The sequence below is a fragment of the Symphalangus syndactylus genome, chromosome 22 (assembly GCF_028878055.3).
Source record: "Symphalangus syndactylus isolate Jambi chromosome 22, NHGRI_mSymSyn1-v2.1_pri, whole genome shotgun sequence".
Taxonomy (NCBI): domain Eukaryota; kingdom Metazoa; phylum Chordata; class Mammalia; order Primates; family Hylobatidae; genus Symphalangus; species Symphalangus syndactylus.
In genome coordinates this window covers 58537139-59622148 of record NC_072444.2, presented here as the reverse complement: position 1 = coordinate 59622148, position 1085010 = coordinate 58537139, and the positions used below count along the sequence as shown (strand labels likewise).

The 1085010-nt window shown below is 42.7% G+C and overlaps 2 protein-coding genes and 1 pseudogene across 11 annotated transcripts; 2 read left to right on the top strand and 1 right to left on the bottom strand.

Annotated features, from left to right (window-relative positions):
• The first annotated feature begins 110280 nt into the window (after positions 1 to 110280).
• On the top strand, positions 110281 to 368379 carry TMEM163 (transmembrane protein 163). The gene is made up of 8 exons (XM_055261082.2): positions 110281 to 110891; positions 116324 to 116443; positions 271874 to 271917; positions 273300 to 273391; positions 321011 to 321107; positions 357918 to 358029; positions 366001 to 366142; positions 367387 to 368379. Exons 1-8 carry the CDS (start codon positions 110690 to 110692, stop codon positions 367445 to 367447), a joined length of 870 nt encoding a protein of 289 aa, XP_055117057.1. The 5' UTR covers positions 110281 to 110689; the 3' UTR covers positions 367448 to 368379.
• A 1134-nt stretch (positions 368380 to 369513) lies between these two features.
• On the bottom strand, positions 369514 to 694389 carry MGAT5 (alpha-1,6-mannosylglycoprotein 6-beta-N-acetylglucosaminyltransferase). Of its 10 annotated transcripts, XM_063631000.1 has the most exons (18): positions 694255 to 694377; positions 644947 to 644996; positions 569860 to 570242; positions 554009 to 554173; positions 506194 to 506270; positions 505047 to 505136; positions 489297 to 489368; positions 487175 to 487336; positions 483850 to 484019; positions 480561 to 480695; positions 475365 to 475498; positions 462887 to 463020; positions 422226 to 422375; positions 412398 to 412544; positions 402131 to 402247; positions 396641 to 396715; positions 382243 to 382400; positions 369514 to 375501 (listed from the first exon to the last, which is right to left on the bottom strand). In XM_063631000.1, exons 3-18 carry the CDS (start codon positions 570098 to 570100, stop codon positions 375303 to 375305), a joined length of 2226 nt encoding a protein of 741 aa, XP_063487070.1. In that variant the 5' UTR covers positions 570101 to 570242; positions 644947 to 644996; positions 694255 to 694377; the 3' UTR covers positions 369514 to 375302. The 10 variants fall into 10 exon arrangements, with proteins under 10 accessions (XP_063487070.1, XP_055117048.1, XP_055117049.1 ...); XM_055261073.2 differs by lacking the exon at positions 644947 to 644996 and having other exon boundaries at positions 694255 to 694389; XM_055261074.2 differs by lacking the exon at positions 644947 to 644996 and having other exon boundaries at positions 569860 to 570239; positions 694255 to 694388.
• Positions 503722 to 504204, top strand: LOC129472693 (epididymal secretory protein E3-beta-like; annotated as a pseudogene).
• Positions 694390 to 1085010: the final 390621 nt, after the last annotated feature.

Genomic DNA, 1085010 nt, shown 5'->3' with positions numbered 1-1085010 from the left:
GGCAATTATCCTGCCTCAGCCTTCCGAGTACCTGGGATTACAGGCATGTGCCACCATGCCTGGCTAATTTTTATATTTTTTTAGTAGAGACGGGGTTTCACCATATTGCCAGGCTGGTCTTGAACTCCTGACCCCAAGTAATCTGTCCGCCTCAGCCTCCCAAAGTGCTGGGATTACAGGTGTGAGCCACCGCGCCCGGCTGCTTTGATAGTTTTTAATCATAACATTTTATGGTAGCAGGAACGTATGTCAGATAAACAAGACTAAAAAATGTAAAGCATTATTGAGACGAAAGAGGACCACTATATAATATATAGAGGACCACTATCAATATAATATATAGAGAGGACCACAAAATAATATATAGAGGACCACTATAAATAATATAGAGGACCAGTATAATAAAAACTAAAATAAATAATAGTTCTAAATTTGTTACAAATTGCCTCAAAATATGTCATGCACAAATACACACACACACACACACACACACACACGCAGACATACATCCCTTAACAACAGGGATATGTTCTAAGAAATGCCTCATTAAGTAATTTTTGTCATTGTGCAGAAATCACAGAGTACACTTATGCAACCTAGATGGTACAGCCTACTACAGACCTAGGCTAGATGGCATAATATTGCTTCTAGGCTAAAAATCTGGACAGCATGTTACTGTACTGAATGCTGTAGGCAATTGTAACACAATGGAAAGTATTTGTGTATCTAAACATAGAAAAGGTACTGTAAATACACAATATTAAAATCTTATTGGACTTTTTTTGTATTTTTTTGTCGTTTCTGCATTTTTTTGTATATGTAGTCCATCACTGACCGGAGTGTCCTTATGTGACACATGACTGTATATATGTATATATATATTTGACAGATTTTCCAACATATGTCTTTCAATTATTGGTAAGTCAGTCAAATAAAAATTATCTACAAGGAATGGCAGCAGAGCGTCCCAATGCTGGAGAACCACCAGAGAACCTCAAACGCATTCCACAAGAAAAGGGGAGTGCTTTTTAAGCTCCAGCCTGGCCCACAGGGCTCTACGCCATCTTACCAGAGAGTCAGTCAAGTAACAACTTTTCTGTAGCCCTCACACTTCCTCCCTATCCCTGCTTTGACCCTGCTAGAGAAAGAGATCAAGCTTAGAGTGGGGAAATGCCAGTTAGGGAAGGAAAAGAAAGATTCTTATGCTCATTTTCAGGGAGAGAAGCCTTACCTTCCCGTGAGGATTGAAGAGATTCCTAATATATTGTACTGGGCATTTTTACTTTCTGAACAGAGACTTGGTTTTCAATTTAAAGCAGCCTAAAAGTGAGTAGAAATGTCTTGGATGATGGGTTGATTGGGTGCAGCAAACCACCATGGCACACGTTTACCTATGTAACAAATCTGCTCATCCTGCACATGTATCCTGGAACATAAATTAAATTAAAAAAAAATGTCTTGGAGGCTACACAGGTTTTCATCCAGAGAGAGGAGAAAGACTACTTTCACTAAGAATTAAAGGGAAAGTGCGAGATTTAAAAAGTTGTGTATATGACTACCTTTAATGTATATTCAATGTACCCGTAACAGAAGAAGAGAGGATTGCTTTTAGTTTTGCTCATAAGGACAGACAAACCTTTGGGCTGAATGGGCAGGAGGTTAGACACAGAGTTTTTGTGAGCAGATAACACTGTTTCCGTTCCCACTATAACACTAAGGAAAGTGAAAACCAAAAGGAAAATTGTATAAGATCTCCTCTCTACATTAAAAAATGGGATTATAAATCAGATGAGCTTTATACTGCACATTCCTTTGTGGAAAAAGGCAAGAGATTCTTACATTATTCAGTAGTTGCACTGGATAAAAATAAAGAGGTTTAGACCATGTCTGAGTAGCTCCTTCCTCTTGGCCCTAATCTGATGACTGTGAATCAGCTCAAATACCAAGGTTTGACTTTGACTCCACTGCTTATTAGCTGGATAGCCTTGGGTAAGTTATTTAGTCTCTCTATAAAATTAGGATGATAATAGAACTGATTTTATAGAGTTGTAGTAAGCAATAACTTGAGTCGTATAAAGCGATCAGCTCTGGGTTATGCCTGGCACATAACCCAATTATTATTATTATTTTTTTTGAGATGGAGTCTTGCTCTGTTGCCCAGGCTGGAGTGCAGTGGCGTGATCTCGGCTCACTGCAACCTCCACTTCCTGGGTTCAAGTGATTCACCTGCCTCAGCCTCCTGAGTAGCTGAGATTACAGGTGTGCGCCATCACGCCCAGCTAATTTTTGTGTTTGTAGGAGAGATGGGGTTTCACCATATTGGTCAGGCTGGTCTCAAACTCCTGACCTCAGGCGTTTGATCTGCCTGCCTAGGCCTCCCAAAGTGCTGGGATTACAGGCGTGAGCCACCATGCCCGGCCAAGCCAATTATTTGTTAGTCTGTCATATACAAAGACTGGCTTGAAGTCTGCTATCAGTTTAAGAGAATTTGCTTCCCCTTTCTTGGATTATATTATATAAGAACCCTGGGTGATCCAGGAATATGGGGTTGGGGAATGCCCTCTGTGGTGGTCACCACGATTGTGTTTTCCCTTGGCCTGGTCTGTGTGATCCACTTGAATGTGGGAGCTCCACTGGCTGAATGGACCACTTCTGGAAGCTCCCATTCCAAAATGGGATTCCTTACCCTGACATCTGCTCGTTTTCTTGTGTTCTCTCTCTCAGTGGATGATACACTATCCAAGCCAAACTCCCCCATCTCTGCCTCTGTCTCTCTCCACAATCAATAAATCACCAAGTCTTTTTATTCTAACCCATTGCATTATCATAACCCCTTTTTATAGCAACCCTGTTTCCTTGTCTCTAGTCTCACTTTCAGGCCCTCATTGTCTCGCTCCAGAATTTTTAAATCATCTACTAATGGTCTCTGACTCTAGTCTTGGTCCACAGTGATTCATCTGGAAGACTCTCTTGGCCAGCATGTGATCTCTGTAAAATACAAAATGATCACATCTCCTTCCAGTGTAACACTTTTCATGGGTTCTCACTGCTAAGTCCAAGCATTTATGGGAAATAAGGCCTCTGATGTACTTCTCCACCTCTCGTCTCTGTGCTTTGCCACTGTGCCCTATCCCCCAGTCACAGGAAGCACTTTGTGCCTAGCAAATGCAGTACATTCCCCCTTCTGTCTTTATTTATGGCTTCCTTGGCCTCTGATGTCTGGAATGACCTTTGCCTGTCCTTCTTTCTGCCAAAGTTACTCCTATCCATTACTCAACATTTAGTTTAAACATCACCTCCTCTGTGAAGCCTCTCCTGACTACTACCATCCCCAAATGGTAAAAGGGACCATATCCTCCTGGAAGAGTTAGTTGGAGGAGTGGGAGTACCAATGACCTTGACAAAGCAGTGAATAATTTCAATTTCATCTTAGAAGATACCAGAGTCCCTTTCTGCTGCCTTTTCCCAGTCCCTAGCTTTTGATACCCAGAGACCTTTTAGTCTCTTTCTCCTCCTTATCAATACTTGCTACGGGAAAGGAGCTGGTTTCAGTCTTTTGCACTCGAGTTTGAATTTGTCTATATCTGGGCATTGTTGAATTAAGTTTTTGAGTAAACACCATGGGGACAGGGGCCATGTTTATCTTGGATTACATTCTCAGTGAAAAGCAATTGAGTAGGTGCTTGCGATGGTTCATTTTGTGTCAACTTGGCCAGGTCACAGCACCTAGATATTTTGTCAAACATTATTCAAGATGTTTCTCTGGAGGGTTTTTAAGGTGGGATTAACATTTCAATCAATAGACTTTGAGTAAAAGTGTTTACCCTCTATAGTGCGGATGAGCCTCATCCAGTCAGTTGAAGGCCTTTAACAATCATGTGAGCCAATTTCTTAAAATGAATCTCTCTCTCTGTCTCTCCTTATATTTATAAGTACACACACACACGCACACGCACACACACACATTCCTATTGGTTTTGTGTCTCTAGGAAACCCTAATACAGTGCTTTATAAATGTTTGATAAATTTTTGATGAAGGAATTAATCATTAAGTAAATCGACATGAATATGTGGGTAAAATGTCCTTTCAGGAACATTTCTATCTAAGACTCATGTGGAACTGCTATGTAAGAGATTTCAGCCCTTATTCAATATCATGAAGCAACAGGTGCCATTCCCCGTGTTTCTTTGAACCCTCTGGCCCTCTCTATATTTAGTCAATTAAGTGATAAAGGGTAAAAACAGAAGCCAGCTCTTGGGTTTTGAGTTTTAAAAGCCTCACTTTCAGATGAGCATGGTGTCTCAAGCCTTTAATCCCAGCACTTTGGGAGGCCAAGGCAGGAAGATCTCTTGAGGCCAGGAGTTTGAGACCAGCCTGGCCAACATGGTGAAAACCCATCTCTAGTGAAAATGCAAAAATTAGCCAGACATGGTGGTGCAAGCCTGCAATCCCAGCTACTCAGGTGGCTGAGGCAGGAGAATTGCTTGAGCCTGGGAGGCGGGGGTTGCAGTGAGCCGAGATCACGCCACCACACTCCAGCCTGGGCGACAAAGCAAGATTGTCTCAAAAAAAGCATCTCACTTACAGTGATCCGTGGGAAGACTTTGAGCCTTAGACTTGGGAGGAACCAGGGTTGAGACTAAATTTTCACTTAAATAAAACCTTGCAGACCAGGTAGAGGAGGGGAGTCAAAGAACAGAAGGGAATGTATGGATGCTATGAGTCCTTGAGGAGGGCCTCCCTGAACCCTGCCTTCCAGGGCCAGGCCTCAGGATGGGGTGGGGAAAGAAACCCCAGGTGAGCCAGGGGATTTTGACCTAGTGGTAGAGGGAACCTGGGTCAGCAAGAAAAAGTGTTGAATGTTGTATGTGGACCAAGAAGGCTTTAGATAAGTGAGCAGAGTGTCTGAGGCTCAGCAAGGCAAGACAAGTATAGAGTGGTACTAAAAGAAGGGTGACAGTAGCTGAAAGCTAGCCAGCCATGAAAGGGATTTGGGGTGAGGAGTGAGATGACCCAGCAGGCATCTGTGTGTGTTGATAATGGGAGGAAAATGTTTTCGCCGATCTAACCTAGACAGTGACCCAAACCAGATACCACCTCTGACTGCTAATGCCGTGGGCTACAAAAGAGAGTAAGAGAGAGTCTAAGATAATGATTTAGAGCATGAACTCTGGCATAAACTTACAAATCTGTTTCTTTGGGCAAATTACTTAATTCTCTATGTATCAGTTTCTCCATATGTAAAATAGGACAATAATAGTAGAACCTGTCTTGGGCTGTTGTAAGGATTAAAGGAGTTAAGTCAGGGAAAGCATATGAAACAATGGTTAGTTAGTGGCATATAAGAGTTAGTCATTGTTTTTCATATTATTATTGTCACATAAGCCTGCCACAATTTAAACAAAACCTCAAGGAAAATGTGTGAGTAAAAGAAACCCTGAAATAACTGAGATTATGTTTCTGCCATCTGATGACATGGATTTGTATTAACAAATGAGGGGTATTATAGAAAAGCAGAAAAAAATCACATTTTGCACACATTTGTACAATGACACACCTGAAGTTTTTGCAAGCGAATTAGGAATTCCAGATCTCATTATGCAGACAGGGAGTTTTTCTTTGGAAGGTTGGGATTGATAATCCCACTGGTATATAGGCCATATTATCAAGGGAGGTGAGCTGCCCAAGGAGCCATGGAGTAATGGGGACCAGAGGACAGGTGAGGGTTAGCTCAGGGGGACAGGAAGTGATGGAGATCAGAGGACAGGTGAGGGTTAGCTCAGGAGGACAGGGAGTGATGGAGATCAGAGGATAGCTGAGGGTTAGCTCAGGAGGACAGGGAGTGATGAGGATCAGAGTACAGGTGAAGGGTTAGCTTTGGAGAGGAGGGATCATCTCTCCTTTTTAGGGTGAAGGAAAAGATGGAACTATATAAGGGGGCCATGATGTGTTGACCTGAAAGCAATCACCAATCAAGAGCTGTCAGTACCTATGGTCTTTCCAAGGTAGCAAGTGAAGTCATCCACTGAGACAGAGTTGGAGATTTACAAAGCAAGGAATAGCTTTAAAATGGCATTTGAGTTGCTTGCTAGGTGATGAACAGCATTAGGGCACCAGTGTAGCTGGACTTTAAGAATGTTTAACGGACAACCACTTGGAAACACACAAAGAAATTTTTTTTTTTAATCTGGAAGAACATGCAGCCAAATGTATACTGTGGTTCTATTAGAGTAGTAAAATTATGAATGAGTTTTTGTCTCCCTGTTTTCCAAATATTTTATAATAAAGTTACTACACTCTGATCATTTGAAAGATTTATAAAAGCGTATTTAAAAAGAATTTGTGATGTTTCACATTGTCGCTGTTCTCAGAAGTCATCATCACTAATGCCATCCTTGACCATGAAACACAATGGTTTATCTTCTCTGAGCTGTTTTAGTCATAATCCAATGTTCTCATCCCATTCTGATAACCTAGACATACCTGTTTGCTCGAATAATTGAGTCAGTAATCCTACAGCCCTCCACATTCTACTCTAGTTGCCTCCTGAACTCTTTTAAATCAATTGCAGGAACCAAAAATTGAGATTCAATCCAGGATCCCCTCTGATTGTGTTAGCTTTGCCAGATCAGAGTAACCTAATAAGGCTCTGCAATTGTGGAAAGAGCTAGCTATGCCTACTGGCATTCAGGAAAAATGACTGGCTCACCTTAAATCAGATTTATGAGTGCCAACTTAAAAACTAGTTGTGCACTTGAATTTTATTCATCTTTTTTCCACTATGACTTTGAATCAGGAAGCAGCTTTCCTCTGACTAAGCCTTTTCATTCCCTACTGCCGTAATCGATGACTAATTCAGAAATGAGGTGGTAGACATTTACATAATGGGAGATTATGTGCTATTCATTCATAATGACAATGCTAGGGTTGTCAATCATGGCATACTCTTACAAAGCTATGGAGAGGAGAGGCAGAAATAAATGAATGGGAAATTAACCACCTGATGTGTGTTTTAAAAAGAATGAACCTCACTCTAGACTTATTCAGAACTCTGATGACAGAAAATAACTCCTTTTCTTGTAAGGTTGAGGGTGGGTTGGGCAAAACCAGAGGTTCTCAATCTTAAATACCAAATGGCAGTCACTTGAGAGAACTTTATCCACCTCTCCCCTTCATCCCTTTCTTCCCCTCCCACAGTTGCCAGAAATGCCTAGTTAAATTTGAATTTCAGACGAATAATAGATAATATTTTCAGTATAAGGTGTGTCTCAAATATTGCTTGAGATGTACTTACACTTAAAAAATAATTCATTATTTATTTTTATTTTATTTTATTTTTTTGAGATGGAGTCTCACTCTGTCACTCAGGCTGGAATGCAGTGGCACGATCTCAGCTCACTGCAACCTCTGCCACCCGGGTTCAAGCAATTCTCCCACCTCACCTTCCCGAGTAGCTGGGATTACAGGCACATGCCACCATGCTTGGCTAATTTTTGTATTTTTAGTAGAGACAGGGTTTCACCATGTTGGCCGGGCTGGTCTCAAACTCCTGACCTCAGATAATCTGCCCCCCTTGGCCTCTTAAAGTGCTGGAACTACAGGCCTGAGCCACCGTGCCCGGCCAAAAAATAATTCATTACTTATCTGAAATTCAAATTTAATTATAGTTCTGTATTTTTACCTACTAAATCTGGCATGTACACACCCCAAATCACATTTAGAATTAACAGGTGTGAAAGTTGTCAGAAGCAAAATGGAGTCACTTGTGTCAAACTCTAACAAAAAAATAAACAAAGCTTGGATTCTGAGAAGGGAGGGCCCTCAGTGCGCAAATGCCTGTGATAAGAACTGTTACAAAGACTCTCAGAAGGGCTTTTACGCACATATACCTGTAACGAGAACTTTAGTCAAGGACTTCTCAAATTGCAGCTTGCTACCTGAGTCACAAGGACGTATTGTGACTCAGCTTGCTACTGAGTCACAGCTAGCTGGACGTATGGAACACTTACCTGACACTGTCTCCGTAATGAATTGGCATCAACTCCTGTGATAAGCCCCTGTAACCAGTGTTCTTTCTGTCTCAAAACAAGTTATGTGTAATTTTCCCTTTTCCCTTTAAAAGCTTCCCTTTTGCCTTAACCTCTTTGGACATGTCTACTACGGTCCCTCTAGCCCATATATCCTGGATTTGCAAATCCCCTGCAGGGCTCCTGATGTTATTTAGGGAGACACAGGTCTGGTAGTTTTTTTTTAAGTTCCTCAGGTCACTCTAATGTGCACCAAGATTCTGAAAGACTGGGCTAAACTTTAAAAGATGTCGTTTGGAGCTGGGTGCAGTGGATCACATCTGTAATCTCAGTGCTTTGGGAGGCTGAGGCCAGAGGATCGCTTAAGGGCAGGAGTTCAAGACCAGCCTTGGGCAACATAGCGAGATCCCCTCCCTACAAAATATTTAAAAACTAGCTGGGCATGGTGGTGCACACCTGTATTCCCAGCTACTTGGGAGGCTGAGGCAAGGAGACTGCCTGAGCCCAGGAGTTTGAGGCTGCAGTGAGCTGTGATTGCACAATTGCACTCCAGACTGTGTGACAGAGTGAGACCCTGTCTCAAATATATATATATACATATATATACACACATATATATATATTATTTATGTGTGTGTATGTATACATATATATATGGTGTCCTTTGTAGGCTCAAGTTGGCAAAGGGCAAACTAAAAACAGCAAAGAGAAGGCTGGGAAAACAGCCATGGGATGAGTACACCCATTCCAACTCCTTTATTTACTTATTTATTTATTCATTTATTTATTTGAGACGGAGTCTCACTGTCACCCAGGCTTCAGTGCAGTGATGCGATCTCGGCTCACTGCAACTTCCGCCTCCTGGGTTCAAGCGATTCTCCTGCCTCAGCCTCCCAAATAGCTGAGATTACAGGCATGTGCCACCACATCCGGCTAATTTTTGTATTTTTAGTAGAGATGGAGTTTCACCATATTGGCCAGGCTGGTCTCAAATTCTTGGCCTCATGTAACCTGCCTGCCTCGGTCTCCTAAAGTGCTGAGATTACGGGTGTGAGCCACTGTGCCTGGCCCCAACTCCTTTTTTTTTAAATAGAATTTTATAATTATATTAAACATTTATGTAAAAGACATTTCATCTTTCAAGAAAGTTTCCCCTATTTCCCTATCTTTTCTATCTTCTTCAGAGCAATAAATTGTATTACTATTGCATGGACAAACTGCTCCATTGTGTTGGACAGTAATTCTATCTTTGTGTTTGACATCATTATCACCTCCAAAACTGCACAGTCTGACTGCACTGTTTCATGGTAAAATTGTACCCCACTCAAATGAGAAGAGCCCAAAGAAATTAGAGCAGTCATCAAATTCATATGAATGAATGATAGACAACTAAAGATTTTATGAGACTGACATGCTACCTACTGTGCTCAGGAGGCACCTGACAACCAAAGATTTTAAAGTACTGATTTAGGAACAGTGTCTAAATCACAAGCCTTCCATTTGTCATATTGTTAAAATGGCAGATACAGAAATGAAAGCTATATTAATGAAAATGGAATTCAGAAATGAGGTCATTAAATACAGCTAACTACATTTTAAATATACCTACCATGTATTTCCTGATTTGTAAAAGGTAAATATCTAAACTACCTTTCCTGAATTCCAGTCTCAGAGAAAGAGGTCAGAGACAATTAAAAAGAAGGTGATTCATATTACCAGGTCCATTTTTAAAACGATGAGGTCCTTTGGAAAAATCGCTTCAGTTTTTCTTTTTATCAGGGATTTTCATTGGTCCTTTTGTTGGTAATCCATTTATGTCTAAACCTTTACAGTCTACTTGGCCTTTATTTTTATCATTGGCTTCTTATACAGCTTTTCTAGGCCATATATGACTAACAAAAAGGGAAATCAGAGGGTACATGTATGACTCCAGGAATTTTTTGTAGATCCAGGGGTGAGTTGAAATGACAGTACAAGGAATGATACCACTGTCCCAGGCTTGAGCTCCTAAACAAGATATAACTTTGGAAGACCTCTAGACTTCAAATCAGCTGGCTTTTCCCAAGCAACAACCCTCCCTTGATATATAATACTTTGCTGCAATCATGAAGCCCAGATCACCTTCAACTCCTTTAAGCTCGTCTATTTTGTTATCCTATATCCTATATTTGCTATAACTTATTGAAGAGAACACTCATGGTACCTGCTGCACCCACAGCCCCTCTTGAAACTGCCGACCTCTGGCCCCTGCTGAGTGGACAGTTCCAGGTGGTTATGCAGGCATAACCTGGCCGTGTTCTACATCAGCAACCCTCCTTGCCTCTTCCAAACTGTGGCTACTGGGCATGGGGCTGACTGAACCTAAGGGAAGCACATCACCCAGGATGGTCAGTTTAATGTTTGTACAATGATTCATGAGGTGATATGGTAACAAGAGCTCTGCCCAGGCAGGGTGATGATGATTAAATTAGGCCAGATAGGTTCTCTCTTTTTGTATTTTATTTCTGGATACAGGGCATCAGGTGATCAGTAATAGAAGAGGAATCAGTTGGGTCAGTTGCTCTTAAGATTTAGAGGGCATTAAAATGATTTGCAGGGCTTTCTAAAACAAAGATTGCTGGACTACATATCAGAGTTTCTTATTTATTTATTTATTTCAGTGGAGCAATCATAGCTCACTCTAGCCTTGACCTCCTGGGCTCAAGCGATCCTTCTACCTCAGCCTCCTAAGTAGCTGGAACTACAGGCATGTGCCACCATGCCTGGCTAACTGTTTTACTTTTATTTTTTGTACAGAAAGGGTCTCGCTATGTTGCCCAGGATGGTCTTAATCACTCCTAGGCTCAAGTGATCCTCTCACCTCAACCTCTCAAAGTGCTGGGATTATAGGTGTGAGCCACTACACCCAGCTATCACCCCAGAGTTTCTGATTCAATAGACCTTGGCTGGAACCCAATAGTTTACATTTCTAGTAAATCTTCAGGTGATACTGCTGCTACTTATTTTGATCTAGGGACCACATTTTGAGAATTACTGGGTTAGTTTATGTTGCGGTGACAAGCTCCAAATCTCAGTGATTTAACAAAAGCTTATTTCTTGTTCATGCCATGTGTCTATCATGCACTGGCTGCGTGTTCTGGTCCACAATGTTGATTTCCTCACTCTGGGACCCAGCTGTATGGAGCAGCCACTATCTTGAGCATTCTGGGCACTGAGGCAGAGGGAAAGGAGAGATGTGGTCAAGGACACCCTGGCTCTTAAAGCTTCCCCCTGGAAGTGACATATGTCACTTTTACTCAATTTCATTGGTCAAAGGAAATCATGTAGCCACACACAGCTTCTTGAGGAGCAGGTAGATACACTCTTACCATTTGGTTAGAAGGGGAGAGAGCCAGAGGATTTGGGAACTGCTCTAATGACCATACAGAAAGAAGCTGAAACTAAAACTGGAACACAGAAGAAAACAGCATGCAGAGGCCATGAGATAATAGGAAGCACGAATTGAGCAAAATTCTTGTTGGCTGTTTGGCAGTGGCAGGAGTAATAGAAGATGAGGTGCAGATGAAGAGGGTCATATAAAGTAGCTGTGTGAATATGTGTGGGTGTGGCAGGGGGCATTGACCAGGCTGTGCTGCTCAGGATTCAGAAGATGCTGCTGAAGCTGCTTTTGGTACTGGACCACATCAAAGGTTGTTGGCATTATATTCTGGTCGACATGGGATGCATTAATATGCCTGTTCCATGCTCCTATGAGAGTCCCAAGATCCTTATTTCCACAGACAGCTGGAAGCTCATGAAGGCTTCACCTATGAGGTCTCATCACATTACCAAGTCACCACCAACAGAGGCTACCCCAACATTTAAATGTAATTTCTAAGAAACTTCAACTTGTATTTCCTAAACACCATTTAGGGGACACATAGACCAAAATAAAACATCTTAAAATTTCCTTAAATGCATATTTTTCCCCACATGCAACCTCACATTCCCAATCCTTCCCCAGCCCCAGCCTTTGGATTTTTAGTTTTTATCCTCCTTTCCCTTTTCTCCAAGTTTTGGAGTTTTAAATCCCAAAAGTCTGACTTAGAAAGACAGGGGTAGGAACTGGACTGAGCAGGCCTAGTCAGAATCCTCTTCGGTGGGCAGGGAGAGGGGACTGTCTGGGGATACACCTAGGTTAACAATGTGACCCATCGTGGCCTTACAGCAAACCCCCGTTACTTTAGGTACCTGAGAGACACTGAGTTCCTTGTAATCGACAGAACACAAACAACCCAGAAATGGACTTTGATGGCATGAGGGAATTAATTCTAAGGTGAAAAGTGCATATGTGTGCCCATGTGTGCGTGTGTGCGGCTTAAATATTCTGACATAAACAATAAAAAGGAAAATCTTGAATTTCCATCATTGCTCAACTGTCAGTCATTTACATTTGAGCTCGCACGTGTCTAAAGCATCACCACTGTGTAGAATCTAATCTAGTTGCTTTCCTCCACTATTTGCGTGTTTTACATGTGAGTTCATCCTGATTCTTTCTCTTCACTACTTTCTTTGATTCACTAAGTGATTGATTGAGCTTGAACTCTGCATTTTACTCATCTCCTGGGATCTCTTTGATGGATACTTCTGGGGGCAGATAGTGTTTCTTTTGGACTTGAAAAAGAACTATTCCTTCTCTGCACCCCATGCTTAGCAGGCAGACACTGACTCTGGCTCTCTTCTGGCCTCAGCTCCTCCCGCTAGGGCAGGGGAGTCCCAGAGGCCAAGAAGACATGACCACTTGTAACCATCTCTCTCACCATTTAGACCATGGCCCTAGAATTCCCAGTGGCTCTGAGTCTGCTTCCAGGTTCTATGTGGGTCTCTGGGTCCATCCTCCCAAGGACGGAATATGCCACTGCACACATACTCCTAGGACCAAAGGGTGACCAAGGAGTGGCTGTTTGTGGGTGTGTAGATGGAGCCTGGACATGTGGACTGGGATTTTCTAGTAGACTATAAATTGTCCAGTGGGTATTGCTATCTGGGAACTAAAATTACCAACACAAACATTTGAGTGTTTCTTCTGATATAAATCTAAAGCTTAGCTTTTATTTCTCTGTTGTAGTTTAGATACGATGCTTTCAGTGTACATGAGAGTTGCAAATTATTTTGTGGTATATAAAACAAAACAGTTGTAGTACATATAAATGCCAAAAGCTAAGGTCATATTACATTAAATTTTTTTAATACTTTAAGTTCTGGGATACATGTGCAGAACATGCAGGTTTGTTACACAGGTATATATGTGCCATGGTGGTTTGCTGCACCCATCAACCCGTCATCTACATTAGATATTTCTTCTAATGCTATCCCTCCCCTTGACCCCCACGCCCCAACAGGCCTTGGTGTGTGATGTTTCCCTCCCTATGCCCATATGTTCTCATTAAGAACACTTATGAGTGAGAACATGTGGTGTTTGGTTTTCTGTTCCTGTGTTAGTTTGCTGAGAATGATGGTTTCCAGCCTCATCTGTGTCCCTGCAAAGGATGTGAACTCATTTCTTTTTATGGCTGCATAGTATTCCACGGTGTATATGTGCCACATTTTCTTTATCCAGTGTAACATTGATGAGCATTTGGGTTTTTTTTTTTTCCAAGACAAGGTCTCACTGTGTCACCCAGGCTGGAGTGCGGTGGTGCATCTCAGCTCACTGTAACCTCTGCCTTGTGGGTTCAAGTGATTCTCCTGCCTCAGCCTCCCTAGTAATTGGAATTACAGGTGCCCACCACTGCTCTGGGCTAATTTTTATATTTTTAGTAGAGATTGGGTTTCACCATGTTGGCCAGGCTGGTCTCAAACTCCTAACCTCAGGTGATCTGCCCACCTTGGCCTCCTAAAGTACTGGGATTACAGGCATGAGCCACCACACCCAGCCTCAACTGGGATTTTGAAGCCTATTTTGGCTTGAAGGGAAACTGGAGATGGGAAGAGAAGCCACATGGTTCATGGGCCAAGGGCCAGAGATCTCAACAATATCATGTTTGGGCTCAGAGCTTTTAGGAACCCAAGAATTTTAATTTCACTCTTAGCATTCCACATAGTTCTGAAGGTATATTTGTTAAGGTAGGTGGATAGAATATATTTTACTTGACAGCTTGAGATATAACTTCTAAATATTCACAAATATGGTACATGGATCTCCAATTATATTATTGCCCCATACCTTGTAGATATTAGGGTCCAGCCTGGAGGGCAGGTGGAGAACTCAGGAGGCTTGGATCTGGATCCTAGATGGGAAAGTAAGGAAGAACCTGCTAATTTCATTTTATGGTGCAAACACTGATGAGACTGCTTGTACTATGTCATTTTATAGATTTTTTAAAAAACAATGGTTTGTCCCCAAATTAAGTTTCCAAAGCTGCACAGAAGAGCATAGCAAAAATAGAATAAATGCTCATATTTTGCTTAGCCAGCTTGGCTCCCATTTTAGTCAGTAAACAATGTGTATGTGATATGCTATGTTGTAAAAAAAAAATTTTTTTTTGAGACAGGGTCTCACTCTGTCACCCAGTGCAGTGGTGTGATCTCAGGTCACTGCAGCCTCTATCTCTCAGGCTCAAACCATCCTCCCACCTCAGCATCCCAAGTAGCTGGTACTACAGGCACATGCCACCACACTCAACTAATTTTGTTTATTTTTTGTAGAGATGAGGTCGCACTATCGAGAGGTGAAGCCAGCTGGGCTTCTGAGTCAGGTGGGGACTTGGAGAACTTTTCTGTCTAGCTAAATCAGCACTCTGTGTCTAGCTAAAGATTTGTAAATGCACCAATCAGCACTCTGTAAAAACGGACCAATCAGCAGGACGTGGGTGGGGCCAAATAAGGGAATAAAAGCTGGCCACTCGAGTCAGCAGCGGCAACCCACTCGGGTCCACTTCCATGCTGTGGAAGCTCTGTTCTTTCGCTCTTTGCAATAAATCTTGCTGCTGCTCACTCTTTGGGTCCGCACTACCTTTATGAGCTGTAACACTCATCGCGAAGGTCTGCAGCTTCCCTCCTGAAGCCAGCGAGATCATGAACCCACCAGGAGGAACAAACAACTCCAGATGTGCCACCTTTAAGAGCTGTAACACTCACTGCGAAGGTCTGCATCTTCATTCCTGAAGTCAGCAAGACTACAAACCCACCAGAAGGAAGAAACTCCAGACACATCTGAACATCTGAAGTAACAAACTCCAGACACACCATCTTTAAGAACTGTAACACTCACCACGAGGGTCCACGGCTTTATTCTTGAAGTCAGCAAGACCAAGAACCCACCAGAAGGAACAAATGCCGGACACATTTTGGCACCCAACGTGGGGCACATTTTGATGACCACAAAGGGACCATCGACTATCGCCAAGTGGTGAGTACCATTGGACCCCTTTCTCTTGCTATTCTGTCCTATTTTTCCTTAGAATTTGGGGGCTAAATACCAGGCACCAGTCGGCCAGTTAAAAGCAACTAGTGCAGCCACCGGACTAAAGACATGGGTGTCAGGCTTTCTGGGAAAGGACTGTCTAACAACCCCCAACTCTTTGGAGTTGGGAGCATCGGTTTGCCTGGAACCAGCTTCAACTTTTCTTGTACTTCTGGGCTGAGACGAGGGTCGACAGAGAGGAAAGCCATTCAGCTCCAGGATCCTGACAACAAGTTGGTTGACCCTGCGGCCATGAATGGAACTCTCAAAGTCATGTCGCCCAAGCGAGACTCGCCTATCCATCCTGTCTATCCTGACCCTTGCCTCTTGGGTTCTAATACCTGTCAGGCAAACTTCCTCTCGCCTCTCTTCTCCAAGGCTAGTCCCACTTCTAAAAACCACTCCCTGTCTCTAGTGCTTTTCTAGTTTCTCCTATAAGAATGATTTCTAGGCCGAGCGCGGTGGCTCACGCTTGTAATCCCAGCACTTTGGGAGGCCGAGGCGGGCGGATCACGAGGTCAGGAGATCGAGACCACGGTGAAACCCCGTCTCTACTAAAGATACAAAAAATTAGCCGGGCGTGGTGGCGGGCGCCTGTAGTCCCAGCTACTCGGAGAGGCTGAGGCAGGAGAATGGCGTGAACCCGGGAGGCGGAGCTTGCAGTGAGCCGAGATTGCGCCACTGCACTCCAGCCTGGGAGACAGAGCGAGACTCCGTCTCAAAAAAAAAAAAAAAAAAAAAAGAATGATTTCTAGTATAAACTCCAGGACTCTGTTACCTTCTTTATGTACCGGGGCCTGCCAATCAGAAAGACATAATTTTTGCCCAAAGCCCCACTGTAGGGGGGACTATCTAGAATTTTAGGATCCCTCCTCAGACAAAATAACAAAATAACAAAAAAAAAACAAAAGCTATTCCTGAAGCTAGGATATGGGGAGCCTCAGAAATTGTATCCTTTCTATTCATATAAGTAAAGACAAAAGACATCACTCTTCCAACTCTGGAGATCCCCCCTCTCCCTCAGGGTATGGCCCTCCACTTCATTTTTGGGGCATAACATCTTTATAGGACAGGGGTAAAGTCCCAATACTAACAGGAGAATGCTTAAGACTCTAACAAGTTTTTGAGAATGTGTTGGTAAGGGCCACTAAATCCGATTTTTCTCGGTCTTCTTTGTGGTCTAAGAGGACAGGCAAGGGTGCAGGTTTTTGAGAATGCGTTGGTAAGGGCCACTAAATCTGGCATTCCTTGGTCCTCATTGTGGTGTAGGAGGAAAACTAGTGTTTCTGCTGCTGCATCAGTGAGCACAACTATTCTGATCAGCAGGGCCCAGGGACTGTTGTGGGTTCTTGGGCAAGAGGTGTTTCTGCTGCTGCATTGGTGAGCGCAACTATTCCGATCAGCAGGGTCCAGGGACCGTTGTGGATTCTTGGGCAGGGGGAGAAACAAACAAACCAAAACTGTGGGCAGTTTTGTCTTTCAGATGGGAAACACTCAGGCATCAACAGGCTCACCTTGAAATGCATCCTAAGCCATTGGGACCAATTTGACCAATTTGACCCACAAACCCTGAAAAAGGGGTGGCTCATTTTTTTCTGCACTATGGCTTTGACCCAATATGCTCTCTCATGGGGAAAAATGGCCACCTAAGGGAAGTATAAATTACAATACTATCCTGCAGCTTGACCTTTTCTGTAAGAGGGAAGGCAAATGAAGTGAAATACCTTATGTCCAAGCTTTCTTTTTCATTGAAGGAGAATACACAACTATGCAAAGATTGCAATCTGCATCCCACAGGAGGACCTTTCAGCTTACCCCCATGTCCTAGCCTCCCTATAGCTCCCCTTCCTATTAATGGTAAGCCTCCTCTAATCTTCCCCACCCGGAAGGAAATAAGCAAAGAAATCTCCAAAGGACCACAAAAAACCGTGGGCTATCGGTTATGTCCCCTTCAAGCTGTAGAGGGAGGGGAATTTGGCCAAACCCGGGTACATGTCCCCTTCTCCCTCTCTGATTTAAAACAGATCAAGGCAGACCTGGGGAAGTTTTCAGCTGATCCTGATAGGTACATAGATGTCCTACAGGGTATAGGGCAAACCTTCGATCTCACTTGGAGAGATGTCATGCTATTGTTAGATCAAACCCTGGCCTTTAATGAAAAGAATGCAGCTTTAGCTGCAGCCCAAGAGTTTGGAGATACCTGGTATTTTAGTCAAGTAAATGATAGAATGACAGCCGAAGAAAGGGACAGATTCCCCACTGGTCAGCAAACTGTTTCCAGTGTGGATCCCCACTGGGACCTCAACTCAGATCATGGAGACTGGAGTCATAAACATCTGTTGACCTGTGTTCTAGAAGGACTAAGGAGAGTTAGGAAGGAGCCCATGAATTATTCAGTGAAGTCCACCATAACTCAGGGAAAGGAAGAAAATCCTTCTGCCTTCCTCGAGCAGCTATGGGAGGCCTTAAGAAAATATATTCCCCTGTCACCCGACTCACTCGAAGGTCACTTGATCCTAAAAGATAAGTTTATTCCCCAATCAGCTGCAGATATCAGGAGAAAGCTCCAAAAGCCAGCCCTGGGCCCTGAACAAAATCTGGAGGCATTATTAAACCTGGCAACCTTGGTGTTCTATAACAGGGACCAAGAGGAACATGCCCAAAATGAAAAGTGAGATCAGAGAAAGGCCACAGCCTTAGTCATGGCCCTCAGACAAATAAACCTTGGTGGTTCAAAGAGGACAAAAAATGGAGCAGGCCAATCACCCGGTAGGGCTTGTTACCAGTGTGGTTTATGAGGACACTTTAAAAAAGATTGTCCTATGAGAAACAAGCTGCCCCCTCACCCATGTCCACTATGCCAAGGCAATCACTGGAAGGCACACTGCCCCAGAAGACAAAGGTTCTTTGGGCCAGAAGCCCCCAACCAGATGATCCAACAACAGGACTGAGGGTGCCCAGGGCAAGCGCCAGCTCATGTCATCACTCTCACTGAGCCATGGATATGTATAACCATTGAGGGCCAGGAAATTGACTTCCTCCTGGACACTGGCATGGTTTTCTCAGTGTTAATCTCTTGTCCTGGACAGCTGTCCTCAAGGTCCATTACCATCTGAGGAATCCTGGGACAGCCTGTAACCAGGTATTTCTCCCACCTCCTCAGTTGTAATTAGGAGACTTTACTCTTTTCACCTGCCTTTCTTGTTATGCCTGAAAGTCCCACACCCTTATCAGGGAGGGATATATTAGCCAAAGCTGGAGCTATTATCTATGTGAATATGGGGAACAAGTTACCCATTTGTTGTCCCCTACTTGAGGAGGGAATCAACCCTGAAGTCTGGGCATTGGAAGGACAATTTGGAAGGGCAACAAATGCCCACCCAGTCCAAATCAGGCTAAAAGATCCCATCACTTTTCCTCATCAAAGGCAATATCCCTTAACGCCTGAAGCTCATAAAGAATTACAGGATATTGTTAAATATTTAAAAGCTCAAGGCTTAGTAAGGAAATGCAGCAGTTCCTGCAACACCCCAATTCTAGGAGTACAGGAACCAAACGGTCAGTGGAGACTAGTGCAAGATCTTAGACTCATCAATGAGGCAGTAATTCTTCTATATCCAGTTGTACCCAACCCCTGTACTCTGCTCTCTCAAATACCAGAGGAGGCAGAATCGTTCACTGTTTTGGACCTCAAGGATGCCTTCTTCTGTATTCACCTGCACTCTGACTCCCAGTTTCTCTTTGCCTTTGAGGATCCCACAGACCACATGTCCCAACTTACGTGGACAGTCTTGCCCCGAGGGCTTAGGGATAGCCCTCACCTGTTTGGTCAGGCACTGGCCCAAGATCTAGGCCACTTCTCAAGTCCAGGCACTCTGGTCCTTCAGTATGTGGATGATTTACTTTTGGCTACCAGTTCAGAAGCCTCATGCCATCAGGCTACTCTAGATCTCTTGAACTTTCTAGCTAATCAAGAGTACAAGGTGTCTAGGTCGAAGGCCCAGCTTTGCCTACAGCAGGTCAAATATCTAGGCCTGATCTTAGCCAGAGGAACCAGGGCCCTCAGCAAGGAATGAATACAGCCTATACTGGCTTATCCTCACCCTAAGACATTAAAACAGTTTTAGGGATTCCTTGGAATCACTGGCTTTTGCTGACTATGGATCCCTGATAGAGCAAGATAGCTAGGCCCCTATATACTCTAATCAAGGAGAACCAGAGGACAAATAATCATCTAGTAGAATGGGAACCAGGGGCAGAAACAGCCTTCAAAACCTTAAAGAAGGCCCTAGTACAAGCTCCAGCTTTAAGCCTTCCCACAGGACAAAACTTCTCTTTATACATCACAGAGAGAGCAGGAATAACTCTTGGAGTCCTTACTCAGACTCATGGGACAACACCACAACCAGTGGCATACCTAAGTAAGGAAATTGATGTAGTATCAAAAGGCTGGCCTCACTGTTTAAGGGTAGTTGCGGCGGTGGCTGTCTTAGTGTCAGAGGCTATCAAACTAATACAAGGAAAGGATCTCACTGTCTGGACTACTCATGATATAAATGGCATACTAGGTGCCAAAGGAAGTTTATGGCTATCAGGCAACCACCTACTTAGATACCAGGCACTACTCTTTGATGGACCGGTGCTTCAAATATGTACCTGCATGGCCCTCAACCCTGCCACTTTTCTCCCAGAGGATGGGGAATCAATCGAGCATGACTGCCAATAAATTATAGTCCAGATTTAGGCCACCTAAGATGATCTCTTAGAAGTCCCCTTAGCTAATCCTGACTTTAACCTATAAACCGATGGAAGTTCATTTGTGGAGAATGGGATATGAAGGGCAGGTTATGCCATAGTTAGTGATATAACTGTTTTTGAAAGTAAGCCTCTTCCCCCAGGGACCAGCACCCAGTTAGCAGAACTAGCGGCACTTACCCAAGCCTTAGAACTGGGAAAAGGAAAAAGAATAAATGTGTATACAGATAGCAAGTATGCTTATCTAATCCTACATGCCCATGCTGCAATACGGAAAGAAAGGGAGTTCCTAACCTCTGGGGGAACCCTCATTAAATATCACAAAGAACCATGGAATTACTGCACGCAGTGCAAAAACCCAAGGAGGTGGCAGTCTTACACTGCCAAAGCCATCAAAAGGGGAAGGAGAGGGGAGAACAGCAGCATAAGCAGCTGGCAGAGGCAGCATAAAGGAAAGAGAGAAAGAGACAGGATGTCAGAGAAAGAGAGAGGGGGAAGAAACAGAGGCAAAGAGAAGAAGGAAAGAGAGGAAGAGACAGAGAAGAAGGAAAGAGAGGAAGAGACGAAGAAGTCAGAGAGAAAGAGAGAGATAGAAGTAGTAAAGAAAAAACAGTGTACCCTATTCCTTTAAAAGCCAGGGTAAATTTAAAACCCATAATTGATAACTGAAGGTCTTACCTGTAACCCTATAACACTCCAATGCCACCTTGTTGTCAGTGTAAACAAGGGCATAGCCCAAAAGCACTGAGGCCACTGACAACCCATAGCCTTCCTATCAAAAATCCTTAACCCAGCAGGTTTCCTAACGGAGGATCTAAATCTTAATTAATTACCATACAAAGATCTGACCATATCTAGGAGGAACTCCCTTCAGGACAGGACGATAGATGGTTCCTCCTGGGCGATTGAGGAAAAAGACACAATGGGTATTCAGTAAATGATAAGGAAACTCTTCTAGAAGCAGAATTAGGAAAATTGCCTAATAATTGGTCTGCTCAAATGTGCGAGCCAAACCTTAAAGTACTTACAGAATCAGGAAGAAGCCATCTATACCAATTCTAAGTTAATATGGATGGAATGAGGTCTTATTAATAGCAAAGAATAATTGAAATTCCAAACTTACAGGGTTTTCAACAAAAGTAAAGTTTGCTGAAAGTTAACAGTATAAACATATATTATCCTAACTTCTAGTCTTGTGGAAATCAGACCCTATCAGTACCCCTCAAAGCTCAAGTCCATCAGCGCAGAGTCATACAACTAATACCCCTACTTATAGGGTTAGGAATGGCTACTGCCACAGGAACCGGAATAGCCAATTTATCTACTTCATTATCCTACTACCACACACTCTCAAAGGATTTCTCAGACAGTTTGCAAGAAATAATGAAATGTATCCTTACTCTACAGTCCCAAATAGACTCTTTGGCACCAGTGACTCTCCAAAACTGCCGAGGCCTAGACCTTCTCACTGCTGAGAAAGGAAGACTCTGCACCTTCTTAGGGGAAGAGTGTTGTTTTTACACTAACCAGTCAGGGATAGTACAAGATGCCACCTGGCATTTACAGGAAAAGGCTTCTGAAATCAGACAACACCTTTCAAACTCTTATACCAACCTCTGGAGTTGGGCAACATGGCTTCTCTCCTTTCTAGGTCCCGTGGCAGCCATCTTGCTATTACTCGCCTTCACGCCCTGTATTTTTAACCTCCTTGTCAAATTTGTTTCCTCTAGAATTGAGGCCATCAAGCTACAGATGGCTTTACAAATGGAACCCCAAATGAGCTCAACTAACAACTTCTACCAAGGAACCCTGGACTGACTCACTGGCCCTTTCACTGGCCTGAAGAGTTCCCCTCTGGAGGATACTACAATTGCAGGGCCCCTTCTTTGCCCCTATTCAGCAGGAAGTAGCTAGAGTGGTCATCGCCCAATTCCCAACAGCAGTTGGGGTGTCCTGTTTAGAGGGGGTACTGAGAGGTGAAGCCAGCTTGGCTTCTGGGTCGGATGGGGACTTGGAGAACTTTTCTGTCTAGCTAAAGGATTGTAAATAAACCAATCAGCTCTCTGTGTCTAGCTAAAGGTTTGTAAATGCACCAATCAGCATTCTGTAAAAATGCACTGATGAGCGCTCTGTGTCTAGCTAAAAGATTTGTAAATACACCAATCAGCAATCTGTAAAAATGCACCAATCAGCACTCTGTGCCTTGCTAAAGGTTTGTAAACACACTGATCAGCACTCTGTAAAAGTGGACCAATCAGCACTCTGTAAAATGGACCAATCAGCAGGATGTGGGCAGGGCCAAATAAGGGAATAAAAGCTGGCCACCCGAGCCAGCAGCAGCAACCCATTTGGATCCCCTTCCACACTGTGGAAGCTTTGTTCTTTTGCTCTTCACAATAAATCTTGCTGCTGCTCATTCTTTGGGTCTGCACTACCTTCATGAGCTGTAACACTCACTGCAAAGGTCTGCAGCTTCCCTCTTGAAGTCAGTGAGACCACAAACCCCCTGGGAGGAAAGAACAACTCTGGACGCACCGCCTTTATGAGCTGTAACACCTCAAAGGTCTGCAGCTTCACTCCTGAAGCCAGCAAGACCATGAACCCACCAGGAGGAATGAACACCTCCAGACGCACCACGTTTATGAGCTGTAACACTCACCATGAAGGTCTGCAGCTTCACTCCTGAAGCCAGCGAGACCACGAACCCACCAGGAGGAACAAACAACTCCAGATGCACTGCCTTTATGAGCTGTAACACTCACCACGAAGGTCTGCAGCCTCACTCCTGAAGCCAGCAAGACCACAAACCCACCAGGAGGAACAAACAACTCCAGATGCACTGCATTTATGAGATGTAACACTCACTGCGAGGGTCTGCGACTTCATTCTTGAAGTCAGTGAGACCAAGAACCCACTGGAAGGAACAAATTCTGGACACACTATGTTGCCCCAGCTGATCTTGAACTCCTGGGCTCAAGCAATTCTCCCACCTCAGCCTCCCAAAGTGCTGGAATTACAGGAGTGAGCCACTGTGCCCAGCCTTGGTATGTTGTAACATTAAGAGCCCTATGCTAGAAGTTGAAGTGGTTTCTAGGCACTGAACCTGGTGGCCAAGAGCACAGGCTTTAGAGTCAGAGAGAACTATGCTAGAATGCCAACTCCTCTGCTTACATGCTGAGTGACTATAGGGAAGTCACTCAATCTTTCTGAGCTTCAGTTTCTTCATCTATAAATGGAGAATAATGATACCTACCTCATAGGGTTATAGTAAGGACTTAATGAGAAAGACCTGACAATGTCTGGCACATAACATGTGTTCAATAAGGGATAGCTGCTGCCACTACTGCTGTTTGTACTCTTGCTGCTACTGTTATAATTGATTATGCAACCTCAGACCAGTAAGTTACTTAAATTCATTCATTCATTCATTTAGTTAAAAAATCAGATATGAAAAGATGAACATTGAAAAATGTACCTCTCCCACCCCATTTACATCATTCCACACAGCCTTGTCTTCCATAGGTAACTACTTTTTTAAGTTTTTGATGTATCCCTTCAGTATTTCTTTAAGTATAAGAAAATATGAATGTATATTCTTATTTTCTCCTTTTCATACACCAAAGGTAGCACATTATATAAACTACTCTGTACTGTGCTTTTTTTCACTTAACAGTATATTTTGGAGATCTTTCCATATCAGTCTGTAGAGAGCTTCCTCATTCTTCTTCACAGCTGTATGCTATTCCACTGTGAAGTTCACTTCACTATTCCTCTAGAGATAAACAAATGTATTGTTTCCAATATTTTTCTCTAATGAACAAGACTGCTGTGAATGATTTTGAATATGTGCCATTTAATGCAAAGCAGGCGTATCTGTAGCATGGGGGTAAGTGGAGTAAATGCGTTGGTAATTTTTTTTTTTTTTGAGACAGAGTCTCACTCTGTCACCCAGGCTGGAGTGCAGTGGTGTGATCTCGACTCACTGCAACCCCCACCTCCCGGGTTCAAGCAATTCAAGCGTTTAGTTCGGCTCTTTAGTCTCTGTCTATGCCTGATACCACTTGGTCACTAAGTAGATCCTCCATATATATAAAAGTTTTGGGCCAGGCACGGTGGCTCACGCCTGTAATCCCAGCACTTTGGGAGGTCTCGTCAAGAGACCGAGACCATCCTGGCTAACCTGGTGAAACCCTTCTCTACTAAAAATACAAAAATTAGCTGGTCGTGGTGGTGTATGCCTGTAGTCCCAGCTACTTGGGAGCCTGAGGCAGGAGAATTGCTTGAACCTGGGAGGCAGAGGTTGCAGTGAGCTGAGATCATGCCACTGCACTCCAGCCTGAGCGAGACTCCATCTCAAAAAAAAAAAAAAGAAAGTTTTGATATATGAAGGAATGAATGAAATTCTTAGGAAACATATAAAGTGTTATGTTGAAAAACCATTTTTTTAGAAACGAAGTCGTTGCCCATGCCTATGTCCTGAATGGTATTGCCTAGGTTTTCTTGTAGGATTTTAATGGTTTTAGGTCTAACATTTAAGTCTTTAATCCATCTTGAATTAATTTTTTTATAAGGTGTAAGGAAGGGATCCAGTTTCAGCTTTCTACATATGGCTAGCCAGTTTTCCCGGCACCATTTATTAAATAGGGAATCCTTTCCCCATTTCTTGTTTTTGTCAGGTTTGTCAAAGATCAGATAGTTGTAGATATGCAGCATTATTTCTGAGGGCTCTGTTCTGTTCCATTGATCTATGTCTCTGTTGTGGTACCAGTACCATGCTGTTTTGGTTACTGTAGCCTTGTAGTATAGTTTGAAGTCAGGTAGCGTGATGCCTCCAGCTTTGTTCTTTTGGCTTAGGATTGACTTGGCGATGCAGGCTCTTTTTTGGTTCCATATGAACTTTAAAGTAGTTTTTTCCAATTCTGTGAAGAAAGTCATTGGTAGCTTGATGGGGATGGCATTGAATCTATAAATTACCTTGGGCAGTATGGCCATTTTCACACTATTGATTCTTCCAACCCATGAGCATGGAATGTTCTTCCATTTGTTTGTATCCTCTTTTATTTCATGTCTAAAACACCAAAAGCAATGACAACAAAAGCCAAAATTGACAAATGGGATCCAATTAACCTAAAGAGCTTCTGCACAGCAAAAGAAACTACCATCAGAGTGAACAGACAACCTACACAATGGGAGAAAATTTTTGCAACCTACTCATCTGACAAAGGGCTAATATCCAGAATCTACAATGAACTCAAACAAATTTACAAGAAAAAAACAAACAACCCCATCAAAAAGTGGGCGAAGGACATGAACAGACACTTCTCAAAAGAAGACATTTATGCAGCCAAAAAACATATGAAAAAATGCTCATCATCACTGGCCATCAGAGAAATGCAAATCAAAACCACAATGAGATACCATCTCACACCAGTTAGAATGGCCATCATTAAAAAGTCAGGAAACAACAGGTGCTGGAGAGGATGTGGAGAAATAGGAACACTTTTACACTGTTGGTGGGACTGTAAACTAGTTCAACCATTGTAGAAGTCAGTGTGGCGATTCCTCAGGGATCTAGAAATACCATTTGACCCAGCCATCCCATTACTGGGTATATACCCAAAGGACTATAAATCATGCTGCTATAAAGACACATTAACACGTATGTTTATTGCGACACTATTCACAATAGCAAAGAGTTGGAACCAACCCAAATATCCAACAACGATAGACTGGATTAAGAAAATGTGGCACATATACACCATGGAATACTATGCAGCCATAAAAAATGATGAGTTCATGTCCTTTGTAGGGACACGGATGAAACTGGAAATCATCATTCTCAGTAAACTATCGCAAGGACAAAAAACCAAACACTGCATGTTCTCACTCATAGGTGGGAACTGAACAATGAGAACTCATGGACACAGGAAGGGGAACATCACACTCCTGGGACTGTTGTGGGGTGCAGGGAGAGGGGAGGGAAAGCATTAGGAGATATACCTAATGCTAAATGACGAGTTAATGGGTGCAGCAAAACAACATGGCACATGGATACATATGTAACAAACCTGCACATTGTGCACATGTACCCTAAAACCTAAAATATAATAATAAAAAAAAAGAAAAAAAACAACATTTTTTTTAAAAGGGGATTTGCATCCCAATCATCTCAGACAGAAGATATGACAACTGTGAACTCTTGAGCCATTATTTTGCCAACTTTTAAGATTCAGTAATACAATCTGTTCTTATTCAAAACATGTGCTTTAGACTAGGCATGGCAGCTCAGACCTGTAATCCCAGCACTTTGGGAGGCTGAAGTGGAAGGATTGCTTGGACCCTGGAGTTTGAGACCAGCCTGGGTAATAGAGTGAGACCTTGTCTCTACAAACAATTTTTTAAAAAATTTAGCCTGGGCCAGGCACGGTGGCTCATGCCTGTAATCCCAGTACTTTGGGAGGCCAAGGTGGGCAGATCACGAGGTCAGGAGATCGAGACCATCGTGGCTAACACATGGTGAAACCCCATCTCTACTAAAAAAATATACGAAAATATTAGCTGGGCATGGTGGCGGGTGCCTGTAGTCCCAGCTATTCGGGAGGCTGAGGCAGGAGAATGGGGAGGTGGAGCTTGTAATGATCCAAGATTGTGCCACTGCACACTGCAACCTGGGCGACAGAGTGAGACTCCATATTAAAAAAAAAAAAATTAGTGTGGCGTGGTGATGTGGACCTGTAGTTCCAGCTACTCTAAAGGCTGAGGCAAGAGGATCACTTGAGCATGGGAGATCAGGGCTGCAGTGAGCCATGACTGTGCCACTGCACTCCAGCCTGGGTGACAGGGCAAGACCTTGTCTCCAAAAAAGAAAAGCATATATATATATATATATATATATATGCTTTATATCTCAATGGAGAAAATGCATCTGCCCATGTCTAAGGAAAAAGATTTTCAATTTTTTCAATTTCAAATTAATGTGTAATATAGTCTGTCCCACTTTTCCCAGCTCATGTCACTGAGTTACATGTCCGTGGACCAAGAAACAGACTGGAATAAAGCTAAGAATTCACAAGCAGGGAAGAATTCTGTTTCTATGCATCAAAAGAAAGCAACTGTTGTAGGAGAAATCGGAGGTGAATACAACAAATGAAGAAATATTTATTCAAGAGAATTTATTAAATCTCATAATTTGGAGAGTTTGTGGCACTTGAACCACAATCTTCTCTCTCCCTGCCTCTCCCCATCTCAGACCAATAATAATAAAAGAGCTAGGAAAAACAGCCACATGTTCTTATTTATCTGTGTACTGAGGTCTTCACCACCTCTTCACTTTTAGTGGTGAAAAGCCCACTTTTCATCACTAAAATGTGGGTCGTGATAGTACAGAATTGACATAAAGAGCTGTAAAAAGGAAAAAATACTGTAGACCAGTTATGTCAAGTAGAGTTTATTTGAGCAAAGAAAAATTATGCAAAAGAAAACAAAAAATGATTCTCAAATCGGGCAACCCCTCAGAACCAAACAGATTCAGAGGACTCCCACCAGCAGAATGATATGTCAGCATTTATAGAAAAGTGAGGTATAGGACTGAGGGAAGAGGGAAAAAGAAAAGAAAAAGTGAGGTATAGAGGCAACTTAATTGGTTATAGCTTAACTGGTTAATTGGTTACAGAGCCTCCTGCAATTAACTAAAGCTCAGCTACTGGGATCAACTTCTATATTGGTTTGGTCTGTTGGGCCCAGTACAAGAGCCTAGTTCAAGTCAATGACTTTCTAAAAAACTTCATTTTAGAGAATAATTTTTTAAAATTTTATTCAGATGAAATGATACAACATTTGTAAAGTACTTAGCATAGTGCCTGAATAAATGCTAGCTACTGTTCTTATTATTGTCAGTCACTCGTATCACCACAGGGTGATGTCACAGGGTCAAACCCAAGATGAGATCATCAATAACTACCGCACCTCTGACATCTCAATGGCAATCATCCGGCTTGGACCATTGCCCCCATCCTTCCATTGGACATACCACTTTCTCACTATCCATTGCTCTCAGCTCCTTCCTTCTCAACTTAGATTCCTAAGTGCACCCTATATGCCTCCCTTTTAAACACTCTTGACTTCCATAGTCCAATCTGTCCTTGTCTGCCTGGCAGAATCCCAGCCTTGGTTAAAACCCAACTGCTTGCCTACTCAGTACCTGAGCAGTTGACGGTAACTGGAGAAAATGGTACAACACTAAACTGTGATTTGCTTTTTCCACTGTGTTGACATTTACTCTGATAGTGTAAAAGCAACGGTGGGTAAAACTGCTGAGGCCTTATTAAAAGGAATCAAGCCAACACCATCGAACTGCACCAGCAGTGATTGTATTTTCACCATTATGCACTTGCAGTTAAAAGAAAAAGCAAGTTTCACTTAAGAATGTCCTTAATGAAGCAGTAAAAATTATTAATTATATTAAATCTAAACTCTTGATTACATATCTTTTAAATATTATGCAATATTTGGAAAATATTCCAGTGGAAAAATGGGACTGTCTGCACAAAAAAGTGCTGCTGCATATCGAAGGATGCATATCTTGAGTAAAATACTTGTGTGATTGAGTTATGAGCTGAACTAGCCACCTTTTTCATGAAATAACATTTTTACTTAAAAGAATGTCTGGTGGACAAACCATGGCTATTAGTTTTGTGTAATTGACATAGTTTCTTGAAAATTAGCAAAGTTTGACTTTAAGGAAGGCAATCAATTTTTTTTGTCAATGATAACATTTGAGGTTTCAAGCAAAAATTAGAATTTTGGAGAACATGCATGATCCCCTATGGGTTCAACAACTTTCTGATACTTAAAGACTTTTTTCATGTGATCGATAGTGATATTAATGAATGTAACTTTAAAAATATTACATAATATTTATAATTATATATATAACATTATATAATATTGCCCACTGCAAACTTATTCCTTCTCAGCTTTGATGTGGCATTGTCAGTGGTCATCTGGTCAATGTTCCAGCTCTGAAAACCAAAGACAGTGATCCAAGGATGGCAGGCCTGACAAAATCAAAAGTCAACATCCCATCAAGTGTATACTCTCCTGTTTGCAAACAGTCTTCATTTGATCCCTTTTCTTTCCTGTGTTTGTTGGGAAGTTAGTATCAAATAAAATATATTTTATTTTATTATAAAGTATATTTTATTTTATTATAAAGTATATTTTATTTTATTATAAAATATTTGGAACTCAGAGAACTAATATTTTTCAGGTGACCAATGCATGATGTTCCAAAATCATTAACAATGTAAGATAGACCACTGGGTTTTAAAGTAACAGAGTAGAAAGAGTTAATGTGGTTTCAGATTCCACATTGCAACTAACTTTTTTTTTTTTGAGACAGAGTCTCGCTGTCGCCCAGGCTGGAGTGCAGTGGCGCGATCTCGGCTCACTGCAGGCTCCGCCCCCCGGGTTTCACGCCATTCTCCTGCCTCAGCCTCCCGAGTAGCTGGGACTACAGGCACCCGCCACCTCGCCCGGCTAATTTTTTTGTATTTTTAGTAGAGATGGGGTTTCACTGTGTTAGCCAGGATGGTCTCGATCTCCTGACCTCGTGATCTGCCCGCCTCGGCCTCCCAAAGTGCTGGGATTACAGGCATGAGACACCGCACCTGGCCACAACTAACTTTTAAGAAACTGCTACTTGTCAAGTTTTGGTATAGAATCAAAGAAGAATATCCACAATTATCTGAGAGTGTTATTATAATAGTGCTCTCTTTTCCAACTGTACGTCTATGCGAGCCAAGGTAATCTTCATATCCTTCAACCAAAACAACATATCACAACAGCTTGAGTGCAGAAGCAAATGTGAGAATCCAGCAGTCTTCAACTAAGTCAGACATTAAGGAGATTTGAAAAACTGGAAGACACTACCACACTTCTCTCCTTTTTTTTTTTTTTTTTTGCCTTTGGAGAATATAGTTATTTTTCATAAAAAGTTATACTGTGATTAGGGTTTTTTTATGTGAATTAATAAACATGTTTTTAAAATTTTTCAGTTTTAATTTCTAATGTGGTAAAGATTCATAGATTTAGCCTACATAAACAAAAACTCTTCAGTGTCCTCAATTTTTAAGTATGTAAAAAGGTGCTGAAACCATAGTTTGAGAACCACTGCTATAATGCAAGATAGATGATGTAACCCTGACCTAGAAAGTCTGGGCAGAGTCAGAAGGGAAGAGTCGTTTTCGTGAAGGTCTATTTCATTATTGGTGGGCAGCATTTTACAAATAGATACATTTAAATAATGTGTGGTTGACTGTAACTGAATAATCAATTTAAGTAGAAACCAGCAGGCAAGTAATTGTCTAAATATTCTTGTACTAATCATCCCTTGATTATATCATCCCCTTGAGAAGAAAGAAATTGAAAATATAATAAGGCCAAACCTGCTGTCTATGCCCAGCCTCCAACTCCAGATCAGCCAGTGAGAATGTCATACCAGGCTTCAGGGGCTGAGTAGGGTCTGTTCCAATTAAAGTGGAATTGTTGACTTCTTCAGAAAAGGAAGCAGTGGGATCAATGGCTATTTAGCTGCAGTAGCAGCCTGGAATCACTTACTGCCTGATGTCCAAGCTGGGTATCAAGGTCTTTACATACTTTTGACAGACTAAACCTCTAAATGCTGCCCATTGTTGGTATCAATGTGCCGTTGCCCACTGCAAACTTATTCCTTCTCAGCTTTGATGTGGCACTGTCAGTGGTCATCTGGTCAATGTGCCAGCTCTGAAAACCAAAGACAGTGATCCAAGGATGGCGGACCTGACAAAATCAAAGTCAATATTCCATCAAGTTTATACTCTCCTGTTTGCAAACAGTCTTCATGTGATCCCTTTTCTTTCTTGTGTTTTTTGGGGAGTTAGTATCAAATGTCAGTTTCAAACCATGACAGTTCTGGTCTTCAATAATTTATATTCCCTAAGTGTAATCAATGTTCCTGACTTTCTATGAAAGTCATACCGTATCACCCCATTTCTATTCCCTAAGGCCTCTTTCATTTTCCTGCATGAGTTTGTTTTCACATCCAGTTTTACCGACCCCAAGTCAAATCCTTTGTTGAAAATGTCTCTGAGTGCTTTGCTAAGGTCAGCATGTGACAGAGAATTACATATGAGTCTCACTAATGTCTGCCCATAAGCTGCCTTGATGAGGCCTCAAGACCGGGTGATTTGGTGGTTGCCTGAGGGTGCTGATCTGCTAGCCTCTGCGGCTGGAAGAACAAAGTAAAAAATAATTCATATTTCTGGCTTCTATTCTGGGGGTGAATTTTGCTTTGTTCTCATCTGGAATTTGGAAGTTTTAAACCTCTGTATACTCAAGCGTCGATTTTTCTAGATCCAGTAGGACCCTTAGAAATCTATTCCAACACCACCATTTGCTGCTGAGGCCATTAAAGGCAAAGAAGAGAAGTGACTTGAGAAGTCAGGGTCAGGCAGTGCCCAAGCTGGGATGCGTCCTCTCTCTCCTTTCCCCTGCCTTGCAACTGCAGGAGTCTCAAAGGCCTAGGTCCAGTATCTGTCTGTAGGTCCTAGATTTGCGGCATTTAGCTCTAGCCTGGTGCCCTACAGCCATGGTGTGATGGATATTTGTGGTTTTTTCCTCCCTAGGGTTTCTTCTTGTTTTCCCGACAGCATCCACTCGCCTTTCCCCTCTCTCAGTCCACGTGGCTTCACTGGTGCAAACCCCATCCCCTGATTCCAGTCTGGACAGTGGCCAATATGATTGGTAGAGGGATGAACATGTGACCCAAACTTGGCCAATCAGACCCAGCTTCAGTCTGTTTGCTGTTGCTGTGAAGAAATATGGTGTCCATTTAGTAGGATATAAAATTGAAGGTGTTCATGGTCATTTTGCCACTACTTGGAAAGAAACTGACTGAGAAGCAAATCAACCCTGAGGAAAGCAAAGCTGAGAAGGAGAGACTGAGGGAGAAACAGACAGAGAAACAGAGAGAGGGGGAAAAGAGAGGGGCAGGGGGAGAAGGAGCAGGGAGAGGGGTTCCTGGTGAGACCCTTTGAGCACCTGAATCCAGCTACATTTCAAGCAAGATTTACCCCTGGATTTTTTTGTGATATGAGCTAATACATTTTTTGTCTTCAGCCAATTTGAGTTGATTTGCTGAAACTTGGTCTCTGGTTTGCTAAAATTCTGCTTACTGGCTAGAGTTTGGAGCTCCAGGATGGCCCTGCATGCTATTTGTTCAGGTACATTATAAAAAAGTGCTAGTTGCTGGGGCAGTTTGGTTTCTCATCCTGCTGGACACTGTTGTGAGTTGTCTGTGCTTGAAGCTGCTCTTGCCCTCTGAGCGGCCTAAGCCCCTGAGCTATGGGTGATCTGGGTTGCCTCTGAGTCCTCATTTGATTTGGGGACTCACTTGTAGAGACTGGAAGAGGATGACTCACTGTTCACAGGCCTTTGGTAGATTTTCTCCAGTGAGGAGGCCTGACTTGCTTCTTTTCTGTCTTAGTTTTTAGGTTTCTATTTGTATTAGCATCTCTATCACTAGAGGAATAAAAATAATGAACTCGACCAGGAACAGTGGCTCAAGCCTGTAATCCCAGGATTTTGGGAGGCTGAGGTGGGCGGATCGTGAGATCAAGAACTCAAGACCATCCTGGCCAAAATGGTGAAACCCCATCTCTGCTAAAAATACAAAAATTAGCTGGGTATGGTGGCACGTGCCTGTCCTTCCAGCTACTAGGGAGGCTAAGGCAGGAGAATCGCTTGAACCCAGTAGGTGGAGGTTGCAGTGAGCTGAGATAGCGCCACTGCACTCCAGCCTGGGTGACAGAGTGAGACTCCTTCTCAAAAAAAAAAGGAACTCTCATGCCAGTGAATTAAAAGGAGCTAGGAATAGTGTGCATACTCACAGTAATGACATTATATGCATAATATGAGGTGTGTAATATAACAGTGTACATCATATAATAATGCTGAGAGAATGCTGACCCATTCACAATATAAATTAACACATTTTATTTTCTGTATCCATGAAAGGTCCTGGCAGAAACTGATGGCACATTCAAACTGGAAAATTTGAGAGACCTGAATGAAGGGACTAATTACAAAGTTGTGGGCAGGGTGGAGGGAAGCTTCTGGGTAAGTGCAGTGCCCCAGGGCTGGAAACATTGAGGTGCAGTTACCTTGCTGAGGCCTGAATGCACAAGGGAAGAAAGAGGTTCCAGAACCAAGACTGTGAGAGTTGTGTGGCTCTGCAGCCCACAGGGAGAGAGCCGGGAAGAAATACTCTGTCAGAAGTGGATTTATCCTGAAGCTCTTGAAACTGAAGCCTGAAGGCCCCCCACTCACATGGGCCCCTGGAGTGCCAATTGCTGTTGGGATGTAAAACGTGTTCTGTGTGGGGAAGCAGAACCCATCAGCAATTGAAAGTATTTCTCACTTCCGGGCATAGTGGTTCATGCCTGTAATCACAGCACTTTGGGAGCCTGAGGCAGGAGGATTGCCTGAGCCCAGGAGTTTGAGACCAGCCTGGGCAACAAGTGAGACTCCATCTCTAAAAATAAAATAAAATAAAATAAAGTAAAATAAAATAAAATAGTAAATTTCTCTGTAAGCATTTTTGATAAGTTGTCTGAAGAGACCTCAAATTAAAGTGACAGGAATCTCCAAGGCTCTACTAGTTTGTTCTGATTTCTCTTCTCATTCTAAATAAGTATTCATCTTTCTGTCTCCTTATGTCTTAGTATTTTTCTTAGAGAGTGTCTCAAAAATTGTATAAGCTTTTGGGCTCCACAAAACCTGGATTTGCCTCAATCTCACTCCCTCCCAGCCTCTGTTGGACCGGAGAGAAACTTAGATGAAAATGTACAATCTCTGTCCTCATGGGGCTTAGCATCTAGTGAAGGAAATAGGTGGGTAAACAGTAGTAGCCTCTCCATGGTTTTCTACGTCCCCTATCACCCCAAGTAAGCATTATACATCATGGTTCTTATGGTATTGCCTTGTCACTGTCTGGGTTCGTCTTTGTCTCTTCTCAGAAATCCAGGAGCTTCTCAGGGGCAGGAAGTGAATCTCTCACACCAAGCAAAGAGTAAGAGAAGAATACATGAATGCATGAATGGATGAATGAATGGATGGAGTAGATGAAGGAGTGGGATGAAAGCTGTAACTGATCACTATAGGAGGTACAGTCAGAGTATAAGGAAGGTGCTGTTAAGTATTTCATCTTTCTTTATGGTATTATATTTTACTTTAGATTCATGGGCACGGGATTTAAAAAGTTCTAGAAGTATATAGAATGTGCATGCTGCCTTTGTCAAATAGAAAAGAAAATGAACACAAAAGAAAACTTATACCACTCATACCTATAATCCCAGCACTTTGGGAGGCCCAGGTGGGTGGATGTCTTGAGTCCAGGAGTTCGAAACCAGCCTGGGCAATATGGCAAAACCCTATCTCTACAAAAAATACAAAAATTAGCTAGGCGTAGTGGTGCACAACTGTAGTCCCACCTACTCAATAACGCGGGAGGTCGGGGCTGCAGTGAGCATGATCACACCACTGCACTCCAGCCTGAGCAACTGAGTGAGACCCTCCCTGTCTCAAAAAAATTACACATTATATAAACCTTATCTGGGAAGTTATTTTTTATTTTTAAATGCTGATGCCTGGGCCTTGCTTTAGGACTACTCAGTCAGAATTTCTATAGTTGAGGCTGGACTTCCAAATTTTTAAAAAGCCATAAATAATTCTGATGTTCACTCTTCATTAAAAATCACTAGATTTACACTATGTAATAATTCCATATGCCAAGAATGATATTGCACCATATATCTGTTGTTTTTGCCATCTCTTCTCCTTTTTTAGTATTTATACTCTGGCTTTCCTTTGAGGGGTCTCCTACCTCACTGTCAGTTGATATGGTTTGGGTCAGGGTGACCCTATGTCCTCAGACCTCCTCAACTACCCTGCTACCCCATCTGCCTCCAGAGGTGGAGCTGAGACCCAGTTCTGGCTCATCTTATGTCCCATCCATTTGGCCACAAATAGTGGCTCAGAGACAGGCACAAGATGTCAGTTAGTCCAGGACCTCCTAGCCTGAAATCCTTGTGGGAAATTTGGGGAAAGAGAAGTTCTCTTTCCATTGGGATGGCCAGATGATAGGAGGTCAGTCTGGGGCTGTGAAAGTGCCTGTTGGAGTGTGAAGACAACAGAGAAAAACAGATCCAAGTAATGGGGTGACAGAGCAAGTCCTGGAGACTGTCTTTAGGCCCTCAGAGCCAGCTGTTTGAAAACAACTCAACTTGGAACCATGTGACGCCTTTACTTGAGTAGTCACTTGCAACCAGAACAGTCCTAACAATTTTTAAGTTCTTTTTTTGTAAATTTGATTAAAGTTTTCAATAAAAACAAGTTGGAGTAATTCTTATAGTGATAAGAGCTAACATTTATTGAGCACCTACTATGTGCCAGGCACTGTTCTGAGAGCTTAACATACTCACTTATGCAATCCCTGCAGTAACCTACAAGTGACTACATGCCTATTTTCAGATAGAGAAACTGAGGCACTTAGTGAGCCCCACTTCCATCAACTCTGTATTCAACATGCTTCCTGCTCTTGGGTCAGGGAAATATTACAAAGACCTTGCTTGCGATTTGAGAAGCCACCGTTTAAGTGAGTGATTGTACTTTTATGGGTTCAAAGTGTATTGCTGCTTTGAGAAGTGTCTCACTTCAGCCTTGAGAGGATAAGACAGAATGATGGTCACTACCACGCAGGATCACAGAGGAAAATTAGTGGTAGGCTGGTATCACATGAGGAGGTCTTTTTGTGCAGAAGAAAGGTAAGAAGCGTTCTTTTCTTTCTACAAGATTAATTACATAATTAAGCATGGCACACTACTCTCAGAAATTTAGACTCCTGCAGAAGGAAGATGGATGAGGAAATAACAGCACGTTGCCATGGCAGAGGAGATGGGGAGTTGGCTCCTGTGCTATCTCCTGGCAACCATTTGACAAGGAGCCGCACTTGACTTTGAATTACAGGCAAGGAAGCTGCCACTCGGGGATCATCTGCAAGGGAACTTTAATCAAGCTTACCTTGGTGCCTTGAGAGAAGCCCAGATACATTAATAGAAAATAAATACATTTTCAGGTGCCTCTCAGTGGGCCACTTCCTCAGTCTGACTAGTCATGAAAACCATGGAGGCTTTGCTTATGGAGAACCTTCTGCTTCAATTTTCTGAAAGCAGCGTGCCCTATGCCAAGGAGGATTCGCTCTTGTTTGCAAATGCCTTCACCCCAGGGATCAAACCACTGGGGTGGTAGAATCTGGGATACCTCCTGGAATAGAGTTGCCAAAAATCTTACCCTTGTCCAATAAAAGGAGCAAACCCCTCATTTGGAAAGAGGAGCACTGTGTGTGGTGAGTAGGGCAACCAATTCATCTGGCTTACTTGGGACTTTTCCAGTCTTAGCACTGAAAGTCCAAGTGCCAGGAAACCTCTCAGTCCTACACAACCAGGAATGGTTTGCCAAGACCGTCCCTCTATTCAAAGGGAAAGTCCCACATCCCAGGCATCCTACTCTGTTTGGGCTGCTAAAACAAAATACCATAGACTGGGTGGTTTAAGCAACAGACATTTATTTTTCACAGTTCTGGAAGCTGGAAGTCCGAGCTCAGGCTGCCTGCTTCATCAGGTTCTGGTGAGGGCTCTCTTCCCAGCTTGCAGATGGCTGCTTTCTTGCTGTCTTACATAGTGGAGAGAGAGACAGAGACAGAGAGAAGGAAAGAGAGTGAGAGAGAAAGCTCTCTGGTCTCTTCTTATAAAAGCACTAAAATCCCACCATGAAGACTCCAAACTCATGATCTCATCAAAATTGAAATACCTCCCAAAGTGTTGGGACCTCAACATATGAGTTTTGGGGGCACATATTCAGTGTCCCCAAACTGGTACAGTTGGTCATCTTTGGATGACCCACCTTCCCCAATGGTCATCTTTCATAATGCTTTTTAGAAATAGAGAATGTACTCTTTGAGCATACAGATACGTTTACTTTCTCTTTTGAATTTCCCATAGGCTAAGCCCACTGTGACTAAATCTCAAAGGGGCAATGATCTGCTTGCATAGAAACGAAGTATCCTGTCCACCTTACAAACACAGTCTCAAGCACACCACAAGCTTCACCTGCTCTGAGTTCTTCTTGGCCGGGAGTGGTGGCTCACGCCTGTAATCTTAGCACTTTGAGAAGCGAAGGCAGGAGGATTGTTTGAGGCCAGGAGTTCAAGACCATCCTGGGAAACACAGCAGAACCCCATCTCTATTTATTCTAAAAAATTTAAAAAAATACTTTTTTTTTAAAAAAAGGAAGTTCTTCTTGATCCTTTCACCTCTCCTTGAGCAGGGTGTGTGTTCTCTTTTCAAGGGCCAAGCACATAGTAGGTGCTCAATAAATAACCAAGCAAGTAAAATTTTCTCTAATATATGTCTTCAAAGTTCCTTAGTTGGTCATGTAGCTTTCACAGTCTTATGATGGTAAGTGGTATCTTCACAACTCAGAGGCCAACATGTGTGTGCCTGTTCTCTGACAATAACTCATAGTGCTTGGTGAGGATGGCTTTAGCGATACCCTTTCCAGCCACTAGTCTTTGCCAGGGCATGGCAATGCCAAGCTGACTAAAGCCTCTGGGCCAGTTTTTTACTTTCTGACCCGTGGAGTAAAGATACCATAGAACAGGAGTTCTCAACCTTGGCTGCACATTGGAATCATTTAGGAGCCTTAAAAAATTAAATAAATAACCAGCTCCTACCACAACCAACCTATGGGGCCTGAATGGCATCATTTTGAAAAGCTTCTTAGGTTTTTCCTATGAGCAGCCAAGGTTGAAAACCACTGGCCTAAAGGATCTTTAAGGACGAGGATAAACTATAGGAAGGAATTATTCTGGGAAAACTTATCCGTTCTAAGACTAAAATTCACAGATACCAGCAGTGCTTTAGTCAAAGAAATCTCGTTTTCTGTTTTTAAAATATACAGTACTTATTTTTAATTATGGAAATTATGCACAAATTACCTTCGTAAGCCTTCAAATGATTTAGAAGTTTGAAGCGTTTGTAGGTAGATTAAAAAGGCAAAAATTCCTTCTTACCCACACTGCAGTGGTAACTCTCTTGTTGGGATGGGGTATATCCATTCAGATCTTTCCATTGCTGTTACATTTGAATATGTTTGCATAAAAATATATTTTTCATAAATGCAATTATGCTTTTTATATTCTTCTCAATTTTTTTTCTCCGTAATGACTCCATCTTCTAGATATTTCCAAGCTACCATATCTCTATCTACTTCATTCATTTTCATTGCTGCCTGGTGTTTGTAAGATGAATGTTTCATACTTGATATCATCATTCCCTTGTTTGTTTCCAGAAATTTGCTGTAACAAACACTGCTGCCCTCAATATCGGATTAACACTATTCTGTGCCACACTCAAGTAGATTTGCTAGAATAGAAACCTAGTGGAGGTTTGCTGCATGCATATTAAAAAAATTGATAGCAACAGCCAAATTGCCTCTCAAAAGACCACGGATTTACATTCTTAACAACAGCTCCCAGTGAACCCTGCCCCTGCCCCCACCCCTCTGGGGGCCTTTGCACATGCCATGCTATTACCTCTACAGGGATTCTTCTCCCTTCCTCATCTTTCAGATCTCAGTTCAAGCCCTGCTTTCTCACCCCCTTGCAGGATCATCCTCTTGTGTCCTAAGCTGTTAGGACATCAAGCGCTTGTCCTTCAGAGTGTTTAGTGTGTATATTTACTTTCATGTGGGGATTGTTTGGTTCATATCTGGCTCTTTGTGCTGTTTTAACTCTCTCCGTGGCCCTCCCTCAGGCCCATTCCTCACCCTTCCCTGTCCCCAGAGGTTGACCCTGGACTCCCTCGCCACCTGGCTTCCCATTGGGTTTAGCCACAGGAAGCACTGGCAGGTGATCTGGAGGGCTGTGACTGATACATCCTCCCATTCTAGAAGGCATTGTAGAATGTAAGTGATGTTATTATAGGGATTACTGCAAATTTCATTTAATACACAAACTTCAGTACTTCATGATGAGTCCCAGTGACAGTCCATTATACCTTAGAAGCCCCACAACAGAGAAGTTTGAGAACTAGGATAAGGTTATCGAATGGAAACTCCCAAAGTGACAGCCAAATGAGGGGCTTTTAGATACAGATAATTCTTCTTATAATTGGCAGTTAGATTCTATATAGTAGCAGCAAACACTGAATTTGCAAATCTTGAACAATTGCTCCTAAGAGAAATACAGGGCTAAATTCCTGTAGCTTCTGGTCACAACGTTTTTGTCAGCCAATAAATCTATAACCTTGTTTTGTGTGTATTTGTGTTTAGAGACATCTTATTTAATATACAGTGCTGATTTGCTAATGTTGAACTCATGGCCAACAGCAATGCAACTCACGCCTGAACAAAGCTTATTTAACACATGTTATTTTCCCTACAGGGCACATCACAGGCTTTTTGTGCTTAGGAACCCAAGGCAACACTTCAGCACGACACTTGGAGGCCATTTTCAACAGCAAAATCACAGACAAAAACTCCACCAAAATATGACAAATGTGGCAGTAAATAGGTAGCAGAAAGGACACTTATTTACAGTATGACAGCTGAAACAGGAAGGCAGAGTGTGGCTAGTTTGACCTCAGCGGGGAACAGGTGGGTGGGGAGCCTCCAATTTTTTGCTGCTTATGCATGCCTGCAAATGACCCACGAACACAGGCAAGTATTCATTTGGAGGCTACAAATACATTTTAGCAAGTAGGCGAATGCGCAGATACAGAATCTGCAGACAATGAGGATAGTTTGTATTTTGTTTGGCCAGCATGGTGATGCAAAGAAAAAAAGAAATGGAATGGGAATGATTGGGACTGAGGGATGCCTTCTGGAGCTGGCCACAGTTCCCACCACTCCCAGTTGTTTCCTGCGGACTGCCTCACACATTTACTTTCCCTACCCGGACGGTGGAGGCGTGAGTCTGGGGCACCTGGTGGGGGTTGACAGAGGTAGCGTTCCTTCTGTCAGAGGGCAGGTCTGAGAAACCCATCCCAGTGAAGTAGGGGAATGAGCATCCAAGGAAGCGGAGGTGGAGCATGAGAAAATCAGGGAAAACAGTGCAGCCTGCAGGGAGGAAGGCAGAGGTGTGCTATTGGCTGTCCTGGTGGGGTTGGGTGTGACTCAGGCCTCTCAAGGAGTCCAAGCCCACAGGGCACTGTGGAGGCACTGCCTGGCTTCTGCCTCCCAGAGCCCCAGCTGCTCCCTCCATGTAGACAGTGAAGGTGGGGCCTGGGCCAGCTGACCCTCTCGCTCTGCCCTAGGGACATTCCCCTGCAGTTTCAGATGAGTGGCCTCACCTGAGCCAGCAGAACTAGGGGGAAGGCCATGGGTCAGACAAGTTCCCGTCATCTATTCACAGACAATGAGGGCTGAGTTTTCCAGGGACCTGAAACGTGTCTGTTGAGGACACAAGTTTAAATTTCTAGCCATGGGAGGGAAATCTTTTTGATCAATTTTTTTTTCCTTTATTGCCAGGTAAAATGGTACTAAACATAAAATAGCATAGCATCACTCTGTCACCCAGGTTGGAGTCTCACTCTTTCACCCAGGCTGGAGTGCAGTGGCGTGATTTCAGCTCACTACAACCTCCATCTCCTGGGTTCAAGCTATTCTCCTGCCTCAGCCTCCCAAGTAGCTGGGATTACAGATGTGTGCCACCACACCTGGCTAATTTTTGTATTTTTAGTAGAGGCGGGGGTTTCATCATGTTGGCCAGGCTGGTCTCGAACTTCTGGCCTCAAGTAGTCCACCCCCCTCAGCCTCTCAAAATGCTGGGATTACAGGTGTGAGCCACTGCACCCAGCTGTAGCATTACTCTTAACACAGTACTGTTTTGAACTAGCATGATTTCCTCAGGGCCTGAAGACTCCTACACTGAATTCCTCCTGCTATTTTCCTTTTATTTGTTGGATTTTTGTATGTTTTAGCTGATCAGTAATCCCTGTTTCCTGCTATCAATGTTCTGATGAAGTCCAGAAAAATGGCAGAGACAGACTTAGCAAAGTAGGACTGAGCTATTTAAGTCTACAAAAGCAGGAAATATTGTTTGGAATCTCCAGAGTGCTGCACTAGGTCTGCTTGCTGACTGAGTTCCAGGAAGGTCTGCCAGGATAACTCTTTAGTATTTCCCCTTGGCCTAGTCTATGCTGTGTCCTGGTCAGGACTTTCAACGCTAAGATGAAAACCTATACTCCTTCAACTTTCTCCTGCTTCTGGTCTCCCAGTGATGAACTCACTGCCTTTTGTCACGCTGTGGTGTTTATATTCTGATTGACAGTCTTCACATGCACAGCTCCTGGCCAGCCTGGGCTTTGGGGCCACTCTCTCTTCACTGCTCACTTACTGTCTGATGCAGCTGTTGAGGCTGGTGCTGCTGGCCAGAGATGGTGAACCATATAGCCCAGAACTAAGTGTATCATTCAGAGAGGGACCAAGTAGGTAGAAAGAAAAGCTCAATGGGCGGTAGATACAGGGGTGGCAGAGCTTTCTCCTGAGAGGCTAGAGAAAGAAGATAGCAGGAAAGCAACTGTCTTAGTCTGTTTGGGCTACCATTAAAAATACCATAGACCAGATGGCCTATACACAACAAGAATTTGTTTCTCACAGTTCTGGAGACTGGGAAGTCCAAGATCAAGGCAGATTCTGTGCGTGGTGAGGGTCCACTTCCTGGTTCTTAGATGACACTTCTCGCTTTGTGTTCACACGGAGGAAGGGGCAAGCTTGCTCTCTGGAGTCTCTTTTAAAAGGGCACTAATCTCATTCATGAGGGTTTTGCTGTCATGACCTAATCACCTCCCAAAAGCCCCACCTCCTAATACCAGCATCTTGAGGGTTAGGATTTTAACATATAAATGTTAGGTAGGGGGACATAAATATTCAGCCTATTCCAGTAAACTCAGATTGCCTGAACCAACTGAAGCAGTTTCTGGAACTCTTAATGAGGAACTGTTTCCAGGAAAGTAAGTTGTCTAGCAATTTCTTAACCAGTAAAACAAAGACAAAAGTTTTCTTGCCTAGAACTAATATTGAAATTCTGCCATGCATCAGCATCCTACTACAAGCAAACTCCTCGTGGATTAAAAGTGTCCTCCCTACCTCTGGGGATGACACCAATGGCCCATAGACATACTCACCCAGGCCAGAAGACAGTGACCCACACAGACATGGCCTTTCCCTTACTCCCCACAGCAGATCTGTCACCAAGTTCCATCACCGCAATCCCCCAATATCACTGGCACCTTTCCACCTCTATCTATCACTACCTTGTTTCAGATTCTGGGCTCCGACATTTCAAACCTCACACTGTCACCAGACAGAACTTCCTAAAAAGCCAATGAGATCATGTGTGCCCTTGCACATTGCCAACAAGACAAGCCTAATTTCATTAGCATGGCATGTTCAGCCCTTCTTGATCTCACCTACAAAACACATGCCAGTAGGCCGGGCACGGTGGCTCACGCTTGTGATCCTAGCACTTTGGGAGGCAGAGGCGGGCGGATCACGAGGTCAGGAGATCGAGACCATGGTGAAACCCCGTCTCTACTAAAAATACAAAAAATTAGCCGGGCGTGGTGGCCGGCGCCTGTAGTCCTAGCTACTCGGAGAGGCTGAGGCAGGAGAATGGCGTGAACCTGGGAGGCAGAGCTTGCAGTGAGCCAAGATTGCGCCACTGCACTCCAGCCTGGGCGACAGAGTGAGACTCCGTCTCAAAAAAAAAAACAAAACAAAAAAACACATGCCAGTAGTCAACTAGTGACCCTTCACCAGACTCCTGGCTTGCCTGGGAGTGCCCACGCAGGTATTAGAGCCAGAAAGACTTGGTTCTGTACCTCAGATTTGCCACCTACCAATGGTATGACCCAGACAACTTACTTAACATTTCTGAGACTCAATTTTCTCATCTGTAAAATAGAGATAATAATATTTAGCTTCACTACTTACCAAACTGTTCATACTGGCTCCTTTTGGGAAATGCAGTCAGGGGCAGAGTGAAGAAGGGGCTTACATTTTATACAATCTTAAATTGTTGACTTCTTTAGTAAGAATATGCATTGCTTTTTACCAATAAAAGTGTTCAAGGAATGAAAAAAGTCTGGTAGAGGTTGCATAGCATGGTGGTTAGACTCTGGAGCCAGGCTGCCTGGTTTAAATCCAGCTTGCCCACTTACTCGCTGTGAGACTGTGGGCAAGTTATTCAACCTTTCTGTGCCTGCTCTGCTGATTTGTAAAACAGTGCTTAGCTCGTAGGGTTGTTGTGATGATTAAATATGTAACATACATGACATGTTTGGAATAGTGCCGGCACATACATGCTGCATATGAGTTTGCCGTTACTAGTAATGTATGGTGAAACACAACAAGTGAGTCATACCTGTCTGGTGTCCTCTGCCCTCCCCCACAGATTTCATAGGGTTGCTATGAGGATTAAAAGGGGTCTATGCGAGTGGCAGCTGGCTCATGTTGAGCACATAGTACCTGCTGAATAAATGCTAGTTCCCCTCCGTTCTGCTTTCCTTTCCTTTCCAGGCTCAGTTCAAGGACTTTTCCTTTGGAAAGTCTTTCCTGACCCTGAGGCTGTCTTGGCCACCCCTGCATTTTCCTATATTAGGACCCTTTGCACAAGGCAGCGCCATTGCTGGCTTACTTCTCTGTTCTGCACCAGACCCTAGGAACTTTGGTGGTAAGGATGGTCTTAATTTAGCCTTGCATTTCTAGTGCTTGACACAGTACCTGGCAAACAGTAGGAGCTCAATCCATATTCTTTGTACTTTGCATGAAATAATATGACCTCCACCTTCAAGCAGTTTATAATGTATCTAGGGTGAAATATGAACATTCAAGAGCTTAATCTCATAAAATGTAAAGACCTGTTTTCGACAATATCTTGGCACTGGTGCTGAGGTTCCCCTGAGGCCTTGGGACAACCGCTTCACCTCTCTGGGATAAAATTCCCTTAGCTGTAAAAGGAGAGTTTGGAACATACGTTCAGGCCGCATGAAAATGCTTGGTCAACACACTGGTGCTTAAGTAGCAGACTTGGGGAGAACATCCATCCATTCCAGAGAAACTCAGAGAGGGAGAAATCTACTTTGGCCTCTGTGGTTCTGTAAATCTTTATGGAAGAGGCAGTATCTGAGTTGAGCTTTGAGGGGGTGGGCAGAGATTAGGGAAATGGGGAGGAAGGCAGACTATTTCAGGCAGGATAATATCTGAGGAAGAAAAAGTTTAAAGGAAATGAAGACACAGATGGGAAAGAATTTTTTTTTTTACTTTTTTGTCCAAAAAGAGGAATTAAAAGGCACATTGTCTTGTGAATACTGGCATTTTATTTCCTCTATTAGCTTTGAAGTAAAGCAAGGGAAGGGAAACACGAACTGGAGGCTATTTAAAACAAAACAGGGGCTGGCACACTGACTCATGTCTGTAATTTCAGCACTTTGGGAGGCCAAGTTGAGAGGACTGCATGAGGCCAGGAGTTCAAGGTAACAGTGAGCTATGATTGTGTCACTGCACTCCAGCCTGGGTGACAGAGAGAGACTCTGCCTTGCCTTTTTTTTTTTTTTTTTTTTTGAGACAGGATCTTGCTCTGCTGCCCAGGCTGAGGTGCTCCAGTGATCCTCCCATCTCAGCCTCCCGAGTAGCTGGGACTACAGGCATGTGCCACCATGCCCGGCTAATTTTTGCATTTTTTGTAGAGGCAGGGTTTGCCATGTTGCCCAGGCTAGTCTCAAACTCCTGGGCTCAAGCAATCTGCCTGTCTCAGCCTCTCAAAGTACTGAGATGACAGGCATGAGCCACAGCACCCAGCCAAAAAATTTTTTTAATTAAATTAAAAAAAAAAAAAAGCCAGGAACACAGAGGTCTGCTCAAGCCTGGAGAAAACTGTGATTCTAAAATTTGATAAGACAGTAAAATTAATTTTTTTTAAAAAAAGCACACTAGAGTTTAAAACAAGCAAACAAAAACCGTAGGTGCAAAGATAATTAAGCTAATAACCAAATGTTCTTATTGCTTTGGAATTTAACTTATTAAAATGAAATTTAATTTTCAAAATCCACGACTCAGTAAAAAGATCTTTAAGAAATAAAACACTGACACTTAGTTGTTTTGTACTCAACTTGCAAGAACTGAAAGTGGCATAAAAAAATATAAAAATTTACCTGTATTTTCTAAGTTTTCTACAATGTGGCATTACTCGAGTGATTTATAAAAGTTCTAAAATAAAAATAAAAGCTATTTACAATAACCTCTGAATTTTTTGAGCCCATATTCTCCCTCCTCTTTTTCATTTGCCTTCTATATGGCAATAGCCCAAAGTATAACAATACAAAGGAATCCTAATTGCGACTGCAGGTCCTCTAGCATCTGTTTATGTATGTGTTTGTACCTTGTCTACATTTTTGTCATGCTGTAGAGTATGACAAAGGTAACAGTAAACTTAAATACCATCTCTTCTTAGTTTAACCTTTAGCCAGTGCCAGTGCTGAGTGACAGGGATCTGTTATTAATGGATATTGCCCCCTAGTGGAAAATTCGCAGGACCGTTCACATTTGGGACAGCTACTTGGCCACAGTGCAATTTTCAAACCACTCTGTTATGCAAGCAGGATGAAACTTCTCAGTTTCAAGCTGTTCTGTCAAACCTGGCTGTGGTAGACAGAACATTCTTTTCTACCCCCCACCCATCAAAGACGTCTGTGTCCTAATCCCCAGAACCTGTGAATATGTTACCATACATGGCCAAAAGGACTTTGCAGATGTCATTAAGTTAAGGACATTGAGATGGGCAGTTACCCTGGATTATCCAGGTGGGCCCAATGTAATCAGAATGTCCTGTCAAGAAAGAGGCAGGAAGGCCAGAGTGAGAGAAGGAGATCAGAGAAGCCAGGAAGGCCAAAGTGAGAGAAGGAGATGGGAGAAGGCAGGAAGGCCAGAGTGAGACAAGGAGATAGAATGGAAACAGAGTGAGAGCTGAAAATGCTTTGATGCTGTCTCTGAAGATGGAGGAGGGAACCGTGATCCAAGAAACACAGGCAGCTTCATAAATCTAGAAAAGGCAAGGGAACAGATTCTCCCCTAGAGCCTCTGATAGGAGCCCAGGCCTGGTGACACCTTAATTTTAGCTCAGTGAGACCCATTTCAGAGTTCCAACCTCTAGCACTGTAAGATAATAAGAGTGTGTTGTTCGAAGTCACCAGGCTACTGGTGATTAGTTACAGCGGCCATAGGAAACGGATGCACTAGTTTTTGAGAAAAGGGAAAGCCGCTATGGGACATGCTGCCAGGAGACCTAAAACCCTGACCCTGGTGCTATTGCTTTTGTGTTAATCATGCAGGAAGAACGTGAACCAAATCCTTGAAAGTCATGACACTGTGAAAATGCATTTACAAGAAGAGAAATTTTACTCTCTCTGACCCAACAGAGAGTCAACCAAGGTGGCATCCTTGCAAAAGTAAATGATGACAGTTACCTGACTGATGAAAATACACCTAACTGTCCTAGGGAGGGAGAGCTTTTTTCGAAATAAACACTTTTTTCCTTAGGCAATAGATATATGTTACTCGTGCACTCTAGAAAATTAGAAAATACAGGAAAACAGAGAATAAAAATCACCCATAACTCCACCACTCGGGGAACCACTATTGTAGCATTTTTCTTCTAACCAGTTCTTGTAATTGTCAAGAGTATGTAGCATGAGCAATTTTGAATCACTTTTTTTACTTCATATTATATCATGAGCATTTCCAACATCACTATAAATCCTCTGAAAATATTGCTTTTAATGATGACACAATACTCAATGGTTTTCATCTAAAATGGACTTAACATTGCTGTTTCTGAGCATTTAAGCTGTTTGGGATTTCCAGTATAATGAATAACAGTGTAGTGAATATTTTTATGCAAAGTCTTTGCTGAATTTTGGATTATTTTGTTAAGGTAGATAGCCAAAGATGAAATAAGTGGTTTAGAGGTTGTGGATAATTTCAAGGTCTATGAAACTTCCTGAAAAATTATTTTCCATTAGGTTTGTACTAGTTTTCTCTCCTACTAGCAGTATGATGGGCTGGGAAATCTGCGTGTAGTAATCTTAGTGGCTCTCAAAGATATTTAACAGTAACTCACCCTAAAAAACACATTTTGTATCTTAACCAAACACACACCCACACACTCATAAATGAACTGAAACAAAGCTTTCTCTTTGAACACATAATGCATTCCACTGATGTTGTGTTTTCTTTTATCTCCTATTCTATTTTTTTTAATGCTAGCTTTAATTCATAAGTTGATTTCAAGGCCTATGAATAGGTCATGACCCAGTTTGAAAAAACCCTGGTAAGAGCCTGGGAGAGGACACAGCTGAGTGTAATTCACATATGCACCTAGGAGGATCACAGGAACTACCCCTTTTAAACATATCTCAAGACCCAAATTTCCTGCCACTTCAAGAAACATGCTCGTTTGATGAAATGATCATAGCACTAGATAAAAACAACATCTGCATTGAACAGCTGACCACCTTTTAAAATCTGAATTTAGCTCTGCCTCAAAGCCTAAATGTCATTCCCATTAGTTCTACATTTTTGGATGTTTGTTAATTCAAGAAATTCTCACAGGCACACATCTTGTGATTTCTGTGTATTTAATAATGAAAGATAAAGTGTCAACAACGCAGAATTTTGAATTCTGTGAGATTCTGATGTAACTTCCACCTTTGGTGTTATCAACACTTCTGTGTATCCGTGAGTTCTTCTACCTAGGCTTTAAAAAAAATTTAGACTTTCCAGCTAACATCTGGGAAAGGCAAATGAATAGCAGTGGGTTTTCAAAAATAGAGAAAAGGACATAGAAGAAAGAAAACAGGCCAGGTGCAGTGGCTCACACCTGTAATCCCAGCACTTTGGAAGGCCGAGGTGGGCAGATCACCTGAGGTCAAGAGTTTGAGACCAGCCTGGCCAACATGGTGAAACCCTGTCTCTACCAAAAAGTACAAAGATTAGCCGGTGTGGTGGTGCACACCTGTAGTTCCAGCTACTAGGGAGGCTGGTGGGAGAATCTCTTGAACCCAGGAGGCAGAGGTTGTAGTGAGCCAAGATCAAGATTGTGCCCCTGCATTCCAGCCTGGGTGACAGAGTGAGACCCTGTTCCAAAAATAAAAAAATTAGAAAAAGAAACCATCTCTATTTTTAGATAGATGTCAGATTAATTTTCTGGATTCAGTGTAAGAAAAATTCCTTCTTATGTTTAACACATGAATTTTTAAAAAATCTAAATATATTAAATACAAATATAAGCAAATATATTAAATACATATCGTAGGCCACCCAGCTCTAAATTTTATGAGAGAGCTGAAGGACAAAAATTTCATGAAACATTATATTTTTGATTGGTATTCTTTTTTCTTTTTCTTTGTTTCACCTGGTAAATAAATAGAGAATACTAGAAGAAAGACAACAATGTGAAACAGTTAGACATAAAAGATTATTAAAAAGTGCCTCAAAAATTAGATCACCTTTTATTTATGATCCACTTTTCCTGCAGAGAATTCAAAGCACTTCACAGACATCTTCCTTATTGATTTCCACAGTCCTTTAGTGTAAGAAACAGACAAAAGAAACTTATATCCACAGTACAGAGGTTTAGGAGAAAAGTCTTGTAGCCCAAGGACCTGCCCAGATTCAAAAAGAAGATTGGACAAAAATAATGTTACATTTAAAAATTCTGAATGGTTATCTCACACGTGCTCTCTGCCTTCAACCACAGGGGACCCTCTGGAGTTTGAGGTTCTGAGAGCAGTGTTCATTCGTTAAACACAGCACCAACTGTGTGGCCAGGCACTATTTCAAGTGCTTTTCAAATATCAACTTATTTCATGTTCATGACAACCCCAGGAAGTGGGTACTATTATTTCCATTTTACTGATGAGGAGACAGAGGCACTGAGAAAAATGACTTGCTCAAGATCACGACTAGTCAGTGGTGGGACTGAGACAAGAGAATAGGGTCTGGAGGCAGGGAACCTAAGGCCAATTCACGCTGACTTCCTAGAACTAAATCAAAAGGAAAATCCCAACTTTCCATGCCTAAGTAGCAAAAGGACCAGAGGCTACTCCCTTTGCAACCCCTACCACCCCACTTTTCTGCGGGCATATGCAAAATGGAAAGTACCTCCGACTGGTTGCTTTCTGCAACCAATCAGATGTTTGCATAGGAGTGTAACCTTTGTAACTTCACTTTAGCCTCTGATTGGTCACAACCAAACAGACTGATTGTGGGCCACTACTTCATTTGCATGGGGTAAACATCAAGTAGCCAATGGGAAACCTCTGGTGGGTATTTGGACCCCAGAAGATTCTATAACCGGCTCTTGAGCGTTTGAGGCCCTATGCTCGGGACCTGCTCCTACGCTGTGGAGTGTACTTTTATTTTCAATAAATCTCTGCTTTCGTTGCTTAATTCTGTCCTTGCTTTGTTTGTGCCTTGTGAATAATTCTTTGTTCAGAATGCCAAGAACCTGGACACCATCCACTGGTAACAGAACTAGGGTCCGAAGACTCCAAGTCTGGTCCCTTGGACTCAGTGATTATACTCTGTAATGATTATACTCTGTAAATGAATGCACACCCTATTCATTGGAAAGTCACCCTTCACTGGGATTTTTTGTTGTCTGCTACATCGGGGCATATTTTTTGACATGCTCGTTTCTGTCAGAGAAGGAATCCAAAAGCCTGTGTGTGTGTGTCTGTGTGTGTATATGAATACATGCATATATACTCACATATGTATATGAAGCAGGATAGAACTTCACACACTACAACTCACACACACACAAAGCCTGTAATTTTGTATTTACTCAGTGAGCCCGTCTTGCCCACGTTGAGGAAAACACTTAAAATTTGGTATTAAATTTAACTCAGTCTCTCCCAGTTTAAATCTGTGAATTGTGGGTAAATAGTGGATTTTTACCCTATTTACATTCCTTCTCAAGACTGTATCTTCCCCTCTCCTTGGGCACCTGGGTATAGGTGGCAGGCGGTGGGGCGGGGCGGGGTGGTGCCCTCTATGGGTTGCCCCTGCTGACCACTAGATGGCCCTCATCCTACAGGGCCATCTCTAACCATGATGTTGAGGACAAATAGGTCCTGCCTGGAATTTTGGATGTCACCACAAAATATGAAGGTCCCTGCTACATCCTTCAGTCATAAGACCTTATGCTGTGGGGCCTCCTCTTTTTGGTGCCCAGGCTTTCTCTGGTCCACCAATTTTCTTAGTATTTCCACGTCCCCTCCTGGAGCCCTGCGTGCACCATGTAGACTGTGGTCCACTGGGACCACTAACTCCACTTGAATGAAGCTGCTCCACCACTTCCCTACAGCATCATTGCCCAGTGTGGGACTTCCTTTCCTACAGCTTCCTCATGCATAGAACCCCTAGTGTTCTCAGGTTTCTTCAAACGTAAGAGTGGGCTCATTACACGTCTTCTGGAAGTTTCCATCCCCCAGGACAAGCCAAGGCATTTGCATTTGATCTTTTGCCCCCTTTCCTCTTCCCTTTTCAAATGTTCCCCGTTTATCCAAGTTCTTTCCTTCTCTATGATCGAAGCTTTGTTTCTTTTTATTTGAACAGAAGTTTTCAGAATTTAGAAAACAACCTTGTCATTCAACAAAGCCTAGCTTTCAAGATTATTATCTTCACCATGGACTTCAAATCTACTTGAAACTTAAAGCTGAGCTATGATTTCTTTGATCTCAGTGGTGTCTGCCTTCTCTCTGAAGCAAAGAAGGCCACTGCTTCAACAGGTGGGAAGTTGCTCAGCAACATGATTTACTGGGAATGATAAATAGTATTCCTTGATTCAAGTACCAGGACTAGAGAATAATGAGCCTTCAACTTAAAAGTCTTAATTGTATTGGCCGGGTGCGGTGGCTCACACCTGTAATCCCAGCACTCTGGGAGGCTGAGGCAGGTGGATCAAGAGGTCAGGAGTTCGAGACCAGCCTGGCCAATATGGTGAAACCTCATCTCTACTAAAAAATACAAAATTTAGCCAGGCATGGTGGCGTGTGCCTGTAGTCCCAGCTACTCAGGAGGCTGAAGCAGGAGAATTGCTTGAACCTGGGAGGCGGAGGTTGTGGTGAGTAGAGATCGCACCACTGCACTCCAGCCTGGGGGTGACAGAGTGAGACTCCATCTCAAAAAAAAAAAAAAAAATCTTAATTATAGACTACTTATAGGAGTAGAATAATACTAGGGGTAAATATAAGTGAATGGGGTCTTATTAAAAATCACACAGTAAACCGCTGCCGTGGCCTTGCCTCCCATCTTTCTTTTCTACTGCAGTCTGTCCTTGATGCCCTTTAACAAAATATTTTTTTAATAAGTTCCTTCTGTGTTTAAAATCTTTTGAATTCCTATCACCTTCAGGATTAAGTTCAATATTCTCTGTGATCTGGGCACTGCCTGGAGCTTCAGCTTTCTCTGATGCTACCCCGACCACTCTATCCTGAACCCTCCCCACCCAGTGCATCCTATGCCCCACCTGCCAAAGAGCTTAATTCCCTGCAGACTCCCCTGGGACCCCCACAGTCACAACAGCAATCCCTCACACATGCTGCCATCCCACTTGAATGTCTTTCATTCTGCTTCTCCTGGCCACTTGGCTAATCCTGCAAGACTCAGATCAAGTGATCACCCCCTGGAAGATCACCCCTCAAGCCTTGATGTATTGTGATGTGTCTGATCCAAGCAGCCTGATGACCCTCTATCCTAGTATTTAGCAAGCTGTGTTTTAATTGTCTATCTCTAAAGTATTTCATGCAGTCCACATATCTTAAATACCATTATTTCACCAACGAGAATGTGTATCTAACCATGAATCACATTAATCAACAAGTCACCAATTTCATCATTCAACAGCAATTTTTGACATTTACTGTCCTACTTGGCAAAGCATTGATGGAAATACGATCAGAAGCATGTGTTGTGGCCTTTCTGATGTAAAGCCAACTGATCACCCCTAGAACACATATGTTTGATTAAGACAACTGACATGCTTGGAGATGACATTTGAACCATCTAGCACGTATGTCTAGCACACCTGGTCTATGATGAAATGTTTAAAGCAATTTATAGACATAGGGACATGCTCTTCGAGATGTCAAGAACATCTGTTCTGAAAGCTTTCTCCTGCTGTTGCCAAAGTCCCTACTTCTGGAATGGACTTCTAGAGCAGCTTTGGGCTAAATATGAACATAGGTCTTCTTGACCTCTGTGACACACTTCGTTACCTGGCCTTGAAGCAATATTGCCCATAAAGTGACCACCAGCCCTTATGGTACCTTTGTGCAGATTAGAAAAATGCCCCTTCCTCCAGGTGGATGCAGCCAGTGCCAGGCATTTCAACTAGCAGGGAATGAGCTGGATTTGCATGCCCACTCGTCTCCTTGGCCAGGTGGCCTTGTGTGGCGTGGAGAAAAGTCCCTGGGTGTCCATGTATAGACTCCCATAAAAACCCTCAGAAAAAGAACTCCTTTAACTTTTTCCTTCAGTTCCTCGTCTTTTGCAAGCAATCCTCCAAGTGCATCCTCCCCTTCACAGCACACACATACATACACCCTAGTGAAATGTGAAAAGGCAACCACTCATCCCCACAGGAACAAATAATCATCCAGGCAAATGCTAGTCTCAGTTCGTAGACAGCCAAGAAAGATTGTGCTTCCTCTCTCTTGCTGTGCCCCTCATTTCCCCTGCTCCCTTGAAAAACAAAGTAGAAGCTTCTGGGAAAAACAATCTAGTCTTGTGACTATGTATGTAATTAAAATAGAGCATTAAAAATCGACTTCAAGTCGATGGGACCATGTATCACTTAGGATGCTTTTGGTGGGAACGAACAGAAAACCCAGATGGGTTTTCTGGCTACAACTATAGGGGAATGTATTATGTCATTGTATAGGAGAATGTATTATTTCACTCTATAGGGGAATGTATTGTCTCACTCAGCAAGAAGTCCTGAGGTAGAGCAGCTGCAGGGCCAATTAGTCCAGTGGCTCAAACAACATTCTCTAAAGCCCAGGTTCTTTTCACCTTTTCCCTTTGTTGTCTTCACATATCAGCTTAGCTCCCTCTCTGTTACAAAGTGGTTGCCATTGTTCCTGGCTTCACATACAGACATGGGCGGGTCCAGCAGAATAACAGGAGCTTTTTGTTTAATGTGCTTTTTCCGTTCCCCACTCCCCAGGGAACTGAAGATTTCCCTTCTAGTTCTTAGCCAGAACTCTGTTCCATGCCCACACCCAAATGAATCACCTCCAGGGAAATGGGATTGCCAGGCCTGGCTTTAGGCACTGCCACCATTCACCCCTGGAGCTGGGATGAGGAAGGAGGGTTTTTGTCGGGGTGCTCAAGGAAGTGAGTCAAGTTCAGGGTGACTGGTGTGGAGCATGCAGAGGAGGGATGCCCCGGCCGGTCATGCTGTGGTGAGGAGTTGGCCTTTATCCTGCCTGTCACATGGAGGCATTTAGTATCTGTTTTTAGAAATAATCTTGAAACTACAATCTTTAAGTAAAAATTGTCTTCCATTCACACACTGCTCTCCGCTGTGTCTCTTCTGAAGAAGCCTAAGTGGAAAAGGATAAGATCGCTTATTTTGTGCTTTCGCATTTCCTGTGGGGAGGACTCCCCCTTCGAAGTGTCGGGAGATTATCTGATGAAGCCGTTTATAAAAGCAGGGCTCAGGCACTCCTCTGGGACCCACAAGCACGTTCTTCCAGAGGCCACACCTGTGTCCAGCAATGGTTCTAATCCAAGAGGGCCTCATCCCATGGGGCTGGAACATCCATGCCATCCCCAGGCCCCAGTAGGCCTTCCTCCTCATTAAATGTTTCTGTCTTGGCAGTTTTGGGAAGCATCTACCTTTTCCCCAAAGAGAGTTACTCACATTTTCCCAAATTAAACTTCTCACCCCAGGTAATTTTTATTTTGAACCCTCTTTAGGCCCTGAACTGTGACTTTTAGTCTCTGTACTTCACATCAGGTTCTATTTTAGTAAGCACTGCAAATGTCAAGGTAATGACACGTGATTCCTTTTCAGGAACACTGTGGAAGATGCTAATGGAGAAGTATGTCACCAGATGACCTCCTGAGGTCCCCAGAAGAAACATACACAGAGAGCGAATCCACTTCCACCGGACTGGCCTCTGTGAATAGGGAAGGGAAGTCATGTTTGCTGTGACTGTACTCTAGGCCAGGGGCTTTGCAGCCATTTAGTCTGCCCAAGAGACTTGACATGGGCATTACTATTTCCATTGTTCAGACATGGAAACTGAGTCTGAAAGAAGTTAAAGAACTTGCTCAAGGGGGGATTTGAGCCCAAATGTGCTGCCTCTAAAATCCATGCTGTTATCAATGCATCATGCTGGGCTCCGGCAGAAGTGAGTAAGGCTGAGTGTGCTGAATTCATTGTGATAAGAGGCGCTGACCTCCATGGAAAGGAAAACCCTGAGCCTGAGGCCCCTGGGGCCATGTCACACTTTCACTTTGTCCTGCCCAGAGCATCTGGGATGATGAGGCAGGAAAGTGGGAAAGGTGTGTGGCTGGGGAGGGTCGCAGCAGATCTTGCCCCACACCCCTCCTCCATTTGTGAATCAGTATTTAGAGCAGCTGCTCCCTGGAGACTTTCACTTTGGGCCTCACATTAAGGGGGGGGGGAAAAAAGAGCAGGCTAAAGACAGGCAGGGCATGAGTTCTGTGCCTCGTGCCAGGTCAGAAATAGAAAGGTGACAGCTCCCCTCTGAATGAGATGTTCTGGGATCTAAGAAGACAAAATGAATTCCTGAGATTTATATTTTTTCCCATTTTGTCTGAAACAGTTTTCTCTTTCCACTGTGAAACCACTGCTGAATAACCTTCCCTGAACCTCTCAGTTTGGATAAGGAAACAAATTTCCTGCTGCCACGGCAACAGCCTCTCACTTACCCAACTGCGGAGTGGGGGGATGCCCAGGGCGGTAAGGTCTGTGATGCACCAGACAGTCACACCAGCGAAAGGCTCATTTACCGGTGTATTCACCAGGTGCCAGGGACCCACGTCAGAAATTCAGGCTCCCTTACCTGCTCAACAGATGGCAGAGCCACATGACCACATGGCCCAGGGCAGGGCACTGAGAATTCTTATGCAAAACCAAGCCTCCCTGGGCGGGAAGCCTGCACTGGGGATAGTGATGGATGGTGATTCTCCACCCTTTCTCCCGGCCAGCCTCCCAGCGGGGCTGCCTGTTTCCCTTCTCACATTCTTTTATAAAATAAAAAAGTCAAATCAACTCATACTTTTTGGGCAGGGCACTGTATGACATACAAAATATGTACTGTACATTGGCGAGAGTCTGAAAGAAAATAGGTCAAATGGTTAAGAGCAATTATTTGTGATTAATGAGATTATAAATAATTTTTATTTTTGATGTTTATTATGTTTTCTTCGAAAGTCTCTAAGTTGAACATGAAATACTTTCCTACTAAAAAAGGAAAACAGAAATTAATTCTTTTACAAACAGAACAAAACAAAAACTAAGAAATACAGTCAGTTCTCCCCTCACGTCTTCAGTGTAGAAGGGCAGGTGTAAGTAGATCTGGGTCCAAGCTGTGGCTTCGCCAACCCGTGGCCCATTGTTCTGTCAGAGGCGTTTGAATCGCAGAACCTCCATCTTGAATAAGGGCTGGGTAAAATGAGACTGAGACCTGCTGGGCTGCATTCCCAGGACGTTAGGCATTCTTAATCTCAGAATGAGCTAAGAGGTTGGTAGGTCTGGTATCACAAGATACAAGCTATAAAGTCCCTGCTGATAAAACTGGATGCAGTAAAGAAGCTGGCCAAAACCCACCAAATCCAAGAGGGCCATGAAAGCAGCGTCATGACTGCTCATTATACACTAATTATAATGCAGTAGCATGCTAAAAAACTCCCGCCAGCGCCATGACAGTTTACAGATGCCATGGCAACGCCCGAAGTTACCTTATATAGCCTAAAAGAGGGAGGACCCTCAGTTGGGGAGGCAATCCCCACCCCTTTCCTGAAAATCTCATGAAAGATCCACCCCTTGTTTAGCATATACTCAAGAAATAGCCATAAAAATAGCCAACCAGCAACCCTCAGGGCTGCTCTATGGAGTAACCACTCTTTTGTTTCTTCTCTAATCCACCTGCTTTCACTTTACTCTATGGACTCGCTCTAAGTTCTTTCTTGCAGGAGATCCAAGAACTGTCTCTTGAGGGTCTGGATCGGGACCCCTTTCTGGTAGCAGTTCAGTCTCATGCTTTTCAGTGCCATTTTTCTGACTCCTGATTTTCATCTCCAATCAGACCTCTCCTATGAACTCAAGATTTGGATTTATGGCTACCCATGTATCATCTCCACTTGGATGCCTGATTCTGAAACTTAATATGTCCAAAACTAAATTCCTAATCTTTGTCTCCGGGCCCCCAGCCACTCCCAAATCTGCTTCTTTTGAAGCTCTTCCCCTTCTCCAGTGGTAGCAGTGCCATCTTTCCAACTGCTCAGACTAAAACCCTTAGAGTCATTCCTGACTTATCACTTTCTCTCACATCCCACATCCAATCTGTCTATAAATCTGTCTGGCGTATATATCATATGCTGTCGTCTCATAAAATCAAATTACTTCTCTTCACCTCCACTGCTACTACCATGAACCACACTGTCACCTTCTAATACCTGGATTACCACAATCTTTAATCCACAATCACTTCCTGGTTTCCTCCCTTACATTTTAACAGGATTTTTGTAAGATAGATCTTGTTACGCCTCTGCTCACATTCCTCCAGAAGCTTCAGGACATTCCACATGAAAAGCAGGCTTACAATGGTCTTAGAGACCCTGCACTGTGTGCCCACTCTCAGCTCTCTCTGGCCTTGTCTCCTACCATCTCCATCCCCATCTCCAGCCACACATGTCATTTTCTGTGCCACAGTGAACATTTCAGAATCACTCCAGCCTCGGAGCCGTTGCATTTGCTGTTCCCTTTGCTGGGAATGCTCTTCCCCTAGATGTCTGCATAGCCACTTCTTTATCTCCCCTAGATCTTCACACCAGTGATTTAGATCTTCCCAGTGAGGGCTTTCTGGTTCTAAATTCCTCCACCCCAGTTCCAATACTCCTTCCCCCAATATCCTGCTATCTCTCTGTAGCAAGAGTCACGAGAGTCACCATCTAACAGTATTTATTTCATCCATGTGTGTTGTCTACTCTCTCCCTCCCCCTACTGGATGGGAATTGCCTGAGGCAGGGATTGTATGCCTTGTCGCTGCTGTATCCTCAGTCCCTGGGTCAGAGTAGGCACCAGCACAGTGAAGGGGATACCAGTTGTTTGGGGCTGGGGGAGGTCCCCAGATGCCAGTCGGACCTCGATCCCAGCTAGTGTTGAGGTTCTTGACGCCATCTCAAGAATGAATTCAAAGATGTGTCAGAAAATAGTGAAAGTACAGGGATGGATTGCAAAGGGAAAAGTACACACTGAAGACATGGGAGTGCAAGCATACTCAAAAGAGACATGCGTGAGGGAGGTTGATCTGCTACCTTTATGGTTTTCTTTAACCAAGGGGTGGGATATTCATGAAAATTCCTGGGAAAAGGTGGGGATTTCTCGGAACTGCCATATCACCCATTTTTGCACCAAATATGAGTGTTCTCAAAACTGTCATGGTGCTGGTGGGTGTGTGATTTGTATGTTAATCAAATACATTACCATGTTGGGTTCAGTTGATCCTTAACCAGCTTGGTCCACACCCTGTTTTTCAGGGTCTTAATCAGTTCCTAGCTTCTGCAGCTATTTTAATGGTTTCCTTTTGCTTGTCATGTGAAACTGCTGCCTGGAATTTTCTATTCTCCTACGACCGCCTTGTATTATTCCTGTTTTAAAGGCACTTGTGGTAGCCAGAATAATAATCCCCCAAAATGTCTATGCCCTAATCCTGAGACTTGTGAATATGTTACCTTACATGGAAAAAGGGATTTTGCAGACATGATTAAAATAAGGATTATGAGATGAGGAGATTATCCTGGATTATCTGGGTAGATCCAACATAATCACAGTGGTTCTTATGAGAGGAAGGGCAGAAGGGTCAGAGTCAAAGGAGATGTGATGATGAAAGCAGGGCTGGAGAGATGTTATTGTTGAAAGGGGCCATGGACCAAGAAATGCGGGCAGGCTCTGGAAGCTGGAAAAGGCAAAGAGATGGGTTCTCCCTTAGAGCCTCCAGAAAGAATGCAGTCCTTCCATCCCATTTTAGACCTCCTAGAACAATAAGAATAAACTTGTGTTGTTTTAAGCCACTGAATTAGTGGTACTTTGTTACTGCAGCAACAGGAAATGAAAACAGCACTCAAAACCATTCAACAAATGAATGTATAGGCTGGGCTTCCATTCCTTTGTTTGTAAAGTGGGAGGTTTGGACTCAGTTAATGATCCGTAATGTTGTATTTTAAACTACGTTTTGTTTGCTTAACTGAAAACAAATGCATGTAGTTGGCAAACTATTCACATAGTCTGAATAAAGTGTATGATAAAAATAAATTTATCTTCTACCGCAAACTTACAGTCCTTGGTCTCTCTCTCCAGATGCAAGCACCATACACTTTCTTGTGCATGCTTTCGGAGACTGTATGAGTACAGATATAAATTCCCCCTTTGTCCACAAATGGCGGTATGTTACACACCCTGTTTTGCTTATTGCTTTTGTCACTAAAATATAATTTGAAAATTGTTCTGTATCATCATACATAAGAGGCAATCATTCTTTTCCATAACAGTGTAATGTTCCATTCTCTGGCATAGATGTACCTTGGTTTGTTTAACTAATTCCCTAGTGATAGGTTATATCTAGTCTTTTGTTCTACAACTTTGACTATACATCTTTGCACACAGGTACTGTTTATCTGAAGGATGAGCTCTTAGAAATGGAATGTAGGGCCAAAGAGTAGATGCACATTTATTCCGATATTGCCAAACTCCCCTCCAAAGTGGATCATACCTACTCTTACCAGTTGTGTAGGAGTCTGTTTGCTCGTGGCCTTACTAAAACTTTGTTGTTAAATTTTTTATCTGTGTCAAGCTAATAGATGAAAAATGATATTATGTTGTTTTGTGTGAGGTTGATCATCTTTTAAGTGGTCATGAGCCATTTATGTTTATAGTTAGATTTCTGTGGATTTTCTAGTCATGGTTGGTTATTTTTTAAAATTGATTCCTTGACCTCTATTTAAAATTGACGTAGAAATACTCTATGTATTCGGGAAGTTAACCTCCTAATATTTATTATGCAAATATGTTTCCAGTCTGCAGTTCATGTGTTTTAGGTATTTGTTGCCATGTAGAAAAAATTTTAATTTTATCAAGTCAAATGCATCAATAACTTCCTCTATGGTTTCTGGGCTTTGTGTATTCCTTAGAAAATCACTCTGCATTCTGTATTTTATATATTCTCAAATTATGTTATAGTTTATTCGAATACTTTTATAATTTCTTTTTTTTTTTTAAGAAAGCTAGGTGTATGGTTTTTTTTTATTATTATACTTTAACTTCTAGGGTACATGTACACAACTGCAGGTTTGTTACATAGGTATACATGTGCCATATTGGTTTGCTGCACCCATCAACTGGTCATTTACATTAGGTATTTCTCCTAATGCTATCCCTTCCCCAACCCCCCACCCCACGACAGGCCCCGGTGTGTGATGTTCTCCACCCTGCGTCCATGTGTTCTCATTGTTCAACTCCCACCTTTGAGAGAGAACATGCGGTGTTTGGTTTTCTGTCCTTGCGATAGTTTGCTTAGAATGATGGTTTCCAGCTGCATCTATGTTCCTGCAAAGGACATGAACTCATCCTTTTTTATGGCTGCTTAGTATTCCGTGGTGTATATGTACCACATTTTCTTTATCCAGTCTATCATTGATGGGCATTTGGGTTGGTTCCAAGTCTTTGCTACTGTGAATAGTGCCACAATAAACATACGTGTGCATGTGTCTTTATAGTAGCATGATTTATAATCTTTTGGATATATACTCTGTATTGGGATCGCTGGATCAAATGGTATTTCTAGTTCTAGATCCTTGAGGAATTGCCACAGTGTCTTCCACAATGGTTGAACTAATTTACACTCCCATCAACAGTGTAAAAGCGTTCCGCATGATTAACAGTGGTTACCTCTAGGGGAAAGATTAGGACAGAAGAAACTAAACTTCAATACTCTACCTCATAAATTACAGAATTGCCAGAATTTTTTTTACAATGAGCATGTATTATGTCTATAATAGAAACAGCATTGTAAGCCCATTTAAAAGGATATTAGATATTGTAAGTATGTTACCATAAATTAATCTATAAATATAATGCTCTCCCAATGAAAATATAAATAGAGGCTTTTTGAGGGTAATATAACAAGCTGATGTTATTTTCATTAAATTAATTAATTAATTATTTTTTAGGGATGGCATCTCACTATTTTGCCTGGCTGGTCTTGAACTCCTGAGCTCAAGTGATCCACCCGCCTTGGTGGATTAAAGTGTGTTAGGATTACGGGTGTGAGCCACCATGCCCAGCCAACAAGCTGATTTCAAGTTAATATGAGAAAATAAACACAGTAGAATAATCAGGAATTTTGTGAAAAGGAAGAGAAATTAAAGGAGATAAACCCTAGCAGATACTAAAATTCACTGTTATGAGGTGTTTATCCTACAAGGTGTTTTTAATAAGCACATTTGTAATTATGCATACACATATATTTAACATATGTATATTTTCTTTTTTAGAGACAGGGTCCTTGCTTTGTCACCCAGGCTGGAATGCAGTGACTCACTGCCACCTCAAACTCCTGGACTCAAAGGATCATCCTGCCTCAGCCTCCTGAGTAGCTGGGAATACAGGTATCTGCTACCGCACATGGCTAATTTTTTAATTTTCTTTTTTTGTAGAGACTGTGTCTTGCCATCTTGAACAGGGTCTTGAACTCCTAGGCTCAAGTGATCCTCCTGCCTTCGCCTCCCAAAGTCTTGGGATTACAAGTATGAGCCACCACACCCAGCCTATATTTTTTAATATAGCTATATCTAAGTTAATATCACACATACTGTGTCTGACCCAATTTTTTCTTCAATTATACATCATATTAATACCTGGAGACCTACCTTATCCTTTTAAAGGTCACATGGTGGCCCACTGTGTGGAGAAATAAGAATGCCATAATTAATTTACCTATTCCCCCATAATGAATATTTTCATCATTTCCAGTTTTTCTTAAATACAAATGGTGCTGCAGTGAGGAGCTTCAAGCATTATCTTTGCACTTCTGTGTAGATATTTCAACCAGCCAGAATCCTAGAAACAGGACTGCTGGATCGAAGTCTAAGGGTCCTTTCAATGATTAAGTGTCGTGATGTAGAAATGACTTGTCAATCAAAGGGAGACTTGTCTCAGAGTGCTCTGTTCTCTAAAGCCTTCTTCCCAAGCACACGTGGTGGCTGCTGCCATTTGTGTGTAATTCAGAAACTCTGGGGATGCTAAGTCCCATTACAAATGCTTACAGGTCCAGTGGCTGGCAGAGTGAATGGAATTAACAACAAACTCTGGAGGCACAGAGTCTTGGTCCCACCTGCAGGCTGGCACTGGAGGCTGACCAAGGCTTTCACCACATGTTGGGCAGGGAAGCTGGAGGAGAGTCTCAGAGATGGGTGGTAAAAGGGAAGGGTGCTATTGGTCTGCTGACCTGTAACTTGGAATACATTTTTCCATACAAAGCTTACAATTAGTAATAGTGGGAGTTGACTTGAAGTATTACTGCAGCCATCAGCTCATGATGTCAATGACTTTGAAGAATAAACAGACTTTGATGTGTTGCTGGTTGAAGAATCAAACCACTGTAAACAATAGTTCTGATAGGACAATGCTGTGTGAGTCCAGATAAGTCACTTAAAAATGAGTTTTCTAACCATATGTGAATTGGAGGCTGTGCGTGAAAGACACCCTTCCAGCCTTCACCATCTCCCCCCACTTCACTTCTCAGCCTCCCCTCCTTTCCCTTTGATGGTCCCCAGGTCTCCCCGACCCAGGTCTATGATCCTTAGGACATTGCATGTAATTTAGTTACATCCTTTTACTTGTCTTTCTCCCCTTCCAAACCTTTTTCACATTCCTTAAGACCTTCACACAGTCCCAGCCCTGTCATAGTTGGGTGGCTTCATCTCCCATATTACCAAAAAAAATTAACCCACTGGGCAAAAATTGCCCTAATTTCCTGCCTCTCACTTTACTCCTAGTATATTCATCTATGTTCAATTTCAAAGGATAAGCACCCCAACTAAAGCCAAGGTATGTTCTAGATAGATCCCTGTCTATCTTCCTTTCATTGATGATCACTCCTTGCCTATGTGCAACTGGGCCACTGCATTGCACAACTGTAGGGGGTGCCATTCACAAGTAATACAGTGTAAATGATGCCACCTGGAGTTGGCAATGCACAGCGTTGTCCTGAAAATAATACTTCTCTACCATCCCTTTCTCTCCAGTGTATTATTATGATTAACAACAACAACAACAGCCATCTCCCTTCTTAACAGTCATTTTCTCTCCTTAAGAAGCCAAAGTTCTTAAAAAAGTTACTTACACTTGTCTCCACATCCTACCTCCCTTTGACTTTCCATTGTACAGTTCACTCATTCTTTCAATATATATTTATTAAATACCTATTATATGCCAGGTACCATCCTATATGCTCAGACTACTAAATAAATAAGGCCCCACACACTCACAGAGCTTACAGACTATTAAGAAAGAGAAACAGGGTTAATAACAAATTACATTTTTTTTTTTTTTGAGACAGAGTCTCGCTCTGTCACCCAGGCTGGAGTGCAGTGGTGCAATCTTGGCTCACTGCAAGCGCCACCTCCCGGGTTCCTGCCATTCTCCTGCCTCAGCCTCCCGAGTAGCTGGCACTACAGGCACCCGCCACCACGCCCAGCTATTTTTTTGTATTTTTAGTAGAGACAGGGTTTCACCTTATTAGCCAGGATGGTCTTGAACTCCTGACCTAGTGATCCGCCCACCTTGGCCTCCCAAAGTGCTGGGATTACAGGAATGAGCCACCACGATCTGCCTACATTTTTTTTTTTTTTTTTTGAGACAAAGTCTCACTCTGCCACCCAGGCTAGAGTGCAGTGATGTGATCTCGCCTCACTGCAAACACCGCCTCCTGGGTTCAAGCGACTCTCCTGCCTTAGTCTCCTGAGTAGCTGGGTTTACAGGCAAGCGCCACCACGCCCAGCTAATTTTTGTATTTTTAGTAGAGACGGGGTTTCACCATGTTGGCCAGGCTGGTCTCGAACTCCTGATCTCAGGTGATCTGCCTGCCTCAGCCTCCCGAAGTGCTGGGATTACAGGCATGAGGCATTGCACCTAGCTGCAAATCACATTTTAAAGGTACTTAATGTCAACTGAAAAATCATAAGATCCATAAATTTGGAAAGGGGAACTTTATTTCTTATAAACGGCTACATCCTGCAGGCTGGCCGTCCTGTGGGCTGGGAAGTGTAGCCTCCAGCAGAAACTAAAAGCAGGTACTTCAAGGGAGGGAAAGATGAGACAAGGATTTATGCTGGATAAGTTGGCCAAGTATGCATATGCAATAGGTTATAGGAGGAGCTATTAATATTCACAAAGAGAGGGATGCACACGTGTTATAAGCTAACCAAACATGCCTGTTACATGCATCCCATGTTCACTTTGGGGTGGAGACATAACATTTAAATGTATTACAATTAAGCCTTGTGTGTCAAAGGGTGAAGCGTGGACATGAAGGCACTCAGTGTGCAGCCTCTGTAAACTGGCCAGAACCAGTTCCACCATCAGTGATCTCTTAACAGGAGAAAGTTGGCTGGGCATGGTGGCTTATACCTGTAATCCCAGCACTTTGGGAGGCTGAGGCTGGCAGATCGCTTGAGGCCATGAATTCGAGACCAGCCTGGACAACATGGTAAAACCCTATCTCTACTAAAAATACAAAACTCAGTCAGATGTAGTGGCACATGCCTATAATCCCAGCTACTCTGGAGGCTGAGGCATGAGAATTTTTTGAACCTGTGAGGCAGAGGTTGTAGAGCTGAGATCACACCATTGCACGCCAGCCTGGGTGACAGAGTGAGATTGTTGTCTAAAAACAAAGCAAAAAAAAAAAAAAAAAAGACAGTTACTGACTTCATTCTCTTATCCAATCAAAGCTGTAGTTATGGCTTTCTGAACATGGGGCCAGTTAGTCAGCATCTGGTTGTCAGTGAGCTGCAATTGTTTCAACATTGCTTATTTCAAGGCCAGTGCTTGTTTAGCTGCTAGAGAAAAAGCAAAAAGCCTTGTAGCAGTTAGAATATTCTTTGGGATGTATGACTTAACCCTTGCCTGGCATGGCTTTAGGTTCTTGTTTATAATTTGGTAACTTATTGACACAAAGAGTCAATTCTGTTAGTCTTATTATCTCTATATTAACAACTGTTTCAAATAGAGATAGGTTTTATTTCCACATAAATGGAGGCAGCATATAAAAGCCTCCTGTGTAACAAGGAGGCTGATCTGCTATCCCTATTAAGTAATATATTTGCAAAATATACAAATTTTGAAATACTACTGTATTTCTTTGGATTGGCTAAGGGTAGGAGTTCTCACCCTATGCTAGGTCAATGGGGGAGACATCTGTAGATGACTGAAGCTTTTGGCATTCCTCAGATCTCTTTGCTTCAACAATTATAGGCCAGCCTGTTGGGGCGTAGGGTTAGACCAGGAATGGAGAGAGGAGAACCCTCCAGTCACCCTCCCTAAGCCCTCTGTGTACAGTACAATAATGAGTGGCTTGACTTCTGAGGCCCCCCAGATGAGAACATACTAATTTGGGGGAATGATTTTCCTGTTGAGCTCTAACTCCAGAAAACAAGGCTGAGTGGAGTCAACCAAGCTCCAGACATAAGCACAGTGAAATGCAGAGTCATGAAGGCAGATGAGTGGGGAGGCTGAGTGGCTTCCTGTGAGTCTCATTGTTTATTATGATGCACTGGTGCCCCTGATTACCATTTCCCAATGCTAGGGGATGGGGGTCCCTGGTTCCCACAGAGCTGACTTCAGGATGGTGCAGCCCAGGAGGGTGAGAAGAGCAGCTCTGTTCAGATCTATGCCCAGCAGCAGCTGCAGCTAGGGAGCCCTTGAATCCTTGTTCGACTGCAGCTGATTACAGAGTTGTAGAGTTGGAATTAAACGAGGGGTGGGACAGAGGCAAGAGCCTGGCCCCTTTGGCTTTCCAGATAGACAGAGAGATAGACATGGTTTTGCAGTCTGGCACTGCCACTTCCTAGCTGTGTGTCCTTAGGGAAGTTGCTCATGTGTTTTGGGTTCCATGTAACACGATTCTTGACTAGCCTGGCTTAATTTCTAAAGATATTTATGGTTCACTTAAGAAGCAGCCCAGAGCTAGGCAAGATGAGGTAGCTTTTAGTGGCTCAAGGACATCACCAAGGACCGAACTTTCTCATCCTTTTCTTCTTCCATCCTCAGGTACATCCCATCCCATACTACCCCTTATGATTGCCATAAGAATGACAAAGACCCCAGCTTCACCTCCTCTCATGATAATATCCCAAGCATGAAGTAATAGGAGCAGTGGCATAATTGTCTCCTGCTCTTTTCTCTCTTGTGGGGAGAAAAGACTTCCCCAGGAGCCTTCAACAGACTTTCCCTTCTGTCTGTCATGCCCACCTCTGTACCAAACATGGATAAAGTGGACTGTGGCTAGCAAAATTGGCTTGGCTAATCTTGTCTCACTGACTCACCAGGAGCTGGGCTCATTGCCACTCCCAACCAAATCAGGTTCTGTTAGCAAGAAGGCACAGGAGAATGGCCTTAGGTAGGCACCAGCAGCATCTGTCATGCTCAGCCTCCATAAGCCTCCGCCATCTCATCCTTTCAAAGGGGGAATAATAGCACCTACCTCGTTGGTCGGCATGAGGAAGGAAATAACAGAAGCAGAGCACCTAGTACAGAGTAAGCACTCAGTACAAGTCCACTTCTATGAGTTAGAATCTAGACCTTTAGGACTAGCAGAGACCTCAGATATTAGTGGATCAGACCTGAGATATTGCTTCAGTGGGTCACAGAGCAAATGGGCATTAAAGTCAGACCTGGGAAAGAAATGCCAGTGGCTTACACACAGGTGGTGGAAAAAATTAGGCTAGGGATATATGACGGCAGTACTGCTAACTGAATGTGCTGATGGATTGGGCATACAGGTGGGAAGGAGTAGAATCGAGGTGGACCCAGGGTTTTTATTTTTCTATTTTTTATTTTTTTAATTTGTTTATTATTATTATTTTTTGAGACAGAGTCTCACTCTATTGCCCAGGCTGGAGTGCAGTGGTGTGATCTTGGCTTACTGCAATCTCCGCCTCCCAGGTTTGAGTGATTCTCATGCCTCAGCCTCCCGAGTAGCTGGGATTACAGGCGCTCACCACCACGCCTGGCTAATTTTTGTATTTTTAGTAGAGACGGGGTTTTGCCATGTTGGCCAGGCTGGTCTTGAACTCCTGACCTCAGGTGATCCACCTGCCTCAGCCTCCCAAAGTGCTGGTATTACAGGTGTGAGCCACTGTGCCCGGCCAGACCCAGGGTTTTTAGATGGTGCTGGGTGGTGAGGTGGGGGAGACACTTGTGGGGAAGGTAATTTGAAGTTTTCAGACATTCTTGTTGTCTTCAAATTCTGTGTTGTATAGGTTTAGGAATGATTTATACCATATAGGCATAATGGGCAATTTCTAAATACATAGAAAAATAAGATGTCTAGAGATTTCCACATAACATAAAGTCCTATAAATTTCTGAGGATCCTATTAGCTAATGTTGACACCTGATCAATCCAAAAAGTCAAATTAATGTTTAAAAATAGTCTCTGCTTCCTGAAGTTAACATTCCCTCTATTTGACTCACTCCATTTGGGTGGCAGAAACAAAAGATGAAAAAACAAACCGTGATTGCCTTTCTGTGGATTCTGGAGGCTTCCAGGCAATGTCTTTAAGAGCTATAACACCTGTTCTCCATAAAGTGGTAGTTTTCCTTAATTTAGAAGACACCAAGGGTAGGGTCTTGCATGCAACCCAGGGAGGCTGGTTTTGCTTATATACTTGAGAACACACCTTCAAATACTGGTTCTTCCTAGCCAGGCTAGATGTGGTCCTCCTTGGACTGAACAGATACACTGTCTGGTACGGACTGGGATACAGTTTACCCCACTCATCCTTGCCTTGGAGTGGCCATGGGCGGGGATCATGGGAGCCAAGGAAAATACAGATCAGAGAAAGAACTTTAAGAGGTTTTTTGTTTCTCTCTCTCTCTCTTTTTTTTTTTTTTTTTGAGACGGAGTCTCGCTCTGTCTGCCAGGCTGGAGTGCAGGGGCGCAATCTCGGCTCACTGCAAGCTCCGCCTCCCGGGTTCACGCCATTCTCCTGCCTCAGCCTCTCCGAGTAGCTGGGACTACAGGCGCCTGCCACCACGCCCGGCTAATTTTTTTTGTATTTTTAGTAGAGACGGGGTTTCACCATGGTCTTGATCTCCTGACCTTGTGATCTGCCCGCCTCAGCCTCCCAAAGTGCTGGGATTACAAGCGTGAGCCACTGCGCCCGGCCCCCTTTTTTTTTTTTTTTTTTGAGAGAGAATCTTGCTCTGTGGCCGAGGCTGGAGTACAGTGGCACAATCACAGCTCACTGCAGCCTCGACTTCCTGGGCTCAGATGAGTCTCCCGCCTCAGCCTCCTGAGTAGCTGGGACTACAGGCATGTGCCACCACGCCTGACTAATTTTTGTAGAGACAGGGTTTCATCATGTTGCTCAGGCTGGTCTCGAACTCCTGGGCTCAAGCAGTCCTCCTGCCCTGGCTTCCCAAAGTGCTGGGATTACAGGCATTAGCCACTGCACCTGGCCACTTTAAGAGTTCTTAATGATCACCTTAGATCAGTGGTTCTCAGCCTCGGCTGCACACTGGAATCACCTGCGTATCTTTCAATGCTACTGAGGCCTGACTACCACCCAGGGATTCTGATCCCAGAGGTCTGGGATGTGGCCAGGGCATCAGCAGTTTTAAAAATCTCCTCCCCAGTGATTCTAATGTTCAGCTAGGGTTAAGACTTTGTTCCACTGATTTTGTTCCATGCTCCCTGTATGGATAAGCTAATTGTGTCCCTGAACTTGAAAAAGGCCACATGGCTAGTTAAGTGGGACATGAGGTTTCGAACTCAGGTTTCATAAATCAATGATCTTAAGAAGAGGTGGATATAGTCAGAGAAAAAAGAGAGGAAGACCAATTTAGAAGGGTTGGTGGGAACACTTGTGAATTCCATGAATTCTAAATAATTTCAGTGGTTCATGTCAGAATTGTGGTTACATCATTTTAAAACAGTCCCTGGTGGGAAGTCTGGCATGGAAACTCCAGACACCAGCTTAGGTAAAACTTTCTCCTCCAAAGTCGTGTCCTGTCTCTTGGGAGTGGTTCTCACCATCCTGGGCAAACAGAATTAAGTGAGAAAGAACACAGTGCACAGAGAAAGCTGGACATTCCCTGAAAGAACTTTAAAAAATGAATCCATTCTTTTATTGTGAGTATTCCAATGAAAAATTTTTTAAATAAAATTCATGCCTAATAGATGTACTTACTTTTGAAGTACATGTGGTAATTTAATACGTTCATATGATTCGGAATGATCAAATCAGCGTAATTGGGGTAACCATCACCTTAAATATTTGTCTTTTGCTAGAAACATTCAAATCATTCTCTCTTGACTATTTTGAAATATACAGAAATTATAAATTATAGTTCCCCTACTGATCTATCAAATGCCTGTTCTAATTTCTTCTATCAAACTGTGTATTTGTACACATTAATCAACCTGTCTTTATCTCACCGTCCCGCCTCCTCTTCCCAGCCTCTGCTAAATACAAGTTTACTCTCTATCTTCATGAGATCCACTTTTTTAGCTCCCAAATATGAGTGGGCAACATGCAATATTTGTCTTTCTGTACTTAGCTTATTGCAGTTAACATAATAACCTCCAGTTCCATCCAGTTTGCTGCAAATGACAGGATTTCATTCTTTTTATATGGTTGAATAATACTCTATTGTGCATATATATCACCTTTCTTTCTCCCTTCCCTCCCCTCCCCTTCCCTTTCTCTCTCCCTCTGTGTCTCTCCCTCTCTCTTCCTTTCTTCCCTCCCTTCCTTCCTTCGTTTCTTCCTTCCTCCTCCCCCTCCCCCTCCCTCATTCCTTCCTTCCTTCCGTTCTCTCTCTTTCCTTCCTTGCTCGCTCGCTCACTCTCTCTCTTTTTCTTTCTTTCTTTCTTTCTTTCTTTCTTTCTTTCTTTCTTTCTTTCTTTCTTTCTTTCTTTCTCTTTCCTTCTTCCTTTCTTTCTTCCTTTCTTCCTTTCTTCCTCTTTCTTTTTCTTTCTTTCTTCTTTTTTTTTTTTTTTTGAGGCAGTCTCACTCTGTTGCCCAGGCTGGAGACTTCGCCTACCAGGTTCAAGCAATTTTCCTGCCTCAGCTTCCCAAGTAGCTGGGACTACAGGTGCCCACCACCATGCCTGGCTAATTTTTGTATTTTTAGTACAGATGGGGTTTCACCATGTTGGCCAGGCTGGTCTTGAAATCATATTTTCTTTAACCATTCATTTATTCATGGGCACTTAGATTGATTCTGTGTCTTGGCTATTGTGACTATTGCTGCAATAAACATGGGAGTGCAGGTATATCCAAAAGAATCCAATTGATTAATATGTTGATTTTCCTTCTTTTGGATATATACCCAGTAGTACATTGATAGATCATATGCCAGTGCTATTTTTAGTTTTTTTGAGGAAACTTCATACAGTTCCTATAGTGGCTGTACTAATTTACATCCCTACCAACAGTGTACAAGGGTTCCCTTTTCTCCACATTCTCACCAACATGTTATTTCCTCTTTTTGATAAAAAGTCACTTTTACCAGGGTAAGATGATATCTCATTGTGGTTTTGATTTGCATTTCTCTGATTATTAGTCATGTAGAACACCTTTTCATGTACCTTTTGGCCATTTGTATGTCTTCTTTTGAGAAATGTCTATTGAGATCTTTTACTCATTTTTAATCAGGTTATTTTTTTTTTTGCTATTGAATTGTTTGAGCTCTTGCTATATTGTGGTTGTTAATCCCTTTCAGATGCATAGTTGGCAAATATTTTCTCCCATTTTATGAGTCGTTTCTTCACTTTGTTGTTTCCTTTGCTGTGCAGAAGCTGTTTAGCTTGACGTAAACCCATTTGTCTATTTTTGCTTTAGTTGCCTGTACTTTTTAGGTCTTACACACAAAAAAATCTGCCCAGACCAATGGACTAGAGCATTTCCCCAAGTTTTCTTCTAGTAGTTTCATAGTTTTGAGTCTTGATTTAATTCTTTAATCCATTTTGACTTGATTTTTGTATATGTTGAGAGATAGGAGTCTAGTTTCATTCTGCTGCAAATAGTTATCCATTTTTCCCAGCACCATTTATTGAAGAGACTTTCCTTGTTGTATGTTCTTCGCTCCTTTGTTGAAAATGAGTTGGCTGTAAAAGAGTAGCTTTATATCTAGGTTTTCTATTATGTTCCATTTGTCTCTGCATCTTTTTTTTTGTTGTTTTTGTTTTTTTGAAACAGAGTCTTGCTCTGTCGCCCAGGCTAGAATGCAGTGGTGCATCTCAGCTCACTGCAAACTCCACCTCCCAGGTTCAAGCAATTCTCCTGCCTCTGCCTCCTGAGTAGCTGGGATTACAGGCACCTGCCACCATGCCCACCCTATGCATCTGCTTTTATGCTAGTACTATACTGATTTGGTTACTATAGCTTTGTAATATATTTTGAAGTCAGGTAGCATGATGCCTCAACTTTGCTCTTTTTACTCAGGATTGCTTTGGCTATGGGGGGTCTTTTGTGGTGCCATATACATTTTAGGATTGTTTTTTCCATTTCTGTGAAGAATGTCGTTGGTATTTTGATAGGGATTGCATTAAATCTGCAAATCCGTTTAAGTAGTTTTGTCATTTTAATGACATTAATTCTTCCAATTCATGAGCATGGAATATCTTTCCATTTTTTTGATGTCCTCTTCAATTTCTTTCACCAGTGTTTTATAGCTTTCATTGTATAGATCTTTGATCTTTCACTTCTTTGGTTAAATTGATTCCTTGTAGCTATTGTAAATGGGATTGCTTTCTTGATTTCTTTTTCAGATTGTTCATTGTTGGCATATGTAAATACTGCTGATTTTTTTTGCTGATTTTGTATCCAGCAAGTTTATTGAATTTATATATCAGTTCTAATGGTTTTTACATAGAGTCTATGTTTTTTTAATTATAAGATCATGTTCATCTGTGAACAAGGCTAATTTGACTTTTTTTCCGATTTCAATACCCTTTTCTTCCTCTTTTTTTTTTTTTTTTTTTTGAGACAAGATCTGGCTGTATCCCCCAAGCTGCAGTGAAGTGACATGATCTTGACTCACTACAAACTCTGCCTCCCGGGATCAAGCCATCCTTTTACCTCAGCCTCCCAGGTAGCTGAGACTACAGACACACATCACCACGCCTGGCTGATTTTGGTATTTTTTGTAGATATGGGGTTTTGCCACATTGATCAGGCTTGTCTCAAACTCATGAGCTCAAGCCATCTGTCCACCTTGGCCTCCCAAAGTGCTGGGATTAAAGGCATGAGCCATCGTGCCTCGACTTTTTCTTTCTTTCTCTTGCTCATTGCTCTGGCCAGGATTTACAGTATTATGTTGAATAAAAATGGTGGAAGTGGGCATCCTTGTCGTCTTCTACATCTTAGTGGAAAGGCTTTCAATCTTTCCCTGTTCAGTATATTAGCTGTAAGCTTGTCATATATATGGCCTTCATCATGTTGAGGTATGTTTCTTCTATACTCAGTTGTTGAGGAATTTTGTCATAAAGGAATGTTGAGTTTTATTTAATGCTTTTCCAGTATCTATTGAAATGATCCTATGGTTTTTTTTTTTTTTTTTGAAAAAGAGTCTTACAATGTTGCCCAGGCTGGAGTGCAGTGACACAATCTTGGCTCACTGCAACCTCTGCCTCCCGGGTTTGAGCGATTCTCCTGCCTCAGCCTCCGGAGTAGCTGGGACTACAGGCACATGCCACCACGCCCAGCTAATTTTTGTATTTTTAGTAGGGATGGAGTTTCACAATGTTGGCCAGGGAGGTCTCGATCTCTTGACTTCGTGATCCCCCCACCTTGGCCTCTCAAAGTGTTGGGATTACAGGCGTGAGCCACCGGCTCCCGGCTGACCCTATGGTTTTTGTTCTTGGTTCTGTTAATGTGATGTATCATGTTTATTAATTTGCAAATGTTGAAACATCCTTGCATGTCTAGGATGAATCCCATTTGATCATGGTGAATACTCTTTTTAATGTATTGTTGAATTTGGTTTGCTAGTATTTTGTCAAGGATTTTTCCAACTATATTATCATTGCTATTGGCCTGTAGTTTTCCTTTCTTGTTGTATCCTAGTCTGGTTTTGTTATCAGGGCAATGCTGGCCTTGTAATATGAGTTTGGAGGTAGTCCCTCTTCTTAAATTTTTTTGGAGTGTGAGTAGAATTGGTATTAGTTCTTTAAATATTTGGTAGAATTCAGCAGTGAAGCTATCAGGTCTTGGACTTTTCTTTTATGGGAGACTTTATTATAGCTTCAATTTCTGAGATAGTTTGAATATTTGTGCTCTCCAAATGTCTTGTCGAAATTTGATCTCCAGTGTTGCCGGTGAGGCCTAGTGGAGATGTTTGAATGTTGGGGGCAGATCCCTTATGAATGGCTTGGTGCTGTCTTCACAGTAACGAGTGAGTTCTGGGTCTATTATTTCGTAAGAAATCTGGTTGTTAAAAAGAGCCTAGCACCTCCTCCCCTCTCTCTCTTGCCCACTTCCCACCATTTGATCTCTACATGCCAACTTTCTGTCACCTTCTATCATGAGTGGAAGCATCCTGTGAGGCCCTTACCAGAAGCAGATGCTGGCACCATGCTTCTTGTACAGCCTGCACAACAGTGAGCCAACTAAACCTCTTATTTTTTTTTTTTAAATAAATTACCTAGCCTTATGTATTCCTTTACAGCAATGCAAAATGGACTAAGACAATCTCATTACTTGTTACTCATTTGTTGAGGTTTTCTCGTTCTCCATGGTTCATCTTGGTAGTTTGTATGCGTCCAGGAACTTATCCATTTCTTCTAGGTTTTCCAATTTGTTGGCACATAGTTGTTCATAATAGTCTCTAATTATTCTTTGTATTTCTCAGTTGTTATGTCTCCTTTTTCATTTTTTATTTGGGTCACTTTTTTTCCTTAGTCTAGCTAAAGGTTTGCCAACTTTATCTTTCTTAAAAAAGCACAACTTTTCATTTCATTGATCTGTATTGGGTTTTGCTTTTGTTTTTGTTTTTTGAGACAGGGTCCCACTCCCGTTGCCCAAGCTGGAGTGCAGTGGTGCCATCTCAGCTCATTGCAGCCTGAACTTCCCAGGCTCAGGTGATTTCCTACCTCCTACCTGAGTAGCTGGGACTACAGGCGTGTACCACCATGCTCAGCTAATTTCTTGCGTTTTTAGTAGACACAGGGTTTTGCCATGTTGCCCAGGCTGGTTTTGAACTCCTGGGCTAAAGTGATCCACCTGCCTCAGCCTCAAAAGTACTGGGATTACAGGGGTGAACTACCGTGCCCAGCCTGTATTGTTTTTTACATTTCCTTTTCATTTATTTCTGCTCTGATATTTATTACTTCTTTCCTCCTACTCATTTTGGATTTGGTTTGTCTGGGTTTTCCTAGTTCCTTGAGGTGCCTCATTAGATTGTTCAGTCTTTCTACATTTTTGATATAGGTGTTCATTGCTACAAGCTTCCCTCTTAGAACTGCTTTTGCTGTGTCCTATAGATTTTGGTATGTTGTATTTCCATTTGCATTTGTTTCAAGAAATTGTCAAATTTCCTTCTGAATTTCTTCATCAACCCATTGCTCATTCAGGAGCGTGTTGTTTAATTTCCAGGTATTTGTATATTTTCCGAGACTCCTATTCTTACTGATTTTCGGTTTTATTTCACTGCGGTCAAAAAACATACTTAATATGATTTCTACTTTTTTGAATTTGTTGAGATGTGTTTTATGACATAAAATATAATCTATTCTGGAGAATCTTCCATGTACTTATTAAAAATGTGTAGTTTACGAGGTCAGGAGATCGAGACCATCCTGGCTAACACAGTGAAGCCCCGTCTCTACTAAAAAAATTAGCCGGGCGAGGTGGGGGGCACCTGTAGTCCCAGCTACTCGGGAGGCTGAGGCAGGAGAATGGCGTGAACCCCAGGGGGCGGAGCCTGCAGTGAGCCAGGATCGCACCATTGCATTCTAGCCTGGGTGACAGCGAGACCTTGTCTCAAAAAAAAGAAAAAAAAATGTGTAGTTTATTGCAGTAAATGTCAATTAAGGCTATTTGGTCTAGTGTGTAGTCAAATCTAACATTTCTTTGTTGATTTTCTGTCTGGATGATCCATCCATTACTGAGAGTGGGGTGTTGAAGTCCTCTGCTGTTATCGTATTGCAGTCTATCCCTCCTTTGGAACTATTAATGTTTGCTTTATATACTTGGGAGCTCTGGTGTTATTTGTATAGATACTTAAAATTATTATATCCTCTTGCTGAATTGACCATTTTATCATTATACCATGACCTTCTTTGTCCTTCTTACAGTCTTTGATTTGTAGTCCATTCTTTTTTTTTTTTTTTTGAGACGGAGTCTCGCTCTGTCGCTCAGGCTGGAGTGCAGTGGCGCAATCTCGGCTCACTGCAAGCTCCGCCTCCCGGGTTCACGCCATTCTCCTGCCTCAGCCTCTCCTAGTAGCTGGGACTGCAGGCGCCTGCCACCACTCCAGGCTAATTTTTTGTATTTTTTAGTAGAGACAGAGTTTCACCGTGGTCTCGATCTCCTGACCTCGTGATCCGCCTGCCTCTGCCTCCCAAAGTGCTGGGATTACAAGCGTGAGCCACCGCTCCTGGCCTATAGTCCATTCTTAAATCTAAGTACAGTTATTCCTGCTCTTTTTTGGTTTCCAGTTGTACAGAATATCTTTTTCCAACCCTTCACTTTTATTCTATGTGTGTCTTTATGGGTGAAGTGGGTTTCTTGTAGACAATGTATAGTTGGGTCTTGTTTCTTTATTAATTCAGCCACTGATGCCTTTCTATTGAAGAATTTAGTCCATTTACATTCATCATTATTATTTATAAGTAATTACTACTGCCATTTTGTTGCTTGTTTTCTGGTTATTTTGTAGTTCCTCTCTTCTGTTTTTCCCGTTCTTACTGTCTTCCTTTGTGGGTAAGTGGTTTACTCTGGTAGTAGGTTTTAATTTCTTGTGATTCATTTTTAGTGAATCTGTTGTAGGTTTTTGCATTGTGGTTACCATGAAGCTTACAAAAAACATCTTATAGTTATAATGAGTTATTTTAAAGAGATTATATCTTCAATGGCAAAGAAAATAGAAACAAAGAAAAAAATGAAAAAAAAACTATAACTCTATCCCCTCCAAATTTTGACTTTGTCATCTCAAATTACATATTTTTATATTGCCTATCTCTTAACACATTGCTGTTGCTAGTTTTAATAGGTTTGTCTTCTGGGCTCTGTACTAGAGTTATGAGTGGATTACATATCCCAGTTACGGTATTAGAGTATTCTGGGTTTGTCCATGTAGTTAATGTTACCAGTGGGTTTTATATGTTTAAGTACTTTCTTTTTGCATGTCAGTGTTTTGTTTTGTTTTGTTTTCACACTGAAGAACTCCCTTTAGCATTTCTTGTAAAACAGGTCAGGTGGTAGTAAATTCTCTCAGAATTTTGTTTGTCCAAGAAAGACTTGATCTCTCCTTCATAGCTGAAGAATAGCTTTGCTTGACGTGGTATTCTTGGATGAGTTTTTTTCTTTCAGCACTTTGAAAATGTCATGCTACTCTCTCCTGCCCTGTATGGTTTCTGTTGAGATGTCTGTTGCCAGATCAGTTGGAGCTCCTTTATGTGTTGTTTGCTTCTTATCTCTTGCTGCTTTTACCTTTTGAGAATTTGTCTTTACCCTTTGAGAGTTCGATTATTATATGACTTGGAATAGTCTTATTTTGGTCAAATCTGTTGTTCTCTTACTTTTCAATATCTGGCTATTTGTCTCTTTCTCAAGTTTTAGAAAGTTTTCTGTTATTATTTGTTTGAATATACTTTCTACCCCTTGCTTTTTTTCAACTTCTTCTTGAACATCAATGATTATTAGATTTGGCCTTTTGAGGTAATTTTCTTTGTCTTGCAGGCAATCTTCATTCTTTTCATTCTTTTTTCTTTTTCTCCTCTGACTGTATATTTTCAAATAACCTGTCTATGAGCTTACTGATTCTTCCCTCTGCTTGATCTATTATGTCACTGAGAGTCTCTAATGCAGGGAATGTATTTCTCAGTTCCAATATTTGTTTGATTTTTTTAAAATTTCAATCTCTTTGTTAAATTTCTCCAAGTAATTTATGAATTGCTTTTCTGTGTTATCTTAGAGATCACCAAGTTTCCTTAAAACTGCTATTTTAGGAGGAGGTTCCAAGATACCCAAATAGGAAGAGCTCCAGTCTGCAGCTCCCAGCGTGAGCAACACAGAAGACAAGTGATTTCTGCATTTCCAACTGAGGTACTGGGATCATCTCATTGGGGCTTGTTAGACAGTGGTTGCAGCCCATGGAGCAGGGCGGGGCATTGCCTCACCTGGGAAGTCCAAGGGGTCAGGGAATTCCCTTTCCTAGCAAAGGGAAGCCGTGACAGACAGTACCTGGAAAATCGGGACACTCCCACCCTAATACTGTGCTTTTCTAATGGCCTTAGCAAACGGCACACCAGGAGATGATATCCCGTGCCTGGCTCAGAGGGTGCCACGCCCATGGAGCCTTGCTCACTGGTAGCACAGCAGTCTGAGATCGAACTGCAAGGCAGCAGTGAGGCTGGGGGAGGGTCCTCCGCCATTGCTGAGGCTTGAGTAGGTAAACAAAGTGGCCGGGAAGCTCAAACTGAGTAGAGCTCACCACAGCTCAAGGAGGATAGCCTGCCTCTGTAGACTCCACCTCTGGGGGCAGGGCGTAGCTGAACAAAAGGCAGAAGAAACTTCTGCAGACTTAAACGTCCCTGTCTGACAGCTTTGAAGAGAGTAGTGGTTCTCCCAGCACAGAGTATGAGATCTGAGAACGGACAGACTGCCTCCTCAAGTGGGTCCCTGACCCCAGAGTAGCCTAACTGGGAGACACCTCCCAGTAGGGGCCGACTGACACTTCATACAGCCAGGTGCTCCTCTGAGACGAAGCTTCCAGAGGAAGGATCAGTCAGCAACATTTGCCATTCTGCAGTATTTGCTCTTCTTCAGCCTCTGCTGGTGATACCCAGGCAAACAGGGTCTGGAGTGGACCTCCAGCAAACTCTAACAGACCTGCAGCTGAGGGTCCTGACTGTTAGAAGGAAAACTAACAAACAGAAAGGACATCCACACCAAAACCCCATCTGTACGTCGCCATCATCAAAGACCAAGGTAGATAAAACCACAAAGATCGGAGAAACCAGAGCAGGAAAGCTGAAAACTGTAAAAATCAGAGCACCTCTTCTCCTCCAAAGAAACGCAGCTCCTTGCCAGCAATGGAACGAAGATGGACGGAGAATGACTTTGACAAGTTTAGAGAAGAAGGCTTCAGACGATCGGTAATAACAAACTTCTCTGAGCTAAAGGAGGTTGTTCAAACCCATTGCAAAGAAGCTAAAAACCTTGAAAAAAGATTAGATGAATGGCTAACTAAAATAAACAGTGTAGAGAAGTCCTTAAATGACCTGATGGAGCTGAAAACCAAGGCATGAGAACTATGTGATGCATGCACAAGCTTCAATAGCGGATTTGATCAAGTGGAAGAAAGGGTATCAGTGATTGAAGATCAAATGAATGAAATGAAGCAAGAAGTTTAGAGAAAAAAGAGTAGAAAGAAATGAACAAAGCCTCCAAGAAATATGAGACTATGTGAAAAGACCAAATCTATGTCTGATTGGTGTACCTGAAAGTGACGGGGAGAATGGAACCAAGTTGGAAAACACTCTGCAAGATATTATCCAGGAGAACTTCCTCAACCTAGCAAGGCAAGCCAACATTCACATTCAGGGAATACAGAGAACACCACAAAGATACTCCTCGAGAAGAGCAACTCCAAGACACATAATTGTCAGATTCACCAAAGCAGAAATGAAAGAAAAAATGTTAAGGGCAGCCAGAGAGAAAGGTCGGGTTACCCACAAAGGGAAGCCCATCAGACTAACAGTGGATCTCTCGGCAGAAACTCTACAAGCCAGAAGAGAGTGGGGGCCAATATTCAACATTCTTAAAGAAAAGAATTTTCAACCCAGAATTTCATATCCAGCCAAACTAAGCTTCATAAGTGAAGGAGAAATAAAATCCTTTACAGACCAACAAGTGCCGAGAGATTTTGTCACCACCAGGCCTGCCTTACAAGAGCTCCTGGAGGAAGCACTAAACATGGAAAGGAACAACTGGTACCAGCCACTGCAAAGACATGCCAAATTGTAAAGACCATCAATGCTAGGAAGAAACTGTATCAACTAATGAGCAAAATAACCAGCTAACATCATAATGACAGGATCAAATTCACACATAACAATATTAACCTTAAATGTAAATGGGCTAAATGCTCCAATTAAAAGACACAGACTGGCAAATTGAATAAAGAGTCAAGACCCATCAGTGTGCTGTATTCAGGAGAGCCGTCTCATGTGCAGAGACACACATAGGCTCAAAATAAAGGGATGGAGGAAGATCTACCAAGCAAATGGAAAACAAAAAAAAGTAGGGGTTGCAATCCTAGTCTCTGATAAAACAAACTTTAAACCAACAAAGATCAAAAGAGACAAAGAAGGCCATTAAATAATGGTAAAGGGATTAATTCAAAAAGAAGAGCTAACTATCCTAAATATATATGCACCCAATACAGGAGCACCCAGATTCATAAAGCAAGTCCTTAGAGACCTACAAAGAGACTTAGACTCCCACACAATAATAATGGGAGACTTTAACACCCCACTGTTAACATTAGACAGATCAATGAGACAGAAAGCTAACAAGGATATCCAGGAATTGAACTCAGCTCTGCACCAAGTGGACCTAATAGACATCTACACAACTCTTCACCCCAAATCAACAGAATATACATTGTTTTCAGCACCACACCACACCTATTCCAAAATTGACCACATAGTTGGAAGTAAAAGCACTCCTCAGCAAATGTAAAAGAACAGAAATTATAACAAACTGTCTCTCAGACCACAGTGCAATCAAACTAGAACTCAGGATTAAGAAACTCACTCAAAACTACTCAACTACATGGAAACTGAACAACCTGCTCCTAAATGACTGCTTGGTACATAACGAAATGAAGGCAGAAATAAAGATGTTCTTTAAAAACAATGAAAGCAAAGACACAACATACCAGAATCTCTGGGACACATTTAAAGCAGTGTGTAGAGGGAAATTTATAGCACTAAATACCCACAAGAGAAAGCAGGAAAGATCTAAAATTGACACCCTAACATCACAATTAAAAGAACTAGAGAAGCAAGAACAAACACGTTCAAAAGCTAGCAGAAGGCTAGAAATAACTAAGATCAGAGCAGAACTGAAGGAGATAGAGACACAAAAAACCCTTAAAAAAATCAATAAATCCAGGAGCTGGTTTTTTGAAAAGATCAACAAAAGTGACAGACCACTAGCAAGATTAATAAAGAAGAAAAGAGAGAAGAACCAAATGGACACAATAAAAAATGATAAAGGGTCTATCACCACCAATCCCACAGAAATACAAACTACCATCAGAGAATACTATAAACACTTCTATGCAAATAAACTCGAAAATCTAGAAGAAATGGATAAATTCCTTTACACATACACCCTTCCAAGACTAAATCAGGAAGAAGTTGAATCCCTGAATAGACCAATAACGGGTTCTGAAATTGAGGCAATAATTAATAGCCTACTAACCAAAAAAAGTCCAGGACCAGATGGATTCACAGCCAAATTCTACCAGAGGTACAAAGAGGAGCTGGTACCATTCCTTCTGAAACTATTCCAATTAATGGAAAAAGAGGGAATCCTCCCTAATTCATTTTATGAGGCCAACATCATCCTGATACCAAAGCCTGGCAGAGACACAACAAAAAAAGAGAATTTTAGACAATATCCCTGATGAACATCGATGCAAAAATCCTCAATAAAATACTGGCAAACTGAATCCAGCAGCACATCAAAAAGCTTATCCACCACGATCAAGTTGGCTTCATCCCTGGGATGCAAGGCTGGTTCAACATATGCAAATCAATAAATGTAATCTGTCATATAAACAGAACCAAAGACAAAAACCACATGATTATCTCAATAGATGCAGGAAAGGCCTTTGACATAATTCAACAACGCTTCATGCTAAAAAGTGTCAATAAACTAGGTATTGATGGAACGTATCTCAAAATAGTAAGAGCTATTTATGACAAACCCACAGTCAATATCATACTGAATGGGCAAAAACTGGAAGCATTCCCTTTGAAAACTGGCACAAGACAGGGATGCCCTCTCTCACCACTCCTATTCAACATAGTGTTGGAAGTTCTGGCAAGGGCAATCAGGCAGGAGAAGGAAATAAAAGGTATTCAATTAGGAAAAGAGGAAGTCAAATTGTCCCTGTTTGCAGATGACATGATTGTATGTCTAGAAAACCCCATCGTCTCAGCCCAAAATCTCCTTAAGCTGATAGGCAACTTCAGCAAAGTCTCAGGATACAAAATCAATGTGCGAAAATCACAAGCATTCTTATACACCAATAACAGACAAACAGAGAGCCAAATCATAAGTGAACTCCCATTCACAATTGCTTCAAAGAGAATAAAATACCTAGGAATCCAACTTACAAGGGATATGAAGGACCTCTTCAAGGACAACTACAAATCACTGCGCAATGAAATAGAAGAGAATACAAACAAATGGAAGAACTTTCCATGCTCATGGATAGGAAGAATCAATATCGTGAAAATGGCCAAACTGCCCAAGGTAATTTATAGATTCAATGCCATCCCCATCAAGCTACCAATGACTTTCTTCACAGAATTGGAAAAAACTACTTTAAAGTTCATATGGAACCAAAAAAGTGCCCGCATTGCCAAGTCAATCCTAAGCCAAAGGAACAAAGCTGGAGGCATCACGCCACCTGACTTCAAACTATGCTACAAATCTACAGTAACCAAAACAGCATGGTACTGGTACCAAAACAGAGATATAGATCAATGGAACAGAATAGAGCCCTTGGAAATAATACCACACATCTACAACCATTGGATCTTTGGCAAACCTGACCAAAACAAGAAATGGGGAAAAGATTCCCTGTTTAATAAATGGTGCTGGGAAAACTGGCTAGCCATATGTAGAAAGCTGAAACTGGATCCCTTCCTTACACCTTATACAAAAATTAATTCAAGATGGATTAAAGACTTACATGTTAGACCTAAAACCATAAAAACCCTAGAAGAAAACCTAGGCACTACCATTCAGGCCATAGGCATGGGCAAGGACTTCATGACTAAAACATCAAAAGCAATGGCAACAAAAGCCAAAATTGACAAATGGGATTGAATTAAACTAAAGAGCTTCTGCACAGCAAAAGAAACTACCATCAGAGTGAACAGGCAACCTACAGAATGGGAGAAAATTTTTACAATGTACCCATCTGACAAAGGGCTAATATCAGAATCTACAAAGAACTTAAACAAATTTACAACAAAAAATCAAACAACCCCACCAAAAAGTGGGCAAAGGAGATGAACAGACACTTCTCAAAAGAAGACATTTATGCAGCCAACAGACACATGAAAAAATGCTCATCATCATTGGCCATCAGAGAAATGCAAATCAAAACCACAATGAGATACCATCTCACACCAGTTAGAATGGCGATCATTAGAAAGTCAGGAAACAACAGGTGCTGGAGAGGATGTGGAGAAATAGGAATGCTTTTACATGGTTAGTGGGACCGTAAACTAGTTCAACCATTGTGGAAGACAGTGTGATGATTCCTCAAGGATCTAGAACTGGAAATACCATTTGACCCAGCCATCCCATTACTGGGCATATACCCAAAGGATTATAAATCATGCTACTATAAAGACACATGTACACGTGTGTTTATTGAGGCACTATTCACAATAGCAAAGACTTGGAACCAACCCAAATGTCCATCAGTGATAGACTGGATTAGGAAAATGTGGCACATATACACCATGGAATACTATGCAGCCATAAAAAATGATGAGTTCATGTCCTTTGTAGGGACATGGATGAAGCTGGAAACCATCATTCTCAGCAAACTATCGCAAGGACAGAAAACCAAACACCGCATGTTCTCACTCATAGGTGGGAATTGAACAACGAGAAGACTTGGTCACAGAGTGGGGAACATCACACACTGGGGCCTGTTGTGGGGTGGGGGGAGGGGGGAGGGATAGCATTAGGAGATATACCTAATGTAAATGACGAGTTAATGGGTGCAGCACACCAACATGGCATATATATACATATGTAACTAACCTGCACATTGTGCACATGTACCCCAGAACTTAAAGTATATTAAAACAAAATCTCAAAAAAAAAAAAAACTGCTCTTTTAAATTCTTGATCAAAGAGTTCACATACCACCATTTCATTAGGGCGCTCATTTGCTTTGTTCGTTTGGGAAGGCATCATTCCCTGTTTGCTGTTGTTTCTTGGGGACATACATCTATGTCTTTATATTGAAGGAATAATTGTTTATTCCAGTCCTCTCTGGCTCATTTTGCTTTTTATTGTATATGTTTGCTTAGAGATTCTTTGCAATTTTCTTTCTTTCTTTTTCTCCCCTGCTAGGTAACTGCTCTCTTTTTAGTGCTAGATGATGCCTTAATTCCAGGTTTGCCTCAGTTCTGCCCAATCAGAATGCCACCTGACCTGTCGGGGAGGTCCCAAAGGGATTATCCCAGAAGTATGGGGAGGCTGACTAGGGGTGTGTGTCCCTGTGGAATGAATCTCCCACAGAGTGATTCTGTTGAAAAGCCACTTTGATTTGGCATCTCTTTTGGCCAAGTTACAGAGCAGTTTCCATGGCTGGGGATAGTGGCCCTACTTCCCCTGTTTGTCTCTGGCTGTTCTCAGGGATATTTCTCCCTTCAGGCATTCTTGATGCTTCCCATGGATGGAGGCAGGGATAATTCTCCAGCCGGAGAACTCAAGATAGCAGGGAAGCTGGTTGTCCACCTTCATCTCACTTTTTCCATCGTAGAAACTGTGAGTTGTGGGGTGGAGAGGTTCCCTCATGCTGGGTGCTGGGCAGATTGCTGGGAAGGATGTGGCAGATTATTAGCTGAGAACAGTCTGTTTCTGCTCAGAAAATTTTCACTTCTCTGTGGCCCCAGGAACTGTTTCTTTTTCATTTTTGAGTTCTGGGATATTGCTGGCGATAGTCTTACGCTGTGTATTTGTTTTTGGTTTTCTGTGAAGTTCCATTTTGGAACTATGGGAAAGACTTTTGATGTTGGCTTTCTTAGAGCCAAACCAATGAGAATGGGAACAGGATATCTATACTCTTGACACTAAAGATGAACATTAGACTATAGGAATTAATTTTTTAAAATCACACATTGTAACACTTTCAAAATAATGCATATAGCAAATTAATGTACAAATCTTGCTGTGCTTCTGAATTGCCTGAGGGAACTTTTTCTTTTTTAATGTGGATTATAGCAACAACCACTAGCAGTCCTGATTCAGTAGAAGCACAGCGCAGGAATCTGTACTTATAGGAAGGGCCCTCCTGCCCCTCACCCGACATGCAGACACGTATACCTCCTCTTCCCTCCACCCACACATAAGCCAGGGCTCTCAACAGTGGGTGATAATGAACCCTCCAAATTTAACCACAAAGCCTGTCTTTTCCAGGTCAAAATATAACCACAACTATCACCACCTCTATTCCCACAGTTCCTCTCTATCTTCTTTCCTCACTGTGTGTTTCATTGTTAGCAAATCTGGTCAACTTTACTAACACCAGAATCCCATCAGTTCTCACTATCCTCACCACCACCATGTTGGCTTAAGACATCACCTTCACCTTAGATCACTACAACAGCTCCATTCCCCTACTAATTACCCCCAGTTTTCTAAACAGCTGTATTAAAGTATATGTTATCTTCACAAATTTCGTCCACTGTAAGTGTACAAATCAGTTGTTTTTAGTAAATTTATAGAGTTGTACAACTTTCACCATAATCTAGTTTGAGAACATTTCCATGTCTTCCAAACAGGGTTGACCCATTTTTGGTCAGTCCGGTGCCCACACCCATCCTAGGCAACCATTAATCCTTGATTCTGACTGTATAGATTAGCCTTTTCTGGAATTTCACATACATGGAATAATACTATATGTGGTTGCTTATGTCTGATTTTTTTCACTTGGTAAAATGTTTTTGAGATTCATCCAGGTTGTAGCATGTATCAGTAGTTTGTTCCTTTTTTTGCTCAACAGTATTCTTTTGTATGGATACATCAAATTTTGATTATTCATTCACTAGTTGATGAAAAATTTTATTATTTCCAGTTTTGGGCTACTATGGATAATGCTTCTGCCAATTTTTGCATACAAGTCTTTGTGTGGACATATATTTTTGTTACTTTTCGGTAAATATCTAGGAGTAGAATTGCCAAATCATATGGTAAGTATATACTTAACTTTTTAAGAAACTGCCAAAATATTTTCCAGAGTGATGGTACTATGTTATGTTCCCATCAGCAGTGTATAAGGTTTCTCCACATCCTTGCCAATGCCTAATATTTTCAGTCTTTTTGACACCAGTAGTAGTGTGTTGTAGCATCTCATTTTGATTTTAATTTGCATTTCTCTAATGACTGATGACATTAAGCATCTTTTCATGTGCTTGTTAGCTATTGAACATCTAATTTTTGGTAAAATGCCTTTTCAAATTCCTTCCCCTTTTAAAAATGGGCTTGTTTATCTTATTATTGAATTTATTAGTTCTAGTAGTATGGGTTTTTGGGTTTTGTTTTGATGATAGATTCCTTGGGATTTTCTGCATACAGAATCGTGTTATCTGTAAATAAAAACAGCTTTACTTCTTCCTTTCCAATCTAGATGTTTTGTTTTTTTGTTGCCTTATTGCAGTGATTAGATTTTCTAATACCATGTTGAATAGAAGAAATGAGACGTGACACCTTTGCTTTACTACCAGTCTTACAGTATTTCATATTAAATCTGAAGTTAGCTGTAGGTTTTTCATAGACACCCTTTATCAGATTAAGGAAGTTCCTTTCTTTTCCTATTTTGCTGAGAGGCTTTATCATGAATGGGAGTTGGATTTTTTCAAGTGCATTATTTTCTGAAAAGTATTAACAGGTTTTATATTGGAATTAGATTGTCGGTGGAGCTGGAAGAGGAAAGTTCTGGAAGGCTGCAGCTGGAGGATCAGAGGAAAAGTCACTAAAGATGTCAGCCTGAAACAAAGGAAAGGCTGGGCTCACAGGGAAGTCTCATCAGCTGCGTGGGCTTGTGGAGAGCGCTGTGATGCCACATCTGCCTGTCATGGTCTCCCAGCCACAGTAGCTTTCATTTCGTTTCATTTATTTATTTATTTATTTTTGAGACGGAGTCTCACTCTGTTGCAGAGGCTGGAGTACAGTGGTGCGATCTCTGCTCACTGCAACCTCCACCTCCCGAGTTCAAGCAATTCTCCTGCCTCAGCCTCCCAAGTAGCTGGGACTACAGGCACGCGCCACCATGCCTGGCTAATTTTTGTATTTTTAGTAGAGATGGGGTTTTGTCATACTGGCCAGGGTGGTCTCGAACTCCTGACCTCAAATGATCTGCCCACCTCAGCCACCCAAAGTACTGGGATTACAGGCATGAGCCATTGTGCCTGGCCCCATTTTTTTTTTTGAATTGTAAAATGCACATACCATGAAGTTTACCATCTTAACCATTTTTAAGTGTGCAGTTCAGTAGTGTTAAGTACACTCACATTGTTGTGCTACCCTCATTACCATCCATCTCCAGAACTCTTTTCATCTTGCAAAATTGAAACTCTATACCCATTAAACACTAACTCTCCATTCCTTTCTCCTGCTAGTGCCTGGCAACCACTATTCTACTTTCTATCTCTGAGTTTGACTAGGTACCTCATGTAAGGGGACTCATACAGTATTTGTCCTTTTGTGTCTGGCTTTTTTCACTTAGCATAATATCCTCTAGGTTCATTCATGTTGCAGCATGTATCAGAATTTTCTTTCTTTTTAAGGCCGAATAATGCTTCATTGTAGGTGTATACCAAACTTTGTTTATCCATTCATCCTTTAAGGGACATTTGGGTTGCTTCCAACGTTGGCCCATTGTGAATAATGCTGCTGTGAACATGGGTGTACAAATACCTGTTCAAGTCCCTGCTTTTGATTCGTTTGGGCATATACCCAGATGTGGAATTGCTGAATCATGTGGTAATTCCATTTTTAACTTCTTGAGGAGCCGCCATATTGTTTTCCATAGCTATGCCATTTTACATTTTCATAGCAAGTGCATTTTGTGCATCTATTGAAGTGCATATGAAAGGTTTGTGCTTTATTTTTTATTTTTTATTTTTGAGATGGAGTCTCACTCTGTCGCCCAGGCTGGAGTGCAATGGTGCGATCTCGGCTCACTGCAACCTCCACTTCCCGGGTTTAAGCGATTCTCCTGCCTCAGCCTCCCGAGTAGCTGGGATTACAGGCACCCACCACCATGCCCGGCTAATTTTTGTAATTTCATTAGAGACAGGGTTTCACCGTGTTGGCCAGGCTGGTCTGGAACTCCTGACCTCAAGTGATCTGCCCGCCTCTGCCTCCCAGAGTGCTGGGATTACAAGCGTGAACCACTATGCCTGGCCTTCTTTATTCTATTAATATGTTGCAGTTCATTAATTGATTTTTGGATGTTACTAACCTCACATTCCTGGGATAAATTTCTTGATCATGGCACATAACACTTTTTACATGTTGCTGGATTCAGCTTTCTCATATTTTGTTAAGGATTTTTGTGCATATGTTTATGGGGTTATTATTCATTAGATTTTAGTCTTCTTTTCTTGTTGTATTTGGCTTTGTTGTTAGGATAATGCCAGCTTCATATGACAAATTGGGAAGTGTTCCCACATGTTCAATTTTCTGAAAGATATGTATGTGGGATGTTATAATTGCTTCCTTAAATATTGGATGAAATTATCCAGGCGAACTTTTATTTATTTATTTATTTAGTTTTTTGAGACAGCTCTCTCTTGGTCACCCAGGCTGGAGTGCGGTGGTGCAATCATAGCTCATTGCACCCTCAAACTCCTGGGCTCAAGCAATCCTCCTGCATCAGGTTCCTGAGTAGCTAAGACTACAGGCACTACGTACCACCAATCCTGGATAATTTTTTCATTTTTATTTTTTTGTAGAGATGAAGTCTTGCTGTGTTGCCCAGGCTGGTCTCTAATTTCTGGCCTCAATTGATCCTCCTACCTCAACCTCCCAAAGTGCTAAGGTTACAGGCATGAGCTAGTGTGCCAGCTCCAGGTGACCTTTTAAAAGCCTCTTTCAGATTATGTCTCTTTTTAGCTTAAAACCCTTCTGTTGCTTTCTATCTCATTTAGATTAAGAGCTAAACTCTTTACCTCGGTCTATGAAACTAAATGGTCTTTTCTGTCCACTGTTCCAAACTCATCTCTCCTCTTATCACTCCCCTTCCCCACCATACTCCAGCCACCCTGGCCTTTTGTATGTCCCTTAAACATACTGAGCCTGTTCCCACTATGCCTAACTGTTTCTACTTCAGAGTCTTTGCACTCCTTCTGAAATATACTTTCCCCAGGTGATTTCGCCAGTGGTGCTGCTCATCTGGGTTTTTGTTTTCTTTTTGAGATGGAGTCTCACCCTGTTGCTCAAGCTGGAGTATAGTGGCGTGATCTCAGCTCACTGCAGCCTCTGCCTCCTGGGTTCAAGCAATTCTCTTGCCTCAGCCTCCCAAGTAGCTGGGATTAGAGGCATGTGCCACCATGCCCGGCTAGTTTTTGTATTTTTAGTAGAGACGGGTATTTTGGTTTCACCATGTTGGCCATGGTTGGCCAGGCTGGTCTCGAACTCCTGAGCTCAGGCGATCCATCTGCCTTGGCCTCCCAGAGTGCTGGGATTACAGGCATGAGCCACCGCGCCTGACCTCATCTGGGTTTTTGGATCTCAGCCTGAACCTCACCTCCTCAGAGAGGCCTTTCTAAAGTAGAGGCCAGACTCAAGGATCTATTCCATCACTCTGTCTCATCATCCTATTTTAATTCTCAATGTGACTATCACATCCTGTAGGTTTTTGTGTTTCTATATTAACTATCTCTCCTCCCTTGAATGTAAGCTTCTTAAGCACAGGACCCTCATGTTTTTTTCTTGCCAGTGTCTTCCCACCACCAAAATCAATGTTGACACATGGTAGACAGTAAATATTGGTTGAAAAAATGAACATCAATAACCACAATAATAGCTGCTTTTTGGCAGCAGGCACTGATTCAAATGGACTGATGTGAGACCAGGTACTGATTTAAGTGTTCACAAATACCATTTCATTTAGTATTCTAAAATAATCCTAAATGCAAATATTATTTTCCCCTGTTAACTAAGAAAGAAATGAGGCTTAGCAGAGACTAAATAAGGTTCATGGCTATACCTTTATTAGGGTGCGGGGCAGGGCAGCCCCAACTAATCTATACCTCGACACACATCCTATCCTCTTTGGTTACAGGCAGGAAAAGCTGATCCACCAAATTAAAGGTGGTAGCCTCAGGCTGACAAATCTCTGTGGAAGCCCAGGGTGAGGCCCCTTTGTTCGGAGAGGTGGCCCGTGTGAGCATTTGAGGAGCTGCTGTACAGCAAAGGCCCCACCAGTGGCACAGTCTTGATGAGTAACAGACAGACATCTTTAGAGACTTTGTTTTCACATCCTCTTTTTGAAAATGGATTTGCTTCCTTAAACACAGTTGGCTTCATCTTTTACATAATACAAATTCGTATTACTGTCTTTTGTGAAGCCAGCGTCTTCTTGGCCTCCATGTGTGTCAGCTGAAGCTTTAGACTGTCTGACCACAGAAGCTGATGACCCCACAGTCACTTGAATGCTTTCTTCTGTTCTAAGAACCGCACCTAGAGCACCACGGGGATGACCTCATGTCATCCTTGCAACAGCCCAGCTCTGGTTACCTAGCCCATTTTATGAATTAGAACCCTGAGGCTCAAGGGGGCTAAATTTGGCACCCCAAATCACATAAGTAGTCCATGGCAGGGGTGGCACAGGATATGAACAAAGGACTGTCTACATTCCTACTGCCTATGTATGCCTGTGCAGCGGCCAGCCAAGAGACAAGCGTTATGTGACGCTTACTATTTATTACTTCTCTACAACAGGGATAAGATAATGATGATGATGATGATAACTCCCAGCCTTGTGACAGGACTTGAGCTTCATTATCTCACAATAGCCCCATAAGGGGTATAGTTGGGGCCCCCACCAGATACCCTTTAATCTGCCAGGCACTGCCCCGTAGTTGAGTGTTGGCTGCTCACAGGTTGCAGCTGCTTCCTTCTTCTGAATGCTCAGCTAAGGGGAGCCACCTTGCCTAGAAATGCCTGCTTTCCCCCTAGGGGTGGCCACAGACAATGATTGACAGATATGGGGTGCAAAAGTCTGGTGCCTTGTCTCAAGGTTGCATAACTTTGTGGTGTTCTTCATGCTATGGTGGGATCAGGCTGAGATGGGATCACGCTGAGGTTAAAATGCAGCTGAATCTACATTTTTCTTGGCTTCCTTTTTCTTTCTATCTTGCCACTCACATTCCCTTTCTGAGATCACTTGCACCAAGAATCTGTGTCTCAGGTCCCGCTTCTATAGAACTTCAGACAAGCCCTATGAATCCAGAACTATTGTCCATATTTTGCTGGGCAGGAGCGTGAAGCTGGAGGTGGCTGTCCCCACTTCATCTTGTCCTAGAGATGTGGCATGTGTCTGACCTCCTTAGCCATGTTGGGAGTGTTCATCTTCAGTGCCCCTCTTTGAAACCACTGCCTCCCAAGGACCAGAGGTGCAATCTCATGGGCTGTGCTCCTCTGGGCCCACTCCTTTTTATCTTCATTCTTTCTCTGGCTTCTGTCTCATCCTGGTTGCCCATCACCCATCATGAACCATGGCCATGGGACACTGTCAGACAAGCTGGAGGCTGAGTTAACCATGAATTTTCCTTGCCCAGCATGATTTTCTTCCTGTGGCTTCTCCTGATAGTAATCCTGCCCTCCAGTTTTGCCCACAGTGTGGACACATGACCCAGGCTAGAACAAGGGCACCATCCCTGGCTGGTTACAGAGATTGGCTCAGAAATGAACACATTGCAGGAACACAGGTCCCTGGATGACCTTGGCCGACCCAGCACTTCCCCTTCTTGCTTTTAATTCCTAGACAGAAACTACTGAAAATCCTGTAATAAGGAGGAAATGTCTGGAGCAATTCAGGCTACGTCCTTATTCCTTCTAGAATAGGATGCCCTGCAGTGCTTGCATTCAGTGGTCCAAGTGGTACCCAGGGTATATAAACCCATTGCAGTGCTTTCGGAGTCCCCCAGCTAGAGCGTAATGTGAGGCATGCTCAGACTCCATCTGCCCTTGGCAGCATTCCTGAACCTTGGGGAACTGCTCATGGTGGACCCTGGGCTTCTGTTGATTTTTGCTGCTTAACTGTGAGTAACAAAGTTGCTTTTCCTAAATTGTGCCAATGTTCTGTCTCCCCAGACTAGACCAAAAAATGCAAGTGGTGAGGGATTGGGGCTCCTTTTTTCTCCTTGCAGCTGTCCTGATGGCGTGGGGACTGCTGCAGCAGCCAGGGCTGCTTTGAGCCCCAGAGTAAGAACCCTTGCAGAACTCTGGAAGCTGGGTTTGTGCAAAACCTCCTGCCAGACTTGGACTTTGCATACATGATCAAGACAGGATAATTAGAGCCCTTCTTTGGGACTGTTTTATAGAAAATAAGGGAAAGGACAGCCTCCTGCCTCTTAAGTTGCTATCGGCGTTTATCTTTCCTGCCATGTGGGAAAGGCCCTTCAGAGGTAATATACAGTATGCCGACATTCAGGGAGTGACAGCAGCAAGGCGTGGAGAGAGTAAACAGCAGTCTAACAACAGTGATGCAGTTCAGGGTCTGCCACACCTGGTGCACCCTGTCCTTCCTGCTGACACAAGCCAGCATAGGCTCTGTCATCGATTTCTGTCTGTTTCACCTTGAGATTATCCTGGCTTATCTGGGTGGCTTTATTTTAATCACAGAGATCCTTATAAGAAGAAAGCAGGGGAATCAGAGTCAGAGAGAAGAAGGCTAACTGACAATAAAAACAGAGATTGGAGCAATTCAGCCAGGAGCCGAGGAGTGACGGCCACCTTTAGAAACTGGAGGATGCAAGGAAACAAATTCTCTCCTGGAGTCTCCAGAGAAAATCGGCTTTGCTGACACCCCCATAAGATGATTTCAGCCCCATAAGACTCATTTCCAGCTTCTGACTCCAAGAATTGTAAGAGAATAAATTTGGTGGTTTCAAGCCTCCAAGTCTGCAGTAATTTGTTATAGAGCAATAACAAAGGAGTACACCCTGCTGCACCTCAAGTTTCTCACTTGTAAATTGGGAGTCTTGACAAATTTAGCTGACCTGTGAGACCTCATCTAACTTTCTTTTTCATATTTGCATTCTATAATTATTCTTTTGGCTTTCTTTTGGGCTAGGCAGAATAAGTATCTATCAGCTGGCTTTTTCAGACATTCAGAAATTGAGGAGCAGTGAAGTATAATAAGGACACACAGTTCTGGCCAACACGAACCAGAACCCAGTCACTCATCTCTTCAGTTCTGTTAGATTACAAAGTCGTAGAAGAGGTCTTTCTTGCTTATGTTTTGTTTGGATATAGAATAATTTGAGCCAATCCCAATGGCATCAGCATCATGAGATGACAACACAAGGTCAGACTAAGGGAGGACTGGAAATTCAGAGTCAAGGTGATGAATAGCAGCCCTTCCCAACAGGCACTGAGCGTTAGAACCAATTATCAAGTTTATAAACAGCCGCAAAGCTTCACAGTCTCCCAAAGTGGCACAGACGCTTGCACACATGGGATTACTATTTTAGAATCAAAGTACCATCAGGACTTTTTTCCCCACTTATTAAGGGGCTTTTCATCTGAAGATCTTGATGTCCATTTCTGCCCAATGAGAACTTAGAATTTTCAGTCTTCACCTGAGAAAAGAGGAAGAAAAACATCACAGAGGAGAAAGAGGAACAAAAATTTCTACCCTTATGTATAGGTTCCTTAAACAACTGTGTTGAAACAGGTTCCTTAAACAACAGTAGTGAAAAGGACTATACTGAGTTATTTTAATAGGGTCATTGTTAATTCACTCTTTTTTCATTAAATCAGTAAATATGTTTCCACTTTATAAATGTGTGTCTACCTTATCCCAGGCACTGTTCTAAGCACTTGTGATACATTTGTGAATAACAGTAGCAACCCCTCTCATCCACATGGGCCACACATTCTTAGGATGTCTGATGGAGCGTGGCATTACTGATGGTGGAAAAGCTGATGGCTATGGAATTAGAGGGCTTCCTCACGCTCATTCCTGGGAAGTGAGTCATATTGTCAGCCTATGTCTCCAGCAGCCATTCCTCCTTCCCCACTGTATTGCAAATATATTCTTAAGTTTTCTGTATATTATGATATTTTGACATCATAAAACATAAAACTCCTTTTGGGTCTGGGGGAGACTGCCCCTCTGGGGCTAGCCAATTCCTAGAGGTAACAAAAGGCCCAGCCTGGAGCGTGTTCTTTGTTTTTTTTTTTTTTTTAATGTTTGTTTGTTTCTCTTTTTGTTTTTTTTTTTTGAGAGAGGGTCTCACTTACTCTGTCACCCAGACTGGAGTACAGTGGTATGAACATGGCTTAATGCAGCCTTGACTTCCTGGGCTCAAGCCATCCTCCCACCTTAGCCTCCTGGGTAGCTGGGGCCACAGGCATGCACCACTACACGCAGCAAATTAAAAAAATTTTGAGGTAGAAACAGGGTCTTGCCCTGTTGCCCAGGCTGGTTTCAAACTCCTGGGCTCAAGTGATTCTCCCATCTTGGCCTCCCAAAGTGCTGGGATTACCACACCTGGCCCTAGAGCATTTGATTAGCAAACTAACCAACTGGAGCCCTCCCTCATCTGACCCATACACCGCAGGAGACAATGTCTATCTGCGTTCATCACTCCAGGGCCAGGTGCCAGGCAACTAGGGACCACCTCTGTAGCCTAGGGCCCGCTGAAATTCTTCAAACTAGCCAATCCTGAACTGTTCACCCTGCCCTACCTTGCTTTTACCACAGAAATGCCAGAGAATGCTCTGGTCTAAAGCTTGCCCTCACTCCTGTCTTCTGGCTCCTGACCACCCTGGTGTCTTCCTCTGTGGCCCTGCAAGGCGTATCATGCTTCCTGTCCCTAGGACCTGTGAGTATAATAAACTTTGTTTTCCTTAGCCGCCCCTGTGTCCCCTGTTGTGCCCACATGGACTCACCATCGCACAAAAGAACACAAAACAGCCACTCACCAAGCTCCTGTCTCTTTTAGTGGATGAGCACAAGGCCCAGCAGGAAAGGCTGGAGCTCATGGAGTCAGATTCTGTGATTCCAGTTTTGGCTTGGTCACCCCCTAGCTGTGTGACCTCAGGAAAGTCACTTTCAACCTCTCAGAGCCTCAGTTTTCTCAGCTGTAAGATGGAGGCGATAACGATGACTTTGTGTTGCTGCCATGAGGGTTAAAGAATGGAAAGTGCTGGGCCCAGAGTAGCTATGAGTCTCTCATCTGTTCTTGCCCCAATTATGGGCTGGATGACCTCTGCTATAAACAGGTATTCTGGGGTTGAAGTAGACATGGAACGTGGAGGTAAGGAAACACCAGAACTGAGGGAGCCAAGCTCATTTGTAAATGGTAACCAGACAGCAGGTGCTGGGCAAGGGCACAGCTGGGAGAGGCCAGGTATCCATTTATTCATCCATTCAAAGACGTTCACCATGCCCTACTGTGCACATGCTGGGCACTGTATTAAGACCCAGGGAGACTGAGAATAAGATGGGTACTGTCACGAGAAGGGGACCAATGGAAAGCAATACAATACAATGTGATATGTGCTCTGAAAGAGGGGTGCACTGGTGTGTTTTTGGAAAAGGAAGAGGGCCTATCTCCTCGCCTGGGCATGGGGAGAGCATCAGGGAAGGTTTCACAGATCATGCAAGCACTAAATGGAAGGCATAAGCCAGGTGGAAGTGCATTCCAGGCAGGTGGGAAAACAAAGGGCAAGACTTAGTGATTTGGGGGAACCCAGGACATGAGTGTGGCTGAAGCTTAGGGGTCAAAAGGGAGACAGAAAGGTGCAGAGGCCCTAAGAGGCCAGAACATGGGTGGCTTTTGATGTCAGGCTTGGGAACTTGTAAATATTAGCCTGCGATAATGAGGAGCTATTGGTGGCATTTTGGCAGGGAAAAGACACGACTAAGCTTGTGTTTTATTACTTTGACTGTATTGTGGAGAAGGAGTGGGGCAGAGAGAGCTGTTAGGGGAAGCAGAGCCAGTAGGAGGCTCTCGCTCAGTTCAGGTGAGAAACGATGGCAGCTCTGGGAACATGGCAATGGGGCTGGACTAGTGGTTTCCATTTGGCTGCATGTTAGAATTACCTGGACAAATTAAAAATAAAATACCTATGCCCCATTCAACAAAATCCAGCATCCCTTTATAATTAAAACTTTCAGCAAAATCAGACACAGCTCAATGTAATAAAAGCCATCTATGACAAACCCACAGCCAACATAATACTGAATGGGAAAAAGTTGAAAGCATTCCCTCTGGGAACTAGAACAAGACAAGGATGCCTGCTCTCACCATTCCTCTTCAACAAAGTACTGGAAGTCCTAGCCAGAGTAATCAGATAAGAGAAAGAAATAAAGGCCATCCACATTGGTAAAGAGGAAGTCAAACAGTCACTGTTTGCTGACGATATGATCGTTTACCTCGAAAACCCTAAAGACTCCTCCAGAAAGCTTCCAGAACTGAAAAAAGAATTCAGCAAAGCTTCCGGACACAAGATTAATGTACACAAATCAATAGCTGTTCTATAAGCCAACAGTGACCAAGCAGAGAATCAAATCAAGAACTCAACTTTTTTTACAACAGCTGCAAAATATAAATAAATAAATAAAATAGTTAGAAATATACCTAACCAAGGAGGTGAAAGACCTCTACAAGGAAAACTATGAAACTCTGCTGAAAGAAATAATAGACGAAGCAAACAAATGGAAACATATCCGTGCTTATGGATAGGTAGAATCAATATTGTGAAAATGGCCATACTGCCAAAAGCAATCTACAAATTCAAGGCAATCAGCATCAAAATACCACCATCATTCTTTGCAGAATTAGAAAGAACAATTCTAAAATTCATATGGAACCAAAAAAGAGCCCATATAGCCAAAGCAAGACTAAGCAAAAAGAACAAATCTGGAGGCATCACATTACCTGATTTCAAATTATACTATAAGACCATAGTCACCAAAACAGCATGGTACTGGCATAAAAATAGGCACATAGAACACTGGAAGAAAATAGAGAACCCCGAAATAAACCCAAATACTTACAGCAAACTGATCTTTGACAAAGCAAACAAAAATATAAGGCAGAGAAAGAACACCGTTTTCAACAAGTGGTCCTGGGATAATTGGATAGCCACATGTAGGAGAAAGAAACTGGGTCCTCATCTCTCACCTTATTCAAAAATCAACTGAAGATGGATTAAGGGCTTAAATCTAAGACCCAAAACTATAAAAATTCTGGAAGATAACATTGGAAAAACCCTTCTAGACATTGGCTGAATCAAGGATTTTATGATCAAGAACTCAAAAGCAAATGCAATAAAAACAAAGGTAAATAGCTGGGATTTATTTAAACTAAAGAGATTTTGCATGACAAAAGGAACAGTAAGCAGAGTAAACAGACAACCCACAGAGTGGGAGAAAGTCTTCACAGTCTATACATCTGACAAAAGAATAATATCCACTATCTACAACAAATTCAAACAAATCAGTAAGAATAAAACAAACAATCCCATCAAAAAGTGGGCTAAAGACTTGAATAGACAATTTTCAAAAGAAGATATACAAATGGCCAACAAACATATGAAAAAACGCTCAACGCCACTAATGATCAGGGAAATGCAAATCAAAACCATAATGCAATACCACCTTACTCCTGCAAGAATGGCCATAATCAAAACATTAAAAAAACAGTAGATGTTGGCATGGATACGGTGATCAAGGAACACTTCTACACTGCTGGTGGGAATGTAAACTAGTACAGCCATTATGGAAAATATTGTGGAGATTCCTTAAACTAAAAATAGAACTACCATTTGATCCAGCAATCCCACTTCTGGGTGTCTACCCAGAGGAAAATAGGTCATTATACGAAAAAGATACTTGTATATGCATGTTTATAGCAGCACAGTTCGCAATGGCAAAATCGTAGAACCAACCCAAGTGCCCATCAATCAATGAGTGGATAAAGAAACTGTGTTTTACATACATGATGGAATACTACTCAGCCTTAAAAAGGAATGAATTAATGGCATTGGCAGCAACCTGGATGAGATTGGAGACTATTATTTCAAGTGAAGTAACTCAGGAATGGAAAACCAAACATGGTATGTTCTCACTGATATGTGGGAGCTAAGCTATGAGGATGCAAAGGTGTAAGAATGATACAATGGACTTTGGGGACTTGGGGGGAAGGGTGGGAGTGGGAGAGGGATAAAAGACTACAAATAGGGTGCAGTGTATACTGCTCGGGTAATGGGTGCACCAAAATCACACAAATCACCGCTAAAGAACTTACTCATATAACCAAACACCACCTGTACCCCAATAACCTATGGGAAAAAATACCCATGCCCAAGCCCCATCCCAGACTAATTAACCCAGAATATCTAAGGTGGGCTTAGGCATGGGTGTTCTAAAGAGCTCCCCAGGTGACTCTCATGTGCAGTCAAGGTGGCAGGCCATTGGGTTAGAGAAACAGGAAAGAGGACATATCTTCAGTGGTGTTTCTCAAAGTGTGGCCGTTTCCCTCAGAATTACCTGAGAGTATTTGTTAAAGTGCAGGTTTCCCAGCCCCATCACTGAACTAGTGAGTCTGCATCTCTGGAGCCGTGGTCTGGGAATCTGAATTCACAAAGCAGTGAGTTTTAAGCCCTGCAAGATTGGAAAACCATTCATCTACAGGCACCAAATAAGGGAAGTAAGCACCAACTCTAAGCAGACTGGTGGGCGGAACCTGGGAGGAGTAGAATTGGAGGGACCACCCATCAGAGGTCAGGAAGACACAGGGGAGAAGGGGCCTAGGAGCCACCCAGACAGCAATGGAACGTCAAGGAGGCTCCTTCTGGACCATTCAGGGGTTTCCATAGCACACTTGGGCTTGGGCACTGTATTAGTCTACTAGGGCTGCCATAGCAAAAACCACACACCAGGGGCTTAAACAACAGAAATTTATTTTCCCTCAGTTCTGGATGCTGGAAGTCCAAGATCAAAGTGCCCACAGGATTGCTTCCTTCTAAGGCCATTCCCTTGGCTTGTTGGTGGCTGTTTCCTCCCTATGTTTTCACATGTTCTTCCCTCTGTGGGTATCTGTGTCCTCATCTCTTCTTATAAAGACATCAGTCATATTGGACTAGAGCCCACCCAGGTGACCTCGTTTCACCTTAATTACCTCTTTAAAGGCCCTACCTCCAAATACAGTCACCTTCTGATGTACCGGGGGTTAGGGCTTTGTATTAGTCCATTCTCACACTGCTATAAAGAAATACCCAAGACTTGGTAGTTTATAAAGAGAAGAGGTTTAATTGGCACACGGTTCTGAAGGCTGTACAGGAAGGATGACGGCATCTTCTTGGCTTCTGGGGAGGCCTCAGGAAACTTTCAATCATGGCAGAAGGCAAAGGGAAAGCACACATCACGTGGCTGGAGCAGGAGCAAAAGAGAGGGGAGGGAGGTGAGACACACTTTTAAACAACCAAATCTCGTGAGAACTAATCACAAAGGGAATGGTGCTAAACCATTCATGAGAAATCCACCCTCATGATACTATCACCTCCCTCCAGGCCCTACCTCCAACATTGAGCATTACTGTTTGACATGGGATTTGGGCCGGGACACAGATCCAAATCATATCAGCTTCAACATACGAATTTTGTGGAGAGACAATGCAGCCCATAACAGATATCTTGGAGCTAGAAAGGGAGATTGAGACATGTGGGCCCTGACACCCACAAGAAAATAGATCAGATGAATAGAAGGTTTCCACCAAGGGCAGGTGAGAACTCAGGCCTTCAGGAAGCCTCTGACAGGATGGAGCAGGCCGCTGGAGCACCTCCTTCAGGGACCCAGTTGATTCTCTGTCAGGAAGATGAGGAAAAGGGAAAAAAGTTATAATAAAAACTACAAGTAAAATATTACAGAAAATAGTAGAGAATCATGTTTACAGTTGAATGCAATAGATAAGTTATTTCATGGAAAATTCTCCATATTAAATATTTTGTATTAAAGCTCTAAGTTGCCTCCTGGTGACATTCTAACTAAGAGCTTGCACGTGTTTAAGTCGATCTGAGCTTGCAGGCAGGGGAATGGACTGGGTTTCCACGGGTTTTGGTATCCGCTAGGGTCCTGGAACCAATCCCCTGATACCAAAGGACGACTGTATCTCTTCCAAAAATTACTTTACATTTTCCGTTTAAGATATTGTTCAGAATGAAATGGTCAATGTAGAATTTTTGCAGAAGAGATATTTAAAACAATCTAAATGTTCATCAGTCAGGGAAATAGTTAAATAAATTATTGTTCACTCATGCAATGGAATATCTTGCACCTATAGAAGGTGAGGTAGATTTATATGTATATAAAGGTGCAGAATAGTGTGAGTTGCAGAAGAGTGTGATTTATTATAGTTAAAAATTAACTATGTGTGTGTGTGTGCATATATCTATATATACGCAAAAAATGGCCTCAAAGGATATTTACAGCAATGAATAGTATGGTGGCCTTCCCAGTCTCCATTCCAACTATACACCATCATGTAGTAGCCATTTATTTGATTTTGGTGGAACTGACACCTCATCCCTCAGAGGTTGGTCCTATTCTTGGAATCAATTAGGATAATCCCATCCTTTTTGCCACAGAGATTGATCCAGGAATGGGAACTGCTCCAATTATTACTTGACATTCCCCAGGCCTTAATGATTGGCTTGTAAGTAGGCATATAACCAAATTTGATCCAATCAGAATGAAGCCTAGGACTTTCACTCCACCGTTGTTGAGTTTCTCTCTCTTCCCTCTCTTTCTTTTCTTTCCCTCTCTACCCACTTCTCTCTGATAAAATATGTAGCCCTGTTGTCAGCTATGTTACAACCTGAAATGAGCCAGCCTCAGGATGCAGCTGATATCTTGGAAGCAGAGCAAGAAGATAGAAACGGAGTCTTTGATGACATAGTTGAGTGACTGAATTAAACAAATCCCAAAGCCTGCCCAAACTCTGGACTCTCAAGATCTCTTTACATTTTCTGTTTAAAGTGTTCAAAATGAAATGGTCAATGTGGCATTGTTTGTAATAGCAAAACATTGGAAACAAATGTTCATTCACTCAGAAAATGATTAAGTAAATTATGAGAGGCAATACATTGTTTTACTGTTTTGTCCACTTTGAACTGAGCTTTTCCTTACTGGTAACATAGTTTGAACTGATAAATGCACCAGAGTGTTACAAGTTTTTAACCTTGGGAATGGTGGTGGTGGAAGTCTGGGGTGGGCAGAGAGTTGATAGGGAAACTCTTTCACTTTCTACAGTTTTGTACTTCTGCTAAGTTTTAACTTTTTACAATGAGCATATGTTGCTTTCTTTTACAATTAAAAACTTTTTAAAATAAATGGAGAGTATAATATAGAAACTTTTCACAAAATAGTTTGTGCCAAAGCAAATTTGGAAATATTTTCATCTAGTCTTGGGCAGGGTGGGGTTAGTGCATGGAGGGGGACAAGAGAGACACTTTAGGGATATGGATCATACTCTGTTTATGGAAATGTTTCTGTGTGTGTTCACTTGGTGAACATTTGTTGAGTGTAACCTTAAGATTTGTGTGCCCTCTTACGTGTGTGTTAAACTTCAATAAAATGTTTATATAAAATATTTCAGGCTTTTAGAGAGGGGTTAAAACATGTGTCAGGTTTGAAATAATGTAATCTCAACAGCGTCTGCCGCACTGTACATAGGAAACCGGAAGGGAAGGTTGTCCGCCATCTTTAGGAGGATGGTATAAAATTACATTTTTTTTTTTTTCCTGAAAGTTCCCCCATCTTAGCAGTTTCAAAGCTAGAACACGTTTCTCTTTATTTTTCTACTGATGGAGGGGGAATGAAGGAGGCCTAGGAGGAAGATACAATCTCTAGGAACTGCTTCAGTGGCTGGATGTGAAGGTAGTCACAAATGACCTCGTCAGCTCAATTATCTAAGGCTTGAAGAGAGCAGCTAAGCATTTACTCATTTCTTCCTTCAACAACCTTTTCTTTTTTCTGGGCACTTACACTCTGCCTGCATTCTGGTAGATACCTGAAACACTAGGATGAATTAACTATGTTCTTGCCTCAATAAATTTTCCATCATGCAGAAAGAAATTGGTATATTAAAAAAATTAGAGAAATACAGTGTTCTAAGGGCTACAATGGAAGTATGCACAGAGTATCAATAGCGAGAGGGAAAAATCAGAGCCTCTTAGTGGGTGGTTTTTCAGGAGGCAATAACCTAAGGGGTGGCAAGAAGGTGGAATTATCAGAGGTTGGTCACCTGCCTCTTGTAAGGTGTGAGGAAGAGTGAAGTCAAGGGGAGGTATTTCTCAGATCCTGGCTTGAGATGATATGGTGGATGGTGCTGAAATTCTCCAATAAATGGAGGTTGAAGATGCATAGATTTTGGGATTCTGCTTTTGGACATACTGAATTTGGGGAGTGGGCTTACTCAGCAGGAGATGTTCAAGGACAATTGGATTTGTGGGTCTGGGGCGAGAGGCCAGAGGGGTAGGAAGAAAATCATGGAGAATAGATACCATAATTGTTTTTGATACGTGAGCAGAAGAAAAGGAAACAATTTTTTGAGCCTATGTAACTCCCTTTTCCCATATCAGATGCAGCTGACTTTGTTCTTTATTCTTTTTAGTCCTCTACTCCTCCACATCTTTGACATTTCCCATGGAGCTGAGTGAGATGACTCATTAGTTCTGCATAGTCAGTAGCCCCTAGCAACCTCTGACCAGTTTCAGTACAAACTGTTTAGCCAAGGCAGATCTATTCCTCCCATTATATGTGGTCATTCCAGATAAAAATTTTTATAAAAATTTTTATTGTAAAATAGTATTGTAAAAACACAGATACTAAAAATCACAGAAATCAAATGCATGGCTTAATAAATCATTATAAAGCAAGTACCACCCAAATCAAGAAATACAACTCTCCCAGCCACCCCGAAGTTCCTTCTATATGCCCCTTCCAAATTCTTTTCTTCCCCCACAATTAAGCATTATTCAGAGAAAATTGTGGATTTGTACACTTAACAAAATTTTAGCTTATTTTGTTGCAGAATCCTTTATTGCCCACCATTGCTTTTTCCTGAGATGGCCTTCCACCCTTGTAAGTCAGTGTTAGAACTCACCCCCATTAAGCATTTCCAGATTATATGTGTCAAATACCTACTATGTGTAGTCAGTGTACTAAGGAATCCAAGCAAATGTGTCTTAGAACCTGCTCCCTCTCCTTGCTGCATTACTAGCTACTTATACTTTATTTGATTTTTCCCTCTTTTGTTAATTTTGTCCTGACATCCTTCTCTTCCTGACTGTATTATAGATTCTTTCAAAGTAGAAACAAGACATACTGCTTGTGTTTTCCAGATCCTTGCCATTCAGAGGCTGGTCTGTACACCAGCAGCACTGGCATCACCAGGGAGCTTGTTAGAACTGCAGAAAATTGGACCCCACTCCAGACCTGCGGAATTAAAATCTGCATTTTACCAAGATTGCTAGGTGATTCTTGTGTACTTTCAAGTTAAGAAGCCCTGTCCTTGAGCAGGGCTTTCTTGTGCTTTGCTGTACATTGGAATCACTTGGAGATCTTTCAGAAACATTTAAGCCTGTGTCCCATCCCCAGAGATTCTGAGCAATTTGTCAGGGGTGAGTTGGCTTGAACATCAAGATTTTTAAAAGCATCCTGATGAGGTGACTAACTGTCTCAATTTCCCTGGGACTGAGAGAATTTTCCAGGACATGGAATTTTCAGTGCTAAAACCAGGAATGTCTCGGGCCAACCAGGGTGAGTTTGTTGCCCTATCCCAGGTGATTGTAAAGTTGAGACCCACTGCTGATGAGAATGCACAGCCAAGGCTGGTAATGCAGAACTATGCCGTTCTGTTTAGACCGCAAGTCTCTTAAAGGCTGAAATGACATTTAAACATTCTTTTTGTATGTATATTTTCCAAATGAAGCCTCTTAATAATGCTATAACCAACATGATATTTCTCCAAATGCTCTGTAGTCATACCTCAAGTTTATACTTTTTATTCCATGGTAAAGGGAGTTAATAAATTTAAAATTCACACTTCAGGCATGTGGACATACACATACTTCCCTCTTTCCAAGTGAAGATCTTAGAGCCCTTCCTGTAAGTGTTGTTGGAGTTGACCTTGGCAGCCAGCTTAGATACTCCTGTACTGGACAGGTCCTCACTCAGCCCCAGCCCTAGAGTCCATGCCTGCAAGGGTGCCACAACCTAGCTCTTGAGTGTTGCTTATGTTTCTTCAAGACAGGCAAAAGATGAATAATATGTTTATATCTGGTTTTCCAAAGTCCATACAAGAAGCAAAGTAAAGTAACTATACACCTTAACCTGAAATCTCATGGAGCTGTATCAGGTGCAAAAGCCATGCTCTTGGCCATCTCTAGATTCTTCCATAGAGGCCGTGCATGGTAGTGGATAAAAGCAGACCTCAGGAATGAGATTTGGTTTCCTTATCTTTACAACAGGGATGCTAATACCTTATCTGATTTATAGGACTATGAGGACTATGTGATTTCTTATGTGAGTTTCATTAGAACACTCATGACCCCTAGCAAGTGGCTCCACCAGAGATAACTGTGACGTTTATTCCCAGTGAAGGCTCTTATGTCTAATGTGTTTCCTTTGTCTTCTTGGTCTTTCTTCTCTTTCCTATGTATATTCCTGAAATTAGGGCCCTGGGGACATTTACTAAAAATGTTAATAAATAAGAACAAAAAAAGACAGCACTCAATTTCGTATAGTCTTTCAGTTGTCAGGTTTTATGACCTTGTGCTCTTACCCATATATGACTTTCTTCTACTTTTTATTTTTTTAAATTTTATTTTAGGTTTGGGGGTACATGTGAAGGTTTTTTACATAGGTAAACACACGTCACCAGGGATGTTGTACAGATTATTTCATCATCCAGGTATTAAGTGCAGTACCCAATAGTTATCTTTGCCGCAGCTGGGCATGGTGGCTCACGCCTGTAGTCCCAACAGTTTGGGAGGCTGAGATGGGCAGATCACTTGAGGTCAGGAGTTGAAGACCAGCCTGGATGACATGGTTGGCAGGGGCATGGTGATCCTCAGACCGCAGGTGGAGTGCTCAGGTAAAGGGTGGTAGCAGCTGCACTGAGGCCCTGCCACTGGAGAGGGTGGGGTCATCCTCAGTGGTCACAGCCTGGGCCAGAGGGTAGGAAAACCACATCTCTCTCACGCTCCAGTTCCAGTGGGTCTTGTTCCCCACCTCAACAGTAGTAGCCTGTTCCTAGTTTATGCCCCTCTCTGGCTGCAGGAGCTCCCACCCAGCTGGCGACTAACACCAAGCAGCAACTCACACCCTGCTTGTATCCCAGTCTTCTGTCCCAGTGGCACTCACTTCTTGGCACCAACAGCTGCTGCCCACACCTTGCTTGCTTTTTAGCTCTGGCTGTGGGACAACTTCCAGCTTGCTCCCCAGTCCTAGCAGCAACAGAGTCTCCGTAATGCCTCAGTCTTGGCATTGCTGGGCTCCAGGACAGTATGCAGTCTGCCAAAGGCTAGGTCTGAAAATGGCACCTTGCCATAGCTGCTTAGGCTCAGAAAGGGTATGGGACCCAATGTGAGCTCCCTCCCTGGAGTGGTTCCATCCCATGATCTCCCAGCAGTTCCCTATGTTAGTGTCAGGAGTTGGGAGGGTTGGGGGGCTCTCTTGTGGTAGGATTGCAGGATTCCATGGTGGGGATGTGGGCCTCTGAAAGTCACTCACCCTTTCCTTGCCTTGGGAAGTTACTCCTGCTCCCAGTTCATCCCCTCCAGGCAGGCTGTCTCTCTCCCTTCTTACCTGCTTTCTGGTGTTTCTTGTTACTTCTCTATTGAATTCCGACATTCTCTCTTGGATGATGTATTCAAAGTATGACTGTCTATACACACTAAGTGGAAGAGGTGGGCATGAAATGCTTCTAATCAGCCATCCTGAAGCCCCTCCTCAGCTTTCCTTTTTTAGAACAGTTTTAGATTTGCATAAAGTTGAGAAGATTAGAAAGTTCCATGTAACTTGCACCCAGTTCCCCCATTACTAACATCTCACATGAGTGCACTTTTTTTACAACTAATAATTGAGACATTACTAAGTGAGGTCCATACTTTATTCAGAATTCCTTGATTTTTACCTAATGTCCTTTTTCTGTTCCAGGATTTCATCCACAAGCCATATTTCAGCTAGTTGTTGTGTATCCTCAGGATCTTCTTGGCTGTAATGGTCCAGTCTCCCTTTTTATACCAACTGTTTTGTTTGGTTATTTATTTATTTATTTATTTATTTATTTATTTATTTATTGAGACAAAGTCTCGTTCTGTCGCCCAGGCTGGAGTGCAGTGGCACAATCTTGGCTCACTGCAGCCTCTGCCTTCTGGGTTAAGCAATTCTCTTGCCTCAGCCTCCCAAGTAGCTGGGATTACAGCTACAGGCGTGCACCACCAGGCCTGGCTAATTTTTGTATTTTTGGTAAAGACAGGGTTTCACCATGTTTACCAGGCTGGTCTCAAACTCCTGGCCTCAGGTGATCCTTTTGCCTCGGCCTCCCAAAGTGCTGGGATTACAGGCGTGAGCCACTGTGCCGGCCCCAACTGTTTTAGATTATTCACTATTGTGATTATGAAATTAATTCATGGCTAATGCATATACACATAGTTGAAAAATCAATATAATGACCTAAATTATAATAGAGGAGGAATAAAAGTAAAGCAATACATAATTAATATTTAAATGCTCACTCAGAGCTACATCAGAGGTCATAAATAAGTAGTCAGATATTTGTACCTATTTATAATTTAAGAACAGAGAGTCAGGCACTCTGGAATATTTTTTACACTTTTTCTTTATATTGCTGTTATTTTGAAACAGGAGCTAAAGAAGTATACACATATGGAATTACTGGGCCTGTGGGCATCATATATGTGTTGATTGCTGAAACAGATACCATGAATGGAACTGGCTTCTGTGTCCTGATTTTCCAAAGTGGTAGACAGAGTACCATCCCTTCCTAGACTTATATAGTAGTTGCATTTCCAGAAATTCCTGTGTGCATTCACAAGATGCAAAAACATTTTGTGTTTATATGTAAAACAAAGTTAAAGTTCCAATGTAATTAGATGCACATTTTAACTGAAGCAAAGGTCAGGTCTGACAAATGAAAGCCATGTGGGACACAGACCAATCTCCTGCATCTGGGGCCACCCCCAACTAAATGTCAGTGGCCCCCTCCTCCCATCATTGTGATGACCAATGAAAGTACCTGCCAATTTCCAAAATGCCCCCTAGGGGGCAGTACCCCTGTGGATTATGGTGGGCAGAGGTCGACAAGGCAGATGGGCCTTTGTTCATCTGTGAAATGAGGACAGTAGTAGCGGAATGAGGGAGACAATGCATGTAAAACACTCAGCTAGGTACCCGGCACATGGTATGTCCTCCAAAAATGTAAGCTAGTGGTATCTTCCAGTTAATCAGCAGAGATTGTTTGAGGGGACACTGTGTCCCCGACGCCCAGGTAGGTGTGTGTAAGGAATGCACATCAGGCAAGCACCACTATCCCTGCTCCATACATGAAATAAATGGTGAATTATTAATCAATTACAGTTTAGAAAAAGGAGCACCCAGAGGGGAGCTGGAGTCAGAGAAATCTTTCTGGAAAAGACAAAAGTGGCTTGTTTAATCAGGGAAGCTAGAACATGATGGGAAATATATTTATTCCATGAATAACAAACAACTTCTAGATCCTTGCTTCTCAAAGTGTGGTCTTCAGATCTGCAGCATCAGCAGCATTGGGAGGTTTGTTAGAAACAGAATCTCAGCCTGGTGGAAAACAAAAAAAATGGAAACTTTTAGTGTGAGGAATGCAAGCCCCTTTACATTATCAGCCCCAGAGACTTACTGGAATGAAACAGCAGCAAGTGACAACCATTTGAGTGAAATAATGATCTCTAGAAGCCACTGACTATGTGGGCTCTAGACTAATTTATGCCAAATAGCCATAAAATGGCCATACACTGGACACCATAACTCCTACCCGACAGTTTAACAATCTATAGCCAGTCACTAACCCAAGTTATCTCTGCAAACCAATGAGGATTCCTGTCACACAACTTTATATCGGCCCTCTCTTTGCTCTCTTTGTCTTTAAAAACCTGCTTATAACAAAGGTTAATGGAGCACTCCTCAAGGCACCTTAGAAACGTCCTGGGTAGCTGTCCTCATTTGGGCTCAAGCAAATTCTTTCAATTATATTTTGTGCCTCAGCCTCTTCCTTTTAGGTTGACAGCCTCCATCCCAGACCAACTAAATTAGAATCAGCATTTTAAGAAGAATGGCGGGTGTTCATTGCCACACTCACCTTTGAGACGTACTAGACTTACAGAACCAACTGAGGAACCAGAGGAAAGAATAATGATACCAGCTCCTTTGGTGAGAATCTGCTGCAGACTGTGTGTGTGTGTGTGTGTGTGTGTGTGAGGGGCACAGAGCTAGATGGTCCATATTGTGGAGAGTAATCATAAAGGGTAGTTGCAGAATAATTGACATCAGAATGTGTGTTGGAGGCCGGGGGGCGAGAGGGGTTTAATGGAAGGTTACCAGCCAGATCCCAGATCTATTGAACCAGAATCTCAGAGAGCCAGGGAGGAATAATTTTTATTTTATTTTATTTTATTTTGAGGCGGAGTCTCGCTCTGTCACCCGGGCTGGAGTGCAGTGGCCGGATCTCAGCTCATTGCAAGCTCCGCCTCCTGGGATCACGTCATTCTCCTGCCTCAGCCTGCTGAGTAGCCGGGACTACAGGCACCCGCCACCACGCCCGGCTAATTTTCTGTATTTTTAGTAGAGATGGGGTTTCACCATGTTAGCCAGGATGGTCTCGATCTCCTGACCTTGTGATCTGCCCACCTTGGCCTCCCAAAATGCTGGGATTACAAGCATGAGCCACCACACCTGGCCAATTTTTTTTAAGCCCCCAGATGACTCTTAGAATGGGGAAAGACCTTACAAAATACCCATGCCAAGGTCCCAGCCAAGAACGATCACGTTAAATATGATATCAGAATCTCTAGCAGTCGAAGCTTCGGTATTTTTGTTCTTAGACTCCCCAGGTGATACTTTGAGAGCCATTGGCGGGGGATTAAATGGGACAGATTGGAGGAAAAATGTGGAGGAGATGGCTTGCAAATATATCTGAAGGATGTTCTACCTTAGAGGATAGAACCAGGATTAATGGGTAGAGATTTTCATTGTCTTTATCCAAGTAATCATACCATTTTTCTTTTTCTTTGCAGCAGGAAGGGATCTTTGAAATGACCTAGTTCAACTCTTTCAATTTGTAGTTGAAGAAATTAGTGGTCAACAAGGTAAAGTAAGTTGGTCAAGGTCAACTCAGATCTTCTCATTCCAATCCAGCAACAACAATAATAATAGCAGCAACAAAATAAAGTAAGACCCCTCTCCCCATTTCTGGTGATATTTCCAGTGCACCACAAAGGCATTTAAATCTTACTCTCATTTCAATCACAAGCAAAGCAGACAAGAAAAACGAAAAGGGTGACTCTTCAAGAAACGAGGAGGACTCCTTTAAATGAGGAATTGACATTTTGGAGTACCCAGATTAAATTCAGAGACTGAATCAATCTAAAGTCGAAAGCCGGACTCTAGAGCTTGGATGTTGATACCATTGAAACGGTAGAGGCAGAAAAGGTGTGATACCTTTCCTTCCCATCATAAGGGGAGGAAACATGCTTATAACAAAAGATAGGTTAATAAGAGAAAAGCGTAACAAATTTATTGAATCAAAGTTTTATGTGATACAGAAGCCTTCAGAAATGAAGATGCAAAGACTCAGGGAAAACTGCCTGCTTTTATGCTTAGATTCAGTGGAGAATGGACAGCCTTGTAGAAATGTGATTGGACAAAGGGTGTGATCTAATGGTAATAGACTGAGGGGTGAACCCAGCGAGGCCTGTTCAGATTGTTCTTGGCCTCTCTGTACAGCATGTATAGAGCAGGACCTCTTCTGGAATGAGGGTCTTAGGATCTACTATCAGACAAGGTAGGTCTGAGTATTTCTTCATGGCCAGCTCCTACACAGAAAGGCAGAGGACCAGGGAGGTTGGAGTACTATTTCTAGGTTGTATGACCACCGTGGGGGAGAGGAATTCTGGTTTCTATGAATTGCTTAGTGGGGAGAAAGTCGGGCGGGAGACAGACTTTGTTTCTAAGGCGGCTTCAGAGGCCTGTTTAGTTTTTTAGTTCAAACTTAGCATACCAAAGTGCCATACGTTGGGGTATACTTTTCTGAGCCTCAACGAATCCAAGCTGAATTTATTAAACAGCAGGTCCTCTTTTGCTTCTCTCTGGGCATCAAGAGAGCTGGCGTGTGCCCTGCGGTGGACTCTCACTGGTGAGATCAGCCCCACCGCACAAAATGAATTAAGAGCTGCAGGGGTCAGAGTTGGGGAGACTTCTCGTAGAAGGGAGGCTTCCATGGATTTCTGAAGATCACACAAGACTTAGATGAGCAGGGGAGCGAACTGTATGGGACAAAGGCCCAGGAAGAGTCGAAATGGGGAAGCCTCGGAGTTCAAGCATCTTCTAGAGCGCCCGCTGTCCTAAAGATACCCCATCCCTGGCTAAATGGGTACTCCAGGGAGAAACTGGGCGAGAGTTAAAGCTCCGAGAAGGACGGAGAGCGACGGGCTTGGGGACAGATGAACCCTTTTTCCGTGGATGAGCAGTGAGAATGGAGGCCCAGGCGAAGACCCTGTACAGCCTCTGAAGCCTGTGCAGGTCCAGAAGAGAAAGATGACAAATTAGGGGCGCTGTCTGCTACCCACGCGCGGCCGCGGGCTTCACGGACCGCAGAGGAATCCAGTGGGAGGGGTCCTCTCTGGGCACCATCCCGCGGCGCGGGTGGGGCGGGTCCCCGCTACGCCCTAGCCAAGCTCTGCCAGGGCCGCCTGTGGGTCCCCACGCTGGGTTCCTCCCTCTCGTCCGCCTCGGTGCGCCGGCTCCCGCGCCCGGGCCTCGGGGCGGGTCCCTGCCGCCCGCACCTGCCCCCAGGGGCGGAGCGCGGCGGCGACAACGCGGTCCCAGCCTCCGCCACCGGCCGCGGAGCCGCGCGGCTCTCCGCTCGTCCCCGCCCCCGCCCGTGCACCTCCACTCCGCGGCGCCAGCCCGCCCTCCCTCCCTGTCCACGCGGCCAGTCCGTCCGCTCCTGCGCCCGCCAGAGCCGCGGCGCCTAGCACTTCTGACTCGAGTCCCCGCCGCGCTTGTCGTCGCCGCCGCCGGGATCTGCAGCCCCGCGCCATGCAGCCGCCCGCGGGCATCCAGCGCCGCAGCTCCCAGGGGCCCGCAGTCCCGCCGCCTCCCCGGGGCCACGCGCCACCGGCCGCCGCCCCCGGCCCGGCCCCGCTGAGCTCCCCGGCGCGTGAGCAGCCCCAGCTGGAGGAGGAGCGGCAGGTGCGGATCAGCGAGAGCGGCCAGTTCAGCGACGGGCTGGAGGACCGAGGTGAGCGCGCGCCGCCCGACCCGGCCGGCGACGAGGGTGGCTGCTCGGGGCCCGCCTCTCCCCACTCGCGGGCTGCGCTGGGCGAGGCGCGGGGCTCGGAGCGCGCGGGGGCGCGGAGCCCCGACTTCCCGGCGAGAACGCCGCCAGCCGAGAGCGGCAGCCCCACCTTCTGCGGCCGGCACCGCCTCGGCTGCGGTTCCTTCCCTCGAAGCCCAGACCCCGGCTGCCTTCAGGCCGACCCCGCCTGGACTCGCGCCCTCCTCTCCGCCAGCTCCAGGCCCTCCGGCGCCCACGGGAAAAGTTTGCGGGAGGCATTTTTTGCGGTCAGAGTCGAGCGCTTCTGGGCCACTCCGGGCCCTACTCAGCTCGGAGGGACCCGGGCTCGTTGCATCCTCCTTTCCGTAGTCCCCTGCGGCTCCGCCGGCTGCCTAGGAGAACTTCCCTCTGCGGGTGTAGCCGCGGGATGTCCCTCGGCGGCCGCCCGGCTGTCCGCCCCGGCGAAGGGCGCAAGGAGGGGAGCGAGCCGGGACTCGGGCGGCCTCTGGTCTCGGGCAGTCCCCGATTCTCATCGCGGACCCAGGTCACGGTGGGTCCCTGCCCCGTCGTCTCATGATGGGGCAGAGGAATGGGACATTTGGATTTGGGCCACCAACCTCATCTGGATGGATGCCACTGAAACCTGATGGTTCCGGAGGGCGCGTCTGCAGACCCTTCAGAGCCCCCCTCCACTGACCCTGGCCTGGAGGTCCGCACACTTGCCTCTGCTGGGAGACCACACTCTGCCTCCCACCGACTGCCGATGCCCCCTTGAGTCGCCAGTGTAGGACGGGAGAGACTCCCTGCTCATTCCCGCGTCTCTCTCCTCCATCCCTTCCGCGTTTCCTTTGGGCTTGGATTCTTTGCAGAGGGAGCCCTGTTCTTGGCCGCGTCTGCACCTTTTCTACTTCTTGCTGAATCCGAATCCAAATTGTCCCCCTCAGAACGAATCTGTGGTTCTGCTAAAACCGTTTAGTGGCCAAAGCGGGATTCTTGCAGCCAGGCCCTTCAGGGGAAGCCGGCTCTTTGCACCTCCACCCACTTTTCTTGGAAGCCTTATTTTGTTGGCTGTGGCGGGTTTTTATATTTTAGACTTAGCAGGTTTCTGTCCTATTCTTAGTATCTCCTGTACATTTTTATTCCGGTTTAGTGTTCGGATGCACGATCTCTTTCTCCTTAGAAATTCTAAACTGTAGCATGTGAAATAAAATGACATGGAAACGGCAGTTCCCAGAGAATCTGCCTAGATGCTCAGCGAGAACTGGAGCTGCTCCAGTGGCAACGAATTCTGCACCTCTGTTGCAGTTTCTCGCCCTGTTCTCACATGACTAGATGCCATTTAAGAGGTGAGGACAGGGGACATCACGAGCACGGGGCAAAACCTCTCACTTTTATTATAGGATGTGTCATTACCTTTGCCCCTCTCCAGCTAATATTGTAGGATTTAGAAATTCCGTATTGAAGAAAGATAGAAGCCTGGGTTGAGCTTATTTTTGTAGCATTGCAGGTCATCTGTATGAGCTAGCCTGTTTCTCCCTACCCCACAAAATGATAGGAGGGAAAACAGTGCTAGGGTGAGTTCATATTTAGCATCATTTTGTAGTTCATGTTCAAGTGTAAAAAGCCCTTCTGAATTCATTCTTAAGGTTATTTTTCTCTGGTCAACAGAATTTCATTTTCCATTATATGATAGCATGAAAGCATTGACTGTTCATAAACTGTCACTGTTTGAGAGCGTGGCATATCACACACAGCCTCTGTGTTAGGATGAACCCCATTCCCCAAAGAACCCGGTGCTGTGTATCATTGAGAGCTGAACGTCAATGTGACATTCTTTTGTTTGACCTCTTCCTGATGGCAACCAGTATGTGGTGAATAAGTGATTTTTTTAAGTAAACCAGAACGTTACCTGGGGAGGTTTATTGTAAGATTTTGTGTTTGTTGTTTCTGTTATTTTTTTTTTTCTTGTGGGGGCTGCATGTTTCCAATATTGATTTTTATATCCTTTGGGAATGGGTTGAGTGCAGCTACCTCTTTCCTGCTGGTGAGAGGAATTGGGGAGGAGGAAGCCCCAGCACTTGCCTGCTGTGTGTCTCTGCATCCTGCCTGGCTTGCTTTCTTTCAGGCCTAAATACCTACAGGCTGTCTGTAGAGGGGTTGAGGGGTACCTCGGATCTGCACCTGTATTTGGCATTCTCTTTTGTCCTAACTCCCTTTGGAGCTATCAGGATATGGTTCCAGACCACGGTCAACTCTCATCAAAGGTTTGCTTTAAAATCTAGTGTTTTCAGACTTTGGAGGCATTTGTGCCTTAGAAGTGATGTGGGCTGGTTCTCAGAAACCTAGCTAGCTCAGAATGTCGGTAACTGCAGTGCTATCAGGTTGAATTTAAAGTTCAGGGGGCAAGAGCTCTGTGGCCTAAGACCTTTAGGGACTAAACACAAAAATTAGGCCAGGTTTATCTTAATCATTCTTCCCATCCCCCTTGAATACCTTTTCTTCTCCCCACAAGTATTTTCCCATCATTCCGTCCGTAACCTCAGGGCCCAGCTTAGCCTTAGATAATTATATGTGTCAGCATTTCCCACTACTTCCCCATCTAACAAAATTTCCCTTTCTTCAGAGAGTTCAAGCTTGACAAACTTAGGAGAAAGGAATTGGAACTAATGCATACTAGTGTAGAAATAACTGATGGCTTCAGCCTCTCCACATATATTTGTACCTTTCCCCTCTCCAAAATAAATAAAGGATCAGTCTCTCATTAGTACTATGCTTAGTATTCCCAGGCCAAAATTGCAAATATATGAAATTTGAGTGAGTTTAGAAATTCAAATATGGGGGCCAGCTATGGGTAGGGAGGATCCAGCCCTGCCTGCAAATCCGAGGCCTGTCGTAGCTTCTCTAGGCTGTCCTGTCTCTTCAGGCTGCCTTTCTTCCAGCTTTAAAACACAGCTTTCTGAAAACATTAGGAATTCTCACTACGTCTTTGTGACTTGTGAGTGTGCCTGCATCCAACATGAGTGTGGAGGTACCTGTGTGTGGAAGATTCACTAGGAACTGAGTCTTTATACATCACCGTACTCCACTTCCCCTTGAGGAGTGCAAAGTTTTCCATTCTTAGCATCGGCTATATTTTTAGAAAGGAAAATCAGCAGAAAATAAGCAAAGGTTGAATAGAAATGGGAAAGTCCTTCCATTTTTGGACAGTCTTCCCATTGTACTTATTCCATTTTATTTTTTAATTTTAAAAATTGCACGGAGGAGGCACACACAGGCCCAGATCTGGGGAAGAAGTACTGGTCGTAATGCTGAGAAGTCCCAAGTGCCACCTTAGCGGGACAGTCCAGCTGTCCTGGGCTGTCATCTGAAGCTCCTCCAGGGGGCTGCTGTTTCACTGGTAGGTGAAGCATGTAGATTGGTCCGCATGTGTGGTCAGGACCAGTTAGTTATATTATCGAAACTAGCTGACTTTGGATGGAAAAATAAATGTTACGCGGCTGAAGAAAATGGGCATCATTGTCATTCCTCTTAGAAAATGAAATCTACTTCTCAAAGGAAACTTGTTTTTACCTCAGTGGATGACAATCTGGAGATTGTTGCTATCAAAATACCTAGTAAACAAACTGCTTATTTGATCCAGTACTTAAATGTTATAGCTTCATTTCTCCTGAAAATCAATTGGCCACGATGAAAGGAATATTTTTATATCATTTGGGAAAAGGGACATAAATTATTAAGGGTGCGTGGAATCTGCTCATTCTAGGATAGGGCTATAACTGGTGATTGTATAGTTGAAAACTGGAATAGGGTGGTTTTTGGCAGCTAAGGAAGATATAGACAAAGGGACATGCTATATTTTTATTTAAATTACTTGTACCTGGGCAGAATTTGACAAGAGAGAAGTTATTTATCTTTTCCCTCCAAGTCCACTCAGAAAGGAAGGTTTGGGGAGATTTTCACAGAGAGAGGATGGTGATGGCGTTTATGCCCAACATTTGCATTTTCATCTCCCTTTTGATTCTGTGTAAGCCTGTAGGTTTCAATTATTTAAAAATCTGTAGGCTGCGAGCTGGGCTCACTCAACAACCTTCTTGACATTCTGGCTTGTTTTGCTCAGGACTTGTTCAGTGATGCTCGAGTCTGGGTTATAAATGGAACTGAGAAGTTTTAGCAGGGTCCTGGCTTTAACTTTTGATCAGGATGCGGTTTTTGGCAACCAGAGGCTTAGTGTGGTACTCAGTTGGATGAATGAGATGGTGTCTTTTACGTGATGCGTAGGTGTGATATGTCTCACACTGTGTGATATGTTACAAATTGGTACCTGAGCTTTCACCACCAATTTCTTCATTCTTTGGAGCTGCTCTGATGAAGCTGCTCAACCTCTGAAAGTTGTATTGTGGGTTGTTTCACCAGAGATGGTGTAATAAGCTCCTGTTTATGTAAATGCATAGCTGAAAATTTGGTACTCTGTGCAACTAAGAGATGCTGTATGTGATCTATAGTCAAAGGAGAAGGATAAACATAGAAATCAAGACCATTCTGAAAACATTTTAGTCTTTGACCCCAGGCAGTTGTGGGCATTGCCTGGGAGTTGTCATGAATTTCTGTTGTTGTCAAGGACTCTCCATGTTGAAAGCATAGGAAATGCAAATAAAATTTGTCTTATACATGGCCTACCTGGGAAGCTACCTCTAGTTTTAGTAGGTTTGCCCCACTTTAATATTCTGAGAATTTTTTGACATGTGCTTGCTAAAAAGTATGTGTATACTATAGAGCAGAAAAAGGAGGGAAGGAAATGTGGCATATAATTTGGGCCTGGAGATTCTTGCTGGATGTGGTTAAAGAGAAATGGTTCTTCTCCTCCTGACTGTTGGGGGAGCAGTGAGGTCATTTGTAGACTGACTCCTTGCTTTGGGCAAAACCCAGTCCACCAGTTGGGACTGTGCTGGTGAATCAATGCAAATCAATGCTCACAGCTGAGGAGCCTGAAGGCCCGGTTGAATGTGGGTGGTTTGTGTTGTTTTCCTAACAGAAAGGTCTTGTGGGCAGGAACAGCATCTACCTGAGGCCAAGCAACATAACACAGGGGCAAAGGAATGGTCTGGTGTGATATGTCAAGGAGTGGTGGGGTCTGTGGAGTTCTTCGAAAGAGGACAGCTGCTGTTACCCTGCAGAAATACACGGCCCATATTGTCAGAGCCTGTGATTTTTCAAGGGGTGCCAGAAAGCTTGATTTTCATGTGAAATCTAATTGTTAAAACACAGTGTCGGCCAAACAAAACACGTCTTGGCCCACGGGCTGTTAGTTTGCAATCTTTGGGTAAGAAATTGTAGCTCTTGCTGTGGGTTTCTTAGTAAGGAAATGTCTAACTTCCCTTTCTCCTTGTTTTGGTCAGGCTTACTAGAAAGCAGCACCCGCCTGAAACCTCACGAAGCCCAGAACTACAGGAAGAAGGCATTGTGGGTGTCCTGGTTCTCCATCATCGTCACCCTGGCCCTCGCGGTGGCTGCCTTTAGTGAGTATCAAGGGTCTCGTCGGCCAATATATGCTGCTGTTGCCCGTTTTATTCTCTAATTCCTGTGGGATGTGCTTTTGCTTTTAGTTGACTACTATTGATGAGTAAATTTTTTTTTTTTTTTGAGACGGAGTCTCGCTCTGTCACCCAGGCTGGAGTGCAGTGGCGCAATCTCAGCTCACTGCAAGCTCCGCCTCGCGGGTTCACGCCATTCTCCTGCCTCAGCCTCTCTGAGTAGCTGGGACTACAGGCGCCCGCCACCAAGCCTGGCTAATTTTTTGTATTTTTAGTAGAGACGGGTTTCACCGTGGTCTCGATCTCCTGACCTCGTGATCCGCCGGCCTCGGCCTCCCAAAGTGCTGGGATTACAAGCGTGAGCCACCGCGCCTGGCGAGTAAATTTTTTTAGATGGTTGGATAGTCAGGGTACTTACAAATTAGTAAAATAGATTCTCTTCTCTGCAGAGGAAAGGGTGGTAAGAAGATGAGGTGGAGAGTGACTGGGAGCCTTGGCTCTCATCAGTATGCGGGCTTGTGGAAGTAGATGCTGGCTGCTAGCTGAATAGTGAAAATACTCTTGGTGGATGCCTTCAGCTTGGGCTGACACGTGACACATATATATCCTTAAGATTCTTATTCTGAGCCTAATGCAAGAAGATGGATGCAGTATTGCAGTGAGCCCTCTCCTTTTCCCTGATCATATCTGTGTAAGGCTTGGAGGAAAATCCTGTGCACACTTTAGTGAAAGGAAAATGAGAAGGTCATCTCTCAAGTTTTCAGTGGCCATGGAAACAAAAACATGTATTACAATTAAGAAAAACTAAGAAAGTGGAACGGTTTCTGCCAGATAATCCTGTTTGGGGGTTAGGAAGGCCGATGGCATGTGTTTTCTGGACTAACATTTTGCAGCCTATGGAAATGTACGTGTGCTATTTATTCTTATGAATTGTGCAATGACTCACAAGCCTGAGCAGTGTCAGTTACAGCTCAACCTTGGTAGAAACCCGTGGTGGTTTTTTTTTTTTTTTTTTTTTTTTTGATGCTGGGGAAAAGACTGCATTTTGTGACGAATTTATTACCTAACAGAAAGATCTATTTTCTCAGTGATAGGCATCACACAAGGTGTCTCCTGTGACAACACTCAGATTAGGAGAAAAAAGCACACGTCTGCTAGAAGACAAGCTATGTGTATGTGTGTTGTTTAAAATTCTATTCTGCAAGGTTGGATCTGCTGCTGGAAGTTGGGGTTGGCTCCCAAGAGGGAATATTAAAATTTGACCAAATGCTCCCTGCAAAACTAGGCATATATTACTTGAAGCAATTTATATTGGAAACACTGCACCATATCTTGGCTCTAAAACAGCCAAACATTTAGAAGTGGAGGGCAATGCATTCCAGAGTATAAACATTTTTACCGGTGAGCCAGAAATCTCATCAAGGGGAATTCTGATTCCTGAAAATAGCTACTCCTTCCCCTTGCCCCCACTTTTTTAATGCTGTAACAAGAATAACAAGCTGGATTGATGTCCCTAGGGGATAATTTGGTTGCGGTGGCTGGCGGAGGACTTTGGATCAGACACCATAATTTACATATGTAAAGAAAAAGGAAAGGAATGAAGGGAGGCAATTTACGAACAGAATAATAGTAACTCAGACGTGTCCATGTGCCTGGTAAAGCTGTTTTGATTTGTCACGTGGGTGTTTGAATGAGGACCTGAATGTGAAGAAATATTGGGCAAGTCTTTCTTCTAGGAGAGTAATATTACATTGGATGTACTTAAGTCTCATAATAGACAAAAATTATGAGGAAATTTTGGTTTCACATGTTACACCTGATCAGTTGGGTTATCTTAAAAATGTTGTTCATTTCCTTTAATAAAGACAGTTGCATAGTGCATACAGAATTAGAATGTTGCTTTGTGAAAAGGGCTTCTCTTTCTTTTTCTTCTAAAAATGATTTTACACCTTCATTGCAGCAAGTATTTAATTTAAATCCTCTAACTTCTAGCTGATAAAATGTTGGTATTGGCATGTAATATCATGATTTGTGTTATCTATAGTACATTCCAATTGTTCTCACATTACTTTCAGTTTGTTCTGGTTTAGTCAAACCAAAAAATGTAGAAGGTGAATTATATTTTCCTCTACTTTAACTATAGAGTAGCTTTAGTGTTTGTGTGTGTGTGTATGTGTTTCATATTTTAAACTTCTGATGTGATCTCTGATTGTGTTGTTAGGGTTGTTGATTTTACTATTTAGTTTCCTAAATGCATTTCTAATATACAGTATTTACAATCTCTTCCAAAGCATCATTTATATGGTGCCAGACTTTTGTGAAATTCTTTTCCTAGTTTTGAATGGAAATAAATAGAGATTAAGCAATATAAACTGACTTTTGAAGTTATGTTTAAATTAGTGTCTAAAGAAAAATGGAACTTTTCAAAATGGCAATAAAGGTTTTTGTAAAGTGTCACGAAAACTCCCAGTCCTACTCTTCAAGGAAGGAGGTAGTTAACAGAGATGGATGAAACGCAATGCTCTGACTTCATGCATCTCTGTCCAAACCAGTGAAATGGCCGAGTTGCATCAATTATTATTTTTAAGAGGATTGCTATAGAATTACTATATATGATGCTTTGGTGTGGCAGAGAAGTTTTGGAGTGTGTGTGTGTGTGTGTGTGTGTGTGTGTGTTGGCAGGGGGTGTTAATCATGATGAAGAGAAAGCGACTGTATTTATAGACATGGCTTCTTGCTACTGTTGGATGATGAAAAATTTGGGGCAGGGAGAGCATCCATCCTTGCATGGAATCAGTACTCAAGACCGAAATAAATGAACTGAGAGATTTTTTAAAACTTTTTTTTTTTTAGTTAGGTGGAAAGACAATATTTCTTGGAAAATGATAAATTCTATCTAAAGATTTACATACAAGGCCGAGATCTCATTTGTTTTATAAACAATTACAATTTTGGGGGCAATTGGGTCATCCTATGGCCATTCTTTTGCTGAGGGAGTTGTCTTGGAGTCGCATCTCCTGGGGTCAGCTGGAGTTCCTGTCTTCACCTCCTCGGCTGCCATTTTCTATTTATTTAATCATAGTTACTGATTTTCAGCTGAGTATCTTCTGAAGAAATGCTGTTGGCTCTTTCGAGTTTGGAAATGAGGAGGGTGGATATAAGTTGGGGGACACACCTCTTTTCCTCTGTCAGCTGGATTCATATTTTTACCTGACATGTACATTGTAGGTTGTGAACCCAAAAGTCTCCGAGAGTGGTCTCAATCAATTTAGAAAGTTTATTTTGCCAAAGTTAAGGATGCACTTTTGACACAGTCTCAGGAGGTCCTGAAAACATGTGCCTAAGGTGGTTGGGGTTCAGCTTGCTCTTATGCTTTTTAGGGAGACATAATATATCAATGAATATTTGTAAGATGTATATTGATTTGATCTGGAAAGTTGGGACAACTGGAAGTATGGCTTCCAGGTTATAAGTAGATTAAAAAATGTTCTGATTGGCAATTGGTTGAAAGACTTAAGTTATTATCTAAACACCTGGAATCAATAAAAATGAATCTCTGGATTCTGATGATAAGGGGTTACAGAGACCAAAGTTTTATCACGCAAATGAAGCCTCCAGGTAGCAGACTTCAGAGAGAACAGACTGCAGATGTTTCTTATCAGACTTAATGTCTGTGTTGATGCTAATGCTGGTCAGCTTTTCCTGAATTCCAGAAAGGAGGAGGGTACAGTGAGGCACCTCTGAGTCCCCTTGCCCATCACGGCTGGAAACAGCTTTTCAGGTTAAATTTGGAGTGCCCTTGGCTGAGAGGAGAGGTTCATTCAGATGATTGGGGAGCCTTAAAATTTTATTTGTGGTTTACAAGTTAAAGATTGTTACCCTTCATCTCCTATAAGCTTCCAGGTAATCAATATACCATGTCTTCTCAAGTTAGTAGTTTCTAAAAGAACTGATGATAAAACTAGCTTACGTCAGTATTACTGAGTTATTTGTTATAGATCACATATGTAATTATGGTTGGCATTCATATGTCTGGTATAGTTTGAAAAGTTAGGTGGACTTTCAAAGTTTGTGCCTTGAGTATGCTTTGAAAGGGATGTGAACTATTTTTTAATGTGAACTATTTTTGATAATACTTGGTAATGTAGTGATTTTGGATCTGTTCAAATGCTGATATAAAACCAGATGGTAATACATCTTGAATATTTCAGAGAGAGCTCTAGTTTGGTTTTAAAATTCATTCTGTTTATAATTCGGTAGGCAGCATGGAAAATGGCAATCCTGTTATGAACAAATGTGAAAAAAAGTCTGTTTTAATAATGAAGCTAGAAAGAGAACGGAAGTTCTGTTTCAAAACTCAGGGTTTTGACGTCATTGATATCTTTGTTACAGTGATTTAGGAAAATGCATTCTGACTGTTTTTCAGGTTTGAGTGCAAGTTAATTTTTAGGCACTCAATACATGTTCTGTGGGAAATGAAGACATTTGAAACATTCTCAGGGGAAAACTTTTCCTAAGATACACAGCTCCATTAAAAAAGTTCTCCAAACCCAGATCTTCTCAGAAAAAGCTCACTCAAAATTAGGTGCAGCTGGCTGGGAGCGGTGGCTCATGCTTGTAATCCCAGCACTTTGGAGGCCAGGGCGGGCAGATCATGAGGTCAGGAGTTTGAGACTAGTCTGGCCAATATGTTGAAACCCTGTCTCTACTAAAAAATGTACACAAATTAGCCAGATGTGTTGGCGCGTGCCTGTAGTTTCAGCTACTTGGGAGGCTGAAGCAGGAGAATTGCTTGAACCCAGGAGACAGAGGTTGCAGTGAGCCAAGATCATGCCACTGCACTCCAGCCTGGGCGACAGAGCAAGACTCTGTCTCAAAAAAATAAATAAATAAATAAATAAATAAATAAAATTAAAAAAATATAAAAAATTAGGTGCAGCTGTAGATTTAAGAACTAGAAAAACACCTTGGAAAGAAGTGATTTTCTTTTTAGATGTGGAGATTTTAAAATAATTTATTTGATTTTAATGTAAACAACCCTTAAAAATGGTAAGATATGTATTTTTATTCTTTTTCTTTCTAAATTATGAGACTAAGAGTTGAGAGATGGATAAAATGAAATCACATGATTCTTCTGTAAACTCAGCAAAAAGTGTTTGGGATCTTTCTTAGGTGTTCTCTCATCTGACAGACACATTGGGAGACAGAAAAGACATAAGACTCTTCAGGCACTTTCTGGTGTGCTGAGAGTAACATGGAAATAGTTGCAGTGGCCTTAAAGGTCTGGCCTTGGCCAGGCATGGTGGCTCATGCCTATAATCCCAGCACTTTGGGAGGCCGAGGCAGGTGGATCATTTGAAGTCAGGAGTTTGAGACCAGCCTGGCCAACATGGTGAGATCCTGTTTCTACTAAAAATACAAAAATTTGCCAGGTGTGGTGGTGCGTGCCTGTAATCCCAGCTACTTGGGAGGCTGAAGTAGGAGAATCGCCTGAACCAAGAGGCAGAGTTGTAGCGAGCTATCGCACCATTGCACTCCAGCCTGGGAGACTATGTCTCAAAAAAAAAAAAAAAAAAGTCTGGTCTGCCCTGACTTTTGCTCCCCCTTTTTTCAGACACCCCAAACTTCTTCTCCTCAGGACTGGAGCCCATGTCCTTTGGGCAACCCATCTCACGGATCTCACATGGCAGCCTCCTCATTGACAACTCACCAACTCGCCCAAAGAGGCCTCACCAGCTGCAGGCGCCCATTCCCCCAGAGCAGTTTTATCCATGACACTGCCAATTTCCTTCATCACAGTTCTTCCCTTTGTGCCCCTCCTCCATGGATGAAGGCTGTGAAGCCCTTGACTCTCCTGCCTGTGTCCCTAAACTTGCCTGTTTCCCCTACCCCTGAAATAATTCCATGACCCAAGGCCTTAACCGTGCAGCTGACATTCTGCATGTGGAATGATCCTTTGCGTAGTTTGCTGGTCGTGTATTTATTTTACTGAAAAAAGCAGAATGTACACAAGATAAAAATTCCTGAGACCAAAGGTGCACAGTCCAAATCTCTGTCCCGTCCTAAAGTCTCTCTCCCGCTGGGCAGCCTTTGTTACCAGTGTCTTAACTGTTCTTCAAGACATTTTCTGTGCATGTCCAGGCCCAGGTGTGGTGCCTGCCTACACTTCTGACTGCTCCTCATGTCAGATGTGGCATCTAATCCTTGCTGGACTTTTCACAGCCCCGGGCCTCTTCGCAAGCTCCTGTGTCCACCTCCTTGTATGAGGTGGAGCTATTGTGGAGAATCTGCAGGAATGTTTTCCTGCCTAGTGTCTGGCTGCCACCACTGAAGCAGGCAATGGTGCAGGGGCCAGGGGATGTGGGCAGGAAGTTTGAGAGCCACATCCTGGCAGTGTTCTGAGGGATAATGTGCTCCCTGTGGGTGTGCTCAGGAACGATAAACCCGGAGGCTGCTTCTGAGAGGTGGAGACCAGGAGGGAGGAACAAGCAGACCAGCAGTTTGGGAACCTTGCTCTGACAACTCTCCTTGCCTCTGCATTCTGCCTTCATACTCTGTGGCCACGTGATCAGGGATTCTGTGCCTGTCGCCCTCTGTGCTGTGAGCTCAGACAGCACACAGAGTACGGAGGCGTATTTCAGACAGGCCCCTTTGGTTACCACGAGGTCCCTCATGATCTTGTCCCCTTCCTCTTGGCTGTCCTTACCTCCTCCCATCCCCACGCACTGCTGACTGCAGCCCCCAGAGGCTCCTTGTGGGCCCTACCGGCTGTGTCCTGTTTCTTGCCCCAAACCCACATACCTGCTCTTCCCTTGGTCTCAGATGCTTTGGTTCCTGACCTCCATGCTTCTTTATCTAGTGAAATTTTACTTATCCCTCAAGATCAAGATGAAAGATCACCTTTTCTGGGAAGCCTTCCAGGCTGATTGAAACACCTCCCTTCCCCCATAGCCTCACGGGAACCCATAGATCAGGAACTCGATGCACAATACTTGAATCGTTGTGTTATTGCTTTCGGCACTAATGTGCACTCCTCCACACCCGGGCCCGTCTTCTTCAGGCGGTGTTGTCAGCCGCTAACACAGTGGAAACTCAGACGTTGGTTGGACTGGAGTCAGTTTTGCCGTCTCCCTGCTTGGGCACTGTGGTTGCAGCAGGCTGAGGATGTACATTTGCAGGTAGAGATCCCAGACAAAGGAAACAAGGAGGGCATCTTCAACCTTGTAAATGGTGGGGATGCAGGAGCTCATTCTCTCACCCCTCCTCCTTACTGCACTGCCCAGCATCCCCCAACCCTCGATTGAAGCATCCAGGCTTCTATTGACAGGGACTCGCCTGAGGCTGTTAGGAGGACTCATCTCCCTGAGTCTCCGCTCACAGTGGGCTGCTGTTTCCAGCCAGGAGTGGGGGAGGGGTCTCAGCAGCTGCCTGCCTGCCCTGCCTCCCTTCTCAGTGCCTTCTTCACACAGCGTTTAATTGGAAGCATGGCCAGGGTGCATTAGCACCAGGTGCCCCTGTCGCACAGCCATGGCAGTGACACAGGGTAGCTGGGCGGCGAGCCCCAGGTGGGCTCATCTCATGCCCAGGGTCCCTTGTCCCTTCTTGCTTGGGTCCTTGCTGGCAGAGGCCCTTTGGGACATTTGTCAGGGTTTTTCCTCTTGCCTCTCAGTCTTTTTCCAGTCGTATTTGTTAAGCAGTTGGGTGAGAAGGGGTTTTCTGGTCTGTGGATATCTCAGGGCTGTAATTTGGTCCTCTAGGAATTGCCTCTGTCAGGTGAATTTCTGGTGTAGCTCCTCTTGGACGAGACGTGACTTCTCAGTGCCTTGTGCTGTGGGTTGAGATGCAGAAGTATTGAGACACAGAAGGAACAGAGGAAGCCAGGGGTAGGGAGGGAACCCCTGCTCCTACCCCAGCAGGGGAAACTCTTGCTCCCTGTCCACCTTCTGCCATGCCTGACGGCCATGTCTCCTTCCCACTGGCGAATGTGGGAAGTCCAAGATCAAGGTGTCAGCAGGGTTGGTTTTCTTCTGAGGCCTCTCTCCTTGGCTTATAGATCACTGTCTTCTCCCTGTGTCTTTGCGTGGTTGTCCCTCTGTGGGTGTCTGTGTCCTCATTTCCTCTTACTATGAGGACACCAGGCATATTGGATTAGGGCCCACCTTAATGATCTCACTTGAACTTGATTACCTCTTTAAAGACCCCATCTCCAAATACAACTGCATTTTGGGGTACTGGAGGTTAGGGTGTCAACATTTGAATTTTTTTTTTTTTGAGATGGAGTCTTGCTCTGTCGCCCAGGCTGGAGTGCAGTGGTGTGATCACAGCTCACTGTAACCTCCACCTCCCAGGTTCAAGTGATTCTCCTGCCTCAGGCTCCCGAGTAGCTGGGATTACAGGCACATGCCACCATGCCTGGCTAGTTTTTATATTTTTAGTAGAGCCGGGGTTTCGCCATGTTGGCCAGGCTGGTCTTGAACTCCTGACCTCAGGTGATCTGCCCCCACTCAGCCTCCCAAAGTGCTGGGATTACAGGTGTGAGCCACCACACCCGGCCTCAACATTTGAATTTTGAGGACACACAATTCAGTCAGTAACAAATGCTTTGGCCAGCACCAAGCAGATAGAGGAAACTAGTAATACATTCCTTAAAAGGACTTTACCTTCAATGAAAGGGTGGACCAGAATAAACACCTCCAGCAGCCCAGATATAATGAAGAGCTCATCTGTGTCGGAATAATTCTGTGTGGGCTGTGGAGGGGAAGAGCATGGGGGATACTTCACAGGAATTCAGAACCATGAGACTGACCTCATGTACATTTGTGTTTGGAATTTTTGTAGGTCGATTCCCTGGGAAATAGACTCGGAGACTCAGCTTCCCTCCAGGAGGTTTACTGGCAGTGAGGCGAAGGGCTGAGGGAGGCTCTCAGGAAGAAAACCTGCAGGGAGCCAGGACTGGCAGAGGGGAGGTTGAACTGCAGTGTTGTTGCCTTAGAGGCTTGTCCCACAGGGACCTGGAAGCTGAGATGGCTTCCAGGTGAAGCATGGGGACCAGACCAGTCTTTGGCGTGGGCTGCCCCAGGGATATGTACAACCACAGGGAGGCAACGTCCTTCAGTGGAGGAGGGGTTCCGGGAAAGGGATGCGGCCATCAGCAGACCTCATTCCTGGCAGCTGGGGAAATGAGTGCCCAGGTCCAGAAGGAGAATTTAGGAGACATACCAGGGCATCTACTTTGGGAATGTATACCCTGCACTTAGCTTGGGGGCCCTCAGGCTGAGATAGTAACATGCACATGGTCCTAGGTTGGAAATACCCCCGCAGCACCTGAAAGAAGCAGGTGCAGAAGAACTTTGACCAAGGCCCAGTAGGTGTCCCATGGAGGTAGCCCCACCAAAGATGAGCTCACAATCCAATACTAGAAAGCTCCCGAGCAGAGGACCCACCATGATTGAGTGTCATACAGATAGCATGATTAGACCTGAAATTCTAGGTGAGAGAAGTAGCTGACAAAATCTGTAAAATAAGTGTGTTTAATATGAGTAGAAAATAAAAAAGGAATCAATATACAAATGCTGAAAAGAGCAGCTGGAGAATAACCAAATAAAGATATTTTTGATCTTTTTTTTTTTTACTCTCTAACATGGATGTAGTTATAAGAACGTTAAGAATGACAGCAGCTCCCATTCTCCATCCCTCTCTTCTATTTCCCCCTCATTCTCCTCCCAGCAAGCTCTTCACCTCTTGTAGTTAGTTCTTGTATTTACTTGTGTAAATAACAGGGTTCCAATGCTAACTCTTTGTTTTTCAAGTTTAGGCATTATTTGTTAACTTCCCTAAATGGAAGGAAATAATTTACTCTTTTATCCTCCTGGCCCCACACAAGCAGACTGACTTCCTGCATTTCCATCCTTGTATGGTAGTTATGGTTTTCATTATTATGACTATGTAAATCTTCCTCCTAGAGCCATAGGATGAAGTATGATGACTTCTTTCTTGTATGGTTTTTTTTTCTGGATTTCATATCTGTTTTGTTTATTCCTATGTTTACTTTTCTATGAATTTATTTCTTATTAAACTTTCATTCAGCATTTCTTTTCTAACCTCAGCTTCTCTGTGATATTTTCAGATGCAGAGGTAATTCTATCGGTTTCTTCTTGAAGAAAGCTCTCTTGGAGCACCTGACCTCCTGTAACTGGTTCTGATTGCCCATTTCACCTGGTGCACAGCTGCATCCCATAATCTTCCTTCCCCACCTTTTTTGGGATTTCCTTTATTTTTTCTCTTCTGTTGGACCCCCTGTTTCCTGGATACCACGTTTTTCTCTTCTCTGGCTTACTCCCTTTTAGGGGGAACACATCTACTCCTAGCTCCCTAGGTAAGGTCACACGGGAGGTGTAGCTTTCAAGCCATGTAATGCCTGAAATGTCTGTAATATATCCTGACACTGGATTGATAGCTGGATAGAAAATTCTCAGTAGGAAATAATGTTCCTTAAGAGTTCTGAAGACTTTGCTTCATTTTATTGTCATTTGTAATGTGGCTATGAAAGTCGTAAGATCTTCTGAAACTTACACCTTTGCATGGGACCTGCTGTGGTAGGGGCTGTTTTATCCATACACACCCTACTTCCTATTTCTTTGTCTTTTTGTTCTACTTCCTGGGAAATTTAATCACGTTTATATTCCTACCTTTCTATTGAGCTTTTCATTTCCATTATCAAGTTAAAAAAATTGTCTGAGTGTATTTCTTTAAAAAATTATCCAGCTCTTGTTTTGTGGATCTTTTTTGAAAATTAATTTATTTTTTATTTTTTATTTATTTTTATTTTTTAGACAGGGTCTCTCTCTGTCACCCAGGCTGGCGTGCAGTGGCACAATCACAGCTCACTGCAGCCTTGAGCTTCCAGGCTCAGGTGATCCTCCCACTTCAGCCTTCCAAGTAGCTGGGACTACAGGGGTGTGCCACTGCGCCTGGCTAATTTTGGGATTTTTTTGTAGAGACATGGTTTCACCTTGTTGCCCAGGCTGGTCTTGAAGTCCTGGGCTCAACCAATCTTCCCACCTCAGTCAGCCTCCCAAAAGTGCTGGGATGACAGGTGTGAGCCACTGCTCCCCACATTGGATCTTTTTAATAGCAGTTATCTTTCTGAAAATATTTGTGATGGTTAAAAAATACTTTTCCATTTCTTGCATTGTCTTCCTCCACGTGCTTCTTTCCCCTGTTGCTTTGGACTCATCATTCATGTTAGGGGAGGAATCCTATGAGTGTGGTCCTAGATAGTCTGTTCTTGTTAAACATAGGTCATTAAAAGGCTATTCTGAGCTCCGAGCATGTGGGCAGTGTTCGCTGTAGGGTGACATGTTGGATTGTTTTGTTGGTGGATTCCAGTTTTAAGCTTTCAGATCCTTCTTTTTGGGCTGCCCAGGCTTCCCTGAGATGGTTGCTCTGAGCCTTTGCTTTGAAGGTGAACTCCTGACTGCCTGAATTTTGAGAACTGAGTTGGGGAAAAGGATGGAGATTTCAGCCTTCTGTTTGAAATTCTTTTTTTTGGAGACAGTTTTGCTCTTGTCTCCCAGCCTGGAGTGCAGTGGCATGATCTCAGCTATCTGCAACCTCCGCCTCCCGGGTTCAAGTGATTCTCCTGCCTCAGCCTCCCAAGGAGCTGGGATTACAGGCATGTGCCACCACGCTTGGCTAATTTTTATATTTTTAGTAGAGATGGGGTTTTACCATGTTGGCCAGGCTGGTCTCGAACTCCTGAACTCCTGACCTCAAGTAATCCGCCCCCCTCAGCCTCCCAAAGTGTGGGGATTACAGGCATAAGCCACTGCGCCTGGCCTGAAATTCTTAGCCACTTTGAGTTTGGTTTCCCCATCTTTGGCTGCGTTTGGTATTCCTCAAAGAAGAGATAGTTGCACCTTCTCTAGAGAAAAATCCTCCAATAATCCGATAGGAGAGTTGGGGGTGAGTGGGTATTGCCTTACTGGGCAGAGCTGGGGAGGGATTCTGGAGAACTCCTTTTTACACAGGCTTTGAACAAACCTCCCTATTGCCAGTCTTCTCTTTATTATACTGCGCTACCAATTTCTGTTTTATTGGGTGTCCTGAGGTGTAAATTGGGTTGCCTTTTTGCTTTCACACTGCTGTGTTAGGAGTTTGCTTTCTGGAGTCTGTTAAATCAATTACCACTTGCCCATATGCTTTCTAGCTTCTAAAAATTGTTTTTGTTGCCTTTTCCATTTTCTTTTTTTTTTTTAAATTCACTCTGATTTCTTTCTAATTTTTATGGTTTTACTTTTTATATTTAACTTTTTAGTTTGTTTTGAATTTACTTTGGAGTACCAAAACAACATGTTTAGTGTCTTTGTACATCGTCTGAGCTCCAGATCTGTGCTTCCAACTGCAGGTTAGACCATGTGGACCGTCTCTATGCACCCTGCATCTGCGTTCATCTAGTTTCCTGGAGGGGTCTCTTCCATTTTTTTTTAAACTAATGGGTTTGTCTTTTTATTTCTTACTTACTTACTTTATTTATTTATTTATTTATTTATTTATTTATTTATTTATTTATTTTTGAGACAGAGTTTTGTTCTTGTCACCCAGGCTGGAGTGCAGTGTCACGATCTCAGCTCACTGCAACCTCTGCCTCCCGGGTTCAAACAATTCTCCTGCCTCAGCCTCCCAAGTAGCTGAGATTACAGTCACCTGACACCACACCTGGTTAATTTTTGTATTTTTAGTAGAGATGGGGTTTCACCATGTTGGCCAAGTTAGTCTCAAACTCGTGACCTCAGGTGATCCGCCCGCCTCAGCCTCCTAAAGTGCTGGAATTACAGGCGTGAGCCACTGTGCCTGGCTGGATTCGTCTTTTTAAAAACACCCCTCTATTCTTAGTTTAGTGGGGTTTTTAGAGGAAGCAAAAGTACATGAGGAACCATCCTGCTATATTTCCCTGGAAATGTCAGAAGAAAAAATTGCAATGAAAAATATAGTATGTGAATCAGAAACCAATGAGGAATAACTAGAGAATTGAACTCTACATCAGAGGAGCTTATCCAGAACCTGAAACAGGGATTCTCACGTTCACGTTTACTAAAAAACATGGAGGATAGGATAAGCTCCAATACAAACAAGTAAGAATTCCAAAAGCAGAAAAGAGAGGAAATAGAAAATAGTCAGTGTTTTTAGAGGCATTTGAAACTGTTTTGGAGCTGATGGGAGGGATGGGATACATACCTTTCAAATCATTAGATGGAGAAAAAGAATTAGGAAACTTACCTTAGTCAGTAGACAGCAGAAGTGAAATACATGATACAAACAGCATAGAAAGTGCAAAATAAAATGTAGAAACAAATCCAGATGTTTCAGAAATTATCAAAAGTATAAATGAATTAAAGCCATTAGGTAAAAGTCAGAGATAGATTGCATTAAAAAAAATCAAGCTGTATGCTGTTAATAGGAGACAAATTTAAAACGTAAGATCACAGGATACCTTAAATGTAGGGATAGAAGAAGATATATCTGACAAATACTAAGAAGATAAAGTTGGTGTAGCTATTTAATTAGTGAAAATAGACTTGAAAACAAAAAGCATTATTAGGCATGAAGGGTGTTACCATATAAACAAAAGATCCAACCACCCAGAAGATAAAACATTTGTGAATTTCTACATACCAAACAACAAAACCCCAGAGCACTCAAACAAAAATTGATGGGATTATAGGTAGAAACTGACATATCATAATTACAATGGTAGACTTTAATACACCTCTTTTACTAGTTGATAGATAAAAAGAAAAAAATTCATGAAAATATTGAAGATTTGACTTGTGGAATTCAGCACTTTTCAAACACTTTTGACTGCCATCCATAACAAGAAATGCATATGTGACCTAGAATATATCAGAATATGTAAACTTATGTGGTTATATACTCTATCATGTCTACAACATTTTTTTTTTTTTTTTTGAGATTGAGTCTTGCTTTGTTACCCAGGCTGGAGTGCAGTGGCACAGTCTCGGCTCGCTGCAACCTCTGCGTCCTGGGCTCAAGCGATTCTCCTGCCTCAGCCTCCAGAGTCGCTGGCACTACAGGCATGTACCACATGCCTGGTTAATTTTTTGTATTTTTAGTAGAGACAGTGTTTTGCCATGTTGGCCAGGCTGGTCTCGAACTCCTGATCTCAAGTGATCTGCCCGTCTTGGCCTCCCAAAGTACTGGGATTACGGGCGTGAGCCACCGTGCCTGGCCACTCTACAACACTTTTGATTATAATATGCTACATGATTTTTTGTACTAGAAAATAAAAAATTGCTGCTATTGAACTGTGAGCTCTGCTAGTCATTCTGTGAGCTATTAATACTTGATTCCAGAGTTGTTAAAATGTGAAAAATATTTCACTTTGATAATTTCTACCCTTTTCCATTTAAAAAAAGTACTGGTCACGTCCTACCAAATTCATTTTATGCCTTACTAGTGAGTTGTTACCCTTTAGCTTAAAGAATATTGATCCAGTGGCTCAATGTGGAGCCATGCATCCAATAAGGATGTTTGCACATTATGGAATATTTGTAAAAGGTGACTGCTTCCATCATATGCAAAAGAATTCTCATCACATTCCTAAGAATGTGTATTTTACAATGTTCTCTGACCACAGTGCAATAATAATTTGAAATCAAATATAGCTAAAATACCTGTACATATCATAATACATGTTGGGAAATTAAGCAACACATTTCTGAATAGTTCAAGGATAAAATTTATATTAAATATTAAACAATATTTAGAGCTTACAATGAGAAATTGAAAGTTGATAAACAAAGCTGTCCAAAACAAGAAGATAAGAAACAGAAAAAAACTGTAAATGCAAGATAAATAGAAGAAAGGAAACCATACATTGAAGAATACAAATAAATGAAAGAGAAAAAGATATGAGAAATGAACAAAACTAAAAGCTGTTTATTTTAAGACTAATAAAATGGGCTTAACTCTGGTAAGATTGATTGAAAAAGAAAAGAAATGAGTGAAAGGTAATTAGAGGTGAAATGAGGAGTGTAATTAGTAATACGAGAAAATTTAGGAAATGAGACTATTATTTACAGTTGTATGCCCATAAATTTGAAGACTTGGATGAAGTGCATAGTTTACTAGAATAACTTGCCATGAATGGTTTATGACCATTAAAGATGTTAATCCAAGACAGTAGTTCACGATCAGAGGTGATTTTGCACCCCCTCCCTTCCCTGGAGACATCCAGCAATGTCAAGAGACACTTCTGTTTGTCACAGCTGGGAATGGAGGTGCTACTGGTATCTACTAGGTGGAGGGCAAGAATGCTGTTAAACATCCTACAGTACACAGGACAGCCCCTCACAGTGAAGAATTATCTGGCTCAAAATGTCAGTGGTGCCCATGGTTGAGAAACTCTGATCTAGGCCAGCAGTGGCTTTATGAGTGCTTTTAGGAATGTTCAAGGATCAGATAATCCCAATCTCATGCACTCCGTTCTACAGAAAAAGGAAAGCTTCCTATATCATTTTGAGACTACTACTACTGTGATACCTAAATCAAAGGCAATAAGAGAATTTATAGGTCAGTATCACTCATGAATATAGATACAAAAAGTCTTTAATAAGATATTTGCAAACTAAATCTCATTGTGTTTATATAAAAATAAATAAATAAATGAACATGCTCACCACATGTGTTTATTTTTGGAATCTAGGTTGATATAATCGGAATATTTATTATGTAATTTACCATGTTCATAAAAGGTCAGGAGTTCGAGACCAGCCTGGCCGACATGGTGAAACCCCGTCTCTACTAAAAATGTAAAAATTAGCTGGGCATGGTGGCAGGCACCTTTAATCCCAGCTACTTGGGAGGCTGAGGCAGGAGAATCACTTGAACCCAGGAGGCGGAGGTTACAGTCAGCTGAGATCGCACCACTGCACTCCAGCCTGGGTGACAAGAGTGAAACTCCATCTCAAAAAAAAAAAAAAAAAAAAAAAAAAAAAAAATTGAGAAGAAACCTATAGTATCTCTCAATACAAAAAGCATTTAATAAAATTCAAGACGAGATAAAAACTTTTAGCAACTAGGCTGGGAATTGCTGATAAAGGTTATTTAACCTAAAATATTATTTGTAACTGGTAAATTAGGTAGACTCAGCCCTTTAAAATCTAAAATGAAAATAAGGACGTCTGCTGTTACCACTTCTCCTCATTATTATACGTGATGTCCTAGCCAGTACAGTAGGCCAAGCAAAAGAAAGAAAGATACTGTACATGGATTGGGGAGGAAGAAAGCAACCATAATTACTTGTGGATATTATAGTCTACATAGAGCTTTATAGATACGATAGTCAATATAGAGCTTTCCATAGCTCTACGTAGAAAAGCTAAGGGAAGCCGGGCATGGTGGCTCACACCTGTAATCCTAGAACTTTGGGAGACCTCACCTGAGGCCAGGAGTTCGAGACTAGCCTGGCCAACATGGCGAAACCCCCCTCTCTACTAAAAATACAAAAATTATCTGGGAGTGGTGGCGGGTGCCTGTAATCCCAGCTACTCGGGGGGGCTGAGGCAGGAGAATCGCTTGAACCTGGGAGGTGGAGGTTGCAGTAAGCTGAGATCGTGCCATTGCACTCCAGTCTGGGTGACAAGAGCAAAACAAAAGAAAAGCCAAGGGATTCTGCAGATACTATTAGAAGTAAGAAATTCCAACAAAGCTGCTTGGGATGGGTAGAAGTTTAATATACTAAAATCAAATATATTCTTATATAATAGCAACACGGTAATACATTTTTAATTTTCATAATGATATCATTTCTCATAGCAACAAACCAAAAGGAATAAATCTAATATAGGTATAATTCCTTCATGAAGAAAATTATAAAATGCTATTAAAATGATAAAATAAGATCTGAATAGAGAGAAATGTCGTGTTCAGAATTGGAAAGACAATCTAATAAGGATGTCATTTCTCCTTATATTAACCCTAATACATGCAATTTCACTAAGAATTCCAGTAGGTTTTTTCCAATGCAGTTGGTAAGCTCTAAAATGTTGACGGAGGAATAAAGGGCTAAGAATAGTCAAGATAATTTTCAAGAACAAGGTGCATATATATCTCAAAACTTCTAAAACTAGGGCAGTTGAGATTGTGATATTTTTAGGGACAAATAGACCAGGAAAGTTGAACAGGGAGTCCAGAAATAGTAACCACATATATGGAAATTGGATATGTGAGAGAGGTAGCATCACACATCAGGGAGGGAAATAATGATACCACCACAATTGGCTGTCTATATGGAAAAACTAAAATAAGTTTGTACCTCCCACATATACAAATATAAATTCCATGTGATTTAAGAAACTAAACCTGAAAAGAAAGAATTTAAACTTTTTTTTTTTTTTTTTTTTTTGAGACGGTGTCTTGCTCTGGTTGCCCAGGCTGGAGTGCAATGGCATGATCTCGACTTGCTGCAACCTCCGCCTCCTGGGTTCTAGAAATTCTCCTGCCTCAGCCTCCTGATAGCTGGGATTACAGGCACCCACCACCACGCCTGGCTAATTTTTTGTATTTTTAGTAGAGACGGGGTTTCGCCACGTAGACCAGGCTGGTCTGGAACTCCTGACCTCAGGTGATCTGCCTGCCTTGGCCTCCCAAAGTGCTGGGATTACAGGCATGAGCTACCGTGCCCGGCCAAAACTTTTAAACAATAATATGAGACTCTCTGTTTGACCTGGAAGTAAAAGAAAGGCTTCTGAATTTAAGACACAGAAAGCACAAACCATGAATAGAAACCTCAAAAAATTTAACTTCAAGCTAACTAAGAAGAACTTTGTGCACAGAAAACACTATATAAAACGTGTCTTGGTGATAGCTCTTCTGGGTTAACTTTTTTCAGGTAAAAGGTAGTTTCACGTCTTTCTATTTCAAGAAAACTACAATTTTTAGTATTTGCTCTGTTCAGTTGCTTTAATTCCTTAGGGATTTATAATGTGTGTATGTTGGCTCTTTTTGGCTTGCCATTTATATCTAGTATTTTTTTTCCACATCATTTTTATTTTTCATTTCTTTTTGATTAAAAATTTGCCTGGGCACGGTGGCTCACGCCTGTAATCCCAGCTACTGGGAGGCCGAGATGGGTGGATCACCTGAGGTCAGGAGTTCAAGACCAGCCTGGCCAACATGGTGAAACCCCATCTCTACTGGAAATACAAAAAATTAGCCAGGTGTGGTGATGGGCACCTGTAATCCCAGCTACTCAGGAGGCTGAGGCAGGAGAATTGCTTGAATCCGAGAGGCGGGGGTTGCAGTGAGCTGAGATTGAACCACTACACTCTAGCCTGGGTGACAGAGCGAGACTCCGTCTCAAAAAAAAATTTTTTTTTCCTCCTTTCCATCATTTAGTTCTCTAAAAGTATTAGCTTTGTTTTGGTTTTGCTATTCTAGTTTTTCTGATGTCTTTAAGGAGGAATTCAGGTAAATTAAAAAACTTTCACCACCATTTTTTTTTCTTTCCAGAAAACCGTGGAGTTTGTATTTCTTTTTACCTGAGTTCCTTTTACATTATGCTTTCATTTATCCAGGGAGATTTCTGGCATTCCAGTTAATTATACTTAGAGACATTGTAGTATTTTTAGATGTCAGTTGATCTTTGTTTATTTGATAAAGTACATTTTCAAAATGGAAACTTTCTGCTATATTTTTTAAAGAGTAATGTGTGTATATAGTCATTTTGTGAGAGTTTGGATCTAATCCCAGGTTATTCTTCAGTGTGAATGAGGAGATATGGTATCAGAACTGAATAGATATTTATTACAGAGTAATTGATGTACCAGTCTCCTGAAAGGAGAAGCTTAAACTTTACATGTCCCATAAAGAGAGCATTCTTAGGGAATGAATTCTGCATTACAAAAGATGGCCATTTTTTGTCCAAAGCAAGGACAGATGTGATTTATTTCTGGTGAAATAAGAATAAGTTCTTAGTGGTAAGTAAATCTCAGTACCTTTAAGTGATAAAGTCACCACGCTAATGACACTAGTCCTTTAGTTCTCCAGTATTGGCAGTGCCATTCTTCCCAGATGCCATCATTAGAGATTCATGACCTTCTTTAGGTCAATTCCAGTAGTTCTTCAGCTTTTGTTTGAATACTTCTAGTACTGGGATTCTAATAACTTAGTGAGACCCAGTTTATGTTACCCAGTCCCAATTTCAGAAAGCTTTTTTAATGGTTAATTGAATGGTTTACCTTTTTCTAACTCCTCTTTTATCGGCATTATTTCCTTAGCTAACACTTAGCAAGTACATAGTATGCTGGGCACTGTGCTAAGTGCTTCACATAGATGATCACACTTCATTCTTGCAACATTGCCCCGAGGTAACATTATCATCCCCACTTTGTAGATGGGGATTTTAAGACTTAGAAAAGTTAGGGAGCTTTCCTAAGTTTCCAAGCTCATAAGAGATAGAGTATTCACACTCTGCCCTCCTTGACTCAGAGCCTGTACTCTCAACCATGGGACCCATCTCCACTGTCCACAAGACAGATCTGCAGTGCGAGCTTATTGTGTTGTCTTGTCACCTCTTCCAAAGACTGAACATCCTCAGACTCTTCAGCTGTTCCTCATGTAGGAGGGAACCCACTCTCCTGGCCAACCTTGTCTGGACCTAAAGGTGTCCTGTTTAAAGCAGTGCCCAGAGGTGTCTTCTAAGTCATGTTATCAACAGAGAATATAGTAGACCTGCTACCTGACAGGTGTGGAATTCACAGTAATTCCTACCAAAGCAGGTCAAGGTTGATTTGTTTTTAAAAGCTCTGTCATGCTATAGGCTCCGTTTCAGGATTTTTTTTTTTTTTTTTTTTTTTTATGGAGTTTTTGCTCTTGTTGCCCAGGCTGGAGTGCAGTGTTACAATCTTGGCTCACTGCAACCTCTGCCTCTTGGGCTCAAGCAATTCTCCTGCCTCAGCCTCCTGAGTAGCCAGGATTACAGGTACATGCTTCCATGCCCGGCTAATTTTTTTCTATTTTTAGTAGAGATGAGGTTTCACTATGTTGGCCAGGCTGGTCTCGAACTCCTGACCTCAGATGATCCACCCGCCTTGGCCTGCCAAAGTGCTGGGATTACAGGCATGAGCCACCGTGCCTGGCAAGGTTTCAGTTTTTGATCACCTACAATTGCTGGAGTTTTAAAACAATGTTAAAATTTATTTTTTTTTAATGTCTTACTCTTCAAGCAGGGCCCATATCAGTATCTGCTAATACTCAAGGTTTCTGGATGAAGAGGGAGAGTAAAGAGTTCCAGAGCCTAGAGGGTGGGGATGGCGGAATCTCTAGAAGAAATAAGGGATTAGAGACAAAGCGAGGGTTCTGTGGCACTGCGGAGGCTGAGGCACAGGGAGGTCCAGAGATGTCTTCAGTGTGAAGATGCTGGGTTATGGCCTGGCAGTACTTTGGGAAGGAGACAACTGATGATCAGTTGGAAACGTGCAACTGGAATGTGACTGAGGTGCTGGAAGAAAGATGGATTTGGGAGTGTTTTGCTTTAGGGCAGTGACTGAGGCAGTGTGCTGAATGGGTGAAGTAGCCTGGGATCATGAGGAGGAGAGAGGAACTGCTTTGGACTGAATTGTATCCCTCAAAATAAATATGTGAAGCTGTCACCCACAGTGTGATGGTATTTGGAGGGGGAGGCTTTGGGAGGTGGCTCAGTTTACACAAGGTCATGAGGATGATGAGGTGATGAGGGCAGGACTCTCGTGATGGGATTGTGCCCTTATAAGAAGAGACACCAGAGGGCTTGCTTCCTCTCTGCCTCCACCCTCTGCACTGAGGAATGGCTGTGTGAGGACGCAGTGAGGAGGCAGCCATCTGGAACCCATGGGGAGCCCTCCCCAGACACCAACCCTGCTGGCCCCTGGATCTTGGACTTCCAGCCTCCAAAGCTGTGAGAAATAAATTCACAGTGTTGAAGTCCCCCAGCCTGTGGTATTTTGTTATGGCAGCCCAAGCAGACTAAGGAGGGGAAACGGCAAAGGACAGAATTTGGAGAATGACTTCTCTTGGGGTAGGAAGATGATAAGGAACCAGTGGAAGACATAGAGGTCAGAAAAGTTGAAGGGAATGTAATCATTTTCTCTGGCTGTTGTAACAAATGACTGCAAACTTGGTGGCTTCTAATAACAAGATCTATTTATTCTTTCACATTTCTGGAGACCAGAAGTCCAAAATCAGGATCGCTGGGCTGAAGTGAAGGGTCAGCAGGGCTGTGCTCCTGCAGAGCTGTAGGGAAGAATACTTTCTTTGTTTCTTCTGTTCTTGGTGGCTGCTGGCATTCCTTGGCTCATGGGCACATCACTCCAGTCTTTAAGGCTGGCATCTTCAAATCTCTATTTCTCCCTGTGTCAAATCTCCCTCCACCTGTCTCTTATGGGACACTTGTGATGGCATTTAAGGCCCACCTGGATAACTCAGGGTCATCACTCCTGCTAAGGTTCTGAAATTAATCACATCTGCAAAGATATCCACTGCAGCCCCTGCCTCAATCCTATTTGTTGCTTATTAAGGTAATGTGCACAGGTTCTAGGGATTAGGATGTGGAGCAAGGATTGTACAAGGATACAGAAAGGCAGATACAACACTTCAAGAAGGTGTGACCAGTGATGTTACATGCCGGCCAGGGTCAAGGCTGAGGAGACTGTTCATTGGAGTTGGTGTTTAGGAGGTCACTTTGTGACTCTGCAGAGAACATTTTGTCAGAGTGGTAAACAAGGAAGCCAGGTTGCCAAGAGATGGGCATGAGCATTGGAGAAGGAAAGGAACTGTCAGCGTAGTGCTGTCTGTTGGAGAAGCCTGGCAGCACCCAGGGTTGTCTGACAAGGGTGTATGTGCGCATGTGTGCATGTCTGTATGAGCACATATGTATGTGTACATGCACGTGTGTGTGTATTTACAGTAGAGTTGTTTGGAAATACAATGAATAACATTCATTTTCTCTTCCCAAGTTCAGAACCAGAGGAGTCAAACAGAGGGAAAGCAAAGTATCACCTTCATGGCTGAGAAACCTGATTTGGAGAATGGGGCTCTCAGTGCAGCCCCAAGGGCTTCTTGATGTTTGGTGCCTACACTAGGCAGACTCAGTGACTTGACTGCTCCTCCAGGGATGCGGGTCTACTTGTGGAATGACAGGTGCTGACTCGAGATCCCCTTTTCTGTAGAAGGCTAGCAGCAGAGAGATGAAGAGGGGGGCTTTGCTACCCTTGTTCTTGGAACTCACCAGGCGTTTTGATTTCTCCCCTGTTCTCCCCAAAGTCCTGCTCTGGAAGAGTTAGCTGCTCCTTGCTCAGGCCCTCACTGCTGTTTGTATGAACCACTGCCCTCCTATCTCCCCAGTGATCGGCAGAGTGCCTCTCCCACCCCTGACTACCATTCCTGCCAGCCACACTGTGAGCGCCTGGAGTGCAGGACCTGATCTCCTCCCTTTTGTCACCCACCCCTGGGGCACCGATTGCCTGGACCAGGTAGATGGGTAGTCAGGGTTTCTTGAATAAATGAATGAGGAAGTTGTCTCTCAAAGTCATTATCCAGGGCCCTGTCTTTACTTTAGTAGTGTATTTCTGTTTCACTGATATTTGCATTTTGCTAGTATTAGGCTTTACACTGGTGGGAATGGCCACAACTGTGATTATACAAGGTCTAATTAGTCAGTCTTGAGGACAGCTGTGTAAAGAAAGTCAAAGTCATGAAGTTCTTAATTGTGTCAGAGGGAAGGATTGGGTTTTTTGATAGTTTGCTCAAGGCTCTGAAGAATTCAGTGGGTTTTCTTGTGAAAAATTAAATCCATCCTTCACCTTGATTTGTGACTTTCTCCTTTATAAATTGCTGATATAGGCTGGGTGTGTTGGCTCACACATGTAATCCCAGCACGGGGAGGCCGAGGCTGGCGGATCACTTGAGGTCAGGAGTTCAAGACCAGCCTGGCTATCATGGTGAAACCCTGTCTCTACTAAAAATTAAAAAATTAGCCAGGTGTGATGGCACACACTTGTAATCCCAGCTACTCAGGAGGCTGAGGCAGGAGAATCGCTAGAACCCAGGAGGTGGAGGTTACAGTGAGCTGAGATCATGCCACTGCACTCCAGCGTGGGTGACAGAGTGAGACTCTGTCTCCAAAAAAAAAAAATTGCTGATGTAGGTAAAGTTTGATAAATTGATGGATATCCAGTGTACATAAATACAAAGAGGCCGGGTACGGTGGCTCACCCCTGTAATCCCAGCACTTTGGGAGGCTGGGACGGGTGGATCACTTGAGGTCAGGAGTTGGAGACCAGCCTGGCCAACATGCCGAAGTCTTGTCTCTACTAAAAATACAAAAATTAGCCAGGCATGGTGGTGCGTGCCTGTAGTCCTAGCTATTTCAGAGGCTGAGGCACGAGAGTCGCTTGAACCTAGGAGGTGGAAGTTGCAGTAAGCTGAGATCACACCACTGCATTCCAGCTTGAGTGACAGAGTGAGACTCTGCCTCCAAAAACAAACAAACAAACAAACAAACAACAAACAAACAAACAAACCGCCAAAGGAGCAAGTTGCCTTTTACTTTTGGGCTCTGCATGCCGTTCTTTGGAGAAACCACATTTTTGATGGGGACCTATATTTGCTTGGGTGTTCATTTGAAATAAAGTTAAAATGTGTAACTTTATGGTACATTTGGCTGTTAAAATTTAGGAAGCCATAACATTTGGTCATAAAAGCACAAGCTATTAGTTTTTCTAACTGTATCGTTCCCTCTGAACTCATTCACGTGCACTAGGGAAAGATGAACTGTGAACGTTGCCCCCACCTCTCTCGTCTTGTTTTCCTCAAGGAAGCCCCATCCCTGGAGCAGGCCTCCCTGGAAGTTTCTGGACCTCTGAGTTCCTTTGAGTGGCAGCAGGCCTCTTGGGAGTGGGCATTGGAGAGGATGTCACAGTGCTAGTCATTTGGGGAAGTGAGCTGAGTCTCTGGACCAGCACTGTCCAATAGAAACAAAATATAATTCTAGTCACAAATGTGACTCGAATGTGTAATTAAAAATTGTCTCCAGGCATGGTGGCTCACGCCTGTAATCGCAGCAGTTTGGGAGGCCGAGGCGGGCAGATCACCTGAGGTCAGGAGATTGAGACCAGCCTGACCAACGTGGTGAAACCCCATCTCTACTAAAAATACAAACTTAGCCAGGCGTGGTGGTGCATGCCTGTAATCCCAGCTACTTGGGAGGCTGAGACAGGAGAATCACTTGAATCTGGAAGGCAGAGGTTGCAGTGAGCCAAGATCACGCCATTGCTCTCCAGCCTGGGTGACAGAGCGAGACTCTATCTCAAAAAAAAAAAAAAAACAAAAACCACTTAGGCACTCCATTAAACAAAGAAGTAAAAAGAAACATAAAATTAATTTTGCTGATATTTTTATTTATCCCAGTATATCCAAAATATTATACTTGGTAATAAAATATAAGAATTACTGAGATATTTTACATTCTATTTTTCATGTGAAATCTTTGGAATCCAGTGTGTGCTTTACACATGGAGCACATTTCAATTTGGACTAGCCACCTAGCCACGTTTCACGTACTCAGTACCTACATGTGCCTAGTGGATGCTATAGTTCCAAAAAGAGTGTGCGTGTGTGGTAGCAGGGAGGAGGGGGTGGGGCGGTGTGTCTGAGTCCTGAAAGGAAGACAATCTGTTGCTTAGTATTATAAGATATTAGAACAGGATTAATACTTTGATGAAGATTGAAGGTCCATTTCTTCCATTGCTGCTCAATGTCTGTTGCAGGAAATATGTAGAGTGTCTATGAATGTCTGCAGTGGAGAAATAGTTACAGCCGAGGGATCTGGGTGGTGGGAGAACTAAAATTATTTCTCTTCCAAACTCCAAGTAATATATTACCTAATTACTCTTTCCTGTTTAGGAATATTTTGAAGATTAATATATTCCCCGGTAGAAGGACTGAGAGAATCTAGGAAATTGTATAAGGAGGAAATTTATAAGGACTAGAGAGATTATTTCTAATTTGTCATAGGTCGATTATTGACTTTTTATGTGTATTCTGTACACCCACCAAGGTGACATTCATTTTGATTTGTTTTCTGGTGGCCTTCCTTTGAACCTCTTTCATGAGTTCGGAGACAGCCACCATTTGTGTCTTGGTGGGAGGGGAAGCAGGGCTCTGGGAGGCTGGAAGAAACTTATTTCTCAAGATGCTTGCAGCTCGGGCCGAGGCACTTAACTGAAGCAGAACCAGTGAGAAGTTCCTGCTTGGGATTTTGAGTCTGGCAGGAGTGTCTTTTGAGGTTCCTTCGCATTGGAGATGGCAGCAGTGTCTGATGCACGGTGGGGAGCTCGCTGCACAGCCAGAAGTCAGGTGCCTTGGTGTCGGGCGGCCGGTGGTGGCTTTGTCATTGGAGTGGTCTGGCCATGCTCTCTGCTGTGTTTCCAGTATCTGGCCTTCCTTGGTTCCTATGCCCTTCCTGAGCTTGTTTTGCCAGTCTTCCAGTCAGCTGAACTCAGAACTCTTCCCCGTGTAAATCCCTTTTCTGTTTGTTAATTAGAGTTGGTGGGTGCTGTTGGCAACCAATAATTAAGCTCCTTAAGTTTGGGAATTGTCTTGATACTTTTATGTCATCCCATGGTGCCTTGCATAGAGTTAAACATTACATTATTGGTTGATAAACTAGGTTCTGCCTTTTACCACACTGATGTCTTTTCTGATGAAAAAGTCCAGGGTACCTAAGTAGGGTGTTGGTCACAGTATATAATTTATGAAGAATTGACCTCCACTTGGAATAAGTTTACTGAGCTGTTACCTGAATCATGCATTGCACAGTTGAATGCCATTTAAGGATGAGTTTTGCCACCTTCGCCATATTCACTTTGTCACAGCCACACTGCATCACTTTTAGAGAGGCCTCTGGTGTTCACGTTTTCATGACATTGTTGAAAGTGTATATGCAGATGAATATACATTCATTGTGCATTGTTATTAAACTTATACATATTTTAACATTGATTTTGTTTATCAGCATAATATGTGCTCAGGATTTAAGTGAAATAGTGCTAAAGTTGATTACAAAAAACGGATCCCTGTGGGTCCTTTTCCCTCTCTCCACCTCCCATGGCTACTTCTTACCCAAGAAGCAACTCTTCCCAATATTTTATCTGTGCTTTTTTTTGTCAACCCCATTTCTAAAAGCCATCACGTTTTGGCATTTCTGTGGACCTATTTTAGCAAGTGGAGATTTTTACTCTCTTCCTTTCTGGGAGATGATTATTCCTGGGTCTCACACATTTCAGGCCATCTTGCAAGTAGAGGTACTAACTCGCTTTCTGACTGTTTTTTCAAGGATGTTTGTATAGTCTTGGATGATATAGTGTCTTCCACCAGAGCAAAAGAAAGTTTGCTTATAGCTTTGGAAGATAGAGATGCTATGGGCTTATTGCCCATTGTGAAAAAATCAGCTTCCCTAAGCTTGGGTTCCTCTCCTGTAGTGTAACTCACTGTGTCTGCAATTTTCACCTGCACTTCTTTGGATGGCCAGGGGAATGGGGACTTAGGGAACCAAGGCAGAAATGCTGATTCTCTGGCTACTACTATTGCTGTGAGTAATAAATCATCCTTTGTCTCTGACCCAAAAATCTCATGTCTTCTGCCAGCATTCATAAAACTGGCTGATTAACTTGTTACCTTGCAAGTAGGGTAAAATCTCTGATCCTTCACAGCTTTTCACTTCCACTCCTCCAAATTTCTTAATATTACAATCTTTGGTTAAATTTGTATCAAATGTATTTATAATTTTTACTGCATAAAAATTGTATCATGATGAGCTGAGTAGCATGCTATGATTCTATCTCCTTTTCGGCCCCATAAATCAATCATTGCCTTTGAAAAATTTTTAGTTGGTGAGTTTTCTTTTACTCTCTGGTCAAGTAGTCCTTTGCTTTTTGACAGCTCTATAATACAGAAAACACAACTCGTGGGTCAGCTGTCATATAACCTAGCAGTTCTTTCTTTTGACTGGGGTTCTGCCCCTGGAAGCCACCATCATCCTGCTTTAATATGTACGAATTGCTTTTTAGGCTCTAGGCTGCATGGTTGAGCCTGGGGGCAGGCTTCGCAACCCATATTCACGGCTTCCTCTCCCTTCCTCCACCTGCTGTGGAGGTTGGATAAGCCATTCACTTAAAAAGCTTTTTACCTTTTCTCTTCCCCAGCCTTTCCTGCAGTCCAGGTGGCTATGGAAAACTTCTGGCAGGTGAGATGTGAGTAGAGGCTTATCAGGCTGGGGTGGGGAGGGCAGCTGGGTTCAGGGAAGGTTTGTCCTTTTTTGATAAAAGAGACAAGTGGACCCAGATGCCACTCCTTTCTCCTGGCTGGACTCTGGGTATGACACCAGGACCTGTGGCAGCCATTTCTGTGATCAGGACAGACAGGTATACAGCTGGCAGAGTCATTAGATCAAGCTATAGCTGAAGATAGTCGTGTTCTAGATATTTGTTGGTGTGTGTGATATGAGTCAATACATTTCCTTTTTTGCTTAGGCCAATTGGAATCTCCATTTCTTGTAATGAAAAAGTACAAGTGAATGCAAAACCTATTTGTTGTCCCTAAATAGGTAATGGAGAGTGTAATCATACTCAAGAATCTATGAGGTGGTTGTTTCAGAAAATGGGTTTAATGATGATTGTATGTTTTATTTTTGGACAGAGAATTCTTTCCTAGTTTTGGTTGTGTTTCTTCCATGTTCCCTTTGTAAGTTTTATAATGATTGCATAAAATGCTGATGGGGGCAAGTGGGAAAGCGGGAGCTGTGGTGAGGGGTTCTCCAGATCTAATTATGCTAACCTTGGACCTTACAGTGACTTTTCTTGAAAATACCTTATTTTATAACTCAAATAGTAACATTATGCTAAATTATGCTTTATTACTCATAAATAATTCATTTCCATAATTTAGTATTCCTAGCATTCTGAATTGCTTCACTTAGCAAAGAGCAAAATTGCTCTCCCAAAACTGCTCATGATAAAAAGACTTCAAGTTACAGATCCAATGACTGGTTTGTTGTTTTCTACCTACTCACAGCTCTTTCTGGATTAGAAATTAATGTGCTATTAGGATATTATGATGACTTATATAAAGCAAGAGAATTGTGAGTGGTGGGTTTAATAGTGGAAATCTAGAGCAACTAAATGGGAATTTTAGAAACAGTTATTTTTAAGGGTCAGACATCTTTAAGATGCAATGAGTGGCTTCGGAAGCTGACTCAGCCAGGATCTTTAAGCGTTAATACTGTTTGACCCTTGAGAGAAGACATATTCTGTCAATTACCTTGTCAACTCAGCACCCAAGGGAAGGTTTGGAGAAGTAGTTCCTTTTTTATTTTAGTATGACATCAGCAAGGTGTGGACATGAAGTTTGAGAGTTAGGTGGGAGAGGATAGACGTTCTTAGAGTGCCGTGTTTGTGTAGGCCATGCTCTTGGGAGCTAATTCATCCTGCTTTTTTTTTTCTTTCTTTCTTTCTTTTTTTTTTTTTTTTTTTTGAGACAGGGTCTCGCTCTGTCTCCCAGGCTGGAGTGCCATGGCACAATCTTGGCTCACTGCAACCTCCGCCTCCCGGGTTCAAGCAATTCTTGTGCCTCAGCCTCCCTAGTAGCTGGGACTACAGATGCCCACCACCCCGCCTGGCTAATTTTTGTATTTTTAGTAGAGATTGGGTTTCACCATGTTGGCCAGGATGGTCTCGATCTCCTGACCTCATGATCCACCTGCCTCGGCCTCCCAAAGTGCTGGGATTACAGGCATGAGCCATTTCGCCCGGCCTGCTTTTAAGGTATCTCTCTGTGTTCCCAAAACACTGAGGGTGTGGGGCTCCATCCTATTCTTGTGCCCTTTTATTTGATACCTCTGAAGTGCAGCCTCATTGGCTGATAGCTCAGACTCCGAGGTGCCCCTTGCTCATGGGGTTCCCTCAGAAGAAAAGCCTCTTCCCATTGTCCTTGGCCTTGGAAAAACCTTCAGCTCCTTCAAGGCACCACCTGAGCCTTCACTCATGCTCATAGAATTACTAATAATTACCATCCCACAGCACTGCTGCCTGTGGTTTTAGCTGGGGCTTATTTTGCCTGTAGGTGGTAGTATGTCTGTAACCTTCACTAATGAAGCCTCTCAGTGGTAAGGTTTATGCCTGATACATCTTTTGATTTACTCGCAGATAGAAGGTGCTCACTTCAACATTTGTTAAGAGAATCAGGGGAGTGGTATATATCATCAGGCAAAGACCAAGAGCTGTTTGTTTGTTCTGTGACCTTGAACAAGTCACTAAACCTTGTTATAGGTCTTGCTTTCCTCATCTGTAAAGCAAGATAATAGCACTTATCTCCGGGACATGGTAAGTATTGGTCCCAACACATGCAACTGCTTAGGTCATTTTAGCACAAATAAATGGCAGTGATTATCATTAGTCATCGCTGGTAAAATGCCCATTTTACTGCTTTGAATTGACCAGAAGTTAAACCGTACCCTTCAGAGACCTCTATAAATTGAGGGCATATTATGTCCATAGTCACCAGTGCTAAAAGTGTTTGTTCTGTGTTTCCCCCAATGATGACCTTGGTGTTGACATGTCAAGTTCAGGGAATTGCAGAAATGAGTCATTCTAGTTGCTATCATTGCCCTTTCGCCTGTTGCTGGCCATATTTGTTTTCATAGCAAAATCTGATAAACTTCTTCCTTCCCTCCCAGCGTCTACTAAACACCTGTTATCGAGCTAGGGGCTCTGGTGGAGACAGAGGAATGAGTAAGACCTGTCATTCAGCATGCCCAGAAATCAGCATGACTTATTACGGATTTAATCAGTAGAGTTGCAGAACCGCTAATAAGCAGAAATTTAGGTAATAGTGTCAAGTTATTCATGTTTTGTAATTGCCACTGCTGTTTTTTGCTCTATGATCAGAAAAGTTGTTCTGGTGGTTTATGGCTTCACAAATGAGTTTAGTTTAGGTTTCCATTTTCTTTTCTTTTCTTTTTTTAAATTAAAGACTTTTTTAGAGCAGTTTTAGGTTCACAGCAAATGTTAGAGGAAGGTGCAGAGATATTCCATATACTCTGCCCCTATACATACATAGCTTCCCCGCATTATCAATAGATCCCACCAGAGTGATGCATTTGTTACACTTGGTGAACCTACATAGACACATCATTATCACCGAAAGTCCATTATTTACATTAGGGCTCACTCTTGGTGTTGTACATTCTGTAGGTTTGGACAAATGTACAATGACATGTATCCACCATTATATTACCAGGTAGAGTATCTTCACGCTCCTAAATATCCCATTTTTCACCTATTCATCTTTTCCTCCCTTTAGGTAACCTGTTTCTGTAGTTTTGTCATTTCCAGAATGTCATACAGTTGAAATCATACAGTATGTAGCCTTTTCAGTTTGGCTTCTTTCTCTTTGCAGTATGCGTTTAAGGTTCCTCCATGTCTTTTCCTGGCTTGATAGCTCATTTCCTTTTGGCACTGAGTAACATTCCATTGCCTGGATGTACCAAAGTTTATCCACTCATCTACTGAAGGACATCTTGGTTGCTTCCAGGGTTTTGGCAAGTGTGAATAAAGCTGCTATAAACATCTGTGTGCAGGTTTTTGTATGGACATAAATATTCAACTCTTTTGGGTAGATACCAAGGAGCACAATTGTTGGTAAGAGTGAGAAACTGCCAAACTATCCTCCAAAGTGGCTGCACCATTTTGTATTCCCAGCAGTAATGAATGAGGGGTTCCTGTCGCTCCACCTATTCATCAGTGTTTGGTGTTGACAGTATTCTGGATTTTGGTCATTCTAATAGGTGTGTTGTGGTAGCTTGTTGTTTTAATTATATTTGTAAGTGTGAGAATGAAGAACTCTCCCAAGGCTCTTCATGCTCTTAGCCTGTGGTGCTGTAGACTTGGGCCTACTTTCTCATTAGTTTTCTTTCCGTATAAAGGGATGGCCCCTACTCACCTTAGTTTACTGAGGATGCTGCTGACACAAGAAATGGTCAGTGGACTGAGACACAGCTTTGACCCTGCAAAATAAGCTGAGCATGACCTGTGTGTGTTCTTGGTCTCTCCCCAAACAAGAAGAGAAGTTGCAGCTTTATGAAGTGATAAGGGAAAGTGAATAAAAATGTATGAGAAAATCCCCCTCCCCCAGCCTTTCTCAACCTGGGTTCTGGAAGAGATTTAAGCTCTAATACCCTGAGAAGAGTGTTGTATGTGATGGATTAACCGCAGTCCCACGCATCAAGAATAGCAATAGCCATGTACCATGCCTGGAAGAATTGAGAAAACTCACACCAGTCGTTTTCTGTGCTCTGTGGGTCAGGTGAGGAATCCCAGTTGAGAAAGGCTGAAAGACTACGTAGGATCCTTTGGGTTAATTGAATGCAGATTCTGTATTTGTTTTCTTAGGCATCTCTTAATTGTGTGTTTGCTGTAGTAAGGTTTTTGCTGTGTGTAATGTGTGTCCCCCTCCCCCAAGCCAATTGTTTTAGAAGTTTCCTTTGAATCTGGGTTCTAAATGTACATTTGTGAAAATATGCCTACTTCCAAGGTGCTCTGGGGCATGTGAAAACTAAATTGGCAGTAGGCGGGCATCAGGCTGTTTTGTTTCTTGGAGAAGAAGGTGCTTGTTGGTGACCTGTTTATCTGTCCATTCCACACACCCTGATTGAGGTTGCCATGTGCTGGGGCACCAGGGTCATCAGGGGGAATGCAGTGTGGGATGATTTGTAAACCAAGAGTATACTGTGTCCTGGAGGTGACACTCTGCTAAAAGAAGGCATGATACCTGTGCGAGTTATAGAAGCTGAATGATAGGACTCACAGATGGAGCCTTCTATTCCTGTTTGCACAGGATGTAGGGGGTTGGGGCAGAAAAGAGAGAAAGAGAAAGAGTGAGGGGTAGAGAGAAAGAGGTTTTGTGTGTGTGTGCTGTGGGGCAAGAAGGCAGAGTTCTTCAAAGTCCTTTGCATCTGGGCAATTGTTGGTGGTTGGCTCGGGTTGGCCGGGACACTGGAATGGGGTTTGGGAAGATTTGCGAGCCTGAGCTGGAGAAGAGGGTAGGGGGCAGGTAATGCATAGCCAGCCTTCCCGGTGTGGAACTGAGACTCTATCAGTACCCATCGGGGTCACCAAAGGAGGTCAGACTGGAGAGAGGCATGACCAGATGTGCCTTTCAGAGATGGCCACGGTGGCCCTGTGGAGTGGGGTGCACTGCTGGGTGGCTGTGGCGGACATTTGGAGAAAGGAGACGCTTCTGTGAGCCGGCAGTGTAAGTTGGATGGAGGGAAGAGGATGACTTGGGAAATGATGGAAACTGTTAAGACACCCTTAAATGACCCAAGAATCTCAGGCAGTTGATCCAAGTGGTTTTAAAGATGGGTGGAGGCTCCATCCTGGATTATCGAATGTGTGCTATTGAACTACTTTTATTCCAATAGTTTCCAGAGGTTGAGAAGCTCATCTTTATAGTTACTTTGTGCCAGGCGAACTAAGCTCTTCATGTGCTTTTGTGTAATCCTCATGATAACTCCACAGAAAAATGGAGGTATAGAGAGGTTAGTAACTTGCCCATGGTCACAGCTGACACGTGGCGAAGCTGGGCTTGAACCCCTCTCTGGTTCTAGTGCCATGGCCCAGCCTTTCTCAACGTGTCCCCATGATAAACCCTGTCTGCCAAACTTTCTGAGACTCTGAGCAGGGATGGGGGCCGTCCCTACTCCTGTGACCTGGCCAGGGAGTGGGTAACTGCCCAACATACAAAGTAGCTGTCAGAAGAACTGAGAGAACCTTGCACATTAATGTGGTCCATAATGAGCCCTTGGGGATGTAACACTAGAGGAAATTACAGATTTTGATGATTTAGTTAATAAGAAGGTGAAAGACTTGTGAGAGGTGGACATTTAGTCAAGTTTGGCCAGTAACTTTAAAGGCTCGTTTTCTTGTTTGTTTTTGAGACAGGGTCTAGCTCTGTAGCCCAGGTTGGAGTACAGTGATGCGATCTCGCCTCACTACAGCCTCCATAAAGAGCTTTTTTTAATAGGTCTCATCTTGGTGTGTTAAATCCTTTCTTTGATTTTGGTCTTTTAATTTAATCCTTTTATCTATCCCTTGAGGATATTTATTTAAAATGAAAATTTCATGAAAATAGTAATTAATTATTTAGAAAACAATTAAAAATTCTCTTAAGGCCTCATTTAAGATTTTTTGCTCCAAAACATTATGTAGAAAAACTTCTTTTCTCATGCAGCCATTTACATAGTTAACAGCCTTCTGGAACAGTCAGGGTCTTGCCTTAGCAGATTGACTTTCCCAGCCCTCATGCCACCTGGTCCAGAGCCACGGAACCTCAGGTTGCCTGTATTTTCTGAGCCTTCTGTATGCCCGGATTCCTTGGTATTTTTGTTGGAATTGGCACTTAAAGAGCAACTTAAAATATGTTTATTCTGGCAGGTATAGGGTGGAGTCATTAGGGGTGCTGGGGAAGCCAGGGTGGTTAGAGAAGGAAGTCATGGCTGAGTATCTGGACAGGGTGGGTGGGGACCTTGTGGATGAGCTCGTCACCTCCACATAATTCAGCTGTGGGGTGGTGGAGGGAGCTGGCGACGAGGGTCTGGGGGATGTTTCTAGGCAGGGCACCTCTTACTAGCTTTGTTACCTTGTGTAAGACTGAGTATCTCTGCGTCTCTTTGGTCATTTGTAGAACGGGTTTAGTTATCCTCATCTTAAGTCCTTTCCAGGATGGGTGTAAGAATCAAATAAAATGTCTTCGAAAGCTCCTGGGAAGCTTCTGAATGCATCTTACCTTTTTGTAAGCACTTACTTACAAAGTACTCTTCCTTCCAACCCAGAGCACTGCGTCACTCACTTCTATCACTCTGGTGAATTGTTCTAAGTGTAAATTCTCACAGGGGCCAGGCAGGTGTGAAAATGATTGAAGTGGGTGGCCTAGGCAAGGCCATGACACATATCTGTCACCTACTTGAAATGCCAGTCTTGTTTTCATGGAAGGAAATCTTTCCTGATCTTATGATGCATGATGTAACATGCATGAGTTTGTCCTAGAGTCATAGAACAAACACATGAGGCCAGATATATGTGTATAGTCATGTACACATATACACGAACCGCAGGGCCACTGTTCAGTGAGTGTGCTCCAGCATGGCTCTATTGATTGTTAAAACACCACTTGGTAACCAGCCACTGCCCTAGCCCCCTACCTCCATCCTTGTGCCCCCCACCCCAGATCCTCTGGACGTCCCTATCAGCCAGCAGCTGAAAGGGCTGAGGCCTGGCCTGGGCTCTGGGACCTTCCCTAGGCCAGGGACAGACACTGTGCCTTATGCCTGACAGGGGCCAGAGCTCTGCTCGTTGTTAAATATGTTGATTGTCACCTCTGTGGACAAATCCATTATTTTCATATACATAGATAGATATTGGAAGAGATTTTCTGCTTGGTGAAAGACTGACATTCAGCAATTGAATTAATAGCTGTTCTCAAATACAGGAGCCTCATTAAAGTGTAGCTTATCCACTTGAAGTTAGAACAAAATAGCTTAATAAAAATTCAAATTTTAAGGCAATGAAAAACCAATAACTTGAGAAGATTAATTTATTCTGCAGACATTTATTGATCACCTGCTTTGTGCTTGGAAAAATAATATAAATGTGCCAGGGCTTGCTATTGCTTTTGGTCCTTGCAGCCCAGTGGACCTGGGGAATGGGAAAGGACTCCCCAGGCTGACACAGCTTGTGAGTAGCAGAAACGGAGCTTGAGCCCAGGTCTGAAGATTCCAGGGCCTCTGCTCTGACCTTCAGCCTCCCTCTCAGCGGCTATGTGGAAGGAGCAGGTGGAGATGCCACAGTCCTTTCCTCATCCTGGTGGGAGGATTTATATGTAAACTGGGAAAGTCCCTACAATTGTATTTTATTTACAAAAAGACAAAAGCCTTTTCCTGTTTTTCTTTTCTGAGACCATTTGCAACCCTAAAGTCTGAAAAGGCAGCCAACGAGCATAACAGATTCACATGCTTCCACGGGCTTGAGAATGAGACAGGGCATACTGCCACTGCTTTGACCTTGAGGCTCAATGGCCATCTGCCTGGATTTAATGGTGAGATTGCTCCCTGTCCTGGCGCTCGCACCCCTCGGATGTAAAGCCTTGGAGTTCCTGCAGTCACTCCGTGACTCCCTTTACCCGTGGGTGTTTGCAGCTGGACTCAGGAAGGGAGCAGATGTGATAAAAACGACTTTAAATAGCCCAGTGCAGTCCAGGAAAATGGACATTCTGGAGCAGAAGCAGCAGAATCAATTAGCTAGGGTCGATCTGCTTTCCTGAGACCGGAAAGAAACCAGGACCAAGAGTGCACTGCAGGTTGTGTTGGGCATTGCTGGCACGCCTTCGTTTTTTGTGCTTGGCTGCAGGTGGGCTTACTGGAACATGGAGGCGTGTCTCCTGGCCAGAGTCTCTCCTTACTGTCAAACTGTACGTGGAGAACTCATGGCCTCATTAGTTCGGTCCTATGTATCCAATGACATTGGAAGAACTGCTGCCCATTTCATTAGAAACTGTTGACACAGGGGCGCATTTATTTAAGAAGATAAAGATTACAGAGTTAATTACTACAAAATAATATTATAGAAGTAACACATCATTTTGGAAAAATGGGAAAATAATTCTCTTCTATATCTCAGAGACAGCCATTTTAATATTTTTTGTTCATTCCTGCAATCTAAATCCATTTTAAGAAACATATAGCTATGGTCATATTATAGATACAGTTTTTATGCACTGCTGGTTTTGGGTGACTTTATTACAAAACGACTTTTCAGAGACAGAAACTACCTTCCCCCTCCTCCCCGCAAAAGGAATTTAACTTTTTTCTTTTGCTTATAAAAGTAATACATGGCTTGGCTTAAAAAAAAATCCAACTATATTGAAAGCCAGTAGTTTCTTTATGATTCAAAAGGCCACTGCCACTTTTATTTTTGTCTTCTCCATGCCTTTTCGTGTGTGGATTGCACAAGCTTTTTTCTGTAGTCTTTCTCTTATAAGGAGTGGGATTTGGTTCTGAGGGAGGGGGTCTGGCAAGATCAGTTGCTGACACTTCAGAGACGCCTTTAAAAATAGCTCCATGTCGCAGGCCAGCGGGCCTCACTGCTCTGCAGCCTCCGTCCCAACATGAGGGTCTGAAACCTCTTCAAAGCCATAATTCTCTGCACAGCCAAAGCCACGAGGTCTGCAGAAGGAAGCGAGAAGAGCAGGGTCGCCAGAAGCTGACCTGCTTTGATTTGGAGCATCACAAGTTACACTCAGGGAATGTGGACATTTTCATAGGGTTTTATCTCTCTCTCGGGTGGGCTGCATCTGGTTAAAATGCCTTCTGCAAAGACTGTAGAAGAAAAGGTGCTGACAGAAAGCATCAGTACAGACTCTTGTATTTTTTTCCTGCCCTATTTATGGTGGTTTATCAGTTGGTTCGACAAGATAATCATGAGGGTAGTTAATTTTCTCATTTAGCACTGGCTCCTATGGTGCTTATTCATTATGGTCTGTTCGTCTCAAATATTTTTATGTTTAGATGTATATGTATGATATTATATGATATCGATTCCATTTATGTGAAGTCTTGATTCTGTTTATGTGAAATATCCAGAACAGGTAAATGTATAGAGGCAGAAAGTAGATTAATGATTGCCTAGGACTGGGGCTGTTGAGGGACTGTGAGAGGTCACTTCCAAGGACTTCCAAGGACAAGAAGAATTTTTTGGGGCTGGGGAGCAATGAAAATGTTCTAAAATTAAGTCTGGTGGTGATTGTACAGTTCTGAATACACTAAAAAACCATTGAATTGTACACTGGAAATCAGTGAATTGTATGGTGCATAAATTGTATATCAATAAAGATGTTACAAAATATGAATATTTATATATATCTACTGCAGTACTAAACAATGCAGCCAGTGTACCACCCATTGGAAGGGCATGTGCCTTAAAGAGAGAATAGACATGTAAGAAACAACACTTTACCCATAGGAATGAGTGGAGATTCAGGCCTCTGAAGATTATTTTTTATTTTTTCTATTTCTGAGGAAGGATGGAGGGCTACTCAATAGTGCACTGGAGTGGGCTGGCTCACAAGAGCTGATGGTTACATTTTCAGTATTTTGCAAGCTAATTGACATCAAGTTGGTAGCTTGAAATTGGCAATGGGGGGAGTGTATTTATACCATAGAAATTGGTAAATGCTGCAAGTCAGGGCCTTTTTTCCTCCCAGAGAGCCAGTGAAACATTGACCGTCATGCCACTGGCCCCATTCTGTTGTACCTTATATCACAGGTCAGCTTTAATTCAGGCAATTGAATTAAGAACTGAGCTTAGGAGAATTGTCTTGATGTGGGGTGGGGTGCTCAGGAGGGCTGACTGTGAAGTCTCCTAGGCTCACATTCCTTCTGCCAGGAAGCATCTGGCTAGCTAACATGTCTGTTTAGGGTTGGGGTGCTGACCTGAAGGGCCTCCTGTTTTCTGGAAGTTATGCTCTGTGGATAGTCTGCTAATCATCAATGATTGCTTTTGCATGACCTTTCTGCTTTTGAGAAAGGAAAATTTGATTCCTAAATCCTGGGACCGGATTTGTTAATTAGTGCTGCTGTTTCACTGGAGGCTGCCCTGTTGGGAGCTCTGGATGAAATTTGCAACAGTAACTTGCGAAGCTAAGCAACAGAATCCACTTTACTTCTTATTCATCTTCTTTAATTTATTCAATCTGATTTAGGCTTAGATATCTAAAAGTCATTTTTTTTCAGACAGGAAATATCTGAATTATTCATACCCTTCTCATATTATGAGCTGAGCATATCGGTCCCTTGAGAAATCATTGCCACATATCTTACTGCTGTTCCCGTGTGTTACTTTGTCAACATCTCTGAGTGAGATTAATAATTAGATGGTCAGGCACATTGGAAATTGTGGAAATAATAAAGGTTTTGAAAAACCTCAGGCGATACAAGTGGCTGAAGTTAAAACCCAGATATAAATTCTCCTTATGCCTACATGGTTTAGATTTCTTTCCATTGTTGATTATTTTTTATTAAAAGGAAAAGTCACTGCATGATCTGAGTGTTTTATTATAGTTTACTAATATTTGGTCTGTATTTTTTCCTTCTGTAATGATCAAAATGAAATTTTAACAGGAAACTTTCCTGAGAATGGATCCTTCCCCACAATGGAAACATTCATGTATTTCTTTTCGATAATACATATTGTAAAATTTTCGATAATACATATTGTAAAATCAGTACATAAAAAGTAAAAGTGATGCTTAATCCTGTCAACCTGAATAAGAAACAGAGAGAGAGGCTCTCTAAATGAAAAAGATATTTATTTGGAAATGAGCTTTGCCATGGGAGTACACTTGCCATAGCAAATTATGTACGTATTCAGGGAGGTGAAGGAACACAAAGGTTTTTAAAAGGAATATGAAGAGGGTTACATAATTGTTTTGAGATAATTAGCCTTGGCTACAAAGATCAATAACAAGGGTGGTGCCAGTCTGAGGTTGGATGAGCAGTTGCTGGGTAGATGTCCTTGCAGAAGTATTTTTAATATAAGGTTGTGAGGGCCTTTTCACAAGATTGTGGTTTTTGCAGTCATTTGTGATCATTTTTGTTATTAGGCAGACAAGCATGAGAACCCTCTCTTCATGGCCTTCTTTGGCTCTATTTGTCAGGTTTTTTTTTCTTTTTAAACATTAGTCGGCCAAGCGCAGTGGCTCACGCCTGTAATCCCAGCACATTGGGAGGCCGAGGGGGGCCGATCATGAAGTCAGGAGATTGAGACCAGCCTGGCCAACGTGGTGAAACCCCTTCTCCACTAAAATACAAAAAATTAGCTGGATATGGTAGCGCACACCTGTAGTCCCAGCTACTTGGGAGGCTGAGGCAGGGGATTCGCTTGAATCCGGGAGGCGGAGGTTTCAGTGAGCCGAGATTGTGCCATTGCACTCCAGCCTGGGGACAGAGTAAGATTCTGTCTCAAAAAAAAAAAAAATAATGACTCTATTTTGATTTTGACAATGTTCACATCCTACCCTTCAGGGATGAGTGAGAGATACTTTTTATAAAGCTGGGCTGATACCTGTGATGTAATGTGTTAAGTGCAAAAGGCAGGTTAGAGAGCAGTGTGTATAGCATGATGTGATTTATGTACAGAAACTATACTCTCAGATATGGGAGAATTTATACCCTTGACAAAAGTATGTGTTTGTGCACATAAATGAGCAATAGACCAATAGCCACCTTTTCCTTCCTGATAGCAGTGAGGTACTTCATTGTACATATGCACCATAATATATGGAACCAGTCTGCTATTTGTGGATGCTCAGGAGACAGTTTTAGAATTCTAAACAGTTATGGAATGAAAATGTACAACATTCTCATTCTGTATAGTAATTTGTATTAGTTTCTTATTGCTGCTGTGACAAATGACCACAAACTTAGCGGCTTAAAACAACACAAAGTTATTATCTGACAGTTCTGGAGGACAGAAGTCCAAGATCAGTCTCAGTAGGCTAAAGTTAAGGTGTTGGTAGGACCGTGTTCTTCCATAGGCCTTGGGGAGAATCTGCTTTCTTGCCCTTTCCAGTTTCTAAGGCTGCCCGAATTCCTCGGCTTGTGGGCTCTCTCCACCCAGCAATTACATCACTCCAATTTCTGCTTCCATTTTCACATCTCCTTCTTCCACTCTCCTACTTTGCTGTTTCCTTTAAAAGGTCCCTGTGATTATGCTGAGTCCACCTGGAAAATATGGGCTAATCTCCTCATCTCAGGATCCTTAGCTTAATCAAACCTGCAAAGTCCTTTTTGACTTGTAAGGCAATATATTCACAGGATCTGGGGATTAGGAAGTGAACATCCTTGGGGAGCACTGTTTGGGGACCTAGCTGTAGGTCCTAGGGATACAAAAATGAACAGCACAGTTTCTGCATTTCAAGGTGTTGTAGCCTTGAAGGGAGTGGGAACTCATGAAAGGATGTGCGGTGTTGGAAGATCTGCATTCATAGTGGCTGAGCCTCGGGTTTAAGGTGAGAGGTAGCCAAAAATGAAAGTGGAGGGAAAATTGGAGCCAGACCAACATGTGCTAATGTGAGCTCACGAAATGGGACTGTATCTTGTGGATCAGGACTTCTTGTCCTGGAGTTAGTAGAAGGCTTCCAGGTGTTCATCTACCACCTGGCCTTGTATGTGAAACTTTAGGCATGTGTGCATTTGTGTGTGGAAAGGGTCCATGATGATATTCATCAGGTAACAATGGGGTTTATGAGCCAAAAGTTCAATGCCGCAGCTGTGGTTGATGGGATACCTTTGGAGGACTTTAAATGACCTAGTTAAAGTTGTGCCTTGGAAAACTGGCCATGAGTGGAACTTGGGGGTATAGGAGTAGAGGCAGGGACATCCTTAGGAGGCCCCACAGTAATGGGCCAAAGATGATGAGCAGGATGGGCAGTGGGAGCAGAGCATTGGGACTGGGTCCAAGGTAGATGGGGAGGTAGAACTGACGGAACTTGGATGATTTCATGGATGAGCAGGGCAAAGGTTAATTGGCGGCATTCTGGATGGATGAAGGCCCTGTTAGTGGACCAAGGGGATATAGATGGTGTGTAGGCTTAGGGGTTATTGTGGGTTGGGAGGGAGCTGACAAATTCAGCTTTAAGGCCAGGCACAGTGGCTTATGCCTATAGTCTCAGCAGTTTGGAGGCTGAGGTGGGAGGATTGCTTTAGTCCAAGAGTCTGAGATCAGCCTGGGCAACAGAATGATACACTGTCTCTACAAAAAATAAAAAAAAATTAGCCAGGCAGGTGTGGCGGTGGTTCCAGCTACTGGGGAGGCTAAGGTGAGAGAATCACTTGAGTGAATCTTATTACTGCACTTCAGACTGGGCAACAGAGTGAGACCCTGTCTATGAGCTCACATAGGCACGTGTTGGTCTGGCTCCAATTTTCCCTCCACTCAAACGCAGTAAATACATAAATTTGGTTTTGTACATATTCATATCATAGAGCCTGTGGGACATTCAAATGGAGGTAAATGGTATATAGTATGTGGTCATAGCCATTTCTAGGGTCCAGAGGTACAGAAATTCATGAACTTTCTATATTTTTATTCTTATTTAATATCTCCACTCTGTTCCTCTTCAGTAGAGCTAAACCCTTAAAATGGGTAGGACTTAGGAGGTTTTGAGGCAGAAAGAGCAACAGCTAATACACTTTTTATTACTTTTATAATTTATAGGACACTTTTGATAATCCAAATCCCATCTTATCATTGCATCAGTCTGATGAGGGGTGGTGGATGAACTGTCACTGACATGAGGGTAACGATAATAATGAATAATAGTTATAGATAACATATATGAACACTCACCATGCCAGGCTAGGGTCTGAGCACTTTACATTTATTAGCTTAGTTCATCCTCACAGTAGCCCTCTAAGAGTTGCTTTTATCATCCCATTTTATAGATGAGTCAGCCAAGTTCCAGAGAGGTTGAGAAGCTTGCCCTAAGTCACAGCTAGAGAGGGGTGGAGCTAGGATTTGGACTCAGATGGCTGGGTGTGGCTCTAAAGCCTGTGTCAAGCCCCTCAGGGGTGGGGCTGTGGCCCATATTCATGCTCGTCAACCCCAGTTCCTGTGTTCTTTCTATTCTGCGACCACTGTCTTTCTGGGGGGTGGGGAACATGGAGGAGGTTAACAATGGCATTTCATAGCCAGTGGTGGGAAGAAAGGGATCCCAGAAGAGGGTGGTGGAGGTATTGTCAGCAAGGAGCAGAGAGCTGTGGCATCCCTGGGGGCTGCAGCACCATGCAGCAGCAGCCATGTGCAGAGGACTTGGTTTCGGGCTTGAACCCAGGGAGGTCAGTGTTCCTGTAGAGCCAGGCTGGAGACAGAGTGGCCAGACACGGGAGAGGTAGGGCAGCACCATGGGCATCTGTGGCTGGATCTGAAATGGTTTGGGAAGAAGTAGCAAGTGATCTTGAGACTGCAGGAGCCAGGAGTTGGGGAGGGGTGGGTCTCCTTGCTGCAGGGGCGTCTGTGCTCCTGAAAGTCAGCTTAGAATCTCAGGGCCTGCTGAACTGGCACCACTAGTAGTGAGGATTCTGCCACACGGCAGGACTCACAGGCTTTGGGAGCCTGAGAACTACGGGCCAGGTGCCAGTCTTTGTCTTATTTGCTCTTAGTCTTTGCTGAGGGCCAGCTCACTGCTGGTGAGGAAAGGAGAAGGGATGGAGTCCCCAGTCCCAATCACTGGGCTGCTGACACGGCTGGACAGGGACACAGACATCGTTCCCAGAGGGGGGCCTTTGAGAGCAACCTGGGGTGCAGAGGGCAAGCCTTCCACAGGGCAGGGACTGAGTTCCTAGAGTCCTGTGAAGACCCAGCAGCTGATAGGAAGAACGGGGCAGTGCTTGAAAGAAAAGACATGAGCCAGAATATCACAGGCTGACATTTTATTTATGCAAGCACTTATGTGGTGTTGGTTTCAAAGTCCTTTAAAATCGGGGACTTTAATGTCAAGTAATTGGCTCTTTATGGAAAGGTTTCCAGTTACAAATGGGGAGCAGGTGATCTCAGATTCCAGCCAAACTCAGTTAAAAGGCCAAGTCCTTGGTTTTCTGAAATCGAAGCTCCGGGCTCCCATGACATGCCTTCTTTCCCCTTCCCTGCTCCTGCCTGAGCTCGTTAATGCGCCTTTCTGTGTCATTTGCTGCTGTTGCCCACAGCCATGGTATTCCAGCAGCTCTCAGTGAATTCGATGAACGTCACCAGTGCCGTTTTGCTTTTATGTATTGACAAGTGTGCCTGATTGTGGTTTTTCAGAAGCCTGCTCTGTAGGCGTGGCTGTTGTGGTAGAGGAAGGGTAGTGTTGGGACAAGATTGCTGGAGAGGGAGGGGAGAAGCCCAAATCTTGCCCAGCCCTGCCAGTGTTCCCCCACCTGGGGTCTGCCCTTTGGAAGCACAGGAGGCCATGCGCTTCTAGCCGTGGCGATTGCCCAACTCCTGTGTGAGATGCTGCAAGGTCTCCAGAGTGACCTTGAAAGAGGTATTGTGAAATTCTTAAGAGCTTGAAGTAAAAGATTAAACTCTTACTTTTTTTTTTAAAGGTGCCGTTTACTCTACTAGGAAGTAGAGTTGTGAAATTAAACACTGACAAGATGTTCTAAACCTACCCTGGAGGAGGTAAATTGCTATTTTGAGAGAAGGAGCCACGTCTACTAAAGTTCCCATGTTTCAGTCACTGTGGCTGCACAGAAAATCATCCCAAAACACAGTGGCCTAAAACAGCAGTAATCGCTTTTATTGCTCATGGTTTCAGTGGGGCAGGAGTTTGGGAGCCCCTCATCTGGGTGGTTCTGGCCCAGGGTTCCTCATGGGGTTACAGTTGGAGGGTTGCTGGGGCTGGGGTCATCTCACAGGCTTCTTCCTCACATGTCTGGTGCCTGGTCAGGGAACTCTTGAACAACTCGGGGCTGGAACAGATGGGGCTGTTTGTCCATCTCTACTCGTAGTCTTTCCACCTCATCCCTCCAGCATGGTGGCCTTGCAGTTGCCAGACATCTTCAGTGATGGCTCTGGGCTCTGAAGGCACATGTCCCAAGAGCCAACCGCGTGGAAGCTGATTTGCCTTGTGTGACCCAGCCTCAGGAGGTGTGCTGCATCACTTGCCACATTCTCTTGGTCGAAGAAGTTGCAAGGGTCTGCCCAGGTTCAAGGGAAGGGAACCAGATCTACTGTCAGTGATGGAATGTCAGGGTCACACTGAGAGATGCATGTGGAATGGGAACCACATTGGCATAGCCATCTTCAGAAAAACAATCTGCTGCGCCCCGGGATGGGGAACTTGGTTGGAATTAACTTGTTATAACTGATGAGCTTTGGAACGAAGATGTTAGAGAATCTTTACTAGGGATCTGATTTCTGTCTTCCATCTGGAGTTGATCAGAATTGAAAGCAAAAAGTAAAGGATGTAGAGGTAGCTGGGCTCTTGACTGTTGATTCTTCTTTTCTGTGTGATGAAGAGTAGAGCTAGGACTGGAGAGACTCGGTACCTTGTGACCGAGGAAGAGACCTTGTGCCCAAACTAGGAGGGAATCTCCAGGGGAAACAGAAGCTCAGGAACACATGAGTGGGCATCAAGATGGTTCGTATTTGCTGTAGTGAGGGACTTTGGTCCTTATAGTGCCAGCATATCCTGGTTGTGATCAAAGGACTTTTCATCCAGTCCCCCTGGCCCCTCCTGTTATTTGGAAGTGAGGGGGAGCAGCCCCAGGCTGTGCTCTCACAGATGCCTCTGCGGTGAGGAAGTGGCCACGGGGCGCCCTGGCTTCTTGTCTGAGTCACTCCTTGGCGGTGGTCTCTTTCATGTAGCTCATGCTGGAGGCTGTGAGCCAGTGAGTCTCTTGGTGTGAGAGCTCCTTTAGGAAATGCTGTAGTTGTTCAGCAACTGAAGTGAAGGTTTGGCCTTCCAAGTGTGAACGCAAGCCCATCTTGCCTCCAAAAAACAAAACATTATACGTATGCCTAGTCCCCTTTGTAGATTTTTGTTGTTCTTTTTTTATGTGTGTGTGTGTGACTTGGTTCTTAGAGGATCAGACATTTGTTTAAGATATATTCAGTTAACTATGTGCTTACTATGTATTCACCCATGTTATGGGGTGGAGAGGAGAAAGGGCACCAGAAAACCCATTTTTCTGTTCTTCTCTTTTTTTTTTTTTTGAGACGGAGTTTCCCTCTTGTCGCCCAGGCTGGAGTGCAATGGCATGGTCTCAGCTCACTGCAACCTCTGCCTCCTGCAGAAAACCCATTTTTACAATCTCTGTGTTCTCTAAGCCCAGTGGAAGAGGAAAAGAAATGGTAGTAAAGACCCCTAAAAGTGAGGACTGGCTCTCTGGGTTCAGGAACTTGAATTTGGAGTCTGAGTGTTTGGAAGAATGTTAATGCTCATCAATGAGCAAGAGATGGGACTCTGTTGACCCCATCGCCACTGCCGTCCTTCCCCTTCCAGCCCCTCGACACCGGGTCTAGTGACCGCAGAGAGAGGAATATGTGGCCACTGATGAGCACTGCTGGAAACTGTGGGCTTGTTCCAGGAGAGGGTTGTGTGCCAACTGGGGACACATGGTTATAAAGCAGTCTGATGGACAACTCTTTTGAGTTTTGGTTTTTCATTTTCTGTTCTTAGTAGTTTTCTTTCTCCTTTGAGTTGCTACTTTTGGACCATTTCTTTCTTTGGTTTGCAGGGTTTTGGTCCCTGGCCCCATCTAAGTCCCTCAGCCTTAGTATCTATAGATGCAGAAAGTAAGGCCCAGCAGGTCTTGCTGCCCGCTGCAGGGCTGGATCCGCAGATCCGATCTCCCAGCAGCTGGGCCAGTGCTTGACCTGTTGGAATGGTCTCTATTCTTCCAACTGTGGTGTTCAAAAAGTTTGTTAGACTGAAACATTTTAAATGTCACTGAATGTGTCTAGGTGATATTGGTGGATTTAGACCATTGGGTTGCTTTTTCTTCCTATTTCAGGAGATGTAATGACTAACTATGTGACTCATTAAACAAACAACACACAAATACTCCAGCTCAATGAGTGTTCTTTAATAAGTCACTTTGGGAAAATCCATTAAGTGTTATCCTTGCTTAAAACATATTTTAAACTTTTCTTTTGCAGATGCTTTTAGAAGTGGTTACATATATGAATTATTAATAATTGGAACATAAGTTTGGTTGTCATAAGAGACCACAGATAGTCATGGTTTAAACACATAGCCTGGGTGGAAGCAGTCCAGGGCTGCTATAATGACACATGGCATCAGAGATGCTGTTTCCTTCCTTCTGCTCTGCTTTTTCTAGAATGTTGAGTGCATTAACATGGAGAGAAGAGGTTTCCATAGTCTACATCCCATGTCTGCCACGTCACATGCCAGTTAGGGTGAAGGGAGAAGGGGGAGGAGAAAGCTCGGCCTCTCTCTGTAAGGGAATCCCTTGGAAAACACAGTTTGCACTCAGATCCCATTGGCTAGAACTTCATCTCTTGGCCATTCCTGGCTGCAAGGAAGGCTGTGAATAAGATTTTTATTCTCAATACCAGGTGCCCAGCTAAACGCTGTGGTTTTGTTACTACAGAAGAAAGAGGAAATATCACAGCATAGCCAGCAGCCTCTGTCACAATGTTGGTTTTGATTATTCTCAGAAGGAGCACTTCACTGGGTGCACGTTTGATTTCGGAATCAAACTTGAGCCAAATCAGGTGAATAAGGATGTTCAAGCACTAGGTCACACTCATGCTGGGATGCACAAGGGGTAATCGTGAGTGATGAGTAGATTTTTCTGGTAGGGCTCATCCACTGGTTCTTGAAGCCACAGCATCACAGAGGGGCTTCAGCAGTGCAAGGAGTGAAAGCTGTGATGGAGAAGACGACATCCTCCCAGGACGATGTCTCTGAAGGGGAGCACTCAGATTATGCAACTTCTGGTGACAGTTTACATTTATCGAACGCCTACTCTACGCTGGCCATCATTTGTTATGTGGGTTATCTCATTTAGTCCACATAAAATCCATATGTGGTAGGCAGATACTATTATGATCCCCTTTTTATAGATGAGGAAACTGGAGTAAATTGCTGGAGATCCTAAAATAAGGAAGTGGTGGAACCAGGTTCTGAACGCAGGAGTCCCTGCCCTTAGTCTCAAGTGAAAGTCTACACTCTGGATGGTGCAGCCCCAAAGTTTGCTTCCCCTACTCAGTTCCAGAAGAGGGATAACCAGGCTTATTCCGCCCCCAGGCAGGAGGGTGGAGGATTCTGCTCTGGAGAAGTTCACGCATCATGGCTGTGCTGAAGGTGGAGAAGGTGGAGACCTGGAAACGCTTTCAAGGCAGAGCAGGTGGCATAGGTGGAGGCAGAAACATCAGCAGCTTCCGAGGAACTGGAAGTCGTCTAGTTAAGTTTGGAATAGATGGTCTGTATGGGTGAGGGAGAGCCATGAGAAATTAGACCTCAGGGATGGGAAGGGGCCCAGTGTTGGAGTTTCTAGGCTGTGCCAGGGAGGTTAGGTTTTATTCTGTAGTGCAGTTAGGGGGTTGGGGCTGCGGGAAAGGATTGGTGGAGATGAGATGAGAGGAAACGCAGGCAGAAGTTGGCTGTTGTGAGCCCCGTGGTGGAAGGTGGTGGTGGGTGGGATTTAGTCTGTGGGATTTAGTCTGATTAGCTGTATGTGCATTGCAGTGTAGAGGATGTGATTTTTTAAACTTCCTATATATTTTTTTCTCACTATTATTCTGTTAATTTGCAGATGACAGTAACAGATCTCAGAGGGAGCTGCTTACTAATTTGGGTCAAGAAACACACATCATTAAGAAAGAGGCTTCTGTTGATCAGAGTGGGGCATATGTATTCAGCTACTTTAAAAGCAGTTTTCAGTCACAAAAATAATAATAGCTGCAGACGTTTGGCAAGAGCTTGCCACAAGCCAGGCGGAGCTTACATGCACTGTCTCCTTTAATGCTCTTGAGAGTGCTTTGAGGCTGGTAGTGTTATACCCGAATTTCAGATGCAGATGCTGAGGTCCGGAGAGGCTGAGGGACTGGCTTAGCTGCAGGACCAGTGAGCAGTAGAGGCAGGGTTGGAATTCAGGTCTGTAATCCCTCTGCTGTGTGCTTTCCCACTGTATGAGTTAAAGTGAAGGGGGCAGTGGGTGTGCTGTGTACTCACCTTGTATTGCACTGTTCAGAATCATCATCAGAGTTTCCAGGGGACCATTCACACAGACCCTGATCCTCCAGGTGGCATTAGGTATGGCCAGGGATAGATGTTGATATGGTTGGGCTGTGTCCCCACCCAAATCTCATCTTGAATTGTAGCTCCTGTAATCCCCAGGTGTCATGGGAGGGACCTGGTGGGAGGTAATTGAATCATGGAGGCATGTTTTCCCATGCTGTTCTTGTGACAGTGAATAAGTCTCATGAGATCTGATGGTTTTATAAGGGGCAGTTCACCTGCACATGCACTCTTGCCTGCCACCACGTAAGATGTGCCTTTGCTCCTCCTTGACCTTCTGCCATGATTGTCAGGCCTCCCCAGTCTTGCGGAACTGTGAGTCCATTAAACCTCTTTTTCTTTATAAATTACCCAGTCCTGGGTATGTCTTTATTAGCAGTGTGAGAACAGACTAATACAGATGTCTTGCAGTGGTTTGCTAAGTGTGGACCCCCAAACAGCAGTATAAGCATCATAAGCTGTTTTTCTTTCCTGTGGCTGTTGTTAGAAATTACCACAAATTTAGTGGCTTAAAACACCAATTTAGACTGGGCATGGTGGTGCACTCCTGTAGTCCCAGCTCCTCAGGGGAGCTGAGGTGGGAGGATCGCTTGAGCCTGGGAATTTGTCAACCGAGATTGCACCATTGCACTCCAGCCTGGATGACATAGCAAGACCCTGTCTCAAACAAAACAAAACAAAATAAAACAAAAAAAAACCCCCAACAATTTATTCATTTACAGTTCTGGAGGCCTGAAATCTGAGCCGAGTCTTACAGGGCTAAAATCAAGATGGCAGCAGGGTTTGTTCCTTCTGGAAGCTGCAGCAGCAGAGAATCCGCCATTCCTTGTCCCTTCCAGCTTCTGGTGGTGGCCAGTATCTCCCTGCTTGTGACCACACTACTGCAATCTCTGCTTCTTCCTGTCACGTTGCCTTCTCCTCTTCTGTCATCTAATCTTCCTCTGCCTCTGTCTCAGAAAGACCCCTGAGATTATACTTTGGGTTTAGCAGATAATCCAGGTTAATCTCCTTACCTCAAGTACCTTTACTGAATCACATCTGTAAAGTCCCTTTTCCCCTACAAGGTAATGTTTACAGATCCCAGGGATTAGGACCTATATATCTTTGGGGGCCATTATTCAGGCTTTCATACCCAAGAATTTATTAGAAATACAAAATTTTAAACCCCACCCTAGACCTACAGAATCAGAGACCCTGGGGCTGGGGCCAGCATTCTGCATCTTAACCAGTCCTCCAGGCGATTCTGATGGACCCTGAAGTTGACACTGAGCTCACACAGCTCAGCCTGTAAGTGGAAACTGTCCACTGAGCCAGGTGCTGGGAAGAGATTAGTCCAAGCCATGGACACTGTAATCTCTCCACAAGGATATGAAGTGGCAAGAAGAAGCAGAGACACTCACCGTGAGGGAGCTTGCTTTTCCTGCTGTTGGTGAAAGCTGGTCTGAGACATTTAGACCTGGAATTTATGCAAGAGGAAAGGGACACGTGATCTAGATGGAAATGCTGTGACACAGATGGGAGGAGGAGAGGCATGGAACAAAAATGGGAGAGGTGACATTTGACTTGCGTCCTTCAGACAAGCCTGTGTCTATAAGGCCACTGAGGATCAGCAGGCTGGCCAGGTTGGGTGCTCACCTGCCAGAGAGGCCTTAAGGCACTGTGGAGACAGCCTCCTACTGTCAAGGCTTCAGTGGGAGCTTTTGGAGCATCTGAGAGGAAACAGGTGTGGTAAAAAGGGCAGGAGTCAGATGTGGAGGGTGCTGGCTTTGCCACCTGTTAGCTGGGCAGCCGAGCGTGCTGCCTAATGCATAGCATCTTCCTGTCCTCACCTGTTGGGTGGAGATGATGCCATCTTGCAGGGTTGGGAGAGAATGCAGGAAGATGAGGGAGGATGCAGGAGGATGCTTGAAGAGCATCTAGCATTCATACCTGACATGGAACAAAATGAACGCAGGCCTGACAATGCTTCCATATGTGGCTGGAGCAGGACACTGCAGAAAGGGACCTGTGGTGCACACATTTAGATCACGTGACCATGGCTCCTAGGACGTCATTATCCAGAATCCTGCCAGAACCAAATGCAGTACCCTACTCATCCAAACAGCCAGTCAGGGCCTTCCGCAAAGAGTTTATCATCTTTGATTTTTTTTGGGTATAGCAAGACCTTGATGAGGCATTTTGCTCTGTGGCTCCTACTGAATTCTGTCCTGCATGTTTGCCTCACTTACCATATCAAAGGCCTTGGGGTCCACCCAGCAGGCCTTGAAATATTAGGACAAACAGAAGGTGTAAGTCACAGAAACCAGCCTGAGCTGTCTTAAGCCAAAATCAGTGTTTATCATAAGGAATCGTAAGGCTTATTCCTATAGGAAGGGAACTCTGGCCATCATCTCCACCTATGTGCCTTTTTGCAGTTCTGTTTAATTCTTTTTCTGTAGCAAAGATTTTTTTGTTCTTCTGGCCGCAGGGTGAAGTGTGGCTGCCTATGCTAGAGGGTTGGTCACACAAAGAGACGTAATAGTTCTGCAGACCCAACTCAAGACTCCCACGCTAGAGAGTATGACTTGTCTGTGGAGGGGGCCTGATCCCAGCCATGCTGTTAGCTGTGGCTGGTAGGGACTGGTGGGGTGGGCATGGAGGATACCATCACACAAGGTGCCCACTGGAGTGTGCTTGGATCCCAGAGAAACGGGATTTTGTCAGCTGGGCAGGCAGCCCCAAGACTGCCAGGCATGGTGCAGAGAAACCGTGATTTGGTTATTAGGTACCCAGAGATATGAAAGCATGTTGGAAAGCTCCTGGCCCTTCCTCACTCTTTTGAAACTCATGATCTGGTAAGTCCCAGGAGCACTGGTGGATTTCAGGTCAGCAATGTCAAGGGATGATAACAAATGCATAAGTCCCTCCCTCCCTTCTTTTCTTCCTTCCTAGGAGAAAGAAAAAAGGAGAGAATAAGAATTGCTCACCTCCCAAATCCCAGAATGAACCACTGTGAACATTTCAGTCATATTTACAGCTAGTCTTTTTTTTTCCTGTATACATATTTTGAAATTATATACCTAATGTTAAATGACGAGTTAATGGGTGCAGCACACCAACATGGCACATGTATACATATGTATATAACAAACCTGAACATTGTACACATGTACCCTAAAACTTAAAGTATAATAATACTAAAATTAAAAAATAAATAAATGAAAAAAGAAATTCTATGAATAATTATCTTAAGAACAGAGCATAGTAGGTGAGAAGTTAGTCTCATCTTTTTAACCAGTACCCATTGTGGCTCTGCGTCCCCCATATCTGAAGGTATCCATGAGCTTGGCACATATCCTTCTTGTCCTTGTATTGTCTCTTTCCTTACATCTCTATGTTTGAAGAGATCACTTTTTACCCAGTTTAGAATACCAGTTTTAAAGAAGGAGCAACTATATAATATGATTGGACCTTGTTTCCAAGGGTGGCAATTGAATGAATGAAAAGTATGAATCCATGAAAACTTACTTGAAAGACTGTATCAAATCTTGTTATTTATTCCAAATTTTGACTCCATTAAAACTCCCCTTTTTGAAATCACACAGTTCTCTAGAAAATATGCAGAACTAGAGCCTTTCGGCTCCTATTCTTGGATTGGCAAAGTGCCTTCTCAAGAATGTGTGTGAGCTTTGTGTACATTTACATAATGCGTGAATGGAAGAAAAAGGTTAAAATAATCTTTATTCTGTAGAATTTAAATGGACTATGTATTGTGAATGGCTGTTCTCAAGATCATCATAAGCCCCTTGAACTTAGCAAATTAGCAGATGTTCCACCTGAAAAATTGAGAAACCATAACGTTTAAAAGCCTTTGAATAGGGTTGCACGAGCTTCATCTGGACTTGCCATAAAGGAACACTTCGTAATGATGCTGGGCTGTGGCGTGAAGCCATTGTTTTGAAACATGAATGTGGCTGCATTCATTTCATTCGCCCATCGATATAAGTTCTCCTGCAAATAAATACCCGGTGAAAATTATGTATGTGTATGTGTGTCTGAGTTTGTTTCGTGTTGCTATAACAGAGTACTTGAGACTGGGTAACTTACAAAGAACAGAAATTTATTTGCTCAGTTCTGGTAGCTGGGAATTGCAAGATCAAGGCACCAGCATCTGGCGAGGGACTTCTTGCTGCATCCTCATGTGACAGAAGGCATCACATGCTTTCTCTTTCACATCTCATGAGAGAGAGAGAGAGAGAGGGAGCAAGCAAGAGCTGTGTGTGTGTGTGTGTGTGTGTGTGAGAGAGAGAGAGAGTGTATGAGTGCGTGTGAGCGCAAGAGGGGGCCAAACTCATACTTTGATAAGGAACCCACTCCTGCAATAAGGACCCTAATCCTGCAGTGACAGCATCAATCCATTCATGAGGGCAGTGCCCCCGTGACCCAAATGCCTCATAAAGGCTCCACCTCCCAACACCCTCTCATTGGAGATCAAGTCTTCAACACATGAACCATGCGGACACATTCAAACCATAGCAAAGTGAAACTACTGTTCCTCAGAGCCGCCTTTCATTTCTGAACTATCAGGAAATACTACTTGTGTCTCCTCCAACCCGTCTGTTAACTGACTGAGCAATATACTGAGCTCTTCAGCAATGCCACTGGGCATGCACACTTAGACTGTGGAGCTAATGAGGATCCGACTGGGATGTGTCTAATGGCCTGGTTTCCCTTGCTTCTCTCTGCCATAGACTGACTCCACGGTGGATGTCATGTGGCTGATTTCAGAAGCTGGCCATAGGTTACCAGTGGGCACATTTAGAAGATGAGGTAAATCTGTACCTCCTACAGGGGGACACCTTAAAGCATGCACTGCTGTTTTGGATAAGGAAAGCAATTGTTTTTGTTCAAAAAAGGTTTCCTTTCAAAGTAATCTCTAAGCTTCTACCTATGACACTCTTGATTTACCCTTTTTTCTTATGCCTGTATCCAGTCCATTTGTGAGTTCTGTTAGTAATCATCCAAAATATGTCCCGAATCTGCCCCCTCTCTTCCTCTCTGCTGCTTTGGGCCCCCATTATCTCTGGCCTGCCTGATTGCAGAGGCTTCCTACATGCCCTGCGTCCAGGGCCCTTCAATCTGGCTTACGCTCCTTCTCATAACAGGCAGCATCATATTTTTTTGGTTAGAAATTAATCTTCCCACCCTCTTAAAAACCCTCTGGTGTTTCTCCATTGCACTTCAACAAAAATCTAAACTCTCCACCATGGCATCTGGGTGCTGAATGGTCTGCCCCCCCCCCACCTCCCCACCTCATAGGAACACTTGCTGACTTGTTCCCCTCCAACCACAGCCGCCTTCCATGCTGCCCGCACATGTCCAGATCTGGGCAAGGCTGGCTCCTTCCCTCATTCAGGTCAAATCACCCTGTTTCACTTTCTTCATGAACTAAATAAACATTGTGTGAAGTAATTTTCTTGTCTTTGTTGATGTTTTTTTTTTTTTTTCCCTCAGAGATGGGGTCTTGCTCTGTTGCCCAGGCTGAAGTGCAGTAAAGCGGTTGTAACTCACTGCAGCTCAAACTCCTGAACTCAAGGGACCCTCCCTCTTCAGCCTCCTTGGGACTACAGGCTCACACCGCTACCCCCAGCTGATTTTTAAATTTTTCATAGAGATGGGGTTAATCTGTCTTTGTTGCCCAGGCTGGTCTCAGACTCCTGGCCTCAAGTGACCTGCGCCTGGCCCTTTGTTGACTTTTAAAATATTTGTCTGCCTTCACTTGAATGTAAGCTCCTTGAGGACAGGGCAAGGACTTGTCTTTGTCTTTCACCATGGCATCTGCAGAGCCTAGAACAAACAGTAGGCACTTGGTGAATATGTGTGGAGTGGGGAGGCTAACATGCCAGCAGGAGATGGTACATCCCAGTGAGGAGCAAGGAGGTCCCTGCCGTCTACACTTGCTCATGAGGGGACCTGGGCAGTGGCACACCCAGAGCCACTGCAGTCATTCTATGCTTTAGCCTGAGGGGCCCCTCTACAGTCTGTGCTAAGCATGGGGAAAGCAGGAAACCCTGAGTCTTCCTGGACTCTCAGACTTTAAAGCCTGTTTTCCTAATTCTTTTTGAAGTACAGTTGTGTGCTGCATAATGATGTTTGGGTCTGCTGCATATATGACAGTGGTCTTATAGATTAAAATGGAGCTGGAAAACTTCTCTTGCTTAGTGACATTGGTAAAGTCAAATTGCAACACATTACCTTTCGTATGTTTAGATGTGTTTAGATAGACAAATACCATTGTTTTACAGTTGCCTACAGTATTCAGTCTAGTAACATGCTGTAGGTTTGTAGCCTAGGAGCAGTAGGCCATACCACATAGTCTAGGTATGCAGTAGGCTATCCCATCTAGGTCTTGTAAGTACACTCAGTGATGTTTGCACAATGATAGAATCACCTCATGATGCTTTTCTCAGAATGTATCCCTGTTGTTAAGAGACACATGACTGTATTTAAGTTCTTTTGCAAAGCAGACGCTTCATAAAAAATTATGTTTCAGGCTGGGTGCAGTGGCTCATGCCTGTAATTCCAGCACTTTGGGAGGCTGAGGAGGGCGGATCACGAGGTCAGGTGATCAAGACCATCCTGGCTAACACGGTGAAATCCCTTGTCTACTAAAAATACACAAAATCAGCCAGGCGTTGTGGCAGGCACCTGTAGTCCCAGCTACTTAGGAGGCCGAGGCAGAAGAATGGCGTGAACCCGGGAGGCAGAGGTTGCAGTGAGCCAGGATTGTACCAATGCACTCCAGCCTGGGTGACAGAGTGAGACTTGGTCTCAAAAAAAAAATTATATTTCAGAGAAAAATAAGTGATGTTTATATTACCTGTTGTTTTGGAATATGTGTTCCGCTTTTTCTCCATGAGTATGACAACTGGGGCATAGGCTCTGCTTTGCTCATACCAATACTCAGAACAAGGCCAGGATCTGTGCTCCAAAAACTCATGAAAAATATTTAATTTTTCATATTATACATTGACTGCCTTTCTACGTAGTGCTGGTGGGAGAGTTTGTCATTTAAACAAAACCTCACAAAGGCCTTTCATGTTGCTTTTGTTCTCTAAAACAAGTAGAATCCTGAATTCAGAGCTAGGTTTTTGTGACCTTTGAGCTGTTAAATTGGACCAGTGTATGTTACTAAATTTTTCTTAGCTGCATTCTTTCTGCAAGTTCTGCTGGCCTTTCGGGATGTTGCTTCATGTTCTCATAGGCTTTTGCCTATGCATAGTAGGAGGTTTCTGAAGTCTATAGGAATCTGCAAGTGGATAGCTCTGACCAGCCTGACAATCAATAAAAGTAACAATAAAATAGTCAATACTCATTTCTTCCTGTTATAGCTATTTATTTCTAAATCAAATGTTTATTTATTTGTCTAAAGCAAATGTTTGTTTATTTATTTGTCTTTTTTTTTCAACTTTTAAGTTCAGGGGGTATGTGTGTCAGTTTGTTACATGGGTAAGTTGCGTGTTGCTGAGGTTTGGTGTACAAGTGATCCCATCACCCAGGTAATGAGCATAGTACCCAGTAGGTAGCTTTTCAGCCATCACCTTCCTCCCACCCCTGCCCCTGCCCACGCCCTCTAGTGGCCTCCTAATGTGTGCTACATCATTATGCAGCACACAACTGTACTTCAAAAAGAATTAGGAAAACAGTGTCTGTTGTTCCCGTCTTTTTTTTTTTTTTTTTGAGTTGGAGTTTCACTCTTGTTGCCTAATCTGGAGTGCAATGGCTCAATCTTGGCTCACTGCAACCTCCCCCTCCCAGATACAGGCAATTCTCCTGTCTCAGCCTCCCAAGTAGTTCGGATTACAGGCATGCGCCACCACGCCCAGCTAATTTTTTTGTATTTAGTAGAGATGGGGTTTCACCATGTTAGGCTGGTCATGAATTCCTGACCTCAGGTGCCTCCCAAAGTGTTGGGATTACAGGCATGCGCCACCGTGCCCAGCCTGTTGTTCCCATCTTTATGTTCATGAGTACTCAATGTTTAGCCCCCACTTATAAGTGAGAACATGTGGTGTTTGGTTTTCTGTTCCTGGGTTACTTCATTTAGAATAATTGCCTCTAGCTGTATGCATGTTGCTGTAAAGGAGGTGATTTTCATCTTTTCTATGGCTGTGTGGTACTTCATGGTATATACACAACTTGCCAAGACTGAGTCAGGAAGAAGTTGAAATCCTGAACAGACCAATATCGAATTCTGAAATTGAATCAGTAATAAAAAACCTACCAACCAAAAAGAGCTCTGGACCAGATGGATTCACAGCTGAATTCTACCAGATGTACAAAGAAGAGCTTGTACCAATCCTACTAACTAAAACTATTCTGAAAAATTGAGGAGGAAGGACTTCTCCCTAACTCGTTCTATGAAGCCAGCATTACTCTGATATCAAAATCTGGCAAAGACACAACAAAAAAAGTTCTTACAGGCCAATATCCCTTATTAACATAGATGCAAAAATCCTCAACAAAATACTAGGAAATTGAATCCAGCAGCACATCAAGAAGTTAATTCACCATGATCAAGCAGGCTTCATTCCTGGGATACAGTGTGGTTCAAAACAAGCAAATCAATCAATGTGATTTACCACATAAGCAGAATTAAGACAAAAACCATACAATCATCTCAATAGACAAAGTAAAAGCTTTTTATAAAATTCAACATCACTTCATGATAAAAACCCTCAACAAACAAGGCACCGAAGGGATATATCTCAAAATAATAAGAGTTGTCTATAACATACCCACAGCCAACGTCATACTGAGTGGGCAAAGGCTACAACCATTCCCCTTGAGAACTAGAACAAGACAAGGAAGTCTAGTCTCATCACTCCTATTCAACATAGCATTCGATGACCTCGCCAGAGCAGTCAGGCAAGAGAAAGAAATAGAAGGCATCCAAATAGGAAAAGAAGAAGTCAGATTCTCTCTCTTCATTGATGATGTGATTCTATACAAATGTTTATTTAAAAATAAATCTTTCAAGTTTGATTTATATCATCACCTATAATCTTGCTGCTTCAACCTTATTATTTAAATTTTTTGCTTATTTAATTGAAGATACAATTGATTTTTTTAAGTAAAAAGTTATTCATGTTAAAAATATATATGATAGAGAAGGGTAAGAAGTTAAAAATTAAAGGCTCTGACCTCCTTTTTATGTGTTAATGAGTTGAAATGTATACTTCCAGATGTTTTTATACACATAGATATACATACTAAAGCATATATAATATAGTAGTTTTTTTAACACAAAAATGTGGTCGTACTATGCATATTGCCCCGTACCTTCCATTTTTTCACTCAATTGTATATCATGGACATTTTTGCATGCCATAATATGCAGACCTACATCATTCTTTTTTTTTTTTTTTTAAGACAGGGTCTCACTCTGTTGCCCAGGCTGGAGTGCAGTGGTGTGATCATGGCTCACATGGCCTCTTGACCTCAAGAGAAGCCCCACCTCAGCCACCCAAGTAGCTGGGACTACAGGCCTGCGCTACCATGCCTGGCTAATTTTTTGTAGAAACAAGCGTTCATTACATTACCCAGGTTGGTCTCAAATTCCTGAGATCAAGCAATCCACCCGCTTCAGCCTCCCAAAGTTCTGGAATACAGGCATGAGTCACCATGCTCAGCCTATAGTATTCTTTATTATGGCTGCATAATGTTCTATAGAGTTACCTTATGTTATTTTACCGATTCCAATACTGATTGACACTTAAATGGTTTCAAAGTTTCAGTTATTAAAATATGCATCCATATTTTAATGTAATTTCACTGTACTTACAAGTTTAAAATCAGTATAAACATTTATCTATGTCTCTATCTTATTATTTAAGATTGACATCTTTCAACCAAGAATGCACCTGAACATTACCAGATTGTTATGCTCTTAAATGTCTCTTTTTCTCTACTATAGAGAGTGCTTCAATGGACCACATTGCACTATTGTTTGCAAAAGGGATTATAAACATTTCCAATGCATTAGCACTTTGAGGGTGTATTGGTCACTGATGTCAGTCATAGGCGCTAGGACATGGGAGGGATGGAGGGGAGCATGAGGATTCCTCAAGTTGTGTTTGATCATTAGTTGGCATTGAACATTTCAACTGTTTGTTTTTGTTTTGTATAAACTGTGTGAGTCTGTTTTGCTCATTTATCTCTTGATGCCTTGATTTTTTAGTGAGTTTGATAATTTTATATATTATAGGTATACTTTGTTGTATTTCATATGAATATTTTCTTCAGCCTCTTTGCCTATTATTTTGTTGCACACACTTTTTTACTTTGATGGACTCAAATGTGTTAAACTTTTTGATATGTCGCAGGTCTGAGAATTATGTCTCCAGTGTTCTGACATTCAGTTATTTCTTCAATTTTGTTTTCCTCCACTACAAATAAATGGATATATAACGATTTCTTAGTAGTCAAAATGATTCTTCAGCACCAGGGAAGTTTTTAGCCGTGAGCCATCAGCTGTGGTAATACCCTGGGGAAGTATTTACTTCTGGTTGAAGCGAATCATTTACATCCCATATTAGCAAAGGCTCAATGGATATAAGAAATATTACAGTTTAATACTGTTGGCAGGAAGCAAGTTCTTAGCACCATGAATCATACTACCCATTTCAGAAAGCTTATTATAATTAGAAGCAACAACACTTACACAGATTGACGAGTTATCAGTCTGTGTGGAGTTATCGCTTCCTTTCACATCTTTGTGTATACAATTCAAATAGAAACGTAAATACAACAATCTTTCGTTGTTGCCAGCTGGATGGTGGTTCTTTTTCCACATCCTTAATATGTATCTTTCCTACTCATCAGGTAGTGATAGGGACAGGAGGTAGGGAAATTCTGGGCAGAAGAGGGTGGGTCCCCAGCAACCACCCCACCCTCAAGCCTGGAACTGTGGCCCAAAGTGAGAGCATCCATTCCTGTTTTCCCGCTCGAATGCTCCCTTTTCCAAAACCACCCATGGCCCGCCCCACAGCCTCATCCTGTGCCCATAAAAACCCCAGGTTCCACACAGCAGAGAAGAGAAGGGGAGAAGCCGTGGGATGCCGGAGACTATGGTTGAACATTGGAGAGAAACAGCTTGACTTCAGAGGGATGGCTTGATGGTATTGCTTCAGCAAGGAGTCCAACTGGGGACGGCCAGACTCCAGGGGAAGATTATCTTCCTGCTCAATCCCCTTTTCAGCTCTCCTTCCTGCTGAGAGCCACTTTCATCGCCAATAAAATCCCCCACATTTACCACCTCTGATTTGTTTGTGTGACCTCATTCCTCCTGGATGCTGGACAAGAATTCAGTTGCAGGTGCAAAAGGCTGTCACGATGACCCTCCACTGAGCTGTTAACACTTAAGGCCATCTGTGGACAGCACTGAAAGAGCACTGACTGTAACACACTTTCTGGGGCTTCAGGGGTCATGGCCACCCTCCTAGATGCTGCCACGGGGCCACACAGAGTTTTGCTCCTGCCAGCATCCAAAAGTGCTTTGCCCTGGCTCCTGCACCCACTCACCCATGCTCCCTGCTCTGTGAGGGGTGGAACACAGCGGGACTGAGTGAGTGGAGTCCACCTCTGCTGGCAATGAAGCAACCAGCTAGCTCTAGCACCCGTGCACTCCAGTTCCCACCTGTGAAGAAGTCAGGGAAAGTTTCCTGCTTCCGTAGGTTTTCCAAATGCTCAAAACTGGTGGTGGGTGATATGGTTTTGATCTGTCAGCTATTTTCTTAGTATCTGTGGGGTGTAGGGAATGTAAATCCCTCTATCAGTTGTGATCTAGTCCATAGGCTCCACAATTTATATTCAGCCTTATTGCTTAATATACAGTGCGACAGATTGAGGGTCCAGATGCAAACCCCACTGTCCATGAGTGCTCAGGAATTGTTGAAGAAGATCCTCTGTCAGTGATTTCGGAGGTTGGTAGCACATTCTGAGACCATTTGCTTCCAGGCGCTTTTGAGAGGTGAGGGATGCTGGGGGAAACTAAGGGTCTTCCTCTTTAAATTTTATAAAAAGGCTGAGACTATTTCTTTTGTGATTGCTTTCCTTTTTGCCGTAAATGTTCCCTCTATGTCAGTTTCCTTTTTAATGTTTACTAAATGTAGTTCCTAGACATTTTGACTAATTAACTGGAAGATAATAATCATATAAACTTAATTTGAACTGGAAGCAATGTAGAGGATATTGGGACTCTTCCTTTTATAAATGAGGAAACTGAGGCATGCAGAGATTGAATGACTTGGCCAAGGCACACAGCTGATGATTGGCAGGTCTGGATTTCCTGAGCCTGTCTTCCTGTTACTTCTCAAGCTGGGACCTTGGCATATGGTGCCCTTTGTCAGTGTTGACAGTGTATTCTGAGAAACTGGAAGAAGGGACCCACATTGGGAATGAACGTCAGCTGACTTGCCTCTATCAATTACACAACTCCAGGTGGATGCAGAGTGTGAGGATGAATAGTGTGATGTGAACTTGTCCTGTGGTCTCCTGGAATTGTTTCTTATATGCCTTCATCATGAATCCAACCACAGTGGGTTCACATCCCTGACCCCCTTGTTGTCCCAGGATCTGTATTTAGTTTAAAAACACAGAATGGCCCAGACATAGTGGCTCATGCTTATAATCCCAGCACTTTGGGAGGCTGAGGCAGGTGGATTGAGGCTTGAGGTCAGGAGTTCAAGATCAACCTGGCCAACATGATGAAACCCCATCTCTACTAATAATACAAAAATTAGCTGGGCGTGGTGGTGCACACCTGTAATCCTAGCTACTTGGGAGGCTGAGGCACAAGAATCACTTGAACCCGGGAGGTGGAGGTTGCAGTGAGCCAAGATCATGCCACTGCAGTCTGAATGACAGAGTGAAATTATGCCTCTAAATAAATAAATAAATAAAAGCATAGAATGAGAGTTGAAGCTGAAAAGAAGCAAACCAACAACTAAAAAGCCATCTAGGTCAGGCACAGTGGCTCATGCCTGTAATCCCAGCACTTTGGGAGGCTGAGGCGGGTGGATCACCTGAAGTCAGGAGTTTGAGACCAACCTGGCCAACATGGTGAAATGCTGTCTCTACTAAAAATAGAAAAATTAGCCAGATGTGGTGGCGGGCACCTGTAATCGCAGCTACTCGGGAGGCTGAGGCAGAAGAATCCTTTGAACCTGGGAGGTGGAGGTTGCAGTGAGCTGAGATCGTACCATTGCACTCTAGCCTGGGGAGAGAGTGAGACTGTCTAAAAAAAAAAGAAGCCATTCCATAAGTTACACATTGAGACTATGTTTGCATGTTAATCCTCAGATACTGTAAGTGAATAAATGTCTTCTACAAGGAAATCATAATATTAAGAGTAAAGTTTATCTTTAAAAAAATTTTACTTTCTAACTTAGCATAGAGTAAAATCAACTTCTTTTTTAATGTATCCAGTACTATGACTTTTAACAATTGTAAGATTGTGTTAACTACCACCATAATCAGAATACAGCACAATTTTATTATCCCCCAAAAGGCACTTTATATATACCCCCAACACGGAAACCCTGGCAACCACTGATCTGTTCTTGCCACTATAGTTTTGTCTTTTTGGGAATGTCATATAATGGAATTGTATAGTATGTAACCTTTTGAGATTGTCTTCTTTAACTCAGCTTAATGCCTTTGAGAGTCATCCAAATTGTGTATATCAATAGTTTGTTCCTGTTTATTTTTGCATAGCATTCCATTATATGGACATACCACAGTTTGTTTTTTTGTTCTTTTATTGAGGGACGTTTGAGTTGGTTTCAGTTTTTGGCAATTATGACTAGAGATGCCATAAATATTTGCATACAGGTTCTTGTGTTAACATAAGTTTTCTCCTTTTTTGGACCAGATGTTGGCAAACTTTTTCGTAAAGGACCAGATAGTAAATATCTTTGGCCTTGCTGACCATGTGGTCTCTGTTGCAGCTATTCCACTCTACTCTTATAGTACAAATGCAGCCATAAACAATACAGCAATGAAAAGGACCTAGGCACAGTGGAGTTGCTGCTGGATTTCGCCTGAGGACATAGGTTGAACCCTGTTCAAGGGTAAATACTTAGGTGTAGGATTGCTGCGTCAAATGGCAAGTGTATGTTTAAATTTATAAGAAATCGTCAAATTGTTTTTCAAGACTGGTTATACCATTTTGTATTCCTACCAGCGATGTATAAGAGTCCTGGTTCCTCCACATTCCTTGTAAGCATTTGGTATAAGCAGCATTTTTAACTTATGCTATTCTAACAGGTGTGCAATTGTACCTCATGGTTTTAGTTTGCATTTCCCTAATGGGTAATGATGTCAAATACCTTTTCATGTTCTTGTTTGCCATTTGTATATCTTTTTTAGTAATGTGGCTTTTCAAGGCTTTTAACCATTTTTCAAAATTGTGTTGTTTACTTACAGTTGAGTTTTGACAGTTTTTAATATAGTCTGAATACATGACCTTTGGTGGATATGTGACTTGAAAATATTATCTCCCAGTGGGTAGCTTGTTTTTTTCATTCTCTTTATAGCATCTTTTGCAGAAAAATAGTTTTCATTTTGGTGAAGTCAGTTGATCAATTTTTTCTTTTATGGAGCATACTTTTGGTGTCATGTCTAAAAACTCTTTGCCTAACTTCAGATCCCAACGGATTTCTCCTATGTTTTTTCTGAAATTTTGATAGTTTTATGTTTTACACTTAGATTTATTATCTATTTTGAATTAATTTTTGATGTATGAGGTATAGCTTGCAACTAATTATGATGTGTATAGATTGCAACTTATTTTTTGCATATGAATGTTTGGTTGTTCTAACATTATTTGTTGAAGAGGCCACCTTTTAAAATTGAATCACAGCCAGGCGCAGTGGCTCACGCCTGTAATCCCAGCACTTTGGGAGGCCGAGGCGGGTGGATCACGAGGTCAGAAGATCGAGACCACGGTGAAACCCCGTCTCTACTAAAAATACAAAAAATTAGCCGGGCGCGGTGGCGGGCACCTGCAGTCCCAGCTACTCCGGAGGCTGAGGCAGGAGAATGGCGTGAACCCGGGAGGTGGAGCTTGCAGTGAGCCAAGATCGCGCCACTGCATTCCAACCTGGGCGACAGAGCGAGACTCAGTCTCAAAAAAAAAAAAAAAATAAAATAAAATAAAATTGAATCGCATTAGTATCTGTGAAAGGAATCATATGGCCATATTTCTGTGGGTGTTTTTGGACTCTGTTCTGATCTACTTGTTTTTCTTTTGCTAATACCACATGGTCTTAATTACCATAGCTTTCTAGTAAGTCTTCAAATTGGGTAGTGTATTCCTTTAATATTTTTCTTTTTCAAAAACATCGTTTTAGTTGTTCTAGTTCCGTTGCCTTTCCCTAAGAATTTTAGAATCAACTCCTCTATATCTAGAAAAAAAATCTTTCTGGAATTCAATGGCCTTTTCTTAAATCTATAGATAAATTCACAGAGATGTACATCTTTACTAAGTTTAGTCTTTCAATTCTTGAATGCAGTATGTCTCTCCATTTATTTAGAACTTCTTTAACTTCTTTCATCAGTGTTTTGAAGTGTTCAGCATACTGTTAATGCACACATTTTATTAGATTTACCTGCATTTAGTGTTTTGGAACTATTGTAAATGCTTTATAAAACTTATTTCCAATTGTACATTGTCAATGTATAAAAATATGGCTGGTTTTAGTGTGTTTGTCTTATACCCTGCGTACTTGATGGTTTTACTTATTAGTCCTAGGAGTTTCTTTTTTACTTTTTTGAAGATTCCTTGAGATTTTCTGTTTAGAAAATCGTATCATCTGCAAATAAGGACAGTTTTATTTCTTCCTTTCCGATCTGTATGCCTTTTATTTCTTCTTCTTACATTACTGTACTGGCCAAGACTTTTAGTGTCATGTTGAATAGGAATGGTGAGAGTGAACATTCTTATCAGCTAGTTTCCTAAGAGTTGTTTTTTTTTTTTAACATGAATGAATATTGAATTTTGACAATTGCCAATTGATGTTATCATGTATTTTTAATTGTTTATACTCTTAATATGTTAGATTGCATTAGTTGATTTCTGAGTACTGAACCAGCCTTGCATTCCTAGGATAAACTCACTTCGTTTATGGTATATTATTCTTTAATATATTTTGCTGAATTCTTTTTATTAGTATTTTGTTGAGGATTTTTGCATCATATTCATGAAGAATATTGGTCTGTAGTTTTCTCTTTTTATACTTTCTTTGGTTTTGGTATCAGGATAATGTTCACCTCATAAAATCATGTAAGAATTATTACCTCTTCTTATATTTTCCAGAAGACTTGGTGTGGAATTGAAGTTATTTCTTCTTTAAATGCTTGGTAGAATTTGCTAGTGAAACTACCTGGGCCTGGAGATTTGCTCTTCAGAGAAGGATTGTAAATTATGGATTATATTTCTATAACAGTTAGAGTACTATTCCGTTTATCTTTTTCATTTTGAATAAAGTTTGGTAGTTTAGGGAGGAATTGATCAATTTCATCTAAATTGAAAGATTCAGGTACATAAAATTGTTGTTATATTGCTTATTATTCTTTTAATGTCTGTGGGGTCTAGTAATGTCTCCTCTTTCAGTTCTGATATTGGTAATTTGTGTCTTCTCTCTTTCTGTGTCAGCATTGCTAGAGGTTTTCATATTTCTTTTTCAAATAATCAGCTTTTTGTTTCATTTATTTTGCCTTTGTAATATTTTCAATTTCATTGATTTCTGATCTCTTTATTATTTCTCTGCATCTGCTTGCCATGCTTATTCTTTGTTCATCTCTTTTTTTGTAGGGTAGAAACTAAGATTATTGCTTTGATACCTGCTTTCTTTAAAAAAAAGAAGCATTTAATGATCTAACATCCTTTGAAGCACTGCTTGTCTGCATCCTACAAATTTTAATATGCTCTATTTTCATTTTTGTTGCATTTGTAATATTTTCAAATTCTTTTTTGAAGTATCCTCTTTGAGTCTAGGATTATTTATAATTGTGTTGTTTGGTTTCTAAATGTTTAAAGATTTTCTTGTCATCTTTCCGTTGTTGATTGCTAATTTAATCCCATTATAGTCAGAGGATATACTTCATGTTTTGTGAACCAGGCTATGGTTTATCCTAGTGAATGTTCCATGTGCACTTGAAACATGTGTGTTCTACTGTTATGGGTATGATGTTGTATAAATTTCAATTAGTTCCAGTTGGATACTGGTGTTGTTCCATTCTTCTACATCTTCGCTGATTTTCTTACTAGTTCTATCTGTTACTAAGAAAGTAGTATTGAAGTCTCCAACTATAATTGTGGATTGGTGGCCAGTTGTGGTGGCTCATGCCTGTAATGCCAGCACTGTGGGAGGCCAAGGTGGGTGGATCACCTGAGGTTAGGAGTTTGAGACCAACCTGGCCGACATGATGAAATCTCGTCTCTACTAAAAAATACAAAAATTTGCTGGGCATGATGGTGTATGCCTGTAATCCCAGCTTCTCAGGAGGCTGAGGCAGGAGAATTGCTTGAACTCGGGAGGCAGAGGTTGGTTACAGTGAACTGAGATCACACCACTGCACTCCAGCCTGAGTGACAGAGCGAGACTCCATTTCAGGAAAAAAAAAAAAAAAATCGTGGATTGGTCTTAATAACCAATCTTTTTCCTTTTTCAGTTCTTTTTTCATGTGTTTTGAAGCTCTGCTGTTAGGTAAATATACATGTAGTATGTTGTGTTTTCTTGATGAATCGACCCTTCACCATTATGTAATGTCTCTCTGCATCCTTGGTAGTTGTTTTTGCTCTGAAATCTACTTTGTCTGATATTAATATATCCACTGTAGCTTGTTTTTGATTCTTGTTGACATGGTATATCTTTTTACATTTGGCTTTTAACCTATTTATATAATTATATTTGAGGTGAGTAGTCTGTAGATAGCACATAATTGGCTTTTTTGAAAAATGCAATCCTTATAGCCTCTGTTTTTTAATTGGTGCATTTAGAGCATTCATATTTAATATAATTATTGATGTGCTTTCCTTTAGATATACCATTTAATTATCTATTTTTTGTTTGTCTTTTACTGATCTTTTTGAATTATTTGAATGTGTTTTAGTATTCCATTTTAATTTAATTATTGTGCTTTTGACTATGTCTTTGTATATAAATTTTTAGTGGCTCCTCTGCCAGATATATGTATTGCACATATTTTCTCCTTCCGTCTGTTGCTTGACTTTTTATTTCCTTAACCATGTCTTTCTGAGCAGAAGTTAAAAGTTTAATTTCGCTGCGTGGTATTGCTTTCTATGCTATTTTAAGAAATCTTTTTCTATGCTGAGTTTGCAAAGATATTTTCTCATGTTTTCTTCTAGAAGTTTTATAGTTTTAGCTTTTATGTTCATGCTCACAATCAATTTCTAGTTACTATTTGTATATGGTGTGAGGTGGGAATCAGACTCCGTTTTTTCTTACAGTTGACTATTCAGTTATTCCACCACCACTTTTTAAAAAGATTTTCTTTTGGCTCTTGAAATACCTTGGCATCTTTGTTGAAAATCAATTGACCATACATGTGTGGGCCTGTTTCTGCATTTTATGTTGTGTGCCATTGTTTATTTGACTACCCTTATCTCAATTTTGATTACTACTGAAATTTTGTATTCATGGGCAATTTCCTTTTGTTTTTCTAGTTATGTATTATTTCCAACTGCATCTTCATCCATTTTCTCAAGAATGCTTTGAAACTTTCTTTTTGCTGTTTGTAGTATGTTTATACACATGCTTGCTGTTTGTCATATTGCTCAGCTGAACATGGACAACTTTATCTACAACTATTCTTTGTTTTCACAAAGTAAAGCAGATTTCTTAATGTTATCTTTCCTGTCTTAAATGAGACCTGTTTGCCTTCCTCTCTGAGCTGCAGTTTGAGGACATTGAGTATCATATGTAAGTTTTCTGTGATCTGAAGGTGCACGGTAGGTAAAGGGGTGTGGGGATGGAGCTTGGCTGAGTGTGGGTGTAGCCTGTTTTGGGAGACCTGAGCTGTGTTTTCTCTTCTGAGATTTGGTTAAAGGTCTTAAACCAGGGTTTGTCCCCCTGGGGTGTGTCTTTTCCCTTGGGTTGGAGGCTAATCTCAGGCTGGAAGCATTTCTCTGGTTTGTAGAGAACTGCCCAAAGAACTGTTAACAGTTTTGATGGTGTCTGCTGAGATCTAGAGATACTGCAGCGATGGTTAAAACTCATCTGTACCAATGCCATTTTGCTTGAGTTTTCTAGGCTATTATTCATTTCCTCATCTTGATTTTCTTGAAATTGGAGTGTATTAGTGAGAATTTTCAGTATATTGTCATCTTCTGCAGGTTAGGCACCCTGCAAAAGCCGTTTCTTTTCTTTTTTGGGATTGATGGGTAAAGTTTTATCTACTTCATTTTTCTTTTTTCTAGGGGTGGGGGTGAGGGGAGAAGGCTGTATTTTTCATCAGTTTGTTAGGAATTAATGAAGTGAAGAGGGACCCTGGTCCTTGTGCTCTGCCATCTTTAACACAGATGTCGCACGGCATGGCTCATCCCTTCCTTTTCTGCCTTTTATAATTTTACCTTCTGATTTTGTATTTCATATCCCATATTATTGACTTGAGTTTTAACCTTTTCCCAAGTACTGATTGCAGAACTAGTTCTTTAAAAATTAGGACTTTGTTACCAGGAAATAGAAATGGCAGTAAAGAGAACCAAAGTCTTAGATAAACTATACTCTAGGGAAACTGGGGTTTATTTTTAAGGAAAATTGAATTGTAAGTGCTCATTGTGTCTAGGAAAGAAGTGAGTAGGAAGATAATTTAATATCTGAAAGAAGCGGCTTGCTGAATTTAATGCTATTACTGACCTGACAATAAAGGAATGAGCCAAAGAAGAAACATTAGTGTCTTCCTTTCCTGGGAGACATGGGGCATATTAAAAAAAAAAATTAATTTCATTGTCAACAGTGGTTTGAAAAGTATCTAATACGCTGGGCCTCGGAAAGAGTGGTCTGTCATCTTTTGTGTTGTTGCTTGTTTCTGTGGCATTTTCTAGATCTTTATTTCTGATTTAGCAGACGGTTTGCTATAACTAGACAAAAGAGTCCTCCATGGATAAGGTTACACAAAACCAGCACATTTAGATGACAGCCTGTGTCAGTGACATTTTGCTGTGAGCCTCTTTGTTAGAAGCTTCTCTCACTGCAGAAACACCATTGGGGATTGGTGGCTCTCAGCATCTCCAATGGAAGCAAAAGCTACCAGAAAATGGGAAATGGAACCAGAAACCACAAATAAAAGAGACCATGGCAGTACTACACAGTGGGCTAATTTTCAGATGGTCAGAATCTCGCAGCAGTCATGATGATGAGGCACTTGGGACCAGTTGTCCTGAGATTTTGCTATATATCAGTTATCTCCTTTGTCTCTTCTTCAATATTTTGCCTTCTTCACTTAAACCTTCTCTTTAGCTTATGAATGCCAAACAGTCTCCCTGTCCTGTGAAAATTCCACTCTGATTTTACTGCTCTCCTTCACTCCTGTGTTGATTCTGCTCAGTGCCAGGTCGGTTGAATGCAGCTCTAGTCTTGCTTCCTTTGCTTCCTTTGGTGTTTTTTCAGGGTATGTTGATAGATGACTGTGGGTCCAGGCGTCAGATCGTCCCTTTCCTCCTTAAATGTTGGTGAACTGAGAGAGAAGTGGCACTTGGCACTCTGTACCCCTCTTTCCTTGGGTGGCCTTGTCCCATTCCAGGCTTCAGCCATCACCTCTGTGGGTGGTGCCTAAATCTCTATTCCATTCCTGTCCCTTCTGAGTTCCATGACACATTTTCAGCCACTGTTAAAAACCTATACCTGGTTGTCCCATAAACATTTCAAGGTCACCACATGCACCATGGAGCTCACCTTCAATTCAGCATCTCCCGTGGTGAGGGTGTTGTTTTGGCACCCGTGTCCTCTTGACATCTCAGGCTTGGAAACACTGTTGGAGCCTTTGGTTCTCCCCTCTCCTTTCCTCACTGTCCTACCCACTTGCTCTGCTCCCTGTTCCTGTCCCCATACCATCAGTCACTAACAATTAATTTTTCCCTCTGTGGTTTCTCCTGCATTGGTCCTAAATCCCTTTCCTTGTATTCTCTCCATTACCCCTGGCTTCATTCAGGTTCCCTTGCCAGCACATTGCTAATGCCTCCTAAATGGTCTTTCTCCATCATCTCCTTCCTTTAATCCTCTTGACTCTTCTATCCAGATTTCCCACCATAACACAGATGTCTGTGATCCTGCCAGCCCCCTTTTCTTGACTTTCCTACTCATTCAGGAGCTTTCAATGATGCATGCCCTTTGATTGACATCTTCCACTTCTACTAGGATTTATCTTGCAGATTTACGCAGATGTGTGTGCAAAAAGTCTGACACACAGTTTGCTGACATGTTTGCTGTTGTGTTTTGTAATGGCAAAAGTGGGTAATAACCTTTATGTCCATCAATAGGGCACTGCTTAAATAAATTACGGTAGAGTAATATAATGCATAGAATATCCTGTGGCTATTAATAATAATGAGGTATGTGTCTATTTGCTGATATGGAACAAATTCCAAAGTACATTGGTAAATTTTTAAAAAGGTGAGAGGCAAAACAGTTTATATATTAATACCTCTCTATTTGTGTTAAACAAGCGGGATGAATATTCATCAAATATTTTTGGAAGATTACTTAACCCTGTTTTGTGCAGTTTACTTTTTTAAGCCATGCACAGTGAGTCCCACTTAACATTGTTGATTGGTTCTTGCAAACTGGCCTTACTAATTTTACCATAGGCTCGTTGATATAAGCAAGAGCTCAGTTCCAAAGGCGTGTTTTTTACTACAAACACATCATCAAACTTCCAAATAAAGACCCAAAACACTTCTAATATTTAACATTGAAATAAATGTGAGCTGCACATACATTTAAGAAAGTTTAAGAAAAAACAAGTAAGAGAATTATTTACCCAGTTTTTGGTGAATTGGTGGGTGATGGTGGTTGTGGTGGTGGTGGTTTCATTCAAGGAATAAGTGTTTGCAAAGCAAAAATCGTCAGGAGCACCTCCTACCACTAAGCAGCTCAAAAACAATCACAAGTAGGGTGGACTCACTGAGCACACTCAGCCTGCATCAGATATTGTTGTGAAATTGTATGATTATAGTAGACTTGATGAATTTTTATTTTACAATAATTTATGTTTATTCATTCATTTATTGATTCATTCATTTTTTCAACCCATTTATTCTAGCTCTAGGTCGAGGGTGGCTGGAGCCCGTCCTGGCAGCACAGGATGCCAGGTGGGAACCAGCCCTGGATGGGATGCCATCCCATCTCAGGGCACACTCAGGCACACCCACACTCATTCATGTAGTATGAGTGGGGACCATGTAGACTTGGCAGTTCATCTCACATGCACAGCTTTGGGGTGTGGGAGGGAATTGGAGTCTGCAGAGGAAACCCATGTAGCCATGGGGAGAATGTGCCAACTCCACACAGACAGTGGCCCTGGTGGGGAATTGGATGATTTTTCTCATCAACGTTTTGTAATCGCCCAACAATTCACCTTGCCTGCTGCCTAGACAGAGCTAATTTATCAAGACAGAGGAACTGCAGTAGAGAAAGAGTAATTCAGTCCGAGCTGGCTGTGTGGGAGACTGGAGTTTTATTATTACTCGAATCAGTCTTTCCAAGAATTCAGGGATCAGAGTTTTTAAGGATAATGTGGTGGGTGGGGGGCCAGTGAGTCAGAAGTGCTGGTTGGTTGGGTCGGAGATGAAATCATAGGGAGTTTAAGCTGTCCTTTTGCCCTGAGTCAGTTCCTGGGTGGGGACCGCAAGACCAGAGGAGCCAGTTTATTGATTTGGATGGTACCAGCTGATCCATCAAGTGCGGGATCTGCAAAATATATCAAGCACTGATCTTAGGTTTTATAATAGTAATATTATCCCCAGGAGCAATTTGGGAAGGGTCAGAATCTTGTAGCCTCCAGCTGCATGACTCCTAAATCATAATTTCTAATCTTCTGGTTAATTTGTTAGTCTACAAAGGCAGTCTAGTCCCCAGGCAAGAAGGAGGTTTGTTTTGGGAAAGGGCTGTTATGGTCTTTGTTTTAAACTATAAACTATAAACTAAGTTCTTCCCAAAGTCAGTTCACCCTATGCCCAGGAAAGAACAAGGACAGCTTGGAGGTTAGAAGCAAGATGAAGTGGGTTAGGTCAGGTCTCTTTCACTGTCTCATTTATAATTTTGCAATGGCGGTTTCGATGATAATTAAATGACATTGAACGAAAGATACTATATAGGAGCTGCTGTACATGTTTATGTTATCCCTAAAGAAACCTTGGCAAGTAAATAAATTAACAAAACCTTGCAAGTACTTCTTGTGGACTGTAGAAACAAGTCTGGATTTCCGAAGCAGCCTTCCATTAAAGCACCTTTCGATTTGGTGCCGGTGCCTGTGCCTGGTCTTTGCCAGCCAGCCTGAGCCCAGTGATGAAAGGCACAGACTTCTGATCACTGGTGTGGTGTGGTGGGCACAGCCCTGACAATGCGCTTAGTGCTAGACCAGGTCCTGGCAGACCCTTGGTCCACATGTCCTCGTGTTAGTGACTGGATTGCAGAGACAATGCAGAGAGTTCCATGGGGGAAGGGAAAGGAAGGGTGGCCAGGATGGGGGTAGAAGAGTTGCATGAGGCAGGAGAGGAAGGGCCAGCTAGCAGCCACATACCTTCTGATATGGAGGGTTTGGGGGATTTTAACAACCAGCAGGACCATTCTGTTGTCTCCCCCATGAGTGTCAACCCCGAATGTCGTTCATGGGGTCTCTGCTTGCTGATTTGAGTATGTGCCCACACCCACACGGTCTTTTCCACTTGGAACACTCTTTCCCAATCCCTGCTTTTGCCGATGTTGCCCCTGCTTCAAGGCTGGCTGAGATCCCCTGTTCATTTTTCCTTGCTCCTGGCTACAAGTACTCACCCTCTGCTCTCTGAAGCTGGAAGGCCTTTATCTGTGTCTGGGTTTCCATATTTCTTTCTACATGGGGTTATTGGTTTTTTCCTTGTCTTATCTCCCCTGGTAAAGACTTTCATGACATTCTGATAAGACTGGAGTCATTTGTCTTTGCGTCTCCTCTATACTAGTGAAGGCATTTTCCAGGACTCCAGCAGTATCGAATGCTTGTTCTGGTCCCTCTAGTGTAATACTTGTTAGTCCAAGGATCTTAGAAGATTTTGTCACTCTGAGATACCTCAAATGGTGACTCAACTGATGATTGATGGAAAAGGGATAGAGAAGGACGAATTGCTATTCCTTTAGTAAAGGAAATAGGAGATATTTTAAGGGGGCAGTTTTGGAGTTGGGTGGGAGTCTGAGGGGGTGGCTCAGGGATGCACAGAGCCAATGGATAGAAAAGCCCTCTACTGAGCATTGGGAACAAGTCCCTGTCACCAGGAAATAAGGTTGTAGTATTCTTGTTCTCCAATCAGCACAGAAAGCTCAGCAAGGAGTCAGAGACTGTAATTCTCTCAATTTTTGATGTAGATGGATTTTCATAAGTGTTTTTACTTAGATGTTTCTTTAACTTGCTTATTATTTTCCATGAGAACTTTTCATGTTTTTAAGCCAATCTCACTGTCTTTCCTCCTGTCCCCTTCTCCATCAACAGCAATGACACATTACACATGTGAAGCCAGTTGTCACACTTGAGATTCTTCTGGCTGAGATTCTTTAAAATTTTGTCTCACTTGTTCCATGTATGTTTCTCATCTCTCTTTTATCCTTTTCTCTAAACTTAGCAGCTATTCTAGAGTTAGGGGTTGAAGAAAATTTGCCCTGCTTGGCATTATTCCATCTTTTATTGCAGAGGTTAGCAAACTGTGGCCTATGGGCCAACCACTGCCTGTTTCTGTAAATAAAGTCTTATTGAGATTTGTTTACATAATGGCTGTGCAAGGGTAGAGTTGAGTAGTTCTGACGAAGACTATATGCACCCAAAGCCTAAAATATCTACTGTCTGGTCCTTTTCAGAAAGAGTTGATGGATCCCTGTCATATTGTGTTAAATTGTCATCCCACTTCTTCTCCCCCTCCACCTTAATCTTATTTTCTCCTTGGCTGGTTCCTCTATCATGTTCATGCCATGACATATCCAATCATTCAGCCAAAAGCACTAGCTGGAGATGTGCAGCCCCATCCTTCTCACCTAGTCACTGCCTTGTGGTCCTCCAGTCTGGTGAGGGTGGAGGAGGAGCTGGTCTTGAATTATTGTTCATGGTACCAGGCACTAATTTAAGTGCTTTACATGCTCAGCCTCTCTACAACTTACATGGAGAGAATGGAATTATCCTCATTTTATTGACAGAAATGAGGCACAGAGCAGCTTTGTAACTTGTCCCTTGTCTCAAAATTAGCAGGTGCCAAAGCCTGGCTGTGAACTAAGTCTGTCTGACTCCAGAGAACAGCCCATTTCCTCCTCTGCTGTGCTACTGCCTCATCAAAACCAAGCCTAGCCTTGAGGCACACAGGCTTTTGTTCATGCCCCATCTGACTTGATCTTTCTGTCATACGTGAACTTTTGCTGCCTATGTTTGTCTTCTCTACTTCTTCTACCTAGAGAAAGAGAAATTCCTTAGAGACTTCATTTTCTCATCCTTCCTCTTACTTTTGCATCTTAAAACACTCATATATATATATATATATATATATATTTTTTTTTTTTTTTTTTTTTTTTTTTTGAGACCGTTTCACTCTTGTGGCCGAGGTTAAAGTGCAGTGGCATGATCTCTGCTCCCTGCAGCCTCCACCTCCCAGGTTCAAGTGATTCTCCCACCTCGGCCTCCCGAGTAGCTAGGATTGCAGGTGCACACCACCATGCCCAGTTAAAATTTTTGTGTTTTTAGTAGGGACAAGGTTTTGCCATGTTGGCCAGGCTGGTCTCAAACTCCTGACCTCAAGTAATCCACCTGCCTCGGCCTCCCAAAGTGCTGGGATTACAGGTGTGAGCCACCGCATGTGGCCTAAACCAGGCATATTTTAAGACTGTTCTTATTCACTCTTTTCTTCTATAGGGATCTAATCTTATGGTTAGACCTTGAAGAGCCAGCTTTGTACAGAATCTGTAGTCTGCTTTTCTTTGTGAACTAAATTGTGGTCCTGATCTTTTGCCAAAGCTCCCATCTTTCTAATTTTTTATGGAACTTGTATTAAGAGTCTACATGACATTAAAAATTCCTATTCTTTCCCCATTTCTTGTTTTGGTCAGGTTTGTCAAAGATCAGATAGTTGTAGATATGCGGCATCATTTCTGAGGGCTCTGTTCTGTTCCATTGATCTATGTCTCTGTTGTGGTACCAGTACCATGCTGTTTTGGTTACTGTAGCCTTGTAGTATAGTTTGAAGTCAGGTAGCGTGATGCCTCCAGCTTTGTTCTTTTGGCTTAGGATTGACTTGGCGATGCGGGCTCTTTTTTGGTTCCATATGAACTTTAAAGTAGTTTTTTCCAATTCTGTGAAGAAAGTCATTGGTAGCTTGATGAGGATGGCATTGAATCTATAAATTACACTGTTGGTGGGACTGTAAACTAGTTCAACCATTGTGGAAGTCAGTGTGGCGATTCCTCAGGGATCTAGAACTAGAAATACCATTTGACCCAGCCATCTCATTACTAGGTATATACCCAAAGGACTATAAATCATGCTGCTATAAAGACACATGCACACGTATGTTTATTGCAGCACTATTCACAATAGCAAAGACTTGGAACCAACCCAAATGTCCAACAATGATAGACTGGATTAAGAAAATGTGGCACATTGCACATGTACCCTAAAACCTTAAAGTATAATAAAAATTAAAAAAAAAAAAGAAAATGTGGCACATATACACCATGGAATACTATGCAGCCATAAAAAATGATGAGTTCATGTCCTTTGTAGGGACATGGATGAAACTGGAAACCATCATTCTCAGTAAACTATCGCAAGGACAAAAAACCAAACACCGCATGTTCTCACTCATAGGTGGGAATTGAACAATGAGAACACATGGACACAGGAAGGGGAACATCACACTCCGGGGACTGTTGTGGGGTGGGGGGAGGGGGGAGGGATAGCATTAGGAGATATACCTAATGCTAAATGACGAGTTAATGGGTGCAGCAAAACAACATGGCACATGGATACATATGTAACAAACCTGCACATTGTGCACATGTACCCTAAAACCTAAAGTATAATAATAAAAAAAAAATTCCTATTCTTCCCGAGGATTAGTTCTTCCTCTGGCCTCAGGGTTTCTTTTCATGGCACCATGATTCTGCCAGTCACTAAGATTTGGAAGATAATGATTACATTTCCTCCCAACCTCCTCCCTCACCTCCCAACCGCTCATGTCTCTGTCATCTCATGTATTTGTCCTGGCCTGTCCTATTCCTGCCACTCCAACCCCAGGCCAGCATTTGCAGTACCTTTTGCTTGGACCAGTATAATAGCCTCTTTCTGTCTTCATGCTCCAGGCCAGGAATGACAGACTGCCTTGTGGTACTCTCTCCTTTTAACCAGATTGTGCCTCAGAAACCTTCTTTTACGGTCTGAATGTATCCCTCCAAAATTCATGTTGAAACCTAATCTCCACTGTGTTGGTATTAAGAACGTAGGGCCTTGGCCTGGTGCAATGGCTTACGCCTGTAAACCCAGCACTTTGAGAGGCCGAGGCGGGTGGATCATGAGGTCAGGAGATTGATACCATCCCGGCTAACACGGTGAAACCTCGTCTCTACTAAAAATACAAAAAAAAAAAAAAAAAATTAGCTGGGTGTGGTGGCGGGTGCCTGTAGTTCCAGCTACTCGGGAGGCTGAGGCAGGAGAATGGCATGAACCCGGAAGGCAAAGCTTACAGTGAGCCGAGATCCTGCCACTGCCCTCCAGCCTGGGCGACAGAGCAAGACTCCGTCTCAAAAAGAAAAAAAAAAAAAGAACATAGGGCCTTTTGGAGAGTGATAAAGACATGAGGCTTTGCCACTGTGAATGGTGTCCATGCCCTTATAAAAGAGGTTGAAGGCAGCACCCCTCTCCTTCCACCATTTGAGGACACAGCAACAAGGTGCCACCTGTGAAGCAAAGAGCAGGTCCTCATCAGACACCACATCTGCTGCACTTTGATCGGGGATGTCCCCCGCCTCCAGAATTGTGAATAAGACATTTCTATTATTTAAAAGTTACCCAGTCTAAGGTATTTTGTTATAGCAGCTTAAATGGACTAAGACAGCTTCTTGACATAGTGATGGCACTGCAGTCCGTCCCATGTCTGATTTATTTTATGTAGTTATGGTTGAAATAATTTTCCTCATTTATATCACTTATCTGCTTGAAAGCCCAGTTGTTCCCACTGGTGGACAAATTACTAACCAGTGTCCAGAGAGGCACACAAAGCCTTCCCTCCTATGGCCTCCGGTTTTTCTTGCTAGCTCATTGCCTGCTCTGTGTTCCCTGAATCCCAGGCAATTGGGCAAGTCAGTGGTCCTAATCTGTGGTTCCTTGCTTCCCACCTTCATGGTATTATCACTTCCTTCTGGAATGCTTTTGCCATCCTGCAAAGCCCTTTTCAAGGGCTATTTCCTCCATGGTATCTCTGATTTCCAGACAAGTGTGAATTTTGTCCTTTTTGAGCCTCCATATGACTTTGTTGGAAACTTTCTTATGGAACTTAGCTCCTACATGTACTGTGGTGACTGATGAACTTGTCATACTGTCTCTTCATAGCACCACAAATACACTAAAGCGGGAAATCTTCTCTGCTTAAATAATGTTTAAGATGCCTAAGAAATGCTTAATAAATATTTATTGAATTATTCTGAATGGAATTATAGGAGAAAATCATATGGTTGGCTGTGAAATGTAACAGGCTTCTCATTCAGGTATTCCTAATATACTGTTGATCAAGTGGTGCTCAGTTCTTCAAAATATGCCTTTGGTAACATTTATTTTGAGCTAAAATATTGTTGTCTTTAGCCAAGGCCCAGCACATACCAGCTCAGTATGCTGGAACACGAAGAACCCAGAAATAGCTCCCATGGCATGTAATACCATCTTGGCCACTAACTCAGTGCTCTGACATGGGACTTGACCCTTGGCCTTTCTGGGCTTTAGTTTTCTCATCTGTAAAGTGGGCCTGGATAAATACCTTTTCCACTAGAGCAGCAGTACCCCCCAGGGGACGTCTGGCAATGTCTTGAAGTAGTCACTACTTCTTGGGGGTTAGTGTGCTACTAGACCAAGAATGCTGCTAGACCTGCTAATTGCACAGGATGGCCCCCCCAGCAAAGAATGTTCAAAAATGTCATTACAGTAGAAAAACAAAACAGAACAAGAAAAAAAAGTCGTTAGTGTGAGATTGAGGAACCCCAAAGCTGAGCTTAAAACTGAAGGTTTAGAAGCAACATAGCAAGAAATTAACAAGCTGTGTTTATCTAGGACCCTTCCCATTTGCCTGCAAATGTCGGAACTGCCATGTCCCCCTTGACATATTCTAGCCACCCCAGTCCAAGATCTGTAAACCTCATTTGAGCCTGCTTTTTCCTTTTTATTAGAAGTATTAGAAAGTCCTTCTGTACACCTGGAATGCCTTTAATTCATTTCTTTTAGGTTCTTGTTTGTACTTTGTTGCCGGTTTTCCCTTTTTAAACCAATTTTTTTTCCCTCAAGTGTTTGACACTTAGCTGAGTGAAGCTGTCAAAATGTTTTACTTCTCCATTAGCATAGCCTGTCTTAGCTCAGTATTGTGTGTGTTTGTGGTGGTTTTTTGTTTAATCTGCTGAGCCACAGATTAACAACCAGAACTCCCCCTCTGTCCCTCACACATCTCCCATACAAAACAGATATTACAAAATCAGTTTCAAAAAGCATCCTAGACATTTTGCAGTGCTGAAGAGGAACTGGAGGTGGTGTGCTTCTGATGGAAGGTTGCCATGGCAACTCTGTGGCGATAACTCAACCTGGGTAGGGAGGGAGGGGCCCAGGGGAGAGGACCTGGCTGTCAGACCACTGTTCAGCCCCTCAGCAACATCTGATTTCTCAGCACAGTCTTGGGATCGGCATTTGACTCTCCAAGAGCACAGGGGATGCACCTGTGTCAAGACCCATGGGCCCTAGACATGGGCCCATGTCTAGGCTGTTTGCTTAGGGCTTTCTTTCCCATTCTAGCATTGGGGGCTTTTCCCTCCCGCCCTGCTTGTCTTATTCTCTGCACAGTGCTGCATTGGATATGAGGGGCCTAACAGGGGAAATTCAGATATATGAAGACATCACTGATTTGAAAATGCTGGAAATAAAAGGAGTATTATTTAGAGTTGTTTTTTTTTTCTTTTTGGAAATAAGCTACAGCTTTGAAATAGGCTTACTGTGTGGCACTGGTACCAATGACCCCTTCCATTTCTGAGAAACCTACCCTGCCCTAGAAACCTATCGTCGGTTGTCTTGTTGGGTTCTTGTGTATATTTTCATGTGTATAATTATCATTCCTATTGTACAGATGCAAAAAGTGAGGATCAGGGAGATTAGGTGCTTGCCTAAGATCACACAGCTAGTAAGTGACAGAAATGAAGCCCAGAATGTTACTCAGTTAGGCACCGTGAACAGTCCTGACACATAGTAGGCAGGTGGTGAGCATGTTGTGTGAATGGATTCAATTGCTTCTGGTGAGGCCCTCAGAGGGCCTGTGGATACTGCTATTGATATATAATTCATCATGTCCTCTAATTGAAAGAGCAGCACATAGGTGCTTAGATGTAGCTGTTCCCATTATTTTATACGTTTATCTGGAATACCTGATCAACACTGGTCAGTTTGTCCGTCAACTCTTTTCTTTACACACAGAGATGTCAGCTAGGAGCCAGCCCCTTTGAAATCACAAATTCTGAATTGATACTCTCTTTTATTAATGAGGCTATACTCCTATGTGAAACCTGTGCATATAACTCCAATTAATACACTAACGGAATTTTATCAGAGAACTTGATAGAGTGATAGTGAAGTTTATTTAGAAAAGTAAATATGCAAAAGTAGCCTAGAGTTTGGGCAGAGATTGGAGAGGGGGAAGTAGTATAATCAGAATTACCATGAAGTTTAAATTGAAGATATTAAATTAAAACAGAATGATACAAGGGCTGATCAGTGAAAGAAAATAGAAAAACCAGAAATAGTCCCCCACTGTATCTATACAAACTTGCCATGTGATAAGGCAGATCTTCTAATCTACAAAAATTATATCATTAATATATTACACTGTTACATGCTTGTTAGAAACACAATATATCGGAAAGTTCAAAGTAAAAATCACATCTTTTCATCCTGTAATCTCACTTCTGAGAAGAAATGATTAATATATTTTTTGAGGTATATTACAAATACACCTACAGATATGCACACTTTTGAGAGAGAGGCAGCATAGTGCATTGGTTAAGAATGCTGGCACTGAGACAAGACAGTCTGGTTTCAAAACCTGCCTGTATGATCTTGGATCCATTACTTAACCTGTCTGTGCCACAGTTTTCTTATCTTTAAAATAGTGGTGATAATAGTATTTACAGGGGTTTTGTGAGGATCAAATGAGATAATACATGTAAAACACTTAGGTAAGACCTGGCACATCATGAATGCTCAATCTAAGATAGCTTTTTAAGATGTAAGGTCATATTTTGCAATTAACTGATCATTTAACAGTATATCGTAGGCATCTATGATGAGCATATGCTCATACACATATATTTGTTTTATTTCTTTCAATGGCTATACCCTGCGCCATGCTATCAATTAAACAAAATTCCTCATTGATGGTGTGTTGGGGGTCCCCAAGGCTACCCTCAGTCTTGAGGATTTGTTAGAAGGATCCACAAGACTCAAAAAAGCTGTTATACTTATGGTTTATTACAATGAAATAATACAGATTAAAATCAGCAAAGGGAGATGGCACATGGCGCATGGGGTGAGGTCAAGAGAAACCATGTGCAAGCTTCCACTTGAACTCCCAGTGACGTCACACGGATGTCCTTAATCCTCCCAGCAATGATGTGTGACAACACATGCAAAGTGCTGCTAGGCAGGCTCATCTGAGCCTTGGTATCTAGGGTTTTATTGTGGTTCAGTTATGTAGACAGATAGTGCTTGTATGACTGGCTTCAGCTAATCACACTCCAGTCCCTCAGAACAAAACTAGGTGTCAATCATATATCCCATTGTTGGCATAAACTGGTGAAACTGGGACTGCATGGCCCATGGGCTCAGGCATATGAAAGTGCTCTTATCAGAGAGACTATTGCAAAGGCTCAGAGTTCATATCCTAGTCTCTGGCCAAGGGCCTGCCTTGAAAGGAGGCCTTTCTTTGGAATTGTGCAGGGTTTGAGCAATCGGGGTCTGCTGAAGTAACCCATCCTGCACAGATAGGTATGTAGGAGTTTTGAGTTATTTTGCTATTGTGAACAATACTTCAAGAAGTAGCTATATACATTATGTCTTGTGAACTTCTCTGAGAGTTTCTGTAGATAGATTCATGAAATTTAAATTGTTGACTCAAATATTCTTATAGAATTCAACTTTGACAGTTTTTGTAATATTGTCCCCAAGAAGGTTGCTCTCACATTTCCATCAAGAAAATCAGAGTTGACATTTCCCCACATTTTTTCAATGATATATAATAAACCTGTTATCATTTCTAATCTGATAGAATGACATCTTATTAATTTAGTTTGCAATTCATTGTAATTAGATAGATTATACATTTTTATATGCAAACTGGCCATTTCTATTTCCTCTTTAAATTGAAGAGCATCATTTCAAATTTGAAAAATAGAAGGATTTAATACATGGTATTGGGACAATTGGTTTCTTTGAAATTTCCATTGGTACAATAGATTTCTTTGAAAAAGTATATTGTATTCTATTTCTCCCCATATACACTAAAATACATTTCATAGGAATAACTTTTTCTGTAAAGGACCAGGCAGTACATATTTTAGTCACTGTGGGTTATATACTGTCTCTGTTGCATATCCATACATCTTTTTTTCTTTCCCAAACAGCTTGTGGATCAAATAAAAATCTGTGGTAGGCCATAGTTTGCTAATTGTCTCTTTAAATTATTAAATGTAAAAAAATAAGCCATCTGTTTCTATATGGTTGATAACTAATTTTAGTATGAGAATGTTTTGTATTAAATAAAACTCAGATATAAAAGTTTTCTATTAATATTTGCAGTTCAGTGTTCTCTTATATCCCAGTTTAGGCTAGTAAGCAATAAAGGAAGTCAACATAAGGCAAGATATGTACCAAAGAGAAAAGCCTGGTAATTAAATATTTTTTATAAAGATTCAACTATTTAGTCCCAAACATCCATAAATAAAATGCAAAAAGAAAATGAGGAACTTGATTTTTCTAAAGTACATGTATAAGGGATGAAATTAAAAAGTTTAACACGCTTAAAGACAGATGTTTTTCAAATGCATAGAATGAAATGCCCTACTGTACCAGAGACACAGACAAAAGACATGAGCAGACAATTTTAAAGGGAGGAATATAGGTTACCAATAAATATAATGTATAGTATACGCATCACTGGAAAGAAAAGAAATACAAATTTAACATTAAGCTAGAATTTCCTATTGAATTGGCAATGCTTTTTAAAAAGTATAATATTCTGTGTTGGCAAGAGTGGTGTGAAATGGGCTGTCTTAAACGCTGCTGGCGAGCATGTAAGTAAAGTCATTCCAGAAGGCAGTTTGGAAGCATTTCTCAAGAGCCTTAAATGTGTGCTCAGATCCTTAGATCTGAAAATAACTATAGGAATATTTAAATATTTACACAGTATAGTTTTCTATTTCAGCATTATTAATGATAGCAAAATATTTAGAAACAACCTAACAGAAGCAATAGGAGAATGTTTGACCTATCCATAAGCTGGAATACTAAGCATATATTAAAATTCATGTTTCTGAAGAATGTTTTATGAATACTTGTGATAGGCTGAATAATTCAACTCTTCATTGCTACCCAATGATGTCCATGTCATCATCCACAGAACTTGTGGATATATTGCCTTTCATGGCAAAAGGAACTTTGCAGGTAGGATCAAGTTAAGGATATTGAGATGGAGAGATTATGCTGGATTATCTGGATGGGCCCAATGCAACCACAAAGCTCCTTTAAGAGAGTGGCAGGAGGGTCAAGGTCAGAAGAGGTGACATAATGACAGAGCAGAGGACAGAGTGATGTGGAGCTAACAGCCAAGGAACGTGGGTGGTCTTAAAAGCTGGAAAAGGAGGCTGGGCACGGTGGCTCACACCTGTAATCCCAGCACTTTGGGAGGCCGAGGCAGGCAGATCAGCTGAGGTCAGGAGTTCGAGACCAGCCTGGCCAACATGGTGAAACCCTGTCTCTACTAAAAATACAAAAATTAGCTGGGCGTGGTAGCACATGCTTGTAATGCCAGCTACTCGGGAGGCTAAGGCAGGAGAATTGCTTGAACCCAGGGGGTGGAGGTTGCAGTGAGCCAAGATCATGCCACTGCACTCCAGCCCGAGCTACACAGCGAGACTCTGTGTCAAAAAAAAAAAAAAAAAAAAGCTGGAAAAGTAAAGGAAACAGATTCTCCCCAGAGCCTCCAGGTGACATGTAGCCTTGCCAATGTCTTGATTTCCAGTGAGATGATTTCTGATGTCCAATTGTAAACTAATAACTCTGCATTGTTTTCAGCCACTAAATTTGTGGTCATTTGTCATAGCGGCAATGGGAAACCTGGACTCTGGGGCTAGCTCACACGCTGTAAGTGGGTTGGGGAGACAGGGTATCACAGTGGGACGGTTGGTGGGGTGAGGAGCTGCCCCTACAGCTGACTCTCTGATAAGCTGTTGACCCTGTCTGCCAAAAGGACGGATTTGCCAGATTGTAAACGCTTAGGCTTAATTTTGTCGTGTGTCATAGTCCTTTTTGTACCTTTTGTGTCACTATTCAGGAATAACATAGGCAATGCTGTATCTTTTCAATAGGTGATATTTTCAGCCAGTCAGGACCTATTTGGGTTTCGAGCTAAATTCAGAATCATCAAGGCCACATCTCATATAAAGGAAAAGAAGGAAGTCAGAATCACAGGTATCTTTGCTTCCAGCCTCCTGATATCCCCAAATGTCTGTTTGCCTATTGTGTGCCTGGACTCTGACTCAGAATTGCGTATGACTTGTTTTCACAAATCTGCTCCTCTCCCTGATGGAAAGCAATATGTATGTGTGTGCGTCATGGTTCCATTATGAAATGGCTCCATGTAGTTCTAGGCAGAAAAAGGCCAGTGGCTGACTAGGTGGTGGCGTTAGGGGATATACTCTTTTGTTTAGTTTACATTGGCAATCCATGTGTATTGACTTCTTAGAACAGAGGAGTGCTTTTCATTTTAAAAGAAAGAGGAGAAATTTCTTTTTTTGAGAGGCATTAGTTATTAAACCTTTTATTATAATTAATGATAGTGGACATAAACTTTTTCTTTCTCTGTTTTCTGTGCAGTATGTACATTCTCTCTTTCTCTCTCTTTCCCTTTCTCTCTAACTCAGATAAGCATGTACCCACATATACAGCATATACACAGCAATATTTGCATCAATTAAATAAAGAATAAGTTCAAAGAGTTAATTTGTTAAAATGCAATATACTAGGCTTTCAGCATACATACACTAAGTAACTACTATAGGTAGTATAAAAAGGGTTCATTGTGGACATTTTGAAGATAAATTTTTATTATTTTTAAATTTTTTATTTTTATTTTTTTGAGACAGAGTCTCACTCTGTCGCCCAGGCTGGAGAGCAATGGTGAGATCTCGGCCCACAGCAACCTCCGCCTCCTTGGGTTCAAGTAATTCTCCTGCCTCAGCCTCCTGAGTAGCTAGGATTATAGGCTCACACCGCCATGCCCAGCTAATTTTTGTATTTTTAGTAGAGACGGGGTTTCGCCATGTTCCCTAGACTGGTCTTGAACTCCTGGCCTCAAGTGATCTGCCCACCTCAGCCTCCCAAAGTGCTGGGATTACAGGCATGAGCCACTCCACCTATCTGTTTTTAAATTTTTAAAATTTTTATTTTAAGTTCAGGGGTACATGTACAGGTTTGTTCCATAGGTAAACTGTGTCATGGGGGTTTGTTGTACAGACTGTTTTGTCACCCAGGTATTAAGCCTAGTACCCATCAGTTATTTTTCCTGATCCTCTGCTTCCTCCCACCCTCCACCCTCCGATAGACCCGAGTGTGTGTCGTTCCCCTCTTTGTGTCCATGTGTTCTCATCCTTTAGCTCCCACTTATAAGTGAGAACATGCGGTATCTGGTTTTCTGTTCCTGTGTTAGTTTGCTAAGGATAATGGCCTCCTGCTCCATCCACATCCCTGCAAAGGACATGATCTCGTGAAAGATGAGAAATTTCTATGTGCGTTTGATGCTTCTTTCTACGTAACTTTACTACCTGATCACAGTTTTCCGCAATGAACATTCCTTCATGTTGGCAGAACACAGATATTGATTTCTAGACCTGCCTTTATGTGCTGGCCCAGATAGAGCAGGGACTGGTGATGCCTGGGAGGTCTGAGCATTCATGAAAACTATTATAGACCAGGGATTGCCTGCCATCTTCAACCAGTGACTTCCTTATTTTAACGTCTGGATAGTGATTAAGAAACTCCAGTTTTTGGGGTGAAAGGTTTCTGTGGCTTCACTGGTGAGAACAAGTAGTCATCTTACTCATCAATGCTCTTACATGGTCTTCTTAAATGGTTTTCTCTTTGTTGTAAAAGTATAATGTGGAATAATGCAAAGAGTACTAAATTCAGGGTCAGAGGCTAGAATTCTTACTATTAGTTTGTTGCTAACTGAACTTGTAAGATTTGTTTCACCTCTTTGGGCCCCATATACTTATATCCCTTTTTTCTTTTTAAGATGGAGTTTCATTCTTGTTGCCCAGGCTAGAGTGCAATGGCACTATCTCGGCTCACCATAACCTCTGCCTCCCGGGTTCAAGCTGTTCTCCTGCCTCAGCCTCCCGAGTAGCTGGGATTATAGGCATCTGCCATCACGCCAGGCTAATTTTGTATTTTTAGTAGAGATGGAGTTTCTCCATGTTGGTCAGGCTGGTCTTGAACTCCTGACCTCATGTGATCTGCCTGCCTCAGCCTCCCAAAGTGCTGGGATTACAGGCGTGAGCCACCGCCACTGGCAACTTATATCCCTTTTAGTAAAGTAGGGTGGTTTGGACATTGTGAACTCTCTGGTTTTTCCCGTGTCTAATATTCTAGCTTTCTTAATAGAATCTAGTACTTGGGTGTGAGTGCTGCTCGACAAAGTATAAATGGAAGTCTTAAGACTAACTCAAGTATAAGATTGGGTGTGTGGACTCAGGTGAGCGGCTGCCATCAGAATTGGTCTGAGGTCTGCATTGTTATGCAAGAAAAAAACCCCACATATATACAAAGCCAGTGTTGATGAGAAAATGATGTTTCTGTTCCTTTTCTTTTTTTTTTTTCCCCTCTATTTTCACCACCATCAGAAACCTTTAGAAGGGAGAGACAGAAAAGACTTGGTGCTGTCCACTGAAAATCCTTAGGAAAATGATGGTGCTTGGGTCAGAGATGAGAGAATATTGTTTGCTTATTTGTGTGTTTTTGACACTTTCTCTCTGCTTTTGCCCACCTCTTTTTTCCTGCTATCTCCCTATGGTAAGAAGTGGAGATTTTTGAAATCCCACCTCTACTGAAAATACAAAAAATTAGCTGGGTGTGGTGGTGGACGCCTGTAATCCCAGCAACTCGGGAGGCTGAGACAGGAGAATTGCTTGAACCCAGTAGGCGAAGGTTGCAGTGAGCCAAGATAGTGTCATTCCACTCCAGTGTGGGCAACAAGAGCAAAACGTCGTCTCAAAAGGAAAAAGAAGAAGTGGAGCTTTTATTTAATATTAGCTAGGTGAATTCAATGAAAGTATCCACAATGACCATTTAGCAAGCAGGCGGCTGGTAGTTGCTCATGATTTGAGAAAACAACTTGACTTAATTGAAATCAGCAGACACTTTAATTTACATAGACCTGTCTGTGCTGCGTTTGTAATTTTCTTAAGTAAGTGGAATTAGGAGAAGCCAGTATCATTTGCCCAGTGGAGAATAACCAGACCTCTTGTTGTCTTATGCACACTGAAGCCAAATGCTTCAGTATCACTCAGTTTCACCACAATATGTTAGTGATGCAAAGACACGGCCTTTGCTGTAACTTAACAAAAAATTCTTGGCATGTTTCATTACAGCAAATTAGCATCCTTCCTGTACAGAAGTGAAGCCACTGACCCCCTGCCGTGGAGGCAATGGAGAGATGGGCAGCAAACATATTTGCTGAATTTATTTGAGCTATGATTTTTTAAAGTATAATTTATGTATTATAAATTTGCCAGTTGTAGAATTTATAAACTTGTGTATCACCATTATTCCATTGTAAAACATTTCATCACCCCCAAAATCTCCTGGATGTCCATTTGTGTTCAGTCCCTATTCTCAACTTCAGGTAACCACAGATCTGCTTTCGGTTTCTGTAGGGTTTGCTTTTTATGGAAATTTCATATAAATCGAACCATGCAATACACACTCTTGTGTGTTTTGCTTTTTTCAGTTAACATAATGAAATTTCAATGAGCATAATAAATTTCATCCATGTTGTGGAAAGTATCAGTAGCTTGTTCTTTTTTTTTTTTTCTTTTTAATTGTTGAATAGTACTCCATTGTGCAGAACTAAACCCACATTGGGTTTAGTTTTTTTTATTTTTTATTTTTATTTTTTTTTTGAGACAGAGTCTCACTCTGTTGCCCAGGCTGGAGTGTAGTGGCGCCATCTCTGCTCACTGCAAGCTCCACCTCCCGGGTTCACGCCATTCTCCTGCCTCAGCCTCCTGAGTAACTGGGACTACAGGCGCCCGCCGCCATGCCCGGCTAATTTTTTTGTATTTTTAGTAGAGATGGGGTTTCACCATGTTAGCCAGGATGGTCTCGATCTCCTGACCTCGTAATTCGCCCGCCTCAGCCTCCCAAAGTGCTGAGATTACAGGGGTGAGCCACCGTGCCCGGCCCACATTGGGTTTATTTATTTAGTTGATAGACTTTGGATTGCTTCCAGCTTTGGGGTGTTATAAGTAATGCTGCTATGAATATTTGCATACAAGGCTTTGCATGGATGTATAGTTTCATTTCTCTTGGATAAATACTTAGTAGTGGAATTTCTGGGTTAAAGGGTAAGTCTTACATTTAACCTTTTTAGAAACTGTCAGACTGGTTTCCAAAGCGGCTGTACCATTTTACACTCCCATCAGCATCGTATAAGCATTCCAGTTTTTCCATACCATGTGCTAACATTTGTTATTGTCTGTCTTTTGATTATAGCCATGCTAATGAGTATTGTAGTAGTATCTTGTTTTAATTTGTATTTCCCTAATGACTAATATTATTAAGCATCTCTTCATGTGCTTATTAGCCATGTGTGTTTTCTTCTTTGGTGAAATATATACTCAAATCATTAGCCTATTTTTAAAATTGAGCTGTTTTACTCCTTTTATTGAATGATATGAGGAATATATATTCTGGATGCAAGTAGTTTATCAGAGATATGATTTGCAAACATTTTTTCACAGTATGTAGCTTGCCTTTTCATTTTCTTAAAGATTTTTTTGAAGCACAGAAGATTTTATTTTGATGATGTTCGGTTATCAACTTTTTCCTTTGTGGATTGTGTTTTTGGTGTTGTATCTAGGAAATCTTGGCCCTTAATCCAAGGTCATGATGATTTTCTCCTATGTTTTCCTCTACAAGTTTTGTGGTTTTAGCTCTTACATTTAGTGCTGTTACTCATTTTTGTCAGTTCTTGTATATTATGTGAGGTAAGGGTTTTAGTTCAATTTTCTTTCTTTGTATATGGGTATTCAGTTGTCCCAGCCCCGTATATTAAAAAGACGAAGCTTCCTCTGTATTGAATTGCATTCAACTTTATTAAAAATTAATTCACCATAAATGAAAGATTTTTCCTCCCTGCACTCTCAACTCCATTTCATTTATACGTATTTCTGTCTTTACAACAGTGCCACTTTTTGATTCCTGTAGTTTTATAATGTTGAAATTAGGTAGTGTAGCCAGGTGTGGTGGCTCACCCCTGTAATCCTAGCACTTTGGGAGGCCAAGGCAGGTGGATCACCTGAGGTCGGGGAGTTCAAGACCAGCCTGACCAACATGGAGAAACCCCATCTCTACTAAAAAAATACAAAATTAGCCGGGGTCGTAGCGCATGCCTGTAATCCCAGCTACTCAGGAGGCTGAGGGAGGAGAACCGCTTGAACCCGGGAGGTGGAGGTTGCAGTGAGCTGATATTGCGCCATTGTACTCTAGCCTGGGCAACAAGAGTGAAACTCCATCTTAAAAAAAAAAAAAAAGAAAGAAAGAAATTAGATAGTGTAGCTCCTCCAACTTCGTTTTTCTTTCTAACAATTGTTTTTGGCTAGTTTGGATCCTTTGCATTTCCATATAAGTTTTAGGATCAGCCTGTCAGTTTCTATAAAAATAAATAAATAAATAAGTAAACCTGCTGGGATTTAATAGTGTATGTATTATATCTATAGATCATTTTGGGGATTATTGCCATGTTACTGGATGTAAAGAATTTCTCTTCTATTTAGATCTTTACTTTCAGTAATATTTATAGTTTCTAGTGTACGAGTCTTACACTTTATTAATTTTGCCTCTAAGTGTTTTATTCTTTTTGAAGCCATAGTGCAAGGGATTGTTAATTTCATTTTTGGATTGTCCGTTGCTGGTGTATAGAAATGGAATTAATATTTGTATATTGATCTTGTGTCCTGCAACCCTACTAAACTTGTTTTTTACTTCAGTAGTTTTTTGTAGGTTCCTTAGGATCATGATATCTGTAAATAAAGACAGTTCTTCTCCTTTTTCATTCTGGATGCCTTTAATTGCTTTTTCTTACCATATTACATTGGCTAGAACCTCCAGTGCAGTGTTGAATACGTGTGGCAAGAGCATTTATCCTTGCTTAGTATCTGCTTTGGGGGAAACTAGTTTTTCACTGTTAGGTGTTATTTAGCTGTAGGTTTCTCATAGATGCTCTTTACAAAGTGTGTTTTTTTTTCTCCCCCATGAATGGGTATTGTCAAATACTCTTTCTGCATCTACTGGTGAGACCATTTGGCTTTTATTCTTATTCTATTAATGTAGAGGCATATTACACTGAATTGTGGATGTTAAACCAACCTTGCATTACTGTGATAAATCTCTTACTCATCGTGTATAATCCTGTTTATATGTTGCTAGATTTGATTTGCTAATGTTTCATTAAGGAATATTGGATCTACATTCATAAAGGACATTGGTTTCGCCTTTCTTGTGATGTCCATCTAGCTTTGGTATTAGGTTAATACTGGCTTCATAAAATTAGTTGGAAAGTGCTCCTTCGTCTTCTACTTTTTGAAAGAAATTGACTACTATTAGTGTTATTTCTTCTTTAAATGTTTGATAGATCTAATCAGTTGAGCCATCTGGGCTCAGATTTTTCTTTATGGATAAATTTTTAATTACAAATTCAGTTATTTGCATATGTAGGGCTGTTATCATCATAGTTAAAAGTCTATCTGTTTTGTTAATTTTAAAATAATCAACTCTTAGGTTTACTGATATTTTAAAAATTGATTTTCTGCTTTCTATTTTTTCTTTTTTTTTTTTGAGACAGAGTCTCGCTCTGTCGCCCAGGCTGGAGTGCAGTGTCACAATCTCGGCTCACTGCAAGCTCCGCCTCCCTGGTTCACACCATTCTCCTGCCTCAGCCTCTCCGAGTAGCTGGGACTACAGGCACCCGCCACCACACCCGGCTAATTTTTTTTTGTATTTTTAGTAGAGATGGGGTTTCATCATGGTCTCGATCTCCTGACCTCGTGATCCACCCACCTTGGCCTCCCAAAGTGCTGGGATTACAAGCGTGAGCCACCGTGCCCGGCCTCTATTTTTTCTTAATTTCAATTTCACTTACTATTCCATCCTGTTTACTTTGGGTTTAATGTGCTTTCCTTTAATGATAGAAGCTTTGTCTTTTTTTCTTTTCTAACGTAAGCATTGAATGCTATAGATTTCCCTCTAAGCATGCTTTAGTAGCACCCTATACATTTTGATATTGTTGTGTTTTTGTTTTCATTCAACTTGATTGTGATTTTCTTCTTCAACTTGTGAGTTATTTAGAAATGTGTTGTTTAATTTCTAAATATTTGGTGATTTCCCAAGTGTCTTTCTGTTGTTGCTTTCTAATTGGATTTTGTTGTAGTTAGAGGACAGACTTTGAATTAAGTATTTTAAATTTATTGAGACTTGTTTTGTGGTCTGTTCTGGAGAATGTTCCATATGCATCTGAAAATAATCAGCATTTTGCTCTTGTTAGATGGAGTGTTCTTTAAATATTAGGTCATGATTGTTGATAATGTTATTCCAATTTTTTATATCTTTACTGATTCTGTCTCATTCTGTTAATTATTGAGAAAGGAAATCATAGTTTCTAAGTATTATTGTTGAATTATCTATTTTTCTTTTTAATTATGTTAGTTTTGACTACATGTGTTTTGGAGATCTTTTGTTAGATGCATATGTATTTATTATATCCTCCTTATGTACTGACCCTTTTGAATTATGAAATATCCCTCTTTACCTCTAGTAATAGTCCTCATCTTAAAGTCTATTTTGTCTGATATTAAGACAGTCATTATAGGTCTCTTATGGTTTCTGTTTGCATGGTAAATCTTTTTCCATCCTTTTACATGAAACCTAATTGTACATTTGAATTGCAAGTGTGTCTCTGGTAGACAGCATCTAGTTGGAACTTGCCTTTTTTTTCATTATTTTTTTCTGAGTCAGGGTCTCACTCTGTTACCCAGGCTGGATTGTAGTGATGTGATCATGGCTCACTGCAGCCTCAACTTCCTGGGCTCAAGTGATCCTCCCACCTCAGCCTTCTAAGCAGCTAGGACCACAGATTCATGCCACTATGCCTGGCTAATGAAAAAAAAATTTTTGGGAGAGATGGGGTCTTACTATATTGCCCAGGCTGATCTTGAACTCCTAGGCTCAAGCCCCCCCTCCCACCTTGGCCTTCCAAAATGCTGGGATTATAGTATGAGCCACTGTGCCTGGCTGAGGCCTGCTTTCTAAATCCATTCTGACCATTTCTTCTTTTGATTGTAGTGCTTAGTTTATTTACATTTGTTGTAATTATTGATATGATTGGTTTCACATTTATCATTTGCTCTTCGTTTTCTGTGTCTTTTTTGTTGTGCCCCTGTTTATTCTGTATTGCTTTGTATATTAATCAAATATTTTTTAGTATACCATTTTAATTCCTCTGATTTTTTTTTTTTTTTTTTTGAGATGGGGTCTCACTTTTTTGCCCAGGCTGGAGTACAGTGGCCCGATCTTGGCCCACTCCAACCTCTGTCTCCCGAGTTCAAGCGATTCTCCTGCCTCAGCCTCCTGAGTAGCTGGGATTACAGGTGCCCGCCACTACGCCAGGCTAATTTTGTACTTTTTTAGTAGAGTACATGTTGGCCAGGCTGGTCTAAAACTCCTGACCTCAGGTAATCTGCCTGCCTCAGCCTCCGAAAGTGTTGGGATTACAGGCATGAACCACTGCGCCTGGCCGATTCCTCTGATTTTTAAACTCCACTTATTGAGTGTTTCTTATGAATGCTCTAGTGATTATAATGTGCATTTTAATGTATCATAATCTACTTTGCATTAATACTAACATAATCTGAGAAAAATATAGAAACTGCCTCAAATAGTTCCATTTGTTTCTTTTTTCATTGTGTAATTGTCTTATATATTATACCTGTATCTGTTACAAACCCCAAACTATTGTGCTTATATAACCTTATGCCATTTAAAGAAATTAGAAGAAGAAAAGAGAAAAATATATGTTCATACAGTCTTTTATTTTTGCCCTCATGATTACTATTTCCAGTACACTTTATCTCTTGCTGTGCATTCATGTTACCATATGGAGTCATTTTCCTTAAGCTTCCCTTGGTGTTTCTTGTAAAGCAAGTATGCTAACTACAAATTCTTTTAGTCTTCATTCGGCTGGGGATGTCCTTGTTTTGCCTTCATTTTAAAAACCATTTTATTTTGAAATATTTATAAATTCATAAGAATTTGCAAAAAAGATATACAGGAAAGTCTTACGTACTTTGGCCCAGTCTCCTCCAATGTTAACATCTTATATAACTGTAGTACAATATCAAAACCAGGTAATTGACATTGGTACAATCTACAGAACTCATACAGATTTTACCAGTTATACAAAAGGGCTTCAAAGGGTTTGCAGAAAAATGGAGTTAAAAAATAGAAATAAAAAGTGTAAGCTTTATTTCTCAACATGAGCTCCATCAAGTTCAAGACACTTTTTTAAGTGATGATACCAGCCACTTAGTCTATCCCTAAAGAACTGGGGGTTTTGGAAATGTAACCATATCAATGCCGTCTTTTTGACATTATTTACTGATGCAAAATGGGTTCCCTTTAAAAACTTTTAAAGATTTTGAAACAAAAAGAAGTCAGGAGGAGGCAAATCAGTACTCAAAGGTGGATGCCTAAAGATCTCCCGTTGGAACTCTTGCAAAATTGTCCTTGTTTGATGAGAAGAATGAGCCAGGGGCATTGCCATGGTGAAGAAGAGCTCTCTGGTGAAGCTTCCCCAGGTATTTTTCTGCTAAAGCTTTGGCTAACTTTCTCAAAATGCTCTCATAATAAGCAGATGTTGTCATTCTTTGGCCCTCCAGAAAGTCAGTAAGCAAAATGCCTTGAGCATCTCAAAAAACTGTTGCCATGATGTTTGCTCTTGACCAGTCCACTTTTGCTTTGACTTGACCACTTCCACCTCTTGGTAGCCATTGCTTTATCTCCAGAATCATACTGGTAAAGCCACGTCTCATCTCTTTTTACAGTTCTTCAAAGAAATGCTTCAGGATCTTGATCCCACGTGTTTAAAATTTCCACTGAAAGCTCTGCTCTTAGGCTGGGCATGGTGGCTCACGCCTGTAATCCCAACACTTGGGGAGGCCAAGGCAGGCAGATCACCTGATGTCAGGAGTTCGAGACCAGTCTGGCCAACATGGTGAAACCCTGTCTCTACTAAAAATACAAAAATTAGCTGGGCATGGCAGCGGGCACCTGTAATCCCAGCTACTCAGGTGGCTGAGGCAGGAGAATCACTTCAACACAGGAAGCGGAGGTTGCAGTGAGCCAAGATTGCGCCACTGCACTACAGCTTGGGTGACAGAGCCAGATTCCATCTCAAAAAAAAGCTCTGCTCTTGTCTGCAGCTGATCTGGCACAGATCAAGTTGAAAGGTTACTCAACTTTAATTTTTCAGTTAGAATTATATAAGCTGAACTGATTGAGATGTGTATGGTGTTGGTTATTGTTTCTGCTGTTAATTGTCTGTCCTTTTCAATTAGGGCACAAACAAGATTAGCTTCTTTGCAAATTGATGTGGATGGTCTGCTGCTATGGGTTTTGTCTTCAACATTATCTCACCCCTTTTCAAAATGAGCTATCGACTTATAAACCGCTGATATTTTGGAACATTGTCCACTAAACTATTTGTAAAGCATTAATGATTTTGCCATTCTTCCACCTAGGCTTTACCATAAATTTGATGTTTGTTCTTGCTTCAATTTTAGCAGAATTCATGTTGCTCTGATAGGGGCTCTTTTCAAATTGATGTCTTACCCTTTTTAGTGCTTCAAACTACATCTTGTTTGGACATGTTATAACAAGTTAGTACATTTTGGTGCAAAAAACATTGAAATCCATCCATAGTTTTTTTCATAATCTTCCATGAGCTTTTTGAAGACCCTTAGTACATGCACTCACTTGTGTGTCTGTGTGTCTGTGTGTGTGTGTCTATGTTAATGTTTTTTTGCTCATCTTCTAATTAGATTAATTTTTAATGTTGAGTTTTGATCATTTCTTATGTATTCTAGGTATGCTTTTTGTCTGATATGTAGTTTGCAAATGCTTTCTCCCAGTTTGTAATTTGTCTTTTCATTTTTAAAGTCTTTTACAGAGAAAATGTGTTTTTTTTTTTAGATGAAGTTTCTCACTCTGTCACGCAGGCTGGAGTACAGTGGTATGATCTTGGTTCACTGCAACCTCCACCTCCCAGGTTCAAGTGATTCTCCTTCCTCAGCCTCCCAGGTAGCTGGGATTACAGGCGTGTGCCAACACGCCTGGCTAATTCTTGTATTTTTAGTAGAGATGGGGTTTCACCATGTTGGTCAGGCTGGTCTCAAACTCCTGACCTCAAGTGATCCACCCACCGCAGCCTCCCAATGTGCTGGGATTATGGGTGTGAGCCACTGTGTCCCACTGAAAATGTTTTAATTTTGGTAAGGTTCAATTTATCAGTCTTTTACTGAGCATTCTTTTGTTCTCAAGTCTAAGAATTCTTGGCCTCACTGTAGATCCTTAATATTTTCACCTATGTTGTTTTTTTCCAAAACCTTTATAGTTTTAAGTTTTACATAAAAGTTCATGTTTCATTTTGATTTAATTTTATATAAAGTGTGAGGTTGCGGTTCCCTATTCTTTTTGCCCTTTGATATCTGATATCTCCATCATTGTATGTTGAAAAAACTGTCCCTTTGCCGTTGAATTGCTTTTGCATCTTTGTCAGAAATAATTGAGCATATTTTTGTAGGTTATTGGGGGACCTGCCCTGATAATCACGTAGGTTCTTTTCTATTTTTCCTAAGCGTCAGCCGGCTTGAGAAATAAAGGGACAGAATACAAAAGAGAGAAATTTTAAATCTGGGCATCCGGGGGAGACATCACACATTGGTAGGATCCGTGATGACTCACAAGCCACAAAAACCAGCAAGTTTTTATTAGGGATTTTCAAAAGGGGAGGGAGTGTGTGAATAGGTGTGGGTGACAGACATCAAGTACTTAACAGGGTAATAGAATATCACAAGGCAAGTGGAGGCAGGGTGAGATCACAGGACCACAGGACTGAGGCGAAATTAAAATTGCTAATGAAGTTTTGGGTACCACTGTCATTGATAACGTCTTATCAGGAGACAGGGTTTTGAGATCAACTGGTTTGACCAAAATTTATTAGGCAGGAATTTTCTCTTCCTAATAAGCCTGGGAGTGCTATGGGAGACTGGAGTCTCTTTCATCTCTGCAGACTCGACCATAAGAGACAGGTACGCCCTGGGGGGGCCAGTTCAGAGACCTACCCCTAGGTGCGCATTCTCTTTCTCAGGGATATTCCATGCTGAGAAAAAGAATTCAGCAATATTTCTCCCATTTGCTTTTGAAAGAAGAGAAATATGGCTGTGTTCCGCCCAGCTCACCAGTGGTCAGAGTTTAAGGTTATCTTTCTTATTCCCTGAACAATTGCTGTTATCCTGTTCTTTTTTCAAGGTGCTCAGATTTCGTACTGCACAAACACACATGCTGTAAAATTTGTGCAGTTAACACAATTATCACATGGTCCTGAGGTGACATACATTCTCCTCAACTGACAGGATTAAGAGATTAAATTAAAGACAGGCATAGGAAATCACAAGGGTATTGACTGGGGAAGTGATAAGTGTCCATGAAGTCTTTACAATTTATGTTTAGAGATTGCAGTAAAGACAAGCATAAGAAGTTACAAAAGTATTAATTTGGGGAACTAATAAATGTCCATAAAATCTTCACAATCCACGTTCTTCTGCCATGGCTTCAGCCAGTCCCTCTGTTTGGGGTCCCTGACTTCCCGCAACAGTAGGTCTATTTCTAGTCTCTGTTTTGTTTCATTGACATATTTGTCTGTCTTCCTGCCAGTATTATATTGTGTTGATTACCATAGCTCTATAATAAGCCTTAACATTAGGAAAAGTGATTCATCCTACCTTTTTCTTCTTTCTCTGTTGTTTTGGCTATTGGGACATTTTCCTTTCATATAAAATTTAGAATAACCTGTCTATATCTACAAAAAAAACCTTACTGGGATTTTTACTAGAACTGAATTAAGCCCATAAATAAATTTTGAAAAATTGACACCTTTACTGTGTTGAATCTTCCGAACCAAGAATGTGGTAAGTTTCTGTTATTTATTAGGGCTTTTTATTTATCAGACTCTTATAATTTTCAGCATATAGATCTCATAAGTGTTTTCTTAGATTTATGCCTTATTTTACTTTCTTTAGAGTATTTATAAATGGTGTTGCCTTTTTAAATTTCAGCTTCCATTTGCTTGTTGTTAGTTGCCTTCATTTTTGAAGGACAATTTTGCTGGATATAGAATTCTAGATGGACAATTTTGTTTTTTTTTTCTGTCAGCACCTTGAATATGTCATTCCACTGCTTTTGTATTTCCATTATAATGATAAATCCACCATTAATTGTACTGTTGTCCCACTATATGTGATGAACTATTTTTCTCTTGTTTTTCAAAATTTCTCACTGTTTTTGGCTTTCAGTATTTTGACTCTGATTTGTCTACAGTTACAGAACCCTTTCTGTTGTGCTCCTTGAAGTTCATTGATTTTCTTGGATTTCTAGGTGAATTCTTTTCCTCAAATTTTGGAAGTTGTGAACCATTATTTCTCCAGTTTTGGGGGTCTCTTTTACACATCTTTTGCTGGAACTCCTATTGCACATATGTTAATATACTTGATGTTGTCTCACAGGTCTCCAAACTTTATTTTCCTTTAACTTTTTTTCTTTCTCTTCTTTAGGCTGGAATATCTCAATTGACCAGTCTTCAAGTTTGCTGATTTTTTCTTTGGCAGCTCAGATCTGGTGTTAAGCACCTACTGTAAAATTTTCATTTCGGTTATTATACTTTTCAACTCTAGTATTTTATTTGGTTCTTTTAAATAATTTATGTCTCTTTACTGATAGTGATAGTCTCCATTTGCTTAGACGTTGTGATATTTTTAAAGACATGGTTTCCTTTAGTTCTTTGACACATTTATAAAAGCTGACTTAAAGTTTTTGTCTAGTAAGTCTAACATCTGGCTTCCTCTGAGACAGTTTTTATTAACTGCTGTCTCTGTGTGCATATGGGCCCAACTGTCTTATTTCTTCACATGTCATACTTTTTTGTTGAAGATCAGACATTTAAAATAATATAATGTGGCAACTCTGGAAATAAAATTCTCTTCCCTCCCCAAGATTTGTTGTTGTTGCTGATTTGCTTTTGCTGCTGGTTCTTTTTTTTTAGTAACTTTCTAGGACGAATTCTGCAACATCTATATTTCCTATAGTGCGTGATCTCTGAAGTTCTGCTTAGTTAGCTTAGTTGTCCACTAGTGATTAGTCAGAGATTTCCATATATGCCTTTGACTAATAAGTCTTCCATCCTTTGCCAAGGAGCTGTGTGTGTGTGTGTGTGTGTGTGTGTGTGTGTGTGTGTGTATGTGTTGGGACAAACCTTCATTAGTGTTCTGGCAGTTTACAAACCTGCCTAGCCTTCACTTCTTGCTTTTGTGAAGGCTTAAAATCTGTTATGGATGAGAGACTGGGGCTCTCCCAGGTCTTTCCTGAGCTTGCAAACAGCCCTGCATGTGTGCAGCCTTCTGTCTTCCCAGAAAAAGTTAGAGCTTTCCAAAGGCCCCTATGGACATCTCATTTCCTAAATCTTCAAGTTTACAGACAGCTCTTCTTATGCCTTGACTACTACAGGCAGCTGTGATGTCAAACAACTACTGCTGAGTGTTTTCAAAAGCGCCCTGGAGATAGAGCTTTTCCTGCAGGGTGATCTCTAAGCCCAGTCAAATAAAGTTTGTGTCTTGCAAATGGGGCTTTTTCAGGTGCTTGAGATAGGTCAAATAGTGGCAATACTTTGTGGATTGGCTTTTCAGGGAGCTCCAAGTCCAGTGTGTCACCTGTGGTGGTGGCAAGGCTGTTGGTTTTTAGGTAGCCACCATATGCTGACCTCTGTGGAGGGTCCTGTTGGTTTTCTGGTGTTTCTTCCACTTCCCCTATAGGGAGGAAGGGGATGGGAATGGATGCCAGTGTTTTCAGGCAAACTCCTGGTTTTATTTACAGGCCTATCATTATGGCCACTGTTTGGTTACTTTCCTGCAAGTGACTGTCGTTTTTGCCTGTTTCCCCCAACATGGTGCTCACCTCTTCACTGCCTGCTCTGGCCGTCGTTGAGAGGGCTGCAGGTGTTCCAGGTGGTTTCTCTCTCTGGAAATACATGGTGTAAATGGAAAGCAAAGAGTCCACTGTACCAGGTCTCCTTCGGATTACAAGAAAATGTGTTAAATGGGTTGAGTCTAGCATCATTTTCAGGAAAATAATGCAATTCTTATGATTTTAGCCTATGTGTCCTTGTTCTTTTGCTCATCATTCTCTAAAATGCTGTTCCTTGTTATTGTCCCTACCCCTCCTCCCAGTGAACACCTCTGAATATGTCACGACTAGGTCAATCGTCTGTGCTGTGGTGAGATCATACTTTCCAACATCCCTGTCCCCTAGTTAAATATGACACTCTTTAAGTGGCTTTGCTGTACTCCATAGAAATAGCTGTCAAAGCACATTTAACACTTCATTATATTTTTTGTTTGTTTGTTTAGGTATTTGTCTCTTCCTTCTATCCTGTGATTCCCTTAAGGGTAGGGACTGTATTTCCCTGTTTTACTAATTTTGCATCCCTAGCACTGTGCCTGAAAACTGAGTAGCTACTCATCGTTGAATGAATGAGTGGGAAAATTAGGTGAGACCCAAGCTTAGAAAGTGATCTTTGCCATTTTGGGACAGCCTGGATTCTACTGGGCAGAAATCATAGCTTTAATGGAGAGATGTAGTAACTGACTTTTGGCTACCTGATACATATTTTGGGTAATTGTTACTTAAATTTTATTTTTATTTGTTTGGTTTTTTTCCAAAATGCTTGAGTAAAAAGCATCTGCTTTCAGTTATTTATATCTAATTTGTCAGCTGTGCATACACCACTCTATGTGCTAGTTGAGTGAAATAGTGCTGCTGACCCGTCTCTTCAAAAGACAGTTTGGGAGTGAGAATCATAGTCTCGGTATAGAAGCTCTTTGGATTTAATGATTTTGCCTAACATGTAGCAATTAGCCCAAGCTCTAAGGCACTACCCCCACTCTCACATTCTCCCTTGGGTCCCCTTGTGCTGTGTTCTTCACTTTGGATGCTCAGAAAGATTCATCAGGGGAGCTTAAAAATATATATCCCTGGGCTCATCCCCAGACAAACTGTGTTCAAATTTCTGAAAGTGAGACCCAGGCATGGGTATCATTTCTACAGAAATCTCCAGGCGACTCAAACGTGCCACCAGGGCTGAGACTTGAATCCCGTGTGCATTTCTGGAGGTCGGTTCTAAACCTGGATCCCATCGACTTATGAGCTGTAGAATACCCTCTGGGCAGATGAATGAAAGCAGGGGTTCTCAAAGTGTGGTCCCAAATCATCATCAGCAGCATCACTTGGGAATCCACCAGGACTGTATATGTCCTCAGACCTCCCCCCAGACCACTGAATCGAAACTCAGGGGCTGGGTCCAACAATCTATTTTAAGAAGCGCTGCAGCTGACTCGGATCACGCTGCGATTTGCAAACCGCTAAGTTCCAGGGAGAGCTTGGCCTTGGAGCTGGCCTTGGCAGGCACCTGGCTGGACTTCAGCTTCCCAGGGCACAGGCTGCACGTGGCTGGCGGCCGCTGTGGCTCTGAGAGAACCCTCCATAGGTTCTGTCCCCTCTGTCCCAGCAGTGCAGAGGACTGGTTCTGCCTTCACTTAGGGGATGAGGGTCCATCCTGTCACCAGTGTTTACGGCCATCTCTTCTCCCTTCCTCAACCCTTGTCAGAAGAGGTGTCTGGATCTCCTTGTGCTTCTTAAGATTGGCCCTGTGGCCTGTTTTCTCTCTCCCTCTTCCCCTTTCTGCTTCTGCCAGGGGTCTTGTTTGACCAGTCCCTTTTGCCTCACCCCACCCAGCAGCTTTGATTTTCTCTCTCTGCTTTCTCCTCCCCTTCCCCTGTAGGCCTCGTAAAACCTTTCCCCAGCCCTTCTGTGCCCTTTTCACCAGTACAGTTCTCGGGGTCTGTCCTCCTTTTCACCAGTGCAGTTCTCAGGGTCTGTCCTCACTGCTGCGCCACACCCGAGCCTATTGCTACTTCACTGTTTTATTGAAACTGCTTTTTGCCAAACGAAAGTTTACCAAATCCAGTGATTCACTCACCGCCCCCATCAATCCTCATCTTCCCTGAATTCTCTGTGACATTCAGTGCTGTGGCTACCCTTTCCTGATGGACACTGTGTGTCTTTTGCTTGTCACTGACCCTCTTGATTTTCCCTGCCTTCCACTGGCTGGTCGCCACAGCCCTGTGCTCTACCGGTTCATCTATGGGTGCTAGGGGCGCGATGACACATGAGGCACAGCCCCTGCCTTCGCGCAGCTCCTCGTCCCCAGCCCCACTCTTCCAGGGTGATGGATGGGGGGAGAGGCAGGGAGCATGGCTCTGGGAACACCTCGGGCAGAGTGATTCTGCAGGGCGGGCCAGGAGAGACTCGAAGAGGAGGGGATTTTGAGTCAGGGTCTGAAGGATGCCCTTGACTTTGATTATGGCGAGATGAAGGAAGAAAACATTCACTGTGAGCAGAGGGAGGAACATGGCATTTTCAGAGGGCAGAAGTGTTTTTTTTGTTTGTTTGTTTGTTTGTTTGTTTTTTTTGAGACGGAGTTTTGCTCTTGTCGCCCAGGCTGGAGTGCAATGGCACGGTCTTGGCTCACTGCAACCTCCGCAGAGGGCAGAAGTCTTAATGCTAGAGCGTGGGATTCATGGGGGCAGGTGCTGGAAGTTGACCCTGGAGGGGGCTTTTGGTGTCAGAGAAAGACATTACATGCTGTGTTTAGAAATTTGCAATTTACCCTGAGACCAGTGAATTCAAAAACACCTATTTTAAGTTACCCATGTAACTTTTACCAAAACTAACCCATTTTCACTATATCCCCTTCTAAAACACAAACAACCCGCCCCCGACCCCCGCGTATACTCAATTATTTAAAAAGAAAAGTGAATGTTCTTCCCCACCAAAATCACCCCCGTGGTGACTTCTGTTATCAATTTTGTATGTGTCCCAGATTTTTTTTGTGTCTATGTAATGTATATCTAAATTTCTAACATGGCATCCTACTCTACAAACTATTCTGTAACTTGCTGTTTTCACTTACGCAATACATTGTTGTCATCTTTACCTTTCCATATGTTTGGATCTGGCCTATTTTTTCTCAGACTCATGGCATTTCATGTATCAGTGTAACATTTTTTCTTTGCTTTTTTCTCCTCTCCCCTCCCCTCCCCTCCCCTCCCCTGTCCTCCTCTCTGCTTCCCTTCCCCTCCCCTCCCCTCTCCTCCCCTCCCCTTCTCTCCCCTCCCCTTCCCTTCCCTTTTTTTGAGATGGAATTTCATTCTGGTCACCCAGGCTGGAGTGCAATGGCGCGATCTCAGCTCACCTCCCGGATTCAAGTGATTCTCCTGCCTCAGCCTCCTGAATAGCTGGGCTTACAGGCGCGCACCACCATGCCCAGTTAATTTTTGTATTTTTAGTAGAGACGGGGTTTCACCATGTTGGCCAGGCTGATGTGGAACTCCTGACCTCAGGTGATCCTCCTGCCTCAGCCTCCTAAAGTGCTGATATTACAGGCTACCCCGCCTGGCCCAAATATTTCCTTTAACCACTCCTATTGAGGGGCACTGCTATTGTTAAATTTTCTCTATTATTAGCAATATAGTAGCAAATATCCTGCACATGCTTCTTTGCTCTTTTGTGTTCAAGTGAACTTTTTTAACATGGAATACCACAGAAAAATTGCTAAGCCCAAGATTATGCTCAATCAGAAGGCTCCTGCAAGGTGGTTGAGCCAGCAGGGGATGAGGATTGTGGTTTTTTTTTTTTTGGAGACCGAGTCTCACTCTGTTGCCCAGGCTGGAGTGCAGCGGTGCGATCCCAGCTCACTGTAACCTCTGCTTCCCGGGTTCAAGCTATTCTCCTGCCTCAGCCTCCCAAGTAGTTCAGATTAGAGATGCACCACCACGCCCAGCTAATTTTGTATATTTAGTAGAGACAGGGTTTCACCATGTTGGCCAGACTGATCTCGAACTCCCGACCTCTGGTGATCTGCCTGCCTTGGCCTCCCAAAGTGCTGGGATTACAGCTATGAGCCACCGCACCTGGCCAAGGATTGTGTTCTTAAAAACAAATCTTTGCCAAACTGATAGGTGAAACATTTAAATATTCTAATAGGTATTCCTGTTATTAGTAAAATTGAGAATATTTTACCATGTATATTGACCATTGATTTCTTCTGCGAAGTATCTTGCATCTCATTTGCTAATTTTGAAAAATTGGGTTGCTTTCTTATTGATGTGTAGAGGTTTTAAAAATACTTTAGGTGTTATCCTTTTTATTTGAATGTAATCATTTAATTACATTTTCAATGACTGCCTCCTTGTAGCTGTGTTTCCAATTCCCATGAGGTTGCCCATCCCAGTCCCGCCCTTCTCCCCCCACCACCCCCCCTCCCCGGGCCTCTCTCCAGAACTTCAGCTGTTACCAGTTTGGAAAATGACCTTTCAGACCCCTTCTTATCTCTTTACCTGAACATTGGTACCTAGAGAAAATGTCTTGCTTTATTTTGAGGGTTTTTTTTTTTTTTTCGGTAAAAGCTAAGGTTATGGCTCAAGTTCTCAAACTTGGTTTTTCATGAACAGCACATCTAGTTCATGTTTCTTTGTTCCACATGTAAACCTAACCATTGTCTTTCCCTGCTCTATTCCATTCTCTATGTGGTAATAGAATTTAGTCCGTCCGCCCACAGATGGACATTCGGCACCCCCAGCTTTCCCTGTATTGTAAACAGTGCTGCAGCAGGCGTCCTTGGGCATGGGAGGTTTTAGCAGGGGAGAGTTACTTAGGATCAGATGTGTCTGTCAGAAGTTAATCTGACAGCAGAGTGAAGGAAAAGGAGTTAGGTTGGAGCTACACAACTTCACTCCTTTGATTGCAGTAGTCCAGGAGAAAGAGAAAATGAATCTGAGTGGATGCAGTGGGGTTGGAGAGAGGGTACCTTTGAGAGGGGCTGCAGAGTGGGATAGACTGTCCACAGACTAACTGCAGAGTCCAAAAGTGGAAAGAAAGCTTCCTTCCTTGCTTCCGTCTCTCTCCCTTCCCTCCCCTCCCCTCCTGTCCCCTTCCCTCCCGTCTCCTTCCCTCCCCTTTCTTCCCTTCCCCCACCCCCCCCTTCCACCTTATATACACTCACCAGATGTGGGCAAAACAGTGCCAGCTATATCAATGTTCCTGTCATTGCTGGTCCAAGGAGAAGGAGAGGGTCCTTAGCCTGGGGGAGGTAGGTGCTAGAGGCTACAGCCTTCACCCTGCCAGGCAGGATACAACATGTACTGAGGTCATGTGTGATGTGTGTGTGCATGTGTGTGTGTGTGTAGTCTCAGTAACCTGTGGGTCTTGAGGAGCCGCCATATGGCTTTTTAATTTGTTTTTGTCAGGGAGGGACAGCAGTTCTACTAGTGGTGTTCAGAAGGTACCACAGTAGTGGGTGTATGTCTTGTTACCTCAACTTGCCCAGGACAGAGAGTCTGAAGATGCTTTCTTTGATGGGGCTTCTTTACTAGGGCATCAGGATTTTATGGGGTCTGTCCGCTTGCCATTTTAAATTACTTCCATAAAATTCCTCGTTACCATCAGTTCAAACATGGCCTTTGGGGCCAAATCCAAACTATTATAATATAATAAAATCCCTTCGTGTTTTAAAATAACGTTTATGGTTTTTGAACTTGAACTAATTTAGAGAAGAGCCTGATAATAAAGGGAAAAAGCCTTATTAAAAAGTGTAATCCACCCAGGTCCTTGAGTGGATTTTGGGGTGATCTCTTCCAGCAGAAAGAGACGAGGTTGAGATGATTGAGTTGTGGCTATGGGGCTGGGAAAGAAGAGTCTAGAGTGACTCTGGATTTGTAATTCAGGTGGCTAGAAGGATGATGTTATTTCTGATCCACATGGGGCAGCATCTTTTGGAGGTGAGATCAATCCTGTGTTGGACATACAGTTTTAACTTCACAGTGCCTATACCCCCAAAGGCAGATGTGTCCAATAGGGAGTATAGTTGGGGAGCTAGGTGAGGACCGAGATACAGGTGGTGGACTCAGGAGTGTGTAAGTGGGAGCTGAAGCTTTGAGAGCCAATGGGATCCCCAGGGAGAAGGGGGGGCGGGAGGAGACAAGAGTCCTCGGCGGTGGGACACTCCCTCTCAGGGACGGGCAGAAGACCCAGGAGGGCCTGGGGAAGAGAGCGTTTCAAGGAGGAGAGGAGGGAATGATTTAGACGTACACAGTAAGATAAAGGTTAATTAGTGTCTCTTGTACTTGGAAATCAAGACATTTTCATTCTCCTTTTAAAGTGGTTTCAAAAGAGGAATGATCCCTCAGTGATGCTGGTTCTTTCCACTTTATCTCCTCTGTAGAGATGTTTACTGTGCTCGTCAGGGCAATTCAGGCTACCTGCTTTGACAGCAACCTTAGAAACCTCAGGGACTTCACACAGTTAAGTCAGAGTGTCTCACTCACACCACTTCCTAAGTGGGGCTGGGCAGTCCTTCTTGGCAGCAATCCTCCAAGTGGTGACTTGGGAATCTCAGAGCCATTACCTTATGGTGCCGCCATCTTAAAAATGAGGTCGCTGCTGTGGCTGTAGGAAGGGGAAGATCATGGACAGGCATGCGGGGGGTGGGGGGCGGGGTATATGGTCAGGTCTGGAAGCAGTGTAATTAACCAGAGTGATGTCACCTGATTGCAGCCTAATTGCACAGGAAAGCCCAGAATAGAAAATGGAATTGGCGTGCATTTAACTGTCTCTGCCACACCACAAACTGCATCCCTCCAGCCCAAGATCTCTGTCCAGTTACAGGGTCTGCACCTCTAATTTCTCACCAGACATTTCAGACTCAGCTTGTTCAAATGAGACCTTAACCACTTTCATCCTCCATTTAAAGTAGAGGTTGCTTTCAGCTGCAGGTGACATTTTAATTTTCTCCTTGAAGGACAAGTTTGGGAGTGGTCAGGGAGGAACATTCCTACCTCCAAGCCTTTGTTCAAGCTGTTCCCTCTTCCTGGAATGCTCTTCCCCCAGGTATCTACTCATTGCCTTCATGTCTTTGCTACAATCTCACCTTTTAAGTGAGGCTTGCTTTGTCTACTCCGTTTAATACTGTAACCCCCACCCAGAATTCCTGATCCTTCTTACTCTATTTTTTTCATAGCTCTTACCACTTTTGGATGAACCATATGTTTATTTGTTATGCGTGTTGTTTGTTGTCTCAGAAGAATGTTCCCAGGGCGGCGTTCTTTGTTTTTATTTCCCTGATGGTACTGATGTTGTGTCTTGAACATGCAGTGCCTGCTGGCATACAACAAGCACTCCATAAGCATTTGTGAACTGGTTCTGAATTACTTAGACCAGAAAACCTGGGAACCCGTGTAGGAGGCAGGCCAGGAAGGAACACAGTTGGTGGTCCAGCCCTGCCGAATTGCCTTTGCAGTGGCATTGCATCTGTCTTCTGAAAACTCATCATTTAGTTACAACTGGCTGTTGGGTTGGTTTCCACCTCACTGGCTTCCGGGGCTCCAGCCTTGCCTTCTCCTGCTGCTCTTGTTAACATGCTGCCAGATGGATCGCTGGCAATGTCGTTCCGATCCCACAATCATTTGAGAGGGAGGGAAGGCTGTGTGCATTGAGAGGGAGGGAAGGCTGGTGTTATTTGTTCCCATGGAGTAGGTTTAGGTGACCGTGGCTGACTTATCCTTTAGCCAGAACAGATGAAGTGCTCAGAGCCTATGATGCTTTTGCAAGGCACTCAGGAAAATGTTTTAATTTCTTTTAAAATCAGAAGAAAAAAAGACCTTTTAGGTCAAAGAAGTTTTAATCTATATTGTTAATATAGTCATCTTTCCTCCATTGCAGTTGTAAAATATAATTTTTAATATTTAACTAGACAATAGATATACTTTATATATATAAAGTATATATTTTTACTATGAAAGCATGTATATACGTGTGTGTGTGTGTATGTTTTTACTATGAAGGCAAAAGTGTCTGGGCCCATGAAAGTCCTAACACAGCCCCAGTTTTGACTTGGCTGGGGCCACCCAGGATATGGTGGGCTGAGACCTAAAGTTGTCTTTGAGTTCATGAGGCAAATGTAGTCCCCTCTTTCATGGGTGAGGGAGCTAGGGCCCAGAGAGGCTGTGCTTGGCCGAAAACCGCATGGCAACTGAGCTGCTACAGTCATGGTTAGGACTTCTGAACCTCTGGCTAATACTCTTGCCATGTGCCGGCCTCCTTCTCCTGAGAAACCTGAAGAAGGAGCAACTTCGATGAGTAGAGAGTCTAAGGATCTCATTTGTTTTCATTATTCACAGGTGCTGTTTGATGCCCTATTCCCCCTCATGACCCAATCACCTCTTAAAGGCTCCACCTCTCAATTCTGCCACACTGGGGATTAAGTTTTAACTTGAGTTTTGGAGGAGACCAGCATTCAAACTATAGCATTAATAAACCAAAGTCTTAAAGGGAATCAGGCTATTAGCTAAGTAGATAAAACTCTTAAAAGGGCCAAAACCTGCTTTACTGATTTTGTGTATGTGTGTGTGATTTAAGATAAAAATGGATCTGGAGGCATGTGGTACGTAATAGGCCCTCAGGTATTAGATTCCCTTCCCTTCCTTTCACTAGACAAGATTTTTTATGCCATTGTTGGGCCATTATCCTGTTGGATCAGAGGCAACTGAAGAATTGCACTACTAAACAATTAAGTCACATGACAACCACATGCACCTTCATTACTTGTGAGGATTAAGGAATCTTTCAAATTCCCTGTTTTGCTTATATAGACCTCATGTCGCTGAGCCAGTATCACAGTTGTACGTTGTTTTCATTCATTTAGTTATGTAGTCATTCATTACAAAATATTGATTGATTGGCTTTTATGTGGTGGGCAGTTTTCTAGGGTCTGGGGATGCAGAAGGGAACAAAGCAGACAAACTCCTGCTCTCAAGGAACTTGCTTTACAATGGGAGCAACGCTAGAATTGCTTAGGTAACACTTTCTATTGTGAGGTTCTTGATGACTCTAGATGTGTGTAGGGTGTGTGCATGTATATGTGTGTGTAGGTAAACACATCTACACACAGAAATTGTCTTAGCCAGTGCTATTAGGACCAAGTGTTTTTGGTTAATGAAAAAGTAGAATAGAATGGGTGGGTGTGGTGGCTTATGCCTGTAATCTCAACACTCTGGGAGGCCAAGGCAGGTGGATTGCTTGAGCCCAGGAGTTCGAGACCAGCCCGGACAACATGGCGAAATCCTGTCTTTCTTAAAAAAAAAAAAAAAAAGATAAAGTTGGAAACATAGCTATCTTCAGTGTTTGTTTTAAGTTTCTGTCTTGGGTCTTGGTCAGCTGGGCTGCTGTAACACATTACCATAGACTGGGTGGCTTATAAACAATAGAACTTTGTTTCTTATAGTCCTGGAGACTGGAAGTCCTAGATGAGGGTGTACCATCAGGTTCTGCTGAGGGCCCTCCTTCGGGTGCAGACTGCCATCTTCGCATTGTATCCTCCCATGGTGGAAAGTGAGCATGAGAGACCCCTGGGCACTAATCCCATTCATGAGGGCCCCACCCTTATGACCTAATCACCTCCCAAAGTCCCCACCTCCTAACACTATAGCCTTGGGGGTCAGGATTTCCACATATGAATTTTGGAGAGGCATAAACATTTAGTCCCTACTCTTTACATGTTTAAAGTTTACATGGCTACACCTAAAACATGTAAACCCTTTCCTGGGATTCCATGGCAGGAGCTATGAATTGAACTTCTTGTCACGAACCATATGCAGAGTGTGTAGCCTCCAATTCCAGTTTGCTTGGGGTTACAGCAGAGTCAATACCTACATACTTGTAAGGTCATCTGAGCCCAGAATTCTAATTTTTAATGATTTCTTTCTCCCAGTCTTTCATAATTATCTTGCCCACAGCTGGTGTGAAGTCCATTTTTTTTTTTAACAGAATGGCTTTAGTGGGTCCTTACTTTTTTTTTTTTTTTTTTTTTTGAGACGGAGTCTCGCTCTGTCACCCAGGCTGGAGTGCAGTGGCACAGTCTCGGCTCACTGCAAGCTCTGCCTACCGGGTTCACGCCATTCTCCTGCCTCAGCCTCTCCGAGTAGCTGGGACTACAGGTGCCCGCCACCACGCCCAGCTAATTTTTTGTATTTTTAGTGGGTCCTTTCAAAGCATTTAATCCAATCCATAGAAATGGCGATGCGTTCTTTCCTTTCTTTCTTTTTTTTTTTTTTTTTTTGAGATAGAGTCTCACTGTCACCCAGGCTGGAGTGTAGTGGCACTATCTAGGCTCACTGCAACCCCCACCTCCCAGGTTCAAGCAGTTATCCTGACTCAGCCTCCCAAGTAGCTGGGACTTCAGGCATAAGCCACCACACCTGGCTAATTTTTTGTATTTTTTTAGTAGAGACAGGGTTTTACCATGTTGGCCAGGCTGGTCTCCAACTCCTGAGCTCAAGTGATTCTCCACCCACCTTGGCCTCCCAAAGTGCTGGGATTACAGGCATGAGCCACCACGCTCAGCCTGCAACGCTTTCTTTTTGCCCTCTTGTGTATCAGTTTGTGTCATATTTACACAGCAAAGCCTAGTGGCTAAAAGCACGAGCCATGGAGCAGGCTGCCTAGGTTCTTATCTGAGCTCTGCCAATAGCTGGCTTAAGGCAGAGCTGTGGCCTCTATTTTTTCATTGGTAAATTAAGGCTAATGATCATATATACCTCACACGATGGCTGTGATAATTATATCAATTAATACAAATAAAGTTCTTAGAACAATGTCTAGTACATAGTGCTAGCTACTATTATTACCATAAATATTTAGTGTTTGTAAGTGTGTTAACAAATACAACTGACATAAGCAGGTTTGGAAGCAGGTGACACCATTTCTTGGCTAAAAGCTGGTGAAATGAAGGAAGGACCAAGTGAGTACCCCAAGACATAGTCTAGATCAGTTAGGGCATTTTACACAGGGAAGGGACCATCAGCTACTCTGGCACATGAGTAAGTGGAGGTCAGTTTAAAAATTTATGCATTGTGAGCAGAACTGAAGGAGGTAGAGACACAAAAAAACCCTTCAAAAAATTAATGAATCCAGGAGCTGGTTTTTTGAAAAGATCAACAAAATTGATAGACCACTAGCAAGACTAATAAAGAAGAAAAGAGAGAAGAATCAAATAGACGCAATAAAAAATGATAAAGGAGGTATCACCACCGATCCCACAGAAATACAAACTACCATCAGAGAATACTATAAACACCTCTATGCAAATAAACTAGAAAATCTAGAAGAAATGGATAAATCCCTCGACACATACACCCAAGACTAAACCAGGAAGAAGTTGAATCTCTGAGTAGACCAAAAACAGGCTCTGAAATTGAGGCAATAATTAATAGCTTACCAACCAAAAAAAGTCCAGGACCAGATGGATTCACAGCTGAATTCTACCAGAGGTACAAGGAGGAGCTGGTACCATTCCTTCTGAAACTATTCCAATCAATAGAAAAAGAGGGAATCCTCCCTAACTCATTTTATGAGGGCAGCATCATCCTGATACCAAAGTCTGGCAGAGACACAACAAAAAAGGAGAATTTTAGACCAATATCCCTGATGAACACTGATGCAAAAATCCTCAATAAAATACTGGCAAATCGAATCCAGCAGCAGATCAAAAAGCTTGCCCACCATGATCAAGTGGGCTTCATCCCTGGGATGCAAGGCTGTTTCAATATACACAAATCAATAAACATAATCCAGCATATAAGTAGAACCAAAGACAAAAACCACATGATTATCTCAATAGATGCAGAAAAGGCCTTTGACAAAATTCAACAGCCCTTCATGCTAAAAACTCTCAATAAATTAGGTATTGATGGGACATATCTCAAAATAATAAGAGCTATCTATGACAAACCCATAGCCAATATCATACTGAATGGGCAAAAACTGGAAGCATTCCTCTTGAAAACTGGCACAAGACAGGGATGTCCTTTCTCACCACTCCTATTCAACATAGTGTTGGAAGTTCTGGCCAGGGCAATCAGGCAGGAGAAAGAAATAAGGGATATTCAGTTAGGAAAAGAGGAAGTCAAATTGTCCCTGTTTGCAGATGACATGATTGTATATTTAGAAAACCCCATCATCTCAGGCCAAAATCTCCTTAAGCTGATAAGCAACTTCAGCAAAGTCTCAGGATACAAAATCAATGTGCAAAAATCACAAGCATTCTTATATACCAATCACAGACAAACAGAGAGCCAAATCATGAGTGAACTCCCATTCACAATTGCTTCAAAGAGAATAAAATACCTAGGAATCCAACTTAAAGGGATGTGAAGGACCTCTTCAAGGAGAACTACAAACCACTGCTCAACAAAATAAAAGAGATACAAACAAATGGAAGAGCATTCCATGCTCATGGATAGGAAGAATCAATATCATGAAAATGGCCATACTGCCGAAGGTAATTTATAGATTCAGTGCCATCCCCATCAAGCTACCAATGACTTTCTTCACAGAATTGGAAAAAACTACTCTAAAGTTCATATGGTACCAAAAAGGAGCCCACATTGCCAAGTCAATCCTAAGCCAAAAGAACAAAGCTGGAGGCATCATGCTACCTGACTTCAAACTATACTACAAGGCTACAGTAACGAAAACAGCGTGGTACTTGTACCAAAACAGAGATACAGACCAATGGAACAGAACAGAGCCCTCAGAAATAATACCACACAGCTACAACTATCTGATGTTTGACAAACCTGAAAAAAACAAGAAATGGGGAAAGGATTCCCTATTTAACAAATGGTCCTGGGAAAACTGGCTAGCCATATGTAGAAAGCTGAAACTGGATCCCTTCCTTACACCTTATAAAACACTAATTCAAGATGGATTAAAGACTTAAATGTTAGGCCTAAAACCATAAAAACCCTAGAAGAAAACCTAGGCAATACCATTCAAGACATAGGCATGGGCAAGGACTTCATGTCTAAAACACCAAAAGCAATGGCAACAAAAGCCAAAATTGACAAATGAGATGTAATTAAACTAAAGAGCTTCTGCACAGCAAAAGAAACTACCATAAGAGTGAACAGGCAACCTACAGAATGGGAGAAAATTTTTGCAATCCATTCATCTGACAAAGGGCTAATATCCACAATCTACAATGAACTTAAACAAATTTACAAGAAAAAAACAACCCCATCAAAAAGTGGGTGAAGGATATGAACAGACACTTCTCAAAGGAAAACATTTATGCAGCCAAAAAACACATGCAGAAATGCTCATCATCACTTTCCATCAGAGAAGTGCAAATCAAAACCACGATGAGATACCATCTCACACCAGTGAGAACGGCGATCATTTAAAAAGTCAGGAAACAACAGGTGCTAGAGAGGATGTGGAGACACTCCCATCCTCTCTGTTGGTGGGACTGTAAAGTAATTCAACCATTGTGGAAGACAGTGTGGCGATTCCTCAGGGATCTAGAACTAGAAATGCCATTTGATCCAGCCATCCCATTACTGGGTATATACCCAAACGATTATAAATCATACTGCTGTAAAGACACATGCACACATATGTTTATTGCGGCACTATTCACAATAGCAAAGACTTGGAACCAACCCACATGTCCAACAATGATAGACTGGATTAAGAAAATGTGGCACATATACACCATGGAATACTATGTAGCCATAAAAAATGATGAGCTCATGTCCTTTGTAGGGACATGGGTGAGGCTGGAAACCAGCATTGTCAGCAAACTATCGCAAGGACAAAAAACCAAACATTGCATCTTCTCTCTCATAGGTGGGAATTGAACAATGAGAACACTTGGACACAGGAAGGGGAACATCACACACAGGGGCCTGTTGTGGGGTGGGGGGAGCGGGGAGGGATAGTATTAGGAGATATACCTAATGTTAAATGACGAGTTAATGGGTGCAGCACACCAACATGGCACATGTATACATATGTAACCTGCACGTTGTGCACATGTACCCTAGAACTTAAAGTATAATAAAAAAATATATATACAAAAATGAATAAAAATAAAAATAAAAATTTATGCTTTGCATATAATTGATCATACACTTGCACATAATCTCATTCAGAATATGCACCAAGCTGCCTGGACATAGATTTTCCATCTTTTTTTGTTGTTATTTTTCAGTAACCTGTTATCTTGCTATATTGCTTCTGTGCCAAAACCTTTACTTGTCATTCTTTTTTCTTCTGAGAGAGGGGAGAGAGAGAGAGAAGTAGAGAGAGAGAGAGACTCAAGGTCTCTTGAGTCCATGTAGCATATTGTACCTTGAAGTTTATATTCTGCAGATTCTATGGGATTCAGAGAATTGGGCACCAAGCTTCCTTCTGAAGTTGGCACATTTGCGTGTTTGATGAAATGATATTTATTTGCTGATCATCTAAAGCAGTAGATCGAAATGGACCTAAAGGAACAAACTAAGCGAGCAGGCTTTCTGCCAATGGGCGTGCCTCCCTGATCTACAGTTCTGCTGCATCCTGGGCTCTCAGGGAACTGGAGAGTCACTTTTTGTGCCACATATGTCTTTGTTTTTATCCTGCTGTGTGTGTGAGAGGGCACAGTGACAGGCAGCATATAAATAGCTAGCTCCTGTTTTTATTTTTAGTGGTAATGACTTTTTTTTTGAAATGGGATTTCTTATTTAATAAGTTATGGGATGTAATTACCACCTAGCAGAAGGCAGACTGCATCACACTCATTGGAAACTAACAGTAAAGTACACATAGAATGGAATAAAATAAGTCTGGTGATGACATAGTGAACCTTTAGATTGCATTAATGTTCAACATTTCCCTCCCCCTCTCTCTGTCCCCGCTTCTCTCTTTCTCCCCCTTTCTCTCCCCCTGTCTCTCCCTCCCTCTTTCCAGGCCCACCCTCCTTTCTGTCTTATAGGGCATCTTCTTTGGCCATCTCTTCCAAATCAAACTGCAGACAGCAACGGGGCCATGTGCCTTTTTAAGTGTTGTCATAACAAGTCCTGCTTCCTTCCTGGTGCATGTTAGTGACAGAGGGAGAGGGGACTGTCTGTTTGGCCTGCTCTTTTCTGCAGTCTCCTCAGGGGATGGTGTGGTGTTTTGTCTGGGGTCCCTGTAGCTGTGAGGCTGTGCTCTACAGAACGGGGCTTCCTAATGCAATCTTAAGTGAATGCAGTTAGAATCACAGTAGAACTTTTAGGAAACTTGCATATTTTCCAAGAAGCTGAAAGTGCCGTCTCCCCCTTCCCACCCTGTCTAAATTCTGCCCTCTCCTTTCCAGGCCAGCTCAAGTTCTGGTCCACCTCTGAAGCTAGGTCTTATCAGTTCACATGGATTTCTCTCATCTCAGAGCTCTTAATCAGCACCACATAACCCAGGTATTGATCACTTACTATCCTGTCTTTTTAAAAACGCCTTATCTTGTATTCCGAATAAAACAGAAGCTCCTGGAGCTTGAGGCTGCTTAGGAAACTTTGGAAAAAAGCTGAGTAGAGCACTGTATGAGAATAGATGGTACTCGTGACATTGCTTTTCTAACTCTCTCATTTCCAAGGATATATGGTCTATCTATCTATCGATCTATCTATCTATATCTATATTAATATCTGTATCTTTATATACACGTGTATATATGCATACAGGGAGAGATAGTTATCTGTTCTAAACCAAAACCAAAATAAAATCCTGAGCCCTCACAACCAACTGAACAACCCCCTCCCCAACCCCTTGGGCTAAGGGGACCCCAGAGAAATTTGAAAACAGACTTCCTGCCCATGATGAGAAGGGAGGGCACGCCTTCTTATACCCCCTCCCTTTTGGAGCTTAGGCATAGCTGACCAGCATTAGCATTAAAATAGAGATCCTAACACTGACAAAACAGATTCTTTGTGGCCATAAGATACTAAATTCCGGCCGGGCGCGGTGGCTCACGCTTGTAATCCCAGCACTTTGGGAGGCCGAGGCGGGCGGATCACGAGGTCAGGAGATCGAGACCACGGTGAAACCCTGTCTCTACTAAAAATACAAAAAAATTAGCCGGGCGTAGTGGCGGGCGCCTGTAGTCCCAGCTACTCGGAGAGGCTGAGGCAGGAGAATGGCGTGAACCCGGGAGGCGGAGCTTGCAGTGAGCCGAGACTGCGCCACTGCACTCCAGCCTGGGCGACAGAGCAAGACTCCGTCTCAAAAAAAAAAAAAAAAAGATACTAAATTCCAACCTGACTCTGGTATAGCATCGCTTGACAGATAGCAGGCCCTGAAGGAAATAAAAATATTTTAACCCAAAATATATTTCCTTGACATATTTTGAAATGGCCTTGCAAAGCTATCTTTTGTGGGGAAATTTGCATCTGTAAAGGATCTTTATTAATGCAGCCAGGCTTTTCATGGATCTAGGAGAGATTCACTAAGAGTCTGACATCCTTAAAGGTCCAAAAGGAGACTTTTACCATCCATTCTCTCTGAAGGCTGCTACGAAGGGACATCATCTACATAAGAAGAACCTTGGCTTCCACAACCCTCCCACCCCCTTATCTTAACTCAAGTTTTAATTTTTACTGACTTCAAGTCTTAAGACAAACTTAACTTTTTAAACCAGTTGCCAATCCAAAAATCTTTGAATCCACTTATGGCCTATAACACTCTCCTTCTCCCTCCCTGCCTGTTTCAAAATATCCTGCCTTTCCAGGCCGAACCAATTCTCGGGACCTCTTGAGACTGTTCCCTGGGCCATGTCACTCATAGTAGCTCAGAGTAAACCTCTTTACATATTTTACAGGTTTGTTTTCTTTTTTTAATCAACACTGTCTGTGTGTCTGAATATCTTACATGTGCGCATTCATGGTGTGATTGCTACAGGAAAACATAAGATTGTGTTGCTTCTGAGAGCTAAATGGGAGGTAGTAGCATATTTAAGTGACGGCATTTGACAGGTGGTTGGAGTCCCTGAATGTTAGTCTTGGAATGTCAGCTTTATTTGGTAGACATTGGGGAGCCAGGAACATTTGTAAATGGAACAGTGTTGTGATGCAAACCTGGCTTTGGGCAGATTTATCTGGAAGCATTGAGTGAGAACTGGGAGAAACAGACTTGGAGGTGTGACTGTCAGAGGCATTTGAACCAGAGCACCTCCATCTTTAATAGGGACTGTGTAAAATGAGGCTGAAACCTACGGGGCTGCATTCCCAGACGGTTAGGTGTTCTAAGTCACAGGATGAGATAGGAGATCGGCACAAGATACAGGTCATAAAGACCTGGCTATTGAAACAGGTTGCAGTAAAGAAGCCAGCCAAATCTCACCCAACCGAGATGGCGACAAGAGTGACCTCTGGTTGTCCTCACTGCTACACTCCCACTAGCATCACTGTTACAGTTTTCCCAATGCACCACAATGCAGCAGTCTCTCATTGTGAGAGACTCATAACTGAGAGAATTAAGGAACATGGACACAAAGGGTGAGGTTGGAATGAAAGTTTAATAAGTGAAAGAAGAAAGCTCTCCACCGCGGAGAGGGGAACTGGAAGAGGGCTATCACTTTTACAGTTGAATGCAAAGGCTTTTATAAGAAATCAATGAGGGGTGGGTGTCTCATTTGCATAAGGCACGGATTTCTGGTAGCTTGACCCCATCCTTCTAATGAACATGTAGGCCCTTAGCTTGAGTTACTCCATATTGCTTTGTTCCCCTTACTGCACATGTGTCAGGGAATGGATCTTTCCATTGCAGGCACGTCTGGGCAAGTCACCTGTGTAGGCTTTCTTATCTTTGCAGCTGTGGGCATGTCTTAGGCAAGGCCCTCTGTAAAAGTTCCCCCATCTGTGCCTACAGGCTGTTCTTTTTTTGTTTGAAAGAATTCATCTGAGGACCTATCCTAGCTGCCTGCCTGACAGGTTTCTTCCTTTCTCGTCTCTCACCATGACAGCTTACAAATGCCATGGAAATGTCAGGAGTTACCCTATATGGTCTAAAAAAGGGAGGCATGAATAATTCACCCCTTGTTTAGCATATAATTAAGAAATAACCATAAAAAGGGACTACCAGCAGCCCTCAGGGCTGTTCTGCCTATGTCATACATAGGCAGATGGCTCTGTCATAGCCATTCTTTTATTCCTTTACTTTCTTAATAAACTTGCTTTCACTTTACTATATGGACTTATCCTGAATTCTTTCTTGCACAAGATCCAAGAACCCTCTCTTGAGGTCTGGATCTGGACCCCCTTTCCAGTAACATCTTTCTAGTGACTACGGAAGGAATAATACTGACCCAAAGGGTAACTTTGAGTAAGTGGTGGGGTCCAGTAACATGACTGGGGCAGCCACAGTAGCTCAGATGCTGAGTGACAGTGGTCAGGCTGAGCTGGGGTCTCTGAGAGTGGGAAGAGGGGTTGTGTAGAAGATTTCATGGAGGGGAGGCCAGGAGGAGCACAGGGCTAGAGAGAGACAAGCTAACTTGCCCTAGATCACCGACTAGCTTCATGATCTAGGGCAAGTTACTTAACCTTTCTGTTTCTCTACTAGATCCTTGTCTGAAATTGGGGACCCCAACCTTAAATTTCATAGAATTAGCTTGGGTATACTTGTCAATGACTCTTATAGAAAAAAAAAAAAAGAATCAGTTGGGCTTGGGCCTGGAGGGTGGGAGAAGGCATGAAGGATGATGGAAATTTTATGAGTGACTGATGAATAAGAGCAAGTCTATTTATTAAAACTCAGATCATATAGCTGTTGTCATTAGTACTGTGGCTGTTGATTCCCTGTCTCACCCAGGTTTCTTGAGGACTGGATGGGAGGAGTCTTATTCATGTTTGTATTACCAGTGTGCTGTTCACAATAGGCACTCAATGAGTGCTGAATGGGTCATTCTGTTACGGGAAAGGAGTCCTAATCCAGACCCCAAGAGAGGGTTCTTGGATCTCATGCAAGAAAGAATTCAGGGCGAGTCCATGAAATGAAAGCAAGTTTATTTGGAAAGTAAAGGAATAAAGAATGGCTACTCCATTGGCAGAACAGCCCTGAGGGCTGCTGGTTGGCTATTTTTATGGTTATTTCTTGATTATATGCTAAACAATGGGTAGACTCTTCATGAGTTTTCCAGGCAAAGGGAGAGCAATTCCCAGAACTGAGGGTTCCTCCTCTTTTTAGACCTTATAGGGTAACTTCCTGACATTGCCATGGCATTTGTAAACTGTCATGGTGCTGGTGGGGGTGTCTTTTAGCATACTAAAGCATTATAATTAGTGTATAATGAGCAGTGAGGACGACCAGAGGTCAATTTCATCGCCTTCTTGGTTTTGGTAGGTTCTGGCTCGCTTCTTTACTGCATCCTGTTTTATCAGCAAGGTCTTTGTGACCTGTATCTTGTGCCGACCTCCCATCTCATCCTATGGCTAAGAATGCCTAACCTCCTGGGGATGCAGCCCAGTGGGTCTCAGCCTTATTTTACCCAGCCCCTATTCAAGATGGAGTCACTCTGGTTCAAATGCCTCTAACAATTCTTCTTTGAATTTTGGCCTCTTTCTTGATCATTGCCTTCTCTCATGCCCTTTTCAGTGCCTGGGTCCTGTGTATTCTACCTGTACTTCAGAGCTTACCTCGGTCTCTTCTTTCTGCTGCCTCTCACTTCTGGATGTCATGACCTTGTGCATGGACTATTACAGTAGCCTCAAAGTTATACTCTCTGCCTTTGACCTTTGTCTCTTCCGATTTATCTTTGGCATTGCTGGATAATAAACTTCTTGAGAGGTATCTCATATTCCCTCTAACATGAAATGTCCCCCATTTCCTACTAAAGAAAGCCCCTACTCCTTTGTTTGCTGCACTTCATGAACTCTACACTTTGGTCTAACTGGTCCTCTTCCTCCCCACCAAATGGCCTCTTCCCCTCCCAATGTTTTGCCTGTTTGCTTGCCATCCTTCCATGTAACCCTTCTTGATTCTGACATGATCAAAAAATAAATCCTATGGCCCTTGTACTCCTGTGAGAGGCAAACCTTTCATTGTGTACATTGCCTTACTGGAATGAGTTTGTAGGGGTCAGGGTCCATGCATACCTCCTGTTAGTTTCCTCTTACCCCATCTAGCATATGATTTTTGTATACAGCAGGCATCTAATAAAAGTGTGAATGCAAGGCTGTCCCTCTGGAGAGAGTCTCAAGGCACATGAGAGAGCATGTGCCTTGGTTAATGGCACATACTGGTTCAGTGCCCTCTCCTTGTCCCCAGGGATGACCTTGTCTTCTCTCTCACTGCCCATGCCACTCTAGTTTAGAGTGGCTTAGGGGTTAGGAACTGCTGATTGGACCCCAAGGTGATAATTGTCTTTTCTATTTGACTTTACTTCTCTGTCATTAATGATGATGTGACAAGCTGTGATTGGCATAGCTTAGCAGTGGTGGACGATGCCTTTATTGCAGAATCATTCATCTCTTTCCCCTTTCCCTCCTTTCTTATTGTCTGACTCACTGTTTTCTTTTGGAGCTGCCAGAGAATGGTTAATTCCATTAACAACTTAGCAGCTTTCCAGGACCGTGGCCTGGCTGATTCTCCAGGATCTGCTCACAGCTCTACCAGGAGTGGGATTTTTGGAACGATACCAATAGTTCCCACATTCACGTGGTGAATTCTCTTGGTTCCAGAAATGACAATTGTAGGACCACAGGGTGAGTAGACTTTGGCTTATGGAGATGTTACAAGTTGGGTAGGAACTTGGCTGATGTTGAAAGGACTCGCGTTTACATTTTTTCTGGACTTCTGTAACATTTTCCTTCCCTTTGGATGTGGTGATTTATAGAGAGGTTGTAACTGCCTGGATTATTTTTCATACTACACAACAGGGAGCACTGTGAAGTTGCTTTCCTCCTAAAAGTAAATTAAATATAAACACTCTGCAGTAATTGGATTTGAAGTGCATCCCTTCTTGTTATTTGTTTGAATACCTTCTTGTCAGTGCCTAGGAGGATATCTCTGGAGCCTTCCAGGTTTTTGACGTTGTGTAGATAAACTGCATTTTTGTCACCTACAAAAGGAATCCCATCAGCCAGAAGCCTTTGGGCCTCTTTGGTTAAGGAACTGCTTTCTTATTGAGAGTCTTAGAGTCTTAGTTTTAGAACAGTTAGGAGACAGAGTTTCTTGATGCCCTGACTGTGTGATTGAATCACATGTCTGGGTTCTCTTGTGTCTCCTTTGGCCTTTGACCTGGACTTGCAGGAAGACAGGCACAAAGGCTGGCCTCGGGGACTGAGGCCTGCTGTGTTCAGGTTTTCTGTGGATGGTGTTCTCAGCCTAGCTTCTCACATGGGGTTGATACTTTGTTTTTTTTTCTTTGTTTGTTTTGACAGAGTCTCGCCCTGTCACCCAGGCTGGAGTGCAGTGGCGTCATTTCGGCTCACTGCAACCTCTGCCTCCCAGGTTCAAGCAATTCTCCTGCCTCAGCCTCCCAAGTAGCCAGGATTACAGGCATGCACCACAATGCCTAGCTAATTTTTTGTATTTTTAGTAGAGGCAGGGCTTCACCATGTTGGCCAGGTTGGTCTCGAACTCCTGACCTCAGGTGATCCTCCCACCTCGGCCTCCCAAAGTGCTGGGATTACAGGCGTCAGCCACCACGCCCTGCCAGGGGGTGGTACTTTGGTTCAAAGTTGAGGGTAGACCTTTTATTTAAGCCATTTTTTTTTCAGGACTTTAAAGGCCATGGCTTCTCAGGACTCATAGATGAGATCTTAAGTCCAAGATTTACCCTAATTAGACTCCTGTTTCCCCACCTTCTCATTTCGCATGGGTCTCATGGGAAAGGAAGTGTACTCTGTCTACAGCTTACTGGTGTGGAAAGGATAATAGGAGCCTTTGGGGTTTTTCTGGTGGATTGAATTACCAAATATAGGTGATGCTTGACTTAAGATGGCTTGCTCTAATAACCTCTGCCACTTGCTACATTTCTGTGGTTAATTACAGATGTCAATAACAGCCCACACTGGTGCTTCCTGCCATCTCCTGACTGGGCCAGGAGTTCTGCTGCTGCTGCACCAATCCCACTGCAGCCCTGGCTGACCAGGCCTGGATTCTGTCAACAGCTGTGTCATGGGTTGAGTTGTGTCCCTCCAAAATTCACATGTTGAAGTCCTAACTCCCGGTATCTCAGAATGTGACTTCCTTTGGAAATAAGATTGTCGCAGATGTAATTAATGAGTTAAGATGAGGTCATGCTGGAGTACGGTGGGATCTAATGCAACATGACTAGCGTCCTTATGAGAAGGGGAAATGTGGACACAGATATGCATGCAAAGAGAATGCCATGTGAAAATGGAGGCAGTGGTCAGAGTGATGCAGCAGAAGCCAAGGAACGCCAAAGTTTGCCAGCAAACCACCAGCAGCTGGAGAGAGGCCTGGGGCCAATTCCCTCTGCAGCCTGTAGAAGGAACCAGTGGTGCTCACACCTTGATTTTAGACTTCTAGCCTCTAGAACTCAGACAATAAAGTTCTCCTGGTTAAACCACCTAGTTTGTGTTACTTTGTTTTGGCAGCCCTTGCCAACTAATACAAGCTTGGCCTGAGATTAAGGGATCACTAAAGAAAAGGAAGTTGCCCTGGAAACAGCCATTTCTCCAACAGGTGCCATCCGAAGAACTTCAGTGTCATATGTGTATCTTGACTCAACTGTAAAACATCTTAGAATTGATGACCCAAACTTTGAACACTGTTTTGTGGTCCTTAGAGCCTTGCTTGCTCTTCATTCCAGACTTTGTTGAGGTCTTCTTTCAAAAAGTCTTAAGTCCATGCACAAAAACCTTCCCTGGGAGGAACATTTACTAAAAGGCACTTATACTAAAATGTTGGCTTTTATATTTAATAAATATTTGAAGAAGCAACTAGTTCTTCACATGACTATTTGTTAATTAAATATTCCAATTTTGCTTTATGTTTATAAGAAATATTGATAATAACAGCTGACATTCATTGAGCATGGACTCTGTGCCGGGCACTGTTCCAGGTTTTTTTTTTTGTTTTTTTTTTTGAGACGGAGTCGCGTTCTGTCTCCCAGGCTGGAGTGCAGTGGCGGGATCTCAACTCACTGCAAGCTCCGCCCCCCAGGTTCACGCCATTCTCCTGCTTCAGCCTCCCTAGTAGCTGGGACTAAAGGCGCCCGCCACTGCGCCAGGCTAATTTTTCGTATTTTTAGTAGAGACGGGGTTTCACCGTGGTAGCCAGGATTGTCTCGATCTCCTGACCTTGTGATCCACCCGCCTCGACCTCCCAAAGTGCTGGATTACAGGCATGAGCCACCACGCCCAGCCATTCCAGGTATTTTTTAATGTATTAACTCATTTGATTCTCACAACAACCCTCTAAGAGGAAATGGAGCAACAGAGAGATTAAATAACTTGCCTAAAGGTTTTACTAGATGGTTCTATTTGCAGCCATCACTTGAGAATCTATTAGGTCCAGAGTGTGAGGTAGCCAGACTCTGTGCCTGTACTCTCATAGTCCCAGCTACTCAGGAGGCTGAGGTGGGAGGATCACTTGAGCCCAGGAGTTTGAATCTGGCCTGGACAACACAGTGAGACCCTGTCTCTAAAAAAGAAAAAAGAGGATGAGGTTGCCATCTCTTTCTGTCCCTGTTTCCAGGTGGGGTTGAAATGTGGTGGTTAGATTTAATAAAGATCTCTACATGTGATGTAGTTATAAGAGAATGAAATGTCTGCAGGCAGAGCTCACAGTTTAGGGGCCTCTCAAGTTCTATATGAAGAATACCCAGGCATCCATGAAGTGTCCTGTCCCTGAAGTGTCTGTGGAGTAGTTGGCAGGTCACTGGTGCTGGGTCTGGAGCTGGGCATTGGACTCTGCTGCTTACCAGCTCTTTGATTCTGGACAAGTCATTGCCTTTGGTGAGCCTCATGTTCCTTAGCTAGAAATGGAAATACTACTCTAAGTTTACATGCTAAGCTTAGTACCTGGCACATTGTGGATACTTTCACATTATAGATAATTCAAATGAACATTTGTGTCTGAATCCAGTAAAAGTTGCCACCCAGACTCTCTTATTTCTTTAGCAAGAGTCTCGAGCCTCTATCACATGCCATTGTCCTTTTTTTTTTTTTTTTTTTAACTAGAAATTTCAGAGATGTCTTCCAAAATGCAATGGTCAAGAAACTCACGTTTCTGGGTACTTTATCTTCCAAACAAACATTGAGGATTGTGCCTTGCCTGGAACTTAGTTAATGGGGAGGGGTTTTTCACCTGTGATTTTTCACATGGGTGACCATAGAGCAGGCATATAGGCCACCTGGCTATCCTACATAATGATCTCTGGACATTCATTCCATGACCTCTGCCTTGTAGGATCTTAATGCACACATGCTTTTGTGGATGTTGCTTCAGACACCATGGCTGGGCAGTGAGTCTGTGGTTTTTGCTAGAGGCTGATGCCCTTCCCTGATGCAGCCTTCTCTTGGCAGCATGCTCTGTTTATGTTCTTCATTTCAAGGTTTTTCATTGTTCCTTAGTTCTGCTGCTGGCAGCAGTTGAGAAATTATACTTGGATATCAATTAGGGTATCCCAAATATGACTTTATCCTGGAGCAGGGCAAGGAGAGTTTAATGATGTGCTTGCTTTATCATTTAACCTTTACATTTGCTAAGCAATAGTCTGCATTTCCTGTGCAGAGATTTTGTAGCCCATCTATTCAGCACTACTATGAGCCAGGTGCTGCTCTAGGCCTTGGAGATGGAGCAGTGAACAAATGGTCAGAAATTCCTGCCTCAGGGAGTGAGAAATAAAATACATATTAGATTGTGAGGGATGCTATGGAGAAAAATGAAGCCAGAAAGGGGATGGGGGAGGATAGGAATAGCAGTTACGTGTTCAATAATGTGGTCAGAAAAAGCCTCCCTGAGAAAGCTACAAAGATGGGAGGGATTGAGGGAGTGGAGAGCAAGCCATGGGCCTGAGAGCAGGTGGCATCTCATAGGGGGCAGGAGGACAGTGTGGCTGGAGCAGATGTAGGGGAGGGGAGGGGACCATGAGGTCACTGGGAGTGATGGTGCGTGAGTGCTAGGCTATGAAAGATCTGTTAGTGGTTTTACAGCATGGCTGACAGTAGCTGCATGGATGTGGTGAACCCCTTTTCCGAGAACTCCATTGCCTTCAGTTTCGTTATTGGCCTTTGAGTTCTTTCTCGATTGCAGATCAAACGGCCTCCCATTTCTAGGGGTCGTGGGCTTCTCCATGGGGTTTGAGTGAGAAGTGTCATGGTGCTGAACTTGGTTTTATTGCTTTTGTTTCTTCAAACTCTAGGAGCTTCTTCTTAGATTGTTGTCTGAAATTTTTATCACTCTAAGTGACAAATACAAAGCGTCCAGAAGGTAATAATGATGAGAACTATTTATTAGAAACTTACATGCCAGTAAGCACTTGCTGTGGGTCTAAATGTGTCCGTGTGTCAGCTCTCTTGATACAGAGCAACTCCATTAGCCAGAACTCCCATTTTGTGGGGAAGGAAACCAAGGTACAAAGACATTAAATAAATTGTCCAATTTTATGTGGCTTGCCAGTGTGGGATGAGGATTCGAATCTGGGTAGCTGGATTCCAAAGTTGGTGCTGTGACTGCTGTGCTGAGAGGAGCTTTCTGGTGAAGCTCCACAGTTCTCTGTCCACAGGACTAAGCAGAAATGAAGTTATTCTCATATTTTTTAAAATCCAAATTATCATTGCACAGAGATGCCTGTTAAAATAGAGAAATATGTTTTAGTGCCATTTTTATAGGAAGAATGGTCCCAGAGTAGAGATCTCTTAGCAGATGGGTGGAGTGTGTTCAAGCCAGTGGATTCTTCTCTGCTTTTGCAGGTAGGAGCGAATTTAGGCCCTTTGGACCCAGAAGCCATTTTTCTGCCCCCTACCTTTCCTCCTCTCAGGGTAGAGGCTATCCCCCACCCCCACATGAGACATCACCACTTCCTCTTCCTCACCTGCCAGTGACTCATTGTTGCCAAAAATAAAGCATCGACTTGAGACATGATTATTTTTTTCTTCCTTGTTTCAGAGACAGCATTTATGATGACTGAGTGGTTGTATGCAAGTCATGAGAATCACATGGCAGGACCTAGCACTACCATGTACCAGCTTGGGCTTGGGTTTCTGATTAGTCTGAGTGAAGCTTTGACATGAATTTTTGTCTTGTCAGACTCCTGTTAACTTCAACAGGGACGGCACTAGGTTCAGGAGTCCAAAGAAGAGACCCAGAGCCAGCAAAGGAGATATGGGGTTTAATTCGTGAGAACTGACATGCTGGAACAGTCCAGTGGTGGCAGGCTGGACAGGAGAACTGCAACCTCTTGCAAAAAGCATGCAGTTTATAGAGCACTTTCACTTAGCAGCAGCCCCCACATGGCAGCTCTCATTTCTTAAGTTATTGCTATTAGGTGCATCTACCATACTGACCTTCCCCCACCTACAGGAGCTGGGAACATTCCTTATGCTCTTTGGGGGATGGGGGGTTGCCTTTTTTGAAGTTGATGAGAGAACAATTTTGCAAAACTTACTCCTCTTCCCAGCCTTTGTCCTCTCTTTAGTTCCTTTCTAATTAGGCATCTTCTCATAGCACATGGCGATCTTCTTGTCTTCCCTTTTTGACATGACTGTGGTTTCTAGGAAACTCTGAAAGTTTTAAGCTCCTGCGTACCTTGTGCTCTCTCATGGTTTCCTGCCATGTGTGTGTGAACCCAAGCAGTTCTGGTTGCAGTGCTGTTGATACTTCTACCTACACTCATGGTGACAAGGAAACCCTTCAGCTTCATGACACCATTAGGAAGGACAAAGTCTTCAATATATGTAGCCATATTTTGAACGATGGAATATTTAGCATGGAGAATCAGTGATTCAAGGGCAGGAGGGAGATGGAAGGGTAGTTGCCTTTTTGGTTCTGCTGCTTCTTGTAAAGTTGTGTTCTTTGGTCACTCTGGTATAATTATTGTACATGTGTATATGCATACGCTGACATGGGCAAGGGGAAAGTTTGGGGAAGCTAAAGGTAGGAGATCCCCCCTCAGAATGAGCTGACTTGACTCTTGAACTTGTTTTCTCATCAACTTCATAAAAGGCATCTCCCCCGCCCCCCACAAAGAGCATGAAGAATGTTCCCAGATCCTGTAAGTTGGGGAATTCCTGGTTGTTTGGTTGGGGGGAGGTCAGTGCAGCAATGCAGCCAGAGTGGGATGGCAGCTGCTATTTTACATTTGGAAGGAAGTGGACCCAGTTCTGGAATGCACATAAATGTTGACATTCAATTTCTCTCACCAAAGTAAAGTGGAGAATTTTAGATATATTCTGAAAGAGATAAGCATGATGTGTTGCTAAGGCTATTTGCATGTAGACACTTATGAAGAAGGTGTGAAAATTGTTTCTGTGGTATGTATATTCTAGTTAATTTAAAAAAAATTAATTGGCCTTTTAAGGGAAAGGAGCTTGTTGAGTTATTCATCAAATAGCTACTTTGGGTAATAGAAGCTTGGTTTAAAAAAGAAAAAAAGGAAAATCAGGGTCAACCAGAAATGGTGCCTCAGGATGCAAACGTACGTACTGGACTACAAATCCTTTTCCATCGGATTTGCCCCATGTGTCTCTGACTCTCCCTTCAGTGCCCTCCCGCCCTGATTCTGTTGTTCTTGGCACCTGTGTCTGTGATGGTCAGGAAGTTTAGGTCTTCATTAGAGGGTCCAGGGACTGAATTGAGCCCCAGAGGTTATCTCATGAAGCCCCTGCCTGGAGAGATTGGTTAGTCAAACCCAGAACCACCATCCACATCTTGCTCCTGTCCTAGGATTGTTTTTTTTTTGAGGCAGAGTCTCGCTCTGTCACCCAGGCTGGAGTGCAGTGGAGCCATCTTGGCTCACTGCAACCTCCACCTCTGGGGTTCAAGCAATTCTCCTGCCTCAGCCTCCTGAGTAGCTGGGATTACAGGCATGTACCACTACGTTCAGCTAATTTTTGTATTTTTTGGTAGAGATGGGGTTTCACCATGTTGGCCAGGCTGATCTTGAACTGTTGACCTCAAGTGATCCACCTGGCTCGGCCTCCCAAAGTGCTAGGATTACAGGTGGGAGCCACTGCACCCAGCCTCTAGGGTTGTTTGACTAATTAATTTCTTGTTGTCTCAAAGACTGACATCCTTTGCACAATAAATGAAGGAATTTTATTCCATATATACTTACTACAGTGTATAGTATGTGGGGAAGCCAGTGAGCTCTTGAACAAGGATTTTATTTTATGCTTCTTTTGCAAAAGGAACACTTTATAGCACCACATAGTATGTTCCATCAGCCTGCTTAATTGGGCTTGACAATTGGGTTTTGGTTCTTAAATGGTTTTGTAACCCTCCTAATTAAAATCCAGTGTATGCTGTTATGTCTCTTAAATTGATGGCTGTGACTCATGGGGTCGAGTTGCCTAATTAATTTTCAGCCCTTAATGAATTCTAACTCTCTTCACCTTTGTTTCCCTCAATACAAAAGTCATTGAGGTGCAGACAGCTAGCATTTAATGTGCTGTGAAAATACATCGTCTCAATTTAAGAAAATTCCTTTATTACTACGTAATTGGACAGGTAAAATACTTCTGCTTTGTTTATTGAAGTGCTTGATGAAAGCCTGGGATTGAGATTTTTTCTTAAGTCTCAAATCTTACTGAGTACTGTGGTTTGATAATTGATCTTTGGTACATAAGGTACTTTTTGTTTCTTGTCATCATTTTATTTTTTTTAAGACTAGATCTCTCAATTTGGTATCATGTGAGGTCTTTCATGCCCTGTATAAGAGAACAAATCATTACCATTAGCGCAGGGGCCAAGTTGTCAGAAATACCCATGCAGTAAATTGTTTACTACGTGACTGATATTTTACATAGATTTCTTTTAATTTTCACAACTTTGTGAGTATCTCACTTTTCAGATGAAATAACTGAGGTTTGGAAACATTAAACAATCTGCCCTGTCTTTATGGCTGGTGTAGAGCAGGACTGGATTCCAATCCAGGTGTATCTCTTCCGAAGCCCTGTGGAACCAATTTAGTTCCCTACCCCTAGGAGAGCATTCGCCCTGTTCATTAGCTCCTTTGTTAAGGGAGAAAACAGGAAAAAAAAAAAAAATGGGTTTGTTTAGGTGATGACAGCAAGAACATTCAGAACGTAGGTGAATCCAGAACTTTTAAATTCAGTGAGTATGTTCATTTGGACAGTGAGTCTGTCCAAAAAGCTTCTTAGTGTTAGAAACTTCATATTTGTTTTAAAAAAAATCATGGAATCGCTTCTCGGCCTTTTGGCTAAGATCAAGTGTAAAAAATCATGGAAGAATCTTCCTAAAACATTATGTCACTTACAGCTTTAGAGTTATACTTGTAGATGGATAGATTATGGTGATGTGATTTTAAATCCATTTTATTTTGTAGTGTGAGAAAAACAAATGAACTTTGTGACAGAATTCTGTGCCCCACACTATAAATGCTTTCATAAACTGGAAAGTTTACCAGTAATCCTTGCGTCAAAAGTTCTAATGGGAATAGTTGCCGCTTTGTAGATATAAAAGTGTCTTCTTGGATTGAATTGGGGATTTGGGGGAAGCCATTCACAGGACAGCCTTTTGTAAAAAATCAGGTGGGACATGATAGGTCCACTGCATCCTCCCACCCTGGAGGGCCTGACGCCATCCAGCCTGGGGTGCTGGAAACTTCACCTTTGAAGTTTCTCTCTCTCGTGCAGGAATAACTGAACCATCTATTTCCTTTTGTGATTGCTCCCTCCATTCAAATACTAGATGCATCCAGGATGGAAGTTTGTATCTCTGTGGTAGGGAATTTGGGGTGGAGGGAATCTAGTGAAATTGTTGGTGAATAGAGCAGTCTCTTTTTACCTCCCTTCTGAAAATGCAGTTAGGCTCCACTTGGAAAATTGTTGCTTTGTATGCACAAACATGCACACACACACATTCAAACCAGTTATTTATCACTTAGGCCATGAGATTTTACATGATCTGAATTACTGAGTCTAGGCCCTGTGTCAGATTACTGGACATGCAGAGAAGGGAATAATCACAGCTGCTTGTTAGTATTACTTTGATTGTGCATAGTATTTTTCATACTAATTGTACCATGGGGGAAGCGTTGTCCAATGCCTTTTGCTCTTCATTATCAAGTCAATCTTTCCAAATGGCTGCATGCAACATTACACATACAGACGCTAACCACGATGGGAAATGCTTCCCTGTTCATGGGCATGACAAGCTGCAAATACAACTGGCTGACAGGAACGTCACGCATTACATTTCTGGTTCTAGAAAGGCGAGACCAGTGCAGTGGAGGCATTGGCGTATGCAAAATATCCTGCTCTTCCCTTAGTTGGGTATGTCTGGGTGCTTCTGTTTGGCTTTGGTGAGAGTAATCCTTTTGAAATGGGGCACACCCAGAACAGGAAATAGTATGAGCAGAATCTGTAAGTGGACTTTTCTTTTTTGAGCAAAATCTTGTGATTAAGACTTTCATTGAAAGCCTGCCAGAATATTGCACAGCTCCTCTAAAACTACCCTTTCTCTTCCTCTTATTTTTAAATTATGGAACTAATATAACTGTATTATCAAAAATAGGAAAATTGGAGTATTAAAAGATTTCAAAATTTCTTTTTTTATGATAGAAGTACAGTCATTCCTCCACACCCCAGAGAGGTTGGTTCCAGGACCTCCCCATACAAAAATTCCTGGATGTCCAAGAGCCTGATGTGAAATGGGATAGTATTTTGCATGTAACCTACACACATCCTCCCATATACTTTAAATCATCTCTAGATGTACTTACAATACCAAATACAATGTGAATGCTATGTAAATAGTTGTTATGCTGTGTTTTTATTTGTATTATTGATTGTTGTATTTTTTTCCCCCCATATGTTTTCGATCTATGGTTGATTGAATCCACAGATAAAGAACCCACAGAGAAGGGCTGACTGTAAATATCTGATGGGCACGGAGGCTCCCAAGGGTGGGTGGGGAGGGCTGGGGAAATGCCTCCCAGCTGAGATAGATGTGTCTGGAGTACCTGGGAACACCTGCGGAGACCTGCAGTGTGAAAAGGAGAGAGGCTGGTCCCTTCCCTGCCCTCCCTCTTCTGGTCCTGCGCCTCTGGCTGTAGCCCCTCTGGACTAGCTTCTTTCTCAGTCAGCGCCTCGTGCAGGGCTACAGCTTGCTCTGGGGACGCGGCCTCCTCCTCTCACTGCAGCCCTCAGCGAGGAACTGGCTTCTGACCCTTGTGCGTTTCTGGTGCCTCAACGTCCCAGCTCTGCCTCCTCTAACCCTGAGAGTAAGTTACAATCTCTTCATTTTCGCCATCTAAGGTGACTTCTAGTCCCTGCCGGGACCTTGGCTGATATAGGTGATTCTTGAGGGAAGGAACAAGACCATATGAAGAGCCACGATGTGTGCTACAGAGAAAGAACACAGATTTGGCCTCTCAAAAGGTATCAAATTAGAGTCGACGCCATCCTTATCTTTATGCGTGTGCATGTATACATGTGTGTGTATATGACATATAAATGTCTATCAAAAAAGGCTCAAAACATGGCAGGTACCCTAATTAAGTTCAGGAAAAGTCTGTTGGGTGTCTGTTTTGTGCTGGTCTCAGCCTCATACTGGGGTAAGGTTGGAGCAGGAATTCACAGATAGGAATAAGATAGTTGGAGCTCCTGGAGCTTGCAGAGGAATCGGAACGTGGCAAACAATAGTTGGGATGGAATGTGATCATGCATAAAGGCGTTTATGAGGTTTAGAAAGAGTTGGCTCTGCAGCATATCAGCAGTGAGTAAATATGAGTGTCTGTGTTTAAATAGTTCAGTTTAGGAGGTAAAAATGTTATTCCCCACCTCCCATCCTGAGATAGTGTTTTCCTTCTGGGAAAGGAAGGAACTCCTGTGCATCAGGGGAACTTAGGTAGACCTGTCTACAAGGTGCCAAGTTTGTCCTTTCTTTTCAGGACTTGTAAATACTTCAGATGCCTTAGATTTTAAGAAAGGTATGACCCCTGCTGGCCCCGAAACCTTCAGCTTTGTAACAGAGACTCGGGAGAGGCCAGGCCATTATCTGTCTCTCCTCCTGGTTCCTTTTTGTGTGGAAGACCTTTCTCTCCTAAAAAGAAAATATTGGCGTCTGAGAGGCATTCTGTGTGATTGGGGAGGAGTCCTGCTGGGCCATTTGTTCAAGGTTAAAATTCTTATTGCCACTTAATGAGTGGCTCTTTTATGTTAGGGGAGCTTAATTCTGTCAGCTAAAATTAGGCCTGTATGGGATTAAACCGTCAGCATTGGGGATGCAGTTTTCCCCTAGGTGTGGCCTCACCAGGCTCTTGTGGCGTTTTTTTCTGGTTTAGGGTTTGGTGAGAAATGCAACAGTCACAGGCTTGTCTCACAACTAAAACCACTTTATAGAATTTCACAGGCAAGTCACAGTCCATAACCTAATTCTTAGCTCTTTCCCCCTAAGATCTCTAGGACTTTTCAGAATCCTCACGTCCCCTCAATTCTTCCTCTGTATCCCCTGGTCTCACCCCACCCCGCTCCAGCTGACCGGTCAAATGCCTTTTCCTCAGGGGTTATTCTTGGACACATCTGTGGCCACCATCCTGAAAACCCTTCCTTGACCGCACAGCCCTAGCACCTTCAAATCCACATCTTACTGCGCCCATGGGTGTCATTTGTTTCTTTCACTGGCTCTCCCATCTTTGCCCAGTTTCTTAAGCACAGGTGTTCCCTGAGGTCCTTCTGCATCCTGAGCTCACCTCTGTGTGGTTGGGTCCCCAGGAGTCTCACTCTTCCTGGGGTCTGTCCTTTTTGGAGACCTGCCTCCCCCAGCCATGCCTTGTTTTGACTTAGGATGTTCTCTCACAAATGCCACCTGCTCCCATGCACCTGCTGAAATCTGCCTAACTTAAATCAAACTAGGCTCATCTGTGCAGTCTTTTGTGTTCTCTCTCCACCAAACCAGATCCTCTTTAGGGATTGCACTCTCTTATGGTCCGATTTGGTAGGGAGCTAAAGCTAAGGACCCTCATAGCTGCTTAGCTTTCTTCTACCTTCCCAGGGCGCTGGGCATTCACTCCGTGTGTCGAGTGACATATCTCATGAAAGCGTGATCCAGAGGGATGGCATGGAGCTAGGAAAAGCATGAGAACCCTGTGTGTGTGACTCTCTGCCCTACCAAACTGTGAACTAAGAGGCAGAGATTTTGAGCCACATCTATACACACTGCAGGCCCCCAGCATTGAAGGCAAGTGTGAGTATGACATCAGGGTGTCTGACAGCTGAGGGGGTGATTCTCGGCCTGGCTCTTGGCTGACAGCAGCAGGAATGGTGGGCACTGGGGGTTGGGTAGGGGCCTGACCATGGTTCAGATGGCAAGTGGATTTGCTTCCAGAATGGCTTAATCAGGTTCCATTCTGTAGATGAAAAATCAAGGCCAACCATCTTTATAAGGTTATTCCCAGCTCTCAGTACCTGTGGTTTGTGGTCACTTACTTCCTCTCGATTCTTCCCACTCAAGCTGTGCGGAAGAAGAACCCTACAGTGCCAAGAAGGTCATTGCGTTCCCCTTCCTCCCTCTGGCCTCCCATTTTGCATGCTCAGGACTGCCACATGGTCCCCTTCCCCCACCCCCCCACAGAGCCCCACATGTCTGGGCTGGCCTTGCTTGGCAAATGGACCATGGCTTCTCTACCATACAGTCACAGCCCTGCTACACCACGGGGACCTTAGTGCATATTAGAAAAAGCCCTCTTCTCCTAATGTAGATGCAGCCCCATGCCAAGGTGCTCAGTCCAGCAAGCCTAACAGCCTGGGTTTCAGCATCCACTCCATCCCTCACCTGGGAGCCCTTGGGCAGCAAATCTCCTGCACAGCTGCATCAAATCGAGCCATCCGGCAATCTGCTCCTTACTTGCAGCTGGGAAACCTGAAAGCATGATGGATCCTGTTAATGAGCTAACCTTCCCATTTGGTCTTCAGATGGACATTTTCTTGGTGCAAATTTGAGGAACACTGAAAGACCCCAACAAGTACTAAATAATTTTGGAAAAGATGACATTTGAACACATCTTCCTAGAATTTTTTTGTTTTGTTTTTGTTTTGAGACAGGGTTTCTCTCTTGTTGCCCAGACTGGAGTGCAGTGGCATGATCTTGGCTCACTGCAACCTGCACCTCCTGGGCTCAAGCGATTCTCCTGCCTTAGCCTTCTGAGTAGCTGGGACTACAGGCACATGCCACCGTACCTGGCTAATTTTTGTGTTTTTTGTAGAGATGGGATTTTGCCATGTTGCCCAGGCTGGTCTCGAACTACTGGACTCAGGCGTTCTGCCTGGCTCGGCCTCCCAAAGTGCTGGGATTAGAGGCATGGGCCACTGTACCTAGCCATGTCTTCCTAGATTTTGAATGGAGCCTATGTCCTAGCTCTTTTAATGCTTGGCTATCTTTTTTCGATAAACACAATTTGCAAATCTTATTTTTATAGTATGCACCTGCTCTGTCGACTAGATTATAAGGATGTGCTACTACGGTGTTTGGTAGTATGAGTTTTCTTATTCCTAATTGCTGTCTTGATTTCCCAGTGTTTTCACATGGTTTCTAAAATTTGGCTGTAAATGCTTAGAAACATAATTAAAAACAAACTTCTGGGCAGTAGCCAGAGGCTCTGGAACACAGGCCACGTAATAGCTGATGGCTGTCTGGGCAAGCTCTGTTCTGTGGGTCCCTCTGGAAGTTCCCCCTGAGAGTTCTTTACTCCCTGGGTTCCTGGGCTCTAGAAATGGAGGCAGCATTGCTACTGCATCCCAAGCAGAATGGCCCAATTGGAAACAAAAGGCATTTGAAGTGTTGCAGAATGCAGGGACACAAAGCCCAAAACAGTGAAGTAAACTAAAATTCAGTCTAAAATTTATGGGAACTGGAATCCTGGTTAACTGTTTTTAAATTCTGTTTTCTCATTTTTATTATACGTCACTGCACTTAACACTGAAACAGCACAGAACTGTCAGCATCACATCTGTCTCCACCCTCTCAAGAACTGTGAATTGGCCTGTATCTGTTTAGCAGGGCGTTTCTCAGCCTGGGTGCTATTGGTATTTGGGGCCCTGATTCTTTGCTGTGGGGTTGTCCTGTACCTTGTAGGCTGTTCAGCAGCATCCCTGGCCTCTACCCGTTAGAAGCCAGTGGTGATGACCTCTCTTCCAGCTGTGACAACCAGCGTCTCACTGCCAAATATCCACTGGTGGCTAAAAGTGCCCCCATTTGAGAAACACTGGCTTATACCTTTCTGATACATTTAAATACTGCTTTCTAGACTGAGCCCCTTCTATCCGTCAGCTTTTATGATTTGACAGATAGTTCAGGTTAGAATAGGGAAGCATTCTCAGCACTTGGGTTCTTCTAGTTGCTGGATGATGCACAATGAGAATCTGTTCTGGAGAGAAATGACTGCTCTTCTGTGTTCATGCCTTTGTGGCTCCTTTGTGCAGTGTGATAATAACATGTGGGGAAGACTGAATCTCTGTTTCCTTGGGCATGTAAATAAGCTCCTTAATTTTCTTTCAGGCCAGTTGAGCCTGAAAGAATCACAGATTGCTCAGGAACTAGACAGGGTGTGGGAGATCCCTTGGTAGCCAGTAAAGCAGCTTTGGTTGTAGGGCAAGATGTCCCAGGCATGTTGATTCTTTCCAGATTCAACAGTGTGTTGTACTTCTGGGTAACTGCATATATTTAAGAGGATGCATATAAATAGCATCTAAATGTCATGTGAGATCGTTGCCACTGCAGCAATCATTTTTATTCTCTAATTTCAGGAATATTGGCTCTTTGCAGGGCTGTACAGGCCTCCTTGCAGAGGTCATGAAGCGGAGCTCATTTCAGATCATTAAGCGCTGAAGGGTCTATAATAAGCATACTGTCTTCCGAATTCTGAGAGTCTGGCTTGGTAGGAAAGCAAGAGGCAGCAGGAAGGGCACGTGACATCAAGCCAAACGGGGAGGATTCTGGCCCTGGCATTTAGACCTGTTGATGATGGAGGCCCAGTCAAATTGTTTCCTCTCTGAACCACAGTACTGCTTCTGTGAAATAAAGACGTTGGAATAGACCATCTCTAAGGACTCTTCCAGCTTTAAATGAAAATGTATGATTTTAATTAAGGTGGTAATGAACTAGATATTTTCAGATATGATTAAATAGGATTGGAGAGGTATCTTTGTCTAAGAGGAGGGATAGTGGTAGAATATTAAAAATTCCATCAGTGAAACTTTCAAGTGAGGGATGTAATTAATGTTGCCATGGCGAATTTGTGGACTGAGAAAAGAGCTATCTTCACATCAATTTGCAGTCTCTGCTCTGAAGTGGACAGACTTTGGGAGACACAGGCATCTTTGGAAGATGTTGGGGGTGTGGCTGATGACATCTTCTCTCTGCAATCCTGGAGACCTGGGTGCTGGTTCTAGCTTTGCTGTGTGATTTTGGGCAAGGTGCTCCATGTCTCAGGGCTCAGTTCTCTTTTTCATGTGAGGAATTCAACTTTGGTCTTGTGTAGAGAAGGTTAATAGAGCTGTTTTGGGATTGCCTATCCTTAGAAAAGCCTGCTTGCAAGGTTGGCCCTTGGGTACTGTTTGGCAACATAGCTAGTAAGTAGTTCCCTATGTGAATATTAAACTTTCCGTAAAGAAGTATGGCTCAGTGTGCCCAAACCATTTGTACAAACCATGTGGTTTATGCTGAATACCTGCTTTCCTTCCAGAAGTCTGGAATTCTGGCACATGCCAGGCAGTATATGACCTATGCAACAAGCCCTCAGTAAAATCCCTGGGCACCGAGTCTCTAACAGGCTTCCCTGGACACAACACTTTGCACCTGTTGTCCCAACTTGATGCTAGAGGAATTAAATATGTCCTCTGTGACTCCACTGGGAAAGGACTCTGGGAAGCTTATGCCTAGTTTCCTCCAGACTTTGTTCCATGCACCTTTTCCTTCTGCCGATTTAGCTTTATATCCTTTTGCTGTCATAAATCTTAGCCATGGGTGTGACTATATGCTGAGTCCTGTGAGTCCCTCTTGTGAGTCACCAAAGCTAGGATTAGTCTTGGGGGAACCCCTAATATAGGTACTCTAAAGCTCTCTGAAAACGTATTTCATAAGTAGAATTCTTTGGATTTTTTTTTTTTTTCGGAGTAAAAATTATTTCTGTATTTCAGGTGTTTGTTCCCCTTAAATTGGTTGTGAGAAAAATGTCACGGCAGAGGCAAGTGGGGATGAGCCAGCAGAAGCTCCCCTGTTCTGTGGTCAAACCATAGCCTTGTTGGCCATTAGATAAATGCCTTTGATTGTGGGAAAATACACACAAGCAAGAAAGGGTCAATGCAAAGCGAGACAGTATATGGGCAATGCCATTTCAGCCATTATTCTGTTCACTGTATTTACCATACTGGTGTGTCCTTCTGTGTTTTTGAATTAGATATAATTGGATTCTTAAGACTGAGGCTATCTATAATTTGAAGGGAACTTGTTGAAGAAATCCCTTGTGTGAATCGGTTCCTAATTTGTCTTTGAGGTGATGCCAAAATGAGTGGGGGAGTACTATGAGCTTTAGCATCAAGCATTTTGATTAAAAGAGACATATGTATGTGGTAGCAGCTGAGAGCATCACAGTTACAAGCAATGGAAATCCTCAGGTTAGTTTAAACAAAATAAATGAGAATGCATTTTAGAATGTAACTGGCCAGATTTATGGGGTCGAATGATGTCAGAATCCTGTTTCACTCCCTCCATTCTCCTTTCTCTCTCCTCTCCTCTCTTCTGTGTCAGCTTCATTCTTGGGCTGCTTCTCTACACAAGAGGCCTTGAATTGACCCCAAAGGGTCCTAGCCCTTACAGTATCAGGGGAGGAAGACCTTTTCTGTCCCACCATTTATCTCAGTCCCTGAAAAAGGATTCCGATTGTCCTATCACTGTGTCCAGGGAATGGGACACTCTGCAGTCTGGTCACTTGCTTTCCTCTGACGCAGGATAGGATCATATTACTGTCAATGGCTCCACTAAAAAGGAACAGCCCCTCCTTAGAAAAAAAGAGGCTTTCTTTTATTAGAAGAAGTAAGGAGGGCAGAATGAGCAAAAATGACTATGTTGTATATGTATATGTATATGTATATGTATATGTATATGTATATGTATATGTGGTAGTACCCCCTTGTCTGTGGGGGCTATGTTCCAAGGCCCGCAGTGGATGCCTGTAAGCTTGGATAGTGCTGAACCTGATTGTCATCTAATGGAATACATTTCTGTTCTGCCTTGTACCCACAAATCAATGCCTTTTCCATCTTAACTAAGCGCTTATCATGCACTGTGACACTTTTGCATTTTGAGGTGCAACAACAAATCTAGCACAAGTTTCTTTTTTCCTTCTTCACAACTCCACAGATAGAAGATTCATTCTTACCATAGATCTTAGCAACGTCAGCATGTGATTTTTTTTTTCTTTCCTTATTAACAACTTTCACCCTTTCACTTAAAGGAAGCACTTTACAGCATACCTTTGTCGTACCTGGATTGCCAGCATCAACTACTCTTGTCTTTGGGGCCATTATGAAGTAAATTAAGGATTCCTTGAACACAAGCACTGAGATACCATGATGGTTGACCTGATTACCCAGGGGCTAATAAGTGACCAGTGGGCAGGGATTGTCTATGGTGTGTATTTGTTGGACAAAAGGATAATTTGTGTCTAGAGAATAATGGAGTGGGGTAGTATGAGATTTTATCACACTACTCAGAACAGCTTGCAATTTAAAACTTATGGAACGTTTATTTCTTGAATTTTCTATTTAATATTTTCATACTATAGTTGACTGTGAGTAACAAACTGCAGACAGTGGAATCATGGACAAAGGGGACTACTGTATGTGGATCCCGGGAAAAGGTTACATGGCTTCCATGAAGTTGAGTATTGGTTGGAGGTAGTTGATGAATGTCTCTGAGAACCATCTCTGAGGACTGAAACAGAATACGACCTTATTTTCCTGGTGGGTAATAATTATATTAAAGTTTTGATCTGGGCCAGGGACTGGGGATGTGACTATGGCTAGAATTACAGTCCTAACTACGAGGATGAATGTGGCTAGGGGGGTCTTCATTTCATATGTGTTTCATTTATGTGTGTTTTCCAAGTGTTCTTTTTAGCTAAATCTTTGCTATAACTCTCACTCCTAATGGAGATTATAAAGAAGTCGTTCTGATTGAAATGATATGGGGGTGGGATGAGGGGCCCACTGTGGTCCCTTAAGGCTTAAACCTACAGGGTCTAAGGAACTTGTTTTGAAAAACCCTAAGGGTGGTGATCCAACCGTGGCAGTGTTCAGTTCACTGCCCTGATACCTGGTTATGAGTTATTTATTAGCACTGAGTAGAAGTAAAGCTGATGCTGTCAGGGAAGAATTACTGTCATTGGATCAAGAAAAACTATGACTCCTATTTTTATTTTCTTTTGAAGCATCAACACTGATTCATTTTTGATTTATAGCTCAATATCACTGGGAAATTGTTCTGGTTCGTGTAAAATGTCAAAAACACAGCTCTCCATCTATAAAATCCTATCAGAGCTCAGTCCAGGCTATTTGTAACTGGTAACCAGTGTCACTGTGGGTCTTTGGCATAGTGATTTCATGGAGTGTCTGAATCTCACTTTTGAGAGTTATATCTTTCATGTTTGTTCTTGTGAAACCCTATCTCTAATGAAGTTGTGTTGATTGGTTGATGGATCTGATGATGTCTTTGTGGTTGTACTCCTTACTTTAGAATGCTCACAGGGCTCATGGATAGCTAATACATTTGTTAATTCAGAAGCCAGACCTAAGATTTCTTTCCTTCATTCTTTTCTCTTTTTTTCTTTTTCTTTCCTTTTTTCTTTCTTTCCTTTTTTCTTTCCTTCTTTCTTTCCTCTTTTCTTTCCTCTTTTTTCTTTCCTTTCCTTTCTTTCCTTATTTCTTTCCTTCTTTCTTTCCTTCCTTCTTTCCTTCCTTCTTTTTTCTCCTTTTTTCTTTTCCTTCTTTTCTTTTCCTTCTTTTCTTTTTCTTTTCCTTTTTCTTTTCTTTCTTTGCTTTTTTCTTTTCTTTTTTCTTTTCTTTTTCTTTTCTTCCTTTCTCTTCTTTCTCTTCTTTCTTTCTCTTCTTTCTTTCTCTTCTTTCTTTCTCTTCTTTCTTTCTCTTCTTTCTTTCTCTTCTTTCTTTCTCTTCTTTCTTTCTCTTCTTTCTTTCTCTTCTTTCTTTCTCTTCTTTCTTTCTCTTCTTTCTTTCTCTTCTTTCTTTCTCTTCTTTCTTTCTCTTCTTTCTTTCTCTTCTTTCTTTCTCTTCTTTCTTTCTCTTCTTTCTTTCTCTTCTTTCTTTTCTTTTCTTTCTTTTCTTTTCTTTTCTTTTCTTTCTTTCTTTTCTTTTCTTTCTTTCTTTTCTTTTCTTTCTTTCTTTTCTTTCTTTCTTTTCTTTCTTTCTTGACGGAGTCTCACTGTGTCACCCAGGCTGGAGTACAGTGTGCTATCTCAGCTCACTGCAACCTCCACCTCCCGGGTTCAAGTGATCCTCCTGCCTCAGCCTCCCAAGTAGCTGGGATTACAGGCACCTGCCACCATGTCTGGGTAATTTTTTTTGTATTTTTATTAGAGATAGGGTTTCACCATGTTGGCCAGGCTTGTTTCAAACTCCTAACCTCAAGTGACCCGCCTGCCTCTGCCTCCCTAAGTGCTGGGATCATAGGCGTGAGCCACCATGCGCTGCTTTCTTTCCTTTATTCTTGTTTCTCTATGTAGCCTGTACACTTACACTCAAAGTTAATGAAAGCTGGTGATGCCCTACTGGAACGTAATAGATCTGGGGCACCCCAAAATATATCAGTTACCACACACTTTCAAATAAAGGGAGTCATATTTGTTGAGTAAATTACCTTATTCTATTACAAATCTTACTTGAGTCTAGTTTTAAGTTAGAAGAATGCTAAGACTATGCAGTTGCCTGGGATATGATGGCAACCTTTAAAAAGGAGAACACGTAGGTTTTCAGCCTCTAACAGAGGAGACGATGTAGCCAAGTGGACCTTTTTTAGCCACTGCAGAATGTGTTCTCTGACCTTTGTATCTGCCCAGGGCTTGTCCAGGAGAGTTACATCATTGCAAAGACTTGCATCTATTCCTCCTCCTGTTGATTCCCCGTTAACATCATCCACAACTAGGAAGGAAAGGTTTTGTTGCAAATGGAGAAAGGTGCTATCTTGGGGACTTAAATTTTGGGAAGTCCCTGACTCTTTATTATTATTATTATTATTATTATTTGAGATGGAGTTTTGCTCTTTTTGCTTAGGTGGAGTTTGACAATGGTGTGATCTAGGCTCACTGCAACCTCTGCCTCCCGGGTTCAAGCAATTCTCCTGCCTCAGCCTCCTGAGTAGCTGGGATTACAGGCTTGTGCCACCACACTCAGCTAATTTTGTATTTTTAGTAGAGATGGGGTTTCACCATGTTGGTCAGGCTGGTCTAGAACTCCTGACCTCAGGTGATCCTCCCGCCTCGGCCTCCCAAAGTGCTGGAATTACTGGTGTGAGTCACCACGCCCAGCCCCTGACTCTTTATTTTATTTTGTGAATATTGGCAAATCAGGATCTATTTGCTTTGTAACTATGTAAGTGGTGAGTACACCTAGGTAGTTTAAAATATCAGTAACTTAAATCTCTCACTGCACAAGCTCTTTTTGGCCAAATCCCATTTAAGTCAGTGATGGCGAGGAACCACATAATGACTGATTCTCAGTGGCTATGTGGAAAGTGGTTTGGCTGCTTTCTTTGGTTGTGGAGCATGAACCCCTATCTCCCGCCTCGGAAATACGTGCAGATATTATACATACACAGAGTAAGAAAACCGAAGTATATGGAGGGATGTACAGTGAAATGAGAGCTGCCTTTCAACCTTGTGCTCCCAGTGCCGTTCTAATGAGGTAATCTTCTGGAATTTCTTGTGTAGCTTCTCTGAAATTGTATCTGCATATATAAAAAAATTTCTGTACACACCCACGCACACACACAAGCTTTGATAATCTATTAATTACCTCGCTTTATTCTTTCACTACATTTTGCAGCATTACACATCCATCTTTTTCAAGAGCTTAATGATGTGGTATGCATGTGTGATGATTTATTAAACAACTCTCTTATTAATGGATGCCTAAGTAGTTAATATTTTGTTGTTATACATCTGTAATAAACACTCTTGTATGTATTCTTTCTGCATTTGTGCCAGTATAAATGTAGAATATATTTCTCAAAGTGGAACTTGTTGGATGCAAATAATGAGTATCTTACATTTTGATAAACATCTCCAAGCTGCACCTCTAAGAGGTTTCCCCATGGACACCGAATGAGACATTTGTCCTCATGCCCTCACCAGCACTCAGAATTTGCAAAAAAATTTTTTTTTTTTTTTTTTTTTTTTTTTGAGATGGAGTCTCACCCTGCTGCCCAGGCTGGAGTACAGTGGTGTGATCTCGGCTTACTACAAGCTCTGCCTCCCTGGTTCAAGCGATTCTCCTGCCTCAGCCTCCCAAGTAGCTGGGACTACAGGCACATGCTACTACACCTGGCTAATTTTTGTGTTTTTTAGTAGAGATGGGGTTTCACCATATTGGCTGGGCTGGTCTCGAACTCCTGACCTCGTGATCCGCCCACCTCGGGCTCCCAAAATGCTGAGATTACAGGCGTGAGCAAAATCCTTTTATATCTGCCATTGTAAAAGGTAGAAATGGGACTGATCTTCATTTTCTTCTCATTTATTCAGTTTTGCTGCCTTATGTTTATTGGTTATTTTAAATTCCTTTTCTCAAATTGCATGTTCATGGTGCTTTCTTGCCTTATCTTTTAGGCTCTTGAGCTTTTAAAAAATTTACTGATTTGCAAGTATTCTTTTAAAAATTGAAGTATAATAGACATACAGAAGCATCATTGATGAAAATCCCATAGCCTAATGAAGTTTCAGAAAATGAACATAGCTGTGTAGCCACCACTCACGCTCATCTTCCCACCTGAGAAGACCTGTTCATGCCCCCTCTTCGTCACTGTTCCCTGCCTGGGAGGTGACCACCAGCCTGAATTCTACCACTGTGGATTTGCTTTATTTTTGAACTTTATATAAACCAAATCATACATAGATTATTCAGTGAGTGCTTTTGTGTTTGCCTTTGCTGAGATGCATACGTGTAGTTGTGATTAGCTGTAATTCATGTATTGTCATCATTGTATAGTATTTCATTGGGTGAATATACCACCAGTTTATCCATTTCTACTGTTGACCAACGTTTGTGCTGTTTCCAGTTTTGGCAATTAGGAATAACGCTGCTGTAAACATTTTGTAAGCATCTTTAAGTATCCACATGTATGTATGGTTTTTTTTTTCTTTGTGGAGGCAGAGTCTTGCCCTCAGTCACTCAGGCTGGAGTGCAGTGGTGCAGTCTTGGCTCACTGCAACCTCTGCCTCCCAGGTTGAAGTGATTCTCCTGCCTCAGCCTCCCTAGTAGCTGGGATTACAGGTTCCTGCCACCACGCCTGGCTAATTTTTGTATTTTCAGTAGAGATGAGGTTTCACCATGTTGGCCAGGCTGGTCTCGAACTCCTGACCTCAGGTGATCCACCTGCCTCGGCCTCCCAAAGTGCTGGGATTACAGGTGTGAGCCACTGCACCCAGCCATATGTATGTATTTCTGTTGAGTTTATATCTAGGGATGGAATGGCTGAGTCGTGGAGTAAGATCGCTTTTGTTTTTGTTTTTGAGACAGTCTTGCTCTGTCACCCAGGCTGGAGTGCAGTGTCCTGATCTCAGATCACTATAGCCTCTGCCTCCTGGGTTCAGTCGATTCGTGTGCCTCAGCCACCTGACTAGCTGGGATTACAAGCACGTGCCACCACACCTGGCTAAATTTTGTACTTCTAGTAGAGATCGGGTTTCACTGTGTTGCCCAGGCTGGTCGGTCTCAAACTCCTGGCCTCATGTGATCTGCCTGCCTCAGCTTCCCAAAGTGCTAGGATTACAGACATGAACCACCGCACCTGACCTGATCAGCTTTTATAGAGACGGGCAGCCAGTTTTTAAAAGTATTTGTACCGTTTTACACTTCCACCAACAGTTCAAGGGTTCAGTTGTATTGCATCCTTACCAATGTTTGAAACTGTCAGCTTTTTTACTTTTTAGCCATACTTTGAGTATGTAGTGGCATCTGTGGTTTTAGTTTTATTGTCCCTGGTTACTGATAAGTAGAGTATATTTTCATGTGTTTATTGGCCATTTGTGTATCATCTTTCATGAAGCTTGTTAAGTCTTTCACCCATTTTCCTATTGGGCTGTTTTCTCTTTCTTAGTGATTTATAAGTCTATATATTCTGGATACAAGTCCCCTGGTAGTTATGTTTTATAAATATCTTCTCAATAAACTCGATGGCTTGCTGTTTTGCTCTTTGAAGGAGGTCTTTAATGTAGTTCAGTTTACGAGTCCTTTCCCTTATGATGAATGCATGTATGTCTTGTTTAAAAAACATTTACCTTTTCCCAAGATTATGAAAGTCCCTGCCAATATTCTATTTCAGACCTCTCCTATGTTAACCTTACACTTTTATATCTACAGCTCATCCACAGTTTTCTCTATATGGAGTAAGGTAGGGTCATAATTCAGTCATTTCATATGGATGTCCAACTGGCTCAGCACCATTTATTGAAAAGAACTTTCTTTCCACCGTGTATTTTAGGGGTACTTTTGAAATATATAAATCAAGTAACCATATATGTGTGGGTCTTCTTTTGTTCTGTGGTCTCTTTGTTTATCCTTGTGCTAATATCATTTTATTTACTGTAGCTTTGAAGTCTTCATATCTGGTAGTGACTGTCTTCCAGGTTTTTTTGGTTGTGGTTGTTAACGATTGTCTTGGCTATTCTCCCTGTCCACCCCACCCACCCTGCTGCCAAAGTGGAGTCTCGCTTTGTCACCCAGGCTGGAGTGTAGTGGCGTGATCTCGGCTCACTGCAACCTCCGCCTCCGGGTTCAAGTGATTCTCCTGCCTCAGCCTCCCGAGTAGCTGGGACTACAGACACCCGCCACCACGCATGACTAAGTTTTTTGTATTTTTAGTCGAGACAGGGTTTCTCCATGTTGGTCAGGCTGGTCTCAAACTCCTGACCTCAGGTGATCCACCTGCCTTGGCCTCCCAAAGTGCTGGGATTATAGGCGTGAGCCACCGTGCCTGGCCTGTCTTGGCTATTCCTGATTCTTTTCACTTTCCACATGAGCTCTGGCTTCATCTTATCAATTCTCTCACCACCTGCTATGATTTTGATTGGCCATAGTGAGGCTTCCAATCCACAAACATGGTATGTTTCTTCATATATTTAGTAGTTGTCTTTAATTTCTCCTAAAATAGTTCATTGCTTTTCTAGGTAGAAGTCTTCCATATTTTTTTAGTTTCATTAGTTTTTTCCTAGGTATTTGATAATTTTGTTGTTTCGAATAGAGCCTTTTAAAAATTACATTTCCTTCCTGTTTGTGGCTAATATAGAAATAACTGGAATTTGTGTATTCACTTAATGTGTGGTGGCCTTGCTGAATTCACTTCTTAATTCTTTCTAGTTCCCCTGTTCTGTCTGCCAGTTTGCCGGTGCCTCACTGCTCTAATAATTATGACTTTGCGGAGAACCAGGCGTGAAGGGAGCAGCAGGCAGCTTTAATTTGAGTACTTATTCTCGGGGTACCTGATCTCAGTGATCTACGCTGGGGAACATCTTCCTGCCTTGAATGTAAGAGAAGACTGCCTGGCTGCCAGTGGAGCCTTGGCTCCCCTCGTTGATGGAATGGTGGTGTCTGATTCTTGTATCAGTGTCTGTCTGAGCAAGCACTCCTTTGGTTCATGCCTTTGCTCTCTAGTGTGTAGAATATCAGGAAAGGGTCCAGGGGTGGATGCTGGAGCTCAGCGCCAAGCTTGCCATTGCATATAAGGGACAATTGTTTTGGTTACTGATGACTGTGCCATCTAATTGTGGAAAAGTCTAAGCTATGCCCAAGATTTGATTGAGATATATTATCAGCTGTCACCATCTTCTCCTAGCATGGTCTAAATTTTGATGTATTTTGTAGATTCCCTTTATAACTTAGGTTATTGGGGGTTGGCCATTTTCTGGGTCTTTGATCATTTTATTCTTTTTCTAGTTTTTTTCATGTTTCTTGTTGCTTTGGGTTTTATGGAGCAGGGTGGTGAGGAGAGAGGACATAAGGATTGTGTTCCACCATGTTTAACTTGTATTCTCTGAGTGATGACGTTAATCTTCAAATGACTTTGATTCAGATCAAATGAGTTGGTGTTTGTTCAGCATAGTTTCTTTAAGCCAAATCTCTGGACCCTTATTCAGTGTATTTTTCTTCTTCATAGTGTGTTCCATTCTTTAAAATGTTTCTTAAGCGACTTTTCAAATCAAAGAGGTTCAATGTGTTTGGAATCAGCAGTGCAGACCAAGGGCCATCTCAGTGGCCTGGAAAGGATGACCTTGGGTGACAATATCCATGCCCTTGCTAACTCTTCTTTCCCGTAGTGTTAGCTTTTGGTTCTGGTCTGAATTAACTCACACATTAAATAAAAACCAGAAATTGTAATTGGGGGTTAGAGATTCTTCCAGTCTTGCTCAGTTTAACAAGCATTTTTTGAGCACCGACAATGCACTTGTGCTTGAGCACACAGGCCCTGAGGATAGAGACAAATATGATACAACCCTTGACTTCAGGCTTTTATATGCTGCTTGGGAGAAGGCAAGGAGCATTTCTGTGTTTTATAAAAGAAAGGCAGCTAGGGGCCGGGAGCTTTGGGGCCCCAAAAGACACCAAGCCAAAGTAAAAAGAATGGACTGAAAATGAGTTTACCTAGAAACAAGCTTCAGACTCCCAGCAACCTCACAGGTATTTAACATAGAAGACAAGAGAAGATAAAATGCGAAAGTTCTGTTCTATAAATTTTATCCCCATCTCTGTTTATCTAATGAATGCTTTACTTACTGGGCTAAAGGAGCTGCATTCTATGATTAAGGGAAACATAGGGCTTTAAAATGTGTTTTATCAAATTGTTGGGCAAGCAACTGCTGTATCCCCAGCTCAGCAGAATAGTGTTGGACACATAGTAGGTGCTCAATAAGCACTTGTTGAATGAATGAAAGAGTGATTGGTTTAGCATGGCTACTCATGTTAATCTGGCAGTGTGGGTTGCAGGACATGCATTGAGTGTGGTCTGAGGATACCTGACCAGGCCTGCCTCCCACAGGCTTACTTGATAGCTCTGCTGGCATTGTGGGCAACCTTGGCACAAGGAGGTGTAAGAGCAAGTGTTAGGAAAGTGTGAGTGACATTCAGCAAGAACCTTGCTGCTCACTTTGGGAGGCCAAGGCAGACGGATCACGAGGTCAGGAGATCGAGACCATCCTGGCTAACGCGGTGAAACCCCGTCTCCACTAAAAAATACAAAAAAATTAGCCGGGCATGGTGGCGGGTTCCTGTAGTCCCAGCTACTCGGGAGGCTGAGGCTGGAGAATGGCATGAACCCAGAAAGCAGAGCTTGCAATGAGCCAAGATCGCATCACTGCACTCCAGCCTGGGCGACAGAGAGAGACTCTGTCTCAACAGCAACAACAAAAATAATAATAAAAGAACTTTGCTGCTACTCTTAGCTCTGGCGCATGAGGTCTGTGGAGCAAATGTGCTAACAAGTTGAGGGGCTGTGTACTCCATCAGAGACGGCCCATAAATGCTCATAAAAGTTAGGTAACTGTGGCTTCAAGGGATCTTCCTCCTCCTTATTCCCAGACTGAAGAACAAGCAAAGTGAAAGTGTGCTGTGGTGTTGAGGAAGTTTTGCCACTAAAAGCTGGTGTCTTGTCTTTTTATCTCTGAGCTGGTGATTCCTGTGTGTGAGACCTCTGAGAGCTTCTTGAAACCCAGGTCTCTCCCTGTTGAGTGGCAGGCATCCTGCGCATGTCCCAGGAATGCCAATCCCTGCTTCGGAATGGGGATCATGTGCATTTCATGTTATGCTAACTGGAGCAGAGCTAGTCTGGTGGTGTGTGGTAGCGGGAACGAGGGTGCCCTGGTCCATGCTAGAGCTTTTCCTTGGGTTGTTTTTATTTGGATTTTTTTCCTGTTGTACTATTCTGTGTTGGCTCTTGGCTTTCTGGGTCCGGGGCTATCTTTACTCTTTCCTTAGTCCTAGATCTTTGCCATTTGCAAATGCTTCAAGCTCTCCCTAAAGGAGTGGTCCATTTAGAGGCTGGTTTCTCCATTATGCCCCAGAAAGTGCCGGCTGCGGCTTCATTTGCTCAGGGAAGGGCTTCCGGGTAGCATGGCTGGGCCTCCCGGTGTTTTGAGCCCTTGGTCCTGTCTGCCTTCTCCCTGAAGGCTCTGTTTGCTGCATGCTGGAGCTAAGGGGAAGGTGTTGATGAATCCATCTGAAAGTTTTCTATGTGTTCAGGCACTGATCTTGGCATTTGGGATACATCAGGGAACAAACATTCAAAGCTTTTGCCTTTGTGGTGTTTATATTCTAATAGGTGGGAGTAGGGTGGGGCAGATGAAACATACATAAGTACATAAGATAATGTGGTAGATGTGCTTCAGATAAAGAAAATGTAGAGGTGGGTGACAGAGAGCTCAGATTGGGAGTGAGGGCAGGTTTCATCATTAAATGTGGTGGCCAGGACAGCCCTAACCTGAAGGAGGGGAGGGAGCAGGCCATGCAGATCCCTGGAGTAAGCTTGTTCCTGGCAGAATGAAGAGCTGTGGCCTGGCTGTGGGGAGGTCACCGAGGAGCCCCATGTGGCTGGAGTGCAGTGACCAAGTGTGGCCCACAGAAGAAAAGATCGGTGAACAGAGGCTTCCTCCATCCTAAGGACCATGGCCTTTCCATGGAGGCCGATGTGTACAAGCACCAGGGGCATGGAGGGATGAATGACAGTGGCTGCTTCCTGTTAGAAACTGGAGTGCAAGTGACCTTTCATTGCAAAGTGGCCCAGAACACTAGCAAATGGCACTCCCTACCCCCCATAGCAGCAGCTCGAGGGCAATGTTTTCTAACCTCTTCAAGCCCATTCTTGTGGGTTTTATAGGTTGTTGTGGGTGTGGGATTAGGGGAGGGGTTGTATATAGCTACCCCTTGGTCATGTGAGAGAGAGAGAGACCCATGATCATCCCTGAGGTCTTGGCAAGGGTTTGCCTGAGACAAACACTTGCTTTCCTAACAAACACTTGCTCTCCAGACAGGCAGAGCCCCGGAGGGTGGCAGGGCAGTGCCCATGGCCTACCTAAGGCTAATAATCGTTCTCAGGGTTGTCTGTAGAAGTCAAAGAGCTCTCAAAGAATGGTTTGGGCTTTGAGAACCTGGCCATAGTACAGCTTTTTGTAACTTGCTGAGTGCCAGACCTTCCAGTAGAAAACATTGGAAACCACAGTCCATACAGCAAAATGAATATTTAGCAGGCACTTTGCTGGACATTGCTGGACATAGCAGGTTGCTCATGCCCTACATGTGAGGTCCCATACTCAAGACTTATGGGGCCAACCAGATGCCACAGGGGCCAGGCAGGTGGAAGAGGTGAGTGAGGCAGGCTGGCTGTGATGTTGTAGAAGAGGTGCGTACCCCAGAGCATATGCCTCATCCGAATGCAGCATTGGCACCACTGGGAGAAAGGGACAGCCCAGGGTGGGCAGATCTCAGTGTTTTGAGAGAATCCAAAGATCCAGATTGGTGTTTTCATTATTATGTTTTCTTGTTAGGCAGCAGAAGAGGTGGAACTAAGAGGGGTCCAAATTTATGTATGTGTGTATATATTTATGGTGGATGATGGAAAGATGGTTCTCCATTTGAGTTAATTACATGGCTGGAGGTGAGGTTGTTGCCAGGCCTCTGTGTAATAGAGGCTGTCCAATTAAAGTAGGATTGATTTATTAACGAAACTTACAGTCACATAATTTTGCAACTTGGAGGTGTTATGGGGCCTGGGGGCATTGCTAAAGAGTGCTAAGACTCAAGATAATTATTGCGTGACTTTGGAGAGAATGGCAGATGGGTCCTCATTTTTGCTGCAAATCTAGCGAGTGATTGAAACGGCATTCTTTGTTTAAGGTTGTGGAGGGGCTGTCTGCACTGATCCTCTGTTGCCTTGCTGGCATCCTTACCTCTTTGTGCATTTCCGAGGTATTTTGTCTCTACTATCCAGTACCCTCCCTCAAAGCCTGCTGCTGATTCAGCTGCACGATTTAGCTTTGCCCTAACAATGGGTTGCCTGGGTCCTGTCCATTTTCCAGCTGTCTTTCTATTTGAATTTGAATTTCCAGCTGATACGCTTTCTGGCCTGGTGTGTGACTTAGTTAAAGAAGGTCTGGTCTTTTAACCAGACTTGTATAAATATTTATTTAAGACTTCTGGTGTGTGTGTGCTTCTGGGAGAGTAGCTGTTATTACCCCTTTGACACGTAAATGAAAGTAGTGTGTGTGACATGCAGCATCCCGGGAGGCAGGAGGTCCCTCAGACTGCGAGTGACACTGTGCTCATGCTCCACATGCTGGCTTTCTTGGTCCACCACTGCACTTCCATGAACTTTTTGCAAACCACTCATGTAGGTGATTTGACCTAGAAAGGTGGATTCAGAAACTTAGATGTAATAAAGACACATATAGTCATGTGCTGCCCTGTTAGAGCATTTGTGAACTCACAGTGCAGCCTCGTCCCAGATGTGTATCACAGATCTGGTTTCTCTTGACTCCATTTTAGACCTTTGCTGATATTTTTGTGAGTTGGATGTCTTTTTCCCCACATAGATTTCTTTTTCTGATTTAAATGATATCGTGGTTGTAGAAGATGTAGAAAATAAATCTCAGGACCCCAAATCCCTAATCTAAAGGGAAAAGTCAAGCTGGCAACAGTCTGGCAAACCTGCCTCGCATTTTATTCCTAAATAAGATAGCTACAAAGATGGAGAAGCTACATACCTCCCTCACAATTTGCCCACAAGGAAATTCTTTGTGCACAAAAGACAGACCTCAAGTCCTCCCTCAGGATGTTCGCCTGAGACAGATGTATGTAAAATTGCTTCCTCTGCCCTGTTGTTTCACCAAGCTGGGCAAAGGTGTGACTGTTCCTGTACCCTCCTCTCACATAGAAATTGTGTGTTCTGTGAAAGGCTAATCAAAGGCTTAAAAAAAATACAACCATTTGTCTGTTATCTACCTGTGACCTGGAAGCCCCCTCCCCACCTCGAGTTGTCCTGCTTTCCGGACAGAACCAATGTGTGTCTTACACATGTTGATTGATGCCTCATGTCTCCCTAAAATGTATAAAACCAAGCTGTGCCTGGACCACCTTGGGCACATGCGGTCAGGACCTCCTGAGGCTGTGTCACGGACATGTCCTTAACAGTGGTAAAATAAACTTTCTAAATTGATTGATCTCTGTCTCAGATACTTTTGGATTCACAGTAGAAAGGAAAGAAACCCACTCAAATATTCCCACCCTTCAAAGATTAACCACTGTTATCATTTGAGGGAATTTTTTTCTGGTTGTTTTCAATGCAGCCGGTAAAGCTAGTTGTTGTAGCACATACTTCATCTTGTATCTTGCCCGAATTATCTCTCATAACTCTCCTCCTGCTTCCTTTGGCTTTAGCCAGAATGGCCTCAGACATGCCAAGTGTTCCACCTCAGAGTGTTTTACTGACTCTTCTTCTCTGGAAGGTTCTTCCCCAGGTAACAGCATGGTTTACTCCCCCATCTCCTTAAGTCTTTGCTTAAATGTCCCCTTGTCAATGAAGCCTCTTCTGATCTTCCCATTCAGTTTGCACCCCTGCTGGCTAGAACTCCCCCTGTTCCAGACCCATCCTTTCCTGTGGCACCCAATGCAGAACCCAACATATAACCTATCTGTTTATTATCAATGCCATTGTTCTTTCTAATATGCTAATAGAAACATTAAGCAGTAGTAATTTTTCTAAAAAATATTTTGAGACAGGATCTCCCTCTGTTGCCTAGGCTGGCTTATGGTGGTGTGATCTTGGCTCATTGCAACCTCTACCTCCTGGGCTCAAGCAATCCTCCCACCTCAGCCTCCTGAGTAGCTGGGGCTACAGGTGTCTGCTACCACACTCAGCTAATTTTAAAATTTTTTGTAGAGGCCAGGCGCGGTGGCTCATGCCTGTAATCCCAGCACTTTGGGAGGCTGAGGCGGGTGGATCACAAGGTTAGGAGATCGAGACCATCCTGGCCAACATGGTGAAACCCCGTCTCTACTAAAAATACAAAAAAAATTAGCCGGGCATGGTGGCGGGCGTCTGTAGTCCCAGCTACTCAGGAGGCTGAGGCAGGAGAATAGCGTGAACCTGGGAGGCGGAGCTTGCAGTGAGCCGAGATTGCACCACTGCACTCCAGCCTGGAAGACAGAGCAAGACTCCATCTCAAAAAAAAAAAAAAAAAAAAAAAAAAAAAAAAAAAAAAAAAATTTTTGTAGAGATGAGGTCTCACTATATTGCCCAGTCTGGTCTCAAACTCCTGGCCTCAAGCGATCCTCCTGCCTTGGCCTCCCAAAGTGCTGGGATTATAGGTGTGAGCCACCACTCCAAGCCAGCAACAGTACTCTTTGCAAAGGCTTTAAAATATCTACCTATAGCCTATTCTTTGAATAAATCATACCTCAATCATCACCCTACCATGGAACATTTAGTTACATCTAATGTTTTGCTGTTATAAATCACATGAACCTATTATGAACCTTTTGTGCTTAAAGTGTTTTTCCATTTCTTATGCATTAAAATTCTTGGGCATGGGATTACTGGGTCAACATATCTTGTATTAAGACTCGTGGCTGAAAGTGATAGAAACTCAACTCCAACTGGCTTAAGCAAATCAAAGGAAATTGTTGGCTAATGTATTTGAGGAGTAGAGGGATAGATCAGGCAGGACTGATTTAAGAGGTTCAGTCTGTCTTCAGGAGTCTGATCTGTGTTTAATATCTACTTTGTTCTTGTGTTGGCTTCATTCTCAGGCAGTCTCCTCCCACTTATGTCAAAATCACTACCTGTAGCTCCTGTATTCATCCTCCTATTTCTAAAATCCCCTATAAGGAAGACATTCCCTTTCCAATATTTTCAGCAAAAAACTTGGCACAGGTTCTCATCAGCTCAAATTGAATTGTGCCATTTTCCAATCATTAACTCTGGACGTGGGACAAGTTAATGGGATGTACTAGCATGGGAATAGCATCATCCAACCCAAATCACTTAGTCTGAGGGTAGGGCAGGTGCCATTCCCAGAGGAGAATCAGGATGCTCTTATGGGATGGGGACTGCATGCTGGGCTGGCCCCAAATGACACATCTTCATTTTATCTATGAACGGCTTAGGGACTCTGTGTCTTAAAATAAATTAATAAAAAAGCCAACAGAGAAAGAGATAGGAGCCCAGCTGCAACCTAAGCATGCATTTTTTTGGATGTGTAACTGCTGCCTAATCAGATAGCAATGTGTTTCTACTCTGACCACATGGGGCCAAGAGCAGCCTTCATAGGAGAGCTCTGCCCCATGGCTGCCTGGTCGCCCATCTCTTTGTGGATGTGTTGCCAGTTTGCAACATAATTGTCCGAGTTCAGAAGGGCCCTTGTTTCTTATCCACTGTTGAATAACCACCTGCCTTGAAGGCATTGAGGCCTTTGTTGGCCCTGTGGTGGCTTTCCACTACACTCATCCACATGTGCATGGAGCTCCAGGTGCCCCTACCACGTAATCTCTCCCTTGTAATCATCCTGGCTCAGGCCTGCCATTCACCAAGCCAACCTCATTCTTAGCATGAGGGAAGTTGGAAACGTCCTGGTGAAAATCCCATGGAAGTTGGGGGGTGGGTGCTGTGTAAACCATTCTGACCCTTCCATCGAGTTTGTTCTTTTCTCAAAATTGGGATGTGTCATGGTGAGTTATGAGACAAAGTGAAATTATTACTTGACACTCTTCAGAAATTCCTGAAAGGCCACCTGAACTCTTTCATTGGGATCCTGTGCTAATGACTATTTGCTGTTATTTAGTAGCAAGAGCTGGGGAGTTGGCCACAAAAGGAAGCTGTCAGAGCTAAGGCTGTGTGGAGGGCCCTTCAGAGTAGTCTCAATTCCCCGTGCAATTTTTGGCATTTCTCCCTTTCTGGCTCATCAAGGAAATTAGATGGAGCCAATTTATAAGTAAATGATACATCTCTGTGAAGGACTGTGGGTTAACTTGGAGCCATCTTGCTCATATTTTCCTTGGTGCAGGTGGGATAGAGAGTATTAATATTCCACTTGTGCTCTAGGTCATCCATTCTCTGGGAAGGCTTAATTCTCACAAGTGGATCTTTCCTGCATAATTTTGAAGGTGTTGGAAATCATGGACACAACACTCCAATTGAGTCGGGGACACCCCACCCACCATTTAGTGGCCATCTCCTTTGTTTGATTCCAGAGTCCTGAGACAGGATTCCTTGTCTTTCTCAATATAATCACGTGAATGTCCACTTGAAATCTGTTTTGAAGCCATGGTTCACTGCTGGTGAGGCAGGTGCTCTTCTGCCATGGCGAGTCGGGGGGAGTGATTTTCTAGCTGTGCCTTTTCCTCGGTGCTCAGCCCTAGGAGCACAGGTGGAGACTGACTGGGAGCCCGGCGGCAGCTCTTCTGTTTTTTTGTTTGTTTGTTTTTTTTTTTTTTTTTGAGATGGGGTCTCACTCTGTCGCCAAGCTGTAGTGCAGTGGCATGATCTAGGTTCACTGCAACCTCCGCCTCCTGGGTTCAAGTGATTCTCCTGCCTCAGCCTCCCAGGTAGCTGGGACTACAGGCACGCACCACCACGCCCGGCTTATTTTTTTATGTTTTTAGTAGAGATGGGATTTCTTCATGTTGGCCAGGATGGTCTCGATCTCTTGACCTTGTGATACCCCCGCCTTGGCCTCCAAAAGTACTGAGATTACAGGAGTGTGCCACTGTGCCTGGCTCTTCTTTTATCTGTTGTAGATCTGGAGCATCTGTGCAAGATGTTAGTTGGAATTAAAAGGTTTCCACTGCTGATACAGAAGCAACCCACAAAAAGCACACAGCTAAGATATTCTAAAAACAGGTTGTAAAGGGAAAGAAAAGATATCCTCCTTGACTTATTTCTGTGAAATTTTGTTACGCTTAGTTAACAGTTACAGAGCACGTGCTGCGAGCCAAGCTGTGTTTTATAGGCTGCCTCGGTGCTTGCAGCAGTCCCGCCAGGGATCAGCTGCCTTTTTTGCACATGTCAGCATGGCTGGCAAGTTGTTCTCTGGGAAGGGCCAGTGCCCCTTTACAGCACCATACCTGTGTGTCCCATGAAAACTCCAGCTGGTCACCATGCACAGGTGGCTCTGCCCTTCTCCCTGTGCCAGTAAGAGCAATAGCAGGGACTGCTGGAACAGCAGCTCATGTCAAAAACAAAGATGGTTGGGGATTTAATGGGTTGTATTCTGCCTCACACAGTTTGAGGACCTGAATATGGCAGAGTTTCAGGAAGGGCCTGGAAACGCTCGGACACCAGTGGTTCACTCTGCCCAGTGCTGTGGCTTTCCCACGTTTGCCTTCCTGCTCCTCAGTCTTTATGGCAAACGGTGGCCGACGGCAACTCCAGCATTTACAAGTTGCTGTTCTAACCACATAGATTGACCAACTAGACTCTCTCAGTCTCAAGTCCTAAATCACAGAAAATGAACTCTGTTTGGTTCACAGTGGATCAGGTGCCCTCCTTATAGCTGGAGGGCATAAGGCACAAAACAGTTGTGCAGGAACTGTCCCTGGACCTTGTGGAGAGGACAAGGAGCAGGTCCTAGAGAAGGGACATTGTGATGAGCTGATGGAAGTCCATGCAGGCGCTGGCCTCTGTGCCTCCCACCCATGCTTCTCCTACTGCGCCATTGACTACTTGCAGAACGTAGGCCTGGGAACCAGCCATTGCTGGCTTTGCTGACCCTTAGTGTAGGGCTTTAGTCATGGTTGGAGGTGCATTTATTCTTGTTAAATATGGCTTTCTTCTGGAGATCTGCCTTTGTTATGTCAAATCAAGAAGTCTTTGAAGCTGTCATTGCTTTAGCACAAAACAATTAGGAAAAAGTGCTACCCAGTTGACGTTCTCCAATTTAAAAATATGGATCAAGGCTGGGTGTGGTGGCTCACACCTGTAATCCCGGCACTTTGGGAGGCTGAGGCAGGTAGGTCACCTGAGGTCAGGAGTTGGAAACTAGCCTGGCCAACATGGCAAAACCCTGTCTCTACTAAAAATACAAAAATTAGCTGGGCATGGTGGTACGTGCCTGTAGTCCCAACTACTTGGGAGGCTGAGGCAGGAGAATCACTTGAACCCGGGAGATAGAGGTTGCAGTGAGCCGAGATAGCACCATTGCACTCCAGCCTGAGTGACAGAGCAAGACTCTGTCTTTAAAAAAAAAAAAAAAAAAAAAAAAAAAAAAAAAAAAAAAAGGATCAAAATGTGTCGTAATTAGAATTGTGGCATTGACATTTGTAGACATCTCTATTTGTAGACATCTGTTGTTTAAGATCATTTGTCACTCTTTTCTAAACAGCTGTTACTGGTGTCTACATTGGATTTTAAACTCTGGTGCCCACAGATTTTTTTCATCTATCTTAGCAATGGTGTATGCCTTACTTAGACACACCACCTTATTATGGGAACAGTTTGGGTGGTTGGAGTTTTACTTTGAAAGTTTGATATTGTTCCCAGTTGTTAAATTCTCAAAGTATCAGAAGTCATTTGATTGACAGCTGTTGAAGCAATTTTATTTGGAAATTGCCCCTCAGGTGCTTCAGAACACTGTGAGGGGAAGTTGTTGCAGGTGGAGTCTGGGAATCTTTTCAGTTCACTCTTCATTTTTAAAAATTCTTAGATTTTACAAGTACAGTTAAATTTTAGTTTTATTCTCTTGGAACTTCCCCAGTGATGTTTAAAAGGCCATGTAATGTATTAATATACTCAAAAATGAGAGAGGTTTTAAAATATTCTGAATAATATTTTCTTTCTTTTTAGCTGTCTCCGTTATGAGGTACAGCGCCTCTGCTTTTGGGTTTGCAGTAAGTAACCTGAAATGTACTTTCATCAAGTTTTGCACGTTTTTTCATAAGCCCATAAACCTCACCCTGAGCCCTCAAATGAGGGTGCTTAGTGTATGAGAGCTTAGCATGAGAAACATATTTTATGGAAACTCACTTCTATTAAAAAAGAATTTAACAGAATTAAGCTGCAACGAGGACTGTGTAATTCTCAAGCACAGTTTCGGGGGAACCACATTTCCCACAGTGTGGTTGGGTAAGAGGATGTTTTGGGCATTTTAGCCCTTTTTTGCCTTCCAGGTTGTATGTGGACCTGGCACGGACTGGAGCAAAGCATTTTCTGGTGTAGGCAGAGTTGTTGCGAGTGAAGGAAGATTGGGGCTACTTGCGCTAGGATTAGTCAGTGTAGCCAGCTAGGGGTAACCTGGCTTCCCGGCCGGCCTCCTGATCGAAGGTAGTTGGAGAAAGCGGGTCTCTGCTTCACAGGCTAGGTCTGTTGAGAAATTGGGTGAAGTTTCCCCAGGCCCCTTGGAGAGGATGCTAGTGCTTGTGATTTTCCAGCTGAGAAGTGTGGTGTGGTGTAGTGACCCATAAAGAGAGCTCTTCTCAACACCCCCGCCGTGTAGCTTTAGGGTTTCCTGTACCCAAGGGTCGGTATGCCTGTTCCCAAACCCACTTCTGCCCTTTGTTGTGAGAACTTGATATTGTAGGGACATTGCAGATTCTTTTCAGAACCTTATGAAAGATGTGGACCATCCAGGAAAAAGGCACACCACCACACACACACACCCAGACATACACATATACACACATGTACACACACACATGCATACACACACCCAGAAACACGCGAACATGCACATACATATTTCTCTGTCATTCTCTCTAGCTTGCTTGTGCATTCACACTTTCTCATTCAAACGAAAGCATTGAATTTTGTATGCAACTTTAAAGTGCTGGCAGACTTATTGCAGGTGCTGGTGACCCCCACCCTCACCCCTGGACCCCAGGTAGAATAGTCCCATTGAGAGTCAAAAATAGAATTCTCACCCGAATCTCTTATCTGGGATGTGCAGGAAACTACTGCAATTATCTTGACTGTCATGGAGAAACCAATGCCATGTGTTTCAGAACAGTGAACTCTCCTACCTTCTGCCCTATGTCTTCAGAGTGCTGGGAGCCAGGGGCCCTGGGAGCAGAGCCCCCCACATGGCACGCTGGGTGTCTGAGCTCCAGACGCCCCAGGCATGAGGGCAGTAAGTGGCTGCGTCGTAATGATGGGAGGCCTCTTTGCTCAGTTTACTCGTGCAGATGTTCTGAGTCACAGCACAGTTGTCCTGTGTCTTTACATTTGTGTGCTGTTAACTCTGGAAAGCCTCTAATGCCATGTCTCCTTCTCCTAGTTTGATGCCATCCTGGACGTCCTGTCATCGGCGATTGTCCTGTGGCGTTACAGCAATGCGGCCGCTGTGCACTCTGCCCATAGGGAGTACATGTAAGTAGATTCTTGTCTTTCTTCAGGCTGCAGAACCCGTGCAGATGAAGGCCACGGAATGAGGCCCTCAACACAGCTTGCCCTGCAGCTTTTGTCGCAGTGATGAGAAGAAGGTCCCCAGGTTGCTTCTGAGAGTGACTAGTGCAATGCCAGCCATGTGATAGGGTCCTCTTGGGATGGTCAGAGAGGATGTACCTTTGTAATTTTCTGTATTCTCAGATTTTGAGAATATTTGTTTGCTGGTCTATCCATCTACTCATCCATCCATCCTTTCACTTTGTCTTATTGGAATCTTTGTTCTCTTGGATTTTTATGCTGTTTTTCTTCTAAGTAAGATGAATTCTCTACTGTCATTTACGGAAGACACCTTAAGGGCATTCTAAATTATTCTACTTGCCATCCACCCCTCTCTGTATTAGGGGATGTTGCCTGCCCCAGTCTTCACATCCCATGGGTGAAGATTTTGACTTTGAAGGACTTACATTTATGATTCTAAAACAAGTCTTTTCCAACTTCCATCTCTTTCTGTCATTTGCAAACCCCAGGGTAATAAGAACACAGGTTCCGTAATCAGATTTGCTAGCTCTGTGATTATGGAAGCCAGTAACTGCTCTGTGCCTCATTCCCTCATCTAGAAAAGCAAGAAAAAGACAATTCTTCCTTTGTAGGATGATTGCAATGAGTACACACACACACACACACACAGACACACACATACAGACAATTTTTATGCATATACCTATACACTAATATGTGTATATATATATATGTGTGCATGTAGTTATATGTATATATGTGCGTGTATACGTGTATGTGTGGGTATCAGGGCAGCAGTTTTCTCTGTCTCTGCAGCTTTTGGACAGTTGAACACAAATGAGTAAATGCCCCTTTCTGTGGATTGTGGTGGTACCCAGATGGAAAGTACTCTTGAGACTGGGTGTGGTGGCTCACACTTGTAGTTCCAGCACTTTGGGAGGCTGAGGCAGGTGGATCACTTGAGGCCAGGAGTTCAAGACCAGCCTGGCCAACATGGTGAAACCCCATCTCTACGAAAACAAAAATTAGCTGCATGTGGTGCTGTGTGCCTGTAGCTCACCTACTCGGGAGGCTGAGGTGGGATAATTGCTTGAACCCAGGAGATGGAGGCTGTAGTGAGCCGAGATTGTGCCACTGCAATGCAGCCTGGGTGAGAGAGCGAGACTTTGTCTCAAACAAGAAAGTACTCTTGAACGGGATGTTAGGCCATATTCCAACATACAAGTGTTGCAATACCTCTTTGAGGCCAAGTGATTCAGACAGTAACATATCTGAGATTGAATATGCCACATGGAAAACTTTTAAAAGATGACACCATAACTGACTCACTAATGAGAGCAAATTTTCGCTCATGTCATTATTAGCTTTAGTGTACAAACTTATTTTAAATGTTAAATGTCTATTTTAATGGGCATTAGTTTTTTTTTTAACAAATTAAGTATCAAACTTGTGATATTACAGATGATCTCATTTAGGATAAAGTTAATTTTTAAAAGTGAATTTGTGGTTGAAAAAAACTAGAAAATAGTAGTAAACTGACTTTTAAAAACTTCAAATGATGATCGAGCATCTCTAATCTAAAAATCCAAAATTTGAAATACTCCCTAATTCAAAGCTTTTTAAGCACCAACCTGATGTCACAAGTAGAAAATTCCACACCTGACCTCATGTGACTGGTCACAGTCAAAACTTCATGCACAAAATTACTTAAAATATTGTATAAGATTACCTTCAGGCTATGTGTACAAGGTGTATATGAAACAAATGAATTTCATGTTTAGATTTGGGTTCCATCCCCAATATATCTCATTATGTATATGCAGCCATCCCAAAATCCAAAAAAAATCTGAAACCTGAAACCCTTCTAGTCCTAAGCATTTTGGATAAAGGATACTTAACCTGCACCGTGATGATCAACCTTGACTTAACGCTGGTCTAGCCAAAGGAGCAACTAATGCACCCAACCCAAGCTGTTCTGGGTATTTGAGGAATTCAATAAGAAGTCTAGAGAGTGTAATGTAGAGATATACTTGGATTTCAGGAGCTAGCCACTGTCGTGTTAGAAGAACATGTCATCTTTGGTTCTATAGCTGCACTGTCCAATATGGTTGCCACTAATGCAATATTTTAGCACTTGATATGTGGCTTGTCTGAACTGAGATGTGTTGTAAGTATAAAATACACACTAAATTCTAAAGACTTAATGAGAAAAAGTATTAATAGTTAAAAATGTTCATTACATGTTGATATTAGAATATTTTGGATATATTGGTTAAACTTAAATTTTTTTTTTTTTGCTTTAGCTTTTAAAATGTCTTTTAGAAATTTAAAATTACATATGTGGCTTATATTGGCCAGTGCCCTCAAAGGAGAAAGTTTTTCCCTCTGCTTTTTCTTTCTTATTTTAGAGCTAATAATACATAATTTGATTTGCAATTCCAGAAGGAATTGAATTCAGAGTTTTCCAATTTCATTATTCTAATTTGCTTTTTAATCTGATTTCCTTTCTGCTGAAATGAGTTTCGTACATGTTAGTCAGAAAGCCATGAATAATTGTGGCTTTTCTATAGTGTTGAGATCTGTGTGAACATTTGTTAGGTCTGGAAGTTTTCCAAGATCAAAATTGATGATGAGAAATGTCTTTGGTTTCACTGTTTTTAATAATCCCCCAAACAGGGACTGTTTTTTAAAAGTATATATCATTGCCCAAAAGGCAAAAACTCAAAGAGGAGTTGCTTTGATTAGTTCCCAGGTAATTGTTCACGTGACAATGCCAATGAATTCACTTGGAGATTCCTAATCTAGGGATTTCAGTGATACTCACAATCCTCTATATTGTTGGCTTTGGTTTAAAGTTTTAATCCCTGGCTTACCCCATGTAAGTTTAAAATTAATGAAATCACTGCCAGCCGAGAAGCTGATATTTGCCTATTAATGAGCATAAATGAGTTATGAGGGGCACAGCTAGAAAAGCCATTGGTTTTCAGTTAGTTGCTGGAGAGTAATATTAGAGGAAATTGGAAAATATGCAACTAGCCCTTAGCTAATTCCCTTTATTTTTTTTGAACTGGACCCAAAACCTTGGGATGAATCTTGAGCTTGAATTAGTCATGCAAAGCAACTGGAAACCTTCCTTAGCCTTGCCACCTGGTGACTGTGTATCCCTACTGTGGATATGATGGGGTATTTCATACTGAGGGAAAGAGAGTTTGGTTTCAGCACCACCAGAGCATACCTAGCCCTGATAGTTTTTGTTTTGCATTTTAAAAATTTTTATTGTAAATTTTTATTTTTATTTTATTTTGTTAAAACACATAACCTAAAATGCATTAGCCTAAGCGTTTTTAAGTATATGGTTCAGTAGTGTTAAGCGTATTTCACGTTGTTGTGAAACGGATCTCCAGAACTTTTTTCATTCTGCAAAAATGAAACGCTACCCATTGAACAACTCCCCATTTTCCCCTGTCCCCTAGTCCCTAGCAATCACCATTGTACTTTCTGTTTCTATGAATTTGACTACTTTAGATACCTCATATAAATGAAATTATACAGTATTTGTCTTTTTTGTGACGGGTTTATTTCAGTTAGCATAATGTCCTCAAGGATCCTCTATCTTTTGTAGCATGTGACACAATTTTCTTCCTTTTAAAGGCGAATAATCTTTTTTATTTATTTTTTTGAGATGGAGCCTTGCTCTGTTGCCCAGGCTGGAGTGTGGTGGCACGATCTTGGCTCACTGCAGTCTCAGCCTCCCAGGTTCAGGCAATTCTCGCCTCCCAAGTAGCTGGGACTACAGGCATGCACCACCACACCTGGCTAATTTTTTTTTTTTTTTTTTTTTTTTTTTTTGAGACGGAGTCTCGCTCTGTCGCCCAGGCTGGAGTGCAGTGGCACAATCTTGGCTCACTGCAAGCTCTGCCTCCTGGGTTTACGCCATTCTCCTGCCTCAGCCTCCTGAGTAGCTGGGACTACAAGCGCCCGCCACGGTGCCCGGCTAAGTTTCTTTTATTTCTAGTAGAGATGGAGTTTTGCCATGTCGGCCAGGCTGGTCTTGAACTCCTGGCCTCAGAGATCTTGCCTGCCTTGACCTCCCAAACTGCTGGTATTACAGGTGTGAGCCACTGTGCCCTGCCTAAAGGCTGAATAATATTCTATTGTAAATATATGCCACATTTTGTTTATCCATTCATCCATTGGTGGACATTTGGCTATTGTGAATAATGCTGCTATGAACATGAGTGTGCAAATATCTCTTTGAGACCCTGCTTCCAATTCTTTAGGATAAATGCCCAGAAGTGGGATTGCTGGATCCTATGGCAGTTCTCTCTTAAAATTTTTGAGGAACCTCTATACTGTTTTACATAGGTGTTATATCATTTTATAATTCTACCAACTAGTTTTTTTAAGTTCCAAATTTGGTTACTTTCCTGTGGTAGGAAATAAAGGTATGGAGAAGGTGGACCGTCAGATTTACTCATGGCCAGGATTTTCATCAGGTAAGACAGAAGGAGGGGCAAGGGAATGTTATGTTTATAAGGAAGGGATTCTCAGAGGAAGAGAATAAACTAGCCAAGGAGAGGTGGAAGGATAATGGCAAAGTTAATGAATAGTCACCATGCATTAGAAGTCTTGATTAGAAGACTAGAAGTCTTGATAGGTCAGTAATTGTTGGCGTGGGGTACTAATCTCGGAGTAAGCTGCCAAAAACCAAGATTCCATAGGCGTTTCATTTATTGGCACAGATTTAGGGTAGAGGGAGTGGCTGAGGAAGGGTGGGGACAAAAAGTCAGGGACATGGGTGAGGCCAGGTGTTGGCCATATGATCCATTTGAGATTGAAGTTACCAGGAATGTGTGTAGAATTTGGGGAGGAGGTGAAGGCCATGAAGCAGGTCATCATCAGTGAGTCGTCAGTGAGTGTAGGGAAGGGGCCAGGAGGTGAAGGGGCAGCGCCAGGAAGGAGGTGCGGTGGGTGCTTTAGTCTGATGGCAACTGGCAGTGTTGAGGGAGGAAGCTGGGGGCAGCTACCAGGAAGAAAGAGGCTTGGAGAATGTGGGATCAGAGAGGAAAAGTGGCCTCTACTGCAAAGGCAGGGAAAGCAGCTGCCTCAGAGAACAGCTACATTTTTATTAGGGCAAGAAAGGTAAAGGGAAGAGTCAGAAAAGAGTTTGAGGATGTGGAGACTGGGAGGGTAGGATGAGAGTGTTTGGGAGAGAAGGGAGCCAGCCTCACAGTGGGTGACAGAGGAGCCTGGGGGTGCGGGTGGGGTTGGTGACACTGGCCTGGTGACAGTGGATTGCTATGTAGCCACTCTAAAGAATGAAGCACTATCTGTTTACTTAACGTCGTGACCTCCAAGCTGCATTAAGTGAAGAAAGCGTGACACAAAATAGCGTGTGTGGTCTTTTCTCATTTGTTTTAACAAAAGAGGTTTGCATCCACACACACTTGTGCAGGCATATAAAGCATACAAAGGAGACTGGCAGCAGGGTCGCCTCCCCTCCAGGAGGGGGCTGGGGACAGAGGAAGGAGGGGACACATTTTATGACAACCAGAGCTGTCCAATAGATGCTCGGCGGCAATGGCTGTGTTCTGTATCTGTGCTGTGCGATATGGTAGTCACTAGCCACATGTGGTCATTGGGTATTTGGTATGTGGATAGAGTCACTGAGGAACTGGATATTTATTTATTTATTTATTTATTTATTTATTTATTTATTTATTTATTGAGACAGTCTTATTCTGTGGCCCAGGCTGGAGTGCAGTGGCATGATCTCGGCTCACTGCAACCTCTGCCTCCCCGGTTCAAGCAATTCTCCTGCCTCAGCCTCCCAAGTAGCTGAGATTACAGGCATGTGCCACTACACGCGCCTAATTTTTTGTATTTTTAGTAGAGATGGGGTTTCACCACGTTGGCCAGGCTGGTCTCAAACTCCTGACCCCAGGTGATCCGCCCGCCTTGGCCTCCCAAAGTGTTGGGATTATAGGCACGAGCCACCGCTGTGCCCAGCCAGAACTGGATTTTTAACTTGATTTAAAGAATTTAAATAGGCCCATGCAGCTAGTGGCTACTATATTGAACAATGTCTCTTCAGTTGGGTCATTTTTAACCTGTTTTCAAAAAACAGATGAAAGTTCTTTAAAAATGAAGATTGAGGAGATTTGGAAATGAGAAGAGTGATACTGAGGAAAGGAAGGAGGTGCTGGAGATGGAGGACGTGGGGAGAAATGAGTGTAGGAGGAACTTGGCAGGGCCAAATGACATGGAATTTGGTGTCTGTCCTGCCATTCTCTGCCCTGTGTACTGTGTAAGGCCCCAGGAAGAACAGCCTCCTGCCACCATCAGCTGCGAGGGCCGTGGGATGCTTGCCACAGAAGGTCCATGCTTGACGCTCACTGGGGGTCTCTGACATTTTGCATATGATTGCAGCACAGGTGGGGCTGTGTGGAGGGGCCCCAGGCCCAGCTGTCTCCTGGGCTGTCAGTCAGATTGCTGAGATGGAAGTGAAGGCAGATGGGAGATGCTGTTCACCTGGACAGCCTTCTAATTCTACAACACAGCGTCACAATGCAGCCCGAGAGGTGGTTCTCTTGTTCCAATGTACCTCCCAATGGTGTTCTGCTCAGCAGCACATTGGGATGGGAATTGGAGGGCCCCGCAGTGGATGTCCTGAGAGAGGCATAAGTCCTTTATGTGTCTTCTCATGTGAAATAGACAGGTCCACCGGTTCTCACCCAGGCTGCTTGCTGTGCGTTCTTTTCCAATTTGCTGAGCCAAATGCGTCGGCCTGAAAACCACCAGTCGACAGGATATAGCTTGATAGCCTTTTGAAGACTGACTCCACCAGCACCCTCGCTGCTTTTGGAAACAACGAATTTAAAAAGAAAATTGAGTCAAGAAGTGATGGATTGGTAATTTGCTTTTGGTGCCTGAGCTGGACTGTGAAGGCAATGAGTTATACCAAGAACATATTAAAATAGTATCATGTCTCCCCCTGCTTCTTCCGTAGGGTGTTTGATCTGGCCCTAAATCAGAGGCTCTGAGAAAGTGAATCCTATTTATTCCACATTTGTCTAGTGCTCTTAACTTGACAAAGCTCTTGAATGTGTTTTAACTCAAGAGCAGAACCTGAACTAGAAGAATAAATAACTTCAGAGATGCCCTCGGCGGCTGATAAGAGTCAAGGCAGAAGGTGGAGCCATTTCAGCAGGACGGGAGCTCCTCTGCTTTGAGTGGTGTGAATCCAGACTCACCTGGAGGCAGAAGGGAGTGGCCCTCCACTGTCCTGAACAGGACAGATGAAACCAGGCATGACACAGACATGACACTACTGGGTTATGGTGCTGCAGGTAAGATGCACCAGAGGAAGGAGTGTACACTTGTTCCCTGTTATGGGCTAAATTGTGTCCCCGTAAAAGATATGTTGAAGTCCTTGCCCCCCAGTACGGAAGAATGTGACCTTATTTGGAAACAGGGTCTTTGCAGATGTAAACAAGTGAAGATCAGGTTGTTTGATTAGGGTGGGATCTAATCCGATATTACTGGTGTCCTTATAAGAAGAGAAAGCAGAGACACAATCAGACATGGGGAGTAGACTCCCATGGGACAAGGAGGCAGAGATTGTAGTAATGCATCTACAGGCCAAAGAATGCCAAAGATTGCAGCAAAGACCAGAGGCTAGAAGAGGGAGCTTCCCTGTAAGTTTAACAGGGAATGTGGCCCTGCAGACACCTTGATTTCAGACTTGTAGCCTCCAGAACTGTGGGACAATACATTTCTGTTGCTTAAGCCAGTGGTCCCCAACCCTTTTGTCACCAGTGACTGATTTCATGGAAGAAAATTTTTCCGCGGACTGGGATTGGGTGGGGGATGGTTTGGGGATGATTCAAGCACATTACATTTATTGTACGCTTTTAGGGTTTGTGCTCCTATGAGAATCTAATGCCATTGCCGATCTGACAGGAGGTAGAGCTCAGGCAGTAATGTGAGTGATGGGGAGTGGCTGTAAATACAGATAAAGCAGGTGACAGTCTGTGGCCTGGGGATTGTGGACCCCTGGTTTAAGCCACTTGGTTTGAAGTGCTGTATTGTGGCAGCCATACAAAGCTAATGTAGTCCTGAGAAGAGTCCTCCATCAGAGCTCCACTCTGCTGCTTACCTGCTCTGTGACTCCACATGACGTATTCATCTTTCAGAACCCCAGTTTTCTCATCCATGAAAGGGAGGGAGGGTCACGACAGCTGCCAAGTGGCGTCATGGTGAGGATCAAACATGGCATTGAATAACTTACTTTCCATCCCTAAAATTTTGAATATTTTTATTTGTCATCCTGGAAGAGTTTGAAATTGTCTACCCTCGCATTTTGTTTTGCTTTTCAAGAACATGGAACAAAAGAATTTGTAAGTAAAATTGTAAGAAAACCCAGACATACACTTCAGCATATTTAGAAAGTTGCTTTTGACTTAGCAACAAGGGATAGTCATGTAGTGAGGGGATAAAAAGATCGTTTCTTGATGCCTCAATTTCATTCCCACCCCCGCCCATGGTCTGCAGTAAGAAAGGTGTGTGGCAAGGCAAAGTAATATATGTTTATTGTAAACAGTTGAGTTAATTCATAAAGGTGCAGAGAATACAGTGAAACTCGCTTATTATGGGGCCTTCCAGGGATAACCGGAACTAACATTTTAATGTATGCTCTGTGTGTGTGTGTGTGTGTGTGCATGTGCACGTGCATGCACACACGTATATCCATTTAGCTTTTTTAAAACATAGAGATGATCTACATATAGTTTTTTTGAAAACTGTTTTTTCTGTATTTAACACCATAGTTTAAACATCTTTCCATCCATGGATAAATAGAGGTTTGTAATTTTTTGATAGCTATGCAGTATTCTATGTATGGGTTTAGCCTATTTTAGCAATTTTATGCTGAAGACATGGGTTATTTCCAATGTCTTGAGGTTAGAAAAAATCCAGAATAACTTCCTTAAACGTGTATTTTAATGTGTGTCTTCTTATTTCTTTAGGATAAATTACTAGAAGTCTGGGAAAAAGAAAACGCTCACATAATTTTGACGACCAGTGTCAAGCCGTGCTCCAGAAAGGTCACATTAATTTACCACTAGCAGGGGGTGAAAATGTTTATTCTCCTTTGCCAGCACTAAGTGTTATAATTCTTTTTATCAGCAATGCTAATCTCCATGTTAACGTGCATTTCTTTAGTTAGCAGCCTAGCTGAACATAATCTCATATGCTTTGGGAGCATTTGCATTTCTTTTGGGAAATGGGTTGCCAGAATTTCAGATGGGAGTGAAAAGCCTTTTATTTCCATCTTGGGACAGTTCCCAGACTGTGGAACCTAGGCAACTAAGGAAGCACAACTTAGTAATTGACCAGGTAGTTCCTTCTTTGCCTTCACCACTCACATTCTTTTTCTGCAATGCCATGGGTGTTTTTTGTTTAAAGATCTAATTACCTGCATTTAATTAATGTATTGGTCTATTGACTTGTCCATCTCCCTCATAAGCCTTTAAGCTCACCGAGGCAACAGTATTCCTTAACTGTCTTCTTTTTATCCCTAACCCCTAGACTCATGCCTGGCATTTAGTAGGTGCTCATTAAGAATTGCAGAAGGAAAGACTTAACTATGGAATTTCTTCATCTTATGTAAGGTTTGGATGACCCTTATTAAGATGATAGTAATAACCATGTACTGAGCACCTGATTTGTGTGATGTATTATGCTGGACTCTGTTATTTAACACCTGGTGGAGAAGGTAAATTTTGTTCCTGAAGGCTCCTGGTTAGTGATGGATAGAACTGGAGTTTAAACAGGGGCCTTGCTTCCTCGGAAATTTGCTCATAACCACTATGCAATGCTATCTCTCCAAATGGTCATCTGCATGTTTCAGTTTCACCAGTCTGACATTCCACCTTCCCTCTCCTTCCTGCTGGAAATACATCTTCCTAGCAATTAGCTACAACCCAAAATTAACTAGAGGGAGAGAGAAAGTGGTTATGGATCCAGAAAAATGAAGAACTATAAAATTCTCCAACTTGAAATGCAGTCCTGGGCTTTGGTTCTAACTGCAAGGTGGGGAAATGGCTGGCTGTTGGCCAGACACAGATAAACTGCCTGGGCCACTGCAGGGCAGTCTAGGGGCCAGGTTGGTGTTCCCAGGAGCTAGTGTTCATTTCCTGGGTCCCCTGGCAGATGGCAGCCAGTGACAAGGAACTGGGCTGGAGCCCTGTGGCTTTGCCATCAAGGAGTCATAACTGGCCTTCATCTGCAGCTGTAGCCTGTCCTCTGGCACCTGCTGCCAGGAAGCATTTGCCAAAAGGAGAGTGTTCTATCCCTGGAGTGCCAGGGCCTAGCGCTATGGATGGGGCCCCTGTTGCACCCTGAGGATGGTTACCCTTTCGACGCTTGCACCTGGAAGTTATAGTGTTTGGCATCCTTCCATCTTCTGCTCCCTGCTGCCCTCGATCAGCTGCTGCCTGTGCATGGAGGTGAGCGGGCTGAGTTCAGGAGCCCTCCTTGATGGTGAGATTTCAGGAAGACAGGCATGAGGGTGAGGTCCTTCTCCGTTTGTGACCACCTTTGTCAGTGGGGACTTGGGCAAGCTCCTTCCCTTCTGAGATGTCCTGTGTTCAGAAGAAATCTCTGCGGGCTTGTTTTCTCCACAGCTGTCTCTGAAGTTTTAGGCTCAGAGCATGGCATGTTTTTTCTCATTTCTGTCTCCAGATTTTGTCCAGTGTGTTTGCTACTGGACATTTAAAATTCTATTTGATTTTGCATAGGTCCTGCCATTGTCTACAAATCAATACCAAAATGTTGATGTTAGGTTATAGCTGATGCTTACTTTCTCCTTAGACTTTTTAAATTTTCTGAAAAGAATTTTGTAAGATACATATACAGTTTTTGTAATCATATCAAGCACACCTTTTCCCTTTAGTGGGGTACAGGGGGAAGCAAGCCAATGTGAGAACAAAGACTAAAGCTCTCATTTCCTCTGTGCTGGCATTGCTTTCCTGTGATTAGCCCACTGGGTGCTATTGTGCATACGCCGTCAGCACTGCTGGGTGCATTTACCTCCCTTATGAAGGGCCCCACCACAGTGCATGTCGCCTTCCTCGGGTGTCCATGAAATTGCATCGAATGGAATTCTGGTGATTTATTTTTTTCTCCCTATCTCTTGCCTTCCTCTAAGTAGTTGGACCCTTTGAGCTCTCAGTGAGCGTGTGTTTTACCAGCATCTTTCTGTAGCATGATTCAGCTTGTTCCTATCGCTAAATAGGAGGCATTTAAATAAATCCTTAAGTGGTTTTTCATCGTTCCTACCCAGTTTGTAAGATCGTTATGAGAAACACATGAGATAATAAAGGAAAGTTGCTTGGTACAGTGTTTGACCTAAAGTAGGTACTCAATACATGGGGGTTATTTTTAGCAGGCTTTCCAGGCAAAATAGAGATAGGTGGTTTTAATAAAGTAGCTTTATTAAAATATAATTCACATAGCATACTATCACCCCATTAAAGAGTGCAGTTCAATGGCTTTTAGTATAGTCAGTCGTGCCTCCATCACCAGTCTATTTCAGAACATTTTCATTACCACAAAAAGTCCCACTCCCTGTAGCCTTCACCACCCAGCCCCTCCCAGCTCTCCTTCCCCACCCCCAGCCCCAGGCAGCCACTGTCTATTTCCTGTCCTTAGAGATTTGCCTGTGTTGGATATTTCATATACGTGGAATCAGGTACTCTTGGTCCTTTGTGGCCTAGCATATCTTTTCTTTCTTCTAGGAGTGGAATTGCTATGTGTCATTGTTTGGGCTGCTGTAATGAAATACCATAGACTGGGTGGCTTATAAACAACAGACATTTATATCTCACAGTACTGGAGCCTGGGAAGTCTGAGATGAAGGCGGATTCAGTGTCTGGAGAGGGCCTGGTTCATAGATGGCATTTTCTTGAGGTGTCCTCATATGGCCCAAGAGGCAAGGCAGCTCTCTGGGGCCTCTTTTATGAGGACACTAATCCCGTTCATGAGGGCTCTGGCCCTGTGACCTAGTCACCTCCCAAAGGTTCCAGCTCCTAACACCATAGCCCTGGAGGTAATGATTTTAACATATAAATTTTGGAAACATGTAGCCCCTGGCACTGGGTTATATGCTTAACATTTGAGAAATTGCCAAAATGTTTTCCAAAGTGGCAATGTCATTTTACATTCCCACCAGCAGGGTACGAAGGCTCCAACTTCTCATCCTTGCCAACTCTTGTTATCATCTGTCTTTTTGGTTCCAGCCATTCTAGTGGGTGTCAGTGGTATCTCAGTGTGGTTTTGATTTGTACTTGAGTGTTATTAAAGTACTATTGAAGTAGTGGGTTATTGTTCTGGAGGAAACTTCCAGGAGGCCCTGCACCTCACTGACGTTTGTTCTACCACTCTGCACAGTCTGGCTTGTGGGCTCACGGACTGAAGCTTGATTTTAATGGCACAAAATCAGGGGGCTCAGATGAATCAAGCTCAAAGAACTGACATGCAAACGTGGATAGGATTGCAGTTTATTAGTGGATGCAAAGTATCTCCATTAGAAGACCTTGTCTGGGTGTCCACTATGGACTGGATGTTTATGTCTTCCCCGAAATTGATGTATTGAAGCCCTAATTCCCAGTGTGATGGTTTTAGGAGGTATGCGTGCTTTGGGAAGTAACTAGGGTTAGATGAGGTCATGAGGTTGGGGCCCCCATGGTGGGATTAGTGCCATGATGAGAAGAGGGAGAGAGGCCAGCTCTTGCTCCCTCTGTCTTGTAAGGACACAGTCTGTGAGCCAGGAGGAGGGCCCTCACCAGAATCTGACCGTGCTGGCACCCTGATCTCAGAACTTCAGCCTCTAGAACTGTGAGAAAGTCACTGTTGCTTAAGCTGCCCAGTCAGTCTGTGGTATTTTGCTGTAGCAGCCTGAGCTCTGACAGTGTCCATGTGGTTTCTTCCCCTTTCCTCCCTGCAGCTAGACCCACGTAGGGATCCTGGGCCTTGGGACAAGCAGGAATTAGGTGAATACAATATTTAGGGCCATCAGCCTCTGATTGCCTGATCTGTCAGTCTGTGTATTAGAGATGTGGTTTGGGTCTAAATGAGACTACCTTTGAGACCAGAACAGTGGCGAAGGTTCTTTCCCTGTGGGCAACATACTTTGCAGTGATCTGCCCTATTTTCCCTTATAACTATCTTTTTTGTGTTTTCCTAGCAGACCAACCCCCTTCCTGATTAATAAGCCTTTTCTTTGGTTATGTTGATACTGTGATCATCTGCTGATAATTGAGGCTTTCTGTTCTTTCTTAATTGCACATTTTCTAAGTGCCTGTAGGCCCTAGACCTAGACCTATGGATCTTACAGCCTGGCAGGGAACCATGGCCTGGGAGCCAAGGGGTTTTTGTATAGTTCCTTTTCTAATCTGACAGGTTTTTGACCTAAAAGTTTAACTCTGAAGATAGTTTTTTTTTTTTTTTTTTTTTTTTTTTTTGAGACGGAGTCTTGCTCTGTCGCCCAGGCTGGAGTGCAGTGGCGCGATCTTGGCTCACTGCAAGCTCCGCCTCCCGGGTTCACGCCATTCTCCTGCCTCAGCCTCTCCGAGTAGCTGGGACTACAGGCGCCCACCACCACGCCCGGCTAATTTTTTTTGTATTTTTAGTAGAGACGGGGTTTCACCGTGGTCTCGATCTCCTGACCTTGTGATCCGCCCGCCTCGGCCTCCCAAAGTGCTGGGATTACAAGTGTGAGCCACCGCGCCCGGCCTGAAGATAGTTTTATTACTGACTTTCTTAGTATGCTTTGGGCACTGTACTAAGTATATTCTGTATTCTGTCTCATTTAATCCTTAGAACAATCCTATGAGATACAATTTTCGCTCTTCCAGTTTTATAGGTGGCAGATGGAGGTTTAGAGGCTCTTAGTGGTGGACAGAGGCCCAGAGCTGGGATCCAGCTGGAGGGGTGAGGATTCATGCCCTGCGCTGCTGGCCTCCAGAGCCCGTGGCTGCCTTCACTTCAAGGCAGCAGCGCATGTCCTGCTCAGGTGGGAGGCCCCAGAGAGTTACCGTGTGCTATGGACTCAGGAGGAAAAAGGAGGAAGAGAACAGCTGTGAACAGCCCCAACCTCAGTCACTGCCACCGGCTACAGATTTCCAGCAAGCTGGACGGGGGGAGCCCACAAGGGGTCTTTGGGCAGAGTCTCCTTTCATTTTCCCTGCAGCCCAGAAGGAAGTTGTTTTCCCAATTTGAGAGGCAAAAAAATGGTGGTGTAGGTTTGTTTGTGCTATACATAATGTAGTACACTTTGCTTCTATTTCCTCATCTGTTAGGTTAAGGTTGGAACTTATCTTACCTGCCTTAAGAAAAGGATTAAAAGACATTGCTGTGAGACTTGAAAAGTGCATGTATGCACATGGGTGCCCTCCGTCTAAATATATATACACACACAATGTAAAACATACAAACAAGGCTGGGCACGGTGGCTCATGCCTGTAATCCCAGCCCTTTGGGAGGCCGAGGCAGGCAGATCACTGGAGGTCAAGAGTTCGAGATCAGCCTGGCCAACAGGGCGAAACCCTGTCTCTACTAAAAATACAAAAATAAGCCAGGCGTCGTGGTGCACATCTGTAGTCCCAGCTACTCAGGCAGCTGAGGCAAGAGAAGTGCTTGAAGTGGGAGGTGGGGGTTGCGGTGAGCCTAGATCTAGCCGGGGCAACAGAGTGAGACTCAGTCTCAAAAAAAAAAAAAAAATCATACAAATAAGTAAATGTATAAAATATTTATACATATAAAAGAAATATATATTAACATGAAATCTATCTTTTACATTAAGTGTACAATACTGTATTGTTAACTATAGGCAGGTCTCCAGAACTTACTCGTCTCATATAATTGAAACTTTATGCCCTTTGATCAGTAATTCCCATTTGCTACTCTCCCCTTAGATTCTTAAGCACAAACCACTAGAGGGGGAAATCTCTGAAAGGACTTTAGTATTTGGACAGGAAGATTGCTCCAGGCTTACATGGAAGAGTTAATAAAAACCCTCTTTCCATAGCTTTCTTAGGGCGACAGAACAAGCAAATTGCTGTGTCTCTATTTGCTTTTGTGTTTGTTGCTACATGGGTGTTAGCACCCACCAAAATTTGTTCCTTGGCATTTTCAGCCAAGACAGTGCTTGCTCTTTGTGTGTGTGTGTGTGTGTGTGTGTGTTTTTAGTGAGAAAAGCAATGTGCACGATACGTCAGTGGCCTGGAAGTCACCTGTGAACAACTAGGACATGAATCTTGCCTGCTTTTAAAATCCAAGTTCAAATTCTCCTCCTCTTGCAAGGTGACTAAGATTATGGAAAAACCAGGTTTCTATAGATGTAATTCTTCCAGAATATGAGGACATGTGTTAGAATCTGAAATTGAGTACTTTTCCAAAATAGTAGTGGTGTGAGGTGTCTGTTGACAAGTCTCGTCTGGGAAAGCAGATGGAAGTTTGGGAAACGAGACATTCAGGCCTCTGTATCTCAGTGCTCCCCTTACCCCGACTTTGAGCAAGGTACTTTGTTGGCTTCATCAAGACCAATCTGGCTCAATATCTGTTCTTCCTCAAGGATTCACTCGGCTGTGTGGGTTGACAACTCAGGAAAGGTGGTCACAGAGAGACTTTTTATGGCCTTTTCTAAGTAGAATAAAGATTAATTTTTTTTTTTTTTTTTTTTGTGATGGAGTCTCGCTCTGTTGCCCAGGCTGGAGTGCAGTGGTGCAATCTCGGCTCACTGCAACCTCCGCCTCCTGGGTTCAAGCGATTTTCCTGCCTCAGCCTCCCAAGCAGCTGGGATTACAGGGGTGCGCCACCACACCTGGCTAATTTTTTTTTGTATTTTTAGTAGAGACAGGGTTTCACCATGTTGGCCAGGCTGGTTTCAAACTCCTGACCTCAAGTGATCCGCCCGCCTTGGCCTCCCAAAGTGTTAGGATTACAGGCGTGAGCCACTACACCTGGCCAATGTTAATTTATAAATCAATCTTGAGGAACTTCCATGACAGGTTAGTGAATGTAACCTCTATTCTTGTTTGAAATTTCAGGTCATCGTCTGCATCTGTGGAATGGTGGGGTGGTGGTTTGGTTTGTGGTTGGATAGCTGTTCTGTCGGTGTAGCCTGCATTTTCTTTCCTATGTGAGAAGGTAACTTTTTTTTTTTTTTTTAAAGTCCAGTTTTATCAATCAGAGTCCTATCAGCTGCACTTCCTAAAACCTGAACCTGATATTTACTCATTTAATGAGTAAAATATTCAGTTCAATTGAGCCCACCCTGTGCTGCCTGCTTTTTGAGGCACCAAACCAGCTCTGCTCTCCTGGACCTAAAGGAGATGGGCAGGGAAGTGACTGCAGAGAATAGGCAGAGTTGTGAAGGAAACAGAGCAGGGTGATGTGACAGCATGTGAGGAGGACCACTGTGAAGTTGGGGCCAAGGAAGGTCACTGAGTAGGTGACACTTCAACCTTTGGTGACACTTCAACAAAGGAGACTTGAGAAAAAGCATCCCTGGACAGAGGGATTGCTGCAAACAAAGGGCCTGAGGTGAGACCAGCGTGGTGTGTTTAAAAGTCAGAAAAAGAGGCTCCTGTGGCGGGACCCAATTAGTGAAGGGCAAAGGTGAGATGCAGCTGAGCCTCAGGAGCCTGGGGAGGAAGTTTTGATTATAGGAGCAGTAGGAGGCCACGGGTGCATTATTAAGCCTTGGGGTGATGTGATCTGCTTATGTAATTAACCTTGGACAGCTCAGATGGTTTATTACAAGAGAACCCTGACATTCTTGTGAATATGGAAGGCCCTGTGTTTCTTTAAAAATGAACATATTTTCATTCATCTCACTGATTTGTAACAGTGGCGCATATTTGTGGAACCAGTATGTTTCAATTAATAGGAATTTTAAAGTGAGTGTTTTCCTGTCCTCCATTCCCCATAAAAGATCACGGTGAACAGTTTGGTGCATGTGCTTCCAGAATACTTACTTTGCAAATAAAGTGTGATGCACGCCCATATGCTTTACATGCGCGCACATGCACACACACACACACACACACACAACTAGGTGTAATGAAAATAGGATCTCTCTGTTCATATTGTTTTGGAGCCTGGTGCTTTCTCCTAACATAAAACCAAGGACATTAAAAAACTCCCTATATATGTAACCCATTCTTTTTAATGACCTCATGGAGTTCTTCTGTTGGCTGTACCATAATTTATTTAACAGTCTATTAGGAAATCTGAGTTGTTTCAGTTCTTGCTCTTTTATGTTGCGATGACATTTATGGCTGGTGCATGAATCTGTGCACGCCTCTTTATTTCTTTAGGCCCGCCCTGTGCTTGAGATGTGGGTACTTTTTAATAAGAAACAACTAAACTGAGTTTAAACGTCCATAGTGTGTCCTAGCCCAACGCGTATTCTGAATGAGAATGAAGCCTGGTTTGTTGGTAAGGGTGTGCATTATACTCTCGAGACCTGTCACTCCCAAAGTATGGTGGGCTTGCAGTTTGCCACTGATCTGTAATTTTGATTGTTCGCGGAGTGGCTGCTGTGATTGGAAACACTGCCAGCCACAAATGCACAGAACAATGAGGAACATATGTGGGGAATGCTAAGCTCACCTATTTGATATGCACATGAAGCCAGCAGTATTCCCCAAGCGGCCTTCACTGTGTGGGCACAGCTGCAGGTCTGTATTAGGTTGCTTTTCCCAATATCATGAGTAACTAAAGCCAGGGACAGGCTTATAAACAATAGACTACAGAAAGCTGGGTCTGCCCTTTGCATAATTAACCTGCAGTTCTGCATTTCAAGAAATGTGATTGTTTGAGGCAGTAGCAAGCATGTTCCGGATAAAATACATGTTTCCTTATTATTGGATCCACATTCTGCAAATATCATATCCTATCAAAAGCAAAGGAGCTTAGAGAGCAGGATTTGGCTGATGAAAGGTCTTGGGAGAAAGAAATGATTCCAGAGTAATTTTTCCGCATCTGTTGTTATACCCAATCCCTAAGACAGTCCAAGAAGATACGCTTTACTGAGATGTTTGGGAGGAATTGCACAGCACTTGGGGCTTGTTGTATTATCTCAACAGGAGGCCTTGTGTGCAGATTTTGGAGAACAATTTCTTTTCTCGTGGCGCATCCAGCTTTAATAGCTGGGCCAGGATTTAGGCACAGATTGGTATCTCTGCCAAGATGGCTGACTCCCAGACACAGATGTGCTAGACTTTTCACTTCTGGCTTGTCAAGGATACACGATTGTGGTCTCGTGCTGAATGCACATACCTGAACTTTGTTTTGAAACCAGCTGAGTCCATCCTACCTGTGATATTATGAAATACGTATTTGGTCGTCTTCCTGGTTTCCTGGCATAACAACTCCTAAAATTCTTAGAATCTTCAAAATTGTGTCCTAGTGAATGCTAATGAGTTCACTGATGGCTGGCAGCTCCTGGGTAGCTTCAGGACGGGGTTGGTCACCTGAAAGACCAAGGCAGAATTTAGAGGGTTGGGACTTCAGCCCTACCCCCCAGCCTCTGGCAAGGAGAGAGGGACTGAAAGTTAAGTTGATGTGCCCAGTGGTTGAATCAATTATGCCTACACAAGGAAGCCTCCATAAAAACCCATAATGACAGGGTTCAAAAAGCTCCAGATACCTGAACATGTGGAGGGTGGTGCACCCCTTCCATACAGGGCATGGAAGCACTGTACCCCCCTTCTCCTGTGCCTTGCTCCATGCATCCCTTCTTCCGTATCCTCTGTAATCCTTTATAATAAACCAGTCAATGTAAGTTAAGTGTGTCCCTGAGTTCTTTGAACCCAAACAGAATGGGTCATGGGAACCCTAATTCCTAGCCAGTGGGTCAGAAACACAGGTTAAAACACCCTGGGGCTTGGGGTTGGCCTTCGAAGTGGGGCAGTCTGGTGGGACTGATCCCTCACCTTGTGGGATCTGACACCATGACCGAGTGGGTAGAGTCAGAATTGAACTGGAGGACACCCAGCGGCTGTCTGCTGCAGAATTGGTGCTTAGTGTGTGGGGAAAATCTCAATATGTTTTGGTGTTCAGCAGTCACGGAAGTCTGTCACGGTTGCTGTTGAGTGAGAGAATAGGAAAATAACTTGAGTTTGGTTTTCTCATACCCACACACCACCTCGCCTTAGTCGGCCTCTGTCCACTGCCTCTTTCTGCCCATTGCTAGCAAGGGAGGTGGGTACTGGCATGAAAAAATCCTTGGGGACACATTTAGGATGTTAGTCACAGTACATATGTCAGTGGCCTTTTAAAAGGGGGCAAAGTAAAACAAAACTGTTAGCCCCGTTACTCCCTATTCTGCATCAAAACCAGATTGATATAAGCTGATAGAAGTTGGAGCTCAGGCCAGAAAGAATCAAACCACGGTTGAGGAAATGTAGAAAAGGATATGTCAGTTTCTTCTTGGATCCTAAGCTTGATAATGTTAGACTGGCTCATTTCAAAGGAAGGGCGTGTGTTGTGTGTGCGTGCGCTTGTCTGTGCACATGGGTATGTGTTGAGGAATTTTACTGTGGGCGAAAATATATTTGCACATTAGCTACTTTCCAGAAATAATTACTTTGATTTATTCCTCATCCAACCCCAGAGGGAAGCCCAGGTTATTAAATTTAGTTCCAAAGAAGGCATATGTTACTGAGTTAAAGAAAAAGCCTTAACCTAGTCATTAGTTTTGTTTTTTCTTCTATAGAATAAAAATGGTTTGGGTAGATTGTTGAGGAAGGCTTCTTTGAATTTCTCTGGGGCCCATTTTATATTGGGAAGTAGGCCTGGCAAGGTGACTTACGCCTGTAACCCCAGCACTTTGGGAGGGCAAGGTGGGAGTATCACTTGAGCCTAGCAGTTTGAGATCAGTCTGGGCAACATAGTGAGACCCTGTCCCTACAAAAAATGAAATAAATTAGCTGGGCATGCTGTTGCACCCCTGTAGTCCCAGGTACCCAGGAGGCTGAGGTAGAAGGATCGATTGAGGCTAGGAGGTTGATTGAGGTTACGGGGAGCCTTAATCATACCACTGAACTCCAGCCTGGGCAACAGAGTGAGACCGTGTCTCAATGTATATATTAAACACACACATCAATCAAGGGGACATTTTTTTTTTCCTCTAACTGCCTTCTCGATAGTAGAATCAGAGGGCATCCACAGTGAAAGATGGGTTGTTTCTGGGGCATTTCTAGCATGAACTTTTAGGGAGAAGGGCTTGAAGGAAGAACAGATGTGTCCCCTTCCCTGGCCTCTACATATCTCTTGCTTCTGGTTTGAGACTCAGATGGGGACATGGGTTTCCTACCTGTGTGTCTAATCTTCCTGTGAAGGCCTGGACTGGCTGCAAGGTGGGAAGTGGCCTTGGCGGGCACTGATGCCAGCCCTTTCCTTCCAGCATAAGAATCCTCCTGACTGCATTCCTACCACAGCCCTGATGGTAGCCTTTCATGCCTCCAGCTTCTGCTTCATTACTCGAAACTTTCCTTTTCATGGTTTTTGAAAACCAATTGTAAAAATACATATAGTCTAACATTTCATGATTTTAAAATGAGTATGTACTCATTATTTTAAAACTGGACAATTTTTTTTTCTTTTTGAGGGAGGGTCTTGCTCTGTCACCTAGGCTAGAGTACAATAGTGTGATTGCCGGCGCGATCTCGGCTCACTGCAGCCTCTGCCTCCCAGGTTCAAGTGATTCTCTTGCCTCAGCCTCCCAAGTAGCTGGGACTATAGGCGCGTACCACCATGCCTGGACAATTTTTGTACTTTTTTTAATAGAGATAGGGGTTTCGCCATGTTGGCCAGGCTGGTCTTGAACTCCTGACCTCAGGTCATCCACCTGCCTTGGCCCCCCAAAGTGCAGGATTACAGGTGTGAGCCACCACGCCTGACCAAAAACTGGACAATTTAATGTATGAAGAGTCACCCCTCATCCTACCACCCAGAGAATGGTTAGCTTTTGGAGATTTTTTTTCTTTCCGTTTCTTTTATGCATGTGCACAGGTTTATATACATTTTGTTTTTGTTTTTGAGACAGAGTCTCGCTCTGTCACCCAGGCTGGAGTACAGTGGTGTGATCTCAGCTCACTGCAACCTCTGCCTCACGGGCGCAAGTGATCCTCCTGCCTCAGCCTTCTGAGTAGCTGGGATTACAGACGTGCACCACCAGGCCCAGCTAATTTTTGTATTTTTAGTAGAGACGGAGTTTCACCATGTTGGCCAGGCTGGTCTTGAACTCCTGGCCTTGGCTTCCCAAGTGCTGGGATTACAGGTGTGAGCCATAGCAACCAGCTGGGTTGATATACATTTTTATAAAGCTGAGTTAATGGTATGTGTTCTGTTGTGCATCCTGCTTTCTCCGCCACTTTCTAAAGTGAGCGTTTCTTTGTTATTGAAAATCTTGGTGTACTTCCCTTTAAGTGTCAATGTTGCATCTTATTGATGCACCGTTATTAACCATTCCCCTTCAATACCCAAGTATGGTTTTTCTTCTCCTATTATAACCTAGCAGTGAAGGGCTTTGTACAATCTTGTGTCTGATTATTTCCTTAGGAAGAATATTTCCTAAAATGGAATTTCTAATCAGAAGTGTGAGACATATTACTAAATTGTCCTCTGAGATTGACACTTTGTATTCCAACCAGCACTGGCTGTTTTCATTTTTAAAAATGGACAATTGAAGAGGCAAAGTTGTATCATTACAACTTTTTTTCACTTTTCAAATGGCTTAAGAATTGACCCTAGAGATGTTACTCCAAATTGATTGTTTGGCTGATCAAGATTTTCCAGAATGTTTGTCTAACCAGAGTTTAGTTCACCTCACCGTACCCTAACTTTTCTATCTCATTCATAACAATGTTATAAGAAACTCTTATCAAATGCCTTGTTAAAATCAAAGTGTATCATCTGAGGCATTCTCCTGGTTTATTAGGTTAGGGAAGCCATCTCTAAAGGAAATGCAGTTAGGCCAGTTAGATTTATTCCTGGTGAGCCTAGGTGAGCTGGTGAGCTGAACAAAGCTGAAAAAAAAATAACCTAGGTGAGCTGAACAAAATCTTTTTCATCTTGGAATTGTTAGAATAAATCCATTGAGTAAGCCATCTAATAATTGAAGTAAGCCTTTCATCAGTCTTGAATTTCTAAGATCTGCTTACAAACACCAAGACCCATTTCCCAACTTCTAGAATAGTTTCCTGTTTGCCCTGATTCTTTTTAAAGACTACTGGCATTTTTCCATAACAACATGGAATGATCTTTCACCATTTGGGATAATGTGGTTTAGGATCTGGATGGTGTTAGAAGGACCAGGTGTTGCTTTTTGGGTCTGTCTTGTTGGACTTCTGTGTCCTCTTAATGAGTTTTATTTTCTGTTCCTTGCCCAGTTGAAAGGACAGAAGTGGCGCTATTCTGTCTTTTGTCTCATGTAAACATTGACCATTCTTCCTGGGTTGTAGTTAACCTGAGAATTTTGTTCTGAATGGCACTTGGAAATATTTTTTCCAAGACTTAGCCCATTTTGGAACTATATCTAATATACCTGTTGGCGCTACTCTTTTGATTGTGTCTTTGGCTAATTATTTTCCTATGTTCCTCTTAAATATCACCTCATCAGAGGGCTTTCCATGCCATATAGTGATTTATTTATGGGCATTCCATCTCAATCCTGTTATTTTCCCAGTCAGTGTTTGTGATTTCAGCCAGGACCGGAATGATTCCCAAGGCTAGGACAGGTCATTCCTATAGCCTTGCTCAGGATCCTGGGAGAGCGGGAAGTGGAGAGCCCTGTGGTGTTGGGCTCACTGTCACATACTTTTCTGGAAACTGTAAAGCCTCTTAGACCTTCAACTTCCTACCACAGCTGCTCCTCCCCTTCACTCCTCAACCCTCAGTGATAGTAGTGGGATTTGAGGATCTGGGACTGTTTTTTTGGCAAGTGTCTTTTGCACATGTTAAGGATTTGTTGTATTTTTTTCTGAAGGTTTTTCTTTTTCTTAACATTCTAAAATTTCTTCATAATATACTTTCTAAGGTTTCCTCCCCTTCCTCCCTTCCTTCCTCTCTCTCTCTATGGTAAGTGTATATACACACAAGCATGCACATAAACACATATGCATGTATGTATAGATGCATACATGTATGTAAGCATGTACACTGTATAGATTTGCAGAGGAGTCAGGGCAAGTGAGAGGAGATGGAAGAGACATATCATAATCACCAAGAAGATGAGATTTGATCCTAGTTATAGCTAATAGCCATGACTGACCAATAGTCTGTTATCATGGGAAAGAAAATGAGAAATATGGGAGATTTTATTACCAGAATTAATTGATAACTCTAGAAAACTATTTGTGGTGAGGCATTTTTATAGGGACTTATAGTTCAGTGGTTACAGCTTAGACTGGATGATGGGAGACTTCGTCTGTTTATCTGAACCTTGCTGTTTTTTAGACATACTTAAATTTTCATTATTAGGTTTTGTTAGTGAACACTTATAGGGGGTTGGTAAAAGACACAAGGCTTGGAGGATGAGCATTTACCATGTTCTTCTTAAAATATAATGGCCCAGTTAGGGCAAAAGCTGACATAAAACTTTTATGATGCTTTGCCAGTGGTTCTGTAAGAGGACCGTCAGCCCACTGCATTGCCGGGCTGTTTTCCCTGCTGGGTGTAAAGTAGGTTTCACTCTGATTTTAGAAGTTGCTAATCTAGTTGGAGAGACTTTATTAATTACATAAAAGCTCATTTCACATAGTCGATTTGTCTAGCATAATTGTGGAGGAGATTTTAATTCAGCCCCTTCCTGAGAGGCTTCTGATGTGGAAGTCTCATAAAGTATACGCATAATGGCATATGCTTTATTGTTAAGTGTTCTTTTGGTTATAGGGTTTGTAGGTTTTTCTTCGAAACCTTCTCCGATTTATGGGGGTCTAGGGATAATTATTAGTGGTGCTGTAGGATGTGGAATTGGGTTGAATTTTGGTAGGGCTTTTGTGGGGTTAATAGTCTGAGAGACTTCTGATGTGGAACACTAGTTTACTTAAAATATTTTACTTACCTTGGGTGGTTGTATAACATTGTGTTGTCCTGCTAAATGTGTCCTGAAGTGTACGCTCCCTTTTCTTTTATTAAAAAGAGGGAAAAACTGCTTTTCTTCTCCCATCGGCTTCCCAAGAGCAAGTGTGAAATGTGAAGGTAAAAGTAGCCATGTGTTTGGACCTACTGTGTGCTGAGCAAATCTAGCTTTGCACCAGCTCTGAAAGGTCTAGTGCCCAGCACCATGGTTGGCACTAGAAGCAGCAACACCTGGGGCACACGCGAGGCCTGGCCTGAGCCAGTTCTCCAGCCGTGTTCTCTGCACCCTCTGCTGAAATCCCTTCCAACAGCCTGACGAACAAATTTGCTGTGTGAATGCCCTCAGCATCCCTGCCTTCTCCTTTGCAAACGGTTCTCCTTGTTGCCTTCCATCTACTTATCTTAATCCAACTGCCCAGAAACATTCTGGAAAGCTTTTCTGGACTACTGGACACCCCAAGGTCTGGGAGACTGATGCAGGAGAGATGCCCTCAGGTCCAGCCAGGTGTCAGAGGCAGGCTTCTGAGGCTGTCTGCAGGGGGTGCCTGCCTTGGTCTTGGGAGTGTTAGACAGGGAAGGAGGCAGATTCTGTTTTTAGTGGGTTCTTCCCTAAACACAAACTTGGAGGTCAAAGTTCCAATGAGTGGTTCCAAACTATAGTAAACTTGTCCCCTTAGCCCAGATGGTAGTCTCAAAAGCAAAATGTCTACTTCATTAGGCTCTATCTTCACACAACACTTATAATGTCACAACAAAGGGGGCAAGTGCCCTTCCAGTGCTCCCCAGCGATTGATTTTGTAGTTGAATTCCTGCAAAATGGGGGCTTCTTTAATCTAGAGGCGATTGTGATACCCATCTGATGGAGAACACAAATAATCTAATTGCAAATGATCAGAAATTCCAAGGAAGCTAAGGCTTATTTAACGCGGTGCTGCTCAGACTCCAGGGGCCTCAGAATCTGCTGAGGGCTTGTTAAAGGGCATGCTGCCAGGCCCACCCCAGAGTCTCTGATCAGGAGGGATGGGGTGAAGCCGAGAATTTGCATTGCTGACAGGCTCCCAGGTGATGCAGATGTTGCAAGTCTGGGGAACCACACTCTGAGTAGCACTAATTTATCCTTTTGAAGATGGTGCTTCTTATACTTCACTACACACAGGAATCACCTGGGGAGCTTTTCAAACTCTTGCATTAAATTAAAACCACAATGAAATACCACCTGACGCCAATCAGAATGGCGATTATTAAAAAGTCAAGAAACAACAGATGTTGGCGAGGCTGTGGAGAAATAGGAACGCTATTACGCTGTTGGTAGGAACGTAGATTAGTTGAACCATTATGGAAGGCAATGTGGTGATTCCTCAAAGACCTAGAACCAGAAATACCATTTGACACAGCAATCCCATTACTGGGTATATACCCAAAGAAATAGAAATCATTCTATTATAAAGATACATGCATGAGTATGTTCATTTCAGCACTATTCACAATAGCAAAGACATGGAATCAACCCAAATGCCCATCAGTGATAGACTGGATAAAGAAAATGTGGTACATATACACCATGGAATACTATGCAGCCATAAAAAGGAATGAGATCATGTCCTTTGCAGGGACATGGATGGAACTGGAAGCCATTATCCTCAGCAAACTGACATAGGAACAAAACCAAACACCACATGTTCTCACTTATAAGTGGGAGCTGAACAGTGAGAACACACAGACACAGGGAGGGGAAGAACACACACTGGGGCCTATGGGTAGGGGGTGAAAGGGGGAGGGCATCAGGATAAATAGCTAATGCATGTGGGGCTTAATACCTAGGTGATGTGTTGATGGGTGCAGCAAACCACCATGGCACATGTTACCTATGTAACAAACTTGCACGTCCTGTGCATGTATCCCAGAACTTAAAATTTAAGAAACCCAAGCTCTCAATTACAGCATTAAATATTATCAATATTAAAAAACAAAAACTCTTGCATTTCCCCTAGGCTGCTTCCCAGACCGATTACACGTGTATGGCTGAGTGTGGGACCCAAGTGTTAAGCCACCTAGGTAATTCTCGTGTGTAACCAACTTTGACAACCATCGTCCTAAGACTGCAGCTGATGTTAATGCAATTACAAATCAATCTGGGCTATTCAAATGCAGGCTGTAGTTCAGGAAGTCTGGGGAAGGTCCTGGGATTCTGAGATCCTGGGTTATGTCGCTGCTGTTGGTCCAAGAACCGCACTTGGGGTTGCAAGGCTCTAAAATATTGGAGTAGAACAGGGTTTCCTCAGTCTCAGCTATGTGGACACTTTGGGCTGGATAATTATTTGTTGTGTATTGTAGAATGTTTAGCAGCATCCCTGGTCTCTACCCACTAGATGCTGTCAACACTCCACCCACTTGGTTTTGATAACCAAAAATGTCTACAGAAAGTGCCAAGTATCCCCTGTGGGAGGGAGTTGGGGGCGACGCGGGGTGGAGGTGGGGGGCAAAAATCTCCCCAGGTGAGAACCACTGGAGTAGTGTTACTTACCAAGGCTGGGTTTCAGGACCCCTCCCCACTTCGCGTTTCTCTGTTTAATGGAAGCTTTATTTCTTTGACCGGGAGACAAACCATTTATCCACCTCTAGACTGATCCTAAATGCCTGAAAGAGGCCTCATCACGATCAGAGTAATTCCTACCAAGATGAATTAAATATCAGCTCCTTTGCTGAGAAAGGTGGTGTAATGGTGGCAGTGAGCAGTTGAGGGGGGATTGGGGGAGAGGCAGGAGTGCTTTTCTAGGTTTTCTCAGTAATGGATTTTGAAAGACATCAGTAATAGCTTTTTAGGCATTTTTTCTAAATGAAATTTGGCTTGTCCTCATTTCCAATCATCTCTGAGTTTTAAAAGCAACAAAACAACTGAGTACCATACCTCAGTTCTTTCCTATTACATGAAGTTTTTGGCATGTGACCTTTTAACAAGCTCATGAATAATTCCCTTAATTGACTGGCTGGTGATGTTTTTATTCTGTGGTGTCGTCGCAGTTCAGTGATAGCACATAGACGCTCCGACCCCCACCTGCAGACCCACCCCCAGGCTATTAAATCAGTGAAGGTTGCAAATTGCATGTCTCTTTCACTGTTTTGAACTGGAAGCCCTTTTTACACAAAGCATGTTCATGGTTAATAAAATTACTGTGTACACACGTATCAGTCTTATCTGCAAGACCCTAATTCTCTAATTTGGTTGAACCACCTCTGGCATTAATGGGGCAGATTGAATGTGGAGTCGTGATTACCAGCGCCTCATTGTATAAGTGCTGTATGGGGCGGTGTGGTTCTATTCCATATGTCAGAAAGCCAGCAGGCTGGTAATTAGGAAGGGAAAGGGCATTACAACGTCTGCTCAAAGCCACCAGGCATTTTTCTTTGAACATGCAAGGGATTCGATCTTTTTTTTCCCCCTTGTTTAAAATCAGCATGTGATTTTAATTCAAGATCATTGGGCAGACAAATGAGAGAAAAATGGGGTTCTTGTAACAGTAGGGAAAATTGGGATGAGCCTTAGATATGCCAGTAGAGTAATCATGGCAGGAATAATAAATGACTTTTCTCTTTACTGTTCCCACACTCATTCGCCCTGTGTGGCTGGCTACCTGGCCTTACAAGGCTGCTTCTGTTGTGGGCAAAATAAAGGCCATGGTTGGTGAAGCCACTGTGGGATCTGTGGCCTCTAACACAAGCACTGTGGGTTATTTACAAATGTGCCCTCTAATTTCTGGTTGTGGGACTTTTGGGAGCAAATTATCCAGTCCACGAATCCACAGGCCTTAAAGTGCTGGGACTTCGGATGCCATCAGTGCCAAGATGGTTTAGTTTCTGGACTAACCTGCTTAGTTCACCTTTTAGGTGCTTTCTTAGCAGCTGGCTTCTCTCAAATAAAGGGAAGCAAATTCAGATGCATTCCTTCTCTGTGATGAATTCAGCCAGTGTGTTTTGTGCTGTTTTCTTTCCTCTTGAGGGAAATCAGATAGTGGGCAGTGCCAGTCTCTCCCTCTGGTGGAAAACAAGCCCCTAGTTGGCCTGGCAGTAATTGTGCCTGGGCAGACAAAGGCTGTCACAGTGACTGTCCTGTTCTTAGACTTCTGGGTGCTCTAGAGCCATCAGTGGAGCTTATAAAGACTCCTGAGTCTAAGCCCACCCCCTCTAGAAATTCTCCACGGATCTAGGATGGGGCAGTATAACAGGTGCCTCAGGGCATGCTTGGGAGAAACAGAGACAGAAGGAGATGAGAAACAGGATGGTGAGTGTCTGGAGTGGAAGCTTTGAGCCTTATGGGCAGACAAGTCCACAGCTCAGCTTGGCAACCTTACATGTTTCTTATACCCTTTGAACTTGGGCTTCCTCGACTGCTTAAATATCTGTCTTCTCAGGTGTAAGGAGTGATGGGAGATAGTGTAGGCAGAGTGTCTCCCCAGTGCCTGCCTCCTAGGAGGGGTTAGGCAGGTGCAGCTCTGCATCTGACATGTCCCTGATCCTGGGATTATAGGATGCTCTTCAGCGAAGTTGATGTTCACCCTGTGTGCACAGAGGCTGTGGTAGCCTTTCTGTGAATTCACCATTGCTCCTTCAAAACGCATCCTGTTAGCTGGCAGTCTGCATGTTACCCAATTTGGTTCTGTTGGCTTTGTGGGTTGGCCCCAGTTGATGGCCTTGGGAATCTTATCCCTGGTACCACCAAGTCAAAGGCATACCCTAAAATGACTTAGAGCAGGGTTTCCCAAAATTAGCATGGTTGACATTTTGGACCAGATAATTCTTTGTTGTCAGGAGGCTCTCCTGTGTGTCGCAACATCCCTGAGCTCTACTCACCAGAGGCCAGTAGCACCCTTGCCCAAATGATGACAATGGAAAATGCCTCCAGACATTGCTAAATGACCCCTTGTTCTCTAGGTGCAAAATTGCCCCTGATTGAGAGCCACTGACATAGAGCCATGCCTAAGCCTTAGAAAAAAAGTTCCTGGCTGGGCGTGGTGGCTCATGCCTGTAATCGCAGCACTTTGGGAGGCCGAGGCAGGTGGATCACGAGGTCAGGAGATCAAGACCATCCTGGCTAACTCGGTGAAACCCCATCTCTACTAAAGATACAAAAATTAACTGGGCATGGTGGCATGCACCTGTAGTCCCAGCTACTCAGGAGGCTGAGGCAGGAGAATTGCTTGAACTTGGGAGGTGGAGGTTGTAGTGAGCCGAGATTGTGCCACTGCACTCTAGCCTGGGTGACAGAGCGAGACTGCCTCTCAAAAAAAAAAAAAAAAAAAGTTCCCAGGGCCCTTGCTTCATAAGGAACACCTGGAGAGCTTTGTAAATACAAAAACTAACACCTTCCCGGACCCTAATGCAAGACTATGGAAGAAGAAACTTCGAGGGGGAGTCCAGGAATCAGAATTCTTTATGAGCCTCACAGAAGCCTCTGCTCAGCAGCCAGTTTGGGGATCGAGAGACTTACCCTGTCATGATCCCCCTTCCAGTAGCTTTGGGTGAACTTGGCTGCTACAATCTCATTCTAAAGATGAGTTTAATATCTGCCCATGCTGTGTCAGAGGTTAGTAATGGGGAAGTCAGTTTGTAGACAAGAACACATTTGGACCTTATGGGGTGAGCTATAGACCCTGTCATAGGAAGAAGGGAGTGTAAACAAGAAGTGTTTGTGTGTTTGAATCAGTTACATTTATGCATCATCTAAAAAGGTCACATGCACAAAACTGTGCCAGACACTGTGCTAATAAGACCTGCATGTAAATTAACTCACAACAGTAGTACTACAATCATACAGACAATGAAATCGTGGCATAGAGAAGTGACATAGCTTACCTGAGGTCATACCCTGCTAGGTTGCTGGTGCTGTAAGTAGCCAGACACAGGTTCCGGGGACGGTGCTTTGTGGCGTACTCTACTGCCTTTTCTCATAGCAAGCATGAAGGGACAGCCAGAACTTCCACTGTTATTGCCAGACATTATGGCATTGCGGTGGACTTCATGGAAATGTCCATGCGTGGTAATTCCTTATTAGAGGTGTCTGTATCATTAATGAATGGACACATCAGTCATTTTTAGGACATTGATTGGATTCTGTCTTTGGGGGAATGTGTGGACCTATCAAACACAATGACAGGTTGTCTTATTATAAGGGCCTCTCCCTCCCTTGCTTCTCTAAGGTGGTGGTATGTAGAGTTATGTAAATGAGAAGGAGGTTTTCTTCTTCCACGCCCCTTCATCTTTATATTGGCATGAGAGCTCAGGTGATGCTAACTGTCTTTGTCTTTTCTTACATCTGGCCCATAATCATCCACATTTGCCTCCCTCCCCCACATTCACCTGCTCAGTCTTCAGAGGATGTTTGTGTGTGGGATTTTTTTTTTTTTTTTTTGAGGTGGGGTCTTGCTCTGTCACCCAGGCTAGAGTGCAGTGGCGCAATCTCGGCTCACTGCAGCCTTCACCTCCCAGGTTCAGGCGATTCTCCTGCCTCAGCATCTTGAATAGTCGGACTACAGGTGTATACCACCACGCCTGGTGGATTTTTGTATTTTTTTTTTTAATTTTTGACATGGAGTCTCGCTCTGTTGCCCAGGCTGGAGCGCAGTGGCATGATCTTGGCTCACTGCAAACTCTGCCTCCCGGGTTCTGGCCATTCTCCTGCCTCAGCCTCCCAAGTAACTGCCACTACAGTCACCCCCACATCACGCCCAGCTAATTTTTTTGTATTTTTAATAGAGATGGGGTTTCACCGTGTTAGCCAGGATGGTCTCGATCTCCTGACCTCGTGATCTGCCTGCCTCGGCCTCCCAAAGTGCTGGGATTACAGGCGTGAGCCATTGCTCTGGCCTCATTTGTGTTTTAAAGCTTGCTCACATCCCTGATGCCACCTTTGTCCACTGTGCTCATTTGAGGCCGACACAAACCTCAGGACAGACTTACCAAGGCTGCCTCGTATGGAGCCATAGAAGGTTTTAAACACTGCCCCAAGAGAGGGGAACATCAACAGAGTTCATGGCAAAATATGTAGTGATTTGAAGGAGGGAAGTCTTGCTTTTTGAGGCTCTCTAATCTGATTTATTTGGCTTGGTCTAGCGATAGCCTTGCCTTTAAGTCTGTGAGTATCTGAAATGGTAACACGGAATTGTGGGCTACTACAACACTTGTGCCAAGGACTGTCACTTTTGGTTGGACGTTTGAGTCCAGGAGAATGTCCTGATCCTGGGGTCCTGAATAGATTTAATTTGCAAAGCCAGGAGAATGTTGAAGTTCTGGGTCTGCACTTGGTTTGTTCACATGGATGTTTGTGGTTAGACTCTGAGTTTGTCTGTGTTATCTCCCAGTTGTTTTGCTTTCTTTTTATTGTGACAATATGATATACTATAACTCTCCCGGCTCTAAGTTCTTCCTGGAACACCCCCTGCCTGGGATTGGGGCCTGAGACAAGGAAGGCAGCAGATTGGACAGTGATTCCAGGTGTGATCTAGGAAGTGGGAGTGAAGTAGGGGGCGAGTTAGACAGGAAGAGAGGAAAAGTCAATTGAGGTGAGATATCGTGGTCACTTCTGTAGGCAGAGGCGGCTGTATTCTGCCTCTGAGAAGTCTATACCGTGCTGAACTGGGACCGTGCTAGAAAGTACAGGGTGTTGGAAGGAAATCTGAGCTGGCCAAGAAGATGTGATGTGGCACCAAAAGTCTTTTTATGCGACCCCCAGTGGTTAAAGGACCATCCTCCCTACCTGTCTTGACTCTGGGATGGCCTTGTATTTAGTCAGCACTGTGGTGCATTACATTTAGATTCCTTAATTTCCCATTCCTAGGACAGGCAGGATGATAATGGGTGTGGAAACACCAGCACTTATCTCTTGAGATGGTGTGATTGTGATCTTTCTACTTGTACTAGTGATTGGGGGACAAACCAATAGCCTATTTATGGGCAGATCTGTATTTTGTAGGGAAGCCAGCATTTTGTGAATCTGAGAATCTGATAACACATTTCAATGTAACTTGATATTCCAGAATTTTCAGAAACTCGCCCTTCTAGGTGAAAGCTCTAAGATGAATCATTAGTGTGCTTTTCCCAATATAGTGGGGCTCTGGTGTATTGGTATTCTTCACATAATTGAATACCATTGTTCTGTTGAGAAGACCAGCTTCCCAACGCAAAGGATGAATAACATTTTCTCTTACTCTGGGAAATGTCAGCCTTTCAAAATAGTAGAGTGTATAGGTCACAGAGAAGTTGCAGAAATAAGTAAGATCAGCCAAAAACATGGTGCATTTTTTTTTTCCAACTGACAACTCTGTAGTGATATATGAAAGGAAGCCCACAATTTGCAGATCACTCAGTGGGAAACTCATACTTTTTCTCCTAACTAGCCAGTGGGTAAATAATACCTATGGTTCAGTTCTTACATTTTGGTTATGCAAATAAATCTGAGCCTTAAACCTGTTGATTTAAAATAAAAATCTTTAATGAGCCAGAATTCCCGTTGCTCCATCTAGATTGGAGTTTTAGTATGTCAGGATCTTGGCAGTTAAGTCAAAGTGGCTAACTTGCAACGTGAGGAAACTGAGGTCTAGAGATATTTTCCTATTTTGTTTCCAAGTTAATGACAAGAACTCCTGGGCTCTGCTTCCAGCTTAGTGAATCCAGCAATGTTGCTGTTCCAGTTAGAAAAAATTAAACACAAAACTGTGTGCGAAAATTTTGTGTATGTATTTAGGTTGACAAACACCCAGATAAAGAAAATTCCGGCTTGTCTACGTTGCAAGCCTCAAATTTGGCTTTGAGTCCCAGCTCAGTTGACTAGCTTCATAACACTGGGTAGCTCATAGACTTTTCCCAGACTGTCTCCAGCTCTCTATTTCTCCCTAATTCCCCATCTCCCCATCAACCTCTGACTTGACAGAGGGGAGAGGTAACGTATACTCCATTTGGCAGTGTCAGGGAAAAGCACGCGAGAAGTCCACGAGAGTTCGCTGTAAGCCTCACATGCTGACCCTCGTGCCATGGGGTGTTTGCCTCAGGGAATTCATGTCCACAGGACTTGGCCAGCTTGATCAGCTTCCCAAAGGGCACGGTATAGTGAGTTTTACCAGAAGTCCCAATGATGGAAGATGATGCCACAGGATTAGATTAGAAATGTTATTTTTTGGGGGGAGGGGGTGGGTGGGGGTAAAGCAAGTCAGCATGATAAGCAGTTGTGAAGTTACAAACTAATGACAGAAAAATCCATGTAAACAAATCCACTAAACACACTTGATCTTAGCCAAAAGGCCGAGAAGCGATAAATCCACTAAACACATAATCATTAATTACAGCTCACAACCTCCTTTCATGTTTGCCCCTGTTCTCTAATTTGGGGTGCTTGGTAAATCTCTAGTCTAGAGTAGCATTTTGGTTTTGCAGTCCTTGGCTGTAGGAAAAGTTTGGCCTCTTCTCCACTTACCTGGGAGCCTTACCTTTCTCATATATATGTATATATATATATATATATATTTTTATTTTTTATTTTTTTTGAGACAGGGTCTTGCTCTGTTGCCCAGGCTGGAGTGCAGTGGCGCAATCTCAGCTCATTGCAACCTCCGCCTCCTGAGTTCAAGTGATTCTGCTGTCTCAGCTTCCCGAGTAGCTGGGATTACAGGCACCCACCACCATGCCTGACTAATCTTTGTACTTTTAGTAGAGGTGGGGTTTCACCATGTTGGCCAGGCTGGTCTCGAACTGCTGACCTCAAGTGATCTGCCTGTCTCAGCCTCCCAAAGTGCTGGGATTACACGTGTGAGCCACTGTGCCTGGCCTGAGCCTCCGCACATGGCCCATATTTTATATATGCTTAATATCATCTTGGATGACCTGTGCCTACCCATCTCATTTATGTTTGCTACAGTTTTGGGAGGGAAGTGGTCTTTTTATCGTTCCCATTTTTCTTCTGAGGAAACTGAGCCTTGGAGAAGGAGCTATGAACAGTTGAGCTTGGGTAGCAGCTTTCTATGTTGCCCCAGAAGCAGTGCAGAAACTCACCAAAACCGCACCTTGCACACCTGAGCCCCAGCGCCCCGCAGGACACGCAGTACACGCTCATGAAAACATGGTTGATTTACGTGTCAAGTCTGAGACTTGATAGAGACCAGCATTTCATGTCTTGTGAAGATACAAATACAGGTCAATGTTAGAAGTGATGTAGCTGGAGAAGACATTTCTAGAAATTTTGTTTTTGTTACAAAAGTACAGCACAGAAAAGTAGAAGGGAACAAAGTCTGTTTTCTTACTATTATTACTTTACTGTGTGTTTCCTTCCAAAAATTTCCCACTGGGTTTAGATTTATTTTTATGTATTTCTAATCTGTGTATGTATATTTTTATATCTGTTTTTCATTTATCTTTTGGATACTTTTTTGTTGATCAACAAAAAAAATTTTAATGGCATCTGATAGTCAACTGAATTGATGTATCACAGTTACTTAAACACTCCCTTTGTGGCACATTTAAATTTCCCACTTTTAAATATAAATAACACTGCTGTGAACATTCTTCTGCAAAAAGCCTTTTCTTTTAGGGATTGATTCCCAGAAGTGGATCAAAGTGAATGAATAATTTAAGTCAATTACTTGAAATACTATAATCAAGGTTAGAAACATTGGAAAATAGGTTACTAAGGAAATGATGGAGTATTTTTATAGGAATCAAAATAAATAAAAGATTTAGTTAACCATGTTATGCTGAGAAGCCTGTGTTCAGAAGGTGCTGAGCTTGTCATTTCCCACAGAGACAGAGCAGAAGAGTGGCTGGATGCTTCACACCCCGTGTGAGAGTTTAGAGACCACGGGGGGCTTCCGTTCTTGTCTTTTTGATTCAGTAAGATTATTCACTCAGGTGGTTTTCTGTACATCCCGTGTCAGTGGGATTGCCTGGTTTTCAGGATGGACTAAGGCTTGAGATGACTCATCTGTTATCATCGGACAGGCAACTTCTTCCCCTAGTTCCAAGTATCGCGTTGCTGAGACAGCCTTTTGCTGCCACTGCCATGAGATGCATCCCTTTCAAGAATCTTCTATCTGTCAGCTTTGCTGCAATAGCAGCACTCAAAGTCTCAGTGACTTATGCTGCAAACATGCATTTCTTAATCATTTCCATGTAAGCCAAGGTTTGGTGGTGGCCTTTTCCACATGAGTTCTCATTCCAGGTTTTAGGCAGAAGGAATAGCTCCTCTCCTAGGACCACTGGGCAGAAATGAGGCCAAACCAACTGTGCACATGGAAAGTTTCTGCGCAGGTACAGTGATGTCATCTCCACTCACTGTTGACCAGAGCAAGTCACACGGCCAAGCCCCATAGTGGGGAGGATGTATATGTCCCCTACACAAAGGTGCTGTCAATCACACAGCAAAGGTAGGGGTGTGAGGTTGAGAGCAGCTGATGTGAGCAATGATACACACTTCTGCAGGCCTACTGGGAATTGGCCTCCTTGTTTTCTTTTGACACCCACCCATCCCCTTCTTTATCGTAGCACAGAAGCCTCAGAATCTGGCTCTGTGCTTGAACTGCATTGACCATGTAGCCCAGGATGGCTTTCAGTGCATGGGCCATGGGTTGGACAAGCTTGGTCAAAGTAGTTTATGCACAGAGCCCAACACCAATTTGTAAACTTTCTTAAAATAATGTAAGATTGATGCACAGACCTCTTTTTGTAAAAAAAAAAAAAAAAAAAAAAGCTCATCAGTATCCTTAGTGTATTTTATTTGTGGCCCAAGACAATTCTTTTTATTCCAGTGTAGCCCAGGGAAGCCAAAAGATGGGACACCCCTGACTTTGACCCCAGCACGAGAGAATTTCTGGAAAGAAAGGGTTTGCTAACACAGTACATGACCAACCTGGTCTTGGGCCTCTTCATTCTTGTGACAGGTGGTACTTTCTGAAGATAACCACAACCATAGCCCCCCTCCACATGTTGTTCTACAATGCTACCTTGTCACTCCTCCATCAAGAGGTGGCGTCTTGTCCCCTTCTTCTTTAACCTCAGCAAGCCTATGGCTTACTTAAGGGCTGCAGAATGCCCAGGAAGGACTTGGCATGCGTCCAAGGCCTTGCAGCTTCTGCCTGGCTTCAGTGGAGTACTGGCTTGGGGGAAGACAGCCCCCCAGCTACAGGAAGCCTGGCTACACTGGGGTGTTGGTTCAGTGCTCTGGTTGACAGTCTCAGCTGAGCACGGCCTTCCAGCCATCCCTGCTCGGGGACGAATCACCTTGGCTTTCAGTCCTTGTTATCATTCCTCTTGGATTGAAAGTCCGGGGAGAGTGTCTGATGGGCCCAGCTTGGGTCAGGGGCCTGGGTTCCAGGTGGGGTGCAGTGACTGTCAGTCCTCCCCTCGGGGAGAATGGAGCCTGGAGAGAGCATTGAGGCCCATTACCCATGAAGGGGGGATGAATGCAGGTCAGGCCCTGCAAGTGTGCAGCACAGACAGTGCCTGAGTCAGCGTTGAAAAATGCGGATCTAATCATCTTCATCGTTTTCAAAGCTGTCAGGGGCTCTGCATGGTTTTTCACAAGAACATTTATACAGCTTACCTTATAGCACGTGAGGCTCCACAGGGTTGGGTCTCACTCTCCCTCCTACTCAGCTTCCCAGCTGGATCCCTCGTGGAACCTTCACTCCAGCTTTTCTAGGGCATTTGTAATATCTTGAGGGGGAAAAGAATCTCCTTCACTTTGAAAGATTTTAGTGTAATCCATGTGCTGATGATTCCTGAGTCAGGTTTGAATCTAAACTCCTATTCCAGCTCCCTTCTCAACACCACCACTTGGATGTCTAACGCACACATCCCACACTTACTGCGTCCACAGCTGCACTCCTGATCTTTTCTGCTCCCAGACCTGCTTCTGCTACTGTCTTCCCTGTCTCCGGAAATGGCAACTCTATCCTTTGCTTTTCTCAGGTTCAAAGCTTCAAATCATTCTTGGCTCCTTTGTTTCCTACTATACATTAATAAGACTTGTCAGCTGTGCCTTCAGAATATATCCCTGAACAGACCAAAACTCAGAATCAGAAAATGTCCAGAGACTCATGCTTCAGTGCTACATCCTGATCCATGTCATCATTTTTGCCACATCCTCACCTGCCTGGAGAGTCATGACATCATTTGCCACGCCCTCACCTGCCTGGATATCCATGACATCATTTGCCACGCCCTCACCTGCCTGGATATCCATGACATCATTTGCCACATCCTCACCTGCCTGGATATCCATGACATCATTTGCCACATCCTCACCTGCCTGGATATCCATGACATCATTTGCCACATCCTCACCTGCCTGGATATCCATGACATCATTTGCCACATCCTCACCTGCCTGGATATCCATGACATCATTTGCCACATCCTCACCTGCCTGGATATCCATGACATCATTTGCCACATCCTTACCTGCCTGGATATCCGTGACATCATTTGCCACATCCTCACCTGCCTGGATATCCATGACATCATTTGCCATGCCCTTACCTGGCCTGGAGAGTCATGATATTGTTTGTCACACCCTCATCTGGCCTGGATATCACCACAGCCTGCACACTGCTCTCCCTGTTTCTGCCCTTGGTGAACAATGGTCCTGTTAAAACACGCCACATCATGTCGTTTCCAAGTTCGTGCACCCTGTGGCTTCCCATCTTTGTAAAAGCCTAAATCCTGACAACAGCTCTAAGACCTTATATGATCTGCCTTCACCATTCTCCCTCTTTCTCACTCCCCTTTGGAGTTAGGAGGGTTCCACCTCAGAGCCTGAAGCTTCTTCTCCCTATACCTGCATGGCTTGCCCCCTAAAACAGTGCCTGGCACAAGGTGCAGTGGAAATGTGCAGGATGAATGAATTCTGGCATGCCTTTGAACTTGCCTTCCTTTTCCCCGGAACATACTTTTCACTCCTCTTTATCAAGTTAATTTCTTTGGTTGGTTCAAAGTCAGCTCAATTCTCAGCTTCTCTAGGAATATATATATTTTTTGAGACAGAGCCTTGCTCTGTTGCCCAGGCTAGAGTGCAGGGGTGCAGTCTCAGCTCACAGCAACCTCCACCTCCCAGGCTCGAGTGATTCTCCTGCCTCAGCTTCCTGAGTAGCTGGGACCACAGATGTGCACCACCATGTCTGGCTAATTTTTGTATTTTTATTAGAGATGGGGTTTCACCATGTTGGCCAGGCTAGTCTCGACCTCCTGACCTCAGGTGATCTGCCCACCTTGGCCTCCCAAAGTGCTGGGATTACAGGCATGAGACACTGCGCTTGGGCCTCTAGGAATATTTGTGTGTGATTTAAATGCCCCCTTTCTCTACTTGGAGGAAGAGGGCCATGTTTTGTCCTCGTAGCTAATGCACAGCAGGTTTCTTTGCAAATAGTAGACATTCAGTGTTTCTTCATGTTTCATAGGTCGTATCTGCACACACACAACTACAAAAACCATGATCAGCTTCTCTAGGAATATTTTTTCCTAAAGCAGGCCTCTATTCCCCATCCGTGTTCAGCAAAACTGTTGTCACTCTCTTTGGGTATCTGCCTGGACATATTCCATGCATAGACAAGCAGTTGTACCTTCAGCAGATATTTAAGAAAAAATTGGAATTGGTGCAGCTAATTGCCCTGACATTGAAATACTCGCATGGTTTACTTGAAATAACCAGTTGGCTAAAGTAGCAAGGTTTTTAGATGTCCATATTCTCCTGAGAAGCAGGTTTACCCTGAGAGTACCTTTAAAATCTTTCAAAAAAGCCACTGTTTCCCTTATTCCCTCAGCAGCTGGAATGCACTGAATTCCGGCCAGTCTGCCTTGTATCTCATGGGAGCCTGTAGGACCCATGTTCCCTGCGCTGCCGCTTCTCCTGCCTTGTTCTAGCATCACCTCTTCCAGCATCCCTGCAGGTGCCTTCTCCTGGTCTCCCCACCTCCACCCACGTCCCTCTTTGGTCTTTTCTCAAAAGAGCAGCCCGAGTGATCCTTTTTGAATGTGAGTCAGGTTGCGTCATTTTTTTTGCGGAGTCCTCCCGTGGTGCCCTGCCATCCTTAGTGGAAAAACACAAGTCCTTATGGTAATGGCAAGGCCCCTGGGTTCCAGCCATGCCGGCCTCGTTGCCGTAGGTTGAGCATGCTGGGTTCCCTCCTGCCAGGAGCCTTTGCACTCACTGTCCCTCTGCCTGGAGTGCTCGTCCCCAGGTGGCTGTAGAGCTGACTCTCCCATCTGGTAGGTCTTTGTTCAGATGTACCCTCATTAGAAAGAAGTGTGAGTACTGGATATAAAGTAACAGCCCCCCCCCGCCCCCGCCTTGTTCTCCCCTTTTTGTCTGCTTTGTCTCTGTATATAATGTACTTACTTGTTCATGTGTTCATTGCCTATCCCCATGTGAGCTCCACAAGAGCAGGCAATTGCTGTCCTGTTCATGCCAAATCCTTGCCCTAGAACACAAGAATCACTGTTTTACTAATTAATTGGAAGACCTTGGGCCACGAGTCTCCGCGTGCATTCCCTGTGCAGTGTATACTGGAAGCAGAGATCTTGGGTAGGGTTTGGCAACCTTTAGACGGGCTGTTCCCTGTTCCTTTCTTTGTATCCATTCCCCTCCACCCTGGAAATGTGAGACCTGGAAGCCCCAGGAAAATGGCCCTGGGAGCCTAGGCTGGGAAGAGGCCTCTCAGGCTCGGGTCAGTGTATCTCACTGTCCAGACCTTCCTTAAGCTTGGCAAGCCCCAAACAGACTCACTACTGGCTCCTCACTTCCTGTTCTTGGATGCGCCACCACCTCTTCCTTTGTGACCAGTCTCAAAATTGGGGTTGTCCTTGCACCCTTCTCCTCCTCTGCCTGTGTCCAGTCAGTCACCGAGTTCTGCCATTTCGATCTTCTTGGTGTCTTTCCATCTTGATTCTTTTCAGCTGTCATGGCCGGTGTGTAGAGTCATCAGTTTCCTTTCGTGCCCACTGACATTGTCTTCCAGGCTATTCCCCTCCCTCTAGTTCCTTTCCCTTCAACCCTCCCAACCCCAGCTGCAGTCAGGAGGGTCTTTGCAAAGCCCAGATCACATTATGGGTCTCCTTTGCTTAAAATGCTGCAGCAACTTCCTGTCACCACAAAGGTTTCCCCAACCTCAGACCTGTGTGTTCCAACTTGGTGATCCTGACCTATCTATGTACTATCTATCCTATCCTTTTATGAACTTAATATTTATCTAAATATAATCATATTCATTTTTTCCCTAAGCAACAATATCTTTGTAGTCATGGAGCAATGATCATTTTTTTCTAAGGTACATTAAAATATGTAACTATTAAATACAAGAGGTGTTGGTGCATATGCCATCTAAGATCTGTTGTGTGTACCATGGGTGACGCACCCACCATCTTGAGGGAGCTTCCAGGATACACAGGGCCTTTCTTTGTGGCTATTGCATTGCTGTTCCCCTGGGGCCAAATGCTCCAGGAACATCATCTCCATTTTGAACTCCCACTGAAATAGTGCCCCACAGTGCTGTGTCTTTATGCTTCTGTCCATAAAGTTTCCTCTGTCTGGAGTAACTTCCAAAGCCTTCTAGTTTTTCCACTTCATGATTCCTGTCCATTGTACACCCAGCTTAGATGTCACACTACAGAGCCATCTCTTGTTCCTGTTCCGTCCCCCTAGGTTGTGTTTTATCACTCTGAGTTCTTTCTTCATTTTATTCCTCGTCCATTGCCTATTTTCACATTCACAAGTGATGGACTGTCTTGTAGTGATTTCCAGGTTTCCTATCCTAGATTCGTGCTCTCTGGAGGCTGGGTATAGATTTTGTTTGCCTTAGCCTCAGGGCTTGATGCTTAGAACTTAAAATGTGAGTGACTGAATTTTCAAGTCCCTTTCTAAAATGCAGATAACTTGGTGAAGCAGTCACTGTGGCTGGAGATAGGTTGATGTTAGATGAAAACGAGAGACTGGCATGTAGACCTGGGGCTTGGGTGGAGGTATCAAAGGCCTGATGTGCCTTCTCATAGTTTCCTAGAGCAGTCCCTGTTAGCCCACATAAATTGACCCCATCTTGAGGAGTGGCTTGGGGGATGGCCCCTTTGGTGAACCTGTGTATTTTCAGCCCAACCTTCAGAGCTGTACTGTCTAGTATGGTTGTCACCAACTACATGTGGCTATTTGATTTTTAATTAAAAGAAATTAAAATTTCATTTCTTCAGTTGCAGTAACCACATTTGCAATACTCAATAGATACCCGTGGCGAGTGGCTACCGTATAGAATAGCATCCATCATCGCAGAAAATGCCCTGGGTCTGCTCTGCTCTAGAGACTAATCATTCAACAAGTTCCTCATGTTGACTTTTGTCCCTAAAGTAGATGCCAGAAATAAAGTCCTATCTAAGCGGGATTTCAGTTGGTCAGGTTCTGTTCAGCTTGTGTATTATTACAGATGTAAACCAAAGGTCATTTGTTGAGGAAGGAGAGGTTTTAATGGCTGCAACTTGAGGAAGTGGAGGCTCTTACCATGGAGAGGGTAGGGAACACTTGCATGGAAAGCTGTGATCTGAGTGACTGTCCCTGGTCCAAGTCAGTCTCACCTGCTCCACAAACACAGCAGGTAGATGAAGATAGAGGAGAGAGATGGGAAATGGATGGAGAGAGAGGATGAGGGGCTGGAGCTCAGGAGAGTTGAGGGAAGAAATGAGGTGAAGATGAGTACAAACATGAAGGGAAATGGGGGAGTTCCAGAAGGAGAAGAGGAGGGAGGCATTGATAGTGAGGGATCGAGGGAGGGGTAGAGTCTTAACCAGATGGTGCTGGTTTGGCTTCTCCATGATAGAGAGGAGAGAATGGCTTACAGCCATTCCTTGCTCACTTTCTCCTTTTATCCTGCCTCCAAGATGAGCTTCCTCTGTGGCTTTGTTTGAAATGTCAGAACACACGGAGAGAAAGAGGGCTTAGCTCGAGAAAACCAGCATTAGGAATCGTGCAGCCATAAATACTGTGTTATATGCTCACACCACTTAACTTCATTATTTGCTTCACATTTGAGCACTGTCTCAGATTACAAATGCTTTGGAGACCAGAGTGACAGATGATAGGTAAAACAATTACACGTTAAACTGTGGGATGAATTGGTTAATCACCAGGGCTACTTTGTGTTTAGATCTGTCTTAAATTAGAGGGTGATTGGAGAAGCTTCTCTTGTTTGGCTCTTCCGATCTGATAGGAAGTAACCTAGAATTGGTAGGCTAGGACTCAGGCGATTTTAATGTGAGCCACAGGCCTTTAAACCTACAATTGACAAGGGACCAAACTTTTGATCCAACAACATTTTGTGTATGAGTGTCTGTCAGTAGGTTTTGCCCTTATAATTTCAGAATCAAACACTGATGCTTCTGGAGATTTACAGTACTATGCACAGTTAGCAATTTGGAGCCCTTAGCAGAATAGGAAAAAAAAAGGAGTCTTTAACTACCTTTAATCATTTCTTTGAAGTGGCTTGTTAACCGTTGCTTCCTTTCAGACATTAAGTGTGTCTTTGTGTGTGTGTGTCTGTGTGTGTGTGTGTGTGTGTGTGTGTGAGACAGGGTCTTTCTCCATCACCCAGACTGGAGTGCGGTGGCACGATCATGGCTCACTATAGCTATAACCTCCTGGGCTTAAGCAATCCTCCTGCCTCAGCCTCCTGAATAGCTGGGACTACAGGCACACACCACCATGCCCAGCTAATTTATTTTTTGTGGAGGTGCGTTCTCTGTATTGCCCAGGCTGGTCTCAAACTCCTGGCCTCAAGCAGATCTGCCTGGGCCTCTCAAAGTGCTGGGATTACAGATGTGAGCCACCACACCCGGCCTATTCAGTGGTTCTTAAACTTGAGCATACATCAGAATCACCTGAAGCGCTTGTTAAAACACAGGTTGAAGGGCCACATCCCCAGAGTTTCTGATTCAGTAGGTCTGAGGTGGACTCACTCAGAATTTGCTTTTCCACCAAGTTCTTATGTGACGCGGGTGCTGCTGATTCGTGGACCACACTGTGACAACCATTGATCCGGTGGGTATTTATTTATTTATTTATTTAGAGGTGGAGTTTCACTCTTGTTGCCCAGGCTGGAGTGCAGTGGTGTGATCTCAGTTTACTGCAACCACCTCCTCCCAGGTTCAAGCGATTCTCCTGCCTCTGCCTCCCAAGTAGCTGGGATTACAGGCATGCACCACCATGCCCAGCTAATTTTGTATTTTTAGTAGAGACGGGGTTTTTCCATGTTGGGCAGGCTGCTCTTGACCTCCTGACCTCAGGTGAGCCACCCACCTCGGCCTCCCAAAGTGCTGGGATTACAGGCGCACCTATGCTGCGCCTGGCCGGGAATTTAAATTTGGTTTCAGTCTGGGTTGACTGGGGGATTATGCTGAAGGAGTACAGCTCATTTGCCTCTTTCTGATCCATGAAGTTCTCCCCCAGAGTTGGGGCGGGAGGGAGGAGTCTGTATTCTTTTTAGTGACCTGGTTCCTCAATGCCCTTGTTACTGGCCAGGCCAGCCTTTCTGGGTTGAGGCCAGGGATTGCTGATGGAGCAATTACCCTTTGCCCCCCACCCGTCTCTGATCCCCCAAGCCTGGAAGCAGCTCATACTTGCAGATGCAGAAGCAGTCGTATTTGCACTGTTTGCTCCTGACTCAATCTTCACAGCATCCTGGAGACCACTAGTCCCAGGGCAGTGGTGGTGTGAGCACGTGATGTGGCTGCCCAGAGCTTTCGTGTGGCTGGATGGTTGACCAGGGCTGGCTGCTAGGAGGGAGGCAGTTGAATGGGATTCTATTTCTGGGTGGACTTCACAAACTCCTTGAGTGACCTTAGGCAAGCCGGCTAATCCTTGACTCCTCCATTTTTAAACACTAGTGTTTATAAAACACCTCTCTCCCCACCCCTCATCCATAAAATAGCAGAAAAACAAAACCCTGGGTCTGGTGAGTGGCCTCCAGGGGACTGATGAGCTGATGTGTGGAGCTCTGAGTGCTAGAGGAGAAAGCTGCTGTGTAAACACAATAAATATTAATAAATGGTTAAAAAATAGCACCGTGCCCTCTGCTAATAATAGCTGCTTTGGGCTGTTGGAGACACTCTGACACACAGGCTCCCAGCAGTGTGGAAGGAGGGGTGACTGTGGGTTTTGAATCTGTAACACATTTAAAAGATGCAAATGAGTTTTTGAAACATTTTGGAGTATATTCATGAGTATATTGGTGAAGAAAATAGGATTACAATTCTGTGAAATTCAACTTTAATAAACCAAATCACAAATTTCTTTTGATTTTCATTATATTTCAGGGTTGCCTTTACCATGTGGGCTATTCCACAGGCATTTGGCTGATGTGTTGGGAGCCTCTTTCCTCCTCCCATCCCCAGTGGTAAATGGTTGATGCTTCCTTAGACTCCATGGGGGGAGCTTATGATCAGTCAGGGATGAATCCATTGATGTTTGATCCACTCTACTGCATGAGGAGCACCTGCTACATGCTATGTAGTTCTTGCCCTTACAGAATTTATAGTGTAATTTTGAGTAAAGATAAGTAAGCAATAAATTATGTATGAGGCCCTTCCTTGCATCCTTCACACTCATCTCCTTAGGTAAATGTAAACAGAATCCATATCCGCCTTTTGTGCGATGGAGGCGTGGCTGCAGTGAGCTGGTGAGAGGCAATTCCTGCATTATCACCACTGTTCCCTGTCAGAAAGAAGCAGGCATTTGTTCCTTCCTTCCCCCAGAGGAGTATGGAGATGGAAGCTCCCTTGGGGATCTGGTGACAAATTGCGTGTACAGTATAGCACACAAGTTACGGCTGCCCTACTTGATTTTAAGGGAGTGAAAGCTGGTTGACAAACAAATGCACTACAAGGCCCATTAGGTCCCACGAGACCCTTTTCCTTCCTCCCCAGCTTGGATGTCGCTTCTACCTCAGCCTCTGTTCCAGGGAGTCCTGTGTGGTCACCTCACAGTGGAAGCTTCCTAGGGACAGGGCCCCACCTGACTCTAGGCTGCACATTCTCAGTCCTGTGTACACAAGAATTGCCTGGGGAGCTTTTAAACAAATGCAGAGGCTTAGGCTTACACCTGGAAATTCTGATAAAATTGAACTGGAGTGGTGTCCAGGAAACTTTAAAAAAAAAAAAAAAAAAAAAGGAATTCCCCAGGTGAGTACAATGTGCTCTCAGTGCTGGGAAGTGCTGAGTTGATGACTGAAGTTACCTGAAAGGGTTAATTAAAGAGCGAATCTCTGTGAGTCACTCAGGAGTTTTGTGAATGGAGGGAAGGACCACATTGTGAAACTTTCCTTGGAGGCCTTTCCTGATTTTAGGCTCTTCTCCTGTGATGGGGCCTCTCATGCACATGCGCTCACAGGGAGGAATGGTTACTCCAGGTCTCTAGCACAGCTGGTCCAGAACTGTCTTCCAAACAGGAGGCAAGTGCTTTGGGAGTGATGATCCCCAAGCCCTAGGAATCCCTGCTCTTGCTACAGTACATAGTCATTAAAGGGCCCTCCAGTAGGTTCACCTCATTCCTCCAGGACTCTATCATGGCCCCCTTTGTCCCTGATTCCAGTGTTAGGACTGTGGTTCCCAGCCCCAGGTGCACTGTCACACACAGGAAGCACATTAGCACCTACTTAATGCCTGAATTGTCGCTTCTGCCCCTGGTGGATCATGGGGCTATGTTGCTCACAGCATTCACGTAGGGTCTGTAGGATGGCAACTTCTTTCCCCTGTTGACTTTGGTGATCAAACCCCGAACTGTATTCTCCTAGAGGTGACTTACTGTCAATCCTTGGTCTAGGGGTGGTCACCCTGGGGGTGTGGCAAGTTACAGTCGAGTCCATTCCCAGGTTGTGTCCTTGTCACTATCAATTGTGCAGACTCTTCAGCAGCGTGGAGTTCTCCCAGTTAAGATCCTCAGTGTTTTTTGTTTTTGTTTTTGCAGAGCCTGTGTCCCTTGGGGGGTGATGTTCCTTCCATCATCCGTGTGTATATTCATTTGCTCAAGTCTGTGCTGATTCCTAACCCACTCATTCCTTTTCCTTCCATCTCTGTTCTTTTCTGTGTTTTGCTCCAACCTGTGATGACTCCGTCTTTGCTTTTGAAGGAATAAAATCTCCACCACAGTGTGACTTAGAAGCCGACTGAGTGGACTCCAAACAGCCTCGCTTACCTGCTTTTATTCCTCACTCCTAAATGTGGAGGATGGGGTCTGTTCACAGGTTTACTGGGATTATAAGTAGGTGCCACCTCAAAATTAGGTGAGCAATTTGGGGCCATGCTGTTAGTCTAGAGAAGGGACTCCAAGGTGGATAATAAAACATGATTTTGTTTGATAGTTGGGGCAAGATTGCTCAGGAGGCTGCCAAATGGTGGAGACATCAAGCTGGGACAGGAATGATCTCAACCTCACTGTAGTCACTCTTGTATTTTTTATCTTTTCTCTCCCTCTTCATGTTCATTTGATCTTTTAACCCTTGTAATGGTATCATTTCCTCGTGCCTACCTTCATCTTCCGTCACTCTTCATTTTTCCATCCTGAGATTTGTTGTGTCTGGGTTGTCAGAGACTTTTCCTATGTCCTGAGTCCCATAGCCTTCTTTGCCAGTCCCCACGTTACACCCCCAGCTGTGTGTCCTCTGGCTTCACCCTTGGCCTCACTGCGCACCTGCTTCTGCCTCCGCCTGTACTGAGTGTCTTGGTTGACCGTCTCCTTTCTTACCCCTCATTTCTGCCTTTTAGAGTTTCTATCTTACCACAAAGTCCTGTCTTGTCATTACCAAATCATTTCTCCTTTTCATCATTAGGAAAATGCAAAGGTGTCTATCACGTCATATCCAAAAGTGACAGAGTAGACTTTCCTTTGCTTCAGCTAACAGTAATGGCTTCCCATTTTATGTTTGGTACATTGTCTCATTTCCTCTTTAGGTAGGGAATATATTCCCATTTGAAAGATGAGGAAATCAAGGCTAAGAGAGACAATAATCAAGATCACACAAGTTAAGTAAATGGTAGAGCTTGGCATGTCTCATGCCAGAGCCTCCATTCTGCTGTTAAAGTATGTGCCTTCCTGTTTGAGCAGGAATGAAACATCACATTTGCCAGGCAAGGGAGAAGGATTTCATGGCCTTGAAGACCCTTCCATGCCAGCATTCATGGGATGCTGTGAGCTTCTGTAGGATGGTGACCTCTTTTCCCTGCGGTTGACTTTGGTGATGAAACTGAACTGTATTCTCCTAGAGGTGACTTAGTGTTGATGCTTGGACTGTGGGTGGTCACCCTGGGGGTGTGGCAAGTTACAAGTGAGTTCATTCCCAGATTGTGTCTTTGTCACTGTCAATTGTGTGGACTCTTCAGCAGTGTGAGTTCTCCCAGTTAAGATTCTCAATGTTTTGTTTTTTGCAGAGCCTGTGTCATCTTGGGGGTGATATTCCTTCTGTCATCCATATGTATAGTGGTCAAAGCCATCCATGACCTCTCAACTAGGCTGCTCCCAGAAGTGGTAAGGTCCTTCTTCTTCCTTAACAATCCTTCCTGCCAGTGCTGGCCCCCTGGGCTGCCTCTCATCGCAGGGTTCCTGGGTGGAGTCGGGCATGTTGAGAGGGAACAGACAACATTCTGGGGGATTAGAAGAACTTGTTGCAGGGATGCAAATAACCTGGTGGAGAGAAACACTGGGCAAGGTGAAGAGACTCCAGATAGGTGAGCTAGGACTGGGTTCTGTGTGCCTTTCCTTAGCTATTTTCATTATTTTTAAAGCAAGATTTTTGTGTGTGTGTAAAGAGAAATTGGGTTATTTTTGTGAAGCAGAGTGATTCAATCTGTGTTGTTTGCATCTGTTGTTCTGTGTTCATTCAATGATCGTTGTATTAAGAATTATTTTTTTCCTTTGCACCTCAATTCAATACATAAAGCTACTCATGTTAGGTTTTCTGGCACAATTGACACTGGGATATTGAAACTGGAGGACACAAATTCATATTAAAATGTGTCTTTGACTGCTTTGTCCTCTGGGTGAGAGTCATTACCGGCACTCTGATTCTTTTTCCCTCCCTCCCCTTATGAGTGCTGAGAAAAGAAATATTTTTACAGCCTCCTGTCATGCAGTCTTCATGGCAGGCAGCTGATTTGGTTACCAGGAGATGAGGATGCTGCCATTACAATAATTCCCTGTGTACAAGTTGCAATGGAAATTTGAATGCAAAATCTGGTCTCCTCTTAGGATGTGATTTGATGTGAGCTTGGCTACATGCACCATCTGATGTAAGACCAAAATGATTAGACCTTTAATTTTTCTTTTGAAAAAAGATGTTAATCCTTGTTGGGGTGATGTATTACATATATGTGTGTTTGTGTGTGTATGTGTGTTTTTATAGGGAAGATGAAAATGAGGTGAGACATTCTCCTGCATTTAGTAGAGGCATGGAAGTGGCTGCTTTAAGTTGTTTTCCTCACTCCCTTGTAAATGATGAGCGCCATCCCTTTAATGATCCACCAGGATTTTAACTGTTATTATCACCGCAATTGGCCAGCGCTTACTCTCTAACATCTCAGTGACAGGGAGGAAGAATGGATACGGGGATAGGAATGTACCTGTTTGTGGTATTTAGTCTTTTTCAGAAGCAGAGATAGCCCAAACAAATATTATGATTTATTACAGTCCTGTGCTCTTCATCTCCTACTTACCAATCTCCCTGGTTGCCTGGCATATGGGACTCTCGCGTCCTCCTCCTCCATCAGACTTGCTAGCCTGCATTTCATTCAGTCAGAATCTGAACCTTAGGTAAGATATGAGGGCGCCAAGTGTGATTATACATGTTAGATGTCAGTTAGGTAACATCTACCTTTTATAGGCGTTGCAAATATGCCTCAACTCTGAGAAATGTTTATTGGTGGGAATTTTCTGCACTATGCCAGTTGACACATTCATTTTTTTAGGCATTAAAAATTAATTTCCAGCAGGGCTCACGTGATAGGGGATGGATGGCTGTGCTCACAGCCCTTGTAGTGGCTCTCCTTGTTATTCTCCCGATAGCTGAACCACTTTTAACTGGGAGCAATCTCTTATTATCCCACAGTGCAAATACTCTTAAGAGAAGCAGCTGACTGACTTACATTCCCCCTCAAGGTGTACGTGTCCAACACCCAGCCTCACCTGGGGTTCAGAGAAGCTGAAGATTCCATGGTTGCGCCTGTCCTTACAGAATCCATACCATCTGCACCTTTGATGAATTGTGCTATGGGATTGTAAACATTTAATTTACTTACTTTTTAAAATTGACAATAATGATATATATTTATGGGGTACATAGTGATGTTTTGATACATATCATGTATAGTGACCAGATTAGGGTAATTAGTGAATTAGCATATCCATTATCTCAAATATTTATTATTTCTGTGTTGGGAACATTCAATACCTAGCTATATAATATGTTATATATTATACAATTATAACCTATATATTATTGTTCACTCTAGTCATCCTATAATTGTTTAGAACACTAGAACTTATTCCTCCTATCTAGCTGTAATTTTGTATCCTTTAACAAGTCCCTCCCTTCCCCCTCCCCTCGTCAGTCTCTGTTATCTTCTGTTTTACTTTTTACTTTTACACGATCACCTTTTTCTAGCTCGCTCATGAGTGAGAACATATGATGCTTGTCTTTGTGTGTCTGGCTTATCTCACTTAATGTAATGACCTCCAGTTCCATCCGTGTTGTAGCGAATGACAGGATTTCACTTTTTTTTTTAATGGCAGAATCGTATTCCCATTGTGTATATAGGACACATTTTCTTTATCCTTTCATCCATTGTTGGTGTGGGATTTAAAAATCACACCCATTTATGGTCGTCTCATCAGAACTCTGAAGAAGCGATGCCAGATGGTTTTGCTCGTGGTTTTGTTTAAGCTTCAGAGTTGTTAACTAAGGAGCTTTCAAGCTGTGTGAGCTCCCATCTCCAGAGGGGAAGGCCTCCTCCTCGGCTGAGGGCTGAGTGGCCCACAGGGCCCGGTAAATGCTGCCAGGTGGCAGCTGACCGTGTCTCCATCCTGGGTCTTCTGGTTCCCTTGGCTAGAGGTTTATAGAAGCCAACAGGTGACAGCCAGGCCCCTGACCTCTGGCCTGCAGTAATCCAAAATGTGCATTTATTCACAATACTTCATCTCAATTAGGAGTCACAAACTCGAATGCTCGTAGAAGCCAGTTCTGAAGCAAAAATAGGAGAAATGACCAGGTCTGTGGCAACTGGGGTGTGCGCGCCTGGATGAAGGGCCTGGCCACCTCTGGAGATGTCATACTGGAATGTGGGCTGTACGGAAGACTCATCATCATCACCGTCTTCTGTGTGTTAAAAAGGAAGTGGAAATCTATGTTTAATGTGAGATAAATTGGCAACTAATTAAACATTTTTGAAAACTGTGGTTAAGAGTAGGTGGATAATTTCATGCAGGTTAAATAAAGCATGCCTCCTGGCTGCACACAGAGAGTTTGCTGCTTCTGCAGAAACCAGGCTGTGAGGGTAGGATCTGGCAAAACCAGGGAGACCCGTGTTTAGGGCCTCTGTGTCACAGACTTAGCTCTGTGTGACACTTCCCCCTTAGTCTCAGTTGCAGAACTGCGTTTTACATGGGATTTCTGTCCAGCTGTGACTGTAGGTTCTGTCAGAAACAGCGTCTTCCCTTCCCCAGCCCTGTCCCTTGGCAGCCTTCTTTTTAGTTTCGCTGCACAGTTCTCAGAGTGGGAATAATTGCAGGAATGGGTAAGTTTGAGTAAGAGAGCTGTGCAACTGGAATTTCCCAGCTGTAAAGTTGGTTGACTCTGAGCCTCGGTGGTGTTGCCTGCCCCTCAGGGTTTTGCTGGAGCGGTCAGGCCAGCCGGCTCTCTGGGGACCTGGGACAGGACCTGGGGACTCTGCTCCAGGGCAGTGTGGGCAAATGGCTACAGGCTGCTGCCTCCCAACTTGCAGGTGGTTCATGAAACAGGTTCCACAGAGCTGTCTCTGAAACTGCACTTCTGGAAGCCGGGACGTGTGTGGCCTGTGCTACAATGGTAGTAATAGTGCTTTCCTTTTACCAATAGGCTGCTTTATTTTTGTTTGTTTTATTTTAGCATGAAAGGATAGTTTTAATCAAAATAAGCAGGTTCCAGAAACCCATGACACTACTGACCCTCTGCCTCCCCGACTGCATCTTTTTAATTTAGTTATTGTTATATTTTTTTAATTAACAAGTAAAAATAGTATATCTTTATGATGTCTTCACCATTCCACAGTGATGCGTTTATTAATATGGGTTGTTTTAAAAGAAGTATCTCGCTCTCCCCGTTTTTACCCCACCAGCCACGCCTGGCTTTGGTAAGAAGGGGCAGATGGCGAGCTTCTTCTTTCCTCGGACCCAGGGGCTCTGAAAGCTGAAGTGATCTTCCTGAGGTTGTCAGCTGGGTGGTGGCAGAGCCTGGATTTGAACCTGGTCTCCTCGTCCAGGACTATCTTGGCCCTGGCACATGGGGCCTTTAGGATCTTGCTGCCCATTGGCTTTTTGGCTCTGGCCTCCTGTCTATCTTCTCCCCACGCTCCTGAGGGCAGTGCTGCTGAGGGCAGTGCTGCCGAGGGCTGTCCCAAAGCAGGAGGATGTGCAGACCCCCAGCTGGTCCTGCCTGTCCCTGGCCTTTCTGGCTACTCCTGCCACCTACGCCCCTTTCCACATGGGCCCCTTCACTCTGTGCTGCTGACCAGGGTGTGCCTCCACTGCCTTGTCTCTTGAAAGCCCACATGTCGGCCAGGCGCAGTGGCTCACGCCTATAATTTCAGCACTTTGGGAGGCCGAGGCAGGCGGATCACCTAAGGCCAGGAGTTTGAGACCAGCCTGGCTAACATGGTGAAACCCCATCTCTACTAAAAATACCAAAAAAAAAAAAAAAAAAAAAGCCAGGCGTGGTGGTGAATGCCTGTAATCCCAGCTACTCTGGAGGCTGAGGTGGAAGAATTGCTTGAACCAGATTGCACTCCAGCCTGGGCGACAGTGCAAGACTCTGTCTCAAAAAAAAAAAAAGCCCACATGCAAGTACACCAAGCATCGGTGGAGACTGCAGCAGGACAGTGTGGGATGAGGGGAGGGTGGGATGTGTGGAGCACGTGGAGGGTGGCGCTGGAGTGAAGCTGCTGAGCCTGGTGGAAGGGTTGGGCATGGGCGCATCTGTCCAAGGTGTGGCGCTCTCTACCTTTTCTTACCTGTGTGACTGCAGGCAAGTCACGCGGTCGCCCTGACCCTGGGTCCCCTCTTAGGTAAAATGGACATGGCACCTCCATCCAAGGCTTATGATAAGGATTAAATGAACAGTTAGGAGAATTGGCAGTAGAGGACAGCCCTGCTGTGGTGGCTGCAGCTCTTCTGCCTTTTGAAGCTTCTGAATTGCTAATCAAGGTTGCCCCAAATAGTGGCCGGAGGTGATTTCAGACTCGGCTCGTGAGCACCATCTAAACATGTCCAGTTGTGGCTTCTCTGATGCTTGGCCTTGTGGGGTCCCTGGATGGAGCTTGTATTGCTGTCTTGGGCTTCAGTCAGATGTAGCTGTCTTTGGGCCAGTGTCCTGGGGAACACTGAACATGCCATTGGAAGACCTGACCTCTAGGCCTAACCCACCCCTAACTGGCTGAGTGACTTTTAGCAAATCACGCTTCCTCTCTGAGCAAGTTTCTTCGTGACAAAAATGGATGCAGTACCTACTACTCCACAACAGAATTGTGAGAAGTAAATGATGTAATAATGAATGTAGAAATGCTTTATAAAGACTTGCACGCGTTACAAAGGAAGATGATATTGTTTCTAAAGTTAAAGTTCTAGAAGTCCCGTCCTTGCCCTTGAGCTTTCTCTGTGTCCTGATCAATGACCAGCTCATTAGTGGCCTCTGCCTTGCATGGACCATGACCTCTTCACCTTGCGCTCTTGGCCAGTGTCTGGGCCCAGGCTCCTTAAGTGGTCATGCGGCAATAATGCTGATTATCATTATAATTAGAGTAATAAACAGTTACATGTTGGCAATAAATAACACATGAACATATATGAACATATGGTGATACTAATAGTAATGGCTACCATTTGATTGCTCATGTCCAGACCAACCCTCTGTCTAGGCACTTGGGATTCAGAGTCAAATAGCAATAATGGCTAGAGTTTTTGCATTGCACTGCAAAGCCTTTTACTTAGAGGACTTGGCTTTTGCTCCCAAGGAGCACAGTTGGGGAGAGACTCATTAGCTGCTACATTAAATATGTAGTGATAACAGCTATAATAGACACGATCACATGAGAACACAGGAGCTTTTTTGTCAAGCCTGGAGTAGGGGGAGGTGTGTGGAGACCTTCCCCGGTAAGCAGACACTCCATGCGACATCTGAAGGAAGGATGGTGGTGGGCAAGGCAGGCGATGAGTGGGAGGAGGCGTGGGAAGAGGAGGCACTTCCAGGCGGAGCTGCAGAGGGGGCCACAGGTTCTGTGTGCACCTGCGGTCTCTGTCATACGTTTGTGTCCTGTTTACGTGAGAGTCTCTGGGTAGAAGGAGGAAGGAATAGGGAGAGCAAAGGAGGAGGGAAAAGGAAGAAAGGGAAAATGACTTTGTGTTGTAAGTCAGAAATGATGCTTAGCAAAATTTTGTTTTCTCTGTCTTAATTAGTAAGGTTCCCCTTCCAAGCTCTCCTTGTCTGTCTCCTCCCTGAGTTTTTGCCTAAAATTCCTTCCCATTCACTAGAACCAAGCAGTTTCCCTCCAGCGATAAAAGGGAGCCCCTCTCAGTTATTCATTTCCCTGCAGTCATTAGCGTCATTTGGTCTCCAGACCCCGTGGATTGTGGCTCTGGCGAGGTGGCCATCTCTGTTCCCTGGTGCATCCGCCTGCTCTTGAGGCCGGGCTGGCTCTGCAGGCCCTGTAGAGGCCGGTGGTGCTCCTGCTGGAGCCTCAGATGGGATTCCACGCTCCTGAGCAAAACTGGAAACAGAATTCTCGTCAAAGATATGTTAGGTTTGGGGCCGGGCGCGGTGGCTGACACCTGTAATCCCAGCACTTTGGGAGGCCAAGGCGGGCAGATCAGTTGAGGTCAGGAGTTTGAGGCCAGCCTGGCCAATATGGTGAAACCCCTCTCTACTAAAAATACAAAAATTAGCTGGGCGTGATCGCGGGCACCTGTAATCCCAGCTGCTTGAGAGGCTGAGGCAGGAGAATTGGTTGAACCCCGGAGGTGGAGGTTGCAGTGAGCCAAGATTGTGCCACCGCACTCCAGCTTGAGTGACAGAGCAGGACTCTGTCTCAAAAAAAAAAAAAAAAAAAAAAATTAAGCCTTGGATTTTGTGAAATTACAACAAATTTCGTTATAGATCTAACTGACTTCTGTTCATGGTGGATGAATTGGAGCATCCTCCATTCTGTAACATAGGAGGGGAGCTTCCAGAGTGCAATGGCAGAATAGTGGGCTTCATGAGGTGGGAACAAGGAAACAGAAATAGAAGAAAAGCAGACTGGTTAACATTGGGTTACTTTAAATTACTTTTTTTGTATGGATTAAAGCAGAGGGGACTTCTTGTGACACTAACTTAGACTGGAATCTTCTGTTTTCAGGAAAAAATAGCCTGTTTTGGGATCTGTCTGCTTCTTGAAAGTTTCAGTTTGGTTATGTGGCATTTAGCATGAATGACTCCATTCTTGTTTGGTCTGGTCTGTTGGGGCCTAGTGCAGGAGCTCAGGCCAAAGCAATGGCCTCTCAGAGTTTTGTGTAATGATTTGGAAGCCCCCAGCCAAGAAATTTTCCCAGAGATGTCCCACCTGCGGAGGTGACTGTGATTCTTCCATCATAGGCTTCTGTGTATGCACCATGCTCAGTATTCAACCTGTAGCTTGGGGTGTCAGGAGTGATTGATATGTTCTTCAGCCATTTATTATCTCGCTCTCAGTGAGTTTTGCCTTGAGGAGGATCGAGAAAGCCTCGCCTGCCTTCTCCCCACACCCTTGTCTTCAGTACAACTTGCCATTTGTCCTCTCACTCATCCTTCCCTCCCACTAAGGGCCTCTCCCCTCCACCTAGGCTGGAGTGCCAACCTGAACTCTGTGAGCTCCCCTCCTGCTTTCCTCCTTGGAAATGTGGCTTCTACACACATGCCTTCTTTTTTGGGTGTCTCCTAGCCACTTGTGGCCAAGCCACCTTCCCAGGCATTGACTTCCAGCCCCTTCCCTGACTTTTCCACTCGTGAAAGTGCTGTCTGAAGACACTCATCCTTTCCTTTGCCTCCCTTTTGACACATCCAAGTTCAATCCCCGCCTCCCCTCAGCCTGCCCTGGCAGTAGATTCTTCATGGCATCCCTTTGGAGGCAGGAAACATTTGACAGAGGGAGGGAGAACCTGAGAGGCAGCAGTAAAGGGTGAATGGTTTCCCAGGATTGCTGCCCACGCGGTCAGTATGTCTGCCGGGGGTCTTCTGAAGCAAGTGCCTCACCCATGGGAATGAGTTCCTGAGGGTTCTCTTGGCACCAGTGAGTGCCTGGGGGACCCGGAGCATAGGGGTTAAGGATGCCCAGGAGACAGCCCAACCCTGCCACGCCCTAACTGGCTGTTTAATCTCTCTCTGCTTCGGTTTCCTTGTAACATGGAAATAATAATGGTAACTTCTTTATAGGATTGTTAAGAAAATAAAAAGATATAGGGGATGTGCTTAGCATATAACTATGAAAGGAATGTTGGCTTACATCATGGCCGTTGGAGTGGAGGAGAGGCTTCCAAGCAAGTTGGTGGGCCTTTTGGCGCCTCTAGTTCTAGAAGATTAAGCCGTATTGGACAGTCCATGAAATGCCTTCAGGGACGCTATTCTCAGCTCAGGATGGGTAATGCCGTAGGTTCCTTCTTGAGCGTAACCTATAATTCTGAGATCTGCCATCAGCAATAGAAAGATTCATCCTCTAGTATGACATGCTGTCAAGTGTAACTCTGAATTTAATTGGGGAGTTTTATTAATTGTTTTTAAAAACAATCATATGTGGTCAAAGTCCTCAACATCTGCCCATCACCATCTTCTCAGCACTGCACAGAGAAGCAGAAATCATTGTGTCAGGCTATCAGTGCCATCTTACTCTTGTTACTCAGGACAAAACAGTTTCATTTCCTCAGCAAGATTGACCTCTTCATTCATCCTAGAGCAAGAACCTACCAACTTCTAAACAGAATAGAACTGGGCGCTGATGAAAGTGGATTATTAACAGATGGAAGGGAGAGAGAATGTGTGTGTGTGGAGGGCGGCACTCTCCCTCCCTTCTGTCTGTTAACAATCCTCTTTCATCAGTGCCCAGTTCCGGTGGGGGGATATGTGTAGGTCTATTTCTGGACTTGATACTTTCTTTGTACTCCTAAGGATGTACTCATACAAGGAGAATATCAGATCCAGAAATAGACCTGCACATATCTAGTCAAGTGGTTTTTGACAGAGGTGCCAAGGTAATTCAATGGGGGAAAGGAAAGTCTCCTCAACAAATGGTGCTGGATCACCCAGGGGTGCCATAGGGACAGAAAGGGGCATCAACCCTTATTCAAGAGCTAACTCAAAATGGATCATAAGCCTCAATGTAAAACCTGAAACTATACAACTTCTAGAAGAAAACAAAAGAGAAAATTGTTGCAACCTTGGGATAGGCAAAATTTTCTTAGATATGGCACCAAAAGGCCAGGCGCAGTGGCTCACGCCTGTAATCCCAGCACTTTGGGAGGCCGAGGCAGGCAGATCGCCGGAGGTCAGGCGTTCAAGACTCCTGGCCAATGTGGTGAAACCCTGCCTCTACTAAAAATGAAAAAATTAGCTGGGCATGGTGGCAGATGCCTGTAATCTCAGCTACTTGGGAGGCTGAGGTAGGAGAATTGCTTGAATCCTGGAGACGGAGGTTGCAGTGAGCTGAGATCACACGACTGTACTCCAGACTGGGCAACAGAGTGAGACTCCATCTCAAAAAAAAAAAAAAAAAAAAAAGACACCAAAAGCTTGAACCATAAGTCAAAAAATTGAAAATTGGACTTCATCAAAATAGAAAAACTTTTGCTCTTCCAAGACACCATTAAGAAAATGACGAGATAGCACAGACAGCATATATATATATATATATATCAGACAAAGGCTTAGTATCCAGAATGTGTAAAGAATAGCTTAAGAAGGCAAACAACTCAATAAGAAAATGGACTTACATGATTTATATAGATAATTTGCAAGAGAAGATAAAAATGGCCAAGAAGCACATGAAAAGATACTCAACATTGCCCTAGTCATTGAGGGATAACAAATTAAACCACTACATATCCATTACAATATCTAAAATTAGAAAACAAATGAAAACCCCCCAAAACCAAAATTTGTGTGAAGCATCTGGAACTCTTATGCTCTGATGGTTAGAGAGTAAAATGTTACAACCGCTTTGGAAAACAATCCAGAGTTTCCTTAAAAAGTCAAATATCCATTTACTGTAGGACCTAGCCATCCATCCTTAGGTATTTACCCAAGGGAAATGAAAATACATGTCTGCACAAAGACTCTTACTCAAATGTTTATTGCAGTTTCATTTCTAATGTCAAAAACTAGAAACAACCTATATGTGTAACAGGTGAATGGATAAAGAAATCATGGTGCATTCACACAATGGAAGACTGCTTGGTGGTAGAAAGACACTGTTGACCTATGCAATGATGTGGGTGGGTCTCAAAATAGTGAAGGTGGGTACCAGAACCAAGGCAAAAAGGAGTATGTATTTAATACTATATGACTCTATTTACTTAAATTTTTACGTACAAACTAGTGAGAGCACACAGTGGTTGCCTGAGGTTAGAGGTGGAGGGAGGGAGTAATTATTAAAGAATCATGGGAAAACTTTTGGGGGTGATGGAAATAGTCTCTGGTTTTTGGTAACAGTTACAGATATGTTAGTCTGTTAATTATATTAATCATAATTAAGATATGTTAATGCTGATCAAGGTATATACTTTAAGTATTTGCAGTTCAGGTGCACCTAGGGACTGTGTTTGGCCACAGACCATCTCCCGTTGCTAAGCCAAATAGGAATTCTGCTCAGATCCATGTAGGATAAATATTGTAAGGTGCTGTGAAGTGAGGTTTTATTTTCCTGATTGTGACACATACACTCCGTATCTGAGATGTTGACCTCACTGCTAAAATTAATGCTGTAAATAGACAATAAGAAGAAGACAAAGTGTATGATAAGAGGGGAAAGTGTAAATAGTAGGCTAAATATAACAGCTGTTGCCAGAGGCAGATAGCAAGAGGAGCCTTTGCTGAACCACGGCCGATCTCATGCAGTTGCCAGAAACATCCATGAAGTGCCAGCAGGTGGCACGGGCTGGAGGGTGCTAACCATGTAACCCTCTGGAAGCACGGGCAGCTTATCCTTTCCATCTCCTGCCTACAGTAGGATTTGTTTGTCAGTTCAAGTGTTACCTAGGAAATGACTGTACAAGAGTCTCTGATTGGTCCTCTTTTCCTCACTCTGGAAACCTGGGATTTTAAGCAGGATGTGATATGTCTGTGAGCCGTCTGCCATGTGACTCTATTTTGTCTATTAAGCCTCTTTGTGTAAAAAGCAAAACAGAGCTTTTTAGCTTGATATCTCATTAGACCTTCCAGGTGTTTCTGAAGTAGGCAGAGGCGTTAGACACATTGCCATTTAATAACAAGGAAACAGATCCTCAGATAAATAAAACCACTCCTTCCAGACTACATCATGTCAGTGTCAGAGACACAGGGTGAGTGGATCCAGGTCTTTTAAAGGGTGGAGGGCGCTTTCTGGTCCACGGAGTATCTCCTGAAGTACCATAGAATTTGGGATCTGAAAGCCTCCATGAAAAGCTAATACAACTGGCCAAGTTCCCTGATAGAGGAAATACGGCCCTGAGACTCAGTCTCTCAGAAGATTCTGAGAAAACTCCAAGTCTAGGACTTTTCCACACTCTCCTGAATGGGGTGAACTCCCCACCCCCATCTTCCCAGTGGCCTTGGAGACTTATCCTAGGGGGTGCTGGGCTAGGGAAAGAAAAATAGAGAAGAGAGCGAGGCGAGGGAGACATGCTCATCTCTCCAGCCCCCAGCCTGCTCTAGAGGCATCTGTGTATTTCAGGACACTGGTGTTCGTCAGAGATGGGTATGGGAGTATCAAGGCTGAGTGCTTTGCTCTTCACATGCCTCTCTACTTGACCTTGGGACACTGAGTGAATCTTTTGCTTTTCATTTTTCCATCTGGAATGTGAGAACAAACTAAGCTCTTCTTTCTCTCTGTAAGGTTTTGAGAACACCTTCCTATCTTTTGAAGAAAGAAGATGTTTTAAAATGTGTTTAACAGTTTAAGGAAAGTATTTTTTTTTCATCGAGTTTCCTAAGTATAATATGAACAACATGATCCTCATAACATTTCTGGCTGTTTTGTTGATTGTCTAGCTAATGGAGAGATTCATACTGAATGCTTTTTTTATTTCCCAAGCTCTGAAATATCCCTGATTATGTGGTGTACACAATACACCCTAGCACAGCAAAGCGGCATCTATGAGCTCTGGCAGTGATGAGGGCCCCCTCTACATGACATGTGTTCCAGCCTCCATCTATCACAGGAGCCATGCGGTCACTTGGGAGTTTTCTGCCTGTGACCAGCATGTGAGTATTTGTTACCAAAGTTGTTAGGGAAACACTTGATGCTTTTTTGGGAAGTAATTTTGGAAAACTGAGTAAAAATTCTTAACCTTTCAGTAATCCTATTAAAATGGGCTATCTGATCATCCCAGGCGCTTGTGGGAGTTGAGAGATTCTGAGACCAAGATGAGCTAAACACAGGACCTTTTCTCTAAAGAACTTTCCAGGGAGAGTCAGAACATGGAAGCCAGGCTGACTGTGGGTGCTTGTGAAGGTCAGTTGTGTTGAGGAGGGATCCCTGGACCTGCTCCTTGAGTATCTGTAATGTCGGCTGTTCGGAAGAGAGAGGCTGTATTCAGACAGGGTTGTTAAGAGCCAACAGCCATGAAGTGCTGTGGTCCTTGACACTTCCCCACTACCGCTGGTGAGAGATAGTGTTGCCACTGGCTTCTGCCTGCTAGCCATCAAGTTTAGCTAACCCTGCCCCCCACCCCATTTTGAATGCCCCAAACATCACCCAGCTGGTGGCGCTCCAATGACACCTCATGCAGATTGTTGGAGTAGCTCAGCACACCACATTATAATTCTTTGTGTACTTGTCTCTCAAAGGAGACTGTAAACTCTTGGAGGACTAGACTTGCTGTTCAACAAAGCACCTAATATAGGACCTGGCATGGGGTGGGAACTCAATAAATGTTTGCTGAATGAGTGAATTCATGTGTGCACATGGCCATTGACTGTAGCAGGCGGTAAGCTAGTACCGCACTTAGGAAAGGGGTATAACCAGGAGGAGTTCATCTTTTGGGGAATCCCCATCAGAGGCTGCCTGGGACCTTGCTGTGGACATTTTTATACCCCTTTGGAAGAGAAAGACAGCAAAAGGGGCTTGTCCCAAATTATTTGCCCTCGTTCATGGTCTGAACTTCATATCCTCTCTGTGCTGTGGGGGTGATGAATGTGAACAGATGATGTGTAGGTGAGGCAGCCCATGTGCATAAATATGGCCCCTTTCACCATCACCCCCAATTATTGTATGATACATAATCATATCATAGGAACTATAACATTGTTGTGGGTTATTCACGGGTGGATATTGCACATAACACACTGCAACTTTTTTTTTTTTTTTTTTTTTTTTCTGAGAGGGAGTCTTGCTTTGTCGCCAGGCTGGAGTGCAGTGGTGTGATCTCGGCTCACTGCAACCTCTGCCTCCCGGGTTCAAATGATTCTCCTGCCTCAGCCTCCCGAGTAGCTGGGACTACAGTGCCCGCCACCACGCCTGGCTAATTTTGGTATTTTTAGTAGAGACGGGGTTTCACCATGTGGCCAGGATGGTCTTGATTTCTTAACCTCGTGATCTACCCGCCTTGGCCTCCCAAAGTGCTGGGATTACAGGTGTGAGCCATCGCACCTGGCCCACACTGCAACTTTTTTACTCAACGTAGTCTTAATATCTAGAATATTTATAATGTGAATTGTTCATCAGACAAATGTATGTGCTTTAGGCATTCCCCAGTTGATGGACATTTGGGTAGTTTCCAGTTTTTTATTATTACAGCATTGTTAGAATGAACATTGTCATACTCTCATGGTAGTGTGTACCATGTGTGGATGGTGTTTCTCTAGGGTAAACATAGGTTTTGGATCGTAGAGTATGCCCATGTTTCATTTTATAGATCTTCCCAAGTGCCCTTTAGTGTGGCTGCCCTAGTTCATGTTCTCAGAATGTTACCACACTTTATATTTTCAAACTTATCACAATTTTCCAGACTAATGGGTGGAAAATGGTATCTCATTTTAAATTGCTCTCCCCTGGTTATTGGTGAAGTTGATTATATTTTTATGCATCTGCTGACTTTTTATGTTTCCTCTTTTATAAATTGCCGCTTTATATTTTTTGCCCATTTATCTATTGTTATCTTTTTCTCACAGGTTTTTAGGAGTTATTTATCTATGTTCCAGGTACCAGTCTTGTTCTATGTTGTATTAGTCAGGGTTCTCTAGAGGGACAGAACTAATAGGATATGTGTGTATATGAAAATGAGTTTATTAAGGAGTATTGACTCACATGATCACAAGCTAAAGCCCCACAATAGGCCATCTGCAAGCTGAGGAGCAAGGAAGCTGGTCTGAGTCCCAAAACCTCAAAAGTAGGGAAGCCGATGGTGCAGCCTTCAGTCTGTTTCCAAAGGCCCGAGACCTCCTGGCAGTTCACTGGTGTAAGTCCAGGAGTCCAAAAGCTGAAGAACTTGGAGTCTGATGTTTGAGGGCAGGAAGCACCCAGCATGGGAGAAAGATGAAGGCTGGAAGACTCAGCAAGTTCGCTCCTTCCACATTCTTCTGCCTGCTTTATTCCAGCCACGCTGGCAGCTGATTAGGTCTGCTGCTCCCAGTCCACTGACTCAAATGTTCATCTCTTTTTACTTTGGGAGGCCGAGGCAAGGGGATCATCTGAGATCAGGAGTTCAAGATAAAATGTTAATCTCCTTTGTGAACACCCTCACAGACACACCCAGGAATAATACTTTGCATCCTTCAGTCTAATCAAGTTGGCACTCAATATTAACCATCACATATGTGCATTGCAAATAATTTCTCCTAATATTTAGTTTTTCTTTTAATATTGTCTATCTGTTGCTATTAGAAATCTTCCCACCCTTTCCATTTTGGTGTGATCAAATTTATCAGTTTTTTTTTTTTTTAATGGAGATTGTGGTGGTTTGTTTTTGTTTGGCAAGGGAGGACATAGAGGTTTAAGAAGATCTATTGCCCTGATGCCATGAAGATATATACTTATATTATCTTTTAAAAGATATTAAAGGTTAGACTTTAAAATTAGATCTTTAATTCATCTAGAATTTGTATTTGGTATGAGGTAGGGATCCAATTCGGTTTTTCTTTTTCTCAGATGAATATACAACTTGCCCAAGATGATTTCAAAGGCCACCTCTATCACGTGCCATGTTCTCATAGGTGCACAGCTGTCCCTGGACTTGCCGTTCCATTCTGTGGATGCGTGGGTCCATTTTGTTCTAGAGTCATACTCTAAAATTCCTGTAATTACAATGAGTCTTAATGTTTGCTCACCATCTTTTCTTGGATTTTCAAAGTGGTTTTGACTAACATTGCATTTGTAATATTCCATACCAATTTCAAAACTGGTTTGCCAAGTTTAATGAAAAATCCTCTCGGGGTGTTGTGTGAAGTTGCATTGAATTTATTAATTCTGAGAGAATTGGCTTGTTTTAACAATGGAATCCTCCCTTCCATTTCATCCTTCTCTGTTAAGGTTTTCTTTTATGTCCTTTGGTGAAATTTTTATCAGGGCAATTCCTTTATATTTTGTGAGTTTTATTGCTATTGAGTGTTTGTATTTAATTTTCTCAATTATTACTGCATAAGAAAGCTAATGACACTTGAATATTGTTCTCATCAACCTGCAACCTTGCTGACTTTTTAAAAATTAGTTTTATTTTTATCAATGGATTATTTTGGATATGTTTTATAATGCCACTTTGTTTCTCTTTTCAAATTCTATATTTTTTCCTTTTTTGTTTCTTATTAGCCAAGATTTTCAATATAGTGTTGGTGGTAAGGGTGCTATCCTACACCCTTCTGTTGGTTCTTACTGTAACAGAAGGGCTTCTCAATTTCATTACCAAAAGTGGTTTGTTGCTGTTTGCTAAGAGGTTTGCTTGTTTGGTTAGTTTTATATACATATGTATTGAATTTTCAATACTTTTTCTGTTTATACTGAGATTTTCTTTTCCTTTAAGATGTGAATATTTCAAATTAGTTGATATTCTAATAAGGCATCTTTGAATTCTTGGGATAAACCCTCTTTGGTCAAAGAGTATTATTCTTTCAGTCTATTGCTGGACTCAACCTGCTATTTTTTTTTAGAGTTTTGCATCTGTGCTTTTAAGTAACATTGGTCTAAAGTTCTTGTTCTTTGTACCACGTCATGAACTAGTCAGCTTTTCTACTTTTCTGGGCTCTGGTATACTGATTTTAATGTAAGAACTATCTGTTCCTTTGAGTTTTAGTAGAATTTATCTGTAAAACTGGGCCTGTTACTTTTTGAAGATCCAATATATTTTATAGTTTATGTTTTTGTAAGAATTTTCAAATTTTGTTTTGGTAGCAATACCCATTTTATTTAGTTTTTCAAATTTATTGCGTTAAAGTTGCTCATATTACTTGTGATTTGTAAAATCTCGAATCCATCTATATTTAGATGCCCTGTTTTGTTGCTAATGATGTTTACTCGTGCTCTTGCTTTCTCTCTCAAGCAACCTTGCCCAAAGTTTGTATGTCCTCATCTTTTTGAAGAAGTTTTTGAAGTGTTTGATTCTGTGGATCAGACCTGTTGATTTGCTTTCTGGATCTAAGCTGTTATCTTTAGTAGTGCCTTCCTTGTATTTTGTTCATTTTCGGTTTTGGGGGCGTGTAAATGAGCTTTATGTTTGTTTATCTTTTTGGTTTTAGCTGTTGGCACTGAATTCTTTTTTCTGTTTTATTTTTAAATGAAAGGAGATGAAATATTCAATTATGTCAGGAGCTGGCAGAGGTATTTTGCATGAAGGGTGTTATGCATAGAGCTTCTCCATATTGTATTTTTAGGTGTTAGGCGTGGTTTTCAGATTCTGGCCTAACTTACACCACGTGAATACCTCTGGTGGAGCCTTGATAGTTATAAATTTGAGAGTTCAGATGATTCTTCAGGCCTGATGGCCAACGAGTGCTTTCAAGGGGACTTTCTCATGGAGCAGGCCACAGGTGTGCTACCCAGTGTGAGGGGCATGTATCCCTGGTTATTCACTCCAACACTCAGCTGGATGTTGCTTTGAAGGTTTACTTGTTTACTTGTGCTCTTGCTTTCTCTCTCAAGCAATCCTTGCCCAAAGTTTGTATGTCCTAGTCTTTTTGAAGAAGTGTTTGAAGTGTTTGATTCTGTGGATCAGACCTGTTGATTTGCTTTCAAATCAACCTTCAATATATAGGTATTCAATATATAGGTGTTTTGTAGGTGTGACAAACATCTATAATCAGTTGCCTTTAAGTAAAGGAGATTATCCTTGATAATCTGGGTGAGCCTGATGCAGTCAGTTGAAAGCCCTAAGAACAGAACGAGGTTTCCTGGAGGAAGAAGAAATTGTGCCTTGGGCAGCAGCTTCAGCTTGTACCTGAGAACCCCTGCCTGCCCTTCTTGCTGGTTGGGCCTGTGGACTTCAGACTCACCTACCCAGTTCCTTAATCATACAAGCCGACTCCTTTTAATATGTTTCTAAATCTAATAATGGTCCCCAACTTATGATGGTTCCGCTTAGGATTTTTCAGCTTTACAAGGATGTGGAAGTGATATACATTCAGCAGAAACATACTTCAAGGACCCATGTAACCATTCTGTTTTTCACATTCAGTACAGTATTCAATGCATTACATGAGATATTCTATATTTGATTATAAAACAGGCTTTGTGTTAGATGATTTTGACCAACTGTTGGCTAATGTAAGTGTTCTGGATACGTTTAGGCTAGGCTAAGCCAGGATGTTCAGTAGATTAGGTGTATTAAGTGCATTTTTAATTTGCAGTATTTTCAAATTATGATGGGTTTATCAGGACATAACCCCACTGTAAGTCAAGGAGCACCTGTGTATCTCTCACTGGTTCTCTTTCTCTGGTTGAACTGATTGATACAGCCGGAAATTACTGTCCTAAAATATTTTCCAAGTTTTTGTTTTTATCCAAGTTAGTCATATATATAATTTGAATAGCCATTTGTTCTACAAGGCTTATTATAAAAAGTAACTCCCTCCCTAGAGCAACCATTTATAACTCCTTTCAACCTCCACACCTCTAAGTAACATGTGCAGGTTGCTGCTGCTTGATTTTTTGTTATCAGCATGATTTATGAACTTCCTATTCTGGTTGGCCCTTTAACCATTCCCGCATTGCCCAGTTACCCCTCTTCCCAGCATAGTTACATGTTATTTTGGTTATATCAAGATTTAACATTGTTGTTATTGTTGTAAATGTTATTCATAGCTGAGCTCTGTAGTCTCGAGTGATTTGTCTTTTCCTTTCTTGCATTAGGTTTTTTGTTCCCTGTTGCTAATACATGAATATATACGTCAGTTACACACACAGGGGCTTCAGCCTCCTGAGTAGTTGGGACTACAGGCACATGCCACCATGCCTGGCTAATTTTTAAAAAAATTTTTCCTAGAGATGGGGTCTTGCTGTGTTGCTCAGGCTGGTTTTGAGCTCAAGTAATCCTCCCTCTTCAGCCTCCCAAAGTGCTGAAATTATGGATGTAAGCCACCGTGCTCAGCCTGTCTTCCCGTTTCTAATGTTTCTGAGATGACTAATGCCATTCTAATGATCCTTTGTTTAAAAGAGAAAAAAAAAACTTGTATTTTCGCTCTGGAGCTTGTAAGATCTTCTGTTTGTCTTCAGTGTTCTGAGAATTTCGTTATTCGCCTTGGTTAGGGTGTTTTTTTTTTCCTCCATGCGTCATGCTAGGCACTCAGACCCTGAGTGGAACTCATGTCCTTCGGTCCTGGTTTTGCCAAAAAAACAAATTTTTCTTTTGAGACGGAGTCTCACCCTGTCACCCAGGCTGGAGTGCAGTGGCTTGATCTCACTCACTGCAACCTTTGTTTTCCGGGTTCAAGTGATTCTCCTGCCTCAAGCTCTCCTGAGTAGCTGGGATTACAGGCGCCCACCACCATGCCCGGCTAATTTTTTGGTATTGTAGAGATGAGGGTTTGCCATGTTGGCCAGGCTGGTCTCGAACTCCTGACCTCAGGTGATCCACTCACCTTGGCCTCCCAAAGTGCTGGGATTGCAGGTATGAGCCACTGTGCCTGGCCAAAAATTGTTAATATTCTCAGAAATTGTGTTTTCTCTGATCTACCATTTTGGGCTTCCTGTTGTTCAAATGCAGGGCCATCAGAAAACATTTAAAAAAAAGAGCATCGTACATGTCTTTTTGGGTGTAAAGGGCAGTGGATGTTAGGTCAGACAGATGGGGGCTTGAATGCCTCCAGCATCTCTGACTAGCTGGGTGACCTTAAGGCCGGGGGCGGGAGTGTTATTTAAGTTTTCTAGGGTCGGAATTTCCACCTCGCAGGGATCTTGTGACAGTTATGTTTCAAATAAAATTGAATCATTTATTAAGCATTTGGAAAACAGCCTCCTCTAATGGGCATTAAATAAATAGTATAGGCTTGTGTTGTTATTACTGTTACTTAAGGAACTCTAGTTTGATACTGGGGTGTGGGTGTGGTGTTCATACCAATGCAGGGAGCAAAAGCAGGCAGCCAGAGGTCCTGCTTCTGTCACTGAGCAGAGCTCCTCAGGAATGGCAGTGCCTCTGTGTTGTGAGGGGCTTGATGAGGGGATGTTGTGCTTGGTCCTTTAAATGCCCACGGCCACCAGGGGAGGGAGGTGTGTGAGCCCAGCCAGGGTGGCTCATCTCAGATTCCATGGCAACCTTCAGGGGTTGGAGGGCTTGTCCCCGAGACTCTGATTCCTTCTCTTATATCAGAAAACAGCAAACTGATGGTGCTTCCTTGACTGGAAGCTGGGCTGTGTCTTGGAGAGGCAGCCAAGTGCCTCAGAGTGCGCTCATTGTCATGGAGGTGGTCGTAGCCCTCGGCTGCTGCTGCCTTACCTTTTGCTGTGGCTTCCTGTGATCCCGCCAGCCTCAGCTTCGTGGTGCCCCTGGAGCTAGGCGTCTGCTCCCTTCTTGGTTCTTGCTCTGCAGTGCCTCACTTGGCAGGTTGGCCAGCCAGCCAGAAAATGCCGGGGACCAGGGCACCCCAGTCTGCTGGGAAGCCCACTGACAACCCTGATGTCTCTTGGCTGGGGAACTTTCTGGCTGCTCACCTGCCTGTCTAAACATCAACTCTTGACCCTCCAGACATCAAAATGGTCTGATGCTAATTTAAAAATTGTGAAGCCATTGAATGTGAATCCACGGTAATTTGTCAATATAATTTAATAACCAGGGGAAATGGAGGGCTCAGGCTTGGTGCAATTTCTTCTACATCTGCCAGCTTTTCTCATCTGCTGGTTGGGGGTGGGGAAAGTGGTGATGAAAAGTTCTCAAGACAAGAGTGACTGTTTCAATTTCATCTGGGGCCATAAATCAATACTCATTTACTATTCAGCCAGCATTAGCATTTCCCTGGGTAATACTCTAACACATGTAGTGTCAGGATGGCTTGAATTTGTCCTCATTAGGAAGGCAGAGGACGCCTTTTTGCAGGCATAGGCAAGTGAGCCTCCTATTCCGCTTGCTGGCTCACATCTCATGAAAAAGGAAGGTGTTGGTCTTTGGGGGAAGGGGGGGGTTGGGATTTCAGACATGGTCTCTGCTCAGTGTCAGTGGCCACAGTTCATTGTGACCTGGGTTTATGACTGCTGCTGTCACCCTTGATGAGGAATAAGCTTAAAGTGGGAGGTGACAACTGACCCTGCAGAGAAACATTTTATTTCTACATGAGGTTTTTCTGTGAGCAACACCATTAATAAAAACTCATCCTTGTCTTACCTTTGAGATGAGACTGTATGGGAAAATGGGGGTGGTGGCGAGGACAGAGAAACTTGGTGTCACAGTGTTGGAAACTGCTGTTGGCTGATGACCAGCTAGAAACATTTTCTTTGAAGATAAGAATTAATCAGGAGGTGTAGGCCGGGCGCGGTGGCTCACGCTTGTAATCCCAGCACTTTGGGAGGCCGAGGCGGGCGGATCACGAGGTCAGGAGATCGAGACCACGGTGAAACCCCGTCTCTACTAAAAATACAAAAAAAAAAATTAGCCGGGCGTGCTGGCGGGCGCCTGTAGTCTCAGCTACTCGGAGAGGCTGAGGCGGGAGAATGGCGTGAACCCGGGAGGCGGAGCTTGCAGTGAACCGAGATTGCGCCACTGCACTCCAGCCTAGGCGACAGAGCGAGACTCCGTCTCAAAAAAAAAAAAAAAAAAAAAAAAAGAATCAGGAGGTGGAATTTTATTTACGGATGCTCACTCTCACTGCCACCTCCATTTTGGTGTATGGAGTATCAGGTGGGAGTGACAGGGAGAGACGGTGGGGTTCATTCCTGCTGAGCACGTTGGAGGAGGTGGAAGGTTGCCTTGAGACATCCTGACCCCCGAGGTCTTGATTTGTGAGTGGACCAGCCATCTTCAAGGCTGCTTGTAGACTTTGACGGGAGAAATGGTTCTCACAGCACTTTCATCTCAGCTCATGTCACTCTGATATTTTGACCTGAATGTGCAGATGTCATGAAGGGAGATGGTCTCCTACATAATGGGGGAGCATTAGACCCCATCAGCTTCCCTCCTATTCCTTCCCCCGTCCTTGCATCAACAACTGCCCAACTCCACTGGGAACTGAAATAAAAAAGCCTAGTATATTGGTCCATTTTCATGCTGCTGATAAAGACATACCTGAGACTGGGTAATTTACAAGGAAAAAGAGGTTTAATGGACTCACAGTTCCACGTGACTGGGGAGGCCTCACAATCATGGTGGAAGGTGAAAGGCACGTCTCACATTGCAGCAGATAAGAGAGCTTGTGCAGGAAAACTCCCCTTTATAAAACCATCACATCTCTTGAGACTTGTTCACTATCAGGAGAATAGCACAGGAAAGGCTCTCCCCCATGATTCAGTTACCTCCCACTAGGTCTGTCCCACAACACGTGGGAATTGTGGTAGTTACAGTTCACGATGAGATGTGGGTGGAAATACAGCCAAACCATACCACCTGGTGTCGATGGGAAGCATTTAGATGGAATTATAATAAACCTGTCAGGGGGAGGGCCATGAAACAAATAGCTAGAGTAAGACTCCAGGATGATACAGGATCAACAGCTGATACCTGCAACAAGATGGATGAATCTCAAAAACATTATGTTGACGAAGGAAGTCTAAGTCCCCCCCTTCCCCCCGACCAAATTCATATTGTGTGATTCCACTTATATAAAATCCAAGAGTAGAAGAAATTAATCCATAGTGATTGTAGTCAGAATGTGGTTGCAGGGGGCTGAGAAAGGGACGTGAAGGAACTTCGGAGGTCATGGAAATATTCTGTTTTGTTTTGGAGATGGTTAAATGGGTATTACCATTGACAGAATTTATCAAATTCAGCATTTAAAATCTGTACCTTTACTGTATGCTAATTACACCTCAATAAAAAAGTATATAATAATTAAACATCTCTTAATCCCTAGGTACATTTTGGAGGTAGGGTGTTAGTCGAGCAGAATGAGTTTTATTCCCGTGACTTGCCAAATCCCAGGTCCCCTCTCTTTGCCTAACTCCTGTTTGACTATCTGCCAGGTCACTATCTCCCACAGTACCCACTCAATTGTCTGCACCACTTTCTAGCCACTGACTGCTTTACCCCAAGGTCAGAGGGAAAAACCAACTTGTTCGTAAATCAGTGTGATCTAATAAAACTTTCTGTGGTCATGGGAATGTTCTATGTCTACACTCTTGAGTGTGATCACCTGTAGCCATATTGAGCACTTAACTGTGGCTAATCAAATGAGGAACTGAGTGCTCAATTTTATTAATTTTAAATTTAAGCACATGTGTATAAATGTGAAAAGTGCTATTAAAAAAAAGAAAAAAGATCGAGGGTGAGGAGTGATTACAGTCAGGGACCACCTCACTGAGAAGCTGACATTTGAGCAGAGAGATGACGCAGTGAGCCCTGTGGCTGTGTGGAACCTCCGGGCAGAGAGAGTGGCATGTGCAAAGGCCCTGGGATAGGAGCCTGCCAATCATGCTTGAGGAACAGAGAGGAGGCAGGGCAGTTGGAACAGAGTGAGAAAAGGGGAGAGTGTTAGGATCTGAGGGCAGAGAAGTCCCCTTTATCTAGCTGGTTTGGTTGGGGTTGGCTTTTCTGTGAGGAGCTGGAAAAGACTGTGTCTCATAATGTACACCAGGTCATGGGGTCCACCAACTTGCAAGATGGCGTATGGGGCAGTGCAGGGGCTGTGTGTCTTCCAGGAGAATAGCTGACCTGGTCTGGCTGACCAAGGTCTCCTGAGCTAGTGTACGATAACCCACATCACAGGTCAGCACGAGAATCCTCACCCAGATCAGATTTTGTCAGCTCTCCCCTAATTGCCTTTGAATCCCAAAATTAGGCCTGTGGCTTTCACCACATTCCAGCCTGGCTGAGAGAAGTGGAAGCGGCGGGGTGGGTAGCATCAGGCCTCCTAAGCAGAGCTGGAGGATGGTTGGGAGCCCTGAGCTTGGGACACAGCTCTGTCACTATCTCTCTGCTGTCTCTGGGGGAGTTACCCCATTTTTACGAGCCTGAATGTGCCTCAGTTTCATCACCTGTGGCATGAATTAGGTGCCCCCTAAGCCCTTTTATCCTTTCTAATGCTGTATGATTTTAAGATCACCTCATGTTTGTACAGAAGGGATGCTCGCCCTTGTCTGTGGGGTCAGATTTGGGGGCCTAGGGATGTGTGTTTCCACAACTTGTTCTCTGAGATGACAGGATTAGTATTGGTATACACCAAAACATTTGGGATGTAATGCTTTTTATACCCCAAGGGTCTGTCAGGTTCTTGGAATCCCTGTATAAGCATTTTGTTCAATAGGGTAAAGGTGTTGTTTTTCACACTTTGGGGCAATGAAATTGGAAAATTCAAATCTGAGCATTACTAGCTTTTGGAAAAGACATTCCACTCAGATGGACTGGCCATTGGCTTTTGTGTCACACAGTCTGGAATGCAGGGGGCATGTTGGGAGAAGGGTGAGGTGGCATTTTCTATGCTTCCCTGAAGTTTGGGCTGCAGGACTGCCTTAGTTCATTCAGGCTGCTATCACTGAATGCCATAGACTGGGCAGCTTGCAAACAACAGAGAAGGATCTTTCATGGTTCTGGAGGTCGGGAGGTTCAAGATCCAGTCACCAGCAGATTTGGTGTCTTGTGAGGGCCTGCCTCCTGGTTCATCGATGGCTGTCTTCTCACTGTGTTCTCACATGGGGAAGAAGCAAGGAAGTCCTTTGGGGTCTCTCTTATGAGGAAGGGCACTAATCCCCAGGATGAGGGGAGCAGTATCCCAAGGTTGCATAAGGCAGCAAGAGCCCCGGGCCTGGATCCTGAAATGATTCCTTCCTCTGAGGCCTCTGGGGCTGTGATGAGAAGGGCTGACTTGAAGATTTCTCAAGTGCCTTCAAGGCCTTTTTCCCCATTGTCTTGCTTATTAACACCTGGTTCCCTTTCAGTCCTGCTTATCTCTCTAGCAAGTAGTTGCTCCACAGGCTACTTGGATTCCTTCTCTACCACGGGGCCAGGCTGCAAATTTTCCAAATTTTTAACATTGTGCTTCCCTTTTAATTTTAAGTTCAACTGTAACTATTTTGCTTTCATATCTGATGGTAGGTTGTTAGATGCAGCCACACCACCTCTTGAATGCTTTGCTGCTTAGAAGTTTCTTCAACCGCATACCCTGAGTCATCACTCTTAAGTTCAAACTTCCACAGATTCCTAGGGCACAAACACAAAGCAGCTAAGTTCTCTGCTAAGGCATACGTGGGCGATCTTCACTCCAGTTCCCAATGACTTCCTTGTTTCCATCTGAGACCTCTTCAGCCTGGCCTCACTGTCCATATTTTTATCAGCATTTTGGTCACAATTATTTAACAGTCTCTAAGAAATTCAAAACTTTCCCTTATTTTCAGTCTTCTCCTGAGCCCTCCAAATTCTTCCAACCTCTGCCCATTACCCAATTCCAAAGCTGCTTCCACATTTTCAGGTATCTTTAAAGAAATACCTGATGCTAGGTAATTTATAAATAAAACAAGTTTAATTGACTCATGGTTCTGCAGGCTGTATAATCATGGCACCAACATCTGCTGGACTTCTAGTGAGGGCCTGAAGATGCTTACAATCATGGTAGAAGGTAAAGGGCAAAGCCAAGGAATCACGGTGAGAGCAGTAGCAAGAGTGGGAACAAGGAGGTTCCGGACTTTTAAACAATCAGATCTCGCATGAAATAACTTGGTAATAATCCCATTATCAAGAGGATGGTGCCAAACCATTCATTAGGGATCTGCCCCCATGATCAAGTCACCTCCGACCAGGCCCCACCTCCAACATTTGGAATCACATTTCAACATATGGTTTGGATGTTTGTCCTCTCCAAATCTCATCAACAAACCTGTCCATTCAACCTTCATCTTGTACAGCTTCACCACTCTGTGGGATGGGATGGACAGAAAAGTGCTATGAGGTCCATGTTCTTCCATTTCAATAGGTATGACCTTGGGTTGATAATTCATCACAGACTTCCTTATTGGTGCTTATCCAATATTTTCTTTCTTGCTCTCTTTGAAAAAAATCTTACTTTCTAGGCCTTCGTGGTATATTTTCTTATCTGAAGGTTACTATCTTAAAAGCAAAAGCTGTGCTTACTCTTTGCTTCTTGTAAAACACTTCAGCCTATACACTGGTGCTCAGTGAGTCTTTATTGATGTCATTGATTGAAGTATTTGGATTGTCCAGAAATTTGCCATTCCCCATGGCTATGATAGATACTACACACTCTCATGAAGTCCAGGTTAGCTAACTGACGGTTCCTGAAAGGTGGGACTTATCAAATTCCACCCTGCACATCATGTATATACCATGCACTTATTCACTCCAACATGGCACATTTCTCTGCCACAGCTTTTAAACAAACAGATCGCACTATGTTAGTTAGTGGCTTGTGTGTCTATCTCCCTAACTAGGTTGTACGTTCCTTGAGAGTAAAATGGCATCGCATTTATGGCGATCTCCCTAGAAATTCACCCAGTGCTTCCTGCATAGTGGTTCCCAAGTGCTCTTTCAGAGCCAGCAGTGCGACTGACACTGGACACGCGCTGGACAACAAATGAGCAACACAACGTTCTCCCTGACATAGAGCTCACAGGCAGATAAGAAAGAGGGGCGGGCGAGCCAAAGACTACGAGATGCTGCAGCAAGTGCTAAACGTAGGTGTGGTGTACAGTCTTCAGTGGGCAGAGGGTTCCTACTCAGCCTGGAGGAGTCAGACAAGGTTTTCCACAGAAATTGATGATAAAGAGGAAACTTGTTGAAGGAGTAAACAGAAGGCACTCAACTGGGGTTCACTAAGTTGAATTGAACATGAGGCATGGCGGTGATGATAATCATGTAGAACCCAGGCTTCTGCAGGCCACACTACAGGGTCAGTGAGTATACTGATGGGCTGTCAGGATAAAGCTTAATAGAGGATAAAACACTTGAGATGTCTAGAAAAAGGAGTGTTTACCCCCATCCATAGGAAGCTCCTGAGACTTAAAGCCAGCCCTCCAGGTCCATGTTCCACCACTGACCTCTAAGCCTCTGATTTAATCTTTACAACGACTGTGGTTTGATCTGTGTCCTTTACTGTACATTGCAATAATGGACATTAGGAATATTATGAGCATTACGATGTATATGATCATACCAGCTTATGTGTATAAGCTGAATTATGTAAATGTCAGTAATTATCACCTAAGAATCCCTGAGATAAATAGTATTTTTTAAAACAATAAGTTTTATTGAGATATAATGTACATACAATAAAATTCACCCTTTAAGTATACAACTTGATGAGTTTTGACAGATGTGTATTGTCACAGAACTACCACCACAATGAAGATATAGAATATTTCCATCATCCCCAAAACGATCCCTCCTGCCCCTTTGCTGTCATTAATCACCTCCTCTCCCCAGCTAATCTGCTTTCTGTTACTATAGGTTCCCTTTTCTGCAGTCATATAAATGAAATAATTCAGTATTTAGTCTCTTGTGTCGATCTTCTTTTATTTAGCATAATGCTTTTGAAATGCAGCCCTATTCTTGCTGAACATATCTGTGGTTCATTCTTATTTATTGCTGAGTAATATTCTGTTGTCTGGACAGATGACAGTTTGTTATTCCATTCACCAGTGGTTGGACATTTAGGTTATTTCCAGTTTTTGACTACTATGAAATTAGCAGCTGAGAACATTGGTGTGCATCTTCGTGTGGACATACGCCTTCATTTCTCTTGGAGTAGAATTGCTGAATCCTGTGGTAAATCTATATTTAATTTTATAAGGAATGGCCAATCTCTTTTACAAAATGACTGTACCATTTTACATTCTCACCAGCAACATATGAGAGTTCCAGTTGCTGTACATAGTCACGTACTTGGTATTATGTGTTTTCTTTTTTTTTTAATTTTGGTGATTCTAATGAGTATGTAGTGGTCACTTACAGTGATTTTCATGTACTTTTCCTTGCTGACCAATAATGTTGATTATCTTTACTTGTGCTTATTTGCTGTTCTTACATCTTATTTGGTAAAGTGTTCACATTTTTGCCTTCTGTTTTAATTGAGTCATCTTTTTTCTTCTTCTTGAGATGTAGAAGTTATTAAATATTCTGGATACCAGTTCTGTATCAGATATGTTTTATAATTTTGTTCTCTGTATCATGGCTTGCCTTCATTTTCTTAATAGTCTTTCCAGGAGCAAAAGTTTTAATTTTGATAAAGTCTAATTAATCATGGTTTTCTTAATGGTTAGTGCTTGTTTTTTGTCATAGGAAACACTTTGCCTCACCCAAGGTCATACATAATGTAGTTTTACAGTTTTAGCTTCACTTTGAGATCTGCAGTCCACCTCAAATTAAAGTTTATGTATAGTGTGAAATAAGGATCTGGATTTCTTTCCGTACACGTATCCAATTGTTCTAGTGCCGTTAGTTATAAAGAGTTTACATTTTCCACTGGATTGCTTTTGTGCTTTTGTCTAAAACTGAATGACTATATCTGAGAGTGGGCTGATTTCTAGGCTTTCTGTTTTGTTCTGTTGATCTGTATGTTTGGCTTTATGACAGTATCACTTCTTGATTACAGTAGCTTTATAATAAATCAGTTTGGAAATGACTTATTTCATAAATAAGGAAAGGCCTTGTGTAAACCTTTGAAACTTGTTCTTTTTCAAAATCACTTTGCTTATTGTAAGCCCTTTCATTTACACATGAATTTTAAAATCAACTTGTCCATTTTTATTTCTTTAAAAAAGCCGGCTGGGATTTGGCTTAGGGTGGCTTTTGCATCCAGATCAGTTTGGGGAGAACTAACGTTTTAATAATAATTGAACACAGTATATCTTTCCATGTACTGAAATCTTTTAATTTATCTCCATCATATTTTATAGTTTTCAGTGCATAGGTCTTACATGTAAAATTTATCACTGAGTTTTTAGTATTTTTACGCTACTTTAAATAGTGTTTCCAAAAACTCCATATTTCTAGCTAGTGTACAGAAATACAATTGAGTTTTACTTATTAACTTGGTATGTGGTCTTATTAAACCCACTTATAGTTCTAATAAGTATGTTTTGTGTGTGGGAGGGGTGGTAAATTAGTGAGGGTTTTCAAAATAGAAAATTATGTAGTCTGTAAATAAAAATGGTTTTACTTCTTTCTTTTCTATCTGTATACTGGCTAGTCCCTCCTCATCAGTGTCAAATAGAAGTAATGAAGGTAGATGTGCTTGCCTTTTTCCTGATCTTAGGAGTAACATTCATTTTTTTCACCATTGGTTGATATTAGTTGTAGGTTTTTCCTAGATACCATTTATCAGGTTGAGGAAATTCCTTTCTATTCCTGGGGTGCTGAGAAGTCTTTGGCTTCCTCCCTTTCTCCTTCCATTCTCCATGAGTGGGTAGTGACACATTTGACACATCAAATGCTTTTTCTGCATCTATTGAGATGATTATATGGGCTTTCTTTTTGTTCTGTCAATATGGGAAATTGCTTTGGTTGGTATTTGAATGTTTAATCGATATTGTTTCCCCAGGATAAACCCTGTTTGGTCATGTTGTATTATCCTTTTTATATATTGCTGAATTTGTGTTGCTGATACTTTGTTGAGGACTTTTAAGTCTGATTCATGAGAGCTATTGGTCTGTAGTTTTCTTGTGATGCTTTTGCTTTTAGTGTCATGATAATGCTGGCCTCAGAAATAAATTGGGAAGGGGTTCTTTATCTTTTTTTCTGAAATATGTTTTAGAATTGGTTATTTCTCCTTTAAATGATTAAATGTTTGGCAGAATTTGCCAGTAAAAGCATTGGGGCCTAAAGTTTTGTGAGAAGGATTTTCACTACAATTTCAACGTCTTCGGTCGATGCAGGGTTCTTCAGGTTATCTACTTCTTGGATGACCTTTGATTTGTCTATTTCTTCTAAGTTGTCAAATTTATTGGCATCAAGTTGGTTATATTTCCTTGTTATCTTCTTAATAGATCCGGTTGGATCTGTAGTGATGTACCTTCTCTCATTTCTGGTATTGGTAACATGTGTCCTCTTTTTTCTAGATGAGTCATGGAGGTTTATCCTATGTTACTGATCTTTACCAAGGTCTTTGGTTTTATTGATTCTTCTCTACTGTTTATCCATTTTCTGCCTCATTGGTTTCTTTTTCTTTTATTTTGAGATGGAGTTTCACTCTTGTTGCCCAGGCTAGAGTGCAATGGTGTGATCTTGGGTCACTGCAACCTCTGCCTCCCTGGTTCAAGCCATTCTCCTGCCTCAGCCTCTCACGTAGCTGGGATTACAGGCGTGTGCCACCACACCCAGCTAATTTTGTATTTTTAGTAGAGACAGGGTTTTACCATGTTGGTCAGGCTGGTCTCGAACTCCTGACCTCAACTGATCCACCTGCCTCGGACTCCCAAAGTGCTGGGATTACAGGTGTGAGCCCACCACGCCTGGTCTGTCTCATTTATTTCTGCTCATAAGTTTATTATTTCTTTCCTTCTTACTTTGGGATTAATTTGATTTTCTTTTAATTTTTTCTTAAAGGCAAAACTCAGATCATTGATATTAGGCCTTTTAAACATTTTTAAGTACATTATTTACTATAAATTTTCCTCTGAGCACTGCTTTTGCTGCATACCACTAATTTCAGTATACTGTTGTTCTACTTCATTTCACTTCAAAATATATTGTAATTTCCCTGGTGACTTATTCTTTGATTCATGAGTTTTTTAAGAAGTGGGTTGTTTTATTGTTTAGTTTCCAAATACTAGAATATTCTAGATATCATCCTGTTACTGATTTCTAGTTTAATCCCATTGTTAGAGAATATGCCTTGTATGATTTCAGTTTTTTAATTGGTTGACATCTTTTTAATGGCATTGAATGTGATCTACATTAGTATTACATTTAAGAAGAATGTGTGTCCTGCCTTTGTAGGGTAGATGTTCCATAAATGTCAGGCAAAGCTGGTTGATCGTGTTGTTGAAGTCTTCTGTTTACTGACTTTCTGTTAGTTTGTTCTATCAGTTATGTAAAAGTGTTATGATCTTCATCTTTAATTTTGGATTTGTCTGTTTTCATTGCTGTAATGAATGGTCCATATGTGCCGTCATTTGCTTACACGTACAGGTATAGCAGTAAGATAAATTCACATAAGTGGGTAGCTTGCTCAAAGGGTAGCTTTGTACTTTTCAGAGAAATTGTCAAACTGTTCTGTGTACAGGTTGGACCATTTTGCACTGCCACCAGAATTATATGAGAGACTGTTTCTCATAGCCTTGTAATATTTTTGGTTAGATAAAAAGGATCTTACTATAGTTTTGGCTTTCATTTCTTTTATGAGCATTTGAGCCTTTTTCATATGTTTAAAATTTGTTATTTTTAACTGTCTCTCACATATATCTTTGTCCATTTTCTCTTTGTTGGTCTTTTTCTTCTAGATTTCCATGAGCCCTTTCTATAGTAAGGAGATTAACCCTTTGTGATAACCCTTTTCCTAGTTTGTATTTGATCTTTCCCCTGAATATATTTTAACTTCTGTCTTGTCAAGTATATCAATCTTTTATGGCTTTGCTACTACAAGATGTTGAAGGAGCTTGCCAGCATGGACAAAATTTATGTGGAGTTTACCTTTAATGTACATTTATACTTGGCTTTGAATGCCGTGGCTAATTTCCTTAAACCTTTTTGTCATAATCTTCCATCATTCAGTGAAGATTCAGCTGTAAGAAATTATAGAGACACAGTGCTGGCAACAGCAGGAACTGAATGCCTAGAAAGGAAATCGCTGTCGCTGTTTTCATGGAGTCCACTGTTTAGGGACTTGAGAGATGATGATGAGGCCTTAGATGAGGCAACCTGGTAGAGTTTACAGCTGGGAACAATTCCAGGTCCTGCCACTGCAGAGTGACCCTGGGAAAGTCATTTAGCCTCTCTCCAACTGTTTATGCATCTGTCAGATGCCCACTCTGACAGTGCTGAGAGTTCAGTGGCATGGTAGGTGTGGCTGCACCTTGAGAGGAGTCAGTGGTGGAACAGCCTACGCGTGTTATGGTTTCTCATCATCAGCCATGTCTCCATGTCTGCTGTGGCTTCATGACTCTCTGAAAGGAATCTTCTCAGAAACTTTCTTTTATTAAACTTAGAGACTGTCTTAGCTTGGGGTGCCAAAGACAAATGTCGTAGACTAGGTGGCTTAAAGAACACGAATTTCTTCTTCACAGTTCTGGAGACTGAAGTCCACAATGAATGTGCCAGCAGAGTCAGCATCTGGTGAGGGATCCTTCCTTGGGTTACAGATGCTGCCTTCTCACTGTGTCCTCACGTGTCCTCATTTGGCCTTTCCTTGGTGCACGTGGGTGGTGGGGAAAAAGATCTTCTGTTTTCTTATAAGGGTACTAGTCTCATTATGAGGTACCCCCACATGACCTAATCTAACCCTAATTATCTTTCAAAGGCCCCCTCTCCAAATACTATCACATTGGGGTTAGGGCTTCAACATATGAATTTTGTAGGAATACAGACATCTAGTCCATAACAGGGACTGATGTCTTTTTAAACATAGTTTTATAGGCAGAGTCTCACTCTGTTGCCCAGGCTAGAGTGCGGTGGCACTATTATAGCTCACTGCAGTCTCAACCTCCTGGCCTCAAGTGATCCACTTGCTTCAGCCTCCTGAGTAGCTGGGGCTACAAGCATGTGCCACTGTGCCTGGCTAATATTTATATTTTTTGTAGAGACCAGGTCTCGCTATGTTGCCCAGGCTGGTCTTGAACTCTTGGCTTCAAGTGATCTTCCTGTCTCGGCCTCCCAAAGCACTGGGATTCCAGGCATGAGCCACCACACCCAGGCAGGTACTGTTGTCTTGAGCAGGCTGCTGACTGCATCTCTGTGACATTCTGTTCATGCCAATAGTCAACATGGCAGCCATGTGGAGAGAGGAGTACGTGCACCGCAGGAGAGCCATCTGGGCCTGGGTAGGGTAATCACAGAGCTTTTAGGACATTGAAAGCTGGTTTTGGGAGAGGGGCTTTGGCAGGCCTGTGCCAGCCTGGATCCTCCTTGGGTTCCTCTGCAGGGTTCATCTGTTTCTGAGGCAGATCCACTCAGCAGTGGTGAGCTGCAGGCTGCAGCTTTGGGTGACACTCAAGAGATGGCCCCAGACTCTGTTCTCCTAGAGGGAAAGGTAGTTGCTCTCTCAGAGCCAGTCCTAGGAGCAAAGGGTGGCTGGTAGAAATAACCCATGCTCAGGAAAAGCCTGCCTTTTGCATCTCGGCTTCTCTACATTAAAAAACTTAGCTTCCCAATACTAATACAGCATTCACTCTGTGCCGGGCCCTGTTTGACCCCATGACACATCCGTATGAAGTTTTTTTTTTTTTTTTTTTGAGATGGAGTCTCACTGTGTCACCAAGGCTGGAGTGCAGTGGGGCTATCTCAGCTCACTGCAAGCTCTGCCTCCCGGGTTCACGCCATTCTCCTGCCTCAGCCTCCCAAGTAGCTGGGACTACAGGTGCCCGCCACCACACCCGGCTAATTTTTTGTATTTTTGGTAGAGACGAGATTTCACTGTGTTAGCCAGGATGGTCTCGATCTCCTGACCTTGTGATCTGCCCGCCTTGGCCTCCCAAAGTGCTGGGATTACAGGCCTGAGCCACCGCGCCCGGCCCCGTATAAAGTTTTATGGTAGGGTTCAGGCAGGGAAGCAAACCCCTCTAAGTGATGCAGAATAGGGGTTTGTGGCAGGGGTGAGACTTGCCACGTGGTGGTTGCTGGTGCTGACGTCCTGGTAAGGCGGTTGCCTCTGAGTTTGGTGTTGGTCTGAAGTCAGCGGCCATGCAGTCAGGAAAGAAGGCTGGGCAAGGAGGAAGGGGCAAGGACAAACTGGTACCCTTGAAGATGGCCTGGACCTGTATGTGACTCTTACTGTCTCAGCCTCCATGACATTGGGCATCCTGCAGAAGAAGCTGGTGCCTTTGCCACAGAGCTATATGCACGCCTGGCTCATGACTCAGCGAAGCTGGAGTGGGGGGATGCAGCAGGAGCGGAGAATCCATGGGCTCAGTGCTGTCCCCCTCTCCCCTGGGCGAGCCCGTGGAGCCACAGAACGTGCCTGGCTGAGCTGTGACAGCACCGGAACCGCTTCACCTCCACCTTTCACGGCTCATGCAGATGTCTCTGGGAGTCAGCTTCAACTGGGAACCACGTAGGAAGGAAATTCTGGGCAATGTAGTTCCAGTTGAGCTGTGCATGCAGTATATGCAGCCACCGTGAGGGAGTCTGTTATTTTTTTCCACTTTATAGGTAAGACAGTGGAGGGAGGGAGGGGTTAAGTGACCTGCCCAGAGTCACACAGCTAGTAAGTGGGGCTCCTGCTTCGATGCCTTTGAAGCTACCACCCAGTGCTTCTACTTTTTCGCCCCAGGAAGCCCACCCCAGTCCTCCAGGAGCTGGACCTCGGGGCCCTGCGGTCCATCGAGAGCGACCCCGAGATGAAGCCTCCCAGGTACAGGAAGCTTCCCGCACAGCCCCTGGGTAGGCCGAGGTGGAGCTCAGTCCTGGTCTCTCGGAAGTTGAAGTTTCTTTATGTTTCACCATGCATACTTATTTCTCGGTGACGAGCTTCCTGTGTCTCTCACAAGAATGCTGACCAGGCTTGGCTGGGGCTCACCGTGAGCACGCGATGCGGCTGGCAGGTGGGGGACGTTTGTGTGTGGATCATGTGTTTGGGCCCCTTAACAACAACTCCTACCTTTTATTGCCAGCTGCTGCCAGGGGCTGTAGGCATCCCACTGCCGCTTACAGAGGAGGAACTGAGATCCAAGTGTTTGTTTCCCAGTAAGCCATGGAGTTTAGAGTTGAGCAAAGGCCTGCCTGGCAACACGACTGCCACTGGGTCGGCTGAGCCCTGGGTCTGCAGCTCCCTTTAGGAGTTGGAGGAAGGGCCACCAAAGCCATGGGTGGCGTTTCTCGAGCTGCATCTCAGGGTGGGGAAGCACATCCCAGCCCCTGTGCCCCAGGGGCCTAGATGGGGTAAGCACAGATTTTCTCTACCTCTGGAAAGTTAGGGAGGAGGGCTTCGCAAACAGAGACTGAATGGAGCCAGAGGGGATTCAGGCATGGGGTAAGCAAAGTGAGTATTCAGTCTCCAAATCTGAGGCCTCAAAGTTCTTGACTTTCCTGACTGCCTCAGTCTCCCGGCCTGTGCTTACTGAGTCCTGTTAGCACCTGGGGCTGTTGACATGCGATTTTTTGGTCAGTTCTAGCTGTTATAACAAAACACCACAGACTGGGTGGCTCATAAACCACAGACACTTCCATCTCATAGTTCTGGAAGCTGGGAGTCCAAGACAAGATGCCAGCAGATTCAGTGCCTGGTGGGGGCCCTTTTCCTGGTTCATAAGATGGTGGCTTCTTCCTGTGTCCTCACATGTGGAGGGGCAAGCCGGCACTCTGGCCTCTTTTATAAGGGCACTCATTCCATTCGTGAGGGCTCTGTCCTTGCAGCCTAATCGCCTCCCAGAGGCCCCACCTCCTCATACCATCACCCTGGCAATTAGGTTTCCATGTGTGAATTTTGGGGGGACACATACTCAGATTGTAGCATCATGTTCACCTTATTTTCTGTGGGTGCTGTCTCCTGGACTTATTCTGAGAGCTTCCATCTGGGGCTCCTGACCGCCTGCTGTGTCCCCTGCTGTGTAACCTCCGCATAGGAGGGGCTGAAGAGTTGTCAAGAGGCCTGGTTTGGGGCGGTCCTTACTGGTCATTTGAGGAGGTGAAACTTCAGTGAGGTGATTACTTTAAATAAGCTTTTAAATGTGAAACAATTTGAGATGAATAGAAGAGTTTTACAGATAGTACAGAGTGTTCCCATATCCCCTCCATCCAGCCTGCCCTACTGTTAACATCGCACACGGCCGCGGCAAATTCATCTCTACCATGAGATGACGGTGCTGTTCACAGAACTCTAGACTCTCTTCTCATGTCCCCAGTTTTCCCACCGATGACCTTTTTCTGTTCCAGGATCCAGTCTGGATGCCATGTTGCATTTAGTTGTCACATCTCCCTAAGTCTCCAGTGTGTGACAGTCTCTCAGTCATTCCTCGTGTTTCATGACCTTGACATCTGAGGGGTAGTGGTCGGGTATTTTGTAGACGGTCCCTCCGTTTGGGTTTGTTTGATGTTGTTTTGCAGTTAAAATGAGGTTATGGATTTGGGGATGGAACACCATGGAGGTAAAGTGCCCTTCTTGTCACATCGTATCAGCGGCCACATGTTACCAACACAACTTAATAACGGTGAGGTGAACCTTGATCACTTGGCTAAGGTGGTGTCTGCTTGGTTTCTCCATTGGTAAGCTACTGTTTGTCCCTTTCTGTACTCTGTGTTAGATTTGAGTCTGTAAGTCCAGCCCAAACTCAAGGGCAGGGGATGGGGTGGGGAGATGAATCTCTAACTCTTGGAGGATGGAGTAGCAAAGAACTTGTGAACATAGGTTGCCAAAACCACCACCACCATTGACCCATGTTTTTGGGGAGATGCTTTGACCCTATACAGATACCCTGTTTCCATTGAAGTGGTTTTTCAAATAGCTTTGTTCAGTTTTGAACGTGAAGCAGGCTGTCTCCCTCTTCCCGGGTTCTGACACGAAGTTTTTGAATAGTGGTGCGTACTTATTGCATATGGGACTCACTTGTTTGCTTGCGAAGGTAAGGTAACAACTTAGAGGAAGTGTTAAGATAATGTCAGTAGCAGACAGTATTTTTAGATGCTATTTTCTCTACCTATGTCTGTGAACTCTCAATTGCCCTGTGTGAATTTAAGGGGAAAAAATACGGTTTTAAGTAGCTCTGGCCGTAACTGACCCTGTGGCAAATTCAGTTGGCTCTGATGAAGGATTGTTAGGCCGGTGGTGTGTTTACGTGTTCCAGAATTCTCAGTCAACTGCTTGGTGAGTTACCTGTGGAAAATTCTATTTAGAAGATGCTGTTCTTAGCGTTCTGACCAACTCTGTTATTGATCTATGACTGCTACTCATTTTAGCAGAATAGTGGGAAGGTGAATCTCCTACAGGAAAATAAATACATAATGGTTTTCTAAGTAAATATAAATTGGGATTATCTGTTTTTCAGCATCTTTTCCAATTCCTGGTGACACTTAACTGAGATATGAAAGCATGCAGTATACCCCCCACCTGGTGGCAGCACACATGACCGACTATTTGTACTTTGAACAAAGCTGATCTGTAAGGCAAGTGGGTTGCAGATGATTTGCTCCAGTAGGAGATGAACTGTTGAAATCTGGAACTTTCTCTTGCAGGACGATTTCCTGTTCAGTGTCTCCATTTTAAGTGGGATTCTTTGCAGCATCCTGGCCGTGTTGAAGTTCATGCTGGGGAAGGTTCTGACCAGTAGAGCACTCATCACAGATGGTGAGTAAGGCCAGGGTGCCTAATCTCGGGGCGCTGGGCTCACAGTGGAGGAAGATGCTGTTTGGGTCTCTTTAGTTGTTTCCCGTGCGGAGAACTCAATAATTTGGAATCCATTTCTCACTCTCCTACCCGCCTCAAGTTGTTTAATGATTCTCAGAGCTCCCATATCAGGGCAGATATCTTGTGCCCTGGGAATTTAATAAACTCTTCATAAATCACCTCCACTCTGACCTCCTAGCAGGGAGGCTTGGGGCTCCCCAGCCTCTTAATCATGAAGCACAAAGGGCTTCCTGGATTCTTGGGTTTTATGTGCATTGCTCCCCATAAAAAGTAAATGCCTTTTCTGGGTTCTGTAGATGTTTCCTTTGTGAATTCTCCATGCTTGCTTTTCCTTCCAGCTAGTGGGGTGCTCACGTGGGAGTTCAGGCTGCAGTTACCAGGTGCCTGCTCTGGGGAAATGACCTGTGTGTTCTCTGCTTAGAATCTCAACCAGCTAGAAGAGTCTGTGTGTGTCCCTGTGGGACGGGAGGAACTCGCTTTGTGACCTTTGGGATGAGAGAGAGAGGAGTGTGTGAGTGCAGGGAAAGTACGTTTCAGGCCCCAGACTCGCTGATATCACTGATGTGTAGATGAGAAACTTGACAAGCAGGGCCTCCCGGACCTGTTGCTTTTATTTATTCCTGGGCATGTGTGGAGCCCAGGGGGTCAGGTCAAAGGGCAAAAGTCTTGTGGGTTGGTGGGTGCGTCTGCACAAAATAGAGCAGAAATATGTGGATTCTGTTTTAAAAAGTTTATATATATGTGTCTGTGTATGTATATATGTACACACAAACATAAAAATGTTTTATATGTTATACACACGTGTCTGTGTGTGTGTGTGTGTGTGTATATGTATATATATATATATTTTTTTTTTTTTTTTTAAATTTAAAGATGGGGACTTGCCATGTTGTTGCCCAGGCTGGTCTCGAACTCCTGAGCTCAGGCAGTCCTCCCACCTCAGCCTCCCAAAGTGCTGGGATTATAGGTGTGAGCCACCGTGCCCGGGTAGTTTGTTTTTTTTAAGAAACACTTCCTTGTCCCAAACTCTCAAGGCTCTTTTGTGTGTGAAGTGTGGAGTGCAGACGTGCAATGGTGACAGTGACAGTTGTGGGGCCCTTCTCACCCGCAGGATGGAGCATGGTGACATGGCGTGGACTCCTTGTCTTAGCCGATGTTGAGGACCTGCTGGGTGCAGAGCTGGGCTTTGCACAGTGGGCAGGGGCACGGGAAGCCAAAGTGATATTTCCACCCTGGGACGGAGCTCTGGCCCAGGAATCCATCTGCAGAGGTGGCGGGACTGTTGGCAGATGTGTCGGCAGTTCTGGGGGCTGAGGGTGGGGGTGTGGGCTGATTGTCCTTGTTGGGGAGCCAGGAGTCCCTGTGCCCACCGCCTGCCCCCACTCCTCCTGAGTCTGCAACATGGTCTCTTGGGAAGGCAAGAGGAGGCCCCCAGCTTTTCACCCATGGCTACCCCCGGAAGAGCATCACCCGTGTGCATGGATGTGCATGGGGTTCCTTTGAACAGGCCTGAAGATGCTTGGGGTTACAGGACCTGACATCCTGACTGCAAAATCCCAGACCCCAGATACTCATCAGTTGACCACTACCAGCCTGGCAGCACTGAAATTTCTTGGGGTGTTTGCTGAAAACACAGATTCCTGGGCCCATCTCGAAGATTCTGATTCCAGGGGATTGAGTTGGGGCCCGGGAGCTGGTGTTTTATGCCGGCGCCCCAGTCTATGTGGTGCACACCAGGGTTTGGTGCTGCCCCTGTGCCTGCCCCAGGGGCCAAGTACAGCATCTCCCCAGGGAAGGTGGCCCCTGCTGTGTCTAGCACTCCTGCATGCCATGTGACCAGCAGCTCAGAGTCCTTCCTCAAGTCGCCCTGCCCAGCAGGGCCTGTTGTTGGTTTCTGCCCTTGTGAGATGCCACCTTGCTCCTTGGGCTGAGGAAGCTTTTAGTCCATATGAAACCAAAGCTGTTTAGATGGTAAAAGCGGTTTAAAATGGTGAGAGGATTGACTACCTTGACTGCCTGGGTTAAGACTGCCTCTTTCCTGTGCAGCTTTAAGCAGCGCTAAGGCCCCTCATGTGCAACAGGCAGGCAGGACCCCTTCCCCAAGCTCCAGATGAAGCCCTGGGTTGCTGCCTCCTCCCAGGCTGGGGGAAGTCGGGATCCTGCTGCCATCAGGTCCCGGGTTTGATGCTGTTGGAGCGTGAAGTTGCAGTAACACCGGATCAGCAGGGTTTGACACTCTGTTAGGTGCCGCGCTGGCTGGGGAAACCAGCTCCAAAGCAGAGCCTCCCTTTCCAGTTTCTGCCTTATTGCTGTGTGGCATCCTGCCCTGATCCCCAAAACGTGGTTGCAGCTCAGCCAAGCAACCCCTCTGCTATAAATAGGTCTTTCTAGCACAGCCGGATCTAAAGAACTTGGAGTTCAGCCTCCTGAGAATGACACAGCATACTGAGGCCACAGCCTGGGCTTCTGGGGTCTCTGTCACCCACTGAGACATCGTAGAATTATAGGCAGCTTGCGTCAAGTTGACCCTAATATATTGTCCTGCAAGACCCGGGTTCATCTGCATGGCCTTCCCTGTCTGGGGCAGACCTGGGATTTGGGGTAGGGAGTTCACCCACTGTGATTTTTGTAGTCTGCTGCTTTGTGTTCTGCAAAATCAAATGCCTTCCTTGGCCCATGGAGCCCTTCTTTCCTTAGGGATGACTGTAACCAGGACACCGGGTGGGTTCTGTGTTGAGAGCCGAGGGATGAGTGAGCCCTGGCCAGGGGTTTGGGTTGGGATCTCCAGCTGCCTTAGAGGTCCCTTTATGTGGTTCTGAGGGCCACATTCTGGCCCAGCCCTGTAGGGATGCAGAGTGGAGGCCTGGCTGGCCTTGGCTTCCCTCAGCAGTGTGTGCTGCCCACCTGCCCCCCAGTGTCTCCTCATCTGGAACAGGAGGGAAGGGCAGGAACACCTGGGGTAGGCAGTGTGGGTCTGAACAGCTTTCTGGGCTCCCAGTGGTGAGTCCACAGCAGGAAGCGCCTTGGCTGGTTCCCAGGCAGGCTGTCAATTCCCTCTGGCTTGCAGATCTGTGGGATCTTTATTCACCTCACTGACCGCAGTTGGGGCACAGGGAACCTCACTTGCTGGACACCTGGCTGTGGATCCAGCAGTCAGAGCCCCAGCAGGAGTCCCTGGCCCCACCCTGCCCATGACCATGGGGCTCGACCCCCCTCCTCGGAACACTGGCCCTGTGACTTGGTTGGTGCTCTTTCCTAACATTATAGATATTCCAGATACACGATCTCGGTCCAGGCTTCACTCTTCTGGCTTCCACCATGTTATATGGTGTACAGAGGAGAACAACAATAAGGCTGCTTTTCTAATGAAACAACTTCTGACTCTGGTTTGCACACATGAATCCATCACACACAAAAGCAGTATTTCCGTCATACTTGTGAACCAGGGAGGAGGTCATTACAAAGAAAAGTGGGGGGTTTGGGTGAAAACAGTCTCAATCAGGGGAAGAGTGGGGAAGAACCGTCCTCCAGGCGGAGGGAGTCCGAGTGAGGAAGGGGCATGGGGTAGTCCCTTCCTTACTCGGAAGTAGGGGGACAGAGCATGGCAGGGCTTGAGGTCTAGGGTGGGATTTGGAATATTTTGCCAAATGTTGAAACAGGTAGCGTGACATGAGTGCTGTTTTCTACAGAGCCCTCTGGTCATTGGTGGTGGGGAGCAGTCGAGGGAGCTGGGAGCTGAGCAGAGGGAGGCCTGGGGAGAGGAGGGGGAGGGGATGGCAGCTCGGATGGGGTGAAGGAGAGGGTATGGGAAATGGTGGGGTAGGTATAGAACATTCACCGTGGGGATGAATTGGCTGAATGGGTTTAATGAGAGAGAGACAGCAGAGGCAATGCCCCCCGCCCCCGAGCCTGTTCCCAGGGGGCCCCGTACTCTGGCCCTGTGATCCCCTGCTAGGTGGGTGCGTTGCTGGCAAAACATGCAGCAGTAATTACAGCCTCCTGCTAATTGTACTATCTGGGATCTGGGCTTCTTCCATTCATTGATTAGCAGAACTAGGGAGTGATCTGTAATTATCTTCTCTCTGTTCTTTCCTCACTTTGGAAGGTGGGCGGGCAGGACGGGGTCAGGGAGCCATGGCTGTCATGAATGTTGGGGGTTCCCTGAGGCTGCCAGCCAGGCTGCGGCAGAGCCAAGCATCCCCTCTGTGGGAGAGGGCCGGCTTCCCCTTGTCACCTGGTGGCGGCTGGGTCCCAAGCCGGAACCAGGCTGAAGTGGGCCAGGCTGACGCTGCCAGCTCCCTTGTTGCTGGGGTGTCCTTACAGCTGGGAGGCAGATCTTCAGGGATAGGGACAGCAGTGTGTGGCCGATGGAGATGATGGGGAAATTCCAGACTTCCCCACTTCACCCTGTGCGGTGCAGTGAATCTGGTCTGATCTGGTTTGTGGCTTTGGACGTGTTGTCATCATGGGTTTGTTGCTATTGGGACTGGGCTGAAGCTTGCTTTGTACTAGGGTAATGTCATTTTGTACAACAAACACATACTACAAATCAGAGAAAGAGCATGAGAGGGCCCCGGGGGAGCGCTCTGGACGAGGGGCACAGCTTCAGTCCTACGGGAACAGCTGGGGCAAATCTGGAAGCCCCCTGACACAGGGGCCTGCTCTCTCCTGCTCACATCCAATTCTCAAATACTCCATCTATGATGATCTTTCAAGCACACGAGAAACTTTTAAATTAGAATGTTCTGCATACAATGAATGTGTTTAACTACACAGATCCTGATCCAGTTGGCAAAGCCAGACTGGTGGAGCCCTAATCAGGATGGCCTCAGCCATCATTTTGTGCCACTGTATGCTCCTAAACTGATAACATTTCTGTGTTAGAGCAGATCTGTGGTTGCAAATGTGGGGACAGGGCCAAGCTCGTGGGGCTGGCACTGCAGAGGGGAGAGATGGCAGGGCCTGCCTGCTGCGATGGTGGGGGCTAGGGGCTCGGGGCTTTTCATGTGGAATGATGGATTGGGAAGGCCCTGACATTTGGAGCAAAGTGGCAGGTGGCCACAGACTCGGTCCCTAGTCTCTGTGTGCTTGATCCAGCATCCTCAGGCAGACTCTCAAGAAGTGAAGCTGAAATGAGTCAGGCTCTGTCATCACAAAAGGTGAGCCGAGCCGGGCAAGGCAGATCCGCCTCCTAGAAGAAGCAGCGAACAGGTGACCCTGGCACCAGCCTCTCAGCTGTGGGGCGTCGGGGAGCACCTGGCGGACCTGTTGTCAGGAATGGCAAGCTGGGCCGGCATGGGTGCTGGCTGGCAGCGTGGGTGACTTGGTGGAGCTAAGTGGACATCTAGTGGCTGTCTGGGGAACCTCATGCTTTTGCCTCTTTTCTGAGCAGCACCTGGCTTGGGCTTCCTTCTCCTGGGGTGACTGTCTGCGGGAGCCAGGCAGGGGTGGCGCTCAGGCTGGGCCCGTGCCTGCCTGCCTACTTCCTCCGTGTGGTCACTCGTTAATGCAGCGGTCATTTGCACCCCTGATGAATGCCGGGCCCTGTCCTGAGACTTCGAATACTGCAAGGAGAGACAAAGTTCCTGTCCTTAAGCTTCAGTTTCCAGTGAAAGGAGGGGGGCGGTTAAAATGGCAAAGCTTGCCTGTTAGCTGGAGGCAGGAGGGAATGGTGGGTGGAGGGGAGGAAGTTTAGGGGCTGAGGGCTGAGGACAGGGCTGGGAGGGAGGCCCTGGGTGACGGTGACAAGCCCAGTGGCCCTGAGGGGAGGGCAGGGTGGCTGTTGCAGGGTTGTGTGGCTGGATGTGAGGGGTCTGGTGGGATTTGAGCCCGTGACGGGGGCTTTCCTGCGGGAGAGTCTGGCTGCTGCTCACTGTCAGAGGGTCCCTCTGGCTGTGGCGGGGTACAGGGAGGGCCACAGGTGGCTGGGACAGAGCAGGGATCAGCGGGGAGAGTGAGAACGAGTCGGGGGGATAAGATCTGGCAAGGGGCTCGAGGGGCAGGTCGGTGGTGTATAGGAAGACGGGCTCCTAGAATCTTGGCCTCTGCAGCTGGTGGCCTCATCTACAGAGCATGCAGCGGAGGGCGAGGCGGCGCCCAGGGCTGTCATAGCTGTGGTCAGTCTGAGATGCTTCCAGGAGGAGCCTGTGCCTGAGGTCAAAGTTCAGGACAAAAGCTGGGAATTGAGGGGAGCAGGGCTTATGGATTGGCAGAGGGCCAGCTCAGAGGACAGAGCCTGGGACACTCAGGGGGGGATGCAGGGGAGGACCCAGCAAAGGGGACAGGAGGAGCCTCAGGGGGGTGTGAGGCTGGGGATGTGACCCCCACCGAAAAGGGGCCTGTCACCACTGCAGGTAGCAGGATGAGGATGACTTTGACTTTGGGAAGGACTGGGGGAGGAGGGAACCTGGGCAGAAGGGGGAGGTGTGAGTGTGGAGGCAGCAGGCAGACTCTTCTGCGGGTTTGGTGAAGGCCAGTAGGAGATGGAGGCGTGGGGTCCAAGAAGAGTTCATTGGGGATGGGAAGGTGGGTTAATCCCAGTAGGAACGATCCGATCCAATCTGGGAAGGAGGGAGGGAAGAACATCGCAAGAACCAGCCCTTGTTCCTGGGAAGGAGGGAGGGAGGAGCATCGCAAGAACCAGCCCTTGTTCCTGTTACAGGAACAGTTACAGGTGGGTGGTGGATGTGGTGTGGGGAATATGAGGTATCCTCGACCAAACCTAGTGTCCTGAGCACAGGGGAGAGAAGGGCGTGCTGCCAAGTGCATTGCAGGGCACAGGCCAGTCCCTGGGGTGCCCTTGCAGGCCCGCGGTTCATCTTCTATTCCTGTGAGCGGCCACTGCATCCCTGCCTTGGATCCTGAGTAGGTTTGCTCAGGTCACCCCTGCCTGGCAAACTTCCTCTGCCCCAGGGGAAGCCGGGCCTGGTGTGGGAGGTTATGGGCCTACACAAACCTACTGGCAGGGCCTCCCTGGGCAGCATGGACCTGGAGCTTCTCTTGGGGCCACCAGTGTATTGGGGCAGGGGAGGAGCTGGTGTCCTTCACAGGGAGACCCCAGAAGCTACCTTAAGCCATTCCCTTCCCATGTGGCCTTTGACAGCTCTGGTAAAGTAGAAGTATCACATGTAAGCTGGAAGCCCCAGTGAGCTGCTGTGTGAACGGAGATGGCAGTCACTATCTAGTAGCTCCAGTTCTGTTTTTATGGCCATTTCTCCAACCATGTAGCCAATACTTTGCAAAAAACTTAGCATAATAGACTTTACATTTCTCTTCTGGAGGGAGAGGAAAAAACCTCAGGTTACTCAGAGGAGACTCGAGGGGGGAAAGGATGCAGGTTCAGGTAGAATCCCAGCCCTTTCAATTTGGATAACCTCCATCAATGTATTTAACCTCATTCTTAGTTTTCTCATCGGAAAATAGGGATGATGATAATGTGACGTCACAGGATTGAGAAGGTTTATAGGTAACCGCACATCCTGAACACCCAACTCGGAATCTGGCCCAGCAGACACTCAGATATGAGTCCCCAAGTATTTGAATGTCTACTGTGAGCCTGAAACTATCCTGGGGACTGTGGACTCAACAGAAAACCACACCCCTGCCTCTAGGAGGTTTGCATTCTAGCGGGCACGGGCGAGACCAGCTATAAACCACACATGGCGTCAGTTCCCAGAAGAGAAATAAAGCAGGTACACGATGATGGTGGGGGTGACGGCTCTATTCTGGGAGGTATCTGGTGACATTTGAGTAGAGACTTGATGGGCCCAGGTGGTGGCTATCACTCGTGAGAGCTTTGGGCACCGTTCCTTCCAGCACATGCTCCAGTTATGTGGAGGCAGGACTGGCATTTGGGTGATTTTCTTGGATTGTTTGGCACTACCATCTAGCCTCTTTCCACTTCCTTTGCAGGGTTTAACTCCCTCGTGGGTGGCGTGATGGGCTTCTCCATTCTTCTGAGCGCGGAAGTGTTCAAGCATGACTCGGCGGTCTGGTACCTGGACGGCAGCATAGGCGTTCTGATCGGCCTCACCATATTTGCCTATGGGGTCAAGTAGGTTCTTGTGCTTTCCTGTTTGCTTTCCTGGCAGCTAGGAGTGTCCCTTTTCCACCGCCTTCCCCAGTCAGGAAATGACAGGCTTCTCACATTTTGTACCTGTGCCCCTCCTGAGCCTGACCAGTGTCAGGTGACTGGAAAAGCAACCAGCAGGGGTCAGATATCCTTGGGGCTGGCACAGAAGTGAGGCAGGGACAAGAGGTATCAGGCCTTTAAGCCACAAAGGCACTCCTTAACTTCTGTCTGATGCCTTTAGGACCCTTCGTGTCCTGACATCTATGCTCCTTCCTCTCTGACAGTCTTCATGATGCCCCAGGGAAGCACCTTTGTGTGGTTTCCTCACAAGTGGAGCCCCTCCTGCCACAAATGGGGGATGCAACAGTGTCCTGGCCAGAGGCTGCATCCCTAGCCTTAGGGGACTTCTTGCAAAAGGGGACTAGCCAGTGCAGAAAGGCCGTGCTGGCATCACTGATGCGGACTTCAGCACCCAGGCTGGAGCTGGCCTTTCAAAGGGGTGCTGTGCTTTTAAATGTTAAAATGCTTCCATTGCTCAAGGAAAGGTAGGATGGCTATCATCAAAAAGAGGGACAACTGCCAGCGTCGGTGATGACGCGGCGGAAGTGGAACCCTCATCCATGGCTGTGGGAATGGACGATGGTGCTGCCATGGACGCAGAGTTACCATTTGCCCCAGCACTTCCAATCCTTGGTATACACTGCAGGAGGATGGAAACAAACCTCCACACCAAAAGTTGTCCATGAAATTCACAGCAGAGTTATTCACAATAGGCAAAATGCAGAAACAACTCAACTGTCCATTAACAGATGAATGGATAAATGCGGTAGATCTGTGCAGTGGACTCTTATTCAGCCCCCCAAAAGGAATGAAGTGCTAATACTCGCTCCAACATAGATGGACCTCAAATATTATGAAGGAAGTCACAGAAGGCCACTTGTTATGTGATTTTGTTTATATAAAATATCAATAGGCAAATCCGTAGAGGCCAGAAGGAGGGTACTTCTCGTCAGGCGTGGGGAGGATGGGGAGTGAATGGTACAGTAGACATGGGGTTTCTGAGATAACACAAATGGATGAATATACTAAAAACCACCAAGTCACATAGGGTGAATTTTATATGGTATGTGAATTATCTCAGAAAAAAAAAAAAGAAAATATGCTTCCCCAAGCGCTCCAGCCCCATGCCGTGGAGGAGGTGACCTTGTCTGTCTTCGTCTTTGCAGACTCCTCATCGACATGGTGCCGAGGGTGAGGCAGACGCGTCACTACGAGATGTTTGAGTGAAGGGGGCCAGCGTCCGCATGAGACCATCGAGATGAGGAGTTTCCACATAGGCAAAGGGTGCCCATATTTAACTGAACATCTGGTTTCTTTTTGGAAGTTTTCTTTCACATGGTTTGTCATTACAAGACAAGGTCTGCCCAGCCAGGTGGATCTACCTTGCCCCCATCAAACATGTTAGGACAGTGCCCATAGGAATGGACCTGCTTCCCCGTCTCCAGCTGGGACTGGCGTTTTCTATTCTCTGGAGTATGATGGTTCTCATGGGTAGGATGAGATCTTGGGCAGAAAGGTCTTCGGTGGTGCTCTGAGCCTGCACTGCGTAGGACTGAGCAGAACCCCCCCTCCTCCAGCTGGGGTGGCCCTGCCACTCCTGGTTCCAAGTCTCTCCTCTCCCTGCAGGTCTTAAGGGAAGATTGTACCCCTCACCCTTTACATGCCCAGAATCAGTATGTCACTTCCTAATTTCTATCGGTGTATCTCATTAGTTTCATACTGTTTTACTAATCCTAAATCTAAACAGATTTGCTCAAAAGGAGACCATTCTATTTTTTAAAGTACTTAGTGATATACGTATAAGCTTTGCATGGACGAATTAAATAAGCACATGACCTTTTCTTGTACATTCAGAACCTGAACATCCATGTGAAAACTGGGTCCATTTTGAGAGATGTGAAACTACAGTTTATTTGTAATAAATAATCTATCCGTATATGCATATATCTATATGCTGTGTTACGTGGTAATGGTACATTACAGTCTGTGAGAGATGGTTCGCTCCCTCTGTAAGGAACATGACGTTCTCAGCTGATGTCACGGTAGGTTTAGATTCTGTAGAGTGTTCCTCAACCTGCACCGTTCTGTACCTCTCACACCACTGCTTGCCCGGGCAGTAGTGGCTGACCAATAAAGACCTTTACCTGTTTTGTATGGCATGGGAAGGCAGTATCTTTGGGAGTCGTCCCCGTGCGGCACCAACACATGGGGAGACCCGTCACGGGCAGGTTTTCCGCTGTGGCTGAAGGATGACCTGGGAGGGGAAGCTTGTGCCTAGGGGTACCGAGCGTGGAGACCCTGAAGGACTGTGGCGCAGGCTGCCCTCTCTGACCGCTCAGGTAGGGGCCGCACACTCACCTGGCACCTGAGCTGAGGGACAGCTGTGCCCAGGCCTTGCTCCAGCTTTGGGGCCGTCTCCCCTCCACGCCGGTGAAGGGAGTTTGTCCTGTGAGGTCATGGAACCTTGGTTCAGTACCATGCTTTCAGGTTGCTTCCCCAGCAGTACTGAGGAATACGTCAGGGGATGTTAATAAATATGTAACATGAACTAAAGATCGGGAAGTGTAGGATCCTGTAGGTTTCTCTTCTGCTGGTTTTCTCATTGTGTCTAATATACATCATCAATCATGGAAGCTCAGGGATGGGAAGCGACAGTGGTAGCGTTGCCCAAGACGCACGTGCTCGGCTTTCCCTTGTGTTCTAACAAACACGCTATGTGAACTGCGTGGGGTCTCCATTTCGGGCAGTAGTCAGGAGGCCTGCCAGCTTCAGAGACGCCATGCAGATGAGGGCCAGTGTCACCTGCAGACAAACTGTTGGGTGTGGCATGGACTAAACCTTCCCTGTCTCCAGGGCATTTGCCTAACCAGCTGCTCCTGGCTCAACAGCTGCTCTGGAGAGGGAGAAATCTATTATTCTAGGTCCAATGGTCATTGGTGCTCAGCCCCTTATAGGGCTATTTTTATTAGCTCATTCTTAAAGATTTTCTCAAAATCTAGCAGTTCACTTTCTAATTGAATTTCCTTCTAGGGGAAGGCAGCACAAGGAGAGTGCTCTAACATGAGTAGTGGTGGATGTGATATAAGGGAAAGAATACACAGCAGTAAAACCTTCCCCTCTCCACTCCTTAAATACACCTTCCTGTCTTCCCACCCGCAGTTTCAACAGAGTGCTGCAAACCGTGAAATGCAGCTGGGGGAAGTTGTGTGCTGGGGCTGCGCCTAGGCAGCAGCTCAGCTTCGTTCTGGAGGTGACCCTGCATGCACCCGCCCCCCAAAAATCACTTCCACCTGTCACACAAGAAAAGTTTATTGAAAAATAAAGTTCTCCCTAGTTTTCTCTACAACAGTGGAAAACAAAGCAGTGCTCTCTATGCCAGGACAGTACATTTGGACAGTGACACCTTGTTTGCAGAATCCTACATTACTTAACCCCAGAAGTGAACCACAGAAAATGGCCGTAACCAGGATCTGTTTGAAGACACAGATGCAAATGGCCATTAGCTTAAAGACGTCAAGGTTGTGACAGCAACTACAGTGGAAGGGACATCACCATCTCCTTTGGCATCAACTATTATGCTATTAATACTTGGGGTAGGACAGTGAGCAAAATGCTCCCCAAGTTCGCGCCCTCTCAGCTTTGGCAGATGTGAAGCTGCTCTGAGGTTCCTGACATGCTGTCCTGAGGGGCGTTTAGACCTCCAGCACCACAGATCCTTTGAGCACCACCCCGCCCCCGCCATCCTCCATCAACAATGGCCCTGCCCACCATATAAGCACAGGGTTCTCCAGCTGTGGGGTCAGGGTGGCAGTGAGGGAGTGTCTTAAGGCTCCACAAAATCTGGGCTAGAGAGAGATGCTTAGCAGATGGGAAATTCCAATCACTGCATCCACAGGACGAGACTGCTGATTTGGCGGAACAGAATCCAAAGGAATTTGAAAAAGACACCAAACTCCAGCAAATTCCACACCTGCAATCTATCTAGAGTTGTGCCAAGACAGGGCAGGAGATAAGGAGATAAAACTTTGAATCCACCAGGGAAGTAAGAGGCTAAATCCTCTCCTCTCCCCCAAAACAAAAAGCAAACTGATATTTAGGTGATTTGGGAAAACAATCATGAGCAGCCTCTAGGAGCTGTTCTGAGAGGCCAAAATCCCTGCCCTATTGCCCCCAGCTGGCAGGGTGGGGTTGGTTTTCTCTGGGATCAGGCCAGGGAATAACCTTTAATTTGATGGAAACACGCAGAGCTAACCAGCCTGGGACTCCTATCCCTGAGGACAGGAGGGGCCACCCCAGCCTGTAGGGGGCGGCAAAGGGAGCTGCCTGGGGAATGTAAGTTCAGTTGGTCATTCCTTCCCCCTTAACGCAGAAAAGCCTCCATTATTGCATTCAAAGGAATACTGTTAACTTTGACTCAAGGGGTGCAGTCTGCCAGAGAACCCATTTTAATTTCTAGCTCAAAAATATTCCTTGAGGAAAACCCTTGGAATGTTCTGAAAGACATCAGTGGGGTAAGGTCCAGTATGTGGCTAGCCAAAGGTCACCTTTACCCTTTCCAGCTGGAATTCATAAATTCTTGCAGCCTTGTTTCCTTGGGGGCTGAAGTCTGGCATATTTTCAAACCAGTGCATTCAAGAATACAGTAAGATCCCAACCAGCAGGGTAGGCCGAGAACTGGGCTACTCTAAACCAGTAATTCCTACAACATTCAATCAACTTGCAATCACGTTTTCATGTAGGTATTATTTTTGAATCAACAGGAAGGGAATGAGCTCAGCTCTTTATTTCTCAAGTTTTACGAAACACTAATAACAATATTTAACATTTACTAGGGCTTACTATGTGCCAAGCACTGTGCTAAACATTGAATCCTCACAAAACCCTAAGTGCTAAGAAAGGGTAATTTTTTTCTGCATTCGAGACTCTACAGCTAATTTGGTCTTTTGCTATAAAAACTTGGTCTCCCACTTTTTGTTGAAGCCAACAAGAATCACAGGAACTCACCCTCAGCTTCACGAAACTCCCAGCTTCCTAAATGAGCATGAATCTATTTATGTCTCTCTGTCTACTCACATGAAGATGCTCTGCAGCCCCACAGGGATGGATGGGATTAGAATAAAGCCAATATGGAAATTAAAATACTTTTAAATAAATAAAATAATCCAGGCTTGGGATAGTAACACATACAACAGAGCCTGTCGTTAACAAAATAGACTTTTTTTTTTTTTAAATCAAGAATTTTTGGCCAGAGGTGAGGGTGGCAATGTCTAATTATATACACAAGCTAGGTAAACCACCTTGGAGAAATGGGGTGGCCACCATGGTCTGCCCTAAAAGGCACACACCTACCTACAGACATACAGTTTCAGTCCAACACGTCATACCGATGTCAACCCTGCCAGTGAGCTGAACTGGGCTCCACTCCCAAAAGGGAAGCTCATTATTCACTTTCATTAAATCTTGCATTCACTAAAGAAACAAAAAAGGGGTGCACGTTCTTTCCCTTTCATGATGCTAAAGTATTTCTTCTCCAAGCAGGGCCCTGAACTCCTTGGATGCACCCGCTCACATGATTCTGCCTCAGCCACACCTCAGCAAGTGCATGGGTGGCAGGGAACACAGGCCGGTTGACACACTGGCAACCAGCAGTCCCAAGGTAGACCCAAAGGTATGGCAGAATCCAGCCCTTTCTTGAGGTTCTCAAGGCTTCACACCCTCCTCTGCGGGTGGAAGTGCACATGCATACACGCTATGGCCTGGCGCGGGGGTTGTAGGGAGCTTCTGGTGTCCAGCCTGAACAGCTACAGTGGCTCAAGAACATGTCCTGTCTCTTAGCTGGAGGAGTCTGCTATTGCCCTTCAACAGCATCTGGATTCCAAAAACCCCAAAGAAAGGCGAAAAGGCACATCAAGGAAACAAATCTCACCAAAGAAACTGACTAATATCTCCAAACGCACAGCAAACACACAAAAAAGCAAACTGTAATGAGCAATGACACAAACCCAGTCCAAGCAAAAATGAAAAGCATCTCCATTTATACATGTGCAAATCAAACTGCATACAGAAAACAAATGAGGTGTTTACCAGCATTCAAAGAAGTCTTTTTACTCCTCAAAGTATTTACCTTTCAATGGAAAGCTTTCTCTTTTAGTAAATTAGATAAATGTTTTCCCTCAAGTTTTTTAAGAGCTTAGGATCACAATGGGGAAAATAATCCAAAAAAACAGGCAAGATATTATAGCGGGGAAAAACATTAATCATAACTTAGGATTTCTCTCCCCATGGAACTGTTATCAGCTATAAATCGGTTTAGGATTCTATCAGGATCAGCAATGGCAAAACCTCCGCAGGCTCCCAGGCCACACAGGGGCACCTTCCTCTCCTCTTCCATGCAGGGCAGTTGGAAGCCCCCTCCCCCGTTTCCTCTCCAGGATCACTGACTAGACCTGGGCCAAGCCTGAGGAGGCCTGGGAGCCAGTATACATTCAGGGGTCACTGACTCTTCAGATAATGCCCTAAACAACTGGAGTGTGAGCCTGTTTGCTCCAAGAGCAGCTGCCCTGCCAGTGTAACTCCGGCGCACTTCCAGCCAATATTGCACTGGGGGGGACCAAAGAGGGATTTTTAAATGGCAGAAAAGTGCTCTTCTGGGCTGTCTGGCCCGGGGGGGGTGGGGGTCGTAACTTGGAAAAGAAGGGGAAGGTAGGGAGGCCCTGAACTTAGGGACAGCCAGCAAATGATCCTTGCAGCTTTTGGAACACAAGGCAGGGCTAAGGTTACTTTTCAGCTTCCTTGCTTAAGTAGCAGTGGCTAAGTGGGTTAAACTTTGCTCGGCCTGCAGGCTCCCCCTGCTGGTCAGATCCTTGAATTGACATCCTCAGTGTTCAATGCTCCTGGAAGAGCCCAGGAGAGGGCGGCACTGGCCCAGGGATTGCAGGTCAGGGAACTCTAGCAAATTCCCACACCCTAGGGTACAGCCAAGAGGCCCATTCACAAGGAAAAAGCTCTTCCTTACAGCAAGGATGCCAGTCATCTGCCCTCCTACTGCAGGAAACTGCCCTTGCTTTAAGCTTAAAGAAATGCACAGGCTCCTACACACACACACACACACACACTCTCTCTCTCTCTCTCTCTCTCTCTCTCTCTCTCTCTCTCTCACTCACCAAGGTTTCCTTTGGACTTCTGCCTTTCTTCCTAGGCCCAAGCAGAGGCTATTCTCAGCCAGGTCTGGAGGCACCCCTGTGATGATGCTCAGGGCAGAGGCCTCCTCATAGTACTCTCCCTGGCAGATGTGCTCAGGGGCCACCTAAGGAGTGGAGGAGGCCCCGGGTGCCCCCCACCCTCCTCTTAGACTGGAGGTACAATTGAGACCCACTGAGCAGGGATCTCAGTGGGCCTAAGTAGAAAGGCTGGCTGCACATTTGTGTAGCAACTGAGAAACAGAATGTAACTTCCCAGACTTGAAGGCCCCACACTAACTCTAGTCCCCATGAAGCAGAATTCTTCCTTTCCCTCACATTCTGAAAGCTACCAGCCATTAAGCCTTGCCCATCAGTTCTGCCTAGCGGAGGCTCCACTGGGCCGCCCTCTGTTAGCAGGAAGGGTACTTGGAAGCCCCGGCGCAGAGCACATCATTAAGCGACTGAGGCGCCCAGCAGGGGCCAAGTGGATGATGCCAACCGCTCACATTAGGCAGAAGGGGGCTCACTCGCATCAGCATGGAGATGTCAGGGGCTTTCCAGAAACTTACAAACTTGTACAGAGCATGGCAGCAATGATTCAGTGGGGTGGGAACTTATACAAAGGCAGAGCATGGGGGGTCCAGGGTTTGGAAGGTGGAATCCAGTGTTTCTGACCAGGCCAACCTGATGACTCATTAAACAAATCAGAGTGATCCTGCCTGAAGGAAAAGCCAGCACCAGATTCCCACCTTTGTGAGCTACACCCTCAGGTGAGCAGCCAGGACAGGGCACTGCATTCATCCTGAGCTGCCCCCACTCCCCCAGCAGACATCAAGAGCCCCCCCCACCCCCCCGCTTCCCTGGACTTTGGTGCCATCAGAAGGGACACAACACAAACCCACCTGTCAGGAGCCCAGCTCCGGTCGTGCCACAAGTTCTTAAGGACCGACTTCACTCCTGTCCAAATCTTGGCTCAAAGACAATCCTCTCCAAGTCCATGAGCAGCATGAGTCCTTCATCTCTACTTTCCTCCTCATAGCAGGGCTGGAGGGAGGGTGAGTTTACCAGAAATTCCAAAATCTCTCAATTCTGTATTTCTTCTAAAAGAAATTATGGCCAAGCTATGTGTCTGGGCATGGGGACATGGAGGAAAGGGGCCTCATCTCCTTTTTCGTCCCTGGCTGGGCTCTCTGGACAACACAGGCACGTCCCCCCGACTGAGGCAGCCCATGCTCTAGGTGCCATCTATGACAATGCCCTGGGGAGTTTGGCTGTGCTTCCAAAGCAAAAGTTTCTTTTGCTCTGCTGCCATCTGTTTTGAGCTGCCAGGTCCCCGTGGCTGTCCCTGAGCAGGCCACCAGCCCCACAGCACATGGTATCTCTCCTGCACCCTGCCCAAAGCAGACAGAATAACAGTATAGTGAAGGTGGATGATTAACAGTGGAAATAAAAGAAGCCTGTGATCAATCCCTCCTCTCCCTCCCGCGGTCCCCTCCCTCCCACCCGAATAAATAAGTTAATGGGTTTAGGAATGTTCCCATTCAAAGTTCTTTCCCATCAGCTCAATTCCTCCTGTTTTGTTTTAAAGGACTCTTGAGACTTTCTTTTGCCCTGGAGCAGCTGCAGTGACAGTCTTCCCACAGTTGCTCCTTGAGAAACAGAAATGATGTTGTGCTAGGGACAAGCCAGGCTCCCGGCCTGATATACGCTCTTATTTTGTTTTGGTGAAGACTCCACTGGGTTGCTCGGAGTGCAGCAAGGGCAATGCCAAATCAGAACCTTCTACCAAAAAGTTCAGGCTCTTGCCACAGTCCCTGCATGACTTCTGTCCCTGGCCCTGCCTGATGGGCTGGGGCCACTGTCTTCCCCAGCAGCATGGTGCAGGGCTGAGCAGGTAGCTGCTATAGGCAGTCTTTGCAGAGAGCCACCTGGCCCTTGATGAAGTCCCGGCAGGGGCAGACCCTCTGGTGCCTGGGGTGGGCGCCTGCACAGCTGAAGAGCAGAAGGTCACCTTGAAACACACAGTGCTTATTCTTGGGGTCAAAGGAGGGCACCAGGATGTCTTTGGCCAGCTCTGAGCTTTGGCAGGTCACCTTGTACCTGAAGAGGAAGAGAAAGGCACAAGGGTTGGTGATGAAGGGACAGAGCCTGTCCTCGTCATTGGCCCTGTGAGCCCCCATCCTGAAGCATGGGGGGATGTTGAGTTGTCTTGTCCTACTTTAGAAATGAAATGGTGCCCACCCTCTGCATCTGCAATCCTCCACCTCTAGGCATCTAGACTCAGGAAGGCACGTGTGCACCAGGGAGTGTGTTCAGGGGTGTGTGTTTGAGGCTGCCCAGTGAAGCTTTGTCTGCAATGGAGAAAAACTGGAAACAACCCAAATACTCACCAAGCAGGGAATGGCCAAATAAATCATGGCCCTTCTGTGCTTTTAGAGTTCTCTGCAGCCGTTGAAAAAGAATGAGGGAGAAGAGAGGAGCCGGAGAGTCATCGTGGGGAAGGGTGAGTCCCAGAATGGGAAGCACAGAGCAATCAGCCCGCAGTGTGCACACGGGAGGTGAAGGCTGCAAGTCGAGATGGCTACATGCTAATGCCTTAGCAATGGCTGCTTCCAAGAAGTGAGAGTGGGGCAAAGCTAAGCATTATTTACATGTTTTCTTTTTTTAAGTATGTTTAACTTTTTAATTAAAGGCTTTAAAAAAATTCCTGTTATATGGCCTTGGCCTCTTGCTGGAAAGCAATCAGACAGAAGGTGCTGTCCCAGGGCATCGCCTCCCTGGGTCTTTGCAGCCACCCTTCAGCCACGGCAATGGTAATCTCAGTTAGAGGCAGGTGAACTGAGGCTTCAGGATGTGCAGAGAAGGCCTGAATCCAGGCCCTCTCTCCCTAGCCCTGCGCTCTTCCTCCTCTGCCATCTTCTCCCAACAGCTGAGTGGTCTCAGGCTGTGGAGCCTGGTGGCTTTGCTTCCTTTGGCTGGGACCACTGCTTGGGGGGCCAAGGATATTCTGATGTTTCCATTCCCAACAGTTTTGGCCTCTTATCTCATATCTTTCCCTCCCACTTGGGATGACTGCTCCCATCCACCTTGGTTCCCAAAGGAGGCAGCGGCATCCCCTGGTGTCCTGCATGAATGCTAGGTGGGAACCCATGCTGTACCTGGTATCAGAGAAGGTGGTGTCAGGAGGCCAGGCAGACCTGGGTTTGAGTCCTGGCTTCGTCTTTTAGGAGCTGTGTGGCCCTGGACAAATGAGTGAGCCACTTTGTGGCTCAGATTCCCTTTCATAGAATGGGGATAAATAATCCTTTACTGCAGGAATTAAGTTAGTGCTTCTACAGCATGTGACAGAGTCAAGCTCTAAGTAAGTGGATAAATGGCAACCATCATTGTTGTCAAGATCGTGGTCATTGTCATCATCACGCTGCCTTGGCAGACACCGGATGGGCTATACCACCTCCCCCCTTGCTTGTCCAGTGGTATGAATTTACACACCAACCATTTCTGTTTCACTTGGTTCATGGAAGTCTCATTTTTCTGCTGACACGGAGGGGATGAGGATGGGGAGCTTGAGGTTTCTCGTTGCCTCTGGGAAGCTTCCAAATGGGCTTGTACGTGTATGTATGCATAAGTGCGTGTACATGAGCATGTGTGTAGAGCATGTTTATGTACTTGCATTTGTGTGTGTGCATGCGTATGCATATGTGTATGTGTTTGTAAAGCATCATTTTCTCTCCTACTCCTGCCCTGTCTTTCTCTAGCTAATCAACTGCCGGGGGCCTTCCTCCCCTTGCCAACATTAATCCTGTGATTCCCCGCACATCTGCTGGGGCTTCTGGTGAGATCTCCCAGGCTGTCAGCCTGGCTTCTGCTCAGTTGCAGCTGAAGCCGCAACTGCTTCTGGAACTCAGCATGTCACTGGTGCTCGGGCCTCCCTCCCCCAGAGCGTGCGGTGCCTCCTGCACGTGTGAACTGCACCAGGAGCCCAGGCCTGCTCAGGAGAGTGGGACTCTCTCCTCTTGCTCCCATAGTCACCAGGAGAGCGCTGCAACCACCCTCAATACCCCACCACCCCTGCTCTTGATGCCAGCTGGGAGATGGTGATGCCCAGGGAGTTATGGTCATGAATCATGAAGGGAGAGGGCAGGAAGTCGATTTTTACGGATTTCCTAAAAGGAAAAATGAGTCAGAGACTTGCAGACCAGGTCCTTCACAGAATACCTCAACTGGACAACAAAGAGAAAAATATCTGAAACTCAATTCTGAATGACAAGTTTACATATGGAACATGGCCTTGGGATACAGGTTTATACTTATGACCTTTTTTTTAGGTGAATTACAGCAGCTGCTGTGGCTTTACTTAAACCATCTGCCGGCACACTGCTAACCAGAGCATAGAAATCTCTACGGTGACTCTCAGACCCCATGGCGAGGAGTGTCATTGTCAGGAGCCATGAAAAACCCTCCTGCCCGCTCCCTCGGTCACCTGGACTCAGGCTCTAGGCCACCATCTCCCAGGGTAGAAGCACACAGGAGTGTGTGTCTGTGAGCAGGATTCAGCTAAGGCTGCAGCAGCAGAAGCCTGCCTGGGGTGATGCACAGAGACCACCGCAGAGTACGCAAGCAGCAGATGCTTCACCAGGCCACAAGTAAGACCTGACACCAGGCAGCTCCTCGAGGGTTTAACTGATGGATCTGGCTGTGGAATGCAGGGCTCTAACCAACTCCCTGGCGCCAGTGTCTTCTAAGCCCCCAGGGAGCTCTCCCTTTTACTGGCATGCATATGCCCATCCCGCAGCCTGAGCAGTCAGGAAGGTGACTCCATTATCCTTGTGAGCAAAGGTCATCAGTGAGGCAACGCAGCTTTCCCCAATCGCTAGAGCACATGGAGACCAGAGAGCCTCTGCAGCCCAGGATCCTCAATCCCTGGGCGGTCCCTGCCTTTCCAGGGGGTGCACGGTGCTGTGTCTGCCTCTCTGTCCCTGCCTTGTCTGTCTCACAAACACCCACATCCTCCTGCTCAGAGACCCTACCGCAGTATGCCATCTTCCTTTCTTCCTAGCTTCTTACAAGATGGGAGTTAAAGTTTCTGGGCCCATCAGGTCTCAGTTTACAATTTATAGCTCTTGAAGAATAAAAAGAGGCAAAGCCCCCTCCAATGGGGCTGGCCCCACTTCCTCACCTGAAGTCACAGGCACTGGGCTGAGAAGCCACCAGTCCCTTCCTGACACAGACCTATAATGCACAGGACAGGATGCGCTGGACGGGAGGTGAGTGCTGCTGTCTCACCTGCTGCTCCTGCCCCTCCCTCCTGCCCCTTCCCTGGAGTGCCTTCCCTCCCTCAGCCCCCTCTCTTGAGGGCTCTGTTCATTCCAGCTCTGCCTCACCAGGTCCCACCTGGCGAAGACTCCACTGGGCTGCTCTGAGTGCAGCGGGAGTATTACCAAATCAGAACCTTCTACCAAAAAGTTCAGAGTCTTGCCAGAGTCCCTGGATGACTTCTGCCCTTGGCCCTGCCTGATGGGGCTGGGGCCACTGTCTTCCCCAGCAACATGGTGTGGGGCTGAGCAGGTGGCCTACTAAGGGTCACCTTCCCTCTCTCAGGTACCAAAGCACTCACAGTCTAGACTGTACTGCTTAGAATTCTTCGCACAGAGCAACCCCAGTTGCCAATAATTTAACATTTTAGAAGAAAGAATTTTAAGAGGTAGCAAAATTACAAACTGGGCAGGAACACATGCTCCTGTGTATGGAACTAAGGTCCTCTCCACTGGGCCCCACTGGAATGGACCCTGGCACTTCCTGGAGCCTCCATCTTCCAGTCTCCACCCCAGTCTGGGAGAAGACTTGTCCGGACGATGTGAGTCGCACCTGCATCATGCGTGCTCTGTGGTGGCCTCTTCAGTGCTTAACTGCACCCTTGCACCCTGCATGCACAGGAACTCGACGCTGGTTTCCTGAATGGCCCTGATTCAAGACAACACAGGACACTCCAAAGGGTTCCCCTGATGTGATATACTAAAGTCATACTATAGAGTGAGGACAGCTGGTTCTTAAATGCTATGGATACCCAAAGACTGAAAAAGGAACTTAAACTTAGCTCAAAGCAGGCTCCAAGTTGGAGATGCAAAGCCAGCACTGGCTTACAGGAACTGCTAATTGCTAACTGGCTATGAATATGGATGGGCCAGGATCACCTCCACCCTGAGGAGGCACTCAATAGACTGCCAGATAGCTGGGGTTTTACAACATTATCAGTATTTACAAATGCATGAACAAGTTATTCAGCAGGGGTCTTATGTTCAGAGAATTAATTTCAGACGGCTTTATTGCAAAATTAGCATTATTCCAGCCTCCTGCTAAGAAAGCTCGCATCTCTACAGTGGGGTAGGCGGTGGGGGTGGGGTCAAGCGATCCCATGGCACAGGGCCTGGCCTCAGGACAACCCCATGTTAAGTCCTTTTGCTCTCGTGAACTCTGCATGGATACGGACGTGGGGAGGGGCCAGGGCTGGGGCTGGCTTATCCGTCTTGGCTCAGTGGCCTCGGGCCTACTCCACTGCCCAAAGCTCTCTGGAAGAAAGGGGTGTTCTACTCTGTCTTTGGCAAGGGCTGTTCATTATCTTACCCATCACCTAGGATATCCCCATTTTACAGATGAGAAAACTGGCAGAACCGAGGGAAGTGGCCATTTGTTCTTTCTCCTTCCTGCCTTCCTTGACCTGGACCCTGGCCTGGAGATGGCCTGCCTTTGTAGGGCCCCATGCTAGCTCTGAGCCAGACCCTGATCACAGTCCCTGGGCCAACAGCCCTGACTCCTGCCTGGCCAGGAAGGAAGCCGTGCTGTGCAGGAGTCCCATTTGGTCCCATTCCCAGGATGCGGCTTCTCGTATCTCTTATTCCATAAGTGGGCTTATGCAGACAGTCCCTAGTCTGTAACTAGTGAATTCTGACTTCCGAGGCAGACTCAGGGTTCTCAAGAAGCCACCTTACTCCAAGAGCTATATGCAAAAGGAGTGCGTGGAAAGGCCCTCACAGAACCCTACAATTCAAGATTTGCGCTGTGGAACTGGAAGCTTCTGGTACCATCACAGGCTTTCCAGGCATCCCGGACCACCATCCCCTCCTAAAGCTTGTCTGGCGGCAGAGCAGGGTGCCGGCCCAGGCCCCCACTTTTGGCCTATGCTTTTGTTTTCATGATGGAATCAGGGCAGCTTCTGTGCCTGGGTCTTCTCATAAAAAGAACAGGAAAAAAATAGCATCACCAGGGCCGGGCATGGTGGCTCATGCCTGTAATCCCAGCACTTTGGGAGGCCTAGGTGGGCAGATCACCTGAGGCCAGGAGTGTGAGACCAGCCTGGCCAACAAGGTAAAACCCTGTCTCTACTAAAAATACAAAAGTTAGGTGGGCATGGTGGCATGCAGTTATAGTCCCAGCTATTTGTCCCAGGCTGAGGCATGAGAATCGCTTGAACCTAGGAGGTGGAGGTTACAGTGAGCCAAGATTGTGCCACTGCACTCCAGCCTAGGCAAAAGAGCGAGACCCTGTCTCAAAAAAAAAAAAAAAAAAGAAAAAAAAAAGGCATAGCTCACACCCCTATTCATGAGAGCTTCCCTGCATCAGGCAGGACACAAGAGGCCACACACTCTCCCTACAAAGGGTTTTACACCACACTTAAGGATAAGACGACTCACAGGAAACAGGCCAACTCAGACCATGGTGCACACAAATAACAACAGTGGCCAACAGCACTAACAGGGCGTGAAGCCAGAACAGGGACAGGTGAGCCCTGAGCCCCAGGTCCACTCCACTTCCTAAACATCCTCTTCAAGCCTGGAATGGTACACCTGCTAGATCGAATATCTGGAGTTGGGACAGCAGGGTCTTATTATTTGTAGGCTAGTCTCTTGGAGAAAACACCTATCAGAGCTACTAAGGTGGTGGGTGGGTGGGGAGGCTAGATAATTATGCAATATGTGGACCATGGTGGGGTGTGATAAATATTGAGAGAATGGATTCAGGCCTGTCAAAGGTCATAGGTGAGAGGCCAGAAGAAACCTCACGTGGAAATTTCGGAACTGCAAATGCCCAACTCAAAATGCCAATGCAAAGGGAAAGGAAAGGTGCCACTAAGTAATGCAAGCACAAGGTAAGAAATTCAAGGAAGGTGCCTCCCCAGTGCAGCCCTGGGCCAGCATTCCCAGTGCCACACTTACCTCATTACCAAGGGACCCCGCAGACTCAGGTCTGCTGGGGCCTGAGATGCACCATGTGTCAGTGACCTAGAAGAAAGTGCAAAGGGAATAGGCCACAGGAGAAGGCTGCTCTTGGAAATTGTTGTGGGCAGTTTTGTGCCAGCTCCTTCTCCATGTTTCTCATTCCTTTCTGACTCCAGGGTTGAACACTGTCACTCGCCACCAGCCCCTTGCACTGCTCAGACTCTGCTGGGGGCCTGGCTGCCAGCAGTGGTCTGAGGAGCTGGTCCACCTGTACCTGTGGCTCTGTGCCCACCTCTACTCCCACTGTTCTTGGAGTCAACATTAGCAAGCTGAACACCTCCCACAATCTTCAAACCCAGATACAGCTTTATTTATGCAAATACAACAACCCCATTCAAATTCTAAACACATCATCATGCCAGGTGGCTTCATCTCACGCAACAGAAACAGTAACAACACTGGGCTAACTCTCTGGGGGGATCCTGCTGCAACCTACTCCCCTCCCACACCTTATCCCCAGTGCCCAGCAGCTTGGAAGCGGAAACCTGTACCTCTCACCTGACTACCCCACAAGGCCAGCTGGAGTCTAGGGGCTGAGTCCCCACCTCCACCCCAGGGCACTTACTTCAGCATGTCCTTGTCCTTGTTGAGGTGCTGGAAGAAAGAAGGCTCGCAGATGAGCTGGCTCTCCTGGCACACCTGCTTGCAGGACTGCCCGGGCTCAGCGAGCTTGACCTGCAGGGCGCTGAGGGGTGGCCACATCACTTGCCCATGGCAGAAGTCCTAGAACGACAATGAGGCCATCAGCCACAGGTCCAAGGATACAGCTGGGGATCCCCAGCCCTGCCAACCACCCTGGCAATGGAGGCGGCACATTGGGAGAGCACAGGGACGGGGAAGAGTTGGGAGCCACACAGATGGGCTGGATTGGGGCTCAGCTGGATTATGCCTTCAGGCCAGGTCTTGACCTCCCTAACCACCAGCTTACTCAACCTCAAGACGGGGACCAACAGCAGTGCCTTCCACAAAGGGCTCCAGGATGAGAGGTCATACTTGTGATGAGCTTGGCACCATGCCTGCCCGTGAAGGGTGGCTATTCTCAATCATCACCATCAACACTTACGCAGCCAGGCTATTTAGAGCTTCTGCTCTTCAAGGCCCTTCTTCAGACCAGCCTCCACCAGCTGGTCTGTTCTCTTCTCTGATTCCAAAGGCACTGTGTCTACCCTATCTTGGCAGTTACCTAATACGACACTGTTTCACGAGCGCTACTTTTATCTCAATGGCAAGGTTCTGACGCTGTGAGGTGAAGATCATGCCAAGGAGACTGCAGACACTTCTGATACCACCTTATATGGTGCTGTGTCCTTGGTAGGGACTCAGTGCTGGTTGGTTGAAAACAAATACAGTAAGTCCTCACTTAGTGTCGTCAATAGTCTCTCAGAAACTGCAACGTTAAGTGAAATGACAATATAAAGAAACCAATTTTACAACAGGCTAATTGATATTAACAAGAGTTAAGTTCCTATGGCACATTTCTTGGCAAAAAACATCACCAAACTTCTAAATAAAGACCCAAAACACTTCTAATATTAAACACTGAAACAAATGTGAGCTATATACACATTTAAGAAAGATGAATAAATACAAGTAACATAAATTATTTACTCAGGGAACATCACACACCAGGGACTGTTGTGGGGTGGGGGGAGGGGGGAGTGATAGCATTAGGAGATATACCTAATGCTAAATGACGAGTTAATTGGTGCAGCACACCAACATGGCACATGTATACATATGTAACAAACCTGCACATTGTGCATATGTACCCTAAAACCTAAAGTATAATAATAAAGTAAAATAAAAAAAGGGGGGAAATTGTGAATGTAATTAATGTCATTGAACTGTACAATTAAAATGGGTTAGAGTGTCCAATTATAGGTTCCGTATGCTATGCTAATTTTTAAAAAGTAACATACACTAAGATCACTGAATTTTAAGTGTTAGATTTTCTAGTGTGCAAATTATATTTTAGGAAAGCCTGTTTTTTTTAACAAAAGTGATCTGTATGGGCTATTCAGTTTCAGTAGCAGAGTAAAGGTAAATAAGATGTAAAATTGCATCAACATTAAACTCAACTTTATCAAAGCCCAGGAAACAAGTGCCTGGACTGATCTACCCACAGGAGTAACTGCTTCAAGCTGCCACCATGGGAATGGACTGCTGCTCCTCTGCCTTTCTTGGCCTAAACTCTGAACCAGGAAACATCCAGCAACAAAACATGGATTTGCTTTATTACAATGTGGCACCCAAAACTGAACTGAGTCTTTTCGAAATGGTGATGTAACCAGTCCAAAGTCTGACTCATTCCCACTCTCACTCATTGATCCAACCAGTGGGTATTTATTGGGCATCAACTGGCACAGTCCTCTGCTTCATGCCACGGGAAGCAAAGGACATAGCAGCTGAGATACCACCTTCCAGGAGTCTTTGCTGGAGATGTCTAAGTAGCAAATGAATGGGAAACATCTGTTTTAATAAATCTTGACAATCACACACACACACAAAATTATTTACTCAATTTTTGGTGAATCAGTGAGTGATCGCAGTTGTAGTCGTGGTGGGTTCAATCAAGGAATACACGTTTGTGAAGTGAGAATCGTAAGGAGTGCCTCCTCCCACCTCGTAATTCACTATCAATCAATCACTAACATGGCACCGCAATCAGGCCTGCCTCCACCAGCTGGTCTGTTCCCTTCTCTCTTGATTTCTTGCATGTGTATGATTATCGTAGACTTTATGAAGTTTTATTGTACAATAATTTGTATCGATTCATTTGTTTTCGAACCCTCTTATTCCAGCTCAGGGTTGAGGGTGGCTGGAGCCTATCCTAGCAGCTCAGGGTACCAGGCGGGAAGCAGCCCTGGATAGGACACGGTTCCATCGTGGGGTGCATTCACACACACTCCCACTCACTCATGGTGGGACCATGTAGACATGCCAATTCACCTCAGGTGCCCAGCTTTGGAATGTGGGAGAAAACCAGAGTCCCTGGAGAAAACCCATGAAGACACAGGGAGAATGGGCTGACTCCATACAGACAGTGGGCCCGGCCAGGAATCGACTTTCTTCATTCTCAACATTGTAGCAAAATGACATTATTTGAGGATCTTCTGTACAACATTTCGTATATTCAAGAACTGGAGAAATAGAAGTCTACGTAGCATGTGATAGGATGAGCAGGAATATGGCACCCCCTACCAAGAATGTGTGTTAAGTGCTCCGAGTGGGGCAGAGCCAGTTGACCCTGGGATCTAGAGGGAATAGAGGAAACCGGCAGGTCTAAGGAGGACTCGGGGGTGTAGAGAGGGTTGGAGGACTGCCCCTGAGAAGTAACATGGAACATGGAGTACCAGCACGAGGAGTGGTAAGGAGATGTACTTTTCAATGTGTGTCCTTCTAGAGTATCCTACTTTTCCTCACGTTTCCTTTCCAGATCTGTGTGGAGGAGGAGTTGATCAGTAATCTCAGAGCCCAGGGCTCCTAGCACTGACGCAGGCCGAGGAAATGTTTCTATCCTTCCCTTGTCTGTCATGTGGAATGCCACCACAGGGATATGAGGGTCTCATGCTGCCAGGCGGGTCCCTTGGCATGGAGGTGGGTGTAGCACCAGAACAGAGGCTGGCCCAGAGCTGCATCCATGGGGCATACTGTTGCCATTTTTCTTTTTCTTTTTTTTTAACCTTGTGCTTGTATATATATATATTTTTGAGATGAAGTCTTGTTCTGTTGCCCAGGCTGGAGCACAGTGGTGCAATCTCAGTCCCCTGCCTCCTGGATTCACACAATTCTCCTGCCTCAGCTTCCTGAGTAGCTGGAACTACAGGTGTGCATCCCCACACCCAGCTAATTTTTGTATTTTTAGTAGAGACGAGGTTTCGCCATGTTGGCCAGGCTGGTCTCGAACTCCTGACCTCAGATGATCTGCCCACCTCGACCTCCCAAAGTGCCGGGATTACAGGTGTGAGCCACCGCACCTGGCCCTGTGTTACTTTTAATGAGCCAAAAGACAGTAAGAAAGAGCAAAGCAAAACCCACCGAAGGCTCTGTGGGCAGCTGGCCCTGAGAGCACATCCTGCCTCTTGCTTTTACCAGCTATGTGAGCCTTTGGGCAAAATACCTAACAGCCTGAAGCCTTAGTTTTCTCATCAGAAAAAGGAAGATGATGATACTGATGATTTCTTAGGGTTATTGCTTCTTCCCATCTGCTTGGAGGAAATGCTGAGAAAGGCATTGCCTGCTGAGAAAGGCAACTGTAGGTTACTCCCAGGTTACTTGGTGCTAGCTTCTCTTAGAGTCTCCTTAAATCAAGGATCCTGATTCCAACAAGGCAGGCAAACCCACTGCTGCCCTCCACTCATGTGTTCCTATGATGAGGGCATTCGACTACTCTAGCCCGAGTGAGTTTTGGTGGTTAATAAGCAAAATGCTTCACTGAAGAGTCAGCAGGAAACCTAGAACTTGGATTCCTATCAGCTGCAAACAGAATTCCAAGAAGGTCTAATAATTCAGAGATGAAAAGAAACACATTGGATTATTGAGGGATATTAGGATGCAGCTTACTCTTCTGAAAATGATGCACAGTGGGTGAGTGGGTAAGCAGAGTGTCCCAGGACCCATACAGCCCTGGGCACCACCAGAGACAGACAACTAGACAGAAGACCCCTCAAATGACTCCTTATATTCATGGTGATTTTCATCACAATCCAGGCCCCTGTTAAGCCATGGGTGGCAAAGTAACTTGAGTCTGAATGCCGCTACTAAGGCTGACAGCATGACTGTACAGACCTGTGAGACCCTGAATGGGGGCACAGTGATCACTGGTGGCCGTTGCTTTCTTAGGTGACAGGAAACCTGCTGGCTGGCCTTTGACACTCTGCCCATCCCATGGGACAGTTGTCATCAGACAGGAAGAATGAAAGCACACAGCGATCAGTGGAGTTACTGATGGTCAGAGCTGAGCAGGGGCATGGGCACTGGAAAAGGGAAAGTGATTTTTGGTTGTTTTTCTGGTTGGCTAATGCAAGCAACTTTGTTTATATAGGTTGAATATCCCTTATCTGAAATGCTTAGGATGAGAAGTGTTTGGATTTTTTCAGATTTTGGAATATTTACATATATAATAAGCTATCTTTGGGATGAGACCCAAATCTCAACATAAAATTCATTTATGTTTCATATATATCTTAAACATGGAGGCTAAAGATTTTTTTTACAATATTTTAAATACACTTGAACATTACACAAAGTTAAAGTACTTTTATGTGTGAAACTTTCCATGGTAGTGTCATGTTGGTGCTCGAAAAGTTTCAGATTTTGGAGCATTTTGGATTTTCAGATTAGGGATACTTAACCTATAATTTTTTTTTTTTTTTTTTGAGATGGAGTCTCGCTGGGTCACCCAGGCAGGAGTGCAGTGGCATGATCTTGCCTCACTGCAACCTCCCTCTCCCAGGTTCAAGCAATTCTCCTGCTTCAGTCTCCTGAGTACCTGGGATTACAGGTACATGCCATCACACGCAGCTAATTTTTGTGTTTTTAGTAAAGACAGGGTTTCGCCATGTTGGCCAGGCTGACCTTGAACTCCTAGCCTCAGGGGATTCGCTTGCCTCGGCCTCCCAAAGTGTGGGATTACAGGTGTAAGCCACCATGCCAGCCCGCTCAATCTATAATTCTTTAGGAGCCACTGGGTCACTTTTGCAGCCTTTAAATTTTATAATAAAGAGATTTTAAAATCCACATACAACAAATCATGTGACTGAACAGAAAAGATAAGACAATTGGGAAATCTAGACCAGATCACATCATTTACATCAGAAGAGGCCAAGTGGGAATGTTTCTCTCACCATCTTGGATTTGGCTTGACCCAGTCCTGGGTTAGGCTGGGGAAAGGAAGACCCACGAAGGCTGAAAGCTCCTGTTTAGGCTTTCATGGCTTGCAAGAAAACTGTGGAACATCTCTACTTACATGACACCTACAAACAGAGCTGAGGGCAGTATCTCTGTACCTACTGAGTTTGGAGACTCTTTAGAAACTTGGCTTCTTATTCATGCTCAGCCTCATGGCGTACAGGAAGCAGCACAAAGGTTAACACTGAAGAGAGGCCGGGAAGGGTGGCTCATGCCTGTAATCCCAGCACTTTGGGAGGCCAAGGTGGGCGGATCACCTGAGCTGAGGAGTTTGAGACCAGCCTGGCCAACGTGGTAAAACCCAATCACTACTAAAAATACAAAAAAATTGGCTAGGCGTGGTGGCATGCGCCTGTAATCCCAGCTACCTGGGAGGCTAAGACAGGAGAATTGCTTGAACCCGGGAGGCAGAGGTTGCAGTGAGCCGAGATGGCGCCACTGCACTCCAGCCTGGGCGACAGAGTGAGACTCCGTGTCAAAAAACAAAACAAAACCCTGAAGCTAGGGCAGAGTCTTGCTTTGTTTGACAAGGAGGAAGTGATGAGTGATGTGGCGAAGGAATGTGCTTCATGTCAGAAACAGCAGATTGGGAGCCTTGCCCCACCACTGTGGTGCTTTGGGCGTGTTACTCAGTCTGGTCTCATCTCCTGCTTGTCGGCAGAGAGTGAGGCTAACAGATAGTAAGACATGGAGCTGAGCAGAATGCTGGCACATGGCTCCATAAATGCTCCTTTTCCACCTGTTAGCCCTTCTTGGAAGACCTGCCTGTGCCCCATAGAGCTTCCAAGGTACTGCATCGGAGACATCTGCAGAATCTGGGGCAGCCCTAGATGAATGGACGTCTTGCACCTCAGCCCCAGCAGGGCAGGATGGCACCGCAAGGCCCAAACCATGGGAGATGTCCTTAAAGCTGAACTGCAGGGCTGATATGCCCTATTTGTTCATTTCTTTGTAAACTACAGCAGCCTCCCCTCTCGAGGTCCCCCTCAACGGGTGTGCTTAGTTCAATCCTGCACATGAACACTGGAGCTCCAGGAACCCTTTCTGGTGCTCCCCAGGAGCATGGTCTAGCATCCTCTCAGCAGTCTGTTTTGGGGGTCAACAGAATCAGGAATAGTAAAAATAGCAGCAGGACCTTCTCAAAGCTTGCTGCCACCTGGAGTGTCTAAAGGTGATCACACTGAACAGAGGGAGGCCTGAAGGTGGCAGGAGAAAGCTGGGGATCTGGGTTAGGATTCTGGCTCCCCGCTGTGGGACTTCATAGATGTCTCTTCAGCTCTGCCTGCTCTCACACATAAAATGAGGATGATGCCATCTGTCCTTCACTCCTTATCTAATTCCTGTGAGAAGAAAATAAGGTGACTGATAAGAAAGAGATGTTAAAGATAATGTTCCAAGGTTGACTGTTCTTTCCTGCAAGGGTCTGGAGGTAAAAGTTGAGTTGGTTGATTACATATGATAATTCACCTACATCCACAAGATCCACCTTTTGGCCCAGCTGCTTTTAGGGCACAACTGAAATGGAAGCCCCTGTCATAGCCTCTTCTCTCCCGTAAGTGCCAGTCCCATTGGGTGCTCAGAGAAGGATGGGCTCTCTGAGCCCAGTCCCATTGGGTGCTCTGTTTCATTCAACTGCAGCACAGGCTAATAAGGCAGTGCCAACTTGCCTTATCTCCTGACCATAAGTACTCATTCCTTCATTCACTGAACAAACAACTTGCTACTAGGCAGAAAAGCATAAGGGCTCAGAGATCAGACTGCCTGGTGGACTCTTACCTCCTCCGCTTATTAATCATAATGTGTAACGTGCTCAGAAAAGCGCCTCACACAAAAACACCATCTGCATGTTGGCTGTCACCATGACTACGTGCAATCTGGTCCCTGGAGTGTGGGGGAAGGGATGATGAAGCAGAGGAAGCACAAACGCCTGCCTTCATAGGGCTTGCATTCAGTGAGGGAGACAAAAAAACAATGGATACGTCAATATATATAGTACATTAAAAGGCGGTAAGTACTCTAGAAAAGAACGAAGTGAGACTGTTGGCAGAGATGATGTCCTGATAAGGCATCACTGAAATGGCGGCAGCTGGGAAAAGACATGAGGAAGTAAAGAAGTGAGCCATAAGAGCATCTGGGAGGAATATTCTAGGCAGAGGAACATCTAGATCAGAAGATTTGACAAGGGAGTACATTCCAGGGGGAGCAGGCGCTTCCAGGTAGCTTGGCAGAGTGTGTATATTATGGGTCAGAAGTGATGGGGTTCAGGAGGGCCCTGGGAGTCAGATCTTCGGGGTCTAATTGAATGCTCTAGCTTTTCCTTGAAGTAAGATGGAAGACACTGGAAATTTCTGGGAAGAGGGGTGATGGGATCTGCATGCTGGGAACAGAATGCAGGAGCAAAGCAGCAGCAGAGAGACAGGAAGCTGCCGCAACAGCACAGGAGAGAGATACGGGACTGAGACCCTGAGACAGGGCATCTCTGTTCAACAAACCCCCATGAAACACTCATGTAAGCTGGCTTTGAAGGTTTCCTCATTCATTCAGTACTTTACAAATGACTATTAAAGTCTCCCACTGGGTGCTGGAATTACAAACATGAAGGAGACACAGTCCCTGGACTCAGAGGTTCAGTGCGCAGTCTAATAAGAGAGGCCAATGCTAAAAAATTACCAAACAGTACAAAACAAATGCCCAAATAGGATGCGCAGGCCACTTGCAGAAAGGAAAAGATTAACTCTAGGATAGGGGTAAGTGGTGGTAGCAGTCAGAGAAGGCTTCCAGGAGACAGGGAAGGCCATCTGGGTTTTGTAGGCTGCATAGAATTTAGCAGCTTACCTCTAACATGGCGCTTTGCAGATAGTTGGTGCTGGGAACAGACTGCAGGAGCTGCCCAACTAAACTGAATGTTTTTTGCATCTTGAGGCTTTGACAGTAGCAGAAGTAGAAAAGGAAACTATTCTAACTCAACGAGCTCCTATGCAGCCAGAATGAGATATAGACAGTAATTTCCAATCTGGTTAACAAGCCCGCTTAGAGCACAGAACATCTGCATCCTTCCCTAACAATTATTTCAACCAGACACCAAATTTCTCTAAATGTGCTTGACTATCCTGAAATTTCCATGCAGTAGCCATAAACCAACAAAAAGTCTAATAACCAGCCAATTTATGAGATGGAACAATGTTCTAAACAAATGAACACAGCCAACCCTGAAGAAGAGGTAAGAGCACCGCCTTTGTAAAGAAGGCTAATTAGCAGCCTGGGGAAAACACCATAAAAATATAGAAGGAGCCAGAGAAGGGGAGGAGAATGCTCCCTGGGAGAAGCGCTAGGTAGCAGGGCTGGCTTGTTCACGCCCTCTTGGTTTGCTGGGCCAGGGGAAGGGTCACTTGTTCAGAGCAAAGCAGAGGAGTGGTAACAGAAGGGCCAGTCAGGGAGGGCTGAGTGGTTGTATGAAGGGGGTCCAGAAACCCCTCACCCCACCCACTGCAGCCAACTCTTTCACAGAGTTACTAATAAGCCCATGGAAGTTCGGTGCAAGTGAGTTTTGGTGGGAACCCACATTGTCTGGAACCAAGAACACAGGTTCAAATATAAATGTCTGCAGGCAGGACCTAGAGGAAGAAAAACCAGAAATTGGCAAAAAAAAAAAAAAAAAAAAAAAAAAACAGTTGGTAGGACAGGTAGGACCATGAAAATGGGGTTTGGGCCCTGTTCGGTCAGCTATTTAAGGGATAAGGCACATATTGGTTATCTGTGTTACAGCTGAGAAATCCAGGGCCTGGCACAGGAAGTGTTCTATAAATATTGAGTAACTGACTGGATTAGCACACCTCAGGTGCCAGGCTGAAACCGACCATTCTCGGCGTCTGCTTTCCCTTAAAACACAGTGAACTGTGTCCACACACAGCCCCATAGGTTGTTTCCCAGAAGTGAGTGTGAATTTTTGTTTCCACAAAAGAAACAGTGACGGTGCCTGTAAAACTGAGCAGTAGGCAGCAATCTCCATGGATTATCTCTACACATGCAAAATTCCACTGAGCAAAAAACTCACCTTTGAAGAGCCAAAACAGAAATCTACCTTATTCACACACTTCTAGGAGTCTACCCAGGAGAAACGAAAACAGTTCCATACACAGATTGCATGTGAATGTTCACAACAGCACCTACCACATTAGTCAAAACGTAGATATAACCCAAAAGCCTATCAACTGGTGAATAGATAAACACATTGTGATATTAATCTGCACATACATGGAATACTATTCAGCAATAAAATCAGTTCTGACACATTTAACAACATGGGTGAACCCCCAAAACATCATGCTAAGTGAAAGAAGCTAGAAACCTTCAGAAAAGGCTCATCTAAAAAGGCAGGAAACAGATCAGTGGTTTCCTAGGGGTGGGGTGGATGTAAGGATTGATGGCTAACAGGGACAAATGGGTTTTTTGGGGTGATGGAAATGCTGCAAAACTAGTATGTGGTGGTAGTTGTGTAACACTACCAATTTGCTAAAAAAAAATCATTGAATTGCATCCTTATATGCAGTGAACTTTATGGTCTGTAAACTAAACCTCAATGAGCCAGTTTGAAAAACACACCTTGGTTGGTTTCTGGGCTCCTGCAGCAACTCGTAGCGAAGGCTTTGAGAGCACCCACATGGGCCAGGCATTGTTCTTAGTGCTAAACATTATCAAACTACCTTTTCCTTCACCAGCCTGATGGGTAGATTGCGCTATCCCTATTTCTCAGAAGAGGAAAGAGCATAGAGATGTTAGGTAACTTGCCCAAGGTCAGAAACACAGTGGCAAGCAGAGCTAGGATGTGAACCCAGGCAGTCAGCTGCTAGGGTTCAGTGCTTAATCATTACCTGCCTAGTCTCTCTGGGTGCAGGAAAGGCTGGGTAAACAAAAGCTATTGATTTCTCAAGAGTAAACATTCCTCAAGCTAGTATCAACCTTCTCCCCTTTTCAATTTCTCCCTCTTTCCTTGCAATCTGTCACCTCTACCATTGCTCCCACCTTTGGACTATCCAGATTCATAACAGGCTTGTCCTTGCATCTAGAACACTCCATAGTGGGCTTATTCTGGGCTCTGATGAACAGACATCCTAGAACCTTCAGCTGATTCCACAGCCATTGTTGGAGTTAACTCTTTTTTTACCCTCCATCTCTCCAGAATGCTTCTCAGATGAATCACACAGCTCTTTACAAATTAAGGTGACTGTGACCATGCTATATATTTACAGTGTCTTTACAGGAAATAGAAAATATAATTCAAGAGCATATGTATGGTTTTAATAAATCAATCTGAAATTGCCATTCCTTCAAAAAAGTCCTGCTATGCTCTCTGACCTGAGGCTAATACAAAAGACCTTCCCAAGAAATGCATAATGAAAACCTTAACAAGCCCAGACATACTGAGGATAGGGAACAACGGTGCTTGATCTTAGATTACAAAGAAGTTCCCCCTGCTGGAGACAGCATCTCTTTGAGAAAGCTGATTTAAAAGAGCATGCACTCTGAATCAACATTTTCAGTACAGTAAAGGAAGTGGGAACATTAAGAGAAAAGAGCAAGTGGTTTTCCTAGATCCAGGAGTCTTTGTCATTGGGTGCCTGTACCCAGGGAGGGCTGGGTATGAGGTGGGTTTCCTGCTGGTGACTGCTCAACTGCACACTGAAGCCTGGGTGCCCTCGATTGCTGTCTGTTGGCTCCCTCTGGCTCCCACTGCCTTGGCTGAGCGTAACGGACAACCCTGAAAGGTTTCTGGGGTAAAAGCTTCTGTGTTCTCCTTGCAGATCACATGGAGAACTCTGAGGCAGATATCGGCCTAATTAGGGCTGCAGTGCTCCTACCATTCAAGGGGTGGGAAGGGCCTCCTCATAGCTGCAGGCTTTCTTGTTCATACCAGGAACACCTCCTCTCCATCCTCGCTGCCCTTTGAAGATACTCGTCTAGTTGCAAAAAATAATGAATACTCCAACCTCTGAAACACTGGGGTCTGGAGCTAAAAGAGGTAGAAGACCCCATCTGTGAACCAATGGGATCTTGGCTTCCTATCTTCCTTCTGGCATCAGGGGAATATTCTGGGTTCAATAGAATCTCTGAGATAAACTCAAAATAGGCCCCCTTTATTGCTCATTTAGGAGTATTTGGAGAATGTCTAATAAGAAATGCCCCTAACACAAGATCGCTGGAATGATTTTTCTAAGCATCAATCTGATAGTTCCACTGCCCCTTAGCCTACGACAAAGCCCTTCTTTAGCTTCCTATTATCCCAGAATCAAACTGGAATTCTTCAGCCGAGCCTCAGCATCTTTTCACATTCTGCAATCTCCTCCTCCAGCCTGGTCTCTTACCTCATCCCTCTCTTCAGTCAAGTGCCTATCATTCCCCATGACATTTCCGCCCCCCGCTCCAGGCCTTTACATCTGGACTTGTCCAGCCTTCCGTCTGTGCTATCAGTTTGCCTTCAGGACTCACCTCCTGCAAGATGCCTTCAGATACACTCTACCATTTCTTCCCCGTCCTCCCTCGGCAGGCTGGGCCATGTCATCCCAAAGCATCCTGTTGCTTCACTATTACCAGGCTGAACCTACAGTAGTGGCACTTACTGCCTGTGGACTTGGCTGCCTTCTCTATGAAACTTGCAGCTACTTGAGGGCAGGGATGGGGACTTGGAGATATTGTCCTCCCCAACTGACCGCACAGCCCATGGCATGCTCCAGCTGACAAATATTTAGAGTAAAGGAATGAATCAACAACAGCAGGCAAAAAAGAAACCTCTGGATTTCTGTGAACTGCAGATCTCTGCAGAAAGGCCTATATGGTGTGGGGGGGGGGGGGGGTGCAGTTTTATTAGTATGCTTTCCAGCAGACAATTTTGGTAACATGTATTCCAAATCATAAAGTCCAAGATGAGCTTCCTGGTTCCTGACACACAGGAATAAAAAGCACACTCACCCTCCCTTCCTCCCTTCCTTCCTTCATTGTTTCTGTCACCTGGAAGTTACTGTGCACTGACCATATGTCCAGCAGGTTCCTAGGGATACAGAGGTGAAGCCAGATGAAGCCTCTGCATTATGGAGCATTTAGCAAGGTCTATTTGGGGAACAGGACCTTCCTGTTTGAAAGGAAACCCAGCAAGACTTACAGAGGACCTGATAACTTTTAAAGACCGGCTGGAATTCCTGAGCCTCAGGGGAGAAATAAAAGCCTTCAAATAAACCTGATCAAGAGTCATTTATGCCTGGCAGTTGGGTAACTATTTTCCCTAAGAGGACGTGGAGACAGGTAAAGAGGGTTTCAGCAGCAGCTGCAGGCATCTTAGTATGATCTCGAGAGCCGCCAAGATGGCGGCAAGAGCTGTGATGTCTTAAGACCCACAATTGAAGGAGGCCCTGCAACTCCTCTCTGCAGCTGCAGGAAGGGTGAGCAGCCCTTGATGATACAAGAAGACGGGAAGCAAAGCTCTGGACACCTTCCATCTCCTGAGGCCCTGGTAAGCATGGGTGGTGTAGACTTGGCCTCACACCAAACCAGTATCAAATCTTGATTCCACAATCTGTGAGCCTGATAACTGTGAGTCTTGGTTTCCACATCCGGATAATGGGGTTATTACTACCACCTCCTGGAATTACTGTGAGAATTAAATGAGATATTATATTATGATGTGTCTGGCACATGCTGGCACAAAATCTCTATGGATGTGGTTGCTAGAGTTGTGATGATACTGTCATTCTGGTGTCATATAAAGGCTGAATGATAAAGATTCAAATGGTTTCCCGTGAAACCAAATTAGTGTATTGCAATACAATATAGCATAATGTATTAAATAATCAACGGTACCAGTATGCATTTATTGAGCACTGTGTATGTGCCAGGCTCTGTTCTAAGCACTTTGTATGTATTAGCTCATTAAATCCTCAAATCAGCCCTATGAAGTAGGTCCTATTAGCATCATCCTTATTTTACAGACAAGGAAACTAAGGCATAGAGAGGCCAAGTAACATGCCCAAGTCATATAACTAGAAACACATGGTGCCAGGAGTAAAACCCACATGGCCTGGCTGCAGAGCATGCCCTCTTGCTGCTGACAAAAGCTCAGCGTATCAGACACACCATCCCAAAGTATATGACCACGGCTCCCAGCTCCAACAGCAGCACCCAGGGCTGCTGGCTGCTTGCCACAGTTTCAGTCTCCTCAAACCATCAACTGTTCCTTTGAAGCCCACCTTGGGCCTACTTAGATTTTCAATATACCATTTCTATTTTCAGCTTGCACCATCCTCATCCCCTATTGTGTGAAGATCCCTTGATTGCCTTAAAAAATGCTTTATCCTTTAAGAAGAGCACCTTATTTCTGGAATCTAGTCAAAGAGTTCATATTCTCCTACCCACAGGGGTTCTGAGTCTGTCTATTTCTAGCTCTGTGTTGCTTTTGAAGTCCAACGAATTAAAATGCCATAAAATGATAGCAACAGGCTCCTGGCCTTTACTTCTAGGAGCACATGCTGCAGTTTCCAAACCTTGTTGGGGAAGTTGGGACTCTTGGCACCCTCCTTGGCTTTGTCCTGCTTTTTATCTGTTTTATATACTTATAAGGTTTCATTTGACAAAGGGTCCTGCTTTTAGAAGGTGTCTGAAAACCTCTAAAAAGTCCTAACATTTAGAATTGCTGAACATGTATTATTAAAATAATGCTTAGAAACAGCTAGTTTCAATTCTTGCCTTTCTTAAGGTGAGAATGGGCCTCAGAACCCATTCAGGGCACAGACCCTGATGGTCAGGGGCATCTTCACAGTAATCATCCCATCTCTCTTATAAGTTTCCATTTCACCTTACACTGTCATCAAGAACATACCTACTCCAAGGGAATACTGGTTCTCTTGGATGACCATGACAGTGCTACTATTATCCAGCTTCTAGAGTGTCCCAAAGCAGGAAAATAGCCACAGAAACACAGTGAGCTCTTAACTGTTCTTGAGAGCCCTATGGGGTCACAGGAAGCAGTACACAGCAAAGACAGACTGACTTCTGATAAGCCTTACCTGTTTTTCAATGAAAGCATTGATTCTCTGTAGCATCCCCTCGCACGTAAATTCATATGGCATGTATGGCTCAATCTGTGGAAACAGAGCATGATACCATGAAGGAGAAGGACAGAGAACATGTAGCAACTCCTCAGTCCTCTGACTCACTCAATACACGGGTGCTAACACCAGGAGGTGGCCTCATGAGGGTTGACTATGGACTTGCAAGTCATGATCTCATGCTGATCCTTACTAGGTGTGGGACTCTGAGCAAACGACTTGCCATCTCTAAGTCTCAGGTTCCTCATATGTAAAAGGGTGATAAGAAAAACTCACCTCTTTTAAGCTGCAAAGATTATCTGGGAGAAAAAAGGTGCTTAGTTTAGTGACTAGCACATAGTGGGCATTCAACCAAAGATGGAAGTTATCACTTGCTAGCAGGTAAGTTCCACAGGGCAGAGTCCATGCTGTTGGGTCATCTTTACATTCTAGTGATGAGCATAGTGTGGCACATATAGGAAATTAGCAGACATCTGTTGAATGAATGCATGGTCACTGCACTAAGGCAACAATAAGCAGTTGAAGGATCCATGACAGTGACCTGTATTTGGTCTCTATTTGTAGGTGAGGTTAGCCCGTATCTAAAGAACTTAGGGTGCAAAAATAAAGTGATAAAGTGTCACAAGAAGTCAGCTAGGGGGTCCTGGGAGGTTAGAGGGTCAAAGCAGACTTCTACTCATGCTGGACTTTCAAGGCAGGCTGTGAGTCTAGCAAGCCCAAACTGGGGAGGGCCAAGATGCTGAAGACATCCTTGGTGAACAAGTAGTGTGGTCTCTAACATGAAAGGACAGCAGGTAACTGTAGCTCAGTATTATGGGAACTGGTGAGATGAGGTGGAAAATTCACTAAATTTCCAAAAAAGCCTTGAGGTTTCTATACTAAAGAGCCCAATTTTATTTGAGGGAAGTAGGACTCTAGAGGATGCTTCATTAGGGTAGGGGAGGCAACTTATCAATATTGTGACACCTCGGAGAAGAGGAAGAAATGTGTGTTTGATCTCTGCTGCACAGTGTCTGCCAACACTATGAGGCCTGTGTTTTCAGGGGTATTACCGATCTAAAATGGAAATTTCATTTGAGAGAAAATCACCAGCAATATAGTCTATTATTGCTTCAGCGAGCCCAACAGCTCCTCTCAGCAATAGGGTAGACGGGGGGGCACCTTCACCAGCACCAGCTACCTCTAAAATGTTTGCTGGAATCTACAGGGTGGAGAACTAGGCAAAACATCTATAATTGAAGCTTGCTGAAAATGGGACAATGAACAGAAATAACATTCTTTAGTTGGCAGCCAAGCAGTTGGTCTCAGGGCATCGTCTCCCCCTTTCTTGTGTGCCAAATCACACATTACATTGAAATCTTCAACCATGATTTTCAGAAATTTTAATTGTCTTCAAATGCTGAACAAATGCACAAATGTGGGCCACAGTGGCCTACAGCTGTCTGAATAGAGCTCAAAGAGGCTGAGCCGTAAATACTGTAATATCATGGCAGACTATTCTACAAGAACAGAGAGGTCACTCTATTCCTAGACAGCTCATTTCTGAAGAGCTCAAAATACTCTGAAGAACTGACTTTCATGTTCTCAGTTTGTTCCTTGTCAACTCAAGCTTTTGAACTTACTGTTCCCTCTCTAACCCAGACACAGCCCTTCACACGAAATGTAAAATTTTTTCTTTTCTTTTAAAGGATGTTTACTCAACCCATGGGTGACTCCAGAAGCTTTCTATTGCTGGCCTAGAGATAAGTTTCCTCTCAAAGATTCATAGAAGGAACGATCTAAAACAAAGAACATGGCGTATCTGGGTTCATTTATCAGTGTTAAAGTAGGATTTGTACAGTGAAATAAACATCCACGGTCATCTTTCATGAGATGAACGGATTTAGTCATGTTAGGAAGCATACCGAGTACCCAAGTGTCATTCGAACAACATTTCCAAAGGGAATCCATTAGAAAATGAAAGAAAGTTAATTCAAAGGGTTCAAAGCCAAAAATACAGAAAAATGGCTCTTCCTCTGTTCTCCTACCAATCCAGCCCACTTTAACCAAAGGGATGTTGACTTATTCACTGCTTTGGGGCAGTTCACTGTTTTAAAGGATATGAAGCAAACAATTTTCCTATAAAAGAAAAGCAAAAAGGAGGGAGAGATGGAGGGACGGAAGGAAGGAAGGAAGTCAGGAAGTCGGTGAGTCGGAAGGTAGGTCTATATTTCTGGACTCTGTGGGTGAGGGCAGGCAGGGGCTTCTGCATTGGAAAGCTCTTCAGAGTCCTGGCAAGCCTCTGAAGTGACAGCTGTTAATGTGGAGTGGGGGCTGGGAGAGCTGGCAGTTTTCTGCATAAAAGTTCTTTAGGAACAAGTGAAGTCCTCTTTGGGGGACAGAATGAAGGAGAATGCTAAATCACATCAGTCATTGAGAAACCCAAGCTAGGCCAGCTGTGGAGAAGCAAGGAAGTATTCTTGGGCATCCTGTTTTTTTTTTTTTTAAAACAAAACAAAACAAACCAGGACTGTTACTCATATGGCGAGGGCCACAGGAAGGATGCCTACAGATTGCACTGTGAAGTTCCTGCTGACCTTGGAAATTTTCCCCTATCTTCCCCTCCATTTTCTCTTCTTGACCTCCCTTCTTGTGAGATTTCCTGTCTCCACTAGTATCAACTCACCTTTCCAAGTCAGGGACAACTTCTACAGGCAATTGCTTTTAGAGATCAGCCTCCATGAGAAGCCCTCCATGGTCTGACCTGACAGATATGGCTTGGCATCATTCAATAAGAAATGGTCTTAGAAAGTACCAGGAGGCCAGGCTTTGAGTCATGGCTCCTCCACTTACTACCCATAGGATTCTGAGTAAGCAGAATCTGTAATTTCTCTTCGTAATTTCAAATGTAAACTAGGTCATCTCATCCCCCTGTTCAAAACTTCCCATCATACTTATAAAATCCTCAACACTTAAAAAGAAAGAAACAAACAAAAAAGCCAACCATATACACAAAAAAGCCAACCACAAAAACAAAACAAAACAAAAACAAAAAACACAAGAAAAAAACCCCTGAACGTTTACCACGGCCCATTGAAAGGCCCCACACATGTTCTGGCTCCTGAGGACCCTTTTGCGGTCTCCATTATTTCTGATGAGAAGTTGGCTGTGTTAATACCATTATTCCTCTAAATGTAATACACATTTTTCTCTGGCTGCTTTCAAGGTTTTCTTCCTTATTTTTGCTTTTCAGCAGTTTGATTATAATGTATCTTGGTGTGTTTTTCTTTTCTGCTTCTACCTCAGCTTTTAAATTACTCTCCTCAAGAGTACAAGCATTAACTGAGTGTTATGGATTGAATTGTACCCCTTTACAAGATATGCTGTCCTAACCCCCAGCACCCGTGAATGTGATCTTATTTGAAAATAGGGTCTTTGCAGATGTAAACAAGTTAGATGAGGTCACATTGAATTAGGGTGGGCCCTAATCTTGTATAAAACGAAAAGACAGAGATACACACAGGGAGAAGCCATAGGATAAGGGAGGCAGAGATAAAACCTTTGAGGCTGCAAGCCAAGAAATGCCTAGGCCTACCAGAAGCTGAAGGAGGCAAGGGAGGATATCCAGCTAGAGACTTCGGGGGCGGGCCGTGACCCTGCTGACATTTTGACTTCAGACTTCTTGCTTCCAGAACAGACAGAATAAATTTCTGCTGTTTTAAGCCACTCAGTTGTTTGCACTACTGTGTTACGGCAGCCCTAGGAAGCTCATATACTAAGGGACTGGGAGAATCAAGAAAGAAGAACCCTCACCCTTCCATAGGAGTGACTCCCGTGGTGAAGCTTTTGGTGTGTGGCAGATGTTTTAAGGCAGCCTAGAGGAACCACACTCCATTTGGCACTTCTTTTATCAGCTCAGTCTCCTGATGTTGGGAACTGCTGAAAGTGGGATTGGGATTGTATGTATCATCAATGGGAAGCTGACACCAAAGCCCCATAACCAGACCACCTTGAAGCGGGCAGAGCACAGATAATGCATCGGAGTGCCCTCACTCCCCTGGAGATGTTCTGAATTAACTGAAATCAGCAGTTCAGTGGGCCACAAACTGATTATCCTGTTCTGTTTCCCAGAGGGGTAAGATGGCCTCCACATGGGCACACTGGCTATCCCTCCCAGGATATATGCCTTTCCAGCCTCTTCCCTTTCAGTCACGCTGTGCTTTGAACCCATGCCTTTCTGCATCCACTTCTGAGTTTTATTTTGCAAATTACTGCTCATCCTATAAGACTTAACTAAAAGGCTGCATTCTCCAGAAAGGCTTCCTCAACTTCCACTCCTGGCGCGTTTGCATGTTGCTTTGGCACTGAACATATTCAGCCTTGTATTATGCTTACTTGCAGACATCTATTCCTCTCTCCCATCTATCCATTGGGTAAATCGCTATGTGGGCACTGGTAATACAGAAATGAGACAGATGTATATCCTGACTTCATGTTGCTAATGGTGTAGTAGAAATTTAGACTATCAACAAAAATCGTAATACTTAATATTGACTAAACACTATGTAGTAGACATTGAACTTCAGCACTTTATATAATTATCTCATTTACTCCTCACAAGTGACCAATCAAATGGCAATATTAGCCCTACATTATACATGAAGGGAAGCTGCTAGTAAGTGGTAGAGCTAGAACTGAACCCACACTGTGTGAGTCCAGCCTGCCCTCCCACATGCCTACACTGGCTTCTCTTAAAGCATCGTAACTAAGTGTAAAAAGTGCTCCCATCAAAGTATAGCAGCAGAGTGCAGCTGTGAGAGTCCATGGTGGGCTCCGAGTTGGGAGAAAGGGTAACTGAACTCATCTTTACTGGATGGTAAACTTCTGATAGGTGGGAAGCCAGCCTCCTCTATGATTATGGAAGTAAACACCCCGCCCTCCACAACCCCAGGTAACTCAGAGAGCACTCTGTGTATGGTAGGTACCTGACAAATATCTGTTGAATTGATCAGAAGAGGCCAGAAATGTAGTTACTTTTACAAAATTCTACTCAATGTTTAGGTAGAAAAAAACCAACAGATGTTCTATAAAAACATTCCTCAGTATTTCCTTGCACTTCTCTCTCTTTTGTAGAGGAAGCAGGGCTATCTTTTCAGATCTTTGTAAGAGCAACATAATCAGGTCACTGAACCAAGTATGACTCCAGTTCCTGCTCCTGTGCCTGGGATCCAGAGTCATGTCTAAACGGTCTATGGAATCCATGCCCACATCAGGATACCAGCTCTGTTTCCATTTCACACAACATTCATGAAATCCCCAGGCCAAATCCTGCAGCTTGGTTATTTTCTAACTCCAGAGTTAAGCTGATGTGGTAAAGATCTGTTTACTAAAACCAAGGACCTATGATGTGCTTTGTACACATTTCAGGTCACATTAGAAACGAGGGAAAGTGGAATAAAAGAGACCAACCTTCTGATTTAAAATTGCTTTCACTGCATCCTCTACTTCCTCCTGATTGTTGAGGTCAACAGTCCACACATGTGGCCGCCCGATGAAAACTTCAGCGTAAGGATGCTGGGACGTCAGCTGGAAAAGAACCAAACTACTCAGTCTCACAAGCAATTTTTAAAATAACCTGTGCTAGATGGAGTGCTATGCTTTTCATGGTACTGAGTTATAATTGTGTAGGTAACAAGACATTGTGTCCTTCCCCTTGATGATCGAAACCATCCATAAGCAGATAACACAACAGTGATGGTTCTGTATCTTGAATCCCACTTGGAAATAAGATGTCACAAGCAGGTTACAAGGAAGCTGCTACAGGAGGCTTTAACCCCCAACATCACACCAAGAAATGATGAACAGTTTCTCCTACCCAGAACCCAGCCCTGAAAATCACCTATTAATAGATCAAACCAGTATCTATTATCCTGGCTAAGACAGAAAGGTCAGCATAGACAACTACAAGAAAAATCAAGGCTTTTAAAGTCCCAGGAGGCTAAGTCATGGTGCATACAAAAGGTGATAGAAAAAAATGACACCATGAGAAATACACAGAATTTTTGGGATGGTTTCAGGAATAATCATTAGCATAATATTCAGAGAAACAAGGAATGGCAGTTTTTGTCCTAAAGGGGGTTTTATTTTAAAAACAACGTGTGGTCAAAGAAACCAAGTGTGAACCATGACAACTCTGAATTCATGAAGTGTCCATTCTTCTTTTGTTTTTTCCAAAGGGTCTTGCTCTGTTGCCCAGTCATAGTTCACTGCAGCCTCAAACTCCCGGGCTCAAGAGATAATCTTGCCTCAGCATTCTGAGTAGTTGGGACTACAGATGCGCACATCATGCCTGGCTAATTAAAAACAATTTTTTTTTTTGTATACACAGGGTCTCTGTATGTTGCCTAGGTGGGTCTCAAACTCCTGGCCTCAAATGATTCTGTGTCAGCCTCCCAAATTGCCGGGATTACAGGCACAAGCCACTGTGCTCAGCTGAGTCCATTCTTTAATACAGCTAAATTTATCCCCTGATTTTGTTTCCACCTCTATCCTCATATCCCTTTAAAGTCATGTTGTAAAGGGAGCATTCTAGACACATGTGAGAGCATTTTCAGCTACCATAATAACTGGAGAGTGTTACCCTTAGTCTGTGGGTGGGAACCAGGGATGTAAGCTGCTTCACAATGTCCAAGGACAGTCCTGCACAGGAAGAACTGTCCACTGCCCACGAAACTTTCAAATGCCCTGCAGGGCTTTCACGTGGGCTTAGAGAATCTAGTTTTTTATTTTTTATTTTTTTGAAACAGAGTCTTGCTTTGTCACCCCGGCTGGAATGCAGTAGTACGATCTCAGCTCACTGCAACCTCTGCCTCCTGGGTTCAAGTGATTCTCCTGCTTCAGCCTCCTGAGTAGCTGGAACTATAGGTGCGCACCACCACGCCTGGCTAAGTTTTTGTATTTTTAGTAGAGATGGGTTTTCACCATGTTGGCCAGGTTGGTCTCGAACTCCTAGCCTCAAGTGATCCGCCTGTCTCAGCCCTCCAAAGTGCTAGGATTACAGGCATGAACCACCATGCCCAGTCAGAATCTAACTTTTTGACAGTTCGAACATACATTGAATTATCCAGAGACATAATCACCATGTAAATGAAGCAATGTCTCTGCTCTGTTTTATCTGAAATGTCACCAATGGGCTGTCACCATTTCAGAAAGATCAAAGCAGCAAAGTCAATGCCACTGAGGATGTCAGAGTCTCCAGTAAAACATACCCACATTAGTCTGTATTTGGAGCTATCACATTACTGGCAATTCTGTTTATATGTGGGTATATGTAAACACACTCAGGCTTCACTCCTCCTTCATAATGTCAATTGTAAGTAAAAAGGCTGACCATATTCAGCTGAATGTTTCACTCCTTTTAAATAAAAACACTCACTGTGAGGAGGAACAAGGCATCATAGTGCCTGGTACAGCTCTTGGGTATGGGACAGTACAGTTCTTGACTCCATAATACTGAAATATGTATTGCTTTATTAGAAATTATTTTCCTTTTATTTCTCCTTTATATTTGAGTTAGAGAATTATTCCCTTTTGAAATTACACATGTAGGCAAGGTTATATAATTTACAAATTTCATCTCATATTTATAACAATAGGAAATATTGGGTCTGGCAGTGCTGAGGCATTTGCTTTGGAGGTCAAGCTGGCTCTTCTCTTCTCCTCAGGCCTTTGCTTTGGAGGTCAAGCTGGCTCTCCTCTCTTCCTCAGGATACTCAGAGGGCTGGAGGAATTAACTGGCACCCCTCCATCTTTCCCTTAGCCACTGTTCTTTGTATCCTACCACACCAAGAGCATGCACGTGCTATTCCAGACAGGAAGCCCGACAAGTTGCTGGGCCCAGCACTGAGCCTCTGCTGGCTGCAGGTTATCTGGGCCTCTACCCAGCAGCAGCCCGTCATCAGTCTCTTCAGTTTCCCGCCCTTCTGAGGAAGGTGCCCTCTTCCTCGGCTCAGCTGATGAAAGCTACAGACTCTCTGCAGGCCTCATGGAACTCAGGAAACTTCCATTTTTTTTTCTCTGCACACGTTTTGAATTCAACACTTACCAAAGAAGCCCTAGGCTGGGCCAGGAGTCCTGCTAATCGCCTGCACAAACATTATTTCTCAGGTTTATTATGCATCAATGATGATTCTGAGACTGACAGGCGATTACATTTCCCCCAAGACCCCACAGCCGGAAAGGGGAAGAGCCAGCTTCAAAACTAGGTCCTTCAGCAACTTCTTAGCTTTGAATAAAAAGGAAGGTGACAATTTTAAAGGATGTCTTTGAGTTCTTAAGACAAAGGCCCGCACTTTGGGAGGCCAAGGTGGGCGGATCACGAGGTCAGGAGATGGAGACCACGGTGAAACTCCGTCTCTACTAAAAATACAAAAAATTAGCCGGGCGTGGTGGCGGGCGCCTGTAGTCCCAGCTACTCGGAGAGGCTGAGGCAGGAGAATGGCGTGAACCCGGGAGGCGGAGCTTGCAGTGAGCCGAGATTGCGCCATTGCACTCCAGCCTGGGCAACAGAGCGAGACTACGTCTCAAAAAAAAAAAAAAAAAAAAAAAAAAAAAAAAAAAAAAGACAAAGGCCCAGTGTAAACACCAGCCTTTTAATCCAGCTCTTAAAACTTGCCAACCTAAATTCAGGACTGAATTTATGCCTGTATTTTCTGAAGATGAGCAAAATGTCACATCATTTTCATTTTGTGGCCTGGAGAACTAATTCGTTTTTCTGACGGAATCAGAGTAAGTTAAAGTTGCCATCAATGTCACTATTTAGTAATTTACATGTCAGCAGTCTCCCTCCTCTCCTGCCTTTTAAGGTCTCTGCTTATTTACAAGGTTGCTCCAAGCACTTGGAAAATACAAAATACTGAGCTATTATCCTTTTATTCCTTTTATTCATTTACATTTACTGAAGGTTACTTAACTTTATGAGTGAGGCATTTTGTGATTCATTAGTTCCCCTCTGAATGTTACGTTCCTTCTTGTTAATTTATTGAGAACCGTCTGATCTAAGATACTTCATTGTATATCAATCAGTAAATTTACCGGAGTATAGTTTGTAAAAATAATGAAAATCTCATTAAATATGAGACATTACTTCAGAGTGGCTATTAAATCTCCAAGGAGAACATGAGTTCTCTTTATGGAAAACACACACGCACACGCGCACGCACACACACACACACACACACACAACCCTGAAGCCAGAGTATTTCTAATGGCTTAAAAAATGTCAGAAAAATGATCAAGAACCTACTCATATGTTTCCCAATATAAAGATAAAAATCCAATTTATATTAAAATGTAACCTGAACCAGCCACATTACTTAAGGCCTTGCGGAACTATTCCCCCTCTGAGCAGACATCATGGTTTGAAAAATGGTCCAGTGCAAAAATAAAAACAAAGCTAAACCCACATTTAGATATCCAGACCTTTTCTTCTCTTCAACTGAAGGCAAAGAGACATGTATGCAGTTGATATGATCAATTTAGGTGGATCAATTATTACTTAATATGAAAGATTTGTATGGGCAAATACTTTTGTAATGCCTGTCAGTCTCAGAATCATCATTGATGCATAATAAACCTGAGAAATAATGTTTGTGCAGGCGATTAGCAGGACTCCTGGCCCAGCCTAGGGCTTCCTTGGTAAGTGTTGAATTCAAAAGTTTTGTAATTATGTATACTCTGGTTGCAATGTTTCCATTTGCTAAGGAAAAAAGATAATTTCTAGAGATTTTTGATTCTTAGAAATGAACCTGTTTACAGCTCTTTTCTCATTAAAAGCTTCTTTGGTTACAGGGATTTTGCGGACTTTTGTGAGCTGGCAGAGCAGGACAGGGTAACCCACCTGGCCATGAGATCAGGCTCACTGGTCCCTCTCAGTGCTGTCTGATGTTGCTGGAGGGAGCTAGATTTCAGATGGAACCTGCCCTCTTGCATAAAGCAAACTGACCTTCTTGGGGTATCCCTGACTTGTCAGTATTCATGCTTCTCAGGCTTGAGATCCGCTCGCCTCCTTTTCCTTTAAAGCACAGCTCCTCCAATATCCCCTCGGCAGCTAACCCTGCACATCCTCCACCCAGCACAACTCCAAGTTCACTCCCCTCCTGAATTCACTTAGCTATTTCTTCATGCACTTCCATGATTATGCATTTGTCCTGTAACTCTTTTGTATCAGATTTGGAGCTCCTGGAAATCAGGAAATGTACATTGATGAATTCTCCCAGTGCAGCAACTGGTACCACCCTGCGGGGATGCATTAAACACCTGTCAACTCCCCTCTGCATCCTGCTCTCCTGGGGGAGCCTAGGACTGATGGAGTCATCTGTGTGAGGTCACTTGCTGAGCGACTGTTGAAAGGATCCCACAGTTTCTCTAATAGAGTCACATTTAAGGGCTGGTGGAATCATCTGAAGGGATGAAGGGACAGGAGGAACCAAATGTCCGTGTGACAGCTCCAATGCCTATTCTCTTCTTACAGCATGAAGAATGAAAACCTTCCATGACCTCAGCAAAAAGTAAATTACAAAATGATGGCAACTGATAGAAAACAATGAAATGCTTTTCTTGGTAACTTCACGCTGGCTGATCTGATCCATGTTACATTACATCATTCACTGGGCAATGTTCAGATTGTGTTTAAGAGTGTCCTAATTTTTTTTTTCCAGGAAAAAAATACTCAGTGGCCACAGTGTCATTAAAACCTTTAGAGTCAGTTTTAACAAAGTGTGTCAGTTGCCAACTTAATCTCAGCTACTTTTGATTCATTTCCCAAAGGCTTGTATATAGAAACTACAGTAAGAAAAGAGATGGACTTCTTTGCTTTCCGTGTATTTAAAAAATCGTGAAGGAATCAGAAAATCACCATCAGAATACCACAGCAATAATTGTTGTAGACATGATCCAGTTCTATATGATACAATAAATACTGTATTTATTTGTATAGTATGTGATACTATACAAACCCACTGCTATATGATATAAAAGTTTGAGGATAAACAGGATATTCTAACATAGCCCCAAAGTATTACCCCTACCATAAAGAAAAGAGTAAAAGAGTAACTTCATAGTGGAGAAACCTGGGATCAATCAGTACAACATATTGACATCATATGCCCACTAACGTGATGTGCTGAGAAAGGTGCATCACTTCTCGGATATTCTTGCCAAAAATGCATAACTTCAGCTTTGACTGATAGGAAGATATCAGTCAAATCTAAATTGAGAAACAGTGTACAAAAAGCTAACCTGTGCTCCTTAAAAGTGGTAAGGTCATGGGTGATAGTGAAAGACTGAATTGGCACAGATCAGAGGAGACTAAGGAGACACGACTATTGAATGCAATGTGGGTACCGAATTGGATCCAGGAACAGAAAAAGGATCTTGGTGGAAAAACTGGTGAAGTCCAAATAAAGTCTGTAGTTTAGATAATACTATGGTACCAATGTTAATTTCTTGGTTTTGACCACTGTACTGTAGTTTTGTAGAAGCTGCCATAAGAAGAAGCTAGATGAAGGGTATGCCTGAACTCCGTATTATTTTTGCAATTTTTCTTTACCAGTAAAATTATTTCAAAGTAAAAAGTAAATTCTAGCAAGTCTACTTGTAGGTACATCCCCCAAAGTATTGAAAGCAGAGACTCAAAATACTTGTATACCAATGTTCATAGTAGCATTACAATGGGCAAAAGGTGAAAACAACCCGAATGTCCATCAACAAATGAATAAACAAAATGATTTATATGTATATTCAATGGAATATTCAGCCTTAAAAAAGTAGTGTGTATATATTCATAAAAAGGAATAAAATATATATATTTTCATAGAAAGGAGTGACATAGGCCAGGCATGGTGACTCATGCCTGTAATCCCAGCACTTTGGGAGGTTTAGCTGGGGGGATCACTTGAGCCCAGGAGTTGGAGACCAGACTGAGCAACATAGTAAGACCTTTGCCTCTGAAAAAAAAGAAAAATTAATTTGCTGGGTTGTGGTGGGGTGTGTCTGTAATCCCAAGCTACCTGGAAGGGTCGCTTTAGTCCAGGAGTTCAAGACCAGCCCAGTTAATACAGTGAGATCCCATCTCTACCAAATATAAAAAGAGTAGCCAGGTGTCGTGGCACACACCTGTAGTCCCAGCTACTCAGGAGGCTGAGGAAGAAGGATCACTTGAGCCCAGGAGTTTGAGACTGCAGTGAGCCATGATCACACCATTGCACTCCTCCAGCCTGGGTGACAGAGCAAGACCCTGTCTCCAAAAAAATAAAAAGGAAGGAATAAGATTCTGAAACACGCTACAACATGAACAAACCTTGAAAACATGCTAAGTTAGTGAGCCAGACACAAAAGGACAGACACTATATGGTTCCACTTATATGCGGTACCTAGAATAGGCAAATTCACAGAGACACAAAGTAGAAGAGAGGTTTACCAGGGATTGAGGAGTGGGGAGAATGGGGAGTTAGTGTTTAACGGGTGCAGAATTTCCGTTTAGAATGATGAACAAGTTCTGGAAATGGATAGTGGTGATGGTTGCACAATATTGCAAATATGCTTAATGCCATTGAATTGTACACTTAAAAATGGTTAACAATTTTAACCATAAATGGTAAGTTTTATGTTGTATATACTTTATCTCAAAATGTTAAACAAACATGGAAAATTACAAATAATATCTACAATTTGGGCAGAAGTAGAACTTTAGAGATTTCCTAGACCTAATTTCAAACGTACAGGTGATTTCGGCATAAAAACAGACATACAGACCAATGGAACAGAACAGAGAAACCAGAAAAGAACTGATTCCCAACAAGGCTGACAAGAATACACAATGGAGAAGGAGAGTGTCATCAACAAATAATATTTGGAAAACTTGATTTCCACATGCATAAGAATGAAATCAAATCTTTATCTCACACTGTCTACAAAAATGAATTCAAAATTGATTAGACTTCAATATAAGACCTGAAACAGCACAACTATGAGGAAAAAAAATAGTGCAAAAGCTTCTTGACACTAGTCTGGGCAATGATGTTTGGGTATGATATTAAAAGCACAGGCAACAAAAGCAAAAACAGGCAACTGAGATTGCATCAAACTAAAGACCTGCACAGTAAACAATCAATAGAGTGAAAAGGCAACCTATGGAACAGGAGAGAATATTTGCAAACCACATATTTAATAAGCGGTTAATTCCCAAGTATATAAGGAACTCCTATAACTCAACTGCGAAAAAACCCAACCAACCAAATTAAAATATAGGCAAATAACCTGAAGACATTTCTCAAAAGAAGACATACACAAGGCAAACAAACATACGAAAAGGTGCTCAACATCATTCATCAGGGAGATGCACATCAAAACCACAAGGACATAGCACCTCATGCTTGTTAAAATGGCTTTTATCAAAAAGACAAAAGGTAACAAGTGTCTGGCAAGAATGTGGTAAAAAGGGAACCTTGGTACCCTGCTGGTGAAAATGTAATGTGCTACAGCCATAAATGAAAAAGAAAATGGAGGTTCCTCAAAAAATAATAGAACTCCACATAATCCAGCAATCCCACTGCTGGGTATATATCCAAAGCAATTAAAATCAGTACGTTAAAGCAGTATCTGCACTCCCATATACACTGCAGCATTATTCATAATAGCCAAGATATGGAAACAAACTAAGTGGCCTTCAGTGGATGAATACATAAGCAAATTATGTGTATATGAAATATTTAGCCTGCAAAAGAAGGAAATCCCATCACTGGTGGCAACATGGATGAATGTGGAAAATATTATGCTAAGTAAAATAAGCCAGGCACAGAAGGAAAATTCTGCATGATCCCACATGCAGACCAGCCTAGTTGAACTCACAATTCAACTCACAGTAAAATGGTTGAACTCACAGAGCAGAGAATACATTCGTGATTCCCAGAGACTGGTGCATGGGGATATGGGGAGATGTTGGTCAAAGTCTCAGTTATACAAGTTGATTAAGTTCTGGAGAGCTAGTGTGCAGCATTATGACCATAGTTAACAATACTGTATTGCATACTTGAAATTTGCCAAAAAAGGAGATCTTAAGTGTTTTTACCATGAAAAAAATATCTATTTAGTATGTAAGGTGATGGATTAGTTTGATTGTAATGACTATTTCACAATGTGTATATTTATCAAAACATCAAGGTGTACACCTTAAGTATATTTTTTGTCAAAAATAAACAAAAAACCCGAGGGATGATTTACTAGTTTCTTTTCCACCCCAAATGCCAAAGTTTCAAAGAAGTCAGTCACATGCTAAAGCAGAGATTCCTAAACTGAGATATTTTCACTGCTGGGCAGCATCTTTTTAAACTTTTCAAAAGAATAGGTTCATGGCAGACTGAATGTCCCTGGTCTCTGTGTCCTAGCACTTCCTACAGCACCTAGCACACAGATGTACATTAAGTATTGCTGAGTTATAAATGAACAAACTGATCTCTTAATACAAAACCACTCCCCAAATGAAGAATTCAAATTTATTATTCTAGCAGAAGGAAAAAAAAAAAACCACACACACACACACACACACACACACGCGTGCATAACCCTTGTCAAAGGTTATCTGGGCCACAGATTAACCTTTTATAGATAAACAGAGATCTCATTGATCTTCTATCTCCTTTGGCCATTTCACCAATGACAGGAAGGGTCAGAGAAAAATAACTCTCCAAATAATCAGTTCTATAAATTGTCAAGGTTTCTGACTGATCAATAAAAAATAACCATTGAAAATGCATCTTATATACTATTTGGGAGAGAAAATGACTCAGAAGGGTTTAAAAGTAGAATTGAAAAATGTATGTTTTATAAACTGTCCTTCTACATTGATATGCCACGGGAGGGATGCTAATCAATGTAATCCCCCAGTCAAAGGCCCTGAATGACAAGGATGCTGCTATGACTTCCCTTCATAAGCTGCCTGCAGAGCCACTTACTACTAACTACATAGAAATAATCAGAAAATCAATCTTATGGTTTCTTGCACACACCACTTTCTGACCAGATGCAGAAACACCCAGCTTGATCACTCATACGTAGCTGTAAAAGACTTTTGTTTATTGCCCTAAATCAAATCCAACTACCCTCAATGGTGATTCATCACACACTGCAGATTTTCAACAGGATCTCTGAAGACAATTCAAATGAGGCTTCTGTAAATGGTTCTAGCAATGGCAGGATTACTTCTTGGGATGGTGGGTGAAAAAAAATCAGTCACATTACTTCAATTATCCAAGATACATGTGGTATCTTGATGCTGATGGCTCTTTGAAAACTCCCACAGCCCACTTTTTATTCTCCAAAGCCCATCATGGGCAGCAGATTCTTCACAAATATCTGCTAACCAGTTGATCTCACTCCCTAAACTTCAAACATTCAGGAAACCAGAGTTCATCTACAATCAGAGGCTAGAATGTCTGAGTTTACAATAAGCTGAAGTGGGGGTAGAGTGTCAAGATCCCTTACTTGGTGAAGGCAGAAGTAGATTCAAATCCTGCCCCTAACTCGCAAAGTGATGTGATCAGGTCATTTGTCTCTCTGAGCCTCTACACCCTCACCCTCCCACCCAACCATGTTAAATGAAGTTAATACCTACATTAGCACTCAATAAATAGCTATTATTCATATTATTCAAAGTGGAATAATTTTGATAGATGCTTACCTCTCTCAGAGTTGGCTTGCCAATGAAAAAGTCTGTGTTTTTGCTGCTTTTGGGTGGGTTGAACTTGGGATTCAGAAAAGCACATCCATTTGCAATAGCCTCCAGGGGAGCTGGGCCCTCGTAAGGGAACCCAAGTCCAACAAACAACTGTAAGACAGAAAACCACACAGCATATGAACACATCAGGCAGGACCATCAGGCAGGATGGGCATTCCCGGCTTGCAGGCGGCGATTCTGTGGCCCATTCCCGTGTGGACACCTCACTTTGGAAGGCTCCCAGGCCCTGGGGGGTGGGGCAGAGAGAATTCAGCTTACACCAGGATCTGAAAAACTATGAACTTTTAAAGTCTCCACAAAGCTACTCAACTCACTATGCTCTCCTCCACCAAGGAAGTAAAAAATTAAGTGTCTAGTGGTATCCACGGGGTAGGCAGGATGGATTATTAGAAGAAAAACAACCACCACCACCAAGACCCAACAATAATCCTTCTGTAACTCACCAGGAGACATGACTGGAAAAACACTTGCTTAACTACACAGAAGGTTTCTTCATTGAACCAAAGAAACAACAGGCCCTTTCAGGAATGCTGGGCGGAGAGACAGAAAGGTCACTTGGAGGTTTGACTGCAGTTCAAACGGAACTGCTTTAAAATGATGGTAGGTCAGTAAACACAGGTTTTCATAATGGGGTTTACACTGGGGACACCAACATCTTGGTGTTGATTTTCCCCTCAGAGGGGAGAGAGGGTGCCATGTTGCTGAATCCGCAAGGCAGCTGCTTCCCTCTCCAGCAGGCAAACCATGTGCTTCCCCCAAGACAGACCATAGATGGCAGCAACAACTTGCTCTCAGTCCTCAGAGCAACCACAGCAGCTGGAAGCCACGATGACAAAGGGGACAAGCTGCAGTTCAGTGGTGCTGATTTCCTGGGTCCAAAAATGAAATAACTGCTCCCAGAAATGCCTCGGCACATACTGTCGCAGTAGGTGTACTTCACACTGCTGGAGCACTGCAGGTTGTTGATGGGCAGGGTCCAGGTCTGGGCTTGATGAAGCTGTGTCCTCTCTGCCCACATCAAAGAGCCTGTTCTGTTCCAGCCCCCAGGGGCACATTAAGTGAGAAAAGATAACTGGGCCCCAGGGCATCCTTTCCTTCTGCCATCACACAGAGCATCATCCAACCATAAGGCCAGGCATTGAGAATGAAGGAGATGGCTCAACTAGATTTAGCTGCAAGCTTGGTTCTCTTTTTCCCTCGGTCTTTTCACAGCAATCCCCTCCTTCTCACCAGCTTTCCTCTCTTAGCAGCTGCTCTAATTGAACGATCGTTTAGAAAGGTTCAGCTGGAGGGTGCCAGGCCCAAGCTGCCGGGCTGCATGTGTCAGGCCAACCCTGAGCACAGCCCATGGGTGACATACTGGAGAACCAGGTAGCTCCTGAATGAATTCTGGGGCAAAGCACTAACATCTCAGGTTTTCTGGACCTATTTACTTTTGTTTTGTACAGAATAGGGTACTCAATCTTTTCGGTTTTTTGAAAGAATAAATTTTCGTTTCCTGGAAACTGCGTGATCACAATGCCAGAGATGTCCACAGGGCAGGGAACTGGGAAGAAAAGAAGCTTTGCGAGGCCAGCAGAGCCCCTAATGCTGGCTGGGTCATTTCCCCCTTGGGCAGCAGAACCACCAGAGATCATGGGTGGAGGGGGGTGGTGGTGGTGGTGAGGAAAACATGGTAGGCAGGAGCCTGGAAGCTGTAGGATGAACGGAAAGCTCTACTACCATTAGGAAGCTCCTGCTCTGCATCTTACTCTTATTAGATTGTCAGAGAGAACTTCTAACTATAGGGTGTGGCCTGGGCATGTGGCTCAGGGGTGGGGGAGATCTGACTGCTACAGATGAAATGGAAGGAAACAGTGGGATGTACTAGTCCCATGACACCCCAGCTTTATGGAATATGAAGAATCCAGGGTTGTTATCTACCAGACTTGTGATCTCTGATTTGCCCTCTCCTATCAGACTTTGGAGAGGATGTGCCGGCTCTCCAGTGGAAAACAAATGATCTCTGTCAGGCCGTGGTTGGGCATAAGATAGCACAGGGAGTCCAGATCCTTCTGATTGAGGAGAAAAGTGCCAGAAGACGCAGATCAGGATCTCTGCAGGTTTAGTCAGAGAACCCATAGTGCCTCCTGACCTCTGAAAATCAGGGCCTGCCATGAAGTGTGGATACCTTCATCAACTCTAAATTTCAAAGAACAACTTTGGAGGAAATGCAAGCAGCACAATGTTTGTCTATTTAAATAGAAAATCTTGGGAAAAATTTAATTAGCTTCTTTAGACCAATCTGACCCCATTAATTAAAAGGATTTGAGGCTGTTGCTTAATGGACTTCAATGTGACCTAGGTTTAATTATATCTGAATAACAATATGAACCATCTCTTCTGCCCTGTGGGCACCAGAATATCTCAGTATACATAAAATAAAAACTTTATTAACTTTCCCAAAGCCTCATATGTTTAGAATGAAGCCTAAGCAAATACGATAATTTCCTGGCAATGAGTTTTTTTGTCACACAATTAGGATTGTAGGAAATACATTACGTGGAAACACCAAAATAACAGTTTTTTTTTGTCACTTCAGTCAATAAGCAATTTTTTTTTTGCTTCCTGTGTGCTTATTACCTGTGACATTACAATGGAGATGTATTAAGGTCAAACAGCACATATGAGGTTTGAATGAAAACACAACAGGCAGAGAGAGTTCATCGCCACCAAACAGCACTCTGTAAACTTCCTTGTACTTATGGTCTTGCCACACATTGGCACCTTAACCACATTGAATTGCTTTTCCCCTAATCTCCTGCTATTCTGCCTACTTACCGATTTCCTTAGCAAGGAGGCAAGAGACACACTGCAAGAATGCACGTAAGTGCCAAGGCTTAACTCTGCTGGAGAAAACTGGCCATATTTTATTTATACTTCGCCTGGCCTTCAGAAGCCCAGAATCTAATGAGGATATTCCAGATGACAAAATATCTCCATGGCTGCAACTCCAGCTCCATCAGTGAGTATTTCTACACAGAGGGATTGTGGGATCTAGGATTAAATTTTTGAACTAATGCTAAGCAGAGAGAACAGATGAAGCACCATACGTTTTCTTCACAGTATAGGATTGGGATGTTCCAGTAAAACCACTCAGATTTTTCCCACTCTGTGAAAGAAGAAACAATTATTTTAAACTGCTAAGTGGAGTACTTAAAGAATCTTTTAAACATGGATAAAGGGGCTTCTTATCCATGGGCTTGGTCAGTTTCACTCTTGATGGGGAACATTGAGGATAATCATAAATAGGAAACACACAACACATACTTTCCTGGCCAGTTTTAATTAGCGAAGTTGGCATGGTGACTCTAGAAGGAAACTGAGCAATGAATCACCCCTGGTTCACCAAATGAATTGATGAATCCATTATTTGCACAAAGTGCCCAAAACAATGTGGTAATTAACAGTGCAGGTTCAGATTAGGCTTCAAGGTCTGGCTCTATCATTTCCCAGGTCAGTAACTGTGACACACTTCTAGGTGCTTCTGTCTACGGATTATTTAAGGCCCACTATAATCTATTCTATTTATAGGACCTTAGTCCAGGTAACAAGCTTGCTAAACCTCAGTCTTTTCATGTGTAAGATGGGTAAAACAATAGTGCTTTATTTCATGGGGTTGCTGTGAGGATTACATGAGGTAGTACATGGAAAGGATTCATTCCAAGTCTTGGCACTTAGTAAGTGCTGGATAATCAGTCACTCAAGTTCAAATCCATATGTAACTTCACACAGCTGCATATCATGGCCTTGTATCGTTCAGACGGAGTTTAGGTGTGCAGGAGTTATGTTTGTGGGTTTTTACAAGATGTTCAGCATCTGCATGTATATTTATGAGTTCTCATTGTTTCATAAAGTATCTGTACTAAAAAAGGGGCAGGGATATTCATCAGAAGAGAAAGATAAGAGATGATATGGTTTACAGTGACTGCCACTTAAGCCAGTCCCACGAGTCACATGCAATTATTGCTAAGCTTTGCTTGTTTATTTTTATACAATGACTGGGAATCATTATATTAATGTTTCTGGTAATAGGCATCCCTTTTATATCTTAAAAATAGCCCAGACAAGGGATGGGTATGAAGAAAACAATTTTTCCAAAATGTGATGCTTTCATGTAGCCCAAAGGGTCCCTCTCTGGCCATCTGCCTTCTTTCAGGTACCTGATGCTTAAGGAAGGGAAAAACAGTGGCCAGACTCTCTTCCATCCAGGCTGGCTCTATCCTCCCAAGGGCTCCACAAGCCCCTGACTCACGTGACCTGAAGACTCTCTAGGGAAGAGCTGGAAGGGCCATGGAGGCCAAGAAAAGAAGACTCACCAAGCATGTTTATATGCCCAAAGCAGACTTTTGTCAGAGTCTGCTGCTAAACCAAAGACTACTTCCTGAAGACCAGCTGGCTGATTATGCCCAGCTACCTAAATACCGTTTCAGAAACAAAGACCCAAACCACAAACAACAGCATCAGGATAAAAAGTTCCCGAGTTTTGGTCATTTGAAAGCCCCAATATAAAATCAAATGCATTACAATTCACATTGTAAATTTATTAACTTGGAGATGGGGGAGTAAAAGAGTATTTGCATAAATTTAAACCTGTAGATGCTGAACATGTTCAGCTGGGCCAGCCTCAAGTGCTCCCCATTAAAAGTCCACTCAGGCTTCATCTCCTGGGAGGACCCTTTCCTGACCACGCCTCTCTCACCCAAATTCCACACCAGGACAACCCCTCAGCGGCCAACACGGGAGGCAGCAAAACAGGCTTATTCACGACTGGAGCCTCAGTGGCTGCTTCATTAAAATGGTACCGTTTATAACAGTACCAAGATCATTGGATTTTTGTGATGCAAAGAGAAAATACACAGAAAGGGCTTAGCACAGGGCCTAGTACATGGTACAGGGGAGAGATAATGGCTATTACTATTATGGTAAATCCCATAGGCAGGTGCATTGCAATAGCATGGAGGTGTTAAACTGTGACTGACAGTGGCTCCTGTCCTCTGAATGGGACTGCCCCATCCACTACATTGATTTCACAAGTCACAGAACCACATTTTACACAACTGAACCGTTGGCCCCACTCAGCATGACAGTGAAGTTTTATGCTGGTCTCATTATTTCATATTATGACTAGTTCTACCTGTGTACTTTCCACATTGTTACAGTTACCTGCTTTCCTCCTCCAGCATACCTGTATGCTCCTTGTGGGCAAAACTGCTTGAGTCATCACTGTCTCTAGAATGGCTAGACTAAGGCCTAGAATATATCTAGTACTTAATATTATACTTACTTGCTGAATAAAAGAATAAATACTGTGAGACTGGATCTTTCACGCAATCCAGTGTCTCTGTGCACAGAGGTTGAACGTGTTGTATTTATTTGAGTGTAGGGATGCACTTTTGCTCTGAAAGTCAGACAGGTTACTGACTCATACCTCTGTACACTCTTCAGTCTACATACATGTGTAGATAAGGGGGAGGGAAGGAGGCATGGATGTGTTCACACAATTTTTTCCCCATCTAGATGGCATGGGAATGACTTGAAGTATGCTCACTAGGATGAAACCTGCTTCAATTGGCTGCCTGAGGGCAAATGGGACCCAGTATCTGTAACAGAAACAGAAGAAGGACTGCTCCTCCTAAGGAAGCAAGCTCTTGGGCTATCACTCACAGGGCCTGGAGGTGGAGGCAACATCACAGACAGGCAGGCATGGGGTATCAGAAGGGTAGTGTCCCTAGCTGGGGAGATCTAAGAGATCTAGGTGCAGGGTATATGAGAACAGGAAGAAATCTCAGAGATCCCAGTTGGTCAGTGTGTTTCATTTTGACTCCTTCTTTCATTCTTTATACAATCATCTAAATGCCTTTTATAAGCCAGGCACTGTGAATGCACCTGTGGATAGAACAAGAAAAGGCCCTCTGCCCTCATGCAGCTGCATGAGAGTCTGCTGCCTCAAGCCCTGGGTTTTTCAGACAGTCTTTTTTAAAGACAGGGTCTCCCTCTGTCACTCAGGTTGGAGTGGAGGTGTCCTTGGCTCACCACAACCTCAGCCTTCTGGACTCAAGTGATCCTCCCATTTCAGCTTCCTGAAAATCTAGAACTACAGGTAAATGCCACCACGCACAGCTATTTTTTTTTTTTTTTGGTATTTTTTGTAGAAATGGGGTTTTGCCATGTTGCCCAGGCTGGTCTTGAACTCCTCGGCTCAAGCAATTTGCCCGCCTCAGCCTCTCCCAAAGTGCTAAGATTACAGGTGTGAGCTACTGCACCGCACCTGCCTCAGACAGGTTTTGTGAGCACATCCAAGCTCAGTAAGAAGAGACATAGTTGGTGCGGGGCAGGGTGGCACAGTCAGTCAAGAGGATAAGATGAGTCAGAGGGAGCACTGCATATTTGCCAGGCCTGCCCAGGTTCCTAGGTGAGTCCCACAGGTATGCTGATAAGCTGACATGATGGGGAAACAGTACTGTCATGACCCAGCCAAGTCTTGGAGAGGTGAATGAGTGGAGGTCTGGGTACAGAAGGGGTACAGCAACAGTATGTGCAGAAGCCGTAGCTTTGCCTTGTTTTCTTCCCCACAGCCAGAATTTGTTTTCAACTGTGGAAAGGACGGTACTGGTCCAGCTCACAAAGCACTCAGTGAGTTGCAGATGCAAATGCACTATTCAGTATCACATATGAAACAGGGAAGACTGGGGGAGGTGGACATGAAGAGGTCAAAACCAGGAAGATGAAGAAATAAGCCACTTTAAAAGAGATGGAGATTTAAGCCAAAAATAAAAACATGCCACCCTAGTGAGTCCTGGCTTAAACTGCACTCCTGGGGTTTGCTGGACTGAATGACTCGGCTGTGGTCCTGTGATAAATAATTCATTCATCCAAACTTATACCCCAATTAGAAGGGTCTGCTAGATTCCAAAAACTTCCTGGCTCTTTTAGTCCCATTATTAGTGTTATATTGATTTCCTTCCACCTTCACAGGTTCCCTGAAGCAAGAGGCTACTAATGACGCCTGCAGCCCTAATGGCATGCCTGGACAAAATTCTGCTGAGCAGAGGGTTTCCTAAGCTTGGTGCAGAGATTCAAAGATGCCTTGTAATGAAAAATAATGAGTCAGAAGCTGATCAAGCATCAATCATCTCTCTATGTCTCTAACTCTCTTGAGGAGATCAGCCCTGCTTCTTTCGCCAGTAAGGAGTCCAAGAAGTGTGTGAATCCCATTCATGCTGCAGACATTTACTTCTCGGCAACTCCAGTTCCCCATTTCCAATGTGGATTAGAATAAATCGCTTTTAAATTCCTCATAGACAGAGAGAAAGGAGTCAGAGACAGAAAGGGTTATAGATGGAAAGCCTGACTGTTCTTTCATGTCATTATTTCAAAGCCAAAGGTTCATTCATTTTGGAGCCTGTGGCTGTGTGCCGCGTGTGAGGGGAGTCTCAGCAATACGCTGCCCCATCCTTGTCATATTTGCCAAATGTCTGAGCCATGATTCCACTCAGAGTATTTTAATATACTCTACTCAAGGAGCAGGCAATAGGTAATGGGATCAGTGACATCCTCTACACGGGTCCCAGTTTTTCAAGGATGAACATACACCCCTCGTGCTCTTTAACTCAGGCTGCAATCCTTGCTCATTAGACAAGCTTGGACATCTTGGCCTGGGCCTTCCTTGCCTCTTTTCTTGTCCTCCCCTGGACATCAGTGATCTCCGTTTTGGCCTATTTCCTAGTCTCTGACAGGGTAATGGATGGTAGGTAAGTAAGGGTTCTTTTAAAATTCGCGAAGCTGAGAGAGACATTCATGAGGTTGGGTTAATAAAATTGTGTGAGACGGTAATGACACGCTGCTGAAAACCAGCTCTGCCAAGTGTTTTTTAAAGGAGCTTGAGCTCTTTCCACAATCTGATGTGGAGAAAAGTAAAATGAGGCAAATGGCAAAAATAGCATTGCCATTAAAGGGCCCAGACATTCTGATGATTCTAAAATGTCGGCCTAAGACAGAAGGTGATGGAAAGCAAATAGTGAGAACTAGACAACACACTTCACTCCTGGATAACCAAGAACAGTCATCAGACTACAGATGACCTTGGAAGGAAATAAAATCTTAAAACAAACGAGGTCTTTGGCCAATAAGCTAAAGAATTTGTCAAATTATTTTATTTGTGGCATCATACAAATGCCTTGGACACAGAAAGGATCAAATGCATTTACAGATGGAGAAACTGAGGCAAAGAGGAGATATACATTCTTTTGGCTAGTGGATGTCCACTAAGCATTCTTAAGTTTGAGTGTTTATAAGGACAGTACATCAAGGGGCTAGCCGAGCTTTAATTTGCAATTTAAAAAATCATGAGTTAGGGCCACCTCCAAGACTTGACCCCGGTTTACTGTGGGCAAGCCAAAACTCTCTAGCCTATCTCCTCATGTTCAAAATAAAGTTAACAATAATACCTGCTCTATCTACCTCTTAAGGCTGTTGTGAGAATCAAAGAGGGTAGCATATGTGAATACACTTTTTATAAATGAAGTATCACATAATGATTAGACAATCGAGATTATGCCAAGAAGTCCACCTGCTCAACCTCTCTCCCCTACCTTGAACATGAAAACAAAGTGAGCCAGAGACGAGAGCTGAGAAATCCACTACTGACAATAAGCTTCCTTGTGCTTAGGACATACCACGAGAGAGATCCATGTGCCTTCTTCACACTTGCATCCCTTGTACAACACCTAGCACATTGCAGCTACTCAATAAATATTTGTGAAATTCATAAATAAAAACTTATTAATAAACCTGAGGGAGTTTATCTAATACATTGAAATGCCAGCCAACCCTTCAAGGCCAAACTCTGGTTTCTTCACAAGTTCCTGAACTTCATTTGGTACTTCCATGGCAGCATTGCAGAAAAAACACAGACCACTGGGTGGACTTCCCTACAGTGTCAAAGCAACAGGTCATCACGCTACTGCTGAGCAAAATGATCCTCAGGGGCTTGCCCAGCTACCTCCACCACATGGTCTGAACTCTGCCTCCATCTGTGCCAATCAGACCCTCACATCCCCTCATCCAATTTTACCTCCACTATTTTTCAACACTTAGACTAGCTGGGTTGGCTTCTAGCTCTTTTCTGAATACGCCACCTCCACCTCCACCACCTGACTTTAACTCCTGTCTTGCCCACATGCCAGGTGTGTCTACACGCCATCCATCTTTCATCTCTTGCATCTCTCCTGATGCTTGCTCTGCTTCCCGAGCCCACAGGGACTTTGCCCTCATCTGAACTTCTTCACTGTCCAATGCGTACTTGGTGAACAAGGAGGTATGAGGAAAAGCTGGTTGGGAAACCCACTCCTTGAACAGTGATGATTGGGTTGGGGGCAGAGTTCAGCACCCCTGGCTTACTATGAAAGCTGCTGCTCTATTAGAAGATCTGTCCTTCCAGGCAGGGTGTTACCTTTTCCATTTGCAGCCTTATCCTTAGCCCCTTGCTTGACACCTAACACTGAGTAGGTCCTTAGTAAATACGATTTTTGAATAAATCAATGAACAAAACTGTAGCAATCTCATTCCGCAATTCACTAACTTTTCAGCTGCCATTGGTCTAGCAAACTGCTGCCCCAAAATAGCCACAAGAGTTTATTGCAGCACTGAAAAACAAGCATGAAATATTCTGATCCCATTTTCACAGCCAATGGCAATAACCCGAACACCACATCCCTGGTGAATTTTTACCTTGGTTTCTCGAAGAAGAAACTGCAGGTCCCGTCCACTGAGGATACCATGGTTTTTCACGTAACTGGGAATATTCTTTGTGCTGGAGCCATAAACAGTTGCATGCACTTCCATGTATGTGTGAATAATGTCCAAGTAGATCTTCTTATTCTAAAGAAGAGAACAAGCAGACGACATTTGTCTTTGTCTTTCATTTGCATAACAACTTGTGTCATGGACTAGAACTTCTAAGACTAGAGGCCACAGACAGTTCTTAATATGGAGGTCACAGGAATGTGGCAATCAAACTGCTGAAATTTCTTTGAAAAGTTATCTGGCTGGACTTTGAGGACATAAACAGTCATATGGCCATTGTATAATTTTTTAAGAAGAAATACATTATATGGCAACATATTACTGAATACCAACTGTATAATTTTGCAAGAAGAAATACATTATATAGCCAACTGTTTTGAAATATCATCCTTGCTTTGGAAATTACCACAGACCTAACAGTTGCTTTTGGCTCTTCCTACCTCTAGGAGAGGAAGTTTGGGGAAGGACAGCCGGGGAAGGCAGTCAGTTGGACTGGAATATTTACCCAGGGATGCTAAGCTGTCCCAGAGGAATACAAACATCCCCAGCTCTTGCCAATGTCTCTAGTGATGATTAACTCATGTTGTCAGAACTGGATCCCACCTAATTCGGGATCATGGGAAGATGAGAGTTTCTCACAGCTGGGGAGATAATGAGAATACTCAGGTAGATAAAGATAGAAAAAGAGAATAAATGTAAATTTTTATGAGCCCTGAAACATTCAAGAGTAATTTTACTTATACTATTAGAAGTACAACCAAACCCCTTTTCTTGTATTTGCAGGCACTGAATTTTGAGGCACATTTTCTAAATCAAAACCACCTGTGAAGCTGAAGCAAGTTCACCTTTTTTACCTCTGTGTTTCCCTGTGACTAAACTGTACAAGCTGGGGTTTGTGGGTTTTTCTTTTCCTTTTTTTGGGAAATTTTCAAAAAGTCAAGTTCTGTAATGTTTTCCAGTTGTATAAAAGTGGGACAAGGTTTCCTCATTCTAAGCCTGTTTTCAGACACTCCAGGCAAATCTAATAATAGCTGGTTTTGTGACTTAAGACCACAAAGGACACAGGGGTGTGGTATCAGCAGCCACAGAGTGCAGGGAAGCCTGGAGGCAGGCTCTAAATGAAGCGATTCATGATCTGGTCTCTGCCATTCACTGCCCTGGTGATATTGCAAAAGACCCTCAACTTCAGGGGAAACATTTCAAGGGATGTAGCAAAAGTCTTCACGACTGGGAAAACTGCACAGTCCACATTCTTCATTTCATGAACCAGGATGACTTTGTTTGCAATGAGCAAGACCACCCTTGCCACCCTAATGTATGAATAAAATGAACAGTGGGACTGAAAGTTTAATTCCATGCCATGTCTGGTATGGCCGCAAGATGCTGAATTCATTTCCTTAGAAATGTATACTTTTAAATTAGTACAGAAGCTTACACCTACCTGGCATATGTTAGTTTGAAGGGTTCTAGGATATGGTTCTTGTGCTAGATGTATCTGGTAACTCCTGCCCCCACCCACAGCTCCTGTTAAGTAGGCAGGGGGGCTCTGTTACCCTGCACCCACCGCTGGCTGCTAACCTGCCCATGGTGTGTCTGACCTGAGGGGACCCAATCCTAGGCTGGCCAGCAGCCCAGGAATGATGTAGCAGGCTCAGTAAAGCAAGAGGAGCCAACCAGATGCTCTCTTGGGAACTCAGAATCCTGTATACAGGGAGATTACTGCCAGATGGCCACTGGCTTTAGAGCAAAAAGGTCATTTGAGCATTGGAGTCTGGGCGATTACGAGCCAGATAACAAGTTCTGAGGAAGCTGGTTGCCAGTTTTGGCAGATGGGGTGGGAAAAGAACCAAGTAAGGGCTAAAGGAGAGGGGAAGACACAGACAGTCGGTAATAAGAGGGACCCAAGAGCGTGACTACAACCAAAACATCGCTACTGCAAGCATGACACAGAGAGAGAAAGAAAAAAAAAGAGGAGTAGAAGGAGAATAAGAAGGAAGGAGAGAGAAGAGAGTGGGAAAAGAAAGCAGAGAGACAGAGGAGAAAAAACTAGGGCTTGGAGCCGCTCTGGTTCTGATCCCACCCACGGTGGTTGCCTATCCTCAATTCCCCAGGTCCCTCTGGATCCTTACAATAAACGCAGCTCTTCCCAGACCCCACCCCATATTTTTACTTGAGTTTCCCTGTGTGGATTTCACTCATCTACAAGGAGGCCTCTCGGGACATCTTGCTGGCCTTAAAGCAGGAGTTGGGCGGTACAGGTGGGGACAGGCATCTCTCCTTTATGCAAAAGGAGGCATTTCGCCTAAAAAGCCAGCTGCCAACTAGTGAAGATGGGCCAAAGGCCCCTAGGCTATGTCTGTGGTGAGCTACAGGGCAGACCAGTAACTGGCCCATTTGGTTCCTGTCCTGGAGAAAAATATCCACTGTAGACAGACTCAAGATTAGGGTTCCCAGACTAAATGCCTGGGAAAGTAACAAGGTACTAGATTACATACGTATTGCCATTAAATCCCAGAAAATGCTGGGGTTTCTTGAAGTATAACGGGGGCAAGTTCGGGCAAATATAAAGAGGTATATGTAAAGACTAATAAAGTGTATGAACTTACTAACTTTTAGGCATGGTAAAATCCAAAACTAGAGATTACCTTCAGAAAGGATTTACCAATTTCACAAACATGAAAATCCCAACAGCTGATTAGAGGGAAAAATATGTTTTAAGCCTAACTTTAGCCTTTGACACTGATGTAACAATTAGGTACTTCTACCTCAGGTCTCTTGTTACCACTTGTAAGAGTTCTGAGTAGAATCCTGGTGAAGATGAACCACGCTGCCTATTCCAGGTAAAGGTGCCCCAGAAGCCTCTCATACCAAACTCCCAGCCAAGTACCTACACCAGATTTGCACCTGTGGTTCTGTCCCCTTCAGGCTCCACGGACACACACGTCGAATTAGTCACACAGTCCTGTATATTCTGCCTCCATAACATCAAATTGGTCTCCTCTTCTCCAGGGTGGAAGGGTCAGTTCTTGCCATCAAGGGGCTCAAAGGATCCCCTTCTGTCTTCATGGACACTCTTATCTTTTGTGTTTAAGATGCAGGATATTCAGGATTTTTAAAATTAAAGGTGTCCTTGTCTGCCTTTCCCCTACGCATGGGAAGCCTCAAAGTGGGGAGGGGGTTAGAGGTAAGAGACATTTTCCAGCATACACTCCCCCTTCCCTTCCTTACTTTGGTCATCCAGGCCCAGGGTGAAGGTGACCATAGGTGACCACCATAGACCTGGATGTCCCACTGATCTAAGAACCAGATCAAGATCACTTCTTAGAAAGCTTTCCTTCTCCAACTTAAGAGACTAAGGTCAAAGAAAATTATCTGCTCTAAAAACTTTATCACCAACAGATCTCTGGAGATGCAGTCAAAAAGGGCCTGCACTGAGTATCACATCACAGCATGCAACCACCTCTGTAGCCCAAAGGTTCCAGCTGAGCAACCAGCAGCCCCACTAATGCTTTTATTCTCTAGTTCAATTTAAATTCTCATTAAGAACAACTGATCTAACTGATTAAAATTTAAATCTACCTAAGCTCATCTGAGGGGAGGAGATGCAAAGGGAAAGGAGAGCGCGTGCGGGAGTCAATCAGCAGCGTTGTCAGTGTCTCGTCAGCTGTTTATGGTTGTAGCTGGAAGCAGATGCATGTTCAGAACCAGTCGTAAGATATTTGGAGCTTGGAGAGAAAGCTTTAGAAAAACAATTCAATCTATGCAACACTCGTGTAAGTCCACAGCAGGGGGAAGTGGTAGGATACAGAACCAGAGAATCAGAAGCTTTCCCCAACTTATTTTAAAACATTTTTAAATTGATAATAATTGTACACGTTTATGGGGTATATGTGATATTTCAATACATGCATACTACATGTGATGATCAAATCAGGGTATTTAGGGTACCCATCACCTCAAACATTTATCATTTCTTTGTACTGGGAACATTTCAAATCCTTTCTTCTAGCTAATCTGAAATAGACAATATACTGTTGGTAACTATAGTCACCTTTGTCTACTATTGAACACTAGAACTTATTCCTTCTATCCACCTGTACGTTTGTACATTAACTCACTACTCTTTATTCCCACCTACCCCTTTGCCCAGCCTCTGGTATCTATCATTCTACTTTCTACCTCCATGAGGGCCACCTTTTTAGCTCCTGCATAGGAGTGAGAACATTCGACATCTGTGCCTTGCTTATTTCACTTAACATAATGATCTCCAGCTCCATCCATATTGCTGCAAACTACAGACTGCCATTTTTTTAAATGGCTGAATCGTATTCCACTATGTACACATTTTCTTTATCCATTCATCTGCCGATGGACACTCAGGCTAATTCTGTATCTTGGCTATTGTAAATAGTGCTGCAATAAACATGGGGATGCAGATATCTCTTTGATCTCCAACTTCCTTTTTAGCTGGTGGATTAGGGTATAGGAATGTTCTTTGGTGAATGGCAGTGTCCTCCCCAGTAACACCCCTGCTCCCCACTGCAGACACACATATTTCTCCTGGACATCATTTCCCTTCATTCATGCAGCACCTTATGACTTGTCATTAAAAAATTCTGCCGCTCAGCCCAAAGTTGGCTCCTCCAGGGTGAACATCTGTGAGTCTTAGGCAGCAGCAGTCCTCCCTGGGAAGTGCTGTCAATCCCTCTCCAGGGTGACAAAACCAGGCTGCAGAGGCAAGCTTGTGTCCCACTCCATGGAGGGCAGAGAAAAATTTAAGTCCTACAGAGAGGGCCTAACAGGACAGAGTGGCAGGGTCTCGGTCCACAGCTCAGGTCATCCAAAATGCTGAGCACTGGAGCATTTTCAACTTCAGATTTTCAGGAATAGGGATGTTCAACCAGTTAAGTATTTGCTAATATCTCCAAATCTGAAAAAATCCAAAATCAAAAACACTTCTGGTCCCAAGAATTTTGGATAACGGATACTCAGCCTGTAGCAGCTTCTCCTCTTTCTCCACAAATACGGAAACTGGCCTGTTACATGGTTTTACAAACATATAATAATGAATCCTATTTTTTATTTAAGAAACACAAGGCCATACAGTATGCATTGACCAGAACCAGCCATGAGAGTCCTTTACTGTTACTGTAACGTAACTCCTAGAAAGGTTGAGGTTGGGGCTGTCAACTGCACAGAATGAAGATCTTGTAAACCTCCCTCCACTACAGGTCGCCTCCATGTGCTCTGCCAGCCCCCTCCTGCATGAACTGCCATCGTAATGTCTGGGCTGGGCTCGTTGTCTCAACAGTGGCACGCTCCTTAGGAGCCCTTTCAGGTTGCCCCTGCTCCTCTCTTTTTCAGTCAGTGCTCACATAAGCCAGGCTGCCCTCTGCTGCCAGATGGGGAATAAGCTTACCATGGGATGGGGTGATGGGTCCTCCTTCCTAAATAAAATCGCAGAACTATAGGGGCCTTAGAAATCTGTGAGGTGAACCAAGGTTGATGGCAAACAGGACACAGGAAGGAGCAGGGCAAATAAAACCCACCTCCTTTCTCTCCTCCAGACTATTCCACTATTCCAAGGTAGAGCTCCTCCTTGCAGGCCTTTGGGGAGAGTCCAGGTAGCCCAATGTGCTGCTGTGTCTCTGTGACCCCTGGTGAGGCAGGAGCCAGCATGGTCAGACACACCTTCTGTTACCCTGCACTTCCCTTTTCCTTCATCCTTGCTGCCCTGGATTTGCAACTCCCTCTGCAGCAAAGTGTTGGTACTTTAGTCTTTGTCTCAGGCCCTGCTTCCTAGAGGCTGTGGGCTGAGACATTGTCTGTAGGCTCTCACCCCTTCAACCCATCCTCCTTATTGTCACTAGTTTCCAAAACTCAAAGTTTTGTTCCCCTATATAAAGAGCTTCCCAGCACTGCACACAAGGCCTTTCACAATCTGGGCTTCCGCAAGCTCTCCAGCTTTAACTTCAACTATTCCCTCTGCCACCTGCTTAAGGTCTCTGCCTACACTTAACTTATCCCTCATTCCCAAACCTCTCCTGCTCTCTCACACCTGGCCTGCCACTGCTAATGCCCAAAAGACCCTTCTCTCCTCCCTCCTTTTCTTCTGGATGGACTCCTGCCTCCTCCTCTTTTACAAGCAGGCAGTCCTGGATCCACCCAGGTGAAGGTCATTGCTGTCTCCTCTGTGCCTTAACCATCTTCCTGCTTGGGCTGCACTGTCACTGGATGTTCCCAGATGGCTGGAACTGTGAACTTCTCCAGGGCAGAACCAGTAGGCTCGGCAGAGGCCTGGCACAGGGCGAGCACTCAGTAAATACATACTGGCTGAGTGAAAAACACAAGGAGGGCAGGCACACAAAGCACTTATGGACTTGTGGGAAACATCCATCTCGGGCACGGCACATTCCTTCACTTTCCACCTGCTTCCAGCAAATGAGCTTAAAGTCCACGACCACCTAAGTGTGTATTCTAATCAAAAACAAAATAAAAAGAGTTGTAAAACTTAAAAGGTATATTTTATAGTTGATTCATCCTCCTTTTTATGTTGCTTCTAAGCACCACATTCACTTAGGAACTGCAAGGCAAACAAAAAAGAAAAACAGAGGAGAGAGAGACAAAAAGAAACTACCTCATCTGCTTGCTCCTGAAGTCTAAAATTCAAAAAAGATGGGAAACTCTTTTATTCCAAGATTGGAGGTAAGTTCTAAAATGCAAATCTTGTGAATTTCAGCAGTGTAGCAGAAAAAATTTACATTTTAGAACAATTTAAAGTCTCTGCAGTCCTTGGCTCATTTATCTCCAGTAACCACCCAAGGTCAAGGTATATATGTATGGGGTGGTCCTTGCTGTGTCCCACTCAAACCTTGTGGGGCTCTGGAAAACCCTTGGAAGGTAAGAATCTCAAAGCCTGTTCACCTCTGCCTCTTCCTTCCCAAACCCTTACCTCTCTAGAACAAAAGATGGTGCTCAATGATTGCAGTGGCACAATAAGGGGAACCTTGCTGTCTTGTTTCCAGCCCAGTCTGTGGTCCACCTATTGGCCCACGGGCACTAAAAAGAGGGGAGTCTGCTTCCTTTCATGTACTGGCCTCCACATTTAGTCTTGGCTTGAGCTCATCTGGTATAAATTAGGATTCATCTTGGGCAATGGGTCTCAAGTATGATACTGAGTGGCTCTAGAATTTGCCTATCTGGGGGAACGAGCGGGAGGAAAGAACAGCCACAAGCACTTATTATTCTCTACTGTCCAATTAGGTGAGAATTTTGGTTTCTGGTCCGAAGACAGACACAGGGAGATTTCTGAGGCTAAATGGGTGGTACAGAAAGAGCAATCGGTCCTGTATTTGCAACTTGATGGCAAATGTCTCATCTATAAATAGAAGGTAATACCACTTCATGGTTCTTTTAGACAACTATTACATGTGCAGTGCTGAACCAGCACTGGGAATAAAATGCATTTAAAATACGTTTAAGTATGTACCCCTGCTTTTAAAAACAAGGTGCTAATACTACTCCAAAGCCATAAAATGGGACAAGCTACACATGAGAGTCCTGAGCTGACTAGCACCTTCACATCACGGCCCATGTGGAACCAATGCTTATGCCCACTCTACATCTCTCAGTCTGAACTGGTCAGTGTGGGTCTCTATTTTCCAGCACTTTTGTTTTTCAGTATTTTCTCTGCCTTAGCACAGAGCTTTCTGCCATTTAACGAATGGCTCTTAAAGGACCCTGGGGAACCACCAGCCAGTTTGTGAAAACAAGAAACTCTTTGACATGGCCTCCTTTCTGCTTTAAGAAGGGCAGGAGGCCTTCAAATTGCAGAGCTGGTTTCTCTTTTCCTCAATGCAAATGCAGTCACTTATGGATAATGATGTTCCTTCATCTACTCTGATTGGCGTGGTCCTAAAGCAACAAAGCCCACCAGCTACACTACCATGCAGAAAACAGGCTGGTAGGTTGAAGACACACCACCACAGCCCAAATGCGTCGGCAGACTCCTCCATGAGCTTTCTGTTTTCTACCTATCTGGGCAGTAACCACAGAACACAGACTGTTTAGTGACAAAGAGGGCTGTCACAGTGGAAGGTTTTGCCTTGGTAAACTGAAATTGCATGTTTTATAGAATCCCTAAAGGGTCAGGAAATCATGGACTGAATATCCTTTCCTGAAAGGGAGGAGGAGATAGCTTGATGAGCTTTGGCCAGATACTGTTTAAAGGCAAGGGAGAAGTGTCTCCTATTATTATAGGACCATCCTGTGAGAGTTGTCAGGGAAGAATTTTGGAAAACTGCATGGTCACACTGGCAGTGGGTGTGATGGGGCTTCCTTTGACAATTAAACTGAGGCCCCAAAGGCCAGGAACCAAACCACAGAGGCCAAGTACCACCCAATCACATCAGTAAAGAATAAATTAAAAATAATGTGAAAAATATAAAATAATACATTAATACTTTTAAATCATTTTAGTGTATTTCTTGGTAACAAGAAGGGGGAAGAATTCTATCTATATATTGGTCTCTCTTAGTAAGGAATAACATTACATTTTGTGTTTTCCAGTATTAACTGTTGTAAATCTGCGAGGGATTCCATCAAAATAATACTCTTCATATATTCATGTTAAAGGACAGTATTAGCAGATGTCAATCGATCTTTACTCAGTTGATCAAGAAACATTTTTAAAATTAATTTCAAAAAGTTTTCATATGAAGCAAAATATAAAAATAAGAACACACACAGTGACTGGCAGAACACAATTTCTGCAGGCCAGGATGAAAAGTAATTGCTTTCTTGTAATTTCCAACTTTCCTACTTGTAATTATCTTACAACCAAGGGAGAAAGGTAAGACCTGTCTGCAAAATCACATTTGGCACCTCCAATGGGCACGTCTCATATATAGTAATTATGTAGAAATCTGGGAGGTGGGATGAGTGGAGAAGGCCCAGTTTCACTGGGAAACCAGAAAGGGAAAATGGCATGTGAGGCAGGACTCACTTCTATGGGATGGTACACACCTTTACCTTTCATCCCAAGGGCCTTACCTTCCTGCCAGTCTCTCAATGTTAGGAATAAAAAGGGCAGCCTGAATTCAATGCACCACACACAAGGAAGGAGTTTATATGCCACTCAATATGCATGTGCTTCTCCCTGGATCCTTCCAAAACAGCAGGTGGTGGGGGTGGGGGCGGGGTGCAACCAGGACCGCTTCATCAGTTTGATTCTGAATTACATAAAACATGAGACCAGGCCACCACGTTGTGGAGAAGCATGGCAGCACAGAGTCAAGGGCTGAAACAATTTCACTCAGTGCTTAATTTACTGTAAAATAATCAATCATATGATTCCAGAGTAGTATTTGGAGATGTTCCTCTCTTTGAAGCCCCAATAGATAATAAAAGGCACCTCTCTGGGGACACCAGGACAGCTAGATTCAGGCAGGTTGCAATGCCCCTTCTGGTGCCATCCCAGCTCTTGACTTCATTGTCTGCGTGGGGGATGACAGACTCCAAATAAAACATAATTTAATGTGCCAGGAAGCTCTCATTGTTATAATAATTATACGCAGGGTAAACAGCACTGCTTCAAAAAGACAAGACTTTTTGAAGATCCTTATGCTTGGCAGCTCTTACCAGCAGTCTCACAGAAGGGGTGGCATTAATTACTCAGAGTGGAGACAGGGGAGAATTGGTCTCTGTCTGTAAATAGCCTTTACACAGGCAGGCCAGCCCTCCCACACTGATCTGAGGTAATTTGGCCTTTTCTGGGGCCCTATCCATATTTGTGTAAAATTTAGCTGGCAGTTTGGGGTCAAGAATGAAGTAATCTGTGTTTTTATTCCAGTTCTCTGACTAACTTCTTATGGGACTTCGGCAGATTCCCAAGGTTCAGTTTTCTTATCTGTAAAATGAAGGAATATTAAACCTGCCCTATTATCTCACATGGGTGTTCATGGAAACAAATGAGATTTTTAAATTATTATGTGAAGGCACATTCTTTCTCTCACATACTCGCTCTCCCCAAGGCTCATGCATCTGAAAGAGCTCTACCCAGCACTTAGTTATGGCTGAGATGGGGCACACCATGGACCTCAGAGGATGCAATGCCTTCGTGTGGTGTGGGGCAGACCCATCCCTCACCAAAGGGCTTTCTGTCCTCGATGCTGGGCCCACTGACCCAGGGGTGCCCCCTTCTGGCTGGGACGGCACAGGCTGGTTTCCACTATGCCACATCACTAAAGTGCATTTCTAGTTTTAAGCTCTAGTGGTAGGGCTGTGCTTGCTAAATTTCCTTGCTGAGGCACTCAGCCCCGTGCCATATGCATTAATACCCATGGCTTCATGATGATGGATGTGTCCATTGGTAATAATGTACATAATCTCTCCCCTCAGAATACCAAGTGTCAACACACTGTTGTTGTAGGCAGGGACTTGACATGTGACAAACCAGGCCACTTAAAACACAAGACTCTCTTGGGCTCCTTCCTTCCCCTGCTCCCACCAAGCTAAGAACAAACTTCTAAATTCCAGGCATGATCTCTTTGTGTTTGAGGTGTACAGATTGAGATTCTGATTCAGGTATAGCCGTGTAAGGTCCCTTTAAAGGACAGCTGACCACCAGGCTTTAAATGAAGAGCTGATTTTTAAGACAGAAGCTAAAAATATCCTCTCCATCCCTCTCCTCAAAATAAATCACATGCCTCTTGAAATTTATTCACCTCATTCCTGATTTCTTAAAAACATGAAGATAGCAAAATAAAAGGGATCAGCCTAATTAGAGTGCCTTCGAATCTAAAATGCTGCAAATAAACATATTTGCAAGGAAAAGCAGCTGAAGTGTCTAATTTGCAGGCAGCAGTTTGAAAACAGAAACAATTAAAATACACTGGTAAAGCAAAGCTGAGGTCTCATACTCATCAATGGTTTCGGAAAATCTCTCACTTTCTACGTCCTCCCCTGCCCCCCATTTCTCAGGCAGCTTGTGAGTGCTGAAGCTCTGCCCTGTTAGAGAGGTGTGTCTATAAGAAAAAGGGATAAGGACCCAGAGCCAGGAAATCAGGATTTCGAACTTTGGCATTGCCCTTTGCTGGCTATGTGCCCTTGGGAAGTGATTTCACCAACCTGCACTCAGACTTTTCAGGTAATAACCATCCTCCCTCCCGGAGAGGTCCAAAGGATCACATTAGATAATGTGGTTAAGTGACTCAAACTACAAAGGATTCTTCTCATGACTTCTCAACCTTGTGGTTCTATTCTAGCCAAGTCTTTCTTCTCCATCCCTTGTCCAGGATTGTTACAGACTAATTGTCTGTGTCCCCCAAAATTCATGTCCCGGCTGTTGAAATCCTTATCTCCCCTGTGATGGTACTAGGAGGTGGGGCCTGTGGGAGGTAAAGAGGTCACAAGGGTGAAGTCCTCATGGATAGGAATAGTGCCCTTTTAAGAACAGACCAGAGATCTAGCTCACTCTTTCCACCAGGTAAGGATAAGACATTGGCTGTCTGTAACCCAGAAGAGGGCCCTCATCAGAACCCAACCATAGTGGCACCCTGATCTCAGACTTTCCGCCTCCAGAACTGTGAGAAATAAATTTCTGCTATTTATAAGTCACCTAGTCTATGGTACTTTATCACAGCAGCCCAAACACTCAGCCAAGGCTAACTAACTGTAGTTTCCAGTCTTTGTTCAAGACACTCTCTCCTGCTTAGAAATGCCATCCTGCCATTTACCACCCCAGGTAAGACCCCTTTTGAAGAGCTCCAAGTGGTAGCCTCTTTTGGATGGTTTCCTCAAGCAGATCACTAATGGCACCACCTACCTCCTCAACTCTCTCGGCACTCAATCCCCATCCCCAGCCAATGGAGCCCTAATCCTCTGCTTTTTACTGTCTCCTACCTGGTTAAACACTGCTTGAGAGTTCAATATGTCCCCTCCTCTTACTTGATTCCAAGCTTCAGTGGGGCAAGGACCTGATCAGATAGTCTAGATCAACAGCATCTGAAGTTGCTCAATTGACACATGCTAAAAGAAATAGGAGTCCAAGAAACAAACACCTTTAGGGTCTGAAACAAGACAAAGAGAGGCAAAAGACTGAGAGTTGGCATAAAAGATGCTAAAGAAGAGACGTTTATCCAGTAAAAGAAACCATATAGAGAGGTTGGAAATGGCCCACTTCAGTGGAGACCTGGGCCCAAATAACTTGCTATTTTAAAGGAACTCTGCAGCAACTACTTTTACCAAAAATCAGTGACCATTATATTTCACTTAGATTTGGGGGCAGGAGGGTTAGGAAGAAGTGTTTTCAGACAGAATACATATCATGTGACATAAATCTGTGTTTATTAAGACAGACTCCTCCATGAAAATAACAGTAGACATAGGACAAGGTTAGTCTTTGGATTAGTCCTACATTTAAAATAGTTACGGTGTTCTGCCATGTGATTTGAATACAATTTAATTGCTGAAAACAAAAGAAATACACATTGAAATAAAAATTCCTTTCTATATTTTCTGACTTAAAAAAGATAGCATTAGGAGATACACCTAATGTAAATGATGAGTTAATGAGTGCAGCACACCAGCATGGCACATGTATACATATGTAACAAACCTGCACGTTGTGCACATGTACCCTAGATAAAGTACAATAAAAAAACAAACAAAAAAAGTAACTGAAGTTGGATTTTGCTTTTGGTGTTTGGTTTGATTGGAGGGTAGCTGTTTTGCTGGCACCTCAAGCAGTGCCTGATTGAAAAAGTGAACCTCAAAGGGGGATGCACAAAAAACTAGGAACGTGTTTCTTTACAGCGTAATATTTGTATACCATACATACCATTATTCTACTCTCCACTTTTATCAATAAATTAGTATCCACATATTGAGAGGTCAAAGTCAGCATTTTTTCATTGACATGGCTCCAACAATCAAAAACAAACTGAAGACCCAGTGGCAGTCTGAAGCGTGGAATGGAAGGCTTGCAAAAAACTGCAGGAAGGATTGGGAAAAAGTGATGAAACCACACCAGCGCCCTGCCTGTCCTAGTTATTCGCGTTCTCAGTTTAGAAAGAATAATTGTAAAAGGAGAATGATGATATTTTCTGAATTCCAGTTGAATGTGAGAAAGGGAAAATGAACACATTCAATACAAGGTTCACAAGAGGAGGTATTTGGTCTCCTGTGTCCTTAACAGAATTTCTGAACTCAGGACCACATAGCTTCTCTCCAAAGGAGTCACCTAACACTTACTTAGGCAAGAATACAAGTACTCCAAATTTATGATAGGACCAGCTTGCCATAACCTGTAAGAGTTTTGATTCCAAACTTATTCAGGTCACCTTCACACACCATTAACTCAGTTATCCACCAAGCCATTAGATACCATATGTGCATGACTACAGGCCTCAGGGGCTCCAAGAAAAAATTAATCACCAGGGAACCTATCTAGCTGGTTGGTCTGATAGTTCAGCTGGGAAAGCATATGGAGAAGCACAGAGGCTGAGGCTAAACTCCACTTAGAAAAATTAAAGTGAGAAACAGCCTTCCTTTAAAAAAGGAGCAAATCTGGAAAAGACAGAGGGTGCGAGCTTAGTGCAGATGTTGTCTAGGTCTGTTTCCTGAGATGACTTTTCAGAGCTTCCCAAGCTTAGTCTTTATAAGCTCTATTTACTAGTCAATAGAGCATCACTCGTCAACATAGAATGCAATGGACTGGGAAACAAATATATTTAAATTAAGTGAGTTCATAAAGACACTTAATTAGACTATCACTAGCAAGTACTAATGAACAAATGGGTCTAGGCAGTTATTCTTAACGGCTGCTAACATGAAGAAAAAAGCAAGATAACCGGACATTATGTGCCTCCTGATGCCAATACCTCAAAACCCCTTATAAAGGAGTCCCACAAAAATCAATCCTGGGCTGGGGGCGGTGGCTGATGCACTTGGGGAGGACAATCCCAGCACTTTGGGAGGCCGAGGTGGGCCGATCACTGGAGATCAGGAGTTTGAGACCAGCCTGGCCAACATGGTGAAACCCCATCTCTACTAAAAATACAAAAATTGGCCAGACGTGGTGGTATGCACCTGTAATAACAGCTACCAGGGAGGCTGAGGAAGGAGAATTGCTTGAACTGGGAGGTGGAGGTTGCAGTGAGCCGAGATTGCACCACTGCACTCCAGTTTGGGCAATACACAGAGTGAGACTCCGACCCAAAAAAAAAAAAAAAAAAAAAAAAAAATCAAACCTGAATTTCATCAGGCTGCTGTATCTTATCTACCAACTTCAGAAAATATACTGGAGAAAGACCACAGGTATGCAATTAGTAAAATTTAGACTGTGGGCAACTCTACAGGATAAATAACCTGGTTTAACAAATAAGCTTCCGTTAAAGGAGACTTAAAGAATCTACCCCATCACAATGTATGGATCTTATTTGCATCTTTATTTAAATAAAATGAAAAAATTGAGACAATCTAAGAAATCTGAACCTTGTATATTTCAATATTAAAAAATTTACTGTTAATTATTTTCAGGTATAATAGCAGTGGGTTTTTTTTTTAAAGATTTTAAAGATTTTCGTATCTTAGAGATACATACTATACTGAAATACTTTAATAATGAAAGAATAAGATGTCTTGAATTTGCTTCACAATATCCTGGGGGCAGAGGGCAGATAAAGAGGAAACATGACTGGCTGTGAGTGGATCATTGGTGAAGCTGGGTGAGAGGTACATGGGGGCTCATTATACAATTCTTTTATTAGAATAATCTTTCATGGCAAAATTTAAAGAAAAAGAGTCAGCACAGTTTATTCTGAGAAAAGATTTCAAATACTCAAAGTGGAGAGAAAGAACACTTTCTTTTTCATTGTCTTTGACTTTTTGGGAAGAGGTGGCAATTTTGAGCTTTAGGGACCTTCCATGTTAGTTCCGTGCTTCCCTTCTACTCATCTTTTGTGCATCCTTCTAAAATCCAAGGCTCTGATCCCCATGAATTTTAGCTGGATATTTTGGAGTCTCCTGACTTCTCATTATTGGAAGAGCTATCATCAAAGAATTACATGTGGAAAATACCCTGATTCTTTAACAATCACCTTATAAGTCACCTTCCATTGGAGGTCTCCATTCTTAGTCTTCTGTTCAGAGGCAAATTCCTATCACTGGACTTTGGAGCTCTTGGGTACACATTTGAATACTCAACCATCTGGGGCTATAAATGGGCAGCTCTCTCCCAATATTCCTGTCTTTTTTTGTTCCCCTTCACCAAACTCTTTTGTGCTGTTCAGAACCAAGTCATTAGGATGATGATTCTTCTCGTTCCCTCCAACGTGAGGTAGCATGCAGCAAGAGCTTGCTAGGTGTTTTGTTACTAGCTGCAGGAACTTCTAGTAGAAAATGGCTCAGCCATGTTAGTGGGTATGTTGCCTCCTGTGTGCTCAGCTCTGTAAGAAGACTTTACTTGCCTCATTCCAGCTAATCCTTACAATGATCTTAGGTAGAACAGACTGCTGTTTCCGCTTTACAGACAGACAAACTCAGGCCCAGAAACTTGCCTAAGGTCCTCTAGTCCTCTAATAAGTTAGCCGATAGAACCAGGATTACAACACAGTTCTTAACCAATACTCTATGAAATCTAGTTTCTGTGCTGGTTTGGTAAAAAAAAAAAAAAAAAAAAAAAAAAAGTATCATACATATCTTTTTATTTTTATTTTTGAGATGGAGTTTCGCTCTTGTTGCCCAGGCTGGAGTGCAATGGCGCAATCTCGGCTCACTGCAACCTCTGCCTCCCAGGTTCAAGCAATTCTCCTGCCTCAGCCTCCCGAGTAGCTGGGATTACGGGCATGTGCCACCATGCCCAGCTAATTTTGTATTTTTAGTAGAGATAGGGTCTCTCCATGTTGGTCAGGCTGGTCTCAAACTCCCGACCTCAGGTGATCTGCCCGCCTTGGCCTCCCAAAGTGCTGGGATTACATGCGTGAGCCACTGTGCCCGGCTCACACATATCTTTTATCTGGCCAAATGGTCTCTTGTGTATTCTTAGTGAGTTAACATTTTGTTATTTTCTATTTTAATCTTCACTCCAACTTTTCCTTATTTTGAGATAACCCATATATACATATTTCCTAAGCATATAGTACTACCCCTTTATCTAATGCAAAGATATCCCCTTTTCCTTATGAACAGAATCTCACTTTTACTTGGGGCAGCAATAGTAGTTGAAATTTACCTACTCCTAGTTACTAGGGAGATTAGGAAAGACTAGACACAGCTTCAGAGAAAGCTCTTTAGAGGGGGCTGCCTCAGCAGAGAAACATACACTCTTTTATCCTTCTCTTCTTGCTTTTGCCTCCTAAGTGAATTGAGGCCCTAATGGCTAGAGCTTCAGCAGCCATCTTGGACCAAGAGTGCCTCTGAGGGCAGATCCCATTACTAAAGTGGCAGTTGAAAGACAGAAACAGCTGGAGTCCCTCATAACAGACCACTAAAGCAGTCCGATTTACTTATCTTTTTTAAGAGAAAAAGGAAATCCTTTAAGAGACTTTTTATGGTTTAATCTAATATTCACATTTGAATGCAATTCTTAATTTGATACATCAACCCATCTGCATGTTCTGACTACAGGAAATTTTAATGCCAACATTTGATTTTTTCTATGTAGTCCCTTGTTTAAATGACATTTCTTCTAACTTCTCTGAGGTCATTCCTGTTTTTTGCTTTTCCTATCAATGGTTTTGTTCAAATATTTCGTATTTTGCCTCTGACAGCTTCTCATCCTGATGCTTAAGTGATTTTTCCATGGTCCAACTGCAAGCTAATTTTGCACACCTTAAAATAACACATTATTTTACTTTGCGTCAAAATTTTTACTCTGACATCTTTTTGAGAATTTGTCACCGGATCAAAACGTTCCCAGTGCTTACTGTGCTGTGACTCCGCCCGATAACAAGGTGCTTCTTACATCTTATCTCACCTTCTGAGATTTTGCTGTTGATTAGCACAGCTTTTTAGTTATTCCATATTTCCCCACTCTATTAGAACCAATATGACCTTATTTTATATGCCCGAAGTAAAAACAAAAAAACCCTGCTAAATCGATCTTCCTTTCAATAAGCCTAATCATCTGCATTTCTTCCTCCTCCCCAAAATACTCAATATTATCTTCATTGGCTTTATGTTTCCGTAGTGTCATACTGTCAAAACTTTTCATTTTTTAATTGTCATGCCCTATATATGTTTCATATGTATTTATAAATATCCACCCTTACGTGTGTACCTTTTAAAAACCATATAGATGTCTAGAACCTGATCTTTGAGGCTTACCTTACTACCTCGAAATTTGGTGGCATTAAAAACTATGTTATCCTCTGCCCTCCATTTGTGATTGAACACCCCAGGTCTACTCAATCAGCAGCTGAGGGCTTCTCAAGTCAGGAGCCAATAGAGAGGGAGTGAGGGGCTTTTGATGGCACAGGAAGGATTAAGTGACTAAGGACATTCTAGTCACACTTTTATTCTTCCTTCTCTTTGGATTTAATATATGTTGTGGTATATACATGCTGTCTCGACATAAATGCTGACCTGAAATTTTTAATGCTTATTTGATATCTGCCTGATTTTTTGCTGGTTATTATGAGGCATGTTTTGCTGCTATTGCTGTTAAATGCATAACAGTATTTGGAGAGATAGACTCAGAGAATGAAGAAAGAAGTACAGTGGGTTCTGCTAAAATGTGTGTTTCTCTAATGTCAATTATCTCATAGACGAAGGATAAGTAGGAAATGATGTAAACAGAGCATGTAAGTCACTTTGGTTCATACACCATTTTTCTCTAGCACATTATTATTTTGTAGAATCAATAACAGCAGCTTAATATAAGATACATTTACTCAGCTACATGTAGTAATCTGCAGAGGGTACAGTACTGTATAACATGACTAGTTTTCAGCCCAGTATGTGTAGCCATGGCTCTTCCATGGACATGCTTCTGTGGAGTTCTCTTCCACCAGGAAAGGTCAGGTGCATCTTACCATTCTTTCTATAAACTAAAAGTAGCCTCAAACCATTCCCACCCCCAGCATGCTAATTTGACCTTTTTAAAGGTAAAGTTGTATATTTACTATAGTATTTGCTTTTGAGCTTTTAAATGTTTTCACTCTACCATTTTTATTTGGATTGTTATTTTTATAACTGTTGTTGTTCAAAAATGTGTAGATTTGATTTGCAGTGGTTTGGCCCTTACTTTTATCATAAATTCTATCACTTTTAATCTGCAGTTTTCAAGATTTTTCAGAAATGCAGATATCATGATATAGCATAAATGCTTGTACACCAAACATCCGAAAGGTAAGTGTACTTCTGGTGCCATCAAATGTAAACTTGAGAAATTTAAGTTAAATGTGTAATTGTAAAAATCAAATAGTTAAAAAGAATCAGTATGTTTTTTTTAACTGAGATTTTGTTTTACTAATATGTGGTTCACAGTTCTAGTAAGAACTAGGAACTAGCAAGAACTAGGAGTTTGGTTCTTATACACAAAGGGGACTGGCTCCAATGAAGCTGGTGAAGAAAGAACCCTGAAAAACTGAACCAGTTACATTCAACACATTTACTTTCAAAGGCAGGTTTCAAACAAACCCTCAATCAAGAAGGATAGTGGACAGGAAGGAACTTGTAGGGGCAAGAGCATTGTATGCCCGGACAGGGAGAGAGAAAAGGCCTAGGACTTGGGCACAACGTACATCTGGCTGAGAGGATGATGACTCTTTTTTTATTTTCAAGGGCCAGATAATAAATATATCAGTCTTTGTGTACCATGAGGTCCCTGTTGTTCTCAACTCTACCACTGAGGCTCAAAAGCAGCCACAGACAGTAGTAAACAAATGACCTTAGGTGTGTCCCACTGAAACTTTATGGGACATCGAAATGTGAATTACATAAAATTTTTATGTCCAACATACCCTTCTTTTGATTCTTTTCTCAATCGTTTAAAAACATAAAAACCACACTTAGCGGCCAGGCGCGGTGGCTCACGCCTGTAATCCCAGCACTTTGGGAGGCCAAGGCAGGCGGTGATGAGGTCAGGATATACAGACCATCTGGCTAACACAGTGAAACCCCGTCTCTACTAAAAAATACAAAAAATTAGCCGGGCGTGGTGGTGGGCGCCTGAGGCAGGAGAATGGCGTGAACCCAGGAGGTGGAGGTTGCAGTGAGCCGAGATCGCGCCACTGTACTCCAGCCTGGGCAACAGAGCGAGACTCCGTCTCAAAAAAAAAAAAAAAAAAAGCTTAGCTCATAGGCTATACAAAAACAAGTGACAGGTATGTGGGCTGGAGTTTGTGAACTACTGATTTAGAGCTTTGAGATTAATCCCTGTATTATTAATACAAAAACAACTGGATACCAGCTGCAGAAGTGGACAACAGCAGTGTTTAAAACAGCCTGGGGCAGCCAGCAGGAACAAAACAATTTCAAAAGCAAATCTTTTAATGAAGTGCAGTTCAATAGCTAGATTAGTAATGAAGTACTTGACTAATACTCTCCTTTCAGTGCTTGATTTAAATTGGAGGCATTTGGTGTTTTATAAGAAAAATACAAAGTTCATTAAATTGTGTATTGTTTAAATAATAAGCAGAAAATTAAATGCTCAGGTGAGTATGTTAATGGCTAATCACAGCAGTCTGACCTAACCACAGCAGACATCATTGCTCATTGTTTTTTATTCAGAAGAGGGAGAAATAGGTGATGAACTAATAGAAAAAATCCTCTGATGCAGGCAAAGTAAAAAGTGATACCCATATATCATGAACGTTTTACCATAAAACTATAACGCTGTCTCTGAAATCTCTTTAAAATGTCAGGTAAGTGTAAAAATACTTGCAGAAGAAGTTAAATGCAGACTCCACATTTTTGTGAATTTCCCCATTATTTTACTGATACCTTGACTACCCCAAATTTAACAGCAATATTTTATAAAAGGACTCGCCTCTATCAAATCTTTCCCAAGCTACCAACTAAGTTTATATAGAAGTGAGTGCTCTTACTTTTCACATTTACATTTCATCAGTTTATGTGTTCATGATACTACATAATTACAACACAAGTATATGGCATAAACAGGTTTGGTAGTAAACTCGCTCAACATTTGATGTGCACACAGCTCAAGCTGTGGGTGCAGGAATTCATGGTGTCTGTTGGGAGCAGTCTGGCCGCCCCAATGTTCAGTGGGCTGTTGGCCTCAGCAGGTCTGACAAAGGAAATGGTAGAAGTAGGTAACCAGGACTTTGAGAAGTGAAGTCCACCAAGAGATCTTCTGGTCTACTCCCAAACCTTCACAGCAGTGTTCAATCCTGGAACGCCCAAGAATTAGCTGGGGAGGTACAGGCTTAAAAGCTCTACCTAAGTTTGGTTCCCCCACTACCTGGATCAAATCACCTAGAATACTCGTGATCCTAAGGCCCTATATTTAGCTTTACTGTAGCCACATCCCTAAGGGTGGTACTGCTTTTGATCATTTCCACCCATGATTTTCAGGCACACAATATTTGAAAAACACTCTTTAAAGAAGCATTCCTGGCAGCCTCAATCTTCCTATTTAGACACAATCGAAGTCTCCAGAACAGTAGTTTTCAACCTTTGTTGCACACTGTAATCACCTGGGGAGCTTCTATCACAATGTCAGAGATTCTGATCTACTGATCTGGGGCTGGGCCTGGGCACTGGGACTTTATTTTTTTTTTTTAGACAGGGTATTGCTGTTGCCCAGGCTGGAGTATAGCGGCATGATCATAGCTCACTACAGCCTCAAACTCCTGGCTTCAAGTGACCCTACTGCCTTGGCCTCCCAACATGCTGGGATTACAGATGTGAGCCACTGTCCCTGGCCATCACTGGGGTTTCAATGGCTCTCTGGGTGATTCCAAAGAGCAACAGCTTGGCTGAGAACCATAGCAAAACTCCAGGGGTAGCATTAAGAATGGGGTCAGACACTCCTCGATTCCTGAAAACCCAAACTTGTTTCATATAACCGGGCTGTATTAGAAAAATAATTTTTGTTTTTATTAAGAATATACATTTCAAATGTATTTTACCATAAAAAACCTATGTTCATGCTTAAGCAGGGTCCAGGAAGCAGCTAAAAATCAACTTCTAAAGAATTACAAATTGAAATGATTTAGAGAACAAACCTAAAGACCAAGTCCACAAAAGCCAATTACAAAATTTGAAGAAACTAAGACTAAGACTTGCATTTAAGAGCCTGGGCAGGATTTTGGAAAACTGTTTGCATTTCCATGGAAAGTAGGAACCAACCACCCTTTCCTGGAACTATAATGATTCTATCTAATCTCTTTCTGTCTAATCTCTCCTGTCTGTCTGTCTATCCATCTTAGACACAGGTCTTGCTATGTTGCCCAGGCTGGAGTGCTATCTATCTAATCTATCTATCTATCTAATCTATCTATCTAATCTCTCTCTCTGTCTGTCTATCTCTCTATCTATCTATCTTCCTAACTGTCTATCTATCTATCTATCTTAGAGACAGGTCTTACTATGTTGCCCAGGCTGGAGTGCTATCTATCTAATCTAATCTAATCTCTATCTATCTATCTATCTATCTATCTATCTATCTATCTATCTATCTATCTATCTATCTATCTAAGAGACAGGTCTTGCTATGCTGCCCAGGCTGGAGTGCAGTGGAGTGCATTCACAAACATGATGATGGCTAACTACAATACAAGCAATCGTCTTGGCTTCAAGCAATCCTCTTACCTCATCTTCTCAAGTAGCTGTGACTAAAGGAACACACCACCATACCCAGCTATAATAGTCATTATAATCAGGCTATTCTAAATAGTCATTATAATCAGGCAAAATTCAATCTTCCCATGATTCAAAGAGTTCAGAATTCATTTCCACAAATGATTGCACAGGCTCTTCTATTTGCAAGGACTTCATCAGAATTTGGGATGGGGGAAGGTAGGTGGATTTTAAAAAGAGCAAAAAAAGGGGGGCAACTTCTGTCATTCTGTTTCTCTATGTTTATTTTTCATAGAACATATCACTGCACTATGTATGAATTTAACGGTGTATTACCTTCTTTTTCCTCTTTAGAGTATCAGATCCATAAAGGCAGGCATACAACGTGTTTACTCTTTCATTACCAAACCTTAGAACAGTGTCTGCTCTACAGCTGTATTTACTGTCAATGAATGAAACCAGGTTCTTGCCCTCTGTTAAGTTACAAATTGAATATAACCAAGTTGGCTTGGGTGGGCAGAAATAAGAGAGCTAAACAAGACAATATCTGACCATATGCAGGATAGTGAAAGTAATACTAAATTAAGATACAATCAGAAAAATGAGGGCTACCATTCCAACATGGTATCAGTATTTATACTCTTCTCTCATGAGAGCTTCACAGTGAACCCGCCAGGTAATAGATGAAGAAATGGAAGCTCACAGAGACAAGTGGCTTGCCCAAGACTGCAAGGCTGGGTGGCAAGGGGAGAGGGAGAGGGTCTGCCTATAATCCATGTCCCTTTTTCTTAACCACTCCACTTGCACCACAACAAGTCCAGAAGGGGTGCACTTGCATTCTAACAACAGCATAAAGCCGGGCCAGACTGACACTACTGTTTTCTGTTAAAAGGCTAACTTCAGCGCAATCATAAATGATGAGTACATGATGCAAATAAAGGATAGTAGCTACCATTTGAATATTTACTACGCTCCAGAAGAAACTATGCCACGTGCATATTTCTAGCTTATTTCTTTCCACAATCCCATGAGGTAAGTATTATGCCTGTTTAACAGATGAAATTCAGGATGGGGAGAGTCTGGACCAGAAAATGATCTCTTAATCCCTTAGTGCTAAAAATCTCTAAGTCTGAACGACACGCTCCTTGTCTTAGGGAAAGGAATCTCCAAGCAAATCTTTCTTGGGAACTTACTACATGCCAGACACTATACTATGCACTTCTTGACATGCGTCATCTCATCTCTACAGCCCTATGACCCAAGTACTGTTCATGTCATTCTTGTTTTACAGGTGAGAAAACTGGGTTGACAGAAGTTAAAATATGCCCAAGGCCACAGGCCAAGTGACGGAATCAGAACAAGTGCAGAGCCACGGCCTAATCCTTTCGCCACAAGAACACAGCTCTCACATGCAAACCACTTGATTTGTCCCTGTCCATGAGAAGTGCCAGAGTTCTTATCAAGAGGGGATGAAGCAGACTTCATGCTCCTAGGACTGGCTGACTTCCATCCAAAAATTCACATTTTATTCTCTTGAAATATGTATTTTATACCTCCTGAAGCTAGGGCCTAGCTAGTCACCAGGGATACAAATATAAGACCACTGGGTGCCTGCCCTCATAATGCCTGCAGTCCAGCCATGATCGCTCGCTGGTAAAAAACCTCTGTCCCATCAGGGGCAGCACTCGCCCACAGAACCACTTTCTCTGGGCTTGCAGGTGCTGGTGTACCTGCCTAAAACTTAATTCTTTGAACTCCTTATCCAGCTGGCAAAGGGAAGCTGTTGAAAGTTACAGATGTTTCCTAGCAAGGACAAGAAACCGCTTACACTAAAACCTCTGTGTCTATTCCTAAGCTGTGACTCACCTATCTTTTGGGTACTGGCCACAATAACACTTCTTTATTTTATTCCTAAAAGAACAAAGCTGGAAAGGAATACTTGATGTTGGAGACGGGAATACTTGATCCTGGAGACAGGAAGACTAGCAAGTCATCACAAGATGATAAAATATGCAGAACAAAAGTACACGCGTTTCTGCAAGGGACTAAGAAAATATTTAGAAACGGTTTCATCAGACCATTGTTAATTCATTACAGCAAAAGTCTAGACATAGGGAGAAAGAACTGATGTAAGCAAAAGGTGGGAAAGAACAGGGGAGAAGACAAAGTGGGAGAAAAAGCCAGAAGGCCTGAGGCATCCATGTTATCGTGAGGATTTAGAGTAGAAAGGACTCAAATTATCCAGTTCCATCACCCCCTGAAAGCTGAGGGCCTCAACCACAGCCACAACATAATCATTACTATGTGCCAGGCACTGCACTGAATGCTCTCACATATCAGCATCTCAAGTAATCCACGCCAGGCGTGATGGCTCATGCCTATGATCCCAGCACTTTGGGAAACTGAGGCAGGTGGATCACCTGAGGTCAGGAGTTCGAGGCCAGCCTGGTCAACAGAGCAAAACCCCATCTCTATTAAAAATACAAAAATTAGCTGGGTATGGTGGCACGCGCCTGTAATCCCAGCTACCAGGGAGGCTGAGGCAGGAGAATCGCTTGAACCCGGGAGTCACAGGTGGCAGTCAGCCGAGAGCATGCCACTGTACACAAGCCTGGGCAACAGAGTGAGATTCCGTCTCAAAAAAAAAAAAAAAAAAAAAAGTAATCCAGATAACCCTGTGAGTTGTATATGATTAGTGTTCTGATTTAATGGTCGAGAATACTGAGACTTAGATTAGTTAAGGGTCCAGTAAAAGAGCACACAGAGAGTAAATGGCACAGCTTGGAAACAAATCCCGGTCTGTCTCTAAAGCCCATGCTCTTAACTGTATTCTGCCTCTAGGGTTTGACAGACACTTCTATGCCTGAGTGCCTTGTCAAGTAGATCTGACCCTGGGGAAGGTAAAGCTCAGACAGAGAAGAATTACAAAAGCTGAGAACCTTGCTGCCGGCTCTGCCTCCCAGTCGCAAAGTCCTGAGCTCACACATTCTGCTCTCCCATACAGTCTCCACCTCCCCACTTCCACTGCTGGGGTGGCAGGATCCTGATGCTGTAGAAGCTTCCTGGGAACCAGATGTAAAACACTTTTCCTCCTGTAGCATCTTTCCACACCCTCTACTGACAAGGCTTGTGCCAACTGCAAAGAAAACATACTTCCAGGGGCCAGATCCATTTTCACTGGGCAATTAGAAACGATGAATTTGGAGCTGAATATCAATCCAATGAAAACTGGTACACTGGCTGACCCTCCACGCCAAGGCCAGGAAACAATGTATTTGAAGGCCTTCTAAGCAGGGCTGGCAGAAGAGGCTAGGTATGCTGGGTATAGCACGTGCCACGTGGACTCGGTCAAGAACTGCTGGAATTAAGCCCAAGGTATCTCCTTGGACATGTCTGGTATCTGCTAGTATGAGCATTAGTCATTTCTCTCTAAAAGAGGAGTTGGAGGCCTTTTCGCTCCAGCTAACAGGAATGGAAAAACAGGTGAGGAAAAAGTACTCAACATGAAAAGAGTTAATAGTTTTGATGGTGGGAGTCCTTTGAAAGACCAAGTCACATCAGCTGGGGAAGGCAGGGCCCTGGGAAGACATAAACTATCTCCTGTATTTCTGTGACCACTACCTACATTGCTTTTTTCCACGTAAGTGTTGTGTGACTTTGATAGAAACCGGAAGGTAAAGGAGCCGTGGTCATAAAACTTATTTTTCTTCCTTTCTACCTCGTTACTGGAATCCTATACTCTTGAGGACACAGCTAGTGAATCCCGATTGATAAGCCAATCTCAATTGGCCCATCCCAACTTTCCTGGCCTCCCCTGCAGCCAAAGAATGGTCATGTGACCTAGGTCAAATAATGGGGGAAAAAAATCAGAGGAAGGGAAGCTTTAGGAGAAGCTTCTGTTTCTTGAGAAAAGACTCCAGCCCCTTCACCTTTCTTTCTGCTTAGACCACAGCTATGAGGCCTGTAGGCCTTGTGACACTATGGTGGCAAGCCAATGCATGAGGGATGCCAAAGGAGAGACCAAAGTGGCCTGGGTCTTTGCCGACATCCAGTGAAGAAACCAGCCCCGTACCCCACACTATGTTATATGAGAAAAGTTAACCCTTGCTTCATGGTGGTGAGGTATTTTGCTAATTACAGCTGAGCACACTTCTAATTTATCCAAACAGGTTCCCAGACATAGCTGACTAGCTTGTGACAGTTTGCAAATAATTTTCAAAGCTGTCTCTTATCTGATCCCTGTGTCACCAATGTGAGCTAGGAAGAACACGTGCTGTGAGCCTGTTTTAAGGATAAAAACATGGTTTAGGTAGGTGAAAGGATCTGGGCAGAGCATGGAGATGGTTAGTGGCAGAGTAGGATTTGTCTGGGCCTACTGAGTTACCACCTTGGATGGTGCTGGTAGGAAGACCTACCTTGGCTGCTAAATGAGTACCATTTTCAGGGGGGCCTATCCTTGGATCATGGTCCTACAGAAGCCAGCACACTGTCACAACATATAAACAAGGGTAATTCAGTATTTTGGACTCTGGCCTCGGCTGAGAAATAAAGATTGGCCTGCTAGTTTCAGCTGCTTCCACTGAGCCACTGCATGAGGATGAGGGATAATTTCTTTCCTTCCCTAGGCCCAACAGCAAGGAAGGTTCTTCCAGACAGGAGGCATGCTGGGGTTAGAGGTCACAGAGGAGGAATGAATATCTGGTCCAAATAGTGAGGGATCGGGCCACGAAAGTGGTTAAGCCTCTGCTTCTCCTTCAAGTTGTTACTTATATTGTCACTGGCTTAAATGATTCATTTGCCAACTCCTTCCAAGTAAACATGATCATTAAGAATAAGAAAATAAAAAGACACTGTCTTTAGGACAATTTAGGACAAATTGTGTATATCTCCAGTAAATGATATCCATTTTAAAAATGGTAAAGAAAAGGAGGGAAGAGGAAGGAGGAGAAGTGAGGGAAGGGGAGGAAGGAGAAGAGAAAAGGAGAAAGGGAAAGAAAGAGAAAGAATGAAGAGGGAGCATTTGAATTGAGTATTTCAGTGAAGACTCTCTTAGGCAGTAGGTTAAAATTCCACGTCTCCCAGAGCCTGGTTTCCTCCTGGAAAAACAGACAGTGCTGCTGCCTTATAGGGTTGTTGGGAAGCTCCTCATTATTCATTGTCGGTGTGCTGGCACCATCTGGAGGCCTGGCCAAACCTTAGCACGCGTTGAGAACCTGGAAGATCACTACTAACTGGTCTGGATCAACAGGGCTGTACATTGCTCTAATTCCTTACAGTGGCAATGTTACTCTCTCGAGTGCCTGGGGACAACCTGCAGGACCCTCTGGGGCAGCCCTGCACTGACTCCCACCTCTGTGGTCATGAAACACCCCAGTAGCCTGGAAGAGGATGAAAATACTTGGTGAAAGCCAGCACTACTGACTTTCTGGGCCCTCTCCAGTTAACGAGATGCGCTCTGACATAATTAGGGAAGTGAGATGAAATCCCCCCAACCCACATGTGGACTATCACTCCTGCCTTTTCCCTTAAAGCCCATCTGGGCTGATGAGATGTGCTCTACCACCCAATTTTTAACTTCATTTTAAAATTTCCCTCATTTTTCACTTGACCAAGTCAGTATTTCTGCTCTCCAAGCTCTCTAAAGGCAGGCATATCTTTTGAAGTCCTGATACGCAAGTAAGTTCCTAATAATTGGTTCTGGATGACAAGAATCACACCTAGTGAAAACTGAAAACTGACACATTTCATCTTTGGAATAAAGCTTTGTTTCACTTGTTTTGCAACAAAGGCAAACAGTTGTAGCCCATTTCGGTTTCACTACTCTGCATAATGGATTTCAGGTTTCCACACAGAACCCTACAGAACCTTTCCTTGAAATCAGTACCATGCCAACATAAATGTATTTAGGCTTTTGGGATTTGAGAGGATGGGTTGGAGACAGAGGAGGAAGTTATCAAAGAGAGAATCCATTCCTTGTAGTCCAGTGTGTTGACTACAGTACATGCTGTAATTCAAATCCTGACCACCTGAGGAACCTTTACCTCTATCTGCCTCAGTTCTTTCACTCAAAAATGGGGTTGATAATAGTATTTACTTCATAGAATCATTGTGAAGGCCACGCCTGGAACATAGGAAGCACTAAAATGTCAGCCATTATCATCTCCTCAAGGAGCTCAATCTATCAAAAACAGAATCAAGAGGGAGAGAATCAAAGGCTGGCCAGCAGTACAAATTACAACTAAGCAGGGATAACTCCAGCGTTCCCTGGAGCTCTGCTGTCCCTCGAGGCTAGAGCAAGAGGCTCAATTTATCCAGTGCAGTGGCACAATCTCAGCTCACTGCAGCCATGACCTCCTGGACTGAAGCGACCCTCCCACCTCAGCTTCTTGAGTAGCTGGAACCACAGGAGCATAGCACCACGCCCAGTTAATTTATGTATTTTTAGAAGAGATAGGGTTTCGTCAGGTTGCCCAGGCTGGTCTCAGACTCCTAGGCTCAAGTGATCTGCCCACCTCGGCCTTGCAAAGCACTGGGATTACAGGCATGAGCCACTGTGCCCGGGCTAGTCCTGATTATGTCGACTGCAGATGGACTCGTTCAGTACTGAGGGCTGCACAGCCACCACCAGATTTTGAGCATACGCTGCATATATGATTTTTATCTAAGTAAAAAATTGTGTATAAGATGTTAAATGTGACCTTAGAAGCACATATATTAAAAATATTTTTTAAGTTGGTTTATCACTGATTCTCAATGCCATAATACCCTTTCTTGCAATTGAAGGTTGAAATCTGCTTCCAACAAATATTCCGCATTGTAAAGTCTGCTCCCAATCTGTATTTTTTATATAAAACTCCATCAACAAGCTCTGTTCTTGCAGGGCCTATGTTTGAAGGTGTTTATGACATGGATCTGCACTGATGTAGAAGGTTCCACAGGTTAAATCTCATGATTTTCACTTCTATCAAAAATTTAAGTATTCCAAATGGCATGGTAAGCCCCCAGGTGCCAATCCATACTAACACTTCATATACTTGTGTATGTGTAAACAGCCACCGGAAAGAGGTCAGACTTCCTTCAACTGGCCCAATACATTCCACTGGCTTATATGAATCCCCCACCCTTCCCAGATTTAAGAATTACTTCTCCACCTCCATTTTATAAATCATACAACTAACTTTGCTTTTCTCTCCAAGTAAAAGGCAGAAATCTACACACACTTCTGTTTCCTTCTACTGCTGTGATTTTGCTTCATTGGCTGATGTTTTAAACAATGGTTCATAAGGATCATAGAGAACTCATTCCAAGGCATCCTATTTTTGGTGTGTCTGAACCTCTAGCAGTGCTGACGAGGAATGAACATTATTCTCCCAAGATGAAGCTGGAGCAGCCTCAGGGATTTTCACCCTTGAACCAAATGAAGCCCCCAGTTCTCCTTCCCCAGCTGGGAAGCCTTCATCGAGTTGGGAGGGTGGCAGTGCCCTTGACTGTTTCTCCATGCCTGGACTGCACCACCTCAGGAGGGCTGAGATGCCATGAGGAGCTCTGTGGGAACACTGGAAGGAGCACCCCAGTATCTCAGTACTGAACAGTGAGGCAATCTCCTGCCAGCCCAGCAACCTGCTGTCGGGGACGGACCAATATAGAGGCCTATCTCCTCAATTTGTCACCATATTCTTAGAATATGGACTATGCCTAGAAATGTAATCCAAACCCTGTTTTCCTACAAGCTATACTTTAATAATGTTCTATTTAGGTGGAAAATCACATAATCAACACAATTACCTCATTCTTATAAATCTGTGCCCAATCACATTCAGAAGACCATGGCTTTCAGACTGTTTTAAATTCAGAGGCATTACAGTCCTGTCTCCCTTCAAGAAGGCGCTGTCAACCCTTTCTTCACTTGAGGGGAACAATCTCGCAATGCTTTTCTAACAACCTCTCACACGGGTCCTCTGGCTTCTCTCCCTGTACTGCACATCGTCTGGGCACCAAAGGCCCCTGGGTCCCTATGTGAGACGCTGCCTCCTCCTTGTCCATGGAGAACAGCTTCCACACACTTGCACTGGCTCGGTGGCTTCTGTCCATGGGCAGCTGCCACCCATCTCTCTTTGCTCTCAGATAGCAACTTCTTTTCCCATCCCTCAACACCACGGCTCCCATATCGGCTGCCAAACTGTTAGGGTTGGAGTAATAGTAAAAAGCCTCCAGGCAAATTACAATCACAACAGCTGTGTTTACTAAGAGCTACAAATGAACTCATCCCAGCACTATTGGAGCAGGAAGGCAGTGATTCGGAACCTTCCAGAAGTGCCCCACCCTCAGGATGTTCACTGGCTGCCTGGGCCTCCAGCTTCCCAAGCCAGCCCTGGCTTTCACAGGAGACCCTCTGCTGAGCACCAAGGGCCTCTTTTCATGGACAGCAGTCTTGTATGTTTTCTTCTCACAGCTGCAGTGATTTGCACTTAGCTGTTTATGCTGCTGGGAGGGCTGCCAGCCACCCACGCAATAAGCAACTGGCTAGTGGTTTTCATGCGGGGGCACCAAGAAAACTACTCTCCATTCCCAGGCTTCTGGAACACCTCCCTAACCACCTGCGACAAAGGCCTAAGATTCTATCATCCATCATTCAAACCTTTGTACCATGAGTGGCCTGCTCTAGCTCTACAGTGTAAAGGTCACAGGAAAGGAAGGACATTGAGAAGAGTATGACTTATCCTAAAGGTGGACAGTTTCTTCTAAATGTCTCTGAGGCTTTATCACCTGTAAAACAGACACATGCTTCAAAAGGCTATAAGACAGTGCTTTAAAAGATCTAAAATTCATACAAATTTTTATTTGCATTCCTGGGTTAAAAGATAAGCATTCTTGAGAGATATATCGCTGAAACCCTTATCCATGTTTTGCACCCCACATGGATTTATGCGATTGGCTGTTATCATGGAAACAAGGGGGCCAGTCCTTGGAGGCCCTGTGGTTGGTCAGCTGTACTGGGAAGCAAAGGCCTGGAGCGCTGGATGTGACCGAGGTAAAACAAAGGAATAGCAAGTGTCCTTTACAGCCTGATGTGGTTGCTGGCTACATGGCAGCCATATACCACATATGGACAGGAAGAGATTAAGGTTTTTCTGAACTAGGAAAATGGGTGGCTACCTAGTGTAGCATTTCCCAAGCCTGCCTGTTTGGAGCACCTGTTGGAACACACAGATTTCCTGGTCCCTCCCCTGGAAATTCTAACTAAATGAGGGTGACAAGGGGCCCTGGCATGTGGATGCTGAACAAGTTCCCAGCTGGCACTTATGATCAGGCAAGTTTTTTTGTTTTTGTTTTTTTTAAACAAAACAAAACAACAAACACAGACCTAGGTTCTAAGAATGAACTTCAGCTTTCCTGAATCTCCCTGGAACACAAACTGGAAATCATCTTAGCAAAGAACACCCAATACATCAATGCTATTCCAGAGGGCCATGCCAGAGTCCTGCCTGGACCTACAACCAAGCTATTGCTTGGAACTGTAAGCTATGAGAAGTTCTACCAGTTGAGTTCTGAGGGGGAGTTTTCTCTCCCAAGTGGGAAGAAGTCCACGGACTATTCCATTATCAGAGCAGGGAGCTGATAGGCTCCAAGTCCCAGATGCAGGGCTGGTTGGCATGCATTCTTCCCAACCACCTCAAGCCCCAACCCAAAGAAGAAAACTGTGGCAATCCCAAGCATGATTCGGTAGAAGCCACAGTGGCCCATATCTGGGCTGGGCTGTCAACTGGAAGGTGTCAGTGGGCTGGGCTCTGACAAGGAGAAAAAATCTGCAGTCTACTATACAGATTTCAAGAATTTGGGGTATCTACTGAAGCCGTATGCTGAAAAAGGGGCCTTGGTTTTATTTTTCTCCCACCCCTATGCCCCAAAACTTGATAGACTTTTAAACAGGAGACTGGAAGCATGACTTGGCCTGGAACATAGAACTTGTTATTCAACTCAAAGCTTCTTCTGAAACCTCACAGATTTCAGAATGCTGCTGGGAGGGCTGCCAGATAAGGAAAGTGAGACCCAGAGGGCAAATGACTTCAGAGGACAAGTAGCCAATAAATGGCTCAACAGAAATGAGAATCCGGGCATCTCCTTTGCCACCCAAGCCTCCTCCAACTCCTCTACACCGTGTCCAATCAGTGTCTCCGGGCTGAAACGGGTACAAGAAGAAGAATGTGTGACAAGGAAACCTCATAGATCTAAGACGATCACATAAAGCTTGCTGAAACAGGGAATGGACCAGTAGGGTGATGACAACGGGTGAGGCTACGCCCCGGGTCCCATGGGCTCCTAGTTCCACACTGATTCCTACTCACATACACTTATCAAACACTGACACGCTTACACAGGGGATGCCACATGGGATTATGTTATAGTCAGCATGCAGCCAACACCCATTAAAATAAATCCTTAAGGCTCCTGGATCATGGCTCTTGGAATCTTAAAAGCTAATGATTCATTTCTAGTGTTTCCCTTTGCATTTTATTTCTCCTCTGTTCCTCCCTTGCCTATTCCAATCTTATCCTTGAATTTAGAGAACAGGTTCTGTGATGTGAGTGCATTTTATCATGTGCTAGGCACAAAACAGGCACAGGTAACCATGGCTTGGTGAGTGGCTGCCCCTGGGGGCTCACCATCTCCACTGATGCCTACATTCCTCCCTGCCTCTGGCAAGCACCATCTCCAAGGGATCATGAAAAGATCTTTTCTGACTTTTCCCCCAGGGGAAATAAGCAGGAGACACATTATTTTCTAATTTTTAATGTTATTCTGGTTGGAACCAGAACAAATAGCTATGATCACATCAGACTTTCCAGTAAATCCAACAAAACTGATTCTAACTTTGTTATTTCAAAATATATGCCAATTTGACTTAGGGTGGGTTTAAATTTATCTGGTTTATTTATCTCTACATTATCTGGGCAGAGAAGCCTGGCTAAGTAGCCTGAAGAACAAAACAGAATGACAAGGTTTAATCTACTTACAAAAATGTGTTCTTTTCAAGGGTTTCAGTACATTCTTTAATTACAAAGGTCTTGGGTGGTTCATTAAAACAATGAGCTAAGAGCAGTTAATTCCTACTATGAAATAAAATGGCATTTCTCCAAATGACTCCCATTCCCAATTTTGCATTAATTTAAACTAAGCCCAAGTCAACCAAATTAGCAAGCTAGATAATTACATAGTTTTCAGAATGGGATTCTATCTCAGATGCAGCAGTCACCTAGTCCGAGACTTTAACCACCCTTTTCCCCAGTTAAATCTTACTGGAAAGCCAAAAGCCAAATCTATGCCACAGATACATTAGAACTGCTCTGTTGAGGCAGGACAGTTCCTGGGTGGCTGCTCCTTGACCTCCTATAATAGCAGACCCTAGGGCTCCAAAAACACACAGGTGAATAATGATTGATCTCATCCAGTTGTCATCAAATTTTTTTCTGTAAAGGATAAGATAGCAAATTTCTAGACTTTATGGGAACACATAAAAGTCTGTCATTCATACACACACCCACCCACACACACACACAATGTAAAAACCATAAAGCTATCACCACACCCAAGACAGCAAACATATCCATCTCTCCTTCTCTCCCCTCCCTAAGCAATCATGACCTCTTTTTGGTCACTATGGAGTGGTTTGCATTTTCTAGAGTTTTATATGTATAATATATACAGAATCAAACTGTATAAATGCTCCTCTTATTTTGAAGTCATCCACGTTGTTGTGTATAATAATTCATTTACTTAAACCAATACCTTCATTTATGCAAGTGAGGAAACTGAGGCTGGAGTGGCCTGTCCCAATCATATGACAGCAGAGCTGACCCAGAGCCAGGTTCCCATTTCCCTGTGCAGCATCCTGTTCCCATGCCATCCACCTGCTAATCTCACAAGAGGTTTAGAAAAACTCTTGAAGCCTCTATGAGGTTTGTGGAATTTGCATGTGCAGCTCTGTTCCTTTTCCACCAGACTCCTTCTCCTGGTCTCCCTGGGGTCAGCAAAGTACACAGGGAAATGTTCTAGGCAGAAGGCATTCCAAGTTGTATGCCAAGTTCCACAGATAAATCAGTAACTTAAGCTAAACCTAGGGGAGAGTCATCAAGTAGTTTCCGAGTGCCTACCACGTGCCAGGCAGCTGGGTAAGCAAAGCAGGTGCAATTCCTACTCTCACAGAGTGTATAGTCCAGTAAGGAAGAGAGATTGACAAAAAAAGGTGAATCAAATGATATAAAGGGAATAAACAGGGTGCTGTGCTAAGGAGGGGGAGCGGTGACATCTGGTTGAGGGCGCAAGTGTGGAACAGGGTGGTCTTGGCAGCTCCAGTTGGGGTGAGCCAGGTCAGGCAGCAGCCATTAAGGAGGATGGTGGCCCCTGGTGGAATGGGTGACACACAGGACCCCTGTGGCTACAGCCCAGGAGCCAGAGAGGAGTAGGTACAAGTGGCTGGCTTGCAGAGAACCTCACTAAAACACACTACCCAGACTGGATTTCACTGTAAACGGAAGGTGTTCTAAGTGTGAAATGAAATCATTGGAGAGTCTGAGCAAAGGAGTAGAACGATTGAGTTTGCATTTTAGAAAAGGTCACTCTGGCTGCTGCTGTATGGACAATGAAGTAGAAAAGGGCAGGAGCAGGGGAAGTGGGGTCACATTTCTGAAAGTTCTGCTGCCTGATTTCTCAGGCAAATAGGAAAGGGATCATGTGTCATTTCAGGGGATGCTTTAAAACCACAAAGTCTTTAAAGTCTAGATAAAACGGAACTTTTCAAATTCAGTTAAGACTGGTTGACTTTGTTTGTTGCCAAGGCAGGCGAGGGCTGGACCACACCAGGCCCTGGGGTCTGGAGCTGGAAACTATTTGAAACGCTCATATCGGCTTGTTTACTCTACAGAACTGGCTGCAAGGCTGTCGCTGACTTGGCGATCCTGTGGTGGGCAGCCAGGAGCAACATTTTACCTGTGTTGCCAGCATTTACTCAGGGCTTCTGCTGTACACTTAGCTCACCCAGAGAGACCTTCCTTCCTAGCTTTAGAATCCTGCTGTAACCAGAGATCCACTCCCTCCGGGGTAGTGGCGGTGGAGCAGCTCCATGGAACAACTGGCAGCAGGGAGGCAAGTCTCCAAGAGGAGAGGTCAGAGCCTGACCCTGGTTCTGGCTTTGCCAGTCATGTACCATAGGACTTGGCCATGTCACTCCCCCTCCTTGAGCCAGCTCCTCATCTACACACCGGGATGGTTAAGGAAGATAACAGCTGCCCTTGCTTCCTTAAAAGGCATCAGCCTGTACCACCTTAAATGATGGCTGTGAAGGGCTCCAAGAAGCAGAAACGCCATGCAGATTCAAGGCTCTTTTATTATCAATGCATTAGTTACTAAATAAGCGCTAGCTTTTGCTGAATGCCTACAAAGAGGTACCAGGCTCAATGCCTGGAGCTCCTCCATCTCTAGAATGATCAGGATTTCAGTTAAGTTACACCTCACTTTTCCATATATTGGCCATCCACCAGCCTCAATCATACAGAAGAATACAATCAAGAACCTTGAAGAAGACCTCTGATGAGATCAATGCCAGGGACTGTTGGCCAATGTGTTCTGAGAGAGACCTGGTTTACTTGGGACGTGGCATAATTCAGGGATCAGAAAACTTTTCCCAGAAAAAGCCAGAGAGTAAGTATTTCAAGGCTTTGTGGGCCATACGGTCTGCCACAATTATCCAACTCTACAATTTTAGTGCAAAAGCAGCCATGGACAAGGAATGGCCATGGCCATGTTAATTGACAAAAACAGATGTTGGGCTAGATTTGGTCCACAGGCTAGAGTTTGCCAACCACTTACATAGATTAAGAATTAGAATTTGAGTATCTTTGGGCAGGCTTATATTTTCCATTTCCTCATAGGATAGAACTCCCTGGCTCACATCCCCACCAATTCCCACTGCAGCATTTCCTATCTGGCCCCGATAATGACATTAATAAGAGCAGCAAACATGTATTTAGACTTACTGTGCACCAGCTAAGTAATGTACCCAACCTTAGGCAGCTGGTGGCCCAGTCAGGATTTAAACCCAGCCATCCATCTCCAAGTCTATGGTCCTGATCACACTGCCCAGGGGCACCCGAATGTACAAACCAGGACAGCAGGACATGGGGAAGACACCGTACCTCTCACTTCCTCTCAGAGCCCACTGCTCACCACAGATTTACCTGGCTCTTGGGGCTAAGTGGCAGAGATTAGAAGTAGCAAGGTCTGCAAATATGAAAGTAAAAATGAGGGTGACTGAACTAGGCACCTACAGTAGCAAAAAGTGACAGGCAGCAGTCTGACAAGAGCAGCAGGAAGACAAAGGTAAGTAGAAAAGGGGAGTTATTTATTTGCGAATTGGTCAGCTACTTTCTGCCACACACTGTACAAATCCCAACTATCCTAAGACCTTGCTGCTCAAAGCATGCTCTTCCAACAGCCCATCGGTATCACCTGGATGCTTGTGAGAAAGAGAGTCTCGGTCTCATCTCAGGTATGAACCAGAATCTGCGTTTTAACAAGATCCTCGGGTGATGTGTGCATTAGTAAGGCTGAGAAGCCAGCAGCTATTACTGCCCCAACTTTACAGGCTAGGAACCTGAGGCTCAGGACAGTCAACCACCTTACATGTGGTTAAGTTGTGAGTCTGAACCCCAATGTGTGATTCACAGGCAACTCTTGTTCTCCTGATGTGGTCAAAGGCCTCCAGGACATTTACCTTAGCGGCAATCATGTATTCACTTCTAATAAGATCACAGTAGGATCATGAATACATAAGATACTAACCCTGCACCATCACTTGAAGATTCAGTTATGCTCAGTATACTATTTTTAAAGAAACATAGAAATTAAAGTAATATAGTTAACTCTTCAATTCCCATATTTCAAAAATCTCTTTTTACAAAGTTGACTAATTTTGCATTCTCTGATGACTTTATTTAAAAGAATGTAGAAGGATTTTGAATTTGACCATACTGGACAGATTGCTGTTCTTCTGGGCACATCTCTAGTGTTAGCAGGAGTGAATGATTAGACGGCCTCAGAGATAGAGGTCAGGGACCCAGAACTGCAGGTTCCTGAGTTAAGAAGAGAGACTTGTATTTGGCATTAGGCTGTTAGCAGTCTCATTTGATATTAAGGGGCTTGGGCAGAGGTGGTTCCTAAGTTGATGCCCTTGAGAGTCTAGAGTCTGATGGCAAGATTCCCCTCCCCACCTCAACCTCCCCACCATGTACTATAACATCAGGACAAGACCACTGAGTACCTTGGTCATGAATCTGGGGACAGGAGATTAAAGGACAAGCTCGCTCCTCCTTAGCCTGTATATTTAACAGACTTGTTTTTCTTGATAGGCATTTAGTATCTAGTATTTTAGTAAGTATATTGATATGACTATAGGAACAGAGCACTCATACTGCAAGACCAGAGTGTGAGAAAGGACACATGATCTGGGAAAAGAAAGCTGCCAGAAACTCCAGCAGCTACTTTCTCTTTCTCTCCAGGCTGCAGGAGTTCTAACTGGGTCTTCCACTCTATCAGGCCCTCCACTGCACCCTAATTCTGTCAGGGTGGTGCCTCTCCTCGTGGAGGAATGCATCATCCTCTCAACAGCGCCCTCTCCCTGTCAACATTGGTCCTGCTTCACCTTGTGGACTCCTGGAAGGCTTCTGCCTCGCCCTCCTGCCACGGATGCAATTTTTTGATTTCTGTTAACATGGCTCACTCTCAGTGACTCTGTTTTCCATCACCAGCTGAAGAACCTCATTGATGCAGCTCAGCTTTCTGAGCCAGAAATATGGTGCCAGTCACCAAAAAGCTGGACTGCGTTGGGTCAGAGGACAACTCCAGGGTCCAATCAGCCAACATTGGAGGGAGTAACATAGTTGCATTTCCCACTTAAGTGCCGAGGTGAGTAGGGAGATTCCCTCAAGAAGGAGGGTGGTGGGAAGAGTGAAGCAGGATTTATGGCACAGCAGGAATCTTCAGAATTTAAAGCCCTAGAATCTGAGGTGAAGGAAGACCTTCCAAAGTCATCTGGTCCAAATTGTGCCCTCCCACATCCTCCAGTTGCAATCCTAAACCTCCCAGGACACAAAGGTGCCACTTCCCTTCCTGAAGCTATCTGAGGCGAACTGGGATTGGGTAGGGGAGAGGGGAATGGGACACAAGATGGGGAAGACCACTGATAAAACATCCTGCTAGCTAAAGCCTATGTTGAATGTAACTTTAGAAATATGGTTGGAATAACATCTCACTTAAAAGGCACAGTGGTTTTTTGTGTGCATTCACAAAATACTCTGGGATGCACACACTTTGGAAAAAGAAACTAAATTCTCACATACTGTGTCGTGTTCTAGAGTTGGAGAAGATGTCCTGAATTCATGTGAAAACTTTATAGGATTTTTCTCTTCTTGGGCTTTTTCCAGCACAGAATGCTGGATGTAATAAAATTGAAATAACACCCAGGATTTTTGGGTGTTATTACTCAGGTAAAGATGAATGTGGACACACTGCAACCCAACCTTTTATAATCTTTAGGTGACGCATAGCACAGGTACACAGAAGCTTGGGCACCCATGGAGTTTTAACACCTCAAAACATGGAAGGATTTCTAAATCTCACTCCAGATCACTTGAGCAACATGGTTAATGCTTTTGGGATTCCTTTTTTTTTTTTTTTTTTTTTTGAGACAGAGTTTCGCTCTTGTTGCCCAGGCTGGAGTGCAATGGCTTGATCTCAGCTCACTGCAACATCCGCCTCCCAGGTACAAGCGGTTCTCCTGTCTCAGCCTCCCAAGCAGCTTAGATTACAGGCGCCCACGACCACGCCTAGCTAATTGTTTTGTATTTAGTACAGACAGGTTTCACCATGTTAGGCTGGTCGCAAACTCCTGACCTCAGGTGATCCACCCGCCTCAGCCTCCCAAAGGGCTGGGATTACAGGCGTGCACCACTGCGCCTGGCCTCAGGATTCTTACTGGCATGGAAAAGTCACCCTTTTAGTGGCAATATTAATTTATCCAAAACAGGTGACCAAAATCTTTCAGAATGAATTTATTGTTTTGTTTTTCTAGGGAAAGGGAAAAAGTTGCCAGAGAGAGCTAGGAGGTGGTTGCACTTGGCCCCAAAACAAAGTGATATAATTTCAATATCAAGCCCACACGGACATGCAAGCTATCTTCTTCAAGCAGAGGCAGAGGATTTTCTTTAAAAGCCACAGTCCTCCTAAAACCAATGCCGTAAACCATTAATTTCACAAACAAGCTGAGCATGAGAACACCCAATATGCCTGTTTTAACCCAACTTTGGCTGAAAGTCAGCTGGAAAATGCACTATCAACACAGGACATATTTTTATACAAGGAAAGCAACACAAATTTATGGGACCATCTTCGATAGCCATTTACAATCTAGACTGACTTTCATTTTACTTGAGACAACAAAGTATGGCATAACATACATAGGAAACATTCTTACCAGCCAAGGGTTTTCCATCCTTTGAATTACTGGTATTTTGTGCCAGGGGCCATCCCATTCATTGTAGGACATGTAGGACATCCCTGGCCTCTACCCACTACATGCTTGTAGCACCACTGACCAGACATCACAACCAAAATTGTCTCCAGACACTGTCAGATGTTCCCTGGGCATAGGGGAATCGGTAAATAAAATCGTCTGCAGTTGAGAACTACTGTACTAAACAAAGACAAAGGTCTAGCTGTTTAAGCAAAGAGTTGTCTGGAATTAAATCTGCCTCCCTGGAGATGGGTTGATCTCATCATCCCTTTGGTGTATTTAGTACCTTAGAGCTGAGGGGTAGGGCACTGCTTTTCCTTTTCTGAACTCAGGGTCAGAAAAGCAGTACCAAGGAATTCTTTATCCTGTACATCACCTGTACTCCCTCAGTTGTAGGATTCCTAACTTCCTTGGCTAGGAAGAAACATGAGACCACAGTCTGTGATCATTCAAGAAAGCAATGAATTCTTACATTTAGGAAGAGGCATGTTGTGAGCTCCTGAAGACTTCTATCTTCTAAAAACATTTCCTCAAAAAAAATTATGACATTTGCCCATTGAGGCAGACTTCCCACATAAAAAGATCTGCATTACCTGTCAACAGGTCACATCCGATCTGGTTCCTCTCCTGTTACACTTTCCCCAGATGTACTCAGGAAATCAACTCAGGAGGGCCAAGGGGCCCAATGCTTTTGGAAAAATTGGTTTGGTCTATGGCCAAGAGTGCTGTTTCAGCCAAGACCTCCCTGAACAAACTGCCTACAATCAGCCCCAGTCAGAATTTACTTTCTAGGTCAAGTGAGTAGTGACGATAGCCAAGAGGATGTGAAGGCCACTGCATTTCCCAGGAAAGGGAGCTGCCTACCTCGACAGACTACCTCCCAGAAGCAGAGGGAAAGACTCCCTTGGTAAAGTTTCTCCCTGTGCAGTACCTTGCTCCAGAAAGATATTCAACCCCTGGAGGGCCCTGGCTCTCAGAAGCAAGTACAAGGTGTGAAAGCAGCTAGAATGTGTCCCTTCTGACATGCAGAGATTGAAGGTGGCTGTTGTACAGCCACTACCATAAGAGCAGGTACATACAGCCTTGGTTAGAAACTCAAACGCTGAGCAACTGAATCCTTGCACATTCTTGTTTATGTCTAAGTAGATCCCATTAGGCCCTGGGCACTTGGCTTGATTATTCCCTGGATCAAAGTTAAATTAAATTACCCAACAAGCTTCTTTTCAGAGAGAGAGACACGCACAGACTGACTCACCTTCCAGAAGCTATCCACTTTGCCATACACAAGGGACTGGTTCTGCCTTTTGATTTCATTAATGTGGTGGATATCACTGGAGTTCAGGTGCTGCTCGACCACAAACCCCAGAAAGCTGTTGTCTGGGGTATGAGCTGGTATGCAAAGAAATGGAGAGGACAGTTAGTGTCCAATCAGCAAGACGAAATAACAATGACATATTTAACACAGGCCATCTTACCTGTAAGAAAATGTTTGTTTTCATCTTACCCTGTTCTTTCTTACCTGAGGGAGGTGAGGGATTGTTCTCTCTCCCACACGTTCCCAGTAAAACCGTCATAAGAATACTTCTCTCTAGGATGGATTAACCTGAACCAAAACCTGTTCTTTTTAGGGGAAAATACATCTGTCTGAAAATCATTAAGCTGTGTACTCTCTTCCTTGTTGCCTCAGAATAAGGCTACTGTCCGTTTCCCGCACCCAGGTTTTACCACCTACTGGCCAGAAATCTGTAGGGGGCAGGGCTGATCGGGAGTTCTGAATAGGCACACAGTCCCCACGTAAATGAATCTAACTCCAGCTGTGTTTTCACCCAGCTACATAACAAGAGGTTTAGGGACAAAGTGATGAATAATCCTCGGAACCTTTTATCTCCTCTAAGAATTACTCACTCATGAAAGATGTAATTATGGGGCTATATTGAACAGGTGCATGGAATGAAGACAGAATAAAAGGTAAAGCCCGCTGGGGCACAAACCACTCCAAAAAAAAAAAAAAAAAACAACCACTGCAAAGGAATACTGTGTACAGAGTAGGCTATTCTGGAAGAGAAAATTTTGGATTTCTCTCATTTGGGTTCTGTAACTTCTCTAACACTTGACCTAGGGGGACAGCAACCCCACACCCTCTCCAAACATCTGCATCTTGTGCCTATAATTTTAAAAGGCATTTCACCAGCAAGTGACAATCAGAAAATAATTCTCTCTAGATTAAGTAGAGACATTCCTCTCCTCTACCTTCATTCTGTCAAGAGAAATCTCAGTTTTTCAGGAGATGAGCCTGCAGAGCCCATGTGTGGCTGATATTAAATGAATCAACTGCTCTGCTTGGCTCTGACCTGAACAGAACAGCTATAAATAACATGAAACCAAATTCCTCCTGGTAATTGAGATATACACAAGATTCCGAAAAGTCCACACACAGCAGACTCAACCACATCCATTCACAGATAGGTGGTCAACAAACAGAGGAAGCTGGTCCCTTCATCTTGTTCTGGTTGTCCTAGGACTGAGGAGCCATTTCCCAGGCTTGTAGCAGCACAGAAATCCTTTCAGACAGACCGATAGGCAAAGGCGAGCCTGCAGCACAGGCCTAGGACTCCAATGCCCAGACTCCAGTGTCACCCACCATGCACACAGGGGAACAGAATGAAGAAGGGACAGTGGCAGGAAGCCCTGAGCTGTGGATATGCACGAGCCATGTAAATACTGTGTTGCCACCCTCCGTTTCCCAGGCTTTTGCCTAATGGGGGTGACAGAATGAGGAGATAATAGGGTTGTGACTAGGGAGTTGTGTTCAGTCTGGCCAATCTGTTATTTCATTTCTGCGTTTTTGAACAAGTGCCCAGAGGCAATGGTAACGGCTGCAGTTGGCTGGAAAGTAAATTACTGAATAAATTCTACTGCCAACAAGAGGCAATGGTTGCTCTTCTCCCCCCTTTGGAGGGGCTGAGGGCACAGGGAATTTTCAAGGATTAGTGGGGAGAAAAACACAACCTGTGTGCATTCTCGGTGTTATTGTGCAGCTTAAAATATTTCTAACATTTTTTGTTAATTCTAAAAGTTTTGAACTCAAACCTGACACTATACTTCAGGATCAGGTGTTTCTAAAATTTTTTTTACTTTCAGAAAATTTACATGGTGATTAAAGCACGACGCTTGAAATACTTGTTTCTGAAATGTAGTTATTTAGTCCCTAGGTAGGCACTTAAAAAATAATCCAGCAAGTAAAACAATGGGTTTTATTTCATGTTATAATATACTAATTTATAGTAAAAAATAAGATGATTAAGCCCCCCAAATGAAAAAACACATATATGTAACGTATTTTTGTGTGAAAGATTCTCCTAGCTTCTAGCTTGACTGGTGAGAGGGAGAAGTAAATATCAGAAAAACTTGTGAGGAATGGTGGACTTCTGCTGCTATGACTATAATTTGGTATTCAATTAACTCTGACACTATGAATTTCACATCTAAGCTCTCTTCTATGTTTTCATCCAAACACTAACTCCTGTCTCACCTTGTGAAATGTTAACTTAGGGATCAACAACCTGCAAGTGTGGTTTCAAGGACCTCAGGTGAGACTAAGATTTACAAACAGTATCAAATCACCACATTTAATGAGCCATGGCCTGAGCACTGGTCTGATCTCTACATGCCTTCTCCTCCCAGGTGACTCTAAACTTGCCACAGGACACTAAACCTTGACCACATAAGGGTTTGCTCAGCTGTGACTCGCCCCAGCAGGTGATTCTGAAGTAACTACCAGCCCAGTGTGGCTTGCTTCCAAGGATCTGAACACCAGCTGGAGCCCGCCCGGTAACATCTGCCGAGAGCGCCCTGGTCTTATCACAAGTGTTCTTAATGGTGCTTATAATAAATCAAAAGCCACAAGTCCAGGAGGATGTTATCTGAAATGTTCATTTCATTGAGTTCAAATTTCAGGCCAACCTTTCTTTTTTGCTCTGCCTTAGGAAGGGAACAGAGACTTTCATTGTGTTGGGAGGGTTTCAAAGAGAAGGTATTTACATTTTAAGGTAAATCAAACAAATCTCATCATAAACAGGATGCAGGAAATTCCTGTGCTTTTAGTAATCCCTCCATCCCAGAGGATAAACAAATGTGATTTTTAAAAAAGATGGCTGACATTCTGAGTTCTGACTACATGCCAAGTTCTGTGCTAAGCGCATTATAGTGACTCTTCCATTTTAACCTCATAACAGTGTAACATGATTGTACAGATGAGAAAACAGAGATATGGTTTAACTACCCAAGTCCACATGCTAGGAAATGGCAACACTGGGATTCAGAGCCAGAATGGCTGCTTTCAGGGCATCAACTCCTTAAGTCACTCTAATATACAGCCTCATAGTCCAAATAATTTTCTGGACCCTCTGTACGGCAGTGGTAAACCATGCTTCAGAGAAAAATAATGTTCTAAGGTACAGCAAAATACACAAGAGGGATCTAGAATACATATGCAGTGTCACCTCAGTTTCTTGAGTATCTTGTGCCATATGTATGTGGGATCACACAGATTTTTTTACATGCTACAAAACTGCAGATTTGCCAAACATTAGCAATGATTTTAAGACAATTTAGAACAAAATATCTCTTATTAAGAGAAACACTATTTTAAGCACTTTGGAAGCACCTATTTACAAGTGATTACAAATCAGCTTGATGTGTTCCCTGAGCAGAGTATGATGATAACTACTTCTAAGAAATACTATTAGCTTAGCTTGAATAATTCATTCAACGACAAATGTTTTGGAGCATTTCTACAAACCAGCTTATATGATAAGTATTGACAAACTACAATATAAAGATGAGTTTCTGCCTTCAAGGAGCTTACCAACTACTTAATAAATGAAGCATACGCTATATCTATCAAGCAGCCATAATATCATCTTTTAAACTATAATTAAAAATGCATACTAAGTCGAGTTGACCTTTCTTTCAATTGCATAAATCTCTGAGGTCTGTTTTTTCTATCAGTAAGCCCCAAACATCTCTAAGAATGTAATGTATCTTCACATCCCCTGGTCACCAAGAGAGGAAACCCCAGCACCAGCCTGGACCCATTCCTTAGCCCTCACAGTCGGTCTAGTCCCAGGGATATTAGTTTCTCAAAAATCCATCAACTCATCCTTTCCTTTTCATATTTGTCAGTCCAGGCCTTCTCACTTTTTGCTAAGACTTCTGCAATAAACAAGCTTTTCTTTTTCCTAAATACAAATGGATTTATTGGTTTTCCTGATTATAACGGAAATATATCCTCAGATTACAACTTTTTTCAGATAATAAAGATATGAGGAAAAATAAGTTACATTTTCATCACCTAGAAATAACCACTATTACTGGACTCTTTTTCTAAGTTTGTGGATCATTTTTCCCCTCAAAATATTGAATTATAGTTAATGATGTGAAGCTGAAGCATCAGAGAGTTCTTTTATGCATCCAAAAAAAAAAAAAAGGTGGATTGATGGAGAGAGAGAGGACTGGCATATGGATCAATACAGTAAATGGTTAATTATAGAATCTAGATTTGTGGCTTTCTAGTAACATTTCTTCTCTTTTTTTGTATGGCTGAAAACATCATTTAAAATACTGAAGAAGAATACTGATTGTCATCATATTCATGCCATCTTTGCTGATCCTGATAAAACCGACGGTAGAAAAAAATTCATTGAAAAATAGTTATGTCACACAAGAAATCTGGATTAAAAAAACTATACATAGTAACGTTATGCTTCAAATTTTACAAAAACTGATTTTTTTTTCTTTTTTTTCCAAATGGTGGTGATAGTAGTTTCTTCAAGAGAGAAGGCTGGGATGCAGGCTAGCGAAACTGTAATATAAGTTGAGCTGAGAAGATGAGTGCCTAAATTGTTGACAAAAGGCACTTCAGGGTAAAATTTTCAAGTGTCAAAAAGCAATTTAGGAGGGAATGGACTCCTTGGAAGAGTAACACTCCTGAAAGCTGAGACTCAGACTGAAGGAACCACGAGGCTGATCCTAATCCTCACTGGTCTGCACAGAACTTAAAGGCAAGAGCCCTCCTGATTCAAGTTAAAGGCCAAAATGGCAGTTTCAATCACAAATAGCTTTTCTGGTTATCATGCCCTAAAAATAAAATTGTACATGGAAGTTAACTGATCCTTAGCTACAGCCAACAGGCTTATTATTTGCATGAATGGGAATCGATTTGGTTCTAAAATTCCTGTTTTGTCAGGCAAAATTTTTGATCCACAAGCCATCATTCGATTTGATCATGCAAATAAAAATGGCTGTGAGCCCCAAATCCTGGCAGAAATTCAGGGTTGGAATGTCAACGATACTGACAATCATTATGGTCTGAATGCCACTTGAAAGCCCAAAAATGTGAGTAAGTTCCCTGGGAAGACACAAGAAAGTAAGATGAGGCCACTGGCCTAAAGAAGTTTCTACAATCTTAAATTTGTACAACAGTCTCCTTCCCTACATTGTTGCATGGATTAAAAACAGAATAGGCAATATTGTTCATTCTAGTTTAATTCCATCAATAAAAGACTTTCTGAATGCCTACCTATGTGACAGCCACTCTTCAGGATGTTAGAGTTCCAGCAATAAACAAAGCAGCTAAAATTCCTGCCATTATATATCTCAGATTCCAGGGGAGGAAAAAGAAAATAAAAGTAAGTGAAACATAAATACTGGGTAGCAATACAGTTATAGAGGAAAATAAAGCAAGGAAGGGGAGTAGAAAGTTGGGGAAGGAAGGAGTTGCATTTTAAAAGAGGAGGTCACAGTCAGTCTCACTGAAATGACATTTGAATTAAAAAACTGAAGGAGGAGACGGGGAAGTCTAAAAGAAGAATGTTCCAGGAGATGGGACAACCAATGCAAAGGTCCTGAGGGGGAGTGTGCCTATTCTACTCAATAAACAGCAAGGAAGTAGAAAGAAATGAGCAAAAAGCCACGTAGTAAGCGACAGGGTCTTGAGGACCCTGGGAAAACGTGCCTCTAGTTGCCACAACTAGGATGTTCCTTACCTCTGCATTCAAATTTTCGCTGCTCCATTCACCTGGGCCTGTAATTTCTAAAGTGGAAGTATGAGAAAGTCTTATTTTTGCGTACCTCCTGACTCCACTGAACGTAAGCTTCTGGAGAACAGAGGCTTAGACATCCCACAGATGGTCAGGGGACACACAATGAACAAGAGGATAAAATCGACAACCAAATAAAGATTCCAATCTAACTCCTAAACTGACGCTCATAAGGAACAAGAAAATACTTAGGCTTAGTCAGCCCTGCAGCCTTTACTAAGGAGCACCTTACAAGGATTTGGGAAAGAGGAGGAGGGGGTAAAAAGAAAAAAAAATCAGAGGTGGAAAGTGAAATGGGAAAGTTCTAAACACCTCCAGAATCCCCAATCTGCTCTTCTCTCCACTTCATTATAGCTCCCTGTCTTTTCTGCTCCAAATTTCCACAAGCACCAAGACATGCTGAATATTCTCCAGCCTTGACTATACAGAATGTGAGCACCCAGAAGGCAAAGTCTTCTGTGTCTTCACATTGTGAATGATAGTCAAAATGTTGCAGGTACCTAACACATACACACATAAATAAAATAAAATAAATAAAACTATACGAACATAGTTTGCTCAGGCAATGTAGTAAATGCTCTATGGTAATGATATGAAAAGTGAGGCTGTTAAGCAGAACTGATTTCAAAGGTTATTGAAATTTTTGTAGGATATAAAAATAAGGTCTGAGATCTGAAACCAGGGATGGGGTATCTTGTAATGCCTGCTACTGCTACTTTCGGCCATCAACTCTAGGGAAAGAGAGGAAAAAACTCAATTAGATAAAGATGATTTATCACTGCCAATGTTTTTATACAAGCCAGATGAAGTTGTAAATATGGGTGTGGTGCAGATAATTAGAGCTATCCAAATACTGGAAAATTTACAGTGCAAGTCATCAATTTTAGAGCTTTCTCTTCTAAATGGGAAAGGTAAATGTCTTTGCTCTTATTTTTCTGTGAGGGCACATTTCTTGCATTTATTTACTGAGATATAACGCACCTTGTTTAAGACTGTGAAAAATAAAAGATTTCCTTCAGGAATTTAAAACAAGCCGTATGCATAGTTAAATAATACCTAAATATAAGCCAAGCCAGGTACCTGGCAACCATAAAAAAAGCATCAGTTAAGTCCCAACAAGAAATAACAAAAGCATCCCCAAATAACTATGACTTAGGAACTAGCCACTTGAGTGTAGAAGAGTCTTGGAAACAATGGTTTTCAAATCTGAGTAGAGTCTTGAAGGAAGAAAAAAGATGATATATTAAGTGGGAAAAAAGGAGATACAAAATTTTAGTACGTATGTGACAAGTATGTAAAAATATACTTGTGAAAAAGATAAAAGTTACACCAGGGTTAGAGGAGTCTTTTTCAGTAGGAGGAAATCCTTCCCTGATTTTGTAATTACATTTCTTTATAAATTTGATTGGAAAATTGGAGGAAGTCACTTAAGGAGAGTTTTAAAGAAAAAATTAAATTTTGCTTCTCAGGGGCCAGCAGGCTGTTGGGTGAGACTGGAGAGGAATATGATCAGGAGTTGAGGCCAGAGAGCCTAAGGTCTTGAATACTTTGCTGTGGAGTTTGAAAATGATCCCATGGACAAAAGGAAGGCACTGCACTCTCTGAGGAGAAACAGCCTGAACCAAGCTGAGCTTTCAAGAGCTGGTTTTTGTGGCTGGAAAGCCTTAGTGCCTTAGTTCAGAGGTCATGTTAGCATGTGGACAGGAGGAGCGAGCAGGAATGGGGGCCTAGAAGGAGGAACAACCAGACTTACCAGATTCCTGGGGAAAAAAATCATCACTTAATAGATCTAATCAAATGGCCTTAGTATTGTCTGGCCACCAGTCCCTCCAGAAGCTGCTTACGAAGGTGTCAGGAATAGTCTATGTGGACACCACCTAAAATGCCTGACCGCAAAGAGAACACATAAAGACGATGGCGCCAGTGAACTTCTGAGACTGGGGGCAAAATAATACAGAAATCCAAGGTTTTTCAACTTGTAGAAACCCCACCAACTTAGGAAACGAGTTAGAGGAGAAACAGAAGGAGCCTTAAAATGAGACGTGTACCATGAATATTTAAGAACGCAACCACATTCTGGTCCAGCGTATTACATTTCACTGCTCCTCAAGATGCATCCCAGTGGTGTATTTTTCTTTATCTTCCCACTGGGTTCTTTTGGACTGGACTTCCCCACGCTCTCTGTCTGCACATGAACCACAATACTGCTACATCTTACGATAAGGCAGCTAGTCCTGAAGACTTGATTCCTCAAGTATAGCACTGTTTCTGCAGTCTCCAAAATTTTCATTGTGCATTCCATCAGTAGAACACAATCTAAGCACACAGGAACCTGAGTACATCCTCAGTATATGTACATATTTATACAGAAATTATATAATGATTACTATCCAGCTCATATATTAAGCACTAGTAAATTTGTTTCACTTTTGAAAAATTAACAAGAAATAAATATAACTTTTGATATTCAAAGGAATGGTATTTCTCTTCAGACCACTAAAATAGCCACACTGACCCAAAAGGTAAAGGAATGGAGGGCTCTATGGGAAGGACCTAGCTGGACTGGACCCCAGGCCTTTGTCACATGGGAAGAAAGGGACCCTCTTGCAAGCATGCATCCAAGTTCACTGTGGGCAGGCTCTGGAAAACAGAGTGCAGGAGCTATTTTTTTGTTGTTGTTGCAAATTTTCCAGCTCAGACACATCTCAATAGGATAAAGGTCTCAAACTGCTTTATTTCTCTATTCATTTCTGTATTTCCTCCATTCACGTGAGCCTCATCCATGAGAAAGTTTTCCATCAGCCTGTTACTTGATGAATGATTTAGCGACCACTGATGATGACTGTTTTGCTCTACTATCTCATCAGGAGTTTCATAACGCTCATTTTCTAATTCATTCCTTTTGCATTTATTAGTTGTGATTTCTCCATAATTAATGACTTTCTCTAATCAACTATTTGATTATCTTCAAATACAATTTGTGCTAGAAAGGCATGGTCAAAGCTGAATTCTTTCACTTTATTTTTTACAGTAATGAGGTAGTATCCTAGCAATTTGTGAAGGTGACCCACTACACTTTGTGGAGTTTTCTTGGTTGGTGTATCATTCCAGAATCTAGAATCTTTAGGTACTCCTCTCTTTTTGTATACTAAAGATCGTGGTTCCTACAACATACCTCTAACAGTTTCAAGTAACAATATAAATATTTCCACTACAACTGTATAGTCAAAAGATTGTCTTTTAAAGCCACTTAAGTAATAATCTTCTCTGTATGAGAGGTTAACACCAACCTCACGCATACAGCTAGGTTTCTCTCTATCTGTTTTCAATTTTTAGTGAATGCTTTTCTATTTGAATTTTTATTGTGGTAAAAAAAAGTAACACTAAATTTACCATCTTAACCTTTTTTAAGTATTCAGTAGTGTTAAGTATATTCACACTGGTATGCAAGAGATCTTTAGAACTTTTTCATCTTGTAATACTGAAACCCCATAGCCATTAAACACTAATTCCTCCTCCCAACTTGGTAACCACCTTTCTGCTTTCTGCTTCCATGATTTTGACTACCTTAGATACTTTACGAGTGGAATCATACGGTATTCATCCTTTTGTGACTAGCTTATTTCGCTTAGCATAATATCCTTGAGGTTCATCCATGTTGTAGAATATGACAGGATTTCTTTCCTTTTTAAGGCTAAATAATATTCCATATATATGTATACTACGTTTTCTTTATCCACTTGCGTGGATGGACATTTGGGTTACTTCTACCTCATGGCTATGAGGAATACTACTGCAGTGAACATGAATGTGCAAACACTTCTTCGAGATCCTACTTTGAATTCCTTGGAGTATTTCTCTTTTTAAATTAGGTAAAACATTTACATGGTCCTAAAGTCAAAATAAGGAACATTAAGAGACATCAGCCTTCTAGCCCCATCCCTGGATACCTTTATCCAATGGGAATCACTTTATCCAATGGCAATCACTTTTATTAGTTTATTTATCCTTTCATTGTTTCTTTTGGAAATATAAGTTCATTCATATATACTAACATGACCACACAACACTCTTCCTCTATATCTGACATGTATAAAAGGGAGTAGCTCTACATTGTCCTGCACGTTGGCTCTTATCACTTAAAATATCCTAGACATGCCCCTCCTAGAATGAAAGCCTTCCTCATTTCTTTTTATAGGTACATAGTACTTCACTCTATCAATGGACCATATTATTCATTCAGTCCCCTATGATGATTACTTGGGTTGTTTCTTGTTGCTTCCTATTACAAACAGTGCTGCACTAAATGCCCTTGAGCACATGCCACATCTTGATTTTGCTCATTATCTTTGGGATAGATTCCTATATACGAGGTGCTGAGTTGAAGAAAGAAAATGCAGAGGCGGTTTTGCGAGATCCTGACAAACACCACCCCCACTGGGGTAGTACCATACTGCATTCTAACCACTAGGGTTGAAGAGGGCTGGTTTTGCTCACTGCACCATCAGAATAGCTATGCTGTTTAACTTTTGCATTTCTGCCAATCTGTACGTGACACATGGTATCTTGGTGCAGTTTACAAATGCATTTCTCTTACTGTGAGTGAGGTTAACATCTTTCCATATGTTCAGAGCAGTAAATTTCTCTTTTCTCTAAACTGTTAATAGACTTTTCCCATTTTTCTGTTGGAACATGGAACTTTTTCTTCTCAATTTTTATATGTATGTATGTATACATAAGGGTCTATGTTAGTAATTTAACCCTCTGTGATATGATTTGCTTATGATGTTACTGGTTGTTGTTTTGCCATACACGTTCCTCTTTTTTTAAAATATAGTTAAGCATATCAATTTTCCCTGATTTCTGCTGAATTCTGAGTCATGGTTAGGAAACTTATTCCCTTCCCAGGTTAACAGAAATTAATCCATGTTTTTGTCTTCAGTTACATTTTAAGCAGTGAATTTCTTTCAACTTAATCAACCAGTACTGCTGAAATTCTCCATCCATGGAGAACAAAATAGGTTTGCAGGACTCTGAATTCCAATATTCTAAAATAGAGCTTTATGTTTCCCAGGAAAAAAAAACCTCTCTTCTCTACTCCCTGGAAACTCCATTTCTTGTAGGGCACACGCCTGCATATCACCCAGCGGTTTTAGTCATTTTGAACACAGTTCATGTTTTATTTCACTTGGTTTAAACACAGAGGTCACTTCTTAGGCTATTCTGTGCCACCTTATCCCATCCCTCAAAGTTAGATGGCAAAGTCACACCAGAGGCAAACTCTGAGCATCTTCACCACACTGAAAGCCATCTGTTATCTAATGTGCCAAAAATCAACTGTGCCCCAGGGACGGTGTGTAACAGCAGGATGATACAGCTCCATGAACAATAATGTTTATGAAGCATACAACACACTCTCACATATCTGAGCTTAATAGAACACTTAAGGAAGAGTTGATTTTTAAAATTACTCTCCATTCTTTATTCTCTCTTCTTAATTCTCCCTTTTCATGCCTAACACCCAAAGATTAGTCCAATGCATGCGCTGTTACATTTAGTGAGTGTGAGACAGGGCTCACCTTCAGGTAGCTGTGTACAAGGGGGAGGGGCAACCACATGGGAAGAAGATCAGGAAGGGGTCTTTTGGGTCTTGGTTCCACAAAGCAAACAGATTCATCTCAGAAGTTATAAAGTGGAAACCTCTGGATTAAAATTATCCTGATAATTTTAGAAAATAGGAATTCTCTCATCAACCAAATTATCTCATTTGGCCTTTCACATCTGGAATAGGACTTCATCTCATTACTAAGGACTACTGACTTATAAAATAAATTCATTTTTGGCACAAACACTATCAAATGTGGTTTTTTGAGTTCACAGTCCTCAACTAATTAGAAATGAGGCTAGTGCCAGGTAAACAGAAAGCAGCAGGAAGAAATGGTAAAAGTGGGAAAATAACCCTATAAAAACAGGAAATGTCTAAGAGCCTAGCATCAGTGGTCAGTTAATTCATCATCATTTGGTGGGCTGTTCATACTATATCGGCTCATGAAATAATCACTGCTGCTGAAAACAATGACACCAAGTCAGCAAGAGAAGGTAAAATTTCATTCTGGGCCTAGGATTGAAAAAAATCAGTAAAATACAAAACTGAGTTTAAAACAGTTCCATTTTTAAAAAGCTATTTTTTTCTTTAAAAAGTTTGATGCTTAAATAATTAAGGTTTAATTATGTGGAAAATAGATCTACATGAAAGACTTCACCCCTCATTAGTGACAAAGTGTACCCTAAATAGCATCCATGTGGCATAAAATGTGTTTAATGCCTGCCAATCTAAAGTCACTGCAAAGTCCTTTCCCAAATAGTTTCTAATGATACTTTGTATTGAACATTTTTTCTCCAAAACATTTTCAAGGTTTTTCAAAAAATGTTCATGTGGCCTTTCGATTTCAACTAAAAAACAAACAAAAAAACCAAAAAAACAAATTTAGCAATTCCCAAGGAAAAGGTTCAACAGCACACACTTCTACAGCTAATGGTCCTGAGAATCAAAACACAAAATAGATGGCGGCTAATTTTCCCATCTATCTTTGGTGGCATTCTGGAAAGCATACACGAAACAGGAATACTCACGGAACATGGTATAAAATTGCTGAGGGTTCAGATTCCATTTTCCCCAAGGGGTCTTGTGGCCTTTCGATTGGGCATAATTTGCATGATTGAATTCGGGTTCAGTACCAAATGAATCAAGGACTCGGAGCATGCACCTGAAAGAAAAAAGCCATGTGTTTAACACTATACACTTGCCCCCAAAGCTGAAAAGATAAAAGCTCTAACCCTTCCTTCAAGACTACTAAAAATAGGTAAATCCTTTTAAATAGAAGCAGGACCAGACAAGAATTATGATGTTTTAGAATAGCTTGTGTACCAAACATCTACTTGTGTCACTTTAGAGTCTGAGACATCACAGAGCAGATATGATTTGCTTCAGATCAGGTAACTAACTACAGAGGATCATTCAACTACCAGCAAAATAAAAAGTTCTATGAAAGCTTGAACTGGGGACGGCCATGTTCAATGCTGTACCCTCAGCACCTAGCCAGAGCTGAGCACATAGTAGGTGTCTAATCAACTGATGCCGAAGAAACAGAGCTACCATCTATAGAGGTCTTATTCTGCTTAAAGCACATGACACGTGTTATCTCTAGGAGCAATCATTCAACGTTTTCATCAATTGGAGTATTCGACTTTACATTAAGCTTAGAATCTCATTCAGTAGGCAATGGTATTTTTTTATATATCTGATAGTAATAGAACTTTATTTGCTTTCTCCTAGCACTTGAAGAAATACAAGTGAAAATGTTTTGTTTACTATTCCACCAAAGCCATAAAACAGGGCCAAATCTGGTTTACCGCCTATTTTTTATGGTCTGTGAGCTTAGAATAATCTTTACATTCTTAAATGGTTTTAAAAAAATATTTTGTGACATGTACAAATTATATAAAATTCCAATTTCCATGTTCAAAAATAAAAATTGTATTTGAACACGGCTGCACCCTGTTGTTGACCTATTGTCTGTGGCTGCTTTCATCCTGTAACAGCACAGCTAAGCAGCTGCAGCGACGCATATATGGCTCAAAAAGCTTACAATGTTTGCTAGCTGGCTCTTTTCACAAAGTTTTCTGACCACTGCTCTAGAGTGCACCAAGAATAACCAATTGGAAGAAAGGAATCAATCCCAAAACAAAATTTACTGATTTTGGTAATATTTCTTCAGTGACTTTCAAAATATTTGATGTAAATTAAACTTGAGGATGGCCAATAAAAGCAGCTCTATTTTCTATTATGTATCAATAATAACTTCTGAATAACTTTTAGAAGACTAAGAAGCATGAAAGTAAAGATTGAAACCCACATTTTAGAATCAGATGATGGCAATGACTTTTAAAAATCTGGCTCAGTTTTTTCCTACTATCAGAAAAGCATTCTTTCAACTTTTATTTTCACTTCAATGTATGATTGAGGGGAAAATCCAAACATGAGAATGGACTTTTTAGGAAGTATACTTACACATTTTCATTTCTGTGTGCTGGTTTTCTCATTAGAGATCACTACCATTTGTCAAGGCCAGGAAGTGAAGAAAAGAAAGGCAGGCAGGCCACCACCACAAGTCAAATACAAGCTAACCACAGGAGGAATTTCCCTGTCTGAGATTCTTGTGTGGCTCTCACGGAATATGCTCTTACCATAGCAGCAGTTTTCACAGTATCAAAGATATGTCATTGGCCTGGTGGCCAATAGGTGGGCAGAAATAAAGCCCACAGTCCTGAAAAAAGAAGGCTAGGGACCCAAGGAACTGATCAGTGTCTGTTTTCTTTGCTCTCTGAATAGCTCAGGGCATCCCTTTCCACTTCTTAATAAAACATACCCATTTCTTAACTTATATTTTTCCATTTAAAAAAAAGGTGTACAAGGAACTGGTTTCAGCCAGTATATATTCTTCTGCAAAAGCTGGCAGTGTTAATGGTGGCAGCTCTACAGGTCACTGCAAAAAGGGAGAGGAGAGGACAGGACCCACGCTGATTTGTGGGGCTGGGGAATGCTCCACTCCTACCAGAGAAACAGAGCTGGGATTCACCAGCACTACTTTGTGAGTCAAAGATTACAGCACTCTGTGCAGGCAAAGCAGGGAGAAATGGGCCACTCTGGTCATGTGGAGCCTTGGTTTGAAGGCTCACCTTCTTCCATATATTGGCAATTGACTCCAACAGTCTACAGCTATCTTTGGTATCTGGTGGATTGGTTCCAGGACCCCTGTGGACACCAAAATCCAAGGATACTCAAGTCCCTTATATAAAGTGGGTATAGTACTTTCATATAACCTATGCACATCCTCTCATATTTAAATCATCTCTAGATTACTTATAATGCCTAATATCATATTTGTATTTTTATTATTGTATTACTATCTTTTTCATTCAGATATTTTTGGTCTGCGGTTCAATCTGTGGATGTGGAACTCATGAATATAAAATGCTAACGATATACTCTTCTCTAGCTTTGGCTGGTGACCATATTTTTAACTTGAAGTTTTATTATTGTTATTTTTGATTTGGGCAATTAAAACAAACCCTGATGAGCAAAGTTGTCTGCCAAGGGCCTAACTCCTGAAAGCCTCGACTTTGCACAGTGCCTAGATGTAAGCTATGCGGCACTGGGCTCTTCCTGAAAGAGGAATGGAATGATCGGATGTCTCTCAGTAATTTGTAATTCGACATCCTTTTCCTTGAGGCTTTGGCTTGGGAATTGCTTTTCTAGCTTACCTAGGTTTAATTTATAAAGCACAGACAGGACACTGGACTTGGTCTATGACATGGAAGGTTTGACATTATAGTTTTCCTTCTTCAATCACATCCTGCATCTGTCTGTTTTGCAACTATTTTTATAATGTGTTGCTAATATTTATGTCTTCCCTCTAATGTGTCTGTGTCTGGAGCATCATAGGCAGACTAATGACTTAAAAAGATATTTGTTTTGATGCCCAAGGCAGCTCGCCTTCCTGTAACAGGGATCGCAGCAGCCATGCCAAATAACTCCTGGAACCTTCTCTGTGCTCTCAGCCACACTACTATGAAACGGATGTTCAGCAGCTCCTTGCCATGCCATAATTTCTAATCTGGTGTTTGACATAAAACATGGCCTATCTTGGACTACTTGCAGTTTACTTTCTTGTATGTCCTTTAACAAAGGCCTTGTAGAAAGTAAAATGCGTATGAGTTTTGCAGTACCTAGCAGAATACTAGTTGTGTGTAGGCATTTAATTTATGTTTAATTGAATTTCCTAGATCCCTACGTAAATAGGACAAAATTTACAATTATTTTTCCAAGACCAACTGGCCTCAAGGGTTTGCTCCTAATTGAAAGATCAGATAACAATACATTTAATGGAATACATCCCATTAAATTTCTAATTTTTAAAAGGGAAAATTTTAAATTTTCCCTGACAATTTCTAATGTTTAAAAGGGAAAGAAATCAGCCAGAAACTTCCAAGAGGATCTGAGTAGGGTCTTAATGGAATCTTTGCTTCATCACACCACAAAGACTGCAGAGCTAAAGCAGTAACAGACCTCCTGCCAGATAATATCACTAACATAGATGATTTATTAAAGAAAGGCAGATAAACATTACACTCATCCATAAAACCCCCTCTGAGATGGTGCCTTTTCATCCAACAAGAATCAAATATCAATCAACGGTGACCATTGTAATAACAAAATCGTCCTTTTTTAATTCACCTAAACACTATCGCTGAGAACATTTTTCCATCCAAAGAACTCTTCTTAATTGCGAGGATATGTGAGTCAAGGGAAGCCTGTACTGTGTAGATTCTTTTGCACATTTATCAGCTGTCTGCCGTTTACAAAATGGTGGAAAGTAACAGCTCTCTACCTTGGTCCAGATTTCAAGAAACAAGCCAAAAACCAGAAAAACACCTAATGCAAAAGGTAGAGCACTATCTTGGCCCACAGCAAGTTTTTAGTTTTGCTTTTTTTTATATTTATGTGCCATTTACATTGTTAAATATATTTAAGTTTATTCACCTTCTAAAACTGATTTTTTAAAGGAAACTTTTACAGACCATAAATAAAACCCAGTATTGACTGCCATAAATGCAAGATAACAACAACAAAAAGTATATAACCTTTAGGAAGTATTTTACAATTCAGAATAGACACTTTTGCCTGCTGAATGCTGAGACTCACAGCTATTCTCACATTGTTAAAAATGCATGTGTTAAAAGTAGTGTCGGAGATACAGTAGCATCAAACTACCTTTTCTCAAAAAGGCTGAAAGAAAATTGAAAAATTAATAAATTTCGTTATATAATTCATTGTCATTTAGTGCCATGTTTGTATGCCAGGTAAAAGCATTTCAAATACTAAATCGTGGTCCCAAACCCACACTCAGGCAAACACTGAGCTACTCTACTAAATAATAAAGACTGCACAGAGTACACATGTACCACAGTCATACTAATCTTAACGCGCTTATCTTAAAAAGTGTAAGACCCCAGCATTCAGATAACGTATTCCTAGATTTCCCTTCCAGGAATGACAAGAATACTGATGAGGTAAAGGGTAAGAAAAGCGAATCATGGGCCGGATGCAGTGGCTCAAGCCTGTAATCCTAGCACTTTGGGAGGCCGAGGTGGGCGGATCATGAGGTCAGGCGTTCGAGACCATCCTGGCCAACATGGTGAAACCCCGTCTCTACTAAAAATACAAAAAAATTAGCCGGGCGTGGTGGCGGACGCCTGTAGTCCCAGCTACTTGGGAGGCTGAGGCAGGAGAATGGGGTGAACCCGGGAAGCGGAGCTTGCAGTGAGCCCAGATGGCGCCACTGCACTCCAGCCTGGGGGACAGAGCCAGACTCCGTCTCAAAAAAAAAAAAAAAAAAAAAAAAAAAGAAAAGCGAATCATGATCTAAAACCTATGGAACACGAGAAATGACACTGTACCTATTTTATCAAAATTGTTATTTGATTAAATAGATGACACTGGCATACGCATACTGAGAGGAAGGCTAAGTATTAATATTAGTCAAGGTAGAAAGGAGGTTGACACTTGTTTTCTAAGAAACTAATGAAAATAATGAATAGCCATAGAAAGTACAAAGTCACTGAGAATCTGAATTTCAATTATGAATGAGCAACACTCCATACAGCTGAAAAGATACTATTTGATAAGCTTTTTCTACCCACAACCATGCAACCTTTGTTAAGGAGGGGGAAAAAACCCCTTAAGTCAGAACACCATACAGCACTTACTGGTAATGAACCCAGGATGGTCCAAGAGTTTTCTTGAATTGAGCAAGTCCTACAATATCAATATAAATGAGCTCAACAATTCTGTCTCCTACAGTTGGGCAGCCAGATCGGTTTCCTACAACCTTCTTCATGATTCTAGAGAAACGGCAAATGAGAGGGGAGAAAAAAGAGAAAAATCATTTACTTAAAAGGTAATAAACTTGGCAACTTTAATGGGCAAATGCCACCCCAAAAATCCTTATTAGAGATGATAGCATGGCCCTTTCAAATCTGCTACCTATATAAATTGTTTCCATCCATTAAGGCCAAGCCAGTACCCTGATTCTGACTCTTGCAAAAGCAAATGGTGGCATATAAACAGTCTTTGAAATCAAGGAAGATATGGGTCTGACTCCATCACCACTATGTAGTAGCTGTGAGACCTTAAACAAGTTATCTAACCTCTCTCAACCTCTTTGCTCATCTTCCAGAAAACAAGGCTCTCTCAGGGGTTCTTCACAATGAGATATTGAAAAGAAAGTACCTAAAGAATACCAGATACTCAATAACTTAGTTTTCTCCCCCAGAGCCTGTTCTTACCGCTTAGCACCCTTACTAACCTCCCCCTCCCTTTTTCTAAATGTCTCCAATTTCTGGCCTCTATAGTATTAACTTCTTTCTACCTGTCTCATTCTGCTCCTTAACTTTTTCCCTTATGTCAAATTTTTCCTCCTCGCTTGACCGTATTACAGAACTGGCACTACGGTTTATAGTTTTTTTTTTTATCACCCTTTCCTCCACCCATGCATCCATCCACACAAAACCATACTTGCGCTCAGAGCGTGACGATGTACTTGATTGGTAGGCCAACTTCATGTGTAGGAACGAGTAACTGCTAACCCTACTGCCATCCACTCACTAATCAGTCACCACTCTTGCTTATCCCTGCCCACACCCCCACAATAATGCTTCACCAAATTATGGATATCCTACTTCAAAGGACAAGAGTCACAACAGGACTCTGCTTGACAGCTCTGTACTACCACCACATCAGCCACCCTCCTTCCTCTCCCCTGTTTATGAAAGAACTAGGTTCTGTGAACCAGTTTTTTCCCAAGAGTCAGAAAACCCTTCCTGTTAAGGGCCAGACAGTGATTATCTTCATCTTTGCAGGCCATACATTCTCAGTCATAACCTGCCCATTCTCCCGTTGTGGAATGAAGACAGCTATCTATGATACGTAAACAATAGGCATGGCTGTGTTCCCATGAAATTGTATTTACAAAAAAAGACAGAGGGCTGATTTGGCCTGCTGAGCTATAGTTTGCTGATCTCTGGTCCACCCCATGTTCAGTGTTTCCCAGACTTGTCTGTATAATGAAATTACCTGGAGACATCACAAAATACTTATGGCTGTGTCCTACCCGCAAGGGTTGTGATTTAATTCGCCCATGGCATGGTCTGTGGGATTTTTAAAAGATCCTCCAAAGTTAAACAATAAATACAAAGATCTCCAGGTGGTTCTAAAGTACAGATATATTTAAAGACCACTGCTCTATGCTGCTTCCACAATTATCTTCTCAAATAAAACACATCTAGCCCTGACCCCAGTGTGCATAAAGACTACTAGAGTTAAGTCTTCACTTAACATCATCAATAGGTTCCTGAAAACTGGGACTTTAAACAAAACAACAGATAGCAGGCCCTCCAATAAAGTCATTTCCTTCAAATCACTGGTTATAATGTTGATGAAAAAAATTGGTTTCATTTTACATAATTTCATTTATAGTCCTAGTTTCCAAGAACCTATCAACGATGTTAAGTGAGGACATACTGAACAAATTTTCCCTTGACCATCAAATTCAGTCTCTGACTGATAAATTCCTAACATGCCTTTCCTGACCTCCCCAGGCGGTACTTGTCCCTGGTACTACCACAGCACTCCATTTATTTACCTACCCACTCATTCACTCTCCTATTTATTCCTTCACTCATTCATTCTATAAATAGTTATGTGGGTACTCATTACTTGCTAGGCACTATCTAGGTGCCCACTACACAGTGACAAACAATACTCAGTTTTCTGCAATCCCAGTGCTTACATTCTAGCATCCACATACACCTCAATTAGCACTGGAATTAGTGTAATTATTTTTAATATATTAGTTGTAATTATCAAAAGATTGGCAGCAAGGTCCTTGACCACAAGTTGCTCATCTCTGTATGTCCCACACCAAAACTAGCCTACAGAAGACACCAGACGAGTGACTGCTAACTGTATAAATGCAGCCACTTTGTAGGTTGCGTATCCATTTTTTTTTTTTTTTTTTTTTTTTTTTTTTTTTTTGGAGACAGAGACTTGCTCTGTCACCCAGGCTGGAGTGTGCAGTGGCATGATCTCGGCTCACTGCAGCCTCTGCCTCTTGAGTAGATGGGACTACAGGCATGGGCCACCACACCCGGTTAATCTTGTATTTTTAGTAGAGACAGGATTTCACTATGTTGGCCAGGTTGGTCTTGAACTCCTGGCCTCAAGTGATCTACCTACCTTGGCCTCCCAAAGTGCTGGGAGCCACCATATATTGTTTTAATATCTCTCTCATCTCAATGAGCTCTAGAATGTTCATTCAAGGTATTCCTTTTGGAAATATATGACATACAGCAACATGGCAACTTGACTGTTGGGTGGGAAGTCTCCATGGGCAGTAATCCTAAGTGACTGCAGGGGATGGAAGCGTCCCTGCTCAGCCAGCTATGCCAATATAGAAAGGATTACAGGAGGGCTAGAGCCAGAAGCAAATTTCAGTGAAATAAAAAACTCAAGTAGACTTAACAGACTCAGCTGAAAGTTGGCTAATTGAAAAAGGATCGGCTCAGGGCTTTCCGGAAATTTATTCTATCCAAATTAAATTACAAATAGGAACCTGCCCTGTTTTAAGATTTAGCAAGATTGATGTTGAGTAGGCAGTGGTATGAATTTCAGCAAGAGACAGGGAATTAGGAAAGTCAATAATGTTTTGTGCTACAGATGCTGGAAGCACCTGTAATAGCAAAGAATAAGCTCCTTAGTTTGAATTTTCTGGCATTCATTTATGAAGCCTCTGGAGCCTTCAGCAACAATGAAAACATATTATCCTTTTCACAGTGTATGTATTTAGCTCCCGAAAATAATCTTCTTATCTCCTGTTTAGTGAATTATCACTTTCATTCTCCTCGACAAAAAATTATACACTAATAGAGGTAATACTTTTAAGAGTTTACAATTTCTTTTTTGTATCCTGATTTTAAAATTGAAAAGTAATCTCCTTACTCCTTGAGCTCAGCCAGTGAAGCTGAAATCCTAATGTCATGGCCCAGTAAGTACAGAGATGTAATTAAATCACTCCACTGAACTAATTCACCAAGAGGGCCACCACTGAAAGCTGTCTCTGCAATCTTAAATCCAGATTCCTTGGTCAGGAGTCCCAGGTGAACAAGGACCTGGAAAACAAAGAGGCAAATACTGATTCACACTGAACCACATACAAAATGCACAGTAATGCACCAAGAAGTCATCAACCAATCCCAAAATCATCTTTACATCCTAACAAAATCTCAGTGTGGGGAATGCTGTTTTTCTAGAAGGTACAAAGGAAGGAAATCATTTTTCATTGTGGTTTTAGAGAAATAAAATCACTGCAGCCCTTGGTATGGCTACGAGTACAAGGTATGGACAGATAATTCCACCTTTTAAAAGCACAGTGTATTTGTAAAATCGGGATTAAAGGAAGGTAAGACAGGACAGTATTTTCTAACACTATTGGTCTTTTATCTACAGCTAAAATACTTCTAACCTCTTACCATGGAAAATTTCAAATATGTAGAAAGGCAAACATGACAATACAGTCAATGCTAAAGTAATTACTGTGTAGCTTCAACAATTATTAATGCATATTTAATCTAAACCCCCATTTTCTCCCAACCCCTCTAGATTATCTCAAAGCAAATTCTAGACATATCCTTTCATCTGTAAATATTTCGGTATGTATGTCTAAAAGGAACAAACCTTCACTTGAAAAATATAACTTGAACATCACTATTATCCCTAAAAAACCTAGTAATCCTTAACATCATCTGATATCCAGTTAATATTCATACTTCTTCAACTGCCCTTTATTTTTTCTAAGTGCACCTGCGTGATTCAAGAGTCAGAGAGCATATGTAATAATTGCCTCATGTCTCTTAGCCTCATAGGAAACAACGTACAGGTGTCTCTGTGTTGGGATGTTAGCAGTCCTGGGTGGTCACTAGCTAGATCCATTAATCCATTAGGGACTGCAAAGTGATGACATTTTATCATTCCTTCTTCGTTTATTAGCTAGAATAATACCTCTCTATAAAGAGAAACTACCCTTCATCAACTATTTGGTCACCCTGAGGTAACTCTAAGGTTTGTATAGAAGGAGCCTGATAAATACTTGATTCTTTCTCTTCATTTGCCAGTTTTTCAGAATAATAAACTTGTTCTTTAGCCTACTCTAATGATGATCTATGAGGACTTTTAATTAAAAAAATCATTATGACATCAAAGCATATTTGATATGCTTCAAAATATTGTGGATATTCTTCTCACTGACTATCCAATTGTCCCACCTAGGCCTGTGGTAGGCTATCCAAGCTGGCTCCTAAGTTCTTTTGACATGATCCTAGTCTTCTTTGATAGCTTCTCTGCACATGGGTAGACAGATGTGCCTGACAAGACTGTTCTAGGCTCAACAGGTACAACTTCTGTCTTGGACCTTAATAAGCCATTTTTCCAAGAACCTCTTATACCACTTAGTAGAAATAGCATTTAGAGACTAAAGTGTGGGGCTTAAGGGACTCAATTTTATTACTATTTATAGGCCTGATAGTGGTCCTAGCTAGAAAATTTGTTTTTCCTCAAAGATAAAACAAATCATGAGTTTAGACTGGTGCTTCTGATTCAAACTCAGGGTTACAGTGTTTTTACGTAACATCACCAATCCTACCATCCATTAATTCTTCTCTTCCGCACTGCAAAACCCACTTCTCAAAGACACTAACATAATTACTCATCTGCTTTACTCCAATGTTCACAATGGATTCAGAATGAGAATATCAATGCTACCACATATTACATGATTAATAAAAATGTTTTTAAGACGTTTTTACAGCTTTTTATCCTTTGTGATATCCCATCAGAAGTGTACAGTTTACTGTGTTCTAAAGTCACTAAGAATAGTCTTTTTCTGGGTGCTTCCATCAAAACTGGATGGATATATAGTCAGTTCATTTGTTTTATATTCCTTCTAATTTTTAGTTTTTGGTAATAACATTTCGTTTAACACTTACATAAAATGATTCCAGTGTCAAATCTACAAAGTCAGATATATTCAGAAGTCTAGTTTCTATGGTAGTCTCTGTTGCCTCCATGCTAATCCCAACTCCCCTTAATAATTGGACCATTTTTTTCCTTATTGTAGTAAAATTCACCTAACATAAAATTTACCATTTTAATGTATACGGTTCAGTAGCATGAAGCACATTCACATTATTGTGCAACCATCATCACCATCTCCTTTATTTTTAATTTTAGTTTATCAAAATAAAAAAAATACGTTTTCAAACTAAGAGCAAGAAGCAAATATATGTATCTGTATTTATCTTTAGGTATACATAAATTCCCCCTCTCTCTTAAAAATAATGTAAACTATTCTCTACTTTTCTTCACCTAACAATATATCCTCGAGGTTACTCCACAGGAGTATACAGAAAAATTCTTTATTTCTTTTTACAGCCCACCTGCACATCTGAACACATGCTCTTCCATACACAACCATTTGGTGACAGAATGTTTAGTCCTGCTGTCTCACAAATTCAAGAGATGTAGGCAAAACTGACCTATCAAACTGTGACTTGGGATCCTGCAAATAGATCTTTATTTTCTTTTTCAAACATATCAAATTAGTTGCATTAGGAATACCAAACTCATTTTTAAGTTTTTTAGATGTGGGAGCAAAATATTCACTTTGCTCAGTTCTGAAATCAAAACAGTTAATCTAAAGCCAGACCACCAAATCTATAGCTAACAGGGCATAAAGTCTTCTAAGCCCAGGAGTATTCGAGAGGTTTTCCAAGTCTCTCCTCATAAACTAGAAAGAAACTGGCTCAAATTTTATCAAATTTCTCTCTCTCTCTCTACTGGGGCATAAGCAGAAGCACCAACCAGACAGAGTAACAATGAAACTCACTGGCTGTCCAAAAGCCAGGGATGAAAAACAACAAAAATACAAAATTTTCATGATGACATAATAGGAAGCTCTCAAAGGTTGGATTCAGGTAAGGAAATGGGGGAAAGTTTCCTGATACCCTGACAAAGACAGGTTCAAAGGAAAAGTCTTACAGGCAGATATTCTGCTTGGCTTCACCCAAGAAACTTGTGCCAGACCCTGCTAAGTGGGAGCATTGTAAGTGGGGAAAGGACAACCCAAAAACAGCTGTACCAGAGACTGAGCAGATTCACCCTGAGGGAATATCATTTGAGATATGACATTTCTCTTAGTCTTGTTTCCAAGCAAAATCAAATTTTAAAAGAAAACTGGCATCTAACTGCACTGAATTAATAAGAAACTCACTTTCTTCCGCTTTCTCTTTTCAAGGTTCTGCTTTTCTGCCAGGGACTTGATTGCTTGGATCCATGCATCAGCCATTCGCCGGATCCGTAGTCTCATCCACCGGAATTCTTCATGCTTTTTCATCATACTGTAGAGAATATTAAAATCCGTACGAATTTCCGCCTAGCAATAGAAATTTAATAAAACGCATAGAAGATAAAAAGTCAGAAAGCATAATAGTTTTCATGATGTGACATCTGAAAACTTAAAAGGGTTAGTCAATTAAATTGAGAGCTTCAAAAGTAAGTCTTATCTGCTGCAGCTTTGACTTTAAGGTCCCAGGATTGCAAATTGAAGCAAAGGCTGCTGACTGCTGATCTGCCGGAAGGGACATCATTAAAAAATTAGAAATTGAGAAAAGCAGCACAGGCATTACAAAGCCCTGAGCTATGTTAAAATGCAGTTTTTATAACGAGTATGGTTGATGTACCTTGAAATTCTCAGCACTCAAATTTACTGTGCCACTTGGATCTCCCATAGGACAGCAGACTTCTAAGAAAACGGAATCAATTCTTAGCAGGCTGTCTGACAATGTGGAAGTTGCCAAAAAGCCTCTTTCTGTCCACAGAGTTAAATAGGGAAATAAATGCTCATCTTCTGGTTTTGTCCCAGTCCAAACAAAAATTCATTGTTTTCTAAGGAATTTGAAGAGCCAGGAATACTACTTTTCTGCCACGAGTGAGAACAATTTAAAATTCCAAACAGAATAACTTAAAAGCCAGGAAGAATATTTTTCCTAATGCTCTGGATAATATAGCTGGATGCAACCAGTGACTGGAATAACAGAGAAACATAATAACCAGTATTTATTTCACAGAACATCTCAAACATTCTGAATCCACCTTTTCAGTCGTCACCATAGCTCATTCTGAACACTCATCTCTTTTCTTTCTTTATCCCCCTTTGAGATAGGGTCTCAGGCTCCCACCCAGACTGGAATGCAGTGGCATGATCACAGCTCACTGGAGCCTTGAACTTGGGCTCAAGCGATCCTCAGCCTTCCAAGTAGCTGAAACTATAGGCACACGCCACCACACTCAGCTAGTTTTTAAATTTGTTGTAGTGATGGGGTCTTGCTGTATTGCCCAGGCTGGTCTCAAATGGCTGACCTCAAGCAATCCTCCTGCCTCAGCCTCCTAAAGTGCTGAAATTACAGGCACGAGCCACCATATCCAGTTTCACTTCCCTTCTTGACTAAACAATATCCTACGACTCCTGTGGCTTACAGCATGGATCAGCAAACTACAGCCCTTGGGCTAAATCCTCACTGCTTGTTTTTGTGCATAAAACTTTACTGGAACTCAGCCATGCCCCTTCATTTACATATCATATACGGCTGCTCTCTGTGCTACAATGGCAGAACTGAGGAGCTGCAATGAGACCAATATGGCCTGCAAAGATGAAACTATTTACTATCTGGGTATTTTGTAGAAGTTTGCTGATCTATGGTCTAAAGAGTAAAGACTTAAGCTTTTAATGGGGCAACAAGTACTTTCACAGTCTCCTTCCTACCTTCCCAATTTCATCTTCAGCCTAGCTCATCCAATCACCTATGGCCTTGGCCAACTGAACCATGCATGCATGCTCTACTCCCTGAAAATGCCATGCTCTCATTTTCCCACACGAGAGATACCCTTTTCTCCTTGACCTTATATCAACTCACTCATCACTTTAAATTCAACTCCAATGTCATCTTCACTATTCAATCTACCCTGAACCTTGCAGACTAAAATGACCTCTTCCTCATTAATTCCCACAAGCCTATATTACAGCATTTCTGACAGAGATGGTCATTATTTGCCATCAACCTTATTAGATCACAAAGGGCCTCCACAGCTGGTACCAGGTCTTACTCATATCAGTAGCCCATCATTTAGGAACCCTCAGAGAATTGATCAGTAAACAAACATATGCTAATGGTTGACTGATTTGGTCACCTAGACTTCCACAGAGACAAATACAGAAGTTTTTCAGTGTAACACTATTTCAGGTTATAGTTGGCATTTCTAGAAGATTCCACATGTATCACTTGGCATCTGACCTAAATGTACAAGTCTAGAAAGAGTTTTCCAAAATCACTTACCAATGAATTATGATCAGCTTCTTCGTAGGGATTTTTTGCTCTCCAAGGTAAATGAGGACACCAATTTTCAACCTAAAAAGCATCAGTGACACTAAATATGCAGCTTCATCTATAATGAATTTACATACAAAGCACCGAGAATAGCTCCTGGCACAAAATGAGCACCATATTAACATGTGCTATTTTTATTATTAGCCAAATTCCCATGCTTTTAGCTAGTATTCCAGATACAAGTGCCCTCTCAGATGAAACAATCAGCAGCAAAGGTCAGAAGGAAGAGATTATACTTTACATCTGTCCTTCAAAGTACTTTACAGCAATTAATTCCTTAGTCATTTAAGCCTCATATCTCTGTACCAGAAGGAAAGGGAGTCTAATGGCAGAAAGTTAAAATACTGAAACATTGCCACTGGGGAATGAGAATTTAAGGTGTCTCTGTGACCATTTAGCAAATGGACAGGAAGGATCCTTATCTGCTGTGGCATATCTGGAAAGCAAATTGAATGGCATTGGAGCCACAGAACTCAATCCTTTATCCGAGTTAGGAATGCCACTGATAGTTTAGGGCTAATTGGTCAAGGTTTCCCTCATTTTCCAGCTATTCACGTCACACTATCTCAAGAAATAAGGTGGTAAAACCTATCTGAGAAAGAAATGAAAGGAGGAGAGAAAAAAAAAACCTTGATGATCTTGTGAGAGCCATTCTGGAAGATGGATTGTTTCGTCAATGCATAAGGTTTAGAAATTGAGGGGAGGAGGAAAGGGAAAGGAAAAAAGAACTTGATTCTGTACAAATTATTTCAGCAAAGGTTATCAAAGACTATTAGGCAACTTAATTTCTAGCAAAAAAATGAGAAATGCATTAAAGTTATATTGATGTCTGTTCTCTGTCAAAACTAGCCATAAAATTTGAAGACAGCATTATCACCCATTTACTAATAAATAATGAAATTATGAAATATGGCTAACAGGCATTGAAAATAATTTTTCTATGGCCAGGTAGATCTATAAAATTTAATGAGCAGTAGAGTGAGAGAATGTCCTTAAAGGGGTCACTAAGATGGCAGAGACATGTGTGGAACTATAGCCTCATGGGTCAGCACAAGACAGTGTGCCCTCTCAGTCTGCGTAAGTTTTCAAAGAAACATGTCAGTTTTACTAATATGGAAGTTACTCATAATGCAAGGTGATCTTTACTATAACCAAAGTAATTGGCCTGATTTGCATAAAGCCATCTGCCACTGCAGATGATCCCAAAGCAATAAGCAGAGAGGAGCAAAGCTTGGGGAGAGGGCGGAATCTCTGAATAGGAAAAGTGGAATATTCTCTTTTCTTCTTACAGGATAAAATTAGACCTTACCATATTTGTGAATGATTCAGAGACTCAAAAGGATTCCCCACAAGGAAAGCTAAAATGGTTTTTACTCATAAAAAAGAAAAGACCAACTTGCCTTGGAGGCCTACAGTCTAATTACTGGGATCTGACCACAACATGACCATCAAAGGCAGTATCTGTAGCTCCACAAATGAGAAAAATGAGGAAAAACAACAGAGAAAAAGCCTGCAAGTGGATGAAGCCTAAGCTGGTCTCAGCAGCATTATGCACATCTGTACCTTGTATTCTTAGGCCAGATTGAATTATTTAGCTCCAATTAGATTTGTGCAAATGGACTCAATAAAGCATATTTATAACATGAAGGCTTCAAATGGATTGTAGACTTGATTGTGAGATCTTTAACCTCACCCCATCCCATCCCATCCCATCCCCGCAAAAAAAAAATAAGATGAGCAAGGAAGGTACAGATTTGAAATAAACCTTACACCAAGTAAATAACCAAATTTACCAGCCACCTACCAGGATGAAAAGTTTTCCCAGGAATAGCATGATGGGGAAAGATGAAACAAGACTAAAGAAAATCAACTAAGAGGAGAGACATGAGCGAGACCAGATATTGATAAAGTTCTCTCCTCATTCTGCCACTGCAAGAAGAATCTTTGAAGATTCACTGTGATGAAAATACAGTCCCAAGTGATTTTTAAAAAGATGACTTCCCTACAGAAGCCTGAAGACTGTAATGCGTCTTTGAAACTGATCATTTATCTTAGTTCTTCTTATTCTAAATCACTGGGTACTACACTTCCTAAGGCTCCAAGGGCACTGCTGAAAATACAGAGTCAGTCCCATTTAGCTTTTAGCAAGAAATTTCGCTGTTATACATGCACTCCTAATGGTGGGAAAATCAATTATGAACATCTTAGCACAGAGCGGGAAGGTGGGTTTTTAAGGTTGTTTTTGTATGCTGTGATAGGATAACTGGTTAACAAAATAATTAAATTATACATAAACCAATTATCCCATGGGGAGAAGGGAAAAACAAAACAAAGCGTTTCTTTCTTTGGGAAACCTCAGAGGATTACCAGGATTGGAAGAAAGCCAGCATTGGCAATAACTCCAAGTACTGAAACAAACAGCTCTCAAATGAGCAACATTTTCCTAAATAAGAACACCATTAATAACATTCAGGGAAAATCTTGCTGAAGGCTAGTAACAATCTCCTAATCCCTAACTTTGTTTTCTTTTGATCTGTCCAGGGTCCTTTAACAAGCTTAACCCACCAGCAGAGGATGCTACCAATAAAGCTGGACCCCAAGGTGAGCCCCACCACCTTCTTGACCTGAAAATGGTTCTATTTCAAGTCATTCTCAATAGCTCTTCTACTCTTGGCTCTCAGAGCCCTAGCATCCTACAGCTGTCTATGATCACCTTCCTTCACACTTTCTCAACTGTGGCTCCTGGTACTCTCTTCCTGGGACATGATTTTATACTTACCCTCAGTATGGAGACACACTGGGTGCCCTGCCTCCCCCCACCACCCCCTGCCATCAACCCCATCTCCACCCAGCTTTTATGGCCTGGGAAAGACCTCCCTCAAGCCCTCTGCCAGGGAAGGGACTGGACAGTCTTAAAAGTAGCCTACAATTCACCACCATAAGTCTAAGAAATTAAAACCGCCTGAGCTCACGGCAACACACACACAACAATCAATTGAGGAGAAGCATTCCTCCAGTAACCTTCAATTGGAAAGCAAACTCTTTGACATGAACTAATCTTTTTAGTTCACTAGCCTCAGGCCACAAAATGAAGAGGCAACAAAAACAAACAAAGACCAGCCAGGCTAAAACTTTAGAACATCAATGCATATTCCATGGAAAGGACCCTATAAAATCACTTTTCTTGAACAAGGAGATATAAAATACAACAATTTGGTTTTTTGACATTCCTCCTCACAGTGATTTAAACTTCTTTGAACAAAAAGGGTTTTTCAGCTTAAACATGAACATTGTGAATCAAAGCATTCTCTGAGTCCCTAGAAGTCTAATCCGGTCAGACTTATTTATAAGGTCTGTAGGATGGACAATTCATTATATTAAGGGGAAAAAAGTTGCTGGCAGATACACAGACAGCTCAAGTTGGAGTTTAAAGACAGAAAGAAAAAGTAATAAAGCTACTGTGAAAACTAATAGATCCAATGTATATATGCATGTTGTTAGATATAATATGGCAAAACTCTTAGTAGTAATGTTCTATTCTTTTGAAAGAATGATGATTAGTCTTTGTTATGGCTTTTTCTTTCGTGATTAATGTGAAGTGTTCTGTTCTAATGAGTCACCAACACACAAGATTTCATGCTGTATTTTTCAGATGATTTAAGTATAATCAAAGCTAAATGAGAAAAATGCATACGAGAAGTCTGAGATTGTCTCTGGATGATGGTGTTCTGGGTGCTTTTCATTTTCTTTTTGCTAAACTACATATTATACATTTCACAATGAACATTAAGAGAATAATTTTTAAAGGAGTTATATAAGCATACCATCATGCATGAAGGCTTAGAATATGTTGGGCTCCGTAACATACACACACACACACACACACACACACACACTACATGATTTAATTCCCCATAGGGCCTTATAACACGGGTACTATCAACATATTACATGGGATGAAGTCAAGGCTCAATGTGAATTTGCCAATATAACTTTTCTACTGAGTGACAACTGAAATTTGTTGCCTCCCTGACCAGGATACATTAGAGTTACCTTTAAGCCAAGCTTAGTGAGGGATAAGAGACCTATTTCAGTGGGGAAAGATGACTGAATCTGGGATCAGTCAAAATGGACTCTATGCCGAACTCTGCAAATAAGTAGGCATGTAATTTTAAACCATTTGGCTTTCAAGTTTTCTCTTCTGCTTTAGAGTTGGATCAGGTAACCCTCTTAATTTTATTATCCTATAAGATCTGAAAGATAGAATTTATGTCATCCTGTTAGGCTAGTTGGTCATATATCAAATGAATACATTTGACTATATATCTAAATATTCATTTGACACACTGATTACGCTTATATATACATGCATACATAAACATATACACATTTGTTATACTGATTACATCCAATGATGTTACTCATTAAGGGAAACACTAAAAAAAAGTAAGCCCCCTGCACTTCTCTCTACCACACGCCAACTCCCGATTCCTCTACTTTCTAAAGTTTTAATGATAAAATGCAGATGGTAAAGGATGTCTACTCATGTAAGTGGTAAGTGGTTCGGCTTTCTAGACTAGTTCTCTGCACCAACACCTGAGTTGATTAATATTTTGGTCTGACTCCTTATCTGAAGAGCTGTGTAGGGGGAGTGGGCTGGGAGAGACAAAGAATAAAAGTTGCGATGTACTAGGAGCCAAGCATGAGGATAAGCCCTTTACACACGTCATTTCATTTGGTCTTTTCAAATAACCTCTTGAGAAAGGCTAATTATCATGCTAGATGAAGACGCCGAAGCACAGACTAGACACAGCTAAAGATGGAAATGCCACCTGTCTTGCCCCAGAGCTGGTATGCTCAATCACTATTTGAAGCATATTGGCTAAAAACTTTTGGTTCCTACAGTCCCAAAAACACAGTCCAGTCTTCAATATCGGAGTATCATCGCCTAGGTCTTCTGTATGAAATCCTTTAAAGTGATTATACTCCTACTGCGTGGCAGTACTGTATGGTTAACAAATATAGCAATAATTCTGCTTCCAACTCTTGTTCCTACCATTTGTTCTATGTAGCAAGAGCAAACAAAACGCCAAAACTGGATCACATTCTACACATACTCAAATGCTGCAACGGCTTCTCCTTGCTCTCAGAATAAAACCCAGAATTTATACCAAGATCTTATAGAATCTGACTTCAACTCTTACACTGTTTGCCTCATTCACTCTGCCCTACATAAGTCAACCTCTTTGCAAGTCCCAAGAACATGCAAGTTCATTCCTATCTCAGTGGGGTTGCCAGATTTAGGGAAAAGAAACAGGGCACTCGATTACATTTTAACCGTAGGCAAACAACAGTTTTTGTTTTAGTGTAAGTATGTCCCACACAGCATTTGTCACATACTTACACTTGAAAAAATTCATTGTTTACCTGAAATTCAAACTTCATTGGCTGTAATGTATTTTATCTGGTAACCCTATAGCTCAGGGCATCTGCATTTGCTCTTCTTTCTACTTGAAACCCTCTTCCTTCTAGAGTGTTCCATGCCTCACTCCCTTACTTCCTTCCACACTATGTTCAAACTTCTTACAGAAGCCTTCCCTGACCCACTGACGTGGCCACTCTGCTGCATCCTCCCTAGTTTATTTTTCCTCAGAGTATTCATCCCTTGAGGCAATTCTTTTATATACTGATTTTACTGTTTGCTGCCCCATCTGCATGTAAGCTCCTTGAGGACAGAAACCTCATCTGTATGGTTCTCACTCTATCCCCAGTCCTGAAAGCAGTACCTGGCACACAGGCAATGTCCAATTAGTATTTGTTAAGTAGTGAATGAATAAATCAAAAAGCATGACTTGGGCACTAAGGAGACTCATGATAATGATACTCTTTTCCACTTGTGCGGCGCTTTACTGTTTTCATTTTATTGGAACCTTTCAACAATATACTGAGGCAGGCAAAGCAGGCTTTATCTTGACCTCAATGAGGAGAAACCAGACTGAAAACTCAAGGGAAAGCTCAAAGCCACATAGGGAAGTGGTGGGATCCAGACAGGGAATCAGGTCTTGTGTGTTTCCTCTAACACTGTACTGCTGCCGCCTGACAAGACAGGCAGGAATATTATTAACACAAAGTACAGAACTGGCTACCTGCAAGAGACAGAGTACAGGGCCAGAGTGATCCATGAGAGTTCTGCCCAGCATATCAGGGGTGAGGGGGGTGCAGAATTTAAAGTGATGCTGTAGTAAGTATTCAATGTGCCACAAAACCAGGGGGGTTCTAACAAGAGGATGAGACACTTTCAATAATCCATCCCAAATTGCTCTAAGAGGAGAAAGGCCAATTTTCCCTTACACATGAGAAGCAGCAAATAAATTCCTCTGTAGCCAACCAAAGAGATAATGCATAGAGATACTTTCTACAGCAACTCTCACTAGGTACAGCTCCCACTGGATGCTGGCAAAACTGGTCCCAACTGGTATCTATCCACATGAGGACATTTTGACAACTAAAGTCACTCAATTTTAAGAGGTAGTCACATTTTAGACAACAATGATACAGCTCTTTTTTTGTGTTTAATGTGCAATTATGCTAAGTGACAATGAAAATAAAAAATGGGCAAGAAAGCTGTGCCTTCTAATACAATTGGCTCATTCCATTCTAACAGTCTAATCTGAGCCCTTGTATGCTCTCATAATATTACAGAGCATTACAGTAGTCCCCTCTTATCCATGGTTTCACTTTGATATTTCAGCTACCCACAGTCAATCGCAGTCTGAAAATATTAAATAGAAAATTCCAGAAATAAACAATTCAAAAGTTTCAAATTGTGCAATGCTCTTAGTAGCATGATGAAACCTTGTGATTCCTGCTCCATCATGCCCAGGGCTGGAACAGCTCCTTTGTCCAGGGTATCCATGATATAGACACAACCCACTCACATTAGTCACTTAGTAGCCTTTATGTTACCAGATGAACTGTCTCAGTATCTCAGTGCCTGTGTTCAATAAACCCTTATTTTGCTTAATAGCAGCCCCAAAGCTCAAGAGTAATGATGCTGGCAATTCAGATATGCCAAAAAGAATCCATAACATTGTGAAGAAGGAAAAAGTATAGTATATAGAGGGTTCAGTACTACCCTCAGTTTCAGGTACCACTGGGTCTTAAAATATATCCACCATGGATAAGAGAGGACTACTGTATATTAAATGTGTTAATCAGTGCTCAAAACGCCCCTGCTTCATGTCTCAACTCAAATGTCTTAGCGGATTTTAATGTTACAAAGTTTACGACATTTTTTTTTTTAAGATTGGAAGGGTTAGAGCTAGAAGCTCCCCACTCAAAACAAAAAACTATTGCCAATTTTAAAAAATGCTTCAGATAGAATCATTCATTCAATAAACACATGTGCCAGACATCATTGTACGTGAGAACAAAACAGACAAAACTCTGTGGATACGGCTTTCCTTGTACTTGTTGTTAATGTTAGGTGTTAATGGTCACTCCAGGGCAACTGCACTTCTCTTCCCACTGCCTGCTAAACACCTGTGAGATATCTGCACTTCTTACTCCCTCACTTTCTTCAAATATGGTCAAACATCATTTTCTCACCTTCTCAGTAGGGCCTATCCTGACTACTGTATCCAAAACTGACACCATCACTTCTCATAAGTACTTCTTGCCCTCTCTTTAGTATTTCTCCTCAGGCATGTACTACAGCCTAGGAGATGATACATCTTACTTTTTTGATGTTGCTAGCTATCTCTCCTTACATAACACAACCATAATGAGGAGTGTTTATTCATTGTTAAATCTTCAGCAGCCAGAAAAAAATCAGTAACAATTAATGCTCCTGGCACTCAGGTTGTAGCCCCCAAGCATTATTTCTAAGAGAAACTGGGGTGGTATGCAGGCCAGGGGAGCAAGGTGGTTCTTAGAGATGCTGGTTCCAGACCTAGGGCAGGAACTGTATGAGATGAATCTGGAAAATCTTGGCATACCACAGAACAAGAAAACTATTACAAATTATCATGGTCATGTCAAAAGTTCTGAGAAAGCAGTATGAATAGGTCCTCACTGGCCAAAGCGGGGTAACTTGACAATCAATAAGAAAATAACTGCAATGGATTGTTCAAATGTTTTAATCCATTGCTTCATAATGATAAAAAACAAAAAGCAAGCAAGCAAAAATAAGAAAAGCTGGAAATGCTAGGAAATGAACTGGGAAATAAATGGTTTCTTCTATTAACTTCCTCTTACAGTGATCACATACCTGATGAACAGTCACATCTCTGAACAGAAGTATTCCTGATACATTAAGAAGGTACCTTTAATGAATTAATGAACCTGGGCACTGATCAATGATTGCTAACATAAAAAAAAGAGAGAGAGAGAAAGAGAAATCAGGCATTATGTGCCTCCCAACTCAAGTATATATACCATTATCCATGAAATAACTTGCACAAACAATATTAGGCATTATTCTGATCAAACCTCAGAGCTAGCTATCACTTTACTGGAAATACAAGGGGGCAAAGAGCCAGGTTATGCAACAACATGGGCTATAACCAAAATTCAGAGTAAGACAAACTCTAAGGCAATGAAGCAGCTTCTCTAACAAAAAATTAGAAGGAGGAAAAATCAGAGACGGAAGAGAATCTAAAATGAAGAGGGATTTAGGAGACATCAACAATTGCAATTTAGGGTCCTTACTGGAAACCCAGTTCAAAGAAATAAACTTTAATTTATACAATGGTCTGAAAATGTGAATAGTAATCTGACGTGAAGGAATTATGTTAATTTTCAGGTGTGAAATAGTATTAGCAGTTATAATGAGAATAGTTGTACAATATGTTTTAAAAGAGTCTCTTTTAGAGATACACATTGAAACAGATGATATGATGCTTGAGATTTGTTCTAAAATAATGAAGCAGAGGAGGTTAAAAATGAAATGAGACTGGCTATGAACTGACAATTGTTGAATATGGATCATGGGCACACAGGAGTTTGTAGTATATGCTTGAAATTTTGCATATTAAAGAGTTTAAAACGTAATTTTAAAAGTATTTTTAGGGTCATACAAGAGAAATTACATGAGACAATATTTAAATGTGTATAAAAAACAAATTGGAGATGACAGCATTGAAGTTCCATCCTGCCACATGTGTTCCAAGAAGCAGTCAAAGAAGTGTTGGTTTGGGTTTTGGCAAGTGTTGTCCTTTGCCCTTCTGATTTTTGTAGAGCGGTGGCCAGAAGAAGAAGTCTAAATGTAAATGTTGTGGTATATAACATTCATAAACAGGAAGTGTTGCTAAGAACTTTAGTGGGTGAGGGGCTAAAGGGAGAAACTGAGAGATCAGTTAGGCTGACTAACAAATACTGTTCTGTAAACTCAGGATTTTTTTAATTCTTTTACTAAGGATGTCTTAGAACTCAGGTAGTAAGAGCAACAAATATATATAGATGAAAAGGATACCAATAAAGGCTGAACAGAGAAGGTGAAAAGAACATGATCATAAATCTCTGCCACCTCCTTTACTGCCCAGAAATATTATCTTGAGGAAAAAGAATTTCCCATTTCAAATGGCTGAACATTTAAAGGGTGTGTGTTGGTATTCTCGGCCAACAATCTGGTGATATTTTTAAAGTACTCCTTGACCCACCCCAAAATGTTAGCTGTTTTTTCATTCAAGTTTTGTACTGCAACCTAAACAGTCTGTTCTTTATCAATGCCCACTTTGACAAATTAGTCTGTGCAACACCATTTCCAAGTTATCTTTAGCAGCCAACACAGTTCATAAATCCAAATCATTGTACTGGTTATTAGGATTTCATTTCATGCTCACATTCACAAACATTTAAGCTTTCAACCTTTCCTGTTGGGCATTAATCTTAGCATTAATCAAGGATTAAGTACGCTGAATTTAAACTCAAGGTTAATTACATGGTCAGCCAATATTAGTTTTACATACTGCCAAGGGAGAACAGAAAGAAGCAAAGACCTTTACGTCTGTTGTTTATGAAATATAAGAACTAGATTGACAAGTAAGGCATGAAACTGCTTCTTTTGCTCCTTTGTGAAAGAGTCATAGACACACTCTCATACATCCAGTTCAAATTGGCATTTGAAGCAACAGCTTGCACACATCCTAAGATCTAGCAATCAATCACTGGGCAATTTGATTATTTCAGAGCAACTCTACTTGCAATGGCAACAGAAGTGCATACAAGAAAAGCACAAACAAATTAGGAATTCTGGAAAGGTATGATGTTTCCTAGGTTCTGTAACAACTGTTTAAAAAGAAAAAAAAGTGTCAGTGTCAAATATATCAATATCATCTATCAACATAATATCAACAGAGATGAAGAAATTCATTCTAAATTTTGTAAAAGCTGATAGCAGTAAAAGGCTCTGCAGATGCTTAAGTTAATATACCTGAAAAATGACATTCAGAGTAATTACTTTATAGGGCCTTGTCTCTGTAATGGGAATAGTTACATGGCTCACAAAAACAGATACAGAAAATAAACTGCCTGATGTTCTGGAAATACAAGGCTGCCTAATGAATCATTTGCTCATTCCTACCACTTGGAATGGCTGACACCTGGTTTTCATGAGTTATGGCAGCAAGAGAGTTTGTGTTTTTTTTTGGAGGTGTAGGGTATCGAAATTATGGAGTATTAGAAAACTAGCAATGATGGAGTATTAGAAAACTAGCAGTGAAGATCTATTCATTCTATTCATTGAAGTTAGCTAAATTAGAGCCATTTTCCCATCACAAGTGGATTTAACCATACAACTGAATGCAAAGTCAATGGCTACAAGTCGGCTACCTAAGAACAGTTTTCCTTCATCATAAAGGAGACAGCAGGAATGAAAAGTGCAAGACTTTGGGGATAAGCGACTTGACCTCTCTGAGCTATCTATGACTTGGCTCTCCATTACTCTTTAGAGTTGGCAAGAGGTTTAAATAAGATTGTATATAGCTGACCCATAGTATCTGTTGGGGACTGGTTTCAAGACCCCCATGGATATTAAAATCCTCAGATGCTGAAGTCACTTAAATAAAATGGGGTTGTTCTGTATTTGAGGTGTCTGGTACAGTGGAGCATCAATAGTCTTTCATTCTTCTCTTGTCTGCCCCAAAGTCCCACCTCTAAAGAAAGGCAACCACTCAGCTTTTATCTCTACCATCTCCAGCACAGTGTCAGACATATAACAAACAGCTATGGGGGTATTTTAAGAAAAAATACTGATGGCTTCACTTCCTAGGATTTAACCAGAAAAGATCCACAGACTACAAGTTGGTGAGGGTGAAAGTACTAACAGAAGTTTCTAATCCCGTAACTCAGCGGAAGCTGGTGCACTGAGACAACCCTAAGAAAGAAAAATGAAGGAAGAGTACCATCGCTTAAGATGGGTGTGAATCTAAATGCTCCAATTCAACTAGTGACTGACTATACAAGAGACATTTTACTTCATGTCCTTTTGGCATCTGTCAAAGCTCTGATGTTAAACATAGATCAAAACAAGAATTGGCTCTTTCAATAAGGATTAGGAATGGAATAAAAGTCACTGGTGCATGTGTTGATCACATTAACAACTCAAATGAAGATGTCTCTCTCAATCATCTCCCCAGTTGCAAGAGAAACCTAGCAGATGATACAGGAAATAAAAACGCAGGTTTCAGACTTTACTTAAATAACAATAAGTTAAGTTTCAAGACAGCAAGAGAGAATAAAAGCACACAAGTGAACCAACAGCTCCTACAAAGCCACAGATATTGTCCAGGATTTAAAAAATACTAAGAAGGAATTAATTGGTTTTACAAAACATCTCTACTAATCTCACATTAACAATGGCAGGGTGCACTGGGTCCATACGTGCAGCTAATTCCAGTGCAAACACAAGTATCATGTCCAGAAATGACCAATCTAGGGAAAATACTCTCACCACAAATAAATATGTATGTGAAGTAACGGCCATGTTACTTAGCTTGATGTAGCCATTCCACAATGCAGACCCATATCAAAACACCAAGTTGTAGACCATGAATACATACAAACTTTGTCAATTTAAAAATAAGCATTAAGGGAAACACAGTTGAATTTCTATATTACCAGAAGTCAAAGGATCTAAAATTGCACTACACTGGTAAATGAGAACCAGAAATTGATTCTAATTCTAAAATGGAACAATGTTCCCACATATAATGTCCAAGGCTAAGTGACATTCCACAACTATTCTCAAAAAGATCACAACATTTAAAACCACAGAAGTGTCAGTTATGCTTATTGTCTTTTATCTGCCAGGTTGTACTCTAAGTACATTCCTATTATTTTATAAAGGAAGAATCCTAGGCACAAAAGGTTAAGTGACCTCATAGAGCTAAGAAAGCAGCAGAAACAGAAGCTCACATCAGGTGTAAGAGTCTAAGATAGTATTCCTATTGAAGGGACCATACTGGTGAAATTCTCCTTTAACTCTCACAGGGTACTTATTACAATGCTATGATAACATAGAAAAGCCCAGAGATTCAAGGTTATATTCAGATTAAAACTTTTAAGAAGAGGTCTAGTTATCTCCACCCATTCTCCTGGTTCAGTTACCTGCATCCTTTCTTCCTGTTGCTTTTACAATGATTAACACATAACATGGTGTCAAGAAAATGTGTTTTCATTAATTGTTGACAATGAATTCAATAAATGCTCACTGAACAGAATTCAGCCGAGCAACAAAAAGACCACTTGATCATCCACATAAGAAGAGGGTGGAATGGGCTAATGAAGCGTATTTCCCATCTCAGTAAGAGAAAACATAGTTGCTGGTTCCAAAATGAAATACTCAGCCTCAGATAGCAAGTGTTATGTGATCCATCATGTCTCTTCATCCTGTATTCCTCTCTACTTCCCTTCCCCAGAACCTCACTTTTCTTTCTCTCAGCTTAGCCATATACTTCACTGGGAGCAGGGGTGAGGTGTGACAAAAGGAGGGAAAGAAGTCACAAATAACTGCAGTCTCTTCCATTTGGATCACTCTCCATGCCTTCCAAGGAGATGGAAGTATGGGAATGTAAAATCCTCTGCCTCAGCAGCATACCCCAACATGCAAAGGCTTAAGAAGGCATGAAATTAGCCCAGCTTGTCAGTCATGGAGCCTGGTCAGACTCTGGCTAAATTCTTTCAAGTAGAAAGGGGAATAAAACTTTTGAAAATTTAACTAAATGAGAAACCTTTTCCTCAGGGCAGGAGAGGTACTTCTAATTGACTTTGCAACTAGAGTGAAGGTTTATGCGTGGCCCCAGGCTTTACTCCTCTGGAGAAGGAAATGAGAAGGCAGGCCACAGGCCACCCAAGCCCGAAGCCAGAAACTCAAATAAACGCTACCAAGTCAATTTACCAGCAGCCTGCTAATGAGGAGCCTCACACACCCAACTCTCAGAGCTGTTCATTTCCAAGAGGTATTTTAACTATCATTAGCTCTGGGGTTTTCATGATGGCAATGGAACAACCTTGTCCCCCTTCCCCCAAAAAATCATGGAGCCCGGTTGGACACCCCAAAAAGTGTAACTTGAATGTACCCAGGCAAAAGAAGTAATAGTCTGAGAGAGCGGCAAACCCCACAGAATCAGGGCCACATGCCCTATTAGCAATACTGTTTGGCCTCTATCCCCATCACCCTATGGCAAAGAAAAGAGAGGCATCTGAATCCCACAAAAGGAAAACTATGACAAGAATATTTTATTTAGCTTCAAAAATGAAGGTATTCTCCTTCCCGCATGGCATTACCAGCTGTTAATATTGGTCAAATAACAACAGCAACAGCAAACAAAAACAGGGGACAGAATAAAAAGAAAGGGCAGCAGAGGGTCTGTGGAGGCATGACCTCGGAATTGGCCAGAACCTGTTTCACAAGCCCCCAAAGCTGCCTACACTGCTCCAACCCCTTCCTCCCCTAGTCCATAAAGGGGAAGCCAGCCGGTTTTGATTCCCAAGAGGTTCTAGGTCAAATGGATATCCTTAAAGTCTGTAAAAAATTCAAGCGGCCCATAAAGTTCTCTGCAACCGTTAAAAAAAAAAAATACAAAAGCTGCTATTTAAATTCAAGGGTACAAACGAAAATGAGGCTCAGATTTAGGGGAAAAAAGGAAGGTAAACGTAACTAACTTTTAGTTACTTCCCTCCCAGACCTAGCCTTACGCATCTCTTCGCTCTGGCTGTTTCTGAGTTGTTTCTGTCATAATAAACCAGTAAATGCTTCCTGGGCTTTAAAAGGAGGAGAAGGACATAGACTCTGCTGTTCAGATCCACACAATGATCCCTACTACAAGCAGTGACTCAAACGCTGAATCTGAATAGGGTGGCCTTGGTGACTGAGATGGCAACCTCTCTAAAGATCTGGAGCCTGCTCTCAGCCCTGCTTTGATCCTATGCAGGCTGCTTGTACACAGGAAGAACATCTACTGGAGGGAATTCATAAAACATCACTACCCACATCCAAGAGTACAGATGTGATGTCCTCATGAGAGAAAAAGAAGTGCTCTAAAAGATAAGAGCTCTCACATGTTCATCTAAATCTCGGTACCAAACTGAGCATATACGTGCTAATGACAACTGGAATGACTGCTATAGACATGCATATGTATGGGCCCAGAATGCCCCCAATGTACTCAAGTGTGGCTGGGAGAATTCCAAAAATAGCTACACAGAGAGCAGGAGCTTCAGCTACACTGAATTCCACCACAGCATGGATGAGTATGTTGATGGCATGGAGGACCTGAAGATAAAGCCTATCAGCAACCAGAAGGTCTACCCACATTCCCAAGTTTTGGTAGAGTATTCCATACTTCCCAAGTGGTAGCCCCTGCCTATGTCCATTGTCCTGCCACTCCCACTGTGCAACTGATACCATAACTTTCCCTATGTTGTTTCTCTGCCTTGAATACACTTTTGTCTTTCATTTACCTAACTTACTTCTAACATTTTTTTTCCTCAAGATTCAGCTCATATGTCATCTCTTCTTGACAAATCCAGGAGATTTCCTGATATTGACTCTCTTTATACCTACCCAAGCTGAATGATCCTCCTTTCTCTAAATAATTTGTATTATTCACAAAACAAAACCAGAAAACAAGTGTAGGTGAGAATATGAAGATACTAAAACCCTTGTGCACTGTTGGTATAAAATGGGGCAGCTGCTGTACAAAACAGTATGGCAGTTCCCCCCAAAATTAAAAATACAGTTACCATATGATCCATCAATTTCACTTCTGGGTATATTTCCAAAACAACTGAAAGCATGGTCTTAATGGGGAGTTACTGTTTAATGAGTCTAGAGGTTCAGTTTTGCAAGATAAAAGGAATTCTGGAGATGGACAGTGGTGATGGTTGCACAATAATGTGAATATACTTAATGCCACTGAAATATACATTTGAAAATGGTTAAGATGGCAAATCTCATGTCTATTTTACTACAATTTAAAGAAAAACTAGAAAAAAAGGAAATAGCTAACTAACTCCGCTTATTTTTCCCTCAAGGGTGGAAAAAAAAACATCCTTCCTGGGGAGGTAGGGAGAGTAATGAAGAACCATAGGTCCTCCATATAAAAATACCACACGTTTTTAAGCTTTTCAAATTTCAGACTCAGCTACAGAACAGTCCAACCAGTCACATCTACCCAGGAGCCACAGAAAGCTACTCACCTCACTGAGGTAAATAAAAAAAGAGCAGGTGGATCCATCCACTCCATAGTCTGCGTAGCAGGGATCTGAACGCCACATGTCTTTCATCCACTGAAACAAGAAGAACATCTCTGAGCAGCCCATTCACAGGCCCTCCACATCTGCTGACAGGGAAGGAGAGGATAGAGTGCTGAAGAAGGAGTGAATGGCTCAAGCTGTGGCCTAAAGAACTGAGTGATGGAGTCACTGAGCTGAGGTCAAGATAGCCAGATGCGCAGCTCACCTCCTCGGACGATTAACAGGAAGACACTGGCTTACGTTAGGCCTCAGGAGAAGTGCTTAGAGTGGAAAGTAAGGTCGTGGTACAGCAGGCAATAAAGCCCAGGAGAGGCAGTGGCTTAGGGATTTTTATCAAGATCAAGTGCCTAATGGGACTCTGATATCTACACCCCCTCCAGGAACTCCAGTTCCAACAGCCCACAGCACGGTAGCTGAAATACGGTGTGTGAAGGAGGGCACGCACAAGCGTTGACAGATGGCCCACATGGATACCACCCAAATGCTTCTGGGGCTGGTCCCACTGTCCTAACTACATCCCTGAATGGACACTGTTCTCTGAAAACTACCAAGCAGGGAGTGGTCTCCCCAGGGGCAGGCCATACAAATAGGATTTCTGAAAAAAAAAAGCAGCCAAGTAAAAGAGCAGCCAAGTGTCTCTGGGTACTCAACCACAAATACAAATGTGACACTTAAACCACAATCTGGAGGCTTCAGAGCAGGAGCCTGGGGACTGAGAGGGTGGGGAGTTGGGCATTAAATAATGGCAGTTCCTTGTCATTGGTCCTTGAAGGATCACTTGCTGGAGGCTGGGAAACAGAGAGGGGAAATCAGCTTCAAAGACTCAGGAGGTGCCTGAAATGGCCCAGGCTCTTTCATGCTGACCAGCGAGAGCCACTGTTGACCAACCCCACATGGTTGACACCAGCAGAGCAGGGTTGTCATAGCCACAGCCAAAGCTGGCAGGATGGAGGCACCCCATAAATGATACATGTCAAGGGCTCACTCACCCATTTGTGTCACTGAGGAGGAAAAGGAAGGGAAGGGAAAAAGAAGGGGTGTTTGTGCAGACTGGGGATGATGAAAATGACCCTGCTCGCCTCTGCCTTACCTTGATCTTTCCCTCACAGTGGGGGTAGCCGTCCATAGGAGGCAATACACATTTTTCTTGAGCTCCGTTAATGATATCTGTGAAGAATGAAAAACAACAAAGGATACAATGAGATCTATAAAACACAAGCCTAACATTCTCGTAAGCCAAGAGGTAGGGAGAGAAACCAAAAAAGAAAGGTCTCTGTTGGCAGCCATGCTCTGATACACGGAGCCCCTCCAGCTCCAATATATCTGACTGGTCCACAGTGATGACTGACCTGAGGACAGCCCACCTACAGGCTGGCCAGAGACCTATGACAACATGTGTGGCCCGGCTTAAAAAAGTGAGCCAGGCCAAACAGAGCGCTTGCTTAGAAATCTGCAATAGGGAAACTAAGAAACCAAACAAGTAGGGAGCAGGAAATAAAGCCATGTGATTAGAAGGGTCCTCCAGCACTGGTAGGGACATTCTAGGCTATGTGGGCAAGCTGGGGCCATGAACAGACCTCGTGAAGTCAAATGCACAAGCTGAGAAAGCCAACAGGCCAGAGAGATGTCAATAGAGCTGGTGCACACAGAGCCATAAGGCGTATCTGCACCATCCTAAGGAACTCCTGCCCTGCATCCATGGGATACAGCTTCTTACAGACCCAGTCCTTAGATTTCCATGAAGGTCTCCTTATTGTTTTAAATATTTCCTCACAATAAACTCCTTTTATATTAGCTAGCTTGAATGGGTTCCTATTCCTTGTAACTGTAGGGTCAAAACGAAAAGAAATGCCTTTGAGAAGCTAAGGGTCATTTCTTTCTGATAGAAACATTCAATATACTCCTCCTAGCTATTTAAAACCATATATTATTGTGAACTAGAGTCATCCCACAGTGCTATAGAACACCAGAGCTTATTCCTCCTGTCTAGCTATAAAGAAATGAGAAATGTTTGAGATTATGAATATGCTAATTATCCTGATCTGATCACTATACATTTTATGTATCACAACATCATATCACTAAGTACCCTATAAATATGTGTAATTATGCCAATTGAAAAAAAATTAAATGAAGCTTACAGTCTAATGGTGGAGAACATACAAATAAATGAACAATGAACAATGGAACAATAGTATAACAGGCATTATGGCAGGGCTGCGCAAGGCAAGATACCCAACCTACTCTCCAAAACTCCAAGAAGGCCTCCTGCATCCAGTGACATCTTAGCCGAGATGTGAAGACAAAGTAGGAGTGAGCCAGCCAAAGAGACAATCTAACGATGCCGTTCAAGGAACTGAGGTGGTCTCAAACAGAAAGAAGTGTGAGGTACTCAGGCCAGACAGGAGATGCAACAGGAAAGGCTTCAAATGCCACAATAAGTACCCTGATCTTTACCCTAAGGACATGGTGGAATAATGTTATGGAGGGGAAGATTATGATCACACTGTTATGTAGGAATAACCATTTTAGTCAGAAAACAGGACAACCCTCAACCTATATGCTTCTCTTTTCAGACCTACTATATTTTCCAGAAATGTCTGGAAAATATCATTACTCACTGATGATAGTTTTCTAAAGAAAGCATTAATCAGAAATTAGATTCCAAACTGCAATATTATTTCACAGGGGTATTGAAATGATAACTCAGTGGCTGCTGGGACTGAGACAGAAGTTAGTGCTAAGGAGGATTTTACCTGCCCCTTGAAAACCAGTTATTTTGACAGTCTGTCACCAAAATTCTTGACCTCTTGATTCAAGTATTTCAACAAGCCCTCTACCTGCTAAGAATAACTAGAGCATAAAAATAAATACCCTCTTTCTCATGGGTCTCTTAGTAGTTAAAATGGAGGTTACTTGGCTTGTCAGAGCCCCTCCCTGTTGCATGATCTGTAAAATGGGAATGACTCTGCCGCTATTTCATCCAGCTCTTACTAAGTCAACACCCATCAAGAGGCTGGCCTGGCACACCCAATGGCAGATACCATGGACCACAGCAGGTGCTTAAAAATTGGCATTTGCTATATAATTCCACACAACTTTCACTTGCTATATCTGGGAAAGCAGCATTTCAAATGCACAGACCCTTCTGGAAAAGCATTCTGTGTTTTTGAAATAGATGCAGACTTGAGGTAGGGCTCTCCTTCTAGCTGCCAGCTCCAGAAGCCCTAACAAATGGAATGCCTCACCAAAGAACAGTATTTTGCAACGACCATTATTCCTATCACTATTTTTAATTCTGATTTTGCTTGCCAATGCTTACTTGGCACAATGGGGGGTTTTGGCCAAGAAAATGAACAGCAGCACAGGTTCCATGAAATTAGGCATAGTCTATGAGAGTCTGGGGTTGGTAATCAGACATTTTAGGGAGTACTTGGCGGGGAAATGCCACCCCCTTTATACCACAGATACTACTCTACTCCTGGAATATTCACTGCCAACTAGAGGCTACCGACATGGTGGTGTGGTAGGGTGGGGTGAAGCAGGCTCATTGAATGAGAAAATAAACTAACAGGTCCATGAAGGCCTGCAAGCAAAGCCCCAGTGCTGACAGTGTGGGTCCATTCATTAAGAATTTCAAGGAATAAAGTTAAGGGTCAGCAAACTTTTTTGTAAAGAACCAGGGAGTAAATATTTAAGGCTCTGTGAGCCACAAGGTCCCTGTCTCAACTACTCAACTCTGCTGTTGTCATGAAAAAGCAGCCACAGATAACAGCTGAACGAATGGATGGGCTGTGTTCCAATAAAATGTTATTTACAGAATCAGGCACAGACCCCCGTGTTGCTATGCTAGGAGATTCCCAAAACAAGGCCCCTTGTTTCTGCCAAAGCCTGCTGGACTGACTTCTTTCAAGGTTCTCTGCAGGCCTTCCTCTTCCTGGAATGTCCTTCTCCTCAGTCCTTCCAGGCCACCACTCTTCCTCTGCCCAGTTAAAGCCCCTTCCACTTTCTTCAGCTAAAGCAACAGTCCTTAATTCTTCCTTCCCAAGCCTAGTCAGGATTTTGTTAGGAATCCTGTCCTCCTCTCGGCTTCCCTGGCCTCCTGCTCATGTCTCTCCTACTGCAGCGAGTCATCACGTTATTCCTTTATGGCAGTCCATCTCCCCTCCCAGCACATGAGGAACCTATAGGAAGGTTATGTCTTCCTGCAGGATCTCCAGACACTATGTGCCATCTGACTGAATAAACACAGGCATGTTCCCCTCTGCCCAAACGGCCTGACTCCTGGGCTCAGGGAGAACTAGACTGAGCAGAGACTCCCACCAGGCCAGGGCTTTTCCTTTTCCTCAAACTGGTGGTTTGTCAGCTAATTCGACAGTCTCCTCTGCAACAACATGTTCTTATACACGAATTTTCTCTCCTTTATTTAGTTACACAGTGATGGGTCTGAATAGATAAGGGGCTTCCAGAGGCACTGGCTTAAGAGTGCTCAAAGTTCTCAGGTAGAGGGAATCTGTGACTGGGAGAAACCACGAGTCCCAGCCTTCCCAGCGTGGGGCAGAACTGCACCCAAACCTGACCGGGAATAACCTGACCAAGACCTTCCATCACACCACAGCTCATAAGGACTTTCAGCTCCTTTTCAGAGGATGGCTTCTCATTTTGTTTCTAGCAAATGACCAAAATTCTATAAACATTTTTATTAGTTTGTGTCCATGGAGGACCTTCCTACCTGTGGAAATGTCTCTCATCTAAGTTTGGTTAAGAAACAAAACTTTGAGCCAAAAAAGGTTAAAATTACTGCTTTCCAGAGGAAACTGAGCTTACTATACACAAGCTCTCTTCAAAAGAGGGAGGTGGGTACTATCCTTACAGCCTGGGTGACGGTATCCATGGGACCTCAAGCCTCAGCATCACATAGTTTACTCATGTAACAAACTTTCATTATAAAGAGTCCACGTCATACAAGTTGAATTAAGATAAAAAGCGAGGGCATAAAAAGAAAAAAGGAGAAAGATCCTGCCAAGACACGTAACTTGAATGCTCCGCCTGCTGTTTATCCCAAGCTTTCCCCATGCCAGTTTTTTTAAATGTTGAAACGGCAAGGGAAAATAAAAATTTTAAGTGTAAGCAATGAAGCTCAGCTCTGTCCAGGATTTGGTTTAATCCGTTACCCTTACACCAGCCCAGGTTGCCACATCTTTCCCCTAAAACTTCACCTCTGTATGATCCTATGGCATTGGCAACCAGGTATCTACACAGAAGGCAGATTACGCAGGTGTAAAAATTCTGTTGCTTTATCAGTCACTTGTGCCCATACGATGTAGTGGGTGTTCGAATATGGGTTTAATCTAAGTGAACAAACACTTTTCCTGCCATCAAAAATGCTTAAGATTCAGGAGGAACATACACACTGCAGGAGCAGAAGCAGCACGAGATGTCACAAATACACGCAGCGGGGGTGTTCCTGTGAGGCGTGGAGCCAGATTCTCCCTGACAGTCCCAACAGACACACACATATCGAGAGAGTGTACAGAGGGAAACAATGGCATTTCACATACATATTAAGAAGCGAAAGGGACAAAGAAATATGAAACCAGACAGATGTGTGTGTGTGTGTGTGTGTGTGTATTTCTTGCTGTCTGTGGCTTCAGAGCAAGGAAGGAAAAAGGGGAGAGTCAGGGCAGGAGAAGCTGGTACGGCGGTCTCAAAGGAACGGTGAGAATAGAAATAGCGTAATACAGGACAGGAAAAGAAATGGATGGAGGATAACTTGCCTTGATACATCACATACATTATCCCGTTTTAGAAAAAAGGAAGATGGTTACCTCATCTGACAGTCTGAAAAGTAAAGCCTTTAAAATCCTCAGCACTGACCTCCTAATTCAACCCACCTTCACTGGGCATCTGCTGCCTGCCACGTGCTGAAATGCCAACAATGCATCCTGGTAAGACTCAGCCCTGCCTTCTGGGGGATGGCACACGTGGGAGGAAGGGAAACCACACACAACAGTGAATGAGGTACCCGGCAACGAAGCCTCCTCTACCCGTCGGTACTCCCAGGATATATGTCCAGCACACTGGAGACCCCATCTTGTTTAATAACGGAAGGAACAAATGCAATGAAGAAATGGAGTGCCCAAGTTCCAGAGAACGGAAGAGGAAAGAAAGTGCCACAGATAAAAAGCAGTGGGAGAGCCTTACTCGGAGTCACTGACCCAAGAAGTCCGAGTTCTGGACTGCACATGCCACACAGCTGAGGAAAACAGCAAGAAGCTGCGGCAGTGGGAGAAAAGTCATTCCTGATGCTGGGAGAAGGGACATGGCCTAGCCCCCACGTGAATTACTGACAGTCACATCTTATTGGTATTCAAAAAAGAGAGGTTTATGGTTGTATGAGAGATTTTTTTGTTTTGTTTTGTTTTTTGTTTTGAGACAAAGTCTGGCTCTGTCACCCAGGTTGGAGTGCAGCGGCACAATCTCAGCCTCCCAGGTTCAAGTGATTCTCCTGCATCAGCCTCCCAAGTAGCTGGAACTACAGGTGTGTGCCATTGTGACCAGTTAGTTTTTGCATTTTTAGTAGAAATGTGGTTTTGCCATGTTGGCCAGGCTGGTCTCAAACTCCTGGCCTCAATCGATCCATCTGCCTCAGCCTCCCAAAGTGCTGGGATTACAGGCATAAGCCACTGCACCCGGCCTGGAGATAATCTTAATAAATCATTTGTTAACTGTCCCACTGCTTGTATAAATCAGATGCTAGGTGCCTTGGGTGTCACACAAGGCTACTTGCATCTTCTAATTGCCTAGGATCAATATTTATATGTATATAAAGATGCTATCGTCCATTTTTTTTAAAGTATCACCAACTATCAACTACGCGGCATCATAAAACATTCACTTACTACAAACTTAAGGTTTTTAATAACCACTCCTCACTGCTGAACAAAGGAAATCTGGAAATATGGCTATAAAAAGAATCTCAAAAACAAAGAGGTTGGAAGTCAGGGGTTAATCTCACTTCTGCCAATGCTTAAAGGTGGTACCCTGTGTAAGGATCTCAACTACCTGTTCCTGGGCGAGGATGATAAAGTGAGGAAGTGGAATGGAGGAGAGTGGATGCCAGAGAGAGAGACAGACAGGAGTTTGCATGCAAGCTCACACAGAAGACAGTTCTTTCAGAGCAATGGCTGACCATACTAGGAAGTGAGCCCTTATTAAGGCTCACTTTTCCATACACTAATTCTATATAGCAAAGACGACAGGTGTTGTTTGAGATGACACTTCTTTTTAACAACCTGTAGAACATAGGTCCATTAACTTTTTATCTAGTTCTGGACAGGCATCTGATAGATTAAGGGCATCTAAATCCATTGCCATTGCCATTTTAAAGGTTAAAAAAAGGAAAGAAAAAAACAGAAGAGAAAGTAGGTTTATAAAAATTCTCAGAAACCTCAAAGAACATGAGTATCTGTTGACCCCAGGAAGTTACAGGAAACTGATTCAATCTCCTTACCCACTTGTTTTGCTGACCCTAAGATAATCAACTTCACAAGCAAGGGCTCCATTCAGTGCAATGACACTCTAAACATATTTTCTCTCAAAAGATAAAGGTCTCCAGCAACTCTATTTTGTGTCAGACAAGGTAGCATTTCTCTTGGCACACCTGATATGAACATGTGGCCATGCTTATCACATGGCCTCTGCAAAGTGCAGCCAAATGAGCACGCCACTGGCCTGGCTGCTCAGCCATGGCTGGGAACCGACTCAATCTTCACAATAGGCTTGGAGACACAGCTCTTGCCAGCACCTCCATCAGCTGGCTTGGCCTCAGGAGTGGATGGCAATAAATCAGATTGAAACCAGCCATGATGGAATATAGTCTCCCATTGAAAATGACCTCACCAGTCACTCAGCTTGGCAAATATTCATTTAGGAATGCTTTACTTTTGTGCCATAAAAAAAGTAATTTGATTTCTGTAACTGAGTTATGTACATGAATTCCAGGACCAGGGCTCCACAGCAATAGGAAGTTCCCTCCCCAACAAAGCAATTGAGAAGTCAAGACATGGGAAACACGCAAGACTCACTCATGGACCCCCAGAGGTATATACTGGGATCTTTGAAAATACTTGTTTGTATATAATTTTTGTTTTGTTTTTTAATCTAAGTTGAAAATAGAATTATCATTGCACAAAATAATTTTAGAGCTGCAAGAGACTTCTGAAACTACACCATTCAACCCTCTACTTTTCCTGATTCATAACACTAAGGCCTAGCGAGATGAAGTGCCTTCCTCATTCATGGATTAAACAAAATCCACTAGCACCTTCCATATGCAAAGCACTCTGCATGTTCAATGAGGCGTTTGCCTTCTGAGTCAAGATTATTTCCACAACACTGTTGAAATGCACATCATCATCTTCATGTTCTGCATGGGAAATTTCAAGAGTGAACACAATTAACAAATTCTTATTCCCTCTTGAAGAGGCACCTCCAAGGGCCTCATGGACTTGCTGTATAAAAACCAGGAGCTACAGTACTGCCCATGTACAAATACTATGGACATAATGGAACTCAACAAGAAAATCAAATTCAATGTATATATATGGGTTCTCTATGTATAGCTTTTCAAGAATAGAACTAATGTATAAAAAGAATAAAGTTGTGATGACTATGAGAAAACACACTGCCAAGGTAATGTCATAAAATTTCAAATCACAATTCAGCCAAATAACTCCAGATTCTTCATACCTCTTTTTGTCATACCCTCTGTCGTTTATTTAATTTATTTTATGGCAGGATTGTCTAATTAAGCTGTTAAGCCAGCATTAAGATTTTTCCTTTTTTTGGTAAATTAGTATTAAAAAGGGGACCTAGGACTGAGATTCTCAGTATGAAAAACAGTTATATAAGAATGCTATACATACACACAGCCACAACATCATATATACACCAACCCTCCATTCTGATAAGCCCCACGGTGCTGCTACTAGAAATGGTCAGCCAGGAAAAAAGGTTATCCACACACCTAGGAGCACACACATGATAGGAAGAACACAGCTGGGGTTAAATAATTGCTACTGACAAAAGTGGGCAGAGCTTATCATCATTAGTCATCAGGGAAATGGAAATCAAGAGCACAATGAGGTACGACTTCACATCAACTAAAATAGTTATAATAAAAATTCAGACAATAACAAGTGTTGACGAGGATGTAAAGAAAGTAGAACTCTCAATTAGTAGAAATATAAAATAGTGTAGCTGCTTTGCAAAACAATCTAGCAGTCCTTAAAAAGTTAGACTTATCATCCGAGTCAACAATTCTACTCCTTGGTTTACACTATGAAAGAATAAAAACATAACTACACAAAAATCTGTATGTAAACATTCATAATAGCCTTATTCATAACAGCCAAAATTTGGAAACAATACAAACACCCATCATCCAATTAACAGACCAAATATGGTATATCCATAAAATGGAATATTATTCAGCCATTAAAAGGAATGAGGTGCTAATCCATGCTTCACAAATGAACCTTGAAAACATCATGCTAGATGAAAGCAACCAGTCACACAGGCCACATATGAGATTCCATTCACATGAAATGTTCAGAACCTACAGGCAAATCTAGAGAGAGAGTGAATTTGTGGTTGTTTAGCGTTGAGGAAAGGGAGGAGAGGTGATATGGTGTTTCTTTTTGAGGTGATGAAAATATTCTAACACTGACTATTGTGGTGGTTGCACAACTGAATATACTAAAAGCCACGTTGAACTAATTATTTTGACTTTTTGTAGAGATGAGGTCTTGCTATGTTGCCCAGGCTGGTCTCAAACTCTTGAGCTCAAGCCACCCTCCCATCTCAGCCTTCCAAAGTGCTGGGATTACAGGCATGAGCCACCACACTCGGCCCTAAAAGCCTTAAATCAAACACTTTAAATATGTGAAATGCGTGGTATGTAAATTATCTCAATAAAGCTGTTACAAAAACCAGAAAAATTCTGACATTGACTCATTCAACAAATACTGCACCTAAATTAGAGCATTTGTCATGATTTCAGTAACTTCCTGAGAAGCAAAGAGAAACGCAAAACATTATTCACCTTGAGGGAGCCTTAAATATGCTTAGAACCCAAAACTTGCTCACTACAAAAGGCAATTAACAGCCCAATGCCATATACACTTCCCATGGGCTAGTAGATGGGACATGCGATGAGCCAGCAAAATGGGAAGAATGTGGAGCCCTGAACGTCGGTGCAGAGAAGAGCCATTCTATTGGTCCGGACTGCTCCCTACTGGATTATCATGTGACAGAGAAACCACCCTCTGTCTCATTTCAACCCTGAATTTTTGGGTCTCTTTGTTGCAGCAACTTAGTTTAAACCTTAAGTAATCACTGGAAAAATGAGATTTGAGTTGAGCTCTAAAGTAGAAGTAGACAGGAGAGAAAAGGGAAGATGAGTACACTGAAGAACAGCAGTAATAATGATGGTAGCCAACAGACTGAGCATCTACTAGGAACACCACTGTATCTATCTTACGTACACCAATTACTCGATTGAGCCTCACAATAATAAGTACTATTATCCTTCATTCTACTGCAGAAGACACTGAGGCCCAGGCGGATTAAGTAACTTGGCCAAGGTCACAAGTTAGCCATTCCTAGCCCTATCTGCACATTTAAAAATTACTTGGGGACCTTTTAAGAATGTGCCTCACCCTCCAGGCATTCTTATTTGAGTGGTCCCTAGGCAGTGGTTCTGCTACCCCCTTTTTTAATGCTCTCCCAACCGCAGGTGATTCTAAAAGGCAGCCACAGCCGGGAATCAATAGAATAAAAGGTGAAATAACACTGAGGAAAATGAATGGCCAGAGATGGAAAATGGATTTTATGTTATGTTTCAACAATTAGAGTGTTTTACCAGGACAGCAAATCTACCCACAGTGGGCAGGCATAACCAATCAATCACCTCTGTCAGAGGGCACAGGAGAGCAGAGGGGGACAATTTGGTTAAAGCAGGGGACTCAGGGTAGGGTAGTAAGAAATACGGTCGGAAAGGTACACTGACACGGCCTGCCACAGAATCATGAATTCCAGCCTCAGAACATAATTTATCACTGTTATCACAGCAGGAAATGGGAAGGCCACTGAAAACACTTGTGGAGTTTCAGTACAATGGCCAGGGGAAGTAACTAATGGTCTTTGAGTGGAGAAACATTTTGAAAAAAGGTGAAATCCACAGGAAAAGGGGAATGAAAGTCACGTTTTGTGGATAAAAAGGTGACCAGGTGTAATTTAAAAGATACTACTGTATAAAATCTTTACAGTTGAATAGAGTTTATATCTAACATTGTAAATGTCCCCGGAGTTGAAAACTGTCTTTCATTAGTAAGGAAGTCAGGGGTATTTTTCTGACACAAGGTCTTCAAAACAAATTAAGAATGCTCAACCCCCCTTCTTTGATTAACAGCAGCTTCTAATGCTTTTCTTAAATAGTCTCTTTAACATCCATTTTCATTAAATTAATGAGAATTAATTAAATATATTCCAAAATGCTGTCATCCCATCGGCCTCTAAAGTTACAAAGCTGTAAAAGTCTGTGTTCTCTAAATCTCCAAACAGTAGATCAACCCTCTCATAAGACACTATCTGGCCACCATGCAAGATGCCTCCTCATTAGGAAGAGGGCTGCTCCTGGAACTGACACTGAAATGTGTCAGCAGAGAGTAGCACCCGCATGTCCCGGTCTTTTAAAGTCCTTGACCACACTGAACCTCAGCAATGAAAAAGGTAGAAAATGTCATGACTATGCCCTGGAAAAGGCAGGGCTTTGTCTTGTAAGAGATCTCAGCTGGGATTATCTCTCTGCCTTTTATTAATCACATAAGCTGAGCAGGTTTCTTAACCTTCAGGAGTTTCTTCACTCAAAAAATAGTCAGCAAAGCCTTCTAACATCTGAGTCACCCTGGCTCCAGGTACTGTACCTGGCACTCATTTATAGCCTCATTCACCCTCAGGGCAAATTTCCAAAGTAAAATATGGGATTTTGAAAAAGATAAAGCCATGAGGAGAGACTGCCTGCACCACACTGAAACATCACACACTAGCTCTCATTAGATCATTTAATCTATTTGTACAATATACTTGTTCTATTATATATTCTCTGTGACTGTCTTGTCCATCCCTAATTAATTTTGTCACAATGCTTCGTGGGGTATGAGGTACAGTCAATGACAAAAATGCTTTAGATCTATGGAAGGTAAAATTTTAAGTCTTTTTCAATGAATATAATAGCAAAACAGTGTATGCTATATATATTCTAGCAGCTTTGAGATTGGAAGACAAAACTGAGTTTGTAATATGGTTTGGATAATTAGAGTGCTTTTTAATGCAAAACTCTGCATGTATTCATTTCTATGTAAATGCCATTTTCTGTAAGTTTATATTTAATTTTTGCTATCATTTCTTCTGCAACAAAATGTTCCTTAGTATTTTAAGTAATGATGTAAAGGATATGAAATATTCCACATGGGTATCATATATGTACTTAGTTACAACAAATGGGCGTAACAGGAAATAAACTGGGAGAATGCTAGTTTTATACATCAAAACAAACAAAAAGTTATACAGATATAGTCCCAGAAAAAAATTGTTTCTATACATACATCTAAAAGAATAAGATATAATGCTAACATACTGAGACATCCTCAGCTGTCAATTTTGATTTAAGAAAATATACTGAGAAGTAGGTGGGAGACATTAAAAATTCAAGATACTTGCAAAACTGCATTATATTCTCGAGTTGGGGGCCTAAGGTGATATTTATAACTATTCTTTTCCAGTAAACAAAATAGTGCCAAGCTTTTGCCAAGTCCCCTCTTCTCACATGCAGTTTACTATAAGAAGGAAAGGGTGTTAGGCAGATAACTTACCTTAACAGTGACATGCCCTTGCAACACAGAGCACCCATATCTCACTTCAACCGCTCAAAGAGAGGTTTGATTTTTCTTCTAAAACAGGGTTCCATGTTAAGCACAGTTCATAGATTTCTGCCTGTTCTTATCAAACTGTCAAAGGTGTTTTGAGTTTGGATTTTGTTTAAAAGGAAAAGCAAAGCCATACATGTAGTTTATGTGTGTATATTTGTATTTCCTTTTTGCAACTGAAGAAAAGAAACATGGAATAAATAACTGAGAGAAGGCTAGTTATATCCTTGGACTATTTTAAGATAGTATAAATTGCCCAAAATAGGTGTGTGCTCTTCATATCACACAATGCCCACTTTCTGAATCACTTGTCACAAGCGTCTTATAGCTGTTGGTTAAAAACAGGGATTCTATCTGGCCAGCCAGACATCTAGAGGCAAGGCGGAAGTGCTTCGACTATTCTCTTAACAGGAGATCAAAATAAATTTTTGTTTTCACCGTCTCACATAAACTGAGGTTTTCATTTTGTTTTGGTTGCTTGGTTGTGGTCTCTTACCTTACTTTTTAAACAGAAAAATAAATTGCAAGATAATGCAGAATTGAGATGACACCTTGATAGTAAGGTTTTGGTCCTAGAGAAAGTAGAACAGAGAGAATGTATAAAAGAAGCTGAAAGCCAGAATATTTCAAACACCCACAAGCACATCAAATTCTTGGGTACGGTTTGAAGAAAGGCTAAAAGCTATTTAAATTGTAAGTCTCCTGTGACTGATCCAGAGTGATATGAAACCTACAAGCCATTGGCATAAAATATACATGCCAAGCCTGCTAGGTAATGTCCTTGGCTAGGATGCCTCTCAAAAACCAGATTGTGCCAGGCGCAGTAGTGCATGCCTACAGTCCCACTTACTGAGAAGGCTGAGGCAGGAAGATTGCTTGTGCCCAGTAGGTTGAGACCAGCCTGGGCAACATAGCAAGACATGTTAAAAAACAAAAAATCAGGCTATCTTACAACTTAATTCCTTATAACTTCTCCTGGCCTTTAGCAGGTATTCCTTCATGTAGAAAAGAAACATGCTTTGTGTTAAGACCATGTAAATTTGGATACCAACACTCTGCTTGTAAAGTTAAGAAACTAATGTGCATATTCCAGGATGTTACAAGTATTCTTATAATCCTGGAATGCTATTCAACAACTCCACATAAAAGGCTAATGAATATGTGAACGCAGGTTATTCCTAGTAGGAAACACAAAGGTTTTCAATTGCCTGGGAATTTGTTTGTTTCAGGAAGTAGTCTGTTCCCAGATGAATATTTGGCTTTTGAGTTAGCTCGTAGAAGGCACTGATCCTCAGGTGGTGGGATTACTACCTGAAAACCCATTCAACACCCCAGTATCCAGAATAAAGTACAGTCCCTTGCTTACCCTCCAGCCATGGCATCCGGGTAGGAGAGCAACTGTTAAATACACACTGTCCTTGCCAACCTAGAAATGGTGGTTATTGTATATTGTACCTAACAGAAAAGAGCTAGCATGCATACCAAAACCAGGGGGAAGGCAGCACTGTGGTAACAGATAATTCAGATAGCTTCCCAGCCCAGAGCACACTGCTAAACTACACTACCTGTGTAAGAACCACGTAACAGTTTAGCCTAGGATTCTTTAAAAACAAAGCTGAGAAACTATGCATTGGCAATAGCAGAGAAGCTTATATTGGAATAATCTTCCCACAGGTAACACTTACAATATCACAGTGAAGAGTGGGGGAAAGTGAGCAGAAACTAGAAGGAATTTGATCCTTGAATTCTTTCTGGAAACTACACTGAATAAGACTCACATTTATATGGCTGTGCCCCAGAGGGGACTATCAAGTCTCGAAGGTAGCAAACAAAAGGCTACAGTTTCATTGGCTTGAGGTTTCACAGAATGAAGTTTTGGGTAGTAGTGAAAAATTAAGGTAGCATATTCCCAAAAAGAGGGAGCCCAAAGAGGAGAACCCCAAAGTCTATATATAAACTACCTTAAACTTCTTGAGCGACCTAAAACTAAGTATTTGTGAGGGAGGCTCCAATAAAAGTTCAAAGTATTCACAAGACTTCAGCCGCTGCTCAATGCAGGGCAGCCACAGTTTAAATCCCAAAAAGCCAAAGGGTCAACATTTCAGGCTTTCCAGTGAAACCCCAGAAGGGCCTCACATCAGGCCCAGGACTTCAGATGGTGCAAGACTAGGGAAAAAATGGAAACAGACACCCTAACAAATCATAAAATCAAGTCTTCTTAAGTTCAAGGCAGTAAGTCAGTAATTTAACTGCCTACTAGAAAAAGAATCAGTACTCTTCAGAGGAAGTTTACAGAACCAGACACTCTACAGCATATCCTTGTCATGTCCAATACATAATAAAGAATTACTAAACATGTGGAGAAACAGGAAAATATGAACAAGGCAAGAAAAACAGTCAACAAAAACAAGATGATGCAACTGTTGGAAAACTAACAAATAATTTAAAGCAGCTATTATAAATAAGATTAAAGACAAAGGAAAAACGGTCAGTGAATAAAAGATCAGTAAATTTGAAAAAAAATGGAAATTACTTAATCTGAAAAACAGACATTAAAGATTAAGACAAATAAAACACAGAGTCTCCATGACCTGTAGAGAACATCATGTAGGTGAACCTTTGTGTAAATGGATGCCCAGAGGTAGAAAAGAGAAAATGGAGACAAAAAATATTCGAAGAAATAATGGCTGACAACTTCCCAAATATGGTGAGAAACATTAACTTCAGATCCAGCAACTCAGTGAACCACAAGATAAAGACAATAACATTTATTATAATCAAACTGCCAAAAGCAAATGAGAAAGAGAAAATGCTGAAAGCAGAGAAAAACAAGACACATTACATAAAAGGGAACAAAGATAGCAACGTCACCTGACATCTCGTCAGAAAAAGGAGGCTGGAAAACACACACACACACACACCCACACACACACACACACACACACAGCATTTCTTAAATGCTGAGAGAAAACTTACTGTCAGCTCAGAATTCTACATGTCTTTGAAAAATGCCAGCCCCTCCCAAAGAAAAGCCTTTTTAAGATAAATGAATAAAGATTTCACCCCCAGCAGACCTGTATGGCAAGAAATAATAAAAGAAGCTCTAGGTTGAAAGGGAAAGGACATTAGACGGTAACTTGGAACTACAGAAGGGATTAAGAGAATCAGAAATAGTAATATGGGGCTAAATATAAAACACTATAGTGTTTTCCTTCTCTTCATTTCTGTATCAGACAATTGACTGCTAAATATAAAAATCATATTAGGATATAGTGAGATTTAAGGCCTTTATAGACGTAAGATATTGAACAATAATAGTATAAAGGATGGTGAATCAATATGAATTAAACATGAAATGTATAATATTAACTCTACGTATACTGTAATAAGAAAATATATTATAATCTCTATAACAAGGGATGGCAAACTAAAGCCCTTAACCCAAATCTGGCCCACTGCCTGTTTTTGTAAATAAAGTCTTCTTGGAATATGCCCAAGCCAATCATTTACATATTGTCCAGGGTTGCTCTTGTAGTACAATGACAGAGTTAAATCACTGCAACAGATCAGAGACCATACAGTTCATAAAGCTAAAATATTTAATATTTGGCTGACATAAAAAGTCTGGCTTTACATAAGAAGTTTGTCAACCCCTACCCTATACAGTTCTTTGGTCTTACTATTTAAGAATTTTTTGGTATCTAGGAAGTGGAATAGTGAAGACTTGCATCCCCCCTGTCTCTTTCATTTTGAGACAAAGGGCCCCAGCTTGTGCAGGAATATCCATACTCCAAAGCTGGAGGCAAAATCAAGCCAAAACCAAAAGCGAACTGACATGAGCGTTACTTTGCCATTATGAGCTCCAGCTCATACTCATGTGTTCCAACACATCCTTATTCTCTTCCAGTTACAGTTTATCTTCCCTTCCTAGCTGCCCGCCCTGTGGATGTCAACTCCATCATCAGACATAAAGGCAACAGACTTACAGAAAATGTTAAACCAGCTCCCACAGCTGTGTAAGGTCAAACCCCTTTGACAAATCCCTTAATAGACACATGCCTCTCTTGGTGGTTCTGCCTCTCTGATTTAATCCTAATATAGATAGAGAAAAATTAACCAAAAAAAGTTGGTTCTTTAAAAAGATGAATAAAATTTATAAACCGCTAGCAAGAGTGATGAAGAAAAAGAAAACATAAATGAGTAATATTAGGAATGAAAGAGGGATATCACTACAATTCCTATAGATGTTAAAAGAGTAATAAAAGAATGTTATGAGTAACTTTATGGCAATAGAATCTACTACTTAGAAAAAAAGATGGACTCATTTGTCTCTAGCAGCATTATTCGTAACAGCTCAAAACTGGAAATGACTCACATGCTCATTATCAGGAAAACAGATAAACTGATTATGGTATGTTCATACAACAAAGTACTGCTCTGTGATTTTTAAAAAAGAATAAACTATTGACATATGCAGCGCCATGGATCAATCTTGAAAACACTATGCTGAGAAAAAGAGGCCAGACTCTGCAAAAATGTTCATACTGTATGACTTCATTTTGATATTGCTCAAGAATAGGCAAAATTAATCTATGGTGATTGAAATCAGAGTAGAGACTGCCTATGGGGGATGCAGACTGAATGGAAGGAGGCATGGGGGAACATTCTGGGGTGATGAATATGTTCCTTGTCTTGCCTGTGGTGATTTTATAGATATACACATTTATTAAAACTCATCAAATTATACACTTAAGATCTGGGCTGTGCAGTGTATGAAAATAAAGCTAAGTTGCTTAAATGTGTGCTTTCTCTGTGACTTAAGCACACAGATGAAGGATAATTTTCCTTTGCTAATCTTTAACAATTAACCCTTTGCCAACCACCTACGCTGGAACTTACTCTACAACAAGCTCACATGCAAACTAAAGCACCTCAAATAACACCTTCAGTGACTTCCAACATTACGTTTCATTGTGGGCTGACAGTGCTAAGGGGGGTCCATCGCTTTAGTTTGGTTATAAAAGTACATAAAACTAAAATTTAATCTTCATCTTGGAAATTATAATCTTGGACTTAAGTACAAACTGTTGGTAAAGTGTTCTTCTCTGTCACTGAGTGCATTTAGGTGTCTCCTATTTGGAGTGAACTAGTTAATTGTGTATAATGCTGGGCCCAAAGCTGAAGAGAGGTTTAAAAAACAGCCTTTACTCCATTAAGGTTAACTGCACATGTGCAGAAAGAGTCACTAGTGCTAGGAAATAATTCACCCTAAGACATTCAACAGAAGGCAGGCTGTGATTTCATTCCTAATCCTGTCTGTAGGCTTTGACAGAAATCACCTGACTTCAATTTTACAATACGCAATCTTGATTTTTCAGCCTATCTGCAGGACCCGGCTCTGTCTTACACAGTAAGTGCCAATGTAAGTATTGAAAAGAGAAGATGGTCTAAATGAGGGAAATCTGAAAGGTAATCAGGAATTTATTATTTTCCAGCATCATGCAGTGCTAATAAACCCAAGGGTCAGAGAATGGTTGCTTTTGCAAAAGTTATACTGAACAACCAACAGTGTAAGGAATTAATCTTCACTTTACTTCTGTTCTGCTCACTAGAACATAGAAATGAATATAACAGCAACCTCTGCAACAGAGCTGCAGATCAAAGAGTAATCACTAATGTTTTCTATAATGATAGGACAAAATTTCATGATATGAGCTTACAGGTATTCAGAGAGCTATATACAAGGTGAGTGCAAGTCAACTGGAAAGCCAGGGAGGAATTTCTTAAGCAGCAGCAAGGTTTGTGTGTTCCAGGGAAGATCTAAGGGTGGGTGTTTGCTACAGGAAGAGAGAACTGCAACAAGAGGCCTTTGGACATGGATTATAGGATTAAAGGAAACCAGCTTTGAAATGGGAACTTTTTTAAAATTTTTAAATGGAGTCTGTACACATCCAATCTGAAAAAATTCTTGAGGAATAAAAGAGGGGACAGGGGATAAATATTAGATACTGGGTTTGGCCCTACCACTATGAAATCAGAAGAGAGGATGTAACTACCTTTACCAACACTTGTAGTTCATCTTGCTGAAATAAAGAAGATCCTGATTCAGACACACTGCATTTTAAAAAACAAAAAAGCTACAAAACCGTAAATACAAATCTCACTGTAATTTATTCAACTTGATGAAGGTTGCAAATAGCATTCCAAATACTACCTTACCTGCAGGCCTAGCTCAAACTCTCCTCTATCTGTGAAACTTCACAAGAGTTCTTCAGCTCGCACAGGTACTTCCAGGGTGCCTGAGAACACCTATGAAATTTTTAGTGTATACTGAACAATCTAAAACTAAAAATCTGGTGTTTGCTTTGACCATCCTCTAATTGGAGTTTGTGTGCAGAAATGCACATACCTACAAAGACTGCAAAGCCAGTGAGACCAACTTCCACAAAGTCAGTGGCCATGTGTCAGTCTGCTTTTGTATGCTCCAGAATAACACTGCCTCAAAGAATTGACAGAGATTTTGTGGACTACAGATGGTGATAGTGGTATTGAAGCTTGGAAAGATACAAATTCTAGGGAAGAAAAAATGATGGACAAGTGTTTTTGGGCAAGATGGAAAAGTACAATTGGGAAGATCTAGGTAAGAATATTATTCTCAAATGGGACACTAACTTTCACAGGAAAGCAGAAGAATTCTTATCTTCTAAATGTGACTTGTTTCTCCATTCTTCTTTTGCCTTTTTCATTCAGAGGGAAGGTAGAGTCTTAAACTGCTTTCATGCTTCTTGCTTGGAATCATCTTTCACACAGAACACTTAACCAGCCCTAATCCCAACCCATGGTTCCTACCTACATAAACACACTCAACCATCACCATTATGAACTACCCCTTCTTCAATTCCTATCCTAGACTAAGCTCTCAAGTATACTTCTGATCACATCTAAACAAAAGAGACTCCAGGAGACCACCCAAACCAATCTGCAGTACCAAATTTATTGAAAACACCTTCCAACATCTGGAAATTCAAAACTATATTTAGTTGATGCTAAACTATGATAAACAAGGATTTGTAACAACAGAATATGATCCGCATGGTGTCTAACAACAGAATATGATCCGCATGGTGTCTAACTGCCCTTATAAACAGCTCCTCTGATTCACCGATCATTCTTAGGAGTGGAAAAAATATCAGTGACATAACTTACTATGAAAAGAAATAGTGTTCTAACTCTACATTTTTTATAAACACCATAATTTTTATTTGATGATAAATAATACAGAGCTAGGCCAGGCATGGTGGCTCATGCTTGTAATCCCAGCATTTTGGGAGGCCGAGGCAGGTAGATCACTTGAGGTCGGGAGTTCAAGACGAGCCTGGCCAACATGGTGAAACATCATCTCTAGTAAAAATACAAAAAAATGAGCCAGGTATGGTGGCATATGCCTGTAATCTCAGCTACTTGGGAGGCTGAGGTAGGAGAGTTGCTTGAACCCAGGAGGCGGAGGTGGCAGTGAGCCAAGAGTGCGCTATTGCACTCCGGCCTGGGAGACAGAGTGAGATCCTGTTTCAAAAATAATAATAGAGATAACATTTTTCTCTATTATTTATACAAATAATTCAACATTAACCCAAAGAAATACACATCCATACTCTAAAAGAAAATAACTGGTTTTAGAACCTCAATTTAGCTAAACAGAAAACAGAACAAAACTTAAGGACCTAGTAGACTTATTTTTTTAACCTACATTTGTTTTCCTCAATTTTTATCAGGAAAAAAATTGAAACATACACAAGGATACAGAGAATGATATAACAAATCCCTTCTACCCATCACTTTACTTCAACAGTTAACAAATATATTGTTGAATAGAAGTGGCAGGAGTGAACAGCCTTGCCATTTTCCTAATCTTAGGAGAAAAAAAAAAACAAAACAGTTCTTTTCTAGTAAGTATGATGTTAACCTGTACGTTTTTCCTAGTTTGTTGAGAATTGCTTTCATGAATCAGATTTTCTCAAATGCTTTTCTGCTTATATTAAGGTAACATGACTTCTGACCTTTGTTCTATTATGGAGTATTAATAGATTTCTGAATGTTAAACCAACCTTGTGTTTCTAGAATAAATTCCAATTGTTCATTATATATAACCCTTTTCATATGTTGCCAAATATGGGGTTCTAATATTTTAAGAATTTGTGTCAGTGTTTATAGGAGTTCATGGTCTGTTGTTCACTTGTGATGTCTTTGTCTAGCTTTGGTAACAGGGTATTACTGGCAGAATGAATTGCAAGGTATTCCCTCCTTCTGTATTTCATGGAAGAATTTGTGAAGAATCGGTGTCATTTCCTCTTAACATACCTGAAAGAATTCACCAGTGAAGCCATCTGAGCATGGGTTTTTCTTTGTGGGAAGAGTTCTAATTATTAGTTCAAATTCTTTGTTATTGAGCTATTCAGATGATTTTTTTTTTTTTTTTTTTTTTTTTTTTGAGACCAGGTCTCACTCTGTTGCCCAAGCTGGACTATAGGGGCACAATCAAGGCTCACAGCAATCTTAATTTCCTGGGCTCAAGTGATTCTCCCACCTCAGCCTCCCAAGTAGCTAGGACACATGTGTGTCACCACACCCAGCTAATTTTATTTTTTGTAGATAATGGGGTCTCACTGTGTTGCCCAGGCTGATCTTAAACTCTTGGTTTCAAAAGCACTCCTCCCGCCTCTGCCTCCCAAAGTGCTAGAATTATAGGTATGAGCCACTCCACCCCGCCTTCAGATGATTCTGAGTCAGTACAGACTGTGTCTAGGAATTTTTCCATGTCATCAAAGTTGTGTCATTTCATAGTATGAACTTATTCATTGTATTACCTTATAATCTTTTACATTTATTTTTAATTTCTGCAATCTTCCCTTTTTTCGATTCTACATCTCTTAACATTTGAATGCAGATTTTTTTTCCTAATCAAATATCAAGTCTATTTTAACAAAGTAAAATAACAGAAGAGAGGTTAACTGGAATAGCTTACACTGTCTGCAGAAAGAAGGTCAGTTGTATAAAAAGATTTTCTATTTTTTACTGTCTCTTATGTACTTTATAAGAATAAGGAAAGTGGCTTTCTTTCAAGTACTATAATTAATTCCTGGGGTGAAAGGGAAAAACAAGGCAAGGGGAAAAAAAGAGGAAGCAAAAGAACCATAGGTTTAGTCATATGCTACAAAGAAAAAAAAGAATATTTAACCTTCCATCAATAAAAACTTGAAGCCAAGGATAAAAAGAACAGGAAATTCACAAAAACTGTTAAGAGCCAGGCAGCCACTCCCTCGATACCAAACCGAGTAATTTAATATTCGGCTTTTCTTCAGTGCCCACAAATTCCAGAAACTGACTCCCAGGTCCAGCTAGTTTTATATGGTGGCAATAACTTTTAAAATTGTGTGTTATTTTTTAAACTCCATGTGTCCATCCCCAATTCCCTGACACAGCCACAAAGAAAACATGGTAACTAAACTAGAATCGACTTGGCCTACCCAGCTACATGAAATTCCATGAGTTTAGTCTGTTTCCCATCCTCCTCTCTACCCCACCTCTTGGCCTAAACCACCAAGATCACAGTATTTCAAGAGTCAAAATTCAAATAAGAACAAACATGTTTGCATGAGGCTGCCAAACACTCCTAGATGAAATCCTCTTCCCTTCCAAAGAATTTTACCTCTACTTTCCACCTCCCAAATAAAAATTGTAGTTATTTTTGGGTTGCACTACAAATAATAAAACCGCAGATTCTTAGGGTTCAGAAGGAATGCTGTAAATCCACCAAACCCATCTCCCCACCCTTAAGCACTGTTTAGATTCAGACAGGGGAGTATCTGTTATATTAAGCCAAGAGGCTGAACTGAAACAGACTGCAACTTGGTATAATTCAAGCTTCCCAAAACCATTCCTGTCAGGTAGCAAAGCTGCCCAAACAGTATTCCTGATGGTTCCAACAGAAACTCTGAACAGCCCTTTCCTGTTTGGCTGCAGCCAGCAACGGCACAGAAGAGCCACAAGCCAGCCACTACTGGCTGCTCTTGTCATTCTCAAAGAGAATCTGGGTGACAAGTCGAAATGGAATGAATACCCTTAAAGTGATAACAAAACTCCCTACTAAAATTATGACTAAGTGAGAATAAAAGAGAAGGCTAATCCAGAGGGAAAAATATTTTCAACACCAATGAAGATTTATTTCCAATTATAACTTATTTCGCAGCTCTTATGTTTGGAAATTACTGCAAGAGGATCCTAAGATATCACATTTTCCCTGCCTGAGTGAAGAAAGCCACACAGTTGATTGGGCCTACTAAGCTCCCAATTCCACTGCCAACCTTAGTCACTTCTAGCATGATCCAGCTCTATTACGGCTATATTCAACTTGTAAGTACTTTCACAAACATAGTTTCTAGATTTTTCTTGCCATTCCCATTGTTCTTTTCTGGCATCTTCGAACCACTGAAGAGCCATCAAATGTCAATCAACATAAGGAACATCTAAACTATATACTCAAACCTACTGTTAGAAATGCTTGTTCCTCGGAGCAGTAAAGAATTAGCACTTGAACATAAATTTAATTTCCTTAGCAAGGCCATTTTTACTTTCTACAGAAAGGGTACACTCGCCAGCAGTTTTGCCACAGGAGTACAACGAACAAAGGAGACAGGGTCATTTATAACTTGGCATGTCCACCTTACTGCTGTGTCCAGTTTCCATTGGCTGGAACAGGACCTCACATTCTGTATTTGTCCTGATTGGCTAGCAACTTAGAACATTTTAAAAGAGGCAAAGGCAGAGGAGAACAAAGGAAAGAGGAAGTAACTTGTGAAATGCTGAGAAAGGTAAAAACACATTTAAATAAGGAAGAGGAACAGACTATGACCTAATGCTTGCTTGGACCAGTATAAACATACTTACAAGCAAATATTTAGGCTAAACTGCGGGAGCTAAGAACATAAAGTACCTTGATTTCTTTATTGTGGCGAGCAGATATTTAAGAATGTTAGCACAGGTCTTTGAATCAATTTTGCTTCTAAGAGAAGTTACTGTTTATTCTTTTTTTTTTTTTTTTTTTTTTTTTTTGAGACGGAGTCTCGCTCTGTTGCCCAGGCTGGAGTGCAGTGGCGCAATCTCGGCTCACTGCAAGCTCCGCCTCCTGGGTTCACGCCATTCTCCTGCCTCAGCCTCTCCGAGTAGCTGAGACTACAGGCGCCCGCCACCACGCCCGGCTAATTTTTTTTTTTTTGTATTTTTAGTAGAGACGGGGTTTCACCGTGGTCTCGATCTCCTGACCTCGTGATCCGCCTGCCTCGGCCTCCCAAAGTGCTGGGATTACAAGCGTGAGCCACCGCGCCCGGCCTACTGTTTATTCTTAATTAGATGAGGAGGAAAGTCTTTGAAGAAGAACCTCTGCTTTTTACACCTACCTTCTATAAAACCAAGCCCTTGGCATTCACAACTACAAATCCCCTTATACAGAACTTGACCTGCAGTGGTATATACCTGGGACAAAAATCCTTGGTTAGACTGTATGTATTTCTAAATTTGTCTCAGAAATATGAACATCATACCCCGAATACTTAGTCTTAGTGGTTTCTGAGGCAAAATCATCCAGCAGCTCCAAAAAGTCCCTATGTTAAAACCTTATATTAAGACTTGGAAACATGAAAATAAAAATAAAAACACTGAAAACAAAAAGTTACTTTACTGTCAGTGCAGAGATCTTCCCATGACTTAAAAGGTCTATGGGGCTAAACTGCAGAGAACAATGGAGACCTTATTTACCTGATGATGCCTAAAACAGTGCAGAATAGCCACCCTGGAAGGTAGAATAAAACTTCTCTCTCCTCCATTTGCCTCCTCACTCAGAGGCAAAAGATTTGAGGCTATAAGAAAAGTGACACATATTTATACTGAACATGCAGTGCTCCATGAGACGATCTTTTCTAGATCCACCTAAAACAACTACGAGGAGTCTGGGAAGCCAACGAACAAAGAGGGCAAGTTACCTGCCTAGGGTGCGGTCCAGCCCTCCTACCTCCCTTCTCTGTTTCACATCCTCCACACACTTCTGTATGAGGAGAGGAGATGGTCTCACTTCATTCCAGCAAAGCCATAGTTGCAGACCTGGGAGCCATCACACATCATGGTATCAGCCAACTGCAGACTCAAGGGGTTTGGCTGCTATCAAAATCTATAGTTTTCCAGCCTGGCTTTTCTTCAATTTAAAGCAAGGAAGCACTTTCGGAGGCCAAGACGGGTAGATCACTTGAGCTCAGGAGTTTGAGACCAGCCTGGGCAACATGGTGAAATCTCATCTCTACAAAAAATACAAAAAATTAGCCAGGCGTGGTGGTGTATACCTATATCTCCAGCTACTGAGGAGGCTGAGGTGGGAGGATCACTTGAGCCTGGTGGGCAGAGGTTACAGTGAACCCAGATCACACCACTACACTCCAGTCTAGGTGACAGAGTTTGACCCTGTCTCAAAAAAAATAAAAATAAAAATAAAAAAGCAAGGAAGTGGGGGAGGAATAAGAAAAGGAAGGGAGGAAGAATAGAGAGGCACATATGTAAAAGAGGGAAGAAAAGGAAGGGAGCAAAGCACTTACTCTTAAGATCTGTGGGCTTAAATGTTATTTCCCTCACACACGTATACTAAAATCACAGCACAAGTAACCAGCCTAGTGCCTGGAAACAAGTACCCACTGATAATGTATTCATTTCCAATTTAATCAATCTACCATCCATTTTCAATTTTCGTATTTTCTATTCACTGAGTAGTAATGCTTATTATCATATACATGTTATAAAAGCATGCAAGAGAAGCAAGGGTGCACAGTGATACCCAAAATGAATTGTAATGAAATGAGAATAGGCTACCTTTCATGTGTGAAGGTGCCTTTCATATGTTAAGGACCCACACTCCCTGGAGGCATGCTTGCTAGCTATTTTTCCCAGTGACAACAATGGATTTGCCCTATGCCAGGCACAGATCTGTGAAGGTCCATGACCTCCACCTGGTATCTATTTGGAGACCCCACCTTGAAGCCTGGCCTTCTGAGTACCTGCTTATTCTTATCACAGGTATGTGGCTCAACTGCAGGGGGTTTCAAAGAGCTGCAAGAGCAGCAAGTCACATAACACGCTTTGATAGAGATCCTCTGTATGTCGTTGAGAGTCTACAGCACAGCCACTGGTTACAACAGCTACCCCTGCTCAGAGTGTTAACACCAGGTGTGGCCCACGGCAAAGAACACAGATGAAGGTAGATCCTAATGGGAAAAACAAACAAGACAAACAAAACACCACCACACCCAGTAATGACCGGCAGAGCAAAGGTGAGGGATAGGAGGAAATAAACCTGAGTTGTATTAAAATCACAGAAGTTAAAGACCTTAAGGAAAATCCAAAGCTCCTCATTTCAAAAATAAAGAAACCAGAACCTGGCTTTATCCCCATGTTCAAACCTTCAGTTAGCAGCAGACCCAGCAACAGAAAGCAGTTCTCCTTTTACCCAATGCACCCTGTCGGATTGAAGAGAGTTGTTCCACCTGTGAACTGAGGGACCTGAATCAAACCACTCCTCTTTGACCTTCACTGACCTCCTCCAGAAGAGAGACTTGTGAGGATTAAATGAGATGCTATATGTGAAGCAGAGTCAGCACTGAGTAAAAGGCATTGGGTCTCAGAATGTGTTTTCCTGTCTCTCAATTCCAGTTGCTCTCTATTAACAGTAAATACCTTCCCTGAGGTACACTCAGTTCTGAGGACCCAGACGCAATCTGAAAGCCACACAGTAATGCTATGATATTCACTAAATTAGGCAACATTTACTTTGCAAGATAAAGAAATGTTTCCTTTTATTTTAAAATTATCAGTGAGCACAACCCTTTTAAAAATTAGAAATGCCCATCTCTAGACAAGAAAAAAAAATGGTATAATCATGTATGCCAACCAGGCCTGACAGAACCACTGAGTGAATGAATCTGAGAGGGACACCTTCTAGAGAAACAGTCATGGAAAGTTCCAGAATGAACCAGATTCTATGACTGCTGATATAAAGGGAGAGACGAAGCACTATAGCTAATGCCACTTGAGTGACCACCAAATGTAAAACACCAAAAGAATCCAGCTGGGCCCAAACTTTATAAGCTTCTAGGGAAAACTGACTAAGCAAGTAGTCATAGCAGCTGTTATCACACTTAAATACATTCTCACAGTATCAAATGAGTGACCCTAACTTGCCTTACAGAGCTCTCAACCTCAGTTCATATGCCTCTTGCCCTCATTCACTGCACGCCAGCCACACTGACCTCACTTCGCCCTATGAACATGCTAAGGAACTTCTCATGTCCTGGACTCTCTCCCTGCTGTTCCTTGTCATGAATGCTTTTCCAGTGGCTCACTTCATTTATATTTTGGTTCGAACATCACTCCTTCAGAGGACTTCCCCATCCTAAAAGTACCTTGTCTTAGTCAGTCTGGGCTGCTGTAACAAATTACCACAGACTTTTAATTTATTTCTCATAATTCTGGAGACTAAAATTCTAAGATCAACATGTGGGAAGATTCAGTGTCTGGTGAGGACCCTCTTCCTGGTTAGCTAATAGCTGTCTTCTCCTTATATCCTCACACAGACAAGAACAGAGAGAAAAAACAAGCTCTGGTGTCTTCTTCTAAGGGCAATAATCTCATTCATGAGGGCTCTCCCCTCAAGAGCTAATCACCTCCCAAAGGCCCCAGACCTTCTAACACCATCGCCTTGAGGGTTAGGATCTCAACATATGTATTTGGAGAGGACACAAACATTCAGTCCACTACACACCTTCAACCTCTTTCCCAGGCAATTTTCTCTTTTAACCTTGCTTTATGTTTTGCGTGTGTGTGTGTGTGTGTGTGTGTGTGTTTTCTAAATAAGATTTCTCACTCCTTGACATTACATGTAAACTGTCTATGGCCAGTCTCCTTTGCTAGAATATAAGCTCTCTGAAGTGTTTTTGTGTATTTTGTTTTGCATTACGTTTCTGGCACCTAGAAGACATGCAATAAGCACTTACTGAGTCACATAATTGATCCTTCAACTCCATATAGCCAATCTGATCAAGTGGATTCCCTCTGCATGGCTCATCTGAGAGAAGTATTCCGCCATGTTTTTAAATTTTTTTTAAACCACAACTGTAAAGCACTGGATAAACTGGCTTGGCTTTGCAGCTCAATCTCTCCCATGTTTCTCTACTCATAGCAGACACCATATAGAGATAAAGCCACAGGATCAGCAAGCCCCTCTGTCACAGCAATCAACTCTGCATGGCCATCCTGCCAGTGCTGTTTTCAGGGGGAGCACCCCTTGTAAAGTAAAACCATCCATGGAGGCTGCATGTCCAACGCATAAATGAAGGATGATCTGGAGAGGTTTTAGAAGAACAATTTCTATGACCAAAGATAGTACAAACCAAACTATGTGAAATGACTAAAGACAGGAAGCCATGCCTCAAGTTTGCATGTGGAAAAGACACAGGAAGGAAGTGTGTAAGAAAGGAAGAGGACGACTAGACCAGCAGTCCCCAATTTGCAGCACAGTAAGTGCAACTGGCCTCAACCTATCATCTACTTTAATTCCCCACAAAGACCCCAGAGACTGCTGAGTGGCTCTTACTAGGCAACACCAACGGAGTAATTTTTAAAAGTGACAGCTCTGGCCAGAAATGTTAAAAGTAGAAAAACTAAGAACGCACAACAATGCAACAAGTGGCCAAGATCAAGCTGGTAGAAGCAGCTCTTCTCAAAATCATCTGTTTCAAGTGTGCACTTTTGGAAAGATGGGATGCACATGAGAACACACAAGAAGGACTATCAAATACCTCACAGTCTGCCTTGAATCTGCATGACCTGGAAAGCTCTCCAGCTCTGAGAAGTCCTTGTGTCAGGGGTTGCGTCCCCAGGACCACTCCCAAGTTCTGTGATTTGCTAGGAGGACTCATAGCACTCAGCATAATACTCACAGTACATACTCATGAATATGTACTAACAGTTCGGATTATAGCAAAAAGATACAAAGCAAAATCAGGAAAGGAAAAAGGCGCATGGGGCAATGTCCAGAGACCAGGCACAAGCTTCCAAGAGTCCTCTCCCAGCGGAGTCATATAGGCCATGCTTAATTCCTCCAGCAACAAGCTGTGACGACAAATGTGGTCCACCAAGGAAGCTCTTTAGAGACTCTGTGTCTTACTGAGTGTTGGTCACTGTACCTAACATGTGCCAAGATTCCAGACTCCCAGAAGGAATGCAGGTGTTCAGCATAAACCATATTGTTTGTATACATGGTTGAAGCATAGTCAGTCACTCTTATCAGGTTATGGTGGGAAACTGTATTTCCAAGATCCAAATTCTCAGATGCTAGTCCACAGTTAGTCTTGCAAGCAGACCTTTCTAAAGACAGCAATGTCAGGCCTGCTATGCTGACAACTTTCGACAGAGCCCTACAACCACACCAAAGTCCCTCAACATCTATATGCACACAACACACAGTGTTCCGCTGACTCAGGTAGCACATGGGAGACTGGCAGGAAGCAGCTGGCTGATGGGTTTGTGCCCGGGCCACTACCAAGGGGCAGTATTGGCAAGGACTTATGAAGGGCCACAGAAGAGAGATCGGCACCCAGGAAGAGAAAAGTGTTCCCCAAGAGCATGCAGCCCAGCAATGGTTGCCTTCTCAAAGTCAGAGGGAGCAAGACAGGTCCATGGAGTAGAAGAGCAGTCCTGCCAAGCAAAGGGCATGTGGGAAGAGGAGAGACTGGCACCCTGGGGTGCCCAACCCACAGGGCAAGCAGAGCCCTTGAGGAGTAAGTCTGGGTCTTGAAGAGGATGGAGGTGATGGCCACACAGGGGGACGTAGAGAAGCCACATGAAAAAGAATGGGGCCCTAGAGACAAGGGAGATGAAGGACACCCAAGAATGACTGGCAGTTTAAACATGTGCCAAGTCTTTCACCTTCTAGGTACTAACCACTGGCTTCCACTAGCTGGTTTGTTTTGTAATGTAATGTGTTTTACAATGCTGTGAAAATAGTGACAATGAGAGGTTTGAGCAAGTAAAGCCCATTTTGTACATGTGATATTTCCAGAAGGTGTGGGAGTAGGGGAGAGGGAGGAGAGTGGGAAGGGGAATGGGTGGCTGTCAGGAGAGAGCATGGCTACAACAGCAATATTTCTGGAAACCAGTTATCTGGGGAATTCACAGGAAGATAGGCTGACAGAGGTATTACACTCACATCATTTGAAGGAATAGGACTGCCACTGTCATTTATTGGTTTTTGCAGAAGGCATGACACTCATGCTTATTAGATTTTATTCATTTGAAGGAAGAGGACTGCCACTGTCATTTATTGGTTTTTGCAGAAGGCATAACACTCATGCTTATTAGATTTTATTCATAAGAACAATGAACCATCAATTTCCATAAGCCTTTGTGAATACTTACATGGTATCAAGCACCAAACAAACAAACATCTAGTTCAGGGACTGAATTTATTTTATTTTATTTTTTTAAAGAGCTAGATGGTAAATATTCTAGATTTGCTGCCCACATGGTCTCTATATCAACTGCTCAATTTCTGATATTGTGATGTGAAAGCAGCCACAGGCAACACGGCAACACATTAACAAAGGGGCACGGCTGTGCTCCAGTATGACTTTATTTACAGACCGGGCTAGATTTTGGTGCACAGGCCGTCATTTGCCAACTACTGGTTTAATTCCTATATGGAACTTGAAAGAGGCAGAAACAGGTCTTGAACGGCCATTTAGGTTTTTTGTGGAACTGATATTGAGCCATTTGATAGGCAATGTCTATCATGTGGCCGATAAAGTGTTTCAGGTGCCTCCACCCTCACAAGAAACTACCAGAGCCATGTCAGGGAGACAAAATCATGCCAAACCGGCAAAAATAAAGGAGGCCTTTGCTTCCAGACACCAGCAAGAGAATTCAAAATTCAGTAAGCACTTGAGAATAAAAACCAAAGAAAGACATGGACAGAAAATTCACAAAATATACAAATCCCATAAAACATATGGAAAACAACCTCTTTAACAATCAAAGAAACATATGGAAAATATCATTTTCATTTATTATACTGGTGAATTTTTCAAAGGAAAATACCAAGTATTTACACAGAGGATGTAAGACAGGAATATTCATACATTATTGATCAGAGTATAACTTGTAATGCCTATCAAGTCTTAAGATGCTTATACTAGAGCCTTCCAGTTATAAATAGCAAAGGCTTACTCTCTAGAGAGATTGAACAAAAAAGGTTCTAGATTCACAACAGTGGAGAGGGTAGAGAAAAGGAAGTGAGGTCTCTACTACAAATTTTAAGAGGTCCCGGTCTCTAGCTATGAAGCAAAGTTCTGGCAGCCCCTGGGCAGAAGTCTGAAGGATCCATCTATGAGGAAACTAACCAGAGAGAGAAAAGACTGAAATAGACACTTAGGGTTCAACGTCATCTATGGTTCCCTAGGAGTTGGCCCAGCAGCTGCCAGCCCTCACTCACAGCCAACCTCACCCTCAAATATGAAACCAGCACTACAGATTACCAGATATGTGAGAAAATATGCTCACACCAAAGAAAGAAAAGTGAACTCAAACTAAGAAAAAACTCTCAGACGATACATACAACAGAAAATGATTTAACAATATTTTTAAAATATAATACCTGACAGATGAGCGAAGAATATTGATTCATGAAATCAGAGCAAGAATAGGATTTTTGTTTTTTAAAAGAACTTGAGAGAACAAATACTCTTGGAAAGAAGACTAAAATAGAAGAATTAAATTCAGGAGACGAGCTGGATGTAAAGTTGTGAAAATCTTACAGAAAATACAGTCATAAGATGAACGGGAAGGATAAGGTGAGAGAAAAGTGATATGAGAGAAGGGGTAGGAATAGAGCCCCGATGTGCACAATCCACCCAGTGAGTTCTAGAAGAAAGACTGTGGGGAGATGAGACTACCGAATAAACAATTCACAAAAATTTCCCAGACAAGAAAGATGTCCCAGAAGAGTCAGAAAAAGGATGAAATGTGGTCCACACCAGGCACAGGAAACATCTGAACACAAGGTAGAAGCAAATCCCACCAGCTTCTAGAAGGCCAAAAGTCACATCTAGGTGTGATAATGCCTCTGGACTTTGCAAAAATGACTCTGAAAACCAGAAGTCAAAGGAACAAGATTTTCACATTGTTTAGGGAAGAACGAAAAACATGTTCAAACCTAGAATTTTATATGCAACAAATGTATCATTCAAGTGGGAAGGCAGAATAAAGACATTTTCCAAAATTCAACAAACCTCAGTTGGGCGCTGTGGCTCACGCCTGTAATCTCAGCACTTCGGGAGACTGAGGCAGGCAGATCACCTGAGGTCAGGAGCTCAAGACTAGCCTGGCCAACATGTCAAAACCCCGTCTCTACTAAAAATACAAAAATTAGCTGGGTGCCTGTAATCTCAGCTACTTGGGAGGCTGAGGCAGGAAAATTGCTTGAACCCTGGAGGCAGAGGTTGCAGTGAGCCGAGACTGCGCCACTGTACTCCAGCCTAGGCAATACAGCGAGACTCCATCTTAAAAAAAAAAAAAAAAAAAAAAAAAAAAGAAATCTCATGATTTCCCCTCCATTTACTTTCTTCTCTCAGAAAACTATTACAGGATGAGGCAAGAAGCCAACAAAGGGGAAAATGTGGAATCTAAGAAATAAAAGACCCAGCACCAAAGGGGGAAAGGGGCTTTGGAAACAGTCCTATGACAACTGTACAGCAGGCCCAGGATGCAGCCAGGCCAGCCTGTCACACGAGGGCAGAAAGCATCAGGAAGACGACTACTGAATAAAAAGCATGGTAAACTATTTGATCTGTGGGCCACAGTAGGAAAGGTTCTCTGATGAAATGTTTAGGGCTGAATTTTGGTAAGAGTAAGAATTTTTTTTGTTTTGTTCACTGATGTGTGGCTTGGCACACCGAAGATAATTAGTAAATATTGTCCTAATTAATCAAAACAATGCAAACCTAAGAAGTAAATTATTAACTCTGGGAAAAACAGAAAGATGTATCAGAATGGCAATTTACTATCACCGTATTTTATTTTAGTAGGTGGCTAAGCAGTGTCCTTATAGAGTAAGCACTGACCACTCAATTTGACCCCAACAAATATTTAGGACATTGTGATTCTGGAAAACAGAGAGGAGCCGTGTAGCGGAGGGGTTGCTGGCAATGGTGGCAGTGTCAGAGAGCTAAATTCCCAGCTTCCATAACAGAAAATCAGTAGATAATCTCAAAAAAATGCAAGATAAGAAAAAGCAACATAAACATGTTATGGAGAAATATGAAAATGTATTACAGGAAGAAACAAGAGTTAGAAGTATTTGTTTTTCCAGAACAAAAGTCATGGGTAAGGAGGAATGAAGTATATAGCAGAAGACAGACTTGTTACAGTCTTATACTATTTGACCTTTAAATTTATACTTTTAAAATTATATACATGTACTAATTTGACAGAAATAAATATTAAACTTAAAAAGGGCTTATGCCCTTTGACCTAGCCACTCTGTTTCTAAGAAACTCTCCCAACAGAATAATGCCAAGATTTATGTTCACCACAATGATCTTTGTAGTAGAAAAAAGGAAAAACAAAAATTGAGAACCTAGTTATTATGTAGTTATTTAAAAATAAAGCTTTTGAAGAATAAAGAGAATGCTCCCTTAAAAATAAAGACTTTAAAACAAAGAGTACAATTATAATCTTTATGCAATATACGCACAGAAAAAAAAAAGCTGTCAAGTGCTCTAGAAAACAGGATTACAAGACTTTTTATTCCTTGTTCTTTTCTGTATTTTCCAAATTTCCTACAATAACTTGGCCTTATCAAGCATTATAAAAAGTGTTTTTAATTTTTAAAGCAGAAAAAGAATTGGAAAACAATTCTAGATATTTCTCTAGAGACAATTACCTCATTTAAAATATATAACGGTAAAGAAGAAAATCAAAGGGCAATCAACACACAATAGCAAAAAGACCAAAACAAAAAATCAAAACTCATAAAATTAAGTATGCTTAACACCTGAAACATTTACAACAATATCGAAATGACCAGAAAGGTGTGGACTCTTAGATTATCTTCCATTCTTGAGCCTTAAACTATTTTCATCTTTAAAAATGCCACATGTGACCTTCTGGTGTGATACACAATAAAATGCGATTATCCCAGCAGTAGCAGATTAAATGGGCACATTAGAGATGCACTAGCCAGGATCTGAACCCTGGCTCGGACTGCCACCATTTTGGGTAGATTACACATCATCTCCTACCCTGATACTCTTAAATTGAGATAACTGTTCTGCAGGTTTGCTCTGAGGAAAGAACTAATAAAGTATTTTAAAGTTATTATTTGTGTCTGGGACACAGCGATCTCTCAATAAACAGTGGCTTTTTTTTTTTTTTGCTGTATTTTATGAACACTTTACAAATCTAATACGTTTAGCACACAGAGTTGCATGCAGACTATGTACTGCATTCCAGAGAGCACCATTCATTTAGGCCAGGGGTTGGAAAACTTTTTCTGTAAAAAGCCAGATAGTAAATATTTCCAATTTTGTGGGCCTTATGGTCTCCTTTACAACTACTAAATTCTGCAGCTGCAGCATGAAAGCAGCCACAGACAATAACAAATGGGCAAGGTTGTGTTCTAATAAAACTTTATTTATAAATTTAGGTAGTGGACTAGATTTGGCCCATGGGCCACCAGTTTGTTGACTCCTGACACAGGCTATGTAAATGTGGCCCACTAAAGTTCAACAGTATGGCAGCTAAAAGTTCCAGCACTAGAATTGTTGAGATAAATCTGTAGAACCATCCACCAAGGATTTTGGAAAGTTGCAATCTCCCATTTGGGGGAAATGTTACAACATCTAAATCTTTTCCACTTAGAAAAGCTCACGAATCTCTGGATCTGAAAGAGGAAACAAAGATAAGGTGATTTGCTGAAGGTCTCAGCATCAATTCTGTCAGCAGTGGGCTTAATCCCAGCCTCCTGAGCCCTGACCCTACATTTCTTCACTAGGGCTCACAGTCCCTAGCCTGGAATTTCTCAATCTGTGGCCAGTTTACACTCTCAACTCTAATTGCTAGCCAGTCACAAATTTCTCAGAGAGCCTAGTACAGCGATGTATCCTTGCATCACAGAAAGAAAACCCAGTGGCCAGGGGAAGCTGTATCGTTCTCCTGTTAAGAACAGGACCCAGCTTAGGTCAAGCCTCATAAATAACCATGAAGACCAATGACAACTTTATGGTGGGATTCTGAAGCCTCAAAGCCACACACTCACATTCTCCAAACTGAGAACAGTTTCTGTAAAAAAAAAAATAAAAAAAAAGATACTACAGTCCTCAACAATGGCTTTAAATGTGAACAGAGACAGGCACCTACAGACAAGAAGTTGAATCCTATATAAACTGTGCGCCCACTTCATGACTGAAACTCCAAACCCTACCTCAAATGTGTGATCCTTCTGTTAAATCTTGATTTTATTTAGCTCCTTCTTTGATGAATGACTAGAACCTGCTCCCCATTTGGTGCCTCTAACGTAATTTTCAAGGCTCCTTAGTTTTGGTTATAAACTTATGGAACAAAGGCACATACAGACCCTCTTAAAACTATTCGCCAAAACCACATTTTGTTAATTGTATCAACAGCCAATATTTACTGAGCACTTACCATGTGCCAACCTTCCCTCCAGACACTTTCTCATGTGGCCCCAAGAGCTAGTTTCTGCTGTATAGATGAGAGAACTGAGACTTAACCTCTCTAAATGACTTCACCACAGTTGCACCACTGTGGAACTCAGACTTGAACCCCAGCAGCCTGAGTCTGTACTGCGCACACAGGTCTCATCACATGCTGAACCAATGCGTTAACACATCCAGACCTTTCTGTGGTTCCAACACCGCTCTCTCAAAAGTCTAGTTTGAGCCTAGCAGAAACATAAATGACAGATGATACAGTAAAGTGTCCTTTTTTTTTTTTTTTTTTTGGTTTTGGTTTTGGTTTTAATAGGCCACCTTCTGTATTAGAATTAAAAGGGCCCAACAGTGGTTCTTAAACACACCCAGGAAGAATTTGCCCTGGGCTGTTGTAAAGACTGATCCTTCTGGCAGCTAGCTGGAGAGCCCCAGGCCTCCCTCACTCAATAATATGGGTCTCTGCTCAATCTCTCTTCTTCAGAGACGCTTTCTTGACAAGCCCCAAACCTGAAACAGCACCCACTTCCTTCGCTAATTTCTTACCCTACTTTGCTGTTCCTCAAGCATTTTTCACCAGATGTGTTTATGTATTTGTTTGCTACCTGCCTTCACTGTTGGAATGTAATCTCCAGAAAGAAGAGACTTGGTTTTGCTCATCACTATCTCCAGTGCCTAGACAGTGCCTGGCACAGAACAGGCACTTGCCGTATCTGTTAGTAAAGAAACAAATCAATCTCTGGGTGGTAGAATAACAGCTGCTTTGTATTTTCATCTTTTTGCTTAGCTGTAATTTCCAGATTTTCAGCAGAGCATCCCTTCTTGTACTATAGAAGCACTGTTTTTTAAGCCTTTCCTTTTGAAAACACAGCACTATTATTCAGTTATACACATCAACTCAAAGGTAGAGATGATGGCTGTACAGTCACTGGTAGCCTGCGGGCATGAAAACCCATGCTAAATTAATCCCCAGGTGCCTGGTTTGACAGCTCTGTACACCCAAGCCCGGCATGGCACACACTCCTGGCCAACTCAGGAGCTTTCCTGGCCAACTCAGTTGCTAATAATGGCCTTCTGCCCTCGGGGAGCAACTATCCTCCCCATGTGGCATAGCCACAGGATAAAAGCCACCTTCTTAATCCTCATTGCATTCCTGGGCAGTACAGGCAAGGCAGTTTATCTTCATCACCATGTCATTCATGTCTGACAGAGGCCAGAAGCGAAAGGAGAAAACCTGAACACACAACCATCTCCAGGAGACACCCATCTGCCTCCCCAGAGTTAGGATTCTGTGAACCACTGATGAGAAATGACTGGCACTTCTGCCAAGAGGTTCACTGCGTTTCAACCTCAGATACCATCAGATACAGCTTCTACTAATCTTCTCTTTGCCTCAACCCAACTGCATCCTGAAATAAAGTCTTAAATATTTACTTTGTTCTTCTCCAAATCTTGCTATAACTTGTACTGTTCACATTAACCACACTTAATGAAAGCAATTATCGAGAAGGTTCTATTAACATAGAGTTTAGACAGGTTAATGACTGTCTTCCCTTGAGAGCTGAGCACTCCTGCACAGGAGTTCCCCTCCCTATTTTGGAGTGGGAAAGTACAGTAAAGGGTCAGGCAGTTTCTGGATCTGCTTAAGTTTGCTGTGACAAGTACCACAGGAGCCATACAACTTCTGCCTTGTGACAGGAGAAAATTCCTTCTGTGCCAGTTCCTGTACATCATTGCTATCCCTATCCTGAGATGGCTATAGCATCTGAAGGTCATTTCTAAGGCCAAAAGGTCAGGCAAAGCCAACAGGTTCTCTTGGACTAGGGTGAAAGCAGCTACAAGTTGAGGGTCAAAAAAGATATGAGCACAGTCAATACTCTCAGTCATTCTCCTCCAGTAGATGGTGAACTCAACATTCCCAAAAGGAGCCCTAGTTCCCTACCCAGCTGCATTTCCGCTGCCTGACACAGACCTGGCATCATGCTGTCAGTGTAGGTTGGATAAAAAGATACATCAGTGTTTGCCACGTTATGTTTGTGACCACTGCTTTGTAACAGGGTATTAATCACAGAGGGCAAGGTCAGTAGGTAGGTCACAGGGAGATGTTGGACCAGGATTTCAATATGCATCATCTCATTGCATCCTCACCATGAGGACAATGTTGGTGTCACTACCACCATTGCATAGAGCATGAATCGGAGGCTCAGCAATGGTAAGCGTAATAAAATGCTAACAGCAAGTATGCAAGTGGACCCAGAGTTCTGCTCAAAAATGTCTGATGCCAAAGACCAGGTCCAGGTTGTGACTGCCAAGTAGCTTCTGGACAGCCCTTTCACAAGGTCTGGTTTTCTGTATAAAATGCAACTTTGGGAATGGGTAGTTTACATGCCCATCAAGCACTGACCATCAGCTACATGCCTGGCCCAGGAGTGAAAACCTGAGTTGGCCACCTAAGAAGCATATGAACCAATAGCCAAAACTTACTGAGCCCTTATTTTGTGCCCAGCACCTTGAGTGTGTTCCCTGTGTTAACTCATACTCCTAGCAACAATACCATGGCACAGGTTCTTATCCTCATTTTATCAATGAGGAAACTGACTGGGTTTATCCAGGGTCCCATAATCCTATGGCTGCTGTTTAATCAAGTCCCTCAGTGGGGGAAAACATTAGCACAAGTCCTTCACTGGGTGTCCACTTTTCCCTGGTTCGAGAGCCCATCTCTAGGTGCATCAAGATAAAGTTTCCACAGTAAACGTTGACCAGAAAACCTCTCCAACATGAAACTTCAAGACAGCTTAAAACCAGCTAAGTGTGCAGCTGTCCAATGTCTGACAATGCAAATCAAAATAGAGTTTATAATGCTCCGTCAATCCCAGACATGTCGCCCTCGGCTGGCTCTGTCCACGCCATGGGCCCTCTGCTTGACATAAGCGGATTTGGGGTTCGTGATCCCACACGTGAGACTTGAATGTTCAAGGGTAAAAGAAGGACAGAAAAAGGAGGCTGTGAGATGAAGATTATTTCTGCTGTTCTGAACTGTAGGGCAGTTCAGTCACATCCCTAATTGAATCCCTCTGTCATTTCTAAACCCAAAGAATTTCAAACCATCTTCACCCCGCATTGCTTTCTCTCCTTTTTCTGGGATGTAAGTGAGAAGGGAAAAACAAAAACTAGCAACTGATTTTTATTTAGGCTGCCTAATTTTAGAAGCTGTGGATATGCAAAGCCAAAAGCACAGCCTAAAGGAAAATCTCTCAAAACCCCAGAAATCTTCAAACCTACAAAACCTTTTCAAAAACATGGAGTCAGATACCTCTCTTTCATGTCTCACCAAATCAGCTTTATTCCAAGTATTTTTTTAAATTTTAAAATCTCAGGCTCTACAGTGAGTTTGTTGAAATACTTGTCAGTGAAAACAGGTAAAGGATGAAAGTACAGACAAGGGACTATCTGAGGAAGCATATGCTATGCTGTAGCTGTGGAATGTCTATTGAATCAATACCATATGTAAGCTGATATCACAACTGTATACACATACCTCATTAAGCCAAATTAAGCAAGTGGGATCTGTCGCCTTCTGATTAAAACAAACAAGTCTAATTTCAGTGTGTCCTATCACCAATACAAAGAACAAAGCTGAGCAGAGGCACTTTCAACGTCCCCAGGACAGCCCTGCAGTGTATGTTACTGAGTTCCCCCATCAAGTGGCTGGGGAGGAACATTATTTCCGACAGGGATATATATAGTCTCACTTTTCGAAATGAAACAAGCCATGTATTCCTTGAAGGGTCAGTAATTAGTCCAACAGAATTAGAAATTCTGGGTCCCTGTTTCTTTTCTGCAAGAACTATTCATTCAAAGCAACCTCTCAGGTAGTGGAGGTGGCCTGAATTTTTTTAATCATACTTACATGTTTATAATTAGCCAACAAGAAACACAAAATAAATTCTTATTATGGAATCTCAGTTTCCAAAAGTGAAGCGAAACAAAGGCTTTTCCGGTCTTAACAATTTAACAGTAAACTTTCCAGGTGCTTCTGGGAATTCCAAAAGGATTCAGGGACCTGTCAAAGCATACACGTGGCAGAAATGATGATCTGGAAGTGAAAGCATGGCCATCAGTGTCATGGCAAAGGTTCTAGGACACAGTGGCTGACCAGCAGGAGTGTGTTCAAGAGAGGGAGGAGTGTACCCAGCTGGACATTTATTGATAAAACCTGTGATTTGCCAGACTCCAAGCTCAGCAATGAACCGAAAAGAAAAATATAAGATCCCACCCATGCCTTTAAGGAGCTTACAGACTGGCTGTGAAGACAAGCAAAGAGTGGAAAAGTCCAAGGACACACATGGTAGGAATACAAAGCAAGGACACCACAAACCTCTGGGGTGTGAGGGGCATCAAGCAAGTCTTAGGGAGACAGAGCTTCAGATGAGACTTGAAAAAGGCGGTAAAGAAGAGTCAGCCAGAACAACAGAAGCATGCCAGGCTGTGGACAAAAACATGTTAAGTGTGTAAGAGCATGAACAAACTGCAGGCAGGGGTTTGGGCTCGTTCCAAGTAGGGCTGAGGCGCATTCGGCCACAGTAGTGCTTAAAATGGAGGCAGAAAGTTAGCAGTCCTGCGGCTTTCCCTCCAAACACTCAAGGAGAGAAAAGCTTGAGTCAGGTTTAGGATAGCTCCAGAAAGCCAAACCATGACATGACCAGGGTCTCTAGTAGCCATATGCATTTTATCTGCTCGTCTGGAATCTCTTCAGGGACCCTCTCCTATACCATGAATTCCCAGGGGTGACCCATGTGACCCAGGCCTAGCCAATCAGGATGGAACATGATACTGGTCACTCTGACTGGATCATGAATAGGCATAGAGGCCAAGCCAAGCCAACCATAACCCTGCTCTAGAGAGTTGCCAAAACTTCCTGGAAAGCAGCACAGCCGTCTGGGACTGAAAACTAAAACCTAGAGCCTCCTTGGGACCATCTATCTCTGCCCCGACCATGCAAAGATGGCCTAAGAATGAAAGCAAAAGACAGAACATATTAACACAGCCTTGAAGGACAGCGTCACTTCTGAACTGTATTTTCTTCTTAATGATAAAAGCAAAACCCTCTTGACGACACAAAGTGAAAACTATACCAACAGGCCGGGCGCGGTGGCTCACGCTTGTAATCCCAGCACTTTGGGAGGCCGAGGCGGGTGGATCACGAGGTCAGGAGATCGAGATCACGGTGAAACCCCGTCTCTACTAAAAATACAAAAAAATTAGCCGGGCGTGGTGGCAGGCGCCTGTAGTCCCAGCTACTCGGAGAGGTTGAGGCAGGAGAATGGCGTGAACCCGGGAGGCGGAGCTTGCAGTGAGCCGAGATTGCGCCACTGCACTCCAGCCTGGGCGACAGAGCGAGACTCCGTCTCAAAAAAAAAAAAAAAACAAAAAAAAAAAAAAAAAAAAAAAAAAAAAAACTATACCAACAATGAGAAGAATTTTCGGTAAACATACCAAAAGAATGGCTTCTGACAGCATCCAATACCTGAGGACAGAGCTGAGGTTCCTGAAGACAGTTCCCATGTCTGAATCTCTCAACAGCATCCTACAAACTTTCAAATGACATGAGCCCCAAGTTCCCTTTTAGTTTAAGTTAATATAAGCTAGGTGGTTGGCCTCTTGCAACCAAGAGATTATTGACAAAACATGAATCTCGTGATGAGCTAAATATTGATAACAGAGACACAAAAAGATCAATTTGGGAACTTCAAATTTAAAATGTTCCAGTGAAATACTATATACAAAATTATTTTCTAATCTATAAAGCACTATACAAATATCAATTTCACTACTAGTGGTGATATCCAAATAAGTAGTCACTACAGTGTTCCATTTTTATGTCAATATTCCAAATATGTAACTTTTAAACTGTAATTAACGAATGCTCATACAGTACCGACTTTATGCCAGGCATGTTTCTAAGTGCGTTATTGGTCTCACCTAATCCTCCTGACATGGTTCGGCTCTGTGTCCCTACCCAAATCTCATCTCAAATTTTAATCCCATGTCAGGGGAGGGAGCTGGTGGGAGGTGAATGGATTATGGGGGCAGTTTCCCTTATGCTGCTCTCATGGTAGTGAGTTCTCGGGAGGGCAGATGATTTTGAAGTGTGGCACTTACTTGCCCTCTCGCTCGCTCTCTCCTGTTGCCATGTGAGACGTGCCTTCCTTCCCCTTCCACTATGATTCAAGTTTCCTGATGCCTCCCCAGCCATGTGGAACTCTGAGTCAGTTAAACCTCCTTTCTTTATAAATTACCCAGTCTCGGGTAGTATCTTTATAGCACTGTAAAAATGGACTAATATCCCTCCTAACAATACCGTGAAATGGGCACTACTATTATTTCTCGCATTTTACAAATGGGGAAACTCAGCCAGAGGAAGGTTAAGAAACTTACCCAAAGACACACTGCGATGAAGTGGTGTCGCCAGTATTTGAACCAAGCCAGTCTGGTTCCACAGATGCTGCCTTTCATTGCCCCTCATCCCCTCAACACTAGCACCAAAGTTTCAACTGCTTTTAAACCGATATTCTGAAACAAATGGCTTGCGGCTACAGTGCTCGTGGAACCTTGTCTCTCTGCTGGGTTGTTTCCTCAATAATGAGTCACCCAGTTATCCTTCAAGCTACACCCTTGGAAATAATTATGACAGCTTCTCCCTTGCCCTTTCCCACGGTCTGTCCGTGTCCCCATCACACCAGCTTCACCCTAACATGGGTCTCAAATTCTCCTTCTCCCTGGGCCATAGGAACATCTCTAATCCAGGGCATTCTCCTCCTAACTAAAGATTAACTGCAGTCTCTCTTACCCCTTCATATGCATCTCACTCCACATGGCCAGTAATTATTCTCTGGAAATACAGACCTCACACCTATTCATCTTCCTACTTTAAACCTCTCATCAACTGCCACCGCCCAGGGAACAAAATAGAAACTCCTTCATTTACCATTGAAAATGCTTCACAAATCCCAATTAACTCTCTAGTCTCATTTTCTTCAATATTGCTCCAAGTATGCTGTGAAGGGTATTTTCTGATGTAAAGTAGATCTTTGGGGACCTGTCTTGTTTTCTTTAACTTATTTAATTTACTCTCTCATATCTTGATAATTATATACTTTGCTTAAAATAACAAAGAATTTCTTCTAAAACATTCTGCAATTTAAACCCATTCTCTAAGACTACTTTGTACCATTGTTATCCAAAATTAGTGGTCCTTTCATGAGAAGAAATAATTACCTTCTATAGAAGCAGAAGTAAAATGCACATTGCCAAAAGCACACTGTGGGCCAGGAAAGGAGTTCCTTAAGGTCAGGATCCTAAAATAGTCTTCTGGGAGTTTCTAAAATCTCTTTCCTTGGAGGCCTCCAAGAACAGTGGCAAAGCTAAACGAGGTGGAGGTTGGGGGGTGGTGGTGGGGGGGGGGGCTTGTGAACAGCCTTGCTAGGAAAAGGGAAAGGAACTTTAGGTCTCAGCTGGCCTATCAGGAAACTTCAGCGTCTCACACATCTTTCTGCACTAACCATAGGTGAAAATATCTGCTGGCACCAGATTCCAACAGTATCTCATAGATCAGAATTTCACAAACCTGCCACAATTGACATTTGGGGCTGGATACTTCTATTGTAGGCAGTGTCTTATATATTGTAGGATGCTTTTTGCAGCATCTCTGGTCTTCATCTATTAGAAGTAAATAGGCCGGTCACAGTGGCTCATGCTTATAATCCCAGCACTTTGGGAGGCTGAGGTAGGAGGATCGTTTGAGCCTAGGAGCCCAACCAGCCTGGGCAACATAGCAAGACCCCATTCTCTAAAAAAAGTAAGAAAAAAGAATTAGCCGGGCATGATGGCACATTGCCTGTAGTCCCAGCTACTCAGAAGGCTGAGGCGGCAGGGGGTGGGGACATGGAAGGTCGAGGCTGCAGAGAGCTGTGATCGTGCCACTGCATTCTGGCCTGAGCAACAAAGTGAGACTGTCTCAAAAAAAAAAAAAAAAAAAAAAAAAAGGAAATAGTACCTCTTCATTTGTGACAACCAAAATGTCTCCTGACATTGCCATGTGTCCCCTGGGGGCAAAATCACCCACAGCTGTTAATCACTGCTATAAATACACTTCCTCAAAGATCACCATCACTTCTGAACTATGTTTTTCTTCTTCTAAATAAAAATCAAAATATCCTTGACCACACAAAGTAAAAACCATACCAAAAAAGACAAGCATTTTTCTGTAAAGATACCAAAAGAACAGCTTCTGACAAGGGTCCACATATTTATTGTTAACATTGCAAGTAACAAAACAGAAAGTGACAGGTAGATAGACAGAACATATTTGCTTCTTGCTCAACTTAATAGGAAGGCACCTGCAATCTCATCTCTCTTCCATCTCTCAGTAGCATCTGGGATCTCATTGACATGCCAATATCTGACCCTGGGAAAGTCATCTGCTGAGCCACTGCCCAGGGGTGGAGCTGGGACACTTAAGATGCTACTTCAACACAAACTGATAACACGGGTACACATACAAGGAAAGAGCACAGGTGCAACTAAATTTCAAGGTCCATTAGCAGCACAAAGGAGGGGAAATTGCACTTCCAAATGCAAGCCCTGGAACTCAGCAGGGACATTTTTCATTTTCAACTTTCAAATGGTAAGAATAATAATAATGGTTGCTGTTTTTAAGAACAGCCTCCAAATTCAAATACATTGCACTTCAACCCCAAATACTGGAAAGTGTTGCATATCGCTCCCCACTTTGGAAAAAATGCAGGGTTGCTGGAAGTTCAATTTGGATTAAATACCAGGAAACAGTTGCTTGAGTTATACCTGTACCTTCGATTTTGTGATTCTGCTTCCCAAGCGACCTTGCAATTGTTAAGTCATCACAACACTAAGTGGATGCTATCATTATGGTTTTGGCTTTTAGGGAACAGTCAACACGGGCCAGTTAATCAGCTGACGTTGAATGACAACTCGTTATTGAGAGTATAAATAAATGTGTACACATGCACATACATACACTACCCCGTAGAGAGCTGCACAATGTTCTCGTCCTCTAAAGTATCAGAATCTAGGATTGTAACTATCACATCCTATGAAGCCTCCACATCCCATAACCAACGATGGGAAGTTCAGTCCTGACCAACAAATAAGGCAGTCCCACTTCTTAGGTGGTATCTGCTAAGGTCTGAGAACTAGGGAAATGAAATACCAAGTCCTACTTCCAGGCAAATCACCACAAATATAAATGGAGAAGAAGAACTATAAGAAGAAACTCCTCCGGGTGGTGAAACCAAATGCTGTTCCCTCCAACAGAAACCACTCCATGTGAGCAATATTTATTGAATTATCTTCAACAGGTAAGGCTACAATCAAGACACTATGGGCAGAACAAAGATATATCAGACACTCAGTCCTTAGAAGGCAAGCATTTTCATTATCAGATATGTATACTTTTTACCTTTTCCCCATTTCATGTACATGACAAAGAACCATAGATCCAATCCTATTCACTCTACTTCCTCATTTAAGATCACAAAACCAGAGAAAGACAGAATGGGTCTTTCTAAAATTCAAAGCATCATTCTAAAAGGAGAGAATTTTGACGAAGGCCTTTCAAGCCCTTTCAGAAAGTGAATATGGAGAAATTAATTTACTGTGTGATTGGTGGAAGGGTGGGGATTTTAAAAATCTGCTTTTTCATTCCTTTGAGTCCCCTTTCTCTTCAACAAGACAAACAGAGCTCAAAAATCCAGTTCAATCTGATTTCTTGATTTTAATAAAGTTCATTTCCACCTTAATTTCCCTAGGGGCAAATTTACTTTCACATTAAAAAACCCTCGGTGATAAATTTGTGAAGATAAGCCATACTGGATAAAAGCTACGCAGAACACAGCTAGAGAGAGAAAATAAGGACACACACACACACACACACACACACACACACACACACACACAGCTATCCCTCTAAAGAAAATAAATTTAGGGAATCCTTTTTCAATTGCTATAGTACCCAATTTAGAGACAGTTTATAGCCAACCAGAAGATATATCAGCAAGCCATAAGACACAACAATAAGCAATCAGAAACATCAGTGAGCAATAAGACACCAGAGTCAGCAGTAAAGACACACCAGGGAGAACATTTCTGAGCAATTACCACATGTCTCCATTCAGGAAGGGAGAGAGAAAAACTTTACTTGGCAAGGATTGGAACCCCATAAAACTGAACTCTCACAGCTCAGGAGCGATTCCTGGGCTGACAGAAGGGTCTGAAGACACCAGCATGGTTGTGGATCAGAGAGAGGGCAGAAAAGCAAGGAAGGGCTGCTCATAAATGAGAACTGTTCACTTAAGTCCTTGTCCTTTTTTCTGGTACTCTGTAGAAATGGCAAATTGTTTTTTAAAAATATGTAGTTGACTGACAAGATATAAAGGACCCCCCACCTTCTGGGGGAAATGAAGAAGGCTGTCCAGCATATCTATATCCACTCTGGCTGAGACAGTGTCTATGAAAGGGATGCCTCTGCATGCATGCGTGCGCACGTGCGTGCACATGCACACACACACACACACACACACATATACACACACATACACGGACCAGCTTTTACAAACATTAGCCTGAGAGCAGACACTGAGACAGAGAAATCCTTCATGAGACGGATGATTAAATCTAGGAAACTGGCAATCTCTCTTCTAGGTAAGAAAATGGTAGCATCTTTTTACAGACACATGCCTTTATGATAATTTACAAATGGAAGGAGAGATGGAGTTAACACTCAGAATCTCTTCTCTACATAGCATTAGCAGATCTTAAGCTGAGCTCAGGGGACTCCAGTACCAACAGTTACCAACTCCCAAGTACTTAAACTCAACAAAACCTGTGAAAACACTTCTCAGAGATGCTAAGAAGATTAAGTAAAATCATGTACATTGGAGGGTCAGGCAGAGGAACTTGTATTTACTGGACAGCTACTAAATGTTAGTTTCATCTCCTTCCCTGCCTCCCAATTTTTTTCTGAGTCACCCCTACTTTACACAGCAACCATGGTTTGTGTCATTTTATACATGTGTATTCTTTTCCTAATTAGCCAGTAAAAATCACGATGGTATGGAATGTGTCCCACACATACCTGAGAGATGCAAAGACATGCAAATGAGGTTAATCATTAAATGTGTAACTCTAAATTTGCTCCCATTTCCCAAAAAGGAAAGAAAAAAAAAAACCACAACACTCTGGTTCTTTAAATATTATTAAAAACATAGCACCAGTGGCACATTTAAAGGAGTCCCGCTCAGAGCCATTGGCTTAGAGAACACGATACTTGTTAAGCGGTAAACTAGCTCAATACATACGGCTGGTATATTTCCATACTTTGTTTGAAAGTAGTCACCAAGTCCTTCCCATTTCCTTCTTGGAGGTGTACCCACGACCCTGTGCTCTGTGGCTTAAAGCCCAGGTAGCAAAGTCCTTGTGAGCCTTGCATCAAACAGGACAGCCAGAGGCAGCAAGATCCCACACTGGGGGAAAGAATGCAGCAGATGTGTTTATAGGGGCCCACAAGCCACAGGACTTCAGAGGCAGTGGGGAACAGCAAAGTTAAAGGCAGAACACTCCATTCCACCTCCAGAAATATGACACAGAACAGTGATGAAACCAGATAGGCCTTTCCAGTAGCATTTTCTACTAGGTACAGGGGTGGCAAGTGGAGACTGAAGAGGCATGGTTCCAGTTATTAAAAAGCAGCTAAACACAGTGGGAGGTTCTCTTGTCTAATTACAGAAGCTGTTGGAAACTGCAAGAAGACAGGATTTATGGCCTAGATGACACTGCCTCTGTGTTGTAATTAAAAGTTATTTTTAATACCTTTGTTTGGTTGAATACTTTGAATTATTAGAAATATATTTTGCAATTTAAAATTTGCTAAAGGGCAAAGAACATTAAAAAAGGTAATAACCAGCTTGCATAATGTAAAACAATGAAATGTTTTGACACTGGGAGGTGGGAAAGGAAAAGAATCTCTCCCACTTACTGTGTGAATTTTTACAAGCAAAAGGGAAAGAAAAATAAATAAGCTTAAAAGTATATGAAACAAGATTTTTTTAAAGCAGGAACTGATGTCAAAAGTAACCTAGTTACTTACTTTATCTATTAACCAGAGTTTGGCTACCACCCACCAAAAGTATAGACAGCTTGTTCACAACCATTCACCCAAAGCACTGAATCCTAATCCTCAGGCTCTTCACTTTGTCCTGGGTCCCCAGAAAATCATGGTCACCCTAACAAGCGCAGTCCTGGCTCAAGCACAAAGACCCAGAGCAGTGTGACCTCAGAGCAGTGTGATGACCTCAGAGCAGTGTGATGGTGGGGGAGTTGCAGGGGTGGGGGGTGGGGGGTTCTAATGTGAGCTGTAGGCAACAACATGATGTGTATAATCTGGGTATTGTTTTTAGTCAATTTTCCTTGTCTCATCCAATATTCCAGTTTCCAGAAGGAGCCAAACAAAATGCCTCCCAGTGGGAACCACATGGTGGTGTACATGAGTGGCTACAGAATCTGCCTAGCATTAGGCAGGGGTTATCTCCTAAAAGCCATTTCCAGAATTTCTATTTCTCCACATATACATAGGAGGCATTTTCTGCAATGGTGGCTCTTTTTTAACAATAGGGAGGAGAGAACCTATTATACGTAGCAGACTTTCAAAATTGTCTGATGGGAGTACAGAGGAGGAAGGAACTCTAAAAGGCATGAGCTTCTCAAATAACCTCTATATTTCATTTACTCTGTGCTATGAATCTTCTCTTTACAAGTGAATTCCAGGAGCTCATGAAGAGCAAATGTGTCACAGAAACCACCAAATACTATGCATCATGATAAAACTATAAAAAGCATTTTAACATCTGCTACTAAAAAATAAATTTAGACTTATCTTTACAATGGCCATGACAAGTTTATAGAATTTATATTATGCAGGTCCTAGTAAGAACCACTGCTCTCCTTTACTCTCTTCTTGGTCCAAAGCAGGGTGTGACTCCGTAACAGAGCAGAGAATTGCTATTTTTACCTGCCACATTAATTTTCTCAAGTGCAACCAAGCTGGGAACAGCTGTGGTGGAGTTGGTTGAGTTTGTTCCGGTGCCATTGACAACAAGATTGTCCACCTTCGACTCCAACTTGCCAATGCGCTGCAAAATGTTATCTAATAACACAGCAAGGGTTTTCTTCAGATCTGTAAAAGAAAGTGCAGACAATTTTAAAATTCTATGGCCTCTACATACCTGTCTGGCTTGCTCTCTCTTTATCATGGAGAACAAAACTTCTCATATGTTTCTGAAGTGATACAAAAGATCTGTCAAACCACATCTGAAAGATGACAAGGGCCATCTTCAACTGGCCCAGATCCTACTAAATACATCAGTCTGTCACGGAATGCAAGTCTGGCAATAAGTGACATGGTATAACTATTTCCAGCTACTTGGTCAACAGGGAGAACTCCTTGTTATTTAGCATCCTGCTATAGCACTATACTGAATTCCTCCTCCTTACAGCACCACAGTTTCTCACACAAAGCATGACACCCCAAGGGTGCAGCAAGATCCCAAAGTAGCCTCTGGATCAAGTTCGTTATTTTTCATGTTGCATACTCTAGCATGTCCTAGTTTTTTTTTAAAGTGCTTAATTCTGTTAGTTATATATACTAACACTTCATAAAAGCTACAGCTCCAGATTTTCAGGTCTGCTAGGTAACCCAGAGTTGACTATAATCAGATTTAGGAAATATTTAAAACAAAGATTAGTCTCATTCATTTGCTCACAAATATTTATTAAGCTACTACTATGTGCCAGATATTATTCTGGATGCTGGGGATATACTCTCATGGTTCTTACATTTAGGAGTTGGTTCCCTTTCTCACACATCTGACTACACGTTAAAGAGTACTGCACTTCCCTCTGGAAAAATTACAGGAACTCCTGCTTCACCCCATGGATGCATTTACTATTTGTAGACAAAATATTCAAAGAAAAAAAAAAGATAAGCTTAGACTCTCTCTTCTAAAAATTCATAATCACAGAAAGATATACTGACTTGTATGTGTCAGAAAAGCAGATGGGTGACGGCATAACCATTCACAGAAGTAGAATCCAGACCCATTTCTGAATTGGGAGTGGGCCAGGGGAAAAGTGCACAGTGTGGGTAGCAGGACTGAGAAAAGTCCTGAGTTAAGACAAACGGGAAGTTGCCACCTTCCATTCTCCTAAAAACAGACCAAACTTGTCCCTGAGCAGATGCGGTAATCTGGCCATGAAATAAACACACATGGTCACATAAACAGCACAGATCACAGCCAGTGAACCTCAACAAAGGTGCACCAGCCTGTTCCATTATGCCCCATAAACCAGAAGCAGATGTTGATGCTGTGCTTCTTGTACAGCTGCAGAATCTTGAGCCAAATAAACCTCTTTTCTTTATAAATTACCCAGGCTCAGGTATTTTTTATAGCAATGCAAAATGGACAACTGGTTTATCTTCATATCCTCCCCATGAGGTAAATGTGACTCCATTTTACAGATAAGAAAACTGAGGTTCACAGACATTAAATAATGAGCTGATAAAATGAGGGCTTGCTTCAGGACTGTTTAATTCCCTGACATCTCAATGGGACCAATCAGAAGTCAAGAACCTGGGTAGAAAAAAGAAACCAAGGGTGAAGTTCAGAGCCTTTCATCCATAACACAGTGGTTAAGGGCCTGACTTTGGAGCCAGAGTTCCTAGGTTTGAGTCCTACCTCTGGCATTCCTGTTTCCTTATCTGTAAAAGAGGGACATGAACAACACTTCAGCTTTGAGGCTGTCAAGGAGTTAATGAGTTAATATTTATAAAGTGTTTTGAATACTGGCTGGCACATAATAAGCACTGCATAACTGCCTGTTAAATATATAAGTAAAATAAAACCTTTCACTGGAAAATGTTCTCATCCTTCCCAAAGAACTCTCTCCTCAGGTGATGCAAAGCTTTACTGCTTTATCCAAGGGGTCATGAGAGCACTCTCCTCTGTGGTCTGCAGTCCCACGGCCAGCATGACTGAGTCTGTCACAGGCACATCATTAGTTGGCACAGACAGCGGGTGTCGGTCACCTGTTCTGTCACTAAGTCTAATGCGTCAACTGGCTCTGCAGAGTTCTGAAGAGTGCCAGAGGCCAGCCACACAGAAGGGGGCAGTCAGGCCAGCGCGAAGTGGCAATGTTCAGTATAAAGAAATACTCCTCAGATATAAAAGATCAATCTCCCCCATTTCAGCCTCTTTGCCTAGAGCCTGTGTCATCAGCCAGCTAGAATCCGAATAAATCTAGAATAGCATTTAACTATCACCGGTAATTGTAGTTGGTCAAGCACAGAAGCCCCGGCCCTCTAGTGTGACGTAACTCAGGATTTCTCAACCTCGGCACTACTGACGCTTTGGGCTAGGTAATTCGTTGTTGTGGTGACTGTCCTTGCATTGTAAATGTTTAGCAGCTTCCCTGGTCTCTACTCCCTGAATGACACCAGCAATTCTCCAGGTGTGGCAATCGAAAACGTCTACAGACACTGCCAAATATCCCTTGGAGGGATAAAACTGCCCTGATTTGACAACCACTGAGTTAGGTGCATTCTCGCAACCCCTCTGTATTCCCCACTGCCCCTCTGTGGAGACACGGAGAGAGAACTGTGATAGAGAGGTTACAGGATAGGAAATGCCTACGGAATGAACCTGCATCATGTGTGACTTCCATTCACTGGAGGGACTGCTACAAATACAACGGAAAGTTGCAGTGAGGAAAGTCTGCCTTCCTCCCTACGGGAGAGCTAACAGAACATGAGCCAATGCTGATGGGCTCTCAACAGACTACTGGACACAGTCCCTCAATCCATTGTTATTGGTGATAGTCATTAGTGGAACATACTCTAGGCAGGATACGAAGTTGTCATACTTACAATTAAGAAGATATTCTCCCTCAGTTCTCAAATTACAGTGACCAGTAAATACAACTGACCTACTATCTCTTGTTGACCCCATCTGCCAAAGATTGACCTTCTGTGACTGCGTGACATGGAGTGTAAAAGGGGATTCATAATGAGGAGGAGGGATCGCCATCACCACAGCCACCCCAATATCACCTCCTCCACTTACTGAACTTTCTATATGCCAGGCAGTGTGCTGAGCACTTTACATGAACTAATTCATTTAATCCTACCAAGACAATCTGAGAAGCATGTGATCATCCCTATGCCCCTCTTACAAATGAATAAATCACAGCACAGAGAGGCTAAATAATTTAGCAGAGGTGATTACAGATCCAGGACTCAAACCCAGTCTGGTTCCAGGGCTGATGGCTCTTACCCACCATGCCTCACCACCTCTTAAGAACTACAACAGACCTGTCCACCAGCAAGCATCTCTTACTTGCTCCCCATCAATCTACTTGTTAGGCAATAACCTCTGGGATTTTGCCATGTGTTCGTGGGACAACATATACCAACCACTCTTAAGACTCACTCATGTCCCTGTCCTGTGGCAACTCTGTCCATCTGACCCAGTATCACTAAACATCCACCAGCTGACACTGGAGACTACCAAATACATCAGGTGATCCAAGATTTTTTTAAAATGAAGACTCTTTCTTTATCTTCTCCCTTAAAATGAAGACAGAATATAAGGCTACTAAAAACCTTGAATTCTCTAAGCACTTTACCTGGGTAGGCATGTTTTCTCTCCCAATATGAAAGAAAAAAGTTCATTTTCAACTCAAGCAGGTACCTGAGTCACCATTTCAAAGCAGCCAACCCAAGATTAAGGATGTTGTTAATAAAAAACACAACGACAGAGATGACGCCAAGCCCGTATCTGTATCATTATATAGTGCTTGGCACATTATGTAAGTGAACAAATGAATGAGTGAAACAAACTATAGTACTCTCACAAAAAGGCTCAATAAATTATACCTTTCCAGGCAATGAAATCATTTTGCACCTTTGTATTTTACTGTTAAACCTCCAAAAACTGTTAACAGCTTTATCACAACTTTAAAGAAGTAACAGGCTGGTGCGGTGGCTCATGCCTGTAATCCTAGCACTTCGGGAGGCTGAGGCAGGTGGATCACGTGAGATCAGGAGTTAGAGACCAGCCTGACCAACATGGTGAAACCCCGTCTCTACAAAAAATACAAAAATTAGCTGGGCGTGGTGGCGTGTGCCTGTAGTCCCAGCTACTCGGAAAGCTGAGGCAGGAGAATCTCTTGAACCCAGGAGGTGGAGGTTGCACTGAGCCAAGATCGCACCACTGCGCTCCAGCCTGGGTAACAGAGCCAGAGCAATACTCCATCTCAAATTAAAAATAAATAAATAAATAAATAAATAACAGTATTTTTGTGTTTTAATCTTTTTTTTTTTTTTTTTTTTTTGACATGGAGTCTTGCTCTGTGGCTAAGGCTGGAGTGTAGTGGCGCGATCTCAGCTCACTGCAACCTCCGCCTCCCGGGTTCAAGCGATTCTCCTGCCTCAGCCTCCTGAGTAGCTGGGATTACAGGCACCACCACACCCAGCTAATTTTTGTATTTTTAGTAGAGACGGGTTTCACCATCTTGGTCAGGCTGGTCTCAAACTCCTGACCTTGTGATCCACCAGCCTCAGCCTCCCAAAGTGCTCGGATTACAGGCATGAGCCACCGCGCCCAGACCGTTTGTGTTTTAATCCTAATGGTAACACTTTTATTCAATACAACTGTACAAATAATTTCTATAGTTTAATAAAAATGAGAGAAAAATATTACTTCAAATTCTAGTATATTTTAATATTTCATTGTGTCTTACAGTTATTATAGCCATAAAATGCATCCTCAACAAGATTATCATTTTCACTTACTAATGAGCTTTAAAAATTTTGTTTGTGCTTCAAAGCCTTCACAATAAAAATTTAATCCCAACATTACTACTGTAATTCTGCATTCCTAAAACTTACTGTACATGATGAAGACGAGATCAAAGTAGTTGAAAAACATTTAAAATGTCTCCCTGGGGAAAGCAGGCTTTGGTTTCTATCATGCCAGCATTCTTTGATAAATGGCAAGGTCGATTAAACTGCGTTGGAACAGGTTATTTGACAGCTTCTGTTAAGTTTTCATTTCCAGGAAGCCATGGTATTGATGGGTAAGAAGTGATTGGAAGGGCCTGACAGACACATTCTTGAGCAGACAGCCAAGGAGCTATAACTGCAAGTCACACTTTTCTCCATCTCTGCAATTCAAGGAGATGGGATCTCAGTAAAAAGGAGGGCCCTGCTGGTGGAATAAGGTTTATAGATCTATCAGCTAATGCTGTGAGACTGGGTGGTAAACCTTCATTTCCCAGATCATCAAAATCAATCCATATTTGAGGAATTCTCAAAAATGGCCACGCTTGGGAGCTACGCTGTCCACTACCCCATTTTTCCTGGAACGTGCTTCTAAAGCAGTGGTTCTTAGCCCTGCTGTGCATCAGACTCACTTTGTGCAGTCACTTACCAGGTTGCATCTTCAACGCACTAAATCCGGATCTGCAGAGTCCGTCAAGGATTGGGGCACAGCCAAGGTTGAGATCTACTGTGAAGGTATGGCTGCCATGATACTATGGCACAGAACCAACTATGCAATGAGCAAGGTCTTACATCTAAACTGCCAAAAATAATTTACATCTGTGCCTGCTCCTAAATCAAATCCCTTTTCACCATGGCTGCCCGAGAGGCAGAGCATGAACAACAGAGCCACAGAGCAGCTTCATTTGCTGCTCTGGAGAAACCGGCAAAGACAGGGCGTTAATGAGAAAGGAAGGTGCTAATGAAAAAAGAATTAACCTCAACCTCTTATTTCCATTGACTGTCAGGAATGTCAAGTTTCATCAATTATATATTTTAAAATTAATTTTAGAGTGACCTTTCCACAGAAAGATAATAGTTACAGTAATGACCCAAATACAGTCCATTTATTATGTACAAGGACATTCAAAGCAGTGTTATTTATAAAATAGTGTTATTACAGATAAGAACTGGAAATTACCCAAACACACAACAAAAAGATTAAATTACATTATGTCAGCCATTCATAAGATAGAATAAATCACTAGACTGTAAACTTAGGGAGGGCAGAGACCAAGTCTGCTTGTCATCTCTGTTTACGGCCACTAGCTATTAATATCAGGAGTTCAATAAATATTTGTTAAGTGGATGGATAAAAAATGGAAAGTGTACAGTCATCAAAACTACTTAATGGCTGGCCGGGCATGGTGGCTCATGCCTGTAATCCCAGCACTTTGGGAGGCCGAGGAGGGTGGATCACCTGAGGTCGGGAGTTCGAGACCAGCCTGACCAACAAGGAGAAACCCCATCTCTACTAAAAATACAAAATTAACCGGGCATGGTGGCACATGCCTGTAATCCCAGCTATTAAGGAGGCTGAGGCAGGAGAATCGCTTGAACCTGGGAGGCAGAGGTTGTGGTAAGCCGATATCACGCCACTGCACTCCAGCCTGGGCAACAAGAGTGAAACTCCATCTCAAAAAAACAAACAAACAAACAAACAAAAAACCTCATGGCATAAGGAAATGCAGTATCTTAATTTTTAAAAAAGCATATATTCATGTACATATATACACATATACACACATGTATGTATCACTTTTGTTTTTTAAAGAACTAAAGGGAAATCAATTTTATCTGGTAAGATCTGCACTTAGAGGTAAAGAGTGTATTTATTCTTTATTCTTCTCCATACTTCCTCATATGCTTTAATTTTACATAAAAATTCACATTATTTTCAAAGTCACAAAGGCATTAAGTGTTATTTTAAATATGTATACATAGTACAATGAATTGTACTCTCAAGAATCAAAGATAGTGCCACCAGTACCCTGAAGTCATGTAAGGCAATACCCACCAGAAACATCTTAGTGACCCTTACTGCCTTACCTCATTTGAATTTTAAAGCCACATGTTAGATAATTTGCCTGCTCCTGAACTGACAAAGGTGGCTTCCACCCTGCAGTTGTCCCAGCCAGCAGATTCTGGACAGAAAAGCGCATAAAACAATTATCACCAAAGTCAAAGAGCAGCTCAGATGCTCAGCAACACTGACTAGCCTTCTCTTCTGGGTTAGAACTACAGATTTAAGCTTTCACCAGAACTTGTGCCCAGAAGCGAATGTTTTTCCTAAGGTGTTGCAAAGGGTGTCATTACTATCGAAGAAGTTTCCATGCATCGAAATCTGGTAAAGGATCCTTTCTAGGCCTGTTGATGACATTAAGTGCTTTGTGGAACCTGAATAGAGTTCTTAGGCTATTCTTTGAATTTTCCTAACATGTAGCCAGCGGCACGGAATAGGAACCAAGAATTTTAGCCTTTTTTATAGAAAAGATAAGGAATCAGAGAAGTGCTGAGAGGTCAAGCCTACTGTCATCCACTGTCCCCCACCTGACGCCAGGGCCCGCACCTTCTTGGAAAGGGTGGCCTTGCACACTACTGCTTCCTGCTCGCTGTACCATGCCAGAAACACCACCACCACCAATGCCCTGGTTAGATACAAAGGTGAACTTGGCCACACCCAGCTTATCTTACAGCCCACAGAAGAAAACTGTATCTTTTGAACAGGGCAATGACAACCACATCTCCTAGTTTAGGAGGGTGGTGTCAAGCCTGACCTCTTCTGAAATAGAGCATATTTCCTCTCATGTCTGGTCAGGCTCTACGCCTGTAAATGCTAAGAACAGCTACATAAACAGGTTGCTGAAGCCCTGTGTTCAAACGAATGAACAATGTCAGATCTACATGAACAGTTATGCCTGGGTGGTAACAGATGCAGGTACATTCAAGCCAGAGTTAGTGATTACTAATAGGAACAAATGCATTTTAATTAATCGCTGGTTGGGCACAGTGGCTCACACCTGTAATCTCAGCACTTTGGGAGGCTGAGGTGGGAGGATCACTTGAGGCCAGGAGTTTGAGATCAGCCTGGGCAATACAGTGAGATTCCATCTTTAGAAAAAAAACTTTTGTTTTAAATTAGCCTAGTGTAGTGGCATATGCCTATAGTCCCAGCTACTCTGGAGGCTGAGGTGGGAGGATCACTTGAGGCCAGGAGTTTGAGACCAGCCTGGGCAATACCGTGAGATTCCATCTTTAGAAAAAAAACTTTTCTTTTAAATTAGCCTAGTGTGGTGGCACATGCCCATAGTCCCAGCTACTCTGGAGGCTGAGGTAGGCATAAGGCTTGAGTCTGGGAGGCGGAGGTTGCTAGAGCCTGATCACACTACTGTACTTCAGCCTTGGTGACAGAGCAAGACTCTATCTCCAAAACAAAACAAAACAAAACAAAAATAAAACAAAAACAACACCAAAAAAAAAAAAAGAACAAGAATAATCTAAATTAATCTAAGTGCCTTAATAAACTTTGTCATTTGTAATCCTTACAACAAGCCTATGAGGTTAAATGATATTATACTGTCTGTTTTACAAAACAGGTTTAAGATGATCGCTGACTTGTTCAAGGTCACACATCAGTAAGGAACACAATGTGTTCCATCTGCCCAACAGAAACACTAACTACCTTCCAGAATAAACAATGGTTCCCATATTAGGATCATGCATAAGAGCTACTTGGAGGCGCTTAGATGCAGAGCCCATAGGGAATTTCTTCTCATTTCCTGCTTCACTAAAAACATTACTGTGATTTTCAAATGAGTCCCAGCTGTAACTGTACCACACAGAGCATCACAGAGTTCCACCAGGGGCTGCTGCCATTCATTCATGGCTCTTACTATGTGCCAGGCAAAAGGTACTAAGCTCTGGGGCACAGCGGGGAACAAAACAGACCAAAGTCCCTGCTCTTTCAGAACTTACATTGTAAGTGGGAGAGACACATGATCAGCTCATACAACAAATACTTGATGCTAAGTAGCTTGAGTGTTCTAAAGAATGAGAGTAACAGTGGGCTTGGGCCTTCCTGTGAAGGAGGGAAGGCTAACTTCTCTGAAACAGAATGGAACGGGCATGGCTGTGTTCTAACAAACTTTATTTACAAACAAAGAAGGAAGAGAGGAAGGGGTGGGGGAGAGCAAATGCAGAGGCTCAAAGACAGGTGAATGCTCAGCCACCACCCAACAGTCTTGTCCTAGAAGAGAGCCGCTGTGCCTTAGTAGACTTGAGAGGGTGCGGAGCTTTTTAGGGCGTCCGCAGCAGCATGAGGTCTGCCCAAGCACTTCTGACAGAAAAAGAGCACCAGGACACAGTTGGGAAGAAGCAGAGGGTCATCTATGGCCACCAGGTAAGACAAGGGACCTTCTAAGCCTCATCGTTTGAACATGGCAATGACAATCACATTGAGATTGAGACTCCAACCTCACACATGTGCATGCAATCCCTCCTCAATCCAGACTTGAAGTAGGGGTGCTGCATGAAAGAAAGGGTCTTAATGACTGAGGGGTAGAAGAATGAGCCCCTTATTCTGAGTTTACTCCTCCTGTCTAAAACATTCCTGAGGTCTTCCTCAGACCTTTTGACTGGCCTGGGTGTACTTGTGAACTTGGCCTGGCTTTGATGAGGATACTGGGCAGGCTGGGCTCTACCACAGGATGGCTGGAAAAGTCCCAAGCCACAGAGAGACCCATTTTTAGGTTCCAAGCTTTTTAAAGCAGAAAGCCCTTTCTTTAATCACACCAGCCACGTCACCATAGAGTAACTAAAGCCTTCTCAGACACACCAAACAGCCCAGCTATTTTTTTCCCTACCATTTTCACTTCAAGAACAGTGTATTTCCCTCAAGGGCAGGGGATTTCTACTTTGGCAACACTGGCTTTCCACATTATCCCACAACAGTCCTAGCCCTCAAAAAAAAAAAAAAGAAAAAGAAAAAAGAAAAAAGAAACCATTCCTATTCCTTGACCATATTTCCCTATTTGTAGGAAGAGAGACACAAAAGAAAAGTGGAAAAAAAACCAAACTAAAAAACCCTTTACATGCTTGCATCTTTAATGAAATCCAACCTGTTTTTATTCCTTTTTCACAAGAGAGGTGGAAGGAAACACTTGCAAAAGCTCTCATCCAAATCTCAGAACGTTATCTGGATCTGCAACACAGGGCAGCTGCTAACCTTTCAGAACAATCTTCGGCAGCCCTAAATGGTGTTAACATCTTAGACATAGCATCCCAAGCCAATGAGGGCCAATCAGAAGTCCAAAGCAGTTACCTCTCCACTGCCCCCAACCAGCAACCAAAAGCCCTATGCTGGTTCTGCAACCGGGGTGTGTGCCTCCTTAAGGAAAAAACTTCCTTCCTCCCATAGAGAAAGCAGCGAACTATAGGGTGAGGTCGGCATCTGGTTTCTGCATAAGAACATCCACATTGATACCAGAAGCCATAGCCTATAGGGCTCTGCATAAGCTGCCGGCTTCTCACTGCCTCAACACCTTCCATGCCACTGCTTGCTCACTTCGTTCTAGCTACAGTGGCCTCCCTTCTACCCTGGAGTGCATATGCTGGCCTTAGGGCCTAGCACACACCGTGCCTTCTCCCTGGCATGCTCTGCCTCCGCCTCTCTCTTTCCACTGTACCTGGCTGCTCCGTGTGTCATTCTGGTTAAAAGATACCTCCAGAGAGGTGACCTTCTAGTGCAAAGTAGCCCCTCAGATATTTTAAATGCTGTCACCATATTTCTTCCTGGAATGTACTGCTATCTGACTTTCTCTTGTTTATTATTTCTCCCTTCCAAATATAACAAAGCATCTATGACAGCAGGGCCTTTGTCCATCTGTTTCTCACTGTATGCATAAAATGTGGGGGATATTCCAGCCAATGACAGACATTTCCTGAAGGACCAGGCTTGAAAGACAAAAGCCAAAGGGCCAGTCCAGGACTAAAAAGCTCAGGGAACCACGAGACAGGCAGCAAGTAGGGAAGAGCAGGCAAACAGAACCTGGAGGTCAAGGAGGAAACAGGCAGCAGGCGAAGTGGGATGGGGGTCAGCAGAGAGAAGCTGGGAGCCCACAGCTGCTTAAGCCTGAGCTGGCAGCTTTTCTAGGACAGTACCCCAGCCCAGAGAAGCCAGGGTTAACAACGTGTGGACGGACCATAAGGGGAAATGTCACCTCGCCTCAGGTTTCCATTACTGTTCATTAGAGAATACAAGTGGACCGGGTTTGTCCTGTTAGATAAGAGGTGATCACTAGGGATCAGAATTTGGGTCAGGCTGCTGGAGACAGAGATCAATTCACCTCAGAAACAAGAATAGCATTGACTCGGGTGAGTGGCACCATCCATGACACAATTCCCGAGACGTCACTGGCAGGCATGGCCCCTGCCACACTGGCTGGGAGATGCAGATGGGGCTGACCTGCAGAGGGCTCTGGCTCTACACTTGCCTAGGAGGCAAAAGCCAACACACTCCTCTCTGGACTCACAGAGTTAACACACAGAAAAGCCCTCCACACTCCCAAGAACAAACGCACTGAATGTTCCACACGGGCTGCCCAGGAGATCTTCTGGGTATCACTTTGGAGTTGCCAAATCCCAAAGAAGTTCAGAAGTCTCTTTTCAAATCACCAAAACAAGGATGGGTTGGGACAGGGAAGATACTCTTCAAGTTCTATTATTGTTTGAGTACTAGTCACAAGTCACACTAACAGCCAACAACAAGCACACAATGTCAGGCATCTGACAAACAGCACCTTGCTCATGTCTCACAGTCCTTGGTGAGAGGCACTGACACCCCACTTTAAAGCAGTTTGGGCTTCTAGGGCCTAAGCCATGCAGACAGGATGCGGCAAACACAAACCAGTTGGCTCCAAAACCCATGCTTCTAACCACTGCAACTCTCGACCTGCCACTTAGAAGAAGCATTTTCAGAGGCCAGAGAAATGCTGCATTTATATGTGTGCCTTATGTAAATGTCGTGAGCAAATCCAAACACAGGTGTGAAAGAGACTTGGGACACACACACACACACAAAATCCAGTAGAGAAAGAGACTCACCCAGAGACTGTCTAGGTCAGAGACTGATAAACATTTTTGGTAGAGAACCAGACAGTAAATATTTAGGCTTTGCAGTCTGTATGACAACTACTCAACTCTGCCACTATAGTGCAAAAGCAGCCACAGACAGCATATAATCAAATGGGCATGGCTTTCTTTACAAACACAGATACCAAGGAAGACTTGGCCCGTAGGCCATGGTTTGCTGACTCTGCCTTAGACCATGGGAGTCCTGGGAAGTAGTTGAATCAGTAAGGAACTTGATCAGATGAGTACTTAGAATAACTATGGTGACTGCTGATTGATGGGATTCAGAATGTGTCAGATGTTTTATGAAATAAATACTGGAATTATCGTGTTCATCTGTTATTGCATTTGTTACAAACAAATGGGAGTGGAGGTGTTCCAATAAAACCATTTACACAATCAGACAAAGGTCCTGAATTTGGCGCATAGGTCATAGCTCACCGAACCCTGCTGCCCTGGAATCTCTAACCAGAAATTCTAATAAATCAGCAATCATCTAAAATCAGCTACAGCAATCCCTCAAATACCTACTGTAGACCCACTTATCCTGAAAGCCTCTGATTATACCAATATGGGGATGAGAGAAAGAATTTTTTTCTTCTTTTTGCTGATTCATTTAAACCAGACACAAATCCTAGCCATACAGGATCAACTCTTCACTCTTTCAAAGCAGATGTGTAGGCAGTGCACTGCACATAGGCTGCATTTATGGCCAAAAAAAAAAAAAAAAAGAGACTGCAAACTAATGGCCCATGCATCCACATCACCGTTCTGCCAGCCCAGCTACACCAATGAAAATCCTACAGTCTCTGCACCACCATGTGACATTAACTGCCAGAGCTGCTTGCATGTCACACAATGTTACTGATACTGACAGATTCCAAGGGAAGTATATGTCATCAGAATGGCTCTCCAGCTTCTAGGACTGGCCCTGGACTATACTAATCCCTAGTACAATCCTCTCGTTCAATCCAAATTGTTGGTGTCAGAACTGGAAACCAGGGGGAAGACTAGGCTTTCAAGTTTGAAGTAACTAAAACCAGGCTGGGCACAGTGGCTCACACCTGTAATCCCAGCACTTTGGGAGGCCAAGGTGGGCGGATCATCTGAGGTCAGGTGTTCCAGACCAGCCTGGCCAACATGGTGAAACCCTGCATCTACTAAAAACACAAAAATTAGGCGGGCGTGGTGGTGTGCGCCTGTAATCCCAGCTACTCTGGAGGCTGAGGCTCGAACCCGGGAGGTGGGTGTTGCAGTGAGCCAAGATTGCACCACCGCACTCCAGCCTGGGCAACAAAGCAAGACTCCGTCTCAGAAACAAACAAACAAAAAAACTAAAACCGGTTATCAATTTGATAACATCCTCAAAAAGATGATGTCAGATAGCGTTTGTGGTTTCCACTCTTAGTACAGTTCTCCAAGGTGGCAGGAAGGGGATAATTATCACATGTCTAAAGACATTTTGATTGTCACAACTAGGGAGCTGTTACTGGCATCTAGTGGGTAGAGACCCCTGAGATGCTGCTGAAATCCTACCACAATCAAGACCTATTTAGACCAAAAGTCAATAGCACCAAATGAGACACCCTGTCTTAGTAGGATCTCACCATGTGATAACCCCCCAATACCTCAAGCACATACATACAAGTCCAATTAAATTCCAGAAACTCAGCTCCCAAAACCACTTTGATATGTTAAAGTTGATTAGATGAAAGAGAAAACTAGCAGTGTGAGTTAGAGTTGCTGATGTGACCTGTTTGATTGTTTCTTTGTTGTTTTTGAGAAAAAGAAGTTATTTTGCTAAGGTTCATCTACGAAAGTAAGTTGGAATAAATAATTTCTATAGTTTCTTTGAGATGCAAAGTCTTATGATTACAGGCATATAAGGTGGCTGAAATTCTAACAGTCTATTCTGGGATTTTTTTGTAACTTAAAAAATAATATCTCTGTGAGGCTGAAAAGCTAAGATCAAATTATTGTCCTTTAAAACGTGGGGAAGCCTTCCCTATGAGATTTTTAGCAATACACAAGAAATACAAACAGCCAAAACAACTGGACAAATTTAAAGCCTATAAATTTGTTATTTGTGAGGCTTCTTCTTGCCCATGGAAAAGGTTTGACAGAGTGAGAGAAACAAGAGAAAATTACTGAGCTGTAACTCCCTTCAAAGCTGTAACATGGAATGCATACAAACAGAAACTTTAAAACTGTACCTGTGTTACCTGCTATGTCATATACATTGGTAACACTAATGGTGACGATCAGCTTTATTTTCTGTTGGTTTATCTAAACTACTCTGGAAACGTTACAGAAGTGTGAGTCAATGAGCGATTTTAAAATGCAACTCTAGGAAAAACTACCTAGTTGTTTTTCAGTGTAAGCTCCCACAGTGGAATCCCATTTTTTAAATCCATCAGTTCAAAAAAGGTACCATTTTACTTAGATACATCAAAAGCTAATGCCTACAGACACTTTTAACAGATTAAATGCAGAGAGTGTGATTATTTACATAGTAAGAACTAAGAGAATTTCTACAATGTTCCTCAGAAGTAAGCATCTTCTAATAAATATATATACACACACACACATACATACACATACGTGTGTATAAAATTTTACATACTTTTTTAAAAACAATTTTTTCCCCTTTTGGAAAGAAAAAAGCACATGTATAACTGAGTATGATTTCCTGTGTCTGAACTCAACCTGCACTGAACTGAACTGTTGCTGCACATTTTTGGGAATCATGATTTGAACTCTGCATACTTCAGGGCACCTTCCTTGAGTGGGTCACAAAACAGAACTCCACTTTCTCCACCTCACCTAACCCCATTCTTGTATCTCATCTATACTATCAGGGAGACCACTTCAGTGAGACCACTGAAATCTCAATTCAATGATCAGACTCTGTCACTCCACAACAGGTCATCTTCTACAGACCAAGTCTGCTCTGCAAAACACAGCATGATCTAAATTCCATTTGCAATTTTTTTTCTAAGTATTTGTGTGTGTGTGTATATGTATATATATATATATATATATATATTTGTGTGTGTATGCAAAATATCAGAAAAATACACACTGAAATGTTAATTGTGGTTATTGCCTGGAGTAGTAGACTTATGTGTAATTTTTTTCTTTTTTTGCTTGTCTACAGCTTCCAACTTTTTCTATATTAAACATAAAAGAAAAATAAGTCACATTCCATATGTGTATTTTTTTACTCTTTCTGATTTTAAAAAGAATTCCGAAAAAAATTGTCTAAAGAAAAAGCAACAAGTACACAAAGATTCCTTTCAAAGTGAGGGCAATTAGAGACAAGGGCAAGAAGAAGAGCAACATAACCTCAAGAAGCCAAAGGTTAAAACTCACCAGCATGCAAGTGCCAGTGTCCTATTTATCAGCTGGAGGGAGGCACACAATTGGCTCTAAGTTTACTGGCTTCCATAGAACATTCCTCCCCATCCTCTTCACCTCACTCCCACCAGCCTTAATTAAGTTTTGTTTAGGGAAAGATAAGAATATTTTTCAGCATTCCCTGAACTCACTCCCACATGAGATCACATGGTTCCCGAAATGTGTTCAGGGAGAAGGAGCTAGCTGCAAATACAACCAATAGAGCCCTAACTATACTAACCCACTGATTCCAGGGGAAAGTGTGTCTGCATACACCAGCTCAGAACCCCCAAAATGGCATTGCTTTAATTTCCTAAAGATGCCTCTCTGTGTGCAATTCACTGCTTATGAAGGCAGTGGCAAAGGACATTCAGTCCATGACAAGACCATGTCTGGGAGCTTCTGGGGCCATTTCAAGGCCAAGGCGCACTTTAATGGAGAGGTCCCAGAAACGCAGTGCTTACCATAAGCTGTCATGACTCCAGCGTATGGCCCATCCACCACATTCCTGTTTTCTTCTGCCAGTGCCTTGATGTACCTTTTGCTGAGGTCCAGGATCTGCTCACGCAGCATGGAGCTGCTTTCAGGCTGAGTTCGCTGCTGGATGGTAAAGTGCAGAAGCATCATACCCCAAATGAAGCCAAAAGTCACCAGGAAAAAGCCCAGCTTCTGAGAGGACAACTTCCACGGAGTAAAGACAGCCATTGCTCTCCGGCAACTTCACCTGTCCTTGGCTCTTAACGCATAGAAGATAGACACAAATTCATGGTGTAGGTAGAGTGTGAGAGTCTGCTGGTCTCACTCTGGCTCCTGTGTCAGCTGGTTGCCTTTCCTCACTTCCATTCTGCTGTGAAGGAGGAGAAGAATTAGCCAAGTGGTCATGGCACAATACAGCAAAATAAACCAGAAGCCACGTTTTCACTTGAATACCTTTAAGTAAAATGTCAACTCTTAAATTTGCTGGTTCAATATCTTATGATTCAGGAACTGTAAGCTGAGGGGAAATCTGGCTAGGCAACAAGAAGCTAAGCAATTATGAAGGGGGAAGTGTGCGTCTACGTGTGTTAACAGGTGTAGTGAGGCTGTTCCAGCCTGGACCAAATTCAAAACAGGAAGTTTGTTTTGCAAGGTAGGGAGGAGACGGAAAGATATTTCACTGAATGTCAGCAAAAACCCAAGCAGAGGGTGGAGTCATACCACCATCAGGCACTTTTGTGTGCCTGTAACTTAAGCTTACAAAGTCATTATTATGTGCTTCTGGCAAGGACTAGAACATGCAACTGGTGAGGTGAGCAAGAAAGTGGATGCCCCCTTGGGGGTAACTAGACAAAGAAGAGGTAGATTGCTACATCTTATTTGAGCATGGCCAGCTTTCACCATCAATGTTTAGCGATGAGATGGCTCTCTCAGGGCCACCAGGCAACCTCTCTAAGTGCACCAGCACAGAGAAGATATGCCAGAGGTACAAGCAGGGGTATTGCTTTCCCAGCTACATAAGGGAAAGCTACACCTCACTGCTCACTTGCATGCTGTAGCACAAGAAATGTGAAACACCTGGCAGGCAGATTTTCTGTGGTTCTCACTTTCACTCCCACCATGAGGCAAAATGAGACATTAAAAGGCAGAGTAGTTTCAATATTAATGCAGCCAGATCCTATCTAATGCCAGCAAAGACCAGGCCACTCTTCTCAATCAGGGCTTCCCAACAAGTAGGACCTGAGCATAGGTTGCAAATGGTTACCAGTACGCCCACCCCTTCGGCTAGAGTCCTGGGCCCAATACCAGTCAGCTTACGAATAGCACCATTTTCTAAGTGCCACTCAAGGGAGAGGCTGAGCAATGATCCCGATCCCTTATAAGGGACTAACGCAGGATGTACTTCAGAGTGTACATATATGCTTCAGTCAAAGGATTCTTCTTTGCAAGCAACCCGAAAGAAAATGGTAGCAGGATCTTGAAACAATTAGCTTTCAGAGCCCTGGATCACTGTTGGTCTGCCTCTTACCGTTTTCCCCTTGCCTATCAACAGACTAAAAATAAATTATAAATTCTAGCTATGTCCCAGACACTGTGACATACAATCTTTTGTGGCTTTGCTCACTGAATCCTCAGAAGTTCTATATGGTAGGAAGTATGAATATTATCACCTCTGCTTTATGAGAAACATGAGAAAATAAAGGCAAAAGGTGATTAACTTGGTAAAGGTCAGTCAGCTATGTGGCAGAGGACTGATCATCTAGGCATGGCCCAGGGGTTATTAAACCATGCCCTACCTTCCCTACATCCTCCTCACTTCCCCAACAGCCTGTTTGTATATGGCAGAGAATGATATGTATATGCTTAATGGGTCATGAAAAGCAACAAAGAATATGTAACAGATACTCTTTGTAGCCCAAAAGGCCTAAAATATTTACTATCTACCTCTTAACAGAAAAGGTTTGCCAACCTCTCAATTCTAGACCAGTGGTTCTCCAAATGTGGTCCCAAACTCAGTAATGGCAGCATCATCAGTGAGAAATGTGAATTCTCAGGCCCCACCCACACCCACTGAATCAGCAGCTGAGGAGATGTGGTCCGCAGCCTATAATTTAGCAAGCCTTGAGGTGATTCTGATGCACACTCAAGTTTCAGAGCCCTTGATCAGGCAGCCTGATTCCAGACCCATATATTCCATCACATTCAACACCCACCACAATGCCCATTAAAATGAGGCTCAACCTCTGTCTTGTACTATCATAACGTAAGTAAGTTCCTCTGCCCTATCACACCCCTCTCCCACTACGTACCTGCTGGTCTGCTCATCACCATAAACCCTGCACATGCTTCCTGAGAGGCTTCCCAGTCTTTGCTTGGCTGCTTCTCCCACCCAGCTGGCACATGAGTGCTCTCTATTATGCTGACGATCAAACCCAGCCTGTTTGGCAGACCCCAGCTCCAGTCCCACCTGCCTCAGACCACTTTCCCCAGGGCTCTAGCCTGCAGTGTTCCTTCCCTAGTCTTACAACACTTCTCTGACAATGGAATACTATTCAACTAGCAAAAGAGAGAGAAATCCTGTCTTTTGCAGCAACAGGGATAAACCTGAAGGATATTATGCTAAATGAAATAATCCAGGCACAGAAAGGCAAATACCATACAATCTCACATGCAGAAGCTAAAAACTTGCTATCATAGATGAGATAACAGAACAGTGGTTACCAGGGGTGGGGAGGAGAGAGGGGGATGAGGAGGGAGTGGTCAATGGGTAAAAAGTTACAGTTAGGAGGAGTAAGTTCTGGTGTTCTATTGCACACAGCAAAGTGACTGTGGTTAATAATAACGTATATTTCTAAAAGAGACAATTTTAAGTGTTCTCACCACAAAAGTAATGATAATTATTTGAGGGTGATGTGCATGCTAACTACCCTAATTTGATAATTTCACAATGTATATGTGGATTGAATCTCACATGGTACTCCATTATTATGTATAATTATTGAATCAAATTTAAAAAAATTTTTAGAACAGGGAATAAAGAAGTATTATGAGTTAAAAACACCTGTCTACCTTGGATTGTTTAAAGTTTCTATGTGGGACTCTATGACATCCTTTAGGGGGCCCCTCCCCAAACACACACCTTCTCAGAGAAAGGCACTGACCACAGTGGCACAATAAAGTATCTGCTAAGTGAATACGTCGCCTAGGGCACTACAGCATTTTATTCAGCCCTTCTAACTGCAGGCCAGCCAACAAGCACCTGCTCTCTTTCCTTCCTCCACTCTGCTCTGCGCCAAGTCTATATTGAGCATGAGCTGCCATCAGGCCCTGGTGACTGAACAGTGAACAAGATGGAGTTTCTACCCCATGGGGCTGACACTCTCAAAGCCACATTACGAACTAAGTGCTGTACCTAGCTCCTAGGGAATTGGCTTTTTTTTTTTTTTGGATAACCCATACTCATTACTCATTACTTAATTTTACCCCAGGGCTGAAGGAATTTTCCTAGGGCAAGCCAATGAGGTGCTATATCAAAAAAGGTGATTTTCTTTCACTATTTTAGTAAAGAGCCCAAATCACTGGCAGGAATTAGCTGTCCACTTTCAGACAGGAAACCCCATTCTACTTCCTCAGTTAACCCTACTGAATAGGCTGCTCAAGCTGTGGAGTTAAAACAAAGGAAAGATCAAGGGCTAGGAACTGAACAATGGCTTCCTTAGAAGGTAGAAGGCTTCTTCTCCACCTTTGCCTTGGAGATGGTCAGACACATCCAGATGGTGTATCAGAGGGGCAAAGAGATGGCCAAAAAATCTCAGCCTAGGTAAAATTATCCCAGTTCAGAGACATGCAAATTTGAAGTGAAAATCCCTAGCTATGAGGAGTTCAGAGTACAGTTCTGATTAGTGAGGGCCCAGATTTTAAGTGACTATAGAAGTGCCAAGAAACTTCTTTTCTCCAGTGGTACTTAGAGCTTGAAATAATAGAAACGATATCAGCACACACACAGCACACACACAAAATCACAGAATGCATCTCTACGATTCCTATTAAGATGACAGAACTTAAGACTTTTCAAAAGCATTATTCAGGAGACACCCTTATCTCTCACAGTAACAGGTAGACAACGAGGAGGATAATGAACACCCATCTTCACAGTCTTAGTGCCACAAAATGACAATGAAGATCATCAGGAATGACCAGACAATTAATGAGGAAGCCCTAGACTAACAGTGATCAAGAAGTTGTTGCTGGAGCTAAGAAGATGCCTACCTCCAGACCTTCTAATGGCTGGGTCCTCTAGCTGAGTCATACAATGGGCACAGTGGGACTATACAGTGGATCTCAGAAGACCTTGTTGCCAACCACAGTAATGTCAGCTCATGGCCGTGATTTCATCAATTCACGTCCAGAAAAAAGTTTGCACCAAGTCTGTTTGCAGAATTAGCCGCCTCAATATGCATCCCCTCCATCCTCCTACTTCCTAAAAGAGTAGCAGTCACCTCGTTCCTTCCCACTCACACCTCAACACAACAAAATCATCTTCGACCTTTCTAAAGATGATCAGAGATCTCTGGCAAAGAAATGTGTCAATTCTCCTGAAAGGAAAAAAAAAAGGCACATGAAAAGATGCTCAACATCATTAGTCATTAGAGGAGATGCAAATCAAAACCACAATGAGATACCAACTTCACACTCATAAGGAAATGCAGGTAAGAACAAGTGTTGGTGAAGATGTGGAGAAATTGGAACCCTCATCTACCACTGATGGGAATGTCAAATGGCGCAGCCAGCGTGGGAAATAATCTGGCAGTACCTCAAATAGTTAGGAGTTATCATATGATACAAACAATTCAGCTTCTGGGAATTCTCCCAAGAGAAATGAAAATACGTGTCTACACAAAAACTTGTACACAGAAGTACTCAGCAGCAGTATCCATACTCAGCAGCAGTATCCATAATAAACAAAAGTAAAACGAGCCTAATGTGCATCAACTGAGGAAATGGAAACAAAACTGCCATATCCATGCAATTAAATATTATCTGGCTATAAAAAGGAATGAACTGATTATGCTACACATACGTGACTCTTAAGAACATTATACTAAGCAAAAAGAGTAACAAAAAACACATATTGCATGATTCCATTGATAGTAAATGTCTAGAATAGGCAAATCTGTAAAGGCAGAAAATACATTAGTACTTGCTTAGGGCTGGGGTATGGAGAATGGAGGAAATGAGAGGTGATAGGTAAGGAGTATAGGGTTTTTCTAGCGGGTAACAAAAAGGCTCTAAAATTGTGGTGATGGGAGCATAATTCTGTGGACATACCAAAAGCCATGGAGTTGTATACTTTTAAATAGGAGGATGGTATGATATGTGTATCATATCTCAAAAAAAAAAAACTGTTAAAAAAAAAAAAGCAAGTCCACCTCTAAAGCTATGGGGAAAAGGAGGAGTTTGGCTTAGAGCAGGCAGATGAGTGTCATGGGCCTAGCACAGCCAAGACCAGGGCAGGAACTAAGGGCTGGCCACGGGCCTAGCAACAGAAGGAAATCACAGTGATCTACTTCCAGTTCACCACATATGACCGCTCTTATAACCTCTGGATCAACCTTACAGGCCTCCCTTCAGAAGGCTCCCGGCCCACCTTGTCTGGCAAATGCCAATTTCTCAACCCACCTGAGAACACTGAGCAGCAGCCCAGTTCCAATGGAGTGAGAACCAGACCAATGAAGCTGTTCCTCCAGGTGGCCATCCAACATCCCTGGAGGCTCTATTTCTGACACAAGGGCCTGCCTCCTCAGAGGATAAACAAAGGCAGAAATGCCCATCCCTTCAGACGTGATGCCAGCCCCAAGCAGAGATGTGGTCTCTTCCAGTAGCCCTGCAGGACAATACCATCCCATGCGCCACATTCACATAGGACAGCACTGCTCTAATTTAGTGGTTCCCAGATCTCTCTGTCCTCACTGCGTACCACCTGAGCTACTTCATAGTCATCATTAAATGGTGGCTAAGGAGCCTACATTTAGCTTCATCCTGTACAGTAACCTTCAAGAAATCCTAAGTCACTGTGTCCACCCAATTTCCTTGGAAAATCCCACCCACATCTCCAGCCTCCAATCTCACCCCACCTCCTGCATAAAGCCTCCAGGGGCTCCCTAGACTGAGGAGAACTCCCCTTCCATAGAGTACTCGTAACTCATAGCAGTTCGTGCTCCTTCCTTGCTCTACAGGACAATCCCGTTTCATCTCGCCTATGGGGTCTGTGAGGCCCCCAAAGACAAGAAATGCCGGCAATGGCCATGCCTTGCACACAGAGGGTGGTCATTAAGCATTTGCTAGATGAAAGGACAGGATGGTGGAAATGAGGTGAAGAAATGCAAATTAGCAAAGACCTCCAAGACCTCCTTCTGGTATGAGCCACAGAACCTGGGCATTCTGACACTACATTTGCACCTTACCTTTTGCAAGATTTTACCCTTAGTAGTGAAACCCTTGAAGAGGCAGGGTTAAACTAAAGTGGATGTGATGGTAGTCAGTCAGGTATTAAACAGAGAAGAAAACTGCAAAAAAACACTCCAGAAGAAAATTCTAGCGGGGCAGGGCAGTGAGATTACAGAAACAAAATATGTCTAAGACAAGGGATGGAGGCGAAAGTACCAAGGAACCTTTCTCGGAGGCCACTTGTCTTGTCACTGTTATGCTGAGAAGATCACAGGAAATAACACCTGAAAGGATGACAAGGAAGAACTGAGAACCTTGCATCAAAAACCTGAAAATCTCTGATCTGCAGCTTGTTCTACCATTGGCACTGTGTGATCCTAACTGTGTCCATCTCAGTTTTTGCATGTATAACATGGAGAAAGTTCTAGAAACACAGAACACTGTTAGAGCCGGAGGACTAGCGGTGAGCAACTGCGTTATTGGTTCTCAAACTGTGCTCCAAAGAACATCAAAGATTCATTCACAGAGATGTTCCAGAGGTTCCACAAATGTTTCATTTGACTTTTGGTTTTGTTTAAAATGTTTTTAAACATTTTTCAAAAAAAAGTTTGACATGCCAAATCCTAAGATACGAGAGACAAGCAATATACGTATCAATTTATACTACAGAGACTCAGCAAAACTGCCCTGGCTACCTCCGTACATTGGAGATTGAACTTCAAATTTCCACCTTATTGGTCACAAAACTAATGCTCAGTAGTGGTCTAGTTTACATATTTTTAAGAATTCAGGCCCAGGTATCTATTCACATGAAATTTTATGAGAAAAAAGCACTACCCTAATTAAATGCCAGGTGAGAGTTGGTCACACATCTTGAAGTTTCAAGGCTGCTTGCCTGACTCCCATATTTTAAGTGACAACTGTCTTTAGATGTTAATAATTCAACTTTGAAACAATTTCTACTACTTCTCTTTTCAGCCTCCATCTCAATTTACATTAAAAGCAACTTAGAGTGCTTGGAAAATTATTTTTTAAAATGATAGCCACTCCCATTCATAATTGGATGAATATGGACTGCTTCTACTCTGAACCAAAACACAGTGCAGGAATCAACTGGGTGCTAACCTTGCACTGACTGCACAACCTCTTACCAAATTCCTGGTTTTGTGCTTACCACAGAACCACATCTCGCTGGTCTAACAATCAACTTTAACAGGAAATATGATAAATTAAAATGTATAAAATACCTTTTTACAGACTGGAAGACAACGTCTGGTTTTGCTTAGGAAAATATAAAATGCAAACCCTCAATTTACAGAGGAAGACCCTGAGGCCAGAAAATGTTATGTTTTCCAGTTAGAATCAGAATCAAACCAGAACCCCATTCCTGCCTCCTAATACTACATGGCCTCCACCAAACCAAACTGAGTCTACCAGCTGCATGCAGAAACTCAGAAAGGAAGAGACCTCTCCGTACGAAACACAAGACAGAAACCAAAGTCCAGTACTATTAAGAAGCCGTGAGTCTAATGCAATGTCCCACCAACCTCAAGGGTTGAATCAACACATGAAAGGGAGAAAAATACACATTTACAGGATTACTGGTGTAAGCAAGACAGATGGAATGGGGACGGTGGGGGCGGGGGGCAGTCTTCATCTAAATACAGTTGGTGTTAAAAGGAGAAGCAGAGGAGGAGGAAGGGACAGGCAAAGCAGCTTTCTCTTCTAAAATAAATCCAAATTCCTGGGAAGAAGCTCTGAGGTCATTCACTCCCCCAGATGGCCCAGTGCCACCAACCTGATAGAGCCCACTCAGCAGGTGCCCAAAGCTCAGCTGTGAATCCCTGACAGCTGTGATGCCAACGACTCTCTTCTAGCTCTAGGAAGCAAAGGAGCTCAGGAGCAGGCAGGGGTGCTGCCCAAGAAATAGGTATGAACAGAGACCTTTCACTTCCAGGACATGGGTCCCTTTTTTTTTTTTTTAATAAACAGGAAAAACACATTCTAAATGAAAACAGTCTGTTCCCTTTGGAACTGGCTAAACTAGTCTTATTTTAATTAACTAGCTGAAAGACACCAGCTAAAAACAACACACCTTTAATATCTTGGGAAGACTCTTTGAATATCTGGGTTTTAAACAGCCCATCCCCTCTTACATTTGAAGTGATCAAAGCAAGACAGTCCTGTTCCCAGAGTTTTAATTCATTATGCTACACTTGCATTTTTCCTGTGGGCAGAGAAAGGAAAACCTCCAACGCCAACCACCTGAAGCGCATATTTGTCTTGCAGTTACACCATCCACTCAGTGGAGTTCAGGGCTCCATATCCGGCATCAATAGCAAAATAAATTTCCAAACACTGTAACAGGTCTGGCGAATCTGGGTCCAGAACATGCACTCTTCTTCCTGCCCTCTCTATTCCCAGGTTCCGCCACACCTACCCCAGCTGTTCTCTGCCATTCACAGGTATAAAGAAGACAGATGGAAAGCGGATGGGGGCAGTGTTCATCTAAATACAGTTGGTGTTAAAAGGTGAAGCAGAGGAGGAGGAAGGGACAGGCAAAGCAGCTTTAGAGGCAAAGCAGGCCACTAGAGGGCGTGGATGGGGGAAGAGAAAACAAACATTTGATGATTTTATCCTGACTTAGTCTCTTAGATGTGCATATTACTGGCAGGTGGACAAAAGGGAAAGAGGACAAGAGTGAGAAGGAAGCTGTGGTTGCTGGAGCAGATAAGATCTTCACATGTTCTATGAGTTTCATTCACCAGGCCCATACGATATTCACAGTTGACAGAATTTCCTTAACAACAAAAAAAAGGCAACAGCGGTAACTCCAAGAATTCTGAGGGGCTGGGCGCAGTGGCTCATGCCTGTAATCCCAGCACTTTAGGAGGCCGAGCGGGGCGGATCACGAGGTTGAGAGGTCGAGACCATCCTGGCTAACACGGTGAAACCCCGTCTGCACTAAAAACACAAAAAATTAGCCGGGCGTGGTGGCGGGCGCCCGTAGTCCCAGCTACTCGGGAGGCTGAGGCAGGAGAATGGCGTGAACCCGGGAGGCGGAGCTTGCAGTGAGCCGAGATCGTGCCGTTGCACTCCAGCCTGGGTGAGAGAGCGAGATTCCGTCTCAAAAAAAAAAAAAAAAAAAAAAAAAAAGTATTTCAACCAATAGTTAAAAGTTTCTGGAAATGATTCTAATTCCGATATTTTCCACGGTACTTCAGTGACTTCATAGCCCCTGAAAGTCTTTTGAAGTTTGGTTGAAAGAAATGGTATTTGAAAGATGACTTAAGGGATACACAATCCATCCATTGCTCTAGGTCGGCTTTGCCCAACCTCTTATGACCAGTGAGGCTTTTAACAGTAATATATCATCTCTCACTCATACACACACACACACACTCCCACCCCTTACGAACTTTTCAGTCATTTCTCAGTGTTTACATATATATGAGAAAGATAGGGTATTAAAGTCATAATCCATTTCTGAAACAAGGTATTGAAAGTTTATGAAGTTCATTTTGATACCATCTTTGCTAAAGTTCCAAATGATTAATGGCAAATTACCATTTGCCCATTTAACCTGTAACACACAGCATTTCACTTAATTATGTCAGTAAAAAAGTATAATTTGTCAATAAAATTCATTCTGAATTTATATACTTGTTAGTACATGTTTGGTGTGGGGACCAAACGCATATTCAAAACAGAGAGCAATCTACTTACCACCCCCAACTAGACAAAATGTCCTATGTTTGCATTTCTTACATCTGGACTTCAAAACAAATCAAAGAGTTTATAAGAGAACTCATTGCTTCCTTTGAACATGTTTTCTGGCAGAATGTTCACCCCATTTCCCAGGAAGAAATCATAGTGGGGAACTATGCCTGCTCCTTCTTTGGGGTACTCACAGTTCTCCCAGAGGGGGAAGGACAGCATTTCAGCTTGAACAGGCTGCTGGACACACTCTCTGTTCCTGCTCCCACGGGTTAAATGGGCAGAGCCCACCCACAGATGCTCAGCCATCACCTGGGTGGCTATGAAGATTACATTTAGGGTGGATAAGGAAGTCTTACATCCAAAACACATCTCCCAACTTTGCTTTACACTAATAAAACTGGTACTATATTTTAATTTTTGTCTAGCTTCTTCTGTTTCTTCTAGTTCAGAATCCAGAAGGGAGGAAGGATGTGATTAATCGCCATCTCCAATACCTCAAAAGTTTATTTTTATATATTTTTTCCAGTTGTGTTTCTAAATATCAGGCTAAGACAGGTGGTTTTCTAGCACCTATTTGAAAGCATTTCTCCACAAATAACACACTGCAGGTGTATGAATCTTTAGTCCTAATAAATTAAAAGACAAAATGACTACAAGTCATAATATTTTCTATTTCTAAATATTGATTTTTTAAAAAATACTATCAGATATGCCAAAAGATTTCAGATGAATGCAACTTTTGAGTACAGGGAAAATAACGTGAGGAAAAATCAACAGAATTCTCATATACTCCTCAATAATTTATACTTCAATCTAACTTTTCCTAATGCATCCTGTCTTTGAACAACACTCCATTAAGAACATACATTTTTTTTACTGTAATGTAACATATAATGGTCCAAACCTCACAGACCGCTAGTGCAGATCACTCTTCCGACTGCAACTAACCACCATATCCAAGCTCTTAATAAATACTAGTAGGCTTTCTCTCTTCCATCTTAAGGGGAGATCAGGGATTATATATGTAAATACATACTTTATGTCCTTCAAACATACAAATGGTAAAAAAACATATCACTTTCATTTTAGAATGAAAGCTCAGGGCACCCTCAAAAATCCCTAGGGGGTGAGAGCCACCAGATGGGAATCACTGCTCCAGCTGTTCCAAATTCCTGCATTTGGCCTGACGCTGGACCACATGTCTTATAAGAGATCTTCAAAGCAATGCATATTTGACCTTAAATATAAAGCAGTAAAAGAAAGAAGAGAAAGGCCAGGTGAAACACATCACTGGGTTTACTGTAAACACGTCAAAGGTTTTGCTCATTATACAATTTATGTATCCATGAAGACTTCGGAAGAAATTTTTTTTCATCTTCATATCAAGAATATTCATCTAGGTATCTGAACAACCAGTTAGATCGACACACTACAACATAACTGACAGTGCTTCCCTCTTCAAGAAGGCTGGCAAGAAAAGCTCACCATCCACTTCCAGGAAGTAAAGTGGACTCACTGATTTTTTGTATAAATCCCACTCCTGACTCATTTTCCTACTCTCTTCTCCTTGTCTTTTTTCTTACTTAATGGTAAAGTTATTTTTATCTTCTTGTATTACATGTTTTACTCCTTTTTGGAACATATCATAATTAAACAAAAAGAGAAAGATAGCTATGGTAGGCAGAATACCGGCCCACCCCCCCAGATCCATCCACATCCTCATCCCCAGGACATACATGGCAAAGGGAAATCAAGGTATTAGATGGAATTAAGGTTAATCAGCTGACCTTAAAAGGGGAAAAAAAAAAAAAAAAAAAAAAAAGAGTCTAGACTACCCAGGTGGGCTCAATGTCATCACAGGGTCATTAGAAGTGGAAAAGGGAGTCAGAGGGTAGGTAAGGAGGATGTCAACAGTCTTTCCTCAAGACGGCTCAGACTATTAAGTGATTTGCATAAATCAAGGTTATTGATTCAAGAAGTCTGGTTAACTTGGTTTCTCTGGTAACCTTTGGTTCTATTCTAGTAGTAATCAGATTACGAATTTAAGAAGAATGAGGGAGCTCCCTAACAAAGGTGACAGCCCCAAAAAGTAATTGATAATACTGAGGGGGAAACCCCAAGATATATAGAGCAGAAAAGAACAGGGCCGGGCGTGGTGGCTCATGCTTGTAATCCCAGCACTTTGGGAGGCTGAGGAGGGTGGATCACAAGGTCAGGAGATCCAGACCATCTTGGCTAACACGGTGAAACCCCGCCTCTACTAAAAATACAAAAAATTAGCCAAGTGTGGTGGCATGTGCCTGTAGTCCCAGCTACTGGGGAGGCTGAGGCAGGAGAATCGCTTGAACCTAAGAGGCAGAAGTTGCAGTGAGCCGAGATGGCGCCACTGCACTCCAGCCTGGGTGACAGAGCAAGACTCTGCCTCAAAGCAAATTAAATAAATAAATAAATAAATAAATAAATAAATAAATAAATAAAATAAAACATGTTTAGGGCAATATTTCTTTCTTTGTTGTTTGTTTTTGAGAAAGAGTTTCACTCTTGTCACCCAGGTTGGAGTACAGTAGTGGAATGATCTTGGCTCACCGCAACCTCCATCTCCTGGGTTCGAGAGATTCTCCCACCTCAGCCTCCCCAGTAGCTGGGATTACAGGCATGCGCCACCGTGCCTGGCTAATTTTGTGTTTTTAGTAGAGACAGGGTTTCACCATGTTGGCCAGGCTGGTCTTGAACTCCTGACCTCAGCTGATCTGCCTGTCTCAGCCTCCCAAAGTGCTGGGATTATAGGCATGAGCCACCACACCTGGTCTAGGGTCATATTTCATCAGGGCAACAGCCTTGTATGTCTCAGAACTGCCTGGAAGCATCGCATAATGACACCACATCTTTCCTAAACAGGATGTAATACAGATTTGCGGGATGATCCCAGAAAAGTCTTATAGCTGAACTCCTGACAACGATACATAAATAAGACATGACGAGGGTGGGGAAAGCACAGATAAGGTCAAAGGCCACATGTGTCATTTGCTATCACATTGCTTCTCCTCTGAACCTCTCCTTTATGTTTCCACCTAACTTTATGCTCTATGAAGGTAAGATAATCTTAATTACCACTATAAGAAAAGCTAACAATTACGGACCATGATCCTTAACAGACTTTTTCTCTCTTCTAATGCTTACTTTAAGCCTGTGAAGTAGGTGCTGACTGTCTCCATTCGGAGTAGGGAAAATTGAGGCACAAAGAACTAAGCAATCTGTTCAATGTCACATAGCTACCAGGTAGTACAGCTGTTGTAGACTGGGCATCAGGCTCTTTAATCAGTGTTCTCTAGTGCCTCAGTACCTCTCAGAGAGCTTCATACTTAGAAGGTCTCCAAACTTATGAAATGAATAAATGGAACAAGTCTAGAAAAAAAATGAGAGGAGGCCGGGCGCGGTGGCTCACGCCTGTAATCCCAGCACTTTGGGAGGTCAAGGTGGGCGGATCACAAGGTCAGGAGTTGGAGATCAGACTGGCCAACATGGTGAAACCCCATCTCTACTAAAAATACAAAAATTAGCTGAGCCTGGTGGCACACGTCTGTAATCCCAGCTACTCGGGAAGCTGAGGCAGGAGAATCACTTGAACCCAGGAGGCAAAAGCTGCAGTGAGCCAAGATCGCACTACTGCACTCCAACCTGGGTAAGTTGCTCCAACAGAGCAACAGAGCAAGACTCCATCTCAAAAAAAAAAAAACAAAAAAAACCAAACTGCACTTCAACCTGGGCGACAGAGCAAGACTCCATCTCAAAAAAAAAAAAAAAAAAAAAAAAGAGAGAATTAAATCATTTATATAAGTTGAGTTCCTTTGAGTGACAGGATTTCCCCCCGCCATTTCATCTAGGAAACTCTGTTCAAATGAGCCAGGTAGGTATTATGAATTCCCACCTGGGGGAATGTTTCAAAAAGCAGTTTCTCCTTTATCCTCCTCCCCCAGTACTGCTTTCGTCATTGGAGGTTTGGTTTATATCTGGAAATTTAAAAAGAAAACTTCCCAGATTATTCTGCAAACATTTACTTATATCCTTCCCCCAGCCAGTGGAGCATCTCTGCTAGGAGGTGTCTTGCCTCCCATGACAGAGTAGACTCCAGAATGGCCGAGAGGGAAGTCTCACATGAGGGACTTAATTTCAAAGACATTAGGAGGCACAAGTAAAATTTAGGCAGTGAGCAAAACAATTCTTTTAGGGCTCAGCAGCCAAGTACAGACCAAGAGGGTAAAAATTCACACACGCGCGCACACACACACATACACAAACACTCCTTCTGCATAACCTACCTATCTACCTACCTTAAACTTGCACAGGCTATCCTGAGGAAAAGGAGAGATTACTAGCACATTTGTTAGTTTAGAAAGATATCAAATCTTACCATTTTTCTCTTGCAATTATATCAAAGTGACATTAGAGTATCTTCCACAAGATGAAAACTATATAAAAGGGTGGTAAGAGGCCAACTAGAGAGTTGCAACCTCATCGGACAAATATTCATGGAAGGGGCTTGCTGGGTGCTCCCAATGATGCTAAAGTATTGAGGAGAAAACACCGAGGGTCCAAGACAGAGTCCCTGCACTTAGAAACATCCTCCAACCATGCACACACCCACCACCACTCCCACAGAGCAGCCAGAACATGCTGAAATCAGGTGCCCTATTGGCGTGTCCCTGTATTAGTCTGTTCTCACACTGCTAATAAAGACATACCCGAGACTGGGTAATTTATAAAGGAAAGAGGTTTGACTCAACAGTTCAGCATGGCTGCCGAGGCCTCAGGGAAGGGAAAGCAAACATGTCCTTCTTCACATGGTGGCAGCAAGAAGTGCCAAGCAAAAGGGAGGAAAAGGTCCTTATAAAACCATTAGATCTCATAAGAACTCACTATCACGAGAACAGCATGAGGGTAACCGCCTCTGTGATTAAATTACCTCCCATGACACGTGTGGATTATGGGAACTAAGATGAGATTTAGGTGGGGACACAGCCAAACCATATCAGAGACTCTTTTGGGCTGCAGAGAAGCCTCAAGAGGTTTCATGGAGATCCTGTGGCCTAAACTGGGTCTCATCCCTTCATATCCCTCCAACTAATCTCAAGGTCCAGGCTAAACACCAGGAACACAAGGTGAAGAAAACGAAGTTCCTGGAACCACTGCCTGCAAGCTCCAAGCTTTCTCTGCAGTCATGGGACCTGTGAAGAACTCTGAACACTGCACAGAGTTCCAGGGCTACAGGCAGGGCTTTGAACAAGTCACATCTCAAAACCTTGGTTTTGTCTGCCCATAAAATTAAGCAGCAGAAATAGGTGGTGTCTGAGGCTCTTCCATTTTCAACTTAACTGAGAAAAACAGGTCTGTATTTTCCAGCTACTTGGATGTTTTCACTACTTCAGAATGATAACACTCACAGCCTAGAATGTGATTGTGGTAGGAAGGGGAGGGGGAGCAACAGACAGAAACTGAGTTACAGTGAGAATTATAGATGAATGAAGTTATTATGCAAAACAGAAAACCAAAGCTAATTTGACTGTGCCCCCTCCCCTTTTATCCCTTGCCTCAAATACACTAAATCTATGTCACTTGCCTCTCATGACCACTAGATTTATAAGCCCATTAAAAATACTTTTATAATCACTCCCTGCAAAAAAAAAAAAAAAAAAAAAAAAAAAACCCTATTATCATAATGATTTAAATCCCTACAGCAGTACAGCAGGATCTGGGGTGGGGAGAGTTTATTAATACCTTAGCAAAACGTGCCATGAATACATCATTTGGATATTCATTTTTTTTAAAGTGCCCTGATTTTTCCCAGGGTGTTCAGTTAACATTTAGCTCATGGTGTTACTGGCCCTGTCAATTGGATTAGGTTATTTTCCTCAATTCCTCTGCTCTGTGGCTCTTCTCTCTCTCCATCAAAACCCACGCGAGGATCAAGCTGAGGTATTAGTTTCTCAACCCTCACTGGGTATCACGATCATGTTGGGGAAGACTTTTTAAATACAAATGGTAGCCCTCCCCAAGATCATAATTCAATTAGTCTACACAGGGCCAGGAAAGCAGTATAATTTAAAGCAATTCCAAGAGACTCTAAGGTGTAGCCAGAGTTGAGAACTATTGATCTAAGATAGCCACCTTCCCAGGCAGGTAAGTGGGTAGAAGGGTACTGAGGGAAGAGAAACAGGTATGAGGTGGGGGAGCATGGCAGGGGAGACGGGGGCTGTGTTGAACCAAAGACCAGGCACCCCTCCGATAGGGCAGCCACTTCTCAGCTCTAACCACCAGACAACTTGAGCTAAGACATCCCGGGTTAGCCAGATCTTCCAATTTTCCAAAGAAGCCAGAAACCCAGAGTTTTGGTCAAATCTGTGTATTTTTAAATGCTGGTGCTAATTTAGATTAAAAAAAATTCTGGGTGGTCCAAATAAAACACATCTGCAACCTTCCTTACAACCACCACCCTAAGCACTTGAAGCTGGGGAGTCTTATAAAAAGACTGAGGCAAATATACAAGACCTTGAATTGAAAGCAGTTTACAATCTCACTCACCTGCTCAGTCCACCTCATGATAGGTGTCTGTTACTTTATCCTAATTGCTCAACTATTCTGGACTTTCTAAACAGCAGCTGGTATTTTTCTCAAATACTGACTTCTGCTCATCACTTTCAAAGGATTCTGAGCACTGGCTTCCAGCCCTCATTCACCACCCAACACAAGCTTGTGACTTAGTCACACCTTATTGCCAATCCCAAGAAACGAAGGGAATTTAAAAGCACCTGGTGAGAGAGAAGGAGGCCTCAGAATCCAGAAAGCCTAAGTGACTTACCCAGGGCCACAAAGACTGTCAAGGTAAGGTGAACAAACTTGTCCCCATTGCTCACCCTAGTTGAAGGACACAGCCATATTGCTGTGTCTTATGTATGGACCCCCATAGTCTTATAATTCTTGATACATACATACATTTGACTTTTAGCTTTATGATCTGCTCCCTGTTGAGATTCAAACTTCTTGAAGGAAGAGATTCCAATCTTTCTGTGAATTGACTACTTAATATTTGTTGGGAAAAGTCCCTGTAGCCCCCTTGGTTGATAGAGATGGCTGCTGGTGGTGCCCTTGCAAACTATAGGCATCACTGCTCTACGAGTCTCTTGGAAGAACCTGTAAGTCTTGACTCCCACCAACCCCTGCCCCCAGTCCCCAGCTTCCTTCTCAGCCAACTACTTCATCACATCAATAACAAAGTATGAGAAACACAGAAAAATGAAACACATGAGCAACTTTCAACTGACTGTTTCCTTCTCTCTTTGGACCACAAAGTCTCCCTGCTCTACTGAGATTATTACCCATCATGAAAGGACATAGCATCTAGTGTTCTGATTTCTCCACTCAGAGATACACCTCAGAAGGCAGCTTCTCAGCTGTGAAAGAAGTTGGCCTTTGCAATCCTTTCTTAGAAGCCTGCTTCGGAATTATTCAAGAGAGCCAGAGCCAAACCTACAGTGTTGTGCATGGATAGAGAGGCAATCTGGTGTGGCAGAGAGGCTTGGGAATTAGATTCAGATTAAAATCTCTGCACTGACATAAGTCAGCCCTGTGTCCTCTTGAAGTTACAGAAATGAAGACCCAGTTTCCTCATCTGTAAAATGGCTACCTGCAGGGTTTACATTTGCAAAGGGCCTAGTCTAGTGATCAATCCTTGATGAGAGTTACTGGAGAAGTCTCATGACTCCCACGATGAGCCCCAGAGGCCTCTGTGAGTAAGGTGGAAGGACCTGGTCTTCTGCCTGATCTAAATACATTAAGATCTGCCTTTGCTGACCTAGTTTCATTTTAAAGCAGTTGTGGTTTTCTTTCTCCCCTTCAGTTCCATTTCTCAAAGGATGTAAGCATATCTGTGTGAAACACATAAAAAAAATGCACCAAGTGTCAGCAAAATGTTACTGCAACTGAGAAAAAGGAATTTTCTATCTTGTCCATCAGTTTTGATGAGGAAGCAAAGCAGACTAGCCCAATTCCTAGCATTGGTAAAGACTGCTACTTCAAAGAATTTTCTGGGTCAGCACCTAAAAGTCTGAAATCCATTCCACTGAATTCATTATGACCCATAGTAATACCCTATCTCTCAAGGCAAAACTACAATCTGATTCATTGCATAGAGCCATTCCCTGGTAGACACTATATTTTAGACTAATGAATAAAACAAGTCCAGAAAACAAAACAAAACACAAAACCAGCCCTGTGCCCTTATATTTTACAATCTACATAAAACAAAGTCAGATTTACACATACCTGGAAAACAATTCACAGTGACATCATTTCAAGCTAACTGAATCTTGGATTCAAGAAGAATCAATGTCTATACTATTCTTCTAGCATAAAACCTGTTGTGGCAGTTTTAACTTTTTAACTTAAAGTTATGACCTCAGGTCACTAGATAGAATTACGTTACTCGAATGTGTTCTTGGCAAGCTCTTTGGGGATATAATTCACTCTACAAGGAAAAATGGTAATTGCCACCAGTATCTCACACACATGTACATACAAGACACATCATAACCACCACCACCCACAGAATCAAGAAGACCCATGCCATTCTTAAATGAAAATGTGTCCCAGTTAAGAAATAATCTAACATCTCAGGTTAGCAGGAAGTGCCACACTCCAACCTAGCAAGAAAAATGGGCATTAAAAAAATTACATAGGTCTGTGGTCTATAAACAGTAACCTATTAGCATCAATTTCCTGGTTTGGTATTGAAATTTGGGGGAAGATGGGTCCATGGGTCTCTTTGTACTATTTTTACAACTTCCTGTGAAATTATTTCAAAATAAATTGTTTTCTAAGCATTACTTATTGGGTATTGTCCTGTTTGGGGACATTTTTCAAGATGTAGAAGCCCTTTCCCAAGGCCCCTCTTCAGTTAATGGGTCCAGAATAGGATCTACACCTAAATACTTTGAAAAGGGTTCTGGTTCCTAGATGATCTGAAACTCCTCCCCTGTTCAATAAGAACCACCACCAAATGGGAGGTAAATCACTGAAGACATTTAACAGTGCTGAGGCCGCCATATTTGATATTGGCTGCTGTGTAGAAGATGGGTTTGAAGGTTGGAGCCCAGTGGGGTGGCTCATGAAAATCTGGGTGAGAAATGAGTCCAATAAAGGCCTGAACAGGGTAGTGGCAGTCCAGTCATAATAAGTAAAGAAACCAAACGCTAGAAATATGTAAGAGGTCAAATCAGCAGGACAGTGGGCAATGACTAACTGGAAGGAATAAGGGAAGAGGAGGAGGAGGAGTAGCATAGAATGACCACTAGGCTTCCAGCTTGGGCAGCTGAGGAAAAGGTGACATGTCATTCACCAAGACAGGAAAATGGAGGAGCTGGTCTGTGAGGGAAGATGGCTGCCTGAAGCTTCCACACAGCAAAAGTGGTGTATCATGTATTTCACATAGAACCATCTTTGTCTAGGGAGGTAATTCCTTCTTCTTCAACTCACTGGGTAGAAAGTACCAGTGGATAGACAACTTGGCACAGCAGGCAAGAAGGACCAGCCACTACTCAGCCATGTCAGCCACTTGGCCCTGCCCTGGTCAGATCATTTTCACAGCCAGTCACAAACCCAGTCATCTGACCCCAAATACCTCCAGTGGGTAGAGAGCTACTCAACCAAGCTGCTCTCCACAGGTTCTAGAGGGTCTGGGCTTCTAACATATCTATTAGAAGAACTCCAGAGGGTGGACGAGGGGAAACATCCATCAAGAAATCAAGCAACTAATCATTTCACTTTGCCATAATCTCTTTAAGAAATGGTGTTCCAAAGTGAAAGGAAGAATTTCATATGAAAGGACATCAAGACAGCCTATTGAAGATCTTGACATGGGAATTTGTACATTGCAACACAGAAAGCATTTACCACCCACCACAGAGGAATGCAGTTTATTTGATAATTATTTGTCTAGGTTATAAACCTTTTTTGTAACAGTTTACTGAGATATAATTCACATACCATACAATTAACCAATTTAGAATGTACAATATAATGGTTTTTACTGTGCTCAGAGTTGTACAAGCATTAGAACAATCAGCTTTATAACTTTTCTCCCATGTAAGAGCTAACCAGGCTCAACTCTGCTTAGCTTCCAATATCAGAACAGGCTAGACACATACAAGGTAGTGTGTCTGTAGAGAATTTCATATAACATTTTATCATACCCAAAAGAAACCCATACCCTTTAGCTACCACCTCCTAACCCCTCCTCCTCCCCACTCTAGCTCTAAGCAAGCACTCATCTACTTTAGTGTCTCTACAGATATGCCTATTCTGGACACTTGATATAAACAGAATCATAATATGCAGTGTTCTTTGACAGCTTTCTTTCACAAGGTCCAATGTTGTAGCACATATCAGTACTTCATTTTGTTTATAGCCAAACAATATTCCATTGAATAGATGTATCACATTTTGTTGATCTATTCATCAGTTGATGCTATTATGAATAAAACTGCTATGAGCATTTCTGTATGACTTGATGGGTGTGTGTGTGCGTGTGTGTGTTTTCATTCCCCTTGAGTATATACCTAGGAGTAGAATTACTGGGTCATATGATAACTCTGTATTTAACATTTTCAGGAACTGCTAAAATGTTTTCCACAGTAGCTACACCATTTTACATTCCCACCACCAGTGTATGAAGGTTCCAATTTCACCATATTCTTGCCAACACTTATTTGTCTCTTTAACAATTTTTTAAATTGACAAATAATTGTACATAGTCAAGGGGTACATAGTAATGTTTTAATACATAGAATGTGTAAAGAGCAGATTAGGGTAATTGCATAGCCATCATCTCAAACATTTATGATTTGTGTTGGCAAGGTTCAATATCCTATTTGAAACTATATATTATGGCTAACTGTAGTCATCCTACAGTGGTACGGAACACTAGAACTTATTTCACCTATCTAGCTGTAATTTGGTATCCTTTAACACAAGGGTCCCCAACCCCCAGGCCGTGGACCAGTACCAGTCCTTGGCCTGTTAGGAACTGGGACACACAGCAGGAGGCGAGCAGCCAGCAAGTGAGTATTACCACCTGAGCTCCACCTCCTATCATATCAGTAGTTGCATTAGATTCTCATAGGAGCACGAACCCTGTTGTGAACTGCGCATGTGAGGGATACAGGTTGCACATTCCTTATGAGAATCTAATGCCTGATGATCTGAGGTGGAACAGTTTCATCCCCAAACAACCCCCTTCATCCGTGGAAAAATTATCCGCCATGAAACCAGTCCCCGGTGCCAAAAAGTTTGAGGGCTGCTGTTTTAGTAAATCTCTCCCTATCTTTCCCTTCTCCCGTCTTTCCTATTCGTCTTTTTGATGACAGTCATCCTAACAGACGTAAAGTGCTATTTCATTGTGGTTTTGATTTCCATTTTCCTGCTGACTAAAGAGAGTGAGCATCTTATCTTTTCATGTACTTATTGATTATTTGTATTTCTTTTGGGGGAAATATCTGTTCAGATCCTCTGCTCATTTATTAATTGGTTCATCTGTCTTTGTCACTGAGTTGTAGGAATTATTTACATAATTACGAGTCTCTTACCAGATATTACTTGCAAATATTTTCTCCCATTCTGTGGGTATGTTATGAATGTTCTATTTTCAATACATAATAGTGATACTTTTCCTTTTTAGTTCATAAGATGATTTCATCCATGTCTGTCCAGTTATAAAGTATTAAAATGCATTTAAATCATTTTTCTAACAATTCATATCTCCATTTTCTGTGGCATTTTTAACATATATGGGCATATCCTGTAAGCTCCTTAATATATCAGTTATAGAATATTTTAAAAGATAAAACCATGACTTTTACAAATATAAAATAAATACATCAAAGATCTTATTTAGCTGATTAATTAATGCAGGAACCAGAAAGATGTTACAACAGGTCCAAAGAATATGAAACATACATGTGTGTAGGCAATCAGGAATGCCGATCTGTTAATATATAAAAATGCTTTTTGGGAGGGATCAATAATACCTCTAACTGGGCAAAATTCATGTGCAATTCTATGAACAAGAACCATTTCCATTACTATCACTTTCCTATAACTTGCCAAAATGTAAACCAGTTCAAAGAAAATGAAAGACAAAGATAACCTAGAAGGTTGCATTAGATTTTAATCTGTTTTGCCCATTTCTGAGTCTTCCACAATTTTTTTTTTTTTTTTTTTTGATAAGGTTTGTTCTATCAGTTAGGGTCCAATGAGCAGATGGAAAACATACTAATTTGAACAGGGAAAGCTTAATATAAACAATTATTAACTACAACCTGGGATCCTGCTAATAAGATGTTGACTAGTAAGAAGTAATGCAAGGAACTCTAGATCACACAGAAAGGTCAGATATAAGGAGTAATCACTATCCCTCAGACTGAGAAAACATCCATGAAGAAGATGAAATATCCATGAAAATACCCAGCTGGGGGACTGAGACTCTGACTTTGTTGGAGAAGACACAACTACAACTCACTAGATGGCAGAAAAGTCACTGAGGTGTCCTCTATGGTGCCAGAGAGCTGATCACAGGGAGGTAGCACACTGGCAGCACTCTTCTACAAGACACCCCAAGGGGGTGTCAGAGAAAGCTGCTGGCCACCACACATCATAAAAGAAGGTCACCAGAGAGGACACACTCTGGAAGAGCCTTCCCAGAAACCACTGGAAAGCAGGAAGCAAAACTCTCTGCCTCCTGCAATGTTTCTCCAGCGCCCTCTACTGGCAAAGCTTAACATTGTATCAGCTTGAAAGGAAAAATATTCAAGAGGCCCAGATCCATTTTCACAGAGCAAGGAAAAGGGGTGAAGTTGAGAGGCCGTAAGTCAATAAATGGCATTTGTACTAGACTCAAAAACATCTGGGAAATGTCAGATATTTATCCGGGGGAAAAACACTTATTTATTCTCTGGCTAGAGGACCTTTTAGGCAACTAGGGCACCAAAAGTAAAAATAAGGATTCTTAACAGGGCTTTTCTTACCCTATAATTTGCCAAGGGCAGACTCTAAGCATTTAAACATCTACAATGCTAAGAACAACTCTCAACTTTCCTGTGAAATCTGTCACTTTCCCCTTCCAACAAACACCTTACTTGCCACTGCACACATTCTCTTCTACCTTCCTAAACACACACACACACACACACACACACACACACACTCATAACTAACACACATTGTTCCCGTGACTGGTCTCACACAAATGCTGTGACCTTCTGAAACTATGCCTTAAAACGACGACAAGAGGATCCCCACCTTTCCTCTTTTATCAAAAAGATTGCTCCTTCTGTAAAAATTTATCCCATTTTGTGCTAAAATTCTCATATGGAAATCATCTCTTTGAGTCTGATATTTTCTGGGTCCAATTCTTCACTGTCTCGAGTATTTAAACCAGGCTGCATTCTGTCTACCTAAGGTCTGGCAGGTGAGTGAAAAGCCTGCCAAACAGCCCTGTCTAGGTAAAATAATGTGGCTCATTCCCACCTGTTCTGCCCCAGAGCCATTGCCAAAACCATCTCATTACCACCACCAGCTGCCACTCCAAAGCTCATGGATGGTCTGAAGAATACAGTGGTCCCTACCTGCCACGAACCAGAACTCTTTTGAGTCCATACAAGATGCTAAGAAAATCACAGCTGAAGAGGATCCTAGAGTAAACCAAGAGCCTTCCGTTCTCGAGAAAGCTTTCCCTCCCAAGGTCACACCCAGGAATGGGCAATGCAATTCAAAGGTAAGTAGATATGTGTTAGTGTTTATCTTTTCCAGAATACAGCCTATACCCACACTAACAAAGAGGTTTGAGAGGTATTATTTTTTATTTGTTTTAGGCAATAATTTGTAGCTCAGTATTTGAGTGCTCATACATGCTGAACTCTGCAGTGAATGAGTAAAAAGTCAAGTCCTACCTGCCAGGAATAGCTAGTCTCTGAAGCTTACCACTGTAGGTTCTCATCTTTGGCCTCAAGAGGAAGGAGCAACCAAAATAGAGTAGTAAGACCATACCCAGAGCTCAATCCAGTATGGGCTTTTTTAACTATCTGTTTCCCCAAAGACAAGGAGCCACCCCAGGGTCAAGTTTCTCACTGTTGCAGTCCATAATTGACAAGGAGAGAAGAGGCAAAGCCCTGAAATACAAAGCCCAAGGATGTCTCTTATCAGAGACATGGGATGGCAGATGGGAGCCATTCTTTGTGTTATCATTGATGGGCCAGAGAGAACACAACACCAAAGTTACACTCATTATAAGGACATACCCTTGGTATTTGATGCTAAACTAGAAGTCAGAGGTTAGGAAGTTTATTAGTTACCAACATTTGAAAAATGGAGATTTCACATAAAAATCTGAGTTTCTGGCCTCTCCAAAAAAAAAAAAAAAATAGGACTATCTGGTACCACAGAACCATTTTCCTGTGAGAAGACTTTGGCAGGAATGAAGAATTGGGGCATGGCTTTCCAATTTGCCACAGAACCCATGCAGGCTGCTTTACATGCCTGTGTGACCTGCCCAGCCCCTGCTGGTGTTTTAGTCATGTACTAAAGAACCATAAACCCCATAAGGGCAGGTCATGTCCATTTTTATCTGTAAGCATATTTCAACACACTGCCTAGCATACAGTTCCCAGGAACTGTGCCTGCTAGGCGCTAGGGGCTCAAATCAAATAAATGACTGCATGCACTCTACCAGACCCTCTGTCTACACTAGCTCATTTCATTCTTAACATCATGAAATATTTGCTTCCCATTTTACATGAGTGGTTCAGAGAATGGACTTCCAAAACCCACCTAGCTAGTAAATAACTATACAATTTCATCCCAAGTATATGTGACACCAAAGCAAAGGAGTATGTAAAAGCAAGTAGAAACATAGAAAAAGAATATGGGAAAAGCAAGTAGAGAGAAATACAGAAAAAGAACTTCCAGTTTTTAAGAAAAGGCAATAGGCTGATTGCAAACACTCTGGTTTCCCCCATAGTCTTTGTTCCATACTTATGGACAAAAAGTAGATTTGTTATATGGTTATTGCATCTCTCTTTTGCAAAATTCTTATCAAATCTTGCATTAAGAGAGCCAAAATCCACCTGCTAAATCTTCAATTAGGGTTAATTCTACTACAAGGATTAGTGACCATGCATCAACTAGGCAATTGGGAAGGAAAAGCTTTAAAGATGTAAAGATAACATGCCTTCCATTTGAGTTCAAAGACAAAAAGAGAGGGTAGTCATTCCATTTAAAGGAAAGCAGGAATCCTTAGCCAAGTGGCAGAACAGAACAACCACTCAACAGTAAACACTCTTCTCATAAGGCTACACACCAGCAGGTGGTAACTAAACAAATGACTGTTCAGGCTACTTAACACACAAAACGTGTTATCATTTGCTTTGAAGAGGAATCAGGACAGCTCCCAGAAAAGGTCAAAAGTCTGGTAAAGCTCTAAAACTCTTTATCATATAAAGTTGTCCACCTATCCTGGTACACTGTTAGTGACACCCCAGCAGTGGGATAAAGAACTACAGGCTATTCTCTCTGGCCCCTTATGCTATCACGAGATACAGTTTATTGAGATAAAGTTTTCCCTTTACATATTTATCTCCCTGGACCAGACTTACTAAATGTAGAAGCGGTGTCTTACTGCTTCTATCTCCAGCACCTCCTATAATGACTGTATACAATAGGCACTGTTATCTTCCCATCCTGAGACCTCATGGAAGGTAATAAAGAATTCTTTTCGTGATCTATACACTTGCTCATGAATACCCACAGAAAGGTACAAAACCAAATCACATACTGACATATGGATATATAACTAGATCACTTTGTATTAGAATTTATCAAAAAAATGATAGGAAATCAGAACTTAAACTAAAACACGGCAAGTTCATGCCCACAACACAATCCCTCTGAGATGCGGCCACCACTGCTGCCCATGAAACAGGCTGAGCCTGTAACTGCTCCTTGAACATCACTGCTGTGTGACTCGCGTGGGGATCTGGTCATTCAGATTCTGAATCAGCAAGCCTAAGGAGACTGCATTTCTAACAAGCTCCCAGCTGTTGCTGAAACTGCCAGTTTGTGGCCCACCCTTGAGAACAAAGGATCTAGGAGCACCAGTGGGAACCCATAACCACCTTTGTTCCTTGCAGCAGACACCACATTCCTTGAGTTAGCAGAGCTCTAGTCACAGAGGACAGAGCCTGATGCTGTGCCTTGAAACTGGAAATTCCCCCACCTGGCCCCACCTTTTTTTTTTTTTTTTTTTTTTTTTTTTTTGAGACAGGGTCTCACTCTGTCACCCAGGGTGGCATGCAGTAAGATCATCGCTCACTGAAGCCTCCGCCTCGCAGGCTCAAGCAATCTGCCACCTCAGCCTCCCAAGTAGCTGGAACTACAGGTGCACACCACCACACCTGGTTAATTTTTGAATTTTTTGTAGAGATGGGGTTTCCCCATGTTGCCCTGGCTGGTCTTGAACTCCTGGGCTTAAGTGATCCTCCCACTTTGGCCTCCCAAAGTGCTGAGATTACAGGTATGAGCCACCATGCCTGGCCTAGATTGGAAATTCCTAAGGCACCCAACAATCATTGTCCTTTATTCCATTAAGCATCTAACGGTCTATTAGCAATCAACCCTAAGAGGTAAAAATTGGTACAGGTAGAAAACTCTCTACCATAGCTTTTTTTGGATGTCATAGTTTTGGAGACCTAGACTGGTGTAACTCCAAGTGCCTAGGCTTTATTCTTAAAAGAAACAGGTGTGTGTTCCTATCCTTTTCTCTCAGATCACTCATTATCATTTCAAATCTCCCAAGGGGTTTCTAAATAACCCCGGCTGGAGGTCCTAATATTTGGGGGCCACAGTATTTAAGTAAAAGCTATGAACACTCTTCACCCTCAAAATTCACGGATACTAATGGTTTAACATTTTAGGTGTTTCACTGACTATATCCCAATCTCATTTATAAAAGGAGGCTGCCTCCCTGTCTTCCAGAAGACATACTTTAAAGACACAGGTTATCACTCATTCGTAGCATTTTACACAAATCCATTCTGACTAATACTTATGGGAGATACCCAGTACCGCTCTGGAAACTTCCCACAGATCATGAAACGCCTGCTATTAGGACCCGTATTTTATCTATCATTGAGCAAGATGACAGATGAATAAAACCCCAAATTTCAGGACAAAGCCACAACCTTGGGAACAATAAATAAATGCCATGATGAGCACTGCTCAAACCCATGTTCGGTTTGTAAACGGCATTTCCAAGGTAAACATCTTGTTTTAAAAGCTGCTGCTCTGGTTAAAGAAGGGTCAAGAAAATCTTTTTCTTTTAACTTATTTGGGTAAAGTATGTTTTTGTAAGCAAATTTACCTGAGTTCTCCAAAATTCAGATTGTAATTTTATGACAATATAGTTGTCTGTATAAGTTCAATAATAGTTTTTTAAACAATTGGAGACGATGGTTATTTTACCAAGACTGAAACTAAAATAGCCTATTTTTAGGTAAAGTTTCAGCAAAACCAACTTTAAAAGGAGTCTATACGGCCAGTCAAAAAATTTCTTGCTGCATTTTATGTAAATAATCAGGCAAGCATAATAAGCCTAAAACTAACCTTGCACATAAATTGTCCTTACTATAATATTCTCTTCAATTAAAAAAAAAGGTAGCCTAAAAACTGTTTCAAGGGTAAAACGTAACACTTATTACTAGATTTCAGCCCTAACTTTCTGAGTGCAGATTAAAGCATTATTTTTTGGCTACAATAATCCTCTAGAAAGTAGCAGATTATAATTTTTCTTCACATTTTTAGTTGGTGCCTAATGGAAGAGGTTCCTTTTTCTGTTCTAACTTACGAATTACTCTTTAAAATGTCAAAATATAAATGTTTTACTTCCAAGAAAACAAAAATCATGGTATTCTGAAGACCAGAGATAAGGATCTCCCTCATTTGGCATCCCACCGGCCCCGGATCTGTTTCATTGCTAAAACTATAGGAGCTACCCTGCTCTAGGCCCGGGGACAAACGCAGAAAAGGTGGGCACGTAAGATTGTAAGGTCCCGTTTGAGGATTAAAATTAGGACAAGATCAAACTCTCCAAATTAAGAAGGGGGTACAAAAAATGCCTAAACAGGTGGTAAAACAAGTTCAGTTGCCTTCTAAACTATTATGTGTCACTTTTGCATCCACGCCAGCCATAAAATTTTCTGCTTACTATAAAATTAAGGGAAAATATTTACTAACAGGATAAAATACTTTGTAACAAAGCCTCTTGGTTATAATACTCCCAATTATAAGTTGTGAAGATAAATATAGATATAGATATATACATATACATATTTTTAATTATTTTTCAGAACAATGCTTATGTTTTGTATAGCTAATTGCTGTAAGTCTAACAGAAACCAAGCTTACAGTAGCTTAACAAAAAAAGTTAAGAAGTTTTTTAGAAGTAATGCATGCCTGTCCACATCCATTCCTATGTGGCCTAGAACAATTAATTGGCTATAAGTCTTTTGACTCTTAAAGCCCTCAGCCATGGGGAGTCCTGCTGAAGAAAAAATAACACTGCAGAATTATATGACTTCTCCTGTGACAAAACCTTTTCTCTCCCAAATACTAGTATATGGTGCAATACAAAAGTGATGGGAAAAATAGATTCGTCTACTGTTAACAAGTCTATAACAATTTAAACACCAAGGACCAGGCACTTTTTGCATTTAATTTATACCCTCCTCAGGATACTATACCTATGGAGATAAATTGGCTGGAAAAGAAATTAAATTGATTAAATTCTAGTTAAATGTTGGTCCCACAATTTTCAAGTAAGATAAATCATAGAGTTCAAATAACCCTTAATAAGGAGGGTAAACACATTGTAAGTCTAATGAAAGACTATAATGATGCACGCAGGGTTTTTTTTCTGGCTGATTGGGTTGTTTACTTCCCTCAGATTGTACCTATAGCCCTGGACGCCCACATCTTCATCATCTTTATGATATTTGTTACTATATTAACATTAGACATTCCTTGTAAATGTTATGCCAGATACAGAAGGAAAGGCACAATTAAAGACCTGGATCATGATAGCTCAGAAAACAGATCTGATCCAGGATTGTTTTAGACTAAACCCTAGGCCTGACTCCATCTCACCTCTTAAAGAACTGGCTACTACATCAGGTCAGAGCATGTCTTCTCCCCATCATCCAAATCGCTAATATTTAAAACTATTACCATCGAATCAGAGGAACAAGCCTTTCCAGCACCGTGGGACCTGGACAAATGACCAGATAAGTCAACTCTAGGAATGAGTGTTCCTAGACCCGTGGGGCCTGCTGCTGTTGGCCTGCATATGCCTTCTGTGGAATGATTTTTGGCTAAGAGTGGGGGACTGAGGACTAAGCTCTGATTTTTTATCTTGCCCAAATTCCTATCTGAAAGGTCTGAGGAGACAGGCCCTATAAACCATAAATTCTCATCAGATGGGTTTTATTTGATGCTGTATATAGTGACTTACTTTCCACTCTGACTCTGGCATAACAAGTAAGAAAATAAAAAACTTTTACCCCAAAATATATTTCCTTGCCATACCTTGAAATTGTCCTGCAACATCTCTTGTGGGAAAAATCCACATTCTATAGAGAATCCCCTTTCCGCTTTGTTTTCCTTCCTTCCTTCCTTCCTTCCTTCCTTCCCTCCCAGGAGATAATCAACTAAGAGCCAGGCATCCTTTCAGGTCAGATAAGCAACATTTTACAACCTGCTCTCTCTCTCTCTCTGAAGTCTGCTGAGAGATTCTTCGGCACAAGAAAACTTGGTCTCCACAATCCTTTACCTTAACCTGAATATTTATTTCCATTAATCCCAGGTCTTTAAACTCAACCAATTGTCAACCAGAAAATGTTTAAATTTACCTATAGCCTGGAAGTCCCCACTTTGAGTTGTCCTGCCTTTCTGAACCAAGCCAGTGCATTTCTTAAATGTATTTGATTGAGGTCTCCTGCCTTCCTAAAATACATAAAACCGAGCTGTACCCCAACCACCTTGGGCACACGTTCTCAGGACCTCCCGAGGGCTGTGTCACGGGCCATAGTCACTCATATTTGGCTCAGAATAAATCTCTTCCAATATTTTATAGTTTGTCTCTTTTTGTCAAAACCCACATTTTCTTAAAAATCACAAGAAAGAGTGGGGCTCTTAACTGTTATCCACAAAAAAACTGCAGGACAGGGGGGTGGAGAAGCAGGAGAAGAAAACTAATTAAAAAGTAAATGGGGAAAAATTAGCTTGGAAAGGGCTTGCTGAACTGCCGACAGCGTGGAGTGCTGAGGTGAAAAACAAACGCAAAAGAGATCTGGCAGAATCCAAAAAGAACACCATCAGAATGAGCAATGAGGCCACAGCTAACTCCCTGCTACAAGTTAGAGTGAGAAGGAGTCAGTAACATACGTGAAGATGAACAAGGAAGTTCCCTGGACAAGAGCGAGCACACAAACTAGAGCAAAGGAAAGAGGAGGGTGAGGAGGGGAGAAGGCCGATCCCTGCTACAGAAAGCAAAAAACAGCAGCAGCGTGCACACACATACACATACGCACTAAGGACAGAAAATCTAACCCAGTGTAATCTGAGGCCTTCTTAAGGAAAAAAGAGAGGAGACCAAATGGAGATGGGGCACAATGGGCTGGCTAAGCCATCACAAACCAGCTCTTAATTACAGACTGAAGCCTTCCTGGTGTGTGGAGCAGATTTCCTGGCACTGGCGGGAGACATCCCCCCACCAACCCCAACAACTATTACTGGGCCATCCTGCTCCTTTCCATTAGTGCAGGAAACAAGGCAGAGACACCATCTTATGTGCCTTTTATCTGAGCCATTTATGGCAGAGACAGGTCATTTCACTTGGTCGGGGTGGGGGATACATGGGAAAGAAAAACGGAATGAATGTGCCCAAGGACACTACTCTGAAACTAGAGCTGCATTTGGAAATGCAGTCTCCTGAAATGAGAGGCTGGGCAAGAACTGGTTTTCCATCGAAGAGCATACAGCTATGCAACACTATTACACTGTAATTTCATGCAGAATATAAAGTCCTACTTACCATTCTGAGCCTCCTCAACTACTCTGCTGGTCCTCCTTCCAAGAAAAGGGGTACCTGTGCCATGCATTTGCTGCCTTCACAAGATAATGACCTTGCAACAGCCCAGGTACTGTGGCATTACTTAATAATGCTAATATTAGTGTTTATGCTGTGCCAAGATCCATTTAAATTCCTTTACTCCTATGAATTCAGTTGTTCCTCTCAATAACTCAACCAAGTAAGGGAGTAGTGTCATCTCCACTTTACAGAGGAAACAGGTCAAGAGAGTTCAAGAAAGTAACTCTCTTGCCCAAGGGACAGGAGGCAGGAACAAGATTTGAAAGCAATACTCCTAACAACTTCACCAGAAGTGCCCAAATTCAAACACTCCCACTTTACTGTGTTTTAGTGATTCCATAATTTTTTCAGGATCTCCTAAAAGAACTCATAAAAGCTCCATTTACTCAGTAGTTAGGTCCCAACAACTTAGTAGTGATGGGTAAGTGGTGCCTGACAGATGTCTCTCTGTGTTTCCTCAAAGTTTTAAAAAATCCCATGCCAGCCTTGTGACTTTGCTGTGGCACTCCGGGGCACCTCAGGACAGTTTGGAATTCACAGAACTATACTATCCTGGCTTCCTCATTCTGGTGAGGAAAAAGCATTAGGGTGCAATAATTGAACTGTCTGTTCGTTAAAGTAGATGAGTCACCGGCATGGGAGAGAGAAGAATCCTGTTAACTTCCTTCTTAGCCATCAAAAACATCTGAGCCCCTTAGCTCTCACAGCAGGCTTTTCCACCTGGCCCAGGTGGGCTTTTCCAGCCTTGTCTCCTGCCACTCCCACCCCTACAGTAAACTGTGCACTGCAGAAGCAGCTACGCAAGCCTTGTTGCCCACCTTGGGCCCCTCTGCACCTGCCACATGTGCTCTCTTCTTGCTTTCTCACTCAGCCATTTCCTGCTCCTGGGTGACTGAGCTCCTCCTCTACGAAGCCACTCCACCCCCACAGGTGGCTCGCTGCTCCTTCCTCTGGGTTCCCAGCCCACTCCACCACACTCACACCTCCTTGGGCTTCCTCAAATTCTCTAATTACTGGCCACTGACATGTCCATCTCCCCCGGCCCTTTGCTTATCAACTTCTGCAAAGCAGGACTGGTATCTTACTTATCTCTGTGGCTTTCCCAGAGACTATGGACAGTGAATGATACACAGCCCTTAAGAAGTTTTAATTAGTAAAGAATGGAACAACAGAATGAAGCACTGCTTAAGGAACCACGTGAAGTATAACAGAATCAATGAATAAAAGAAAGCATGTGGCAGGCTAATTGAATGAACAGTCCCAATTAACAGTCTCCCTGTATCCCATTCCCCTTGCAGTAAGACTCAACAGCAACTCCCATCAACAAGTCTATATCCTTACCCTATGAATCTGGGCTAGTCTTGCACCTTGCTTTGGCTGATAAAATGTAGAAGTCACAGTACACCAGGTCCCAACCTGGGCCTCCAAAGGTACTGTATGCTTCTACTTCCTTCTTACAACCAAGCAGATGGCCTGGGCTAGCCTGCCACAGGATGGCAGACCATGTGGAAGGGAGCCCCATGGAAGCCATCCTAGACCAGATCCAGTCAGCCTACCCCTCAAATACATGAGAAAGCCCAGCTGAGACCAGCAACCTGACCCCCCGCCCCACCACCCCCCACATCACTAGTGAACCCAGCTAAGACTAAAAGAACCACCCAACTCACCCACAGACTACTGAACACCAAGGAAGGCTTACTGTTTTAAGCCATTAAGTTTTGGGACAGGGTGTCATGTGGTAACAGTTAACTGATATGTTGAATTAATGAACAGTCTAATTTATGATAGTGAAGTTCCTAGGAGGCTGGGGTTATGAGTCTTTGTTCTGTGTCAGACTGAGAACCACAGTTCTTAAACATGGTGTTGCAACAAGTCGAGATACATCAAGATCTGCTGTGGGGGCATTTGCACAAAGTATTTCTGAATTTTGCAAGTGATTAAGTTAGTGTAGATTCATCATCACCCTCATCTATACCACCGTGACTCACTTAAGCTTCCTTGAAAAGGAAAGTGGAAGAGTAGGACCAAGAACCTGCTTCTCATTTCCACTGACACCTTCTGCCAGCCAGTAATAGTAACAGCAGTGTTTATTAATCACCTGTCTTATTCTCCCCATATGTACATCATCTGTCACATGAACCAGCTATCAAAGAATCTCAATTTTTGGTGAGGATGTCAAATCCTTTAAGGAACGGGCAAGGCGTAAGAACATCTTTAAATATCTAGTACTGTACTCACATCTAGCATACAAAAGACATGGTCTTCTGCCCGCAGGGACTCATCTGGTGGAACTAAACTGTCCTTTTCTCTCAGAAGAGGACCAAATAAGAGCCCAGTCTTATTTTTTCAAACTGTAAGTCAGAAATCCACAGCACGAGGTGAGCCCCAGGGCTAGTCTTCTAAAATGAAAAAGCCCAGGTAACAAAACCAACCTTATTTACAGCCATCTATTTGGGAAATCACCCAAAGTCAACCATACTTCTTAAATGAAGGACTTTAATGAACGTTCTTAGTGAGGTTAATTGCTGCACTGGCAGCCAAGGCAGTGTCTTTCCATGATATATTTCCTCTTCACGGTGGCTTTCAAGTTCAGTTCTCAGCTACCCACACCTACTTTCTCAGGTAACTCTGGTCTAGCAGATTAAGCCCCATGAGCCTCAGTTTCACAAACATACAATGAAAACTCACATAAGATTGAATGAGATAATTTAACATGAAAGTCCAAAGGTTTGGCACAGCCCAGACCCTTGTAAGTGCTCAAAAAAGATGTATTTCCTTCCTTTCAGCTACAAAAACACATTTGGTATATTTTACACACACACACACACACACACACACACCACTCTCTCCCTCAGACCCCACTCATCCCTTCTGCTCAAGTCACATTTGCAATACCAGCAATAGCATAAGTTATGAAAATCATACCCAAAAACCACATTTCATTTAACAAACTTTTACCCAACACCATGCTAGGTATGGTCAACATGGGGCCCCTAAGGATCCTGCCAGCCTCCTAGAACAACCTCTATCTACAATCCACAGAGATAGATTATGAGAAACTGGCCACCGCAGCCCTAGGAAACGGCACACAGTTATCTTACTAAAGATAGTCTTCTGCCAAGCCCATTATGGCTTTATTTTCTGACAAAAGGGTCCCTATGCTAAGCAAGATTCCTAGAGTGCCAATCTATTCCTATGGCTCTTAACTCTCAAGCACAGCAATGGTCACATCTCCCCAGCCCTCTCAGGATCCCACTCCCACCTCCTTCATTCACTGGGCACCTGAGAAACCACAAGGATCACCCCTAGACGGAGAGCAGAAATGGCAAAAGTAGCAGCATAAAAATTGATACCAAATTCATCTTCATTAATCACCTTCCTATATCAGGTGTGAACTGTCTCAGGAACACAGCTCGAGGATGAATCACATTTTGCCATCACACAGGGCAACCTGGGTCTTTTTAGCATGCTTCCCGTGCCAGCCCTATTTCCTAATCAAGCTTTCATTTTCCTTAAAGATTTTCACAGTAAATTCTATAGATCCTGAAATTGCCTCGACAAACAGAAAAACCTGGACTCCATGGTAAGGAAGAAACACAATGGCTGTGCTTTCAGCTGTCAAGTGGTTTTAAACTACTTTACCTTCATTCTTCTTCATTCTCTATCCTGGAAGTGTATTGGATCGCAACATGGGAATTTCCCACTCAAAACCTGAAAATCAAGTTCGGTCTCATAGGACCACAACATGAACAAGCTTCACACTTAGCCATCTTTCACCCATTGACTGGCCCTGTATAGAACAATAAATGTCCCAGTTTAGTACCAATAAATTCTGCTAGCTCAAATTAAGCTTGCCTCATTTGGACTTGTTTCCTTATTTCTGCTGATCTCACTGCAACAAATCAAACATATGGTGAGAGCAGAATATAATTCAGTACAAGACACCGACTTTACCAGCTTCTTGCCAGCTTCTTACAGAACCACTGAGAGATAATGGAATCTACTGGAACACATCAGCCTTTCTGAAAAGTTAATAATAATGCCTTTCTAAGGTCACTGTCTAAAAACAGTAGAGATTAGAGTCCATTAAAAGCACCAAGCAGATAACCAAGTCCTTCAGAATCAAAAATAAGGGACAGGATTAAAACCACAACCTAATTCTACTACATACTCACCAGAATGGCCAAAGTGAAAAAGACAAATACCAACCATGGTGAGGATGTGAGGGAGGGAAGCTCTCATGCACTGCTGGTACAATTATATATTGATACAAACGCTTAGGAAAACTGGCAGTATCTCATATTGCTAAACATGTGTACCCCCATGATCCCAAAATCCCACTTCTAAGTATATACTTACTATTGTTTGGATATGGATTTACTAACCGAAACTTATACAGAAGTTTAGCTGACTTCAGTTGGGATGTGTTTGGGTCATGGAGCCGGATCCCTCATGAATAGGATTAATGCAGTATCAAGAGAGTGACTGAGTTCTCAATCTCTTGAGAATGGATAAGCTTGAGAGCAGGTTGTTAATGAAGCCAAATCCCTTCTTATGTTTGGTCCCTCTCCACACATGCCTGTTCCTCTTCCACTTTTCCACCATGTCTTGATGCAGCATGAGGCCCTCACCAGAAGCCGAGCAGATGTAGCCACACAGTCTTGAACTTCCCAGCCTCCAGAACTGTGAGCTAAAAAACAAACAAACCTCTTTTCTTTATAAGCTATCCAGTCCCAGGTGTTGTATTATAGCAACACCTAACAGCCTAAGACAATAGTCAACTGTAATGTGTATCTATGTTCACCATTCAATGGCAATGTATATATCATATACTAGAATGTTTCCAGAAGCACTAATCCTAGTAGCTGAAAACTGGAAATTATCTAAATGCCCATCTACGGTAGAATGGGTGGATCAATAAATTTTGGTATATGCACACAATGGAATACTATACAGCAATGAGAATGATTACATGCAACAATATGCATGAATTTCACAAACATAATACTGAGCAAAAGAAAGCAAACATAAAATAGTTTACATTTTATGAGTTCATTTATACAGAGTGCAAAAACAGTCAGGATTGAGGCGTGGGGATTATAGAGGTAGTAGCTGGAAGAGAGAACATGAGAAGGCTTCTGAAGGGCTGAGAGTGCTTTATTTATCTGGTGGTTAGGTGGGTGTCCATTTGAAACTCATCAAGCTCTACACGTGTGATGTGTATTTTTCTGCATATAGTATATTTCAGAAAGTTAAAACTAAAATCAAGGGTACTGGTTTGCTTACTAAGTTACCTCAATGACTTAAAATGTTGGTTGGCTGTTAGGTTGCGACCTAAGAAATATTTGTTCCTCCCCACCCCACCCTGTATTCCTAATACAGAGCTCCCCTAAGACCTTCATAATTTCCTAAGTGATAGGATGAGAAGAGTATCTTTTTTTAATATTTGGTCTTACTCCCTAGTTCCCTTCAAAAGAGCTTCCAAGACCCTTGAAAGCTCTATAGCTAGCTCGTCCAACCCATGGCCCAAGGCTGCATGCAGCCCAGAACAGCTTTGAATGCGGCCCAAAACAAATTCATAAACTTTCTTAAAACATAGATTGGTTTTGCAATTTTTTTTAGCTCATCAACTATCGTTAGTGTATTTTATGTGTGGCCCAAGACAATTCTTCTTCCAATGTGGCCCAGGGAAGCCAAAAGATTGAACACTCCTGCTCTAAAGCGAGAAATGTCTTTTTGTATGCTATTGACTGGTGGCTAAGGTGATGCTTTTACCCAAGTCAGCAGCAGAGACTTCCTGAAAATAAAATGCAAATTTCCAAAAGGCCTATGCAGACCTGACTCTTCCAAAGAGCAAAACAGTATTTTAATGTCAAGGAGAAGATGAGACAAACATTTTCCCACACGCATCAACTTCAGCAAATCAGCATTCTATGCCCAGTGAAGCTCGGCATTCAAGCTGGCTCACTTACGCCATCACTCAGGAGACAAGCAAGTCTCAAGGTCTTACTGATATCTCCCCTCTCTCTGGAAGATAATAGTTGGATACATTGGAACTGAATAATAGAGGAGTATCTCTGGAGAAGTGCAAGAATGCAATGAAGAAGAGGGAAACAGACTGAAAGCATGGGGAAATCCAACCTCTTCCCACCATTTTCTACGGAAAACTCGATTCTTGATTTTTCAGGAAGTTGGAGCTGTCCCAAATTTCCAGAGAGCTCTGATTTAACATTCTCCCAAGGCTGGGCAAGAGGCAACCCAAAGATCAAGCTGATCATTTTACGGGGTTTTATGTTGTTATGTTAAAAATAAGCCAGTTCTATATACAATCCCTCTGCCCACTCACCTCCTCATCCCCAGTAAATACACAAAAACAAAAGAGGAAGACAAGTGACTGCAAGTGACATAGGGGAAGTGAGGTCTGGGTCTTCCCATGCACAAGGCCTCCTTCATGCTGATGTAACAGAACACCAGGAAACCTGCTCCCAGAACACTAGGGAAAAACAGACACTGACCACAACACTGGGGCGTCTCCTTATTGATTCTCTTGGTTATTTAATTTATTTTCCCCAGAGGCTGGGAGTAAGATAACGCTTTCCTAAAACAGAGAATATGGTACAAAAACAAAATTTTTAGAAGTCCAGCCAAGAAAGTTCACATAGGTGGGTAAGGTGATGTTTTATTAAATGTTTACATTCCCTAGATACTAAGTTTCAGAACTTGTCTAGACTGTGTTCCCTTGGGCATTTCATACATAAGTAATACAAGTTCTTAGCTTTTATCCACAAATGGGAGAAAGACCATGTTTCCGGTATACATATGCATCTATGTTATTTATATTATAACTAGAGTAAATAAATGCATGTTTTTGCCTGCTGGGAATAAAGGCATATCCTAACCTCATTTCTCACATATTCTACTTAAAATGTTCCTAAGTAGCTTACCAGCTACTCTCTTACCTGCTGAAACTAACCAAATTCTGGGTGATGGTCAAAGACTATTTCCCTTGGGCACCAAGCTTCCAAAACAATCAGGATGGTCTAATATAGGTTTTTTCTGAGTGTGGTACATTTACACTGTAGCATACATACTAACAGTTAAGTATTTGTTGCAACATGCATAAGCACATCAAATTCGTAAGCCGCTATATGCTGTCAATTAGAATGAGACCAAATTAAAATAAATGAGTTGATGCAGGACAAACTGAAGAAAATATGTTAAGTAACTAGCATAGATGGTAACGTGAGTATGGTGGAAATTAAGTCCAAAGTTTGGAAAATACTGGTCTGCTTAAAAAAAAAAAAAAAAGTTCAGCCAAGAGTCAGAAAGCTCTGGTTCTATGTGCTGTCTTGATGTGTCCTTGGGGATCCTTCATGTATCATCCCTAGGCAGGCCTCACTACAATGATAGCAACAAAGCTGATAGGGTTAGGACAGTGTGACAAATGTGAAAACTTTTGGAAGTAGAACACAGTCTTTTCACCTTCCAATCAGCTGTGACCACTGGCCAGCTGAGAAGCATGGACCTTTGAGTTATGACACACAAACCAACAAGGCATCGGAGTCAATGCTAGTCCCTCTCCTTAAAACCTCCCTGAGCTGTGGAAAGTCATCCTGCCAAGCCTCTGGGCAAAGACCTCCTGAGGTTGGCTTGGTGGCAGGTAGGGGGTGGTAGATGTCAAGAACACAAATGATACATATCACTGTAACTTATTGTCTGATCTCAATAACACCTGTGCACAAGACTCCCGGTAAGGCAGGACTTTCCAAGGTCAGGATTTGCCCCTAAGCTCTTAAAATCTCTTCTGATCCTAGCAGAAGTAAATGATCAGTATCTCTGGTAAGCAACTGTCTTTTTCTTTTTTTTTTTTTTTAAACCTTTCAGTGTCATCGTGAGGTTTGCCACATGCCTTGAGAAATAAAGCCCAATCTGAATGCTCAAACATGAAAGTCTGGCTGGCTCAGGTAACTGGAAGATACCCATGCATGGTAACCTCTGAATGACAAGTTAGGTTTCCTGGAGAGAAAGACCTATCTCTTCACCTTATATACTTAAATAATTGCTTCCTTTTTTAAGGCAAAATAACAGCTCCTAAAGATGTCTCTGTCACAGCCCCAGAATCTGAGTATGTTACACCTTACACGGCAAAGGGTAATTAAGGATGCAGATGGAGTTAAGGTAGCTAATCAGCTGACCTTAATTATCAAGGTGGGTCGAATGCAATCACAGGGTCCTTAAATGCGGAAGAGGGAAGCAGAAGAATCACTATCTAAAAAGTGTCAAAGACTGGCTTGAAGACATAAGAAGCCATGAGTGAAGGAACGTGAACAGGTTCTAGAAGCTGGAAGAGTCAAGAAAACAGATTCTAAGAGCCTCCTAAAGGGAACACAGTCCTGCTGACACTGGATTAGCCCAGTGAGACTCTGTATTGGTTCCCTATTGCTGCTAGAACAAATTGTCATTAATAATTACATATACTTAGTGGCTTAAAACAACAGAAAACTCTTCTCTCACAGTTCCAGACTCCAGAGGTCTGAAATGGGTATCACTGGGTAGAAGAGAAGGGATAGGCAGGACAGGGCCGTGCTCCCTCCAGAGGCTCTAGGGACAGTCTGTTCCTTGCCTCTTCCAGCTTCTGGTGGCTGCAGCATGTATTTTTTGGCTTGTGGCCACGGCATGCTAATTCCTACTTCTGTGGTCACACTGCCTTCTCTTCTGAGTAATCCTCCTCTGCATCTCTGTGAGGAGAAATTTGAGGTGGCATTTAGGGCCCATCTTGACAATCCATGATAATTGCCCTATCTCAAGGTGCTTAATCGCATCTGCAAAGACCCTTTTTCCACATAAGGCTACATCCACATGTTCCACGAGTTAGAGCCTAACACCTGCAGGGTGTTAGCCTACTACAGAGCTGTTTCAGATTTCTTACCTCCAGAACCATAAAATAAACATGTTTTTTTAAGCCACTAAGTGTAATAATTTGTTACAGCAGCAATAGGCAATTAATACAGCTCCTGTCTCCCAAATGTGTGCTACAGATCAGGACAAGGTCTGGGCATGAGGACAGAGCTAGCTCACCCCTACTATTCACATCAGCATCCTGGGGATCCTTTGTATCCAGAGATGCTGCTCCTTGTCCCATTAGCATACTTGACATGATAGAATGCTAAGACTCAGCAGGAAGTGGCCATTAGAAGCTTCAGAAATCACTTCTCTTTCCTCTCACTGATCACAGGTTTCTTAAGTAAACTGTATAGTAATTCAAAGCAAACCTTAGGGGGAAAAAAGGAACTGACATTCATTTCAGAGAATTCCTCTCAATAATGAGTACACTCCATCCACAAATGTCAAAGAGCTTTGCTCACAAAGCCAATAATCCCTATCACAAATATAAGGCAATGTAAACATTTAAGAACCATATTCCTCAATTAGGAACAGCCTTTTTGGGTAGCTTTCCTAGCATTCCAGTGGCAGAACATACACTTTTAAGCACTTATTAATCACTATTCTATCTCTTGGCATGCTGTAATGCTGGTTTTCTAACATCTCTGCAGGGATTTCTATTTATAGAACTGCTGCTTCTCATTGATCTGCCTTCAGGACACTGCAGCAATTCCCCAGCTGACTTCTCTCCCAGAACTCACCTTGTTGGGACACCCCTGGGCTCTGTCCTCAAATCTCTTCTCTATCTGTATTCTCTCCCTCAGCAAGTGCACCTGGTCCCACGATTGCAAACGCCAACTGTAAGTGGAGGCTCTCAAATTCACATACCTATCCTTGACCCCTCACCTGAACAGGGTCCAGATCCAAACATCCACGTGCCACTCATGAGCTCCACTTCAGTGTTTAGTATGCATCCCCAGCTTAGCAGGCCCTAAACAGAGCTGCTGCTTTCAGACAGATGCACAAAGCAGCTCAGCAAACAGCATCTCCCACTCCAGCTGCTCCAATAAGACAGACCCTTAAGCCCTCATGGGTATGTTCTCTTCACTCCTTCCCACCCCTCATATTTAATCCATCAGTATCTACCAGGTCTGCCTCCAAAATGTACCCCAAATCTATTTTCACTATCTCCACTATTTCAATCTCATTCCAAGCTACCCTCACCTCCCACCCACATTATAGCAATAGGCTTCTAGCTCGTCTTCCTGCCTGCTCTAGCCCCACCCTCCACAGGGCTAAAAGGCATCTTTCTGAAGTGTAAATATCAGAGGATGTCACTCACAGGTATAAAATTATCAGGGGCTTCTGGCTACAAGCAAACTCCAAAGTGGACCATTACCTACATGGTCTGGCCACTGCCTACCCCTTGACCTCTCTCCCACTCTCTTTCTTACTCACATGCCACACACACAACTCTGGCCTTCTGTCCTCTCCTGGAACACGCCGAGGCTTGTTCCTGACCCATGGCCTTTGCACTTGCTGCTCCTTCTGCGGTCTATGTATGATCATCCTTTCCTTCCCTGAAACCTCACCTGCAACTTTTCAGTTATCACCCTAGCCTACCAAAAGCAACCACTCACCACCCTTTCTTCCTGCCTTTGTCTTTTCAGAACACTTTGGAAGACCTGAAGCAGTCTTAATTGTTTGTCGATAGAGTGTGACTCCCCTCCAGCAAACTACATGCTCACTGAGGGCAGGGCTTTTCCCATAGTATCCCCAGAGAGATATCCGTTCACAAGCTGACAGAATGGTTTTACAATTGAAGAGCAATATCAAGTCCTCTTAAAAAGGTACAGTGTTAGTCAATCTCCTTGGTTTTAAGGAATAGTGATTTCCTGGGTTCCTACAGGAAAGAGACCAAAATCTCCTTCCTGGGGTAATGCCCTTCATTCTCACTCCCTCTCCTAGCATCTGTTTTTTCCTTTTATGTGCCTAATTCTCCCCTCTACCAACTGGTCAGCTCTCTTACCTTCCATGATGTCTTGTTTCTGCTCCATCATAGTTCTGGCTAGCCAACGCCCTCACTTAACCCCAGGACATCACACCACTTGCTAACTACCAAGTTTTCTTTTGAGTCTCTCGATTCAACTTGAGACTTAGTCTCATTAGCCAAGGAAGAAAGGGGCACAGTATAGAACAGGGACTTAGGCAGAAATTAGAATTTCTTGTACTGAGATTAAAAAATCCGACAGCAGTAAGGCCCAGTGAATCTCCATTCATTCTCCTTTAATAGATGAATACGTGACTGCACCATCCTCCCAAAGGGTGGGAGAGTTGTCAAACCCTACAGACGGTGGGAATCACCAAGATGCATGAAATGAGCGCTAGCATGAATAATAATGAAGATTAGGAGGGAAAAGAATCTCCATGTAAACAGCATGGTTAATTAAGAAAAATTACACAGTGATTAGACAAATCTGATGCTTTTATAAGTACCTGTACAAAGGGTCACTGTTAAATGGAATGCTTTCTCTTGGCCCATGTATGATAACTCCTAGCTTGTGCCAGGTAGTAAGTACTCAGAGGGAATTACTCCCATCAGATCAAATCCCTACAATATACCTGCAAAGCAGCTACCATCACATTTTTCAGGTAAAGAAATGAATGTCCAGAGAGGTGTGACGCCAACTTAAACAAGTGCCTAAAGGCCCACCAGACTTTTAGGGGCCCATGAGAATTTTATTTCTTTTAAAGTCAGAAGGAAAAAATGAATACAATTCACCCTGGACACAGTCATAAAAATACAATTTTTTATTTTAAATGGAGGAAGGGGTCTACTAAACCCAGTCTTGGGCCCCCAAGAGTCACAACATGGCTCTGGTGGAGTGACTTGCCCAAGGTCACAAGCAGCAAGGAGTCGTGTATAGAGTCCATTTCAGCCCCGTCCTCTCTTCCATTCAGCCTCCACATACCCTCATGCCTTAGAAAACCCTACGGAGTGCTAGGATTTCAGAATGTCCCATCACCTGAGCTTTTGGGAAAGAAAACATTTAATGTAAAAATCAATGGCACTAGAAATGTTCCTTACAAGGCTCACCAAAAATCTGATTAGTCATCCTGTGACTGATCCTTAGCTTAAGTGAAAAACCACTTATCCTTGGACCCACTAACTGCACTGGGATAACCTGGGGTACTCGTTAAAAATGCAGATGCCAGAGCCCTGCCTCACACTTGCCAAATCTCAACGATGGGACTAAAATCTGCATTATAAATGAGCACCCAGGGGCTTCTGACCTTCTGTGCACACTAAGACCCACTGGTCAGGAACACCTATGGGGATAACCTAATTTTTGAATAGTTTTAACACATTTAAAATTGTCCCAGAATATAACTACCATGTATAATGAGCTAAGAACATACTTTCTGTTCTGAACTTTACAAGTTATTAACCATAAAAAAAAGTCATATTCTTGATGATGGAGCCACTCCTGCACTCCTGTAATATGAGTCACCAAATCAATCCTGTATTTGGAGATGTTGCATTTATAGGTGATTTTACCAACAGGTGCAAGGATCTGGCTATTTCATTTTGTCTTAGAACAGGTGGGCCCGTGCATTTACATGATGAAATGCCTGTTTGACTCGGCATGACTTTCCTTTTTTTTTCCTTTTACATTACAGTTAGGAAATTGCATTGATTTTTGGGGGGGAGAATTGTGTTTGTTGTTGGGTTACATTGTCTGTGACTTGCATTCTGCATGGTAAAGATAGCATTACAAAATAGTTGTTAAAAGGAGAAAATTGGCCCTACAGGATTAAAGAATGTCTTTAAAAAGATCCTGGCTAAAACATGCTCTTAAGACATTGCTTATCTCACAAGTCCCTAAGGACATTCCTACCCCACTCACCCCTACAAAGTGAGCTGGGCCTGTACAGGCTGGCAGCCAGAGGCTGATGCCTAGGGCAACACTTCTGAATGCTAAACCCTGGGCCAGTGCCTTAGTCTGTTCAGCCTACTAAAACAGAACACTTTAGACTGGGCAATTCATGAACAACAGAAATTTACTGCTCACAGCTCTGGAGGCTGGAACATCCAAGATCAAGGCGCCAACAAATTTGGCATCTGGTAAGGGCCTACTGTCTGCTTCATAGATGCCACTTCTAGCTGTGCACTCAAATGGCAGAAGGAGCAAACAAACTCCCTGCAGCTTCTTTTATAAGGGCATGAACCCCATTCACAAGGGCTCCTCCATCTGATTTAATCACCACCTGAAAGGCCCCACACCTCTTAATACTATCAGGTTAGGGATTAGATTTCAACATATGAATTTTGGAGGGACACAAACATTCAGACCATAGCAGTCAGCAACAAGACAGAGAAGCTGAACAAGAAAATGAAGTTTTGAATAGTGGCTGCTGGGTCAGGAGGCAGAGGATGGAAGAAGAGAGGATGTCATAGATAGATGTGAGTTACTGATAAGTCCAAGTTCTTGGGGTGGGTGGTTTCAAGTGTATTCAATAATAATGTAATGAAAATAGTTGCATCTCTTCATTAGTATCAACCAGCCAATTATCAGAGAAGGGAAAATAATTTAGTGACCATACCAAACCCTGGCATCTTTGTAGCAAACTACATATTAGCACGGAGCCTTTTAAGCCTGAGTGCTAATCAGCAGCTTTTGGAGGGATAGTCACTCCTCTCAATTAAAAAAAAAAAAAAAAAAAAAAAAAAAGCAGCGCTTGGCCCAGAGAGCTGGCCTTCTGAGCAGCATGTCAGAGCTGATAAAGATGCTGGCGCCTGGCGGCCACCAAGGCCACCCTGGACAACCATTCTGCCTTCTCATTAGCATTGTACCACTGTTACCTCACTTGACACTAACAACTGCTGTGGAGGATCTGACAAACACAGGTCACCCTGAAGGTGAAAGGAGAAAAGGATCTGAAGACAAATCATAAAAACTGTTTCACCCTGTCTGGAGCCATCACAAGCTGACCCGGTGCTATGGGAGATGCTGACTTCTTTTCTGAGACTGCTGAAGGGCAATCTAACTACTCACTCCCCACACCCCCATTATCCCATCTTTCCTCCTATCTACTGGTTCCCTAATGTAAAACAGTATGAAAAGAAAAAGGCTTTTTAAATAGAAAAGATAGAGAAAAATAATTTATGGCCAAAGCATAAGAGGATTACAATATCCCAACCCCACACTCCAGTCCACCAGCTCAAAGAGAACAAATGATAGTTCTTCCTACTCCTACAAACCCCTGGACCTACTTTTGCCTTATTTAACACTTGACTATAGCTATTTGTTCACAGCCCAACCTGTCTCAACTAAACCAAAGCGGCCCTCCAGAGGGCAAAGACCACAGCCTCTCCAGATTATATTTTTAGGAAATAGTCCCCGGAGTAAGATCAAGCACAGGGGGCACCCTTAATAAAGGTATTTGAATGATTAAACACAAGACAAGCAGGGAGTAGTGGCACACACCTGTAGTCCCAGCTACTCAGGGGGCTGAGGCAGGAAGATGGCTTGAGCCCAGGAGTTCAAGGCTGCAGTGAGCTATGATCGTGCCACATAGCAATCAGGAGACAGAGCAAGACCAAGCAATCCTCCTGCCTCAGCCTTCTGAATAGCTGGGACTACAGGTGCATACCACAACACTGGGCTAATTATTTTTATTTTTGTAGAGACGGAGTGTCACCATGTTGCCCAGGGTGGTCTTGAATGCCTGGCCTCAAGCGATCCTTCCATCTTGGCCTCCCAAGACGCTAGGATCACAGGCATGAGCCACCATGCCCAGCAAATCCTGTTTATTTTGTTTACCAGAACATAGGCTCCACAGAAGCAGAGAACTCATCTGTTTTGCTCATTCCATACTTCGTGATTAAAACAGAGTTTAGGGCACACTAAGTGCTCAACTATTCCTTGAATGAGTGAATAAAAGGAGGGAGGCTAATGCTAACAGAGGTTATATAGAAAGACGCTCAGTCTACACCAAATAGGGTTTCTCTGATTACATTTAGGGAGTGAAGGACAAAGAGAGGCTCAACAGAGAAAAGAAGAAAAAGAGACCTGTAACACCATTAATTGGCAACAACTGCCATCAGCCAGGAAGAATAGCTGTGCCCCTGTGAAGGCAGCATCACTGCAGACATGAGAGAAATTTCCAGAAGAATCTACAAAGGAAGGAAGATGTCAGGGGACTTGCAGACATCCCTGTCTGAAGTATTCAGGCTAGAGGCTATATTCCCTTGGCAGAAAATCTGTTTAAACCCCTCAAGCATGACCACTATGGTGTCCTTACCAAGGTCAGTCAGTCAGATATTTCTGGAATACTTCCCAAAAGCTGTGACTTTCTCAGGTTTGCGGGGGAGGGGGGGGATTAGGGAGGCAGGGACAGCAGCTAAAATAGTCCTCATTGCCAAATAGAAGACTTACTATCTGCACATAATTAATTCCTCATTTCAACATGACATCCTTTACCTGAGACAGAGAGAGAAAAATCCTCAGGTGTTTACCAAAATTGTACCTCTAATTAATGATTTTAAGACTGTTTGTGGGTCTTATTTTTTCACTGGACCACTGAAGCTTCTTGCAGGCAAGAAGCATGTTCATTCCTGCCATTTGCACAACCTCCACATACAGAGCACCAATCAGTATCTGCTTTCCTCAAACTCCAACAGAACTCATGAGCAACAATGAATAGTAGCCATATGCAGGGGGAGCATTTCCCAAGCAAAACACTTTTCGGTAAGCTTCCCACAGTTGAAGGTTCAAATAATAAAGGAAACAAAGGAAAAGCAAATGATTCTAAACAACTAGGAGAATGAACCCACAAAATGAGTATTCGAGTCATCCAAAAGTCAGAGAAAAAAATCTTGGAATACTGACAGAGAGCTGTTGGACCAGCTGATAGAACAGGGCAAAAATCACTGTTCTCTAAGCAGGGATTTAACGCTCCATCCTCACAGAACAAATAGTGGAAGGAGGTTCAGGCCACTGTTTTTAGAAGAAAAAAAAAAAAAAGGAGCAGGCAAGCAAAATACAGTCGCAGCCAGCAGCCAGCCCTAAAATTTCAGCCTCCACCAGAGAACTGAGAGTCCACAGGTGACACAAAGCACAGCTTTCAGTCCACAGCTGGTCCCAAAGCTTGCACCCTCTGCCAGGACTCCCTCCGAGACTTCAGCTCCATCCCAGAAGGCTGTCTTCTGGGATATACATACATGTTTCCGAGTCACATCACGGAACAGGAAAACACACTGCCCTCTTATCAGAGGAGTAGGAGAGGCAAAGATGTGCAATTAAGAAAGGAAAGGAAGACAGTTACTCCAAGAATTTAGTCAAATTATATACATGAGATTTCCCCAAAAAATAGCAGCTTAACATACCAAGTCCAGAATGGAGTTTAATGTTTACTTTCAAATCTATCATCAACTCTGGAAAATATGGAAGCATTTAGTTTTTCTGAAATGGAAATGCAGCATTTCCTGGTGTGCTAATTTTTACCTTCTGTTAACCAAAATGTTTTAAGACAATGTGCCACATGAACACATTTCAAGGGAGCTACAGAACAACACACAAATACCATTCATTCAAAAAATAAACTTTGGCCTCTTTTATACTTGCTGAGTGTCAGCAATAACTCAATACCTGAGATTTACAAGGTAAGCTGTAACATAAACCCCTCAAAGGAAGAGAAACGTGATGCAGTTACCAAGTTATAAGTAGTAAGATGAACAATGCAAAGCAGTGGTTCCCAAAGTGGGCCCATGATCAGACCTACCTGGAGAAGGTGTTTGCTTAAAAGTCCACTCCTGGGCACCTCCCTGAGAACGTGCACTACTTGATCCGCTACAATATATCATAGGAACCCATTAGTCTTCTCCAGGTAGTTTTGACCACTAGGCAGGTTTAAGGGCAGCTGCCATAAGGAACATGGACAGAGTGAGTTGACTGTGCTCCCCTACACCAACGGAATTCCAGCTTGACAAGCTGCTTTGTAGCGCAATGCCCAAAAGATCTTAACTTAGCCACCTTGGATGGAGACCAGATGGGCCAAAACAGCCAAGCCTCACACACCCAGCTAGGCTCAAGGGTAAAAGGCATCTTCCAGCCAACTTCCTGCGCCTTGCTTGGTGGTTCTGAAGCTGCTTTGTAGTCTGAAGAACACTGGGTCAGAATGCTGGTGATCTTCAGAGCTACACAGAGCTTGACAGCAAGGAAAGTGCACCTTCCACAGTGCACATGGGTTGCCTATGACGGCAAAGTTCAGGGAGGGCAACTGAGGACTGGCGAACAGGCTCACTGAGCTAGCAGAGGCAGATACAGCTTACAAAATCAGTTTCATTTTTCAATATGAAGAACCAGCAGAACAAGGACTATTGCTACCCTTCTTGGCTATACAGGCTTAAAAAATCATTTCTAGTTACCAATAGCTTCTGGTACAGATGACAAGGCCCAAATGGGATATATTGGATCCTTACTGTTCCCCCAAAGCTATTCTCCCTTTCTTCCATAGGAGCAGGAATTCTGCAGAGTATCTCACTACAGAGTATAATTATCTCTTGCAGCTGAGTGGCAGAGTGATTATATTTTGCCAAGTGGAACAGGAGTAGAAAAAAATCTACCCAACCTCTGGGTTATCATTCCTCCTTGCCCTTCCTCCTACCCTTTTTTTCTCCTTTATTTCAGGGCATACAAAGGAGAGCAACACCGGGGGTGGCAGGGCAACCAGAAGGAAGGAGCCCAGCCCCCTATAACTTCAGCAGGCAGAAATGCCATTCTAGCTGACTTTAAAGTAAAAGGAAACTAAACTGTCTTGTTTAAATCAGTATCGTTTGAGGTTTCTGTTAGAGCAGCTAAACATGTTCCTTAATACAAAGATTTTCCGTCCTACATGGAATATGAGAAGAACTACTGATCAAGAAGCAAATCCCTCATACTTTCCTTTTCCTCCTTAGCCTAACAAGATGGCGGACACCATCGTCTTTGACTCCAAACGATAGCAAGTTATAACAGGAAGTTCAAGAAATCTCTCTTTAATCTCAAATCCTAATTTTTTTTTTTTTTTTTTTTTTTTTTTTTTTTTTTGAGACGGAGTCTCGCTCTGTCGCCCAGGCTGGAGTGCAGTGGCACAATCTCGGCTCACTGCAAGGTCCGCCTCCTGGGTTCATGCCATTCTCCTGCCTCAGCCTCTCCGAGTAGCTGGGACTACAGGCGCCCGCCACCACGCCCGGCTAATTTTTTTGTATTTTTAGTAGAGACGGGGTTTCACCGTGGTCTCGATCTCCTGACCTCGTGATCCGCCCGCCTCGGCCTCCCAAAGTGCTGGGATTACAAGCGTGAGCCACCGCGCCCGGCCTCAAATCCTAATTTTTAAGTGCTAGATCCACCTGAAAATACAAGCTTTGCTTTTCTGGTCACTCAATGTCTCAACTGACCTTTTGAATTGAATTTTCTACCAGCCTCTCTCATATGAATTACTCAATTTCTGGAACAGGTCTAGCATCACCTTATAATGCTAATGCTGTTTCCCCTGCCTAGAAGACCCTTCCTGAGCTAGAAAATTCCACAACATCACGGTCAAGTTCAAACGTAAAAATGTTCCAACTCCTAAGGGCTTGGAAGACTTTGAAATATTGACTGAAGTATATTGGGGCATACATACCTGCTAACCCACCAATCTGCAGAGTTCCTAAAGGCAGAAGTAGTTTTTCATCTTTGTATCTCTGACCACCCCCCATACCATCCACCACATACATCCCAGTACCTGGCACAGTAAAAACTCAAGAAATATTTGATGAACTAATTAAGAAACCATTGAACTGTGTTAAGGTTGTCCTTAGAGTATTTTTCAAAGTAGTTGAAAATTCAAAGACAGAGGCCACGACTTTAGGAAGTCCCCTTGTAAATCAAACACACATATTCCTGTTAAACCAGTACAACTTAGCCTATTAAAATGAGATAGGAGACACAGCCTTTAAACCAGGGGCAGCCAATGTTTTGGCTTCACTAAAGGGCCACACTAGAGGAACTGTCTTGGACCACACACAAAATACACTAACAGTAAGGAAACCTGATGAGCTAAAAAAAAATTCCATTTTTTAAGAAACTTTACGAATTTGTGTTGGGCCACATTCAAAGCCGTCCTGGGCCACAGGTGGCCCGCAGGCTGGACAAGCTTCCTTTAAACTATAAAAGCGGAGCTAAAGATCCATGTCACTTACAAGCATCAACTATCATTAGGAGTTGAACCTTACGGGAAAACAATTTTGCACTTAACAGCAACAATTTGCTAGCTCATTAACAAACCTGGGCTGTCATATTTTTAAATGATCATTTTGCTTTGAAAATGAATCCTACATTCAATAGAAAACAAAACACGTATTTTAAAGTGTTTTAAAAAGCTCCCTTGGATCCATAGTTTTTTTTTTTTTAAGCCTTAAGATCTGAAAATAAAAGGCTATATACCACACATTCACACCTTCCATACTGGTACTTGAGTACCAGAGGCAATGGCCTAAAATCGTTTCAAAGAAAGGGGAAAAATATACTTTCAAACACCAACAATAGGTAAATTCCCAAGGACAGGAATATCTAAACCAATTAATTCTATGCTCCACAAAAATTTCCACTTCTGCTAACTTGCTTACAGCTTGGCATAGAGACTAAATGTCTAACTAATGGGTAAGAAACAACAGAGGCAATGAGCAAATTCAACTTCCGAAGAGCACCACGTTCAGTGCACTACAGAGGAGGCTCCAGGGAACTACACCTTGAATAATATGTTGGGGAAAAAGTTGCTTTTAGTTTCATGAGGATCATCCTGACTTTTTACCCTGGAATTTTTGGAATGGGGTTTTCTAGACCATTTGTTCTAGACACTCAGATATATTAAGTGACTTGCTGGAGATCACAAGCCAGTTATAGGCACAGCAAAGCCTAGACGCCCCTGGTCTTCCAGTACATTCTCCAGCACAGCACACAGAATAAAGTCCATTTCTTAATACAATTGTCACAAATAAAATCCACTACGGAAAATGAGATTACCCAGCCATTAAGTTTTTCCAAGTTCTTCCTAAAACACAGGCTCATGCACACCAGACATCAAACACAGAAAAGATTATAGACGTTAAAAAGGCTCTAGGTGAACTTTACAATGAGATTCACTTAATGCAGTAGGTACTAGGCATTAAAAAATGAGTAAGGCCAAAGGACACTCATCCACAAGTAGCTCAGTGAAACAAACGGAAACCTACGTACATAAATTATGAAACCACATGCTGCAGCCGATATGGGAGATAAGAACAGGGTACTATGGGATATTTCAGACTCCAGAATTTAAAGCTTTAGATCTTTCTTGTCATTTCTAGGGTAATTCTAGGAAAGTATACTCTAACTTAAGCAGATAAAAACATAAGAATTGTTGAACAGAATGCCTAGACTAAAACTGAAAGGCGATTTCAGAACTTTTGAAAAGATAAATCCTTGTCTAGAAACAGAAAATTCACACTTGAATCTTTTTTCTGAGTTAAAAATGTAAAGGGGTATTAAATTTGTTTATGACTAATAAGGTTTGAAGTCTAACACAGTACCTGCTAATTCAGATTCAAGTCACCCTCTTAGGTGGGTAAGAAATGAGCCATTGGTTTAGGAACCTGAAGGAATCCAAACTGTTCACAAGAATATTCCAAAGGGTGTTTCGGTCCTGGAGGTTAACAACCTCCACTATGCATTATATGGATGCCAACTGTGTTCTGGGAGATATTTGAGATTACAGGCCATAAAAATAAAATAGATCTGTGACTTTCACAGCCAGTCACAAATAAAATGCTGCTGGACCTTTTAAGTCTGAACAATCCACTCAGACTACAGATAAAAGACTAGATATTAGTAAAAGAGCACCCAACTTCAACTGCATTATCAGCTTCCGGAAGTGAGGTTCTTACAGCAACATGAACCACCTGAACCACAAAATACCAAATAATATGAAGAAGGGGGCGCAAATGCTCATGGAAGATATTCCACCAGGGCCTTGAACAGTACACAAAGTGAGGGCAGATTTGGAGAACACTCCTGTCTCTCCAAAGTCCTGGTGAAGCGGGCAAGATTTCACAATCTGCTTCAATGACAGAAGCAAGACAGTACTCTCTATATCTACCTTGAAGTATCTAGACCTCCCGGGGGAGGGGGGAGAATGTATGCTAGCAGGACCAAAACTCAAGGACTCTAAACAACCCCTATCATCTGTTTCCTAGAGTGTGAGCAAAAGATTAGATTGATTCAAACACTTATTATTACTGAAAAGCACACAGACATAGCTCATCTTCAAGACACTGACTAATAAGTAGACTTAGAGGTAATATCCCACCCTCCGCCCCCTTGTAATTGTCCAAGGTTGTAGTAAGAATGAAGGATCAAGAATACATGTGGAAAACTGTAACAGCAGTAGTATTAAAGCCACAAGGACCATTTTTTCTACCCCCACCCCCACAAACTAATATATAAGTATCCTGCACCACCTAATGCAGAAGTTGAAGTGTATTTTAAAGCCATCATTGCAGACAGCTCCGAGAAGAAATTTACTCTGTGCCCCCAAGTTGGCACAACATAGTTATTTAGGGATACAGATTTATAACAATACTAGCAATAAAAGTGATTCAATTCATTCATAGGAAATTATTCCAGAAAGTGTCACCTCTTTCTCCTTCCTAAAATAGAAGGAGAGAAAAAGAAACAAATGCAAATTGCCACTGGCAGAGTTTTGTATTGAAAGTGCATGGAATGATTCAAGAGCAACTCAAGGTTTTTGGCAAATGCCTGTTCATTAACCCAGTAGGAGGTGCAATACCATCTGGCACCAGTGTCCAGTGGAAGATATATTGCTCAGGGTCAATTCTGAGCAGCAGGCAAGTTTATTTTTACTCGTTTTAAGATTTTATGCACAAAAGTACAAGGACATAAATGTCTTGAGTTAGGTGTGCCAGGAAGATTTAACAGGCCTGGAAAATGGGATCCAAAAATGGGATCTAGCAGAAGCCAACTTTCAACACGATTGATTAAAACACTCTCCCAGCAAACCCCACAAGGCCTGGGCTAGAAACTTGTCAAAAACACACACACACACACACACACACACACACACACACACACACACACAAAGATTTGGGGTATGTAAGAGAGGGGAGATTGCCCTGTATCCTCTGATGTCAAAAAAACTCAGAGGGGCTCACTCACATTCAGGCTGGGCCTCCCAAGAGGGCTAGGAAGGCGGGCTTAGGGGGCATGTCCACCACCGCCTGGGCACAAGGGCAGCTGCTGTGTGAGGAGCCAGCTAGCCACTGGGTGCTGGGGACCCCTATAAACAGGCCCATTTTGCCAGGTTCTCCCCCTGGGGATCGTTCTCTTTTAACCTCACGTAACAGCTGGATGTGGTACATGTCTATAATCCCAGACATTCAGGAGGCTGAAGTGGGAGGACTGCTTGAGTCCAAGAGTTCAAGAAGAGTCTGTGCAACACACTGGGCATGTTGGCACATCCCTGTAGTCCCAGCTGCTTGGGAGGCTGAGATAGGAGAATTGCTTGAATCTGAGAATTCAAGGCTGCAGTGAGTCATGACCGCATCACTGTACTCTAGCCTGGGTAACACAGCGAGACCTTGTCTCAAGGAAAAAAAAAACAAAACATAAAAATAAAAATAACCTCACAGAGCCAATCGAAATATCACTTTTCCAAGTGAAATTACTGTTTTTTTTTCTAATAGACCAAAATACTTGATCACAAAAAATTTATTAAATACTGGAAAACCACAAAGAAAATTTGTTTTAAACATCAGTCATCATTCCACTCCCTACAGATGGTAAAATTTTAGTATGTTCCATATATATTCTCATATATGGTATATCATCCATACACATATATCACAAAAATACACTTATATTTATGCTTGCTTTCTTACAGCCTTTTATATCACAACAGATTTTAAACATTTTCCCATGATAAATATTTTACCACAATTTAAAAGCTAAGTAGTAATTGCATGTTTTACTTAAATAATCCCACAGTACTAGACATTTAATTTGTTCAATTTTTCCATTTAAAAAATAAAAATAAAAAATAAAAAAATTCAAAAAAGTAATGCAATAGTCTTTCACTCCTAACATTTGTATATCATACCTCTGTATATTTCCTTAGAGCAAAGGAATTATCTGATACAATAATACGAGGATTTTTAGGCTTGTGTAACAGTGATATCCCATGTTTCTTTCAGTAAAATTGTACTGATTTATATCCCCAAAACTAGCAAGATATAGCTAGCAAGATATAAGGATGCCCGCATACCTGTTTCATTCCAATTTGTGCTGCTATGACAGAATACTTGAGACAAGTAAGGAACACAGATTTATTTCTTGCAGGTCTGGAGGCTGCAAAAGCCCAAGTTCAAGGGGCCTGCATTTGAGGGCATTCTTGCCAAGTCACCCCACAATGCAAGAGCACACGCATGGGAGGAGGAAGAGAAGAGGAGGAGGAAGAGAAGAGGAGAAGGAAGAGAAAAGGAGGAGGAAGAGAAAAGGAGGAGGAAGAGAAAAGGAGGAGGAAGAGAAAAGGAGGAGGAAGAGAAAAGGAGGAGGAAGAGAAAAGGAGGAGGAAGAGAAAAGGAGGAGGAAGAGAAAAGGAGGAGAAAGAGAAGAGGAGAAAGAGAAAAGGAGGAGAAAGAGAAAAGGAGGAGAAAGAGAAAAGGAAGAGAAAGAGAAAAGGAAGAGAAAGAGAAAAGGAAGAGAAAGAGAAAAGGAGAGGGCCAAACCCACCCTTTCATCAGCAACCCGCTCGCGCCAGGAAGAGGAGGAAGGCGCGAACCCACCCTTCCATCAGGAACCGGCTCGCGCCAGGAAGAGGAGGAAGGCGCGAACCCACCCTCCCATCAGGAACCCGCTCCCGCAAGGAGGAGGAGGAGGTGAACGAGGGCGCGAACCCACCCTTCCATCTGGAACCTGCTGGTGGGAGGGGGGAGTGGGGGAGGGGGCGAACCCACTCTTTCATCAGGAACGCGCTCCCGCGATAACCCCATTCATCCATTCAGGAGGGTTGAGTCTGCATGACTTAATCACCTCTTAAAGTTCTCACCTGTAAACAGTACTGCATTGGGATGTTTCCAACACGTGAACTTTGGAGGACACATTCAAACCATGACAATACCCCATGCTCTCAAAGTTTGTCGTGTACGTTTTATTGTCACTTTAAAACAACACATGCCAATTAGGTACGGCCAACTATTACTAATAAAAATCACAATCACAACAGGTACTGGGTGCATACTATGTGCCAGGCACATAATTCAGAAAAAGAACAGACGGTGCCAGGGACTGGTGGGGAGGGACACAGTTTTGGCTTGGGAACATGAAACGTTCCAAAGCAGGAGGATGGGCTGAGCCCAAGAATTGGACACCAGCCTGGGCAACTTAGCAAGATTCTGTCTCTACAAAAATTTTTTTAAATTGCTGACTGGATGCACTGGCTCATACTTGTAAGCCCAGCACTCTGGGAGGCGGAGGCGGGCAGATCACTTGAGCACAGGAATTCAAGACCAGCCTGGGCAACACGGCAAAACCCCATCTCTATAAAAAAAAAAAAAAATACATAAATTAGCCAGCCATGGTGGCATGCACCTGTAGTCCCAGCTACTCGGGAGGCTGAGGTGGGAGGATCACCTGAGCCTGGGGAGGTTCAGGCTGTAGTGTTCCTGGATCATGCCACTGCACTCCAGCCTGTGGAAAGAGAGCCTGTCTCAAAAAAACAAAAACAAAGGAGAGGAGATTTGAAAACAAAGGGCCTCCCTTGAGCTTTGTAACTAGTTAGGGTGCTCCAGCCACTTGGGCTCCAATCAAATCCTCATCAAGTCCTTTGGAGTAATGCTAATCTACAGAATTTTTGTTGTTGTGGAGTTGGGTGGTGGGGAAGGGAGATGGGACTACAAACTCTTCAGATAAAATGAAAATACCCCCGGGAACATTCAATCTTTACTTGCAGGTACTGTGAAATTCATGAAAGTGAGAAGTCTGCAGTAGCAAGAGAAAAATAGCAAATCAAAGAAATGAACTACAGAAACCACACGTGCTACAAAAATCAAACATGGGAAAATCAGGTGAGTGTTCACTAATAATTGAGATAGCAAGGAAGACCACAAAATAGATGTTACCACAAGCCTGCCCATCACCAGATTACAAGTCTTCAGTGGCCAAGAACTTCAGATGCTTAAAGCAGAAAGACAGCCTGCCCATCCACAAGCCAGCACCCCATGTCCATCCAAAGTTGGGGTGCATTTATTCAGAAGGGCGTATCTGAAAGCCAGAAAGATAGCTTATAACTAGCAACTCAGTGGATTCCCAAAGTGTCACAGAAAGTTTTAAAACCACATTCTCCAAAGACTCAAACTCAGAAAAGCAGTATTCGTGGTATATTTAGTAAAAGGTCACCATAAAATTCCAGAAGACAACTTAATTGCCGTGAGACTAAATAAAGTTATTCTAAAGAAAAGGAAAGAGGCCAGGCACGGTGGGTGGCTCACGCCTGTAATCCCAGCACTTTGGGAGGCCGAGGTGGGCGGATGATGAGGTCAGGAGATGGAGACCATCCTGGCCAAGACGGTGAAAACCTGTTTCTAACAAAGATACAAAAATTAGCTGGTCATGGTGGCAGGCATCTGTAGTCCCAACTACTCGGGAGGCTGAGGCAGGAGAATCGCTTGAACCCAGGAGGCAGAGGTTGCAGTGAGCCAAGATCCCGCCATTGCACTTCAGCCTGGCAACAGAGCGAGACTTTTGTCTCAAAAAAAAAAAAAAAAAAAAAAAAAAAAAAAAAAAAATAGAGCCATGAGGTTAGTCACATGTTATTGCATAACCAGAAGCCCAACCTGACACTGGATTAGAGCAGCAGCACCAACATGAGAAAAGAGCTGGGCCCACTTCTCCCAAGCAGCCCTTCCCAGGCCACCATCTTGTATTTTGCTATCTCACATATAATCTCCCTATTGTACAGTAAATAATCTGACTGGCCTTTGCCCCTGGTTGGGAAGAGGGAGGGTTCAAAATCCTTGGACTACCTGCATAGTAGGAGTGTATTTATTTTTGATAAACCCCTTGGATCACACCTGAGTTTACACTAAGATGAGATGACTCAGGCTGGAGTTTGGCCACCAGAAAAACCAACCATGCAATTAGAGGATCAGGGTTCTAAGCCAGCCCAATCCAGAGAGGGGGAAAGGAGGGGACTGGAAATTGAATCATTGGCCACGTGGTTGTACTCAATCAATCCTACCTATGTAACGAAACCCCAGTAGAAACTCTGGACACCAGGCTCACTGGAGCTTTTTGGTTGGTGAACACATCAATGTGCCAGGCAGGTGACACACCCTAGTTCCAAGGGACAATACACAGGAGCTCTGCATTCGGGACCCTCCCATACATCAGCCTATGTGTCTCTTCATTTGACTGGCCTTAACTTAAGACCCTTTATAATAAAACCATCGTTGAAAATAGAGTGCTTTCCTGAGTTCTGAGATTCATTCTAGTAAATTATCAAACCTGAGAAGGCCATGGGAACCCCTTGGATTGTAACCAGTCAGTCAAACGGGTAAATGGCCTGGAAGTCCTACTTACAGTGGACATCTGAAGTGGGAACAGCCTTGTTGGGAACCATACCCTTTAACTGATGGGGTCTGCACTAACTCTGGGTGGTTACAATAGAACTGTATTGTACTATACTAGGAGGTGTCAGAACACACCCACCACCACCTCCTTTTTCCAGTCAATTCAAGTGCTACACACCAGTTCAACACTCAGGTCCAAATAACACAACTTTTATCTACCAATATTTATGCCAACTGTTAATGACCAACAATCTTCTTCCATTTAGTAACAGCTAAGATGTTTTAAGTACTTGCTACCCCAGACATAGTTCTAAGACCTTCCACATGGATTAACTCAATCATCACAGCAACCTCATAGGGTAGGTACTGTATCATTCCCACTTTACAGATGAGAGCACTGAGGCATAGAGTGGTTAAGGGACTCGTGCAAGACCACATGGCAGAGGTGCCAGGATTCAAAGAAAAAGCTCCTCCATCCCTAGAGGCTGTCCCTTAGCCACAAGTCTACAGGAAAAGCTGTGCCTTATGGCTGCCTACCCTTGAGGGCCCTTGGACAGCCACTACTCTCTATCCCCACTTGCTCCCATTCTCTGTCCTTAGAATGGCCTCATGCCGATTTCCTTAGGGAAGAATGTGTGCTTTTTTGATGGCAAAATTAGCCAGCTTTGACTGCAGCTCAGGAAAACTAATTTTGAGAACACAGCACTGAGGGAGGTTAACTATTTCCCTGAAAGTCTTTTCCAACAAAAACACAAATTAGCAGCTAGATGGTACTGGATGTGAATACAAGTGACAAATTTCACTGCAATAAATGAAGAGGTTCAAAGTTTTTCCTTTTCAGCACTGTCTCCTTCACCACAGGCAGAATCTCTCCACGGCTGACACAAACCTCCTCTCCCTTATTTTTCCCTATTACTTAAAGTGTTCAATACTTCTTCACTTTTATTAAATTGATAATACAGTTTGAAGTTTTCAGTGTGTTTAGTGTAGCAATTAAAACCTCAGGCAGTCACGGTGGAAATTTTTCAAATAAAAATTATATAATAAGGAGATCAGTGGGTGGCCTTTCAATTTCATTCACTTATCCGATCAATATTTTGAACATTTGCTGCATGCAGAACAACATTCTAGACACTCGAGACATAGCAACAAAGTTGACAAAGTCCCTGCCTGCCCTCATGACGCTTACATGCCAGAAGGAGAGACAAAGAAGGAATGGGCAAACATACATGTGTGTGCATGTACATGCACGTGTGTGTAACTTCAAGAAATGGTAAGAATTCAAAGAAACAGAGCAAGTAAAGATCTGGGGGAACTAAAAGACAACGTGTGTGGCTGGAGTGAAATAAATCATAGGAAAGGTAGCAGTAGATAAAGTCAGAGAGGGACCAATTCATTCTCAACGGATACATCCAACCACTTATCGCTATCTCCCTCCCCTCACCTGAGTCCATGTCACTATCACTTCTACTGGAAGACTGTCATACCTTCCTAGCTGATATCTGCTTCTATTCTTGCCCCTTACAGTCAATTCTCCATGCAAGTGGAATGATCCTTGTAAAAACAAATCCAATCAATTCAGGACATCCTCCTGCTCAAAATCCTTCACACACGTCCATCATAATCATGACGGAACCCAAGTTCTGAGCCCTGCCCAGCAAGGCTCTCCATATACGGGCACTACTTGCCCTCCACACTCAGCCCCTGGCTCCCTTTACTCCACTCACATGGCCCTCAAGCTAGGTCAAGTTTGTTCCTGCCTCAAGGCCCCTGCAGGTACCCTCTCTTCCTCATGGAACTTTCTTCACCTTGGATACTGCCTTGGCACTCTGCTCAAACATCACTCCCTCAAGCAGCCTCCTGGACCACCCAACCTAGAATAGCTCTCCACGCGGCACCATCTCCTGCCCTACTTGGTTTTTCTTCACAGCCTGAATCTCCACCTGACATCACATTTACCTGTTTCTTCCTCTGTCTTTATTCACCACTATACCTCCAGTGCCTAGAACAATTCTGAGTGCAGAGTAGGACCTCAATCAATGCATGTCAAATGAAGGAATGAATGACTCTGATGATGCCATCACTGACTAGGTAATACAGAGTAAAGGCACGATCCACAATCTTGGGCATCCATGCTATCCACACCAGCTGGCAGGGACAAGGCACACCTGGTTCACATCCTGTCACCTGCTAAGCCCAGAAGGCAACATCATCCATCAGACTCAGCCAACTGCTCCAATTAATGTGCTCCGATTCTAACCCTAAGAAGACATGGACTCCCTACAAAATCATTTGACAACCCAACATGTATGCAAAAAGGCCAACAAGTGCTCCTTAATTGATGAATTTCTCTGAATCTGAGGTAAGTGGCACTGACATCTCAAATCCTCTCTGCCAGTAAATGGGTGGGCAGAAATTCCAAGTAAAAAAAAAAAAAAGAAACGACTCCAGGGCTCTTTTTTCCTTGACTATCCCCTCTGGCTGCTCAGTCTTTACACACCTCCTCTCTGCCCATTAGATTGGGCAATATCTCCCCCATCACTAGGACAGCACAGTGTGTTCCATCCGGAGTAACTCTCACTACACAAAAGGCCGACACATTCCAGGCTAAAATCATAACTGGGCTTTAACTGGACCCTTCCATGTTGACCTGCTCTTTCCCATTTGGGGAGACAGGCAGGATTGAGGAATCTGTCTTCTGACAATTTGGGATCAGTCTTCTCTCTTGCTTTCTTTCCCTCAAGTTGCAAACAGTAAGTCATGCTATGTGAGCCCCAAGCCCCAAGCCCCACACAGGTGCCTCTATTCATAATCTACGGGTCCTCAGCCTCATGAGGACAGCAGAACCCAAACATCACAGGCTCTCAGCAGAACACCAGGCGATCCTGCAACATGGATTCTCTTTTTCTGAACCAGAAGCAATCGGACTCGGGGAAACAGAACCATGCTGTGGACAGCAGCCTCTGCATCTCCAAAGAACGCAGAAAATATTCTATCTCTCCACTTCCCTACAAGGTCTGGATTTTTCCTTGGTTATTCATTTTGCCACTCGTTGGTACTCACCGGCAGATAAGCAACTGCCCCCAAATTGAGCAGATTAGGGAAAGATGGTCTTAAAATTCGGAAAGCTCTATTGTGTTGTTTAATTTCTTTTTCTGGGAACTGAAAAAAATAATCACTGATATGAATCTAGGGGCCCAGTACCTGAGTCAGTTAAGCACTTATATCAAAATTACTGCAGAAATGAAACAAGATATGCAACATACAGGGCCCTTGTTGGCTGCACAGTAATCACGTAAAAATAGCAATTAGTTCCTTTAAAAGATGATAATTAACACTGCCTTTACATAACCCACTTTTAAGTTTCTTTTTTACTGATGTTTTCCTGCATCGGCAATCAGCAAAGTAATCAGCATCAACGTCAAGCATTTTCTCTGAGACACGAACACTTTCATCAGCACCTTCACATACACAAAGGCATTCCCATTTGGAAAACAAGAGGGGTAAAGATAGGGGATTGAAAGGCATGGTTCTTATCCTTCAGCATTCTGGAATTCCCTCGATGACCACAGGGCTGCAGGAAGAGGTTCTGCCCATAAGGACTCAAGACTTAATATAAATGACTACAGAGTACACTGTACCCAATATGTAGTCTTTTGTCCCTGACCCACTCTCATCCTTCCCCCAGAGTCCCCAAAGTCCATCATATCATTCTTATGCCTTTGCATCCTCACAGCTTAGTTCCCACTTATAAGTGAGAACATATAGTATTTGGTTTTCCAACCCTGAGTTACTTCACTTGGCATATACTGCTCGAGGGACAGGTGCACCAAGATCTCAGAAATCACCACTAGAAAATATATTCATGTAGCCAAAAACTAACTGTTTCCCCAAACTATTGAAATAAAATAAATGACTGCAGAGCAAAGAAAAGTCTCCCTTGCCTCTGAAATGTCCCCACTCTGGCCAGCCTTGCATGGAGATGCAGACACTTCTGAGCACCTCTGTCAGGCACTGAATATGTAAACAGTCATGCTCTCTGCTCAGTCATGTTCTCTGCTCTCAAAATGTAGTGAGGTACAGACACATCAGTAATTATGTTTTATAATTATCTACTGATGTGTCTGTACCCTACTACAGGAAGTATTTGTTGAGGCTCTACTATGTGCCAGGCACCATTGTGGATCCTGGGTTCACAGCAGTGTGCAAATGCAGCAATGTATGATATGCACACAGTATTCCAAGAACACAGAAGAAACATCTCCCACATGATCCAAGAGGATGAAGGAAGACTTCTCTGAAAAGGAACGAGTTCTAGCTTCTGGAAGGAGCCTTGAAGGACAAAGAGAAGACGGTGGGGAAGGCATCCCCAGCAGAGAGAAGAGCACATGCCCAGAGCAGAACTAGCACCAGTCACACTCAAGGGTACCCTTCCCTGCAGGCTGGAATGTAAAGGCAGGCAGGGAGAGGCCAAGGAGAGTCTAGAGAGGCCAAAGTGGGCAGGGGCCTGAAATGCCACAGTAGGACTCAGGACTCCCCTGTCCTCAAAGGTTGACTTTGAAGAGCCCTGAAACTCACAAGCAACATGATCCATTTCCCGTCTCAGATACAGTTTCCTCCTGAACTGGTTTTTATTTGCAACCATTGCTTCTCCATCATCAGAGGGGGGAAAATACAAAAAATAAAGGCAGATTTAGAAAGTGGGTACAAATAAGTTTCAAAAAATAAAGCTAAGATTCTTTATTTTAATTAGAGAAGATGGCTAGAAACCACTGAAGGAGAGAATTAAAAAAGAGAAAGGCTTTCACAGACAAAAAAAAATTAAGTGAACTAAAAAAGCAACTTTACAGAGACAAACATCCCTGACTTAGCAATTTTGCTAGAACTGTTCATTTTCGTCTCTGCTGGGACCAACAGAAACTGCATGGCAAACGTTTTTCATGTCCCACATGGCCTGCTGCCCACGTAACACCTCAGTGGAAGCCACATCAAGCTCCAAACTTGGCCGCCTTGCTCAACATGAGCGAGCCAGCCCGTGACAGATCCAAGAAGGAGAATACAAATCCTCACCATGGATGACGGCTGCAGACAGCCTGTTTTTTAAAAATAATAGTTTAAAGTGAATTTAACAGTTCCACGTTACTAAGGGCCTTCAAACTGAGTGCTCCATTTCCCCATGGCATGAAGGGCAATTTCAGCTCCCCCTGGCCCAAACTTCAACTATTAAACAGGCTATCCATTCAGTTTCTATAGACAAGACTACTACCACTCAGAAAATGGTATTCAGAATGTAATACACTGATGTAGTAAGATTGCACTGCAATGCTATTATTTCCAACTCAAATCCAGTGATAAGTTTCTATACAGTGTACCCAGCTTATTGGTCAAATCTTAAGCTTGTAACTTACTCTAGCTTCAAATGAACTTGATTGCTTCAATCCATACATGAACACAAACCTAATTTCTATATTACCTTCCTTCCAAATAAAGTTCTAAAGCCCAACGAGTGATGTAATTATGTTGTTTTCTTCATTATGAAAGCAACCGTATTAATTTTACTACCTTGAAGAACAATATTATGATTAGTGAACCCATGCATGGAACAAGGAATTTTTGTGAATCTACCACTGAAAATTGCCCAGTTTGTTTAACTGCCACATTTGGGAATATTTCAAATATCAACAGTTAGAATCAAAACCAAGAAATTGGTTAAAAATTAATCTTATGGCCGGGCACGGGGGCTCACTCCTGTAATCCCAGCACTTTGGGAGGCCGAGGCGGGTAGATCATGAGGTCAGGAGATCGAGACCATCCTGGCTAACACGGTGAAACCCTGTCTCTACTAAAAATACAAAAACAAAATTAGCCAGGTGTGGTGGTGGGCACCTGTAGTCACAGCTACTCGGGAGACTGAGGCAAGAGAACGGCATGAAGCCGGGAGGCGGAGCTTGCAGTGAGCCAAGATCAGGCCACTGCACTCTAGCCTGGGCAACAAAGGGAGACTCTGTTTCAAAAAAAAAAAAAAAAAAAAATTAATCGTACAATCTGTAATGTATAATTCCATTTATGTAACAAAGAAAAACAGGTAAAACTGATCTGTGCTGTTAGAAGTCAATGCAGTGATTAAGAACGCTTGTGATGGGGTGGTGGTGACGGTGACCAGAAACGGGAACACGAGGAGCTTCCAGGGCTGTGCATGTTTTGTTTCTCCACCTAGGTACTCCTAACACAGGTGTGTTTGGTTGTAAATCATGCTGCATACCAATGATGTGTGCAGTGTTCTTTGTATAAATGTATCAATCAACACAAGTTGACTGAGGATGAAGGGCAGAGTTTGGTCTACTCTCACAAAGACCATCATGGGTCAGAATTTCAGTTCTATGTAGCATTTAAAAGAGCACCAGTTTCCTGTGGGCAGATGCCACAGATCAACAGAAATAACATTGTTTTATTGGGCCTGCTTTCATTCTCTCACTCATTTCTCTTGAAGATCTCAACCATCCTATATATGACATATAGCTCTCACTCATTTCTCTTGAAGATCTCAACCATCCTATATATGGCGTATAGCTATGATAGATGACAATAGGTCAGATCACTAATTGAAATTCCCTCCTCCATACAAAATTATTTCTAATAATCATGTAATAATCAATAATCATAACATCCTTTTGAATCATTCTTTAGTTTTGAAAACAACTATTTAGAAAGAGTGTCAATTTTAAAGTTATTTCTGAGCCTCAATATTATATTTCTTCTATGAACTACCAAAGCATACCATATGCACTTAACCAGATGTTATACTCACAGTTCACTTCTTCATCATTTTACATTTTAAATCACACATAAAATCTCCTAGTGATCACACACAATGAGGGAAGTGAAAAAACTCAAGTTCTGTTTCTTCACCTTAAACTGTGCTATCATTTTTTATTACAAATCTCTAAACACAAAAGCATATTGTACCATAAGGGTTAGAGATGTGAACTGCACCTAGAGGAAGCTCCAACAATTCTAAACAGGAAATTACTCAAGGCAAAGTGTGGAGCTGAGTCCATGTGCATTGGGACCAACTGTGTAATAGGGAGTTCTCCAAATTAACTTTCATGTGGCATGCAATAATTAAGGTGTAAGAAGTGCACTAATCTGAGGTGTATATATAAATATATGTGTTTATCTATACATATGTCATTAGTGACAGTAGCAATATTTAGAATTTAGACAAACCAAAGATTTTTCAGGAAGTATTTTATCACCAGCTTAGAACTGCTCACGCATTGTGATAAAAAAGAAAAGAAAAAAAAACAGACTGGCTGAGGTCAGATTGTTTTCAGCCTCTACAGACAATGTGCCCCCTCACAACAGCTGCACCTGGAGAGGACCTTTTCCGTTTCCCCACCCTCAGGAGACAAAAGGAACCACACCAACAAAAACCTCCCAACCACACAAGAAAAACAAGTTTAGGCACAAAAGCTCTTGTGGACACACGTAAGCCCTTCCGGTTTACATGAGTGTAGAGCAGCGTTTCTCAACCTCAACACTACTATTTGGGCTGGATAATTCTTAGCTATGGGGACCGTCCTGTGCATTGTAGGATGTTTAGCAGCATCCCTGGACTCTACCTACTGGAAGCTGCCAGTAACACTCTCCCAACCTCCACCAAGACGTAAAAATGACCATGGAGAACAAAATTGTCCCTGGTTGACAGTCACTGTTAGAACATCTTTGGAAGAGTACACAAGAAATCAGGTACATTGCTTACTTCTGGGGAGGAAGGCTTCAAAGTACCTTTTGAATTCTTAACATGTATATCTATTATTTAAATAAATACACTTAAATACACAAAGTAAACTAGAGAAAGAAATGAGAACAAATGTTTAGGCGAGACAGGGTATCGCTGAGAAAGTATCCGCAGCTCTTTCAAATTATCTTCCCTTTGTTTTCTCTCAAAAATGTGCCCCTTGAACAGAAAAACAAATTAACATCTTTCCAAGAAGGTTATTCCACCCTATAAAAGATTTTCTGTAAACATGGAAATGGGTATTTTACAGAAAAAAATTCCTGGCCCCTAAAGAAAACATTCCTGGTCCCCTTCTTGGAATCTCTTATTTTACACACAGTTCTAACATTATGTGCTTTCCCCAGGTTAGGTCAAAGCAGAACAGAACAGAAGCGGCAGATGAGAACCACGGTAACGGCAGGAACACGGTCCCCACAGAGCCTAGTCCTGAGCCAGTCTTGGTATGGTAACAAGAGTGAGGCATTTGGAGGCACATTCTACCGCCTTCTAATCATGGAACCCTAAGCAAATCATGGCCTTCCAAGACCTCAGTTTTTATTTCTGAAATGAAGGGTAATGCATGCTTCATAGCGTTGCTGTGCGAACTGATCCTATGAAATACATGGTTTTACAACAGGATTACAAACATCCTGGTAAACCAGTGGTACCTGTTGACTTTACCAAGAGGAATTTGAGTATTAAAAATAGCCTTAGGGTTGGTTCCAGCAGCATCGGCCGCAGATTTGTTGCTGGAAAGAGGTCCCAATACAGACCCCAAGAGAGGGTTCTTGGGTTTCCCACAAGAAAGAATTCAGAGTGAGTCCATAAAGCGAAAATACGTTCATTAGAGAAGAAACAAAAGAATGGCTACTCCACAGGCAGAGCGGCAGCATGGGCTGCTGGACTGAGTATACTTACAGTTATTTCTTGATTATATACTAAACAAGTAGTGAAATATTTTCTGGGAAAGGGGTGGGGAGCTCCTGGAACTGAGGGTTCCTCTCCCTTTTAGACCATATAGGATAACTTCTGGGTGTTGCCATGGCATTTGTAAATTGTCACGGTGCTGCTGGGAGTCTTTTAGCATGCAATGCATTATTATTAGCCTGTAGTGAGTAGTGAGGATGACCAGAGGTCCCTTTCATCACCATCTTGGTTTTGGTGGGATTTGGCCAGCTTCTTTATTGCATCCTGCTTTACCAGCAAGATCTTTGTGACCTGTATCTTGTGCCAACCTCCTACCTCATCCTGTGAACTAAGAATGCCTTACCTCCTGGGAATGCAGCCCAGCAGGTCTCACTCTCATATTTAGCCCCTATTTAAGATGGAGTCACTCTCATTCAAACGCCTCTGACAGATTCAGAAGTGTAAAAGAGCATGAAGCAGATATGAAGGCCAAGAAAGCAGAACAGGGAAGAATAAAGGGTTGGGGACCAGACTTCCTGGGTTCCGATCCTACGGGTGACCCTGGACAACTTCTAGACTTCTACTTGCCTCAGTCTCTTTATAAGCTGAGAATAGGACAGCCAACTTGCAGTGCCCACAATGGTCTTATTCTATAAAGTCTCTGCAGACAGACACTGAGTTAGTGAATCCTGAAACATTGCTCCTAGAAAAGACACAGGGTTGGGTACCTGCAAGCCTCTGGTCACAACATTTTCACCAACTGATCAATGCATAGTTGATGTGTGTGTTTGACGACACCTTATGTTACTGATTCTTTAACACTGAAATCACAGCCAACACTACTACTACAACTTACGCCTGCATGAAGCTTATCTAGCAAACGTATTTTCTCCCTAAGATACATCACAGCCTTCTCCAGCCTTCTTGTACTGAAGAACACTAGACAACCCCTCAGCACTATGGTTGGAGGCCATTTTAAGCAGCAAAATCACTTTTTTAAAAAAAGGCACAAAAAAAGGATAAACACGGTACTAACCAGATGGAAGAAGAACACTTATTTGCAATATGAGAGCTTAAGCAAGAAGGCCTTATTCATCCTCAGCTGGGAACATGGACACCAGGCAACTGAAATCTTCTACTCTGCATGTCCGTGAATGACCAGGAAAGTGCAGAGTATTGATTTCAGGGTTACAAATAAGTATTAATGAGGACGCAAATTCACAAACACAGAAATCTTGAGAATAATGAAGATGAACTATATCTGCCTTCAAAGATGGCTTTGATGAGTCAATGGATTAATGCAGATAAAGCACACAGGAAACATTCAGTAAATGTTCGTTATTAACAGGGAGTCAAATATGTAAATATCATGCAGTGTAAAGAACACGACAGAAACATGAAGAGAGGACACAGGTGTTAACAAAGCCACAGAGGAAGGAATGTGGCATGGGGGAAAGGAATCAAGAATTCAAGTTCTTTCCCTAGAGCAATCTCTTACTCCTCGACTTACCTTCCTTTGCACCAACGTTATAATCCCTGTGCCACAGCCATCTGCCTTTTTGCTCTCAAATCCATTCTCTGCATACTTTGTCCTTTTACAAATATCCAGGAAACTACATTTCCCAAGCTCCCTTGCCACCGGGTTTCTAGTAGTGCTGGCCTATGGGAGGCACCATCAGAAGCTGGGAGGGGAAGGTGCCTGGGTCTCTCTCCCAAGTCCATTTGCTGGGTAGGATAACCTTCTCTAGGGAGACAGCTCTCTCCAAAGAACCCTATTGCCCTTTCCATCAGCTGCCACCCCCACCACCCTGCCTCCACAGTCCTGGGGGTAGACATCTTTCTGAGGTTACAAATCTCTAGATTGCTGTAACAGTCTGGTAACTCTCCTCTTCCATCTCCTAAATGTGCAATTATCTGTATTAGAATCTGTTAGAAATGCCTAGTCCAGTTTTCCTGATTCATGCCCTATAAAACACTGGCTCTAGAAGGAATTTTTAGAAGTTTTACTTTTAGATGTTTTTACAGCTTAAAAGTTTTCTGCCTAGAATCTCTCCCAAAATCTCACCTCTATGTTCTGACTCTGGCCTCTCTGATTTGAAAGCAAAGAAAAAAAAAAAAAAAAACCTGGTTTTGTCTTTAATTCACCAATGCAGGAACAAAAAAAGCACACTTATGCAAATATTATAGTTATTTAAGTTTTTAAAAATCACATTACATTACCTCTGCCACATTTCATCATGGGCTACCAATTGCCCTCACACCGATACACCTATGCCGTTTCCCTCTGCTTAAGTGCTGTTTACTTTTTGAGAACCAAGCACTACTCTCAACTCATAAATATCTTGACTTTTTAAACAAAATCCAAATGCAGCCTATGGCACATCACCAATTCACTCTCATTGTCAGCATCGGCCATTCCACGCTGCTGACTGCGAGCCTGCATGAGCACTGGCCATTAATTCTGAGGCAACTTCCATTCTCTGCTTTCCATTGTTTCTTACCCCAGTGCATAAAAATTTTATGCCTGACCATCATCATGCCCAGGCGTAATACATTAATAAATGAGTTCATTTGGACAGAAGAATGCAATAGTGAGTAAGATTCTGATCAGTGAATCAGAAGAATGGGAAAGGGCAGGCAAGGGGAATGCCAGCTACTCACTGAAATCCGCACTCTCGTCATCTTCCTGGGCACACAGCTGGACCTCGCTTCCCTGCCAGGGGTGGCCAGGTGACCGTGTTCCTGGCAATGGAATGCGAGTAGAAAGTGACGCTAACCATGGCCAGGCCCGGCCCTAAAAACTTCCATGCTGGCTCCTCCATCAGATCCCCCCAGGCCTGTGGGCTGGAATGACAGTTACAGCAGGATGACCTAGAGAACCTGTTTTCAAACAGTCAGGGCCTAAAGCCTGGGTTGCTACAGGACTTCTTTAAAGAGGTCATTCCCTCCCATCCCACAGAACTGTTTATCAACCTAAAACTATGAACAAGAAAAAACTTTCACCAGGTGCAAGATTACTATAAATAGAGATACACACACACACACACACACACACACACACACACACACACGGGTTCATTTGTTACAGGAGGTCCCTTTCACAGGGCACGTGCCTTTCAAATGAGTGGGTCAGGTATCTGGTCATGGTGGCTGAGGGCATACATGAGATAACCCCAGCACGTCCCTCCCAGAAGGAACCCTAAGGAGAACCCACTTGGGCAGAGGCTCAGAAACAAGCACCTGTTCCTGGTCCCACATGTCCTGTTACGAGACCAGTGACCTGTTAAACCATCACTTTCATCCTACAGCCTAAAAACCAAGACCTTCGGAGGTCAAGGTGGGCCTCTGGGCATCCAAAGACAGAAAGAGAGCTGAGACCCACCTCTCCAAGGTCAGTTCCACTCCAAGGGGAGCCCACAGCACACTGCCAGTACACCAAGTATTTGTTTCTGCTCTATGATCAATAACTGAAATTGAGTGTAAGTGTTCTAGAAACTTTTATAGCAATTTGCTAAGGTAATATTATGTATTTGAATCTAATAAAATTGGGGGCTTGTATTATAGACTTTCTAAATTTCATTTTTCCAGTCATTTATTCTTATTTTATCAGTTCACGATGGTTTCGAATTTTTTTTTTCTTTTCTTTTTTTTTTTTTTTTTTTTTTTTAAGACGGAGTCTCACGCTGTCACCCACGCTGGAGTGCAGTGGTGCGATCTTGGCTGACTGCAAGCTCCGCCTCCTGGGTTCAAGCGATTTTCCTGCCGCAGCCTCCCCAAGGAGCTAGAATTACAGGCGTGTGTCACCAAACCTGGCTAATTTTTGTATTTTTAATAGAGAAGGGGTTTCACCATGTTGGCCAGGCTGGTCTCGAACTCCTGACCTCGTGATCTGCCTACCCCGGCCTCCCAAAGTGCTGGGATTACAGGCGTGAACCACTGTGTCCAGCCTCGAATTTTTAAGAACTATTTTTCCTCCTTCCCAGACTCCCAAAACTCTTCAGCCAATTCCCAAGGCCTCCACACCCCCTTCCCAATCCTTCCTGCTTTACCCTCAGGGGGCTCTCCTCCATGTTCTGGCCCAGCAACCCCCTTCAGCCTTCCTCTCAAGGTGGTACCTCTCTCCGTAAACAGTAGTCTTAACCTTCCCCAGCCCCTCCAACGTGCTGGCCACGGGCACCAATTCCTATAAGCCATCCTGAGGCTCTGGCCAAAACAAACAGTTAAATGGATGACTAGTCATAAAACAACATGATTGTAAGCTATCATAAAATAATCCAGGACCCTGCTCCCAGTAAATAGCCAGTTAAAAGAAAGAAGGAGAAAACTGTCCATAGGTCCTACCCACATTAATTAACCTGAGGAAGCACCTCCACCTGCCTGACAGATGCCATCTATCCATCACTCTCAACCTCAATGACAAAGTAAAGCAGCCTCCACCCCTTTCTTCCAGGGAGGTGGACACACATGGAGAAGTCCCAAACCTGGCTTGGAGAGAAACGAGAAATTATTCACAAAGTGGCATCAACTATGATGAAGTATTATGGGAAGGGAACAGGATGTGGAGACAGCATCAGCTCTGCCAAGTGGGACCCACTGAATTACCCCATCACAGGGGAGTCCTGAACTAGCTGGAGGAGGAGGGAGGAAAGAGGAAGGGGATTCTCTCCCACACACTCACGGTTCCTTGAAACTGAATTAAGAGGGGAAACGGATGGCAGTGACCTAACAACAAAGGAACCCGTAGCTAAGGGTGGATCCAGGTAGTGCCAACCTTCCTCAGAGAGAAGGTACACTAGAGTTCCTGACAGGTCTGAGTCCCAGGCCAACCACACAGTTCAGAACTTCCAGGGACAAAGTAACAGTAATTTTAACACAGGCCAAAGCAAATATCTTCCAAAGTTAGTAAGACATATTAGCAGCAAGATCAGAAAGGCAGGGAATATGTAGGGGTAGGTACATAAGAGCCTGCCCTATTTACTCTCTGTACTTGTGTGGATATTTGAAATATTTAAAATATTTAGAACTTTTCTAGGGAAAGACAAAGAAACATGAAAACCTCTTGCCATGAACCAGAATCCTGATTAGATGCAGCAGACCTGGACACTGTAGGTGAAGGAACACTGCTCTGCTGCTCCACATACCCGGACACATACTCCCTGGTAGGGAGATATGGGCTGGCCCACAGCCCCACCCTGCCCATGGGCCAGGAGGGAAGCAAGGTCTCACCTACCTCGCCACTCTGTCAGTGGGCAGTGGTGTCTAGAGTGCAACCGTGGGGATTCTGAGCCACTTCCCAGGCTCTGAGAATGAGGACTGAGATGAGATACTGACATGCACCACAGGCAAAGCGCCCAGAAGAGGTGACAACATTCCTCAGCTAACAATCTTGCCAAAGCCCATGGTCACCATCAAGCAGGCTCAAGAGGCCTATTTCTGCCCAACGCTAGGCAAGCTATGCACCCCAGCCAAGATCAGGCATTGGCCTTTTATAAGATATGACTGACCAACATCCTGGGAAGCACAGGAAGAAATCTGAGCAGAGACAAGGAAGGTGCTTTATTTTAATCACGTTTAAGACTTGCCATCTAGTTCCCATGACTTGTCTCAAATTATTCGTCTTTGATGCCAACAGGAAAATGTCTTTCGTTTTTAATCTCATACTCTGCATTTGTTGATTAACACATTTCAATGTCTGTGCTACCCAGGTAAAAATAAAATGAAACAAAACTTTTACTACCTAAAAATTAGAGTGCTTTATACTCATTCAGCTCATATGCTGCTATGTGCCAGCCACTGGCACTAGCCACGCATGGCATAGAGGGGAGTGAAGCCAGCGCTAGCCCTCAAAGAATGTCTAGACAGACCCACAGTAATGAAAATCCATTCCAATTCTGCCCTTTCTCTACTTTCTTTGGCAGTATATGTTTCTCAGATCCACTGGGGTGGCTTTCGTTTTTACTTGTACCAGGAACATGGCATCTTTCTCTTCCAGTTATGTCTTAAGAAATGAGATGTAAAAACAGGCTCTCTTAGAAACTAGGGCATAACTGACCACACACAAGATCCACTGGCCATGTGAGAAATGTTTCCTGACATCCAATTCCCAGGGATACCCTCTTATCACAGGCTCTGTGGCTGCTAGAGTTAGAGGCTCATTTGGGCTTAGAAGCTAATACTCTTCCCCAATCTAAACTGACTTCGTATGATCTCACATAAATCTAAGCACAGAGCCAGGACAACTTCTTCCTATCTAAGTCAGAAGAGAGATGATTTATAACCTGGGTGGGGGAGAACAGTGAGCCACTTCACCACCTTCAGGATGACCCAACTATTTCCTCACTCTCCAAGGTGGAGAAAGCGTGTAGAGGCCATGTGCTTTATATGCTGAAGGCTATTTAAAGGATTAGAAGGAATGTAAAGTCATCTGTGATATGGCTTTCGAGTTATAAATGTCAATGGCAGTTAAGTCTGCTGCTTTGGGAACTCCTCCAACAACAGGTTGACAACAGCCCAAGCCGATGGCTCTGGAGGAGGCTGACAGACAGCTGCTCTTTCGGTAGTTATTCCTGAAAGAGCCAAGAGGCCTCTCCAAAGGCAGCTAGGTATATGACATGCTGGAGGGGGAAAGCGACAACATATTTAGCGGCAGAAAGACACAGCCGAGGAGTCCCACATGACGCCAACACGTCTGCCTGCCTCATGAAGGCTGTCAAACCCACATGGTGCAGAGCTGAGAACAAGAGGGCGCAGATACTGGTGTGAGAATCGCAGCACAGTAAATGCAGGAAGACGATCATCTTTCCCAGAGCATAAACCACAGCACTGGGTGGCAGGGCTGACAGACCCAGCTCCAGCCTCCCCAGTGCCAGCCTACTATCCCCAGCTGCCCCGCCTGGCAACCCTCGAAGAGCAGACTTCCCTACCTGGCAGCACTAAACCAGTTTCAGGGGAAACAGACCCTGGAAGACAGATTGTTTAGTTGTCCAGTCCCTAAAATGAAGTCACATTCCTATTAAGCAGGGTGTGGGATGTATATATGGGAGACATGAAAGGATGGATTAAATATGCTTGTATTTGAGACAAAAATCTCATGTTTTTAGAGATTAAAAATCCCTTTGAGTTTCCAAAGGACACATTTTCTGTTTCTCTGGTTTCTGCCAGTGGGACAAACTCTCAAGGTGACAGCCAGAGAGAAGCCTTAGATAGAAGTCACGTGGTCACACGATTTCCTAGCTCTAACGTTAATGCTTTTATTCACATCAAGACATTCATCTAGTTTTGGGATGCTGGGGTGTTTTTTCTCCTGTGATGTTGTCAGAGACAAAGTGTGTTCAAAGACCCACATACATAAAAGAAACAAGAATTAGGAATGTTTAATGTTTCATTCTGTTAACCCCATAACCTTAACACCCAATTCCTATCAGCCTGTGAAATATAAATGTTCTGCTCCAAGGTGAACATCTCATTTACCAAGGTAACTTCTCAAGGGTCTGCCCCTTAGGCAGTGGGTTTAAGTGCTACAAACAATTCAGACGGCTAAAATAAGGAAGTACTGGCCAGGCATGGTGGCTCACGCCTGTAATCCCAGCACTTTGGGAGGTTGAGGTGGGAGGATCACGAGGTCAGGAGATCAAGGCCATCCTGGCTAACATGGTGAAACCCCGTCTCTACTAAAAATACAAAAAATTAGCCAGGCATGGTGGTGAGCACCTGTAGTCCCATCTACTTGGAAGGCTGATGCAGGAGAATGGCATGAACCAATGAGGCGGAGCTTGCAGTGAGCTGAGATCATGCCACTGCACTCCAGCCTGGGAGACAGAGCGAGACTCCATCTCAAAAATAATTAATTTTTTAAAAAAGAAAGTACTTAGCAAATTCCTTCCTCCATAAAATATGCTCAGAATTGAGGACTTAAGAAAATACACCTCTTGGAGCAATGGTTCCTCAATACAGACACAGTTCAGAGACTATACTGTCCTTAGGAGTCACACGCTCCAGTTCAGTGGGCTTCCTTCCACTGACACCATGATGACGTGTGTGTTGGGCCCAGGTTGGGCTGCTCTAAAGGGCCAGCCTTTCTACATAAGAATTAAGTGGCCATGGTCAAGCTCAATACATGTGTATTGATAATGATTGAATGAAGTAAAAAATAGCCTTCTGCTCCAGTCACTTCACTAATTCTATACACATAAAATAATCTTGTCCAATTACTCTGAAAAAATTCTACCAGGCCTTCACCAGATAGCCAGAGATGTTCCCTCAGGATTATGGGTGGTGCCAAGAGAGCCACCCCCTTGCTCTTTGGGACCAGAGTGCCAAAGTATATTTTGATGGCCCCAAATCATAACATGGGACTATTCTATATAACTTGGCCCTCTCCCCGACAAGGGCAAATACCCCAGCTCTCTGCTTAGCCCAGGTGAGTATCTGCTTACTATAGTACTTACATGGCTTAATGGAGCCTCCTCCAATGTCCACTGTAGAATAGGAATCACTTCTGAAATCACAAGGACAAGGACGGTTTTAAGTTCCTCCTCTTAAAGGACTTGATCCATTGCAAACAGGCTGACAAAGAGCTTGTATGAACTTTGGTTCTCCATTTTTTTTGGAGCCCAACTGCCTTTAAGATTGTCTCCCAAAAAAAGATACTTAAAAATAGCTAGGTGGGCGGCCCTATCACTTCAACACCCTGAGGCATTTGTCTAAAAATTATTATCTCACTTGTTAGGATCCAAATCCATCCATTATTAGTTCAGCGGGAGTAAGGTGACACTTGGGAAAGACAGAGTCTCTGCACAAAACTGCTTCCTGTCCCAGGTCTCAGGAGGCATTAAACCAAAGCTCTTACCAATCCTAATGCTTTCCGGACTAGCCTACGTTAATATATACACACAGTCCCAAGTATGTGTGTGTGTGTGTGTGTGTGTGTGTGTGTGTGTGTGTATGCACAATTTTAAAAATAGCGCCATTACAAAAAAAAAAAAAAAACTAAGGAGTTTATAGTATGAAATAAACCCAATCGAATTACAAGCCTGTTTGTTCAAATAGATTCCTTGTACCTGTTTCTCCCTGAAGAATAAAACCAAAAGAAGCAATAAAAAAGCCATTTTAGAAATATATCTCGGCTGGGCACAGTGGCTCATGCATGGAATCCAAGCGCTTTGGGGAGGCTAAGGCACACAGATCACCTGAGGTCAGGAGTTTAAAACCAGCCTGGCCAACATGGCGAAACCCCATCTCTACTAAAAATACAAAAATTAGCTGGGAGTGGTGGCATGTGCCTGTAATCCCAGCTACTCAGGGAGGCTGAGGCATGAGAAATCACTTGGACCCAGGAGGCAGAGGTTACAGTGAGCCGAAATTGTACCACTGCACGCCAGCCTGGGTGACAGAGCAATATTCTGTCTCAAAAAAAAAAAAAAAAAAAAAATAGTAGAGATCTATATCTACTATGTGCTTCTGATTTGGCTATTTTCCCTCTACAAAACGCCTTTATAAAAAAGAAACCAGGGAAATATATGTCCATTAAAAGACATGTATAGTATGTTTCTGATGTTCATGGACTGTATGAGCAGAAAATTGTAAAACTGAGAAGGACCTCAGTAAGGGAGGGAGGGATAGATCCACCTTCAAGCTGACTGTTGTCTTAAGACTACCTTATTCTCAAGGACTTCATGGAAGAGCATACTGTATAATCATCTGAAAAGTTTCTGGAAGAGTTTCATTATTTTTAATCCAAACGAAGCCAATTCCTGCAAACCGCATAAAGTATTAACATTTTTGTCTGTGTCAACAAGTTCTGAGCAGTAACAGAGGTTTGTACACTTGGGCAACTTAGGAGAACAGGCTCAACCCACAGTCATTACAAATCCACCATCTCTATGAAACAGTCTGGGCTCAATAAATGTTTACTAAAGGATGGACGGTTGGAAAGAACTGATTCCATGCCAGTGACCCTTTTTAAACTAGCATCTGTCTGAGATAGCCTTGAGGTGAAGGAATGGGTTTTGAAAATGGATTATCGTGATACGGAAAAAGCTGTAACTCTAGTAAGTGCAGTCAAGATTTGTTTCTAGAAAACAATCCTCAGCATTTTGGTCATATCAAGAGCACTTCATTCATGAGTAGTGGTGTAGGCTAATGGAATATATACCCACATGCCTCGGGTCTAAATGATACCAACTTAGTTTCAGTGCTTTTAATCTTTTATGTTTTCATAAACACCTACTTGGTGCATCATATGGCAATTTTCCTTATGAGTACTGTCCATGGGTGGCAGGTGACTTATGAATCATACCAGTAATAAAACTGTAAGATTCAAAAAAAAGTTCATGATATAAAGAAGTAGTTTATTATCCTTTACTTCACCAATGCTTTCAAATCTCGATTTTACCTGAAGAATCAGACCAGCTACTTCCTGAGTCACCTGAAAACTACTGCCTCACCCTTGGCTCTCTGTTCATTTGCAAAACACCTGGTCACCAAGAAACCAAAGGGCCCTTTAATTCTACCGTCAGCAAAAGCTTTAATGTTCAACTAATCTTAAATATCATTTCCTGCAGAGCCAAGTATGTAACATTAATGGAACTTTATAGCCATTTCTAGCTGTGTCTATAGATAAAGAAAATATTGAAGAAGTCTTTTCTCCTTCCCAATTTTCAAAACAGTATACCACCACAGCATTCATCAAGATTTCACCCAAAGTAATTTTTGGAGATTAATTGGCTCCCTCAATTTCTTCTTGGGATTATGCTGTAATTTTCTTCCCTTTCATAATTATAACTAAGCTGTAAAAGCATTTGTAGATGGATATCATGGAAGTACAATTCAATCTTTTATATATATATATATATATATATATATATATATATACATACATATATATATAGTATGTGTGTATATGTATTTTTTTTTAATTATGGAGATGAGGTCTCACTATATTGCCCAGGCTGGTCTCAAACCCCTAAGCTCAAGTGAGCCTCCTGCCTTGGCCTCCCAAAGTGCTGGGATTACAGGCATGAGCCACCGCACCCAGCCTTGAAATCCCATTTTCAACCAACATTTATTCCTTTCATTTTATTTTTTGGATGAAAGTTATAAATGCCCTACAAACAAAATAACCTACTTGATACACTATTACTCTACCACAGCATTCTATCAGAAACCTGCATTGTGTCTTTGCCCTCCCCCAAAGTATCTCTAAAGGTGAGCCATGACAAGCCAATACAGGTGCAGGGCCCAGCTGTGTGGTGCCCACCCGGGATCCAATGGCACAGGACAAAGGTGGCCAATTCCAGACCTCCAGGTCTCACATCTCCCCATCCACTTATGCCCCTCAGCACTGGAACCTGTAAGGTTGATCCCTTCTCAAGGGGTCAACCTCAAGCATTTCTTTCTCTTATTCCCTACGGACGACATCTCTCCCAATAGAAGAATCTCAGAATCTTGAATGCCAAAAACAACCACGGATTTCCCTATCTTTGTCCACATCTAAGACAAAGGTGGCTGAGAACATCAAAGTAAAGAGTGTCTATGGTTCTGCCTAAAACCCCTTTATGCCTAGAGAAAATATTTCAAATAAGACCAACTGATATGCACTAGAAACAAATCAGGACCACATTTATAAACTTTAAGTCTTTCAATCTTCCTTGTCAAGCATCAGATAATCACATAGAAAAGAGCCCTACAATTACAGTACTAGCTTCACATGGCTTTCATCCACATTGGGCAGAGCAGCTAAATTCACCATACTGTGAAGCCCAGTTTCATAGATCTAGGTTGGTCTTTGACGCCAGAACATATTAAATGGTAACCTTAAATAGGTTTAGATTCACTCAACTCAAAACTTTCTCTCATCTTTCCATTTCAATGGGGCCTCTCATCAAGTCTCCATGAAAAGTGTCCCCCAGATACAATAAAATCAAAACCTGTCCGAACTCACTAATACTGCCTGGGCTCAAATACAAAGCTCCAGCTCTCAAACTGTGTGACAGCAACCAAGTGACTCTCCAACCCCGCCCCCAGGCCCCCCGCACCCTGTCTTTTTGTGTCTAAAACAGAGGTCATCATGGGGCCTCATTATGAAAATGGGGATTCACAGCCAAGGCAAGGGAGACACAGTCTATGTGTGGCACCAGGGTCAGTAAGCCTTCCACAAATGTTAGCAATTATGATTACTCTGGTTGCTGTTGCTTTAATGTGACAATAAATTAATAGGATAATAAACGGGCAGTTCTAGAACCACTGCAAAGCCTGGAACCATAGGAGCAGGTGGTGCCTGATGCTACCTGACAGTTATTTTGCTGATAGCTACTTTGTCAGGCAGGTGTGACAAGGATGATTTAATGGCTTGCAACTTGGAATGCCCTTAGTTAAAATGACTGCTCGCCTACAAATGGTCCCCAGGTGCAGCATGTTTGATTTACAATTGAGAAAATAATAGCCAAACTTCTGAATCCATCACTAACTTGGATTACAGAGACCATACTTGTAGCTAAAGCTTATCCAAAATTTTAACCAAGACATGATGAAACCATGCTGGGAGACCACTTATCTAGGTTTGCAACCATTTTTAATGTTCATTTGCAGTATCACAAAGAACAGATTCCCTTTACAAGACTTGCACACCATTCCAAACGAAATTTGGTATTGTCATCAAAATTTTAACAAGCACCAGGGTATTAATCTTAAAATTCTGTCTTCTAAATCATCCCCAAGCTACTTGTGTTTCTTTCCTTTAGCGCAGTGGTTCTCAAAGTGTAGACCCCGAACCGGCATCATCATCATCCGGGAAGGTGGGAATGCAAAAATCTTAAGACTCTGGCCACAGGCCCACTCAATCAGAAACTCTGGGGTGGGGCAAGCGCTCCAGGTGATTCTTGGATGCATGCTCAAGTTGGAGAACCACTGCCAACACGCCATAAACACGTGGGCTGGGCCATTACTTCAGACAGCTCTTTTCCTTAAACTATCTGGCATTTTTCTGTCCCTTAGAAACCTGCTATAGGATGATGTCAACTGTTCTATTTTTAATTCCTCATGATGAGGCTGAGGATGATTCATTCAGCACCTTATGTGATCACTTAAATAGTAAGGATCCTTCCCTCCCACCCCTAATGGAAGGTGACTGCTGCCTGTTATTTCTGATGTAACTACAGGAACAATTCAGTAACAAAAGCTTGTCCTTTATCAACCTCATCTAATGTTGTAATAGAGACTTATAACTCTGTTAGTTTCCATAATGTGTTCCTCATAACGTATCCTTTGAAACCCATCTTAACATATGTCATAACAAAGAAACACAGAACCCAGGATCAAATTTGTAGTTAATAGAGATCAAAACTGCAAGTCTTTGGGCAAACCTTTTTCAATTGACAAGAAACAAGTCTGTATCAACCATCTGGTTTTATCTCATTTATCTAAGTGAAATCCCTATAAAGAAAAAAAAACAGTTGATTTAAAGCTTTTGATGGGTCCTGAGGTGACCTCATCTATTGTACATGATCCCATCACCACCCAACATCTAACTTAACTAATTACCGAAGTAGGAAGCATTCAGAGACATTTCCTAAATATTAAATAAAACCTTTTCTATACCTTTAATTTGTTGAGGTGTGTATTAATTCAGAGAAGTTAATTTCATACCTGCTATGAGGTCTCCTGATGAATTGTGAATACCAACATGTTATTAATTTCCCTTGTTTTTGATTAATCTCGCACTTAATGCCAGACAAGAAAGGCAACATTAACGTCTGAAAGACAAAGTTCAGTTCTTGTAATATACTAAATCAACCTCACATGTTCAAGTAAACAAAGCCCAGATAAGGAAATAGTGTCCAAGGTGTGAGTAAATAAATGCCCAGAAACCCAGCATGTTTAAGCTGTAAACTCCAGTTTTAATACTCCTCGGGGAGAGGAAGAGAATGGAAGTCAGAATTCTGAAGACTGCACTATGCACGAATAAACTTGTGCCCTTACTGTTGACCAGAGACATGATTCATCACACTCTAATTCTTAGATTTCCAAGGGTCCCTCTGGGTATTACTCAGGCTCTTCACACCTTTCTCCTTGTCTTCTCTGAACTGTCTCTGCGGTCATCTCAGCACTCCTGGCTCAATACGTGTGAAAAGACAGTCTACCTCATCAGAGGGTATGAATGAAAGGAGCAAGAACCCAGTCTCATGCAGTTTTAGATCTTCAGGGACCTTTGTGTCTACATGCCAATCCTATTCCCCTTAATAATGCCTATAGTGAGAACCTGCTATGTGCCGAGACACTAGGAGCCTAAAGCAAGTTATCAAACATAGCTGTACCTCTTTGAGGTACTATTTTTCATACCTTACAGGAGAAGAAACTGAGATTCAGAAAGCTAAATCTCTTGCATAGTTGATCACCATCTTAACACAGATCTGCCAAGCTCCCAAGCCTGGAGTCTTCCATATCACACTGCTTCCCTAGGAACATGAGTTACAGAACATTTCTGGCTCCCGAGTTTGTTTGTTTGTTTGTTTGTTTTTTTTGAGACAGTTTCGCTCTGTCACCCAGGCTGGAGTGCAGTGATGCGATCTCGGCTCATTACAAGCTCCGCCTCCTGGGTTCACGCCATTCTCCTGCCTCAGCCTCCCGAGTAGCTGGGACTACAGGCGCCCGCCACCATGCCCGGCTAATTTTTTTTGTATTTTTAGTAGAGATGGGGTTTCACCGTGTTAGCCAGGATGGTCTTGATCTCCTGACCTCATGATCCACCTGCCTCGGCCTCCCAAAGTGCTGGGATTACAGGCATGAGCCACCGTGCCCGGCCCTAGATAATTTTTTTAGAAGACCTGAATGCTATGAGCATGCCATCTTCCTCTAAAAAATCTTCCCTTCCCACTTCCAGCTCCAACTCACCGAAGTCTTCTTTGAATTCCAACATGAAACAACCTCACAATCCCATGCAATATATTAAATTTTCTAATGTGCATTAGAGTATCCATGTCTTAAATCTCCACTCACAAATAAGCCAGCCCCACTAGGACTTACATCCCAGCTCTCTGGCTAAATAGAGCAATCAGTCATCTCTGGCCATCAGCTAGAGCAGTATTGCCCAACATGGAAGCCACTTACGACGTGTGGTTATTTCAACCTAAAGAAAATTTTAAGATTTCATTCCTCAGATGCTCTACCCATATTTTAAGGGCTCAAAAGCCAGTTGTGACTAATGGCTACCATACTGGATAGCACAGATACAGAACACTTCCATCATCACAGAAAGTTCTACCACACAGCCCTGGTGGAGAGCTATCTCAGGGCAGCATCTTTTCATCTTATACCCTGCCAACACCGTGCTGGAGGACAGAGCCTCCTTACCACAGAATTAAGGGACTGTCAGGTTAAGTGTTGCCATACTCACGTGTTTTGTTTTTGTTGTTTGCCTTTTTTTTTTTTTTTTTTGAGACAGGTGTCACTATGTTGCCCAGGCTAGAACAGAGTGGCTATTCACAGGCACAATTACAGCACACAACAGCCTCACTCTTCTGGACTCAAGCGATCCTCTTGTCTCAGCAGATCTCATCTTTTAACAAATAACATTTCTGGAGGAGTTAAGTCATTTGGCATACTTATTAATATAGAATACTAACTAGTAAGTGGACTGACCTCATAGGACAGAAAGCATCAGAAATGAGAGGCGCTAAGAGAAAATCATAGCAAGCCCTTGCATTCAGGAATAACCACCCTGTGCAACCGCACCTCAGGACGCACCCAGATGCAAGCCCCACAGACAAGCAGAACCACCCACACGGGCCCACCTCTGAGATGCATCCTAATCAAGGCTCTCTCCATGTGAGAGATTAACCTTTATAATTCTTCCTTGGCAAGATGAGGTCCCCAAATTTGGTCTCGTTTCTATTTATTAAAGAGGACAATGCTAGGAAACCAACTCTCAAGGCTTATTTCCTACTGATCACTCACTGAATTGCTTCACTGAAAGTTGGAATAATTAGCAAGTAGACAAGCTTTTGTTGACAATGACAGCAGGCTAGAAAAGAGCCTCAGTTCCCTCAGGGACAACTGACGTAGGAGTTTTAGTTTAAAAGATTTTCAGGAATTAAAAGCCTAAGAAATTCTGGGGGTAGCTCCAACTTGGGGCAGGACCCTAGAATACAATACTGGTTACTGCTGGATTACAATACTGGTTACTGCTGGATTAGAACAGCCGGAGTGAGGCACATGGAGTGCTAAACAGGCAAGATCATTGATATGAATTTCAACTGTTAACACCTGCAGGTTCCCTACACATTGCATTTCTTCTCTCTCTGTTGTTCATTGTCCCCTGTCCTCTCTTCCTGCTGTCTGTGCATTCAGCCACTAAAACTGAATTCCGCACCCAGGACAAGCCAGCCTTCATGGCTGCCAATATTGGTCTATAAAGAAGTGGATCCAAGTCATAATGCTACTTCGGTTGCCAACTCCTTTAGATGACTTTGGCAACCCCTTTGACAGCCCCCTGACTCCAACTGCTATACAGGTCAGACCTGGGTCTCTCTCAGTACAATGTTAAGGTAATGAATGGGAACTGTGTGCAGCTAAGACAAGAAACCAAAGTGGAGAATTTTCTAATAACAATGCAAATCAATTCATCCTTCTGGGGGAAAAACAAACTCACATGTTCCTCTTAGAACCTCTGACAATCACCCAGTCCTGGACAAATGTGCCTCTCTCCTCTCAGCATCCAACTCCATCACATCAGTAAGATGGCTGCCTTTTTTCTCAGCATTCCTCACCTTTGCTTAAGAACCACAGCCAGCTGAAGTGCTAACTCTGACAAGAGTCCGTGTCTTAACTGGCTCCTACTCAGCAGCTTACACCAGCTTTCTAACCCGGTGGGCCTTTCTCCATCCCCATGCCTCTCCCCTGATTTCATCCTGCACACCTGCTAGGTGAACCGTCTGGAACACCCTTACCCCAGCCCCTACTCACTAAAGCAGGGCCTTCAATAAGGCGTCTTAGCTATCAACATCTCTAAGATCAAACCGTGGCCTCCAAGGCCCTCCAGAATCAGGAAGGGCTGCTCTAACTAAGAAATCTACCTTTTCTCCATATTGTAGTCAGGTTATTTTCCCTGTCCCCAATACATCCCCCTTCCAAGCCCACCTTACCCTTGCATAACTCAAACATCCCCTCTGGGAAACTTTCCCTCCTGGGTGTAGTAACTCTCCTAAGCAGACTGTCAACTCCTCAAGAGCAGGGCACGTCTTACACTTCTCGGTGTCTCTGCAGAGTATTTCAGACACAGAATCTTCAGCAACACCGACACTCCACAAATATTTGACAATCCACTGAAAATACAGTTTCTATTCATGCTCCTAAGTTCATTATTCCAACAGCAGATTCTCAGACCACTAAGGTCATCCCACTTCAATACACAGTTTGCAAGGCACTTAACATCTCTAAACCTCGGTTTCATCTTCTGTGAAATTGCAGTAATAACAGCACCTACCCCACATGGGCATTGGTGTTAAAGAGATAATGGTGAAGCACTTAGCATCGTGTCTGGTGCACAGTAGGCATCCCATGCATGTTATTTCTACCCCTTCTCCTAATAACAGTAAGTCTCCTTAAGGGGACAATGTAACACAGTAGAAATAACATGGTTGGGAGGATAGAACGAACCTGGGTTCAAATCCCAACTCTGTTCAGATCCTAACTGTGGGACCTTAGGGAAGTCACTCATCACTTAGCTGTATTACCTTCAGTGGTAAAAGGAGATCAATAACCTCAAAGGATTAGTCTAAGGACTAAATGAGAGAATATACCTAAAGTTCCCAGTACATAGTCAGCAGCTCAATTAGTAGCATTTACTAAATACGGTTTTAATTCCGTTAAAGCCCTAACAACTAGAAAAGAAAGACACACCCTTGCACTCCTCGCTTATCTGCCATCTCCTTGTGGTCACATTCTTTAAGGGAAGTCCCTAAATGAGGCCCAGAGTTTCAGCTGACAATCCGCCAGTCTTCAGCAAAAGGTCCTAACACCACGAGTACAAGAAAATTACATGGTGAGCTGCAAGGAGACCCATTTCTTCAAGGGGAGCATGTGTTTTTTTGTTTTTTTTTTTGTTTTTTTGACATGGAGTCCTGCTCTGTCACCCAGGCTGCAGTGCAGTAGCGTGATCTCGAGTCACTGTAACCTCCGCATCCTGGGTTCAAGCAGTTCTCCTGCCTCAGCTTCCCAAGCAGTTAAGAGCTACAGGCGTGCGCCGCCATGCCCAGCTAACATTTTTTTTTTTTAAAGGACAGCCAGGGTTTCACAATGTTGGCCAGGCCTCAAACTCCTATAACCTCATGTGATCTGCCCGCCTCAGCCTCCCAAAATGCTGGGATTACAGTCATGAGCCACCGCGCCCGGCCAAACATGTGTATTCTCATTCTTATCACTTCACCAATCTCCAAATATTCATATCTACTCCTATTCTACACGTTTAGCAAGGTCCTTCTAGAAAGAAAAATACACTGGTACCATTACTCATTTAAAAAAAAATAAATCTATGAAACTATTCTAACAAAAGGAGAGCCGGAAGTGCTGAGAGAAAAATCCACAGATTGAACTCGATATGCAAACAAGTAGATAAAATATGACAAGCCCATGAAAAGCCCCCAGCCAAGATCACACCCTTACTAGAAAGAAAAATAAACTCTACTCTTCCAGACCACACTGGGAGTTTTTGAAAACCGAGGGGAAGTCAGAGCAGAAGACAATCCTGAGGCTCCTACTCCCCTCTTCCTAGCGGCCCAGGCTTCCGCCTCCTGCCAGCCAGAGTCCAGGGCCCTGGGAGATCCTGCAGGAGGGGAGACAAGATGAGGGCAAGAGGCCAGCATTCAGAAGTTAAATGAGTTACCAGGTAACAAGGCTCCCACCAGAAATATGTCTTTTAGGCAATGGTCTGATTACACAATGCTGAAAAATGACTTCACTTCCTTCCCGTTGCTCCCAAGCCCAACCCAGCCCCCAAGGCTAGCCCCATGGTCTTGGCAATGCACTGGCCTGGCTCCAGCTCAACAGGATCTTCCCCCAGTCCTGCTCAGTCATCAATGCAAGGACAGTCATTCCTTCCCGAGGCAGGCTAAGAAAGCCTTATTGGAATCCACGGTGAGAGAGTCTGTCCTTCACAAGGGCTTATATATCCTGTAAAGAGCTGCAAACGCACGACCACTAGCAAATACTGCAGGTGGCCTCCCTGCCTCCCAGCTTCTTCACCTCCTTCCACCACTTCCAGCTGTCCTCATTTCTTCAAGCCGGAGCCTGCCACGGGGCTCACAGATGTTCTTTGCTAAAACTATTAAGTCTGCTCAGATCCCCCTGGCAGATCCTAGCCTGAAGTTCACCAGAAGTGTCAGATAACACTAATGACCATGGCAGAGCAGCTGGACCATTACCCAATGCTCACTAGCCGGCCAGATGCTTCCGAAGAACTGCATGCAACTTTCCCCACAACCCCTTTTAGGGGCTACCCTTATTACCTCCACTTACAGATGAAGGAGCTAAGCAGAGAGGGTTAAAGCAACCCGTACAAAGTCACAGCTGACAAGGGAAGCCAGGATGTAAACCCTACACAGCACCTACACCTGTAGCCACTCTCCACCCTTTGTCCTTTTGCTAACCCTTAGAAGAAAGAATGACTCCTTACACACAACAAACAAGCATCAGGTGCTGGTGGGGGAAGTGGAGGACCAGTTGTGTTCATACAATACTGGCACCCAATCCTTAACCTACACCAACAGCTGCACCCAGCCTTCACATCCCCCATGAGCAGTTTGGGTGAGCCAGGCTGCATTTTGCAAAAGTGGAAACCAGGCCGGGCGCAGTGGCCTGTAATCCCTGCACTTTGGGAGGCCAATGTGGGCGGATCACGAGGTCAGGAGGTCGAGACCATCCTGGCTAACAAGGAGAAACCCCATCTCTACTAAAAATACAAAAATTAGCCGGGGGTGGTGGTGGGCACATGTAGTCCCAGCTGCTCGGGAGGCTGATGCAGGAGAGTGGCGTGAACCTGGGAAGTGGAGCTTGCAGTGAGCCGAGATTGCACCACTGCACTCCAGCCAGGGTGACAAAGCGAGACTCTGTCTCAAAAAAATAATAATAAAAAAATTAAACATTGGAAACCATATTACCACTTACCCCAGGCTCCACCACACCAGTCAGGCAAATATGCTGATTGACTTGTCTGATATAAACCCATCCCCCTTCCTAGGAAAGCACAGCAGCAGCCAGCTGAGGAATCTACATTTTCTCTCCCCAAAGGACTCTGATGCAGTTTAGGATACATGGCATCACCACCCTTCTCCAGAGAGCTCATTTTCAGGGCAGAGTTGGGAAAAGGATGATAGAATCCCGTAAGGAACTTTTAAAGAGATACACCACGCCAGCAACTGAATCTTCTAGGGAGTAAGGAGAGAAGAGGAGCTAAAGTAGTGCTTCACTTCCAGGAGTCCTTATCATGCCCCCACTATTGAGGCAATGCCTTTCCAGCACAGTCTTCACTCACTGCAACCTCCGCCTCCGGGGCGGGGGTGGAGGGGGGCAGTGGCTGGGACTATAGGCTGTGCCACCACGCCCGACTAATTTTTAGTAGATACAGGGTTTCCCCATGTTGGCCAGGCTGGTCTCAAACTCCTGGCCTCAAGTAATCCACCTGCCTCAGCCTCCCAAAAGCCTCCCAAAGTACTGGGATTACAGGCGTTAGCCACCATGCCCAGCTCATACTACTTAGGAAGATAGTAAAATTAGATCATGTGAAAGTACAAATACCCTGTAAAAACTCTTCTACAGATGTTTGCTGTTCACTTGTAATCAGAGAAAACACAACTGTCTTAACTCTTTGGGCTAGTATAAAGCACTAGAAACCTTCTGTCTGAGCAATCTTGTCACCGTTCAAATGCTTTAACATTCTCTCCTCGAGATTCACTTAGCAGACACGTTGCAAGCAAAGACGAGGGAAGAAAAAAAGTAGGAAGGGAAGCGAGAAGGGAAGGAATGGATGAATCCTGGGGCCTTTTACAGGACACTGTGTTGGGAATACAGGGACCCTTCACACACACACACACACACACACACACACACACAGAGTAGAATTTAGACCAGTGTTCTCCAGAAGAAATGTAATGCAAGCCACAGATACAATTTTAAATGTTCTGGTAGCCACATAAAAGGTAAATAGAAACAGGTAAACTTAATTTTTAAAATGTATTTATGTAACATAATATATACAAAATATCACCATGTAAAACATGTAATCAACATTGAAACATGTATGAAATAGTTTACATTCTTTTCTTCATATTTAGAATTTGGCGTGTATTTTACATTCATAGTCTACCTCAATTCAGATTCGCAGCATTTCAAGAGCTCAATAGCCACATGTGCCTAGTGGTTATCATGTGAGACAGCCCAGATTCAGACAGTGAAGGGCAGATAAAGGGGAAGAGAAGGGGTAAGAATAAAACCCTAAAAGCTCTTGGGGGGGTCCATTTGGGGAGACAGTAGTAGTGATGGCAGTGAGGGCCCATATGGAGCATCCGCTGCTGTAGCAAGGGAGGCACAGGTGGGACACGGCACTCCACAGAGCCAGCAGGAGCAGGGAACAGGCAAGAGCCCTGCCCCCTTCCGAATTGGTGGGGCAGGAGCCCTGACCTCCTGGATGCAGCTGCAGCCACCCAACCATGGCTGCAGACCCAGGCATCCCTGCACTCTTGGGGGCCCAGTTAGCACCCCCAGCCCCCACAGGCTTGGAAGGGCCTGCTCTTGCTGCCTAGCCACTCTCGGCTCCTGGCACCAGCTCTGATTTCAGAGCAAAGTCGAGGCAAAGTCCTACGCACTGTTGCAACCTGGTCACGTATGAGCACACTTGGGGCAGCGCTGACATGCCAGCCCTCTGCCACCCCTCCAGACTTTGGGTACCAATGAACACAGGAGGGAAACCAAGGGGGCGCTTAGAGGGGGTGAAGGTGACTCGGTATGGGCCTGCAGGTGCCCCTTGGCACAATTTAGGTGCCATGGACAGTGGGAGGAGGCAGACATGCTCCCAGGCAAAAAGGGGCAGGTCGCTGGTAAAACCCCACCTTCACTCCAGGGATGGCCTGAGGCCTGGGGGCCAGGCTGCCAGTTCCACCTACCAGAGTGATAACTTATGGTGCTTTTTCTGGCCTGCCCATGGCCACCCATGGACCAATCAGCACACACTTCCTTCCTTCTGAAGCCCATAAAAACCCTGGACTCAGCCAGACTCGGCCAGATATCAGAACAACCTGCCTGCAGAGACAAGCTACCTACTGCGGGTCTCCCCTCAGCTGAGAGCTGAACAGACTTGTCAGGACACCCTGCCTGTGGATAGAAGCTACCCACTTCGAGTATTCTGAGAACTGTACTGCTGCTCAATGAAGCCCCTCTCTGCCTTGCTCACCCTCTGGTTGTCTGCATACCTGGCAGGATCTAGGCTGTGTGCCCCTTATGATAATCTAATGCCTGATGATCTGTCACTGTCTCCCATCACCCCCAGATGAGACCATCTAGTTGCAGGAAAACAAGCTCAGGGCTCCCACTGATTCTACATTATGGTGAGTTGTATAATTATTTCATTATATATTACAATGTAATAATAGAAAAAAAGTACACAATAGACGTAACGTACTTGAATCATCCCAAAACCACCATCCCCCACAACCACCAGTCCATGGAAGAACTGTCTTCCATGAAACCAGTCCCTGGTGCCAAAAAGGTTGGGGACCACTGAGCTAGACAACACATTGGTTATAATGACCCTTCAAAATATCAATAGTAGTAACCATGGTTTTGTTAGTAACACATTGGTTATAATGACCCTTCAAAATATCAATAGTAGTAACCATGGTTTTGTTAGTAACACTAGTAATGGTCACCATTTACTAAGGGCTTACTAAACCCCCAAGCACCTTGCAAATGTTTCACAAGCTTTTTTAAAAAATAAGCTTTCATTTTAGAATCATTTTAAATTTGCAGAAAAGTTGCAAAGATAGTACAGAGTCCCTGTATGCTCTTTGGCCAGCTTCCCCTAAAGTTAACGTCTTACAAAACCATGATATATCCGTCAAAACAAAAAAATTAACACTGGTATGATACTATTAACTACAGATTTGATTTGGATTTTAGCAGTTTTATAAGTATTTCATCTTCCCACGAACCCTACGAAGTAAGTACCATTCTAATCCTGATATGATGGAGGATGCTGAGGCTTAGTAAGAATCAATCACTTGCTTATATTAATAGTAAAAATGCCAAAGACTAGCAAGACTTAGATTATGATTTTGGTTCCTCCATATCTGGAGGCTCTGCTTAATCCCTATACTATAAGCTTACCCAGATATCATAATTCCCAATTTATAGAACAAGAAACCCTGACAAGAAGCGAGCTACCTGAAGGCATGCTGCATCAAACCTGGATGTATCTGAGTCCAACGTCCCAGTTGCACTCTGGCTACACCAACATCTCCCTCCATGACACAAGAGAGATGAGGAGTTGCTCAGGGCCCATGCAAAGCCCCTGAAACTCAAGAGGAATGTCGTGAAGGCTGTGATGTGGAGGGAGGGGATCACAGCCCTCGAAACTGACTACTTGTTCCAGGGCCACCAGTAAACCTGAGAGCTCTCTTGTGGCTCTCGTCAGGTAAAAGGGACACAGGGAGCCAACTCAAGAGTGCCTTACAAGGAGCATGTCTAGAGGAATGAGTGGCAGAAGGAGAAGCCACCAACTACTCTAAATTTAGCTACAACCAAACCACCGGGATCCTTGCTTTGGGCCTCTATTTAAAACTCTTTTAAAACATTCTTCTCCTGGGGGATCCTGTAGCTCAGTCCTTTCTAGCCCCTAGATTTTACTACCTGGGCAACAAAAGAGGCAGGAGTCGTTAACAACCTCACACAGACCTAAGAAGAATGACACAGGGCAAGCAGACAGAGACCTGGACAAACTTATCTGGACAGCCCATAACAAGCCATGTTTTGCATTTTTTTTCCAGCCTTCATTTCCTTTTTGGCACTCCACGATCCCCTCCAGGTGTTTCTGATGCACACTACAGTTTGAGAACGTGTGACCTAGAAATGTATTCGGAAGGGTCTCTGTACACAAATAAACAAGATCTCACGTATAGACTGGGGACCCGTGGTGAAGCGCACAAGCTGAGCTGGGGGAGCAGCATTCATTCATCTCACAGTTACAGAGCAGTAGAGGCCAGGCCTGCACTGTGTGCTGCTGGACGTCCTAGGCTTCCTGGAGCATAAAGTATAGGAGAGCTTGAAGATATCAATCAAGCAAGCCTATGGATGAATACAGAATTACAAACTGTGGCAACTACTATGAAAGAAAAGAACGGTGGGGAGAGCAGCAGAGAATAATGGGGATCTGCTCTCAGCTGAGGGGTCTAGGGAGGCCTCCCTGCGGAAGGAAAGGACATTTAAGTGGAGATAGGAAGAGGCAGGAGTCGGCCAGGAAAAGAGGGAAGGAAGTAAGCTTTCTCAGAAAAAGAAAACCATGTGCAAAGGCCCTGGAGCTGGGGCGAGCATGGTACTTTGGAGATCCTGAAAGAGCCAGTGTGGCTAGAAACAGAGGGAGGCAGGAGGACAAGTGAAAATGAAGCTGGAGATGTCACCTGAGCCAGAGGTATGACCAAGAGTCTGTGTTGGCATCTAAGCTTAAAAAGGATGGCCCTGAATTTTAGTAGAATATTGACAATAAAAATAACAACCAACATTTTTTTCCAGTACTTACTATGTGCCAGGCCCTGTCCTAAGTGCTCCATATAAAAAGGTAATCCTTATAACATTCCAACAAGTAGGTTCCACTCCTATCAGCATGCCACTTTACGGATGAGGACACAATTCAATTCAGCTGCTCCAAGTCAGACCTAGTTAAGGACTGGAACACAATCAGACCAACTTCAGAAACCAAGCTCTCAACCACTTCGTCATTCTGCAGGAGAATGGAGAAGCAGATGGACCTCAATGATCTGCTTTGCATTTTCAGAAGCTCAGTGTGGATGCCATGCAGACAGGGAAGTGAGAATGCAAGCAGAGGCCGCGGCATCTTCCAGGCCAGAAATGGCAGGAGCCTGGGCCAGGGTGGTGGCAGCAGAGATGTCCAAGAACAAGAATTCTGGGTGGCGGGGAAAGAGGGCATTCTCCTAGGGACTGCTTCACGTGTTCCAAACTCCTGACCATGAACAAAGTTTGCGCATCCTAACCCACCTCCTCCACCTGCCATCAGACAATGCGAATAAGCGCCGAGGAGAGCTCTCCCTCTTCTGCAGGACTGACCCAAAACACACGGCGGTCACTGAGCCTCTGCTATTCCTAAGAGTTAGCACTGAGGAAAAAGTCTGTTCTTTGTTTAGAAGGGATGTCATTATCCTCCAGGAAAGGTCACAGATGACCAAGACACCTCACGGTGGTGCCCTCATGAACACTGACCAGATTCAAACTTAGATATAAAAAGATGCTTCTAGCTTGAATTTTAACAAGCAGAGTTTCTCTTTAATTAACTTGATCGCCTCACAGCTCATTAGAGACAGTCGGACAGCACAGTTGTCACGATGGCTCGCGTTTCTAGAAAACTCCCACCTATGGCTTGGTAAAATGGTATGGATCTTGGAGAGGCCATTTCCTTGGATGAGATTTAGAGTCTCAGGGGTGTGGTCAGTGTCCTCTGACTTCAAATAAAAAGGGTGTTGTGGGGTAGATAATGGAGGCTTACCACCAGCTTACACAGCCCGAGAATCAAAGCCACTGACAGCTCTGTGCCCACAATGGGGACACCTGGACTGGCGGAACCACTGAGTTTCCTGTCTCCCGTGACAGGTCTAATCAGGACTTCCCCAAAACGGGGCTTGCCTGTGCCCTCTGATCTGCATGTCTGAACACAGCACGGACAGGCCTGGCAGGATCTGGAGAAGGACACAGAAGGGGAGGAGTGGGTGGGAGCAGGGCCACCTCCTTGTATAAATAAGTCACAGCCTCTCGTATTGCAACAGTTGTGAAAAAGTCCACACCCATTTCAGAGTTTTGAAAGACTTCATCTGAGATGGGTGGAGAGGGTCAAGTGCCCCTCTGAAGCTCTCTCCTGCGTGCCATCCATTCCCCGACCCATATTCGTTTCTCCCATATTCCTCCTCATTACCTGCTGCCTTAATTGGCCACAAAGTCTATGTATTATAAGTGGAAACTATTAATAACACCTGGTGGGTGAAAAATGCTATGGCTCTTATTTACAAAAGTATTAAATTAAGTACCTCTTGTTTCGCGGGACTCTGGGTATTTTTTTTCCATAGGATAAAAAATAAAATAGGGCATAAGAACAAAGAGCTACAGCCCTGCCCTTGCCCCTGTGGAAGCGGCCAAGAAGCTTCTAATGATGAGGGAAGGGAGGGAGAGAGTGGAGTGGAGAAGCCCGTGTCTCTGGGCCTCAACCCCCATAGCATTAGGGCCTTCTCTTCCCAAGGAACCATAAGCAAGAGTTAATATGTCACTCAGCGAACACTGCTTGAGAAGAATAGTCAGTCAGTCGTCTGCTATAAGGAAATCGTCCTCGAGTGGCCTGTAAGACTCTGAGTGAGTGGCTTAATCACCCAGCAGGGCCTAGCAGGCAATACAGAAAACTCCTCCGAGACAGCAAGCCTGTAAAGGCAAAGCATTATCATTTGTAACAGGATTAATAACAACATGGGCTGGAAACAAACAGACACCACTGGATTACGTTTCCAGCCTCTTCAGGGAGGCCATCGAGTTCAATGAAGGGTTTTACTTCTTTGTTTTTAAACAAGACAGCATCTCCCACCATGTGACACCAAGAACCCTCTCCAGGGAAATCAGTTCTTGTGCGTTCGTCCTGCCAATGACAGGCAGCCTGAGGCACAGGGGTTAAAACAGTCAGGAGAAAGTCCAGGAGGAATTTTACAATTCCAATTTAATAATAAAAAGAAAGAAGACCAAGGGTCTCCTGATTAAGCCTCAGAACTTTAAAAAGGGCTTAAGGGGATCAATATTCCCATGTCACAGTGCTCCCTAAGTTAATTTTTTAACCACTTGGGGTCTTGATTAAAAATGTAGACTCTGGCCCGGTGTGGTGGCTCACTCCAGTAATCTCAACACTCTGGGAGGCTGAGGCAGGCAGATCATTTGAGGTCAGGAGTTCGAGACCAGCCTGACCAATATGGTGAAAGCCCATCTCTACTAACCCATCTCTACTAAAAATACAAAAAAATTAGCCGGGCGTGGTGGCACATGCCTATAGTCCCAGCTACTTGGGAGGCTGAGACAGGAGAACTGCTTGAACTCAGGAGGCGGAGGTTGCAGTGAGCCAAGATCACACCACTGCACTACGGCCTGGGTGACAGAGCAAGATTCCATCTCAAACAACAACAACAAAAAAAAGTGGACTCCATGCCTGGAAAGGGGATGCTTAGAGATCTCCCCTTTTGACAAGTTCCTTTGGACTTTCTTATGCAACTGAGGTTGCCAAAGCACTGCCCTATTTCATTAATGCACTGCTGATATACAACTAAAGTCAGAGAACAATTCATACTTTTCTTTTAAAACTAAGAAGATAAACTCAGTCACATTTGCATATAACTTGGAGACAAACATAGTTACCACGGTCATCAGTGAAGTCTCTGGCTTCCCAATTTTTTCAACAGATAGTTCATTATTTTTTAAAAAGTTAAAAAGACATTGATTTTACATTTACTTCCTTTATTTCCTTTGGGGAAGATTGGCAGTGCAACATTGGCAACAGAAGAAGAGCTGTGAGTGACTGAGGTCCCATGTCAGTGAGTGGGTCCCACAGGGGATGAGTGAGGTCCCATGGCAGTGGACGGATCCCATAGGGCGTGACTGAGGTCCCATGGCAGTGGGGGGGTCCCACAGGGAGTGACTGAGGTCCCATGGCAGTGGACGGATCCCATAGGGAGTGACTGAGGTCCCATGGCAGTGGACGGATCCCATAGGGAGTGACTGAGGTCCCATGGCAGTGAGTGGGTCCCCTGGCAGTGAGTGGGTCCCATAGGGCATGAGTGAGTGAGGTCCCATGGCGGTGGGCGGGTCCACAGAGCGTGAGTGAGGTCCCATGGCTGTGAGTGGGTCTCACATGGCGTGAGTGAGTGAGGTCCCATGGCAGTGGGCGGGTCCCGTAGGGCGTGAGTGAGGTCCCATGGCGGTAAGCGGGTCCCACAGGGCGTGAGTGAGTAAGGTCCCATGGTGGTGAGTGGGACCTCACTCACTCACCTCTATGGGCCCCATAAACATGCAAAATGCAGGCATGCCCCAACCTTGAATCTTTCCAAGCCTGGGACTGAGAAGGCCTAGAGGCAAGGGGAATCCAAGTGTACAGAACATGCAGGGGTGGGGTGCAGATTTGGCACCAGCCCAACCCACAACAGCCTCAGATTCAGACTTCTGATCCTCTTTCCCAGTGGAGTTCTGGAGCCTCACAGAGATCCAAACAATGGGATTGAAAGCAGAAGACATTCGTCACATAACTTTGAACATATATTCATTACCAGGCCACACCTATAATGTGCTATGTCTCCATATTTTTGTAACTCCTATTATTATCTTGTGAAAAGCATAACTATATTCTGTTTCCTTGTATTAAAAAGCATCCAGGTCTTCAATGTAAATATTTTAAACTGTCTATGGTGTTTCTAACCCTATGTACTTTTTCACTTTTTAAATACACTGAAAGGCTCAAATTATGGAGGTAGCCACTCTTCTCTTAATCTCTGAGAGGCCCAACCTGCAGAGTGGCTGATGGAGCAAACCCAGCACAAGCGTGGTCCTCTATCTACCACAGGGGATGAGAGGAAATCTCCAGGCACGGGTGTCAGAAGAAGCAAGGGAGGGGGCCTCCCAATTATTAATACTATCTCCTTGCTTGGTGTCATGGCTGTTTTGCCTGCCCGGGGCACCTATGGGCTGTGAATTAGACCGCGTCTGGACGTGGGGAGCAGAAACCAGGCGACAATTTACATGGAGAACTTCTCTGCTGGACACCAGGAGGGCCAGAGCTCGGGAAAATATAGCATCATGATCCGGAGGGTTTGCTTTTTAGCATTCCTCCTTCTGTCTCAATGGCCTTGCTGATAGGTGTAAACACACTACCATCAAGATGCTAGGAGGCCAAGGAAAGGGAACATTTACATCTAGCACCTAAGTGCTCAGCATTCTGCCAGGAGCCTCACAGTGCTGACATCTGACAGCCTCCCTGCCTGTTATCTGGTGATTCTCTTGGCCTCACCCCCACCCATTCTCACCCTCCAACCAGCTGACCCCTGAACACACCTGGCTTCCCTGCCTGCTGGCTTCCCATTGGTTCAGCCAACCAGGCACCCAGTGGGGAATCAGAGGAAGGAAGAGAGAGGTCTGGGTATTTCTCTCTGGCTCCCTCTCTCGCTGGGTGCCACATCTTTGGGTAACATTCTTTCTTGACTATAGCTCCTTCTGGGCAGCTCCTCCTCCACAGTTCCAGGTCTCACTGCACTCCAGTAACTCTACTTCCTCCCCAGGCCCGTCAGCCCTAGAGGTGACAGGGCTTTTCCACTGTTGTTAGTGCCTTGGTGGATCCCTCAACCTCTATAATTATTCCTTTCATTAGGCTTCATTCAAACCATCTGAGGTGAATTGTTTCCTGCCAGGAGCTCTGACACCGACTTTCATTTTCAATGTAATTGCTTTTGCAATTGAGATGAAATACACAGATGTGGGTCTATAAGCATGTGGGGGCATTTCCAAGAGTTTATTAACCTTGTATAAGTACTAGGTTAATAAAGAAGAGCTGACAAGGCTCATTCAACATCTGTGTGGCCTTGAACCCAACTCCAAATCCAACCAGATAACCATGGCAATCCCAAGGCATGGGTGTAGAGCCTCTAAATTCTGTCTGTAGTAGGTGCACAGGGATTTTTTTTTTACTCACCCTTGCTTTCTACCACATGCTTGCTAGTAGAAAAATCTCCAAGGGCCTATAAAACATTTCAGCTTCTCTGGGGAGTAGAATCCACAAGGAGGATAATGGTAATAGCTGCCTGTCACTGATCTTGTACATTGCACAACAGCCCTGTAAGGAAGCTTTCTTTATCTCCACCTAACAGATGAACAAAAAGATTCACAGATGGATAAGCAACTTGCCTGGGCCTGACCTCACGGCTGTTCTTTCCTTCCCATTGCACTATTTCTTAAAAGAGGGAAATAGGATCCATGGTCTCCAAGTTACTCCTGAATTAAGCCTGCAGGGATAAGGCTCCCTAGGCAAATCACAAACACCAGGCTGGGCATGGTGGCTCATGGCTGTAATCCCAGCACTTTGGGAGGCCGAGGTGGGCAGATCACCCGAAGTCAGGAGTTCCAGACCAGCATGGCCAACATGGCGAAACCAAGCCTCTACTAAAAGTACAAAAACAAAAATTAGCTAGGCGTGGTGGCAGGCTCCTGTAATTCCAGCTACTTGGGAGGCTGAGGCAGGAGAATCACTTGAACCAGGGAGGCGGAGGTTGCCGTGAGCCGAGATCACACTACTGCACTCCAGCCTGGGTGACAGAGACTCTGTCCCAAAAAAAAAAAAAAAAAAAAAAATACCGAAGAAAGAGAACTTAATTTCAAGGAACAACAGCTAGCTCAGAAAGCTCTCTATGATAGAAGTGAAAAACCGCATACAGTGTGTCCATGTGTATAACATGTATAGTATAATCTCATCGTGGATAATGTATGGATGTGTGTATGTCTACAATGATTGTTTATGCACAAAACTTGTCAGCAGTAGTTTTTTCTGGAAAGGTGAGAGAGCCATGCTCTCCTGCACAGTTTGAATTTTCTATCATAAGCATGAAACTTAATTTCTTATTTAAAGAATCAGAAAGGAAGAAGAGAGGGAAGAAGGTTGGTTTGTATGAACACTTAGACCAATGGTTCTCAACTTTCACTGCACACTGGAATCCCCTGGAACCAAGGGCAATCACCAGGGGAATCCTGAGATCTGCAGTTAATTAGTCTGGGGTATGGCCGGAGTGCTAGAATTCTTAAAACTTCCCCCAGGTGCTTCCAATCGGCAGCAAGGGTTGAGGACCACTGCATTATCAGTCAGGATAAAATTTAGACCAGAGGCGACAGAGCAGGTGTCTTAACTTTTGTATGCTCTGGACTCCCCCAGCAATCTGATGAAGCCCGTGGATGTTTCCTCAAAATAACATTTTTAAATGCATGAAATAAAACTTGAAAGATTACAAGGCAAACAAATTGGATTTAGTTATCACAATATTTTTCCATTGTGATATGGTATGAGTGCTTCTTTATTAATACACCAAGTAACAAGATCTAAAAATGGCTTTATTATCTACCATCACTTTTAAGTAGTGATGCGTGTAAAAAATATTTAGAGATCTCTGCAACAACTGTAGTGCGATATGGATTTATTAATGACAAAGGTCAAGGTATTTCTAATATTTGGTTTGTTGCCTATATTCACAATGGAAGAAAATGCCAAATTTCAGTTAGAACTCAGCGTCTATTTTTTTTCCCATCCAAGCTTACAGACTGCCAGGCATGGAGGTGGAAGGAGGAGGACAGGGTGCCATCAGTGAACAGTCATAGGACTTGCTTATCCCAATGCTGATTCTATTACCGGGTGTAAGACCTCAGACAGAAGGAAAGAAGACAACAAAACAAAAACAAATTCAATCACATGCTAATTTCCATTAGAGGCTGTTCCTTTTTTTTTTTTTTTAATTAACTCTGTAAAGCTCCTTCAAGGTACCAAAAAAATGTATATTTCCTGATAACTACACTGTATATTTTAATTATGGCAATATTTTTCAAGTACCACTTCATGTGAAAAGATCTGTGTTTCTACCACTAAAAAGACTCAACTGTGCTATCTGCCTCAAGACATTCATCACATGAATGCCAATATCTTAGGATTTAAAAGGGGGCTTTTTGAAACTTTCTAAGTATTTAATCAATAGGTTCCTTTTCATATAGAGCTACACTGCCTGCATAGACCGTGAACATGTTTTTTCTTTAATCTAAATTTGAAATAACATTTACTATGTACTGAGCAGCTATTAGACTTCCATTACAGCACTGGGTTCTTTTCCCAAATCACAGTATTCTAATGCTCACATCCATGCTGTACCATTATCCCATTTTACTAATAAAGAAACAAAATGACTAAGAACTTCAAAACAGCCTGATGGTACAAAATCACTCTCTCAGGAAAAAAGAAAGAGAGCGAGAGAGAGCAGGAACCCAAACTACATTAACATTCGTGTTGAAATTCCAGTTATAAATTAAAAGGGTTTTTTTTAACTAAACAATAAAATATTTTCTTCGGGTGGAAAGGGACCACCACACCCACTTATCCTAGCAATAGACTAAGCTAAGAAACTCAGAGACCTACTTTTCTTCATAGCCATACTTTTCTAATGACTCCAGAGTGACTTTTTAAATTCCTTCCATTCATGAAGTAATACAACAGTCCAATGAAACGCAAAAGAGAATGGCATCCTCAGACCCAGTATGCAGGCACGTGGTTGTGGAAGAGCAGTGGCCAGTCCCCAGGGCTGAAAGAAACCCAGCTGCCAATGCTGGTACCCAGCGATCCAGGAAGCCCTGGTCTATGTAAAGCAGCAAACAGGTTAGGGAGGTTCCCCAGGCCCTCCCTCTCACATCCATTAGAGACAACAGCAGCATTATCTTCAAACGGTAAGGTTCTCATTCCATAACTACCAGAGAGCTTTTCAAATGAGCCTAATCAATTTTTTTTTTTTAAAATAGGGTCCTGCTCTGTTGCACAGGCTGGAGTGCAGTGGTGCTATCATAGCTCACTGCAGCCTCAACCTCCTGGGCTCAAAAGACACTACCACCTCAGCCTCCCAAGTAACTAGCACTATAGGCTCATGCCACCACACCCGGCTAATTTTTGTATTTTTTTTTTTGTAGAGACGAGGTCTCACTATGTTGCCCAGGCTGGTCTGGAACTCCTGGGCTGAAGCAATCCTCCCACCTGGGCCTCCCAATGTGATGGGATTACAGACGTGAGCCACCGCACCTGGCCTACTCAAACGTTTTCATTCTCAATGTTCTCAAGACTCATTTCCTTTTACTTAATATATGCAATGGGGTAGGAGGTATACGATGGCATTATTTTTTAAATTTTTTGTCTCCTATGAAATTAAGGCATTTAATGGGGACGGGGAGGCTCATAATGAATGAGTTATTTCAACATCAGCCAAACACCACACTTAACTAAGAATGCCCAAAACTCTCCTTAAAGCAGAATAAAGACTGGGGTAAAGAACTCACAAGAGAGAGATCACAGGGAAAAGACCAGGCTAACCAAAATCAAGGACACCTTAAAAAACAGTCTAACAGTAAGTCTCAGCAATGCACATTTTCTTCTCAACTTTGTTTTCCAGCGGGGTGGAAATGTACAAGAGTGAGCATGAAGAGACTGGGGTTTGGGAGGAAGGTGTTAGGAAGGAGACAGAACTGGCTTTAGTAAGTCCTAGCAAGTTTAAGGGACTTTCACGTGTTTCATTAATTTTTCCCACAAGCTCACCAGATAGATTAGCACCTCTTCAACTTTAAAATAAAACTGGAAATCAGAGAGGTTAAGCAACTTGCCCAGAGGCACACAGCTATAAAGAGCAGAGTCAGAATTAGAAGGCAGGTCAACCTGTCTCAGGGTCTCGCTCTTTTTCCTGCCCCTCACTCCTCGGATCTTGTTAGTTATTTTCAGTTCAAATGTCAAGGCTCAGGAAAATTGCATCCCAGGTTCTCTTTTTTGAGACGGAGTCTCGCTCTGTCACCTAGGCTGGAGTGCAGTGGCACGATCTCGGCTCACTACAGGATCCACCTCCTGAATTCAAGCGATTCTCCTGCCTCAGCTTCCCAAGTAGCTGGGACTACAGGCGCCTGCCACCATGCCCAGCTAATTTTTTGTATTTTTAGTAGAGATGGGGTTTCACTGTGTTAGCCACGATGGTCTCGATCTCCTGACCTCGTGATCTGCCCGCCTCAGCCTCCCAAAGTGCTGGGATTACAGGCGTGAGCCATCGCACCCAACCCGCATTCCAGGTTCTTTAAACAAACACGCACACACACACACACACACCCCTTACTTCGGTTATAATTCCTTGGAAGGAAGGCGAAAACATCAATGCATATCCAAGAAGTCAGAGAGGAGGGGGAAAAAAGAGCAAATAGCCCAATTTTCCAAAAGACCAAGGTGGGGGTTGGGATGGATTCCAGAAAATAGTGACATTGGTGAGGATTCAAGTTCCACAAGTGAGTATTCAGCAAATCGTTTGAGATCACTTTTAAAAGGTGGTCTGTACAGCAGAATGAATTTAGAAAGAACCAAGCAGGCCAGCGTGACCTCATGCCTGTCCATATTGGAAGAGACCCCTTGTTTGGTCAGAACACAGGGCATCTGTTTCCACAAGCCATAAGACCCGTTTCCCACATCATGACATCATCACTCCAAAGGACTCACCCAGGAGCCGTCCAAGCCAGTACCTTCCAAAATGATTTCGGTCCCATAGCTCATCAGTCAAAAATGAGCATGCATCCCTAATATATATGACTTATTTTAAAATTAAAAACATGTACTACTGCCAACTTATAAATATGAGTACAATTTAAGACCTTACTTTTTAGGGAAGACACTATATATAAATTAAAGCTTTTACATTTTCTTCCCATTCCCCAAAGGATTATCCTGAGCACCAAATGTTGGAACTTAGTGCGTGATATGGTTTGGATCTGTGTTCCTGCCCGAATCTCATGCAGAATTGTAATCCCCAGTGTTGGAGGTGGGGCCTGGTGGGAGCTAATTGGATCAGGGGGGTGGAGTTCTCATGAATGGGTTAGCACCATCCCCTAGGTGCTATTCTCCTGATAGTGAGTGAGTTATTGTGAGATATTGTTGTTTAAAAGCATGTAGCACCTCCCGCCTCTCTCTTCCTCCTGCTCTGGCCATGGGAAGTGCTGGCTTGCCTTCACCTTCTGCCATGATTGTGAGTTTCCTTGTACCTCCCCAGAAGCCGAGCAGATGGCCAGCATCATGCTTCCTTACAGCCTGTGAAACTGTAAGCCAATTAAACCTCTTTTCTTTATAAATTACCCAGTCTCAAGTATTTCTTTAGAGCAGTGCAAGAACAGACTAATCCAGTGACCTAGATGCCACATAGTGGTTGCTTGGAGCCCAGTGAGCTTCATCTTCACCCGGCAACCCTGACACACCTTGTCCTGGCCTCTACTCCCAAGGCTGATGGCCTGCTCTTCCTCCCTGAGCATTCTAGAATCACTTCCTTCCATTTCCTCCCCCAGCATAGCCTTTCCCTCCTAAATTCCCTCACCTCCCTGAACTTGTTACAATGTCTTCTTCTCCCCCACATCCCTGTCACTGTAATAATTACCCAGCAAAATCCTTACGTTGTAACAGCAAACTGTGTCTTCATTTCATAGTCTACCTTGTCTTCTGCATTCAGGCAGTTCAATAGTACCAGAAAGATTAAATGAATACACAGTAACCACATAAACATTGTTACCAGGTTACTGCACACCCTCCTCTTCTACAGGTCTTCTAACACAGTAACTAGGATTTTTCTTGTCTTCAGCCAGCTCCATTTCCCTTTATCCTCAGCCAACCAGTCCAGCACCACCCTTCCACCCCTCTATTTCCAGGCGCCTGCCTGATGTTCCTCATCCATCCACTCAACCATTCCTTCATTCATTCCAACGCTTCCCAGGCATCCAGGATGCACCAAGTGCGGTTTCAGCTCACAGTGAATTCTACATCCTAGGAAACAAGAACATATCAGGAGTTGGGAAGATGATGAAAACAAAGCTCCCTGTTACAAAATAGGGAGCAAGCAGGGGCCAGAGATACAACCCACTTCACTCCCTGCCCACTTCTGCCCTCTCCAGTGCTTTTTCAAATTGAGATATTAATAAAATCCACCGGAATCAGTCTTTAACAGTACACAAACTTAGCGGCATCGAGTATGTTCACCATGTTGTGTGACTATCACCTCTATCTAGTTCCAAAACATTTATATCACCACCACCCCCACCAAATAAAATCCGGATCCATCAAGCATTCTCCCCATGCCCCTGCCCCCAGCAACACTAATCTGCTTCCTGTCTCTGCGGGTTCACCTATTCTGTGTATTCCATGTGAGTGAGTTATCCCATTACTATTCCAATTCAGAAACAGCCCTGCCTCCCTTTGGTGCCCTCCCAGCCTCCTCGAGGAGGGCCTGTCTCACATTTGTCCTCACACCCCCATGCCCCCTCCGGCCTGTATCTCTAAAATCTCGGAACAGGCTCTCTAAGCCTTTGAGCAATTCTATCACTCTTGAAAAAAACCAAAACAGGGCCAGGTGCAGTGGTTCACACATGTAATCCTAACACTTTGGGAGGTCAAGGCAGGAGGATCAATTGAGGCCAGGAGTTTGAAACCAGTCTGGGCAACACAGTGAGACCTGGTCTTTATCCCACCCCTTCTCCACAAAAAAAAAGAGTTAAAAAACAAAAAACAAACAAAACAAACACTTCCCTGACATTTCTTCCTCTTTCAAGACAGCCCCAACACCTTCCTTCCCTTCTCAGCTTCTGATTCATTCCATGGGATTTGCAACTTGCCAAAACCAATAAAAACGCAGAAGGCCTTGGCTCCCCAGTGCCCTTTGGTCATGTGAAGCATGTGACCTCAGATAATTATTGGTTTTGCCCCTCTGCACCTCAGTTCACTCATCTGTAAAATGGAGATCCGAATAACACTTAACTCACTGGATTTGTGTTATGAATCAGAACTACCTGAGCGCTCACAAATGTCCCCAGCACACTGTAAGGGCTCCAATGTTGTCACTAGGGTCAAGATGATCTGTCCCATAAAACCCATGGGCCTGCTCCGCTCAGGCGGGGCCGGGCCTTTCTGGCCATTGGTTCTCTTTGGCTCAGCCTGTAAATGCAGAAATTTTCCAAGAATTGGCTCTTCCAGGTTAACACTCTTTCTGGGGTGGTATCATCTGGTCTCCTGACTTTAACCACTATCAATGCCAAAAACACCTAAATCACAGGGCCCCGCCCTTCCCCTCTCAGGCTCAGTACAGCTTTGCACTCACATGGGAACACCTGGGCAACATGTCAGTAACCTCAGGAGGCCCTGAACTCTGCAAGACCAGAATTAAGCGTCATCCTCCCCTTGCACTCCTCAGCCACCTCTCCTCACTCCCTCCACTTCAAGTTCCCCTGCTCTCCCCATGGGGACCACTGCGGTACCCTGCCCCTGCCACCCCACCTCCTGAGCCAGGCTTGCTCCTGTTCCCTCCTTTTCACACTGCAAGCAGAACAGACCATCTGAAAACAAAATCTGCCCACGCCGAGCACCTCTCAGGTGCTCTCCACTGCTCTCAGGAGCAAGTCCAAATGCATTCCCGAGGAAGGCTTTTCCTGACCTCGCCCCATCCCCAGCAGCTCCTGCTCTGTCCTCTAGGCTCTGGGAATGCTGACTGCTGCCAGCAATGCTGGAGTTAGCCCACATGGCCCCTGCTGGCAATGTCTTTCCCACCCCATTCTCCCAAATTCCGCACATCTTTCAAGGCTCAGTTCAGCCACCACCACCTCAAGGAAGCCTTTTCTGATGCCCTAAATTGGACTAAGCCCCCTCCCTGCCTGCAACTCACTGACATTAGTGTGAGTCTGTTTTCCTCATTAGGCTGTGAGCTCCCCGAAGACCTTGTTTATTTCCTCCATCTACCCATTCATCTGCCCATCCATCCACCCACCCACCCACCCATTCATCTACCCACCCATCTATCCATCCACTTACCCATCCAACTATCCATCTATCTATTCAACAGAAATGTGCCAGAGAGCCTACATTAGGCTAAGCAATAGGAATATAATAGCTAATAAGACAGACAAGGTTGCTGCCCATCAATGGAGGCAGACAAATACATGTGACCACCACATCTCCCCATATTAGTCCATTTTTCTGCTACAACAATACCACAGACTAGGTTATTTATAAAAATAGAAGTTTATTTGGCTTATAGTTCTGGAGGCTGAGAAGTCTAAGAGTGTGGTGCTTGGCATCCGGTGAGGGTCTTCTTGCTGTGTCAGAACGTGGTAGAAAAGCATGTGAGACCAAGAGGGAAGTGGGCTGAACACATCCTTTCTATCAGGAACCCTCGATAACTCTCTCAATAACTAACCCATTCACTGGATAACAGCATTAATCTCTTCATCAGGGCAGTGCCCTCATGATCTACCAGTTTTTAAAGGCCTCACTTCTTCATTCTGCTACAACGGCAACTAAATCACAACATTTGTTTAGGAGGGAATATTCAAACCATAGCACCTCCACAGCAGCCACACAGTGTGGGTTCTGGAGCCAGGTTCCCTAGGTTGAAATTCTGGCTCCTTCACTTGTTAGCTATGAAAGCTGGGGCAAATTGCTTAGTTTCTCTGTGCCTTAGTTTCCTCCTCTCTCTAATCAGAACAGTAGTGCCCAGCTAGCACCTTTTTTTCCTGCTAATTCATTTTGCTAATGTATTTCATGAATAGATAAATCAATGGAAAATATCCAGAACACTGCCTGGTACAAGTTAGCTATTCTCCGATTATTGGAGCAATGTGACTGCTTATGACATGGCCCCACCCTGGATGTGGGCACAGGTGTTATATTAACCTTTGTGCCCTGTTTCTGATATAAAGTACTCATCAAATGTTTACTGAGTCATACTGGTAAGCCCTACAAGAATGGCTCATTGGCTCAGCATTAAAGACTTTTAGAGCTGGCAGTCACGCTGGATAACATCTGACCCAACTCGCCCACTTTTGTGGAAGAGACAGAGGCTCACAAAGTGTCAGGGAAAGCGTCAGTCCCCAGATCTCCTGACTTGCCAGCCAGTGCCTTGTCCCCCATTCTAAGCAGACTCATGGCGCCCACAGCAGCACAGCTGCTCCACATCGTCCCATCTCTCCTTTCCCACGGTGCAATGGCCACAGCTCCCACACCCAGGCCACCTCCTTCTCCGTTGGTTTTGCCTTCTCATGCCTCTCTTTTTTCTTTTTCTCCCTGTTTTGTAGCCAGTGGTTCTCCTATTTCCAGGGAGAGAGCTGACCATTCACAAAGACAGCCAGAGATCATTGTCTTCTTCAGGGAGTGGTTCACACAACCCAGTGGGGCAGGAGCAGGCCGTGAGCCCCCAAGTGCCTCTCCAGGTCCTGCTGGTCACTCCTGATGGAGGAAGGACTTTTTCTTCATCACCAGCAAGTTTCACTTTACCTACTTTAGGATTCATGCTTTTACAGGTGTTCCAAGGGTCAGAAGGCGGGTCCTCCCTAAACCTGGGTGTAGAAGGAAGGCCACGTAACAGCTCTCAACTAAAAGCTGTTCCCAAATGGCCAGCAAGTACATAACTAGCACCCCTCCCTCTGCTTGCTCTGGGTTGCCAGCAGTGGCCTGGCCTGTGGATGGCATGTCATCCTCTGGCACTGCTGACCTGATGACAAGTGGTAATCTAGCAGGGCTGTTTTATAGTCTTCGGTATTTACAGAACCATTCTGTTATGAAACTTTTGCTTTTGCACCTCAGCTGGCTTAGAAGGCTGCAAGAGAACATGACACTGCAAACAAATAATTCCTGGGATGCTGTGCGAGATTTTTCATTCCTTTTCATGGCTGGGCTGTAATATCATTTATAAGAACCCCGCACTTCATCCGTCTTCATGTCTGAGCCTCCGCTGGGTGTGTTCGCACGCCTGTGTCTGAAGCTCACAGAGGCACAAAGGCTTGTCACAAGCCCCAGTGTGGCAAAGCAGTGTATTTGAGGGCTGAGATTTTTACCTTAACATCTCAGAGTAATGATTATACCATACACAAAATTGCCTCATTGACAGCAGCCACGGCCAGAGTGCTAAAAACAAGAGTAGTAAATTTGTATCTACACACCTTACTATTAAAGAATTCATCTATCATTCTGGATCTTAACAGCCACAGGCTATGAAGTTGTTTGCCCTGGATATGAGATTCTGTGACTCTTACTCCGTCTTTCTTATAAATGCTAAGGCAGACCCATTCTTTTAAACAAACAATGGAAAACCATTTTTATGAAGGAAGAAACTGTCTTTCCAACAAAACCCTTTCCATGTTTTTACATGAAAGAAGATCTCTAGTAGACATTTCTCTGGCCAAAAAAACCTTTCGCCTAGCCTTAGATAATTTCTCTTTGGCTGTATTCTTAGAGCAGAACTCATCTTCAGAAGGTTCTTCCATCTGTGCCTTACCAATTCATTTGCAGACAGAGTGGCCTGATCTAACAGCATGTAATGGAAAGTCGGCACGATTTAAGATCAGAGACCTGCATTTAACCCCTAATCTGTACCTTATCAGTAGGGGGACCATATATATCCCCTTTTATGCCTGTTATCCCAGCATAATCATCAACAGCACCCCTCTTCACTCTCAAAAGCATCCTGATTTGGATGATAAATTATATGACCACCTTGCTTATTACGTGAGTCACCCCAGACAACATACTTCACTTTCCCACATGAGTTCCACATTTGTCCAGTGAAAATAAGGGAAGCTAATATACATGGTTATCCCAAGCATCACATTAGACAGTGTGCACGAGACACGGTCACAGGAGGACCCAGTATTCCCCGTACACCAGCTACCATCCTCAAAAGGTCTGTTCTCAGAGAGAAAGTATTCATCTGTATGTGTGAGGTCCTCACCTTTTGGTTGTCAAGTTGAAGACAGGACCTATATTTTCCACTTTCTACTGTGATATGGTCTATAAAATGGTAATGGGATCTATCCGTGTCCAGCAGCTGCACAATTAATTCTGTCATCCATCTGACCAGAAGATGGATCACACATGGGTACTTTAACTCTTACACTTTAGACCTTCTGGACTTTATTTATGCTCTCCACAAAGTAGGATTAAAATAAAAAATTCACCCCAAGCCAAACCTCTATGAAACAGTCCAAGTGAATGTGGTTCAGAGTGGGGGAGGGGAGTGGTTAGAGATCCTACAGACTGAATCACTACCTCTTAGCGAGTAAATTTGGTGAATTTCTTGCTTTCTCAAGCCAAAAAAAGAAAAAAAAAAAAAAAAAGGCAATGATAGCAGAACAGCTTCTTAATAAAATTATGTTAGGTATTTCACTTTAAAAATTAGGCCTAGGTCAGACTCACCTCTATAATCCCAGGACTTTGGGAGGCTGAGGTGGGAAGATCACTTGATCCCACGAGTTTGAGACCAGTGACCAGCGACCAGCGCCACTGCCCTCTAGCCTGGGCAACAGAGCAAGACTCTGTCTCAAAACAAAAAAAACAGGCCTAATTGTGCCAACAATCTTGAACACAAATCTGTAATATCAATCAGTGACTCAGAAAGCAACAGAACTTTGCTATTTCCATTTGCAAAAAAAAAAAAAAAGAAAAAAGAAAAGAAGGAAAGGCGAGATGCTATCCCTTCATTGATAAACTTGTTAAATACAACTACATTCTCTTTAAACAGTAAGAATATAATGTAATAGAACTGCCTCAATGATAAAACTGACCAATAAGAAAACCCATAGAAAAATGAAGCAGAAAAAAAAATAGAGACTATTCTAGTCCAAGCTTCAGCGTTAATATTTTTTTAAACAAAGAACGAAAAATTATTATTCCCATTATCTTTTAATATGGTTGTCCGAGGGATTTGTGTTGAATACGAGAAATCCCTCCCCGCTCTAACTTCTAAAGAAACAGGAGGGAAATGTTCAGCATTTTCATGCTCTAAATATAGCTACGAGAGGAAAGAGATGCCCATGGCAGCACAGCAATGACTTCAAGTCTGGAGCCCGACGAGGCGCAGTACAATAAGCTCTTCTGTGGACAGAGTCATTTCCTATCAAGAGAAGTTTCCAGAAACAGAAAAGGGCTGACTCCACTCTCAGAAATCCAGGTATAGCAGCGGCAGAGCACCCTCTGGGCTGGACTCACTGAGTGGCAAGCGGGAAGCCAAGAGGAAGTGCATTCCTATGGCGCTGACTACCTCCAAGCCAAGCCCCAATTCCTAGGGGATGCCCCTCTCTCCAAAGCCATACGTCAACAGGAAAACACCCCTGGCAACCCATGTGCACAACATATTTCTTGGGCAGAGGGGTATTTCTTAGAGTGCTATTGATGATGATATAACCTTAAAGCATACCAAGAGGAAAACAGGGGGTTAACGTGTACTTAGGGCATTTTCCTGCAGAATGTCTGTGGGGTTTCTCCACTTGAAAAACTGAAACTGAAGCTGAAATCAGACTTCTGTTTAGGATTCAGATAATTAGGACATTTGGCTTTAAATGAATCATGTACCTTGTAGTGACAGATACGGCCTCGCTGGAGGAACGTTCTGACAAACTTGCCTCCTTGCATATGATAAAAGAGTGAGCCAAGAATAGAGCTCAATTCTTTGACCAGGTCTAAGATAAAAAGTTGGAGATAAGCCCACATCCACTCTACAAACGCAACTGACAGCCTTGGAGAAAGCCCAAGTCAGGAGGAGGTCAACTCTCGATGAAGAGGAGGGAAAGGGGAGCAGTGGGTGTGCAGGGTCTAGAACACACCACATTTCTACTGTACCCCTTGGCAAACTAGGGGCAGCCTATGGACTCCTTCTCAGAAAGATTTTTTTAATGCATAAAATAAAATACACAGGACTGCAGAGGAAATCAATTATATTGAAATACAGCTACCAAAATATTTTTTATATTTATTTATTTTATTTATTCATGTATTTTGAGACAGAGTCTCAACCTGTTGCCCAGGCTGGAGTGCAGTGGTGCAATCTCAGCTCACTGCAACCTTTGCCTCTGGGGTTCAAGTGATTCTCCTGCCTCAGCCACCCTAGTAGCTGGGATTACAGGCACCCGCCACCACATTGGGCTAATTTTTTACTTTTGGTAGAGACAGGATTTTGCCACGTTGGCCATGCTGGTCTCAAACTCCTGGCCTCAAGTGGTCCGCCCGCCTCGGCCTCCCAAAGTGCTGGGATTACAGGCATGAGCCACCACGTCCGGCCCCCAACATTTTTTTTTTAATTGTGATATGGCAATACCTGCAGCTTGTATCTTAACACATTAAATAACACTATCTAGCAACAGGTGCCACAACCACCATAATTTCAAAGTGATGATGAATACTGATATTTCAACACACCTGTTAATCATCTCTAACGTGACATGAAAATACTAGATTTCTATTGGTGACAAAGTCACAAACAGCACTAGTACTACTGTGACTTATGTCCAACCTTCCAAAGTGAAAGAATTGCCAAATTTTGGCTAGAAGTTAGTGAAAATGAAAGTGTAATATTTTCCCATGCAAGTTCACAGGTCTCCCTGAAACCTTGTGCAGTTATGAAACTCATGTGACAACCTAATTTTACCTTCTATTCCTGCAGTTTTTCCAGAATAATGCAGAGACCTACATGGGAGCCATGGCCCAGCAAGAGCCAAAAACTACCTGTACGCATGGGAGGGTGGAGGTTGTACAACAAGGACAGTCCACCACCCATGGGTGTGGCTCGGGAGGAGCACTATGGGACCAACATCTCTATTTCTGCTATACCCCATACATGGGCCAAGGTTTCTTTCTTTTTTTTTTTTTTTGAGAGGGAGTCTCACTCTGTTGCCAGGCTGGAGTGCAGTCACACGATCTCGGCTCACTGCAACCTCCACCTCCCGGGTTCAAGCAATTCTCCTGCCTCTGCCTCCCAAGTAGCTGGGACTACAGGCACGTACCCTCACGCCCAGCTAATTTTTGTATTTTTAGTAGAGACGGGGTTTCACCATGTTGGCCAGGATGGTCTCGATCTCTTGACCTCGTGATCCGCCCACCTCTGCCTCCCAAAGTGCTGGGATTACAGGCGTGAGCCACCACACCAGGCTGGTTTGCTTTTTTTAAAAATGCTTTACATTAAAAGTATTAATTCAGCTGAATCATTGGGCTAGAGAAAAAACATTACTTTACAATTCATTTCCCCTGGTGCAGTGTTCTAAACCCTATCAGCCCCAAAGCCCCTGGGGCTTACAGTGAGCTTATAACACTCTCTTTACTATCTGAACCAAATGCTCAGATAACCTACCTAAACACAATTTCAAACATATACATTTAATGTCCTAAGATTGACAGAAAAGACAATAAAGGAAAGTAATTTATGACAAAACTAATGTATTTCAATATGCAATTAGCTGGGCCAGACCACTCTAAAAGACATAAAGGAGCCATTAGATGCCTTCATTTTAATGTGAAATTTTTTAAATGTGTCATGTCAGCTAGAAAGATGGACTGATACAGGTGATGTGCTAATTCTACAGATAACGTGAGTTTCCAAAATGGTAAATTTCCTAACAAAAGAAAGCACAATGTTTCTTAATTAACTGGAAACGTTAATGTTTACTTAAAATGTGCAACAATTATTTGCTTATACCTAAGTTAGGTCTAGGTTCAGATTTTGCTTGTCCATGATTGTCTAGTGGGTAACAGGAAACATTTTGTGATACACAACTGCGCTACCCATTACAGATGTTTAGCATCCCTGGTCCCCATCCAATAAATGCTAGTAGCTCTCCTCAATCACTGACAATCAAAATTGCCCCCCCAAATTGCTGACATGCCCCCAAAAACATTGTAGGGCCTGGGACTAGACCAGAGTCCTCTCTCCAGGTGCCACGCCCTGCCCACCTCTGGGTGATCTCAAGCTGGGCACTGAGGGAAAACCAGAACTGGCATTACAAAAGAAAGATCGGCCTTATTGTGTGGCTTACACCCTGTAACAAATCCCCTTACCCAGAGTTCTGCCCTTGGGACAAGAAAAGCAGAATAAGGCAGGGAGGAGAATTAAGCAGCCAGACACATGGAAGCAGAAAGGAGAGCAACAACGATTTCTGGGGTTCCTACAGCCTCGATCCCAGGCTGCATGGGGCTCCTGGACCCTATCCCTGTGTTCCTAATGTGAGTTCTCTCCTTCCACTGAAGCAAGGTCCAGCAGGTTTCTGTTGCCAGCACCCAGAAGAATCTTTATTAATTAAAGGCATCCAACCACCTGGAAGGACAGCCATCCATCTGAACAAAGGGCAGCAGCTAACATCAAAAACGCTTAGGAGTGAAACCATCCCCACAAGGTTGATAAGAATTGCATGCCAGGTTCTGGACTGAAATATGGTTACAAGGAAGCACTAGTCAGGCTGCACCTTGGCTGGCTTCCCTGTTGCTAAAAGTCACATAGCACTAGATAGTGGCCATTTGCATCCCCATTGTTCCTATGAGTAGAATTTCTGATACTGGGGTCATAAGACAGTTTAGGAAATGATTTGCATCACCATCGTTCCCATAGACAGGATCTCCGACAGTAGTATCATAAGGCCTTTTTTTAAAGGATGGCTTAAAATGTTTTCAGACCCTGAATGCCAACAACCAGTTCGAAGACCCCCCACAGAGGAACGGATCAGCATGAGAATGCAGGTGGTTCACCTCCCTGTCCCATGTTCACCCTGCACTTTTCGACCAATCAACAACCTCCAAGCTTGCCCCTCTCCAAAACCCTTAAAAACTCTAACCCAAACTCCTCAGAGAGATGGATTTGAGGTTTCCTCCCCTCTCCTCATTCGGTGGCCCTTTGATTAAACCTTTCTCTGCTGCAACCCAGTTTCTCTACATATTGACTTGCTGTGTGCAATGAATCTATTAAGATTACAGGATAACCTATTCTGATGTCAATGAATGGACCTTATTTGGGGGATGTTTCTCAGATTTTACCTAAGCTCTTCATGCCGCAGTTTAAGCTCATTTATTTTGATTCCATTCTCACTGACAATAAATAAATGGGCCAGGGACCATCCTTCACCTGGCATTTCAGATTCTACAAAGACATATCCAGATCCCTCTGAAGTTTTTCTGCCTCAGCTCTTTCTCATCAATCCCATGAGCCACACAACATAAATAACAATGTTGTCCTTTCTTGACAGGCTTGGAAAAATGAAGGTATTGGAGAAATTTGGCCTTTAAGGAGCCAATTAAATCTGAGTTTTAAAAAAATTCCAAAGTCTTTTCAACCACAGAAGTCCATGATTTAATGTCTCTAAATTTTATTCTGCTCAGATATAATACCACCCTAATTCAGAAATGTGGCAATAAGGCCCAGCTGCCAGAAAGGTGTTGTAAGAGAAGCTAGGATCACTGTTTCTTTGCCTTTCCCACTAATGGACTCCACTATATCACCAAAAAAGGCACTGCTGGGATCTAATGAATAAATAACTAGCACTTGAATGGAATTTGTGTCCATTTTAATTCCAGTTAGTTTCCACTAGAAAGCCTTATTTAAAAATAAAATAAGAAGGGGGGGGCATAACACTACTTATAATGAAACAATTTAGAAATGCTTGAAAAGTTTCCTGTATAAGCCAATCGGGTGTAATGTTAGATGGCAAGGACTTAATTGTTGATTCCAAGTAAACAGAGAAGGGTGAGTTTTCACATCTGCCAGATGTGTTCACTGTCATTTCTACAATGGTATGAGGAGACCCAAGGGTCACTTGAACAGGGTCTTCCAAACAGAAGGCCACAACTAACTGATGGGTTATGAAATCCATTCAGTGCAAAGGTCAGAAAACTTTTTCTTCTTGGGCCAGAGAGTAAATACTTGAGGCTTTGCAGGCCAGATCATCTCTATCAGTCACAACCACTGGCCTCTGCCATTGTAGTGTGAAAGTAGCCACAAGCAACAGAAGAACAAATGGGATTGGGTATGTGCCAATAAAACTTTATTTACAAAATGGGCAGCCAGTCACCTGTCGCCTGACCTCTGACCAGAATTTTTTAAGACAATGAAATAGAACCAAATAGAAAACACCAGAGGCCACTATAAAGGTTAAGTACTTTTTATGAAACTATTCTTGCTGTTATCTACATGTGAATTCTGAGTCAGCATGTATTTCTTACTCCAGAGTGGGTTCAAAAGCCACCATATTAGAAGAGAAACAGTTTCAAAAAGGAAAACTAGTTTGTTTCTGAGTGCAACTGGTAAAAATATAAAGGATTTTAATGGTTTTCTAAAAAGGGAAAAAGGGGCAGATATAATGGACAAGTTCTTGAACCTAAGTACAATCTTAAAAGAATATTAATTAATTACAAGTAACTAACAAAAGGATTTTTAAAAGGACACTAAAATTACTTTCTACACTATTCAAACATCTGATATGAGCTGTGCATCAGTTAATCACTGCTCTATAGCAAACTTCCCCCAAACTCAGTGGCTTACGACAACCATGGATGATTTACACATCTCTACAGGTCAGCCAGTGGGTGATTCAGATGACCCTGGCTGACCTAGACCTCCTCAGGAGACAGCACACAGCTGACAGGTCAGATGGCATTGGCCGGTCTAGGATGGAATCCACAAGCACAAACCTGGCCCCCTCCACTGGGCTAGCCTGGGTACGATCTCATGGAGTTGGCGGGGTCTGAAAGTGCAAGCCCAGTCGTGTAAAAGGCAATCAGAAACAGCTGCTTTTTACAACTCTGTTTATACACAGCATGTGCTAACACCCCACTGGGCAAAGCAAGTCACATAGCCAAATGGGGGCGGGGGACCAGGGCGGGGGAAGAAGGAAGGAGAAAGAGAACCTGCAGAGTTATAGGGCAAAGAGTGTGGATAGTGGATACAGGGAGTTCAGGGAGGCCATTAACAGATGCCATTAGTAAAAAAAAAAAAAAAAAAAAAAAAAAAATCAATCTACCACAGGCAAATATTTATCGTTTATCATCATCACCCTGGCAGAAGCAGAGAGTTTTTACATTATTTTAACGTTTTCCATTACTATTTCTCACTGTGTTTTTGCCTTATCGCTTGTAAGGCAGAAAAGCAGAGTGAAAAGAATGCCAATTTTGGGAATGCAGCCTTTTGTACCCTGGCTCTGCCACTTCTGGCCGTGTGACCCTGGGCAAGTTTCCTTTGCACCTCAGTTTCCCCACTGTAATAGTAGTGTGTCCGGAATTGGTGGGTCCTTGGTCTCACTGACTTCAAGAATGAAGCCGCGGACCCTCGCGGTGAGTGTTATGGTTCTTAAAGGCGGCGTGTCCGGAGTTTGTTCCTTCTGATGTTCGGACGCGTTTGGTGTTTCTTCCTTCTGGTGGGTTCGTGATCTCCCTGGCCTGGGGAGTGAAGCTGCAGATCTTCACCGTGAGTGTTACAGCTCATAAAGGCAGTGTGGACCCAAGAGTGACCAGCAGCAAAATTTATTGCAAAGAGCAAAAGAACAAAGCTTCCAGAGTACGGAAGGTGACCCCAGCGAGTTGCCACTGCCAGCTTAGGCAGCCTACTTTTATTCCCTTATCTGGCCCCACCCACATCCTGCTGATTGGCCCATTTTACAGAGAGCTGATTGGTCCATTTTGACAGAGTGCTGATTGGTGCATTTACAATCCTTTAGCTAGACACAAATGTTCTCCAAGTCCCCTCTAGATTAGCTAGACACAGAGCACTGATTGGTGTGTTTACAAACCTTGAGTTAGACACAGAGTGCTGATTGGTGCATTTTTACAATCCTTTAGCTAGACATAAAAGTTCTCCAAGTCCCCACTAGATTAGCTAAACACAGAGCACTCATTGGTGCATTTACAAACCTTGAGCTAGACACAGGGTGCTGATTGGTGCATTTACAAACCTTTAGCTAGACATAAAAATTCTCCAAGTCCCCACTAGATTAGCTAGACACAGAGCATTGATTGGTGCATTTACAAACCTTTAGCTAGACACAGAGTGCTGATTGGTGCATTTACAATCCTCCAGCTAGACATAAAAGTTCTCCAAGTCCCCACCACATTAGCTAGATACAAAGTGCTGATTGGTGCATCCACAAACCCCGAGCTAGACACAGAGTGCTGATTGGTAAATACACAATCCTCCAGCTAGACATAAAAGTTCTCCAAGTCCCCACTTGACTCAGGAGCCCAGCTGGCTTTGCCTAGTGGATCCATGCCAGGGCTGCAGGCGGAGCTGCCTGCCAGTCCTGTGCCACGCACCTGCACTCCTCAGCCCTTGGGCAGTTGATGGGACAGGGTACAGCCGAGCAGGGGGTGGTGCCTGTGGCAGAGGCTCAGGCTACTTGGGAGCCTCAGGCCACTTGGGAGCCCACCACGGGGTGGGCAGGGGGGCTCGGGCATGGCGGGCTGCAGGTCCCAGCCCTGCCCCGCGGGAAGATGGCTGAGGCCAGGCGAGAATTCCAGCACGATGCGGATGGGCCAGCAGTGCTGGGGGACCCGCACTCCTCCGCAGCTGCTGGCACGGGTGCTAAGCCCCTCACTGTGCCAGCCCGCAGCTCGGAATGCGGGCCGCGGAGCCCACACCCACCTGGAACTTGCGCTGGCCTGCCAGAGCTGCAGCCCTGGTTCCCGCCCACGCCTCTTCCTCCTCACCTCCCCGCAAGCAGAGGCAGCCGGCTGCGGCCTCAGCCAGCCCAGAGAGGGGCTCCCACAGTGCAGCGGTGGGCTGAAGGGCTCCTCAAGCGTGGCCAGAGTGGACACTGAGGCCGAGGTGCTGAGAGCGAGTGAGGGCTGCTAGCACGTTGTCACCTCTCAGTAGGACGGCTCACAATTACATAAGCCAGAACAAGTAAAAGTACTCAGCTCAACATCTGGCCTTAGCAGACCTCAAACCTTATTTAAATACCAATGTTTGGGCAAATAGTTGATTTGAATATGTTCAAAAGGGAGAAGAACAGATCCTATAACAGTAAACCTTCTTTGCAAAGAAAAATAGTTCCTTTACATAAAGAGCAGAGAACCAGTTCCTTATATGGAGTTTTGAGGACTGTGGTAGGCAGAAAAAGGGCCCTCAAAGATGTTCGTCATATACTAATCCCCGGAACCTGTGCTTATGTTGCCTTACAGGGAGATGGCATTATATCAAGGACCTGTAGATGGGAGATTACACTGCATTACCCTGCTTGGTCTAATCTAATCACATCAATCCTGAAAAGCAGAGAATCTTTCCCAGCTTTGGTGAGAGTATCAGTGTGACTGCAGAGAGACAAGGACTCGGTGGGACATTGGTGGCATTGCAACTGGAGAAGGGGGCATGAGCCTAGGAACACGGGCAGCCTCTAGAAGCTAGAAAAGGCAAGGAAACCGATTCTCCCTTCAAGCCTCCAGAAAGGAATAGACACCTTGATCTCGGCCAGTGAGACCCATAAGGGACCACTCACCTACAGAATTCAAAGAGAATAAATGTGTGTGGCTTTAGCTGCTAAGTTTGTGGCTGTTACAGCAGCAATAGAAGTAATCTTGTAGTATTTCTATTAGAGACTGACAATGAGGAAATAGAACAGTCACACTTGAAACCACTGAACTAGGAGGAAGAAACTCGGAAACTTAAGAGAGTATTAACCAGACATGGCCTCAAAAACGGAAAGCTGTCCGGACACGGTGGCTCACAACTGTAATCAGAGCATTTTGAGAGACTGAGGCAGTAGGATCGCTTCAGGCCAGGACTTCGAGACCAGCCTGGGCAACATAGTAAGACTCATGTCTCTCCAAAAAATAAAATTAAAAAAAAAAATTTAGCCAGGCGTGGTGGCACATGCCTGTAGCCCTAGCTACTCAAGAAGCTGAGGCAAGAGAATCACTTCAGTCCAGGAGTTGGAGGGTACAGTGAGCTATGATTGCACCACTGCACTCTAGCCTGGGTGACACAGCAAGACCCTGTCTCTAAAAAAAAAAAGAACAAATAAAACTTGAAAGTTGTGTTTGATTCTGCTTACAGAAGTAGAGAAAAGGCACTATTATAGAATAAGCAACTCATTATCATGAAAAACACTTTACAGGAAGAACAATAAAATCTTAACACACAGTATTACCAAGGATCCCCTACCTATACTTCTTAACAAGCTGGTACTAGGGGAAAGGCCATAGTAACAAAATCCTTTCACAGAAACTTTCTGCAGACTTCCTTTAACTGATGGCTACTCCAAACCTACAGCTCTCTGATCACTCCCTTTCTTTCTTTCTTTCTTTTTTCTTTCTCTCTCTTTCTTTTTCTTTTCTTTCTTTCTCTCCTCTTTCTCTCTCTCTCTCTTTCTTTTTTTTTTATTTGTAGAGGCAGGAGTCTTGCTTTGTTGCTCAGGCTGGTCTCAAACTCCTGGGCTCAAGCAATCCTCCCATCTCAGCCTCTGAGAGTGCTGGGATTACAGGCATGAGTCACTACACCCAACCTCCACTTTTTTCTAAGATAACATTGACAATAAGGTAATAAGCTCTAGTGGTGTGTGGACACACACACATCCAGAGTCCCAATTTGTTGACCTGCATGAGACCGTAAACTGTGCTAAGAGGAAAAAAAAAGTGTCCACAGAAAGGCTGATTTTAAAAGACGAACTCTAAAAGAGCATAATGACCAAACGGAACCTCAAAATCAGGCACACACCAAGGAATCTTTTTAAGGATAGACTAAAGAAACTAAAGTAGCTGAGTGTGCAGAACCCAGCCACGCAGGCACACTAGTAGAACCCTCCAAGTGCAGGAAAGGCTAAGTGATGCATCGCTTTTCAGATGAGAAATCAGAATCACTAAGCACAGAATCGGCCCACATGAAGACAGCCAGCTAAGTGCAGAAGCCTCACCTGCCACAGTCGGAGTTCACTCACGATGCCATGCTGCCTGGACAGCTCATCTCGTGACTCCAGCACGCCAGGCCTGGAGCTTCCATCCTGCACCCATGAGAGCTCCATGACACCCCTTTCTTTATTGGAGCTACATGTTTCTTTTTTTATTTTGGGGGGGTTGATTTGGAACAAGCCTGGGGGGAGCGAAAAACCTTTCCCTTGAAGGAGCTCACTGGACGTAAGAATTGCGCAGGAGGAATGGTGAACCTGTAAAAGTTGATCATACTTACCCAGGAGAATTACATTTGTGTGTAATGTACAGTGAAGACTGCCGAATAACAATGTCATCTTTAAACCTGCCAAGCATAATAGCTAAAAATCAAATAAAGGAAGAATGTAACATTCTTAGTCACAGAGACTAGAACTTTTTTACAGAGGGAAGGCAATCAAGATGAACAGAGGGGCTTGAAGCCGTGTTTGCAAAGGTCTTACACAGGACTGGGGACACCGCATGATGAAGATTACTGGGGGAAGGGAATAGAGGGAAACTCCTCTTCCCTGTCATATCCTCACCAGGTGGGGCCTCTAACCCTAGGTGCTCTAAAAAATTACAGGAAAGGGGAGGAAGGAAGTATACCAAACAGAAATACTAAGAAAGGTGCCAAAGGAAAACAGAGAAATCACACACAGCATGAGGCAGAGACGGTGCTTTCTCTTTGCATCCAAGAAAGAATCGGTCATTTAGAAAACTCCTCACCGGCATGGATGCTTGTAAATAACAAACTGGAGGTGAAAATAACAGATGGTTTAAAAAAAAAAAAAAAAGCAGCTGCAAGAAGACTGATACCAAACTCCCTTATGCTGAAAGGTAGTGGTTACACACTGAACGCGTAGACACAGAATTTGGCCCTGCTTGTGGCAGTGTGTAAACACCTAGCCGCGTCCCTGGGGCACTGTGCGAGGAACCACAGAAGGCTATGAGCCTGGTCATCTTCTCTACTCTTTGAATCTCAATGAATCTCAATTTCGCAAGGGAAAAAAATAGCTTCACTAAAGGAAAGCAGGTTATTTCAGGGCTGAAAGTAAGGACCAAGGTTTTTTATTTCTAAACATACAAAGATAAACATCCCCAAAGAGAGTAACAATAAAGGGCTGATTCTTCTTAGTTAAGCTTTTCAGCTGTCTGCTAAAGAGAGTCTACCGGCAAGGGCAAAAACAACCTGAATGTGTTCTCAACCTTCTTTTTAATTTAATAAGGGAATTTCATTTAATTTATGTTACACCTCTTTTGCCACATGTATAGGATTAAGCAACATTAGGAACGGAACAGATCTTTGGAGTGCATTCAATCCCCTCTTACTTCTCAACCTAACAACTGAGGCCCAAAGTGGTCACCAAACTACAACATTAAAGCGTGAAGTTCAAACAGGAGTGGGTGGGTGGCACATGTTCCCTCAAGGGCCAGCCACAAAAATCACAAAGGGATGCAAATAAGTGAAGCTGTTATTATTCTAGGGATAACCTTGAAGTGCTGGCATTTTAAAAACTAAACCTATTGCAAGCACCAGTAGTTAACTCTTACTAGTAACAGAAGTATTTGGGTGTAACTCACTCCTGAGTTCACTTTGTCAGGAAATAGAGTGGAGACATATTCCTTAGCCACTGCAGGGAGCTGCCCGAGCAAGGGTCAAGGTCCAGCAGGCATTAATGCCAGCCTGGCAGTGAAGGTGACAAAGAGACAGTGCTAGTTTACAAGACAAACTGCTCCCACCAAACCCAGCCACAATAGCTTATAACCCTTGCCTGTCCTGATTTTTAAGACTGGGCAGAGTCCCGAGAGGAAAGCCCTGTTCCCATTCCAGAAGATTGTGTGTTTAGACAAAAGAACTGTGGGATTTTGAACAAATAAAGTGATTCCTCCAACCCCTCCCATGCACACACACAGCCCTGCAGATATGACAAAGTCAGGGAAGGATGCACTTAATTGCGGCCATGAAAAAAATAAATACAACAGTCCAAATGGGCAAACACACAGCACGAGTTCAAACTCCTCTAGCTGAGAACATGGTTACAGAGCTAAGGCTCCTGGGACCCACCTTGGCAGCCTTCCAAGAGCTATTAGTTTGTATTAACACACAGTAAGAGAAGGTCTGATAAATTAAAAGTGAGATAATTTAGGAGGACATCTTTATACCCAGCACCAGCCCAGTGCACGGCACATGGCAGATGCTGGATAAATGCTCATCAGCAGCTAGCATCAGTCACAACTGTGGATGTTGACATAGGATGTAAACTGTAAAACAGTATAGGGATATGGCTTAGATTAGAGACTTTAAGGGTTGGAGAGGTCGTTACTTAATTTCAAAGAGAAATTTGAAAGTGTAGCCATCTTCTGGCTACTAAGAGTGATTCCATACTTCAAAGCAATTATTAACTTTACAGGCAGCCTGGTAAAACCTGCACTGACAAGTCCCAAATGCTTATTTATTTCTCACCCTATCTTCTCAATTGTCACCCAGATAGCAATCCCCCCATATAAAATTATTTCCTCCCTTTTCTCAAGTATCATCTGAATTATAGCAGTCAAAACTACCCATCAACCTGTTCACCTGACACCAGGACCCTTCCCCAAACTTTGAAACACACCATAGGAAACCCCCAGAGACAAAGCTGACAGCACACACTTTCCTGAGGCCTATTATAACAGCATCAACACAGAATGCCACCCCCAATCACTCCTCCTCCATGCCTCCTAGGGCCAGGAGCCCATGACACACAAGGAGGAAGGAAGACAATGAGTCCCTACTGCACTTAAAGCTTCTTGAGAAACAGCAGAGCAGTCACCTGTCTGTATGACCCAGGGAAGGAGAGGACATAAACTTTCCAACCCAGATCTTACAGATGACTGCTCTTTGCAGTTTTCTACACATCTCTGCAGGGTACACTAGTCGCTGCCTGTCCCCTGCCAAAATTAATCCAGGGATGTCTCTGTAGTGACTTAGATCCTGAGACACATGGAGCATTAGGGAAAAGTTGTGTCAAATGTCAGAGTTACAACTAGAATGGTTTCTGGGAACTCATACTTCCAAAGGCCTCCCTGTCAGCTAGGGTAATAGGGGAGTCTAGCATTTCAATGCTTTTGGAGGACAGCTGGGCAGAAGGTGGGTTGGTTATTTTAAAACAAAAAAAAATTGAATGCGATGAGAGATATGTGAATTCCTGTGATCTCTTGAGGTCCCTTCCAGCTTCCAGATTCTACCAAAGAACATGGCATATGCATGTACATATGCACATACCTCTTTATAAGAGTGTATACAGATGTGGGAATATATAAAAATGAGTACTATATTCACACTTCCAAACACAAAGCACTTGAAATGCACACTGCTGAGGAGATCCAAAAGCCCATGAGCTGCTCTGCAGCAGCAGTTGGAGCATACGGTTGCCACCGGCAGATCTGAGCAAAGCCCTCCACCCCTCTTGCCATTGCAGTTCACCTTAAAACCAACTGGTGGCTGCTTGTGCAGGTGCAAACCCTGCAAAGCTCCATACCAGGACTGCAGATTCCTTTCTCCTAATGACTCCAGTCACGAGTGTCCCAGAGTGAGGAAGGCAGGCTGAAACAAAGGAGGAGATGAAAGAAAAAGCCCAAACCCTACACCCAGGCAGAGCCACCCCAGCAGAGGCAGATGCCAGACAGAGCAACTTCCTTCTCCTCTTCTCCCAGCCCTACAAAGGGTGAAACAGTCATCCTCTTGCCCCCCTCCATCACCTTGCTTTTCAGGGCCTCTCCACGTAAGGCTGACAACATGGGCATTTAAATGAACATTTAAAAGCAGGGTGATGGAGGAGGGCAAGAGGAAAAAACTAAATTGGAAAAATCTAAAAAGCTCTCTAGAAAGGAGAGCTTTGCGCTAGGCCGGGCACGGTGGGTCACGCCTGTAATACCAGCACTTTGGGAGGCCGAGGCGGGTGGATCACCGGAGGTCAGGAGTACGCGACCAGCCTGGCCAATATGGTGAAACCTCGTCTCTACTAAAAATGAAAAATTAGCCGGGTGTGGTGACGGGCGCCTGTAATCCCAGCTACTTGAGAGGCTGAGGCAGGAGAATCTCTTGAACCCGGGAAGCTGAGTTTGCAGTGAGCCGAGATCGCGCCATTGCACTCCAGCCTGGGCAACAAGAGCAAAACTCCATCTTTAAAAAAAAAAAAAAAAAAAAAGACAAGAGAGCTTTGCTCTAATCTTTACTGCCAAATAAATCTGAGGATGCCCATCTCAGCCCTGAACAATAGCAATAAAAATAATTTATAGGAAAGCAGTGGGGACGGGGGGAGTGGGGTGAAAATTCATTCACCACAGATCTCAGATGCTTTACACTTCATGAAAAATGGTTCAGTGATTTTCTCGGAACAGACAAGGGAGTTCTGATGCAGCCACAAGGCTTAGGATGCGCATGACACAGAGATTAACACTGGGGAGTCTCTTGGACTAAAAACCAAGTTAATCAGGTCCTGACAATAAACTGGGGGTGGGGGTCAGTTCAACGACCTAGCTTCCCACGCGCATCTCCTTAGAATGAGATGCTATCTCTAACACTTTGGTCTGGGTGTGTTTACAAGGGCGATGTTGCCATCCACCCGAACCCCACACAAAACTGAGTTTGCCCCTCCCCAACTTCACAGACCCAGAAGTACTCAATCTCCCCTAACTGGGCCGCCAGAGCCAGGTGCAGATAGCGGCGGCCGCCCGGGGCCGGGCCTGGCAGTCGGTCCCGGGAGGGCCAGGCCGTAGACCGAATCCATCCACATCGCGCGGTTCCCGCAGCCCTGAGGAGCCAAGCACCCGCTCTGCGCTCCAAACGCCTCTGGACAATGCAAGCGCCACCCCCTTCCCTCTTCGGCTCTTCCGCACGGCGGCTACAAAACCGCGGCTTTGTGTGTGACAGCAAGTGTATGCGCGAGCGTCCCTGGGCTCACACACCCCCTTGCACCCCGCCTGCTCGCCGCGCCAGGTCCGGGCACCAAGCGGGCGCACCGCGCGCGGTTTCACCAAGCTGAGAGCCGCGCTCCAGGCCTCTGGCCACCCCGCCACGGGGAGCAGGGGCTAACACCCACGCCCCCAATCCCGGCTGCGGGGGCAGCCGGGGAGAGCAGTGCGCGTAGCTCAACTGAGGCGAGGCAGGGGCCAGGGGCGCGAAAGAGCCACAGGCGAGAGTGGCGCCTACGACTCTCTAGCCCCGCCGCCCCCAACTTTGCGAGCCGAGGGCCGGGAGTGGGCCGGGAGGGGGCCGGGGCGGCTCACGACTCGGCAGGAAGTTCCCAGGGCTGCACTGAGCATGCTCTCGGGGAGTGTGTGCGCGGGTGTGGGCTCTGCGCTCCCTGCAGCCTCCCAGACCCTGCAGCAGCGCTGAGCGCGCCGGCGGGATCGCGGACCCGCGGGCCGTCCCCTAACAGCCGGGGCGCCCCCGGGCCTCCTGGATCCTCTGGCCCGGAGCGCCGGCCCGCCGCATCCCTCCTCCCTAGGGGCTCGGGGCCAGCCTCCCTCCTTCTTCCTTCCTCCCTACTGGCCCCTGGCTGAGCCCGCCCAGTGCGCCTGGGTCCCGAGGACCCCGGCCCGGCCCACGCCTGCGGCGTGACCCCCACCGGGCTCCTCCGCGGTCCGAGCGCCCATCTGCCATCCCTGGCCGCTCGCCTCCAGCCCGCGCAACCAGAGCTTCCTTTGGACTGTCCCTAGGAATGCCTAGAAGTCCCCTCGTCACGGGGCCTGGGGGGGTTCAGCCTCCCCCGGGAGGGGCTGCCCGGGGCAGGTGGGCTCCTCAAGGCGCGTCCCCCGGCTGCACTCCGGCGTCCTGCAGAGCGGCCGAGGCCGGGGCATCCACTCAGGCGGCAGAGAAGCGACGGAAGGAAGCCCCCGACCGCGCCGACCCCTGTGCGGGCTCTCCTCGCCCGCGCCTGGTTCCCCGTGCCCCCCGCGGTACTCTCTGCGCGCATCACCCCGCGGGGATGACGAGCTCCCTCCGACGCGATCACCCCGATCCGGCAGCTCTTACCTCCTTGTTGGGCAGCAGCAGCAGCCAGGAGCACCCGCCGGCCGCCGTGCCCACGCGGCCCGAGGCGCGAGGTCGCGACGCCCCGAGCCTGCGGTGCGGCTACCTGGGCTGGATCGCGCCCGGGGCCGCCGCCGCCGCGGGAGCCGCAGGGCCGCCGCCGAGCGGGCCGCGGCAGGGACGGTCTGCAAACTACCAGCCCTGGCGGGGCCGCGCGCGGCGCTTCCACTCAGCCCCGAGACGCAGCAGAGACGCTCCTGTGGGAGCTCAGTCGACCAGGGCGGGAGTCTGTCCTCAATTTCTGGCAACCCTCCCCTAGCTGACCTCACCAACTTCTCCCCGCTTCTGGGCTCGCGGCTCTAGGAGGCAGAAATTCCGGCCAGGGACGTTTGGCAAACTCCCCGCCCCCGGCCGCGCGCTCAGCCAATTCGGAACGCCCCAGCTTCTCAGGGGCCGTCGGCAAACTCTCAACCCTGTTTAGGAGGACTTCTCCCAGCCACTCTGCTCCGCAGCCCAAGGGGAGAGAAAGGAACGAGCAGGACCTTCTGATCGCGGCCATAAATAATATTGTAACAAGGTCAGGGGCAGTGTGCAAATATTGATATGACAATGCATCCTCCGGAATGGTGCAGTCCAAGCCCCAAAGGACAAGGGGCCTTCCAGCAGCGAAGCCCACTGATGGGGAGACTGTGGTCTCGACCATCTTAGGGGTGCAGGCAACTTTAACAAAGCGCCCTGAGGCTCAGTTTCCTCTTTCGTAGAACGCATTACACAAAGCAGTATGTATACTGCCATTTGGTTTTTGTGACCTTGGGCAAGCCACTTAACCATTTGAATTCATCTTTATGAGCATAATAAATGCTGCTTCATGAGGTTATTGTGAAGATGATATGAAATATATGTGAAATACTTAGGGATATCTGGCACTTATAAATGAAATCCATTCTTCCTTCTCTGCCCTGCTCCCACTCCCGGATTTTAGGAACACTCTGGACGAGCTAGCTGAAAACTGCACTGTTGTAAATTCACAAATAAAACACATCCCGTGCCCTGAAGGCACCACAAAGAACATTGACTGACATGAGAGATTAAATCCAACCAAGCCCCAGGAGAGAGAATGCCATACATTTACATCGATAAGCACTATAGTTTCTTGTTAAGTAATATCTGGAATGGAGGAAGAGTAGGCTATTGAGCTAGTGGTAGAATCCACAAGATCATAACCCCAGCAAGTTCCAGACCCCATAACCAGTCACTACATCCAGACCTCATAAGGATTCATGTTCGGTTTCCCCTGATCTGCCCTGCAGGACTTCACCCCTGCTTCGTTGTTCTCTCTGGGGTCTTATTTCTTGGACTTAGATCACCCCCACCCTAGTATGCACCCTCCCCACCAGAGGCATTTACAAATGAGGATCATGGAATTTTTAGACCCTAGAAATGATTCAGTCCTTTTCCTTCATTTTGTAAGTGAGCTCATAGCTGGTTGAGGTCTCCTGACCCCAGGACCTTAATAGGGCATATCCATAGCCTCTCCTGCACTGAGCAAGCTCGGGGCTTTGGGCACCTTATGTCAATCCTGTCTTCAAGTTTAGCTGGAGGAAATGGCTCTAACACTTCCTGACCAGATGAGCCCCAAATTATCAGCCACTTGGCTCCTCAGCTGTTAGAAACTGTCGAGTCAAGATACTCAAAAATCACAGGGAAATCTGCAAGGCCAGGATGACTAAGAAAAGACCTTTTGGTGAAATCCCAGTAATGTTCTGAGGCACGTATTTCCCTCAGTCCCTTGAGAGAAAATAGTATCTTTAGCTCTCCCCAAGCACCAGGAGGGAAATAGAATGGTGACATCTGGTGGCCGGGACTTGCTGTACTGGATACAGATCATGCAGATTCTAATCATAATAGATTGGATATGAAGTCAAGCTCCCATGGGTGGTTAATAATGGTACCACCTGGTTGCCTAGAGATTTCTGAAAGGCATCAATCATTTCAACTTTATGAACCCACTGCTATAGAGAATATTACAGATGGTTTTTGTTTCAGGATATTTTTTATAAAAAGTATATGTGTATATAGAGAAATTAAGTAAATTTGTTTGTATACACAAATATGCAATTTCCATATTTGTATTACATAGTCTATTTATTTATATAAATCATATACTTGCAATGCCTTTAAGAAAAAGTAATACTATCTAAATTGTTTTCCCCACAGTTAAGATTATAATTTTTATTATTAATTGCTAAAGGATACTGTTTATGGACATAAGGATGCTTATTAGGATGCAGCTGTATATTTCATCACATCCTGTCAAGACACAGTTCATTACAAGCTTAGGAAGAAAATAACATAGCAGGATTTCAATAGTGAAAGCCCTGGCAGCTGATGGCCAAGGTCGTGCATTCCTGGTGAACAGAGATTCATTTTTAGCATTTCCACCACTTGCAAACAATGGGTGTCAGGTTAGAAAAAGAAAGATATTTAGGACTATTTCACAACAATGCAACAGTGTCTGTTGGTATTGCTAAGTCTACTCTAACTGTATTGCTTCATTTCTTTTCATTTGTCTGTCACATGTATAGTACTTTAAATAATTGCTCAGTTATAAGCATAGTAAACACAGCTTTTTACATATAATCAAGTATAGTCAGCCCTCCGTATCTGCAGATTTCGATCTGTGATTGATTGAATCTGAGGATTTAGGATCCTCCAAATCCATGCTTACAGAGGGCCAACTATATATTATTTCTCAGCATCTCTTACTAAGCTGTATGTGAATTATATTTTAACAATTCATGGAGCAGATTTTACTATACCTATTTCATAGAAAAAGAAGCCAAGACTCAGTAAAGGTAAGTAATATGCTTACAGATAGGCACTGTTGATAAGGATCAGAGCCAGGTTTGAATCCACAGTTTGCCTGACTCTAAAGCCCAGAACCTTTCTATTACACCATGCTTCTCACCCCAGACAACCAGGAAGAAAGGAAGATCCATGCAGAAAGTACTGTGAATAATACAATAAATATTAAAGGGAATATTTAAGGTACCCTACATAGACCAGGTTTCTTGACCTATTCAAATTGCATGAAAATTATAGCAACAAAATAATAATTATGTAGTGAACCTTATAAAGCTGGGACCCACGTGGTTCAGTCTTGGAACTGGTGTCTGTGAAATAAACAAATAAAATTGTTTTTCTGCCCAGGACCTGAACTCTAATGGCTTGAGGAATTATCCACTATATAATCTTGGTACGAGGTAAAACCTCTGATGGTAAAGGTGCTGACCAAATTTTTAGGGCAGCATTGCTAGTGGTAGTGCCCAGTGGCTGATGCCATAATGTTGATGATGTAAGCTGTGATGCCTGGCAGATAGTGAGCCAGGTGACAGTGTCTTCACCTTGCCAGATTTTAGGAGTTCTTTCTATATGCATTCCTCTGGCCTCCACCTTCTTCTTTCTTCTTTCCTCTTTTTTTGAGACAGATTCTCACTCTTTTGCCCAGGCTGGAGTGCAGCGTCATGATCACAGCTCACTGGCAGCCTCGACCTTCTAGGCTCAAGTGATCCTCCCACCTCAGCCTCCCAAGTAGCTGGGACTACAGGTGCAAGCCATCATATCCAGCTAACTTTTTAATTATTTTACAGAGATGAGGGGCTCTCTATTTTGCCCAGGCTGGTGTTGAACCCCTGGGCTCAAGTGATCTTCCTTAATTAGTCACAGTAAGTTTCTGTTGCTTGTGGTTAAGTAGCCTGACTGATACAGACATTTGAATTAACAGGCATAGACCCTAAGGGAAATAGATGAAATCAGGGATAGGTTATCTAGTCTGATTAAGGTTGAGAGTTGAGACAGGAGAATGGCATGAACCTGGGAGGCAGAGCTTGCAGTGAGCCGAGATTGGGCCACTGCATTCCAGAGCGAGACTCTGCCTCAAAAAAAAAAAAAAAAAAAAAAAAAAAACTTAGGAAAAAGACTCTCACAATAAGACTGTGAGAGTAAGGCGATTGTTTTTTATGGAGCTGAATAGCTTTTTTTTTTTTTTTTTTTTGAGACAGAGTCTTGCTCTGTCACCCAGATTGGAGTGCAGTGGCATGCTCTCGGCTCACTGCAACCTCTGCCTCCCAGGTTTAAGCAATTCTCCTGCCTCAGCCTCCTGAGTAGCTGGGACTACAGGTGCATGCCACCACACCTGGCTAATTTTTTGCGTTTTTAATAGAGACGAGTTTTTACCATGTTAGCCAGGATGGTCTCCATCTCCTGACCTCGTGATCCACCCGCCTTGGCCTCCCAAAGTGCTGGGATTACAGGCATGAGCCACTGCACCCAGCCTGAACAGCTTTAAAAAAGAGAATTATGAGCTGAAACTCTTACACTCTCAGCTTAAGGTACCTATAAACCAGGGCTTTTCTATGACTTCTGAAACATACAAGCAGAAAACCTTTTGATTTTTAGCAGGTGGAGGCCAAAATAAGTGAAAAAAAACTCAACTATTAATCTTTTGGATTGCTGAATTACAAAGTCACTTGCATTCATAGCCTAAACCCTCTCTTATTTGAAACTAAAAGCATTGATTAGAACTCATTAGGACCCTGAGGATTACATGGAGTTACATAGGACAATTCAGATGACTTAATTTGATGTACTCCACACCCCCCAGGCCTTATGTTGGCTTCCTTTGCCAAATAAAGGCAGTCATGAGGTTTTTACTGCTTTGATTGAGATCCTCTAATGACCTGGCTTGAGGGTGTTGCCTTGAAACTTTATGCCCTGTGCCAAATACTCCTCATTTTCTCTCACTACAAAGCCCAGCACATCTCAAAAGGCCAATTGGAAAGGCAAACTCTGAAGGAAAAGACTTACCCATCACAGAATGTGTGAGATTCTGCTAATTTATAAAAGCAAAAATCCAGGGAATACATGTGGAGAGAAATTCTGAGACTGCTAGACCAAGGAGGGAAGAATATAGCCTTAGATGAGGCTGAATATATTGATACGGAGGCATTAGCAAAGTTCTAGGCTCAATGTGTTCACTTGGGCAGTTGGGAGTAGTATGAATCATCTGCTTAGTTGCCTGCTGAAATCTAGACTCATGAGGACTGGTGTAAACAATAATGCTAGCTGGCATACATGTAACCCCTACTAGGTGCCAAGCACTTTTCAAAGTGCTGTCATACATCAAATTATCTAATCATAATAACAAACCTATGAGACAGGTAGTATCATCCTCATTTATAAAAGGGAAAACAGAGGCATATATAGGTTAAACAACCTCCCACATGCAGCTTGTAAGTGGTACAGCTGGGATTCAAATCAGATACGTGGTTCCAGAGTCTGAACTTTTTAGGTCTATGCTAAGTTATATTTATGAAAGTGAGATGCCAGGGATACCTTGCTATGTGGAGGGAGAATCCAAGAATTTAAGAAAATGCTGTAATAGATGTATCAAGTGTTACCTACTTATCTACCTCAATGCTACGTTCTCTAAAATGCCCCAGAAGAAACATATTCACCTCAGCGCTGAGGAATCCACTGGTGAGGGGAATGCCAGCATTTTTGGAGAGCTCTGTAGTGGCTTTTCTCTGGAGGACAGACCTCTTAACAAAAAGCGTGGCCCTTGCTCAGTTTCCAAACACATTAGCCTCAAGCCCTTCCAATAAAAGAAAGAGTGGATATACTTGTGGCAGACACCATTGGATGGTCAACCTAAAGCCATTGCAAGTCCAATTTCCTTTGCTAAATCCTACTTTGGAGGCTGCAAAACCAGATATTTGCTTCCTCAGGCTCTACTCTAGTAGTGCGAGGGGATGAGGCAGCATGTGACCCAGTTCTGGCCAACGGAAAGTCCACTGAGGGATTCTGTGAAAGATATTTTGTTTCCTTTAAAAACAAATGCAGGAGGAGCTAAGTGCTTAGCCTGGACACCCCTGGACTTCCTGCCTTTGAATGAGGTCATGAAGTCTGGAACTGTAACAGCTGTCATTCAAACACAAGGTATAAGCCTAAACTGAAAGGCCACTTGGATAATGCGGTACAGAAAGATGAAAGGAGCCTGGCTCTTTGAAGAACCATTCCTCTACAACTCTGTAGCTCCAGGCTTGTTATTAAATGAGGGGAATAAATTCCTACTTGTTATGGTATTATTGTTCCACTTTTCTAACACCTATAGCCTAAACACATTTCTAAATGATCAAGTAATCTTTGAGGAAGGACCCCAGATAACACCACTGATATATACTATGTATCTTCCTTCCAACAATCAGAAGAAATTTCCAAACAGTACATATTCTTACCCTGTATTTCTTGCAAACTTGGAGGAGAATCCAAATACATGTGCATAACTTAAAGGAATACATTTTTTAAGTCGCTTTTCCCTTTCTTTATAAGCTGCACTGATCACATGGTACAGTTGCTCCAGAGCATCTAGTTCCATACGTCTCCAGCTCCTTCCTTTCTCCTCTCTCCTTCCCCACTGTTTCTATGTTTATGATGTGGACTCCCCAGCCTCTCTCCAGCAAAACTGAGGAGGGAGGAGGGGGCACTTGTAACTACAAAATCCCTTTCGGTGACTTCCAATACTCTCGTATTAATAGTTGTTATTCCATCACACATAACCTTTCAACTAACTGTTGTTACTGTTGCTTATAATAAACGTTTCTGCACTTCCGATCCAATTACTCACTGACTTTTATTTTTAAAGTAAAGATGCTTTCTTTTGGAAGATAGATTGGTCCAGTACAAGGTCAACTCACATTTGAGAATGTCAAATGTTCACAAACTGCCTATTTTAAAAATAATGATAATGCTTAGGACAATTTTTATATGTAAAAACAGGGAGCAAGGTTTATTTCTACGGAAGAGTGTATTAATGACCCTGTATTACTTTTCAATTGCTGCTGTAGCAAATTACTTCAAACATAACAACTAAAAATAAGGCAAATTTATTATTTCACAGTTCTGGAGGTCAGAAGTCTAGAATAAGTCTTAAGGAATAAAAATTGTCAGCAGACCTAAGTCTCTTCTGGACACCATAAGGTAGAATCTATTCCTTGCTTCTTCTAATTTCTAGAGCTGTGGTACTCACTGGATCCAGGCAGCATCTCTCCAATCTCTGCCTCTTTTTTGGGGGGGGGATGGAGTTTTACTCTGTTGCCCAGGCTAGAGTGCCGTGGTGCAATCTCAGCTCACTGCAACCTCTGCCTGCCAGGTTCAAGCAATTCTGCCTTAGCCTTCTGAGTAGCTGAGATTACAGGCACCCACCATCATGCCCGGCTAATTTCTGTATTTTTGTAGAGATGGGGTTTTACCATGTTGGCCAGGCTGGTCTTGAACTCCTGACTTTAGGTGATGTGCCACTTCCACCTCCCAAAGTGCTGGGATTACAGGCATGAGCCACTGTGCCTGGCCAAATCTCTGCTTTTGTCATCACATTTTGGCCCTCCTCCTGCATTTTTTTTTTTTTTTAAGTCAGAGTCTCACAGAGTCCAGCCCAGGCTGGAATGCAATGGAGCAATCTCGGCTCACTGCAATCTCTCCGCCTTCCAAGTTCAAGCAATTTTCCTGTCTCAGCCTCCTGAGTAGCTGAGATTACAGCTGTGCTCTGCCACACCCGGCTAATTTTTTGTAATTTTAGTAGAGATGGGGTTTCACTACGTTGGCCAGGCTGGTCTCAAACTCCTGACTTCGTGATCCACCTGCCTCAGCCTCCCAAAGTGCTGGGATTACAGGCATGAGCCATTGCACCCGGCCCTTCTTGCCCTCTTATAAGGATTCTTGTGATATATTTAGGGTCTGCCTAGATAATCCAGGATAATCTCCCCATTTTAAGACCCTTGGCAACCATGTGCAAAGTCCTTTTTTTGCCATATAAAGTAATGTTCACAAGTTCCAGGGATTATGTAGGGAACATCTTTGGGGGATCATTATTTAGCTTACCACCATCTGCCCTCTGAATCCAAAAGATTCACATCCATTCCATGTCAAGCTACATTTGCCCCTTCTCAATACCCCCAAAAGTCTCAACCTATCATAACATCAATTCAAAGTTCAAATTCTCTTTGAATATTACCATTTCAAAAGCCCCAAATTTATTCATCTAAATTATCTAAATAAAAAATGGGTAAGACTCTGAGTACGATCCATCTTGGGGAAAAATTCCTCTGTCAGTGGACCCATAAAACTAGAAAATAAGTTATCTACTCCTAAAATACACTAGTGAGACAGGCACAGGATAACAGTTATAGACATTCCTATTCAAGAAGGCGAAAATGGAAGGAAGAAAGGAGTCTTCAGTCCCAAGCAATTTTGAAATCCAACTGTGAAAACTCCATTTCAAAAACTGAGATTAATCCTCTGTGGCTCTTGGCTCAACACTTTGAGCCTGAAGCTCTATCCTCTGAATCATACTTCCTTTTTCATGAAGAGTGCACATGTTGTCATCTAAGTAGGTTTTTTTCTTGTTTGTTTGTTTTTGTTTTTGAGATGGAGTCTTGCTCTGTCATGCAGGCTGGAGTGCTGTGGCATGATCTCAGTGCACTGAACCTCTGCCTCCTAGGTTCAAGCGATTCTCCTGCCTCAGCCTCCTGAGTAGCTGGGACTACAGGCATGCGCCACCATGCCCAGCTAATTTTTGTATTTTTAGTGCAAGTGGGTTTTTACCATGTTATCCAGGCTGGTCTTGAACTCCTGACCTCAAGCAATCCACCCACCATGGCCTCCCACAGTGCCGGGATTACAGGCATGAGCCATTGCGCCTGGCCCATCTAAGTAGTTTTATCAGCCTGTTTCCTCTCTGTATAATTTTGGGAGTCCAACAACCTTTTAAAATTTTTGTCTTCTTTTTGTCCCTTTCTGTCTAAGCTGGCAGTGTTGCTGCAAGTATAACATCATCAAGAATCTTGTGGGTCTCCTATGTATGTCACAGGGATTCACTCCATTAGATAAGAGGCTATTCCACAGATCTTTCCTAGATAGTCCCATTAGACGGCTGAAAGAATCCATGAGTCATGTATTTAATCTCTTCAAAGAGCTCTCTGTGTGACAGAACACTGTGACATTTTGTTTCTTCTCAGACACTAGCAAAATGTTGTCCAGGCCAGGTGTGGTGGCTTACGCCTATAATTCTAGCACTTTGAGAAGCTGAGGCAGGAAGATCACTTGAGATCAGGAGTTCAAGCTCAGCCTGGGCAACATAGTGAGACATCATCTCTACGAAAAAAAAATTTTAAAGTAACTGGGCATGGTGGCATGTGCCTGTAGTCCCAGCTACTTGGGTGGCTGAGGCAGGAGTATCTCTTGAGCCCAGGTGTCTGAGAATGCAGTGAGCTGTGATTGCACCATGGCAACCCAGCCTGGGCCACAGAGTAAGATACTGTCTCAGAAAAAAAAAAAAAAAAAAGCCATACTTGTGGCTTTCTCACTAGAACACACTTTCCTGACAGTAAATCTCCTAATTTTATCCTTTTTTGTAATCTGGATAGGCTGAAAATTTACAAAATCATTAAATCCTGGTTCCTTTAGCTTAACAGTCCTTTCCTCAGTTTATCTCCTTCTTCTGACATTTGCTGTAAGTTATAAAGAATAGGCCAGGTTGTACCTTCAATACTTTGCTTGGAGCTATCCTCAGCTAAATACCCAAGTACATGGTTGACAAGTTCCTCATTCCACATAAATATATAACATGGTTCTGCTAACCTTTCCTGCCACTATTGAGAGGTGACAGTGTGCTGGCAGCCCTCACAGCCCTCGTTCGCTCTCAGCGCCTCCTCTGCCTGGGCTCCCACTTTGGTGGCACTTGAGAAGCCCTTCAGCCTGCCAATGCACTGTGGGAGCCCCTTCGTGGGCTGGCCGAGGCTGGAGCCGGCTCCCTCAGCTTGCGGGGAGGTGTGGAAGGAGAGGCGCAAGCCGGAACCAGGGCTGCGTGCAGTGCTTGTGGGCCAGCTGGAGTTCCGGGTGGGTGTGGACTTGGCAGGCCCTGTACTCGGAGCGGCCGACCGGCCCTGGGCAATGAGGGGCTGAGCACCTGGGCCAGCAGCTGCAGAGGGTGTACTGGGTCCCCCAGCAGTGCCGGCCCACTGGCGCTGCACTCGATTTCTCGCTGGCCTTAGCTGCCTCCCCGCGGGGCAGGCCTCGGGACCTGCAGCCCGCCATGCCGGAGCCTCCACGACGAGCGCCACCCCGTGCTCCACGGCGCCCCGTCCCGTCGACCACCCAAGGGCTGAGGAGTGCGGGCGCACGGCTGGCAGGCAGCTTCACCTGCGGCCCCCATGGGGGATCCACTGGGTGAAGCCAGCTGGGCTTCTGACTCTGGTGGGGACTTGGAGAACCTTTATGTCTAGCTAAGGGGTTGTAAATACACCAATCGGCACTCTGTATCTAGCTCAAGTTTTGTAAACACATGAATCAGCACCCTGTGTCTAGCTCAGGGTTTGTGAATGCACCAATCGACACTCTATCTAGCTACTGTGGTGGGGCCTTGGAGAACGTTTGTGTCCACACTCTGTATCTAGCTAATCTAGTGGAGAGGTGGAGAACTTTTGGGTGTAGCTCAGGGATTGTAAACGCACCAATCAGTGCCCTGTCAAAACAGACCACTCTGCTCTCTGTAAAATGGACCAATCAGCAGGATGTGGTTGGGGCCAGATAAGAGAATAAAAGCAGGCTACCGAGCCAGCAGTGGCAACCCCGCTCGGGTCCCCTTCCACACTGTGGAAGCTTTGTTCTTTCTCTCTTTGCAATAAACCTTGCTGCTCCTCACTCTTTGGGTCCACGCTACCTTTATGAGCTGTAACACTCACCGCGAAGGTCTGCAGCTTCACTCCTGAAGCCAGAGAGACCACGAACCCACCGGGAGGAACTAACAACTCCAGACCTGCCGCCTTAAGAGCTGTAACACTCACCGCAAAGGTCCGCAGCTTCACTCCTGAGCCAGACAGACCATGAACCCACCAGAACGAAGAAACTCCGAATGCATCCGAACATCAGAAGGAACAAACTCCGGACACACCGCCTTTAAGAAGTGTAACACTCATCGCGAGGGTCCGCGGCTTCATTCTTGAAGTCAGTGAGACCAAGAACCCACCAATTCCGGACACACTATGTTACAGGATCCCCTTTCCTCTACTTTCCAATAATGTTCCTCATTTCCTCCTGAGTCCTCACCAGCAGAGGCTTTAACATCCATTTTTCTACCAACAGTCTGTTCAGTGCAAACTAGGCCTTTCTACCCAATTCCAGTGCCACTTCCACATTTGCAGGCATTTGTTGCATCAGCACCCCACTTCCTGATACCACAATCTGTACTAGTTTTATATTGCTACGGTAACAAAGTTACCACAAACCTAGTGGATACTATTTGGGTTACATTTAAGGCAATAAAAACTTATTCTTTTATATTTCTGGATATCAGAAGCCTGAAATCAAGGTGTTGGCAGGGCTGCATTCATTCTTGAAGCTTCAGAGAAAATTCTGCTTCCTTGCCTTTTCCAGCTTCTGCAGGCTGTTCTCATTCCTTGGCTCATGACCTCAAATCATGTTGCCTTTTCTTCCTGCTTCTGTTGCCCCACATACTTCTTCTAACTCTGATCTCCTGTCTCCCTCTTAGAAGGACCCTTGGGATTACATTGGGCCCATCCAGAAAATCCAGGATAATCTCCCCATCCTTAATTTAATCACATTTGCAAAGCTCTTTTGCAAACCTAAAGTAAATTCACAGGTTCCAGAGATTAGGTTTTAGAGATTTTTGGAGTGCATTATTCAGCCTTCCACAAGCCCCAATTCTTCCCTCCTCCTTGGAACCATTACCTTTGGCATATAATTTTGCACTGCCCTCTCACTGTGGTGGGAGAGAAAGAGGGAGTGACTTGCTTTGGCTAATAGAAAGAGGCAAAAGTGATGCCCTCCACGGATCTTTACAATTTCCTCCTGCTCCCTTGAACATTTCCATTGTTATAAGAAGGCATGGTTTCTTCAGTCTAGCCCTGTGGTCCCAAGAGATGGATTTGGGGTATCTGAAACAAAGCTGCCCAAACCAAACCCAGCTCAGAGCGGAGCTCCCAACTGCTCCACAGACAAAAGAGTAGGCAGATAGTCCCTGCAGCTAACCCTCAATTGTGTGAGAAATAAATGCTTATTGTTGAATGCCATTGACTTTTAGGGTGGTTTGTTATGTAGCAATATGATTCTTTTATTTCCGAAATAATTTTAAGGCTTAAGGGGAAACTACTAATGATCATTCAAGTGTTTAGAATAACCGGAGTCATGTGAATTTACACACACACACACACACACGCACACACACCCTTCACCTTTCATTTTATAGTGTATTGGACTTAATTTTTAGTGTTTTATAAAAACTGCTTCCAAAGAAAATAACATCTGGCTGAAGCACAATGTTTCTGAACCACAGAAGAATCAAAGAAGGCAGAGATTAAAATAAAGGAGGCTGGGCGTGGTGCTCACGCCTGTAATCCCAGCACTTTGGGAGGCCGAGGTGGGTGGATCATGAGGTCAGGAGTTAGAGACCAGCCTGACAAACATGGTGAAACCCCGTCTCTACTAAAAATACAAAAATTAGCTGGGCCTGGTGGCGTGCTCCCGTAATCCCAGCTACTCAGGAGGCTGAGACAGGAGAATTGTTTGAACCCAGGAGGTGGAAGTTGCACAAGCCAAGATCACACCATTGCACTCCAGCCTGGGCAACAGACTGAGACTCCATCTCAAAAAAAAAAAAAAAATTAATAAAATCAATAAATAAATAAAATAGAGGAACCACCTTTCTTAGAACATTACCAACAGAAGATTAACTTACAAGAGAGGATGCTTTGCTGAAACAGGCTTCCAACAGACTTCTGCAAAGAAAACCTTCAGGTATTATACATAGACTCTTCCCTCTGATTTACAAGCTCTGCAATTTAGATAGTTTCCCAAAATATGTTATTTGCAACACATTCTGTTCAGCAGTTTCTTAATCATTGTTGTTATTGTGTGTGTGTGTGTGTGTGTGTGTGTGTAGCAGTTGTGTGCTGACAGCTGATTGTACACACCTCTACCCAACTCATGTTCAGTGGTTCTGTGACATGAGGTTGATAGCTAGTAATGAGCCAAGGTGGGAGTACTTATACCATGGAAGTTTTGCTTCAGTTATGGATGTGTGCATTGGGTCATAATAAAAGTGTATTTCTTACACTGCGTCATGGTCAGAAGCTCTGAAAGCCATGGCTCTTGCAGTGATTGAGTAAACTTCAACTCCCTACAGTACTAACAATCTATTTGTGTAAAACCTTTCTGCCCTTGGAAGCAAGGCTTGACATAATAGCAAAGCAAATGGTAACACTACCCAAATTAATTTGGAAACAGAGGCATTTTTCTATGGATGTTTCTGCCATGAGTGTTCAGGTTTGTGTGTTCTCTTTGTCCTCTATCCAGCTGAAGGGGTGGGGTGGGGGTAATATTTCATTCTAATGTTTTAAGCTATGACTTCAAACTTATGGGAAAAAAATAGATATTCAATAATGGAAAAACAATGGGTATTTTACTTGCACGACATGAAAAGATGATAGTGGTCCCTGATGCCCTGTTCTCAGGCCATGACGAATGCCCCCACAGTGCCATTCTTGAGTGAGGTCGGGGACAGAAATTGGCTTTGAACCACTCTGGGGGCCTGTGTCTGCAGCCAGCAGACACTTGCACAGCAATATGAGAGACCTTATGCTCTAAAAAAATTCCCCAGCTCAGCTGGGCTGGGAACTAGTAGCAAATCAAGTTGGCATTCCTAATGAAGGTTAGAACAATCCCTGAGACAAACAAGAATCTTAAAATCTACTCCTGTGTGTGCAAACTTATGAGGAGGCTGAGATGCTGTCCTTTTAATTTCTCATATTTTGATTAAACATATCATATACATATATATTTTATTTTACTTTAAGTTCTGGGATACATGTGAACAATGTGCAGGTTTGTTACACAGATAAACATGTGCCATGGCGGTTTGCTGCACCTATCAACCCATCATCTAGGTTTTAAGGCACACATGCATTAGGTATTTGTCCTAATGCTTTCCCTCCCCTTTCCCCACTCCTCCCAACAGGCCCCAGTGTGTGATGTTCCCCTCCCTGAATCCATGCATTCTCATTGTTAACTCCCATTTATGAGTGAAAACATGCTGTGTTTGGTTTTCTGTTCCTGTGTTAGTTTGCTGAGAATGATGGCTTCCAGCTTCATCCATGTCCCTGCAAAGGACATGAACTTATTCTTTTTTATGGATGCATAGTATTCCATCATGTATATGTGCCACGTTTTCTTAATCTAGTCTACCATTGATCAGCATTTGGGTTGGTTCCAAGTCTTTGCTATTGTAAATAGTGCTGCGATAAACATACGTGTGCAGAAACACATCATATGTTTTAACAAACAAACTCAACCTTTGCCATGGCTTTGTAACTTCCTCTGCATTTCAAGTCTCAGACATATTTAGACCATTGGTGCTTCTCCCCATCCATCTTACTTGAGTTCCCTGCTTTCATTGTAGAGCAGAGATTTGAGCAGGAGCACTAAGTAGATACTGATGTAAAAGGAACTTTCCTAGAGCTGTATAGTGTTAGCCATTGCCATAGATCTTAGTCAGTCTCATTTCCTGCCCTCCCCCACACACAATACATGTAGCATTAGCAAGACTTTAATCACAGCCTAACCTCCAGAACCTCATTATTTTATTTGATCAGTTAACTTTAGTCACTCTTGCCTGAATAGCTATGCAGATATGGTATCAAGTGGAACTTTTACCTACCTCCACAACGTCCAACCAGACTGATGTTACTTAGTCACTCCTATAAGGGAATATTGGAGGCCCACTTGTGTCAGAACTCCCAGGCAGCAACACTTAGCCAAGAAAGCACAAAAAGGTAACAACGACTGAAGTTCTAGTAGCAGTCACGGCTAATTCTACATACCAGGTATAATTCTGCTCACTTTAATTACAGTGTCACAACACTCCTATGAAATAGATGCTATTAACATCATTTTACAATGGAAGAAAACTCAGGTTAAGTAACTTGTTCAAGATTACAGAGCCATGGTGGCAAAGTCTAGATCCAAACCCAGAGAGCTTGGCCCTGCTGCTCAGGCTCCTAGCAAAATGGCATCACACTCCTAACTCCAAGCCCTTTCCACCTCCCTGCAGACTGGGTTCTAATTTGTGTGAGAGGCCCAGATATCCCTCCCCACCCTGCCCTTGACTACCTCTCCAGCCTCCCCTTTCCTTGAAGCCACCTCATTGTACACTGTCTGGAACTCTTGGTGCCCTGAAGTTGCAACACTGTTTGTAGATGCTTTTGCACAACTTCTTCCTTTCCACATGACCCCTCAAGGGAATAGGAATGTCACTGACTCTCTCTGAAGTAATATTTTAAAAGATAATCATTTGTAAACTTTAGTATTTGACTTTTACGGTAAAAAAAAGAAATTTAACACCGGGCATGGTGGCTCACACCTATAATTCTAGCACTTTGGGAGGCTGAGGCGGGCAGATTGCCTGAGCTCAGGAGTTCAAGACCAACCTGGGCAACATGGCAAAACTCTGTTTCTGTGAAAATACAAAGAATTAGCCAGGTATGGTGGCAGGAGCCTGCAGTCCCAGCTACTCAGGAGGCTAAGGCAGGAGAGTTGCTTGAACCCTGGAGGCAGAGGTTGTAGTGAGCTGAGATCATGCCAGCGCACTCCAGCCTGGGTGACAGAGTAAGACACTGTCTCATCAAAAAAAAAGTTTCTTACTATGATTTTACAGTAGATTACAATATTCACTGTGGAATGATGCCAACTTGAAAGTCACTAAAATAACCGTAATAGTCATGGTTTACATTTAGTTACTTGATAAGCTCTCAACAATACTAAACTTTTCCTGACCCCTGTACTCCAGGAAAAGAGCAACAGGTAAGAAATCCTCCTATTGTTTTGTTTTCTGAAATCCCTTACCCCTTTGTGTTCCACAAAACTGCTAGCTGCAAACAACCCTCCCCTCTACCAATAGATAAGACTTACCTGCATTCGTCCTGACAATTCCTTTATTTGCCTGATTTTATGAAATCCCAGATCCACTTCCTTTTCTTTGAGATTCCTCACTAAAGCATATTTTCCCTATTGCAATAGGCTGAATTCAGTCGTCTCCTTTATTGTTCAGTTCATTTTGGCTTTGGCAGTTTGGGGCCACGACTCAGGTCTGAGCCTTTCCCTTGGGTCCTCTGGTCCTCGGGTTTGCTCCCCTGACCACTGGCTGGAGGACTTGGTGGTGAGTCTGCTTCTCAAGTTTGGATTTGAGACTCTTGTCCATTGATGGCGTGGTAAAAGTTGGATTTTGATTCTTTTTGAGTACTTGCATGATTTCTACTGTCAGCTTCTTTTGGTTTTATGGTCCGACCATTTGTAACCTCTGTAAATGGGTCGATAGCTCATGGAGATCCTGTCTCTGCTGGGGGAGGCACGACAATCTGCTTTGTTACTCTTTTCTGTTTGTGTATTTGTCTTTTTGAGATTAAATCAATTAAGAAAACAATGAGTTTTATATCTATATTTATGCTTGACCCATGGCTAAAATTTTATTTTATTTTTTGAGACAGGGTCTGTGTCACCCAGGTGGGAGTGCAGTGGAGTGATCACAGCTCACTGCAGCTTCAACCTCTTGGGTTCAAGTGATCTTTCCACCTCAGCCTCCTAAGTACCTGGGACTACAGGCATGCACCAACATGCCCAGCTGTTTTTTGTGTTTTTTGTAGAGATGAGGTCTTGCCGTGTTGCCCAAGCTCGTCTTGAACTCCCGAGCTCAAGTGATCTGCCCGCCTTGGCCTCCCAAAGTACTGGGATTACAGGCGTGAGTCCCTGTGCCTGATCCCATGGCTAAAATGTTAAAATTGAAGCCATAAGCTATCTGTATCTGTATGTACAGTGTATACATGTCAGTGAGTTTGTAACATTTTCCTACTTCTGGATGGCATTATATTATAACATCTCTTAAAGGTCCTCTATAATGATTGGCTTAGGAATAAATAAATATTTATATAGATAGCATATTCCTGAAGTTCCCATGTATGACATGGAGAGGCTGTACCTTTTGGTCTGTTAATAAGAGTGTTTTTTTCGTTGTTGTTTGTTTGTTTTGCCACTTTCAGAAGTTGAACTAAAGGGGATGTGCTTTTGTTAAGTGAAAAAGAGAGTAGTTTTGTTCTAAAGTAAAATGACTGATTGTTCCAAATGAGACAGAGGAAAGTTTTGGACAAAACACAAATGGATGTAGAAAGTTTGCAGAAATGGAATTTTGTTTGCTGTGGTCAAAGATGGCTATGGTTTGTGATTTATTTGTAAGATTTTCAAAAATATCTTTAGTAGCAGGGATTGTACTGATGCAAAACTATAGTTTGATTCTCTCAAACTGTATTTTGAGAGAATTTTGCTGAAATGACAAAATTTTCTTCTATTATTTGTCTGCTCTTGATAAGAAATTATAAAAGCAATTATTCTTACCTTCTGTGTAATCTGCCTAGGTAACAAAGATTCTGAGTACTGTGAAATGTACCGTGCTTTTTGTTGACTTTGTCATGTCCTTGATTATTTAAGAGAACAAAGTGTTCTCACTTTTGAAAGAGCTGAGTTAAGGTTCTTCACCAGCATGTTACCTCCTACATTTATTTCTTAAAGCTGTTATCATCACTTTGATGAAATTGATAGCCAAGTATTGTTCTCAGTAATCCATGATCATATCTTGATCAATGTTCAAATCTCCTGACAGCTTTTGATATTTTGCCATTCCTAAATTGAATCCTAAATGTTTTTTTTTATACCTTAGACTGTCTTTTAGATTTTTGAGAGGGCTCCTGAAAAAATCACAGGAGTTTTTTCTTTTACCTTGTGAAAAAAGGAAGGGACTAGAAATAATTAGGTTTATTTGATATGTTACTATTGATGAAGTCCATGGAAAGCATTGGCAAATCAGAAAAGGAGCATAATCTTCCCGAGGTTAAATTTGTATCAGTTAAATGTTGTTACTATAAATATTTTGGAATTATATGCTATATGGGAAGTTTCTAGAGAATTGTCAATGCCCTCCCTGTCCACGATATATTTCTATTTCCCAGAGTCCTGGTACTATTTTGCCTGATATTAGACAGCAACAGTATGGTGTTAGCAGTCATCATTTCATTTACTTTTTATCAATGCTAACTTGGTCAGAACTTTACTTCTTTAATTTGAATCTAGCATCTTTTAGACCAGTGGTTTTCAAGTTGGGATTCATATCAATTACCTATGGAGTTTTATTAGTATACAGATGTTTAGGACTTACTCCAGACTTACTGAATTCCTGACCTTGATCTTTTCCACATATTTTTGATATATTCTAACTATATGCTTAAAATTCATGGTGTGTTATGTCTCAGGATTCTTTTATGCCATATCTGAAGAATTTTTTTTTTTTTGAGACAGAGTCTCACTGTGTCGCCCAGGCTGGAGTGTAGTGGCACAATCTCGGCTCACTGCAATCTCCGCCTCCCAGATTCAAGTAATTCTCCTGCCTCAGCTTCCCAAGTAGCTGGGATTAGAGGCATCTGCCACCACACCCAGCTAATTTTTGTATTTTAAGTAGAGATGGGGTTTCACCATGTTGGTGGGGCTGGCCTCGAACTTCTGACTTCAGGTGATCCACCTGCCTTGGCCTCCCAAAGTGCTGGCATTACAGGTGTGAGCCACCGCGATCAGCCAAAGAAATTTTTCTCTGTAAAAATTATGTTCATCCACTTTCACAAACTAGATATAATATCCACTCTTCCTTGAAAGTAGGATTAATCACTATGTTTGTGGATATTTTATCTAAGAACGTGTTTTGGATTGGCTTTATTTTGTTTTGCACGCCATAGAAACAAACAAACTTTCTTGTCAATTACATTATTCTTATAATAAACTTTCCTCAGGCTTTTTTCATTTTTGAAAAAATGACAATTTGGGCAAGGTAACAGGATCCAGTCCAGTTTGCAAGTAGATACCACAGGTGTTTTTTTAAATAAATTAAACACAACCAGTTTAAATCTTGTTATCTACAGATAAGTTTTGCTTTACTCTGATGCTTCCCTGAGAGGTCTTGCCATCAGCCACAGGCCTGACTGGTTTTTCTTCAACAAAGGACAATCTCAGAGCCCTGTGGAAACAATGTTGTGAGGGACGTTGGGTGCAGGCTTCTGAAGGCCTTGGTTAAACAACTTAGAGGCCATATCCTTATCAGTGGACTGAGTCAGAATTTTCAGGATTTCAGTTAAAAAACTAATAGGTTCATGAGATTGCTAACCCAACATTGAAAGGAGCAAGGATTAACCACATAGTACTGAATGAACTGATGGGGGATGATTGAGGTTTTTGATGAATAGTGTTGCTTTTTTTTTTTTTTTTTTTTTTTGAGACAGAGTCTTGCTTTATTTTCCCAGGCTGGAGTGCAGCGGCACGATCTCGGCTCATGGCAACCTCCGCCTCCTGGGTTCAAGCAATTCTTCTGCCTCAGTCTCCCATGTAGCAGGGACTATAGACACATGCCACCATGCCTGGCTAATTTTTTTTGTATTTTTAGTAGAGACTACTATGAGTGTCACCATATTGGCCAGGCTGGTCTTGACTTCTGACCTCGTGATCCACCCGCCTCAGCCTCCCAAAATGCTGGGATTACAGGCGTGAGCCACCCAGCCTATTGTTGCTATATTAATGCTTTATTTCTTATTACTTATATTTTTTGTTATTTATGTTTATTTATATTATATTTATATTATTTATATTTTAGGACCCCTCTAAGCTGTCTTTTCTCTTAAGCTGTCTATAACTCATAACAACTTAGTTGATTATGCTTTTATAAACAGAAACGAAATGTTTATCTTTTCCTCCCTTTCTGATCTCTCCAGAATTCAGAACTATTAAGTATTTTCTTTTCACGGCACTGTAACTATTTGAATAGGTTCAATAATGAGGTCTTCGTTGTTAGCAGGACATAATTGGAAACCTTGCTTATGTAATTGTGTCTTTGCCTAGAATGTCATATTTGAGAATGATGCTTATTTAATTTGATATGACCAAACACTTTTAAGGAACAAAGGCTGACTTTATGGAGCCAGCGCTTACAGAGCCCTCTTGGGAAAACTGTCCTCTACTTGGCTTGTAGGATTCTTAGCATTTCAGCTGAGTAAGACAAGTTATTTCCTGGGAGGTTCAGAAATGTGAATATATTTTGGGAACCTGAAGAAGTGTGGAATTCACTGAAATCTATAGGTGCTGCAGGTGAGATCTGGTGATAAGTTCTTGGCTCTTGGTTTCCTAAACTTAAGTGGCTTTTAAAAGTCCAATCTGAGATTCGTTATGAACACTTTCATTAAAGCAAACTTAAGAAGACCCATATATGGTAAATTATACTCTTCTTGTTGCACTTATATAAATAATTAGGCTAAATGTAATGAGACCACTATTATTTTGTGTTGAAGGATAATCTTTCTTTGAGAATATTTTTGATCAAGAAGACGGTGACTGTAGAGAGAAATTCTGTGTATCAGTGGAAAATTATTTCCCAGAGTAAATCTTTCCCAGTTATCAGATTTTAGCCCTCTTCATTCCTTTTGAGCTATTTTGCACCTTTATGTAAATTGCAGATACTTCATGGATATGCACAATCTGTCTTTCTGGTAGATATTTAGTTGTCTTTGTCCCCTCCCTATCAGATAAAAAAAAAAAAAACACTTGTGGTACTTACCTGCAAACCGGATTGGATCCTGTTACCTTGCCCAAATTGTCAGTCCACACCAAATATGCAGTTCTTCCAGTTTCTTTCAATATCTAGCTACAGCACTCCATGCTAAGTTTTCCAGTTTTCATCCCTCCCACCTGACCTGGTATCATGAAGAACAAAAACTAGATTACTTGAATTCCTATTTATTGAAACTCCAAGTTGCCTTGCTCTGGCTCTTTTCTCTAGGTTCCTAAGAAGCCCTGAGAGCTAAGGTCCAACAACTTGATGTAAACCTCACAGGATTCATCATTGCAACAGATTATTCATGGGCTGAACTTTTCCCTGGACACACTGCTGTCTGGCTGTTGTTGGGGCCATTAAAGAAGGAAGTCCAGCAAAATGCTCAGGTCATGCATGCTCTTATATGGGAGGCAACCAAGACTGTGGACAGTATCACCAGAGTATTGACATCTTTACTTCAAGAAACCCAGTGAATGGTGTTGCGTAAGCGAAAGATTTTCCTCCACTGACCTCCTGGCATGTGTCAGACTATTTACTGTCTGGTTTCAACTCCTAGCTCTTTAGTTTAATGCAATCTTTTACATTAAATATCTCTCTTTTTAAATGTAAGATGCCTGATATCCAGGACTTGAAAAGAACTGATCTTTGCCACCACCTGTCAACAGATGGTTCAACTAATTTTACAGGAACAACGTCAACAAGAGCCCCTGAGAAACTGTTTCTCAGACCCTGCTTTGTGCCACCCGAGGGCTTATGATCACTTCTGAGTTGTTCAGTGAGGAATAGTATTCACTTGTTTTCAACTGAAGGAGGAACTGGGAATGTTAAGCCTTATCTGAGCCCTGTCCTCACAGGAAACAGTGACAGTCAAGAAATCCTCCCACTGTTTTGTATTCTGGGAAATGATTAACAACGAAGAATCATCCTCCTCCATATGCGATAGGTAAGACCTGCCTCCACGCATCCTCATGATTTTCTTGTTTACCTACCTCTATAAAACCCCAGACTCCCTGCTTGCTCTTTAGCATTCCTCACTCATGAGTGTTCTCTCTGTTGCAATAGCCTGAATAAAATAATCTCTTTAGTTGTCTGTGCATTTTGTGTTTCACATCCCATAGAGTACATTCCAGCTGCCCGGAAGGATAGGATAGGGCAGCATTGCCTGGGATGTGAAGTAAAAGACCATGAAGAAGAGGAGAATGCTGTGAGCATGATGGACAGAGTTCCAACCATAAATATCTCCCTTATAGCTAGCAACAGTGTCAACAGAGCCAGCAGTAAATTGCTGGGTATCTTCCATTTGTCTCTCCGGACCGTGCTCTTTATGGACAATGTCAATAGGCTCCAGTTTCTTGTTGGGTTGAAACTACTAAGAGATTTGGCAGAATATTGGAGGGACAGGAGGATGGAGGTTGGGGAATTTATTTTCCTGATCTCTGCCTGGCTGTGCCCCTACACAACTCTCTTCTATACTACTTTCCCCTTTTGAGTTCCCATAATGATTCCTCCCTCCCCTCGTCCCTTCAGCCTTCAGAGTGGTGGTACCTCCTCTGCCTCTGGCGCTAACCTCTGCACTTTCCCTTGTGGTTTTCTTATGCCTCTATTCATAGTCCCTTTGTAAATAAACACATCCTTGAAATATGCTAATGCGTATGTGCTGTTTCCTGTTGAGACCTGGCTGACACAGTTAAAATTCATTTTAGGACCTCAGGAGATACTTTGTCATTCCAAAATCCAATCTCCAACCACCCTTGAGAAGAACCATTGCTTAAATTATTTTCAGAGAACAAGGTCCGCCGTGATCTAGCTCCCTTCTCACCTCTGCACCTTTTATTCATTCCACGCTCAACCAACTGAAATTATTTGAAGTTCTCTAAGCATGGAATGTTATTTTATTCTATTGTGCTTTGGCCTAGGCTAAGGCTGGGACACCCTCGTTCCCATACCCTTCCCCAGAATCTGCCTCTGGCAAACTTTTATTGATTTTTCAGGCCTCAGGTTAAGGACTCTTTCCCAGAAATCTCCCTGTAAGCCCCTCAAGCAGTGATGTGAACCTGCACCTCCCCACCCTGTTGTGTGTACGTCCAGTCCTGCACCTGCCACACTCCTGGACTTTCCTGGCCCCATGCACACAGGGACTGGGATCTTCTCAGTTCACAAGAGCATATGGTTTCCATATTACTATTATTCAAGAAATATTGGTGGGCTGAATTACATCAAGAATACAATTCATGGCCAGGCGCGGTGGCTCACGCCTGTAATCCCAGCACTTTGGGAGGCCGAGGCAGGCAGATCACAAGGTCTGGAGTCCGAGACCAGTCTGACCAACATGGTGAACCCCCAGCTCTACTAAAAATACAAAAATTAGCTGGGCGTGGTGGCACGCGCCTGTAATCCCAGCTACTTGGGAGGCTGAGGGAGGAGAATTGCTTGAATCCGGGAGGCGGTGGTTGCAGTGAGCCTAAATCACACCATTGCACTCCAGCCTGGGCAACAGAATGAGACTCCATCTCAGAAAAACAAACAAACAAAAAAGAATACAATTCATCTAGGGATAGTGAAGGAGAAAAGAGACATTGGTAAGGGGAGGAGTGAGGTGTTCAATCTTGACCTTTTGCTAGCATGGCCCCAAATACCTTTTACAGCATAATAAGAAAAGAGAAAGAAAAAGCTTCAGAGTTAATATCTCAGCTCAAACTGGGTCACCCTAAAGCAAGGAGTTTTCAAATTCGTCTTCTGTCTAGGGAGGCAAACTACATAAACTAATACACTGAACCCTGGCCTGAAGAGCCCCAAGGCTTTAATAAATAAAGAGTTGCACTGGGCCAAAGAAGAACATAACACTACCAAATGTCCCTGCATCTCAGTTACAACTGTGTTTCCTGGGCTCAGGCCCAAGAGCAGCTCAGAGAACATGAAAGAATTTTTTTGCTTCTTTAAAATCTTCTTTGATCGAAGAGACAACTTTGGTATTTCCCAAAACAAAAGTGGACATCTCCAGTCTGCTTAAGGCTCCTTATTGACTATGGCTTGAAATGAAAGGCTATTTCTGGATCCTTTCTGTCTAAGCTATTCTCTCCTCTGTGGCTTCTCCATTTATTTGGACAAAAACACAGCTTGTGTTAAAAACACAATTCTGCTGAGTATGGTGAGTCCTTTGTTAACAGGACCTCTCTTATGGAGAAAGAGAGAGTAATTCTTGGGATGAATGGCCCCTACCCCACCATAGAATATTAGAATATTTGGATTAGAAGTTACCTTAGAAATTATATAATCAATCTCTAATTTTTACAGGTGAGAGAACTAAGGTCTAGCATGGTGATCAAATTTGCCAGTGTCACAGATTAGGGACAAAATTGGTTTAGAATTCTGATATTGTGCTCTATTCATTGAACACTTTCTGTTACTTTAAATATCTCTAACTTTCAATCCATTCATCAACAAAAAGTTATTTCAAGCATCTGTTAAGTTCTCAATGCCTATCATACCACTATTAAAAAGAAAGCTTAATTTTTACAAACCCATTGTATGGTAGAGACTTCTGTGGTTCACCCACATCCAATTTTCCTTTCCTTCTGGTCACATGAGATAATTAGACTTCTCTGCCCCACTGCAGTTGGGAAGGACCACATAACTAGTTCTAACCAATGGGCTGTGAGCAGAAGTGGCTTGTGTTACTTCTGGGCCAAGGCATGATACATTCAGTGTGAGATCTCTAGCACTCTTTTCTCTAGCTGCAGCTACTAAGGAGGTCATTGGTCAAGCCACCATGATGAGCCTGTGTCCTGAGTGACTGTGTGGAGCAGAGCCCTCTCCTGACTCATTGTGAGATATGTAACATGTATGAGAAACTTTTATTGGGTTAAATCACAGAAATTTGGGGGCTGTTTGTTACTACAGCATAAACCTAATTCATCCGGGCTAATACGGCATGAGAAACAACTCATTAATTTACAGTAAACTTTAAATGATTATGGTAGCTCTTTTCCTGGGACATAGTTTTGAAAATCAACTTATGAGACTGAATAGGACATAGATCCTTTCTTCTATTATTTTCTAATTTAGTGCTGGAAAGAGAATGTGTATAAATAATTATAAGAAAGATCATGAAAATTACCATTGAATAGTGCAGATAATGTGTGATGGGAATGTGGGGGAGAGAGGTGATTCCCTGCTGACAGGAGAAATATGGCAGAATCAATGCTCAACAAGCATTGTTTAAGCTCTTCTCATATACTAGGTATTGAAAGCAGGGGACTTGAAGGATAGTTTGAACTGAGAATATCAGAGAAGGGAGGAGATCATTCAATATCTAAATGGGAAGACAATGAAATCTACTTTTATCTATTTTCTTCACAATTTTACTTTGAATTTTCTTGAGATTCTGGTATTCATAGTTGAAAACCACTTGGAAACTAAGTCGGAAGCCTCAGGCCTCTGTTTTCTGAGAGTATGGAAAAGAATGGAATTAGTGTGGTTGTTTGGAAAAAGCCCTAGACTAATAATCAGACTTCTATCAACTGGGTCATTTGGAGGAAGTCGTTTAGTTTATCTGGATCTCACTTTCAATGTCTGTAGGTAAGAAAGATGGCCCAAAACAGTGTTTTCTATTGTGCATGCCTAAACTGTATACTATGGAACACTTATTTCTCAAGACATTTAATGGAAAAAGATTCTAAAGTCAATAACTTTAGAAAATTCTGCACCCTACCTACATCTGAGGTCCCCCTCTTGGAGATTCATGGTGTACATTAGCTTATTAAAGACTCTGAGAAGTCCTACCACAAAGACATTGGTTTAGATTTGTTTAACCCAGTATTTCCCAAATTTGCTCAGCTATAGGTAACTCCCTTCCCCATCCCAGTACTTGTTAACGTCACCTGGAATAAGTGTTGTTTGAAACACACCTTGGAAACTGCTGATTGCTGACTGCATGATTCTGTACAATGAAGCTATTTCCTTAGCTTTCTCACTTCTCACAGCCTCAGCACATTTGTTTCTCACTTAACATTTTCTCCAACTCATCTGTGAAGAGCAGTTTGCAAATAATCATTGGTCAGACCAATGCCTTTGTTCCAGAGTCATTAAAAAGAAATAAGGTGGGTTCGGAAAATAAATATTTTTACATTTGATGATTGTCTTATACTTTCTATAAATTCATTATCTCATGATAGCGTCACAACATTATGGAGACAGAGGAGGGTGAAAGACACTATTATCCTTATCTAATGTGTAAGGCCTCTAAGGGGTGGCCAGAACTCAAGTTTTTTTCAACTCTTTTTTTTTTCTTTGAGACAGAGGCTTGCTCTGTCACCCAGGCTGGAGTGCAGTGGTGTGATCTCGGTTGACTGCAACCTCTGCCTCCTAGGTTCAAGTGATTCTCATGCCTCAGCCTCCCAAGTAGCTGGGACTACATGTGTGCGCCACCACGCCTGGCTACTTTTTTGTATTTTTGGTAGAGTTGGGTTTTCACCATGTTGGCCAGTCTCGTCTCAAACTCCTGATGTCAGGTGATCCACCTGCCTTGGCCTCCCGAAGTGCTAGGATTACAAGTATGAGCCACCGTGGCTGGCCCGTTTTTATCAAGTCTTAATTCAGTGCCCCATGCACTGTATTATGTTCCTGGAAACCAAGGACGGGGACAATAATGACTCATATATAAAGTGCTCAGTAAACATTTGTTTAATGAACAAATGGTGTCAGGCAGACAGCCAGAAAAGGAAAGAAGGGAAGGAGATTTACAGGTCTAACTTATATTTATTAAATGCTTACCGTGGACGAGTGGATACAGAAATCAAAGAAATCAAAAACATACTGCTATCTTCACAGAGCTTACAACCTGGTGAGGTAAACAGACAAGTCAGTAATAATAATAACAATGACCAACTCTATTAAACTGCTTATTAATTGCCAAGCCTTGTTCTAAGTGCTTTCTGTGTATATTAACTCATTCGGTCTTCACAATCTAATAAGGTAGGCACTCATCAACCCCATTTTACAGATAAAGAAACTGAGGCACAGACCATTAAGTGCGTTATCCAAGGTCACACAGCTAGTAAACATCAGAGCTGGGATTCAAACACTGAAATTGCAGCTCAGAGTCTGTGTGTTTACCACTGGGCTCTCTTGCACCTCCAGGGTGATAAGTGTTAGGATAGATGAGCACAGATATCAGCAAGGGGCTCTGTGAGACCCACAGTTGGAGCAGCTAAGTTAGCAGACGAGGAGGGTCAGGGAAGGCTCTTTGGAGGAGGTGGCACTTGAGTTGAGTCTTAAAGGTTGGGAAAAGAATTCGCCTGGCAGAGACGAAGAAAGGGCTTTCTAGGTGGAGGAGAACACAATATGTTATCTGGAGACAGAGAGCAGCAATTATAAGCAGCTTCGGAAGGCAGAAGTGTGCTATGTGGGGAGGGCAGTGGGGCAGGCCAGACGGGTGAGGCCAGCAAGAGGCAGCTCACAGAGGCTTGTGAGTCCCAAGGGTCCAGGATCTCATGCAGGCACTGGGTGAGGAGGGGAAGCATTGATGGCTTTTAACTAGGGAAGCCACATGCTCAGAGAGTTTATGTTGACTTAGGAGGGATGACCTTGTCATCCAAAAGTTCATTTAAGAAGCTATTGTAGGCCAGGCACGGTGGCTCAAGCTATAATCCTAGCACTTTGGGAGGCAGAGGCAAGAGGATCCCTTGATACAAAGAGTTTAAAACAAGCCTGGACAACACCGTGAGACCCCATCTCTACAGAAAAAAATAATAAATAAATAAATTAGCCAGATGTGGTGGCATGCACCTGTAGTACCAGCCATTTGGGAGGCTGAGGTGGGAGGATCACTCGAGCCCGGGAGTGCAAGTTTACAGTGAGCTATGACGGTGCCTCTGCACTCTGGCATGGGTGACAGACAGAGACCCTGTCTCAAAAAAAAGGAAAAAATAATGAAACATAAGCACTAAAAAGTAAATAAATAAAAAGAAGCTATTGTAGTAAGTAATCCATATGGGAGGTTATGAAGTCGGAACCAAGGAGGGACAGTGGAAATAAACAAGTGAGGACAGGTGGGACTGTAAGGCCATGGGGATGACAGACGGACAAGGAGAAGACAGATATCAGAGACTAGCCAGCCAAGGAAAAAATCTTTGAGGCAGGGTTTCTCAACCTCAGCACCATTGGTATTTTGGGTCAGATAATTCTTTGTTGGCTGGGGGGGATGGAGCTGTCCCCTGCTTCCTGCTTATCAGATTTCAGTAGCATCTTGCCCCTCCCTTGCCTCTCCCTCCAGCTGTGAGAACCAAGAAGGTCGTGAGACATTGCCAAATGTTCAAAGGGGAGTGGTGCAAAATCCCCCCCAGCAATGTTTGTGAGTGTGTCGTCTGCAGACTAGCAGCGTGGGCATCGCCAGGGAACTCATCAGCAGTGCCCACTCCAGCATCCCAAACCAGACCTCTCAGTCGGAAACTCCAGGGTGGAGCCTGGCACGCTTTGTCTGAATAAGCCCTTCCAGGTGACTTTGATGCTCACTAAAGTTCACAAAATCACCGGCGATTTTGATGCTCACAGGTTCCAGGGAGGAGGGAGGAATCCTTGAGGTCAGATGCTAAGGACAGGGCCAGACATGTCAGGCCTGGAGATAGGGACATTCTAGGTGGATATTAGGAGAATCCTGGTAACACTGGTAAAGGCAGGGTCAGGAGTGTGCGGGGGTAGAAGCCCGCCTGTCTCAGGTTAGAGGTGGGAGGTGGAGGAAATGGGAACTCCGAGTATAGACCACTTCTTCCTTAAGCTTGGGTATAAAGGCTGGAGTGACAGCTAGGAGATCATGCAGGGTCCAAGGAAGGGGATTTATTTTTTATTTATTTATTTTTTTTGAGACGGAGTCTCGCTCTGTCACCCAGGCTGGAGTGCAGTGGCGCGATGTTGGCTCACTGCAAGCTCCGCCTCCTGGGTTCACGCCATTCTCCTGCCTCAGCCTCTCCGAGTAGCTGGGACTACAGGCGCCCGCCGCCACGCCCGGCTAATTTTTTGTATTTTTAGTAGAGACGGGGTTTCACCGTGATCTCGATCTCCTGACCTCATGATCTGCCCTCCTCGGCCTCCCAAAGTGCTGGGATTACAAGCGTGAGCCACTGCGCCCGGCCTACGGGATTTATTTTTTTGACGAGGCTTGAATATGTGTATAAGTTTAGGCAAAAAAGCCAGTTGGAACAGGGCTTAAATACTGCGAAAGAAGGTCTAGGACAGAGAAGCAGTTCAGATGAAAGTGACATTTATGAATAAATGGTTCAAGACATCAAATAACTCAGTGGTGGAGGCCATGGTGTGGTTGACACCACAGATTCATGGGAGAAGTAGGGAAAAATCCATCTTTGGGGTTGAAAGTCAGCCTTGGGAATGAGCCTGGATTCAGGGAGGGTTTCACTGGAGATTCAGGCCTGGCCTACACATATGCAAAATAGCTACTGATGTAGGCCGAGGACAAAGTCCTCAATTATTTGGACATACCAATTAAAACAGTTTTCCTTTATTTAATGGGTTCCATTGCTCAACTTAAGAAGCTCTCTTTTTCTACCTCGTTGATTCATTTATCTTGCACATAGATCCTGATTCAGTGGTCTGGAAACTCTAAGTTCATAAATCACTATAGAATTCTAGATTCTGGGTATGAGACAGTACCTTAAGAGGTGAACTAGTCCCTACCCTCTCTTTGGGCAAATAAAGAATTTTTGTGCTCACATTCATAGGCAATTCAACTAAGCTCCCAAGAGAGAAAGAGACTTGCTCAAGGAAACAGAGAGTGTCATTTTGTTGTTAATACATTAAATAATGAGCTTGATACTGATAGCTCTATAACCGGATGTCTGAACATTATCAGAGCATAAACTATAACTGGCAATTTCAGGATGACAAATAAGGATCCTGTAATAGAACAAGCACTGTTGTTGAGAAAACAGCTAGTTAATGCTACACAGCAGTAAAGAGCGTGGGGGACCAGAGAGGAAAGTCCTCAGTGTATTTGCTGCACTCCCATTCCCGATAAGGACTTTCTTCCAGTGAGTCATCACGCTGGTGCCTCTGAGCCTCTTTTCTGAACCTCAGCTCACTGGATGAGAAGCAGACACCTGACTTAAGCACAGCCAGGTGGAAGCCAGGTGGAAATCTCTCAGTCTGTGCTAACAGACTTCACTGATCACCTGGGCCTATCAGATTCCTTCTGTTTGGACTTTGAACTAGGGCTAAGGTGAGAATGTGGTCATTTGGTAATGGGAGCACCTTAGAGAGAGGAGGGAAAAACTTGTCACACTGACTATGGAGCCTTGGGGTGAAGTTCACTGTGACCTGGGCAGCAGTATTGCCTTGGATTCAGAGCAAGCTCTGAGCTCCTGACCGGAGTCCCAGGCTCTGTGAAGCCCAGTTGCTGAGGGATCCTGGTATGGATGCCGTTTCTGGCATATGCTTGCTCCTGAAGAAGCGTAACGTTGGGTTTCCAACCAACCAACCAAAATGCAACACAACACAACAATCTTCCTTGCTCCCTTTAGGAGTCTCTGTTTCTTGAAACCAGAAGTGTCTGGCCTGGCACCCTGCTCTGGAACGCTTCCTGAAGTGAGGCCAGAGCATCCCAAGCAAAATCTCCAGGTCCCAGTCCATAGGCAACTTCCTGTCAAAGGAATAATTTCAGGAGGAAGGAAGACCACGTGCTCCATGGTTGGTCTCTGTACTGTCAGTACCACTGATGCAATGGTAGTTGGACTGAATAGGAGTGTCTTTGGAAGAGAAGGTAAGAGGCAGTACATAACCAGCAGAATTCTAGACAGCTTCTAGTAACACACATAGCGCTTTTTCTGCAATTCTGGATATGTACACTGAAGTAAATCAGATCTGTTCCTTATTCTCAAGAAGCTCACAGTCTAGTGAGAAAACAAATCTACAACCACGTCAATACAATTCAAGGTGATGGGTGCAGTTATAGGCATTACAAGTGATTGAGTGTACATGGAGGAGAAAGAAGACCATTCCCAATGGAGTCAAGAGCGCATGTGAAGTCCTAGGGCTGAGGAGGCACAGCAAGCCTGGTGTAGCACCTAGTGCCCCATGGAAAGGCATAGAATGGGGGAGCAGGGGAGTGCTAGAGACAGATGGGGTGGGGACAGGTCACAAGGGGCCACAACAGAGGTCCCCAAACTTCCTCAGTTCACTGCTCTCTTAGTGCAGCAGACATTTTTTTAATAGTGTCCCGGGGCCAAAAGAAATACCTAGCACTTCCATTTATTGAGTAGTTGGGTCTAAACCACTTAAGGGATATATATGTCCTAATAATTCTAGCCTTTTGTAAACAAAGTATATAAATTGAAACAAAAACTAATATTATTATTATTATTATTTGAGACAGAGTCTCGCTCGTCGCCCAGGCTGGAGTGCACTGGGGTGATCTCAGCTCAATGCAACCTCCACCTCCCGGGTTCAAGCAATTCTCCTATCTCAGCCTCCCAAGTAGCTGGGATTACAGATGTGTGCCACTATGTCCAGGCATTTTTTTTTTTTTTTTTTTTTGTATTTTTAGTAGAGACAGGGTTTCACCATGTTGGCCAGCCTGGTCTCGAACTCCTGACCTCAAGTGATCCACCTGCCTCGGCCTGCCAAAGTGCTGGGATTACAGGCATGAGCAACCACACCCAGCCAAAAACTAATATTATTATTCCATTCTTAAATACTCACCATTACTTACCAAGAGGATATGTGTACCTGTTGCACACTGCACAGTTTCTCAAACTTTGAAATTAGATTGGACACTGCCACCCTCATTTCTGCTCCATGTTGAATGTGGGGTGACACTTCCTTTTTACCACAATAACCACAAAAAATTCAGCTTTGAAAAGAGAGGGTGTTATTGTAAAGAATATAGTTGGGTCTAATGCTGAACTCTGAACTACCTCAGTTCATGAGGTATCTGTCAATGTCAAGTATTGCTGCATTTCCCTCAAAAATTTAAAATATCCCCACTGCCATTGTGAGTTCCCTACAGTGCTCTGAGGCACCCCCGCCCAGTTTGGGAATTCCTGGGCCAATAGTAGCTCATGGTCTCTAAAAGAGAGACAGCAGTGAAACCACAAAATGCAAAACTTGAAGTACCTGGGGATCCCAGGCAATTGTTTACATTGATAGTGAAAGACAAAGAAAATTCTCAAACGTACTCAAAGCAGATGGAGAAATGAAACACTCAAAGGTAATGATTATGGCAAAGGAGATATTGTGTGCTTGAGAGATTACTATTAATCCTTTGTAAATGATTTTGGTGTTGGTTACCTATTAATAGCCCCCAGTCTGGGTGGGAGGAGTCACCTCTGTGTGGAGGAAGGTGTAGAGTCAAAGCCTGACGTCTCGCCCAGGCTTGTGGCTGGGGAGGCAGACCCTGGGTAGCCATTACACTCACCTTTTTGTTGTTCTGTGGCTGGTGTGCTGTGTGTGTGCACTTCTTGACTTGTTTCACACAAGCATAAAGACACTCCGAAGTCCCTGCTGTGAACTCTAGCACTTTTGCATGCCCATCCCCAGTTTTCAGTACATTCTTAGCAGAATTCCAGGCTTTCCAGAGAGCTGTAGCAGCAACAAATGTCAAAGAAGACAGAAGACATGACAAAAAGAGAAAAAGTCAGCAGGCAGCAAAGGCATAACTTACCCAGAATGGAAAGACTCGTGAGTGAAGGACATAAAGGGCAGAGTGGCTGACCTTGGCTTGTGGGAGACCAGATAGTCAAAGGAGGTGGTGCCATGAGAAGAAAGGGGAATGGGAACCCCAGAGAGAAAGGAGCATTTTCCTGCCGCTTAGAGGCTGGTAACATTATCGAGTCCCTGCCCGTGTTCCCTCTGACAGGAATTGTCTCTCTGGGCCACCTGAGGAATGAGTGCAGACACATTCGTAGGAAGAACAGGCAGCTGGCTGCATGGCGTAATTAGAAAGTCACAGAAACTCCCCAGCCCTAGATCAAAAATAACCTCCCTACAGGCCTACCAACAAGTTGGAAATATTCGCCAGTGTCACGGTGCTTTAGAATTGGGGCACTGCGGCTCTAGGTAGGTTACGCTGTTAAAATAGAGACGCATTATTTTGGAAGGATAAAGCATCACCCACCAGTGTTTGTCCAAACTTTACCACAGATTAGCTCATTGTTACCAATACAATCTAACAGATTGTTATCTAATCATGTATTCTACTGTATCTTATGTTAACTAATGCTGCCTAACAGATTATCCCAAAATTTAGTGGCATAAGACAATAAGCATGTATCATGTTACAGTTTCTGCAGCTTAGGAATTTGGGAGCAAATTAGCTGGTGGTTCTAGCTGAGGGTCTCTCATGAAGATGCAGTGAAGATCCTGGCCGAGGCTGTGGTCAGTGTACGCTTGACTGTGGTTGGAGGATCTGCTTTTAAGATGGGTCATTCAGGTGGCTTTTGGTAGAGGCCTCAGTTCCTCACCACATGTGCTCTCCACGGGGCTGTCCGAATGTCCTCACAACATGGCTGCTGGGTTCCTTCAAGGATGAGTGATCCAAGGAAGAGAAGCAAGGGGGAAGCTGTATTGCCTGCTATTGGGAGTTATACTTTCTTACCACTAGCAAATGCTATTATTATTATTTATTTTTTATTTATTTATTTTTTTTGGGACAGAGTCTCACTCTGTCACCCAGGCTGGAGTGCAGTGGCACGATCTCTGCTCACTGCAAGCTCCTCCTCCTGGGTTCACGCCATTCTCCTGCCTCAGCCTCCTGGGACTACAGGTGTCTGCCACCTCACCCCGGCTAATTTTTTGTACTTTGTTTCACCGTGTTAGCCAGGATGGTCTCGATCTCCTGACCTTGTGATCTGCCCGCCTCAGCCTCCCAAAGTGCTGGGATTACAGGCCTGAGCCACCGTGCCCGGTCAGCAAATGCTATTATTATTATTATTTGGACTATCACCCATGCCAGGGTGCAGTGGCGTAATTATAGCTCACAGTAGCCTTGATATCCTGGGCACTAGTGATCCTCCTACCTCAGCCTCCTCAGTAACTAAGACTACACAGCTAATTTTTGTGGGTTTTGTAGATACAGGGTCTTCCTATGTTGGCCAGTCTGGTGTTGAACTCCTGGGCTCAAGTGGTCCTTCTGCCTTGGCCACCCAAAGTGTTGGGATTACAGGTATAAGCCACCACACCTAGCCTGGCACATGCGATTGTTAGGACAAAAGTTACTAAGTCCAGACCGTACTCAACGGGAGCGTTACTAAGTTCCGTCTCTTCAGTGGAAAAGAACCAAAGTATTTATAGACATATTTAAAACCCACCATATCTAATCACTTAATAGCCATGAAAACATGGGAAATGAAACAAGTAATGTTCTGTTAACAGCTTTTTTGAGGTGTAACTGACACACCACCCGATTCACCAATGTAAGGTGTACATTTCAGTGGTTTTTAATATATCCACAATGCTGTACAACAATCACTACTATCTAATTCCAAAATATTTTCAGCAACCCAAAAGAAACCTTGTACCCATCAGTGGTCACTCCTCCTTCTTCCCCATTCCCTCAGCCCTAGGCAACAGCTAACCTATCTTTGGGATAGGTAATTTTTGTTATTGTTGTTGTTGAGACGGATTCTTGCTCTGTTGCCCAGACTAGAGTGCTGGACTGCAGTGGCGAGATCTTGGCTTACTGCAACCTCTGCCTCCTGAGTTCAAGCGATTCTCCTGTCTCAGCCTCCCAAGTAGCTGGGATTACAGGCATGTGCCTCCATGCCCAGCTAACTTTTGTATTTTTGAGTAGAGATGGGGTTTTGCCATGTTGGCCAGGCTGGTCTCGAACTCCTGACTTCAGGTGATCCGCTGGCCTTGGCCTCCCAAAGTGCTGGGATTAAAGGTGTGAGCTATCGCACCTGGCCTGGAGTAGGTAATTTTTGATAGAAGGTTAGTGAGAAAGAATAAATCAGAATAGATTTCTATCCTGGTCTCCAATCTTGCTAAAACTGATCAGTGGAAGGTAGACAGAAGGCAGGAACAATAGACATGGCTCCAGGCCTCTCTGCATGCTGCAAAGCACAGTCAGAGGTTACCCGGGAACTTCTCACCATCATCGTTAGGTTACAGACTCTGCTTAGGAAACTGGATCTGCCTGGTGATCTTTAGTGGGATCCCCAAGCAGCCTCTCAGGGGTCCCTAAGACTAGCAACCTGAGGATTCTGGTGACTTGTGGGTGGAAATGGTGGCCCGAATGCACTGCTATGGGTTGAGAGAGCCTGTATCTAGAACCAGGTACAACTGTGTTGGGATCCCAGCCAGGCTACTGACTAGCTTGTGTCCTTAGTTCGGTCACAAAACTTTATTTGATTCAAGGCTTTCTCAAGATGGTACAGGTTTTCCTTTTGGTTTCTACTCCTTGCCTACCAGTCCTTGAGACCCACCTGCGGAGCACCAACCTGGGTGTGTTGTGAGAATTAGAGATGCACAGAACATACTTAACCTGTGTACTCCGCACATAGTGTTTCTTTAGTGGAGGATGACTATTACCTCTATTATTCACAAGGTGGCCTGGGATAAACTTGGGTTTAGGCTAGGAGCCTTTCAGTTACCTCTGGGGCATTTGCGATAGGAGCTCAAATGAGTCCCTCTTGGTTTCTCTTCCTGCAGCTTGAGACATCCCAGGCCCATTCTTGCCCCCCCTGGGTGGCTTCAGGCTTTCTTTTGAATGAAGGGTGAATCTGAGAAGCTGTTTTGCTCTCACTGCACTTAGAAGTACAGCGAAAGCTTAGAAATACAGTTCTGTAATTTGTACATTTATAAAAAAGTTTGTTTCATTTTGAATGCATACCATTTCACACGTAAACACACACAAATGTGCTGCTTTGTGGTGTTAGCAGAAAATAAAAAATCACTCTACGATCCAAACAAACAGCTTGGCCCAGCTGCAGAGGCAGTGTGGAAGGAAGGCACGTAGCTGATTGGGCTCCCTGCTACCTCTGACCTCCTTCGGGCTCCTGTTCTGGATCTGTGCATGGATGAGAGTCGTGTTACCTCGGCCACAGCCTCCACTGCCTTGCTTGGTGCCACCAGCCCCAGACAAGCCTCAGGGAAGAGAAAAGGCTGCGGGGAGGAGCTTCAGTTGGAAAAAGGAGAAAACAACCCAGCCGTCTGCCAAATTTCCTCTCAAGGCTGCCATAGGCACAGATAATTTATATCTGGCCTCGACACCCTTCCTTCATTGGCTTGGGTGGCGACCAGCTCTATGGGAACCCCTTGAGCAGGCCACACTTCTGACCTCCCTATCTCACTTGCGCACCCATTTGACCACTTACTCACCTCTCTGTGTGTTATTTCCTTCTTAGCACTACCTTTCAAACTCTCTTTTATGCTTACTCGTTTATCCCGCCCACATCCTGAGAATACGAGCTCCATAGGGCATAGGGTCGCATCAGCTTTCCACCCAGCATCCAGGGCCTGGAACTCTGTGGTTCACAGCCGGCACACGGCAATATTGCCAAGAGAGTGAATATATCCATCCAGCACTTAATGTTTTCCAAAGACTTCTGTCTCGTGCATTATCTCATTGGATTCTTCCAAAAACTAGTGAAATAGGCATTTTTATTGGTGCTGTTTTATAGGTGAGAAAACTGAGGATCCAGGTCCAAGACTGCCTTGTCTATGGCTGCATAGCAAGAGAAGGAGCCAGAGTTCGAACCAGCTTCTGACTCTAGATCCTTTATTCCTTTTGTCACACAGTGTGCTTGTCCCCTGTGTGCCATGATGATGTTCCTGCTTCCAGTATGTTTCCCTCCCCAACTCCTGCATTTAAATTTAGTGAACTATTTATACCATAGGTTTTCCTCAACAAGGTTTTTTTTTCCAGTGGGTTTTTTCATCTTTCATGACCATGTCTCATAAAATGGCTATCAAAGAAAAAAGTGTTCTTGTTGTCATAAGCTTAGATGCATAATCCTTCCCATGAATTTTTTTTTACTGACATAAATAGTTCATCGGAGATAATATGGAATGATCTCTAAAATATAACGAAAAAAGCAAGATGCAGAACATTGTGTATGGATAAAAGGGGGTGAGGGAGACAACATGATTCAGCAATCACAGTCCTTGATATTGACCCAAACAAGTTGAAAACCTATGTCTACACAAAAACCTGCACGTGGATATTGATAGCAGCTTTATTCATAATTGCCAAAACTTAGGTGCAACCATGATACCATTCAGTAATTGAATGGATAAACTCTGGTACATCCAGACAATGGAGTATTATTCAGCACCAAAAAGAAATGAGCTGTCAAGTCAAAAAAAGACACAGAGAAAACTTAAAATGCATATTACTAAATGAAAGAAGCCAATCTGAAAAGGCTACATACTGTAGAAGTCCATCTATGTGACATTTGGGAAAAGGCGAAACTATGGAGACAGTAGAAAGATGAGTGATTGCCCGGGGTTGGGGTACGGAGAGATGAATAGGCACAGCACAGGGAGTTTTAGGGCAGTGATACTACTGCAGGGCTGGATACATGTCATTATATGTTTTTCCAAGTCTCTACAGCATACAACAGTAAGAGTGTCCCTAATGTAAACCATGGATTTTGGGTGGTAATGTTGCATCAGTGTAGGTTCACTGATTGTAACAGCATGTACCACTCTGGTGAGGGATGTTGATAAGCGGGGAGGCTGTGGGTGTATGGGGCAGAGAGTGTATGGGAAGTCTCTGTGCCTGCTGCTCAATTTTGCCATGAATCTAAAAGTGACCTAAAGAATAAAGTCCATTTAAAATAATACAATTAAATTTTAAAAGAAGGGGAGAGGATACTTATGTATGTTTGCTCATATATGCATTACATCCTTCTGGCAGGCTGCGCAAGAAATTAATTACATTAGTTGGTTCCAGTGAAGGAATTAGGTGTCTGGAGTCAAGGGTAGCAGGAAGCCTTTTCACTGTGAACTCCTTCATTGCTTTGCAATTTTACACTATGTGACTATGTTAGCTATTCAAAAATAAAATGACTCACTCATAGAAGCCATGACCAGTCCTAGCAGCTCTTGTGCTAAGGTCTATTGATACAGATGAGCTCTGACTACTCAGTTTGGGTCTCTCCTGCCTTTTCACCAAAAAGTGGCAGGGCAGCAGGATCCAGGAGGGAACTAGGGTCAGTCCCTACATCAGCTGTCCCACCAAGACATGTACAGACCAGGTGCTGCCTGAAGTGTGCCTCCCACCCTGCCAGAGAACGTCCCTCTTGGAGACCACCAGGCCACAGGCTGTGACTCCCTCTCTCCCTCCAGATGCAGAGATGGGACTGGGGCAAGTCCTTGGGGGAACAGTTGCTTTCTGTGAGCACATTCTCTAAAAGGAAAGCTTTTTCATTATTTTTTTTTTCCTACCAGTTAATTTGTTGACAGGACCATGATGAAAACATCTTGACAAGACCATGTAACACCAGACAAGGCAGGCAAAAGTAGTTGCTGCTCTTTTTTTTTAATCTAAATTTTAAACCTGTTCATTCTCCCATCAACTACTCTCTTACCAACTATTTTCCCACGCTGCTACATCCTCAACCCCTCTCTTCTCCTGCCCTTAATGTTAGAACCTGTTTCTTCCTCTACTTGGCACCCGCCACCAGCACTTTTTTCTCTTTGAGGACAAAATGGTGAGAATGACTCACACTCAGGATCCCATTTTACCCTTCTGGTCCCCATCTCCTGCTCTGGACAACCAGCAGGCCTTCCATAGTCTCCTGAATTACAAAGCCAAGCAGCTTGCACGAGGCTTTCATAATTGATGGCAAGATGTTTCCCTGTTGATTGTGACTGCGTCTTCCCAGGAGGTAAGAGTAAGATTGCAGTCTGACTGCTGCTCAAGGATTCAGAACATCCCCCAGAGGTTCCCTCACCATCAGATGCCCTCTCTCAGGCACTGAAAACATGCACCATTCTCTGAGGGAGTCTTGATTCAAGTAAGGGAGGCGCACATCATACTTTTAAAAACCCGAACATAATAACATAGTGTAATAGCAGTAGAAACACAAGTGTGCAACTAATTACAGACAGGGAAGCAGATGGCCTCATCCTCATGGAATACATGAAGAAAACCTCCGCAAAGCGAGGTGAAATGATGGCTCCGATAGGCCTGTGGCAGATGGAAGAAAGGCAAGCTGTCTCTTTGGTCCTCCCCACTCTTTCAAGGCTAGCAAAGTCCCCTGTCATTAACGTGTCAAAGTCACTGCCATAAACAAAGGAAAGGCTCCCACCTTTTTGGCAACTTCGAATCCTGGGAGGATAAAGGAAGTTAAGTGGAGGAAATGAAATGTTTCTATAACAGTAAATCCTTGTCCCTTCCTGTTTGGGAGCTTTCCACCTAGTGGGGGCTCTCTCTGGTTGTGTCTGTCCCACTAAACAAGCTGGGGAAATGGGTTTTTGTTGTTTGTTTTTGCATATCTGCTTCACCTTGATTACTGTGGTAAGCATAATCATGACCCGCACATGCATCCCCCTCCTGGTCCCAGGAGCCTGTGAATATGTTACGTTACATGGAAGGAGGAATGAAGGGAGCAGATGGAATGAGATTGTTAATGAGCTAACCTGAAGAAAACGAGGTGGTCCTGGATTATCCTGGCAGTCTCAATGTGATTACGGGGTTGTTAAATGTGGCAGAGGAAGGAGGAAGCATCGGTACCAGAGTACTCCCTTGTGAGAAAGCCTCAACCACCCACTGCCGGCTTGAAGATGGAAGAGGCTGAGGCCATCACATGCAGGAAGCCTCTAGAAGCTGGAAAAAGCAAGAAGAAGGGTTCTCCCTTACAGCCTCCAGAAGAAATGCAACCTACTGACACCTTGGTATTAGCCCAGTGAGACCTGTGTCAGCCTTCCAACCTTCAGAAGGGTGAGATAATCAATCTATGCATGGTTTTCAGCCACCACATTTGTGATATGTTGTTACAGCTGCAACAAGAAATGAATAGAAATAGAAAATGGGGTCCTGCTTGACCCATGACAGGGCAGAGCCTGCCTACAGAACCCTCCTGCTGGGGGCTGGCTCAAAAATCATCTTTATCAAGTGAAGGTGGATCCCACCCACTGGCTCTGAGCTAGGGCAACAGGAAGGTCTGATAAGGCTTCTCTGACTTTTGGCTTCTAATATCTTGGAGAAAGATGAGGTGGCACCCGACGCTCATAAGAGGAACTGAGAGGAGCACTTGCTTAGAGGTCCAGGCATTCAGCATTGGAGTCTATCATGGTATGAAAGGACTGGGTGACCTCGGATGGAAGCAGAGCAGGCTGGGGCCTGAAAGTTGGAAGCATCTGGAGGGGTAGCATCCAGGTGAAGGATGCTGCCCCACAAGGGGTCCCCATGAAGCTGGAGCACCCTAGAAAGGGGGCTGCTTATCCACTTGTTAGAAAGAACGACCTTGGCCTGAGGGGCTCTCTAACTTACAGAGTCTCTCCTGAAACTCTGAATTTCTTGTGAATCATAAAACTAAACTTGTGGTTTCATTAAAAAGGGATAATGACCACTGAATGGTGTGACAAGTACAACTTTAAAACATGTAGCGAAACTCATTACTAATTAATGCCTAGAATCAGCTTTTTAAAATCCCTTTCTTCAGTGCCTGTGAGATACAGAATTGGGTGTCACAAGCTGTTTAATTGCTCCCCTGCAGGAAAGGTGAGGCACAATGAGTCCAAGCCTCCCTTCACTCTCAACCCTCCACCCTCCCCTGCTGACCCTGTCTTCTTTCCTCAAGAAAACCATGGGGATGAAGCAGGAGAGGGAGGACCAGCATTGAGTAGCACCCAGAAAAGCCTATCCTGCTCAGTGGAGGTGAGCCCTTTTTACTGTCCAGGAAATATAACCTGAAAGAGGGCATGGTCTGAGATGGGCATGGTCTGAGATGGGACAGGCTGAGGGGTGAAGGCAGGGCACATGTCACAGATACAGCACTTTTATGAGACATGCTTTGCCTTTTGCTGGAACCCAATCCTTATGTTGGAACTTCTAGGAGCAGAGGTCACGTCTGTTCACACTTTTCACTCCACTCCAACCCTCTATTCCAAGTGCCAAATACTTGTGCTGGACACAGAAAGAGGTTCCATTAAACATTTGCTGAATTGCATGAGATTGAAAGTGTAGCCAAGGTTCCTGTTTTTCTCTTAGCAGCTGTGACTGAAGATCTCATTTCCAATACACTCCAGACCTCTCTGTGTCACAGGAGTTTAAATGAGACTGTGTAGCATTAATGTAGTTTGGAGATGATGCAATTAAATGACTGATTCCAATTTGAACAGTATTAGTTGGCTAATGGCCTTTGGGATATAATCCAACTCCTTAGCAAAAAATAATTATGATAACTAAACTTGTCCCCTAGCCCCTCTCACTCTTCCAGCTTATCTTCCTCTCCACTGTGTACCCATGGAATGCCTCCTCTGAGCACACCAGATTCTTTTTGGCTGTTCCTCTGGCTGAAACGCCCTCCCTGCCTCTCCCAGTGTCTGGCAAATTCCCCACCTCTCTGGAAAATTCACATTCATTTTCTAAGACTCTGTCTATGTCATCTCTACTAGGGGCTTTTCCTGACCCTCCGGCCTTGTTGGGTGCCTCCTGCCCATGCACCCCTAGTTACCTGTTTTGGGGACTGTACTAGTTATCTTTATATCATCACAGCCTAGAAAAATTCCTGGCATTTTCAAACAAATGTAGAAAGTTTCCAACAAATGGCTGTTGAATAGCTGTTATTAACAGCTACTATTTATTGAGCCCGTTTTCTATTCACAACACCCTATGCTAAGCTCTCTATACTGTCTCATTTAGTCATCCCAGCAGTCATGTAAAGCAGGCTTATTTCTCTCATTTTACACACTCAGGGACTGAGGCCTGAGAAACATAAATAATGTGCCCAAAGTTACCTAGCCACCTAGTGAAGGAGCCAACATTGAAATCCAGAAGCTTTTTTTTTTTTTTTTTTTTTTGAGATGGACTTTTGCTCTTTCACCCAGGCTGGAGTGAAATGGCGTGATCTTGGCTCACTGCAACCTCCACTCCCCTGGATTCAAACGATTCTCCTGCCTCAGCCTCCCGAGTAGCCAGGATTATAGGCATCTGCCACCACGCCCAGCTAATTTTTGTATTTTTACTAGAGACGGGGTTTCACCACGTTGGCCAGGCTGGTCTCGAACACCAGACCTCAGGTGATCCACCCGCCTTGGTCTCCCAAAGTGTTAGGTGTGAGCCACCACACTGGGCCAGAAGCTTTTTTTTTTTTAAATAATGATAATTTCAACTTTTGCTTCAGATTCATAGGGTGAACATGCAAGTTTCTTACATGAATATATTGCGTGATGCTGAGGTTTGGGGTACGAATGGTCCCACCACCAGAGAGTGAGCATAGTACCTACCCAATAGGTGTTTTTCAGCCCTTGCCCCCTTCCCTGTCTCCCCCTTCGAGTAGTCTCCAGTGTTTATTGTTCCCATCTTTATGTCCCTGAGCACTCAATGTTTAGTTCCCATCTATGAGTGAGAATATATAGTGTTTGGTTTTCTGTTTCTGCATTAATTCACTTAGGGTAACAGCCTCCAGCTGCACCCATGTTGCTGCAAAGGGTATGATTTCATTCTTTTTATGGCTGCATAGTATTCCATGGTGTATATGTGTATTAGCCTGTTCTTGCACTGCTATAAAGAAATACGTGAGACTGGGGAATTTGTAAAGAAAAGAGGTTTAATTGACTCACGGTTCCACAGGCTGTACAGGAAGCATGGATGAAGAGGCCTCAGGAAACTCGCAATCATGGTGAAAGATGAAGGGGAAGCAGGCCCACCTTACATGGCCAGAGTAGGAGGCGGGCAGGGAGGTGCCTCACACTTTTAAGCAACCAGATCTCATGAGAACTCTATTACAAGATAGCACTAAGGGGATGGTGCTAAACCATTAGACACTGTCCCCATGATCTAATTGATGGCAGCAGTGGTCTACCTGGAGTGACCACTGGCATGATGCTGGCTGCAGTGGGGGAGGTAGGGCTGGGGCTGCATGCTCCATGGAGCCTGTGGGAGCTGGGAACAGGTGGAAGCCCTGCCCCCTCCTGAGTTGACAGGGCAGGAGCCTCGTGCACCCCAGGTACAGCTGCAGATGCAGACTTGGGTATCTCTGCATTCTTGGGGGTCTTGGAAGCCCCCTTACCCCCACAGGCTCAGAAGTGCTTGCTCCTGCTGCCTGGCCTCTCCCCAATCCCGGCACCTGCTCTGATCTCAGAGCACAGTTGAGGATGAGTCTGGATGCTGTTGCAACCTGGCTGGGTGTGCCCATGCTTGGGGCAGTGCTGACACACCAGCCCCCTGCTGCCTCAGCCCCCTCCAGACTTTGGGCACTGACAAGCATGGGAGGGAGGCTGAGAGGGTGCTGAGGGAGGCGCCACATGGGCCTGCAGGTGCCCCTCAACACAAACAGCCTGAGCAACAGCAGAAAGCACACAGACTTCTGGGTGGAAAGGGGTGGGTCCTGGATGAAGCCCCAACTTCAAGCCAGAGACAACATGAAGCCTGGGGGGTGGACTGATGGACCAGAATGTGAACTTATGATGCCTTTTCTGAGCCTACCCATGGCCGTCCATGAACGAATCAGCACACACTTCCTCTTCTCTGAAGCCCATAAAAGCCCAGACTCAGCCAGACTTGAAGAGATGATGGGATGACCTGCCTGTGGAGAGGAGCTACCCACTGCAGGGTCTCCTCTCTGCTGAGAGCTGAACATTCGTCAGGATGACCTGCCTGTGGGTCTGCTTTGAGCTGTTTGTCTCTCCGTAAAACTCCTTTTCGCATTGCTCATCCTATCCTTGTCTGTGCACCTCATTCTTTCTGGACACAGGACAAGAAGTTAAGACCTGCTGAATGGCAGGGCTTAAAGATCTGTGACACAAACAGGGCTGAAACACACCCCTTGCTTGCCACGTTGTGGGTGACAAGGAGAGAAGAGAGAAAGAGAGAAGAGCTGTGGCCCTTTGGGGAGCCCAGATCTAGGAGCTCCCTGAGCCAGGACTGTGACAACCTTTTTGAGGCTCTGCAGTTCCTGGTGTCTCCAAGCCTCCAGGCGCCACCACATTCCCTAGTGCCAGCAGTGGAAGCTGCTTATGGTATGCCTGGTCCAGCTGCAGCTTTGCAGACAGCCAGTATCAGTGCTGGCACTTGGAGCTACCCACCCCACTGCAGCCTGCATGCCTGGCTGTGTTTAGTGGCCAGACCCCATGCTTGCTTGCTCACACACCCCTTGCTGTTCCATGCCTGGCTTGCCCTTGGCAGGCATGAGATTTGGGCCAGTAGTGCTAGCTGAGTGCAGCCTGCCAGGCCAAGGGGGTGGAATGAGCCCAGTGGCCCTGAGTAAAAACTTGGGCAAAGGCAACACTGGCCACAGAGGTTTCTGGCTGGCAAAGCGACACTCCAAGCATCCTGTGACGCAATTACCTCCCATCAGGCCCTACCTCCAACACTGGGGATTACAATCCAATGTGACATTTGGATGGGGACACAGAGCCAAACCAAATCAATATGTACCACATTTTCTTTATCCAATCCACCACTGATGGGTACCTAGGTTGATTCCATGTCTTTGCTATTGTGAATGATGCTGTGATGAACATACATGTGCGTGAATCTTTTTGCTAGAATAACTTTTTTTCCTTTGGGTATATACCCAGTAATGGGGAAATTCAGAAGCTTATCTGATTCTCTGTGGGGTCTTCTAAGGTTCCAAACACGGTTATAAACTACAGCTTTAGTTTAAAATAGAAAATATTTGGGTGTTAGATTACATTATTTTTCCCACTTGCCCTTCAGCGCACACTCTTGTCATGTGAGTTTGTGGTTCTACCATGGAAAGTAGGGTTTGTTGTTTGGCTCCACTGATGTTAGGTTTGGCCGTGTGATTTGCTTTGGCCAAAGGAATGTTAGTGGGTGTGAAGCAGACATAGGCTTTACATCTACCAGTGGGGTTGGGCTTGTTCATTTGTGCTTCTGCTTTTCCCCACACAGGAAGACCAGACCTCTGGAAGCTGCTGATCTGAGGAGAATGAGAGACAAGTAGAGTAGACTGGGTCTCAACCCACAGCTTGAATGCCAAACTAGCTGAGGTCAACACAGGTTCATCAAGTCTCTAACGACACACAAATACCTGAGCAAGAACAAATACACTTGTTATACCATTGAGTTTTCAGATTGCTTCTTATGCAGTATATTTTTGGTAATAGCTGATAAATATGGTTAAGAAAGTAATATTAGGGACATAAATAACACGAGAACAATATTTCCTTCCCAGTGAGGACTGAAATAAAGCCTCTATCTTTTAGATCCATAGAAGACAGAATGTGTTGATGGTATCTGTGTTGTCCTAGATTGGTTAATTGGGGGAACACTGGAAAATTTTGTTTCTGGATAGCTTAATGAAGAGTCATCTTTCTGGGATAATTTCTTGCAGAGACTCAGATGTGCTAAGAGAATAGGCTAGAGGTCTTTGAAAAATCCCTTAAAGCCCAGCACATTTTGCTGGCTTGTGATGATTTAGAAAAGGAGTTTAAAAGATTTTGATGTCACAAATACACAATTAGAAAGAAAATTTAGCTTGAGCTTGGGAGGCCGAGGCTGCAGTGAGCTGTGATTATGCCACCACACTCCAGGGTGGGCGACAGAGTGAGACCCTGCCTCACCAAAAAAATAAAATAATAAAATAAAATAAAATAAAATAAAATAAAATAAAATACACTGGCAACATTTTGATTCTGTGACTATATTGTTTACTTCCTGGCAAGGTTGCTCTTAGGTGCACCTGTATCACTTTGTGGTTAAGGAAGAAGTATAAGAGGGGCCAAAAAAAAAAAAAAAAAGGGGGATTTGGATTCAGAAACAATATGTCCCCGGGGACTTAGAATATGCAAGCTTCCAGGATATTTGTGTCACCCACACACACCTCCATCAAAATCTGCTTCTAGTAAGTTTCTCCTGAATTCTGGGTTTAAAAAACACCATCCCTGGACACCCCGAAGACGGATGTCAACCTGAGAGAGGTCGGGTTCATTCCAGTTTTCTCTTCTTACAGCTTGGTCTTGGCCTCTCCTGAAGCTGCGTCAGCTCAGACACCAGGAGGGAGAATGAATGTCCGCAGTCAACCATGGCAGGCCACGGAAGCATCCATTGTATAATAATTGCATCACTACCAGTGATTCTTTTGATAATAATTTTAATGTTGATGAACTCACCGGGGTTAGAGATAGAGATCCTTGGCACTTCTGGAGCCTTTCTTTCACTACTGTAATTTTTCTTTAATTAACTGAAGGAATTATTCTCCCTCCAAGCCCTCAAATGTAACCAGTGAAAGTATTAAAAAGAATTGTTAAGATTTGTAGCAATACAGTCTGACCTACTTTGGAGCAAGCACATTCTGGGAAGGCAAGGTGCCCAGATTTCAACTATCTGTTTTCTTTGTGTCTAAATCCTTCACTCTTTTAGTTAAGAAAGGCCAAAGGCAGACATTATTTCATTGAGATTTAGAGAATTTCATTTTCCGTGGCTGGTGACAGACTCATAAGCTCCCTTCCCAGATGGGTGAAAGTCATTATGTAAAGGAAGAGTTTTTGTACCTGGGTCAAGAGAGCAGTGTTAATTTCAGCTTTGTTAAAAAAAAAACAAAAAACTCAGGGCAAAAATTTTGGTACTTGCTAAAGCAGGCCAAAATTGGAGGGATAAACATTAAGCTTTTTCAGAGGATCTTAAAAACAGAAAGAGAGGATAAAACTTCAAATGAATAAATGTTACTTGATGGTGTTGTTTGAATTCTTCAAGAATATTCTCTTAAAAAATAGCTATTAAAAAACTTGAGGCAATGATAAAAAATTGTTCCTAATTCAAGCAGTTAGTCAAATGTTTCAGAAGAACTTTAGCATCTATAGCATTTTTCACTTAATGATCAAAAAGACAAAGAAAGAGTTAGACTTAACCTTTTTTCAATCAATAAATGTCTGAGTATATGACCTTCTATCTCCTACAGGCCTCAGAGCTCCTCCAGGAAAGGAGTTTGGGAATTGATCACAGGGTGGAGTTGGGAGCACAGTTTCTCCTGGAATTTTTTTTCCCTCTTCTATTTTTCAGCAGGGGTTTTCCTACATGTATTTCCACCTGCCAAGTTGTTCTGGGTCCAACTCGTTCATTCCACTACTGCTGTTTCCTTTCCACCCTCTCCAGGATGGCATAACACAAATTTAGTTACTGCAGAACTGTAACCAGAATCTATGCTTATCTGGGGAATAGCTCACGATCACAGGCTACTTAGCTTAGTGAGCTCAGCCCAGGAAAAATTAGGTACAATATTCTTGTGCAAGAATATTCATTGCTGTGCCTCTGTGGTGGTAAAACATGTCCTAAATGTTCACAAACCTGAGAATAGGTAAATATATTGTGACGCATTCATAGTCTGGAATATTCTTGATGTTAAAACGTAGGTAAATCTTTAAAAGCATTGAGTGAAACAAAAAAAGTTGCAAAAGGGTCCCAAAGTATGATAACAAGTATATGTAGTTTAAAATGTGAAAAAATATAATTTCAGCCAGGCATGGTGGCTCATGCCTGTAATCCCAGCACTTCAGGAGGCTGAGGCGGGCGAATCACCTGAGGTCAGGAGTTCGAGACCAGCCTGGCCAACATGGTGACACCCCGTCTCTACCAAAAATACAAAAATTAGCCAGATGTGATGGTGCACACTTGCAATTCCAGCTGCTCGGGAGGCTGAGGCAGGAGAATCGCTTGAACTTGGGAGGTGGTGGTTGCAGTGAGCTGAGATTGTGCCATTGCCCTTCAGCCTGGGTGACAGCCTGGGTGACAAGAGTGAAACTCCATCTCAATTTTTAAAAAAATATGATTTTTTGTATGCATATGCAGTAAAGATATGAAAATCTCTGTGGCATGAAGACCAAAAACTCGGGACTGTGGTCACTATTTAGGAGGAGGTGAGGAGGAAGGGTGAGAAATGGGAAGGGGAACTGAGGAAGTTCAAAGATATTTTTATTTCTGAAGTTGAGTGGGGGAAACAAAGTATTTCCCTTCTTGGATTACACTCTTTCGTATGCCTGAAAAAAAACTTTATTATAATAAAAGGAAGAGAAAGGAGCAAGCACGAGGGCCTAGGCCTGCGTTCCTGTCTCAGGGCTGCCCCTCACAAGCCCCTGCCTCCACTCTCTAGGTCTCTGTGTTCTCCCCTAGGGGGTGGAAAAGAGGTGGACCTGAAAGTCTAGGATTTTAGGCACTGGCCTGCAGGTAAGAGACAAGCGCGGCCGGGCGCGGTGGCTCACGCTTGTAATCCCAGCACTTTGGGAGGCCGAGGCGGGCGGATCATGAGGTCAGGAGATCGAGACCACGGTGAAACCCTGTCTCTACTAAAAATACAAAAAATTAGCAGGGCGTGTTGGCGGGCGCCTGTAGTCCCAGCTACTGGGGAGGCTGAGGCAGCAGAATGGCGTGAACCCGGGAGGCGGAGCTTGCAGTGAGCTGAGATTGCGCCACTGCACTCCAGCCTGGGGGACAGAGAAAGACTCCGTCTCAAAAAAAAAAAAAAAAAAAAAGAGACAAGCGCACCTGTTTGTCAGCATCCTCCCAGGGCTGTGTCTTGATGGCAGGGTGAGGGAAGGAGTAAAAACCTAAGGTGACTGGTTATGACCCCAGATGACTGGCATGCCTGAGAAACTTTTTAAAAAGCTGCACCCCCCACTGGAGGGGACTTTTTTGTTCTCAAATTCTTCTAGAGAAAAAAAAGATCCCACCATTTCTCTGGGTAGCCCACCTTGGTAAATGGCAATCACTGCTAAGGAGTTCAGAGCACTAGGAAGTCAAGCTACCATCAGCCCCTTTCCCTTTGGCATTTTTACATGAATAGATTCATGCACTTAGGTAAAGGTCATACACGGAAAATGCCACTAAAACGGTATTTTTCTTTTGAAGAACACCTAATGACTTGACAATACATCCATGATAAATGATGTTAAATGACAAAGGAGGATATATAGATATATATACATATATATGGTATGATCCCAATTCTGTACACACACACACATACACACACAGGACTGGAAGGAAGTGCATCTAAGCAGTGGGATTATGAGCAATTTAAATGTTCTTCATACTTAAATTATTTTTTTCAATTTTTCTATAATAAGCATCCATTGTTATTATAACCAGGCTATCTATGTATGTATCTGAATGACTATATATTTTTCAATGTGGTTTGTTTTGCTGGAAGCCACATTCCTCTGCCCACCCTCCTGGCCCCAGCAGAGTGGAGGAGCCTACACAGGCTGAACCAGTTGGCAGGGATGGAAAGTGACCTTCGCTGATGGTCATTCATACACTAAGCCACATTTTCAAAAGCTTGATCTCAAGAGGCTTTCGAAGCTCCAGTTGGCACATTGCAAAGGAATAAACACATTGCCAGAGTGGATTCAAACATTTCCAGAGAGTTATAGAGTGGAACAAAGCTGGTTTTGATTGCCAGCATGAAGTCTCTGTCCAGAGGATGATAATGTTTCCTTAGGCAGCTCAACAGCCCAAAACCGGATATGAGACATCCCTTAAAACCAAAGATCTCTATGCTGGTCTGCTCAGGCAACATAACAAAATACCACAAAGTGCATGGTTTAAACAACAGACATGTATTTTCTCACAGTTCTGGAGGCTGGGAAGTCCAAGATCAAGGGGCCAGCAGGGCTTGGTTTCATGTGAGGGCTCTCTTCTTGGCTTGCAGGTGGCTGCCTTCTTGTAGCATCCTCACATGGCCTTTCCTTGGTGTGTGTGGGAAGGAAGAGGGCCAGCTCTCTGGTGTCTCTTCTTATAAGGGCACTAATCCTGTCAGTTCAGGCCCCCACCCTTATGATCTCATTTAATCTTAATTACCTTCTGAAGGCCTCATTTCCAAATACAGCCATGTGCCTCATAACAATGGTTTGGTCAATAACGAACAACATATGCAGTAGTAGTCCCACATTATAATGCCATATTTTAGTAGGCTATGCCATCTAGGTTTGTGTAAGCACACTCTACAATGTCACTATGATACAACTGCCTGGTGATGCATTTCTCAGAATGTATCCCCATTGCTAAGCAGTGCATGATTTTACAGTCACATGAGGGGTTAGGGCTTCAACATATGAATTTTGGGGAGGATACAATTTAGTCCATAGCACTAGAATGAATTTCAGAGAGAGCCCAATCTGCCTGTTCTCTTTGGGTTCAGACTGCCAAAGCCCACACCATGGCTGCCCCTGTAGAGGTGAATTCTTTGAAGAACAGCAGTGAAAAGGGCACAGGCCTATGTGGAGGTAGATGAAGAGTAGACAACAGTTGTGGGAAGACACAGGGTGACATCTGGTGGCAAGGGCATCTGTAAGGGAATGCCACTGGCATTCTTTTTTTTTTTTTAAGATGGAGTCTTACTCTGCTGCTCAGGCTGGAGTGCAGTGGCACTCTCAGCTCACTGCAACATCTGCCTCCCAGGATCAAGTGATTCTCCTGCCTCAGCCTTCCGAGCAGCTGGGACTATATGTGTGCACCACCATGCCTGGCTGATTTTTGTATTTTAGTAGAGACAAGGTTTCACTGTGTTGGCCAGGCTGGTCTCAAACTCCTGACCTCAGGTGATACGCCTGCCTCGGCCTCTCAAAGTGCTAGGGTTGCAGGTGTGAGCCACCGCGTCTGGCCGCCACTGGCATTCTTAATAAACCACCACTCAATCCTATGAGATTGGAAGTAAAGGCAGAAACTCCAAGTGTGTGGGACTGGTTGGAAATTGAGACCCAAAGATTTATTCTTGTCTCTAAAAATCTCTCCCAGCTTGCTACTGACAATCATCCTGATGGCCTAGGGGATTTCTGTTGCCTCTTAACAATCCCATTACCAAAGGTATCCCTGACTTTCTTTTCTCTGTTCCCTGATATATATAAGAGCTCTTTTCTTTTCCTTTCCCTTTCTCTTTCCCTTTCTTTCTCTCTTTTTCTCTTTCTTTCTTTCTTTTTCTTTCTTTCTTTCTTTCTTTCTCTCTTTTCTTTCTTTCTCTCTTTCTTTCTTCTCTCTTTCTTTCTTTCTTTCTTTCTTTCTTTCTTTCTTTCTTCTTTCTTTCTTTCTTTCTTTCTTTCTTTCTTTCTTTCTTTCTTTCTTTCTTTCTTTCTTTCTTTCTTTCTTTCTTTCTTCTTTTCTGAGACACAGTTTTTCTCTGTCACCCAAGCTGGAGTGGAGTGGCACGATCTTGGGTCACTGCAACCTCCTATGCTATCTTGGATACCCAGGGTTGACTCATTCTCAGACTGACTCATCTGGGAGGCTCCTTGGTTGGCAACTCAGGGTATTTACTCATGTTACCTCTTACAATGCCGTTCTTGAAAAAGCAAATAACCAGTTGCTGGAGACTGGTTTTGCTTTAGAACAGTTAAGAAGGTGGCTGTGGAATGAGCCTGGATTGGGGTTGATCCCTGCAGATGCCTGTCACTGTGTTAGGTCTATTATTAATACTAAACTGTGACTGCCAGTGGCCATGGAGAGGCCTACCATTCTTGTGTTAGAATGATAATAGGCTTCAAATGATCCAGGACTAGTCGAGCATCTGAACACATAGTAGGCTGTCCAAAAATTACTTGTTGAATATATACATGAATGAAGCGGCCAGTCAGGATGTCCCTACATCATTATCAACTGCGATAATAGTTAATATTTATTGTGTGTTTACTATGTGGCTAGAACTTTTGAAAGGGAAAGTCATTCCTAAATTGAAAGTCCTAAAAAGTCATGTAATCCAGTGATCTCACCTAGGAGCCTTAGGGTCGTCCATATTAACTCAGAGGGTTTGGGTGGGAATAGCTAGGAGGAAGATGAAGGCCCCAGAGCTGGGGCTCAAGCCCTGCTTCAATTAAACCAGCAGCACTTTTATCTATCTTCTGTATTGGTAGTGTTAAATATATGTATATTTAACAATATATTTTAGCATGACATATATATTAGATACCTAATTAGATATATGTATCTAATATATATAATTAGAAAGAGGGTTTCATTGCTAAAACAATATATTTAGGCAATCCACATACCTTGATCATTACATATAATTATCATTATATATAATATACATATATTATACATGTATATATGTATAAATATATACATACCTTGATCATTATATATAATTATCATTATATATAATATACTCCCACCCCTTCTTGTGCAATCTTGCCCCACTTCCAAGTCCAACCCAATCTTCACTATGCAAAGTTATATATATATATATGTATACATATAAAATTATATATTATCATATATATCATATATATATATCATTAGAAAGAGGGTTTTATTGCTAAAATTTGAATAACATTGCTTCATTCAACACTCTTATTGGGAAAATCAAGTCCTACAGTTAGGATGAGACTCAACAAATGCCACACAGTTAGTGAGTGGCAGAGCAGAGACTAGAAACTAGGTCTCCAGGACAGTGCACATTCAACCACACTCCATCACCCTCTCTCATGATAATACCATCAAGGTATCAATATGGTGACCTTCGGTTTACAAATTGGAGTATAATAACGAAACCTTTACTGAGTCCTCACTTCATGCCAGGCATCATGCTAAGTATTTTACAAGTATTAATTTATTTAACTCTCATAAAAATCCAGATAAGTGCTATTATTGTCATCATTTAACAAATCCAGAAATTGAGTCCCTGAGGAATTAAATAACTTGCTCAAGGAGTTACTAGAATATGTGATGGAGGCAGGACGTGGCTCTGGACAACATGGTTCAGAGCTCATCTTCTGACTTGTGTATTATTCTGTATCCCCAGGCTGAAAGACTTTTATAACCAAGCAAAGATACATCGAGTTGGTGCTTAGCCTTTCCCTCTGCTCAACAATTCTTTTTTTCTAGTCATCTTATTTTCCAACCTTTAAGAAATGGAAGTATTTTGGAAAGTAGTGTGGCAATTTCTCAAACAACTTAAAACAGAAGTACCATTCAACCCAACAATCCCAATATTGGGTATATATCCCTCAAAATATAAATTGTTTTACCTTAAAGACACATGCACCCATTATGTTCATTGCAGCACTATTCACAATGAAGACATAGAATCAACCTATGTGCCCGTCAATGGTGAATTGGATAAAGAAAATGTGGTACATATATGTCATGAAATACTACATAGCCATAAAAAAGAACGAGATCATGTCCTTTGCAGCAACATGGATGGAGATGGAGGCCATAATCCTAAGCAAACTAATGCAGGAACAGAGAGTCAAATACGGCATGTTCTCACTGAGAGACGGGAGCTAAATATTGAGAACACACAGACACAAAGAAGGGAACAACAGACAGTGGGGCCTACTTGAGCATGGAGGGTGGGAGTAGGGAGAGGAGCAGGAAACTGTGTTTGGGATACTGTGCTTATTAGCCCAGTGATGAAATAATCTGTACATCAAACCCCCATGACATGAAATTTACCTATATAAGAAACCTGCACCTTTACCTCTGAACCTAAAATTAAAGTTATAAAAAGAAATGAACATTATATAACCCCCAATGGATACACTGAAATCTCTGCTGAGAAAATTAGCAATGAGAGAATTATTTTTCTTCATAGATGAGGGGCATGGACTCATAGAGGCTTAGACACAAGTCACCATTTCTTATTTACAAATGCAGATAAAGTGGGAAACTGCATTTGTTTGAGTCCCCAAATTTGGTTTACATGACAGTGTGAACTGTCTAAGTGCATGTGCAGTAAAATGATGGTGTGTGTATGTATATGTGTGTGCGTGTGTGTGTGTGTGTGTGTGTGGTGAGGGGATGAGGAGTGAAGGTGGTAGATGTTGAAAGATAAGGCTAGAGAGATATGCAAGGGATGAATCCTCAGTGGCCTTGAACTCATCAGTTGCCATGCATTGCACAAAGGCCACTGAAGAGCTTTAAGAGAGTGTATGAACAAGTATCTTTATGTTTATAAATATCACTTTGCATAGTGAAGACTAGGTTGAACTTGGAGGTGTGGCAAGACTGCACAAGAAAGAGGGGTCAGGAAGCTATTGTAGTTTTCCAAGAGAAAGATGCTGATGATTTGTTCAAGCAATGGCAGAAGTGCTTGAACAATATTTGTAGGCAATCCGCATATCTTGATCAATATGCATTTCAGTGATGAAAAATAATTTCTAGCATCCCTTAAGCTCTTGGGAGTTAGTTGATTGAATATAATGTTGGCTGAAGGCTGGTGGTGTGTGGATGCTTGATTAGAGATTTCAAACGAACTATCCCCTGTACTTGGGGGTGGCAGAGGAGGAAAACTGACAAACAGATTTATCACATTGTTGATGCTGAAGAATTTAAAATTAAAGTACTCAATTGACAGCATAACTGAATGATGTGGATGTGGATGGTGGCTCAAAGAAAAGTGAATCGGAAGAGATCCTTATCCTAGAGGATGCTTCAGTCTACTGGAGATGAGACGAAAAAAACGGGCACAGTTGCCTGATCAGATTAGGCAGTGAATGAGGAAAGATGCAAGTGCAGGTGATGAGAGCTACAGATGTGACCATAGTTGGCAGGTGGTAAAATGGGCTGAGTCAGGAGTAGGCTTAACTTTTCATTCATTTAGCAAATATTTATTTAGCAGCTACCATGTGTCAGTAATTGTGGGGATATAATAGTGAACAGAATGGACAAAAAAGTCTCTCCCTATGGGGAATTTACATTCTTGGGCTTGAGCTGGATCTGGAAGGAAGAAGAGGCTTGATTAGAAGAGAGAAGACAATATCAGCAGGGGACAGCAAGTATGAAACTTAGACTCAAGGAAACTCAAGGAGATTTAGGGGAAAGGCCAAGGAGAGTTGGTAGTAGGGGGCAACAGTAAATCAAATTTAAGGGGGAGGTTGGGATTGGGCTTGACAACTTGGCAGGGGAGATTGAACTTTATGTGAAAACTTCACAGAGCTCTGAGGATGTGTGCAAACTTCACATTGAAAGGGTGCAGCAAAAACAGCAGAGCAGATGGTGGGGCAGGAAAATCTGTGGACATCTCAGCAATTAGTTATTTTTCTCTCTCACTCTGCCCTGTCTTTTTCTCCTCCCTCTGAGTTTTAAAGATATCTAAAATATTGCAATTATGTGTGAATGCATGAGTAGAATCAGGTGAAACAGCATACAGATCGGTGGAAATTATTATGCAAATGACTTAGCAATAATGCAGACAGAGTTCTCAGAATGAACACTTAACCATTCTTCCTCTGGCCGTTTAACTATATTGTGAGCTTAAGAATAAACCCAGACAATTTATGTACTTGGGTGGAGTGGGTCCCTGGGCAGGATTATATGGACAGAGTTCCTTCATTGGAAGTCCCTCATGGGGAATTTAATTTTAAATGACTCGTAATAAAGTGGAGAATTAAGACTCAGTGAGAGGGAGGGGAAACGAATAAAGTTTCCAAATTCTTTTCTCTCCCTCTTATTCATACCACATGCTTTATGGAATCTTTTATCATTCTGACACTTGCCATTTATATCCCCAGTGTCCTCTCCTGCCAGATTTCTTTTACTGTTAGTGTTGAAGAGAAATAAAGCTGCTTATGCAATTCTTTAGCTTGCCCTGCAAAATGTAGAACCCCATGATGATTTTTGTAGTAATGAATCCCTTGAATTAATCAGAGCAAAGATGTGCATCATCATTACACATCATCATTACCTTGAACATGGGAAGCTTCCCTGTTCAGCCCAGATGTCCCCAAGCTGCAACAACGTGATGGCACAAATCATGGTGGAACAATTGTGGAGACTCCAAGCCTGGGCAGAATCTCCCCCAGTGATTTCTGGGAGTCTCCAGAGGGGCCTCATCTGCGCTCAGGGACATGTCTGCTCACATCCTGCTTCTGCTGCTGGTGCCTTCTGAGATAATGCCCTCTGCATGGCATAGCATTCCTTCAAACTTCAGCTGCCTGTGGCCTCAGAGTACAAGGAGGTATGGTGTTTTATGGTGAGTTCTTGCATCTTTTCATCAAGGCCCAAAGCATCTCTGCTTGAATCTGGACTCACAAAATCCTTATGATTTTCAGCCTTGAACTCCTCTCTCTACAGAGTTTAACACTAAGCCATCAGAAATATGCATAACAATGTGTGTTCAGTTTTAGTATTTAAAGACTGGAAATAAACTGATTTTCAACCAGAAGACATTGTATGAATAAATGATGTTATATTCATACTGTGGAATAAAATGCAGGCATTGCAAAGAATGAATTAGATTTATTTCAGATGACTTGGAGGGATTTGGGCTGCAAACTGAAGACGTAGAAATGCTTAGAAATGTAATTCCCTTTTATACAACAATATATTTTAATATATTTTAATATATGTGTATGCGTAAGAGATTGTTTCATACTTTAATTTTTTTTTAGAGACAAGGTCTTGCTCTGTTGCCCAGGCTGGAATGCACTGGTTGCAATCATAGCTCACCGCAGCCTCAAACTCTTGGGTTCAGGTGTTCCTCTGGCCTCAGCCTCCTGAGTAGCTGGGACTACAGGCATGTAGCAAAATGCCCAGCTATTTTTTTCATTTTTAGTAGAGATGGGGTCTCTCTATGTTGCCCAGGCTGGTCTTGAACTCCTGGCCTCAAGCATCATTTGGTCTTTATATGATTTTGTTGGTATAAAGTAATAGAAGGGAAGGACATAACACAGGTTATTAAAATGGTATCACACACCATTTTGGGTCCTGCCTATAAACCAAAAACAAAATGCTAAGCCAAACCAACTAAATGGACCCCGTTTGGGCCAAGGGAAGCCTGAAAAACTAAATTCCCAGCTACAATGGGAAGGGAGGTTGCACAAGCCCTTGTTACATCCCTTCCCTTTTGGAGCTTAGGCACAACTGACGAGCATTAACATTAAAATATGAGGTCATAGGACTGACAAAACAGACTCTTTATGACAATAGGATCCCAAATTTCAACCTGACTCTGGTATAGCGTCACATGACAGATAGGATATCTTGAAGAAAATCATAATATTTTACCCCAAAATATATTTCTTTGACATATTTTTAAATGGCCCTGCAAAACTGCCTTTCAACCAATTGCCAAACAGAAAATCTTCAAATCCACCTCTCCTGCTCTGCCTCCTTTGGGATGTCCTTCCCTTTCAGGCTGAACCAATATATACCTTACGTGTATTGATTTATGTCTTTGTCTGTAATTTCTGTCTCCCTAAAATGTATAAAACCAAGCTGTAACCCGATCGCCTTGGGCATGCCTTCTCAGAACCTCTTAAGACTGTTCCTGGGCCATGGTCACTCATATTGGCTCAGAAGTAAACTCTTTAAATATTTAAACTTTTCTTTTTTTGGTGGTGGTGTTGTTAATATGCCTCATATTTATTCAGTTAACTTTAAAAATTGGTTAATTTTTAAAAATTATGGCAACATACACATAATGTGAAATTTACCTTCTGAATCATTTTTCAATATATAGTTCAGTGGCATTAGTACATTCTTGTGCAACCACCACCACTATATATCTCCAGAACTTTTTTCATCTTCTCAAACTAAAAGACAATTACGATAGCTTTATTAAACACCAACTCCTCCTTCTCCTTACTCCCAACCCCCATCAACCACCACTCTATTTTCTGTCTCTATGAGTTTGCCTACCCCAGCTACCTCATATGAGTGGAATCATACAGTATTGTATTTGTTTTTCTGTGACTGGCTTCTTTCACTTAGCTTCATGTCCTCAAGTTTCATCCATGTTGTACCATGGTCAGAATTTCCTTCCTTTAAAGGCTGAATGATATTCCATTGTATGTCTATATCACATTTTATCTATTCATCCATCAGTGGTATTTGAATTACTTTCACTTTTTGGATATTGTAAAGAACGCTGCTATGAACACGGGTGTACAAATATCTCTCTCTTTTTTTTTTTTTTTTTTGAGACAGAGTCTTGCCCTGTTGCCCAGGCTGGAGTGCAGTGGCACAATCTCAGCTCACTGCAAGCTCCACCTCCCAGATTCACGCCATTCTCCTGCCTCAGCCTCCCAAGTAGCTGGGACTACAGGCACCCGCCACCACACCCAGCTAATTTTTTGTACTTTTAGTGGAGATGGGGTTTCACCGTGTTAGCCAGGATGGTCTCGATCTCCTGACCTCGTGATTTGCCCATCTCAGCCTCCCAAAGTGCTGGGATTACAGGCGTGAGCCACCACTCCCGGCCAAATATCTCTTCTTGTCCTTGCTTTCAATTCTTTTGGGTCTATACCCAGAAGTGGAATTGCTGAATAATATCGTAATTCTATTTTTCATTTTTTGAGGAACTGCCATACAATTTTCCATAGCAGCTGTACCATTTTACATTCCCAAGAAAAATGCACAAGTGTTCCAATTTCTCCACATCCTTGACGATACTTGCTATTTTCTGTTTTTTTTTTTTTTTTTTTTTTTTTTTTTTTTTTAAAACATAGTAGTTCTACTAGTGGTTGTGAGGTGATATTTTATTGTGATTTGAACTTGCATTTCCCTAATGATTAGTGAGGTTGAGCATCTTTTCATGTGTTTGTTGGCCATTTGTATAGGTTTTTTTGGAGAAATGTCTGTTAAATTCCTTTGCCCATTTTTCATTCATGGGTGTGTGTACATGTGTGCCTATCTCTGTGTTTGTGTGTTTTGTTGGTGGTGAGTTGTAGGACTTCTGTTATAGGTTAAATTGTGTTTCCCCCAAATTCATATGTTGAAGTCCTTACCCCCAGTATCTCAGTATGTGACTACATTTGTAGATAGGACCTTTAAAGAGGTAATTAAATTAAAATGAGGCCATTAGGGTGGGCACTGGTGTCTTTATAAGAAGAAGATACTAGCACATAAACTGACACAGAAGGAAGACTATGTGAAGATCTAGGGAGAAGGTAGCCATCGATGAGGCAAGGAGAGAGACCTCTAACGAAATCAATCCTGCCAGCACCTTAATCTCAGACTTCTAGCCTCCAGCATTGGGAGAAAACACATTTCTGTTATTTAAGTCACTGTGGTTCTTTATTATGGCAACCTTTGCAAACTAATGCATATTCTTTATATAGTATTCTGGATATTAACCACTTATCAGATATGTGATTTGAAAATACATTTTTTCACTCTGTAGGACGTCTCTTCATCTGTTGTTTGTGTCCCTTGATGAACAGAGGTTTTACATTTTGATGTACTCTAATGTTGGTATCGTTTGGCTCTGTGTCCCTACCCAAATTTCATGTTGAATTGTAATCCCCAGTGTTGGCGGTGGGGCCCAGTGGGAGGTGATTGGATCGTGGGGGTGGTTTGTAATGGTTTAGCACCATTAGCACCCTAGCACTGTGTCAAGATAGAGCTCTCCTAAGATCTGGTTGTTTAAAAGTGTGTGACACTTCCCCCTTAGCTTGCTCTCTCCTGCTTCACCATGTGAATATGTGCCTGCTTCCCCTTTGCCTTCTCCCAAGATGGTAAGTTTCCTGAGGCCTCCCCAACCATGCTTCCTGTACAGCCTGCAGAACTGCGAGTCAATTAAACCTCTTGTCTTCATAAATTACCCAGTCTCAGGTAGTACCTTATACCAATGAGAGAATGGACTAATGCAAGTGTTTCTATTTTTTCTGCTGTTGCCTGTGCTTCAGTCTTCCTCTTATGCCAGCCAAGCTTTGCTGCAGCTACCAGCTTCAGGGAGGTAAGTTGACAGTACCACCTCTCAGCTCCACTGCCCACTTTCACTTAGGATTTCTGATGCCACTGTGTGGATGCCTGCTGGGTCCTACGGGCATTCACACATGCATACCAACCTGGGAGCTCAAGGTGGGAAACACCCACGTGGCAAGCATTGAACAATGGGGCTTGGAAACTGGTGGATTAACTCTTGCCTGTTCCTTCCCTCAAGTGGGCAATTTTGAGGTGTGTTCCATAAAACTCCTCAAGTGTCTGTGCTAGGCCAAAAAAGGCTCCCCAAAGGGATCGATGTTAAATCTCTAGAACATACAAATGTTATTACTTTTGGAAAAAGAGTCTTTGCAGATGTGATTAAATTCAGGATTTTGAGATGAGATTATCCTGGATTATCCAGGTGGGTTCTAAATCCAATGACAAGTGTCTTTTTTTAAGGCTATTTTCTTTGGAGCAGTTTTAGGGTCACAGTAAAATTGAGAGGAAAGTACAGAGATATCCAATATACCCCCTACCCTCACACATGCACAGTCTCCCCCATTATCAACACACTCCCACCAGAGTGGTACTTTGGAAAAACTGGTGAATCTACATTGACACATCATTCTCACCCCAAGTCCAGAGTTTTCATTAAGGTTCACTCTTGGTGAACCTTACACATTCTGCGAATTTTTACAAATGTATAATGAGAAGTATCCATTATAATAGTATCACATAGTGTGGTTTCACTGTCCTAACAAGTTTCTGTGCTGTGCCTATTCATTCCTCCCTCCCCTGATCTTTTTACTGTGTCCATTGCTTTGCCTTTTCCAGAACATCATATAGTTGGAATCCTATGGTACGTAGCCTTTTCAGATTGGCTTCTTTCACTTAATAACATGCATTTAAGTTTCCCCCATGACCTTTCATGGCTTGATAGCTTATTTCTTTTCAGTGCTGAGTGGTATTCCATTGCCCAGATGTACTAGAGTTTATGTATTCATTCACCTACAGAAGGACATCCTGGATGCTTCTAAGTTTTAGCAATTATGAATAAAGCTGTTGTAAGCATCTGTGTCCAGGTTTTTGTGTGGACATAAGTTTTCAACTTCTCTGGGTTAATACCAAGCAGCATAATTACTGGCTCATATGGTAAAAGTATACTTAGTTTTGGGTGCCAAACTGAATTCCAAAGTGGCTATACCATTTTGTATTTCCACCAGCAATGAATAAGAATTCCTGTTGCTCCATATCCTTGCCAGCATTTGCTATTTTTGGTGTTCTGGATTTTAGCCATTCTAGTAGGTGTGGTGGCTGTAGGTGTGGTCTACACCTACTAGACACCACTACACATCTAGTAGTGGCATCTCATTGTTGTTTTAATTGGCAATTCCCTGATGACACATGATGTGTGATATCTTTGCATATGTCTATTTGCCATCTATATATGTCTTCTTTGGTGAGGTGCCTGTTAAGGTCTTTGACCCATTTTTTAGTCTGGTTGTTTGTTTTCTTACTGCTGAGGTTTCAGAGTTTTTTGTACATTGTGGATAACAGTTATTTATTAGATATGTCTTTTGCAACTATTTCTCCCCATTTATGACCTGTCTTTTCATTCTCTTGACAGTGTCTTTCAAAGAAGAGAAATTTTTAATTTTAGGGAAGTCTAACTTATCAATTATTTCTAACATGAATTATGACTTTGATATCTTTGATATCATATCTAAAATGTCACTGCCAAACCTAAGGTCATCTGGATTTTTTCCTATGCTATCTTTCAGGAGTTTTATAGTTTTTACAAACAGTTATACGGTTAGGTCTGTGATCCATTTTGGGTAAATTTTTGTGAAGAGTCTAAAATCTGTGCCTAGGTTCATAACTTTTTGCATGTAGATGTCCAGTTACTCCAACACTATTTGTTAAAAATATCATCTTTTATTTAATTAATTAATTTTATTTTATTTTTGAGGCAGGGTCTCACTCTGTCGCCCAGGCTGGAGTGCAGTGGCACAGTCATAGCTCGCTGCAGCCTTGACCTCCCAGGCTCAAGCGATCCTCCCACTTCAGCCTCCCAAGTAGCTGGGACCACAGGTGCACACCACCACACCTGGCTAATTTTTTGTAGAGAGGAGTTTTCCCTATGTTACCCAGCCTAGTCTCAAACTCCTGGGCTTAAGTGATCCTTCTACTCTAGCCTCCCAAAATGTTGGGATTACAGGCATGAGCCACTGTGCCTGGCTTCATCTTTTCTTATCATATTTCCCTTGTTCCTTGGTCAGAGATCAGTTGCCTATTTTTATGTGAGCCTATTTCTGGGCTATCTATTCTGTTCCATTATCTATTTGTCTATCCTTTCTCCAATGCCAAACTGTCTTGATAACTACAGCTTTATCGTAACTTTTGAAGTATATAGCATCAGTCCTCTAACTTTGTTCTTCTCCTTTAATATTGTTTTGGAAATTCTGGATCTTTTGCTTCTATATATAAACTTTAGATCTGTTGATATTCACAAAATAATTTATTGGTATTTTGATAGGCATTGCATTGAATATATAGATCAAGCTGAGAAAAATTGACATCTTGACTATATCGAGTCTTCCTGTCTATGAGTATGGAACGTCTTTCCATCTATTTAGTTCTTTGATTTCTGTGGTTTTCCTCATGTAGGTCTTGTATATGCTTTGTTAGATTTATAACTAAGTATTTCATTTTTTGGACTATTAATGTAAATGCCATTGTGCTTTTAATTTTAAATTTTACTTGTTAATTGCTGGTATATAGAAAAATAATGGACTTTTGTATATTAACTTTGTATGTTGCAAGCTTGCTATAATTACCCATTAGTTCCAGGAGATGTTTGACAATTCTCAGATTTTCTTTATAGAGAGTCATATCATCCATGAAAGTTTTATTTCTTCCTTCTCCATCAGTAAACCTCTTATTTCCTTTTCTTGTCTGATTGCATTAGTGAAGACTTCCAGTACAATGCTGAAAGGAGTGGTGAGGGGAGACATGCTTGCCTTGTTCTTGATCTTACTGGGAAAGCTTACGGTTTCTCACCATTAAGTAGGATTTTAGCAGTTGGTTTTTTGTAGATATTCTTTATCAAGTTGAGAAATTTCCTCTATTCCTAGTTTATTGAGTTTTTTTTTAATCATGAAGGGGTGTTGGATTTGTCAAATTCTTTATCTGCATCTATTGATATAATCATGTTTTTTTCTTCTTTTTAAATTTATTTTATTTTATTATTATTATACTTTAAGTTTTAGGGTGCATGTGCACAACGTGCAGGTTTGTTACACATGTATACATGTGCCATGTTGGTGTGCTGCACCCGTTAACTCATCATTTAGTGTTAGGTATATCTCCTAATGCTATCCTTCCCCCCTCTCCCCACCCCACAACAGGCCCCAGTGGGTGATGTTCCCCTTCCTGTGTCCAAGTGTTCTCATTGTTCAATTCCCACCTATGAGTGAGAACATGTGGTGTTTGCTTTTTTGTCCTTGTGATAGTTTGCTGAGAATGACGGTTTCCAGCTTCATCCATGTCCCTACAAAGGACATGAACTCATCATTTTTTATGGCTGCATAGTATTCCATGGTGTATATGTGCCACATTTTCTTAATCCAATCTACCCTTGTTGGACATTTGGGTTGGTTCCAAGTCTTTGCTATTGTGAATAGTGCCACAATAAACATATGTGTGCATGTGTCTTTATAGCAGCATGATTTATAATCCTTTGGGTATATACTCAGTAATGGGATGGCTGGGTCAAATGGTATTTCTAGTTCTAGATCCCTGAGGAATTGCCACACTGACTTCCACAATGGTTAAACTAGTTTACAGTCCCATCAACAGTGTGAAAGTTTTCCTATTTCTCCACATCCTCTCCAGCACCTGTTGTTTCCTGACTTTTTAATGATGGCCATTCTAACTGGTGTGAGATGGTATCTCATTGTGGTTTTGATTTGCATTTCTCTGATGGCCAGTGATGATGAGCATTCTTTCATGTGTTTTTTGGCTGCATAAATGTCTTCTTTTGAGAAGTGTCTGTTCATATCCTTCATCCACTTGTTGATGGGGTTGTTTGTTTTTTTCTTGTAAATTTGTTTGTGTGCACTATAGATTCTGGATGTTAGCCCTTTGTCAGATGAGAAGGTTACAAAAATTTTCTCCCATTCTCTAGGTTGCCTGTTCACTCTGATGGTAGTTTCTTTTGCTGTGCAGAAGCTCTTTAGTTTAATTAGATCACATTTGTCAATTTTGGCTTTTGTTGCCATTGGTTTTTGTGTTTTAGACGTGAAGTCCTTGTCCATGCCTATGTCCTGAATGGTATTGTCTAGGTTTTCTTCTAGGGTTTGTATGGTTTTAGGTGTAACATTTAAGTCTTTAATCCATCTTGAATTAATTTTTGTATAAGGTGTAAAGAAGGGATCCAGTTTCAGCTTTCTACATATGGCTAGCCAGTTTTCCCGGCACCATTTATAAAATAGGGAATCCTTTCTCCATTGCTTGTTTTTGTCAGGTTTGTCAAAGATCAGATAGTTGTAGATGTGTGGCATGATTTCTGAGGGCTCTGTTCTGTTCCATTGGTCTATATCTCTGTTTTGGTACCAGTACCATGCTGTTTTGGTTATTGTAGCCTTGTAGTATAGTTTGAAGTCAGGTAGCATGATGCCTCCAGCTTTGTTCTTTTGGCTTAGGATTGACTTGGCAATGCGGGCTCTTTTTTGGTTCCATATGAACTTTAAAGTAGTTTTTCCCAATTCTGTGAAGAAAGTCATTGGTAGCTGATGGGGATGGCATTGAATCTACAAATTACCTTGGGCAATACAGTCATTTTCACGATATTGATTCTTCCTACCGATGAGCATGGAATGTTCTTCCATTTGTTTGTATCCTCTTTTATTTCATTGAGCAGTGGTTTGTAGTTCTCCTTGAAGAGGTCCTTCACATCCCTTGTAAGTTGCATTCCTAGGTATTTTATTCTCTTTGAAGCAATTGTGAATGGGAGTTCACTCATGATTTGGCTCTCTGGTTGTCTGTGATTGGTGTATAAGAATGCTTGTAATTTTTGCACGTTGATTTTGTATCCTGAGACTTTGCTGAAGTTGCTTATCAGCTTAAGGAGATTTTGGGCTGAGATGATGGGGTTTTCTAGATATACAATCATGTCATCTGCAAACAGGGACAATTTGACTTCCTCTTTTCCTAATTGAATGCCCTTTATTTCCTTCTCCTGCCTGATTGCCCTGGTCAGAACTTCCAACACTATGTTGAATAGGAGTGGTGAGAGAGGGCATCCCTGTCTTGTGCCAGTTTTCAAAGGGAATGCTTCCAGTTTTTGTCCATTCAGTATGATATTGGCTGTGGGTTTGTCATAGATAGCTCTTATTATTTTGAGATATGTCCCATCAATACCTAATTTATTGAGAGTTTTTAGCATGAAGGGTTGTTGAGTTTTGTCAAAGGCCTTTTCTGCATCTATTGAGATAATCATGTGGTTTTTGTTTTTGGTTCTGTTTATATGCTGGATTACATTTATTGATTTTTGTATGTTGAACCAGCCTTGCATCCCAGGGATGAAGCCCACTTAATCATGGTGGATAAGCTTTTTGATGTGCTGCTGGATTTGGTTTGCCAGTATTTTATTGAGGATTTTTGCATCGGTGTTCATCAAGGATATTGGTCTGAAATTCTCTTTTTTGGTTGTGTCTTTGCCGGGCTTTGGTATCAGGATGATGCTGGCCTCATAAAATGAGTTAGGGAGGATTCCCTCCTTTTCTATTGATTGCAATAGTTTCAGAAGGAATGGTACCAGCTCCTCCTTGTACCTCTGGTAGAATTTGGCTGTGAATCCGTCTGGTCCTGGACTTTTTGTGGTTGGTAAGCTATTAATTATTGCCTCAATTTCAGAGCCTGTTATTGGTCTATTCAGAGATTCAACTTCTTCCTGGTTTAGTCTTGGGAGGGTGTATGTGTCGAGGAATTTATCCATTTCTTCTAGATTTTCTAGTTTATTTGCACAGAGGTGTTTATAGTATTCTCTGATGGTAGTTTGTATTTCTGTGGGATTGGTGGTGATATCCCCTTTGTCATTTTTTAATGCGTCTATCTGATTCTTCTCTCTTTTCTTCTTTATTAGTCTTGCTAGAGGTCTATCAATTTTGTTGATCTTTTCAAAAAACCAGCTCCTGGATACATTGATTTTTTGAAGGGTTTTATGTGTCTATTTCCTTCAGTTCTGCTCTGATCTTAGTTATTTCTTGCCTTCTGCTAGCTTTTGAATGTGTTTGCTCTTGCTTCTCTAGTTCTTTTAATTGTGGTGTTAGGGTGGCAATTTTAGATCTTTCCTGCCTTCTCTTATGGACATTTAGTGCTATAAATTTCCCTCTGCACACTGCTTTGAATGTGTCCCAGAAATCCTGGTATGTTGTGTCTTTGTTCTCGTTGGTTTCAAAGAACATCTTTATTTCTGCCTTCATTTCGTTATGTATCCAGTAGTCATTCAGGAGCAGGTTGTTCAGTTTCCATGTAGTTGAGCGGTTTTGACTGAGTTTCTTAATCCTGAGTTCTAGTTTGATTGCACTGTGGTGTGAGTGACAGTTTGTTATAAATTCCATTCTTTTCCATTTGCTGAGGAGTGTTTTACTTCCAACTATGTGGTCAATTTTGGAATAGGTGTGGTGTGGTGCTGAAAAGAATGTATATTCTGTTGATTTGGGGTGGAGAGTTCTGTAGATGTCTATTAGGTCCACTTGGTGCAGAGCTAAGTTCAATTTTTGGATATCCTTGTTAACTTTCTGACTCATTGATCTGTCTAATGTTGACAGTGGGGTGTCAAAGTCTCCCATTATTATTGTATGGGAGTCTAAGTCTGTTTGTAGGACACTAAGGACTTGCTTTATGAATCTGGGTGCTCCTGTATTGGGTGCATATACATTTAGGATAGTTAGCTCTTCTTGTTGAATTGATCCCTTTACCATTACGTAATGGCCTTCTTTGTCTGTTTTGATCTTTGCTGGTTTAAAGTCTGTTTTATCTGAGACTAGGATTGCAACCCCTGCCTTTTTTTGTTTTCCATTTGCTTGGTTGATCTTCCTCCATCCCTTTATTTTGAGCCTATGTGTGTCTCTGCACGTGAGATGGGTTTCCTGAATACAGCACACTGATGGGTCTTGACTTTTTATCCAATTTGCCAGTCTGTGTCTTTTAATTGGAGCATTTAGCCCATTTACATTTAAGGCTAATATTGTTATGTGTGAATTTGATCCTGTCATTATGATGTTAGCTGGTTAGTTTGCTCGTTAGTTGATGCAGTTTCTTCCTAGCCTCTATGGTCTTTACAATCTGGCATGTTTTTGCAGTGGCTGGTACCAGTTGTTCCTTTCCATGTTTAGTGCTTCCTTCAGGAGCTCTTTTAGGGCAGGCCTGGTGGTGACAAAATCTCTCAGCATTTGCTTGTCTGTAAAGTATTTTATTTCTCCTTCACTTATGAAGCTTAGTTTGGCTGGATATAAAATTCTGGGTTGAAAATTCTTTTCTTTAAGAATGTTGAATATCAGCCCCCACTCTCTTCTGGCTTGTAGAGTTTCTGCTGACAGATCAGCTGTTAGTCTGATGGGCTTCGCTTTGTGGGTAACCCAACCTTTCTCTCTGGCTGCCCTTACCATTTTTTCCTTCATTTCAACTTTGGTGAATCTGACAATTATGTGTCTTGGAGTTGCTCTTCTCGAGGAGTATCTTTGTGGCATTCTCTGTATTTCCTGAATTTGAATGTTGGCCTGCCTTGCTAGGTTGGGGAACTTCTCCTGGATAATATCTTGAAGAGTGTTTTCCAACTTGGTTCCATTCTCCCCGTCACTTTCAGGTACAGCAATCAGATGTAGGTTTGGTCTTTTCACATAGTCCCATATTTCTTGGAGGCTTTGTTCATTTCTTTTTATTCTTTTTTCTCTAAACTTCTCCTCTCGCTTCATTTCATTCATTTCGTCTTCCATCGCTGATACCCTTTCTTCCAGTTGATCGCATCGGCTACTGAGGCTTGTGCATTTGTCACGTCATTCTCATGCCGTGGTTTTCAGCTCCATCAGGTCCTTTAAGGACTTCTCTGCATTGGTTACTCTAGTTAGCCATTCATCTAATTTTTTTTCAAGGTTTTTAACTTCTTTGCCATGGGTTTGAACTTCCTCCTTTAGCTCAGAGTAGTTTGATCTTCTGAAGCCTTCTTCTCTCAACTTGTCAAAGTCACCCTCTATCCAGCTTTGTTCCGTTGCTGGTGAGGAGCTGCATTCCTTTGGAGGCGGAGAGGTGCTCTGATTTTTAGAGTTTCCGGTTTTTCTGCTCTGTTTCTGTTTGTTAGTTTTCCTTCTAACAGTCAGGACCCTCAGCTGCAGGTCTGTTGGAGTTTGCTGGAGGTCCACTCCAGACCCTGTTTGCCTGGGTATCAGCAGTGGTGGCTGCAGAACAGCGGATATTGGTGAACCACAAATGCTGCTGCCTGATCATTCCTCTGGAAGTTTTATCTCAGAGGGAGTACCCAGCAGTGTGGGGTGTCAGTCTGCCCCTACTGGGGGGTGCCTCCAAGTTAGGCTACTCGGGGGTCAAGGACCCACTTGAGGAGGCAGTCTGCCTGTTCTCAGATCTGCAGCTACATGCTGAGAGAACCACTACTCTCTTCAAAGCTGTCAGACAGGCACATTTAAGTCTGCAGAGGTTACTGCTGCCTTTTGTTTGCCTGTGCCCTGCCCCCAGAGGTGGAGCCTACAGAGGCAGGCAGGCCTCCTTGAGCTGTGGTGGGCTCCACCCAGTTCGAGCTTCCCGGCTGCTTTGTTTACCACTCAAGCCTCGGCAATGGTGGGCGTCCCTCCCCTAGCCTCGCTGCTGCCTTGCAGTTTGATCTCAGACTGTGTGCTAGGGATGAGCGAGGCTCCGTGGGCGTAGGACCCTCTGAGCCAGGTGCGGGTTATAATCTCCTGGTGTGCCATTTGTTAAGCCCATTGGAAAAGCACAGTATTAGGGTCGGAGTGACCCGATTTTCCAGGTGCCACCTGTCACCCCTTTCTTTGACTAGGAAAGGGAATTCCCTGACCCCTTGCGCTTCCTGGGTGAGGCGATGCCTCGCCCTGCTTCAGCTCATGCATGGTGCACTGCACCCACTGTCCTGCACCCTGTGTCCGGCACTCCCCAGTGAGATGAACCCGGTACCTCAGTTGGAAATGCAGAAATCACCCATCTTCTGCGTCGCTCACGCTGGCATCTGTAGAGTGGAGCTGTTCCTCAGTTTTTTTCTCCTTTATCCTGTTGATGTGATGTATTATATCAATTGATTTTCAAATGTTAAAACTGCTTTGCATACCCAGGATAAATTCTAGGGTATGCAAATAATTGTCATGATGTATAATTGTTTTATATATTGTTGGATTTGATCTAGTAATATTTTGTTGAGGATTTTCCATCTATGTTGATGAGAAATACCTGTGGTTTTCTTTTTTTGTAATGTTTTTGTCTGGTTTTGGTATTAGGGGGATGCTGGCCTCATAGAATGAGTTAACAAGGATTCCCTCTACTTCTATCTGCTGAAAGAGATTGAAGAGAATTGCTATAATTTCTTGCTTAAGCATTTGATAGAATTCACCAGTGAACCCCTCTGGTCTCATGCTTTTTGTATTGGAGGGTTATTAATTATTGACTGAATTTCTTTAATAGATATGGGCCTATTCTGTTTCTGCTTCTGTGAGTCTTGGCAGATTGCATCTTTCAAGGAATTAGTCTGTTTCATCTGGTTATCAAATTTGTGGGCATACAGTTATTCACAGTGTTGTTCATTATCTTTTAATGTCCATGGAATCTGTAACAATGTCTCTTATTTCATTTCTGATATTAATAATTTGTGTCCTCTCTTTTTTCTTAGTTAGCCTGGCTAGAGACTAATTTTATCTGTCTTTTCAAAGAACCAAGTTTTTGTTTCATAGATTTTCTCTGCTGATTTTCTGTTTTTCACTTCATTGATTTTTGCTCTAATTTCTGTCATTTCCTTTCTTCTGACTACTTTTGATTTAATATGTTCTTCTTTTTCTAGTTTCCTAGTAAAAGATGACATTATTGATTTTCGTTTTTTTTCTGTTCTAATATCTGTATTCAATGCTACAAATTTCTCTGTAAACACTGCTTTTATTGCATCCCACATATTTTGTTGTGTATTCATTTTGAATTTGTTATAAATATTTTAAAATTTCTCTTGAGATTTACTTCTTGACCCGTGTGTTATTTAGAAGTGTCTTGTTTAATCTCCATGTAGTTTGGGATTGTTCTTTGTGTTGTTAATTTTTAGTTTAATTCCATTGTTGTCTGAGAGCAGACATTGCATGATTTCTATTCTTTTAAATCTGTTGAAGTACGTTTTATTGTCCAGGATGTTGTCTATTTTGGTGGATGTTTCATATGAGCTTGAGAAAAATGTGTATTTCAGTGTGGTTGGATGAAATGTCTGTAGATGTTGATTATATTCAGTCGAGTGATAGTGTTGTTGAGTTCAACTATGTATTTCCTAATTTTCTGCCTACTGGATTGATCCATTTCTGATAGAGGGGTGTTTAAATCTCCACCTATAATAATGGATTCATTTATTTCTCCTTGTAGTGGATCCATTTTTGGTTCATGTATTTTTATGCTTTGTTGTTAGGTACATACATATTAAGGATTGTTATGTCCACTTGGAGAACTGACCCCGTTATCCTATGCAGTGCCTCTCTTTATCTCTGATAACTTTCTTTGTTTTGAAGACTACTTTGTCTGAAATTAATATAGCTACTAATGCTTTTCTGCTTACTTTTGATTGCTGTTAGCATGGTGTATCTTTCTCCATCCATTTGTTTTAATCTATATGTAGCTGATATGGGTTGGCTCTGTGTCCCCACCGAAATCTCATGTTGTATTTCAATCCCCAGTGTTGAGGGAGGGACCTGGTGCGGGGTGATTTGATCAAGGGGCAAATTTCCCCCTCACTATTGTCATGATAGTGAGTGAGTTCTCATGACATCTAGTTGTTTGAAAGTATGTAGCACTTCCCCCTTCCCTCACTGTCTCTCCTGCTTCACTATGGTAAGACGTGTTTGCTTCCCCTTCCCCTTCTGCCATGATTGTAAGCTTCCTGAGGCCTCCTAGCCATGTGTCCTGTTCAGCCTGTGGAACTGTGAATTAGTTAACCTCTTTTCTTCATAAACTACTCAGTCTCAGGTAGTTATTTATAGCAGTGTGAGAACAGACTAATACAGAAATTGGTACCAGAGAAGTGGGCCATTGCTATAAACATACTCGAATATGTGGAAGTGACTTTGGAACTGGGTGATGGGCAGAGGTTGGAACGGTTTAGAGGGCTCAGAGGAAGTCAGGAGGATGAGGGAAGGTTTGGAACTTCCTAGAGACTTGTTGAATGGTTGTGACCAAAATACTGATAGTGATATGGACAATGAAGTTCAGGCTGAGGTTGTCTCAGATGGAGGTGAGGAACTTATTGGGAACTGGAGTAAAGTTCACTCTTGCTATGCTTTAGCAAACAGACTGGGAGTATTGTGACTCTGCTCTAGAGATCTGTGGAACTTCGAACTTGAGAGAGGTGCGTTAGGGTATCTGGCAGAAGAAATTTCTAAGCAGCAAAGCATTCAGGATGTGGTCTGGCTGCTTCTAAAAGCCTATTCTCATTTGCATAAACAAAGAAATGAACTGAAACTAGAGCTTATATTTAAAAGGGAAGCAGAGAGTAAAAGTCTGGAAAATTTGCAGCTGACCATGTGGTAGAAAAGAAAAACCCATTTTCTGGGGAGGAATTCAAGTCTGCAAAAATTTGCATAAGTAAAGGAGAGCCAAATGTTAATAGCCAACATAGTGGTGAAAATGCCTCCAGGGCGTTTCAGGGACCTTTGCAGCAGCTCCTCCCATCACAGGCTTGGAGGCCAAGGAAGGAAAAATGGTTTTGTGGGCCAGGCTGAAGGCCCCACTGCTCTGTGCAGCCTCAGGACATAGCACCCTGTGTCCCAGCTGCTCCAGCTCCAGCTGTGGCTAAAAGAGGCCAAGGTACAGCTTGGGCTGCTACTTCAGAGGGTGTAAGTCCCAGTCCTCAGTGACTTCCACGTGGTATTGGGCCTGCAGGTGCACAAAGGCAAGACTTGAGGTTTGGGAGACTCCACCTAGATTTCAAAGAATGTATGGAAACACCCGAATATCCAGGCAGAAGTCTTCTGCAGGGGTAGAGCCCTCATGGAGAACCTCTACTAGTGCAGTGCAGAGGGGAAATGTAGGGTTGGAGCCCCCACACAGAGTACTCACTGGGACACTGCCTAATAGAGCTGTGAGAAGAGGGCCACCATCCTTGATTTCAGCTGTCTAGGCTCCAGAACTGTGGGAGAAAAACTTTTTATTGTTTTAAGCCACTAAGTTTGTGGTGATTCATTACAGCACCCCCAGGAAATGAATATAGTATCCCAAGTAGGATTAGCCCTGGTTACTTACTGTGGTGGTAAGCTCAATAATTTAAGAGTTAGTTTTTTTTCCTTTCTTAGGTTGTTCTTCCCAGTTCTCCATTCTTGTTCCCTATGATCATTTCCCAAAATAAATTCCCCAGATGCAAGCCCTGGTCTTGGGATCTGACTTCTGGGGAAAATCTAAGCTAATATACTTGGTTCCAGAAGTGACCATAGGAAGCAGAACCTCAAGATGTTATGGTGGAACTGCTTCATTCATTGTCCAAACAGTGGGAAGAACTCTGTTTGTTGTGGTGAGTTGGTAACAACTTCTGGTACCCAATGCATCAGTGAAGTGACCCAAAGGTCTAGGGCATGTGAGGAACAGTCCCTCCAAGGTAAAGAACAATTTATTGCTTCTTACATCTCCTGTTACTGGGAGGCACTGTATTTGGTGTGGCTCTTTCAGTTTGGGAGGTTGCATTGAACACATTTGGGAATTCTGCTCTAACCCTTTTATTGGATGACTCAGAATCCCATCAGTTTTGGGAAGGCTCTGCAGCAGTTCTAGGCTCTGGGGCAAGCTTTGCTGCCACTTAGGTCAGAAGACCTAACATGGTGCTAGAAGTATCCACAATGGATAAGGATGCCTGTGTGGAGTTCGCTGAGGGATAAACTCAGTATTTCAGTGCTAACTGAAAATGGACCCCTCTGTACTGTAGCCCCACTCAGGGGTGCCCTGTAGAACAGTAAGAAGAGAATTCCTCATTATGGGAAGAGCTGCAAGCAGTATGGTGATTCTTAATTTGTATGGAAGCAGAGATGGTCTTAAGTATGGCTACACATTGACTCCTGGCAGTGGTAAGTGGTTTTCTGGGTGTCTGGGCATGAGAGGAACAAGACTGAAAGATGTGTCAAGAAGTTAGGAGGTGAGGCATTTTGGAGGGCCTATGGGAGTGGGCATAGCATATAAGGATATTTGAGTGTAATGTTCATGCTCACCAGAGGGCTTCTACTACAGAGGAATTCCCTTCATATGAACATCAGCTCCCATTGTTCCTTGGCCATCTCGGGGCTTGTGCAATGAGCCCCTGAATGCCACAGTGGCTGGAAACAAGGCTACACACTTGGGCCCAGCAGCACAAACTTCTTTTCATCAAGGCTGATCTAGCCACTGCCACTGATAAATGCCCAGACTTCTAGCCAAAGAGACCACAGCCAAGCTCCGGATGTGAAAATATTGCTCTAGGAAACCAGCCAACTACCTGGAGGGAGGTGGATTTTTTTCAGATCCCTTCAATCTTGGTGGAAGCAGCAATTTGTTCTTATCAGAATTAATGCCTACTCTGGGTATGAGATTCTTATCCCTGGCTGTCAGCACTGCCATCCAAGGGCCAAGAGAGTGCCTGATTTATCAGCACAGAGCCTATATAACATTGCCTCGGGTCCGAGGCCCATTTTATAGCAAAGAGGTGTGCTACTGCGTACGTCGCTATAGGAATCTCTGGTTCTACCATTTAGCACATCACCTGGAAGTTGGCAGCCCAATACAAGGATGGAAGGACCTATGAGAGACTCTTTTAAGGTATTATCTTGGGGATGGCACCCTGTGGGTTTGGCGTGTAGCTTTCAGGATTGTTAGTAATATATGCATTGAGCCAATGGCCCTTATATGGTCTGCGTCCCCTGTAGCTAGAGTACATGGATCCTGGAACCAAAGCATGAAGGAAGGAGTAGCCACTCTCACCATTACTCCCAGTGACCCACTGGAGGAATTAATATTTTCCACACTGAAACCCTAGGCTCTATTGGATTAGAGGCTCTCTAAAAGGTGGAGGCATGCTTGTACCAGGTGGGTTCTGTTGAACCTGAAGTTACAGCTACTGCCTAGTCATCTTAGATCCCTTGAGCCAGTGGGCCATAAAAAACAATATTGGTGGGGATAATTGAGCCTAATTACTACGAGAAGTTGGGTTTCTACTCCCCAGCAGGGTTAAGAAAATAGCATGCCTGGAATGAGAGGACACTGGTGTTTCATGCCAAGAGGAAACTGTAAATGGGGCCATGCAGTAACCACAACTGCCTAACTGTGGCCAAGGGAACCAAAGCTCCAACTCAGCAGGGATGAAGGGTAAAACTCTGGCTGAGAGTGAGGGGAGTCAAATGTGTGCAGGTTAAAGAAATGATGCACATCCACTGTGGTATTGAGTCCAGTTGCAGCAGGACGACTGTAGCTTGTTCCAATAACTCTCCCGTAGTGTCTCTCATAGAAATTTCCACTGGCCTCCCCCAGTAAAGACCTTGTGACTGATTGTATTGAACACCTCTCATGCCTCGTACCTTACACTTCTTCAACTCACCTTCTACTATGGCCATTGCTGCAGCAACCAGCGTCATACCAGTGTGACTTCCCAGCACCTTCCCTTGGTAGCACTTCATGTCTCACCTTCTGCGTGGAGACCTCTCTGAAGCTGCTCTGTAAGATGACTGCTAAACCAGTCTGGCACTCACTCACTCATGCACAATCTATAGAAGCAGAGGAAATGAATACCCTATGTGGCAATCCTTGACTAATGGAAGACAGAAGTTAGGGAATAAATCAGTGCTTCTGTCTTCCTTCCCCCAGGCAGACAATTCTGAGGTGCATTACACACAGCTCCTTGGAAGGTCCCAGGGAGACTGAGCCCCAGTTACCATGGCGGTGGCCAGTTCAATAAAGCACCCTTGTAGTGGCCTTCCTTCCTTCTCTGCTTTACTCTTTTCAGTCCCTCGCTCTTGTTCCTTGGGTCACTTCTCCAAATAAATGACCTGCATGCAAATGCAAACCCTTGTCTCGGGCTCTGCATTTTGGCTAAGACACATGGGTTCCTTGGGGAAAATGGAGATAGTTGTGGAGTGCTGATATGAGTGAGGACAGAGAAAGGTAGGGAAAGGTTCACAGGGAAAAATATCATTCATATTAGATCCTACTTCTTAAAAATTACATAGATGTGTACTTATATGCATAAAGAGATGTTTGTGAAAATAGTCACCAAAATAATAATGTTGATTATCTTAAAATGGTGAATATATTTTATTATATTTTATATTTTAAAAAGTATTTATGGCCAGGCACATGACTCATGCCTGTAATCCCAGCACTTTGGGAGGCTGAGATGGGAGGATCACTTGATATCAGGAAGCTGAGATCAGCCTGGGCAACATAGTGAAACCCCGTATCTACAAAACATTTTAAAAAGTGTAAAAAGATAGAAAAGTACTTATTACATTTTTATAAGTTGTTTGAATTATTTACAACAAACAGGTGATATTTATGTACTGTAATCAGAAAAACACCTTAAGAAGGAAGGTATAAATAAACGGTGGGGGGAAAAAGGAGACCTTTAGACCAAGGTGGGTTTCCTCTTTCCTGGCATTTGTGCACAAAATCGTCCTTTCACCCTCCTGATGCCAGAACCCTTCTCTGTACATCAGCTTAAAGCAAACAGAAATTCAACCAGAGCCCACTAGTTCCACAGCAGGAGCCGGACTTCAATTGAGGCTCAATTGGGAACCCCTGCTATGCGTACACACAAGCTTCCAATCTTGTTGAAATCAGCTGAATCAAACCTCGACTTGCAGGAAAAGAAAATGGAAGTCTTGAGCTCACAGGGAGTTGCTATTTCCTCAAAATTTTCACTTATGGCAGATAGAAAGGGGGCCTAGATAAGCCAACAGGTTACAAAGAGAAAATTGGATCCTCTGATAAATGATACCTTCTGTTTATTATCTTCTTTCTCCCATTGGTCAAGGGTCACTACATGGGGTACTAATCCAATCCAGTTCTGAAGGTCCTGATCCATTACCCGGAGTCAACTGTCTCATTTAAACTGTCTTCAGTTCAGCTCGGCACAGTTCATCAGCTAATCAGGCCCCGGGTTGAACAGCGGGTGGGACCCAAGGCTGTGCTCTCAGGAGGTGGGGAAAGCTATTGCACCTCTTTTTTGAACTAGGATTTGAATTTTGGAAGATACAAGTAAGTTTCTAATTTGGAGAGTAGGGTGGTATGTACCTTGCAGGGAAAACCTTCTAGGTAGAAGGATTTTAAAATGTGTCCCAGAAGATTGGTGAATCAGGTCCAAAATCCTGGGTTGGCAGCAGCTTCATATGTCATTAAATCTTGACTTTAGAGTTAAAAGGAATTTCCCACTGGAAAAAAACAGAACAAAAGCTGAAAACTTGGCACATGACTAGAAAATCAAGAAGAGCGAAAAGGCAGCTCTCTGCAAACATCAGTTTAAGGATCTCAGTCACCAGGGGCATCTCTCTTCAGCCTTAAGACCAATGTTTCTACCACTCATTGTCGATAAAACAAGCTTATACACATTATTATTCCTTATTGAAAACCATAATTTACAAGTTGACTCTCTCAGGTTTCATTGTTACCTTTCCCCTGCCCCCAAATCTAGGTTTTCCATAAGCTTCAAATTCATTGCCATCCTCACTCTCCACTTGTTCTCTTTTCCTTGTTTTAAGACTTATTTTTACCTTGTCAGGAAAAGATTCTCAGGGTATGAGCCTACTTTGAAAAGGCAGGGTTGAAGGTGGGCAGTTCTGGAAAAGTGAGCCTCAACAGCTTTCACCTGTCTTCAGGATACATTGTTCCTCCTATCTCAGCGGGCTACCAGGGTAGACTTTCCCAGAACTGAGATGGTCTGGCTACCCAGGTGACAAAGTTTGGATGCTCCAAGTCGCATGATATTTAATGGTGATTTAAATATTTTTATACTCTAGGAATCTTCTAGAGTGCTGGAAATGTTCTCTATCTTGGTCAGGGTTGTGGTTACCAAGTATACAATATATACAAATTCACCAGTCTTGCACACTTTATTATATATAAAGTATACCTCAATTAAAAAGTAATTAAAAATACACTACCCTCAAAATATCCAGGGCTGTGCATAAAACTTCAAACTGTCCTCTTACGATTTTGGGCTTTGAAACATAGAAGACAGCTAATTGTTTTTTTCTTGGACATTAAACACCACTAAGATAACACATTTTGAACCGGCAACAATTTTGGTTAGCATTCTCATCTCATAACTAGAAAAACATTCCATTTTCCTAAGAGAAAAGGAGAACTTAGAGAAGAAATGGACCTTTAATTGCAAGACATTGTGACAGGAGGCAACAGTCTCCATCTAGTCAATTACTTTCTTTTCCTTTCCTTTTTTAAAAGGTGACATTTGATTTATAGTTGGCAGTACTCTCAAATGCAGTTTCATTTCAAAATGAAAAAATGTTCAATTCTTGAGTGATTTGTGGACAGTGCCTGCCTTCAGGATCTTTTCCCAGTGTGTGCCTTCCTGGGAGACTACCCCGGACAACCAGCAGGACTATGCTTCTCATGTGCTTGTAGCTGGAGCCTGCTGGCTGGAAGTAGGGTCCCTGATGCCATTCCACTGAGGCCGAGGATCCCAGGTGCTTCCCCACTCTGGACTCTTGAAGCAGCACAAGATGCTCCATGGACCGCTGGTCAGCTGTGTGTTTCTAACTTAGAATTGTTTGCCTTTATTAAATCAGCCACTCTGTGGGCAATCTGGACAAGTTGTTTACCTTTTGAGCTTTCATGTTTTTTTGCCTGCAAAATGAGGGAATTGGTCAGACCCAGTGGATGGCAGCCCTGGCTGCGGGTGAAACCACGGGTGAAACTCACCTGGGAAGATTTAACCTGAATAGGGAAGTAGGTGTTGTAGCAAACATTTTTCAGGGCTTTGGCTTTAAGACTGTCAGTTCTTAGGGTTTTTGGTTGCAGAGCACATATCTTTAAAAAATGCAAGCCTGGTGCGACACACTTCTTCATCATTCATGCCACCGAATGACATTGAGTATATTTACTGCGTAGTCTGACCCGAATATGTCACATAACCAGCCTGTTTGTTTCCCTTTACTGCTTCTAAAGTTATCTACCCTCTGTTAGAATAAGTGAGACCATCACTGGTTATTTTTATTGTTGTTTTAAACCTTCTTCTCTTCAAATATTTTTAGATTCCAAGAGGTTACAAAAATAACACAGACAGTTCCTGTGTACCTTTCACCCAGCTCCCCCAATGATAACATCTTACATAACCATCATCACCGGTTATTATTCCATGATTAACCCCCTTCTCTACCCTCAGTGGAGGCCCAGAGCAATCAGCCTTCACAGCTGAAAGAGCCTAATAGCAAGCTGCAGCGTTTTTGCAATGTGAGAGTGAGGAACTGAGATGAAAACCCAAGCTTCCTAGTTCCTAATCCAGAGCTTGTAGTGTCTTTGTGATACAGCTTTGCAGAGAGGTTAAAAAAAAATCCCCAAATGAAAACTGATGGCTTATCTATTTAAAGTAGAGGCAGCAAATAACTCATGAATTCATGCCTTTGCTCATTATGCCCCTTGCAGTGGAGATGGATGGATGAGTCGATCTATCTCTGCCTGCATGTCTGTCTGCACTATGCAAGGAAGATGAGATAGGTTGGGGAAGGCGGTGAGGTGTGATGGATAGAGAACACGGCCGAGACTCAGAGAACTGAAGATACAGCCCTAGTTCTGCTGACTGAGTGAACTTGGTAAGTCATTCTCTGAGCTGTTATTTCTCTGTTTGTAAAATGGCAGTGGAGGAAGACTAGGCTGGGGAAGGAAAAGTAGGAGGCTCAAAACTGTATGAGTCTATGGAAATGGGTGTGTCAGGCTGAGCTCCCTAGGAAGCTAACTCTGAGAAGGGGGGTAACATGCAGGCTGCTTGTTAAGGCGAAGCTTTCATGGGAGGAAGGGGCTGAAGCAGGATTGGGCAGGGAGAGAAGTTGAGGCCTAATGTCAGCTTTGGCAACTGCGTGAGGAGCTGTGGAGCTAGAACACCCTTTGGCATAGTATCAAGTAGAAGTGAAAGGTCAAGCCTTGACACCCACATCCATCTGGTCAGGCAGCCCCCTGCAGCAGAGGCCATTTTTCCCGATGACACTCTCAACTGCTGGTCAACAAGGTCTTCATTAAAGGGTTATCTGGAAGGCCCACCACCATGTCCACCATAAGGCAAAAACATGACATGGCTTTTAATCAATAGAATAATAGAAATAATAAACATTAACATTCACAGGGATATTAGAGATCATGTAGCTCAACCTCCTCATTGAACGGGGGAGGAAAAAGGAAGATTCAGTGACTTGCCCAGGGTCATACAGCAAGGTCATGGCCAACCGAGTCCTGGCCCTTGTCTCCATTCTTTCCAGAATAGGACAGCTCACATGCTATGTACCTGCTAGACATCCTCCTCTCTATGTAGAGAGGGTCAGGCAGACCACAAGCAGTCCTGAGGGTGCTACAAGCTGGCCTTGGCCACAGCCATGGGGGTCTGAAGCCCATGCTGGTTGTTTCTAACAACTCTTTTACCCCCAGTGCCTTCAGTCTTTCAAATAAAGTGACATTCATTCTTCTGGCTGTCTGTGAGCCTGTCCAGGGAGTATTTTCAAGGCAATCTTTTCTCCTTGGAGCCTGGTTAAAAGGCGGAAAAAGTTAAAAACGCATTAGGATTAGGCTCAGTGGTGATGGTGTCTCAGAGCCTTAGGCCGAATGGGAAATTCATCAATTCATCATTCAAAGCTGGACTGACAGAACACAGAGCCAAGCCAGACAGGACTGGAAACTGGCATTTCCCCCTGGATTTGCACAATTCGTCTGCAAGCATCGTGGGGGCCTGGGTTGGAGAGCCCTACATGGCGGGATAATGAACTTCCGCCATCCTGCTGAGAGCTGGCCTCTGTGTCTGGCAGCACTTGGGGAGTGTGCATGTATGAGGAATCGGGGAAAAGCATGCCAGAAATGGTTACATTTTATAAGAAATGTCTTATATTTTTCCATTCACAGAGGAAAAGAAAACATCAGCACCAGAGCCAAACCTATTTCTCCGGGTAATCCATCTCTGTACTGCTGCTCCCTGCAAATCTCTCTCGAGTTAGGTTCCCTGGCTTCAGACTAATGCACACACTGTATTCCTCAGAAATTTAGTAAGAGACCTATGTGTCTTTTGTAATTTGTATTTCTGTGTCTTATCTCCACATAATGTGCTAACATGGAAATTAATTTCATGCTCATCATATAGCAAAGTAAATTATCAAGGTATGGGTTTCTTTTAGTATTGTTGAAAGTTCTCCCCACCCCACTGTCTGGCAGCTGAATACTTAATATTATCCAAACAGGGAAAATTAACTTGCTGCAAATACGTCGGAGCTAATTTAGAGCTGAAGCGATTCCTTCGCTTCTCAAGCCCACATGGGACTTGACCCTACTTGCTCAGTCTCTTCTCATCACTCTGCCTGGGTACCCCCTGCATCCTCTCTAACCCAACTGCCCTCCAGAAGGTCAGTTAAATGCATTACGCGTTCTCAAGCCACTGTCCTTTGTGTAGACCTGTCCCTTTGCCTAGATCTTCCTTCCTTGCCTTCTTTCCCTGAGCAACATCTGCTTCATCTTTCAAGAAGCTAAAATGTCACTTCCTCTGAAAGCTTGGGGTTGGGGCTCTCTTTGTGTGTGTTCATGCGTTATCTGAGGCTGGGGATGGCACACTCCCACAGGTGGGGGTGTCAGATATCCCCCAGGGAGCTGAGATTTGATTCGTTGCTCCCTCCCCACAGGGAGAGGATTCCTGCAGGGGAGGTCTGCTCATGTTCTGGGGGCTGCCCTCCGTCATGGCTACCTACCTTCGGAATGTTTGCTTTCATTGGGCCCTCCTGGATGGATTGGCAACTCTTCCCGTCAGACCTTGGTATGCCCTTGTTGGTTTCCAGCAGTTAGCAGGCTGGGCAAGGAGGCGACTTGAGAAGAGTCCTCTTCAATGAACGCATGCGTGTAAGAGGGAAGGAATGTACTACGAACAGGAAGTAAATTTCTTTCCAAGAGAAAAAAGCTGGAAAAATAATTGTTCCTCTTGTTTCGAAGATGACAGCTTTTTTTTTCTTCTTTAAGTGCCCTTCTCTTTAAAAGACAAAAAAGGTAAGATTCTCCAGATCAGAAGCCAGACAGACTTTTTCACAGCTCTGAAAAAGTGAGAACAGCGAATTCACTTCCCTTCTCCCAAAAGGCATGTGCCACCGGGTGCTCCTGCTCCCTGCAAGATCCCTTCCTGTAGAGTTAGGAGGTAGAGGTGTGGCTCCGATGTGTTCCCCAGGCGTCCCTGTGAGGTCGGCGCCCTCCTCTGTCCATTCCCCTTAGAACCTTGGGCCGCTTCCCACCCCGCGTGGCTTGGAACCCCCTGGACGCCTGGCCCTGCCCGTGAGCGCCGCTCCACTCCGCCTGGGTGTGGGCATGAGGGAAGGTCCTTTCAGCCCCTGCCCAGCCGCCACTCCCGGCTTCCCTGAAGGGCAGGGCAGGGGCGGGAACGGGAGGGAGCTGCACGGAGGGAAGCCGTTTGGGAACTGTGCTTGGTCTGACTGGGTGTCGTGTTTGTGGCCACCCAGAGAAAGGCACGGAGTTAGCCCTTCGCAGTGGGTGACGCCCCGCTCCTCGCCTGGTCCCCCTCAGCTCAGCCTCCTGTGAAAGAGAATCTGGGGCTACAACGCACTTCGCTCCCCAACTCCGGGGGGCGCCGCCTCCCTGCAGCGTGGTAGGAACGGCGCCCCTGCAGGGGTGCAGCTGCAGCCCCAGGGAGAAGCCCCATCAGTCCCCCGGGCTAGGAGAGGCCCACCGCCCTGGCCCAGAGGCCTGACTGGCCTCGGTTTCCCTCCCTCTGTCCTCCGCCCCTAGCTCCCTCTCCCCAGAACTAGGCAGGGCAGGACAGCCTTTGGGGGCCTTGGCTCTTTACTTGGGTCCCTTTAGAGCTCTTCCTATCAGTGAGAGGTTTATTCACAAAGATGATTCTGTTGTTCTGGGGCTATTGACTCAAATACACAAAATACAAACACGGAGTCACTTAGATACTACGATCTCTCTAGTCTGTGTTAATCTAATAAAATTTCTCCCTAAGTAAAACATTGATCCAGGCGCTGACCCCATCCCACGATGGGGAATATTATTTTCTGTCGCTATGAACGGCGATGTCAGGAGAGCATCCCCCTTCCCCACCCTGCCCTGTCCTCCCAGGCTTGCCTGGGCCTGTATGAAGGGATAGTGCCTGTCCCAGAACCACCACTCACCCCTTGGTGGCAATACAAAGAAGAAGCACGACTGTTTTTGGGCCCTGAGCCCAGATCCTGGGCCAGGTGTCCCCACACCCGTTAGGGAAGCAGTAAGGATTTCTTCCTGTGCCAGCAATCTCTTGCTGAGGGGGTGGGAGGGGGATTCATTCTCTGATTTCACGTATGGTTTTAGTTCCCATGAGAGCCCCCAAGGACTTTGTAGCCAGAGCTGTTTGTCTATTCTCAGCTATGCAGGCAGAAAGGCAGGCAACAGGGCCTTCTCCTCGGAGGAGCTATGGTGTCTGCCTTCAGGGAGGGCTCCCACACCTGGGGAGGCCAAACCTTCCTCATTGAGACAGCACAGCTTCCTGTGAAGCTGTAGAGTAGGGAACGCTGTCCAGCACACACTGGGGGTTGAGGGCTGTGGGGAGAGGATCCTCACTCAGAGAGGGGGCAGGTTGCCATCAGGCAATGCAGGGACTTTGTCAAGGGCCAGAAGCCCGTTTTCCGTTCCTATGTCCCACCCTGGATCTCCTCGTTCTCCTTCCCCAGTATTTGCCAGGCATAGGAGACTGTGTAGTGGCTTTAACTATGGTGCTGGAGGGAGCATGATTGGGTTGTGTGTTTGGGGAGGGGTGGAAGAGTGGAGGCGCATGGCATGTATGTGTATGTGTACATGGATCACATATGATGGGCACTTACATGTTGCTTTTTAATGAGAGATGTATTCAGTTCAAAGGACATTTAAGGCGTTTAGGCTGAGCTGGTGCTGCTAGGTGTGTGCTGCTTAGAATGAAAAGATACATCACACATGTTCTATGCAGTAAAATAACCTCAATCCAGTAGAACAGTGTTTCTCCAACTTTTCAGGCCCTGATTCACAGTAAAAATTCTTTTCTTAAAAATTATATTTATTCGTGTGAAATATAACATAAAATTTATTATCTTAACCATTTTCAGTGTACAGTTCAGTAGTGTTGAGTATATTCATGTACAACAGATCTCCAGAACTCTTTCATTGTGAAAACTTAAACTCTATACCCATTAAAAATAAATCCCCATTAGAAATATCTTTTATGTTGCAACCTCAGTGCACACACACACACACACACACTCTACTGCTTGAAAATGTTCATGAAACAAATACTTGCTCTTACTCCATGGAACACACTCGGATATTCTATTCTATGCTACTTACTTATTTTTGAAAATGCTGGTCAAGACCCAATAACTTATTTCAGTTAGTGTGCTTTAGTGGGTTTCACACCTGCAGTTTGAAATGCTGTGCTGTAGAATACAGAAAAGATCACAAATTGCCATGTGATCAGGCAGAGTCAGGTTCGGGGCACAGGGCAGGAGCAAGAAGACAGTTCTGGAGGATTTGTAGGAGGGAGGGAAACCACTGAGTCACGAAGATCAGAATAGGTCTCCTGGGAGAGTTGCTGCCAGAAATATTCCTCGAAATGTCAATAAGATTTCAACTGAGGGCTGGGCGTGGTGGCTCACACCTGTAATCCCAGCACTTTGGGAGGCGGAGGCGGGTGGATCACCTGAAGTCAGGAGTTCAAGACCAGCCTGGCCAACATGGTGAAACCTTGTCTCTACTAAAAGTACAAAAATTAGCCAGGAGTGGTGGCAGGCACCTGTAGTCCCAGCTACTCAGGAGGCTGAGGCAGGAGAACTGCTTGAATCTGAGAGGTGGAGGTTGCAGTGAGTTGAAATTGTGCCACTGCAGTCCAGCCTGGGTCACAAGAGCGAAACTCACTCTCAAAAAAAAAAAAAAAAAAAAAGGTTTCAATTGAGAGTAGGGAATAAGAGGGATAAGATGTGTAAATAAAAGGAGGATGTTCCAGGCAGATGAAATAGCAGGTGTGATTGTAACTGCACAACTCACTAATTAAGTAAATTTGTGCCTCTGTTTTCTTATCTGTAAAATGGGGATAGTAATAGTGCTTACTTCTCAGTAACTTGAAGGTTTAGTAAATTAACCCATGTAAAGCACTTAGAAAAGTGCCTGGTACATAGAAAACATGTAATGCTAGTTCTTATTATATATTATATTATACTGACTTTTAAGGAAACTTATTCAGCTATTCCACCTATTTACAACTGAGCTGAAAAAAATGAATCAGAAGATAACTTCCATTACAAAGCTCTCCCCCAAAATGGAGTTATCGACAATAGTTATAGACCATTGTCTGTTCAATAGCAAGTGATAAAATAGTAAAAGCAGTAATAATAATAACAACTAGCATTTATTAAATGTCCAGGATGGTACTGAGCACTTTACATGCATTATTTCATCTAATCAGTAGCTACAGTCAGAAGCACAGCCATTCATACTTAAGCCCTGGACTATCTGGGTTCTGTATTAGTTTTTCACAGGGAGACCTCTGCCTCTACAAGAAGATCATTGATAGAGAAGAAGGGAGTTTGTCAGGTAGACAGAAGTCTTTTCAAATCTAGGCAGGCTGTGGGGACTGTCTTGGGAAAGGTGGCAGGTTCTTGAGGAGCAACAAATGAAGTGTATCTTTGTTGCCATGGCCGCCCAAGGCTGCAGAGAGCATTCCCAGGGTAAGCCTTTGACCCTCACAATGACAGCCGACGAAAATTTCCCACCTCTGAGTCTAGTTCTATCAGGAGTTCCTAGTGTTTCCACAGGGAAACAGGCAGCTAAACAAAATATAGCATGGGGTTTGTCGAAACCTAGGAAATTCTACGGAGCTCCATCTGTGGCGGCACTGACCTTCTCAAATGGCCCAGAGATGACTTTGCTGTCTTCATCCTGCATACTCGGCTACAGGGTGGCTCACTGAAGACCCTGCACAGAAGCTCATACCCTTACTCAAAAGATCACCTTTCAGGCCCTCCCTGAGATCCTGCTAAGTCTCATAGTAGGTATGACTTTGATCAGTCCAAATAGCTGCCTTTCTGTCTTGAAGCAGATTAGGAGCCTGAATTAAAAGGGATTGGAGGGTGTGTGTGGAGGCTGCTGAAGACAAGAATGCTGACTGCAAGACTATGAAGGAAGGAGGACCTGAGACACTACACTTAACAAATGCCCCATGCGTAGAAAACAGTGCTCAGAATGTTCTGGGAGCAGAACCGTGCTACATGGCTTTGTAGCCCACCTAGACCCTGTGCAGAATAACGCACGGGCAGAAGGAGACCCTGTGTTCTCAACACAAGGTGAACCAGCCTGCCTAAGTGAAAGGAAAATGAGAGGATGACTCAGAAGACCTGGGGTCAGCCCCAGTTCCACCATGTACCAGCTTTGTGACTTTCAGCAAGTCGCAATCTCTTTTAGAGTCTCAGTGTCATGTTTGCCAAATGAGGGTGAGGTGCATGATAATAATAGGACATTGGCTACAGGCTTGTAGTGAAGACAAGATAATATAGATGGAAAGTCCTCTGTGAGTTTAAAAGCACCGAATAAATGTTTGAGTTTAATTATTCAGCTCAGTATTTAAAGAGAAAAGAATATGTACAGTAAGATTTAAAAATAGTTCTCTCCAAAATTGGAGAAACGAGTTTTGGAACAGAAAGGGATGACTTTCAGCTTGTTAAATGGGGAATAATCATACTTATCTCTTAGGGTTGCTGTGAGGGTTAAATGAGATAATACATCTAGAACAGGGTTTCCTAACCTCTGTGTGATTGGTGTTTGGGCTGGATTATTCCTTGTGATGGGGTCTGTCCTGTGCACTGCAGGATGTTTAGCAGCACTCCTGGCTTCTACCTACTACATGCCAGTGAGTAGGTAGTCCTTCCCCAGCACTGTGACAACCAGAAATATCTCCAGACATTGCCAAATACCCGCTTTTGGCCCCGGTTGAGAAGCGCTAGTCTAGAGCATGTAGAGCAGCATCTGGCACATGTTGAATGCTCAATATGTGTTTGCTTTTAGAATTTTCAGGCTTGTGCCTGTAATCTCAGCACTTTGGGAGGCCGAGGCAGGCGGATCACCTAGGTCAGGAGTTCAAGACCAGCCTGGCCAACATGTTGAAACCCCATCTCTACTAAAAATACAAAAAAATTAGCCGGGCATGGTGATGCATGCCTATAGCCCCAGCTACTCAGGAGGTTGAGGCAGGAGAATCACTTGAACCTGGGAGGCAGAGGTTGCAGTGAGCCGAGATCATGCCACTGCACTCTAGCCTGGATGACAGAGCAAGACTCTGTCTCAAGAAACAAAAAATTCATTAAGGAAAGGTACACAGGAAAAAACAGAGATCCCTGGTATTGACATTGACTAGCTGTGGAACCTAATCTTGAGAATATTAGTGAATTTGTGTGAACCTTGGTTTCTCCATCTCTAAAAAATGTTGATCATCATATATACCTTACTTAGTGGATATTACATAAAATAATGAATTAAGTATTACTTTAGTTCCACGTGAGGATATCTAAAACAATGATGGTACTGTATCTTTAAGGCAGGGGTCAGCAAACAACCCCCCACGGGCTAAATCTAGCTGCTATCTGTTTTTGTACAGCACATAAGCTAAAATGGCTTTTTGACTTTTTTAATTGAGTCTTGCTCTGTCGCCCAGGATGGAGTGCAGTGGTTCAACCTTGGCTCAGGGCAGACTCCGCCTCCTGGGTTCAAACGATTCTCCCATCTCAGCCTACCAAGTAGCTGGGATTACAGGTGCCTGCCACCACACCTGGCTAATTTTTGTATTTTTAATAGAGATGAAGTTTCACCATGTTGGCCAGGCTGGTCTCAAACTCCTGACCTCAGGTGATCTGCCCACCCTGGCCTCCTAAAGTGCTGGGATTACAGGCCTGAGCCACCACACCTGGCCAGCTTTTACATTCTTAAAAAAAAATCAAAAGAAGAGTAACATTTCCTGACATGTCAAAATTATATGAAATTCACATCAGTATTGTTGGAACATAGCCCCACTGATTTTACAGCTGCTTTCTTGCTACAAGGGCAGAGTTGAGCAGCTGTGAAAGAGACAGCATGGCCCACAAAGCCTGGCATATTTACTATCTGATCCTTTGCAGAAAAGTTGTCTGACCCTTGCTTTAAGGTCTTAACAAGGCTGGGGAGTTGGACCACTTACTTTTGGATATTATGTGCTTCCCCCTTCTATTTGATGCTTGATTTTAGTGAATGATGGAGTTTACCCGAACACCTGAACAGCTGGTATGGCTTTCTTTATCAATTTGGTGTAGTCTGCAGGATCTGTGGCCATGTGGCCCTCAAGGCCAGTGAAGAGGACTGGCATCATAAGGACTAGGGGCACACAGTGAAGCCTCCTGCCATCTAACTTTCAGTTCCTCTTCTGAACTCCTCTTTGCGGTCTGGGGCTGACTCAGTTGTCTCTGGACCTGAACAGTTTCAGTTTGAAAGGCTTTGTCATTTCAATTCTAGGTCATAAATGAAGTCTGCCCTTTGTCTGTCTATTCTCTGTGTCACCTATTTCCACTTACAATATCTTTTCTTTTTTTCTTTTCTTTTCTTTTCTTTTCTTTTTTTTTTTTTTTTTGAGACAGAATCTCACTCTATTGCCCAGGCTGGAGTATAGTGTCATGATCTTGGATCACTGCAACCTCTGCGTCGTGGGTTCAAGGGATTTCTGTGCCTCCGCCTTTCAAGTAGCTGGGATTACAGGTGTGCACTACCATGCAGGGCTAATTTTTGTATTTTTAGTAGAGACGAGGTTTCACCATGTTGGCCAGGCTGGTCTTGAACTCATGACCTCAAGTAATCTGCCTACCTCGGCCTCCCAAAGTGTTGGGATTACAGGCGTGAGCCACCGCACCTGGCCTACAATATCTTTTCTAAAAGACTTTATAAAACATTTGAGCGTCCTGTTTTCATCTCTGGCCTGAATCAGTTGACCATGGGGGCACTTCCTGGTCTAAGGATTTAATAGGGCTTTCCAGCATTGCTTAGTTTTTGCTAATCCACTAGATTGCCTGGTTGGAAAGTTTGTTAAAATATGGAACAAGTACAACCAGGAGGACTCACAATTACGCCTTCTTTTTGTTGGGCCATAATGTAGGGAAACCTGAAGAAGATTTATCTTGAGCAGATGGAGGTAAGGTGGAAGTGGGAGGAGAAACTTATATGAGAGACAAAATGCTCGAGTGCTTCCCACACAAATACCCTAGAAAGTCTGCAAATTTGAGTCAACATTGAGGAAGAAGCCTTCTAAGGGGCCTGAAAAAGCCTTTCAGCAGGTTCACTCCCCACACGCCCACCAGAGTATGCCTCTGCACAGTTTCCTGGCCTCAAGCCATCCCTGAACATTTCATGAAGAACATCTCTTCTTGCCCTGTGTGTGTTTTGAATTGAGATTTACTTTGCACATTAATTGCAGCAATGGACTGCAGGTTGAACATGGTATAGACTAATCAGGTCTTCCTACCTGGACCATCTTGAGTGATAAACTAACAATGACTAAGCCACAAGGACTATCCAGATTTGCCTCTTGCAGAAGTCCTATCCGTCTGTGGGTAGCTGCCCTAATGAGAATTAGCTTAGAGCACTTCCTGCTAAAACCAAAGTCAAATTTCCTATGTGGCCACTTTGATGTCTTAATACTTATGTTTAAAATAAGCATAAAAGGCACGAAGCCCTTCGTGAATAAATCTCCTTAAACAGAGTGTCTTGGTTCAAGCCCAGAGTCCATGTACCTCTAGATACCTGGAAAAGCAGTCAGGACATTTAACTGTGATGGCAGACAGGTAGCCTACTGTTTGATTGGGAACTTATGCCACCTTAATGGGCATGCCAGCTTTGTTCATTCTATAATTCCTAATTCTAATATCATCGTCTCCAGGATTCCAACTCAGGTCTCTGTTGTTTATCTGGCCAATACCATATTTTTCCTTGCCACTACATTCCCATTCATAATTCCTCTTACCTTTTCCACCATGACCAATAGCCCACATCAATTACATGGATGAGCTTAGTCGGGGAATTGCTTGAGTTGTTGCAGCTGCTAAAGCTGCTTCTCTCAAGGACCATCTATTTCCTCTTGCCACTTGCCAACCATAAAACAACCATGTAACTAAAAGAATGAGGCCCCTGATTAGAAAGAGGCCATCAGGAAAACAGCATGTTGCTTCCTTCACCCCGTTTACAAGCTGTTTATGCCCATACAGGCACCCCATGATTCCTAAGTCCCTTCTACCAGTCAATACATCAGTTGGAGGAGACACCTGGGAAAGTGGAGAAGTGGAACAAATCAGAACTGCCTGTGCGTGCCTGGATTTTCCATTACTGCAGCTTGTTATCACATAGAGTTCTCTGCTCGTAATGCAGGGAAGCTGGTGTCAGAAGCTCTTCACCCACTTGCAAATTGAACATATTGGCCTTCTCTTATCAAGTGGTAACCCCATGTCCTATTTATAATATGATTATTTCTTGGAGAGTCCAAGACTTTTCCCTATATCAACTGTTTCAAACTTTAATGTGCATCAGGATCACTTGGAGGACTTTTGTTAAAGCACAGATTTCTGAGCCCCATTTCCAGTTTTTCATGCAGCAAGTCTGGGGCTGAAGAATTTGCATTTCTAGAAAGTGACCAGGTGATGCTAATATTATCGATCTCGAGACTGCCTTTTGAGAACCATGTTCTACAAGAAAGCAGACAGGATTACTTTGCCAAAACATTGGTCCAAACATACATTCCTCAACACAGACTCAGATTAAATCTCAAATGCTACGGGACAAGTTTTACCATTTTTTGTATAATAGCTGAAACATTAAATCTGACCATAGAACCTATAAGCTTGAGAGCTTTTGCAAGGTAGAGAGCAACAATTATGACACTAAGCTAGAATTAAGTAGACTTTTCAATGAAGACTTAAAGGGTCCCAAAACCTTATTAATGATCATAATGACATGTAGTTCTGTAGCCAGAAAGCTCAGTTTAACCAAAATTGTAAGGGAATGGCCCAGAGGGGTTTTAGCTTACCTTCCAGCTGTTTTTGTCCAACACCTGGAATAGCAGTTGGCAAACAACAACCAGTAGGTCAAACCTGGCCTGCCACCTGTATTTGTATGGCCTGCAAGCAAAGAATGATTTTCCCACTTTTAAATGGTTGTCAAAAAATGACTGTTTCATGAATGTAAAAATTACATGAAATTCAAATAACAGCCAATTGCAATGATGGTTTCATTAGTACATAAAATTTTATTAGTACACAGCCATTTCTACTGTTTTTGTGTTGTCTATGGCAGAGTTTAGTATTTGCAACAGAGATGGCCTGGCCAACAGAGCCTAAAATATTTACCATCTGGTCCTTTACAGAAAACATTTTGCTGACCCCTACGCAAGCAGGAAGGGGATTGTATTGTGGTATCCATTTGCATGAGTGAAGCTCACAAAGAAGCCATAAACAACCCTTAGGAGATGCAGGCCCAGTGGCCTTAGGACTTGGAGCATGGACTGAAAAATTCTAGGTTTTAATATTCATTTTAATATTCTCATCAGATTATTAACCTTCATGGCAATTAGCTGTGTCTGCCAAAAAGACCCTTTCTTTTGGCCCCTTGCCACATCCCTCAGTTCCCAGTGTCTCTGCGCTCTTGCTCACCTGCACTTTTGTTTTTTCAAGACGGATTTTCACTCTTGTTGCCAGGCTGGAGTGCAATGGTGCGATCCTGGTTCACTGCAACCTCCCTCTCCTGGGTTCAAGCAATTCTCTTGCCTCAGCCTCCTGAGTAGCTGGGGTTACAGGAGTGCGCCACTATGCCTGGCTAATTTTTTTTTTTTTTTTTTTAATAGAGACAGGGTTTCTCCATGTTGGTCAGGCTGGCCTCGAACTCCCCACCTCAGGTGATCCACCTGCCTCGGCATCCCAAAGTACTGGGATTAAAGGCGTGAGCCACAGCGCACCTGCACTCTTACTCATCTTTACACAATACTCCAGAAAATGGGTTAGTTACCAGTTCTCTAAGCTCAGCAACTGCACTGGAAAAAAAGTTAGTGCTGCGGTTGTGTTTATGTACTTCCTGATGGTAGTGAGTGGTCCCTTTATGGTCTCACTACAAATATTTCATCTTGGAGCAGTGGTGGGTAAAGTCCTCCAGACAGAAACAGAGCTGGCACAGTGCGGAGCAAGATGCTGCATATCCATCAGCGTGGTCACATAGAGGCCCCTTGAGCTTCACAGGACTGACATAAACCAACCCATAGCTTGGTGGCAAAAGTACAGCCTGACATTCTCCTGGGAATGACCACAGTGGAATACTGAATCATAGCAAATTTCCCAAAGACACAAACATTCAGCAAAACAAACACAGATATTTTTTAATACTGAATAAAATTAGTATTTTGTGATTTCAGGGTCTCGATAATGACTGACTACTTGGAACACTTCCCAAGCAAACAATTAAAAATACATGTTTTGAATATGAAGCTTTCATGGATAAAGCTATAAAGTACTTCTGCTTGAAAACATTTCCCTAACTTCTGTGTACTTTTGTAACCCTGACAAATGTGAGGACTTTTTTTACATAAAACTAAAAATTATGAATTAAACTGCTTTAAAAACAAGAATTCTATTTCTCCAGCTTGGTCATCTATTTAAAAGATTTTGATCTGTTAATAAGAGAACACAAGCCACAGAATAAAAAGTCCATGTTCTAGAAATAGCAAAAATATGGTATGGAGCTGTTTTTTTTGGTGTAAAAAGTCATTTGTATATCTTGTTTCTCTAAAATATATTTTTCAAATGTGGAGACCTTTGTATATGATCCCTTTTCAACTTCAAAAAGTGGTTAAAAACATTTATATAATAAAAATGATAAATTTAACACTTTACTGTAATATTAAGAATGTGATTTGCTGTTTTTTCTCCATAGCGAAAGAGCAATTGCTTTATGCAAATGTAACGCCAGATGGGATTTCAATTGGAATGTATTGTAATTGTGTTATGCCAGTTGCAACGGTAAGAAATGGTGTCTTTTGTGAACTGGTGCTAGGCAAACTCTAATAATCTAAAAAATATGTGCATCTAGAGAAATGTTTCCACTATAATATTTTATATAAATTTTATTTTATTTGAATAGGTAATACAGTTTCATGGTTAAATAAAATCAAAACAATACAAAAAGGTATGCACTAAAACGTTTGCACTCGCTCCTGTCTTCATCCACTCCAGTTTGTTCCCCAGAGGTAATAATTTGTCTTAATTTTATGTTTATTATCTTATTGTTTCTTTTTTGCAAATACAAGGAAGTATGAATATTTATTCTTATTTCTCTGCTTTTTCTCATATAAAAAGTAGCATTGTAAAGGCACTGTTAGATACTTTGCTTTCTTCACTTACTATTTAACCTGTAGATTTTTCTTTGTCATATATAGAGAGGCTCCACATTCTTTCTTTAGCCATACAGTACTCCATTGTGTGGCTACAATGACCTCTTCAATTCATCTCATTGCCAGATCTTGCTTGTTTCCAACCTTTTGCTATTGTGCTTTTAAGAACGTTTAAAAATTTTCCTGTGTAGGCTTTGCACATTTCGTCTTAAGCAATGGTTTTTATTTATATGTAGTTGTTTCTCTTGTTCTGAGTAAAATTTTAAGGTGTAATACCTGTCATATTTTTCTAATATCTGTTTATTAAGCAATGTATTTTATGTGGTTATATTTTGTTATATTTCCTAATATTCTTAATTTGCTTTTGGAAGTCTAAACTTACATGATATTATAGTACTAAACAGATTTGTTTAAAGGCTTTTTGGAATGTGGCATTCCATGGCTGGCACTGTGGTTCACACCTGCAGTCCCAGCACTTTGGGAGGCCAAGGTGGGCGGATCACAAGGTCAAGAGATCAAGACCATCCTGGCCAACATGGTGAAACCCTGTGTCCACTAAAAATACAAAAATTAGCTGGGTGTGGTGGCAAGTTCCTGTAGTCCCAGCTACTCAGGAGGCTGAGGCAGGAGATTTGCTTGAACCCGGGAGGCGGAGGTTCCAGTGAACCGAGATCACGCCACTGTACTCCAGCCTGGCGAGAGTGAGACTCAGCCTCAAAAAAAAAAAAAAAAAATTTGGCATTCCATACTAGGACTGCCTTTAATTCAAAATAAGATTCCTAATTAGCTGGGTGTGGTGGTGCGTGCCTATAGTCCCAGCTACTGAGGAGGCTGAGGTGGGAGGATCACCTCACCCTGGGAATGTCAAGGCTGTGATGAGCTGTGATCATGCCGCCACTGCATTCCAGCCTGGGCAACAGAGTGAGGCTCTGTCTCAAAAAAAGTAAGATTCCTAATAATACATTCCTGATATACTCTAAGAAGTAATACTCTCATACATAGTCATAATAACTTGTGTTTACATGTATCCTTCCTTGGTTATCACATGGAATTCCAAGACACTACCATTCTCTGTAAAATGAGCAAAAGGAAAATTAAAGACTTTAACTGGTGCTGATCCAAAATAACACAAATTAGAAGAATGATTTTGATTTATGAACTATAAACTTTAGTATAATAATACTTGATATAATTTTTTAGGTAAGAGAATATTTATTGCTCATTATAAAAAGAGGAAAATTAGTTCAGGAAAATTAGTTCAAAAAAGGTATACAGATAATACAAAAATTCTAATATCAGATCAGAATTCCATAAAGTCAAATTTTAATTGAATATTCAAGGTCTAATATGACTAGAAATTGAACAGTAGAATGCACAATTGGTTTGCCTATCAGGATCTTATGTTTATGACTCTTCAGATATAACCCTGCATTTACTAATTGTGGATGGCCCAGAGGTGCCTAAACTCTTATAAATGACTTTCCACATATCTCTTAACGTGGTGGGACAGGACTAATTTCTACTCTACTGTACTAGCTGAATATTGCTACTGAGAAAATACTATTAATAGTAGTCAAAGCTACTCTCTTTTGAAAACTTAGAACTACCATCTGTCAGAATGTCAACACCTGTGTTGAAAAATAAAGGGAAATAATGAGACTATAGAAAACTTCAGATAAGTATTTTAAAAAGCAACAAAGAATGTGGGATAATGAGTGACTTTAAAATTCATTCATTCAACAATATTTATTGACAACTATTATTGGGCATGAATACAAAGAGTTCTGGGAATATACCAGAATACAAATTAACGGGACTGCCATTTTTAGTGAGATGTGTTCTAAGGGTAAAAAAAAAAGCAGTTACTCTATTGAACTTCACTGAGTAGGATCACTGTTTGTATTAATATTGGTACTGCTGTTTTGAAATTTATTTATTGTCAATTAAAGGAAATAAGTAAATTATTTTTCTAGGAATAAGATTTTTGATATAAGTTAATATAAACTATTACTAAATAATCTAGTATAAATATATACAGGCACACACAAAGACATTAGTTTACTTTCCATTGGTAGGATGATATCATAGATTGTGACTTTAAGTCAGACAAAGCTGTAGAAAATGTTCGAAGCTCAATTGGATATAATTGTAAATGTCAGTAACAGTAGTAAAGTAGTTGGAGGTATAAAAGAATGCAACAGTTTATAAAATTCTAAGGTCTTTAGTCTTAGATCGAAAAGATATTTACATATTTAAGAACTCCAACAATTTTACAGGCCAAAGTTCCCATTTTAGTGGAAAATTTTCCAACATGTAAGTGGCTTTACTCATCAAATTTCAACCATAGACATCAGTTTCTTGGAATGTGCTTGACTAAATATTTAAAACAATCATACCAATAAAACCACCAGAAATGTTACACAAAATATAATTTTAAAATATTCTTAAAAGCACTGAAGAGCCAACACGGGAATAAATAATTTTCAGGCCCAAATCTCAGTGAGACAAAAAATACAGAAGGCAGCATAAAGAGACAGGGAGATGGTAAATATGAAAAAATAATTAAGATACATGGAGGATAGAATAAGGTCTAACACACATGTAATTGGACTTCCAGAAATAGAGGAGATGGAGAATGTGATGGAGGCAATGTTGTAAAAGGTAATTCTTGAGACTGTTGCCCAACCGATGAAAGACACCAATCGACAGATTCAAGAAATACAACAAATCTCAAGATTAAAAAGAAAGGAAAGAAACTCACATCTACAGAAAACTAATGACAAACAAACTACTTAAAAGCAGACCAAGAGCAAAGACAGATCACTGTCAAAGGAGATGCAGGTAGATTGACAGCTGACTTCTCAACAGCAAACATGGAAGGCAAAAAAAACATAACCTCAATGTGGTGGAAGAAAACAGCTGCATTATAATTATATGTATAAAATTATAATTCTGTATGCACTGAAAATATCTTTTAAGTATAAGGGCAAAATCAAGAGGTATCACTTTTGGCATCTACTATAGATGTAGTGCAGACTGTACGGAAGTCCTAAAGAACCGCACAGAGATGCAGGCCAAATGTCTCAGGCCTCATACTGTGGACAGGGAGGCCATTGGGTTTTAGTGTGTCCTGTATATTTCTCAATGATCTTTGCTTGCTCTTGTAGCTTGTTATCACTTGCCAGGAAAAAATGCTTCCTCTCATACTGCATGTCCTTGACCTGATAGGTGATTACCATACGACTTTTCCCTGTGTTATTCAAAGAGAGCACTGTAAACAACTTGATGTGCTAAGATGGAGAGATATCATTCTACAGAAGAAATCTGCCTGCCCTCCTCATCCCCCAACAAAAAAGCTACATGTCATAGATACTGTTGATTCAGAACTTGGAAAACAAGTAAGAATCATGTTTTACTTGGCTTGAACAAATAGTGTGATCCTTTTCAAAAGTCATTTGTAAGTGGGCTTTACAAACGGCCGTTTAGAAATTACTAACCTAGGTTCTATTTTAAGAGAACATCACAGAACGTCTTGCCATATTGTAATATTTTGCTATGCTCAGCTTGCTTCTTAATTCAGTGTACCTAAAAGAATCAATCCACTGTTCCATTTCTAGATTTAAATTGTGTGTCTAGAAAGGCCAGTCAAGGAACTGGGTGTACAAGTGGTAGATTCTGCGTTGCGTGTGCTTGCTTTGTTCCTTCCTGTATGAGGCTTTTTAGTTAATAACAAAGTCTTCCTCAAAGGCTGGTGTCTGAGGTCTTACAACAGGCACCAGGCTTTTCTATAACAATTCATCAAAATTATTCTTGAGAAGAGAAGTTTAATAAGCCCATGATATAGTGGCTAAGACCCCAAGGTCTTCAAGGGAAAAAACATAATCTGCAAACCACCTTCAAAGGAAGATGAGTTGTGTGGCAGAAGAGACACTCATTTTGCCCTGACAAGGTAGCTGAGGTGAATTGCTCTGTATAGTGGGAAGGGGTGAGAAAAGAGGGGTGTGTATGAGAATCTGGGAGTGAAGAGAGAAGAACCAGTGAGGATCAGGATACAGATTAGGAAACAAAAACAACCAAACACCTTGGGAGAATATATTTACTATTCTGGGGTGAGGGCTCTTAGCCTTCTTTTTTTTTAAGATGGAGTCTCCCTGTCACCCAGGCTGGAATGCAGTGGTGTGATCTTGGCTCACTGCAACCTCCGCCTCTTGGGTTCAAGCGATTCTCCTGCCCCAGCCTCCCTGAGTAGCTGGGACTACAGGTGCATGCCAACACACTGTTAATTTTTTTGTGTATTTTTAGTAGAGATGAGGTTTCACCATGTTGGCCAGGCTGGTCTCCAACTCTTGACCTCAGATGATCCGCCCGCCTCAATCTTAACTTTTTATGTACCATGGCACCCTTTGGCAGCCTGGTAAACATACAGATCCCTTTCCATGCAGAAAATAAAATACATAGGTTTACAAAGCAAACGTGACATTGAAATACAGTTATCAAAATATAAAAAGAAAGAAATTTGAGATACAACAGCATATGTACTTTGTTATTAACACTTTACATAAAAAGATCTAGAAGTGGGTCTAATGGCCACCATATAGTTTGAAGTAGTGTTGAGCATAGATAATGTATTTCCAGATACAACAACTATAATATGATATTTAAAAAAACCTGTGGTTTCTGTTGCTGAGAAAGCCACAGCTACAGCTCACATAGTTGCCTACTTTAATATCAGAGGGAAGTGCTTAACTTCAGTATTTTTGTCCAACCAAGGTCATAGACCCTAGATAGAGAATTTCTGCTGTAGGGATAATATAAATTTCCTCCTTCCCCATGTTAAGTCTCTATCAAGTATTACACTGAAAGGCAATGCTTCCATGGGAGCGGATTCTCCTGGGGAGCCTGGTATCCTGCCAACACTCAATGCCAAGGCATTTACCAAGGGCTCTGTGGACCATGGCGCTGGCCTGCGGTAGGTGGAGTTGGGGCCCCTGCTTGTGGTCTTGCATACTCATAATCAGCTGACTCGTTAAAAACACACAACGAATATCTGCTTATAAGAGAAATGCACTTAAAGACCAGGAAACAGTAGAATAAATATTTTCCCTAAAGTGTGTTAAGAGCCTGTAACAGGAAGGCTAAAAGGGGTGATTCCTTCCACCTCTTCCTATCAGTGAGGCACTTTTAACTTCTCAAAACATTTTTCCATCCATTATCTAATTTGTTTTTCACAACCACCCTGTGGTTGGCAATGCAGCTCTTATTCTTTTGCTTCTTCTTCTATATATATATATATACACACACACACATATACACACATATGTATATATGTACATATATATGTGTGTATATATGTACATATATGTGTGTATATATGTACATATATGTGTGTGTATATATGTACATATATGTGTGTGTATATATGTATATGTATATATATATATAAAACACAAAAATTCAGTATGGAATAATCAGTAGTATTTCTGAGAAGACTACAACTATTCCATGCTCAGAGGGAATATTTAAATGAAATGAAATATTTAACATATAATCTCCCCTTGCTGCTAAAGAGAAAAGGCAGTACTAAGTGCTTATTAAAGGAGAACACATTTTTGGAAAGTATGTGCTTATGAAAAATTCAAACAATACAGAAGCATTGAAGAGATTACTTAAAAATTTTTCCTCCCCCTAATAAAAATACATCAGAGAAACGGTATCAGACAGAGCCCAGTTAAGGGACAGAAATAACTACAGTTATTTAAACATAGACAATTCAATCTACAGATTAATTAGGTCCAAAGTTGTTAACGAGGTAACTGGAAAGCTAGAAAGATAACCAGAAGGCAGGGGTCCGCAAGCTATGACCTGTGGGCCAAATCCGGCCTGCACCTGTTTTCGTAAATAAAGCTTTATTAGAACACAGCCATGCTCATTTGTTTATATATTGTTTATGCCTGTTTTTGTGCTGTCACGACAGAGTTAAATAGTCTCAACAGAGATTATATGGCTTCCAAATTCTAAAATACCGATTATCTATCTAGCTCTTTGCCAGAGAGGTTTGATGACCCCTGCTCAGTGCCGAGGTATCAAGGAGGTAGTGACTGTAGAAAGCAGCTTCTACTTCCAGGACTGCCTGAACAAAGACATATGGCTGGAAACTGCTTCTAAAACTTAGAAGCTTGGAGGAGTTAAAACTCAGACTCTGAGGAGGAGCCACTGTTGGCTGCTGCTGGTGTCTCTTAGGGAGGGGAGGCCTGCAAGTGCAGGAAAGCTGTGGCCCATTTCCATTTGAGTGAATGAAGAAACGAAGCCCAAGAGAACTGCATTAGACCACATGGCATGGGCTCCAGTTCTTCTTGAAGATGGAATTTCAACACTGGTTTAAAAGAAAGGAGAGAGGGTAGCAGGACATGGCATGGGAAGGGCATTCTTGCTTAGGGAATGTCTTATAGGGAATATGCAGTGCAGGAATAGAGCTTGGAAGAGAGAATGAAAGCTTCTCAGACCCGCACGCTCAGCTCACTGACCACACAGGTGAAACTGTGATCTCTGCGAATGGACCCGAGGAATCAGTATTTTTTCTTTTTTTTAAACAAACACCTAATGTTTATTAATAAATTAGTACACTTGAAGGCATTTTTCTGATATCAGTCCTTCACCACTACCCACAAACCCTGCCCACACAAAGGGAGTCCACACCACCTTTGCATTGGAATCTGGCAGCTGAGCATTAGAAGGTACATTTATAAACGGGAGCACAGTTGCAAATATATCAGACAAGGGTTCTTACAGCTGCAGCCATTTTTAATTAAAGTAATTGGTGAAGGAAGCAAGGTATCAGTATTTTCAAAAGCTCTCCAAGTGATTCCAGGTTGTGGCCAAGGCTGAGACCAATGCTTGAAACCGTGAAATGCTTGTGCTCAAGTTCACAGAAGTGCTTCCTCTCCTCTTCCTGCCTCACTCGTGGAGTCTTCCTATGTTGGAAGGAGTCCATTGTTTTTGGGCAGAGGTGGCTGCTTCTGCATCTGGTGGGCAGGTGGCAATTGTTGGCTGGGAAGCAGCAGCTCCATATCCCTCACAAACAACCTCAGGCATGACTGTTTCTGGTGCTGAGGCCACCAGGGGTGAGTTGGCTTTCCCTGGGCTACTTGCTAAGAGCAGTGTGGCTCTTTCTACTGTGTCCCCAGCGCTGTCAAGCCCCATAGTGAAGCTCCTTTCAGAGCAGCAGCATTTGTGTAATGAAGGCAAAATAAACCTTCCCGAGGGAGGAAAACTCCTATGCAAGAGGAGGCAGGGGCAGCCAAGTCACAGGCCTAGGTAGCTCTGAATGCAGGACCTGAGGGGGTGGATTCGCCAAGCTGCACAACGCCGGGGCCTTTGTTGGCCTCGCTGATGCTTTCCAGCCGGGAGAACACACTGAGCGATGGACTGAAAAAGCAAGCCTGCTTCTTCCTTAATTTTTTTTTTTCCACAACAGAAGTGCTATATGGTCATTGTAAAACAAATGTTTTTTGGGAAAATACTGAAAAGCACAAAGTAGAAAATGATTATCTGTCATTCCTTCCACAACCCAGATATAACTACAGGTAGAATTTTGGGGTAATCAGCCTGAACATTCAATGCATACATAAAATATAATATAGATATAGCAAAATTTGCATCCTGTTTTAAAAATGTAATATACCTTGAGCATTGTCAACTGCACTATTATTTTTATGGCTTTCTGGTTCTATCATCATATCACACAGCTTTATTTAATCGTTTCTCTGTTTGTGGATGCCTGGGTTGTTTTTATTTTTCATTCTCCATAAATAATACCACAAGAAACATCCTTACAGATAAGTCTTGACCCACTTACTCGATTATTTTTAAGTTTCTCTTAAGTTCCAAGCTGTGGGCTTGCATGCCTTCTGCCTGGAGCTCTTCTGCCTCCAGGCTCTTTACTTAGTTAATCTTTGTTTATCCATCTTCAAGTCTGAGCTTAGGATGTCTGTTCTTCCAGGAGCCTTCCTGACCTCAAGGCTAAAGAAAGGTGGCGGGCGCCTGTAGTCCCAGCTACTCGGAGAGGCTGAGGCAGGAGAATGGCGTGAACCCGGGAGGCGGAGCTTGCAGTGAGCCGAGATCGGGCCACTGCACTCCAGCCTGGGTGACAGAGCGAGACTCCGTCTCAAAAAAAAAAAAAAAAAAAAAAAGAAATAGCTTTCCACATGGATCTTTTGGTTATAAACCTTGGTAGCACTTTGCTCTTTTCCTTTACAACACTGACACATTTATTTCTCTCTTGTTTCCTATCAGGCCCCCAAACTTTGAATAGCGTTGGGCCCGCGGTAGGTATCCAAGCATTTGCTGATTGGTTACATACACATGTCAACTTTTCTTTCTTTCTTTTTTTGAGACAGAGTCTCTCTCTGTCGCCCAGGGTGGAATGTAGTGGCATGATCTCAGCTCACTGCAAACTCCGGCACCCGGGTTCAAGCGATTCGTGTGCCTCAGCCTCCCAAGTTGCTGCGATAACAGGCGTGTGCCCAGCTAATTTCTGTATTTTTAGTAGAGACAGGGTTTTGCCATATTGGCCCAGCTGGTCTTGAACTCCTGACCTCAAGTGATCTGGCCACCTGGGCCTCCCAAATGCTGGGATTCCAGGCATGAACCACCGTGCTCAGCTATACATCAACCTTCCTAAGCTGGGTTTTTAGTTATCTTTTCATATTCCACAGAGGCAAAGCTGTAGAAGACTGATTTAGCCTCTGTTTCACTCACAATCCCAAGGCTTCAATGAACAGGCTACAGGTAATGAAGCCAAGACCAGGGACAGATCACCCTAAATGTTAGTTAGCTAACTGTGCTTATTTGATGGCCAAAGTCAGCTTCGCCAACCCAGGCTAGTAAGCTCAGAAAGCATGCCTTGGTTTCCCGAAGGACAAATTTACCTTTACTAGAGGAAAATATCTGTCCATCCGTCCATCCATCTTTTATAGATTGATTATATTTCTTTCCTTCCTTCCTTCCTTCCTTCCTTCCTTCCTTCCTTCCTTCCTCCTCCTCCTCCCTCTCTCCCCCTTCCTTTCTCTTCCCTTCCCCTCCCCTCCCCTCCCCTTCCCTCCCCTTCCCTTCCCTTCCTTCTTTCCTTGAGACAGGGTCTCAGTCTGTTTCCCAGATTGGAGTGCAGTGGCACAATCATGGCTCACTGCAGCCTTGACCTCCCAGGCTCAATGGATTCTCCCACCTCAGTCTCCTGAGTAGCTGGGACTACGAGTGTGTACCACTATGCCTGGCTAATTTTTTTTTTTTTTTTTTTTTTTTTAGAAATGGGGCTTTGCCTTGTTGCAAGGAGGCTGGTCTCGAACTCCTGGGCTCAAGCGATCCTCCTGCCTCAGCATCCCAAAGTGGTAGGATTATAGGCACAAGCCATTGTGCCCAGCCTTATATATTATTTCTTTACTCAACAAATATTTTTTGAGTGTCTACCATGTCCCAGGCATGGTTCAAGTTTCAGTGAAAATGGTGGCTAAATCTCTTTCCATTTGGAGCTTATAGTTCATATAGTATGTGGAAAGCACTGTGCTATCAATTTAGAGAATATCCACTGAGTAAAGGATATAGTTCCTACTCCCAAGGAACTTACAGTCTACTGAAGATTTATGGCAAGCACAGAAGTAGCTGTGCCACTAGTTGAAGGTGATATGAGAGCTGGAAACTAAGTATTATGGGAGAGTAAAATATTTCCTTCTTTGTCTGTGGTTTCTGAGGGAACTTCCATGTCTGTATACAATTTCAACTCTTGGTCCAGTGGTGGGAACCGCATTCAAGCTGATCCGTACTCTCTGGCTTTAGTTGATGGGTCTAGGGAAGGAGGCTGATCCTAACTTGACCAATCTGCTTCCTTCTCTGAGATATTTCAGAATAAAATTAAGAGGTTCTATTTCTTCCTAGGACTGTATATTTTAAGAGGCAAAGTTCTCAGGAGCTGTAGGCAGCCATATTTCCTGCCACATGGATGTGCCAGTCTAAACAACAGAGAGGGAGACTTTCTAAAAGAAAATTATATTTGGGAATAGGCATTGCAATGGGGATATGCATGCCACGGAAAACTGTGCATTTTCAGGGAGATAAAGGAAGACAAAGAATTTTAAAGGAAAAATGAGAAAGATTACATAATAGTTTTGAGATATTATCTTTGGCTACAAGGATTAATAACAAGAGTGACACCAGACCTAGGTTGGACAGGTAGTTGCTGGGCAGATGTCCTCGCAGAAGTATTTTTTTGTGTAAGGTTGTGATGGCCTTTGTGCAAGGTTGTGGTTTTTGAAGAGTCTTTGTGATAGTTCTTGTCAACAGGCTTTCATGTGTGAGAACCTCCCTTCGTGACCTTCCTTGGCTCTGTACGTCAGAATTTTTAACACAAGTGACTCCATTTTGATTCTGACAACTTTCATAGAATAAAATGGGCTGCAGTGAGAAAGAATGTAGGCTAAGTGAAGACAGAATTAGGAGATGGAACGTCTGGGGACCTTTTATTCCATAGTCCTAGTTGTACCCACAGCCTAGCTGTAGCTTCTCCCTTTTTTGGTTTTACTTGTTCAAATCTTTCGTGTATTCCATTGGCCAATATATTCACTTCTGAGACTTATTAGTTAAGGTTGCACCTAACCAAAAGACTCTTTTCTAAGTTGGAAGGCTTTCCGGAACAGGTGACATTTGACCTGAATCTTAAAGATTTCATAGGACTTAGATGTTTTAAGGTTTGCCTTTTGGTCCAAGCCTGAACAACACACACAAAAAATAAATAATAATAATAATAAAAAAGTCACATTTTGATGGTTGTTTTGTACTTAAAAAAATTAAAATAGGCCAAGCACGGTGGCTCACACCTGTAATCCCAGCACTTTGAGAGGCCGAGGCAGGCGGATCACGACATCAGGAGTTTGAGACCAGCTTGGCCAACATAGCAAAATGCCATCTCTACTAAAAATACAAAAAATTAGCCGGGCATGGTGGCAGGCGCTGGCAATCCTAGCTACTTGGGAGGCTGAGGTGGGAGAATGGTGTGAACCCAGGAGGCAGAGGTTGCAGTGAGCCCAGATCGTGCCACTGCACTCCAGCCAGGATGACAGTGCGAGACTCCGTCTCAAAAAGAAAAAATTATATAGAAAAATTTAATGTTTACCCTCATCACCTCATAGTCCTCATAACCCTCCAGAAATAACAACTGTTAATTTGGGATGATCATTTAATAAACAGTGATCTATAGTCTGCTGTTTTCTCAATATAAGCATTTAAGAAATGTTTTTGTTTTCTGAAAAAACTTTACTTGGAAATAATTTCAAATTTATAAAAATTTGTAAAATTAAAAATAATACAATGAAAAGAAATCCTACTAGATGTATCTTATTTTAGTTATTTATTTATTTATTATTATTTTTTCAGACAGGGTCTTGCTGTGTCACCCAGGCTGGAGTGCAGTGGTGTGATCATGGCTCACTGTAGCCTCAACTGGGCTCTTGTGATCCTCCCACCTCAGCCTCCCAAACAGCTTGGACTCTACGTGTGTACCACCATGCCTGGCTAATTTTTTAATTTTTTGTAAAGTTAAGGTGTTACTATATTGGCCAGGCTGGTCTGAAACTCCTCCTGCCTTGACCTCCCAAAGTGTTGGAATTACAGGAGTGAGGCACTGTGCCTGGCCTCATCTTATGTGTATTTTTTATTGTTCACCTTTGAGTCATTGGAAGGCAAATTATATACATTATGGTCATTTACCTCTCAATTCTTTAGGGTATGTATTTTAAGAATAGGAGTAATCTGTCACATAATTACAATACAATTGTCACCTTCATGAATTTTCACTGTTTGATAGAATAATGTTATCTAACTTATTGTCTATATTCCAGTTTTTTCAGTTGTTGTAATAATATAGCATTCTTCCCTTCTGGTATATGATTCAATATAGGGTGAGGTATTGTTTTCAGCTGTCACGTCTCCACAGCCTCCTTTAATCTGGAACTTTTTCACAGTCTTTCTTCGTATTTTACAATATTTACATGTTTTTAAAATAGAAAGTTCCTTGTTTTATGTTTCCCTGATATTTCCTAGTGATTAGATTGATTATATTCTGCATTCTCTGCCAGAGTACTGCATAGGTGATGTGTCCTTTTCGGGGGATAACATCTGGAAGTATAATTTAACTGCAGGAAAATGCATGAATCATAAGTGTACAGCTTGATGACTTTTTGCATATTTACATACCTGTATAACTAACAAGATCAAAATCAAGAATATTTCCATCCGCTCAGGGAGTTTTGTTGTGCTGCTCCCCGTAAACGTCCACTCTCCCCTCTCCACCCAAAGGTAGCCCCTCTTCTTACTCCTAGCATCATGTATTAGTTTTTCATGTTTTTGGATTTCATATAAAATGAATTATACAGTCAGTATTATTTTATGTCTTACTTCTTATTATTATTTCTTTTTTTCCTGAGATGGAGTCTCGCTTTGTTGCCCAGGCTGGAGTGCAGTGGGATTATCTCGGCTCACTGCAACCTCTGCCTCCTGAGTTCAAGTGATTCTCCTGCCTCAGCCTCTCAAGTAGTTGGGATTACAGACTCCCACCACCACGCCTGGCTAATTTTTGTATTTTTAGTAGAGACTGGGTTTCACCATGTTGGCCAGGCTGGTCTCGAACTCCTGACCTCAGGTGTTCCACCTGCCTCGGCCTTCTAAAGTGCTGGGATTACAGGCGTGAGCCAACGTGCCAGGTCTGTCTTACTTACCTCTTTCATCTAATATGATGTTTTTGAGTTTCTACTGTGTTGATGCATAGATCCACAGTTTATTTTTTTCCCCTGCCATTTAGTATCGCATTGCATGAATACATTGCAGTTTGTTTATCCATTTTCCTTTTGCTGGAGAATGTTTTCAGTTTTTGGTCATTATAAATAAAATTTTTATAAAAAACCCTTTATAAGCCTTTTGTGGATATATATTTTATATGTCTTTATATATCTACTCCAGTGTTGGAATCCAATTGCTAGACCATACAGAAAGCTTATGTTTACATTTTTAAGGAAGTGCTAAATAGTTTCCGAAAGTGCTTTTACCATTTTACACTCATAACAGGTGTTTATGAGAATTCTAATGGCTCCACATTCTAACCAATGCTTGCAGTACTCAGTCTTTTTTATTTTAGCTCATTCTGGTGATCATATAGTAGCATCTCTTTGTGGGTTTTCTTTGCATTTCCCTGATCAATTTTAAGCACCTTCCTATAAGCTTTTTGGTCACTTGGATAGCTTTTTTTGTGAAATGCCTTCTCAAGTCTTTTGCCCATTGTGTTAATTGGGCAGTATGGTTTCTGTTATTGATTTCTAAGAGTTCTTTACATATTTTAGATACAAGTTATATCATGTATGTGTGTGTATATATATTATATATATTTATGGTGAATATTTTCTCTCAGCTTATCTTTTAATTCTTTTAATGATATCTTTTCACAGACAAAAGTCTTTCACTTTGACCAAGTTCAATTTATCAATTAAAAAAATAAATTGCAGCTTTCACCTTTCACATAGCCACCCCAAATTAATTTTTGCATATGGTGAGAAATAAGGGCCAAGGTTCCATCCTGTGTAGGTTCTAGGCCCTGCCTCTAGCAGGGCTCTGGACTCTGAGCTCCTTGTGCTGCGGATGTCTCCACTCTCTAGCCTGGCCCAGCTTCTCTTGCTGCTGCGACTGCACGGCAGGCAGATGTGGTGGACACAGAGAATTAGCTCTGCATTTAAAGCTCTTACAGATTCCAGTCTCTCTTGCCAGCCCACAGGTTGTTCTAAGCTCAGCTAGTTTCTCCTCATTTTTGTAAAGTCCCTGTGCCTATGGCAGGCTGGATTCTCCACAGACTCAGCAGAATCCCTCTAGGAAGGAGAGCAGCCTCTGACCTCTTTTCACCTAGGAGGGCCTCCTCCACCAGCACGCTGTTCCTTTAGACTTCTTTGCTTCCACAACTTTCTGATGTCATTTACAAATATACAATGGTTTTTAGCTTATTTATGCTTTTCCTAGTTGTTATAGTGAGTGTGATGTCCCACTGCAACTGTCCACATCATCACTGAAAGCTAGAGACATAGTTCCATGACTTTCAATTACTATCTACAGAGTAACAATTCTCCTATTTTTGTTTTGAGCCAGAACTTGGCTAATGAATCCTAGACCTTTATCTCTGGCTATCCTAATGTTTCATAAGCCTCTTAAATGTACATATCTGAGATGGGATTCATCATCTTTCCCTGTAAAACAGCTGCTACCTGGAATTTGTTGTCTTGGTGCACGCCATTCCCACCTACCTAGTCACCCAATTCCTGAACTTGTTGACTGTTTCTCCCTCACCACCCACATCAATGAGTTACTAATTTCACTGGAATCTATCTTGGAAAACCTCATATATCTCAATGCCTTGATTCCCCTGTCACTGCACTGCTCAAGGCCCTCACAGTCCCTGGTCAGAACAATTGCAATCTCTTCCTAACTGAACCCTAGTCTGGGTCTCTCTCTCTCTCTGTTCCTCACATTCTTTTCCTTACTACTTGCAAACTGACTTTTGACCAGGCATGCTGGCTCACGCCTGTAAGCTCAGCACTTTGGGAGGCAGAGGCAGGTGGATCACTTCAGATCAGTTTGAGACCAGCCTGGGCAACACGGTGAAATGCTGTCTCTACTAAAAATACAAAAATTAGCCAGGTGTGGTGGCACGTGCCTGTAATCCAACCTACTTGGGAGGCTGAGGCTGGAGAATTGCTTGAACCTGGGAGGCGGAGGCTGCAATGAGCCGAGATTGCACCACTGCGCTCCAGCCTGGGTGACAGAGTGAGACTCTGTCTCAAAAAAAATAAAAATAGGAGTGATTTTTAAAAATAAATGTCTTTTTGAAACACAGAAGTAGCTAAAATAAATACACATCTCTTTGAATACTCATATGTGATTGAGTCACTCCAAGGCTTTAAAATTCCTGATAGCTCTCTTAATTTTCACGGAATAAAGTATAAATCTTACAGAATTCAAAGTCCCTCCTAGCCCAAGCCCATTTCTCTAATCACGTGTTCAGTCAGTCCCACGTTGATGACTGGGGGCCAGTGCTGTGCAGCATGGTAGGGTGGGGTGCCGTTCACATTGTATTTCTATATGAATGGCAATGCCATTCGTGCCATTAGAGTTTTGCAGTGAAATATCCCAGTTATTCCCCAGCAGCTCTGGATTGCCCTCAGTTCTCTGAAAATAAAATGTTCATTCACACCTTTTCACTGTTTTCTCAATAGCTTTCCTTAGTTTCACCACTGGCAAAATTCCTCTTTCTACTCCAAGAGCCAGCTCAGGTGACTCCATGACCTTTTAGGATTTTCTGTAGCCACTCAGCCAATACAAAATAATAAGTTATTCCATTATTTGGGTTCCATTATAAATGCCATTCCACACCGTATTACCAGTTTGGTTTATATATCTGTCTCTCCTGCTAGACAGTCGGGTTTTAAGGGGAAGTTTATGCAGTCAAGCACCCTCAACTGTTAGGCTGAGTACATCTTTGCTAATTTGAGTTGGAATTAATATATGTGAACAGGGTGTGACCTGATTGTTGAGAGCTTTGAACATCAGTTTGTGGAGTTTGTATTTTATCCAGGAGACAATGAAGAGGCATTAGGATTGGGGCTGGGCAGGCAGTAGCTGATGAAATGGACTCTGCGACGCTTAACAAACATGGGGCAGCATCAAACAAAGAGCAGTCTAGGCAGGAAGGGCAGCTGGGTCGCCTGTCCAGCCTGCAGCCCTGGATGGCAGTCTCCCTCAGACCCTGTGAATGGGCATGTGAAAGCCCTCTTCCTGCAGAGGAGAGCAATTAGCCAATTTCAGAATTGACTCCATGTTAGCTTTTAATTTTAATATCCAATTTAATGTTCCAAATGTTGGTTTGTTTAAATCATCTCATAAGCACATTTGCAGATGTTTCTTTTTTTCCCCCTTTTTTTTTTTTTTTTTGGAGACAAGGTCCCACTGTCACTCAGGCTGGAGTGCAGTGGTGCAATCATAGCTCACTGCAGCCTCGAATTCCTGAGTTCAAGTGAACCTGTCACCTCGGCCTCCCCAGTAGCTGGGACTACAGGCACACATCACCATGCCCAGCTAATTTTTAAATTATTTTGAAGAGACAGGGTCTTGCTATGTTTCCCAGGCTGGTCTCAAACTGCTGGGCTCAAGTGATTCTTCTGTGCTGGCCTCCCGAAGTGCTTGGATTACAGGTGTGAGCCACTGTACCCAGCCTGTAGATGTTTTTTTTGATGGTAGTGGCTAGGCTGGTTCTAGGTGTAAACAGCAGCTTCTTTATGACAGGCTACATGTTCTGCTTCTGGGCTGGGATATGTGAAGAAATAAGCCTTCAGCTATAGGGCAGATGTACGTCCAGTCTCTGCTTCACCCCCCATCTGACTTCCTTTCCCCCGCTGGAACCCACAGACCTACAAAAGGACTTTGGGCCCATCCAGGCTGGACATGGCAGGGACATGGCAGCAACATATTTTTCTACAGAATCAGGTCATCCTTGCAGCTCCTTTGTTTCTCTCAATTTTCCTTATTTATTTTATTTGTTTTCCCCTTGGTCCTGATTTTCTATTTCATTAACTTTGTTATGTATTTCTTCTGCTGAAAACAACATCAGATGCATTTTGGAAAAAGGCAGGCTATAAATAAAACCAATAAGATAAAATAAAATAATAGGATGCCTTGAAAAAAATACATGTTTATTGTAGAAATTTTATGAAATGTAGACAGATGTAAAGCAGAAAGTGAGAGTTATTCTTTTAGAGAACACCAGAATTAACATTTCGGCATGTAACTTTCTGTATTTTTACAAAAAATTTATATATTTGTATATTATACTTTATATGTTGACATGCAGATATTATTATGGTTTAAACATCCTCTCCAAAACTCATGTTGAAATGTAATTGCCTGTGTAATAGTATTAAGAAGTGAGACCTTTAAGAGGTGATTAGATCCTGAGGGTTCTGCTATGATGGGTTGATTAATGCCATTATCCACTGGAGCGGGTGAGTTATCATGTTATCATGGGAGTGGGTTCCTGATAAAAGGGATAAGTGTGGCCCAATTTCCTATCTCTGTCCCTCCCACTTGCTTGCCCTTCTGCTTTCCATCATGGGATAAATCAGCAGGAAGGCCCTCACCAGATGCTGGCACCATGGGCTTGGACTCCCCAGACTCCAAAACCAAGCACCAAATAAATTTATCTGCTTTATAAATATGCAATATTTTTTATGAGCAGCATAAAATGGACTAAGACAGATATAGATATATATACACACACATTGATTAAATATGCAATAACAATAAAATGATTATGTAGTTACAAATTGATTTAAATGTAATAAAATAAAGCAATAATAAATACTGTATTTTATAACTTGCTCAAGTCCCATATATAAAATAATGTAGTATTTGCATATAACCTACTCATGTCCTCCCGTGTACTTCAAAGCATCTCTAGATTTTAATAATACCAATATAAATATTATGTAAATACATAGTTGTTATACTGTATTTTTAAAACTGGCATGATTTATCTTTAAAAAATTTTTTTCCGGATATTTTTGATTGGACATTGGTTGAATCTGAGGTATCCAGCAGGTGGATATAGAGGGCTGACTGTATTTCATGCTACACAACAATTTAAGAAGAACTTGATTAGATCTTTAAAGGAGCTCAGAAATTAGATAATAAAACATCTGAATGAGGTGGAATTGGAGGTTGCAAAGCTAAGGAAAGAAAACGAGGAATAAAACACTATCACTATAAAAGTAATATATTAAAAACAGAAAGGAATAGAATAATCATGGCTGAAAATGTAATCATTGAAATTTTAAACATAGGCTAAAGATAATTTTGTTAAACATAGGCTGGGTGTGGTGGCTCATGCCTGTAATCCTAGCACCTTGGGAGGCTGATGCAGGTGGACCACAGGAATTCAAGACTAGCCTGGGCAACATGGCAAAACGTGGTCTCTACAAAAAATACAAAAATTAGCTGGGCGTGGTGGCATACACCTGTAGTCCCAGCTACTCAGAGGGCTGAGGTGGGAGGATAGCCTGACCCAGGGGTTTGAGGCTGCAAGTGAGCTGTGATCACACCACTGCACTCCAGCCTGGATGACAGAGTGAGACCCTGTCTCAAAACAAAACAAAACAAAACAAAAAAACTTGAATGATTTATTTACTTAATTTTGAGACAAGGTCTCATTCTGTCACCCAGGTTGCTCACTGCAACTTCTGCCTCTCAGGCTCAGGTGATCTTCCCACCTCAGCCTCCTGAATAGCTGGGACAACAGGCATGCACCACCACACCTGGCTGATTTTTTTGTACTTGTTTTTTGAGAGGAGGTTTTGCCATGTTGCCCAGGCTGGTCTTGAACTCCTGGACTCAAGCAATTCGCCCTGCTTGGCCTCTTAAAGTGCTGGGATTACAGGCATGAGCCACCACACCTGGTCGAAGCTTAGATGATTTATAAAAGAGAATAAAAGAAATAGAGAAAAAGATGATAACAGCTATGGAATAGAGATAATAATCAAATGCTGATAAACATGAAGTAAAGAACTCAATGAATAGAAAAGTTGTTAAAAGATTTCACAGAAGAAAAATTTTTCTGGAATGAATATCTGACTTTGATGTAAAAGACAAACTATATTGTATAATAAAATTGGTCTAGATGGTAGACCCTGAAATGTATCCTTTTAAATTTATTGGAGAAAGAAAAAGATAGGCATTCTTTAGGTCACCATGCAGAATAAGCAAGTCTTTTGAACAGGGGTCAGATTATTATGAGACTTTCCACAGCAACAATATAGTCAATGGAGCAATGTCTATAATTATGAGAGAAAGCATGAAATAAAACAAAACATCAGCAATTATCGAACATAAAAAAATCAGGGAATAATTATTTTAGAGCCATTCTGGAAGTGAATAAATCAACTACTTTGTGGTAAAATTCCAGTAAACCAAGAGACAAGTGGAGACGCCTTAGAGAAAAAAAAAAAAAAAAAAAGCAAAAACACCAAAACAAATGTATCAACACATGTAAAAACACAGTGAGATAATGCCGAGAAAGTTCTGAGGTAAAGAGTGTGACAAGAATTTTATAGCCACGTTGATTTTCTAGTAGAAAGGGGAGGACTCTCTCTCTGACCCCAACATACACTTGTGGAAATTTGCATTTGGTGCTCAGACCCAGAACTGTTGCAAAACAGCTAAAATCCTCTAATGCCAAGCAGGAGCTCTGGTGGCCCTTTTCCTTGAGACCCCTGCTGTTTCTGTGCCATCTTTTATTCTGGTCTCAGTATCTCTACTACTTCAATTTCTAGCCCCTCCTGCTTTGCCAATAGAAAAAGCACAATAGTTCGTGTAGGGATTTTGCATGATATTCATGAATGAGGTTAGACTGTAATGTTACTTTCTAATAATGTCTTTGTTCTGTTTTCAAATTAAAGTTATGTTTGCCTCATAATACGAGTTAGAGTATATTATTTTTATTTTGTAATCTTTCTATGGTTTAAGATTGGAACTAATTTTTTTTTTTTTTAGGTGGAGTCTCTCTCTGTCATCCAGGCTAGAGTGCAGTGGCAAGATCTTGGCTCACTGCAACCTCCACCTCCTGGGTTCAAGCAATTCTCCTGCTTCAGCCTCCCGGGTAGCTGGAATTACAGGTGTGTGCCACCACGCCTGGCTAATTTTTGTATTTTTAGTAGAGATGGGTTTCACCATGTTGGCCAGGTTGGACTTGAATTCCTGACCTGAGGTGATCCGCCCACCTTGGCCTCCCAAAATGCTGGGATTACAGGCATCAGCCACTGTGCCCGGCCAAGATTTAAAATAATTTTTTAAAATGTTATAACGTAGTACATGTTTCAGTTGTGAGCTTCTGTATTGATAGTGTAGCAGTAAAAACAAAGTCTGATGTTACCAGTGGTTTGAAATTTACTGAGATTTATTTTATGGCCTGGTACAAAGTCAATTTTTACAAATGCTTCATTTGCACCTCATCTGTTCTCTCTGATTATTGATTCCAGATTTATATATACATGGCTATTAAACCAAGACTGTTTATTATGTTGTTCAAATTTTCTATATCCTTACTTTTTAATTTAATAAAAAATTAAATTTTGTCTTGAAACCATACATTTCTTAGATAGGCATCTTAAAATCTCCCACTGTGATTGAAAAATTTTTATTTCTCCAAGTAGTTTTGTCAAACTTTGCTTTATATATTTCAAGCCCATGTTATTAGAATCCTATATATCAATTAAGTAAATTATAACATTAATGCTTAACTTCTAAAGTTAACCAATATGTTTGCTTTCCATCCCAAACAATGAAGGACCTTGGGCCATCATCATTCCAATTATGCCCTTCTTTCCTTATATGCTATTTCTGTCATATGTTTGCATCGTATCTTGTCTTACTTTCTCTTCATAAGACATTATTTTCTGATATTTATTTATTTGGTTTTGTAGTATACTCCCATGGTTCAAAATACAATATATGATGTGAAAATTCAATCAAAAATTATTTCTCCCACTACTGACTACCACCTCGCTCCACAGAAGACTTATGTAATCCTCTGATATTTCTTAGTATTCACAAAACTATGAATATGAATTCTTATTTTTCTACTTTCATGTGCAACAGTCAGCATAATGCAAACACTTCTGTACTTTGATTTTTTAAACTAAACGGTATATCTCAGTGATCTTTCACATCAATATATAGGATTGTCATCATTCATTTTTGTATAACAATATTCCATTGTATGGATGTACAATAATTTGTTTAATGAGAGCTTTATTGTTGGAAACTTGGGTTGTCTCCAATCTTTCTAATACAATGATGTGATGAATACTCTATATTGTAGTCAACACTGTTCAATTTCTACGAGGGTTGTTAAATCTGTGAAATGAATTCCCAGAATTAGGGTTGCCAGGCCACAGGGTAAATCCCTTTCTGATTGCACAGATTTTGCCAAATTGCCCTTGTGGATTTGATTTGCTAATACTTTGATAAAAAATTTTTCATCTATATGCATGAGTGAGATTGATTTATAATTTTGCTTTCTTACCCTTTTTTTGGTCATTTTGTGAATCAGGACTATGTTTGCCTCAAAAAGGGAATTTGGGATGTTCTTCTCCCACCCCCCGTAGAGTTTGTATAACATTGGCCTTTTTTTTTCTTAAATATTTGGTAAAATTTGTTAGTGAGTCCATCTGGGCCTGAAGTTTTCCTCGTGGGAAGGTTTTAAATTACTGATTAAAATTTTTAATTGAATTATATAGTCTGACATTACTGAAAGAGGAATCTGAGTCCTCGTTATAGAAAGATACTTTGCAAAAAAAAAAATTCAGGCTGACATGATTTCTCTCAGCACAGAGAACTGTTGACAATAGTAGTTAAGAGCATGGTCTCTGAAACAAGGCCAACTTGGTTTGAATTCTGACTCTGACACTTACTAGCTGTGTGGGAAAATTATTTAAGCTTTCTGCTTCATTTTTCTTGTGTGTACAGTGTGAATAATAGTAATGCCTACCTCATTGTGATTTTGACGATTAAATGGGTTAATGTAAGTAAAGCACTTCTAGGCACATCATAGACACATATAAGTACTAATTTCCATTATTGAATATATCATCCCACTGTATTCTGGTTTATGTTGAGAAGAGTCTTGCAATATAATTTTTGTTCCTTTGATATTAATTTATCTTTCCTTCCTGGCTACTTTTATAATCTGCTCTTTTTTTTGGTATTTTCTAGTTTGATTATGATGTATCTCAGAATGTATTTCTCTATCCTCTTTCTTCTGAAATCTGTGGATTAGAGTACTTAATCCGTTCTAGAAAATGCTTACCTCTTATTTTTTTTTTCAAAGATTGCTTCTGCCTGGTTCTCCTTCTCTTCTTTCTGGAATTCTGATTGAAATCTGTGGATTAGAGTACTTAATCTGTTCTAGAAAATGCTTACCTCTTATTATTATTATTTTTTTTTCAAAGATTGCTTCTGCCTGGTTCTCCTTCTCTTCTTTCTGGAATTCTGACCATAATGTGTTGTACCTTCCTACTCCATCGTTCATGCCTCTTGACTTCTTTTTGGTATTTTTCCATCTCTTCATCTATTTGTGGCTAATTTTAATAATTTCTTTAGTCCTCATTTCTAGTTCACTATGTGTCTCTTCAGCTATGACTAATCTGCTTTGCAGTCGATCATTAAGGTTTTAATCTCAATTATTAGTTTTTTAAAAAAACTTCTAGAAGTTTTGTTTGGTTCTTTTTGAAACGGTTGGGCACACTTTATATTTTTAGTTCCCTGTTCATTTTCAAGCATCCCCTCTATTTAAGCATGGTAAACATAAGTTTATTTTTATTTTTATTTTTTGAGGCAGAGTCTCACTCTGCTCCCCAGGCTGGAGTGCGGTAGTACGATCTCGGCTCACTGCAACTTCCGCCTCCCGGGTTCAAGTGATTCTCCTGCCTCAGACTCCCGAGTAGCTGGAATTACAGGTGCCTGCCTAACTTATTTTTTGTATTTTTAGTAGAGACAGGTTTCACCATGTTGGCCAGGTTGGTCTTGAACTCCCGAGCTGGGGTGATCCACCTGCCTTGGCCTCCCAAAGTGCTGGAATTACGGGAGTGAGCCACAGCGCCCAGTCAAGCATAGTAAACATAATTTTAAATTATGTTTCTGAATAATTATAAATCTGAAATGTCTCATGATGTTTCCACCCTTTCTTGTTTTGGCTTATTCTCAAACATGGCTCCTTGTTTTCTTGGGTATTTTGTGATGTTAAATTCAAAGCTTCTCCTTGGAACTTTATCTGTAGGAGTTCTCTGGGGGCTGGGCAGAAGGTAGGTCCTCCAGAGAGAAACTTCAGTTGCTTCTGCTGTGTAACTTAAGGCAATATCACAGTCTGGGATGACGTGAAATCCTATTTTTTGTTTGAGGTTTTACAAAACATGAGGAAGTAAAAATTTGGGCCACAAATTTAAGTACCTTTTAAACTTAATCTTAATACTTAAAAAATACCAGTTAGTAAAATCTAGCTGTGTGTCTGAGGGCCCATCTGTGTGTTTTTCTCTGTATATGTGCCTAGAGTTATTAGAAATGAAATCTACCAACATTAACGAGGCTTATTCCTAGGTAATGCAATTTAATGAGTTTTACTTTGTTCTATTTTGTATTGCTTAATTTTATTTTGTTATGACTACTATTTGCCCCCCACCCAATACAATAAAGTCCTTGCTTTAAAAACAAACAAATACGCGAAAACTTTGCTATAACATATTAAATACCTTCCCTCAATCCAACTGGAGGCGTCCTGCCTGGGCCTCCCCGTGCTTCTGTTCTGTAACTGGATTCCTGCCCTGTGCTCTGTGTCTAGGTCCCTGTTTGTAACCTTGGATTAGAGTCCAGTCTCTGGTTTGTAATCCAATGTCTCCAGCTTCAGTACTTGCTGACAGACTTGTCGAGCCTGCCTGCTAGTTTTTAATATCTGGCCCATATCAAGAGTTGTTTTGCCAGGGCCTGCCCAGCAGGTTGCTCTTGTCAGATCCTTGCTGCCAGTTCCTGTCTTGCTGTTGCACCAGGCTCCTCTGTCAGCCCCTCCAGATGGTGTGCTCTGCTGGCTCCACTGCAGTCCTCAGCACCTTCTGCCAGACCAGGGCTTCCCTTAGGAAAAAGCTACTTGTGGGTACCAGTTGGTCTGTCTCTAAATCTCTCCCTCCCTAACTCTCTCCCTCTCTCATTCTAGTCCCTTTCTTCCCATCTTGCCTGTCCTCATCACTCCCTTCCCCACCTTCCCCTTCTGCTGTCTATTCTATCCCACCACTCTCTTCTATCCTCTCTCCTTCTATCCCCTTTCTCTTTTATTCTTCTCCTCCCCTTGGCTGCCCTCCCATTCCCTCCCTTGATCCCTCTTTCCTCTTTTCTTTTCTGATTCATTCTTCCTCCTCCCATTTCTTATCTGTAAAATGACTTGTACAGGTGATTAGATTAAATAATAAAATCCAGATTTCTTAGTATACTGTTGGATTCATAGTTAATGCCATTATAATTATTACATATTTAATAAAGCATTCATTCATTCATTCATTCATTCAACAAACATTAATATCCTATCATGCACCAGGGATAGTGCTAGGCATTCATGGTTGAGTCACAACCAAGTAAGGAGAATAACAAGGGAACAGACACATGCTCCAGAGTTAGCTGGCTGGTCTGTGCTACTAGGTGCAATGGTATGTGTCCCCTCGTATACAGAGGCCATGGATTGTCAGGCCTGTGGCAGAATTCAAGAGCACTACTCCACAGCTGGTTAACATTGCCCACTGAAGGATTTGTTTCCTGATTTGTTTTCCTCAGCAGAGTGTTATTGCCGAGAAGATGGATGTTCTTACCTCTAAATATGTGGAGCCTTTTGGTTGGCACAGAACTATAAGTCAGCCTGCCTGGACTCATTCAGAAAATCTATATTTGAGTGATTTTTACAAACAAGGCAGTAGATAGGAAATAACGGGGTGTAGGTGCTTGCCGCACCTTTTTCAGGAGGTAAGCTGGATCTCTGCAAGACTTGAGATGTCTTTTTAAAAGGAATCTATGCAGTCTCTGAGTTTCATTATGAGCCAGACTTGGGCTCCCAGTACCAATTCTTGTCCAGAAAATTTTGTCTTTGGAAAATAAGATGTCCCAGAAGACAATTTTCTACAAGTAGTTGAGCTGTTTTTAAAGTGCCGTTGAGTGTGAAGTGTATGATTTCCACCTGTATTGGACATTTGGCCTTTGAGGCAGGCCCCCTGTCAAGCCCCTGTGCCGGGTCACTGTCCAGAGGAGGCACGGCAGGGCCAGCTTGGAGCTGCAGTGCAACCCAGCAGCACTGTTGCCAGGCTGGGGCCTGCAGGCTCTCGATCTTCATGTTATTTATGTAAGTCTGTCTTAGCTTCCTCTCTCCAGGTCCCCTTTCCTGGACTGACCTCTGGATGCACACAGCTGGGCTCCCTCTTTCTTCCAGGCTGGACCATATGACCTGAAACTTCTGATATTGAACCTGCCATCAAAATCTGCCTGTCGCTTGTCCCAACCCCTTAGATTCCTGCTCACTCCTAAAGACCTGAGGTCAATGAAGATGTTGCATTATATCACAGCTTTCCCTGGTTGGAAAGTTAACAATGTCCCTACCAGATAACATAGAGGCTGGGGTGACAATGCACATCTTCTAAAGTCCTTTAGGAATTAGCCTGTTGAGGAGTTTTTCACACACTATAGCAGGTGGGTAAGGGAGATATTTAAGGACCTGTAGGATTTTCCTTATTTCTCAAATCATACCCATTTTGTGGCCTTTCTTTGTATATAAAGAGGACTGGTCTTCATTGTAAAACATCTACCGCAAAAGGTTCAGGGACTGGAAGGACCAACCCAGGTCTGTAAGGAAGGTGAGAGCCTGGCTGTTGGGTCAGTCTCATTTCCTTGGGCTGTTGTTCACTGGATCCCAGCTAGCGAGGCTCTTCATCTTTTTGGGTAACAATTCTGTCATAGACGTTTCTTCAGCTTTTCAAAGTAATACATGCTCATTTTAGGTAACTAGAATGCACAAAATAAAAAATATGAGTCAAGAATGATGGTTTCCAGCTTCATCCATGTCCCTACAAAGGACATGAACTCATCATTTTTTATGGCTGCATAGTATTCCATGGTGTATATGTGCCACATTTTCTTAATCCAGTCTATCATTGTTGGACATTTGGGTTGGTTCCAAGTCTTTGCTATTGTGAATAGTGCTGCAATAAACATACGTGTGCATGTGTCTTTATAGCAGCATGTTTTATAATCCTTTGGGTATACACCCAGTAATGGGATGGCTGGGTTAAATGGTATTTCTAGTTCTAGATCCCTGAGGAACCGCCACACTGACTTCCATCATTCTCAGCAAACTATCGCAAGGACAAAAAACCAAACACCGCATGTTCTCACTCATAGGTGGGAATTGAACAATGAAAACACATGGACACAGGAAGGGGAACATCACACACCAGGGCCTGTTGTGGGATGGGGGAAGGGGGGAGGGATAGTATTAGGAGATGTACCTAATGTTAAATGACGAGTTAATGGATGCAGCACACCAACATGGCACATGTATACATATGTAACAAACCTGCACGTTGTGCACATGTACCCTAGAACTTAAAGTATAATTTAAAAAAAATGAGTCATTCATCATCCTACAATCTAGTTAGACCCACAGCTAATTAGATTGGTATATGTGCTTCTGATCAGAGACAGTTCGATAGATGGAGAAGCCTCAACATCACTCCATTTAGCTTGGTGGAGATAATGCAGTTATTATAGTTCTTTAACTCTAGAGCCGTGGTTCTCAAGGTGTCATCCCTGACCCAGCAGCATTGGCATCATTTGGGACTTGTTAGAAATGCAAATTCTCAGGCCCCACATCAGATCTTCTGGGAATCAGAAATTCTAGGGGTTAGCCCAGCAATCTGTGATCAAATAAGCTCTCTAGGTGATTCTAATGCACACCAAATCTGAGATTTACTGCTATATAATGAATCTGACTCTCTGAACCAGTGCCCCCTCCTGACCCCTATCTCATCTGCTATGAGGGATTGCTAGAAGAGAGCCTCAATTTAGCTCAGTTGAGTTTCAGCTTAATCCAAGCCCACAATTTATACAGTCTTTTTAGATTTAACATCATCTTCTTGGGACAATTGCTCAGGCTTTTAGATTCTTTCCCTGCCTGCCTCACGCATCTCTTCTCAAATGACATTTGGGAGATCAGGGGATGAACCTTACATGTCCACATGGCTAGATGAACCCCTGCCTTGTGCTGGCACCTCCAGGGGTGCTGCCTGCTGTTGCTGAGATACAGCTAGCCTGGTCTCATCTTTAGACATTCTGCTGTCATTTTCCCAGGCATCTGTGGACTGCTGACATGTGTCCTGTTCTCTCCCTCAACTTGTTCAGGATCCAGGGGCCTCCCCCTGCTACCTAGGTCTTCTCCTAGCTCCCATGGGTACTGTAGACCCTGGGTTTCTGCCATGTCTTCCGCTTGCCCTGACCCAGTTGGCTGGGCTTCCCCCTGTCCAGGTCTTAGCTCAGGGTCCCTGCCCATGATGCTCATGCCAATCAGCAGTGACTTTCTGCCTTCTTAGCCAAGCTGGGGTCAAGTCATGCGTCACAGGGTGCTTTGCACAGTGGTTCTTTCCCTGAGCCCTAAGGGGAGAGTAGGTTCAAGTCCTGTCTGCCTCAGTGGTCCCGTGAGCTCTTGGGACGCAGTTTCTTCTCCCCAAACATCTTTCCCACTCTTTCTCCATTTGTCTTCCCTCCAATCTCTTAAGCAAAGATGCTGATGTATTGACTGGTCCGTTGTCACCAGTTCCCAGCTTTCAGGCCTATCTCAGGGGTAAAATCCTATTGTGAATGTCAAAAACGAAACAGCAATTCTTTCTCTTGGCATCTGCAATAATGCCTTGCCCTGAGGCAGATGGATGTAGGATGGTAAAATAGGAAAACACAACAATGTTTCCAAATCTTCCCCTCTTTTCATAATCAAATATATACACAATTTTTATATAATTTGGATTCTACTGCACGTACTTTTAGATAGGTCTTTTTTTGTCACTTATCCATATGCCACGAGCACAGTTTCCATGTCATTAAATACTTTTCTACAACATGACTTTTAATGGCTCTGAGGAATTCAATTAAATGTGTGGTGGGAAGGAAAATAAATTGCTATTTTAAAACCTTTTGGCAGTTTATCTTGGTTTCTCTAGGGTGTGGTGGCAAACTTCATTTTAGGGAGACTTTTCATTGTTGTTGTTACTGGGATAAAAGAAACACTTCCACGGGCCTTTTGAATATGCAAAGGCAGGGACCAATGCCTGCATTAGGGCCATAGTTTGAAACAAAAAGGGAGATGGCAGGCAAGGTGCGGTGGCTCACACCAGTAATCCCAGCACTTTGGGAGACTGAGGTAGGTGGATCACTTGAGGTCAGGAGTTCGAGACCAGCCTGGCCAATATAGTGAAACCCCGTCTCTACTAAAAATACAAAAATTAGCCAGGCATGGTGGCACATGCCTGTAATCCCAGCTACTGGGGAGGCTGAAGCAGGATGATTGCCTGAACCTGGGAGGCGGAGGTTGCAGTGAGCCAAGATCACGCCATTGCACTCCAGCCTGGGCAAAGAAGTGAGCCTCCATCTCAAAAAAAAAAGAAAAAAAAAAAAAAAAAAGGGAGATGGCAGAGTTGTTCTGGTGGTTGTAGAGTTTTGGCTTCCCATGGGAACTATGAGTCAGGGATTACAGGCCTAGGACCCAGGCACCTGAGAAGAACTTAGATACATGTAAGAGTGTACTGTACCACAGGGAGGTGGGCCAGGACAAACAGGCGAGATGACCAGCAAGAAGTGTTTGAGCAGGTAGCCAGGCAGACAGGAGCAGGGCAGGAGAGGCCCCCCACCACCTCCACAGGAATGCTAGGTAGCCATCAGGTGATGGTCAGGTGGTTGTTAAATTGTCTCGCTAAAATAATAATTGGTTGCAGCTAGTGCCAGGGAAGAGCAGTCTCCCAGTAGATAGAAAACAGCTAAAGCTGGTGATCAGCAGCTTCCCAATAAGATCTTAGGAGTTGGGCCAGAAGGCCCAGGCATGCCTAAAAGGCAAAATGATGGCGTTTAACGGATGTGTGACCTTCCTATAGGAACGCTCCACTGGCAAGGGGAAAATGCCTCAGATGAGCATGTGCACAACTTCAGTAAACACACTGCGCACGCAGCCCCTCCCAGGCGCTGGCAGGCTACTGCGCATGTGCACAGCCTGCCCCAGGGGAAACTCAAGGGAGGAGAGACGCAAAATGTCGGAAACATGGAAGCTATAAAACCCCAAGTCAGTGGTCAAACAGGGCACTTGAATCTCTCAGGTCACCCGCTTGGCCCTCTTCCAAGTGTACTTTACTTCCTTTCATTCCTGCTGTGTAACTTTTTAATAAACTTTCACTCCTGCTCTAAAACTTGCCTCAGTCTCTCACTCAGCTTTATGCCCCTCGGATGAATTATTTCCTCTGAAGAGGCAAGAATTGAGTCGCTGCAGACCCGTATGATTTTGCCACTGTTAACAGAAGCAACTTAAAGTATGAGAGACGGATTTAGGAATACTGAGGTCTGACTAGGAGATAGAAGTTTTAATTACACATCTAAGTGATGCCTTGAGAAATTAATGAAGGGGACTGTTTCCATGTTGCTAGTAAACTGGAAAGAGGATAAAAATGTGGCCAAAAGACATGAGAAGCCAAAAGCAACATAAACACCAGAGGTGACAGCTACTCCCTGTGAATATTTAGAAATACTCAAAAATCCCTGCATCATAAAGAATGGGTAGTTCAGTTATTTTGTTGGAATATTATGCATTTGGGTAATTACAGAAGGCTGGAAAACCTGGGATACTTTAACAATAAGTATATTTTAATTTATTTAACCATCACTTACTTAGGGTATTTTTTCCCATTTTCCACTATTATTTAGAACACTTCTATAAACAGCTTTACAGATTAAAGTTTTGAGCGTATTATTGATTGCTTCCTTGGGGCAAATTTCTAGAAGGGGAATTGCATGGGTGATGGCTATGCCCATCTTAAACACTTGTGATGTAGAACAATTTTAAGTCTTTGAACTCCCCGGGAAGAATAGTCATTTGTACGGTCTGACTCTACTAGAACTGCTACTTTGCACGTAGTTCCTGAACCAGATGGAGAATTCCAGTGTTTGATGGCATGATCACCCATATGGGTGGGGACACGCTGAGTGGGTCACATTTCTCTCTCAGACTTCCCTAGTTTCAAAACCGAGGATGATTCAATATCAACCTTGTCAGTTTGATTTCACAGAAATTACATTTAGAAAGTGCACACAACTTTTTATATACTAAAAAAATCCGTAGGTATTAATAATATTGAATTCTCTGCCCTTTCTTTTTTCAGGGTGAGAGAAACTTGAAGACTTCAGTGCTTTTTGTATCTATGACTCCGGAAAGGAAAGAAAAATAAACCATGTAGAACCTGCTTGCTGTCCTGTCCTCTGCCAGCCGTTGGCCTCAGTAATCGGATTCAAGGATATTTATGACCTACTTTTTGAATCACTGCAGCCCAAGCTGCACAATTTCTTATGTTCTCTTGCTGAGAAACCAACATACAAGCAGAGATTGTGTATTTTTCTGTAAAGGTAGAGGTAGGAGCTTCTGGAAATTCTGGAAACCTTTCCAAGTTTACAGCACAAACTACCAGAATGATAAGAAGGGGTTTTGTTAACAGGTCTGTTTTGCTAGGATTCTGCATGGGGTTGGAGCCTTGGGGAGGCTGCTTCTTGTCCCCATTGGTGTTGACTTTGTCTGTGGTACTCACTGGTAGCAATCAGATCTCACCTGGCATAAAGCACTGGCTCCATCTCTTTTCTAGGAAGGTATTTTTTTTTTTTTTCCATTAAGAATAGAGTCATCGGAGTATGAACAGCTGATACAAGGGGAAAAAGAAGCATTTCCAGCAGTGCTTGTTTACCAGTCCTTTATGACCAAATTGATGCAAAGTGGGCCACAAACATATTTGTTGACACCTGGAGTGTCCAAACTCCAGAAATAGATGAGAGTCCCTCATGGAAATATATATAAAGCAAAGAGATAGAAGAAATTCATTAAACCCATAAAGATATGGACAAGGAAGAGAAAGCAACCAATGTTTACTGTCTTTCTATTAATAGCTACCCAACCCTGTCCTGGAGGCTTTTTAAAGAGCTTATCTCATTGAAGCCAAGGCTGGGGCTAGCGAGAGGCCAATGAGGTGAGTCATGCTTCTGCAGGGGTGGATTCTGTCTTTATTTAGAATTTTGAAATTTTGTTCCTCATGGATTTTTTGCATTGATTTTGATTTTTTTTAAAAAAAGATTCCTCTGTTGAGTTGAATAGTATCTCTCCAAAATTCATGTCCTCTCCAAACCTCAGAATGTGAGCTTATTTGGAAATAGAGTCTTTGCAGATGTAATTGGTTATGATGAAGTCATTCTAGATTAGAGTGGAGACTAAATCCAAAGACTGCTGTCCTTATTAGGAGGCCGTGTGAACACACAGAGACCCAAGGGGAAGGTGGTCAATGTGAAGACAGAGGCAGCAATTGGAGTGAGGCAGCAATTGGAGTGATGCAGCTACAAGCCAAGGAACACCAAGGACAGCCAGCAGCCAGCAGAGCTAGGAGAGGCACGGAAGGTTCTTTCTTGGGCCTTCAGAGGGAGCATGGTCCTGCTGACATCTCGATTTCTGATGCATAGCCTCTAGAACTGTGGCAGAATAAATGTCTGTTGTTTTCAGCTACTGAGCTTGTGATAGAATAGTCCCCTCTTACCAAAGATTTTGCTTTCTGAGGGTTCAGTTCTGCAGTCAACTTGGAAAATTCCAGGAATGAACACTTCCAAAGTTTTAAATTGCACACCATTCTGAGTAGCATGATGAAATCTTGTGCTGTCCTGCCCTGGACGTGGAACATCCCTCTGTCATTGACATCGTCTGCTCCTGACATACAACCGTGGACATCATCATGGCTTGAGGATCCAGAATCAACTGAGGCAGATGATCCTCCCTTCTGACGTCATCAGAAAGTCAGGAGTGGCCCAACGCTACGTCACAATGCCTGGATCATTCACCTCCGTTCACATCATGTAGGCATTGCATCATCTCCCATCATCACAAGAAGAGGGGTGAGTGCAGTACAGTAAGATATTGAGAGAGATAAAGAAAGACCATATTCACATAGCTTTTGTTACAGTATATTGTTATAATTGCTCTATTTGAATACTAGTTATTGTTGTTAATTTCTTACTGTGCCTAATTTATAAATTAAACTTGATCATAGTTATGTATGAATAGGGTAAAACCGTGTCTTTGGGTTCAGTACTATCTCCGTCTGTGGTTTCAGACATCTGCTGGGGGTTCTGGAGTGCATTTCCCCATGGATAAGGGGGACTACTGTACTTCATTACAGTAGCCCTAAAAAACTAACACAATTGTGTGACAATATTACTTCTCTTGATCACTGAGGATATTGGTGCCCCTTAGTTTTTGCACCTGAGTGCCTTGCTCTCCTCACCCTAATGCTAGTCCTGCCCTGTAATTTCTCCATTGTGACCACCCAGTGAGGGACACGCAGAGGAAAATTGTCTCTAGGCTCATTGAGATGACACACATGATATATGAATGGTATACAAAATTTAGAAAATATGTAATAGGTTGGGAAAAATTAAAAAGACAGTGTGAATCAGAGGACTAGTAGGCCTGAGAGTTAACCTAAAGGAATAATCCTAAATATGAAGGGAAATTTTATCCCACAAAAGCATTAACTGTTGAGTTAGAAGAGTAAAATCTAGAAGCAACTGAAAGTCACACCATAGAGGAAGGTTAAGTAAGCGATGACATAGCTTCTCAGTGGGCTATTATGCAGTCATTAAAAAATGAAGTTTATAAAAATATGTTATACCTTGTAAAATGTTTTAGCTGTAGAGCTAATCAAAATTAATTAGAAAAGTGTTTATACAGTATGACTATAACCATGTTAAAAAAAAATCTGCAAAAATAACAATATCTGGCCTCACCAGAAACAGGAAAAGCAATAGTGCCTGTTGGTGATAGTGATACGGGAGAATTATTTATGCCTAAATTCCTATGTATTAATTATTTTTTATGAGCACACATATTTGTTTTCTATTGGTCTGCAGTAAATTACCACAACTTAGCAGCTTAAAACAATGTCTATTTATTATCTTGCAGTTTTGTGGGGCAGACATCTAGGCATGGCCCAACCGGGTTCTCTGTGTAGGGTCTCACAAGTCTGAAATCAACGTGTTGGCCAGGCTGTGTTCTCATGTGGAGCTCATGGTCCTCTTCCAATCCCCTTTGAGTTGCTGATGAAATTTAGTTCTTTATGGTTGTAGGACTGAGGTCCATCCCTATGTTCTTGCTGTTTGCCAACTGAGGCGGACACTCAACTCCTGGAGGCCGCCTTCAGGGTCTGGCCTTGTGGACCCCTCATAGCATGGTGACTTCCTTCTCCAAAGCCAGTAGGAGACTCTCTCTCCAGTCAGCTATGACAGAGTCTTATATAAAATAACCCCATCAAGGGAGTAACTATCCTAGCCACGCTCAAGGGGAGGGGATTCTACAAGACATATATAATGGGGTGGGAATGTGGGAGCTATCTTAGAATTCAGCTATTAGAATAAAGAAAGGAAATGTGTTGCTTCTAGAATAAAGAAAGAAATTGGGGCCTCAGAGCCACAGGGTCGAACCCATTGTTGTAGCACTGTTCTGGGCTGGGTGACTGGCTGGCTCACCCGGGGTGAGTTCCATGGGGAGAAGCATGCTCTAGGGAGATGCTGCTGCTGCTGTCTCTCCAAACCAGCTCAGTCTGAAGGTATTTTCCCTTCCTCCCTGCACAGGCATCCATGTGCTGTGTGTGTGAGACAGAATCCACATGTTCACTCCATTCCCACTGGGGATTATAAGCATTCCTTGAAGGGATAGAAAGAAAACTAACACTGACAGACTTTTTGGTATTTGGCAGGCCGTAGAGTGAATGCCTGATATAGTCTGCATGTTCTGTCCCTCCAAATCTCATGCTAAAATGTGATTCCTGGTGTTGAACGTGGGGCCAGTGGGAGGTGTTTGGGTCAAGGGCCATGATTGGAAGCTTCTTGAGGCCTCACCAGCAGCAGATGCCAGCACCACGCTTCCTGTAAAGCCTGCAGAACTGTGAGCCAATTAAACCTCTTTTCTTGGCCAGGCACAGTGGCTCACACCTGTAATCCCAGCACTTTGGGAGGCCAAGGCAGATGAATCACTTGAGCCCAAGATGGATCACTTGAGCCTGGCTAACAAAAATTAGCCAGGTATGGTGGTGTACACCTGTAGTCCCAGCTAGCTTGGAAGGCTGAGGTGGGAGAATCACTTGAGCTCAGGAGGCAGAGGCTGCAGTGAGCCGAGATTGTGCCACTGCATTCTACTGTGGAAAACAGAGCTAGACCCTATCTTAAAAAACAAACAAACAAACACAACTCTTTTCTTTATAAATTACCCAGCCTCAGATATTTCTTTATAGCAACAAAAGAGTAGACTAACACGGTGCTTCATGTAAGTTGTCATTGTTTACAAATTTATTTTTATTTTTATTTTTATTTTTTGGGACAGTCTCACTCTGTCGCCCAGGCTGGAGCACAGTGGCACAATCTCAGCTCAGATTGCAACCTCTGCCTCCCGGGTTCAAGAGATTCTCCCACCTCAGCCTCCTGAGTAGCTGGGATTACAGGTGTGCACCATCACGCCCAGCTAATTTTTTAATTTTTAATAGAGACAAGGTTTCACCATGTTGGCCAGGCTGGTCTCGAACTCCTGGCCTCAAGCAATCCACCTGTCTTGTTCTCCAAAAGTGCTGGGATTATAGGCGTGAGACACCACGCCTGGCCATAGTTGTCATTTTTAGTCCTCACAATAGCCTTAAGAGAAGAAAAGGAAGACTCAGAAAGGTTAAGAAGCTCTCCTCAGGTTGCACAGCCACTTAGTTTCAACAGCAATTTGAGCCTGGAGCGTTCAACTACATGAGCAATATTCCTTTCACTGTTTCAACAGTCATTCATTTCACAGAGTTGTGGAATTCCTCTGTGCAGGCACTATGAGGAATGCCAGTGTCATGACAATGAAGGGGCGGGTCCTGGCCTCTCCCTTGGTGGAGCCACAAGTTCTGTAAGGAGAACAGACATTCAACAAATAGTGCACAAACGTAAAAATCATGGTAAGGGCCTCTGGGGCAGCTAGTGCTGTGGGAGTTGGAAGATTGGACTTGAACCATTCTGAAGTAAGATCTGAATGGCTTCTGGGGAGCACAAAGGGCAATAGACTACGAGTTGGCTGTGCAAAGATAGTGAGGCAAAGCGCATGGCAGGGAGAGAGCAGGTGCAGGGCCTGGCTGGAGGAAGCATCACAGCACAACACAGGCGCTTGCAGAAGGCCCAGGGGGCCCGAGTCAAAGGCGCAGGGGAGAGGACGTGTATACGGGGCCTTGGTGGCTGAGCAAAGGGCTTTGGACTTTCTCCTAAGAGCTGTGGGAAGATTCTTACGCTACGCAGAGGCTCAAATAGGCAGGTAAGATGATGTCTTTCTGTGCTGCATATTTTTATTCATGTATTTAACACAATTTAGCTCAACCAAGCTTATTTGAATCACCTGGAGAGTTAAAAAGCTAAAACCAATATCCTGCCCTGGCCCAATTAATTAAGAATGTGGAGGGATGCCGTTGGAATCAGCATTGATTTAACACTTCCCAAATGATTTTCATGTACAGCCAATTTTGCTAATTACTGACTTAATTGTCATTAAAGTTCTGCCTGGGGCCCCTCTGTGCCAGGGACTAGCACAGTATTAGGAAACGCGGACCTTGCCCTCCAGGAGCTTGGCTTTCTCGGGCATGTTCAAGCTTCCTCTGTTCATTGGCTCCTTTGGTTATTAATTCGCACCTGCTGGGCTCCCAGCCCATGTCCTACCTGATCCTTGGGGACAGTGCCCCTACCTGGCACTCACAGGCACTGTTCCTTCCAAGCCTGTGTTCAGTAATAAACGACAATCAATCAGAGGTGAAGAAGGACCGGCATGCAGAGGTGGAGGCCGGCATGCAGAATGAAAGGGATATGCAGAAACGCTAACTCAGCCCAGCGTCAGGGACAGGGCATGGCCATGTCCAGATCTGTGGCAACCACAGAGTGACAGAGAGCAGGAGCTGTCAGCTCAGGAAGTCAGCGACCAAAGGTATCACTAAGGGGCTCAAGGAGGAGGTTCTTTCTCCACCCCTTTGCTATGGACAGAGGCCTACTGATGTGAGCTTTCTTTCCCCAGAGCCTAAACAGCCTAAAGGCCCAGCAGAGAGAACTCCCAGGACCCACTCATTGCCTGCTGGTGCTGGGTCTTCCTTCTTCTTCTTCTTTTTTTTTTTTTTTTGTTTTTTTTGAGATGGAGTCTTGCTCTTGTTGCCTAGGCTGGAGTGCAGTGGCACGATCTTGGCTCACTGCAGCCCCTGCCTCCCAGGTTCAAGCAATTCTCCCACCTCAGCCTGCTGAGTAGCTGGGAGTACAGGTGCCCCCCACAATACCCAGCTAATTGTTGTATTTTTAGTAGAGACAGGGGTTCGCCACGTTGGCCAGGCTGGTTTCGAACTCCTGACCTCAGATGATCCACCCGCCTCCGCCTCCCAAAGTGTTGGGATTACAGGAGTGAGCCACCGAGCCCAGCCCTGGGCCTTCCTTCTTGTCTCACCTCCAGCCCACCTGTCTTGCTCTGACATGGAGGGGCAGAACATGGCAATCTGTGTGTGGCAAAACACAACACAGCAAAAACAGCCATAAAAGACACTCTTGGGACATTTAGGGAAAACCGAATATGGACTGGGTACTAGAGGGTGTTGTGGATTGCTTGCAATTTTCTTAGATGTAGTGTATTATGGTTCTGTGAGAGATTGACCTTTATTCATAGGAGATGTATGCAGGAAAATTTAGGCGTGATGCATCATGGGGTCCTCAACTTAATTTCAAACGGTTTGGCAGAAAATATTTTTATAAACGTATGCATGCATAGATGTACACAGAGAGACAGAGAGGGGAAAGCACATATGGGAAAATATTAACAAATGTTGAAATCAAAAGCACACCAGTGCTCAGTTTACTATTTTAATGTCTTCTGTATGTTTAAATATTTTCATAATAAAATATTGAGAGGGACATTACACTTTAAAATGCAAAAAAAAAAAAAAGGCCAGGTGTGGTGGCTCACGCTTGTAATCCCAGCACTTTGGGAGGCCGAGGCGGGCGGATCAGGAGGTCAGGAGATCGAGACCACGGTGAAACCCTGTCTCTACTAAAAAAAAAAAAAATACAAAAAATTAGCCGGGCATGGTGGCGGGCGCCTGTAGTCCCAGCTACTCGGAGAGGCTGAGGCAGGAGAATGGCGTGAACCCGGGAGGCGGAGCTTGCAGTGAGCCGAGATTGCGCCACTGCACTCCAGCCTGGGTGACAGAGCGAGACTCCGTCTCAAAAAAAAAAAAAAAAAAAAAAAAGGCCGGGCACGGTGGCTCAAGCCTGTAATCCCAGCACTTTGGGAGGCCGAGGCTGGTGGATCACAAGGTCAGGAGACTGAGACCATCCTGGCTAACATGGTGAAACCCCGTCTCTACTAAAAATACAAAAAAATTAGCCGGGCATGGTGGCGGGTGCCTGTAGTCCCAGCTACTCAGGAGGCTGAGGCAGGAGAATGGAGTGAACCCGGGAGGCAGAGCTTGCAGTGAGCCAAGGTGGCGCCACTGCACTCCAGCCTGGGCAACAGAGTGAGACTCCATCTCAAAAAATAAATAAATAAATAAAATAAAATGCAAAAAAAAAATCAGTCATATCTGAGTTCAAATACTGGCTCTACCTCTTCTTAGCAGAGTGGACTCGAACTCCTTACTTTACCCTTCTGGGCTTTTGTTTCGTCATCTCACCATCAGGGACAGTGACACCTGCTCAGAGGGCAGTTAGGATTGTTGGAGATGACAAATATAAAGCACTCAGCACAGGATGGGCCCAAGCCAGGTGCTACACAGGGCCCAACCTGGCCAGAGAGATTCAGACACATCCAGAGAGTGGCACCCTATGGCACCCTTCTCTGAAGAATCCATTGGTCACTGAGACTGCAATGAAGTCTCCTTGATATCGTCCACCTTCAGGGTTCAGGCGTATTCAGATGTGAAAGATGGGTGGAGGGGAAAGGGGTCTGAGAGATGCAATGATGAAGGGCTGGGTGGCGGCCCCCACGGCAGGCAGAATCTGTAAAGTGCCCACTCCCTACCCCCAGTATCTCATCCTAACCCCTGAAGCCTGTGAATACGATGAGACTGCACACCTGTGATTGTGTTATGTGGCAACATTGACCTTAACGAGTACCCAGATGGGCCTGATCTAATCACATGAGTCTTAAAGCCAGAGCTTTCTCCAGTTGCTGGTGGAAGAGGAAGGCAGAGAAAGTGGAAGCACAAGGGGAATTCGACCCGCTGTTGCTTGCTTGATGATGGAGGTGCTCCATGAGGGCAAGGCTGTTGGCATTGAGGAACTGACAGCAGCCCCTGCCGACAGCCATCAAGGAAACAGGGACCTCAGTCCCACACCCCCAAGGAACTAAGTCCTGTCACCCACTCGAGTGAGTGGAAGTAGATCCGTCCTCAAAGCCTCCAGACAAGAGCCCAACCCGGTGGATACCGTGACTTCAGTGAGACTCAGCGGAGAACCCAGTTGAGCCCACCTGCACCTCTGAGCCACAGGACTGTGAGCTGATTGATGTTGTGAGACTGTGGTGCCAAACAGAACCCCATGTGACACCTAGCGTAGGCCAGTCCCGTGCTATTTGCTCAGGATAACAGCCGCTAAGTTTGTGGTACTCTGTTATGTAGTAATTGTGAAGTTATATCCCCCTTAATTAATCCTAAATGAAGAAGGATCTGTCTGCATTTGCAACAGAGGAGTGGGCATTGGTGTTGAACTTGCTGCCCTGACCCAGCCACTGGATTTAAGAATTAACTTATCAAACTCTGTGACGTTTGGGAGTCCCAGCAACCTTCCGCCAACAGGTGAGTGTGTTTGTTCTCACTCCATCAGGGGTTGCACTTCTGTCACCAGCCAGGGAGGAAGAACCAGTAGGATCTGAACCTCAGGGGGCAAAGCAGCCTTGAAAGCAGCAGTCGATGGTGGCACCATCAGCACAGCTCCAGCTCAGCCACTTCCATAGCAATGACATCAAGTGTGGGCCGAGGAGCCTCATGGCAGAGATGACAGCAGAGTCATCAACTATCCAATAACAGCTGTGCCACCCAACGATGACTTGGACTGGTTGGAGGGCATTGGAAACACCTCTTGGAGGATCCCTCAATTCTCCGACAATCAATTGGAGGGGAGACTTTTGCAACGGACCAGAATAACTGGTAATATGACCAGGGGAAAATTATTAACATTAGTGTGACTTTACTTGAACCCTGGGTTGGTGAGTACTGAACATATCCAGGCTATAGAAATGCCCAATTCTATTTGTTCATTTAACAAGTGCTTATCATATCAGACACTGCTGGGTGACAACAGGAAAATATACAGGCTCTGCCTTGATGGGCTGATCGTATAGATGGGGAGAGAGAAGACAGGCATGAGTGGGTGCCACAGAAAGAAACAGTGCAAAGCAGGGGTCATGCTTCCCCAGAGCTTTTGTCTGCTCTTGACTCTTTCCAGGTTATTTTCCAGGAATCTCTCCATGGGGCAAGAGATGAAAGGTGGGGAGTGTTTCTTTGCCTTGTCCCCTCCCTCCTGCTTCCCAGTAGGTACAGTCCTCCTTGTGTCCCACCAACAGCACCTCTCTCTGCAGAGGCTGCGAGACAGGTCAAGCCCATGATGATGCCACCCAGAGCCAGGAGGCCCACCCTGGGTTCAGAGAGAGCATTGTCAAAATAAAACTAGAAATACACATTCCTTTGGGAATGGTGGGGTAAGATAGGCGACCAGGGTTCAAGAGCCACTGGGTATCCACGGATGGGGATGTGATGAATTGAATCTCTGCTGATTTGGAGAACCTAGTTAGGAAGGGAGGGCATGAAGGGAGGAATGGGCTGGTGGTCCCATAAGCCTGGGATGTGCAGGTGATACCATGTTGGAAGAAGGACCTCAAAGGAAACAGGGATGGGCAGTGACTCTGCTACAGTTTTCCCAGCTGGAGAAAACTCAGCCCTCTGAGAACCAGCTAAACATAAAACCATTTGCCTTAGTGATGCAGGTTAAAAATAGTGGTAATTGCCAGCTCCACTGAGTGTGGCCAATTATTACCATTATTATAATTGGACTAGAAATTAACCCGTTATGTATGAAACCCACATGTATCCAAACTTGTTTCAGGCCAGCTGGTTTGTGAAACTCAAGTGTTAGCATGGTTAGTTTGTTCCTGGAAGAACTCAGGCAGGGATGGGGGATCGGGGAACAGTGCCAGCTGCAGCCCTTTCTTTCTTCTGCTGCAGGAGTTGTGAAACCCAAAGCAATGAGAAGTTGTGCCACGAGGCTGACTGGCTTTGCCCTTCCCAGTAAAGTGGCCTCCAGACTGACCATCCAGACCTGTTTGCCTGTTCTCAGAGGGGCAGGGGCCTGTGGCTGTGAGGGTGCAGCCTATGTGTTCTGCAGGGTCTTCAGACCCCAGACAATGCAGAGGTCTGAGGGCGTTGGTGAATCCCAAACTGATCTAAATTTCGAGGCTCACATTGGAGGTTTCCCCATTTTGGAAAACCAGATGTCATGGGAAGAAATTGCCCTAAACAATGTGGTAAAGGGGACAGAGGGGTTAGCGTTTTGCAACGCTAAGGCAAGAATGGACTAGGATGAGATAAGCAAGGTGCCTGGGATGCAAAATGTAAGGAGGCACTCAAGCTCAGCTTTACACAAGGGCAGGGCCAGCAGTTGCAGGAAACCGAGTGTGAGCCCCTCCTTACACTTTGTGCCCTAGCCGAAGTCCTGCCCTAGGGATGCCTGCCTGTGGTCCTCATTGAGAGAAGAGATGCCTGTGATGGGGAAAGCCCTAGAAGGGGACTTGGGAGGATAGAGGCTCTTGAAGCAGACTTCATTTTTCTCTCTTCCTTAGTAACAGATGCCCAAGTTAATTTAGAAGGGGTGAACATGAACTCAGTTTAATAAAAGCACCTAACGGATGATTTCCCAGACACTCACTCAGCCTGGTGTGGCCATGTGTGAAAGAGAAGCAGAGTGTGTACTGTGTGGGCAGGGAAGGCTGCTTAGAAGGAGCTGACTAATCTGAGAGAAGCCTCCTTGTTTTGCCATTTTGACTTTTCTCCTCCTTCCAGCCTGGAATTTGGAAGCTTGAAGGGCATCTTGGACCATTAGGTGACCTTGAAAATTGAAGCCACATACTGGGAAGACAGAATAGAAAGATAGAAGCCAGACACAGCAAAGCTGTTAATGATGCTGTCATTGACTTCATAATAGCATATAACAGAGGTCTTTATAGATAAAGAATTGTAACTCAGAGATAAATTAACCAGCTCAGCTCTTCCTCCTAAGATAGGGCAGAATGGGAACTAAGACCCAGGACTATCTGATTCCAAAGCGTGCTCTTAGCTACGACCTAGTACTGCTGTACAGGAGCCTCTTGGGACACAGCTGAAAGTCACCTGCTTTTCTGACTCTGCTGAAAGGATTTCTATCAAGACCCCCTGAGCAGCTTGTGCTCCCTGAACCTGAAGCCTGATCAATGACTTTTCAGTCCCCTTGCCTCTGTGGGCTGGGCCTAAGAAGATCAGGCTCCCTCTTGGGGCCTTCAAGCTCTCAGTTTCCAGCTAACCACCTGCACAGTGCTGGTCCTGCCTGCCCAGTGGGGAAGGAAACACCTGCTAGGATTTTTTTCCCCAACCTCCACATACTCAACTAGATTAGGTTCCCATGAAATATGTATGCTTTCTCCTAAGGCCTTGGAAAGTCTGCGTCTGTCCAGATCAGCTGGCCTGATTGGTAAGCCAGGCTGAGGAGAGCTTTGCCCTTTATCAAGGGGGAAGGGAGAGGAATTCTGGCTGCAGCATCTTTGTGTTTCAAGGGCAGCTCAGGACTAGAAAGGCTGGCCAGGGACAGGTTCTGAAGGTGGCAGCATGGAAACTGGATTATTCTCAAGAAAACTTTCAGCCAGGAAATAGACAGGGCTTAACTCATACAATTTGAGGCCCCCAGTCATATCCCACATCCCCTAAACTTCTTGCTGCTTCTCTGCTTGCAGAGTCTCAGGACACTGGTGACTCATTGGTTTTGTTTTGAAGACTTTTGAGATTTTCAGCAGGCTTCTGAAATTGGGTTCTGGTTTGGGTTTAAATTTTGGATTGTACTCATCAAAGGGTTCAAGCTTGCCTGACCAGGTGGAAGGCTGATGGGAGAAGAGGACACGTGAGGGACCTGCCACAGGGGCTGTTTATATGGAAAATAAAGGGCTGGGGTAGGGAGAGAGCTTGTGTTAATGGAAGAGAAAGTTGAAGGGCATCAGTTTGTTTCAAAGAGTGGGGAAGAGTGGGGAAGGGGATAAAGGTGAGGTAGGTCATGGTGCATGCCCTCTGTCAGGGAAGGCAGCTAGAGTAAAGGGTGTGGTGCAAATGATGGAAACTATGTGCCTGCATTCTTACTGGGACCTCAGGCTGCACCACCTCAGCCTCCTGTTTCCAGGGGGTGTGTTTGACTGTGCACTGATGGGTGATGGTGCTGGGCCTCTGGGCACCTGCAGTGCAGGCTGCAGTGGGCACCAGCAACCATGTCAGTGCTCAGTGACATCTGCTTCAGCCGGGCTCAGCTGGGTACGAGCAGTACAACTACCACTTCTGCCACTGGCCCTGTGTGATGGTGAATTTCATGTGTCAACTTGGCTGGACCACAGAGTACCCAGAGAGTTGGTCAAACATGATTCTGGGTATGTCTGTGAGAGTGTTTTTGGGTGAGATGAACATTTGAGTCAGTACACTGGGTAAAGCAGATTGCTCTCCCTAATATGGGTGGGCCTTGTACAATCAGTTCAAGGCCTGAATACAATGAAAGCCTGACTTTCCCCCAAGTAAGAGAGGTTTTTTTTGCCTGACTGCCTTTGAACTTAGACATCAGCTCTTCCTGGTTCTACAGAATATTCCAGTCTTTGGACATAGGCTATGTGGATTTTATATTTGTCAACCTCCGTAATCTTGTGAGTCAATTCCTTATAATAAATCTCTTTTATATATGTACTTATGTATCAATATGTGCATCTGTGTATGTGTATCCTCCAGTGTTTCTCTGGAGAACACCTGATCAATTCACACTCTCAAGAGGCATCACCATAGTGAGGCAGGACATCAGCAGGACTAGTTTTCACGAACCTGTTCATCAAAATAGGATGTAGCAAAGAAGCAGGCCCAAACCAACTAGGGCTAGAAATTGTAATATATTTGCATAAGACACTCCCACCAGCACCATGACAGTTTACAAATGCCATGGCAATGCCTGAAAGTTACCGTATATGGTTGTGAGAACTCTCGGCCCCATTTCCAGAAAGTTCATGAGTAATCCTCCCCTTATTTAGCATATAATTAAGAGCGGGTATAAATATAGCCAGCCCTCAATCCACAAGTGCCACTCTGCCTAAGGGACAGCTCTGCTGTGTCTATGGAGCAGCCTTTTTGCTGCAGACTGTTGTCCTAGTCAACTTGCTTTCCTTCGCTGTCAGCTTGCTCTTGATTCCTTCCTAAGTGAAGCCAAGAACCTCCCTAAGCTGAGCCCCAATTTTAGGTTTGCTCCATCAGTGGTACCATAGTGACCAAATTAAAGGGAAAATGGCAACTGTTATAGGGTAGCCTAAAGGGATGTTTCAAGAACACATCTGGAACTTTCCAGAAATATCTGAGAGAAATCTTTAGGGGGAGTGGCTTATTTCCTTAGAGTCAGTGAGAACATAGGCCAAGATCCTCCTTTGAGGGCCTGTGATTGGCTGGATAATGGCTCCCAAGGATGTCCATATCCTAATGCCCAGAACCTGTGACTATGTTACCCTGCATGGCAAAGGGAACTTTGCAGATATGCTGAGCTTAAGGATCTTGAGTTGAGGAGATTGTCCTGGATGGTCTGGGTGGGCCTAATGTAGCCACAGGGTCCTTATAGGAGAGAGGCAGGAGGATCAGAAGCAGAGGGTGTGAGATGTGATGATGGGAGCAGAGGCTGCAGTGAGGCACTTGGAAGATGGAAGAAGGAGCTGTGAGCCAAGGAGAGCAGTTGCTCTCAGAAGCTAGAAAAGGAATGGGAGGCTAACAGAAGCCCTCTGTGGGAAACACGTTACTTTCCTCTGGAAAGAGCAGGGCATCAAGACATTAGCCTGAGCAGCAAAGGAGTCTCTCTACATAATCTGGTGGGAGACACTGAGGAAGGTCCCCCACCACCCCTCCCTGCCAGTTGCACTGACTGATGCCCTGATGATGTGGAACTACTGAACTGACCTTGGAACTACTTTTTCCCAAATTACACTTGAAAAATTTTCTTATGGATGAAGTCACTGTTTTGGAGGGTTTTCTGATGTGGCAGCCAAATGCATCCTAATGGACCAAAATCTCAGCTGGATTTCCTCTGACCACCTCAAAATGTCATATGTAAGGACCAGGGGGCTGGGTACGTTTTAGAGACACTTAAGATTTCACAATTATTTCCACTGCATGTAAGGCAGACCCATCCCATGGATAGTAAGAAATGGTGTAGGGACCCCTCTCTCTGTGCTAGGATTTGGTTTGGTGTGAGCATGCCACTAGACAGGGAGGTTTGCTTACCTGATCCGGATGCTTTGATGTACAGTAAAGACTCAAGAGAGTTTTCACCACAAAGAAACAGTGGGACAGAGTTCTGCTAAACAAATAGACAGTAATTATGGGTGTAATTATTGCCAGAGAGTGAGGCAAAGGGCTGTCTCCTTGCTCACCACCCATCTTGTAGTTTTTCTAAGTTTGGCTTGGTTTCCCAAATCATCTGAATTGCACATTCTGTCTTTGTGTTTTCTTGAACTATTTTTAGGTCCTTTGATCCAGTTTTGTTGGCAGCTGCTCTTCCCCCAAATACTTGAAGAACTTCCAGTTCCACAGTCGGATGAGGCAAAGACTCGGTGGCTGGGAAGCCACCTTCTTCCCCCTGCAGCATCCCTGATTTATGGGGATGCAGGGCCTTAGGCTCAACAGGGCGCCTGCTGGCCCGCAGTTGGCATTCTCCATGCACCCTCCAACAGAGGCTTTCCTACATGATGTCAGAGCCCAGGTTGCCTTCTGTGAATGCAGCACTCACCAACATTTTGACCTGGCCCTTTTAAACTTCTAGTCTTCCCTTCAGAAAACATGGGATATTTCTTCTAAGCTTCTCCTGTAGGTGTGGGCAAAGGCAAGCCTTCTGATGGACTCCACAGAAAACACATGGCTTTTAAACTCAGCTGAGCTTTCAACACTACTTTAGGATCTTTTACCCATTCCTGGGGTATTCCTTCTCTGAATTCTCACATTGGTTGGTGACTGCTTGGGCTCAAATCACAGCTTTGCCACTCACCACCTATGTCATTGTAATCACACTGTGCCTCAGTTTTCTCTTCTGTGGAATGGGTATGATAATGATAGCATCGATCTCCTGGTGGTGGTGTGAGGATTTAATGAGTATGTATGCACGGTGCCTGACAAAGAACACACACCCTAGGGGTATTAGCTGCTGTTCATTCCAAACGTTGGTGGCACTACTCAAATTCCCACCCTTAGCCCTGACCTTGCGTTCTCAGGCCACAATGTTGACATCTTCATTATTGAGAAAATGGAGACCTCTGGTAGAGATGATCCCACTTCTCTTTGACATCACACATTTGTGTTTCATGAATTCTTAGCCTCTTCTTTCCTATCTCAGAGGACCAACAGTCCCTCCTGCTTGCCAGCACTTCCACTTGAGGGCATGTACTCTGCTCTTCTCGTTTCTTAAGCCTCATCTCCAGGGTGTCCCTGTCCCGTGTGGCCCCTTCTCTTCACAGTCGTACTCATTATTGCAAAGGAAGTGCTGAGTAGAACACATTCCTGGTAGAAAAAAAGCACAAATAGAGTCAAGAGCCACATAACAACATTTTGGTCAAGACAGACCACATGTATGACAGTGGACTCATAAGATGAGAGTATCATATTTGTGCTGTACCTTTTCTGTGTTTTGATATGTTTAGATACATAAATACTATTGTGACACAATTGCGTACAATAATCAGTGCAATAACGTGCTACACAGATCTAGATCTGTAGCCTAGGAGCAATAGGATATATATACGGTAGTATAGCCTAGGTGTGTACCAGGCCATGCCACCTAGGTTTGTGTGAGTACACTCTATGATGTTCACACAGTGAAATTGTCTAATGATGCATTTCTCAGAATGGCATGTATGCCCATAGTTAAGCAACTTGTGACTGTAAATGAAAATTAGAAATCACTCGGAATCTCAATGTCTCCAGTTGGCCCCCTCTCCGATCTCCTCTTTCCACCCATACAAAGTGATCTTTCTATTTGTCAATTTCACCACAGAGTTCCTCTGCTTCAAAACCTCCCATGAGTTCCCCTTTCTACAAAATGAAGCGGATCTTCCTCAGCTTGGCAATGGGGCTCTCTGTGCCCCCACACTGAGTGCCTTCCCATCCTTCTCCCCTTCCAGGAGGTCTTTCTGACCTCCGACTTTTGCTCCTGCTCTTTTCCCTAGCTGGCAAATTCTACTTGAAATTCAAGCTCCAGATGAAATGTTGTCTGTTTGGCAAAACCTCCTTCCAACTATCTGCAGCCAGCAGCAGTGATTGCTTCCTGTGTGCTTCGGCATTGTGCAAATCTCTAATAAGGCACTTATCACATCCTAACACCTGTGTAGCGTTGTATTTACATGATTCTCTAGATTCATGGAATTTGATGGTTGTTGGGTGATTTCCTCTCATGCAGCACTCCTTGGAATAGCTGAAACAAGGACACAAGTTCTCCCCCAGTGTTTGAATAGTCATTTAACTTACATTTGGAACTGGCATCTCATAAACAGCCCTCAGTCCTAACTTGCAACTGAAACAGGGCAGTTTTGGGGGCTTATCTCGGGTGATCCTCTGTTAGGGGCCCCTTTTCTGGTCTTTCCAGGAGGCTCCAGTGACTTGTCCATGCCAAGTTTCCTGCTGTGTTTGCCTCCCGAGTTATTCATGGTCTGCCACTCACTTAACTTTAGATCAGTAGTCCTGCAGCTTCAGCAATTCGCATCACTCGGACATAGGGGGATTAAGAGGGAGAAGGAGGACAAGGATGTATTAAAATGCAGATGACTGGGTCCCCACCAGAGTTGTGGATGCCCAGGAGGTCTGGGGTGGGGCCGAGACCCAAGACTGCATTTCTAGTAAGATCCCAGAAGATGCTGCAGCTGCTGGTCTGGGGAACACATTTTGAGAACCCCAGCCCTCAGAAAACGGTCAGGCTTGGGCCTGGCTTTCCTGAACTGCTGTTCTCGTACTTTTTGTCTCTATCTCTGTGGCAGTGGCCATGGCTTTTCCTTTGTTCATTAGCATCACGACTGCCAAATCTCATTCCTTCTAAACCCGTTTGTTCCTCCTTCCTGGTCCTCTTTCCTAACCTGCCTGGTTTGAGCACCCAAAGGACAAGGACTATGCCAATGTGGCTTGTCGTCCTTAGTGTCAACAATGGCAGTCACTAGGAGCTTGAATACTGAGAGAATAATGGAGCTAGATGTCTGGTTCTGGCCCTGCTATTGAACGGGTTCTTTTAGCAGAGAGTTAAATAATCTCTGCTCAATTTTTATTGTGGGCAAATGAAAGAAATGGTGCTTGACAGCAGATATGGGTTAGAGAATTGAGTACAAAAAGTCTTTTAGGAGGAAGGCTAATTCATAACCAGTCTTCACAAGCTGGAGACAGTGGCTGAGAAAGAACACACACAGTGGATGTAGCAGGGCAGCTGGGAGCACAGGGGTCCTGAAGAGCCGATTCTAGGGTGGGAGATGTCCAAGTTTTTCTTTTTTATTTTGATGGAAGAATTTTTAATTGATACATAATATTTGAATTCTTTCATACTTGCTTATTGTGTTTTGTACAATATATTGTATTTGTATATTGAGGTGCATGTGATATTTGGGTACATGCATAGAATGTGTGGTGATCAAGCTGGGGTGTTTAGGATATCCATTCAGAGGTGGCCCAAGTTTTGTTCTGTAACATTCTTCACAGGAATACAGCTATTGCAGCGTCTGTGAGAAAAATCCCCCACAGAGAATCTCTGTTTGGGGAAAATAATAAGAAAATGTGAGTCCTGTGTAGCTGCTCTGGCCTAGCATGTCACAGGATACTAATATAAAGGCTGGCTATAAGAAAAGTAATAATGTCTATTTTTTATTAAAAAATTAATTCACAATTTAGAATTTCTGAGAATATAAAAGATATCCTGAAGGACATAAGTTACCTATAATCTTAACACCCAGAAAATATCGACATTTGCATATTGAAGGATTTCTTTCTTTTCAGTGTCTTTTCTCCTTTTGAAGTAATATTTTGTGGTGTTTTTAGCTTTTATACATTCTGCGTCATGTTGTTAAAAATTCACCTTTTATTATGAACATTTTTCTGTCATTTACCAGACTTCAAAAATATGATTTTTTAAATTCTTATTTTCTAATTACAAAAATAATAATTATTGCAACTAAATCAAAGGATTCAGAAATATTTCCTGTACTCCAATTTCACTCCCCAGAAGAAACCACTAACAGCTTGAGACTTTTTTGTTGTTGTTTCTGGGCATAGTCAGTAATTCAAATTTTAGAGCAAACAAACAAATGGGCTCATATGCCACTTGCTCTTAAAAAAGATTTAGCATTTTGTGGGCACTTCTTTTTTTTTTGCTAAAAATAGCGAAAGCATGATTCTTCATAGCTACTCAATATTCTACGATTGAACATTCCCATTGTTGGGCAGTTTTAGTATTCTAAAGAATGCTGAAATGGACATTCTAATATGTACTTCTTTATCTGTGAGAAGTTGGAGTATTTTTATTGGCTCTTGGATGCTAAACAAGTATTAAGAATTCAGCTTCCAAATAGAGCTCTTGGCTTTGGTCTCACCTTGCCTCCTGCCTCTGCCTGTCTCTCAGTCAGTCTCTCAAGCTGCTTTGGGGTTGGCTGCAGTTTGCAGCGAGGATCACTGAGCCCCGGGACCGCCTAGTCATGCCTCAGTGGTAGCAATTTCCAAGAAGAAGGAGAAGTTTTGAGGAACTCAGAGTTGCAGAAATGGCCTGGCGGGTATAGGGGGTTCCCATCATTCCCCACTGTGAACACCAAGGGTTGGGGGTGGCTAGGGTGTGGGGAATAGGGGAAGTAGGGTTGTGGGGAAAGGAGAGGAAGTGAGCGTTTCTCCGCTGAAGGGGAGTTTCCATCTCCATCTCTGCTCCTGAGTCACAGTAGAACAAATAGCTTTGGGACATAAAAATGTGAAGTTAGTATGGTTAAAGGTAGGGGAGAAACTGTTATTCGCCCTCCTGGAAAGGTCTGGTCAACTGCAAAGAGAAAGCAATAGCAACAAGAGATTGCAGGACTGAGGCTTCTATAATGGGAGCTCACAGAGTGTCTTACATCAGAGCAGATATGTGATGTGCCATTTCATGCGATGGGAAAATGTGCTTCTTGGCGAAAGGCTGGAGAGGGTTCATGGTTTACTGAGAATGAGCAGGAAAACACATCCTTCCAAAATATGCAGAGATAGGGAAGAATCTTGGGTTCTTGAGGAATACAACTGATGTGGGATTATTCCAGCCTAGGGTTATGATACAAGGATCTCAGCAGCCATTTCTCTTTTCCTCAAGCGTTTCTTGCTCTGGGATAATCCCTATATAAACTCCTCCCTGAGATGTGCAATGGGAGAAAAGGATCAGTTTAGAAGCAAAAGAAACCATGAAGGCACGAAAGTTCCTCCTTCAGACACAGAACTGGAAGTTTACAACGGCAGCTGCCCAGGATGGGATGGGATCGGAGCTCTTCAAAGGCTCATGGAACATGTGCCTGGTGGTCACAAGTCTCCAACACTTTGGGCCATGTATCAGTCAGGATTCAGAGAAGCAGAACTACTGGGACACACACACACACACACACACACACAATCCCTGCAACCAATTATGTATGTATATTATATACAATATTATTGTATATTTATATTTAGAGAGTTTCTACTATTGGTAAGGTCAAATCCCTGCAACAAATTTATATAAATAGTTATGTATATAATTTAATATTATTATACTATGTATTTATAGAGCGAGACAGTTCCTATAATTTTTGGTAAGGCTGAATCCCTGCAACAAATTGTATATATATGAAGTAAAACAGAGTAAGGACAGGCTGGAAAGAACAAGCCGGAGCCCACAGGATGAGCTGAGCCCCCTGTCAGTCCCCATTGTCTCTGGCCGGGGTGGGTGGGGGACATGGATGTCCTGTACAAGCTGAGGCTCCTTATCAAGTGTGAAACACACCTGGGCAGGAGTTGCAGTGGCTGAAGAAGGATCTAGAGAAGGCAGAGCAGTCGCAGGCCTGACCACTCCCTCACACCTATGAGTGAGCTGGCAGATACATGTGAACATGAGTGAGCTATGAAACATCTGCTGGCCGGGCATGGAGGTTCACGTGTGTAATCTCAGCACTTCGTGAGGCCATGGTAGGAGGATCACTTGAGGTCAGGAGTTTGAGAACAGCCTGGCAACATAGCAAGACCTCATCTCTACAAAACATAAAATTAGCCAGGTGTGGGGTGCATGCTCATAGACCCAGCTACCTGGGAGGTTGAGGCAGCAGGATTGCTTGAGCCAAGGAGATTGAGGCTGTAGTGAACTGTGATGGCAGCTCTGCACTCCAGCCTGGGTGACGGAGTGAGACCCTCTCTCAAAAACAAACCAACCCCCACCCCAAAACACCTGCTGCTTCCCTATGCTCACAAAATTTCCACTAGAATCTCTCTTGTGGTTCACCTTAACCAGAAACATACAGGAAAGGAAATTCTAGGAACTGTAGTTCAGCCTAACCAAGCTGATATATTACAAAGCTGCTACAGCCCTCTTCTTGATCACTTGTCACTCATACACATCTCCTGAAACCAGACTTAATCTCCAAATAAAGACATGATACAACCATCTGATGTACAAACAGAAACACCCTAAATCTGTCTCCAAAAGAAGATATATAGTCCTTTTTTTGTCTTTGGGTAATGTTCATTCTTCTTCTGGGAAGTTCATGCCCCCACTTTTATATCCTACCTTAAATACTGAAATATACGGTTAACATCTGTTAGCATATTTTTATATATGATAAGGAGAAGAGAGAGGGAAAGAAACAAATATTTAGCTAATACATATATAAACATTAATATCTAAACAAGGAATAAATATTCATGGCTGCTACAGTCCTCTATGCAACTGGTCACAGGGTCGTAGCTGGTATTTGTAACTACCTTCTTTTACTGTCCATTTCACTTTCCTTCCCTTCGCCAAACACCTAAGCTGGTCATGGCTCCTTGCCCAGCGGGTGACCCAGACCTTCATTGCTGGTGCGGGCATTGCTAGTCCTGCCTCAACTAGGTTGTTGAATTTAATCACAGGGCATGAGAATACTAACATACGTCCATTCCAAACATACATCCCCCTATGCCCTTTATGTGGCAGCAACTCAATTTTGTCATGATAGGCAGGAGTGATTCCCTCAGCGTATGCAGCAACCCCCTTTTTGGCCTATTGATTCACAGGCACAAGGGATCCCAAAATGGCCAGATGGAAGTCTCCAATTCCAGTTCAATGGAATCATTGTTGTGCTATTAGAAATTCTCCCTTCAGAACGAAGAACACTAGTCCAGTAGAACCTAAATTTGAGGTGACAGGAAGCACAATGTTGCCAATGGATCACTAGGTGAGTAGTGAGGGGAGCCCCTCCCATTCTCAGCACTTGATTTGCAAACCTGCACGTCCTGGCTACAGGAGAAATAGCACCAAATATCAGATACTGATTTGCTGCATTTGCTGCTTCCTAGAAGATATTGGCCCACTCCTTTAATATTCTGCCACCTACTTAATGCTGTAATAGAGTCTTTACAAGGTCATTTCATCATCCTGCCAAGCTAGCTGCTTCAGGTTTATGGGGAGCATCATATGATCAGTGAATTCCATGAGTTCCAGATATATGGGCTGATTGTTGTACTTCATTTTCTGTGAAGTGAGTTCCTTGGTCATATCATATACAAGGCTGTTTGGGATAACAGGAAGGTAGGTAAGGCACTGTGTAAGTCTATAGACAGTAGTCTTGGCAGAAGCCTTGCAGGCAGAAAATGCAAATTCATAAACAGAATAAGTGGCTAAGAACAAATTATTCTGTCTTCCATAATGGAAGCAATTCAAGGTGATCAACCTGCCACAGTCCTCCTGAGGAATGGGGCCATATCAAGTGCTCAGTGTTGGTCTTTCTGTTGGCAGATTCAACAGTCAGTGTGGCTGAAACCAGACTGGCCTTGGTGAATAGCAGTCCGTGTTCCAGAGCCATAGGGCTACTTTATTCATGAGTCCATTGGCCAATGACAGGAGTGGCTGGGGAAACAGGCCGAGTGGTATCCACAGAATGGGTCATCCTGTTCACTTGATTGTTAAATTCCTCCCCTGATGAGGTCACCCTTGAGTAAGCTTGTACATGAGGTACCAACATCTTCACACCCCATTTCCTTGTGGAGTGGTGCATCCACATACCTCTTCCTAGATCTCCTTGCCATTCATTTTTCAGTCTTGTTCTTTCTAAGTCGCTGACCATCCAGCCAAACCATGAACAGCCCATGAAGCAGTTTAGACCTATGCTTCTGGCCATATCTCCTAGGAAACATGAACAATCAGCACCTACTCCAAGTTCTACTCATTAAGAGTATTCCCATTTATGACTGTCCTGGTCATCCCCATGTGGAGCTGCAGTGCTGCAGCCATCCACTTTCATGTGCAGAACCATCTGTAAACCATGCACAAAGCTTTCTCTTTCTCCTGCTCAATAAACTGGTTTTAGGGAGCTCCTCAGGAGGCTAGAGGTATAGGTGGAAAGAGAGAAGTCAGAGTAGCAGAAATAGAGGCCTTGGGGATCTGGGCTACATCCTCATTCAATGTGTGTCCTCAAGACCTGCTCAAGCCTGATCTCATGTATACCACTTTCATTTGATGATGGAGTGCTGCTGTGAATGCTGACATTTATGGCTTGATGGGTCAGGCAACCCCAGTTGCCTGGGTAGCTCAGGTCAGATAATAACTTGGGGTCCTATGGTCATTTTATCTCTACTAAGGCCCAGTAGCAAGCCAAAAGCTGTTGTTATTTCTCAAAGGGATCGTGGTTATCTGCAGAGGATAGCATGGCTTTGTTCCCAAATCTGAAGAGTCTGCATTATAATTCACACATATTGCCTACCAAAGTCTCCATATATCATCACTATCAGCTACTGACTTTTCATGCGTGGTTATATCTGTGGGTTATATGGTCAAAGTGGTAGAGCAACTTGCATTGCAGCCTGAACCTGCTTTAAAGCCTTCACTTTTCTGGGATCAACTCAAACTGGCAGATTTTGGGGTCACTTGGCAAATGGGCAGATGTTGCCTACAAAATCCAAAGAAACCTACTATGCATTGTGCTGCTTTCCCAGGTAAGATGGGCCCAAGGTAGCAACTTGTCCTTTACCTTGAAAGAGATAGATCATGAAATTTTCTTAAGGTTTTTGTGGAGTTTATTTCTCTTACCCTGATGCAAATATTGTTTTAATGTGCCTAAAATGGTTGCTTATTAGGTCTGATCAGCATCACCTCATCAATGTAATGGACCAGTATGGTGTCCTATGGCATGGAAATGTGGTGGTGTCCCTATGGGCTAGATTATGGCATGGAGCTGGAGAGTTTCCCTAGCCTTGAGGTAGAACAGTGAAGGTATATTGCTGGCATTGCCAACTGAAAGAAAAGAGCTTCTGATGGTCTTATTAATAGGCATTTGTTGGATCAATAGCTACATAAAAGGTGACATACAAGCTGCATGCATACAGTGGATGTATTGCTTTGTTCCAACAACAGCTGCATCTGGAAGAGGAGCTGCATTTGAAGTCACCACCTACTTAACTTCAGGATAATCCACTGTCATTCTACAAGCTCCCTCTGTCTTCTACAGAGGCCAACTATTATAGGCCAGTTATATGGGGATGGGGTGGTAATCACCATCCCTGCATCTTTCAAGTTCTCGATGGTGACACTAATCTTTACCGGAATGTGGTTTTGCCTTTGGTTTACTATTTTTCTAGGCAGAGAACAGTACTAGTGACTTCTACTTGGTCTTTCCTACCATGATAGCTCATGCTCCTCTGCAGGTTAGGGAACCAATGTGGGGATTCTGCTCAGAATGTCTATGCTAATGAATGCACCCCAGAACTTGGGAAATGACCATAGGATGATTTCAGGCCCCACTGGGCCTAATGTGAGATGGAACCAAACCCAAACTCCATTAATCATTTGACCTTCATAGGTGCCTACTCTGATTGGTGGATCACAGTAACATTTTATGCATTTGGGAATTAGTGCTAGTTCAGGGCCAGCATCCCATAATTCCTGAGAAAGTCTAATTGTTTCTCCTTCCCCAAGGTACAACCACCCTAGTAAATGGCCACGGATCTTTTGGGAAAGATTGGGAGGGAGACAAATATTTATACATGTTTTACGGTATGGCAGGGTCCTTCTTCAAGGATTCACAAACTCTATGTTGCTGAATCAGTTCAAGTCTGGGAACTGATTGAGAGGCTACGATTCTGTCATTTGGTGACTTAATCCAGAACTTCTGATCACTGGACTTAGAGCTTTTCTACTCACACAGATACAGAAGACTTAATAGACTACCTATCTACTTTATTTCTAGGGACAGTATGATCAGCTTAGTCAATGCCAACGATTTCTGTGAATCAGACTATTTTTATTATTGCTTTGGTTCTGATGTCACTTGGTCCCTGCCACCCTAGAATCCTATCACCTTCATTGCATTCAGGAATCTTAATTCAATCATAGTCGATGCTGTAATATCTGATCTACAGAGATGAACGAGCACTGAACTCTTCAAGGATGCTGAGGGAGGGGTCACCTCATGAATTTATCACAGCCTTAGCAAAGGGTGTGTCCTCTGGACCCTTCCAGAATGGATGAGCAGGTCTCGCATGATCAATCCATTCTAGCATTTTAATCTCCTTAGGTCTTCGAATACTTGCCTTTATGATACACTAAGAAGTTGTGGCATTTTGATTTCATTTGCTGTAGACCACCTTTGGATACATATTTCAGTTAACCAACCAAACAAGTGTTAGAGCTCTTCCCGTCTCCTTGAACTAAAGCATGGAATACATACTCTCTGCTCAATGCGCCCTCATTAGTAAATTTGTCCTTATCCAGTTTGTACTCCTTCCTCCTGAACTCAGGCAAATGTGGAGAGGGAGTGGCTGAGAAAGCTAGACTAAAGAATCAAGAAGATTTAATGAACTTACTGGTCACCAATTACATCATGACATACATTCTGAAAGGGACCTAGGAGACTGGTCAGGAATACCTCCTAACTAGCAAGGGAGCTAACTTTCTCCTTAATTCGCTTTACCTTGCATTGTTAGCTCATTCTTGGTTTTCTTGAGGTGAGCAGATGACAGAGTTGGGAAAGGATGCCATTGTCACTTGGATTCTTTCCCGATAATTCCTTCCTCTTGGTAGGAAGAGTAGATAGCTCTTCAGCTTCCTCCTCTTCGAATAGGGTAGTGCTTTATGTAAATTGTAAGGATCAGAGAGACTATAAAGAGCTTGGCACATTGCAGACATGTAATACATAGTTGGCATCTATTCTTATCATTAGACCTAACTACAGGAGTAAAATCCATTTTCATCCTTTTTGTTTGAATACGTTTGAGAGCGTTCTTGCTTTTAGTTTGTTAATTTCATTCTATATATCCTGAATTTTGTGCAGTCAGCAGATAGCCATTTGCCATTTCTTCAGATAACTATCTGAAAGATCTGAAATTTTAGAATCAGACAGTGCTGTGGCTGAAATATCGAAGCATAGCCATGACTGCTTTATTCCAGTGTAAACCTCAATGCAAATGCTGCTTGACCAGTGACTGATTTGCACCATTCGTGGAAATTAGAAAACTAGAAAATTAGTTCGTTTTCTAGTGCTTTTCGATAGTCATCCACTGAATGGAGGCATGAGTACAAGGAAGAACAATCCACTGAATATGGGACCCTGTAGGTGGTATTTTATTCCTAATTTAGAAAAAAATATTCAAAACAACTTAATTTTTGTAAGTAAACAGAGGATGGTACAAGTAACTTAGCCAAGGTCGCATAGAAAAAAACCCAGGGTAGTGTAGTGCTTCAAAGCATAGACTTCAGGGCCAGGTAGTCTGGGTTGAATTTTGGCTAAGGGCAATTTATCTAATCTCTTTCTGCCTTGGTTTCCTCAGCTGTTAAATGGAGGTTACTATGTCTATCCCAAAGGCTTGCTATGAGGATTAAAGGAGTTATCACTTTAAAGCCCACAGAACAGTTCCTGCACATTGTTTATGTGCTCAGTAAGTGTTTGCTGGTGAAAGCAGGTCTCTTGATATCCTGTGTTTATGCATTGCCATTGGGGGAAGCTGAGTGAAGGGTACATGGGAACTCTGTACAGTTTTTGCAACTTCTTGTGAGTCTTAAATTATTTCAAAATAAAATGTTACATAAAACAAAGGCAGGCCTCCTGGCTCCAAAGCCTGTACCTGTGCCTGTCCTTGGATATCCTTCTGTCCATCATTAGGAAAAGGCATTTCTTAAAAGTCCCAGTTCAGGAGCTGCTCCAGCCTAAGGGCTGCAAGGTTAACCAAAAGGTGAATGTTTCAGGATCCAACTGTACATTTAGAGAACAGCTTCACTACTTAGAGTAACTAATTAAACCTGCAAGGAATGGCAAACCTGTGGTTTAAAATCCCCAGAATTGAAAGCTCTGAGAAACATCATTCTGTCCTGTTTAATGATGAATGGAGGATCTGAACAAAAACTCCTCAGTAGCCTGTGTGAGTTCAGGATTACACATGTATGCACACACCACACATTTGCCTTAGAAACCTCAAAGGTTAACTACTTGTTATGTGCTTATGGCCTGAGTGTCAGATAAAATCCTATATAAGCACTGGGAACATACCCTATCATTTTATTCATCAAACAAAGTAGAAGAAACATGAGGCCGGATGCAGTGGCTCCCGCTTGTAATCTCAGCACTTTGGGAGGCCGAGGCAGGCAGATCGCGTGAGTCTAGGAGTTCGAGATCAGCCTGGGCAACAAAGATAGACCCCATCTCTACAAAAAATTGAAAAATTAGCCAGGTGTGGTGGGAGTGCCTGTAGTCCCAGCCCCTCATGGGATTGAAGTGGGAGGATCGCTTGAGCCCAGGACGTTGAAGCTGCAATGAGCCAAGATTGCACCAGTGCACTCCAGCCTGAGCAACAGAATGATACCTTGTCTCAAAAAAAAAAAAAAAAAAAGAAAAATAAAAAGAAAAAATAGGCCGGATGCGGTGGCTCACACCTGTAATCCCAGCACTTTGGGAGGCTGAGGTGGGCGGATCATGAGGTCAAGAGATAGAGACCATCCTGGCCAACATGGTGAAATCCCATCTCTACTAAAAATACAAAAATTAGCTGGGCGTGGTGGCACGCGCCTGTAGTCCCAGCTACTCAGGAGGCTGAGGCAAGAGAATCACTTGAACCTGGGAGGCAGAGGTTGCAGGGTTGCAGTGAGCCAAGACCACGCCACTGCATTCCAGCCTGGTGACAGAGCGAGACTCTGTCTCAAAAAAAAAAAAAAGACAGAAAGAAAAGAAACATGCGGAAAATATCTGGGAATATCATTTTTAAGACGTTGAAAGGAATGTTGTGTCCAAATTCCTGCAGATCAGGTGATTTTGCTGATCCAGTGATGTATATGAGAATTTGTAAAACCCAGGGCTGAGGCAGAAACCGGTTTTCTGACTTCTTGGATTTGCTCTTGAACTCTAGTCAGCATTTCAGAAAAAAATATGTTCAGAAAGAAGTTCCTAGCAGCACTCAGGGATCCTCAAAGGTGTTGGGAGAGTGGGGTCTCTCAAAGAGAGTAGGCATGGGTCAATTTAAAACTCAATTGAAATTGTAACAAAATGAATATTTGGAAAACAAGCCAAAAAATGCTTTTTGTAATTTCTAACTGGATAAAATAATGAAGAATAAAATCTTCCTGACTGTGAGGAATATGTCAAGGAAAACAGGTTCTTGCACATCAATAATTCTTAGGGTGATGGACAAAGAATTTCTCAAAAGGCATGGGTTAAAAAACAGTTTTGAAGAATTCAGGACTAGATGGTATGACTCTATTACCCCAAGAATGACATCTCATCGACCCCATCTCTACCTTCCCTACTCTTCACCATTAGCCAAGACAAATCAGGACAACTGCTAAATTATTAGCAGAAATTTTACTTTGACTTCACTGAGGACTCAGTGTTTGAAAGGGAAATTGGAAATAAATTTTTTTTCTCCATGGAGTCTACTTTTTCACTGGTCCAAAAGAAATAGTTCACTGGGCTTCAGAGAATAACTGAAGGCTGGTTGTTAAAGACATGGGATCCATGAACTAGAGTCCACATCCACACTTGCCTGCCCCCTGTGGCCTTGCTTCACCAGCCTGACTGCTGGGCTTGGGTCCTACCTCAACAGCTTAGGAAGTGAACTGTTCTGGGTGAGACATGTAATCTCTCTGAGCCTCCATCTCCTCATCTGTACAATGAAGATGATGATAGAATGCTCCTAAGGTGGTGGATGAAATGCTTAAATGAGATAATGCATTTAAGGCACCCAGCACCTTAAAAGTTGTCAGTAAAACGAGCTCTACTCATTACTATCCTGGAGTGGAATCAGGGGATCTTCTGCTCACCTCCACCTGACACCCCACTACCCTCCACGCAGATGCCAGTGCTTTCAGTCCTATCATGGGGTCTTATATAAATGCCTGGCCATGCTCCAAGTATACATTGTTGTATGTATAGGAACACAGCCTTAATTAAATAGAAACAGAATTTGGAAGACCTAGACATCTAATCTGTAATTCAGCTCCTGGTCAAGATGGAAGCTGAGTATAAAAGGCACCTGAATTCCAGGTGACTCAACCTGGGGCCTCTCTCCAGGAAGGAGGGGAGGTAATAATAAGACCTAATAATACTCTACCTTCCCTGCGAATTCCTTAAGTTCCAAGTGCTATCCTGCCCAGGCCCTCTCATGGGGATCCTTCCAGAACTCATTTTACAAAATGGGACCCTTGCCACCCACCTCCCTTTCAGGTAGAGTTGCTTCCATCTGGTAAGAACTTAAGTCAGAGGTCTTCGTCCTGGTGACAAATGGTCAGCTTCTCCAGCAGATGTTCCAGTGCCTGGAGCTCATGCTCCCTGAACGCCTGGCTTGGTGTCTCTTCTCAGTGAGCACAGCCTTTCTTGAATTCACACCAGCTGAACTTCGTGAAAGTGCACTTAGGGCTACTAGCATTTGAATTTCCAACTTTTTTTTCCTCTTTGGCATTTTGTTTCTATTTTTTATGCTTCTTTTTTGTATTTTATGTATCCTTGTGAGCCATCTGCCATCCTTTCTGGAATGAGATGGCGTATAAATGCATACATATATGCATACATAAAATATATACTGATATTTGAGAAAGACTTATCAAACATATGCATCCCTCAAGGTCATTGGTATTCAAGAGACTGAGGGGGAGGGAGGGGGAAGATAATGGTATTTTTCAAAACATATATGTCAGTAATCTTCTGGTCCCCTCTTTACCTTTATTTCAGAGACCCAGGTAATTTTAGAGTCACTCTGGAGGGAAGATTCGTATCTTGAAAAATTCTTCCAGGTGATTTGAACATACCTTTCTGCCTCCCAGCCCTCCACCCATGGCTCAGAGCCACGTCTCTGGGATTCCTCAGCTCTATTCCTGGATTTGGTCAGAAAGCAGCCTGCTCTGCTGGATTAGCTCATCTTTCCATGGAAATGCCACCCTGGAGTTAACGAGGTACTGTTATGTCCTTGGCTTTTAGAGAGAGATAATATAAGAAACAGACAGTTGAAAGGCATTTCTGAATCTTTTGCAAAGCCTGAGATGAGGCCATTGTCCATTATGTGACCAAATGTTACCCAAATAAAGATTTCTCTTCACAATCCCTTACAATATTCAGTGCTAGAGAAAAGTTCAGTTCTCCAGGAAAACCTGAATTCTTTATTTTTATAGATAAGCAGAATTGCAGTGCCCATCATGCTGTCATTTATTTTTTCATTATCTTTCAGGGGATTCTGTTCAATCCAGCAAATATTGAATGCTAGCAACCATGTAATATACTGGATTATAAAGATCAATAGGGCCAGTTCTGGGCTCTGAGACACGGTCTAGGGGACACAGACCAAAATACGTTATAGCTATGCTTTCCTCAGATGCCTTTTGTAATGACATCTCTTTGTTCCCAGTAGTTTCTGAAAAGCTTTGTTCTCTAAATTTTTATGTGCCATGTTGTATTTACGTAGTTTTCCCCAGTGGAAGACAGACTTTTGGAGGAGTTTTTTGTTTTATTTGTTTTTGGCTAGTTGCTGTCCTATATTTCCTACTGCCCTACATCCCCCTTTCAGAGCATGGCCTCTTTCTAAGGCTTTCTGATGCAATGCAACCCTCCTCAATGGCCACAGCTGATTGACTGGAGTGAACCCATGACCTGAACTGGGCCAGTCAGATTTTTCATACTGGGAATTTGGTGTCGGAGCCCTGAGAAACAAGTCAGGTGGTCTCAGGGGCTGAAGCTACTCCTGTGGGGTGACTAATGGAACTTCTGGTAGTAAGAAAAAGTGAGATGAGATTGATGATCTTCAGAAGGAGAAGTTTGGACTAAACACCCAGAGGAAAGCTGAAATGAGAGACCACATGGAATGAAGGAGAACGTGAGTATGAGCAAGCGAGGGTGAGAAAAACACACGGAAGCACATGAAAGTTCTTTTTGGCTTGTTTCTATTTTCTCTGTGACATAAAAGGCAAGGTCTTTGGTGGAAAGTAGGAATGGGAAGAGGGTGGGAAATTTGAGAAGAGAGAGGGTGTGAATTACTCATCATGGAGTAGGGGTGTGAATTGACTGAGGGAACGTGGTTGGAGGGACAAACAGCACTACAGGCCCGCTGGAGGTTTTTGTCATGAGTTTACATGGAGACAAGTCATCCTAGCTGCATGCTTTTTCTCTGGACACTTTCAGTTGTGTGGGTGTGGCACAGTGGAAAGTCAGATTTAACCTGTGCTGGGTTTTCTGCCAGGTATGTGTGACAGAGGAAGAGAGGAGCAAAGGAGTTGATGGTGTCTTCAAAGGACTGATGATAACAATGGACCACAGAGCCTAATAAGAAAGGTTAGGGTACAAGTGGACAGCGCAATGATGGCAGTGTTAAACATCCTAGTGTGGGCTAAGAATCATTGGTATTCCAGTACAGGGGGAGTAAGCTGGGGAGATAAAAGATGATGTTTGGAAAATAGGTTATGTGAAACACAGATTGTGAAGGAGGGCAATAAGTGGCAATGCCATAGAATAAGGTTGGGGAGAGCAGAGGTAGGATGGACAAAATAATTGGAAATGTGAAGATCAAGAAACTGAGAGATAAAGACCCTCAAGGTGTCATCTGTGTGAATACTGAAATCATCAAGTGCTAGTACAAGAGTGATCTTAGAGGGAGACAGAGGGAAATGGAGCAGAGTCGCTTGGAGACCTTTAAGTGTCTCCTACAAAAAGGAGCAACAGAGGGATTGAACAGTGCATAAGCTTCACAGAAGCTGTGTGTGGGGGTGGTTTATAGAAAAGATAGGAAGAACCAAACTGTTTTTCCTGTTTTTACACACTCACTCAATACTCAACACAGAATATTTCACCTCTAGCCACCAAAATGTACAGGAGTTTCTCCCAACCCCAAACCAATTCTTCAGCGGACACCAGCTAGGCATCCTCCAATTTAATTCAATTCTGACACTACCTACCTGGAGACAGTATCAGATCCCACAGATTGAGGGCTCCATCCCACAAGACTGCCCCCTACTCCAGATGCCAGTTGTAAGTCCCGAGTTGAGACCTGCACTGCTGACCAGCAGGCTATAAATTGGGCATTCTCAAGACCCCCTTAGGGGTTGATTTGCTATGGCAGATCACAGAACTCAGGGAAACTCTTTACTTATGTTTACCCATTTAGTATAAAGGATATTACAAAGGATATAGATTAATGGCCAGATGAAGAGGTATATAGGGCAAGGTATTGGAGGAGGGGCAGAGCTTCTGTGCCCTTTCCCAGAACCTTCACAATTTCAGCAACCTACAAGCTCTCTAAATCCTGTTTCTTTTGTTTTTTTTTATGGAGGCTTCATTACACATGCATGATTAACTAAACCATTGGACATTGGAGATCAATTCGACCTTCAGCCTGTCTCCTCCCTGGAGCCACCTCCAGGGTTGGGATTGAAAGTTTCAAACTTCTCATCACATGGTTGGTTTCCTGGACAGCTAGCCCCACCCTGAGGCTACCCAGGAGCCTCCAGCCACCAGTCACCTCATTAGCATACAAAAAGACACATCACTTTGAAGACTCCAAGAGTCTTAGGAGCTGTGTTTCAAGAAATAGAGGTGAAGACCAAATATGCATTTCTTATTATAAATATTATGATAACAGTTTATAGGGGAGGAATGGAGTTCCGAAAGTAGCAATGAGAAGTGGGACACCTTCCCACTCACAAGCTCAGTGGTACCAGAGGAGTGAGATAAAACAAATCTTGAGGGGGCTGTGTGGGGGTGTTGGGTGGGTAGAAGTGTCCTCAGGGAAGAGCCTGGCTTCAGTAGAGCAAGAAATAGAAGGAAACACTCAGAGAAGAATATAAGTCTCTCCTCCTTCATACTGGAAATGAACATTCAGAGAAGAGGTTAAGGACAGATGGTATTTTGCTGATGATAGGCCATGAGTTTCAGAAGTCACAGTGAAATAGGTTGAAGGGGTAGGAATTTGGGTTCTATTATGAGATGTTCAGAACATCATGAGGGCGAGAGTCCAGGTGGAGAGGAAAGACCTACGATTGTGGACATCTTGTAATGATCTAGGGAAACAGAAATGTAGGGTCAGGTGGTAGTGAGACTGATGGCTTCTTACCAGGAGGTGAGTGATCCACTGTTTCAAAATAAGTAATTTAAAATCTAAGCTGTTGGAATCTTAAAATATTCTGAGCCTCAAGAGAATGTGATTATGGAACCTGAGTCAGATAGACAGGGAGCTATAACCTTTGTTTCTCTGATTATAGATTAGCTCTTTTCCTTACCTACACTGGTTTGTAAAATGTTGTAAATGACTAAAGAGCACCAGGGAAGACTTATTTTCTATGTTGATTATCATTATAGATTAACTTCTGTCTTACCTTTCTCACATAAAGACTTCATTATTTCATTGCCTAAGATGGAATGTTAAGTACACTCTTTTAAATTGGAAAGGAAATGAAAATAAGCTGTATGGAAAGGACAACAAACTGTAACTAAGTTGTGACTCACAAACCAGTCTTGTATAGGAAATGTTATAATCCTACTAAATTTCTCTGTTTTCTGCCTATATAAGCAAGAACTTTTACCTCTAGAGCACTGACCCCATTACTCTGGAGTCTGTGTTTTTAGGATGGATATTCTCAGATCTTTGTGTGAATAAACTCTTTAAAACTGGATTCTGATCCTTTTGATTATTTCAGGTTCACAATTGTAAACGTAGGTTCTTTTACTAACCTGCCAGGGGTCTGATCTAGGTTTCACTGCTTGCTGTACAGAAAGCCAATCACTGAGACAGGTATTGCCAGGGAAGAAGGCTTTATCTGGGTGCTACAGCTGAGGAGCTGGGAGGTAAGTCTTAAATTTGTCCCTCCCTCCAACCAACTAAAATTGGTGGTTTATATAGCAGGGAAAGAATGTAGCTGCCTGTGGTGGGTAGAGTGGTGGGGATTGTGAAGAGGAAAGAATTAGGAAGGGGTAAGGAAGCAATCAAAAGGAATGAAGGGTCTGGCATCTCATTGTCTGGATGAGTGATTTGGTAAATTTCAGTTCTTTGATACTACCAGGAGATCTGAGGGTTGGTTTCCTGAGGAAGGAAGTCAGATAAGACAAATATTAAGTTTTAAGCTTTAAGACTGAGAGAGTCAATTTCTAAGTTTAATAAAAAAAGACCATAAACATCAGTTCTATGGGACAATTGGGCTCGTTTCAGTTCCTTCTTGCAAGTAGGTTCTTAGACATATGGTAGCAGTGAGGTGGGAAGTATGGGGAAGGGTTGCTCTGCAGTGCTCCAAATGGGGAGGCACGGCTGGCAGTAGGGGCATGGGACACAGGAGCAGGCACATGGCTCAATCAGTCACAGACTCCAGCTCTGGTCAGAGTTGGTCTCTAACCCTGGGAACCAAGTCCAGGCTTTTAGTTATCACTTTCAACATCTCTTGTGTAGACCCACAATCTCTTAACCATCATTCTTAAATTTCCAAACTCTGAAAACCAACTTTTTTTATATATTATGCATTTAGTAGCAAAACCTGACCTGACCTAAACTAATAGGAGTGTCTATATAAACATTAATTATACTAAAAAGTGTGAATGCTTATATATTTTCACCATAAGATGTTTAATGAATTTGACTATGGGGGCTGTTCTATACTCCATGGGGAGTATCTCTTGTATACTACCCTATATTTTGTTTTAAAAATCTGAAAAGTGCTTAAACTCATCTGATTCCAAAGGTCATGGATAAGGGCTTTTGGATTTATGCACCCAAACAAGGGTGTAAAAGCATCTCCCAAGCCTTCTCAAGGTGGAGACAGCTTCATGGGTCTTGCCCCACCACCTGTGAACCCCACGAAGAGTGCATCGAGGCCCCATGAGCTCGTTTGTCCTGTGGGCTTCACCTGCTTGTCATTCACCCTCCTGTTTTTGTTCTCCCTTCTCTTCTACAGGTCAAAACAGTGTGGGAAGAGAAAGAAAAAATTAATATTATTAAAGAAGCTACTGCCAACCTAAAGGAAGAAACTGAGGCAAAATTAATGTAAGTAAAGAGTTTATTTGGGCCAAGATGAGGACAGCTGCTCGGAAGATTCAGGCCCAAGTGACCTTGGATAGGAGCTCTGTTTGGCCTTTGTTACAAGCAGGTTTTTAAAGGCAAAAGCAAGGGGATACATAGGGGGATGATACAAAGTTGCTTGTCAGGAATTCTCTTTGGTTTATAGAAATGTCATTCATTAGTTATTGGCTATACATGGTTGACATATAGATTATGACCTAATGATATCTATCATGTGGTATCATTAGGTTAATTTTGAGCTACTTGTGAAAATAGGCCTACAGTCCACATAGCAAGCAAATTCAAGAGATGATTACTTAGCTCAGGAGGGTAAGTGGGATGTGACTGTGGCCTCATTCTCATGCCTCACTGGGCCTGGTAATTTAAAGGAGGTTCACATTCCTCAGATAGAAAGTTTCTTTTCTTTTTCACTATAAGCCTCTGTCTTTCTTCTCTCTCTGTTGCTGAGTGGTTTAGCATAAAATCATCTGCTCTGGTAGAAACTTAAGGGCTTTTTATTCAGCTGTTGAAATTCGTACCCACTGGAGATTCTAGAGCCATCAGTGGCCATGGTTCCTGACACTGGAGGAAACTGTCTTTAGAGAGTGAAGGTGAAGCTGACATTTATAAACAGCCATGGTGAGAGGCATTGCTGGAAAGCGGGCCTGGCTCTGTTCCAGTTCCTGTGTCCATCTCAGAGACCAGTTTCCCTCTCCTATGGTTTGATTACATGATCCCATGAATCTCCGTCTCCTGCTTAAGCTGGTTCGAGTGTCTTGTCCATACATGAAGTGTCAGGGTGTCCTAAGAAGACAGTGGAAAGTGATGGGGTCCAGCATCTGGGATGTTGGGCATCTTAGTACTGGGGGAATGTGTCAGTCTATAGTAAAATCTTCACTTCTGAGCTGGGCTTCAGGATGGAACTCAAGTCTTTTGGAGGGAGGAGGAGCAACTTATAGTCCTAGAGGAACTGGGGTCACAAATGAGTTCCAAGTCAAGGACTCAAGACCATGAGTCAAATATAGATGCCTGAGTACTGTCCTCAGCAAGCAGTCAAGTGTGCTGGACCCAGACGCCCAGATGGAGTCCAGGGTAGGCATCACTTACAGGTCATCTTTGATACATAGAAATAAAAAAGGCAATCTAAGGGGCAGAATGTGGGTTGAAGCCCAATAATAAAAATCGAGCAGCTTGTTCTAAGTAGCAGTTGTCATTTGGAAGAGGCTAGGCAGAAAGGGTGAACATGGTAACATTTACAGATAGAAAGAAGGATAAGCAGATGAGAGAGGAGAACTTCAAAGAAAAATGAAGGAGGTAGAATCTGAGAAGAAGTCCTGGACTGAAGAGAACATGGTGTTGCTGCTTTTGTAGGTTATCTGTGGGCTAGATTGTGGATATAGAGAAAGCTGCTCAAGGTGATAGTTCGCTGAAGATGGCAGAAGCACCATGAGCAGAACTGGGACACAGGATCAGAGCCAGATGAGACTACAAGATGACAAATTTTGGGGGTCAGGAGGGGAAATGGGATGTGACTATGGCCTCATTGGTAGACTTTTCCATTCATGGCCCCCAAGGGACCATGTCTCTCAGTATTCATGCTCTTGTGCATTGTCTTCCATATTGGACTCTGGGCTTGGCAAGGTGACTTGCTTTGGCCAATAATATGAGCAAATTAAATAGGGATAAATTAGAGGCCTGATATGCATTTGCACATTGGACCTATGCTCTTTGAATTCTGAGATTGCCAGAGGATGGATTGACTAGCTGTCATTATCTTACTACAAGCCTAAGGATGAAGCCAGCACAGGAGGTAATGGAAGGAAATGCAGAGCTACGAAGCTGTGACTATAATGCAGCATGCCTGGTCCCCTTCCTACCTCTAGTCTTCTTGTTATATGAACTGATAACTTACAGTTTAAACTCAGTAAGTTCACTTTCTTGCAACTGAAAGTGTCCTAATGACACAGTGTATTAGTCCATTTTCATACTGCTATAAAGAACTTCCTGAGCCTGGGTAACTTATAAACAAAGGAAGTTTAATTGACTCACAGCTTAGCATGGCTGGGGAGGCCTCAGGAAACTTACAATTATGGTGGAAAGCAAAGAGGAAGCAAGAGACCTTCTTCACAGGCAGCAGGAAGGAGAAGTGCTGAGCGAAGCAGGGAAGAGCCCCTTATAAAACCATCAGATCTTGTGAGAACTCACTCACTATCACGAGAACAGCATGAGGGAAACCACCCTCTGATTCAATTACCTCCACCTGGTCTCTCCCTTGACCTGTGGGGATTATGGGGATTATGGGAATTACAATTCAAGATGAGATTTGGGTGGGGACACAAAGCCTAACCACATCACACAGCCTTTTGTTTTTAATTTTTTGAGGCAAATTCACATAATGACATGGTTTTTTTTGAAGCTGGGAATTATATAAGTAAAAATATTTGCAAGGCACTCAACAGCTTCAGTGGGGAAACTCTATCCTTGTGTCCATGCCTTCTACTTACCTGATCCCCTAAGTACCATTTTCTGAAATTCTGTCCACTGGGATGCAGCAAGGAGTCCAGTTGGTGGTTCTAGAGCATCACAGCCATGAAGAATTACTGAGTTGTGAGTACTCATCTGGAACTAAGACAGCCTTTTTGGTTCCAGTTGTCAGTTTGTGATCTATTTATCTTGCTCCCAGGGGGCTATATAAAGGATATCAGAAACAGATACTTCTTATGTCCCTTCTAGCTCAATGAGTAATAGACGTGATAGTTTTTCCCTCTGATATCTGAAACTGTAAAACGACAATAAAAACACAGACATCAATATAGTGAATAACTATATCTTCCAAACCTCACACTCTGTTTCTCATTATAAACATATAAATTAGCCTTATGCAAAGAAGCATAGCTTGTAACATCTTTTCTATCTGACATGTGCTGCTGCCTAGAATACTCCTTAACATGCTCCCTTTATTACATCTCCCATCATATTCTCCACTTGAGTATCCAACAACTGGAATACAGTGTTATAGAAATGAGTAGTTATATATCTGTAATTATTTCCAGCTTCAACTGTGTCTATAATAAGCCAATGTGCTTAGGTCACTAAGCTCTAAATAGGCCAGAGGGTATGGAAGACTTATACCTATCCCCACCGCTGGAAGAAAGCTCAAAGCTTGTCCTTATTGCTCACGCTGTGATGTCTTCCCAAAGGAAGGGCAGCAGGGCTGTTATTTGGGGACAGCTGAGACCTGCGAATGCATAAGAGCAGAAATGATCAATGGAGCATCCCCATTGTCCATCACAGGGAAAACCCAGAGAGGGAAAATAGGGCATATTTTCCCTCACTGCCCTTAATGCAGTACAAATCTCATTACTCCATCTCTCTTTTTAGCCTGTGAGGGAGCAAATAGTTTTAGAACATGCACAATTTGAAGCAACCCCATTAAGTCAAGATGGCAAATGCTGTAATTTATCCATGCTCCCTCCTTGGAGAAGTTGAACAAATATTGCAGATGAGCTTTATGGGTAAAGACTGTAGCAGAGCCTTACTAACTAGGCTTAGAACAGTAGGTTAAAGCCCTTTCTCAGACAAGAACCACAGACTCTGTTTCCACTTGATGTGATAGATCTGTTAGGGATGCTTGTGTCTGCACTAAGATTATAGCTCTAGGCAGGGTAGTTCTTGAGACACTTAGACCACAGCTCTGCTATTCTAGGAATGAGGCAATTCAAGTGTTAAATGGGATTCACATTTTAATCTTTAGCACTTGAACTTATTTTATTTCTGTCCCCTTCTTTGCAATCTTAGGCTCAGCTGTCTGTGTTGGCAGGACTTCTTCCACAGCCAACCAGCGTACAGCTGGTCACTACAGCCCTAGGTGCTGCCAAAGGCTGAGAGGAATGAGAAATGCTAGTACTTTCCTTTGTGCCAGGATGGGAGATGGTGCAAGGGCATTTCTGTCTAGTTCAGGTAAGCATATATTGAGTTCTCCCTACTGGCTAGACCATTAGAGACATAGAAATGAATAAAGCATGGCCCCTGCCTCAAAAGCTTTCACTGTCTACAGTAAGTTTTGGCAAACTATACCTGTGGGGGTGAAGATGCTGCCTGTTGTAAATAAAGTTTTATTTAAACACAACCATGCACACTCATTTACATATCATCTATGGCTGCTTTTGTTCTACAATGGCAGAGTAGGTCTAACAAGATCATATGGGCCCGAAAGCCTAAAATATCTACTAACTGATCCTTCATAGAAAATGTTTGCTCACCTCTGCACAACTCGGTAATTTTTGGTATATTTACAGAATTATGCAGCCATTACCACTACCAAATTTCAGAACATTTTCATCACTCCAGGAGACATCTCATATCCATTAGCAGTCAGCCCCAGCCCTTGATAACCACTGATCTATTCTCTATCTTTATGAATTTGTCTATTCCTGACATTGCATAAAAGTGGAGTAATGCAAAATGTGGCCTTTTGTGACTGGCTTCTTTCACTTGTGATACTGTTTTAAAGGTTCATTCATGTTATAACATGCATCAATGCTTCATTTATTTTTATTGCCTAATAACATTCCATTATGTGTATATACCATATTTGGTTTATCTGTTGCTCAGTTGATGAATGTTTCAGTTATTTCCACTTTTTGACTATTATAGTTAATGATATTATGAATATTTGTGTATGAGTTTTGTGAGGATATGTGCTTTTGCTTGGGTACATACCTAGGCATGAAATTTCTGGGTCATAGGATAACTGCATTTAACATTTTGAAGGACTGGCAAACTGCTTTCCAAAGCAGCTATGCTGTTTTGCAATCCTACCAGCAATGTATGAAGGTTTCCATTTCTCGACATTCTTGCTAACACTTGTTATTGTCTGTCTTTTTGATTCTGGTTGTCCTAGTGAGTGTAAGGTGGTCCTTCACTGTGGTTTTGATTTGCATTTTCCTCAAGGCTAATGATGTTGACTATTTTTTCTTGTGCTCATTAGCTATCTGTACAATGTCTTCTCTGAAGAAATGTCTATCAAATCCTTTGCCCATTTAAAAATTAGGTTATTTGTTTTTTGGGTTAAGTTGTAAGTGTTCTTTATATATCCTGAATTCTAGTTTCCTATCAGACAGTATATATTATGCAAATATATCCTCTCATTCTGTGGGTTGTTTTTTCACCTTTTTGATGGTGTTTTTGGAAGTGAAAACTGTTTGTAACCTTGATGATGTCCCATTTGCCTATTTTTTCTTTTGTCGCTTGTGCTTTTGATGACCAATCTAAGAAACCATTGCCTAATCCAAGGCCACAAAGATGTACTCCTATGTTTTTTTCTAAGAGTTTTACAGTTTTAGCTTTTATGTTTAGGTTCATTATCCATTTTGAGTTCATTTTTATATATAGTGTGAGGTAGGGGTCCAAAAAAATCCTCTTGCATGTGAATAGACAGTTGTCCCAGTACCGTTTGTTGAAAAGACTATTCTTTCCCCATTCTTCACACCCTTAGTAAAAATCTATCGACTGTAAATGTGAAGATTTATTTCTGGATTCTCAGTTCTATTCCACTGATCTATATGTCTATCCTTATGCCAGTACCACACAATCTTAATCACTGAAACTTTGTAGTAGGTTTTGAAATTGGGAAGTGTGAGTCCTCCAACTTTGCTCTTCCTTTTCAAGATTGTTTTGGCTATTTTGGATTCCTTGCATTTCTGTGTGAATTTTAGGATAACTTTGTCAGTTTATGCAAAAAAAAAAAAAAAGCCAGCTGGGATTTTGACAAGGAATGCATTGATTTGTAGATCAGCTTGGGGAGTATTCCAAGATCAGTTTTAATCTTTTTGTTTCCAAGATGTTTTGAGCATGGATCATCTGGGTAACTTGCATCAATGATTCCCAGCATTTCTGAGGGTTACGTTTCTTTTATAATGTAAATCATTATTACTGGCTTCTCAAAAGATAAAACTTTTACTTTTCTATTAAAAGCATCATTTTATTGCCTAAGTACATAAGACCAAAAACTATTATGAACTAGAGAATGCTTTTAAGTGAATTTGTATTTTATTAATTCACAATAGTATCTATATATACTTCAGAAATTATAGAGCAAAATGTGGAGAAATTGTAAATATTCTGTTTTCAGCCACTGCTTGGTATATTTATGGAGTCGTTGTCCGGTTTGCAAAAAAAAATCAGCTCCCACTTGGGGAACCTCTAGTTAGCAAGAAAATCCTTCTTCTAAAGCAGGTCTATCTTTCTGTCCAGAGTGCCTCAGCCATAGAACAGGGAGGCGTGAGCAGGACTGGCCTTCATAAACTGAATAAAGATGCCAAGTAGCTCACGATCAACTTGGTGCTTTTAAAGAGTTGACTTTGTTGTGAGGGAAGGAAATTGTATCCCAAGCTGCTTCCCCTGTTGTCTAAAGCTGACTTTGCCTCACCTGGCCTGGGAAACTGCTCCCTGGATGCTCTGCCAATTGAGTTAATTGGCAGTATGCTCAGATGAACAAATTCAGCCACAGAAATACCTCTAAGATTTTTCTTTGGCACCTTCAATGATCAGTTTTTATTAAAAAGAAAAAAGAAAGCAAGCAAACAGAAATCTCATGTGAACATTCTCATCTTTCCTGCTGGCATCACCTTTCCTTATATTTGGAACAAAGTGGAGAAGTAAAAAATTGTCCTTTTTTTCTCTCAGTCAAGGTGCTCTATTGAAGAAAAGAATGAAGTAAATTGATTGCTTACACCAGTCCAGAAAATCGTTCAGATTTGTATTCTCTTCTACTTAGAAACATCCACTTTGCCATATTGTAGTAGAAAGGTCACTGATACTAGAATCAGAATATCTTAACTCAAGTCCCAAATCCCTGTCTTGCTGATCTCAATTTCTTTACAGTTAAATAGAATTAGTAATAGCTAACTTTTGAATGTGAGAATTAAGGAGAAACTTGAAGACAGTAAAGCAGTTAAATAATTCTTGTATTTTTTTTTATTACTAGCATGCTATTTTTGCACGAAAAATAATGCACTCGCCACCTCCTGAGATTCTCAACCTCGTTCTAGAGGGCCACGTTTTTCAGGTGAGGCATGGGCCCCCACAGGCTTCCCTTCCTGCTGGAGCAAGTGGAGACTATGCCCCTCCCCAGGTATGTGCCCAAATCATGCAGAGAGGGCTCAGGAGCTCCCAGGGCCCAGCAGCTTCTTCCTGATGGCAGGAGTGGGCCAAGGCAGCATGCCAGGGCCCAGGTAAAGTGAGACCCAGACAGTAGGGAGAGAGGGCAAGGAAGTCACCAGACAGAGAGATGAACATAGCACTTCTTTTCCTCCCTTCCCATTTCCCACCTGTCCATGTAACTAGCATGACTTACATCTTCGTATGTGTTCTTTGACCCCCTGTGTTGTCCTTTCTTTTTTAGTGTTAAACATTTTCTAGGCTTCTGGCTTGGTGCAAATGATTTGCCTTTGGAAAAAATTATATTTATTGAAAGCTTCACCATTTAAATAAAACCCCTCTAATAATTCCCCCTTCCTTCTTTATCATCCCTCCTTCCTCTGCAGGCTAGATTCCCATCTGTGTTCATTGCCTTGGGGAGGAGCTTGAAAAGGTGGGGTAAGCTGCTAGTCACTGGCTTCCTGTTTCTGGAGCCTGGCCCATGATGGGGAGCAGTGAGGTGCCCTGGGTGGGGTGAGGTGTAATAGGAAAGCGTGAAGATGGTGGAAGTGGGAGTGCCTCTGAGGGGAATGCTCAAGGTCAACACAGAAGAGCTTCTGTCCCTACTTTCCTGCTCTTGGACTACAGAAATGTCCTCTGGGCTGAGGGCAGGCTCAGAGTAAGGAGGAGAGAGAGAGAGACAGAGAAGCAGCAAGAAGAGCAGAAAAGTCAGCAGGCCTGAGAGGGCCATGGTGCAGCCTGCTTCAAAGGCAGGTCCTCGGAGCCCATGTCACTGCAGAGGAGTTGGACGGCTAGAGAACAGAGAAGTTTGGCAGCCATTATCCTTGGCCATAGTCCCGGAAGGCAGCAAGAGGCTAGGTGGGCGATGTATGAGCAGGACATCTAGCAAATGGGCCATGGAGAGCCTGGCTGAGACTCTTATGTCCTATTCTGGCCCAGAAACTTCACAATGGGTCATAAATAGCACAGAGAAGTACAGCCCTGAAAGGTTCACATGGACAGGAGTCTCAGCATGTGGACAGGTGATAGAGGAGCAAATGGGATGAGGCACATTTTAGCCAACACCTGTAACTGAGGCTTAGGAGATGCCCTCCCCTTTTCCCCCATGACCTGGTACTAAGTACTGTCTCTTGAATTGGTGAACTACCCTGGACAAAGGACTGAATTCCCATGGACTGAGATTACATTTTTGTCACCCTAGCAAGAAGAGGGCTCAAATAACAATTCTAAGGTGTTATAGAAAATTTTGCATTTCTTGCACACTTGAGTTGGTAGAATGAAATTCATACCCACCACACTGTTCTTTGTCTATTCCTTGTATGTGTTCCACTCTAGTTGGTGTGACTTAGTGAGTCTTTTGGACTGGATTAAATATGGCTCAACAAGTCTTTGTCAAGCTTACAATTTGCCTGTTTCTCTGTTAGGTACCAGGAACAGGCGTGTGAATGAGAAGTGGTTGGTAGTAGGCAGCCTTGAAGGCCTTCATGAGCTGCACCTCCTGGTATTCTTGACCTTGTGAATGCTCTCCATTTGAATATGGGCTGGCTCTAGTGATGGAGCAAACAGAATATGGCAAAGGTGATGGGATATCACCTCCAATATCAGATTACAATTAGACTGTGGCTTTCCTCCTGCTCATTCTATCTCTGGCTGGTTCGGAGGGAAGCCAGCTGCCATACTGCAAGCTGCCTGAAGAATGGATCCAGAGAAAAGGAACTGATATCTCCAGAACTGAAGACCTAGTTCCTACCAATAGCCCTGCCAGGGAGCTTGGTTTCTTCAAGTGTTGAACCTTGAGGTGACTGTAGTCTTGTCTGACACTTTGCAGCCTTGGGAGAGACTCAGCCAGAGGCACCCAGCTAAGCCTCCAGGATTCCTGACCCTCAGAATCTATGAGAAAATAAATGTTTCTGTTTGAAGTTGCTGTGATTTGGAGTTACTCATTATGCAGCAAGAGATAACCAGTACCCAGTCCTTGCCCTCCAGGAACTCTTGCTCTAGGATGAGAATTTCTTTGGAAAGAGCATTCACGATAATAAAGATCGGAGAGCTAGGCATAATGGCATGGATTCTGTTAATTAGGCCTCAGGAGGTGAGAAGAGGAGATGAGACCCAGGATGCTGAACAGGCAATAATGCCTGTGAGGTCTGGGATCAGTTTCCTCTGGCCAACACATTCTCTTTCATTACAAAGCTTAGTTCCTGAAATGAAAATTTTCTATTTTTACTCAGTGGATTGGTGGAAGTAAGAGAAGTAGCATCCCATGGTAGAAATGAGAGAGCAGGGCTCTTTAGTGAATTTAGCTCAAATCAACAACTGTTTCTGGGGCGGCCACTCTGTACCTATGAGCCCTTCTCTCACATACTCATAGATGCTGTGCCCCAGCCTCTACTGAATCACCCTTTACCCAGGGCATTTTGCTAGGATAGACTGTGCTTGTGATTGACGTTCTTAGTCATCACCCCTTCTGTGAGGTGGAACCACTGAAAAATGGTAACTCTCATCTGTCATTGTTACAGTTGCAACAGATTTAAAGGCAACTTCATTGAAAATAGAAAAGGGTGGTGGTGGAGGCGGCTGCGAAGGAGAATTGGTTTTTCTTCTGAAAAGCCCTGACTCAGGCCACACATTGAGAGTGCTGCAATCTTTTTGGTTCTACAACTTATATCCCAGAATCCCCAACCCACTATGAAGATACACTCCCTTCTCATCTGAAACATTGTGTGCTAACAATAGCAACACTGGGAACTTCAGATATTTCCTTGCAAGTGGATTTTTCCTTTGGGTGTGACTATATTGAAATATTGCTCCTGGTTCTGGTTCTTAATTTTAGGTGAGTTCAGAAAAAAAGATGCATCAGATTGAAGGAGGACATTGAAATCAATTATATACTGATTAGCTCGGAGGAAAGGTTTCCTTGTTCTTTTTCTGTTTTTCCCTCTTTCTGTATTGGCAAATCCCCAGGCACACTGCAATTGGGTGCAGTCAAGCTGCTCCAGGCTTCTGATAATTGCCTCAATTGTCAGAAGTCACTGGGAGTGCCAGCAGTCAGCCACAGAACTACCACTGAGCTTTATGGAACTTTGCAAATCTTACTGGAATCCATGGCATTTCATCTTGTCAGTCCAACTAGCTCACTGTTTGTTGTATGTGATGCTTTAGAGATAATCACTCTCTGGGCACAGCACAGTGTTTGTTTTGTCTGCTGAGCATTGACTGCCTTGTCTTCTGTTACCAGGATTCTGATTCTGTGGGGAAGAAAATCCCACTTTCAGTCTACATGATTGGGGTGGGACTGATCCCAATCCTGGTTCCAGAAGGGGGCAGGTAACCCATGGATGGGCAATTAGAGTGCTTTATCCCCTGGTCCCAAGGCTTGGTTTAGGATGGACATATGACCCAATCCAGGCCAGACATAGCCATTGAGACTTGGTTCTAGGACTTCTATTTGAGGAGTGAGAAAAGGCCTGTTACGCTCCATTGCGGTTGGTGCTACAGGCAGCTCTCTTATGATCACAGGGGAGTGCCTGCCCATGAATGGAGGCCACATAGAGGATAAGAGGAGAGAGAGAGAGAAAGAAAGAGAGAGAGAGAGAGACAGTGAGAGACACACACACACACACATATGCACACACACAGAGAGAGAGAGAGTCAGAGAGAGAGACAGGAGTTTCATGGGTCAATACATTTTTTGTCATTCCTCCTCTTGTTTAATTAAGTTTAAGCTGGGTTTTTGTAATTTGCAGCTCGAAGAATCTTGACTATATGCTGGGAGCACAGTCTGCCGTGGGCCCTGCACATTTTTGCAGGATATGCCAAGAATTCAAGGTCATGCATCTCTTTCCTAAGACCTTTCTCAGAATCGTGTTTGCAGGGAGCAATGTTGCAGGATGAAGTAACCTCTCTCACAAAGAGCAGGCTTGCATCTGCTTCCTATAAAAGCAGTGAGTCTCCTATGTTCAGTGTTCCTTTCTTGCAACACAATCCTTCTTGGGTGCATGCATTCATCTATATCCCCACTGTGTTGTCCCTGTGGGACTTGGGGGCATGAGGAACGGATACAAACCAACAGCATGTTCATGCTTTTACTGGGCTGTGACTACTGAAGACTTTTGCCTCTGACCGAGGGGTCTTGTGACTTCTGCCAACATTCATGAAAAATAACAGTCTGGCTTATTAGCTTAAAAAGTAAAGCAAACCCTTAACCCTTCTTTACACTGTATGGCTCCTTTGGACTTCTGTAGGCTATTGAATGTTGCATAGAAGCTTGGTTAAGAGCACATGCTTGATAGGAAGACAGATGGATTTGAGTCCTGGCTCTACCATTCTCTATCTGATTTTGAGTGAGCTATTTAACCCCTCTGGCCTTCTGGTTTCTCCTCTATGAAATAAAAATAATACTGCCAATTACAAAATACATGTAATGCCCTTGGCTGAGAACCTGGCTCAGAGGAAGTTCAGTAAGTGGTAGCTATATGTAACTGCCTAGTGGTAGCACTTAGCACATGATTTTTTAAAAAATATTTAATCGTATTTTCTCATTACAAAAGTAAAAAAAAATCATTGTTGAAAAATTGGGCAATACATGTCAGAAAGATAAGAAAAGTTTTTTAAAAATTATAATTCCACAACCTAGATAACCATTATTATCATTTGATGAATATCAATATGGAGTGTGTGTGTGTGTTTTAAACCAAGGCAGAATCATGTCATATGCACAATTTTATCTGTTTTTTTCTTACTTAATATATCATGACCATCTTTCTAGTTCCTACTTCTTTTGTAGCTTTTTATGAAAACATATTATAAAATAGTTGGTATGTATAACACAATATAAATAGCACAGAAATAATTAAGAATAATAAAATGGACACTTAGGAACCCACCATGGGAGGCTTCCGTGTGACCCTCCCTGATCACATCAGCCCACCTTCTTCACTTACCCCCAGGATACCATGATCCTGAATTTTGTGTTTATCATTCTCTTACAATTTGTGCAGTTTTACCATGCATACCTGTATTTGTAAAAATTTAGTCTGCTCATTTTAGAACTCAATGTCATGGTATTCTGCTTGCACGTATTTTCTGTGACTTGCTTTTGTGCTGGACATATGTTCCTGAGATCCATCTATGTTGATGAATACAGCTGTAATTTATTCACTTTTGGGGGTGTATGGTATTCTCATGTATACGTGTGCCATGATTTAGTCAAGGATACCTGGAAAAATCACAGAGGAAAAGGATTTGATGGACATCATCTGCCTCCCTTGGCGGGTGCTTCATACTCTGGATGGGGGATGGACGTCTCATCCCGAACCTAGCCGTTTGCTTTCGGGCAGGCCAATTCGAGGTTTCCCAACCCCAGGCAAGCTGACCCCAGACAATGCAGGCCCCAGGAGTATCATGGAGGAAGAAAAGAAGGGTTGAGGGCTGGAGGTTATGGGACAGAAGACAGCCTGGATGTCTCAGGTAGTTTACAGCTATTTAACGGGGGGAAAATGTAGAAGAGACAGAAACATTCTTCCATCAGGATATATGGCTGGGGATACAGAATTGAAGAGGCTGAGATTACTCTGTATAAGAAAGGGCATGGAAAATGTTAGAAAACTTAACCTGTGTAAGAAGGCTAACACAGTCTAACCTTACTAACAGGAGGCTAAGTCAGCATAACCTACATGGAGGACAATTTGGCTAAATCTACAAAAATTGAAAATTCACCTTCCCTTTGATCCAATGACTAAATTTCTAGAAATTTACAGTTGTATAAAATCATATATGAACAGTTACTTATTGCAGCAATTTTTATGATAACAAAATAGTAAAACAATGTAAATGTCTATTAATGTGGGAATAGATAAATAAATTATGGCTTATTTATCCAATGGAAAACAATGCAGTGTGTTAAGGAGAAGGAGGCAACTCTATAGATACTGATATGGTACAATCTCCAAGTTTTATTAAATGTAAAAGCAAATTGCAGTGGCGTAAAATGGTGTGTGTGTGTGTGTGTGTGTGTGTGTGTGTGTTTCTATCTGCTATCCGTATATAGAATATCTCTGGTTACAGTGGTTACTTCTGGGGATCTGGATAAGTGGGGATAGAGATGGGAGAAAGATAAATTACTTTTTATGTCTTTAAAATTTTCTATCATATGAAGCTACCAATGAGCCAAAAAGTAAGTGAAATAAAAATATGTGGAAGGCAGGAGTCAAAGAGCAGAAAGTAGGTAAGTGAAGATGCTGGTATGGAGCTTTGCGGAGAGGCAGGAGGGATTTGTTCTCAGAGGGAGGACTGGGAATAGGTTGTGAAGAGGATTTTTGAGAAGTTTTGCAGACTATTGGGATGCCGTATAGCTTTTTGCCAGCATCCCTTTTGTCCAAGAAAACCTTTACTCTTTAATGCCACTTTTGAAGCTGGATTCTTTTTCCTTTGTTATGTGTTCCACTCAAAGAGAGGACTAACGGCACCAGAAGCAAGGCTCTTTTAAGGCAAAAGTTGTAATAATAACATAATAGCAAAATAAAGATAATACTAATAAAGAATGGCTACTATTTTAGCATTTACACTGTGGCAGACATTGACTAAGCATTTTACATATATTATCTCATTTAATCCCTATATAAACTATATAATGTTGGTGGTACTATTCCCATTTTATAGATAAAGAAACTGAGGTGCAAAAAGATTAAGTAACACATGTTCAACATTATATAGCTAATAAGTGATAGTACTGAAATTTGAGCTCATTTGGTTTGCCTTTGAAGATTGTGCTTTTAACACTTCACTGTATTTTTTTCCTAAGGAATGAGGAATTTCTTAGGCATAGCAGCACGATCGTGTGTGTGTGTGCGTGCGTGCACACGCATACACACATCTAACTTAAGATTTAACTGTGTACAAATATTTACGGGCCGATTGTCAGGTAGAGCTGAGACAAGAATGTAGAAACATAATCTTGTTCACCCAAGAAAAATCTAGAGACATTAGTATTTTAGGCAGGGTAATCATTTGGGGAATATTGGGAAGAAAGACGCCTGCAAACTGACAGGCAAGCAGGTGTTGTTGCCATTCCTATTAGGCCATTGGGAATTCTCAGAATGGGAGGCTGAGGAGGAAATCAAATAAATAGTTTGCTGACTCTTCTAACTGGCAAAAGTATTTTCAAAACTCCATGTAGATTACTTACTCTTGAGCGGCCCTGAGAACCCGTGTGATATATTTCAGAGATGACGTGTTAACCAAAAAGCTCTGAAAAATCTCCCTGAAGCTCAGATGAGCCAAGCTGCTTCAGCTCCCATTGGGGATGAAATAGTCAGTGTTTTCATAGGAAGACTGACTAGTTCTTCTTTCTTGTCTCTTATTGTTCCAACAAGGCTAATTCCAATGAGTTTATGAGAAGAATTTAAGGCTTATTTTCTCAGCCGCTTTTCCAGAGGGAGCTGAAGTAATGTCAGTTCCTTCATTACTACCTACAAAGGGAGAAAGTGCATCTCTGTATTGTTCCCTATATTAAACTGTTATTTATTTGGACAAGAGAATTTCCAGGCAGATACTTGTATTCCCACCAACACCAACACTTTTCATCTCTAATTTAAAGAGAAAAGACACTCTAGATTTGGGCTTCCAAATAGCATAGCCACTAGCCTATGATGCAGCTGTTGGCATTTGAAATGTGGCTAGTCTGAATGAAGATGTTCTGTAAGTATACACCACATTTCAACGACTTAGTGTGAAAAAAAGGATGTAATATATCCCCAAACTTTTATATTGGTTACATGTTTTAATGACAGTAGAGGCAGTCCTTGCTTTGCCTGTTGGTGTAGAACCATGAAAATGATCCTGCAAGCTGAAATGATACAAGCGATTTTAATTAACAATGGGCGAAAATTATGATTATTATGCAACCTTTAAAACATTTTTGTCTAAACTTTAAACATTCTTACTGTCAGCCATAAATGTATGCAGAAATTTAAAAGTGGTAAAATGAACCTATTTAGTACACAGTAATTTCAAATAATGGAAACATTGAGAATTACAGTACTTCTTTTCTTTGTGAGTAGTTTGAACAGTGCTTGCCTTCCTCTTGTCCTATAACTTGTCGTATGGAGAGAGCATCTTTTCTAAGCTTTGCCAAATTGTCATATTACTTCCTAAGATCAGCTTCCAACCTTTTCTCCTTGCTTTCCCAATGTTGTGAAATCCGAGAGTTTCTTCAGTGAGAAGTTTTGTTTCGTTTTTTGGGTTTTTTGTTTGAGACCTCACTCTGTCATCCAGGCTGGAGTGCAGTGGCTCGATCATGGCTCACTGCAGCCTCAAACTCCCTGGCTCAAAAGATTGTTCCTTGACCTCAGCCACCCTAGTAGCTGGGACTACAGGTGCACACCACCATGCCAAAATAATTTTTGTATTTTTTGTAGAGATGGGGTTTTGCCGTGTTGCCTAGGCTGGTCTTGAACTCCTGGACTCAAGCAATCTGCCTGCATCGGCCTCGCAAAGTGCTGAGATTATAAGCATGAGCCACAGCTCCTGACCCAATGTAAGTTTTTGCTGGTGTTTCTTCCTCTGGGTCATCATCGTTTTGGGGACAGTATCGTTTTTGGGGCAGTCATGTTCCACATTTATGTCCATGCATTTTCCTTCACTAAGTTCCTCAGGCTGCATATCTTGAGACTCTCGAACAGCAGTAGTGTCAACAATCCCTACAGTGATCCATCTTCTAATCACGCCTACATTCACTTCCAACAATATCACTTTTTGTTTCTTTGCTGCACTTCCAACTTTGTTGGCCATTCCCTCTTTAGATTATTCATTTCTTTAAAATGTCATATGAGTTTACCACTGGGAGACAAAGAATCAACACAACTCCATGCATGCTTCACTGTCTGTGCCTGGACTGAATAACAGATGCATAGTGACCAATCGCTGATAGACTTCAAAAGAAATGACATGATTGGTCACTGCTATTGATGCACACGTGTTGTTTATGTAGTGATTTGTGGACTGAAAGTCTAGCAGCAAAGTTTTTACTTTATGCAATAAAGTAAAACTGTATATTAACTGTATGCAATAAAATACAGTTAAGCATAATGTACAGTTAATATACCAGAGTTAATATACCACAGTAACTGAAATTTGAACCATGTTGTTGGAAGATTAGTGTTATTTAATTAAGTGGTGGTAACTGGAATTTATGCATATTGGAAGCAAAGCAAAGTATGCCTGTATTTTTGGATACTGGGTTAAAGTATATAATTAAAATTATTTGTACCTGTTTCTTTTTACTTTTTGAATTAACTAATAGAAAAATTTAAATCACATTTGTGGCTCACCCTATATCCCTATTGGACAGTCCTGCTCTGTACCATACATTAAAAATAATTTAGGAGAAGAAAATAAAGAAATATACAGTTGAAAAAGAATGAAACATTGTTAGAGTTTTAAGTAGCCGGCAACAAAGTAAGAGACTCCAATCTTCACAAATTGAACATGATTGTATGGTGAAAAACAGTAAAGCTAAAATTAAAAAGATGATAGATTGGGAAAACATTTGCATCATATATGTAAGCCAAAGGCAAATTGCTGATATTATGAAATTATTCATTCAAACTTATTCCAAAACTATCAACATCCCAGTAGATTGTTAAACAGATGAATAGGCAATTTATATGAGAGAAAATTGAAATAGCAAATGAATACCTAGAAAAATGTTTATCTTGTCTAGTTATCAAAGGCATGGAAATTACTGTTAACTTTGAGTTACAATTTACTATCTACTCTATTAATAAAACAATTACAACTCTCCACACTGTGGGAAATTTGGTGATTTCATGCACCATGACTGACATTGTAATTAGATACAATACTTTTAGTTAGCAATATTGTGTAAATAGGAAAAGACAAAAAGACATTTTTAACCCTTGGACCTAGTAATGCCACTCCTAAGAATTTAAGAAAATAAATAATTCAACAGGGACAAAAAGTTATATATAGAGTAAGATGTATATTGTGTAATTTCTTATAATAGCAAAAAAAAAGAAAAATTGAGGACATTCTAAATGTCTAATATAGAACACTACATCCAACAATGACAAAATGCATTGTGTTTTCCAAATGCTTATGGAAGGTTTACTAGAGTTTAGCACATGCTGTGTCATAAAGTAAGCTGAAATATATTTCAAAGGAGTGAAATCATTCAGAATATGCTCTCTGAGCACAGTAGAATTATGCTAGAAATCTGTAACAAAATCTAACCAGAAAATCACCAACTGCTTTAAAAGTAAGCTATTAAATTACAAATAACTCATGAATCAAAGAAGGAAACACAATAAAAATTAGAAGATATTTTGAACTAAATGATAGTGGAGACATGGCATATCAAAACATGTAGAAAACGGATAAATGATGCTCAAGGAAATAACTGCCAACCTAGAGTTCTATAATAATAAAAATATTTTTCAAATAGGATGGTGAAATAAATATATCATCAGATTAGCAAAAACTAGGAGAATTCATGCAATGCCTAGAGGAAAATTTATATTCTCAAATGTATGTGTTAGAAAAGAATTAAATGCTACATATCAATAATTCAAGTTTTCACCTCAAAATGAAATGTAATTTTAAATATCACCACACACAACAAATTAGTCCAAAGAAAGTAGTAGGAAGTTAATAGTAAAAATAAAAGCAGAAATAAGATAAGTAGAAAACAAGTATTAATGCAATAAAGAAAAAAACCTAATTTCTTGAAAAAGACACATTAAATTGATAAAACTATGACAAGATTGATGTAAAAAAGAGAGCAAATTACCAATTCCAGTAATAAATAAGGAGATATTAGTATAGATGCTATAGACATTTAAAAGAGAAAAAGACATTACAAATAATGTTATGCCAATTTCAGTGAATGAAATTCCTTGAAAAATATAGCTTACCAAAATTGACACAATAAGAAAGAGGAATTAGAATATTATATATCTACTAAAGAATTTAAATGTTTTATTTAAAACCTCTGTGCAAAGTATACTCCTGGTCTGGGTGGTTTCTTTGGTGATTTGTAGCGAATATTAAAGCAAGCGATAACTCCAATTTTTATATACTCTTCCAGAATATAAAAAAGATGGCAGCCTTCCTAGACTTTCTATGGGACCAGCATAATCTTGATAGGTAAATTAGTTAAGGAAATTGTAAGAAAGGAAAATTACAGACAAATTTGTAGCATGAATTATATATATGTAAATTCTAAATTATATATTACCAAATAGAATTATTTGATATGTAAATGGAGAAGGTGTCACAACCAAATGAAGTTTATTTCAGAAATGCTAATGATGATTTATTATGAATAAACAATATAGTTCACCATATTTGCAGAAAAGTGGAGATAAATAAAATTTTCTTAATGAATTACAAAAACACGTTTGATAAAACACAATATTAATTCATGATAAAAACTCTTAGCAAATCAGGAAGTCAATTTGATGGTGAATTATTGAAAAATTTCTCCCTATGCTTAGGAGCATGATATGGATACCTGCTACTTCTATTAAAAGAAAAATGGAAATCTTAACCAAGGCAATAAGACTATAAAAAGAAATTTTAAAAAGGCAGTTTGGAAAAGGCTGAAATAAAACTGTCACTCTTCATGGACAACATAATTGTACATAGAAAATCTAAAATAGAATCTAGAGACAACTACTAGAATTTATAAGTAAATTTGGCATGGTTGTTGGATCCAAGATCAATGTATGAAATCAGTTGCATTTTTATATATTGGCAACAAAAATGCAAATAAAATTAAAATTAAAAAGATATGATTTACATTAGCATAAAAATTTTCAAATCTAGAAATGTATTTAGTGATAGACATTTAAGATCTTTATGCTGAAAACTATAAAACTTTGCCAAGAGAAATTTTAAAGAGCCTGAATATAGAGAGATCCCCCCCCCATTTTTGTGGTTTAGAATTAAAATGGTCAGGATGTAAATTCTCTCCAAACTAATCTTTAGATTAAACACAATCCTGATTAAAATCTCAGCAGGTTTTGTGTAGAAATTGATAAGCTGATTCTAAAATTCATATAAGAATGCAAAAGGCAAAACGTAGTCAAGGAGATTATAAAAAGAAAGATTATTTTGAGGACTTACTCTCTCAGATATTGAGATATATCACAAAGCGATTGAAATTAAGAGAGGTTGAATCTGCATAACAATAGATAAAAAGACCAATGGAAGAGAACAGAGAGTTCACATCTCTATAGTTATCTGATATTTTACAAAAGTGACACTGCTGTATAGGGTAGAAAGGATGACCTTTTTAACAAATAGTGCTGTTATTTGGATATCCACATGGGAAAAATGAATCTTTATCTTACACACATCAATTCCAGTCAGATTGTAGATCTATAGGCAAAAGTTAAACAAATAAATGCTTTTAGGAAAAAAAACCACAGAAGATATATTTATTATCTCAGGTAGACAAAATTTTCTTAATTCAGATATAAAATGTACTAGTCATAAAATGTTCACTTGGACTACATTAAAGTTAGGAATTTCCTATTCATTAAAAGACACCATTAGAGTGAAAACATAAGCCACACAATATTGAGTATATTGTTAATAAATATAAAAAGACTCACATCAAGAATATATAAAGAACTGAAAATCATTGAGAAAAATTAAATAACACAATATAAAAATAAGCAAATGACTTAAAACAGTCACTTCATAGAAAGAGGATATCCAAATGGTCAATAAATGTGAGAGCATGTTTAACCTCATCAGTCATCAGGGAATGTAGATTGAAATCGCCATATGACACTACTACTCATTCATTGGAATAGCCAAACAAAGAAGATGGATAATACAAAATATCAGTGACGGTATGGAACAAGTGAACTGTCGTTCATTGCCAGCAGGAGTGTACATTGGTACAACCACTTCGAAAAAATGTTTGGAAGACTCTACTAGCCATATACGTATCCTATGAGGCAGCAATTGCACTCCTGGCTATATACCCAATGCATGCACAGTGCACCGATAATATACAACGATGTTCATTGTATTACCTGAAATAGTTCCAAACTGGAACAAGATGTGTTCATCAACAAAAAATGAATACATAAACTTTGGCATATTTATACAATAAATACCATAAAGCAGTAAAAAATAATCAACCATTGCTACATGCAACAAAGGGTAAGTTTTCAGATGTTAATGTTGAGTTAAATAAGCCTGACACATATGACTTTATACTGTATTATTGTATTTATATTAAGCACAAAAATGTAGGCAAAACCAGTCTTTGTTTATGGAAGTCAAAGTAATGGCTAACTTTGCGTAGGTACTGTGATTGAGGTGGGTTGCTGGTAATGTTTTGTCATTCAGCTAAGTGGCTGTTTCTAAACTTTGTAAAAATTCATCAAGCTTTATTAAGATTTGTGCACCTTTTGCATGAATATTATATTTCATAAGAAAGTTTATGAAGCAGAATATGAACAGGGAAATGTGTGTGTGTGTGTGTGTGTGTGTGTGATGTGTTCAGTGGTCAGGATTGCTGACTGTTTCTGCACACTTTAGAAAAAGGAAAGGTGCAGGAGAGAAACAGTTGAGCCCAATCGAGTTGAAAGTGAGGAAACCTACATAGGATTCATGAAGATGGATAGTCTGTCATGTGTTCTGTGATTTATAGCTCATAAAGGACTTCTCTGTACATTAACTCAATTCCTCTTCACAACAACCTTTTGATGTAAAACTTAATTATTATCTCCATTTTGCCTTTCAGAAAACTGAGACTTACAGATATTGGGTGATATTTCTTTTCTTTTCTTTTTTCTTTTTCTTCTTTTTTTTTTGAGGTGGAGTCTTGCTCTGTCACCCAGGCTAGAGTGCAATGGCATGACCTTGTCTCACTGCAACCTCCGCCTCCCGGGTTCAAGCGATTCTCCTGCCTCAACCTCCTGAGTAGTTGGGATTATAAGCATGCACCACCACACCCGGCTAATTTTTGTATTTTTAGTAGAGACGGGGTTTCACCATGGGTGATATTTCTAAGGAAGCAAAGCCATGAAGTGTAGAGCCACCATGCTCTTTTCACTACACTGCTGTTAGAAAACTAGACATTTGGATGGAAGAATATGCTGTGATCTGAAGGTTTGTGTCCCTCCAAAATTCATGTTGAAACTTAAACTCCATTGTGGCAGGTTTTTTGGTTTTTTTGGGTTTTTTTTTTTTTTTTTTTTTTTTTTGAGACGAAGTGTCACTCTGTTGCCCAAGCTGGAGTGCAGTGGTGTGATCTCGGCTCACTGCAACCTACAGGCATGTACCACCATGCCCGGCTAATTTTTGTATTTTTAGTAGAGACGGGGTTTCACTATATTGGCCAGGCTGGTCTTGAACTCCTGACTTCGTGATCCGTCTGCCTCGGCCTCCCAAAGTGTGGGGATTACAGGTGTGAGCCACCGTGCCTGGCCTGTGGTAGTTTTAGGAGGTGAAGCCTTTTGGGAAGTGACTTAGTCATGCGGGCTCCACCCTCATAGATGAGATTAGTGTCCTTATAAAAGTGGCTTTGGAGAGCTGCCTGGCCCTTCATTCCTTCCACCATATGAGGACGCAGCATTTGTCCCTTCCAGAAGATGCAGCAACATGGTGCCATCTTGGAAACAGAGAGTGAACCCTCACCAGGCACATTGGTCTTGGACTTCTCAGGCCCCAGAACTGTGAGAAATCAATTTCTATTATTTATACATTTCCCATTGTAAAGTATTTCATTATGACAGCAGGAATGGACTAAAACAGAATATGCTATATGCTGTGTGGAATAAATTATTCCTCACAACTTTTCTATGAAATTGGCATTATCATCCTCAGTTTGCAGATGTGGTTCATAGGTTCAAATAACCTATGAACATACAATCTAGTAAGTGGCCAAGGCAGTATCTCAACACGTATCTGTTTCACTCTAAAGCTCATCTCTTTCTCTCAAATGTAGCTGCTAGCTGCTTATGTGTGGTATAAACGATTCAGCTGCAAGAACTCAGACAGCAGAAAGATCACAGCAGGGTGGGTCAGGGAGCCTTTGTAGAGGTGAAGGAACCCTTTGGAACAGATTTAATTAATGAATTAATTAATTTTTTCTCAACTTTTATTTTCTATTCAGGGAGTACATGCACAGGTTTGTTACCTTGGTATATCACATGATGCTTAGGTTTGGGGGTACAAATGATTCCATCACCCAGGTACTGAGCATAATACCCAGTGGTTAGTTTTTCAACCCTTGACCCCCTTATTCTCTCCCACCTCTAGGAGTCCCCAGTTTCTATTGTTGCCATCTTTATATCCATGGGTACCCAATGTTTAGCTCCCATTTATGAGTGAGAATGTGCAGTACTTGGTTTTCTGTTTCTGCATTAATTCTCTTAGGATAATGGCCTCCAGCTACATCCATGTTGCTGCAAAGAACATAATTTCATTCTTTTTATGGCTGCATAGTAGTCCATAGTGTATATGTACCACATTTTCTTTACCCAGTCCACCACTGATGGGTTGATTCCATGTGTTTGCTATTGTGAAAGTGCTGCAATGAGCATGTGAGTGCATGTGTCTTTTTGGTAGAAAGGCTTGTTTTCTTTTGGATATATACCCAATAATGGTTTTGCTGGGCCAAATGGTAGTTCTGTTTTAACTTCTTTGAGAAATGAGATGGGATTAAATAGGAGACCAAGATGTGGAAAAAACTCTGAGTTTGGGGGGAATGGAGGAGATCAAGAAAGTGTTGGAAGGCTCATTGGTCAGTGAGCAGCCTTGTTTGGCTGAAGTAGAGGGTTTTTTAAGTTCCAAGAAGTCAGAGACTGTTTTGTGAATTGAGTTATCTCCAATGCTCAACACAAATTAAATGCTCGAGATAAATGAATAAACTGATTGGTTAGCATCAAAATTTGTGCACTTTTTAGAAACGTAACAGTTTATGGATGGCATAGTTCATTCAGTCCACTGGTAACACAATGAGGTTTAATTTGACACACTAGTTAAAGAACTGAGAAGTACCTAGAAAACGAGATGGTACCAGCTAAGCAAATTGAGAAAATATTCAGGAAAATCAGAGTGTTCCAAGTGTGACTGCTTTTGAGTCCTAAAGGTATCTGAAGGCACAGGGTGAATATGGTTAGATGAGTGCCTATCCTGGGGCCAGCATCTGCAGATCATACTGAGAGTGCCTGCCCAACTCCTTCCATTTGGGACTTTTGAGCCTTTGTCCTTACTGTCAGACTGGTGCTTTTAGGAAACTTCTAGATAAGCTCTGTTTTCACAAGAAAAATAATTTGTTGGGATAATGATCTACACAATGCAACAGAGTATTTCAGGCACTACCTCCTGTTCGAAGGGAAAAATAGTGTTTCAGGTCGCTCTCTAAGAATTTCTGTTTTTTGGTCTTGCAGGAACACTACTCCCCAAATAGTTTCTGCCCATGGGATGTTGAGATTATGAATTTTCTAACCTCAGTGTTGCTGACACTTAGATCCATGTGCTTCTGGAAAGACTCATTTCTAAGCCATCACGGCTGATTGAATGATTGTATCCCCCAGGTGTTTAATAATGGATCCATGTCAATCCTAAAAGAAGTATCTGGTGGACTGCAATAAGGTTCTGCCTGTGATCATCTCCATTTTATCATCTGCTCATGAAGATGTGAAAGCCAAACTTCAGACAGATAATTAGAGGGTATTAATAATGCATATTGGATGAGAAGTTGTGACACAAAATTTTAATAGGCTGCAAAGATGTGCTAAAATTCACTAGGTATAAATGATGTCATAGGTTCAGGTAGATATTGAGACAAGTGTGAACAGAATACATGAGATTACACTGAAGTTCAATTAACTGCTGGTCAAAAACTAAAAACTAAAACAATGTATTCTGTAGTAAACACTTGCAGCCCTGTGCTCCCAGTTCACCTTTTCTAGAAGTTGCCCCTTCTCCTTGTCCGGATGGTTGCAAAAAATCACTGAAGTCACAACATGACCTGGTTCCTGGCCACATTTGATAGGTCCAGAAATTGATATTCAACTTAAGAATAAGGATCTGTTCTGTTTATTTTAAAATCAGAACCAAGAATGGTAAGCTGGCCTGTCTTCGAAAGCCTGGACTCTAAGAAGTAAAGCTTTGGATTTATAGGCAGCCATGTCCCCTACCGCTGGCTCCGCAGAGGAATCTAGTCTTTGGAGAGAGGGCTGGACATGAGAGATGGAAAGAGGCTCCTGTCTACATTTGGATCCCTCCGGTCAGTTGTTCCTGTGGCTCAGTTGCATTTCTCTTCTTTCAGTATTACTGTATTCTAATAACCTAATGGATCCTTGTATCTTCCCTTTCAACTCAAGCTAATTAAGTTTCTGTTGTTTGCAAAGCAAAATGTCCCAAGTCATAACACATGACTTAAGCTCCACCTCTAGTGCCCTGAATAAGGGTGGGGTAATCATAATACTAAATCTCCAGGTGGCCAAGTCTAAACTTTGCCTTGGCCACATAAATGTGGTCAGTGTGGTCATTTCCAGGCTTAGCTTTCTGAAGATGATGGTCAAGAGACAGAAGTCTCTGAGGAAGAGGAGGTAGCTCTTTAGAAATGTTTAAAGGGTTGCCCTGTATAAGTCAAAGTAGATGTTCTATGTTGCTCCAACAGACAAAACTGATACCAATAGTCAAAAGTTGCAATGCAGATTTTGACTGAATATGAAAATTGTTTTTGTAAGTATTAGAATTATCAAATAAAAGAATGGAGGACCTAGTGAAGGATCAAGGTATCTTTCAATGGAAGGTTGGGTCAGAACTTAGATATACATTTATTTGGGAGTTTGATGAATAGATGGCTACTAATAGCTATCATTTATCAAAGGCTTTTTAGGTGTGAAACACTGTGCTTGACATATGCTTTATATAAATTTACTCATCTTCATAATAAGCATATGAATAGATATATTTTATACATTTAATAATAGTTATCAAATATTATGTATAAGAACAATATTTTGGTAATTTTAAATGTAAAATTAAAAAGATAATTTGTTATGCTTCAATTGTAGAATTATGCTATGATTAATTCAGTCTTTGTAGTGTGGTAATTTTACCACTTCACGGCATTTTTGCTACTTTTAAGTTTTAAATTCTTTTATTGATACATAATTGTATGTGTATTTATGGGGTAGGTGTGATATTTTATTACATACACAGAATGTGTAATGCTGAAATCAGGGTTTAGGGTATTCATCACTTTGACCACTTCTCATTTCTATGTGTTGGAAACATTTCAAATCCTCTCTTCTGGCTATTTTGAAATATACAATACATTGTTGTTAACTATAATCACCCTATTCTGCTATTGAACATTGGAACTTATTCCTTTTCTTTATATGTTAGTTCTCACCAACCCACCTCTTTTCATCCCCCAGCAACACCCTACCAACACACACACACACACACACACACACACACACACAACTTTCCAGCCTCTGGTACCTATCATTCTACTCTCTACCTCCGTGAGATCAACTTTTTTAGTTCTCATATATGAGCGAGAACATGCCATATGTATCTTTCTGTGCCTAGCATATTTCATTTAACATAATGACCTCCAGTGCGATCCATGTTACTGCAGATGACAAGGCTTCATTTTTTTAAGGCTACATAGTATTCCACTGTGTATTTTTACATATTTTCATTATCCATTCATTGACTGACAGTTATTTTAAATTAATGAATAATTCTCAATTTTGACTCAGTTCTATACGATATAGTGGCCCTTCCAGATTTTCAAATAATACAAGCCACCACATTTTCATTTCCATTATGATTATTTCAGTTATATTTACCCGATTGCTTCCCATGTATTTTTCTGGATATAGTTGATAATGTCCTTTTGTTTATTAGATAGGAAGAAAACCAACTTTTATTGTCTTAATATTCTCTAGCTGTGAAGTTCAACTATTTTATCTTTCATAGGTAGGTAAGAACAGGAGTAATATTTTCTATTTTACTGTTGGTCACCATCCCAAAATCCTTAATATTATCTGCTCCATAAAAATTCCAAAAACCAACACTCAAGGGTTTGCTTAACATCAGACTGAATGAATAATTTCTTTGAAAAGATAACCCAAATTTGATATCTAGTCTGACCTATGATATTCTTTATCAAATAAGGAATTCTTATGTATCATACTGAATTCTAAAATATATGTTCTTGAGCTTCAAAATGCTTTCTAAAACTTTCTATTTAATTCTGCATTTTTTTACCAGCTACTGTAAAAATTCTGCCACATCACATCACTGTTGCCTTACTTTGTTCATCCTTTTTTCCTAGTTTGTCCCACATTTTTTATCTCTATAAAATGTCAGTGAAGAGACTAAACATAAACATACAAAGATCATGGCTAAGCCAGATGCAGAGAGCCTGATAGTGAATGCCAGATGCCAGAGATTCTCTTCAATTTAAATATTCAGCACCAGGTGTTTCAGCTGACGTAACAAAAGAACACGTGTGCATGAGATACAAAGACAGAATTGGAGATACCATTTCCCATTTGGATAAAATTTAGTTGTTTAATGAAAGCATGCAAGAAGCGTTTGAAATCAAGTAAAAATGAAATTAAGTTAAATCATTCATTCACATCTATACAGAAAGAAAATGTTATTGCAATTTGTAAAATTTCTTTCAGAAGTAATTCTTAGAACAAATGCTAGTATTTATAATATCAGCTAGAGAAAAAAATCCTTTAATTATGCTTTAGTGAAAGCATAATATTAAGTCTGTTTCCAACTCCCTGAAGAGTGGCAATGATTAAGATAATCAATGTTTCCTAATATGGGTTAGAGTAGAAATACAATTTCTTATAAAATACATTGTATTCCTCGTTTTGAAATATCTCATAGCTCAAATTTAAGTTGGTGCCTTTATAACTAGCTACAGTAAATAAGCTGGCCATGGACTTTGACCTTACACAGAAACTAATGACCTTAGGAGTATTCCAAGATATTTTATTAACATAAGTGAAGTGAGTTAACATAGATGTGCTGCAATATGTGTTGTGATATGTGTTCACATACATGTGAAGCATATGTGTGTGCATGTAGTTGAGTACTTCTGTTGTCAAAGTGACCACTGTCTTAGAAAGCAATCAAATGAGAGCAGAATGTTAACTTTACCATTAACTAAGCAAGACGACATTGCCATCTCTTACATTTATTCCTTACAAGTTACTTTTTAAGTGTACAATAGAGGTTCATGAGGAAGTAGCTCCTTAAAAATGTTTTAGACAATATTTAAAATATATATAGCAAATGAATAACTATATAGTCAATACATTGAAATCATACACTTGCTGTGCATTATTGCTTTGTAAGGGATTGTATTAGTTTTCTGTCACTTCTGTAACCAATTACTACGAATTTGACAGCTTAAACAGTGCAGACTTATCATCTTAGGGTTCTAGAGAGTGGAAGTCCCACATGGGTTGCACTGGGCTAAAATCAAGGTATCTGTTGTGTTCTTTCCTGGATACTCCAGGGCAGAATCTATTTCCTTGCCTTTTCTAGCTTCTAGAGGCCACTTACATTCCTTGACTCATGGTCCCCTTCAACCATCTTGAAAGCCATCATCATTGCAACATTGTGCTTTTCTTTTGCGGTCACATCCTCTGACTGACTCTGCCTCCCTCTTCAACTTTTGTGGGCCTTCATGATTACATTGAGCTCACTGGACAAATCAGCACAATCTTCCAATTATAATGTCAATGGATTAACAACCTCAATTCCACCTGGTCCCTTAATTCTTCTTTGCTATGTAAACACTTGCAGCCCTGTGTTCACAGGTTCTGAGGATTAGAATGTGAACATTTGGGGGCAACACTTATTCTGCCCATTACGAGGGGATTTGGGGGGCTTCACCATCCAAAAAGCAGACTTTTGCATAATTTCTTTCTTTTTAAGACAGCAGCCCATCTTTTGCTACTCCTGGTGTTTGGACTCTCTTGATTCAATTTCTCTTCCTGTCTTCTGCTATTGCAAAGGAAGGCCATAGTCTAACTGCATGTGGCTGAGGAGGAAACCTTGGGGTTTATCTCTTTCTTGACCAACTCTTCTCTTTTCTGTCCCATTCTATTTCCCTATCTTTAGCAATGCCATGTCCTCCCAATTTTGAGGCTCTTTAGGGTTCTAGCCTGTGAATTAGTTTCCAAGCTTGGCCACTGAAAGAAGTTTCATTTTACTTAACAGCATTTTTTGCCCACAATTTTTCTCTCTCTAATTCTCTTGTTTCTTATGGATAAAAAATTAATTGCTATAATTTTAGAAAGGTTTCAGGAGAAAGTAGAGACATACATATGTGTTCCATCAGCCAGATAAGCAAATAACCAGAAGTCTAAGATACTTATTTTTTAGAAGACAAAGTCCTAAGGCTGACAAGTAATTTGTCTAAGATCACAAAGACAAATAAATTGGAACCAGAATTCTATTCTAGGCTTTTCTGATCGTTGTTTTGGGAGGATGATTAGATGCAATAAACTTTAAGGTCTCTCTTTAATATAATATATTAAAGATACAGTAAACCACGGTGATTCTCAAGATTTATTGTCTGTCTCAGCTGAGAGGCAATTTGTATTATACACATGCCATATAGTTCCTACAAGATTTTAATTAGCTTGAGAAATTTATATGTCTTCATAACTCATATTGTATCATATACATGATGGTGACCTGATAAATATTATAAAGAAAGAATATGAATGCTTATTTGCCCAACAGAATTGATCTTCAGAGTTTCCTAACCTGTAATCCTAGGATCTGGCCTAGGGCTCGGATTAAACTCCTGATATAATGTAATGGTAATTCCATAGCAAGATTCTTCACTCGAATCAGCTGTCTGCTCACATTTAGGAAATTTTTAAAAATTTCCTAAATGACAGCATCCCTGATCCCAAAGCTCTTATAGAAGCACATTTGAGATAAGATGGCCAAGGTTAACTGTGTGTATTATTACTGCTGGGCAGCTATTGGCATAGTATCTAAATTTCAGGTAATTGTTTTGATTAACACATTTGATATTTGGAGAACATTAATGGGAGTCATCAATGTTAGCGATATTTTCTTTGTAATCTCCTAGCCTCAGGCATAGTGGAGATAGTGTTTAGGCTGAGCTATGACCTTCACTGCTTTAAGAATTAAAAAGTTTGCAGTGTCAAGGGAATGAGAAGACAAGCCACAGACTAGGAGAAAATATCTGCAAAAGACATATCTGATAAAGAACTATTAGACAAAATATACAAGAAAACTCTTAAAACTCAGCAATAAGAATACAAACAATTTGGTTAAATAGTAGGTAACAGACCTTAACAGACACCTCACCACAGGATATATTCAGTTGGAGAATAAGCATATGAAAAGATGGTCTACAGTTTATGTTATCATGGAAATGAAAATTAAAATGACAAAGAGATATCACTATGCACCTATTAGAATGGCCAAAATCCAGAATGCTGATAAAACCAAATGCTGACAAGGATGTGGAACAACAGGAACTCTCATTGATTGCTGGTGGAAATACAAAATGGTACATCACTTTGGAAGACAGTTTGGCAATTTCTTACAAAACTAAACATGCTCTTACCATATGATCCAGCAATCATGCTACTTGGTGTTTACACAAAAGAGTTGAAAACTTATGTCCACACAAAAACGTGAACATGGATGTTTATAGCAGCTTTATTCATAGTTGCTCAAACTCAAAGGCAACCAAGATGTCCTTCGGCAGGTGAATGGGTAAATAAACTCTGGTGCATCCAGACAATAGAAAATTATTCAGTGCTAAAAAGAAATAAGCTGTCAAGCCATGAAAAGACATGGAGGAAATTTAAATGCATATTACTAAGTGAAAGAAGCCAATCTGAAAAGGCTACATACTGTGTGATACCAACTACAGATGCTCCTCTACTTACTATAGGCTACTTCCCAATAAACCCATTGTAAATTGAAAATATCCTAAGTCAAAGATGGCTGTTTTTGTTAGACGTGATGGGATGGGAAATCACAAGACACAATACCCAAAAAACGCTGGCAAGACAGTACACTTTAGAGCATCAATTGTTTATCCTCGTGACGGCGTGGCTGACTGGGAGCTACTGCTCACTGCTGTTTTCTAGTATGGCAAGAGCAGCAACAGAGAGTCTCCTATCATGTATTGCCAGCCCAGAAAAAGATCAGAATTCACAATTTGAAGTAGAGATTCTACTGAATGCATATCACTTTTGCACAATGGTAAAGTTGAAAAAGAGTAAGCCAAACCATCATAAGTTGGGGACCGTCTGTATATGACACCCTGGAAAAGGAAAAACTACTCAGATAGGAAAAAGATCAGTGGTTGCCAGGGGTTGAGGAGGGGATGAACAGGTGGAGCTCTGAGGATTTTTAGGCAGTGAAAATGCTCTGCATGATGCTATAACTATGGATAGGTATCATTACAGATTTCTCCAAACCCATAGAATGTACAACACAAGAATGAATCATAATGTAAACTATGGACTTTGGGTGATAATGTTTCAGAGTAGGTTCAGCAATTGTAAAAATGCACCACTGTGGTGGGGGATGTTGATAATGGGGAGGCTATGCATGTGTGGAGGTAAGAAGTATAGGGGAATTCTCTGTACCCTCTGCTCAATTTTGCTATGAATCTAAAACTGCTTTAAAAAATAAAGTCTATAAAAAAAAGGATTACAGTGCCCCCCCACTCCCATATATTATTTAAATCACAAATTTTAAAATTACAATATCCTTCATATGTAATTCAAAATTGGTACAATACTAAATTGAAAATTATTTTTAAAAATTTCCTAAATGACAGCATCCCTGATTTTGGGAGGAAATAGCAAATTCTTTTTTTTTTTTTTTTTTTGAGACTGAGACTTGCTCTGTCACCCAGGCTGGAGTGCGGTGGCGCGATCTTGGCTCACTGCAACTTCTGCCTGCCGGGTTTAAGCGATTCTCCTGCCTCAGCCTGCTGAGTAGCTGGGATTACAGGCACCCGCCATGATGCCCGGCTAATTTTTGTATTTTTAGCAGAGACGGAGTTTCGCCATGTTGCCCAGGCTAGTCTCATACTCCTGACCTCAAGTGTTCCGCCCACCTTGACCTCCCAAAGTGCTGTAATTACAGGCGCGAGTATTTCCACTGAGCCCAGCTAGCAAATTCTTTCAAAGAATATTTTTAGTCTCCTTTTTCTGTGGGTGCTCCTGCTTACTGCAGCTTGGGCTGCTGCCTTTCGGTTACCTGAGGTGGGTGGAGATTCCCAATTCCCATATCCCTTTTCTTTCCCCAGTGATTCCTTCGGTCCCCATGGCCGGGACACATGGAAAGGTGCAAGATATGAAAACCCCCGCCCATGGTGAGGGACCTGTTTGGGCCTCGAGATCCATTTTTTTTGGTTCCTCAAGTTTCTGGTGAGTTTGGCAAGTCTTCAGAGGTCCCTTCCAGGGTGGCACATGAAGTTTTTGACAGATGGGTGTGAATTTGAGAGCTATCCTCTCTTGTCTAGCGGGGTGAACTTAGATAATTCATTCTATGTCTTCGAATCTTGGGTTCTTTTGTAACATTTCTTTTAAAGCTTTTGTAATATGCACAAAATACCAACCTCTTAGGGAGAATGCCAGGAAGAAATGGCATAAGACACACAGAGGAGTCAGTGCAGTCCCTTCAGTAAGTATCATTTCCACTCTTCTCTTTCCCAACTCCATCATAAAAAAGGTGGCCCTGGTGATCATAATAGGGCACATTTTATAGTAATTCACACATTACAAAGCAATTTCATACACATTGGTAGCATTATCAAATATTAGTATTTGAAGGCAACTGGAAAATCTAGCTCTTATCAATAAATAACTTAATCCCAAGAAACCTCATGTAATTTATCCCAGGTCACACAGCTAGGTAAAGGCACAAGTGTGATTGAAAGCATGGGTGATATTCTGCTCCTAAATATGCCTTTTGATATATCTTATCCTTGTTGCATATGTAATATCTTAGAATAATAGCTTCTGTGCATAATCACCTACCAAAATGCCACACAAGTTCCCCAATATTTTATCATCTAATTCCTACAACTATCTTCCAGGGTGAGTACTACTATTTTCTCATTTAAGGAATCACAGAATGAGGGCTCAGACAAGTTGAGTACCATCTACAAGGTCACCTAGCCAATAAGAGGCAGGGTAGAAATGGGTCTGACAAACAAGTTTATGCTCCCAACACTCAAGTTTGTTGTCTAGATGGGGTTATTATAGGACAAGGCAGATGGAATTAGTTGAGCTGTTCAAATCATCTGTGCGAGTGACTCCCTGCGATTGGTATTTATTGCTAGGAAACATGGCAGTGGAGTGTGTATATGCTTTGTAGTTAGACTTCAGTTGGAATCCAAACTCTAGAGAAGGTGGCCTGTCAAGTGGAATGATTGAGCATGGACTTTGCCGTCAATCTGACCTGTGTCCAAGTCCCTGTTCTGGTACTCACTAACTGTATGGCCTTGGGCAAGTTCTTTTCTTCTCTAACTTCTGTCTGTGAGATGGGATAATAACAGCATCAATCTCCTTGTGTTGTTCTAAAGAGGAAATGAGAGATATTGTTTATAAAGTGTACACACAGTACTTTGCACAGTACTTGCCACCTAGTGGGTGCTTACTAAATGTTAACTTTTCTTATTATTGTTTTCATTACTGTATACACAGTACTTTGCACAGTACTTGCCACCTAGTAGGTGCTTACTAAATGTTAACTTTTCTTATTATTGTTTTCATTATTGTATACACAGTAGTTTGCACAGTACTTGCCACCTAGTAGGTGCTTACTAAATGTTAACTTTTCTTATTATTGTTTTCATTATTGTATATACAGCACTTTGCACAGTACTTGCTACCTAGTGGGTGCTTACTAAATGTTAATTTTTCTCATTGTTTTTATTATCATATACACAGTACTTTGCACAGTGCTTGCTACCTAGTGAGTGCTTACTAAATGTTAACTTTTCTTATTATTGTTTTCATTATTATTTAGCCTCTCTGAGTCTTGGTTAACTCATTAGTAAAATGGAAAAATGATAACTATGTTATAGTGTCAGTGTAATAATTAGAGAACTCTGTGTAAAGTTTCTGGTCCCCAACATATGGTCACTCAAAGGAATGGTATGACTCAAGTGTATACTAGAGGCTTCTATAATGAAGTCACAGATAACTGCAGATAAATATTAACCTGTTGGAAAAGTATAGATAAGTAGTCTTAATGGCAATAATGTTGTTCTCTGTGGGAAGCTGTTTCCAAATCTCCATTTTCCATTTTGTAAAATCAACATCAGGGTTAAACGTAAAGCTACGGGTTAGGATAGAGATGAGCTTTGCCCAGGACTAAGTGGAGGAATGGCCAAAATGTCTTCAACTCCAAGGTTGAAATGCAAAAATCTATTGGTCTCTGTTGATTGCTTTCCCTTGATCATGGAATTAAATGGCAGGCATGTCGTGGCTTTGCAGCAGACTGCTGTGTGCAATCTCAGCTCAGTTTTCTGTCAGGTGTGGGCCCTGTGTGTAAATAAACCAACCACGCTGTTACCCCATGATGCAACCATCTGTAAAATGGGGATTAGGAGTGCTGTGAAAATGAAATGTGGGAATGTGTTTGACATGATGTATTCTCATGCTCCATAAATGTCTTCAAACATTAAAAAACAATTTAAAAGTTAAATGTTGGAGAAATACAGAATACATTATGACCAAAAAAGAAGCCTAGCTTTCCAGACCTCCCATTCAAAGCATGAAATAACACACAGGGAATTATGTTGATAATTACCCAAGTCTAAAACAGTAGTACCGTTTAAAAAATAACCTTTTATTTAGGTTTTAGTGGCTTAAAACTGCCTTGACAGGCATTTTTATCAAACATTGACATACTCTTCCTAAATTATTTTGAGAGGCAAAGTCTTAAGGATTGTTTGGAAGAAAAAATTTAATCTTCTTGAACATGCGGTATCTCAGAAAGCAAATGAATTTCTAACATTAGTATTTTAATTATTTGGCTATTGTCTAGAAGAAAGTCCTTTTATAGTTCCAAAAAGCTTCCTACTGTCATCTGAATTATGACAAAGTATTTCGTTTTGTAGGAAAATCGCCTCTTTCACAAATTACATAATTGCAGAAAGATCAATTAATAAGTGCTGAATTCCTTATTTGCATACAGTTCAAGGACATCACTATGAAGACTCAGAATATTCTTTTTTATAAATTAGCTCATTTCTGAAGAGCAGCCAACATTGGATCTCTTGAGTATTCCAACTGTCCTTTATAGAAAATAAAAGTATGGAAGAAACAACATAGGTTTCTATACAGAAAGACAAAACCCCCACTTCCCTCAAATAATGGTGCCCTAGAGAGGAGGGGGAATAATATTTATTGAGCACCTGCTATGAAGCAGGCATTGTGCCAAGAGCATTAGATGCATGATTTCTTCTTTGTAATCTTAACAACAACGCCATGATATAGACATCTCTTCACATCTTTGTTCATTGTGCTGCCCAAACCTATCTTTCTCCCCATTCCCTTCACCTCCACTTCAACTCCAGGTAGATAAATGCCTCCCAGTGTTTTCATGCTATGGCTCACGGAGAAAAGTGTAACATTTGCACGGCACACTGCAACAAACAGCAGAGTATTCTGGAATATTTAGATAAGGCTTGGTGAAAAAAATCCTTTTTATATATAGTATAATTTACAAGAAAAAAATCATATATTGTAGGAGATATTAAATGTTGAATTTGTACAGTTGCAGGTCTCTTTCCTTAGTTCAGCTAAAGATGGGTCCTTGTCACACAGCCACGAAAAATTAGCCTCGCATGCAATTTGAAGGGTGAGAATAAATTGAATTTATTGGGCAAAAAGGGGGAGGAGGGAAGGGAAACAGGGACTCTCTACAAAGCCAGAATCCTGCTAGTGTGCTTCCTGCCTCACAGATTGAATCCCAGTTTTCACCCAGGAAGAAGAGGGGCCAGGCTCCTCCCTGCTGCAAACAGTGCAAACTTCCCAAGGCTCCCCACCAGTGCACATCCCTCCCAGTGCTCAGGCTGGCTGGAGTTTCTCATGGGACCCCTTCCCACCTGGCTGTCTCAGTACTACTCTTACAAATAAAACCATTTAATGGATATAAGGCCATTTATATATTTTTCTTTTTTGTTGTGTCAGTTTGGGTAACTTGTGCTTTTCAAAAACTATGTCCATGTTATCTGACTTGTCAACTTCATGAATACAAAACTGTTCATAGTATACCCTTATTGTCATTTTAATGTCTACAGAATCTGTAATTTTGTCCCCTCTTACGTTGCTGATGATAGCAATTTGTGTTTTCTCCTTTTTTCTCGATGCTAGAGGTTCAGCAACCTTATTGATCTTTTCAAGGACTTTAGGTTTGTTGATTTTCTCTATTGTTTTCTGTTTCCCTGATTTGGCTCTAATTTTATTGTGTTTCTTTTTCTTTTTGGGGGTTTAATTTGCTCTGCCTTTTCTTGCTCCTTAAAGTACAAGCTTTGGGCATTGATTTTACAACCTTCCTCCTCTTAAATACAGGTATTTATAACTATGAAGTTCCCTCTAAGTGCTGCTTTATCTGTATCACACGAATTGTGAAATGATATGTTTTATTATCATTCGGTTCATATTTTCTAATTTCCCTTGTGATGTGTATATACGTATATTTATATATGTATGTATGTATATGTATATATGTATATATAGACACACACATATGTAATGAGTTATTAGAAATGCGCTGTTTAATTTCCAAATATCTAGAGGTTGTCTAGATTTGTTCTGTTTATTTTATATATATTTATATACACACACATATATATAATCTAGAGAATGTCTAGATTTGTTCTATTATATATATACACACACACACACACACATTACCTGGTGATATATATACATACACACACATATGTAATGAGTTATTAGAAATGTGCTGTTTAATTTCTGATTATCTAGCAATTGTCTAGATTTGTGCTATTTAATACAGTAGCCACTGGCTGTATGTGGATATTAAAATTAAAATTACAATGAATTAAAATTAAAAACTCAGTTGCTAAGATGATCTAGCTAAACTTCGAGTCCTCAGTAGTCACATGTGGATATGACTACCAGACTACCACCTTGGGCAGCACAGATATTTCCATCATTGCAGAAAATCGTATTAAAATATTGTATTGTTATTGATGTCTAATTTAATACTGCTGTGGTCAGAGAGTATATTCTGTATGATTTCTGATCTTTGAGATGTTCGGAGACTTGTTTTGTGATCCAGAAAATAGTCCACCTTGGTGAATGTTTTGTGCGCACTTTGGAAGATTACTCAGTCCTTTTCTGTTGTTGGGCGTCATGCTCTAGTACTTTCAATGAAGTCGAGTTATATCTTCTCTATCTTTGTTTAAATTTTTTTTTAATCTAGTTGTGCTATCAACTGCTGAGAGAGTGGTATTCAATTTTTCGAAATAATGATTTTACATCGGTTGTAAAATCAGTGCTCAAAGCTTGTACTTTAAGAAGCAAGAAAAGGCAGAGCAAATTAACCCAAAATAATGATGGACTTATCTATATTTTTCTTTTGTTCTGTCACATTTAAAATGGTTATGTTTTCTTCATCACGTAATTCATTTATCATTATGAAATACCTGTCTTTATCTCAGTATGAAATACTATCTGTGCTGAAGTCTCCTTTCTATTATATAACATAATCGTGGCAGATTTCTTATAATTAGTGTTTGCGTGGTATATGTTGTTCCATTTTCCATCCTTTTACTTTCAACTTTTCTGTGTTTTTATGTTTAAAATGTATTCCTTGTCAACAGCATATACTTTGGTCTTCCTTTTTAAACCAATACATACTTGCTAATATATTTGTGTTTTATTCCACCTGCTCTTTGTTTTTTTGTTCCTCATTTTCTGCCTCTTTTATGTGTGAATTAAGTATTTTTAGATATTAATTTTTGTTGTTATTTTCTGTTATCATTAGTTGCTTTTATGTCTCTGTCATTTTTATATAGATATTACTATATGCATCTCTAATTTATCACATTGACAACAAAAATTATTTTACTACTTCACAGACAATATAAAACTCTTAATATATTTTAATTGCCTTTCTCTTACCCTCTATACTCTTGTCATACAGCTTACTTCTAAATATGTCAGAACAATGTAAAATAACTATATTGTTTTTAGTTTTACTTTTAGAAACCAATGGTCTTTAAAATATTTGTGTGTGTGTGTGTGTGTGTGTGTTTTAATGTCTTCTTTATTTACTAACATGCTTTCTCTTTCCAGAGTTCTCATTCTTTCCTAAAGAAATGGGTGTCTAATATTGTTTCCTTTTGGCCTAAGTAACTTATTTGAGTATTTCCTGGTAGTAGAGATCTGCTCTAGGCAATTTCCTTCACTTTTGTTTTCCTGAAAATATGTTTATTTTGGCTGGTTTCATTTTTGGAAAAGATTTCACTGGCATAGAATTCTAGATTGATTTTTTTTTCCTTTCAACACTTTAAAATGTCATTTCACTGTCTCCTGGTCTCCATTGTTTCCAGTGAGAAACTGTAATTTCTGTGTTGCTCCCCTATACGTAATCTCTCTTGTTTTCTCTGCCAATTTTCCAGATTTTCCCTTTATGTTTGGAATTCATCTGTTTCATTCTGATGTGTCTATGGGTGCTTTTACTGGTATTTCTTTGAATTCATTCTTCTTTGGGTTTGCAGAGCTTATTCCATCTTGGGTTGATGTCTTTCATATATTTTGGAAAATTCTAGGCCATTTAAATTTTTCCTAGAACTCAAAGTATGTGTTTGTTTGGCTGTTTTAAATGTATCAGATATCTTTAATGCAAGTAGAGTGTTCAGATACAAATTGTCTTCACTTTCACTGTTCTTTTCTGTGTCTAGTGTGCTAACAATGTGTTAAAATTCTTTATCAATAAATTATTTTTCATTTCTAGCATCTTCATTTGGCTCTGAAATTGTCCACCTGTCCAGAGATTTTGCTCACTTTTCCACCCAATCCTTTTATACATTGTTATTATTTTGCAGTCCCCATCTGATAATTACAATAATTCTGTGGCTCTGGTTCTATCTGCTGTTTTCTCTCTTGAGGAAGATCATTTTCTTAACTTGCTCATGTGCCTTATAATTTTTGATTAATTTTAAATGAACAGCAGAGTCAGAAGAAAATAATAATCATATCCAGAAAAGGGCAGGCAGTTTTATTCTGGCAGGCCATAAGCTTATTTTTACGCTAGAATTTTTTAGATAATTTAGTCTAGTTGATCTAGGTCTGAAATTGTTGTTGATTTAGTTAGATTCAATTCACCACAGGCTTCACATTGTTCAATGGAGCAATCAGAACTTGGGGTATGAGTGCCTGAGGGAGTTGATCAGTCCTTTCCTGCCCTAGTACTTTAGCCGGCCCGGTTTGCCTTTGCTTCATGCCTGTCTCAGCTCTTAGGAGAGCTGTCACATACTCAGTGCAAGGCATGGAGTAGCTGGGGGTTTCTCTTAATATTCTTGTTCTGCCCCTGGACTTCAGCAATACCTGTGCACTTGGGTTTGGAGTGAGATGTCTTTCTCAGCTCTCTGGCCCCTCCCCCAATAGGTAGATTGTCTTTACCTTATTAGATAAGGACCATAGTGTCTGTGGGGTTTCCTGTAGTTCTTCTTAGACTCCAGCAGGCTTGGCACACTTGTACCTGGAGAAGAGGGGATGTTTCTCTCAGCTCTCCAGCATCTCCCCAGTAGCAGATGGCCATTGTCTAGTGTGCAATGTAATGTCCAGAAGGCCAGTGGAGTTTCTCAGTTCTCTCCTCAGCCTTTGGACTTCAGCAGACCCCGTGCACTGTGCCTCACTGTGCACTCAGCTCACCTGTTCCTCCCCCAGTGGTAGAGTGTTGCTGCCTTATAATCACCATGACCAAAGTACCTGTGGGATTTCCTTCAGTTCACCTGCTCACACTTGAGAAGCTCTGAACATCTGTGTCTTGGGGTTTCTGTCTTGCGCGCCTGATCTTTCTATGAGCACTCAGTGAAAGCCTGTAGAAAAGAGTTGGTGGGTCAGTGGAGACTCCCCTGGTGTCTGAGATTCCTGGGGATTCTAAATGATCATGCAGGCTATACTCTCCCTTTACAATTGCACTAGAAGTTCAGCTGTTTTTTTCTTATCTGTATCCATGGCAGCTTCTTCTTCCACTCACTGTGCAGCCAAAGATAAAAGCAGTTGTGGGGTCTCCTCTCTCCTGGGAGGTTTTTGTCATTTTTTTCAATTTTGGTTCATCAGGTTTCTTTACAACCTGAGCTCTCTTACAGGCTTTTAAAAATTATGATTTTTTTAGATTATCTGGTTTATTCTTGTTGTTAGGGTGGGTGCAATGTTCTCTCTTGACTTTCTACATCTCTAGTGGAAGTGGGATTCAACATAGCTTTGTATGTTGGGTTTTATGTTGAAATGGGTACAAGCCAGTTCTAATTGACTTTTTAATGTGCTCTCCTCAAATTCTTGATCATCATCATTGAAAACAGAGTTTCACACAGAGATGATAAAATATTTAAAACCATTTTTTACAGTCATTCAAACATTTGTAAGAGTTAGTTATATTTAAAGACTTTAATAGCTATTTTTTATTGACAAATGCTATGTTAAATTTTATTTTGTAACAAGGCAAATAGAATTCAAATGCGAGCTGTCTTTTGCATATCAAGTATTTGAAAATGACAATGGAGCTCTAATTTATAGAGCATGCATGGCAGAGCATTCACCAGGAAGTTAACTGGGTTGCTAGTGAGAGCACCATCAGCTACAAAGAAACAATTAACAGATATATGAGAAATAGAAATTTGGAGTTACAAAGGAAATGAAATCGGTGTGTTGAAGAAATATGTACATTTCTATATTAATTGCAGCATTTTTTCAATAGCCAAATTATAGAATCAGCCTAAATGTCCATTAACTGATGGATGGATACAGAAAATGTGGTGTATATATGTATGTATATATACACACACACACACACACACACAATGAAATACTATTCAGCCTTTAATAAAAAAGGAAATCCTGTCATCTGTGACAACATGGATACACCTGGAGGACATTGTATTAAATGAAACAAGCCAGACACAGAGAGACAGAGACTAGAATGGTGGTTACCAGACGCTAATGGTGGGGAAATCGGGGAGATGTTGATCAAAGAAAATAAAATTTCAGTTAGGAGGAATAAGGTCAAGAGATCTATTATACAACATGGTAACTGTAGTTAAAAACACTATATTATATACTTAAAAATTACTACGAAAGTAGATTTTAAGTGTTTGCCATAATTTGAATGGGTTCCCTACAAAATTCAGGTGTTGCCAATGTGATAGTGTTAACAGGTGGGGCCCTTAGAAGGCAATTAGGCCATGAGGGCTTCTCCCTTGTAACAGAATTAAGGCCTCTATAAAAGAGGCTTCATACAGCATTCAGCTGCCTTGCCCTTCCGCCTTCCGCCGTGTAGGGGCTCAGCATTTCTCCCCTCCGGAGGACAGAGCGTCAAGGTGCCATCTTGGAAAGCAGCCCTCATCAGACAAGGGAACCTGCCAGTGCCTCTATCTCAGACTTCCTAGCCTCCAGAACTATGAAAAGGTAAGTTTCTTTTGTTTATAAATTACCCAGTCACAGGTATTCAGTGATAGCAGCACAAAAATGGACTAAGATGGTATTCTACCCCCAACAAGATAAATATGAGATAGTGCATGTGTTAATTAGCCTGATTTAGGACACTTACCCTCTGTATCATTGTCAGCTCTGCTGTCTGACAGGGCTCAACTGAGCTAATGGATGCACGTGCTGTTGGTGTATGATGCATTATAGTATAGAGACAGCATAATGATTATAGAAATGACTAAGCCTGCTAAAATGTCTAACTACTTTAAAAAGTGCCCTTGTAATGTCCTCATTCTGGGCGGTGTGACAGCCAGTGGGAGAGGTAGTATAGTATATTTAGGGAGCTCTAAAGTGATTAGAATCCTGACTTGACCACTTAGCTAATTGTGGGATGCTGGACAAAACGATTTGCCATTTCTATGTCTTGATCTTCCTATTTGTAAAGTGAAGATACTATTAGTACATTGCTCACAGGATGCTACGTGCCAGCACTCACTACTGCACAGGCACGTTGCAAGTGCTCAAAAAGGGTACACCGTTTTAGTAAAAGGAGATTTTTCGTACTCCTGACATCACAAGAAACGTGACACTACCTCCCCTACTATTTTAGAACCATTTCCCTAAAATGTGAATAGATGTTCTGTGGAGGAAAGAAACCAACCAAACATGTTTCTATGATCCAGAGTTTGTGAAACGCTATACACTACGCATCCTTCAGAAGTTTCACGCTGTGGATTTGCACTTCAAAGCTTCTGAATTGCTCCATTATAGAGAAATTTGTTCTATTTCATTTATCCGGGATGTCGTAAATGTATTTACACATGAAACACTTTTGTTACAAACCATTTATGAACATCTAGTGTAACTATTTTCACCTGTCAACATCCCAGTGGGTTTTTTTTTTTTTTTCTACATCCCTTCAATGAAAGGGAGAAAAAGAGGCACGAGTGTTTATGGACAAGGGAACAGAAAACAAAGGTTATAGCATATCATCTAAAGTGACGAAATAATAGTCACTACATAATAGTGATCACTAAATAATAGTATATTACTAAATAATTGTGATACAAATAGTGATAAAACTATACTGGGGTTAGGGTTGGTGTGATAATTTCGGTGAGTGAAACTGATCTACTAAAGGAAGTCAGGAGATCTCTCAAATTAATACACAAAGAGACACAAATACATGATTACAGAAGTTTTGATGTGCAAATCCAGACTAATGTATTTGTGTATTTGAGAGACACAAATACGTTATTTGTAGATAGGGCAGGAATCACTCAACTGAAATTGCTGTCTTTCGCTAGAAGTCCCTCTGTAAAACCTGATTTTAAAGAAATGCATGAGTTACTTGGATAAAAATGTACACAAAAATAAAATCTTTGAATATTCCAAATTTCTAGGCTTAGTTTATTCTAGACTGAGCCAACTCTGAAACTGGTGAAAAAAGGAATATCAAGAGAATCAGGGCCCCCACCCCACCACCTCCACAAATCCAACAGCGAATGGAGCTGTGATCAATCACCACTAGGCAGCTGGAACTTCAGGGGCCGCTTTCCGCTTGCTCCCTTTCTATTTTGTGTGTGCTTTAATCATTTTTCCTCCCTCCTCTGCTTCTTTTCTTTTTCACATTCCATGCCATCCTGCAGTTCTATATTGCAGTGTAAGATTAAAAAGAAACTAATAAGCCCAGGGCAACTGGCTGATTGGTGAATTCAACCACCATACTATCTCCACAATATTATGACTATTTTTCCTCCCAGCAACTCCATATATGCCTGCTTCTTTATGACATTTTTTGAAAAAAGCCAACAGACTCTGAGAATTCACTACAAATCCTCAGCTAAGAAGAATTTCAAGATGGAGCAAGCTTTAGAAATGGGGTTCATGTGCACTATCTACTAAGCTCTCTTAAATTGCCATAGCAAATCAATGTAGCCTGACTGGCTGATTAAATGATTAATTCTGCCTGGATTTAATTTCTGGCTTTTCTGGGATTCAGCTGTGGTCTAAATGAAAGTATTAACCTTTTAACTAGAAACCTGAATTTAGTTTTCCCTTGGTTTACATGCCTGGCTCCCATCAGAGACTAATCTTCATCCTTCAAAATATAGCCCAGAATTCCTCTTTCTGAATGCCCCTATGCTCTGCCCAGGACCCCATTTTCTTCCTCTTTCCCAGGCACTTTGACTCATAGTTGCCCAGAAGGTCTCTCGTATGCCTTTGTGACAGCACCTCCCACGCTGTCCCACTATCTGATTACCTGTCTGTCCACCTTGCTAAAAGGCATATCTTAGACACACAACTGGTGTGTACAGTCCCCTTCTGTTGAGTGCGGCTGGGCCCTGTGAATACGATGGGATAGCATGCCGTTGATTAGGTTACGCTATATTGGCAGAGGTGATATGATACACTGTGTGATTACCATAAGTTAGGTAAGGCTCTCATAGCAGCCTGTAGGAATGCAGCCTTGCCAGTACCTTGATGTTAGCCCACTGAGATTGATTGTGGACTTCTGACTGCTACAACTTTAAAACAATAAATTCGTGGTGTTTAAAGTGTGTGGTAATTTGTCGTAGCAGCAATACGAAATTAATAGATTTCAATTCCTATCCCATTCAGTATACTCTTGGAGGAACTATCCATCACAAGGCTGACTCTCCTTTCTCCCAAAGGGAAAACATGACCCAGATTTTCTGAGACCAGAATCAGAATGGAAGGCCATTGCTGCTGGGTCACCCCAGCAACAACACTCAGGATAAGTTTCCACATGAAGGCTGGGTTCCCTGTAGGCCCATCCCTCCCCAAATTGATGTGATTACCTTGAGCCAATTAGTGACCTAGGATCTTTGTGACGAACTTCATTTTATTTTGCTTTTATTAGCTAAATGCAATTTCTTTTACTCGCAGTCAAAAAACCTTACCAGCTATCATTTGCTCAGCATTTACCATCTTCTTTCCCAAATGTTCTCTCCAGCTTAACTTCCCCTTCCAGATATTGTTCTGTGTGTTTTAATTACATTTTAACACTTCATAATAATTTACTCTTTACACTGTAACTCTTGATGATAACTTTCACAATAATCCTAAGGTTAACTATTTTTAAGCCCATTTCACTGACAGAACTCAGCACAAAGGGTTTAACTTGCCCAATGTCATGTATCTATTTGGTGGCAGCACCTGAAATGAAATAGGGTTTTTTGTTGTTGTTGTGATTTTTTTTTTTTTTTTTTTTTTGGAGACAAGGTCTTGCTCTGTCTCCCAGGCTGGAGTGCAGTGGCGCAATCACGGCTTGCTGTAGCCTTGACCTCCTGGGCTCAAAGGATCCTCCCACTTCACCCTCCCAAGTAGCTGGGACCACATGGACTACCATGCCCGGCTGGTTTTTTTCTTTTTATTTGTAAAGACAGGGTCTGACTATGTTACCTAGGTTCATCTTGAACTCCTGGGCTCAAATCCTCCTGCCTCAGCCTCCCAAAGTCCTGAGATTGCAGGTGTGAGCCACCACGCCCTGCGGGTCTCTTATTTTCAAAAATTCATTTGCCCAGCCACCAGGCTCTATTGCTTTGAAATAAGTAATGGCCATCAAATAAATGTAACAGAGGCATTCCTCACACAACAGAAGAATCTAAAATAGAGCAAGGAATGGGCTATGTAGCTGCTGTAGATACAGAAGCTAATAAAGCAGGAGAATATTTTCAGAAGGGAGGAAAATTCCGGAGTGGAGGAAATAAACAATGGCTCTTCCTCCCAGAACTGAGTGCTGTGCTGTGATGTTTGGACAAAGTATTAAACAAAAGAATCATGAGAAACAAAAGACGTGGTTCCTATTCCCATGGGTTTGGGAATCTCATTCTTACAAGACCAACAGTAGCAAACAAAAGGGCTGTTGGGAGGGTTACAGGAGGTAATGCAAGGAGATCTTTTGGCAAGATGTTTGGCAAGTAATGAGGCTAAACAAACATTTACATAATTCCAGGGCCAACTCACTCCTTTGAAGGAGAGATCCTTCCTTTAGATATGGCTGTGCCTCCACCTGAGATTTGGCCAAGCTTGCACCCCTGATCCAAGGTTGCTCGGTTTCCTGTTTACCTAAGAGCAATCTTATTTTCTTCTTTTTCAGTTCTCCAGAGGGCTCTCATCTCTGGGCTCTCATCGTTCACCTCCAATGCCTGTTGGTTAGTATAGCAGGAGGGCGTTTTTACCTTCCATGCCCCTTTCCCTGCCTTCTCAAACTGGGTGGCCAGAAGGCCCTCTTTGATGAGGAGATGTCTACTTAGTAATGTATCAGCACTAGGTCTTTTACTAGAGAATGGCCGGTTAACTTCAATGATTCCTGCCCAGGCTGGACTATTTCAAGCCAATATCCTCTAGGAGAAATGGAGGGGCCTAAAACCTTCCACTCCAGCATTGTGTGGGGGAAACACAGTCAGACTCAGGGACCTAGAGGACAAAATGGGGAAGAGCAGAGATAAAAAGACCAAAAGAATCAAGGGGAGAAGAACTGAGAGTAGAATAGACAGCAGGTGGACCGAGAGGCAACTCAAGGAAGGTCATTCATTCATTCTTGGGTATTTATGGATATCTCCTTTATTTCAGGGAATATGCTCACAGGAAAAGGCTTCTGCCCTCAAGGAAATCCCGTGACAGCTCAGGTGTGGGCAATACACTTGTGAACAAATTAGATAATTTTAGAGTGATAAGTACTAAGGCAAAGAAAAAAGAGGATGATGTGACGGAGTTGGGGGGGGGAGGCAATATTGGATAAGGAGGCCTGAGAAGGTCTCTCTGAAGTGGTGAAAGTCAAGCCTAGACCTGACTGATGAGAAGGTAGCATGTGGAGATGAAAAGAATGTTCCAGGCAAAAAAAAAAAAAAGGACAGCAAGTTCAACCTGAAGGTGAAGAGAAAGACTGCTCCCAGTAGGGTTAGAGCAAATTCAAAGTCTTAGTGGTCATGCACTTGGTATGGGCAAACAACAAGAAGCAGACCAGGGTTAGAGGTGTTTCTGCTCCATCCTTTGGAGTGCCAGCGTGGGCAAGAATTATTCCTGGTTGAAATTTTCTCTCATATATGGACTCTACCAGCCTCCCCTCCAAAATGTCAAGGGGAAGGCACAGATAATGACACACGCCTCTTATAGATGAGGACTCCTAGGCACAGATCAGTGATCATCCCAGAGAAACAGAGAATGTGAGTGGCCAAGGTTCAGGCCCTAGTCATCTCCATCATAGACACGTGTTCTTTGTTCGAATCCACAGAAATGCTCACTGCATCCAGTTCTTGGCCTGCCTGATTTCAAAAGAAGCTTCTCTCTTTTCTTTCCTCTTTCCACAGTGTGTTAAAGAAACCTGGACCTCATTCTTAGCTAATATTAACCTTCATTATTTGTTAACCCTATATTTTCCTCTTGTTTCTTCTCCATCCCTTTTCCCTCGTGAATTCGAGCCTCTCTGCCTCCACTTGGTTTATTCAGCTGTTGGCCCGCCTTGGCAGGCCTGTGGAGACAAGATCCTTCCGGTACACTGTCCTTACCAAGTACCTTGGAGCATGGGGAGGCTGGGGGCCCAGTTCTTACCCTCCCACTCTAGGTGTTCTAACATTCTCACTTACCTGAGGGGCAGACGTTGCAGGGCATCTCAAACCTCACAGGTTTTGGGGGAAAAGAACTGAGAATTCTGAGTGGAGCCTGGTAAGAATGCAAATACCAAGCCTCTACCATCAGATTCTGATTCAGTGGACCTGGGGTGGGTCCCAGGAATCTGCATTTAAAGAGACTTCTCTGTCAATCTGTTTTCTCTAAATCAAATCTGTTTCCAGAGCCAGAAACAGTCTGACTTCAATTTTCATTTGAATATGTTTTAATGAGTTTCAAAGTATGACTTAATAGTTCTTGAATATAATTTGAATTTAATATTGAATAAATATTAGATATTAAAACTACTGAGAAACTAAAGAATGCATATTAGAAAAGGTTAAGATGATGATATAATTTACCTACTTTATGGTTAGTGGTAAAAACAATTTTAAAAATCAAATCTTTATTTCTTATTAAAAATCTGATTCTAAGCCTCAATCTCAGCCAGTACTAGAGACCCCCACCTTCCCAGGGGTCGCAGATTAAAGAAGAGCTAGACCGTGTCTGAAAACTGGGGAGGGCCTCAAATATCCTGTCTGCCACACTTGCTACTGAGAGCCACATATACTGAGCTCACAGGTATACCTGCAAGGCTGACAGCTCTGCTGCTTCTTAGCCATGCTTGGTGCCTGAGAACCTGGATGGGCTGGGGTGATGGGGAGGGCTGGGAACCCTATGCCAAGTACCTACCCTCCTGGGTGACCAAGCAGTCATTCCCTTCACCTTGCCTCTTGCCTTCCTCTGGAGGCCTCTATATAGGTGGGATGGGGGATGGGTGCGGGGGTAGGCTGGTGGGGGGTGGATGCTGCTGACAGTGTAGTGGGACCAGCTGCAGACAAAACCCCTCAGACACCGAGTTGAGGAAGGAAAGGGCTTTATTCAGCCAGGAGTGTCAGCAGACTTACGTCTCAAAAAACTGAGCTCCCCAAGTGAGCAATTCTTGTCCCTTTTAAGGGCTTACAGCTCTAAAGGGGTCTGCGTGAGAGGGTCGTGATCGATTGAGCAAGCAGGGGTACGTGACTGGGAGCTGCATGCACCAGTAATCAGAACAGAACAGAACGGAACAGGACAGGGATTTTCACGATGCTTTTCCATACAATGTCTGGAATCTGTAGATAACACAAGCGGTTAAGTCAGGGCTTGATTTTTAACTACCAGGCCCAGGGCGCAGCACCAGGCTGTCTGTGGATTTCATTTCTGCCTTTTAGTTTTTATTTCTTTCTTTGGAGGCAGAAATTGGGCATAAGACAATATGAGGGGTGGTCTCCTCCCTTATCACCCCACTTTGAGAACTTTACTCATTAGTGGGAGTTCTCACTTTCATCTTCACTACCCATGTCTTCTTGTAAGACAGATCGATAGTGATTCATATAGTATACTTGTGCTGAAGCATTTTGGTGAACTAAGGTAGCGATGAAGCTTTTTATCATTTGAAGAAACACAGGTAGCAAACAAGGGAGTAGTAAGCAGGTTCCTATTACTGTTATAACTACTATTATAAGTTTTAAATCCTCCTAGAGCTGGGAACCGTTTTCCAAACATGGCCCCAGGATCAAATCCATGCCACACTTGCATGGGCACATGTGCCAGTTTTGTCATATCTCTAATTATGTCTTCAACTACTTGCCCTTATTCATCTATGTGTAGACAGCAATTGGTTAGGTTAAATTTCCCACAAACTCCTCTTTCAGCTGCTAGCAAGTAGTCTAGGGCTAATCTATCCTGATAAATGGCATTTCTCATCAGGGTTTCCTGCTGGGCTAAAACAGTCAAAGCTCTGCCAGTTTCGTTAGTGATTATTTCTAAGACAGCTTGTAACCATATAATCTGGTTGAGCATATAGATAGGGGTTCGGTATCCATGTGAGCTGTCTTGTGCCTATGTGGCAGGCTCATAGTACTGTATGACTCTTTCAGGGGGCCACTTGTCATTTTTCCAATCACCTATAGCTATGCTCCTCTTTTCTCAGGAAGCATAGACGGGGAAGCCTAGGAGCTCACCTGTTTTTCTGGGCAGTAGGAAAAAGGATGGCTTAATGGTGCTAACGACACAACTGCCTGCCCATTGGTCAGGTAGCTTATTGTAGGCTCTCTGCCCTCATATTCAGTATCGTCCAGCTGGAGCCGTCCAGTCCCGGTGAGACTCTGGATGGGCCCAAACAGTTTGCAACTTAGGTAACTTACCAAATGGATTCTTCTTAGTATGGTTTAGACCCCACCAAGTGACTGTTCTTAATTTTATTTCAAAAACTGTGACCATAGGGGGCTCAGATAGGTTATAACACACATCAGGCTGGTCACTTCCTGGGCTATATACCTTGTACTGGGTGGCATTATACAAACACGTCCCTTTTAGAGTTCTAGCACATTTATAATAACTATAGAACAAAAAGTTTTAACTTTCTGCCCTACCTAAGTGACTTGATGTATACACTGGGAACAGTCCCCAGTTTGAGGAAGGTCAGTTGAAGTCCTTACTGTATGAGTCCAAAATTTAAGGAAAATAAGTCCCACAGTGAGTTTCTTCATACTTCAGCCATGCGTGGACCAGTCAGCTTCCGGGTGGGACTGGAGCAGGGTCTTGTCATCATCTTCAGAGTCACTTTGCAGGGATTGTCCGGGCTTGATCGCGCCTCCCAGGTCTCAGGTGCTGCGGGTTTCAAGTGGCTGTGGTGGATCCAGGCTGGGATTCCTTCTACTTTCACAGTTGTGGGAGTGGTCAAGAAGACGGTCTGGAGTCCTTTCCACCGCAGCCGCAAGGGGACTACGTTCCAATCCTTGATCCATACCCAATTGCCTTTGCTGTTTCCTGTACCAAGTCAGCCACAAACGCTGGCCCATTGTCCGAGCCTGTTCATAAGGGCAGTACAAACCTAGGGATGAGATCTCTGCATTTGGGCATCTTGGTGAAGTCTACATGAGGATCTTCAAAGGGGGCTGCTCCATAAGCCTGTATGCAGGCGGGACAGTTAGACCTTGCCTAGCATTATGCTGCCAGGAGGTGACACACTGCTGTACTACTGTTTTGGCAAGGGCTGACAGATGTGAGATGTAGAAGTACCTGCCTAACAACTTTTCAAGTGACCCTTGGCCTAGGTGGGTGGTCTCATGCACAGCCAGTACGACTGTGGCTCCTAGCAGTTGTGGCACAGCTATTCTTCCATTTGATAACCGGATCCATCCTTTTTCTATCACCTGCCCTCCCTCTGGTTGATGAAATGCCAGGGTGAAAGGGATAGTCAATTGGACTAAAGCACAAGTGCCATTCCAGTTATTTAGCAGAGTGTCCAGTAAAGGTCCACCCATGATACCACCACACATCCGCTCAGGGATGAACAAGGGCTGACTTATTGGTAAGCTCTTGAAAGTTCTTAAGCTCACTGCATCCCTTCAGGTCTCCAAGGAATGCTAAGTTTCCTCCTTGTCTTGAGAGACACGAAGGGAACTTAGTGTTGGGAGATGGAAGCTGGATGGCCCTTGGGGGCTGACCCGCAGGGTGCTGAACTTTGGGATACAGCAGAGAGAGCTTGGCACGACTTACTACTCCAGGCTGTAGAATCCTGGAAAAGAGCTACCATGCAGCCCACGCCTGGTTGACTGGAGGACCACCTTAGTGGAAGGGGGACAGTCTGGGCCTCTGGCCTGCCATGTGCATAAGCATAACAATTGCTTTTGTTCAATGTGCAGATGGAATATTTGATCCATTCCAACCAGGCATTTGCATCTTGGTATCCTGTCTTAATTGCCAAAGTTTGTTTTAAGTCTTTAACTTCTATGATCCTCTAGTGAAATGAATGTATGGTTTTAGGAAATTACAAAAACCGGTTGGGGCAGTCCATCCTTGCTCTCTAGTGGTCCACAGAACATTGGACCAACTATGGCATAAAAGTTCCACATCAGAGGGCAAGACTCCTGGTTGACACTGGGGTCTTTATCAAAATCGCCCCAGATTAAATGGTCCCAATTTACTAATGCCCAGTGTGAGGAGAGTCAGGAGGGACAGAGGTACTTTTCTGAAGTAGAGATGTGTGTTTGACTTGGTAAGTCCCCACAGGGTATAACAAGGCAAACATTAAATGCAATAGTTTGAGGTGAATTAGACTTGGTTATGTTAATAACTAGATGGTCAGCAATAGAGTGAGGAAAGAAGAAAGAGTAATAGGATAGATGAAAGAGTTAAATTTTTCTTAGCTTTAGTTTGGTAGGGTTTTCCCCTGGGACTATGGCCCAAGACTCTGGAGTGGGTGGTGCTTTCTTGACTCAGGTGTGATGAATCCATCCCTTTTTCTCTGTACGAACAGCAGTCTCGGTGGTTAGCGGCACAAGGTAGGTTCCTTCCCAGGCTGGCTCCAGTTTTTCTTCTTTCCACCCTTTGATGAGAACATAGTCTTTGGGCTGGTGCTGGTTTACTGGGAATTCTAGGGGTGGTACCTGTGCTAAAAGACTTTTAGTTTTGAGGGAAAGGAAAGTGGAAGATAAATCAAGTATATAATTTCTAAGAAATAGACCTTTTGTTTTAAATGTGGGGACATCAGCAGTGGACTTGATGGTCCTTGGTGCCTTCTGACTGAGAAATTTCCTTTAGCACCTATTTTTATTAGTTTTTAGATCAAAGAAAGCCAAACAGCATTTTATATTTGACAATGCTTCCTGTATGGTTTTCATACCAGATAAGCTAGATTTCACCTTTATATTAGTGTATTATTAATGTTAAACTTAGTTTTAATAAAACTTGGTAGACATATTTGTTCACTTTTTAATGTCTGACCATAAGGTACGATTTTTATAGACTCTTTTTAACCTTTTATAATTTTTGTTAAAGGGCAGTTTAGTGCTTTAAGTAAAACCCATTGTGTTTTTACTTTAATGTACAGCTCACAGAAAAACTGGATGATACCCCTTTAACTTTAGCCAATATGTTTACACACAGAACTTCCTTTACAATTAACATTTTAAAACTTCCTTAAACCTTCAAAACAAATTTTTTTAACCTTTTAATGTAGGTAAAAATCCACATTTTTACACCTCCTTATAATACTTTTACTAAAAGTATATTTCACTTCTCTTATATACCTTGTACATATATAAACTGTTTCTTCAATAGTTTTACATTCAGGAGGCCTAATTACTTTTAAATTATACAACATTTCTTGCATAAATTCGTTTTTTATAACACAAGTTTTTTTCTTTTACGACTTTCACAGACAATTTTTCGACACGTATCAACTTTCTGACTTATTGCAAACATCCCTTTCTTTAAACAACCAGTTAATTAATTTTAGGACAAGAATTTACTATATAACATTCTTTTTACATAAATTCTCTACACCCCTTCTTCTCTCTCTCTCTCTTTTTTTTGGATAGCTGTGAACTGGTGAGGTGTGCTCACAATGAGGTTTCCTTTAAAGGTTATTTTTCTACTTTTTTCTGTTAGTAAAGCCATTGCCACTACAGATTGAATGTATTTGGGCCATCTGAAGGTTACTGGGTTAAGGAATTTTGATAGAAAGGCTATGGGTTGTCAGTGGCCTCAGTGCTTTCAGGCTACGCCCTTGTTTACACTGACAACAAAGTGGAATTGGAGTGTTATATGGTCACAATAAGACCTTTAATTATCAATTATAGGTTCTAAATTTACCTTGGCTTTTAAAGGAATAGGGTATGCTGTTTTTTTTTCTTAACCACTTGTATCTCTCTCTCTTTGACTTTGTTTCTCTCTTTCACTTTCTTTTTGTCTGTCTCTTCCTCTCTCTGCCTTTCTTTCTCTCTCTTTGACTCCCTCTTTGTCTCTCTCTTCCTCTCTGTTCCTTTCTCTCTTTGCCTCTCTCTCTCTTTTCTCTTTCTTTCTGTCTTTCCCCTCTCTTTCGCTCCTCTCTGTCTGTCTCTCTCTTTTTCTCTCTGCTGGTCTTTCCTTGTTCTGCCAGGCTCTTATGCTGCTGTTCTCCTCTCTCCTTCCTCTTCCCTTAGGGGAGGGACCGGTGGGGGTAGCGCTACTCTTTCTTCCTTGGCTGTCTGTCCCTTTGCCACTAGTACTACTGCTGCCTGCCCTCTTAACCACTGTGGGAGGGGTGTCTAAAACCAGCTGCAACCAAGTATCTATGTATGGAAACTGATCTGGGTGTCCTGATTTACCAGTTACTTTGTGCCATACCTTTGAAAATAGGGACCTGTCTAGGCTTCCTTCGGATGGACATCCCACCTCTAATGCTGGCCAATTTATCTCACACAAAGCCTTTAGCTTTCCAGGTGTCATAGTGATTCCATAGTCCCCATTGAATCCTTTCTTGAAATTCTTTAACATAGTTCCTAACAGGGTAGGCTTACTTTGTGTTTTACTCATTTTCCTCTCTCAGGAGACAAAACGACACTTCTACTACAAAGAGAGAGGGGAAAAACGGGCAAAAAGTCACTCACTCACCAAGCAGTTCACACTAAAACCAAAGTATGGATAAGGAGTTACTCATTCATCAAGCAATTTGAGCCAAGTCAGAACCAAAATCAAAGCCAAAACAGTTCAAATACAAAAGTCAATACTGAAATCTAAACCAAAACAGTGCAAATCTAGTCAAAATCAAAACCAAAACCAAGGTGCTGATTAAGGCTCACCGTGGGTGATCAGGCCACGTTTCCACTCAGAGTGGGCAAGTTCCAAGATTGGTCTTACCGTGTTCCAGATGTCTGGACTGCAAGTGCTGATTCCTTCCCGGTGTTCAGCTGCTGTTAATCCTCCACGGGGGGCCTACTGTGCACTGCTCTGGCAAGGTGTTCCACTGGGACAATTGCCTACCTGGGAGCGTTCTCAGGATTCATGTCACTAAGGCTGGCCAGAGTCCCCTGCAGGGATGCTCCACAGGGCAGGCCTAAGCTGCCTAAGGGGCCGCCTCGACCGTCTGCCAATCATGCACTTCCCGGTCAGAGAACCAAGAAATGTAGCAGGCTGAGCTGCAGACGAAACCCCTCAGACACAGAGGTGAGGAAGGAGAGGGCTTTAGTCGGTGAGAGCTTTGGCAGACTTATGTCTCAAAAAACCGAGCTCCCCTAGTGAGCAATCCCTTTCCCTTTTAAGGGCTTACAACTCTAAGGGGGTCTGTGTGAGAGGGTCATGATTGATTGAGCAAGCAGGGGGTACGTGACTGGGGGCTGCATGCACCGGTGATCAGAATGGAACAGAACAGAACAGGGATTTTCACAGTGCTTTTCCATACAATGTCTGGAATCTATAGATAACACAAGCAGTTAAGTCAGGGGTCGATTTTTAACTACCACGCCCAGAGGGTGGCACAGGCTGTCTGTCTGTGGATTTCATTTCTGCCTTTTAGTTTTTACTTCTTTTATCTTTGGAGGCAGAAATTGGGCATAAGGCAATATGAGGGGTGGTCTCCTCCCTTCACAGAACCATGAAAATGCCATTTCCTTCCTAGCCAGGAATCTGCATGTATAAGTCCTCTAAGGAATTCTGACCCAAGTGGTCCTTGGATTTACTTCTGGTAACGCCTTAGGGAGTATATTCTGCACTGACTGGTGGATTGACTGATGAACTCACTTCCTTCATTCAGCAAGCATTTATTTACCTCTACTCCGTACTGGGTGCCGAAGGCAGAGCAGTGATCAAAACAGACGAAGTCCCTCCCCTCATGGAGCTTATGTTTCTGTCTTAGGCAATGAACAGATTCACAAAGAATATGTGCAATATGGTGTTGGGCAGTGATGAGGAAAAGGGAGGCAAGGGGAAGGGAAGAGGGGCCAAAGTGCTCTTTCTTTTCTCTTTGAGAGAGAGGGTCTTGCTCTGTCACTCACCCAGGCTGAGGGCAGTGGTGTGATTGCGGCTCGTTGCAGCCTCAACCTCCGTGGTTCAAACGATCCTCCTGCCTTGGCCTCCCAAAGTGTTGGGATTACAGGCATGAGAGGTGCTACTCTTAAAAGGGCAATCCAAGGATCTCAGAGAAGGTGACATCTGGGGTGAGGTCTGGATGGAGGGAGGAAAGCCTCCAGGGAACAGGGTCCTGAGCAGAGACCAGCAATTGTGCAGGCCTGAGGCTGGAGTGTGTGTGGGGATTTTGGAGGCCAGAGTTGTTGAAGCAGAACAGGGGAGGCAGGGATGGAGGCCTGAGTTATTCAGGCTGGCAGGGGCAGTCGGGAGCCTTCACTGGGGCCAGGAAAGGGCTGGGTTTTACTGGGTTTCAGAAGATGAACCCCTTTGGATGCTGGCAGTGACTAGTGTGGAGCACAGCCCTGAAGCCCTGCCCAGAGCCTCTGGGCTCCTTTGACCAGCTCTGGGTGCCTGCGGAGGACGGCCGGAGGGCACTGGGGCCCGTTTACCCCAGGAGAAACTTCAAGAGTCCAAATAGCCTGAAGAGTATCAGGACGGCCTTAAACTCATGGAGTCACAGCCCACGCCTGACTGTGGGGTTGTGTAAAAGTCACTTACTCCCCATCCCATTTATTTTATTCCACTTGGAGTCTCATTCTGGGAGAATTCACCCCGTGACAACCCTGATGGGATAATACCCAGTTAGCCTTCTCTGGTCAGACCGCATCCCTGTGCCCCCTGAGGTGAGCTGGCTGTGTCTACAGCTGTGACTCTGTGCCTTGTACTGCCCACCTGCCTTCTGCTGAGACTTGGATCTTCCTGACACCTGCAAATTTTACTATCTCCCGATCATTAAGAGTGCAAAGCACAATGCTGGGGAGGCGGCTGGGCTGCCGCATCAGACTTTGCCATGTAAGAGTTTCAGTCTTGGCTCTGGCACCATCGGCTGTGGGCCTTACGCCATCTGAGCTCGGCTTTCGCATATGGGAGTCAGTGATAACCACACCCCCCTGCCAGGGGTTTGTGTCAGTTAAATGCCGCAAATGACATGAGATGCCTGGCACCCAGGAGTTGCTCAACAAATGCTATAACCTTCCTTTTCCCTTCTACCCTTAGATATTAAAATTTTCCTTCCTTTCTTCAAGGAGTTGGAGAAGGGCTTCTAAAAAAGCAATTACAGCAATAGCGAGCATTTATTCTAGATTTACCAGTGTGCCAGAAACAGTGCTGAGGGCTTTGCATATGGGATCTCTGAGTATCTTTCACAGCTCTGTTAATGGTGTCTGTGATTTGCTTTGAGTCTCTGAACCAGACGATGTGTTCCTGGGTGTGTGTGATTTCAGTGAAGCCACAGCCCAGCTGCAGCTGGTAGTCTAATGTGGGTGGAACACGCAGGAGTGGCCTGCTAGCATTCTAATCAAAAAACCTCCTGAAGGCGAAAATAGGCGTCTGTTATCTGCATTTCTATTAACATCAGATACATTGCCAATTAGCTTAGAGAATGTCAGAAATATTTCTAGATTGGTGAAATCAGTGTCTTGTTAAATAGCATGGCAAGCGTTAGAAATGGGTTTTCAAAGGTGAGATAAAGATCTTCAAGATATTTATTCGGTCTGGATAAAATATTTTAGAAATACTCTCTACCCTTACATGAGTTGGGTATAAAGATCCAGAGACACCTATGGCCTGAGTCCATGGAAATAGGAGGCGAACTCCTTTACCTGCCTGGTGTCCAGCCACGAATAAGCAAGAAGATCTGGTGTTGGATGCCAGTTGTAACATTAGCAGAATCCTGCCTTGCTGTCAGTGTTGTCTGCCTCCCAGGACTCTCCCATGCAAACGAGGCTTCAGGCAGTCAAGGGGCAGAGAGCTGGGACATTGTGGAGCTTACGGAACAGGTACTGTGATTGCTTTTGGGTTTGCTTGCTAATACACGTCTCTATACATGGCAGAATTTCAAAATTTCCTTCCTTTTTAACCTGATAGCCAGCTTGTAGAGAAAGGGTCCCCAACTCTCACCCACCTTAAACTTCCGAGGTTACCCGATCTACCCGAAGGAACCTAAGAAATGTGTGTGATGAAACTGACTTAGGTCAGTTCATAGTAGATCCTATGAATGACATATTGCCGTTAGAGGAGTTAAGTATTAATAACTTGGTCCTGCTCATCAGGAAGTGGCAGAGCCAGGGTCCAAGTCCCGCCCTTAATCCAGATTTACTCCCTGGATCACTATGCTGTCCTGACACCAGAGAATCCTGTTATTCATTTCCTTCTCCATTCATCTCCATGGATAGGCAACCTGGGCGTGATTGACATTTGGGATAATTCTTTGTCGTGGGGACTTTGTAAGATGTGCATTGTCGGATGTTTGGCAGCATCCCTGGCTTCTACCCACTAGATGTAGTAGCATCGTGGGCCCCAGCTGTGACAACCAAAAAATTGTCTCTAGTCATTGTCAAATATTCTCTGGAGGACAGAATTGTTTCTGGTTGAGAAGCACTGACATAGGTCCTATTTCCTTGGCAAAATTCTACCTCTTCATGAATAAATAAATAAAAAATCCCCCAAAACCAATAGCTATGTTTTACTGAGTGCTTACGATGGGTCAGGCACTGTGTCCAGTGTTAGCTGTGAAAGGAGCTATCATCAACCACAGCATCACCTCAGGGGACTAAGCGTATTCGCTACAGCTGCTCCACATACAAGTATGAGGAGCCAGCACACCACTACCCTGCAGGGGGCCCAAGACCTTTATTAGGCTTGAGGCACCTCTGTGCAAGCGTGCCTTTTGTGAATGGATCTTTGCAATCTGGGCCTTTCTGAGGTTGTTTTTGGTAGACATCGTTAATATCTCACTGCAAGACATTGCTGAGATCTGTAGGTCCTGACAGACTGAGTGTACAGGCAATGGGCAAGCCATATATGACAATAGGACCCTGACCTACAGCCTCTGCAGCAGTCAGTCCTGGGAGCCAAACCAACACCTCTGTAGCAATCGGCCCAGAGTGCTCAGGGCTTGTTCAATGACTGCTAGCTTCTCTATTTTTTGCCCCTGTTGAGAGTCAAATATGCTCCTCAAACCCACCCCATAGGAAGCCCCATTTCTAGCAAGCCTGTCCCCAGCTTCCTGGTAATCAGGGAGCCCTTGAAGCTCGGCTTTTTTCCACTCTGAAGCTTTCCTACTGCCCTGCCTCCCTTGGAGTCTCTGCCAAGTGCAAGTGATGGAAGCTGCCTTCTTTCCTCTTGCAAGGTCCGAATAAATAGTCTCTGCATGTTCTCATTTGGGCAGTCTCCGTTTAGTTTCACAATCTCCTCCCCACCACCTGGCTACCAGCTAGTATGCTGCAAGGAAAGCAGGTCTCAGGAGGAATTCTGCCACACAGACAAGTATGGAGGGGCAAAGCACACACAGAAATGGTCAGACCCACTTGTTCTGTTGGTTTATGGAAGCTCCAGCCTCAGTTTCTCAAGAGCTTCCATAATATCTTACACGAAAGCTTCGACTGGAAATAGATGAAGTGCCATTATAAACAAGAGCGGCAAGATAGCTGAGCTCTCCTCTTGGAATCCTGGTACAAGTATCAGAACACAGGGTCAAATCAGAGTGCCAGGCCTAGTGTTTCTCTCTCTCAAGGGGGTTTAGCTGCTGGGCTTACTAATTTCTTGTATTCCTGTTCATGTAAGGGTATGTATGCCTATATAATATTTCCATCCTTTCTACACGTATTGAACACCACTCATGTCACCAGTGAAAAATGACTTTTATTATCCCTGTTGCTAACTTTTCAGCCCTCTAGCATGGATCAGGATAGTCAGATTGGAAGAGCTGCCAGTGCTCTGGGGTGGGAGTGCCTAATGGGAGTCTTTCATGTGCTAACAGTTCTGGGAGGGTGAATTTCTGATTAAGCCCTTCAAATGTTAACCAACAGCAGGCCCTAGAATGGAGGTTCTTAATCTTTTCTGTGCCTGGACCCCTTTGGATTGCTAGTAAAACCCACAGATGCCTTCCCAGAATGCTGTTTATAAAGGAATTAAAAATACCTAAGAGGAAACCAATGATAGTGAAATATACAGTAGCTATCAAAATTTTAAAAAACAGATACATGCAATGTAATAATACATGTGTTTCTTTATTAACACATCAAATATTAAGGTCTGGTGGCAGGTCTCAGAACTACCATAAATTTGGAGTAGTCATGAGCATAAATATTTCAAGGAATCTGCAACAGTTGTAATGTGATATGCAAAATCTCTAATTTCTAGTTCTTAAAGTCATGGGAACTTCTGTGGTTTTCTGCATTCATATTTGAAGGAAATGTTAAATTTTAGTTAGAGGTGAATAAAAATAAATACGTAATTCTTTCTCCCCTCCAAGTTCATGAACTCCCCTGAATGCTCTCTGCAGGTCTCAGCATAAGAAGCCCTGCCCTGGAGTGTAATGTTAAATATTCATACAGCACAGTGTCTATGCTGAAGCAAGGCACAGTATACCACTGTTCCCGGTAGGGGCAATTGTCATTTATTGGGCATTTTCTACCCCATTGCCTCTAGATGATGAACTTCAGGGCAGCAAAGATCACGTTGTGTTGCCTGCTGGATCGCCAGAGTTAGAACAGTGCCTGACACATTGTTGGTATTTAGCTATCAATCATTTATTGAATGACAGCGTCAGATGGAGATAGCAGGTGCTGTGTCTGGACAACACCTCATCTGCACAGGGTATCACTGCTGCCAAAGTCAAGGTCTCCCCAAGAACAGAGAGAAGGAATATTGGCACAGCCCTGGGCAAGTGAGGACAGGTGGGTGCCTGTGGCTTTGAGCACTCCACCAGACTGCTCCCGGGAGCTCCAGGCCTGTGCACTCTTCCTGTTCTTCTGGGGTGATGGCTATCTTCTACTAGAACCTTCTTCTAGAATGGGTATCGAGCTCTTGTCCCTCTGCCCTCCATGCCCTTCACTTGTCCTTTGCTGCTTCTCCTGTCAGGTCTCAAGATTTTTTGTTTGTTCATTGGTTGGTTGGCTTTTGGAGACGGGGTCTTGCTAGGTTGCCCAGGCTGATCTTGAACTCCTGGGCTCAAGCAATCTGCCCGCCTTGACCTGCCAAAGTACTGGGATTACAGGTGTGAGCCACCGTGCTGGCCTCAAGACTTCTTTTTGTCCTTTTGTCCAAGAACAATCCTTCCTTCCATTTTTACTCTCCGCCTTACCTCCTCCCCCCCACCTCTTCTCTCGCTTGTTCGTTATTCTAGAATTCTCTCATCCCTTCGTAGGCGAACTTGATGTTCTTTATGCTTCGGGCATAAAGAACCCCAGGATAGTATTGAGAACACTATTTCCTTGGGGGTAAGGAAGGCTTTATTTTAAAAACCCTCTCAAGATGTATAGAGAGATTGAAGGAGAGATTGAGAAAGAAGTATGAAAACCATCTGAGCACTGTCTCACCACACCCATCTTGTTTCCTATTATCCTTACAACCTCTCTATGAAGTACGTACTATTAACCACATTTTTGTACAGACCTGGAAGTTTAGGTAACATGCCTAAGTCCACACAGCCGGTAATTAATAGAGGAGATTGCATCTCCTTCTTCCCGTCTGCTAAGCCCACACCCATAGCTCCTAGACTCCTTGTCTAAGGCTGTGGAACTGGCTGGACAAGGTGGGAGTCATCTGCCTTACATTCCTAGGGTTGTGTTTCTCAAACTCCTATGGCGGAGGGCCCGTTTGACTGAATTTCTAATCTGTTTCAGACTGGTAAGTGCTTACCCGGCAGGACTAGTTTGCAGCCCTTGCCATAAACGAATCACCAGCAAGTTGGCAACATCCTGATGGGTCCAGCTCTGTTGAACGGGTCACAGCCCTGGATATTACGGCAATGTCGAATTGCTGTACACGTTTCTAATGATCATCTTCACATTCCGCACTTGTCTACTTGTGGAGTGGCAGCACACAGTTTGCAATGCGCAGCATTGGGTGGTCCCACACTCACAGTAGTAGTGGTGCAGGACGTGGCAACTTGTACCATAGCCAGGTCTCCACGAATGCAGCTGCCCCGTCAGCTATCCTTCTTCCTACTAAGCACATAGCAATCTGCAGATGTTTTACAACGTGGAGAATTCGCAGCTGGCTCAAGATAAATAATTTGACAATGTCTTCATTTACAGGGCAGAATATCTATGATTCCTTTGAGATGTTAAAGGAAATATTTTCAGAGTCTCCCTTGCTCTGCGTGTGATGTTAATTGTAGCGTTATTTATGGCTGTTGCTATGCGTTTTGGTTAAGAGGCAGTTGAATCATTTAAGAGCTGCCGTTTCAACAAGGACTTGTTAAGGTGTTTGGACATCCTCGCCGTTGGCAGTGGTGCCTGTAATTTTTCCTTCCTTGGGGCACCCGCAGGGATTTCTGTGCTCCTGGTAAACAAATGTATTTAAATAGTCTGCATTCCTCAGGATTATGATTTCTGCCTGACATACAGGCATGTGGATTTGCTGCTATCTTTTTCTGTCAGCATCAGACACCCGAGGGAACATGTTCTCTAATCCGTTTCTTTGAACCTTGGCTTGATTCCTTCTGGGTGGTTCTGCTTCCTCCTTTGCACACAGCTCACCTTTAGGAACCCCACAGAGCTGGAAACCGCCCTGCCGTGCTGGCTTTTGTCTCAAACACACCTTTTTGGCGCCACCCAGTGGCCAATTAGGTTGATTTCGAGTCCTGGAATTGTGACTCTCAGGTATCTAACTGGTAAACCTGGACTCATTGTTTAAGGAAGGCCCCGAATGTTTGAGAAACTGAGGTGCTTTAAGACAGTGGCCAAGGAAATGACCATCTAGAAGAGTACGATTTTTTTTTTTTTTTACCCCCAAAATACCCTACTTAGAGCACAGCTTGGAGAGCCTGTCTGATTTGGACTTGAACTTTTGCTCAGAGGCTTGCTAGTTAGATGACACTAAGCAAGTTCCATAATCTCTCTTAGCCTGGCTTATTCGTTTATAAAAAGGAGATAATAATAATAATAATATGACAGTGAGGATTAAATGATAAACTTCTAGTGCTTAGCACAGTACCTGGCACATGATAACTGCTCATTAGTTACAATGGTCATTACTATCATTCTGATTCTTTGATGTTTCTAGTATAGTGGCTGGCACATCCTCTATCAATGGTTGTTATTAGTAATAATAGCCAATTAAAAATTATTAATCAATTAGCCAATATTTATCAGTTACGTTTTATACATTCAAATCTTTGTTTTGAGCCTGGCATTGAACAAAAGACTTGGGGGTAGTAATAGGCTTTTGCCTCCAATGGCTTGGAATTCATTCAAGTGGAGAAACATGGCCAACAAATAGTAGTTCTGTCTGGCACAGAGGCCAGAGGCGTGGAGGAGGAAGGTGGAGGAGGCTGGGGACAGGGTAAAGAAGGAGCTCTACCTCGGGAGCTCTTTCCAGCCAGCCAGCTCAGCCCTGGAGCACTGGGGCGAGGCGTGGCTGGGAGGAAGGAAAGGAAAGGAAAGGAAAGGGGTGTGTAGTGGCAGGAGCACCTGAGGCAGGAGACTAAGGAGGATGGGAGGGGAAGGCGGATTCTATGCAGGGCAGGTTAGGGAGTGACTGTCAAATAGAATGGTGAGTCTTTCCTCCGTCATCTTGTGGGTCAGTTTCCTGGAGCTTCTGTAACAAATGATGCAAACTGGGTGGCTTAGAACAATAGAAATGTCATCTTTCACAGCCAGAAGTCCAAAAGCAAGCTGCTGGCAGGGCCCTGTTCCACCAGAGTCTCTATTGAGAATCTATTCTTGCCTCTTCCTGCTTCGGGTAGTACTGGGTGTTCTTGGGTTTGTGGCCATGTGGTTCCAACCTCTGCCTCTGAAATCATATGGCTTTCTCATCACTGCTTCGCAGTAATGTAGGGCCCACGGGATAATGGTCTCATCACGAATCCTTAATTTCATCACATCTGCAAAGACCTTTTCTTCAAATAAGGTCACCTCTACACGTTCCAGGGATGAGGGCTTGACGTTCTAGGGGGCCAGTATGTAGGGCACCTTATTTCTGATTTTCTCCTCTAGTCTGAATTTACTAGATTTCCTGTTTGTTTTTTTTTTTCTAGTCATCTTTTCCTGAAACCTACTTTCTGTTTTTCTCATTCTCCTGGACTATAGTTTCTCCCCCCACCACCTCCAGGCTCTTTCCTTTTCTCTGGTGAGAGTTGGGGTGGTAGCAGGTTTTCCAGGAAAGGAGTTCCTGGGTTTGCCAGGCCATTGGTGCTATGTGGCCTGTGCTAGGAACTCTACTCTCTTCCCTCCTTTTCTCCTTCCTTTTCCTAGACCACCTCCTTCCCACTCCACACCACCCACCCCGTGTGTCCTCATCACCCACTCATCCTTCACTCCCACTCAGCACCAGCACAGCCTCTTCTGGGAATCCTCCCTGACCAGCTTCCCCTTTTCTAGGAGTTCTGCTAGGTCCCCCTCCTAGGGACCCCCATGGCTGCTGCTTTGGCTACATGTCCACTGAGGACTTTCTGGCAGCTCTGTTCAACCTTATGTCTTCAGGACCCAGGCTGACGGGAGGTTTATTTTAATATTTGTTTCTAGCACAATACTGACACCTAAAGCCTCCACCTAGAAATGACACACATCACTTCTCATGATTTACTTATTTATGAATGAGATGAGGGTCTTTCTATCTTGTCCAGGCTGGGCTCAAGCTATCCTCCCACCCTCAGCTTCTCGAGTAGCTGGGGTTACATGTACACACTGGCTAATTAAAAAAAAAGTTTTTTAAAGAAGTGACGGTCTAGCTATGTTGCTCAGGGTGGTCTCAAAATTCTGGGTTCAAGCAATCCTCCTACCTCAGCCTCCTGAGTAGCTGGGATTACAGGCATGATGCCACCGTGCCCTGCTTTCTGCTCACATTTTATGGATCAAAGCAAGCTACATGGCCATTCCTATCGTTAAAGGGGCTAGAGAAGTGCAATCATACCTGTGCCCAGAAGAAGACCTGGCAATATTTGGTAGATGACACAGATGACCAGCTCAAAGATGAACCTACTGTAGAGTTCAAGTCCCACTCAGGAGGACAGCGTCTCTGTTCAGGTAACCCTGGGCTTAGTCCATTTCAGTATGTAGGAATTTGTACCAACTTCATAAATTCAGGAGAGATGCAGATGGGGAGGGGGTGGATGTCTGTGCTTGCCCTTAAATGCACCTATTTGATTCCTGGGAAGCAGGGTGGGGTAAGGGAAGGAGGAGCCCACCCACTGGCTTAAGTTAGGTTCAGAATGGGCAGAGGAGTTTCATGGCCACATCCAAGGGATGTGCCTCAGCTTCCCCCTGAATCTGTCTTTGCTGGAGAGGTTCAGGTAACCAGGGAAAATGGGTAACTTTGTGCCAGCCCAGGCTCTACGGTCTCCCCAAGAAGCTTCAAGAATGCATGGGAGCAAAATCTGCTATGCCCAGACAGAGCGGGCTCAGGAGAAGGGATTATGGTCTTTCTGGCTCATGGGTGAAGAACGTGCCTGCGGACTCCAGATGTGAGCGCTGGGGTCCCTCTGGGCCTGCTCTGGGGGTTTCCCAGCTTGCCTTTTGGCTCTCATTGAAAGCAAAATGAAACTTGGGACTTGGTGGTTTTTCAGGGCGTTCAGTTTCCTTAGTGGCAGAAGTGAGCTCCACTTTAAGGAAACTTGACACATGAAACTGTAGATAAATTAGGGACTGTCTTTGTGCTCTGTGAAAGGGTTCTTTGATGTAGAAAAAGGATTTTCATAAAATTTAATAGACTTGAAATATCTGACTACAGAAACCCAGTTTGTATACAACATTACATTGACACATGTCTTTCTTACCTAAAGCTTATCTGCATATTGGAATCTGAAGTACAGGGAACCATTAAAATAAAAAAGTATAGAAACTGCCTGTTTATTCAGAGAGGGAAAAATCCCAGACTTTGGAGCATGCAGACGGGGTATCAAACCCTGTGTCTGTCATTTATGAATAGTCAAGTAGTATTAGGGAAGATGCAAGTCTGAGTTTCATTGGTGAGCGTGAAACAATATACCTCACGGGGCTACGTGATGAGCTAACAGGTGCATAGCTGCAGCTCAGCGCCCTGCACTGAATTGGCTCTTGGTAAAATTTCATGTTTTCTGTTTCCTGAGGAGGTGATCAGGATTGTATCCTCATTGTGAATATGCTGTGTGTAGATCTGGAAATAGAATTGTTCATCTTCACACTTTACGGGAGCAGGGTAAGAGGCTGGATTTCAGGCTGTAGGGGTCTGGCCATCTCTGGTTTCCAGTCCAAGGCTGAGTGAAACCACAGTGAATGCAATTGCTTGGGTTTCTTTCCAAGTTGCCTCTTAGAGGGTCCAAGGTTTCTTCCTCCCAAAACCTCAGAGTAGAGGAAGATAACTACTCATGAGGCAGAAACATTAGTAGGTTATAAGTTGCTAGTATTTGGTGGCCAGAAATTTCCATTTGGGATTGGACTGTGCACAGAGCTAACTGGGAAAGTACCTCTATTCTATGCCAGGTAGATGAGGGAGGAAGGGTCACTAGAAGTGGCACAGGCTTCTGCTGCCCGCCTCTCCAGCACCCTGGATTCATGGGCCTCATCTGACTGCTTCCCATCCTTCTTTGGAAAAAAGACAGGGAAACCAGTAGCAGTGTTGCCAGACAGGTACAGATCATTCTCTGCTGATGTGGCATGAATACATTTTCCTCTCCTCCTTCCTCCCCATCCTCTCCTCCCTATCCTCTCCTCTTTCTCTGCTTCCTTCTCTTCTCTTTTTCTTCGTACTCCTCTTCTTTTCCTCCTGCTCCTCCTTCTCCTGTTCTTCCTCCTCCACCTCTTCTCCTTCCTCCTATTTAATTCTTTTTTTTATTGTTATACTTTAAGTTCTAGGATACATGTGCAGAACGTGCAGGTTTGTTACATAGGTATACACATGCCATGGTGGTTTGCTGCACCCATCAACCCATCATCTACATTAGGTATTTCTCCTAATGCTGTCCCTCCCCTAGCTCCCCACCCCCTGACAGGCCTGGTGTGTGATGTTCCCCTCCCTGTGTCCATGTGTTCTCATTGTTCAGTTCCCACTTATGATTGAGAACATGTGGTGTTTGGTTTTCTGTTCCTGTGTTAGTTTGCTGAGAATGATGGTTTTCAGCTTCATCCACGTCCCTGCAAAGGACATGAACTCATCCTTTTTTATGGCTGCATAGTACTCCATGGTATATATGTGCCACATTTTCTTTATCTAGTCTATCATTGATGGGCATTTGGGTTGGTTCTAAGTCTATGCTGTTGGAAATAGTGCTGCAATAAACATACCTGTGCATGTGTCTTTATAGTAGAATAATTTATAATCCTTTGGATATACACCCAGAAATGGGATTGCTGGGTCAAATGGTATTATATTAAATGAGTCTAGATCCTTGAAGAGTTGCCACACTGTCTTCCACAGTGGTTGAACTAATTTACAGTCCCACCAACAGTGTAAAAGCATTCCTGTTTCTCCACATCCTTTCCAGCATCTGTTGTTTCCTGATTTTTTTAATGATCGCCATTCTAACTGGAGTTAGATGGTATCTCATTGCGGTTTTGATTTGCATTTAATTTTTTTTCCAGAGGTGATTATTCCCTTTTTTACCCTCTGTACTTGGATGCACTGATTTTTCTTGTCTCTCTTCCTACCTCTCTAACTGTCCCTGCTCAGCCTCCTCTGTGGACTGACTCCTTCATTCCTGAATTGCAAGGCCCCTCTATTTTCTCTTCATATTTGCTCCCCTCTCCCCAGGCAATTAGACCTTCTCCTATAGCTTCAGGAGATGCCCCCTCAAGACTCCTAAATCCTTATTTCTGGATGAGATCTAAGCTCAGCTGCCAAACATGCATCCTCAGTGAGGTATCCCAGTGATACCTCAAGTTCAGCCGCCTTGGACTGAGCTCGCATCCTGGCTGCTACCTACCCAGCTGCTCAATCCAGAGACCTGCATATTAATTTTACTGCTTTCTTTCCATCAACCCTCAAAGACAGTCAATGATTGTTTTCCTACTTTCATCTCTTCTTCTTGTTACTTCCCTGGTTCAGGCTCTGGTCTCTATTACCTGCATCATACCCCTGATAAGCCTGTGGCCTTCCATCTTGACAATGTGTTCTACATGAAACCCTCAAGGTCAATTTCTAAAAACACAAATTGGGACATTTCTTTAGTTAAATTTTTGTGGCTCTCATCATCCATAGGATAAGCTTCATTCTCCCTTGTGAGTCAAGCAAGGTCCTCTGAAATCTAGTTCCTGGCTTCCCCTCCAGCTTTATTTTCCCCACTGCCACACTGTTAGCTTCAGTCATCTTATGGGTCCCCAGCTGAGCTACACTACTTCAAGCTTCTCAGTTTCTGAAAAGTCCTTTGCTCTGCCATATACTTGGTGAATTTGAAGATGTCCTTTGAGTTTTACTTTTTTTTCTCTAGAGTTGTCTCTGACTTTCCATACTAAATTAATCACTCCCCGCTTTGGGCAATCACTGTATCTCATACCATTGCACCTCTGTTGTTGCACTTGAAATTGCTTTTTATGAGTTCATCGTTCCCGTTAGACTGAATGTTTGAGGTCAGGGACTGAGCTGCATTCATCTTTGTATCAAGTTTGGGCCCAAGGCCATAACGTCAATATTAAATAGACATTCTGGTTCAGACCTTGAGTGTTTTATAAGAGCCTTTCTGTGCATTTAGTAGGGACGGATACAGAAAATCATCTGCCCAGCTGTCACGTGGCCCTCCCACATGGCTCCAAGAATTGCCCTGCCACTCAAGAGCTGCTTGGGATCCCCTGCACCTCCTCCCAACCACTGCATCCCTTTCAGCTCTATAAACTTTCTGAACTCTTCTTTCTTCCCAAACTGTGCTCTTTTGTTTTCCAATGTGATAGATACACTAACTTGGCTAATTTAGACAAAAGTATTGATGGCCAAAGGTAATGATATAAATAATAGGCAGTTTATATTTATATAATATAATTGCTTCTCATGTTATTTGTTTTAGTAAAAATTTCTACCATTTGAATTTCTTTTTAAAAACTTGAGCTTATAGTTTGCATGTTATTAACCTAAAAAGTATCATTATTGATATGAATGAAGAAAAAGAATCTCAATTGCTGAACTTTAGCTAAATGTTTCTTCCAGCATGAGATATTGAAATATTGGTGTCTTGAAAAGCCTTTTTCAATTCATAAAGAAGATTATGAAAAACTGCAAGGAATGAGAGTCATTATGTTTGTTTAACTATTTCAACATCAGGCTGTGTCTATTGACGTCCTTGTTATAATTTTGTTCAGGTGTCTCCCTCCTCTATGTGTGCTAATGAATTTGTGACCATTATGATAGTCTCATCCACACAGTTAGAGATTGGATTAAGAGTGATCATGTAATTCAGTTCCGGCAATAAAATGTGAGGGAGAGTCTGCAGGAGAGTCTTAATTTTTTTTACTCTTATTCTACTGGATACTATCACATCCACATAGATTCCTGCAGTTGTGGCAGCTGTGGGGAGGAGGTAAGAAAGGACTAAGCCAACAAGATAATCACAGGGCAGACACACAGAAGTAACCTGGATTCTCCTTGACATCTCAGCTGCTGAGTTAACTCACCCAGAGCTTCTCTGCACCGGATATTCTTGCAATGTGAGTCAGTAAATCTTCCTTCTTGTTTATGCTAGTGGTTCTTTGAAAAGATGAACAAAATAGACCTTTGGCTAGACAAAATAAGAAGAAAAAAAGATGACTCAAGTTACTAAAATTGGGAATGAAAGAGGGCATTACTACTGACTTTATGGAAATAAAAAGGATTATAAAGCTATGATTGCAAATTAGTATTTTGCAAATTAAAATTCTGAAAATTAAAATTTTACAAATTGCAAATTAAAATTTTCTACAAATTAGAAAACTATGATAAAATAGAAAAATTCATTGAAAGAACAAAACTACCAAAACTTGACTCAAGAAACAATGGAACATCTGAACAGACCTATAACAAAAAATGAGATTGAATTAGTAATCAAAAATATTCCCCCAAAGAAAAGCTCAGGACCAGATGGTTTCACTGGTGAATTCTACCAACCATTTAAAGGAAAACTAACACTTATCTTTCACAAAGTCTTAAAAAAAAAAAAAAAAAAAAAAAGAGAAAAGAAAAGGAAATACTTCTCAACTCATTATAAAACAAGAAGAAGATAACATACCCCAAAAAACCATCTCTTATATAGACCAAAAATCCCCTATAAAATACTAGCAAATCATTCCAGCAATATGGAAAAAAATTTATACATTGCAACCAACTGGGATTTATCCCAGGAATGCAAGGTATGTTTAGAATACAAAAATTAATCAATGTATTAATAGAATAAAAGACAAAAATTACCTTACACCAAATAAAAAATTAATTCAGAATAGATCATAGGCCAAGAGTCAAAACCATAAAACTCTTGTAAGAAAATACACAGGAATAAACTTTTGTGAGCTTGTATCAAGCAATAGCTTCTTAGAAATGACACAAAAGCACAAGCAGCAAAAGAAAAAGTAGATGAATGAGACTCCACCAAAATTAGAAACTTTTGTGTTTCAAAGAACTCTTTTCAAGAAAGTGAAAACCAACCCACAGAATGGGAGACATATTTGCATACTATATATCTGGACAAGAGACTTATATTCAGACTATAAGAAGCACGCCTGCAACTCAACAACAAAAGTTAGACAATGGGGAGACTGATTTGAGTAATGATAAAACTCTGGTCTCTCACACAGCTGGCTCTGCATGAATTACACTGTCTCTATTACAATTACTCTGTCTTGATAAATTGGCTCTGTCTAGGCAGCGGGCAAGGTGTGAACCCATTGGGAGGTTACAAATTTGGGGGCTTATTTGGTGTTGGCCTTGTGGCTAGCTTCCCTTGGTTCAGTAGCCCCCTTCCGGCGATGGATCCAGAGGCCAGCCCAAGCAGCTGCCTAGTTCTCTTAGACTGGGTGCTGACTCTGGTAGTCTATTTACTTGTGGGGTGCTGTTGACGCAATGTCTGTGGATTTAATTGCAATAGAGAAATAGTCCTGGGAGATGTCCCATAACTGTAGCCCTGTCACATGTGTCTGTCTGTAGCCACATTGTGGGGTGTCTGGGTTGGTGAGTATCCTAGGCACTGTGAATACCTCCTTTCTTCTCCTGCCTGGTTTTGTATCTCCATGGTGGGGTGTCTTTCTGTAGCTCCACCATGGGGTATCTGTCTCAGTTTGGCTCCTGGGGAGTCTTGGTTGCCTCTTCCTAACTAGTAGGAAGAGTCTTGGTTCGGGAGACATCTCAATCAGGAAGATTTTGGAGAGATTTCTCAGATGGAGAATAGGAGGATAGTGTGGAAAGGGTAACTTTGGAGTTCTTGGTTAGGGATCTGATTTGGAAGGCCTTCTGTCTCATCCTTTATGTGTTTGTAGATGTGGAGGAGATCTCAGAAGGAATTGCTGACAGAAGTCCAGCAGGCCTAACTCAGAGAACCCTCTTTATTTGTCTGATGACATTCAGTGAGCCCTGAAGAAAGCTCGAGAAGCCTGTCTCAGGGTGACTATCTGCTCTTTGCCTTGCCCAGAGACCACCCATTGTGAATTGCTATTCAGAGGTGACCCTCCCCACCTGGAGTGGATCAAAAACAACAGAGACCAATGAGGAGAAAGTTTGAGCTTTGCCAGGTTGATACTGGGTACTGAACAAGGTGACTAGTATCTGTTTTATGTGTATTTTGCTCAGATGGAAAAATCTTAATTCAGTTCCCCATGCAACCTGTTGGGCAACATTTTGCAAACTTGAGAATCTCTTGCCTATGGTTCTATAAAACATAAAAGGGTGATTTTATTTTATACAGTGGCTTGACCCCCACAGCAATGAGCAGAGTCATCAAAAGGCACTTTCTTCTTCTGGAAGGTACAGAGAAACGGAACCCAGAAACCCAGTATGCCAGCAGAAAGGGTAAGAAATTCTTACCAGCCAAATTTCTGGTCAGTATGTGTGTGTGTAAATGGTAAATGTCACTATTTGTCTCCTCTTCAAGGGTTTGATTAGTAGAAAAAAGGATTTGTGAGACTAGTCTTAGGCTGTAGCGAATCTGGTGTACTTTGTGCTAATAATTTGTCTTTCTTTGTTGTTATGTAAGGAAAGAAGGATATCACAGAATAAAACGTGGGTTTAAGACCCCTATAAACCTGCTTTTTGAGCCAGCCAGGAAGGCTGGTCATTTACAAATGTTGCTACAGTTCCCTGAAATCAATACTGGATAAAATTTCTCTGTCTTGTTTTGTGTCCTTAAGAGCTTAACCTTGTGACCATGTGGTGATACTTTCTCTTGGTTTCTGCTATCCGGAGGACAGGAATTTTGGGGTTCATGTCATAGTCCTAAAAATTATCTTGAGCAGTTAAAAGCCTTTGCAAGGTTGAAATTGGCTGCTTTAGACTTGTGGGGAAAGCAATAGGAGCTGCTCAATGCTGTGTAGCTCAGTAGCTAAGGCTTTGCCTTTTGACAATGGCAGGCTGGGTTCAATGCTTGGCTTCTGAATGATTCCTTTCTGGTTTATTATTTGTGTTACTGCCATTTATTGGGAGTTCCACCCATCCCCCGTCCAGCCGTGGAGAACTTCTGATTTCCTATCTTGAATTTTCCTTGCTCTGAACTACCCTTGGGGAGATTCTAAATCTTGTTAAAAACAAAAAGCAAGAAAACACTGCTTACCATTTCTTTGAGACACCTTATGTGTCCATGGTTAAGTTATAACCTTAGTTAAAACTTATTATCTTCATGTGGGATGTTACCTGTCATAGAACTCAAAAGCCAGAAATATTGGCTGTCCTGGCTAGAATTTGGTAATAAGAAATTTAAAAAGATTTCTTTTTTAAACAAAGGAACTCTATGATTAAAAACAGCTTAATTAAAAACAGATATCCAAACTATATGTATTTAAAAGGGCTATCTTTTTCTTCTTCTGGAATCATGTGTTTCTGAAAAGTGTTTCTTCTTGGTCGACTGAATTGTTTTTCTCCGTTTTTGTCTTCTTACCACTGTTGATGCCCACGTGAGAGAACCTAAGATAATTACTAACAGCCTGAGATGCCTGGGGAAAAACAGAGGAGGCACTACAGACCCCATTCTGGGAAAACCTCTGTTTTCCTCCTGGAACCCCAGGAATTGAAAGAAAATAGATCCCTCTCAAAATCTAAGGCTCTGTTCTGTTTTGCATTGTGATGGTTTTGACTTTTGGGGGTATCAAAATTGCTTTGCATTATGGGAGAGCTTTTCGCCTTGGTGTATAATAACTAGTCAACAAATATACTTTAAGGGATGGCTAATGGCAGTTACAGGGATACTCGGCTCTTTGCATGCTTTGTTCAGAGAAGCATGCTCTAGGCCATCTGGAAGGTGTGGAAACATCCCCAATCCCCATCGAGAGATGAGACTTGCATGAGGGATGGGGCTGATTACAAAATGGGCTGATTGACTTCGGGCTGCCTTGCAATGAAATGTACAGTGGAAGCGCAGCGCTATCTTCCCCGGTAGTATTTCCCTCCTTGTTGGGGATCCAGGATCCAGTATAAAATGGCACCCTTAATTTTGGGGATCTGGGTTAGCCTTCCAGTTTTGCCTCATTAGGTCCTAGAAACTGCGTGCTTTCCTGGCCCTGTTCCTCCAAGGGCTCCACTCTGAAACCAGTCATCCAATTAAGAAACTGGCAAACAAAAAATCTTACAACTACTGGATCTTCTGTCTGTGTATTCATATGTGTTGTGTACATGATGTTTATATATAAAAGAGCTCTGATTAATTGGCTTAGGAAAATAAGCACTTAAATCATATTTTGTCGGAAAAATAGAAACGCTGATGGCTTTTGTTCATATGACTTTAGTAATCTTTCAGAAATAAAGACAGTTTTAATGATTATTGGTAAATAAAACTATCTTCAAAATTTAGACATTGGGCCTAAATTTAGGTCAGATAACAGATTTGCTAAATGGTTTAAGGTTATAAACTACTTTGACTTTTGAAAACCATTCAGTTTACCTACTTCGGAGCATGAGATTCTAGATAAGGCCTGGGAATAGGTGGAGTTAGCCACGCCCCCAAGCTATGCTAGAAAGAGTAAGACCTTATCTGTAGTTCTGATGTCCTGGGCTCCATATCTAGTACTTAATTAAAAATCGCATACTTACCAGGTTTTTCGCCAAAAATAAAAGTTGCTAAGAGTTAACATTGTAACATATAATTGAGACGACTGGAGAAACAGTTTTACATACAAGGAGTGTAAGCAAAGTAGAATGTGTTTTGGCAAAAGATTATAAGAAGACAATGTGTTTTTGTGCCTAGTTTAGAGGGTTAAAGGACTTTTTAAGTTAAAATAAAGGGTTCATGAAGGGTCGATCTTGTACAGAAAGTTCTGTGGATATGAGCAAGTTGGCTAAGATTTGAAGGAGATTTATTTAGTTTTTTTTCCTGTAGGTTGAACATTCAAATGAAAGCTCACTGATGGAGGGCCAGAACCTGGGCCCAAGTGCCTGAATAACAGGGTTTGCTTAGAAAATTAATCTGTTGTTTAACAGAAAATTGTAAAGCGTTCTAAAAAGTTAATAAAAATCTTACCTTATGTCAAACTAATTTAAAACTGGATAGATTTATAAAATTTTATTTAAAAAGTAGTTTTAGCATTAAAGACGCACTAGTACAAACATGAACTTTTGTTTCCTCTTTTGAAAAATTTTTGTGTAATATTAAGCGACAATGAAAGACTTTTGTTTGCCTTTTGAGTAAAACACACACACACATACACACACACACACACACACACACACACACACACACACACAAAATGGAGGGGAGAGAGAAGAGACAGATTCATTTGGCCTCATGCTATCTTCGAGTCTTGTTGTTTGGAAAGTTAAGTCCTCTATCAGAATAAAAGTTTTTATTTTTTAAAGTTTTGAAGTTATCATTTTGGCCAAATGAATGACTAATGGTTACCTGGGATTCTATTTTGTGATATCCAGTGTTTTACACCTTTTGATATTTAACAAATGTTCCGAAATCAAATTACAAACTATGTCTTTTTCTGACCTAATTAATCTTTTAGATATTATGTCCCCTAAAGTCCAAAAATGACACATTTGGCTTATTTGGTATAAAAATCATACATGAAGCATTGTCAAATATGTAATAGTGTAGCTTTCTTTGGGCTATATTTGTATAAATATATTATTGGCGTATGTTCCAAAATTATGGGAAATGCCTATAATTCTCACATGACTTAGTGTACATTCTTAATAGTTATAATTGTTATGTAAAGTTGTATGCCACAGAAGTAACCAAAATTACTAGGCAATTGTGGCTTTAATGGTGGTTGTCCTAAGACTTTTTGTCATACACAGATAATTGTTGTCTTCTTTTGATTCTCTTCAAAAGGTGGTTTGTAATCAGCTATAGGACTTTGACATGTGCTCTTGAATGCAGATTTCTAATAACTTTGGATAATGTGACATTAGAATAGAGAAGAAACTTTTGGGACTCTTATGGAAACCTGAAATGTTCATGAATATCAAGCAGAACAGGAGTTAACTGAGTGGACTGAACTAACAGAAAACCAAAGTAATATTTTTTTGACTTTTATGATTAAAACCTTGCTGATCCTTTTTGTTTTCCAGAGCCAGGAACACTTTTCTTTTGAGCTATTTATAGCTTTTAACAACTGAGTAAAATATACTCCTGTGAACAAAATTTGGAGCATATTTGTTTTTCTCTACCTGATTTCTCCAGAATTTGGAAACTATTTGTGAGTATTCTCAACTTATGGCAGTATAGTTATTTGCATAAGTGCAATAAGAATTTGTTTTCTTCCCAGCACTTTGGGAGGCCGAGGCGGGCGGATCACAAGGTCAGGAGATCGAGACCATGGTGAAACCCCGTCTCTACTAAAAAATACAAAAAATTAGCCGGGCGTGGTGGCGGGCGCCTGTAGTCCCAGCTCCTCGGAGAGGCTGAGGCAGGAGAATGGCGTGAACCCGGGACGCGGAGCTTGCAGTGAGCCGAGATGCGCCACTGCACTCCAGCCTGGGCGAAAGAGCAAGACTCCGTCTCAAAAAAAAAAAAAAAAAAAAAAAAGAATTTGTTTTCTTCTGTAACGAGACCCAATTGGAGAAACTGGTTATTTTACTAAGGCTTTGACTGGAATGGCATTCTTTCTTTAAAGAATCAAGGTTGACTTGTAGAGCCAATAAAAGTCCCTTGGGAAATCTGGCCCCATACCTTGTCTACACAGTCGCTGTACAAGGTTCCTGACCTGTGGTATGTAAGGAATGTTGCTTTCTGACAGGCTCAGGAGCCCCAAGTTATCTTGTGACCTCAAGAGGAGAGGAATTTACCCAACTGATAGTATTTGAGGGTACAAAACCATGGCTGGGCTTGGCTTTAAAAAAGTCTTGGCTGAGATTGATTATGGAACAGAGTTTCATCAAAGCCAATTTAAAAAGGCTATGTGAAGAATAATTATTCTTACTGTGCTTTATGTAAATAATCAGGCCAAGTACAATAAGACTAAAGTTTATTTTGTAAACAAATCAGTTCTATCATGATTTGTTTTTAATAAAAATGGGGCCTGGAGAGAGAAAAATAATGCTTCAAAAGAAGAGCTATAGTATACCTGTTAGCTGTTCTTGAGGTTTTTTATTTTTTATTTTTGGAATTTGGACTAAATTCTAAATTCTTTGTGGGCTTCAAGTCCCCAAACTAATGCTTTCAAATCTTTACTTTTAAAACTGGGAGTTTCACTCCTTACCCTAGTACTTATTATTTACCTTATAATACACCGTTCCCTTAAATGCAGTACTAAAACTATACATGACAATGCTAATTCCTTTGCCATGCAAGACTTGGAACCCCAGCCAGGCCTGCATGAGTATACTCAGACGGTTGCAAAGTGGTTCCACTCCTCTCACCTCGGGGTCAACACCTACTGCTACTATGCCCCTGATCAGCAGGAGGAAGTTAGTGGTCTCCACTCCTTCTCCACCTTCGTTAGCCAACACCTTAAGATTAAGGTGCTATAAAACCCAAAAGGAGGGATTGAAACCACCATTGCAAAATTATAACTGAGACAGTGAAAGAGATCTGACCTAAACAACTCCATCTTGCTTCTAACCACCAAACTGTCCTTGTTCATTCCTGGGCAGAGGCTGAACTAATTTTGGCAGGAACTTAGTTTCTAAGTTTATTATAGTTTAAAACAAAGACAAGGGGCTTGGCATGGTAGCTCACACCTGTAATCCCAGCACTTTGGGAGATGGAGGCGGGTCGATCATTTGAGGTTAGGAGTTTGAGACCAGCCTGGCCGATACAGTGAAACCCTGTATCTACTAAAAATTCAAAAATTAGCTGGGCGTTATGGTGGGCGCCTGTAATCCGGCTACTCAGGGGGCTGAGGCAGGAGAATTGCTTGAACCCAGAAGGCAGAAGCTGCAGTGAGCTGAGATTGCACCACCGCACTCTTGCCTGGGTGACAGAGCGAGGCTCCGTCTCAAAAAAAGACGATAACGGTCCTTCCAAAACAAACCCCCTTCTTGCCTGTGGACTAGACTGCCTTAGTAGGACTAACAAATTAGCCATAAGACTATGAGATTCTGACCCTCCCTAAACTGCTTCTCAGATCAGTGCTTGAGATATTTTGCAGACCTTACACTTGATGGATCAGCTAGCACCACCCAGATCAATTAAACTGGCTCATCAGATTTTGTGGTCCCCATCCAGGAACTGACTCAGTGCAAGACAACAGCTTCAGTTCCCTGTAATTTCATCTTTGACCCAACCAATCAGCACTTTTGACTCACTGACTTTCCCCTACCTACCAAATTATCCTTAAAAACTCTGATCCCTGAATGCTTGGGAGGTTGATTTGAGTAATAATAAAACTCTGGTCTCCCACACACAAAAAAGGCAAAGGATTTGAATAGATATTCCTCTAAAGAAGACATGCAGATGTCCAATAAACACATGAAAAGTTACAACCATTAGTCACTAGGGAAATGCAAATCAAATTATAATGAGTTACCACTTTACACACACTAAGATGGCTAGAATAAGAACAGACCATTGTAATAATAAGAACAGACTATTAGAAGTTGACAAAAATGTGGAGAAATCAGAACCCCCATATGTTGTGGTAGAAATGTAAAATGGTTCAGCCTTTTTGGAAAGCAGTTTGGCAGTTTTCTTCAAAAGCTTACCCATAGCATTGTCATATGATCCAGCAATTCCACTCCTAAGAATATATCCAAAATAATTGAAAACATGTGTCTGCCTAACTACCTTGGTTAGAACCTATAGTACAATGTCAAATATAAGTGGTGAGAGTAGACATCCTTGTCTTGTTCTGTATCTCATAGGAATGATCTTAGTCAAATATTAAATACGATGTTGGATTTTTCATAGATGCCCTTTATGAGATTAAGAAAGTTCCCTTCTATTCCTAGTTTGTTGAAATTTTTTTAAAATCATAAATGGGAGTTTAATTTTGCCAAATGCTTCTCCTGCATCTATTGCTTTACATTCTTGTTTATACTTCTGCGTAGGTTATGTTTGGCTTTTTAATTCTACCATGTTAAAAATTATACTAGGCTGGGCGCGGTGGCTCATGCCTGCAATCCCAGCACTTTGGGAGGCCAAGGGGGTGTGGATCATGAGGTCAGGAGTTCGAGACCAGCCGGGCCAATATGGTGAAACCCTATCTCTACTAAAAATACAAAAATTAGCTGGGTGTGGCAGCACGCACCTGTAGTTCCAGCTACTTAGGAGGCTGAGGCAGAAGAATCTCTTGAACCTGAGAGGTGGAGGTTGCAGCGAGCTGAGCTGAGATCACTCCATTGCACTCCAGCCTGGGTGACAAACTGAGACTCTGTCTCAAAAAAAAAAAAATTATACCAGTGGTAGCTTATTATAGTTGTAATATGCATTTTCTTTAATGAATCTGGCCACATTTTCATATGTTGATTGGTCATTTGGATACTCATTTATGTGAAGTACCCATTCAAATGTCTTTCCAATTTCTATATAAGCTTGTCTGTCTTTTATTTATTGGTAGGAGATTTCATATTGTCTAGATATATGTCCCTTCTAGTTATTTATATTATAAAAATCTCCCATTCTTTGGCTGTCTTTTCATACTCCTAATAACATCTTTTAATGAATGCAAGTTTTTATTTTTAACTTAGCCTAATTTATCACCCTTTTCCTTTATGTTAGTAGATTTTGTGTCCCTTTCAGAAATCTCTGCCTACGCCAAGGTCATAAAAATATTCTACTACTTATTATCTTTTAGAAGATTAATAATTTTATATTTCATATGTAGATATGCAATCTGTGTGGAATTAACTATTTCATATGGTGTGAGGTAGGAATCAGATTTTATGTCTTTACATATGGCTGTCTAATTGATCAGCAATACCTATCGACAAGACTATCTTTTCCCATGCTTTCAGTGCCACATTTGTCATGAATCAAGTGTCCATACTGCGTGAGTCTGTTTCTGAAATTTCTGTTCTGTTCTTTTTAACTGTATTTTCTTGCACCAGTACCACACTGATGTTTTCAGTTTATTTTTAACTTTTTATCATGCCAGTTGTGCTTCCAAATAGTTTTTTTTCTTTGCATATTCTCTTTTTTTTTTCCAGTAGGTTTTTGGGAACAGATGGTGTTTGGTTACATGGATAAGTTCTTTAGTGGTGATTTCTGAGATTTTGGTGCACCCATCACTTAAGCAGTAAACACTGCACCCAATATGTAGTCTTTTATCCCTCACCCTGCTTCCACCCTTTCCTTTGAGTCCCTAAAGTCCATCGTGTCATTCTTATGCCTTTGCGCCCTCATAGCTTAGCTCACACTTACAGGTAAGAACATACGATGTCTGGTTTTCCATTCTTGAGTTACTTCACTTAGCATAATGGTCTCCAATTCCATCTAGGTTGCTGTGAATGCCATTATTTTTTTCCTTTTTATGGCTGAGTAGTATTCCATGGTGTGTGTGTGTGTATATACGCACACACCCCTATATATATTTATCCACTTGATTGATGGGCATTGGGCGAGGTCCATATTTTTCCAATTGGAATTTGTGCTGCTATAAACATGGCTGAGTACCACGCTGATGTAATTCTGTTGCTTTATTATAAGCCTTGACATCTTCAAAAGTAAATATTTCTTTTTTGCTCTTGTTTGAATTTGTTGTGGGTATTCTTGGTACTTTACACTGCCGTATCAGTTTTAGAAACAGTTTGTCAAATTACACACACAGACACACACACACACACACACATGCACGCATAAGTCTTGTTGAGATTTCGATTGGAATTGAATCTATAGATCACCTTGGGGAGAATTTGACACATTTATAATATTGAAACTTCTAATTCAGGAACATAGTATTTCAACTTATTTCAGTTTTATTTAGTTTCTCTCAATGTTTTAAAGTTTTCTCTGTAGAGATCATGCATGTAATTCTGTCAGATTTATTTCCTAGGCATTTGATTTTTCAATGTCATTTTAAATAGTATAATTAAAACATTTTAAATTTTCTAATTCTTTGTTCCTAGCATGTAGAAATACAATTTTTTCATATGTTGACCACATTTCCAGCATAATTGCTAAGCCCATGTATTAATCTAATAATTTATCTATAGTTTATTTTGTATCTCTATATACACAATTATGTCTCCTGCAAATAATGGTAGTTTTTCTTCTTTCTAATCTTTTTTCTTGCCTTATTAGGCTGGACTTACTAGATTAATCCAGTACAATGTAAACCTAATGGGCTTATTATATTAGTCTAGCACAGTAGTTAATCAGTTCCAATCTTGTTTCATTCCCAGTTTCACAGGGAAAGCTTTCAGCATTTGATCATTAAACATAATATGCATTATTAGCTTATTGTAGATAGCGTGTATCATATTATGAAGTTCACCTTTCTTCCTAGTTTGCTGAGATTTTGTTATGAGTAAGTGTTAAATTTTAGCAACTTTTTTCTGCACCTGTTGAAAAAAATTTTTTTCTTTTTATGTAACTACAGTAAATCATTTTAGTTTTAAATGTTAAAACTACCCTTGCATTTCTGGAATTAACTAGTCATAATGTAGTATGTTTCTCATATATTGTTGAATTCTTTTTGATCATATCTTGTTGTGGGTTTTTGAATTCTAGCATTATGTTTAGGATTCATGAGTAAGTTTGGTAAAGAATTTTCATATAATGTCCCTTATCAGGTTTTGATATCAACATTATGCTGACCTTATAAAATGAGCTAGGAAGTACTCATTATTTTGAAAAATCTCTAGAAGCGTTTATAGAAGACTGATGTCATTTCTTCCCTAGTGATTCTTGCTTTTGGGAAAATCTGCATATTCTATGAAGTCTAGCTCTCACCATGTTCTCTCAACTAGTCTCAAATCTGACAGTTTTGGGTAGGTGTGCTTCATAGTTTATGTTTTGGGCTCGTGCTTGTTTCTTTACTGTGTTGAAAATGGCATATTTTTCTTGATCTTTTTTGTATGTATGTTTTGCATTGAAATATGCTAAGTACCAAACCAGTATAATGGGCAAAACATTTTAATGGGCTTTAATGGAGTTGTAAGAAGAGAGTACAGCAAAAATATTTTTCTATCTCTTGGGGAAAATACTTCTCTGTTTTAATACAGGAACCTTTGCTTTAAGCCAAAGTAATGAAGCTTTTTCTTTGGAAATTTTAGACATCTAAGATGGAAGAATGAAGGAACTGTTTTGGGACAAACATGGTTCTTAAGGAGAGAAACAAAGGAGTGTGGGAAAGATACTGGATTGGGAGTCAGCAGACCTGGGTATTTGACTGCATTCTCTCCCTTATTATCTGTGAGGCACTTAACTTATTTGAGCTTTTAGTTTCTTTTCCCGTAAGACAAAGAGAACAACACCAGCCTTGCCAAGCTTTCCGGATTAGTGAGAGGATCAAATGGGATAAAAAAATATTATCCTATTTGTAAAATACTATAGAAATTAAAGTATATTATTTTTATGCTTTCATATTGAGGTCCCTGGAAAGCTGTCAGGGAATAAGAAATAAAAGGCTTTTACAGCTACTCTTGCCTTTTTGTTCCATCTTAATGAATACCCCCAGCTAATCTGCAGTCACAGAGGAGTCACATTAATATGGAACTTATATAATTCATAAACTGCCACAGTAGCTTGGAAAGGGTTTAATCAGTTGCCTTCATTCTTAATTATTTTAAAACCTCAATAATAGTCAAATGAGCTGCATGGCAGTTTAATTAATTTGCATTAAGCCCAGAGGTCTTGAATGAGCAGTGAGTAGATGAATATGAAGTGTAAGGGCTTGGTGGCAGCGTGTCAAGCCTGAATGGGTATCTGGGCTGGTTTCCATTGGTTCCTCCTAAGTCAGACTGGGAGTGTGTGTGTGTGGGTGTGTGTGTGTGTGTGTGTGTGGCATTCACACAATTCCTATCTGTTTATTACATTAGAATTGGCCTTGAAGCCTCTGAAAATGAGCTCATTTGCTGTCACTTGCTAGTGACAAAGCAAAGCTTTGGAATTATCTGTAAGTTGCAATTGCCTATGTTCTCCCTGCTCCAGTTTCTATGGTTAACAGAACTGGCTGGGTGTTACTTTTATTTTTATAGAGGAGAATTGGTGCTTTATTTTGCTCATTGTATTGGTTCGGTAATTAACATATGTCAAGGCAAAAAAACCCACTAGATGACAATGGCATTCCCGCATTGTTTTAATCTGAGCATATACAACAGTGAGATGGCTGCTTATTCCCAATACAGGAAGCCACCCTCTCAGGCACGGTTCTGGGAGGAGTTTATAACTCACATTACCATCTCTCTGGGTTTGGAGTTACAACCCATCTCATCATGAGACATTTATTCCAAAAGGGTCAAGTGGACAAAGAGGGAGAAAAAGAATGTGGGTAAGTGGAGTCAGTCATTTGACTTATTTTATTGCTCTGTTTTCTATCAGCACTGGATGACTGCTGGTTTTAGGGAAACAAAGCAATGTGCTGTGATGATCAGGTAGCCCTGACGCTCACCCTCCTCTAATCCCATTGGCAGTATTGGTCCCATCAAGGGACAAAGCAGCAGTAGGTAGAATAAATGGGTCCGGAGACTCTCAGAAATGGAGTGACTAAATGTGCCATCCTATCCAGTATATGCTTACCTTGTTTATACTTAGATGCTAAATGTTGACAAAAAGTTGCTGATATGTCCAGTTTAAACCTATGAGGTAACTGACAGACAAAGAATGTTGCTGGGAAGTCTCGTGTGCTTAGTCTAGGACGGTATAGGCATGCACTGCCACAGGTGCATCAAGTCTGGGAGGGCAGAGAACTGCCGTCGCTGGCCGTATGTGGCTAACTCAGCTGGTTAGAGTGTAGTTGGTGCTCTGGGATATGGATCAGATTTGATCCTAAGTGAGCAAGTCAGTTTCTTTGGATCTACTTCTCTACAAGCTAGTTCTCAAATGGGTGCTCTTAGTCATAAGGTGATAGGAATCATTAAACTCTAATGTTGCATGCAGGAAACTTGGATCTTTTGGGATGCATTGCTGATAAGTTTAATTTCTCTGTGTCTGTTTTCTCATCTACAAAAATGAGAGTGTTAATGGGATAAATTGTCCCCTCAAAATTCATGTTGAAGTCCCAACCATCAGTAGCTCAGAAATACGTGACTGCATTTGGAGATGGGGGTCTTTAAAGAGGTAGGTAAGTTAGGTTACTTGGTAGGGCCCGAATCCACTATGACTCATGTCCTTATAACAAGAAGTGAGGTCAGAGACACTCACAGAAAAAGGACCATGTGAAGACATAGGGAGAAGACAGCCACCAACAAGCTGAGGAAAGAGTCTTTAGAAGAAACCAACTCTGCAGAAACATTGATCTTGAACTTCCCCAGGACTTCCCCAACCCCCAGAACTGCAAGGAAATAAATGTATGTTTTTTAAACCACCCAGTCTGTGGTACTTTGTTCACAGCCCTAGCAGACTAACACAGGGGGGTCGTAATGTACTACCAACCTTCCAAGTTGTGAGGATTTACTGAGATACTTGATGTGAAGCAGGTGTAACAGAATCTGGCACTTAGTACAAAGAGTGCTTATTTATGGAATGGGTCTTGTTTAAGCACAAGTTCTCCTGCTGAGACAGTTTTTCAACTTGGTGTATGTTTAAGGCACCTAGAATAGAGCTCTTCCATAGAACTTTCTGTATTAATAGAAATGTTATGTAGCAATGTCCAATATGGTAGCACCTTAATTGTGACTAGTGATACTGTGCAACTTAATTTTAAAAATTGGATTTAAATTTAAATAGCCACCGGTAGCTAGTAGCTATTGTATTAGACAGTTCAGATTAGACAGATCTGTATTAGACAGATACTAGAAGATACTTATGTGAGGCCCATTTCTAATTTAAACATCTAAAATATCGTATCTTCCATCAACATTAGGTACCAGATTCTTCGCAGTCCTATAGGCTAGTTTACAAAAGTCATCACTTTCATTTTCACTTAGAATAACTGTATGTGATATCAACTCTTGAGTGTCCAACACATTAAGTTGAATTCTTTGCTATTTGCAACCAAACGTGTTAAAATCCCCTATTGCTGTATGCCTTAGTGGTAGGAAATTGTACTTAAGGCTGAGGTGGGAGGATGGCCTGAGGCCAGGAGTTTGAGACCAGCTTGGGCAACATAGTGAGATCCCATCTCTACAAAAAAATGTTTAAAAAATTAGCCAGGCATAGTGGCATCTGTAGTCTCAGCTTTCTGGAGGCTTAAGTGGGAGGATCACCTGAGCCCAGGAGGTCAACGCTTCAGTGAGCCATGATCGTGCCACTGCACTTTAGCCTGGGTGACAGAGTAAGACTCTGTCTCACTAATTAAAAAAAAAAAAATAGTATTGAAAAAAGGACCCAAATGAAAATGGCCCATAAAGGGCTTTTATTTGGATATTTGAGGGAATTTTAATTTATTCTCAGGTTTGTATGGATCTCTCTCTTGTGAAGAAGGAAAATTGGAAAGCAACAGGATTTTTCTAACAGGATCTGAGGCACGAAAATGAGGTGGGGTCCCTAGACTGTGGCTCAGGACCTTGTTGATGAGGAATGTGGACAAGGACCTAGATTCTTGTTAGTTGCTTCTCAAAGCGGGAGCCTCTGCTTTTACCTTAGGGGAGAGTGACTTCCAACATACCTCACCACTTCAAAAACACAGGCATAGCTGGAAGAGAAACAGCTCTATGGTAGGGTGAGCAAGATTTTTCTTAAGTCAAATTCATTAGAATGGCTACTGAGTAACAGGTCTCTAGGCAGGAAAGATGGAGAGTGAGCCAAAAGGGAGGCCACTGTTGCCCTCAGGGAAGATGCCATCTGGCGATGCAGGCAAACGTGAGGAAATAATGACACAAATGGCTGTGATAATGGTAAGAAAACTTACTGAGTAGTATGATAGTGTCTGATAATGATACAGACAGCAGACAGGGAAATACTGGATAGAAGAGTGTGCTTTCCCAGCAAAAGACTACCCTCAAGCCTGGAAACCCATGGCCCTAAATGTGAATAGACATTCCTGTTTTTGCACCCAAAAGTTGACTTTTGGCCTGCCATGCCCCCTGTCCTGTATCCATATAAATTCCAAACCCCAGGCTCCATGAACAGATGAACAGAAAAGCAGAAGAGTGGCAGAACAGCATGGCAGAGAAGGAGAAAAGAGAAGAAGCATCTGAACATCAAGCGGAGTTCAGCTGGGGATAGTTGGAGGGGAGATTTGCTGGTGGACGGCCATACTCCAGGGTAAGGTCACCTTCCCACTCCATCCCCTTTCCAGCTCCCCATCCATCCCACTGAAAGCCACCTCCACCACTTGACAAAACTTCTGCATTCACCATCTTTCAAGTCTGTGTGACCCAATTTTCCTGGACATCGGACAAGAACCCGGCTACCAAGAGGGCATGGAGCTGGTTAACACTTAAGCCGTCTGTGGATGGCAGAACTAAAAGAGCACTGTAGCATGCCTGCTGGGGCTTTGGGAGTTGTAGGCACCCACTACTAGATGCTACCAGGGGGCTGGAGCCCAAGAGCACTCATCCCGGCTCCTGTACCTGCCAGTGTGCATGCTTCCACTCCTGTAAGGGGATTGAGTGCACACTGTGGCCAAATAGACGAACCACACCCCTTTCGTACATCCTACAAGTGGGGGGTCAGGAAACTCTTCTATTTTCATAACTGGCAGCTTCCCTGAGAAAGAAATATTTAGGCTGAATTCTATAGGAAGTCCTTCCAGGCTTGAGGAAGAAAGGACAGGAGATGTTTAACCATTCATTCAATACCTTAATATATAAGTACTACATTAGCCACTGGTAGGAGGAGGAGATGCAAATGTGACGAAGATGGTTTTTTCCTGTGAAGATTGGGGTGTGGCTATGTCGAGGGGTAAATGTGTACCAAATAGGTGCCAAGACAGAGGCTAGAGGGCAGTCAATGTCAAATGTGGGGTGAAGAGATGGGGTTCAGCAGAGACAAATATCTGTCTCAATGGAAGGGCTGGAAAGGCCTCACTGAGAGCAGGCTATGCACTGGATATTGGGGATAGGCAGGAGGGGATGGAGCCCAGTGCTTTAACCTGACCATATGGGCTTGGACACGGAGCAGCTGAGCTGACTCCACCCTACTCAAAGGAAGAGATTCTGTCCGTGTTTTCTGGTCCCACATAAGCCCAGTTGTAAGGAACATGGCTGTGCTGTGGCCAAGTGGGTATAGGCCAAGGTAAACATCCTGTGTGATTCTGAGTTTAGAGCCCAAGTGTGTAAGTCCACTTGTTATCACAGCCATGTAGCTATAACGTGAGAAGGCTCATCATTTGGTTCTAAGCCACTATTGTCTGTAAAAGGTATAATTGCCCTGCTGACACTATACAGGCACACTCATGCCCAGAGAAAGGGTTAAGCTGCTGACCCTGAAGGGAGATCTGGCCACGCAGCTGTGCATGGGAGCAGCTGGCTCAAGCAACCGAGACAAAGCAGTGTAAGAGAGTTGCTGAATAAAGCCATATTTCACCTACCTACGCCCCTCTGAGTGTTTTTATAGCTGTCTACCATTCATCTACCCAGTCCCTTCGGACCTCAGCATGGGCTGGAGCCTGGAGTTGAACCTGACACCAGCATTCTTGTGTAGTCTCATGGTGGTGGTGAGAGGGGAGGTACGTGCAGGCAGCCCAAATGGCTGAAATTTAACATTTCTCCTGCTGGGTGGTAGGACTTAGAACCAATGTAATTTGGTTTAAAGAAAGATTGAAGTGCATTTTGTTGTATCTTAGAGTTCAGGAGTAAAAGTCAAACCTGTTGTGTTTGTTTTTTACCCTCAGGGAACTTGTTAGGAGGGTGAATGGATAAAAATGTGTTAATATTTACCACAGTACAATTAGTGCCAGTGAGACATCTTACGGGGCATTCAGAAGAAAAAGTCACTTCCAGCGGGAAGAACCAGGAAATTCTTACAGGATGAGATGGCAGTTGGAATTGCTCATTAAGAACAGGTTGGGGCTCAGTGTGGTGGCTCACGCCTGTAATCCCAGCACTTTGGGAGGCTGCGACGGGTGAATCACCTGAGATCAGGAGTTTGAGACCAGCCTGGCCAACATGGGGAAACCCTGTCTCTACTAAAAATACAAAAATTAGCCAGACATGGTGGTGGGTGCCTGTAATCCTAGCTACTCAGAAGGCTGAGGCAAGAGAATCGTTTGAACCTGGGAGGCAGAAGTTGAAACAAGTCAAGATAGTGCCACCGCACTCCAGCAAGGCCCTGTCTCAAAAAGAAGAAGAAAAAGAACAGGTGGGATCACGTACAGGCAAGGGGAGGGTATACCAGGTAGGGAAAAGAGTTTGAACAAAGTCTTATGAAACATGGGCTTTGGCTGGGTGTGGTAGCTCCTGCCTGTAATTCCAGAGACTTGGAAGGCTGAGGCAGGAGCATAGCTTGAGTCCAGGAGTTTGAGACCAGCCTGGGAAACATAGGAACACCCCATCTCTACAAAAAATATAAAAAATTAGCCAGGCATGGTGGTGTCCACCTGTAATCCCAGCTACTTGGGAGGCTGTTGCAGGAAGATCCTTTGAGTACAGGATGTGGAGGCCGCAGTGAGCTATGATCATACCAAGCCCTCCAGCCTGGGCAATATAGTACAACCCCATCACTATTCAATAGATAATTTTTAAAAAGAAAACATGGACCTTGTTCTGGGACAAAGATTAATACTTCTAAGGCAGACTAACAGAAAAACTGGACCCTTCAGCTCTGGGGCTGCTGATCTCCCACAGGGACACATCTCCATTGAGAATCAGTACATGTGAGTTGTATCCCTCTAATTCAAGAATATTTTATTAAGTTTTATTTCTTATAATTTGAGTTGTAAAAATCATTACAAATATGTGAGATACAGTATAACATTGGGTATTATTTTATAATCTATAAATGGCTTTCTTAAGGGTGTGATTGAAACTGGGGTCAGTGGCTCATGCCTGTAATCCCAGCACTTTGGGAGGCCGAGGCGGGTGGATCGCCTGAGGTCAGTAGATTGAGACCAGCTTGGCCAAAGTGGTGAAACGCCGTCTCTACTAAAAATACAAAAAATTAGCTGGACATGGTGGCGGCTGCCTGTAATCCCAGCTACTTGGGATGCTGAGGCAGGAGAATTGCTTGAACCCAGGAGGTGGAGGTTGCAGTCAGCCAAGATTGTGCCATTGTACTCCAGCCTGAGCAACAAGAGCGAAACTGTCTCAAAAAAAAAAAAAAAAAAAAAAAAAAAGCGTAATCCACCACCACTTCTCTTCCACATTTGAAAATCACTAGACTCGACTACAGCTTAAGATATGTGTGTGAAGAGCCATGGGGGTTAGGACTAGAAGGTTTGATTCAGACTAAGCAGTTAATACTGATGAACCAATCAGATCAGAGGGCTCTGGTAGGAGAAGGATGGATTTGATCAAGGAAGACATTCTGGAAGATGGGCTATGAACATGGCATTGAAAAGCATAAAGAAGAGATAGTAGAGGAATAGGTATGGCTAGGGGAACCAGTGTCTACTTAGTGCTTTGTTGAGTGAATAAGGAAATAAGGAATGAATGCATGAGTACAAGATGATGTGAAATTACTCAGGTGAAAGTTCCCTTTGATAGAATCGGTCACCAAGGGATAGGTTCTCCAAAGATGAACAAGCCACAAAAATGCATGGCTTATAATTTGAAGCTCTGATGGTTGATAGCATATGAAGGAAAAAAAGTTATTATTGCTGCATGTCACATGAGAAGAGAAGGTTTCCTTGGAGCTAATTGAAACTGAATGCAGCCACCAGACTGGTTACCCGAAGTCAGCAGGAGTGGTTGGCTGACTGAGGTGTCCCCTGGGAATTTTCTCTATCAGTTGAAAATAAGAGCTCTCTTCTTTTCATGTGAAATAACCCCAGAAAATTTCCTGGGCCTTTAGCAGATTAGCTGTGAGCAAAATTCAGGCAGAAAATAGAGGCGATGGGTCGGCTGTTCAATGCAGGGAGTGGAATTGGATTTAATTCAGCAGAAAATAATGTTCTGGGTGAGAAGCTCACGCGGTTGGACTCCCAAGACTGAAGGAGTGTTAGTAACCTTGGTGGCCTGGCTGCCCAGCAAAGACAGGTTGGATCCCTCTCTCCAAAGAAAGCTAGCTGCAGGAGAGAAGAGAGGGGAGGAGAAGCAAGCTCATTAGTGTCTGGTGGGAGGTGGTTTTCTCTGAGGAGCAGGGCCTTCTGCCTTGAGGCATGCAGAAGCCAACTTGCAGGCTGGTTTTCGTGATTTGGGGATAGTCATGGAACCTTTGGTAGGTGCTCTTACTAAAGAGTCTGCTGCCATTTTTAAAGAGAAGGCAAAGCACAGTACTTTTCCAGATCAGAAACCTGGTCAGCTCCTCTTTCCCAACCCAGATTCTGAATGCTTTGAGGACTAAGACAAAGGAGAAGCAGATAGAAGCTAAATGTTACTTTAGTACCAATAGAAGTCAGGATGGAGGGCATGGCTTTAGGTCTGTGAGTGTGCCCAGAATTAGGCATAATCATCCCTCCCCCCAAGCCCCTGACAACTGAGGATGCTTGAAAGGGCAGGCCCAACCTCCTCAGGCTAGATAGACCTTGCCCCGGTAGAAACAGCAGAAATCAAGCTCTCCTAGGACAGCTCACTCCCTAGAGGGCAGAAGGAGAAGCTGAGATAAGCAGGCCAATTGTTCTCACATGTATCAATCTGCCCCTGGACGGGAAAAGAGGCCAGAAATGTGGTAGCCTGCACAGTGGGGAAAACAATACTCTCCTCTAGTATGCAGCTGAACCAAGAGCTTTTCCTAATTCATTCAGGAACTACACTCAGAAGACTCAGTGGGTAGCAGCTCCCCCGACTCCTCCCATGCCCCACCCTGAGTTAACCTACTGTGGGCTTTGAAATCGACTGGCTTCTCTAGGACCTTAGGGCAAGAAAGGCAGCTGCTATTCTGGTTTACAGAAAAAGGCATCCAAGAGTGTTTTGGAGGTTGAGACTATTCAATTCAGTGACCTGCTCCAGATCTATTGGAAGCATTTTGGATTCTGGATACTAGGGAATTGGCAATTAACTGGTATTCAGGATTGGCTTTACAATTTGCAGGGCCCAGGGTAAAAGGAAAATGCAGGGCCCAGGTTCAAAAATTAAAAACATTGAACAAAGGTCAGGAACCTGTAAGTATGAGGTCCTATGTCACTGCACAGCTTGTGTGCCATGAAGCCAGCCCACTCTGTGCTTAAGGATATTACTTATGGTCTTTGTATTTTTCCTTCTGTACTTATTCTCCAGTTGGGAGCATATCTATCTCTCCCTCCCTCTCCCTTCCTCCCCCTTCCTCTCCCTTCCTCCCCCTCCCTCTCCCTTCCTCCCCCTCCCTCTCCCTTCCTCCCCCTTCCTCCCTCCCTCCCTCTCTCCCTCTCCCTCTTTCCCTCTCTCCCCTCTCTCCCTCTCTTTCCCCCAATTCACGCTTCTGCTAGTGGTATGTGAGTACAGAGCATACTCTAGAGGAAGAATAAAGAGTTCTAGTTGCTGTACATTCTTGCCAACATTGGTTTTGTTATTTTTTAAAATTAAAAAAAAATTTTAGCCATTCTGGCTGGTGAGTTTTATAAACATTGACTTTTAAAAATAAGTCTACTTCAGAAAAGATTGAAAGGTTCTTAGACATAAATCCACACCTTCTATCTTAGTTTCTCTCTCTACAGTGGCCTTACTGTCTTGCACTGTGTTTCTCCATGTCATGGCAAATAGAGCCATGGCAAATTCTGCTGGGAAAGAAGAACTCTTCAGACTAGAAGAGTCAGGGAAGACTTTATGGAAGTGAAGGAATTTGAGTTAGAATTTGAAGAACTTGGAAAACGTGGGGAGGAGCGGGAGGGAATTCCCAGGAGGATTAGGTAGTGGCATCAAGTCAAGCTATTCTGGCTGTAGAGAAGATTCTAAGGGGAGATGGTTGGTGTGGCTTGAAGGTGGCAGGTGATTCCTTGTGGCTGAGAAGCTTGGCTGCCACCACTGGTTTGCACATATCTTTTTTAGGGGATAGGAAAATTAATCTGGCCAAATTCTATTCAAAGGAACAAAAGAGGGAAAGGCTGGAAGCTGGAGACAGAATGGAGGGATGATGGAGAGCCTACATTAGGGTTCAGAGCAGTATCAGAAGACCAAGAAAGTCACACATGTTTGGAAGGATGATTTGACAGTCCTTGGCCACATTCCTTGTTCTCAGGCTATCACCGTGGGCTGTGGTGGGATGCCTGGTTGGATTGTTCATGGTGACACATGTGCCATGTCACTGTTTGGCCCTTCCCTCTCCACCTCAAGGCAGAAACACCAATATAAAGATACACACAGTAGGTGCCACTCATGAAATCATTGTCTAAGTAAGCAGTCCCCAACCTTTTTGGCACCAGGGACTGGTTTCGTGGGAGACAATTTTTCCACAGATGGCAGGTAAGGGGCAGGGTTAGTTTCAGGATAAAACTGTTCCACCTCAGATGATCAGGCATTAGATTCTTATAAGAAGCATGTAACCTAGATCCTTCTCACATGCTGTTCATGATAGGGTTCGAGATTCTATATGAATCTAGTGCTGTCGCTGGTCTGAAAGGAGATGGAGCTCAAGTGGTGATGCTTGCTTGCCTGCTGCTCACCTCCTGCTGTGCAGCCCAGTTTCTAACAGCAATGGACCAGCACCAGTCCATGGCCTGGGGTTGGGGACCCATGGTCTAAGTCACTAACAGAGTGTGGCAGTGTCTATTAGGCCTGAATGTAAAAGAATGTTACAGGATTAAAGTGCTTTAGTGACCTTCAACTGACTTATGTCTGTTTAGTGCCCTTCAGCTGATTTCATGTCTGTTAAAGATGGAAAGTTTCTTTTCATCTTTCTTTCTTTCTTTTTCTTTCTCTCTCTCTCCCTTTCCCTTTCTCTCTCTCTTTCTCTCTTTATTCTTGTCTTTTTCTTTCTTCCTGTCTTTCTTTCTCTCTCTTGCCTTTCTCTTTCTTTCTTTCTTTCTTTCTTTGTTTCCTTCTTTCTTTCTCTTTCTTTGTTTTTCTCTCTTTCTTTCTCTCTTTCTAACAACTCTTTCTCTTTCCTTTCTCTTTCTTTCTCTCTCTCTCTCTCTCTTCTCTCCCTTCCTCCCTCCCTCTCTCCCTCCCTCCCTCCGTGCCTCTCTCTCCCCTCCCTTCCTTCCTCCCTCCCTCCCTCTCTTTCTTTGTCTTTCTTTCTTTCTTTCTTTCTCTCTTTCTTTCTTTTTCCTTCCTTCCTTCCTCTTTCTCTCTCTCTCTTTCTTTTTTTTTCTTTTTTTCTTTTCTTTTCTCTTTTCTTTCCTCTTTTCCAGTTAGGATATAGAGCTTATTTTGATATTCTGGAGCCCCACAATATATTGACTGTATGGCATGTTTGCAGCTACTGCAAACAGGATATTTTATACAGTTCTCTCTTCATGGTTGCAAGTGGTCTCTTCCTTCTTCCTTGCTTGAAAAATGGCAAGTTACCATATCAATTTGTTTCTCATATTAATATGTGCATATTATCCTGTGTGTCTATGAAACTGACTGTCTTGCTATTGAGAGGCATGTGGTTCTTTTAAATATATTTATTTTAAAATTTCTATTCTGTCTCAACCCCAAATGCCCATTTTAGGATGTAGGAGACATGTACCTAAATCTCTCTTGTGTTCAGAAGATATAAGAACATGCGTAGAACCAACTTAACAATGGTTTGTGCTGAAGGGAGGTGGCGATGACAGAGGACTGAGCAGGGGTCTCCCACCTTTGCTGTGAGAAGCCAGACAGTGGTAGTTAATGTGTGTGGTTGGGTGTGCATGTGAGCATCTTTTAGAAAGTCTGTGTGGGCTGAGCTGGGGAGCAGTGTGCTGAAGGTGGGCTCCACTTGGTCAGTGAACAGGACGGGGAGTCCATTTCTAGACTGAGATTTCATGCCCTTTTCTCCAGAAATATTTGGGAGCCTCCAGACAAATCACCAGCACTCACAGGCCTTGGTTCCCAACTGTCTAGTATGAGGTTGTGGCCAGTTGTCCCATTTTCCTCTCTGCCATATCATGAGCATCACACATACATGAGACGTCTGTGCAATACAAAGAATTTTTGTTATTAACCAAACACTCCAGAAACCCTTCAGACATTTCCCATGAGACATTTAGACTCAGAGCATTTGGCTTTGAATAATTAGACAGGAAAAAGGTATTTATTACCACTTCTCATTTAGGCCAAGTTTGCTTATCCTGTTTGTCTGAAATGAGAGCCAACAATCTGGAGTGGTTTTGACTGGATCTAAATATTTCTCTACATTTGAATGAGCTCCAGTGGCTTGTTCCAGCCCTGGGGCCAGAACACCTGCATGTTCTGGAGGAGACCAAGCTCGTCTATGTGTGCAATGGCTTTGTCCTGGCTAGAGATGGCCAATGGGGCCCTCGTCCCCACCCCACTGACTATAGCCATTCAGCTGCCTCCTGCTGCTCTAAGCACTTGGTGGGGGCCAAGCCCAGAAATTAAATCACTATGGGAATCAAGCTTCTGCCTCTAGCAACTCAGGCTACTCTGTCTATCTGAACTCTGGGAAGCTAGCTTTTTCTCAAGCGTGGTTAACACTTTGAGAGAAAAAGAATTAAATGTAGCCAATATTTACTGAGAGCATGTTAGGCTCCCAGGCACTGTTTGAAGCACAGTCCTTATGATAACTCACTTAATCCTCATAACCCTTGAGGTAGGCACTGTTACTATTCCCATTTTACAGATAAGGAAGTGGAGGTGTGGAGAGGCTAAAAAACTTAAGTTCATTCTACCAGTAAGTAACAACAGGAGTGATATTGCTATAACACTAGTGACATAACAACCAGGATGATCCAGGCACCAGCCAACAGAGGTAAGGCTGTGACCAGTCAGAGCAGATGCTGCCTGTGAACACAGCTGGCTTGGTTCTGCAGGTACTGCTGGCTGAGCCCACCTGAGATGGGGATCGAAGCCCAGGTAGTCGGGCTGCAGAGTCCACATTCTTACCATGTCTCAACCTTGCCTCTGCTTTCCTGTGGGCCTAGCCCACAGTAGGTGCTCAAGAAATAGTATGCTAAACTAAGTCCTATGTTGTCTAACTGCTCCGTTGTGGGGGCATTCCTGAATTTTCTGTCTCCTTCCCAGAGCCTAGTTGTACTTTCCTGGCACCACTCATGAGTGGCTTTCTAGTCTCTGCTGTGGCGGAGGGGGGGACCCCTTATCTCCCTCTCTTTTCAGTATCTAATGAACACTCACCTTCTTCTACCCTCTCTCCTAAACAGCCTGTTACTCTGTGTGTCAGCACACTCAACCCCTCTTCCTCCCTCCTCGGACAGCATGTGATGGGGTTCCTGAAGGTGTGGCACATCTGTGGTTCTCAGGAGGTGGCCCAGGCTGGTCTCGGAGAAGTGGGCAGGCCCACACCAAGGTTGAATGACTAGCCCCAGTAGGTCCTTCAAGGTCCCATTCTTCTTTGGAGGAGAGAAATAGCATTTCTAGAGTAGAATTCCTCCATAGATTAAATACTGATACTGAGTCTCTGATTGAGTGGGTCTGGAGTGGAGCCTGAGAATCTGCATTTCTAACAAATTTCCAGGGGGTGATGCCACTGCTGGTTTTGACACCACACCTTGAGACCACTGCACTAGATTATTCCTGTTTCTAGAGCCAGGCTTCCTCTACTTCAAGGCAACTCTTAGAGCTTTCATGTGGGAGCTTGGAAGGACACCCAAGGCCCCTGGAGGGGCTGTTCTCATCCTTTCTCAGTGTTCTTGGCCACATCTTCATAGCAGCAACTTGTTTGAAAAGAGTTAATTCTGGCCAAAGTCCCAATGCCTGGCCTTGCTGGCTGAAAATGAAGGGCTGCATAAATGCTGGGGGTATGGTGGTAGCTGTGGGCAGCAGAGAGCATGCGTGACCTATGTCCTCTCACTGGGGGCCTCTCACCCACCTCTCCACATGCTGGCATCATCCCACTGGGGGCCTGATATCCAAAAGACACAAAAGGGTGCGCAGTGAAAATTCTCCCTCTTATCTACCCTCTGGCCACCAAGTTTTCCTCCTCAGAACAGTCAATGTCAGCTCCTCTCTGAAACCTTCTTCACCCCTCCAGGGAGATTACACCTTTCACCCCTGGGATACTGAGCCTGGTAGGCAGATCTTTACCACCACATGTGTGGCATTGATTTAAACTGTGAGCAACTTGAAGGCAGATCTGTCTTCATATATATATTTTTTTCTTCAGATATGGGAGCTGGAATGCTGTGGTATGATCATAGCTCACTGTGACCCCAAACTCCTGGTCCCAAGCCATCTTCCTGCCTTACTCTCTTGGGTAGCTGGGACTATAGGCATATGCCACCATACCTGGCTAATATATATACAATTTTTTTTTTGTAGAGATGGGGTCTCACTATATTGCCCAGGCTGGTCTCAAACTCCTGTGCTGAAGTGATCCTCCTGCCTTGGCCTCCAAAAGTGCTGGGATTACAGGAGCGAGCCACTGCACCTGGCCTTGTTTATTCTTGTGATTGTATGGAACATGTTGTAGGCATTCTCTGAATGCTTGCTAAATGAAAACAAAAGCAATGATTAGTATATTAGTCTGTTTTCAGGCTGTTGATTAAGACATACCAGAGACTGAGTGATTTACAAAAAAAAGAGGTTTAATGGACTTACAGTTCCACACTGCCCTAGAAGAGGTTCTCCATGAGTACCCTGCCCCTGCAGCAAACTTCTGCCTGGACATCCAGGCATTTTCATACATCTGCTGAAATCTAGGCGGAGGTTCCCAAACCTCAATTCTTGACTTCTGTGCACTCGCAGGCTCAACACCACATGGAAGTTGCCAAGGCTTGGTGCTTGCACTCTCTGAAGCCATGGCCTGAGCACTACATTGGCCCCTTTCAGACACGGCTGGAGCAGCTGGTATGCAGGGCACTAGACCCTAGGCTGCATACAGCACAGGGACCCTGGGCCTGGCCCACGAAACCACTTCTTCCTCCTAGGCCTCCAGGCCTGTGATGGGAGGGGCTGCTGTGAAGACATCTGACGTGCCCTGGAGGCATTTTCCCCATTGTTTTGGGGATTAACATTCGGCTCCTTGTTACTTATGCAAATTTCTGCAGCCAGCTTGAATTTCTCAGAAAATGGGTTTTTCTTTTCTATTGCATAATCAGGCTGCAAATTTTCTGAACTTTTATGCTCTGTATCCCTTTTAAAACTGAAAGCCTTTAACAGCACCAAAGTCACCTCTTGAAAGCTTTGCTGCTTAGAAATTTCTTTTGCCAGATACCCTAAATCATCTCTCTTAAGTTCAAAGTGCCACAAATCTCTAGGACAGGGGCAAAATGCTGCCAGTCTCTTTGCTAAAACATAACAAGAGTCACCTTTGCTCCAGTTCCCAACAAGTTCCTCATCTCCATCTGAGACCACCTCAGCCTGAATTTCATTGTCCATATCATTATCAGCATTTTGGTCAAAGCCATTCAACAAGTCTTTATGGAGTTCCAAACTTTCCCATATTTTCCTGTCTTCTGAGCTCTCCAAACTGTTCCAACCTCTGCCTGTTACCTAGTTCCAAAGTTGCTTCCACATTTTCAGTTATCTTCTCAGCAGCACCCCACTCTACTGGTACCAATTTACTATAGTAGTCTGTTCTCATGCTGCTGATAAAGACATACCCGAGACTGGGTGGTTTACAGAAGAAAGAGGTTTATTGTGCTCTCAGTTCCACGTGATTGAGGAGGCCTCCCAATCATGGTGGAAGGTGAAGGGCATATCTCATGGTGGCAAACAAGAGAGCTTGTGCAGGGAAACTCCCAGTTTTAAAACCATCAGATCTCATGAGACTCATTCACTATCATGAGAACAGTGCAGGAAAGACCCACCCCCATAATTCAATCATTTCCCCACCGGGTTCCTCCCAGGACACATGGGAATTATGGAGTTACAATTCAAGGTGAACTTTGGGTGGGGACACAGCCAAACCATATCAATTAGGAAGGCAGTGCAGCTCAATAGATATAACATAGTCTGACTCTGGAGTCCTCAGACCTGAGTACAGGTTCTAGCATTGCCATTTATTAATGTGTAGCCTCAAACAGGAGCTGGTTAGCCTAGGTTATTCTCGGTTTTCTCATCTACAAAATGGGCACAACAGTATCATCCTGACATGTTGTGGTATTAAATAAGATGACACATATAAAGCTCCTGCTGCAGTGCCTGGCACAAAATAGGTATTCAGGTATTGGTATGTATGAGTGAAAGAAACCATATGTTGGACAGATGAGGGGATGGAGGATGAGATGGACATGGGAAGAGGAGTCCTGGGGCCCTTATCTTTCAGGGTTTTGAGCAATGTTATCTTTTATCCTGCAATATCGAAGTGGGATAAAGCAAGAGACTCTTGAGGGTAGAAGATGGAGCTGGAGAGAGTGGAATGAGATCAGAAGGCAGATATAGGGAACCCTTCACTGCCTGTTTGGTCTTTGTTTCCATTTCTGGTTTTTATTAATGTATGCATTCACAGTCTGTCATCTTTCACACATACCCCTTTTGTCTGTATCCATCAGCTAATCTTAGTCCTGCTAAGGGTAGAGGCAATCACAGTAAAACTTGAAAAGGCCTGTGCTGAGAACCATGAGATCATGGATCTGTGTTTAATAGATGTTTGGGAATGGGAATGAGACTGTTTATTATGTGCGCATGATATATCTGGGCTATTAAAAAACACTCCTGGTTCAGTCCTCCTCTAAGCTGTACTTGGCTTTTGTGTTGGCTAAGCTCCCTTTTGTGCTATGGAAAGATACACTGCATGATGTGGTAGACATTACAAGTTCCCATATTATGAGTATCATATCCACTTCTTTTCCCCTTCCAGGCCTATGGAAGACAGGACCCCCTTGAACATGGACAAGGCCATGTGCCTGCTTCTGGTCATCTGTGAGCAGAGGCAGTACAAAGCCCACACCTCTCTCTCTGTCTTTCCTTGGGCCTGTGATCATGGAGGAGGCTTTGATATAGGGACAGAGCTGCAAGATTAAAGCAACTGGGAGCCCTGAGCCACAACATGGGGGAAAGATGCCTTGAGGAAGCACCTGGCTTGCTCAAAATCCTCTGTTGCATTAAGCCACTGAATTTGGGGGTTGTTACTGTAAGATAACCTGGCTTGTTCTAATATACAAATCAATGAGAAGACAGGACAAGTCTTTTTACACTTTTTCTATCATCGGTAGGTTATATATGTCACTGAAAACCCATGTTTTTAGTATAGTGGTCGAGACTAAACACTTTATAATTTTATTGATAATTGTATTTCTGGCCTAGAATTACCTTCCCTCCCCTATTATTGGTTATGTTGGAGCCATGCAGTTCCCAAATAAGATATAACTTTCGAAATTTAATTTTTTAAATTAGTATACCTTTTATAATGTATTTCTATTAATCCAAGTTTATTTACGCTATAGTTTAAATAATTAAACCCATAATTCTTAGTAATATGTAGTAAGTTAGGATTTCAGGAACATATCTCTATGAAGTCTAATCATATTCATTTTGGAGTCATCATAGAAGTCAAGACTCTTGTAGCTACAGAAACCCAATGACAGAAACCCAATCCAACTCAAACTAAAGTTTAAAAAGTTAATTTTTTAAAATTTGAATTTATTGTTTATCAAAGTTAAACTCTAGGGCAGTTGTTCATCTAAGGCAAGAGGAGAGTCAAGGTAAGGGGTTGCTGAAGTCCTTGCTTCTTCATCTCTTGCCTCTGGTTCTCTCTATAGTGGAAGAGTTTCTCACCTTTTCAGCTCAGCATTTCTACCTGGTGGAGGAATATGGCTGCCATCTGCTCCATAAGCCTTTAGTTCCTACGCTTGGGTCTTCACAATCAGAGAAGAAAAGAGCTTTCTTCTCCCAAATCTAGTCAGAAAACTCCTGGGAAGAACGCTCTCCTGGCTTCTCTCCCATTAGATCAGTCCCTTTGCTAGCATTGACCAGAGTATTTTAGGAACACACCTTTTGTTACCCGGGGAGGGGAAGAAAGGAGGCAGTACAGATGGAAAATCTGGGGCTGGGCACAGTAGCTCGTGCCTGTAATCCCAGTGATTTGGAAGACCAAGGCAGGAGGATCATTTGAGCCCAGGAGTTTGAGACTAGCCTGGTTGATATGGCAAAACCCTGTTGCTAAAAAACAAAAATCAAACAAAACAAACAAAAATAACACCTAAAAATTAGATAGTTTCAGAAATGTTATTGGTCACAGAGTGGGGCAAATATAGCCATTTTGATTTTAGTGTGAATTTAATAACTTTGCCTTCACTGATGGTTATGATCTCCTCTGAGGTTCTCCTCACCCAAGTGCTGTCAGACAAGGTGTGAATAAGAAGAGTTTATTGGGGTTGGCACGATACCCAGGGTTACACAGAACCAAGGTATTAGTGCCATGGTTGTTGAGTTCATGTTGTACAGATATTTGGGGAACTCCATGAATAAGGTTGGCTGTAAAATAGCCCCTCAAGGTGTGGGAATCCTATAAATCTCCAGCTCCCAAGGCAAAATGCTCCTTAAGTACAGTTAGCAGGTACCAACTTGCAGCTATGTAATTACTGAGTTCCAGGTGAACATGTTGTTATTCATCCCGCGTTGCCTCTTTCTGATGGGTATCAACTACTGAACTCTGGGAGGTGGTCTTTGGAAGATGAAATCAAGCAATGGTGTACAGGCTTTTGTTTTGTTTTTTGCTGACCTACCTCTCTGACGCCCTTCCCTGCCTCTCCTCCCTCTTATCCCCTCTGGAACATTAGTTAATTGGTGCCAGGATTGTTACAGGAGCCACTTGGCTAAAAGGGAAAGATGGTAGGCGAGAGAGTGAGTCCCAGGGCTGCTGCCCACAAGAGTTCTTAGATTTAAACTCAGCTCTAAAGGAAGAAGGCTGGAGTCTTCCTACCTGTGAGGCTTCAGGATGTGAATTTCATGAGTGTGATCCTGCTTTTGTTGAGCTCCTGAAAAGTCTCTTCACACACGCACATACAGCTAGGAGGGTGGAGTGAAAGGGGAGGTTTTATCCTTACTCTTCTATACTCTCTCTCTCTCTCTGCCTCTCTCTGCCTCTTTTTTTTTTGACATGGAGTCTCGCTCCATTGCTCAGGCTGGGGTGCAGCCGCGTGATCTCGGCTCACTGCAAGCTCCTCCTCCTTGGTTCACGCCATTCTCCTGCCTCAGCCTCCTGAGTAGCTGGGACTACAGGCGCCCGCCACCACGCCCGGCTAATTTTTTGTATTTTTAGTAGAGACAGGGTTTCACCGTGTTAGCCAGGATGGTCTCGGTCTCCTGACCTCATGATCCACCTGCCTCGGCCTCCCAAAGTGCTGGGATTACAGGTGTGAGCCACTGCGCCTGGCCAGACCTGATTCTCTTTGAGGCTGGGCTTGGGTTTTTTGGTAGGAATCTCAGAGACAGCCAAAGAAGGCTGGAATTTACTGTGAGCCCTTCTTTCTCCACCCCACCCTCCCCAATCCTCCCTGGGAGCTGCTCTCCTCTTCTCTAAATTTGGGGCCCTCCAGACTTAGAGAAAGCACAGCTGTTCCGATGCCTCCACGGGGAATCCCATTGCAGCACATTTCTGGTTGAAATTGGCTCAGTCATACCAATCATTTGTGAGATGTGATGACAGCTGGGAGCATGGCTGATTGTCCAAGGACTGAGGAGTCAGGGCCAAGGTTTCAAAAGGGAGACTCCCTGCACCCCTGCTCTACTCCAGTAAGGGGCTCTTGTGTTGGGGCTTGTCTCTTCCCATAGGGCCTGCAAGGACCTGGAGGAAGATGGAGTCAGTTCCCAGACAAGCAAAAACAAACAAACAAACAAAAAACCAAACCCCAAACCAAATTAGGTGCCTGGATTTGCCAGGGTCTCCGCTTCTTTTTCTGTCCCTCTGGGAAACTCCTGCTTATCCTGCAAGATGCAGTTTTAGGACCATGTTGCTCGTCTTCTCTAAGAAGGCCTTCCTGATCTCCCTGTCAGGGGCTGGTCTCTTCCCTCTTTGGGCTTCCAGAATACATGTTTATCCCAGCACTTTGACGTTGCTTGAGTTACCATGTTACATACCTCTTTTTTCCTCCTGAACCACATACTCCTTTATTTTTCCTGTTTAAAAATGCATAATATGTCCTAACTCTTCCAAGTTAGGACAAATATTAACTCACTTGATCTTCATGTCAACGGTATAAGGTAGGTATTATTATCATGCCCATTTTGCAGATGAGAATACTGAGTTACAAAGAGGTTACGTAATTGCCTGCAGCCACAGGTGTCATAAATGGAAGAGCTGCTCTTCACACCTTGGCAGTCAGGCTCCAGAGTCTTAACCACTGTGCTACGCTGCTGCCAGGTGAGGGTAGCGTTTATGTTTTATTCATTTTTAATTTCTGATTTCTAACAATAGGCCTGACACAAGACAAAACCTTAACAAATGTTTTGAAAGAAAGAACATAGTATTTGTTACAAAGGGAGAGGAATGAATAACTTTTTGGAGTCAGTACATATATATTCCATGTAATGAAATCTGCACTGTACTAATTTATTATGTTGTTTCTGAACTTTTCCCCTAAGAAGATGTATGTGTGTGTGCGTGTATGAGAAATCCATTGCAATTTACTGTTACAAATTTATCTCCATATTTCAAGTGTTCTTGTATACTTTTGCTCAAAAACAGTGAGAGTAGAAATTGTTCTTCACACTCTTAGACAATGAGAGCGGGCACTGTACGATGCAAACTCTCTCTGCCAATGAGCCTGTACCCTCAACTCTCTTGAGCTGAATGTATTCCACTAAAGAGGGTTGTTAATTCTTGGGTTGCCTCTCTTTTTGCCATTTATTTCATGTTCTAGAAAATCACTTTAGCCCATGATGACTGGCAGGAAAAAACCAAACAAAGCTGTGTAAGTTAAGGGCCTGAGTCTGTCTCAAAGAAACACAGCAGAGAGGATCAAGCTGAGTGGTAACAGGCATGCAACGTCGTTCTCTAGATCTAGTAATGGCAGCCACCAGTGCAGCTGTAAAGCAGTGTCAGCAGCTCTTTAACTGAGAGAAATCAGAGGAACTCTTCAACTACCTCCAAGAACAAAAAAAATAAAAAATAAAGGCCCATGAACAAAAATCTCTCTCTGGAGCCAGAATTGGCCATTTTGACAGACTGACACTGCAGCAACTTCACAGTGTAAAAGCGGAGACAGACAGCAGTGCTGACCAGCAAGCTGTGTTAGGATGCCCCAGCGCTCCAGCAACTCCTGAGCCTGGTATCCACCCTCCCAGCTTACCTGCATTGTGGGTAACCTGCCTTTCATTGGAAGTATGTGCCACCCAGCCCTTTATCGGCAGAAAGAACCATGCATTAGTGTGTAAAGACCCCAAGGACAGTTTCACACCCTTGCTGGGGGCCACGCTTTGGTGGAGTCCAAGTTATGCCTTGTGATTATCAGTAAATGACAACCAATACTTGCTCTCATGGGGGCCACACTGGTTATGTTGAGGTCATCAGTTCCCAAATAAGCATGTAACTTTTCAAATTTAATTTTTAAAATTAGTATGTCTTTTTATAATATATAATATTTCTACTAATCCAAGTTTATTTATACTATAGTTTAAGTAAACCCATACTTCTTAGTAATATGTAATAAGTTGAGATCTCAGGAACATATCTCTATGAAATCTAATCAGATAAGGCCCCTTTCCTGCACAGATTTGGCTAGATCTCCAGTTCACAGAATGCATTTCTACATTAAATGAGGAACACGTTAAATGTGCCACACATTGTGCGAAGCTTTTTACAGATTTTATCTCACTCAGTTGTCATGACTCAAATTGTCATGGAAAGTACAAGGGTGAAATTGGATCCAGAAATACAATTTCGATGTTATGCAGACAATTCATTTTGTCTTCTTTGTGCTTAGAATTGGTAGGTAAATACTGAATGCTGACTAAGTACCAAATATTTCTATTCAGAACCTAGAATAGCACTGATGAAGAAATGAGAAAATAAAAGTCCTTCCTTCCTCCATCACTTACTGAGTAGTTGATTATTCAATAATAACTATCCTGTATCACTTAGGACTTACTTTCAACTCTAAGTACTAGATGTTAAGAAAATAGTGACTTATTTCAATGAAAGGTTTTGTTTTTCTGGCATAACGCGAAGTCTGGATGTAGTCAGTCCGGGACTAGGAGAGCAGCTTTACAATGTCATCAGAGATGCAGGCTACTTCTGTCTGCTGTCTTCCATGATCGTTAGTGCATGCTTGTCTCATGGGCAGGAGATGGCTGCCAGCCTCCAACCCTCCCATTCACATTTCTAGCAGGAGGAAGGGAATGGGCCAGGACTGAAGGGAACATACTGGCTGAGTCTGCTCCCTTTTATGGAACTTACCCAGGATTCTCACCTATTATCTTCCTCTTGCTTCCCATTAGCCAGATTCGTATCACATATTCACCCCTAGCTGCAAAGGTGGCTGAGAAAATGAGTTAAGTTTTTGGGAGGGGGAGGGGGGTTTACTGTTGTTTCTAAAGGGACATGTGAGTCTGCCACACATCTCTGAGCTTTGGTTTACTGTTTCCAGCTTATAGAGTCACTCTGGTAACTCTTGGAGGTGGGGGAGGGCTGCAGCAGGCATAGGCAGACCTCCTACAAGGTGTAGATTGAGGAACACTTGGAAGGCTCAGAGGTCAAGTCATATAGGTGGATAGTAGCATAAGATAGACACAGCATCTTTGGGAACCTCATGACCTTTCTACTCTTACACTTCATCTGAGAGCTCAAGCTCCAATAATTTGATAGCTCATTGAACATCTGGCTGGATGGCTGTGGACCACTAAAGGTTCTTTCTAGAACCATATGACCTCTAAGTGGCTGATGGACATTCACACCCCTAGAGGGGCAGGCTAGGATGGAAAATATCCAGGGTGCTTCTTACCACCCATTCTCTGGGCAAATGAAACATAGTAGTGATAATTCTAGAGACATTGAGCTGCCATCTATCTTTACTACAGGCAGATTGGGGTTGGAATATGGGTGGAACAAAGTCCTTTGTATTGCACAGACACAATTCTAGGGCAGAAAGAAGAAATGGACCCACATGTGACAGCAATATTTTTCGAGGTGGTGCAGTCATCATGATAGCCAGATTTTAGATTGAATTTAATAATATCGTGAATGACAGAGTCATAGAAATAAAATTGTCTCCCATCTTTGGGGTCGGCTACATTTAGGAGCTCTACATCCATTAACATACTTAATCCAGGTAACCAACCTTCAAGGCAGTTGGTCATTGCTCTTTTACAATTGAGGAAACAGCGTGAGTAATTTGCCTAGGACACAAAGCTCGGGGGGCTTAATTGAATTAGAGCTAGTTCATAGTCCTGAATTCTTCTCACCACATGATGCAAACCTCATAACATAACTGGAATCCTTTTAGTGCAAATAGGGGCAGGTTGGAATTGGAGAGAATTGAAATAATCCGGGGAGGTGTTCCCTCTGCTTCCCTGGACTCTGGGAAACTGCACTTTGGCCATGATTGCAGTTGTCCAGCAGATGGCACCAGATAGCTTAGAATCGGTTCCAGCGAGGGGTGCACAGACTCAGAGGGAATTGGACTAAACCACACACAGCTCAGGTTGCAGGACAGAGGGGAGAAATCTCAGCCGAGATCCGGGCACCGCAGGCGTTTAGGCATTGTCCATGCACTGGGGACCTCTGGGGTGGTGCAGGAAGGCTGAGACGTGTCAGCTCTCTGAGGATCCAGATGACTTGCAATGTGAGAGGTGTTCGGGAAGGGGCTTGACGCTTTAAAGGTGAGGCTGGCTTCTGAGAATGGAGAGATTGACTGCTGAATAGTTTGAAAGAAGCTACAAAACAACCCGCCTTTGTAAGGACATGGACCTCTCTGTGACATCTGTCCAGCGATGTCATCATACATACATCAGCTAAGTATTTCATCTATAAGAAGAGTAGGATGTCCAGGGCCTACAAAAGCCACAGGACAGTGAACAAGTACTACCTCCAAGTGGTTCTATTCCTAAGGCAAAATAGGGGTAAAAAGAAAAAACAAGCACCCAACTCCACATCAGTCTTTTTTTCTGGCAAATTTCTCTAACATGCATCCTCCCAAACCACTGCCAACAAAATCCAGGTGGTCTCCTTGGCCTTCACCCTCCCTGCGAGTTTGCTGGGGGCAGTCGGCTGCATGGGCACAAGGCAGGGCCTGCTGTCAGCCCGACGCGGGGGGCTTTCTGGAGCTGCTGGGTGATGTCAGCCACCTCCCCTTATTCCTGGGGCCCCTTCAGGTTCAATTCCACATCCATAAATCAGCACTTTCACCTGAGGCCTTGAGTTACTGGGGAGTTCCCTAGTGGCCCGAAGTGAATGCTCCTTCTCCCAGGTGTTTCCGTTGCTCCCTGTCAAAAGCGTTTTGAATTGAATGTGAGGATAAAGACTTTTTTTTTAAACGTGTTTATAAATGTTATCAAAATGACAGCAGCGTGCAGCTTGATGCCATGTGGAGAACTGAACAAGCTTCAAAGCAGTCTAATTCAGAAACAGACAAACAGGCCATTTTTACAGTGTCCCATTTTCAGCTGCTGCTGTTTGTGCTTGCCTGTCTGTGTGTGCATGCATGCATTTGAAGCCGAGAATGGTATGTTCTCTGTGCCCTTGCTACTCAAAGTGTGGGCCCTGGACTGGCAGCATCAGCAACGTCAGGGAGCTTGTTGGACTTGCGTCATTTTGGGCCTCACTCCAGACTCACTGTATCAGAATCTGCATTTTAACATAATCCCCAGGGGATTTGTGAGTTGCTTAGAGTCTGAGCACCAACTACTTTCTGTTCCAGCAGCTTTCTCAATAACTGGGGGAGGAGAGGGGAGAACCACAGAACTGGGCTCTGTCTTCTAGGTGGGCACATTATTCCCACTCATTGGGGACCATGTCTCTGTTCCTTTGTTCCCTTTGAGGAGGGAGGGTCTGGTTGGTGGGGATTAGCACATTCTGTTGGGCAATAATGGGCTGGGGCTACATATTTGTGCCATTTTATGGCAAGAGGTGTGGACTGGGGACATATGGAGAAAATAGCTCTTCTGACGAGCAAGTGGTGGGCATGGAGTATCCTGCAGGGAGAGGTGGCAGGAAGGGGCAGGAAGGCAGTGAAGTCTCAGCACAGACACATTTGGGCAGCAGCAGCTCACCTGGAATTATATGACATCTCCTTAGATGGGAGTAGGGGCAGGGATTCTGAGCTGGAAGCATCCAGCCTTTTCAGGAAACATCCAGAGATATGAAGGGACTTATCTGTGGCTGAGGGGACCCAGGTGTTGCCTCGGACTGTGTCCTGGGACTCTCCCCAGGGACTCTCCATGCTAAGTGGAGCATGCCGGGTTGGATGGCAGATGGAGACAGTGTGCAGATGTATGGCCCTGGAAGATAAGAGATTTTTTGTGCACATTAAATAGGCTATTGTTGTCCCAAAGGAGCCATTCCCATTCTTTTCCTGACCCTCACAAATGTCAGTTATATAACAGAGCCAGATCAATATCTGTTTCTATGCAAGTATTGTAAGTGCTTTTAAGGAAGATCCAGCTTTTGGCTGAGATGAAGACACATTCCTTCTCTCAATTAAGTTCCCAATCTAGCATTGTGAATAGAGTGTCTCTTGGTTTGGTTTCCCTTCTTTTAAAATCTGAGCAATATTAATTTCCACTGTTGAGGGAATAATTGGAGTTGATGGGGGTAGTTCTACCCACCAGGGAGACCTGGTCTACGTAGATATGGTGGGAGCAGTGCAGGTGAGTGGTGTTTGGCTGGAAGCAATGATCCATTCCTTCTTCGTATGTGTACATGTCACTGGGAGTCAGGCTTCCGCTTCAGAGCATGCTTCGTTTCCTGACCCACCCGTGAGTCTCTGAGGCCACCCAAGTCTTTGGAATTTACTTTTGGCACAAGGGGAAGAAAAAGTATCTCTCTCCCTTATTGGCTGCTTTTATTCCCATGTGGGCATCAGTTACTCGTCAGACTCCAGTTTCTATTTGCAGGATAAACCCAGAAAGAAATATAATCCTCAGAGAAAATGGTATCATGTCCCACTGGGCCTCTGTTAGGCATGTTGGGCCTTGGAATGAGTTCACAATCCCAAATCCTGAAGTTAAGGTCCCAGACAGTCTGAGTCTCTTCTGTGTGCTGCTGAGTTTCCAATGCACGATTCGATGCTTCACAAGCCAGCCAGCCTCACTCCTGCTTTCCTCTCCCCTTGCAGAGTTGGCCCTCCCTGTTGGATGGGACCTTGTCATGATTCTCTGCAAGCTGACTGGTTGGCCAACCTGGTTCTCTGGACCTAGCTGGGGACATCTGAACCCACTGGATGCCTGGGGCCTGGCCAACTGTATTAAGCATATCTTTTAGGCAGAGTGTGGTGGCTCACACCTGTAATCCTAGCACTTTGGGAGGCCAAGGTGAAAGAATTACTTGAGACCAGGAGTTCAAGACCTGCCTGGGCAACATAGTGAAACCCCCTGTCTCTTAAAATAAATTAGCTGGGTATAGTGGCGCACACTTGTACCAGCTACCCTGGAAGCTGAGATGAGAGGACAGCTTGAGCCTGGGAGTTCAAAGCTGCACTGAGCCATGATCGTGCCACTGTCCTCCTGCCTGGGTGACAAAGTGAGAACTGGTCTCAAAAAAAAAAAAAAAAGCATGTCTTTTGATTTGAATGTTTCGACATCTGGGCCTTACTGAAACTGGAGAGATTTCCCTCCCAGCTAGCCAGTTCCTAGTGAAAGTAAGGAACTCTTCTGCAAGTGTGCCTTTCATAGGCAAAACAATTGATCCAGAGACCGGATCCCATGCCTCCTCTATCAGGCTCTTACACTCTGGACCAATAATCATTCCAGGTCCAGGTACTAGATGACTTGGGACAGCCCTTATAACCCAGAGCCTCCCTAAATGGTTTAAGCTAACCAGTCCTCAGCCTATTCACGCTGCCTTGGCTGTCCCTTCTCATGCAACCCACAATATGGACTTGTGCTCATGTTTTCCCCTTGCTCCCTCTGTCCCCTGACCAACGCTGGTGCTTCTCATGTGGCCCTGCGTGGTGTGCTGTGCCGGGCCTCTTTTGTCTGGGGATCTTTGAACACACACATTTCTCCTTGCATGACAACTATTTCCATATGTTGTGTCTTACCATACCCAATTAAAACAAATCCAGGTGCATTTTAAAACACCAGCCCTCCTCCCCCTAGCTTGGACCATGCTCCTTGAATCCACAGTTCACCCAGTTTCCTGCCTTGTATGTGTAGACCTCCTGCCCTTCCATGCGTAGACCTCCTGCCCTTCCTGACTTTTAACTTGGAATGACCATCCCCTCCTCCAAGGTTTGTTTTTTTTTTTTTTTTTTTTTTTTTTTTACTGTTACAGATATCCCAAGGCCCGAAACATCTAGAAATTAGGAAGATGGCTGTTGTACACACTTTAAATGTTGCACCCAACCTACTGGGATGCACGTTCCTGAGCTGGTGCTGTTATTTCTATGGGAAGGATTCCAAGACTAAAATGCTAAAATGGCTGGGCTGGGGGACACAGATGCCGTTAATTTTGATAGATACTTGCAGACAGCTTTGCAAAAAAGCTGCCGCCATTCACATTTCTGCTGGCAAGATACGAAATGAACTCTTTCTCCGGAAGCTCCCTGGGATCTTGGCATTCTTGGAGTCTAATCCTCCCAGGCGTCCCGGGTGAGCACTGTCAGCTGCCACGAGCCCAGAGCTCCCAAGGGGTTGGGGTGGGGCTGTTGGCCTCTCACAGATGCTGATGCCACATAAGAACCCAGGCTGACTGGTGAAGGCAGGCTGATTCCCACTGGTCTGTCCGTGGTGGGCACTGGTTCTTTGACCTGAGACTCTGCAGGTGACATTTTCTCTGATCCCCCTCCCTGTTGGCTGGGCCTCCCAACAGACCTCTCAAATTATTTTTGCTGCATTTGGTTTCATGATTAGTTAAATATTAAGAATTTCACGATTCCTGGGTAAATTTGTCTTTTTTTTTTTAAGTTTTTGTTATCCATTTTCCACAGAACTTGACTTGCAAGCCAGGGGGCATCTTGGTGGCAGTTAGCTCGTGTGGGGTAGGGGATTTCCTGGTGCTACTCAGGCCGTACAGCCCTGCTGTTAACTCCTCAAGACCGTGTCAACAATTTTCTCCTTCTATGCTCAAGGGCGAACTTAAAGTACACATTTTATTTTTCAGAAAACTGCACAATTATTATTCTTTCTTTCTTTTTTTTTTTCTTTTTGAGATGTAATCTTGCTCTGTGACCCAGGCTGGAGTGTAATGGCACGATCTCGGCTCCCTGCAACCTCCGAGGCCTCCTGGGTTCAAATGACTTTCCCACCTCAGTCTCCTGAGTAACTGGGACTACAGTCAACCACACTCATGCCCAGCTAATTTTTGTATTTTTGTAGAGACGGGGTTTCAATATGTTGGCCAGGCTGGTCTTGAACTCCTGACCTCAGGTGATCCACCCATTATTATTTTTGTAGCAAGAAATACAGCCAAGCAAGAGAAAAAAATATTATTTAAAATATTGCTAACCAGAAAAAAACATTAGTAGCATTTTGGGTAGGTTGTTTTCCAGGGTTTTTTTTTTTTTTTCTTTTATGAGAAAGCTTATTTTTGGCCTGTAACCTGCACATTTCAGTGGAAAAAAAATGTGTGTCATTCCTTGTCAGTAAATTGGTTTATAGCACCATTTTCTATGGCTGTGTAAGCATTTTGTCACCCTTTACATGGTTTAACCAAACACCTATTGTTGGTTGCTTTTCGTAGATTTTTGCCATTGAAATAACATCTATAACAAATGGCTTTGCACATATGTTCATATAATTGTCCAATTATATTCTTAGGCAAAATGCCTAGAAATGAGATTACAGAATTAAAATGGAGTCACTTTTTAAGGGCTTTTATGTTGAATTGCACTCCAGAAAATGTGCGCCACTTTATACTCTCTCAAGAAGGAGTTGAGTAACTATTTCTTCAAACTCTTTCGAACAATTGGGAATTGTTATTCTTCTTCATCTTGGCCAGTTTGATAAGCGAATTTAATATTTGCCAACAAGGGCAATAAATCCCTCTCCTTCACCATCTCACCGTCAACACGAAGGGCTGGGAGCGTGGAGTCTTCAGTCAGATGGACCATGTTGATGGGACCCTGGACAAGTTATGTGACCCCTGCGAGTCTCAGTTTCCTCAGCTTTAAAATGGGCATAATAAAAGCTTGTCTCACTGGGTTGTTGAGACCTTTACATGAAGTACTACAAGGAAAGTGCTTATGAGGGTGCTTGGCACAAAGAGTATTTTCAATAAGTAGCCTTTCAAACAGTCCTCAAGATGTCACCTGGTCTGCTTCTTGCCTTAAGCAAACTCCTGCTCAAGGCTTACGGACCTCTGATTAAACAGGCAGGACCCCACGGAAAGATGTGGGATCCCTTTGAGCATTGCCTACCGTGAGAAGCTCTACATACAACCTTAGCTCTGCTTGTAGTAACGTGGAAGCAGTTATATGCACCCCACATGTGAGTTCCCTCTCTCACATGCACTGTCCATAAGATTTCAATTTGGTTGATCATCCATGAGGAGTCACAGCATGTTAAGATTTGGCTTCTAAGGAAATTTGGACAAATGACTTTACCTCTCTATGCCTCAGTTTCCTCATTTGTAAAATGGGCGTAATCATAGTCCCTGCCTCAGAGAATTACGGTGAGGATTAAATGCATTAATATTTATAACGTACTTAGACCGGTGCCTGGTGTGTGGTAAGCCACGTTTCTTTCCTAAATAAACAGCTGAGTGCAGGCATGGTGCGCCATGTGCCCGGTGCACCCTTGCTACTGGGAGTGTTACAGCCACACAGGAAGTGTGAGCAGGGGAGCGGGCCACAGCAGGGGCTCTGTGCAGTGCACATGAGGATGGTCCATCTGCCTGGCCCTGGATGGAGGAGTGACTGGAGATAGATGTCTCTATGTGTCCTTTCATTGGAGCAGAAGGGCAGAAAAGAGAGTTAACACAAGGTTTCTTTGAAAGGAGCTCTGCCAGTTGGATGAGGGTCAAATCACTCCATCAAACGTCTGTCTCATCTTATCTCCCTCCTTGTCACTTCAACTCCAGGATCATCTCAGGGGAGACAATTCCCCAGTGAAACTTGACACTAAAATCCAGATCAGAGAGTCTCAGGCAGCCTCGGGCTGAGCATCCGGATAAGGAATGGGCATCCAGCTGATGGGAAAGCTGGGGATGCATAGCTCTCAGTCATCACGCTCCTCACTGGGGGGACGCTGTAGGGTGCATGTGCCAGGCCAGCCCCGAGCAGATGAGAGGCCCTGTTCTTGGAGGACTGCAGTCAGCCTCGGGCTGGCTCCCATTGGAGCAGAGGACGGCCTGAGCAAGGGCGGCAGCTCACGCCTGTGCCACCTCAGGATGTGTCGCGGGGCCCTCATATCTGTAATCTGCCAGCGTTAGGTGAGGCTGACTCCCAGAGCCATTGTGTTTGGCCAACAGAGTACTTTTTAAAATTCCGTTTGGCAAGTCTTGGGTATAAGCGTTGGGAGCTGGGCTCACACTCCCAGCTGTTCCCTGTCACCTGACCTCCTCCTGATGCCCTGGGGATGAGCCTGGCTCTGTGGGCCTTTAGGGTTTCCACCTGCATGTGGAAGAGACCCTAAAACTTGTGTGCTTCTCACTGAGCAACAGCTGAGCAGGCCCAAACCACAAGATGTGGCCTCTGCTGTTTAGCCCCTAGCACCCTTTAGGGGCTGTTCTCTGTCCCTGCTCTGCCAGAGGCTCCTCCTCCTATTCTCCCTCGTTCTCCAGCTATGGGTGGATGCTGAGCTCCTGACCACTCGCACTCTGCTGCACTTCGCAGAAAGACCTTGGGAATCCCCTATTGCCTGGATTTTCTTACCACTGAGCCCCACCCTTGGACAGGAATACCCTATATAGGAGCATCTTCCTGAATGAAGACCAACTTCATGATACTCCTTTGGGTGACTACACATAGACACCCGTCAGGGTTCAGCCTGAAAGTGTGATCAGGTCTCCTGGCCCCAGCCCCACCACTCCTGCCTCTGCCTCCCCACTGGTCACACTGTGAGGCCCAAGCAAGTCTAGGACTCAGAATGACCTCAGGCCTTGCCTGAGAACTTATTCACAGTATCCTAGCAGCCTTGGGTGTGTGACTCAGCCTGCAGCAGTTGAAAATCAATGAGCTGTAGAGCAGGACAAAAGGTATCCAGAAGGAAAAGGGTCATTTGGCAGGCAGCAGAAGTCACGGTCATTGGAAATCTTCACTAAGTCATAAACTACTCGGGCCCAGCTGAGAAGCTGCCTGTGGCCACTGGGTGGGCTGTGGGTGAAGGCCGAGGCGTGTGTTCCAGCAGCAGCTGCTGGGCAGGAGAAGCTTGTTTCCTAGGGAGGTGATTGTGTGCTGGACTAAGGTGGGCATGGAGCTTAGGTTCTCTCTCCACATCTGGCACTGGTAGATCACATGAACTTCAAGTTTCTTATGGAGGGGAGAATAGCCCCTCTGAATCTAGTGGAAGCCACTCTGAAAACCAAGCCTGATGTGGGGCACATATCAGGCCTTCAGTTTCAGTTCCCTTTCTGTTTGTACTGAACTTGCTTAGAATGGACTTGGACTCAAGGCATGAAATTTTGAAGTTTTGCAGTTGCTGTATTTCTAATTTTTATTTTATTTTGTTTTTTAGAGACAGGGTCTTGCTCTGGCACTCAGGCTAGAGTACAGTGGTGAAATCATAGCTCACTGTAGCCTCAAACTCCTGGGCTCATGCCGTCCTCCTGCCTCAGCCTCCTGAATAGCAGAGATGACAAGTGCACACTGCAGTGCCTAGTTAATTAAAAAAAAATTATGGAGACAGGGTCTCACTATGTTGCCTAGGCTGGCGTCAAACTCCTGGATTCAAGTGATCCTCCCACCTTGGCTTCCCAAAGTGTTGGGATTACAGGTGTGAGCCACTACATCTGGCTCTATCTCTGACTCATCAGCTGTATTATAAGATACATCTGGATTTCAGAGATGCTAAAATGGCAAAATAAATGTGCATCTTAGAGTCAATGACATCCATTATTGGTTTGGGAAACCTGCTTCCTGGAGATCTACAGTATCCATTTTCCAAATGTGAAAAGTGCTGTCATAAAAGCACCTGCTTAACTTAGGATGAGTCCTCTCCTTCCAGACTTACTTGACCAGAGAATCCCCTCTGTGTAGCTCCTGTAGCTTTCTCTGAAACTTGTATTCTATGGAACATATTTTAGGTCACCTTAAGTCATTTAGAAGAGTTTAAATTGTATTCAATATACTCTCTTCACTGGCTTTAGTTCTGTGATATGAAACATTTTCGAAAGATTTCCATAAAAATACTCAAAGAAATACCACTTTTAGCTCAGATTTGCAAGAATCCTTCCGTAAGCTTGGGCCACTTCTTGCCTGCTCCAGGGGCTGATTTGCATAAAGGGCCCTAGGTTTTGGGGAAATTGCTGTTTTTTCCTCATTTAAATTGAGATTGTGCTCCCCTAGAGGCAATGTAGAACACTCACCAAAAGCCAGAAGTGCCTCCGTGTCCCACCTTTCTCCCATAGCCAGGGACTGGTGCTGGGCTCTGAAAGGTCAGCTCCTTTGCCTCCAGGTGAGCCAATTTCTACGGTATAATTTCCACTCCAGAGCTCCCTGTACGATCAGGCTGAGGCTGGGACTTTGCCTGAAATTGCACCCTTGCCTGATTTTCTCTTTTTCCCTCGCTTTCTTACCAGTTTTTTCCAGAGGTACTACCTTAATAGATCACTAGCACATGAATTCTCACCTCAGAGTCCGCCTCCAGGGACCCTAACCACAGGCAGGCACCTGAAAAAATCAATAAGCATTCTTAAATATGTTCAATATTTAGTTTGCATTGCAATTTCTCTAGTATTTCATTATTTCTTTTAATAATTTGCTTGCTTGAATTAGGATTGATGTGTGGTTTATGCACATTGAGGGGATAACTTTTAAAATCTCTTTTAATCTTCAGGCACTTCTTATTTTCCATTGCAGTTATTTATTTATTTACTTATGTATTTATTTATTTATTGGGCTGGTTGGTTGGTTGTGGGGCGGGTGATGGTTTCGTTTTTGAGAAGCAAGACTGTTTCAAGAGATTTCCAGAGTCTGGATTTCCCTGGTGTTACTATTTGACATGATCTTCTGTCCTTGCTTTCCTTGTGAATTGGTATCTACCTCTAGAGGCGGGACCAGATTTGTGATTTATTGGTAGGATTCCTTCATAGGTGGCATGTTTTCCTGTCAGCTAGTGCCTAATTTCGAATTGTCTTTCTTTTTGTGATGCTGCCACCTATTGAAGCTTCATGTTCAGACCTGTTATTGGGGGTTGCTAAATGATAATATTCAAATTCTGTTGTTTCTTCTCTTTTAGATGGAATATTCTAAGATGCTTCCCTTTACCAACTCTTTGGTTACTTAAAGTACAATTTGCATAGAGACAAGAAGAAGAAACATTTGATTTTATCCTTTGTTTATCTGCTTTCAAAATGAGTTGGTTTCCCTAGCATTCTTGAATGTCTTATCTTATTAGATTTCTTTTTGTATCCTGATGAGCTCAAAGATTTATATGTATATCATGCTTTTCTATCCATCACAATTATACAGTGGATATATGTTTCACTTTGTGATTTCCTGTTAAAAAAACTCAGAAGTTTGTCTTATAGATCTTTTCATGTGTGTGTGTAAATATCTACCTCATTTTTTTTTTAAATCACTACTAAATAGGAACCAATAGACATGTCTAGGGTTTACATTAGACTCTTGCTATCAGGCTAAGCTTTCTAGAGTACTTAAGACGATTCATGATGGAAGTATAGAATTTTTACCTTTTGAACGAAAAAACAGAGCCCAAGGTCACCTAGTTTAGAAGTGGTGACCAGGGATTTGAGCCTAGCAATTTTGGCCTCCGGAACCCCTGCTCTTGACCACTGAGGCTCTGACTGGGCCAGCCTGAGCTGCTTTCCTGTTCCAAGGGAGTTACTCAGGCATCCTCTCCTTAGTCTGAAGCCAGACCTTCTCCAGGCTGCTGGCTGCACCTTCCAGCTTCCTCAGGGATCCTCCTCCAATCAATTCTCCCTCTTGTGTGGACTTGTCTGCCTCTGGAATCAGCACCTCTTCCTCGGCAGTGAGCATGCCTGCATCTTCTCCATCTTAAGTAAACAAAGCATCCTCCTCTTGGCCCCATGTGCCCTTTGAGTTGAGGCCCGCCTTTCTCCTCCCATGACCACAGTTTTCTTTCTTTTTTTTTTTTTTTTTTTTTTTTTTTATCGCATCAGAGGAGAGCAGGAGGCCTGTGAACTGGCTCTGTGTGTTCCCTGTGTGACCTTTGGGGCCTTTGTACCTCATGGGCAGGGAGTGGGGGTGGTGGGGAAGGTCTCAGCCCACCCAGGCCATTAGCTCTGTCTTTGCAGATCCCACGTTGGGGGCTCCCACCTGCCCCTGCTGGGTTAGCTCTGAGGAGCAGGTAAAATTTGGAAAGTCAAACATAGCCTTTGCACTCTTGGCTTGGAAGTATTGGGACAGTAGAAACTGCAAAAGAAAAGTTTTGATTTGTAGAGGGGTATTCTTTTGACTTTTATCAGACTCTGAATATTCATTCTTTCTTCATGGATTCTTCCTTGACATGCTCAGCCTTCATTAGTATTTCTTTTTTCTGTGTAACTATTACCAGTTCTCCAAATGTTTTGCTTTGCATTATTAGCTATATTACAAAATATATTTGTAAACTTTTGGGTGGCTGCTATGCCTTCTAATCTTTAATTCCCTTACCGTCAGCTAGCCCACTGGCTACCCTGCACATGGCAGGCACTCTGTAGTTGGATGATGGTCTCATTCATTGTTCTTACTGGCCTGGGAGGAAGAATGGGGTCATATTAATAGACAAACCAGACAGCATAGTCTTTAGCTTCTATCTTCTGATACAAGACATCAGGTTAATAATGTCTTACATATGCTCCCCCAAAAGCTTATTTCTGCCACCATTACTGTCTGATGTTTCTTTGTTGGGATTGTCTGATAGAAAAACCCAGTAATAGGGGCTTAAACCAATAAGGATTTAATTTTGCCATGTACAGAGGAGTCTGTAGGTAGGTGTTGGTGCCAATGAGGGAAGCAATAATGTCGGGTCAACTCCTCTGCCATCCCTTTGGTCATGCTTGGTCTTCCTCCATCATACTGTTGCCTCATAGTCACAAAGTGGCTGCTGCTACTCCAGACATCATATCCATATGTAAGGCAGAAGGAAGATGGAGAAGAGATGGTTATACCACTTCCATATCTCCCCTTTCACTTGGAAAAATGGATGTTTTCCCAGAATCTCGGCAGATTTCTGTTCATGTCTTATTGGCCAGAACTCAGTAAAGTGACCACTCCTACTTTCAAGGAAGGCTGGGAAAACATTTTCAGGTAGGCATATTGACACCCCTACTAATATCTGGGTTCTTTTAGCAAGAAAGAGGTGGGCATGGCTATTAGTTACTCCACAAACATGTGCCTGTTCTGCCTCAACCCCTTTAGCATGAATTCTTTTCTAGGAAGTTTCTGAAAGTCCTTGCCTAAAAAGGGGCTCTTGGCAGATCTAACTTGCCAGATTGACAGACCTGTCTAAATCCCAGCTAAAAGACATTCTGAGCCCCCCTCCACATTTGACAAAAGTAGACTCATTTCACAAGAGCAAGGGCTAATTTAGAAATACCAGTGTTCAAATTTGCCGTGTAAAAGGGTGTCATAAACATGACTATATATGGTGCATAAAGATAAAAGATATCAAGTACCTAACGTGGTGCCTAGCACATGATTGGCATCCAATCAATATTAATTTCCTTCTCCCACTGTCTCTTCCCTACTAGTGCCCCTCCTTCTTTGTGTTAGCAGGAAAGGTCATTGTAATGGGCACTGGGCATTTCAGCTCTTTGGCTCATGAGCCAGAATTCCCAGAGAAGGATCTCAAAGAACATGCCAACTCTCAGGACTCAAGGAAGCCAGAGATGGAAGCCAGAAATGTCACACGTCTTTGGTTTAATTCAATTCACAAGTTGTTCACCCAGAAAACTTGAATCTATAGCAAACCAGGCCTAATTAGCTCTGGCGCTTGCTTGATGGATCTGCTTGTTATCCTGTAATAATGTAATCAATACTGCCTGCCTGGTATGCTATCAGAGGTTCTATGAGATGCACAGCAACTCAAGAGGTCATCCAGTCTGCAGCATGACAAAATGGAGCTTACTCGAGCTTCTGGAGTAGAATCACTTCTCCATGTAGACAGGGAGGATGGTGTAGTTCGATAAGATCAACAGTAAGGAGTATTTTGCTTTATTATCATTATTATTTTTACTTTTTATCTTCTTGATAGATTATATGCTAAAGTGAAAGGAGCATCCAACTAGAAGTGAAAATATGGGTTTGAATTTTGCTCCCACTACTAATTTGCTTTATGATTTTTAGGAAAATTATGCAATCTCTGTAATTCTCCATCTTTCCTAGGAAAATGGGGGGTTGCTGTGAAGGTTAAATAACAAAACTTTTGTGAAAGCATATGGCACATAGTAGGTTTTTAATTAATGCATATTTCTTTTCCTGCCAAAACAATAACAGCAATGACTATGGACCAGGAATTTTTAGTATGTTAGCTCATTAGTTCTCAAACTGTTGAAGTATGGGTAAAATCCCCAGTTACAGCTGAGAATATTGAAGCTCTAAAATACTAAATAACTTGCCCCGAATCACAGATTGGTTAAGTATTGGAGCCAAAATTTGTACCAAAATGTGTTTTATTTTAGATCTTTCTATTCACAGACATACCAGCTAGTCCTTTCATTATTCTTGGCCTAAAATCTTAGTATCCTGCCTGCCTTATTTTTATTTTAATAGCAAGTAAAGTCTTACACTAAATGGAAAGCCTGCATAGTGGCATTGCAGGTATCAACAAGTTAGTTGAAGAAATCAGCCAACCAACTAAAGTGGATTTGAGCTATAAGATACTGACACTGTTGCAAATTCACTCTACCCAGAGGAGTATCATTGGGAAGTGTGAGTCTACACAGCTTCTCTGGACCCCAAGGCCTTTCTGAGGGGCTCACTCCTTCCCACTCCTCTTTTCTTCTGCATGCCCCTGGCACATGGCCCACCCTCCCTTTATGAAAGTACAGTAGAGAATGCAACATTTTTCTTTTTTAAAAAAATTTTTGTGGATACATAGTAGCCATACATATTTATGGAGTACATGAGATGTTTTGATGCAAACATGCAATGTGAAATAAGCACATCATGGAGAATAGGATATCCATCCCCTCAAACGTTTATCCTTTGCATTACAAATAATCCAGTTACATTCTTTAAGTGATTTTAAAATACACAATGAAATTATTGACTATAGTCACCTTATTCTACTATCAAATAGTAAGTCTTATTCATTCTTTATCTTTTTTTTTTGTACCTATTATCCATCCCCACCTCCCACAAAACACCTCCTGCCCTTCCCAGCCTCTGGTAACCCTCCTTCTACTCTCTATGTCCATCAGTTCAATTGTTTTGATTTTTAGAACCCACAAATAAGTGAGAACATGCGGGAATGCAGCATTTTCCTTTCTCTCCCATCCTGTTGTTTTCAAAACAATATAAAATCCATTTCGATTTCTCTAAGCTATAGAGAAAGAGAAACAGGTTAACCAAAAGGTGAACTACTTGATACATTATATAAAAACAGGAAAACCCTGAAACTGTGGCGGGCATCATCCCTGCTGACATGCGAAGGAGACACTCTCCCACGCCTCCTTGGGAGCATCCCGATTGGTTTCCTTTCATTCTCTTCCCTCTGCTCTTCTCTGAGAAGGGAGTATCTCCCAGTTTCCCTGAGATTAATACAGTCTGGTAGGAAAGAGACCGGACTTGGCACCTGACGTACTTGGTTGGGGTTTAGCTCTGCCACTGTATGACTTCACCTCTCGTGCCTCAGTTTCCTCCTCCTCCAAATGTGGATAATAATGGCACCTTTCCCCTGGGTTTGTCATGAGGATTAAATGAGAACACACGTGAAAAGGGCTCAGCATAGTGCCAGGCACATGGTAAGCAATTAGTAACTGGCAGCTACTTATAATCACCACCATCCTGTGGAGAATTCCAAGTATCTCCATTTTTTTTTTTTTTTGCCGTTTTTCACTGGGGAGCTGCAACAAAAATGCCCAGCTAACCCAGACCCAGAGTTCACAATCAGTCATTATTCTGCATGTTCCCAAGGGGAAAGAATAATATTCAAAAAGATAAATCGTTTCATTCATGGAAGAAGCATATAAGGCCAGAGAGCTAATGCTTGAAGGACTGCAGAGGAGGAGGCCTGTAAAGTGACTGAGGATGGAACGTGTTGTCACAATGTCATTGGGTAGGTTAGTATTTTTTTTTTTTTTGGGAAATTTTAAAGGAAGTCAGCAGACAATGGAGTGAAAGATTTGTCTGGATTTTTTCCTCTGCGTTTCCTTCTTTAATCTGAGGTGGGCAGGGCTGTGATTTGAAGGCTTGGTTTCTGATGCTACTGATGAGATGCAGGTGGCTTTCTGAACAGTCGTGTTGTCATTTATCATTCTTTATTAGGTGGTTTGCCAACACCAAGGTGGAAGTTTTGAAACCTTTTTGGCTGATTCAGGAATGCTAAATATGACAGGTAGATTGTAGGTCTTTATTTGGGGCCACAGGATGGCTCTGCCTGCTTCAACAGTGAACCCACTCAGATATCTTTCAAAACATTAGAATTGCTGGTGGGGATGATGTCTGCAGACCACCCCAGAGGTCATCCAAACATCAGGAATCATTTACAAATGAACAGCTGTGTTCCCTACACAAAGTAACTGTGTGGGTGGAGACAAAAAAGTATAAATATTCAAAATTTCCTTGGTGCGTAGGATGCTATTTTTGTGATTCCTGTAAACCATTCAAAGCATGATTTTTTTCCCCTAATTGTCATACACATTAGCAGAAAAGTATCAAGGAAAATCAGTGGAAATCTTTAGAATATTAGATAGTATCTGAATTTGTGAGCAAACGAGTTCTGGACTTGAAATATCTTGGAATATTCCTTTAGGATATTATTTAGTAATTTAAAATATTTACTTTAAGATTTTTAGGAATTAAGATTATTTTTATATTTTCCCAACCCAATGTTTCAATAGACTCCGAGCCCAAACTGATAGTTACTGGATTGCCATCAACAATGAAATATTTTGTTTGGACCAGCTCTGTGCAATTGAGCTTTTATGCTGATGGCAGTGTTCACTGTCTGGGCTGTCTAAAATGTTGCCTCTAGCCACCTGTGAAACTGGGTTTTAAATTTAATTACATTTTAATGAATTTCAATTTCAATTGCACACGAGGCTAGTGTTTACCTTATTGGACAGAGCAGGTTTGGGCTATTCTGTGGAGGAGATGTCAGAGGACCACCGTGTTCTGAGCTTGGCTGAGGACACATAGCAAAGCCTCAGCCCTCTCCCAGGTCATTGAGAAGCAGTGTTGCCATGAGACTACTGGCTCCTGTCTTTCAAGTCTTCCCAGCCCCGCCCAAGCGTCTCGTCACAAAGTGGACTCCCTCTCTTTTTCTGGTTACCTAAAATCACCCGTGCGCCTGTTCAGGTACTCTGTGTGTGCTACCTTGCAGATCTAACTTTCACCCTGCAGGTCCCATTCTGTGTTCTCATGAGACTGCAAGTTCATGGCACCATCTGGCTACTGGAAAGTCCTATCCCAGCAAAGGTGGAAGAACCAACCTAGGCAAAAACAAAGCAGAAACACCACAGGCCCCAGGGCCTATGAAATCCATCCTGAACTCACCTTGACCTGCTGTGCACCCTCATCCTCTATCCCTACTTTACCTCCATTTCTATTTGTTTGCTTGCTTGTTGCCTGCCTGCCTGCCTGCCTGCCTGCCTGCCTGCCTGCCTGCCTGCCTGCCTTCCTTCCTTCCTTCCTTCCTTCCTTCCTTCCTTCCTTCCTTCTCTTTTCTCTCTTCTTTTCTTCTCTTTTCTTTCTTTTTTTGAGATGGTGTCCCGCTCTGTCACCCAGGCTGGAGTGCAGTGGCACAATCTCAGCTCACTGTAACCTCCACCTCTTGTGTTCAAGTGATTCTCCTGCCTCAGCCTCTCAAGTAGCTGGGATTACAGGCATCCGCCACCATGCCTGGCTAATTTTTGCATTTTTAGTAGAGACAGTGTTTCATCATGTTGGCCAGGCTGGTCTTGAACTCCTGACCTTAGGTGATCCGTCCGCCTTGTAAGGCACTTCGGGAGCAAAGTGCTGTGATTACAGGTGTGAGCCACCATGCCTGGCCCATTTCTACTTGCTTTTTAGAATCCCTGTATTTTCTTGCTCCATTATCCTGTTCTCCTACTGATGTCTCCTGGCTTTCACTCACCCACTCAGTTCCATGTGAAGACCTCTCTTTAATTTCCAGTACCTTGGGACTTTCCTGTTGTGCTTCCAGCAACCGACCTCTTTGGCCTGAACACTGGTGCCCTCCTGAGGTCCAACCCAGAGCAGACCCTGCCGAGGCGAAGCCTGGTGTCCTGGGATCGTTCCCCTCCTTCATGAAACACAGGAACCCATCAATTTTTGTTGAGTGCTTAATGTTGACAAGAACCTATTTTAAAAATACATTTATGTTTTGTTTTGTTTTTAATTGCTTCTCAGCTGTAAACTGGGTGTAGTTGCTTTGAGAAAGCAAAACCAAATGGCAACATGATAATCTAAGCTGTCTCTCCAATCCGTCTTCTCCTCTCTGTTTTCTTTGACCTGCAGTGAGGTTCATGAGCCTTCACAGCCTCTGTATCTAGTAAGAGTGAAGGGGTTTGTGGAAAAGGTAAATCGTAGGGTAAATGATTTCATTCCTTTGTCTTCAGTTTATGGACATTATGGCCCCGGGTGGAGGGAGATTTTCCACCGTAAAGGGTTAGGAAAGGGACAGAGATGAGAGAAGAAGCTTTGCCAGGTTAGGGGTTGAGTGGCATTCCTGTGCTGTATTCTATTGGGGTATGCGAGCAGGCGGTAAATCCTTTGGATACAGATGAAAAAGGGCCATCAGAGGCTTCCCTGAACAATTTTAAATCATAGATAATACTCTTCTAAAATTTAGGCAACATTCAATTCTTCCTTCGAAGGAATAGCTTGATTGTAAGGCACTAGATGGTCTTACGCAAAATATATGTATGTACACATACTTATAGATATATGTGCTCATAAAAGATAGAGCAGTGGATTACTCTTATCACATCAGATTCCCAAAAATGTGTTTTTCTTATTTTGCCTGTTACTGATATGATTTCCCTTATGACAACCATTCCTATGGGAGGTGGGAAGCCCCAGAAGGGACTTAATGTAGTCCAATTTAGAATCTTAGCCTGAGCCAATCAGTTGAACACTTTATCTGAGTAACTGTGTTTTTTTAAGGATAAATGCTGCCTTTCCTATTCCTGCCCCTCCCTGCCTACTTCCCTTCTCTTTAACAATATATCCCGCATGTGTGGGCAGGGAGAGATGCTGCTTAGGTGTTCAGTGCAGTGGAGGGAAGTCTAGGCCCTGGCATCCACAGGCATCCTCTGGGGACTCCCTAGCCACTGGTACAGAGCAGCAGGACTAGTATATGTGAAAGTGGAACCAATGAGGTCTCCACATGATTTGATCTGTTGGTATCACTGCTGCAGACATTGGCTCTCACCTTTTGAATCTGATCTCAAAGTTTCCCCCATCCTTAAGGATCCCAGGCTTCTGCTGAGGCACTAGGACTTGCAGCACCTCCAAGTCCCCTCACTGGGCCAAATGGCAACCTCTGGGGCCCTGCACACCATGCCAGGGGAACCCACAAAGCTGACTAGGGCTGCTGGTGCTGGGAGAGCACACCCAGCAATGGTCCAAGGTGTTGGGGGTGTATTCGTCAGCTCGGGATGCCATAACAAAATATCAGAGACCGGGAGACTTAAAGAACAGAAATTCATTTGCTCACAGTTCTGGGGGCTGGAAGTCCAAGATCAAAGTGTCAGCAGCGTTGGTTTCTGGGGAGACCTCTCTCTTGGCTTGCATTTGGCCTCCTTCTTGCTGTGTCCTCACATGGCCTCTTTTCTGCAGGCATACTCCTGGCACCACTTCCTCTTCTTAGAAGGACACCAGTGCTATTGAATTAGGGCCTACCCTCATGATCTCATTTAACCTCAGTTACCTCTTTAAAGACCTTATTTCCTAGTAAAGTCACATAGATGATTAGAGCTTCAACACAGCTCCCTGTCTCCTCCATATCCATTTGGGTGTTTCTAAATGGCCTACCTCTTCCAGAGAAGTACAGTAAATGAAGACCCCGAGATTAAACTCAACATCCCTTTCTCCCACAATCACTGAGGAAATTCTCTCCCCTGAGTCTGCTGGTCTTCATCCTGGATGTGCTAACACAAATGTAGGTGCTCCTTTTTTTCCTGCATGATGCTGGGCTTTCAAACATTTAGTCAAACAAGAATCTATGTTGACTTTGCTCTGTTGGGAGCTAACTTCTCCCTGAATCTCTGAGACCAGTTGTCTGGAAGCCTCAGGAGAGGGACAGTCATAGGATGAGAAATATACATGAAATTATAAAAAGAAAATTCTCTTTTTTACACATCCAATTATATTTATTGCATAAACACACAACACCTGCAATGCCATCTCTTCTGCTTTCCTTGAATTTGATGAACTACTTGTGTGAGTGTTAATGTTAGTATATATAAATAATTAGTTATATTTTAATACTTACGGAATTTCATCTTCTTTCATTGTGATATTCCAAATTGGGCACAACAGGGTTGTCCAAAAGGAAAGTGGAAATTAATAAATGCCAGCCAAATGAGAACAGGCAAAGGCTATTTATTCAGAGCCTGCTATAGCAGGGGTGTCAGTCACTGTCACTTTTTGGCAGAGACTCAAAGGCAGGCAGAGTGGGAAAGCTTCAGGTGTGTACCAATTGGGCTCCTGGCATGGGGAAGCTGCAGGCTGGCCAACTAGAAGCAGAGTAGCCTACATGATTTGTTAGGGGTGTATATTTGACTTTCTCTGGTTGGCCAGAGTGGGGACAAAAGTGGGACAAAATTTTGGGAAGTGGGGACAAAAATTAGGGAAGCTGTCAGTTATTAATCAAGGCCTGGCCATTTTGGGCCAACTGTTACAGGATTTGTTGCTTGGCTTCAGGGACTAGTAACCAGAGATAGCAATCTGACTTACAGACAGCAGGCTGGCTATCTATAGCTAGATAATAGGTTGGTTTCTTGTGCTGGTTGCTGAGGGTTGAGGGTCAGTTATCGACTTTTATATGTGGTCTACCCAAGGTCATTTGTATGTTCAGTGTCTCAGGAGTTTGTTAAACTCCTTGCTAAGCCTTCGTGTTTCTTTCAGGTATATCCAAGTGAACTGATGCTGAGTCTCAGAGCAGGTACCTCATGTGGCTCTTACATCTGAGAACCATGAGGTCTCGAGAAGACACGGTAGTGCTGTACTGTCAGGTCCCACCATGTTCGTTCTGCCTCTGTCCGTGCTGTTCTCAGGGTCCACGCCCAGTGATGCCTCCACTTCTTGACTTGACATTTATGAAGGAATGTGTTCATGTTTTAGGTCATAACCCATTCATAGGGTTCAAAATGCCAAACAATAAAGGGACAGGCCTTCTCCCACCTGGCATCCAGCTATCTCTTGGCCCAACAATGTCCCACATAGGTAAACATTTTTTTATTCCTTTTTCATGTATACATGAAAGACCTTCCACAGTTTTAGGAAACCAAATGGAGGCCGGGCGCAGTGTCTCATACCTGTAATCCCAGCACACTGGGAGTCCAAGCTGGATGGATCACCTGAGGTCAGGAGTTTGAGACCAGCCTGGCCAAGACAGTAAAACCCTGTCTCTACTAAAAACAGAAAAATTAGCCAGGATTGGTGGTGGGCACCTGTAATCCCAGCTAGTTGAAAGGCTGAGGCAGAAGAATTGCTTGAACCTGGAAAGCAGACTTGCAGTGAGCTGAGATCGCGCCACTGCACTCTGGCCTGGGTGACAGAGTGAGACACTGTCTCAAAAGAAAAACAAAAAAACAAATGTAGCAAACATGGGTAAAGATTTTGTTTTTCATGCTTTCATATAGAGAGTTAATACACTATACATACTGTTCTGTACCTTACTTTTTTCACTTAATTTTTAAAATTTTCCCCATATTTATACATAGAAAACACCACATTTTTTCTTATTGTTTTTAAAAAATGACATAGTATTCCATTCTTTGTACCACAAACTATTTCTTGAGAAGCATTGGATTATTTCCAATCTTTTTCTAGTGTGAACAGAACTGCAGTGGATAAACCTGTATACATGCCATTTGGTACCTGTGTAGTTGCACCTATAAAATAAATTCCAAGAAATTGGACTCAGGGGTGAAAGTGTAGATTCTTTGGCAGTTTTCCCAGTGACGGTCAAGTTGCCTTCTCCTAGAGATGCACCAGTTTACACCCCTTCCAGCAGCCTGTGACAAGTGTGTAGACTTGATCTAATAATCCCTTTTGTGAATAACGTTGATTGAGGGTCTTCAGTGACATATGGAGCTGGGTTTGATGGAGGCAGCAGGCTCGTTGGGGACCTCACCCTCCTCATCCTTAGGCACTAGTTTCAGAGACTTCCATTTTTGGTTTTATGGAGGAGAGTGCCCCCATGTGAGTGGGATGCAGAACCTTCTAAAGGCAAATCCCCCAAGTTAAGGGAATTTATTCCTCTAGTCGAGCCCTCACAGCTCCTGCTTGCCTTTGGTCTTGATGGCTTTTGACCCTGACTGCTCATTGCTTCTGCTTGGGGTTTCCTGGCAGCCATTCCTGAGGCCTGGCCCTGACATCACTCCCGCCCTATGGGTATGCTTTGGTACCCGCTGCTTCTCAGGAAGGGAGTGGGTCAACATTTACATCTGTATGTCTTCGGCAGGAAGGGCCAGGGAGGAACTGAGGAAATGCGAATCTGGGCAATGGCCAATATCAGTTTGCTGGCTGTTGTCATCTTTGGTCCTTGGAGCTGCCTTGTGTGTTTCTTGGCTTATCCTCCAAATCATTGCTTCAGCACTAGAGGAGAGGTCCCAAACTCAGCTGCATACAGGAACCACCCAGAAGAAACAGATGAGGGCCATGGGCTGCAGGTACCCGGGGAGGAGGAGAGAGCGCCACTACCCTTTGAGGCTTCAGCCAATTGCTGTCATGTCGGAATCCTGGGCCCAGGAAGCCAGAGCGTTTGCTACTTTTGAGAGAAGTTAGAAATGGAGATATTTATGTTAAATTTTACAGTATTAAAATGCTGGCAACTAATTCACATTGAAATAACAACAACATCTATGATAGCTCTGGGGACTCTAAATAGCACATCCAGGAGTAGGGGTTGGTTTAGGGGCTGTCAGTTTGCAACTCTGCCTTAGTCCTGTGTCTCGTGTCTCAGGATGGCCCAGCCTTTCTGTTCCCTCAGTCTCGCTATGGGCCTGGATGTGAGGTGCTTGCTACTATTTAGACCTGTTGACCTTGAAAGTGCTGCTTGTTTTATTTTATTTTATTTTAGAGATGGGGTCTCTCTCTGTCTCCCAGGCGGGAGTGCAGTCGGGTGATCATGGCTCATTGTAATCTCAAACTCCTGGGCTCAAGTGATCCTCCTGCCTTAGCCTCCTGAATAGCTGGGACTACAGGTACACATCACCACGTCTAGCTAATTTTTAAGTTTTTTGTAGGGATGGAGAGTTTCCCCATGTTGCTCAGGCTGGTCTCCTGGGCTCAAATGATCCTCCTGTCTTAGCATCCCAAAATGCTAGGATTGCAGGGATAAACCACTCCGCTGGGCCAGCTTGTTAATATTATTGGTTCATGGTAACTTTTCTTGGGCAACCGTCTCTTCTATAAAATCTAGACCCATTTTAAAGTCAACAAGTTACAATCAAAATGTTATGGGTCCCAAGAACTTTTATCTGGGGAAGCCCAGTGCTCCCACCTACCCCACCCACCTCCATTCCTGTTGAGCTTGACTCTCTTCTTGCGGGGAGAGGCCTGCTGCTCCCATGTGCGTCCATGAACCTTCAAGGAATGCTTCTCACAGGCAAGATCAGTGCAATCTTAGTCTCTCTGCTTTCAGAGACTGAAGCAGTCATGTCTTCAGTCATAGCCTCATTTGGTTCTTTCTAGAACAATGTTCTGAGGAATGTTTTGCTTAATCATATTCCTCCTATTAGTTTTTCCTACAGCAGCATCTCCTTTTCATCTGGGAGGCAGAGCCAGTAATGGAAAGAATGTATTGATCCTGGAGCTGGTGTTATTTCTCCAAGCCTTGGTTTCCATAGCTATAAAATGGGGTCAATAACAGTGCCCTCTTTCTGGAGGAGTAGTAAGAATCAAGTGGCTGTATGTGAAAATGCTCTGTGAATTGCAAAGTGTTGCAAAGGATATATAAAGGTTTTTCTTCTTGTTTATTGCACAAGAGCATTTATTTATTGCACAAGAGCATTACAACTATAAAAAAGGAAACACTGAAGATATAAAAAAGATATTGAAGACCCCTGCATTCTCACTATGCTAACCCATGTGCAGTTATATTTTCCAGCATTTTGTATTCTCTTCCATTTCTTAGCCACATAAAAACAATCAGAGCGATCCTGAGCTGAATCACTTCTCCCTCCAGGCTGCTCTCTGCCCTTCTGTTCTCCAGCATATGGGAGGGAAGCAGAACTGACCCACTTGGAAGATGCTGGGTGAAGGATTTATTCACTGAGCATTTTTAAAGAGACCAGACATTTTATGCAGATGAGATGTGGAGTTCACCTAACACCAAACATATAAAACAGCAAAGAAATGAAACTCAAGAAAGTCTTCGGCTGGGTGCGGTGGCTTATGCCTGTAATCCCAACACTTTGGGAGGTGGAGGCGGGAGGATCGCTTGAGGTCAGGAGTTCGAGACCAGTCTGGCCAACATAGTGCAACCCCATCTCTACTAAAAATACAAAAATTAGCTGGGCGTGGTGGTGGGTGCCCGTAATCCCATCTATTATGGGAAGCTGAGGCAGGAGAATCGCTTGAATCCAGGAGACAGAGGTTGCATTGAGTTGAGATTGTGCCACTGCGCTCTAGCCTGGGCAACAGAGCGAGACTCTATTTCAAAAGGAAGTCTTCATAGTGATAGTGATGCCTTATTTTACACAGTATTTCAGAGTTTCTCAAGAGTTTTCATGTGTATTATTTCTCTCCTTGTAACGGTGCTTTGAGGAAGATAGGATGGAGTGGACATATGTATTATTTTATGGCTGAAACAAGAAGCCCAAAGAGGCTAAATGATTGTTCAGGGTTATGGTTAGTTTGTGCTGGAGTTGGGCTTGGAAAGCAGATCTCAGAGACTCTTTTTCTGTCCTCTTAGTTTCTGTCGATTTACTTCTCTGTGTTCAGTGACCATGTATTAATACTTTTTCTGTATTAATCCCTTCATAATATCAGTTACATAATAACAAATCCTCACTGATTATTTGATTAATAGGATATGTTGAAAGCCACATGTAAGGTTGTTTGAATATCATAACAACTGTAAGATATAACTTACTATAGCTCTTCAAAATGAACTCCAGTGAGCTACAAATCTCGCGTTACATTTGCTGGGAAGGAGTAGGTTACAGCCTGAGATGTAAAGATCCACTTGTTATTCCATGAGTGCCTTACTTTGTATGTTATTGTAAAGTTTGCTAATTACTTCCACATCTGTTATTTTACATGGTGCCCAGTGTATCTCTCTGAGGTGTGTCAATCGAGTAGCGTCTGTGGCCTGTTATCAGGATGGGAGCCTGAACACTTCCGCCAGTGTCTTGGTAATGGAGTCGCCAAGGAAAACACAATGCAGTCAAGCCCTGAATGGAACATGCTTTACTCATATAGAGAAGAGACAGAGAAAGAGCAGCTTCAGTTGAGGGCATCAGTCTCCCATGGTGAGCGGGATCCACCAGCAGCCCATGAAGGCCCATTGGCCTGTGTGCACTCATCTTGTCCTGCAGCAGAAGCATCCATTCCCTGCCCAGAGGGGATAGAAATAGCAGTGGGGTTGGCCAGGTGCCATATAATATACATGCTTGTGCAGAACAAAGGGGTATGCATTGAGTCCAAAACAGGGAAAGATACCCCGATAAGCCCAGCTCAGGCTGTGAGGACTCTACCTCTTGGTAAGAAAGTATGCTGGGCCCAAGGCCCATTCCCATGCACTTGAAAGGGGGTTGGGAGACTGTGCAAGAGATTGCCTTTCTCAGCAAGCTGGTCAGCACAGCCACGAGAATGAGATGTGTACAGATCCTCCAGACTTGTGGGGTCACCTTCCACTGGGATATCCAAATCAGAGGGTTCCTGTCTCCCTTCTATATGTTGCAGGCAGGTCCACCCAGTGGTTCCATGAATTTCCAAGGGAGACAAGTTTGGCGCTGGGGATGGAGGGGTGACAAATTCCATTTTGGGCTCCTCAAGGAGGCTTACAGCCCCTTACCAGCCTATGCTACTGTCATCTGCTCCCAAGGCACTGCCTGGTCCTCAGAATTGCTTGAGCCTCTCCTACCTATTGTCCCATCAGCAGCCTTTCTTCATCGTGACAATTCATCTCTCATACTTGTTGTGTGTTGCAGACTTTATTGATATTTTGGGGGAAATAGAAGGTAATTACACCACAGGCAGAAAACCACTTCCAATTCCATTCAGATGTTCTTGTTCATAGAAATCTACTGAGCACTTTTCTCCATGGGGAATTTATTTACCTGCTGCCATGTTGTAGGGGCCTTCTTGCTGCCTATCTCGTCTGTGTTTTTCGTTTCTCTCACTTCTGATGATTCTCAACCCCTTTCTTTGGGGCTTAGTTTTATTTTTCACTTTCATGTACAAAATGATTCCTTTCTCCCCACTTTTTAACTTTTTTAAAGCTTCCTTTTCCAGATCATGCTGTGGAGGTTTTTACCTTTTATTCTCAAAGAAGCTCATTGAGGTATTTTATATAAAAAGAGATCTCTCCAGATTTGAATTCTAAATTATATAAAAGTGGCTGCAGCTGGTTCTTATGTTAAATACCAATTTTCTTTCTTTTTGATGAATATTTCCATTTTACAGATGAAGAAACTGAGGCTTTGAGCCTTTAAATGGTTTGTGTGAACATCAGAGCTAAGGCCTTGTTCTGAGGTTTTCCCACTCTACCCTTCTATTTTTCAAGAGACTGCAATGTTAACAGCGTTTGTTGTAACGATATCAATCCTTATCTTCATTTACTTTTTTCTGTTATAAGTTATTACATCAAAGAACACTTTACGTTGACTTTCCAGTGCTCAGAATTCAAGGAGCAAAATCTTAATGCTTAGGAGCAATGAATGTCGTGGATGCTGTTAACACAGCAGAGTCAGGCTGTTTATATTCCTTGTAAAAATAGTTGTCTCATTAATCTTCACCTCAACCACCTAGTCCTGTTGCCAAGGTCAAGGTGAGGATGCAGGTGAATTGCAGATATGTCATCATGCACACAGAGCACGGTGCCCACGCCAGTGTTGTTTGAAGTGGCAATGAGTGTTGAAGGTCAGCAGAGATGAGAGATAAAGGTCCCTTCTTTGCGATTGTGCAAAATGGACCCACTCTGAGTCACATCACAAACATATCTTGCATGGTAACCAGGCACGGAAAGGCCTGTCTAGCAAGGGAGGTGTAATTTCCTGTGGAATTCATTTCTACCAGATCTACTCCATGTTGAATTAAATGGTAAACTTTTACTCCCTTCCTAGATAAACATTTCTATTTTAGTGGTCAGCCTGCTATCAGACAGGCAGTGACTTAAGTGCAAGAGAATCCACGCAGACAACAGTTTTTGCTTCAGTGCACAAATTACATCACTGGATAATAACTGGAAAAGAATGTATCATGGCAGATCATTGATTTATGAGCTACACTTAGGAGAAGAAAATGAAGATAAAGGATCCTCATGGGTTGATTGTACATTTTTAGGCAAGATGAATGAGTTTCTGTCATTAATTTGGCTTTCTTTAAAATTTTTTTATTGACACATAATATTTGTACAGATTTATGGGGTACACGTGATATTTTGTTACACGCATAGAGTGTGTAATGATCAAGTCAGGAGACTTAGGGTATCCGTCATCTCAAGTATTTATTCTTTCTTTGTGTTGGTAACAATAAGCCCTTTCTTCTAGCTGTTTTGAAAGATATAATACGTTGTTAACTATACTCACCCTACTCTGCTATCAAACCTTAGAACTTATTTCTTCTGTGGAACTGTGTTTGTACCTATTAACTTACCTCTCTTCATCCCCCTCCTACACCTCCACATCCTTCCCAGCCTCTGTTGTCTATCAGTCTACTCTCTATCTCCATGCAATCAACTTTTTTAGCTCCCACATATAAGTGAGAACACGTGATATTCATCTTTCTGTGCCTGGAATATTTCACTTAACATAATAATCTCCAGTTGTATCCGTGTTGCTGCAAGTGACAGAATTTTATTCTTTTTTATGGCCAAATAGTATTCAATTGTGTATATATACCACATTTTCTTTCTTCGTTCATTGTTGATGGGCCCATAGGTTGATTTCATATCTTTGAGATTGTGAATAGTGCTACAATAAACGTGGGGGTGCGGGAATTCCTTTGATATACTGATTTCCTTTCCTTTGGATAAATACCCAGTAGTGAGATTGCTGAATTGGATGGTAGTTTAGTTTTAGGTTTTTGAGGAAGCTCCATACTGTTTTCCATAATTGTTATACTAATGTACATTCCCACCAACATTGCCTTTTCTCCACATCCTTGCCAGCATGTTATTTATTAATTTCTTAAAGTAGTCCTTGTAACTGAGGTATGATTATATCTCATTGTGGTTTTGATTTGGCTTTCATTGATGATTAGCGATATTGAGCATTTTTAAAATATACCTGTCAACCATTTGGATGTCTTTTTTGAGGAATGTGTATTCATATACTTTACCCACTTTTTGATTGGATTATTATTATTTTTTTGCTGTCGTTTGAGTTTCTTGTATATTCTGGATATTTGCCCCTTGTTAGATGAATAGTTTGCAAATATTTTCTCCAATTCAACATGTTGTCTTTTCACTCAGCTGATTGCTTACTTTGCTGTGTAGAAGCTTTTTAGTTTAATAGTATATATTTCCATTTGTCTATTTTTGGTTTTGTTGCCTGTGCTTTTTATATCTAAGCCATAAAATCTTTGCCTAGACCAGTGTCCAAGAGGGTTTTCCCTGTGTTTTCTTGTAGTAGTTTTAGTTTCAAGTCTTATGTTTAAATACATGGATTTATTTCTGGGTTTTCTATTCTGTTTTATTGGTCTATGTGTCCATTTTTATACCAACATCATGCTATTTTAGCTACTATAGCCTTGTAATATATTTTGAGGTAAGATAGCATGATACCTCCAAATTTGTTCTTTTTGCTCAGGATTGATTTGGCTATTCATGTTCTTTTTTGGATTCCATGTGAATTTTAAGTTTGTTTTTTCTATTTCTGTGAAGAATGTCATTGGTATTTTGATAGGGATTGCATTGAATCTGTAGATTGTTTTGGGTAGTATGGTCATTTTAACAATATTCGTATTTCTGATCCACGAGCATGGGTTTTGAATGTGGTGGTGGCAGCTGGGTGGTCCTGACCTTAGGCCCCTGGAAGGAGTGCATAGATGCCAGCAATGGTGGATGGGGTGGGGTTACTCACAGGCCCCAGGCAGCATACTTGTGCACTAGGTGGGTGGTGACAGGCTGGGAGGGCCTGTCCTCAGGGCACCTGGTGGTGCACATGGGTGCTGGCTGAGGTGAGCAGGGTGAGGTGATCCCAGGCCCCCCAGCAGACTACTTTGGTGGCAGTAACAGGGAAAGTCAGTCCTCAGGCTGTGTAGAAGTGCATGGCAGCCCTGCTGCTGAGCAAATGGGGTGGGGTCTCTGACAGTGACAGCAGCCATAGGCAGGTGGGTCTCAGGCTCTGAGGAGTAAATGCTTTAGCTCCAGCAGTGGTGGCAGAGGAACCAGCAGGGAAATCCAGCCCCCAGGGTACATGCAAGGATGTGGTGTCCCTGCTGCTGGAGGGGTACAGGGTCATTGCCGGTGGCATGTGCTTTGGCCCCCAGCAGCAGTGGCAGCAGCAGGGAAAGCCTGTCTTCAGGGTGCATGCAAGGGTGTGATGGCCCTGCTGCTCGAGGGGGATGGGGTCATTGTCAGTGGCAGCAGCCATATGCAGGTGGCTTTCAGGCTCTGGGGAACATTCACTTTGGCTTTCTTTGTCCTGGAGGCAGCCTCTCCAGGGCACTGCACTGCCCGTTCCTGGGGTGCACGACGCTGTGTATGCTAGAGTGCTGGGGACTCTGCCGCTTTGCTGGGTCCAACTGATATCACACTGCTAAAGCCCTCGAGGTAGATGCAGGGGCTATCACTGGGGCTCCAGGCTGTGGAGATGCAGGGGATATTGGGTCCCCAGGCAGCATTCAGTCTGGTCAGGGCTGGCCTCTCCATATGGCACCTTGCTATAGCTGCTTAGGTCTTTAGAGTATATGGGACCCAAGGTGAGTTTCCTCTCTGGAGCAATGCCGTCATGTGGTCTCCATGCAGCTGCCTATGCTAGTCTCAGGGCCCATGAGGGTAGAGTGTTCTTCTGTGGGTATGGTTGCAGGATTCTGCAGTGGGAATGTGGACCACTGGGGATCTCTCTCTTACCCTTTCCCTGCAATGGGGAGCCTCTCTCCACTCCCAGCCAGTTGCAGCTGAGTCAATTACCTCACTTCCCTCTCCTTCTGTGCCTCAGGGGCTTCCTGTCCCTTCTCTGTTGAATTCCAGTGTTCTCTCTTAAGTGCTTTATTCAAAGTGTGATTATTGTGATTATCTATTCACTATTTTGGTTATTCTTTGTGGAGAAGGTGAGTGCTGGATGCCTGTAGTCAGCCGTCTTGAAGCCTTCCAATCTTTTAGTTTGGTTTTCCTATTCAACAGTTATTTACTGGGCTAGGTACAGTGTTAGATAAAGAAGAAACAACAGTGAACAAGAAGACATTGTGCCCGTCTTTAAGGAGCTCATGGTAAATGAATAAATTATGACTGCACAAATCGTGCTTTGAGAGAGGTAAAAAAAATCCAGGGTACTGTGAGAGCACAGAGAATCACAGTCTTGGTGGTCAAGAAGAGCTCTTCTTTCATCAGCTTCTTTGAAGCTGGTATCTGACAGATGAGAAGGAGTTTGCCAGAGAATAGAGAGGTAGAAGCGTTGGCTTTATTTCAACCATTAAAATAACAAAGGTCAGAAGTTGCAGCAGTGGTGATGTCAGAGGCATATAAACAAGAGCAACTCCATCTTGAATAGGAGCTGAGTAAAATAAGTCTGAAACCTACTGGGCTGCATTCCCAGACAGTTAAGGCATTCTAAGTCACAGGATGAGACAGAAGGTTGGCACAAGATACAGGTCGTAGAGACCTTGCTGATAAAACAGTTTGCAGTCAAGAAGCCAGCTAAATCCCACCAAAACCAAGATGGCCACGAGAGTGACCTCTGTCCGTCCTCACTGCAGCACTCCCACCAGTGCCATTACAGTTTACAATTGCCATGGCAGCGTCAGGAAGTTACCCTATATGGTGGGAGGCATGAATAACCCACCCCTTGTTCAGCGTATCATCAAGAAATAACCATACAAATGGGCAACCAGCAACCCTTGAGGCTGCTTTGTCTATGGAGTAGCCATTCTTTTATTCCTTCACTTTCCTGATAAGCTTGCTTTAGCTTTACTCTATGGACTCTGAATTCTTTCTTGTGTGAGATCCAGGAACCCTCTCTTGGGGTCTGGATTGGGACCCCTCTTCTGTAACAGTGAGGGCAATTAGATGTGGAGTGGTAGAGAGAGAGAGAGAACATGTGGTTTAAATTTTGGACATGTTGAGATTGAGGTGTTTTTGGAATATCCAAGTAGGGATGCCCAGGAAAAGTTGGAAATTCATGTCCAGGGAAAGGAACAGATTAGGATTAAACATGCAGGTTGGGGGAGTCATGACCACTCAGCCTTGTGAGCAATGAGTTGAAACGAGCACCCAGGGTGAGGTGTATAGACTGGGATGAAGAGGATCCCAAAGGACCTCAACATTGAAGAGATGGATGGAAGAAGCAAAGTCCTCAAAGGAGATTAGGGAAGAAGATCAGAGGTGGAAGGGAGATTGGAAGAGAGAGTGGCACCTTGTTAGTTTTTCACTTGTGGGAATAGGTACTGCATTATTACAATAAGGGCCTTCAGACTGACCAACCTGAGAGATGTATACAAGCAGTGTGCATCAACAGACAGGTCAAGAGCCAGGCAGATCTGGTGTGAGACAGCACTTGCCTCAGACACAGCGGTTCTATTATCCAGATTCAGTCTGAGACCTAAACTCAAGAAGGTCTTTCATTTTTCTGACAAGGAAATTGACAATCAATGTAGTTCAGGGACTAACTTGATGACTCACCTTTAGTTATTGTCAAAGCAGAGAGAAAACATATCCCAGTCCAAGGCACCTTCCCATATACCCTACTGCTTCAGTACTGAGCAGATCTCTGTAACCCACAGATTCTCTGTTAGATTTTTGGCATTTTAGGGGAGATGAGGTGCTCATTTATCCTTAAGGTCATTAAAAATCTCCATGCTATGCTTAAGAAATGATAGTTTTCATGCATTTTTTTCTATTGTAAACAGAAGATAGTGTGTTGGCTCATCTTCCAGTTGAAAGAGATGGTATCCTCATTTCCCAGATCCAGAAAGCAGTGAGGCAGAACATTCGGGAGATTACCAGAAACCACAGCTGGTTTCTTTGACATCCTTTGACAGCATGGCATCTTGAAATTAGAAAGAGATCAACATTCCATCTAATTCCACTCACATGTTTGGGGCATTTGCTGTGAGCTGGGCACTGTGCAAAATGGTTCTTTGGATTTGTTTTTCATTTCTTTCCATGTAGATGCTAGTGGTAGGGACTGGCTTAGTGCTTAATGCTAGAGCAGAAATAATACCAAACCTATCTTGCATATCCTCTGGAACCCTTCAAAACTCTCTCCATAAGCCACCACAGCTTTAGAGTAAATAATAGACGATCTACTTGCAAAACTTGCCCAGTGTATCCAGACCCTATGCATCTTCTGAAGATGGAGCAGATGACCAGAGCATCACCTACCTGGAGAAACATGAATGAACATAATAAATTCCTTTATGCTTTCATGCTTTGGAAAACAAAGATTTCACATTGTGGAGTTGCCAGATCAGGCTCTCATTACAGAACCACTTTGTTCAACAAGACTTTTCTTTGGCCCCTGCCAGCACATGCCCATTCCTCACAATGCCCTGGGCACAGGAAGCAAAGCATTTTTGTCTTTCCTTCTGTTCTCTCCTCTGCTTTGATTTCTGTCTAATTTCTTGTGTAGTGGGGCTTAGGACAAGATAATCTATGAATCTGGGGAGAATCCCCATTTAGAACTGAGTATGTAAATGGCTGCCATCACTTGACCCTTCTTGTGTGTTTCTGAAAGTGTTCCTCCCTTTCTTCTTCCCTCCCTTCCTTACTATCTCTTTGTCTTCCCTTTTCTTGCTTTCCTTTTTTTCCTTCCTCATGTTACTTCCTTTATTGCTCTCCTTTCTTCTCCCCTTTCTTGCAACCCTTTCCTTTCTTGCAACCCTTTCCTTTCTTGCTTGCTCCTCTTTCTTGCCCTCCTTTTCTTGTTTCTTTCTGGCTTCTGTTTCTTGCTTCCTGCTGCCCTTCCATGCATCTTTCCACATGCTTCTGCTTTCTTTTTTTTTCACTTCCCTTTATCGCTTCTCTTTTCTTGTTTCTCTTTTCTTGCCTCCTTTTTCTTGCTCCTGATTTTTTGCTTCCCCATTCCTTCTTCCCATTCTTACTTTATTTTACTTCTCTTTGTTCATTTAGCTTCTCTTGTTTCCCTTTCTTCCCTTTTTTCGCTTCCTCTTTTCTTTGCTTCAAGTTTCTGGCTTCCCCTTTCTTCCTTCCCATTCTTACTTCCCAAGTTTCGTGCTTCCATTTCCCAGTTCCCATTCTTTCATGCTTCCCTATTCTATCTTCCCTTTTCTAACTTTGTTTTTTTTTGCTTCTAATCCCTTGCTTCTGTTTTCTTGGTTTTCTTTCCTTGATTGTCATTTTTACTTCTCCTTTCTTATTTGCCTTTACTTGATTTCCTTTTTCTGCTTCCTTATTCTCCCTTCTCTTTCTTACATCCGTTATCTCATTTCCTGCTTTACTTTCCTCATTTCCTTTTCTTGCTTCCCTTTCAAGCTTCTCTCTCACACTTCTCTATTTTGCTTTTCTTTAACTTTTTCTCACTTCCCTTTCTTTTTCTTCAGTTCCTCTTCTTACTTCCACATTATACTTCCTTTTGTTGCTTCTTTTTTTCTTACTTCCTTCTTCTTTTCTTGATTTTCTTTTTAATTTCCTACTTGGATTTTTTTCTGATCTTCAGTTTTCTCTTTCCTTTCCTTTCTTTTTCACTTCTTGCTTCTGTTATTTTGTTCCCATTTTCTTTTCTTCCTTCCTTACTTTCCTATTTTCCTTACCTTCTATTGATCCAACTTTTAACCTCCTTTCTTTTTCCTTCCTTAAAAAATATCTTGTATTTTAATGTGTCTTTCTTCCCCTTTATTCCTTCACTTTTCTTGCACCTCTTTTTTGTTCTCTTTTATACTTTTGTTCTCCTCCTCCCTTTTCTCATTTTCCTTTCTCACCACCTTTTTCTCACTTCCCTCTTCCACTTTCCTTGTCTTGCTTCCCTTTTCTCAATTCCTTTCTCACCCCCCTTTATTGACTACCATTTCTTACTTTCCCATCTTGCTTCCCTATTCTTGCATCTCTTTCTTAGTCTTAATTTTTCATCTCTTTTCTCACTGTTTTTTGCTTGCTTGCTTTTTCTCATTTTCTATTTTGTGCTTTTCTTTTCTAGGTTCTCTTTCTCACTTTTATTTCTTGATTCTTTTTTCCAGCTTCCCTTTCTTGCTTCCTTCTCCTTTCCCTTTCTTGCTCTTTTCTCATTTTTCTTTTTAGCTTTTTTTCCTCGTTTCTCTTTTCTTGCTTTCATTTTTTACTTCCTTATTCTTGCTTCCCTGTCTTACTCTTCTATTTTGCTCCCTCTTTTTGACTTGCTTTTCCTGCTTTCCTTTTCATCCACACTTTCTCTTTCTTCCCTTTCCTTGCCTGCTTTTTTCTTTTGCTTTCCCGATGCTACTTTTTTCTGTCTTCCTTCTCCATTTTGCTTTTATTTCTTGCTTCCTATTCCTCACTTCCTTTTCTGGTTACTCATCACATACTTCCCTTTCTCATGCCCTTTCTCTCTCTCTTTTATTTTTTTGCTTTCATATTTTGCCCCCACATCCTTGTTTCCTTTTACTTCACTCCTCTTTCTTATGTCTCTATTTTACTTACATATTTTGCTTCCTGCCTTTTCATACCCTTTCTTCCTTTACTACCTTTCTCTTGCTTTCCTTTTCTACTTTCCTATTTTGTGTTCCTTTATTCTTTTCTCTTTCTTTTCCTTTTCCTGTTCCTTCTTTCATGCTTCCCTTTTTATTCCTCTATTTTCTTGTTTCTTGCTTTCCTTTTCTTACTTCTGTTGTTGGCTTCCTTTGTCTGTTTTCTCTTTTTTGCCCTCCTTTTCTATTTCCCAGTTTTAGTTTCCTTCTTGCTTGCAGTTTTTACTTCCCCTTCCTCATTTCCCCTTCCTCATTTCCCTTTCATCGTTTCTGTTTTCTAAGTTTCCATTCTCACTTCTCTTTCTAGATTCCTTTGCACATTCCCCCTTTCTCATTCCCATTCTTGGCTTCCCAAGTCTGAGTTCCTTTTTCTTGCTTCTTATTTTGTTTCACTCTTTTTGCTTCTCTTCCTCACTTTATCCTTTTCCATGTTCTCAGTTCCCATTCTCATTTCTTTCTTACTATTCTTTCTAAATTTCCCTTTCTCCCTTTTCTTACTCCCTTCCCCCTCCCCCATTTTTGCCTCCTTTTTCTTACTTTTTATTCTTTTCTACTTTGTTCCTTCTTCTTGCGTCTCTCTCTTTTCTTCACCCTTCTGGTTTTCCTTTTCCCTTTCCTTTACTTTCCTACATTTCTCACTTTTTCTTGCTTTCCTTTTGCATTCTCATTTTTCACTTCTGCTTTCTTGCATCTCTTTTCTCATAACTCTTTTCTTTCTTTGTCTTTGAAATAGGATCATATGATATTTCTTAGTCTGGCCTCAAACCCCCGTACTCAAGCAATCCTCCTGCCTCAGCCTCCCGAGTATTTGGGACCACAGGTGTGCACCACACTCAACTGCTTCCCTTGGCTTGCTTCCTATTCTTACTTCCCTGTTCTTGTTTCATTTTTCTCGCTTCCTTTTTCTTGCTTCTCATTCTTCCATTCCTGTTTTCCTTCCCTCTTCTTGACTTTTTCCCCCTCACCTTTTCTCACCTCACTTTTGCTATTTCTCTTTCTTATTTCTTTCTTCCCATCTTTTCACTTTCCTTTCTTTCTTCCCTTTCTGCTTCCCTTTTCCTGCTTCCCTTTCTTCTCTTTTGTGCTTCCCTCTTTTACTTGCCTATTTTAATAACTTTTTCTTCCTCTTTTTCTCACATTTTTAGTGTTCCTTTTTCCTCTCTTCCCTTTATTTGCTTTTCTTTCTTTTCTCCTTTCTTCCCCTGCTTTTTGCCTTCTTTTCTTCTCTTCCATAGTTCCCTATATGCGTCCCCTTTCTTGTTTCTTTCTCTCTTCCCATTGTCACTTTCCTTTCCAACTACCTTTTCATGATTCTTTTTTCTTCCTTCCCTGTCCCATTTCTTTTTTTGCTCTTTTTGCTTCCCTTTACTCACTTCCCTTGCTCAATTTCATTTCTTCCTTCCCTTTTCATGCTTCCATGTTTTGCTTCTGTTTGCTCACTTGCATATTTTGCTTCATTTCTTGTTTCCCTTTTCTTCCTTACTTTTCTTCCATGTTTTGCTTCCCTTTCCTGATTCCCTTATGTTGCTTTTTTCTTTTTTACTTTCCCTTTCTCTTTTCCTTCCCTTCCCTTACATTTGTTACTTTCTTTTCTTTCCTTTCTCCCTGCTCCCCATCTATCTCTATCTTTCCTCCGCCTCTGCTGCCACCGCCTCTTCTTCATCATCTTTGTCTTCCCAGTAGATAAGCTTTGATCGCTGTGGAGTTTGGAATGGGGTTCCTAAAGAGCGTCTGCTTTCCAATAAGTGAGACAAGCATTCAAATCCTGCGTCCACCACCTTTTAACTGTGTGGAACCTAGCAGATTATTCCATCTCTCCGGGCTCCAATCTCTTCATCTTAGGCAATCTACTTGATAGCTGAGTTATGCTTTCTTTTTATTCCAGATCAAATTGGCTTGAACCCCATCCACTGTGCATAGGTGGGTGGGTGGGATCAGCATCTCTCTAGATTATAGGTGAGAGGGTTGCTTTGTCTTTCCCCAGTGGCTGTGTTGAAGAAATGGCTTTTTATTATTATTATTATTTTTTTTTTTTTACAGAGTCTCACTCTGTTGCCCAGGCTGGAGTACAGTGGCGCGATCTCAGCTCACTGCAACCTCTGCCTCCCGTGTTCAAGAGATTCTCCTACTTCAGCCTCCCTAGTAGCTGGGAATATAGGTGCCCACCACCACACCCAGCTAATTTTTGTATTTTTAGTACAAGCGGGGTTTCCCCATGTTGACCAGGCTGGTCTGGAACTCCTGACCTCAGGTGATCCACCTACCTCAGCCTCCCAAAGTGCTGAGATTACAGGAGTGAGCCACCGCGCCCGGCAAGAAATGGGTCTTTTTACAGTCCTGTGCTCTCTGTCTATTCTGAGCTACAGCATTTCAGATATAAAATGCCACCACTTTCCTGCCTTCCTTCTGAAAATGTCTCTTGCACAGTGTTTCTATAGCGGACCATAATGATGGGTTGGGGCCGATGACGGGTTTTAGATCTCCATGTTGTGGTGTGAATTTCATCCCTCTCTAAAGTAAAGGTGGCAAACTTGTGGCCAACAGGCTAAATCTGGCCAGAAAACAAAGGCAGCCCACAGATACATTGTATTTAGCTGGCAAAGTGTTAGACAAAAGCTTTTGAATTAGTTGTCAGCATTTGAAAAATCAGAAGATTTCATATAAGAGTCGGCTTTCTGGCTGCTCTTAAACAATGGAAGAAGAGGTGATACGGGGTTTGCATTTCTTCATGATTGGGTACAGCTGAGTATCATTTGCTCCCTTAGAAGAGCCTCAAGTCCAGCTCAGCCCACTCTACTGGCTCCTTTGCTCCATATTACCTTCCTGGTCCCTTGTCCCCAGAGGCCTTGGGGAAATAGGAAACCTGTTTAATAATGCTTCATCTTGCGTGTGATCGAAATCCTTTAAGATTCACTAGCACTTCCTTTCTGGCACATACTCTCCTTAAAGCACTGAACACAGGGCGGACTATATCTTCTTTTTTTTTTTTTTGAGACGGAGTCTCACTCTGTCACCCAGGCTGGAGTGCAGTGGCGTGATCTCGGCTCACTGCAAGCTCCGCCTCCCAGGTTCACGCCATTCTCCTGCCTGAGCCTCTCCGAGTAGCTGGGACTACAGGCGCCCGCCACCACGCCCGGCTAATTTTTTGTATTTTTAGTAGAGACGGGGTTTCACCGTGGTCTCCATCTCCTGACCTCGTGATCCGCCCGCCTCGGCCCCCCAAAGTGCTGGGATTACAAGCGTGAGCCACCGCGCCCAGCCCTATATCTTCTTACATAGAGGGGAGGGAAAGAGTTTATCAGGAGAAAAAATTATTAGAAAGAATTTTATCCTGAATTTTTTCTTGAAATAAAGAGATCTGTAAAGTCAGCCCCCCTGGGGCAGAGAGTCTGGTGCAGATTGTAGGGGAGGATCTGGAAGGACTGAGGGAAGGCAGGTGGCATAATAGCTCTCCTGCTGTGCTCCCAGAAGAATCCCTTTTTTATTAAGCAGAGTTGAGATTGGCAACCGGCAAAGGGAACTGTTGGGATGCTGGAAGGGCTGCTCCCCATTCTAGGTAGCAGGCAGTCCGGAGACAGTTAAGTAATCCAAAGTCAGAAAACATAGCCAGAAGGCTGCTCAAAGTCTGTGGAAACAGCAAATTTGGGGGGCAGTCTGTAGAAACTGAGGGACAAGAATGAAGAAGGTGACCAAGAGCCTGCAAGCCACTGCAGCATGGGGCTCACAGGACAGGGCCCTGCATAGGCTTCTCTGGCCACCAGCCTGCCCAAAAGCTGATGGCCAAGTGGCTTTGGCCTGGTACCTCCCCATCCCCTCAGTCAGCCTGAGGGTTTCTGCTGTGCTGCAGCTGGAAGGTGGAGCTATGAACATAAAGGCGGGACTGGCAGATGTGCTTCTGACTGGGAATCTGTTGAGAAAAAAGCATTTTTCTATATGTGGGGAGGATGCCGGGATTCACCCAAAGGGCCCTCCCAGTTTGGTCCTTTCAATCCACTGCCCCAACCTTCTTGGCACTGAAGTCATTTTTTTCTGTCAATGATATCATCAGAGACCTATGCCCCTTTCCTCTTCTCAAGGCAGAATTAACTGTTCCTGTGTCTCTGATGCCTTTGCTGTAGGTGTATTCTCATGTGAGGGCACTTTTCACATTTGCAATACATCTGGATGTTAATGGGTCTGCTTTCTCCCTTACAGAGTTGCACATTTCCTGCACACACAGTTATGCTTGTACCTTCATTAAGGAAGGGCTTGGTTCATTTTTATATTCCCATCCGTAGTGCCTGGGACCTGGTAAGACGTCAGGAAATGTTTGTTGGATGAATAAGAGACTGAATGAGAATTCACCCCACAGGATCACCCCTCTCTCTTTGTACCCTTTTCTAGGTCATAGCTGTCACCTCCCTTTCTCAGAAGCTTTTCTATATGCTTTATTGCTTTTTCAAGGTCTTGCAAGGTGACCGGCTAAGTAATTTGATATTCCAACCCATGGCAATGCAACAGTTCCAACAATTGGATCATATATTTCTCTGTACTGGCAGTTTTGCAGACACATGTCTTTATTTTCTAATGAGGAAGTCAATCCAATGCAATGAAAATCCCATTTACCCTCTTCAGCAACATCCAATTGTTGAGCAGTATTTCTGGTCAAGTTGTCTCTTAAATGACATGCCATGATCAGCCACTTACATTGCCTTATTATGATGCGTCTTTGATTTTACTCTTCTCCAATCTGATTGTCCATCTTCTACCACCTTCCTTATCCTTTCAATATTTCCCAAACCATGGTAAGGGCCCGGGACATGGTAGTTTTGTACTGAGCTTCTCTTGTTGTGTCTTGGTGAATGGGGCTGGTGTTCCTTCCCTTCCTGAAGATGCTGTGGGAGAGGCTGCATATATTTGTGCATGTGTATCAGGCCTGAGCTCCCCTTGTTCTAAAAATTTGAATGTGACCAAATAAGCGGGTTCAGCATATAGAGAAAAAATTAAAGTGACACTCTTTTTTTCTAAAATGGTATCAACCTCATGTCCATTTGAATCAAGTTCATTTTGCAGATGTTTGCATCCACCCAATTAGCCAGCATTCTACCACCTGGCAGCTGACAATTCAAAATTTGCTGATGCAAAGATTGCTTATGGGTACAGAAATTTAATCCACTTACTCTGTCTAACCAGTAGCTCCTTTGCCCATGTCAAATCCCCTACAGGAGCTATCAACCCTATGTGTGCTAGGTTTTGACAAGCCATTTTTGCTCATATACAATTAAATTATTTCACAGGGAAAGGAAAGGAGCTAGGGAGGAGAATGTGGAAGGCTCCAGGAAAGGGGAAAACAAGGTCACAGCGTGGTTTTCCTTTCGTGAACGCTACAGGAATCCCTGTAAGTTTGCTGGTTTAGGGAAATGACTCTGATGTATCTGATCATTTTCCTCAGTTGCTTTGTTCAAAGACCACAAGCCTAAAGGTTTGAAACCAAAGAGGAACAATAAAGTCAAGCCTCAGGAAAACTCTTAGGTAGTTGAAATACCTTAGATGTCCCTCCTCTGGCTCTCACAGCAGCTTCTTTGCTGAAGTGCCTAGCATGTTTATTTACTGTTTAAGTTATCAGTATATCCTCTGAACTCTAGGTTTCTTGATGGTAGTGATTCAGTTTTATTTATCAGAATGATTGTGCCTGCTATAGAGCAAGTGCTCAAAATCCTGAGTTCTGAGTGCAGTGAGGAAATGTGTAGGTCAGAGCACTGACATACTACCAGCACTTAAAGATGCTCCTTGAAACAAAGGAGAGGGTGGTGAAGGACACAGTGACAGCACATTGGAGAGAAACACCACAAGAGAGGGGTCTGGGCTGAGGCCAATAGACCTTGGCAGGCCATGTTGGGCTGCTGTCTGGTTTTAGCTACTTGTTGAACATGGGAGGACACGGTAAGGCAGGCTGGAACCCTAATTTAAGCCAAGAGCACCACTTTGGTGCATAGCACACAATCAGGATGTCCCAGAACACCACTCAAGGCAAATCACCACTGACCTGTGTGGAATCAACATTTATTCTGTGGCTTTGATAGCAAATAAGATGGGATTGACCTGTGTTGTGGCTGTCAGATAAGCAAGGGTGAGGGTGGGCAACTTAAATCTTTTTCTTTCTACTTGGCGTTTGGAAGTCACATTGATCCCTTGGGTCTGACAAAAGGCCTCAGTGATATAGTTGGGATATGTGTCCCCACTCAAATCTCAGGATGAATTTGTTATTATCAGTGTGGGAGGTGAGGCCTGGTGAGAGGGGATTGCATCATGCAGGTGGATTTCTCATGAATGGTTTAGTACCATCCCCTTGGTGCTTTCCCCATGACAGTGAGTGAGTTCTTGTGAGATCTGGTCATTTGAAAGTGCGTGGCACCTCCTTGTTCCTGTTTTCACCGTGTGGGATGCCTGCTCCTGCTTTGCCTTCTGCCATGAGTAAAAGCTCCCTGAGGCCACCATCCTTCCTGTACAGCTTGCAGAACCCTGAGCCAATTAAACCTCTTTTCTTATAAGTGGTTGAGACTTAAAAGTCTCATATAAGTCTTATAATACTTGAGACTTATAAGTCTCAAGTATTTCTTTATAGCAGTGTGAGAACTGACAAATACACTCAGGATCTCCAAGAATCATGGTAAATGCTGGTCTATAGAGAGGGAGCACTTCAACTTCCTATTGATAAGAACAGGTTGACACTCCATTGATTAACAAAAAAAGAAAAAAAAGAAACTTTTTTGTCCCCAAGTTGATGAGGCTATATATAAAGTTTCACATATAAAGTCTGAAGTGTCTACGGAACATCAAGGTGGAGATTGCAGAGGCAGATAGAAATATTGACCTAAAATATAAGAGAAGTTGAGAATGAACATAAAACTTTGAAAATCATTAGCATAAAGATAAGTCTTATTTATATATTCCAGTAAAGTAGGGGAGAAATTATTTGTTGAATGAACAAATTGATGAATAAGTGAATGAGTGGAGTTCTTACTATGAAGTAGTATAATTAATTTTTAAACACAAATATCCTGGGACTTTTACATCCAGATAAGTTTTCTCTACTTCAAAGTAATCAACTTGGATTTATTCCCATAATACATTTATTGCCCAGGGCAGTTTCAAGCTCCTGTAGGAATTAGTTGGGTTCAGAGCACATGTTTCTACTAATCTTCGGTGATGGTGACTTTTCATGTGTTAAGGAAGAATGTAATTTCTGTAAACGATCAAAAGTAGTTCAAGGCCGCATTGGTGAATGATTTGAGGAATACGAGAGATGACAATTTTGGTCATTATCAGTTTTAAATTCTAAAGAAACAGAATTTAATTTTTAGTTCTGAAGTCAGTTTTAAAATAGCAACACTGAAATGTTCAAGCCTCAGACCATAGCCTCCCATGGTGATAACTTTGAAGTTCGACATTGTATGGATTCTAATGGAAAAACCTAAAACAAAAGACATATATTTATAGACATAGCACATATATAAATTATATATTTTTAAATATAAAGTTTGGGTGTTCAGCATTGGCTGTGCACATGCAGCCTCTACTTCTTGTTCGTCCCTATTTGCTTTCTCCCACCGCCCCACTCCCATTCTGTTTAGTGTTCCTTGGGTCATAACAGCTGCCATGTTTAAAGCACCCTTTGAGTAGAGCTAAGTACTGATAACAACAGAAAAGATTCTGAGAACAGTAAGTGGCAGGGGAGGTGGGCAGTACCTTACTGTACTTTGATTCTTTTACTCTTCGTTACTTTGTTTGACCCCTGAGCAGTTCTGACTGGGATAAACTAAGTCTTTGGTTGGATAGATTCTGTGACATTCAAGTTTTATTAAGAGGACTTGACTTCAGTATTGAGGGGAGTGGTAGAAAGAAACCAGCGTGAGTGGTAAACTCAGGAGACCTAGATGCTGGTTCTGCCAATATTAATAATTATATTGCTACTGTTACTACTACTGATGCTGCTCCTGTTACCAGTACTTCTGCTCTTTAGATTGGCAGTGTTTTGTACTTTGCAAATCTTTTTAACATACTTTGTCTCATTCTTCACAATGGCTCCATGAAATAGGAAGATATCAACTGAGCCATTTTCAGGTAGGTGAAGTGAGCACACTAAGCTTTCAAGTACTCATTCAAAAATGACAAGGCAAGTCACTTTGACTCTTGGGACTAGACTCCCTAAGATACACTTACGCTGCAAATTTTATGCTCCTCTCTTTTAGTAGAGTATAATATATTAGGTATCAGAGTGTAGTTTTGCATTTCATGAGGTCCCCAAAAACAGGTGATCATGGGGAATCACTCCTCATGGTAAGAGTTAGAATATGTGAAACAAGCAAGTGCAAGTTACATTAAAATTAAATACTTAAGGAAAAGATGAAGCCATAACAGTGCTTATTTTGAACCAATTTCAGTATTAATACTCCCTCCAGGCTGGGTAGAACCATTGCTCTTATCTGCGAAGTTGCTATGGAAACCGATCGCGCTCTTCTCCCTCTGCAATAGTATTTTTCTCAGGCACTCTCTATCTCTCAAAAATCTTAGCAGTGAAACAGACATCAAACCCCAGAGGATTAAAAAATGAGATTCGTGTTTCTTCTCCCCGCCCTCACCGTCCTCCTTTCAAACGCATGACTATTGACAAATTGGTGGCTCATGAGTTCTCCCTACAATGATCCTTTTTCTATGCAGAAGGATGCTGACATAGAGACTGCTGCGCTGATGGAGGGAGGCCTGTGATTGCCAGGCCGCAGGGCTCCTGCAGATGACAGTCCCACCTGCCGTGGGCACAGGTGCTCTGTCCTGGTTTGAAGGATGAGGGCCACTCATCGCACTTAGAGGAACATGAGAAACATAGAATTATTGCTTATCAACATCAAAACAGTCGAGCAGGTGACAGAAATGGGGATGAAGAAGAGGCTTGTTTTATTTTTTGGATTCTGAATTCACTGAACAAATGGGGGTTAGGGAAACCTGGGAAGAATCTGGAAACACTGGGTTCATGGTTTTCTTAATCTTGCAGGCGATTTTTTATTATGGTCTGATGAGAACACTCATCAAGCCACATTAAATCTATCCCCTACTATAGGCAAATGAGATATTCTACACAAGTCTTGTTACTGCTCTTATAGTGCTGCCTACGAGTGGCCTCTCCAGCGTGGTGGTTTCAGGACAGCTGGGCTTCTTGCATGTTGGCCGGCTTCCCCCATAGTGAGTATCCCAAGAGAAGTAGGCAGAAGCTGCATGGCCTTTGATGTGCCAGCCTCACAGACATATAGCATCACCTCCACGAGACTTTGTTAAGCAATTATAAGCCTGCAAAGACACAAGGAGAGGGGCACATAGACCCACCCCTTGATGAGAGGGTTGTTAAATAATTTGCCACCATTTGAAACACCTCCAAAATAAGTGAGTTTTCTGGAAATCTATAGCAGACTCTTTTTTTTTTTTTTTTTCAGTTGGTGGGGTAGGGGATGGAGTCTCACTGTGTTGCCCAGGCTGGAGTGCAGTGGTGTGATCTTGGCTCACTGCAACCTCTGCCTCCCAAATTAAAGGGATCCTTCTGTCTCAGCCTCCTGAGTAGCTGAGATTACAGGTGCCCTCCACCATGCCTGGCTAATTTTTGTATTTTTAGTGGAGATGAGGTTTCACCATGTTGGCCAGGCTGGTCTGAAACTCCTGACCTCAAGTGATCCACCTGCCTCAGCCTCCCAAAGTGCTGGGATTACAGGCGTGAACCACCATGCCCAGCTCAGACTCCTTTAAGTGCCAAACTTTAAAGCTTCTAACTCTTTGTTGATATCTCAGGATCTTCATTAATAGCATGGGTTAATGCACTGTGTGGAAATAAATGTTATCTCCAGGGCCTACTGAATAGAATAAGATTTTCTTTAAAAATTACCTTTTGCTTAGTGTGCATGTTGTTCTGTGTGTTTTACATATTTTATCTCATTTAATTCTGGAATAACCCAATGGTAGGTAGATAGAATGTGAGCTGCATTTCAAAAATGAGGAAGCTGAGACTCAGAGGGAAACTACCTGAAGCCACACAGTTAATAATCTCTGTAGGTTACTAACTCTGAAGTGTTTGACTGCAAAACTCAGAATTTTGGAGGAGGAGTGAGGGTGCTCACTTTTGCTTCTGTTTGGAAGATATAGGATGTCTCCTCAGGTCCTGGCACTCTTCACACTCTCCTTCTCTGCCTTACGGGCAGCTACTTTCCTTTCTTCTGTGATGAAGTTGCTGCTTCCCCTACCCCTTGGAATTCTTTTTCTCTGTAAAACTGACGAATACCCATATGCTGTCTCCTCAATTTTCCCTTTCCGTTTTATTGCCACACCAAAGACCACTGCAGGAGCTGTTTTTTCTTTTAGAGCTTTACTGCTAATCACCATAGAAAAGGTAGACAGAAGTTGATAATGATTTCCCTGGGGAAATCCCAAACTTAATCTAGTCCACATCGTTTTTTACTATGTCCTTGACTCTGGCCTAAAGTTTCTGACTCCTCTATTCCTGTAACTAGTAGATCTACATTTGCTCATAAACGAGGCCACATTTCCATTAGTTATATGCAGAAGAAGATTGAGTGCCAGCCACAACTTCATGGGCGATTCCTGAGAATCCTTCCCAGCCTTGTCTCATGAGACCTCAGAAACAGCTTGCTGCTTGCTGTGTCCCCAGCTGTGTCCCCTCTTGGGCTGCCTAGCCATGCCTTTGCTGCTGCTGCCTCCACAGTGCCCCCTGCTACCACCACCCATCTGGCCTGAGATGACGGGGCAGTGGGCAGAGAGGGGTCATTGCTTTCCTTGCTACCATCTTTTTCTAAGCAAAGCGTAGCTCTTTCTTTGGCTTCCCCACCACACAGCCAAAATCAGGTTACTTTTGATAATTGGAGGCTTACAGTATTTAGAATGGTCATCAACTCAGTCATCACTAGGAGCAGATGAGGTCCCTCTTGGAGGGTCTATAAACAGAGACCATCTTTTCCACAGGTGAGCAAGGCCCTCCTTGGCCCAGTTGCTGGCCTTCCTAATATCCTCTGTGGTGTCTGCACTGAAAAGTTCCAGTCCTAACAGCCCTGAAGCCCAGAGAACAAAGTTTTCCCCTTTCCCCAGTCTAAGTCTCACTTTAGGACTTTTCATTTCCTGCCAGAGAACTGACTTCTTTTTAGAAAGATTGATGGTAGGAATATTCACTTTCCTTAGGGAAAAACCATCTCTACCCTGTAGTATCTATTTCTGGATTCTCATTGTCTTTCCTCCACCCCCTACTTCTGAGGTTTGGAGAGTGTCAGTTTGGGGATAGGAGATACTCACTTAATGGAGATGATGAAAGAAGGATTTGCCTTCATTAGCTCATCACACACCTCTAAGCCATGCAAGGGGGAGCTAGAAATTCATGAGGAGAGAGTCATCAGCATGCCTTCTGCAGACCCCACATCTTGACTGAAAGTAGATGAGGGTGGGATAAAAGCCTTCACCTCACCTTAAGTCAAACTTTAAAAAGCTGCTTGGAACTTTTCGTATTCCCCTTGAAATCAGGGGATATAAGAAAAGATACCTAAATTTTACCTGATAAAACTTACAGTTGCATCCCTTATGTGAAAGTCGAGGTTGCACTGGAAACACCCTGCAGTTTGGTGGGGCAAGGATGTGTACAGACATGTTCCCTGCAGGTCTGGTGTGGACCAATTAGGAGGGAAGCACAGCAGTCTCCTGAAAAAGGATCCTACTCAAGGGGACCATGAGGAGGAATGAGGCAACCCCAAGGGAAGGAAGGACCATAGGGACCCAGGGACTGAAGGGGCATCAGAAATGGATTGTCAGAGGAGATATCATCCATAGCAAGGGACCTGCAGGTAGGAGACCTCCTAGCAGGGAATTTGCTCTCTGGAGAACCCTCGAAATGCCTCGTTAGGGAAAGAATCAGCAGTTGCTCGATGTGAAACATCCAGAAACCTCCAGGCGCATCCCAACTGCCTCAGCCATGTAAACTGTGCTTTCTTCCTTTTCTCCCTCCTCCAGTCCAATCTAGGAGTGGCTACAAATTTCAGCTAGTGAGTAAGGAAGGAGATGAGGGGGAGAATACAACTTTTCTTACCAATCCTCTCCTAAGTCTGGGGCAGGTACACACTGGGGAGATAAGAAGTTTCTGATACAATGAACAATTGAAGTTTTAATATTGTAATACTAAAAGAAAAAAAGTTTTAAATAATACTGACCTGAACATTCTAATACCTGGAAGAATGAGACTAGACGCTATTATCTGATCTGTTGAAAAAGCCATAGAATCTCAAATCCAACATGTATAAAAATAATTATGTGTCACAATCAACTGGGATTTGTTCCAGGAAGGCACACAAGGCTAGTTCAACATTCGAAATTAAGAATCAATTATTTTAATCCACCACGTAAAAAGACTAAAGAAGAATCATATGTTCTTATCAATTGATCCTGCAAAAGCTCTTGACAAAATCCAGCATCCATTCTTGATAAGAAATTTTAGCAAAGTAGAGATAGAGGGGAACTTTCTCAACTTGATAAAAAACTACTTCTAAACCATACTTAGTGGTAAAAAACTGGATGCTTTAACACTAAAATTGAGAAGAAGGAGAGGTTGTCCCCTGTTAGTACTTCAATTCAACATCTACCAGAAGTCATAGCTAATGTAATATAACAAGAAAAGGAAATAAAATGCATAAAGATAGGGAAGGAAAAAATCAAATGGTCTTTGTTCATAGATGACATGACTGTCTACGTAGAAAATCCCCAAAGAGTCAACAACAACAACAAAATACTCCTGGAACTAATAAGCAATTGTAGCAAGGGTCACAAGGTACGAGGTTAATATACAAATGTCAGTTGACTTCCTATATGTCAAAAATGAATAACTGGAATTTGAGATTTCAAAACACAATATCATTTACATTAGTGCCAATAAAGAAGAAGAAATATTTAGTTATAAAAGAAAATATGTTCAAAATTTGAAGGAAACTATAAACTCTGATGAGAAATAAAAGAAGACCTAAATAAATATTCTGTGGTTGTAGATGAGAAGACTCTATATTATTAAGATGTGAATTCTTTCCAACTTGACCTATGGATTTAAGGCAATTTCACTCAAAGTCCAATAAAGCTATTTTGTGGATATTGATAAATGGATTCTAAAGTTTATATAGAAAGGCAAAAGCCTAGAGTAGCCACACAATACTAAAGATAAAAAATAGAATCATACTCAATGGTGAAAAGTTGAAAGCTTTTCCTTTAAGAGCAATAACAAGAGAGTCCACTCTCATCACTTCTATTCAACATAGTACTGGAGTCCTAGTAAGAGCAATTAGGCAAAAAATAGAAATAAAAGCCATGCCAATCAGAAAGGAAGAAGTAAAATTGTCTCTGTTTGCAGCTGACATAATTTGATTTGTAGAAAATCCTAAATACACTACCAAAAAACTGTTAGAACTAATAAACAAATTAAGTAAAGTTGCAGGATAAAAAAATCAATAAGTTGCATTTTTAGATACTAACAATACAAAATCTGAAAAAGACATTAAAAGAACAATATTTAATAGTATCACAGAGATAAGATACTTAGTAATAAATTTAATCAAGCTGATGAAAGATCTGTGTACTTAAAATTATCAACCCCTGATGTAAGAAATAGAAGCTGACACAAATGGAAAGATATCAGAGAAATCAGTATTGTGTCAAAATATCCATACTATCCTAAGTCATCTACAGATTCAATGCAATCCCTGTCAAAATTTCAATGGCATTTTTTACAGAAATAGATTTTAAAAATCCTAAAATTCATATGGAACCACAAAAGATCCTGAATCGCTAAAGAAATATTGAGCAGGAAGAACAAAGCTAGAGGCATCACACTTTTTGACTTTAAATTATATTGCAGAGCTGTAGTAGTCAAAACAGTATGGTACTGGCATAAACTCATATACTTAGAAAAATGGAATAGAGAGCCCATAAATAAACCCATACATATATGGTCAATTAATCGCCAACAAAGTCTCCAAAAACAGACAGTGGGGGAAAGGATAGTATCTCCAATAAAGTGTTAGGAAAACTGGATATCCATTTGCAAAAAAGTGAAATTGGATCTTTGTCTTATACTATATATAACAATCAACTCAAAATGAATTAAAGATTTAAACATAAGATCTGAAACTATACAATTCCTATGAGAAAACTGGGGAAAAGCTCCATGACATTGGCCTTGGCAATGATTTTTTTAATATGATGAAAAACAGACACCAAAAGCAAAACTAAACAAGTAGGACTACATCAAATAAACAAACTTCTGCATGGCAAAGACAATGATCAAAGTGAAAAGGCAAAAAAACCAAATGAAAGAAAATATTTGCAAACATATACCCAATAAAGGGTAAATATCCAAAATATATAAGGAACTCATGCAACTCAAAAGGAAAAAAAAAAATACCCAAACCAAAACTGCCACCTGAAAAATAGGCTTCAATTTTAAAATGGGCAAAGGACCTTAGCAGACATTTTCATTTCACAGAAATGGCTAACAGGTATACAAAAAGGTGCTCAGCATCACTAATCATCAGGGAAATGCAAATTAAAGCCAGAACGAGATATAAGCCCACTCCTGTTAAGATGGTTGTTATAAAAAAGTCAAAAGATGAGAAGTGTTGGTGAGAATGTGGAAAAAAGTCAAAAGATAAGAAGTGTTGGTGAGAATGTGGAACTCTTAAATGTTGGGAATGTAAATTGTTACAGATATTATGACAAACATCATGGAGAGTCATCAAAAAATTTAAAATAGAAAAACCATATGATCCAGTAATTCTACAACTGGGTATATATGCAAAAGATACAAAATCAGTATGTTGAAGAACTATTTGCACTCTCATGTTTATTGCAGCGTTATTCACAATAGCCAATACATAAAAACAACTTACATGTCTATCAGTGGATTAATAGAGAAAGAAAATGTGAGACATATGTATCTCACATATGCCATATATATATAAAACACTATTTAGCCCAAAAAAGAAAACAAATTTTTGTCATTTGCAATAATACAGGTGAACCTTAGAGGACATTATGCTATGAAAAATAAGCCAGGCATAGAAAGACAAATACTGCATGATCTCACTTACATGTGGAATCTGAAAAAGTATAACTTTAAACAGAGAGTAGAAGGGTAGCTGCCAGGGTTTGGCGGTTAGGGAAAATGGGGAGATTTGCCCCAAAGGGTACAAACTTTCGGTTATAAGATGAATAAGTTCTGGAAAGCTAATGTTCAGCATAATGACTATAGTTAATTATTGTATACTTGGAATGTGCTAAGAGAGTTGGTCTTAAGTATTAACACCATATACATAAACAAAAAGGACTGTGAAGTAATGTTTATGTTAATTAGCTTAATTGTCGTAACCATTGCACAATATATGTGTATATCAAAACATCCTGTTATACACTTTGAATATATACACTTTTTTTTGTTAATTATACCTCAAGAAAGCCGAAAAAAAAAGTTGGAGGACTGATACTATTTGACTTCAAGTCCTACTATTAAGCTATAATAATTAGGATGGCATGGTATTGCGGAAGAATACATACGTACATAAATGGAAGAGGACAGAATGCCCAGAAATAGAGCCACACAAATACAGTCAACTGTTGTTTGACAAAGGAGCAAAGAAATTCAATGGAGAAATAGAAGTCATTTACTCAACACCAAATGATGTTAGAATAATTAGACATCCACAAACAAAAAACAAATCTAGACACACTTTGTACCTTTCACAAAAGTTAATTTAAAATAAGCCATATACCTAAATGTAAAAAGCAAAATTTAAAAACTTCTGGAAGATAGTCTGGAGAAAATCTATATGGCTTTGAGTTTGGCATTAAGTTTTTAGATACAACAGAAAAAGCACAATTCATGAAAAAAATGATGTTGGACTTTATTAAAATTTAAAAACTTTGCTCTTTTTAAAGACACCATTAAGAGAATAAAAACACAAAGCACCAACTGGAAGAAAATATTTGCAAAACACACATCTGGTAAAGGACTTCTATTCAAAATATACAAATAACTCTTATGTTTGATATCATTTGTGGTTGGGGAATTTCAAACTAAAACAACAATGATATACCACTACATATCTATTAGAATGGCTAAAGTCCAGAAAACTGACAATACCAAATGCTGGTGAGGATGTGGAACAACAGAGACTCATTCATTGCTGGTGAGAATGCAAAATAATACAGCCACTTTGGAAGATAGATTAGCAGTTTATTACAAAGCTAAAAATAGTCTCACCATGTGATCCCACAATCTCGATCCTAGGCATTTATCTGAATTAAATTTTGTCCACATAAAAACCTGCCCACAAATGTTTATAGTAGCTTCATTTATAATCACCCCAAACTGGAAGTGATCAGGATGACCTTCAATAAGTGAATAGATAAAAAACTGTGGTATATCCATAAAATAGAATATTATTAATCAAGCAATGAAAAGACATTGGGAAACCTTAAATGTGTTTTGCTAAGTGAAAGAAGCCAGTCTAACAAGGTGACAAACTGTAAGATTCTAACTATATGACACTCTGGAAAAGACAAAACTATAGAGATGTTAAAAAGATCAGTAGTTGCCAGTAGGGAATGGGGGAGGGATAAATAGGTGAAGCACAGGTGACTTTTTTTGGTGGTGGGGGGAGGGTGGGTGAACTATTCTGTATGATACTGTAATGTTGGATATGACATTATACAGTTGTCAAACCCATAGAATTGTATAAAGAGTGAACTTTAATGCATATAATTAAGAAGTAATGTAGGTGGTTAGGGGATTCTAGGAAAGAACGTGTAGTGTGACAAGAGATTCTGACCATGTTGCAAATGTATAAAACAATCTCACTGAAGGAGGAGGGGTGATAAAGGTGCTGACCTAAGTAATTTTGGAAGTGAGTGGAGACTAAGAATAAAGACAAAAGGTATTGCACATAAGCACTGTACTTTAGTTGATAAAGTTGTTTCTTATGGGGTTACAGGTTAACAATTCTGATACTGCTATACATGTATACTGAAAGTGAACAATTAAATAAATGGCTGCTGGATGGTGAGATCCAGGTTTCTCGTTGTTGCTGTGGGAATTTACAGATAAGCAAGAGGAAGAGGTTAGAATGATCCAGGTAGGGTAATGGATTAAAGTTAGAGACATTAGTCACTCAGCCATAATGTTTAACTTGATATAGACACCAATGTTTACATATAGAAATATTTATAAATAGTAATATACACAAATTTATTTCTTCCGTCAGCTGAGAGATTCCAAGAGAAATACCCTAGTAGCAAAAAGGAACCATGTCTCCTTGGAGAAATGGCTGATTCTAAGACTGTGGCAGAAAATACACAAGGTTAATCCTGAGCATCATGTAGTATCAGAAATTAAGGAGGTGATCAAAACAAAAACAACTCATTAATGTAGTATATCAAAGGGGCACAGGAACCAACGGAAAAACCTCCCAGTCACCAAAGCTGAAACAATGTGAGCCACACAATTATAACATGGTGTTGGGTTATAACCCAGAATATAATATGACTATCCATTTGCACATATATTGATACAAATCAAAGATCAAATGCATTAGTAAATGGGGAGAAGAGACCATTCTCTTGCACAGAATAATTCCAACTAAATTATGTAGCTACTCCACCCTAAAGGTGGAGGGATACAACTCTTTACTCCTGGAGTGTGGGCTGCACACAGTGACTTCCTTTCAAAGTGTACAACATGAAAAGGGAAGAAAAGTACAGTAAAGAACAGTGACAAACATTATGTCAGCCACATGATCGTTGTCAACATCAGCAGCCATAAATCATGTCAGTAGTTTGTACTCTTCATATGATGTGCTGAAAATGGCATTTTAACTCTGTAATCTTCTAAAAAATGCAGATCCCATGTCATGAGAAAACACCAGAAAAAAATTCTATAGAAGGGCATCGTACAGTGTACCTAACCAGTACTCCTCAAAGGTCAATAAAAGCAGTCTGAGAAACCATCAAAACCAAGAAAATCCTGAGGAGACACAACACTAAAATGTAATATGATATCCTGGATGAGTTCTGGGAATAGAAAAAGGAAGTTAGGTAAAAACTAAGAAAATCTGAATAAAGTATGAAGTTTTAGTTAATAATAATATGTCATTATTTGTTCCTTACTTTTAGCAAATGCATCATACTAATGTAAAATGTTAATGATGGGGAAGCAGTTTGTGGCAATGTATATGGGAACTGTTTGTGTTATCTGTTTAATTTCTGTGCAAATTGAAAGCTATTTTACAAAGTAAAGTCTATTAAGTAAAAAATAAAGCTGTGACTCTTTTTTTTTTTTGGAGACGGAGTTTTCATGTTGTTGCCTAGGCTGGAGTGCAATGGCACAATCTCGGCTCACTGCAACCTCTGCCTCCTGAGTTCAAGTGATTCTCCTGCCTGAGCCTCCCAAGTAGCTGGGATTACAAGTGCCCACCACCACGCCCATCTAATTTTGTATTTTCAGTAGAGACAGGGTTTCGCCATGTTGGTCAGGCTGGTCTCAAACTCCTAACCTCAGGTGATCCACCCACCTCGGCCTCCCGAAGTGTTGGGATTACAGACATGAGCCACTACTCCCGGCTCCTATCCGTGATCTTATCCTAAGCTCATCCAGGAAAGCCAATTCTTCAGTTCAAGTCTGAAGAAGGAAAAAAACCAACATCCCAGTTTGAAAAGTCAGGCAGGAGACATTCCCTCTTATCTGGGGGAGGGTTGGCTTTTTGTACTTACTATTCATGCCTTCAACTGATGGGATAAGGCCCACCTACACTAGGGAGCCAATCCCCTTTACTCATGCGAAAACAGCCTCACAGAAACACATTTGACCAAATATCTGGGCAACTTGTGACCCAGGAAAGTAGACACATAAATCAACCATTACAATTGTCTTCTCACATACACCCTTGTTTATGAGAATCAAATAGGATAATTAAAGTTGGAGCACCTTATAAAAACATAAAATGCTTAGCGGTTGAATGAATGTTCAGACTAATGAAAAACTTTATTTTTAATCCCAACCTTTTCCACACGTATTGTTTAGGGATTTTAGATATTTCTATGCAGTCACCCAGGCTTGTCTTGTATTGTCTTCCCACATGCTCTATTATCTTGTATTATCTTCCCACATGCTGTATGGGAAGAGCAGCATGAGGTATCCATGAACAAGGAGCTTGGCCCTCCCTGCTGTGTCTCTGATTGCCTAGGTCTCTCTTTCTGCCTCTGCTCATGTTGTTTCTTGCATCTATTTCTGTTATTTCTAGTTTGCACCCCATGCTTTGCTCTTGGGTCCCTACTTGCTCTTGCCCTTGGCACATCAAGACTGACTTCGGCTTCCCCACTTTGTGTTTGTCCATACTGTGCATGGACTCAGTTCCTCTCCATGTCCCAGTTCTCCTTGCTCTTTGCCCATTTCATATTATTTCCTGGGGACCCATCTCTGATTGGTGTCTCCTAGCCAATATTTTCGCAGGCTCTTCTCACCTTCAGTACCCACACTTGTTCTTTATATTTTGTCAGGGGTCAACTCGGTTCTTTTCCTACTAGAGGGCAGACAGGAAAAAAAGGAAGAAAAGGAAAGAGGATAACTTGGCCTCTCCATAACTATGCTGCTGTGATGCTGGGTACTGGGACCCTCAGGGTCTCTCAGGAGCTCTGTACCCGAGTACTCAGGAGACACACTGAAATCCTGGCTGGTGCACAAGTGAGGAAGCTACTTTTCTCCCGGGTCGGATGGCCTCACACATCTGATGTCATTTCAAAATAATTTCGTTTCTGCTAGCTGCTCTGGTTTTCAAGTAGGAAAAAGTTGTCACCCTAAATGACTCACATTTGTGACTCTTCCTTTTGGATTGCATACTTAAGAATGTTCCCATCCTGCTTCATTCGGGTCTCAGCAGGATCCTGGAACCAATAGGTCTAAGACTGGAGATTAACAGCATAACTAATGTCGGTGTCTAATAGGTGGCCAGCCTTCCCAGTGGCTCTGCCTTCAAGTCTTCCTTTAAGCTTGGGAGTCTGGCTCACTTTAGACCCCAGTCGCCTGCTCACATCTTTCCTAGCAGCTGCTAAGTGTGCAAATGAGAACACTTTCATGAAAATACTTCTATGGATATTATGGGCCTCTACTCTTATCTCAGAGAGAAAATGCTTATCTCTGAGTCTTATATAATTCAAATGAGAGACCTGTATAATGTGGCTCTCTTCTTTAAATTACAGGGAATCAGTGGTCTGTCCTTCTGAAAGGTCCTCTGCATCTGCCTGAATGAAAATGACTCAAAGTGAGGAATGGCTAATGATGCTTGTCGCTAACATGCTCTCAGCATCCTTATCAGGCAGGGCAGCCAGCAGGAGCCTCAGACATTTCAGATATTTTTGGCCCTTGAGATCTCCTTCAGGTGCCTACATTAATTAGCCTATTACATTCACATCAGATAAATATCAGGGAGAAACACTTTTGTAAAAGGAAGATTTTGGAACTCTCTCCAATGGATGACAAAATTAGACTGAAAATGCCTACCTGTTATTATTTGTGGATGAATCAGGCTCTTTATGCAAAGAAGATTATAAGAATGGCTGCTTTTTTTGCAGAATACTTCTCAGCCTGAAGGCTAGATATCAATTTGCAGGATTTGAAAAATCTATGATTGTGGCTAATTTGCTGATTTATTTCTTTCTGCTGTGCCCTCTGGAAACTAATTTTAAACCTGTAAAACAATTAGTTCTCAGGAAGCTCCTCAACCCCTCCAATTGTTTTATCTGTGAAGGCTGGTTTAAAAGTCCAGCTACTAGCCATGTTTGGGGGGAAGCAAATTTTACTCATTTTCAGGTCCCTACTGCAAATCTTTATATGGAGTGTCACTGTTGGTGACTACCCATATATTTCCAGGAGCTACACACTCCAGGATCTTCATCATGGAGAGGGGCTCTGATATGGGTTAAGGACAAAAATCAATGCTTAGGGATGCATATGAGGCCATCTCTCCAGGGGAGGTATTTTAGAAGATGGAGGACGACAGGAAATCCACATGAAACCATGAGGGGTAAGTGCTTTCTTGGAATTCTCTTCCTCATGGTGCATTTTAATGTAGTTGGTGCGATGACCTTACCCTTGCAAAGATGGAAGGAACTGGGTTAGGGCTGAGAGGGAAGCAGGCATAGGGCAGGCTTCTGAGACCCACCTCTAATCTAGGCAAACTGTTCCCTCCTCATATCTCACATTCATAGGCAGCTTGCCAGGTAGACGTAAAGCTGAGCTTTGGCCCCAAATCCCTAGCTAGTGTTTACAAAGCCAAGGACTTGCCTGGGATGCCTTAGGCCTGTGGAGAGATGTTGGCTCTGGCTATGGTAGGTGATTGATGAAAGCTTAGAAATGTCAGGGTCTTGGGTGCCTCAACCAGCATTGTTAAACGTCTCTTAGTAAAGCGCCATGCATTTACCGAGTGATGGGATAAGGCTTTGAATCTGAGAGGTGAAGTGTGGTTGTAATTCACATTTGCTGGTCTCCCGCTAGACCATGCATCACTTGCACTTGCCCTTCTTCCTGAATCTTGTCATAACCTTTTGATACTCATGATGGAGGGAAATATGTCAACAAGTTGGCAGAAACAATTTTCATATTTAAAACGTATGACAAATTTCCACTTTGTCTAAGTGCCATGTTTAGGAACTCAGCTATTTCAAATGAAGGGTATACTTAGTCGTAAGCTGAGACACGTGTCCACCCTGCAGAGTAGCTATAAGTACTTAATGTTATATTGAGTTTCCCTGGCATATTGAGTACGGTGTACTATTAATTAATCCAATCTCAAGTTTCATGTGATGAAGGAAGTGAGACAGGACAACAAATCTGTGGAGCTAATTATTCAAAAGGCACACATGTTGAAAATGATAAATTGAAAAACTTAAAAATAGGATTGAAGACAGTAAATGGAGATCGTAGATAATTACTGGCATAACTGAGTTGTTAGGGGCATTCGGGAGACAGTTATTAATATGGCATCTGCCATGTTCCTTCACAGTGCTCTACGGACCCTTTCCTGGGCAAGATGGACCATGTAGACCATGAATCTGACCATTTGATTTTTTATTTTGAGTCTTAATGCCATACACAGTGATTTAAAATACATATCTACAGAAATATATATACACATATACACATATGCATATGTTAGTAACTAGGAGAAGACATGTTTATCTGACATTCTCAAGTCAGATAAACCTGAGGTTCTTAAGTGTCAATTTGGATGAAAGCACAAATTCTTTCTCATGGCTCTCACAGACAACCTAATAATTAAATCAGATTTCCTTCTTCTCCTTGATCTCTGTAGGAGGTGCTGGTAACAGGTAGGACCTCCTAGAAGAGCAGCAGAAGAGAGGAGGAGGAGAAAGAAACACATGCTAGAGAATTCACTTCTGTAGCCTTCAAACATTGCATCTGTGTCTGCAGGACCGTTCTCCAAGTGGCCTTGGACTGACCCAGATCTCCTTACTTTCTTGCTCGTAGTTCTCCAGAATAACTGTAGAACGAGTTGGGAATGCAGCATCCTGAGATGGGGGAACTGCCTGAAAGAGTTTGGGCTGTTTCTATTCCTCCTAGGGAATGTAACATCTTGAGTTAGGGAGGAATGCCCAGGATAGCCCAAGCTTTGTTTCTGTCTTGCTGGGAAGCAGGATGACCTTCAAAAACTTGCCTCATGAGTCCTGTCTCCCCTCAGGTTTGTCAACCACGGCAGGCAGCATTTCGGGGCACTCAGCTATGGTGCAAGTGGGACACATGCATTGAGACTGTCTGCCCTGGAAGCCTTCTTGAGCGTTGCGGGGCCAGCACACAATGGTTCCTAGGCTTGTCTTCCTTTGCTGCAAATACTAAACCCACTTCATGTAACTTGTTGTGTATGAAAATGTTCTGTCTCACTGGACTCAGGTGAGTTGGTAATCAGTGCACAGGGAACCTGCTCTACAGTGTCCTTTTCATGATAAAAATAAGCCCGACTTTCATTTAGGTGGTTAATAAGGCTTCTTCAAGATTAAGCAGCCCTTCTTAAATAGTTCACTCTGCTATGAGTCTAGAAGACTCGCACCTAGCCAGGTAGGCAGACAACAATTTATTTTCCTCCTCCTAAAATCCATGAATCCTTTGATCTCATCTGTCCCCATTGCTTTCTGAGTCCAGATATTATCCTGACCACCTGCTACCCAGCTGACTGCCATAGCTGTTTTTGGTGATACTCATCCTGACATCTCAGAAGATGGAATTCAACTTTTGCCCTCAGCTGTGTGTATTCACGAATGTGGGCCAGTTGAGATGGCCGCAGTGGTGACTGACCACAGGCTGGACCTCATTTCAGGGTTTCTCTGATTTATGTGAGGCCGTTTCCCACCACTCTATTCTTAGAGGTTCGCATGAAAATATGGCAGATTTGGAAGACGTGATTGTTCTAGAATTTCAATTTTCACTTTTTAATGAAGTGGCCCACCTGTGGAATTAGATTAGTTATTTGAATTTTATGGTGTGTGAGGTTTAAGAAATCAAGGGAGTAGAGCAGAAAACACAAAATAATTAGCTACAAATTCATCCTCTTAACTGTATCCTCAGTGGGTATGTAAAGGAAGATGGGTAACTACATTCAGCATCAGAGGACCAGGATCTAGCCCAGTTACTTTCTGACTCAGCTTCTGCTTTGAGTAATCACTCACTGTCTCTGGGCATCAGTTGCATTTCCTATCAAGGGGCATGTTGAGCTGGACCTTAGGAGTTTAGTTTGGGAAACCATTGTCCAGGAGCCTTCTGAACCTGCTCAAATTGAATACATAGCTATGGATTTTCTTTTTGGTTGGAGGCAAGGGGATGAGTGTTCAAAACTTTCAGCAAATTCTAAAGGATCTGTGAGCAGCAAAATATTATGAACCATTGAATTGGACGCTCCCTATGGCCCATTCTAGCCTAGATGTTCCAGAATTCCAGAACATTCTATAACAAGGAGGTTTTGACCTCAGGCTCAGCTTATGTCTGCCTATCTAAACCAATCCATACTGACCTCTGCCACCTCTAAACTCCTATATACTTTAGTTAAATCATCAATTATTTATTAATTTATTCATTAATCAAACATTTACTGGGAAGCCAGTTAACACGTATAGACTGAGTACCTATTATGTGTCACACAATGTCAAAATGGAGCCAAAGGCTCAAATCAGCAGCATGTAATGAGGCGACATGCATTTTCAGAACCTCTGTTACGCAGTCAGTACTACTGAGATCAGTAGAGTTTAATTGTGGCTGGATTTGAGAAGCATTGGGCAGTCCTTAAAGTTTTCCTGTCCAGGCCTCAGCCTAAACCTGTTATATCAGAATTTCTTGGAGGTGGAATGGCAGTATTTCTCCCCTTGCTCATCATCTGATTTCAAAATGTAGCCAAGGTTGATATTTGTTGATTGGAATGGTGATCCTTGCTCCACAAGGACACTATCAGGTTAAGAAAGCCAAAGAAATAATTAGATAACCCACACATAGTTGTTTACTTATTTATTTTTTATTTGTTTCTTTTTCTTTTTTTTTTTTTAAAGTTCTGGGATACATGTGGAGAACATGCATAGGTATACATGTGCCGTGGTGGCTTGCTGCACCTATCAACTGGTCATCTAGGTCTTAAGCCCCACATTCATTAAGTATTTGTCCTAATGCTCTCCCTCCCCTAACCCCCCACCCGCCGACAGGCCCCAGTGTGTGATTGTCCCCTCCCTGTGTCCATGTGTTCTCATTGTTCAGCTCCCACTAATGAGTGAGAACATGCTGTGTCTGGTTTTCTGTTCCCGTGTTATTTGCTGAGAATAATGGCTTCCAGCTTCATCTATGTCCCTGCAAAGGACATGAACTCATTCTTTTTTATGGCTGCATAATATTCCATGGTGTATATGTGCCACATTTTCTTTATCCAGTCTATCATTGAAGGACATCTGGGTTGGTTCCAAGTCTTTAGTATTGTGAATAGTGCTGCAGTAAACATATGTGTGCATGTGTCTTTATAGTAGAATGTTTTATAATCCTTTGGGTATGTACCCAGTAATGGGATTGCTGGGTCAAATGATATTTCTGGTTCTAGATCCTTGAGGAATTGCCATACTGTCTTCCACAATGGTTGAACTAGTTTACACTCCCACCAACAGTGTAAAAGCTTTCCTATTTCTCCACAACCTCGCCAGCACCTGTTGTTTCCTGACTTTTTAATAATTACCATTCTGGTTGTTTATAACTATCAAATTGCACCAGTGCTTCCCAGTGCATTTGGAATAAAATCTAATCTGTGGCTACCAGGCCCTAGGTGATTTGGCCTTTGTTTACACTTATTCATTCATTTAATTAAATTCCTTGTACATCCTACATGTGCCAGTCAAGTGTCTTAAGTGGTAAAGACAGAATAAATCACACAAGTTTCTTGCTCTTTGGAGCTTATATTCTGGTGGAAGAGACAAACCATTATAAACCATATGTAAACACATGTATTGATAAAAGAGTCTCAAAGAGTGGTAAGACCTGTTTAGAAAACAAATCAGGATAGTGGACCTGAAGTGGAGGAGTGGCGATGAGCTAATTTAGGGTGACTGGTCAGGGAAGGTCTTTCTGAAGAGGTCTGCTTGCCCTTGAGGCTTCAATGCCTAAAAGGAGCCAGCCTTCTGAAAATCTGGAGGAAATGACTCTAGGCAGATAGAATGGCATGTGCAAAGGTTCTGGGCAGAAATGAACTTGGCACAAAGTCCCTGGGGCTGGAGTGTAGTGAAAAGGGGAAGAGCTGAGGATGAGGGCTGAGGTGGGCAAAGGCCAGTTGTGTAGGGTTCTAATTTCATTTTAAATGCCCTGAGAAGAACTGGTACTAAGGGCCCCATCTCACAGTTGAGCATTTATCATTAAGTATTATTATTATTTTTATTATATAAAGCAATCCTTGCTTTACATGGCACTGCAGGATCAAATCTCAGTTACCATAGAATCTTGCAAAGCAAGGACTGAATTCCTATGTGCACAAGTTTCGCTTAACATGGTACCATGCAAAGTGAAGATGGCCTGTATCTGATAATGATTCTCTAGTTATTTTTAATGCTAGTCTTATTTTCTTAATTTAATTTTGAGATCACCTGGGCAGGGTGAAGAGACTTTGAACTATTGGATTATTGTTCCTGATCATTCACTCCCTCTGAGTGACTAGTCTATGTACCCATGGGAGACCTAGACAGCCTCCCCCAGTTGACTTTGGGCTTGGCCATGTGACTTACTTTGGCTAATGAGAGGTGAACAATATAAACATTTGCTGTGTTCAAGCAGAGGCCATAAATGCGTGTGTTCTGCTCAGCTTATCTTTACTACTCTAGAATTCCTTCCCGCTGCAAATCCTAGAGAGGAGTTCCTGGATGAAGGATACTGGTTCTACAAGATGACAGGCGTTGCTGGGCTGTGGTGAGCCAAGCTGAGCCCAGAAGTGCTGATCAGAGGTGTGGTCAACTTACAGCCCTTATGTAATGTGGGCAAGAAATAAACATTTATTGCAGTAAACCACTAGGAATTAGGGGTTGTCTGACCACAGTAAAAACTGACTAATATGGTCTAGGAAGTACAGAAAACATAGTACTTATGAAGTACTCATGAAATATTTACTGGCCAATTAAAAGTGATTAGAAGTATGGACCCTGGAGCCAGACTACTTGGATTTAAGTCCCAGCTCCGACACTCACTGTTTGTAGGAATGTGGGCAAGTTACTCAACTTCTCTGTGCCTCAGTTTCTCTATCTGTAAAATGGGTATAATATTAGTACATTCCTCAAAAAGTGTTTGTGAAGATTGTTTTATATGTGTAAAATATATAAAAAATATATAAACTAGTATATGCATAGTAATATATGTATTTTTTTCTAAGAATTATGTATGGGCACACAGTGCGTGCTAATATTATTACTCAATATTTATCTTAGTTTCATTTTGACCATATAGTAACCTTTATCATACATTGTTTTAGTTTTCCTGCATTTCATGTGTTATGTAAAGTGATTTCTTGTAAACCACAGCTTATTTTGACAGACCAATTTTATGTTGAGTAGTTAAGATATTCCCACTGGATTTACTATTTCCCTGTGTTCAATGAACCTGTTTTTTATTCTCATCTTTTAGGTCAAAGATGAAAATGTTCAGCAGAACCATATTTGGCAATATATATCTGATATTTTAACAAGTGGCAAAGTGGCAAAGTACTTTTGTTAAGTGGAAAATAATTCATTAAAAAAGGGAGTGAAATGAAATGGCAAGCAGTTGAGGACCTTTCAATGTTGGAAATTATGAATGCATGACAGAGGCAGAGACACTCATATTTAATAAAAACTTTGGGCCCCAACTTAAAAACAAGAAGCAACACCAAGAATCAAACATATATTCTCATCTTGCAGGAAAGTAAAAAGATCTGAAAGTCAGTAGTCCTGTCAGTACAAAAAGTTACTTTTACTTCTTTTTCTTTCTCCATGGTGACGCCTATTCCTTAAGCTTTTATTATATAATATACATCTTTTACTATAGCTCACTGTGTTTCAATTAAGCTTTAGCTGCCCACCATAAAGCCTAATGCAAGCTAAAGGTTTCCTTTTATTCCTTTATCTTTACTGGGCACCAAACCCAAGCAATCTATCAGTGCTTTATACTCAGTTCCTGAATAGACATTTGTTACCCAGAACTTCTTCCCCAGTTTCCCAGAGTTTTTGAAACATTCAGTGCCCTTTGAAATACTTTTAAATCCAAAAATATAAACCTTTCTGCCAGAACTGATACTGCCAAAGTGCAACCACTGATCGCCTGGGTTTTCGTTTTTGAAACATCATTAGACAATGGATTTGAACAGAAATGGAAAATTCATCCAACTTGCTGGGTTTCACTCCATGGTGTTTTGTCATTTAATGGCTATGTTTAGCAGCACAGAATTTTCCATGGGCGTCAGAGGTCTTGAGACCAGAGGTAGAGTCATTACTTAAGGGCATCTTATTGCTACAAATAAACCCATGTTTGGGTGAGCTGATGATAATATAGAAATAATTTTAAAAACTAGAAATAAAACTTAAGCTATTGAGTGACCGTAGGATAGACTGGAAAGTTCATGGACTGCGGAAGCGAGTTATCTGTGTCCATGTCTTCACTTAACATGTCTTTGGGTAAGTATTCTGTTACTTTTGCCATCACTTTTAATGGCAAAAACTGCAATTACTTTTGCACCAACATAATAGGTCTAATTTTCCTCATCTATGTTTCCCAAGGGTCCTTGGAGCAAATGGGAAAAAAAATTTTTTTTCTCATGTAGGATCCAATCCAGGATCACATTTTGCATTTTGTTACTGTATTTCTTTGGTCTCATTTAACATGGGATATTTATTCAATTTTTCCTTGACTTTCATGATCTTGACAATTTGAGAAGTACAGGGGCTTTATTTTATAGGCTGCCTTTCAGTTTGTTTTCATCCTTTCCATATGATTAGACTTGGGTTTTACATTTTTGTCTGGGCAGCCATAGAAGTGATGTTGTGTTCTCCTCAGTGCATCAGATGAGGAGGCACGCCATGGCTATGTCCCGGAGGTGGTGATGTTAACTTTGGTCACTTGGATAAGGTGGGGACTTCCAGGTTTTCCTCATATAGAATCATTTGTTTTCCCTTTTTAGTTAATAAGTATTTTATAAGAACATACTCTGACACCCTGTAAGTATTCTGTTTCTCATCTTAGTTTCGCTCATTAGTTTTAGTGTCCATGTACCTGTCTTAGAGACCCCACTAACTCCAAGATTCTCTTTGATTATGCTTTAGGAATAATCATGAATATGTGACTCATCAGCCTAAAAGTCTTCAGTTGTTTCCCTTTCATATAGGAAAGTGTACCCTCCTTTGCAGCTTTACACTTCATCTACAGAAGCCCAATCAGATTGCTTTTGGTTCTCAAGACTCGTCATGTGCTTTCTTGCTCCCCTCGCCCTTGTTCATGTATAGTGGGCTGAATGGTGCCCCACAAAGATATGACCACATCTTGTTCTCTGCAACCTGGGAATGCTACCTTATTTTGAAGAATGGACTTTACAGATGTAATTAAGGAACTTGAGACAAGAAGATCATTTTGTATGATTGGGTGGGCCCTAAATTCAATAACAAGTGTCTTTGTAGAAGTGAAATATAGGGAGATTTGACAGAAGAAGAGGAGGAGGCAATATAATAGAGATTGGAGTGGTGTGACCACAAGTCAAGGAATGCTGACAGCTACCAGAAGCTGGAGAGGAAAGGACAGATTCTCTGTTAGAGCCTCTAGAAGGAGCAGGACCCTGCCAGCACCTTGTTTTTAGACTGTTGGCCTCCAGAACTGTAAGAATATAAATTTCTGTTTTTCTTTAAAAAACATCCACTATCTGGTTAGTTGTTACAGCAAACACAAGAAACTAATTGATTCTTCTTCCTCTGCCTGGAGCGCCCTTCTGACCTCATTTACTGGCTGAAATCTTGCCATCTTATATGACCCAGCTCATGCATGCATCCTCCACAAAGCCTTCCATAATCTCTCAGACTTAGTTTTCTCTTTGTATTGGATAATAATCTGTACTTTTCTCATAGATTTGAAGTCCTTGGTCTTGCTATCCAAAATAACTGGCTTAAAAATCTTACTTCTGCCTTTCGTTATATATAGATAGATGGGTGGAAGAAACTTAACCTCTCTTGTCTATAAAATGAGTAAGATAATCATATCAATTTCTCAGAGTTTTTGCACACACAAATGCTGTAATATATGTAACACGCTTGGAATAAGAGAACATTCAACACTGGTAGTTATTATCATCATAGTCCTTGGTCCCTCCTTCTATGACATTAGAGTTATTTGATCACCTCTCTTCTGCCCTACTGGACCACATTCCTCTTCATGGACTTTATTGGGATGTGATCATCTTTGTGCCTCTCCCCTTAAAATGACTGTCATGATTATTTTTAGGTTGATAATCTTCAAGCATTTAATAAATTCAAATTTGCAAAAATGACTATATCTCTTACTTTTGTTTCATCTTCTGAAACATGGAGAGGAAACTGTACCCAAGTTGTCTTCAAGGCCTCTTCCTGCTCCAGTAGCATCAGCCCATGAAGCTCCTGACAACAAAGCTGTTCTGTATCTGGGGAACACAAACACATTGCCTGTTAGTCATGGTACAGCATGATCGTCTGTGTGCGTGTGTGTCAGCATGTGTGTGTGTGTATAAATGAGAAACGAAGACCAAACAGCCCAAACAGGATATCTGCAAAGGTGGACCATGGGCTCTTGGATGTTGCTATGTTGCTCTGGTCTGTTCTGACGTTGGAGATGGGATACTACTTCTGGAAGTAATTTTGTTTTTCCAAATTTAAAAATTAGTACTATTTTGAACATCATTATTAATAATCAATAACATTAATTATTAATAATGTCATCATTATTAAGGGCACTTCCTCTGGATTTGAACTGCCTTGGTTCCCATCTGGCATCTCCTCTGATTAGCTGTGTGGTCCAGGGAAAATAACTTGGCTGTTTTCTGCCTCAGTTTCTTCAACAGCAAATTGGAAGTTATGGGTGGTTTAATAAGTTACCGTGGGTGTACAGAACTTGAGACATAATAAGCACTCCACGAATGTCAACTCTCATCATCATCATCACTACCATCACCATCATCATCACCATCATTACCACCATCACCATTATCACCATCATTACCATCATCAATACATCACCATGATTATCACCATCACCATCATTATCATGACCATCATTGCCACCATCATCACCACCATCACTGTCATTATCACCATGATTACCACCATCACTGTTAACACATAGTCACCATCATCACCATCATCATTGCCATCATTGCCACCATTACTATTAACACATTGTCACCATCATTATCGTCATTACCAGCATCATCATCATCACCACCGTTAACACCATCACCATTAACACATTGTCACCACCATCATCATCATCATCACCACCACCGTCACCATTACTATCATTACCACCATCACAATAAACACATCGTTAGCATCATTATCACCATCACCATCATTATCACCACCATCATTATCACCGTCATTACCATCATCACCGTTATTATATCATTAACATCACCACCATCATCATCATCATCACCACCGTCACCATTACTATCATTACCACCATCACAATAAACACATCGTTAGCATCATTATCACCATCACCATCATTATCACCACCATCATTATCACCGTCATTACCGTTATTATGTCATTAACATCATCATCATCATCATCATCATCATCAGTTTAAAATCCATGTGTACTGGATACTGAATATGGTGAACACCATTTTTTGGTTCATAGATTGTTTTTTGTTCACAAACTTTACCATATCTCTTTGGGAAGGTCTAGTTTCTCCTCTTCCAGTCTTACTTGCCTTTTCCTGACCAACTCTCAACCTATACCTTTAAGGCTCATCTCTGTAATTGGAGAGGCAGACATAATAGGGGGTGGACAGATAAAAGAAGCTCTTGTCATTAAGAATTTGCTGATCATTAGATGTTCTAACAATATAGTAGTATACTTCAATGCATGAGAACAACGAGGCTTACTTTTTGCTTCCTGGCTAAGCTGCAGGCAAACAGAACAGGTCTCAAAAGTCAACTGGGAGCAACTTGCTTCAAGGCTCCTGGTCTACCCATTCCTACCGCTAGATAGCGCTGTATCCATAGTTTTAGATTCATCAATTTCTAAGCATGAGAGCAGCTCACAAAATATACAAAGGAGCTTGTCAGCAGGATTACTTGGTGTGAAAAGGTACCTCCCAGGATTAAATTAAGAGCTTTTAGAAACAGTTGGTGGATAGAACAATTTAAACCTTTTCTGTGTTTTTAAAATTCCCAGTAAGATGATTAGCCAGCAAGCAGAAAATTGGTAAAATTCCTCTGAAAAGAGTGAAGTTGCTGCATTAGTACTCTTAATAAAGCAGCGACCATTTTTTTCGTCCCCCTCCCTCCCCCTCACCTTCTAATCCTGAAATATAATGTTGCTACTTGGGCAAATGGAATTTCGAACATATTTTTTAAAATGGCCAGTAAGTGATACCAACAAAATGGTGTGGATTAGAGTAATACCTAAATAGCTGGAATGGATTAAGCAATTAAAGTCACTTTCCTTTATGGTTTCCCTTTTGGATACAGGGAATTGGGTCAGAAACAGCACCTGGAATTTGTGAAACAGAAGATCATAATTGCAAAACTACTTTTAAAAATATAAAGTATCATTAAACTATTACTACTTTTTTATTACATTGATTTCATTCAATATGTGGGAATTGCCTATTGAATTGTTATCTTGACAATTGCCAGATAAAGTTGTTTTTAGATGAGAAAATAACTACAATGAGAGAGTATGAGGAGAGGAAGAGAAAGAGAATCAATGATATCTCCAAATGAATTAGATGTTTTGGGGCAGAGAAATGAGAAAGTCATTGAAGAAAAGATGAATCTCTGATTTCTGCCCTTGAGAATTTACATTCTAAGGAGAGAAAACATCACTCTCTACAAGGAAAATGTGGTAAGTTATACAGAAGTATATGTCACTTAATTTAGGGCAAAGTATAGAGTGTACCTGTTGCTAGTAGGCTGCATTTTGACCTGATTAAAAGGAAACATGAAAAATGGCAGAGGATGAATGAATTTCACGCTTGGTAAAATAGAGGAGAGAGGCAGGGTTTGATGAAGTCTGGGTAGATGGCGTTTTGGGGAAACTGTGTGTTGGGAGAAAATTGGTACTTCTTGAAGATTCAGCCATGAAGGGAAGAGCAGATGGGAGGAGATGTCCTGTTGAAGTTAGGAAGTTTCCAGAGTAGACTCTAGGGTAAAAACTATCTTGTCTAGAGGAGGCCAATTTACTTTTAGAATTGGGAGTATTTATTGCTCACTATTGATGAAATCTCAGTCAAGTTTTGTTTTTCCCTCCTAACCCTCTCTTTTTAAAAGCATGATGCCTCACGTATAAAAGCACTTGCTCAGGACTGAGGAATTGGTTGAGTGCTCAGTGATTCTTTATAAAATAGATTCTCTTGGCTGGGTGTGGTGGCTCACACCTGTAATCCCAGTACCTTGCTAGGCTGAGGCAGGCAGATCAGTTGAGGTCAGGAGTTCAAGACCAGCCTGGCTAACATGGTGAAACCCTGTCTCTACTAAAAATAGAAAAATTGCCAGATGTGGTGGCAGGCACCTATAATTCCAGCTACTTGGGAGGCTGCGGGAGGAGAATCACCTGAACCTGGGAGGCGGAGGTGGCAGTAAGCCGAGATCGTACCACAGCACTCCATCCTGGGTGACAGGGTGAGACTCTGTCTGAAAAAGATTTTTTTTTTAGATACAAGATTCAGGGTAATTTTTTTTTTCAAATTTGTTTCTTCCCAGTAGCTCACATTTAGGAAACCAGTGTGGAGTGTCGCAGTTGAGAACCAGGGGTGCAATTGTTAATGGAGGTAAAGTGCAAGAGAGGAGCCAACAGAGAGCCAGGGCTTCTGCCTTACCTAGCTACAAGACCATGATGCATCCTGTCCTCTAGGTCTTAGTTTCTTCATCTGTGAAATGGAAATAATATTACCTGATGCCCCCAACCATATGGTTGTGGAATAGAAAATATAAATGAAAACTCTCTGAGAAGTGAAGAAGGTGAAGCAAAGATGATTATCATCTTTATAAAATGCTATGATAGACATAATCAGTGTCATCATTCAAATGCCTCCCACCAACATCTTTAGGGAAATATTCATCTCAGCTTTGGAGCGAATATATTTTCTCATTCTTTGTGTACATAACCTTATAACATTAGTGTTTACTGAGTACTTACTACATACCAGGGACTGTTTGAGGCCCCCACCCCTTTTTTTCTTCTACCAAAGAGCAAAAGAGATGCAAAGGTCCATAAATAAGCTTTTTAATATTTTTATTACATGATTATTTTTCTTTTCTCCTTTTTTAAAGGTGGAGAAATATCGAAAACCAGTGGTAAGAAAGGCATGATTGTAAAATTTTTAAAAAGTTTACAATAAACACATCGTTAGTGGTGTTTAAGTGGTAAGAAAGGCGTGATTGTAAAAATTTGTAAAAGTTTATTTGGGTGCTCATTAAAGGTATCCAATTACATCATTGCCAAATGAGTCAGCCCATAACAGTGTACTGTTTCCTTCAGCACCTCAAGGCCGCACATGGTCCTTTAGTGGCCCCCTGGGTGCTGTCTGGGCCTATCACTTTAAGCTGGCAGTGCCCTGTGGACTAGTCAGAGGCAGCAGCAGCATCAGAGGCGGCTGCTGCTTTACATGTGACTGCTGTTTTGAACGTAGCTGCTGGTGGATTTTAAGTATTCTAATTAATGCACTTTTAAATTGTGCAGGTTCTCCGGGGTTTCTGAAATGAAGAGCATTGGTTTTGGAAAAGGAAAATCAACCACCAGCTGTTTTACCCAGAGTGGGTTATTTTGTGGGTGAGCTGCACACTACTTTTAGGAAGTGCTAAGGGAGGGAATTTGACCCCTGACTTTTAAGCCACAATAGGGAGGGTTATCAGATTTTTGATGCAGTCCAAGGTCAAGGTCAAAAAACTGTGTGGTAATCAAACATTAAAGCAATCTAGAAGTAGGCTTGGGGGGTGTTGGGAATGTCGGAATTGGTGATTCTAGAAAAGCCGCTGGACACTGGGAAGGCAGGGGTTAGGACATCTGAAGGTCAGCACTCATGGTACCTGGGTATTGTCACAGCCCAGGCTCAAGGGCTGGAGCTATGTGGGGGCTTAAAATCAGACCAACTGAGAGAGAGTCTCTGTGGGCTTTGACTATCTGTTGGACCTGGTCCGCTTGGCGGGCAGGTAAATTTGCACGTTTGCCTTCCTGCCCATCTACCGTGCCCTTCAAGCACGCTCCAAAGAATCGGAAGCTCACAGCGGCAGGGGAGGCTGTAAGGAACACCTGCTTTTTGATGCGGGCATCCTGTGCTCGGAACATCATCCTCCACCCTGGTGTCCAACTCCTAGACTCATGCCATAGTCCCTCTTCTAGGCAGCTTCCCTGTGTCCTCTGGGCCTGGTGAGTCCCTTGCCCCTTGTGTCTACAGTGGCCATAGGATATTCTTTTGTAATGATTTACTGGTCCCACTACCCTGAGACTGTAAACTAGAGGGTGGGCAGCCTTGTTTGGGACATGGTGCTTGGCACAAAGCAGGAGCAAAATCAACGCTGGCTGAGAAAATATGAGGCTCTAAATAAGGGTTTTCAAAACTGCCGTCATTTGGATGCCACCTTCCCAATGTTTGTCATGTCTGAGGACCCCTTGTAATTTAACTTGGCATTTTCCATCACATTGATTTTATTTATTTTTGTATAGAGGTATGTATACATATGTAATTTACCATCTTTACCATGTTTAAGTATACAGTTCAGTGGCAATAAAGAATACGTTTATCTTTTTTTCTTCTTCACCAAATCACTTTTTAAAAAACCTACCCTTGTTTTAAAGCACTAAAATCTATAAAACAACAGCCTTGCTCTACTGGCAATAATTTTTCTCAAGTATGTTAAAATGAGTGCGGTCAAATTAAGGAACAAAGTTCCATCTGAATAGTCTTCTTGCGCTCCACGTATGCAGCATCCACATGCTATAGGGTCTGTGTTGCCCCGGTGACCTAACTCCCTTGCCCTGTCCCCACTGCCATCACCACCACCTTGCTACTGCCACAACTGCCATTGGCCTGTCCCACCCCTGCTGCCCTCCGGCTCGCTCTCAGCTGCCCTCCATCCCCAGGCCTTGCTGCCTTCTTCTGTCTGAAGTGAATCTACTCAGCTTCCTCTTTCCACATGGCCTTACTCTCTAGGGTCACGATTCTACCTGTGAGTGGTGGATTTGAATCTGTGACAAGGTATTAAGGATTCATAAGGTATCACAAATGAATGTCAATTGCGGGCTCCAGGAAATGGAATTTGGAGCATTGGTAGCAGATCCTTCAAGGAAGAAATTTGGGCTGGAGGGAGCTTTTGGCATCTCTCACTTTTGGGTGAGATATGTCTTGACACTTTATTTAATTAAGAATTATCTATTATATGATTGCAACCTTCTCCATTTCAAAGTGAAACCATCGTAGCTTCCGTAACTTTTCCGTTCATTCGTTATTTTGAATCCCTCTTTTCTGAATTCTCCTTATTTTCTTCCCTGGGATTTTTTGGGTAGAGTAAAGGTGGTGAATTGAGCAGTGACTTTGTGGGAAATGAAAGATTCAGTACCTGGTTTTGTGAGTGTAATTGTGCAAGTTTGTTGCTCACACACTGCTGTGTACAAGAAACACACTCAACGGCTCTACAAACACTAGAATCAGGAAGGCCGCTGGGATAAGCAGGTCCTCTGGGGCCATGAGAGCAAGTTCAAATCCAGCCTCTGTGAGTTTCTAGCTCTGGGGCTTTCACTAAGTCATTGATCTCTTCTTCTTAGCTTTTTTTGTATGTATAATTACTTTTGCACCAACTGGGATTCCCTGGATAAAAGAGGAATAGTGGTATTTTCCATATCCTATTCCTGCAGGCTTATTGTGAGGAGTCTCATGCCTGTACACCCTCCAAGGAGGAGTCTCAAGTGCGCATCCTTATGCCCGTGCCGGCCTCATCCCAGAGTGCCTGGTGCCGAGCCTGGGTCTGATTGTGCTGTCAGTACTGACCGACCTGCTCGAGCCCAGCGAGTCTCTCCTCTCCCAGAATGAGGTTCATCTTATCACGAGTGTGCCTCTATGGAGGCTTCAGACACTGTGTGAAATCCAGGGAAGACATCCAGGATTCTAGAATGCTGCAGACCCTTAGAGTATGTACATGACACATGGATGTATGCAGTTAACATCGACTGGAATATGTCTCCCATCATTTGAATGAGGTGAGGCGAACTTGCAATGTTTAGCTGTTACATTGCAAGGTCTCCTTGTTTTGGTCCCATTGCTTTAAAAAGTCTGTAGAGCAGGCTCTGAGCCAACTCCTTGGTGGTGTCTGCCAGGCTTGTCTGAAAGCCAAATATGAGACTTCTGGGCCAAGAGTGGTTTTTGGCCCAGAGAGTCCACAACACCTCATATCCAACAGGGAGGGGAATCCGCTACCCATAAAACTCAGTAAAAAAAAAAGAACAAAAAGAGACATTGAAGTCAGTATAACTCAGAGTTTCAATGGAGTCTGGCAGATAAAGGCTCACATTCTGGAATCTTAGGTCGAATTGTTGCCTCCAAGCACAGAAGTGACACTCCCAGGGACTTAGTGACCTCATTTTGCTCTAGAGGGACATGGATAGGTATCACAAGACTCTCATCTGACTAGGTCTGAATGGCAACCTCTGTTTAAAACAGATGTCTGACAGGGCCAGCCAGGATGATGTAGGATGTCAGGAGAACACTGACAAGGACAGGGGAGCCCCTCAAACAGTGCTTGCCTCTGTGACGGCTAGAACCAGTTCCATGTGTCCAGAAACTCAGTTCACAAAATTCTCGTTTCCCCTTTCCCCACACCCAGCCAAAATGATGTCACTGTGATAAATAATCACAATGAGCATCCTTGCCTGCATAAATATAGCCTTGTTATTTGTGCTTGGTTTGGAGCCTTTGTCATCACAGATCACACCTAATCCAAACACATGCCTAAACTTAGTTCTTGATCTGCAGTGTTATTAGTGAATTATGTTGGTTGGAGATGAAGGTAATATATTTTCAGCAGGCTAATCAGCTGGAGGAGGGAGCACGGGTGTTCTCATAGGACTCGAAAGAAAACATGATGTCTAATATTTCAGCAAGTGCCCCTCCCCACACACCCTCAGCCATTGCAAAACCCAGCCATTAGGGCTGCTACTGTGAATCTTGGCACATTCTTTCTGACTCGTTGCTGGGAATCATTTGTAAAGTTCTGTTGTGGCAATGTACTAGAATGATACTAATCATGTGCAACTCTGTTATTTCTTTCACATGAGGGACTCTGTGTTAGTAACCAACTCAGAGCCCGTCACAAAAATCAATTTATTTCTCTCTGTGGCTTTAGGATGAAATTTCTTCTTAAAAATCACACACTTTGATTACACTTGACCCTTCTCTAGTCTTGAGATAAACTCAGACCAGAAACCATGAGTCTGAAATAGATTTCCAGGATCATTTCTTGGCATGAGTTTATCTATATAGAAAAGATTGAGTGAGTGTGCTTTGAAGGAGCATTAAATCTGTCTTAATAGAAGAGGTTTAATGACATGAAATGGCTATTGTGTTTTTCTAATTAAAAGTTAGGGAGGGGGGCTAGAAAATTCTTGAGCATAGTAACAAATAGTAACAAAAGATAGAGTGAAAGTGAAGTATCACACTCTGGTCCCTCAACTTCGTGGTGTACCTGTCCCAGGAAGTAATGGCTACCTGATTCTTTTTGTCATTGCAAAGATAGTCTATGCATATAGAATGTACTGAAATGTAAGCTCCATGTCCTATATTTTTTTCTTGTTCAGTAATACAGCTCCAGCTTCCAGAATAGTGCTGGACATCTAAAAGGAGCTCAAATAATATTTGTTGAATAAATGAATAAGCAGAAATGCAAACACACACACACTCACACATGGTAGTGTACTACATACACTGGTCTGTACCTCATTTGTTCATTTAATATAATTTACAGCTATACCTATGGAGTCACCTTATTGTATCAGCAATTGCCTAAGTTCCATCGTGCGAATGTATATAATCTGTTTCTACCAATCCACTAATAATGGGGATTTTGATTGTGTCTTTCCTTTCTCTATTGAAAACAAGTTGCAACGACATCTATGTGTTTATGTCTCCGTGTATATTTTGTCTTCATGCAAATTTATCCATAAGATAAATTTCTAGGCCGAGCACGGTGGCTCACGCCTGTAATCCTAGCACTTTGGGAGGCCAAGGCAGAGAGATCACCTGAGCTCAGGAGTTTCAGACCAGCCTGGGCAACATGGTAAAACCCCATCTCTAGTAAAAATACAAAAAATTAGCTGGGCATGGTGGCACATGCCTGTAATTCCAGCTACTTGGGAGGCTGAGGCATAAGAATTGCTTGAACTCGTGAGGTGGAGGTTGCAGTGAGCCAAGATCACACCACTGCACTCCAGCCTGGACGACAGAGTGAGACTCTGTCTCAAACAAAACAAAAGAAAACAAACAAAAGGATAAATTTCTGGTTAGGTTGAGAGTATCTATAAAATAGTTTCTTAGAATTACTTGGTCTAAGTAATCCATGTATGAAACGGCTACTTTCTGAGTAACCAACCATTGTAAACTCTCAGGAGTTTTGTATTTTCATTTAATGCAAAACTTTTCTCCCTTTGCCTGGAACCCTTCCTCTGCTCTTTAATTAGAGGATTCCCTGTTAGTTTTCCTGAACCCTCTTAATGTCACCACCTCTATGGAAGTTTTCATTGACCTCTCTAGGCAGAATTAATTGCTACCTCCTTTGTATCCTCTTATCACTGCGCACATATCTCTATGGGAGCAGTTGTCATGTTAAATTATTATTTACTTATATGCCTGTTTCCCCAACTAGACTGAACATTTCTTGATGAGTAGGGTGGTGTCTTATGTCATCTCTGTATCCCCAAGAACTAGCACAAAGCCTGCCTTATAGCAAGTACTGCTAATGATTCGTCCACTGGTGAATATGCCAGTGAATTTTAGTGGCATATTCACCATTGGAAAAAGCATGATCAGTTCTTGCTATAAGGCAGCCTTAACAACGTCAATCTGGAGAACAAATGTATAAGTGTTCCTTAAGGCTGAGACTTTGACAATGGTGGAAAGGGTGACATATTTGAAGTTAGTCCTGTGAGATTCAAAACTAAGACTGGAAGGTTAGGTAAGCATTGGATCACAGCTGGCCAGGGGAGTGTCTGGACAGTCAGCTCAGGGGATAAGAGTCAAGTGCACCACCTGCCAGTAGCTTAAAGTTAGGCAGATGGCTTGGAACCCAGTGGATGCAGATACAAAGTAGAATATGAAACTAGGCAATTACTTGAGCAGAACAGATGGGATGAAAACAGGGATGGGAATTAAGGTGAGTTGTCTGGGCTTCAAGGAGTGTTATCCCCAAGAATTGAGTGTAGTGGCATGGGTTCAGGTCTGGTCCTTTCAACTAGAAGAAACAAAAGCATATTCAAACTTGTTGAGGGAAGTGGATGCTTTTTGAAACAAAGCTTATGGGGCATTAAATGAAACAGATCTCCCAGGAGCTAAGAAAAGTATATTAGTTGTCTAATGCTGTGTAACAAATTACCTGAAAACTTAGTAATTTAAAAACAATAAACATTTATTATCTTATAGTTTCTGTGGTTCAGAAATCTAAGAGCAGATTAACAGGGTAGTTCTGGCTCCAGCTTTCTCATGAGGCTGCTGTCAAGCAATCATCTCCAGGCTTAACTAATAGGATTTGCTTCTAAACCCACTCATGGGGTTGTTGGAAGGCTTTAGTTCCTTGCTGGCTGTTGACTGAAAACTTCTTTTCCTCCAGGCGAGCTTCTCCATAGACCACCTGAGTGTCCTCATGACATGGCAGCTTGTCTGCCCCAGAGTGAGTAATTCAAAAGAGAGAACTCAGGACAGAAGCCACAGTCTTTTGTAACCTAAGTCTAGTCTTCCAATCTAACAGTCTTTTGTAACCTAATCCTTAAAGTAGCATACCATTGCTTCTGCCGTATGCTACCTATCATTCATACCAGCCCTGTGGGCAGAGGTTCCATAAGGGTAGGGGAATCATTGGTGCCATCTGGAAGGCTAGTTACCAGAGAAATGAACTGAACAACATCTAGACCTCTGCAACTAGAACTAGAAGACTGTAAGATAACAAATCTACTTTTTTATGGACTCCTGGAGGGACTGTTTGGTCTTTTGTGCACGGCATTGCTGTTACTTTCTGCACATCTATTCCATCCTCCTCTGGTTTTACTCTACGGACTTGCTCTCCTCATTTCATCAGTTGGTTTTTACACAGTCCCATAAGGGCTCTCTGCTTCAATCCAACTCATACTCATATAACTTTATTTCTCCTTCCTAACTGCTAAGTAAGTATCTCAGTTACTTGCATCTAATGTCCCACAAGAGAAATCTAATTGTTTCAGCTTACCTTCTCATGTCCAATCATAGGTAGGAGGTCAGCCTCTAGTAGAAAAACAGGTGGGTTTAATGCCCACTTCCAAGCCATCAGTCATTTTTAGGGGCTGGGATTAGGTGGGATTCATGCAATAGGAACCCTGTGACATAGATATCTAAGGTGGGGGCCAGGTCTCCTAGAAGCCCCGTGGACAGGGCAAACACTGACCGACATCTTTAGTGATTAAGAACACAACCTCTGGAGCCTGCCAAGGTAGGGCCTGAAACTTGGTCATCAATTTACTAGCCATGTTTCCTTAGGTAAAGTATATATCTCATCTCTATAAAATTGGTGTAATAATAATAGTATTGTACTTAATAGCATTGTCACAAAGATTAAATGAGATTATGCACGTAATATGCTTAGCACAGTGCTGGGAACATAAAAACCTTCAACAAATGCTAGCTCTCATGTCTATTGATAGAGTGTATTTTAGGTGATGTTTCTGGGAGCCAATAGAGGGAGGCAGAGGAGGTGTCTCTATCAGTTTCATTCATTGATTTATTCAATAAATATTTATTAATGCTTCTTCATTTCTGTTGGAATATGCTTTTTGGTTATAACATATACATCAAAATTGTACCTATTATTGATTTATTATCATATTACTCACAAAAGCTGTTTCAAGCTTTTTTGTTTTAAAAAATATTTTAAATATAGGTACCCAGTTCCCCAAGAACCTTCTCTCACTCTTCATGGATGACATCTTTGTCTCCTTTACCAAGAAGTAACAATAGGTAATGGAAAATACCCTGGATTTGGCACAAGAAGATGTCGATTTGAATCTTGGCTCAGCCTCTGACTGGTTGGCAAGTTACTTGTCTTCACTGAACTGGTTTTCTCCTCTATAAAATGGTTGTAATAAAACTGACCTCACCTCACATTAGAGAAAATATAGGGTGTGGTGGTTGAGAACAAAGACAACGAAGCCAGACCATTGGGTTCAAAGTTCCAGATCTGCCTTTCAGAAGCTGACCTTGCACAAGTTACTTAACCTCTTCGTGCCTTGGTTTCTTCATCTGTAACATGAGATGACAATAGTAGAACCATACTCATAGTGTTGGGCTGGGAGGACTCAACTGGCTGATGTAAAACACATAGGATGACCTGGCACATAGTAATTGCTACATAAATCTTATTTATTTTTATATTTTTTTGTTCCTGTCTCTAAGAACCAATAACATTTTACTAATTCCGTCAGAAACGGAAGCAAAACAATGAACATAGATATTTAGAGGTTGGAAGTTACAAGTTCCTCATTCTTACCACATCTCTCCCAGGAGTGTTTTTCATCATAGTCCTCTCTGTCTTGCAATGTCAGAAAAAAATATACCATGCTGCTACTACCTTTATCTCTTTATCATCAGCTATTCGTGAAAGGGGAGTCACAGTTACACTTCCTTTTTGACAATTTCCAACTCCATTGACCGTTGAGTCTGGCTTCTAGCCTTCTGCCTGCTGCCACTCACTGCTCCACTTTCTTGAGCCTTGTAGGACACCAAAGGCCTCTTTTTCTAGCAAGTTCAGTCGATTGGCATAGCTTGCTTCCTCTGAATACTCATCTTTAATTCTGTTCTACACCACTCCTGTTTGAGATAAATTTGTATCATTCTCTCCTCTCTTGTTTTTAAAGTGCTTTTCTTTGGTTGTGTCCCCTTAGTTCCCAAGTCTGCCCTCAATAATGTTATCATCAAGTAATTTATCCTTTCCAATGGTTTAAATTATCTTCTCTGTGAAGGGAACATCCAAATATGTAGATCTGGCTCTAACTTCCCTTTCTGTGTTTGAGTCCTATGAGTTTTAGGTTCCATATGTCTGAAACCAAATGCATCATGCACCTTTCAATTGAACTTCTCAGGCTTCTTACCTTTATGAATAGCTCCACCCTTGCCCTGGGCACCCAAGGATCAGAGTCACCCGCTCTTTGTTTCATTCAGTGATTTCAACATCCATTGTGTGACGAGCATTGTGCTAGGCTTGGAGAATACAAATATGCATCCACACTGCCCTTGGCTTTAAAGATTAGGAAGAGGTAGGCATGGTGGTGGAGGATATGGTGAGTGTGGCTGGGGCTCCAGGGAGGGCATGGTCTGCTACGTCTGGTGAGGGGTAGTGCTCAGAAAAGACTGCAATGAGGAGGTGAAGCTTAATTAGAATGTTAAAGGTGGGAAGATTTTCAAAAAGAGGGAGGAAAATTCAAACAAAGGAGAGTTTGAGCCAAGGCAAGACGAGAGAAACAGCCAAGAGCTGTCAGGACCTGAGAACCTCCTCAGCTGGGCGCTCTGCCAGAGGCCAGGTTCCCCGCAGGCTTACACAGATAGGTCTCTGGCATTTGTCCTTGCCTGTTGCTCCCCAGTTCCCTGTCCAATCCTTCATTGCTTTATTATTGTTTTGATTTCATTACTAACTTTTTATTGTGAAACATTAAAAACACATACAAAACTATATGGTTTAATGAACTCCCACACACCCATCATAGGCTTAGTAATAGTCAATTCTATATTCCCACCCATGAGTATAATATTGACTCAAATCTTACTCATTATTTTATTCACAAACACTTTTAAAAGGTGAGGAAATTTTAAGAGACGTAACTGAAATGTATTATTTTTAGCTCAAATAAGGAAATATTGGTTTCTTAATAGTATCATATACCTAAATTTCAGAAATGGTTTTATTATTCACAATTCAATTTGACGAAGATCCAAATCAAATCACATTTGTGATGAGTTGATAACATTTTTAAGTGTCTCTTAAACTATAGGTTCTCCATCCATTTTCTTTGTTTCTCTTGTAATATATTTGTTAAAGAAACCAGGTCTTTTGTCCTTAGATTTCTCCCCTAAAACCTCAGTCTTGCTAATTGTACCCTGTGGTGTCAGTAGAGATATTCCATTGTCCATTGTATTTCATGTAAATTGATTGGTAGACCTATAGATTTGATCTATAGATTAAGTTATTTTTTGGCAAGACCACTTCATGGTGGCATAGGAGGCACAGAACATGGACTTGTCTGTCTTCTAATAGTTATTGATGCTTAGAATGACTCATTCATAAAGAGTAGCAAAACGGTGATATTCTAGTTCTACCATTTCTTATTCATTTACTGGCAGGAATACCTCTATAAAGATAAAGTTCTCTTCATTTAACATTTGGGTTCTTACTGGTACATTTCACATAGTAAAGATAAGATAAATGTATGATTCTTTCCCTCACTTTATCAGTTGGTTTCCTAGCATCTTCCAGGAATGACCAATCAGTGTATTTCTTTTTAAAATCACTGTGAAATTTTGGATTTAATACATGTGATGTGTTTCAATTTACTACAGTTAATGTACTGATTTGATACTTGAATTTCCCTGCATTTGGCCTGTGGTCATTTCCCCAAGTTGGCTCTGAGTTCTTTGTACAAAAACCAGTCATCCTTGTTATCTGACGTAAGAAGATATTCTAGACTCATCTTCTTTATCTTCTGCTCTGGTCTTGAAGCCAGCCACCTCTCCAAGGACTGTTGATTTCTTTTAGTGGAAAATCTATTTCAAGACCACAGTTTGACTACTAGGGTTCTTCTTTACTTTGAACCTGAACTGTTATAGCAAACTTGACCTCCTGGCTTCTGATTCCTATAGACTTCAAATGTGCCATGTTTTTCCTGCCAGATCCCCTAGAACTAGTCAGGTCCCACTTGCATCTAGACATTTTCACTGGCCTCTCTGATCTACCAGGTCATTCCAAATGTGCTTCTCAGCCTGGCCTGACCTGAAGTCCTACCTGCAGCTTTGCTTCTCCCCTGCACACCCTATCACATACTGGCCAAGTGGACCCACTAGTTGTTTCCTGACCATGTCTCTTATTTCTCTACCTCTGAGCTTTTGTTTATGCTCTTCCTTCACTTGGATTACCTTTCCTCTGTCTCTATTAATATGTCTTTAGATGCCCCTGAGGACATGGCTGATTTCAGGACTGGGTCAGGAAATGTATAAGCCCTCCCTTAAATGCCACCTCTCTTTGGGGGCTGGCCTCACCACCTCATAATGAAAGTCATTCTTTCTCTGAACTCCCATGGCTCTGTCTCATGGCATAGACATATTCATATTTCCAGTGGGACCATGAATTCCTAGAAGGCTCAGATCCTGGCTTATTTATTCTTTAAATTCTCAGTGCTTGACACATAGCAGATACTCCAATAAATGTCTGTAGAATAAAAGAACCCACAAATGACTAAATGAATAATTTATGTTCTGCTTGGTATTATAATTAGTAGCTTCCTATGCTGTTTTCACCTGACCTCCATCTCACCAGACCATAATCTCCTTGAAGGCAGGAATAGGGCATCCCCACCTTTATCTCTCTTGCAGTCCCTAACACAATGTCTGGCTCAGCTTAGGGTAGCCACTCAATGCATACTGGTTGAGTTGAATTTATGCCAAGAGATGATTTTACATCCAAAGACTCACTCTTGCTTTAGCCTACAAAGATTTGAGCTTTTGACCTGCCCTGTTCTACCTTAGTAACAGGGGATTTTGGAGCAAAGGAAACCACAATTCTATTTTTCCAGTTTTGCCATTATACAATTTGGCATCTGCCAGCTTAATATTGCAATTTTCCCCACTTCTTGCCCTCCCCATCCTGCCTTTTTTTTCCTGTCTTTGAAGCATCGTGTGTGATAAAGGCTCTTCTAGGCTCATTGCAAAGGCTCAGTGTGGCAGTAAAAAAGCTTCCCAGAATACAGTCCAAGAACAAACAACCAGTGACTCTGTGGATGATAGCACAAAAATGCTATTGACAAAAGATGTTCAGAGAGCAGTTGCCTTTATTTGGACAGAGTGAGGAAAGAACTCCAAGTGAGTCTGTTAGCCAAGCACACCCTGGGTGTTCTATTGCTCTTTAGAGGAGTGTCACATGCCTATAATATCTGGAGCCAGGGAAGGGATCCAGAGTTCTCAGCAGCTGTACAAGGGACTCCTGACCACAGATGTGCACATGGTGATATTTCATGTACCAAGTCACTCATCCTGCTGGCCAGAGTTGGGCTTGAATTCCATAGGCTGAATTGTTTAGGCCCATGCCCTTTCTGCCATACCAATCTCTCCTTCTTTCATGAGGAAGCCCAGGGGTGTGTGTGTGTGTGTGTGTGTGTGTGTTTTCCTAAGGAAATCTTAAAGTCACAGGACATAATGGAAAGTGGGTGTCCTGAAACCTTCTTTCTAGTTCTTGTTCTTTCAGTAACTAGCTGTGAGACACTGAACTAGTTCTCTCACCCTTTTTGTTCTCAGTCTCTTTATCTACCAAACATCTAGTTTTCTAGATCCCTTCAGTTATCTCTGAAGTCCTTTCTAGCTGTGAATATTATTTATGATTTTCTTGTTGCTGGAAATTCACCTGATTCAAGTAATTTCTAAAGGAGTCTTTAGAATCTGGTGGCTGGTGATTGTAAGGAAATCAAGTCTGGAATTTCTTTTTCTCTTTATTGTACTTCAAGTTCTGGGATACATGTGCAGAATGTGCAGGTTTGTTACATAGGTATACATGTGCCATGGTGGTTTGCTGCATCCATCAACTCATCATCTACATTAGGTATTTCTCCTAGTGCTATTCCTTCTCTAGCCCCCCACCCCCAGACAGGCCCCAGTGTGTGATGTTCCCCTCCCTGTGTCTGTGTTTTCTCATTGTTCAACTCCCACTTATGAGTGAGAACATGAGGTGTTTGGTTTTTTGTTCCTGTGTTAGTTTGCTGAGAATGATGGTTTCCAGCTTCATCCATGTCCCTGCAAAGGACATGAACTCATTGTTTTTTATGGCTGCACAGTATTCTATGGCATATATGTGCCACATTTTCTTTATCCAGACTATCATTGATGGGCATTTGGGCTGGTTCCAAGTCTTTGGTATTGTGAATAGTGCTGCAATAAACATGTGTGCATGTGTCTTTACAGTAGAACAACTTATAATCCTATGGGCATATAGTAATGGGATGGCTGGGTCAAATGGTATTTCTGGTTCTAGATCCTTGAGGAATTGCCACAATGTCTTCCACAATGGTTGAACTAATTTACACCCCACCAACAGTGTAAAAGCATTCCTATTTCTCCACACCCTTTCCAGCATCTGTTGTTTCTTGACTTTTTAATGATTTCCATTCTAACTGGTGTGATATGGTATCTCACTGTGGTTTTGATTTGCATTTCTTTAATGACCAGTGATGATGAACTTTTTTTTTTTATATGTTTGTTGGCTGCATAAATGTCTTCTTTTGAGAAGTGTCTGTTCATATCCTTTGCCCACTTTTTGATAGGGTTTTTTTTTTTCTTGTAAATTTGTTTAAGTTCCTTGTAGATTCTGGATATTAGCCTTTTGTTAGATGGATAGACTGCAAAAATTTTCTCTGGAATTTCTAAAGGAGTCTTTAGAATCTAGTGGGTGGTGATTTTAAAGAAATCATCAACTGGAATTCTCAACTCTGAATTGGAGTACTCTTCTCAACCAGTAGGATTTTGAATACAAAAGGACAGCTTCCCAAACAACAATCCATGGCCTAAGTCCTTGCTCTTTTGCCAACCTATGAAGGCTCAGCCCTTTTAGCTTCCTTTTTCTCTCCCACATAGAGAACACATGCATTTATGCTAAGGATATTCAAGTTTCCTATGTAAAGAGAAAGATATCTGGCCACCTAGGGTTAATATGAAGAATTAAGCTCTTTCCTGAACTCGAGTATTCAATTCAGCTAACTGAGGTTTTGTTATTATACAAAGAAGTTTGGGAATTTCCATTCCCAAAATGGCTCCTCTGCTAGTCATTCTTTATATATAGTTCCTAATTGAATTCTTCTAACAGTCTTCCCGGCAGTTATTATTTTCCTCAATGTACACATGAACCCAGTAGAGAGAAGGTGTTCACTGAAATGTTCTTATTGAAAGAGAAGAAAAAGAGGAAAGTCAGGAGAGAAGAGGAGAAACGACATGCTTAAAGTGAAGTCATTTGCTCAAAACCACATTGAATACCATGCTTTGAAGCCCAATTTATCCAATTCCAAATTTGGTGTTTTATTTCCTCCTAATCATTACATTCAAAAATGCCTGCTAATATCTCCTTTCTTCCACTTAGCATTTTCTGGGTTATGTCATTGAAGGGTTTGTGAAAAATGTTTTCTGTGAGAGGAATGAGTTCAGAAGCCCTCATCTGTCTTTCCCATGTCACGCTGGATGACTTGATCAGAGTAACTTTGCCTTCTAGCTGGGTTTGAAGCAAAGGTACCCAAAATAAGCAAATCCTGAGAAGGTTATAGAAGAAAGGCCAGGAGCTCAGGCACCTGGAAAAGCATCCACATACATGTGTCATCTTGTCCTTGTCAGGAGAGAGGCCTGGAAAGAGACATTATATGTCCCAGGCCGTTTCTGCTTGTCTGTATCCTGCTTTGGGGTGATGTGTTGTAGCTCTATCCTGTGCTGCTAATAAGCTGAACATGGCTCATTTCCATTATGTAATAAAACCGAACTCTTGACTAGAGAAGTATGGTTTCGATTGGCACTGCCAGGCTTTGTTCTAATAACCCCTCCGTTCTGTTTGCTGCTGACAATAAACAACTTGATTTTTCCCAATGTCCAAGTTCCCCCTTAGAAGCAAAAGACACTGGCACTCCATTACAGGTCATGGTGGTGGTATGGGGGGTACACATTTAAAAGCCATCTTTAATCATTGTTGCTTAGTGATGTGGGCCAGAGTTTGTTTGTGGGTTCAATTTTAGCGTGAATCAGTCAATATTTTTTTCATGGCCCTAGGCTATACTTTCAATCTGGGCCAGCCGCTTGCAACACCATGAGGTGTTTGTGGGACCAGAATGCTAATGACTGGAGAGAAACTCTTTGTCTCCATCACTGAAGTCACTTATTTCACACACTCCCCTGACAGAGACTCTTCATCCCACATTCCTTCCACACTGATTGACATCTGGGAAGGAAATGCTTTCTTTCTTAAAGAGAAAACAGAATGCTGAGAATAACATTCAAAACAGTTAAGGGGCTGCTGGTCTATATGGCCCCCATTCTGCTCCCGCTCACCCCCCCACCCCCCAGTACCACCTCCTCACTGGTTTGGTTTGGGCCAGGGCTCAGAGGTGGTGTTACTTACTCTTGAACACTTTGGCACAAACACGGAAGAAAACCCTTACACTTCAATCTTTTTCATGCAGCCAAAGCAAGAAGGAGCTTTCCAATCATTTGAATAAAAGGCAAAGGAAGACTAAAGGTCATTTCCTGACTGCTCCAATTTGTTCCCTGTTGCTGTGTATTCTCAAGGACCCACCTGGCCATGGATCAGGAAAATGGAAGAAGCCCCATTTTGGCAGCTCCGTCTTGGTAAGCACTCAGTCCAGCTGATGATTCTTTTCTGACCTTACTGCCACTGTATACCTGAGGATGGTTTTCTAGCCTTGAAATCCTATCTCTTAGGGTTTTCTTTACACTAGATTACTTCCCTGAAGCAGACTTCTAGCTATTTTACTGATGCCCTTCGACACTGCTCAAGCTCTTAGCTTTGGACTTGATGCAACCTTCTAGAGTAGGGTCTGCTTAGGGTTGTACATTTCCCCTCATCCCTGAGCTCTTATATTTGAACTTCTGGTAACTGATTTTCCCAATCCTCCAATTCTATAAAAAAGACTGGGTGGGGCTGGCCTGGCTGGCCTTGCTCTCTAGGGTTGGATTGGAAAGTGAGAGAACCCTTTAGCCACAACCCTGCTGTGTAGGGTAAGAAGGTGAAGCTTAGAACCAAGGTTGTAAGGGCAAGGAGATCTGATTCAAATTTTAGGAGCCACAGGGTGTTGTCAGGCTGGGTTTGCATCTCAGAGGAAAGAAGATGAAAATGGGAAACAGTGAACAGGAATGAAACAATGGCACAGCACTAAGGACTGCATGTTCCCTATGTACCTTCACCCCTGAATTTTGTACGTTTACATCAGTGTTTGTATGGATGAAGCAGATCCAGTCACAGAGAATAGGGCAAGATATGCCTCCAGCAGGTAAACCCATACTTCTGGGTGAGGTCATTGCTGAACTTAGGCTCTTATAATTTTTAATTGATACATAATAATTGTACATATTTATGGGGTCATGTGATATTTTGATACATACATACAATGTGTAATGACCAAATCAGGGTAATTAGGATATCTGTCACCTCAAACGTGTATCATTTCTTTGTTTTGGGAATATTCCAGATCTTCTCTTCTAGATATTTTAAAATACACAACAAATTTTTGTGAACTATAGTCACCCTTCTGTGCTATCAAACACTAGAACTTACTCCTATCTAACTGCATTTTTGTGCCCATTAACCAAACTCTCTTTGTCTTTTGAGATGGAGTCTCACTCTGTCGCCAGGGTGGAGTGCAGTGGTGAGATCTCGGCTCACTGCAACCTCCTCTTCTTGGGTTCAAGTGATTCTCCTGCCTCAGCCTCCTGAGTAGCTGGGACTACAGACGTGTGCCACCACATCCAGTTAATTTTTTTTCTCTTTTTTTGAGACAGAGTTTCGCTCTGTCACCCGGGCTGGAGTGCAGTGGCGTGATCTTGGCTCACTGCATCCTCCGCCTTCCAGGTTTAAGCAGTTCTCTGCCTCAGCCTCCCGAGTAGCTGGGATTACAGGTGCCCACCACCATGCCTGGCTAATTTTTTTTGTATTTTTAGTAGAGATGGGGTTTCACCATGTTGGCCAGGATGGTCTTGATCTCTTGACCTCGTGATCTGCCCACCTCGGCCTCCCAAGGTGCTGGGATTATAGGCATCAACCTCTCTTTATCCCCTACTCTCCTCTCTACTTCTTCCCAGCCTCTGAACTTGGTTTTGACACTGTGATTTAATAATGGGAAGAATAAAATCCTAATGAAAGCACAGGCAACCTCATATAATATCTATTTTCTTATTCTGGGCACCTCAAAAAACTGGATGGGGAGAATATCTTTTCTTCCCTTTCTAGATGCTGAAGTCTGGCTCTAGTTTTCTTTAGCAGTTGACTTTGTCAAGCTTACTCCAACAGAACAGCCTTTTGTGTATTTTTTTTTCTGCCAAATCCCCCTGGCCTCTGAACTAAAGCAAACTCCACTGAATGTTATTGCTGAATAGCTCACGGCATGTTTACGATATGTATGACTTTCTCTGGCTGACCTCACCAAAGAGGGCTGTTGCTTAGCCAGGGACCCATACAGAGTGGCAGGGGATGAGAAATTATAGACCGTCCAGCCTAACCTCAGAGGTAGGCAGATCTGAGAGACATTAAGAAGGAATGAGATCACAAAACATCTGGAGAAATATGAACTGACAAAAACTAGCCATTGTGGTTTCATAAAGGGTAAATCTTATTTGACAAATGTGGTGGGAAAAAAGAGAGAGAGAATGCAGGAGATAATGTAGAAAGCAGAGGGTTTTTGAGACAGTAGGCATAAACTATTAGAATTTCCAAAAGGCTTTTGACAAGGTGTTGTTAAATGGGTGCACACATTGGGTGGCACCTCCAGCCTTCCCAAAGCGGGGAGCCTCAATCATTGCAATAAAGAGCTCAAGTCAAGTGGTAATTATCTTCTTTCTTTTCCTAAGGGCACTCTCTTAAATCCTCAATTATTATACACTTGGGTAGAGAAAGTAGAGCCAAGTAAGCCTGTGTTGTTTAAGACCTCTGATTTTCTCTGCAAGGTGCTTTGAGTAATAGGTTGGCTTTGGAACATTTACAAAAGCTGTTCTGGAAAGACAGCTGAGCCACTTGACCATGACCATCAAGCCATCTATGAAATAGATTTCTAGTCAAGAGGTCAACCAACTGTGGCCCACAGGTCAAATCCACCTGGGTTTGTAATAAAGTTTTATTGGAACACAGCCGTGACTATTCATTTTCATATTGTCTATGGTTCCATTTGTGCTGCAATAGCAGAGTTGAATCATTGTGACTATTATTTGGTCCACAAAGCCTAAAATATTTACTATCTGACTGTTTACAGAAAAAAGTTTGCAGATCCCTATTCTAGTTATCTGCGACCTTCTTCAGCCATTTAAGGTAGCCCCAAGGTGGCTATCTATCACTTTACCCTATTTTTTTCTTCATAGCATATGTCACTATTGCAACTATCTTGTCTAATTTTTTATTTATAGTTTGGTTGTTTTATTTCCAACCAGAAAACAAGTCCCAGAAGGCAGGGATCTTGCCTATGCTGTTCATCACAATGTATCCCCAGTTCCTAGCATATAGAAGTTGTTCAATCATTAGTTGTTGTATGAATGAATGAATGAATGAAAACTTGCATATGAGAAAAAAATGGTGAGGCAAGGGAATGAAAATGAAGCAGTGAAAATGCTTAGTGACTGATCACATATTTGTGCTTTTTGCTTAACTAGCCAGACAATATTACCCCCACATTAGCCAGAAGAAATATCCAAATTGATCTTCCCAATCACTGTTTTTTTGTCAAATTATAACCCACCTTAAGCCATAGTAGGCAAATATTGCCTTCCACAGTTAGTAAAAATGATCAGGAATAGATATTCCGTACTTACCAGTGGTGGCCTGACTTCTTTCTGAAATGACTTCTTTTCCCTCTTGTTGCTGTCTCATTGCTAGGTTGCATGCCTAGGATCAGGGTAACCACAGTGTCTGGCAATGTCTGGGCCATACATCTGAGATGGGAAAACTGACCATTGCTAAACAGAATGAGGCAAAGAGAAGCCTACCCCACTGGATGATCTTGATTAATCCTGCTTGCCATTGGAACTTGGGGCTTACCTACATTATTTTTACTTCTAGCAGAAACCATTACAAAATTGATTGCTGTAGTTACATACTCTTGCAAACCAATCAACATGTCACATGAAGCTTTGTGGTCTTAAGAAAATAATAATGTGAACCTCATAAGAGTTAATAAAAAAATTCTCATATTTCCTGAGTGCTTAGAGAATAATCTGAAAGATAAAAGGACATGACTCTATTCCCTGGGTTATCTGTTTCCTAGAGCATTCCTCAAGGTAGCTCTGAAACAAGTATAGTTGAATGGGTAGCATGGTATTTTGCTAGCTATGCTATCTAAGAGAGAACAGAGGTGCTTATCTGCATCAAAATTGTCTTTATTCCATGGATATGTTAATTTGTCTTAAAATGTCTGTCCTGGTCTACTAGGGTCAAATCAAAAAGACTCAGGGGTCAATTTTAACCAGGCTTCATTGGTGAAAGATGAAACAATTTGTGCATTAAAAAGGATAATAACTGCAGTGGATGATACTCATCAAATATAATTAAATCCATGAGTTCAAAATGACACTAGGGGAGAAAAACTACAACAGCTAATTGTTCACCATTGTCTGGTGCTAAGGAACCAACTCATTATTTTGAACACTAAAAAGAAAGAATCAAATATTTATTTTTTCTTTTCTATATAAACTGTACCACTGAGTAACCAAATAAGTTGATAATAGGAAATTTATATTTATAGAAGTATCTAGCTAATAAGTTAAGAAGAGATGATAGAACTGGAATATCACCCTTATGAAACCACTAACGAATTAGTGGATCCTGGCCACTAACTCCACAAAAAGAGACCACCAGACATTATGTGCCTCTTGACCAAAGAACACATAACTATCTTTGAAGTAGTCTTGCCAATGGATGAAACTTGAATCTGATCAAGCCTCTAAATGCAACCACCAATTTATAGGAAGCACAGTAGGCAGAGGATCATGTTCAAAGACAGCACATGAATAGCAAAATACAGACTGGAAAGTTCTATAACATAAATAACCTTGCTTTTTCAACAAATAAATTGTAAGAAAGAAAGGGAGATGAAGGGGAAAATCTATGAATTGAAAGAAAGTCAAGAAATTTATCCATCGATCAGTCATAATGTATGAATGTTTTAGTATTCTGATTCAATAAGCAAACTATGAAAATCATTAAAATTTCTGTTTCAATTGGAAATTTGAACACTGACTAGATATTTGATATTAAGAAATGATCATTTATTTTTTAGGTGTAATATTGATATTGTATTTTAAAAGAAATCCTTATCTTTTAGAGATACATACTAAAATATTTATAGATGAAATTATGTGATGTCTGGGATTTGCTGGCAGAGGGTTAGGTGAGGGTATAGATGAAACAAGATTAGTTGTGAGTTGAAAATTGTTGGGTGATGAGCTCATGGGGCTCATTATTTTGTTCTTCTCACATTTGTGTATGAGTGACATGTCTATTATAAAAAAATTTAAAAATTGACTATCTTGGCAAAAATAACCATGGTTGTTCGAACTAATTATTTTAATGACATTTAGGGAAGATGACATAGGACTATAAATCATTCATTGTGAAACTTTCCTGTGTGAACCTATACTATATAAAAATAATACTTTATCTATAATACAAAGTTATCAATATGATAATGTTATTCTGTATTATCTAGATTATTACCGGGTTATCACAGTGATTTAAAACCTTTTAAATAATCAGTAAAAATGATTTGCTTAATATAATTCATGTTTCCATTTCATTATGGAATACCACATAAATAAAAGCAGTACAAATCACATTCATTAATTTGTTCTTTCTTTTCCAAGCATCCACTGTGTGCTAGCACCAGGTCATGCTCTAAGGATAAAAATTATCTAAGTGATGTGGTTTGGCTGGGTCCCCACCCAAATGTCATCTTTAATTGTGGTTCCCATGGTCCCTCTGTGGCATAGGAGGGACCCAGTGGGAGGTGATTGGGTCATGGGGGTGGATTCCCCTGTGCTGTTCTCATGGTGATGGGTGGGTTCTCATGAGATCTGATAGTTTTATGGGGGGCTTCCTTCTTTACTCGGCTATCATTCTTCTCCTTCCTGCTGTCATGTGAAGAAGGATGTGTTTGCCTCCCATTCCACCATGATTCTGAGGCCTCCCCAGGCCTGCAGAACAGTGAGTCAATTAAACTTCTTTCCTTTATAAATTACCCAGTCTCGGGTATTTCTTCATAATAGCATGAAAACGGACTAATACACTAAGTCGTGGTGTGACCCTGGAGAAGCTCATTTTCTTCTGGGGAAGATGGACAAGTGAGAAACCACAGAAAGTGGAAAGGCAGGCCTGTTAGCTATGGTACCTAATGCAGAGCAAGGGAGGGCAGCCCACTTGTCCTGGAGAGAAGGCTGCCCTGGCTGGAAGGCTGAGCCCTCATTAGGGAAAAGGACAGGGCAGGAGGTGAGAGAAGGTGGGAGGCAGTGATAACTGCAAGGCACTCAGAGAGGGCATTTACCAGGCTTTGGCTAAACAGGGCTAGACTGTAGAGTGTGAGGGGAAGAGTGAAGAGGGAGTAGGTTGGTTGGTGAGCATTTTGTGCTAAAAATCTTGGAGGATGTGGAAGAAGCAAAGGTCACACTGCTCTGTGCAAAGTCCTGAAGATCCTGTCTCACAGAGGGGCTCACACTGCTCTCTACTGTGATGGTTGATGAGAAGCAAAGCTGCCCTTGGGTGCTGCCCCTCGGAATCCCAACTGCATGCTCCTTTCTTGCCAAGCTCTCTCTGCTGTAGCCTTTCCTTTTTAACCTCCCTGGGTGTCCTCGTTCCCAGCCCAGGCTTCCTTTTCTTCCCTTTCCATCTGAGTCTCAAGAGGGCAGAGGCTCTGACCTTCTTTGACTGCATTTAGCTACAACTGGCTGCTGACTGAATTGGTGTTTATCGGTGACTCTCATGGCCTTTCTCCAGTTGAGTTTGCCAACTAGAAAGGACTTCGGAAATTAAACAATTTTAAAACTTTTTTTCTTTAACTTAACGCTCTCAAAGCAGTAGTATGTATTATATGATGACTTATCTCTATTGTTTTGGTTTAACTTACCCCTTTAGAGAAAAAAAAGCACTCGAACTTAAATAGTCCAATGAGGGTGATTCCTTGTCATTTATGGAGAGCTTTTCCTTGGTCAAGGCAAAACATTAGCATTCTTAGCTGTTCACTTATTTATACTACAGGAAACCTACAGTTATGCAAAGCCACTGCCAACATAATCACGAGCTGCTGTGTGGAGTCTTAAGTACCTCATGGAAAAATAACTCTGAATTGGAATTCTTCCCAAAACCCAGCTTCGTTAATGCTTCGACAACTGAGAAGGCAAAAAAAAAAAAAAAAAAAAAATCTAGAAAGCAGTTATAAATATGAATGGCTGTTAAACCTTTCAGCAGGGTGCTTTAGTGTAAAAAAAATGTAAGATAATAGCACCAGTGCTCTTGCAATAGTACCATGGCTGTGTCATGCCTTTAATTTACCTAGAATTAATTACAGGTTTAAAATGCTTTATAGTTTATGAACAAACATAACAGAGCCTCAAGTTTGTTTTATTAACCTGGCTGTGCCTTGTATTTCAAGACAGTCTTTGAGAATGTGGGAGGCAAGCTGTGCATGGGTATGTGTGTATGCATGTACATGTGTGTCTGCACATGTATGTATGTGTCCCCACACAGAAGCAATGTGGAGCAAGATGGACATTGGGTTATTGACACAGCCATCCTCAAAACCATACATTTCAATCATATGGCAATTCAGTTTTGGGTGGAACCCTTCTGAGCCATTGTCTGTAAAAGAAGTTTCTGCTATTTTTAATTTTGCTCTATTTTTTTTTAACATGGGCTCTTTCATGAGCACTTCCTGAATACATACTCTTTTCTTATAAGAAGGAGCTATGAACCAAGAGCAAGAACTTTGGATATGAGAAGGACTTATAAGGTTATTGGGGGCTTTTCATCCTTACTGAATGCTGTGGTGTAACTGTTTTTATAGGTGGAAACCTAATCCTCAATGTAACAGTACAAAGAAGTGAAGGCTTTGGGAGATAACTAGCTCATGAGGGTGAAGCCTTTGTGAACAGGATTAGTGCCTTTATATAAGGGACCTCACAGAGCTCCCTGGTCTCTTCTACCATGTTAGGACTCGGTGAGAAGGCACCATCTGTGAACCAGGAAATGGGCCCTCACCAGACAGTGAATCTGCCAACACCTTGATTTTGGACTTCTCAGCCTCTGGTACTATAGAAATAGTGTTTGTTGTTTATAAGTCACTCACTTTATAGTACAGGTTGAGGATCTCTTATTCAAAATGCTTAGAGGTGTTTTGAATTTCAGATTTTTTTTAAATTTTAGAATATTTACATGATACTAATTGAGCATTTAATCCAAAAATCTGAAATTTAAAATGCTCCAATAAGTATTTCCTTTGAGCATCATGTCAACGATCAAAATGTTTGTATTTTGGAGCATTTTGGGTTTCAAAATTTTGGATTAGGGATACTCAACCTATATTTTGCTATAGCAGTCTGAATGAACTAAGACACTGAGCATTAAATAGGAGAGTGATGATAGACACCACTTTTCTGAATAAAACCATCCCTTTATTCTAAGAGCAGATGAACATAGGTTGGGTTTCTTGGAACGCAAATGTCTGTAGCATTTCAAGAGGTGATCATTGTGTTCATATACAGGGTCTTCTAATTCTTTTCATCAGTGGTTATTTGGCCATTGTCTCTCATTTATACCCGCCTGCCAAGTTAGTGGTCCTAGTCTTTTGGCTGCTTTAGATAATTTCAGATCAGCTTGCAATCTTGATTTCAAATTGCCAGGAGAGGGTGGTGATGAGAGTTTGAAGTGGCAATGAGGAGCATGGCAGCCAATGTTAATTGAGACAAAAAATGCACCAGACATTCCGTAAAAACCTTAACTCTGACCACATTCCAACTCACCCCAAGCCTGTAGAGGGAGATCAATCATCATTTTCCTTATGCAGGTGAGGAAACCAAGGGTTAGGGTGGCCAAGTCATGACACAAGGACAAAGACAGCTTCGTGGACAAGCTGCTGTCACAGTGCAGGCAGCTGGCTCCAGAGCTTGGCACCTGGCCAGCGTGCTCGTGGGTTTTACAAGTCTCCTGAAACCAGCGGACTCCACTCATCTTCAGCCTTTGCCAGGAGACGAATGCTTTCTCTCTAGATTCCTGGATATCCAAGAAGTTACCAATCACATTTATACTCTCTCAGTTTTAAGAATAAGAAGGAATATTTCTTAGACCTTTGGAGAAAATGAAATAGAATATGTTTTTTCAGATTTAAATATTTTATGTGCAAAAGTGATAATGCTTGTTATAAAAATTTACATATTACAAAGTTGTAATAAGTGAAAAATTCCTCGCTTGCTGCTTTTACTAAAACTCCCTTGCATGTTCTTATCTAACCATACCTCTAAGTCCAGTTCCCCTCCCCAGGTGTAATAAAGGTTAACAATTTAGAATGTACCTCTTTGTCTATCTCTATTCCTCCCCACCCCCTTCACCCAACATGTACACAACTACTTGGCAGTGTTAAGTGGACAGACCCTGGAATCAAATCTTGATTCTGCCATTAATTAGCAATGTGATTTTGTGCTAGTGATCTCTCCAGGCTTCTGTTTCCTTATATGTAAAATAGACATAATAATGTTACCTACATCATGAGTGTGTGTGAAGATTACATGAGTTATTATATAAAGCCATTAGAACAGAGATTGGCACATGATAAGCCCTCAGTGAGCATACAATCTACATTTCTGTGTATGTATGTATATTAGTACACATAAGGATGACAGTATATAAATTTTTTTCTGTTTTGTATTTCCTTTTTTTTTTTGGAGACAGAGTCTCACTTTATCCCCCATGCTGGAGTGCGGTGGCATGATCTCAGCTCACTGCAACCTCCGCCTCCTGGATTCAAGCGATTCTCATGCCTCAGCCTCCTGCTGTTTTGTGTTTTTGACAGAACAATATATTATCTGAGTTATATAAAACTGCTTTTTAAAAACACCAGTTACACAATATTCTATTATATATGTATAACCTGCTGATAGACTTTTAGATGTGTCTGTTTTTTACTCTTATAAACAATGCTTTAATAAACTACTAGGTACATAAATCTCTATGCATTTGCCTTAGTATTGCTGTCGGATATATTTCTAGACATGGAATTGCTGAGGAAAATGTATGCACATTTAAAATTTTGGTTGAAACTGCCAAAGTGCCCTCCCCAAAGGCCATACTGATTTACAATTCAGAACATCAAGATTGGATGTGTCTATTTTCCCATAACCTTGCTAGTGCTAATTATGAGAGCATTTAAAAATCTTTATCAGACTGGCAGGTGAAAAATGTCTTATTGTTATTTTAATTGCATTTCTTTGATTAGTAGTAAGGTTAGGCTTTTTTAATGAATAAAATGACTTTGTATTCTATGAATTGGCTATTCTTATCTTTTGTCTTTTTTTCTACTGGGTGTTTTTTTAATGGATTTTTACAATTCTTATATATTAAGGATTTAATCCCTTATCACTCACATGTGCTATAAAGTTCCCCACGTTTGTTGGTCTTTTCATATTTTTACCTCATTAGAAACCTACAATTCACACATAGACAAATCCGTGTCTTTTCCTCTCTGGTTTGAAAATTCTCCCCATCTCACATTTATGTAATTCTTCTCCTATATTTTCTTTCAGTAGTTTTTGTTTTTTTTAAAAAAATATGAAATGTATGTCAAGTAAGATAGCTCTGAGTACTATGTTGTGAGGTAAATTTAACTTTATTTATCCTTAACAAATAGGCAATTTTTGGAGAAGTTGAAGAGAGACAAAAGGAAAAATTATATTTGGAAAAACTGCAATATGTAGTCACCCATTCATTTAGTCAATTAGTTAACACATATCTCCTAAGTGTTTATCATATTGCACGAACCATACAGGTGTGTACACTGGCCAGTAGAACTTTCTGTAATGAATGAAATGTTCTACAAGTTGAACATACCAAATCTGAAAATCTGAAATATGAAATGCTCCAAAATTTGAAACTTTTTGAGCACTGATGTGACTTGCAGAGGAAATGCTCTTTGGAGCATTCTCTATTTTGAGTTTTGGGATTTGGATGATCAACTGGCAAGTAGACATAATGCAAATATTCTCAAATAAAAAAAAATCTGAAATCTGAAACACCTGTGGTTACAAGCATTGTGGATAAAGAATACTCAACCTGTATATCTGTGCTGTTAAATGCAGTAGCAACTGGCACATGTGGTATTGAAATATGGCTAGTGTGATCAAGTAAATTATCTTTTATTTTTTAACTTTAAGTGACAGAGTTACTTGTGGCTGTTGCTACCTTATAGGACAGTATAGGTGTAGATGGTTGTGGAAAAAAAAAACAGAGAAAGAAATATGTGTATGTGCATGTGCGCACGTGTGTGTACATGCACATGTGGCTATGATGACAGCAAAAGAGAATGCAGGTGAGAATGCAAAAGGAGTAGCCAGATGCTTTCTGTTGGAAATTATTGTTGAATTTTAGAAAAATTCCCATTTTGTATCTCTTTGTGATTTAGGGATCTGAAAAAGAGGACATTTAGACAAAAGAGAGCATGCATTTTTGGCCTTTAGATTCCTAGTCAATAGCCCTTTCTTTTCAAGGTTGTAAACTGTCTGCCTCAATTCTGCATCCCAGCTCTTTTCTGCATATCACACATCTCTTTTTCAGGAAGGCTGAAAAAAATCTACAAACCTAATGACCTACCTCTATATTTGCTTCTCTTTTGTGGGGAAAAAGATGAGCTTTCTTCTGAAATCTCTTTGATCTTTTCTGTAGGGTTGCATTAGTGTTTTAAGAGTTTGGGGACATGGCTGTTAAATCTCTTGATACTGAATAGTTCAGAGAGGCCCCCAAAATGCTCACTGGATGATATTAACATGCAGATATATTTGCCTGGTGAAAAGCCTTGCGATTCTAGGCAAGGAATCTTTTCTATTTCCATTTGCAAAAGAAAATAGGCCTATTTCTCTGTTGTGTAACATTTGTGTAACTTGTCTGACCCAAGACAGTTAGAATCAGAGCAAGGTCATTCTTGTGGCTCTAGGAGCAGATAGCTGTATGTGGAGGAGGTCGTTGTTTTCTGTATGAGAGCAGGATGAGGAAATGCCAGCCTGGGTCCAGGTGCATGAACATGCAGGTGTCCGGAGCCATGGGCAGGTTGTCAGATGTATGGTCGCCAGATTTATTACCAAGGTAAAAGGCATACATCGTATGTAGAGACAGCTGGTCACCTGTCAGGTGGAGAGCTGAGACTGAAAACGGGCTGCTCAACACTGAGGAGATAACTGCTTTATGGAGAATCAGTGGTGGGGTGTCTGAAGGAAAAAACAATCCCATCCTGCAAGGTGCACCTGCATGCTTTGTTTGTGATAAAAACTGGAGTATGAGAAAACAAAAGCAAGTGCTGTGGCAGTATTAGACCTTGAGGTTTAGAGAATGTTTGATGTGGCATCTCATGAAACTTTAATCATGAAATTCATTCAAATTCATTGAGATATGTGGGATGATAGGAACTGACAAGCAGCAGAAGCTGTCTCCATTCAGGGTGGTGATTTATGGAGCGGTAGAGAGCGGGATGCCTCTGTCTTCCCCCTCCAGCCTCATTTAACAACTTCATTAATAACCCAGATAAACAAGCCATCTAGTTCATGAATAGCATCTGATATTAGATTGAGAGGTGTTGGGAATAACAAAGAAACCCCAAGCTGACAATGGACTCTCATAAAGAAAAGCAGAGAATAGTGACCACAAGTAAATAGGATTCCATTGAGTTCAAAATGATTAAAATTATTCTGATAGTTTCCAAACACATTTGAGGAAAGAATGAAAACCCACTGAGCAATAGCTAGTAATTATTATTATGAGTTCCTGTTCTAGACTCTTTCATTTGATCCTCACAGCAACCTTATGATTTGGATTGTATTATCCTCTTTTACAAATGCTGCAAACTGAGGATCAGGAATTATAAGCAATTAACAAAGAACCATTCAGATAGTAAATATTAGAGTTAGGATTTGACGTGCAGGTGTGTTAGGCTTTGCAAGATAGTGCTCTTTCTTCTGTGTTCTTGCTACTCAAAATGTGGTCCACGAACCTGCAGCATTAGCCTCAGCATCACCTGGGAACTTGTTAGAAATGCAGACTCCCAAGCCCCTTCCTCCACCCCACTGAACCAAAAGCTGCATTTTTAGCAGGATTTGCAGATAATTCATATGCATGTCAAAGTCTGAGAGAACCTGGTCTGTACTAGGGGCACATGGGAATGCAAGATCCCAGTGTAGACAAGACTCTGTGACCTCCTCTTTCTTGCGCCAGGGTCATCATCTGAGTTCACCCTCAGATTTAGTGCTATCTGCATCTTATGAGGGAATCACCAGCCTCACACAACCACAATGGCCTTGCCCATTCAGCAAGTAAAGAGCAATTCAGAATGACCAGAGCAAATAACACAAACTTTTGCTTCATTCACATCCTGTGTTTACTGCGATCCCAGCACTTATACCACATAGCATTGGAGTTGTTGATTTAATTGCTGTCAAGTTTTCAGAAGAGTCTAAAATCTATTTTTTTTTTTTTTTGAGACGGAGTCTCGCTCTGTCAATGAGACTGGAGTGCAGTGTCGTGATCTCGGCTCACTGCAACTTACACCTCCTGGGTTCAAGCAATTCTCATGCCTCAGCTGAGACTACAGGCATGCACCACCATGCCTGGCTAATTTTTGTATTTTCAGTGGAGACCAAAAATGACCATGTTTAGTTGAGACTAAAAATGACCATGTTGGCCAAGCTGGTCTTGAACTCCTGACCTCAAGTGATCTGCCCACCTCAGCCTCCCAAAGTGCAGGGATTACAGGCGTGAGCCACTGTGCCTGGCTTGGCCTAAAATCTTAAAGGGCAAAGGTTTGTCTGTTAACCCAAATCTTTGTTTCCCTGACACCTAGCACAGAGCCTCACCTGGTCTGGAGAAGATGCTCAACAAATGTTTGTTGAATGACTGTATGAATGAATGAATGGACACTGGGGGTTGTTTTACTCTGCCTAGGCTACTTCTCATTGATGACTTTCCCTGGACATTTACAAATCAGAGGTTTGCTGAAAACATCTGGAAAGTTCTTTCTTTCCTTCCCGACCTTTAAGCATAGGTATATTTTCCTTCTAGGCCCCAGCAGGTGTTCTCTTCTGGCAAAAACCAAGGAGAGGAAATCTACAGTATCCTCTTGACAGTGAATTTAAAAAACAGCAGTTGCAAATAAAAAAAAATACTTTCACAGATGGAATTTTCATGTTCTCATTTCTACTGCATATTGTAATTTGTGGTGGAAGGCTAAGGTCAGGACAGACTTATTCAGTCATTCAACAAATATTTATAAAGCCCTGATATGCAGCAAATGTTAGAGATAGGCAGACAATCAGATACACATCTTACCCACCGTTGTGGAGCAGAGAGACTGACAAGGGAGATAAGAAGTAAATTGGGATAATAAATTCAAAGCAGTTCATGAAGCTCAACAAACATTTATTGAGTTATAGCTCTCAGCCATGCACTGTGCTAGCTGCTGGGAGAGAAAGATGCTTAAGATGAATCCCTTGCGTAACACAGATCGCAATGCAGTGAGACCAACACATGAACGGATCCTCTCTCTGCTGTGGCAAGGGCAGAGATAGGAGTGTTCAGGATGCTAAAGGAGCACATGCTGTGGGGGAGGGCACTCAATGGGGTGAGTGGCCAAAGAGAGGTGAGTCTTGGAAGAGTTCTTAGAGGACATGAGCTTGTGTTGAGTCTTGAGGCATAATAGGACTTGGAGGAGTGAACATTAAAGTCAAAGTTTGCTTGACTGAAGGATCAAAATAGTTAAATGCCACAGTGCTGAAGGACTATGGGGATTCTAGGGAGGGAGAAGTTGCATGTCTCAGAGACAGGAGGACAGGGACCACATGAAGGCTAAAACAGAGTTTGTGGTTTTGATTTGCATTTCTCTAATGACCAGTGATGATGAGCTTTTTTTTCATATGTTTGTTGGCCGCATAAATGTCTTCTTTTGACAAGTGTCTGCTCACATCCTTCACCCATTTTTGATGGGGTTGTTTTTTTTTTCTTGTAAATTTGTTTAAGTTCTTTGTAGATTCTGGATATTAGCCCTTTGTTGGATGAATAGATTGCAAAATTTTTCTCCCATTCTGTAGGTTGCCTGTTCTCTGTTTGCTCTGATGATAGTGTTTTTTTTTTGTTTGTTTTTTTTTTTTTTTTTTTTGCTGTGCAGAAGCTCTTTAGTGTAATTAGATCCCATTTGTCAATTTTGGCTTTTATTACCATTGATTTTGGTGTTTTAGTCATGAAGTCTTCGCCCATGCCTATGTCCTGAATGGTGTTGCCTAGGTTTTCTTCTATGGTTTTTATGGTTTTAGGTCTTAAGTTTAAGTCGTTAATCCATCTTGAGTTAATTTTTGTATAAGGTGTAAGGAAGGGGTCCAGTTTCAGTTTTCTCATGCTAGTTAGAATGGTGATCATTAAAAAGTCAGGAAACAACAGATGCTGGAGAGGATGTGGAGAAATAGGAATGCTTTTACACTGTTGGTGGGAGTGTAAATTACTTCAACCATTGTGGAAGACAGTGTGGTGATTCCTCAAGGATCTAGAACCAGAAATACCATTTGACCCAGCAATCCCATTAGTAGGTATATACCCAAAGGATTATAAATCATTCCATTATAAAGACACATGCACACGTATGTTTACTGCAGCACTATTCACAATAGCAAAGACTTGGAACCCACCCAAATGTCCACCAGTGATAGACTGGATAAAGAAAATGTGGCACATATATACCCTGGAATACTATGCAGCCATACAAAAGCTTTGTCCTCCGCAGGGACATGGATGAAGCTGGAAACCATCATTCTCAGCAAACTAACACAGGAACAGAAAACCAAACACTGCATGTTTTCACTCATAAGTGGGAGTTGAACTATGACAACACGTGGACACAGGGAGGGGAACATCACACACTGGGGCTTGTCAGTGGGTGAGAGGCTAGGGGAGGGATAGCATTAGGAGAAATGCCTAATGTAGATGACAGGTTGATGGGTGCAGCAAACCACCATTGCATGTGTATACCTATGTAACAAACCTGCATGTTCTGCACATGTATCCCAGAACTTAAAGTATAATAAAAAAAAAACAAAAACAAAAACAGAAAAAATAGAGTTTGTGGCACTGAGATGGAGAAAGTTCATTCTATACTATGGAAAGAGTCTGCATAGATGTACAAGTGGGTCCCTTTCTCTTTCATTCTCATTCGTTCTCTCTCAGCTCTTTAGCATTTGAAGTTTTTAGTACATTAAAGATCATATTATTAAAAATGGCAGTTTTAAAAGTTTTTAAATGAAAAAGAAATATTTAAATACAAATATAAATTTAACAGAAACATAACAATTTTGAGCACAAAAGATAATCATAGGATTTATTATATGCATCAGTTTTTTCACTAAAGTTGGTGTAGTTCAGCCCGTGGACGAACAATTAAATTCCTATGATCATCATCTTCACTTTGAATACTGTTATTATATCTCTGTAACTCATTATATGTATAACCTTCTTTGATGATGACTTCGGAAGTCTTCATTTAAAAGCCCCTTGAGAATGGGAAGGTGGGGACAAATGGTTCTTCTGGCTTAGCTACATGCTACAGTGGAGATTTTTTTTTTTTTTTTTAACTTAAGAAGATAACTGCTGAGAATGTTATGGGTGTGCTTTCTGTTTGGCCTGGGACGACCCAGTTCTAGCTCACACATTTCACCCCTGCCTGTTCCCTGAATGTTCTATCACGTTAGGTAGGCTTCCAGAAGGGACAGAGTTTAATCTACACAGTCTGCAATTACTTCAGAGCCCTTGAAGGAAGCAAAAAGCCTTCCATGGCCCCATCCCTTGGCTAAGATGTGGGATTTGCCTGCATCACAAATCAGTGATGAACGACCAAGAAAAGCTTCTCGATGCTTTTTAAAGATGTTGATTGAGAGACTTTGATTGGAAATTCCAAGGTGCTTTAGAGCAGAGAAACTCCCTAATGAAAGGATGTTAATCTGGAGCACCAGTGCCCTTGTTTCTTTCCTCTCCTCGTCTTCCATTCCTCCACAGGCTAGAAATGTGATCTCAAGACTTTTCTTAGTTTTAATTTTTGCTGTGTAAAAATTAGAATTCTTCCACACTCTAGAGTCCTTCTCTTTGATATTCCAGATGTAAATTATGAGTAACATGGAGGGTTATTCAAAACTCAGAGGTTTCATATGACTAACAACTGCCCATGAGATGAGTGGGGTCAGAACCTGCTGTGACCACTCCTCACTGTGTCTCCCTAAATCATGCCAAGTCCTTTATGGGAGGATTTTAAGGGAAGCCAAAGGTTATGTTCTCTGCTTTCTTTTGTAAATATGTCACAGTATGTTTGACCTGGAGACTGGTTCCCCTCACAGCTGGTGGTAGAGTCAGATCTGTGGTCTTTATTAGGATTTAAATCACTTAAAAGCCTATTTCTCATCCCCTTACCCCAGACATAAAGAAGACTTACTGTATCAAAAAATGATTTCTTTTTAAAGCAAAAACATTGTTGACATAAGAAAGTGTAATTCTTTCGGGTACAAAACCTATACCACATAATGATTTTTTTAAAGTAAGCTCAAAGGGGATTTTTTTTCTATATTACAAAGACTCCCCACTGTGGCATTTTTCATATTCAGTTCAAATGATATGGGGATATGTTAGTTGATTTAGTTGATTTACAGGGGATATGTTAGTTGATGTACTTACATAAAATCAAGTGTAGTTGTCTTGGTAATAGTAATGGTAGCAGCAGTGGGAGTAGTGCCATTATACTGTAGAGTAGAATATGGATAATTTTCATGTCATTACTGTATAAAACCCATAATTCTTAGGACAAAATCCATTTAAATATAGCTTTAATGGCAGAAACTTGAGCAAATTTCCAAAGTTGGGTCTCATACTACTTAGCTTTCATGATTTAGACATATTTACTATGAAGTAACATCATAAATACTTAAAATTAAACAACTGTCAAGATGAATAAAATATACTTTATGATCCAGAATGTCTCCTTTTGTGGCTAGATTTGGTAGCTACTCATCCCTCAATTTCATTAATCCATAAAACATTTCCTAGTCAATTATGCAAAATAAGAATAAGCAATATTTTTGTTTTTAGTGTAATTTTTAAAGCAAAATTGTATACATGTATTTGTGCTTGTTTGGACATGGAAAAGAGAATGATTATTTTCATTCCCTGAGATTTCATAGTAAAGTGATAAATAGCAAATGCCCTTATTGTGAGTGTGATCTCCTTTGTTTTAAAAACACCCTATGCTTGTCATGAATAGGGTATTCAATTTCTTGAAGTTTATAATGGAGTTACATTGATTTGCATTGAAATTCAGGTGGCATCATTAACTACTATGTATTCTTATATTAACCAGTTAATCCCTTAAGCCTCAGTTTCTTCATCTGTAGAATGGGGATAATATGTAACTTATGTTTTTGTAAGGATTTGAGGTATTGTATATATAGTTCGTATAGTGCCTAGTCCCAAGTTAGAGCTAAATAAATGTACCAATAATATGTCAAACGAATATTTCTATTGTATGAAGATATGGTTTTGCTGTGTCCCCACTCAAATCTCACCTTGAATTGTGATAATCCCTATGCGTCAAGTGGGGCACCTGGTGGAGATAAATGAATCATGGGGGTAGTTTCACCCATACTGTTCTCATGGTAGTGAATAAGTCTCATGAGGCCTGATGGTTTTATAAATGGGAATTCCCCTGCACAAACTCTCTTGCCTGCCACTGTGTAAGACGTGACTTTCTTCTCCTTTGCCTTCTGCCACGATTTTGAGGCCTCTCCAGCCACATGGAACTGAGTCCATTAAGCCTCTTTTTCTTTATAAATTATCCAGTCTTGGTTATGTCTTCATTAGCAGTATGAGAACTGACTAATACAGATGACAAATAAATGCATAAAATAAATTACAAATATAGTACATTTATGTATTCTATACTAGACACTGGATTATCTACTAGAAGATTTAACAAAGAAGAAATCTTAGTATCTATGTTCAAAGAGATAATAATTTTCGTTGAGGGGAGCAACCTGAGAGAGACATGTACACAACAAATTATAAAATAAATTAGACCATGTCTAGCCCTCTTTGTAGTGGATTACAAACAGTGCCCGAGATCTCAAAGCGGGGAGTAATTCATTCTGATTGGGAAAAGGCAATGAGGGGGATCCATGGGGTATCAGGGAGAACCTCTCTTAAATAACATTTGAGAATGCTCTTAAAGAATAGACAGAATTTCAGCAAGTGGAGAAGAAAATATCTGAGGAAGAGCAGATAGTATCAGAAAAGGCACTGTGGCATGGGACATGATATGGTTTGGCTGTGTCCCCACCCAAACCTCAACTTAAATTGTATCTCCCAGAATTCCTACATGTTGGGAAGGATCCAAGGGGAGGTAATTGAATCATGTGGGCCAGTCTTTTCCATGCTATTCTCATGATAGTGAATAAGTTTCACAGGATCTGATCAGTTTATCAGGGGTTTCCGCTTTTCCTTCTTCCTCATTTTATCTTGCTGCCACCATGTAAGAAGTGCCTTTTGCCTCCCGCCATGGTTCTGAGGCCTCCCCAGCCATGTGGAACTGTAAGTCCAATTAAACCTCTTTTTCTTCCCAGCCTGGGGTATGTCTTTATCAGTCGTGTGAAAATGGACTAATACAGGAAATTGGTACCAGTAGAGTGGGGCATTGCTGAAAAGATACCAAAAAATGTGGAAGTGACTTTGGAACTGGGTAATAGGTAGAGGTTGGAACAGTTGGAGGGCTCAGAGGAAGACAGGAGAATGTGAGAAACTTTGGAACTTCCTAGAGACTTGTTAAATAGCTTTGCTCGAGATGCTGATAGCGATATGGACAATAAGGTCCAGGCTGAGGTGGTCTCAGATGGAGATGAGGAACTTTTTGGGAACTGGAGTAAGGTGGCTCTTGTTATGTTTTAGCAAAGAGACTGATGGCATTTTGCCCCTGCCCTAGAGATTTGTGAAAATTTGAACTTGAGAAAGATGACTTAGGGTATCTGGTGGAAGAAATTTCTAAGCAGCAAAGCATTCAAGAGGTGACTTGGGTGCTGTTAAAGATATTCAGTTTTAAAAGGGAAGCAGAGCATGAAAGTTTGGAAAATTTGCAGACTGACTATACAATAGAAAAGGAAAACCTATCTTCTGGGGGAGAAATTCAATAAAGCTGCAGAAATCTGCATAAGTAACAAGGAACCTAATGTTAATCTCTAAGATCATGGGAAAAATGTCTCCAGGCCATATCAGAGACCTTCATGGAAGCCCCTCCCATCACAGGCCCAGAGGCCCTGGAGGAAAAAGTGTTTTTGTGGGCTGGGCCCTGGGTCCCTGTGCTGTGTGCAGCCTAGTGACTTGGTACCCTGTGTCCCAGTCGCTCTAGCTGTGGTTGAAAGGGACCAATGTACAGCTCGGGCTATGGCTTCAGAGGGTGGAAGCCCCAAGCCTTGGCAGGTTCCATGTGGTGTTGAGCTTGCAGGTGCACAGAAGTCAAGAATTGAGGTTTGGGAACCTCTACCTAGATTTCAGAAGATGTATGGAAACGTCTAGATGCCCAGGCAAAAGTTTTCTGCAAGGGTGGGGCACCCATGGAGAACCTCTGCTAGGGCATTGCAGAAGGGAAATGTGGGGTCATAGCCCCCACACAGAATCCCTACTGGGTCACTGCCTAGTGGAGCTGTGAGAAGAGGGCCACCATCCTCCAGACCCCAGAATGGTAGACCCACTGACCGCTTGCACTGTGTGCCTGGAAAAGCTGGAGACACTAAACACCAGCCTGTGAAAGCAGCCAGGAGGGAGGCTTTATGCTGCAAAGCCACAGGGGTAGAGCTGCCCAAGATCGTGGGAACCCACCTCTTGCAACAGCGTGAGCTGAATGTGAGACCTGGAGTCAAAGGAGATCATTTTGGAGCTTTAAAATGTGACTTCCCCACTGGATTTCAGACTTGCATGGACCCTGTAACCCGTTTGTTTTGGCCAACTTCTCCCATTTGGAATGCCTGTACCTACCAAATACCTGTATTCCCATTGTATCTAGGAATTAACTAGCTTGCTTTTGGTTTTACAGGCTCATAGGCAGAATGGACTTGCCTTGTCTCAGATGAGACTTTGGACTCTGGACTTTTGGGTTAATGCTGAAAAGAGTTAAGATTTGGGGGGCTGTTGGGAAGGCATGATTGGTTTTGAGATGTGAGGACATGAGATTTGGAGGGCCCAGGGGTTGGCAAATGATATGGATTGGCTGTGTCCCCACCCAAATCTCAACTTGAATTGTATCTCCCAGAATTCCCACATGTTGTGGGAGAGACCCAGAGGGAGGTAATTGAATCATGGGGGCTGGTCTTTCTCATGCTATTCTCATGATAGTGAATAAGTACCATGAGACCTGATCGGTTTATCAGGGGTTTCTGCTTTTGCTTCTTCCTCATTTTTTTTTTTTTTTTTTTTTTTTGGCTGCCACCATGTAAGAAGTGCCTTTTGCCTCCCACTGTGATTCGGAGGCCTCCCCAGCCATGTGGAACTGTAAGTCCAATTAAACCTCTTTCTTCCCAGCCTTGAATATGTCTTTATCAGCAGTGTGAAAATGGACTAATACAGGACACAACTGTTCAGTGTTTTCTGGAAAAAATCAGCACTCCAGGATGGTAGGGGTAAGCAAGAAAAGTCAGTTGTAGGCAAGTGATGGCAGACTTTGAATGCAAAGCTAAGAGTTTGTGCTTTATTGTGTGAGCATTGGTGAACCATTAAATGTGTTTTATTGTGGAAGTGACACATTAGATCCAAGTTTTAAAATGATATATTAAAATGATACTTTTTTTGTGGTTTGGTGAATGAAAGTGAGGTGGCTGGTTGGTTGGTAGTTGTTTAACTAGAACAGTAATTGGCAAACTTTTTCTGTAAGGACCAGAACATAATTATTTTTGGCTTTGAGGGTCATATGGTCTTTGTTGCAACTACTCAAATCTGCATTGTAGCACAAAAGCAGACATAGACAATATGTTAATGTATGAGTGCTGCTGTTTCAATAAAACTTTATTTACAAAAACAGGCAACTAGCTAAATGTAGCCCTTGGGCCATAGTTTGCCCAGTTCTGTATGTAATAGACTAGATGAGAGAGGATGAAGACCTGCACTTGGATAGTGGCAGATAATGAAAAAAGAAGAAACAAATTTGAGAGAGACTATGGACATAGTAAGTTTTGGATTCCTATTTAGCATTTGGTGAGAGCATGAAGTTTAAGGGCACTGGACAAGTATCAAAACTTTTTGATATCAGGGTGGATATTGGAAACTAAATAAAGATTGAAATTGTAAAAAGTTTTTGACTAAATAAAGCACATTTCAACAGATAATTTGGTTTGGGCACACAAAGATTTAAATGAAATAAAATATATTCTAACACATAATTTGATATAGGCATGCTAAATGAACAAGCACTGTAGCTATAAAGGCAGAAATCATAAAGGAAAGATTGTTAGATTTAACTATATGAACAAGAAAACCATAAAGTAAATTATTGGATTAAATCCAATGACATTTCTAATGGTAGACTGTTTTTTGCCTAAAAAAGGCAATTTCTGACCAGGTCCAGTGGCTCACATCTTTAATCCCAGCACTTTGGGAGGCCAAGGCAGGAGGATTGCTTGAGCCCAGGAGTTCAAGACCAGCCTGGGCAACATAGTGAGGCTCCATCTCTACAAAAAAATTTAAATTAAAAAACTGCAATTTCATATGGTATAATAGATACATGGTAAAGAACAAAGAAAAAGGAATGTTTAGAACAAATATGAGAGGGTGGAATAGTGCTTTTTATATATAAAGATCTCTTTAAAACCAATAAGAAAAAGACTAACTTTCCAGAAGAAAACTGGAGAAAACATATGAATGGGTAATTCACAAATATTTCTGATTTAAATATTTGAGAAAATGCCCAACCTCGGTGATAAGTAAATATACATATAGTGATAATATTGTACAGGTTTTCACCTGCAGTGCAGACATTTTTAAAGACACTGGGAAATTCTGGTAATTTTAAGTTTCCAAAGAAAATAAGAGCTCAACAATTTTTGGTAAGCTTGTAAAGTGATTATGACCATTATGGATGACTATTTGCTAAAAATGTGCATAGCTTTTGACCAAATGATTCTATTTCTAGTAACATGCCATAAGGGTACAATCTAAAATGTGTGCGGTACCTTATGTATGAGGTTGTTCATTATAGAGTTATTTATAAGAGCCAAGTGTTAGATAAGACTAATAACTTACAATAGTAAGATTAAATATCTAACAGTGCCCAGATATCCGATTGAACATTATTTTGTGTGGGCTTCTGTGAGGGATTTTTTTAAATGTGAGATTAGTGTTTAAATTCATGGACTACCCTTCATAATGAGGATTGGCCTCATCCAATCTTGGAAAGCCTAAAAAGAACAAAGACTGACCTCTCCAGAGCAAAAGAGAATTCTGCCAATAGATGACCTTTGGACCTGAACTGAAATGTCAGCCCTTTCCTAGTCTCCAGCCTGCAGCCCCACCCTACAGATTTTGGATTTGCTGGTTTCTATAATTGCATGAGCCAATTCCTTAAAACAAATCTCTCTCTATATATTTATATGCACCCTACTGGTTCTGTTTCTCTGGAGAACACTGACTAATGCAATATAAAATCTCACATTTAAGAGTGTATATAAAATTGAGAGGGCTTATTCTTATTTAGATATGAATTATGGTCATATGCAATATCAAGGCAAGCTATTGGCTTCAGAGTTCCTAAAAAGAGATTGGACTCTACTGTTGGATTCATCCTCTGTTTTTGTCAACTGGCTGCTTCTTGGGTTTTGTTCAACCTTACTGCTTCTTACACGGCCTCAATCAAGCGGTGTTTTGGATGTAACAGAGTTAAGGTGCACTGACTGTGCGCTATGCTCTTGCAGCTGCCTGAGATGATTGTGTCTTTTGGCCTCTTGCTTCGCTTTATTGCTTCAGGAACCAGGGAGAATAAGGCACATGTTATCTTGTCATGTTTTGTACACGGCTGTCTGAATTCCTTAACACCTAGATGCACATTACCAGATTCCAAGGTTTGCAGCCACTTGAGCTGAATTATTCTTAAACGAAAATTGTAAAAATCATAATAACTTTCCAGGCCCTGCAAAAGCTGATGTGTGCTGCATAAAAACCAAGCCTAGACCCATCTTCACTGATGCTGCCTTTACTATAATAATAATAACGATATTCATAGTTGACGGCAGCTTCATTTACTGCTTCATTTACTTTTATAAGTATTATCTCATTTGATCCTCAAAAATATTAGATAGAGAGGTCTTATTTTAATTTTATATACATCTATATGGAAATGAAAGCCCTGAGAAGTTAGATGTATAAGAACACATACCTAATGGCAGTTGGGGGCGCTGGGATCCCCATTCTCATTTTCTGGTTCTAAATTCCATCCCCATTCCTCTTTCCTCTTAGCCTTTTTTCTTCCAGTTCCATAATTCAACAGTATTCATTTATGAAATTCTATGCCCAAGTATTGTTCTAGGTCTTAGGATATGTCAGGCAATAAGACAGATTTCTTCGTGAACCATTTCTGTGGACTGACTTCATGAAGCTTAGAGTCCAAGAAGGAAGATGGGCATAAAAAATACAAATAATTTCAATTGTGAGACCTGCTATTGAGGAGAAACGTAAGAGGCCTTTAAAGTGTATAAGTGAAATCATTTACTCAGCCTTGCCTTTGAATAAAATGTTTCACATGAACAAATATTCCAGATAACTCTTACCACATCAAATGCAACATTTCCATTTTGGATGGAAATCCAACGAAAATACATTAGAAGATTCTCTGTTTTATAAGGGGCATGTGTGAGAGAGATACATTATATTTTTCTAGAACTCTGAGTCATTCTGCTGCATTCAGCATTGGTCTATGTTTTAATACTGTAGGGAGTTCATATATCGGTCAGTCTCTTAGCAGGAAACAAATGACACACTTAAGTAGGGGAATAGGGGAGAATTAAAGAGAATCTCCACAAAGGTGCAGGCAAGGCTGAAGGGACAAGAGCGGGAGCAGTTACAAGAACCCAGATTGCATAGCTGTAGGAAAAGGCTGCCCCGTAGGAGCTATAACCCTCAGCCGACCTGTGGGAATGCAGCAGGAGGGAGTTGGGGGTGACAAATGTCCATGCCATTCTCCTGCCCTCTGATTCGCTGTGTCCAACCAGGAGTGAGAAGGTCAGGCGCATATTGAAGGCATCCATACAGCACCCTCTGGGGTAGACAGCAGGGTGAGAAGGATGGAGAGGAGGTCTGGATTGGCAAATGAAAGATGTACAGCATAGCTTCTCCTGATCTTTGTTACCAGGTCTGCTTCTAACAGCCTTTTCTGCCACTATTTTTAACTCCAACAGCCTCACAAATGGTCTGCTTGCTTGCATGCACTGTTGCCCCTTATAACACAACCGTTTTTTTCCCTCAGCAGCTAAGGTTATTTTAGAAAAATGCCATAAATCAAGTAATATGCACCATCTATGCTTACAACTGGCGAATTGCTTCCCATTGCCCTTAGATTAAAATCTAAACTCTTCCATAACCTATAAAGCCCTGTTTGAGCAGCCCTCTCCCCTTTTTAGCTTCATCAGGTGCCTGCACTCTGGCCTTCCTGTTGCTGTCTATGCCAAACTTGTTCTCATTTCAGGCAGTTGTCACGTTCTGTTTCCTGTGTCTGAAATCTTCCTGGTTGCCTTACAAATGGCGATGGCTTGTTCTCCTCCTCTTCTCTTCCTCATCCTTCCCTCCCTCCTCCCCCTTCTCTTCTTTTTGTTTTCTTCCTCTTCCTCTCCCTTTTCCTCACTTTCCTTCCATCTCCCTCTTTCTCTCTTCCTCCTCCTCTTTCTCCTCCTTCATCATCATCATTATTATTAAAGCAATTCCCTTTTTGGAGGTATAACATTATACACTAAATGGCCCCATATTTTAACTATACAGCCTGATGAATGTTCACATACATATACACCCATAAAACCACCGCTCAGATCAAGCAGAAAGCATTTCCAGCTCACAGAAGGCTCTCTTGTGCTCCTGCCAGTCAATATCTGCCCCCTCCCCAAAAGGTATTTTGAACTCTATTACCATAGATCATTTGTGCCTGTTTCTGAAGTTCATCTGAGTGCAGTCGTACAATTTGTATCCCTTTTTGTGTAGTTTCTGCTGTTCAGTATAATGACTATGAGAGCTATCCATGTTGTTTCTTATAACAGTAGTTGGTTGATTTGCTATGTAATATTCCATTGCATGTACATACCAGAGTTTATCCATTCCATTGCTAAGGACATTTGGTTTCTAGTTTTAGTCTTTATGAATAACACTGCTATGGGGAATTTGTTGGTTATACATAAAGAGTGGAATTATTGGGCTGTAAGATAAGGATATGTTTATAGTAGGTGGTATTACTAAACAGTTTTTCAAAAAGGGTTGTGCCAATTTACCATCCCACTAGCAGTATGTAAGAGCTCCCATTGTCTTACATCCTTGTCAGCACTTGGTACTGACTACTTAATTTTAGCCATTCTGGTGGATGTGTAGAGGTATCTCATTATGGTTTTAATTTGCATTTTCTTGCTAACAAGGTTGAGCATCTTTTCATATGCATAGTGGCTGATTGCCTCTTATATAAAGTACCAATCAAATCTTTCTGCCATTTTTTAGAAAAAATGATTGCCTCACTTTTTCCTATTGATTTATAGAAATTCTTGGTATATTTTGAGTATGCATTCTTTGTTAGATACATGTTTTGTAAATATCTTCTCCCAGTCTATCTGAAAAAGTTTGCCTTTTCACTCTCTTAATAGTGTTTTTGATAAATGGAAGGTCTGAAGTCAAACTTAACACACATTTCTTCTATGGTCTATGTGTTCTCTGACCTGTTTCAGAAATCTTTGAACATTCACTTATTATAACCTCCTCAGAGAGATGTGCACTGAGCTCCTTGTATGTTTCACCCTCCTGGCCAACCACTGACCTCTTTGGGCTTGGAGCCTCAGTGAAGTCCAGCACTGCTCCTGGGGGTTGTCCAGTAGCAGTGGCCATGAGTTCAGACTGACGTTCAAATTCACAAGCCCCAATGAACTTTACTGGCATCAAGGACAGGCAACAACATGGTATGACATGGCAGTCACAAGAGACAGAGCTTAGCAGGTAGAGAGCATCTCAGCTACAGAAAGCCATAAGCTTTGGGGTCCCTTCAGATTTATCGGTAGCTAGTCACATATCCTCTGAGGTGGATTCTGGGGAGCTCTTCCTAGATCTTCCACGGCAAAACCAAGGCACCTATTGCCTCCCTTCCCCCGTCCTCCCCGGGCATGTTGGCTGCTGACAGCTTACAGCTGACTGTCTTTCAGGAATCACCCTCAATATGGGAAATCTCTGAAGGACCATCCCGCTCACTCTTCCAGGTCAGCTGAGGCCTCTTCTGCAAATGAGTCGAAATGCACTTTCTCTGTCTATCGAATTTCCTCACCTTTGCTCCTTCAGGATTGTGGATCCTGGGAGCCCTCTTCCAGAAACTTCCTGCATGCAAATCTCCCTCTCAGTGGCAGCTTCCCTGGACCCCCTCAGGGACTCCCAGGGGTCTGACTTGCAAGGCAGAGATGGTGGCGAGGGTTTTCTGTTGCAGCTGTTGCTCATCCATACTGGCTCTTCCGTTCTCAATAAAGTCTCAATAATGAGGTTCAGGTCCTTGGAAGGGCACACAGTGCTCAGCTGGATTTTCATTCATTCTGGAACCAGTACAGGCATTCTCCAAATGCTTTGCTATTCCCTGAAGCAATGTTGACCAAGGGTCAAATCCTCAAGGATCTCTGAGGCTAGAAGACAACCACATAACCAGCCATTAATCTTATTGTTCCAAAGTGTGTGTGTGTATATATCTGTGTGTACACACATATGCTTGTGTATATACACACATAAATATATATGTGTGTACATATACATGTACAGATGTGTGTGTGTACTCAGTCAGCAAATTGTTAAATAAAATATATTCTGCCTTCATACCTTGACAAAATAGGAAGGCCAGATTCCCATTCAGAAATTTTAGATTCTTTGGAGTTTTGTGCCAGAACATGGCAGCGCCAGGAGAAACAGCCCCCATGCCTGACCCATAACCATAGCACACCCTAATTTTGCTCTCATTCCCGAATCCACTCAACTTTACTGTCCCTAAATCCCCAAATCCACTCAACTTTACTGTCGCTGGCCCTCTTCAGCATGTGCCTCTTCTATTCTGGTGTTTCTTCATCATTCTTACCACTATGGAGTTATCTTGTTTCTTATTATTTTTTGGTTGTTTATTATCAATCACCCCTACTGAAATTGATGTTAGGAGGGCAAAGTTCTCACGTCTCTTGCTCACCATTCTATCCCTAGTGGCTGGCACATGAATGATGAAACAGAGACCCAGGCTTGTTAAAAATAGTCATTAAATAACTGCTACAGACATTGGAAACAAGGGCTTCAGGGGGAACCGTAGTTTCGGGGAGCAATGGGCCCTTTCTGCTTGCTCCGTGGTTTTTGTTCCAGAGGCTTGGGATGGTAGGGTGACCAACCCACCCTGGAATTTCCTGGTTTTAACACTAGAGTCCTGCATGCTTACAAACTGTCATTCCCAGGCAAACGGGGACCCCTGATTGGTCACTTCACTCAGCCAAATTTGGTCAGGAAGCTGGCTAATAAAGAGATAAATTTTTCTGATAGTTGAAGGGCCAGCTGTGTCTTCTTAGCAGCTACTTACAATAATTAAGAAAATGTAATGAAAAAGTATTTCTCAGAATTTAGTGAGGCCAAAAGATTTATGCTTTATTCTCAACATATCAGAATCGGATTAAGCATCTTGAGATGACAGCCATTTTCAAAAGTATGTCACACTGAGGTTAAAAAGTGAGTCTTGGTAAATACAAAGTAATTGGACGGCATCTTATTTTCAGCAGCTTCCCCTTCATTACAGTCTAGATGAGGCATGGTTTACCGTTCTTTCTCCGTTCATTTGGAGATTTTATGAGAATGTATAAGTTGTTGACATTTTGGGTACCACTAATGATGAAAACTTATTATCCATTATGCCAGATAGAAGGGAACGAAATTACAGAGTCTGAGGAAGGTCTGGCAATAGCAACACAGCCGCAAATTCCAGTGAAAAAGCAGAGCTCCAGGAAGCCTGAATAGAAAGACTGTGTGAGGAGAGTCCTGCAGTCCAAACGACTTCCTGCCTGATCAGAATGCTTGGCTGCTGGGTCGTCCTCCTAGCAGGGGTATCAGTTATGATGGCTTCCTGCTGAGGGTTACAGAAACCTGGCCATTGGTTGCTAAACTTTGTGAGGGGTTTAATTTTTCTCACATAAAGTGAAGTTTTGGAAGGTAGCCATTCCTAGGCTGTGGCTCCACTATGACATCAGGTCTCATTGGCTAGGACTGTGTCATATGGATACCTAGACATTTCATTGGCTAGGACTGTGTCACATGGCCACATAGACATCTCATTGGCTAGGATTGTGTCATATGACTATCTATGGCTGCAAGGAGGATTGGAAGCATCGCTGCCTTCTAGCCTTCCCTACCTTGAATCAGGGTTGTGCTGATGAGGAAAGGTAGAAATAGGGAGCAGCTGGCAGTTTTTGGCACAAGATGAAACCTACCGGCCTCCTGCCAGAAGGTCGGTTAGGAATCTGTGTCTAGTTAAGGCATCTGCTTGGATGGAGAGCATGTACACAGTCCAAGCTCCAGGCGACATGTTTCACAGAGTCCATTAGTGAGATGAAATGCCAACTGAATGGGAATTAGCAGGAGGAAGAATTCATGGGACTCCGAGATGGTAAAGAAAATGTCATTTAAGTGCAACGTAAGGGGAAAATAATCCAAACTTTACTTAGAGAAAATGAGTTACAAAGAGTTTATAATTAATCTAGCACATAGCTCATGCTGTAGCTAAAATTGTGCCTAGCACTGTGCTGTTGATTTGAGAGGTAATGATAATCCCTTATTTCTAGGACTAATACATGAAAAGTTAAATGGTAGCCAACTGAATAACTTCCCTGAGGTATCAGAGAAGGGGAGTTCATTCTCATCTAGGGTAGTCAGGAAAGGCTTCATGGAGGAAGTGAGGCATGCCTGGATGCTTGGATGAGGGGTTGGATTTGGCAGTTAGAGAAGATAGTGCAGGAGTCACACGGTCAACATAGTCTTGGGCCTGGGGTAACCAGTGAGCTATGACAGTTAATTTTATGTGTCAACTTGTCTGGTTTAAGGGATACCCAGATAGCTGGTAAAACTTTATTTCTTGGTGTGTTTGTGAGGGTGTTTCCAGAAGAGATTAGCATTTGAATCAGTAGACTGAGTAAGGAAGATCTGCCTTCACCAATATGGGCAGGCACCACCCAATCTGTTGATGGCCTGAAAAGAACAAAAAGGCAGAGGAAGGACAAATTCACTTTGTTTTCTGGAGCTCAGACATCCATTGTCTCTTGCCTTCACACATCAGAATTTCTGGTTCTTAGGCCTTTGGACTCTGGAACTTAGACCATTGGCTCCTCTGATTTTCAGGCCTTCAGACTCAGACCGAATTACACCCAGGTTTCCTGGTTTCCAGTTTGTGGAAGGCATGGGATGGGACTTCTCAGCCTCCATAATCACTTGTGCCAATTCTCATAATAAGTCCCCACTCTGTCTGTCTGTCTGTCTGTCTGTCTGTCTGTCTATCTATCTATCTATCTATCTATCTATCTATCTATCTATCTATCCATCCATCCACCCACCCACCCAACCATCCTATTGGTTCTGTTCCTCTGGAGAACCCTGATTACTACACCAGCTTAAATGCAAGGTGTTCAAAGACTGCTAGTTGCATAAATATTACTATTATCTCATTGTTTCTTGATAAGAAAACCTCTATTTCACTGGGTATAGTAACATATTCACTTAGAAAACTGTTTCTCATCTTCTTTTGAAGCAAAAAAATGGCTGATGTGGTAAGTTTTGGGTGGGCTGGGACTCCCAGGATAGATCTTTGAAAAGGCTTAATGTGGTTGTAAAAAAGCATTTTTTTTTTTTGCCTTTTCCTCTTTTCTTTTGCCTAAAACATTGATTTGATGGCTATATCTACAGTGACTATTTTATGAGGTGGGGTAATCTTGACAATGGGAACTACAAGATAAAAATTACAGAGCAAAAAGTTACACAGTGCCTGGATCTCTGCTGACCACGGAGCCATCATACCAATTCTGGACTTCTCTTATGAAAGTGAAAAAATACAATTTTGTGTGGAGTCACTGATCTATGACAGCCCTGTAGTATGCAGGAGATATGCGTTGGAGCAAAGATGCCCATGAGAAGGGTCCTGCATCAGGTGTAATGGTCAGATCTGCATTCCCTCACTGTTGTTATTCACTGGCTGATGGCTTACCAGGAAGAGTGTGGCCTTGGCTCAGGAGCTGAGACAAACCCTGAAGATGCTAACAGTTGGAGGCCACCAGCTAACCATTTTATTTATTTATTTTTTAGACAGATTTTCGCTCTTGTCGTCCAGGCTGGAGTGGAATGGCATCATCTCAGCTCACTGCAACCTCCACCTCCTGGGTTCAAACGATTCTCCTGCCTCAGTCTCCCTAGTAGCTGGGATTACAGGCACCCACCACCAAGCCCAGCTAATTTTTTTGTATTTTTAGTAGAGACGGGGTTTTACTATGTTGGCCAGGCTGGTCTCAAACTGCTGACCTCAAGCAATCCACCCGCCTCAGCCTCCCAAAGCGTTGGGATTACAGGCGTGAGCCACTGCGCCTGGCTCAGCTAACCATTTTCTTATAGCAAGACAGCAATTCTCAGAGGAAGATCTGAGCAGCATTCCCACAGTTGTCACAGGCTTTCTCCACATCCCCCTGAATTTCACCCCTCTCCTCCTCCTCAGGGTTCTCCTACCAGACTTCTGGGACCATCTACCCTCCCTCAGCAAGCATCATGGTCCAGGTTCTCCCTTGCCTCTGACATGTTTCTGAGCCATAGATTTTCGCTTACTGCTGAGGCTCTGCTCCTTTGCAGTTTCTGCTGCCATGGGGTAGGGACAGTGAAGCACTGTTTCAAGGGCTATCAGTGTGGGGGCCTCAAGGTCTTGGAGGGAAGTGGGTGAGCACTGATCCTCTGGAGAGTGGGGAGGGCCAAAGAGAGAACTTCCACACTGGTTGCAGCTTGTTCTTGGCTAAAAATCTTTAAAATGCACCAAACCTCACAGCTCAAGGATGACTTTTCTTCACAGACCCCCTATTCACAGAGCTTCACACTATTCGCTAAGAACTATAACCCTGGTTGTGTTCTGCTAAGAACGCATTTGCTTCCTTCCCAAAGCAGCCTGTGTTTACTGGACCACAGAGTGAGCTCTGCCCAGCTCACAGAGCCCCAGGTGACCTTCCCTGGGGAGGAGGAGACTCCATTCAAGTCCACCCTGACACAGCAGAGTAACCCCGTTCCATCCTCATAATCGTCCACAACACGTTACATTCATCATTCAACATCCTAGGCAGCCCAGACACCACGCATCAGAAGCAACTGGCTGGCACCATGGTGGAAACCTGGATATGGACCTATATCTGCCTGGCGGCAAAGCCCATGCACTTTCTAATAGTCCACACTCAGCAGAAGAGCTTGGACTTTATGGATCCATTCATTCATTTATTCAGCACATGATTATCGGGCACTACTGTGTGCCAGCCACACAGCTGCTAGGAAGCTTATATTTTGGCAGAGACACAGGCATGCATTTAATTTGTAATAACTAATATAGACCAAACATTGCCAGACTTGGGCTGAGTTATCCTTGTACATTATCTTCTCACAGCACCCAATGAAGTAGGTGATATTTTGAAAATGCACTTTGCTGCTGAAGAAGCTGAGGTTTAGCAAAGTTATGCAACTTGTTCGAGGTCACACAGCAGGTAAGTGTCAAAGTGGGGTTCTCAGGCAGTCCACCACCAGAGCTCATGGGCTCAATTGCTACACTAAATTGCTGCTCCTCTAGGAAATGGAGAAATGCAGAAGGTTTTTAAAGAAAAGCATTGCCTGAAAGTCATCTGTAGAAGTTAGTACAGGAAGATGTGCTGCAAAGCTGCTATAGTGCCAAATGTGTATTAACCTCAGTAGGGATGGGACCAGGTTTGAGAGGCCAAAGAAGAGACCTAGAGCCAGCAGAAAAAGACGTGGAGTTTCACTGGGAGCTTAAATATAGGAAAGAGAGTCCAGTGGCGGTGGACTGGACAACATATCCTCCTTCCTACAGTCCAGTGGCAGCGGGCTGGGCAGAAAACCGCAACTGCTGACAAACAGCATGCAGTTTATATGCAGCATTTTCACTGAACACCCTCCCCCTAACAACATCCACCTAGCAACTTCATCCAACCCAAAACTCAGGGCCTCAATTCCCTGTACAGCCTGTGTTCCACAGGATGGGCCGGGGCCTCAGATGTTTATCATAGATAAGGAATGCACCTCTGGGTTGGCCACTCCCAGATTCCCTAGCTTGGAACACACATTCTGGTGCATCTGCTTTACAGCATCATTTTAAGGGTATGTTTAAGTTATTGCTATCAGGTGCCTTTACCTTATACTCTCCAGCCACCAGCATGCAAATGCAGTGCATTGTAAGCACCAAAAGGGACAGCATGCTGGGGCTGTGCCTGGCTGCTGATGCCAGTCCTGAAGACAGACATCCCTATGGTCAAGATAGTAATGAGAGATGCAGCTGGAAGGATCAAGAGGTTTCCGCGTAAGGACCAATTTCCAAAAATTAATCTTCAGTTCCAAAACATTAAAGACTGCATTGGAATATTACTCCAAGTCCATAAAATCAACCATTGGATTATGGACAATATGAACACAGAACTGTTGTTTCAATGTCAGGAGTTGAGAAACAGGTGGCCCCTCTTATTCTAAGACAAAAAGAGAGACTTATTGTTTTCCACAGCTGGAAGCATGCTGGGTACTCTCTGTAAAACAGGAAGAGCAAAAACTCGTGCCCTGTTCCTCAAGCGGTTTCTGCAGGCCACTTCAGCAAGCAGTGGATTCCAAAGTTCTTTTTTTTTTTTTTTTTTTTTAATACTTTAGGTTCTCAGGTACATGTGCACAACGTGCAGGTTTGTTACATATGTATACATGTGCCATGTTGGTGTGCTGCACCCATTAACTCATCATTTACATTAAGTATATCTCCTAATGCTATTCTTCCCCCATACTCCCACCCCATGACAGGCCCTGGTGTGTGATGTTCCCCACGCAGTGTCCAAGTGCAAATCAAAACCACAATGAGATACCATCTCACACCAGTTAGAATGGTGATCATTAAAAAGTCAGGAAATAACAGGTGCTGGAGAAGATGTGGAGAAATAGGAACACTTTTACACTGTTGATGGGATTGTAAACTAGTTCAACCATTGTGGAAGACAGTGTAGCAATTCCTCAAGGATCTAGAGCTAGAAATACCATTCGACCCAGCCATCCCATTACTGGGTATATACCCAGAGGATTATAAATCATGCTGCTATAAAGACGCACATGTATGTTTATTGCGCTATTCACAATAGTGCAAAAAGGACCTGGAACCAACCCAAATGTCCCTCAATGATAGACTGGATTAAGAAAATGTGGCACATATATACCAGGGAATACTATGCAGCCATAAAAAAGGATGAGTTCATGTCCTTTCTAGGGACATGGATGAAGCTGGAAACCATCTTTCTGAGCAAACTATTGCAAGGACAGAAAACCAAACACTGCATATTCTCACTCACAGGTGGGAATTAAACAATGGATTCCAAAGTTCTTACAGCGAAATGTGTGTGTGCATTTGTTCAAATGCCTTTCTGTGTGAATACTCAGTACATAAGACAAATCCAAGAGCTGCTGCTGTGGAGTAAGAGAGGGTCTCACAGCCCTTCCTAGGGTGTCTGGGCATACAGCAGCCTATGAGGCAAGACTGAAAGCCACAAGGAAAATTCAGGTTCCATGCCTGCACAGAAACAAAATTTCATCTTGTGATACAATACCACTTTTTGAGCATTTGGCGGCGTGAGAAACTTTAGCAGCAGTCAAGGGATGAGATAGTGAGTGATAGATATGACAACATAAAAGTTAAGGGGGCGGTGTCTGAGAGTCCACATTTGTAAGTGTGGGAGAAAGCCTTAAGAAGATGCTGTCATGGGCAAGGCCAGCCTGGCAGGTGGGATTAGGAGGAGAGATGACTTTGAAGGGGTGGATTTAGAGACTCACATCTGCTTCTTTGGGGTGTTCATGTGGGGGAATTGAGAGGGAAAATCCCTGTTATCAATTCAGCCTGAAATTGTGCAGTGCTGATGATTTGTGGGGGTAGGCTCTTAGAATCCAAGCAGATGGCCTGGGATATGCTGTAGTCATGTCCACTCATAAATTAGAATGTGGCTGGGGGTAAGGTTTTCATCCAGTTCCGAGATTTGTACTGCTGCTGATTTTTAATGTTTCTGGCTTGAAACTAAGAAGTACAGACTACATTTGAGCTGACTTTCACTTTCAGAATAAGACAGTAGCTTTCAAACAATTTTAGCAACTGTTTCCAGATATTCGTTAAGCAGCACAATCCTGTTTTCCAATTAAATCTTGGAATTCCATGTCATTGAATATACACTTCAGGATTTTTATCAGGATAGATTTATTTTGTGAGTCCAAATGTATAACATTCATTTTATATAAAGTTAATCTGAGAGAAAAATGGGTCTGTTTTGATGATCTATAATATCTGAAATGAGAACTGAATGCCCCAGTCTTTTATCAATTCCATTATCCATTTTGTTTTAATAAATGTTGTTTCCTTGTTGCCACAGATATGAGGAAACAGTGGTTCACACAGATAAGGAGCAGTAAGAATTGTTTTTAAGTAGCTTGTCCTTTAGTCCCAGGATATTCTAATTAACCAAAGGTAGCAGAAGATACTGTATCCTAAGTTTTCCTTCAGAAAAAGCTGTATTGTAAACAAGTCAGCATGGCAGTTGTTCCCCATTTAAAAACTGACTTTTGGGGGTGAGTTCTGGTTGTGGAACCCAGTGCTATTCTTTCTTCTAATTGGTCTTCTTGTCTCAAGTTGTACCTAGTGTCTTATTCCCGGGTGGTTCTAGAATCTTCTGGAACAATACAGGTGCCATTGGTGATCCACCATCCTGAGTTTTCAAACTGCTTTCCATGTAACCCCAGAGTTTGATTTAGATTCATTTTAAAATGTTAATCATTTTCAAAGTGTCCTCTTAAAAAGCACATGAATTTTGTCACGTTGGAGGTAACTGATGCACTGACCATATTGTCTGCCAGCTTGACTTCCTCGGGCAGCCTTAGCATAAAATATCTTCTGTTACTCTGTTTAATGAAAGAGTATACTGAGATTAGGCAAGGACTTATACTTTCCGTATGTAACAGAGGTTGTTAGTTGTCTTAGCGATATCCATTTTCCACTCTTTCTTAAAAATAGGGACTCACAACAATGTGCCCAGTTAGAAGACATTTCCCAGTCTTCTTTGCAATAAGATGCGATCACATGAAAACCTTACAGGTCAGGAGAGAGTGGCATGACATGTTTAAAGTGCTGAAGGAAAAGAAAAACTTTTATCCTAGAATATTACGTCTAGCAAAAATATCCTTCAAACATGAGGGAGAAATAAAGACTTTCCCAGACAAACAAAAACTGAGGAATTTCATCGACACCAGGCCTGTTCTACAAGAAATGCTAAAGGGGAGGTTCTTCAATTTGAAAGAAAAGGATACTAATGGGCAATAAGAAGTCATCTGAAAGCACAAAACTCACTGGTAATCCTAAGTACACAGACATACACAGAATATTATGACATTGCAATTGTAGTGTGTAAACTATTCATATCTTGAGTAGGAAGACTAAAAGATGAACCTTTCAAAAATAATAACTACAATAACTTTTAAAGACAGAGGCAATATGAGATATAAATAGAAACAACAGAAAGTTAAAAAATGAGGCGGGGTCGTGGTGAAGTTAAAGTGTAGAGTTTTTATTCGTTTCTCTTTGCTTATTTGTTTGTTTTTGCAATTAGATATGACAGGACCAAGTCCTAGTCAATGAGATATAAGCAGATTGTTGGATGGCATTTCCAGAAGATTCCTTGTGGCGGATTCTCTTCTATTGTCCTTCCATACTTTCCTCTTCCTTTGTCTTGGAATGTGAATTTAATGGCTGGAGCTCCAACAGCCACCTTGGGCCATGAAGTGATCTCGAGGATAGCAGCTTAAGGGATAGTATTGCAAAAATATTAAAGTGACTTCTTGATAATGATAGAGCCATCATATGAGCTCTGGAGTTTCTGTCTCCTAACTTCTTTCACTTCTGCTTGTTAGGCTGTGTTTATATACAGTCAAACCTAATTCTGACTGTGTGTTCAGAAAGCCCTGATCTAGAAGAAACTATGCATCTTTAGGTTGGTAGATGTACCAATTAAGATCCTTTGATTGCACATAATAGACACCCAAGTAATGGTGGATTGAGTGATAAAGTATTTAATTAGGGTATATAACAGGAAGTCAGAAGGTAGGCACCCCCAGAATTGATTCATCAGCTTGGTGATCTCATTGTGGATCTAGGCTCTTGCCATTCTCCTGCTCTTCCAACATCAGCATTTAGGAAATATTTCCCTTATAGTTTCAAAATACTATACACAACCACACTCAAGGAGGAAAGCCAAGAGGCTGACCTTTCCTAGAGCATCTCTAATTTTTTTTTTAAGCAAGTCATACACATTGCCACTATAGCCTCAACTGGACTTTTTGAGGTTGTACACTTTGCGACCTAAGCAGAATTAAGATTCTGAACCTTAGGAGAGAAGGAATAAATGGCTTTTGGACAGGTAATATAACAGACTTTGCTAAGAGATTTTTTCCCCCACACTACACTGATGTATTAAGAGATTTTTAAAAGGGCATTAGAACTGGCAGGTCAGCTGAAGACTCTAATGGAATCTACCAGTATGCAGGGTCTCCTGGGACTTTCCTCTGCCCACGGAGGAGAGGCTCCCCTCCCAGGCTGGCCCAATGGGAGTCAGAGAACACCAGAAGGTAGGACTTTATTGGGAAATATTAGCCCTTACTTCCACACCTGAGTCTTCTTTTCTGAAAGTAGGTTGAGGCTGCAGGTGACTTGTGTTCTGCAAAGCCCATCAGCCTCATTCCTCTGACTGTTGGGAAATGAGGTTGACCCATTAACAGTGTCCACATCATTTAAAAGGCTAAAATATTAAATATTTTTCTAAAAAGTATAATATTTTATACTTATGCTAAATATACTAAAGTATGAATACTAAGAGTATAAATTATACTAATGCATATAATAATAACATAAATTAGTATTTAGTATTTTTACTAAAGTATAAATATTATACTAAGGATAGCATTTTGTCTTTAAAACTCAAGTATATAAAATATTTTTAAGATCTTTTTTTGGTTGTTGTTGTTAGATCAGGGTCATCTTCAGGAACATCAGTTTTTAGCAGCTTTATTTAAATATAATTTACCAACAATAAAGCTTATCTGTTTAAGTATACAATTCAATGATTTTTAGTGTTTTTACTGAGTTAAATAACCATCCTTGCTATCAAATTTTAGAACATTTCCATCACCCCAGAAAGAAATCCCATACTCATTAGCAGTCACTCCTTATACATACCACCCCTCCTTGTCCACTGCCCTCTATCTAGGCAAGCCCTAATCTGCTATTTGTCTCTATGAATTTGCCTGTTGTGGACATTTCGTATAAAGGGAATCATACAATATGCAGCCTTTTGTATGTAACTTCTTTTACTTAGCATGGTGCTTTTTGAGATTCACCCACCATGTAGCATGTGTCGGTACTTCATTTTTATTGCTAAATACCATTTTATTGCATGGCTATACCACATTTTGGTTCTCTGTGCATCTGTTGATGGACATTTGGATTGTTTTAATGTTTTGGTTATTATAAATAATGTTATTAACATTTGTGTACTTGGTTTTGTGTGGACATAAGTTTTCATTTCTAAGAGAATTATTTTTTGTAGTGTTTTGTAGGAGAGACTAATGATAGCAGGCGTATATGCTATGAACTTACGGTGTGGTATGACTTCTCCACCACATTGTTTATTTGTGTGCCAATAGTGATGCTGTCAAGAGCCAGTGAGAAGGGTTCAGAAAAGAAAAATGAAGGAAGCAGAATTCCAGTGATTAAAAGACGGGCAGTGAGACGGGTGTGTGTGTGCATGTGTGTGTGTATGTATGTGTGTGACTGTGCACATATGCATGCATCTATGCATCTGTGCATTTTGTTTTAAGTCATAGTATCATTTGATAATTATCTTTCCTATTCACTTACATCAAAGTGTCAACTCAGTTTAGCAAACAGCCGCTGAGCCTGACAATGTGCAAGGCATTTCAGTGGCTCTGTACTTTGTCTGTGGCTCCTAAAACTTTATGTCTATCAGTTTTTCAATGTTCTCTGGCAGCCATCTTGGACTTAGTAAATGAATAGTTGGTGAGGTAGAATTTGTATATAGGCAGAATAATTCCTGAATGTTTTTATGAAGTGCATAATCCTTTATAAATCAGAGATCTTTTTTAAATTCTTTTTATAGGATTGGATACATATGTGTATAGATAGACAGTAATAATAACTACTTCTTTACTTTTTTTTTTTTTTTTGAGACAGAGTTTCACTCCTGTTGCCTAGGCTGGAGTGCAATAGTGTGATCTCGGCCCACTGCAACCTCTGCCTCCTGGGTTCAAGCGATTCTCCTGCCTCAGCCTCCCGAGTAGCTGAGATTACAGGCATGCGCCACCATGCCTGGCTAATTTTTTTGTGTTTTTAGTAGATACGGAGTTTCTCCATGTTGGTCAGGCTGGTCTCGAACTCCTGACCTCAGGTGATCTGCCCGCCTTGGCCTCCCAAAGTGCTGGGATTACAGTTGGGAACCACTGCACCTGGCCTAATAATAAATACTCCTTATTGAGTTACCCCAGTTGTTAGACAAGGGATTTCTAACCCTGACAGCATATTAAAATCATTTGGGGAAGCTTTTTAGAAAAACCCAGCTCCACTCTCGGAGATGCTGATATAAGTGCTGTGGGGTGGGACAAAGACGTTAACATTTATTAAAATATCTTCAGGTAATTCTAAGTTACGCCATGGTTTCAGAACTACTTATGCCAGACAGTGTGATGGACACTTTTTGTACATTATCTTATGTTTTTTCTGTAACCAGAGTGATGGAAATGATGGAGGTGATGGATGCCAGTATACCCTCTTATAGATTTAAAAAATATGTATCGAGCACTTAGTATGTGCCAGACAATTTTAAACATTTTACATGTATCAACTCATTTCATAATTACAATGGCCCTATGGAGTAGTTGCTATTACTATCTGCATTTTATAGACGAAGAAGTTGAGTCTTACAGTAGTAAGTAACTTAACATTGTTAACTAATAAATGAAGGAGGAGAAGTTAGAATTGGAATCCACAGTCTTAGTCTGTTTGAGTTGCTATAACGAAATACTATAAACTGAGTGGCTTAAAAACAACAGACATTTATTTTTCACAGTTCAGGAGGCTGGGAAGTCCAAGATCAAGGCTCCAGCAGATTCAGTGTCTGGTGAGGGACAGCCTCCTGGTTGCTAGATGGTGGCTTCTTGCTGTGTCCTCACATGGTGAAAGGGGCAAGGGAGCTCTCTGGGGCCTCTTTTACAAGGACACTAACTCCATTCGTAAGAGCTCCACCGCCATGACCTCATCACCTTCCAAAGGCCCCACCTCCTAATACCATCATGTTGGTGATTAAGTTTCAGTGTATGAATTTTGGGAAGATAAAAACACTCAGACCATAGCAACTTTCATGCTCTATTGCAGAGGAGGAAATAACATTCAGAGAGTTATTCTAGGAAAATAAGTTATTCACAAAGCTAATTTGGAAACCAGATCTTCTGACATCAAATAATAATAATACTGTTACTATTACTAGTTATAATAATTATACAGTTATCATTACTAACATTCTGCTAGCATTTATTGAGAGTTTATTATGATCCAGACACTGTGCTAAGGATCTTATCTTGTTTAATTCTTGTACCAACTCACTATTTTTGCAACAGCTCCTACTACAGCCATTAAATTTTTCAGGCAAGGTCATTGAAACTTAGAAGGGTCAGTAGAGCTGGGATTCAAACCCAGGCCTGGCAGCCTATAAACTCGCACTATTTCTGTGCACTCTGTGTAAACAATGTGAATATAAGCACACAGGATGTTAATATTCCTTTCGGTCCTTCCAGTGACCCCCTTTGTGGGGCAATTAGAGTCCACAAATGGAAATGTTACCAGAAACACTTCTTAGTTGAATAAATGTTTCTGGATGAATATTGTCTCCATGTGGAAAACAGAGATAAAGGGTATATCCAGGGAAAAATAGAAAAAACTACTATAAAAGATCTAGTCTAGCTTCTGGGGCTCAAGGGCAAGTTTTCCTTGTGTGTGTATGTACCATGTTCAGAGCTGAGTGTACTGTAGGGCAGGGGTGCCCAACCCCTGGGCCACAGATCCGTACCAGTCTGTGGCTTGTTAGGAACTGGGCAGCACAGCAGGAGGTGAATGGTGGGCGAGTGAAGGAAGCTTCATCTGTATTTACAGCTGCTCCTGATTGCTCAAATTACTACCTGAGCCCTGCCTCCTTTTAGATCAGTGGCAGCATTAGATTCTCATAGGAGCATGAGCCCTTTTCTGAACTGTGCATGTGAGGGCTCTAGGATGCAAGGTCCTTATGAGAATCTAGTGCCTGATGATCTGTCACTGTCTCCCATCACCCCCAGAAGGGACCATCCAGTTGCAGGAACACAAGCTCAGGCTTCCACTGATTCTCTATTATGGTGAATTATATAATCATTTCATCATATATTATAATGTAATAATAATAGAAATAAATTGCACAATAAATGTAATGTGCTTGAATTGTCCTAAAACCGTCCCCCCCACCACAGTTCTGTGGAAAAGTTGTCTTCCATGAAACTGGTCTCTGGTGCCAAAAAGGTTGGGGACCACTGCTGTAGGGACAAGAGGACCTCTAGGAGGAAGAAGGCAACGTGGAGGAGGAGGAAAAAGAGGTGAAAGCATGATCTGACAGAAGGATGAGAGAGGACTGGACCATAGCTCTAACCTGATTTGCATAACTGACCCCTATCCCTGGTAACAGGAGGACTGATTGGCAGTTAATATAGAGGAAGGCATGTGGCTTCCTAAGGTGAGGTTGCAAAATTATTGTTATATCCTGGAAATAGATGGAATGGAGGTCTCAGCGAGATGCAAAAATGTTAGGAGAGAAGTAGGGGAGTGGTATTGACTCACTGCTCAGGATGACAATTTTAAATATGTACAATAGGAAGTGTGAGTCTCAACTTTGCTATTTCGGAGCAAGAAAACCTGGGGAGAATTGATGAAACTAAAGATTCACAAATATTCCTTGGCAATATTATATAGAAAAAGACATACTAAAAAGGATAACGGGTACATGGCTTGGGCGAAACTGATAAAATGGAATAGATTTTGAGAAGTTATATCATGGACTCTGTAGCCTGCATAGAACCATAGCCTTTTGCTCATGAAAGATGAGTTTGACCTTGTTGAGAAAGGATCTGGTATAAAATTCTGATGGCCCTAGTTGAAGGGCCCCCAATGACTGTCAGCCTGAGTGGGGTACCTGGGACCACATGGTATTCCAGACCACTTCTAAGTTTGGGTGTTTTTGGCAGCAGTGTTGAATTCCATGGACTTCCACCCTGAGGTGAAGAATTTATTGAACAAATGTGTTCTATCTCGAGGACAGGCCAGCTCACAGTCCGTCCCACACAGCCTCTGAAAGCCAATGTTGTTATTTCTCCTCTGGGTGTGCGAGTGTGTGTGTGGGCACACACGTGTGAAGTTTTAGGTGGGAGCTGAAGGTAGGGAAAAGGGGAAGGTCAATATTTATGAGTGGGTTTCTCAGATTTTATTTTATTTTTCTTATTTCATTTCCATGATCAGCATATGCCTTCTGGTGTCTAAGGCCCCATGATTTCGCATTTATAAGTGACTAAAAACAAAACCTTATTATAGGAAATTAGATTCTTTTGCTGTAGCTTATTTTTCATTTTTGACTTCATAAAAACGGAAAGAAATTCTATTACCAGAGAGAAGGCTTTCACTTAGAATGTTATTAAAACAAATACCCCAAATGCCTGTGATACAGACTGGACCCTTTCTGTAAAATTGGAAATATATTCACCACATTGCCTGAGTTTTCTGCACATCTTTCTCCGGGCCCAGCCTGTAGAACACATGCATTCTCTCTCCTCTCCAGGATGCAGGTCATTTCTTGATTTCTTCCTTCTTTTAATTCCTTGCTGTCGGTTTGAGGAGCTTCTCCTCTTTATACATGACTGAACTTGGCCTGGAACCTGCTCCTGTTTCACTGGGGGCAATCTCATACTGGGCCTTCAAATCTAATTATTTAAACCACATGACTAATCTATGGAAAATCCCCAGGTTTTAGTCATTTTCAGACATTCTGGCATCTTTGCAACAAAGATGTAATTTTTCCAAAAGGCTGAGTTGTGTGTGTGTGTGTGTGTGTGTGTGTGTTTGGTTAATTTACACCATTCACAGATCCTGTCCTGATGAATCATGATGCCTCTGCCAAATAGATGACCTAGTTTTCCAGTGTCTGGTACGAGCCGGGATGTTGGTGTTGCCTGAGTGTTGAATGGCGATCAGTGGTGTTTATCGAACACCCACTGTGTGCCTCGTACCGCCACTGGCAGCTGCAAGCAAGTTGGAAAGAAAACGGAGATGTCAGATTTGCCCTCAAGGAGTTCGCCCCATAATGGGCAAATGGGGTGAAAGACAAACATTAATGGAAACCATTTGAACAAGATAAAAGAATCAAACACCAATGACTTAAAGTGCCCTGCCCCAGAGTGGGACCCCCGGGAACTGTGCCTGAGGGAGAGAATAGGGAGCGGGATGAGGATCCAGATCTTAGGGGGTGATCAAGAAACTTCTGTTATTTGGGGTTTTTCTCAATTTCTGCCGTATCTATGACCTTATAATTCTTTTAATATTTTACTCACTTTTGCTGTAACTCAAATTCATTTATTTGTTTTTAAAAGGGAAGTTAATATCACTATCATGAATGTCAATAGGTAATAATAAAGGTTTCTATTCCTTTGTATGAATACAAAACAATATTATTACCTTTTAGCTAATTATTGCTGCCAGTGGAAGTCCTGAGCTTGAGGCTGGTTGTTTTGTTATAAAGAGAGATTAATAACTATGAGGGAGACATGAAAGATACACCAAAGCCAGGCTAAGACTACCTTTTTGATGTAAGAAGGAATTATAAGAGAATTGAAGGGGAACAACATTTTCACTGTGATACAGTGTTATTTCCCCTCAGATCCACATACAACGTAGAGGAGTCTGGTGTCTAGCCTTGGAGGACCACACTTTGGAAAACCCTACTCTACTGTAGGGGAGGGCACTTTCTATGGGTTGAATGTTGATGTCCCCTGAAAATTCATGTGTTTAAACCTAATCCCCAGTGTGATGGTATTAGGAGGTGGGGCCTGTGGGAGTTAATTAGGTCATGAGGGTGGGACCTTTATGAATGAGATTAGTGCCCTTATAAACGAGGCCTGAGAGCCCTCTTACCCATTCAGCCTTGTGAAGACATAGTGAAAAGACAATTATCTATAAACCAGGAAGTGGGCCCTTGCCAGACATCAGATTTATCAATGTTTTGATCTTGGATTTCCCAGTCTCCAGAACTATAAGCAATAAATGTTTGTTGTTTAAGCCACCGAGTTTATAATATTTTTGTAGCAGCCTGAACAAACTAAGACAGCACTCTAGGGAACCAATCACAATTTGGAGGCTGTTCCTGGCACATTATGCAGCACAGTTCATTTGTGGTTTAAGCAAAACCAGTTACCAGGAGGTTCAGTTTCACCGGCAGAACAATAGCCAGGCTTTTGAGTGGTAGAGTAGTTCAGAAGTCAGACATTGCTGTTATGGTCTGTTCTGACAGATCTCTGCTTAGGACCAGAAGAGCCCTGTAGGCATTGAGGATGTGGAGGAAGATCCAGCCTGGGGGAAGGAATGAGGTGGTGGTTTGAGGCTGTACAGCTTTTGGACTTTTGCTCTGAGCATACCTGATCTTGGGGACCACACCGCTCAACACGTTCACATTCCCTGCTCATCCCACATGTGGATGGATTCCTGCCCTTCTCTCCAGCCTCTTCACACCCAATTTTCCTGCTCTGCTTCCAGTTTGGGCTTGATCCCCAGATGCTCCCTTTTTGCTATGTCCTGGCTCCTTGCTGTGCTGCCCACACAACCCATGGTATTCTAAGGTTGTTAAGATTATCGTAAAAAGCCGTTTAAGGAAGTGGAATGAAACACATGATGGCAGCATTGATGGTCAGACCATGAGAGTGTAGAAAAAAAATCTTATCCTCTACTCATCTTAGGTTCTCCGGTTGGTGCCCTATAATGAGACTAGCTAAAGAAAGATTAACAAGAGAAAAGTAAACAGAATTTTATTAGCATGTGCATCCTACTGACACATGGATGCACCAGAGATGAGGAACTTCAAGGGGTGGTTAGAATTTAGTTTGTATGTTGTCTTGGGCTAAAACAAAGGAAAAGGGGCTTTGGGCTTCTGGGTGGGGGAGGCAAGTTTTGGGAAGGTGACCAGGAAAAGTATGGTCAAAAAGGGCTTCTTAGCAAGGTGTGTTCTGCACATTTAAGTCCGTGTCTTCTCCATTGATAAGAGTTGTTAAGAGTCCTCTTCTTCCTGGTATGGGAGAGGGAGATACCTTTTACAAAAGTAAATTTCCTTTACAAAAGGAAAACGTGTGCCCTGTTTTTAGAGCTTTTTTATGTCTTTTGATTTTCAGTTGCCTTTAGCTTAAAAGAACCCATATGCCCAAGAGCCATGTTTTGGGGTAGCATATCCTGATACCTTTCAAGAGGATGATATTGAAAGCGTGCTGTCTTCAGGTGCTGCCCCCACCCCCATGTGACTATTTAGGCCTTTTCCCACTAAAGGGTTCCAGCTAGGGCTCATTTCATGTGAAGTTAAAAACTGGCCTTGCTAGCCAATTCCACTTTCCCTGCATGCCCCACCTGAGCAACCAGAGTTTCCTGTAGATGCGTGTGTTCCCATGCCAAGGCTGTCACATCGGGAAGGAAGTCCAACAGCAGATCTGATTAGCAGTAAGATAGAGGGAGCCCAGCAGTTGAGGCTGCACCTGTGCATCCCTGACCAGGCTCATGTATAATTTTCAGCCCTACTAGGTGATAGGATTAAGATGTCTGATGTCCTAGGCTTCCAGGGCTGGGCGGGACCAAACCCTCCATAGAGTTGTGGTCTGAGGGTCTGTCTGCATTATAGCCAGGGCCCATTGC

Bases quoted from the DNA above. Each gene is read 5' to 3' on its own strand.
- TMEM163 (XM_055261082.2), top strand. From the start codon at position 110,690: ATGCAGCCGCCCGCGGGCATCCAGCGCCGCAGCTCCCAGGGGCCCGCA. The intron at 271,918-273,299 runs GTAAGTAACCTG...TCCTTCTCCTAG, and splicing joins CCTCTGCTTTTGGGTTTGCA to TTTGATGCCATCCTGGACGT. The intron at 321,108-357,917 runs GTAAGGTCCTTC...TTTCTCTTGCAG, and splicing joins CTAGGCTGCTCCCAGAAGTG to GACGATTTCCTGTTCAGTGT.
- MGAT5 (XM_055261073.2), bottom strand. From the start codon at position 570,100: ATGGCTGTCTTTACTCCGTGGAAGTTGTCCTCTCAGAAGCTGGGCTTT. The intron at 487,337-489,296 runs GTAAGTGATTTT...TTCTATTGCTAG, and splicing joins AAGCTGATCATAATTCATTG to GCGGAAATTCGTACGGATTT. The intron at 382,401-396,640 runs GTAAGGCTTATC...TTGTCGTTCTAG, and splicing joins ATGCTTTCATTGAAAAACAG to GACTTCTGCCATGGGCAAGT.